This window comes from Lynx canadensis, chromosome B1, assembly GCF_007474595.2.
Source record: "Lynx canadensis isolate LIC74 chromosome B1, mLynCan4.pri.v2, whole genome shotgun sequence".
In the NCBI taxonomy this organism is placed as follows: domain Eukaryota; kingdom Metazoa; phylum Chordata; class Mammalia; order Carnivora; family Felidae; genus Lynx; species Lynx canadensis.
In genome coordinates, this window is record NC_044306.2 from 165,401,774 (window position 1) to 166,226,857 (window position 825,084).

Below are 825,084 nucleotides of genomic sequence, written 5' to 3' on the forward strand. Positions count from 1 at the left end.
TCATTGTAATTTTTATTTGCATTTACCAAGCATTGAATAATGTTGAAGATCTTTTCATGTGTTTATTTGCTATCTGTATATGCTGTTCAGTGAAATATCTCTTCATGTCTTTTGCCCATTTTTTCTTTTTTAAGGAGAGACAGAGTACGAGCAGGGGAGGGGATCGGAGAAAGGGAGACACAGAATCTGAAGCAGGCTCCAGACTCTGAGCTGTTAGCATAGAGCTTGATGCAGGGCTTAAACTCATGAGCCATGACATCATGACCTGAGTAGAAGTTGGACGCTGAACCCACTGTGCCACCCAGGCGCCCCTCCATTTTTCTAATTGGATTGTTTATTTTGTTGTGCTGTTGAGTTTTGAGAGCTCTTTATATAGCCTAGATACTAGTCTAGACTAGATACTGATATAGACTAGATACTAGTCTTTATCAGATACATAGCTTGTACATAATTTCTCTCAGTCTGCAGCCTGTCTTTTTATCCTCTTAACAGGGACTTTCACAAAGCAGAAGTTTTATTTAATTGAGACATAATTCACATAACTTAAAATTCACCATTTTAGGGGCGCCTGGGTGGCTCAGTCGGTTGAGCATCCGACTTCGGCTCAGGTCATGATCTCGCGGTCCGTGAGTTCGAGCCCCGCGTTGGATTCTGTGCTGACAGCTCGGAGCCTGGAGCCTGTTTCAGATTCTGTGTCTCCCTCTCTCTCTGACCCTTCCCCATTCACGCTGTCTCTCCCTGTCTCAAAAATAAATAAACGTTAAAAAAATAAAATTAAATTTAAAAAAATCACCATTTTAAACTGTAGACTTCAGGGTTCTTTAAAATTGTATACACTATTGTTGTATAACCATTACGACCATCTAATTCCCCAACATTTCCATCACCCCGAAAAGAAACCCCATTCCTATTAGCAGTTAGCCCTAAATTCCCTCCCTCCCTCTATCCCCTGGCAAGCACTAATCTCTTTTCTGTCTCTATGGGTTTCCCTATGCTGGACATTTCATATAAATGAAATGAGTACAGCATGTGGCCTTCTGTGCCTGGCTTCTTTCACTTAGCATCATGTTTTCAAGGTTCATCTATGTTGTAGTGTATATCAGTTCTTCATTTCTTTTAATGGTAGAATAATAATCCACTGTGTGTGTGTGTGTGTGTGTGTATATATATATGATATTTTGTTTATCTGTTTATCAGCTGATGGACATTTGGGTGGTGTTCATTTTTTGGCTATTTGAATAATACTGCAATGAGCATTTGTAGACATGTATTTGTTTGAGTACTTGTTCTCAATTCTTTGGGGTATACACCTAGGAGTGGAACTGCTGGCTCATATCTTAATTATATGTTCAACTTTTTAACTTCAAAATGTTTTGCACAGTACAAAATTTTTGCCCTTGTTTTTCAAATACTGAAGCAGTCTTACAGTTCTGGAACAAACCCCACTTGGTCATAGTGTATAATTCTTTTTAACTGAGTTCTATTTAATATTATTTTGCTAAAAATTTTAATGTCAGGGGCACCTGGTGGCTCAGTTGGTTGAGCATCCAACTCTTGGTTTTGGCTCAGGTCATGGTCTCATGGTTCGTGGGTTCAAGCCCCACGATGGGCTCTGTGCTGCAGTGTAGAGCCTGCTTGGGATTCTCTCTCCCTCTCTCTCTGCCCCTCCACCCCATGCCTCTCTCATTCTCAAAATAAATTTTAAAAAAAATTAAAAAAAATTTTATGTCTATATCCATGAAGAATATTGGTCTGCAGTTTTCCTTTCTGGTACTGTTGTTCTCTGGTTTTGGCATTAGGGTAATACTAGCTTTATAAAATGAATTGGGAAGGGTCCTTTCTTCTTCTATTTTCTGGTGGACATTGTGAAGAATTAAATGTTAATTCTTCAAACATTTGTTAGAATTTTCCAGCAAAACCATTTGGTCTGAAGATTTCATTTGGGGGAGTTTTATTTTTAATTAATTAATTAATTAACTTATTTTTGAGAGACAGAGAGAGGGCGCAGTAAGTGAGGGTGAAGAGAGAAAGGGAGAGAGAGAGAGAATTCCCTGAGGGAGAGAGAGAGAGAGAGAGGGAGAGGGAGAGAGAGAGAAAAGCGGGGCTCACCCAAAGTGGGGCTTGTGCTCACCTGAAGTGGGCTGGTGCTCAGGAACCTGAGATCATGACCTCAGCCAAAGTCAGATGTTTAAATGACTGAGGCACCCAGGTGCCCCGGGGAGTTCTAAAATTACGTCTTCAGTCCTTAACAGTTACAGGTTTTCCGACTTATTTCATACTGGGTGAGTTGTAGTCATTTGTACTTTTTAAGGATTAATCTATTTCAAATAAATTGTCAAATTTATGTGCGTTGAAAAAAAATTTGTAATTATGTAATGGTGATGGATGTTAATTAGACTTTTTGTGGTGATAATTTTACAATATATACAAATACTGAGTCATTCTGTTGTGTACCTGCAACGAATATTCAATTATTTTTCAACTAAAAATTATACGTATAGATTTGTTTGTAATGTTCATTTATCATCATTTTTTAATTTTTAATTTTTTTGAAAATTTTGTGTTGAGAGAGAGAGACAGGGGAGAGGGGCAGAAGGAGAAGGAGAGGGAGACACACACACACACACACACACACACACAGAGAGAGAGAGACAGAGAGAGAGAGAGAGAGAGAGAGAGAGAGAGAGAGAGAGAATCCTAAGCAGGCTCCACACAGCATGGTGCCTGACGTGGGGTACCATCTTTTTGATGTTGGAATGGTGTGTAATGATTCTGCCCTGTTTCATTCCTGACACTGGTAACTTCCATCTTTTCTATTTATCTTTGAGTTTTCCTAGATGTTTGTCAGTTTTATTAATCTTTCTAAAGAACCAGCTCTTTCATTGATTTTCTCCATTGGTTTTTGGTTTTCAATTGCATTGATTTCTACTTTTGTTTTTATTATTTGCTTCCATTTGCTTTGGATTTATATTGCTCTTCTTTTTCTAGGTTCTTAAAATGGGAGCTTAGATTATTGATTTGAGAATTTTCCCATTTTCTAATGGATGCATTTACTGCTATAAAGTTCTCTGCACTGTTTAGCTGTGTCCCACAAATTTTGAAATGTTGTTCCACAAATTTTGATGTGTTGTTTATTTTGATTCCACTTAGATCATTTTTTGTTTTCCCTTATGATTTCCTCTTTGATACATGAATTATTCACAAATGCATTGTTTAGTTTCCTGTTTGTTTGGAGATTTGCCTGGTATCTTTCTGATACTGATTTCTGGTTTAATTTTATAGTGATCAGAACATATTCTGTATGAATTCAATTATTTTGAATTTGTTGTAGTTTGTTTTATGGCCCAGGGTATGATCTACCTTGGTACATGTTCCATGGACACTTGAAAAGGATGTGTATTCCACTATAGGGTGGAGAATCCTGCCAAGTGTCAATTAGATCCTGTAGGTTGATGGTGTTGTTGGGAATTTTTCTATATCCTTGCTGGTTTTCTGTCTACTTGTTCTATCAATTGTTGAGAAAGAGATGTCTTTACAATTCCAATTTAAATATAGTAATTTTGAGGGGCACCTAGCTGGCTCAGGTGGAGGGGCATGTAACTCTTGATCTTGGGGTTCTGAGTTTGAGCCCCATGTTGGGTATAGAGACTACTTAAATAAATAAAACTTTAAAAAAACCACCTATCATAAAAAATTTAAAAAATATAGTAATTTTGAGTATAAATTTCTTTGTATAGCTTTTTTTTTAGTGGATGCTCTAGGTTTTACATTATATATATACATATATACATATATATATACACATATATAGATGTGTATATATATATATATATATACACACACACACACATACCAGCTTCTACTGGTATCATTATGTTATCAGTTTGAAGAAAATATAGAAACTTTATTTCCCTGGGATGCTGACTGTTCAATTGGTTAAGCACCTGACTCTTTATTTTGGCTCAGGTCATGATCTCAGTTTGTGAGTTCGAGCCCCATACCAGGCTCCATGCTGACAGTGCAGAGCCTGCTTGGGATTCTTTCTCCCTCTCTCTCTTCCCTACCCCCTCTCTCACACGCATTCTCTCTCAAAATAAATAAACATAAAAAAAATAAACTTTAGCTCCCTTTACGTACATTTACCCTCTTTTATTTAAAATTGTCCTAAATATTTCTTTCATACTTTTAGAACCATTTGGACAATGTTACAATTTTTGCTTCAACTATCCATTGTAATTCAGAAAAAGGAAGAGGAGAGGGAAAATCTATTGTCTTTACCAATATTTTTACTTACTGTGTTCTCTCTTCATCACTGATATTCCAAGATATCTTCTTTTTCTGATTCCTTTTTGTTTGGAGAACTTCCATTAGCCATTCTTTTAGGGTGAGTTGGCTGATGACAAGTTATCTTAATTTTCCACTACCTGAGAATGACTTGATTCACTTTTTTAAAAGTTTGTTTATTTATTTTTTAGTAATCTCTACACCCAACATGGGTTTCGATCTCACAACCCTGAGATCAAGAGTTGTATGCTCTTCCAACTGAGCCAGCCAGGCACCCCTCTCCTTCATTTTTGAAGGATATTTTTGGTGGGTATAGGATTGTAGGCTGGCTGGCCATTATTTTACTTTAACACTGAAAACTGTTGTGCTACTTCCTTCTGCACGGTTTCTGTTAAGAAATCAGCTGCCATTCGATTTGTTTTCCTTCCATAGGTAAGATGTTATGACTCACTGGTTTTAAGATTTTTTTTTTTTTGTCTTTAGTTTTAAGAAGTTTGACTATGATGTGTCTTAGCATGGATTTCTTTGCCTTTATCCTGTGTGAAGTTTGCTTAACTTCTCGATCTGTAGGTTTACAGATTTTGTAAAATATGGAAAGTTTTCAGCTATTATTTTTGCAGTGCTTTTTCAGCCCTGCTCTCTTTCTCCTCTACTAATACTCTGAAGACACAAGTGGAAGATCTTTTGTTATGGTCCCAGAGGATTGTTCATGGATTTGCTTTGTTTTGTTTTTGTTTGTTCAGACTGAGTAACTTCTATTGCTCTCTCCAGTTCACTGAATTCCTATATTTCATGCATCCTGCTGAAGTCTATCCATGGAATTTTAAAACTTTAGGTTTTGTATTTTCAGTTCTAAAATTTCCATTTGGTGAATTTTTAGGCCTTCTACTTCTTTGCTGAGATTTTCTATATAAAAAAATATTTGTTTCAAGTGTGTGTGTAACTGCTCATTGAATCAGTTTTATGATGGTTGCTTTAAAATCTTTTTCACAAAATTCTAACCTCTCTGTAATCTTGGTGTTGGTGTCTATTAATTACCTTTTTTAAAAATTCAGTTTGAGATCTTGTTTCTTGATATAGTAAGTTATTTCAATTGAAACCAGGACATTTGGGGAATTATATTATGAGATTCGGGATTGTATTTAAGCCTTTGTTTTATCTGGCTTCTTCTGACACTACTTTGGCAGAGGAAGGTGGAGGGGCACTGTCTCTACCAGGTACCAGTTGGAGTTAGAAGTTCGGGTTTCCCACTCTTCCTCCATTGACAGTCAAGGGAGGTGCTTCCCATTACTGCTAGGTGGGGTTGGAAGTTCCACTTCTCTCCTGGTTTTCAGTGACACCTCCCTGGCTGAGAGGGATAGGAATTTCCTGTTACTGCTCCCCACGTGACTTCCAGTGACACTACAGTGTGGGGATATGTGTGGTCTCAATAATTGGTTTTGTATTCTTGTTTGAATTTATTGTGTAAATCCATTTTGGTTTTAAATATGTATAAAATACTATATACATGAATAATGTATAACAAGTTTTATATTTACATATAGTTAAGTAAATTAGGATGAAAATGTTTTGTTTATAGTGACAAAGCGGGCAAAGACATGAACAGACATGTTTCTTTTTTTTTTTTTTTTAATGTTTTTATTTATTTTTGAGACACAGAGAGACAGAGCATGAACGGGGGAGGGGCAGATAGAGAGGGAGACACAGAATCAGAAGCAGGCTCCAGGCTCTGAGCTGTCAGCACAGAGCCTGACATGGGGCTCAAACCCACGAACTGTGAGATCATGACCTGAGCTTTAACCAACTGAGCCACCCAGGTGCCCCAACAGATGCTTTTCCATAGAAGACATCCAGATGGCTAACATTAAAGACTCTCAACATGAACAGATGCTCCACATCACTCATCATCAGGGAAATACAAATCAAAACCAAAATGAGATGTCACCTCACACCAGTCAGAATGGCTAAAATTAACAGATCAGGAAACAATAATGTTGGCCAGGATATGCAGAAAGGGGAACACTTTTGAACTGCTGGTGGGAATGCAAACTGGTGCAGTCACTCTGGAAAACAGTATGGAGATTCCTCAAAAAATTAAAAATAGAGGACCCTACAACCCAGCAATTGCACTACTAGGTATTTATCCAAGGATGCAAAAATGCTGATTCGAAGTGGCCCAGGCACCCCAATGTTTATAGCAGTACTATCAACAATAGGCAAATTACGGACAGAGCCCAAATGTCCACCAACTGATGAATAGATAAAGAAGATGTGGTATATATATATATATATATATACAATGAAATATTACTCAGAGATGAAAAAGAATGAAATCTTGCCATTTGCAACAACATGGATGGAACTAGAGTATATTATGCTAAGTGAAATAAGTCAGTCAGAGAAAGATAAATACGACATAATTTCACTCATATGTGGAATTTAAGAAACAAAACAGATGAACATAGGGGAAGGGAAGGAAAAATAAGATAAAAAAAAACAGAGAGGGAGGCAACCATAAGAGACTTTTGAATGCAGAGAACAAACTGAGGGTTTTTGGAGGGGCGGTGGGTGGGGGATGGGCAAAACGGGTGATGGGTACTAAGGAGGGCACTTGTGATGAGCACTGGATGTTATATGTAAGTGATGAGTCACTAAATTCTACTCATGAAACCATTATTACCCTATATGTTAATTAACTTAGATTCATTTATTTATTAATGTTTATTCATTTTTGAGAGACAGAGCGCGAATGGTGGAGGGGGCAGACAGAGAGGGAGACACAGAATCCAAAGCAGGCTGCAGGCTCTGAGCGGTCTGCACAGAGTCTGATGTGGGGGCTTGAACTCACGAACTGTGAGATCATGACCCGAGCCCAAGTCAGACGCTTAACTGTCTGAGCCACCCAGGTGCCCCAACTAACTTGGACTTAAATAAAGTTAAAAAAAAAAAATGTTTTGTTTATAAGGGCTTTCTACTTTACTCCAGTTTGAGAAACACTGACGTGGGTGATAACATGGCCTGATGCCCAAATCAGGAGTCTCTGGAGATATTCCTATTTCTGCCCAGGTTGTTTCACCTACATGAAAAGACGGAAGGAGCTCGGGCCCTGACACTATGCCATTGTGACACTGACTTTTTATAGACAAGGGAAAAGTAAACTCCTACTAAGGGCTCTATTAGTTTCCTACTGCTGCTGGAACATATTATCACAAACTTACCGCTTTACAACAACACAAATGTGTTCTCGTACAGCTCTAGAGGTCAGCAGTCCGAAAGCAGTTTCACTGGGCTAACATCAAGTTGTCAGTAGGGCCGGTTCCCTCTGGAGGCTCTAGGGCAGAATCTGTTTCCTTGCCTTTGTCAGCTTCTCCAAGCTGCCTGGATTCCTTGGCTTGCAGTCCCTTCGTCTTCAAAGCAAGCCGTGTAGCATCTTCCAACCTTTCCCCTGCTCTCTGTCCTCTGTTTCTCTCATCACGTCCCCTTTTCTGACTCTGAAGCTCCTGCTTCTCCTGCTTCCCTCTTGTAGGACTCTTGTGAGTCCTACACTGGGCTCATCTGGATAGTCCACAATAATCTACCTATTTTAAGATCCTTCACTTACTCACATCTACAATGTTCCTTTTATCATATAGGTTAACAGATTCCTGGGTTCTGGGGATTTAAGATGTGGACATCTCTGGGGGTCGTTATTCACCTGCCAAGAGGGGATGCTGTTAATTTGCAGTTAAAATTTTGAAGCTAAAATTTTAAAGGACTGACCTTTTCACCAGAATGTAAGCTCCACCATAACAGGGAGTTTGTCGGGACGGTTCACCAATGGTTTCTCGGCTTTCTGCTAATGCAGTGATGGTCACATTTTCCCGACTGTCATTGTTGAGGAGGCAGCTAGGTAGAGAGCATTCTAGGCAGAAGAAACAGCAAGTGCAAGACATCAGGGCATAGTATACTTTTTATTCATACTTATAATAATATAACATTTGATACGACATAGCTCATTTTATCTCAATTCTCATGAACTATCAAGTCGTGGATACACTGTACCCATTTTTTAATTAAAAAATTTTAAAAATGTTTATTTATTTTGAATTATTTTGTTTATTTTTGAGAGAGAGAGAGAGAGAAAGAGAGAGAGAGAGACAGAGTGAGCAGGGGAGGGGCAGAGAGAGAGGGAGACACAGAATCTGAAGCAGGCCCCAGGCTCTGAGGTGTCAGCACAGAGCCCGACGCAGGGCTCAAACTCACGAGCTGTGAACTGAAGTTGGAGGCTTAACCGACTGAGCCACCCAGGCGCTCCTATACTGTACCCATTTGAAACACTATTTAGATCCTAATCCCAAACACAAACTGGTCAAACCCTGAGGGTTTCACTCAGTATGTTTCTCATCTTTACCTTTGATTCTGTTTCTTCTGAATGTAAACTGGTTTTACATCTGTGCCTTCTTTTCTGACTCTGCAATTTAAAAAGTTTTTGATTACTATTAAATCAACATAAAAACATTATACAAGGAATTGTTTTTTGTTTTTAAACCCATGATCCATGATTAAACCTTTATTTTCTCTGGCACACTTGCATGGTTTAAGCGTGCAAAATCCAGAGTCCTCCTACTGCTTTATATTCACTTCCTAGCTTTGCCACTCACTAGCTGTGTGACTTTGGGCAAATTACTGAGATCTTCTCTGCTTCAGTCTCCTCATCCGTAAAGCAGAAATAATAACTGTACCTACCTCACACAGCTGTTGTGAAAATTAGATGAATTAATCTAATGTACTGAAAACGAATCCTGGCACACAGGAAGCCCTCAAAAACTATTAGTCACTTTTCTTATTTTCAACCCAACAATTTTCTATGCACATAATTTTTATTTAATTGCAATAATAAAACATAAAACAATCATAGGATACATAAAGCACTGTATTCTACTTTTTTCATTTAATGTTCATAAGTTTTCCTCTACATTCCTATATTATTAACTTAGATACTTTTAAAAAAAAATTTTATCCATTTATTTATTTTGAGAGAGAAAGAGGCAGCACAAGTGAGGGAGGGGAAAAGAGGGAGCGAGAGAGAGAATCCCAAGCAGGCTCTGCACTACCAGCACAGAGTCCGATGCGGGGCTTGATCCCACGAAGCCATGAGATCATGACCTGAGCCGAAACCAAGAGTTGGACACTTAACAGAGTGAGCCACCCAGGTGCCCCTAACCTAGATACTATTTTTAGTGACAGCCTGACATTCCATACTGTCGATAGTTTTGGCTTAAACATTTCCTTGTTATTGGGCATTTAGTTATTGTATTATTTTTAGTTATGATCTCAAAATCATGCTTTGTATACGATGCTTTTTCTTTCTTTTGAATGATTCATTTAGCAACTGTTCCTAGGAGTATAATTCTTGATTTTGTGTCCAACATTTAAAACTCCATGGGGCGCCTGAGTGGCTCAGTTGGTTAAGTGTTCAACTCTTGATTTCAGCTCAGGTCATGATCTCATGGTTCGGCAGATGGAGCCCCATGTTGGGCTCTGCATTGACAGCATGGAGCCTGCTTGGGATTCTCTCTCTCTCTCTCTCTCTCTCTCTCTCTCTCTGCCCCTACACCCCTCCCCCCCCCAATTAATAAATAAACTTAAAACTCCTTCTTACAGGAGGTGCCTCAATGCCTCAGTAGCTAGAGCGTGCAACTCTTGATCTCAGGGTTGTGAGTTCAAGCTCCATGTTGGGTGTGGAGCATACTTAAATACAAAATACAAACAAAAACCCCACAAAACTCTTTCTTTCCTTCTACATCGTTCCAAAGAAGCAACTACTTTCAGTACATGATGGAAAGAGAAGCAGACATATCATATTACCCCAGCGAAGTCATTTTCATGTAGGAACAGACTCCTGATAAAGAACTGATAAGGTCTATAGTATTATCATCATTGTTTTCATCATTCATTCATTCAACAAACATGTGTTATTCATGTAGGGTGGGTCAGGTCCCTTGTGGGTAGGAAGAAAGTTATAAAAGAAAGCCAGAGACTTAAAAAAAAGTGTGATAAGCTCCAAATACAAACATTTTATTTATAAACCTTCCAATTCAGTGTCTTTTAATGCACAATGTGGAATCTTTGTGCAAGTTAAAAAGAGGTATTTTTTTCTCTCAAGGAACTAAAATTATGTCAACCTGATACTGGTCATCCAAACATACAAATTTTACAGAAGTCACGGGGATATCTTGTAAGAAGGAAGTCCTTGTCTGTAAGAAGTCTACATAAATGCCTTTGTTTTTTTTGTACCTCAGCATTATTTTAAAATAAAGAAGACAGTAATGATGCGGTTGGAATCTTCTGTTTGGAAACAGAAGGAGGAAGTCTGAGTTATATAGGCTTCAACTTTGTTTTCTGTTTTCTATTAAAACTACTGAACTTTTCACATAAGAAATAATAGAGATTAAACTTTTTTTTTTTTTTTAGCCCACCACATCCTGAGTTCAGTTTTACACCTTTTCATCAGTATAGCTAAAGTTCTATAAAAGCCTCTCTTGCTGTCTTTATCTCTGTTTCTCTTTTTATCAACACTCCACTGAAAACAACCGCCAGTACTCTATACTACATGCTTTGGGTATGATATACCTGTGGCAGCCACCTACCTAAATTGAGAACATAATGAGTGTCTTCTTTTAGGCAACAGCAAAACATTATGGAAACTACCCCAACTATCACTGATAATGAATTCTGTTACTGGGATATTCTGTTCACAGATCAGTTCTCCCTGGTTTTGAGAATTAAGACAGGTGATATAGACATTTTACTGTCTTTTTTATTTTTAAACTTTATGAAGGGGTAAGAAGGGTCTGGGTTTGTTGCCCTTTCAGTCAGACTTCATCAACTTTGAAAATCTCATTTCCATTAAGTCAGAAATAGGAGCCACCAGAGTCACCTGGCGAGCACAGGCAAAGTGATTTGGAAATCAGTTTGTTTGGTCACCACGACATCAGTTAACCCCTTAAGACAGTGGCTCTCCTACCTTTGGGCGTCAGTCCATTTGATGGAAGTGTTAAGTGTGTGTGTGTGTGTGTGTGTGTGTGTGTGTGTGTGTGTGTGTGTGTATGAGTTTTTATTGGAGAAAACCAACTTTATTACTATAACAAATAATTATAACTCTCTTTCCACACACACACACACACACACAATTTTTTTGTTCTGTTTTGTTTTGCATACAATTTCAGAAGGTTCCTTACGTCTGCTCCCTCAAAGAACACCTGCTCTGGAGGAAATTATGTTGACTAGTCAACAGTAGTTTCTGAATGGGTAAGAGGCAGGAGAAATGGGGGCTGGGACGAAACAGTGGATCACAAAAGAGAAATTTTACTAGATTCATTCTGAGTGCAGGTCATTATGCTCAAGGCCCCCACAAGAGGGAGGGAGGGTTTGGAACCAGAAGGCCTTGTGCTCTCTTCCCATCCCTCCCCTTTCCTAACTAATGACTTAGCCGAGTTATTAAACTTCCCAACCTTTAGTTTTTTTTGTATTTTTTTTCCCCCTGTGAAATGAAATCTTGTCAGACTTCTTAGGGTTTATTGTATGCTTGAAGGAGAGTCCCACATAAGCATGAGCTTGTAACTATTAATGTACTTGCCTTCCCTTAGCTTCATCTTCAGGGTTGACTGCCTGTGCCCTTGTTCAGCGCCCAGCTCCACTGTCACCTTCCCAGAGGAGTCTCTAGGATGACCAGGTGGAAAGTAGCCTCCCTCTCCCCATCACTCTCAATGCCACCACCCTGCTGTATGACTATAGTCAACACATCTCATATGTGCAGTGGTTTCATTTTGAACTTGCTTCTTGTCTTTTTTCCCCCCAAACTAGAATACAAGCTCCTTTGAGGGCAGAGCCCTCCTCTTGTTTTCCCCGGGCCTGTAACAGTTCCCTGCACACGGTGGACACTCAGATTCTGGTGTCAGGATGGCAGTGGTTTAGAGGGCAGACTCCAGAGGAGGACGATCTGGATTTAGATCCCAGCTTTTCAGCTTACTATGCTGAGCGACATGAGGTTGGTTATGTAACTTCTCTGTGCCTCACTTTCACCACATGTAAAACGGGGGATTCTGATATAGCATATACTTTATAGAAATGTTAATACATGTAAAGTACCAAAACAGAGCCTGGCACACCGTAAGTCTTACATAGGTGCTGTTTTCTACTTTCCAGTGAGTGAGGCAAGTGTTAATACATTAACAGTCAATGCACGTGACCTTGTAAGTGTATCAGATGTGCTCCGATGCCTCAGGTTTGACAGAAAAAGACTTACTCTTTTCATAAAACTCTTGCTTCGCTCCACTGCACCGTGCCATCCACCTGGCCCGCCACCGCTTAGCGGAAGGGGAGGTGCGGTTCCTAGTTCCGACAGAGTCCCCAGTCACCCACAGGTGGCACTGCTCGGGGTTCTCCCGGGGCCGGGGATGTCCCAAACCTCGCGGGGCGTTTCTCCCGGGGTAGGAAGTCTGGGCCTAGGGAAGCCCAGCGCCGCGCTGGGGACACAAGGGACGCTCCTCCGACTTACCTGAAACTCCAGCTGGGTCTCAGGAGCCGGGACGCGCGTCCAACCCACTCCCGCCTCCAGTCTCAAAACCGCCCCAGGGCTCGTGGGAACCGGTTGCTGCGGGCAGAAGCGAGCGGGGGCGGAGCGAGCGGAGCGGGGCGGGGCGGGGGTGGGGCCTGCGGGCTGCGGGCTCCGGGCTCCGAACTCCGCGGCGCCCGCGGGACTTCACACTGTCGGCGGCTCAGCGCACCCCGCGGGCTCCAGCCAGGTAAGGAGGCCGCGCGCGCGGGTTGGCCGGGCCGGCCCCGGGACTGCGGGGATCCGGGCAGGAAAGGGTCGGGACCGGCGCGAGGCGAGAGGTGGCTTCCACGAGCCCAAAGACTGGCCTTCCTGGGATGAGGAAGATTTTATCCCTAACGCGGCGTGGTGAGCGCGGGCCCGCCACGCCAGGTGAGGGACCCGGTCCCCTTGGGTCCGGGAAGAAGGGACAGGTGCGCGCTCCCGCGGAGTCGCACCTTCCCGGCGGCCCGCGCCTCCCGGCCTCTCGAGTTCAGGCGCTGGCCTCTCCGGAGGAGCCCCCGCCCCCTTTCTTTTCGGGTCCCAGGGCTCAGGCCGCCCCGCGGCAAGTTCAGCGTTGGGTTCGCTTCCCAGCTGCGCAGCCAGGTTGGTTCGTCCTCTCTGGGTGGCAGCACAGCCTCCATTGAAAGTTGGCACCATCGACGGAGACATTCCACAGTTGTACGTGTCCGAGTGCCTCACCCCACCAAATTCACTTTTTTTTTTTTTTAAATCTGGGAAATTGTTTGAATCTTGAAAACAGGGGTTCGGTGACTACAAGTATCGGAAAAACTAGGATCTTAACCTGGGAGTGTGGGCTTTTCTTGGATCCTAAATTTCCTTTTGATCTGAAATTTTTTTTCAAGGAAGAATAATAATGTGTTTCTGTGTACCAGGTTCAGAAACAGTCTCATCTGTTGCCATTCTTTGGAAACTGGAATATTTGATTAGAAGAGTTGACCTCAGTGTCAACTGGGAACAGGATGGGCTGGTGGCTGAGTTTGAAGGTTATCCAAAATAGTTGAGCGTTTTGAGCATATACCCTGTATTTTTCCAGTGAGTGCCCATTTTCCTTTTAGGAAATTCTGAGAATTTAATCTCTTTGAGATGAGTCTCCCCTAAAGAGCTGAGGTGGAAAAAACAACCTCAACAAACCAGTGGGTTTCCCAATTAAGTTTAGGATGTAACAGGTTGGTTTGTGACCCTGGTAGTTCCTTAGTCGGCAAGAATCACATGGGGGATGGAATATCATGATTTATAGGGAGAAAAGAAAGTATGTTGCAATTTTTTCATCATGTACGGGAAAGTATTTTTTAGTTCAGTTACATTTTCAGGGTTTAGGAAAGACCTATACTTTCCCCATGCCTCAATTAATCTGATCGATATATCACTATTCTTGGCAATTCATGGTGCTTACTGCAGTGTATTTATGTTAGTGAGTTTGAGTCTTCCCATAAGGGTGTGTATGTTTGCTTTTTGGAACTGTCTAGGGCAAGTGTTGGAAACACATGCAAATCAGTGCTGTGCTCTAGTTGGCAAAACCTTTGCTCCACATAGGTCTTTGAACTAAAATTTTCACAACTCCCCAAATAGAAACGAATACAGAATACTAATGTATGCTCTAGCACGTTTAACCTGTTTACTTATTCTGTACTAAGCCAGTCATCATGTTATTTCAGCAGATGGTTACTCAAGGGCAGGGGCTATGTTTTATCGAATCATGGTCAAGCTCAGAGAATGGTAACCTTTGCTCTGTAAAGTTGACCCTTGACAGGGTGGTTGGAAGGGTTATGCTTGGGGAAGAATTGTTGGTCTCCCTGCCTTCCTCTGCATATCCAGAGTGCTAGGAGACTGAGCCTTGGGTCTCTAAGCACACCTCTGCTTACAGGTTCCTCCAGGTTGGCTGGGTTGGTGCCTCCTCTCCCTGCCTGGCTCTTCCGGTTTTATGCTTCCACCCCACTCCACCCCTCCCTGGATTCCTACCCTTAGGGAGAATTACCTTATTGTTCAGGGCAGAGAGACTAAGTCCACATAGTTTGCACAGGGGTGTTGACCCTCAGCCTAGTGCTGGGTCCCCCGAGGATGTTTAGTAAATATCTGTTGAGGACAACGTCACTTGTTTTAGAGTCCTTATTCTCTCTTGTTATTTAGTCTACAGAGGTGAAAAGGAGCGAGGTTGAACGCAGATCCATCATTTTAGGGGCCAGCTGCCTTGGTCAGATTAGTGTAGTAAAGGGGACATTGGAGTCTGTTAGTGAAATTAGCTCATGGTTGTTGGCAATTGTAAGATTATCCTGTACTATGTGATTATGCCATGAGAATAGCTTTGTTGAAAAGAATCCCAGAAGAGGGGGGCTTATTAGTTACCTCCACCTGGACTTGCCTTTTTGTCTCTGCCCTATATCAACCACTCCTTCCTTGGTTGGATTATAACTATTACCTTTCCCACCACATTTGGTTGCTTAGAGCTCAGATGACCACAGCTATTGTGGCCTAGATTTAGAAAATTACATTTTCTATTGTTTGGGAAAAACAAGGATGGCATTTTGCCAAATTCCATGTATATATATGGAATATATATGGAATATATATATATATGTGTATGTATATATACATATACATACACATACACATATATACACACACATATACATACATATATACACATATGTATATATACATATATGTATACATATGTACACATGTACACATGTGTACATATATGTATACACATATGTATATATACATATATATATGTATATACATTTAAGCTTTTTAAAAATGTTTATTAGTTTTGAGAGAGAGAGAGAGAGCGAGCAAGCATGAGTGGGGGAGGGGCAGAGAGAATCCCAAGCAGGTGCCATGCTGTGAGTGCAGAGCCTGATGCAGGCTCGAACCACTAAGTGAGATCATGAGCTGAGCTGAAATCAAGAGTCGGATGCTTAACCGGACTGAGCCACCCAGGCACCCTAGTTTTAAACTTTTAATCTAAATTAGATTTCTCTCTTTCTAGAAACAACCACATGTAATTCTTTGAGCTGGTTATTTTGGTATTTGTTGCTTATAGTTGCTACTTCTTGAGTTTTGCAGTTTGAGGCTTTATCTGTTGACTTCCCACTATGGAAGAGGATGACGTGGCTCCCTTTTTTCCTCTCACCCCTCTCCCCCACCCAACCACAGCTTCCCTAATTTTCCATCCTTGCAGTGGTTAAACAGTAATTTTGGTTAGATCAATATATATAGCTAAGCAGAGCACAGCTTTTTGTTTTCTTTGGAGTTCATCATTGCTTTGTTTGTTCATTTACTTAGTTTCTTACGTCTTCATCGTTAATTCTCTGGCCAAGAAATCTCTTGGCCAGATTTCTGAAACTTGCCTCAGATGCATCAGGTATTCTGCCAATTTCATTTTCCTGAAGTTGTCCCTGAGCCTCCTGGCTTGCCCTAATATGGACCAGTTCACCTCTACACATGGGACACAGTTGTCACCCTGAGGACTTCCTTTCGTCATCATTCTGGGGATCCCCATCATTTCTCTCCTCTTAACCTGTAGTGCATGTCCTCTCTGTCTTGGTAGAGTCCTTTGTTTTGATAGAGCACGTTCTCAAGGAGCTTCTTGGAAAAGATGGATGGATATGTATTTTTTTCTTGATGGTGAATGCCTCTAAATAGCTGTTTTCTACTGACAATTGATAGTTTAGAATTTTAGGATGGAAAATTTGAAAGCATTGTTTCATTGCCTTCTAGGTTGTGGTGTTGCTATTGAGAAATTCGGAACTGTTCTGATTCCTTAATTTTTGCTGTAATTTGCTGTACAGTTTACAAACCTACTGAGTCCCTCATGGAAGTTCATAGAATTTTCTCTTGGCCTCCATAATCCTGAAATTTCATGATGCTCCTCCTTAGTATGGGTCTGCTTTCATCCATTGTGCTGGGCTCTTTGAATCCCGAAACTTATACCCTTCAATTTGGGAAGTTTTCTTGAATTAACTCATTGATAATTTCATCCTCTCCATTTTCTGAGATGTGTCTTTCAAAAACTCTTATTGTTTATATATTAGATATTTTGGACTAGGCCTCTAATTTTCTTTCCTAATATGTGTCTTTTAATTTCTTGGTTCTGCTTTTGGGGTGATTTTTTTTTTCAATTTTATCATCTCATCCTTCCACTGAGTTTTTAATAAGTATAATCATATTTTTAATATTTTAAATTAAAAGCTCTTTGTTTTCTGAGGGTGTGTGTGTGTGTGTGTGTGTGTGTGTGTGTGTGGTACATTGAAAGGAAGGAAAAATTCTTCTCTACCCTCAAGATCTTCTAGCTGGACTAAGAATTAAATTTAAATCAGACAGATTAACAAGAGAAAAAAAAAACAGTTTTATTCCATATGCACAGAGGCCCAATTATGAAATTGAGACCTGAAGAGATGATGAGGCAGGCAGGCAAGCAGGCAGGTTTTTTATATTTTTTAGACATAGAGACAATAAATCTTTGAGGAATTGACAGGACAAAGAAAATTTGGGAACTCCAATTAGTAAAGAATTCTAAACAGAATTTGGGCTGTGGTAGTAAATGAGTAAAAAGTAACCAGAGTTGTTTATAGAACCTTCTGGGCTCTAAATTTCCCATCTCTGGAATTAAGGTAGTCTTTTTACCTCCTGATGCAGGGAGGGTACCTTTCACTTGGGAGATTTATTTCCCGCTTTCAAGGGACAGAGGAGGGTCTGGTGTTCTTGCTGCATAGGCTGTCTCCTAAGTAACTTTTATTTAAAATAGTCAACATGCCAAAATGGCATATTTGGAGGTGGCCTGCCCTTGGCCCCTTCCATATCTATTTCTTGCTTTTATTTTATGGTTTCAGTGTCTCATCTGTCTTATCTCTCTGCGGAGTTTAATTTTTTTGAAAGTGTTTTCCTTCCTTCACAGACTCAGTTTCCCCATGTTGCTTGTCTGTTGATTTAAGTCTCTGTCTTTCCTGTTAGAGACTTTCCTCATATTCCTCACACCCTTTTGTTGTCTGCTCACACTTGAGTCAGGGATTAGGAGCTGAAGTTGTGTGTGGGCTTGTTGACCGGGAATTTCACTGTCAGGTGATCTGGCTGGGGTTTTATTTGGCAAAACTGATGTCATTACCTCTTGGGCCACTGAGAGTCCTCAGAAAAGGCTCTTCCACTCTTTTCCTGGACAGTGATGGAGAGCTTGGCTGCCAGTGATCTGGGAACTAGGTGGAGAAGAAGGCTGGAAGTCTCAGCATCCACATGTTTATATAACCCCTCCTTGGTGTTTCCAGAACATCTGAGCCATGCCTGATGCACCCCATTCCAGAGACCCCCTCTTTTACTCTCTCTGGGAGAGGAGGTGGGGAAGACACTCCAGGTGTTTTTGCAAGGGTAGGCAGGCGGAGATCACCTAACTGCTCAGAAAGGCTGAAGAGATATGGGACATCCAACTGCTTTTTAAAGTTCAGTTGTCTTTATTTTAGCCCACCTCTCTCCCCGCAGAGGGTCTAACTGCCTTGCATTATGTAGCATTTTGAAGATTCTGTCGTACATTCGGGTTGTTTCTTGACTTCCCTTCACCCCACCAAAATGTTTTATTATTTTCTCTTCTGTTACCTCCATCTTTGTGGGTTTATGCATTAAAGAAAAAAAAATCTTTTTTTTTTTGGTCATTTTATTGAGTTTTCAGGAGGGAGAGAAGGTGGAAGGTCTTGTTCAATCTGCCATTGGTGCCTTCACCAATCTCCACTGAGAGACTAGTGTGGTTCAGCCATGACGTTATGCTGCTGTTTTCCTGCCTTTACCAACAGTAAACGTTCCTTGACCAGTCCAGTTATATTCTTTCACTGAACCCCGTTTAGACCTCAGATTTCTTCTTCTGCCACTCTAAGCATCCACCACCAACTAATCACAGTTGTCATGGGAGGCAAAATCTCCCTCTAGACCTAGCTTGGGTGATATATAGTGTACTGGTCATAAAGCCCTTGTTTCCATTTCTCCAATTCACTTTGTTGAGGACTCATTCTATCCCCTTGGCCTCTGATTACCTTTCAGTGAAACTCCTCTTCAGATGTTTTAATCTGAAAGGCAGGCCTGGTGTCATTGGTGGCCATGTGGCCTCGATGGAAGTTATCATCATTTCCTTCTGGAGGCCAGTTTATCACACAGTTGCTTTACTAGCAGAAGCATCCTCACTTCCTCTTTCAAAGCTCATGTCTTTCTTGGAATGTGCACCCAGTTCCTGTTTCTGGCTGGGCTGATCAGAGATGACTGATCTGTCCAGTGCCTCATGGATGGTCACAACTTCCCTAACCCCCTTTTACCAACTGAGTCATTCCTTAGGCTTGAATTCAGTGTGCAGCCTTCTGTCCCAGTAGCTTGACAGCATCAGCATGACTTTATGCTTAACACAGAGGAACGATGACAAGTCAACTTCCACTAAAGGAGGAAGAGCATCGTTCCCAGACCATCTTATCTGTGCAGAAAAAGCAAAGCTCTGTACTCCCAAGATGGCGTCTCTGCACTGGGAATACAGAAAACACCAGTGCTTGCAATTGCTAATTGGAGTGGGTACAGGAGTGATTTGCTCTCTGGGGGATGACAGTAAAGGATAAGATGGTTCGAAAACACCATTCACCTGGAGCCCACCAGGTACCATTGTGAATGAAAACTTGGCCAGTGGGAATAGCTACAGTGCTCATTCTTCCATCTGTGCTTCCACAGCCATCCTTCCCTTTTCTAAGTAGAACCTTGGAAGCCATTGCAACCTCTCTTCCCGCGCAGTAGAGTTTTTCTCTAATGTGTTAAGTGCTTCTCTGAACTTCTTTTCGTCTTCTTAGCTAGTTTGTAAACTCTCCTAGGGAAGAGTGCAATGCCTAACAAATACTTGATGACTGTACCAAATGAATTTTTTTCCAGATAATTGTGGACACTTGGCAGTTAGGGGAGAAAAAAAGATGTTTGGTCATAATCATTCAAGTTGGACCCAATAACCTAAATTCATTAACTTAAAAAACATTTTTTTTTAATATTTATTTATTCTTGAGAGACAGAGCATGAGTAGGGGAGGGGCAGAGAGGGAGACACAGAATCCAAAGCAGAATCCAAGCTCCTAGCTGTCAGCATAGAGCCCAGTGTGGGGCTGGAACCCATGAACTGTGAGATCATGACCTGGGCTGAAGTCAGACACTTAACCGACTGAGCCACTCAGACTCCCTATTAAATTCTTGATTAGACTCTCACTTCACTCTGTCTGTCTAGACTGAAACATAGAGCATTCCATTTAAGTTTCCCCAAGTGTATTGTTTTTTGTATTATTTAGAAATATTTCTCATTGGAAACATTTTTTAAAAATTTAAATGTTTATTTAATTTTGAGAGACATGTAACTACATGGCATTTGTTTTTGAAAGTTAAAGCTTTTTTTTTTTTAAGTTTATTTATTTGTTTTGAGGGAGAGAGCAAGGGAGGGACAGAGAGAGAGAGAGAGAGAGAGAGAGAGAGAGAGAGAGAGAATCCCAAGAAGGCTCCACACTTGTCAGTGCAGAACCTGACATGGAGCTCGAACTCACAGACCATGAGACCATGACCTGAGCCAAAATCAAGAGTCAGATGCTTAACTAACCGAACCACCCACGTGCCCCTTGAAGGTTAAAAGCTTTTGAAATGATTAGCTATAGATTATCAAAGTGACAGACTTTAAATTGTCTTCTACTGTATGAGATACTTCTAATGAACTGTCAAATATCCTACTCCCTTTATCTTTAATTTTTGTCAAACCCTAGCCTGATTGCATAGGAAAAGATTTTAGCTTCTTCTCTTTATCCTGAATAGAGTTCCAACAATGTCTTCCTGTTACTATTTCCTTGGAAACTCTATGTCCTCATGTATCCCCCAATATTATGTTTCAACCACAACATGTGGAATCTTCACATGACTGCCCCCAAAATGAAATTGTGGCTTTTCTTTTCCCTACAAAGGAGTGATTTAAACGTTTATTTTTCTGCAGATATAATTTAAGTGTGCAGTAAAGTTAGTTTTGACCATTGGGGTTATTTTGGGTCCAAAGAAGGCAGTTGGCTTTCTTTTTATTTTCCTGCCTTGACTGACAAAAATGCCTGATCCTTTAACTATGCAGATAAACAGAAATACAATTTAACTGAGTTATGAATGTAGTTAGGCATATAAATTTAAGTATGAATGCTTTTTAATTTTTTTAAAAGATTGTCAACTTATTTGTCACATATTTAGATCAGTTATAGGAGTCTTGCATTAAAGAATTCTTATTCATAGGGTCTGGGGTTGTAGCTGAAAGAGCTTTTTGAGCTCAGCTGGTGATGCGTCCTCCTGCCTCATGTAGACTAAGGATAAATCTCTGGATGCCACAGGGATTCCTCAACTCCCAGTATGCTCTTTGGATTCTCCCTGCCATCATTAAACATTTTTTTTTGTTTGTTTTATAGAGTTTCATATATTCATTGTTAAAAAATATAAACAATGCTGAAGCTTATAAAGAAATTAAAAATGACTCCAAACCATTCCAGACAGAATCTTGGTGAACACCCCTTCGTCATCTCTATCATCATTTGACTTTTTTTTTTTTTTAATATATGAAATTTATTGTCAAATTGGTTTCCATACAACACCCTGTGCTCATCCCAAAAGGTGCCCTCCTCAATACCCATCACCCACCCTCTCCTCCCTCCCACCCCCCATCAACCCTCAGTTTGTTCTCAGTTTTTAACAGTCTCTTATGCTTTGGCTCTCTCCCACTCTAACCTCTTTTTTTTTTTTTTTTTTTTTCCTTCCCCTCCCCCATGGGTTCCTGTTAAGTTTCTCAGGATCCACATAAGAGTGAAACCATATGGTATCTGTCTTTCTCTGTATGGCTTATTTCACTTAGCATCACACTCTCCAGTTCCATCCACGTTGCTACAAAACGCCATATTTCATTTTTTCTCATTGCCACGTAGTATTCCATTGTGTATATAAACCACAATTTCTTTATCCATTCATCCGTTGATGGACATTTAGGCTCTTTCCATAATTTGGCTATTGTTGAGAGTGCTGCTATAAACATTGGGGTACAAGTGCCCCTATGCATCAGGACTCCTGTATCCCTTGGATAAATTCCTAGCAGTGCTATTGCTGGGTCATAGGGTAGGTCTATTTTTAATTTTCTGAGGAACCTCCACACTGTTTTCCAGAGCGGCTGCACCAATTTGCATTCCCAGCAACAGTGCAAGAGGGTTCCCGTTTCTCCACATCCTCTCCAGCATCTATAGTCTCCTGATTTGTTCATTTTGGCCACTCTGACTGGCGTGAGGTGATACCTGAGTGTGGTTTTGATTTGTATTTCCCTGATAAGGAGCGACGCTGAACATCTTTTCATGTGCCTGTTGGCCATCCGGATGTCTTCTTTAGAGAAGTGTCTATTCATGTTTTCTGCCCATTTCTTCACTGGGTTATTTGTTTTTCGGGTGTGGAGTTTGGTGAGCTCTTTATAGATTTTGGATACTAGCCCTTTGTCCGATATGTCATTTGCAAATATCTTTTCCCATTCCGTTGGTTGCCTTTTAGTTTTGTTGGTTGTTTCCTTTGCTGTGCAGAAGCTTTTTATCTTCATAAGGTCCCAGTAATTCACTTTTGCTTTTAATTCCCTTGCTTTTGGGGATGTGTCGAGTAAGAGATTGCTACGGCTGAGGTCAGAGAGGTCTTTTCCTGCTTTCTCCTCTAAGGTTTTGATGGTTTCCTGTCTCACATTCAGGTCCTTTATCCATTTTGAGTTTATTTTTGTGAATGGTGTGAGAAAGTGGTCTAGTTTCAAAAAGATCTTCAGCAACTTTCTAGAAAATAATTAACGTAAGGAGCATTGTGTGCAACTGTTGATGTAACTCTAAATTCTGTAATTTTTATATATGTGTGTGTATGTATATACATATATACATACACATACGTACATGTATATACACACACATGTATATACATACAGACACATACATACAATTATTTATGAGGTTATAATTAGTTCAGGCATAAAGTTCTTTGGGTAACATTATTTCATATAGGTATTTTTGTAGGAATAATTATCATTTTTAATAAGTAGGTGATAGTCTGTCCTATGAATATACAACGGTATTTTGAAGCACTTCCCAATTGTACAATTGGGGTTGTTTTCTTTTTTTTTTTCTAAGTAGTGTTGCTATACTATCCCCTTTTGGGGATTATTTTCTTGGGGAGTATTTCTTGAAATTTAACTCTGGGATTGAGGATTTCTAGCTTCTGTTAATCATTGTCAGAAGGACACAAAATGATAATGTGAAAAAGTTCACTAGCTGTATCAAGTTATCTAAAGTTTCCGTTATCCTCTATTTTGAACTTTTAGATCAACAGTATCTACTTTGTGTGAAGACACAAGGTTTAGCTGGAGTTATTGAGGCCATGTTATGTACTAGGTTGTAGGTCAGATAACAAAGCCAGAGTAACCCAACAGGTCCATTTGCAGAGGCTGTGTTCTGGGTGGTAATGTCTATGGCCTCCTTTGATCTTGTTGGATGTGGTAGGAAAAGTGTCTAGGGATCAGTAACAAAAGGTGGAGAGGTTGTTATGGTATCTGTGAAACAACATTTGTCCTCAGTACCTGGTCTAGGGTTCATGAACCTTTGTGTAAGCAGGGGAAGGCATCACACACCTATAAGGAGCTCCAACCCTCCCACCCATTTCCCCATTCTTGGACTGCAAGAGGAAGCAGGAGGGGAAGCAAAGCATAATGACACATAATTAACAGTCTACTTCAGAAAGATTCATGGCCCAATGCTTATAAAGGACTTTGAGCTTTTCAGAGTGTTTTATACACATTCATGTATGATGACATGGCTTGCTCTGTTTAGCAAAGGGCATCTATATTATGCCTGTTTTAAAGATGAGAAAAGTGAGCCTCGTAGAGGATAATAGCTTGCTGAGAATCGGAGGGTAAATTTAATGTACCTTCTACAGAATTTTTCTTGGATTTTGTGGAACTAGTGGAGTCTAAAATAAATTCTACATGAGCATGTATGTGTTGGAAAAGTGGGTATTACAATTTTTAAGCAAATACAACCTTTGTGGGGGTAGGCATAGGCTACTCCTTTGTAAGGGGGAATTGTGTTTGACATTCAGTGGAGTTCTTGAAGGGCATGAAATAATTATGGAAGCTAGGGATAAACTGTGATTTTCAAAGTAATGTGGAAAAGTCTCCACACACAGTCTGTTAAATAAATTGAGTCAGGGGGAGTTTGGGAGAAATGCTTTGTCCCCAAAACAGGTGGGGTCGGTAAAGACAGAATAAAGGCTTGGCGTAGATGAACATTTCCTAGAACGCAAATGTGAGTAAACTAGTCTAATTATTATTTTTTAAAAAAATAAATGATGTAGAAGAGGGAGTGCACAGTGTAAACTCCAAATTTACAGTCAACATGAGCATATTGGGACATTAAAAGGCCGAACTGCTGGTCTCGGGTCTATGCAGTGGTGATGAGTGCATTTAGGTAAAATGAGTCCATGTGTATATGCAGATGGACATTCCAGTTTTTTTACTCAAGAAAGATTCAGAACTCAGGACCCCTGAGATCAGGAGTTGCATGCTGTTCCGACAGAGCCAGCCAGGTGTCCCTGTAAACTCTTAACTGAAGAGATTCACTAAGTGTACAACTTGGAACAAAAAAGCTAACTAAATCTTAGGTGTTGTTACAGATAATTCAGAAATGTCATTTTACCCATTTTCATGTTTCAGCATCTAAGATAGTTTCATCAGTGTACCTTAAAGACATAAGACCTAGAGAAAAGCAAATGTACCTATCGGTGGCACGGACTATTGAGTAAAATATCCCCATTGATTGCTTCGGTCGAGAAAGATAAAAGCTGAGGAGATGTGTGGACAAGGGTATGCCCTCTTATAGCTCGGTGATACAGGGAGGCCATTCATTTGCACCTTCTTTATTCCCAAATAATACCCCACCTGCCCCCAATAGTTAATGTTTTTGATCACAGATGATGTGCCAGGCTCCATGTGGAGCTCTTTACATGTCTTAGCTCATTTAACCCAGCCTACAACCCAATGAGTGGGCAAGGTCATTCCCAACATTCTTCAGATGAAGAGCCTGGAGCTCAGAGGTTCAGGGAGATGTGGTTTTAGCGGTGGAACCAGACATGAGAACAATGCAGTCTGACTCCAGAGGGTACTTTTATAGCTCTACTGAGTATACACGCTGAGCTACGCTCCTCTCCTCTTGTTACTGTCTGTCCTGGTAAAGAGAAATGGACAACCTACAAGAAACCGTGAAGGCCAGCTTCAAACGAAATGAAAGCAACCAGTTCTTCTGGGTATCACTCCAAGCCCCTGAATCCTGAGTATCCTAAGATGTCTTTATAGCAGCGCCATTGGATGGAAATATTCTGTGAGCCAGATAATTTGAAAGTTCCTGTTGGCTACATTAAACAAGCAAAACACACTAGGTGAAATTTATTTTAATAGTATATTTTATGCGGCCCAATATATAAGAAACATTATAATTTCACCATGTAATCACATAATGATTGTTAATTATTAATAAGGTACCAGAAATAACTCAGGAGCTTGATTAAGAGCAATAACATGCAGGACGCTGCAATGCAATACAGTATCTTTTTTTTAAAATTAAAAAAAAAATATTTGTTTATTTTTGAGAGAGACGGAGACAGAGTGCAAGTGGGTTAGGGGCAGAGAGAGAAGAAGATACAGAATCCAAAGCAGGCTCCGGGCTCCGAGCTGTCAGCACAGAGCCCGACGCGGGGCTTGAACTCAGGGGCTATGAGATCATGACCTGAGCCAAAGTCGGACCCTCAACCGACTGAGCCACGGGCGCCCCAGTGCAATACAATATCTTATGTAGTGCAGTAGATAAAGTAAAATGTCCTACCAAACAATCAAGTTTTGGCTAATGGAGAAACATTTTATACTGCTTCCGTTTTACATTTTGAATTAAAATTAAATAAAATTAAAGATTTAGTTCCTCACTTGCAGTAGCCACATTTCAAGGGCTCAATGGCTATTTGTGGCAAATGGCTACCATACTGAGTGGTGCAGCAAAAGTTATTCTCTGTCTCCAAAGGCCCAGGGACTCCCGGATCCTCCATCTCCACCCCTAGATCCTGACCCCTCCCAGCCCCCAGTTCAGCTTCCTTGCCTCTGCCCAGGGCCGTCATGTACAGTTGTGCAGTTATGCACTGTACAATCTGGGATGGCATTCACATTGTAGATATAGTGGGCTTCTTTTATTTACTGTAACAGGGTTTTGGAAGGTGGAAGTAAAGTTAAAAAAATTTTTTTTTAATGTTTATTTTTGAGAAAGAGAGAGAGAGAGAGAGAGAGAGAGACAGTGCCAGCAGGGGAGTGGCAGAGAGAGAGGGAGACACAGAATCTGAAGCAGGCTCCAGGCTCTGAGCTGTCAGCACAGAGCCTGACGTGGGGCTCGAACTCCTGAACCTGCGAGATCATGACCTGAGCCGAAGTCGGATGCTTACTGACTGAACCACCCAGGTGCCCCTGGGTGGAAGTAAAGTTTTTAAAGGCAGAGACACTTTTTCTTTTCATGCAAAGGCATTTTGGGGGCGGTGATTATAGTTCTGTTCCTTCTTAGCATTCTAACAGTTGGGCCCAGGCGTTGTTCTCTTGTATGCTCAGTGCCTTCCCAGTGCCCACACCCTGTTGCTGAAAGTAATGAAGCGGCTTCAGTCAACCTCTCCAGTCCCCAAATAATGCCACAAAGCTATCGTCACTCTTCATGGTAGTTTACCTTGGAGCTATATGTGCCTCATTCATGATTGTATCTTCTGTGCCTCGCTGCATGCAGCAGGTGCCCAAGACATTTATTGATTTAAACTGTTTTCTCAGTGTTCACTTAGGCCCCTGTGTTGTGTCCTGGGTTGCCCTTAATGAACCTTGACCCAGGGCTGCTTTATCCAAGTGCTGACATGGCTCTCTCTTTCACCGAGTCACAGCTCACCATTCATGTGGTCATGTTCTAAGTAATAATAATTGTCATCATTGTTATTATTACTAATAAGCTACCATTTATTGATCACTTTGTGTCAAGCTTTGTGTCTAGCCATTTATGTGCCTTATTTCATTTACCCTTTCCACACATCTCTAGGAGGTGGGTGCTATCATTATCTCCATTTTATAAGGAGGAACTGAGGCACTGAGAAGTTAAGTAATTTACCTGAGGTCACACAGCTAGTAAGTGTCCAAGCTGAAATTTAAAACCAGTTCTGTCTGACTTCAAAGCCCTTCTATGCTGTAAGCATAGGGCTTCTCTTTTGGTACCTGGGGCCTGACAAGTGGCTACATTATAGTGGACTTACTACTTATTTGCCCAAATTTCCTTCCTTTGGGGAAGGAAGCTCGTGTGGTTTGGGTGGGATGGACACTAACCCCAGGGACGGTCATGTGACTTAGCTTTGGCCAATCTGAGAAGTGTCTCCACCTGACCAAGTGATTGGTTCAGAGCTTAACACAGTTTGCCCTGTCAGGCTCCTTTTCTGCTCCAGTTAGGAAAGGAGGCATTCTTGTCCCCTGGGACTTGTTTTTTTTTTTTTTTTTCCTCTGCTAGTGTAATGTAACCTGGAACTCCTGATGACCATCTTTTCCTGCTAGATGGAGGAAGCTGTTTGAAGTAGGAGAGAATGAACGAGGCCAGCATGCTGAGACATAGCACTGAGTGGTGGTGGGAGCACAGACAGCACCATTTAAACCCCAGGATTCAGATGTGCCTGAAGCAGCCCAAGACTGTTTGGTTTTATGAGCCAGTCCATTCCTTTCGTTGTTGTTGTCAGCTTAAATCAATTTATTTGCAGTTGAAAGAGCCCTGCCTGATATCCAGACTTTCCAGAACGTGAATATTTTTGTTTTGGATTCCTCATTACCATTCTGTATCTACCCTTTGGATGAGTCCCCTACTTCTTGGGCCTTGGTGCCTACTGTTGCCTGCATCTTGCCTGGAAACCTTTGCTCCCTGGAGACTCTGTACATGTTCAGCTTGCTTGTTCTCTTTTCGGTCTCTGAGCCCTGCCCTTAGGAAGGGAGATGCCACACCCAACCCCTCCTCCCCACTCACCCCATCTCTTCCCCCATGGCAGAGCCCACACACAGGGATAAGTATTATGCTATGAGTACAGAATTGGAGAAATCTGTTCTTCGTAGACATTACAAAATTACTCATCAACCTACTTTTGAATGCTGATCAAAGATTGTTGAATGGTTAACTCATCTGGCCTCTGACACTATCTGGGATCTCAGCCAGCTTAGGCTTAGGCTTTGCCTGTTATCCCCAGTTTCTTGGCTCCTAGCCTTTCTGATCAGCTCTCTCCTAAATACTCTCAACTCCCCTATGATTCTGAACTTCCATTCTTCTGCTGGCTTCCTTCCCAATCTTTCCGGCGGTCCTCTGAGGGCATTGTTCCATTGTGAATCAACACTCCCACACCCCAGCCTCCTCACATGATGAGAACATTCCCATCTCTGTAGCTCTCTCGGCTGTAGCCTTCTGGCTTCCCTTTGCTGTTTCCTCCTCTGGAGGTAAAGCCCTCCATGCAAATACCCTGCTGTCTCTCCTTTTGCCACCAACCTCTTGGTCATTCCCCCTGATAGATTCAGCTGGTTCACCGTCTTCTCTCCAGACTTGCCACGTCTGCATTCGTATACACAACTAACTTGATACATCTGCGATGAGTTATCCAATTGCCTTGGGCTGGTTAAAAGGAGTAGTTAATTGTGGCAGGAGTAGAAAATAAGGGAGGCTTCATGAAAGACATGACCTGTGATCGGGACCTTAAAAAAGTTAATAGCATTTCAACAGGTGCTCTTTTAGGCAGAGAGAACAACTCAAGCCAAGGCGTGGAGATATGAAAAGGTGTATTTACTTTCTTAAGCACTTGGAAATAAACGGTAGGAAGGGAAGGGGGAACCCAGATTGGATCTTACATGATTATATTTACTTGAGATTAGGGAATGGCTTTAAGGAGAGTCCAGTGTAGAGAGCGTAAGAGAAGGAACAGCCTTGATTATAAAAGGAAGAAGAAGTATTTTGAAAAGTTGCAAGAGTGGTATGATACTGTGAATTACCAGGCTGAGATGTTGGACTGGTTGGAGAAAGGGAAGAGGAGTAATTAAAGCAGTTGAAGAAAGTTCATGAGAAGACTAGGGATGTAGAGAGAAGAGAGAGTAGAAGAAAAACTGGAAGGATTTGCAGAGCAGACTGGTTATGAGGAGACAGGGAGCAGGGCAGAGAAACCACGCAAGACGTGTGCTGCATGACAGGACGGCGGAGGCCCTGCCTGGTGGTGCAAGATTTGAAGGTGGAGGGAAACAGCTCAGACCAGATATGAATCAAATTAGTTGGCCTTTCATTACACTAATGTGTAAAGAGTAAGAGAACTTGTCTCTTTTATGATGGTGAAAATGACTGAAATTATCTAAGCTTAACATGTTTCGCAACCTGTTTTATAGACTCCTCCAACTCTGGGAGATGTTAAGGTTTAAGGGACGTAGAGTGAGGTCTATGATCAAATAAGGCTGGGAAGGCCAGCGTTCTGTATGATTCACAGAGCCTGTTCGTGTAGAAAGGGCTCTGAAGAACGCACATAAGAAACCAGTTTGATATTGTGTAATACAGTCTTCCCCAAATATATTCGTTCGTTCATTCATTCATTCATTCATTCATTCAACAAGCCTGTGGTAAGCACGTCTTAAGATAGTACGTTCTGTTTTGTTTTTGGTTTAAATACATGTATTTTTATGTTTTATTTAACTAAAGTGTAGGTGACACACAGTGTTACATTAGTTTCAGGGGTACAGTGTAGTGATTTGACAACTCTGTATGTTATGCTCTGCTCATTACAGGTATAGCTATCATCTGTCACCATATGACACTATTACCATTGACTATGTCCCCTGTGCTGTACCTTTCATCCCTGTGACTTATTCGTTCCATACCTGGAAGCCTGTACCTCCCACTCCCCTTCACCCATTTTGCCCATTTTCCCACCCCTGTCCTATCTGACAACCACTAGTTTGTTCTCTGTATTTATGGATCTGTTTCTCTCTTTTTTTTTTTTTTTAATTTTTTACATGTTTTATTTATTTTTGAGAGAGAGACCTGACAGAGGAAGAGAGAGACACAGAATCTGAAGCAGACTCAGATGTGGGGTTTGAACCCACAAACTGTGAGATCATGACCTGAGCCAAAGTCAAATGCTTAACCGACTGAGCCACCCAGTGCCCTATCTTCTCCTGTGTAAAAACATGATCTCAGAAAGGATCTGATCATTCATTTTTTTCTGTAAGTCAGATAGCATTCATCACATATTTAATGAGTACCTACTATGTGAAGGAATTGTCTTAGGTGCTGAGGGCCCAGTAGTGAATACACAGACTAGGTTCCTGCTTGTATGGAACTTATAATCAGTGGGGAGAGCACACAATTTTAAAAAATCAAGAAAAGAATGTCATGTGGTGATGTTTTATTTATTTTTTCACTCAGTCGTTCATTTGAGCACAGTCGACATGGTAAGAATCATTTAAATCATTAAAATAGAGACCCGAGAGTGACTGGTTATCTACTTTAGATTGAGTGGTCAAGGGAAGGCCTTTCTGCAAAAAGTGACATACAGGCTGAAATTGGAGTTATAAGACGTCGTTGACTAGGGAGAGAGTAACAGAGAACAGGTGGAATGATTTTCTAGGTAGAGGGAACATCATGTGCAAAGACCCCACCACACCACGATTTTGCTGTGTTTGAGGAACAGGAACAAGGCTCGTGTGGTTGAATAATAGTGGGTCAGGGAGAAGTGGTACCAGTGCAGTTGGACAAGTAGGTGGTAAGCTAGGTTAAAGAGATGGGTTTTTCGTTTAAGGGTGGGGAAGCCATTGGAGCGTTTTAAGTAGGACTGAGGACATGAACTGATTTACGTCTTTATTTTTTAATTTAATTTTTTATTATTTTTTAAAAGTTCATGTGGATTGGTAAATGGAGAAAGGATTATAAGAAGATATGGAAGGAAGTAGGAGGATATTGCAGCACCCTTGACAAGGGGTGGTGGTGGCTGTATCGGTTATTGCCACAGTAACGCCATGTAACAAACATCCCATACACTCAGTGGCATACAGGAATACGGTTTTATTTTTGCTCATGAGGTGATTTGGATAGCTGGGTAGTTCTGATGTGGGTCAGGCTCAGCCAATCTGTGATCAGCTGAGTCACCTAGGCAACTCTGCAGTGTGACCTTGGTTCTCTGATGTGTTTGGAAGGGCCAGCTGACTGTCAGCTGTCTGGGATAGCCTCAGCAGAGATGGCTGGAACAACTCTGCTCTCCCCTGTGTTCATATTATGTCCCTCTAGTAGGCTCGCCTGGGCTTATTCTCAGGCTGGCCCTGTCATAATCTCATAGTGGTTGCAAAGAAACGGAAGGGAGTAGAAACAAGCAAGCAGATTTTTATGCTTTAGCTTGTGCCAAGTTTGCTACTGTCCCACTGGTCAAGGCAACTTCCACGGGTACACCCACAGTTAGTCTGGGAGGACATTGCCAAAGGGCAGGGATACAGAGGGGTGTGAAAAGGTACAGAGAGGTGTGAAAAATAGGGGCCATTAGTACAATAGATTGCACCAATGAGAGAAGGGTAAAGACTTGAATATTCAGATTTAGGATATTTTGGAGGTACAGTCCAAAGAACATGGTTCTGGATTAATTTTGACGTATGAGACAGAGGAATGAATCAAAGATAACTCGTAGATTTTTGACTGAACATCTGGGGAGATGGTGAAGCCATTTTCTTAGATAGTAAAGACTATCTTACTATATTACTATTTTAGGTGGTAAAGACTAGGTAAAGAGTAAGTTTTAGGGGAGTATCTCGAGTTCTGTTTTAGTTATGTTATGTTTGAGATACCCGTTAGATATTCAAATAAGGACGTCAGGTTTGCAGTTGGCTAAGTAAGTCTGAGGTCCCTGGGGATAGGCTTGAAGACGTAGATTCTGGAGTTAGCAACATGTAGACCGTCTTTCAGGTATGCAGCTGGATGAGGCAGGCCACCTCTGTTGAGAACACATGGAGGGAGAAGGAAAGCAAGCTCTGGTATATACCAGTGTCTAGAAGTAAAATGGAAAAATAGAAGCCAGCAAAGGATACTGAGAAGGTACAGCCTCTAAGATTGAGGAAAAAAGTCCAGGAAACTTTGGCGTTACAGAGAACCAAGAGAAACTAAGCATTTCAAGGAGAGAATGGTCAGCTGTGTTGCACACTGCTGGGAGGTAAGATAAGAAGTGAGACGTGACCACTGGGTGTGGTAACAAGGAGGTCCTTGGTGATCTTGACAAATGCAGTCTTAGTGGAATGATGGAGACAGAAGCCCAACTACAGTGGTTTGAGGTAAGTGCACAATGTGAGAGCAATCCTAATACCATCTTTCAAGAACTTCTGCTGTAAAGGGACTTAGAAGTGATGCGGTGGTTGGAGGTGAATGTGGGTCTTGGGAATGGCTTATGTTTGGGAACATAAATGATGCCACAGGGCCGAAGGGGGTGATCCACAGAGGGGATCAGGTTCACTGCAGAGACGGGTAACTGCAGCCCAGAAATGTTGAAGATGGCAAGAGAGGATGCGATTAAGAATTATAATAAACTTTAGTCCATGTGTTAAGCTTCTTCAGAGGTATTTGGGTTCTATATTTTATTTCAGATTTGGAATGGAAAGGTATATCTACTATTGGAAAAGTTTCAGCTATCAGCCAGGGTAGGGAAGTATGAGTTTTGTTGTTACCCCGGGCGGATCAAATGCTTCTGTATTAGACTCACTCAGCTACCATTGTAGAGGAGAGACCTCTTTGGAATTATTCTGTCTCTGTAGGTGGTGCTCAGTGTTTCTTATAATGATGGTGAAGCTGATCAATTCACTTCCTTAGATTTTGAGATGGGTAGCAAGTTAAGCAGGTCCTGGGCAGAGCTAAGAACGGAATGTGACTTAATGTGTCACTTCCTCGTCCAGGTTCTTCTACCAGTATGACTTGATGTTCTGATCAATATAAAGAACCATTTACACCCAGCAATATAGGTCTTACCATTTATGCATTAACCAGCAGACTTTAGGGCAATTGGCTAATGCAGTTCAGTTGATCATAGACAAGGCATGCATCTTGGAATCTAGCTGAATGATAGAAACTTTGCTTTTTATGCTTTTTAAGCCAGTGTAGTTTCAACTTTAAAGTGTAATGTAAAGCAAATGTACTAAATAAATGGCAATTCGAAATGTATTTTGTGTAAGTGCAAGACTACGTTTGGTGGTATTTAAGCAACTATTTTCAGCAGCAACAGAGTATGTGCTCTGTGTGTAGAGGGTGAGGATGATGGTGTGAAAAAGAGCACTGCCCTGTCTTAGAGTGCTTTAACAGCTTTGGAAGACTTTTGTTCAGTTGCTTGAAATCTGCTTTGCTGTTTCACTCATTTAAAATATTAGTATCAACTTGTGAAATTCATATTGTGAACTGCAAACCACATCTGTTGCCTCTCTGCCTTTTAGAGCTTTCTGACTTGGCAGAAATACTGAAAAGGACACCTGCCAGGGTCTTAATAATTCTTATATATAGCAATCTGAGGAATGTTAGCGTTCACAGAAATATCCTGGAATCAAGAAGGAGCGCTTAAATCAGATACAGTTGGAATCTCAAAATGTAAATGAGCCCAGTGTGAAGCTATGTCTTTGGGACTGTTGGTATTTTCTGTTATTGTGAGTCATTCGGGACGGTACATCTGAAAATACTTGGCCTATCAGCAAGATATATATTAATCTTAAAAACATTTTACAACAAATATATTGTTTCTCTTCTATTCTATTCTTGACATAATACTTGAATTCCTATCAGATAATAGAGAATAGATTTTAAACTGAACTTCATTCAACTTTTGCTAAAAATGAGCTGAAGATAATATTTAACAGATACGGACCAAGGGTCATATTACTTATTTACCTGTTTCTATATTTTTATTTCTTGAGTTAACAAGGAAGTAACCTTGTTAGCTCACCCCACAAAGAAATGCTTTTACAAGGATTTATTTACTAAGCTATTGTCAAGTGTTAATATTAGAAATGGTCAGGTGAGGAATGTTTTTATAATTTCTGTCCAAATTTCTATTGAAGATATGTCATATCTTTCATTATCCTTTATGATGCCATAAACTAGTGTCTTTTCGGAATTGAATGACAGGAAAAGTTTTTCTTTTAGTAGATTGGTGTATCTCTTATAAAAAACTACTCTTCCACGAGGCATTATGTTATTCTTTGCATCCTAGATTTTGAAAAGCTCCTAATTTAATGCACAATTGCATAAATGTCTCAGGGTTCTGGTTACCAGTGGTAGAAGTGTAGCATATGTGCATTTGACTTAGGAGAATTCAACTTTCTGTGAGCCAACAAAGGAAAGAGAGAAAAGAAGCAATTTGAAGAAGGTGGATGATTCTATTCTCTTCAGTGAGCATTGCAAGATGTGTGCACTAATGGTTCTCTCCTCTGTCTTAGTTTGCAAAGGTTTTTCCATGAGTAATTTGTGGTGCTGAAAGTGATTTCAGTAATTAGAGATAAGTACTTTTTCACCCAACCTGTCCCCTTTTTCACACAAACTGTCACACACAAACCAGCTAATTTATCCAATGCTAAACTCCAAGCCCCCAAAGCTATTTTTCTTTGTGCTAGATTGTTTGCAAAAAGGCCTCTATAACTCCCCTTCTCATGTGTACTCCATCTTGTGTAGTCACCTGTAACACTGACTCTGGACTTGGCCATGTGACTTGCTTTGGCTGATGAGACAATAGCAAAGGCAAAGCATTCAGAGACGTGAAATGTGTTGTGTACCGGGGCTTGCTTTCTCTTACTGCTCATGGAATCCTGAGAACCGTACGAATAACCCACGTTGTCTCGTCGAAAAGCCGCATGAATGGGAAGTGAGGTGCCCTGGCTGATAGCCTGTAAGTGCCAGAAATGTGCCAACCTAGGTGCCATCCTAGGCACGTGGGTTAGAATTGCCCACCCAACCTACAGAATCATGAGAAATAATACATTTTTATTGTTTTGGTGCTACTAATTATGGAGTTGGGTTTTTGGGCTGTTGTTGTTTTTCTATAAAAAAGCAACTGATACAACTTCCAGGGCTGGTAGACATTTCTACTGATGCTGTAGGACATCTCCAGAGACAGTGGGTCAGTCTCCAGGGTGGCTATGTCTTCCGTGGAATAGTCAAGGCCAATTTTGACAATATTCAATTATTGCCATATGTGCTTATGTGAGAATCAACACCTACATAAGCTTTGCTTCTACTCTGGTTTTTTCCTGCCTTTTTTTTTTTTTTTTAATTTTTTAATGTTTATTTATTTTTGAGAGAGAGAGAGAGAGAGCAGGGGAGGGGCAGAGAGAGAGGGAGACACAGAATCTGAAACAGGCTCCAGGCTCTGAGCTGTTAGCACAGAGCCCGATGTAGGGCTTGAACTCTTGAACTGTGAGATCATGACCTGAGCTGAAGTGGGACGCTTAACCCACTGAGCCACCCAGGCACCCCTTTTCCTGCTTTTTTGTTTCTGATTTCTCTTTTTACTTTTAATTCTTATCTGTATATCATTTGCATGTTGTACATGTGTTTCTTCTTAAATTTCTTTTGTTAAGAATAAAATTCACCACATAAACCAGTTTTAAAGAGTACAACACAGGGGTTTTTAGTATATTTACAATGTTGTGCAACCATCACCGCAAATTCCAGAAGATTTCTGTCACTCTTAAAAGAAACTCCATATACCCAGTTGTCCCCTCATCCCATCCAAACAGTTCTCTACTTTGTGTCTGTATGGATTTGCCTATTCTGCACATTTTAGGTATGTGGAATTAACACTACATGTGGCCTTTTGTATCTGGCTTCTTTTACTTAGTATAAAGTTTTCGAAGTTCATCCACAGTGTAGCATGTACCAGTACCTCATTCCCTTTTATGGTGGAATAACATTCCATTGTATGGATATATGTATCCATTCATCAGTTTGTGGACATCGTGGTTGTTTTCACTTTTTGGCTAGAATGAGTAATACCACTGTGGGCATTCATGTGTGAGTTTTTGTGTGACTATGTGTTTTCAGGTGTCTTGGGTATATACTTAGGAGTGGCAATGCTGGGTCATATGTCAACTTTTGAGTACCTGCCAAACTATTCTTCACAGTGGCTATACCATTTTATTTCATTTTAATTTTTTTTTTAACATTTACTCATTTTTGAAAGAGAGAGAGAGAGACAGAGCGCGAATGGGGGAGGGGCAGAGAGAGAGGGAGACACAGAATCTGAAGCAGGTTTCAGGCTCCGAGCTGTCAGCACAGAGCCCGAGGCGGGGCTTGAACTCACAGACCGCAAGATCATGACCTGAGCCAAAGTCGGCCGCCCAACCTACGGAGCCACCTACGCGCCCCTGGCTATACCATTTTACATTCTCACCAGCAATATATGAGGGTTATGATTTCTCCACATTCTTGCCAATACTTATTTTCCCTTTAAAAAAAAAAAATTCTAGCCATTCTAGTATGTGTGAAGTGGTATCTCATGTGGTTTTGATTTACATTTTCCTAATGACTAATGATATTAAGCGTCTTTTCATGTGTTTATCAGCTATTTGTATATTTTCTTTGGAGAAATGTCTATTTAAGTTCTTTCCCATTTTTAAATTGGATTATTTTTTGTTGTTCAGTTGTAAATGTTCTTTATGTATTCTGGATATTAGACCCTTACAAATATATCATTTGCAAATATTTTCTCCCATTCTGTGGGTTATCTGTTCACTTCTTTGATAGTGTCCTTTAACATACAAAGGTTTTTAAGTTGATGGAGTCCAACTTATCTGTTTTCTTTTGTTGTTTATGCTCTTGATGCCATATGTAAGAAACCATTCCCTAATCTAAGGTCACGAAAATTTACAGCTATGTTTCCTTCTAAGGGTTTTGTAATTTTAGTTCTTACATTAGGTCTTTGATCCATTTTGAGATCATTTTTTGTGTATGGTGTGAAGTAGAGGTCCAAAATCATTCATATCCAATTGTCCCAGCAGCATTTGTTGAAAGGCTATTCTTTCCTCATTGAATGGTCTTGGCACCATTATCAAAAATCAGCTGAGCATAGACATATGGGTTTATTCCTGGACTCTCAATTCTGTATTCTTGGTCTGTATGTCCACCCTTATGCAGCATCATGTGGGACTTACTGTAATATTGTAGTAAGTTTTGAAATTGGGAGTGTGAGTCCTCCAATTTTGTTCTTTTTTTTTTTTTCAAGATTGATTTGGCTATTTATCATTACTGTATGAATTTTGGGATCAGCTTGTCCATTTCTACAGAAAAAAGTCCGTTGGGATTTTGATAGAGATTGTGTTGAATCTGTAGATCCATTTGGAAAAGATTGACATTTTAGCAGTGCTAAATCTTTCAATCCATGAACATGGATATCTTTCTATCTGTTTAGGTCTTTAATTTCTTTCAACAATGTTTTGCAGTTTTCAATGCACAAATCTTACACTTTCTTGGGTAAATTTTGTTCATGTATTTTTTTATTGTAATATGTTTCAGTTTCTCTTTGGATGTATACAAAGTACGATTATATATTGATAAAAATAATTAAAAAATTTTTAACGTTTATTTATTTATTTTGAGAGAGAGAGAGAGAGCAAGCAGAGGAGGGGCAAAGAGAGGGAAAGAGAGAATCCCAAGCGGGGTCTGCACTGTCAGCATGAAGCCTGAGGCAGGGCTTGAACTTATGAACTGTGAGATCATAACCTGAGCTGAAATCAGGAGTCATATGCTTAACCAACTGAAATACCTAGGCACCCCCCAAAAATGTTTTTAATGTAATTCTTCAGGTATTTAATGTAGCCTTACTTTTATTCCAGAAGTCTGGGAGTAAGGATATTAGATTTCTAGTCTCAAATGTATTATTATTGTTATTTTGGTTACATTCTCTTTGCTTTATTTACTCATTTCTAAAATGGTACCCACCAAGGGACCATATGCTCCTTCACATTTTAATTCCTTAGTGATTAATAGAGACACTCTGGAAATTAAAATAATAAGGCTGATAGCAAATACTTACATGCACTTGTGTACCAGGTACTGTTCTGTGTGTTTTATGTTTATTAACTCATTTAGTAAAATTAAATACTGAGTGGGGCATAGTTTTAAAAGTTAAAGGATTGTGCGATTGTGTGTGTATGTGAAATCTTACCTTTTGAGTGACATTTGGGAGAAAAAAACATAATTTTCTTTTCTTTTATTATTTTATTCATTTATTAAAAATTTTTTTAATGTTTATTTATTTTTGAGAGAGAGACAGAGTGTGAGCAGGGGAGGGGCAGAGAGAGGGAGACACAGAATCCAAAGCAGGTTCCAGGCTGTCAGCACAGAGCCCAATGTGGGGCTTGAACCCACAAACCGTGAGATCATGACCTGAGCTGAAGTCGGGCACATAACCAACTGAGCCATCCAGGCACCCCCCCCCAAAAAAAAACACATAATTTTAACCTATAGTTCTCAAAAAATAGCTACAGTGAACAGTTAATTTTTTAAAAGTAAGATATTGATAATAGTATTAATGAACAAAGAGAGGGAGGTAATATTTGTCAAGTCAGTTTTTTTGGGCTTTAATTTTTCCATCTCTCAACCAAGAGGTTTGGAGCCAGTGATCTCTAATTGCTAGAGTGCCCAGCCCTCATTTTCTGTAATCACATTACCCGGATTCGATACATTCCCCTGTCCTCTGTGTGGTGGTTGGGAAGAAGCATGTTGCAGGGGAAGGTTCTTCAAGGCATCAGATCGAAACCCCACTGGAATGTACGCATCATGAAGGCAGAGCCTGTGTTTTCCGTTGCACTGTTGTATCTCTGTCACAGTGCCTGGTATCGAGTAGATTATAAATAAACGACTGAAAAATGAAAGAATGAGTAAACACAAGGCTGGAACTGAAGAATTTTGGTGTCTTAATTCTTTTTAATAGTGAAAATAGCATTCTCTCTTTTCAGAGTATGTGTGTGGATTTGGGTGGGTATGGGAAAGGGGATGGATTATTGAAGTCACGTACACTTAAATTAATAGAAGCTGTTCTTACTGTTTGTCTTCAAATTCACCTTGCATTTTGTGAATGAGCCATTGGTCTGTGATGTGCCCTTGCCCCGCCATCTTCCATGGGTGACAACTACCTCAGCCTTTTAGCCCAACTCAGACATCATCTTCTGATTACTTTTCCATCTTCTGTCTCCAGGCAGAGTTGAAGCTTTATCCATATACGGTATAGGATTTGTCACATGGTAATGAAATTGTTAGCTTCTGTGATATCTGCCCCTTCTCCTAGACTGAGAGCACCTTACTGGCTGCGTCGTATGCTTTATTCTGTGTCCCAGAGCCTGATAGCGTATCTAGCACTTAGCAGATTCTCAGTTAACAGTTCTTGAATGCGTAAATGTGTATCAGCTCAGAACAAAGGTAGGGAACAACCAACTGACCAGCTGTTTCCTGAGTGTTTTCCATGTGTAGGAAATTTTATGTGCATTTACTGATTTATGCCTCATGATACTCCTTTAAGGTTGCTATTATTGTCTTTATTTTACAGATAAAGAAGTAGTCTCAGGGAGTTAAGCACTTTGCATAACGTTAAACAGCTAATAAATGGCAAAGCTACAGTTTAGAGCCAGGCCAGTCAGACTGTAGGTTCAGGTTCCTTCTATTAAATCATGCTGCTTAACCACGAGTTCCAATGTTAAGTAATTGGTGAAATAAGATCGTGGAGGTTGACATAGGGAAAGAAATCTTTAGGTTAATGTTGAAAGAACCGTTATTTATGTCTTTTGCAGCTCCGTCAGGAGACAGATTACAGTTTTCGTAGTTTAATGTATCAAAAGGTATGGGCCTGCTTTCTAAATGGTTGAATTTTCTGTTTTTCAGACAGTAATATGGGGAACAAGTGGGTTTCTAGAATGTGAAGCTACTAGAATTTTAGGGTTACAGATTACGTTACAGATATCAGCTTCAGTGTATTAGTCTTACAGACGACGTTGCAGGGCCCTCAGTGTTTGAGGTTGATCACAGTTCCGTTTTTGGTTAGGGCAGAGAAACTTCCTCTACGCTATGAGGCTCACTCGTGTATTTTAACGGGATTCAGGATAGGGATGGACAAAGACCTGTCACATGAAAAGAGACAAGAGCAGGGGAGCTTGCTGGAAACACTGTCACTTCACACATGACAGATGGATGAGACTCTGGCCCGGGCCTCCATGGTGTGTGAGCTCTAAGCTGTCAGCCCCTGCAGAAAAAAAAACCTCTTGCACTGGGACAGAATTAATCCTCACGAGCATCTCAGAGCAAAAAAGGATCCTGTTGGTTGTATGATGATTTGTGATTCTAAGACCCTGCTGATTTAAAATGCAGATGAATGTACTTTTGATATAAGAGGTTTTTCTTTCAAGTCTATCCAGTGACAGTAAGGGCGACTAAAAACAGTGAAGGTCTGAAGTAGATCCTTTCATTGCCTTTGAGGTTTGGCTTCTGAAGTCAATACCATTAAGGCTTAAATTAAGTGAAATCATTAAGTCCTCTAATACATGTTGAATACAATACAATACGTGGTTGCTAGATCTTGCCAAATATTGTATTTTCTCGTGCTTGATTTGTGTAAGAGTATTCAGAGGGGAAAAAAACTTGGAAATAGGTTTTTGAGAAATTTCTGTTAAACAGAATGATACATATGTATATATACCTTGTATGTACATACTTGTATGTACATACTTACACCTGCATGTTAGCTAATTGTGTTGTGGGGCGATCTAAATGTCTGTATTGCTTATTGAAGAAAACTGGATTTGCAGAGTTTCATATAGCACTGGAAAAAAAATCAGGCATTGATTTTTTTTTTTTTTATATAGGATTTGATCTCCCAAGTAATGGAATTTCCAGGCTCACTGAAATATACGATCATCTGTTGACAAAACATGATATTGAGATTAATTGCTAAGTATCACTCCTAAAGAAGTATCTAGCTTGAAAAACGTTGTGTGGTTAGGGGATGTTTATGAGTGAGAAACATTTCTTTGTTCTGGAGAATGTGATGGACAGTGTAGGATCATAGTGAAGTGAAATTTCTATAAAATACTAAATTTCAGTTTAAACCTCTGACAAATACTGGAGGTTCTCTGAAACCATTCCTCAATTCTCTAACACTTGGCCTGGATTCCAACATCATTCACTCTTTTCTTTCCAAAGGTTTGTACCATGTGTACTGAATAAATATTTTTTTTCCCCATGGAAATGCTCTTTAATTGAATACAAATAGAAAAATAATTCTAGGGGGCGCCTGGGTGGCTCAGCAACGTGGATGGAACTGGAGAGTGTGATGCTAAGTGAAGTAAGTCATACAGAGAGAGACAGATACCATATGTTTTCACTCTTATGTGGATCCTGAGACACTTAACAGAAGACCGTGGGGGAGGGGAAGGAAAAAAAAAAAGTTGGAGAGAGCCAAAGCATAAGAGACTCTTAAAAACTGAGAACAAACTGAGGGTTGATGGGGGTTGGGAGGGAGGGGAGGTGGTGATGGGCATTGAGGAGGGCACCTGTTGGGATGAGCACCGGGTGTTGTATGGAAACGAATTTGACAATAAATTTCATATTAAAAAAATAAAAAAATAAAAAGCAGTGATAAATGTAAAAAAAAAAAGCAAAATCCCTAAAAAATAAAAAAAAATTGAATAAACAAGCAAAAAAACAAATCAGACTTGTAAATACAGAGAACAATCTGATGGTTGCCAGAGGGGAGAGAAGTAGGGGGTTGGGCATACTGGGTGAAAGGGGGTGGGAGATACAGGCTTCTACTTATGGAGTGAATTAGTCACAAGAATAAAAGGCTCAGTGTAAGGAATATAATCAGTGATATTGTCATAGTGATGTATGGTGACAGCTGGTAGCTATACTTATGGTGAATTTAGCATAATGTAGAAACTTGTCAAATCACTATGTTGTATATGTTGTATACCTGAAACTAATGTAACATTGTGTTCCAATTATACCCAGAAAGAAAGTCATTCTTCCATAACTAAGGCTATTTTCTGGTCTAACTTCTTTTTTACACTAATGAAATACTGAAAATTAAAACTCATGGTGGAGAGCCACTATAAAACTTGAAAATGACATATTGAACACATGCCATTTTTAACTTTTATTTTCTGTTTACAATTCTGATTAAAATCAAACAACTTAAAAAAAATTTTTTTAAAGTAATCTCTACACCCAATATGGGGCTTGAACCTACAATCCCAAGATCGAGTCACCATGCTTTATTGACCGAGCAAGCCAGGTGCCCTTAATGTCAAGCAACTTTTAAGAAAGAATTTTCATATGCTTTATATGTGGAAGTCATTATAAATTTTGTTTTAATTTTTTTTTAGTGTTTATATTTTAGAGAGAGACAGAGCATGAGTGTGGGAGGGGCAGAGAGAGAGGGAGACACAGAATCCGAAGCAGGCTCCAGGCTCTGAGCTGTCAGCACAGAGCCCGACGCGTGGCTCGAACTCACGGACCGTGAGATCATGATCTGAGCCGAAGTCGGACGCTTAACCGACTGAGCCACCCAGGCGCCCCTATGTGGAAGTCATTATAAAGGCCAGAACATTAATACCAACTTTTATAAATATGTTGGTATATCTCTAAGCCATCTGTCAAATTCCATTCATATGTCATTTCTTCACTGAAGTAGTCCACAACACTTTGAAGAGAGGTAATTATTTCCTCTTTAGTGGTCACATATTAGCAGTTTCTAGAGGCTACTAGTGTTCCAAAACACTTTGCCCATACCACTTTTATAGCCTCTTAATAGATTATATTGTGGCTCTTTGTTTTTAAGTTACTTGTTCCCACGCCTCCCTAGAGCAAAGATCATATCCTGTTCATCTTTGTGATACATAGTTCCTCATACATTATGGCTATGTAATAAATGTCAGAGCGCATTGTTACATGAATGTCTGAAGCTGTTCCTGTGGACAAATTAGCTCATGAACTGAAAATGGTGAAAAGATGGATGAGTGCAGAAGAGGAAACATTGAAGGCAAGGAAAAAGGTTGGCAGAGATTAGAGATGAATGAAATGAAAAAGGGGTGGTCAAGAATGATATAGTATATTATATGTTCCAGTTACTATTGGTATGTAACAAACCACCTTAAATGTACAGACATTGGGTCCTCCTTAATCTCTCTCTGTTTTTGTTCTTGGAGCTTTTTTTGAAGAAACTTTCTCAGTCTATAAAAAAAAAAAAATGAATGCAATGATGAATTGGATTCTTTATTCCTATTTTAAAACAATAAAAAAAGAATATGTGGACCTAGATGAAGGCTTCATATTAAAAACAATTTAGAATACTGTAGCCTAGGAACACATATTGGTATTTGATTATTTTGTATATAATTTCCAAATTACTTTTTAAAAAATTCTCATGTTTTCTCCTAGCAAAAGATGAGAAATCATTTACCCACTTGAGAAGCTTGTTATTCACGTCTTGTTTTCACTAGTTATTATTTCCCTCCGAAGGAGCAAGAAGCAGAAAGAGAAATACTTGCTGGACATCAGCACATCCCTCGTGGGAGGAGAATTACTGCCAGAATATTATCACTTAAAGTGAATCTACTTACATTTCATAGTGAGTAGTGAAAGGAAAAAAAAAAAAAAAAAACCTGATTCAGACATTTTCCTGAAAAATAAAGTGAAAACATGTTTATTCTATCTCATATATAGCACCACTTAGATTATAATTGCTAACTCTTAAAGTATGAACCAAATATTAGTTGTTTCCTTGAGATAAGTTTTCTGATGAAAATGCATGGCAAAAAAATTGACTGCCTTTACTCTGTATTTGAATTTGTTAGCACAGTTCTAAAGAGGGTCTCTCCCCCCCCCCCCCAAAAGCATTAGAAAGCTTTTATCAGTTTCTACAAAGGTGTATCTGTTTGGTAGGATAAAGGCTAAACCACTACAACACAGAAACCATTATATGAAGTTTCTAAAATAAAACAGAAGTATATTCCTCTCTCATCAAGTGGGTTAGTGAGTCTAGGTTGGTGGGGCAGCTCTGTTCCATGAAGTCTTTCAGGGGCCATGGTGATACCTTGAATGCATAAGGAAAGTTGAGTCTGTTATGTGTACTTCCCAGCTGGTAGTAAGGTGGAAAATGCCCCAAATCCAAGGAAAGTAGCTTGTCTTTAAATTGAAGATGGTCCACATATCACTTCTTCACACATCCCTTTGGCTTTAACTTAGATGGCTGCGCCTAACTACAGGGAAGGCTGGGAAATATCTCTAGCTCATATGTCCAGGAAGAAGGATAGCATGATGGGGCAGGTCAGGGGGCAGGGAGGAAGCAAAAAACAGTCAGCCACAGTGTATCTTAGCATCTTAGTTGTAAATCATGTTTTGATACTTCTGTTGGGTTATTTTATTGTTTTTACAAACTGCAAGGTCCTCATTTACCAGTGGCACTGAGTATGGCTGAAGCAATTCTCCAACATTACTCTCATTCCTGACTTCCTGAAGACCCTCATCTCTTGAATGTTTCATATTATTGACTGTTGCATCGCCTCGTTCAGCAATAGGGAATGACCAGCAAAGAAGCAGAACCCAGTAATGTGGAAGGAATATTTGATTGAGGCCTATGTGATCAGTGATTAATGAATATTTTCATGTTCCAACAACTTTTGCTTCTCTCTAGAACCACTGAACTATGAATGTCCTTATGAATCTCCCAGATAGTAATTAAATTTGTCAGTGCTTAGAGGTATTGCATATGGTTGGTTGCTTTTCTCAAAACTTTTCTCCATTCATTTCTCTTTCTCTCTCTCTCTCTCTCTCTCTCTCTCTCTCTCTCTCTCTCTCTCTCCCCCCCCCCCCCCTCTAACCAGTGGGGAGACCCACCCTCAATCACAGCCAAAGACCGCAGGGGGTCCTGCAGTGTGACACCGAAACCTGTCTTAAAGAGTACATGTTAAATCAATGCATATACCTGTGTTCCATGGACAAACAGAAACAAGTGTCCTTAGTGCAGCCCTGCTCAGTCTATTTCTAGGTTCCCTTGCCCCCAGTCCAGTGCCTTAATCGTCCACCATATGGCAGTGGGCTCGGATAGGGCGTACATGACCAGGAGAGATGAGGCAAGTCAGCTGGCCTCTGCAACTTTTGCCCTTTGACCCAGGAAGTCTTCTCTTCTTCCTTTCCCTTCCCTTCCCTTCCCTTCCCTCCCCTTCCCTTCCCTTCCCTTCGCTTCCCTCCTCTCCCCTCCCCTCCCCTTCCCTTCTCTTCCGATATTATTAGTGGTAAGTGATTATGGCTTTACTAGGTATCTTGATGGTTGGATTCCTCATTGGTCCAGCTTCAATAGGTCAGCAGGAAAGTACTCAAAACTTAGAGTACCATGAGTCTGGTACTCAGATTTGCAACACTGGACAGAGAATGTAGCTTCTTAGTGGTTTGGGTTTCTCATTTGTGAAACAGTGACAGTTTCCGTTACCTACTTCTGAATATTGGTGTTCAAAGACTAATGTGTTAAGTTTTCCAAACTGTATTTATTTATTTATTTATTTATTTATTTATTTATTTATTTAAGTTTTTTTTTTATTTTGAGATAGAGAGAGAACACAAGTGGGAGAGAGGCAGAGAGAGCATCCCAAGCAGGCTCTGCACTGCCAGCGTGGAGCCCGATGTGCGGCTCGAACCCATGAACCATGAGATCATTGAGTTACATTCTATCTTCAGCTGGAAGTCTACGTGAGGAGAATTTTCCTTCGTTTGTATCTCTGTGGAACTTTAGTAGTTTTCTTTGGCCAAGCTTTCCCATTAACCAACGAAGTATTGAAACAACAGAGAACTTTTAATTGTATGGTGTGGAATGGTGGAGGGAGCCCTTCACTTGGAGTCAGGATACTTCTAGTCTTGGCTTGTGTGCCTTCGGGCAAGTCATTAAACTTTTCTGAACCTCAGCTTCTTAATTTGTAAAATGAGTGAGATAGATGATGACTAGCCTTTCTTTCTTTCTTTCTTTCTTTCTTTCTTTCTTTCTTTCTTTCTTTCTTTCCTTCCTTCCTTCCTTCCTTCCTTCCTTCCTTCCTTCCTTTCTTTCTGAAATGTCAAATTGGTTTCCATACAACACCCAGTGCTCATCCCAACAGGTGCCCTCCTCGATGCCCATCACCCACTTTCCCTTCCCTCCCACCCCCCGGCTAGCATTTATTTCAACTCAAATGGTATGTTTCTGTGTAAGGCTATTAATACCTCCCATAAATCATATAAATCTATAAAACATCTCCCTTATAAATCCTATAAAATGCATTTAACATAGTATATTTTCTACTGCCCCCCATGTCGAGACCTTTTGTGTCTAGAACTACAGGTGAGCCACACCCCATTCATCCTTCTGGGCCTTCCAAAAATGTACCTTCCAGTCGGTAACTATGTTATTACTCACTAGCCTGGGAACTATACGTTTGCATATGGCCTGTTTTCCAGGGCATCGCCTGCTTTTCCCTTACAATCCATTGTTTAAGTTGTCATTTTCTTTCCTTTTTTTCACGTTTATTTATTTATTTTGAGAGAGCGCACGCGCATGTACGCTCATGACTGGGGGAAGGGCAGAGAGAGAGAGAATCTCAAGCAGGGTCCATGCTGTCAGTGCAGAACCCAACTTGGGGCTCAGTCTCACAAACTGTGAGGGCATGACCAGAGCCGAAATCAAGAGTTGGACACTTAACTGACTGAACCACCCAGGCACCCCTAAGTTGTCATTTTTACCCTGCATTGAAAATGTGTTGCACAACGACGAAGAGATGATTTCTGAAGAAGTGCTATTTACATGTCAACAGTTTCTAAGGGAAAAAAAACAAGAGTACTAAAATTTTACTTTAGAAGAAGGAGGACCAACTGAGATGCAAAAGGAGCAAGAGCTTTTTCTTTGACTCCTTAACTTAGAATAACTAATGGGTTAATTGGATCCATCACCCAGCTGTTTATTGAGAGGCTGCCATAAATGCCAAGAGTGCTGTAGTTAGTGTAAGAGCCCAATCTCTTCCTTTAGGATAGTGACTCTCAAATCTACCTGCACGTTAAATCATGAAGCCCTGGGCCCTACATCAGACCAATTGAATAAAAATATTTGGGTGTTGGGCCCGGACATTTAAAAACATCTTCCTGTGCATTAAAAAAAAAAAATATTTATTATTTATTTTGAGGAGGGAGGAGGGGCAGAGAGAGAGGGAAAGAGAGAATCCCAGGCAGGTTCCATGCTGTCAGCGCAGAGCCTGACTCAGGGCTCGAGCCCACAAACCATGAGATCATGACCTGAGCCGAAATCAAGAGTTGGACGCTTAACCAAATGAGCCATCCAGGCACTCCCCCCACCCAGGTGATTTTAATGTGTGCTTAAGGTTGAGAACTATTTCCTTAGGAGCTTGAAATCCAGGCGAAAGTTAAAAACTATACATTAATTGCTATAGAACACGGAAGTCTATGATGAGTGATATAGAGATCATGGGTGCATGAATTGGAAGGCATTTAATTAACCGGAGTCATCAGGGAGGCATTGAAGAGCTGAGTTTTGAGCCAGTGGAGTTTTCATACCAACTACTTTGACCGGGTGTGGACTGTTTGAAGAGCAGTGGGAAGGACAGATTGGATGTTAGGTTGTAGCCAGGTTGTGATTGTCCAGTGTCCATATGGGGATTTTGACTTTATCCTGCAGGTGGTAGGAAGGCTTTTGAGGAGTCACTGAGGACTTCTGGTGGATAAAAAGGCATGAGAACTTGGTGTCTTTGAAGATGGATCCGATGGCAGTGAGGGGTATGTCATTTGAACAAAGTGAGACAAGAGCCCGTGGAAAGAAAGACCAGTTGGAAAGCTGCTATCATGGTTCAGATTATAATGCTCTGAGCTAGGAAAAAGGCAGTGGAATTTAAAAAATAATGATAGTAAACATTTGTATGGAGTTTTCATAATCAGCAAGTTTGTTCTCACGTCTCATTAAAATTCACAATAACCTTGGTGTATTTTGTAAATATTTTGTAAATGAAGGAACTGGTATACAGAGGTTAAATTGTGGTAAAGTAACCTTACTGAAATGCGGGTCCTAACTGGATGACGACAGAGAAGTAATAGGGGGTTGCAAGGGCTCTTCTGGGGCATCATGTTGGATGTGGACGTAGTAGAATTCCTAGTGGCTAACTCAGTGTCAAGGCTCTGGCTGTGCTCTCAGGTACCTCCTTATGTTCTTCACATTGACTTCCGTTGCCTCTGTGGTTTGATGTGCAATGACTTTTTATAAATGTGTGGTGAAGGGAAGGGAATAAAAGGCTGTTGTCCATTCAACTTCTATCAGATAAGAATTTTAATGTATTTTCTGAGTATTTTTGGTTTTCAGATAGTTAAATTTTATTGAATTTTAGAAGGCTTAGTCTAGGTGTGGGGGATCCACATACAGGGCTGACCTTATCCAGATGTAGGTTAGCTGTGACCAGGTAGATTTCCTTTTCTCTTGTGGTTGAGACAGGAGCCATAGGGAAGAGAATTATGGGTCCTGGTGTAAACATTGGAGAATATCCTCACGGCTGGGGTAACTAGGATGTTTAATCAGGATTACATCCTTATCAGAGCTGGAGATTGACTCCTATCCATCACTGTGGTAATTCATTTTGTTCGCAAATCCACCAGAGCTGTGTACTCATCTGTTTTGTACACCAGGATCCTGAGGCAACTTAAATACCAGCCTAAATCATCCGTGCATGTGATGAAATGCACTTTTTCATCTGAGATATTTGTTTCTCTGCAATCAGATAGCAGAAGAATGTGCCAGAAACCTATGGGATGCTGGGGAGGTACAAAAGGAATGAATCATCATCATGGCAAATCTTGATTAGATTTTCTTATGAAATGCTGGGAGGAGGCAGGGGAAGAAGAGGAGGTTGAGCTTTTGTGCCCTGGGTAGTTTCAGTCCAGGTGCATAGACTAACGTTCACCGGCTGCAGCCATGGTGAGAGTAAGTGCTATTTTGGTAATTTGGAATGAGAACATCTTTGGAAAATTAAGATGTCCCCTTTTATTTCAACTGTTTATCTTCTCATTTTAGAATCCTGGGATCTTCAATGGCAGGAGACAGAGTGATCAGAAGCCCGAGATGAATTTTAACACTATTCTAGAAGAGATTCTTATTAAAAGGTCACAGCAGAAAAAGAAGACATCGCCCTTAAACTACAAAGAGAGACTTTTTGTGCTAACGAAGTCCATGTTAACCTACTATGAGGGTCGAGCAGAGGTAGGAGACAATAAAAATTCATTCTGCTTTCTGCATTGATAATATTTTATAATATTATTTCCCCCCACCCCAAAATCGTATGGAATACATTTTAGGTTAGTGAAGTTTAAGTAATAATTTTTTATCATTTGGATCTGAATATAAAGTTTAGAATATGGTGAGAAAGTCTCTTAATTATGGTTTCGTGTATATGGATATACTTTTCATATCAGCCTACTGTATTAATCCTTTCAAGAAAACATTTCTACAATGGTTTTATATATATTTTTTTAAGTTTATTTATTTATTTTGAGACAGAGAGAGAATGCATGCAAGCACATGTGCAGGGGAAGGGCAGGGAGAGAGGAAGAGAGAGAATCCCAAGCAGGCTCTGTGCTGTCAGTGTGGAGCCTGATGCGGAGCTTGATCCCACGTACTGTGAGATTGTGACCTGGAAATCAAGAGTCGGACGCTCAACCCACTCAAGCCACTCAGGCGCCCCACCACATTATTCCTTATGAAATCCATTAAATATATTGTATTCATGGATCCGTCCCATAACCTACTGTATTGTGTATCAAAATCTGCTTTAGCTCGTATACACCGTGTCTTTGCCCCTTGCTTTATATGACTAGTTCTTCGTTATTAAGTGGAAATTATTTAAAACTCGTTAGTGATTTCGTGGATCCAGCATATTGCTGAAGTTGACCTAAAGCAGAACTGCTCAACTTTTTTTTTTTTTGTGATAAGCAGCTACTGCAAAGTGCCTTTTATGAGAGGAAGGAGAAGTGGCTTGCTAAAAACCTAGTCAGTGAGCATGTGGCACAGTGAGGTCTTATCAGTTGCTTTAGCCTCTGGGTTTACCACCAGATGAGGCATGTGAATGTATCGTTGCCTCTGGCCGACCATTTTTCTCCTGGCATCTTGGGAATGCGTTATCTAGTACTGCCAGTCCAGCCATGCTCCTCTGGTAGAAGCACTCTTGGATTCCAGGAAATGGATGGAGACCGTATTGCCCTTGTTGACCACATCTGTTATCTAGTTGGTTATAGTAGTTTGCTGGTGATCTTGTTGTTTGGTTTTATTTTATTTAATTCTTCTTTTTCACCTAGAGTGCCTCTCTTAGATTGATTGATTTACTGTTTTTGGTTGTTTGTCTTGTGTGTTTTTGTTTGTTTGTTTGTTTACTCCCACTGATGTCTCTGTGTTTTTGTTCCCCTAATTCAGAGAGAACGGCATTGTTTCTTACTGGTTGTCCTTAACTCTGTTAATTTCTGTTGTGGCTTGTCATGGCGACTTGTGGAATTCTGCAGGTTCATGTAATATAGGACTAAAGTCCTTTATCCACCTTCTTAAATCCCTGAAATGCTCAAGACCCAAACCTGAAAAACTCTTTTAGTGGTAAAACTTGGCCTGAGATGAAGTTATTTTTAGTCTTTGTTTGTCCTAGTCAGTGTGATTTTTTTCTTTTGCATGTGTGTGTGCAGAAATATTAATGTTTTTATTTTTGTATGGTATATGTGCTATATTTCATTTATTAAATCTGAAAAATTTACAATTCCAAAGGGTTTCAAGTAAGACCAGAAATAAGAATTTTTATTTTATTTATTTTATTTTATTTTATTTTTATATTTAAAGCTTATTTATTTATCTTGAGACAAAGAAAGTATGCACACATGCCCAAGCACAAGTGGGAGAGGGGCAGAGAGAGAGGAAGGAAGAATCCCAAGCAGCCTCTGTGCTGTCAGAGCAGAGCCTGATGCAGGCTCAAACTCATGAACAGTGAGATTATGACCTGAGCTGAAATCAAGAATCAGTCACTTTAACTGAGCCACCCAGGTGCCCTGAAAAAAAAAAAAAATTAAAATCTACAATAGATTTTTTAAATATACCTTTTTTATTTTGTTTATTTTATTTATTTTATTTAAAAAAACATTTTTTTAACGTTTATTTATTTTTGAGACAGAGAGAGACAGAGCATGAATGGGGGAGGGGCAGAGAGAGAGGGAGACACAGAATCGGAAGCAGGCTCCAGGCTCCGAGCCATCAGCCCAGAGCCCGACGCGGGGCTCGAACTCACGGACCGCGAGATCGTGACTTGGCTGAAGTCGGACGCTTAACCGACTGCGCCACCCAGGCGCCCCTAAATATACCTTTTTTAAAAGTTTATTTACACTGGGTGTTGTATGGGAACCAATTTGACAATAAACTTCATATATTGAAAAAAAAGTTTATTTATTTATATTGAGAGAGAGAGTGAGCAGAGGAGGGGCAGAGAGAGAGGGAGAGAGAGAAATCTAAGCAGCCTCTGCATGCTCAGTGCAGAGCCTGACACGGGGCTGGAACCCACGAACTGTGAGATCATGACCTGAGCTGAAATCGAGAGTCCCACCGCTTAACCGACTGAGCCACCCAGGTGCCCCTAAAATAGATTTTAAGGGAAAACAACAAATTTTTTGCTGTACAGTAATTATTTGTTGTAATTTGAACTTAATGTAATAAGTCTACGAAAAGAACAGAAATAGAACTGTGAAAGTGGTAAAACATGGTAGTTTCTTAAACAAAAAAAAAGCCTCAGAGCCAGTATTATCTGCTTAGAAATATGGACTGATACAGTTGAAACATGTTGCAATTATTAAGTCACTTTGAAGATGATAAATATACAAGGTTAAAAATGCCCTAATTATTTTAGATTAAGTGGAGTAAAGAGAAGTAAAGAGTGGAACTCTTTTTATTTCAGAACCTGGCCCATGTCTTGTCTGGGAGCAGCCTCAGCCACTATGAGAACCAGAAAGGACAGAATGAGGAGGTTGTCACAACACTTAAATACTCAGCTTTGGGCATTCAACATCAGAGTCCACCTCCTTTCTGGCTGCTAACTGGTCCAGGGAGCCTAGTCCTGCTTTAACCTCCACTCTGATGAGCTGGGCATGTTAATCCCGCCTGGATTCTTTTTCTCAGGGACAGACGTTCACTAGCATATGTAGGACTTTCAGCTTGAAACATGGTTGCAGATTTGTTTGCCTCTCACAGTTAAAAATAAATCATTGTCCATATTAAAAAGCTGGGAATTTTAAGAGAAGAATCTGAATTTTTGTAAAAATAAAAGTCTGACAATACTGGGCTGAGTTTCTGCATGACAACTCTCTGCCTGGTTTCTAGGTAAGCCCGAGAGTGCCCCACTTTTGTGTTTCTTCCCTGTTTCGGTTAATGTGCTCAGTTCTCTGTTTTCTATGGATAAATATTCCAGTTTCCATCTCCCCAGTCCTAGAAGCACTGATCCAAAAATGTCTGTGACTTGGGTAACTCATAAGAATCAATAGGTATCAATATTATATATTTAAATATATATATTTAATACCTATTGATTATATCGATGTAATTATATTATAATATATATAATATATATTATTATATAATAATTATATATTATATTGATTTTATATATATAGTCAAAATCTAAGACTAGAGGTGAATTAGAAAAACCATAGGGACCATTCAGGGGTTAGGATAAATAGCCCTAGAGATATTTATTTTAGTGGTTCATAATTCTGTTTTTAAAAGAAAAACAGTGGGTAGGCTTTTGATTGACCTAGTCACTATGATTCCTAGTGTCTTCATGGCAGTTAAAGGCCATTAATGTTTTATTAAAATCCTCAGTTAATCATAATGTGACTCAGATGTCCATCTTCCCCTGGGTCTGTGAACCCCAGCTCCTCCAACATGAAGGCAACAAGCTTTTCTTCCTATTAAATACAGTTTATTGTGCTTTTTGAAGTATGCTAAGAAATTCTGTTCTAGAATGATGAGAAATTCAGTCCTGCTGTTTCTTCCAAGTCTGATATTGGCAGAGTTGGATTTCAGTTTCTGCTGTGGGCTATTCCTTGGTTTGTCCTCCCTTGTTCTCATTGCCCTCAGTTAGCTCGTGTTTCTGTGCATTCTAGTGAACTGAGAAGAGATCTTCTTGGCAATTTATATTCTTTGCTCTTATTCATAATGACATAAAACATAGGTCCTTGGGGTTTTCATAAGTGATGTTGTTCTCTGGTCACGGAACCAAATGACACATGGGTTAGACCCCCTGACATGCCAGGGGAGCCTTCATGTGGAATTGAGATGGGATTCAAGGAAGAGCAGGGCTGGAGCTTAAACAGGAAAAAGGTCTCTGGTGAGAAAAGGAGAGGAGAGATCTCTAGATGTTGAGATTTGGAATAACAAGAAAAATTCAAGTAGTGTCTAAATCTACAGTTATCATTAGCTAAGACATCAGGAACTTGTTACAATTGGACCTTGGTACCAAGGTACTAATTTGGCTGGTTTGTTGTCTGTAATACTGTTCCAGTATGGAAACTGGCAAATCATTTATAAAGTGAAAGAGTAGGGTCACTGGTTGTGTCAGGGATCCCCAAGGCTGTCCCCAGGTTTGGTGATTCACTAGGAGAACACACAGTACTTGGCACATAGTTGTCCTTATGGCTATGATTTAAAAAAAAAATTTTTTTAATGTATGTATTTGAGAGATAGAGAGAGACAGGGTGTGAGTGGGGGAGGGGCAGAGAGAGACCTACACAGAACGTGGCGCAGGCTCCAGGCTCTGAGCTGTCAGCACAGAGCCCGAGGTGGGGCTCGAACTCATGAGCTGTGAGATCATGATCTGAGTCAAAGTTGACAATTTGCTGAGCCACCCAGGCACTGCTTTATGGCTATGATTTTTGACCGTGGAAGGAGACAGAGCTAAATTATCAAAGGGAAAAGACACTTGGGGCAAATCTATAGGAAACCAGGCACAAGTTTGCAAGAGTCTTTTCTCAGTGGAGTCTTCAAAGTATGTGCATAATTCTTCTAGCACTCACTTGTGGCAATAATGAAATGTTGTCTACCAGGGAAGCGCATTGGAGACTTAGCACCTTTTCATTGGAAGCTGGTTACATAGGCACCCTTTGTCTAGCATGTACCAAAATTCCAGACTCCGCAAGGAAAGTAGGTGCTCAGCATTAAACCATGTTGTTTGTTCAAACAGTTTAGGCACAATGAGCTATTTTTATCAGTGCTGGGAATGGTAGGACCCTCTCAGAGTCCAGGTTCCCAGATGCCAGCCAAGGACCAACCTGGTAAAGAGGCCTTTCTCTAAGCCACTAGGTCTCTAGGACTATTGTGTTAACTCTTTTCTGCACATTAGTAGTAATAGTGACACAAATTATTGAGTACCACATACAGACGAGGCACGGTGCTGGGTACTTTACATACATTATTTCCTTTATTCCTCAAAATAGATGTTTTATTAGTTCCCCCTACTTAAAAAATGAGTGAGGCTTAGAAAGCTTAAAAACTTGTACAAGGTCATACACTAATGAGTTGCAGGGCTGTTTTCTTTAAAGCCTATTTTTGAAAGAACCTTGATAGTCTGGGTAAAATTAGAAAAAAAATCTATTAAATCTCTCTGTAACACAGATGAAATTTTATGTTAAAGCTTTTTGACACTATTTTTGTTTACTACTTTCAGTTATGATTTTTTTTTAAAAATCATCTTTTTGGTAGAAGAAAGTCAGCACAAGTCAGGGTTTTTGTCCTGGCTCTGCCACTATCTAATTGGACTTCGTGAAACAATATTCTTCAACCCATGTATCTCTTTACGCTCTCAACTCCTCTTTTGTCATCTCTATTTCAACCCAACACGCATTCGATCTTTTACCAAATGCTATGAATTCTCCTTGCCTTCATCACAACCTTATTGCAGTTCCCAACTCCATTCTCTTGGTGGATTTACTGCCCTATTTGATTCTATTCTTGGTCCTTAATCTTTTATTTATGCGGCCATCATAGGGATATTTAAAACCTGTAGCTTTGTATCTTGTTTAGGATCAAGTAAAAACTCCTGAGCTTGGAATGCAAGGTCCTTGATGCCATTTTTCCTTGTCTTCCCTCTTTCCTCCTTCCACCTCCTGCTGAGTCTTCTACCTACTCTTTCACATTATGCCTTTCTTAATTTTTTTCAGTCTACTTGGCGTGATACGTTCCTCTGTCAGCCTGTGAGGATCCGTCTGTCCATCCCTCCTTCTATATTATCCATCAAAAATGTGTTGAGTGCCTAGCAAATGCTCATCTTTTCTGACTCACCCCAATGCCTACCTTCTCTGAAGCCTTCCCTGTATCCCTCCCACCAAAGGTAGAATCCCCCCCACCCACCCCAGCCCTCTGTGCTCTGTGCATGTCTTTGTTGGTGGCACCTTGGTTACCCAGCTTTAACTGCATAAATGTGTCCCCCAGTGGACTTTAAGCTCTTTGAGGGTAGGGCTCATAGCTTTTCCATCTTTGTATTTCCAAAAGTCTAGTGCAGAGTTGAAGATTCAGTACATGTTGGATGGCTGCATGGATCAAAGGAGAGATGGGCAGACCTCAAACTTCAGAAGCAGGCAGGACAGGTTTATCTTAAACATACATCGTAAAGAACCAGAGAGGTTGTCACACTGCTCATATGTAGAAGAGTCAGGATTCGAGTCCCTCCTATAATGCCACAGGTGCTTTCCTTATTTTATTCCAACATTCTTTGTAATGAGATGCTTGATATTATAATCTTTTACCCAGGTTAATTGTCAGGATGGTGAAGCAATCAGTTCTTAAGTATAATGGCGCATGTTTCTTGAATACTCTGGGTAGCCTCCCATATTTCTCTAGGGTCTTCTGGGTCTTATAGGGTTGTTCTCTTGACCACCCCTGGGAACCTGGAGACTCTTAGTGATATAGACATAAGAGCCTATTAAGGTTCTGAGATGATGTGATGTTTGTCTTTTAGTTGTATCTTTAGACTAGGTAGACCTCCCAGTGGGAAGCATAGGTTCACAAGGCCCTGCTAATCACTACCTGAACACGTATAATTTTCAGCACTTGTTAGGATTCTGGGGAATGGATGTGGACTGGAAAAAACAGTTGCTTTTACAAGTCAATTGGAAGCATTTACATCAGACTCTAGAGGTTACTGGGTAGTTCACCAGCTTGTAAAAAGTAAGACAGTGAGACAGCTCTAAATACTCCACAGACAGAACAGTGGTTAGTGTCCTAGGGGTTTTATTTGTTTGTTTTGCTCTGAGAGGTCTCAACTATGTTAACCCATGAAAACTCATTTTCTAGTTGGCAGTTGAGTTTCCTTGTTTTGGAAATTAGATTGTATCAGCTTCTTGTCTTGTGTCTCAGTTTCCTTTCTTGTGTCTCTTCTCCCACTTTTCATTCATATCTGTTTTCTTATTCTACTGTCCTGGATCTGACTTTCCTCATCATTAGTCACTTTAAAGGGCCAAGATCTGGGTCTGAAGTCCTACAATCTGATTTATTCCCTTATTTTGCCAAGTTAATCTATTTTCATTTAATGCTATTATTTTTTTTTCTCTAGGAAGCAGAAACCTATTTAAGACAGAAGAGGGGGAGAATACCATTCCTAAAATTTGGGGGGTAACTTTTTATTTTGCTATAGTTTCAACTTACAGAAAAGTTGGAAGAATAGTACAAGGGACTCTCAAGTAACCTTTATTCAGATTCACAAATTGTTTCTAGTTGCCCCATTTGCTCTATAATTCTCTTGGTCGCTGTCTTTCTCTTTATTTTTTAATTTTATTTTATTTTTAATGTTTATTTATTTTTAAGGTGGGGGGGGGGAAGAGAGGGAGACATAATATCCAAAACAGGCTCCAGGCTCTGAGCTGTCAGTAGCCCAACGAGAGGCTCGAACTCATGGACCATGAGATCATGGCCTGAGCCAAAGTTTGACGTTTAACTGACTGAGCCACCCTGGTGTCCCTCTGTCTTTCTCTTTAAGTGCATGTTGTTCTCTGAACCATTTGAGAGAAAGTTGTAGACATTGCCCCTTTTACCACTTAAAAGGTCTTTGTGTATTGTCTAGGAACTAGGTCCATTCTGTTTTATAACCACAGCATAATGATCAAAGTCCAGACATTTAACAGTGATACAATACTATCATCAAATCCAGAGTCCGTGGTCAAGTTCATTCATCATGCCACGGATGATTTCATTGCTACTTCTCCACTTTCTCCTCTTGCCAAGTCCTGGATAGAATCCTGGTTTACATGTTGCATTTTGTTGGTCAAGATGTAAAGTTTTTAAATGTCCATGGTGAGAGGAGGAGAAACGTATAGAAGAGATGCTGTTTTTTTTTTGTTGTTGTTACAGCCTATAACATGCCAGCTATCATATGAATACTCAGTGATTGTGTGTGAATGCCTACAAACGTGAAATCAGATTTAAAAACCTTTGCAGTCTATTCCCTTTCTCTCATTCTCATGGTCATCATTAGGAGTGGGGAGATCCCCCTCCTCCCAAAGAAATTATTGTAGCCTGGTCCACTAGGATGAGTAAAAATCACTTATTCCAGTTTCCATGTCCTCCCACCTTCAGTTTTAACTTTTATTCTTCCATGTTAAATGGTTGCTAAGGATCTGGCTATGATAGCTGTGGTTCATTCCCTTGAGTATTTGTATTACAATGAGACAAGAAGTATAAGGAAAATCAATATTTTTGTTCAGAAATGGTTACCCAGTTTATCTTATTCATAAGACTTAGCTCTCAGCAATTTTTAGTGACATCAAAAAGTCAAATTTCCCTCAAAGTTTTACTTAACAGTTTTTCCACTGAATATATTCAAAAGACTGTGCCATAGGCACTGAAAGCAATTATGAAAGGAACAATCCCCACGATGTTTGGAAATGGCATTATAGTTGAAATAAATATAGTGTTTCTCTCCACCTCTCTTTTCCCACCTGCCTATCTTGAAAGAAACTTCTCTTAATTGGAAATGTGTGTAACTTGTTGCAGTTTTTTTTTTTTTTAAAGAACTGTGTTTGACAATCATGATTTTTGTAACATGAGTTTTATTTTTCCCTGTTGCATCATGACCTACTGGGTTGGGGATTCTTAGAAATCTTTGAAGCTACTTTTGTAATTAGTAGTTTCTAGTAAGTGTTGATGAAGATAGGTATGATAGCACTTATCCTGAGGGACTGTTAAAGAAGAGATCAAATTACATGAGCAGAGGAAGGTTTGGTGGCAAAAGTATAGATTCTGTGGATTTTAGGAGGTGGTGGAGGTTGGAGGTGTTGGAGACATCCACTTGGCCAAGGGTTGGAGTAGGAGCAACGTGGGTCAGGGAATGCCCCTTCCGTACAGAGGGGACAGCACGTGCAGATACCATGGGCATGGAAGGGGGTTTGCTATATTTGTGGAACCGTTCTGTTCTAGACCTATATAGGCTTTTTAAAAAAAATTTTTTTTTTTTTTAATTTTGAGATGGGGAGGGGCAGAGAGAGAAGAAGAGAGAGAGAAACCCACTCTCAGAGTGAAGCCCAACTCAGGGCTTGATCTCATGACCCTGAGATCATGACCTGAATCAAAATCAAGAGTTGGATGCTTAACCAACTAGACCTGTATAGATTTATATAACTGATAATTACCGGTACACGTGGATAATTGATTTGTTAGTAAGAAAGAATAATTATACAATTTTAGAGCTGGGAGGCATTTTTAAAATTTTTGTTTGTTTATTTATTTATTTATTTATTTATTTATTTATGAGAGCATGGGTGGGTGAGGGTGAGGTGGGCAGAGACAGAGAGGGAGAGAGAATCCCACCATGTGCGGAGAGGGAGAGGGAGAGGGAGAGAGAGTGCAGAGCCCAGAGTGGGGCTTGAGCTCACCTGAAGCAGCGCTGGAACTCATGAACCGTGAGATCATGACCTGAGCCAAAGTTGGACGCTCAGCTGACTGGGCCACCTATGTGCCCCTAGAGGTGTTTTAAAGAATGACCCCCCAATTTTTCACTTGTGGGGACTGAGGGTAAGGAAATGATCTGCTTGAGTTCACCTAGTAAGCTAGTTGCTAAGCCTGGACCAAAACTCAGACCTGAATGTTCCTGTGTTAGCCTCTGATTGTATAATCTTAGTTCTGGGAAGGATATAGTATTTGGGGTGCTCAGGTAGGTTGCTTGAGAGTACTTACGAGCTTGTACACAGAATGGGCACTATCTAGTGACTCTTAGGATACCTTTGCTTAAAAATACTAATCACTTCTCTGCCTTTGAAGTTTTGCTCTTTTTGCACCTAATAGTTCCTTTCCTTTATCTCTAGTCCTCCCCTGCCCTCAAAGGTTATAAATGCCATGCCCTTTTAAAATTACTGTTATTATAATAATAATCAGTAGTAGTGTTATAGCCTTTTCCCTCACAAACTACATAATAATCTCCTTGAGGGCAAAGAAGAAACCTATCACACAATGCCTCGCACCCATTAGGATCTCAAAAAAGGTTTTGTTGACAATAATTACCATGGTGATAGTGTTTTGGGGGGAGCAGAAAGGTCTTTAGAGACATTGTGGTAATTATTTCTCTTGCAATTTTGTTTCATTTTATTTTTTTAGGAGATACATTATTTAAGTTTAGAAACAAAGCTGCATTTCTCCAAACTAAAATGTGGACGTTATTTTCAACTACAGGAGTCTGAACTGTCAGAAGTCCTACAGCAGTTTGAGAAAGTGAAACTCCATTTTGAGTTGTTTCTAGGTTGTTTAGGACATGCTGCATCTTAGCATGGTTGAAACTGGTCAGGCACACACAGGGAATTATCTATAAAAGGGAGCGTAGAAACACCTGTGTTGTTCAGCAATTCATTCTGTGACTCTTAGAACTCCTGCCATTAATGGCCTTTGAATTTTGTGAATATACTGTACTTCTGAGATAAAATATTAAAGTTTGACGGTTACTACTTCAGATAATCGAAAATGGTGTAGTCTTATTACTAAAGCTCATTTACCTTTTTAAGTTTTGAAAAAAAATTTTTTATATTTATTTATTTTGGAGAGAGAGAGAGAGAACCAGCGTGCGACCAAGGGAGGGACAGAGAAGGGGAGACGCAGGATCTGAAGCAGGCTCCAGGCTCTGAGCTGTCAGCACAGAGTCCAACGTGGGGCTCAAACCCACAAACCACGAGATCATGACCTGAGCCGAAGTCGGACGCTTAACCGACTGAACCACCCAGGTGCCTTTAAAATTTTTAATCATGGAGAATTGTCTATAATACTTGCACCCTTCCACATTACTGAACACCTAAAATGAAAAATTGCACCCAAAATAGTTGTTTGTTGAATAAAACTAAATGAATAAGAGACTTAAATGAAATCTCTCAGTGATTTTTAATAGATTTTGGGAAGGGAATTCCCCCTTCCCCCAATTATCCTAGTCGTATGAGAAAACTTTTTTCCATTCTATCTTTATTCCACATAATCACATAGGTATAGCTGTTCTTTAATTTTATTTGCCACAGCAAAAAGGAACATGAAAGTTATAATTCCCTGCTCGTGAGATTGTAACATGTGAATTTTTTTTCATTTTAGAGGAACACATATATATAATTGTTTATTTATAAATGGTATATATAAAATTATATATTTATAAGTTATAGAATGTATAAATCTTGAAGTATTATATATAGTTACTAAATCTATATTAATATGTTAATTAATTTTCTGGCAGAAGAGAGGTCATAAGCCCGTACACTTAAAAAAAATTTTTTTTAATGTTTATTTATTTTTGAGAGAGAGAGACAGAGCACAAGCAGGGGAGGGGCAGAGAGAGAGGGAAACACAGAATCTGAAGCAGGCTCCAGGCTCCCAGCTGTCAGCACAGAGCCCGACGCGGGGCTTAGAACCCACGGACCTCGAGGTCATGACCTGAGCCGAAGTTGGACACTCAGCCGACTGAGCCACCCAGGCGCCCCAGTCCATACACTTTTATTTGTTACACAGGCCTCACGTCATTTGTCTTGCTCATTATTTGAAGGATTTCGAGTACGTACAGTGTGCTAGGGGTGGAGGAATTAAGGGGTGCAGGACTCTGGCTCCGTTAAGCTTATAGGCTGCTTAAGTTATAGTTCTGCTTTCGCGGGCTCGTAATGACAGACTTTATTCTACTGCATCCACCGGGCTGTGAAGCTGGAGTTCCCATCCTCACACCCCACTGTTTGCCCTCGCCTGTGTATTTCTGGAGTATCTGGGACTCTTACACTTCACTTGCCTTTGGGTTTCCAGGGGTGATAGGGGGTGGTGGCACAGACAGGATTTCAAGGTTTCCTTCTGTTGTTAAATTTTAGTTGGCTTAGATTTCACAAAAGTGCAAGTGTTTTGCATACATATTGCGATACTGTGTACTCGCTAGCATTTCCGTGAAGTGTATCTGCAGATAACCAACAGATTTCTGCACTATTTACTTTGCAAGTGAAGAAACTAGGGGACAAAGCCAGGTCACCTTCTCTGAATTGACATCCCATCTGACTAGATGAACCAAGATGTCTTATCTTTCTGGCTAATGTGCTGTCTGTTAAACCACATTGTGCTAATGACCGCAAAGGGGGCCTGACTTCCTTAAACATAACTTCACTGACCACCTGTATACATAGTTTCCTTCCTCCTTCCCTGCTTTGGCTCTATGTATCAGACCTTCAAAAGGCAGTTCTTTTAACCTTGATGGTTTGTGTTTCTTTTTTTCCTCACTGCCCCCCTGTGAGGTGGGAGTCCTATGCATACAAGTAAATTAGAGTTTGTGGAAGAGAGACCTACAGAGAGAAAAGATTTCTGTGAATGGTTGTGTGAAAGAGGTTGAAAAGGGTTATGCTTAGATGGTAACCCTTAAGAATTTTAAGGTGGGTTTGGTTAAATAGTTCATTTCATAAATACTTGATTCTTCACAGAAAAAACTCACAAGTAACTCAATTAAATGTGAATTTAATCACTCATAGTCAATCCCAACAGGAGAGAACAGTGTCACAGCTGGAAAGGACCCCCTATAAATCTACCATAATATATTAAGTTTGTTTAACATTTTTTATGAGTTAAGCAAATGGAGTTTTAGGTCGATTCAGTCCCGACTAGGATTGATTACAGTACAACATCAAAATAAATGGTACAGATTTGAATTGTCATGGAAAAAGGTGAGTAGCTTTATGCTAAAGATCAAATATGTAATTCAGAATTTTTCTTTTCTTAAAGAAAATGTTTATTTCTGAGAGAGAGAGGGTCCCAAGCAGGCACCACACTGTCAGCACAGAGCCCAATGCGGGGCTTGATCTCGTGAGCCGTGTGATCATGATCTGAGCTGCAATCAAGAGTCAGACACTTAACCGACTGAGCCACCCAGGCACCCCAGAATTTTATTTTTAAGTTTTATTTATTTAAGTAATCTCTACACCCAACATGGGGCTTGAACTCATGACCCGAGATCAAGAGACGCATGCTCTTCTGACTGAGCCAGCCAGGTGCCCCGTTTTATTTTTATTTTTTATTTTTTTACTGGGTCATTTCTTTATTTTCAGATGTCCCATTTGATCACTTTTTTTTAATTTTTTTTTATTTTTAACGTTTTTTAAATTTTTTTTTAATTTTTTTTTTTTATTTTTGAGACAGAGAGAGACAGAGCATGAACGGGGGAGGGGCAGAGAGAGAGGGAGACACAGAATCGGAAGCAGGCTCCAGGCTCTGAGCCATCAGCCCAGAGCCCGACGCGGGGCTCGAACCCATGGACTGTGAGATCGCGACCTGAGCCGAAGTCGGACGCCCAACCGACTGAGCCACCCAGGCGCCCCATTATTTGATCACTTTTTAAGCACGGATGTGATGACTGAAACATCTGTAGGAAACAAAACCCAAATCCACTGGATGAGATAGTATATTCCATGAGGTTCTCGAATCAATTTATCAGCAGTTGTCTGCTCTCCCTTAATTATAGGGAACTGCAGTTGTGGTCTAAGGCTCATTTCCAAATTAATAGGGTTTCTGTGCATTAGAGAGTGAGAGATTAACACTGTGGGCTCTGGAGCCAGATTACCTGGGTTCAGATCCTAAATTTGTTACTTTTTGCTGTGTGACCTTGGACAAGCTACTTAATCTCTACACCTCATTTTTTCATCTTCAAACTGGGGAGAAAGCAGGACTACCCTTCTAGGTTCTGGTAAGGAGTAAATGGGTCGCTGTATGTGAAGGGACCAGGGCAGTTCCTGGCATAGAGCAGGTACCATATAAGCACCGGCAGTTTCTGTTCTAGCTCTACACATGAGATATGTTGCACTCTCACCCACTTTTGTCTTTGTTATATATGTATTTCAAGGTTTTTGCTCTTGAGTCTGGCTTTTCTCAGATCTAGACGTTTTTGCGCTAAGCATAACTGGGTCATTCTCCTAGGATCGCAGGGGATCCACTCTTTGAATTCATCTCTGTTGCTTGCAGTCAGCTGCATTTGGGGGTTCTGGTAACCGGTGGAAATGCATTCCTCAGAGTAAGGCTAGTTCACATCCCGGCATCTCTGAGCCTGTGTTGGTAGAGCTCTCACTGGGACTGTCTGCTCTGAATGTTTTCCTCTGGAAATTTGTGAGTGGAGAGCGTGATGGGATCCTGGCTGTGATAAATGTGCTGCTTCAGTGTGACATTTTCATACACCAGAGGTCGGTCTGCCCTGAAGTTAAAGAAAAGCAAGCATTTAGAGACTTTTCATTCCAGAGCCCTTTCTAAGGTTCCGGGAGGCACCCTAGCAGTTTTGTATTCATAATTTTGCACTTAAAAAAAAAAAGTCTTCTTCTTAAAGCGTATAAGCTTCAGGCCACTCAAAACCTTGATCTGTTTCTACAGAGCGTAAAGACTTTATTTGTCCTAATACCTGACGCCATCTATCAATTCTGCCAGTGAAATACTCCCAAGCACCTCCATTGTAAACCATCGCATCTATAATTGGTTTCTGTCCTTAGAAGTCTTCCTTTCAAGAACAAAGTGTTATATGTCTACTTTAATCTGTTAAATTTATCTTTAATACTTTCAGAGTTGTTTTTTAAAGTACCATACATTCTTTTTAAGTTTGTTTATTTTGAGAGAGAGAGAGAGAAAATGTGCTAGTGGGGGAGGGGCAGAGGGAGAGAGAGAATCCCAAGTAGGCTCCTTGCTGTCAGTACAGAGCCTGACACGGGGCTCAAACTCACGAACCGTGGGATCATCACCTGAGCCAAAATCAAGAGTCAGATGCTTAACTGACTGAGCCATCCAGGTGCCCCAAAGTACCATACTTTTCTTGTTAAATGAATTCCTGAGCGTGTTATGGTTATAGTTCCTCTTGTGAATAAGTTATTTTTCATTGTATGTTTGTTGTAATTAGGTGCTGTTAATATATAATCAAGCTCTTGATCATTATAAATCTATTTTGTAACTTACCAGTATACCATGCTATTTCTAAATATTACATGGAGGCACAATTTTCTATACCAACTTTGCTATAAAAAGGATTATTTTCTATTAAATTTAATCCAAATAATGGATAAATTTGCTAATTTTTTAAAAGTTAGCAAAAATAAAAGCATTTTCAGTTCTAAGTAGGAATACTCAAAAGGGTAGGATTGAATATTTCTTTGCTGAGCAAATTTTAAACTGTGTGCTGGAGGGAACTATTGATGGTGGAGGAATGTACATAACTAATAACAGCAAACTTTCTGAATTGACTGAAATATAAAATTTAAAAGCAGGGAAGTCTGAGTTTGTAATTCATAATCACTACCAATTGGTGGAGTAAGGAGATTCAAACGTAGGCCATTTGACTTAGAAGTTCCCCAGACATCTCTACCTTAATTTTCTAGCCAAATAAGCAAACAAACAAACAAACAAAAAAAAAACATGCCTCTTTTTACTTGAATCAATTAAAAAATTACTACAGTCAATTATTTTGTGGTGGATAATTTTCCAAGCTCTGAGGACACAAAAACATATACAAAGCAAATGTCCTGTTGTCATGGAACTTACATTCTAGAGAAGAAAGGCAGCATACAGATAAACCAATAAATATCTCCCACCTTGAAAAAAAGCAAAGCAGGATGGGAGGGGTGGGGACTTGCATGCTTGTGGGTTTTCTTTCTTTTCTTTTCTTTCTTTCTGTTCTTTCTTTCTTTCTTTGGTCAGTGGTCAGGGAATAGAGATCTTAAGAAAAGACAGGCAGGGGGGGAGGGGAAGTCCTTGGGGAGGGGAACCGGGACTGCAAGGCGTCAGGAAAGGCAGGTGGTGCTTCCGTGCTCGGGGAACAGCAGAGAGGCTAAGGGGCTGAAATGGAATGGAGTGGAGTGTAGTGGTGGGGGAGGCCAGAGATCTTTGGGGGCCATGGAGAAGACTTTGGATTTTTTGTTTTTTAATGTGATGGGAGATTTTGGAGGGTTATGAGCGGGGAGTGACAAAATTTAGCCCTTCTGTTCATGTACTTCAAGGCACTGGAGCACAGTGGAACATGAATTGGCAGAGAGAAGTGGCTGTGCCAGCCAGTTTGACCCTGGGGAGGTCATTTACCCAGTCAGTGCCCCAGTTTCTACTCTAAAATGAAGAAACTGGATTATATGAGTAATTCACTAGAATCGTTTTCATGGCCAATTATGATTCTCAGATCTTAAAATAGTTATTAAACATCCACATGTATTGACAGCAGTTGTTGACTATGGGGAAGAGGAGACCCTCCCCTTCCCACTTTCCGCTCAGACTTTGGGACTTCCTTGTCTCCGCCCTGAGCCTTTCCCCTTGAGCCTCACCCCTGCCTCTGAGTAGGTGTGTGTATAGTGGTGTTTCACTGTCTTTTCAACCTGCATTTCTCGGGTTACTACAGTAGATGAGCAAGTCTGTGTATTTACATTGTCCATTGGCATTTACTCTCTGTTGAAGTGCCTGTTTGGATATTTTTCCTTCTTTCCCCAATTAGAAAAATTTCTTACTTATTTTTAAAAGATACATATATTCTGAATCAAACTCATTGTCCCTATATGCTTTGCAGATACTTGTTTGTACTTGGTGGCTTGTCTTTTTTTTTTTTTTTTTTTTTAATTATGGTGGTAAAATACGCATAAAATTTACCATTGTAACCATTTTAAATTGTACGGATCAGTGGCAGTAAGTACATTCGTCATGTTGTGCAACAATTACCACTGTCTGGTTCCAAAGCTTTTCATCACCCCTAACAGGAACCTTGAGAAAGTTCTGTGTGCACTTAGGAAGAATGTGTATCCTGGTGCTTTTGGATGGAATGTTCTGTAAATATCTGTTAAGTTTATTTGGTCTATTTAAGGCTGATGTTCTCTTATTGATTTTCTGTCTGGATGCAAGTAGGGTATTAAAGACCCCTATTATTATTGTATTTCTGTATATTTCTACCTTTAGGTCTGTTAATGTTTGCTTTCTATATTTAGGTGCTTCTATGTTGGGTGCATGAATTTTTACAAATGTTATATCCTTTTGTTGGAATGACCCCTTTGTCATGATGTAATGCCCTTTTTTGATTCTTATTACAGTTTTTGTTTTAAACTCTGTTTTTTCTGGGGCACCTGGGTGGCTCCATCGATTAAACGACTGACTTTGGCTCAAGTCATGATCTCACAGTTCTCGATTTCAGGCCCCACATCGGGCTTTCTGCTATCAACACAGAGCCTGCTTTGGATCCTCTGTCCCCATCTCTCTGCCCTGCCCTGCTTGCACTCTCTCTCTCAAAAATAAATAAACATTTAAAAAAAGTCTATTTTTTCTGATGTGTGTATAGCTACCCCAACATACTTTTGGTTTCCATTTGCATGGAAGATCTTTCTTTGTTCCTTCACTTTTAGTCTGTTTGTGCCTTTTACATCTAAAGGAGTCTCAGGGCACCTGGGTAGTTGAGCATCTGACTCTTGATTTCTGTTCAGGTCATGATCTCATGGTTTGTGGGATCGAGCCCTGCATTGGGCTCTGCACTGACAGCAAGGAGCCTGCTTGGGATTCTCTCTCTCCCTCTCTCTCTGCCCCTCCCCTGTTCTCTCTCTCTTTCTCTCAAAATAAACAAATAAACAACAAAAAAATGAATCTTTTGGCCCTAGTCACTGACCCACCTCTGAGGACTCAGCAGCACCACCCTTGAGCCCCTTTGCTTCCCAGTGCTCTGTCCCGCGTGCCAACCTTCTCTCACCACCACCTTCCGTGGGCCGTTTCCACCAAGGAAAAGGGATTGTATCTTATGTCTGCTATCTGGAATCTCCACTCTTTTGGCCCCTTTGCTGATGCAAGTAAGGGTGATAATCTGTTTCCTGCTAAAGATTATATCCATAAGCATTCATCGGAGAATAGCAGCAGAAAAATCCAGGGGATTGCTGATGCTTATGATAAAAAGAAACTAGTGAAGGTCTTTAAGAAGAAATTTGCCTGTAATAGTACTATAATTGAGCATCCAGAACATGGAGAAGTAATTCAGCTACAGGGTGACCAGCACGAGGACGTATGCCAACTCATAGAGATTGGACTGGCTGAGGACGACCAGCTGAAGGTTCATGGCTGTAAGTGCTTTTGGCTCACTGAAGCTTTAGTGAGGATTTCCTCACAATGAGTAGAATTTGCCTTCTGTCCTTTGTCACCCGTTTAAAAACCTCACAGCTTATGTAATGTAACCATTTCGGATCCACTTTTAACTTGGACTAGTGTTACTCCTTCATGCAATGAACTGAAAAGAGCCAAAAAGAAAAAAAAAAAGACTGAATCTCTTATAGGCAGCATATAAATGGGTCTTTTTTTTTTTTTTTTTTTCCTTATCCATATAGCCACTCTGGGTCTTTTGATTGGAGAGTTTAGTTCATTTATACGTAAAGTAATCATTGATAGATACATACTTATTGCCATTTTGTTAATTGTTTTCTGGCTGTTTTTGTAGTTCCTTTCTGTTCCTTTTTTCTTCTTTTGCTCTTTGTGATTTGATGACTTTAATGGCATATTTACATTCTTTTCTCTTTATCTTTTATGTATTTACTATAGGTTTTTGCATTGTGATTATCCTGAGGCTTACATGTTACAGTTTATAACAGCCTGTTTGAAGTTGATAACAACTTGTTTGATCACATTCTAAAAGTCTACATTTTTACTCTCCCCCCATGCTTTATGTTTTTGATGTCACATTTTACTCTTAATCTTGTATATCCTTTACTAATAATTGTAATCATAGTCACTTTCACTACTCTTGTCTTTTAATCTATACACCACCTTTGTTAAGTGATAAACCCCACTACCTTTACTATATATTTTCCTTTCCAGTGAGATTTATTCTTTCATATGTTTTCTTGTTCCTAATTAGTGTCCTTTCTTTTCAGCTTAAAGAAGATCGTTTAACATTTCTAGGGCCAGTTAGTGGTGGTGAAATCCTTTGGCTTTTGCTTATCTGGAAAACTCTCTCTCTCCTTTAATTGTAAATGATAACTTTGTTGGCTAGAATATTCTTGGTTGGAAATTTTTTTTTCTTTCAGCTCTTTGATTTTATTGTGCCACTTCCTTATGGCCTGTAAAGTTTCTGCTGAAACAAAAAAATTTTTTTTGCTGCTTTTAAGATTCTTTCCCTGTCTTTAACTTTTGATATTTTAATTATAATATGTCTTGGTGTTAGTCTCTTTGGATTCATCTTATTAAACTCTGGTCTTCCTGGCTCTGGATTTCTGTTTCACTTCCCATATTAGGGAAGTTTTCAGTCGTTATTTCTTTGAATAAGATTTCTGCCCCTTTTTCCCTTTCTTTTCCTTCTGGGATTCCTATAATGTGAATGATAGTCCGTTTGATGTTGTCCCATAAGTCCCTTGAGCTATCTTCACTTTTTTAAGATTCTTTTTTCTTTTAGCTGCTCTGATAGGGTGACTTCCACTTTTTTGTCTTTGAATTCACGGATCTTTTCTTCTGCTTCATCTAGTCTGCTGTTGAACCCCTCCAGTGTATTTCTCAGTTCAGTTATTGTATTCTTCAACTCTGTGACTTCCAGCTTCTTATTTCTTTGTTGAGGTTCTCACTGGGTTCATCCATTCTGTTCCCAGTTCAGTGAGCATCTTTATGACCATTACTCTGAACTCTTTATCAGGTAAATTACTTATCTCCACTTCATTAAGGCTTTTTTCTTAGGTTTTATCTTGTTCTTCAATTGGGAACAAATTCCTCTGTTTCTTCATTTTTTTGCGGTCTCTGTTTTGGTTTCTATGCAGTAGGTGAACCCCTCCGCCCCCAATTCTGAAGGAGTGGCCTCACATAGGACATGAACCTTGTCATTCAACCCTGCCCCAAATCTTGTTTGTGCTTCTCCAAGCAGCCTATTATATTTTTCATAGCTCCCAGTAGTTGAGATTATGCCAAGACCTGTCAGTATCTCAAAGGGGGAGAAGATCTTAGCACCTAGATTCAGGATGATTGGAAGCCAGACCCATAGACAACAACTTTTAAAAGTATGCAAATATATACAGTTCTTTTGGACCACAAGCATAAACCCCACTGGCCACCAGAGCCAGGCTATCTGGAGGCTTCCTTTGGGCAGAAGTTGCAAAAATTGGGGCTCCAGATGAGTATATAAGCTATTTTCTTGGAGAAGTTTTCTTCTGGGATAGATCATATGGTAGAAACAAGTCTGAATAAATTTAAGAGAATTAAAAGTGTATCAAGCACCTTTTCTGACCACAGTGGTATGAAAGTAGTAATCAGTTATGTGAAGAAAATGGGAAAATTCACAAATATAAGGAGATTAAACAACATGCTACTGGACATCCAATGGGTCAAAAGAGAAATTAAAAAACACCTTTAGACAAGTGAAAATAAAAATACAAAAAATTCCAAAATCTGTGGAATGCAGCAAAAACAGTTCTGAGAGGGAATACATAGTGATAAATGCATACTTCAAGAAACAAGAAAGGTCTGAAATAAACAACCTAACTTTATACCTCAAAGAACTAGAAAAAGAAGAACAAATGAAGCCCAAAGTTAGAAGAAGGAAGGAAGTAGCAAAGATTAAACCAGAAGTAAAAGAAATAGAAACTAAAAAACAATAGAAAAGATCAATGAAGTTAAGAGCTGTTTCTTTGAAAACATAAATGAAATCGGCAAAGCTTTAACTAAACTCATTAAGAAAAAAGAAGACTCAAATAAAATCAGAAATAAAAGGGCTGTTAAAACTGAGATCACAGAAATACAGGGGGTCATAAGAAATTACTATGAACAATTATACACTAACAAATTGAGCAACTTAGAAGAAATTAATAAATTCTTAGAAGCATACAACTTACCAGGACTGAATCATGATGAAATAAAAAATCTGAACAGACCGATTACTAGCAAGAAGATTGAATTGGAACCAAAAACCTGCCAACAGGGGCGCCTGGGTGGCTCAGTCGGTTGAATGTCCGACTTCAGCTCAGGTCATGGTCTCGTAGTTCATGAGTTTGAGCCCCACATCGGGCTCTGTGCTAACAAACAGCTCAGAGCCTGGAGCCTGCTTCGGATTCTGTGTCTCCCCCCCCCCCCCCCCCCTTCCCCTGCTCATGCTCTGTCTCTCTCTGTCTCTCAAAAGTAAATAAATGTTAAAAAAAAAATTAAAAACAAAAACAAAAAAACAAACAAAAAAACCCTGCCAACAAACAAAAACCCAGGACCAGATGCCTTTAATGGTGAATTCTACCAGATGCTCAAAGAAGAATTAATACCAATCCTTCTCAAACTCTTACAAATATAGAAGAGGAAGGAATTCTTCCAAACTCATTTTGTGAGACCAGCATTACCCTGATACCAAAACCAGACAAGAATGTCACAAGAAAAGAAAATTACAGGGCAATATCCCTATGAAAATAGATGCAAAAATCCTAAACAAAATATCAGTACACTGAATTTAATAATACATTAAATTTTTATACACCATGATCAAGTGGAATGTATTCTAGGGATTCAGAGATGGTTCAACATTTGAGAAGCAGTTGATGTGATACACTACATTAGCAAAATGATGGATAAAAATCATATGATCATCTCAATATATACAGAAAAAACATTTGAAAGAATTCAACATCCATTTATGATAAAAACTTCTCAACAAAGCAAATATATGGGGAATGTACCTAACATAATAAAAGCTATATATGACAAGCCCACAGCTAACATCATACTCAATAGTGAAAAGCTTAAAGCTTTCCATCTAAGATCAGGAACAAGGGAAGGATGTCCACTCTCACCACTATTACATAGTATTGGAATTCCTAGCCCGATCAGTTAAGCAAGAAAAAGAAATAAAAGGCATGCAAATTGGAAAGGAAGAAATAAAACTCACTATTTGCAGATGACATGACATTATATGTTAAAAACTCTAAAGAGACCATGAAAAAACTGTTAGAACTAATAAATGAATTCAGTAAAATTGTAGGACACAAAATCACACACACACACACACACACACACACACACACACAAAATCTGTTGTATTTCTACAGACCAATAGCAAACTGTCAGAGACATTAAGAAAACAATCTCATTTAAATTACATCAAAAAGAATAAAATTCCTAGGAATCAATGTCACCAAGGAGGTAAAGGATCTGTAAAAGGTAAAGACCTTTGCTAAAAACTACAAGACATTAATGAAAGAAATTGAGGAAGACACAAATGGAAAGATATCCCATGCTCATGAATTGGAGGAATTAATATTATTAAAATGTCTATTCTACCCAAAATGATCTACAGATTCAGTGCAATTCCTATCAAAATTCCGATGACATTCTTCACAGAAATGGAACAATCATAAAATTTGTGCGGAAACCCAAAAGACTCCAAATAGCCAAAGCAATCTTGAGAAAGAACAAAGTTGGAGACATCACACTCCCTGATTCCAAACTTATTACAAAGCTATAGTAATCAAAACAGTATGGTATTAGTATAAAAACAGACATATAGATTGATAGAGCAGAATAGGAGCCCCAAAATAAACCTATGCTTCTACGGCCAATTAATTTATGAAAAAGAACCAAGAATGCACAATGGGGAAAGGACAGTCTCTTTAATGGTGTTTGGAAAACTGGACAGCCACATGCAAAAGAATGAATTGGACTATCTTACACCATACACAAAAATTAACTCAAAATGGATGAAAGACTTGAACATAAGACCTGAAACTATAAAGATCCTAGAAGAAAACGTAGGCAGCAATCTCCTTGATATAGGGTTGGTGACGATTTTTTGGATATGACACCACGAATAAATGCAACAAAACCAAAAATAAAGGAGACTACATCAAACTAAAGAACTTTTGCTCATCAAAGGGAGCCATCAACGAAATGAAAAGGCAACCTACTGAATGGGAGAAAATATTTGCAAATCATATTTAATGAGGGGTTAATATCCAAAAATATATAAATAATTCATACAAGTCAATAGCAAAAAAACAATCTGATTAAAAAAAGGGCAGGATACAAATTATGGAAAGAGTCCAAATGTCCACTGACTGGTGAATGGATAAAGAAGATGTCATATATATATATATATGTATATATATATATACACAATTGAATACTACTTGGTGATCAAAAAAGAATGGAATCTTGCCATGTACACCAATGTAGATGTAACTAGAGTGTAATATGCTAAGTGAAATAAGTCAGTTGGAGAAAGACAAATATATGATTTCACTCATATGTGGAATTTAAGAAACACAGCAGATGAACATAGAGGAAGGGAAGGAAAAAGAAGATAAAAACAGAGAGGGAGGCAAACCATAAGAGACTCTTAAATGCAGAGACCAAACTGAGGGTTGCTGGAAGGGAGTTGGTTAGGGGTTGGGCTAAATCGGTAATGGGCATTAAGATAGGCACTTGTTGGGATGAGCACTGGGTGTTATATGTAAGTGATGAATCACTGGGTTTTACTCCTGAAACCAATGTTACACTGTATGTTAACTAACTTGGATTTAAATAAATAAATTTTAAAAAAAGGACAGATGGGGCGCCTGGGTGGCGCAGTCGGTTAAGCGTCCGACTTCAGCCAGGTCACGATCTCGCGGTCCGGGAGTTCGAGCCCCGCATCGGGCTCTGGGCTGATGGCTCAGAGCCTGGAGCCTGTTTCCGATTCTGTGTCTCCCTCTCTCTCTGCCCCTCCCCCGTTCATGCTCTGTCTCTCTCTGTCCCAAAAATAAATAAACGTTGAAAAAAAAAAAAAAAAAAGGACAGAATATCTGAATAGATATTTTTCCAAAGAAGACATACAGATGGCCAACAGGTAAATGAAAAGATGCTCAACATCACTAATATTCAGGGAGATGCAAACCAAAATCACAATGAGATACTGCTTCACACCTGTTAGAATGGCTGTTATCAAAGAGACAAGAAGAACAGGCATTGCTGAGGATGTGGGGTGCTTTGTTGGTGGGAATGTCAATTGGTACAGACACTACGGAAAATAATATGGAGGTTCCTTACAACATTAAAAGTAGAACTACCATATGATCCAGCAATTCCAGGGTATTTATCTCAAGGAAACAAAAACACTAACTCAAAGAGGTATATGCGTCCCTATGTTTATTGCAGCATTATTAACAATAGTTAAGATAAGGAAACAACCTAAGTATTCATCAATGGATGAATGAATAAAGAGGATTGTATGTATGTACAGTGAAATATTATTGAGCCATAAAAAAAGAATGAAATCTTGCCATTTGTGACAGCATGGATGGACCTCAAGGGCATTATGCTAAGTGAAATAAATCAGTCACAGCAAGACAAATACTGCTTGAGCTCTCTTCTATGTGGAATGTAAAGAGCAAACAAAAACAACAGAAACAAAACAACCCCCCCCCCCCGCCAACAACAACAATACAAGAACACCAAGCTTATGGATATAGAGAACAGATTAGTGGTTGCCAGAATTGGGGTGGGAGAAAAGGTGAAGGGAGGCAGAGGCTAAAATAGTTTAAAACTAAAGTAATCAGCAAAAAAAAAAAAAAAATCACAACAAAACTTAGACTTCATAGTTTCCCGTATTTTACATATAAAACCTCTTTAAAGCATCTTTTGAAAGTAAAAATGAGCTGCTTCCTATACATTCTGAGATAATCCATTGGTTCCTAAATTGCAATCACATTTTCTCAGCATTAAGGTTCAAAACATTACATGCAAGTAAATGAGGCTTCCTTAGCATGTCAACATGTAGTTTTCACGGACACCTAAACATCGCTAGAAATATTTTTTGTTTTGTTTGTTTTTATTTAGAAAGAAGTTCAATTAGATTCTTTGTTAATAGTTTCTAGTCCATAAATTTAAATTACTAAACTCTACACATTAACATTCTACACTTCTGTCTTTAGCTTTTGATGGTCTCTATTGATGTGGGAAACAAAGGCAAAAGAAAAAATTAAATTTCCTTACAACTTAACAGCCCATAGATAAGTCCAGAGGGACCTTCCCCTAGGAGCTCGGCTGCCTCTGTGATGACACTTTGCTAAGGGCAAAAGACAATCTTAGCCCAATCCCTCCAGGCTACCAGAAATTCCTTTGGAAACTTCCTTTATCTCTACTCCCCCAAGATATATGTTGGCAATCATACTCCAAGCATATGGCCCACTGATATACATCTAAAGGGTCTCATGACTGAGTTTTTACTAAACAGTAATAAATGACCTTTTCCTGACAGCAGCTAGCCCCCTCAAGGTCTTGGAAACCTTGCTTCCAAAATTCCTTAGAGACTTACATGGCTTTAAGCTATCCCTAACCCCCTCCCAACGTAAAGGTATTTTAATCAGTCACTTGTCACAACCTCAGTGCAGATTTTTCTGCCCTTAGGCCCTGTCCCAAGGTTTTAATAAAACCACCTTTTTGCACCAGAGATGTCACAGGAATTCTTTCTTGGCTATTGGCTGTGAACCCCAACATTTTCTACACCATCTATGACTATCGAATGTAGGAATAAGGAGTCGGCAAACCTAGGGTCTAGTGCTGGTTTGGTCTTTGGGACCAGGGAGTCATGTAATTACTCTGAACCTTACTAATCTTGTGCCTAAAGGGCAGGGGCAGGGGGTGGGTGGGGGTGGGGGTGGGGAGTAGTATCTGCCTTACCTATTTCATTCAGTTGTGAAAATCTTATTAAAAAATGGTAGTGAAAACATTCTGCATCTTAAAAAAAATAGTTATTGTTATTACTTAATGCTCATTTGATTGCCTTTATCTATCGATCATCTGAAAAGTCAGAAAGTATTAGATTATATAAATCCAGATGGCACTGAAGCACCTGGGTGGCTCAGTCGGTTAAGCATCTGGCTCTTGGTTTTGGCTCAGGTCATGATCTCACGGTTCTTGAGTTCAAGCCCCGCATCAGGTTCTGTGCCGACAGCTTGGAGCCTGCTTGGCACTCTATCTCCCTCTTTCTCTGCCCCTCCCCTGCTTGTTGTCTATCTCTCTCTCCAAATAAATAAAAACAAACTTAAAAAAAATAAATCCAGATGGCACAAAACTACATAATTAACACTTGAAAAACTGTATATAGCTTTGATCATTCCTCAAAACAAAAAGAAGGGGGGAAAAAAGCAGCTGGAAGGTATCAAAAGGGTCACTAAAATACTCAAAGGGAAGGGCTGTCAGTGTAAACAACTAGACTCAACATAGAACCCTCAAGACTGATACAAGGAAGGCCATGAGAGGAAAGCAATGGATCTTAAGGAAGGAAGGAAGGAAGGAAGGAAGGAAGGAAGGAAGGAAGGAAGGAAGGAAGGAAGGAAGAAAGATCATACCCATTAAGCAGTCAATCCCGATTCCTCCCTCCCAGCCCCACCTCCCCACCCCCACCCCTAGCCCCTGGCAACCAGTAACCTGCCTTCTGTCTCTGGATTTACCTATTCTGGGTATTTCATATAAATAGAATCATATGTTACTTTTTGTGTCTGGCTTCTTTCACTTAGCATAATGTTTTCTAGGTTCATTCATATTGCAGCATGTATCAGTATCTCATTCGTTTTTATATCAAAATAATATTCTATTATATGGAATATGTTTATTCATTCATCTGTTCATGGGTATTTAGGTTGTTTTCACCTTTTGGCTACTGTGACCCGAGCTGCTCTGCATATTCACGTACAAGTTTTTGTGTAGACCTACATTTTCATTTCTCTTGCTGGGTCATTGGGTGACTATGTTTAACATTTTTAGGAACTGCTAGCCGATTTTCCAAAGGGGCTGCAATTTTTTTGTATCACCCCCCCCCCAGGCATGTATGGGGGTTCTAATTTCTCTACATCCTCACTAAGCCACTTGTTATTATCTGTGTTGTTGATTCTAGCCATCCTACTTAGTGTGAAGAGGTAACTCATTGTGGTTTTGATTTGCATTTCCTTTATGGCTAATAGTGTCGAACATCTTTTCATGTAGCCTATTTCTTTTTAAAATGCAGATGTGCTTGCTGTTTTTGGTTAGGCAGAAAAACCTGTTTGACAGGAACTCCATCTTTTTTTGTCTTTTTTTTTTTTTTTTTTTTTATGAAGTAGACACTGGGGTCCTAGTAAATGTTTAGCAATTGGGAAGCGAGGGAGAAGCCCTGCTTTTCAGCACTTGCCAGTTTCTGTCGAGTAAGTACTCCCACCAAGGCAGATTTCCAGCCACCAAGGTGACACTGAAAGTGGAGCAGGGAAACGGTGTGCACAATAGGCTCTCATGAACTGCCATGGGCTGACTCTGTCGCATCAATGGAAGGAGAGAGTGGGCAAAGGGAGCCTCATTTAGGGTTGCCTGGCGTCGTGCAACGTGGCTGCTGTACGGCTGGAGGGCTGCCGTTCTCCTGTTAGCCTGAAGAGGAAAGAATATAATGTTATTGAGGGTCTAGCACCTATCGAATGTTCACCACAGTCTTCTGAGGCAGGTGTTACTATCTTATTTTCAGAGAAATCCAAGGTTTAGAGAACATAGGAAGGAACTCAGTGATTCACAGCTATGAATGTCAAAGTGTTGACATTTGAATACAAAGCATATTATTGTACTCATTACTATCATTTGTCACAGCAAAAGGGTACAAAGCAAAATCAGCAGAAGGAAAAGGCACATGGGGTAAAGTCCAGAGGAGACCAGGCACAAGCTTGCAAGACCCCTTTTCTCAGTGGAGTCCCATAGGACCTGCTTAAAAACTCCCATCAGTGAGTTGTCTACCAGGAAGCTCATTAGAGACCCAGTGCCCAAGCTTTTTTTGTTTTTTTTGTTTTTGTTTTTTTTTATTGGGGACTGGTTGGGGATATAGGCACCCTCTGTCTAGCATGTACCACATTGCAGACTCCAGAAGGCAAAGCAGATGCTCAGCATAAACCATATTGTTTGTACCAATAGTTTAGGCACAAAGAGCTATTCTTACCAGTGCTGGGAATGGTGGGATCTTCCCAAAGTCCAAGTTCCCAGAAGCCAGCCAGTGGCCGACTGTAGAAAGGCAAGTAGACCTTTCTAAGAATAGCAGTCTCGAGGGGCGCCTGGGTGGCTCAGTCGGTTTAAGGGTCCGAGCTCAGCTCAGGTCACGATCTCGCGGTCCGTGAGTTTGAGCCCCGCGTCGGGCTCTGGGCTGATGGCTCAGAGCCTGGAGCCTGCTTCGGATTCTGTGTCTCCCTCTCTCTCTGCCCCTCCCCCGTTCACGCTCTGTCTCTCTCTGTCTCAAAAATAAACATTAAAAAAAAAGGAAAAAAAAAAGGAAAAAAAAAAAAGAATAGCAGTCTCAAGCCTGCTCTGTTAACTCTTCTCCGCACACTAACTAAATGCAAAAATAGGAGAGAAAATTGAGAAAGTCCAGAGACTATGCCTGCTTGTATCTTATTATATCTGCCTTTGCCTCCTAGCACTTGTATAGAATTGATATATGGTAGGTTTCTAATAATGGGTCACTGAGTTGTGCACATCCTCGTTTTGATACGCGGCTTCTGTGTGTATGTGTGTGCGCGTGTGTGCTGTCTGTAAAGCCTCGGTGCTTAAAAGGTTCTGCGTTGACCTAAATCATGATTAATTACGACTGCTTAGCCCAGACATCTCACTGTAGCTCATCACCCTACTCTGAATTCTCGGTGGCTTTTCTCTCCTGAAAGACCTTCATTTGAAATACCGAGGTTTGCCATTCGTGTCTCGAGTGGAAATATTGTTTCTTTTGTTCCAGTGGCCCCAGACTTCAGACTCACTTTTACATCAGTGAACTTTGACTAAAAATGGAACAGTTTCCTCCACCTGATCTCCTCTGTGTCTGGGTCCTGTGTTGGGGTCACACCTTGCTTTGTTCTCATGAGCAAGGGCTGACTGAATTTTCTGCGTGCTATCCAGTTGTCTCAAGCACATTCAAAGGGGCTTTGCAGAAGAGGAACAGTTCTGGGAAAGAGCTGGGCAGGACACCGTGAGCTGACTAAAACCCAGGTTCCTTTTTTTCTGGGTTACCAGACAGACCAGTTAAAGAAAAGAAAGCTTACCTTCTCTTTGGCCTGCTCTCTCAGTTTTCAAGTGAAGTTGAAATTATTTTCCTGCCCATGGTTTTGCATAATTATTTTTCCACTAATTATGTTAATGTCATGACTGGAAATGTTCTTTATTTAGAGTTAAGAAAAGCAAATTTTCTGAATAAAACAAGAAGCATTGGTTATGATGTTAGACGGCTAGTGTCCAAATCCCACATTCTGTTACTCACCAGTTTATATGATGCTAGATTAAAGTGAACCTAGCCACTTTGCACCTCAGTTTTGTCATCTGTAAAACGGGGACGATAGTAGTTACTACCTCATAGGCTTGTAGTGAGACTCAATTGAGATATGCATCTAAAACTTGCACTAAACGAATTTAAAGCAAAGTCTGCCATATAGTGAGCCTTGAAGAAAAGTTCGTAATATTGCCCTTACTGTTAAACCCTCAGTGTATGTAAAACTCTGTTCTCTCTTTTTGACTGTTTATGCTGCTTTGAGTAAATTAAATTCCTTACCCTCTACCCCGTACTCCTTTAAAACTTTATTTAATTAACAATGGAAATTTTAAGATAACTGTTTGAAACAAGTTCCAGTATGGAGAATAAAAACCTGTTCACCATAAAACAAGCCTGGAATATGCTGGAATCAGATAGCCCAGGAATGCGCCTGTGACTCTGGCTTTGAGAGTTGACTAACCACTGACTGGGCTCTTGGATTTTCTGGGGGGAAAGGAGACTACTTCTCTTCTTCCCTTGGAATGTAGCCCCATCCAAGTCTCGAGTCTCACAGCCTCCTTCTGCCAGGCCGGACTCTGAGAACATTCTGGTTCCCCTGTTCCTTTCTCCTCTTTCCTTTTCCTTCTTGTGGCCTGCTTGTGTCTCTTAGATCCTGCTGACTTGTTCTTACATCACCAGCTAGAAGTGACCTCCCTGCCCCTGTGATAACCTCCAAGCCCTTCTTGTTCATGCAGGGAATAATTGGCATTTATTTCCTCATGTGAACTTCCTTTCTGGCTGCTCGTTCTTGTCCCCTTCAAGAGGTGGTACTCCTCGAGGTTCTATTCTAGCGCCTTTTTTCCCATTCTGTACTTGCCCTAAAAGGCATTGTCCATTCCAGTGGCTTCGGTTAGCATCTGTGTGCTTCCTGATGACTTCTCCAATCCATATTTCCCAGCCTGATGTCTATCCTGTGATCTAAGAGTTTCCTCAGGCATCTCAACTCCAAAATGTATGAAAAGATGTTCAGGATGTCCCCATCACTCTAGCTCAGTAATTGCACCATGGTCTACCCAGTTGCTGGTGCCAGAAACCTGGGAGTTGGTCTGAAGTTACCCCTCTCCCTCACCCTCTCTCATGTCTGGACTCCCAACAGGGTTTGCTAATTCTGCTTTCTGAATATATCTCAGTCTTGCCCTTTTCCCTCTCTCTATACCACCAGGATCCAAGCTGTCACTGCCTCTTCTTGGATAAATACAGTAGCCCTTGTATCAGTTAGAATTAACATAGGCCATATATCACATAGGACACCTAAGTAATAGTAGCTTAAACAAAACAGAACTTTTTTTTTCAATGTGGGGGTGGAAAAAGACCGGAAGGAAGCAGGCTGTCCTGAATGGGTGTGGTGGATCCAACCCAGGCACCTTGGATCCTGGCTTTCCCTTCCATTGTCTTAGCTTATATCTTTCATTTTGGCCCAAGATGACTGCTGGAGTTCCAGCCATCTTGACTGCATTGCAGGGTGGAAGAAGGAAGAAAGACAGAAAAGCAAGAAAGGACTTTTCCTATCCGAGTTAAGTCCCTTTAACAGTTTTCCCTTATGCTCCACATAGGATTTCCACCTAGATCTCATTGACTAGAATGTAGCCACATGGCCATACCTGGCTGCAGAGGGTGCTGAGAAATAGTCTTTTAGACTCAGTATCAATGTACCCAACTAAAAGTCAGGGTTCTGTTACTGATGAGAAATGGATACGATGGGCAGACAACTAGGGATCTCTGCCATGTTCTACTATACTCCTCTTTTCATGTTGTGCCCTCTCCAGTCTGTTGTACCTGAAGGCCATAGTGATCTTTAAAAACACAAATATAGCCGTGTCCCTCTCCTGCTTCAAGCCCTTCAGGAGCTTCTTGTTTCCCCAATTCAAATCTTAAAAATCCTCAGTATGGCCTATGGTCAAGCAGCCTGCCTGCCTGTCTACATTAATCTGCAATTCCTTCTGTTCCTCACTCTAGCGTTCCAGCTCACCAGTCTTTCTGTTCCTTGAAGGCACCCAGCTCCTTTCCACCTTTACAGCTTGTACGTTTGCTGTGTCCTCTGTCTAGAATCCATATTTTCCCTCCCTTAACTGGCTAACATCTCCTTCAGCTTTCAGCTTAAATATCACTTACTCAGTACAAACTCTCTGATTCCCCAGGTTAGATTAATTTTCCCTGTATAATATCATCTTTCACTTTTACCTTTTTTAAAGTTTATTTATTTATTTTGAGTCAGAGAGAGAGAGAGAGAGAGAGAGAGAGAGAGAGAGAGAGAGAGGAAGAGGAGGGGCAGAGAGAGAGGGAGAGAGAATCCCAAGCAGGCCCACACTATTAGCACGAAGCCAGACTTGGGACTCGAACCTATGAACTTCAAGATCGTGACCTGAACCTAAGCCAAGAGTCAGATGCTTAATGGACTGAGCCACCCAAGTGCCCCTTTCACTTTTACTTTGTATCTCCTATCTCTATGTAATAAATTATTGGTGCAATTATTTTTTCAGTCTTTCTCTAATCTCTAAACTTCACAAGGCAGGTGAAGGCATTGCTTAGCGACCTGTGGCAAATAATAAAAGATTAGTTAAATGAGTGAATGGGATCCAGGTTCAAGGATGTATATGATGGATTTATTCCAAATCATGTTAAAGAGAGATATAAAAGAAAGACATAAAGACAGGTATCTCGCTATGTAGTCAGATACTCAGGATCAGGTGTGAGTAAGAAGTTGGGATTAGTAAGAAGTAAATCTGAAATCATCAGATCTAGTCCAGTTAGGACTGTTTATCTTCTAGGGAGGCGGCTTCCTAAGGGACCGTGTAGTGGGCTTTGAAGCCAGATAGATCTGCTCTGAATCCTGATCTGTCATTTACCAGCTGTGACATCAGGCAATTAATAAAACTCTGAGTCACATTTTCTTTCTCTGGAAATGGAGGAAATACCTACCCTGCAAGGCTATTTGTTTATGAGTATCTGGCAAATGGAATATTACAAATTATTGTATCTGATGGGTCAAAAAACACCTTAAGAAGGAAGCTAATTTCTATTTTAAAAGCAGAGACAATGGAGAACATTCTTCCTGTCACTTCCAGGTCATTCTGGGTACACATCTTTTTGCATAATGAAAATAAAGATTGCGTCTTGGTCTCGGGAACAGAAGGGCTTTGGAACCTTTTGTAAGCCTTTTTTTCCCCCCGATTATTTATTTAAAATGTTTATTTTCGAGAGAGATAGAGCATGAGTGGGTGAGGGACAGAGAGGGAGACACAGAATCTGAAGCAGGCTCCAGGCTCCAAGCTGTCAGCACAGAGCTTGACGTGGGGCTTGAACCCACAAACCGCATGATTATGACCTGAGCTGAAGTAGGACGCTTAACTGACTGAACCACTCAGGTGCCCCCCCCCCTTTTTTTTAAATTTACTAAACTTCCATAGTGCTTACCTTATATTATGCAAGGTCTTACATGCTTCATAATCATTAACTTTAATCCTCTTAACTTTGTAAGGAAGATACCATTTCCATTCCCGTTTTACAGCTTGCTCAAGGTTACAGAGCCAGCCACGGCAAAACCAGGATCCCAGCCCAGACTGTCTGATTCTCAAGCTCTGAACCATTACTCTGCACTGCTTCTGGGTAATTTTGTGAGACTTTCTGGCTGGCTAAATTGTGTGTTAACCTAAGGATCAGACCTGTATTTGATCTTTATATTAACCAGACCATGAATTAGCCTTTAAGAAAGCCTAACAAACTGGTAAAAGTGTGTCTTTGTAACATTACTCTTCTGCCCTGAAAGAAAAGAGACTTTGACCAAATTTTGACCAAGTGTGCTCTCTGCTACTGTGTGTGAAGGCTGTGAGTTGCCAGAGATTAACTGTTTCTAACGTAAAAAGGAAGTGCTAATATAGTTGCTTGCTGATTCAGTATTGGTTTCATACTATAAGACAGAACTAAAATAACAGCCTCAAAGAATAAAAATAGTACAGTCACATGAAGCGTCAACCGTCCTTTTTAAAAACAGGATTTAAAAACATGGGTTGTAAAACCCATGAAGTAAAGGTTAATCTCTTTTTTTTCTGGTTGGAGAGAGTAGATATGGGTAGACACTCGTCTGTTCTATTGTGTCCCTCTGTAATTTTAGGGTATTGGTGCTGTTAAGACCCAAGGAAGAATCTCATTCATGCCAGTTTATTTTATAAGTCAAATTTGGCATCATTCTCTGGAGTCTAGAAGGTAGGTAGGAGGGACTTTTCTTAAATAGAACTAATGGCTTTTGCTTTTATTTTCCCTAAGGGTTAATATGGTTTTGAAAAAGAACATTAATAGCTAAACTTATTGAGCACTTCCCACTTGTCAGTTTTATTCCAAGAGCTTCCTATGACTTGACTTTTTTTTTTTTTTTAACGTTTATTTATTATTGAGAGACAGAGAGAGACAGAGCATGGGCATTGGAGGGGCAGAGAGAGAGGGAGACACAGAATCCGAAGCAGGCTCCAGGCTCCGAGCTGTCAGCACAGAGCCCAACGTGGGGCTCGAACTCACGAACTGTGAGCCGAAGTTGGAGGCTTAACCGACCGAGCCACCCAGGCGCCCCAATATGACTTGACTTGTTAAGTTTACAGCAACCGTATGAAGTTGTTTGCTAGTACTCATCCCCTTGTATAGCTAGAGAAACTGAAGCCCAGAGAAGTTAAGCGACTTGTTCAAGGGGATACAGCAAGTAAGTGGCAGAGCCGGGATCCAAACTCAGGCAGTCTGGCTGCAGCGTCTTTGCTCTTGAGCAATGAGAACTTTGTTGTGGAATCCTGCTGGCTCTTAGTCTAAGGAGATAAAGCAAAGGATAGTGGTTCATCCTTTGATTTGTCAAAAAGCTACCCACTTTTTCTTTCCCCGAAGAACAGTCCCACCAAGTGACAGAACCAGGCTCAGCTTTCTGTCTTCAGCGGCGGGGACCCTTGCGTGTTAAAATATAATCCCTTGAGGCCACAGTTCCTCATTGCCTGGAAGATTAATGACGCAACTCCTCAGCACTCCATGCAGAGCCATTCATAACCTGATCCTGACTCACCTTCCCAATCTCGTCTCCTGCCTCTTCCGCCCGTCCCTCCATTCGTTGGAAAATACTACACACCGCCAGGCTTGCCCTGCCATGTTCTTTTGTAGTGACCGACCTTCGCTTGTGAGGTTTCCTATGTAAAATCATCTCTCCTTTCTTTGCTGGGAAAACTCTCATTCGCCATTCAAGGCTCTGCTCGAAGAGGCAGCTCATCTGTGCGGCCTTCTCAGACTCTTTTTCTGGAAGAATTAACCTCTTCTTCCTTTATGTCCCACTGCGTTTTGCTCAGTGAAGAACTTTCCGTATTGCCTTATGAGTAATCATTTCTTGCCACTCAGGTGGAAATTCCTGGGGAGGAGAGCAGACGCTGCAGAAATATTGACTAAAAGAGTGAAGGGCTGAGGTGGCGTGAGAGAGACGATAGAAAGGCGTGAGGATATTTCATTTAATTCCTAGCCTTGTCTGTTATCTTGTCTGTGGACTATATAAGACTTTTTGATTTGGGGACGTAAACTATTCAGTGTGACCTGCTTTCTTTCATAACCACGAATGAAAAATTTCCAAATTGTGACGTTCACAAGGAAACCTCTGTCAACAAGAAAACAGCTATCAGGTTAGCGATCAAAATAGTGTATGATTTAAAAGAGCTGCTATTATTCTAGATTAACTGTCTGATTTTTTTTTTTTTTTTTTTTTTTTTGAGAGAGAGAGTGCAAGCAGGGGAGGGGCAAAGGGAGATAGAGAGAGAATCCCACGCAGGCTCCATGCTTTGCATGGGGCTCGATCTCACGACTATGAGATCATGACCTGAGCTGAAAGGAAGAGTCAGACACTTAACCCGACTGAGCCACCCACGCGTCCCAGCTGTCAGATTTTTAAAATTTGGTTAAGTTAAATACAAATTCCAACAGTTTCCTGGGTCGTCAATACCATTCGTTGACTGGGTTCTGACCATGCTGGGTGCTGTTGGTAATCACACCAGAGAATGGGCACCGTTCCCATTCTCACGCAATGTTCAGTCTGTTTCAGGCATCGGCTATGTAACAAGAGCCTCACAAATCATAACTGTGGTTATAATTAAGCAGAAGTTAGGAAAAGTACAAATGGTTTGTATTTCAGAGTATGAAGTGTCTGAGTAGGATGAAAGTGCACTAAATATACAAAATGTATTCAGTTGATCAGAAATCACCAATATTTGATCATTTTGGACTTACAATTTCTTATGGTTGGACATGATATTACCTTAGTGATTGATGAAAAAAGCCACCTCTCTTTCGGAATCCACTTTAAAGCCTGTGCCTGGTAATATGGAGGTTTCAGATGTACTCACTGTACTTACTACAATAACTCCTACATGTTCCTCGAAAGCCTTCCAAGGCTGGTGGCTGTCTAGGTGGAGTGAAGCATCACACCCTCCAGAAGGGAGGTGAGGGAATGAGGAAGAGAAAACCAAACAGACCTTGTCCCCATTGCAAGTGCTGGTGGGCTCACAGGGCGTGGCCTTGCTCTCTGGGCCATGGGGATTTTGTATTTGGCATTGGGGGCGTCTCTTAGAATGTATTCTGCAACACGGATTAACTTTTGCCAGAGTATTAAAAAGTTAATTGCATTAGTGATCGTAAACTAAGAGGGGATGAATAGTTTCACTATGGCCCTCAGCTGTGATAGCCAATCAAGAGCATAGCAGTACAGCCTGGACTTCTGTATCTTCGTTTGCCCTTGGTCAGTTGTTTGACCTCAGTGCTCCATTTACTCAATTATAAAATGCAGATGCTAAATAACTCATTACTTCAACAGGGTCAGCGGTTCTGTAATTAATTACTGAGCACTTTGAGATTGATGGATGCAAGAAGCTGTGTGAATGTGACCACTAAGAGCAGTTGTGTTAACATCTGGGATCGTTTCTTCTTCTGAATCTGGTGGAGACATTACTACAAGTATAGCCAAAGCTTTATTAGTGGCAATTAAATAAAGTGATCAAATCTACTTTTTTTCCAATTTGTAATGGACACTTCTTATATTCTCACAAAAATTTTTTTATAAGTAGATCCTATAACTTTGATCAAGATTTTGAAAAATGTGATGGAAAGGGGCACCTGGTTGGCTCATTCAGTTAAGCATCTGACTTCAGCTCAGATCATGATCTCATGGTTTGTGAGTTCGAGCTCCACATGGGGCTCTCTGCTGTCAGTGTGGAGCCTGCTTCAGATCCCCTGTCCCTGTCTCTCTCTGCCCCTCCCCCGTAGTTCTCTCTCTCTCTCTCTCTCTCTCTCTCTCTCTCTCTCTCTCTCTCCCTCCCACCCCCTCTCAAAAATATATAGACATTAGGGGCGCCTGGGTGGCTCAGTTAGTTGAGCATCCGACTCTTGGTGTTGGCTCAGGTCATGATCTCAGGGTTTCGTGAGTTCGAGCCCATGTGGGGCTCTGCACTGGTAACGCGGAACCTGCTTAGGACTCTCTCCCTCTGCCCCTTCCCCACTTGGCTGTCTCTGTCTCTCTCAAAATAAATAAACTTAAAAAAAAAATAAACAAACATTAAAAAAATGTGATGGAGAGAAGTATTTTTTAGCCTTTTATTACAGAAAGTTTCAAACATACTCAAGAATAGACAGGGTAGTCAGGTGACCTCCATGTACCCAGCACCCAGCTACCTAACCCTGACTCACACTTCCCTCCACCTCCGTAGTCATGTAGCAAATCCCTCCCACTCCCGTTACCCAGTAGAAGTCCTGTCCTTTCCTCTACAGTTGCTTTAGTGTCCATCTGCAGAAGATAGGGAGTACTCATCTTACGTAGAGCCTTAATGCTCTCACCCCTAAACATATCAAGAGAGCTTCCATGATGTCATCAAGCATCCAGTCAGTAGAAGAAATTGTTTTGTTTTGTTGTAATATTTATTTATTTATTTTGAGAGAGAGAGAGAAAGAACAAACAGGAGAGAGGCAGAGAGAGAGAGAGAGAGAGAGAGAGAGAGAGAGAGAGAGAGAGAATTCCAAGCAGGCTCCATGCTCTGCACAGAGCCTGATGCGGGGCTGATCTCACAAACCATGAGATCATGACCTGAGCTGAAATCAAGAGTCAGAGGCTTAACCGACTGAGCCACTCAGGCACACTTGGAAGAAATTGTTTTGTTTTTTAAAAAATTAAAAAAATATATATTTATTTATTTTTGAGAGAGACAGAAAGAGAGGGAGACAGAATCTGAAGCAGGCTCCAGGCTCTGAGCTGTCAGCACAGAGCCCGACGCGGGGCTCAAACCCATGAACCGTGAGATCATGACCTGAGCCGAAGTCGGACCTTAACCAACTGAGCTACCCAGGTGCCCCAGAATAAATTGTTTTTAAAATCATTTTATCTGTAGAAGTTTCCCAGTTGACAGGTTTTATTACAAAAGTTTTCTGTTGATTATTTGCAACACAAAGTGGCTATTCCTATAGAAACCATAGTAAAGGAATGATTGGTAACCATCAGACCCACGGAAACCCATGGAACACATATGAGGCCATCTGTGTGTTTTTCTTTGAATATCTTTCTGAGGGGAGAGTTCCTCTTCTGAAGGGTGATTCCTCTTCTCTTACTAGACATCTTGCGTTAAGACTCACATTTTGTCTTTCTTGCCAGTGTTCTCGTGGTGATTCCTTCTCCCTCCCCCTTCCCCATCTTCCTTGATCTCTTCACCCTCTCTCACTCCCTTTCCCACCCCCAGGCTTGAACAGAAGCAAAAGGAAGGCATTGTTCCCAGCACTGCTGGCTGATTGTCTTCACTGGGGAAGAAGAAAAAGGACGGGATGTTGCTTCCTTAGAGGCAGCATGCTGGTCTGGAGAAGCTGCCATTATTTGCAGCTTAATATTTTGTAGGTATTGAGAAGACAGACTGCAGTGTGATCCTCTTAACACTAGAGAGAACTGGAGAAATATATAGGGGTCCTGCAGACAGTTATGTAAAGACCAAGTGAATGTTCCGCTTTTGCAGTATCCTAGCGAAGCTCCATTCGTTTTTAGAAAATACAGATTTACAGTTTATACTCGCACGCATGCATCTTTGCCCTCCACTCACGTCACATAAGCAGAGAGAGGGGTTTTTCTTAGTGGAGGAACTGGTCAGGTGTGGGCAAGGTGGAGGTACGGTTCTTGAGGACCCGTGAGCCCCGCAACTTTTCGCCTGTCCAGAAACTCAGACCTGCCTCCAGGTCACAGGCTGGCCTCCTGGGGGAGCCTGTGGGGTGGTGACCACAGGGGCTTCCCTCTCCCAGGGCTGCTGTTTTTCTGCAATACCACTTCATCAGTCCATTTGGCCATGGTGGCGTTCCTGGGGGTGGGGTGGGAATTGTACCCCCAGTGCTGAAGTTGTAGGTCCCTTGCGCAGGCCACTGTGTGCTCACCCGTGACACTGCCCCCCACCACCCATCCTGGAAATTGCACTTTCTGTCCTGGTCTGTTGTTAGCTGTCTGTAACTCTCACCCACCCCGAAACTCACAAAGTTTATGTCTCCCAAGTTCCTCTTGTTTGTGTGATTCTAGGTATTTCGGCTTTCTTGAAGATAAAGTGGCACTAAAAAAACCCTGCACACATGACGTGTCCACTGGAGAGCCTCGGACATACATGCACGCACACACACGTACACGTGGCTCTCAGAATCTCTGGTACTGTAGCAGAGCGCTACTAGTCGGTGTTAACCATAGAGATGCAAGAACTGAAACCTTGGTCAGAGGGCCTTCCTTCTCTTTGGCTGCTTAAAAAAACCAGAAGGTAAACAGATTTGCAGGGTCAGACCCAATGATTCCCATCTGTGGTTGAGGAGGGATCCCCTGGCAGTAGTTCAGAGTATCTCGGAGGCTCGTAACATGACCATTACTCTGTGAGTTGGGTGTTCACATGTGGCAGGACACTTCAGTTGAACAGGGGACCGAGGAAGCAGGGCCTCTTGGATCCTGAGAGTTCCTCTTGGATCCTGGCAGTTCTTGGCATGCCTGGACCCACCGTTGTGGCAGGTATCTGAGAGAGCAATGGCAAAAATAAAAGCAGCCAACTTCTTCTCTGAAATAGTCACATGGTGGCTCTGACTGGATAATGTGAAATTAAACCTAAGGAAGGCCTCCTGTCCGCTTACCGAAGCCCCACCTATTCACGCATGTCCTCGTCCATTCATTGACTTACTCAACCAAGTCATTGAGCACCTGCCCTGTGCCAGGCTATGACATGCCAGCACTGTTGTAGGTGCTGGAGAGGCAGTACGTCTGTCCTCACTGAGCTTCCAGTAGGTGGTCTTCATCATGCTTGCCTTGAGAAAGGGAGTAATGAGACCGGAAGAAAGAAGAGGGTAGGAGCAGGTACCAACTTTAGGGGAAGGTGTAAAATTAATTTTATTTCTCTACCAGAAATTAATTTAATGCTGGATGAATTGGATGGATGGATGAGTTGTTTCTAAATTGGGACAAATACTAAGGTATAACCTTCACTGAAATGAGAGCTGATTGATTACCTACTTGCGGCCCTTTGTAAAGTGAAGTTGTTTTGCTTAATTTAAATATCTATCTATCTATCTATCTATCTATCTATCTATCTATCAGAGAGGGCAGTGAAGTTGTTTTGCTTAATTTAAATATCTATCTATCTATCTATCTACCTATCTATCAGAGAGGGCATAAGAGCACATGTGCATGCCAGCATGGGAAAGGGGCAGAGAGAGAGGGAGACAGAATCCCAAGGAGGCTTGGGGCGCCTGGGTGGCTCAGTCGGTTAAGCGTCCGACTTCGGCTCAGGTCACGATCTCACGGTCCGTGAGTTCGAGCCCCACGTCGGGTTCTGGGCTGATGGCTCAGAGCCTGGAGCCTGCTTCCGATTCTGTGTCTCCCTCTCTCTCTGCCCCTCCCCCATTCATGCTCTGTCTCTCTCTGTCTCAAAAATAAATAAACGTTAAAAAAAAAAAAAAAAAAAAAGAATCCCAAGGAGGCTCCGTGCTGTCAGCGCAGAGCCAGATGCAGGACTCAGACTCACAAACCATGAGGTCATGACCTGAGCCAAAATCAAGAGTCAGATGCTTAACCAACTGAACCACCCAGGTGCCATTTTGCTTAATCTTTACACCTATTTTTCTCTTTTGTTGGATTTGTTGGTTTTTCTTTTTTAAGTCTATGATTTAGAACACAAAATTATTAGCAAAGAATTACATAGTTTCCAAGTCTAATCAATTTCAAGTTCCATGAGGGCAGGGGCCATATTTTCTTTAGTTTTATTGAGGTATAATCAATACACAATAAACTGCATACATTTAAATTGTATTATTTGATGAGTTTTGATATATGTACACACCAGTGAAACCATCACTACGATAAAATGAACACATCCATCACCCCCAAAATCTTCCTCATGCCCTTTTGTAATTTATACCTTGCTTTTCATTCCCACCATCCCTAGTTATCACTGATCTGATTTTTGACACTATAGATTATTTGCATGTTTACTAGTATTCTAGAATAAACTCATATAGCATGTATTTTTTTAAACTAGCTTCTTTCACTTAGCATATTATTTTTAAATACGTCTATTTGGTTGTATCAATATTGTATTTTTTTATTACTGAATAGTATTCCACTGTATGGATATATCACTATTTGTGTATCCATTCACCTGTTGATGGACATTTGGGTTGTTTCCAGTTTTCAGCTATTAGAAAGAAGCTGCTATGAATATTCTTGTACATGTCTTTGTATGGTCAGATACCTTTCATTTATCTTGGGTAAATACAATGGCGTATTTTTAAATCTCCGTATCTCTTGTGCTTCGCACATTATCTAGCATGTAGTAAGTAAATGCTCAGCAAATATTATCCTAAGTAGTTGCTGGACTTTTTCTACATTTTTATAGTAATTGATATGTAAGACTAACTTACTTTTTTTGAATAGTTACTTTTTAATTTTGAGAAAATGCAAGCGGAGGAGGGGCAGGGAGGGGGGATAGAGGATCTCAGCAGGCTCTGCACTGACAGGCTGACAGCAGTGAGCCCGATGTGGGGCTCGAACTCATGAACCGTGAGATCATGACCCGAGCTGAGAAGTCAAGACAGTCAACCTACTGAGCCACCCAGGTGCCCCCAAGACTAACTTACTTTTAAAATTACTTAAAATATTATTTTGCTTAAGGCAAAAAAGTATTTCTGCTATTATCCTCTTTTCCTAGTGTGCTTTGTGATATTTTATGCACTGTGGTCAAGCTTAATTGCATACTCCTCTATTTTTTGAGTTCTTGGAATATTTATGGATTCCTCAACAGAGAAAGTGAAGAAATACTGGTATGTTACCTAAAGAAATAATATAAAATATTCAAAAGATTTCTGTTAAGTCTTTTTTTTTTCTTGAATTCTGTAACAAAATTAGAGACTATATGTGGGGGAGAAAAGTTTAAATGTTGAAAAATTGTAGAAATCTTATTTAAAAATTTTTTTTTTCAACGTTTATTTATTTTTGGGACAGAGAGAGACAGAGCATGAACGGGGGAGGGGCAGAGAGAGAGAGGGAGACACAGAATCGGAAACAGGCTCCAGGCTCTGAGCCATCAGCCCAGAGCCTGACGCGGGGCTCGAACTCCCGGACCGCGAGATCGTGACCTAGCTGAAGTCGGATGCTTAACCAACTGTGCCACCCAGGCGCCCCTAGAAATCTTATTTTTAATGGCAAAAATAATTATGCTAAAATAACATATTGGTGATGGCGATGGGCCAGATATTGTGTTGAGTGCTTTATGAGCATATCAAAATTAATCCTCATGATAATCTAGGTTAGGTTATTTTAATATCCCCATTTTACAGATGAGGAAATGGAGACTAAAAGAGGTCAGTTAATTTGCACAGGGCCACAGATCTGGCATTTAAACACAGGCCTGCCTGACACTGAAACTGTCTGTGCTCTCCACTGTTATGATGCATCGACTGTGCTATGTTAAAACATTAAAACAGGACTCAAAATATTGTGGCATGTTCAGTAAGTTAATAAAGAGATTCTAGCAATATTGTTAATTGTTGCACGCATAATTCACATAAATTTTTCTGGAAGTTGATCAACTTGCAAGTTTCTTCCCTAAAAATTTCTGACTTTATATTTAAAGTCACTTTTAAAAAGTGTTTATTTTTGAGAGAGAGAGAGAGAGAGAAAGAGAGAGAGAGAGAGAGAGAGAGAGAGATCGCAAACGGGGGAGGGGCAGAGAGAAGGGGATTCAGAGGATCCGAAGTGGGCTCCTTGCCGACCGCAGACAGCCCAATAGAGGGCTTGAACTCACAAACCACGAGATCATTACCTGACCTGAAGTCAGATGCTTAACCAGTTGAGCCACCCACGCACCCCTATATTTAAAGTCAGTTTTTAGCCTCTTCTCATCACTGTCATTGGTCAGTCTGTTTCTGATCTCACCTTCTTTTAGGCAGAGTTCTCAGGTAGACAGAAATATCCAGCCCTTTTCTCTAGCAGTGGATCCGCCACATTATATCTGGACTTGTGACTGCCTGGCACCCTGGAGACCCAGCAGACCCAAGATAATGCTTTCTCTGTGATTACTCTTCTATTTCTTGCCCCAAATTTAAAATAAGTATTGGCTGGGAACCCTGGTTAGTCCTGTTAGACAACAAAGGGTGTGTGTGTGTGTGTGTGTGTGTGTGTGTGTGTGTGTGTGTGTCTTATTTACTCCCTAGATTATAGGTCTCAGCAGGTAGGAAGTATAGCCCATATTCCTAAATTCTTGCTAAAGAGGCATCTGACATCACTCTAGCTGGAAATCCTGGAGTTACAGAGAAATTTGTCTCCCAGTAAGATTTCACGTAAACCTGGGAAGACTGTAGTAAATGTGTGAGGATTAAGACAGCTTTGTTAAACCTGGGATGGGGGTGCCTGAGTGGCTCAGTCAGTTGGGTGTCCAACTTCAGCTCAGGTCATGATCTTGCAGTTTGTGAGTTCAAGCTCCACATGGGGCCCTTGTGCTGATAGCTCAGAGCCTGGAGCCTGCTTTGGATTCTATGTCTCCCTCTCTCTCTGTCCCCCTGCCCCCCATGCTCTGTCTTTCTCTCTCTCTCAAATAAATAAATATAAAAAAAATATAAAAACCTGGGGTGATAAAGTTACAAAGTTAATCAGAATCTAGTGTAGAAGGTGATTCTGTGGGCGTCTGTCTCTTTCAAAGGAGGCTCCATGAAAGATGAATGTTTAGGTATAGCAATTAATAGAATTAATTTATGTTTTAAGAACTCTATAATTCATGCTTATAATCTGATAAACACCTGTTGTTTTAGATGATATGAACCAAGCTCCAGGTATCAACATACATACTCAAATTGTAATAGTCAAGAGAAATGAAGTATTTCCACGATATTGTGCTTATAAACATAAATATTAAGGAAGAGTGATTGTGACCACCCAGAAACTGATGATATCTAACTCAGCATGCTGAGCGTGTGGCATTACCTATACTACATCCTGGCCATGGGCTGTCCTCCCTGACAGATCTGCCACGTAAGGGCCCTTTCTGCCACTGAGACCCCGTTGCAGATTTTCCAGTGTTTTTGCTCTTGACATTTTTGGAGAGATGGAGTCATATAATGGTTATTAGAAGGCTTAAGTGAGTCAGTTTATGTAAACTCATGGGATAGTACCCGGCACATGGTGCTGTGTAAGTGTTAACCTATTACTGTGTTTATTATTCAAATATGGACTAAATCAGATGCTCTGATTTAGTATATTTAAATTCACCCAGGGAGTCTCATCATTTTGTACCTACGCCGCCAGATTCAGAGCCCAAATCCGAACACCAAGTTTCATATAACTACTTATTTTTCAGTAAAACATGTACCTATATGGCGCCTTCAGCAGGAAATGTGTCCAAGTGAAAGTCTGGCCCAGAATTCAAATGTTGCTTTAAAAACCCATTCTCTATTTGTGCATCTTCTGTAGCTTATCAGTAAGGAATATTGAAACTTGGTGAACTAGGAACAAGTAGGCATTTGGGAATAGTGCAGGAATGCATGTCTCTGAGGAGAGAGGTAGCCGAGAATTATGATGTGTCACATTCATGGTGTTTTAGCCGAATGTACACCTGTGGATTGAATCTTGTCACACGCATGTCAGTAACCCCAGTGTACTCTTAACTCATGGAATGGAAGGTATATCGGGCAGGCCAGGTATTGGAGGAATACAGTGACAAGTACAAAATAACAAAAATCGAGGAACGTTAACATTGGACGTGAAGAGGTCATTTAACCCAGTGTTGCCCAAACTTCAGCCATTGTGCCTGCTACTTACATGATTTTGGCATATATATGTGCCATCTGTATAGTGCTGTTATTGACTTAATGTTTCCTCTAAATACTTCCGTGTTCTTTTTCCTTAAATACACTTAACTTTGAAAGGGAGCTGTATCACTCAGTAAACGGAAAACCATTAATAAATGGTAACCAAAACTAAAAACAATAAAAACAAATGTTTGTCCAAGTTCCACCTAAAACCACCTCAGTTACCAACATACCATACTTTGGGAAACACTGACTTGGTTCACTTGTTTCCTTTATAGATGCGGAATCTGAAGTATTAAGTAGCTGAGATGTGAGATCTTCTTATTCTAGAAAGTACTGTAAAAGGTAGCTAACTGCTATAACACGCAGTCCCCCAAAACCCAATGCCTAGGCACAACAGAAATTTTATTTCTTGCTTACATTATAACAACTACCCTCCACTTAGTGATTCAGGGATCCATGTGTCTTCCAGGTAGTGACTCCATTGTGTCTTTTTTGTTCATTCTGGAGAACAGCTTTATTGAGACATAATTCACATACCATATAGTTCACCCACTTAAATTGTGTAATTCAGTGATTTTTAATATGTTCACAGAGTTGTGCAACTATCACTGCAATCAATTATAGAACATATTCATCACCCCACAAGAGAAACCTTATACCCATTAGACTCCATTGTCTTGTGGTCCTTAGAATCTTCCACTGGATTTTCTCATCTTACGGGGGCACAAAGGAGGAGATGGAACATGGAGGATGGTATAAAAGGTTTTAGAGGACAGGAAGTGGTCTTACATCACTGCCGCCTACACTGTCTTGGCCAGAGCTCAGTCCTATGCCCTCATCTAAATGCATGAAGATGAGACAATGCAGTTTAGTTGGGCACCCAGGAAGAAGAAGAAAATGTGGCAATCTGAGATCATTGGCATCTTCTCTGCTCCAGGGGATTTTCAACATTTGGATTGAATTTATTAGGTCTGGAATTGCTTGAATTTGGAAGTCTGTTTACATGAAATTTATGAAGTAAAGGATCCGTATACATTTATCTCTACCTCACTCATTCTAATTTTTACCAATTTTAAGAATTAAACTAAGTAAATCACTTTTAGACTTATTTGAAAACACATGTTAGTAAGTTTTGCTTTCAACTATAATAAAAATACTTGGTCACAGTTTTTAGAAGTGCTCTTGGACCACAAAGAGGATTTGGGGAGAAAATTGCCAGAAGTATAGAAAAGTCCTAAGAGGGAATGACTACTCAAGAAAAAAACCTTTTTAAATACAGTGAAAAAGTACCTCTAGAAACCTTATAATTGCCTAAATCAGCATTATCTTATATGAAGATTACTCTGTGTATTCAGAAATGGAACTTTCTGCCTTCAAATCCCTTATAATTTATAGCAGTCTTTCACCATCCTGTTTTTATGCTGGATGTTATATGCAAAACCATAATTAAACCATGCTTATGTATGTAATGACTGGCTGCTTTAGGTAAAAGTGCTGGGGTGTTGTTGTTGTTGTTGTTGGCTCTTTTTGTGTGTAAAATCACTCTATAAAATGTAAAGCACCTACGTCAGTTATTACTATATGTTGGTTAAAAGGGAGGAAAGAATGTTAAGATGCCAAGTTTTTGTTTTTACTTCCTTTCATTTTTCACTAGAATTCAGTCTGTGGTAAAGAGGGGACATTTTATCATAGGATTATAAAATGGGAAATGACTTTAAATTCTATTTGTTCTACTTCTGATGCCAGAATGGTCTACATCAATATTGCTCTCAGTATCCACACACACACACACAAAGTGCCAAATCCATCGTGAGGTTTTTCTTGTTTCTTGTGAATAACGTGGCCTGCTGCACTTAAGCCCATTCTTTGAACTCTGTCCTGAGTGGAAAGGGGAAAGAACTATCCTCGTGAATAGAATAGGCCTTTTGACTCATTGGAGATTTTTAGTAGAATGCGTCATTTTCTTTCTTTCCTTTTCAAGAGTTGACTGCAACTCTTTAGCTGTGTAGTATTGACCCATCTGAACTTTCATTATAAACAATTACTGTTCTTCTCCTTAACCTTAGCAAATGTCTGGTTGTAAACTGCTTAAGACTAAGAAATTTCGTACTTGCTTATCTCCATCATGGTGTTTCTTTGGTATCTGTGTCTTGCCGGTGGTAGGAGGAAGCTGGAGTCCATCTTTAATGACTGTGGCTGAATGAAGGAATCATCCTGATGGAATGCAGTGAATATGAACAGTAAATTTTGATGTGACCCGTCTGCTGAGGACTGTGTGTTCTAGGAATTTTAAATGTGTTCTTAATTCCATGGCAATATTTTATACAACTCTCCCAGCAATATAACATGTGTGCACATACATATATATGATATTACACACATACATATATGTATATAAAATATACTTTTTGTCTGCATGTTTTGGGTGGTTCCCTTGTCAATTGAACGTGCCTTGCCAGCAGCCCATCTTTGAGTTTATATCTATGATGATGTTTTAATTGTTGTGGCCTATTGAGAAAGAACAGTGGCTGATCAAACACGAAGCAATTTAGTAGTGCCCAATGGAGGCCTAATGCTAGGATGGCAGCGAGCGTACATGCAGAGGTTCCCTGTAGTTGGAATTGAGAGAAAAGCTGGAACTGGTTATCATAAGGCCCAAAGGAATGCAAGCCTGTGATGCTGAAAGAACTGGCTTTGGGAGAGACATCCAACTCCAGTGAACATCCATCCATCACATTCAAGTAGTATTAGTTTAAATTGTATTGTTGGTATAGTTTTGTTTCTATTTAATTTGTGAACTAGCCTTGGTCTCAGAGGGGTTATGAGCTATAAGCATAAGAAATTTCCACTTATTTCATGTTTGGGCTTAGTCAAACGATATCAAGTTAGTCAGGTATGTGTAGCACTTAAGAAGTCAAGATTGGAATTAGACAAGGGTTCAAATCCTGGTTTATTGTGTGACGTGTGGCAATTAATTATACCCTCTAAGCCTTGATTTCTTCATCTGTTATATGGGATGACAACAGTTCTCATATAATGCTGTGAAGAGTCATTGAGTCATCCATGTGAAGAGGTTAACACGGTTCCTGATTCATAGTGAGTGCTCCACAGTTGTTCGATTTTGATAATTTTATTTCTTATAATAAGATTGTAAAAATATCCAGTTTGAGAGACCTGGAGTCAGGTAAACGCTTTAGTGTTTTTGAGAACTCTGGGTTCAATTGTGGCTCAGCCTCTTAGCCAATCTTGTAACCGCTCAGATGCTCAGTTTCATAACAACTTCCCAGCATTGTTGTGAAAACTAATTGATGGGAAATGCTGTGTTTAGGGAGTGACTTTGTATGCCAGACCCTGTGCTAGGCCCCTATGTGCATTATCTTTATTCCTGCTAAAAGCCTATTCCTATAGATAAGGGAACTGAGAGGGGGCAGAGTAACCCTAGGCCATACGACTTCTAAGTGGCAAAGCAGAGGGGTGACTCAGGGTCTCCCAGTCTCCACAGCTCATACCCTCTACCTGAGATCCTATTGCAATGCAAGGGTGATTCATCCAGCAAATTTCTTCTGCGGCATGCTGCTGGGAATAGCCACATTAGGAATAAAAGCCGTGATGGGGGAAAAGGAAGGGATCATTTGTGATATTGGAGGAAAATTCTGCCAGATCTTTCACAGTGCTTAATGGGGACTCAGGATGCCTGGGAAGTAGGGTCAGAAGGAGGAGATAGTCTCCTGAAGATAAATGGCTGACTTTCCAAATTTACCTGTGGCCGGCCTGGATGCTTGTATACGTTAAAATTTTTTTTATTTCGTTAATTTAGGATTGATATTGATATTTTTAAAATACTGAGTATTCTGGAAATTAAAGGAAAACAGGGTAGCTTGTAAGACTTGCTGGGGGACAGGATCTCTTGCGTCTACCTCCCAGTTCTGCCATTCAGTTGATGTGTGGTTTTAAGCAAGTATCATTCATCTCTAGGTCTAGTTTCCCCATTTATGCTGGTTTGAAAATGTGTAAAATGGCTTTTGCATAACTCATTTTCAAGTTCAGTAAAGTATATAGACGATGTGCAAGAGAAGAGATATATATATCCTGTGTATACATACACACACACACACACACACACACACACACACACACACACACACCATGTCACGCATACTTCTTTGCAGACTGGCTCAGCACACTGTTTAATAAACATCTGCTAAGTGCCAGGCAGATTTTTCAGCTTGGATGATTCAAAATTGTCTCAGCTTTTTCGTGATTTTCAGTCTGGTGGGCAGGGTGAAGGCCATATAAATAAAAGGGCAACTTCACATGAGAAATGGAATGACCTTGGATATTTCTTCTTGGGCCACAATAGTAACAATAATGGTTAGCATACTTCAGTAGTCATGAAGTAATTTTTTTATTGAAGAAATGATAAATAGTCTGAGTGGGGGAAAAAACTGTGTATGTGCCTTCTCTGTGTTGACTCTGTTCACCAGAGTGCAAAGACCAGGTATTAAGAGGGCACATGGCTCTTTCAGTAACTCTTAGGGATCCCTATAGCAAGTCTCTTAATCCTTCCAAACCTTTTCTTCCTCAACCTTGCCTAATCTCCTAGGGTTCCCTGAGGTGTGTTTAGAATAAGGTTCTACTATATATCCCATATACGTGTTGAGAAAAGCAGAATTCTGTTTACTATAAAGAAAGTGATAAGCATTGATGAGTACGAGCCTCATATTTTCTTTTTTTAAATGTTTATTTTTGAGAGAGAGAGAGAGAGAGAGAGAGAGAGAGGCAGAATGAGAGCAGGGGAGGGCAGAGAGAGGAAGACACAAAATCTGAAGCAGGCTCTAGGCTCCCAGCTGATGGCACAGAGCCCAACACAGGGCTTGAACTCACAAACTGCGAGATCATGACCTGAGCCGAAGTCGGATGCTTAACCAACTGAGCCACCCAGGTGCTGCTGAGCCTCATATTTTCAATTCCCTCTAAACATTTCCAGTGGGTTGTCCAATAGTCAACTCAAACAACATTTTCCAACATTGCCTTTTCAACCCTGATTCTCCTGTGTTCCTTATGGCAGTTCATGCTATTGGTGTCTACTCGTCACTCAGACTCAAAACTGCTGAGGCTTCCTAACTCCTTCCTGTCTCTTAATCCCCACATCTAATTGATGCCAGCGTTACGTGGACTTTATCTTCTAATGCTCCACTGTCCCTGCTTTCCTCACATGACGTACTGCCATTGACTGGTTCATGACCTTGCCATCCCTCACCTGAACTACCGTAACAGGCTCCTGGCTAGCCTCCCTGTGTCTATCCATTTGTCACCCTCCCATTAATAATCAGTATTTCAAAAACAAACCTCAATATAGCACTCTTCATTCCAAACTCTTAAGCCTGGCATATAGGCATCTTCCTAATTTGGTCCCAAATAACCTTTTTGATGTCATTTCCTGTACTTCCCCTGAACCACTCTGAGCCACAGTGAATTTCTTTCTGTTCCCTAAATGAGTCCTTTGCTGCTTCTGCTGCTTGGAACTTTTTTCTCTACTTTCTCTATAGGAAAACTCCTACTTATCCTTTAGAAACCAAATCAAAGCCGTACTTCCTTCCTGAAACTTCCTCACTCCTCCTGGCCCAGTCACTGCCCCATTCCATAACACACCATGCGTTCACTTGACTTCTTCATTATTTGATTATGAATCACCCCCCTCTTCTCCTTTCACCCAAGATAGTATTGTGAACTCCTCTTGGGGAGACCCTTACCCCCCTCCGTAGCTTTGCAGCTGCAGCACACGATGTGTGCTTGGTGTCTGATCCGTGTTTTCTGGTGGGATAGATAAAATCATGCGTGAGCAACTTAAATTCGAACCTTTATCTGCAAACCCAAATACTAATATGGTACGTGAGTCGATTGTAGATTGCAAATATATATAATCTATATAATCTATATATTATTATGTATCACAGAGTATGAGTTGAGGGGGCACAAGTCAACCCAGTATACAAGCCATCCTAAATTTTCCTGCATAGATTGACCTGCATTTAACAGCTGTATTTAGTAGCAGGGGCAGGTGGTGGGTGGAGATGGGTGTCTTGGAAACAGACCATATATAGCCTATCGCTCAAGGGCTGAGAGAGCTGGCAGGTGATAAATGACCCCTGTGAGCAATGTCAGTGATTTTTCTGCAGCGTTGGGAGATTAAGGGTCATTTGACTCTCTCTGTGCTATTAGCATTTACTACAGTTTCTACATTGAGCATGTGTGACTTCTTAAAAGGAGGCTGGTACCGTGGCAATTTCTTCCTCCTATCGATTGGCCCAGGCCCCAAGAGGAGGATGGGTGGCCGTGTCTGACCAGACCTCTTGACACTTGTGCACTGGGTTCTATATACAAGCTGGCCCCCGCTCACCTTTCTGTCCTGTCTCACGCACCCTGTGCTTCTGCCGCATTGATCTTTTTTTGTTACTTATTTATTTTATGTAGCAGACACTTCCAGATATCATATCATAGGCCAGACACTATTCTAAGCACTTTGAAATACCTACTCCTTTGATTCTCACAGCCGTTATTATTCCCATTTCACATGTGAAACGACTGAGCCCATTCTGGATTATGTTTTTCTTTGTGGGTGCTGTTTACTCTTTCCCTATCATGTATCAGAATTTCTCTTCCAGAACTGTCATTGAATTTAAGCCTCAGCTCCTCTGCGTCCCTGAGCATCTTTTTTATTACAAAAGATAATCTTTTGTAATAATTATTACAGCATTGTATAATAAATACCGTGTCTGTCTCTCCTACAGGCAAACTTGGGCAAGTCACGTAATTTTAGTTTCCTCCCTCCGTAAAATGCGCCTAGTAAGATTTACCGCACAGAGTAGCTGTGAGGATTAAATGGCACAGGGTTTGAGCTATCTGCTCAGGGAGTGAGCTTCGCTGATCTTGACTGTGTACTTCTTGACACAGTTGCTGACACAGGACAGGTGTTGTTTTGGAGGATGCTGAAGGGCAGGGAGAGAAGGAAAAACCAGGACGGCCCAAAGTCAAGGCTGCTCAGAGAGAAGAGAGTGTTGGCACTTGCAAATGCCTTACAAAGGGCTGAGTGGATGGCAGTCGAGCACGGACTGTTGGGTTTGGTGATGTTTTTGAGACCTGCTGAGCAGGCTGTGGTGAGGTGAGAGGTAGACTGCAAGTGGCTAAGCAGGGGGAGTGGGTGGGAAGGAAATGGGGGCCGAGGGTGTAGTCATCATCTCTTTCAGGAACGGAAAAGTGAGGTCAGTAGCAGGGGCCAGAAGAAGGATTCTTGGTGTGGATGGGAGAGGTCCGAATGTGCCTATCGGTAGAAGTAAGACCCTCAGAAAAGCACGACCGGGGAGAATGTCCTCTCTCTACCCTGACGAAAGCTCAGTCCATGCTCAGAATCCTTGTTGCCCCCCCTGGGGACTTGGCTTCATTAACGCTGTTACTTGTTTGCAACTGTGGGGTATCCCAGGGTCTAGTGGGCTTTGGGGTCTTTGGGTAATTGACATATTTAACTTGTCTGAGCTGTACTTTCCTCATTGTCTCCAAGAGACGGAAGAAAAGAGAAGAAAAAAAGGACAAATCTTAGAGTGCCTTTGATCTACAAAGGGAGGAAGTTGGAAGGTATACTCATGGGATAGCTGCTGTCTTCTCCATAAAGCAGTCTCCCAGGACCAAGGGAGTGGGAAGGGTTTGTAGTTCTGATAAGACCGGTGGTCATCATGGAGCCCACCAGGTTCTCTCCATTAGAGACACAGAGGAATGAAGGAGCAGCAGTGAAGGCCTGGGCAGGCATGGAGAGGAAAATCAGGATTATTGTTAACCTTCTGCAGCCAGGTAGAAAGGAATAGGGAGGGTGTGGATAGAACTGGGGGCTGATAAAAATGCCAAAGGATATATGGCATGTGTGCAGGGGTTGGGGGAGAGAGGAAAGAGAGAAAGAGGCTACTATGATGAAATGACCTCCACAAGAGTCTAGTCATCTATCAGATGGGAGCTGGTGGTCTGGGACAGAGGGTAGCTCTTAAAAGTCTTATGGTGACAGTAAAAATGCAGAGCAGATTCCTTGGAGGAGGATAGAGGGCCCGAAGGTTGTGACCAGAGGGCAATTCCAGAATATTTAATGAAGCAGTTTAGAATGACCAGTGCCAGGGAGTGGTGAGGTCACCCCAAATGTTACAGTGTTCTTCATTTCTCTACTTTTTCTTCTATTCCTCATCATACGAATATCTACCCTCCTCTTCCCAAAGGTAACTTTTAGTCTTTATACGGCTTTTTCTGTGGAGTATATCAATTATTAATATCATTCAGGAAGCATTTTTTTATTTCTACATTGAGTTTGTAGTGGTTTTTAATGGGCGTATTATATCAACTTATGTTCGCATACACTACTTTGTACTCTTTTTTTTTTTTTCCCCCTTTGACAAGTTCTCAGGTGTGAGGTTACTAAACATAAGGGTGGAGGGAGGTCTCGAAATGTCCTTACTTAATTGCTGCAGCCAGAATTGCAGTGAGCAGAGAGAGGGCAGTAGAGAAGCCAAATAGCCCATCCAACAGTAGAATGAGAATGGAAGCTTTATGGGAATACCTTAAGTCCACCTCCCGCCCTCCTGGTTCCGTGTGCTGCAGGGGAAAATGGAACCGGCTGGAGTTTTGCATCTGTGATCAGCTCCCTGGAGTTTTGCTTGATTTGGTCTTCGATGCTATTCTGGCAGGGTGAGGGTGTGGGGGTGGAGTGCTGACCTCAAGACGCTGAAGAAATTGAAAAGATCTAAGTCTGAGGGGAGGGTGACAAAAAAAAGAAGGCGGGGGGAGTCCATTTATGTGTTCTAGAGTGTTGGGGGCAAGGATAAGAAAACTTCATCTTTAGAAATAAATGGAAATAATTACTTTTATTACAATTCTCACAGTGTTAGTAGTTTGAAATGTTTTGACAATAAATGGAAACCTGATTTAGGTAATTATTAAGGAAGTAGTAATATTTTGAATCAGTGATTTCATTAACAGATATTACTATTAGCCTCTTGTCTTGTGTCTTATAATTGTAATGGTTCTCCCTCCCCACCCTCCTTTTTATCTTTCAACAGAAAAAATACAGAAAGGGATTTATTGATGTTTCAAAAATCAAGTGTGTGGAAATAGTGAAGAATGATGATGATGTTGTTCCCTGCCAAAACAAATATCCATTTCAGGTGAGTTGCCATGTGTTTGCCAAAGTGTAATTCTGGGTTTTTAGTCATGCTTACTACTACAGTTTCCTGGCATTGCTGTGGTCGTTGATTAAAAAAATTTTTTTCAGCTTTTTTAAGGGACAGTTGACACATAGGAGTTGTGTATATTTAAGGGGTACAACTTGATGTTTTGGTGTCTGTGTACATTGTGAAATGATCACAGTCAAACTAATTAACATCCATCATTTGACATAGTTACCATTTTCTTCCTTTCCTTTCCTTTCCTTTCCTTTCCTTTCCTTTCCTTTCCTTTCCTTTCCTTTCCTTTCCTTTCACTTCCCTCCCCTCCCCTCCCCTCCCCTCCACTTCCCTTCTCTCCCCTTTGTTTCCCTCCGTTTCCCTTCCTTTCTTTACCTTCCCTTCTCTTCCCTTCCCTCTCTTTTCTCTTTTCTTTTCTTTTGTATGTGAGCGCTTAAGACCTGCCCTCTTAGCAAACTTCAGGTAAACCATCCAGTAGTATTAACTGTAATTACCATGCTGTATATTAGATTTCCAGAACATTCATCTTGCTTAACTGAAACTTTGTACCCTTTGACCAACATCTCCCCATGTCCCCCTCCTCCCTGTCCCTGGCAACTACTCCTCTACTCTCTGCTTCTATGAATTTTACTGTTTTAGATTTTGCATAGAGTGAGATCATGTGGCATTTGTCTTTCTGTGTCGGAAGGGAGATTTCTAGCCTTGTATTTATTTGTAGCCCATCAAGATGTTTTTGCCTTGTGACTGTGATCAAGGGTAAAGTGACAACAGACCAAAGACAAAATTCTTGGGTTAATTTCCCAGGCTGAATTTTATTACTATATTAAAAATATTAAGAATAAGACTTTTAATTGCTCACCAGGAGTGACCTGTAAAAGAGGCACTGTGGTTCAAGGTTTGGACTCTGAGGTCAGATCCTGATTTTCTGGATGATTAGCCAAATGGCAATGGGTAGGTTAAGGAGCACAACACTGGGGGGACACCATGTACAGCATGTTCTATATGAATGGTGCTTCCTGGAGTTACATAGGAGTGGAGGATCTGGAGATCAGCCCTTTAATCTCCTCCTCTATAAAATGCAAATACTGATGCCTTGATGGTCGGATTAATTGAGTTAATGTCTGTAAAGCACATAGTATAGAGTTGGGGTAGTATTTAATAAAGTTAGCTACTGTTGTTATTCATAGTGGCAAAAGGAAGGTATAGGAGTGAAACTGAGAGAGTAGTCCATTCATGTAAAATATTATTCAGAAAAATACTAGATTAGAATAATCCCCGAGACACCAAATTTACTTCGGGATCTTCAGCTAATTAGATTGTGAGAAATAAGATTAGTGAAGCATCTTGGCCTCCGTATATTTTTTCTTCTATGAAAACACAGTCCTTTGCAAAATATGTGTCCCACTTGATGTCGACATGAAGAAATAGGTATGCTTTTGTAAGAAAGGAATGTGGGTTCTTTGGATCCGAAGTGATTGACTTTTATTTGATCATTTCAGAATCATTCATTGGCGCCTGTGGTACCAAAGGCTCTGTGCTAGGCAGAAGTGCTGTGCCTAAGTATTTCTCACCTCATCCACATTTTGTTTTATTTTAGGTTGTTCATGATGCTAACACACTTTACATTTTTGCACCTAGTGCACAAAGCAGGGACCGGTGGGTGAAGAAGTTAAAAGAAGGTAAAACTCATGTCGTATTAGCTCTAAATAATTTTAGGATGTTATCACTAAAAAAGAAATACAGCTAATGTATCTTGCATTTATAATCTTTTAAGCTACAGTAAGTGTTTCTCCAAGGACATTCTGTTACTGTGATTCATGCTGAAGAGAGCTTCCTTTTTTATAATCTGATTCCTTCTAGTGGTATATACATAGTGTGTGTATGTATATATACACACACTTTCATTTAATGCCTAATGCATTTAAAGATGATAAAGCATCTGGGCTTTTAGGATAACAGGATTTGATTTGCTAAGAAATTGCCTATTTAGTCAACATTTGGTATGGATGAATTGACTTGTGAATAAGTATTTAAATGGGTGATTTACACTGGACAGTCCTCATCCCTTCTTTTGGTTGTGGGCTGACTTTTGTGTTTATCCATCATGGTATAGCAGAGGTCACTTCTGCTAACAAGGGTGCTTCACCAAAAAAAAGGTGAAAGAGAACCATATGGATTTTCTGAATGCTGGGTTGTATGATGCTGTGAAGGTGTTTTTATAGTAAACGTAGTATCTGAGAAATAAAGAATGATCAACAGTGTTATTTACAAAACATTCTATCATCTCTGCTTTATTTCACTGATCATTTAATGTGTCTATGAATTACAGAAATAAAGAACAACAATAATATTATGATTAAATATCATCCTAAATTTTGGGCAGATGGAAGTTACCAGTGTTGTAGACAAACTGAAAAACTAGCACCCGGATGTGAAAAATACAATCTTTTTGAGAGTAGTAAGTATTTATTTTATTTTATAATTATATTGTATGTAGGATGTACATGCTATTGGGATAGTGAAACAGTGACTTGATTTTGATTTTGGAAAGGGCATCTTGAATGGCCTTTACATTTTCTAGCACAGTGTATTTTGTAAGAATAATTATATTTAGTTAGCAGGGAGGCCATATCATGGAATCAAAAGGTCTATTTTTGAGAACTTTTATCATAATAAGGAAGCCTACTTAAAATGACTCTATTAAAAGCATAAGCCTAATGTGGCACCATCAGCAGCTTTTCTTTCTTTCTTTTTTTTTTTTTTTTAATGTTTATTTATTTTTGAGAGAGGGACAGAATGTGAGTGGGTTAGGGGCAGAGAGAGAGGGAGACACAGAATCCGAAGCAGGCTCCAGGCTTCGAGCTGTCAGCACAGAGCCCGATGTGGGGCTCAAACTCATGAGCTATGAGATCACGACTTGAGCCAAAGTCGGTCGCTCAACCGACTGAGCCACCCAGGCGCCCCTCTTGTTTCTTTTTTCTTTTTTCTTTTCTTTTCTTTTCTTTTCTTTTCTTTTCTTTTCTTTTCTTTTCTTTTCTTTTCTTTTCTTTTGAGAGAGAAAGAGAACATGATCAGGGGAGGGGCAGAGGGAGAAGGAGAGAGAGAATCTTAAGCAGGCTCCACACCCAGCATGGAATTTGTCGAGGGGCTATGGTCTGAGCTGAAATCAAGGGTCAGAAGCTTAACTGACTGAACCACCCAGGTGCCCCAGGTTTTTTTCCTTCAACTTTATTGAGGTATAATTGGCAAATAAAATTTAAGATATTTAAAGCATACAGTGTGATGATTTGATGTACTTTTGCATTATGAATAGATCCTTCCCATCGAGTTAATTAAGACATTTATTACCTTACATGTATACCTTTTTATGTGTATGTGTGAGAGTATTTAAGTTGCACATACTCTCTTAGTACATTTCAGTTCTACATTACGGTGTTATCAAGTGTAGTCCCTATGTTATATATTAGACACTCAGACCTTATTTATCTTCTAAGTGAAAATATGTGCCCTCTACCAATATCTCTATCTCCTTCCCCCCAACCCTCATCCCCTGGCAACCACTTTTTCTACTCTCTGTTACCATGAGTTTGACTTTTTTAAAAAAATTCTGCATATAAGTGATACCACATGATATTTGTCTTTTTTTCCTGTCTGGACTTACTTCACTTAGTATAACGCCCTCCAGGTTCATCTATGTTGTCGCAAAAGGCAAGATTCCCTTCTTTGTAAAAGCTGAATAAGGTTCCATTGTGTACGTACATACATACACAGCACATTTTTTTTTTTTTAATCCATTCATCTGTTGCTGGACATTTAGGTTGTTTTCATACCTTGGCTACTGTGAATAACATTGCTATGAATATGGGAATGCAGCTGTCTCTTCAAGGTACTGATTTCCTTCCCTTTGTGTATGTACCCAGAAGTGGGATTGCTGGGTCATATGCTAGTTCTGTTTTTAATTTCTTGAGGAACCTCCGTGCTGTTTTCCAGAGTGGCTGTGCCAGTTTGCGTTCCCACCGACGGTGCACGAGGGTTTCCTTTTCTCTACACCCTCACCAGCATTTGTTCTCTCTTGTGTTTTTGATAATATCGTTCTAACAGATGTGAGATGGACCTGTTGGCCTGTATGTCTTCTATATGTCTTCCTTAGACAAATGTTTATTCAGGTCCTTTGTAACGTCTTTAATTGAATTTTTTCGCTATGGAGTTCTAGGAGCTCCTTGTATATTTTAGATATTAACCCTTTATCTGATATGTGGTTTGCAAACATTGTCTCCCCTTCTGTAGGCTGCCTTTCATTCTGTTGATGGTCTCCCTTGCTGAGCAGAAGCTTCTTAACTTGTCATATTCCTACTTGTTTACAAAGAATAAGTCATGGCCCCGATCCCTACGGCATGTCTGTAGTTTGTTCAGGAAGGCAAAAAAACAAACCAGCTTTGATAGCATTTTAAGGTCTTTTCGGAAATAGTGATACAAGCCGCATGCACCAGAGTGAGAGAGTCCAGGTAGATTTCTGGTCTCTGTTCATCTTCACTTTTTGTTAAAACTATCAATCATTGGTAAATGACATTTGGACCTATTTTTGTTGTTGTCATTTGCAGGTATAAAAAAAGCACTACCTCCAGCACCAGAAACAAAGAAGGTAGGTGGACTTTGCCTTTTGGAAACATTTGCAGTTTGTTAAGTAAGTTTATATTCATTCACGTGATTCTGCCCCTTTGCCCCCCCTCCCCCGCCACCCAGTATCATATCACAAACAGATATACTATGGATTTTTGAATTTTTTTGGTGTCAAATAACATTAATTTAATTATATCAGATATTATCATTGGGAACCCTTCCTCATGTGGCATTTTGCTTTTATTTTGGCCTCAAGATTTGTATAAGGGCTGTGGGACGTTAAAGGACTATTTCAGTCTTAAGACCACAGTACTATGCCGAGGAAGTGACTTCAGTGATTTAATGATATGCTTTTGAAGAGTGGGTGAGGTGATTTAATGATATGCTTTTGAAGAGTGGGTGAGGTGGCAAACACCATACAGGATACTTTGGACCCAGACGGTACCTGATCCAATGTGAATCTGGTACGAGTGACTTTGGGTGGATTCCTTAAACCATGTTTCCTCAGTTGTAAAATGGGAGTTTTATACTCTTATTTCATGGGATCAGTATTAAGAATAAAGGAGAAAAAGTGTATTAGGTACTAAGTGCGTGCCTTGCACATAGTAGGGACGAAGAAGTGCAAATTCCTCTGACTGAGAGGATACCTGGTAAAAGACTCGCTCCCTAGTGTGCCTTTTCCCCATTGCAGGCCATTTGAATGGTGGGTCCACCGTTAGTCCTTTGGTTTCTACTCCCATATTATCCTTAGCTCTCCCTGGAAGGCCAGCCTTGACACCGAGCAGAGGCTGTTTGATGTTTAAAGAGGGGTTTTGCTCGTGTCCTATATTCTGAAACTCATGAGAGGTCCAGTAGCATCAATATCATTAAACTCACGGGAAGTTTCCCCAGGTTGCATTACGTAGACTTGAGGTTTCTGCTTTATCCTCCGGTGCTGTGTGGATCACTTAGTGTTTGATTCTGTACCCAGTTTCAAGCAGAATGACTAAATTTTCAGATGTTGTCTCCTCTTCTTAGCGAAGGCCTCCCCCACCAATTCCACCTGAGGAAGAAGATAATAGTGAAGAAATCGTTGTAGCCATGTATGATTTCCAAGCGACAGAAGCACATGATCTCAGATTAGAGAGGGGCCAAGAGTATATTATATTAGAAAAGAATGATGTTCATTGGTGGAGAGCAAGAGATAAATACGGGTAAGTGCTTCCTCTCTGTGCATGACACACAGAGCGGGGGTCGGGGTGGGGGTGAAGTGCTGAGCAAGAAGAGAATCGTCTGTAACAATCATGTAATGAGACTGGTTCAGCCAGCAAGTAATGGAAGTACACATCGTTACTTTGCAGTAACAAAATGTAGTCTCAGTAATGACTCAATAAATGTAAATGGATCAACCACTTCTTTTCAGAAATTAGAATGCATCACATTGGTCTCTTTCTCATTCATTAGATGTTTAATTAGATAACTTTTATCTTGGGGGAATGATATTTTAGGCTTTTCTCCCCTGAGGTAAGTAATCTTACATTTTTCTAAGAGGGAGAATGTGTGTGTGTGTGCTTGTGCGTGCGTGCATGTGTGTATGTATAAAATACATGTATACACATATATGCAAGAAATTTAAAAACAAGCATTATTTATACAAGATAATTTTGGATTTAAAGGAACCGTCCTTTCAACTTTATTATTGGTAAGTAATGAATAGATCTGGATAAATGTAGAGGATGAGCATCCTTTAGGCTTCATTAAGGAAACTCTATCCTTTGCTTGCCTCTGAAATATAATCCTGTTTATATTCTGAGTTCTTGTGGATAAAAAGAGGAGGACTTTTTGCCCTGGACAGAGCATACCCTCCCTCCAAATCTACTTTCTCACCTCCTTGCCCCATTCTCAATTCCAGTTCTCTATTCCTCGCTTCACTTGTGGACTGATTTACCAATCTTCCCAGTTGTTTTTTTTTCTAGAGTATTTAAAAGTAAATTCAAATCATTTTGTCAATTTCACCCCTAAGTCTAACTGCTAAAGATGTTTTTGAACAACTACCATGTCGTTATCATACTTAATGATAATTTAAAAAAATACTATCTGTAAACTTTCCCCTAGCATTTTCAGGACTGAAAGAAGAGTATAAATGAAAGCCCACATATCATGTATCTAAGTATTTTGAAGTTATAAGTCAAGCCGACAAACTGGTCAATAAAATACCATTTATCCTCTAACCTGACAAACGTACCTTCAAAATGACAAGGAGGCAAGGTTTGAATTAAGAGTCCCATGCCAGAAGGTGACAGTGCATGGAGGGCTGACTCCCTGGGGTACCTTCCTTTCCTCTTCCCTTCTACCTCAGTTCTGTCTCACGTGTACCATATGGATCTCCCAGCCATACGTCTAAGCTGTGTCCACATAGTTTACAAGAGCCACTCCCCAACTTGGCCACCCTTGGACCTGGGCTGAAGGAGTTGCACATAACTAGCATAATTTACTTTTCAGAGTCTGCAAGGTGAAAGGTCTGTGTTGGCCTTAGCAATGGACAGAGAGTTTGGGGGTCCTAGTTACCCAGATGATGGTCTAGAGGAGGACTGAGGGAGCATGGACTTTAGCATGCTCTTAGAAGTGTGAGACCACGACAGGGACCTCTCTGATCAAGGTCTAAGGATAGTACCAATTATGTAATTCCATTTTTCCCTGAGTAGCTCTAATATGTATTTATACAGTTTAAGTAAGACTAAAACAAGGTCCACATACTGCATTTGGGCTGATAGGTCTCTCTCTTGGTCTACAACAGCCCCCATCCTTTTTTTTTTTTTTTTTTTTTTTTTTGATTTATTGATGAAACCAGGTCATTTACTCTATGAAATGAGCCACAATCTAGATTAAACTAAATGCTTTCACATGGCGTCATCTAATATGTCTCTGTGTCCTGTATTTCCTGCAAATTGTAATCTAGAGGCTTGATCATATTAGAAGTTGATATCTGGTTGTCCCACTTCTAATGATGTGAAGATTACTCAGTGGTTCAGGTGATGAAAAAACTCATCAGGATTGCACCTAATGATTTGGCATTCATTAGTGATTACTGCTTAGATCCATTATTTCATTAGGGATTGTAAAATGATAATTTTCTGACTCTTCATTCTGTCTACATTTATTAATTCTCTAAAGAAGAACTGCCTCATCAGCCAGTTCATTTAGTTTGTGCAGCAAAGGCAAGAGAAATGTTTGATTCTTTCCTTGTACCAATTTTAGTGCGTTGATAACTGAGCTTCCTCTAGTGATAACAATGGTACCCAGTTATTTTTTTTAAGTATTATTATGGATGCATATTGCAACCATTGCAGTCATTATTCTTTTTGCTTGAATTGTCCCATCATAGGTGAGTGGTAGCTGTTTTTGGTTGGGATCACTTAAAAAATTTTTTTTTATGTTTTTTTTTATATTTGAGAGAGAGAGAGAGAGCAGGGGAGGGGCAGAGAGAGAGGGAGACACAGAATCCTAAGCAGGCTCCAGGTTGTCAACACAGAGCCCGACATGGGGCTCAAACTACTGAACTGTGAGATCGTGACCTGAGCCGAAGTCGGATTCTCAACTGACTGAGCCACCCAGGTGCTCCTGGTTGGGATCACTTTAATCTTTCTTAGATTCCTTGCTTTCTGGGTAAAATAAAACAGCTCAAGTTCATCTTGTATTTTTCCTGGCCAAACCTGCAATTTGTCATTTTCCAGAGGAATGCTGCCTCTTAGGGAATTAATCTTTGGACAATGATCAGAGTGCTAGGATTCTAATTACTACTTGATTGTCATTGTTTCTAGGCCTTTTCAGTGCAACAGAGCTACGCGTATGTGTGTGTGTGTGTGTGTGTGTGTGTGTGTGTATTATGAGTTCTTACTAATAGTTCAAATTCAAAAAAAAAATTTTTTTTTTAATGTTTATTTATTTTGAGACAGAGAGAACAGAGCATGAACAGGGGAGGGGCATAGAGAGAGGGAGACATAGAATCTGAAACAGGCTCCGGGCTCTGAGCTGTCAGCACAGAGTCCGACTCAGGGCTCGAACTCATGGACCGTGAGATCATGACCTGAGCCGAAGTCGGATGCTTAACCGACCGAGCCACCCAGGCGCCCCCAAATTCAAATTTAAGATTACTAGGGTTTTACTCAATTTTTAAAATTGTATACATGTATGCCTTTTATCTTACACTGATAATCTGGGCTCCTACCAAGAGTGTACCTATTATGAGTGGGTTTTTTTGACTAAAAATTTTTTTAATTAAATTTTTTAAATTAAAAAAAATTTTCCCAGTTTTATTGAAGTATGATTGATAAGTGAAAATTACATATATTTAAGGTGTACAACACAATGTTGTAATATATGTATGCATTGTGAAGTGATTTCCACAATCAAATTAGAAGACCCATCATCTCACATAGTTACCTCTTCGTGAGCATTTGAGATTTTCTCTAACAGATTTCAGGTATGAGGTCTTCTTCAGCTGTAATGTGTAAGAGTTATGAGGGGTAAAACTGAAATTTCCTTGGCCTCACATAGGCCTTCTCATTCAGTTCCCTTGGGGTATGACCCAAGAATTTGCCTTTGTAACAAGTGGCCCAGGTGATGTTGATATAGAGGTCAGGGACTACTGTGAAACAATGCTCTCCACAGATGTTTGGGACTATTGACAAGATGGGTGTTTTTATCCAACATTTTCACTTTTCTCAAATAGAGATTTCTTTAAAACATCCCAAGAATTCAAGGGAAGCATCGTGAAATGTTAGGAAGGGCTCTGAACCTAGTCACAAGTTCAGATTTTAAGTTCTGACCCTGTTACTGACTAGCTTTGGGACCTGAAGAAAATCCCTTAATCTTTCTAAGCTTCATTTTCCCCACCAGGAAGTGGGTACCTGCCTACCCAGGAAGGTAGTGCCTGCCTACCTCACAATTTTAGGGAAGGCCAAATGAGGAAGTACTTTGTAAAGCATCAAATGCTATAGGTATATTGAATTTTTGGGGGTTAGCTAGTTTTTCTTGAAGCTCTAGGCAATATAATGCTTTAATGATTTCATAAAGGCAATAATCTTTCTTTTAATAACTTCTCAGTAAAATAATTTCAGTTTACTTAAAAGTATTTTCCTTCCTTCCAGGAGTGAAGGATACATCCCAAGTAATTATGTAACGGGAAAGAAATCGAACAACTTAGACCAATATGAGTAAGTAAATGGTTTTTTTGTGAATGTGGAGAACCAGAAAATGTTTTCATTTTCCTAGTTATGTAAGGCATTTTGGAGATGAATAGATATCTTTCCTGAAGTCAGTTGTACAGAGTGGATGTTGTGAGAATTAGTTTCTCTAAATAGGCTTTACCTGAAGGTACTATGTATGGATGCAGTTACACGGGCAAATATAATTGAATTTATTTTAAACAAATCACAGCTTAGCTGACTTTGAAATACAGATCATTGTTCATTCATTCAGGAAATCAGAATACAGTTTCCAAGAGTGGGCTTAAAAAAAAAAACATGTTTGTTTCTTTTCTCTTGCTATGATAGCAATATGATCATAGCAATATGATAGCAATATGTTTAAAATACGAAAAATGTTAATAAAAATTACTCATAAATCAACTAGAGTTGGCCCGTGTTAACATTAGCATATTTCCGTTCAGTTTTTTTTTTTTTTAACTGTTATTTAAGGAGCAGAATCATGCTGTGTATGTTTTGTATCCTTTTTATTCTACTTCACAGTATATTATGAATTGAATTTTCCTCATGCCATTAGGTATTCTTCAAAAACATTTTCATAACTGCATTATGTTTCATTCAGTCACAAATTCATCAGATATTTACTGAGATCCTAGCATGTATGAGGCACTGTGCTAGGCCTTAGCGCATACAACGAGGCACATGCCACATAGATGTTTGATATTTTATATAACCATTGCCTTATTTGTAAGGCACTGTGCTGTGTAGCATCTTTGCTCCGTAACATGAACTGGGATAACCTCTTTTTGCTTATTGTCTTCAACGAGGTCTCTAAAAATTTACGTACTGGTCTAAAGGATAGTGATGAACTTGTTAGGACTCCTAATGCATGCTGTCAAACTGCTTTCCAGAGAAGGCAATGGGCATACTATTTATAAGCCCACTAGCAGTGCGTGGCCAGGTTTTGATGAGAAGCTCATATATACCAGATACTCTTCTGTGGTCATTCTGAGGGGGGTCATTCTGATGCTTCATTCATTTATTTAAAAACACCACCATCACCACCACCAACAAAAAGCTGTCTCCTCTGTCCGTATCACTGCCCGTAAGGTGGATGTACCTTAAAATCTAGAAAAGGATTAATAGCCCTCGGTGGTGTGATCCCCCAAAGTTGTTTTAGAAGTAGATAAGGTAGGGGCGCCTGGGTGGCGCAGTCGGTTAAGCGTCCGACTTCAGCCAGGTCACGATCTCGCGGTCCGTGAGTTCGAGCCCCGTGTCGGCTCTGGGCTGATGGCTCGGAGCCTGGAGCCTGTTACCGATTCTGTGTCTCCCTCTCTCTCTGCCCCTCCCCCGTTCATGCTCTGTCTCTCTCTGTCCCAAAAATAAATAAACGTTGAAAAAAAAAATTTTTTTTAAAAAAGAAGTAGATAAGGTATAAAAAATATGTAAAATAAATAGTGTTTCTGTTCTTAAATAAATTCTAGGAAAAAATACCAAAATCTTTAGAATTAGGAAAGGTACTAAACAGTGAAAACTTGGACCTTATTTTCTTTTTCTTTTTTTTAAATTTATTTATTTATTTTGATAGAGAGAGAGAGCATGAGCACAAGTGGGGGAGGGGCAGAGAGAGAGGGAGAACGAGAATCCCAAGCGGGCTCTGCGCTAACAGTGCAGAGCCCAATGCAGGACCTCATCCCACCATTCGTGAGATCATGACTTGAGCCAAAATCAATAGTTGGCTGCTTAACCGACTGAGCCACCCAGGCGCCCTTGGACCCTACTGTAAAGTGATCTGACTGACAGTCAGCGAAAGACAGATATCGTATGTTTTCCCTCATATGTGGAACTCGAGAAACTTAACAGAAGACCATGGGGAAAGGGAAAGGGAAAAAATAGTTACAAGCAGAGAGGGAGGGAGGCAAACCAAAAGAGACTCTTAAATAGACTTAAATACAGAGAACAAACTGAGGGTTGATGGAGGGTGGGGGAGAGGGGAAAGTGGGTGATGGGCATTGAGGAGGGCACTGGCTGTGATATGTAAGCGATGCACCACAGGAATCTACCCCCGAAACCAAGAGCACACTGTATATAGTTGGCAATAAATTATATTTAGAAAAATGAATAAATAAAGTGATCTGACTGAGACATAACTGATGATTTGAAGAGGGTTATGCTTGGAAGCCAGATAGCCCTTGTCTAATTGTGAGAACTCCCCTGATTCTTGGGATTACAAATAAGGATTTTATGAAGGTTGTGATTCATTGCCATGAATTTTTTGGATTTATCTTAGTTTGGAAATGCCCTCTCTTCTAAGGGACTCTCCTCCTACTCTGTGTGACTAAATGAATTTGCCATGTACGGTCTCTGGTATGGGAATCCCCTCAGCCCTCTGCCCAGGGTCAAGGATTCCACATGGCATGTGCCATGCCTCGCTCAACAAGAACAAAACCTGTTTTCAGTGTAGACAATCAGAGATCCCCCCTCTTCTCCCTCTGTTTTCCCATGCCAAGATTTGTGTTGTTCTCTGCTACAGCCCATGCTGTAACACATCTCAAATGTTCCCAGGGTTTAAAAAAGCCTTTTGCCAACTATTGAATCAAGAGTTCTCCTGCTGTTTTTGGGGGCCCAGGAGTCCCAGGCAACAGACAGCCCATGGGGCTGGACTCAGGATTGCCAGGCCCGAGGCTCCCAGGGCCAGCAGAACCTAGTTCTGACCTCCACATCCAGGTAACAGTTTGAAGAGGAGAGAGTCAAAGGAGCTGCTGCAGGAAAGAAAGTGGGTTCATGGTGATGGTCATGACAAGTTCTTGGTGGAAAGATGTTAAAGGAAGAAAGTGATAGAAATGAAAGGGCCCTTCGAATAGGGCAAAGTCTAGGATAAAAGGCTTTGAGTGGGTGGCTCAGGGGAAAGGGGTCAAATTACAGAACCAGCAAAGAATCATAGCTGGTTGTTTGGTTTGTTTCTGGTTTTCCATCATTTATACTGGTTGTCTTTTTTCTTTTTGTTAAGTTTGTTTATTTACTTTTTGAGAGAGAGAGGGAGAGAGAGAAACCACAAGTGGGAGAGCAGCAGAGAGAGACGGAGAGAGAGAAGCCCGAGCAGGCTCCATGCTGACACGGGGCTCCATCTCACAAACCGTGAGATCTTGACCTGAGCTGAAATCGAGAGCTGGATGCTTAACCAGCTGAGCCAACCAGGCGCCTCCCTTTCACAGAGACATTTGTGTGACCGGCTAGGACAGATGTACGTGGGCCAGCATCTGCACCAGCACTTTTGCTCACCATGTGGGCTCCTTCACGTTTACCCGTGTGCAGAGTTCCTCTTGCCAGGATGAGTTCAGCAGAGCCATCAGTGGCCTTCCTGTCTCGCCTGGTGATAAGCATCATAGAAGAGAGAGAGAAGCTACAATGGGCCATTGGGAAATACCACTAATTGATTCATCAGTTTGTTCCTCACTCCTTCCTCCTTTCCTTCCTTCAACATATTCTTAAAGGTCTGAGTTTACATCCTAGGGAGGAGAAATGTCCTTTCTGGGGAATCCGCAAATGCCAGAAAAAGCACTGCTTAGGGCAGGATTCCAAAAAGCCTGCCTGCCCTTTGTACCATGGATTCCTTTTCTTTCTTATTTCCTTTTTCCCTTCCCAGGAGTTGAATGTACTAGATGAAGAAAGGACTCTTTCTTTCTCTGTTTCCTCCTGAGAGCCACAAGTTAGCCTTAACTGTTTTCTTGCATCTGAATGTGAGACTAACTCTCCATTGCTTACTCTTGCTGTGAAGATGTGGGTTTGAATCTTTGTTATTTACAAAGAAAATTTTTTATTCCAATCTTTCAGGTTCTGCTCGTTTATAATATATGCCATGAGAACTCCAGTTGCCTTTCCTTAATTAATTTTTGACTTTTTTGGCATTCTGATGAATGTTTCTTGTATCAGTGGAAAAGCTCAGGGACAGAATCCATTATGTCCTCCTCATTTATTGTATCTCTCTATCGCTTTACGGAAGTTGATTGATTACAACTGCAATTTCGTTAAACTTGGTCTCAGTTCATAAAATGGGGTCCACGGCAATGAGATCTTAATGCCCATAATTCTGGTTAATCACCCCAGGCTCCAAATAAAATAAGAGCCATCAGCTTGTACTGAGATTGTAGTTAGGCTGCTACGAGTGCATAAAAGCATCCAGACCAAAAAAAGGATCTTGTATTATATTTTGGTCTCTGTATTTTTCCCTTTATGTTCACTTATCTCAGGGTACTTCCTGCGTCAAAAGCAGGTGCTGGTTCTTTTATAATCAAGCTGAACCAGTGGTAGAAAATCCAGATGTCCAGAGGGGCCTGTCTGGTTTCATAACATTAGAAGCCTCAGGAAATAAGACTGTGGTGGAGGGTTCTCTGCTCACTGAAGGGCATCTAAAACAAACAGATCAAAACAAACAACAGAAGTTTAAAAACGAACGCCAAAGGAAATGGTCTGAGTTCATGTTCTTTGGCCTCTCTCATGGAGAGATTGGGCTGGGGGAAGCAGGGAGAGGAGAGAGTATCTCAGAGGATGAGGTGGGAGATGGCAGTTTACATCTTTCCTTGGGAAAGATTTCCCAGGGGTTAAGTAGGGGCACTGATCTGCAGGGGTTTGGGGTCGTTGCACACAGAGTGGTGACAACCTGGTGGGAGGGTTGGCATCGCTGCTTGGCAATAGCAGTATTCCTACGGCAGAGACTCAGGTGACTGCCAGGGTGTGGGGCTGTGCTACAACTAGTAAGTCTAGAAAACTCAGGAGGCCTATTCTTCTGTTTTGCTGTCTTTCTTTTGACACTTGGGGCCTTTGTGAAATTCAGTGGGAGAGCCTCCATTATGACTTGCAATGAAATCTACTGCCTATTGGTGGGATAGGGGCTTGGGGTAAGTTTTAATTTGAATTAAATACAGTAGTGAAAGTAGGATGATGTTTCCTGCATGTTTGAATCTGTGGAATAAAATTCATTCTTGTTATTATTACAGAAAAATTGGAAATGATTTTTATGTTAAATAACGAAGAATAGTTTAAATAAATTACGGCATAGCCATACCACGGTGCCTAGAACTATATTGCTTTGCAAAGATGTCTGTCCATACACTATTATATAAAAAGTTCTGGTTATGATATAGCAAGTATAGCTTGATCCCACTTTAATAACAAAATATGAATGTTGGCATATGTACATATCGTATGCCATATATGGCATATACATGGCATATACGTATGGCATATACATATACATGGCATATATATATGCCATGTATATATGGCATATACATATATATGTATATATATGGCATATACATATATACATATATATGTGGCATATATATGTATATATATATGGCATATACATATATATATATATGGCATATACATATACATATACATGGCACATGTACATATCGATGCCATATATGGCATCGTACATATAATAACATGGGTAGGGAAAGTCTGAAAGTATATATACCCAAATGTTATTAGTGATTGTCTATATCATTGAGATTATGAGTAATGTCTTGTTGTCACTTATTGTATTTATTATTGATGAGCAGTGTTACCTGGTTAAGCCTAGAGAGAATAATCCTAGAGAATTGTAAAAACCTGAAATGTACTTTTCTTTTCTGTTCAGATGGTATTGCAGAAATACAAATAGAAGCAAAGCAGAGCAACTCCTTAGAAGTGAAGTAAGTTTTTGTACTTGTTTTGTGAGTTCGGTTTCAGCGCAAATTAATTGTAACAAATCTCTGAGAAGTGATTTCACATATCTGTAAAGGCTAAAAAATACTGTGATGTAAGTGGTCCTTTTTAATCATTTAAAATTGAGTATTTGTGTACTGTTAGTTTCTTGGGGCCACCAAAACAAGGTACCACAGACTGAGCGGTTTAAACAACAGAAATGCATTGTTGCATGATTCTAGAGGTTAGATGGAAGTCTGGAATCCAGAGGCCAGCAGGGTTGGCTCCTTCTGAGGGCTGTGAGGGAGGGATCTGTTTCAGGCCTTCCACCTTTTTTTCCCTCTGTTCCATCCTTCATGCATATCCGTCTCTGTGTCCAAATTTCCCTTTCTTTTTTTTTTTTTTTTTAACATTTATTTATTTTTGACAGAGAGAGAGATTGAGTGGGAGAGAGGCAGAGAGAGAGGGAGACACAGAATTCGAAGCAGGCTCCAGGCTCTGAGCTGTCAGCACAGAGCCTGATGTGGGGCTCGAACTCATAAGCCATGAGATCATGACCTGAGCCAAAGTCAGACACGTAACCAACTAAGCCACCCAGGTGCCCCCCCAGATTTCCCTTTCATATAAGGACTCCATCATATTGTATTAGGGCCCAGTCTATTGATCTCATTTCAATTCAGTTCCCTCTGTAAATCTCTAAATATGGTTAGGACTCCAATGTATCTTTTTTGAGTAGGAGACTATTAAATCCATACCAATAGGTAACAACTAGTACATGGGTAACATTTTCTTTACTTCCTTTCTCACTAATTTATTATTTGCTACCTTGATTTTAGTACTTAAATGTGTTTTTCCTTTTTGCTTGAAGTTACTTGTTTTAAAATAATTTATATCAGTATTACATGATATCTATTATAAATGAAGTTTTTATTTATTTATTTTTATTTTTTCTAATGTTTATTTTTGAGAGAGAGAGAGGTGGGGGGAGGGCAGAGAGAGAGAGGGAGACACAGAATCTGAAGCAGCCTCCAGGCTCTGAGCTGTCAGCACAGAGCCCGATGCGGGGCTGGAACCCATGAACCACGAGATCATGACCTGAGCTGAAGTCGGATGCTTAACTGACTGAGCCACCCAGGCACCCCATAAATGAAGTTTGATTAAGTATTTAGTTGCCTTTAGAAATAAATAAGCCAAATAATAGTAAGTAATAAGTGTGCTAAAATTCTTACACTTTAAAAAGCAATAAAACAAAAGGGTAAAATGTAGTATAGAGGGAACTGCAGTAGACCAAGTAAGGAGACCTGAGTCTAGCTGTAACTTCTCTAGTCTGTTTTGCACATCTGTAAGATAAGAAGGTTGGATTAGAAGACGATCTGTACAACTCTCCACATTTATGATCTAGTTATTCTATTTTGTAATGGTTCTCCATTTTTTTAAAGTTTTATTCATTTTTGAAAGAAAGAGACAGCGTGTGTGCATGCGGGGGTAGGGGCAGAGAGAAAAGGAGAGAGAGAATCCCAAGCAGGCTCTGTGCTAATATCACAGAGCCTGCTGCGGGGTTCAGACTCACTAACCGTGAGATCATGACCTGAGTGGAGATGAAGAGTCAGAGACTTAACCAACTGAGCCACCCAGGAGCCGCAATAGTTCTCAATTCTTTTAAACCCATGCTTTCTCGCTTTATCTCCTGTTTATTCCCACCAGTAGGGCTTTTTTTTTGGACACTTGTTTCTGTAGTTTATATTAAAGAGCAATAGCCAGTGATTCTGCTTAATTCAAACGATATGTTACTGCACCTACCCCCCCAAGAGGATTCTTACACGCCTCCCTGGTGACCCTGCAATGAGAGGCAGCTGTAGGGGAGGGGGTAGCTAGAAAGCCTATGGCCCAAATTTTGGCTCTGCTATTCACGAGCTGCGTGATCTGGGGCAATTTATCCATCCTGTCTGTGCCCCATTTCCTCGCCTGTGAAGTATAGCAGGGTTAACAGGAGTACCTACCTCAAAGGACTGTTTTGAGAATTAAGCACAGCCACATATTAGAACATATTAAAACAGAGTCCGTTTTCTCAATAACTATATGGTAGTTATTATACTTTTTACTGGTCAGTGAACTATTATGATCATTGAGTGTCTTTCTTATGAGTGAGAATAAAATGTATTTTGTTTTTTGACTATTAAAGACACTCTCATCTTAAAGCTAGAGACTGGGGGATTATCGGCGGAGAGGTATTTGACATTCCTAGCTTCTGTTTCTTGCTGTTTCGCTGAAAACTTGAGAACTTATTTTTTAGTCATTCTGTATTGTTTTGCTTTTTGGTTTTCTCTGCCTGATTTACTTGTGCTTGCAGCTCTCCTTTTGTGAACAGTGATATTTAACATCAATTTCCCGGGGAATTAGGGATCTTAAAGAATGTTCTTATAAAGAGCACTGAGATACTTACAGGAAAAATGCTGTGTGGATAGAAGATGATATTGAGTCAGGATTCAAAGCTTCTAGCAAATATGAGAAGTGTATGCTATGAAACCCAATTATTAAGAAACACGTTTTTCAGTAACTGTTTCCCCACATGTCCAGCACTTCTAGGAATTGCAAAACCTTGTGTATCAGTTCTGAAAGGACACTTCGAGATATCTTGTGGAAATATCTCATGCTGTTGTGTGTGGTGATTTGTGATTGGGGGAATTGTGAGTGTACTTTCTTCAACTAATCTCATAGCCCAGTAATGTGAAGGGGAAAGTCATGTAGTTACACCCTGTTTTTTTAAGTTGTGCTTCTCCAAAGCAGATTTTCTAAGCAAAGGATAATAAACGTGAAATTACAAGATGGGTTTCTTGAATCTTCTCTATGGCATTGATACTTGCTATTAGATTGGAAACATTTTCTTAACTTGGATTTTAGGATAAAGAAGGTGGTTTTATGGTGAGAGATTCCAGTCAGCCAGGCATGTACACGGTCTCCCTTTATACAAAGTTCGGAGGGTAAGTAATCAATCGATCAAGCTCTCTCTCTCTCTTTAAGAATTTTTATATGAAGTTCCTGTGTAGTTTTTATGGTTCCTAATGTTCAAACATTATGCTGCATTTCAGCATGAAACAAGAAAATCTGCACTTGATTTCTAAAATCTATCCTATTTTTTGTGTTCATATTTCTTTATATCCATATTTCCTGTACTTGGTAATCTTCCTTATGGTTTTCCATATATATCCATTGAGAATGTCTATGGAAATGTTAGCAACATTCAAGAAATGAGTACCGTGCACTGCACTAAGCACTAAGGTGGCACAGCGAACAAAGTAGACACAGACCCTGCCTTCCTATAGCTTAGTGGGGGATTCAGACAAGCAACCAGGCAGTTGTGGTAGCATGTGAGTAAGTATTATGCTCGGAGAGCAATGTGTGTATGGGGGGGGGGGGGTTGTACATGGCCCAGACACATCCAAATTAGTCACCAGTGTTTTCTAGGGACATCTAGACAGACCTGGTGGGTAATGCAGGCAGAAGGTGGGGGGAAGGGAAAGAGTGTTTCTGACTTAGGAAACTGGACCCAGAATTGAGGGAGGATATGATGAGTTCCAGGAACTGACAAAAGAGTATTTTAGCCAGAATGGAAGGGGGCGGTGAAGGGAGGAAAGAGAACCCTAAGAGATAAAAGTAGAGGTCAGGTCACGCCAGTGTCAAGGAGCTTTATTTTAAGAGCAGAGGGAATTCTCTTGAAAGAATTTTTAGCAAGACATGACTCGAGAAGATCTGTGTTCTAGAAAGGTATCAAAAATAGAATTTATACATTTTTTAGAAGTGGGTTGGTTCACTTTTAGAAGTATAAGTCTTGTAGACATTTGCACATTTACATTAATAGCAGGGACAAAAAACAGTAGCCAGCTAAGAGGTATTTTAAGACTTTTACGTGTTGGTAAATGGAGTTGGTAAATTTTCTCTTTCACAATCTCATGCAAGGGCCAAGTACATTACCAGTGACCACTTTAAAAACTTCCACCTGTTAATGTGACAGGTGAAGCTAAGAAGAACGTGGGGAAAAAATAAAAGTTGTGCAGAGACTAGAAGGGGCCATATGTAGGGACCTGTGGTTTCTTGGTGGAAAACATCTTAAGAGTGATGTTACGTTATTTCAATTTGGTGCTAACACAATTTGATTTTTGTTTCAGAGAAGGCTCGTCGGGTTTCAGGCATTATCATATAAAGGAAACAACAACATCCCCAAAGAAGTATTATCTCGCAGAAAAACATGCATTTGGTTCAATTCCTGAGATTATTGAATATCATAAGCACAATGCAGCAGGTAAATGATCTGTTAAAACATTTTTCAAATATAGGGTAGGGATTACGGTGGTCAGACATTGTCAGGCGAACGTGATAACCACTCCACTACGGAGACCCCACGGCTACATGGTCAGACATTGTGATGAATTCTTCCTTGAACAGTTTCAGTTTGTAGTTAATTGTAGAGTGTGATTGATTTAAAATTATTGCAAGGGCGCCTGGGTGGCGCAGTCGGTTAAGCGTCCGACTTCAGCCAGGTCACGATCTCGCGGTCCGTGAGTTCGAGCCCCGCGTCAGGCTCTGGGCTGATGGCTCAGAGCCTGGAGCCTGTTTCCGATTCTGTGTCTCCCTCTCTCTCTGCCCCTCCCCCGTTCATGCTCTGTCTCTCTCTGTCCCAAAAATAAATAAACGTTGAAAAAAAAATAAAATAAAATTATTGCATATTAAGGATGTGATATATACAAAGAAAAATGGGAAATAATATTGTCTCGTAAAAGGCTGTCTTGGGGCGTCTGGGTGGCTCAGTCAGTTAAGTATCTGACTGTTGGTTCCGCTTAGTCATGATCTCACAGTTCATGGGATCGAGCCCCATGTTGGGCTCTGCACTGAAAGCCTGGAGCCTGCTTGGGATTCTCTCTCTCCTCTCTCTGCCCCTCCCCTGCTCTCCCACTCTCTCTCTCTCTTAGAATAAATAAACCTTAAGTTTTTTTTAAAAAAAGCTGATTTGACCTCAGCTCATGAGTTACTCTCATTGTATATGATGAATGTTCACATTTCTGTCGCTTATACCCTTGGTATTAACAAAGACTCCTTGCTTGACTAAGCATTAGTCAGGCTTCTAAACCATCTTTTAGACCCATTTATTTATGCACTTTCTTGTAAGATCCAGTTTTAGCAAGAACCCTGCTAAGTCAGTTTCACCGGAACTCCCACCCTTGATATCCACTCGCACTCAGTATCTGATCAGGTTCCTTATTTCCCACTGGGTGATGTTCGGTCACCCTGGCTTATATTCAGCAAGATCCTGTTGATTGGCGTATCCCAACCCCCTCCCTGCCTAGAGTTCCTCTTAGTAATTTTCCATCCACTGACTGCACCCCTGCTCCTTGGCTGTAAATTCCCGCTTGTCCATGCTATATTTGGAGTTGAACCCAGTCTCTGTCGAACTCTAAAATCATATTGCAGTGGTTCCTATGCCAATCACAATGGTCCTGAATAAAGTCTACCTTACCACCTTTAGAAGTGTCATTGGATAGTTTCTTTTTTTAACAGTATTAAACTAAAACCTAAGATATGTCTATGTCAGGGCTGTCACAGAAGCCGTCAGACAAGCCCAGGGTTTAGGGCTATGCTAGGGGCTTCTAAAGACTAGAGTAGTTGTGTCCTGAATGAGTTTTCCATCTTGCTGAATCTCTGCTATACTTACCACCGGAGTGGGAACAAACCAAACACCAGAACCAGAAACTACATTGATGCCCGTTTTCTCAGATAATGATAGGAACAGTTATTGAGAGATAATTTAAATAGCATAAAATTCGCCCATTTAAGTATACAGGTGAGTGGTCATTAGTGTGTTTAGAGCGGTGCCGACTATCACCGTAATCTAACAACATTTCATCATCCTCAGAAGAAATATTGTGCCCATCACCTGTCTCTCCCCCCAATTCTCCTGCCCCCCCTTTTACCAGTCCAGCCCTTGGCAACCACTAATCTACTTTCTGTCTCCACAGATTTGCCTATTCTGGACATTTCATATAAATGGAATCATACAATAGGTGGTCTGTTATGACTGGCTTCTTTGACTTAGCATAATGTGTTTGACATGTGTCCGTGTTGTAGCCTGTATAAGTGTCCCGTTCCTTTTTATTGACAAATCATAATCCACTGTGTTAATTTGGTTTATCCATTTTGTTGTCATTCATCAGGGGTGGACATCTGGCTTGTTTTCACATTTTGGCTTTTACGAATAATGCTGTGAACATTTGTATACAAGTTTTTGCACGGAAATAGGTTTCATTTCTCTTGGTTACTTACCTAGGAGTGAATTTGCTGGGTTATATGTTAAGTCTGTGTCTAACACGTGAGGAGCTATTTTCATTATGGATTTATCCCCCAAGAACTTTTTCTTATCTCTTATTCTGTTACTTTCTTTTTCAGGGATCACATTCCCTATTTCTTTCATCTCCTTGTATAACAACTGTTACCTCAATTCAGTCATTTAGCAAACATGTATTAAGTGTCTGTTACATGTCAGGCATTGTGCCTGGTTCTAGGGAGTCTGTGGTGGACTAGAGATAGTCATTGACCCTGTGTCTCTCCGAACTTACTGTCTGGTGGGGGAGACAGAGAAGTATGTAACACTTTAAAGTTACTATGAGATACGCTGTAACTGAAGAAATACAGAGGAAAATGGGTGCTTATAGGAGAGATACCTGTGCCATTTCTTCTTATTTAGTGCTGGTAGCAACTTACGTTAAAGGGTTTACCCCACCTCACTGACTTCCAGTAGTTTCTCTTCCAGTTGTTGATATTTTAGAGCCTCTATTTATGCTAAGGTTACTTGTATTGAGTTAGCAAGGTGAATCACTTTAATTTTTAATAGACTACCTTAAATCCCTTTCATAGTTCAGATCTCATTGGAAAACAACATGAAATAATAATCGATAGTAACTGTTAGAAACCTTTTAACATTTTCAAAAATGTTTGAGAAGCAAATATGCTAGCAGAGAGCTTGATAAACCCTGTAATATTTATTTATTTATTTATTTATTTATTTATTTAAATTTATTTATTTATTTCTGAGAGAAAGTAAGGCAGGGAGGGGCAGAGAGAGAGGAAGAGAGGTAGAATCCCAAGCAGGCTCCATACTGTCAGCACAGAGCCCGACCCGGTACTCGAACTCATGAACCGCAAGATCATGACCTGAGCCAAAATCAAGAGTTGGACACTTAACCAACTGAGCCACCCAGGTGCCCCAGAACACGGTAATATTTAAAAGGCAGTGTTTGTTGAGTGAATAAAAGGATTTCTATCTTTAAAAGTTTTTTTATGTTCTGTAAAAATATGAAATGGTCAACTCAAAGTATAGGATTATCTTCTTCCTGCCTGCCTTCCTCTGGTTTTATTTTTCGCTAGCATATAGCAGGGTACTGTATGTACCCACAGAGGATGAGCACTTAGTGGAAAATGAATGGACTTTGTACAGGAGTTTCTAAGGTTGGTGCTTTACCATGCGGAGTGATTAAGAATGAATTCAACTGCACTGCTCTCTCTGACCTCCAGGACTCGTCACAAGGCTGCGGTACCCAGTTAACGTGAGGGAGAAGAACGCACCGACCACTGCAGGATTCAGCTATGGTAACTCATTTCATAGTTGCACTGGCTAACTTTCCTTGAAAAAAATCCATCACCCCAAGACCAGTTTAGATGTTTAGGATTCCACATAGAACTGTTTTTATAGTTTTATAGTATGGGTTTTTAGATGATTGTACTCATAGCTATGGTAACCCTCGATTTTCTGTTTTCATCATTATTCATAATTCAGAAAACTTCCTGTTGGTGAAAAATGAGCACTGCCATGTTATTTCTAAAATAAACCAAATCCTTTCCTGGTTCTCACTAGCCTTGTTGGTTACTCACAGGAAGTTAAGGATGGGGGTAATAAAGAAGGCATCCACTTGAGGTCTTTGTTGCTTCCAGCAAAAGCCTTTTAAACAGAAGATTAAATTCTTTCCAACCAGATGTAATTGGGGGAAAAAAAACAAAAAACGAAACTGAGGGGGAAGAATGCTAAAGGAGGAAGCTTTTTTTTTTTTCCTAAGCACTTTTAAGCTCTATTATTATTAGCATATTGTTCATCATCTTCTTGCTTTCTGCAGTTCACGTTGCTTGTATTGTGACGGCTCGGAAGGCAGTCCATCATCCCCGAGGGGGGAAAGCCACCTTTTGTAGTTTAGATGCACATTGCAAGTCTGCTGTATGTTTTACTGGCAGTTGTACGAGCCTGTAACTTTGACATTGACCTTGGTTGTAGTTTCTTTGTTTCCTGCGGATTCATGCTGTATTCTCCTTATTAAATGTTATCACTTTTCTCCCTCTGTCTCACAGAAAAATGGGAGATCAACCCTTCAGAGCTGACCTTTATGAGGGAACTGGGGAGCGGACTGTTTGGAGTCGTGAGGCTTGGCAAGTGGAGAGCTCAATACAAAGTTGCAATCAAAGCTATTAGGGAAGGTGCCATGTGTGAGGAAGACTTTATAGAAGAAGCTAAAGTGATGATGTAAGTTACTCTGTTCTTTCCCATTGCTCTTTTAGCCTGGCTCCAGCTAATAGCCCTGCTGGTTTCTTTTCCTATAGTAACCATATGTATGCATGACTTCCCTCCCAGGAAGCTCACACACCCGAAGCTGGTACAGCTTTATGGCGTATGCACCCAGCAGAAACCAATTTACATTGTTACGGAGTTCATGGAAAGGGGCTGTCTTCTGAATTTCCTCCGGCAGAGACAAGGTCATTTTAGTAGAGATATGCTGCTGAGCATGTGTCAAGATGTGTGTGAAGGGATGGAGTACCTGGAGAGAAACAGCTTCATCCACAGAGATCTGGTAATCAGAAACCACCTGTGTTCCCATTCGGTGGCCCAGTTCCTTTGTGACACTGGGGCAGCACATGAGCAATGATGTATTAATACCCACTTTCTGTTCTCAACAGTGTCCCATCATTATCTTTAAACTTGGTCAGTTTGACTTGCCTCATAATTTTAACAGAAAGATCTTTACTAAATCTAATACATCTAATACATAATTACATAGACAATTGTATAAATAATATGTAATTACATAGGTAATTATTTCTAAGCAACTTACCATGTATTAAGTACTTGAGCCCCGTTAAGAATCTCAGGTGACAGCTAGTCTTTCTGATCGTCATTGATACGTAAGAAAATTAGCTTGAGAGACAGGAAATGACTTGCATAAGGTGATAACGTGGGGAAGTTAAGGGCTGACTGTCACTAAATCCCCAGCTCTTTCCCACCGCATACGCTGTAAGCTAGAACAGAAGCTACAACAGAAACCCTTGGCTTATCTTCCCTATTTCTCAAATCACTGGGAAAAGATGGAAGCCCATGTTAACTCCTCAAAATACTAGAAAAAGGAATCTATTACTGGTTCTAAATTATTGTGATGGAGTTACTTCTTAATTTCTCCTCTCTCTCTCCCTACCTCCTCCATTTTTTCTTTCGTTTTTTCTTGTCTGCCTATTCTTCTCAAATGTATCTATTTTCAGCTTGTTGATGGACCTATCAGTTCCTGTTAAACCTTAAAGGTGATCTTTCATCAAAAAGAATGTGATTTTCCACCTGGGATTTTTTTCCATATTTTAGTTGTTGTTGTTGTTTTTAAGTAGTGCTGGCTTCATGCCCAGCACAGAGCCCAATGTGGGGTTTGAACTCAATACCCTGAGATCAGGACTTGAACTGAGATCAGGAGTTGGAAACTTAACCAACTGAGCCAGTCAAGGGCCCCTTCACATTTTAGTTTTAACTTTTTTGTCATAAAGCATGGATGCATTTCTTCCAGAGTAACAGTAAAGCGTTTACAAAAATTTAACAATCACCTTAAACAGGCATTGCTTTAATAGGTATTTAACACATGTTGACTCATTTAATCATTATAACAACTCTAAGAAGTAGGTACTATTACTATTCTCACTTTACAGATGAGGAAACTGAGGCGCAAATAGGATAAAATAACTTACCAATGATCAAGGAAACTGTGGAGTTGGGATTTGAACCCGGGGAGTTTGGCTCTGGAGTCCATACTGTGGCCACTGTGCAATGCCATCTGTAGTCTTAGGTTATAATAAAGAGCTGAAGATTTGTATATGGAAGACTTAGATTCTGTTTCTACATCTGTAAATTGTGGGTGGGTTAGAATACTGGTTTGCTCACAAGACTGCTTCCACCCCCACCCCCAGCTTTACTGAAGTATAATTGACAAAATTGTATAAATTTAAAGTATAGAGCATAATGACTTGATATGTGTACACATTGTGAAATGATTATCACAGTCAAGTTAATTATATCCATATCTCACATGTGGTTAAGAATGCTTAATATTTATTCTTTTAGTAAATTGCGATTAAATAATACAGTGTTATTAATTATCGTTATCGTGCTATACATGAGATCCTCAGAACATAATGAGTTTCACATTTTTTCTTAAGATTCCTTATATAAATAATGTCATACAGTATTTGTCTTTCTGTCTGGCTCATTTCACTTCGGATAATGCCCTCTATGTTCATCTCTGTTGCCACAATAACAAGATCTTTTTTTATGGCATATTCCTCTGTGTGTGTGTGTGTGTGTGTGTATGTGTGTGCATACACCCCACATCAACTTTATTCACTCGCCATTGATGAACAGTTAGATTGTTTCATATCTTAGCTATTGTAATGCTCCTGTGCACATGGGGGTACAGACATCTCTTTGAAGTACTGATTTCATTTCCTTTTGTATATATTTAGAAATGGAATTCCTGGATCATATGGTAGTTCTACTTATAATTTTTTGAGTAGACTCCAATACTGTTTTCCATAATGGCTGTACCAATTTACATTCCCACGAATCATATACAGGGGTTCCACTTTCTCCTCTGTTTCCTCCTTGCCAACTTTTGTTATCTCTCGTGTTTTTGATACTAACCATTCTGATAGATGTGGAATGATATCTTACTGTGCTTTTGATTTGCATTTCCCTGATGATTGATGATGTTGAGCCCCCTTTCATATACCTGTTGGCCATTTGTATGGGTTTTTTTTTTTTTTTTTGAAAAAAATGTGTATTCAGGTTCTTTGCCCCTTTAAAAAATTGGATTATTTCCTTTTATTTGGTACTGAGTTGTATGATTTCTTTATATATTTTATATAAACCTCTATTGGTTATATGGTTTTGCAAATACTTTCTCCCAGTCTGTAGTTTTCCTTTTTATTTTGTTGACTATTTCCCTTGCTATGCAAAGGTTTTTATTTTTTTTTTAATTTTTTTTCTTCAACGTTTTCATGTATTTTTTTTTGGGACAGAGAGAGACAGAGCGTGAACGGGGGAGGGGCAGAGAGAGAGGGAGACACAGAATCGGAAGCAGGCTCCAGGCTCTGAGCCATCAGCCCAGAGCCTGACGCGGGGCTCGAACTCACGGACCGCGAGATCGTGACCTGGCTGAAGTTGGACGCTTAACCGACTGTGCCACCCAGGTGCCCCGCTGTGCAAAGGTTTTTAGTTTGATGTAGCCTAGTTATTTATTTCTGCTTTTGTTGCTTGTGCTTTTGGTGCCATATCCAAACATTCATTGCCAAGATCATGTCGAGGGGCTTTCTCCTGTTTTCTTCTAGACCTGGATTCAGGACTTACATTTAAGTCTTTAATCTATTTCAGGTCAGTTTTTGTGTATGGTGTAAGATAGAGGTCCAATTTCATTATTTTGCATATAGATACCCAATTTTGCCAGCACCATTTATTAAAGAGACTGTGTTTTCCCCACTGTGTGTTCTTGGCCCCTTTGCCAAAGATTAGTTGACCATATATGTATGGATTTATTTCTGGACTCTATATCCTTTTCCGTTGGTCTATATATTTGTTTTTGTGCTAGTATCATACTGTTTTGATTACTATAGCTTTGTAATATAGCTTTAAATCAGAACATGTGGTGCCTCTAGTTTTGTTCTTCTTTCTCAAGGGTGTTTTGGCTACTTTATGTCTTTTGTAGTTACATATGAATTTTAGGATTGTTTTTCTATTTCTGTGAATTGTACCAACGGAATTTTGAAAGGGATTACATCAAATGTAGATTGCTTTGGGTGGTATGGACTTTTAAACAATATTAATTCTTGCAACCCATGGACGGGGGTAGCATTCCATTTGTTTGTTTTTTTTTTTTTTTTCATCAAAAGTTTATGAGTTTTTGGATTTTTGCCTTTTTGGTTAAATTTATTTATTTATTCCTAACTATGTTATTGTATTTGGTGTTATTATAAATGCATTTGTTTTCTTAATTTCTTTCAGATGTTTCATTGTTAGTGTATAGAAATGCAACTGATTTTTGTGTATTGATTTTGTATGATACAACTTTATTGAAATTATTAGTGCTAATATGTTTTTGTTTTTTTTAGAATTTTCTACATATAAGATCATGTCAACTGCAAACAAAGACAATTTTAATTTTGCTTTCCAATTTGAATGCCTTTTCTTTTTCTTGCTTAATTACCCTGGCTAGGTCTTTTAGTACTATGTTGAATAGATGTGGTGAGTGGACATCATTGTCTGTTCCTGATCTTAGAGGAAAAGCTTTTAGCTTTTCGTTGTTGAGTATGATATTAGCTGTGGGTTGGTCATATATGACCTTTATTATGTTGAGGTATATTCCTTTTATACTAACTTGTTGAGAGTTTTTATCATAAAACTCTTTATGATAAATGGATATTAACTTTTGACAAATGCTTTTTCTGCATCTGTTGAGATAGTCATATGATTTTTATCCTTCATTCTGATAATGTGATATATACATATACATATCCCACATTTATTTATTTATTTTTTTTCAACGTTTATTTTATTTTTGGGACAGAGAGAGACAGAGCATGAACAGGCGAGGGGCAGAGAGAGAGGGAGACACAGAATCGGAAACAGGCTCCAGGCTCTGAGCCATCAGCCCAGAGCCTGACGCGGGGCTCGAACTCACGGACCGCGAGATCGTGACCTGGCTGAAGTCGGACGCTTAACCGACTGCGCCACCCAGGCGCCCCTATCCCACATTTATTGATTTGCATATGTTGAACCATCCCTGCATCCTGGGGATGAATCCCTTTTGATCATGGCGTATGATCCTTTTAATGTATTGTTGAGTTCTGTTTGCTAATATTTTGTTGATGATCTTTTAAATATCTGTGTTCATCAGGGATATTGACCTATAATTTTCTCTTCTTATAGTGTCCTTGTCTGGCTCTGGTGTCAGGGAAATGCTTACGTCATAAAATGAGTTTGGAAGTATTCTCTCCTCTTCAATATTTTGGAAGAGTTTGAGAAGGATATGTGTTAGTTTTTCTTCACACGTTTCGTAAAATTCAGGGCGCCTGGGTGGCTCACTCGGCTGAGCGTCTGACTTCAGCTCAGGTCATGATCTCGCGGTCTGTGAGTTCGAGCCCTGCGTCGGGCTCTGTGCTGACAGCTCAGAGACTGGAGCCTGCTTTGGATTCTGTGTCTCCCTCTCTCTCTCTGCCCCTCTCCCGCTCATGCTCTGTCTCTCTCTGTCTCTCAAAAAGAAATAAACATTAAAAAAAAATGTTTTGTAAAATTCACCAGTGAAGCCTTCTGGTCCTGGGCTTTTCTTTTACAAGACTGTTTTCAAGATTACAACATATGATTGGGGCAAAGGACTCCGTAAAATAGAAGATGTGATATGTATATATAAATATAGATATAGATATTATATATATCTATATATATAAAACATTCCTTGTTCGGGGTGCCTGGGTGGCTCAGTCAGTTAAGCGTCCGACTTCAGCTCAGGTCACGATCTTGCAATCTCGCGGTCTGTGAGTTCGAGCTCCGCGTCGGGCTCTGGGCTGATGGCTCAGAGCCTGGAGCCTGCTTCCCATCCTGTGTCTCCCTCTCTCTCTGCTCCTCCCCCGTTCATGCTCTGTCTCTCTCTCTCTGTCTCAAAAATAAATAAACGTTAAAAAAAAATTAAAAAAAAAAACATTCCTTGTTCTTATTATGCTTAGCAATGATAAAGAACTTCTCTTTGTCATATTGAAAGTTATGAATTAAGCACCTTCCTCTTTTTTTGTACTTTCAAAACTGATGAAAATTGAATGCCTGCAGGAGTATGCCAGACTACATCTGTCCACACAGGCCATATCTTGGTGAAAGCAATTTTGATAATTTTGTGCTTATGATATTGACATCACTGTGGTAGTTTTGTGTCACCCCTGAAGGGAAGATTCTGATGCTCCTGTCTTTTGAGCAAAGAATGCTGTTGACCATGAAGTGAAGGCATTAGAAGGCATCTCCGTAGGAAAAGGGGGAAATCTGGGGAACTTTAGAAGAGACTCTTAAAATGCATTCAGCAGGAATAATTTCATATAAGTGGCTGCCACATACAGAGAATAAAATGCTAGAAGTATCAGGAATAAAAATGCACCTGGGCGCACCTGGGTGGCTCAATCAGTTAAGCATTGGACTTCGGCTCAGGTCATGATTTCATGGTTTGCTCACCATCAGGTGAGCTCAAGCCCCACATAGGTGAGCTTGAGCCCCGCGTCTCTCTCTCTCCCTCTCTCTGTCTCTGCTCTCATGGGATTCTGTCTCTCTCCCTCTCTCTCTGCCCCTCGCTCACTTGTCCCCTTTCTCTCAAAAAAGAAAATGCATCTTAGCCCACAGGTTATGGCATTAAAAATATTGTTACCATGTTTTCCTTCGGAGAAGTACTATCTTTTTACAAAACTGTTTTCTTGAAATTTAAAGAATGGGCAAGAGAATACAAATTAAATAATCCAGAATTGTTTTTGACCCATTTCATGTATCATACTACAATATACTGGAAACATTATGAATGACAAGGCAAACTATGTTGCACATGGCTGGGTTTTTTTTTTTTTTTGACTGAGAACGGACAACCAGTCATTGAGCAAAACTATTGGGTAAAAGGTTAATTACCTATCAGTTACCTTTGTTGTTTGTCATTAAACTCACCTAGTGAGAACCTAGATTAAGGACTTGGAGAGATGTCATTATCAGGGCACCTGGGTGGCTCAGTCGGTTAGGTGTCTGACTCTTAGTTTCGGCTCAGGTCATGATCTCACAGTTCATGAGATGGAGCCCCGCCTAGGGTGCTGACAGTGCAGAGCCTGCTTGGGTTTCTCGCTCTCTGTCCCTCCCCCATTCATGTGCATGTGCACGCTTGAGCTCTCTCAATGTCTCTCTCTCTCTCTCAAAATAAATAAACTTAAAAAAAGAGAGATGTTATCAGTAAGAAAATCTCACAGTTTAATAAAAATAGGAATGGGAGGGGGGGAAGTAGGTTGATCTGATTAGTCCTCATTTGGGTCTGACAATTGGTGATGTCATGTAATAATACCCTATTGCACATACGACCTGCTGACCTGTCTTTCTCCCCATTTTTTCAAATATATGTTGCAGACAATTCCACGGGGATAAAAACAATTTATAAAGAGACATTTCCACCTTCTGTAAATGTTGACTGGGCTATATTAAGTTTAATATAAACAGAATTTATATTTTTTTACTTTGTAGAACTTTGTAACTATTATACCATTGAAATGTTATTTTCCAGGCTGCCAGAAATTGTCTAGTAAATGAGGCGGGAGTTGTGAAAGTATCTGATTTTGGAATGGCCAGGTAAGGCTGAGTCTATGTGAACGTTTTCTATCAGTTTTGGATTAGATTAATATGAGACTGTGACCTTTGAAGGTACAGAGAGCCTGGCTTTTTCTTTGCAGTTTGACTGTGTCAGCTTCTTTCTCTGAGGCCTATTTAAGAGCTGTTTTTAAACCACATCTTTTGTTCTATTAGCAAAATATCTGTAGTACTCATCATTTTCATAGGCAGACTAATTGTTTTTTCTGCTTTTTAGTGTGTTTTGATATAAGGAAATAAAATAAATTAGATTATCTGTATTTTGAAAAATTTCTTTGCTGAATGTATCCATTTTACTGCTACGGGCTTTTCCTCAGGTCAACAAATTGTCGAGAAATTATGACTTCATGCTTTATTATGTGGCTTCAGGTGATAGTAACATTAGCTTGTAGAATTAATAAGCATGGGAATAATCTGCACTGATGAAGGAGAAAGGAAATCTTGTTCACTGTTTTGTGATAAATGAATTCATTAAAAAAGTGTACATTGCAATGTTAATAATTCTCTCCACTAGGTGGTGGTATAGCATGTTAAATATGTTACTTTCATTTTTTCCTTGGTTTGGGTTAGATTTCTAGAATCTTTTGTTTTCACAGAAAATGTATTTAGGGGTAAAGTTCTTAGAATACCCAAATCTGTTGTGTTTTTATTCTCATAATTTTTGTAATTTTATTTTTTTCAACGTTTTTTTATTTATTTTTGGGACAGAGAGAGACAGAGCATGAACGGGGGAGGGGCAGAGAGAGAGGGAGACACAGAATCGGAAACAGGCTCCAGGCTCCGAGCCATCAGCCCAGAGCCCGACGCGGGGCTCGAACTCCCGGACCGCGAGATCGTGACCTGGCTGAAGTCGGACGCTTAACCGACTGCGCCACCCAGGCGCCCCCATAATTTTTGTAATTTTAATGGTGTGTTAGAAAAGACCTTGAAAACATACTGTTTGTCCTTTTCCTCCTCTCTGTCCATTCACTCATCCGTACATCCATCCGTAAAGAAATTAGGTGCCTACTGTGTACCAGGGTGTTAGGCTGAACCAGAGCAGAGAATAAGGCATATGGGTCCTTGCCCGCATGCGGCTTATATTCAGGAGGAGAGAGACACATAGACCTGAGACAATCATGAAGAAGGGAAAACACAGTGGTGTGACAGAGCAGGAATCAGCACACCATGGCCTCTGGCCCAGATGTGACCCAACACCTCTTTATTCAGCTTGTGAGCCAACAGTGGTTTTCCAAATTTTAAATGATTGGCAAAACTTAAAAGAAGTTTGTGACACGTGAAAATTATCTGAAATTCAAATGTCAGTGTGTGTAAATACTTATGTGTTGTCTGTGGCTGCTTTCACACTACAAAGGCAGAGTTGGATAGTGGTGGCAGAGGCTGTATCACCTGAAAAATCTGAAATATTTATCAGGTGACCCATTACAGAAGAAGTTTGCTCATCCCTAAGATAGAGGTCACTTGGGGCTAGTGGGGGGAGTGATGGTGTGGGGTGGGGTCATAGTAGCTGTGGTGCTTTGGAAGACAGACCTCTTTGTGTTTTTTTCTTTTTGTTTTTTGTTTGTGTTCTTCTCACATTTGTATTTCCATTCTGGTTAACATACAGCACAATATTGGTTTCAGGAACAGAATTCAGTGATTCATCATTTACATACAATACCCAGCGCTCATCACAAGTACCCTCCTTAATCCCCATCACGTATCTAGCCCATCTCCCACCCACCTCCCTCTATCAACCCTGTTTGTTCTCTGTCATTAAGAGTGTCTTATGGTTTGTTTCCCTGTCTCCACCTCCCCGATATGTTCATCTGTTTTGTTTCTTAAGCCATATGAGTGAGATCATATGGTATTTGTCTTTTTCTGACCGACTTACTTTGCTTAGCATAATATACTCCAGCTCCATCCACATCATTGCAAATGGCAAGATTTCATTCTTTTTGATGCCCGAGTAATGTTCCATTGTATATATGTACCACGTCTTCTTTATCCATTTATCAGTCAATGGACGCTTGGGCTGTCTCCATAGTTGGGCTATTGTTGATAGTTTTGCTATGCTGGGGTGCACGGCCCCTTTGAATCTGTATTTTTGTATCCTTTAGGTAAATACCTAGTAGTGCGACTGCTGGATCATAGGGTAGTTCTATTTTCAGTTTTTTGAGGAACCTCCACCCTGTTTCCCAGAGCAGCTACACCAGTTTGCATTGCCACCAACAGTGCAAGAGGGTTGCCCTTTCTCTGCATCCTCGCCAACACCTATTGTTTCTTGTGTTGTTGTTTCTTGTGTTGTTAATTTCAGCCATTCTGATGTGAGGTGTGAGGTGGTATCTCAGTGTGGTTTTGATTTGCATTTCCCTGATGATGAGTGACGTTGAGCATCTTTTCATGTGTCTGTTAGCCATCTGGATGTCTTCTTTGGAAAATGCCTACTCATGTTGCAAGACCTCTTTGAGACCAGGATATTTGAACTGAGACCAAAAAGGCAGAAATAGCCAATTAGGTGGAAATCTGAGGATGAAATATTCCAGGTGGAAGAAACAGCAAATGTAAAAGCTTGAAATCTGGGACAAGCTTGGCCTGCTGAAGGAATCAAAAGAGGGCCAGGGTGGTTAGCCCAGGGTCAGCACAAGGAGCAGGTATGAAGCCGCAGAAGGAACAGGTCATACAGGCCATGTTTAGTTCCTAATGAGAACAGGACTGCTGCCTGCCAGGGCAGTACTTACCCCTGCTCTTTATATGCTTTTTATGAAGATTTTCTCTGAGGGGCAGTCCTTCAGTTTCACATGTTTGATTTTCACAGGTTTGGCTTTCAGAAAATGTGTGCTTTCGCATCAGCCCCTCTAAAATCTTCATTAAACACTGAATTCAGACTCCCCTGATTGACAATTTGATCCAGCCCATGGTGGCATTGTTACCATCTTTGTCCATGCAGCAAAGGAATTTTGTGCAATTATGTGAATGTTTTCTCATGGAGCTTTTAGAAATTAACTTGATATGTTCATGTGATACATAAATGCATTCCTTGTGTAAATACATACAGAACACATAACAGAAAGGGCTGAAGTCCCCATATTCACCGCCCCGATCAAAGGTCCTCCCCCCAGGTAGCCAGAGTTACCAGTTTGTGTGTGTCTATCCAGAAGAACATAAGTAAGCTTGCATAGCAAAAATTACATAGTATTGTTTTGAGTGTGTAATTGTGTGTGTGGGGGGGGGACAGATGTCATGGCATATAAATATATACTCCACCATTTACATATGTCATTTTGCAATTTGCTGTTTTCATTTGCTGGAGGTTTAAATTGCACTCTGTGGAATTGTGGGGGCTAAAAGCACACGCGTCTCCAAATGCTCTGCACCACTTCCTTTAGAGCAGCTCTGCTTTAGATGTTTTACATGTGGGCCCTTCGGGTTAAATTTTGTTTAAAGAACAAAGTTGCTAACCCCCCAAAAAAGTTTGCTAACTCTTTTATTGTGTTCTGCCTCTATTATAAAAAACAAACACAACACAGAAACACAAAAGGGCAGGTACTAATGTTACAACGTGCCCATCTCAAGCACATAAATGAAGCTCAGAGGAAGATGGAAATCACCAGGCGTGGCCACTGAGGCAAACATTTAGCTTCAACCGGATGCTTGTTGGACTTCAGTCAACTGTGTTTTTGATTCTAAGAGGAAAGAAAAAAAAAATTGAAGAGCATGTACAAAATGTAGATCATAGCTCAGAGGCGTAAACCTATGGCGTGTCTTACTTTAGGTATGTTTTGGATGATCAGTACACAAGTTCTTCTGGTGCAAAATTTCCAGTGAAGTGGTGTCCACCGGAGGTGTTTAATTACAGCCGCTTTAGCAGCAAATCAGACGTCTGGTCATTTGGTAAGAACATGGTCTGTTTTTCCTCGGCTCTGCTCTGAAGAGGAAGTGGGCGCATCCGTGGGTGATCCTTCTCTTTCTTTTTCCAGGTGTTTTAATGTGGGAAATATTCACCGAAGGCAGAATGCCGTTTGAGAAAAACACCAACTATGAAGTGGTAACCATGGTTACTCGTGGCCACCGACTCTATAGGCCGAAGTTGGCATCCAAATACGTGTACGAGATGATGCTGAGGTGTTGGCAGGAGGTAACGATTTTTTGTGTGCTTTCTTCCTGAATCCTGAAAACATGTAGGGATCTGGGCTTGGTAGATTAGTAACGTATAGTCTTCACAGCCTAGTGAGTCAGTGCACGTTTTGTATGATTCCAAACTCTAGGTGGAAAGCCAGCCCTCTCAAATCGGGTCTGAGTAACGGGAAGAAGAATGTGAAGACATGGAAGATGAAAATAAGATAATAAATGCAGGCTGCCACCCCACTCCCAAGTAGAAATCCTGTCCCCGTTGCCTGAGTTAGGGACTCAGGGAATAATCCTGGAGAAGTAGCTCTTCTTTCCGCGGACTTCTTGTACTGTTGAACTATTACTCTTTCACGAGAGAGGGTTTCTTTCTCCAAACCTCGACTTCCCCAGATCTCTTTACTCATAGTCTTTGGAAGTGTTCCTTCCCCATGTGTTAAAATGTCACCTCATAAAAGAGATTAGGCACTAAAATGACTTTTGAAAGATAATATTAACTCACATATATTGTATGCTAGGCACGGTACCAAGTGTTTTAGGTTTAGTTCTCAAAATAACCTTTTGAGGTACAGAGACTTTTACTGTGACCACTTTCTGGATGAGAAGACCAGGGCCCACGAAGTTGACACTTGTCCAAGGCCACTTTGCTACAGAGAGGCAGAGCCTATGCTCGTGGCCACTTACTATGATGCCTCCAAAGAGCACTGATTGGCATGGGAGTGGCCTGGGCAGGAAGGGCTCCTGGGGGTGGGAGAGGACAGCATGAGCAAAGGTTAGGTGGTGGTAATGAGTGTGGTGTGTGTACCTGAGGATAGAGATTGGTCTGATAGAGTAGAAAGCCCATGTGAGAGTTTTTGTGGGAAATGAAACTGGGTAGCAAGAGGGTGGGGGAGGGGAAGGGTATAGAGGGCACTGCGAATTAGCAGGACTTGATTTTGCAGGCAATAAAGCGCTCTCTTAGCTTCTTGTTGGAAACACAAAAGCAGTGTAGGAGAAAGGTTTGTCTAGCAATAGTATGTGTAGAATAGAGAAGTCCCATTTGGAGATGCCTGCATGTTCTAGTACCAGACGATCAGTATCTTGCAGTTATGTGAGTTTGAGCAGTGAGAAATTAGTTTTGGAATGGATTCTGGAACCCACAGCTTCTCTTTGATTTTTAATTGTAGAAACCGGAGGGAAGGCCTTCCTTTGAAGATTTGCTGCGCACGATAGATGAACTAGTCGAATGTGAAGAAACTTTTGGAAGATAAGTGATGGTGTGATCTGTGACTTCCAGATTCCAAAGCATGAGGAAGAAATGGCACTTTGTGGCTAACTTTTAATTTATTTAGCACTCGGATGTGTAGATTGTTTTACTTATAAAGTGGAAACACCTAAAGCATTTGCTTCTAGACCAGCCTGAGCTCTGGCACTGAACCTTTCAGATTATGGAAATGCTGCCTTAGAGATGGCGATGGAAGGCACTCACTTTTATCCATTCCACAGGTATTTGAGTGCCTACCACGTGCTAGGTACCATGCCCAGACCCCAAGGTTTGCCCTTTTTAGGGGTGTACATGGGGCCATGTTAGCTGGTGCCAGTGAAGGTCAGGATATCTGGGAAGAGATAGGGAAATAGAGCCTTGTTCCAGCAACCCTTCTCTTTCCTTTGACGTCTATGGAAATCTGGGCCTGAGGCATTGTCTGGAATGTGGGTTCTGGAAGAATCAGGAACCCATCTTGGATAAGTACCCTTCTTTTGTTTTGAAAACCTGTTTTCAAGACTGCGATTAGTATTACATTAAAAATATTTGTATGCTGTATATATTGTAAATATATAATATATAAAGATATATATTTATAAGAAACATGAGTTGTCTTTTAATTAGCACGTTCAATTCTGTAACACATGAGCTTTCCTTTTTTTTTTTTAATTTTTTTTTTTTTTTACGTTTTTATTTATTTTTGAGACAGAGAGAGACAGAGCATGAACGGGGAAGGGGCAGAGAGAGAGGGAGACACAGAATCGGAAGCAGGCTCCAGGTTCTGAGCCATCAGCCCAGAGCCCGACACGGGGCTCGAACTCACGGACCGTGAGATCGTGACCTGAGCCGAAGTCGACTGCTTAACCGACTGAGCCACCCAGGCGCCCCATGAGCTTTCCTTTTTAGGACTAGGGACTGTGCCTTGCAGCTGTCAATTTCTTTTCCCCCAGGGATCAAATATTCCTTATCGAAGAGAAAAAAGTCTGGACCCTTCTGCCATTAATATTCCCTCTCCATTTAGGCAGACATGTTTGGGGGTACCTGTCTAATTTAAGCCCCTAACCAGGCCCATGTTTGGGCTGATTGACCCTGCCCATGGTATCTATCACTAAAAGGGGTTAGGTAAAAGTTGAACTAGGGGTAATCAATCACTTTTTATGGCTTAAGAATCTGCCCCAGGACATAGATGCTGTAAGTGGAGGTGCTGGGCTCTGGGGGAGAATGATGAGAATGTGATGTTCACAACAAAGCCTGCCCCCACCGCAAGCAAGACCCAGGAGCAAGTTCAGCTTCTGGCGGAGAAACCAGGAAAAATGGAGAGAATGGTGTATTGAGCCATCTCCCAGATGGTTTTCAGGAGACCTGGTTGGACTTGGATTCCTGGATCAGTGAGATTGTCCCAGTGAGACAGTTATCTCAGTGAGATAGCCTCATGGTAGACCCTGTGATCAAGTTTGAGTGGGTTTTTGACTGTTAACAATCTCTGACTAAGACACCAGCTGAGGTGGAAACTTCATTTTCGCTCATGAGCCCAGGGAAGAGAAACAGTTTCTTATCAGTAGCAGAGGCCATGTATTGCCCCATACATTTTTCTTGGTTTTACGGGGGTAGAAAGCTGAGAAACACCCAACACACAGGGCCTTTCTTTAAGGAGTTCTGATCACTCTGGGGACTGCCATGGCATCCCCTGTGCCACAGGTGTTGTGTGAACACAGAACTGTTGCTGACTGTCTTGAGTAGTGCCTCCCTAAGACCCTGGGGGGCCATCTCTTTCCCTTTAGGTCTGTCCGTCCACTGAGAGCTGTCCTTCCGTACCCTCCTTATAATGGAAAAAAAATGATCTTACGTCTTGTCACTGTCTGTTTGCCACCTTCCTCCTCATCTTCCTGTTTACCTGTACCCCCATCACAAATACATACGTACCTTTTAACTGAATTGTAGCTCATTCAAGGAGTTGACCATATTCGTTATACTCGGGTTTGAGTATGGTTTTTCTGTCTTTCTCCTTCCTTTCTCCTTCACCTTGACCCCTCCCACCCCTCCCTGTCCCTTCCCACACTTCCCTGTTCACCTGGAGGAGCTATATTCAAAGTGCTGGATGGTGTTGAAGAAAGTGAGGACAGAGTATAGTCCTTGTGCTAATCGTTACGTATACTGTTGATGTGGAAAACAAGATGGGAAACACCTGACAACATTTGGGAACCTTTTCTTCAACAATCTTCAAAATTTTCACCGGAACTTAAAAGAAGTTTTTGTATAAAAGCATAAGTAAAGCAAAAAGTGAAGTAAAAATAGAAGAATCCACCCAGAATGCTTAACGAGATCTTAATCTATAAAGCAGGAAATAGGAAAGGCAATGTGAATATGCTGTGTCTTCATTAGAATCGTTCCTTTTAGTTTTAATTCTTGGTTATATTTTCCAAGGGGATGAAGTATAATTCCTAAGTGCATTTCTTATTGACATCATTTTTATATTTCTCAGCCATGTCTCGGTCACCTTTTAGGTACCTTATTGAATTGGCTTTCCATCCCCACAAAAAAATGAAGTTTCGTAATATGGGCCTTGAGGTGTCAGTACTGAGTGGGAGGACAGAACATTCTAGACTTTATACTTCGATACCTAGAATCTAATTCTCTTCCTACCACTGTGTCCCTTGTCCTGTCTGTGCATCCATCTCCTTCTGTGTCCAGAGAAGGCAGCTTGATTTGATGCTTTTTAAGGTCTCTTTTACAAAAATGTTGTTGACTTCTTGAAAATGTTGTTTTCTGGAATCGCCCACACAGTTGGGAATGAGGAACCCATTGCAGCTACCCTCAGAGATCTGGATGCAGATTATTGAACTTTCGTATATAGGCCATTCGGTTGTCATTCACACACTTTTCTCTGAGGTTTTTAGAACAGGAAAATAGGTGGGGTTAACTTTGCTCGTGAGAAACATCTTGGGTGAGCTATGATTTCAGTTAAAAGATGTGTTTTTGTGACCGAACCGCCGCTGAAGAACTGAATGCTGCTTTGTATACTCCCTGCAGAAGTACAACCATGATTCTTTCCACCTGTAAGTACGATGGCTTTGCAGTCATCAGCAGGGCTTGTACTGGGCGTGTTACTTATTCTCGAACTCTGGCAGACGGCATAAAGCTTGTGAAATTTGGAGGATCGTGTCCCCAGATGTTGTGATGGGGTTTTGTGCGTTATTTAAATAACCATCGTAGTGATGTAACTTCAGTAAAGGTCGCTCATTGAGACTGCAAAGGGAAACCGACTACTGGCCTTAAATCTACATGCACGTATGGAAATGCAGTTTGAAAAGTGTTTTTTTTTTTTCTTTAAGTTTTTTCAATGTTTATTTATTTTTGAGACAGAGCGAGAGACAGAGAGCATGAGCAGGGGAAGGGCAAAGAGTAGAGAGGGAGACGCAGAATCTGAAGCAGGCTCCAGACTCTGAGCTGACAGCACAGCGCCCAAAGCAGGGCTCAAACCCACAAACCATGAGGTCGTGACCTGTGCCGAAGCCGGACGCTTAACTGATTGAGCCACCCAGGCGCCCCTGAAAAGTGTTTGCTTTTAGAGTGATGTGTCGTGTCAAGAACTCAGAGCTGAAGACCAGGAGACCAAGTTGTAGCGTCCGGATTTGCTGCAGCTTTGCTGGGTCACCTTTGGCAACTTCTTAGGTTGGGTCCCTGTCTGTAAAATGGTACCCTCCTTCTGCCCACCTCACCACAAGAGTTCATAAACAGCAGCTAAAAATAACAGGGCCTTCGTGATCTTAATTTTGGGGTTGCTTTGGAAGACCGTGGTGCATTTTGAAAACGCTTATGAATTTAGCTCCACAAGGGCCTTGTCATGCAAATAATTAAAAAGTAAGGAAGGCAAATACTATCTTTGATTTTCATTCGGAATGACTATAGAACCTAGTCTTAACAAAGCTCAGTCCTACCAGAGGAAAGCAATCAAAGAGCAGCTAATGAAGTTTTTACATCTCTGATTCTTAAGTGGCACTGGGAAAAATTGATTGATTGCAGTTTTTACATGTCATCTGCTGCAACCAGATCACCTCACAGGACCCAACACCCGTGGGGAGAATTTGTAAAAAGCAAACGAGGCTATTCCAGTTGGGCTGACCCCAATATAACTTACCATCTTGATCCACTCCTAGACAAAACGGGGCTTGCTTGTTATCAGAAATGCACATGAACCGGAGCGAAGCAGAAAGAGCTGAGAGGCAACAATTTATGTCCCCGCCTCCCCCACGGTAGGACAAAGACGAGCAGTGACTTACCCTTTTTATTAAAAGCTATGTGAGCACCTGTTGTTCATTTCTCCTGAGGTCAGAACTAGCGAAAAGGCTATAAATGATAACAGGAAAGATTTAGTGACATATAAAATAAATAATGCTGAGGGTTGAGACAGGATTAGGTGTTGGTGGTGCTATTTTGTGGATCATCCTGGCTGGCCTGGAAGGGCATGGATTTGACGAACGTTCACCGTCTCTTCCAGCTTCTGGTGATTTGTTTGATGGTAAAAATCGCCTATTTATTTCTGCCACAAACCACGTGTAGACATGGCTCTATGTGCTTCTGGGTAAAACAAGAAGCGTTTTCTGTTGATAAGAGGAAGCCAAGAGATGCCTCCAGGTGTGTTACTCCTAATCAAAAAATATGTGTATGTGTTTGCGAGGCCAGAGGCATTTGCCAAATACGTTTGTTGTCTTAAGAGCTGTCTTAGAAGTCTGGCCTGATAGGCTGCTGTAGGGCAGGAGGAAATAATTGTAGAAGGTGAGATATTGGTCATACTGAATGGTGGGGAGAGACTGAGTGGGGTATCAGGGCACCGCTGGAGTGCAACTCATTTGGTGAAACGTAACTGGGTATTGCTAAGGTTTCTACCCGCAAGCAGTGGCTCCGAGGACAGACCCAGCCTAGTAAAGTCACTTAGAGGACAAAGCCCAGGGAGAAGAGCCAAGGAGGGGTTTGAAAAAGTCAACTCTTCCCTTCCCCTCCACCTCACTTTAACCTAATTTCTCTGCCTTTCTTTTCTTCCCAACTTAGACAGTAGAAGGGAAAAATATAATGACGTATAGGAGTGATTCTTAAGTCTTAGTGGGCCTAAAGTATGCACGGGATACTGTTAAAATGTAGATTTCCAGACTTACCTCCATAGTTGGATCTGGGGATGAGTTAAGGACACTTGATTACATTGCCTTTCTGGGGCTTCTATTTTTTTTTTTTTTAATTTAAAAACCAGTTTATTTATTTTGAGAGAGAGAGAGAGAGAAAGTGTGAGTGGGGGAAGGGCAGAGAGAGGGAGAGAGAGAATCCCAAGCAGGTTCTATGCCGTCAACACAGAGCCCGACGCGGGGCTCCATCCCATGACCATGAGAGCATGACGTGAGCCAAAACCAAGAGTAGGATGCTTAACTGACTGAGCCACCCAGGCGTAGGGCCTCTATTTTTAAAGCCCTCTCTCAAACCTTGTTGTATTCGATTTCCACACCAAACCCTATCAAGTTAATATCTTCTATCATTACTGTTATTGTTAATATAAAGATAAAGTGGGTAGCTGCATAGCCACCTCTCAGATGGCCCCCAATGGCCTCCACCTCCTGGCATTCACACCCTTGTGCAATCTCTCTCCTTGAGTCTGAATTGGATCCAGTAACTCACTTCTCATGAGCAGAATATGATAAAAGCAGTAGTGTTATCTCTGAGATTAGGTTGTAAAAAGACTGGGGCTTCTGATTTAGGGCACTTGGGTTCTTTGTCTCTTGGATTACCGGCTGCGATGCCGTGAGCATTCTCAGGTGGCCCATGGAGAATCCCTATCATGAGGCACTAACGCACCAAGGCCTGCCGACAGCCGTGGAAGTGAACGTGGAAGTGGATCAACGCAACCTGACGACATTTTCATGAGCTTCACGAACTTGTTGACCTCTGGCTGCAGGCACCCAGCTGAGCTGTGCCTGGACTCCCGCCCCACAGAAGCCGTGAGATGCTAAAGTTTTTAAGCTTCCAGGCATGGAGATGATTTGTTTCCAACAACACATAATCAATTCAGTGGCAGAAGGCACTGGGAGAACCGTGGACCAAAATCAAACTTGGCCACTTCCGCCACTAGTTTGCCTCAGGCTGGAGTTGGTCCTCTTTATCAAAAATAGAGTATTTCTTAATATGGACACTAGGAGATGCGTCTTTGGCTTTTACGTCAGTTCACTTTGCTCCCCCTATGACTTCCCAGACTCTGTCACAATAATGATGACTGCAACCGCCATTTGTAGCGCTGCCCGGGAGGCTTGTTGTTCCTCAGTGAAGCCCACCTGGCCGGCACCACCTGTGCACTTCCTGCCCACTGAGGGTCAGTGGACGCGGCTTCCAGCACACCGTCAGCCCTGCCAGCAGGTCTTGTGGCCACACACTTCGCGTCACAAGCTGGCTCAATGTCTTGGGTGTGATCTTTGTGAGCTTGTCATGAATTTTGAGGTCACAGACCTCAGTCTTCTCGGAAACACTGCTCTGAGACCTGGCGGCAGAGAGGAATGGTGTGCAAGGTGACTGCCCTGTCCAACTCACCAAAGCTCATTACTGGGAAGAAATCAGCATTCCTGCGTAGAGCAAACAATGGCTTCAGGAATGTCTGGTGCCTGGGGATGCGCCCTGGCCAGGGCTGTGATGGGCAGTCTTCAGGGAGCCTGTGTTCCCTCACAGCATCCTTTACTCCCCGGATACTATCTCCCCTGGTGCCCAGTACCCCATCCAGCTCCTCAGGCTTCTAGAACCTCTTTACCCCTTCCCCACAGCTGGCATCCCTTCAGGCTCCAGCCAGGCCAAGCGCCATTTTTGTCCTCCACCAAATTTATCAGTTTCCTGTCACATGAGCTAGATACCTGTTAGTATCTATTAGTTAGATATCTGTTAGTGGCCAACGCAGCCCCTAAAGTTGTTATTTCACTTAGTTTAAGGTAAGACCAAGATGATGTCAAGAAACCAGTTTGGGATTTATCACGGTTGTTTACGTCTTTTGTCAATCCATTCAAAAAGACTGACCTCTCTGGTGGCTACCATTTCTTAGATGCATGGACATTTTACCATCAAGAGGAAACACACACTGGAGTGTTCTCGTAGCATTCCTCTCAGAAGGAGTGTCTTTTTAATATCAAAAGAAGGCATATACACAAAACGATAAGTTAACACCTCAAATATATAAAGAGCATAAACTCAGAATAAAGGATAGCTTTCTAAATTGAATACACATCTCTGTGAAAAATCAGTGCGTTACTTCTTCCCTCCCTCTCTGCCTCCCTTCCTCATTCAGTCTGTCCCTCCCTCCCTCTTTCCCTCTGTACCCCCTTCCTTCTCCTTCTCTTACCCTCATTGGTGAGAGCCTTTTCTGATGCCTGATCAGAGGTCGAATTTCATGCTAAAGAAAAGCTAGCTGTGTGTCGCACCTCCCAGATAACATCCGTTAAGTCAATTACAACGTGCCTGTCTTCAAAAGGCCCTTAAGAAATAGATCTAGTGGGGGCGCCTGGGTGGCGCAGTCGGTTAAGCGTCCGACTTCAGCTCAGGTCACGATCTCGCGGTCCGTGAGTTCGAGCCCCGCGTCGGGCTCTGAGCTGATGGCTCAGACCTGGAGCCTGTTTCCGATTCTGTGTCTCCCTCTCTCTCTGCCCCTCCCCCGTTCATGCTCTGTCTCTCTCTGTCCCAAAAATAAATAAACGTTGAAAAAAAATAAAAAAAAGAAAAGAAATAGATCTAGTGGCAGGAATTTATGATACTCATTTGGCCTTTCTGGGAGTTTCTGCAAAAAATTAGGCATATCTTGTAGTGAGTGCAGAGACTCACTAATCAATCCATCACCCAAGTTTTCAGGGTTTGCCTCCACACCCTTCAGCTGCACATGCAGCTGGGACCAGAATTCCTTGCCTTAAAACCACAACCTGCAATGGGTGAGTTGGGAGATCAGCCTGGTCTTTGGTTCAAGGCAGCTCTTGAAACGAAGCCAGTTACTCATGTTTTCAAGTACACATCAGCAGCCCTCTGCCAGTTATTATGACCAAATTCAGGAGGAATGAATTTCACCTGAGGCTCTGATTCAAAATGAAACACTGATATCAGAAATGCCAGGGGATGATTGCGAGGTTATGCTGATGTAAACCTCAAAACAGGAGAAAAGGAGGGAAGGGCACCAGCTTTGCTTCCCAGACAGCTGGGGCCACCGCTTTTCACCTGACAAGTGTTTGTGTGCAGGAAGGTGGCCTCGGAGGTGCTCCGAGAAGTGGTGCTTCTTACATTCACTCCCTTCCAGTGCCTCCTGGGGAAACCTGTTCCCCCGCAGCCCTGCTGTGGCCACCCACACGCGTCTGGGGGCTCCAGGCGCCTTGCGCGGGTGACAGAAAGGGGAGAAGGCGTTCCCAGGGAAGAACATGAACACCAAATAAAAATGAGAGGTTCAACCTTCCCCCTGAGAGACGTGCCATGGCTAAAGGTCACGGAGATTACGCTGGGATACGGTGCCTTTTTCCTGATTTGCTGGTGCCTGATATATAATTAAAGATACTTGCTGGGGACTAAGAAGCAGGTGAAAAGATCAGCCTGGGAGAGGAAGCTCCTTCCTGAGATAATCCTCAAGCCTGCCAGCAGGCAAATAGTCATGGCCCATCTCTGGGGCATTTTAAGTCTCTCTGGCAAAGGCCTTTGATATGCACGAGCTTCTGCCGAAGCTGGGAATTTTCCAAAGGCACAAGGAGAACTTTCTCTCTGCAGGTTAATCAGCGAATATATAGTTTCTATAATCACAGAATGCAGGTGGGAGCGACTCTCCATCTGTTCACTCACTGGAAGTCCTGTAATGCTGTAAATTGAAAATGACCACAAATCTCATCATCATTGATATCTGCTTTGGAGGGAATCAGTATTTCAGCCTATAAATAAAGATGCCTGGTGTCTGGGGAAGTCATGCCAAACAAGGGAACACCAACGGACTGCTGCTCGGCGATCACAAGTTGTTTTTCATTTGCTCAACAATTATTTCTCGGGCAGCAGCGCCAGGCAGAAGGTTATGGAACCATAAACAAGCCGGAAACGGGCCTGCCTGCCCGTGGCTTCTCTTCAGGGGAGAAGAAAAACTTCATTACACTTGAGGCAGTGGTGGCATAGGTCGTACCTTTTTTTGAAGGTAATTGTCTTTGCTATTGACTCAGGGAAAACAAGTATCTTTGAAAATACTTCCTCCTAAATCCCAGTCTGCGGGAGACATCAAAGGTAACCCAGGGGGTATTGCCGGGTTTATAATCCACTCTGCTGGCATGTAGTCCTTCAAGTGAGTAGCAGAAGGCCTTTCCCTAGTGTCCAGATATCTTTCCCACCTGCTAACTGATACCAGAATTCCTCTGGAAAAGGTATTTGAATTTAAGGTATTATGATAGGTACTTTTATGGGTCAACTTGGCTGGGTCATGTTGCCCAGATGTTTGGTTAAATATTATTCTGGATATTTCTGTGAAGGTGTTTGGGGGATGAGGATTTAAATCAAGATTTAAATCGGTGGTCTTTGGGGTACCTGGATGGCTCAGTCAGTTAAGCCACCAACTGTGTCCTACTAAGTCTGACTTTGGCTCAGGTCATGATCTTGCAGTTCGTGAGTTCAAGCCCCATGTCGGGCTCTGTGCTGACAGCCCAGAGCACGGAACCTGCTTTGGAGATTCTGTGTCTCCCTCTCCCTCTGCCCCTCCCCTGCTCATGCTCTCTCTCTCTCTCTCTCTCTTAAAAGGAAATAAATGTTTAAAAAAAAATTTAAACACAATAAATCAGTGATCTTTGAGTAAAACAGATGACTGTCCACAATGCAGGTGGGCTTTATCTAATCAGTTGAAGTCCATTCTGCCAGCAGACTGCCTTTGGACTTGAACACAGCTCTTCTCTGAGTTTCCAGCCTGCCAGCCCACCCCATTAGATTTTGGACATGCCAGTCCCCACAGTCATGTGAACCAATTCCTTAAAAATTAATCTGTCTGTTCACCTTAATATAGGCGGAATGCTTACAAATAAGGAAATGCCTTTGAAAGAAGCATTGCAAAAAAAAGGGGGGGGGGAGTGCCTGGGTGGCTCAGTTGGTTAAGTGACTTCAGCTCAGGTCACGATCCCATGAACCCCACGTGGGGCTCTGTGCTGACAGCTCGGAGCCTGGAGCCTGCTTTGGATTCTGTATCTCCCTCTCCCTCTGCCCCTCCCCCGCTCACACTCTGTCTCTCTCAAAAATAAATAAACATTAAAAAAAAAAGCACTGCAGTACTACATGTTTACTATTATATCTGTTTATTACACCATTTATACCAAAAATAAGTTTCAGAGCCTCTCCCGAGAGCTGTTTTGATAATAGGGAGAGAACCCCTTAGAGTCCGGAATGGAGGGAACATTTGCCTTTGAGTCAGGAGTAGAGAATGGGCTCAGGACAAGGGACTTGGGGGACTGAAGATCAGGTTTGCTTGCTTGGCTTTATTCCCCTGTTTTGTCTTCAGAGGGAGAATCACATCTGCTTACGTCTGTTTACCTTAGACATAGTCTGTGAGTACCTAGAAAATACTTGCTGAGTTAGTTCTAGGGAACTGGGTGAGGGAGAAAGTTGGGAATATAAATGAGTAATTGTTTTATGTTCTCGGTGCTTCACCTCTGCTATCGTATTTAATCTCATCCGTAACGATAGTCTTGTTTTGCTCCTGGACTCAGAGCCAAACTCTCTAGGCTCAAATGCTGACTCAGTGGCTTTTTAATTCTGTGGCTTTGGACAAATGACTGAACCTCTCTGTTAGTGTTTTTACTCTGTAAAATGGGGTACTAACAGGACCTATTTCAATGTTTAGGGAGTAAGTTAGTATAGTAATATGTTAGTAGAGTGTCTGTTACCAGTAAGTGCTGTGTTAGTAGGAGGGGGGGACTGCCTTTCCTAGAAGATAGGTTTCATTTCTGTATTTCCCAGATAAGGCTGCTGAATGTCCAGAATCTCATTGTTGCCACAAGAAAATGGAGCCGTGGTTTGACTGCAGGCTGGTCTGACACTAAAACCTTCCCAACCCCCACATGCCGTCCTAATATGGATAAAACATTTGAACACCAGAGAGATTTTAACTATTTCATTTAGCATCTCATGCATTTATGCTTGATTTTGGACACGTGACTTCTTTTTTTTTAATGCATCTGGAACAGAAGGTTAGACTTACGACCTACAAATACTAGCCGAAGGTCCGGAAGCTATTTGCTTCAACTTTGCTGTTCTACGTATTCAAAAGGTTGTGGTCAACCTAGCTTTCTGTGCAGCCAACATTGAGGTGTGAGATATCACGCAGTAGAACAAATTACAGAAAAGTAGAGCCCAGGTGTATTGTGAGGGTGTAGGTATGGGTGAGGCCCATTTATTGAGTTCTCGCTGTGTGCCAGGCACCGACACTGGGTGCTCTGAAGAAGACAACAAGGTGCAAAACACAGTCCCTGAAATTGAAGTTTACAACGTAGCTCAGTGATTCTCAAAATCAAGTGATTTTGTGTCTCCCGGTGGCGGGTGGGTGGGCGGGGAGGGATATTTGACAACGCCTGGAAGGTTTTTTGGTTTTCCTGACCCAGAAGGGGAGATGTATGTGAAGGGGTGAGGGGTTTCTGCTGACACCTAGTGCACAGACGTGCTGCTAAAAATGTCCTACAATGCACAGGACAGTGCCCCCATCCCCCCAAGAATCACCCGATCTAAAATGTCAATTGCGGTATGACAGAAACCCTTTGAGAGATGGAGCCTACACAAAGATTGTCGTGCACACGGCCATCTAACATGGTGCCCAGTTACGAGCCATGGTGCAGGACAGATCCCTTGTGCTCTGGGAGCCCGGAGGACCACCGGATGGGAGTGGATTGCAGTGGAAGTCCTTCTCAGTCTGGAGGCAGAAATGTTCAGGATGTTTGTGACATCAGAGCAAGTGGAGGAAGCTGGTGTAATACGAGTGGTGAACCTGGAGAGTTGGCATGGAGTTGGCCAGGTTACGGAAGGTAATGAACAGAGGGAGGGTATAATCTTGATGCCATCTGTGCTGAGAGTCTTTTTAGGAGCTGAGGATGGAGAGCAGTTGGCTGAGATGGACTTTTAGGGAAATGAACTTTGAGGATGGATTGAAGGAGAGAACAGAGGCAGGGACGGGGGCCAGTTCATTCGATCACTGAGCAAACACGGTCCCGAGAGGTTGAGAGCAGAGACTCTGGAGTCACTCTGCCCGCGTTCCAATCCTGGCTCTCAACTTAAAGGCCCTCTGACTCTCAGCAGGGAGGACCCCCTCTATGGTTCAGATTCTTCACCTGTGAAGTGGCACCTACTTCATAGGGTGGTTGTGAGGAATACAGGAGTTATTGTAGGCATATAGGTGTGGGCTGATGAGGGCTTGGACTATATTGGTAGCAAGGGAAATAAGAAGTAAAAAGCTAAACAATTTGAACAGATTAATGGCAGATTGGATACAAAGGATAGGGCTCAGGAAGAATCCAAGATGTCTGTGGTGGAATCATCCACAGACAAGGAAAAATTAGAGAGGGGAACCGATAGGATAGTTTTCTTTCTTTCTTTCTTTCTTTCTTTCTTTCTTTCTTTCTTTCTTTCTTTCTATCTTATTAATACAGTATTTATTTGTCTTCCTTCTGTCAAACCCTGAGCCAACCACTTTCCTCAGGCTGCCTGGGGAGGTATGGGAAAAAGAACATACGGGACAGGCAAGACATGGGAGAAAGACCCGTGGGACGTTGAGACGGTTCTGTCACCTGGTGAAGAGGATGAGAAAGGCCGCCATCAGGCAAAAGAGCCCCATGGCCTCCAAGAGGGCAAAGGCCAGAATGGCACAGGCGAAGAGCTGTTGCTTCGTTGGCCTAGCCAATGTTGAGGCTCCCAGACACAGTCCCAATTCCAGCCCCAGGGCCAGCCACCCCTACCATGGCAGTCCCAGCCCCACAGTGACCTTGGCTGCTGCATCAGTGTCCCTTGAAATGGCACCGGTTTGGAAGCTGCAGCTAAAAATAAGCGAGGTCAGGGGACATGGGGCTGCCCAGCTGCTGAGGCTCTCATCTGTCAGTGTCTCTGGTGGTTTTAGTGACACTGCAGACCGTGATCTGCTCAACAGCTGAGCGGTGCTCCTGACCAGGAAAGGGGTGGAGATGAGCTTTGCACAGGCATAAATTTTCAGGGGGTGAGGGCCTGTGGCAGAAGATCTGCACCCAGTGCAGAGAAGACAGGTTAGGGCTCGTGAGGAAGATGAAAATTCTGGTTAGGCAAAAGGGAAGTCAGTGGCTGAATCAGAGAAATAAAAAGCCTTTTGCAACTCTCACTAAAAATCAGGTACATGTAAAAAGTTGTCAGTCCGAGAATAGGCACTTAACTAGCTAACCACAGGCCTACCTGATTTTCTGGGGGTTTCCTTTTTCTTAATCTATAACTTCTAGTTTTGATGTGTTTCCAGCATTTGGAAAAACATAGAGAATAATATCACATGCTAGTGATCATTCAAGGAATAAAGAGACCATTATAGACACTTCTTGGCCTCGACAATATTAAATGGTTTTAGTTTATATTAAAACATGAGGCCGGGGGCGCCTGGGTGGCTCAGTAGGTTAAGCGTCCGACTTCGGCTCAGGTCATGATCTCGCGGTCCGTGAGTTTGAGCCCCGCGTCAGGCTCTGTGCTGACAGCTCAGAGCCTGGAGCCTGTTTCAGATTCTGTGTCTCCCTCTCTCTCTGACCCTCCCCTGTTCATGCTCTGTCTCTCTCTGTCTCAAAAATAGATAAACGTTAAAATAAAAATTAAAAACAAACAAACATGTGGCCCTAGATGGTCATTGCTCACCTTGCTGGACCATCTTACGAAGGTTTGTAGACTAAGTACAGAGTTTGCTCTGGCCTGTGACCAAATTGTTCTCATCTTCGGTATCTAATAAGACCTCCTACTACATAGACACTCAAGGTCTTATCTTCCTTTATTTCAAGGACTTTCATAATCTATTCCTATGTCACCACTCTCATTGTTCACTGCTTCCTATTGTACCTGCTTATTCTGTCCTCAAATATAGCTTTTGTTTTCCCATTAGGACTGAATAAAGACAGGTGGGTGTTCTGGAAAGGTTATAATTTGATGCTCCTTCAAACTAATTTATTCATGTACCATTCACTCAACAAATATTTACTGAGTGGATATTATATGTCAACAACTGTTCTAGCCTCTTGAGATATAACTGAACAGAAAAGACAAAGATCCCTGTTTACATTCGAGTAGAGGAGACAGACATTAAAAAATAATAATAAAATCAGTCAATCACATAGTATGTTAGAGGGTGAGACATGCCATAAAAAAAAAAAAGAAAGAAAGAAAAGAAAAGAAAAAAATAAAGTGAAAAATACCCAAGTCAGGGAGTGCAGGTGGCAGCAATAATTAGTCAAGCTACTCTTCATTGGGAGGGTTAAGATTTTGAATAAAGACTTTAAGGATTGGGGACAGTTAAGAAGGTTGGATGTTAAGTTCATTTTAAAAATTTTTTGAGAAGCCTCCATACTGTTTTCCACAACAGCTGCACGAATTCACATTCCCACCAACAGGGCACAAGCAGTCCTTTTTCTCAACATCCTCGCCAACACTTGTTATTTCTTGTCTTTTTTGATATTAACCATTCTGACAGGTGTGATATGATATGTCATTGTAGTTTTGATTTGCATTTCCATGGTGATTAGTGATGCTGAGCAACTTTCCATGTGTCTTTGGAAAAATGCCTATCCATGTCCTCTGCCAATTTTTAAATTGGCTTGTGTGGGGTTTTTTTTTCTGATATTGAGTATATGAATTCTTAATATATTTTGGATATTAACCCCTTACCAATATATTATTAACAAATAATCTTCTCTCAAAAGGTAGATCGCCTTTTCATTTTGTTAATGGTTTCCTTTGCTGTGAAAAAACTTTTTAGTTTGATACAGTTCCAGTGATCTACTTTTTTTTCTTTTTTTGGTCATTTCCTTAGACCATATGACCCAGTAATTCCACTTCTGGGTACTTACCTGATAGAAAACAAAACCACTGATTTGAAAAGATATATGCACCCCTATGTTTACTGCAGCATTATTTACAATAGCCAAGATATGGACGCAACCTAAGTGTCCATTGATAGGTGACTGGATAAAGAAGATGTGGTGTGTGTGTGTGTGTGGGTGTGTGTGTATTATATATATAATATGTATATATTTATTTATATATATATTTATATATAAATATATATTATATATAAATATATATATTTATATATAAATATATAAATAAATTATATATATATAATATATATATATATATATATACACACACACACAAAATGGAATATTGCTCAGCCATGAGAAAGAATGAAATCTTTGTGTTCACAATAACATGGGTGACCTAGAAGGTGGACCTAAGTGATATAAGTCAGACAGAAAAGACAAATACCATATGATTTCACTTACAGGTAGAATCTAAAAAACAAATGAACAAACAAAAACAGAAACAGACTCATAAATACAGAGAACAAACTACTAGTTGCCAGAAGGGAGGGAGATTGGGGGGGGGGATGGGCAAAGCAGGTGAACGGGATTAAGAGGTATAAACTTCCAGTTATAAAAGAAATAAGTCACAGGGATGAAAAGTACACCATAGGGAATATAGTCAATAATATTGTAATAATTTTGTATGGTGACGGATGGTAACTACACTTATTGTGGTGAACATTACATAATGTGTGTCATTGTTGAATCACTATGTTGTATACCCGAAACTAATATAATATTTTTGTCAACTATACTTCAATTTTAAAATTATTTGAAAAAAGAATGTTGACACCTGGAGGGGAGAGTGGAACAAAAGCATAGAAGCTACAGAGAGAGCAGGCCTGGTGCGCTTCAGAAACAGTGAGGAGGGCAATGTGGCTGGGTGACATGAGTAAAAGCATATTGGACAGAAGTGAGAGGCAATAAGGAAGCCAGATCTTGGAGGGTTTTATAGGCTAGTGTGAGAAATTTGGCTATCACTGTTGGTGAAATGGGGAGCCATTGTGGGGTTTGGAGACAAGGAGCAAAATGATCCAACTCAGGTTTTATTTTATTTATTAAAAATGTTTTTGGGGCTCCTGGGTGGCTCAGTCGGACAAGCGTCCAGCTTCAGCTCAGGTCATGATCTCACGGTTTGTGAGTTCGAGCCCCGTGTCAGGCTCTGTGCTGACAGCTCAGAGCCTGGAGCCTGCTTCGGATTCTGTGTCTCCCTCTCTCTCCACCCCTCCCCTGCTCGCGCTCTGTCTATCTCTGTCTCTCAAAAATGAATAAACATTAAAAAAAATTTTTTTAATTTTTTAATGTTACTTATTTTTGAGAGAGAGGGAGAGACAGCATGCAAGTGGGGAATGGGGCAAAGAAAGAGGGAGACACAGAATCTGAAGCAGGCTCCAGGCTCTGGGCTGTCAACACAGAGCCTGATGTGGGGCTCAAACTCACAAACCGTGAGATCATGACTTGAGTTGAAGTTGGATGCTTAACTGACTGAGCCACCCAAGTGCCCCCAACTCAGGTTTTAAATTAACTACTCTGGCTGCTATGCTGAGAAGAAACTATAGGGAGTTTAGGGTAGAGGCAGGAAGAAGTCAGAAGGCTGTTGATATAATCCAGATGAATGCTGGTGGCTTAGTCCATGGTAGGAACAGAAGGGTGGGGGAAAGCAATAAGATTCTGTGTGTGTGTGTGTGTGTGTGTGTGTGTGTGTGTGTCTGAGTGAGTTTTTAACCATCGTGAAATATACATAAGATAAAATTTACGAGTTTAACTGTAAGTGTACAGTCCTGTGGCATTAAGTGCATTTGAATTATCATACAACCATCCCTCCCCACTGTCCATCTCCAGCACATTTTCATCATCCCAAACTGAAACTCTTGGATACATGTTTAAGGCAGAGTCAGAATGCTTTCTGACAAATTGGACTGGGATGTGAGAGAAAGAGAAGAATCAAAGACAACTCCAAGATCATTGACCTGAGCAGCTGGAAAAATGGAATTGCTATTGACAAGATGGAGAGGATGAGTGTAGCATGTCTGGGGAGGAAGGAAGAGAAGGAGGTCAGATTTCCTCATGTGAATTGGAAGTGTCCACTAGGCATCCAAATGGAGAATTTGAGAATGCATTTGGGTATGCAAGTCTGGAATTCTCACTGGAACTGGGTGGAGGTATACATTTGGATGTCATCAGCAGATAGATGGTTTTTAAGACACAGAAAAGAATGAGACAATCAATCAAATGATTGGATGAGACCGAGAAAAGAAGAGATCAAACGCTTTGGGGTAGGCTATCCTTGGCCCCAGTCTAAGAGGTTGGAGAGGGAGAGAAGAAAACTGTGAAATAGAGAAGAAAGAAAAGCCAGAGAAGAGTATTGAATGCTGTGGAGAGGCCAAGTAAGAGGATACAGAATTAACCATGGGATATAGGGGTGTGCACCTGTATCCCATGACCCTAACAAGAGAAGGTTTGGGGAGGTGGTGGGGACAAAAGCTTGGTTGGAATGGTTAAGAGAAAATGAGAGGAGAAGAATTGAAAGCAATAAGTAAAGACTACTCATGTCTAGACTATACTGTAAATGGGGAGCAAAGCTGGTCAAGGAAAGAAGATCAAGGGTAATTTCTTTTGTTTTTAATGAGGAAAATAATGGTATATTTGTATGCTAATGGCAGTGATCCAGTGGAGAGGGGAAACAGGTGATGCAGGTGAGGGAAGGAGCATTTTAAAAATTTTGAAAACGAATACCTCTACGTGGGACCACAGTTTTTGCCACTTTCTAAACCATACTCCGACCTATTCACTCATTTGTATAACCTACATTTGACTTTTCATCTCTTGGCCTGGATAGATATAGACCTACGTGGGGCTCTAAAACAACACTGGAATCAATTGGCAAGGATGTAAATTAGACCTAGTCCTGCCAGCAGACAGACAGATAGCCCCCACGTGCTAAAGTACCTTCTTTCTCAGGAGTGTTTTTGGCCATTTGTTCATGCAGACACTGCCAGAAAATTGACAGTCAGAAGCAGTTGAAATGCGAAATCCTATTAATACACAATATAATGCAGATTTGGGGGACTCACTAATTTATTTTATTGTAGTGTCTAGAAGTGAACGTTGGAATGGTCCTTGGAAAATGGATGGTTTCTGGGTGCAGGCAAAGGAAGAGAGAAAGTTATTAAGTTGGGAGTGAGTGATAAAATAGCAGTGGGAGCAAAGATGAGTTTTTGCCTGGGCTTGGACTGGAACTATGTCACCATGGTGAAATGAAATGGTTACCACTGGACCACAAAGTGTCAGGAGCCCAAAGACTGAGTAATGGTAATGTCCAAATCAGAGAAAGGCAAACAACTAATGCATGAATCTAGGTTTGGAAGGTCAAATTCTGTGAAAGGAAAGGGACTAATATACACCTATTACTGTACTGAATATCTTTATTCTTATCCACCTTATTACCCTGGAAGGATGATCTCTAGGGATTAAATATGGTGGCCAGCCTTTATGATGGCTCAGGGAGCCCAACTTCTTGGTATTCATTCTTCACCTTGCACTTTATCCTGGAAACGTATTCTGTAGAGGTTGGATCAATATGCTTTCAAGCCCCAGTTTCTGGTTGGATTACACTAATGAGGAGCCCTGGAAGGAAGTTGTGGTTAGGTTGCTCTGAGCTGGATATGTCCCTCAACAGCAGAACATTGCCCCAATCAAAGAGGTCTCTGTTGTACTTAAATCTCTCTCACTTTTCCTGGTCCTTTTGCACCTAGGGTTGGTGACAGTTCCAGTACTGTTGGACCCAGTTTCCTGTACATCCTTTATAGTTCCCTTACTCCCATCCACACCTTTGTAATTAGTGACTTTGTGAATGAACACTTCTAAAATTATTCTAATTTAAATATGTCATGTTTCATATTGGAACCCTGACTAATACAGTAATAGATATGAGAAGTGGCTCCAGGAAAGAGTCAAAATTGGATCTGAGATTTATTTGGTCATATATTTAGAGGTCCAAGGATAGCCTTATAGCTGGGGGAAATAACTCAATTATCAGTTACTTGAATTATCATTGGCAGTAGCCTGGAATGCAGTGCAAAATGCTAGCTATATGGAGCTTCTGTAAAGTCTCAGGATGAAAATCAGCAATCCCCCAGGGGTTTGGAGCAATGCCTTGACACTGTGCTGATTTTTAATTTGAAAATAGCTGCTGACTAGGGGCGCCTGGGTGGCTCAGTCGGTTAAGCTTCCGACTTCAGCTCTGGTCATGATCTCGCGGTCTGTGGGTTCAAGCCCCATGTCGGGCTCTGTGCTGACAGCTCAAAGCCTGGAGCCTGCTTCAGATTCTGTGTCTCCCTCTTTCTCTGCACCTCCCCCTTGCACTCTGTCTCTCTTTCTCTCAAAAATAAATAAACATAAAAAATTTTTTTAAAAAAGAAAGAAAATAGCTGCTGGCTTGCTCCTGGTGAAGGCTGAACAGTCAACCATGGATCATGAGATATTTAGGTGATTCAAACTGCCTATCATGAGCTTAGTGTTACCTGATTCATTGAACCATAAGTTAGGCATGAATAGCCTAACATTCCATCATAATATGGAAGTGATATATTGCAAGTGGGCCCCAGTAGATCCAGAAGGCTCAAGATAGCTTCAGGAGCAGATTACTTATATTTCCATAGTACCTGTTCTTTCTGCTTCTCCTTCAATCCCATGGGAGGCCCCTAGAGGAGGTAGTCATCAAGACTTACTTCTAAATAGATCTGCATCCTAAGCATATATGAAAGGGGAAATAAACAGCCATTGTGCTATAGCCACGTTCAGAGGACTCCTGAAAGATAGTGCTGAAATAAAATCCTCCCAGCACTTCAAAAAGTACATCCATTTGTTTACTTCATTAGGAAGAGATCGTATGAGACACTGATCTGCAATAACTAATGGGCAATGGCAGAAAACTAGTCAGGAATATGGAAAGAACAAGGTCAGGAGATTTGTGACAAGATCTGGGGGAGAGGATTATGGCTGAAACTCTTGGAATGAGGACAGAATGGAAAGATAAAATCAGAGGTCCAGAAAATGATCCATGTCTAACATACTCTGCTGCCTTTTGTCAGTTTTGTTTGCATTTGTTCAGTGGTGCTCTGCATACTCTTAAGCGTCATGTCCCATGATTCAGAAGCAGCTGGCTTATGGGACAGAGGAATGGCCTACTAAAGGGCCAGTTACTCTGACATCTGGAAGATAACATCCTACAATGTTGGAGTGGTATCCTATAGGGTGCAATAAATGTCTTAAATCACAACAAATGTGTAGCCAGGATGCATGAGTCAGAGAAGTAAGAAGGGGGGTATGAGTGGCCCTTTTCACCATTTTACCTAATAACCCACTGGAATATTGTTCTCTTTATCTGTGATCTTGAGTTGGTGGGTTTGGAGATTTCAGTGCCCAAGAGAAGCATCTCTTTCTTAGGGAACCCTGAAAGTTGAGACTGCCCTCTGGCACTTTTGGATTCCTCGTGTCACGGAATTGATAGGCACAGAAAGGGGTCAATGTAGCTGAGATGAATATCCTGACTACCAGGAAGAAATTGGGTTGGTGCTTCACAGAGAAGACAAAGAGGACTTCAAAACTCAAGGAATTTACTAGTGTCATTTCCCAATATTCATAGTCATTGGACTATATTCCTGGTCATTGGAGAATTATAACAGCCCATAAAGACAAGACCAACTAAGGACCCAAGTCCCACAGGAATGAGCATTTGGGTTATTCCATCAGATAAAGTACTTATTTCAGCCAAAGTGTTGACTGAGGCAAAGGGAAACATGGAATGGATGGTGATAGGGGGTATCTACGATCAACTTAGGACAGCACAACTATGGATGTGGGAATTGTAGCAGCTGTGTTTTATGTTACTCTTCTTCTCTCCTTATTTTGTTCCCTACCTCACTTAAAGAGTCCTAATGGTTGAGGCACCTGGGTAGCTCAGTTGGTTAAGCGTCCAACTTTAGCTCAGGTCATGATCTCATGGTTTATGGGTTTGAGCCCCCTGTCGGGCTGTGTGCTGACAGCTCGGAGCTTGGAGCCTTCTTCAGATACTGTGTCTCCCTCTCTCTGCCCCTCCCCCACCCATGTTCTCTGTCTCTCTCTAAAAAATAAACATTAAAAAAAATTAAAAAAAAAAAAGAATCCTAATGGTTAGCGTGCTAAGTTTCGGGTGGAAATATGACCACGCTGACATCACCTGGTGATAACATGATGACTTATGGGACCCCATTGCATCCCCTGTTCTGGGGGCACAGAGCAGATGCTGGGGGGTAGACTATACTGGGTGTCTTCTGTTTGTACCCCTTGTCTATTTTCCCAGGATGATGGCTACTTTAATCTTCTCAACAACCCTATAGTAATAATAGATCTTCTCGATTACCCTCTTCCTATATACCTGGCATTGTTCCAAGTGCTTTCCATGAATTGATTCAATTCAATCAATTCAATTAATGGATTCAATTAATCCTCACAGGTTTTTCATGCTGAGTATCCTATTACTCCCATCTTGCAGATGAGGAAACTTAAGCAAAGAATGGTTCAGTAACTTCCCCAAACCCACAGTTAGAGATTAACCTCTGCCTTGTAAGCTTTCTCAAAGGGGTTAGGTATGATTATCTTGCTTTTGCAGACAGGAAAGCAAAGACTTAGAAGAGTAAACAAAGGGACTCATCCAGATATAATCAGCCCCACAGTGAGGGTTCAAACCCAGGTCTGTCTAACCTCAAAACTCATGTCTAACATATTCTGCTCTTTAATACTTCATTTTAAGGTGTCAATATGAGAAGGAGATGACTGGGAAATTTAGGTTCCATGGACATAAGATATTAAATAATAAACTATTAAAAACTATTTTTAAAAGAAACGTGATGGATCTGATTGAAAAATCCCTGCTAATATTTTCTAGGAGAACACTGCTTTTTGAATCATTCTTTTTTACACTTATTAGCTGTCATTAGCCTGATCAAGTAGAATACAGTGGTCACTTATTCACAGACTGAGGAAATGCATAAACCAGAATGGGGAGAAGAGCCTGAGAAGGGAAACCACACTGGCCAGGGTGCCAGTAACTTCTTTTTTGCTTTAGTGACAGTTTCTCACCCTTCCACTAGTAAAGGAGGGCATAGTCAAGACTTAGCACATGCTTTATAAGAATTCATATCCCTCCTGCCCTTGGGAATTTCCTCCACCTGACTCATCTTTTCAATATCATGGACTAAGGGCTCTCTCACAATGATCTGCTTTTCAGATAATACCATCCAGTCGATTTTCTGTTGCTGTTGCTGCTGTTCCGTGCAGAAGCGGTAAGTCTACTTCTGGGAGCAACTTCTTGGAAATTAACTCATTCTGTTTCTTTATTGTCTATTAAGCCTCCTTGTCTCTTTGTATCTGCTGTTCCCTTTGCCTGGGAAACCCCTCTCCCATTTCCTCCCCGTTGAGTGCCCACCGATTTAAAGGCACAACTCCAATTTTGGGTCTTCCATGATCCGTCCTGGATCCCTTTGACTTTAGTGGCTCCTTCCCTTGCGTTCCCACAGCATGCCTTGGTTCCACACTGAATATTTATTTCGTGTATGCTGTTTACATACCTGTGTTCCACTCTGTAATTTTTACACATTAAGGACAAGAATCTTGTCTTATTTATTTGACTATCTCCCCAAAATGATCAGGGTGTCTTACGCTTTGATGCCCAGCAAATGATTGTATAGAATAAACCTAAGGTAGCTTAATAATAGTAATAGCTAGCATTTAACGGGAGGTCCTCTATGTGAGACTGTGCTAAGAGGTTTGCATTTATTAGCTCAAGTAACTCTCCAAAACACCTATAGTTTTTACAATCTCCGTTTTACAGATGAAGGAATTGAGGCTTAGAGAGATTCTGTTGCTTCCCCAAGGCCACACTATGAAATGGTAAAGCTGGGATCCAAACTCCTGTTCTTAATCATAGCACCGTGTCCATTTAGAACAATGCATACCATCAAATGAGGTAATGCGTGTAAAATGATAAACACTGTGCCTGATGCGGAGTAAGTTTTTCATTATCACGATTATCTTTTTATGTCCTTAATATGCACCAGACTGTGCTTTCTTCAGTTTTATTCTATAGCAACTCTTTTTGCTTTTAGCGTCCTCTAGCTCAATAAGGAAAATGCGGTTCTGAGAGGTAGTCACTCGCCCATGGAAATGGAGCTGGGAAGTCTTCTAAGTAAGAAAAAAGTTGCAAAAAGACCTGGAGTTTCCTACTAATTTTGAGAAAAATCTAGTGAATATCACCTGAATGCAAACAATCATTTGTAACTTGGTTGTTTTTCAATCTCAGACAAGTAAGAACACAAATAAGCCTAAGCAAAGATGAAGAGTTTTCAGAAAGATACACTCCGCGTCGCAGGCTGTGGTTCAGCGAATTGCCAAGTAAGAAGCGAGTGAGTATCATCTTGCTGAGGGAGAAAGAAGAGAGGAAGCTTGCGTTTCGGGGTCCATGGTCCTCAAGACACTGTTTGCTGCCATGCCCAGAATCTAGTATAGTGCTCAGCACGTAACAAGTGCTTCATGAGTGAATGTCTTAGAAGAAAGCCAAAGGAAAAAAGACCAGTTAAAATAGCCTACGCAGCTATGTTTCGGCAGAGCTTGAAACTGGATGGTGAATGGGGAAAAACGTGTTCTGGCTATTGCCGTTTGTGAACCCAGGATTAATTTTTCGTTCGGTGTTGGGGGAAATGGCGTTCTTAAGCAGTGTGATAAATCCAAACACAAGGTTATAGCATGTGAAAGGGAAGGGCTGTTTTTCTTTTTTTCAAGAGAGAAAAACCCATAAACAAAGTGGAACTATTGGGGTGGAATTCAAATTTTAAGAACCGTGGCTTAAAAAATGTCCAGGGGTGCCTGGCTGGTTCGGTCCACAGGGCACACGACTCTTGATTTCAGGGTCGTGAATTCGAGCCCCATGTTGAGCATAGAGCTAATTTTTTAAAAAAGAAAAATATCCAATGCAATTCTGGCAAGAGAACTTATGATCTTGAAAATTTACAAAAGGGTGAGTGTGTTGCCGGATTTAAAGGTTGTCTTATAATCATTTCCTATGTTTACCCCACCCTGGTTTTTGCTTTGATGCAACCGGATGGGAGAATTGGGGCAGCACACAAAAGTATTATAGCCCTATTCTTTTTTAGTACACACGACTAAAACAAGAGTACAACAAATCACTCCTTGGTTTTTGCAGGCCAACAGAGGCCACATGCAACCATCAAAACGCAAGCCACTGCCTCCCCTCCCACCCTCTGAGGTTCCTGAAGAGAAGATCCAAGTAAAAGCCCTGTATGATTTTGTGCCCAGAGAGCCGTGTGATTTAGCCTTAAAGAGAGCAGAGGAGTACGTGATATTGGAGAAGTATAATCCTCACTGGTGGAAGGCAAGAGACCGTTTGGGGTAAGACTCATGCCATGGTCCTTACCAAATTCTTCTTTTATCCTCTGAAGACTCCTGAAACATAAAAACTGTTTTGTGGCTCATTTTCTTTAGGTTTATTTCCTTCTGCATGAAGTAGAACATGTCCCCACACCTCTTATCTGTATGAGAGAGCATTACAGCACTGGGATTTCAGGCAGAGTCACAGCGCTTCATACGCCTGGCTTCACATCCCAACGCTGTCACTTACTATTGTGTGTCCTTTGGCAATCACTTACCCTCTCTGAGTTTCCCTCTCTGAATTTTCCTTCCTTCCTTCCTTTTTTTTTTAAATTAAGGTATCACTGACATATAACATTATATTGGTCTCAGGTGTACAGCATAATAATTCAACATTTATTTGTGGAATGATCACAATATGTGTAGTTAACATCTGTCACCATGCATGGGCGCCTGGGTGGCGCAGTCGGTTAAGCGTCCAACTTCAGCCAGGTCACGATCTTGCGGTCCGTGAGTTCGAGCCCTGTGTCAGGCTCTGGGCTGATGGCTCAGAGCCTGGAGCCTGTTTCCGATTCTGTGTCTCCCTCTCTCTCTGCCCCTCCCCCGTTCATGCTCTGTCTCTCTCTGTCCCAAAAATAAATAAATGTTGAAAAAAAAATTAAAAAAAAAAACAAAAACATCTGTCACCATGCGTAGTTACAAATATTTTTTTCTGGTGATGAGAGCTTTTAAGATTTACTCTCTTAGCGACTTTCAAATATGCAATATAGTATTATTAACTATAGTCACTATGTGGTTTAATACATCCCTATGGCTTATTTATCTTATAACTGAAACTTTGTATCTTTTGACCCCCTTCACCTACTTCACCCACCTGCCTCTGGCAACCACCAATCTGTTCTCTGTATCTATGAGGTTTTTTTTTTAACTAACTTTTTTTTTTTAGATTCCACATATAAGTGAGACTATACAGTATTTGCCTTTTTCCATCTGATTTATTCTACTTAGCATAATGCTCTTGAGGTCCATCGTGTTGTTGCAAATAGCAAGATTTTCTCCTATTTTATGACTGAATAATATTTTCTTTTATCCATTCATCCGTCATTGGACACTTAGGTTGTTTCCATATCTTGACTATGATACATAATGCTGCAATGAACATGGGGGGTTCATAGATTGTTCATGCCTGACTGGAGCCTGAGGCACACAATTCTGAGGGGTATCTGGGCTGCCTGGGAGAGAGTGCTGGCTTTGAATTCTATTCTTTGTCATGATTTGGAGACCATAAGTATATAAGTATTAGAAATATCTATATTATATACCTCTGCTCTAATTGTATTTTCCTGATGATTTGGCTCTTACCAGTTTTTAGTTTAGACTCAACATGTGATGGAGACTTTTCAGTGGGAAAAAAGGTGTGAGTAGGTTCAGGACAGTGTAATTAGCCCTCCAGCAGGTGGACATTGGCATGACTCACTCATATGTGGATCTTGAGAAACTTAACAGAAGACCATAGGGGAGGGGAGGGGGGAAAAAGTTACAGAGAGGGAGGGAGGCAAACCATAAGAGACTCTTAAGGACTGAAAACAAACTAAGGGTAGATGGGGGTGGAGGAGAGGGGAAAGTGGGTGATGGGCAGGGAGGAGGGCACTTGCTGGGATGAGCACTGGGTGTTGTATGGAAACCAATGTGACAATGAATTATATTAAAAAAATAAATAAAAATAAAAATGAGCTAATTAATTTTTAATTTCAAACTTAATAAGTGAATATTGTTTTTTATAATATGCATCCATGATAAATAATGGTAAATTCCTGCTTTGCCACACCTCCAAACCCAAGCACCATTATTAACTCAGTGAGTGCCCTTCCAGATGATTTCAGTGCACTTTCATGCACATATTGAAACATATGTTATTGTTTGCAGACTTAGTTTACCTAATTCCTTACCCTGCTTTATTCGTTGTTCTATGCATTGCTTGTGTTTCCCAATAATGTCACGGAGATCTTTTTGTAATTTTACAATTTCAAATTTTTTTGGTGAAGGTATAGAAAAAGAGAAACCCGTGCCCTCCTGATGGGTGTGTAAATTGGTATATTTTCTTTCAACAGCAGTTTGCTGTATCTACTGGGAGATGCATGTACTTGGTGACTCAGCAGTTTCCCTGCTTGGTATCTGTCTTAGACAAATACTTTTATGGGTGCACAAGAAGTCATGTGTATGTGTTTCTGTGCAGCATTGTTGTGATACAGACATGGCTAAACTGGAATATCCATTCTATCTATTCTGCAGCAATTAAAAAGAATTAAGTTGATATCTTTGTAATTGCTGTGTTTTATTTATTTATTTTTTTAATTTTTTTTTTAACATTTATTTATTTCTGAGACAGAGAGAGACAGAGAATGAACAGGGAAGGGGCAGAGAGAAAGGGAGACACAGAATCTGATACAGGCTCCAGGCTCTGAGCTGTCAGCACAGAGCCCGACACGGGGCTCGAACTCACAGACCGTGAGATCATGACCTGAGCTGAAGTCGGATGCTTAACCAACCAAGCCACCCAGGCACCCCTGTAATTGGTGTGTTTTAAATCGGGTCATATGACATCCCAGTGGTCGCATAAGTGCCGCTTTTCCTCTTTGAAGAATTTTTGTGTCATAAAACACCTGACTACTTACATTGTAAGTCAGAATCCTAGTATTTATCATACAGAGATTTTGGTTGAATGTGGAAATGAAAACCCCTTTTTTTTCTGTTAGCAATTTAATCAGTAAAACAAGTTTGATTTCCCCCTATGTCTTTGAGGTTTTAAAAGGATTGTCGTCACATAATGCCACACACGTGCCAAGCATTTTGATGGTTGCCTTGTCTTTTGTTGTAGGAATGAAGGCTTAATCCCAAGCAACTATGTGACTGAAAACAAACCAACCAATTTAGAAATATATGAGTAAGTCTCCTCCAAAATGTGCGCTATGGTTAATCTACGAAAATCAGGTACATTTGGGCAGTTTACGAGTATCGATGCTGATTTTGGTCTACAAAAGTTAAAGAACACATCTGGCTGCTTTTAGCTTGAGAGATCTTTGATGCCTTTTTTTTTTTTTTAGGTTTTTTTCATGTTTATTCATTTTTTGAGAGAGACAGAGTGTGAGTGGGGGGAGGGGCAGAGAGACTGAGACACAGAATCCAAAGCAGGCTCCAAGCTCTGAGCTGTCAGCACAGAGCCGGATGCAACTGCGAGATCATGACCTGAGCTGAAGTCGGTCACTTAACGGATTGAGCCACCCAGTTGCCCGATGTTCGATCCTTTTAATGGTTGATTCAGAAACTTATTTTGCCTAAATTTCTTTTTCAGTTTTGTTTTGTATGACCACTTTTTTTGGTTTGTTTTAACAGTGACAGCATGGAAAACAAGCACTCATCTCATTCTTATTATATGTCCTAAATGGAAAAATAATGATCTCAAAAATGACATTCATTGTTTAATGAGTGGTAAATTGAACCTAACTTAGAGACACATAACTACATTTTGGCTCATGTTGGGAAACATTTTAGAAATAGCTGAAGACGAGAAGTAGGCTAATGCTGTAGTTTGGGGGGAAGCTTTTGGCGTGTTCGCTAGGGTTCTGCTTAGAAATCTATTTTTGTTGCAATGATAGATTTGGAAGATGGAGATCTTAGGAATCACTTTTCTAGCCCCTCATTCTGCAGATCAGAAACTGAGGTTGCAAAAGTAATTTACAGGTAGAGAGTGGTGGGCTTAGGAGTAGTGTTGGTCTTTTATAAATTCAGGTTTGCATTTTACCCTTGACTGCCCTCCCCACAACCAAGATACTCGCTTTATAATTAGCACATGCTTCCAGCAGGTGGCGGTAGGGGATGTGAGTTGAGACATTGAGGCTGGTGCTTCTCCAAGAATGGGGCAGCAAATATAAATTGAACGACAGCCCTGGCCCCAGCTCCTAGGGTGTCTGCCTTGCTACTAATTTAAACCCACCTGGAGGCCAGACCCAGCATCTCTCTCTCCCCTAAAGCAAATCCAACTCTAAAAACATTGGTGAATAACGTAGACTTCATTAGAGGGAGAAAGGGATGACTACAGGACACATGACTCATCCATGTGACTTGACCAGGCCTCTCTATTAGCTACTTCTATTCTCTCTCGCAAGTCAGCCTCCTTACTGCCATCACAGATCTCTCTTCTCCGTCCTTCACTCAGCTTGTCACGCCCCCTCTCTTGACCTGAGTCATGTAGCTCTGCGCAGAAATTCTAGTCTCCACTCAGTAGGACAGAGCCCTCAGGTGGCTGAACACCTGTCCTAGGAAAACAGTTCCACAGCTGTCTACTGTCAGTCCAGCCTACCCCTCAGGGGGCAGCGTCCCAACACATTAGGTCTCTTGAAAGGCCAGGTCAGGGGAAGTTCTGTTTGTAAATCTGTCAAGAAAAATTAGAAAAAATAAGATTTTCTTTCCATATTGTAAACTCAGTTCAGGCCTTCCAGGAGATTAAAGGAGTTATGTGTGGAGGTACTTAACACAGTAACGGATAGTTGGTGAATGAACACTCAGTAACCAACAATGTGACTTTCCTTCCTTTTATGATTAACAAATGTGCTTGCTGCTTCCTTAGTTTACACAAGGCTTGGAGTCTGCAGCTTGTTTATACTATAGATATTGGGTAATTTGAATTAAACCACTCTGAACTTAGAATAGTCATCTCATTTTCTTGGCTTTGATTCATGTGTCTTTAAAAGTCTTGTTCTCTACTCCAATTGTGAGAAAATTAATTTTATTTGTTTTTTTTTTAATTTTTTTTTAATGTTTATTTATTTTTGAGACAGAGAGAGACAGAGCATGAACAGGGGAGGGGCAGAGAGAGAGGGAGACACAGAATCTGAAACAGGCTCCAGGCTCTGAGCTGTCAGCACAGAGCCCGATGCGGGGCTCAAACTCATGGACCGCGAGATCATGACCTGAGCCAAAGTTGGACGCTTAACCGAGCCACCCAGGCGCCCCTATTTGTTTCTTTTTAAAGGAGTTTATTAAAATGTAGATATAATAATTATCAATATAAGTCATTAAAGTATATCAACTACTTACTAAGGGCCAAGCACTGTTCTAATAAGTATGTAGAAATTACTGCTTTAGTTTGAAATAATGTAGTGTGGGTTTAGAAATTGGAGAAATCTATGGGGCACCTGGGTGGCTCAGTCTGTTGAGTGTCCAACTTCAGCTCAGGTCATGATCTCACGGTTCGTGGGTTTGAGCCTGGTGTCGGGCTGGGCTCTGTGCAGACAGCTCAGAGCCTGGAGCCTGCTTCAGAGTCTGTGTCTCCCTCTCTCTCTGCCCCTGCCCTGCTTGCTCGCAAAAATGAATAAATGTTAAAAGAAATTAAATTGGGGAAATTCCGGCTCAAATACTGACATCACAACTGACTAGTGCTTGGCCTCTGGGCAAAGTTACTGAACATCTATAAACCTCTACATGATATGAAAACTGGGGACCATAATGCCTATCTCATACAGGAATAGTAAATATTTGAAACATTCTAGAACTGTGAAGCCGACAGGAAGTGAATTTTCAGGTTGCTGGCTATCACAGATGTACTACATTTCGTAGTTACTTTAGGCCCTGAATCACTTCACCGTATTCAATCTTTCCTGATTGTACACTTCTGATGTACCAGATGTTAGCTGTTCTAGGCCCAGGGAAGACGGAGAAGCAGTCCATGTGTTCACAGAACTTACAGCTTTATGGGGGAAATAGACATTAACCAATCTCAGATTCACAAATAAGTATAAAATTTTAAATTGTGGTCTTAGTAAGGAACAGTATGGACACTGGGAGAAATCAGTGGTAAAGGGGATATAATTTAGATGAGAGTGTGGGATTGGGAAAACCTTATAAGGAAGTGACTTGAGGTCCAAAGGTAGTAGGAGGTACTTAGGGGTGGAGGGGAGAAGGAATGCTCATGTTAGTGTGGGTTTTTGACATCTCAGGAATCTTTATACTTTAAAATATTTATGGCTGCTTTGGTTTTAACTTAATATCCAAATTATCAACATTACAATGTGAAAACCTGGTTTTCAGTAAGCCCTCAAATTTAACTTGCAGGTTTTGATATACTGTTTACAGATCTAAAACAATAAGAACAATCACTTTAATTCAAACTCAACACACAGTGTCCTTAAACAATCAGCCCTTTTATAAGTTCAGTTAATGAAATTTCCCAAAACATTTTACTTGCATTAATAGACTAAATAAATTCAATTTTCTGATTAAATATTTTACATGCCAGACAGGGCAAATTTGCAATTTTTAATAGCCCTTTGTAAGTCCATATACGACCCTGGAAATCTAATAAATTAAACTTAAATGTGGTAAGCCAAGTTCTCTTAACCATACAAACATCATTTAAAAAGTCAAATTCCCATAAATTTCAAATTGTAAGTTTAAAATTAATTATGCTTTTAAAACTAGAGGCAAAAACCTAATAATGTCAGATTCTCTTAAAATTATAGATACTTTAAATTTTTTTAATGTTTATTTATTTACTTTGAGAGAGAGGCAGAGTTGTGTGTGTGTGTATGTGCGAGTGGGGGAGGTGCAGACAGACAGAGGGAGAGAGAGAATTCCAAGCAGGCTTCGGGCTATCCGTGTGGAGCCTGACAAAGTGGGGCTCGAACTCATGAACTGTGAGATCATGACCTGGGCTGAAATCAAGTGTTGGATGCTTAACCAACTGAGCTACCCCAGGTGCCCCTTAAAATTATAGGTACTTTAAATATCAAACATATTGCTTATCCTGAATTTTAACAGAAGTATGAGTCTGATTTATCTCATCATCTCTAACCTGAATGCTTACTCTCCTCAGGGTTAAAAAATCGCTAAAGAGAAGCAGGTTTCCCTTCTTAGGTCTAATAGGGTTTCTAGGTTGAAAACTCAAGACTACAACACTGTTACTTGTTGATTCAGAGATTGGAATGGGGTACATGAGGCTTACATGTATACAAGCTGTTTGTAATCAGCAACAGTTGGACATGCTGGATGGCTTTTATTTTTTTATTTTTGGATGGGTTTTGTATGTTGGTAGAAGCCCCACCCCAAGCTCTCTGTCCACATCACTCAGTATGAGTTTTACAATCAGTGTCGTCTTGGTATATGAGTTGCAAACTTACCTATTAAAAACACTCCACAAAACTCTTGTTTCACTGTCTGATTTAACCAGATGAAATTCTGAAATACCATGCCCCTGCTTCTCCTATGTCACATCCATCTAATCTCTTTTCTGACAGGTAAAATTCTGCATTATTTTAAAGGATCTTAAATTCATCGTATACTTCTATCTGGCTCTTCTATTACTACTTCGAAGTCATTCTTTTTTTTTAAATTAAAATTTAATGTTTATTTTATTATTGAGAGAGAGAGAGAGAGAGAGAGAGAGCGTGAGTAGGGGAGGGACAAAGAGAGAGAGGGAGACACAGAATCTGAAGCAGGCTCCAGGCTCTGAGCTGTCAGCGCAGAGCCTGATGCAGGGCTTTAACTCCTGAACCACAAGATCATGACCTGAGCTGAAGTCAGATGCTTAACCAACTGAGCCACCCATGTGCCCCTCTTTGAAGTCATTCTTTTTTTTTTTTTTTTAATTTTTATTGGGTTTATTTATTTTTGATAGACAGAGACAGAGCACAAGTGGGGGAGGGGTAGAGATAGAAGGAACATAGAATCTGAAGCAGGCTCCAGGCTCCTAGCTGTCAGCACAGAGCCCAACGCAGGGCTGGAACTCACAAACCACAAGATCATGACCTGAGCTGAAGTTGTACGCTCAATCGACTGAGCCACCCAGGCGCCCTGAAGTCATTCTAATGACATCCACACATGGATGGATTTTTAATTTATATTTAAGCAAAATTAATATATTTGCTTATATTTCTCACTATAATAAATAAGTATGAAACAACAAAATTAACACCAATGTGATAGCAGGTGAGAAACATGTAGAAAAAAATAATTTCTATAAAATTTTCCCTTTTGGAGTGTCATTACACAGTCTTGGCTTTTCTTTTTTTTTTTTTTTTAATTTTTTTTTTTTTAACATTTATTTATTTTTGAGACAGAGAGAGACAGAGCATGAACGGGGGAGGGGCAGAGAGAGAGGGAGACACAGAATCGGAAACAGGCTCCAGGCTCTGAGCCATCAGCCCAGAGCCTGACGCGGGGCTCGAACTCACGGACCGCGAGATCGTGACCTGAGCTGAAGTCGGACGCTCAACCGACTGAGCCACCCAGGCGCCCAGTCTTGGCTTTTCATAGCCTCAATGTATTTTAGTGAGCGATAATCATTATTTTCCGTTTAGCACCCAAATTTCATGAATTAGCAAATGGGAGCACCTTTAAACTAGTCCCCTGTGTCTTTAACTCTGTCTCATTTATTTTGAGAGAATTTCTTCTTTCTACAAAAAGAGGGCTGAGACTCATCCTGAAATTCCCTCCCCTAATATGAATATTCATTGAAAAGTACTGAATGATATTCACAGTTTAACATCACAATTACCTTTTGTTCCCACTGGTGATAAGTAGCCCAATTACTTTGTCTAGAATCACCTGTAATCATCCTCTATTCTCTATGCTTCATCTTTTTTAAAGTTCATTTTCAACTTAAGGCTGTTAGTATTTTTAATGCCTGACCATTCTAATTTAGTGGCAGCTTTTTATTACTGCAGGTTAGGGGAAGTCCCACGATATGGTAGGTTCCATCCTCAAAGTCAGATATAGGAGTTTCATGTGGCCACCATTTGGCCTACCCACTGTGACTCAATGTATACTCTTACTTAATTATGTTCCTGTGAGTGGTTCTTATAGATTTAGTGGTAGTGTTTCATACAGAGGAAACAGCAAGACAGGAGGCAGAAAGGGGCTTGGTGAGGAAGGCAAGAATCCCAGGGTGGCCGAATCTTTGTATGAGAGGGGAACAAGAGGGTGTGTGAAATAGGGCAACATACTAGTTGTTCTGTTTACGTTATTAAACCACTAACTTCACTACGAGTTAACATACAGTTAACATAACAACTGGGTCAGAGTTAGTTTTAATTTGGGAAAGGGAACACAGCACATATAAAAGCGTGCAAATAGGAAGTTCCTGAGAACAAAGAAAGAAATGGGTATTTTTTAGTTTGTCTATCAAAGCTCAGTAAATGTTTATTGAAGATGATGCCTTCTTAATCACATACCTTTCATGGAAATTTTCAGGAGATTAAATCACTCGAAACCATATACGCCTCAGAAAGTCGAATTAAGATGTGATAGAAGAGGGGCGCCTGGGTGGCTCAGTCAGTTGAGCGGCCAACTTCGGCTCAGGTCACGATCTCACGGTCCGTGAGTTCGAGCCCCGCGTCGGGCTCTGTGCTGACAGCTCGGAGCCTGGAACCTGCTTCGGATTCTGTGTCTCCCTCTCTCTCTGCCCCTCCCCTGTTCATGCTCTGTCTCTCTCTGTCTCAAAAATAAATAAACTTTAAAAAAAAAAAAAAAGATGTGATAGAAGAAATTAGATTTTGGCTTACAATTAGTAGAACTATATTACCTTAAATCAATGACACATAACAGTACACTGTTGTTTATTGGAATTAACTCTCTAAAATCAGTTCTGGAGTAAAGTTCTTAGTAATGAAGGAAATGAAGGGATTTTTTTTCGGTAAAAAAAATGGAATATAAAAATTTTAAAGTATTTTTATCGCTTTTACAGGTGGTACCATAGAAACATCACCAGAAATCAGGCAGAACGTATTTTGAGACAAGAGGTAACTCAATTTATTAACAAATAACTTGTGAATATTTTCAGAATTTCTGAGAGATGGGCATTATGAAGACGTGACCCAACTAGAAAGTTTTTTCTTCCTGTTCTTTATAGCTCTAAAATATTATTACAACTTTATGTCTACTGCACATTTTCTGATAAGTTGGAAAGCAGATGTATTTGTATCAGATCATGTTTTTCATGGACTTTCACTGTCATTTGAGAAATGTTTTTTTCCTGAAATGATTTCAATTCCACCGTACTGAAACTGCTCATTCACTTCAAAGTGCATTCTGCGAGAAGAGTCTATATTTGAATTGCCTATATGCCTCTGCATATCAGGCAGTAAAATATACACTGTCTTTATGAGCTTAGCTAAGGCTTCTTAAAAACACAAATATAGAAAAATACACAGTGCTGCACTTTCTTTGTTCTTTGGGAACAAAAGGAAGAGTGGGGGAACCAAAATATCAAACTCAGATCAAAACTGCACTTTTAGGTCAAAACAAAACAGAACTGCATGCAGTTTCCAACGGACGGTAAGTGTGAACTGTGGGTAAAAGCAGTCAAACCTAGAAACTAGGGAAGATGTGTGTGTCATTTTATACTGCTGTCGGATGTTGAGGAAATCTAGAAATGTGAGTGAGAAAGAATCAGTTCTGTAACTAAAAAGTCAATGCCAGGAATGGCTCAGGACACAGAGAAGGTCCAATTACTAGCAGGGGGATAGACAGAGTTTGAGGGACACAGACCCAGTCTCAGCTGGTGATGGGGACAGAGGTTGGAGGTCAGGCCCGGCTTCTCTAGCTAGGAGGAAGTGGGGTGTGGCAGCAAATGTAGTATTCATCCGGCATGGTGACAACAGGTGGACTTCTGTAAAGAGATGTTAGTAGGTCTAGAATAGACACGTAGGCAGAACTGGAGCAGGCAAGGTCTCAAACAGGCCCATAGCAAGCAAGTTAGTCACAGGCGATATGGCCACAAGATCACATGGGCTGTGCAGGGTCAGCCTGAGAGGTTCTGCAGCTGAGAGGAAGTCACAACAGAGCCAGGGGCTCACCGCCCTACGAAGACTAGAAGAGCAAATTGCACAAACCCCCATGTACCTAAAACCCAGATATCACAAATAGCAACATTTGGCAGGAACATTCTTTAACAAAATAAAACACAGCAGATACAATTGAAACCTATCCCTTCTCTCATCTGTTTCATGCCGCCCAGTCTCCAGAGGCAATCACAATAGAAGGGTGTGATCCCCTTGTGTCCATGTGCTTATATTTTTATCATATATATGTGCATATATATGCGCACATTATATTTTATCATATACATCTGCATTTTATGTGTTTTAACATTTCACATAAGGAGATCATATGTATGTTGATTAAAAAATTTTTTTAACGTTTATTTATTTGTTTTTTTGAGAGACAGAGACAGAGCATGAGCGGGGGAGGGGCAGAGAGAGAGGAGACAGAATCTGAAGCAGGCTCCAGGCTCTGAGCTGTCAGCACAGTGCCTGATGTGGGGCTTGAACTCACAAACTGAGGTCATGACCTGAGCTGAAGTCAGATGCTTAACCCACTGAGCCACCCAGGAGCCCCAATTTTTAATGAAACATTGTATTTCAGTTTTATTCACATGGGTACATAAAGATCAAGCACATTCCTTTAACTGCTGTATACTATTTCATTATGAGTATACCAAAAGGTATTGATAAACATTCAAATTGTTTCTAACTTCTTAGTATTACCAACAGCCTGCCAAGAACTTTCTTGTACAGGTCATCTTGTACCCAAGGGCAAGGATTTTTCTTGTTATGCCCAGAAATGACCTGATCAGGATCTACGTGTGGATTTAACATTAAAGATATTTTGGAATCATGATTCAAAGTGCTTCTCCTAAGTTACGCTCTCACAACGAATGAGAAAACTGGCCCCTTACATTCTTGCCAACAGTTGGTAACTTCACACTTTTTTCAATTCACTGAGAAATTGTATATATGTTTTATTTTCCTAATACAATTTTTTAAAATGTCTGTTTATTTTTGAGAGAGAGAGAGACAGACAGAGACAGAGAGACAGAGTGCAAATGGGAGAGGGGCAGAGAGAGAGGGGGAGACACAGAATCTGAAGCAGGCTCCAGCTGTGCTGACAGCTCAGAGCCAGACGTGGGGCTCGAACTCACAAGCTGTGCGCGATCATGACCTGAGCTGAAGTTGGACGCTTAACCGACTGAGCCGCCCAGGGGCCCCCTGTGCATGTATTTTAAAATGTGCATTTCCTTGATCAACAGTTCAATTGAATGACTTTTTATGTGTGTGTTGGCGAGTTGGGCTTCCTCTGCTGTTACATGACTGCTAATATCCTTTGCTCATTTTTCTATATTGCAGTGCTGTTTGCCTTTTTAACTGATTAATATGTATTTTAAAAGTATATTCTGAAAACCTGTCTTTTAGGTTACCACCATATTCTTCTCATTTCTGGCTTAAAATTTTTTCATGCTCTTATTTTTACACTTTAAAATATGTTAATGTCAATTTTTTCAGTTTTTATGATCTCTCTCCTTTTTTTCCTTTTTTAGTATAATAAATCCTTCTCTCTTCTGAAGTAATAAAGGAAGTTTATATTTTCTTTTAAATGCTTTAAAGATTTGCTGTTCGTTCTTAGGTCTTAATCTAAAATGTGTGTGTATGTGTGCTATGTGTGTGGATATTTTAAAATATATACACGTTTTTCCATGTATCTTAAAATATTTTTGTAATTTACATATTTTCTATGAAAAAAAATTTTTTTAACGTTTATTTATTTTTGAGAGACAGAGAGAGACAGAGAACGAGCAGGGGAGGGACAGAGAGAGAGGGGGATACAGAATCTGAAGCAGGCTCCAGGCTCTAAGCTGTCAGCACAGAGCCCCGTGAGATCATGACCTCAGCAAAAGTCAGTTGCCTAACCAACTGAGCCACCCAGGCACCCCTTTATTTTCTGTTTTTTTAAAGTACCTGGATTAAAACCTAATGGTCATGAGGCATTTAAATTTTTTTATGTTTATTTATTTATTTCGAGAGAGACAGAGCCAGGGTGAGCAGGGGAGGGGCAGAGATAGAGGCAGACAGAGAGAGAGAGAGAGAGAGAGAGAGAGAGAGAGAGAGAATCCGAAGCAGGCTTTGCACCATCAGCACGCGGCCCAACATGGAGCTCAAAGTCACGAAGCCGAGAGACGGATGCTTGATTGAGCCACTGAGGTGCTCCGGTCACGAGGCATTTAAAAAATATATATGTGGCAGGACTCTCACACAGAGAGTCGTGACACTGAGGCTTTTCTTTCCTGGAAACAACTTTATTCCTGCCGGCACCGCTCCGTTGGGTTCGTACCCGAAGAACTGAGCCCCGAGCACCACGTGGCGTAGTTTTTTAATGCATTTTTAAAAATTCTTTGTCTCCTATATATGGCAACATACAAACATGCAGTCTGATCAAGTGGCCTCATGTTACAAGGTCGTGAGGGATGTTGACATGTATGCATATAGCCAGGTTGAGGTTTTTTTTCCTTTCCTTAGGAAGGGGACCTTAGAAAGGAAAGGGGATCCTTTCCTTTCCTTCCTTAGGAAGGTTTTTTTTTCCTTTCCTTAGGAAGGTAAATATACCACATTTATATTTCTGGTTTGGGTTTCCTAATACTTTATTTAGCATTTGTCCTGTTATGTTCACAAGGGAGCCTGGCTTCCAATTTCCCACTCTCTTTGCCTAGTTTCAGTATAAAGGCTATGCTAGCATCATAAAATGAAGTAGGACATGAGGTTTTGTCTCTTTTTCCAGTCTTGAAAATAGTGTATATTGAATGCAGGTTATTTGTTCTTGAAGTTGCATATATCTCTCATGAAATAGTTTGGACATGCTGCTTTTTCAGATATTCGACTACTGATTTAATTTCCTTTTCTTTTTTGAGATGTTTGATAATTTACAGTTATGTGGAGAATTGCCTATTTTATATTTATTTTCAAATTTATTGCATACATTTTTATAGAGGTATCTTATAATTTTATTTATGTCATATTTCAATAGTCGGTATGTTCATATGGTTTAAAAATCAAAAGACTCTAAAGTTTTCTTCCATCCTTGTCCCCAGGCCACCAATTCCCTTCTCCATAGACAAACTTCTATTATTAGTTTATTCTGTGCTTTTTCAGAAATATTTAATACGTGCACAAATTTTCTTATAGTGTTATTTTTACACAAATAGTAATATATATACTCTTGTGTACATTACTTGTTTCATTTAACAATATATATTGGGAAGGAATCTTTTCACATCAGCACACAAAAAGTGTCCTCATTCATTCTACACATGCATAGTATTTCTTACTTTGGATGTATCACAAGTTATTTAAAATTTTTAACGGAAATCTAAGTACTATACTACTTTTATGAGTATATATGTAGGATAAATCACCCGAGATAGAAATTCTGGGTCAAAGGGAATGTACATTTCTAATTTTGGTAGACATTAAATTACCCTCTATAGTTGTACAATTAATATTTCTACTAGAAATGTAAGTAAGAGAGTGCTTATTTGCCCCACAACCTTCCCAGCAAGTGTTTAATGAAACACATGGATCTTTGCTCTCTGACATCTCAAATCAGTGTAGGTTTCAGCTACATTTCTCTTTTTAAAAACTTATTTTTATTAAAAAAACTTTTTTTAACATCTATTTATTTTTGAGAGAGAGACAGAGCATGAGCAGGGGAAGGGCAGAGAGAGAGAGGGAGACACAGAATTGGAAGCAGGCTCTAGGCCCTGAGCTGTCAGCACAGAGCCGGACGATATGGGGCTCAAACCCGTCAACCATGGGATCATGACCTGAGTGAAAGTCAGACGCTTGACTGACTGAGCCACTCAGGCGCCCCTCAGCTACATTTCTCTTATCCTGGGAATGTTAAGCATCTCCGTATATATGAAATTTTATATATTTGTCTCTCCTTTTCTGGAAGCTGTCTGTTCGTATCCTTTGCAAAATTTTCAGTTGGTTTTTTAAAAAATGCTTTCCTCACAATTTGTAGGACCTCTGCAGCTATATTAAGGAAATTAGCTCTTGTGATATGTGGCAATACTCTTCCCAATTTTTCAGTTCTAATACTACCTTTTTCCATGAATGGTACTTGAATTTTTTGTGTTTGAATTTATCAGATGATTTTTTGCGAAGCTTTAGTGTCAAGTTAGAATTGTCTTATAAAAAATATTATAAAAATATTGTAAAAATTTTCCCCATGTTTCTTGATTGCCTTAGTGGTCTTATTTTTAATGTATGCATGTTTGAATAATTTGTAGTTATTCCTGACACAGAGTGAGGTATGGATCCGATTTTATTGTTTTTCTAGGTGGTTACCAAGTGTCTATCTTTTCTGCATTGATTTGAGATGCCACTTTCCTTAGAAACACAACTCCTATGTTGCACTACATCTGGACTTACTATTTGCTTTCGTTGATCCTCTTGTCTATTTATGTGATGCCTTTATCTGTTTTAAATACTGAGGCTTTCTTTAGTGTGGCTCACCTCCCTCATTATTCTTTTTTCAGAAATATTCTGAAGATATATTTTATACGTATGAACTTCACAATTACTTTGGCCAGTTTATAAAAGCTTCCTACTGGTGCACTAAATTTACAGAGTAATTTAGGGAAAATTATTTGGGCATTACAAATCAGTGCAGTTTGGGGACCAATTTGTTCTGGGACCCACATATTAATTATTCATATAGAAAAAATTAAAACTAGGTCCCTACTTCAAGCAAAAATAAATCTTGGTGGATTGAAAACCAATGAGAGGAGGAAACATCTTTGTATTCTTTAGGAGCGTTTAAAATTTTTCTTCATTGGGGTGCCTGGGTGGCTCAGTCGGTTGGGCGTCCGACTTCAGCGCAGGTCATGATCTCACAGTCTGTGGGTTCGAGCCCCGCGTCAGACTCCGTTCTGATTACCTCAGAGCCTGGAGCCTGCCTCGGATTCTGCATCTCCCTCTCTCTCTGCCCCTCCCCTGCTCATGCTCTGTCTCTCTCTGTCTCAAAAATAAATAAAAATATTTAAAAAATTAAATAAAATAAAATTTTTCTTCATTTAGCTCTCACAAATAATTTTAAGTTTATTTTAAGGTATTTTTTGTTGTTGTTGCTACTGTAAATGGGTGTATCTTTTTTTTTTTTAACCTGTGAAAAAACTTGAGTTTTGTGTTAATTTTGTAACTGATGACTTTGGTGAATTAAAAAAAAATGTTTGTATTAGTTTTTTAGTTGATTCTCCCGGGTTTCAGGTAGAGAATCTTATCAACAGCAAACAGTGATAATTTCAAACCCTCTTGTACAATTTACTTTAATTAAAACAATTTTTTTGAGAGAGAGAGAGAAAGCATGTGTGAGCGAGCAGGGGAGGGGAAGAAGGAGAGAGAGAGGATCTTAAGCAGGCTACACGCTCGGGTCCGAGCCTGACACGAGGCTTGATCCCATGATTCTGGGATTACGACCTGAGCTGAAATCAAGAGGAGGACGCTCAACCAAATGAGCCACCTATGTGCCCTTCCTCTTTTACAATTTAATCCAGTATATCTTGTCTGGTTTGGTTTTTGTTTTGTTTTTTTTTTGTTTTGTTTTTTGTTTTTTTCTTTTTGTGTCTCTCATTTAATCGCATTAGCTGGTATCTCAGAGCAACATTAAACACCAGTGCTGACAGTGGGGTGTTTCTTTTTCCTGATTTTAGTTGGAATGATTTGCACAGAAAGCTTAATGCTGGACTTGGGACTAATGTAAATAAGGGCTATGGTAAGGAAGTACATATATATTACTATTTTACTGAGAATTTAAAGACAGCTGAGGGGTGCCTGGGTGGCTCAGTCGGTTGGGTGGCCGACTTCGGCTCAGGTCACGATCTCACAGTCCGTGAGTTCGAGCCCCGCATCAGGCTCTGGGCTGACAGCTCAGAGCCTGGAGCCTGTTTCGGATTCTGTGTCTCCCTCTCTCTGACCCTCCCCTGTTCATGCTCTGTCTCTCTCTGTCTCAAAAATAAATAAACGTTAAAAAAAAATTAAAAATAAAATAAAATAAAGACAGCTGATACTAGAAATGGAAATTTTTCAAATGCCCTTTCAACATCTACGGTGATGTTTATGGGATTTTTATCCTCAGATCTATTAATAGGCTGAATTATATGAATAAAATCCTTGATATTCAAGTACTCTTGTATTCCTGTATGCAATCCCTCTTGGTCATGGTATGTTATTCTTTCCCCGTGTGATTGGACTCAGTTTCTTAGTATTCGGCTAGGATTTTTGTGTGGACACGAGTGAGACTTGTTAGTAATTTTCCCTTTTTGTGCACAGTCTTTGCTGTGTTGTTGGTGTTGATAGTAAACCCACTTTATATAAAAATTTAGAAGTCTTTCTTTCCACGTGCTCTGGGATCATGTAATATTACAATGTGTCACTGTGATGTTTTTAATATTGCAGCTCTTTTAAAACCTCATCTGTTTTCCCGTTCAGTAGGTCTATTAACATTTCTAGATAGTCTGAAATCAATTTTGATAAATTTTATGTTTTGCTACTTAATTACTCATTTCATTCAAGTTCAAATGTGTGGAGTCAAGATGATTCTTTTATTTTATTTTATTTTTTCTGGATCCTTGTGGCTTAGTTTTTGATAGATTTTCCCCATTATTTATTGGTTGGGCTGGTTAACAATTTATGTATTTCATTGTTTTTCCCTATATAACCAGATTTTGTATTTAATTACTATCTTAATTACACTGTTGCCTTTATGATTTGTTCCTTTCTGCTCTTGTCTTTATTCACTTTCTTCTTTTACTTTACTTGGTTCTTATCCTAAATTCTTAAGGTGGATACATTTCTTTTTGTATTTCCTTAATTTATTGATATAAATAATTACACTGAGTACTATTTGAATAGCAGAGGTTCCGATATGTGGCATTCCCTTACTATTTTCTAGATGTTTTCATTTTTATTTGGATTTCGTTGAGTTATATCAAAGAGAACTTTACCTAGTAGTAGCTTTCTCCTTTGGAACTTGTTATGAATTCCTACTTTTATTGCTTTGTTGCCATGGTTGCTGTTTGTTCTCTTTCCACTTTGAAGAAGAGGTCACTACATATACAACTTTATTATATGTGTGTTATATATGCATATATATACTGTACATACAACTTTGCTTTTTACCTCTTAGTCTTTTCCATTTGTGTCCCCTATGGTATGGAACACAATCCTTGGACATGGTAGGAATTCAATAAAAGCTAGATTTTTATTATTTAAAAAGTTTTTAAATGTTTATTTATTTTTGAGAGAGAGACAGAGACAGAGACAGAGACAGAGCATGAGTGCCCAGAGAGAGAAGGAGACACAGAATCTGAAGCAGGCTCCAGGCTTTGAGCTGTCAGCCCAGAGCCCGACGCGGGCCTCAAACTCACAAACCATAAGATCATGACTTGAGCTGAAGTCAGACACTTAACTGACTGAGCCACCCAGGCGCCCCTAGATTTTGATTATTTTAAATGGTTATGAGAGTTTTTGGTTTGAAACTTTTGGCCAGAAAACGAGCCTTGTTCCTTGGTAAGCATCTGGAAGGAAGAGGAGACTCTGTTTGATGTATTGTGTTCACCTTGGGGGTCACACCATTGTGTTTGGTTTGGGCAGGTCTCAAGCAACGTATTGACACTTCATAAGTGTAAACTTTCACAGGTTTGGCAAGCTTCTGAGATATTTCCCCCTCCGCCAGGGTAACACTCGGTAAAGGTGAAAACTCTTTACGATATCAAACAAACAGCCCAAACCAAACAGTGCAACATTCAAAGTCATTGAAAACCAATTTACAGCTGTATTGGAGTTTCCCAGAGGATGTCTGTCAGAAGGAATCCAATTCATAACCTAACATCAACCTTACGATATTCTTCTCTCCTGCTGATTCTCTTCTCGTCTCTCCCATGAGAGTTGCTTCTCTCTGGCAGCAGCTAAAATGGCTCCCCTGCCCTTCTTTCCAGACTCCCTCAAAGTTTATTCTCTTTCCATCCCTATCATGAATTCTGCTCACTTTGCCCATTCCTCGCCTTTCCAGATATATTTCTCCATGCTTCCCTCACCCCATCAGCCATGTTGTTCTTTTTCTTCCAAAATACCACCTGTCAATCTGTCTTTGAGTGCTTCCTATTCATCAGCTATTTTTATCTATTATCTTGACCAATATAACAAAAAATAACTAAGTGGTGGGGTACAAGGTTGTCAAATGCAGAATTTTTCTCAGAGCAATCAGGAGCAAACTTGTAAAAATACTCATACTTTACAAATTCTTGTCCCAATTATATAGGGGTGATGTATTTGTATACAATATAAATTATTTTATAGGTGTGACTTCTTCACATATAAGGGAGATAAGATTGCATATATTTGTGAAAACAATCTCATCCACTTATAGTAAGTTGGTACAGTTTGGATTTTGTTCCTGAGATGTACGTTTGTCTTTCTTCTTAACGAGGAATAAATTTGTACACACAATGTCTTGTTTTGCAGTCTAAAGAAGGTGCATTTATTGTCAGAGATTCGAGACATTTGGGATCCTACACGATTTCTGTGTTTATAAGAGACAGAAGGTAAGCAATTTTTGTTTGATGTTGAATTATTTATTTTGAGAGAGAGGGGGGAGAGTGCATACACATGCATGTGTGCGGGGGATGGGGCAGAGAGAGAGGGAGAGAGAGAATGCCAAGAAGGTTCCGTGCTATCAATACAGAGCCTGATGTGGGGCTCAAACTTACGAACTCTGATATCATGATCTGAGCCAAAATCAAGAGTCAGACGCTTAACCAACTGAGCCACCCAGGCGCCCTAGAGCTGGAAGGGAAGCAAGTGTGCTTTTGTTCACTTTAGAGTAACAGTCCTTGGGACACTGTCTTACGGAGACACTGTCACATGGAGAAAGTGAAATCGTGGTATAGAAGCTTGCTGGCTTGGAAGTTAGTACAACCAATCTATTCAAGTTGTGTCCCTAACCAGCTCTGTGTATGACATTGGATAAGTTATGTGACTTCTCCCATCTCTTTTTCTCAACCGTGAGGGAGTTGGCTTAGTTGTAGCAGACACTGGTGATGCTTTTCTCATATCCACTGGTTTACCTTGCGTTTAGCTGTAGAGAGTTCTGCACTCAGCACGCCTCCCATGCCTTTCTGCCTGAAGATGTTCTCTGGCTGTGGGAACTTGTGGTCCCCATGGGTAGACGGGAAGTGCCTGAGAGTTAGCATCCTAGGAGTGCCCCTCTATCAATGAGGAATGGAAGATTAGCTCCTCAGCTGCTTTGCACTTTAGTGGGGCAACTCTCAGATGTGTTCCACAGTCTCTCATAGCTTTCCAGAGCCCTAGGAGCTCATCGTAAACTTGCTCATCAATACACCCTCTATCGGCTTTCCCCCTTTCTTTGTTTCCTATATCCTTGCATCCCTCACAGTGCGTTCATTCATTTATTGAACTGATGCTTGATATTCAGCAAATGCGTATAAGTGTCCCTAGTGGGCTCTACTTTTTCGGACACTGGAGTTGTCAATCAGACAACTTTGGCTGAAGTTATGTTCGAATCTAAGGCCCTAATAAGATAGCTAAGGCATTTACCCAGGGGTAGTGAGGCATCTGTTGAGTCCAACCCACTCTGCAGCGTATAGTGTTTGTAAGATAAAAGTTTTACAGGCGGAGTCCCTGTTGCTTAATGAACTGACTTCGTTCCAAACGGATCTTTTGCTTATTTACTAATTCACATTTTATTGATTGTAGAAATATGGAGGCTACCATCAAACATTATCAGATTAAAAAGAACGACTCAGGACAGTGGTACGTGGCTGAAAGACACCTCTTTCAGTCAATCCCCGAGTTGATCTGGTATCATCAACACAATGCAGCAGGTAAGTCAGGGGCAACAGGCTGGGAGAGTCAGCGAGCCAGGCCCCAGACAGGCAATGCATCTGTGGTCTCAGACACTTAACAGGAGCAAATGCCCCTGCAGAAATATGTGAGAGCCTGAAATACAACCGGTATTCTGAACAATTCTCCTTATTGATGCTTCTTTGTTTTTATAGTCAGGCGACAAGAGGTAAGTTGATTCTTTACATTTCTGCCAGGTTAGAAAAATGATAGATGGCAGAGAAGCAAAAGGCAATTTAATTATCAGTGCATTTGTTTCTGAAATTTACACACGGCTAAATGCAATAGAATTTCAAATATCCTAAATAATCATGCTTCCTTCTCTTTGCCCCCATAAGTTTGCTCTCTACTTCAGTTGTATAGACAATTACCCTTAAATAGCTCATTCTCTGTTCTTTCTTATTTGGAGGACAGAAAAAATTATATAGGATGCAGCCCTTAAATTACAACGTGGCTTAAATAGGCAGAAGCATCACGGAACCCCCGTCCCCAGGTGTTCTTTGCAGTAGTTGCTATTTTTGCAAACATATCATCAATGGAAAGATACAGGATTCCAGTAAGTTCCACCACAATTTCAATCACAGCTCTGGCCTTCAGCCCTCACCCAACCTGTATTGGACCACTTTGAACTCATAGGGGAATCTTCTTACCTCAACGTTATGGAATTTGGAACCCACTGTAACTTTTCATGTTGTTTTGACTTCTGGTCATACAATACTTTTTAAGATTTCTCTCATGAAAAGTTGTGTTGACAAAAAAAAAAAAAAAGTAGCAGTGAGTCTGAGTGGGGCGAGGGAGGACATATTTGTGTCTAGAGATGGAAACCCTTAGAATAAGGAGATCAGTTCTGAGTTTTTTTCTTCATACTCCTCTTTCCCTTCCCTTCAAAGACAAAATTTGAGAAACAGAGTGGTTATGGTGGTGAGGTTAAAAGAAAGATACTAAGGTAGCTCAGGATGTGCTGACATGAGAAGATGTTAGTGATAAGTTGTTTAGTAAAGAGAAAAAAAGTGCAAAGCAGTATATGAGAATATTAGTGCCGCTTTTGTAACAGAAGATTTAAAAATATGTATGCATAGAAAAATTCTGTTAAATTTTATGTAATAATTTTCAAACTAACAAGATTATAACAGACTACAAACTTAATGCTTACCTCTGGGGAATGACACTGGGGGTAAGGGAAGCTTTGATTTTTCTGCCGTATAGATTGCTTTAAGGTTTGGTATTTTCGTTTGAATGGACATAAATTATTCTTATAATGTATCAAATACCACACAGATCATCTTTAAAAGATCAAGCGAAACATAAAGGAAAGCAAAACTTACAACTATGGCTGCTGCTTATTAGAGAGAAAAGAAAGTAAAAAAGATATAAGAAAACAAGAAAAGAAGGATGATAAGAGGAAAGCCCTGGGAACGCAGACATAGCTGGCATTTACTGAAGACTTAATTTGGACCTGACCCTGTTCTGAGTGCTTTCATGTGTATTTATTTATTTAATCTTCAGAACAACCCTATGAAGTAGGTTCTGTTAGTATCTAGATCTTACAGATGAGGAAACGGAGGGATGAGTTGTACTCAAGATTGCATAGTTAATAATTGTGCTGAGATTTGAACTCAAAAAAAATCTTTGAAACAGTTGGAACCATCGAACCCCCTGGCTCCACAGTCTGCACTAAATGACTGCTGTATCCTCCAGAAAGAGACGAACCATACCATTGGAGGGTACTTTGGAGGGCCAGTTTCAGAAAAGGCTGTGAATCAGAACCCATGACTATCCTGTCTACTTGTTGACTTCTGGTCAATTTGGTTCGTGACAATCCGTCTCTTTGCCAGAAGCAGGGACAATGCCACGGGAGTGACAGACTTCTTGCTGTCAAAGAGAGAGACTATCATTAAACCACTGGTAGTAAATCACAGAATAAAAATGTTTAGCAAATAAGAATCTTGAAATTAGAGGGAAGTGTTCGGATTGTAAAGAAATTCCTCATTATGTTCCTTATTTGGACAATGTGTTATAGAGTCCCAGCTTGATGAGGGCTCTAACCTCAATTAGGTCTTCAAAGTCACTGGTTAATATCCTTTCCAGCTTTCTCTTCAAACTTCTACCGTTCTCGTCTAGACTCCTTCTCCAATATTATCCACTGCCCTGTCAGCAAATCCCTAGCTGTCCACTTCATTAAGAAAACTGAAGCCAGCAGACAGGAGCTCCCTCAGGCTTACCCTTCTCCCCTCACTCCCTGCAGGAGTGGTCGGGACAAGCCTGTGCCCCTGTTCCCTCCATTCCTCTCCTGCTGGGACCAATCACCGTCTCCCCTTCCTTTCTCTCCTGTATCTCTTACATTTCCTCTGAACTTCTCCCTTTAGACTGGAAACGTGCTTAAGGCTTTATTATTCAAAAAGCAAAAAACCCAAAGCCCTCCCTTGCTCCTTTCTTCTTCTTTTCGACATTACTCTTCTAAGTCATGCTTTTGGGAAAAATATGTCCACATCTACCGTCTCCACTTGCTCATTTTCATTTGCTTTTTTTTTTTTTTTTTTGAGAGAGAGAGAGATTGAGAAAGAGAGAGAGTGCAAGAGTGTGAGCAGGGGAGGGGCCGAAGGCAGAGGGAGAGAGAGAATGTGAAGCGGGCTCCACACCCAGGGTGGAGTCCCACGTGGGGCTCAATCTCATGACCAGAGATCATGACCTGAACAGAAATCAAGAGTTGGACGCTCAACAGACTGAGCCACCCAGGTGCCCCTCCATTTGCTTTTTAAACACGTATAATGTGCTTCCATTGCCCTATGTTTTACCAGTGATCCCCATATTGACCTATAGGGTGATGCTTTTTAGTTCTTGTATTTTAAAGCCCTCTCTGCTATATTTGGCAGTGTCACCCCTTGAAACTCCCTACTTCCCAGATACTTTGACCCTGCACTTTCTTGTTCTTGAACTCAGATATTCCTTATAGGTCTTCCCAATGAGTCTTAATTCTACTCTTCTTTAAACATTAGTGTCTGCAGGGATCTGTCCCCAATCACTTCTCTTCTCACCCTAGACATTTCCCTTAGCAGAATTCTTCTGCCTGGTAGTCCCAGGTACTTGCAATCCCACAGGCCCTGAACTTCAGTGATGAGATGGAACTCGTCATCTTAATCACTGCTTTCCCTCCAAACCTGCTCCCCTTCCTGTTGTCTGTCTCAGATGATGCTGTCATCATTCTGTCTGTTACAGGGGCTGGAAACATAGGAGTCTCAAGAGATGCTTGCATTCTCCTTGATAGATAGCTCTTTCTCCTCCTCCTCCTCCTCCTCCCCTTCCTCCTCCTTCTCCTCCTTCTCTTTCTTCTCAGTCATTAGAAAGCTTGTTTTATTGAAGTGTGGTTGCCATACAATAGTATATTCGATTATGTAATGTAGTGATTGAACATTTGTATAAATAACAAAGTGATCACCACAATAAATCTAGCTACCGTCTGTCTTTGAGATCGACCTAGAAGAGTGTCTTGCACACAGTAGGCACTGAGTGATGCTTCTTTCTGTTCTTATACTGGCCAAGTTTGTTTCTTTTAGCCTTTGCACGTGCTGTTCCATCTGCCTGGAATGTTTTTCCTCCTAATCTTTGTAAGATGGTTCCTTGTCAATGAATGTCAGCATAGCTGCCATCTTGTCGGAAGGGCCTTCCCTGAGCACCCATTCGATAGAAGCTCTGTTGCAGGTACTCTGCGTGTACTCATCTTCTGCTTTCTCTTGTGTGTGCATGCATTTGTTCATTTTCTCTTCCCCCACTACAGTGTAGGCTCTGTGGGAGCAAAGAACATCACTGTCTTAGTCACTGCTGTCTCCTACCAGTTAGTTAATGGTTGGTGCAAAGCAGGCCCCAAAGAAATATTAGTTAAAGAAATAAACAATTAATGCTTGTTGAACTAAATGAAATTGATGATACAGAATACTACATACGGACCCAATCAAAAGAAGTCTCATTTACTCTACCATTTTTTTTTTTTTTTTAGAAAAAAACAATTCTTGAAAAGTAGGGTTGGGAAATGGGTCCACTTCAATACTACTGGTGGTTGAATGAATTAGTGCGTTTTTTTTATACATGCTTTGATCAAGAAGTCACATTTTCAGGAATTTATTCTAAGACGATAATTTGAGAGGTACATAAAAATTTATGTTCAAAACATACAGCGTCTTTTACAATAGTGAAATTTTAGAAATAACTTTAAGCTCTGTTTATAGTTATTAATATATATCAATGACATATTGAGTGTAAAAAGCTTATAGGAAAACATTCACTTTTCTGTGAAACATTGGGTGCATATATGCTTTAAAATACACATTTGGAGGTTTTTGCAAAGGTGTTCACCAGAATGATAATGATGTAGCTCTGGTATATCATGTATAATGTGTGTCCAAATATTATTTTATGAAAATGGGGAAAATAAACAAATAGATTGATGTAAAATACTGTTTTTTTTTTATTTTGGCCTAATTTATTTGAAGAATGGCACTGTCTTCTACTATATTTGCTTTCTTTTTTTCTTTTATATTAGTAACTAGACTTGAAATACTGATTCCTCTTCCTCCCCAGGTCTCATGACCCGTCTCCGCTACCCGGTTGGACTGATGGGCAGCTGTTTGCCAGCCACAGCGGGTTTCAGCTATGGTAATGTATGCACGTGGACTCAAGTGCAGCCTCAAATCTGGGAAAGAATCTCCCCCAAGTTCCCTTGGCGTTCTTTAAATTCTTAGCTTTTCTGAGATACCTAGATAGGTTTCTTCTCAAAGTTGGAATCCTCCTTCTGAGATAGTGAAGTATATGCATCTCCTAAGAGCAACTTGAACTTTGGCAAGAACCATTTCGATTTTACTTCAAATTTCACTGTACATTAGCAGGCGCTCTTTTGGTACATTAGAATTCTTTTTATTTGGGTGTTCGAGTTATTGCTCTCTGGGTACAAGCGTGGCTGGGAAATGACTGCTCCCCAAGAGAACCTGCTAAAAAGACCTGCTAAATGTCTCCTCTTCCCCTTTTAAAAATAGAACTTGTAGAAAGTTTGATTCGAACCATTTTCTAGCAAATGAGTATTTGCAAATCTGTTGAGAATAAATAAGAGCCAAAGAATTCTGTTTTGTAATTTGGTGACCCTTTGTTCCCTTACATTCCTCTCATTAGTGTGAATCAGAATGTACTGAGAAGCCGGTAAGATAATTATATCACGTAACGGGTAACCAGGACCCAGGGTCTCTATTTTAATTGGGATGGGAGAGTGATTTCAGGGTATTAGGGATGCCTAGGTTATTCTCTGTCCCTAAATGCAATGTACATAATAAAAGTTCTGTGCCATTAGCAATTTATTTAAGTTAAGCATTAAGTTTTAATTTTTAAAAAATAAACTTCTCAAAATTTTTTTAACGTATAGAACAGTGCACAACTCATAACTCTATAGCTCACTTAGCTTTGCCTGGTTTTGATTACTTTATCTAAATGGAATAAGACACCATACACAGTAATACACAATACCGTGTATTGTGTCTGATTTCTTCCTCTTCACCCATGGCGTTGGGTGTGGTTGGCTCATCTCTGTGGTGGTGTGGTATGACATTGCGTGACTATACCACAGTGGATTTACCCATCCTTCTTTAGATGACCAATTGGCTTGTAACCAATTTTTACCACATAAATAATATCATTATGAACATTCTTGCATGTTTTTTGATGAGGTTCAGTACTCATGTAAGCTCCACCAATGTTGGATATATACTTAAGAGTGGAATTACCGGGTCATAGAGCGTGTACCCATTCAGATTTAGTTAGTTTTCCAAACAGCTTATACCAAACTACAAATTACACTTCAATCAACAGCGTATGGGAGTTCCAGGTGCTCCACACCTTTGCCCTTGCTAATGTTTAGTCATTCCTGTGGAGTGTTTTCTTTGGTTTTCACGTTACCCAATCTGGCATGTGTAGTAATCGTATCTCATTGTGGCTTAAATTTGCATTTTCCCTGATGACTAATTATTTTGATCAATTTAGTGGCCATTTGGGTATACCCTTTTGTGAGAGAATACTCTATTCAAGTTTTTTAACTGTTAGAAATATAATTATCTGCCTTTTTCTGATTTTTTTTCATATTCTGAATACGAATTCCTTACTGGTTACACATTTTAGAAATATCTTCTCCCAATATGTGGCTTTCCTTTTCACTGTCTTTTTAAAAAAATTTTAAAATACTTATTTATTTTTAAGAGAGAGAGGGGCAGGGGCAGGGGCAGAGAGAGAGAGGGAGACACAGAATCCGAAGTCGGCTCCAGGCTCTGAGCTGTCAGCACAGAGCCCGATGAGGGGCTTGAGCTCAGGAACTGAGAGATCATGACCTGAGCTGAAGTTGGATGCTCAACCGACTGAGCCACCCAGGTGCCCCCCCATTCCTTTTCACTCTCTTAATGGGGTGTATTTGATAGAATTTTTATGAAGTGTAATTTGTCAATATTTTCCTTTATGGTTATATTATGTTGAATAAATTCTTGCCAATATCAAGGTCATAAATATATTCTCCCATGTTGCTTTTATTTATTTATTAAAAAAATTTTTTTTCTCATGTTACTTTTAAAACACCTGCTATCCGGAGGGAGAGCACTTTGCAAAGTTGGCCTTTACAACTCTTTAAACTGCATTATTCTAAAGTTCCAGCAGATGGCGGTGTTGCAATATAAAAGGAGATACTAAAACGGATTGTCAAGAGGGTTATTTTATTTTTATTTTTTGTTAATTGATAACGAAATTTGTGTGTGTGTGTGTGTGTTTTCTTCACTTTATTTTTTTATTTTTTTGAGATTATTTTTATTTTTATTTTTTTTTTTTAAATATAATTTATTGTCAAATTGGCTTACATACAACACCCAGTGCTCATCCCAAGTGCCCTCCTCAATGCCCATCACCCATAAGAGGGTTAATTTAAAAACAGTTCTTTTTTTCTTCATTTACTTCTATGGAAGTCAAATATACCATACCACAAATTTCACTTCAAACATGGATACATGTGAGTTAGAATCCTAAACATTGGACTTGTTTATTAGATGAATGTTAGACTTTTTCCTAAGGAGAAAACACTAAGGCAGAAAAGCCCTTTGGGGGTGGGAGTGGGCAGAGGAACAACAGAAGGAGGTGAAATGGGGGGGCTGGGGGGGGACCAAATGTTATGTGCCTCACAAGTTTACTCAGCAGGACAAAACCAGATGGGGAGATACATATTTTAGGGCCCAGGTGTAGTTTTGGTAGGTTTGTTTTAGAAAGGCAAAGTGTTGCATTTCATCCTGCATCCCTCTGGAAAGAGAACATATGTTTTGATATCCATAATTCCTCTCTAAGTAAGTCAAGTTTATATCTTTAAGCTTGAATTCTGGAATTACACATGAAAACCACAGTGAGGGTATTAAAAATGGTTACTGTTCTGTTCCACTCATTTATAACATTTTTAACCTCTTTGTAAAAGAATAGAATAGGTCTAGATAATTCCTAAATCTTTTCCAGCTCTAAAAATTTCCCCTACTTGTAACATGGATGTTTTACTTTTCTAGAAAAGTGGGAGATAGATCCCGCTGAGTTGGCGTTTGTGAAGGAGATTGGAAGCGGTCAGTTTGGAGTAGTCCATTTAGGGCAATGGCGAGCACACATCCAGGTAGCTATCAAGGCCATTAGCGAAGGCTCCATGTCTGAAGAAGACTTCATTGAAGAGGCTAAAGTGATGACGTAAGTACAAGCAACACCCAGATCAATTTCATGCAACATTCTGGTGTTATGGAAAGAACACGGAGTTTGGAGCAGTTACACCTGGATTTGTGTCACAACTCTGCCCAAGCTAGTTGTGTGACCTGAGCAAATTATTTGATCTCTGTGTGACCTGAGTGAGTTATTTCACCTTTCCGAGCCTCAGTTTCTTCACCTGTAAAATGGGGATAACAATACCTTCGTTACTGCATCAACATGTGAATTAAGTGAGATAACCCATGAAAGTTACAAGTCTTTACAGGACTTCCTTTTTTGCTTTTCCTGGAAGCAAAAATGTTGATTTTGTCTAAATGGTAATATAAGGGTAAAGTATTTGCTTTCAGAGAATTTAAGAATCCTGAGCTCTAACAGAAGTGACTCTTTGTGGCCCCCTGGACACTGTTCCTGACTTCTATGATTTCTCAGATCAGCATTTTGACTTAGTTGAATATGTGTCTTACGTCTGTAATCTGGGTTGGATCAGGACAGGCCAATAATTTGGTATAAAGAAAGTATTTGTTCAACAATGGGGAGTAGCATTGTGGTGAAAAATGAAAACCCCAGATGGTGTCACCTCGATTCTATTCTCCAAAGCAATTACGTTCTGTTCTAAACTTGCAGACCTCAATGGAAAACAAACAAACAAACAAAGAAACCAGAATCGATAACTGGACCCATTCTCCTTTAAAGACAGAGCAATGCTGCCTCTTGGAGCTCTCAACCCATACCCCAAGTGTCCTATGGAAATATTCTTCCCATCCACTTATAGTAAAATTAATTTCAGGAGAAGTTATATTAAACACATTTTCCAGTCATAGCAGCTTCCCAAAGATGATTTCGTGCCCCTAGATTACCCCAGGCAGCTATCTGTCTGGAATGTGTTCCCCGATACCATTGGCATCAGACCCTAGTTTTCCTGTATCTAAAGGAGAGACAAAACATTATATTCCTCTGTGTTGATTAGATAGGTGTGATAAGAAAAGAAAGACTGGGAGACATGTGGTTCAGGGGAAGTCAAAGCCTATACTGGAATTCCTAGGAAATGTAAGAATTAGAGATGTCCAATGTCACGTTGAGAGGATTCTTGAAAGGTTCAAGCCCTACTGGGCATTTGGGGTTAAGGTTGTTGGGGAAGATGTTTTGAAGACAGTGGAAGATCCATGGAGTGGGGGAAATAACGATAGCTCCAGGAAGTTTACAGAGGCAGGAATGAAGCTAAGGGCTTATTTTTAAGTCAGTTCAGGTGAACATAATGTACTGTTGGGTTTGAACAGTCTGTTTTTTCCTGATGTTTTTAAAGTGAGGCAGAGGGGCGCCTGGGTGGCGCAGTCGGTTAAGCGTCCGACTTCAGCCAGGTCACGATCTCGCGGTCTGTGAGTTCGAGCCCCGCGTCAGGCTCTGGGCTGATGGCTCAGAGCCTGGAGCCTGTTTCCGATTCTGTGTCTCCCTCTCTCTCTGCCCCTCCCCCGTTCATGCTCTGTCTCTCTCTGTCCCAAAAATAAATAAACGTTGAAAAAAAAAATTTAAAGTGAGGCAGAAAAATTTCCTTCTAACATCCTGTTGCAAATACAGCCATCTTTAAAAAAGTACATACTGGCACGCATTGAGCTCTATCTGTGAAGCATACACATCTTGGTAATATAGTAGTACCTCCTTTTTGTAAGTGTGTAGTTTAAATGTCACCTCCTCCAGGATGTCTCCCCTGCCATGTTTGATTGGCTTTCTACTGTATCACCTGTGTTAGTTCATCAATGTATTTGTCACTGCTCCAGTGATCTTGCTAAACAAACATAGCGTAATGTTTCAATTCTCAGATGTTTGTATGTGGGTATCAGTGTGGTGGTTTTCTCATGGCAAGTCAATATTCCATTTTAAGAATGACTTTCCCGCCATTATTCTGCATACATGTAAATTGCATCCCTTAACTGAAAGTATGCTTTATGAATTAGAAAGATAAATCAGACAAAATATACGTATTTAAGATACATATCTACAGATGAAAATCATGTATAGATTCTCTGAATGCCTTTTTTCTACTGACTGGAAGTGTTTTTGCATGCTACTTATATGGTAAGATGTCAATCACTCACATACATTATTTTAAGGTAAATAATCCTCCCGAGTCATTGATTTTATTTTACCTCTATAAATGAAAAGAGGTAACATTTCAAGTTATTTCTGAGTGACAGAAAAATTGGCTTGTTACACATCTTCTAAAATTATAAACATTAACTTGAATATTATTTTCCATGATTGAATGCTACATATTCCAGAAGAAACAGTAAACTTTTGAAGTTTAGATAACTAAAGAATTCTGTATTTTATTTTATTTTTTCTGTATGTATTTTAATAGGTAACTTTCAAGGGTGTGTGTGTGTGTGTGTGTGTGGTGATTGGATTGCTGAATACAGAGAAGGGTTTCATGTTGGTAGGTATTTTTCAGTCTCCAACTTTGTCTGAAATTTTCCTTTTTTTTAAATGCCTTTATTCTTTATCATTTAATTTTCTCTTTCTTTCTTTCTTTCTTTCCCTTCTTCCTTTTCTTTCCTTCCTTCTTTCCTTCTTTCCTCCTTCCTCCCTCCCTCCCTCCCTCTCTCTTCTTTCTTTCTTTCTTTCTTTCTTTCTCTCTCTCTCTCTCCCTCTCTCTCCCTCTCTCTTTCTTTCTTTTGCATCAATCACTGTTTCCTCCCTTCTGTCTGCATGGAAATTTTGCCTGAGCAGCCGCAGTTAGAAAAGTTGAAACCTCAGTAACAGGAACTCTTGCGAAGACCTGAGCAAGGAAAAGTAGCAACGAGGAGGCAAGGGACTTACAGGATGGAAAGCAGAAAAAAAACGATATGGGAGCACGTAATATTCTGTAGGGACTTGGGAAGTACCGCTTGAACTCTTGACCCCACTCTTGACCGCGCACGGTGGAAAGGAAACTTCCACATTCTCTGGGGCTGGGTTTTTTGCGTATCTCGTTGTTGACAGTAATGCAGAGTTGGTACATTTCACCAACGGAGTCTAAGCGCTTCGAATCGCCGACACGAATCCGCTCGCGGGCGCGTGTGTGCTCTTCCCCATCAGGAAATTATCGCACTCAAGGCTGGTCCAGCTGTACGGAGTGTGCGTTCAGCAGAAGCCCCTCTACATCGTGACGGAGTTCATGGAGAACGGCTGCCTGCTGAGCTATCTCCGAGAGAGGAGGGGAGCGCTGCGGAAGGAAATGCTGCTGAGCATGTGCCAGGATGTCTGTGAGGGAATGGAGTATCTGGAGAGGAGCCGCTTTATTCATCGGGATTTAGTAAGCACCCCGCAAACTCGCTGATGTTTTACGTGTTGCCTTTCGGAAGATCAGGACACTTGAGGACTTTCAATATTTAATTTTACTTATTTATCTTTAAATATGTATTTATTTATTTTGAGAGAGAGAGAGAGAACATTGGTGGGTGGGGGGGCAGAGAGAGAGAGAGGGAGAGAGAGAATCCCAAGTAGCCCCCGCACTGTCAGCACAGAGAGCCCTGCAGGGCTTAAACCCATGAACCCTGAGGTCATGACCTGAGCCCGAAATCAAAAGTTGGATGCTTAACCAACTGAGCCACCCAGGCACCCCAAGGACTTTGAATATTTTCAATAAAATACCTTTGGCTTCATTTCTAAACGCTTTCCTATTCATGTAATTCTCTGGGACATGTGGCTTTCTTTTTAATTACTCATTAATGCTGCAGCCAAGTAAGGTGTTACTCTAAATATGCCTGGAACTGATGAACTACCACACTGATCAACCAACCAAAGCGAATTTACTTTTTTTTCCTGTCGCCTTCCCTGTCTTCTTCCATTGCTTCCACTTTTCTTCCTTTCAACCAATGATCAAATACGGATTGAATGGCAGTATATGCCAGGCCCGCGGCCGGGCACTGGAGAACAGCCAGGGATGAAACTGCCCCCATGTGGAGGTGCTTTGGTTGTCACAGTATCGCAGTGGCATTGCCGGCACAACTGAGGAGGACGAGAAATGCCAAATCATTCTGTTCTGTGATACTCGGAACATTATGTCCTAAAAAAACAAGCAAACAAAAAATTAAAGCTTGTCTTGCCCCAAATGCTAATGGCTCTGCTTTCCTGCCTTGCTACCTTGCCTGGAAAAACATTTTGTATCCACTCCATATTTATTCATGATGTTCACACTATTCCTTCTCTGCCTTTCCATGTCTCATTTCTAAGTCCAAAAATTAACCCCAACGAGAACTTGAGAATCTGTGAGATGTCACTGGTATCATCACCGAGGGGGTCATCCTGTACTTCCTCCCGTGACCAAGGGGACTTTATTATCTATCATTCAGGCTAGAGCATTCTGGGGAGAGAAAGGAGGCATAATTTCATTGGCCTTAGCACACTTATTGCTGGACGTACAGGTGACGAAGAATTCTCATGGCATTTATTATTTACCACTTCCTATAATAGTTAATTGTTCACATTGTTTATACAACTATTAGACTCTAACTTCCCTGATATCAATGCCTAGACTTCCGAGCTGTGTGATGAGAACACAGATTACAGAGCAGTTTTCTCAGATTTAGCTGTGCCTTAGAATCACCTGGGAACTTCTAAAACATCACGATACCCAGGCCATGCCCCAGACCAATTAAATCAGACCCTCTGGGGGTAGAATCTAGCCATAAATATTTTTTGAAAATTTCCCTGGTGAGCTCAGTGCGTAGCCAAGATTCACAACCAGTGCTCTAGAGCTAGACTGCCTGGGTTAATATCTCACCTTTGTTTCTTACTAGCTGTGTGAGGTTGGGCAAACTCGTTAACTAGTACAGTGGTATTAATTATAGCAGCTTCCTCCTATGGGCTTGTTGGGGTAATTACATGCATTAATATGTGTAGGCCCTTACACCTGCTCCTGGCATACAGCGAGCTCAGCGATGCTAACTATTGCTATTCCAGAGCTACATTATCATTCTGTATCCCTCGTGGCGCATTTCCCCATCTTCAGTACGTAGTAGCTATCGAGCAAATTTTGGAATGGATGGATATGGCATGAATTCCACCTAGCTTACTTTCCTAGTCTCTGCAGGTTGGTCTTTTCTGACAGGGATTAGAATTCAAAACTCAGTCACTCTGTTTGTTCCAAAGTGGCTTCTCTCAGGTCCTCCTATCCTTGGTTTCTTCCTCGATTGCTTTCTTTTGTGTTCTATTCCACTTACCTTCATGCCAGTTAAAATGTTATCAGTTAACCAGGAGTCTTTTCCCTGTCAAGGGCTTGCCTTGTGGTTTGGCTTTGAGATCCTTGCTAGTATTTGTGAAACTCCTCCAAATTGACTCCTCCTAGCTTGCCATTTTTAGTTCCTTGCCTTTGTTTTTGGACTAGCTGACCCACATATGAGCTTAGAAGAGAAAAAAAAAAAGATCAAACAGTGATTGATTTACATGAGGCTAAATACCAAATCAGTGATTTTCTTTGACTAAGCTCTCTGAAAATGGATTATTTTGGCATCAAGTACATTGTCTCTGCATTATTTAAAAATACACATTAATTTTAATGCCAGGATTCATAGTTTAACATCTCTTTGATTTAGTCTTCCCATTTATCAAAGACACTTCTTGAGAATAATTAAAAACTTTTAGAAGAAAAAGTATTAAAATTTCTTTTTCTTTTTCTTTTTGTTATTTCTTTGAAGCATCATTAAAATCCATCATGTAAGGGCAGATATATTGATTCATATGTGGCATTGACAGGTGTCACCATAAAAATAAAATGGCTGCTCATACAGGAAAGTAGTGTGGGGGTCCAAATAAACTAAGAAAAAGGAGAGTAGAAACTCTTGAAAGAAAAAACTATCTTCAGACTTGGATTCCTTTCTTCTTTTTATAGGCAGCAAGGAATTGTTTGGTCAGTGCTGCAAGTATAGTAAAAATATCGGACTTTGGAATGACGAGGTACGTGATATATATATATATATTTTGTTTGTTTGTTTGTTTGTTTACTCATAAGAGGGAATCTTATATCTGTCTACTGACAAACTGAAAATGTTAATAGCATTCTTTTTTTTCCTGTGAGGAAAGTATTGATATGGTTGTTAGGCCTGTTGCCCTGCTTTGGATTTTAGGACATAAACCAATTTTAGCTGTGAGTTAAATGGATATTTTGGACTATTTTGATATTTTTTCAGGTCATTTTCAGGCATATCTTAAAATTTATAATATTTCTCAATCTACTCATCATCATAAAAAGGTTTAAAAAAAAGCTTTTCTGATATATGTATATTTCTGAAAGAAAAAAAGAATAAATTTGTTTAGCTCTGATTTTTCTGTGTCATCATCATGCATTTCTTTTTGTTGTTGTTAGTTTATTTATTTTTCCAGAGAGACAGCAGGGGAGGGACAGAGAGAGAGAGGAAGAGAGAGAGAGACAGAGGGAGAGAGAGAATCCCAAGCAGGCTCTGAACTGTCAGCACAGAGCCTGATGTGGGGCTTGAACCATGAACTCTGAGATCATGACCTGCTCCGAAATCAAGAGCCAGGCACTTAACCCATTGAGCCACCCAGGCACCCCCATCATGTATTTCTATTATCCAATGTAGTAGCTGACTTTAAGACTGCGACTCAAGTGTAGAAAATCTAACCTTATTTTCTACAACTCAATGCAATTTATATTTTGAGCCCCCTTCCCTTCAGGTTGCTAAAAACTTAATTCCTGTGAATTCAGGATTTCTCTCTGATTCCAAGGTCAAATTCAAATTCTGTATGTTTCATGGGGCCACATATTGGAGAGGACATGTCTGCTCCTTGTTATCCATTGGCAATGGCGTCCTTGCAGCCACTGTCCTCCTGCTTTGTCCTTGGCTGAACATCTGCACAGGTGGCTGTCGATTCATCCCAAATTTCTGTCTGCAAGATGCTGTCATACTGGAATTCGCCATGATTAGAAAACCCCCTGGAGCTATCTATCCAAGGCCCTATTTACCTAAGAACATCCACAGCTCTTTATTTTCTGGAATCTTTTTGCTTTTCCTGGGGCTTGACCTGGGGAAGAGGCCCAGGCTCTGTTTTGCTCTTGAATCCCACCAACCTACTGTGGGAAGTGGGGCCTTTTTCTCATACAGTGTGATCCTGGAAGCCCTTGTAGGGTGCAGGGTACAGGACCCTGTCTCTGCCGCCCCCTAATGTCTAATACGCCTTCCCTTTCCCTTTATTCTCTCCCACCTCCCAGCTGCAGGTGTCTTTTTCTGGAGGGATGAGTGGTGGTGGTGAGATATCGCTCTTATTTATGGGCATTCTGCCAAATATTTTGTTAACAACTCAGTCCTTCTCCTTCTCCAGAATGCTTAGAACTTTGAAACTCCAAAGCTATGAAAAATGGCTCTTTCCCTTTTGTTTTCTATTACCCACTCTTTCCCTCAGTGGAATGACCTCTGGCTCAAGAAAGCACTTAAAGGTGGGCAGAAGTAGGGTATGTGGGGGAAAAAAAAGAGAGTGCGAGGACGCAGTAATAAATAATTCAAAAATACTATGCTGTCCACTCCAGGGGCTACACAGCACGACTTAGTTATCATCTCTTCTCTCCACGTTCCCATACTTGGATGCTCCTGCCTACAATTCTCAAAAAAGAGAGAAGTTTAATATTTTTGTAGTTTTTTTTTTTTTAATTTTTTTTTCAACGTTTATTTATTTTTGGGACAGAGAGAGACAGAGCGTGAACGGGGGAGGGGCAGAGAGAGAGGGAGACACAGAATCGGAAACAGGCTCCAGGCTCTGAGCCATCAGCCCAGAGCCCGACGCGGGGCTCGAACTCACGGACCGTGAGACCGTGACCTGGCTGAAGTCGGACGCTTAACCGACTGCGCCACCCAGGCGCCCCATTATTTTTGTAGTTTTTAAAAGGAGGTGGTAGTTATTATTGATTTCATATAGGGCCATTTTAACGCACTGGCAATTTTTTACAACAAATGTATTATATTCAATATTTTTATTTTCCCCTTCCTCTGCCTCACAAAACATCTATGCATGAGGAAAGAAAATAAGGCACCTAACCTTGAATTTGTTCTTTGCCATGTATATATATTTATTTATTATTTTTTTAATGTTTATTTGCTTTTTGAGAGAGAGAGAGAGAGCATGAGCAGAGGAGGGGCAGAGAGAAAGAGGGAGACACAGAATCTGAAGCAGGCTTCAGGCTCTGAGCTGTCAGCACAGAGCCGGATGCGGGGCTCAAACCCAGAAACCATGAGATCATGACCTGAGCTGAAGTCGGACACTTAGCCAACTGAGTCACCCAGGTGGCCCTATTTGTTACTTTTCGTTTTATAACTTTGGTTATTAGAGCATCAGCATGCTCCTTTGCAGAATTAAGAGTTTGTCGTAACTAAGGTAGTCAGTGGGTTACCAACTCCAATCGATTTTGAAGAATTGCTCTGGTTTTCTGAAACCCAAATAAAATAAACAGAATTGAGGCTTGGTTCGGGGAGGAATCACTGTATAGGATACTTTCCCACTTTGGTAAACAAGAGAAGGTATGGGGAACATTTCTGGGGTAAAATGCTTTCTCTTTTAGAACTTGAAGTAGACTAAGGGGGGTTGAACTAAACTGAACTTGGAGGTATTTAGCACAAGGTGTTTTGGACCTAATAACCTTTGGATCTAATAACCTTAGGTACGTTTTGGATGATGAGTATATCAGTTCTTCTGGGGCCAAGTTCCCCATCAAGTGGTCCCCTCCTGAAGTTTTCCACTTCAACAAGTACAGCAGCAAATCTGACGTCTGGTCGTTTGGTGAGTAAATTTGATATTCATTTGATGGTGGCTGATTTACTACAAGGCCAGTCTTTTTTAAGGTTTGAGTTTTTAATATGATGTGGCATTTGAAAAAGGTCTTTTTGCAACTGTGCTTCTATCTTAGGTGTTCTAAACACATCCAGGCTGTCTTTGGCAACTTGTGTCATGCACCTTCTTACAGAAGTCTACTTTTGGATCTTTTCCTTTCCCATTGAGCACTTGCTGTAAAACTATAACAAAGAGTCTACTGATCTAGAAAACAAACTCAGCCAACTTTTCTACACCACAGAGACTTGCAAGGAAAAGGAATCTTAAGGTGTCACTGAATTTTGAGTGTAATTGATACACTTCATTGTCTGACTACGAAGCAACTCCACCTCATTTATTCCATTACCTTCAAACTTGGTGGAATTTAGATGTTGGCCTCCTTGGGAACTGTCAACTGGAGTTTATATCGTGTAACGTTCTTCACTGAGGAGGAGACACCGTAGACCGTGTCCAGTAGAGTTTGTGCTTCAAGTTGGTTTTCAAGAAGTGGCAATAAATGTGCAATAAGCTATTCTCTTTAGCCCAGACCTCTCCCGATAGCTTCTTGGGTTTGGAAAGACATCTGAACCCTCAGAAGGGTGTGAATGTTATTGTCCACATAAGGTTAAGCTTGTATCATTGATCTCTTTAGCTGTCGACTGACTTGTGGTCGTCTTGGCAGGTGACATTTTAAGCTCTACGGGAGAGCAGTTAAGTTGTAAGATTCATGGATAGAGACACAAGGACCTCATCAAGTGGCTGCAGAACAGTTAGAATTTCTGAGCTTTACCTGACCACTTGTCTCTACTTCCCACTGGACAGTGAGCTTCTTGAGCACACGGACTGGTCTCGTTCTTAGAATCTTCTGGCTCTAGCAGACTCCTGGCCCCTAATCAATGCATAATACATATTCTTAGAATAAGTGAATAATTAAATGAAGTCCAGATGAGAGCACTGAAGGAGTTTCACTGATCAATCAATCAATCAGTCGGTGATTATAGAATATCTGCTTAGGTACCAAGCCCCTGCTAGATATTCCGCCCTACCCAGCAGCCTCATCTTTTAGTGGGAAGAGGGGAACATGCGCCATCTACTGGTCGGGAAACTCTTGGCCTTAGCAGGCAGCAGAGGCTCCCACAATTCTGTCATTTTCCATGGAATGGCAGAGGGAATGGCAGAATGTTGATTTCAGGGTGTGAAGACATGAGCATACTTAGAAACAAAAGTGCTGGCAGCACTTGCTTTCACTAGGGAGGCAAGTCAAGACCAACGGGAAAGAAAGGCATTGTTTTTACTTGGAGTGTTTTCAGATGAGAGGCCTGTTCGAAAACTCTAGTACACATAGTCTGATTCCTAGACAGAACCGTTCTCATTCTGGATGATTATAATTCAGAGGCTGGAAGAGGGAAAGGAGGCCTTGTGGTTGGAAACAGTTCTTGCCGTTTCAAGTAACCTCTTGTTTACATGCATTTTATGTGTAGGAGTTTTGATGTGGGAAGTTTTTACAGAAGGAAAAATGCCTTTTGAAAATAAGTCAAATTTGCAAGTTGTGGAAGCCATTTCTAAAGGCTTCAGGCTTTACCGTCCTCAACTGGCACCAATGTCCATATATGAAGTCATGTACAGCTGCTGGCATGAGGTGAGTGTCCCCTGCTTTCCTACGAAGTTGGCATTCCCAGCATCTGAGAACAGACCTGAGTGTCACAAGCGTTACCTGAGGACTCCAGCATGGCAGGAAGAGGGGTTGTTTCCTGATAATGATCCCTAAGAGCCAGAAGTACTATTTCTTTTTTTTTTTAATTAAAAAAATTTTTAACCTTTCTGTACTTTTTGAGAGAGAGCAATAGAGAGCACACGAGCAGGAGAGGGGCAGAGAGACAGAGGGAGACACAGAATCCGAACTGTCAGCACAGAGCCCGATGCGGGGCCACGAGACCATGACCTGAGCTGAAGTCGGACGCTTAACCGACTGAGCCACCCAGGCGCCCCCAGGAGTACTATTTCTATGTGAAACTGCCACCATAAGGTCGTTAGTCCATTTTGTTTTTATTTATCATTATTATTATTTTTAATGTTTATTTATTTTTGAAAGAGACAGAGCATGAGTGAGGGAAGGGCAGAGAGAAGGAGACACAGAACTTGAAGCAGGCTCCAGGCTCTGAGCTGTCAGTACAGAGCCCGACACAGGGCTCGAACCCACGAACTGCAAGATCATGACCTGAGCTGAAGTCAGACGCTTAACCAACTAAGCCACCCAGGGGCCCCAAGTCCATTTTGTTTTTAGCAACAGCCTTTCCTCTGGAGAATTCAGTGCATTTTTCAAGTCTTATTTTTCTCAGATTGGCTCCTGCAGAAACTCTCGGTGCTACTAGAACTTAAGCGATGAGGTGTTTTACTCCTTTAAGAACTTGTGGGTGGAAACAGAGTAGAATCAGGTTTGGTAAATTTCCACATTGAAAGAGAAGCAGGGTGTTTTTATTTACTTCAGCCTCCTGCAATTTGTCTTGTTTTCCCCAGGCTAATGGGTTTCAGCTCTTTTTTGGGCACTCAAGACTCCTGATAGATTAAGCCAGAATAGGAATCAAGACAGAAAGTGTGTCAGAAACTTCGAGTCAGGAAATTCTCTCTGGGGGCGTGGGGGTCCAGGTTTTCTTTTTCTTGAAATGCTGAGCTTAAAAATAAAGCCAGGCATATTCTATCTTTTCTGGGCACAAACTCAACACACCTCTCTCCTTCATATCAGACTCCTCTGTGATTTTTGACAGCTTTCTGTCTCCAGCTGACAGTGTTAGTCAAGAAAAACCGCAGCTAAATGAGGAGTTTTCTCCTGGCTGAGAAACCATGATGACTGAAAAACTCAGTATTTCAAGAGTGATGTTGTTCACATTCCAGAGATGTATTAATTTTATAAAGATCCTTGATGTATGAAAATATTATGCATATGATGAGCTGCTCTGCAAGGAATCTTGAAAAACATCGGAAAATGTTAAATGAGCTATTAGCCAATGGCTGTCTTAAGAGCTTCTCTGCAATAACAATGTAAATAGCTCAGAAAACTATATCGTATGTGGAACAATATACAGGTACATGGCATAAAATATAACTCTTATTGAGATTTTTATTTCTCGGTGGAGAGGAAAAAGGAGAGTAAATCCGAGGCTGGCAGGAGGACCCCGTAAGTGATGTCAGTTTCAAATTGTAGTCAGAATATTGATTAAAACAACGTTTTTAGTTATGCTGATTTACTTGTTTGCAAAAGGTGATATACCCACAACTCTTTAAGGTGGTCTAAATTCCACCTTAGTGCCCTTTAAATTCAAGTTTAAGTGCTTAGGTCCTAAGTGCTTAGGTCCCTTTAAATTCAAATATGATTATGTTAGTACTGATACGCACACACTGATACACACATAACTGTTTCATAGGCTCTACTACCTGCAGAACGTCAGCCTCCTCAAAAAACTCCACAAATTATTCCTGGAATCTCCAGGAGGACTCGAACGTGTGCTTACGTATCCTTCTGCTTGATCCTTTTTATCGATGCCATGTGTTTATAAACCACTAAGAGTGGGGGCTCCCCATGAACCCAGTTGCCAGCGATCTTTGTGAGAATGTGGCTACCGTGAGTAGTTCTGTTTCCCATGGATTTCAAAGATGCCAACAGTGTCATCTTTTCTACCCTCGTGGAGCCAAAGCCAAACCACATCCCCTGGTGAAATAGGAAAAATGTTCCAGACCTTGTCTCCATGACCGTGGATTTTGTTGACTGAGCCTTAAGACTGCACAGTCTATGCCCCAGGACCTGCAAAGTCCTTTATGAAAACATGGCTTGTGCTTTCTGACTGAAATCTTTCCTTCTACAGGGGACCAAATGTAGTAAATAACTGGGGCAGAGTGCGATAGCCTGGTACTCTGAATGCCCATTCTCTCCCAGCCCTTTTTTTTTTTACCCCGTGCACATCATGTCACCCGAAAAGATCTCTAGGGCAGTGCTGTCCAGTGGGACTTTCTGTGATGGTGGAAATGTGTTATGTCTGCCCTCTCCAATATGGTACCCACGCCTGGCTCTTGAAAAATTGGAAAGTGGCTAGTGTGACTGAGAATTGAATTCCAAAATATATTTAATTTTAATTAATTTAAATGTAAATAGCCACCTGTGGCTGGTGTCGGCAGCTCAGGCTATTTTATTTTTGCAGCCCTCTACTCTTATATTTTCACACTCATGCTTCATTCAACTACCAGTCTTGTCCTTTGCGTCAGCCAAGGTGTCGTTCTCTTCCATTCGTGGAGAACCAGCCAAATCCAGGTCCCTGCCAGCCCGTTCCAGAGCCGGTATCTGAGTGAATTCTAGGCTGAGCTGACCATCTTTATTTCCCTTTTCCAGAAACCCAAAGGCCGCCCGACGTTCACTGAGTTGCTGCAGGTGCTCACAGAGATTGCGGAGACCTGGTGACACGAATGGGAGGCCAACCCAGAGGATCATCTTGCAAAATTATCACAAAAGGAAATCCTGTTCGGGGTCACTGATGATGAACACCTTCCTTTAGAGTTGCTGACTCTTGGAAACAGTGCAAAGATCACAGGCTTTTCAAACTTTAAAATTTAAAAATACTCTGACAGTCATATTTTCTACAGGGATGTCTTTGAAAGGGACTTTCCGACTCTCATTTTTCTGTGTTGTTCTCCGTGTCCCATAGGTGAAGAGGGGGAAAATGCTCCATAGCGGTCTTCATAGTGGCTGCTCTTCCTGAGAAGAGCCCTGGGAGCCCCTGAGAGTGAAAAACTCTGCCAACTCATGGAATAAAGGAGCCTCCCCTGCAGAATTCAACCCTTTTGAGCTGGACGGGCCTTTGTGGAAGATGCACCTTTACAAGACACATGAATGTGAACATTCTTAAACTGTCTTTTATAATCTCCCCTGTGTTATTTAAGGACGTGGTTTTGCACATACCTGATTATTTTGGAGACAGTTTCTTGTATTCCAGTTTTAAACACTGTGAAGGCAAAGTTCTTTGAACAAGTCCCGGTGACATTTCTGTTTCCAGTAATATCCATTGTCAGGGTCAGTTGAGAACTTGAATTTGAATTCTAAAGTTTCACGCTTTGTCCATGTGAAATTGGATGACTTAAGGAGCCTCCTTTTAAAACGGGTAATGGATCTATTTTCTTTTCTTTTCCCTACAGTGTCAAAGAATGCTTATTGCACAGTTGGGTAAAGAAAAGTGACACATTTTGAAGATTTCGTATCTTTTCTGAGTTAAATTCTCAAACAATTTTTTTTTGTGTATAGTTAACATTATATTCGTTTCAGGTAGACAGCATAGTGATTCAATGTCTCTGTTATGTTATGCTGTGCTCACCACAAGTGCGGCTGCCATCTGTCACCATACATTGTTATTACTACATCACTGACAATATTTCATATGCTCCGCCTTTTATTCCTGTGACTTATTTATTCTACAACTGGAAGCCTGTATCTCCCGCCCCCACCCCCTCTCTCCAGCAACCATCCGTTTGTTCTCTGTATTTATAGGGCTTCTGTAAGAAGCCTTATTTTGTCATAGGAAATTCCTCCAGTACCTGTCTAGAAGACGGCTTGCTTTTCTCATAAGAACAAGAGGAGGCAAACACAAGAGAGCCAAACGTCACCTCCAACTCCATTATTTCTGAACCCCGGGGTTTTGGATTCAAGATAAAAATAACCACGGTCATAATTAAATCTTAATTCCTCGGGCGCTGTTTGTAGGAATGATTGGAAATGTGTCTTGATCATTGTGAGCGTTTCAGAATTAGCGTAGGAAGAAGGGTGTGGCAGAAGGCACACGTGTTGTCATCGTGAGGTTTCGCGCTGGGAGTCTGTCGTCTGATACCGCCCTACCCTGCGTCGTGGTTCTGCGTTAGGATTCCCGGTAGATTCTAAGTTGCCGTGTGGCAGCAGCTGTGACTTTTAAGTCCTATTTCCCTGTTCCAAGAATGATGTATTTGAGTATCAGTGGTACTTGGTCAGTGCACTGAAATGATGAGCATCCGACGCGAGAATGGCCAACTTTGATAATTCAAGTGGTGGTCTCGGAAATACTTGTATGAGATCCCGTGGTGTTTCTGAGACTATCAGACCCTTTTTCCTCATGATATGGGAGGCGAGACAGGGCTCCCACTACTGAGATCTTAGGTCAAATAAGATACGCAGAAGTTACGTGCAAGAGGGCATGAGACTATCAAACCAGCAAAAGCCAAGGCCGGGGGGAAGGTTAATGTTATGGCAACAGAACAGGACATCCCAATGCTGAAGAGTTAGGATTGACCACAGGGCATCCCGCCGTCACGATCACTGCGATGCAGGGAGACGGAGTTCAGAGCGGGAGTGAGTCCAGAGAGGAGTCCTTCCTGGAGGTGTGATGGCAGCCGCCAGCTCTCCTATGAGCAATCATTGGGTGGTGGTAGGCAAGCTCTATTCCTTTTGTTTTAACACTTCATCAGAGCGTGAGCTACTAAGAAACAGAAGTAACTGGAGATAATATGTATGTAACTGAGGTGCCAGATAATGGGTGAATTTGGAATGTCTTTTTGTTTTTAATGTTTATTCACTTTTGAGAAAGAGAGAGACAGTGGGTGAGCAGGGGAGGGGCAGGCAGAGAGGGAGACACAGAATCCGAAGCAGGCTCCAGGCTCCGAGCTGGCAGCACAGAGCCCGATGTGGGCCTGGAACTCACCAACCATGAGATCATGACTTGAGCCAAAGTTGGAGGCTTAACCAACTGAGCCACCCAGCTGCCCTGAATTTGGAATGTTTTTAGACAGAGATTCATCGTTCTTTGTCTAGCAAAAGAAAAAATTTCTTAAAAAAAAAAAAGAAACAAAAAAATTTCTTTAAAGAAGTCACAGAACTTCTCTTAGAAGGGAACCCCGTTTTGTAAACAATGCTAGTATTTGTTCTTGTGAGGAGTTCTCTGTGGATAGCTTAAATAGTTTGGGGTGAGACAGCGCAATAAACAACTCTGCATAACAAATGAACAGGCAGGTTAGGGCTTGGTCGCCGAGGAGAGCCCTAAACAAGAAAAGACAGGAGCTCAAAGGAGCGAGGGAAGCTCTGAAACAGACGGAATCTGCAGGCCAAGCGCAAAATATGTTCAGTGTAAATACTCATTGGGCAAGAGTAGCCAAAGGGCTTTTTTTTTTCTTTAGTAAACTTTTTACTGAAGTACAATACATGGTTGTACTATTGTGTGGGTAACATGCTCCACCCACAATCAAACTCACACAACCCGACAGCATTTCATTCAGCACTATGCTCAGTTTTTAAGATGGATTAAGGGCAGGGAAGAGCATGCACAGCCCTTCTGTTTCTTTTGTTCTTTTTTTAAGCTTATTTATTTTTGAGAGAGAGAGAGAGAGAGACATGCGGAGCATGAGCAGGGGAGGGGCAGAGAGAGAGGGAGACACAGAATCCGAAGCAGGCTCCAGGCTCTGTGCTGACAGCTCAGACGTGGGGCTTGAACTCCTGAACAGTGAGATCATGACGCTTAACCGACTGAGCCACCCAGGTGCCCCACAGCCCTTCTGTTTCAAGGGGGGGGCTATCAACTGCCTGTGTGCATAGATGCTTGGGTCCCTCCTCACCCACCTAGAGAGTGTGTATGATTGCTGGTGATAAGGCCATGGTGTGTGGAGTTTGTCCTTAGGCAAAGAAGGTTCTATCTCGGTTTCCCATCTGTCACGTAGGCCTACAATTCTCAGGTTTCCCAGCCCACGTGCTTTCTCACAGAGCAGAGATTTTCGCAGCATACAAAACATATGTCTGGCCCTGGGACCCAACATTCCAAATGTATCTTGGGACATATTGAAGGCACTGTGCCATTCATTTACCATCCAAGTGCTGGGAGAACGCAAACCTAAAATCCAGACAGATCTAGGTCTGGGATAAAAAGAGTACAGGTCTGCTGTTAACACCTTGTTCACGTACATAAGGTACACAAGTCATGTGTACATAGCTTAGTTTTCATAAAGTGAATATATCCGTGTAACTAGCCCTCAGATGAAGAAATGGTACATTCCAGAATTTCAGAATCCATTCTCATTCCCTATTTGAGTCATTCATCCAACAGTAATCAATATCCTGATTTCCAACACTGTGGATTGGTACGGGCTTTTCGGAATTTTATGTAAATGGAATCCTATGATATGTACTCTCTTGTGCCTGGCTTCTTCCACTCGATATGTTCATTTGGCCCATCCATGTTGTGTGTAGTTGTGTTTCATCAATTCGTATTTCTGTATAGTCTCCCACTGTATAATTATACTGCTGATTATTTGTTCTACTCTTGATGGACTTTTGGGTTGTTTCCAGTTTGGCTCTTAGGGTCGGTGCTGCTATGAACATTATCCTACATGTCTTACGGTGAAAATATGTATGTGTATCTGTTCTGTGGATGCCTAAGGGTGGAGTTGCAGGACCAACAAGTATGTGTACGTTCAGCTTTTGGAAATAGCGCCAAGCAGCGTTCTAAATGCACATTACCAAGGACACAACCAGCCGCTGTGTATGAACGTTCTAGTCGCTTCACACCCTCAACGGTATTTGGAGTTGTCTTTCTCATTACAACGGCCAAAGGATTTGTATGGGCAAGGACGTCTCGTCTTAACTTTTGTTTGTTGAGCTGCGGTAATCTGAGCCCCCTACTCTTTGTGGTCAGCATAGCAGGATGCCCCGTGCACAGCCGAAAGTAAATAGTATTTGAGAGGCTGGAAGTGATTTGGGGTGATACAAAAGGATAATATTAGAGATGAAATGCAGAGAAGGGGAATTTGATAGAAGCAAGAACTTGTATCTGGAGATATTTTGAAAGATCTGGGTGTCTCACCATGTGTGGGATGAATACGTACACACACACGCACACACACACACACACATATTTCTTTCCAGGGAGTGGGGGTCTTATAAATGGAAGTCCATGATTTGGTGAGAACTTTGATAGGTTTGTCTAAATAAGTTTGGGTGTAGGCATCAGAGCCAGATGCATTGCTTGACCTGGAGAGAAACTGGAGAAAGGAAGGGGAGGAGAGAAGCAGATCAAAGAGCTAGAGGGAGGAGGACATTGCCTGATGGCAGTAAGAGACTTGGGGGAGCAGGAACATTTGTTTTCTTATGTTTGTCCCACCCCTATCCCTATAACCCCAGCTATTCCTTAAAGTCAATTGGCCTCATGAAGGCTGTTTGGATTTTAGTGTGTGTGTGTGTGTGTGTGTGTGTGTGTGAATTTCACATGGTGCAGGGCAGGGACCATATGGAACATGCCTGGGAAGAAGAAACTGGGAGGCAGAAGAAACTCTAAGCATATAAGCCTGCAGAGAATTTGTCTAAATCTTGGGAAAGACTTTGGTTGTGTACAGTTGTACAACAGCTACACTGAGGATTTAACTTAGTTTTGAAGATAAAAAGAACCTCCCCTAACATCTGGGCTACAGACATGTGACTTCATCGCAATCTGGATAACTGGCAGAATCAAGGAGTTCTTCTCTGGTTGATAGCTGCGTTAGCGGAAAAATCCAATATAAATGGTATGGGAAACAGAAGGGAATGTGTAACAGAAGAGTATCAGCCAGTGACACAATGGAAGAAGGAAAGTATGGACCAGGGTGGAGCCATGTCCCTGAGCCACGCCCAGAGAAGAACTGGATGTTAAACAGAGGACCTCATAACACACACACATGTTCACACATAGCCACTGTAAATACACTGCCCAACACTCAGTGTAAGAAGCATAACATTATTTTTCTGAATCAAATTAAGCCTGATTTGGGGTCTCTCCCTTGCTGTGGTTGGTGAGAAATGTCTTATGTGAGAAGACACTGTGCCTGACTCCCCAGGGCAGTATGGGAACCGTGGAAGCTTATGTACTACATGGAAAATAGAGATGAGGGGTGGGCATGGAGGGAGGGCTGTCCTGAGCCCTACGTGTTCAGTGGTTCCTCTTTCAAGTTGTAGCTGTCCCTGGTCCTCTGCTTCTGTCAGGCATACAGATTCCCCTTGTAGGAGTCCTCCCTGCTCACATGGGCTCGGCCACAGAGAACCTCAGCCCCGCTCTCTACGGGGGCCATTTTCATTAGTGCTCAGCTCCCTCCATATCGTGTGGCCACTCCCCCATTCTCAGCACTGCAGAGCTTGGGCCTTGACTATTAGAGAAAAGATATTTTAACATGTGTCAAAACAATAAGGAAGACTTTATTCAAGACTATTGCGATAGGGAAGTTGGAATTCAACTCCAAATACAGCAAAGACAGTTGGGACGTACAGCCAGAGTGAGGGGCTCAGTAGATGGACAGTTACCAAATGGAGATATCAGGGGTAGGGGGATGCTTGCTAAACTGACTTGACAGGATTCTTACTATGGGTAGACCATGGATGGGCCTGATGATGAGGCCTAGACAAGAAGAGGGCTCAGAGGAGCTGGACTGAAGTTTGGTCAAGGAGGAACTCTGTTGCCACCTATCACATTAGCCCCAGTGTTGGGAATTCAGCCCCTCAGTCCCAGAACAGCCCATTTCCATACCTCATCTCTAGGCGCCAGCTTCTCCTTCCTCTCCTTTTGTTCCATCTGGCGTAATGGCCCTCATTGGATCTAAGCCTCAAATGCTATTTACTTTGATCCCAGGAAGTCTGGGTGTCCTATGGAGCACATGCCTTTAGAATCACAATCCTGTCTCTTTCTCCTGGGATGAGAGTCGGGGAGCAAGGACTTTCCTATAGGAAACCAACCAAAACAAAATCAGAGCATGAATGCCTTACACCAGTCGGTTGCCTTTCCCACCTTGCTCCTTTGCGCATATTGTCCTGCTCTTTCTTTGTGTCTGCCCTGAATTGTGTTTCCTGGGAAGCTTCTTTTTTTTTTTTTTAAACTTTTTTTTTTTTTAACGTTTATTTATTTTTGAGACAGAGAGAGATAGAGCATGAACAGGGGAGGGTCAGAGAGAGAGGGAGACACAGAATCCGAAACAGGCTCCAGGCTCTGAGCAGTCAGCACAGATCCCGACGCGGGGCTCGAACTCACATACCGCGAGATCGTGACCTGAGCTGAAGTCGGAGGCTCAACCGACTGAGCCACCCAGGCGCCCCATGGGAAGCTTCTTCTAAACAGACAGAACTTAGGATAAAGTTGGGGGATGATATACTTTCCAGGCTTCCTAAGGACTATGTGGTTTGGGCAAGGGGCAGACTTCCCAGCTGTCTCTACAAAGCCTTCTTCATCCTGACCATAGTTTTTCTAGGCCTAGTATTCTTCCGCTAGTTTAGCGTTTCTCAGTCTCAGTGCTACTGACATGTTGGGCTGGATAATTCTTTTTCTTTTTTAAGTTTATTTATTGAGGGGCAGGAAGGGCAGAGAGAGAAGGGGACAGAGAACCCCAAGCAGGGCTCAAACCCACAAATTATGAGATCATGACCTGAGCCGAAATCAAGAGTCAGACACTTAACTGCCTGAGCCACTCAGGTGCCCCAGGGCTGGATAATTCTTTATTGTAGAAAGACGTGTTGGGGCGCCTGGGTGGCTCAGTCGGTTAAGCGTCCGACTTCACCCGGGTCACGATCTCGCGGTCCTTGAGTTCGAGCCCCGCGTCAGGCTCTGGGCTGATGGCTCAGAGCCTGGAGCCTGCTTCCGATTCTGTGTCTCCCTCTCTCCCTGCCCTTCCCCCGTTCATGCTCTGTCTCTCTCTGTCTCAAAAATAAATAAACGTTAAAAAAAAATTAAAAAAAAAAAAAGAAAGATGTGTTGTGTCTTGGTAGGGTATTCAGTGGCATCCTTGCTCTCTACTCACTAAGCCAGCAGCACACCCCAGCCCCAATAGTATGACAACAAAAAAAAGGTCTCAGAAACTTTGCCAAATGACCCCTGGGGGGCAGAATAGCTCTTGGTTGAGAACCACGGATCTAGTTACAAAAGCTTCTTGACCTGGGATCAAAGAGATCCATAAACTTGAGCAACAACAACAACAAATCACATATCTATTTTTATGGATCTTTAACTGAAATTCAGTATATTCTGTAATTCCAAATACAGGTAAAACAAAACAACAATAGAATCCAGTATTTTATATTAGCAGTTTCTGTGACTTTGTTGCATTGTGAAAAACTGGTATTTTCATATCATGTGACAGTTTCAGCTTTTTGGGGGAGAAAAATCTACATTTATCACTACTTCAAAGACATGAAACTTTTAGAACTGCCACTAGATCTTTTCATTTTACTAAATAAAAAAAAAAGACGTATTACTTAAGGCGCACGTGTCTTTAAAATATTTTGATAACCTTTTTCAAGATGATTGCTTACCTTATTCTGTATATTTTGTTTTATGCATTTAAGGGCCTTATTCTGAGAAGGGGTATATAAAGGCTTCACCAGATTTCCAAAGTGATCTGTAGCATGAAAAAAATTAAGAACCTCCATGTTGAACAGAACTTCTGAATCTGGAAAGGTCTTTGTTGGACTACACCAATGAACAGCTGCTTAGTGTGGTATTAACAGAAACCCCTTGAGGATTTAGTGTGGCCAGTGCTGCAGGCAGATTCTCCAATGGAAGATCCATCCAGGCCCTTTCCATCCTCAGAGCCATCTCTGTGGCTGGTCCCCATTGCCGGGGATGGTCCTCAGTTCTGGTTTGCACGGCCTCTCTCTCACCCACCTTCTGCCCCCATGGTGAGTGTGATGCGGGTGCAATGAGTCTGACCCCACGTGTGGCAGCAGAGAGGGAGGCTGGATGGTAATCAGACCCTCCAACCTGCATGGGGTCCAACCCCAGATGGGTATTCCTGGCTCTCTTCTCCTCCGGAGCTCTCACACCTAGCTAGCTGGAGGGAGAGAAGGGGATGAGTCAAGTCTCGCGGGATGCCAGGGTGGCTCCATTCCACTTCCAAAACAAGAAGGCAGAAAAAAAAAAGCCAAATTCAGATAAACATTTTTGACCATCACCCCTGGTAGGGAGGTGCTACTGGCATCTAGTGACTAGGGACCAATGATGTTGGTAAACATCCTATAATACACAGCACATTCCTTCACAAGGGAAGAATTATCCAGCCCCAGGTCAATAGTGCTGAGGTTGAATCAGGTATTACAATAGCGCTGAGGTTGAATCAGGTATTATTGGACCATATGACTGTTAAGTCGAGGGGTGCAGAAATTCACCCTGTGATTATAGTTCCAGCTCCTTTTCTTGGTCCTTAGGCTGCCTCCTCTTCCTCCCCACTTCATCCTCAGAGGAAAAGTGGCTGCTGTAGCCACATACCTCACCTTGACACTTCATATCATCCAAAGGGAGAAGACATCTTTGTCCCAGCATTCGTACCAGAGTCCTGATATTCTCTCTTACTGGATCAGAGCCACATACTTCCTTGAACAAATCTCAGCAGGCTCGGGTATGGAATGCTTTGATTGGCTTAGCCTTGGTCACATGTTCTCACAGGAGCCAGGGATGGAACCCATTTACCCACAACCACTTGGAAATAGAAATGGTGAGCTCTAGAGAGGCAGGGAAGGGAGGGTAGTAACAGATCTGGAATGATAATCAACAAATATGCACTGCTCTACTCTTCCTAATTCCTCTTGCTTTCTGGCCCTTTAGCATGTGATCTGCTATCTTTTCTAGTAACCACTTGGAGGTGCTCAGCTATGATCCATGCTTCTTTAATGCAGATTAGCTCAAACATAATTAGTAAATTGGGGAATTTTTCTGTTAAGTGACAGTTGGCTAGGTCCAGTTTTCTCCAGCACCTGAACGTTTTGGAAGTGATCTGGAGTAAGCTTTCTCACAATTAAAGAGAGAGAGCTTTAGCAATATATGAGGCTCTTAAGTAGAAGCTGAGGGGAACCTGGGTGGCTCAGTCAGTTAAGCATCAGACTCTTAATTTTGGCTCAGGTCATGATCTCACGGTTCACGAGATTGAGCCCCATATGGGGCTCTGCGCTGGGCTGGAGCCTGCTTAAGATTCTCATTTTCTTGGGGCGCCTGGGTGGCGCAGTCGGTTAAGCGTCCGACTTCAGCCAGGTCACGATCTCGCGGTTCGTGAGTTCGAGCCCCGCGTCGGGCTCTGGGCTGATGGCTCAGAGCCTGGAGCCTGTTTCCGGTTCTGTGTCTCCCTCTCTCTCTGCCCCTCCCCCATTCATGCTCTGTCTCTCTCTGTCCCAAAAAATAAATAAACGTTGAAAAAAAAAATTAAAAAAAAAAAAAAAGATTCTCATTTTCTCTCTCTCAAAAGAAGGAGAAGGAGAAGGAGAAGGAGAAGGAGGAAGAGGGGGAAGGGAGGCAAGGGGGAAGAGGGGGAAAGGGGGAGAGGGGAAGTAGAAAGGGAAAGGGGGGGAGGGAGAGTGTGCATATAATCAAGAAATGTCACAGACCACTGTACTCCCTTAACTGATTAAACCCCTTTAAACATTTCTGGGCCAGGCAGAAACCTTGGAGTTGGCTTTTGGACAAGACTCCACCTCCTCCCCAGGTGGCCAGCCTCCTGAGTAAAGCTCATATTCCTTTCTAATCAAAAACCTGTCTCTTGAGTATTGCCCTTTCCAGCTGTGGGCCTCTGAACCCGGGTTTCAGTAACATTTCCACACAATGGTGGATTGTTTTTCTTCTGGTTGTATTGTCTAACCTCAGGTAGTTACCAGTTCTTTTTGGTAGAGATCTCACCTTTTCCAGAAAAATTTGACGTACACATGATTTTCTATATCTCCCTTTCCCTACTTACATAGAGAAAAATACATCACGTTAAAGACTGACACCATATTAATAGAAAAAAAGATGCCTGAATAAGTCCGTAGAAAAATATAAATTCACATAGATAGATAAATGTTTAATAGAGGAAGTAGAGTATCCTTGCGTCTATAGCAAGGATGGAAATTTCGCCACTCTGCTGCCAGATGCAGGCAACCTGTAGCTAACTTATTCATCTGTAACTATCCTATTTTCCTCATGTTTTCTCACTTGCCAATGCTGGGAAAATCCAATTTAGCTTAATCTCGTAACTTCTGCCCAGGACAAAAAAATGAAAACATTCTTCATAAGTAAATAGGGTAGTCATTCAGATTTTGCCTTTCCATCCCTCTGTTTCTGCCAAGGTAGTATCTGGGTATAGAAGGGAGAGGGGTGACTTTATCCAGGGGTGATATTCAAAATATTTAACAACTGATTTGGCACAGGCACAGACCAATCAGAAGCTGACTGGCAGTAATCAGTCCAGCCCTTCCAATGCAGACTGTGACCATCAGCCCCCGCAAGGTGACCTTGAAGTGGTGATGTGACTGGGAGGGCTGCTTGGATTGGAACAGGGTCCCCTGGCACCTCTGGTCTCAACAATATTTCTTATCAACCTACTTGGCTGGCTCACCCTGCTGGCATTTGCAGACCAAGTTGGTGGCTGTGTGGGTTGGCCTCTCCTGACTTGATCAGGGCACAGAAGCCCTTCCTGGCTGACTCGACCTCACCCCAGCGCTTGCTGGCACTGTAGGCTCCACCATAGCTTCCACTTGCCCTTGGGCTGGGATGCTGGTGCAGCTGGTCATCCAGCTTCTCATATGGCGGGCGCCATGACAGCATTTCCGGTGCTTGATTCAGCTTCTTCCTGCTCCCATCTTGAGCACATATGGAAACTTCTGAGTCCCAGCCGTATCACAAGGGGACTGAGCATAGCTCAGAAAATGTTCTTCACTTCTTCAGTGTTCTTCTATCTCCGTTCTTCTCAAACTTTAATGTACATACAATCGCATGCAGACTTTGTTAAAATGCAGATTCTGATTCAGTAGGTCCTAAGTGGGACCTTACATTCTGCATTTTTAAAGCTCCCAGCTGATGTCAAAGGTGCAGGTCCTTGGAGATGTCTTTCCTCCCAGGTGACTTTTGCATCCCCATACCCAGCAGGCTAACAGGATTCAGAGAGAAGGAAATGGACTTGTGGGTAAGTACAGGTATTTTGAAAATATCCCCATTACATGTGGCAACAGACAACTTCATAGTTAATGCTGTGGGTTAATCTTCCAAAAGGCAGATACAATCCTTTGTTCTTCTTTTTAGGCAAAGTTGAAATACTCAGCTTTTTTTTTTTTTTTTAATTTTTTTTTCAACGTTTTTTTATTTATTTTTGGGACAGAGAGAGACAGAGCATGAACAGGGGAGGGGCAGAGAGAGAGGGAGACACAGAATCGGAAACAGGCTCCAGGCTCCGAGCCATCAGCCCAGAGCCCGACGCGGGGCTCGAACTCACGGACCGCGAGATCGTGACCTGGCTGAAGTCGGACGCTTAACCGACTGCGCCACCCAGGCGCCCCGAAATACTCAGCTTTCAAGGCTCGCTTGCAGCAAGCGTGCCGGTACCCACATAATTCCACATAATGAAATGCAGCCAGAAGCACCTGAGGGGAGCTTCCCTTCCCAAATAAAAAGCTGAGACTCACCAGAAAGAGAACTCTTTTGCCTCTTCCCTGTTGGAGCATGGCTTTGAGACCTGAGGGAAACAGACACGAAGAGGAGGGCCCATAGATAGGGTTGCTGGATAAAATATAGGCTGTCCGGGTAAGTTTAAATTCCCGATAAACAACAAATAAGTTTTTAGAGTTAAGTGCTGTGGTCACCGCTCCTGTGGTGGTCAGCCCCAGAAGTAGATGGAGACCCATCCCAAATTTGGTTCAGAGGTTGAGACTGTTGACACCAAATACATAGCAAGAAGGTACGAAACTCACAAAATGAGGGTTTCTGCAGACATCTGCTGGGCATATCCCCAGGGGATCCAGATGGGGCGACTGCCTTGGAGTTTCGTGGTGATGAGGGGGTAGGGCTGAGATGAGGGGGCTGTGGGTGCGGAGTTTGAACTCCCAGCTGGTACCAGGGAGGGAGCAGACAGCCTTTCTTATCAGCTTGCTCAGGTGTGGGGCAGAAAGGACCTTGAAAGCTGTTGGCAAACATCAAACTTGGAGTTAGATTGTTGCAGTATTTCCAAGTATTGCATGCGACGCACTTCTACTAAATGTATTTGTCAGAAATTCAAATTTAACTGCTTGTCTTGTATTTTTGTTGTTGCTGTTAAATCTGGCGGGCCTCTCCGAGGAGCAGAAAGAATGGCCTGGTCCCTCCTAGGATTGTGGGGCTACTGCTCCAACTCGGAATGGCCCACTTCCAGACTGCTTGTTATATGACACGAATGAGCCCCCATTTATTTAAGCCACTATTAGCTGTTCAATGACTTGAAGCCGTGCCCAGTCCTAAATGATGCTGACTTTTCTGTTGGCAGCTATTGAACTATGTACTTCTCCTTAGGTACGGATTATGTAACTTATTGCAAAGATTGTTGAAACCTGTCTAAGGAATTGAAAACAACCATAGAATATGCAGATGTTATATTTCAGCACTCAAAAAAAAAAAAACCAAAAAACAAAACAACTCTGAAATTGGGATGTGACTTCTAATAGGTGGGGCCTTAGATTTAGATCTAGGTGGTGCTCAGCCCTGGCTGCATATTAAAGTCATCTGGGGAGCTTTTAACAAACGCTGCTGCCTCTATCCACCCTCAGAAGTTTTATTTAATTGGTCTGGGGCTGCGCCCAGGCATGATAATTTTAAAAAGCTCCCTCAGTGAATGTAATGTGCAACCAGGGCCAAAAATCATTGCACCGGATAAAATACTTCATGTATGTGTAGACATGTTCAGTCTGCATCAAGCCTTCTTATGAAGTTTTTTAAAAGTTGGAACAAAGAAAGATGTCCCCTCAATGCCTGATGACTAAGCTGTCCCCTTGCTAACTTGACAAATGCTTTAGCTAACCTGCCCGCCAGCCATCAGAATAGCTATGCTATTCATAGCTAAGGAGAGTGGAGGAAATACAGTGCCTTTTTACAAGGAGCCAGAAACCCAAGGCAGGGAGCTTGGTAGCATCTCCTCACTTGATTTCAACCCTAGCGGGTCGCTGGAGAAGAATTTCCTCTGTACATCTCACTGAAGGGGGCCACCCTACATGCTGAATTCCATGAAACCTCAGGAAAGAGCCAGAGGTTCGAATGTTTTAAAAAGGAGTTTGTTGTTTGTTGTGGAGCCTGCTCCTTAAATGGCGGAGATGAAAGTCAGCTGAGTTTACCTCTGACTTTGAAGCAAGCCTCGCTTTCTTGTCTGCTTGGTAACAAAATTGAACGTGTTTCTGCGTGGCTACAGATATTAGATCTCATCCTTGATGTCTCATTCACCATTCTGGAGTTATGGCCTTTCAGAGACATTGGACTCTAGTTAATCTCATTCTGCTGGACTGTAAATTGTCCCGATGTTATGAAAATAGATCCTGTGCTCATATTGTGGGTACCTGCTTCAGCCAGCCCCAGCTACTCCGCGCACTGTGCGGGCAAAACAAGCATAACACTTGATCCTGTTTGACCAGTTCCTCCAAGCTTTTTATTTTTCCTTTTGCTTCGGGCTAATCTTCAATCAGCAGGCACCTCCCCGTAAGGGGACCTGCGCTGTGTGACTTAAATTGCATTGAATTCCTTAAGTCTGTCTGATTCTAAACCAGTTTGGTTCTCACAGTAAGACAACTTCATGGTGCCTTTGATGTTGACTGTCCTTTCTGCCTGTGTAAACTTAATCCGGCAGCTTCCCTTTGCTGAGTCTGTCTCAGCTTTCTGGAAAGATTGAATCGCCGCATTACAAAGTCTACACACTATGATCCTGAAAGCAGTCTCTCCAAACTGGTGGACAGACTTGCCCTTTTTTTCTGTGCATGCAAGACTACTCAGAAGGAATTAAGTTCAAGTAAGGTGACAGGGGTAAATAAAACCCAATTCTACCAATAGGAATTTTTCTGTCTCCTCTAAGGCTTGCCCATTATAACACAGCTTTATAGTTTCATGAGTTAAGGAGAAGAGTAATCTCTTTTATTCCAATGTCTTTTATTTAAAACTCTTGCAGTGATACAATGAGATGTTAGTGGTAAAAACAAAGGCAAAAGTTAATTGATAGAGGGAGAGACTTTCTGAGTCAGAGGGCTATTTTGCCCATTCCTGGTCTAGGAAACAATCTGTTTTATTGAGCTTAGACTGTGGATGTCTTTGAGTGTACTATCCGGACGTTTGTTAAGTACACTTAACTCTAGGAGGAGCCGCATTTCATTGCCCCGAATCTATTCTAGGGGAGATCCAGAGGCTTTCTCCATTGGGACGAATTTGCTTTCTATGGTCCTGGTCCGTGAGTCCCTGGAGAAGGCATTTGCAAAGCAGCCCACGAGCTTTTGGGCCGGGATGAGTTGATGGCTGTTTAGTGGCAGCCAGGAATTACGGACTGGATCACAGAAGGCAGAAAATGGAAGGGGATTCTGGGAACAGGGTATTCAGAGCATGGCTCCTTTACACTACCAACTCTATCTGCTTCCTCGCCCCCTCCCCCAAGTAGTTCCTGGGGCTTATTCAGGACTGAGTGGGAGGGAGGTCCACATGGTCTTATGAGTGTCCCAGTACAGGAAACTGGTGTCAGGACTCGTCTTCTGAGGGCCAGAAAAGCTCTTGAGGCTGGTAGAGCTTGGCCTGCAAAAATTCTACTCTCTTCTCAGCCACAGGGGAGGTTCTACATAAAAAGAAACTAAAATGCCTTCCAACTCAAAGATTTTCTCCTGTACCGATGGCATTTATAGAGATTCAGTTTTCCCTCCAGAAGAAGGGTTTGTCATGATTTGTAACTGAAGGGGTGAAAGGGTGGCTTGGGCAGTCAGCTCCCTCAAAAGGCTTTTTTGGTCTTTTTTTGTTTTTTGGTTTTTTTTGCAATCAATCAAAGCTTTCAGTTGGGCAAAATATGTTGCTCATTGTTATAAATGAGATTTAATCCTCTTTGTAACCTATGCTTACCTCTTAGAGGCTTCCTACATACAGCAGCCAGGAGGCTGAAATGTTTAAGCACAGACACAGCTTGCTGTGAAAAATGTGTTCTAACTGCTTCTATACATGATGTACTTCACCAAGCCCTCCTTAGGATCTCTTACAGTCAGTGGATTGAGTACTTTGAGGTGTTGGTAACCATGTGATTTAAGGAATTGCATATTGTTTCTTTGTTTATACAATGGTGGGGAAGGGGGGGGGCAGGGGATACTGTAAAAAGAGGCCTTTTGTATCCTAGACAATTCATTTCCATAGAAACAAGTGAGAGAGTTGTCCTCAAACATGAGTTCAAATCCAAACAGGGCAAATTGATAAAGTCATAGTGATGTGGTCAATGCATGTAAAAATATTTTTGTAAGTAAACTCTATCCCAAACCTGGGGCTCAAACTCATGGTACAGGGATCAAGAGTTACTTGCTCTTTGGACTGAGCCAGCCAGACACCCCCGTGAAGCGAAGATTTAGTCCTACAGGGGCCAGGAGGAAATTTGCTCAGGGTTTGTAAATGCAACTTGTAGTGTAACGCAATGGTACCAAATATTTTTATAATGCTTTCTCCCTCTTCCTCTGTTTCTTTAATTTGCTGAGTTTGCAAATGTGAACTTAATATAATGCAATGCTACTAAGTATTTTTAAAATGCTTTCTCCTTCTAAATTGCTGACCTGAGCAATTTCATTATACTGACTGCTTTGTACTCCTATCTTGTTCAATACAGTTATTGAAAGATAAGACAGTTTCTCCTACCTTTGGTTCAGGTGTCAAATCAATTATACAGGAAATGGTTTTATGGAGAGCCTTCTTCTAAAAAACAGACTTCAATTTCACGGAAAATGACAAAGCAAAGTTAACCTAAGTGCAGATTTTTCTTTTAACCTCAAAACTTGGAAAAAAAAAAAGTCTCAAATCTAAATGGAGGTATTTTTGCCATTAACATACACTTAACTTCAATTAACTACAAACTGAAGTCTAACAAACATAATTAAAATGCATTTTATTTCAAATGAAAAATATACAGAAACATTAACATTTGTAAACTTTCTGAAATGAACAGTACGTATAAACATTTGAAAAATAGAAAATTTCAGGGCTATAGAGTTTATTCAAAATATTTCAGAACATTTCATATATATTCAGACAAATTACTTTTCCACAAAATTTTGTTAGAATGTGAGCAGTGCACTTAGTTCAGTTTTAGTGGCTCTAAAAAAAATATTTTTGTTGGAATAATTTTGTATTGGTGTTGAGATAGTATAATGATGGAATTCATTTTCATTTGGATTATGTAAAACAAGATAATGTGACACAAATTAAGAAAAGTTGAAGAATGTATGAGAATTGGCAATGAATGGTACTTACCTATCTGGTAATACGACTCCAACAATCAAAATGTTGATTCAGAGAGAACTAAATTCTATTAAATGCCTCATACATCAGGCACAATGCAGAGTGTGTTCCAAGTATTTCATTTAATACTCTTAAAAAACAAAGGCATTAATTTAATTTTATGCTGCTAAATCTAAAGGGTCTTATGAACATTCTGCAATCTGAACTAAAAATAAAGTCACTAACCATTGCCTAAGAATAAAATGAGGAGTCAAAAAATAAAATGAAACTATTACATTTTCAGAATTATGGAAAGCTTTCAATTTGGCTGCATGAAGACAGCTCTAATCCTTAATGACCCATGTGCCGATAGTTATATAATTAATCTTAAGATGTCTATGTGAGATAAAGTATAAATATGAAGATATATACATACATGAAACTACCAGTCAAGACTAACATAGTCTGAATATAGGCTTCCAGCATTTTATTCCTTCTTAGACAATATCTTCCTATTTGGGAAAAATTATTCTTAGTTTTAGATTGGCAATAACATTTTAGTTTTTTGATGCAAGTGCCCACCAGGGATTATTTAAGAGTTTTTAAAATATTTCAATGGTTCTCAACACACTTCAACTTATTAAATCTTTCTCAGCCTTTCTCCTGGGTGTATGTGCAAAACCAGTTCATTTTCCAATCCAAGATCCACGTGGGTTCTTGCGTTCCAAAAATCTTTAGCCTGGGCACAATACACGAAGGGCAAAGCTTTGCAACAGGTGGCATTTAGAAATACCTGACACTGAATTTCACTAGAGCAGAGAACCACCATAGCCTCAGGGTGGATGTCTTTCATTTCCTCACTAAGAAAGTGTCCTAGAGAAACCAATACAGTTTTTCAACAGGGGGGGGAAAACACTTTAAAAGAATTTTTACAATTTTTAAACACGACCTTTTCAGAAAATACTTTTCCTGCGAACTTCTGTTCATAGCTTATACATCTGATCTACAGTTAAAGTGAAACAGCAATCAACAGAGTAAACACGTACTTGACCTGAGGTATCAACCCATGTGTCTTCCATGGATTATCGGTTTTCAAAAATCAGAACGCACTGAGTTGCACTCAACACTGAAAAGTGCTGAAGAGAAGGTGACGGCCCTTTACAACTTCGCAGTCCTCTCTGGACATCCCTGGGAACATTAGTCATAGCTAATAGAACTGGGAAATGCTTGAAGTCCGTCTAATAGAATTCTAAATAATAGAACTTATCATTATGACCCAGAGTGGACTTGAGCTAGATTACGAACAAATGAAACATTCTGTTGGAACAGAAAAATCCAATCAACCTGAAGGGTTTTTGTTCTTTTTTTTCCCTCTAATATCGTAACTTTTTAGTTAGGATTTTTGTTTTGTTTTGGATGGAAATAAGTTTAGTCTAGAAATAGGTAATTTCTTTCCCATGAAATCAATGAGTGATAAGATACCTGTCCATACACATTAAAGGCTACCAAAAATGTTATTCCTGCTGTGTGCTTAGAGACAGGAAAATTGTGTGTAAGTTTTAATAAGCAAAAGGTATTTTCCTGTAGTAGTCCCTGAGGTCTTAATATTTTGTTTTCTAGGAAGTTAACTTCCTTTCCTAGCCTCCCAAAACACTTGTCAACAAAATGTATGGAAAACATGGTCAGGATGAAATTCAACAGAAAAAGACAGTCTGCCACTTATTGTGACAGGATATGCATATTTTTGTAAAGATTAGTAACGAATTATAATTTTCTTGATAAGCATGAAAGTGCCAAATTTCAAGGGAATAATTATGATAACTCATTCAGGTTTTTACAAAGATTTTTCTAGTTGTTTCCAAAAGCTTACCCTTTGGGAATCAGACAGTTGAGAAAAACCTAAGTGTACAATATACTATTAAAATAATGTGCCAATTTACATTTACAGACTTTACAAAAGTCTCTATGTCAACAGGGAAAATGACCTTTGGGATAATAGTAAGAGAAAGGGACAACATGAATATAAGGAACTCCAAAGCTTAAATCATTTGGTCTTCTCCAGAAACTCAATTTTGTCTCACGTTGTTCAGGTTTGAGTTAAAAGAACCCTTGAAACTAATCATTTGCATTTGTTTTTGTGAAAAGAGAAAACACTGTTTCACTTAAGTATTTCTCTCCTTCCTCTATTCTCCCCTTTTGAATTGGTCATAAGTTTTTATGATCTGCTAATAAATTACAATTCATAAGCTCTTCATGGACTGTGTCTTGTGCATTCTAACCCACCAAGGAGATTTCCAAAGCAGGCCTATTTTTTCTTCCGCATTCCCCTCTTCAGCCATCTAGTTTAGAAAGAAAGAAGTTATGGAAGGGGCGGGGGGAGCATCAGTGATTTCGCGTCTCAATTTTAATAATTTGAAACGATGACTCATCAGAGAATGATGGCTGATGTTCTGCTTATCAGCACATAGCTAAGTTTATCTATGAATTACTATGAACAGCAGCCAAAGAAATGAAGAGCCACCTGGCACAGCCAAATATATTGTGACCAGAAGAGTAACTCAGAGACCCATGTAACTCTTGAACTTCTTTTGTGCTCAGGGAATGTTTCAAGTTTGTAGAAATGAAAAACACTGGAAGTCCTCTGGAGGAGGATCCAAACCTTGGTTTTCAAATTTGATGGCTAAAATCGAGGCTTTTGGGGGGAGGGGGGTGGGGGGAGGCTCACCTCTAAACTATTAGTTAGAACTTTAAAAATGTCAGCTTTCCTAATAGTTCTTCTAAGAATTAGGTATTTCTTGTCCTCTCCAAGTGTCTTACATTGGCTAAAGTTTGGGGTTTCTAGAGACTTTGATCGTCAATCCTGCTAAACAAAGTAATGTCATCATTGTATCCTGGGGTTGAATATTCTGTGTGCTCCAGTAAGACATATTTGTCTTCACTGCCATTCAGCGAGAGGACTTCTTTCTGTGTGGTGGATGTCAGGTCATTCCAGGTAATGTCAGTGTTTTTAAAAGCATGTAGAAGAAAGATGCCATTGATGATGGTGAAGAACCCACTCAGGGTCCCAATGATATCTCCAGCTTTCATGCCATACCATTCTTGGAATAAGATGGCGGAGCAAGTTACTACCATGGACGTGAAGAACACATAATAAATGGGAGTCACAAGAGATGTGTTAAAGGTGTCCAGTGCCTTGTTGAGATAGTTAATCTGTGTCATCACCGAAAGCACGAGTACACCTAACAAAACAAAGACCAGTGGGTGCTTATAAACTGGCTTCCATTCCAATAGTTCCTTAATGGCAATTCCCAGGCCCTTGACAGAAGAAACTGAAAATGCTCCAATCAATGAACAGATTGAAATGTAGACCAGTATATTGGTCTGTCCCTTCCTGGGAGCCACGATCAAAATCAGCACCAATGAGATCACAGTTATGATCACAGCAAAGGAAATAAATCCTGTTTGGAAGAAAAAAAGAATTAGAATTCAGAAAATGCTGATAGGATCATATCTTTATGAAAGCTTGTTAGGAGTGTAGGAGCATAGGTGTTTCAGAAAGGGAAGTGAGATTAAAATAACAAAACCAAAACAACATTTTACTGCTTGGCTCTCAATATTTTACAATGGACTATGACAAACATATCTTTTGAATTTCATAGCTAACACTATGGGGTATGGCAGCTATTGTCTGACTGACTTTTTATTTTCAGAGAGGGAAAGTAGCCAAAATTGGGGTTGGAATATATGCCTTTTGCCTCTCCTATCCCCATCTCCTCCTTTCAGGTATAGAGAGGAAGCATGGACAGAACAATAAGTTGTGTCACCTTTACAGAAGACTTGTAATACAGTCAAACCTTACTGTATCTCACAACCCACCATGAGGCTTGCAGCCTTTTACAGTATTATCCCAAATTCACTTGATGAGGAGAGAAAATGGAACCAAATATTGAGTAAGAGTTTCTTTTGGTTGAATCACAGACCTGGATCTCTCAATTTCATTTCCATTTCATGCAAAGAAGTGACTTCCTCTTCTTGTGGGGCATGGATAACCATCACAGTAGACCCCAATATACTTAATATGCAGCCTATTTTGCCATGAATGTTCAGTTGTTCATTTAAAAAATAGGAAGACAATATTGCACTGTTAGGAGAAGAAAAACAAAATCACTCGTTCAATTAGCTTTTGATCCCATAGCAGCTCAGAAGTCACACTGTGGTATGTTGCACCCTGTATCCCAGTCACCAATCAACTGATCTGAATATGCTACATGACGCTGAAAAACCTGATTAATTTTAAAACTCAGAAATGATGGTCAATCAAATCTGCTTAATTGCTTTTGTACCTAAAGAGTTTTCAGGGGCATTCTATATCCGTGTAATCTTCCTATGAGAAGGCATTTTCAATTTCCCCATCTTCTCCTATAATGCCAAACAACATACAAGATCTTTTACATCATACTGGCTTGATACATTTAGGAGATCTGTGCTCACGAAAGCTTCAAAGACAGATACATGCCTAAAGAAGAATCACTCTGCTCAGGGCTGATGTTTGGCTGCTATGCACAAGTACAACCATATGGGTTGTCAAAATATTGAAATATTTCCTTACCGGCTGCTACTGCCCTGATACTTCCACTTATCCAATAGTCCCACTGCTTTGGTTGTCATGGCCTCCGGAAGTCCTGTCGGCCTCACCACAGACACCAGACAGTGGATCCTGATGCTCCTCCAGCAGGTCTGTTGTGATTCCTGCACACCAGCCTTCCCTTGACGCCCTGGCACTCCCATCAGGGTTGTATCTGTACCAATTTGCACGCAAGACCGTGGCACCGTTACTCGGTGCCTTCTTAGAGTCGTGGTCATGTGGCCACTTGTGAGGACTGCAGCCTCAGCCAAGACACTGCTGCTACTACTGATTACCGCTCCTTGCACAGACAGTGTTCTAGTGCTCTCTGTGTACTGACTCATTTACTTCTCACAACAGTCCTACAAAGAAGGTGAAAAGAAATGGGTAGGCCTAGCCGTAAGCTTTCTACTAGAGGTGGTTAGATAAAAGGAACAGACAAGTGCAACAAAACTGTGGCTTAACTGTAAGAGTTCACGTGCCCGTTGAGCACATTCATCTGGGATCATGATAAAGACCAACTCAGAAAAATTAGATGGACATTCTAGGAACATGAAAATTACCCGTTTCCATTACTAAAAGAAACTCAGAGGTCTCCAAATATAACTATCCTACAAATGATGTAAGACTTTAAGTGAGAGTTGAAGTTTAACCCAAACACTCTGCTTTTAAACCCTCTGATAATTGTGGTCATTAACCACTATGACAACAGAAAGGACTAAAAGGGCTGTCCGTGGCAATGTGTTCAGGTAAGAGAGAGAAAAAAATCCCCTAGGCTTCACTGAATAAACGCAAACATAACACGTGATTATTTCATGTTAGCAGGAAATTAGGCCCCCTCTCATATTTTTCTAAATAACAACAATAACATAATTTATTTCTCATTTCTGTTGCGCTTGATTGTGTCTTCTCAAATTAGTTGTGTGATATTTTGTTTTGAGATATGCCTAGCAATATATTTCTTGTGGTTTAAGCTCATCATGCTATTGACATCTCTACAGAAGCCAAGCTCATTTCTCACATACCTTACGAGCACACTCAGAGCACCCAGTGGGGTGACCAAGGTGGCCGGTGCAAAAGCATAAGCTGCAAAATTCGCCGCTTCTCCGGCTCCCACTGGAAAGCAAGCCGTAGTATTCATATGAGAGATAGACTTGTCAGAAGAGACAAACCAAGGACACAAACAAAATGGTAGACTTCTATGCCAAGGGTACTGACAGATCTAGCTAAAAGGAACAATTTAACTTTTTTAATGGAGGTTGGGGGGAGGATTGGTATTAAGGGATGCAGATAAACTGTAAATACCTGGTGATATGAACTCAATGCAAAAAGTGGTAACAGATGATTACACATTTTAAGTGACTTCCAATAGGGATTTTAGTTACGTCACTACCAAGAACATATTCGGTCACTCTGATAAAATCTAATTAGAGGTAGCTTTAACCTAAGCAAAGAATTTTTCTATTTGTTTAACAATACCTACTGTTACGCAAATGAACAAAAAGCAATGTGGCAAATTAGAGTGCTTTGCAGAGATTTACTGACTGGGCAGGGGATAGCCAGAAATGCCTACCACAGGCCCAGGTAGCCAGGGGTGTCTGAGTTGCACAAGATCCAAAAACACTTTAACAGGATCTTAGAAGCTCGAGGAGATCCAGAGGGCTGTTTTAAAGTCATAAGGATGTGCTCCTGCAATCTTTCTCTCATCTGAGGAACTCTAGATCTCTGTGAAATGATGTCTATAGTGAGGGGAAATCCCTCTAAGAACTACACTCTTGTCTGGGAGCCAAATTATTCTTATGGGTCACATGTGAACATTTGCCAACAGAAACCAGTATTTCACAAGGGCAAACTAAGCCAAGAAAACACTTATATTGTAGACAGAGCTTCTGGAACAGATAAAAGACACCAGAATACTTTTTATTTTTCCATCTGGCTGCTATGTCCCCGGCCTTCCCCCTCTACACCCCAGCCAAAACTTCAGGAGTACTCAGCTTTAGGGACACTATCATAAAACACATAGAAAATTCCAGAACAGATAAATTAGGAGACTGCTCTTCTAGGAAAAGGCATGGCAGTTTTCTTCAAAAATTAAGCTTTCGTGAATACTTGATATTATTTATATTTGTATCTCTTATAGACAGCTTTCCAGGAAAATATTAATTTCATAATTGAAGTGCTGTATGTTTATTAATAGATAAAATCTCTAATGTTGTAGACATCTGCTTTTCTCTCTTCAAAACTAGCATGAACTTTGTACATGATGAGAATAAAATTGTAAATGTAGCCACATAACATTCTCCTTATATTTTCATCCTACTGTGTGGGTAGAGGGGTGGGGAGACACAAGTTGGAGAGAGAGAGAAGGAGAAAAAAAGAATCCAAATCTCTGAAATCTCCCCAGTACGTCCTGGTCAACTTTTGTTCAAATGAAGTAAGAAAACAGAACTGAAAGGGCTATAGACACATTTAAATGATTTTTATTTATCATCTTTTTAGATTCTAACACTAAAGGAAAGTTATCCAATTCCTTTGCATAGGAGGCCCACACAAGTACTGAAATGTGTTGGTTGGTATTGGAAAATAAATGGAAGTTTTTTTTTTTTGTTTTTAATATGAAATTTATTGTCAAATTGGATTCCATACAACACCCAGTGCTCATCCCAACAGGTACTCTCCTCAATACCCATCAGTTTATTCTCAGTTTTTAAGAGTCTCTTATTTTTTGGCTCCCTCCCTCTCTAACCTCTTTTTTTTTTTTCTTCCCCTCCCCCACGGTCTTCTGTTAAGTTTCTCAGGATCCACATAAGAGTGAAAACATATGGTATCTGTCTCTCTCTGTATGACTTACTTCACTTAGCATCACACTCTCCAGTTCCATCCACGTTGCTACAAAAGGCCACATTTCATTCTTTCTCATTGCCACATAGTACTCCATTGTGTATATAAACCACAATTTCTTTATCCATTCATCAGTTGATGGACATTTAGGCTCTTTCCATAATTTGGCTATTGTTGAGAGTGCTGCTATAAACATTGGGGTACAAGTGCCCCTATGCATCAGTACTCCTGTATCCCTTGGGTAAATTCCTAGCAGTGCTACTGCTGGGTCATAGGGTAGGTCTATTTTCAATTTTTTGAGGAACCTCCACACTGTTTTCCAGAGTGGCTGCACCAGTTTGCATTCCCACCAACAGTGCAAGAGGGTTCCCGTTTCTCCACATCCTTGCCAGCATCTATAGTCTCCTGATTTGTTCATTTTAGCCACTCTGACTACCGTGAGGTGGTATCTGAGTGTGGTTTTGATTTGTATTTCCCTGATGAGGAGCAACGTTGAGCATCTTTTCATGTGCCTGTTGGCCATCTGGATGTTTTCTTTAGAGAAGTATCTATTCATGATTTCTGCCCATTTCTTCACTGCATTATTTGTTTTTCGGGTGTGGAGTTTGGTGAGCTCTTTATAGATCTTGGATACTAGCCCTTTGTCCAATATGTCATTTGCAAATATCTTTTCCCATTCTGTTGGTTGCCTTCTGGTTTTGTTGATTGTTTCCTTTGTAGTGCAGAAGATTTTTATGTTGATGAGGTCCCAGTAGTTCATTTTTGCTTTTAATTCCCTTGCCTTTGTGTATGTGTCAAGTAAGAAATTGCTGCGGCTGAGGTCAGAGAGGGTTTTGATGGTTTTCCTACTTTCTCCTCTAGGGTTTTGATGGTTTCCTGTCTCACGTTCAGGTCCTTTATCCATTTTGAGTTTATTTTTGTAAATGGTGAAGAAAGTGGTCCAGTTTCATTCTTCTGCATGTTGCTATCCAGCTCTCCCAGCACCATTTGTTAGAGACTGTCTTTTTTCCATTGGATGTTCTTTCCTGCTTTGTCAAAGATTAGTTGGCCATACTTTTGTGGGTCTAGTTCTGGGGTTTCTATTCTATTCCATTGGTCTATGTGTCTGTTTTTGTGCCAATACCATGCTGTCTTGATGATTATAGCTATGTAGTAGAGGCTAAAGACTGGGATTGTGATGCCTCCCACTTTGGTCGTCTTCAAAATTACTTTCGCTATATGGGGCCTTTTGTGGTTCCATACAAATTTTAGGATTGCTTGTTCTAGCTTTGAGAAGAATGCTGCAATTTTGATTGGGATTTCATTGAATGTGTATATTTCTTTGGGTAGTATTGACATTTTAACAATATTTATTCTTGAATCCATGAGCATGGAATGCTTTTCCATTTCGTTGTGTTGTCTTCAATTTCCTTCATAAGCTTTCTATAGTTTTCAGCATACAGATCTTTTACATCTTTGGTTAGGTTTATTCCTAGGTATTTTATGCTTCTTGGTGCAATTGTGAATGGGATCAGTTTCTTTATTTGTCTTTCTGTTGCTTCATTGTTAGTGTATAAGAATGCAACTGATTTCTGTACATTGATTTTGTATCCTGCGGCTTTGCTGAATTCATGTATCAGTTCTAGCAGACTTTTGGTGGAGTCTATCGGATTTTCCATGTATAATATGTCACCTGCATAAAGTGAAAGCGTGATTTCATCGCTGCCAATTTTGATGCCTTGATTTCCTTTTGTTGTCTGACTGCTGATGCTAGAACTTCCAACACTATGTTAAACAACAGCGGTGAGAGTGAACATCCCTGTCGTGTTCCTGATCTCAGGGAGAAACCTCTCAGTTTTTCCCCATTGAGGATGATATTAGCTGTGGGCTTTTCATAAACGGCTTTTATGATGTTTAAGTATGTTCCTTCTATTCTGACTTTCTCGAGGGTTTTTTATTAAGAAAGGATGCTGAATTTTGTCAAATGCTTTTTCTGCATCGATTGACAGGATCATATCGTTCTTTTCTTTTATTAATGTGATGTATCACATTGATTGATTTGCAAATGTTGAACCAGCCCTGCAGACCAGGAATGAATCCCATTTGATCATGGTGAATAATTATTTTTATATGCTGTTGAATTCGATTTGCTAGTATCTTATTGAGAAGTTTTGCATCTATATTCATCAGGGATATGGGCCTGTAGTTCTCTTTTTTTGTGCTGGGTCTCTGTCTGGTTTAGGAATCAAAGTGATGCTGGCTTCACAGAATGAGTCTAGAAGTTTTCCTTCCCATTCTATTTTTTTGGAACAGCTTGAGAAGGATAGGTATTATCTCTGCTTTAAATGTCTGGTAGAATTCCCCTGGGAAGCTATCTGATCCTGGACTCTTATTTGTTGGGAGATTTTTGATGACTGATTCAATTTCTTCGCTGGTTATGGGTCTGTTCAAGCTTTCTATTTCTTCCTGTTTGAGTTTTGGAAGCATGTGGGTGTTTAGGAATTTGTCCATTTCTTCCAGGTTGTCCAGTTTGTTGGCATATAATTTTTCATAGTATTCCCTGATAATTGCTTGTATTTCTGAGGGATTGGTTTTAATAATTCCATTTTCATTCATGATTTTATCTATTTGGGTCATCTCCCTTTTCTTTTTGAGAAGCCTGGCTAGAGGTTTACCAATTTTGTTTATTTTTTCAAAACACCAACTCTTGGTTTCGTTGATCTGCTCTACAGTTTTTTTAGATTCTATATTGTTTATTTCTGCTCTGATCTTTATTATTTCTCTTCTTCTGCTGGGTTTAGGCTGCCTTTGCTGTTCTGCTTCTATTTCCTTTAGGTGTGCTGTTAGATTTTGTATTTGGGATTTTCTTGTTTCTTGAGATAGGCCTGGATTGCAATGTATTTTCCTCTCAGGACTGCCTTCGCTGCATCCCAAAGCGTTTGGATTGTTGTATTTTCATTTCATTTGTTTCCATATATTTTTTAATTTCTTCTCCAATTGCCTGGTTGACCCACTCATTCTTTAGTAGAGTGTTCTTTAACCTCCATGCTTTTGGAGGTTTTCCAGACTTTTTCCTGTGGTTGATTTCAAGCTTCATAGCATTGTGGTCTGAAAGTGTGCACGGTATGATCTCAATTCTTTTATACTTATTAAGGGCTGTTTTGTGACCCAGTATGTGATCTATCTTGGAGAATGTTTCATGTGCATTCAAGAAGAAAGTATATTCTGTTGCTTTGGGATGCAGAGTTCTAAATATATCTGTCAAGTCCATCTGATCCAATGTATCATTCAGGGCCCTTGTTTCTTTATTGATCCTGTGTCTAGATGATCTATCCATTGTTGTAAGTGGAGTATTAAAGTCCCTGCAATTACCACATTCTTATCAATAAGGTTGCTTATGTTTGTGATTAATTGTTTTATATATTTGGGGGCTCCCGTATTCAGTGCATAGACATTTATAATTGTTAGCTCTTCCTGATGGATAGACCCTGTGATTATTATATAATGTCCTTCTTCATCTCTTGTTACAGCCTTTAATTTAAAGTCTAGCTTGTCTGATATAAGTATGGCTACTCCAGCTTTCTTTTGACTTCCAGTAGCATGATAGATAGTTCTCCTTCTCCTCACTTTCAATCTGAAGGTGTCCTCAGGTCTAAAATGAGTCTCTTGTAGACAGCAAATAGATGGGTCTTGTTTTTTTATCCATTCTGATACTCTATGTCTTTTGGTTGGAGCATTTAGTCCATTTACATTCAGTGTTATTACAGAAAGATATGGATTTGGAGTCATTGTGATGTCTGTGAGTTTCATGCTTGTAGTGGTGTCTCTGGTACTTTGTGGTCCTTGGAACATTTCACTCACAGAGTCCCCCTTAGGATCTCTTGTAGGGCTGGTTTAGTGGTGATGAATTCCTTCAGTTTTTGTTTGTTTGGGAAGACCTTTATCTCTCCTATGCTGAATGACAGACTTGCTGGGTAAAGGATTCTCGGCTGCATGTTTTTTTTCTGTTCATCACATTGAAGATTTCCTGCCATTCCTTTCTGGCCTGCCAAGTTTCAGTAGATAGATCCGTCACTAGTCTTATCGGTCTCCCTTTATATGTTAGAGCATGTTTATCCCTAGCTGCTTTCAAAATTCTCTCTTTATCCTTGTATTTTTCCAGTTTCACTATGATATGTCGTGCAGAAGATCGATTCAAGGTATGTCTGAATTGAGTTCTCTGTGCCTCTTGGATTTCAATGCCTTTCTCCTTCCCCAGATCAGGGAAGTTCTCAGCTATGATTTGTTCAAGTACACCTTCAGCCCCTTTTTCTCTCTCTTCAGCTCTTCTGGAATTTCTATTATATGGATGTTGTTCCGTTTGATTACATCACTTAGTTCTTTAATTCTCCCCTCATACTCCTGGATTTTTTTATCTCTCTTTTTCTCAGCTTCCTTTTTTTCCATAATTTTTATCTTCTAATTCACTTATTCTCTCCTCTGCCTCTTCAATCTGAGCTGTGGTCACCTCCATTTTATTTTTCACCTCATTTATAGCATTTTTTAGCTCCTCCTGACTATTTCTTAGTCACTTGACCTCTGTAGCAATAGATTCTCTGCTGTCCTCTATACTTTTTTCAAGCCCAGCGATTAATTTTATGACTATTATTCTAAATTCTTGTTCCGTTATATTGCTTAAATCATTTTTGATTGATTCATTAGCTGTTGCTACTTCCCGGAGTTTCTTTTGAGAATTCTTTCGTTTCGTCATTTTGGATAGTCCCTTGGGTGGCGCAGAACTGCAGGGCACTTTCCCTGTGCTGTCTGGAGTAACTTGTGTTGGTGGGCGGGGCTGCAGTCAGACCTGATGTCTGCCCCCCGCCCACTGCTGGAGCGACAGTCAGACTGGTGTGTACCTTATTTTCCCCTCTCCCAGGGGCAGGACTCACTGTGGATGGTGTGGCCCCCATCTGGGCTACTTGCACACTGCCAGGCTTGTGGTGATGCTTTGATGGGATCTGGCGTATTAGCTGGGATGGATCCGCAAGGTGCACAGGGGCAGGAGGGGCAGGCTTAGCTCGCTTTGCTGTTGGTGGTCCCCTGCAGGAGGGGCCCTGCAGCACCAGGAGGGAGGCAGACCTGTCGGAGGGATGGATCCACAGAAGCACAGCGTTGGGTGTTTGCGCAGTGCAAGCAAGTTCAGTGACAGAAACTGGTTCCCTTTGGGATTTCGGCTGGGGGATGGGAGAGAGAGAGATGGCGCTTGCCAGTGCCTTTGTTCTCCACTGAGCTGAGCTCTGTCTTCTGGGGCTCAATAACTCTCTTTCCCGATGTCCTCTCGCCGTCGCTGTTCTCCGAGGGCAGAGCTGTTCACTTTTAACATTGCACATGTTAAGTCCTGCTGGCTGTCAGAACTCATGGAGTCCAGCCCTTCTGCCTTTGCAAGCCAGACTTTGGGGGCTCTGCCTTGCCTGGCGGGCCGCCCCTCCGTGCCCCCCCCCACCCCCCGCCTCCCTCCCGCCAGTCCGTGTAGCATGCACTGCCTCTCCACCATTCCTACCCTCTCCCATGGGCCTCTTGTCTACGCTTGGCTCTGGAGAGTCCATTCTGCTAGTCTGGTGGTTTTCTGGGTTATTTAGGCAGATGTGGGTGGAATCTAAATGATCAGCAGCATGCAGTGAGCCCAACGTCCTCGTACACCGCCATCTTCTCGGTCCAGGTCTAATAAATGGAAGTTTAAGGCTTCTTGCTGCAGAGGGAGATGACGAGCAGGAGGTATGAAACTACAGTTTATGAGCTCCTATCTTTGGAAGTTTTAGGGTTGGGATTTCAGAGGAGTTAGGGGAGGAGATAGAAATCTGCAAACGTGCCTGTGAACATCAACACTGCCTTCTATTTGCACAGCATATGAGCATCTACAAGGTGCTCTCCCATCCAACAGTCTCATGTAGTCCTCAGAGCAAGTCTGGGGGGAGGGGAGTGCTGACAGCCTTCATCTTCTTTCCATTCCTTCCATGCTTAGCACCCAGAGGGGACTTTAATTTGCCCATGTTTTGGGCCTGACCAGGAAAATGCAGCCATTCATTAGTCAACATGCAGCTAGAACAGTCACAGATTTGAATTAGGAGCAGGGAAATGTGGGAAGAAGGCATTTTCCTCAATTGTTCTGGGGAATAAAATATAACAGAAGGGGAAGCTTGTGATAAAATATAGTGGTTCAGATGTTAACTTTTTTCTGACAGTACTGAGAACATGGGGGCACAGGGAGAGAAGAGGAAAAATTAATTCTAAATATATATGACTTACTTTGTATGTAAGACAACATATACCCACATGAAAATTTCTAGACTTTTATGCCATCCTTACCAAGAAGATAAACTAATCATTTTTGAGCAATCCCATGTAATTTATTTATCATTTTACAAGCATGCACTATTCTCAGCAGTAAGGACTTACTTGAGAGTAATCCTGCCCACCAGAGCCATTCCTTGAGGTAAGAATGTCCACCTTGTCCTAAGAAAATAAGAACAATTAAAATTTAGTTCGGAACTGGAGGAAGAAGTTCGAAAGAACTGACTGCTGGGAAAAGTAATGGAAAATGGTTGGAAGAGGCAAGATGTAAGGCCAACTCAGCATAGCTAGTCTTTAGCTTATTTACTTGGTCACTTCTAAAGATCTTCTATTGGTTTTGATTATGTCACTTTTGATTTTTATAGAAAGTAAGTTTTTACGTTTGCAAGAAAATCTTATTTAATCATTATGTTTAGTGTATTTATGCCTGCCAGAGATGTGGACATAGACTCTAAATACTTTGCTTCACCCACAGTTAAAATTAAAGACAGAAACTGTATATTGTAAATTACATCAGTACCTAATGAGGACCTAGAAGGGAAGAAGATGGTTAACATACAAGCTTTTGAGATTTTGGATAGTCAATCAGAGAACAACAAGTATTAGCCAGTAGGACTCTCCTTATTCTTTACCTTGGCATCATGAAACTGAGTTTCTCTCTAGTTTACTGAAAAGGATAAAAAGCTTTCCTGAGATATTCAAAGTGTTATCTTTTCTTTACTGTAATCTGTGACCTAAAGTCATTGCTATGTTTGCTATAGAAAATGGAATTTTCTCACCAATTCAACATACTTAATCCTGTGTCTTTGACCTGATTTTGTTACAATTAAATGAAACAGAGTATATTAGCTGTGAAGATTATCTTGCAAGGTAGTTTATTTATTTAGGATTTTCTTCTTATAAAATGTGCAAGTGATTAAACTGGAATATTACAATATGATTTCATAATCTATCTTTAAAAAACTTAATATATTGCAAATATTTTTCTCATGTCCTTATTTAATGGCTTAATATTACTTCAAAATCTGGCATGTCATTATTAATCTGTGTGCAACTACACACACACACACACATACACACACACACACACACACCGAGTTTCTAGTTTTGTTCTCATTACATAAAACCTTTAAATAAATATCCTGTTATGTAACCATAGGTGTCATTCTTGTTCACTTCTTACGATACATTTCCAGAAGTGAAATTATTAGGTTTTAAGACATTAACATTTTTAAGCTTTACCAAATTTCTCTTAGGAAAGTTTGTACCCATATATGCTGCCTCCAGCAATGTTTGGGAGGGCTATTTATTTTCCAAATTCCCTTACCAGCATAAGGCCTTTTAACGAAAAAACGAAATCTTGTTAAAATGGTAGACAACAACCCAGGAGCTCATTGTTATATAGTTGGTGTCTCTTTGGGTACTAGTGAAATAATATTTACTTCTATCTGTTTATTGACCACTTGCATTTCTTGCTTTGTGAGTTTCTTATTTATGTACTTTGCCTATTTTACCTTAGGGTACTAATCTTTTTCTTATCACCTATAGTCACTCTTTATATATTATGGATCTTAATATCATTTGTCTGTCATATATTTTGGAAACATGCCCCCCCTCCCATGTCATTTGGTTTTTAGTTTCAGTTAAGGTGTTTCCATGTAGGATTTTTTAAAAAATCAATTTAGGTAATCTCTTCTTTCATATAGAATAGCTTCTTCATTTATCTGTATGGTTAGAAAGACCTTCTTTTAGGTTTTTTGAAAAAAAATCATTTCATTTTAAATTGCTGAATAGTATGAAGTAAAACTCTTACATTTTTCTCCTCTAATTTTTGCCGATTGTCTCAACACTTTTAAAAAAATGTTTATTTATTTTGAGAGAGAGGGAGAGAGTGCACGCACCCACTCTCATGCAAGCCGGGGTAAGGCAAAAAAGAGGGAGAGAGAGAATCCCAAGCAGGCTCTGCATGCTGTCAGTGCAGAGCCTGATGCGGGGCTCAGTCTCACTAACCGTGAGATCATGACGTCGTCATGAGTCGTGAGTCGTATGCTTAATCTACTGAGCCACCCTGGTGCCCCATTAACACTTTGATTGAATAAGCCATCCTTTCTCCAGTGATTGAATGCCACTTTAAAAATCATATATTAAATTGTTATACGTACTTGGGTCCCTTTATAAGTTTTCAATTATCTTCATTTTTGTCTATCTTTTTTTAGTGCCAGTACCAAACTGTTTTAATTATTATAGCATTATAGTATGTTTTATTTTGATAGTGCAAATCTCCAATAGTACTTTTTATGAACTTATTTGTACAATTTGTAGTAATTTTTCCATATGAACCTTAGAATATTATTTAGCTCTTCTATGATATTCTTGATAAGAAAGAATAGAAATTCATGGTTAATGGAGGGTAGTCAAGCTAAGTTACTTAGCATGTGAAATATCACTATAGTAACAGCAACCTAATTCTGCTATCCACTTACTGATTTAACAAATACTTATTGGCTGTCAAACACTATGCTAGGGAAGGTTCCTGCTCTTGTGAATCTACTATCAATTAACAAGTAAATAAACATTAAATGTACAGTGACAGATTTTTTAGGTACAATTAAAGAAACCCTTAGGGCAATGATAGAGAGTAACAGGGCGGGATGAAGGTGGTAAGGGACATCTCCCAGAGAGGAAGACCAGGGAAGGTGATGATATTTAAGCTGAAGTCCGAAGGATGAGTCAGCCAAATGAAAAGCAGGGAGAAGAGCGTTCCATGCAAAAGGAAAAGACCTTGAGGTGGCAAAGAATTTGGTCTATTCCAGGAACCAGAGAAAAGTAAGGGATAGGGACAGTAGCAGAAGATAAAGCTGCAGAGTCTGCAAGGGCCAGTTTACGCAGGAGGTCAAAGACTGTGGAAAGGTGTCTGGATTTTATTCTGAGTGCAAAGAAAAGCCACTGACATGTGTTAAGCAGGAAAGCAGCATCTGACCTTGAACACTGAAATCACACACAACAGCTATGAAAGAAGAATTCATTCCACACTCTAAACCTCTGGAAACAAGAATTTTAGTTTTACCCTGAAGGAGACACAGCAGGCTCAATCCTGGACACCACAGAGGAGATTTGCTAAGCATAGAGACAGGGAATAAGATAGAGACAGTAAAATATTACTGCTGTAGCACTAAGGTCTTACAATAGGATTATTTCTGCAGAAACTTGAATTCTCTAGTTGCATCCGTTTCTTACCAGCTCTGGTAATGCCCTTCTTTGCCAGTTGCAAGAGGCCCTTCTTTTTCAGTATGAAGCTGGAGCCAATAAAAATACTGGAACTTACTGCCAGCATTAGGCCTACATACAGACTGTATCTGTTTTCTACATTTGCAGAAATGATCAAGTTGCTTATGCTGGAATTCAGGTCCCTGTAGCTGGAATTCAGGTCCCTGTAGAGGACAGGAGAAGCCAGCAGTCGTGACACATTCGTGATCTCACACCAGGCCTGGGAGGAGTTTGCACAGACTAGAGATAGCATGTAGCCTGGAAAAAAGGAAAGAAGGAAATGTCAACAAACACAAAAAGGAGATACATTAATGTTTACCCCTTTTCTGTAAAAAGAAAGAGAAACCCAAGTGGATGGTACTGAAACTCTGTTTCTTACTGCATGAAGGGAAGTCTCCGGGAGGTGGTTCCCAGTCCTGTGGACACGTTCCGTTTGACTCACACAGGTTCTTAAAAATGTTTTGAAATTGTTTAGTTGTCATCATTTAAAAATGAGAGATTTCACCTGAAAGTCTGGTGAATCTTATAAATTGGAGAATCTGGACAACACTTGCTTGGTTCTTTGTTCTAGCAAAACAACAACATGACTTGTGCTCATTAATCCATCACTGTCCCCCACACACACCTCACTCCTCATGATCAGCATGGCTCCTGGAGAACAGTGTTTATGATGCCTGGGCATAGGGACGGGCAGGGGAATCCATCGGTCAGAATGTTATAGGAAATGCAGCTAACCCATTCTGTGGGGTGTGAACTGTGCCTTTCAGAAAACGTATTTAAAAGTGGGTTTAGGGTTCTGTACTACTTTCCCTGAAGAGAATGATTTTTCAGGTCTACTCCTCTCCCTTCTCCTAAATTAAATAGAATCTAATAAAAAAAATGAATTAAACCTCAGTAAGCTTTTCTTAGAATGGGATTCAAATAAACATGTAAATCTACTGAACCAGACCCAGTATTAGAAGTGCCTTGGAATTTGAAAGCTAAATGCAAAAACACAAATGAACCCACGATAGACAATGTAAGAAACTTTTATTTATTTTTTATTTATTTTTATATGATTGTTTTTGAGAGAGAGAGACAGAAAGCACCTGCACATGAGTGAGGGTGGGGTGGAGAGACAGGGGACAGAGGATCCCAAGCAGGCTCCAGGCTGACAGCAGAGGGCCCAATGTAGGGATCCAACTCATGAGCCAAAGTAGGACAGCCAACCGTCTGAGCCACCCAGCTGCCCCTGTAAAAAACTTTTAATCTGTTCTCCACTTGAAAAGCTAGCTGCGAACAAAGTGACATTGTGACTAGATTTTCTGACTCTCTTCTAACTTTTTTCCTTTTATTTTTATTTTAAGTATCGTTAACATACAGTATTATGTTAGTTTCATTTTTGTCTTTAAAAAGCATATTTTTTCCATTCTAACAAAGAAGGCAAAGCTAAATGAACCAACTACAATATTAGAGTTCAATGAAAAAAATTAGTTTTACATCTCAATTTTTTTTTTTTTTTTTTTTTTACATCTCAGAAATCTTAAGAAGGCAAAACAGTTTGACCAAATGATGTCTTAGGGATAAAACTTTGGTAACTGTATTAATGCCTCTCTGACATTATGCAGTTATCTGAATTTACCACTTACAAAGTTAGGAAACAACTATAAAATTCAGGCCTTAAAAAGGTAAAATAATTGAATTCAAGCCTTTCATGATTATTATTTCACTTATTTCTTATCATTTGAAAACGAATAAACCGTTTCAAAGATACAGCATAAATTCTAAGTCAAAATTGCTGAATATTCCAAGAAGAATTCTATGGCTATAGGTATAGTCTATAACATTGAGGAATTTTCAGGCAGGTTGTTTTAATAAGAATTGCTACAAATTTTCAAACAAGCTAGCCATAGCAATCTTGTTCCAGTCACTGTTCATCTCATCTAAACCTCAAGAATGGAAAATGATTTTCATAGTAAGAGTTTCCATTCCATTAATTCCTGAGAGAGGAAACATCTGACTTGACTTTCCAGTGAATTCCATGGCTGCAGTGGTGTTACTTACTATGTAATTAACATAACCATTCCAAAACTTCATCTGGGAAAACAGTGTGGGCAGGTCTCATTCCAGTGAAACAATATTCTTTCTAAGCTGTTGACACAGCAAAATGTTTCCGACATTTTAGGGGGGTGTGGGGGCAGAGGGCAATAAGGGAAAGCAAATAATCTTTGTTGTATTTTGTAAGTTCTTATTGTGAACAGTAGATATTAATGTGCAAGTTTTATGGCAGGAACAATAATAAAAATCTTGTCTAGTTTCTGACCTTCGAGAAATGGCTTTATGTTTTGGGTGCATGTTGATGAGAGGAGCCTACAGCAGATGTGACTGAAGCAGGAAGTGGGGGGGTGAAGGGTGGGTTGGTGGGTGTGGAGTGGTGTAGGGCAGAAGGAGACAGATGGGTGAAGTACAGTGTGTGGGCAGAGAGTCTGTGGAGTATTTCAGAGGGATCAGATATCTGAGTTGGCTTCTGAAGATTCTAGTAAACAAAGTAAGTTTAATCTAAACTTTATTCAACACAGAGAAAATCTATTACATTCATTATATTTTATTTTTTAAATGTTTATTTTTGAGAGTGAGAGAGAGAGAGAGAGAGAGAGCGCACACGTGTGCAAGCAGGGGAGGGACAGAAAGAGAGGGAGACACAGAATCTGAAGCAGACTCCAGGCTCTGAGCTGTCAGCACAGAGCAGCAACATCGGGCTGGAACCCACAAACCGAACTGAGGAATCATGACCTGAGCCAAAGTCAGATGCTTAATCAACTGAGCCACCCAGGCACCCATCGTTATATTTTATTTTAATAGACACTATAATACCCTCTAAAATGATGGAACCAACTCATACTCCTACAAGTAGGGAGCATGCATTAATTCTTTGGTACTATTATTATTAATTTGTGTAAATATTGAGTAATTAATATTTAGAAAATATGTGTCAGTTATAAAGAAAAATAATTCAATATGCATCAATGTGTCAACCACCCAATTTAAGAAATAAAACATTACCTCTATCATTATCCCTGACTTCCTGCAAAAGATCCCTATTCTTTACCAAAAAAAAAAAAAATTTCCCTTATATGACTATATCTTTAAAAAATAAATTATTTAGTTTTACCTCTTGCACCTTATAAAATATAGTCATACAGTAGGTTCTTTGGAGACTTGCTTGTTTTTGAGATTTATCAGTGTTGATGCACCTGGCTTTAGGGTTTGTTTTTGCCTAGTTTTACCGAATTTCACCGTATGATTACCTCACAATTTTTCTGTTTTACAGTTGGTGGACATTTGGGTAATGTACAACATTTTTGCTCTCCAAACAGTACTGCTAACGTTCTTAGTTATGTTGAAACATATAATTAATGATATCTGACAATTTTTGACCCCATGAAAATAGCAGTTTCATATTGTTGAACTTGATATGTATGTTCTATGTACAAGTGTGAGAGTTCACTTATACACATACAACTTAAAAATTTAAAAACAAAGTTAAATTGTCTGTAGGATTGTATACCTTTCCTCACCTTGAGCTCTGTTGCTATCTATAAACATGGACAAGTTAAGTATTCACTCTTGACTTCAATTTCCTCATCTCTAAAATGAGGGAGTTTGACTCAATGATTCTGAAGATGCCTTCTATAATTTGTGATTTGATCATAAGCTATCTTTGTTCCCAGAGTAATTTACTTACAATCCCAGTGGCTCATAAATGTTGCTGATACACCAGCTTTAAATTCACAGGCACTTGGAGTTGAAAGACATTTTAAAGAAACCGATGCCAAGATTATTAAGTGACTTGCCAAAGCCATGTAATTGCCTAAATCACATCCAAGTATTTGGCTGGCCAATTTCCAGGCCAGTATTCTTATTTCAGAAAAGTAAAAACATAAAGTAAAAATAAAGCCCGTTGAAACTTATTAATGTTTATACAAAGATGAAATACTTGGAATAATTTTTTTCAGGTACAATTTACCTATGGAGAGTAATAATTAAAATTGTCCAGTTTATTACATACAGTAGGAAGTTGGTTCCTAAGAAGTCAATGATTGCGTAAAACTGCATTTTTAATCACTACAAGATATTTCCAGTTTGAGGAAATCATTGTCTCACCATCTATATTATGTGTTAGTTTGGCTTATTATTCAGCAAATATTTACTCCCTCATACCTCCCGATGTGGGCAGAGCATTCTTCCCCTGAGGTCAGGCTGAAAGTGAGTTGGTGGTCAGTGGGACAACAGCAGAGGTGATATAAAGACAGGCTTCAAATGCCCTTATGTGCTTAGGTTGACTCTCTTTTACCTCTGTATTGGTCAGGAATAGAGCTTCCCTAAGGAGCTGCTGCCCCTTCAGCCTGAGCCCCAGAATGAAAATACATGGAGCAGATCTAAGTTCATCCCACATGAAGGAGCCAAGCCTGCACGGACATGTAGCCTGATGCAGAGACACCCAAGTGAACACAGGTTAGTTCAATCAACCATCAGCTGATCTACAGACACATTGGCAAGAGTATATGATTGTTGTTTTCAGCCATTGAGTTTGGGGCTATATATTACATAGCAATAGCTGACTGATACACTTGTCTATTCCTATTAGCATACAAAAATAAATAAATAAATGAATCTCTTTATATTCCCTACAATTTATTCTCCAAATATCAGCCAGTGTGAATCAGATTATGTCATTCCTCTGCTTAATTTCCCTCTCCCACCCCATGACTTTTCATTGTTATTATAACAAAATCTAAACTTCTCATCCTGGACTCTTTAAAAGCTTTACATGCTCTGACATTATATTGCATCTCTCTCTCTCATTCATTCTCTGAAATAACACTAGCTGTCTTTTCAATCAGTAATTCAATAGTTATTGAGTATCTACTGTCTGTGAGGCATTTTCTAGAAGCTGGGGATACAATGATGAATAACATAGAATTCCTGCTCTCATGTTTATTCTAATGAGGGGAAACAAACAAGTAAACTAATAACTACATATCTTGAGTTCCATGGAAAGCAGTAAAATTAGCATAAAGGAATTTTTTTTAATGAAGTGGACAAACCTCTCTGCTATGTATAAATGCAACAATCTTGACACAGTGATGTGCTTGAGGCTGACTGGGATGATGGAAGGGAGATGGCAAGAGATGAGGTGAAAGTGTGGTAGGGGGCAACATCAGGTGAAATGAGTCTTTAGATTGGTAGGTCCAAACTTGTCATTCTCCCTGTAAAATTCTACAATGGCTTCCTTTCTCCAAAATCCCCACCATAGTCTATCAGGGTGTACAGGATGCTGCCTCCTGTCATCTCTCTAACCACATTCCCTAAAATTTTTTTTGGTCCTGTTTCTTTCATAAACTAAATTCCTTCTCACCTTAAAGCTTTGTGACGTGTGTCTTAGCCTGGGTAGTGGCTGGCAAGCTAACCACTCCTCATTGAGCTCTTACTTGAAAATGGTACTTCCTTAGAAAGGCCTTCCTGCCTACCCACTCTAAAGAAACTTCTCACTTTCCATCATATCACCTTACTGCCCATGAAACAAACTTCTTCTCACAGCTTCATTATGGCTTTATAACAGCCTTGTAAATTCATATATCTATTTCTTTTTTAAAAATTCTTTTTTTGTTTAATGTTATTTATTTTTGAGAGAGCGAGTGAGCAAGCAGGGGAGGGGCAGAGAGAGAGGGAGACAGAGAATCACAAGCAGACTCCACACTGTTGGTGTAGAGATTGATGCAGGGCTCAAACTCATGAACCATGAAATCATGACCTGAATAAAAAATCAAGAGTTGGATGCTCAACCGACTGAGCCATCCAGGCACCGCTTTTTATTTACTCAACAAAATAATTGTTGAACACCTACCATGCAAGGCATTATGTTAGGTATTCATTTATTCAACACTTTGCAAATTCTTATTAAGCAATTCCTGTGTTCCAGGCCCTGCTCTAAGAACAGGTGAGATAGTGATCAACAAAACAGGTGAACAGGTCTCTGTTCCCCTGAAGCTGACTGACAACTTTAGTGAGAGAGAACTATCAGACAGGAACAAGGGGAGCAGAATAGGAATGAGAAATAATTTGGCACAGAATAAGAATGAGAAATTATTTTGAGCAGATATGGAAAGCAAGTCATAGTAATATATCTACATATAAACTCCATTAAGGCTGGGTAAGAAGACCATGATTTCAATTAACCAAAGTAAAATTGAGAAGACACTCTTGATGAAAGAAAAAAAATTAACCGAGATCTTACCACCATCGGTGTGTTTGGAAGCCAAGTACTGTAGGAGGACTGTTGTCCATCAAATCTCCTACATAACCCGCTGCTCTTTTCACACCTTACAATCTGTATATTACTAAAGTTACTAAAGCACTAAAGATAAAATCCTCCAGAAATTAAAAAAAGGCTTAAAGAATGAAGATGTAGGAAAGGAACTTAAAGGACAATATTGCAATAAGGTACATTTATATCAGACAACAAAAGGAAACAAAAGGCATCCAAATTGGTAAGGAAGAAGTAAAACTTTCACTATTTGCAGATGACATGATACTGTATATAGAAAGCTCCAAAGACTCTACCAAAGAAACTACTAGAACTGATAATCAAATTCATTCAGTGAGGTCGTAGGATACAAAATCAACGTACAGAAATCTGTTGTATTTCTACACACCAATAATGAAGCAGCAAAAAGAAAAATCAAGAAAAGAATCCCATTTACAATTGTACCAAAATAGTAAGATGACAGGAATAAACCTAAGCAAAGAGGGGAAAGATCTGTACTCTGAAAACTATAAAACACTGATGAAAGAAATTTAAAAGAACACGAAGAAATGGAAAGACATTGCATGCTCGTGGATTAGAAGAACAAAGATTGTTAAAATGTCAATCCTACCCAAAGCACTCTACACATTTAATGCAATCTCTATCAAAATACCAACACCATTTTTTAAGAACTAGAACAATCCTAAAATTTGTATGGAACCACAAAAGACCCCAAATAGCCAAAGTAACCTTGAAAAAGCAAAGCAAAGCAAAGCAAAGCTAGAGGTATCACAGTTCTGGACTTCAAGTTATACTGCAAAGTTATAGTGATCAAAACAGTATGGTGCTGGCACAAAAATAGACACATAGTCAATAGAACAGAATAGAAACCCAGAAATAAATGCACAATTATATAGTTAATCAGTTTTTGACAAACCCGGAAAAATATGCAATGGGAAAGACTGTCCCTTCAACAAATGGTGTTGGGAAAACTGGATCACTTTCTTACCCATACACAAAAATAAATTCAAAATGGATTAAACCCCCAAATGTGAGCTGTGAAACCATAAAAATCTTAGAAAAGAACACAAGTAGTAACTTCTTTGACATTGGTCATAGAAAGTTCTTTCTAGATATGTCTTCTGAGGCAAGGGAAAGAAAAGCAAAAATAAACTATTGGGACTTCATTAAAATAAAAATCTGCACAGCAAAATAAACAGTCAAAAAAACTAAAAGATAACCTACAGAAGGGCACGTGGGTGGCTCAGTCATTGAAGCAACTGACTCTTGATTTAGGCTCAGGTCATGATCTCATGCTCCTGAGATGGAGCCCCACATTGAGTTCCACACTGAGCATGGAGCCTGCTTGGGATTCTCTCTCTCTCTTTCCCTCTCTCCCTCCCTCTCACTATCCCTCCCTCACTCAGCATGAGCATGCACACTCTCTCTTTCAAAATAAATAAATAAACATTAAAAAAGAACAACCTACAGAATGAGGGATGATATTTGCAATGACATATCTGATAAAGGGCTAGTATCCAAAATATATAAAGAACTTATAAAACTCAACACTCCCCAAACAAATAATCCAATTAAAAAACAGGCAGAAGACATGAACAGATACTTCTCCAAAGAAGATACACAGATCATCAACAGATACATGAAAAGATGTTCATTATCACTTACCATCAGGGAAATGCAAATCAAAACTACAATGAGATATCAGAACTATCAGAATGGCTAAAATCAACAACATAAGAAACAACAGGTGTTGGTGAGGATGGGGAGAAAAAGAAACCCTTATGTACTGTTGGTGGGAATGCAAACAGGTGCAGCCACTGTGAAACACAGTATGGAAGTTCTTCAAAAAGTTAAAAATAGAATTACCCTACCATCCAGAATACAAAAACACTAGTTCAAAGGGATACATGCACCCCTATGTTTATAGAAGCATTATTTACAATAGCCAAATTGTGGAAGCAGCCCAATTGTCAATCGATTGATGCATGGATAAAGAAGATGTGGTGTGTGTGTGTGTATAATATTACTCAGCCATAAAAACAAATGAAATCTTGCCAATTGCAATGACATGGATGGAGCTAGGGAGTATAATGCTAAGTGAAATAAGTCAGAGAAAGACAAATACCATATGACTTCACTCATGTGGAACTTAAGAAACAAACAAGCAAAGGGGGCAAAAAAGAGGGACAAATCAAGAAACAGACTCTTAAGTATAGAGAACAAACTGATGGTTATCAGAGGGGAAAGGAGTGGGCAGATCGATGAAATAGGTGATGGGGATTAAGGAGTGCACTTGTGATGAGTACTAAGTGATACATGGAAGTGTTGAATCACTATATTATAAACCTGAAACTAATATTACACTGTATGTTAACTAACTGGAATTAAAATAAAAACTTACAAAAATAAAAACAATTATGTATAGCCCATATTAAATATTAGACTAAACAATTTTGAGCATACTGTTTCCTGGAAAAAGTTTAGTTGAGAATTTTAACTACCTTTAAGCACTCTTGAATTTCAGCACTTGGGAAATCTATGGAAGGCTGGAAAAACAACCTGTAAAAATCTGGAGGCAATCTTTTTTAGTGCAGTAGAAAAGCAGCTATCTATTACACAAAAAATAATTTTCCTGATAATAAACGTTGTGTTCACTTGGTGAAATTTTTAAAAAATTTTTAAATGTTTATTTATTTTTGAGAGAGAGACAGAGAGAGACACAGACAGCATGTGAGTAGGGGAGGGTCAGAGAGAGGGAGACATAGAATCTGAAGCAGGCTCCAGGCTCCCAGCTGTCAGCACAAAGCCCGATGTGGGGCTCGAATTCATGGACCATGAGATCATGACCTAAGCCAGTTGGATGCTTAACCAACTGACACACCCAGGCGCCCTCACTTGGTGAAATTTTGAGAAATGTTTATAACAAAGAATTTTTTTAGAGTAAGATTTCAGAATCATTAAAATGAATACCACTGCATCCAACAGAGCCAGAAAATGGGGTCGGGCACCTACAGAAAAACAAAGGCCCAAATAATTTTGTGCCTGGTTTGATCACTAATTACGAAACATTATTCAATTGGCTGGGCCTTGGTTTCTGTATCTGTAAAAAGGAGAAAATGACTACGTGATAAAATTCATAGAATTTAATTATGCGTGAAGATAAACTAATACATCTTTATGCAAACCTGTTTTGAAAATTTAAGATTATATACATGAATACAGGACATATCCTAATCAGTACAAGAGAGATACAGCCAGTCCTCAAAGAATACAGTTCCTTAATTTCTTCTTCTCAGAACCATGACAAACTGAATTAGCCCTAAAAACCATCTATGTCATTTTTTATTCTGCTAGCTGGCTGCACCCTGGAAAAGTGGTCCACTTGGTTAAAACTTTGAAAACCACTGGGTCCTCTCTATCTCCAGCTTATTGTCCCTACTGCCAAACCAGCTCAGAATTCTCAAGCAGAGGCCCTGGAATATATGGTTTGTCCTCCTTACAGCCCAGTCTTTCTGTCCTTTGTTTCCTTTATCACCTTCTACAGTCCCATGGTACACAATCTTCATGCAGTTGGTGCTTCATAGGTGACAGGTATATTTCTTACATTCTATTTTCATGGTGTCATATTTTCATAGTAATAAGCCCCTATTGGCTGTTGGACTGAAATTGAGATCTGTGGAATATGTGACATAATATCAAAAACCTAAATAAAAAAAAACCTTCATATGTATTATTTATTTACTTATGTACTTATTATTTATAGAAAATTATGGCTTAGAAGGTTTTTTGAAGCGTCTATGGTTTTAAGAGTCAAAACCAAGACATGGGGTCAACTTTTTCTTCATGGAAGTCCAAAAGGAATATTCTAACCTCAGATCTCATGATGGACTCTTTGTCATTCAGGCCTCAGCTCAAATACAACTTTTTCTAAGGGGTCTTCCCTGAGTACCCAATCTAAACACCCCCTACTCTCTCAAGACATTATCCATAACACTTACCACTCTTGTAATGTCCTTTTTTATTCATTTGTTTCTTGCATAGTATCAGCCTTGTACACAGTAAGCTGCATGCAAGGCTTTAACTAGAGTCTAGGCTTAAAAACTGAGAACAAACTGAAGGTTGATGGGGGGTGGGAGGGAGGGTAGGGTAGGTGATGGGTATTGAAGAGGGCATCTTTTGGGATGAGCACTGGGCGTTGTATGGAAACTAATTTGACAATAAATTTCATATAATAAAAATAAATAAATACATAAAAATAAAAAAAAATAACTAGAGTCTAGGACTAGACTGTCTTGTGAATCCCTTCATACCAGCACCTAGGTCAGTGCCTGGCACATGGGACTCTTGTTATTTGGATGACTGACTGACTGACTGAATGAATGAATGAAAAATTGAGACTCTACTCCATTTCAGGCCCTGAACTGTGTGTTTCCTATGTAATCTCACAACTGTAAACTGTATGAATTATTCCCAATTTATTGATGAAGACTCAAGGAGGTTAAGTCATAGCGCAGAAGACTCATGCCAGAGCCCAATCTTTTCCCACCATTGACAAGGATTCTGATTTCTCTGGTCTTTCCCACACAAATAGAATTCATCACAGGTATTAAGCATTGAGCTTGAGTATTTCTTGTTGGAACTAAAGGCATGAGCAAAGCAGGAAAAACACCTGTTCCTAGAGGAAGTGTAATTCACATACCCTTCTTACTTACAGATCCTTGGGTAAACAAGGGTGGATGTGTTATTAACAGTCTGACTTACTGGTTTAGGAATTATTCAGACAAAGGTCACACCACCTGACTATCTAGGAAATAATTCCAGATCCAGCTGCTTTAGTAACCACTTCCAAAATCTCACCTTTTGAGTAATTCCTGAATTGTTCAGGCGTTTTCTTTTTGTGTCCCTTCTCTCTCTTGCCGGGCATAGTTTTGATTAGCTCAGTGTCTCCCCCTCCAATTCCCCCCACCCAACGTCTTTTTAGTTCAAACTTCCCACATCAAAGATACTCACTCCGGAGGAGCCCAGAGGAGAGAAAAACCGGGAAATGCTCAGCAACTTTGGGAAGGTATTCTTACCACGCCCTTCAATCCTCCCCCTTCCTGTCCATACCAGGTAATTTAGAAATCAGCGTTCCCCTAGACACCTTGAAAGCTGTCACGTCGGTTGAGGCACACCCTTCCTGTCCTGTGGCATGCCCTCAGGTATTCCGGTCCCTACTTCTGTCCCAGCTCACACGCGCCTTCTGTACTGAGACTTCAGAAAGCCTGCCAGTGTTGTAAACAGCTGGCAAAGGGCAAGTGGCGTCCTCGCCCAGCGATTTTTCAGGATTCGAGTGGGGGCCGAAACCCCAGCAGTAACAAGCCTACAAATCACTGCGCCCGGTTCCCCGTCTCCTCTTCTGTTGGGCTCTCGCCTTAGGCAGCCAAGAGGTGGCTGCACAGCGAGCCAGACGCGAGGCTAGCAGGGTTGCAGAAGTGTTCATCTCGAAGACAGAGGAGAGAGGTGGACAGCCCAGGCGGGTCCGGCGCCCTCCCCCGAGGTCCAGGGCGCCTGACCTTCCACCGTGTGTGACCCTCTCGGAGCCAGCGCAGGGCGCCACACCAGACTCCCGTCCCGTCCCCGGGCACGCCCTCTGCCCACCGGGTGACTTCGACCGCGGACTCTGGAAGAGTCTTTCTCAGACGAGACTCGAGAATCTTCCCACACCACCCTGAATTTCCCCGTCCCGACACTCAGCACGCTGTAATTTACGTGGGTCTGCCTCCTGGACCAGAGGGAGAGCCAAGTTTATGTCTTTTTCGACTTAGGCTTTCCCAGAGCCTGGCTTATTATAGGCACCAATAAATATTTATTGACTGGCTGACTGGCTGAAAGACCGAATGCGTAAACTCAAGAATGAATGCGTTACGAGCGGGTGTATTCGTGTCTCTTCCCCACAAGTACCCGGGACCGCCCACCCGGTCTCATCACTACCCAGATGCCAGATCCCTCGGCTCGGGGACAGACACTCACCTTCCCGGCAGGGCTCTCCAGGCGGCAGCCTCACCTGTGCCCCCATGGCCCCCAGACGGGGCTTCCCGGAGCAGGCGTCGCTCCTCCTCCACCTGGGCCTCTCCTCCTCCTCCTGGACCCGCGATGGGGCGGAGCTGCAGGGTCTAGAACTGGCGCTCACTGACTCCGCCCCCGGGCAGCCTTAGCCAATGTGACTGGAGCCTCCTCGCGAGCCACGCCCCCGAGGTATGAGGCTGGGAGCCGGCTCCTAGCTTGCAGATCCTGGTCCCTGTGGCTGGCGGGAACGCCACCTGCTGCTGTGGTCGGAGGCTGGAGCCGCGCAGCCGGGAAGCACAGACACACCTCACAGGGTAAAGACGTCTCTGGGAGCGTGGAGGCCGCCGAGCCAACTCTCCCGGAATTTAGTGGAGAAAAGGCTGTGCGGAGGGCCCCTTCTGGCCGCCTAGGCGGTACAAATGTCTTTTTGAGGGCCCTGCTTCAGACGTTAGAGGCTTTGTAAGGAAGTTGCTGGCCACTGGGATTCTGCTCTAATCACCATGCTAAAGTTGATTCTAGTAGATTTTGCCCTTGTGGTGCTATCAAATTCTCCCTGCGGTCCCTCGGCTACAAACTCCTGGTCCCCCCAACACCGTTTTCTAAGTTGTGTAGTTATTTGCAATAAACGCTAAAGAAGAAGCAATGTTCAAACTGAAAAGACTTATTCCCACAAAATAGTAATAGCTAACATTTATGATATTCTTGTTTTACCATGCATGTGTATACATTAACTCATTATATCTCACAACCTAGTCTATTAATGCCTAGTTTTTACTGATGAGGGATCAGATGCAAAGAGAGAAGTAATTTAACCAACTAGTTACTGGAAGGCTTGGTAGCAGGTCATTATGCAACACCAAATGGATATAATTCCTGCTAGAGCCCTCACCACAGAAATGGGGTGCCTCTGTGCTCAGGGACTTCAGCAATGAAGAAAAGTCCTTTTTGTGTGCTCACCTTGCCTTTGCCCTAGCTAGTGTAAACAGCACTATTATTTTTATTGACTCAGAGTTTTATAGTAGCGGCCTCAATCTTGCTTTTCTTGTTCTTAGGCTGATGAACAAAGAGTTAAGAACAATCAGTTTATCAATACAAGGCCCACACTTTCACATGTGGATGGCTTAGTGGAGAAGGAATAGCATAGGGAGGGGAATAGGGGAAAGTTGGAAGGGAAGGATGTTTATGCCAAATTTGGAGAACAAGCCTTAAAGCTTAGATTTCTATTTAAACGTATTGTTTTATATGTATTGGGGGTGCCTGGGTGGCTCAGTCAGTTAAGCTTTTGACTTCAGCTCAAGTCATGATCTCCAGGTCTGTGAGTTTGAGCCCCACCTTGGGCTCTGTACTACCTAACAGCTCAGAGCCTGACGCCTGCTTGGCATTCTGTCTCCATCGCTCTCTGCCCCCCCCCCCCACTCATGCTCTGGCCCTCAAAAATGAATAAAGGTTAAAAAATTTTTTTTTAGTTTAAAGATTTTGTTTGAACATAAGATTGAAAAATTTGCCTTTATTGATGATAATAGTAACTGTTATCTAGAGTATTACTTATTTATTTAACTAGCACCAATATAGCATTTATGTGAACAAGCACTATTCTAAGCATTTATAAATATTTGCTTTTTAAATGATCACAATGCATAGATACTATTATGAATCCCTACATTATAGATAAGGAAAGGGAGGCACATAGAAATTAAATAACTTGCTTATGGATATGTAACTGATAAGTGGTAGAGATGAGATGCTAACTAATGAAGTCTGGCTTTAGAACCTATGCTCTTAACCCATTTGCTCATTGGATATTTTTTGAAAAAAAAAAACACTGAAAAATGTACCATTGAGATTTCTTTTTTTTTTTCTTTGAGCGAGCGAGAGAGAGAGAGAGAGAGAGAGAGAGAGAAAGCATGTGAGGGAGGGAGAGGGGCAGAGGGGGAGACAGAGAGAGACAGAGAGAGAGAGAGAGAGAGAGAGAGAGAGAGAGAGAGAGAGAATCCTAAGTAGGCTCCATGCTCAGCATGAAGCTGGACATGGGTATCGATCCCATGACCCTGGGATCATGACCTGAGGTGAAATCAAGTCGGTCCCTCAACTGACTGAGCCACCCAAGTGTGCCCAAGATGATTTCTTATGAAAATCAAATCCAGTTTCTTATTTAAAAAAAAAAAAAATGTTTATTTATTTATTTATTTTAAGAAAGAGAGTGAACAGGAAAGGGGCAGAGAGAGAGGGAAAGAGAATCCCAAGCAGGCTCTGTGCAGTCAGTGCAGAGCCCCGCCCCGGGTTCAATCTCCAGAACTGTGAGCTTATGACCTGAGCTGAAATCAAGAGTTGGATGCCTAGCCAACTCAACCACCCAGGCGCCCCTCTCGTTTCTTATTAAGGTCTATTTTAGATAGGAGGCACTTTGCTGTACTTCTCGCTTTTCAGTTCTGAAAATAAGGAGAAAAACACTCAGAAAAAAAAAAAATTAACCTTATTAAAGATCCTTGTTTTCTCAGCTTAATTGTTGCCTAGCAGAACTTTATATTTTCCTTCACTGCCTGTTTCCAGATGATTTTGGATTTATGCAGTTACAGCACCATGGACTGTCCTGAGTGACATTAACTTTGGGGATTTTTATTCTCAACAAAAAACATGGTGTTTATGTAACCAAAAGAAGAACATCAAAAAAATCTCCAACTGGCCCACTGTACAACTCTGGGAAAATTCCTTTTCTGACTCAAAACTTAAGATAAGAAAATGAGATCCTCTAAAATGTCAGCTCCTGTGTTATTGGTTTTTGTTTTAAATTGAAAAAAACCCCACTATTTTTAAATGTTTATTTATTTTTGAAAGAGACAGAGAAAGACAGAGACAGAGGGTGAGCAGGGGAGGGGCAGCGAGGGAGACACAGAATCTGAAGCAGGCTCCAGGCCCCCAGCTGTCAGCGTGGGCTGATGCGGGGATCGATATGAGGTTCAAACCCACAAACCAGGAGATCATGACCTGAGTAGAATTTGGACTCTCAACTGACTGAGCCACCCAGGCGCCCCTGTGTTACTGACCTTTGTGCTAAGTTGCTTAGATTCAGTAGTGGTGGTCAAAATAATGAGTCATCAGTAGAGCCTCAAGGCTTCCAAGGACAAGGACACAGGTTCTGTGAGCAGCAGAGGCTGAGAGGGTTCCTATCCTGTGAAGCTTTAACCTCTCAGCTGCTACATTGTGGAGAGATCTGAGGTTTCTGGAGCAGGGAAGGCATGACAGGCTGGAAGAATGGTGTCCCTGCAGGGGGCTTGCAACTATCTGCAGTAATGTTATGTCTTGCCTAGCACTGTGCCAAGCCTACAGTTGAGAATTCGTGGTCCCTTATTTTTTTTCTCAATTAGTCTATCTAGGAGGTTTTCAATTTATTAATCATTCTAAGAACCTAGCAGAATGCTGCTTTTATTGGTTTTCTTTACTGATTTTTAAAATTTCATTGGCGGGGCGCCTGGGTGGCTCAGTTGGTTAAGCGGCTGACTTCTGCTCAGGTCATGATCTCACGGTCGGTGAGTTCGAGCCCCGCGTCGGGCTCTGTGCTGACAGCTCAGAGCCTGGAGCCTGTTTCAGATTCTGCATCTCCCTCTCTCTGACCCTCCCCTGTTCATGCTCTGTCTCTCCCTGTCTCAAAAATAAATAAGACGTTAAAAAAAATTTAAAAAAAATAAAATTTCATTGGCTTCTGCTTTTATTATTATGTATTCATATTGTATTTATTATATATATTTATTATTTTTACTTCTTTCCTTCGACACTGACTTTAATCTGCTGTTCCTCCCCTAGTTTCTAGGGTGGAAACATAGATCGTTTATTTTAAACCTTTATTCCTTCTAATTTAAGCATTTAAAACTAATTTGCCTCCAAATACTGGTTTAGCTGCATGCAGCAAATTTTGGTATGTTGTGTTTTTATCATTTAGTTCAAAGTATTATGTATGTATGTATGTATGTATTTAATGTTTATTTTATTTTTGAGAGAGAGAGAGAGAGCAGGGAAGAGGCAGAGAGAGACGGAAACAGAGAATCTCAAGCAGGCTCTGAGCCATCAGCTCAAAGCCTAATGTGCAGCTCAAACCCACAAACCTTGAGATCATGACCTGAGCTGAAATCAGGAGTCAGAGACTCAACCAACTGAACCACCCAGGTGCCCCTTTAGTTCAAAGTATTTTAAAACTTTCCTAGTGATTTCTTCTTTGACCATGGGGTATTTAAGAGTGTGTTGCTTGATTTCCAAATATTTGGAGATTTTCCAGACATCCTTCTATTATTGATCTCTGATTTAATTCTGTTTTGGACACAGAATATATTCAGTATACTTACAGTCCTCTGAAATTTATTAAGATTTGGTTTCTGGCTCAGCATACAGCCTATGTTGGTAGATGTTCCAAGTAAGATTAAAAAAGATTTTGTATTCTGCAGTTGTTGGGTATAGTGTTACATAAATGTCAATTAGGTTAAATTGGTTGCTCAAAATCTAGTTTATTATGGCTTTTTACATTTGTTCTATCAATTACTGAGAAAGAAGTGTTAAAACCACCTGTAATTGTGAACTTGGCTATAAATTTAGTGATGTCACTTTTTGTTTTATGAATTTTTGAAGTATTGTCATTAGGTGCACATATAGGATTATTATGCTTTCTTAATAAATTGACACTTTTATCATTATTAAATGTTCTTGTTTATTTCTAGTAATACTTTTTAAAAATTTTATTTTTAATTTTTTAAAATTTACATCCAAATTAGCATATAGTGAAACAATGATTTCAGGAGTAGATTACTTAATGCCCCTTACCCATTTAGCCCATCCCCCCTCCCACAACCCCTCCAGCAACCCTCAGTTTGTTTTCCATATTTATGAGTCTCTTCTGTTTTGTTGCCCTCCCTGTTTTTATATTATTTTTGTTTCCCTTCCCTTATGTTCATCTGTTTTGTCTCTTAAAGTCCTCATATGAGTGAAGTCATATGATTTTTGTCTTTCTCTGACTGACTAATTTCACTTAGCATACCCTCCAGTCCCATCCACGTAGTTGCAAATGGCAAGATTTCATTCTTTTTGATTGCCAAGTAATACTCCATTGTATATATAAACCACATCTTCTTTATCCATTCATCCATTGATGGACATTTGGGCTCTTTCCATGCTTTGGCTATTGTTGATAGTGCTGCTATAAACATGGGGGTGCATGTGTCCCTTTGAAACAGCACACCTGTATCCCGTGGATAAATGCCTAGTAGTGCAATTGTGGGGTCATAGGGTAGTTCTATTTTTAGTTTTTTGAGGAACCTCCATAATCTTTCCAGAGTGGCTGCACCAGCTTGCATTCCCACCAACAATGCAAAAGAGATCCTCTTTCTCTGCATCCTTGCCAACATCTGTTGTTGCCTGAGTTGTTAATGTGAGCCATTCTGACAGGTGTAAGGTGGTATCTCATGGTGGTTTTGATTTGTATTTCCCTGATAATGAGTGACGTTGAGCACTTTTTCATGTGTCAGTTGGCCATCTGGATGTCTTCTTTGGAGAAGTGTCTATTCGTCTTTTGCCTATTTCTTCACTGGATTATTTGTTTTTTGGGTGTTGAGTTTGATAAGTTCTTTATAGATTTTGGATACTAACCCTTTATCTGATATGTCATTTGCAAGTATCTTCTCCCATTCTGTCAGTTGCCTTTTAGTTTTACTGATTGTTTCCTTCCCTGTGCAGAAGCTTTTTATTTTGATGAGGTCCCAGTAGTTCATTATTGCTTTTGTTTCCCTTGCCTCCAGAGACGTGTTGAGTAAGAAGTTGCTGTGGCCAAGATCAAAGAGGTTTTTGCCTGCTTTCTAATCAAGGATTTTGATGGCTTCCTGTCTTGCATTGAGGTCTTTCACCCATTTTGAGTTTATTTTTGTGTATGGTGTAAGAAAGCGGTCCAGGTTAATTTTTCTGCATGTCGCTGTCCAGTTTTCCCAGCACCACTTGTTGAAGAGACTGTCTTTATTCTATTGGATATTCTTAACTGCTTTGTGTCAAAGATTAGTTGGCCATATGTTTGTGGGTCCATTTCTGGGTTCTCTATTCCGTTCCATTGATCTGAGTGTGTGTTCTTGTGCCAGTACCATACTGTCTTGATGATTAAAGCTTTGTAGTATAGCTTGAAGTCCAGGATTGTGATGCCTCCTGCTTTGGTTTTCTTTTTCAAGATTGCTTTGGCTATTCGGGGTCTTTTCTGGTTCCATACAAGTTTTAGGATTGCTTGTTCTTGCTCTGTGAAGAATGCTGGTGTTATTTTGATAGGGATTGCATTGACTATGTAGATTGCTTTGGGTAGTATCGACATTTTAACAATATTTGTTCTTCCTATCCAGGAGCATGGAATCTTTTTCCATTTTTTTGTGTCTTCTTCAATTTCTTTCATAAGCTTTGATAGTTTTCAGTATATAGATTTTTCACCTCTTTGGTTAGATTTATTCCTAGTTATTTTATGGTTTTTTGTGCAACTGTAAATGGGATTGATCCCTTGATTTCTCTTTCTGTCACTTCACTGTTCGTATATAGGAATGCAACCGATTTCTGTGCATTAATTTTATGTCCTGCAACTTTGCTGAACTCATGAATCAATTCTAGCAGTTTTTTCTAGTAATATTTTTGATTTGAATTTACTTTGATATTAATATAGCTAAACTAGCTGTTTTATTACTAGAATTTACATGTTATATATTTTTCTGCCTCTTTATCTCTAACTTACTGTTAAATTTTTTTTAACTTTTAAGAGAGAGAGAGAGCGCACATGTACGAGTGGGAGAGAGGCACAGGGCGGGGGGGGGGGAGAGAGAGAGAGAGAGAGAGAGAGAGAGAGAAGCTCAAGCAGGTTCCACACTAAGCTCAGAGGTGGTATGTATGTATGTATGTATGTATGTATGTATGTATTTAGAGAAAGAGAGAGAGCATGCGGGTGGGGTGAGGGGGCAGAGGGAGAAAGAGAATCTCAAGCAGGCTCCACGTTGTCAGCATGGAACCCCTCTCGGGGCTCAATCTCATGACCCTGGGATCATGGCCCCAGCCAAAATCAAGACTTTGGCACTTAACCCACTGAGCCACCCAGGCGCCCGAAGAAATGTTTTAAATATAAAGATAAGTTAGAGGGTGCCTGGGTTAAGTGATATTGAGCCCCACTGACAACGTGCCTGCTTGAGATTCTGCTTGAGAGCCTGCTTGAGATTCTCTCTCTCCCCCTGTCCCTTCACCAGCTTGCATGTGCTCTTTCTCAAAGTAAATAAATAAACTTAAAAAAAAAAAAACATTGTTTATAAATGACATAAAGATGCATCTTATTTTATTCTACCAAAGACTTGAGAAGACCCCTTTGCAAATTTCTGGAGCTTTTTCTCTGCACAACTTCCTTCTCACTGGTACTCTGTTTTGCATATTCTAGACACTTTGGTCTCCAAGATGGTAATTCAGACTCCTCAATTAAGCAAGAGCATTGGGCTGTGCCTGATTTCCTTTTTCTCGTGTCACAATTCTGAAATTGCCTCTGGGCAGGGTTCAACTCATTCCCCCCCCCCCAGCCCCCGCTTCTCTCAAGTATCACACTCCTGTGCTGCCTGTTGTCCAGTATTTTGAAGATAGTTGTTTCATATCTTTTGTCCAGTTTGGAGTCAAGCTACTTTTTCATGAGCAAAAACTAAGATCTATAGTATAGGTGATTTATAGGAGCCAAATGCAATGTTTGAACATGATATTTAAATTTATTATTTCTTTCTGAATCTAAGTAACATATTATGAGTTGTGTTGACAAACAGTACAAAGATTTCTCACATAAGAAATTAACAAAATGATCTAAACTCTACCATGACTCAAAAAGTATTATCTAACTTGAGTGCATTACTTACCTCGACTCTTAGCTTGTTGGGGGCTGTAACTGGGACCTGGTATCTGCTCTTGTTGCCTGAACCTGCTAACCCATAGCCACTATGCATGACTATATTTCCATCGACATTGGTCAGGCTGGTGTCCAGATTGGTAATGCTTGCTGGTAACTCTATTGCCTGGAACACAGCATCCAACTCAATGGCCAGATGCTAAGTGACAAGAAAGACCATTGTGGGGGGGAGGAGATGACTCGTTTAACATTTGTTCAGTGAGACAGGTGCTGGAAAGCGTGTGCCCAGGGCAGTGTTTGTAGACCTGGAACCCACAGTCATTGATGAAGTTTGCACTGGCACCTCCCACCAGGTTTTCCACCCTAAGTAGCTCATCACAGGTAAGGATAATGCTGCCTATAGCTAAGCCCAAGGGAACTACACCACTGACAAGGAGAACATTGACCTTGTCTTGGACCGAATTGGGAAATTAGCTGGCCAGTGCCCAGGTCTTCAAGGCTTCTTGGTTTTCCACAGCTTTGGAGGGGGAACTGGCTCTGGGTTCATCTCCCTGATAATGGAACATCTGTTTGTCAATTATGGAAAGAAATTCAAGCTGGATTTCTCCATTTACCCAGCCCCTGAATTTTCCATAGCTGTAGTTGAGCCCTATAACTCCATTCTCACTACTCATACCACCCTGGAGCACTCTGATTGTGCCTTCATGGTAGACAATGAGGCCATGTATGACATCTGCCATAGAAAGTGCAATATTGAACACCCAACCTACACTAACTTCATTGCCTTATTAGCCAGAGTGTGTTTCCATCACTGCTTCCCTCAGATTAGATGGAGCCCTGAATGTTGATCTGACAACATTCCAGACCAACCTGGTGCCCTATCCTCACATCCACTTCCCCTACCCACAAATACTCCTGTCATCTCTGCTGAGAAAGCCTACAATGAACAGTTTTCTGTAGCAGAGATCAACAATGCATGCTTCAAACCAGCCAACCAGGTGAAATGTGCCCTTTGGCATGGTAACTACATGGCTTTCTGCCTGTTGTACCGTGGCAATGTGTTCCCAAAGGTGTCAATGTTGCCATTGCCACCATCAAGACCAAGCATTCCATCCAGTTTGTGGGCTCGTGCAGCACTGGCTTCCAAGTTGGCATTAATTACCAGCCTGTGGTACCTGGTGGAGACCTGGCCAAAGTACAGAGAGCTGTGTGCACGCTGAGCAACACCAGAGCCATTGCTGAGGTCTGATCTTGTCTGGACCACAAGTTTGACCTGATGTATGCCAAGCGTGCTTTTGTTCAGTGGTATACGGGTGAGAGTATGAAGGAAGGAGAGTTTTCTGAGACCTGTGAGGACACGGCTGCCCCTGAGAAGGATTATGAAGTGGGTGTGGATTTTGTTGAAGGAGAGAGTGAAGAAGAAGGGGAGGAACATTAATTACCATTCCTTTCAGCCCTGAAGCATGTCCCACTCAGAACTTCAGCTTCCACATTAGCTGAAAGGTTTCTGGTTAGATTGTCTTCACTTTTCACTGCGATCATGTCTTACTTTTCCTTGTGTACCTGTAAGATTTGTCCATCATACCTCAAAGTAAGAAAGAAAGAAAAAAAAAGTGTTATTTCATTTGGCCATACTGTCAATAGAACACAAATAATGTAAAATCTTGATTGTTATAAGGCACTTAGTAATTTTTCTGAAAAGGCAGGAAAATAAATTATGTGTAATATATAATAACTTATCATTTAGGTGTATCTTTATTTTATTACTGATATGAATATCCCTGGCCCATCAATAGACCAACCCAGACACGTGCAATAATTAAATCTAGTTGTCTTTGAAATTTTGCCAAGTTTCAATAACATTATAACAATCATTTTATAGATTTGATTTTTTTTTAATTAAAAAAATTTTTTTTACATCTATTTATTTTTTTGAGGGAGTGGGACAGAGTGCGAGCTGGGGAGGGGCAGAGAGAGAAGGACACACAGAATCTGAATTAGGCTCCAGGCTCTGAGCAAGCATTCAGCACAGAACCCGATGCAGGGCTCCAACCCATGAACCATGAGACCATGCATGACCTGAGCTGAAGTCAGATACTCAACCGACTGAGCTACCCAGGCGCCCCTATGGATTTGATTTTTGTTACAAAGGTATATTTTTCAAGGTGAAGACAAAACACATTTTATTTAATGCTTCATTAACTTGATATTTAGGCATGTGGTATGTAGGCCTCTATTTGTTCTCTTTCCTCAGTCCTGCTGATGGTAGTGGTGGGCCTGTGGGAGAAGCAACCAAATTAAAAAAGTTAGGTATCAGGGGTGCCTGGGTGGCTTAAGCCAGATGGTTAAGCATCTGACCTGGGCTCGGGTCGGCTCAGGTCGGCTCTGGTCACCTCAGGTCGGCTCTGGTCACCTCAGGTCAGCTCAGGTCACCTCAGGTCATGGTCTCATGGTTTGTGGGCTCGAGCCCCACATCGGGCTCTTTGCTGTCAGTGCAGAGCCAGCTTCGGATCCTCTGTTTCCTTTTCTCTCTGCCCCTCCCCTGCTCACACTCTCCCTCTCTCTCTCAAAAATAAAATAAGGAAAAAAAGTCTTTAAAAAGAAAGTTAGGTGTCATATAGATGATTTGGTTTATCTGAGAAAGCTGAATCCAGGGCCAGTTGTGGGAAGGGCAATAAGCAACCATATTTCCACTGTAGCGTCTGCAAAAATCCCGATGTATTTAAAGCACAAAGTTACAAAATATGAAGTGTTTTCATATTTACCTAAAAGACTTAAAATCCTCTGGTACAACCATACACTTTTCCAGGATAGATTCATTCCTACTCTGAATTCTTTGAGCCTTTCTATATCTAATTAGGTCGTTTACATAGAAATTTGACACTCTGACAGTACTAATTAACAGTGAGCATCAGGAGCTATTTGTCAGTAAAATAATAACAATCTTAATAATTATATAATTGAGGACCTTATTTATGCCAGACATTGTGGGAAGTCTTAATGCGATTACCTCAAATTAGCATAACCTGATAAAAAGAATCCCTCCCATTCCGCTGATAAAACATAAAGAAAATAAACATTTTGTTTATTTTAAATCGCATAATTATTTATGAGGGGATTTTGTAATTTCAGTTACTATAGAAGGAGGGTAGACAGTAGACACACAGTAATGAAAAGCACAGACAGTGCCTGCCACCATGGAATTTGCAGTTCTTGGAAGACACACATTAAACAATGAATTACATGACATTTAATGTATAGGGTTATAAACGTTGAAGAGACATCACTGACCACTCTGGCTAAAAGTCTTGGTGTGCTGGAAGACAGACTATGAAATATTTAATAATTTGGGGTCAAGAGCCAGAATCCCTCAAATCACATGATTTTTGAGATGAAAATACCAGAGTCAATGTCATGCAAATGAGCAGCTGTGGTTAGAGGCAGTTTAAATAGGATTATAAAGATTAGAGGGAGCTGACAAAGCAAGACTGGGAACCAAACTAAAAGTAGCCTACTAAAACAGATAATCCAATGTGGCTATGTTCTTTCCACCAGTCAAGGTTACTGCAGGTCCCAGGAAGAGAAATCCATTGATAGACTAGGTCAGGCTAATCACATTGGAGGGGGAAACAAAACAAAATAAAATCAAACACACTCTTACCCTTTTTAGCCTGAGTAAATTGGAAAAATATCCTAGCATGTATGTTTTATATATGAAAACAACATTCCTACTTACCTTCCATTTCAGCAGAGATAATTTTCCCCTGGCAGCCTTCCAGTCTAGCTCCTTTTCTCCCCAAATCTTAGGGTTCCTTGTAAGTGCTTCCTCAGCTCCTGAGCACCTTGTATTATAAGCATCTCTTCTTTTGCCTGTCTCTCTCCTGTGTACTGTCTCCAGGAAAAAGACTTGTTTATTATGCTCCCAAACCTTAGAACAGTGCCCAGCACAGTGTGGTGCTTAGAAATTACATGTTCAATGAACGAATAAACACTTGGACTAATTCTATGCCTTTATGAAGGATTATTATTTCACATTGTTAAGTGCTCTATACATAAAATACAGTTTTTTTATTAAAAAAAAAAATGAATGGGGCGCCTGGGTGGCTCAGTCAGTTAAGCGTTCAACTGTTGGTTTTGGCTCAGATCATGATCTCACAGTTTGTGAGTTCAAGTCCTGCATCAGTGTTGAGCCTGCTTGGGATTCTCTGTCTCCCTCTCTCTCTCTGCCCCTCCCCTGCTCACCCTGTATCTCTCTTTCAAAACAAGTAAATAAATAAACTAAAAAAAAGTGAATTACTTATTTGGTCACACTTACTAGAATTATATAATAAATTATTTAGAGAGAAGGTATAAATAATAGCTCTACAGCTTTCCATAAGGCAGTTATTTAATGGCTGCGTGTACCTTGCTGTCGAAGTCCCATTACAACATATGGAGGACAGGTGAGGCTTAAGCAAAATGCTTCAAATCTCCCGCTTTGGTGCAGTCCGAGGGCTTAGAGGAAAGGGAAAGAGCGGGAGTGCACATTTATTGCGTATACCAAATGGGTGTATGCTCTATAACCATGCTCCATTTATCTTCACAAAAACCTAATGGAGTAGGCATTACACTTTCATTTTACAGATAAGGGAATTGAAGCTCAGAAAGACGAAGTCATTTTCTCTACGCAGCTACTACGCATTATCCCAAGAATCAGTAACATTCATTTCATCCTTAATTATAGTTTTGGAGTGGAAAGGTACAAGAAAGAAGTGTAAAAGCTGGTGAAAAGAAAGGTGCATTGAAGATGAAACAAATGAATCATTCCAAAGAGTAAAGAATTTTGTGTGGGGGGAGGGGGAGGGAGAGAGGAGAAAGAAGGAGAGGGAGAGGGACAGGGAGAGAGAGAGACATTTGAGGAGGACAGAAGCAGGAAAATGTTTACCCTTTGCCCAGAAGGCTGACCTAAAGCCTGCATAGTTCCGATGAGGATCAAATATGTTCTGTTTGCTACATTCTTTAAGGGTCTCACCACTGCCTCACCAATAGTTAATATTGAACTGAGTGATAAGCGCCAGAGGAATCTTACAAAAGTAGTTTTAGGAGTAGAAATGCAAAGAAATTTGAAGACATTTTTGTAATCTGATACTCTCTGCATGCCTCCTCCCCTTTGGTTACTAAGTATGTATATAACCACCAACCTCACACAGCAAAAAGTCCTGTCCCTGTACTACTTTAAATAAACTTACTAAGTTGAGCCATTAATGTCTCAAGAATTGTTTGTGATTGTTGCCCTCAATGACCTCACGTTAAGATTCACTGGGGCAAGAGCTATTTTATAATTATAACAAATTCTATGAAGTTTCATGATGTCAACCAGGAGTTAAGCTGGCAGGAGGAAGAAAGGTTTGTTAGAATGATTGTTCCAACTATTTAGTTCATTAAGTCATTTGATAAAGTTTCAAGTAAGAAACAATCCATAAGAAAATGAATGTTCTGGGGCGCCTGGGTGGCGCAGTCGGTTAAGCGTCCGACTTCAGCCAGGTCACGATCTCGCGGTCTGTGAGTTTGAGCCCCGCGTCAGGCTCTGGGCTGATGGCTCAGAGCCTGGAGCCTGTTTCCCATTCTGTGTCTCCCTCTCTCTCTGGCCCTCCCCCGTTCATGCTCTGTCTCTCTCTCTGTCCCAAAAATAAATAAACGTTGAAAAAAAAAAAAAATTAAAAAAAAAAAAAAAAAAAAAAAAAAGAAAATGAATGTTCTGTGGAGATATATGGGAACAAATTCCCAATCTGGTCATCTTGTTTTGTTTTTAGGTATATTTATTTTAGTTATGTCTTTCACATGTGAGATAGGATTATAAAAAGATTGCTCTAATTAAACCTAGTATATTTCTTAACCAAAACATGCATTTTTAACTTTTAAAAGAAAGCAGGCAGGGGCGCCTGGGTGGCTCAGTCGGTTGAGTGTCTGACTTTTGATTTTGGCTCGAGTCATGATCCCAGGGCCTTGGGATCAAGCCCCCCGTCAGGCTCAGTGCTGAGTGTGGATCTTGCTTAAGTTTCTCTCTCTCTCTCCTCCTGCTCCTCTCCCCCACTTGCTCTCTCTCTCAAAAAAAAAATTTTTAATTAAACAATAACGAAACCAGGCAAATTTATTTCATTATAAATGAAGCTTAATTCTGCTATTTGTCTTTTAAAAATTAGAATACTAGCCACTGTCAAGTGTTTACTATGCTTTTGGGACTGTAAAACAAATTCTTCATATTAATATAGTTCCTTTTAATCCTTATAACAAATCTATCAGATATTATCATGTCCATTCCATGAATACTGAAACTGGGGCCCAGAAGGTTCACTTACCATGCTCCAAGTCCCAGAACTAGTGAACCATGGAGATGAGATGCAAACTCAGGCCTGGGACTCTAATCCTCTGCACTTAAATCTAGCACAGTGCCATAGAAACCACCTTCCCCCCCAAACGGGGGAACAATAATTGGCATAAGACAGGCAGAGGCAAAATCAACACTAGCGTTAAGACCGAAAGAGTCTTGGGGCGCCTAGGTGGCTCAGTCAGTTAAGCGTCCGACTTCCGCTCAGTTCATGATCTCGCCATCCATGAGTTCAGGCCTCTGGGCAGGCTCTGTGCTGACAGCTCAGAGCCTGGAGCCTGTTTCAGATTCTGTGTCTCCCTCTCTCTCTGCCCCTCCCCCACTCACACTGTCTCTCTGTCTCTGAAAAATGAATAAACCTTAAAAAAATTTTTTAAAAAGGCTGAAAGAGTCTTCTGTATTAGACAACGAGTAGCAATTTTCTGAAAACCCTTAGTCCCAAGAAGTAAGATCTAGCTGAGAATATGAAGAAAGTCCACAAAGGGTCTGACTCCTTTCCTGAATGATAGATCCAAACTGGCTGATTAAGACATTTAAAATACTTCAAGGAGAAAATTTCTTAGATGTGAAGAACAGACTGATAATACAAAAACTGATAGTTAAAAACTATAATTTTTGAGCACTTACCTGCAGATAAAATGCTAAGGGGTTTACAGGTGCATGCAAATAATAGTGTTTTCTCATATGCAATGATTTTCGCTGTTGCTGTTAGAGACACATTGCTGATATGGGTAACCTGATTTGATTTTAGTGCTCATACCTTCCAGATATTAGGGCAGTGTGGTGCTCTGGAGTCAGACAGGACTTGCTGCAGGCTTGACAGATAAAAAACAGAACACCCAGTTAAATTCTAATTTCCGACAAACATCAAATAATTTTTTAGTATGTCTGTCTCAAGTAATATGTGGGATATACTTATATTGTATTTTTATTTGCTGAATCTGGGAACCCTATCAGGGTGTAAATTCCAGCTAACTCTGACACAATACTAGCTATTTTGTCCCTGAGGAAATTACTTCACCTCCCAGCTTTCCTTTCTTCCTCTGTAAAATGAAGTTGATACAGTACCTACCCCACAGGATTGTTAAGTTTTAAAACATTTATTTACCACTGAGAAAAGTTAAATTCCTTTCTGTCTTGAGAATTTCCCTTTGTGGGTCTCTTCATTACTTACTATCCTTTATATGGGTGATTTTAACATTTATTACCATTTCATGCTTTTTGAAATGTTTACAATTAATTTCACTGAGATGGGTTTGAGATACTGCCATATTATTCAAAGAAGGGGCTTATTTTCCTAAGGAGATTATGTAACTCTACTTAAAGAGACTGACACAATAACATTTTAGCATAGAACTAAATTGTGACCAAAGTGGCTACATTGATTAGTTTGGAGGAAGTTTATAACAGAGTGGACTTATCAAACACACCCATTCTAGCAGTTTAAAGGGTATGTTTTTAACTACAAGATGGCAAACACGTAAATTAAAATAGTATATTTGGTAACACATTGAAAAATTGAAGGAAGTCAACAAATTACAAATGATAATCTTTTACTTAATGTTGTGAGGTCAAACAGGTAAACAGATTATCTGGAAATTATACTGGCAATACAAATTGGAAGTAATAAGAATGGTAATACACTTTAGTAATCTCATTTCTAAGAAAATAGTAATCACAGGTATATATAATGATTTAAAAATAAAAACATTCACTCAAAATGGATGAAAGACCTAACTGTGAGACAGGAAACCATAAAAATACTAGAGGAGATGGGGTGCATGGGTAGCTCAGTAGGTTGAACATCCGACTTCGGCTCAGGTCATGGTCTCGTGGTTTGTGAGTTCGAGCCCCATGTCGGGCTCGGCGCTGACAGCTCAGAGCCTGGAGCCTGCTTCGGATTCTGTGTCTCCTCCGCTCTCTGCCCCTCTCCTGCTCATGCTCTCTCTGTCTCTCAATTATAAAGAAATGTTAAAAAATTTTTTTAAAAAATGCTAGAGGAGAAAGCAGGCAAAAACCTCTTCGACCTGGCCCGCAGCAACTTCTTACTCAACACCTCTCCAGAGGTAAGGGAAACAAAAGCAAAAATAAACTATTGGGATCTAATCAAGATAAAAAGCTTCTGCACAGCAAAGGAAACAATCAGCAAAACTAAAAGCAACCAACGGAATGGGAGAAGATATTTGCAAATGACATATCAGATAAAAGGCTAGTATCCAAAATCTGTAAAGAACTTATCAAATTCAACACCAAGAAATATAAACAATCCAGTGAAGAAATGGGCAAAAGACACAAATGGACACTTTTCCAAAGAAGACATCCAGATGGCTAACAGACACATGAAGAAATGCTCAACATCACTCATCATCAGATAAATACAAATCAAAACCACAATGAGATACCACCTCACACCAGTAAGAATGGCTAACATTAACAACTCAGGCAACGACAGATGCTGGTGAGGATGCGGAGAAAGAGGGATTCTTTTTCATTGCTGGTAGGAATGCAGACTGGTGCAGGCACTCTGGAAAGCAGTATGGAGGTTCCTCAAAAATTAAAAATAGAACTACCCTACTACCTACCAATTGCACTACTAGGTATTTATCCAAAGGATACAAGTGTGCTGTTTCAAAGGGACACATGCACCCCAATGTTTATAGCAGCGCTATCGACAATAGCCAAAGTATGGAAAGAGCCCAAATATCCATCAACAGATGAATGGATAAAGAATATGTGGTATATATATGTATACACACACACACACACACACACACACACACACACACACACACACACTGGAGTACTACTTGGCAATGAAAAAGAATGGAATCTTGCCATTTGCAACTATGTGGATGGGATTAGAGGGTGTTATGCTAAGCGAAATTAGTCAGAGAAAGACAAATGTCATATGACTTCACTCATATATGGAATTTAAGATACAAGACAAATGAACATAAGGGAAGGGAAGCAAAAATAATATAAAAACAGGGTGGGGGACAAAACATAAAAGACTTCTAAATATAGAGAACAAACTGAGGGTTTTTGGGGGGGTTGTGGTTGGAGGGCTGGGCTAAATGGGCAAGGGACATTAAGGAAGACACTTGTTGGGGTGGGTATTATATGTAGGGGATGAATTACTGGATTCTACTCCTGAAATCATTATTGCACTATATGCTAACTAACTTGGATGTAAGTTAAAAATAAATAAATAAAATAAAATAAAATAAAATAAAATATAGATATTTTAAAATAAAATAAAAAAATAAATAAAATAAAATAAAATAAAATAAAAATAAAATAAAAATAAAATAAAATAAAAATTAAAATAAAATAAAATAAAATAAAATAAATATAAAAATAAAATAAAATAAAAATAAAATAAAATAAAATAAAATAAAAATAAAGACATTCACTTTGAAAAATTTAGACTAGAGGAAATATGTCCAATGAAAGGGAAATCAGTCAATAAATTATGGAATAATGGAAGATAAAATATTATGCAGTCTTCTAAAGGATGCTGTAGGACATACTTAGGAATACAAAAATGACAACAATATAATATTAAAGAAAACCAGAATGATTTTATATAAAAACTATCTATATGAATGTCTAAACGAAAATGTTAATATTGATTATGATAACAATAGGAGTAGGGTAAGAATATATTTCAGTATTTTTTCTTCCTTTCTATAATATCCAAATCTTATGAAACATGTTATTTTATGATTAGAAATTAAATATTATTTAAAAAATCCTGAAACCCAAAAGTCAACTTTCCAAAAGAAAAGAGTGCTCAGTACTGGACTCATTTTCTCTGCTCAGCATCGTGGGGTATTTCCCCTTTTGGGAGCCTTGCAGTCCGTTGGGTGCTGAGGCCATTTAACTGAAACAATAAACATTACCGGGTTGTTCGATGGCTAATTAGTCAGCAGGACAAATAGTTCAAGTACTGGAAAAAGAATGATGTATTTTTGGAGCTGATCGTTTGAAATGAAAGCAGTTTTGCTAAATAGAGACAGTATTTATTTCATGCTGTTCTATTTTCAGTCAAAAGCCAAAGTTTTGTAACTGTAAACTATCAAATGTCGCACTAAAAATTCTTAAGGAAATTTATTTTGGGGTCATTAGAATAACATTTAGATGCTAACTGGCATACCTTAATGTTTTTTCATAGCTGAAGTATGAATTACTCTTTCAGGCAAGTTCAGACTTACCCTATTTTTATCTCTTGCCCAGGTATATTTCACACATGCAATTATTTCACAAAATACACAATAAACAGATCAATGAATAAATAAATGCACCCTATTTATAGTTTAATAGTTTTTAATATGATGGCACTGTATTTAGAAATGTAATCATACTTTGTAAAAACCTAAACAATTCTTTCAAGAATTCACCCTGGGTGAATTGATAGTGTCATTTTAATAAAATCCATTAGGCAGTATTACCTTTGGCTAACTTTACTTTCAGATTTGTTAAGAGGTGTATGTAGTTCTGAGAAACCTCCTTTTATCCTTCACTCTTATACATATTAATGAGCTCCAGCTCCAGCTAAGGATAATGGTGATTTGGTTGCTGTTATTTTCATCCGTATATAAATCCGCAAATCCAATACCGACTCATGAAATCCTCCTTTGGCAATGCCACAGAATTGTTTCTTTCTTTGGGAATGATTAAGAAAACTAGCCGTTTTCACATGTTTAAAGAAAGGAAAAAGATCTGTATATTTATTATTTAAAAAAATTAGGACCTGGCTTTTGACAATGTCAAGATTTGCACTATCTCCCTGTTTGTTTTGGATATACTACTGACTTCTGTTTCTAGAAGACACAGATACATTGCTTAAGCAACCAAAGGTAAGAACCCAGTAGTAATTACTGTTGTATTTTCACATATGTTTACACCTCTGTTTTGATTTATTAAAGTATCAGCATTTGCTTTGTTTTCTGTTACGTGCTTTCTATTTATAGCAATGATTGCTTGTATCTTTATTGACTTCTCTGTAGTTTTGTCAGATAAATGAATATTACACTAAAATACATTTTTAGTTAAAAGTAATAATAAATAAATACCTGGTAATATGATTCTGTTAATCGGAATATCACAACAATTTGCTTTTTGCAAATTTCAAGTTCATTTTTAGAGGTCAGGAACAATAACTTTGGCAGATGTGTCTTTTTTCAAAGGAAGTGTCTTATGCTGGGTTTTCTTTCTCTTTAAAATGTTTGAAGATTGAGCACCATTAAATTCGTATATATCTTAATAAAAAATTAATTCCTGAAAACATGAGCTTTAACTCATTGAGAGCTTCTTAAGTGTTAGATACTTCTAAGCATTATTATAGCAACCTGCACACTTCCTTTTAGAGATAAATAAGTGTTCTAAGGAGATTAAGAGGGTTCCTCAAGGTAAAATATTATTGTCGTGTGATGGAGACAGAACTGAAATCACCTTGCCTTCTTTTAATTCTCCATGATAGTCAGTATATTTTAATTAGACTTTTAAAAACTATTATTATTTACTGTCATGTTTTATTTTTATAAATTTAAAAACTACGCTTTATCACTTTTATTGTGCCAAGAATACGAAATTATAAATACCTGTCATTTCATTATGTATTACAAAGCGAGGTGTTGTTAAACTAAGCTTTTAAAATGTTCTTATTAATAAACACACGGCTTCTGACATTTTGGTTTTTTTCATTTATATAACCCTTAATTGATTCGTTTAATTACATTCATTTTTTTGCTTAACATTCTTTCCATAAACATCTTTCACTCATGTCTTTGTTAGATCAAGCAGGCAAACGAAACAGGATGGTGTGTGTGTGGGGGGGGGGAAGCATCAGAGAGAAACTGTAAATAAAAAACTGTAAATAAAAGCCCTAATAGTTATTGATTACACTTTATATATCATAGAGGGTACACCCTCTTTTCTCTACACTTGGAATGTTTATAAATTGGTCACAAAATGATCTCGGTAAGGCAAAAAAGCATACAGGCTATAATCTCTGCCAACAGTCAAAGTTAGAAATTAATAAGTAAAGTTTATATTAAAGACCCTACCCTTAGGAATAAAAAAAAAAATACTGAGGGTAAACTTGGGGGTGGGGGAAGAATCATCAAAAACTTCTTTAATTGAAGATAGAAAAACAGCAATTATAGATTTTCCTTTTCATGGAGGTAATTTTTTAGGCTGTGATGTTAATATGTGTAAAAGATCTGGATAAAATAGATTATTTTCTATAAAAACAAATGTAAAAAAAACAAATTCAATGTACATTGAATTTAGGAAGTAAAAATTCAATTGATGAAAAATTATGGGCAAAAGTGAGAAGAGTCCAAGAACTTCTTCCAAAAAAAAGCCACTTGTAACTTAAAATTTTTTACTCAATAATTTATTCAACAAATGTTTAATTAGTACCTATTATGTGAAAGGCATTGTCTTAGCCAGAAACTTTGGTTTGTTTCTTACTGTGTCCTCATCAATAGGTCTAAGGAATAAATCCACATAATGCCAGAACCTTTCACCTTGGGTAAAAGTACACGAGAATTTGGATAGCATATTTTAAGTTTTGGCTATGGCACTAACCAAACTTCCCACAGCTACATCCCCTTAAAGGAGAAATATAACGTACCTTCCCTTCAGCAGACAACTGTTGTGCAAAGATTTTGAACTATGCTATGAACTATGGTAATATAGGCAAAAAAAAGTATACAGGCTACATTCTCTGTCCACTCTACATGGGGGACAAATAGTTATATTTATGCCTAATTGTTCTCACATGAACAAACGTTCCATGGTACACAAATTTAGCTTTAATTCATATAGATTTAGTTGATAAAAAGGTAACTGATAAAATTCAACATCTATTTTTGATATGATAGCAAATTAATAATAAAATAAAACTCTTTAACATAATAAATAATTTATCCGAAATCAACGGGCAAAAATAGGAGAAGCTCCAAAGTCTGAAATAAAACAAGGAGTGCCGGGGTATCTATTATTTAACATTGTTCAGTGACTTGTATTCAACACAATAAGGCAAGAAAAATAAATAAATACAGTTTTCAGAGATAAAATTATCATTACCTATGGATGATATAATTGTCTACTCAGAGTACTCCAAAGGATCAATTTAAGACTATTAAAACTAATAAAAATGTCAATAAGATAATAGGCTACAAAATAAATATGTAAATTAATAGTTCCTAGTCAATACAATAAAAATAGATCTTATTTACAAATAAAAATTTAACTATGTATAATGCATTTAATAGGAAATGTACATGCTTATTTAAAGGAAATAATAAAGACTTGGGGCGCTTGGCTAGCTCAGTTGGAAAAGCATGCTACTCTTGATCTCGGGGTTGTGAGTTCGAGCCCCATGTTGGATGTAGAGATTACTTAAGAATAAAATTTAAAAAAAGAAAGAAAATTATAAAGACTTACAAAGTAGATTTTTAAAGCCATCGATAAATGAGATGTCCCTTGTCATGTGATTTTATTTTCTTATTATTTTTTTAATGTTTATGAGTGAGAGAGAGAGAGAGAGACAGAGAGCAAGCAGGGAGGGGCAGAGAGAGAGAGGGAGACACAGAATCCGAAATAGGCTCCAGGCTCTGAGCTGTCAGCACAGAGCCCGATGCAGGGCTTGAACTCACAAACCTCAAGATCGTGACCTGAGCCGAAGTTGGCCCTTTAACTGACTGAGCCACCCAAGTGCCCCCTTGTCATGTAATTTTAAAAGTTTTAATATATTAAGCATGTTGATTCTCCCAAAATTTGTTCATACATTTAATGAAATATCTTTTTAAAACATATTGTGTTCCAGGGAACATTATTCTAAAGGCAACTGGGAATAATAAATGTACACGTTGTAGTGACGTAGAAATAGTTATTTAAGTGTAGTCTTTAACACGATGATGGGGTGTAGATGTTTATTACCTCTACATGTAGTGTAGATGTGGTGTTTGTGCAATACAATAAGTAACGAAAGTAAAACAATTTTTTTGGTTGTTTATTATGAGCCAGATATTATGTAAAGTGCTGCAGACATTAAAAATCAGAGCTCACTGCTACCTGCTCTCAAGGCTGGTGGGAAAGACACCGCTATAAAGGGATCATCATAAAAGATCCACGCTCTGATAATAAGTGCTCCCCATTATCTGAGTGTTCAAGGGAACCACACACACCCAGGCATCTTCTTCCAGCCATTAGAAATATTTGCTCTTTTCTTCTTTACCTTTTTCACATGCTGTTTGCTCTGCTAAGAATGTTCATTTCCTCTCCTGTCTGGCAAACTACTCATCCTTCAAAATCCAGGTGCATATCCCCTGCTTTGGAAAGCTTTTTGTGAATCTCCCTGCTGTACGGTGTTGCACACACACAAAATTGTCCCACTGGATTTTTATTACGTACCTGGTTCTCTTACTAACTTTTCTTGGCCCGGAAGCCTGTCTTCATCAACAACCATCCTCTTTTGTTTCTCGCCTTCGCACCTCAGCGAGTTACGTGGTGCTACTGTTTACACGGCCTGTGCTCATCAAATGTTGAGAAGCAAAAATATTGAGTGCAGATTGGATTACGTTCTCTGCAAATGGTTTGCAAGTAAAAATATCAGTACTCTTAAGGTGTTTTCTTTTGGGTACAGGTATAAATTTGTAAGAAAAGCAGGAAAAAAACTATCCTAAATCTCAAATACTCATTGTGACTGACAAAATCTCCATATAATTAGAGTCCAGGGGACCTCAAGTGCTGAGTTCTAAGTATTTTTTGAGTTTTATATGTTTCCTCAATTTTGTTATTTCCATAAAGTTTGTATTTGTGTTGTCCCAGGGCATATACAGAGAAAAAGGAAGTTCTCTGTCCTTAAGTAGCTTAGAGAATATTGGAAAAGTGGGACATTCACATGCAACCATAGATGTACGTACCAAGAAGTAAATGCTTAGGGCTAAAGAAATGATTTAATATATAGTCTCTTTCTGTCTCTCTCTCCCTCTCTCTTTATGTATAATATATATAATTCATAATTTATTAATATATTTATTAATTTTGGGGGGTCAGTTTTTAGAATTCTGACTGCTTTCTGATTTAAAGGAGAAAGTAGAAAGATAACACATTAAAGCCTCTGACCATTGCAAAAAATTCCTTGTTCTTACCCTTGATCAGTAGAATGTATTGATTTTAAAGAAAACTTTCTTCAATGATACAGGGTTTTGCAATACCCCAATGTCATAATATATATGACTTTGTAGTTAAAATCAATTCTTTAAATTTATTTGAAAAAGATCTCTAGTCAGTGGGAATGTAGGAGTGAACAAAACACAATTTTTTGCTCTAATGCGCTTACATTTTCTGACATTTAAACCACTCTCTATCACTGTGTTTTCTTGTAAAATGTTTTGGCCAAAAAAAAGGGAATATTGGAAGATGTATTTATTTGGTTACTTGCTGGTTTTGTTCATTGGCTTTTGATCAATCAAGATTTTATTCTATGATGGTCACTCTATAAATTTTCTGTGGATTTTGAAGGGGATGGTAATGATTATAATAATTATGGCCTCCTTGGTGAAATTGTTTCTTCCTGAGAAAGAATCGTGTTTTCTTCATAAGTTGGTAACAAGTGACTTAGCAAGCCTGTCGGGTCCCAATGTTTGTTAAAGGCAGATAGAGCAACAGTGTTGTGCCAGCTCTGTTTTCGTTTTCACGGGAATTACAGGTTGTTTATAATCCTATAAAGATAATTATTAAATAGTTGCTCTGACCAATTTGACCTCTTAAAGTGATAGTTCAAGGGGGAAGGGTTTAAAGAAAGATTATTTTAATCATTTAACTCTCTTTGTCTCCATGAGAAAGTTGATGGTCGCTTCTCTGAGCTTGGGGATTACATAACAATATCATCAATTTGCATTTATATAGCCCTTCAATATTGCTTTCGAGGTATTTATGTGAGTTTTTTCATTAGCCCCCCATAGAGAATCAATCATCACCTTGGACAGGGCAGGTATTATCATCTCCACTTTACAGCAGAGGCGACTGAAGCTCAGAGAGATCTCTCTGCCAAGATCTCACCAGCAATTTGGGGAAGAGCTGGGGCCAGAACCAACATCATTGCCAAGCAGGTGGTGGCTGTTTCCAGGCACTGGCTGCCTGTCTCTGGTACAGCCAGCAAAGCCTGTTCTGGATGGTTACACAACTCTGGGAGGATTATTAAATATTAAGCAACAACCTTAACTCTGCAACTGAATACTGAGATTGGGCAAGGGCTGGGAAACATTATTTTAAAGAAAAAGTGCTGACACTAATTATTCTTGTTATGAAACAAAATTCCATTTAAGAATACTACCTTTTTTCCCATTAAAAAAATAAATTAGGAGAAAATGCAGAAGCGCGCAAAGAAGAAAGTGAGAACACTAATGATCTCACCACTGAAAACTTAACATGTTTACCACTTAAGTGCTTACCCTTTGTATGCACATATATACAATTTTTAATAAAATGGGATGATATTATAAATATTGCTGAACAATCGGTTTTTTCCTGCTTGACACAGTAGCGTGAACATTTCTACAAGTTGTTAAGTTATGCTCTTTAGAGAAAAAAATATCAAAATTTATCCTTTTATTATTAAGTTAATACATGCCCATTGTATAAAACTTGAATAATACAGAGAACAATAGAGAGTGCTCCAAAACTGTTGTTTACAGTGTAGTGCATATAGTTCTGCACTCTTCTATGAGGCTGAATTTTACTGGTTGCCCCGGCAGATGAGAGTGCCTTCTTTAGAAAAGCTTTGCCCTGTTGGAGAAGGGCACATCATTTATTTTAGAAGGTACATATTTTACTTATTAGAGCCAATATAACAATGGCCGAAAAACAAACACATCATTTATAATAATCATTTGGAACATTCACAAAGAAATCTACTCCAGAAAGCACCAGCACACAGCAATCCTTATACAAGCTGAATCATCCTTGGCCCTCTTCAAATAATTAGGTGGTGTGGGTGCTCTGACCTGCTTAATATGTAACTATCCTCTTTTAAAGATAATGTTTTTGGGTGCCGGGGGGGGGGCGCTTAGTTGAGCATCTGACTCTTGATTTTGACTCAGGGCATGATTCCAGGGTCATGGGATCAAGCCCCTCATTGGGCTCCACACTGGTCATGGAGCCTGCTTAAGATTCTCTCTCCCTCTCCCTCTGCTCTGCCCCTGTGTGCCCACATGCTCTCTCTTCCTTTCTCTCAAAAAAAGAAAAGTAAAGATGGTGCTTCAAAGTCTGCGTACTATGCCGGCCTTGCAAAATGAATTTCTCAGGTCAGTTTTCAATTTTATCCAGAAGTGGTATAAAAGTGCTTGGGTAACATAATACAGCCCATTATGGATCACGACATAGTAGAGATAATAGTTAACTGAGATTAGAGGAGTCAGATTGCTTTGTAAGCCATATACTGGTAAACACGTATTGCTATGTAATTGAAGGGACTTACAGATTAGTAAAGTACACAAATGACATTAGTTGATGGCAGAATTTTATGTTTATTTTAGCAAAGTAAAGTACAATTAATAATCGGGGTGCATATTCACGTAAGGGATAGTAATAATGTCTGATGCCTAGCAGGCATTTATTAAACACATGTTACATGTTGAATGGGTGAAAGAATCCAACTGAAGAAAAATTAGCCAAGAATATGAACATCTAATTCACAAAGAAGAAATCCAAATGACCAATGGACACATGGGACTTTTGCCACTTTACTAGTAGATGCAAATCAAAAAAGTTTTACTCATCAAATTGGGGAAAACCTTAAAATTTGGCGGCAGGAAGGGTTGGTGAGGATGTTGGGGATATAGCACATTTGTATAGGGTTGGCAGGATACATAAAATGATATTCCACTTCGGACAGTGATTTGGCTGGCTCTAGTAACCTAAAACTAGAACTAGCCATTCCATATTTGGATATGTACATAAGAACCACTCTCGCACATGTGTCTAAGGAGACATGCAGAGGAATTTTGATTTTGCTACAGCGCTGCTCACAATTGCAAAACACTAGAAAGAACCAATCTTTCGTTATTAGAGAGAAGAAATACACATAGAGAAAAGGAACACAATACGATACACGTAGACTGCAATATTTACAAACAATATTATAAAAGGAAAAAGCTCTGTATATTAGCATACTTTTCAAAACATAATTTTGAGTGAAAAAAGCAAGTTGCAAAATTATACACAGGTGAAGCTTTACATGCTTAAACAACATGTCCAAAACTATACACTGATGGATGCATATGTAGGCATGCGGTAGGAGGGAGAATGGTCTGGAAGAACACACCCCAAATTTACAGTAGTGGTTGCTTCTGGGAGGTAGGGAACGGGACAGTAAGAACAGCACTGGGAGGTGGCAATTTCTTAAAGGGCTGTAACTTTAGGCATGAAGTTTTATTGTTTTTCACTTACCATAAAAGGTGTGGATGCAAATTTGACAAAAGGCAAAAGGTAACGATAATTCTCGGTGGTAGAACTATGGATGATATCATTTTTGTACTGTTTTGCATTTTGAAATAAGGGTCACTATGTGTATCCACTAAGTACTTAATTTATATGATACCAAATTTAAAAAGTACAAAATATTCCCTCTTCCTCTCCTATCATCTAGTCCCATCCATTGTTCCCCTTCTTAGAGGAAGGTAATCACTGGTACCAATTTCTTGTGGCATCTCTCCCTCTGTCTACACATGTGCACACGCGTGTGCACACACACACACACACACATACACACACACACAGGAAATTATATATCCTTTTTCCCTGCACATGGTACTATATTATATCTTTGAGGACTTTCAATACCTGTTCATATAGAAGTGTCTTCTTATTAAAAAATTATTTTTAATGTTTATTTATTTTTGAGAGAGAGAGAGAGAGCATGAGCAGGGGAGAGGCAGAGACAGAGGGATTCACAGAATCTCAAACAGGCTCCAGGCTCTGAACTGTCAGCACACAGCTTGATATGGGGCTCGAACACACGAAGCAGCAAGATCATGACCTGAGCTGAAGTTGGGCGCTTAACCGACTGAGCCACCCAGGTGCCCCTCTTTGGGCTTCTTTTTTACAGCATCTGGCAGAACTTTGTATACAGTACTTATTTATTGAATTGGACGTAGACATTACTTGGTTGTTATGTATATATTCAATTTCATTTCATTTTCTACTTATTCATTGCTAACATAAAGAAAATGAAACTTTTACATTGATTTTTATCCTTGCCAAGTTTACCGATTTGTTCAATTTCCTTTTTTGTAGATTCTTTAGAGTTGTCTAATACACTATTATGTCATCTGCAAATAAAGATAGTTTAATTTCTTCACTACAGGGATATCTTTTATTTTTTTATATTTAAATATTTTGGGGGGCTTGTTGCAAGAGACAGCACAATGTTGAATACCTCTAAAATATCCTTGCCTTGTTCTTGACTTTAGGGAGAACATGTTCAGTCTTTTATCATTTAGTATGGTGTTAATTATAGGTTTTTTGTACATGTTCTTTATTGGGTTGAGGAAGTTCCTTTCTATTCTGAATTTGTTGAGATTTTGTATTATGAATAGGTGTTGAATTTTGTCAATGCCTTTTCTTCATCTGTTGAAATTATCATATGACTTTTCTCATCTTTCTTCTATTAACATAGTGAATTTTACAGACCATTTTTCTTTTTTTTTTTTAATTTTTTTTTCAACGTTTTTTATTTATTTTTGGGACAGAGAGAGACAGAGCATGAACGGGGGAGGGGCAGAGAGAGAGGGAGACACAGAATCGGAAACAAGCTCCAGGCTCCGAGCCATCAGTCCAGAGCCTGACGCGGGGCTCGAACTCACGGACCGCGAGATCGTGACCTGGCTGAAGTCGGACGCTCAACCGACTGCGCCACCCAGGCGCCCCAACAGACCATTTTTCAAATCAAAGTCTATATTTTTTACATTCTGTTATGAAATTGACTTCTTGTTACAATAGTTGTTTGTGAAATTTGTCTTCAGGAATTGATTCTAAAGTTTTCAGATTTGTAGATCTGAAATGTCAGAGAAGTAACAGCGATGTTGAAGCCTTTCCTGATAGTTAATTCATGTCTCTCGCTACTATAATCAGAAATACAGATATGACTGGGGTAGTGCGCCAAGATCAATAGCATAGAGTAATGTTCCTTTAAGTGTGACTCAGGAACCCCTTGAAACAGAATTACTTATGGTGCTTGATGAAATTGTAGATTCGTGTCTACTCGAATTCATACTTCATTTGTACCCTGAGAGCAGGGCCATGATATCTGCATTTTAAACAAGTTTCACAGGTATCCTTCCTACTAAATTTAGAGAATCACTGCTGCATACCAAATTATGTTTGGATGTGTGGATTTGAGATTGGGGGTTCACAACATCTTTATTGGATATAAAAGAGATTTTATTATTCTGATTTTATAGATGATAAAATTGAGGTTCAGTAAGGTTAAAAAAAAAAAACTCACTTGAGTTCATTCAGCTAGTGAGGGAGTCAGGATTTGAACCCAAGTTAGAGCCTGATGTCAATCAATAGAATAGATGACTTCCTGGGAATTCAGAGTTTATATTCCAAATTAATTTTTCCTGAACTCTCCATAAGATTTTCCCTGTCATTTGCTTTGCTTTATCTTTGTTCGGGTTTTTACATCCTCATTTAAGTGAGAAATTTTTGTGATTCAGCTAAACATGAAAACTGAAACTTTATTTTTTGAAAAGTTAAAAAAAAGAGTTTATTTATTTTTGAAAGGGAGAAAGAGCACGGCTCGGGGAGGGGAAGAGAGACAAGAAAACACAGAATCCAAAGCACAGAGCCCGGCACAGGGCTCGGGTTCAGGAATTGTGAGATCAGGACCTGAGCTGAAGTCGGATGCTCAACCAACTGAGCCACCCAGACACCCCTGAAACTTATTTTTAAAAGCAGCTGTTTCTCTTTGATTCACAAATTTTGATTTAAAATTCATATTCGGGAAAACCAGCAAAGCAATGAATTCTCTAAAAGAAGAATCTTTTCGTTCTTTTCAGATGCCTTAACAATCCTATGATACCAAAAAGAGTTGAAAAGTATATGAAAAACGTCAACATTTACTGTCAAAAACCCTTTCCCAAGCAACAGACTAATTTTGTGTTTTAATACAATGCAAAACATTTTAATGTAAAAATGCAAAATAAAATACAGTATTAGCAGCGAGGTTCCAATAGCATATGAAAAGAGGAATTTACCATAATCAAGAAGAGTTTATTTCATAACTATTAAAATAATTCATTGATACAGTTCATCATGTTAATAGAAAAAAATTAAAAGGAAAAATACTATTTCTATAAAAGTAAGAGATTCTTTAATAAAAATCAATATTCATTCCTATTTCTAATTTTAAAAAATTGATAAAATAAGAATAAATAGAGACTTCCTTAACACGAATCAAACATTTCTCTCAAACCAAGGGTTGTCACCGTGCTTGAGGGTAAAATGTTGAAAATATTTGTTTTGTCTTTTTAATTTTTTTTAATGTTTATTTATTTCTCAGACAGAGAGAGACAGAGCATGAGTGGGGGAGGGGCAGAGAGAGAGGGAGACACAGAATCTGAAGCAGGCTCCAGGCTCTGAGCTGTTAGCACAGAGCCCAATGCAGAGCTCGAACCCACAAATCGTGAGATCATGACCTGAGCCGAAGTTGGTTGCTCAACCCACTGAGCCACCCAGGCGCCCCAATGCTAAAAATATTTGTATAAAGCCCAAACCACACTTAGGTATCTGTTAAGACAATGTTGATAATCAAGATACGTATTATGTTCTGGAACTTTTTAGTCAAGATAATTAGCCACCTGGGTGGCTCAGTCAGTTAAGCAGCTCTCTCTTGGTTTGGGCTCAGGTTATGATCTCATAGTTTGGTGACTTTGAGTCCAATGTCCAGCTCTGCACCTCTCTCTCTCTCTCTCTCCCCCTGTCTCTCTGCCCCTCGCCCCTCATGCTGTTTCCGTGTCTCTCAAAATAAATAAGCCCCTAATGTGGGGCTTGAATTCATGAACCCTACGATCATCACCTGGGTTGAAATCAAGTCCGATGCTTCACTAGCTGAGCCACCCAGGTGCCCCAAAAAGCAAATCATTCCTTAACATATTTTACTATAAAGAATGAAGTGTTTTATACATTTTTTTCCATATCAAATGATTCCTTCTCTCTCTCTCTCTTTTATTTTTTATTTTTGCTTTTCTATGTTATTAATAACAAAGGCACATTTGCTGCCCAAACCTAGAACTCAGTGGTAGAAAAATAACAAAGGAAATCTCCCCAAGTCATACAATAAAAACTTGAGAGTGCAGACTAGGTGTGTGTTGTGGTGTAGGGGATGGATAGATGACCCGCCATCTTGGGAAGGTAGAGGTATGGGAGGTATTGAAGTTGTCTAGCACCCCACAGTCCTCCTCTCATCGCCTTGACCTTTTTTGGGTCTTCATCCCCAGACCGTGGCACACACCTTCAATACAAGAGCCGGTCAACAGTGGCACTTTTCTTGGAGTGACCAGATATTGATTTTTTTTTTTTCCTGCCGACACTGGGAGCTTTTAGAGTGAGGAAACTTGGTCTGGGAGAGGGGAGGCTGGGATGGATACCCAGCACCCATCTCGAGGGATTTTCCTCCAGGCAGATTTGGAGGAAACACCATTGTGGATGAAAAGCCCAGAGGGCAGCGCGGTAACTGCCAAGCAAGCGGGGTGGAGGAGAGGTGCCCCAGGCACAGCGGGGCCCTGTGGCCCGGCTGGGCTTCCAAGTCAATGGTCGCAAAGCAGCGGCTGTATCTCCCCACAGGCACACCGTTCGTGCCCACCAGGAACTTCTCCGAGGTTCCAGGCGACGTGGTTGCAGCACACCGGAGGCCAGCGGACGACCGTGAGAGGTCGCTAAGGGCAGTGGCGTGGTCTCTGGGTGACTGCAAAGCCTCGCCTGGAAGGTGATGCGCAGCGCGCCTGTCCAAGAGCCAGAGGTTGGTCTCGAACTGCCAACTGCCGCGGGGTAGGACGTACCTGGGGGAATTCAGAATCCCTTCGTTCTGGGCATTCTCCTGATGCCTGAGATGGTTGCACGAGCAGCCGAGCACTATATGTAATCATTTAGGGGCCTTGCTAAGTGTGTCACATCCAGTTTTTCCTCCAAAGTTTAAATACCGCTCAAGACCACCTCCCCCCCCCCCCCCGCCCGCCCCCGCTCTGTTTTTTTGGAATGCTTGTAGAAATTCATAGCTGATTACAGTCATTTTGGTATTTTATTTTACTGCTTTTTATTACTTGTTTGATCTGTATGTGAGGTCCCTATAGTTTTGTTCTCTGACGACATTGCCTGAATATTTTAAAGCTGGGGTAAATTCAGGGGCACGTGGGTGGCTCAGTGGGTTAAGCCAGGTCATGATCTCACGGGTGGTGAGTTCGAGCCACGTGTGGGGGGGCTCTGTGCTGACAGCTCAGAGCCTGGGGCCTGCTTCGGATTCTGTCTCTCTCTCTTTCTCTCTCTCTCTCTCTCTGCCCCTCCCCTGCTTGTGCTCTGTCTCTCTCTCAAAAATAAAAATAAACATTAAATGAAAAAGCTGTGGTAAATCCAAAATTAAGAAAAAAAAGTTTACACGTCTGGTATATTCTTGAATTAAAAAGATACACAAAAAAACTGGCTAGTGGTAATGAAGGGCTTAGGTCACATCTATATTCTATTAGAGAATAAGTCCTATATATAACTGGAAATAAAATTATGATGAGAGCCTTAGATGAATGGTAGAGTGAAACTTTTGATTGTATATGTAAATATATAGTCTTACTACTAAGAAGACTTTTTTCTCCCCAGATATTAAACTAACCATGAAGAAAAATATTATCAATACACGGTTCTCTTTTATAAACGTTCCCAATGTGATTGTTCCAGATATTGAAAAGGAAATAAGGAGGATGGAAAATGGAGCATGCAGGTAAATCCATGCATTGTTACTACCAGCCACCGCTAATAAATTTAACTAGGCTTGATTTCAGTTTAACTTTTTCTTTGTGACTTTACCCTTTGTAATTTATTTAATTTTGTGAATGTGTTTATACTTTGGAACAGCATAACTTGTCTCACAAGTGAACAGAGATATTATTGTGGTGATTATTTAGAAGCACTTGGGCCAGGCCTTTTCTCATGGGACATTTCAAATCTAAAGGGGTGGCATTGCCATAGATGAATGTGAAAATAATAGTGTGATATGCTGAATGTTTTAGAAGTATAATTTAAAGTGGCTACCCCATGAATGCATAGACATTTATACACATATATTGCATTTATTTTTCGTGGAAAGAAATGTTATTACAGGTTAGTCCATACAAATGGATAATGTGACCTAAAAACATAGATATCATACTTTCTATTTGATAAATATTAACGTTAATCAATGCGTCAAGTAATAGAAATATGGAAGACCTAGAAAATGGTTTCTGAACTACAATTCAGTAGTATGCACTGAATTATGCATATATTCTATCTAATTCCATGTATTCTAGAAGTTCTCATTTCCCTCTAATTAAAATGGGGGTAGGGGCACTCGAGTGACTCATTTGGTTGAGCATCTGACTCTTGATTTTGGCTCAGGTCTTGATTTCAGGGTCATGGGATACAGCCCCACATTGGACTCCGTGCTGGGTGTGAGGCCCACTTAAAAAAAAAGAAAAAGCGTCATATGTTAGTTTGAGAGGGAAGGAGAAAAGATGAGGCAGTCGTCCTCCTAATGAGAAACATTATTCCTTCATAATAATTTAAAACATTGATCTAATTCACCTCTGCCTCCTATTGGACCATAGCTCCTTTTCTGATGATGATGATGATGACGACGACAGTGCCTCCATGTTTGAAGAGTCAGAGAATGAAACCCCCCATGCAGGGGATTCCGTTAGAAATAACTCACGCAGAAGGGGACCAACACAGAGGTGAGCAGTATAATCTATCCCTCCGTATCTCTTTCTAAACTATTATTTAGAGGAAAGAAAGGTATTCTACTCCTCCATTTAGTGGGATTGGCAATGCTCCTGCTACCCAGCCACTGTGCAGGATCTCAGGAGTAACTTGCTACTTATTCTTTTCCTCTCTTGGAAAGCACAGGCTGATGATTATCGATGCCCACGGGGCTTTGAGTCACAAACACTCTTGCTGATCATTTCCCCTGAGACTGGTCTCTGCCCCTTTAGAACCTGATGCCTCAGTCCTCTCTGACTTCTTCTGCCTTTCTGATCCTTCTTTCAGGGCCCTGAGGCAATGGTATGTGGGAAGGGTTGGCTGTCTTCCTCTGAAATGCTGTATCCCATTTGCCCCTACTTTCAGGGAAGTTGAGCACAGGAGCGAGTAGCTAGAACAGAAAAGCTAAAAGTCCTTAGTAGGAAATGAAGCACTCATGAGAACTTCACACACATGCCTCTAAGGGTGTGGGCACGAATGTGACTTTGGTGTAGATCAGGAGTTCCCATATTGTGGGACACATTTACTTTTTCTTTGCTTTTTCTCCCTCCTTTTTTCCTCTCTCTTATTTCTGCTTCCACCAACAACCTTCAGTTTCCCCAGTGTTTTTTATTTGTCTTTTCTTCTCTTCCAATCTTCTCTGACAATCTAAGTCTTAGATGTCTTGCTGGCATCCAAGTTGCCTCACTTGAGGCCATGGAGGATGCTAATTTTTGGTGCTAGCATTGATTGATAGGTGTTTACTAATCACTCTGGTTCATCGCATTGATATTTAGCAATTCAAGCTTCATGGAGGCTCTATATTTTCAAAATTTGTCTAGACAATAGTAACTGAAGATAATTTGGTCTTGAAAAAAATTTTTGTAATGTTTATTTATTTTTGAGAGAGAGAGAGAGACAGAGCACGAATGGGGGAGGGGCATAGAGAGAGGGAGATGCAGAATCCCAAGCAGGCTCCAGGCTCTGGGCTGTGTGCACAGAGCCCAACACAGGGCTCGAATTCACCAACCGTAAGGGCATGAACTGCAAGATCGTGAACAGAGAGATCATGACCTGAGCCAAAGTCGGCTGCTACACTGACTGAGCCACCCAGATGCCCTGATAATTTGTTCTTTAAGACTTCTTGGGGCACCTGGGTGGCTCAGTCAGTTAAGCATCTGACTCTTGATTTTGGCTCAGGTCAAGATCTCATGGTTTGTGAGTTCAAGCCCTATGTCAGGCTCTGCACTGAAGGCATGGAGCCTGCATGGGATTCTCTCTCTCTCCCTCTATCTCTGTCCCTCCCCTGCTCATGCTCTCTCTCTCTCTCTCTTAAAATAAATGAACATTAAAAAAAACAATTTTTTAAAAAAGACTGTTCTTTAATGGCATTATGCAGATGGTAACTGTTATGATTTTACTGTACTTTTTCATTTTCCAGGGAGCACTACCTGCCTGGTACCATTGCACTTTTCAACGTTAACAACAGCAGCAATAAGGAGCAGTAAGTACATTTACAATAGAAAACCAAAGCTTTGCTCTTAAAGAACACCAGTAAAATGTAGGAATATATCTGAATCTGCTATAGAGGAGAACTTTATTAGGAAAACTCTATTTAATGCAATGGCAATGGTATTCTATTATTTTGTCATGTGGTTATTTACTTCTGGAAAATGTGGCTACCCATATTAAAAGCAGAATGTATTTAGGTATGTATGTGTGTTTAAATACAAATAGAAAACCATGTCTCCTGTGTAAATGCAGTTGCCCCACCTGTTGGACAAAAATGAATGAAATATCAGTAATCCTTTCCATTCTGAGCCAGTGTGCCTTAGGTCAATTCCTCAGGAGACGATCTCTGAGAAGGGAGTTAGGGGAGCAGAACGGGGCAGAGGGAGAAGTTGAACTTCAGAGAATAGAGTTGATATGCCATACGATCCCATGGGAAACTCTAGAGCAGGGATGGCCCTTCAGAGTTGTGTCATAGTTAGGCAGTAGGACCGGGCCTTTACCCTCATGCACACTGTAGTCATAGTCACCCTTATTCCTGATGGATTTCAGCCCCTTGTCACTGTGCCTTTCTTGAGTTATAGCTGCCATATTTGTCCATTTACCACTAAAACTGGGCTGGAGAACACCAAAGGCACCAGAGTGGATGATCTATGTGCCAAATACATCCCCCTCACCCACTCTAACACAGCAACACTATCTAGTTCTGATTAAAGAACTTGCTTCATGCCTTGCATGAGGGGCCTAAAGTGACTGGGGAGCAGTCATAGCTTAATGTTTGATGGGACACCTACCGTGTTCCCTGGAAGACACGTGACCTATCTGGAAGCCTTTAGATCCACAGAGCAGAAAGTTGTGGGGATGAGAAGCACACATTTCCTATGTGAATCACTCCTACTTCAACTCCTTGGTTCCCAGACCCATGCATGGCCATTTCCTTTTCCACACAAAAGGGATGACTGGGCACTGCTTGGAGCTGTGACATTAGAAAGATTAACTTTACCATTGTTTTTCAAGGTCACTTCTAAGGAGGGCTATGGTATAGACATAGCCCATTTTGGCTTGTATCCTGATGTCAAGCTGACCCATTCATCGACCAGATCATTGATGATGACCTGTCCTGTAAGACCCACACATATGGCCCTGGTGGAGAGTTGAAGAGTAGGAGCTGATGCAACGGTGGTAGATGACATGATGGAAGGGTAGTGAGCACCTGCTCAATCCCAGATATACCACTTCATCATGTGATAGATTGCTGTACAACCTCATGACTTGTTAGTTCTGACAGAATCCAACTCATGGTCAACAGTCATCTTCTGTTCCATGGTTAGTCAGTCCTCTTTCAAGGCCCTATTAACATGATGCCATTGATATAGTGGGCCAATGTGACGCTCCAAGGAATGTCCAGATAGTCCAGGTCCCTCTAGGCTGTGTCATGACATTAAGCAGGACAGATAACATAGCCCTGGAAGAGACTATAAATGTGCCATTTTCCATCCCATAACTATTTCAGATCCTCTTCCCTGATAGTGATAAAAAAAAAAATAACACAGTCACTGTGACTGGCCCAGAACTTTAGGTATATGGTTTAGATAGCACAAATGCATTGTTTTTCACATTTGCCACAGGAGCCACAATTGGGGCTGCTATGTGCTTGATTTTCAGTAGTCTACTGCTGTTCATGAGTATCCATGTGAATTTTGTAGGGACAAGACATTGAATTAAATGTGGGGGGACTACCACCCCTGCATACATTAAGTCTTTAAGGGTCTCATTTTCTTTCCCTCCTGTTTAGGATGTAATATTGTTTTCGGCCAGCAGGTGGGAGGCAGCTTGAAAGCTTCCACTTGGCCCTCCCCCTTATAATAGCTCTTACTCTACAAGTTAAGGAACTAGTAGGGATAAGGTTCTGCCAATGACCAAATATATGTATCCACTTACATTCCAGTTAACATTGAGGAACTGGAGAAATGACCACAATAGAGGTCCTTAGATCCAGTGGAAACCCCCACGTTGTAAATCATACAGGATTCTGTTATTAGTAGGTCACCATATGCTGCCCCCCACTTTAATGGGAGGCATGATGACGCTTCAATCCCTGGGTCTCAATAACAGCTTGGGTCTTTTGCCAAACAGTCTTTAATGTATCTAGGTACTCCCTCTTCTCCCAGCGTATAGTCACCTATGTAAGTGACCATGGGTTTTCTCTGGGGAAAGACTGGGGAAATCATTACTGAGTATACTGGTCATAGTGTTTGCAGAGTCTTTCTTTATGGGGGCTTGGCTCCCTCTTCAGTCAGTGGTTTCATTTCTGAGAACTGGCTCAGGTTTAGAAACTACTCATAAGGTTGTGACTTTTTATCCGGTTAAGTTGCCTTCAACCTCTTAATCATCCATACCTGATATGTTTTCATTGTATACATTAAACAGTACCCCAACAAACCAAAAGGATGCCCATCTATCTAGGAATCCAGTATACAATTAACTTCTTCTATAGCTGTCTATGAGTTAAGCCCTCTGGCTACCATGCTCACCTTCATGGTAATTATAGTTATTGGACCCATCTCTCCTCTGATGTGTAAGCACTGCCACCGATCTCTTATTCCCAGGTTCTGTCATCTCAGTTGCTCTCAGAGAACCCAGTTTTGCACCCAGTTCAGTATCTCCCACTACCAGCTCTGGCTTATAGAGGACAATACCACTGAGTTTCTTAATGATGCTGGTGCACCTCTCACCAGCATATTCCTTATCATTTTTGTGTCTTCTGAGCCCTCTTAGGGACCATAGTCAGTTGGTGGGTTATCTTCCTTACTTGGTATGTCCACTTCAGCACATCACTTCTCTCAGTCTCCCTGATACCTTCCTCCACCGTCTGTCATGGCACTTTGTAATTTCTATTACACTTAGCACAAATCATCATTTTTTCTGAGCTTCTGAGAGCCATCCCAGCAGTGTGTTGGCACCATTTCCATGGATCTGGGCTAGGGTGTTGAAGCCTATAACACAAGAATATGCTGTCATGGCAGTAAATTCTCCCTTGTCCAGTTTTATGTTCTGTTCCCCTTTGTACGTGACAGTCTTAGGTGCCAAGCCCCATGTCTTTATCTAATTTATTTCATATTTCTCCTCAATAGCAGCATTCTACTTTTCCTGGGCTATTGATATGCAGACTAAATTCACTTGTACATTTGCTCCTGAAAATTTTCTTCCTTTTAGTGTCCTCACTCTTCTCAACCACTCCAACTCTTACCCATGCTTTGAGGCCTAGCCCTATCTCCCTTTAACATCCTCTCTGACTACCCTAGTGGTAGTGCAATGCCTGTTCATTCATGTCTGAATAATAAACTTTCCCAAGACATCTGAGCCAACAATGGCAGCCTGTTTTGACCGTAGGTCTGCCTGGCTCCAGAATCCATTCTTCAGCTAATAGAACCAACTGTAGGAAGGAGCCTCAAATCGCATAATCTCCACTGCAGAAGAAATTGTATATAGAGAAAAGGTGATCTCAAATTCAGTGAATGATTCTAAGAATTGGGATTCCACTGTGTGGAGTTTTTTGACTACTCATAAAAAATTGCTTCAGTCAGGATTACCCTTCTAAAGAAAATTGATGGCATTTTCTTGAAATTCTCCAAGTTCTTACTCAATAATAAATATAAGTGATATCAAGAAGCTTACATTTTAAATAATAATTTTTTTTTGTACACATGGAGACTTTTTGAAAGTGCACTCTTGGGAGTTGTTGTTTTCTAAATTTCCCTTGTTGGGTTTATGCCTTTATCCACCTCCCTTGTCTTCAATTTTCCATGTGTACTAACCCAGGAATGTTTGTTTGTTTGTTTTATTATCTAGGTGTAGGTCTATTTTTGTATAACTCTCCATTAGAAGACCAGATTTCTAGTTCTTAGCACGCGGGCAGGTCTCTGAAGACAAGGTTCAGATTTCTTGCTCAATAGAGAGGGAAGTAAATAAGAATGGAAGTCAGGATGTAATTTGATTGTGTGACTTAGATATTATTTCTTCTTTAGAGAACCAAAAGAAAAAAAGAAAAAGAAGAAAGAAAAGAAGAGGTAAGTTAGGCTTTGGCATGAATGATCCCAGATTTTTTGGCCCATAAAATTTTCATATTTTATTACTGACTACATCTCTCACTTTTCAGCAAGTCAGATGATAAAAATGTAAATAAAAAGGACTCAGAGAAGAAAAAGAAGAAAGAAAAGGAAAAAGAGAAGAAAAAGAAAGAGGAGAAAGGCAAAGATAAGAAAGAAGAGTAAGTGTTTTTACTGGCGTTGAAATTAGGAATGAATTTGTAATGGATTTTGGATGCAAGGCTAATTTCCTAAAAGTTTATAATTATGAAACCTTGTGTAAAAGACTAAATAGATTGTTATCTAATGGGAATTAATTTTTTTTTCTTATTTCCTTAAAGTGACCAATGGTAGTTTTATTCTTACTTTTCTCATCAAGACTTTTCAATGTTATGGTTAACTGACTTCCTCAAGTCCTGGTGAAGATAAATTTACCATTCGGAGATATTTGGATTTCAAGAGAATTAGGTTTCTAGGGTCTTACCATTAATTTTTTTTAATTGAAATAAAAATTTAATAATTTTACTAACATTTTTGAGTAATAAATACTGTATGGCAAATACTCCAAAGTAAGCTAGTCTCCTTGCAAAAGCCATGCTTAATTCTGAGAGCAGGACAGGGCGCCTGGGTGGCTCAGTCAGTTAAGGGTCTGACTTGCACTTGGGTCATGATCTCGCAGACTTTGAGTTCCAGCCCTGCATTGGGTTCTGGGCTGACAGCTCAGAGCCTGGACCCTGCTTCTGATTCCGTGTTTCTTTCTCTCTCTGTCTCTCTCTCTCTCTCTCAAAAATAAGGAAACATTAAAAAAAAATTCTGAGCTCAGTACAAATGCTTATTAAAACTCCAACCATTTGCAAGATCTTTTGTAAGCAAACATTTGAGGGTTAGAATTTCATAAGGGTGAGGCCGAATGATATTTTCAAAACTATCTTTTTATTTTTTATTAAAGGGGAAATTGTTTTCTAAGCTTAAAGAAAACTCTTTTTCTTTACCAGATAATATTCACTTATTTGTGCCTGCTAGAAAGCCATTGAAGTTCTTACAAAGGAAAAAGTCCTTTGCAATATAGGCTTGGGGTGCCTGGCTGGCTCAGTCAGTAGAGGGGGCGACTGTTCCTCTCGGGTTGTTAAATTCAAGCTCCACACTGGGTGTAGAGATTATTTAAAAATAATATCTTTAAAAACAAAAAAAACCCAACCCCTCTCCCCAAACCCAATAGAGGCTTGATACTAGGCAATTAAAAAAATTTTTCCATTTGACGATATATTTCCTTCCTTCCTTCCTTCCTTCCTTCCTTCCTTCCTTCCTTCCTTCTTCCTTCTACCTCCTATTGCCTCTTCATCCTTCATAGATGCTTATGAACAAGTACCTTTTATTAGATTGTGTTACAGTCTTCTTTCCACACAGATGAGAGCTCCCTCTCACAGTGTAGTTCCTGATTATTTTGTTACCTGGTAGGAAAAGTGGTAACACCACCATTCTCTCACCACCTACAACCTACCAAAGAAGTCTACGGAATATTCAGAATCTGGCATGATCTGTGCCATTATTTCTTTTCAGTGGCTGAATTGATGGGAGTATCTGCAGCATGGCAGTAAAACAGGGCTTTAATAAAAGTCTAATGTAAGGTTTAATGTAAGACTAATAATTTAACCATCTATCCAGCCCTCACTAGGCAATTGCTGATGTCCAATACACTCATGCCAAGCTAATCTTCTCCCTGGAGGGTGAGCTTCTCCAGCTTAGCTCTGTTTCATTAATTGTGGATAATGGACATAACCATATTTAATATGTGAAATAAAAATTTTCTTGTTTCTTGGTAACCTTCTACTTCATTTCAAATTGCTGCTAGGGAGAAGAAAGAAGTCACAGTTATTGATCCCTCAGGAAACACATACTACAACTGGCTGTTTTGCATCACCTTACCTGTCATGTACAACTGGACTATGATTATTGCAAGGTATCTATATATTTTTGTGGATCTCAATTTGCTTCTAGTTTCTGAGTTAACTGACTTAATGGTTTGGTCCAGAGCTCTTCAGGACATACATCCTTTCTCCACCTCAGGTTGTAAAGAGAGGTTATGTTATTCTCAATGTGTTTCCTGACATCAGGAGAAGATGTATTGGTTCCCAGTATACTTGGAAATCCAGTACTGGAATGAAGTGTGGGGGGATAGTTTTAAACTTTTGATTGCTGAGTCGTTTTATTAGAATTTTGGGAGAAAATAAAGTTTGGGAGAAACTTTATTTTCGTGGCCTAAGAAAAAAACATTGCCAGGAGTGGAAGAAGATAAAAAATTTAGGTTGTTTTAGAGCAAGATATGTTTCTCAGGTATGTCTATGGTTCTCTGTCTTTTAGATAGTAAACATCTCAGCAACCCAGGACCAAGCACAATTCCTGGAAGCATTTTGGGTACAGATAGTCAATAAGAACCTGGTTATCAATGTGTATAAGCCAATATATTTTGACATTAGCTTGAGGCCATTTATTCTTATTTGATGTTTCCACAAAGCGAACTAGTGTAATCGAAAGAATGTTGGAATTCAGACGCATGAGAAAAATAAATCAAACCATTCAGATTCGGAAAAGCTGTGGTTGATTAAATGGACTCTAAGGACCCTCTCAGCCTTAGTGCATTATACCTCTTACCATGATAAAAAGTATACAGAGAAGACTTTTACTTAAACTGGCTCCCAGTTCATTTTATTTACATGTTTTTCTTTTACAGAGCATGTTTTGATGAACTTCAGTCTGATTACTTAGAATATTGGCTCATTTTTGATTACCTATCAGACATAGTCTATCTTCTTGATATGTTTGTACGAACAAGGACAGGTAAATACGTTCAGCTTTGGATATTTTGCAATGTTGTGCTTTTATCTCTATAGTATAATTTGAAATTTTTTAATTCAAGCCTTCTTCAAAATAAGCTCACAGATCTATTTTAGAAGAAAAAGCACTGTTGGAAACAAGAATACCATATATTCACCCACAAGCTTAGGCCACTCCAACGGATTCAGGTTACTTGGCAACATTTTGAATGTGGATTGGTGGGTTTCCTCCATTATCTTGTTCATTGGTTTTATGCCAGTGGGAGGAATAGAGAGAACAGAAATATTGTGCCAGCTCTGTGGTAAAAAGGTAATTACTACCTCACAGAGAGATTCCATGAAGAGGCATGGGGAGAAATCAGTGTATCCGGCACAGCTGTACTAGACATTATAACAGTACACACATCCTTTTTTTATTTTATTTTATTTTATTTTATTTTATTTTATTTTATTTTATTTTTACTTTTTTTTCAATATATGAAATTTATTGTCATATTGGTTTCCATACAACACCCAGTGCTCATCGCAAAAGGTGCCCTCCTCAATACCCATCACCCACCCTCCCCTCCCTCCCACCCCCCATCAACCCTCAGTTTGTTCTCAGTTTTTAAGAGTCTCTTATGCTTTGGCTCTCTCCCACTCTAACCTCCTTTTTTTTCTTCCCCTCCCCCATGGGTTTCTGTTAAGTTTCTCAGGATCTACCTAAGAGTGAAAACATATGGTATCTGTCTTTCTCTGTATGACTTATTTCACTTAGCATCACACTCTCCAGTTCCATCCATGTTGCTACAAAGGGCTATATTTCATTCTTTCTCATTGCCACGTAGTACTCCATTGTGTATATAAACCACAATTTCTTTATCCATTCATCAGTTGATGGACATTTAGGCTTTTTCCATAATTTGGCTATTGTTGAGAGTGCTGCTATAAACATTGGGGTACAAGTGCCCCTATGCATCAGGACTCCTGTATCCCTTGGGTAAATTCCTAGCAGTGCTACTGCTGGGTCATAGGGTAGGTCTATTTTCAATTTTTTGAGGAACCTCCACACTGTTTTCCAGAGTGGCCGCACCAGTTTGCATTCCCACCAACAGTGCAAGAGGGTTCCCGTTTCTCCACATCCTTGCCAGCATCTATAGTCTCCTGATTTGTTCATTTTGGCCACTCTGACTGGCGTGAGGTGATATCTGAGTGTGGTTTTGATTTGTATTTCCCTGATGAGGAGTGACGTTGAGCATCTTTTCATGTGCCTGTTGGCCATCCAGATGTCTTCTTTAGAGAAGTGTCTATTCATGTTTTCTGCCCATTTCTTCACTGGGTTATTTGTTTTTCGGGTGTGGAGTTTGGTGAGCTCTTTATAGATTTTGGATACTAGCCCTTTGTCCAATATGTCATTTGCAAATATCTTTTCCCATTCCGTTGGTTGCCTTTTAGTTTTGTTGGTTGTTTCCTTTGCTGTGCAGAGGCTTTTTATCTTGATGAGGTCCCAGCAGTTCATTTTTGCTTTTAATCCCCTTGCCTTTGGGGATGTGTCAAGTAAGAAATTGCTACGGCTGAGGTCAGAGAGGTCTTTTCCTGCTTTCTCCTCTAGGGTTTTGATGGTTTCCTATCTCACATTCAGATCCTTTATCCATTTTGAGTTTATTTTTTGTGAATGGTGTGAGAAAGTGGTCTAGTTTCATCCTTCTGCATGTAGCTGTCCAGTTCTCCCAGCACCATTTGTTCAAGAGACTGTCTTTTTTCCATTGGATGTTCTTTCCTGCTTTGTCAAATATTGGTTGGCCATACATTTGTGGGTCTAGTTCTGGGGTTTCTATTCTATTCCATTGGTCTGTGTATCTGTTTTTGTGCCAATACCATGCTGTCTTGATGATTACAGCTTTGTAGTAGAGGCTAAAGTCTGGGATTGTGATGCCTCCTGCTTTGGTCTTCTTCTTCAAAATTACTTTGGCTATTCAGGGCCTTTTGTGGTTCCATATGAATTTTAGGATTGCTTGTTCTAGTTTCGAGAAGAATGCTGGTGCAATTTTGATTGGGATTGCATTGAATGTGTAGATAGCTTTGGGTAGTATTGACATTTTAACAATATTTATTCTTCCAATCCATGAGCATGGAATGTTTTTCCATTTCTTTATATCTTCTTCAATTTCCTTCATAAGCTTTCTATAGTTTTCAGCATACAGATCTTTTACATCTTTGGTTAGATTTATTCCTAGGTATTTTATGGTTCTTGGTGCAATTGTGAATGGGATCAGCTTATTTATCTTTCTGTTGCTTCATTATTAGAGTATAAGAATGCAACTGATTTCTGTACATTGATTTTGTATCCTGCAACTTTGCTAAATTCATGTACCAGTTCTAGCAGACTTTTGGTGGAGTCTATCAGGTTTTCCACGTATAATATCATGTCATCTGCAAAAAGTGAAAGCTTGACTTCATCTTTGCCAATTTTGATGCCTTTGATTTCCTTTTGTTGTCTGATTGCTGATGCTAGAACTTCCAACACTATGTTAAACAACAGCGGTGAGAGTGGACATCCCTGTTGTGTTCCTGATCTCAAGGAAAAAACTCTCAGTTTTTCCCCATTGAGTATGATGTTAGCTGTGGGCTTTTCATAAATGGCTTTTATGATCTTTAAGTATGTTCCTTCTATCCCAACTTTCTCGAGGGTTTTTACTAAGAAAGGTTGCTGAATTTTGTCAAATGCCTTTTCTGCATTGATTGACAGGATCATATGGTTTTTATCTTTTCTTTTATTAATGTGATGTATCACGTTGATTGATTTGTGAATGTTAAACCAGCCCTACATCCCAGGAATGAATCCCACTTGATCATGGTGAATAGTTCTTTTTATATGCTGTTGAATTCGATTTGCTAGTATCTTATTGAGAATTTTTGCATCCATATTCATCAGGGACATTGGCCTGTAGTTCCCTTTTTCTACTGGGTCTCTGTCTGGTTTAAGAATCAAAGTAATACTGGCATCATAGAATGAGTCTGGAAGTTTTCCTTCCCTTTCTATTTCTTGGAAAGCTTGAGAAGGATAGGTATTATCTCTGCTTTAAACATCTGGTAGAACTCCCCTGGGAAGCCATCTGGTCCTGGACTCTTATTTGTTGGGAGATTTTTGATGACTGATTCAATTTCTTCACTGGTTATGGGTCTGTTCAAGCTTTCTATTTCCTCCTGATTGAGCTTTGGAAGCGTGTGGGTATTTAGGAATTTGTCCATTTCTTCCAGGTTGTCCAGTTTGTTGGCATATAATTTTTCATAGTATTCCCTGATAATTGTTTGTATCTCTGAGGGATTGGTTTTAATAATTCCATTTTCATTCATGATTTTATCTATTTGGGTCATCTCCCTTTTCTTTTTGAGAAGCCTGGCTAGAGGTATACCAATTTTGTTTATTTTTTCAAAAAACCAACTCTTGGTTTCGTTGATCTGCTCTACAGTTTTTTTAGATTGTATATTGTTTATTTCTGCTCTGATCTTTATTATTTCTCTTCTTCTGCTGGGTTTAGGCTGTCTTTGCTGTTCTTCTTCTATTTCCTTTAGGTGTGCTGTTAGATTTTGTATTTGGGATTTTTCTTGTTTCTTGAGATAGGCCTGGATTGCAATGTATTTTCCTCTCAGGACTGTCTTCGCTGCATCCCAAAGCGTTTGGATTGTTGTATTTTCATTTTCATTTGTTTCCATATATTTTTTAATTTCTTCTCTAATTGCCTGGTTGACCCACTCATTCTTTAGTAGGGTGTTCTTTAACCTTCATGCTTTTGGATGTTTTCCAGACTTTTCCTGTGGCTGATTTCAAGCTTCATAGCATTGTGGTCTGAAAGTATGCATGGTATGATTCCAATTCTTGTATACTTATGAAGGGCTGTTTTGTGACCCAGTGTGTGATCTATCTTGGAGAATGTTCCATGTGCACTCAAGAAGAAAGTATATTCTGTTGCTTTGGGATGCAGAGTTCTAAATATATCTGTCAAGTCCATCTGATCCAATGTCTCATTCAGGGCCCTTGTTTCTTTATTGACCGTGTGTCTAGATGATCTATCCATTTCTGTAAGTGGAGTGTTAAAGTCCCATGCAATTACCACATTCTTATCAATAAGGTTGCTTATGTTTGTGATTAATTGTTTTATATATTTGGGGGCTCCTGTATTCAGCACATAGACATTTATAATTGTTTGCTCTTCCTGATGGATAGACCCTGTGATTATTATATAATGCCCTTCATCTCTTGTTACAGCCTTTAATTTAAAGTCTAGTTTGTCTGATATAATATGGCTACTCCAGCTTTCTTCTGACTTCCAGTGGCATGATAAATAGTTCTCCATCCCCTCACTCTCAATCTGAAGGTGTCCTCAGGTCTAAAATGAGTCTCTTGTAGACAGCAAATAGATGGGTCTTGTTTTTTTATCCATTCTGATACCCTATGTCTTTTGGTTGGCGCATTTAGTCCATTTACATTCAGTGTTATTATAGAAAGATATGGGTTTAGAGTCATTGTGATGTCCGTAGGTTTCATGCTTGTAGTGATGTCTCTGATATTTTGTCTCACAGGATCCCCCTTAGGATCTCTTGTAGGACTGTTTTAGTGGTGACGAATTCTTTCAGTTTTGGTTTGTTTGGGAAGACCTTTATCTCTCCTTCTATTCTAAATGACAGACTTGCTGGATAAAGGATTCTCGGCTGCATATTTTTTCTGTTCCTCACATTGAAGATTTCCTGCCATTCCTTTCTGGCCTGCCAGGTTTCAGTAGAGAGAATAGTCACAAATCTTATAGGTCTCCCTTTATATGTTAGAGCACGTTTATCTCTAGCTGCTTTCAGAATTTTCTCTTTATCCTTGAATTTTGCCAGTTTCACTACGATATGTCGTGCAGAAGATCGATTCAAGTTACGTCTGAAGGGAGTTCTCTGTGCCTCTTGGATTTCAATGCCTTTTTCCTTCCCCAGTTCAGGGAAGTTCTCAGCTATGCTTTCTTCAAGTACCCCTTCAGCACCTCCCCCTCTCTCTTCCTCCTCTGGAATACCAATTATGCGTAGATTATTTCTCTTTAGTGCATCACTTAGTTCTCTAATTTTCCCCTTATACTCCTGGATTTTTTTATCTCTCTTTTTCTCAGCTTCTTCTTTTTCTATAATTTTATCTTCTAGTTCACCTATTCTCTCCTGTCTCTTCAATCCAAGCCGTGGTTGTCTCCATTTTAATTTGCAGTTCATTAATAGCATTTTTTTTAGCTCCTCCTGGCTGTTCCTTAGACCCTTGATCTCTGTAGCAAGAGATTCTCTGCTGTCCTTTATACTGTTTTCAAGCCCAGCGATTAATTTTATGACTATTATTCTAAATTCAGTTTCTGTTATATAGTTTAAATCGTTTTTGATCAGTTCGTTAGCTGTCGTTATTTCCTGGAGGTTTTTTTGAGGGGAATTCTTCCATTTCATCATTTTGCATCATCCCTGGAGTGGTGCGGGACTGCGGGGCACTTCCCCTGTGTCGTCTTGGATAACTTGTGTTGGTGGGCGGGGCCGCAGTCAGACCTGATGTCTGCCCCCAGCCCACTGCTGGGGCCACAGTCAGACTGGTGTGTGCCTTCTCTTCCCCTCTCCTAGGGGCAGGATTCACTGTGGGGTGGCGTGGCCCGTCTGGGCTACTTGTACACTGCCAGGCTTATGGTGCTGGGGATCTGGCGTATTAGCTGGGGTGGGTAGGCAAGGTGCACGGGGGCAGGAGGGGCAGCCTCAGCTCGCTTTTCCTTTGGAGATCCGCTTTGGGAGGGGCCCTGTGGCACCGAGAGGGAGTCAGACCCGTTGGAGGGATGGATCCGCAGAAGCACCGCGTTGGGTGTTTGCGCGGTGCAAGCAAGTTCCCTGGCAGGAACCAGTTCCTTTTGGGATTTTGGCTGGGGGATGGGCGAGGGAGATGGCACTGGTGAGCGCCTTTGTTCCCCGCCAAGCTGCGTTCTGTTGTCCGGGGCTCAACAACTCTCCCTCCCGTTGTCCTCCAGCCCTCCCGCTCTCCGAGCAAAGCTGTTAACTTATAACCTTCCAGCTGTTAAGTCCCGCTTGCTGTCCGAACACACTCTGTCCGGCCCCTCTGCTTTTGCAAGCTAGACTCGGGGCCTCTGCTTGGCCAGCGGGCCGCCCCTCCGCCCCTCTGCCCAGGCTCCCTCCCACCAGTCCTTGTAGCGCGCACCACCTCTCCGCCCTTCCTACCCTCTTCTGTGGGCCTCTCGTCTGCGCTTGGCTCCGGAGACTCCGTTCTGCTAGTCTTCTGGCAGTTTTCTGGGTTATTTAGGCAGGTGTAGGTGGAATCTGAGTGATCAGCAGGACGTGGTGAGCCCAGCGTCCTCCTATGCTGCCATCTTTCCCCCCATCCTTTTTTAAAAAAATATAATTTATTGTCAAATTGGCTAACATGCAGTGTGTAAAGTGTGCTCTTGGTTTTTGGGGTAGAGTCCCGTGGTTCATTGCTTATATACAATACCCACTGGTCATCCCAACAAGTGACCTCCTCATTACCCATTTTCCCCTCTCCCCCCCATCAACCCTCAGTTTGTTCTCTGTATTTAATAGTCTCTTATGCTTTGCTTTCCTCCCTCTCTGTTTGTAACTAATTTTTCCCCCTCCCCTTCCCCCATGGTCTTCTGTTAAGTTTCTCAAGATCCACATATGAGTGAAAACATATGATATCTGTCTTTGTCTGAGTGACTTATTTCACTCAGCATAACACCTTCCAATTCCATCCATGTTGCTACAAATGGCATGATTTCATTCTTTCTCATTGCCAAGTAGTATTCCATTGTATATATAAACCACATCTTCTTTATCCATTCATCAGTTGATGGACATTTAGGTTTTATCCATAATTTGGCTATTGTTGAAAGTGCTGCTATAAACATTGGGGTACAAGTGCCCCTATGCATCAGCACTCCTGTATGGGTAAATTCCCATTGGGTAAATTCCTAGTAGTGCTATTGCTGGGTCATTGGGTAGTTCTATTTTTAATTTTTTTGAGGAAACTCCACACTGTTTTCCAGAGTGGCTGCACCAGTTTGCATTCCCACCAGCAATGCAAGAGGGTTCCCATTTCTGCACATCCTCACCAGCATCTATAGTTTCCTGATTTGTTCATGTTAGCCACTCTGTGGTGAGGTGGTATCAGTGTGGTTTTGATTTGTATTTCCCTGATGATGAGTGATGTTGAGCATCTTTTCATGTGTCTCTTGGCCATCTGGATGTCTTCTTTGGAAAAGTGTCTATTCATGTCTTTTGCCCGTTTCTTCACTGGATTATTTGTTTTTCAGGTGTTGAGTTTTGTAAGTTCTTTATTGATTTTGGATACTAACCCTTTATCCGATATGTCATTTGCAAATATCTTTTCCCATTCCATTGGTTGCCTTTTAGTTTTGTTGATTGTTTCCTGTGCAGTGAAGATGCTTTTATCTTGATGAGGTCCCAATAGTTCATTTTTGCTTTTAATTCCCTTGCCTTTGGAGATGTGTCGAGCAAGAAATTGCTGCAGCTGAGGTCAAAGAGGTTTTTTCCTGCTTTCTCATCTAGGGTTTTGATGGTTTCCTGTCTCACATTTAGGTCTTTCATCCATTTTGAGTTTATTTGTGTGTGTGGTGTAAGAAAGTGGTCTAGTTTCATTCTTCTGCATGTTGCTGTCCAGTTCTCACAGCACCATTTGCTAAAGAGACTGTCTTTTTTTCCATTGGATACTCTTTCCTCTTTGTCAAAGCTTATTTGGCCATATGTTTGTGGGTCCAACTCTGGGTTCTCTATTCTATTCCATTGGTCTGTTTTTGTGCCAATACCATACTATCTTGATGATTACAGCTTTGTAGTAGAGGCTAAAGTCTGGGATTGTGATGCCTCCCACTTTGGTTTTCTTTTTCAACATTACTTTGGCTATTTGGGGTCTTTTGTGGTTCCATACAAATTTTAGGATTGCTTGTTCTAGCTTCGAGAAGAATGCTTGTGCAATTTTGATTGGGATTGCATTGAATGTGTAGATAGCTTTGGGTAGTATTGACATTTTAACAACACAGCACAGAGTTGGGTGCCTTCTTTCACTTTTTTTTCCTTAGAGGATCTTTGTAGAAGAATTCTTTGTACTGGTTTATTTTCTAATTTTCATCATTGCAGGAGATGAGTTTTGTCTTGATGAACTCTTTACTGAAAGTTTGTGTAGGGGAGTTATTCTTGATTTGGGGTTTTAAGTGAATTTGTTGAGTTTTGCTTCTCCCGAAGCAATGAAGGTAAGCAGCAGTGAAATTCTAGCAACCCAAAGACTCTTTTGTGCTCCTACAGAGACAGAATTCTTACAAACATGGCTAGCATCTGGTTCCTTGGAAGGCTCATCTTTGTCTTTTAATACCATGAGCATGGAATGCTTTTCCATTTCTTTGTGTCTTCTTCAATTCCCTTCATAAGCTTTGTATAGTTTTCAGCATACAAATCTTTTACATCTTTGGTTAGGTTTATTCCTAGGTATTTTATGGTTCTTGGTTCTTGGTTCTGAATGGGATCAGTTTCTTGATTTCTCTTTCTAACAGTACACACATCCTTAACTCAACTTTGTGGTCATGGTGAGGCATTACTGACCAGGGAGCAGGATCTGATAGCTTCCCACTTAAATATGCTTTTTAAGTAGGTATAAGCTTACTGTTTCTACACTGCTGTCTACATTCAAAGGTAACCACTGGGGCGCCTGGGTGGCGCAGTCGGTTAAGCGTCCGACTTCAGCCAGGTCACGATATCGCGGTCCGTGAGTTCGAGCCCCGCGTCAGGCTCTGGGCTGATGGCTCAGAGCCTGGAGCCTGTTTCCGATTCTGTGTCTCCCTCTCTCTCTGCCCCTCGCCCGTTCATGCTCTGTCTCTCTCTCTGTCCCAAAAATAAATAAACGTTGAAAAAAAAAATTTAAAAAAAAAAAAAAAAGGTAACCACTGTACAGAGAATAGCATTTAAGAATCATTATGTAAAATAGGGACGTGTTGTAAATCCCAGTGTGCTGGAGCAATGTTCCTGTTATTCTGTCCTAGTCACAGCTCTGGTGGCCAGTATAGAAAGGGGAACAAATTCTTTCCTTGATAAAATGTATCAGAATGCTAAAAGTCACGGCCTACTGTGTTAATATCGGAGAAGGGAAGATCCCAGATGTCTAAGGAAGCCTGAGGGATAAGAGGGCTAGAGAAAATGAATCTTTGAAAGACATTTATTCTTCACATTGGTGGGACAAGCAAGAATACACATAATACACAGTAAGGCAGGTACCCAAATTTCAAGGGTGTGGCTAGGATTCTGGGAAGAGAGTGGTGTATGGCTTTAGGCACAAGAGCTGGGGTGTTTTAGAAAACTTCCCAAGAACACTGTTCTTGGCTTTACGTGCATAGACAGGCTGGATCTAGAGAGAATTGCAGATATACATTGTATGGAATCTCTCACTTTGCACTTACAAAGTTTTATTTTTTATTTCTGCAAAATAATATTTTCCGTAGCCATATGTTGATTGGTACTCATATCTGATTGCATTGCTAAAAGCATTTTTACTGGAAATGAAGTCTTGTTTTGCACTCAGTGAAGTTCACTGAGGGTTATTTTAGAAAAAATTCCTAATGGCATAAAGGTGAAAAACATTACAAAATTTTTTTTTCTATTTTAGGTTACTTGGAACAAGGACTGCTGGTAAAGGAAGAGGTTAAACTCATAGAGAAATATAAATCAAACTTGCAATTTAAACTTGATTTTATATCACTGATACCAACTGATCTGCTGTATTTTAAGCTAGGGTGGAACTATCCAGAAATTAGATTGAACAGACTGTTAAGGATCTCTCGGATGTTTGAATTCTTCCAGAGAACAGAAACGAGAACAAACTACCCAAACATTTTCAGGATTTCTAATCTTGTTATGTATATTGTCATCATTATCCACTGGAATGCATGTGTGTACTTCTCTATTTCCAAAGCTATTGGATTTGGAAATGACACATGGGTGTATCCTGATGTTAATGATCCTGAATTTGGCCGTTTGGCTAGAAAATATGTGTACAGCCTTTACTGGTCTACACTGACTTTGACCACAATTGGTGAAACACCACCTCCTGTGAGGGACTCTGAGTTTGTCTTTGTGGTGGTTGATTTCTTAATCGGAGTGTTAATTTTTGCTACCATCGTTGGTAACATAGGTTCTATGATTTCCAACATGAATGCTGCCAGAGCAGAATTTCAAGCAAGAATTGATGCAATCAAGCAATATATGCATTTTCGAAATGTAAGCAAAGATATGGAAAAGAGAGTTATTAAATGGTTCGACTATCTGTGGACCAACCAAAAAACGGTTGATGAGAGAGAAGTCTTGAAGTATCTACCTGATAAGCTGAGAGCAGAAATCGCCATCAACGTTCACTTAGACACATTAAAAAAAGTGCGTATTTTTGCGGACTGTGAAGCTGGTCTATTGGTGGAGTTGGTCTTGAAATTACAGCCCCAAGTCTACAGTCCTGGAGATTACATTTGCAAGAAAGGGGATATCGGGCGAGAGATGTACATCATCAAGGAGGGGAAACTGGCTGTGGTGGCAGATGATGGAATCACTCAGTTTGTGGTATTGAGTGATGGTAGCTACTTTGGTGAGATCAGCATCCTTAACATTAAAGGTAGCAAAGCCGGCAATCGAAGAACAGCCAATATTAAAAGCATTGGCTACTCAGATCTCTTCTGTCTCTCAAAAGATGACCTCATGGAAGCTCTGACTGAGTACCCAGATGCCAAAACTATGTTAGAAGAGAAAGGAAGGCAAATCCTGATGAAAGATGGCCTGCTGGATATAAATGTCGCAAATGCTGGAAGTGATCCTAAAGATCTTGAGGAGAAGGTCACCCGAATGGAGGGGTCCGTAGACCTCTTGCAAACGAGGTTTGCTCGGATCCTGGCGGAGTATGAGTCAATGCAGCAGAAACTGAAGCAAAGACTCACTAAGGTCGAGCGATTTCTGAAACCACTTATTGACACAGAATTTTCAGCTCTTGAAGGATCTGGAGTTGAAAGTGGGCCCATGGACTCCACCCAGGACTGAAAAGCTGGTTGTTAACAAGGACATGCCTCATGATCCTTTTGGTGATGTTATTAGGCCACTCTAATTTGGAAGAAGAGGAAGATTCAGCTGGGGGATTTTTCCATAAGGAAAATGTGCTTTGGTGCAGGGCACAAGGCCCACATACTCACTTGCGAGGTACTGTGATTAAAGAATCATCGTACTTAGGATTTTTCAGAATGGATAGTGTGCAAAGATATAGAATGATTGTCAGTCTCTATATCTTCTGATCTTTTTCATGTATGTTCCTTTTGTGTAATATGCTTTATAAAAGTGAATAAGTATCCCTCACTTTCAGGCATTTTTGGATCACTGAGGAGCAGCTGGGAATTACCATGTACATCATGTTCAGGGTACCATTTTGAAAAGACTTACAAGGCAGTAAAGTAAAATAAATCCTAAAATGAATACTCTTTATCTGATCATTTAGTAGGGAGTTTAGGATCTTACAGAGCTTCAGAGTCATTTTAAGGGCAGTAATCATTGTACTTTTGGACTTGGGAAGCGTGGTTAAGAGAAACTTCTTATGATAAAAACATGACAAATTAGACTTCACATATATATGCTAATATATAAATATGTAACATTAAAAATCATAAAATGTAGGAATCTTTTATAATAAATTTTTTAAAATTTCTCTGATTCTTTTTTTAATTAAAAAAATTTTTTTGAATGTTTATTTTTGAGAGAGAGAGAGAGACAGATCATGAATGGGGGAGGGGCAGAGAGAGAGGGAGACACAGAATCCGAAGCAGGCCAGGCTCCGAGCCCGACACAGGGCTCGAACTCAGAGCCATGAGATCATGACCTGAGCTGAAATCGGACGCTCAACCGACTGAGCCACCCAGGTGCCCCAAAATTTCTCTGATTCTTAAGGCCTGACAGCAATGACTACTATCTTCCTTATCTGACTGGCCAGCAATAAAAAAAGGGATAAAAATAATTCTATTGCTGGGTGATTAACAAAGGAAATTGTTGTAATGTTAGAAAAGGAGATCTGAAAGTTCAATGGCAGCTTCTTAGAAATTCAGAATCTCAGGCCCTACCCTAGACCTACTGGATTAGAATCTACTTTTTAGCAAGACCCTTGGGTGATTCATACCTACATTAAAGCTTGAGAAGCACCTAATTAGACAACCAGGAAGGAGTTAATGGGATTGTTTTAGAAATTTCAGAAAAGGGAACTGTATGAGAAGTGTGTGGTTGTGGAAGACATTGCTAATCAGTCATACAGCTCTCTACTGCTTAACCCATGTGGTTCAAAAGTTCTTCTTAACACAGATCGCTGGAATTGATATAAAATTTCTATCTCTGCCTATAATAGTATGGCTTGACATGACATCTTGTTAATTTGACATTTCAAATACTTATATGGACTTTGATCGGTGTATGTCTATGGTAGAGTTTATTCTGTTCTACCAAAAAGGATATTCATTGAACTATGCATGGTATTTGCAGTCTTATGTTGCCATTTTACATGTTATTTGTTCAATATCACCCACCAAGTGTTTCTTCACTACAGAGGAAGTGGCTGGTTCTGGAGTGGGTGGGTTGTAATTAAAATGTAATATGGTTTCTGACTGAGACAAGTACTCTTTTTACTCTCTCTTTTTCCTTATTTTTAATACTCCTTCTCCTTCACACACATTTTATCCTTTGTGCTCCTTGGTGCCTGTTATAAAAACCTCTAAGGCACTGCAAAGAGACTTGATTTAGTAAGATAAGATGGCTCAGGGCTGGGGTGCTTGGGAGGCTCAGTCGGTTAAGCATCCGACTTCAGCTCAGGTCATGATCTCGCGGTTTGTGAGTTTGAGCCCTGCATCGGGCTCTGTGCTGACAGCTCAGAGCCTGGAGCCTGCTTCGGATTCTGTGTCTCCCTCTCTCTGTTCCCCCACCACTCACACTCTGTCTCTCTCTCGCTCTCTCAAAAATAAAGATTAAAAAAATATGGCTCAGGGTCTGGTTCCCAAGGAGAAGCAGCTCCAGTCACAGCATCCAGGAGGGTGGGTACATCGAGTCTGATCTGGGCTAGAGACACCCATTCTGATTTGATGACCTCGGACCCAAAGCTCTGTAAGTCTTTCTGATGCTTCTATTGGACAGGTGGCGGATTCTTGGTACAAAGACTTGAGTCAGGAGGGCTAAGCCAATTCCTTTTCCATGACTCTTCCAGGTGGAGGCTCTGACAGGTAGTGGCAAAGTTCCACTTTAGACACCTGGAGTGCAATGCAGAGGTTCACAACTGGATTCTGGCTTCATACAGAAATCTTTTAAAAAGACAGGAAATATGTGGCTTTGGGAGACTCATGGTAAGGATGCTGACCTGGGTACAGATAGATGCCAAAGCAGGAACTCACCTTTTGCTAATGCAAGAAACCACCCTTATTCTAGATTGATTCCAGACTCCACTTGCCTGTCTTAACATATTAAGACTAGGACAGGGTCTAGATAAGGACAAGGGAGAAATGGTTGAAATTTGAAGTTGTTTAGTAACTTATCTGAGAGCAGATGAGAGAGAATTCTAGAACTCATAGATGGCAGATCAAGGAGGGAGCAGAAGCCCAATCAGCTAGTCTTGCCAGTGTGTCTGATGAGTGTTTACTCTGCATTTCCTGCCCCACTCTAGTCTAATGTAATGTTTCCATAGGAATGGATTACTTCAGAGTTTTGCATATATCTTTAAAAAACCCCAACTTTTCCAACTTGAAATATGATATAGTTAAACTTCTTACCATTAGGTGGCAATGTTGGTCTACAATCACAACCTCCAAAGCCTGAATGAAACTACATTTTTCTTCACAGAAATTATAGGTAGTAAAATCAGAGCTCTTTGGCAATAATGGGCATTTTTTTCCTAACATGAATATTTCCAGAAGATTTTAGCATAGCAAACTATATGCCAGTCTAAAATTAAAGCATGATCAAATAAAATTTAACATGCAAATTTAATGGATACAGCAACAAGATAAATTGAAGCATTTTAGTATTTCTTAATTTCAGAAAGCTCACCAATGCAATAATGACAATTACATTACAAGAAGCTTTTTACCAATCTGTGAGCTATGTATCAGGGGTAAGCACACACAAAAAAAGGAGCAAGCAGCATTTATATTGAAATTCACTTTATATTTTTATTAAAAAATATCCATTGCTTTAAAAAGTTTGGAAACTATTGATATGTTTTAACAGTGTTGGAAGTATGCCTGGCTAAAACACTGTCAATGTGGTTAATATTCTACCTTATGACTACAGAAATTGTATTATTGGATGCCTTTGTTTATAGACCGTTCAGAATATAAAATACCAAACAACAGGCCTATAGACTCAAAAGAAAAGGTTGCTATTCCCTGGACTAGTTTATCTCTAGGTGAAGGAAGAAAGCAGGAAATTCACGGAAAGGAAATTGGAGCACATAGAAAATGCAAAAAGATTCCAGAGATCGTCTAATTCACCCCTGCTCGTTTTACAGGTACAGAAATGATGATGAGGCAACACTACAGTTGGTGAGGGTGTAGAGTGTCAGGAACTTGGAGTAGCAGTGGGAATTTTTACCTTATGTTGGAGAGCCATGTGCTAATATCTGCTAAAGCCAGGGTCAGGCTGATCTAAAAGCCATCAATTTCATTGTTAGGTATAGTCACTACAGAAAATTGGCCACATATGCACCATAAGACATGTCAAAGAATGCTTATAATAGGTAAAGGTTGGAAACAACCTAAATGTCCATCAAAAGGAAGCCAGATACATGAATTGGAATATAGCCCCATAATGGAATACCATACAACATGCTTGAATAGTAACAGATACCAACACTTAACCTAGTGTTTAGTTTGTGCTGGCACTGTTCAAGTACTTTCTAGATTTCAGTGCATTTAATCTTCGTGATAGCTTGTAAGTTAGGTTCCACTATGTGTTCTGTTTAAAAGAGGAGGAAAGGGAGGCACAGAGAGTGTAAGTAATTTGCCCAAGGCCCACAGGAAGGAAGTGGTATAACTGCTCTTTGAACCCGGACAGTGAGGCTTCAGGGCTCCTGCTCTTCACCCTTGCATTCATGAGCCGACTTTCATGTGCACAAAATATCACCTATACAAAATTTACAAACACACAACACAATACTCAGTAGTGTGCATGGATCTGCACCTCTGATGTCACAGTTTAATAACAGGCATGGGAATATTCGATAGCAGAAATCGGAACATCATTTACACTTGTGGGGCTGGAGAGAATGAGACGGGGGTGGGGGGAGAGTGAAAAATTCAGAGGACTTCAACAGTCCGTGATGTTTTATATTTTTAAAAACAATCTGAAAGACATAAGTTCAAATGTTAAGATCTGATGAACCTAGGTACAAATACATGTATTCTGTCTATAATTTTTGGTATATGTGAACTATTTCAAATGGAAGAGAAAAGAGGAGTAGAAGAGGTGAGTATGAATTCACACAGTTAGTTTAGTGACAAAGCCTGGACTTTTGACCCTTGGTTCAGTGTTTGCTTCACTGTGAGGTTGCCCTTGATTGCTCTCTACACAGACCAAGTTGAGTGCTTTATGGGGTTCTACTTGGTGATAACATGTCTGTTACCTGTATGTTTCCACTTTAAGCTAGTCAGACTGCATATTGAGTAAATTCGAGACAATATCTTCTAGAATTACATTTCATGTCTGGCTCTTGGTTTCCTGATGAGTTAGAGGTGAAAGAATGCATTTTTCACCAATGGATTCCTTTGGGGTTCTGAAAATAGCAATTTACCACAAAATTACTCATCGGCCTGACAATGTTGGCCCTTAAAAAGAGTTGATATTGGATTTCTTGTCAGATTGCCAATTTCTCTTTTTAGTTAGATTCATTTTTGTTTTATCTGGGTTGAGCTTTAGCTAGTTGGATGTGGTCCAAAAAGCTACTTGAGTTAGTTCTTTAGAGATCATGGAGCCTGTTTCCTGGGTTTGTCACAAAGATTGATGATGCCCAGGAGCACAGTACTGTTATGGCACCAAAATCCATGATGTTCCATGCTTTCCTTCAGTGGTCTCATTGCTTTCTCTCTGCAGAAAGGGGGACCAATGAGCCAGCCACTCAGGGCACAAGGGATGAACATTTGCCTACCATTATCAGGAGTCTCTAGAACACAGATGTATTTTTTTTCCATTCATTTTTGAATGTAATAAGTCACCATCCCTAGTTCCTTCATTTGCCAAAAATACTGATAATCAATAGATTTACATTACAGATATTTCCATTGTTCCATTCAGATATAATTTCAAAATGCCCAAAGAGCACAAAATATATAAAATTACTACGGAAGCATACCACAATAATGTAATATGAAATTTACTTCAATTATATTTCTTTTATTTTTACATCTAAAATAATTGGGCATTCGAAACTTTTTGATTAAAGAGAGGCAAGACTCTTTGGTGACAGAAAACTGAGAGTTGTTTTTTACTGAACTGCAATAATGGCTATTTCCTCCCTTTTTAGAAATTCTTTTTTCACATTTTGGTACTAAATCTCTTAACATAGACCTCTTGGTTTAACACCAGTGACCTAGTTTCATTTCTATCTCTTAGCTGGCGAGGGAGACTGCTCTTCTGGCCTCCATGCCAAACCAGAAAGACTTTGCTTCTTTGCAGCTCAGAAAGGATGGTCAAAAATAAATCACAAAGGATCTAAAAATACATAATATAGGGCGCCTGGTGGCTCAGTCGGTTAAACGTCCGACTTCGGCTCAGGTCACGATCTCACGGTCCGTGAGTTCGAGCCCCGCATCGGGCTCTGTGCTGACTGCTCAGAGCCTGGAGCCTGCTTCAGATTCTGTGTCTCCCTCTCTCTCTGACCCTCCCCCGTTCATGCTCTGTCTCTCTCTGTCTCAAAAATAAATAAACGTTAAAAAATTTTTTTTTAAAAATACATAATATAGCTTAACCATATTTCAAACACTTATCTGCAATCAAATATAGTATGCCAAAGGTATTGACCATGTGGATTGAGAGTTTGCTCTCTGAGTCCGGTTAAGATCACGCTCTTCAAATTAAATGGTCCTTGAGAACAGGAAGCCATAACTAAATCACCTAGTTGAGCTATAAATAGGTTTGTGGACAAAGGAAATAAGTAAATATCACTTATTTGAACTTCCAAAAATTTATCATAAGGATGCTTACTATTGTTTCAATTATATATGACATTTAGAGTAAGATCATACAACAAGTGGTAAGGTTGAATAGATTCTTGGCTTACTGATCCTGATGGGACCAGTTACACCTAACATGTTTAAATATGATCTTAAAATCAATGGATGAGCTTCAGTATAGATAAGTTCCACTGGAGTACCCCAAGTAAAATAATTCAAATTATAACTTTTAAGTAATTGTCTTTAAGCAATCAAATACAGTAAAGAATACAGTAAAGGCCTAGATAAGGAGTTTTATAGCCTGTAATGTTCCAGGGAGTACTTACAAAAAAAATCACGAAAAGTTTGGGTTTCGTTAGGAAGTTTTAAGAAGAAATTTTCCTGCCTTTGTAGAAAATCATGAGCATCCAAACTTAGGAAATTGTGTGCTCTTCTGTTTAATGAACCCTGAATATATTTTATTAGAGCTGGGTGGGGTCTGGAGAATGAGTGAAAAGGTGACACATGGATTAATGGTGGTGCGGGAGAGAACACAGGACTCCAGTACAGAAAGACAAAGGCTGGGAGAAATGGCTTAAAAAAACAGCAACAGCAACAGTAAAGATACCTAGATGATTATTAAGAGAATGGAAAGACTTAACATTGACTAATTCATCTATAAAGTTCCTTCAGAGGCTGATTATTCCCATACTTGTCTCTGAGGACTAAGAGAAAAGGAATATCTAGTCTTACTGTGCAAAGAGGCCTCAAAGCTCATCATCTACTCCTAAAGCCAAACGTAAGAAAAACAGAGAGATCCAGCAGCTTCGGATTTTGCTTCACTGATTGGACTTCCCTGAGTGCTGCACTTGTAAGACACATGACAACATGGTACCAAAGGAAGGCTATTCCCATTGGGGAACAAATGATTCTTAGAAGTGTAATTTAAGCAGAATGTTGAGGCAAAGAAAAAATATTTCTGAGCTGAGAAAGGTCAGGTGCGATAATGAGGGCAACTGTTTCCAGGGCAGTCTGTTCAAACTTCCTTGATTATGACCCATAATAAATGACCCATATAACATGCATTTTGATTGCGATCTAGAAAACACATAGCTGTAACAAACCTTTCAGAAAAGAATACTTCCCCTTATAACGTGCAATGTACTCAAGGACTTTCTCTTTTATCTATTCTATTTTAGTTCTTTTGAAAAAATGCTTGTTGCAAATTACTAAATTGATATCGTGATTAATTAATGGACCACCACTGGCAATTTGGAAAAAAAATAAGCTCTCTTTCAGAGAATAAGTAGGATTGCTTGGAAGAGGAACGAACTCACTTTAAACTAGGCAGAGATGAGGAAAATCACGTAATGGGAAAGGGGAGGGAAAAATGTGTAATGGTGGAGGTTCTGGAAGTCTCTTCATACAAAACATTAAGAGTATAACTCCTCACAGTGCTGTCACTAGGAATGAAAAATAGCTTATTTGGAGTGGTTGCCTGTTATTTCTTGAGAGCAAACTGTGATAATGAATCACCTTGTTGCCAGATGGTTCCATCATTTTTAAAAAGTGATATATGAATGTCAACCTCATTTGCAGGAGTTGCTTCTAGTTTTTAGAAGATTTTCTTTCAGCACATTCAGAGAAATAGTGAGTCTTTTTCTAGATCACCTGTAAGTGGCAAGGATGTTTGTAATGTTTTGTAAGGTGCCTTGAATCTCCTCAGAACTAGGGTTTCTCAGATTTTATTTTTCTCTTCAAGAGAAGGCAGTAATTGTGGAAATGAAGGCTCCTACTAACTTTAGAAGCATTAGGCACTGTTTGGCACACTGTCACGCCATATTAGGAACTAACATGTTTCTAGTATCATGGTTTTGGTTTTTTTTAATGTTTTATTTATTTTAGAGAGAGAGAGACAGACAGACAGACAGATGAGAGCAGGGGAGGGACAGAGACTGAATCTGAAACGGGCTCCAGGCTCCGAGCTGTCAGCACAGAGCCCGACGCGGGGCTTGAACTCATGAGTGGTGAGATCGTGACCTGAGTCGAAGTCGGACGCTTCACCGACTGCGCCGCTGAGGTGCCCCTCTAGTATCATAGTCTTGATGCCAACCCTGGAAAAACAAACACAACAGAATATTCCAATAACAAGCCTGGAAAGGATCTTCAGATGTCAAGTTAACTATTGCTCAGCTCATCTGAGTAATATCTAACGGAATAATATCTAAGCACTTTCAAAAGCCTCAAGGAATTAAAAATTTATCACCTCTTTTAAGCTGATGATTGTATTCTCTGACAGCCATCTCACTTCTGTTGGAATGTTTTTCAAATTCTTGTAATGACTTTTGATTAAAGGTCTGTAGAAAATTTATTGAAATCGAATTATCAGCTTTCCCTCACAAAACTGGATTATTTGTGTATTGTGGGTTCAGATGCAAGCAGAGGATAGTAACGGCTTAGAAGAATTCAGGAACTGTCGTTTAAACATGATTGATCTATATTTACTTCTCATGCTGAAGTCCAGATAGAAGCAGGACAGGCCTGCCATGACATTTCTCAGAGAAGTTCTCCGGGATACTAGCTCCTATCTGGATGTCTCAACAGATCTGCCTTTCATCCTGTAGGTCTCCTCTCCCAAGATCGCCTCATGGTCTGAGATGGCTAATTCAGCTTCTGCCATCCTGTTTACACATTAGGCATCTGGAATGAGAAAGGGGGAGGACATTTCTTTCCTTTAGGACACTTTCATTTCCACTCACATCTCACTGGCAAAAACGTAGTTGTGCGGTTACACCTAAAAGCAAGAGAGGCCGACACGGCATAGTCTTTATATTAATATATAATATTACATACATGATATGTTCCGTATAAAATATATGTAAAATAATAATATAACATATCATATACAATACATAATAATATAAATATAAGTAACATATAATAGTGTATAATATACATTATATATAATATTAAAGTCTAGCAGAAATACCTGTCTTCTTCTTTTAGCAATGGAACCCCTGAATTTATATATATCTCATATTTGGAATATCTGCCCAAATAAATCTGTTGTTTCTTGAAACCATTATGCACTCATGAGTTATCCTGCTCCCAGCCTATCTTTTTTTTTTTTTTTTTTTTTTAAGGTGCTATCTGAATGTCAACCCTACTTCCAGGGCTTTCTCTTCTAGTTTTAGAGAATTTCCTTTCAACATATGCAGAGAAATAGTGAATCTTTTACTAGATCACAGATGAACGGCATGAACATTTTACAAAGTGTGTTGCATTTACTCAGAAGTAGGATTTCTGCTAGACTTTAACTCTGAGCTGGGGGAAGGAAAAAAAAAACACCTGTTGGTTCCTTGGGTGCTCCCCAAGGCTATAGTAGGCCCTCAAAGGAAACAACCAAGTTGAACATGGGGAAGGCTGGATCCTAGACCTGGAGTCCCTAGCCTCTAAAAGAGTCTCATGCCCCAAGTAGTGCACTGAGACCGCACACGTTAGGGTCTTGCCACCACAGCATCGGGCATGGGAGCAAGCCTGAAGAATGTCTGAGACAAGTCTCTTACAATGGACAAGCACCCTAAGTTCCTGTCTGGGAAACTGTATCTTCTACTTGTGCACAGGTTTCTAGACCCTCTCTTGTACTCAAGGACTTTGTTGTTACAATCATCTCCCCCTTGCCTTGCCGCCCCCCCCATCATGCTTTACCATCTTCTCACCCCCTTTGGATTGTCCCCTTCAATGTGCAATGGCTCAAATCTTAAAAGAACATCTGCCTGATGCTTGGCCCTGTATCTGCTTCCAGCCAACACCGCATTCTGCTCTCCTTGACCGTAAAACTTCTGTAGAATTTGTCTTTGCCAACGGAGAGAGTTCCTCTCTCTCTGTTCTTCCTTGAACCTGACACGATGAAGTTTTGCTGCTATCGCTCCACTGAAATCTCTTGTCAAGGTGACCAATATCAATGACCCCTGCTTTGCCAAATCTTGTGGTCAGTCCTGAGTCCAAAACTCACCGGATCTCTCAGTGGTATTAGGTAGAAATGATCACTTCCTTTCTGGAAATGCTTTTCTTCACTTGCCTTTCGAGATACTTGGCTTCCAGTCACTTCTCTGACTGGATTTCCATCTCCCTTGGTTCCCCTCCTCATTGAATCTTTAAAGGCCAAAGTGTCCCGTGGCCACCATAATCACTCCCTAAGTGAACTCACATATCCCATAGCATTTTACAACATCTATGTGCTGAAAACTCCCAAATTTGTATCTGCAGCCTCTCCTCTGAACTCCAGACTTGTATATCGAACTGGGCACATGGTATTTTCTTTGCTAAATGTACTTTAATAAGAAATATAAATTTTGGTCTTTGTTTCTGATTCCTGGCCCAAGCTCCTAAAACCGTTGTAGTTCCCTAAGTGATAAGAGCTATAGGAATATCTTTTTTAAGATTTGGTTTTTGTCACTGACTCCTGAAGCCAGCTCCAGAGTGAAAAAAATTTAAAAAGCATTTTTTTTGTTTTTCATAACATGCCTCTTTCAACCACATCTGAGTTTCTGTTGATGAGGTAACTTTTGGAAAGCCCCTAAGGATGGGGGCTGGTTGCCAGGGGAATAAACCATGGGATTAGATAATTGGAACTTTCAGCCCTAACCCCTGACCTTGGGAAGGGGAGAGGGACTGCAGGTAGAGTCAATCACTAACACCCAATGATCTAATCCATTAGGCTTATATAATGAGGCTCCAATAAAAAATCCTTAACCCAAGGGGTTTGGAGGGCTTCTGACTTGCTAAACACATTGAGGTACTGGGAGGGTAGTGCCCTCAGAGTTATGGAAGCTCCTTACCCCTTCCCACATTCCTTGTCCTATGAATATCTTCCATGTGCTTGGTCCTGAGTTGTATCATTTATGATAAATCAGTAAGAAAAAGTAAACTCTGTCTCTGGCTCCTGTGAGCCATTCTAGAAAATTATAGAACACGAGGAGGGGACATGATTTATAACTAGTTGGCTAGTAGCACATGTGACAACATGAGACTTGTGACTGGGCATATGAAATGTGTGTGAGGGCAGTTTTGGGGGACTGAGCCCTTAACCTATGGGGTCTGTACTCTCCAGGAAGTTAGTGTCAGAACTGAGTTAAGTGTCAGAACTGAGTTAAATGTCAATTCTGCAAATTGAATTGTTTTGTTTGGAAGAAGCTATACATCTAGTGCCAGAAGCATTGTTGTGCAAGCTGGTGATCTTGTTTGTTTGTTTGTTTGTTTATAGTGAGAATTTGATGTGTCCTAGGCAGAACTCATGACTTTTTTCTCAAGCCTGTTTCTTTCCCTGTCCTCTCTATGTCAGAAAATGACACTACCATTGACCCAGTTCCTCTGGTGAAAAACTTTGAGTCTTATTTTCTTGACTCTTAATCTCATACCTCTTATCTAAGCTGTCAGTGAATGTTGTGAGCTCAACCTTCAAGATATACCCCGAGTGTGAGGGTAATCTGTCACATCCATTGCTCATCTAAACTACCGTCTTTCACCTAGATTCCTACAGTAGCCTGTTACCCAGCATCTAATTCCACTTTTACTCTTCTTACCTCAACAGTCCATTTCCACGGAGTTGCCACTGTGATCTTTCAGAAGCAAAATCAGATAAAAAAAAAAAAAAAACCTAAGGCTTCCTTTTAGGATATTGTTTCCCCTTTCTTGAACCTCATAGTGATTACTTAGTGCCATCATTGAGAACGAATTTTTCTACTTCTGTTTTCAAGATGCTCTCCAACTTTCTTTATGACCTTTGCCTTGGGATTCAACGGAATTTTCTCTTTTCTGGTTCAAACACGTGCCATGTTTATTTTTTCTTCTAAACCTTGGCTTACCACTCAGATTGCATCTTTCCATTCTATCCAAATCTAACTCTGCCCCTGGCGTCTTCATGAGTCTCTTCATTCTAATCCTGGTACTTTACCTATCGTGAATCTCTCTCATCTCTGAGTACATTATGTCCAGTGCCTGATAGTATTAGATATCTGCTAGACTCAATTATTGATTGATGGATGGATTATTAAGCTGAATATTTGAAAAGTTTACATTAAATATGAATAAATGTTTGTTTGATTTTTGTTTCTCTTGTGGTTTTCCTCGACAAAGTAAAATGATAAAGTCAAAAAAATTTTTAGTTTCATTTTCATAAAATTTACATTATACAGTGCTATTTTTATCATTCAATTCTGAATATTACTAACTAAAGGAAAAAAAGAATAAGTCCCCTAAAGTTATATTTTGAAAGTTATTTTAATGTGACTATGGAAACAACCTGATTATTAATATTCTAGTTTTCCTCTGCCCTATGTATGGCAGAAAATCTTTTTTACTTATTTTGGCTGGTATATTTTGCACTTTATGTCGTATCCTTAATTTCCTTAAAAAAATTTTGTTTTTAATTTAAGAGAGAGCGAGCAGGGGGCCCTGGGCCAGTTTCCATGTTGAGTCTGTTTTGAAGGTTAACTGCAGGCCAGGCAGAGACTGCAAGGTTGCTGACCCAACGTGCGGTAGCAGGAAACACCGGAAAAGTTCTTTCCCACGATGTCTCTCCAGCGCCCTCTGCTGAGAAAACTTAAGGTGGTGCTCTCAGACGAGGTGCTTAAAAGAGTGCTGTCCATTATTATAGAGCATATATTGAAGGGTGAATTGGAGTTGAGAGGCAATAAATTGATAACTGGCATAGTGTTTACGTAAAGATATATGTATCTGTCAAGGATAAATGTATTTGGGGGGTTCTGTATGGGTACTCTGGCAAAAAGAATCCACATCAGGATAATGTACCAGTAATGGACAAATAAATATAATTAAATCACATTTTTCAAGGGGCTGGACAATAGACGTATTCAGATATCTTATTTTTTCTATATTTTATAATTCTTTTCAGAATTGAGGAGTATCACACATATCATAAATTGCACAAATCATAAATGTATATATTTTTTGTTTTTATATGTATACACACACATGAAACTACCACCCAGATCAAGATAGAAGTTTTCCACCACTTAGGTGGCTACCTCACTCCTCTTCTCAGTTAAAATCCTTCTACCCCCATCAGAGATAATCACTAATTTGGCTTCTATTTCTAGTTCAGAAACTTTATGAAATTGGAACCACACGTAAGTACTCTCCTGTGTCTGGCTTCTTTTGCTTAATATGATATCTTTGAGATCACCCATCATGTTATATTCATATATGTGTGTGTGTGTGTATTCATATATATTCATGTTATATTCATATATATATGTGTGTGTGTATATATTCATATATATTCATGTTATATTCATATATGTGTGTGTGTGTATATGTATACACACACACACACATATATATATACACACATACACACACACATTTGTGTGTGTGTCCATTATATGACTACACCACATTTATTTTTCTATTCTGGACATTAGGGTTGTTTCTAGCTTTTGGTTGCTATGAATAAAGCTGCTCTAAATGTGAGTTTTCTGGACATATGCACTCATATCTTTTAGGGGTATATACAGAAGTGGAATTGTTTGGTTATGGTATTATAGTACTAAGTCATATTTTAGTAGATATTGCCAAACATTTTTTGAAAGGGTTTCAACCAATTTCCACTTCCACCAGTAAGTATGAGAGTTCCAGTTACTCCACATTGTTGCCAACACTTTGTATTGTCAGCCTCTTTTTAGCTATTCTTCTGGGTACTATTTCCAATAATTAAAATTAATTGGACCTGCACAATTATAGTTATTGATCTTTATAATTTTAATTGTATTTAATTATATTTATTATATAATAATTTAATATATACTATATAATAACATAATATGATAATAAATTAATAATTTAATACATAGGATATATACTAAATAATATAATTTTAATTATATTTATTATAATTTTTAATTATGTTTCCCATAAACACACACAAAAATCTTGTTTCTCCCAAATATTATCTGAAATTCCAAAGTAAAAATAACAGCAATGGTCACTTTGTAAACAGGTTCTCAACTGACATATGCTTCCACATGGTATACAATTCTTCACTGCAAAACTTTACTATCATTCTGTAATAGTTTCCTAACACAGATAACACATATGATTCTGATTCCAAAATAATTATGATTATAAATTTTTATTTTGTCATATGGCAGGGGAAAAATTCTCATTATGTGAGGATTTTTTCACTTGATTAGGCCCTCTAAAAGTAACTGGAATTTCTATGTAAACATTAAATACATTTATACAGTAATCATATGGCATGGTGTTTAAGAATATAGGTCAGGAATCACACTACTCTGTTGCGATTTTGATTCTGCTAGGATTTTGAATAAGAAAATTTTGTGTTTGTTTCCTAATTTAAAAAATGGTAATCATGATAACAATATCTAGTTCTATCAGCAAAGGCAGATTACTTAACCTCTCTGTGCCTCAGTGTTTTCAGGTGTAAACTGGGAATAAATAGGGTTATTGTGAAGAATTCATTAATACATATATATTAAGACACTTTGAATAGTGTCTGCAACTTAACAAATGCCATTTAAACATTAGGTATTTATTATTAATGTAGAGAATTGAGGTTGAAGAGTTGTATAAAGACAGTAGTTCCAAACAGCAATCAACATATTCCTCAATCCCAGTCAGACCCCCAATTTTTTGAAGTTTATCTTTTTTTAATGTTTATTTATTTTGAGAGTGGAGAGAGGGGCAGAGAAAGAGGGAAAGAGAGAATCCCAAGCAGGCTCCCTGTTCAGCGCTCAGCGCAGTATATCTTACTGGAAAAGTCAGCAAAGTCAGGTCATGGCTTTCAATTACTTTCCTTAATAAAATCTACTTTAGGGAGTTGTCATGAAGGTAAAAATCAGCCTCCCTCAGGACCTTACTGTAAACTATAAACTATAAAAAACTGTGAGACTTATCCTTTATATCGCTATAGCAACTCAGAAGGGCGCTTGTCTGTATTCCATCCACTTTCTCTCAATACTCCCAGCTTTCCTTCCTTCTTCCTCTACGCCCAAGTGTTTTCATTGTTTATTTCCGTCAGTGAGAATTCTCCTGCCACCTGAAAGCGCGGAGTCAAGGCTAAGGCTGGAGAATAGTCAATTACAGCCATTCTGACAGAACCCTGATACCCAACTGGGTTTAAGGTACCGTTGGGGAAGCCTTAGTATCCTCTGGAGTTGAGAGCACTTAGGGCCCGCCCACCTCCCAATCTTCCGCCCTCTCTGGGCGACGATCCCACCCAAGCCCCAGAGCACGCCGGGAATTGTAGTTTCCGAAGGCTCGGTGCAAGTCAGCGCACGCGCTTTGAGCAACTCTCCCTCCCAGAAACGCTCCCGGATAAGGAAGTGGCCAGTGATGCCACGCGTTCTGCGGGCAGTCGATCTGGGCTTCTGGGAGTTGTAGTCGCCCGGGGCGGGCGCCGTCGGTAAGGAGACGTAGCTTTCCTAGGGGTCCGCTACTACAGTTGGTCTCCCGCGGGAGCCGAGGGGTCAGTCTGTACTTTTATCCGCACTACGCTCCCTCTGAGGCTGAGGAGGCGCTTCCCTTCTCCCGGGCTCTCCCTCTGCGGTACTGGATGCTCCTTGCCCTGAGGTCCATTTCTCTGTCTAGTCCTCTCTCTCCCTGGTCCATCTCCTAAACCTGGGCTTAGCGGGGACTGGCCCTCCTAGTGACAGGGCCGCGACCTTCTCACACCAGGTCCTCGCCCCGCGGGGACCCTCCTCATTCTGCTCCTCGCACTGGCTTCCCCCACTGCCCCTTTCCCCGCCTCGGCACCCGCTGCGCTCACTCTCCTTCCACTTATTTTTTTTCCCCCTTCCTCTGCAGGGATGGAAGCTTCCTGGCGCCAGGTGGCCGGTGGCCGAGGCCGAGCCCGAGGACGGGCCACTGCGGCCCCCTCTTCGGGAAATGGACTCCATCTTCGCGGCGCCGGAGGGGGGCGAGAGAAGGGGTCAGTGGGCGCTGTGGGTCCTGGCCCCAGCCCCAGAGGAGCCGCGACCCCTGCGGCTGCAGGTAGTTCGGCCGGGCGCAGCCCCGCGGGATCAGAGGCACTGCAGACCTCCGTAGCCTGTGGTGAGAAACACTCCGTCCTCGGTTTCACCTGGATACCTATTAAGGCACTTACTGCCCAGAACTGCCTCCCTGCCCTTGCTCTCGTTCACTGATTTTCTTCTCCTTCGAGTTTATTATTGCCCCTACATCTCAAACTCTGCAAGGAAGCTACTCATTTCGGCATTCTAGGCAGATTCCCAGCATAACTTTAATTTTAATTGACGTTAATCAGCGTCTCCTCTTTGTCCGGTGTTCTTTTCTTTATTCGTTTTTGCCTACTGAATCCCTAGACCAAAAGTTGCAAACTGTGGTCCGGGGTTCTGATTTAGCCTATTTGGTTTGGTTAACACAGTCCTTTAAATCTGAATTGGTTGCCAGCAGATTTTTTTGTTTTTCTTTTTAAAAATTTCATAAAAATCTGGTTAATAAGTTTTCTTGTAAAATAGGGTCGTGTGGCTTCATTACCTTTGTTCATGGTAGCAGTCAACTTGCAGAAATTCCGTTTAGGCACTCCATTTCACGTGGTCTCTCCTACCTTGGGGGCAGTTGTCATTTTCCACCTTTGCAAGATTGCCTTAGTTTAGTAACTTAAATGGTCTATGCCCCGTAAGCACTTGAGCTTGAGGTGTTTTCCTCAACTTTGGTTGCTATTCACAAATTTCATGTCCTTTTCCGGATGTCTGATGTGGCCGCACCTGGAATGTCAGTATCCTTCATCCAAGGCTGTTTGAGTGGAGCCTGAGAACACACAGGCAACTGAATTGTCCATGCTAATGGAGGATTGCATGAAGCTAAAGAAATAATCCCCCAAATCATTTCACTTTTATGTTTGGAATTTATTTTTCAGAATATATTTTTTGAGGGAGGAGCAAGTTAAGCTTGAGTGCTTTTTTTCCTAAGCTACTTTTTAAAAAAATTTTAAAAAAATATTTATTTTTAAGAGAGAGAGAGAGAGAGAGCATGCACGCCCGCGCGTGAGCAGGGGAGGGGCAGAGAGAGAGGGAGACACAGAATCCCATGCAGGCTCCAGGCTCTGAGCTGTCTGCACAGACCCTGACGCCTGGCTCAAACTTGTGAACCGTGAGATCATGACCTGAGCTGAAGTCAGTTGTTTGAGCCACCCAGGTGCCCCTTTCCTGAGCTACTTTTAAAGTTATTCTCATAGCTTGCAGTTACTGAGTTTATTTTAATTCCAGTATAGTTAATAGTTAACATACAATGTTATGTTAGTTTCAGGTGTACAATATAGTGATTCAGTTCCATACAACACCCGGTGCTCATCACAAGTGCCCTCCTTAATCCCTGTTATCTCTTTCACCCATTCCCCTATCCCCTCCCCTCTGGTAGTCCTTAGGAGTTTATGATAGTGGTGGTGGTGAAATGTGTAAGTTGGAGACCAAGAACAGTTTTGGTAATGTTTCTTGGACTTTGTGGATAGTAGAAAAGCAAGCATTCTTCACCTGTATATATGAGATTTGACTGTAAGAAATAATATATATAGGAAGTTTTTTTTGTCACCTTTCCTTGAGAGGATCTTATGTGGATACCTTGATCGGGTTATGGACGTTTTTATTATATCTTCTAATTCAGCCTTAAAAAATGTATCCTTGGGGTGCCTGGGTGGCTCAGTCGGTTAAGCGACTGACTCTTGGTTTCAGCTCAGGTCATGATCTTGTGGTTTCATGAGTTCGAGCCCCGCACTGGGCTCCGAACAGGCAGCCTGCTTGGGATTCTCTCTCTCCCCCTTCCCTATGTGTGCTATCTCTGTCTCTCTCAAAATAAATAAATAAACTTATTAAAAAAATAAATTAAAAAAGGATCCTTAAGTGGTCTTTTCCCAAAATTAATGACATTTATCATCTCTCTTATTGCACATCAAGTTTTGGGTCATATAGCTCATAGCCATTACTTTTTTCCTAATACACAAAGATTCTTATAAAGGCACTGTATACATTTCTTTCAGTTTTATTTGAAATACTGAAATAATCCCCACCTAAACTGGCTTTAAAATGTAAATTTTGATTTAATGAGGGAACAAAAGATAAAACACCATTAAGTACACATACACAACCCAGATTAAGAAAGTTTATCCTGGTAGGGGCTCATCAGTTTCAAGCATAAAGTTTAATTTTAAATTAGTGATTCATAATTTTAAATAAGTAAAATTAAAATCCTCTCAATATGGACATTAATAAGTTCATATCAATTCAGTATGTTTGGGACTTATTTCCTAAAACTGTGGTTGTTGTCCATAAGACTTTATTAATAGTTACTTAGTGCTTAAAGAAATTTCCCCTGGTCCTTGCCCTTAAGTAGTTGGGAATACACTATGAAGTAATCTAATTCTTTTTGTGTTATTATTTAACCAAGTAACAAAATGAGAAGTATAGTCAGCGATAGAATAGTGGAAGAACTGATAAATTTATTTAACATTTCTTTTTGGAATGAAGCTGTTGTAAGAACCACATTTTCTGTATTGGCAACATTCGGGTGGATTAATGTTAAATATATATATTTTGTGACCACATTTTAATAAAGGCAAAATGTCCTTGAGCTTTCTAAGAACAGATGATAAAATAACAGGTATGCAGTGAATATTGTTTGTGCAAAATCTTCGGTGGGCTAGGTAAGGCTGGGCTGTAGTGTGGAAGAGGATTGTTTGAGAAAGCATCCATTTTAACTGATTCTGATGTGTTCCCAGTTGGCATGATTCCCACCTCTTAAAAATCACTGTGTATGATTTGTTTTTAAACATCCCATTTTTAATTTTTTAATGTCCTTATTTTGGGATTTATTACAGTTTTTTGATGCTTTTATCATATCTTTATAATTTTTTAATCGATTTGTTAGTCACTCTGTTTCTAGAACAATTTGCTGCATTTAGGATATTTAACAAAAGTGAAAGTTTTCATTGTAGTATTCTCTTTTTTTTTAATATTTTATTTTTTATTTGAGAGAGAGAGTACATGAGTGTGAATTGGAGGGAGAGGGGCAGAGGGAGAGAGAATCTTAAGCAGGGTCCATGCTCAGCGAGGAGCCTGATGCAGGGCTAGATCCCATGACTCTGGGATCATGACCTAGGCCGAGATCAAGAGTGGCTTGCTCAACTGACTCAGCCACCCAAATGCCCCAATGGTGGTATTCTCTTTAGTTATATGACAAGAAACTTGAAAATACTTTTTTTGTGCATAAAGCAAAACAGAATGCTCCAAGAGTGACTTTTAAATCTGTGCTTTTAGAGATTGTTTTGAAGAAATGAAACTAATTTTTTTTCTTTTAAACAGAGCTAATGTCTCAAAGGAAGTTTGAGGAAATCAAGAAGGCCAATCAAGCTGCAGCCAAAAAACTTGTTGAAGAACACTTTAGCTCTTCCTCTGAAGAAGAAGGAGATGAAGATTTTGAAGGAAAACAGGGAAAAATAGTTGCTAATACATTTACAACTTACACTACTCAGACAGGTGCTGTATGGTCTTTTAAATTTTGATTTTTTATAGTTTTTATTTAAATTCCAGTTAACATACAGTGTAATACTAGTTTTATGTGTACAATTCAGTGATTCAGCACTTATATATAAAACCCGGGACTCATCACAGCACGTGCACTCCCGTCACCTATTTAGCCCGTCCCCCCCATCCATCTCCTAGTAACCATCAACTTGTTCTCTGTAGTTAAGAGTCTGTTTCTTGGTTTGCCTCTCGCTTTTATTCCCCTATGATCATTTGTTTTGTTTAGAAAATTCCACATATGAGTGAAATCATACGGTATTTGTCTTCCTCTGACTGACTGACTTCGCTTAGCATAATACTCTCTAGCTCTATTCATGTCATTGCAAATGGCAAGGTTTCATTCATTTTTATGGCCCAGGAATATCCCATTGTATATATAAACCACAACTTCTTTATCCATTCATCAGTCATGGACATTTGGGCTTTTTCAGTAATTTGGCTATTGTAGATAGTGCTGCTGCAAATACTGGGGTGAATGTATGTCTTCGAGTTAGTATTTTTGTGTTTTTTCGGAAAATGCCTAGTAGTGCAGTTGTTGGATCATAGGGTAGTTCTATTTTTAACCTTTTGTGGAACTTCCATACTATTTTCAAGAGTGGCTGCACCAGTTTGTATCCCCACCAACAGTGTAAGAGGGGTTCCCTTTCTCCACATCCTCGCCAACACCTGTTGTTTCTTGTGTTATTGATTTTAGCCATTCTGACAGGCGTGAGGTAATATCTCATTGTAGTTTTGATTTGTGTTTCTCTGATGGTAAGTGATGCCGAACATCTTTTTATGTGTCTGTTGGCCATCTGAATGTCTTTGGAGAAATGTCTGTTCATGTCTTCTGCCTGTTTTTTATTTATTTATTTTTATTTATTTATTTTTAATGTTTATTTTTGAGAATGAGAGAGCGCGCAAGCGGGGGAGGGGCAGAGAGAAGGAAACACAGAATCTGAAGCAGGCTCCAGGCTCTGCGCTGTCAGTACAGAGTTCAACGTGGGACTCGAACTCACGGACTGCGAGATCATGACCTGAGCTGAAGTCGGACACTCAACCGACTGAGCTACCCAGGCGCCCCGTCTTCTGCCTGTTTTTTAATTGGATTTTTTTTTTTTCTGGGTATTGAGTTTTATAAGATCTTTTTATTTTAGATACTAGGCCTTTATCAGATATGTCATTTGCAGATATCGTCTCCCATTCTCTACATTGCCTTTTAGTTTTTTCGATTGTTTCCTTTGCTGTGCTGAAGCTTTTTATTTTGATGAAGTCCCAATAGTTCATTTTTTGCTTTTGTTTCCGTGGCCTCAGGAGACATACCTAGTAGGAAGTTACTATGGCTGATGTCAAAGAAGTTACTGCCTGCTTTATCCTCTAGGATTTTTATGGTTTCCTGTCTCACATTTAGGTCTTTAATCCATTTTGAATTCATTTTTGTGTATAGTGTGAGAAAGTGGTCCAGTTTCATTCTTTTGGGTGTTGCTGTCCAGTTTTCCCAACACTATTTGGTGAAGAGACTGTCTTTTTCCCATTGGATATTCTTTCCTGCTTTGTTGAAGATTAATTGACCATACAGTTGTGGGTTCATTTCTGGATTTTCTATTCTGTTGATCTATGTGTCTATTTTTGTGCCAGGACCATACTGTCTTGATCACTACAGCTTTGTAATATAACTTGAAGTCCAGAATTGTGATGCCTCCATCTCTGCTTTGCTTTTTCAAGGTTGCTTCAGCTATTGGGGTTCCGTACAAATTTTAGGATTGTTTGTGAAAACAGAAATGTCTGCAAAAAATGCTGGTGGTATTTTGATAGGGATTGCTTTAAATGCACAGATTGCTTTGGGTAATATAGGCATTTTAACAATTTTTTGTTCTTCCAATCCATGAGCATGGAATGTCTTTCCATTCTTTGTGTCATCTTCATCTTCTTTCCTCAGCATTTTATAGTTGTCAGAGTACAGATCTTTCACCTCTTTGGTTAGGTTTATTCCTAGTTATATTATGGTTTTTGGTGCAATTGTAAATGAGATTGATTCCTTGATTTCTTTTTTGATGCTTCATTATTGGTTATAAAAATGCAGCAGATTTCTGTATGTTGGTTTTGTATCCTGTTACTTTAATGAATTCATGTATCAGTTCTAGCAGTTTTTTGGTGGAGTCTTTCAGGTTTTTATATATAGTATCATTTTATCTGTGAAGAGTGAAAGTTTTACTTCTTCCTTGCCAGTTTGGATGCCTTTTATTCCTTTTTGTTGTCTGATTGCTGTGGCTAGGACTTTCATTACTATGTTAAATAACATGGTGGTGGTGAGATTGTTTCGTTCCTGACCATAGAGGAAAAGCTCTGTTTTTCCCCATGGAGGATGATCTTAGCTGTGAGTTTTTCATATATGGCCTTTATGCTGAGGTATATTCCCTCTAAACCTACTTTGTTGAGGATTTTTATTGTATTTTGTGTTGTGTGTTGTATTTTGTCAAATGCTTTTTCTGCATCTGTTGAAAGGATCATATGGTTCATATCCTTTCTTTTATTAATGTGGTGTATCATATAGATTGATTTGCAATATGGAACCACCTTTGCAGCCTGGGAATACATTCTTCTTGGTCATGGTGAATGATTCTAATGTAATGTTGGGTTTGGTTTGCTAGTATTTTATTGAGAATTTTTGCATCCATATTTATCAGGGATAACTGGCCTGTAGTTCTTTTTTTTAGTGGAGTCTTTATCTGGTTTTGGTATCAGAGTAATGCTGACCTCAGAGTATGAATTTGGAAGTTTTCCTTCCTTTTCTATTTTTGAAATAGTTTGAGAAGAATAGGTATTAACTCTTCATTAGATACTGGTAAAATTTGCCTGTGAAGCCATCTGGCCCTGGACTTTTGTTTGTTGGGAGATTTTTTATTACCATTGAATTTCTTTGCTGGTTATCTGTCTGTTCAAGTTTTCTATTCCTGTTTCAGTTTTGGTAGTTTATATGTTTCTAGGAATTTATCCGTTTCTTCCAGATTGTCCAATTTGTTGGCATATGGTTTTTCATAATATTCTGCTGTAATTTTTGCATTTCTGTGGTTTTGGCTGAGATCTCTCCTCCTCATTTGTGATTTTATTTATTTGGGTCCTTTCTCTTTTTGATATGTCTGGCTTGAGGTTTATCAATTTTATTATTTTTTTTTCAAGGAACCAGCTCCTTCTTTCATTGATCTGTTATATTACTTTTTTAGTTTTTATCACTTATTTCTGCTCCAACCTCTCTTATTTCCTGTCTTTTGCTGGCTTTTGGCTTTGTTTGTTCTTTTTCTAGCTCCTTTAGATGTAAAGTTAGGTTGTTTATTTGAGATTTTCCTTATGGTGGGCTTGTATTGCTATATACTTCCCTCTTAGCACTACTTTTGCTGCATCCCAAAGGTTTTGGACCAATGTGTTTTCATTTTCCTTTGTTTCCACATATATTCTTTATTTCTTCTTTAATTTCCTGGTTGACTCATTCATTCTTTAGTAGGATGTTCTTTAACCTCCATGTATCTGTGGTCTTTCCAGATTTTTTTCTTGTGGTTGATTTCAAGTTTCTTATCGTTGTGGTCAGAAAATATGCATGGCATGATCTCAGCCTTTTTGTGCTTGTTGAGGCTTGATTTGTGACCTAGTATATGATCTGTTCTGGAGAATGTCCGAAGTGCACTTGAAAAGAATGTGTATTCTGCTGCTTTAGGGTAGAATGTTCTGAATATATCTGTTAAGTCCATTTGGTCCGTGTGTCATTCAAAGCCATTGTTTTCTTGTTGATTTTCTGTTAGATGATCTGTTCATTGATGTATGTGGGATGTTAAAGTCCCCTAATATTACTGTATTATTATCAATGGGTTCCTTTATATTTGCTACCATTTTATATATTTGGGTGCTTCCACATGTTGGGTGCATAAATATTTACAATTGGTAGATCTTGTTGAATTGTCCTTTTTATTATGAAACAGTGCCATTTTCATGTCTTGTTATAGTCTTTGGTTTAAAGTGTAGTTTTTCCAATGTAAGTATTGCTACTGTGACTTTCTTTTGATTTCTATTTGCATGATAGATGTTTCTCCACCCCTCGCTTTCAATCTGCAGATGTCTTTAGGTCTAAAATGAGTCTCTTGTAGGCAGCATATAGATGGGTCTTGTTTTTTTAATCCATTTTGATACCCTGTATCTTTTGATTGGCACATTTAGTCCATTTATATTCAGAGTAATTATTGATATGTATTTAGTCCCATTTTATTATTTGTTTTGTCATTGTTTCTGGAGATTTTCTCTGATCCTTTCTTGTCTTTGTCACTTTTGGTCTTTCCTTTTCACTCAAAGAGTCCTCTTTAATATTTCTTGCAGGGCTGGTTTTATGGTCAAGAACTCCTTTAGTTTTTGTTTGTCTGGGAAACTCTTTATCTTTTCCTTCTATTCTGATAGCCTTGCTGGATAGAGTATTCATGGCTGCAGATTTTTGCCATTCAGCACTTTGAGTATATCATGTGACTCCCTTCTGGCTTGCCAACTTTCAGTTGAGAAATCTGCAGCTAGCCGTATAGGTCTTCCCTTGTAAGTTAAGGACTTCTTTTCCTGCTTTTAAGATTTTTTTCTTTATCACTGTATTTTGCAAATTTGGCCTGCTTTTGATGATTTTGATGGGAGTTCTTTCTGCCTCCGGGATCTGGATGGGTGTTTTTTTCTCCAGATTAGGAAAGGTTTCAGCTATGATTTCCTCAAATAAATTTTCTGCACCCTGTTCTCTCTCTTCTTCTTCTGGGACTCCTTTAATATGAATGTTATTACATCTGATGGAGTCACTGAGTTCCCTCAGTCTTATCTCATGATCCATAATTCTTCTTTTTCTCTTTGTTCAGCTTCATTATTTCCATTATATTGTCTTCTATGTCATTTATTCATTGCTCTGCTTCTTCCAGCCTTGTGTTCATCGTATTAAGCCTGTTACCAATCTCAGTTATTATATTTTTAATTTCTGACTGATTCTTTTTTTAACTCTTTCATCCCTGCAGTAAGGGTCTCCCTGATGTCTCCCATTCTTTTCTCAAGCCCAGTGATTATCCTTACGATTGTTGCTTTAAATTCTCCATCAGGCATGTTACACATACCTGTTTCGCTTAGATCTCTGGCTGTGACTTTATCTTGTTCTTTCATTTGGGATGAATTCCAACATCTTGACATTCTAAGTCTCTGCCTTCTTCTTTGTGTTAGAAAAGGCTGTGTGTTTCCTGCTTCTGAGAGTAATGGCTTTATGAAGAAGAGGTCATGTAAGTGTCCAGGGCCTGGTACCTCAGGGAGTGTCTCTGGTGTGTGCTGCCTGCACCCTGCTATTGTGTTTTGGTTGCTCTATTCTTCAGGCCAGTCATCTACAGAGGCTGTCCTTGCCTGCAGTGGACAGTGTTTGGACCTTAGCCAGAATGTGGCAAATTTTAACTAGGTGTGCTCTGGTCTGCTTGTTAAGTGAGATCTGATACTACTTCCACTAGACTGAAGCTCTGAGAACTCTGGTTAGGAGATGTGGTATGGGCGGGGTTTCTTCTGGTCTTCTGGGGAAGGAGCCTGCTGTGCTAGGACTGAAGCAAGCTTGCCTGAGAGCGGCAGTCCCGCCAGAGCACAAGGGTGTGGGACTTTGTATATAAGCAGGTTAGGCAGTCAGTGTTGGTGCTGTGCTGCTTTACCACAGGTGGCTCTGTGTTTATACTGGGGGGTGGGGGAGGGAAATGGCACGAGCTGGCTCCTTTGTCCCTAGGGAGACATCTCTGAACACTGCCTCTTAGGAATACACTCCAGGAGGAGTGAATAATCTCCTCCTTGTGTGCCCCAGGTGTTTTTCAGATCACTGTTTCCATGCTGCCTGACCCCAAGCCATTTGCCTGCCTTCTCTCCGAGAACAGTGCATGCAGTGCTGTCAGGGCTCTGTGCCAGCCAAGCCCTATGACCTTTAAAACTCTAGTATTTAATCTCTACTGGTTACAAGAACTCATGAAGATCAGCCCTTCTCGTTTTCCCAGCCAGTGGTTTTGGGGACAGTTCTAGTGCATTCTGCTATGTGCTCCTCTCCCTTGACTTTCTCTGGGACCAGGGCTCCCTCCCCTCCTCAGTACTTGTGATCCGTTTCTCCCCTAAACCATGTCTCCGCACTGCCTATTCTTCAGTGTGGCTTCTTCTTTCCCTTTAATTATGGAATTTGTTTTGTCAGTCTTCAGGTTGATTTCTGGGGTATTTAGAAGATTTGATAGTATCTAGTCACGTTTGAGGGAAGAGATGAGCCTAGGGTACTCTGTCGCTGTCTTAGTTCACCCTAAATTGACTTTTTTGACATCAATGAATATATATTTCTGATGTTTATACGTTAAAAAAATGTTTTTAATTTTTATTTTAGAGAGAGACACACAGAGTAGGAGTTCAGGAGGGGCAGGCAGAGGGGGAGACGCAGAATCCAAAGCAGGCTCTAGGCTATGAGCTGTCAGCACAGAGCCCTATGCGGGGCTCGAATTCAGGCGCTGTGAGATCATGACCTGAGCTGAAGTCAGAGGCTCAACACTGAGCCATCCAAGCACTCTATATTTCTGACTTTCAAAAAACTAGTCTATATGGAATAGTTGTTGCATTTTAATTTTTTTTTTTTTTTAACGTTTTCTTTATTTTTGAGACAGGGAGAGACAGAGCATGAACAGGGGAGGGTCAGAGAGAGGGAGACACAGAATCTGAAACAGGCTTCAGGCTCTGAGCTGTCAGCACAGAGCCCGACGCGGGGCTCGAACCCACAGATGGAGCAATCATGACCTGAGCCGAAGTTGGCCGCTCAACCGACTGAGCCACCCAGGCACCCCAGTTGTTGCATTTTAAGAATGAGCATTTTGTATCGTTTTGTGCATTTTATTATTTGAGTTACATGTTCTAGAACACTAATTTTTCCATAGAGCAAATAGAATGGCGGTGTCCCTTATAGGCTTAGAAGTTCTCCTGTATGTGTAATTGGCAGTTCATTAGATTCTGGAGGGGGATGTCAAAGTTCTCTGAAATGCATGGGATCAAGTTGTCCCCAGTTATGATTTGGTTGGGCTGGAGTACTTTATTCCCTTAAATCTATTCTTCATTTTTCTGTTTTTCATTGTGTTAAATGTGTTTTGAAGTCAATTTCATTTCTTCACTTTATTCCTTTATATCTTAAAAAATTGATTTTATACTTTTTTGAGAGCTAAGTCTTCTCATATTTGATGTGTACAGTCACATTAAATGTTGTATGTATCTGGTTTACCCTCTTTAAAAAAAAAAATGTTTGTTTAGTTTGAGAGGGACCACAAATGGAGGAGGGACAGAGAGAGAGAGAGAGAGAGATTGAGATTGAGAATCCCCAGCAGACTCTGTGCTGTCAGTGCCGAGCCCGTCTCAGGGCTCAGTCCCATGAATTGTGAGATGACCTGAGCCAAAATCAAGACTCGGAAGCTTAAGTTCAAGTCCTGCATCGGGCTCTCTGCTGTCAGCACAGAGCCCGTTTCGATCCTCTGTTTCCCTCTCTCTCTGCCCCTCCCCTGCTCACGTGCTCGCGCTCTCTCTCTCTCTCTCTCTGTCTCTCAAAAATAAATAAAAACATTTTTAAAAAAAGAAAAAAAGAGTCAGAAGTTTAACCAACTGAGCTGCCCAGGCACCTCCTGGGTTACTCTTAATACCACATTTGTTTATGAGAGAAGAGGGCCTGTGTGTGCTGTGTGTGCTGCTGTGAAGGATTTGGTACTAAGCATAAAAACAGATAATTTTAAATTTAAGTGTTTTAACATTTTATACTTAAAGACATTATTGGAAAGATGCTTGTATGTGTTGTCAACATTAGTTAGTTGCCTGAGTGTTCTGATGGCATCATGAGGGCACATATTGTCAGGTAGATTTTACCCTATCTGCTAAAGAATTGAGATCAGGAACCTTCTTTAAAGTCTGGCTCAGCCACTGTAGGTTGATAAAGTGTGACCTTTATCAACTGGCTCAGCCAGGTTAGTTGATGAAGAGGTAATTTGAGTTTAGTAAGTTTCTTTCTTCTGGAGGACATTATAGGAAGCAACCTTAAGAAGTTTCCTGCCTTAAGAAGACCTTACTTAAAATAGTCTAGATAGAGAGAAGTTTTATTTTAAATAGAAAATTGAGTACTTTAACTCAGTATTTCTTTGTAGTGTTGAAAAAACATTTTTTATGTATAAGTTACTAATTTTTGGTCTGGCTTTCGTCTTAAAGTGTTAAGGCAATTTTTCTTACATTGTTTTTTGTCAAATCCATAAATATTTTGATTCTTGTTCCTTTGTGTTCTCTACCTATATCAAAGGAGGGAAATCTTACTACTTGATTTAAGAACAATAAATGTTAGAGTAATGAGGTGTTTCCCATCTCACTTTAGTGAATTAAATGGCAGAACTTTGCCAAAGAAGTTCATTCTTTTTGTCTGAGTCCCGCCTTTGTATTTTCATGACGTTTCTCTCAAATTTCAGAGTTGCATGGTCACCTTCCCAATGGATGTCTCTATCTTGTTGACCCATGGACATACTGAACATCTGTTGAAAGATAACTTATTTCTTCTCTTGTTTTGTTTACTTCAGCACCAGAATTTTTTCACCCAAGCCAGAAATCTGGGCACAGTGATGGCATAGACATAACATGAGTGTGTCTCATCCAGTACCATTCCTCCCCTCTGCCCATGTCAGACATCTCATCAAACACAGCACCCTTTCCTTTGAATGTTGGCATGAATGTTGGCGTTTAAAAGCAGCACAATCTAATTGTCACCAAGCCCTGCTGAGTTTTACTTCCTATATTTCTCAACTCCACCCTTTTTCTCCCCACATGCCATAATTGCCTAATTCAGTCCTCTACAGCTGTTTAATATGTGGATTAAATCTGTATAACTTTATGAGATAGATACTACTATTGCTATCATTACTGTTTTAAAGATGAGAAAACAGACAGGAACAGGTAAGTTGTTGAAAGTCATTTTTTGCTTTATCTGCTGCAACTGCCTCTTAACTGGTACTTGAGGCTTCTGGTCTTGGCCTCCTTTGACTCCTCTTTCTTCTGTTGCCAGAGTGATCTTTTTAAAATGCATGACTTCAAATGCCAGGCTATCCACTATGACATCTTGGACAGTATACCTAATCCCACAGCCAAACTTCAATACACTTTTCAAAGAAATCTTAAATAAATTTTATAAATATAAGGTTGGACTTTATTTTGTTAAAACCTGTTCCATCATGTTCTCAAATTCTGTTTTACATGTGAGCTGTTAAATTAGGTGAAATTTAAAATGTTTTACAGTTGGGGCGCCTGGGTGGCTCAGTCGGTTGAGCGTCTGACTTCAGCTCGGGTCATGATCTCGTGGTTTGTGGGTTCAAGCCCCGCATCGGGCTCTGCGCTGACAGCTCAGAGCCTGAAGTCTGCTTTGGATTCTGTGTCTCCCTCTCTCTCTGCCCCTCTCCACTTGTGCACGCATGCTCGCTCGCTCTCTCAAAAATAAATAAACATTAAAAAAAATAATAAAATGTTTTACAGTTGACCCTTGAACAACATGGGCTTGAGCTGTGGGTCCACTTATTTGTGTTTTTTTTAAAAATAAATTTATGTACAGTATTGTAAATGCATTTTCTCTTCCTTATGATTTTGTTAATAACATTTCCTATTTTCTAACTTGAGAATATAGCATGTAATACATACACAACATATGAAATATGTGTTAATTGATTATGTTATCAGTAAGGCTTCTGGTCGGCAGTTGGCTACTAGTAGTTAAGTTCTAGGGAGTCACAAGCTATATACCCAGATTTTTGACTGCATGGTTGTTCAGGGGTCAGCTGTCCATTTGTTAAAGCCATCTATGTTGAAAAGCAAAGGAAGCTCACAGAATATGATCATTGAGTCTGCCTTTAAGGATACTCTTTAAACTTCAATGTTTATTTAAAATAAAGCAATCGTGGGGCGCCTGGGTGGCGCAGTCGGTTAAGCGTCCGACTTCAGCCAGGTCACGATCTCGCGGTCCGTGAGCTCGAGCCCCGCGTCAGGCTCTGGGCTGATGGCTCAGAGCCTGGAGCCTGTTTCCGATTCTGTGTCTCCCTCTCTCTCTGCCCCTCCCCCGTTCATGCTCTGTCTCTCTCTGTCCCAAAAATAAATAAACGTTGAAAAAAAAAATTAAAAAAAAAAAAAGCAATTGTCTTTAATAATTTTATAATTTATAGTTATGGGAGTGAATTTATGTATATTTTGTTTAATATTCTAAATTATATTTGTTTATAGAGCAAGTTAGCAAGGTAGAGCAAGTTTTTGTAAAGTGCTGTGTTTACTTGGGTGATTTCAGAAAGTAAAGAATTAGCCACGTGTCCTTTTTATTTGACTTTTCTCTTTGGTGACTTAAGTTTTGGTTTGAACCATTGTATTGCCGTGATAGTTTATGCCATTTGTCTACTTTTCTTCGAGATTCAGTTAACCTCTATTGAGGAATCTTTATTGTACCAAGGGCATGTAGTTTTATTTCTCTTACACTAAAGTGACTCAGATTATTAGAGATCGTATGCTTTGAGGTAGTTTTTCAGCCTGTTACTTCTTGGATCTCTTGTAGTAACATTTAGAGGCAGCATAGCATAGTGGTCAAGTAAGGCTCACGTTTAGTCAGACTGAAGTTACTTAATTGTTCTCACATCAGTTTTCTCATCTGTAAAATGAAGATAAAAATAGCTTATTTAATCCCACTAAAATACAAATAGTATAGTGCCTATCAAATAAATGCTCAATAATTGCTTACAGAAAATACAGTTTGGTAGTATTTTCTAAGAAGTTCATGTTCCCCTTTTAAGTAAAGTTGTGAACATAATTTAATGAAACAAGGTTATCATAGTGCAACGACCTTGGGATCACTTCATTTAACACGTTTTATTAAGAGTATACTGTGTCAGCACACACACTTATATTTAGGCTAAATGGCTCTGCTGAGCTTTGACTTTCCAGCTTCTTTCACTTTGCTTTTAGGTGTGCTTTTCCTTAGTTACTGGACATCTTGGAGCTCTTGCCTATGGCTCTGCCCCCACCAAATTTGCTAAGGACGGTAATAGCAGTAAAAGCAAGTATGTTCTGAGAGGGCGGATGTACTGTTTTTAAATCAAGTACATAAGATTTAATGCATGTACTTTGTGACCTTTTGGCAGCTCATTGGTTGCTTTTTTTTTTTTTAACTTCTCATTTTTCAACTGTATTTCAAGCAATTGATATGGCTTCAGTCCTCAATGTGATGCTATTAGTGAGTTTGTGTTATTTTCAGATGTTGCTTAACATGAAATTTTCAATTTTTAAATTTCAAGATGGAGATATGCGTGAATTAGAGAGAACCAAACAGTACGTACATGAAGCTTTCCAAGCAGGGGCCATGACTTGCTTAATTTGTATTGCTTCAGTGAAGAGAAACCAAGCAGTAAGTTTTTCTCTTTACCTATATTAATGTATCTTCCCAAAATATCTTATTTTGCATTTATAGTTATTTATTATTTTATTTTATTTATTATTATTCTTTTGCTTATTTTTGTTAAAAAATGCTTCATTTGTGATTTTTGTTTATGAATTGATTTTCATTTTGTGAATCTGAATTTGAAAAAATTACCTCTAAAGGAGCATCCAGTATTTTTAGCACTCTTAATAAGTGAAGCAAGTATCTTCAGTTTTAATGTACACCTCAGTTTGATAAAGCATAGCATCTGTACTTTAGAGATTCCCACAAATACTAAAATGTTAAAATGCACTGTGTTTCACTACTTTCAGCAGGGTTAAAAAAAAAAGGTAGATATGGTCCCTGCCTTCAAGGAAGTAGAGCCTGGAGTGAGCTTCTCTTGTGTTGAAGACACTGTAGAAAATGGCTAGGTCACTGGGGAGAGATGGATTCAGATAAAACTCATGGACTTAGAGGTCCTGCTATGGTCTAATGGTGAAGTTATCCTTAAATAAATAAGGGCATAAATTAAAAGGGCATTAAAGAAGCAGTTAAGGGGAAGTAATGACTGAATATGGTAGACTCAGTGTTTAGATTCAGATTAATCTGCTGTTACAGCAGCATTGCCTAGACACAGAAAATCAGGCCAGATCAATTGAGTTGGTTGTGTAGAGTGAATCAGAAATTTAACATGCATTGGATAGGATAGATATAGATGGCATGTGCCTTTGGTGTCACATCTGGTGACTTACTCTGATCTCAAGTGCGGTGGGTGAATAGTTTTTCCGCATATGGTTATAGTCCCACCTTAAACACTTGCTGTGTATGTAGATTTATTTTTTTTTTAACCTTAGTCCTTTCTTCTTGGGAACTGACTCAGGTAGTACACAGGCATTGTACACAAGCACAGGGGAATTAGTGCCCCTTGGGGCAACATTCTTCCACATGGAATTAATTGGTGGATGAATGTCCCAACATCCTCTCTGCTAGGGGTTGGGGCCTGGGTAATTGAGATGCGTTTTACATGGTTCTCCACAGGGTCCCTAACAGGACTGAACTTTGGCCCTTAGTGCTAATCAGCTCAACAATTTACTATTTATTAACATTTCCTCTTCCCCACCTTGTCCCCTCATTGCTGCATACCAGTTCTTTATTCAGTCACTGCTTTAGGGCTAACTGAAACTAAGAAATTGCCTTATTTTTTTAATTCTATTGCAGTTTATGCATTATGCTACTTGTCTGATTGTATTGAATAGTTGCCAAATGTTAAAATGAAAGCAGAATTGATTTTTGTCATTGAAATGTTGGCAGGTTTTAAAAATTAAACTACTTTACTATTATTCTTCAAGTTTTAGTATGTGTATATATATATATATATATATATATATATACATATGTATGTATATATATACACACTTTTTTAATTTTTGGAATTTAACATTAAATGCTAGGTTACGAGATTTTACATAACAAAGGGGCTATGTAGAGAATATATGTACATATTATATTTCAGGATTCCTTGGTGGCATTATTTATGATTGGAAATACCTAAATGTCTAAAAAGAAATCGGTTAAATAAATGGCAATATATAAATCTACATGATACACTGTATAACTGTAAATATCATGTATGAACATAGTTAATAACAGTAAATGCTTATACATATCAGTACAGCATAACCTTATTTTTTATTTATTTATTTATTTATTTATTTATTTATTTAAATTTCTTTTTTTCAACGTTTATTTATTTTTGGGACAGAGAGAGACAGAGCATGAACGGGGGAGGGGCAGAGAGAGAGGGAGACACAGAACCTGAAACAGGCTCCAGGCTCTGAGCCATCAGCCCAGAGCCCGACGCGGGGCTCAAACTCACGGACCGCGAGATCGTGACCTGGCTGAAGTCGGACGCTTAACCGACTGCGCCACCCAGGCGCCGCAGCATAACCTTATTTTTAGAAAAGTTTGTAATATATACCAAAAACATTGGAGATCATTCAGAATGTTAGTAGTAGTTATTTCTAGCTAAATGAATCGGGGTAATGAATCGGGGTAAAAACACTTTTTATTCAAAATGTTTTACGCTTAAATAAATAGTTATGAAGAACATTTCTTCTATTAGAATGGAAGGAAAATTTTTTTTTCCTTTATACTTCGGTAGCCCTTCAAAATAATTTAATGGGATGCTCATTTTAAAGTATTGTGGAATTATCAAAGAAAATCATGGCATGCGTGTTAATTTCTGATACCTTTTTCTTAGGTTTGGAGCTGTTCAGGATGTTTCTGTATATTTCACATGCCCTGTATCCAGAAGTGGGCTAAAGATAGCCAGTTTCTAGTATCTTCTCCTTTGACAGATGACGATTTTGGAAAAAGAGATTATCCTTGGCCATGGTAACTTTTTGCTAATTTAGTTGGAACAGTAAGTTGTAAAATAAATGAAAATTGTAGCTCAAAAATTGCTTTATTGGCAGTTTCAGGATCCATGTTGGGTTTTCAATTAGTCATTTGGTTTGTGAAGTTAAGGAACTTTGGTAATGGCTTTTTCTTTCTTTTTTTTTTTTTTTTTTAAATTTGTGTAACTACTTGATCCTTTCGAGAACTAATAAAGCGTTCAGACTTTTTCTTCTGCAAAACGACTCCTTAATTATCCTTTTTAAAGAACTTTCATTTCTTTAAAATTCTATAGGACTAGAATCCTCCATAATTCTGGTACTTCTTTTCTGGAGTTACTGTTAGTATACATTAATTAGTATCACCTTGTAGAAGACTGTCATCTAATGTATTTTGATCGTAGCCTTCCCGGGTTTATCTCTGAAATCTCTCAAACTGCAGGTGTATGTTATCCAGCCTTACCAGTTTCTCCACATTTATTTATTAGTATGCTTATTGTTGATGAGTATTTGTGAACTTCTGTTACATTTCCAGAAAGAATTGGGGTGTGGAGAATTTATATCTCTGCTAAATAAAGATAATAAGAAATTAATCCATACTGGCAGCTCAGAGGGTAGATTTACTGTCAGGGTAATGAAGCATAAACTTTAGGGATTCTGTGTTCATATAAATATTCACTTTTGTAACTTATATTTGTAATTTTGTGTTCTTTTTCTTAACAGAGGTGCCCAAATTGTGTAAGATTCAGACCTCAGAAAATCTGGATCCATATTGGACCTCCCCTTTTTACTACAAATACTGATACATTTGTAAAATTGTGGTAGTGTAGTTTTTAAAAAACATTTAGACGCGCTACTTTAAAAATAATTCTCCGCATTCTGTGAGGGTTTATATTCCCATGTTAATAATGGGGATATTGAAGTTGATAAAGCAAATTGATATGTTCAGCCTTCTCTCTTAAGTGGTGAAGCCAGCATTTGAAACCTAGGATTTCTGACTTCTAAATTCAGTGCTTTCTCTATTCTACTGAGTTCTCGCTTGTAGTACTACTTTTAGAGATATTATTTGTTTTCTCTTCAATGAATATTAGCTTCTCTGAAACATTTTAAAATTTCGGTCTATATTTGTTTTGCTACTCCATCTTATTTATTTGTGGGAGAATTTCAGTGTTCAATAGGTACAGAATTGAACTAGATACTCTGGCTTAGTTTTAGAGATCTAAACTTTGTGTATACTTTTTATCACCCTTGCTCTTCTCACTTCTTTTTTAAGAGGTCATTTTGCCACAGTGCTAGGAAGTAACCAGTTAAGAGATGAATGAACTGCTACTCTTCACTTAAATCTAAAAGGAACAAAAAATTGAATCAACCGTGTAGTAGTAATCTTGCATTCTGTACTTCACCTTTCTTAAGAAGGAAAATCAATGACTAGTCTGGATTTTGTTTAATCCTTATCAAGATGGAGCTAGAACTTGATAAAAATATTAATGGTTTTAAATTGGTTGTTTTTGTGGAATTCAAACATTTAAAATATATGTTTCTATTAAGATATTGCTTGTTTATAAATAAGATATGGCCTAATTACATTTCATTATTGCATGCCATTATTTTAAATAACACATGCATTTGCACATAATGTCCTTATCTCTCCCAGTCTCTTGGAGCAATTCAGCCTCACTGTTGGGCAGGCAGTATTAGGGTTTTGTGAGTTGCGTTTTAGTCATCCATATCTAGCCTTATTTAAAGTACACATCCCCCTCCGCACTAGCTTAGAGGAATGTAGCCATTTGTCCTTTAGTAAAGGAAAATTATAACTCTTCCAGCAAAATTCTAGAGGAGCGTCTAAATGAATGTTTAAATGAGACATGGTATTTTGTTTTTGATTTTTGATTACAAGAACAAATATCTGTCATTATTCTGAATATTTTTGTGAAAAAAATATTATTTTGGAAACAGAACATGTTCTCAGGACAACGAGAATATATATGATACAAGAGAAAGTGATGACATGACTTTTTCCAGTATAGTGTACTAACTGTACTCATTTGTCTGCAGGATAGTAAGGGTTAGAGCATCTTTTTAGAATGAAGTGATGTATGATCTACAAGTGAATTTGATAGAGCTTAAGGTTAACGTGCTCTTTAAAAATCTTACTAGGTAAGAATCTGCTTTAACAGAGGATATGAGACAATATTTGAACTTTCTTTGGGGCACATTTGGAATATATCTATTTTGTATTAGATGTAGAAACATTCATTCTTTAAAGGATATTCCCCTTTAATTGTGGATTTTAGGCAAGTTTCTTGATGCTGCATTGCCTGCCTATAATCTGGTTTCTCTCTTCTGTTCACAGTTGCCAGTATATTTTACTTATTTGCACATCACCCAACCAAACTTTTAAAACATTGAGCTTTATAAAAATTAGAGTGAATACCTCAGGAATAAAGTTCATCTGCTTAGTAGAAAGCTAATGTGCCTATCTTTTTGTAGCTTCATTCTAACTATGTTTCATATAGCACCAACTAGTCACATGTGGTTATTTAAATTTTGAAAAATTATGAAAATTTCTGTTTCTTCCTTAATTGTATGTATCAGCTACATTTTAAGTGCTCATTGGTCGTATGTGGCTAATGTCTACTGTCCTGGACATGGCAGGTAGTAGAACAGTTCCATCATCTCAAGAAATCATATTGGACAGAGCTGTTCTAGATTGTTGAAAACGGCTTTTGTAAAATCTTATTTCATACTAACATAAAGATGGAGTGGGTGGTACATTAACATAAAATTGAGTATATTGTACTCAGTGTATTTATATTTCTTTCCCTCGTGTCACTTTTAAAAAATGAAATTCATTTCATAATTTTATTATTATTATTTTTTTGTAGTCCAAAATGTAGATTTGAATACAAGCGATCTGACACACCTAGTAGGTACTACTGCTACTGTGGAAAAGTAGAAGATCCACCTTTGGATCCATGGCTTGTGCCTCATTCATGTGGCCAAGTATGTGAGAGAGAATTTAAACCTCCTTGTGGCCATAAGTGTTTGCTCCTCTGTCATCCAGGTGAGCTATATATCACATTTCTGATTATTCGTGGGTGGTTATTTCTTATGTTGAGGCAAAAAAAAAAATTGTGAAGGTTTAATTCCGAGCTTACGTGTACGTAAGAAGGTATCAGAAGGGAATGGTTTTTAAGGCATCACTAAAGACAGCTTTACAAATTACTGGTAGGTGTAGGAATTGAAAGTTTTAAATTTTGACTTACGATTTTGTTTTTCCTTTCATTGGATTCTAGGTCCCTGCCCTCCTTGTCCAAAGATGGTCACAACTACTTGTTACTGTAAGAAAGCAAAACCGATCCCTCGTAGGTGCAGTGCCAAAGAATGGTCCTGTCAGCTTCCGTGTGGGCGCAAGTTGCTTTGTGGACAACATAAATGTGAAAGTCCTTGTCATGCAGGTAAAAGGTCATACCTCTAAGGTGTTTTGACTTTTTACATAAAAATCAAAGCAGCGTTGGGGCACCTGGGTGGCTCAGTTGATTAACGTGTCCGACTTCGGCTCAGGTCATGAGCTCGCGGTCTGTGAGTCGAGCCCTGCATCAGGCGCCGTGCTGACAGCTCAGAGCCTGGAGTCTGCTTCAGATTCTGTGTCTCCCTCTCTCTCCGCCCCTCCCCTGCTTGTGCTCTCTGTCTCTCTCTCTTTCAAAAATAAATAAACATTAAAAAATTTTTTTAAATCAAAGCAGTGTTTATTGTTTTTATAACGTTTCTATGCTAATTTATCATTGTGACTTTAGGAAATTGTCCTCCCTGTCCACGAGTCAGTAGACAAAAGTGTGTCTGTGGGAAACAAGCCGCTGAAAGAAGCTGTGCCAGTCCACTGTGGCACTGTGATCAAGTAAGTGCATGTGCATTTGGAGGGCTGGGAAGTAAAGACTGCAGAGAGCATAAGCAGTTAGAGGTGCTAATTAGGTTTAGTTGGATAAAAGGAGAAGAATGGTGACTCAAATGAATTACTTTCATGTTTCAGGAAACTGTTTTCCAATTTAATACAATTTTAATTACTGGGAGAAATTTTCTTTTTCAAATTAATAGCTATTTGTTGAATTTTGGATTTAGTACATACGTGCTCTGCTTCTTGCTGTCTCTCCCACCTTCCTTGTCTTTCCCTTCTCTTGAACTGACACCACTCTCTTCTTAACTTCATCCAGTTGAGGAAGTAGGATTGATTTTGTAGATTGTCCAAGAATTGACATGGTTTTCGTACCATTTGGAATTCTTTGGTAGATGGCCATGTGAAGCTATATGTACTTTTTTCCTTTTATTTTTAGAATATACCCTTTGGTACATAGGAAACGTGTGTGTATGTATGTGTGTGTGTTTGGTACATAGGAAACGTGTGTGTATGTATGTGTGTGTGTGTGTGTGTGTATGTATGTGTATATGTTTACATGTATATGACACGTGTAAGATACAAAGCATAATAGGAAGAACATAAGTTGCTAATGATCAAAAAATGAGTTATGTGCACAAAGGCTTTGTAACTTTTAAGTCCTTCACTATTGCTTGTTGCATTTTATTTTAGGTATGTGGAAAAACACTGCCATGTGGTCATCATACATGTGAGCAAGTTTGCCATGTTGGTGCTTGTGGACAATGTCCTCGATCTGGGAAAAGGTTCTGTCCATGTCAGAAGTCAAGTAAGGCTTTTTTTTAAACCTTTAATGGAATATGATTATCATGTTCATTAGAGTACTTTCCTAATTAAATTAGACTTCTCTGGGAGTTCATAATGTAGTTTTGGTAATAATACAAATATGATACTAGATTTCTTTACGTTTGGTGAAAGGACAATATAATTTGGTGGGTTAAGAACTCAGACTTTGGAGTCAGGCATGTCCTGGTTCAAAACCCACGTTCATGAAATGATAGTTTTCTAAAGTTAAATGGGGACAGTAATAGTACCTTCCTTATAAAATAAAGAGAATGAAATGATAAAATGCACATAAAGTATTTGATGTAGTGCCTGGCAATAAAGGAAACCTCATGATCAGAGACTTGTCATTATTATGTATTAGGTTACAGATGAATTTAACTTTTGGCTGCTTTGAGATAAGGCACAGAAGGTTGTAGTTTGAGTCTTTGACTCTGTACCAGCTGTACCAGCACACGTGTTTATAAGATTATTGGCAATATTTGTCTTACTATGTTTATGTTAAAGATTAGTTTCATAATGTTTTCAAGTCTACATCTTTCCTTTTTTTTCTAATCCTGTGAGGTTAAGAGCAAATTTTCCTTTTATAATTCTATAGATTGTCTAATTCTTCATAGAGGTGTACATGGTCTTACTCTTTTATTGAGATAAGTATTTCTGAAATAGTTAGCTCATATAAACACATGCTTTTTGAGGATGGTAACTTGTCATGTGTCACATTCTTTTGAAAAAACAAACTTTTTTACTAGGGATTATTTTCATTAAATGTAACTGTTGCTGGGCACCTGTGTGGCTCAGTTGGTTAAGCCTCCAGCTTTGGCTCAGGTCATGATCTCACGGTCTGTGGGTTCGAGCCCCATTGTCGGGCTCTGTGCTGACAGCTTGGAGCCTGGGGCCTGCTTCAGAGTCTGTGTCTCCCTTTCTCTCTTCCCCTCCTCTGCTCACTCTCTCTGTCTCTCTTTCTCTCTCAAAAAAGAAATAAAAAATTTTTAACTGTTTCTAAAAATTATGTACGTACACAAATTCATAGTCTAAAAGGGTTGCCATTCTTTAGGAAGTCAAAAGAATATGGCATGTTATTAGTGCTTTATAGTAATGTATCTTATTAACTTTGACTTTTTGTCTGCTCTTAGAGTTTTCTTTGCCTTGTACAGAAGATGTGCCAACTTGTGGAGACAGTTGTGACAAAGTACTTGAATGTGGAATCCATAGATGTTCACAGCGTTGTCACCGAGGTCCTTGTGAAACATGTAGACAAGTTAGTCATCTCCTGTAGTAATTAATTTTAAGAACCACCTAGCATAATATGTCAAGTGAGATTATTCTGTAATTGTTTTCCATTATTTATATAAATATCTATGTCATGATCTGTATGAGTTTAGTGACCTAATACTTATGATGGAGAAGCAAGAGAGTATGCCAACAATCAAATCTAAAAATTACCTTTTGTTTGATTGTGTTTGGTAAAAGTTTGTATGTTGTTATTTTCATAATCCAGCTCGGGGTTGGTTGTTTTCAGAAGACACTCAAGGCACTGATAAAGTTGATCTAATGATAATGAAAGAAACAAATGCCTAGAAGTGAGATGTTAAAGTTATATATGTCATTTTGGTTTTGACCATATTACTAGATAATCTAATTTCTTTTATTAAACTGAGACAAGATGTGCAGATGGTATGGTGTAACTAGATGTGATTTTAATGTGTGGTATTGTTTTACTATTTAATATCCAATTTTTACTATAATGAAATTCTATGAAGTCTTTGTTGGAGCAAAGTAAGATACAAACAATATTTTAAGGAAATTTAGCTTTATTTTTGGTAAAGCCTTTGTATGAAATTTTTATAAAACTTTTCTTCATTTTTTACTGATTATAGAGATTGCAATGTGGAAAAAAAGTCAACAGAAGTTGGTTTTAATAGCGTTTATTCGATATTTCCAGGAAGTGGAAAAGCAGTGTCGCTGTGGAAAGCATACAAAACGAATGCCATGTCATAAACCTTATCTGTGTGAAACTAAGTGTGTTAAGATGCGGGACTGTCAGAAGCATCAGTGTAGGAGAAAGGTATGTGTAGGAAGCTTGGGAAACTGAAAAACTGTCTTGAATTTGTCCTTTTTGTGCCTGTGATAAGTGTTACCATGATTTGTTCTTCAGATGTTCAAGCATATTCTTTGCTTTCCATATGAAATACTAATAAATGTTCTAGATTAATTTTTTTTATTTGAGAGAGAGAGAGAGAGAGAGCAGGGGGAGAGAGGCAGAGGGGGAGAGAGAAAGAATCTTAAGCCCACTCCACGCTCAGTGCGGAGCCTGACTGCAGGGCTTGATCCCACAACCCTGGGATTATGACCTGAGCCAAAATCAGGAGTTGGATGCTCAGCCAACTGAGCCACTCAGGCGGCTCTGTCTTAGATTAATCTTAATTGTTTATATCAGTGGGAAATCTTATCAAGTTGTTAAATGATGGGTCTTTTTGGTCCTGGACATAAGCCTTTCAACTTGGTTCCTGGGCTGTTTCTGTTCCCTGGATTTTAAGTCTTTTTTTTTTTTTTTTTTAACGTTTATTTATTTTTGAGACAGAGACAGAGCATGAATGGGGGAGGGTCTGTGAGAGAGAGGGAGACACAGAATCTGAAACAGGCTCCAGGCTCTGAGCTGTCAGCACAGAGCCCGACGCGGGGCTTGAACTCACGAACCGCGAGAACATGACCTGAGCCAAAGTCGGACGCTTAACCGACTGAGCCACCCAGGCGCCCCTGTTCCCTGGATTTTAAATCATCATAGCAGTGTTAGCATGATAGTTCATTTGGTGGTAGAGGCTTAACTTTTAGTGTTCAAATCTTATTTATAAACACTTGGTTCTATGTAAGGTTGACCGGAGTATTTTATTGAGTCTGTAGATTTGTGTTTTTTTTTGAGTCCTGTTTATCATTGTGAATTATCCCTTACCCTTCTGGTAAGGTTTTCCTGTGCCTAAATCCATTTAGATATAGTGATACCAACTTTGTTTTGTTTAACGTTAACATGAGTATCTTTTCCCATTCTTTTACTTTTAACTTATTCATATCTTATCTTTAAAGTAGATTTCCTGGGGTGCCTGGGTGGCTCAGTCATTTAAGCAACCAACTCTTGATTTCACCTCAGGTCAGGATCTCAGAGTCATGAGATCCAGCCCCGAATAGGGGAATAGGGCTCTGCACTGTGTGTGGAGCCTGCTTAAGATTCTCTCACTCCCCCTCCTTCTCTCCCCCCTCCCCTGCTCACATGCACATGTACTCTCTCTCTCTCAAAATAAAGTGGATTTCTTACAGATCACATATAGATTTTATTTTATAATACCTTCGACTTTAAACATTGACAGTCTTTGTCATTTAATTTGGCTGTAAATCATTGACATTTAATATGATCTTTGGGGCACTTGTGGGTAGGTCAGTTGGTTAAGTGCCTGACTCTTGATTTCAGCTCACGTCATGATCTCACGGTTCATGAGATTGAGCCCCACCCCCGAGCTGACAGCGCAGAGCCTGCTTGGGATTCTCTCCCTCTCTTTCTGTCCCTCTGTCACTCATGCTCACACTCTGTCTCTTCCTCGCTCTCAAAAACAAACTTGAAAAAAAGTTTTTTTAAGTTTATTTATTTTTGCTGACAGCAGCAAGCCCAATGTGGGTCTCGAACTCATGAACTGCAAGATCATGACCTGAGGTGAAGTCGGATACTCATCCGACTGAGCCACCCAGATGCCCCTCCCCCTGCTCAAAATACACTTTTAATGTGATCTTTAGTATGGTAGTATTTAAATCTGTCATTTGCTATTTATTTTCTATTTGTCCATCTGTTGTTTTTTCTTTTACCATCTTTTTGTTTTCTGTTTAAGTGAGTATTGTTTTTCCATGATTACATTTTAACTCTTTTATTGGATTCTCACACATTTTATATACGTGTATTTTATAAACTCCAAATACATTAATTTTACCTTTGCTTTAAATAGATATCTTTTAAAGAGTTTGAAAAAATAAGAAAAGTAGTCTTTTATATTTATCATCAAACTCTACTTCTGGTGCTTTTCATCCTTTTACATAGATTGGGGTTTCTGTTTTCATTTTTTTCTGTCAGCGGACTTCTTCTAACGTTTTTTGTAATGTTGGTCATGACGTCTTTCAACTTTTATAAACTACCTTTAGCCTTTGTGAAACATAGTTCTATGGTAAAATTCTAGTTTGATAACTTTTCTCCCATACTTTAAAGATGTTGCTCCATTATCATTTAGCTTGCCTTTTTTTTCCCCCCGACAAAGAGTGTGCTGTGATTGTGATCTTTCTTCCTCTGCATGTAATGCCTCTTCTTTCCTTTGGGTATTTTTAGATATTTTTCTTTATACTGTTGGTTTTCAGCAGTTTATTTGCGGTGTTCCTTCATATGGCTTTCTTTGTGTTTCTTTAGCTTAGTTTTTGTTGAGCTTCTTTGGATCTGTTTATAGTTTTTATCAAATTGTGAAATTTTCAGTCTTTGTTTCTTCAAATATTTTTCCCACGTGCACTGCCTTCTGAGACTCCAAAGACATGTATGTTATGCAGCTTGAAGTCCTACAGCTCACTGATGCTCCATTTATTATTTAGTCCTTGTAATTTATGTGTTTTATTTTAGTTTATGTAACTTTGTCTTCAAGTTCACTTATTTTCTTCTACATTATCTAATTTGATGTTTATATCTGCCTGTGTTTTTTTCATCTCAGATATAGTATTTTTTCATCTCTGAGAGTTGGAGTTGGGTCTTTTTTATATCTCCCATGTCTTTCCTTACCATGCTCATGCTTTCCTCTATCTTCTTGAATATATGGATGGGCTATACTTACAATGCCCATTTTAATGTCTTTGCCTTCTAATTCTGTCATCTATCATGTTTGGGCCTATTTCTATTGATTGACTTTTCTTCTTTTGCATTATATTTTTCTGATTGGTAATTTTTGATTAGTTTTCAGACACTGTGAACTTTACATTTTTGGATGCTGGGGGTTTGTTTTGTATGTCTTTTAATATTTTTAAGCTTTTTTCTGTTTTGAAGTTAAGTTATTTAGAAATCATTTGGTTCTTTTGAGGTTTAATTTTATTAGGTGTTTTGAGGCCACCCTTTTAGTTAGGACTAATTTGGTGTTGCTACTGAGGCAATAATTCTTGTAAGTACTCTAGGTGATGCCTGTGTGTTAGGAAGTTCTTCCATTCTGGCCATAGGGAGCACAACCTATTTCTAGTCTTGAATAATCTCTGGAAACAGTTGTACCTTCTTCCACTGGTTCTTTCTCAGATTTTGAATAGTTTCTGCTTCACACATGTAAAGACCAGTACTTAGCCAAAGACTTGAGAGGTCCTTTTGTAAGTTCGACAGAGCTTTCTCTGTACTGCTACCACTTCTCCACAAATTCAAGCCACACTGACCTCTCTGAACTATGAATTTTGTCTTCTCAGCTTGGTGAGACCACCAGTCTCTGCTTGTGATCTTCTTCCTTGTCCTGTAGCCTCCAGGTCTGAGCAAGTGCTATCATAAGACTCACATTGTTTGTTTCTCTTCTTTTAGGGTTGCTGTCTTATGCTGTCTAATTGTCTAATGTCCATAGTCTGTTGTTTCATATATTTTGTATGATACTCTAGTTGTTTAAGAGAGTAAATCTGATTGTTATTCCTCCATGGTCAAAAACACAAATGTCAAAAGTCTTATTAAGTCACGGACCACAAAACTTTCTTTTCTCCCACTGTTAACTGGCAGAATGATAGGCACATAGTTTTACTTGGTAAATATTTGTCTAATTGAATGAACTATTTTGACTTTTAATTGTTTTTCCATACTGCGTGTTCTGAGTTATTTTTATATACTGAAACTTGCTCTTAAGTAGGTTACAACCCTAAGTTTCTTTAAGACAGTTGTAGTATTTTTTTCTCCAAAGTTTGGATATATGAGAGGCCAAGGAAGGAGTTAGCATGGCAAGATGGGCTTTAAGTAGTTAGTTGCTTTGTGTTCATGAATGAAAATTGGGAGAAGTTTGCACGAATGGATTGGAAAACAGAGAGGTGACAAAACAAAGTTAGAAACAATTAGCCTTTCTCTTTTTCTCTCCTTTAGTCTTTGATTCCATGATTTGAAAATAACTGCTGGGGTGCCTGGGTGGCTCAGTTGGTTAAGCATCCAACTCAGGTCACGGTCTTGTGGTTCATTAGTTTGAGCCCCACATCAGGCTCTGTGCTGCCGGTGAGCAGCCTGCTTGGGATTCTCTCTCTCCCTCTCTGCCCTTCCCCTACTCTCTCTCTCTCTCTCTCTAAAGATAAATAAATAAACTTTAAGAAAATAACTGCCAAACTAATCTATACATTGAACTATACATTGATTTATTTTCATTAAATTTAAAAAATAGACTAATTGCCTAAATTGACTATAGGAGTTGACCAGATCCGTTCCTTTGGTTAATGCTGGCAATCTCTGCATAGATAAGTAGAAATGAAATTATCTAATGGGACTGTTGTTAGTCACGGAATAATTAACTGAAGGGCAAGAAACCTTAGCTTAATTTCATTAAATTAGGTCATTGTCTATTTACATTTATAAGTTCTTAATACAGTCTGTCTACTTAGAAGAATGTGGATACTCTTGAATACTTTTATTCTTATGGTGAAAAGTTCTTTTGCTTTTCATAAGTTCTGAGAATAATGACATTCATATTATGTGTGGTTTTCAAGTGACCTGTTCTCTGTATATTGCTTTCCCTTCAGTGTTGTCCTGGAAACTGTCCACCTTGTGATCAAAACTGTGGACGGACTTTAGGATGTAGGAACCATAAATGTCCATCTGTCTGCCATAGAGGTAAAATTTAATAATAGCTGTAATTTTTTGTTTGTATTTATACAGTGCTTTATAGTTGATAGAGTTTTATATTCATTATCTTACTCTTAACAACCTTGAGAACGTAGGGCAGCACCAGTATCCCTATTTTATGGACAAGGAGATTGAAGCCAAAGATACTTCAGTGACTTACTCAGGGAAATACCTAGTAAAGAAGTATGGCTAAGATTTGAACACAGGCTTTCTACATATAAAAGTTCTTTCCATAATGCCATGTTGTTTCCTTACTTCTTCCCAGCATCTCCCCCACAGTTTTTAAATTAGTTACTATGTTCCTAGGTTTTTCAGCATTATTTTGAATATTAGACATTTATATGGAATAGACATCTAGTAAGGGATTGGATGTATCCTAAGCCAGTGTTCTCAGCCTTTTTGGTCCCAAGATCCTTTTACATTCTTTTTGTACCCAAAGACCTTTTGTTAATGTTAGTTTCATCTATTGATATTTATTGTATTTGAAGTTAAAATACAATGTAATAATATTTATTATTTTATTTAAAAATAGCAGTAATAAACCCATCACATCTTAATACAGTAACATTTTTTTGGTGAAAAATGACTGTTTTCTGAAACAAATGTAGTGAAAAGAATGGTATTTTACATTTCTGTATATGTCTTTACTGTTCAGCTTGATAGAAGATAGGCTACATTCACATGTGTGCTTCTGCATTCAGTCTGTTATACCGCTTGACCCATAGCACCTGGAAAACTACTCTAAGCACGTGGGACCTTGCAGACCTCCTGAACAGGTCTTAGGGTTGCTGAAGTTATTAGACAATGAAAACTGCCTGGGTGGCTCAGTCAGTTAAGCATCTGACTGTTGGTTTCAGTTCTGGTCAGGATCTCATGGTTTTGTGAGTTCGAGCCCCACGTCGGGCTCTGTGCTGGCAGGGCAGAGCTTGCTTGGGATTCTCTCTCCCTTTCTCTGCCCCTCCCCCACTCATGCTGTCTTTGTCTCTCTCAAATAAATAAACTTAAAAAAGAAAAACTGAGTTAACTTTACCCATTTGGAGTAGGATGATATAAAAAAGGAACACTGATTGTATAGGGTAGTAGGAAGGGATGGACTTTAGGGTAAGAGGTCCTGGTTCAAGTCTGGACTTTGCCACTTAGTAATGTTATGACCTGGGACAAACTATACTGTGGGATTAGGTGGATGCTTGATACCTTCCTTAATCTTTTAGTCCTCAAAAACCTCAAAAAAATATGTTGTGCTGCTGTTATTTTGTACAGTAAGGAAATAGGCAAAAAGACTATTGGCCCAAGGTCATAGAACTAGTTGCAGGCAGGTCAGATGGGAACTCAAAACTTTAATGATCTTTACATTATATCACATTGCCTCCCTGTTAGGAAAAGTGGCAGATTCTATTAATCCCATAGACATTTTCCTATGAGTGTTCTCTCATGGGACTACTCATAGTGTTAGTGTCTTCAAATTGTGAAGTTTAGGACTAGTTTTTCAGTTTTCACCATTACTGAAAGAATTTTATTTTTATATAGTCATATGACATCATTGATTCATTAGATTTCATTAAGTTTAAGAAAATTTTTCTTAATGTTTATTATTTTGAGAGACAGACAGAGCATGAGCAGGGGAGGGGCAGAGAGAGAAGGAGACACAGAATACAAAGCAGGTTCCAGGTTCTGAGCTGTTAGGTTAGAGCTTGACATGGACTGCAAGATCATGACTTGAGCTGAATGAAGTTGGATGCTTAACCAACTGAGCCACTCAGGTGCCCCAGATTTCATTAACTTTTCTAATGTTACTCATTAATTCAATTAAAAAAGTGTTTTTGAGTGTCTACTAAGTACCAGGCACTGGGAATATATAATTGAACGATATTGACAAAGTGCCTTCTGCTCTTATGGAACATATTTTTTTTTTTACTTCCCTCAGTTAGAATATAAATAAATAAATAAATAAATAAATAAATAAATAAATAAATAAAGAATATCAGGTAGTGACAAGTATAGAAAGAAAATATAGTGTGATCGGGGAGGACTCTAGAAAGGTGACATTTGAGAGGAATCCTAAAAGAAGTAAGGGATACAAGCCATGTGAAAAAGAGGGTGGAATAGTGTTTTGGGCAAGAAAGCAGTAGTTGCAAAGGCCTTGAGACAGGAGCATTTGAAGGAATTGCAAAGAGGACTGTAGTAAGTGCTCAAGGGACAAAGGGTAGGAGATGAGGTCAAAGAGATGGTGGGATGAAGGGTGCTGGAGAAAGAATATGTATAGGACCTTGTTGACCGTTACTAAAATGCTGGCCTTTACTACAATTAGAAAACCTATCTAGTTATATTACCATTAAAGAAATTGGATCACTAGTTTAGAATTGCGAAGAAAACACCAGGCTTAGTTGATTTTTACACATTAACAAAATTTAAGCTACATATATTCAATCTCTTTATAAACTGTTCGAGAGTATATGTAAAAAATGAAGATGTCCCATTATATCATCTGACAAGGAAACTAAGAGAAAATTATCAGCCAATCTAACTCATAAACTCTGTAACTCATAAATATTTGTAAAATATTAAAGTTTCAGCTAGTCAAATCCAGCTATCCAGTATTACAGTATTAGCTGTCTAAAACCTTAATCTTTCATAACCAAGTTGGGTTTATTCCAATAATGTATATGATTGGTTAAACTTTAGTAAATCTGATCATGTGATTTACCACATTAGTAGTTTAAAGGAAAAATGAAACTAAGTAAATGTCTAAAAAACAGTTGATGAAATTCAATATCCATATTTGATGGAAACTTAACTGGAAATAGAAGGGAACATCCTTAGCCTGATACAGAGTATCTGTAAAAAAAAAAAAAAAAAAAAGGTAGAGCAAGCATCATATTTAGTAGAGGAGTGTTGAAAACATATCCCACTCTTGTTTATTTTGACGCAAATCCCATAAATCCTTCAGTATTCATTTCTAAAATGTGGATTCTTTTTTATTTTTTATTTTTTTTTAAATTTTTTTTTTTCAACGTTTATTTATTTTTGGGACAGAGAGAGACAGAGCATGAATGGGGGAGGGGCAGAGAGAGAGGGAGACACAGAATCGGAAACAGGCTCCAGGCTCTGAGCCATCAGCCCAGAGCCCGACGCGGGGCTCAAACTCACGGACCGCGAGATCGTGACCTGGCTGAAGTCGGACGCTTAACCGACTGCGCCACCCAGGTGCCCCTAAAATGTGGATTCTTAACCTGAAAATAGTTAATATATGTAACATCAGCAAATATCAGCTGTTTAGATATCTTGTCTCATAAATGTCTTCATTTTTTACTTTAGTTTGTAAGAATCAACAACCTGATAAGATTGACATATTGCAATTGGTTGATGTCTCTAAAGTCTATGAATCTATACTTTCCCTCCTCCATCTCCTTTTTTTTTTTTCCCCCTTGTCACTTATTTAAGAAACTAGGTTGCTTTATTTAGTCACAAAGTCTACATATTACAGATTGCATCTCTGTGGTATTATTTGACATTTTCTTCTGTATTTCCTATAAATTATTACATTATTAGTGGGATGTAGAGGTTTGATCAGATCCAGGTTCTTCTTCTTCTTTTTTTTTTTTTTTTTTTTGGCAGAGCATTTATTTTTATTTAAAAAAGAAGCTTATTAGACCCTAACAAAAATTACTTTAATGGAAAGTATGTGGAAGATACTATTGTGTAACTTTCACCATCTACAGTTATAGAAGACATATAGAACCATTATTCCATACCCATTTTCATCATTCTAGATACCTTCATAATCAAGGTTATACTGTGACTCTTAGGAAGAGGATGCTAACTGGATGTTTGCACTGTGAACATAGGAAAATTTGACTTACACTTCTTTAAGTTCAAGGTTATCTGTGTTTATGGTTCCAGAACATTCTTCATGAGTACGCATTTTGGCCGTTGACCCACTGGTCACTGTAGTTACCTTCTGTATGCTGCTTTTTCATTTTAAAAATCTCTCTGAAGCTATTTTAATTTGTCATGTTGTACAGGTATCTGTAACAAATTCTGTTGATCAGTAGGAAGACTGTTCACAGAAATTATTGCTTATTTTTCTTAAGATTTAATTTTCATAAAAGGAAAAGTGATGCTGTAGGTTAGCGTGGCAAAAAAGGTGTTATGTTTGATAAGTTTTCTCTTTGAATTGCTGAAAGTGATTGAAAATTATCATTGTTAGGGAGAAAATGATATAATATGCTGAATGAGAAGAGTTAAAGGTCATTATTAACTTTTAGAACATTTGACATCTAGTCATTCTTTTGGAAAGATTAAAATTGATCATGTGGATCAGGATAACTTGGCTTGTGTTACCATCAGGGAAATACTTCATGGATTACACTTATCAAAACACTGAAATATAAATTTGGTAATTTGTATAATCCATATATATTTATATTTTTCCCTATTGTACTTTTTACTCTCATTTCCTTATTCTGTGTTCATTATTTCAACCAGAATTCTTAACTTCTGTTCCTTTTAAGAGCTGTTTTAAGAGGCTTTATCCAGGATGCTTTTCATCATTTATCTGTTATCAGGTTAACTGCTATTCAGTATTTTGCTTGGTCTTGACACAAAGGCGGCAGTCTCTTATGATCCTCACTCCTTAGTTGAAGACTCTTATTCCCTTCTTGCCATTTCAGTTCTAGTGAGGAGCCTTAGTTACTGAGAACACTCGAGTGGGAAGAAGATGATGTTGGAACCGTGGGGAGAATGTTATAGCCTGTTTAAAAGAGTTTCTTTGATTTTGTTTTTATGTATCCTTACCGACATACAACAAAAGAAGGTAGAAAGCTGAAACCCAAATAACCGTTCTTTTTGAAATGTTTAGAAAAGAAATATTTGGAATTAGAAGGGTTATAAGGGTATAACCTAAAATACGGGTTGAGAATGAGTCCTTCACAAAGCACAAGTAATAGAAAATTGAGTATTCTTGTTAATAACGTGAAGAGAGATGTTATTCTTATTGGGGAATTTATCTAAAAATAATATACTTGAATAAATTTAAGTAAGTTTATCTAAATTTATCTCTTGCTGGGGAATTTATCTAAAAATAATACACTTGAATAAGCAGTATGTGTGAAAATAAGCCAGAAAGACTATTGGCAACTTCAGATTTTCCAAGACTTAGATCCATTTTGCTTGTGCAGCGGCAATTAAATTAGTAGAGTGTTAAATTTGTTATTTAGAGTAGAACTTTTAGGAATTTTTAAAGAAAATCCTAAAACTTTTTAATGGAATTACCAGTGTAGATATAAAAAGTATACAAATCTTAAGTGTATAGCTTGATGAACCTTTACAAACTGATCATAACCAGGTAACCAGAGCTCAAGATGATTAAACAGAACATTACCAATATTTCCAAAACCCTCCTTGTATCCTTTGTAACCATCATCCTGATTGCAAACAGTATAGATTAGTTTTTTGTGTTTGTTTTGTGTAAATGGAATCATATACTACATACTCTTTGTGTCTGACTCTTTTGCTCAATGTTATGTGTGTGAAGTTCATTCATGTAGTTCCTTTATTCTCATTGTAGAACATCCAGTTGTGTGAATGCTAACCTCATTGATTCTACTGTTGAGGGGCATTTGAGTAGTCATAGTCCTTTTTAAGTTTCAGACTTTTTTTTCAGGTAGTTGTTATCCCTGCCCGGAAACTGTAGATGTGAAGTGCAATTGTGGTAGTACAAAGGTGACAGTGCCCTGTGGCCGGGAACGTACCACAAGACCACCCAAGTGCAAAGAGCAGTGCAGGTTAGTATGAAGTTCTGCACAAACTTACATCTGGTATCTTACGAATTTAAATTCATACTGACTTTTAATATTGTTAGTATCTTTAATTTTTCTTTAATGTTCTAAAATACTGATATTCACAATATTCTTGTTCTGTATGGAGTCAGAAGATAAATAGATAATTGCACTTTAGATGTAATTGTTTAATGATCAAAAGTAATTTAAAAAATTGTACTTTATGATTTAGTCGACCACCAACTTGCCATCATACAAGTCAAGAAAAACATCGCTGTCACTTTGGCTCTTGTCCTCCATGTCATCAACCTTGCCAAAAAGTTTTGGAGAAATGTGGTCACTTGTGTCCTGCTCCATGTCATGATCAAGCATTAATAAAGCAAACTGGCAGGGTAAGGGAATATATTATTAAGAGGTAGTGCATTGCTGTGGGTCATATTTTCTTAATTTTACTTAGTCATTCAACAAGCAATGATTAAGTACCTACTGGGTGTTAAGCACTGTGATAGGAGTTGGGGTACAAGATAAATAAGACTTGATCTTTTGTCTTAAGCTCACAGTATAGAAAAAGCGAGAAAACAGTAAACAAATGTTTGCTAATACTGTGTGATAGTCATGTTGTAATCATGATACACAAGAGTTTGGCAGTCTTCCTTCATATATTGTGGTTCAGGGTTAAAGATATCTTTTTGGTTTCCTCAAAGATTCATTCACTTATTCAGTGAATATTTTTTAAGTCCGTACTGTGTGATAAGCATTCTTCGCGGTGCTGGGGAGACAACAGTGAACAAAATAATGGAGATTACATTCTACTGGTGGAAGTTGGATTTTACAGTTCTGTTTGTCATTCTTCTTTTGGCTAACGAGAAGTGAAGGAGGCTATGTTGCCTTTGTTCTGCCATTTAAAAACTGGGGTCTGCCTCAATTTTTATTGTCAAATGTGTGTAGAGGGGAACAATCTGATAATGACAATCTGATGGAATAAAATATTTCACTAAGCACAATTTGTTGATGACTTGAAAAAATTTCAATCTGCTTGAGCAGAGGATATGTGGAACTATTCGAGTCTTACAATGGCCCTATGATTTAATTCCTCTGCCTTAAAATTGTTAATGTATTTTACTTGTAGCACCAGCCTACAGGCCCTTGGGAACAGCCTTCTGAACCAGCATTTATTCAGACTGCGTTACCTTGTCCTCCATGTCAAGTTCCTATTCCTACGTAAGTATTTTACAATTTTAAAATGTTTATTTATTTATTTTTGAGAGAGAGAGAGAGAGAGAGAACATGGAGGGGAGAGGCAGAGAGAGAGGGAGACACAGAATCCAAAGCAGGCTTCAGGCTCTGAGCTGTTAGCATAGCATCTGACGCAGGGCTCGAACCCATGGACCATGAGATCATGACATGAGATCAAGACATGAGTCAGACACTTAACTGACTGAGCCACCCAGGCACTCCAATATTTTAGAATTTTAACTTAAAAAAAAAAATCTTTCTGGGGCACCTGGGTGGCTCAATTGGTCAAGCGTCCGACTTCGGCTCAGGTTATGATTTCATGGTCCGTGAGTTCGAACCCTGTGTCAGGCTCTGCACTGACAGCTCAGAACTTGGAGCCTGCTTCGGATTCTGTGTCTCTGTCCCTCTCTCTCTGCTCTTCTTCTGCTCATAGTCTCTCAAAAATAAACATAAAGAAAAAATTTTTTTAAATAAAAAAAATCTTTTGACACTTTAATTTGAAGTGTGTCTTAGGCCATCTACTCCCCTTTTTCTTTGTTGAGTTTATCATTCTTTCAGGCCTAGTCCATAAACCAGTCTCTCTTTTTCAGCCTTATTCCTTTATAAATATATTTTACATACTGCTTGAAAACCTCTCCTATGTATATAATTTTTCAGCCTTTCCCCCAGCTGGAGTTTAATATCCTTATTAGTTTCCATAGCAACTCTTCTTATCATTACAATAATTCATCCAAGAGATCATCCTCTGTTAGTTTTTCTGACTGATTCCCATGCTAGTCTTTGAGTTCCTTTAGGATGGAGGAAAGCCAGGTTTTAGGTAAGACGTAATTGAAGGAAACATTGAAAATGAAAGTAGGTAGTTTTCTGGAGGGACCGGAAAATGACCTGGATTGAGTTGTAAGGAGCCAAACCTAAGGTAATAATAGAATCTTGGAATGGTTCATACTTTCAGTAGAGGTTATGGAATATAGAAGAAGAGGAAGCATAGAATTCTGGGAAGCAACATAAAATCACCATTAAGGTTCCAAATTGAATATTGGTACGTCTTATGTATCAACCTTTTCCACAGGGGCTTCTTGTTTATTTTTAAAAGCTCTCACTCTCATTTTGTCTCTCCACACCTTTCTTTTCTGTTTAAGTAGCATGTATATTTTTGTATATTGGTTATGGAGTCAGGTTCGGAGGCAAAGTGTTGCTGGGAGCTATATCTACAGAGTGATTTTAGTCTGGATATTAATGAAAGATTCATAAACACTACAATTGTATAATTGTAGTCAGTTATCTTTGAATTCCTTAGTTTATCTTACAGGAGGATTATTTAACAGATATGCCTATCTTCATTCATTCAATTAATTTGCTTGAAATCTTAGGTTGGATTAAATATTTTATGACAATAGAAAAACTGCCTGGAATTACTAAGTCATGTTTACTAGAGGGTTAAAAAATTAATTTAAAGTCTTTCCTTTGCACTTGAATGTGCTGCTGGAAGTTTTTTTTGGATATGTATATTAAAATTGTGGTTTAGAGGGGCGCCTGGGTGGCGCAGTCGGTTAAGCGTCCGACTTCAGCCAGGTCACGATCTCGCGGTCCGTGGGTTCGAGCCCCGCATCAGGCTCTGGGCTGATGGCTCAGAGCCTGGAGCCTGTTTCCGATTCTGTGTCTCCCTCTCTCTCTGCCCCTCCCCTGTTCATGCTCTGTCTCTCTCTGTCCCAAAAATAAATAAACGTTGAAAAAAAAAATTTAAAATTGTGGTTTAGAGTAAGAACTTTTGAGCCCAGTGTTGTGCTTCCCGCTAACTACTACTATGAATAAGTCATATCCCTTCTCTGTTTGTAAAATAAGGAAATTCAAGATATCTACAAAAATGTCAGTGTGGAAGAGAAAATTTTTGGAGGTCCTTATCAAAATCTATTCATTGTGTCTAATAACAATTTTTTTCTAAAGTCTATTTTTTCTGATATTAGTATAGCTACTTATACCCTCCTTTGGTTACAGTTTACATGGAGGGATAGACAGATTCTTAGAAACACAAAAACAACTGAAGCTGACTCAGAAGTAGAAAATCTGAATAAAACTATACCTAGTAAAGAGATTAAAGTAGTAACCAAAAGCTTACCATAAGGAGAAGCTGAGGATGGGTGACTTTACTGCTAAATTCTACCAAACATTTAAAGAATTAACACCCATATTTCACTGTGGGGAGACATTTCCTGATTCATTCAATGAAGCTGGTATTTCCCTGATACTAAAAGCAGAGAAGGACCTCATAAGAAAACTATAGACCAATATCCCTTTTGTATATAGATAACAAAAATTCTCAACAAAATACTAACAAACTGAACCCAGCAACAGGATTATGCATATGACCAAGTGGATGTATCCCAGAAATACGAGGTTGATTCAACATATGAAAATCAAAATATCAAAGTAATATTTTATCACTAGAATAAAGGACAACTGATAGATTCAGAAAAACATTTTACAAAATTCTACACACTTTCTTGATAAAAAAAACTCAACAAACTTGGAATAAACAACCTCCCTCAACCTGATAAAGGGCATGTATGAAAAGCCCTTAATCATACTTAGTAGTGAAAGACTGAAAGCTTTCCTGTTAAGAACAGGAACAAGACTAGGATGTCTGCTCTTGCTCCTATTTATGTTTACATTGTATTAGAGGTGCTAGCCAGACCTATTAGACTAGAAAAAGAAATAAAAGATGTATTCATACTATTTGTATTGTTAGATGATGTGATCTTGTATATGAAAAATCCTAAGGAATCTTTACATAAGTTATTAGAGATATTGAATGAGTTTAGTAACGCCATATAAGCAACATTGATATACAAAAGTCGATTCTATACACTAGCAATGAACCATCTGAAATGAAATTAAGAAAACATTTCTACCTCCAGTAGCCCTAAAAAAGCAACTTGGGCGGTTCAGTCGGTTGAATGTCCGACTCTTGATTTCAGTTCAGGTCATGATCCCAGGGTCGTGGGATTGAGCCTCACATCAGACTTCATGCTGAGTGTGGAGCCTGTTTAAGATTATCTGCCTCTCTCCCTCTGCCCCTCTCCCCCACTCTCTAAAAAATTAAAAAATTAGAAAACCAACTTGTTTATTCAACAAATTTAATGAAAGAAATCTAAGGTTTTATGTACTGAAAACTGCAAAACATTGTTGAAAGAAATTAAAGAAGACCAAAGGCTCTGGTACTGGCATACATACATATAGATCAAGGGAATAGAATTGAGAGTCTAGAAATAAATTCATACACTTAATGGCCAGTTTTTGACAAGGGTACTAAGATAATTATTTAGTAAGTGGCAAGATATCCCACTTTTATGGGTGGGAAGACAATATTGTTAAAGACACTACTACCCAAAGTAATCTACAAATTTAACATACTCCTTGTCAAAATCACAGCTGGCTTTTTTCCAAAATTCATATGGAAATATAAGGACACAGAATAGCCAGAACAGTCTTGAAAGTGAAGAACAGATTTAGAGAACTCATACTTCCTTATTTTAAATTACAAAACTTTAGGGGCGCCTGGGTGGCTCAGTCTGTTGGGCGTCCGACTTCGGCTCAGGTCATGATCTCACGGTCCGTGAGTTCGAGCCCCGCGTTGGGCTATGTGCTGACAGCTCAGAGCCTGGAGCCTGTTTCAGATTCTGTGTCTCCCTCTCTCTATGACCTTCCCCCATTCATTCTCTGTCTCTCTCTGTCTCAAAAATGAATAAACGTTTAAAAAAAATTAAAAAAAAATAAATTACGAAACTTTAACAATCAAGAATCTGTGGTATTGTAACGACGGACATATTGATCAATGGAATAGAATTGAGAGTCCAGAAAGAAACCCATATGTTTATGGTCAGTTGATTTTTCACAAGAGTGTCAAAAAAATATAGTGGGTGCTGAGACAACTAGATATTCACACGGAAAAAAAATGAAATTGGAACTCTACTGCACAACATATATAAATCTTAAAATGGGTCAAAGATCTAAAAGTGAGGTTTTAAACTCTTAGAAGAAAACAGGTGTAACTCCTTGTGTCCTTGGGTTAGGCAGTGGCTTGTTACATATTGCTGCCACCTAAAGCGTAAGCAACAAAAGAAAAAATAAAGTCAGGACATTATTAAGACATTGTGCTTCAAGGACACAATAAAAACATTGAAAACGTCACCCACAGAATGGGGGAAGATGTTCGTAGATCATATATTCTATAAGAGTATTATCCAGAATATATAAAGATTTCTTTTTTTTGTTTTCAAGTTTATTTACTTATTCTGAGAAAGAGAGCACAAGCAGGGGAGGGGGCAGAAAGAAAGAATGCCAAGCAGGCTCTGTGCAGAGCCTTCAAGCAGGGCTTGAACTCACGAACCATGAGATCATGACCTGAGCTGAAACCAAGAGTCAGATGCTTAAGCAACTGAGCCACCCAGGTGTCCCAGAATATGTAAAGAATTCTTAAACTGAGAAGCAAAAAGGCAATCTGTTTTAAAAAATGGGCAAAATCTTTGAATAGACATTTCTCTAGAGAAGATCTACACATGGCCAGTAAACGTGAAAAGATGCTCAAGTAATTATTAGGGAAATTCAAGTCAAAACCACATTAAGATGTCAATTTATACCCACTAGAATGACTAAAATAAAGAAGACATAAGTGTTGGTGAAACTATGGAATAGTTGGAATCCTCTTACATTGCTGATGGGAATGTAAAGTGGTGCCACTACTTTGCAAAGCAGTTTGGTAGTTTCTCAGGAAACTAAACTTGGAGTTACCAATTTTAGGTATATACCTAAGAGAATTGAAAATATGTGTTCATAAAAAACTTGTACATGGGTGTTACAATAATAGCATTATTATTAATAGCCAAAAAGTGGAAACAACTCAAACGTCTGTCAGCTGATGAGTGCATAAAATGTGGTATAACTATGCAATGGAATATCATTCAGCTATAAAAATGCATGAATTAACTGATACGTGCTGTAACATGGATGAACCTTGAAAACAGTATGCTAAGTGGAAGAGGCCAGACATAAAAGGCCACATAATGTTTGATTCCATTTACGTGAAATGTCCAGAATAGGCATATGCATAGCACCAGAAAGGAGATTAGTGGTTGCCAGGGGCTGTGGAGTGATTTCTAAGAGTTACAGGTTTCTCTGTTGGTAGTGAAAATATGCTTGATACTGGTGATGGTTACACAACCTCGTGAATATACTAAAAACCACTGAATTGTGCTTTAAAAAAATTTTTTTTTAATGTTTATTTTTGAGAGAGAGAGAGAGAGCGAGCATGAGAGGGGGAAGGGCAGAGAGAGAGACGGAGACGCAGAATATGAAGCAGGCCCCAGGCTCTGAGCTGTCAACACAGAGCCAGATGCGGGACTCGATTCCACGAGCTGTGAGATCATGACCTGAGCCCAAGTCAGAGGCTTAACCGACTGAGCCACCCAGGAGCCCCTTAATTGTACTTTTTTAAAAGAGTAAATCTTATCTCAGTTTTAAAGAGGAGACAAACATGTATAGGTCTTTCTAATTCTGATATAATGATTTTTCAGTGGCAGGTGTAATAAAATTAGTATAAAGTATATGTTAAAAATATTGTCACATGAACGCCGAGGTAGTATAATTTTTTCTTAGAGTAAAATGTTCATGTCTTCTTGTCCCTTGCCTACCATTTTTAAACATAACCTGACTTTTAATAATTTGGCTGTGTGGTAAAAGAATTCTGGGGCGCCTGGGTGGTGCAGTCGGTTAAGCGTCAGACTTCAGCCAGGTCACGATCTCACGGTCCATGAGTTCGAGCCCCGCGTCGGGCTCTGGGCTGATGGCTCAGAGCCTGGAGCCTGTTTCCGATTCTGTGTCTCCCTCTCTCTCTGCCCCTCCCCCGTTCATGCTCTGTCTCTCTCTGTCCCAAAAATAAATAAACGTTGAAAAAAAAAATTAAAAAAAAAAAAAAGAATTCTGAACATAAAATACGTGCTGTATCATTATGGTGCCTTTGGCATGACATAATAACAACGGTTTTGCCTTGTGCAGTTAGACTGGAGGTAGAGCAGCTCTGTGGTTGGTTAAGCTGATTAATGTAGTTCTGCATCATCAGGGGTCCGGATTCTTTCTGTTTTATCCTCAGTGTAGCATCTTTGCTCTCACGCTATTTGGCTTTCTGTTAAACTTCCCATCCAGACAGGAAGCTTTCCAAAGAGAGAAACAAACTGTTTATGTCTTCTACCATCATCTTCTATTTTTAAAGAGTGAGAAGCCTTTTCCAGAAGCCCCATAGCAAAACTCCTTTCACATTTCATTGGCCAGAGCAGGATCACAAGACAGTTTAGAAACTGTCCCTGGAAAGGGAAATGAAATGTTTATTTTTTAGTTTTTTTTAAATAGACTTTATCTTTTTTTAGATGATTTTCAGGTTTACAGAAAAATTACCCAGAAAGTGAAGAATTCCCATATGGTCCTGCGACACAGTTTCTCTTGTTAACATTTAGTGTGGCATATATATATATTTTTTTACATTTGAGGAACTGATATTGAATAATGATAATATTATAAACTAAAGTTCATAGTTTATACTAGGGTTTATATTTTGTGTTGGATGGTTTTATGAGTTTTGATAAATGCCTGATCTCGTGTATCCGCTAATTACAATATCATACACTATAGCCACTGCCCCAAAAACATTGTGTACTATTCTTGTTTATCCCTCACCTTCTTCCTGAAGTCCCTGGTGACCACTAATCTTTTTAACGTCTCTATCATTTTGCCTATCAGAATGTTATATAGTTGGAATCAGATGGTTTACAGTCTTCTCTATGCATTTAAATTTTCTCTATGTCTTTTTATGTCTTGGTAGTTCATTTCTTTTTATTGCTGAATAATATTCCATTGTATGAATGTACCACAGTTTGTTTATCCATTCGCCTGTTGAAGGACATTTTGGTTCCTTCCAAATTTTGGCAGTTACGAAGAAAGCTGCTTAAACATTCACGTGTAGGTTTTGCTGGATCATATGGTAAGTCTAGCTTAGCTTTGTAAGACACTGCCGAACTCTCTGACAAAGTGACTGTACCAATTTTGCATTCTTATCAGCAACAAGAGTTCCTGGTGCCCTGTATTCTTGCCACGTCTGCTTGTCAGTGTTTTGGGTTTTAGTCATTCTAATAGGTATGCAGTGGCATCTCATTTTAATTGGCAGTTTTGTAATGACATGATGTTCAGCATCTTTTCATAGGTTTGTTTGCCACCTGTATGTTTTCTTTGGAGGGTGAGGTGTCTGTTCTCTGTTCACATCTTGACCATTTTTCTTAATTGGATTGTTTGCTTTATTATTATTAAGTTTTAAGAATTTGTCTTACACTTTGGATACAAACCCTTTACCAGATAACGTTTTTTCCCAAAGTCTGTGGCTTTTCTTTTAAGTGTTTTTCACAGGGCAGATGTTTTAGTTTAATAAAGTATAGCTTAACTATTTTTCTTCGGAGATCACGCCTTTGGTGTCGTACCTAAAAAGTCATCCCCACACACAAGGTCACCTAGATTTTCTCCTATGTTGATAATTTCACATTTCACATTTAGGTCTGTGATCCTTTTTGAGTTATCTGTTGTGAAAGGTATAATGCCTGTTTGGATTTTTTTTTTTTTCCCCATGTAGATGTCTTTATTCCAGTACCAACCATTTGTTGAAAAGACTATCCCTTCTCTATTCAGTTGCGTTTTTCCTTTATCAGAAATCAATTGAGTAAATATTTGTGTAGGTCTGTTTCTGGGCTCAGTATTCTGTTCCATTGATCTATTTGTCTGTTTACTGTTACCAGTACCATACTGTCTTGATCACGGTAGCTTTATAGGGTGTCTTTAAGTTGGGTAGTGTTAGTACTGTGTTGTTCTTCAATACTGTGTTGACTATCCTGGGTTTTTTTGTTTTTCTATATAGACCTTAAAATCAGTTTGTTGGTGTCCACTATTAATAACTTGCTGGGATTTTGATGGGAATTATATTGAATCTAGATCAAGTTGGGAAAGAATCAACATTTTAACAATATTGTGCCCTTCTATCAATGAACATGAAATATCTTTATATAGTCTTTGATTTCTTTCATTAGTGTTTTGTAGTTTTGCTCATATAGATCACGTATATATTTTGTTAGATTTGTATCTATTTCATTTTTTTGTGCTAATATAAATGGTGGTGTGTTTTTAATTTCAAATTCGAATTGTTTATTTCTGGTATATGGGGGAGCAGTTGGCTTTTGTATGTTAATTTTGTATCCTGCAATCTTTTTATAATCACTTATTCCATATGTGCTTTTTTATGTAGTAAAACTAGTGGCGTTAGCACCTTTGCTTTAGGTAATCTTTTTGAAGAATTTATAATGTTTTCATTTTATTTTTTTTCTTGCAGAGAATGTCTTGGGAAGCATGAGGTGAGTTATAGGTACAAGTTTTAAGTAAAGCTTATAATCTATGCTACTGTATAGGGATTGTTAGAAATGACAAAGTCAAAGTATTGTTTTTTGTGTTTTTTTTTTAGTGCTCTAAAAAGTACAAGAGTTTATTTGCTGATTTTTAAAATATACAGTGCTTTTGAGAATTAGCCTATGTCTATGTGGTCATCATTATATTGAATTTCCCTTTTTAGGAATAGAATGTTTTGCTTCTTGGCATTTGTTTTTTTGGATTTTTTGACAGGTTACTTTGATTTTGATAATAACTATTATTAATGAAAACGTGTTAGACCTTTATGAAACTTGTTCTTAAATGATAACAGAGTCATTTCAGACATATGGGTCAGAAGGTTTTGTGTGTGTGTTGCTAATATTTTCTTTTCTTTTCTTTTCCTTTTTTTTAAGGTGAGTCCACTACCATGCCATACTGTAGGACCCTACTCTTGTAAGAGGGTCTGTGGACGAACCTTAGATTGTCAGAATCATACATGTATGAAAGAATGCCACAAAGTAACTGAAATAGTTGCCTTCATTGGCAAAAACAAGGTAATATCCTTAGGTTGAATATATATGTGCTTATAGTATGCTTGAAACATTCTTTTGGATAATTATGCCATAAATATTTTTCCATTTTGTTATAACTATTTTCCTTTTGCTTGCCCTCATCTCTTCTCCTTCCTTGCCTTTCTTAATACAAGCAGCTTTAACAGCTTGGTGTACATTTCTCTGTATCTTTGTGCTAGCTCATGATATGCCTTTTAATGTACTCTTTACATACTGTACCTGTGTTAATACATAGGCTTTCGTTTTATGATAAAAGTACAGAAATTATGTATCTATTTAGATAGTAGATAGCAATATCACTTCCACTTCTGTCCATTTATATCTCTGAGTTTAATTCTGGAACACTTTTTCTTAGCTGTTTTTTAAACCTAACATGTATGATAGACAATGTCCACAATTTTAATAAATTTCAAATCTTTTGTTGGCAATAAAGTAAATAGCATCACAGATGTAGGGTATGTGTGTGTGAAATTCACTAAAAGCATTTTACAAATCATGTAAGTCAACCATCAAAAGATCTCTAAAAATTGCCATTTTACAAGGAAAAATAAATATAGCCAATAAAATTTTAAATGATACTAAATTTTTTGTATATAATATATAAACAACATAAAACATAAATATATATATAAGTATATATATTTAGAGTGGGAGAGTATGAGCCAGGGAGAAGGACAGAGGGAGAGAGAGAGAATCTTAAGCAGGCTCCATGCTCAGCATGAAGCCTGATGCAGGCCTTCATGCCACGACCCTGGGATCATGATCTAAGCTAAAATCAAGAGTAGGACACTCAACTGATTGAGCCACTCATACGCCCCTATTAAATTTTATTTTTAAATGTTTAAATTCATCAACAAATAAAACTAACAAAACCCAGCAAAATCATTTAAAATAGCAATAAAATATACCAGATTCCTGTTGAAACAGAATACAGATAGTCAGTCTCCTGCTCTGAATTTCCTAGGCCATATGCAAGGTTCTGGCCAATAAAACATAGGCAGAAATGTTATTCAACTTCAGGAATAGTTAGAGAAATCTTAATTTATCATTAACCATTCTTTCTCTGTTTCCATGATGGAGGAGGTTGTATGTCTCTTGTGATACAGTTAAAAGCTAGCAAACTCCTCATCATCCTGTATCCCAGAATCATTGATTTGCCGGAGTCCCCTGCCAGCCTACATTTGACATGATGTGTGAATAAAAAATAAACTTTGTTATATAAAAAATTATATATTTTTAAAATATTTAATGTTTTTTCAAAGACTTCCATTCTATAGGGAATCATAATATTATTAGCAAGTGTGTGTCATGAGAAGTAAGCCAAAGATTTTAAGAATCATTTTATTAAATAACATTAAATTTTCAAATGTTTAAATTATTAATATGAATTGTGTGCTATTGAAAAATTCACTTGCATTGTTACTTTTTTTTTTGTCTTTGATTCAGTGGTTGTAAAGCCTGATAATATAAATGTCCATAGTATCATTCTTGCTCATGTGCAGACATATATGTAGATATATTGCCTATAATTTCTTCATTGATCCGTGCTTTGATCCTTAATAAAAATGTTCTTTCTCATGATAAAATGAAAAAGAGAGTGGAATTATAAAATCATACTCACATAAATATTTCAAAATCACTTTAGTCACAGTACAGCTGCTATATCTTTTCTAGATTTCCAGAACATCAAATGAGTTGGAAAAACTCATTTTAAGAGCTGATAAGACACCAATTGGGGAATTATCTTGGATTATCCCAGCATTGCTTCATGGGCAATGGCTGTGGTAAAGTATGGGTTATAACTTACATGCAATTCATCTCAATTTAGCTACAAGTCCACCTTTGTCTCCCACTCAAGGAAGGCTACTACAGTGCAAGTGAATGAAAATTACATTATTTAGGGGATAACTTTGCAATCATTCTAATTTATATATTAAACATGAAATATATCATGACTCTTTAAAATTCCTTACTGTAACATCTCAGTTGAGACCCACTGGAGATGATCTCCTTGTATGTCTGTCTTGACCCAAATGGCTCAGGAATTGTTAATTCAGCTTCTACCTTGAGTTGTAGCACAGAGCTTACAACATACTAAAAATATTAAATTAATAAATATTAAATATTGCGTATTTAAAAAGCGTTTATTGACTGGAATCAAAAGTCTTTTGTTTCTTATCTCTGTAGATCTCTCAGTCTAGTCAAAGCTGTTCTTATACGCTATGGCTCTGATTGCTACAATTAGCAACAGATATATCTCTATTGTCTAATTCACTGGCTGCAGTGAGTGGAACTGTGGTTAATTGGGGAAAGGTGTGAGATTGATGGCAATTGAAGTGAGTGTATTTCCCAAGCAAACCTGGGCACAAATAATTTTTAGAGTGACTGAAAGAAGAAATAATAAGTATTTCCGTTTCTTCTACTTGAAGGGAACATACTCTCTAAGAGTACTTTCCATAGTGATTTTGATGTATTAACATAAAAAATAAAACCTCAAAAATACAAAAAAAAAAAAAAAGAAAAGAAGAAGAGGAAGAAATAATGAGGATAATCTTTGGGGAAAAGCTGTACCAAAATTAAATGAAAAAGAAAAAATACATCGGTACATAATCACACATAGACACACACATTTCGTATACGCTTATGTATATGGTAGACCCTTGCCACGCAGCATTGGCATCACCTGTAATCTTGTTGGAAACACAGAATCTCAGGTCGTACCTCAGCATTTAACTATTGCCAAGTGATTGATCATGCACAGAAGTGTTTGAAAATCACTGCTACAAGCAAGTGTGTATGATGTGTCATGTTTCATTGATTTAAAAAAAAAGAATTTTGGGGGCGCCTGGGTGGCTCAGTTGGTTAAGCGGCCAACTTCGGCTCAGGTCATGATCTCGCGGTCCGTGAGTTTGAGCCCCACGTCGGGCTCTGTGCTAATAGCTCAGAGCCTGGAGCCTGTTTCAGATTCTGTGTCTCTCTCTCTCTCTGACCCTCCCCCATTCATGCTCTGTCTCTCCCAGTCTCAAAAATAAATAAACGTTAAAAAAAAAAAAATTTAAAAAAAAAAAAAGAATTTTGTTATAATCATCAGACTTTGTAAGAGATTGGAACTTAATTATTTCAGCCATTAAAAACAAAGGATAATTCTGTAATGTGATAGAGGTTCTAATTTTTGCTACGATGATAATCATAGTATATAAATGTTGAACACCTTAAATTTATGAAATGTCAAATATATTATAATAAAACGGGAAAGAAAAATTTTACTTATCAAGATTCATTTTCCAATTTGTAATAATAACGCACTTGTTTATTCTGCCTTCTCATCTTCTCCTTGCTTATAATTAGGATTGCTATCCTTCTGGGATTTCTAGACATCAGATGAATCAGGAAAAACTCATTTAAAAAAGATGGTATGACTAATTGGGGAATTATTGTAGATTATCCCAATATTGCTCCCTTGGTTAAAATTCCTGTCTCCCTTTAAAAAAAAAAATTTTTTTTAATGTTTATTTTTGAGACAGAGACAGAGCGTGAGCAGGAGAGGGGCAGAGAGAGAGGGAGACACAGAATCTGAAGCAGGCTCCAGGCTCTGAGCTGTCAGTACAGAGCCTGACGCGGTGCATGAACCTGTGAACCATGAGATCATGACCTGAGCCAAACTCGGATGCTTAACCGACTGAACCACCCAGGCGCCTCAGTGTCTCCCCTTTTTAAAATAAGAACTGTGTAAGATATTTGACAGCCAGTCTTGCTGTATTTCTGAATTAAGGTAGATTCTTCTGGAAGATAGAACTTGATATTGGAAGTGATCCAGGAAGATAGCTTAGCAAGTATAGATTCAGTGATTTTTTTTTTTTTTTTTTCGTAACTGGAACAAAGGAGCCCCATACCATCTGTATAATTCTTCTTTTGCAGATAGGGAAACTTAAGGTTTTCAAGTGACTTGTTCATGATCATATAACCAAGAGAGTAGTAATAAGAAGGTAGTATCCCTGATAGTACCTGATATTAACTTCCAGCCCAGTATGGTCTTCTATTTATTTAAATGAAAGATTATTACACATGTACCACATAGCCAGGAAGAAACAAATGAGATAGACTATTTGTGTCATCTTTGGTTATGTTTGCATATTTTGAGATTCACTGCTTCTCTTTTTCCAGTCTTTCCCATTTCAGAAAGTTGTTTTATCAGTTTTACACCATTCTGCAGATCAAAGACAGGAACATTGCTTGATTTCTTTCTTATCTTCCTTTCCTTGTCTCACAACAAATCTTGTTAGGTTTATTATCTTCAAAGTAGATCCCTGAATCTATTTCTTATAACCTCTGACACTAACCTTCTCATTCAAGCCACCATCACCTCTTCCCTAGATTTCTGTAGTATTTTCCTAGCCAGGCTGTCCACTCCCACGTTTGTCTTACTGCATTAGCCAAATTCATCTTTTAAAAATGTAAGAAAACAAAATAAGTCATGTGTCATCTCCCTGCTTAAAACCCATCAGTAGCTTTCAGTTACTCCCAGGATAAAATGCAGATGGCCTTATGATAGCCCAATAAGGCTTTATACTGATCTAACTTCTGATGACATTTCCTACCTTTTCATTCGTCGCTCACTTGTTCCCTTCTACTTTTGTTCTTGCTATTTGAATATTCCACGTTTGTTCTTCTGTCAGAGCTTTTGCACTTAGTTTTTTTTCCCCTCTGGAACTCTATATTCTTGTGGCTTTCTCCCTTATTTAACTTAATTCCTGTTCAAATATGAACAGGAATTTCTTCATGTTGCTCCTATTACCCTCTCTTATCTTGCTTTATCTTTTTTCAGAATATTTATGAAGACATTCTGTTATGTTCTTTATCTCCCCCATTTAAATTTAAGTTTCTTAGGTCAGGGATCTCTCCCATTTTGCATATTCCCAGTGTGTGAATGATTCCTGGCACATAACGCTGAATTAAGTGTGAATAAATTAATATAATTTTTAAATTAAAAAATAGAAATTATTTATAGAAGAATGTTTCATAATTGAGACACTTTTTCTTTTTTTTTTCTTTTCTTTTTTTTTAATTTACACCCAAGTTAGTTAGCATATAGTGCAACAATGATTTAAGGGGTAGATTCCTTAATGCCCCTTACCCACTTAGCCCCTCCCCCCTCCCACGAGATACTTTTTCTTTTTAATCATGTATGTTAAAAGTAGCTTGGGTTTTTATTGACATAATAACTCATTTGTAATCATAGCTTTACTTAGGAATGATAAAACGTTTTTAAACTTTAAGACACTACCCATGTCTATAGCTCTCTTATTTTATTTCGTGTATGACGTATGAAAATAAATACTATCTTGTAATAACAATTTTTAACCTTCTTTTGTTGATATAGTTAAATTATTAAATTACTAGAGGAGAGAGGTGCCTTCTTGAGTTACATTCAAGTACATTTATTTTTTTCATATTTTTTTTCAAGTTTGTTTATTTTGAGAGGGAGATCACACGTGTGTGTATGTGTGAGTTGGGGAAGTGCAGAGAGAGAGGGAGAGAGAGAACACCAAGCATGCTTCATACCGTCAGCACAGAGCCTGATGGGTGGCTTGATCTCAGAACTGTAAGATCATTACCTGAGGAGAAACCAAGAATTCTACCCTTAAGCTTAACCAACTGAGCCACCCAGATGCTCTGAAGTACATTTACTTGAAAATGTAATGTAATCTTGGTTCACTGAAGTGCATTAAAACATAAACTTCTGGTCATTCTTTTTCCCCTCTATACATGTTTCATTTTGGCTAGATGAGATCAGTAACTTCAGAACACTGAATGCTTTGGGAATTGTTATTTATGTATTAACAGGGTGTTGATTTCTTTAGTTTGATGGTGATTGTGCTTGTTGGGTGGAAATGAATTGATAATGTTTTACTCTTTATTTTTTTTCTGCTACAAACTATTCTTTAGGAAGTAATTTAAATTTTTAGTAGGAATACTTCATGTAATCAAGTACAATTTCAGATGACACAGTTTGATTTAATGAAGTTTGTAGACATAACAGTTTGTGAATAGTGGTGATATTGATAATTTTCCTATTCTTCATTTTTAATATATATTTTTTCATTTTGAATAATTTTAAAGAGTGAAAGCATGCAGCGTTTTATTAACTATATTCTCAAGAGCTGCAAAAGTGCTTTTTTTTTTAATGGGATATGTGAATTTTGTAGTTTTAATATATAGAAATGTTCAACTTCTGTACTTAGATGATTTATTTCCTTACTACCCATCAGGCTGGCCCAGAATGCCTTCAGTGTGAAGAAGGGTGCTCTAAATCACGGCCTCTGGGTTGTCCCCATCCATGTGTTTTGCCATGTCACCCTGGAGAATGTCCTCCTTGTGTTCAGATGCTTAGAATAAAATGTCACTGCAAGATCACAAGCCTTTATGTGGAATGTAGGTAAGTGGACTGAAGAAGTATTTACTATAATTATTTTAACCAGTATCTCTTTGTAATTCAGAACCCTATAAAGTATTCTTTAGGAAACATTATTCACTGTTGCCCATAGACACTAGAAGCCTAGACTTTCCAGTAGAGACCTGAAGAAAGACATGTAGAATCCCTCACCTTCTAGATACTTAGTCCTGGTTTCAAGGGCAATTCTGCTTTTTCCATTTGGGAATTCTGTGTAAGAGTTTTTAAGGGAAAAAGTTCCATCAATCACTGCTTAAAAAAAAATAGAAATATTCCTGTAGTGGATTGTCAAGCAACTGTGTCAAACTAGAATTTTGTTGGATCAAAACTTGATGTGCACATAGTTACTAAGGCATAATTTTTAAATTCTGTGGGGCGCCTGGGTGGCTCAGTCGGTTCAGCCCAGGTCAGCTGTCCGACTTCAGCCCAGGTCACGATCTCGCGGTCCGTGGGTTCGAGCCCCACATCAGGCTCTGTGCTGACAGCTCAGAGCCCGGAGCCTGTTTCAGATTCTGTGTCTCCCTCTCTCTCCGACCCTCCCCTGTTCATGCTCTGTCTCTCTCTGTCTCAAAAATAAATAAACATTAAAAAAAAAAAATTTAAATTCTAGACTTTTGTTTATTACAAGTGTAGCTGTTATGGCATATGCCATACTAGGCTATGACTTCTATATTTCCTTTACTTAAAAAAATGCACACTTAATAATATGTATATTTTTGCTTATCAATTATGTGGAGGGGAAAAATTACCATTTTTTTTCCTATTTAATCACAATCTAACATAGTTTATCTAACTTGTTCAGCTCTGTTTCACCCAAGTTTGTAAAGTGGGCTGTGTGTAAGTGTATTTGACTCAAGTTAAAGTTGGGGATATGACTTTGTTTCTCATTTTTTTAACATAAATACTTTTTGAAAAATGCCTGTTAGTAGTATCTTAAATTTGCTTTTGTCATTTATACTATAGACTACCGTTTTTTTAAATTGGAAAAGTTAAATTTTATTCTTTTTAAATTTTTTTTTTTTTCAACGTTTTTATTTATTTTTGGGACAGAGAGAGACAGAGCATGAACGGGGGTGGGGCAGAGAGAGAGGGAGACACAGAATCGGAAACAGGCTCCAGGCTCCGAGCCATCAGCCCAGAGCCCGACGCAGGGCTCGAGCTCACGGACCGCGAGATCGTGACCTGGCTGAAGTCGGACGCTTAACCGACTGTGCCACCCAGCGCCCCAAATTTTATTCTTTTTATATATTAAAATTATTTTGTTGAACTTTTAAGAATGAACTATTATAATTTTTAGCTTTAGAGTTTTGTTTGTAGAGTGAAGAGGGCAATTTTGCTTTAGTAATTAGTGATACTAAAGAAAGGAGATTTTCTTTGGTCTTATAGGGTGTAAATTTCCTTTTCTTACTTCTTTTTCCCTTTGTTATGTAGTCTCCAAAGTGTGACTTTGCCTTTTTACCTTCTTGTCCAGAGTGGTTGCCTTTCCAAGATTGACTCCTTGATTCTTGTGTACTTTTTAAAGTTTCTTCCTTTTAGTTAGTGTTCATATCTACCAGTACTTTTTCACATTTAGGGTGGACTTTCTCTTTCTGGTGTGATGTTAGCTCAGTTGCCCTCTTTTCTTTTCTGCTCAGTTTTTCCAGAACCCTACTAGTTCTCTGAAATGATATGCTGTGGGAGCTTGAGAAATAGCTTCGCTATGAATTGGTATTTATTTTTCTACTTGCCTGTAATTTGAAATTTGTAGAAATTTGTATCTTCTGGTTATATGCAGGTCATGGGATTTGAGTGATTTTATCATTAATGAGCTGAATGATTTTGTGGGGAGGATATGTAGATAGATATATTTGGATTGAGTTGGCTTCCATTACTACAGTTATCTGGAGTTCCTTTTCCCTTTCCTTGAATGTATATTTAAAGTGTATGATTTTCAGCAGAATATACATTCTTTTCAAGTGTACATGGAACATTCTCCAGAATAGATCACACAGTAGTTCACAGAAGAGGCCTCAACAAATGCCAAAAGATTAAAGCCTCACCATGTACCTTTTCTGACTACAACACTATGAAACTAGAAGTCCAACTACAAGAAAAAAATTGGAAAGACCACAAATATATGGAGTTTAAACAACATGCTACTAAACATTGAACAGCTCAACCAGGAAATCAGAGAAGAAATAAAAAATTACATGGAAATAAATGAAAATGAAAACACAGTGGTCCAAAACCTTTGGGATGCAGCAAAAGTGGTCATAAGAAGTATATAGCAACATAGGCCTACCTCAGGAAGCAAGAAAAATATCAAACAACCTAATCTTATACTAAAGGAGCTAGAAAATGAATATCAAACAAAACCCAAAGCCAGCAGAAGGAAGGAAGTAATAAAAATTAGAGCAGAAATAAATGTTATAGAAACTAGAAAAATAGAACAGATCAGTGAAACCAGGAACTGATCCTTTGAAAAAAAAATTAATAAAATGTGATAAACCTCAAGCCAGACTTATCAAAAAGAAAAGACAAAGGACTCCAATAAATAAAATCACAAATGAGAAGATAAATAGCAACCAACACCACAGGAATACAAAAAATTATAAGAGAAAGTTATGAAAAATTGTATGCCAACAAATTTTTTAAAGTTTATTTATTTTGAAGTGGGGGGAGGGGAAGGGGCAGAGAGAGATGGAGAGAAAACTCCAAGCAGGCTCCACACTGTCAGTGTGAAGCCCAGTGCAGGGCTCAGACTCATGAACTGTGAGATCATGACCTGAGCTAAAACCAAGAGCCAGATGCTTAACCAACTGAGCCATCCAGGTGCCCCTGTATGCCAACAAATTTGACAACCTAGAAGAAATGGGTAAATTCCTAGAAACATGTAAATGACCAAAACTGAAACAGGAAGAAATAAAAAACTTGAACACACTGGTAACCAGCAAAGAAATTGAATCAGTAGTCCAACTCCCAACAAACAAAAGTCCATGACCAGATTCTACCAAACATTTAGAGAAGAGTTAATAACTGTTCTCAAATAATTCAAAAAAATAGAAAAGGAAGGTAAACTTCCAATTTCATTCTATGGGGCTAGCATTACCTTGGTACCAAAACAAGCTACCACTAAGAAAGAACTACAGGCCAATATCCCTGATGAACATAGATGCAGAAATTCTCAATAAAATACTAGCAAATGAAATCCAACAATGTATTAAAAAAGTTATTCACCACCATCAAGTGGGATTTATTCCTGAGTTGCAGGTGTGGTTCAGTATTCACAAATCAATCAACGTGATACACCACATTAATAAAAGAAAGGATATGAACCATATGATCCTTTCAATAGATACAGAAAAAGCATTTTACAAAGTATAATATCTGTTTATGATAAAAACCCCAACAAAGCAGATTTAGAGGGAACACACCTCAAAATGGCAAAGGCTATATATAACAACCCCATAGCTAATATCATCCTCAAGGGGGAAAAACAGAGCTTTTTCCTTTATGGTCAGGAACAAGGCAGGGATGTCCACTCTCACCACTGTTATTTAACATAGTAATGGAAGTCCTAGCCACACAATCAGACAAGAAAAAGAAATAAAAGTCATTCAAACCAGCAAGGAAGAAGTAAAACTTTCACTATGGCATGATAACTATATATAGAAAACCTGAAAGAGTCCACCAAAAAAAACTGCTAGAACTGATACACAAATTCAGTAAAGTTATAGGATACAAAAATCAATGTACAGAAATCTGTTGCATTTCCTTACACCAATTGGAATTTAAATAAAAACTTAAAATCACAATGAGATACAACTACATACCTGTTAGAATTCAAAAGATAAAAGATTGACAGGTGTTGAAAAATCAGTTTATTACTAATTATAAATTTTTTTAATGTTTGTTTATTTTTGAGAGAAAGAGAGAGAGACAGTGCGAGTGGGGGAGGGATGGAGAGAGGGAGACACAGAATCCGAAGCAGGCTCCAGGCTCTGAGCTGTCAACACGGAGCCCTATGCACGGTTTGAACCCAAGAGATGTGAGATCATGACCTGAGCCGAAGTCGGCCGCTTAACCAACTGAGCCACCCAGCACCTCCCTCTGTTTGTTTTTAATGTTTATTTATTTTTGAGAGAGCGAGATAGTGCAAGTGGGGGAGGGACAGAGAGAGGGAGACACAGAATCCGAAGCAGCTTTAAAAAAAATTTTTTTTTAATGTGTATTCATTTTTGAGAGAGAGATGAAAAATTAGTTTATTACTGACTGTAAAATGATAGGAACAAAATGATATTAATTCTTAAGTTCAGAGGTGAGCACCATACTTGTAAGGATGAAAACGTACAACTTCTGGGAGAGCCAGAAATTATTAAGTGATATTATTAAGTGAATTTTTGCTAAGAAAATTGCATATGTTACCTTAGAGTACATTTATACTAATTTGATAACACATATTTAAGATAATAGTTTTGACATTAGGCTAAATTTATGGTATATTTTGGCAATTATGTATACTAAAAGGAAATAGGAAAAGAAGGAAAAGAAAGAAACAATAAAAAGGAGAAGAAAGGTAATGGGAAGAGAAAATAAGATTCATATGGTAGGGATTTTAAGAGTATCACTAGTTAACTGACTCATGCGATGTCTGTTGTGGTTGTATTCAACTAGATTAGAAAGTAGTTAAAGCACCAGTTATTCCCTGGTGCTCATGACTTTTCCTGAATTACCCACCAAGTCAAATATAAAAGCACACAGACTGCTCTAAAATGATTGAATCTAAAATGAATGAATTTCTAATATTAATAAATAAGTTACCAAAACAACTTAAAAAGATTTCCTAAAACAAGCTTACTAAATTCTTCAATTTGAAGTAGGTTTTTTTTTTTTTTCTCTTTAAGAAAAAACAAGCAAAGGGGGGGAAAAAGAGAGAGACAGGGAGGCAAATCAAGAAACAGACTCAACTACAGAGAACAAACTGATGGTTGCTAGAGGGGACGTGGATGGGGGAATGGGTTAAATAGGTGATGGGGGTTAAGGGGTGCACTTGTGATGAGAGCTCTGGGTATTGTATGGAGGTATTGAATTACTGTATTGTACACTTGAAACTAAATTACAATTTGTGTTAACTAATTGGAATTTAAATAAAAACTTAAAAAAAAGAAATCTGAGTGAGCATTTTCTCAGGATCAATTTTAAATTTTTTTTTTCAACGTTTATTTATTTTTGGGACAGAGAGAGACAGAGCATGAACGGGGGAGGGGCAGAGAGAGAGGGAGACACAGAATCGGAAACAGGCTCCAGGCTCTGAGCCATCAGCCCAGAGCCTGACGCGGGGCTCGAACTCCCGGACCGCGAGATCGTGACCTGGCTGAAGTCGGACGCTTAACCGACTGCGCCACCCAGGCGCCCCTCAGGATCAATTTTAAAGTAATATATTGAGCCATCAGTTTTTAACTGTTCATGGAAGTATTAGGAAAATGATAATTATATGATAATATAATGGTTGATCTATCAACAGGGAAAGATAATAGCAGGAACTATTAAAGAGATCATATTTTGTATGTGTTTTATACTCCCTTTTTGCAGCGATTGACTTTTTGGCATTTGATTTATTGGTAATAGATAAAGCGCTGGAAGTTTTCAGTTATCAGACCAGGTAAGTAATTTGAGATAATTATTACAGATGGTACACAAAATAGTTTTCAAGAAAAAAATGAAGTAGGGTAATTTTATGGATATGTTTGAAATTGTGAATTACTTTTAGAGAAATTGTGTTATAAAATGGACTTCGGTTTGAATGGCATCAAAATTTCCTCTTTTATTTTTAGAAAAATAACCACTGCTGATATAGATGAAAAGAATCTCCTTAGTTGTTGCAAAAATCAGTGTCCTAAAGAGGTAAGCTTTAATAGAAACTTTTAAGTTGTATTTCTATGGCCTTGTTTCTCTTGGATTTTCTCTTTTCTCGTTTGGTCTTATTTCAGGTCCTTTCTGAACCTGCTAGACATGTGGGTCCAGAAAGGAAGATGTGATTGAGGTCTGTAAAAATGTAATACCTACTAACTGTGGATGCACATCGCTTTATGAAATTTTGGGGCTATTAGGACTAAGACTGACCCTTCGAAGATTTTTTTCTAAGAGCAGTTTTAAAGACAGCTTATATACTTTATATGATAGAGTATTGACCTAATGCTTTGCCCCTCCTTAAAATATTAAATAGGTGAAGAACTGTGTGAGTCATAGGCTGTGAGACAGTAAATCCATAGTAGGTTATTTAAGAAGCAGATTTGTGTGTGTGTGTGTGTGTGTGCGCGCGTGTGCATGCACGTATGTATGAATTTTAAAGTTCATTATTATTTTGAATTAATTCATACAAAGTACTTATGTTAAAGTTTTATTTTTAAATATTCTGATTCTTGTATGTGCATTGTATCCAAACTGAAAGTATTAAAAATAGTTCAGAAAAATTATTCAGAGTGTAAAGGTTAAAAGTCACCAGTGATTTTTCTTGGTGATAATTTGAGAAACCAAAGTGGTCCGTCTATAGTTGGTTAACTTAAAATAGTATTCCCTTTTTTGTTGTTGGAGGTAGGGCAGTAATAGTTACTTGATTTGGTTGGACATTTATAAAGGAATCCCTTTGACTTACAGATATACTCATTGTACCACTTTTATTTTAATTCTGTCTTTATGTATTTACCTGTTTCTCGTCCTCTTTATAGTCAGGGAGAGATGACAACAAAGCCTTAATGACAAGTATAGAAGTCATTCTCTTTAATTAAATAAAAAGAAATTAACGCATGATATGCCTTTTTGTTAGCAATATTTCCTTTTAACTAAAACTGGATTCTTTTTATGGATTTCTGTTTAAGAACTATTGGAAGTTGAACCTGTGTATTTTAAAAGTTATGTGAGATTATAAACAGACATTTCAAGCAATAAATGATTATTTTAATAACCTGTCTTTGTCATACAGGCAAAACTAAGGGGGGCATTGGGATATTTCAAATTTAATTTTCTGAATTCTTCAAATCCTGAGTTTTTCCTTTGTAAAATAAATTTTCTTCTGTCCAAATTCAGATTCCAGGTAATAAGTGGTTGAGAATGTTTTTTTTTTAATCTGACTCAGTAACTTGGTATGAGATTGTAGTTAGAAATAACAAAATTAAATTTAGGGATTGCTAATTTGCAGTTTAACATTTCCTTGGCTGTGATTCGTTTGTGATACTGTTATGACATTTGGTGGGACTAGATGAATGGTCACTGTTTAAAAATTTGTTTTCCATGCTCATGATTATTTGGATTCTAGATCATTCTGGAGCCCTGAGTATTTCCAGAATCTCCTTGGGCTCTCTTGAAAAATATACCCTTAGTTTGGGAACAATCCAGGTGGCTGTTATAGTTTGAAACAGTCTAGGAGCGGACAGGTGTCTAATAGAACTTACTCTAGTTTTTGGCCTCTCAACATTGGTAAGGCTACAGCAATACTTCTCAAACAGTCAGTTTAAGAGCTTCTTGAAATGGATTAATGGGCCCTGCCCCAGAGTTTCTGGTTTTGGGGGTCCAAGAATTTGCATTTCTAATAAGCTTATATATAATAGTGATATTGTTGGTCTGGCACCACAGTTTTGAGACTCACTAAGCCATAGAATCAAGTCATACTTGGGATCAACCAAGAACTGTGTCACTTTGCATCTGCAGTAGATGTCCTGTACTCAGAGTTAAGGTATAGGATGATGGTAAATTCTGATGTACGGATAGATTCCTGTTCACTTTCTCTTCCCCTCCCCATACTATGGATTTCTTGGGGGCAGGGACTATGTCATATTTGTCCTTGCATCCAGTCCTTTGTTCCCTGTTTGTATGTATTAGGCAGTTGGTAAATGTTTGTTGAATGTGAATTAAACTGAACCATGGGAGTGATATAGGCATATCCTTCTAGATATACACACTCTATGTCTTCTGGACTGGTTTGAATTTAACTAAAAGAAAATATAAAGATACCATGAAGAACTAACTACACCTTTAAACTGCCCCACATACACAATTCTGCTTTTAAAACATATTTCTGAATTTGGTTTTATCATCCCCATGCAAGCTTTTTTACTTTTTGCTTGGGAAAATTATTTAATGTCTCTGTAACTCAAATTGTTCATGTATACAATGGGAGAAGTAATACTCACTGCTGAGCGCTGAGTATTAATGAGTTAATAACATGTAAATGTCATAGTATATGGTAAGTGCCTCATATGTGCTTGCTGTAGTGATGATGATATATGTGGGTATTTATCCACAAACATTGTTCTTCAAGCTTTCCTTAATTATTTTTAAAGAGCTTTTTAAATTGTGATTTAAATGGAACATTTTGAAGTAGACAGTGTTGGTTATTGATGAGGTGTTGGATATGACATATGCAAATGTTAGCAGAATGATGTTAGGGACTGAGTAGAAGAAAACCATTCCGCATTGAGTAGAGTAGGCTATCTCTGCTTTAAATGAATGTGAAGGTTAGATGTTTTAGAAAAACCTCAGTATTTTGGTGTGAAGTCTGTAATGAAGATACAGTCTTTATATATAATGCATTTTAATCAGCTTCCTTTGAAACCGCTTTTCAGCTCTTTTAGAATATAAGCTGGCTTTTAAGATAACACATACTTGCACATCTGATTTTTTTAAACAATGAAATTATTACCTAGTCAGAAATACGTAATACATATGGACAGTTTAACAAATGGTTAAAAAGTCAAGACTGTATAACTCCACCCAAGTTAAAAATTACAGTGTGACTGCATCTCAGAAGTCTACCAAAGTCCCTGTCTGACTGTGGTTTCCTCTTTCTATCCTATATGTTATCTCCATCTCCCTTTTATAGTAATTTACTTGCTTTTGTTTATAGTTTTCATCTGGAAACAATATTGCTTGCCTAATTTTATATTAAAAGTTCAAAAGTATAAACTTATGTGATCTACTTACTGTGCTTTATGTTATGTTTGTCACGTTTATTACATTTGCCACAGTCTTTATTCCATTATATGAGTAGACTATAGTTCACTGTGTTTTCTTTACTGTGGGTAGATATTTGAGTTGCTAAAAATACTGCTATGAACATTCTTGTTTGTACATTCTAATATATGTGGATATAGGTTTCTCTATGTGCCATTGCTTATTCATAGGGGATGTATAATTTAACTTAAAGTCATATTGATTTCCAAAATAGTTGTACAATTTACTGTCAGTAAATTTTCCTGTTTACTACCAGTATTTTAAAGTTCCAGTATTTTAATTTCCAGTTACCACCACACTTGGTATTGTCATAATTTTTAAGTTTTGCTAATTCTATGGCATCTGGTGATTTTAAATTACATTTTCCTGATTACTAGTGGTTTTTAATACTTTTTCAGGATTAATGACATTACTTTTGTCTGTGGGGCATATGTTGGATACCAGCACAGCAGACTTCTGGATGAGTTTCAGTTCTCCTTGCAAGCTACAGAAATCAGTTTGGTTAACTTATCACACACAAAAAAAGACATATTTGGAGGATTTGGAGGCCAGTTCATAGATTTTGAAGGAAATGCTGTTACAGCAAACTTTGGGAAGGGCAGGACCTGGGCAGCCCCCAGGGGCTTGCCAGCAGGGGCTTGAGGGCTCTGTAGTGAGATGACTATTCAAACCACCATCTCTTTCTTTTTAGTTTTCAGTTATCAGGAGAGAAAATCTGATTGGTCCCCTTAGGTACGGGGGCTCCCTTGGCACAGGCAGCAACAGACAGGGAACTGGAATGGGTGGTACAGTCATGGCCATAGCTCCTGGGAGAACTGTGGTAAACCAGGCAGCCATTCCAATTTATGTCTTCTGTTTCTTCTACCAGCAGAGAAGGTGAAAGGCAGGGAGATTCATGGAAGAATTGTGAGATGGGGGTAACAGGATCAATACAGTATTTAGAGAAAAGAGGTACATTTTAAAGGTAGAAGACCCAGCCAGAGAAAAGAGACTTTTAAGATGGTAGTGAAGTTGTGGAGAGTGACCATGGGGTCTTTTAGGACTAAGGCAGAAAGATAGGACATCCAGAAAGATATGACATCCGGTTTTTAGCTTTTCATCAAACCCCAACATGTTGAAAATATAGAATACTATAGTCACAATTCTGAGTAACTTCAGAAAGTCTATATTGATTCTGAAAAGCTTCCCTATTCACTTTCCCCATTAGAGTTATTGATTTAAAGTTGAAGTAGAGTGGTTAGTTACTTTTAGAGAGGATGACCGATGTCATTACCTCGATGAAGGAAAGAGCAAGAGGCTACAGAGACCTGTTTGGAGAAGAAGAGAGGATGGGTGGTAAGTTGATGCCAAATGTTTGTCTTCTTCATGAAGTCAGGCTAGAGGCACTGGCAGGAATGGAAATGAGGAAGAAGTTGAGGAGGACAAAGACTTTAAACCACCTTGTGAGGCAGATATTTGATACTTCAAAAGTATGAACTTTTGAGCTTATTAAGCAGTGTTCAAGGCCTGTAGTTAGGTAGAGAGAAAAACAAAACTGAAGTGGTCCAGGAATGCTAGTGTGGAACTCATTCCAGCAGCGCAGCCCTATGGTGGGACCGATGAAAATGTAGTCTGAGTGATCCATATTTAATTTTGGTGCGAACGTCTCAGCTAAAAATGAAAAGACAAGAAATTTAGTTGCACACCAGAGAGAGACTAAAGGCAATGGAAAAGACTTCTGAATGTTTTAAAGTCAGTAGAGATAATAGTTTGAAGAATCAATCTGGTGAAATATAAAGATCAGAAGTTGGAGAATTCAATGTTTATTAAGGTGTATTTGTTAATGAATATAAGAGACACAAAGAAATAGAAGACCATTGCCCTCATTATAATACCTTTTATTATAATAGCTAAATATATTGAGAACATTTAATCCTCACGACAGCCTTACAAAGTTCTGTTTCCCTTCCCAGTTTTATATGTGAGGCACAGAAAAGTCAGGAGGTTTGCCCAAGATTTCACAGTTGGTAAATAGGGAAGCTGAAATTCAGTTCCAGGCAGCTTGACTTTGGAATTTAACCACTAACCAATGGTGTCTTTTATTCACAGTCTGGTTCTAGAGAGAGGAATCTATGAAGTGTCTAAATTTTTAAAAATTTTTAATGTTTTTATTCATTTTTGAGACAGAGCACAAGCGGGGGAGGGGCAGATAGAGAGGGAGACACAGACTCTGAAGCAGGCTCTAGGCTCTGAGCTGTCAGCACAGAGCCCATCGTGGGACTTGAACCCACGAACCATGAGATCATGACCTGAGCTGAAGTCAGACGCTCAACAGACTGAGCTACCCAGGCGCCCGTAATTTTTTTGAAGACCACACAAACAGTGTCACAATAGTTTAAAAGTAGATTTCTTACATAATTACTATTATTTGTTCAAATATAGGCAAATTTCTATCATGTTACTATGGTGATCTAAGCCATTTATTGAAGTCTGGATAAGATTTGAATACAAAGAAGATCACAATGTTTCATCTGAAAGCTTGACTGTGATAAGAAGATAGTAAATAACTAAAGACAAGGAGCCACGTAGACATCATGGCAATTGCTTAGTTGGTTTGGCTACCTATATAATATGTTTTAATACATAGCGGCAAAGAGAAATGATTTAGAGTAAAAGGCTAAGCAGTTGTATTACAACACAGTGCCTTAAGGACAAGAAAGTTTTCTTTCTTTCTTATATAACCATATAGGGAAGGTAGATGTGTTATCACTGTGCTCCATGTATTCATCCAGGAACCCAAATAAGTCAGGCAGCTCTGCTTCATCTTGACACATGGTTTCCATTCGTGCTCTAAATGTCATCATTTACAGCACATTGGGAAGGGAAGAATATGGGTGTATGCTCTTGAAAAGCTTGAAGGCACAAAAGCACTTTTGCTTACATTTCATTGGCCAGAACACAGTCACATGGCTATAACTAGCCGCAACCCTGATGTAAGATACACTCTTGGAGTGGAACTGGGGAGAATATTTAACATTTATGTGTAAAGTAATTTATATCTAAAAGAAAAAGTTGGAAAATTAGATCATTATCCAGGGTTGATTGACCGACCCTGCTGTGATAGACTCTCTTAAAATAGCTGTTGGAGGAAGGGGAGTTTGTACAGTATGACTAGAATATAAATATGCAATTGCTTTATTTTCGTTTTATTTTAGCTTCCTTGTGGTCACAGATGCAAAGAAATGTGTCATCCTGGTGAATGTCCCTTTAATTGCAACCAGAAGGTAAAACTTAGATGCCCTTGTAAAAGAATAAAAAAGGTAAGTATTTTAAGTTATTGAATATACTTTTCTGTGTAAAAAAAATTTTTTTTGTCTCTGTTTTGGTAGTTTTTGACTTTACTTTTTGCCTTTTAATTTTAAGGTCTTACAGAATCTTTATTGTTAGCCTATTTCTGTAGGTACTTATTTTTAAAATCAGCTTTGTTTGGCAATTTAGTTTTCTGGAATTTACTCATAAAAGAACTTTGTTTTATGTTGGAACTAAGTTCAGTGCCCTTTTTTTGGGTAGAATCAATATGCTCTAGATTTGAGGGGTGCTTGGGTGGCTCAGTTGGTTAAGCGTCCAACTTCAGCTCAGGTCATGATCTCGCAGTTTGTGAGTTCAAGCCCTGCGTTGGGCTCTGTGCTGACAGCTCAGAGCCTGGAGCCTGCTTCGGATTCTGTGTCTCCCTCTCTCTCTGCCCCTCCCCCACTCATGTTCTGTCTCTGTCTTTGTCTCTCTCTCTCTCTCTCAAAAATAAAGATTAAAAAAATTTAATATGCTCTAGATTTGAGGTCTTTATACAAGGAACATGGAATGAGTAATAGAGTGAGTTTCATGGTTTAAGAAATGGTCTGGAATTTAACCTTTGTTGCTCTTAATTATGAAATAGTTTTTGCCATCAGTATCATGTTGTGAAAACACAGCCTTAAAAAGACTTCACATGCACAGCCTTATAACAAACTGGGAGAGAATTCATTTTAAGATAAAATAGTGGTAATGCAGGAGTAAAAGGGCAAAACTTTTTTTTTTTTTTTTGTAATGTTTGTTTATTTTTGAAAGAGAGCGAGAGAGACAGAGTCTGAGCGGGGAGGGGCAGAGAGAGAGGGAGACACAGAATCCGAAGCAGGCTCCAGGCCCTGAGCTGTCAGCACAGAGCCTGAGGCGGGGCTCGAACTCACGAGGTGTGAGATCATGACCTGAGCCGAAGTCGGACGCTTAACCCACTGAGCCACCCAGGAGCCCCTGAAAGGGCAAAACTAAGAACCGGAAAGCTCAGTGGAAGCAAACTATACACCATTCAGCTAAACTAAGCTTACACAGAAGAGTCTCACTGTTCTCCAGTGTCAGCAGCTGGGTGGTCTTGTTTTCAGCCTCCTTTTCCTTGACTTGCCTGTTTACGCTGTTGACCTCTGATTTTTGCTATCTCGGTTACAGTTGTAACTCCTTTTTTCCTTCATATTCTTATGGTCATCCCCTAAAGTTAGTATTTTTCTTTTCTTTAAATTCATTCAACAAATATTTATTGAGAATCTTCTGCTTTTATTCAGGATATTTGCTTTTTACTTTTTTTTCACAGTTCCTACCATCACTTCCTGGGATAGGTAGTTTCTGAATTTAAATTTAGAAGCCTGACCTCTTCTGAAGTTGAATCCCTAAGTTTTAGATATTTAAATTGGACCGCTTTATGTGAAAATCAATGCTTAGTCAAGTCACTTTTCATCTGCGATGTCTCTCTCATGTCCTGTTACTGTCCAAATACAGTTCGCCACCCACTAGAAGAACTTTGGCAACAGCTCATTCTTGGACTCTGATAACAGCTTCATAGCAGATTTCCCTGCCTCCAAGTCTAGTACTTCCTTAATCTAAGTTCTTCAGTGGTTCTTCATCACTATGGGAAAAGAATATACATTTAGAAGAAACATCTATGTACATACTGACTTGGCATTCAAGTGAATCTGTGATGGTGAATGTTTGCCTGCTTATCTCCAGTCTCATCCTCTAGCAGCCATCTCTGTGAATCTGTTACTTAGGTGTCCTAACATATATGCTACCTTACGCTTTAATCTGTGGTGATGTATACATTCTTCCTTTTGTGTAAAATGCAAAGTTTTTTCCCTTTACCATTCCGTCCACTAGAATCCTGCCTCTAGTATTCAGTGCAAGCATTTCCTTGTTTGGGAAGCTCTTCCTTGTCCTGACTCCCTTAGGAAGACTTAGATGCTGTTTTCCCTTGGTTTCCTTTATCCTAGGTTCATGACTAAGAGCTTGATGATCCTAGGGACGTCTGCAACCTTGTTTTCTCATCCATAAAAGAGAATTTATACTTAGATTTATTGAAAAGAATAAAAGAGGTAATGCTTATGTAGCATTTAGTACAGTGATTGCTATGTTTAATAAATAGCTGCTGTTATGATTAGTTAACCACTTGTCATATTATTCCATTCTTTTCCTTATTGTGTCCCTGTCCCTCATACAGTGCTTGGCATGTAATAGGTACTCTGTAAGTACCTTTTTTTTTCTTTTAAATTTTATTTATTTTGAGAGAGAGAGAGAGAGAACATGAGAGAGCACACACAGGGGAGGGGCAGAGAGAGGGAAAGAGAGAATCCCAAACAGGCTCTGTGCTGCCAGTGCAGAGCCAGACATGGGGCTTGAACTCACAAAACTGTGAGCTCATGACCTGAGCCGAAACCAAGAGTCGGACACTTAACCAAGTGAGCCACCCAAGCGCCTCACCAAAATTTTAAAACTTTTTTAAAAAAGATTAAGTGGTTGAGAGGGAAATTTGTAGCTCTCCAGAAAATTCTCTAGAACTGAATGAGTTGGTAGCCATTGGCCACATATGGCTGTTTATTTTTTTAAATTTTTTTTCAACGTTTATTTATTTTTGGGACAGAGAGAGACAGAGCATGAACGGGCGAGGGGCAGAGAGAGAGGGAGACACAGAATCAGAAACAGGCTCCAGGCTCTGAGCCATCAGCCCAGAGCCCGACGCGGGGCTCGAACTCACGGACCGTGAGATCGTGACCTGGCTGAAGTCGGACGCTTAACCGACTGCGCCACCCAGGCGCCCCTGGCTGTTTATTTATTTGAATATTTTTTAGCTTTACTGATGCACAGTTGACAAAAATTATACGTATTTAAAGTGCACACATGATGATTGTCCACACATATACACTGTGAAATGATTACAGCAATAAAGCTAATTAACATTTACCTCACAGTTACTGTTTCTTTGTGGCGAGAATACTTACAGAGCATATTTAAAATATATAATACAGTATTAGTAACTATAGCCAGCATGTGGTGTATTAGGTTCCTTAGAACTTATTCATCTTATCACTGAAAATTTGTAGCCAGTGACCAATTTCTTCATATTCTACCTAGTCCATAGCTCCTAGAAATTTCCATTCTCTTCTCAGCTTTTCTAAGTTCTTCTCAGCTTTAATTTTTTAGATTCCACATGTAAGTAAGATCATACAATATTTGTATCTGACTTATTTTACTTAGCATGATTGTCTCCATGTTCATCCATGTTCTCTAAATAACAGGATTTCCTTCTTTTTTATGGCTGAATAATACTGCATTATAGGTAGGTAGGCAGATCACATTTTTTTTCATTCACTTATCCATTGATGGACACATGTCTTGTTACCATATTTTGGCTATTGTGAATAATGATGGCAGTGAATATTGGAGCACAGATATCTCTTAGATACTATTTTCATTCCCTGTATAGCCAGAAGTAAGACTGCTAAAACCTATACTACATCTCTTTTAAGTTTTTAAAGAAGCTTCCACACTGTTTTTCATACTGGCTATACCAATTTACATTCCTGCCAACACAGCGCAAGGTTTCTTTCTTTTTCTTTTCTGTATTCTTGCCATGACTTGTTATTTATTGGCGTATTAATTATAGTTATTCTAACAGTTGTGAGTTGATTATATCATTGTGGTTTAGATTTGCATTTTCCTGGTGATTAATGATATTGAGCCCATTTGCGTATACCTGTTGGCACATATGGGTATTTAAAATTTGAATTTTAACGAATTAACATTAAATAATAGTAAACCTTCAGTTCTTCAGTTTCACTAGACACATTTTGAGTTTCAGTAGCCATATGTAGTTAGTGTTACTCTGTTGGGTAGTGCAGATTTAGAACGTTTTCATGATCTCAGAAAGCTGTGTTGGATGCCACTACTCTAGAGCATTTAATCCCCTGGAAGCCTTAGAAATATAACAAACAATAAAAATAAAGAATAAAAATGAAATTAAAGATAAGTTCATAGTGGCTCTAGTAAATAATTATTAAATAGATGCTTTGAATTTTATGTTACTTACTTTTTTTCAATTATGAGGCAATAAAAGAATGATCCCTCTTTGAATTAAGACATTTAATGCTTGTAACCATATCATCATTAAATATTCATGAAGTGACTCTTAATATGCATAACCTTAAGCTGTTAGAGAAATTTTGCTTTTTTGTGGCATACAGTTAGGACTTTGAGGAAAAAAGCTTTTAAAATCAAATTTTTAAAAATATTATTTGTAGGAACTACAGTGTAACAAAGTACGTGAAAATCAGATTTCAATAGAATGCGACACAACATGCAAGGAAATGAAACGGAAAGCATCTGAGGTAATGTTGCATTAAATGTCAATTCTAATTTGCTAATTAATAGCCTTTTCATATTTTGTGGATTACTTTATGTGCTTATTACAAGCAAATCTCATCTCTTTTTGCTTTTGTAATAAAAGCCTAGTTTTGTAGGCCTATTTTCGATCCCCAGGTGTATTCTTCAGTATGTACTAGATTTTTCCATACCAGTTAGTGTATAATGCTCTGGAATGGGACATAGTTTTTCATTTTAATGTTAGTCTAAGCCTCCTGAAAGCTAGGTTAAAATAATACAAAATAAGGTTTTGGAATTCTTTGCTGTTTGGGTTACCTCTAGTGTCATCATTTGCCTCCATTAATGCATTCAATGAATAAACTCTTGATTTTGTTTGATACTAAGGATTCCCTTCCAGATAGAACATTTGCAGAAAATGGTCAATTTCAACTCTAGAAAAAGAGTGGTATTGAATAATTTATTATAGACTTAGTATGATAACTCAAGAGAAAAAAATCAGCTTTAAAAATATTTCATTTTGCAGTTTTGTGACTCTTTGAATTGTGATCTAATATCTATTATAATTGTTAAACTGAAATGTTTATATACTGTGTAACACTATCCCTCCCCTCCCCTTCCAGTTGGTTAGACAGAACCTTGGTAACACTTCTCAGTATAACCTTTACATGTCATTAAGTAACTTCCAATATAAAGTTCCTAGAAGTCATTCTGGGTTAGTGGATCCTGGGTGGGAAGATGTTAAAATTCTGAATAAAATTTGATGGTTATGATGGTAATATACTTTTAAATGTCTATAAAACAGATAAAAGAAGCAGAAGCCAAAGCTGCTCTTGAAGAGGAAAAACGAAGACAACAGGTAACTAAACAAAATACCTAGATTTATGTCTTTTTGTATCATTGTTAGTTTTTAGAGAAACACAAGGTATATTCCACATACAAACTAGGGGCTGGTCTACTGTTTTCTGGACTGAAAATAATACATTTCCTACAAAACAGAAATTAGCCATTCCCTCACTTCAGTCCAGCTATCCTGAACCTCTCAAGAAGCATGAAATCTTGTATATTCCCAGATATTTTGTATATTCCCAAATTTACTTCCTTGCCAGGCTCATCCATTCTCTAGTGATAAGAATTTTAACTCCTCTTTAGGTTGGTGGGTGTTGGTGGGGTGTGGCAGCATCCATTTTTTTTATTAAAAATTTTTATGGGGGGGGCCTGGATGGCTCAGTGAGTTAAGTGTCCGAATTTGGCTCAGGTCATAATCTCACAGTTCATGAGCCCCATGTTGGGCTCTGTGCTGACAGCTCGGAGCTGGAGCCTGCTCCGGATTTTGTGTCTTTCTCTCTCTGCCCCTCCCCTGCTCACACTCTGTCTCCCTTCTCTCTCTCAAAAATAATAATTTTTAAAATTTTTTTTTTTTTCTTGAGAGAGCGAGAACGAGAGAGAACATGCTTGAGCTGGGGAGAAGCAATGAGAGAAGGGGACAAAGAATCCTAAGCAGGCTCTGCGCTGACAGCAGCAAGCCCGACGCAGGGCTTGAACTCATGAACTGCGGGCTCTAACCCACAAATGAGATCATAACCTGAGCCAAAGTCAGACACTTAAATGACTGAGCCACCCAGGCCCCTGGCAGCATCCATTTTAAAGTACCTCTTGGAGCACTTGTCTTCACTTACCTAAAATTATTTGAGTTCTATTTTACTGGGTTGTAAATTGTCTGTAAAAGTCAGTGTTGTTTACTAACCAATGCACTTATTTTAATAATACATTCCCTTATTTCTCCTTTATTTTCATAAATGCAGGATTATTATCTGCTCTTTGTTCTATAGCAGATAACAACTACATTTCTGTACATTTGCTCAAATACTATCTTGATTGTATACTCCAAAGAGTGGCTTAAGTTTCTAATAGTGACATGATTGTTTATCAGTTTGCATTTTGAGATGCTCCATACTTAGCAAAAAGGGTATATTATATGCAAACTGCTGCCTTTTGAATGAGGAAATTGAAATTTATATGACTTGAGGGGAGGGCATTGGAAACAATTCAGGTAGCAAATAAAAGTGGGCTAAAATGACCTCTGATGTTAAATGGTTCTATAAAGTTGGTTTGCCTAATATTCCGAAATTAGTTATCAAAGCTCTTACAGTAAAATGTGGATTGACTAGAATCCTGGGAGGTTAATTTATTAGGAATAGTTGAGGGTGAATCTTCTTTCCCTTTTTATAAACCATTGTGGACGGAAATTTTTAATATATTCACTATTTACTGACCTTTTCAACAGAGTGTATAGAACATTGTTTAAATTCTGCATGATGAATGTGGGTCATCATTAAAGCATCAATTATTTTACTGTGTCAGTTCCCAAGTTTGGCTCCTTTTCATGTATATTGATCTTGTTCTCTATTTCAACCACCATGAAAAATATTCTGACATTTTGATTCCTTGAAGAATGCTCCTTTGTGTTAAATTAAGTCCAGGAGTAGCTCATCTTCACATGTGGTTTACGGGTGAAGTAATGGATGTGTTAACTGAAGTTTGTACAGTTGACTCTCGAACAACAGGGTCCACTTAAATGAGGCTTCTTTTTGATAGCTACAGCACAGTACTGTAAATGTATTTTCTCTTACTTATGATTTTCTTAGGAACATTTTCTTTTCTCTAGCTTATTTTATTGTAAGAATACAGTATATAATACAACATACAAAATATGTGTTCATCAACTGTTTGGTAAGGGTTCCAGTCAACAGAAGGCTGTTTATTAGCAGTTAAGTTTTGGGGGAGTCAAAAGTTGTATGTGGATTTTTGACTGTGGGGTCAGCACCCCTGACTTCTGCATTGTTTAAGGGTTAACTTGTATTTCCTTTAGATAAATAAACAAGTACAGAATCTTGCATGGCGATTACATACATATTTTAGTTAATGACTATCGTGGTTTAGTTACAATGCACTGTAGTGTATCATGTTACGTTATCATGTATAAAGTTAAGTTCTTAACAGTAGAATAAAAATCCGCATTTCATGAGTATCATCCAGTTATCCTTTTTTTAGAACCAGTTTTTATATTCTACTTTCTAAAATAGTCATTTTGACTTAAAGCATGAAGCATTTTTCCCCTGAAGAATTTCTACTCTGTTTTTAAATGTATTTGATAAAGAGAAGACTCAATTTCTGGCAGTTTTTTTTCTCTACTCACTTGAATTTCCTTCATAAAGCCATTAATGTTTATTACTAGCATTGTAAAAAGCTAGAATTACAGGTATTTTTATTCTCACTGGGCATCTCTTATCGCTTGCCAGAAATTGTTGTGAAAACTCAGTAGATTAATGGTGTTGAAGTATAAAACTAATGTCTATATTTAGGGCACCCTTTTTTAATCAGATATTTCTGTATTTTGTGTCAAAGTCAGGCCCATGGTCTGAAATAATCTGTGACTCCCCATTTCCCTTTCTGCTTACTAAACTCTGAATGTGTTGAATGCAATCTGTAGTGGAGAGAGTTTTTTTAAAAAAAATTAAATCAATATATTTATTTTATACCATTACTATTAAAACATTTCACGAATTGATTTTCATCCAAGTGGAGAATTTCAAATCAGCGTACGTATTGAATCTAATAAAAATGATACTGTTTTGTTTTTGACTTAGGCTGAACTGGAGGCTTTTGAAAACAGACTGAAAGGTCGTCGGAAGAAGAGCAGGAAAAGAGATGAAGTGACAGTGGAGCTGACGCTATGGCAGAAATACAAATATTCTCTCCTTCCCGCATGTGCGCTGGTGGTTTTAGTGTTTGCCTGGTACATAGCCCGTGATGTGGCATAGAAGTTGTGATCTGTTCACATACCTCAGACTGGATTTAGAGAAGTCAAGTCTGGAACGTTAGGAAGTGTATACTGTAGAACATATATATTCACATTCGTCTCTGTGTTCTCTTCCGGCTGTTGTTAGAAGGACGGAATGCTAAGCTTTCTCCTGATGAGCATACCGGAAGTGGTAGGGTAACATTGTTCACTAGTAAAAGCATGACCGAAATTGTGAAATCTTTCATAAGTCATAGCCAGTGGCAGGGTAGCACATCAGTTGTTCAGTGCGCTTCCTTGTGTTAACACGGTTGTTTCATTGACTATTTCAAACCAACTTTCTTTTCTTTTCTCTTTTCTTTTTCCTTTCTTTCTTTCTTTCTTTTGCAAAATTAAGATGAAACTGAGCCATATGTGCAGTAAAAGGAATATTTCACAATGTTTTGGTTACTTATTAAAAGGTACTTTTCTTGATCATGTAACTTTGTACTTTAAAAAAAAAAACCTATTCTCTAAAAGACCTCTTAAATTGTAACATGAAGCTATAATTAGATGTAATTAGATTCCAGAAATTGGCTTATTAGTGAGGAATTTTTATCAGTTATTGAAATAAGTTTTTATGTGGTGGGTTTCTCAGAGGAAAATACAATTGTTTTTAAAAAATGCCAGGCTAGATTTCTCACATGTGGCTATTTCTTGTGTAAGAAGCACTTAACTGAAGTTTGGCATGTTTTGTAAAACTTGTACGTGTCTTCTCAAAGTAACAATAAAAGAAAAACTGATATTTATGAGCAATAAATGCTTGAGCACAGGGCTTATGAGCTTTCTATACTTACTCTCATTTCTTTTTACCATGATCCTGTAAGTAGATTTCAGCTGGAAATCATCAGTTCTTATGAAAAAAACACTCTGATAGAGAACTATCAGTAAGCCAAATCTGTTTGAATTGTCATTTTAAATGGTTTTGCTATTTAATTTTTGTATGATTAATGTTTTCATTAAACTTTTTCATACCAAATTTGTAACCTAGAATATTTACTATTATCTAGAAGATTCAGGAGCCAGTAATTTTAGGTTAGGTATTAGTATCAATGTATAAAAGCTCTAATACTTGATGCAAAACATAGTTAATTGGTAGATACTGAAAAATGCAGAAGTATGTTTTAAACAGAAATACAAAGAAGGATTTTTACACTTTGCTGACCTGAATTCAAAATTTTTTAATGTTATATGCATTCGTCTAGTATTAGCTAGTGTCTAAAATGAAAGGGCAGTCATTCTTTTCATTATGGTATTTGTGTTTTGATTTTAGACTTTTTTTTCTTTTTTACCTTTCTCCATGTTAGAGTAACTGGGTTAGTGTTTCAGGAGCTCTAAGTTAGAGCTGCTACACTTATGTCATTTCCTGACTCTAAAAGGTGAATATTAAAGACTGTGAGCAACTAGGTGTCTACCTGAGGAGCTATTTTTCATGTATCTCAGAATCTTGGCCTAATAAATGAGCCTAAAGCCTATTTCCTATCTGTTTGTTGGGCTTCTGTTCTTGCTAGTTTTCTTTCGCATTTGTGGGGAAGAATTTAGTGAGCTGAGGAATGAGACTGATTAGAATAATAATAATTAAGCTGTTTATTATTTTGTAATTGCTTGGCTAGTAGTTCAGAGCTTTGTTAATTTACCCAAAGTCACACAATTACTTATTTATTCAGTCAACAGATGTGTTTCCTGTGTTACAGGTACTTTGTAGGTACTGGAGATGAGAGTGATCCTTCCTCTTAGGGAGTGACTAAGGAGAGGAAGGGGACAGGAAGGAAATAGATACACAATAAAATGAACATCCTTTCATGTGTGATAGGTGGTATTAAAAAATGAAAAGTCATGAAAATGGGGGTAAGTGGGGACTAGCTGTTCTATTCTGGGAAAGTCCCTCTGAGATGGGGACATCTGAGCTGTGCCCTGAATGACCTTCACTTGAAGACATGAGGGAAAAATCCATGAGGGAGGAAAAGTAGCAAGTACTAAGTCTCTGAGCCCCATAGACCATGGTGAGGAATTGGGGTTTAGTCCATTCGCAAAGGGCAGTGTTGGAAGGCTGTAAGTGGGGAATAGTTAACTGTTGTTAAGGTGACTGGCTGGCTACTGGCTGCTGGCTGCTGGTGGAGAAAAGACTAGAAGGGAGCAAGGGAGGGGGATGGGCTGGGAGGCAGCCTAGGCTGGAGGTGCTGGTGATGCCTCGCCCCAGTTCCCCATTGCCCTTGAAAGAGTGGCGAGCACGAGGAAGTTGCCAAAACCGCTGCATGATGAGTGGAAGGGGAATGAATGAGATAGGATAGTTCTTTAAGGTCAACGTGAAGTTCAGTTTGGCCTAACTACTGGTTTGGAGGGAAATAAAGCGGTACATATGGACCTTTTTTTGCTTCAGTCTGAACCAGAGAAGGAATGGAAGAGTTATCAAATAGCCACTAGAAAGGACACAGATAAAATTGTGAATGTCATGGCCTTACTTTCCTATTCACTCTGTGTCATTGTAAAAGTTTAGTAGCTTACTATTTGAAATTTGTGGAAATTTTAGTTTTTCGGCTTAAACTTTTAGGGAGTGTTCAGAACCTAGTGTTTGTATTTCAATTACTTTAGTCAAGTCCAAATTAAATTCAAATTTCAAATGAATAGGTATAATCTGCTGAAATAGAGGAACTTGGTTGAAGCAAAACATTGAAAACATTTGCTTTTTGCAAAGAAGTCTGATGCTTGAACTTCATGGCTATTAATGTTAAAAATTTTATTTATTTACTTATTAATTAAATGTTTATTTTTGAGAGAGAGAGTGAGCGGGAGAGGGACAGAGAGAGAGAAAGAAGCAGACTCCATACTGCCAGTGCAGAGCCCGATGCCGGGCTCAAACTCACGTCAAGATCATGACCTGACCTGAGACAAAACCAAGATAGGGGACGCTTAACCAACACCCAGGTGCCCCTACTTACTTATTTTTTAAATGTTTATTTATTTATTTTGAGAAAGAATGAAAGCCCATGAGCAGGGAAGGGGCAGAGAGAGACAGACAGACAGAATCCCAAGCGCTGTCAGCACAGAGCCCAATATAGGGCCCGACCCAGAGTCGATCTCACGAACTGAGCTGACATCAAGAGACGGAGGCCTAACTGACTGAACCCCCCAGGTGCCACGATTTTTGTTAAAAATTTTAAACGCAGGTAAGTATCTGTGGTAGTGTTTCAAGATGACCTAAAGCTTTTTTGGCTCTTCATGTTATTTCACATGACCCAGGTGACTCCTCCAGGTGTTACCTTTGCCTATCCTTGGGTGTTAGTGAGGCAGATGTTTAAGCTCTGGAGTCAGAATTGATGTAGGGCAGCTATGTCTCCTCTCTGGTCTTTGGAAGTTGTCCTCTGTATTGAGTGGCAGTGATTAGACCACTTAATCCTTGGGGCTTAGAGTCTACTTATAAGTCGGTGAGCTTCGTAGAGGGAAGAAGCACCCCCTAGAAGAGATGCAAATTTGGGAGGGGGAGCTTCGAACGCCTCCGCGGACAAGAGAGACCAGGCATCCACCTGGAAAACCATTTCCAGGTATTGCAGAATCTTGGTCTATTGGGGTAAGCTTAGGGCTCTTATTTGCTGCGCTTCTCTTATTTCTAAGCTTCGATTTCAGTTAATGTGCAACATGTACTTATGTAGAACTGTGAAGAGTTACCCACATACAGCCTGAAATTCCACAGTCCAGATTCATTTGAGTTAAAACACTTTCAGAGAGACATTCCCTTTTCATCATCATCTGGCCATCCTCTACCTTACAGTATTTTTTCCTCCTAGCACCAAACAGTACCTGTCATTGTATCATGGATTTGTTTGTTGTCTCACCTGCTTCACTAGAACATAAGTTCCATGAGGGCAGGAGTGCAGTTTTGTTTGCCGCTGTAACCTCAGAGGGGGCACGCCTCGCCACAGAGTAGATGCTGGCATTAGTTTTCTGGGGCTGCCATAGCAAATGGCCACAAACGGAGTAGCTTGAAATGACAGAAATGTATTCTCTCACAGTTCAGGAGTCCAGAAGTCCAAAATCAAAGTGACAGTGGGATTGATTGGCTGCTTCTGGAGACCAAAAACTATTCCAGGCCCCTCTCTCAGCTTCTGGTTGTGGGCATCAGTCCTTGGCTTGTGGACATAATCACTCCAGTCTCATCTCTGTCTTTGCATGACCTTCTTCTCTGGGTCTGTGTCCTTTTCTGTCTCCTCTGTATGTTTAAGGTCCACTCAGCCGGTATAATCTCATTTTAATTAATTACATCTCAAAGGACCCTATTTCCAAATGTGGAAGGTGACATTCTCAGGCTCCAAATGGACATTGGTTTTGGGAGGGATGCTATTCACACTGCAACACTTATTGTTTAACTTCTGTAAGCCTCAATTTCCTTTTGTAAAATAGTGACAAGCATTAGCTATTATTATATGTCTGCAACTATTTTAAAGCAGTTTACGTTTTAAAAATTGCCATGACAGCCTATGCATTCTCCTTTTACAGCAAAGGAAAGTAGGTTTGTTTCAAGGATCAAAAACAAAATAGATATGTCACTTTGTGAAGTACTTGGTCACATAGTGGTTAGAAAATCTTAGCCACTCACCTGGGTGGCTCAGTCGGTTAAGCGTCCAACTTCAGCTCAGGTCATGATCTCACAGCTCATGGGTTCGAGCCCTGCATTGGGCGCTGTGCTTACAGCTCAGAGCCTGGAGCCTGCTTTGGATTCTGTGTCTCCCTCTCTCTCTGTTCCTCTCCGGCTCACGCTCTCTCTCAAAAATAAGTAAACGTTAAAAAAAAAAAAAAACTTTAAAAAAAATGTTAGCTATAATAATATAGGTAAGTGTGACTTAATCTCATAACTTCAAGACCTCTGTTACAAATGGATTCACAAATCAGAGGGGGGAAAGTCTGTCGTGAACTGAGGCACCTCAGCTTTTGCTCATGTGGTCACTGGCAATGAGGTGGGCACTATCCCTCTGAAGACCAGGCAGAATGCTGGCCAAAGGTAGGGGCGTTTGGACAAATTGCAGGAAGGGGCCCTGTTGGTGAGGAAACAGCACTAGGTGGGCAAGGGCGCTAAAAATAAAAATTCCTTTGGAAATTTTTCTGGACCAATTCTTACTCCCTTTCCCCAAATGACTGCTCTGGTATAGTAGAGGAGGGGACTGATACACTAGTAATAATATGTACAGCAAAGCAGAAGGTCTACCCATGCTACTCTTAACATATGCACAATATTTCAGTGTGCTGATAAGGGTATGTTGATTTTGTCTTTTTAATTAAACTCTCCCCTGCAACAGGTGAATTTCCAGTCCACCTATTTCTTGCTCTTTAACATTGTAAAAAAATCTTTGCATCTTTAGATCTCAGCTAAAACTGCCACGTTCTAAATCCCCTAAAGCCAGCCTCACATTATTTTCAAGTATTTTTACATAGCTTATTCTTTGTGTATGTTTAATGCATCTCTTCTACTAGACTGACAGTTCTCTAAGGGCAGGAGCCCTTATTTTGTTCACCTGGTGGCTAGCAAATCCTAAATGAGTATTAGTTGAATGAATAGCTAAATAGATAGGTCGTGGGGGTAGCGTATCTATCTTAGCCACTGCTTGCCTATTACCGTCCTTGGAGGCTGGCTGCAGCTTTAAAATATCTTTTTCTTGTTCTCAAACTGCCTTCATTTGTAGTACGAAGCACTAAGGAGGTCTGTCATATATGTGACCAAGGTTTCATCTGTAAAATTATCCTTTGCAGAGATACATTCAGTATGTTTAAGAAGTTGATTTTTCCCATCAACCTCTTTAAGCTTTGTCTTATTTCTTTTAAATGATCTAACTAGTTGAACATACACTGGAAGTGCTAGACAATAAAAATTTCAAAAGGCTACAAATGTTTCTCTTGTAAAATTAAAGCATTTTAAGAGACTAGTGGGCGGTTGTTATTTTAAGTTGAAAAGCAAATGTGGCAAATTTTTAAAAAGGAATAACTCAGGGCATTGAAGATTACTGTGGGCCCTCTGCATATCCGAAGCACTTCAGATGTTATGAGACTTCTCACATTTTTGTGATTTCTTACATTATAAACCCTTCGTACAAAGTATATAAAAATAGATGTTTCCTGTCATGCCACCAATACCTCAAGTATTCACTCTGGTACCATTGGTAACCAGAACTGGTTGGGTTTTGGGTTTTTTTTTTCTGGAAAGAAGTTTAAGGAATTCTTATCTGACACCAGCAATGCAAGCAGTGTTAGTTCTCAGAACACAGCTGGTGTGGAAGAGAGAGGGACACCCGTCCACACCAGCTCTCTCCAATCCACTGATTTATGTACTTTGCTTTCACAGTTCCTGCAGCACCTCCACCAGAGGGCAGAAAGTAGAAGAGAAAGGAGGGGACACAAATCCATACCAGCCTTCGGAATGCCTGTAGAACCCTTGAGGACTGAATCCCAACCCTCCTTTTGGAAACGGAGTTAACTGTGGCTCAGGAAGGCCACGTGATTTGCTCAGGGTAGAGCCGGCTGAAGAATCCCCTAGGCTCTTCGTTTTCAGACTGGTGTCCCTGCAGTAATAACTTCTGATGAGGCAGTATTTCAATAAGAACACAGTCCTCAAGTTACAAGGCTTCCGAGGCATCCCAGCTCAGCACTTGTCTAGCCGTGTAACCTCGGACTGGCCACTTCAGCTCCCGAAATCTTCCTCATCTCTAAAATAAACAGTAAGAGTACCTACTTCATAAAGGGGTTGATAGACCCAAAAGAGAGAATCCATGTACAGTGCTTAGCACAAAGCTTGCCTCAGATACTAAGAGCTTAATTTTTTGAATGATGGTAAACTTGTCAGATACTGGATTTCAAATCTGATGTTTGGAACACTGATGAAATCAGCGTTTCAACTATTTTACTATATATATTTTTTACTGTTTCATTTCATTTCAGAAACAAAATACAGATTTCCCCCCAGTTGTACAAAGGTAGACAGTTTCCCTCAGCAATATTATTCAAGGAACAGGTGCCTGGTGCATACTTTGTTGACTATGCATGGCCTCCACCAGAAAAATGGAGATGGGTGTATTCCCTGACCTCATGAATCATTTTTGAAATTTCCATTAAGATCTTGACCGAAGTCGGATAAAAACTCATTTTTCAGAAAAAAATGCAATGTAGTCTCCCTGCCCCCCACACCCCCGGACAGATGACAATGTCTTGGCCTTCACATGAGAAAGGAATCTTTACCCTTGTAAATACCGGCAGTGCCCCCCTTGCTGTCTGCAGAAGAGCGGATGATAGCGAATGACAGAAAAGCAGGGTTGCCGGACCCCTCCGGGGCAGCCTGTGGATCCCTCCCTAGGAAATTGCCACCTGGGCTTATTAGGGAAGCAGCCTGAGGTTCCCCCACATGCCTGCAAAGCTCAGCAAAGTCTCAGGCAGTTTTGCAAAAGCAGTTTCTTCACCAAATATGTAACAGGAGGCAAGTTTCTATTTGTCTATGCAAATAATGCTCGCCTTCAAAACGTTACATCTTTTTTTGAGAAAACAAAGTTGGCCTTTTATTGCCAGTGCCCGCAGTTATTTCGATTTTTACTTGGCTAAGCTCTGGCTAAAAGAAAATGGTGTAGGATGTGATAAGGAGATTTTGGGGCGCCGAGAAGTAACTCTTGCTCCCAACTATTCCGTCTCCCAGGGCCCAAAATTTCAGGTCTTCTTTTCTTGCCGTCCTCGCGGGGTGTAAGTCTGGGGGGTGGGGAGCCAGCAGTCTGCTTGGCCTCCCCTTCTGCCCCTGAGGAGTAACTTCTTTGAATGCAAAAGAGGTGGGGGTGCGGAGGATCTGTCCTCAAGGGCTCGTATGGGTGGGACCCAGAGACGGCAGTGAAGGGAGGGAGTGGTCCGCGGGTGGGATCTGTGGAGCAGACAAAATGTGGGGCCCCTGTCCCTTGAAGTTCAACTTGTCTCTTCCTGAGTGAGGAGCAAGTCGTCCGTAGTACGCTCCCCCCCACCCCCAAAGGGCACAACGGGGAAAGAAAAGCGACCAGGTTAAGAGTGGGCAGAGGAAAAAGCGAGTCATGTGCTCCAGGAAACAGTCCCCAGCCCTGGCTCGGGAAGAGCGCTACCGCCCAGCCGGAGCCCCGGAGCAGGTAAGATCCACGAACTGCGCTTGCCCGCAAACAGGTCGGATGACCTCTCAGTGCAGATGAATTCGGGGTCGACCCCTCCTTCCCCTGCGTCCTCCTCCCCTCGGTGCCACCTTCCTCCCCCGCCGTCGGTGAGCTCCGGCTTGCCCGGCGGCGTTGAGCTCCCAGCAACCAGTCCTCGGGGCGCACGATCCTCCACGGGTCGCCCAGCGTCCGCGACCCTCGCTAGGTCATGAGCAGACTTTCCTTCAACGTCCGAGTCGGGTCGGTCCGGAGACCCCGCTCTCCTCGGCAGGGGCGTCGGCACGTCTCCCGCAGAGTCCCTCCTCGGCCGGGCGCCCTGCACGCGGCAAGTGGACTGGGCGGCGCGCGGCCGCCGGGGGAGGCGGCAGCAGGAGCCGTCGGCACGAGCCCCTCGGGGATCCCCGGCTTCCCCTCTGCGCCAGCGCCGCGGACGCTCTGGACGCCCCGGCCCCGGAAGCACTGCGCAGCAGCCCGGCCGGCCCCAGACGTAAGCCTGCTTTCTGACTGTGCGCCTCTCGGTCTCCGTCCCTCGCAGAGCCGGGGCTCGCGCTCGCTCCCCCCGCGGACAGCCGGCCCATTCTGAGCGTTGGCTTATCCCAGAACCGGCCCCTCTTGCAGCGTGCCGCGAACTCCCGCGTCCCCTGCGCGCCGACTGTCTCTGGCGCAAGTCCGCCTGGACACAACGGGCGCCGGCCTCCGGGGGGCGCAGGCTCGGAGCTACTCTGGGTTTGGCGGGCTCCGATCCTGTCTTGGGAAGGGACCGCGCTGCCCCTACTTCGGGAGACGGAAGGGAGGGAAGGGCGTCACAGACGGTTCGCACTGGCCTGAGCCCCCAGGAACGGGGTCTGATTTGCGACCGCCCTTCTTTTTTGGGGTCAGGAGGGTCGCAGAATCCGCTCACTGCCAGGCGGTGCCGGCTGCACGGAGTCGGGGACCAGTGACCGCTCTGTGCGAGCGGGGACCGAGGGGTAGGCGGGCGGGAGGAGGGTGGTGTCGTGTCGGATCCTGTGGGGACTCTGCCCCAGCTCCCGTGGCGGGCGCCCCACCCCCGGTGCCACCAGCTTGGGGCCGGTGGATGGCGGTGTAGGCGCTTTTAGCACTGCTGGTCAATCCCAGACCGAGCCCCTGGCGCTCGGAGCTGCGAGCCCGACAGGAAAGCGGCCGGGTTGGGCATTCCCAGGGAAGCTGTCCTCGCAGTTCAGAAAGTGGAGCTTTCCTCCCGCGGGGAACCTCTGAGAACAATGCGCGGCAAAGACCAAGCCTCCGACGGCTTCTGGGTACACATTTGTAGTTTTTAGGTTTTTGTCTTTGTAGAGTGGTTTGCTGGTGGAAACAGAACTCTGCGAAGAAATGCCCGACTGCTACCAGAAAGGGAGCCAAGTTCAGGATGTACTGACGAAGGCGGGATCATTATCCAAGAACACACACTTTAGCTGGCGGTGTTGAAATTAAAGATGCTGCAAAACGTTAATTTTTTTGGCATGACCCGGAGAGCATGAGGAGAATTGCATTATCACCCCAGGCTCCACCTCCATAGTCCTTCTTCCCTGTGTCTCCATGTTCTTTCCTCTTTTTTTTTTTTAATTTACATACAAGTTAGCATATAGTGCAACAGTGATTTCAGGAGTAGATTCCTTAATGCCCCTTACCCATTTAGCCCATCCCCCCTCCCACAACCCCTCTAGTAACCCTCTGTTCTCCATATTTAAGATTCTCTTTTGTTTTGGCCCCCTCCCTGTTTTTATATTATTTTTGTTTCCCTTCCCTTATGTTCATCTGTTTTGTCTCTTAAAGTCCTCATATGAGAGAAGTCATATGCTTTTTGTCTTTCTCTGACTAATTTCGCTTAGCATAATACCCTCCAGTTCCATGCACGTAGTTGCAAATGGCAAGATTTCATTCTTTTTGATTGCCGAGTAATACTCCATTGTGTGTGTATATATATATATATGTGTGTGTGTGTGTGTGTATATATATATATATATATATATATATATATACACCACATCTTCTTTATCCATTCATCCATCAATGGACATTTGGGCTCTTTCCATACTTTGGCTATTGTTAATAGTGCTGCTATAAACATGGGGTGCATGTGTCCCTTCGAAACAGCACACCTGTATCCCTTGGATAAATGCCTAGTAGTGCAATTGCTGGGTCGTAGGGTAGTTCTGTTTTTAGTTTTTTGAGGAACCTCCATAAGATTTTCCAGAGTGGCTGCACCAGCTTGCATTCCCACCAACAATGCAAAAGAGATCCTCTTTCTCCGCATCCTCGCCAACATCTGTTGTTGCCTGAGTTGTTAATGAGCCATCCTGACAGGTGTAAGGTGGTATCTCATGGTGGTTTTGATTTGTATTTCCCTGATGATGAGTGATGTTGAGCACTTTTTCATGCATCGGTTGGCCACCTGGATGTCTTCTCTGGAGAAGTGTCTATTCATGTCTTTTGTCCATTTCTTCACTGGATTATTTGTTTTTTGGGTGTTGAGTTTGAGAAGTTCTTTATAGATTTTGGATACTAACCCTTCATCTGATATGTCATTTGCAAATATCTTCTCCAATTCTTTCAGTTGCCTTTTAGTTTTGCTGATTGTTTCCTTTGCTGTGCAGAAGCTTTTTATTATGATGAAGTCCTAATAGTTCATTTTTGCTTTTGTTTTCCTTGCCTCCGGAGACGTGTTGAGTAAGAAGTTGCTGCGGCCAAGATCAAAGAGGTTTGTGCCTGCTGTATCCTCGAGGATTTTGATGGCTTCCTGTCTTACATTGAGGTCTTTCATCCATTTTGAGTTTGTTATTGTGTATGGTGTAAGAAAGTGGTCCAGGTTCATTCTTCTGCATGTCGCTGTCCAGTTTTCCCAGCACCACTTGCTGAAGAGACTGTCTTTATTCCATTGGATGTTCTTTCCTGCTTTGTCAAAGATTAGTTGGCCATATGTTTGTGGGTCCATTTCTGGGTTCTCTATTCTGTTCCATTGATCTGAGAGTCTGTTCTTGTGCCATCTTTTCTCTTATTATAAAAACACTGGTTATATTTGATTAAGGGCTAACCCTAATCCAGTATGACCTCACCCTAACTAATTACAAAGATGGACCTTTCTTTCTCTTTCTTTCTTTCTTTCTTTCTTTCTTTCTTTCTTTCTTTCTTTCTTTCTTTCTTTCTTTCTTTCTTTCTTTTCTCGTATTCTTTTTAATTCTTTAAATCCGAGTTAGCTAACCTATGGTGTAAAGACCCTGTTTCTAAGTAAGCTCACATTCTGAGTTTCCAGTGGACGTGAGTTTTGGGGGACACTATTCTAGCCAGCACAGAAGCATAGATAGACAGTCTTTTCCCTGCCTGGATTCCCAACTCCCTAGAGGTTGATTTTGTTTCTGGACTTTGCTGGATCTGCTTTGTTCCAAATACAGTCCACAGCGTTTGTTATTCTTACAAAGAATCACCACACGGGTTGGGAGGTTATGTGTGCTGTCCACAGCCCCTTCCTGAGCCTGTCACTGTTCCCAGCCCTGTCCCTGGCCTCTAATATCTCTTGGCTCAGGTGGAGCCACTGTGGTCCGAGAGCACTAGCTTGTCTGCCCGCCTCATCCGTGAGCCTTTCTGCAGGGGTGTTTGCTCAGCTCTGAGCTCTGCTGAAGGGTGCCCATAAATTATGTTTTCCTCTCAGCCTGCTGGCAGTTGCCTCCATTAGCTCACCTTACAGCAGCTGTTTGAATATTCTCCTGCAGTACGTTTCTACACATCCAAGCCATCAGAGCTGGTGGTGACAAGCGACGTTTCAGTGCTCAATGCGGATCCAGGGTGGTCCTGTAGGTGATCCATCTTGCCATTCAATATCGGTGTTGAAACTCTGTCAGCAGCTCAGGAGGACATCTGTGGAGAAAGGCCAGGCAGCCAAAGGTCTGGCTTAGGAGTGGGCAGAAAATATTGGGGTGGGTGGTGAAGAACGTTTTGGTGCCACTAGCTGTGCTTAGCCTGGCACCGCTGGGAGCCTTTTGGCTGAAGGGCACCTTTTATTTCCAGCAGTTGGGAGGCTTTTAAAGAAAGGTCTTTGTGCAGCTATGAAAGTGCACCTCCAAAGCCACGAAGGTCGTTCTGCTAAAGTGTCACAGTAGCACCAGGAAATCTTGATTGGGGGGTCCCTGAACCCCACGGGTGGTGAAAAATCTCTATGAACAGTTCCATGTGAATTTTTCTGGCTATAATACCCTGAGAGGTTAAGAGTCTTGTGCTAGACCCAAATTGCTTCAGCTTATGAGAATCCAGCCACACAGCCTGGACAGAAGGAGGAGTAGATCCATCCACTTGCTCACCAAACACTTGTATGCCAGGCACGGTACTAGGCATTGGGATACACCAGTGAACAGAACACAAAGATTCATGCGCCTCGGGAGCCTTAGTTTTCAACTAAGCAATGGCCACTTTATCAAGAGTGCAGGGGAGAGAGCTAGCTGTTTAAGTAGTATGAATCAGATTGCTGGTCATTCTACCTAGTGCCCCGGAATGAGAACCCGAGATACGAGAAGGCGATCTACTGTTAGTGTCAGAACACTGGTGCCTGTCTGTGTGTTCGTGTTGCAGGTCTACATGTGATTCTGTGCCTTCTTGTCCTCTGACCTCAAGCCAGTTCATTAATCTGGTGCTAAACTGACGAGCTTGCTCAATCTCTGAAAAAACTGACCACATGGAATTTGTTTACAGAAGTTATATTGGTCTCCAGTGTGGCACTTCTCCTAAGGACTTTCAAGGATTACTTTGCCCACGATTTTCACTTTTGTGTGCCCATTTCAGAGCCTCATCCTGAAAGCAAGATGCTCCCTGAGTTTACTTCATGTATTTCTCTGTGATCATTCAGAACAATTTTGGTCCAAGTTGAACAAAAACAGGAAATCGCAAATGGGCATTCTAGTCTTCATCTGATACTAAGTTGCTCTGAGACTTTACAGAAGTCACTTAATCTGATCCTGGTGTCCTCATGTGTAAAATGAGGTAGTTGGACTAGATGCTCTCCAAGCTTTCTCGGTCTAAAAGCTGAAGTGTTAATGTGGCAGAGAAAATGAGCAGCACATTGTACCATTTTTTTTTTCTTTCCTTCCTCTCTTTCCAACCTTTGAGAAGTGCTGTCTGGGGAAGAAGCATCCTAGCAGATCTTAACGTCTGCTTCCCTCTTTGTGGCTCTTTTTGCTGATTCTTCTTATGGTGACCATCTGCCAAAGTGCAGAATTGCCTGTTCAACCCCAAGGAAGACTGATCAGGGAAATCCGATCACCAGAGTTCCAATCTGTCTGGGATATCTTTTCTGGCCAGAAGTCAGAGCTGAGCATTTCACCAATGCATGTGGCTTGCGGGTGGTGGAAAGTGGGGCGAGACAGTCTTGGGTGTTGGGGTCTTCCAACAGATGACCCGGGACCAAGTTGGGAGCCAGGTGTGCCTCTGGGTGTAGCTGAGGAGCAGTTTGACACAGGAGAAAAATCATCTTCCTTAAATGGCTAGGTAGGACATGCACCCCTCTGTATTCAGTTAAGAAATAATAATAATAATAATAATAATAATAATAATAATAATAAAGTGTTCAGAGTAGCAAAAAGGAGTAATTTTTTTTTTTTTTGAAAAAAGGAAGAATTGTTGGATCTCTGAAAGTTAGGAAGCTTGGTTGTAAAATAACTCAGGAAGTAGAGTGAACCTGATTAAACTGTTCAACCCAAGCCCGGAAATAGGCTCAGGGCAGCCCTGGGTGCTCATGCTTGCAGACCTGGGTCAGACTCTTGCTCGTCACTTAGGAGCTGGTTGTGCCTCCAGCAAGTATGTTTTCCTTAGGCTCAGTTTCTTTCTCTGAAAAATGGGAACAAGGTCCCTCTCACAGGATTATGATGGAGGATTCAGTGAAATAATGCTTTGTGGAGGTGCTTTGTAAGAACACAAGTTGCTAGAGATATATATGTCTCTATATATACCTAGATATATATAGAGATATATATATTTTTTTTCAGTTACTGTTTTTTAGTTACTGTTGTGCATGTCCCTAGATGATATCCGTCTTGATTTGAAATCTCAATTCTGTGTTCAGTTGCTCTTCCTAAAGAAGGTTGAAAGAAGAAATGTTGCTCTCTACATCTGGGCTCCCTTCTAAGTATGAGTATGACAAAAATAAAGCAATTGCAATTTACCACTACCTTGCTTCCTTTGCGGTCTATAGCAACACTGTCCCTTAGAAATACAATGTCGGCCACATGTGTAATTTAAAACCGTCTAGTAGCTACTTTTGAAAAAGCAAAAAGAAACAGATTAATTTTAATAATGTATTTTATTTAACTCACTGTATCTGGAATTTTATAATTTTAACATGGAATCAATATAAAAATTATTAATGAAATCTATTCCTTTTTTTTTTTTTTTTTTTTTTTTTGAGCGGGGCAGGGGAAGAGAGAGAGAGAGAATCTTAAGCATGCTCCAAGTTCTGTGCAGCGCCTGATGCCAGGCTTGATCCCACACCTCTGGGATCATGACCTGAGCCCATACCAAGAGTCAGATGCTCAACCGACTGGGCCAACCAGGTGCCCCTATATTACTTTTTGTTTATAACAAGCCTTCAAATTTCAATAGTCTTACAGCACATCCCAATTCAGATGGGTCACATTTCAAATGCTCAATAACCCCATGTGGCTAGGGGCTAGTGTTTGGATAGTAGAGAATCATATGGAGTATGATAGGTTGAATAGTGCCCCCCCCCCCATCCACGTCTTAATCCCTGGGATCTGTGAATACCACCTTATATGGCACCAGGGACTTTGCAGATGTGATTCGTTAAGATTCTGAGATGGGGAGATTATCCTGGATTATCTGGGAGGACCTGCTGTAATCAACAAGTTCTTGGACAGGAGGGTCCATCAGAAGAGGAAGCAATGAGATGGTGGATGTGGAGATTGGAGAGAGGTGCTTTAAAGATGCAGGAAGGCCTACCAGCCATGCCCTACAAGACAGGGAGCCACTAAAAGCTGAAAAAGGCAAGGAAACAGATTCTCCCCCAAGAGCCTTCCATAGGAAGTGGCTCTGATAACACCTTGACTTTGGCCCAGTGAAACTGCAGACTTCCGACCTCCAGATTTATAGGGAAATAAGTTTGTGTTGTTGTAAGCCACTGTGGTAGTTTGTTACAGCAGCCATAGGAAACGAATTCCTTACTAGTAGCCTAACAGTAACATCATTTCTAAGACCGCTTTGAGAACGGCTACATCACCTTACACAATTAGAATTATTGGCTTCATCGCGGCCCAGTCTAGGGTACCTATGCACAGTCATTCATTCTTAGGGTTTGCATGCGTCATGGCCATTCTCCCTGAGCAGTGGGGTCTGTTTTTGACTCTGACTCGGTTGCAGCCCTTGATGGCAAAACTCAGTTGATGTCTTGTCATTGTCCTTGAGAATGAACAGCGGAGAGAGGTTTTTCACATTAGGGTATACAGTACACAGGAGGAAAAAAGGTGTTCAAAAAAAGTTATTAGCTCTCTCTACCATTCGCTCAATGTTTTCCTACATCTAAAAATGTACAAAGAATTACTGTCTCTTAGTTTGCAAAAATGTACTGCCATGTGGATTTGGTATGAGTAAAGGTTTACTCTTTATTTTTTTTTTATTTTTATTTTTTTAACGTTTATTTATTTTTGAGACAGAGAGAGACAGAGCATGAATGGGGGACGGTCAGAGAGAGGGAGACACAGAATCTGAAACAGGCTCCAGGCTCTGAGCAGTCAGCACAGAGCCCGTCGCGGGGCTCGAACTCACGGACCGCGAGATCATGACCTGAGCGGAAGGTGGCGCTTAACCGATTGAGCCACCCAGGCGCCCCTAAAGGTTTACTCTTATGACCTTTTATCTCTGAATGTTAATGAATGTGATTGGACCACTGCTTCTCAGCAGCATGGGAATTATCCAGAGGGCCTGATATAACCTGGGTCGCTGGGTCCCACTGCCACAATTTCCAATGTAGTAGATCTGGGGTGGGGCCCCAGGATTTGCATTGCCAACAAGTTCCAGGTGATGCAGATACGGCAGGTGGGCTGCAGAGGTGAGTAGGTGGGCGCTGGGAGAGCCCCTGGGAATACTCTGCCTGCAGGAGGACGTCCCAGGCCTGGCTTCCGTGGGGAGGGTGCAGCACTATTGCTGGGAAGGCCCCCAGGCCGGCCTGCCCAACCCCCACCAGAGTAGACACGGAATCTTCTTCCAACAATAAGCTCCGTGGCGGCTGTTGCTAAGGAACCTCAAAGTCGGAATCCCTCGTCTTGCGTCTTGCGTGGCTCTTTTGTGTCTCCCTCCCTGAGGTCAAAAGTAGATGACAATCCTGACATCCCCAAGTCTCAGCTAAAAATACCTCCTTTGCCACACAGGCCTGAGCTGACTTCTCAGATTTCCCAGCTGGAGTGAATCGCCCAGCCCTGGGGCTGCCCCAGTGGAAAGGCTATAAGCAGAAAATACCAGGTTAAAAATAGCCCTGGGGAGGCCCCACAAAGCTCTCACACCCAGCTGCTCCCTCCAGGTGACCAGTTCCGGGCAAGGGGGCAGGTAGAAGAATTAAGCCAAGAATGACTGAAGCCCAGTGTCATTGTGTAGAAGAGTTAGGGCAAATTTTAGAGACTAGCTCCCTCTCTTCTGATGTGTGTGTGTGTGTGTTTAATGTAAATTCTAGACTTGGTAACTATGGTCCTCAACCTGGCCTGTGGTGATTTTTATGCTGCCTTCTTCTGCATAAGAATAAAGCTGAGGGGCACCTGGGTGGCTCAGTTGGTTAAGCGCCACCTTCCGCTCAGGTCATGATCTCACGGTTCATGAGTTTGAGCCCCACATCAGGCTCTGTGCTGACAGCTCGGAGCCTGGAGCCTGCTTCAAATTCTGTGTCTCCCTCTCTCTCTGCCCCTCCCCCCGCTGACACTTTGTCTCTCTCAAAATAAATAAACATTAAAAAAAAAAAAAGAATAAAGCTGAGCTTCCCACTCTAAAATAGAGGTGAGCCTTTCCGAAGGTGTCCTTGGTGAGAAAGTCAAGTGGACCCTTGGAAGGACCTGTGAGAGCTGATTTATGTGCCAAGGTCAGCAGACTGCATCATCTTGTGACCACCTCAGCTTGCCTGCTCGGCTCCCTCCTGATCGCACTGACCCTTTCGTCTGGATTGTTTTGACTTTACCTCTATCAGCTCAATGTCAGTAAGAGAAACAAAAATTCTCCCTAGATAAGGGATAAATATTCCTAACTAACAATATTCTCCAATCATTTTGTGTCAGAAACTCCTAAAAGCAGGCAACTCCCTCCCTTTCTTCCTTGAAGAGAGTTTTCCCAACAGGTGAAAAAATATCTTCGTTCCAGAAAAATTATTTATTCCCCCTAATGGAAGTAAGCAAAACTCATGGGATAGCTACTGTAATTTTTATTAGAACAAATTTGTAATTAAAACAAAATTTCTTTAAATTGTTTATTGCTTTTTTAATTTTTAAAAGCAGGCTTTTCTTTTTAAAAAGTTTGTTGTTTCTCCACTCACATTTCTCGAAGACAAAGGAAAAATGTAATAAATTATCCAATCTGGCCTTTCCCTCCTTTATGGAGTGCTGGATGTTCTGCCCTGTGGCTGGGAAATTGGTCAGGTCGGGTAGGAAGCAGTGAACACAGAGCTTCGGTGGTGGTCTGGCTGCTGGAGCATAAAACGGGACACACACAATGCATACACTCACGACCTCCTGACTGACAGGTAGGGGAGAAGGTTGGAGGATCTAGATCTTGTCCTTTTATTCCTCTTTTGTGTATGTTTCAGTGAGAAGCCAGTGAACAGAGGAAGAACCTGATTGCCCCCTGTAGATTTCAGACCTTTGTTTGGATCTCCCTTTTCTTGCCCCTTAGTGATCAAGTCCTGACTCTGTTTTATGGGTAGAGAAAAGCAAGCTCTCTGGTCCCAGGAGGGGCAGTGCAGTGCCCAAGACCTGGCTGTGGAGGGGTGCCCTGTGGGGTGTAGGGGAAAGGAGGGCATGTGTGGGGTTGGCGTGGGTTGAGGGTCAGAGCTCGAGTGGGATGAAGGTCCAAGCGTGGGGCAGCCGAGGCAGGGCATCAGAGCTTGGACAATGTGAGCATGGCATCCATACGACATGGGGCCGGGACACTCCTTGTAGACTGCAGGACTGATCAAATAATTACACATATTATGAATAAGACACATTCTTGCTATTGGAAAAAGGAGTTAAAGACAGAGAGAGGCAGAAAGCTAAATCTAGAACCCTGTGATATGGGATTGGAATTGGAGATACTTGTGTAAATGTATGTTTCAACATATGAAATTAGATAAATATAGAAGTAATGTGTGTGGATATGTGGATACACGAGTGCACATGCCGTATAAATACATTTTCCCCTCTAGCTCTGTCTGCTGAAAGAGACTGGGCACAGCAACAACCTAAGAGTGATGAGCACACCCTGTGAGTTCCAAGGGACAGCCAGAGCTAGGTTTAAAATACCATTTGTTACCAAAAGGAACCAAGGTTCTTGGAGAAATGATTGATTCCAAGGGTGAAGCAAGAAAAGAGGCTAAAATATCTTGTTCCAGAAAGCAAGGAAGGGCTCAAAGAATGATGGGTGCATGTTAAAAGGACACTGAAAGCAGACTGACGTGGCTCCCACTGACCAAATGGGGGGCAATTTAGCATGAAATAAATAATGGTGGTAACAGATTATAAACCATTCAATAAAATAGGAAACCAAGAGTTCATGCACATGTCAATAAAAGAATAAACTGAAAATTTGAAGGGATGAGATAGTTTCATAATTTCAATACCTCACCACAAAAAGCTTCTTGATTACACAAATGAGATGGGGAGGAGGGGGGTGATATTCTAGCAGGGAGGCGTGGCACATACCATGTGATTGATGTAATTGTACCAGTAGAGAAATACATTGATAGGATTCCCATGAGAAGAATATAGTATCACTTTTGTGATATTTCTTCTTTTTTTTAAGTTTATTTTTATTTATTTTGAGAGAGAGAGAAAGAGAGGGAGGGAGCAGGAGAAGAGCAGAGCAAGAGGGAGAGAGAGAATCCCAAGCAGGTTCCATGCTGTCAGCACAGAGCCTGACACAGGCTCCATCCTGCAAACTGTGAGATCTTGACCTGAGTGGAAATCAAGAGTCTGATGCTTAACTGACTGAGCCACCCAGGCACCCCACTTGTGATATTTCTGCCACAGATATCTAAATTTAATCCTAAACCACAGCTAAACATCCCACAGAATAACTGGTCTGTAATTCCCCAAAGCGTCAAAGTCATGGAAGTCAAAGGAAGACTGAAGGAGACCAAAGAAACATGAAAACTGGGGCACCTGGGTGGTTCAGTCAGTTAGATTTTCTCTCTGTTTGTCCCTCTCCTGATTGTTCTCTCTCAAAACAAAACAAAACAAAACAAAACAAAACAAAACAAAAGCTAAGTGTAATATCTGATTCTAAATTAGACTTTTTGGGTGTAAGGGGTATTATTGAGACTTTTGGCAAAACTTGAGCGAATTCTGGGAATTAGATGGTAGCAATGTTCTAGTTTTGATGGTTGTACTGTGGTTATGTAGGAGAATGTCCTTGTTTGTAGGAAATACCCACTAACATGTTCCAGAGTGATAGGGCATCTGGTTAGCAACCTATGAAATGGTTCAGAAAAATCGTTGTTTTGTACTTCTACCTTTTCTATAAATAGGTGGTTGTTTTGAATTTTTAAAAAAGGAGAAAAAGGTAAATGAGTTTCATTTGATAATTTTAAGAGATTTTAAAACTTTTTATGTTTGTCTCTACACTAAGTTTATTTATAATCATGGCAACTTATTTATTTTTTTGGAAAGCAGTAAACAAAAAGTATACTGTTAATACGCAATTTAATCTTATATTTCCAAAAGGAGAATTTCTTCTAACTTCTTCATATGAAAACAGGATTATTTATAATCACTTAGTTCACAATCATATTTTTAATTTTTTTTGTAGAAGATAAGAGTCAATGCACCAAGTTTATGCAATTATTAAACATTGAAAGATATCTTTTTCGTATTAGTTTAGTCTCTTAATTTGGATTCAGGGGTTTGCCTTCTCATAAGCAAATTAGATACATCCAGTAGATACATACTATGCATTTTAAAACATTTATCATTTATACATTTGGTTTTGTCTCAAGGTGTAGAAAACTTTGGCACTGGCAAAAAAAAAAAAAAAAAACTCAGGAGAGTTAACAGATGTTATTCTTTGCAAAATACTATATTATCATTTTTAAAAATTTCCCTTTCACCTATTTGCCCATCCACCCCCATCCACCTCCCTTCTGGTAACCACCAGTTTGTCCACTGTATTTAAGTCTGTTTGTTCATTTGTTTTGTTTTTTAGATTCCACATATAAGTGAAATCATATGGCATTGGTCTTCTCTGTCTGACTTATTTCACTTAGCATAATAGCCTCTAGATCCATCCATGTTGTCACAAATAGCAAGATCTTTATTCTTTTTTATGGCTGAGTTTTCCACTGTACATATGCACCACATCTTTTTTATCCACTCATCTATTGACAGACACTTGAGTTGCTTCCATATTTTGGCTATTATAAATAATGCTGCAATAAACATAGAGGTTCATTTTTCTTTTCAAATTAGTGTTTTCATTTTCTTTAGGAAATTGCCCCAAAGTGGAATTACTGGATAATATGGTATTTCTATTTTTAATTTTTGAGGAATCTCCATACTGCTTTCTACTGGGGTTGCATGAATTTATATTCCCACCAAGAGTGCACAGATTCCTTTTTCTCCACATCCTCACCAACACTTGTTATTTCTTGTCATTTTATACTAGCCATTCTCACAGGTATAAGATGATATCTTATTGCAGTGTTGATTTGCATTTCCCTAATGATTAGTGATGTCAATCATCTTTTCATGTGTCTGTTGGATATCTGTATGTCTTCTTTGGAAAAATGTGTATTCAGGTCCTCTGCCCATGCTTTAATTGGATTATTGGGGGGGGGGTTGGCATTCAGTTGTATAACTTCTTTATATATTTTGGATATTAGTCCCTTATTGGATATATCATTTGCAAATATCTTCTCTCTTCTGTAGGCTGCCTCTTTGGTTTGTTGATAGTTTCCTTTGCTATGCAAAACATTTTTATTTTGGTATAGTCCCAACAGTTTAATTTTGCTTTTGCTTTTGAGACATATTTTTAAAAATGTTGTTAAAGCTGATGTCAAAGAGATTATTGCCTATGTTTTCTTTTAGGAGTTTTATGGTTTAAGGTCTCACATTTAGGTCTTTCATTCATTTTTAGTTCACTTTTGTGTATGGTATAAGAAGGTGGTTTAAGAATGTGGTTTTCATTCTTTTGCATGTAGCTATCTGATTTTCCCAACACCATTTATTGAGAAGACTTTTTCTTAATGTATATTCTTGCCTGTTTTGTCATAGATTAATTGACGATCTCAATGTGGGCTTATTTCTGGGCTCTCCAATTTGTTCCATTGATCTATGTGTCTGTCTTTGTGCCAGAACCATACTGTTTTGATTACTATGGGTTTCTAGTATATCTTGAAATCTGGGATTGGGATACCTCCAGCCTTGTTCTTCTTTCTCAAGATTGCTGTGGCTATTCCAGGTCTTTTGTGGTCCCCTACAAATTTTAGGATTATTTTAGCTCCGTGAAAATGCACTTGGTTTTTTGGTAGGGATTGCACTGAATCTGTAAATTGCTTTGGGTAGTACGGACATGTTAGCAATACTAATTCTTCCAATCCATGAGAATGGTATATCTTTACATTTGTTTGTGTCATCTTTAATTTATTTCATCAATGTGTTACTGTTTTCAGAATATACGTCTTTTACTTACTTGGCTAAATTTATTCCTAGGTATTTTATTTATTTATTTTTGGTATAATCATAAACTGATTTTTATTTATTTATTTATTTATTTATTTATTAAAAAATTTTTTTAACGTTTATTTATTTTTGAGAAGAGAGAGACAGAGCATGAGCGGGGCTGGAGAGAGAAAGAGGGAGACACAGAATCTGAACAGGCTCCAGGCTCTGAGCTGTCAACATAGAGCCCGACATGGGGCTTGAACTCACGGAATGTGAGATCATGACCTGAGCTGAAGTCAGACGCTTAACCGACTAAGCCACCCAGGTGCCCCTAAACTGATTTTTAAAATGTTCTATTCCTTGGGAATACTAACTGTAAAGACATTAAAACGGTATTTAAAAATATGATGGATGGGGGGATGCCTGGGTGGCTCAGTCGGTTAAGCATCCCACTTCAGCTCAGGTTATGATCTCATGGCTTGTGGGTTCAAGCCCCGCATTGGGCTCTGTGCGGACAGCTCAGAAGCTGGAGCCTGCTTCAGATTCTGTGTCCCCCTCTCTCTCTGCCCCTCCCCTGCTCATGCCCTGTCTCTCTTTGTCTCAAAAATGAATAAAAACATTTTAAAAAAATTAAAAAAAATATGACAGATGGGCTGATGAGGCTTATAGTCTGAAAAGTCTTCTTTTAATCATCAGCCTCTTATAATTTTAGGAAATGTTATACAATTCTTAATACTTTGGACTCTGATCATAAATATTAAACAGCACAGTTTATGTTGTAAATATGATTAACATAGGGGCTATTCGGTGGCTCAGTCAGTTAGGTGTTGAACTTCGGCTCAGGTCATGATCTCATAGTTCATGGGTTCAAGCCCTGTGTTGGGCTCTGGACTGACAGCTTAGAGCCTTGAGCCTCTTCAGATTCTGTGTCTCCCTCTCTCTCTGCCCCTCCCTGCTTGTGCTCTGTCTCTCTCTCTCAGAGATAAATAAACATTAAAAAAAATTTAAAAAATAAATGTGATTAACATATTAAAAACATTTGAAACCCTCATTGGAAAGAAATTGGGAAGCTAAATTATTTAATTATGGATGAAATAATTCTAGTAATTCAGTTTTGAGTGCTAATAAGCAAGTATTCATTAGAAGTCCTTGTCACTGAAGTATTTTCAATATTAGACTATTCCCTGTTGTAGTTAAAACAACATGTTAAGTTTTAATGAAAAAGTGGTAATTAGTTTTGTATGTTCCTTTTTCACGTTACCACATATTATTTACCCAGTAGTTACTCTGTATAGCACTTAATGCAATTATAATTAAATGAATATTTGAATAACTATATACTCTCTTTCTCCTCTGACAGATTGTGTGTTTCATGAATATCGTTTTCAGTAGCCACTTGACATAGATGTACAATCTTGAAAGCATGGTTTCCAAATTGTTCTTGCAGTGAACTGTCTACTGGCAGCTTTAAGAAGCCAGTTTTCAGTAATTTCTCCAATTCTTTCCTCCTTGGGGGCAATCAATTTATTTGTTCTTTGAGATTTTTGCCTTGCCCCTCCTTCTCTGTTTGACTTCTTTGGGTTCCAGCCATGTATTATTGTCTAATAACTGCCAAAACTATCTTCCCTCTTCTAATAGCCTCCCTAAGAGTAGTAGACCTGGGTGAAACTTTGCCATTCTCTATCTAGACCTTCAGAGTCATGTTTTCTTCTTCCTAACTGCTCAGCCTGTTGGCTCAAGGCTCAGCCTTTCTCTTAAGGAAATCTCTTTCTTCCTCTAGCTTCATTAGTTTGTTGTTAGGGAAGTAAGACTGAAGTGTGTTTTTTTTATTTATTTTTGGGACAGAGAGAGACAGAGAATGAACGGGGGAGGGGCAGAGAGAGAGGGAGACACAGAATCGGAAACAGGCTCCAGGCTCCGAGCCATCAGCCCAGAGCCTGACGCGGGGCTCGAACTCACGGACCGCGAGATCGTGACCTGGCTGAAGTCGGACGCTTAACCGACTGCGCCACCCAGGCGCCCCTGAAGTGTGTTTTTTAAACCATTCCACATCTCCTTTGACTCTCTGAGTTAAGTTGATTTTGTCAAGACAGATTGTTCAATGCACAGGCCTGTTAAAATGTCTTTTTAGGATTGCATTTACAAAAATTTTATTGAGTTGTGTTCCTAGTTCACCTCAGGAAGATGAAATACAAAATGATAAAGCTGTCTATTCCTCTTTGTTTTGAAACAAAATCTGCCACCTTTCCCTGACAGAATCCATGAATTAGTCTCTAAAATCTAAAGCCAGGGCTAGAGGTTATTTAATTAACAAATCCAGAGTGAATTAGGACCATGTGGTGGAGGATGGCTAAAACTTGTGAACAAGCCCCATGCATTTGGGTACCTCCACTTGTTGGTTTATTTCCATGGATCTGACTATAATTTAAAACAACATCATGAGAAATGGCATCTGGGGAAGCCTTCCTTCCATATCTGTTCTAAGACTGACACAAATAGTCAAAACTAGAAGTACACATCTACTCCTGGAAAGCCAAAGGATCTCAGTTGCTTTGTAGTTTCTCAGAAGCACATTTGGATCTGCTCACCTCTAGGACTACAAAGGCTTGGTCCTACCTCTTCCTCATTGGAAACATTGGACCAAGCTACACCTGGGTAGCCTGGGGGCAGAGCCTGCAAAGATGGTCCAAAGTCTAAAATCCTTCATGGCTCATACTTGGTATGGATCCACCAGAGCTTAAAACCTCATGCCCTGTCTACCCAAGAAATAATCACTCCATGTATATTTTCCCCCCAGTACAACTCACTCTTACTCAGTATTCCTAGTTTAATGTAGTAGATGTTAGGTTTCGAAGGACCTAATAAATTATGCCTCTCTTCTTTAATTAATTAATGTTGACATTAAGAGTCTGTGTGTGTGTGTGTGTGTGTGTGTGTGTGTGTGTGTGTGTGTTTTATATGCCAAGTACGGTGATGGTCACAATGAAATGATAAAATGTTTGATCTCGAAAAGTGTACCATCTCTCTGTGGACAAAAAGGTATAAACGCTCATCATTTACCTGAAGGCATTAACTCTCAGTGCTAGTTAATGCCTGTAGAATGTGGGAGAAATTTGCTAACCTAGGACTTTGCCTTGCATCCAGAGCATAGAGCTTACCGTGTAATATGTGTTCAATAGATGCCGGCTGAACAGCCCCAAATGTTTCTTAACCAGAAAACATAGTACCCTGGGAACACTTAGAAATAATGGAGGATGTGCTGTTGGTCACAATGCCTGGGCAGGGTGAGGAGAATTACTGCTGGCATTTATTAGGTGGTGGCCAGGGATGCCAAATGTCCTGAAATATGTGTGAGAGTCCCATCAGCGAAAAATTGCCCTGCAAAAATATCAATTATGTTGATTTCCCTTGGCTTCCCTCCTCCCTCAACCAACACACATGCTCCTAGCTGCATCAGAATGAAGGCTGGAGAAATACTGTTGTTTAATCTTGGGGCAAAAGTGAAAACTTACATATTTTTAAAAACATAGCAGTGTGGACGGACTGTGCCCTAGTCCACTTCGCCTTTATGGTTGACTTACTGTCCTTTCTGCATAGTTTTACTGCCGGATCATGGGCTATTGAAGTTACTCATTAAGGTGTGCATCTCCTGGGAGGTAGACTGTCAACTCCCAGAGGGCAGGGGCTATGTCTTTCTCACCTTTGTATCCTTAGAGCTCAGCTGCACAGAGAATAGGTGCTAAATAAGCATGAGTGGAACAAGCCAAATTAATGTTTTAGCATGTAGCATAGACATGTTTTGTAATGGAACACAAGACAGGACTTCTGAATTTTCCAACTAAAATATTCATGAAATATAGCAAAACAAATGATGACTGTGAAGTTTGGAATACACCCCTTTGCTACAGGTATTCAGAAAGAAATTGCTGCTTCATCTAACACATAAAATCCTAACTTGTACTTTTTTTTTTTTTTTTTGCTGCAAGATCCCTTTCAGGTAGGTTCAGTAGGTTAACTGTTTTCGACATCTGTTTATGTTTTACTTTGCATTGAAATGCCTGAAATGGATTGTTGTAGAGCATAAAATCCATTTTGTCTTGTATGCATTCCCTGATTATTTTCAGCTGTAGGGAGTCAATATTTTAGTTCTGTACTCACTTTCCCAATCTGTTTGAATTTTTTAAAGTCACAACATTTCCATTGTTATAGGATCAGCAAGTCAATTAGGTCTCAAATTTGCACGAAGTCAACAGCTTCCTTAGTGCTCCATGAAAAATAGGTTTGGCTTCATTTGACAATATGTTAGCCTCCTCTGGATTTTGCTGTAGCATCCTTAGAAATATAGTAACTTATAGTCAGGATGTGAAATTTAAAACATTTTAATGAATGGATGTCCAATATTTAATTTCCTGAGGGACAGATAACCCAACCCTCTTCCCCCTTTCCCGCTCCCCCCCTCCCCAGCCTCCATTGTTTCCAAAGAAACATACTGAAAAGGCTTTAAGACTCTGTAATACATGCAGAAAGACTTCTGATATTGTATCTACTTTAAAAGGAATATTTTATTACTTTACGATTTGTGGCTGTCATAAAATGGTAACATCAACATGTTTGAGATTGGGGGCAAAGTCATCTCACAACAAGGACGCAGGGCCCCATTTATCTATCTTGTCTAGATGGGGAGTTGCCTGCTGTTTCGTTCTGAGATCATCTTCTGTAACTGTAACCGAAATATGACCCTCCCACCTTGCTCTGAAGAAAATGAGGTTTACCTTAAAAGATTTTCCTGTTGCCCCTGAAGACATCGCCTCACTTGAATAAAGATTATTATAACTTTCCCCCAGAGACTGAATTGAACAAACTCAACACAATGTGTTGGAGAGAAATCAAGGCTCTTAGAGCTTTTTGAACTTGAAAGAGACATTGTTATTCTTCTTTTCTTTTGCTTTACCAATTTCATTTTATTTTTGGAATATTTGTGGTTGGCACCAGACATTTATTTTTCAACCCTTACTTTACACATATGGAAATATGGTTAGGACACGGTGATGGCTTATTAAGGTCACCTAGATTGTCAGTGGTGGAGACAATATTGTACAAGTTGTCTCTGAAACATTCCAATCTTCCCTCTCATATTTCAGACTTCGGCTAAACAATGCTACCCTCAAAACAGAAACAATGAAGTGATATGCTGCCTGGGTACTGGATTATTATTATTAGTCTCCTCAGCAGGAAAAATATTTGTCGGTATTTAGTGTCTGTATTGAGAATCCCTTCTGGGATGTGGGGATATGGAACTTGCGTTGGGGGTACTATCTGGTGCTGCTGTTAAGTTAATTTTCAAAGGAGAAAATGTGAGCCTGGTTGCCTTGCAGAACCATGTGTTCTGGTGTGAACTGAGTAATTTCATTTCGAGAGAGCTCATGAGTTCTTTGAACTTTTTATGCTTCAATTAAATACCAGAAAATGGGATGAAAAGACTTACTGAAAACCAGATGCTTGTTTTTCATGCCTCTTGGAATATTAAAAACAAACATCACAACAAAAGACATTTGGGTTTGGCATAATTCACTGATGGATGATTTTGGAGGCATTTTGCTTAGTGGTAGAGTGGGAGCTAATATTTGAAGAATTAACAGATGTCTGGTCTGAGTGTATCTAAATCACTAATCTCTTATTCAATAAATCTACTTTTAATTCATATAGGGAACGCTTCCACAGCTCATTGAGACCAGAGCGGAGAAAGCATCTAGCGCTGGCAGGTTTTCTTCTCAAATATGGGGTAACAGTTGGCTTGTTTTTTGTCAGTGGATAGACAGTGGAAGGGGATTGGAGAAGCTCTTTCTTGGGTACTGAAAGCACGTTTCAAATCACATTTTGGAGTGATGGTCGTACAGGACCATGTTCCATGCTGAATATCGAGCAGCAAGTGGAGTCTTGGGTGTCTGCATGTTTTCAGGACTGTAATTACATTAACACGTGATAGCATAATATTCCCACAGCGTTTAAGGGAGCCTCTACGTCCTGTTCAGGCCACAGCAGGCAGAGTGACCTTGTCCTTCTTGCAGGCTGCTCCCTGCATCACGGAAGCGGCAGAGTACAGAATATATTGACAGTTTATCAGCTTTCTGCCCAGCAGGCTAAGGTGCTAGGTTGGTCTCGAGCCAACACATAGTTTGGCGGTGGGATGAAATTGTTCTTGTGAATTGTTTCTAACACTGTAAGCAAATCTTGTTTGGTAGGACAGATGGGTATTGGATTCTGCCATAGTTTTGCATAAAATCCCATCCACCAAAATGTGTGCTGTCATTTTGGCTTAGGAATGTTTTTGATATTTGACTTGCTCGTATCATAAACCGCGAAGCGATACATAGAATTTTACTAGATCTATGAGTTAGGATAACTTGTGGGTAGTAGGTAGGAATATTTGTACATGGCTAAAATTAACAGGCTATTGACTAACCAGCCCATCTTAACTAAGTCTACATAATTTCATAATTGTATTTAAGAATATAATCATTTTGGGGCACCTGGGTGGCTCCAGTTGGTTAAGCACTCGACTTCGGCTCAGGTTGTGATCTCATGGTTTGTGGGTTCGAGCCCCATGTCCAGCTCTGTGCTGACAGTTCAGAGCCTGGAGCCTGCTTCCGATTCTGTGTCTCTGTCTCTGCCCTTCCCCTGCTCATGCTCTGTCTTTCTGTCTCTCTCTCAAAAATAAAAAATACACATTAAAAAATATATAGTCATTTTGATTTTTAAGAAAATCCATAGTATAGTGTCATGTTATAAAGGTAGAATTAACCTCCACATTTCAAAATACTCTGTTAATCTGGAACAGTTTGTATACTACCTCAAGTTTGTCTAATCTTTGGTTGTAATTTAAGCAAATCCTATTTGAAATAAAAATAATCAACATATCTCTAGAAGTAGCAAGCTGATACTAGTCTTTTATAAACAGTGTCTTTGGGTGTGCATACCACTTTTGGAGCTTTTGTAGGCCAAGGATAGCATATGTTTGGCAAAACCTTGGAATGGTCAGGAAATAGGGTTTTTGTTGTTGTTAATTAGTTTTTTCACGTATTACATATGAACCTGAACCTCCTTTCTATTCTGACTTTTTACTGTTGAAATGATGTTACTTAACACTGTGCTAGGCAGAACAATATCCCTATCTTTGAAAACTGATCATTAGGGCCAATGCCCTGCATTCTCAGGGCAAAATATTCTACACTATAGAAACTGTAGAAGATTCCATATTTTCCAGAATTTCAAGTCATTCTCTGGTAATATTTTATAAATTTAATTCTTGACAGTTTACTTATTTTCTTATGATTTTTCCATCTCTCATATCTAAAAGATAGAGAATAGAAAACTTATGCACTTAAAGATTCCGGGGGCGCCTGGGTGGCGCAGTCGGTTAAGCGTCCGACTTCAGCCAGGTCACGATCTCGCGGTCCGTGAGTTCGAGCCCCGCGTCAGGCTCTGGGCTGATGGCTCGGAGCCTGGAGCCTGTTTCCGATTCTGTGTCTCCCTCTCTCTCTGCCCCTCCCCCGTTCATGCTCTGTCTCTCTCTGTCCCAACAATAAATAAAAACGTTGAAAAAAAAAATTAAAAAAAAAAAGAAAAGATTCCAGGTAATTAAGGTTTTACTAGATAATTAGATCAAGGTTATAAAGGTAATTTTGAAATGTGAGCTCTAGAAAGAAATTGAAAAATACCACAGACAGGCCACTTCTAAAATGTATCTATTAATGGCTGGCTGTGGTAACCTCCATTATGCCATATCTGACCTGGGAGGAGGGGCAGAAACATGGAGACTCAGGAAAAGGTCTATTTCCTACCTCCAAAGGACGAGCTGTACTCAGGAATGGGTGGTTTTGAGTCTTTTAGGATGAGGGCCATGAGATCTGGTCCTTCATAGGACATCTGGATCCAGCTCTGCATGACTCAGGGTAAAAGCTTAGTCTGTCTTCGCAGGGACAGAGCTGGAGTGTGGACAGTGTGTTCTAAAAAGTTCCGAAGGGGCGCCTGGGTGGCGCAGTCGGTTAAGCGTCCGACTTCAGCCAGGTCACGATCTCGCGGTCCGTGAGTTCGAGCCCCGCGTCGGGCTCTGGGCTGATGGCTGGGAGCCTGGAGCCTGTTTCGGATTCTGTGTCTCCCTCTCTCTCTGCCCCTCCCCTGTTCATGCTCTGTCTCTCTCTGTCCCAAAAATAAATAAATGTTGAAAAAAAAAATTAAAAAAAAAAAAATAAAAAGTTCCGAAAACCATAGAATTCGATCAAATTAAAAAATCATGAGGTCTCTGGTCTTTCTACTGAGCTTTAGAAAAAGGAACTGAATGACTGAATATTGCTTTGGATTCTGCCTTTTTGTCAGTTGCTTTGAATTATTTTTATAAGTTATTCACAAAGAGCCTCACACTCATCTATAAATGGGTATGGTAATAGCAACCACCTAGTAGAGTTTTTTGAGGATTAAGAGCATTTTTATATGCAAAACACTGAGAGCAGTGCCTGGCTCACAGGAAATGCCCAATTGATTTTTTGCTGTATTGTTATTATTTCTGTTATTATTATGACGGTAGTACTTATTCCAACATGGAACAGCATTTTACTCCTTGTGTTTCCAGGACTCTTCTGACAGTGGACGGGCAGATTTAGATGAATTTATTGATTCATCATTTTAATACTTTTATGAAGTGCCTACTACAGTCAAGGCCCTTTTCGCGTATAGGGCTACACTGGCGAGCAAAAGCCAACATGGTCCCTGACTTTATGGCGCCTACAGTGTGGCAGGAATAACCAACAGAATCTAATGAGCACACACATATATGTAAATTGCAACTGGGATAAAGAGCAGAAAGATGAGAACTAATCATGGTCGTGAGTGGATGTAGGAAGGGTGAGTCTTGAGGGACACAGGCTGGTTGGGAGATGGAGGGAGGCCGTTCTAGGCAGAGAGTTCTTCTGAGGATCTGGAAGAGCCAGGTGGCAGAAGGTAGAGAGGGAGGCCATGAGAGGTGTCCAAAGAGGCTAGCATTGGCGGTGCAGACCCAGAAGGGTCCCTAGATCCTGCTACTGCAAAGTGTGGTTCTCAGACCACTAGCATCAGCGTTACCTGGGAGCTGGGGAGGAATGCACAGTCTCAGGCTCCACCCCAGACCTGCTGGCTCAGACTCCTCCCGCATGTTTCACATGTACATCGAAGTCTGACAAACACTGTCTTCTACGCCACGTGAAAGAAGTTTTGCCTTTGTTTCTGGAGGGTTTTAAGCAGGGCTACAATGTGAGGTTGGAAGGGGACAGGTGAGGATAGGGGGAAACCAGGTAGGAGACTGCTGAAGTTGGGAGAGAATGTAGGGTTTCCAATGGGATTGCGAGATGACCTAGTCCACTAATTGCCTGCATTTTAACCAACCTCACGTTTTATTGCTTGCTCCCTATTAACTCCTGATGAAACATTTTGGCTACTACACTGTATTTAGAAATTAAAAAAAAATGTATATTTATTTTTGGGAGAGTGTAAGTAGGGGAGAGGTGGAGAGAGGGGGACAGGGGATCTGAAGTGGGCTCTGTACTGATAGGATGACAGCAGCGAGCCTGATGTGGGGCTCAGACTCATGAACCTTGAGATCATGACCCGAGCTGAAGTTGGACGCTCAACTGTCTGAGCCACCCAGGTGCCCCTTTAGAAATTTTTTAGAAGTTTATGTATTTATTTTGAGAGAGAGTGCAAACAGGGGAGTGCAGAGAGAGAGGAAGAGGGAATCCCAAGCAGGCTTCGCACCGTCAGCACAAAGCCTTACTTGGGGCTTGATCTCAGGAATTATGAGATCATGACCTGAGCCAAAATCAAGAGTTGGACGCATAACTGACTGAACTACACAGGTGCCCCAGAAATTTTTAATTGAAAATTGATAAGCTATATTTTACTATGTTGTAAATTTTTTCTTCTGAATTTATCCTTGTTGAAGACATATAAAAGGCGCCTAGCTCCTGAGTAGCAGGAGATAATCTACTGTGGTCACACTGAGTTTCTGTGATTCTGGTCAAAGGCAAACACACTTGACAGTTATATTATTTATCAAAAAGTCTCCTATGGTTTTTATCTCCCTCCCATACACAGTAAGTAAATTAAAAACCCCAAACATTTCTTGGGACATGTTTTGAGCTTTAATTGTGAGTCATTTATTCAATTGAGAAAATATATATTTAATTGATCCTACTATGTACTATGTACTAGTACTCCTACCTAGTACTGAGATTGTAGATTGATAATTTTAGTTTGTACATACATGACCATGATCCAAAGTAGAAAGTGATAAGTGCATAGGTCAGTTAAAATTGCTTCAACTGCAAGTGATAGAATATTCAGACTGACAGTGATTTATCAAGAATTTATTCTTTTCTCATGGGAATGTAGTCTGGAAAATAAGCAGTTCAGGACTGATAGATCAGCTTCACAAATCTATCAGGGATTCAATTTCCTTCTTTCTTGCTACTCGGCTGCCTTCTGCATATAGTTTTTACTTCAGAGTCTAAAATGGTTGCTTGAGCTCCAGCTATTACATTCATATTCCCACCAGCAGGAAAGAGGAAAGACAATACCCCTCTCTTTGAGGACCCTTCCTGTAAGTCACATTTACTACTTCTAGTTTCATTTCACGAGCAAGAACTCAGCCACATGGCCTTACAGAGCTGCAAGCGAGGCTGGGAAATGTTGTCTCTATTCTTGGTGGCCATTAAATATTGACCCAAACAAAATTTAGGATTCTGTTTCTAAGATTAAAGGAAAGAATAGATGCTAGCAGTCAATTAGTCTCTGCCACCTACCAGAAATTCAGATAAGGCAGAGGGAGATTATTTATAGCTAGGGTATCAAGGGAAACTTTCTGAATGAGGTTAAATATGAATTACTTCTCCGAGGATTTGGACTTAGGCAGGTAGATGTTGGAGAAATAGTATGGAACCATGATTTCCAAACTGTGGGCTGAGGTCCCCTAAACACTGCAGTGACTCACGGAGGCTCTGCTAGTTATTTTCAGTTTTTGAAGGGAATCCAGTGATACTCAACATTTGTTGGTTATCAGAAGAAATACTAGCTTGAGATAGTTTACAGTTTCCACATTGTACTATATTCCTCTTGATACCATCCTGTCTTCATAAGGCTGGGTTCTTGATGGTTACTGTGTAAAAAGTTGTACCACGGAAAAAATCACACGCGATGAATGGTGGTGATTTCCAATCTGATTCCAAGGTTTGAGGTGTTGTGTGTAAGTATTTGTCATTACTTAAGAATCACATGAAAATTTTGCTTATTTCAATTTATGTGTTGTATTTTTTCAAATGGCTACTAAGTGCTTAGGATGCAAAAACGTATAAAATAGTGGTACCAAGAGACTTAAAAAAATGGAATTGTTAGGCATTTCTTTTGGTTTAGGCCACTGAAAAAAAATTACCTGGAAGCCGATAATTCCCTGAGCCAAGAATGTCTGGGAATCTCTGGTTTAGGGGGTTAATGGTGTTACAAAACCACTTCTTTTCATGTTCTTAACAAAGATAGTATTTAAAAAATTTTGCCTATAAAAAAACCCACTAAAATTTACTCCTTGAATCACAAAAGTTTCTAACTGACTTCAAAGCTCCTAATAGGAAATGTGAGTATGGAATTGTACCAATACTCCTAGTAAAAGCCAATTTTATTAATTTTAGTATATTTTCCCGGAACGGGAAATATTTTTACTTTTTTTACCAAACACATTTTCTACTCCATGATTTTGGAATAGACTTTGTAAGGCGTATATAATTTAAAAAAAGAAGTAGTAATTTCCATTAATGATGCAATTTCTGTTTAGGTGATTTAATTCATTTATTTATTCAATTGGTATTGGTCCACTCCTGATTGTGTTCAGGTGCTACTGTAGACGCTGGTACACTGATGAGAAAAGGGAACGATTTGCATATAAAGAGAGAGTCACAACTGAGTTAGTACTATTTATGCTATGATTACAGAAGCAGGTATCTCCTTGTTCTAAAGCAGCTTCTGCCATTTGCAGCTGTGGAAGTATTCCCAAGACTGCACTATGGGCTAATAAAGTCAGATGTTCTAGGAAGGCAGAACAAGATAAAGGCTAATGTACCTGAAATGTCAACTATGGTCTCTTTGACCTTTGAAATCTTTTTTAAGTTTATGTATTTATTTTGAGAGAGAGAGAGAGAACACGAGTGAGAGAGCATGTGTGAGCAGGAGAGGGGCACAGAGAGAAGGAGAGAGAGAATCCCAAGCAGGTTCCATGATGTCAGCATAGAGCCTGACACGGGCTTGAACTCAAGAACCATGAGATCATGACCTGAGCCAAAATCAAGAGTCGGATGCTTAACTGGGCCACCCAGATGTCCCTGACCTTTGAAATCTTAACAAAATGGACTTGAAATCCCACACACCCCTGTGGAAGTCCAAAGCCCTCTCCAAATCTCTACCAATACACTGGGTACATGCTTCTCATGATCGTATCTTGGTTCTAGGCTCTGAATTTTCTGAATTAGTTAAGTTTGGGAATCATTTTTCATGTTGCCTTTTCTCGTATCCAGTGATATACATCCTCTTCATCATTCTGGCTAGAATGTAGAGAACAAATTAGGGAGAGAAATAATGGATATAGGTAAACATGATGGTAAATTTTTATTAGAATATAAGATCTATGAAGCTGGAGATTTTTGCCTGCACAATGATATATCCCAAGTGCCCAAACATCACCTGACACACAACAGGTGCTCAATTACTTTTTCCTGAGATAGGAAACTCTAGAAAAATACCAGATAGGAGGATAAAGATTATTTATTTTGTTTCAGACATGTCAAGTTTGAGGTATTTTTGTAACATCCATTGAGAAGATGTCAAATGGCCTGTTGGATACAAAAGTCTGGAGCTCAGGGGAAAGAATTATGCTCAGTATTTAAAGATGTAAGTCACATGTACAGGGTTGGCAATTGATGCTATTTGTGTAGGTGACATTGCCTGGAGAGTGTGAATGTGAGAAAAGAGCCTACAGAAAGAGAAGGAATGACCATAGAGGCAGGAGAAAGAGAAGTCAAGGGAAGAAAGTGCTTGAAGCAGATGGGAGTGGCTGAGAATTTGATCATTCAAATGATATTGAGATGTCATTACAATGATGACTGAAAAATGTCATTTGGATATGGCAATATGGACATTGTTGGTGACCATACCAAAAAGTCTTTTGGTGTGGTGACAGAAGTGGGTCCCAAATTGTAGTGGCCACAAGAGTAAATAGTAAGTGAAGAAATTTGGACAATAAATATGAACAACTCTTAGGGTGTTTGGGATGCAAAAGAAGGAGAGAAACAGGACAGTGGCTGTTGCAATTAGGCTTGAGGACGGTTAAAAAATAACTGGAGAAATCTAAACATGATAAAAAGCTGATGGCAGTGAGAGTGGGGTGGGGAATGAGGGAGAGAGGGAGAGAGAGAGAATAAGAGAGAGAGAGAGAGAGAGAGAGAGAGAAAGAGTTTGGGTTTGGATGTATGATTTAATGGAGAATTAAGATGTAAGATTCCTGAGCAGGGAAAAGGAGATGGAGTGTGGGAGGATTAGCCTTTAAAAAAAATTTTTTTTAAGTTTATTTATTTTGAGAGAGAGAGAGAGAGAGAACACGTGGGGTAGGGACAGAGAGAGAGAGCAAGAGAGACTTCCAAGCAGGCTCTGTGCTGACACAGTGCAGAGCCTGAAAGGGGGTTTGAACTCATGAATTGTGAGATCATGACCTGAGCCAAAATCAAGAGTCAGATGTTTAACTGATTGAACCACCCAGGCACCCCAGGATTAGTCTTAAATACAAGGAGCCTTAAATAGCTTCTCTGTTTGAACAGGAAGGAAGGGTCTATAAATGATCAGGCGTGTAGGTTTAGATTTAAGTAAGTGAGGCAATTCTCATTTGACAGTTTTTGTTCTCTTTGTAAGATGGGAATTGAGATGGGTCATTTTTTAGGGTGAGGGTGAATGGGAGAAGGCAGTTTGAGGAGAATGGAGAAAGCTTTAAGTCAGCAATTGAGTAGTCCTGTTGAGTGACTTTTTACAGCTACATTCAACTGTCCAGGTGTAGATACAGAGAGATAAGATTGTTGGATTCATCTGGTATTGACTTTTACATGATGGGTGAGAAGAAAATTTAGAGGGGTGAGCATGTTCAGGGCATTAGCAAGAGTATTGTTGCATTAATGGCACAAAGATTTTAAAGAAGATATGTAGGGAAATGAAAAAAGGAGAGAGCTGATAGACTGGAACAAGATAGAGGCATCCATGGACAGCCGGTCTCCAAAGAGTCAGAGGATGGCTGTCATGAAAATGGTTGAGTCAGCAAGTTCAGGGGTGAGCATGAGAGAGTTAAAAATATGAAAGGAGAGGGATGAGAAGGTCTCCCACATGGAATCAAGTTGACTCAAGAAAATATCCTAGTTAGATAGATTGTATCCGTACATGTGGTATAAACCAACATGGCAGCTTTTAAAAGAAATGTAGCTCTTAAGATATAAGAAATGAGTTTTTACCAGCAGGATTAACAAAATACAAGAAGGACATATTTGAAGTATGTGCAGGTCAATCAGATGCAGTCTTGCCTGCCTGTCCCATAGAATGCTGTGCTTGTGCTTGTCTTACAGTTTCAAGCCCGTGGAGGTAGTTTCTGGAAGAGGGTGCCCTCTGGAGAGAGGGTTGTAGTCCACTGAAATAAAGCTTAGGAATTTCCCTAGCAGGTTATCTCATCTGGTGTTATTAACTCAACAAGAGAGTCTAAGAGTTATGTTATGCCCAGGGGAAACTCCTCTGTCCTCTGAGTAATGCAGCACTTATAGCTATAGTCCTAAGTGGTCATGAGTACAGGAGGACAGTTATGAAATTGACAATAGTGCTGGCTTTCTTCTAAGTATTTCTTTCTCTTCTCCCCTTGATAAGAGCAAACAATTTCCTAGACACTGGAGAACATATTTGCACAAATCATGAATATGGTTTCTGGAGGTCAAGTACTTGTTGACTTGTTGACTTGACTCCTATATCCATAGGAGATATCAGAATGAGCTTCTAGCACTTTCTCCGCTGACTCTTCATGGATCAATACTAAATAGGATGTGCTTGGCTACAAGATTCCAGACAGTGCTGAGGCCATTGTGAATTTGCTACCTAAGAAGATGATCTCTGTAACCTCCTGTGACCATCTTAACAAAGAAACCTTTTCTACTGTTATAGAAGCCAAAGAAAGTTCATAACTTCCTTACCTCTCTGATTGTATCTTACCACTCTTTAAAACTATAGTAGGACTTTTCAGGGGTACTTTTCTCAGAATTATGTTTGCCTCAAGTGCTGGTTCTCTGTAATGCTTTACCTGATCCTGAAGCAAGAAATTGTATTCCTATCTTTTGAATTCTTATGGCACTTCAGCTGTAAGTGTCATGGTGCTTAACATTTGCTACCTTGACATGTAGATATATCGCTTATGGACTTATCTCTCCTATAAGACTGTGAGCTTTTGAGGGACAGTTAGTCTGAAACCATAGTTACATCCATCACCATGCTGATGATAATCTTAGGTTTTCAATAACTAATTGCTGAGTAAATGAAGTAAGTCAGTAGATTCTCCTACTGTCTCTGTTGGGCTGTAGTCCCACACTTGCTTATTTCCATGCCTGAAAGGACACCACCCGTCCAATGCTGGTGTTGTAATTATTGTGCTATTGCAGATCTTATATTAAATTGTGTCAGTGTGTTGGTTTGCAAACTTAGGAGCTTCCTGGGTAAAATTCGAAACTGGCTTTTAAACACAGAGTGCAAGGAGATACTGAAGAAAAAGACAGACCACTTCAGATTGGTAGATGGTAGGTTTAAGAAGCAAGGTAACTTACTATGAGGCTTGTCTTAGGCAGACAAGATGAGTGAATTTCCACACCTGCCTGCCTGAATCATAAAAGTTTATATAGAGTCCTTAACTAGGTTTAGTCATGTGTATTGTCCAGATGGTCTCAACAACACATTGCTCTCTCAAGGCTGCATTCTTGAAAATGGCTCTGGCTGTGGGAACAGTGGTACATTTCAAGGACAGGGGAGGGGGTGAGGAGCCTCTGATTGCCTGGGTCCCACTCACGGGTCGATGGGTGGTCACATTCTTTCTATGGTCTCCTCTAACACAGTGCCATGTCTTCGTGCAGATCAAATTGTAAATTCACTCTGATCTCACTTTGGCTGATGGATTAAACCAGGTGCAGAGGGAATGGGTCAGTAAAGACATTAACCTAGCAGATCAAGCCATTCTCAAGCTAACATCATAGGTTCTTTCAAATAATATGTCTCATGGGGTATGCTTAAAATTACAGAGGGTGTCATTACATCACAGTACATGTAGTGAACACTGCCTGCAATATGTGTTAGCGAATAAGAATTGATTCTGATTTAGGGGGAATAAAGCAGAAATGGAATATCACATATGCCTTGCAATCCAGAAGAACGTATCCAAGTTGCCTTTTTATCCATGAGAAATTTTCAAGTACTTGTTATATGCTGTAAACGATCAAGTACAGGACCATTCTATTAGGAACTTCTTGATTAGGATAAAGGTCTATCTCAAAGGCCATTCATTTTTCAAAATTAGACATTCGTTTTAAGGGAAGAACCAACAAAACCTGATAACGCATGGCATGGGGGATGATGGAGAAGTGAGGAGTCTTGGGGTACTGGAGTAGTGGAATGTCTGTTAGCAAAAATATGGAAATCAAGAGAAGAACTAGCTTTAAGGTAGAGACAGAGAAAGAGATTAATTTGGTTTTGGACTTGTTGAGAAGAGATGCTGCTGAGCACTGGGCATTGGAAATATATGATACAACTTGGAAGGAAGTTGGAGACTCGAGAAAGGTTCAGGAGTCACTCATGCAGAGGTTATCGTTCAAGCTCTGAAACTGTCACAGAAGAAAATGCTAGGAGAGTCAAAAGTCTAAGAGGAAGCCATGAGAAACACCTTCACATGGGATTGGAAGAATCGCTCATAGTGAGGGACTCAAATCACTTTTAATTTCATCTCAGACTCCTGTTGAAAATGTCAGTGCCCTAAACTAGCCATTTGCAAGAAATGAACTTCCAGACATCATTTCTGGCAAGGGACCAAACTAAAAATTAAGGTATTTAATTTTAGTTTAAATTAGCAAAACTTCAAGTACTTTAAGATAAGAATGTTGTCGGAACCATCTCATAATGCTTTCACAAATAGATAGACTGCAGGGGCAGCCTGGACAGTGGAAGGTATCCTCAGGGGTTGTCAGTGTTTAACTGGTCAACAGGACAGGCTCTCTTTTTCATTGTTCAGCTTGTCACTAAATACATGGTCAGTAATATTTAATCTTGCTGAATTATAAATGGCTGAAAATTAATTTTATCCACATTCATGCAGATTGGGCTTAGGACTGAGGGGACGAACAACAGTGAAATCTAATGTCCTGTCTACACCTACTCACCAATATTTTATCACTGTACTAGGTAGTCTTTGCTTGTAGCTCTGGGCCAAGATAAGTCCTTACCATGGAAACTCAGAGCCCTTTGAAATAATACCAAATTGGCAAATATGTTAAAAAATCAAGATGGGATATCGTTAAAAGTTCATGTACTCCTGAAAAACACTTTAGAAACAGATGATTTTATCTGCCTTGAATGTGGTTGTATAGTTATTTGTTCACTTAACAGTGTGATTTAATGCCTAAGTTCATTTTCATGCCCTAAAGTACACGCACTAGAATCTCTCAGGAATGCTGCTTCTCTGAATGGACAGCTGTACTCTATAATTTCATACCGTGTATTGCGTTGCCTTGTAATATTAAAACCATGTTTCATATTCCTCTTTTACGTTAGGTCTTGGGAGCTGTTGACAATAACATGGGTGATGGCTGCTCTCAGAAGCTGGCAACTGCGAATATTCTCCGCTTCCTGTTGCTGGTCTTGATTCCGTGTATCTGTGCCCTCATTGTCCTGCTCGTGATCCTGCTCTCCTTTGTTGGTGAGTGATGCCACTATTAAAGAAAAATGAAGTCAAAATGAAAATAAGCATAACCATCATTTCTACTTAGTACTTATTTAACCTGAAGGGTCAACTTGGTGAAAGGGTTACCTGTTGACTGTCTAATGCAAATCTGAAGTTTCTACCAGTGTAATCACTCTGCTAGTGATTATTATCAATATAAATTAATGAAGTAATTAATTAAAAGCACTTAAGGTGTGATTACCAGGTACAAGGCACTTTGAAAGTCCCTGAGAACCTAGGGATGGTTAACTTAAAGTCCTTTCTTAGGAACTCATGGGGGAGAGGAAGAGATGATTACTACACAAGGCAACACAAGTTGATGGAGGTTTACCCTAGGTACTTTGGGGGAAATCGAAGAAGGGTTCATGAGGCATTAACATTTTAACTTTGGGAGAGTTCATAGCAATTCAGGTAAGAAGGCCATAGTACAAGTACAGGGTTTGGCAGAGATAGTAGCAAGTGCAAAAGTATAACCTTGTGCTAGATGGAGGTAGACTTAGGAGATTGGGTAGAATTTTGGCAGTGGGAGTAAATGCAGTTAGATTGATAGATGAAAGTCCAAATGACACAAGGCCCTTGCATGTTGTCCTAAGGGAATTGGGCTTAAGCTCCTAGGTAATTGGTTTTCAAACTCTATTCCATGAAACCAAGGTTCTGAGGAAGAATTCCAAGGATTACACAAATGTTTTCTTTTTTCTTTCTTTTTAAAAAAAATGTTTTAAGTTTATTATTTATTTTTGTGTGTGAGAGAGAGAGAGAGCACACACAAGCAGGGGAGGGGCAGAGAGGAGAGACAGAATCCCATGCAGGCTCCATGCGGTTAGCGCAGAACCCAGTGTGGGCCCAGACTCACAAACCTTGAGATCATAACCTGAGCCAAGCTCAAGAGGAATATGCTTAACCAACTATGTTACCCAGGTGCCCCCTTTTTTTTTAATTTTAGAGAGAGAGGGGGGAGAGCTGGAAAGAGGGGCAAAGGGAGAAAGAGAGAATTTTTTTTTTTTTAATTTTTTTTTTTTTTCAACGCTTTTTATTTATTTTTGGGACAGAGAGAGACAGAGCATGAACGGGGGAGGGGCAGAGAGAGAGGGAGACACAGAATCGGAAACAGGCTCCAGGCTCCGAGCCATCAGCCCAGAGCCTGACGCGGGGCTCGAACTCCCGGACCGCGAGATCGTGACCTGGCTGAAGTCGGACGCTTAACCGACTGCGCCACCCAGGCGCCCCAGAAAGAGAGAATTTTTAAAAAATGTTTATTTATTTTTGAGGCAGGGGGAAGGAAGGGCCAGAGAGAGGGAGAGAGGCAGAGAGAAGGGGACAGAGGATCTGAAGCAGGCTCAAAGCCCAATTTGGGGCTCGAACTCATGAACCATGAGATCATGACCTGAGCTGAAGTCAGATGCTTAACCCCTGAGCCACCCAGATGCCCCAGGAGACAGAGAGAGAGAGAGAGAGAGAGAGAGAGAGAGAGAGAGAAAGAGAATCTTAAGTTGTCTCCACACTCAGTGTGGAGCTTGACATGGGGCTCAATCCCACTAGCCTGGGATCATGCCCTGAGCTGAAATCAAGAGTCAGAGCCTCAACCAACTGAGCCACCCAGCCTCCCTGCAAATGTTTGTTTTGGCTTTCAATTTATAAAAGAAATCTTAAACACATACTCAAACTAAATATTACACATCAATTTTTAACTGAGTGGAGACCAACAACCAAGTAATTTGTGCTGACAGATTAATTCATTTGTATTTGGATCTTGCTATCTCTGTAAATGAATCAAATGTTAAACTTAAAAGGTGAACTGTTAGTGGGGAGAAACCCCAAAATACTACTTTTGGTAGTTACCTATTGCTATGAATCAGGATTTTTTTTGATCATGTGCATTCAAATGAAATAGAGAAATAAATAGTAAGATGATTTTGATCAAATTGCTTACCAACAATTTTGAATTTTTATATTTCATCAAAACTACCTATTATTTTCTAATTGGTTTTTAATAAGTTATACACTTATAACTTATACAGTAAATTAATCCTAATAAAATACAGCTTCTATTTGTAGATATTAGGAACTTATATAGTATTAATTTGAAAATAGTATTTATTTTCTAGAAAAATGCTTGAGAACCGCTGCTATGAGTGGTAGTTTACCATTAGAGGATCTTTCCAAACAGGGATAAATCTGATCATATTTGCATCTGCAAAAGACAGTAGGTCTAGATAAACCACAGAGGATTAGAGGCAGAAAGTCAGGAGGCCTTTTTGAGGCTCTGGCCATGGTCTAAGTAAAAAAATGATAAGGGCTTGAATTAAGGCATTTGGTGCATTAAAATCAGAAATCAGGACTGATTGGATTTTGCTGTGAAGGAAAAGAGGTATCAATGTTGACCTCTGAATTTTTGGCTTAGGCAACCAGGGTGATTTTGGTACCATTTGTTCAAGGAGGAAATAAAAGTGGAAGAGTGTGATGTAGGTAGATGGAAGGCAGGTTGGAAGTTTAGTTTGGACATGTTAACTTAGAGATACTTGTGGGAAAACAAAATATATTGGCATCATAGTTTAAGTGCATTTATCTTGATCAAATTCAACAGTGTAGGCAAGACTAAGAAATGAATGTAGGTATAGGGGCGCCTGGGTGGCTCAGTCGGCTAGGCGACTGACTTCCGCTCAGGTCATGATCTCACAGTTTGTGAGTTCAAGCCCCGCGTCGGGCTCTGTGCTGACAGCTCAGAGTCTGGAGCCTGCTTCAGATTCTGTGTCTCCCTCTCTCTCTAACGCCTCCCCTGCTCATGCTGTGTCTCTCTCTCTCTTTGTTTCTCTCTGTCTCTCTCAAAAATAAATAAACATTTAAAAAAATTAAAAAAAAAAAGAAACGAATGTAGGTATAGAAGAACATGTTGCTTTCCTAAGGAAATTTCAAGGGAAATTGTGACTACACATGATTTTTGGCTTTCGTGTTCACTTTAGAACTTAGGGTGCCTGAGTGTCTCGGTTGAGTGCTGACTCTTAATTTCAGTTCAACTCCTGATCCCATGGTCATGAGATCAATCCCCAGGTTGGGCTCTGTGCTAGGCTTGGAGGCTGCTTGGGATTCTCTCTCTCCCTCTCTCTCAGCACCGTGCCCCACCCCCCAATAAATAAATAAACAAACAAACAAACAAAGAACTTAACTCTCACCCCACTGTTACTGGTTTGAAGCTAGAAGGATCCAGAAGGGAAGCCAAGTCTGACCAGTTATGAAGGTGTGAGTCTCACTGGCAGTTGAAGCAATAGAAATAGATGAACCATAAACAGGAAGTGTACTGATCAAAAGCTGAGGGCAAAAGCCCTGGGGTATTTAAGGGGAAGATAAAGAAAAAGAAGGAATCAAGAGATACAGGAAGAATGATCAGAGAAGAAGGAAAAGAACCCGAAGTGCTGGGTTTCATACCCAAGAGACACTGCAGAGGTTACAAAGTGACAAGTTAGAAGAGGAAACAGGAAGTGGCTCAGCCCAGGAAGACTTCAGGTAATCTACTGGAGTTTTAGTCGCCCTGCCCCCACATGGTACCAACTGTGGTCTGCTCTCAGGCCAGAGACAGGACAAAACTCTGAAACTCTTCTCTGCCACTCTTTTCTTCCAAGACTCAACTCCCCTCCAGAATTGGCCAGCTTCTGTTTCCTTTCCTGGGCCTTCGGGTACTTTTTTGGTGTGTTTTGTCCAGATTTATAGTTGTTATCTTTGCGAGGGTCTGTCTGATAGGAGCTCCCTCAGTCAGACCACTGTCATTTTTAAAGGTCTAATTCTTGTAAGAGGTTCAGAGGCTCACACACACTGAAGAGTATTTCCTTTCATTCTCAGGGTAGAATGCTAAATGTAAGTTTTAAACACATTTTTAAGTACCTCAGGGGTTGATGGGGGGGTGGGAGGGCGGGGAGGGTGGGTGATGGGTATTGAGGAGGGCACCTTTTGGGATGAGCACGGGTGTTGTATGGAAACCAATTTGACAATAAACTTCATATATTGAAAAAAAAAATAAGTACCTCTGGGCTTAGAGGCCTCTGCACGGAGGTGAGATGCTATTAAAGCAGTGCTTTAATTGGGTTAAATTTGTTTGTTTGCTTCTTTATTTATTAGATTCTAATTTTTGTACAGCTTTATTGAAATATAATTCACATACCTATTTAAAGTGGATATTGAACAATTTTTAGTATATTCACAGATAAGTGTCACCATCCCTACAATCAATTGTGGAACATTTTTATCACTTTAAGAAGACACTCTATACTTTTTACTGTTAGTCCCCTATATTTCCATCCTCCTCTTGCAGCCACTAATCTATGTTCTATCTCTATAGATGTCCCTAGTCTGGACATTTCATATGAGCATATGTGGTTTTTGTAACTGGAATTTTTTACTTGGGATAATATTTTCAAGATTCATCCATGTTGTTTATGTATCAGTACCCCACTCTTTCTTATGGCCAAATAATGTTCTATTGTATTGATTTACCACATTTTTAAAATCCATTTGCCAGTTGATGGACATTTTAGTTGTTTCCGTCTTTTGGTTATTATGAATAATGTTTCTCTGAATATTCATGTACAACTTTTTGTGTGAACCTGTTTCCATTACTCTTGGGTTATACCTACGAGTACAATTGTTTTTATCACTATATGTGGGATTAGGAAATGTACCATTTATAACCACTTTTGAGTACGATTTTGGCTTATATTTAAGTAACTTTTAGAAAGTGAGAGTTTCCTGGACAGTTTCTTCAAAAACATTCTTTTCATAGATTCTGCCCCAGATGATTTGATATGGATATGTTAAGTAGTATCTGCTCAAATAAATATTTTCTATTTTATAACTGACATGTTTGTTTTTGTGATAAGCAATAAAACAGTTCTATATTTTTGTTTTTAAAAATAACCTCATTAAATTATTCTGCTTACTTTAAAAAATGTTCTGTTTGGTTTGAGTTTTTATTTTTTTTTTTATTTATTTTTTTTTTTTAATTTTTTTTTTTCAACGTTTATTTATTTTTGGGACAGAGAGAGACAGAGCATGAACGGTGGAGGGGCAGAGAGAGAGGGAGACAGAATCGGAAACAGGCTCCAGGCTCTGAGCCATCAGCCCAGAGCCTGACGCGGGGCTCGAACTCACGGACCGTGAGATCGTGACCTGGCTGAAGTCGGACGCTTAACCGACCGCGCCACCCAGGCGCCCCTGGTTTGAGTTTTTAACTACATGCTCTTTCAAAGTTATTTATTTATTTATGGGTCCATAAGTGTTGCTGTGGGATGCTGGGATGCCAATTTTGTATAAATAACAGGAGTTGTAGCTTCAAAAGACAACAATAATAGCGAGAGGATTATGAATTAGGAAAAGATAATAAAAGCCTTATGCTAATACAGATGCACTCTGTGTAGTAGTGTTTTGTCCCTTTGGGCTTCTCTCATGCAAAAAGTCAAGTTAGTAAAGAGATTCTGGAAGATAAGGGAGTTGGACTTTCTAAATAATTATTTCAGGAGCAGGATATAGAGGAGAGCAGTAGCAAATTATTTCTCTCCTCAACCCACAGACCTGAAGCTGGAGCTACAAAGGTTTAGTTTAGTATTTTTTTTTTCTTTCTTTCTTCTTCTTCTTTTTTTTTTTTTTTTTGAAAGTTTGTTTATTTTGAGAGAGACAGAGAGAGAGTATGAGTTGAGAAGGGGAAGAAAGATGGAGAGAGGGAGAATCCCAGTTGGGCTGTGTGTGATCAGTACACAGAGCCTAAAGCAGGGCTTGAACTCATGAAACTGTGAGATCATGAGCTGAAATCAAGAGTCGGATTCTTAACTGACTAAGCCACCCAGGTGCCCCAGTTTAGTATTTCTAAAATTATTGGATAGTCTGAGCTGTCCATATGGTTCCAAAAATTTGGACTCTAAAATAAAGATTTAGGTTTTTAAAAAGTGAAAGTCCAGGATCAGATGGATTTCAAGGTGGATTTTACCAAACATTTAAAGAAGAACTGGGGCGCCCGGGTGGCTCAGTCAGTTAAGCTTCTGACTTTGGCTCAGGTCATGATCTCACAGTCCGTGAGTTTGAGCCCCGCGTTGGCCTCTGTGCTGACAGCTCAGAGCCTGGAGCCTGTTTCAGATTCTGTGTCTCCCTCTCTCTCTGCCCCTTCCCTGCTCTCTCTCTCTCTCTAATAATAAATAAACATTAAAAAATAATAATAAAAAAATAAAGAAGAGTTAATATGTATTCTCTTCAAACTATTCCAAACAACAGAAGAGGAAGAAGAGCTTACAAAGACATTCTATGAGGCCAGCATTACTCTGATACCAAAACCAGACAAAGACACCACACAAAAAAAGAAAATGATAAGCCAGTATCCCTGATGAACACAGATGCAAAAACTCTTAACAGAATAGCAAACTATTCAATAATACATTAAAAGGATCATTCACCAGAATCAAGTGGAATTTATTCTGAGGTTGCAAGGATGGTTCAATATTTGCAAATCAATCAATATGATCAACCACATCAACAAAATGAAGAATAAAAATCATGTGATCATCTTAATAGATGCAAAAAACCATTTGACAAAATTCAACATCTGTTCATGATAAACACTCTCAACAAAGTGGGTTTAGAGGGAACATACCTCGGCATAATAAATGCCACATGTAAAAAAGTCACAGCTAACATCATACTCAATGGTGAAAAACTGAGAGCCTTTCCTATAAGATTAGGAACTCTCACTACCTTTATTCAGCATTGTACTGGAAGTCCTATTCATGGTAATCAGAAAAGAAAAGAAATAAAAGGAACCCATATTGGTAAGGAAAGAAGTTAAGCTGTCACTATTTGCTGATGGCATGATACTATACATAGAAAATCTTAAATCCTCCACCAGAAAGCTATTAGAGGAAATAAATAACTGGTAAATCTGCAGGATACAAAATTAACCCCCAGAAATCAATAGTATTTCTATACACTAATGAAGTAGCATCAATAGGAGAAATTAACAAAACAATCCATTTAGAATTGCACCGAAAAGAATAAAATACCTAGGAATAAACTTAACCAAGGCAGTGGAAGACCTTTACTCTGAAAACTGGAAAACATTGATGAAAGAATTGAAGATGACACAAACAAATGGAAAGATATTCCATACTCATGAATGGGAAGAATTAATATTGTTAAAATGTCCATATTATCCAAAGCAATCTACAGATTCAATGCAATTACTATGAGAATACTAAGAGCATTTCACCTAGAACTAGCAGAAATAATACTAAAATTTGTATAGAACCCATAAGACCCCAAGTAGCCATAGCCAACTTGAGAAATCAGAACAAAGCTGGAGGTACCACAATCCCAGATTTCAAGATATACAACAAAGCTATAGTAATAAAAACAGTATAGTGCTAGCACAAAAATTGACACATAGATCAATGAAACAGAATGGAGTTCACAAATAAACCCATACTTATATAGTCAATTTATCTATGACAAAGAAGTCCGGAATATATAATGGGAAAAAGTCTCTTCGACAGCTGGTGCTGGGAAAATGACAGCTGCATGCAAAAGCGTGAAAGTGGACCACTTACTTACAGGATATGCAAAAATAAACTCGAAATGGATTAAAGATCTAAATGTGGCACTGATACCATAAAATTCCTAGAAGAAAACATAGGTAGTGATTTCTTTGAGATCAGCCATAGAAATATTTTCCTTGTGTGTCTCCTGAAGCAAGGGAAACACAAACAAAATTAAACTGTTGGGCTACACCAAAATAAAAAGCTTCTGCACAGTGAAGGAAACCATTAACAAAACAAAAAGATAACTTACTGAATGGGAGGGGATATACACAAATGATATACCTGATAAGGGGTTAATATCCAAAATACATAAAGAATTTATACAACTTAACACCAAAACCCCACAGAAATCCAATTAAAAAATGGGCAGAATGGGAAAGCAAGCTGGTACAGCCACTCTGGAAAACAGTATGGAGTTTTCTCAAAAAACTAAAAATAGAACTACTCTACGACCCAGCAATTGCACTACTAGGCATTTATCCAAGGGATACAGGTGTGCTGTTTCGAAGGGACACATGCACCCCCATGTTTATAGCAGCACTATCAACAATAGCCAAAGTATGAAAAGGACCCCAATGTCCATCGATGGAATGGATAAAGAAGATGTGGCATATATATTCAATGGAGTATTGCTCGGCAATCAAAAAGAATGAAATCTTGCCATTTGCAACTACGTGAATGGAACTGGAGGGTATTATGCTAAGTGAAATTAGTCAGTCAGAGAAAGACAAATATCATATGGCTTCACTCATATGAGGACTTTAAAAGACAAACAGATGAACATTGGGGAAGGGAAGCAAAAATAATATAAAAACAGGGAGGGGGACAAAACATAAAAGACTCTTAAATATGGAGAACAAACAGAGGGTTACTGGAGGGGTTGTGGGAGGGGGGATGGGCTAAATGGGTAAGGGGCATTAAGGAATCTACTCCTGAAATCATTGTTGCACTGTATACTAACTAATTTGGATGTAAATTAAAAATAAATAAATAAAACAATTAAAAAAAAACTGTAAGCAAAAAAAAAAAACAAAAACAAAAAACCAAAAAAAAAAAAGGGCAGAGGACCTGAATTATATTTTTCCAAAGAAGACATACAGACACATGAAAAGATGCTCAACATCACCAATCATCAAGGAAATGCAAATTATAACACAATGATACATCACTTTACAGCTGTCAGAATGGCTAAAATCAAGAACACAAGAAACACTAAGTGTTGGTGAAGTAGTGGAGAAAAAGGAACCTTCATACACTGTTGGTGGGAATGCAAACTGGTGCAGCCCCTGTGGAAAGCAATGTGGATATTCCTCAAAAAATGAAAAAAAAAATAGAATTACCATATCATCCAGCAGTTTCACTATGGGTATTTACTCAAAGAAAATGAAAACACTAATTTAAAAAGGTGTACGTACCCCTATGTTTATTGCAGCATTATTTGCAATAGTCCAGATATGGAAGCAACCCAGTTGTCCATCAATAGACAATTGGATAAGATGGTGTGATATATATACACAACGGGATATTATGCAGCCATAAAAAAGGATGAGATCTTGCCATTTGTGATGGCATGGATAGACCTAGAGTCTGTTATGCTAAGTGAGATAAGTCAGACTAGGAAAGATAAATACCATATGATTTTACTTGTAAGTGGGATCTAAAAACACACAAAAAAGTGAATAAACAAACAAGCAAACTAAAAGTGGAATGAGACTCTAAATACAGAGGACAGACTGATGGTTGCCAGAGGGAAGTGGGTGGGAGGATGGGCAAAATGGGTGAATGGGATTGGGAGGCTTCCTGTTACTAAGTCGCAGGAATAAAAGGCACAGCATAGGGAATATAGTCAATGATATTGTAGTAGCATTGTATGGTGACAGATGGTAGCTACATTTGTGGTGAGCACAGCATAACAGAGAGAAGTTGCAATATGTTGCAGAGCTGAAACTAATGTGACACTGTATGTCAATTACACTAAACATTTTTTTTTAAAGATTTAGGTTTTTGAAAGACATTGAAAGGAAAATTGAAGAGTTGGAAAGTTACAATATTCTCCCTAGATTTTTATTTCTTTAGTTATAACCTAATAATGAAGGGCCATGTGACATAGAAATGTAATTTATAATGTCACTGGGAAGCTGGGGTTTAATGTCTTCCTCTTCCATTTACTAGATGTGTGAGTTTTGGTCAGATGCTTTAACTTCTCTGTCAGCGGAGGAATATAATTTTTATTCATTTCGCAGCATTGTTACAAAAGTCAAATGAAAAAATTTGTGAAAGTGTTTTTATAAATGACAAAATTCATTATTAAAGGAAAGAATTAGTTTTTACTATACTCAAAAATTGACTAAAAATGGGGTTATCTTTTTTAAACTCTATCCATAAGACCTAGAATCTTTGTGCAATGATCCAGTGTCATAGTAATCCCATAATCCATAACCCCATAACCCTATTACCCAGCCATTGCCACAGTGTATTTCAGTTACGAGTATAGTTGCTAGGAAGGAATAAAATTGACTCGTTGTTGGATTTGCAATGTGATGGCAGGTTTCACATGAAACCTTTATGCTTAGACCCGAGTGTTAATTTCAGAGGTTATTCATTTCTTATCAGAACTAAACTGGGGGCAGGTTATATTGCCATCACATCCTTAGAAGAGTGAGTTTATGCCCTGGAGTACTTTATTAGAGATTGAGCTGATATCTGCTTGAAATTATATGTAAATGTATAAACAATATCTAAACATATATATGCAATATTTATTTTGCTATGTTGGGAAACATTTGAAAGAGATAGAATTGTGGCTATATTTGATACTGAATTATTCAGTCCTTTAACAAACATTTATTGAGTGTAAGGCAATCTTCCTTGAATAAACTTGGCATTGAATAAACTTGGCATTGAATAAACGTACCCTCCTGGGTACTGGACCCCACAGTTCAATGAGAGAGGAAGGCATTAAAAAATGATCACTCAATTAATTAATGCCAACAGAGGTAACTGATGTGGGAAGAAACAGTTGCTAGGAGAGCTTATGACAGGGGCCCAAAGCTAGTTTGAGTTGAGAGCAGACTTTTCTGATGGAGTGGCACTTTAATCTTGAACTCCACAATGGGGACAATAAGGGTGTTGGAGTAAGGGAGTGACATGTTTGATCTGGTAGAGGCTTTTCAAAGGTGCCTTTGGCAGGTATAGGGAGAGAAGGTTGAAGTGGGTAGAGTATGTGTCAGGGAGAAAAAATGAGGGGGGGTATTGCAACATTCCTACAAGCGTGGTGCTTTGGGTTTTGGTTTGCGCTGAGTTTTGCAAACCATTGTTCATCTTAATTTAATGTCATCAAAGTTATGGTCCAAAAAAATCTCATTAGGATGCTCCCTATCTTCTTTCCTAGGCTGTTGAAGCCTTGGTTTCAAAGGCTGTTCCATACATCCACATCAAAAATACATTTTGTTTGTTTTAGGCATAAGCTTATTATGAGTGGTATAAGGTAACATTCCTAATTTTCTTAATACTATGAACGGACTATGTGGTTTGTTTGTTTGTTTGTTTGTTTTTTGTCATGCAATGAAGAAGAAAGGAAAATGATAGTGGTGAAGATTGTCGCAAGTATGGTAAATAGGCCATTTTTCTTGAACTCAAGAGAAATATTCCTTACAAAAATGCTAGATCAGCTAAAGATCATTGAACTTAGAGTTTTTCTCTTAGCAAATATCTTGGCAGCTTGTGGCTTTTACAAGAATTTGGAATTATAAGAATTTTAACTTCCTAATTTATAATGTTGCATTTTGACTATCACTTTAACCTGGAAAAACCTCCCAGATCCTTATTTCCTTACACCAAAAAATTTAAGATCCTCTACGATCCTTTATGATCTGACTCGGCATTTTACTTAGTTGAGCCCCCAAATTCCTTTAATAACCCTGGCCTTCTGGTACAGATTCAGGGACATAAAGCTTCCAAACTTGAGAATAGTTTTCTTTAACCGCTCAGGTCTGAGGTTATATGTAACGTCTAAAGCTTTTTGAAATGGGAGTCTAAAGCCTTACACTCGAACATCACTTGAGAGTTTGTGTGAAATGCAGATTCCACTCCCACCTCCTGCCTTTGCCTTCCAGCAAGATCCCCAGGTGATTTCTGTGCTTGATCCAGTCCTCAACCCACTGCAATCTGGTCTTCCCCTCTTTCTCTTCTTGTCCTACTACTAAATATTCTTACTGAGGCACTGAGTGCATTGTATGGTGGTCTCACTGAGGCGGTGATTTTTTATCCAATGCACAGCATTTGAAACTGATGTGTGTTTGAACAAGACTCTGAAATGAAGAATGCATGCTTTCTCTCTGTGTTTGTTTACACCAGCTCACAAAGAGCATGTTCATTGTTAGTTGGTGCCAGCAACACTGTCTTTCATTCAAGTAGGGTCACGTGACCAGATATAATCTTGCCCAGTTTTGACTCTCTTCCCAAAATGCTCTTCTGTTTGGCCTGCATATTATCATTTCTGATTTTTCTTCTATTTCTGACTATTCTTTCTCCGTCTCCTGGAGCTTATCTTTCTTTACCTAGCCATTAAATGGTTGGGGTTTCTGTCCTAGGCTCTCTCTCTTCTCACCTTACACCCATGACTCTCTTGGAAGTGTCATCCATGCCCATCCATGAGTTGCTTCATCATTCACACATGCAACAAATATTCTTTAAGGCCTACACTGGTGCCAAGCATTTTGCTGGGCACTTGAGATGCAAACATGCATAGAACACCTTCCTACCTTCAAGAAGGCAGACAAGAAAACAGACAATTCCTCTTGAGTATATGTGTGATACAAACAGTGTGTGCGCTGGGACCACAAAGATCAGATTTGTGGGGGTCTGACAAGGCATTCTGGAGGAAATGCTTAGATTGCTCTAGATTTTATACTCAGTGAATTATAACAATAACGAAAGCCAGCTCCTACAAATTCTATTTTTCATTCTCTGTATTAGTCAGGATAGGCTATGCAATACTGTGTAACAAAAATAACCCTAAAATAATAGTGGCTTAAAAACAGCAAAGGTCAATTTCTCACTCATGCTGCATGTCCTGTGCGAGTGAAATGGGGACTATGCTCATTCAGGGACTAAACTGATCACCCAGCCATCATCTTGCACCTGTGTAGTTATTGTGCCAATGAGAAAGAAAAAGAGCACTGGAGATTCTTTTCTTTTCCTCAAAGGGGTATGATACAGTATTATTAACTATAATCGCCATGCTGTACATTAGATCCCCAGAGCTTATTCAACTTATAACTGGAAGCTTGTGCCCTTTGAGCACAACATCAGAAATGTCCAGAGACAGAGAATGTGACCCAAGCATATGTCTTAGTGAATGCGAGAGACTTGAAAATATTTGATGAACAGCCTTAATGACTATCACCCTTATCTCAGTGGAAGGTCCCTTCATACACACAGTAATTCAAACCAGAAACCTTGAAGTGACCTCTGACTCTTTCCCTGATGAGCCCATAATTTTTGCCTCTTCCAAATGTTACCTGAGTCCTCACTGCTTTTGTCTTGGATCAGACCTTCCTCTTTTCTCACTTGGATTTGACCCCTTTCCATCACCATGCTGCTGGCACAGTGATCATTCTAATGTGCCACCCTATTTAAGATCCTTCAAAAGTTCTTCATCACAAGAACAACTCCAAGCCTTTAACAGGAACTCCTCTTCATAGTCTGGCTTCTTCTCTCTCTTTAGCCTTTCCTCTTGCCAGGCCCCCATGTGCTAGCCATGTTTAGTTACTTGCCGCTAGGTTTTCAGTATCTTTCTCCCTTTGCTCCAACTAGAAAGTTCTCCATTCCCTATTACTGTACCTCCTTCTTCTTCCCCACAGATGCTTTGCTCAAACCTCGACAATCCTTAATTATCCTTTAAGATTTATATTGAGTATGATCTCCTCCTAGGAAACCTTTCCTGGCTTTCTCAAATGGAATGACAGCTACCTCTCTGCTTTCTGTCATCAGATTGTCTTATGCTTACCATTCTCAAAGCACTTGTATCATGGTTTGTATTTTTAGACTACATGCCTATTTCCCTCAACTAATCTGTAAACGTCTTGATGATAAGGAGCTTTTACAAAATGTCGTGTTTTCAGCAGAGAGTAAATACAGCATTCCTGGCACATAGAAAATGCCCAGTGAATGTATTACCACATGGCTTGAGATGTAAAGATGAGGAATTACTTTTAAGCTCCCATCATAGGAAGATAATTTTTTTACATGCGTATGATGGTTGATTTTTTAAAACCTGCAGACTTTGTCCAAAGTGAGAAGTGTATATGGGTGTATATGTGTGTGTGTGTGTGTGTGTGTGTGTGTGTGTGTGTGTGTCATGTCCTGACTCCATTCTTGGGTGCATTAAATAACTCTTGAAAGCTTCAGTTTCCTCCTCCCTGAAACTCTGTAAATGAGAGTTAATTATAGCATCTGTTTCAAAAGATTGTTGGAAGACTAACTCAGTAGATGCTTATAGTGAAGATCCTTAGCAAGGTGCTTGTGTTTGTTTCCTATTGCTGCTGTAACAAATTGATTACTCGGTACAATGCAAATACCTTACCGTGGAGTTGTAGAGGGCAGAAGTCGAAATAGGTCTCAATGAGCTAAATTAAGGTGTTGGCAGTGCTGTATTCCTTCTGGAGACTCTAGGGGATGGTCTGTTTCCTGTCTTTCCCAGCTTTTGGAGGCTTCATGTGTTCCTTGGCTTGTGGCCTCTTTCCATCTTTAAAATGAGCAATGGTCCATTAAGACCTTCTCACACTGCGTGGCTCTGATACACAAAACCTCTCACCTCCCTCTTCTGTTTGTAAAAACCCTGTGACCCATCTTGGGCTCACATGAATAATCCAGGGTAATTTCCCCATCTCAAATTCCTTAACTAATTCACATTGGCAACATCTCTTTTGCCATTTAAGGTATGTAGGGTAGCATATTCACAGGTTCTGGGACTTAGGAGGTGGATGTCTCTGGAGGAACGTTAATTTTGCCTACCACAGTGCTCGATATGTTCATTATAAGTGACCAGTGAAGTTCAGATATTATCATTGGAATTATAGACTTTTCCTTAAACATTTTTTTTTTTATTTTTAATGTTTTATTTATTTTTGAGAGACAGAGGGGGGGGTGGGCGGGAAGGGGCAGAGAGAGAGAGGGTGACACAGAATCCGAAGCAGGCTCCAGGCTCCCAGCTGTCAGCACAGAGCCTGACGTGGGGCTCGAACCCACGAACCATGAGATCATGACCTGAACCGAAGTCGGACGCTTAACCAACTAAGCCACCCAGGTGCCCCTCCTTAAACATTGTTAATTAAACAGAGCTGTGTTCCAGAGCTGATACACTTTTGAGCCAAACAACCTTGATTGGTGGGGCCTTGTATTATTAACTGGGCGTGAAAGAGCCACACTTCTTTTACTCCAAAAGTAGGTTAGGCGATTCGCTTTTGAAATTTTCCTTAGCCATTTTGTTATGTGGGATGCACTTAGAGTAAATGGAAATTGATAGTTATTTAAAAGTACCTAAATAGCCCTAAGGAAGACAGTTTTACTTTCATTACTATCATTATGTACTAATGACTAACAGTTATTGAGAACTTACTATGTGCCAGGAACTGTTCCAAATGTTTATATATACATTGACTAATTTGATCTTAACAGCCAGTCCCATGAGGGGAGGGACTTTTATTTTCCTTATTTAATGGCAGTTGAGACTTTGCCCAGTTTCGGGGCTAGTGAGCACCAGAGATGGGATTTAAACCCACGTGGTCAGGCTATAGAACCTGTACTTTTAACCACAGCACTGTAAAAATAAGAGTGTAGAAAATTCTGGGGCGAAATTGGAAGAGTGAACCCTCGATTGTGGGCTAATCACTCTCAGCATTTTTATAGCTCACCGTGGTGTAGCTTGAGGGTATTTAGTCTTATCGAGTTCTAATGTTTGTACGTTTTAAAAAATGACCAACTGTGAGGTGAGAATTGGTCGGTTTCCAGAGCTGCTTGAAAAGAAATTGTCTAGTGAGTTCAGGCTTTTAAAGACAGGTCCTTAGGTTTATTCTCTCTCCTTCTTTGTCGGTTGGTCCATCTGTCTGTCTCTTAAAAATATACTTTAGGGACATTAACTACAGCAACTACCATGTATCATATATTACCTGTCCCTTTCTATCTATTTTGCCAGCTTGTTTTCATATGTAGAATTTAAGAGCAAGGAAGCTGAATTTTTTAGAAAGTTATTATCTCAGTGTTTCCAGTCAGTATTTCAGAAGATGACCCCCTTCTTCCTCTTCTTCTTCTTTTTCTGGTAATTCATTTAGCTAATTTTTTAAATATAATTTATTGTCAAACTGGCTAACATGCAGTATGTGAAGTATGCTTTTGGTTTGGGGGGTAGATTCCCGTGGTTCATCGCTTACATACAACACCCAGCGCTCATCCCAACAAGTGTCCTCCTCAGTGCCCCTCACCCATTTTCCCCTCTCCCTGTCCCACCATCAACCCTCAGTTTGTTCTCTGTATTTAAGCATCTCTTCCGGTTTGCCTCCCTAAGCAGATGTTATTAACACTTTCACCACTGTGGTTTGATGAAAAAGATAAAGGAAAGATTATGAATATGGTTAATTATTACAAGCAAAAGGTTGAGAACAACTGCCATATGAAATATTTCCATATGGAAAGCAACTCCTTTTGAATGGATTACTCAGGGATGTAACTGTGAGGAGTTTGCATTTGCTAAATGTGTGTTGACAGAGCTGGATGCTGACTCAGAGGGTTAGCCTGCTAAGTAAGTCAACTTTGTGGACTTTAAAAGTTCATCATGGCCGCGTTAATGGAATTAACATGTTATTGTGAAAAGTCTATTTATGCCAAAGTAAGGAACGGTGAGAGCAACTAATAAATGGGTGAAAATAAAATTATATCTAATTGATTGGTAAATTTTCCTGTATGAATGAAATCTGTATTACATAGTCATCAAGCCTATCAAATACATTTATTTTGATCTCAATCATTTTGAAAATAAAAAACAATTACATAAAGTCTTTCATTTTACTTACTGCATTTAATACTTACTCATAATCATACAGACAGTTTGGAGAGTATGTTACCTGCACCACATGGTCACGATTGAGTTTTTATGCTCTGACGTTTTATTTAGAATCCTTTGGCAGATGAAACTGTTGACCTTAGTTAGCTAGAAAACAGCTGCTTTTCTATTTTGATTTGTAGTTAATGTTTTCCAAGTGTCAAGCACATGTAGGGAAATTTTTTCCATAGACTGATATTAAACATTTTATTTATATTTCTTTTATTTTTAATGGTCCGTGGACTGTTTGGAAAAGTGAGAGCCAATTAGAGCATTCGCCGTAAATTCTTCTAGAAAAAAAAATCTCCCTTGGGTATTTCTATAATGAATCAATATCACATATGTTTATTTTAGTGACATACTCAATTGCAGTGCTATATTCTGGAAACAATCTGTTGTCTATTTTTACTAAGTTAAAAATACATGATCTCTTTCAAGGTTTTCAGGAGTTTCGGCCTAAAGCCAAAGTGAGGTGATTTCCAGTAATCTTAGGTTTGACTATTTTGTCGATGAATGAATACCTTGAGAAAGTGACCAGTTGATAATCCTAGTTTTAATGCCTGTATCTTATAGTCATATTTATAGTTCTGGTCAAAGATGAAGGTAATTTAGTTCCTTCTCTTAGTTTTTCTAGAATTAGAGTTTGCTTTTTAGCGGGTTTTCCGATCTAGGCTTGGTAAATATATGAGCCCTATCATTTTTATTTATTTGTTATGCGCAGGTCACTGAAACTTAGTGGAAAATGTGGAGAAATAAAGGCTGAACCTAAGCAGGCACTGTTGTCCTTTGGCGGCAGATATAGAGATATGAAGAGCTTGTGTCCTGGGTACTAAGTAGCATAAAATGGTGGATGAAATTGAGAAACTGAGAAAGCCAGAAGGAAAGACCAAGATTCACCACATTTCATTTATTTGTTGTGAGTCTCAGGCGAAATGGAATTGCCCTGCATTCTTTGGGCACCAGGAACCCTAGATGGGAGGCTCAGTTTCTATGCCTGAAGCTTTTGAGAAAGCAGTGGTTTCTTCACAGGATTAGGTTATTTGTGGTAGAAAAGAAACTCTCTTGGTTGTTCCAATGAAGTGGGTAGTTTTGTGAGCCATCATCTTCCTCTTTGGGTTAGCCAGGATAGAATGAGACCTGGGAAAGTAGTTCGAGAATTTTCTCAATATGTTTTTAAAAATAAACACTTCTAGGGGCGCCTGGGTGGCGCAGTCGGTTAAGCGTCCGACTTCAGCCAGGTCACGATCTTGCGGTGCGTGAGTTCGAGCCCCGCGTCAGGCTCTGGGCTGATGGCTCAGAGCCTGGAGCCTGTTTCCGATTCTGTGTCTCCCTCTCTCTCTGCCCCTCCCCCGTTCATGCTCTGTCTCTCTCTGTCCCAAAAATAAATAAACGTTAAAAAAAAAAAATTTAAAAATAAACACTTCTAGTTATGTATCAGAATTTTTTTTTTTTTTTTTTTTTTTTTTTTTTTTGTCTTTCAGGAACAGTAAAAAAAGCCTATTTTAAATCAAATGGGACTGAACCTTTGGTCACCGATGGTGAAGTCCCAGTGTCTGATATTGTTCTTACAAATACGATTTGTAACAAGAGCACTGTGACGTCTGCCACGCATCCCAACCAGCACGTTCCAGCCTGGACCACGGATGCTTCTCTCCCAGGGAACCAGAATCACAGGCACACAAGTAAGTCTGAAGGTACTGAATACCCATGCCCTTTAATGTTTGTAGAACCTACAGGTGGATTTTAAGTGTGGCAACCAAGTGTGACCACGAACTGGCCACAGAGGCCACATTGCACTCACTTACCCAGCAACCCTAACTGAGGGTTCTGTTCCTAAGCATGAAATGCCATCAGCTCGGCCATCCAGATAGGGAGGGATAAGGGTGGGAAAGGAAAATGTATGAATGTCATTCAACATTTCTGAGGCACACTGCTTGCCCCGATAGAATGGTAGTGATTTTTATGGTGGTTCATCTCTGAAAGTTTGTGCTTCTGTTTCGAAGTTTTGAAGTTACTTGTTTTGAGATAGATAAATGAATATGTAAGTGAAGTTACTTATTTTGTTATTGGTGCCTTGTGGGAAGGATCTCGGTTCTATAATAGAATGTCAATGATTTAATGGGAACTATCCCCCCCCCATTTACTTTTGAAGTGCTCACGCGTTCTTCTTTCCTTACTTCCCTCTTCTCCCCCCTTTATTGGCTGTGCAATTTATTTTATGTGTTGATGACTGACAATCACACCTTAAGGAAAATGGTGTGTATGAAACCCTGCTTGAGGACCAATGCCAGCTATTCCAGAACAAGAGCTGGGAGAGAGAGAGGACAGAAAGTGTGGAGATGCATCCAGGTAGATAGTGGCAGACGGTATGCTGTGGAACATGATTTTATTCCTCAATATCCCTCAAGTTTTTAGTAAGGTCACTAAGCTTCCAGATTGCTGGTGGGATTAGAGTTGGGGGCAAGCGCCTGAGAGCCTCAGCTCTGATCCAGTCAGCTCTGGCAAACATAATCAGAGCGCAGTCACTGTAAGAACTTTCTCTATAGTTGTCTTCATTCTTATTTTCTGCTTCCCCAAACAAGGTCATGTGATTGAAAATTATACAAAACTCATCCATCTGGGGTCATTTCCTTGTTTGTTCCTCCCTCTTTCATGAAAACCCTAGGGAATCACATCCTAGGTGTAGGACAGAGTATTGATTTTCATTCTGAGCCAGGAAGGGAAGGAGGAAGCTAAATTTTAGCGATCATGGTATATATTTGACAGTGTCTGAAGAAAAGTAGGGTTATTCTATTGCTCTAGACCCAAAGAGACAGACTGTTTGGATTCCATTGTTTCACACAGCACCTACATATTAACTGTTTCTGATGCTTGGTGTTTACCAGTGATTAATACGGATTTGTGTTTATTACCTGACGGTAATAACTGCAAACCCAAAGTATGACAAGTAAAATTTGCTTTCCTCATGAGTTTTACTTTGAAGTTTTTAATGTTTTCGTCATGTTTTAAGCCCTTCATTTTTCTTAAGGACAGTGTTTCTCATCAGAAGTGCAGAGGTAATTTAAGCAAAAGCTCAGTCCCATTAATGTGTTTGCAATTATAGCGGTTGTTATTTTCTTTTGCTAAGTGGATTTTTCTCTCTTTTGAAAGTTTTGTCATTTGTTAAGATTCAAGTAGAAGTGGCAAACACATACTGTGAAGAGTAAAGAAACATATGGTATTTGTTACTCAGTTTGGAAGCTTGATGGAGGTCTGTTCGACTCGTTTTCTCTTCCTATGACTGGAACATTGCGTGAGACTAGGAATGTAATTTGACATGTAAAGGAAATCCAGGTGAAATTAGCACGGTTAAATGGAGAAAGGTCAACACCTTTGAATATATGTCATTCCGTGTTGTTCATGTACTTGACAGCATTGAGCTTTACTGCTAACCACATAGACCTTCGATACACTATCTTAACTAAAATTGTTCTTTGCAAGGGATTCGATAGTTTTTCATACATTTCAGTAATACTGCTAGCCTGTGATTGTAGAGCTTTTGGTCATTTTTAGGACATAGTTAAATTCTTTTCTCCTTATATATAATTAACTGATGACGTATGCAGGACAGGCGACACATACCATTTCAAGTTATGGAACTGAGGCTTAGCTGACATATCCCAAATTGCTTGTCTAGTACGTGATAGGCATGAAATTGGAATTCAGATCCTGGGACTTGTAGACCAGTGCTCTTTCAAGTTTTGCATGCTTCTTCATTTAGTCTTATTGCTTTCATTGCAGGAGCAGAGCAAATTTTAAGCTCCAGGAGAGTCGTCTGTTTTGTTTGCCGCTGTATAGCCAGTGCACAAGAAAATATTTATTGAATGAATAAGTAAACAAACTGCAGACATTTCCAATTTTTAATATCTGCTTTATCACTTCTCATTAATAATGTCTGATCACACTTCTGCACTTAGTAGTTACTTAACCAGTTTTATTTAAAGCATCATGTAGTGCCTTGTATCACTACTAACACCTAGGAGAAAATTTGCTTTTGTCCCTCTGAAAAAATTGTTCTCTAATTAAAATGTCATTTTAAATTCCTGGCATATGTAAAAGCTATTTAAGTCCACTTCAGTCCAAAAATACAGTAGCCAGACATTCTGTTCCATCCAAATATCCTGGGTAGGAAACTAACAGAGGACTAACCTTCTGGCAAAAGGTACCAGGAAGTAGCCTCTCCTTAACACATTTGCCCCTGGGCATCCTTAATATCAAGCCAAAGCATAGAATACCTTAGTTTGTAAAGTCTTAATCAGAATCCTCCCTGTATGACACTGTGTGACAGAGCTTTGTAAATGTATAAAGTAGGTTTTATGTGACATCTGTTACTGCTGGACTTCCATGAGCTGCATTTTGAAACCCAGCTGTGATACGGAAAGGGAAAAGGTTGATAGCTCGCATGTTATATTTTAGCAAGGCATTTTTCTAGGTTGCCTTTTGTATTTTCACCTTTTCTCCTTGTATACGTATTGAAGCATAAACTGACTTTTAAGGAAAGAAAAAAAAAAAAAACTCTTTGACCAACCAACAGCATTTGGGTTAAAAATAATATGGTGGCCAATGGAATAACCTGGAAACTGATCAGGAATTGAAGTGACAAAAGAGTGGGGTACTGTGCTAAAAGCTTAAGATGTTCCTTTTTCTCATCATGTTATTTGATAACCAGATCCGAAATCTCTGCATCAGATGAGAATGCATCATATCTATCATTCACTTTAATCAAAAGAACACTTTTTGAGTTATTATCCACCTACTATAAAATTCACCCTCTAATACGTAAAATACAAGATTTTAAGAATGCATTCACAGAGTTGTGCAACCACCACAACTATCTAATTTTAGAACATTTTCCTCCATGCAAAAAGTGTTGGGGGCACCTGGGTGGCTCTCTTGGCCATCTGACTTCGGCTCAGATCTCACAGTCTGTGAGTTCGAGCCCTGCCTCAGGCTCTGTGCTGACAGTTCAGAGCCTGGAGCCTGCTTCAGATTGTGTGTCTCTCTTTCTGCCCCTCCCCCACTCATGTGCATGTGCGCGCGCTCTCTCTCTCAAAAATGGATGAACATTTAAAAAAAAAAAAAGAAAAGAAAAAAGAAATGTTGTATCCACTGTTCCTCATTTCCCCATTCTCCCATCCTGTGTTCAAAACTCCTACACTTTCCGTCTTTATGGATTTGCCTATTCTGAACACTTCATATAAACAGCATTATATAATAATTATGTGGCTTTGGGACTGGCTCCTCATAGCTTTCTTGAATATGTGCACAGTCTGGCCTTCTAGGTCCCAGAGAATATATCAGAGCCATTCTAAGGCCCCTTTGGCTATCTTATTCTCCAGTTTTTCCTTTTTAAGTGTTTTGGGTCAGCCTCTTATTTCCAAGGGCATCTTTGCCTTAGGTAGCTGTGAAGTTTAGCAATCGCCACACATTGTTTTTGACAAGTGCCCTGGGGATAGGGCTGTTTGCATATAGACAGTTCTGAGTCAGAAACAACAACAACAAAAAGTTCTGAGTCAGGTCAAGTAAGGAGAAGCTCTGAGAATGGATTCTTCCAGGGATCTTCCAGACAGGTTGAATAATGACAGTTTTCTGGGGACGGCTTTTTGGATAGCTTCAAACCCATTCTTTCTTCTCCATTGCCTCCCCCCTCAGTTGCAGGTTTTTGCAATAAATGCAAAGCCATTGGTTTTCAAGGTTACCGCAAAACTGAGGAGATGGTGATGGAAATAGGGCAAGATGAAATGCTACAAAGCTCAGAGTTCTCACTATGGTTCAGTCATTTTTCTTGAATAAATGTTCCTCTAATTGATGCAAGCCTTTGGTTAAATTCCAAAGTTTTGAGAAATTTGATTCTGATAATTTTTTTTTCCAGTGTTTTCACTGCTTTTACATAGGAGCATATTTCTGGAGGATCTTACTGTGCTGTTCGGGAATTCCTTCCTACCCCTCAATCATTTTTATCTTCCTTATCTACTCTAGTGCTTGTTTTTCATCTCCTCCTACATTGGGAGCTTGTTTTCTTCTTTTTTATAATGCACAACTATGTTCATATTATACATATTATGCTTAAATGGAAGTATTTTTCTTTTTCTTTTTCTTTTTTTTTTTGCATAAATCTCTTCATTCCCTCTCCTTCCTTTTGCATTATATTACCCCCAATCTGCCCATGGTTAACCCATGTTGACTACTTAGTGTATATGATTTTATAGTTTTCCCCATGCTCATATAATCATACACAAACATATATGCACATACCTGTATATAGAATAACATACGTACCTGTATATAGAATAACATACGTACAGGTTTTCTTGTCATTGTTTTTCAAAAAATGGTATCACATTTATTACATAAAATGTTTTCTTCATTCAAGAATATTTTGAGTAAATGTCTCCAAGACAACAATTTAGCTTTAATTCATTATTACAATGACTGAATAGCAGTCCATATTGTCATTAGGCCATACTTTATTTCAACGATTCTCCTAACAGTGGACATTCACCTTATGTTTACTTTTTTTTTTTTCTTCAAGGAACTATATAGAGTCTTCTGAATATAAAATGACTTGGATCAGAACAGTGAAGCTGTCTAAAAAGCAGAGATTTATTAGCACTGATAACTTTGTACCAAAAGTGCCCTAACCACATGCTCAAAATTTGCTGAGTGTAGAAAGCTTATATACCAATCAAAAACCCTAAGGTTATTCTTTCTTCCTGGTTTTCTGTTTGTTACATAGTATTTCTATTAGCTTGAAAATGAGTTCTGCAAGAATATGAGGCTAAGAGGATTAGAGAGCATCTTTTGAAGTTTTGCCACGAGTACTATTCATCAGGCAACTATCCAAGGGAGTACTTGGGAGAGGGAGTGTAATTAGACATTAGAAATCTTTCTTTTATCCCGACGGTTTCTAATACTATTAACAATAGAACCCTAGATGTCTTTATTATATTTTTCAAAACTCAGTTCTGCTGTCCTCAGAGTAAGATACACACCTCTGTAGATTGCTGACTGTGGATTATTGTGCTGTTTGGAGTAGGAATCTGTGCTTATCTGTTCTTACATGTGTAAATGTAGATGAGTGAATGGATTAAATGCATCTGAGAATTGTATCCTTAGCATTCCTCTGTTGTTGTTGGATAGTACTTCTCTATCTGGGGTCTGAGAGACCTCAGATGTATTCTGGGGATCCAAGAATTCTCTGTAACAATTTAAGTCTATGCTTTCATTTCAACGACAATATAAAATAGCTAATGTAAGCCTGATCTCGATAACCTGGATAACCATCTTATAACAAGTATTTACATGGACTTTTGATGCCTGTATTTGAGCTTCTATTTATGATTTATGTTGCTGCTAAGCTGCATTGCTTAGACATTTGCCACGCATCAAGAAAGGAACAGAGGCAGACTTGATATTCTTCTCAATTGCAGAACTAAAGTTCATACCAGCTTCTTGTGCAAAGGGCACCTTCAGGACAACTCAGATGGAGAAAAATGGTGACCCACTTACTCAGCTGGAATACATTGTAGTATAAGTGTCCTAAAGACAGAAGAAACTTGTGCCTCAGCACCATGCTTTTCAGAGAATAATGTTAATATTATTCATTAATGTAATTAACTTAAATTTCATTAGTTTTGTAGTTTTGTTTCAATTTAATTTATACATACTAATTTTGTAGTGGTGTTAGATCTATAGGCATAAAGTGGTTTATATCTAATTGTATATATACTTGCATAACTTTCTTCCCGTAAAAATGCCTATACAATTTTCAGCTTGCAAAATACTGCTTTAGGGTGACAGAATGCTAGCTGTTTGTGTCACATCCCCAGAAAAAGCAGCGATGCTCTAGGGCAAAGCTGCTTCTTCTTCTTTTTCTTCTTCTTCTTCTTTTTTGACCCCACCCCCACCCTAACCCTATGGCAGAGCTTCTTAAATTTTTTGTGCCCAGGGCTCCTTCTGAAATCTGATGAGGCCTCTGGGTACCTTCTCAGAGTATTGTTTTGGTGCTTAAAAAAAATTACACAGAATCACAAAGGAAGGCAATTTTATTACAATTCAGTTACCAAAATATTAGAAATACAAATTCATGGTACAGTAATTCACGTGTCTATTAATGCATTAAACGATGGTATCTAGCTATAGGCCAATAACTATAATTTTATAACAGGGGTGAGCATAAATAATAATTTGAAGTGTCTAGAATAACTCCAGGTTGATATGAAAATACCAGATATAACTTTTAATTTGTTCTCCTACATTTGTTACCTGCATTGATAATTTAAGTATGCTCAATTTCAGTAGGAGATTAATGGAAATAGAAATGCTATTTTTCTCCAAATCAGATTCTTCATAGACAGTAAAAATTCTATGTGTAGGCACTTTTGGGGTCTTTGAATTATGAGTAAGGACACATATTCCAGATGAAAAAAGTAGTTTTTGGTAGCTAAGAGAGTTGAAGGCCTGTTTAAGCTGCTTCATTAGGAATTTGCTACTACAAAATTTACTGTAGTTGATAGGGAAAAATCTGTTATAAAATGGCCGACAGGACTGATAGGGGAATTTCAGTCCCTGCCTAAAGACTTCCGTTTCCGGGTTCTTCTTCCCACCCTGCTTGCCGTGAGCACCAAATTACTACTAATGAGGAATGCGGAAGTAACAGACTATAAATTGTCCCCTCTGTTGATGCCCTGCACTCAGACCTCTGGAGAACGATCTCTGCCCTGGGCTCAGTCCTCTGGAGAACGATCTCCTCTGAGCCCCCCGGTGTAAAATAAACCTCCTGCCTTCCAAGATCTCTGAGTGCCACTTGGTTCTTCTGCTGGGTGATCCAGACCAGTTTCCGTAACACAGTCATGATCCTGGACACCATCGCTTATGTACTCAGCTAACCCCCAGTGTTCCACACCAATGTTCACGTCCAGTTGGTTTCCCTCCACTGTATATTAATCATATTCTTCAGGCTTAAAGAATACTTATGAGATTCAGACATGGGCTTCTGGCTAGCATCAACATCTAAGCAAGAGCCAGCAAAGCATTTGAATAATTGCTTCATGTTCTTCCAGTTCGCATGGTAGCATTCTAGTGAAGACCGGCACACTTCTTGGGAGAGAGAGAAAGGAAATTTGAATGTAACACTGGACTCTCTTTTTTTCCCCCCACTCTTCCTTTTTTCTCCTCATTTCATCTTTGGATGACTGGGAAGTATTGGGTCTCTCCCAGAGAGAGCAAACTTGCAGAGGTAGGCTTTTGAAAGGGGTAATGGATTGGTGACTGGCTCACTCTCCTTTGACTACAGTCCCAGTCTTCCCTTCTCAAAGATCTCTGGATAAGACTTTCTGACCTTCTTTCCAAAAGGAATCCTTCCACAGGTGACATATTCCCCCACATTCCACAGGTGACATATTCCCCCAAAAGCATGTTCCTGTAACACATTACTAAAGTAAGCGAGTCAGAGTTTAGGTAGTTCTGTCAAAGGCCCGTGGCTCAAAATTTTCCTCTCCAGATTTATTATCAATTTCCTTTTCTGAAAGAACAGCCCAATATCTTTGATCTGTATAAAGAAAAAAATAATAATAACAAGGTAATACTGCATTACAATCACAGTCCCAATAACAATTCAAGGTTACAAATCATCTTTTAAAAGACAAATTCTCAGATAAAACTAAACAAACAAACAAACAAACAAAAACAACTGTGTAAATTATTCTACTCTCTGGTTCTGAAAGAAAATTGGCATTGTGTATATTCTTCTGCCTGAATCATTCAATTTGCTGACTGTCTTAGGTTTTTGGTCTTTGTACAATTCTGTGTTGAAAGCAAAAAAAGAAAAACCATCAGTGGGAATCTGTTTGCTGTTATTTATGCCTTTGGAGAATATGTCTTTTCACTTGTAGTTGAAATGAATATGATAATGAGTTTTGTAAGCCAAAAGCTTTGTACCAATTTACATTTGATATAAACCACTCCTTGTCTTTTATTGTTAACATATTTTATGCTTATATTTTTCTCCACTGCATCATTAATCTAATATTTGTATGTGGTGTTTGAATTGATAAAACTTGTACTTGTTTATAATTATGTTAATTGGTGTGAATTCACTCTGATGTGTACGTACTCTTCCAGGCTTTATGAGGTGTCTCAATTTCTGAGAGTTTAGGATATTCTGGGAAGCACCATTTATTCATCAGCAACTGTTTATTGGGTGCCATGCTCTGGGGTTTGGCTGTGCAGACTATAAGGGTGAGTCAGATAGAAATCCTGTCCCCAAGTCGTAGCTGCTGCCTGGTCACTGCCTTAAGATAATGAACATATTTACAACCTGAGAAATTCTATAGGAGTTTCAATGACAGAGGAAAACATGGTCTATTTCAATTCTTCTTATTTCTTTAAAAGATAAGGTTTCTAATTCATACCACTTACATGCTGTAAGAAATACATTTTCCCAAACAATAAAGTTTTATTTATAATTATAAAGGTAAATTTTAGTTTAAAGGTTTGACCTGGAATTTTAATTTTTGGTGAGATTATACTGTTTCATTATTAAATTTAAAAACTTATTTATCATGTAATTATCTTAGATAAATTGAACAATAGTTTTCAATTTTATGGGAAGGCCAACCTTGCTTTTATAGGTACTACTGAGAATTTGATCACCTCAGGAAGTGGGAGGTCTAGAATTATACAATTCCCTTCTTGAAATTTCTTTTCAAATTTCATTGTTTATTAAGTAATCAGCTCAGAGAGTTTGTTTCTGCTTTGGTTGTATGTTTAGAAATGTGTTCTGACAATGGATATACATTAAGAAACTGATTTATGTTAACTCGATGGCTATTAAGCCACAGTATGTTACCATATTATGTATCCTTTAAAGTCAACAGAAAAGTTTAAACATAAATAATACGAGAGTGCTGCCATGAAAAAGAAATGGACACTTTTTTTTTTAACGTTTATTTATTTTTGAGACAGAGAGAGACAGAGCATGAATGGGGGAGGGTCAGAGAGAGGGAGACACAGAATCTGAAACAGGCTCCAGGCTCTGAGCTGTCAGCACAGAACCCAACGCGGGGCTCAAACTCATGAACTGTGAGATCGTGACTTGAGCCGAAGTCGGATGCTTAACCGACTGAGCCACCCAGGCGCCCCAGAAATGGACACTTTAAATCAAAAGTCTCTGCTAGTTTTAGAGTTCGGGGATTGGCCAAATGGCCATGTTATAGCCAATCATGAGATGCAGTGAAGCAAGTAATGTGTGGGGACACATCAAGTTCTGTCAGTGTTCAGGTGAGGACCGGCCACCCCTTCCTTGTTTCCTGTTTCTCCCTTTGGAAATGGAGATGTCTATCTTATGCCTGTCCCACCATTGCATTTTGGAAGCACATAACAAGTCCGTTTTCAGTTTCACAGCTGGAGAGGAATTTTGCCTCAGGATGAACTGTACCTTGAGTCCCACCCATATCTGATGTGGATAGTATTTAGATAAGACTTTGGACTTTAGACTTTGGAGTTGATGCTGGATTGACTTAAGACTTTTAGGGCTTTGGGGATAGAATAAATATATTTTGCGTTAAGAAGGACATGATTTCGGGAGGGGCAAGGGTGGAATGTTATGGACTGAATGTTTGTATCCCTCTAAAATCCGTATGTTGAAGCTCTGACACCCAGTGTGATGGCACTTGGAGATGGGGACTTTGGGAGGTAATTAGGGCTAAAGCAGGTCATGAGGGGGGACCATCATGATGGGATTAGTGCCCTTATAAGAAGAGGCAGAGGAAAACTTGCTCTCCCTCTCTCTGTTTTCACCCCAAAAAGAGGTCATGTGAACACACAGCCAGAAGACATCCTCTGTAACCCAAGGGGAGAGGTTTCATTAGAAACACACCATGCTGTCACCTTGATCTTAGACTTCCAGTTCCAGAACTGTGAGAAAAATAAATTTCTGTTCTTTAAGCCACCCAGTCTATGGCATTCTGTTATAACAGCCTGGGTAGACTAATGCAAATCTCACTTGTAAAATGTGAAGCTATTAAATAGAATATCAGCAACCAAATCTATTAATACCAAAAAATATATTGCATCTTAACAAAACAGGCTTTATAAAAATGCAAGGATGGCTTAGTATTAGACACTTTATTCGTATGTCTCCAGATTTAATTAATACAGTAGATTTCTTTTATTGATCATCTCAATTGCTGAAGCAAACACATTTGTTAAAATTTGACAGTAAAAAAGAAAGAAAATTTCTTTAATTCTAAAAAGAATATCCCTCAAAAACCTGGATGCTTTGACATTATTTGCAATTACAAAAGAATGGAAATACTCTAAATGTCCATTAGGAGGGAACTGTTAAAAACAAAACAAAACATAGTTTAGCCAAGTAATAGTGTAAGATACATCTGGGAAGATAATGAGGTAGAATGCTACACACATATATATATATTATGTATATATAATGTATAATATATTATATACATAATGATTTCTGGACTAAATAGTGAATCAGTAAGTCAAGGTGCAAAACAGTGTATAAAATGTCACCTTTTGTGTGATAAATGGAAAGGGGAAATTATTTATTTACATTAAAAAATAAACAGAGGAGGGGCGCCTGGGTGGCGCAGTCGGTTAAACGTCCGACTTCAGCCAGGTCACGATCTCGCGGTCCGTGAGTTCGAGCCCCGCGTCGGGCTCTGGACTGATGGCTCAGAGCCTGGAGCCTGTTTCCGATTCTGTGTCTCCCTCTCTCTCTGCCCCTCCCCCGTTCATGCTCTGTCTGTCTCCGTCCCAAAAATAAATAAACGTTGAAAAAAAAAATTAAAAAAAAAAATAAACAGAGGATACACCAGAAACTAATAAAAATGTTTCTTATTGGTGAAGAGAGGCAGGAAGGAAGTGACAGAGATGCAAATAAGACATGTTCATATGTACCATTCATGTAGCTTTGATTTAGAATCAGGTAAACGACTTACTTAATGAACAATTATACCAAAGGAAGAAATTCATTAAAAATTGAAAACAAGGCAACAAGTTATCTAACTGTATATCAAGTTAGTGACTTGACTGTCTAAAATAAACGAATTATCTCCACTGAACTTAGAATATTTTGATTGTTCATCCCTAGTGGATGTACTCTAAGCACCTAAAGAATTGCAAAGAAAGCTTAAACTTCGACAAGTAGTATTGTTTTCCTCCCAACTTTACTGAGGAAAAATTGACCAATATAATTGCATATATTTTCAGTGGAAAATGTGATGATTTGATATACATATACATTTTGACATGTTTGCCGAGATCAAGGTAATTGATGCATCCATGATTTCATGTAGTTAACTCTTTGTATGTGAGTGCTGAGAACACTTCTACTCTCAGCAAATTCAAGTCTATCACACAGTGTCATTAACTATAGTCACCCTGTTGTACATTAGATCCTCAGAGCTTATTGATCTTGTGACTGAAAATTTGTACCATTTGATCTACACCTGTCTATTTCCCCTCAGCCCCTAGCAATCACAAGTCTGTTCTCTGTTTCAGTGAAATCCCTTTTTTTTTTTTAAGATTCCGCATATAAATGATACCATGCATTATTTGTCTTTCTCTGGGTTTATCCATGTTGTTGCAATTGACTGGATTTCTTCTTATGACCAAATGATATTCCATTACATTTTCTTTATCCATTCATCCATCAATGGGCGTTGATGTTGTTCATGTCTTGGCTGTTGTAAATCATGCTGCAGTGAACACGGGGTGCATGTATCTTTGTGAATTGGTGTTCTTATTTTTTTTTGCAGATAAAAAAGAAATTGTGCTTTCCCAGAAGTGGCATGTCTGGGTCATATGGTAGTTCTATTTTTATTTTTGTGTGGAATCTCCACGCTGTTTTTCACAGTGGCTGCACCAATTTACATTCCCATCAACACTGTTCAAGGGTTCTCCCTTCTCTACATCCTCATCAACACTTGTTATCTCTTGTCTTTTTGATAATAGCTATCCTAACAGGTGTGAAGTGATATTTCATTGTGGTTTTGATTGGCATTTCTTGATGATTAGAGATGTTGAGCATCTTTTCATATTATTTTTGGCAGTTTGTATGTCTTTTTTGGGAAACTATCTATTCAGGTCCTTTGCCCATTTTCAAATTAGGATTATTTGTTTTTTTGCTACCAAGTTGTGTGAGTTCCTTATATATTTTGACTATTAACCACTGATTGGATAATGATTTACAAATGATTTTTCAGTTCAGAGGTTGCATTTTCAAGTTTTTTAGTTTTATGTGGTTCCACCTATTTACTTAGCTTTTGTTGCCTGTACTTTTGGTATCTTATCAAAAAAACCATTGCCAAGATCAATGTTTGGAAGCTCCCCCCTCTCCTGTTTTCTTTTAGGAATTTTATGGTTTTAGGTGTTATATTTAAATCTTTAATTCATTTCAAGTTTCCATTAGGCAGTCTTATTGTTATATTGGGGTTGTTATTTTGAAAGTGTTGTTTGCACATTACAGGAGAAAGCGAGTAAGTATTTACATTCATGTTGTCAGGAACCAACATTTTCAACATAAGAGAAAAGAGATACAGATACAAAAATAAGTAAAACACTGTAATCTTAATTTTGAATTGAAAAGGAAAATATTTTTTCCTTCTTTGAAAATACATAATAGTTGGGGCACCTGGGTGGCTCAGTCAGTTGAGCCTATGACTTCGGCTCAGGTCATGATCTCACAATTTGTGAGTTCAAGCCCCGCGTCGGGGTCTGTGCTGACAGCTCAGAGACTGGAGCCTGCTTCAGATTCTGTGTCTCCCTCTCTCTCTATCCCTCCCCGACTAGTGCTCTGTCTCTCTCTGTCTTTCAAAAATAAGTAAATGTAAAAAAAATTTTTTTTTTAATACGTAATAGTTGTCTCTGTTCAACATAAAGCGAAAGAAGTGACAACTCAAGGACAATGAACAAATTTGGTCCTTACTTCCTGACAAAGTTCTTGAAGAATTCTTCTATTAAGTTTATTAACTTAAACTGTTTGTATCTTGATGTCCATCATTCTGATGTCATAACGAAATATGGTTGCCTTTTTCATATGCAGATTCATTTATTCCTTCATTTCAGGAAAAAATTTTCTTTTATTTGTTATATTTTTTAAAGATGTTTATTTTTGAGAGAAAGAGATACAGAGCACAAGAAGGGGCAGGGCAGAGAGAGAAGGAGACAGAGAATCCAAAGCAGGCTCCAGACTCTGATCTGTCAGCATGGAGCCTGACACGGGCCGAACTCACAAACTGTGAGATCATGACCTGAGCCAAGGTCAGATGCTTGACTGGGCCATCCAGGGGCCTCAGGAAAAATTTTTCTCACTAACATTTTCAGGACTTTTCTCTTCCACTTCTGGGTTCTTGGATTTAGAAGGATATTTTTTGTTGACTTGCTGTTTTCCTTACATGTGCATCTTCTTAAATGTGCTTATAGTGATTATCCTAAGACTCGTCAATTTTGATTTGTTACTTGTAAACATTTTCAGTGTTAAATTACTATTATTAGTCTTATAGCCACAATTTTCTTAGTTTTCTTTTATTACAATTTTTTCTTTTGTCTTTGAGCTGTATTTTTTTTTTTTGGTAAACATATATTTTATGCATGTATATATATATATATATATTAAAATAAATATATATATATATTTGTTTTAATTCCAGTTAGTTTACATATTGTGTTATGTTAGTTTCCAGCATACAATATAGTAATGCAACAATTCCATACATCACTCTGTGATCATCATGACAAGTGCCCTCCTTAATCCCCATCACCTAATTAACCTAGCACACCCCTCTGGTAACCATCAGTTTGTACTCATAATTAAGAGCCTTTTTTTGTTTGTTTTGTTTTGGTTTTGGTTTGTCTCTCTATCTCTTTCTTTTTTCCCTTTGCTCATTTGTTTTGTTTCTTAAATTTCACACATAAGTGAAATCATATGGTATTTGTCTTTCTCTCACTGATGTTTTTTGTTTAGCCTTATACTCAGTAGCTCCATCCATGTCCTTGCAAATGGCGAGATTTTATTCTTTTTAATGCATGAGTAGTATTCAAGTGTGTGTGTGTGTGTGTGTGTGTGTGTGTGTATCCCATCTTCTTTATCCATTCATCAGTTGATAGACACTTGGGCTAGTTCCATATGTTGGCTACTATAAATAATGCTGCTATAAAACACAACGGTGTATGTGTGCTTTTGAATTAGTGTTTTTGTATTCTTTGGGTAAATACCCAGTAACATTATTGCTGGATCATAGGGTGGTTCTATTTTTAACTTTTTGAGGAGGCTCCATACTGTTTTCCACAGTGGCCACACCAGTTTGTCTTCCCCAACAACAGTGAACAAGGGTTCCTTTTTCTCCACATCTTCACCAGCACCTGTTGTGTCTTGTGTTGTTGATTTTAGCCATTCTGCATGTGTGAGGTGATATCTCACTGTAGTTTTGATTAGCATTTCCCTGATGGTAAGTGATGATGAGCATCTTTTCATGTATCTGTTGGTCATCTGCATGTCTTTTTTTGGGGGGGGGGGGAATAAATGTCTGTTCACATCTCCTGCCTATTTTTTAATTGGATCATTTGAGCTGTTGTTTTATTAAACTCTTTCCTTAGTGTTTTCTTATAATACATAGCATTTATAAAGATTTTGGGTTTGTTTGTTTGTTTCTGGGTTATATTTTTTTTTTAATTTTTTTTTTCAACGTTTATTTATTTTTGGGACAGAGAGAGACAGAGCATGAACGGGGGAGGGGCAGAGAGAGAGGGAGACACAGAATCGGAAACAGGCTCCAGGCTCTGAGCCATCAGCCCAGAGCCCGACGCGGGGCTCGAACTCACGGACTGCGAGATCGTGACCTGGCTGAAGTCGGACGCTTAACCGACTGCGCCACCCAGGCGCCCCACTGGGTTATATTTTTTAATGGGTTTTTAATCAGTCTTTTGTTCTTCTCCCCATCCCTTCCTTTTGATTCATTGTATGAATAAATGTGCAACCATTAAAAACAATGTTGTGGAAGAATACATACTGATATGTGGAAATGTTCAAGATAGGTTAGTGAGCGAATAAGTAGACTAAATAATATACTTTGCATATATACAGAGCATTGTGATGCATTGCAACATTATATATATTCATATTATGTTAAGTAATATACAATATATCTTTTGAAAGAAAAAAAGACTAGCAAAATAATGTCAAATTTATTGTGTGCTCAGTATTATGCTATATACTTGATTACATGAAAGCTCTATTACGTAGGCACTATTAATATTTATTGACTATATCAGCAAATACAATAATAATTTAAAATAGATTTCTACTTATGCTTGCCTCATTTCATTGCTAGTTACATAGGTTGTTTTCCACATCTTCTAATAGTAGGGATTGAATTAAAGTTTACATAGGATATGGAAATACAGGCAACAGATATATAGTGTAACGTTCCAAAATCAAAATAATTCAATAATCTGATTTAACTTAAAATACATCATTTTCTTTCTTAGTTCCTTTCTGCATCCAAGGTACAGACTTTCATTTTTTTTTCAAACTTTAAAATACAAGGAATACTCTTATTTTCCTCTATGTTTGTGAGCAAGCAAAGCAATAAGCCCCAGGTTTCTGATTTTTATGGTAATAAATAAGTACCATAGCCAGTGCTACTCAACCTCGCAAATTTTTAGGCAATTTAAAGAAGTCTTTACAAAGAAGCCTCTTGCACTCTTTTTCAATGTGATGAAGGATTTCAAGTACACATGATTTAATAATCACCATTGCTTCTTGCTTCCTGCTTCTTCCTTCTGTGTTAAGTTCTCTTCTTAATTGAAAATACTCCTTGGAGGTTTGACCAGTAGGAACTATTTCAGTTTTGGTTTATCTTCAAATGTCTTTATTTCCCTCTCAAAATGGCATGACTGTTTAGCCAGGTTGGCAATTTTTTTCCTCTCATCAATCTAAGAATTGTCTTTCACATTTATCTGGATTCTTCAATCTGTCAGAAACTTTAGTGCCAACTTAAATTTTGTTTCCTTGTAGGCAATTGGAATTTTGTCTTTGGATGTTTGAAGTTTTGTGTGTGTGTTTTAAAAAAGTTTTGTGTGGTTATATTACAATGGATAGAATGTGGGTATCTTTCTTTCTATTTATCATCTATCTATCTATCTATCTATCATCTATCTATCTATCTATTTTAGAGAGAGAGAATGTGCACAGGGGAGAGGGGCAGAAGGAAAGAGAGAGAGAGAGAGAGAGAGAGAGAGAGAGAGAGAGAATCTTAAGCAGGCTCCACACTTAGCACGGAGCCTGATGCGGGGCTTGATCCCATGACCCTAGGATCATGACTTGAGCTGAAATCAAGAGCGATATGCTCAATCATCTGAGCCACCCAGGTGCCCCTGTATTTCTTTTTATATATCTTGTCTGGAAGATGCACTTCTTGAATTTGGGAAAAAATATTCAGATATTTTTTCAGTTTGGGAGAGTTCTCAGCTTTTAATGCTATGAATATAACCTCCCTCCTGATGTTTCTATTCTGTCTTTCTGGAACTCTAATTACACTTAGGTTGGACATTCTCATCCATCCTTTATTAATCTTTGTGCTAAATTCTGGTATATTTCTCAGGTTTGTCTTCTAGTTCTTTAGTTCTCTCTTCAGCAGTATCTAATCTTCTATTTTACTCTATTCACTGACTTTTAAATTTTATTGTTTATATGTATTTTTCATTTCTAGAGGTTCTGTTTGGTTTCTTTTCAGATTGTCCAGTTTTTTTAAATTTATAGTGTGTCATTCAAATGACTACATTTTTGTCTTTAGTTGTTTCATTCATACTTGTTTTTTTTTAATTTTTTAATGTTTATTTATTTTTGAGAGAGAGAGAGACACAGCCTGAGTGGGGGAGGGGCATAGAAAGAGGGAGACACAGAATCTGAAGTAGGCTCCAGGCTCCATGCTGTCAGCACTGAGCCTGACTTGGGGCTCGAACTCATGAACTGTGAGATCATGACCTGAGCTGCAGTCAGATGCTTAACCGACTGAGCCACCCAGGTGCCCCCATTCACACTTGTTTAATAGCCTCCATTGATTGTTCAATTGTCTGAAGTTCTCAGACTTTTAATACTGCTGCTGGTTATGGCTAATGATTTATTATTCTTTCTCTTAATGGATTGGGTTTATGGGTTTATGGGTTTATGACTTTAGGTTATAAACTTCATTGGATTCAGGTCATGGCACTCTAGGACAATTTTGCGTTCAGTTTGACCAGGCACCCCAAGGTAATACTGTCCTGGGGCCAATTTTTATGTTAATATTTCATTTTTGTGGTTCTTGGATCACATGCATAGTTGTAATTTCAAACCCTTGGGAAGGCTAGAACTGTGGTAAACAGTGCCCAAATAAATGTTTTGTTTCCAACCAGAATCTAGGCAGAGTCAGAATGGCATCCTCATAATATGCCTGAGCTAACCGAGTCCTTGTTTTTTGTTGGGGGGATCTTTGTTCCTCTTTGTGCTTCTTATGGATACAAGACCTCATTTCTTTTTTTTTTTAATTTTTTAAATTAAGTTTATTTATTTATTTTGAGAGGGACAGAGACAGTGTGAACAGAGCAGGGACAGAGAAAGAGGAAGAGAGAGACTCCCAAGCAGGCTCTGTACCATCAGTGCAGAGCCCGATGCAGGGCTCAAACTCACGAAACTGTGAGATCATGACCTGAGCTGAAACGAGGAGTCGGACGTTCAACCGACTGAGCCACCCAGGCGCCCCTGCAAGGTTTCATTTCTTTATTGAAAATGATAGCTTCCTTCAAGACAAGGCCATTGTAATATTGGCTCATGTGATATTCATTCATGTGATGTCATCTCATGTACTCACTGCTTTTGTTGTCAGTTTCCTACTGTCTTTCTGGAATCCTGAGATTTCCTTTTCTTGATGGAGAGTTCAACTGTTCACATGAAAGAAATTTGTTTTAGTTTACAAAATATTTCTCAATGTTTATCATGGGTGGGCTTTTAGATTATTTTCTAATATTTCAGAATTCATTCTTTAAAAAAATCAATTTACACAAAAATTTTTAGTCACACACAACAGTAGAGAGAATAGTACAATGAATCTCAATATGCTGTCTCCCAGCTTACCAATATTGTATCAATTTTGTCAGGATCTTTCTTTTTTTTAAATTTTTTTTTTTAACGTTTATTTATTTTTGAGACAGAGACAGAGCATGAACAGGGGAGGGTCGGAGAGAGAGGGAGACACAGAATCTGAAACAGGCTCCAGGCTCTGAGCTGTCAGCACACAGCCTGACACGGGACTTGAACTCACAGACCGTGAAATCATGACCTGAAGTCGGACGCTCAACCGACTGAGCCACCCAGGTGCCCCTGTCAGGATCTTTCTTTTTTTTTTTTTATTTAAAAAAAAAATTTTTTTTTTCAACGTTTATTTATTTTTGGGACAGAGAGAGACAGAGCATGAACGGGGGAGGGCAGAGAGAGAGGGAGACACAGAATCGGAAACAGGCTCCAGGCTCAGAGCCCGACGCGGGGCTCGAACTCACGGACCGCGAGATTGTGACCTGGCTGAAGTCGGACGCTTAACCGACTGCGCCACCCAGGCGCCCCTGTCAGGATCTTTCTTAAAGCATTTTTTCCTAGTGACTTCTGTAGCAGAGTTAAACTTTCTCCTGTAATTACACAGAGGAATTTTGACATTAACTAGTTTTTAATTACAATACTATGTTTCATAGTTTTAAGAAATCACCTAGAGAAAGCAAAGGCTTTATATAGCAGTATGTTAAACCTAATATTAAATGCTTAATTCATCGTTATTAAAATTCACATTCCAACATTTTCCAATTATAGGAAAATTACAATGTCCCTACACAGACACAAAATTGAATTGATGTTCCCCCTTGGAGTTTTTGTGTTGGGTACTCCAGGGCTTTCACTGCACCATTCAGATCTCTGCCTCTCTTTGTTTGTATTCTACCCCATTTGAATTTAGGCCAATCTCACTAATTTAAAAAAAATTTTTTTTTTCATTTATTTATTTTTGAGAGACAGAGAGAGCACAAGTGGGGAGGGTCAGAGAGAGAAGGAGACAGAATCCAAAACAGGCTCCAGGCTCTGAGCTGTCAGCATGGAGCCCGACATGGGGCTCAAACTTGCAAACTGTGAGATCATGACCTGAGCTGAAAAGTCAGACGTTTAACCGACTGAGCCACCCAGGTGCCCCCAATCTCACTGATTTTTGACTCCATTTCTTTGCTATGTCAACTTCATTCATTCGTGTACATGTTTAAGCTTCCTGTGTTTCTCTTTTTTGGCTTTATTATCCCAGGGCCCTCTACTCCAGTTACTTCCATCTTCACCCTAACGTGAAAAGGCAGAGAGTAGAGAAGTTTCAGAATTTACATTTTTTCTAAGGTCACATTTTACAGAATCCTGTTTTTTGTCATCTGACAAGTGAATTGACATTAACTACTATTGTTGGTGACAAGTAGGAGAAAAGTACTCCCAGTTTCCTGTTAATATCTTCTTGATAAAGAAGAAACACTTTTCTTAATGTTCTACAAATCTCTTCAGTTACAGTTTGGCCAAATTCATCTAATGTGTCCATAGTAGGGATACAGTATAGCCATTAATATTTTATTGAGAAATTCCCTGTGAGTCAAGGGCTCAAAATGTCTGACTCATGATGGGTGGGCTTTACTATGTGCACTGTAATTTAGAAGCAGGTATAAAGCCGCAAATATTTCAGCACAACGTTTGGAACATTGGATCAGCAGAATTAGACCACGTTTTCTCTCCTGGCTAAACGTGAGAGAAAAGAGGCCACTTAACAATGGCAGGGAATGGGCTCCTCACCGGTCCTGTGTAGGCAGCTTCCCTGGAGAGATGTATGACTCTCTCAAGCTGGAGTTGAAATGTAGTTTGCACATACATCCAGTTTCCCAAGAGGAGACACTACTTTCATGCGATGTTTGAATGGGTGGACAAAGCCAGGGATGCTGTGTGTTTGGATATCTCTGCCTCTGACACCTTAAAATCTTAGAAAAAGATAGAAGTCCTCTGACTAAGTTGGAGGCCCCTACAGCTCTTAAACTGTCACCTTTAGTTCTTACCTAATGTCATAGAGAAATCCTGGGACTGCTGCTCAAATATCCCTACGTGGAGAGTGATGGAGTTTTGTGGAGGGAGGACTCCTTTTCTAATCATTGACCAGCTTCATAAACATGCTGACCTGTATCGTTGCACAGAACTCTGAGCACAGGGCTCCACCCATTGTTTAATGCTCTGCTGTCGCTTTGTTGAAATTATTAACAATAATATAAATATTACAAATAATATAATATAAATAATATAAAATAATTTTTGAACAAGGGGCCCTATATTTGCGATTTACCCTGAGTGCCCGAAATTAGGTAGCCCATTCTGTCCCTGGGTTTTACTGTGATTGGACCAACTTCAGTCTCTTATTTGCCCTTGAATTAAGGACAGTGCCAAGGAATGTCATGAGTTAACAGTCATTGGCCAGTCAGGATCCCTGCCTGGAGCTAGGGAGAGGGAGAGGTCTCCTAAACTTCATGGCTGATATTCCAATTAGAGATGAGGAAGTTGATACTGAGGATACAACCAATAAGAACTAGTCCATTCTTCCTCCTTGTTGTTGAGTGGTTGCTTATGTTTTACTTTTACTTTCTAATCTTACATTGCCTTGTAATAAGATAAAAGGTATATTTGTTAAAAAGAAAAAGTGTATCATATGCATCCCCAAAACTAAAATATTCAATATTCCCTTTTGAGATTCCCTTTACAATCTTACTCCCTTTACAATTGTATTCTCTGTAAAGTCTTCCTTTGTAAATTCAGAGAGTAAAAAGGTAAATATCAGCTCAGCTTGAGGCTGACTTGTTACTGATTTTAAAGATAGAGAATTCTGGGGGCGCCTGGGTGGCTCAGTCAGTTAAGCCTCCGACTTCAGCTCAGGTCGTGATCTCACGGCCCTTGAGTTTGAGCCCCGCGTCGGGCTCTGTGCTGACAGCTCAGAGCCTGGAGCCTGTTTCAGATTCTGTGTCTCCCTCTCTCTGCCCCTCCCCCGTTCATGCTCTGTCTCTCTCTGTCTCAAAAATAAAGGTTAAAAAAAAATTTAAAGTTAGAGAATTCTGAGTGAGAGATGGTTATCTGAATGGGTGTTGTACAAATACATTAAGAACCACAGTACTTAGCTGGTATAATGCAGACCTTGGTATTACAGATCTGCCCTCTCACATATTCTTCCAGTATTTCAATGTTGACTGTGAAGTGGGGTTCCCAATAAAACTACACATGTTGGAAAGTCCTCTTAGATCTCATTGCCTTCGTGAACAGTGAAGTTTAAAACTAACCTCAAGTGAGGCACTGATTTTATAATAAACCCTACCCTCCATGAACATGATGTGTCACTAAGTAGTTTCTTATACTCTCGTCATTTTAGAACTTATTTTTGCCATTAGTGGCATTAAAAACCAAACAATTTTCATGTGTGTTAGAGTACATTTTGGGTAAATAAATAAAATGTGGTCTAATTTCAAATTCTTATTTTTAAATTCTTTAGCACCAAGACTAATGCCTATATTTAATAGAGAATACATATTTTCTCAATGAATAACTAAGGTTTTTAAAAATAGAACACCCAACATTTGTTTCTTTTTCAAGTAAGCAAACTAATTAATGAAACTTTGAATTTTGACCGTGTGTGTGTGTGTGTGTGTGTGTGTGTGTGTGTGTAATGGAATATAATCACGGAATTTAGAAGAAAACGGCCGATGAAAGCTTAATGTTTCAGCCTCGGTTTTTCTACCCATACACCATGGATACAAGTATTTCTCCTTTCTAGTCTACAGAGTTTTTGTGAGTCACAAATGAGTTAATCATAATAGTGAAAAGTTTTATAACTCACCATATGTGCTAATGACAGGCATTATGTAACATCACTTAATCCTTATAATAACCCCAAATATAGTAATTTGCAGATGAAGAAACATAAATAGAAAAGTTCAGTAACTTGTGAAAAGCCACATAAATATGGAATAATAAAAGCAGGATTTGAATCAGACCAATAGATATAATTATATAGAAAATGTTAAATCCCAATCCTCATGCTTCTCCTGGCAAAATTTGGTAGCTCATACGTAACTCTGATAATTAGTGTTGTACCAGCCAGGCACTTACATTTTTTGCATGTGCAAAAATTGGCAAGACATTGAGTTACCAATGCCCTTGACTATGTCTGTAAAGACTTTTTACAAATGCCACAGTTGACTCATGTGTTTTACTTTGTCTCATTGATTTTCTTTTATGAGAAATAAAATAGTTACCATATTTGGATTCAAAGATGTTTACAGAGTTGGTTAGGAGGCCAGGATCTTCACAGAAGGACCTGTCTTTAACTCTCTGTTCCTTCTTATCTTACTGTAACTCTTTTACGGATCTTCCTAAGTACACGAAGTCCTTTCATATTGGTTTGTGCCAGAAATTATTCTGACAAGATGTAACTGTCCCCATCAGTTATCTAGAATAGAGAATGACTTTCATTATTCCATTCTGCTGATGTAGTCCTGAACTGTGTTGACTTTGTAGTACAGCCAGGAATAGATACTAAGCGTTCCCAATCCAAATGGACTCTTAGTAAGGACAGGTGAACTACTTTTAATAGCAAATTCACTGTTTCCTTTGAGAACGTTTAATTTTTGCCAATCTTAGAGAAGCAGCTCTGTTGCTAAATCCAAGGAGAGTCATCAAAATATTCTACAATGAATGAAGTGCATTTACCATGTTTAAAATGGAATAGTATCTTTGGCAGAATTGTACGGAGGAAAAGAATAGGTTATGGGATCAGAAAAACCTGGTTTCGATTCTACAAGTTAACATCTGTGTAATTTTGAGCACTTTCTTACCCTCACTGAATCTATCTCATCATATATAAAATAGGAATAAAAAATCTTTCTCATAGGATTGTAACGTACGTAGAATATATATAACGTATATATTGTATATAACATACCTAGAATCATAAATCCAGCCTAGAAGGTACTCAAGGATCTTTTGTCTATTTTCTTACCTTTAAGTTGTTTTACTTAATACAAAACAATAAGTGGAAGGGAAATTTTAAGTATATTTAATAACAAGAGACAACTTGAATAGATACTAATAATTTATTTAGGCTTTTACTGTAAACCTATCCCAGCCTATCCTCTCTGAATTGTATGTTTTTCTTGCTGAAGGTACCAACACTGTTGAAATGATAGTTGAACATCAGCAGTATGATGATTTCTGTTTTCTCTGCTATGGTGAGGTCTCATGCTACAAGCAATTGAGCATGCTTAAGGGTAACAGAAGGTATACCTTTTACAGGAAAGGGACGGCAGCCCTTTCTCTCTTACTTCCAACTGCTGCACTATATAGTCCAGAGGGGAGTCCAAGATAAAAATTAATCTACTGAAAGAAACAGGATGGGATGACTCCCTAGGTCATGGTAAGTTCTAGGGAACAGATAATTAAAAACAATAGTTGCAGTATTAGCCATCAACATTGGTGCCTTTGGGTCTGAGATATACTGGCTCATTCACATCTACTATCTTTTTCAGGAAGAAATCTTTAGTGGGGACAATCTGTTCCATTGAATCTTTGCATTCATGCAGTGAATAATTATTGTCTACTCTTTGGTATCCCAGTGGTTTCTATCATTGTGGAAGAACGCTGGGAGTAAATAGATAGATAGACAAACAAGATTGTATGAGGTAGTCCTAATACTATAATGAAAATAAAATAGGATGATGTTATTGAGGGATATAGGAGCACTTTGGATGATATGCTTATGGGAACTCTTGCTGTCCTCTGAGAAGGAAATACCTTGTGTGTGTGTGTGTGTGTGTGTGTGTGTGTGTGCAGCTCACAATGCCATAACACAGTAACACACCAAATGTGAGTTACCTTACTATTTTGTACTTTTCAAATGATTTCTTAAAATTCATTTCTCAGTATTCTCAATATTGATTCTCAATATTCTTTGGCTAGGTGAGGATGAATTAGCCTTTTGATCATCTCCTCACTTCAAATTTAGTTTATCATCAAGTGTATAAACCCCAAAGCTGTGAGCCCTACAGAAAATAATGTAATATAAAATGAATGATACTGGTCAGTATACATGGGTGCATTATCTATGAATATAAATTCAGAACAATGACATGCCATTACATGCTTTTTAGTCCTTTCCTTTCATGGGCCATTAGGAATTATATTCTTTAAGATATGTTTTTAACATAATAACCCCTTTGGTGTTAGCCTGGGGTGGTTCCAAACTGAAGTTATTCACAAGACCTAAGTTTGAAGATCTGGAATTTTCACAGAATGGCTCTGCATAGCCAGGCAGATGTCTTAGCCTTTCTGCAATTGTGTTTTCTCATGTATACTATAGATGTGATACCACTTTAGCAGGTTGTGAAAATGAGATCATTGTGAACGAGGGCCTCTGAGTACCTGGTTTGGTGCTTGGCACCTGCTGGTTTTCAATACATGTCTTCCTGAGACTGAATTTTCCACCGATTTTTTTTCACCTTTTTTGGTGGAGTCAAACTCTTACTCTCAGGTCTTTTAAGTAAGCATCTCTGCTTGTAGCACAATACATACAGTTGTGTCATTTTGAAGTTTACTGTCTTTATGATCACTCTGCCTGTGCTTATCTCCCACACTGAAATGTGTTTTAACCTCCCGCACCAAATGACATGACGGTCATATTCATGCAACGTGCCCGGAACCCCTGACCTTAGCACTCACGTGAGGCTGAATTTATGTGTTTATGTGTCTGTTTGTGTTCTGAGTATTATTTTGACTTGGATTTTCTTCTTCTCTGACTCCTGTCTTTCCCATTTTGTATTTTGAGTTTGAGGAGGTCGAAAAAAGTGTTGTGCCCTTAAGTTTTTGGCCGTGTCTCTCCTATGTTCTAGGATGAGAGAAATTCCACATGTCATTGATTGGCTTTGAAAAGGAAAATCATGTTTTGATCCTGCCCCACCGAGCTCAGCGCATTTTGGGTTAGATAATAAAAACAGTGGTGAAGTGTGTGTTTTCATGAAGAATGAGACTCTGAGCTAATGGCTACAATCTGGTCATCTGGGGGAAAGAGTTCTTACACGGTTTGGGCAGTTTTCAGAGAGGTTTGAAAGAGACGTGACATTAGGCAGTGTACTTAGGAGACTAGGAAGGGCAGTGAGACGATAAGAAGTGAAGTCTCTGAGGTGACCTATGTGAAGGAAAGAAGCAGAAGAGGAGGTCTGGAATCCTTCTGTGATAGGCTGTATTTGCTCTGTATTACAGATCAAAGGGCGGCCATTTTGTCAGAGATGCAGAATTATTTTTAAACATTGTTTTTATTAAAATGAAATTGGCCTTAGGTTTGGAGAGGTTTTTCCCTTTATTTCTTTGACTGGGAGTTATATATCAGAAGAGATGTTTCCTTTCTTGTTGAGCTCTGTTCCCTTGCCTTTATCCTCCTCAACATAATTAGAATTAATTCTTGCACTGTGTTTCCGAAACCTGAAGACTCTGGGTTCAAGTAGCAGCTTGCTTCAATAATAACCAAAAATTTAATTATCCCCTTCTTAAATGAAAAGTAATAAATCTTTATATAAACCAATAAGAGAATACAGAATTCAAAGAGCAAAATAGAATAGTCTCCTAATATCCCGTCACCTGGATTCATATTAATATTTTTATTTATATGACACCAACCATGCAAATTTAGGGAATGAAGGAGAAAGAGAGGCTATGGAGGTGGTAGTGAGCCAATTATGGAGGAAAATGAAATCGGAGGCTCTGAGCTGACCCTGAACTGGTAGCATGGACAAGATTGGAAACCTTTGAGTAACCATGTATTTTTAAAAATAGGATCATGGTATGCAAATTGTTTTGTGACTTGCTATTTTTATTTACTACAAGCACCATTCTATGTGATTAAATAGTCTTTTAAAGCATCTTTCATATAGTTAAGTATTCTGTTGTTTGTTTCATAGTATTTTAAAGCAATTCCCATTGGCGAACGTTTAGGTGATTGCTATCTTTTTATTATAGGGGGCACCTGTGGGGCTCAGTCAATTAAGCGTCTGCCTCTGGCTCAGGTCATGATCTCGTAGTTCATGGGTTTGAGCCCGATGTGCTGACAGTGGAGAGCCTGCTTGGGATCCTCTCTTTCCTCTCTCTCTCTGCCTCTATCCAGCTTTTCCTCTCTCTCAAAAAGTAAATAAACTTTAAAAATGTTAAAAAAAAATTATAAACTATGCAGAGATGAAGATCCATGTAGATAAATCCATGTTCACAACCATGATTATTTCCTTAGGATAAAAGTATTAGAAATATCACAGTGTCAAAGGGTATGCATTTAAAACTTTTTTTTTTTGGATACATATTGTCCTGCCTAGCTGTAATCCAGAACAGTATTTGCCAATTTATATGCCCATCAGCTGGCTGTGAGAGTGTATTTTTCTATACATTTGCCCAGGACACAGATGCTACCCCTTTGTGAATATTAGTAGCTTGATTTCATTATCATATGCATGCAGGCGCATGCACATGCACGCACGCACACACATACACACACACACATTTATTTGTATGTATGTGGGTGTCTAGAATCTAGAATCTAGAGTCATTCTTACTTGCAGAATGTATTTTATATTATGAACATTGTCAGTCTATCGTGTCAAATGAGTTTGCAAACATATGATTCTGTCATGCCTGCTCCTAAATATAAATATCTTGACTTCCCAGGTGCCTGTATGAACATCACCCACAGCCAGTGTCAGATGCTGCCCTACCACACCACGCTAACACCTGTCTTCTCATTTGTCAAAAACATGGAAATGGAGAAGTTCCTCAAGTTCTTCATGTACCTCCATCGCCTCAGTTGCTATCAACATATCATGCTTTTTGGCTGTAGCCTCGCCTTCCCTGAGTGCGTCGGTGATGGCGATGACAGGTATTTTGGAACCAAAATCATTCAGTGATAAGAGTCAGTTGTAGCAGAAGTGACTGAGGGGGAATGAGATCATCCCAAGCTACCACCGTATATTTTTGTTAAAGGAGAAAATATCTCATGCCAGTCATAGCCAGTTGTAATTCTTTTAAACTAGATTTTTTTTTTGAAAACCTAGAGTAGTTTTATTTCTGGGAAGAAATTAGTCAGGATGTTAGGTTGAGGCGATCAGCTGGGATACTGAGTAGCTGTTTCAGTGAGGGTCTGGCAGAAGACAGCACACTCAAAGGGGTGACTGAAAAGAGTTTATTGAAGAGAAGATTTATGGAGGTGTGGACAGGTTAAGAGAACAAATAAATGATGAGAGGCACCAGGGTCTCATGATAGGGGGATGCAGTTCCACCACCCAGGACTTGGAAGGGGAGAAGGGCAGACAGCACCTGGAGAGAATTATAGCTGCGGGTAAGAGGTCTTCCAACAAGCCAAGTGCTGTGACCCGAGACAGAGGAGCACAGCCACTGCCAGCCCTTCAGCCCTGCAGGACAGAGAAGAAGAAATAAATACCCCAACCTCACTCTCCTGCCCTCTCCCCTGCCAGGACCTCCCACCAGATCAATTCACCCACAGCTATTGGGCAAGGGTGTGTTACTGATGTGAGCACAATGGATGAGATCCCAAATCTTGTCTAAATATCATCAGGTCCTAAGTGCCAAATCTCATCCTCTAAATCAGGTAAAGGTGAGACACTAGGTGGTTCTTATGGTCAACACTGGAACCCACAGCAGGTGAGGAGGGTGTGGGGTAGATGCAGAAGGACAAACAGAGACTGTCTAGTGCTCTATCAAATAAGATTGGAAAGAATTTTCTTATTTTAGGTGTGGGGAAGCATTTGTGAGTGAGCATGCTTGTGTATGTGTCTTGTAAGCTCATTTCTTTTTTTTTTTTTTAGATGTAAAATTGATACAAACATGATATTGGTTTCAGGCATACCACATAATGGTTCAACATTTGCATATATTGCCAAATGACCACCTCAGTAAGTCTAGTTAGCACTCACCACCACACGGTGGCAAATTTTCTTTTTCTTAGAACAAGAAGTTTATTTTGCTTATTTTTTTAAGGTTTATTCATTTTTCGGAAACAGAGAGACAGAGAGACAAAGCGTGAATAGGGGAGGGGCAGAGAGAGAGGGAGACATAGAATCTGAAGCAGGTTCCAGGATCTGAGCTGTCAGCACAGAGCCCGATGTGGGGCTCGAACTCACAGACCACAAGATCATGACCTGAGCTGAAGTTGGGCGTTTAACTGACGGAGCCACCCAGGTGCCCCTAGAATGAGAAATTTTAAAATCAACTCTCTTAGCAACTTTTAAATGTACAATAGAGTATTATTAACTATAGTCACTATGCTGTATATTACATCTCCATAAATTATTTAGTTTATAACTAGAAATTTGTACATCAATTTGACCACCTTCACCTTACTGAAATAGCATAACTTCAATATTACATTATTATATTGAAATAATTTTCAATAAGAGTAAATCAATTAAAAGTATGTTATGGAATATTTTAAATTTACTAGGTATACATCTTAAAAAATTTTTCAAAGCATGTACTAAATACAAAATTACGTGGAACATCAGTTGTTTTCTGAATTAAAATGTTAAGGTATCTTTGGAATAGTAATGTTAGAATGAGATGCATTTTCAAGTGTAAATAGATTCCATATTATTTGCAGTATTTTTTTTTAATGTTTATTTTTGAGAGAGAGAGAGGGAGAGAGAGAGAGGGAGGGAGACAGAGTGTGAGTGGGGGAGGGGCAGAGAGAGAGGGAGACACAGAATCTGAGGCAGGCTGCAGGCTCTGGGCTGTCAGCACAGAGCCCCATGCAGGGCTTGAGCTCACAGACCGCGAGATCATGACCTGAACGGACGTCAGATGCTTAACACTGAGCCACCCAGGCGCCCCTATTTGTACTAATTTAATTAGTGTATAAAATGCGTTTGGAACAGGACACAGGCGTTTATTGTTTTAACTGGAAAATGCCTGAATGGCCACAGAATAAAATCTGGGTAAAACAGAAACAGTAGATTATTGTAGAAATAAGTAAAGAGCTATGATCAGATACTGTGTTCAGGAAAACATTTCACTCGAAAGAACCCTATGCAGAGCAGGCTTTCATGGTGGTAAGAGTGAAGCAGTGGGAGCGTGACATGATGGTTGGATTAGTTTTCTAGAGCTGCCATAATAAATTACTACAAGCTGAGTGGCTTACACATTTATCCTCTCACAGTTCTAGAAATGAGAAGTCTAAAACCTGACAGGGCCATGCTCCCTCTGGAGATTCTGAGGGGGGCAGGGGACATTGTCTCCCTTTGTCAGCTTCTGGTAGTTTCAGGCTTTCCTTGACCTGTGGCTACATCACTCTACTCTCTGCCTCCATTTTCACATAGGCTTCTCTATGTGTCTCTCTTCTCTTATGAGGACACTTGTCATTGGTTTAGGTAGCCCAAGAGGGTCTCATCATCTCAAGGTTCTAATTACACCCACAAAGACCTTTTATCCAAATAAGGCCATGTTCACAGTTTCCAGAAGTTAGGACGTGGACAGGTCATTTTGGGACCATCCATTCAACACACTGCAGCCGGTGAGGAATCAGGGCACAAAGCCACACGTCTCAGCCTTATCTTGTACGTAGATAAAACAATGAAAGAGAGTGCATTCAGCTTCCTGGAGACTCTGAATTCCCTTTGGTCATCCTTATTGTAACTCAACCTCCACTCTCACTTCAATCAACTGTAAAATTTTAGTGATACTACTCATAGCCTTCCGGGCACTTTTAGGTAAAACTTGTTTCTCTTCTGACCTGGTTCATCCTGAGAAATGCTCTAATATAAGTGTTTTCCATTTTCTGTTATAATGGATAATAATTTATAGTCACTTTTCAGGTATACTTTGGAGACTTATCCTATTTTTTATTATTACATTTATTATTATACTTAACTTTATAATTACACTTTCAGACCAGTGCTTCCTGCTGTCATTTAGTGTGTGCATAGACCCAGCTAGGTAGATTTAATAAGCAAAACAAGTTAATAAAGGTAAAATGTATTTTAGAAAATAGTTCAAACATTTTTCTTCTTTTTCACATAACATTATCCATTATACTAATTTTTTCTACTGTTCAAATAATGGAGCATTGCTTATATTCTATTATAGACAAAATAGCTGTTTGGTAATGTTTAAAATTTAGTTTAAAAAGATCTAGTGGTATATATAAATAGTATAGTTTTTAACGTGCCCCCTCAGATGCTCATTAACTACATATATAACAATGAACTTTAATAATTTCTATTTACACTAGGATTGCTATGAATAAATATGTGTATCATATACTATAACACAGGCTAATTGAAGTTGTGTATAATTTCTATGGATTCAGTGACATATATCTCAAACTATAGAGATTTCGCTGATAAGCCATTTGGGTAGTCATAAAAATATGAGTTAGAAGGACTAGCTTAAAAATATCAGCAAGTAACTAGAGAGAAATTCACAATTTCTGGGCCAAGAGAATAACAGTTGCTTCTGGATGGCTTTTTGATACACAAGATACAATTAAGGTGTCTGGAAGAGAAACCATCCACATGCTTTCTATGTGTAACTATCTCTCATTCCAACCTTGTTTAAATAATCGGCCTATAACATTATCAAAGCTGTAGGGAAGTCAGTTTGCCTTGGAAGGTCCAGCTGTGCTTGTAGAAGACACCCAGGAGACCTGCTGATGTGGGATGATGGTCACTCCCATATACTTTGTAGAGAAACTCTGTGCTCATGGAATGAGTCCTTAACATTAAAAACTGGACATGCTTGCTGTTGATTCTTTTCCCCCTCTGGAGTATTAATTTGTCACTAGGTCCTTTGCAGAAATTCTTAATATCTGTGGAGATGAAATAATCTTTATCTACCTGGATTAGTTGAGATTAAAGATTATATCTCAAACCTAGGACTACAGGACAGTTTTCTGTAGTGTACTCAGTCCCTGTAGGATTGTGGTAAGGATCAAATGAATTTCCTTGAATGAGCTTCCTCAAAAGAACTATTATGCTTTTTCCCAAATAACTATGTTTGCTGGAAGTTAGAAAATTTAATCTGGTAACTACAGAGAAAGCACTTAAAGTTTGGGGGCAGATGAACACTCAATCTGTAGCTCTGTCAATTGCCAGTTAAAGGGCCTTGGACATATTAGTCTTGTGAACCCATGGTTTACTCATTTCTATGATGAGGGTGATTATACCCCCTTTATAGGCTGTGTTGTGTGTATTCGACAGAATGATTTATGCAAAGTGCCCATACATGGTTTCCCCTACCTGGTGCACAGTAACTTCTCCATAAATAATAACTTAGTATTATTGATATGGTAGTCCAAGATGATATGTGTTTTCTGGGAGTATATAAACTTCATCACCTCCTTTGGAGATGCAAGATTTGCATTTTTTTTTTTCTCATGCTTCTCACCTTCTAAACCTGATTAGTGATACTGAGCATCATTTCAAGTGTCTGTTGGACATCTATATGTCTTCTTTGGGAAAATATCCATCAGGTCCTCCGCCCATTTTTTAATTGCATTTTTTTTTTTTTTTTTGGTGTTCAGTTGTGTAAGTTCTTTATGTATTTTGGATATTAACCCCTTATCTGATGTATTATTCGCAAATATCTTCTCCCATTCAGTAAGTTTCCTTTTTGTTTTGTTGATGGTTTCTGTCACTGTGCAAAAGCTTTTTATTTTGGTGTGGTCCCAATAGTTTAATTTTGCATTCATTTCCCTTGCCTCAGGAGACATATCAAGGAAAATGTTTATATGGCTGATATTGGAGAAATTACTATGTTTCCTTCTAGGAATTTTATGGTTTCAGGTCTCACATTTAGGTCTTTAATCCATTTTGGGTTTATTTTTGTGTATAGTGTAAGAAAGTGGTCTAGTTTCATTCTTTTGCATTTATCTGTCCTGTATTCCCAACAGTATTTGTTGAAGAGACTTTTCTCCATTATATATTCTTGCCTCCTTTGTCGTAAATTAATTGACCATAAAATTGTGGGTTTATTTCTAGACTCTCTGTGTCTATTCTTTGTGCTGGTGCCATACTGTTTTGGTTACTGAAGCTTTGTAATATATCGTGAGGTCTGGGATTGTGGTACCTCCGCTTTGTTCTCATTTCTCAAGATTTCTTTGGCTATTTGAGGTCTTCTGTGGGTCCATGTAAATTTTAGTATCATTTGTTCTGGCTCTGTGAAAAATGTCTTTGTATTTTGATAGAGACTGTATTGAATCTATAGATCGCTTTGAGGGGTATGGACATTTTAACAATATTAATTCTTCCACCTATCGGTGTGAAACATTGTTCCATTTTTTGGTGTTGTCTTCAGTTCTTTGATCAATGTTTTATAGTTTTCAGAGTACAAGTCTTTCACCTCCTTGGTTAAATTTATTCCTAGGTATTTTATTGTTTTCGGTGCAATTATAAATGGAATTGTTTTCTTAATTTCTCTTTCTGCTATTTTGTTATTAATGTATAGCAATACAGCTGATTTCTGAGGACTAATTTTGTATCCTTCAACTTTTCTGACTTGACTTATTACTTGTAATAGTTTTTTGGTGGACTCTTCAGGATTTTCTGTGTATAGTACCAGGGCATCTGCAGAGAGCAACAGTTTAACTTCTACCTTGCCAATATGGATGCTTCTTATTTCTTTTTCTTTTCTGATTGCTGTGGCTAGGATTTCCAGTATTACATTCAATAATAGTAGTGAGGGTGGATATCTGTGTCTTGTTCCTGATCTTGTAGGAAAAACTCTCAGTTCTTTTTTAATCATTGAATATGTTGTTGGCTGTGGGTTTTTTATATATGCCCTTTATTATGTTGAAGTATGTTGATTACTGGAATGATTAAAAAAGTATTTGCTATACTAGAATTATAAAGCCTCTCCCTCATCACCAAATTTATGCTCACAATTCCTACTACTGCACATCATTATATTGCTACACCATTTCTGAGTTAAATTTTACTGATAATGTTTTAATAAGAAATTAAAATTTGTCTGCTTCTAATGTAATTTTGGAGAGCTTACTGTATTCTTAAATGTGTTATTTTATAAGACAGCATGGGCCAATCTCCTATGTAAATGCAACCCTGAAGTCATCTTGAAAGCTATTAGAAAATATAATTTGTTTTAAAACCATTTTTGGGGGGCTCCTGGGTGGCTCAGTCAGTTGAGCATCTGACTCTTGGTTTTGGCTCAGGTCATAGACCTAGGGTTGTGAGATCAAGCTCCAGATCAGGTTCTGTACTGACAGCGCGGAGCCTGCTTGGGATTATCTCTCCCCCCTCCTCTCTCTGCCACTTCCCCACTCTCTCTGTCTCTCAAAACAAATAAATAGACTTAACATTTTTTTTGAAGTATTCATAAATTATATAAAGTCAGCATAAGCTTATTGTATTAATTTTTTCTAAGTGGAAAGTAATTACATACTGCTAATTTATTTTATTAAAGATTTTTTCTATGTCCCAAGAACTCTATTATGTCACATTTGGGAATAAATGGAAATATTACAGATTGACATTTTTTAATAATTATAATTTTAAAATTTTATATAGGTCAGTAGTCAAATAAATAAACTTTGTTGCTATTACCAAGTAAATATCCTGAAAGCCATTTGCCACTTGCTTCCCTGATTGTACCAACTAACTTGGAAGCAGCAGTCTTTTCAGCCATACCAGTGTTGACTACATGGCTGTTCAGATGGTCAATTGTGTCTGTTTGCTTTTCAACTTCAGGCAACACAGTTGATGTTGTCTGCTTTTCAGCATTAGACATAAAAGATTAAATGGTAAGTAAGCTTCCATTTTATGAGCCAAAATAGCCCCAAATGTGGGTGAGATATAGTCGAATAACTCATATTATTTTTATTTTACAAAGACATAAAGCTAGACAATCCGGCCATGATAGCTCGGCTCTTTGTGATTGTGTCCTGTCACATCACTGATGGTGTCTCAAGCACACATATTTTATGAAGCTCAGTGGAATCATTTGTTTACTTTTCTCCTCAAAAGCTCATTGGTATTACGTGGCTGTGACTAGAATTTAGATTTAATCTTTTTGATTCAATTCATTTGAAGATCCATATGTAAGGCGTCATTTCATGATGTACAAAAATCAAAACAGCTGCAAAAATAATTTAACAATTGCAAGTTTCTTGTGTGATTCGTTAATCCTCTCTTCCATGGGCCCTGGTAAATATGCCAAGTATTAATGAGAATCAGGATCGTGTCAGTTAGAAGTTGAGTGGAATTTTATATTCCTTTTCAGGGGTGGTTGTGTGGTTTTACATTATTCACACTCATCTTAATTCAAGCTGTGTTTATCTGTTAGTATTTCCTTGTTCTTCTATTTTAAGGGCGACCCCCTACTGCTGGCATATTAACAAGACACTTAATCTGTGGAGTTTTCATCCTTAGCAATTTTATTAACATTTTAAAAGCATTTTCCTCTTACACGAGAATTATTTCGAGATTGAACAGCACGTGTAAAATTTGCTGACCTAATGGGGAGGAAATCATATGAGCAAGACCGGCATGAGTTCTTGTATAATCTGTAGTTGGGAGTTAGGTAGTTATGGTTTGCTCCCAACTTTGGTACTGACAGCTTTATTCCAAGCAGGACACTGAATTATCCCCTGCATGTGACTCATTTGTTTTTTCAAAAAATATTTGCTGACTGTACATACTGGGTATATAGCCACAAACAAAATAGATCCTTGACCTCGCGGGACTTTTATTACAGTGAAGGGAAATAAGCAATAAGCAAATAAATAGATAATAAAAAAAATTAAAATAAATAAATAAATAGATAGTAGTATATCACATGTGAAAAGTGCGATGGAAAAAAATTCCAGCAAGGAATTGGAGAACTTTGGGAGAATGGGCTTTGGTGGCAAGATGTGTAATTTTAAGCAGAGCCTTGTTTAGGAGAACTTCACTGAGATCTGTGAGGATATGAGAATCTAGGAGATGAAGGAGACCTGGACATCTGTTGGTGTTTCCAATTTATTTATGCCTTTAGCAAGCATTTGTTGGCACCTACAATGTGCCAGGTGCATAGTTTGATGTTGGGGATGTGGAAATGAATAAAATACAGTTCTGCCTTCAAGGAACTCAGCATAATGGGGGACCAGACATGAAAACAATCAAATTGTACAATGCGATCAGTTCACAAAGTGTGGGGGTTACAGACAGACAAAGGAAGCCCTCTTTCCATCCTGCATTGTTAGAGAAGGCTTCTCCCAGGGAGGAAGCAATGGCTGAATTGGTTTTGCAGGATAAATAGAAGTTCGCCATGTGGACAAGGTAGAAAAAGAAGACGTTTCAGGTAGAGCAACTGTCTAGATCTAGGATATATTAGGGGAACTACAACTAGTTCAATTTTGCTAGGATATAAAGTGGGGAGAGAACGAACATATTTTAGGGAATTTTAAGAAGTAGAATTAATAGCACGTAGTGATTAGTTGCATATGAATGGTGAGGTTGAGGGTGAGGCAAAGGCTTTTGGGCTTACAGACTTAGGTGGACGGTATTACCACCAAGAAAACCATGTATATCAAGGGAGAAGTTGTGGCTGTGGTGGGGGGGGGGGTGGTTAGTGGATAGTGAGTTAATATTGGCGTAATGTCTTTACCTGGTTCGAGAAGTGCATGATAGTACGTTTCCTTTCAGAGGAGATAAGAGCATTTTCTCTTCTGTAAGAGATGACATGATTGGTATTTTCATCTAGTGGTTTGCTAGTACATTGGCTCCCTGAACCAAAAAACGAAACAAAACAATCATTCGTGGCACTGGCTGATTTCTGTGGTATAAATACTCCCAGATTTCAAGCTAATAATAGTTTAACAATCTAATCACACCCCACATTGTGTTTTATCCCTTGACAAGTGTTTGCTGAGCTCCCGCTAGATACAGGGCACACAGCAGCATGCTGGCTATTTCTCATTTACCATTTCTTTTTTTGTTTTTTTAAGTTTACTTATTTATTTGCAGAGAGAGCACATGTAGGAGAGAAAGTCCCAAGCAGGCTCCATGCTGTCAGCACAGAGCCTGAAGCAGGACTCAATCTCATGGACCTTGAGATTATGACCTGAGCCAAAATCAAGAGTTGGACACTTAACAGACTGAGCCACCCTGGCGCTCCCCTCTCATTTGCTTCTTGATGTCCACTTGCCACCATCCTCCACTTCACTCTTGTCCCCAGGGGGCTTTCAATCATGCTACTTTCTCCCTTGCTGTGGGGCTCAGCCAGCGGGAGCCACCAACAGGACATCAGCATATGGGAAGAGTCAGGGTGTGTAGTAATCCCGTACTTCTTTCTTTGCCAGATTGCGTGGTTGGCTTGCATTCTACCACGAGAATCTGTGGCTGGTACAGGAAGCCTTCTCCATATGGCTTTCTCTAAGTTCCAATGACTGCTCCTTTCCTTGTTCCTTAAGACTGGGATGCTAACAGTAACCTGTCCCAGCGTACTGTACTACCCCTTGTTGATTTTTCTAAACCCTGCCAGCACCTTGTTAAGTGGCTCTTTCACTAAACGCTCTGCAGTGATCCTACTTGCTTTCCCTCTGGAACCATGGCTATTTCAAAGGAAAAATAAGACAGACATGGTCTTTGTTTTTAAAGCACTTCAGACCAATGTGACCAAAAAACATCCTGACATTTCCCATTATTTCTCCTCTGATGTGGGACAATGACATAAAACATTCTCTTGTGCACTTTTCCATCTCCATAGCTAGTGGAGCTGGGAACCAAGGAAACCTCTTTCCTACCTCTGTCATACCCCATCTAAGCCATACCTCTTATGAGGTCTCTTGAGGCCAACAGAATGTGCTGGCATAGGAAGCTGATGTGGTTGGTTCATCAAAGAGAGAACAAGCCATCTGTTGTTTTTGTGTTTTCCAGCAGTGGTGATGAAATCATGTCCTGTGTCATTTGTAGGTTTACTCCTATGTTACTTACCTGTGGCTCACGTCTGTGAGAAGAGACCAGCTAGGTGATGCATTTTGGAGCCCTGGCTGGAGTCATACTATCTGACTATGAGAACTCTTTTTTTTTTTTAGTTTTCATGTTCCTCACAATGTAAAAAGAGGAACTAGGAGCCAATTATCTTGTTAAGACATTTCCAGCATTAGCATTCTTTTCATGCTAAGGTCTGCAGCTCTGGGAGCTGCCTGTGACGAGGACTATGTGAGCATTGTTGACGGAATAGCTCACCCTAACAGAAAATTTAGGAATATGGTTTTCAAAAATGACTGTATGAGTCTCATCAATGAGTGGCACCTCTAACTCAGTAGCAGCTTCTGACCAAGCGATATATCAAAGAAAAGTATATTATTTACATACTACTGCATAACAAATTACCACAAATCTAGCAGCTTAAAACAACGCACACCGAACTCTTTTCATGCCTAGCACAGCCATGGCTCATGGTCCCAAGAAGCATTGAAAGCGTGTAGCAGCTCCAAAGCTTTGGATGCTGGATAAACTGACTGGTATGTTTGCCCCTCACCCATCTACTGGTCCCCATAAACTGAGAGAATGTCTCCCTCTTATTATTTTCCTAAGGAACAGACTTAAGTATGCCCTAACAGGAGATGAAGTAAAGAAGATCTGTATGTAGTGTTTTATGAAGATTAATGGCAAGGTCTGAACTGATATAACCTCCCCTGCTGTTTTTATGGATGTCATCAGCATTGACAAGGCTGGGGAGAATTTCTGTCTAAATTCTCCTTGGTTTTAAAGAGCTTCAGACCAATGTGACCAAAAAATACCCTGACATTTCCCATTATTTCTCTTCTGATGTGAGACAAGGGTGCCACCAAGAGTCGCTTTGCTGTTCATTGGATTATACCTGAGGAAGCCACATGTAGGTTATGCAAAGTGAGAAGCATGTTTTGTGGGGACAAAAGGAATCCCTCATCCGATGACCCATGATGCTTGCATCATCTGTTATCCTAATCCCCTCCTCAAGGTGAATGACCATTCAGAAACTGGAGACTGGAAAGGTGACTGCTTTCATCAAGTTTGACACTGGTAATCTATGTATGGTGACCAGAGGGTGCTAACCTGGGAAGAGTTGGTGTGATCACCAACAGAGAGAAACATCCTGATTTGCCAATGGCAACAGCTTTGCCACACGGCTGTGTCCAACATTTTTGTTATTAGCAAAGGCAATAAACCATGGATTTCTCTTCCCTGTGGAAAGTACATCCACCTCACCATTGTTGAAGAGAGAGACAAGAGACTGGCAGCCAAACAGAGCACTGGATAAAATTGTCTCTAGGTGGTGTAATTAGAAATCTTTATACTTTATGGCACAAAAATAGACACTCCGATCAATGGAACAGAATAGAGAACCCAGAAATGGACCCACAAACATATGGCCAACTAATGTTTGACAAGCAGGAAAGAATATCCAATGGAATAAAGACAGTCTCTTCAGCAAGTGGTGCTGGGAAAACTGGACAGCGACATGCAGAAGAATGAACCTGGACCACTTTCTTACACCATACACAATAACAAACTCAAAATGGATGAAAGACCTCAATGTAAGACAGGAAGCCATCAAAATCCTCGAGGATACAGCAGGCACAAACCTCTTTGATCTTGGCCGCAGCAACTTCTTACTCAACAGGTCTCCGGAGGCAAGGGAAACAAAAGCAAAAAATGAACTATTAGGACCTCATCATAATAAAAAGCTTCTGCACGGCAAAGGAAACAATCAATAAAACTAAAAGGCAACCGACAGAATGGGAGAAGATATTTGCAAATGACATATCAGATGAAGGGTTAGTATCCAAAATCTATAAAGAACTTCTCAAACTCAACACCCAAAAAACAAATAATCCAGTGAAGAAATGGACAAAAGACATGAATAGACACTTCTCCAGAGAAGACATTCAGATGGCCAACCAACACATGAAAAAGTGCTCAACATCACTCATCATCAGGGAAATACAAATCAAAACCACAATGAGATACCACCTCACACCTGTCAGAATGGCTCACATTAACAACTCAAGCAACAATAGATGTTGGCAAGGATGCAGAGAAAGAGGATCTCTTTTGCATTGTTGGTGGGAATGCAAGCTGGTGCAGCCACTCTGGAAAACAGTATGGAGGTTCCTCAAAAAATTAAAAATAGAACTACCCTATGACCCAGCAATTGCACTACTATGTATTTATCCAAGGGATACAGGTGTGCTGTTTTGAAGGACACATGCACCCCCATGTTTATAGCAGCACTATCAACAATAATCAAAGAATGGAAAGAGCCCAAATGTCCATTGATGGATGAATGGATAAAGAAGATGTGGTACATATATACACACACACACACACACACACACACATATACGTGTATATATATACACGTGTATATATATATATGCGTGTATATATATACGTATATATACGCGGATATATATACACGTGTATATATATCCGCGTATATATGTATGTGTATATATATATATGTGTATATATATATATATATATATATATATATATACAATGGAGTATTACTCAGCAATCAAAAAGAATGAAATCTTGCCATTTGCGACTATGTGGATGGAACTGGAGGGTATTATGCTAAGTGAAATTAGTCAGAGAAAGACAAATATCATAGGACTTCAACCATATGAAGACTCTAAGACAGAACTGATGAACATAAGGGAAGGGAAGCAAAAATAATATAAAAACAAGGAAGGGGACAAACATAAGAGACTCTTAAATATGGAGAACAAACAGAGGGTTACTGAAGGGGTTGTGGGAGGGGGGATGGGCTAAATGGGTGAGGGGCATTAAGGAATCTACTCCTGAAATCATTGTTGCACTATATGCTAACTAATTGGGATATAAATTTAAAAAATAAAATAAAATCTACTGGAAAAAAGAAATCTTTATACTTTATTAATAATACAGCAGAAAGAAAGAAAGAAAGAAAGAAAGAAAGAAAGAAAGAAAGAAAGAAAGAAAACATTACACATCTATTATCTCACAGTTTCTGGTGTCTGTAACCTGGGAATGACTTACCTGGATCCTCTGCTTTAGGGTCTGTCATATGGGTACAATCAAGGTATTGGCCAGGGCTGGGGTCTTATTTGAATCATACAATTGGAAGAATTTCAGTTCCTCAAGAGTTATTGGACTGATGACCTATTTCTAGCTGGCTGTTGACCAGAGGTCACTCTTAAATTTTTTTTTTAATGTTTATTTATTTTTGAGAGAGAGACAGAGCATGAGTGGGGGAGGAGCAGAGAGAGAGGGAGACAGAATCAGAAGCAGGCTCCAGGTCCTGAACTGTCAGCACAGGGTCCAACGTGGGGCTCGAACCCACGAACCATGAGATCACATCCTGAGCTGAAGTCGGATGCTCAACCGGCTGAGCCACCCAGGCACCCCCAGAAGTCACTGTTAAGTTCTTGTCATATGAGCCCCCCAATATGGCAACTTGCTTCACCAAATCCAATAAGGAAGAGTGTGTTAGCAATAGAGAGGTCATAATCTTATGTACCATAATGATGGAATGACATCCCATTACCTTGTATTGGTTGCAAGAAGAGTCTCAAGGAGAGGGAGGGGCTTACACAGGCATGAATAACAGGAGGTGAGGATCATTAGGGACCATCTCAGAGTCTGCCTGTCACAGAGACTCTTTTTTTTTTTTTTTTCAACGTTTATTTATTTTTGGGACAGAGAGAGACAGAGCATGAACGGGGGAGGGGCAGAGAGAGAGGGAGACACAGAATCGGAAACAGGCTCCAGGCTCTGAGCAGTCAGCACAGAGCCCGACGCGGGGCTCGAACTCACGGACCGCGAGATCGTGACCTGGCTGAAGTCGGACGCCCAACCGACTGCGCCACCCAGGCGCCCCTCTTTTTTTTTTTTTTTTTAATGGTAGAAGAGTTTTAAATCCTAAGCTCTTCTAATATTGAAAGGTTGGTTTCTTTGCCAAAAGTAAAAAGTGGCAACAAAATGCAATGTGAGATCCCGAATGGAGGTCTTGGGAAGATTGGAATAGAGTTCTTCGTTAAAGGTATTGTACCAATATTAATTTTCTGGTTCTGATGATTATACTGTAGTTATATAAGATGTTTGCCTTGGGGGAGCCTGGATGAAGGATATATGGAAACTTTTTGTAATATTCCTATAACTTGTCTGTAAGTCAAAAAGTAGGTCAAAGTAAAAAAATTGAAAAAATAAATCATTTGTTAAATTTAAAACCCATAGCTATATAAGCTTACTTTGTGACCTTGTTCAGGAACTTTAAAATTTATCTCTTTATCAGAACTTTTTTTTTTTTTTTTTTTTTGCAAATAACATGTATAGATTTGGGGAGACATGAGATGTTGGTTAAAGGGCACAGTAAAAAAAAATTAAAAAAACTGTAAATAAAGCTAACAATTTTGGTAGATAAATTCACTAAAAATTATATTGGTAAAATCTCCCATTTTTTAGGTAAATTATTTTAGAATGTCCCTGCTCGTGAAAATAAAAGCTTCACTATCATTATATAGTGGAATTATTTATGTATTTCTTTATATGTCTTTGTTTCAACAAATAGTTACAGAGGTGATGCAACAGGTTTTCTGCTTGAACTTTAGTTGAAATGTGTTAGGGACTTGGGCACAACACCAAATGTGCTTCCCCCATCAATTTAAAATAATCGCCCGTGCTAAAATAGTATTCTCATAGCCAAATCTGACTCTTCGCCTGTGCGGTGCACTGTTTTCAGATGTCAGTCTGCTTACTGCTTGGGTATAGACACTCCTAATCCAAAATAGTGTGGCCTGTCTCACCACACTGTTCCATGTGATGAAAAGCCAAATACTTCAAGCCCTCGTAGGCAGTTGGATTTCGTGCAAAGCAAGAACAAATGGCTCCTCGTTTTGCTCCCTGTTTAAAAGGGCTGCTTGTTATAAATACTCATCACCATTTCACATGTCCTGCTCTAACAGGTCTCTGTCGGTTACCCCTCTTAAGAGAGCTATTTGGAAACACTCTAGACATTTTTTTTAAGTCCTATTTTTAGAATGGAAGGCCTAATGGTATTTTAATGTCTCAATATATTCCCAGAACAAATCTTAAGGAAAAAAAAAATGTCTGTTACCTTTCGAAATTTAGCAAAGCTGGTGGGTTTAGCACTGCTCCTCTGAGAAGTATTGTGTTAAAGAATGAATTTTGATTTATAGAATGTTAGTAGGAAAAGGACCATGAGAAACCAGCCCTTCCAAACCCCTCACTTTTCGAATGAGGAAAGTGTGAGTCTTCGTGTGAGTGAATTGTTGGCCCAGGATTAGACAGTGAGGAGTGGCTGTGTGGAAGTTTTAGAGTGGTGGACGTATGCTTTCCTACAGAAAATGATCTTGATCAGAGTCCGTAACAGTCTTATCTGAGGTAAGACTCAGCTTTAGAACATGAAAACAATCTGCTAGGTGCTTGCGTGAAATTTTAATGCTCTTCTACAAGATTCTGAAAATAGATGTTGAGTCATCCAAAAATACGTGGGCTCAGAAGTGAGGAAAAGTCCGTGAACCTCTCGAGAGAATTGGGCCCTGCGTGTTCGACAGCTTTGCATGGATCTTCCCCACCCCACTCTATTGGATGAATGTTTCCCTGGTAAATGGCACCTGGCATTCCATCAACTAGCGATTCCTTTGCTCCAACCATATTCTAATGATGCAAAAACCTTGGGAAGGTTAAGTGTCCCTCGGTTATTATGAATTACTCTGTGCTATTTTAATCTCTTTTCTTCTTTGGCAGCCTAATTGGGATCTGATCATTTGAGGAATGTAGTTTTGATTGTAGGAAGGGAAGGAAATGTTTAAGAGTGAGTAATGGTCTGGTGGGGGGGGGGGGCGGTTATCTAAGTGGGACGCTGGAGGGAGGGTGGCCAGGATCATGTCAGAAACTGGGAAGGTCAGGAACTAGAAGGCAAAGAAAGAATGCTGAAGACAAGCCTGGCTTGCTTGTACCATGACTGTGGGCTGTCTCACACCTGGAAAAGAAAGAGAAATCACTTTACCCTTCCTTTGTGTTCCTTAGCCCCTTGGGCAAATACCGATTCATTGCAGGTTAACTAGGAGTTTGTGGAGTGAAGGGAGAGCCCAACCCCGTGTATACGGCTGGTCCACTCAGAAAGTGTATACAAGCATACCTTGTTTAATTGCACTTTCCATTATTGTGCTTCACAGATGTTTCATGTTTTGCAAATTGGAGATTTGTGGCAACTCTGTGTCGAGCAAGTCTATCATCAGCGCCATTTTTCCAACAGCATTTGCTCACTTCATGTCTCTATGTCACATTTGGTAATTCTTGAAGTATTTCACATCTTTTTATTGTTACTATATTTGTTATGATGATCTGTGATCAGTGATCTTTGATGTACTATTGTATTTGTTTTCGAGGGTCATGAGCCACACCCATATAAGAGAACGAACTTAGTAAGTGTGTGTGGGTTCTGACTGCTCCACAAGCTGGCCATTCCCCTGTCTCTCTCCCTCTCCTCAGTTCTCCCTTTTCCATGAGATGCAACAATATTAAAATCAGGCCCATGAATAACCCTACAATGACCTGTAAGTGTTCAAGTGAAAGGAAGAGCCACGTGTCTCACGTGAAATCAAAAGCTAGAAATGATTAAGCTCAGTGAGGAAGGTGTAGCAAAAGCTAAGAGAGGCCGAAAGCTAGGCCTCTTGTGCAAAACACCCAAATTGTGAATGCAAAGGAAAATTGCTAAGGAAATTAAAAGTGCCACTCCAGTGAACACATGAATGATAAGAAAGCTAAACAGCCTTGTTGCTGATAGGGAGAAAGTTTGAGAGGTCTGGATAGAAGATCAAACCAGCCACAACATTCCCTTGAGCTAAAGCCTCATCCAGAGCAAGGCCCTAACTCTCTTCAATTCTGTGAAGGCTGAGAGAAGTGGAAAAGCTGCAAAAGAAAAGGGCGAGGCTAGCAAAAGTTGGTTCATGAGGTTTAAGAAAAGAAGCCATCTCTAGAACATAAAGGTGCAAGGGGAGGCAGCAAGTGCTGACATAGAAGCTGCAGCAAGTTACCCAGAGATCTAGGTTAGGTACTTAATGAAGGTGGCTGCACTAAACAACAGATTTTCAGCATAAATGAAACAGCCTTCTATTGGAAGAAAATGCCACCTAGGACTTTCATAGTTAGAGAGGAGAAGTCAAGGCCTGGCTTCAAAACTTCAAAGGACAGGCTGACTCTATTAGGGGCTAAGGCAGTGGTTGACTTGAAATGGAAGCCAGTGTTTATACACTCTTCCAAAATCTCTAGAGCCCTTATGAATTATGCCAAATCTACTCTACTTGTGCTCTATAGATGGAATGCAAAGCCTGGATAATAGCACATCTGTTTACAACCATGATTTACTGAATATTTTAAACTAGATCTACTGCTCAGAAAAAAAACAATCTTTCAAAATATTGCTGCTCATTGACAATGCACCTGGTCACCCAAGAGCTCTGATGGAGGTGAACAATGAGGTTAATGTTGTTTTCATGCCTGTTAACACAGCATCCATTCTGTAGCCCATGGGTCAAGGAGTAATTTTAATTTTCAAGTCTTTACTATTTAAGAAATGTGTTTTGTAAGGCTATAGCTGCCATAGATAGTGATTCCTTTGATGGATCCGGGAAGAGTAAATCAAAACCTTCTGGATCGGATTAACCATTCAAATGCCTCAAAGACATTTGTGATTCGTGGGAAGTGGCCAAAATATTAACATTAAGAGGAGCTTGGAAGAAGTTGATTCCGAGCCTCATGGATAACTGGGAGGGGTTCAGGACTTCAGTGGAGGAAGTCACTGCAAATGTGGTGGAAATAGTAAGAGAACTAGAACGACAGGTGGGGCCTGACGATGTGACCGAATTGCTGCAATCTCAGGACAAAACATGAACAGATGACGGGCTGCTTCTTATGGATGAGCAAAGAAAGTGGTATCTGGAGTTGGAATCTACTCCTGGGAAGATGCTGCGAAAATTATTGAAATGACAACAAGAATTTAGAATACTACATAAGCTTAGTTTATAAAGCAGCAGCAAGGTTTGAGAAGATTGATTCCAATTTTGAAAGTTCTACTGTGGGTAAGATGCTATCACACAGCATCATGTGCTACAGAGGAATTGTTCATGAAAGGAAGAATCCGTGGATGAGGCAAACTTCATTGTTGTCTTATATTAAGAAATTGCTACAGCCACCCCGACCTTCAGCAACCACTACCTGCATCCCAGCAGCAGGACCCTGTACCCCAGGGTCCTGATGAGTCAGCAGCAAGACCCTGCACCCCAGCAGAAAGATTATAACTCGCTGAAAGCTCAGATGATGAGTAGCATTTTTTAGCAATAAAGTATTTTTTTAATTAAGGTATGGACACCACTTTTTTAGACATGATGCTATTGCACACTGAATAGACTATAGTGTAGTGTTAACATAACTTTTATAAATGCAATGGGAAACCAAAAAATGCATTTGATTTGCTTTGTTGTGACTTCACTTTATTGTGGTGGTCTGGAGCCTGTATCAAGTTTTGAACTAACCTTGAGTGGTGCTTTTGGAACATGCGTTCTTGAAGTATAGACTCACATAAATAGAGTTTGACTGAGCGTGTCCTGGGATCAATCTGCCTGGGTCTGAATCTTGGCTCTGACACTCACTACCTCAGTGATCTTGGGCAAGTCTCTTCTTATTTTTCCTGTGCTTCAACTTTTTTATTTGTATATTTGGGGCCATAATGAGAAATGAATGAGTTAATGCACATGAAGCACTTAGAACAGAACCTAGCAAAGTGTCACAAAGGAATCGCGTAAGAATTCTGTGTTTTCCAGATTTCCTCAACCATGTCCTTCGGTTTTATTTGAGAAAATACAGTCTCTAACTTCTCTGGAATATGATTTTAAAATGCTATTTAAGTGATGTTTTCTCAAGTCCTATAAACATCTAATGTATTTCACGATGGCAGTCAAGTGTCTTCTTTATACCAAGAAACTTGCCTGAACCGATTCATAATTTTATGTCCCAAACCTAATCTTTCAAATGCAAAACCTCTCTTTCTGCATCTTCATTAATAAATTTAGTTACATTTTAATGTAGGTAGATAATTATATGGAGATCAGGATTCTAAAAGATACTCAGTTTTTTTTAAATTTTTTTTTAACGTTTATTTATTTTTGAGACAGAGAGAGACAGAGCATGAACGGGGGAGGGGCAGAGAGAGAGGGAGACACAGAATCCGAAGCAGGCTCCAGGCTCTGAGCCATCAGCCCAGAGCCCGATGCGGGGCTCAAACTCATGGACCGTGAGATCGCGACCTGAGCTGAAGTCGGAGGCTTAACCGACTGAGCCACCCAGGCGCCCCGAAAAGATACTCAGTTTTAAGACAAATTCCTGAGAGGAAGGCCAAAAGCATTTGCATCTGAGTGTAATTGTTGAGGACCCCGTTTCCATACTTTTATTGTTCTTTTTAAAGTTTATTTATTTGGGGGGAGAGTTTGCAGCAAGGGAGGGTCAGAGAGAGGGAGAATCCCAAGTAGGCTCCGTGCTGTTAGCACAGAATCCAAAATGGGTCTTGAACTCACGAACCAACTGTGATGTCATGACCTGAGCCAAAAATCAAGAGTCGGACACTCAACTGACTGAGCCACCCAGGCGCCCCCATATTTTTTATATATAATAAGATCTCTCTCCCGAGATTCTTTTATAGATTCTATCAGACTCTATCACTCTATCAGTGGCTGGTACATCCCATTATGTTTCTGCAATCCATAGAAGTATCAATGGGGAATTTTAATGTTCTCGTTTCATCAAAGGGTTTTTAAAGCTGAATTATTCCATCCTTATGTGAGAATAGACAATATGGAAGAGTAGATAGAGCATGAACTGAAATTTCAAACACCTGGATTCTCTTCCCGCTTCTGCCATTAAGAAGATTGTGCTCTTGAGCGTGTCCCAGAATCTTCTTAGGCCCATCTCCAATAAGGGTTTGAACCAGATATTGTTTAAGGTTGTCACAGTGTGTGCTTTGCCTTGACTGACATGTATATTTTTTTCCCCAGTTTCCTTAAAACCACTTGAAATGGCTTAGCCTGATCACCAGCCAGGGTGAGAGATAGATACATTTTATTGCTGCAAAGTAGGAAACGCCACCTGTGTCTGGAAGGGAACAAGTCCCTGGCCTTCGTGTTGTAGCATTCTGATCCAGAAGTGTTCGATTGCCTGGCGGTTGAGTAGAGACAGGCTCCCAGAGCATCATTACCCTTACCAACAGTAGACAGTTGTTTGCATTTTTCTGTTTTGCCAAAGATAAAAGAGAAATCTGAGAAGATAAAAAACTTTAAAAACCGAAGATAAATAATTTCTTACTGTAGATAAATAACTGAGTTTCCACTTGTCTCTGCTTTTTTTCTGGGGAGGCTGTGAAGGTTAAGGCACAGCTTTCTGTCTGCCTCTCAAAGATACTTTTAATTTCTCAAAGGGAAGATGAAGAAATGAGATTAACCTATTTTGTGACCTACTTCTGCTTTTCCAATTTGGGGACCTTCATTTCTATGTTAATTTACCCCATTTGAGATTAACTAGAGCTCCTTTTTTTTTTTTTTTTTTTTTGACAGTTTTACTTCAGCACACGAAATTGAGGGAAAAAAATCATTTGGGATAAATACTTCTACAAGAGATAGTGAGCTGATATGTTATGGAACTAGCTTCTTGTCCCTAGAATCATGATAAGAGGGTGGCTGAAATCCTTGTTTTAGGACTTAATGTGGAAATTTAAATTGTTGACTACACTAAATATAGATTAAGATGATGTCTCAGCGCTGGCAGCCAGCTTTTCTTTAATTTCATTGTTATTTCAGGAAGTAGTCTATAAAAACATTAATTTTCATCTTTTCTTTCTTTCTAGTCATGGACTCCTGCCCTGTAGGTCCTTCTGTGAGGCTGCAAAAGAGGGCTGTGAATCAGTCCTAGGGATGGTGAATGCCTCCTGGCCGGATTTCCTCACATGCTCCCAGTTTAGAGTCCAAAACGAAAGCAGCAACGTCAGCAGGATTTGCTTCTCACCACAACAGGAAAAAGGAAAGCAATGTAGGTGTCTGTGTTTCATTTCATTAAACAAAATTTTATTGAAAAATACTATTCATACAAGCACGTATACAAATAATATATACTTCAATATATTTTATGAAAGTGATCAGATCCTTATAAGCAGCACCCAGATTAAGAAATAGATCACACCAAACTTATACATAAATGTTCATAAGTGGCATTGTTTATGGTAACCAAAAAGTGGAAACAACCCAAATGTTCTTCAACTAATGTATGGATTTAAAAAAAATAGTATATTCATACAGTGGAATAGTAATTGACAGTAAAAATGCACGAAGTACTGATACATGCTACAACACGGATTAACCTTGAAAATATTAGGTAAATGGAAGAAGCAAATCACAAAAGGTCCAGCATCCCAGAAAAATCTCTCAAGCCCCCTTTCAGTCATCTGAAAGAAACCCAAAAGAAACCTCTCTTCTAAGAGAAGCAATCTAAGGTGACTTCTGCCATCTTAGATAGGCTTGCCTACTTTTGAGATTCATGTCATTGGAATTGAGCAGGATGGACTCCTTTTGTATCTAGCTTCATTTGCTCAACATTATGTTTGAGAGATTCGTTATGTTTTCACCTTATGGTTCCTTCATTCTCATTGTTGTATAGTCTTCTAATATATGGTTATATCCCAATATATTTTTTCTATTCAGTTGTTGATAGATGTTTGAGTTGTTTCTAGCTATTAGGAATAGTGACGCCATGACTATTCTTGTACATGTCTTTGAACATGCTCATATGTTTATTCAGCAGAGTTTTTTAAAGTGGTTGTACCAATTCATCCTCCTACCAGCTATGTTTGAAAGTTGCAGTTGCCCCAAATCCTCCCCAGCCCTTGTTGCTGTCTTTTTCATTTTAGCAATTCTCATGGTGCTGTGATCTTTTGTGGTTTTAAGTTACATTTTCCTGATGAGTTAGATTGATTTTTCTGAAACTTTTAGTTATGTGAATATTCCTTTTTGTGAAGTGTCTGTCCAAGTATTTTGTCCAATCTTTGATTGGGAAGTCTCCCTTTTTGTTCTTGATTTGCATTTCGTTATGCATTCTGGGTATGTCAACTCTTGGGAATATGTATTGTGACTATCTCCCACTTGGTTGGCTTGCTTTTCTTATTAGTGTCTATTGTGGAATAGAAGGTTGTAATTTTAATGGGTCCATATTATCAGCCCTTTATTTTGTGATTCATTTTTGATATCTTATATAAGACATCTTTGCCTACGTCAAAACATAGAAGCTTTTCCCCACCCCACCCCCCATGTTTTCTTCTTGGAGCTTTATTGTTTCAGTGTTAACGTTTATACCTAAAATATTCTGGAACTAATTTTTGTGTATGGTGTGAGCTATGGATTAACTTTTTTTTTTCTTGCACATATATTTGATTGACCCCACTGCCCTTTATTTATTTGGAGTACTGTCTTTCCCCTCTGCACTGTAATGTCACCTTTGTTATCAGTCAAGTGATTGATTATATGTACATATATATCTAGACCCTCTATTTGATGTAGAATTAAGCCAATACCACTCTGTCTGGACCACTGTAATTTTATAATAAGTCTTTAAATTTAATAGTGTAAGTCTTTCAGCCTTTTTCTTCTTAAAGATGGTTTGCCTATTCTTGGCCCTTCCATTTTATGTAAATTTTCAAATCACCTTGCAGTTGCCACAAATGCCTTTTGTTTTCTTTTGTTTTGTTTTGAATTGGGATTGTATTAAATCCATAAGTCAAACTGGGGAGAATTGCTTTACAACACTGTGGCCTCCAAACCATCAAAATGATATACTATGATAATCTTTAATTAAGTATTTTAATGACTTACTCCTTAAATTTTGTCAAAAATGTTTGGTAATTTCAACCAGAAAGATATTACACATCTTCCCTTAGATTTATTCATGGGTATTTGATATTTTTGATGTCATTGTAAATAGAAACTCAAAAATTTTTTTTTTCTGTTTGTGTAGAAATAAATCACATATTGATTTTTATAACTCTCATTTGGATTTTCTAAGTACACATTATGTCATCTACAAATGGCAGTTTATTTTCTCCTTTCTAATCATTGTGCTTTCTGTTTTTCCTCTGTCAGAGAAAGGTTTCAATATTTCACCTTTAATTATAATGTTTGCAGAAAGACTTTATGGATATCTATGTCAGATTAAGGAAGTCCTTTCTATTTCTGGTTTGCTAAGGTTTTTTTTTTTTTTTAATCATGAATAGTTGGGGCGCCTGGGTAGCTCAGTCGGTTAAACATCCAACTTCGGCCCAGGTCATGATCTCACAGTTCGTGGGTTTGAGCCCCGTGTCAGGCTCTGTGCTGACAGCTTAGAGCCTGGAGCCTGCTTCGGATTCTGTGTCTCCCTCTCTCTCTCTGCCCCTCCCCAGCTCATGCTCGCACTCTGTCTCTGTCAAAAATAAATAAACTTAAAAAAAAAAATCATGAGTAGTTTTTGAATTTTATCAAATGCATTTTCTACACTTGTGAGATGATACGATTTTCTCTATATTATGTTAAAAACATAATATTTAGTGATATATAATGCATATTGCCATAACATTCATTCTCTAACATGTATAATTAACTGTTTTTTTGTATACTTGGAGAGTTGTGCAACCATCACAGCCATCTAATTCCAAAATATTTTTATCACCCAAAAAAGAAACCCCATACCCATTATATCAGTAGTGCCATTTTCTCCTCTCCTACTCCCTGGAAACCACTAATCTACTTTCTGATTCTATGGATTTGCCTATTTTGGCCATTTCGCATAAATGGAATCAGACGATATGGGACCTCTGGTGATTTGCTGCCTTCATTTAGCAGTTTTCAAGGTTTATCCATGTTGCAGTATGTATCAGTACTTCATGTATTTTTATTGTCAATTACTATTACTTAGTATGAACATACTATTTAAACATTTTTTTTTAGCTTTTATTTATTTTTGAGAGACAGAGAGAGACAGAGGGCAAGTGGGGGAAAGGCAGAGAGGGGGAGACGCAGAACCCAAAGCAGGTTCCAGGCTCTGAGCTGTCAGCACAGAGCCTGACGCGGGGCTTGAACCCACAATCTGTGAGATCATGACCTGAACCGAAGTCCGGCGCTTAACCGTCTGAGCCACCCAGGCACCCGATTATACTATTTTTTTTTTTTAACCCATACATTAATTGAGGAACGTTTAGGTTGTTTCTACTTTTTGTTTATTATGAATGATGATGCTACAGTGGACTTTCATGTGCAAGTTTTATGTGAGTATATGTTTTCAATTCCCTTGGGTATGTATCTTGGAGTAGAATTGCTGTGACTAGTAATAACTGTTTAACATTTTGAGGAAATGCCAGTCTCACCAGCAGTGTAGAAGGGTTCCAGTTTCTCTGCATCCTCACCAACACTTTTTATCCTTTTTGATTGTAACCATCCTGGTGGGTAGGAAGTAATATCTCATTGTGGTTTTGTTTTACATGTTGCTAATGACTAATTATGGAGTTAATTCAACATTTCATGATCTTGTTAGCCATTTGTATGTCTTTTTAGAAATATATTTTCAAATATGAGGTCCATTTTAAAACTAGGTAATTTGTCTTTAAATTGTTGAATTAGGGGTGCCTGGGTGGCTCAGTCGGTTGAGCACCTGACTTCGGCTCAGGTCATGATCTCCCGGTTTGTGAGTTCGAGCCCTGTGTCAGGCTCTGTGCTGACAGCTCGGAGCCTGGAGCCTGCTTCGGATTCTGTGTCTCCTTCTCTCTCTGCCCCTTCCCCACTCATGCTCTGTCTCTCTCTCTGTCTCTGAAAAATGAATAAACATTAAAAAAATAATACAAAAATAAAATAAATTGTTGAATTGTAAGAATTCTTCATCCACTCTGGATACAAGCCCATTATCAGATATATTATTTGCAAATATTTTCGTATGTTCTGTGGAGTGTCTTTTCAAATGATTTTCCTGTTTCTTTTTTTTTCTCCAAGTGATTTTCAAGTGACTTTTCTTTTTTTTTTTTTTTAATGTTTATTTATTTATTTTGAGAAAGAGCTAGAGAGAGCACAAGCATGAGAGGGGCAGAGAGAGAGGGAGAGAGAGAATCCTAAGCAGGCTCCACGCTGTCAACATGGAGCCTGATGCAGGGCTGGATTTCACAACCATGAGATCATGACCTGAGTCAAAGTCAGGAGTTGGATGCTTAACTGAGCCACCCAGGCACCCCTCAAGTGACTTTTCTTGGTTGTGTCCTTTGAAGCACATAAGTTTTTTTTTTTTTTAACTTTGAAGGAAGTTCAACTTATCTATCTTTTGTCACTTCTGCTTTTAATGTCATGTCTAGAAAGTTTTAGTCTAACCCAAGGTTGCTAATATTTACTCCTGTTTCCTTCTAAGAGTTTTAAGATTTTAGCTCTCTTATGTAGGTCATCAATTCATTTTGAATTAATTTTCATATATGGTATGAGGTAGGGGTCTAACCTCATCCAGTTATCTCAGGACCGACTATTGAAGAGACAATTCTTTCCCCATTGAATGGACTTGGTATCCTTGTCAAAAATCAATTGGCCACAGATGTATGGGTTTATGTATGAAATCTCAATTCTATTCCATTTATTGATATGTCTATTCTTATGTGAGGATCCACTGTATTGATTATTATAGCTTTGCAAGAAGATTATTACTGGGAGCAAAGAAGGACATTTAAAAATGATACAAGAATCAATGCATCAAGAAGCCATAACCTAATGTCAGAGCTCAGAAATATATGAAGCAAAAACTTATAGAATTAAAGGGAAAAATAGATAACAGTTAATACTCCCCTTTCAATAGTGGATAGAAAAACTAGGTGGAAGATCTATAAGGAAGAAGAATTGAAAAACATTATAAGCCAACTTGATTTACTAGCCATCTGTAGAACATTACATCTAACAACAGCAAAATACATGTAAGCATGTATGCATCTCAAATTTTTCTTTTTTTTAATGTTTTTATTTATTAATTTTTGAGAGAAAGACTGAGCCTGAGTGGGAGAGGGTCAGAGAGAGAGAGAGAGAGAGAGAGAGAGAGAGAGAGAGAATCCCAGGCAGGCTGGCAGGCTCTGCACTATCAGTGCAGAGCCCAATGCAGGACTCAAACTTATGAACCGTGAGATCATGACCTGAGCCAAATCAAGAGTCAGAGGCTTAACTGACTGAGCCATCTAGTCTCCCCTCAAATTTTTAATTTTTTAACTTTCAACCTATTTGTGTCTCTGAATATGAGTTGAATAGTGTTTTTTATGCACTAGGCAAATCCTTGCCTTTTGACTATAGTGTTCAATTCATTTACATTTAATGTAATTACTAATAAGAGAGGATCTACATCTTCTGTTGTGCTATTTGTTTTCTTTTTTTCTTTTTTCTTTTTTTTTTTTTTTTTTTTTAGAGAGAGAGAGAGAGAGAGAGCTGGAGAGAAGGGTAGAGAGAAAGAATCTTAAGCAGGTTTCATGTCCAGTACAAAGCCCAACATGGGGTTCGATCCCACAACCCTGCTTGTTAAGCATCTCTGGTGAAATTTTCATTTTATTGTTGTACTTTTCAACTACTGAATTTCTATTTGGTTCATTTTTTTTAAGAAAAAACTAATTTATATCTCTTTGTTAATGCTCTATTTGTTGAAACATTGTTATTATACTTTAGTTCTTTTGAAATGGGTTGCTCTAATTCTTTGAATATATTTAACATAGCTGATATAAATTATTTGTCTGTAAGTCCAATATCTGAGCCTCCTCGGTGACAGTTTCTATTGACTGTTTTTTTTCCTTACATATCAGTCATACTTTCTTGTCTCTTTGTCATATTTTGTTGCTGTTGTTGAAAATTGGATATTTTAAATAATATAATGTACAACTCTTCAAATCAAAATTTCCCTCTCCCCAGGATTTGTTGTTGTTACTAGTTGGTGTTGTTACTAGTTACTTGTTTAGTGATTTCCCTAAACTAACTTTGTATTGTAACATTTGTATTCTTTGTCATGTCTGGCCATTGAAAGTTTTACCCAGATAGCAGCTCAGTGGTGAGCTGTTGATTGGAGAGATATTTTTTAAAATGCCTTGAACCAATAAGTCTCCCACCCTTTTCCAATGGGTTCTGTGTGTATACTGTGGTAGGACTTAAACACTCTGGCAATTTACAACTCTGCCTTAGCCTTCAATTCCTACTTATGTAGAGCCTCAATGTCAGCTAGAGGTAAGACATCAGAGGGATATTCCCAGCTGTTCTTATTCCAAGTGTCAGCATTCGTTTTCTTTCTTTCTTTCTTTCTTTCTTTCTTTCTTTCTTTCTTTCTTTCTTTCTTTCTAAACTCCCTAATTCAGGCTTTACATTGCCAAAAAGATCTGCTTTCATTAGCTGCTTATCCTTCAGTAGAGCTTGAACACTCTGACTATTAATTCTTGGGCTTGGTCCTCAGTTTTCTAGACTCTCCAGCTACGGTGTTGTAAGAGCCTCTTTCTAAGCTACTGCAGAGGCTTTTTGGCTTTCACACATGAGTTACAATTATCTGTAGCTTTGAGTTATTGTTTTCTAGGTCATTGATGCTTAGCAGTAAGGCATCCAGTTCACTGTCCTTATAGTTACTTTTTTTTTTTCACTTCTCAAACCCCATTCAGTGCATTCCTTTGCATAGGTACATTATTCCAATTCACCTCTGATGAGGGTTTTAACAATTGGACTTCCTGATTGTGTCGGGGAATGTCTTCCCTAACTACCAGGAATGACAACACTTTCACAGCAGTGAGTAATCCAGATCAATAACCCTATGTTACAACATGCTCTCTTGGATCACTCCTGAGACTGTCACAAACAAGTCGGGTTTTTCAGAAGCAGTCATTGAGATGGAGTTTGTTGTACAGGATATTCATTAGGCATCAGCACTTGTGTAAAGGAGGGAGAGTAAATAGGATTGAGCAGAAGAAGAAATTGAAATTTGATCCAGGCCCTTCAAAGTCTCTTGCTAAATCCATGCGAAGCTCTGGAGTATATGTGATCTGAGAAAGGAGTTCCATATTAGGCCCAAATAGCTGGTTCTTTACATCCCCATCTCAGTCATTGATGTGGTCCTTTCTGGGTAGGGTGTACCTTTGGGTGAGGCAGGTCTCTGCAGTTGGAGCAAAATCTGAAGGAGATAAAGACTGTTGGCTGACAGTTGGGGCAACAAGACCTTTCTTGAGGGCTAGACACATAGTGGAACAGATCACCTGCATCCAACAGAGACTGACTTTGCTGTTTTAATAAGGCTCCATCTACCTACCTCTGGTTTGTCCTAAGTCTGAGGGTGCACTTCGCCTGTGGTCCCAAATGAGAAACTGGGTTTTTACTGTGTTCTGTTCTTCCTTGGGCAATCCCAAATTCTATTTTTCCCTTCTCAGAACAATAAGATTGCTGGAATTTCCATTTTATGTTGCAGAGGTCTTTGGCCTCTTGCTCTTTGTGGAAAATGAAAGGGGAAAATCCTTCCAAGTGATAGGCCTACTTGTCTCTGTCTCCTTTCTCACCACATACATGGCCCCTTAATACCTCATCCCTTTGGCAGTATCCAAGCTCTAACTTTTGTCTCTCTATACCTGTGGGAATACCAAGATCTCTACTGGTTTCTCTGCCTCTTTGCAGAGGTGCTATGTCCAGATTCTCAGTTTATAGCACCATGCCAATAACTGGAAAGTTCCATAAGGGGAAAATATATCCACAGAATGCACACTCTTTGTTCTACAGTTATTTTCTCTCCAGGATCTTGGCCACTCACATCCTAACAGTCTCGAGAGCTATAAGATGCCTTGATACAGATGTTTCTTCTGTTTTATCTGGCTTTTCTAGCTTTACTTGATGAGGGCATAGACCTGCTGGAAGTTACTACACTGAAGCCAGGAGTAGAAGTTTGTTTTATTTTATTTTTTTTAACACAATGTTTAGTAGAGGTCTGATTTTAAGCTGGGTTTCCATCCAAAAGACGGTATACAGCAATAAACCATAAGAACGATAAGTGAGTGTATATGAAAGAGAAGTCCCTCACATCTTATCTTGTTTAGCTACATTTGCCCTTGTTTTGAGAAGAACACTTTATTAGTTGTCTTTATTAGAAGTCATTTGGAGAATGTAGCCCATTGGTACAGGATTTAAGAATCCATAGAGAAAATTTAAGAATCAAAACATCATCAGTGTTCCTTAACGCTGACGGTTAAAGCGTTTCTTGAAAATCAAAGTAAGATTATCAGTATTATTTAATAGCTCAGACTGAAATGCCAACTGAATATAGATAGGTTCTCCAGATATCAGAAAATATATATTTTCTAATCTCAAAATGTACCTTAGAAGTTTGATGAAGCATTTACATCCAAAAACATATGCTTAAAGAGACAGAAATTTCCTACGAGGATCTGAGATCCTCTGCTTGTCATAGTCTTTTTAGAATTCTTGTTGTAATATTTTCTCTGCGTAGAATTGATTCTCTGAAAATAAACCTGATAAAAAAGAGTTTGATGCAATATTTTCCTAGAATTTAAAATAATTGTTCTGTCTTGTGCTTAATGGATAAATAGGATTTAGCAATTCTAGATATGTTCATGATACATGTCCTAGGGAGAGAGCTACTGCTAGCTATGATCTTTGTGTGTGCTTAAGAACATAATTTCTAGCATACACACACATGGTTACTAAATATGTGTTCATGTACTAAGAATATGAATGCCAACTAGAAAAGTCTTTGTTATATAATATAGTCTTAATCATATAAGGGTTTATGCTATAGGGCCACTTGTAAATACAACTAATGAAGTCCTTTTCTCATTTTTTCATTTATTTGACAAATACCAGTTGAGTACCTGCTCTGTTTTGAACATCATCCAGGGAATCTGAAAAAATAAAAGTAATCACAATAATCATAATATTAGTTTATATCCATTTAGTGCAGGAGTTCTCAACCAAGAGTCACTTTGTAGCCCCACTGAGGAACATTTGGCAATTTCTGTAGACATTTTGGTTGTTACAACTCTACATACAGAAAGAAGTTGGTACCAGCATCTAGTGAGTAGCGACCAGGTATGCTGCGTAACCTCCTACGATGCACAAACAGCTCATCACAACAAAAGAACTATGTGGCCCAAAGTATCAAAAGGGCTGCTTTTGAGAAGCCTTGGTTTAATGTTTATATTTTGCAAAGTATTTAATAATATCAATGATAATAATTTCCATGCTTCCTACTTTTAAGGAGTGTTAAGCCTAATCTGGTCCACCCTTATGTGAGAACCAATGTAAGAAGAGTATGAGTGACTACATTTATACATGCTGTCACACAGAAACTACAAAGGGGCACAGGTTAAATGTCAGTGGAGTAGAGGGGAACCAACTGCATAAAGGAATTCTGAGTATCCGAAAAAGAGAAGGATCCCACCTGCAAAGATGAAGAGAAAAGCTATTCTGTAGGCATTCAGCCCTGTGGACTTGTGTTGGGCATCAGGCTCCTATTCAACCCATGAAATGAAGGGTCATTAAAAGTTAATTACCATTTTAGTCTTCTCTTTCCCACTTGTGAATAATTTGCCCCAAGAAAATAGTACTTTCCCCCCCTTATGTTATGGACCCCGTTCTCCTTTCCAGAATGCCTTCATAGCTGTTAGCTCACTTGCTTCCAGAGTAGATCTCTGAGGTATTATCATCTTCATTTAATTAGGAAACAAAAGGTCAGGGATATCGTTTCAAGGTTATTTTAAATCTAGCCCCCCCCCCCCCCCGGCCCTATCATCTTCCCAGTAGTCCACCATCATGGGACTATCCCGAGATTCAATTATTAATCCTTGAGCACTACCCTCTGTTACAGCCCCCTACTCAGAGGAGCTTTCTGAATGTCTTTTCAGACTGAATCGAACCTAAACCCATGACTTGTAACAGCTGCTTTTCCCAAGGCACAGCTCTGTGAATTTCATTCTTATTTTAGCATCCTTCAGTCAACACTCTGAAGATATTTTGTTGTCATATAGAAGGATACACGGTTGTCTCGTCCTTTCTGTCTTTTAGCCATGCTACATCCTGTAAAGTAAGTCATGTGCTAAATGACAATGCTGTGGGAAGTGTTCTTCAGAGGTTTCAAAATAAACACTTGTGTGCGTTTCCGTAGTTGAGTTGTGAGAACTCAGGGGCTAAAGGTCAAGGCTCATCAATCATTCTGAGCTTTCTGACTAATCCTTTACCTTCTCTGTGATCACATATGAAAAGGCTTTTTTAAATGGTATTTCTGTAGGTCTAGAGAAATCTCCCTGGCCATGAAAGAACTTCAGCTATTTATTTTTTTCCTTGTCCTTTTCCTTTTCCTCTTCTCTTATTTGCCTTTTTTTAGCTCTGGTCCCTGAGAGCAACCATTTCAGCCCAGTAGCAGCAAAAGGGTAGTTTTGGGATCTTGGTAAAACTCACACTCTGGATTTCTCCTGTTGACATGTGGATTCATCTGGGATAAATAATGCAATACTGTTTCTCTGAGGTACCCAGTGTCAGTGTTTTGCCAGAGACACTGGCAAAAGTTTGATTATAGGTAGCATCATGAAGTTACTAAGAGCTAGCCAGGAACTTTTCGTTACAATGAATAGTCAAATAAAATGGGGTTTTCTTAGAACTTCAAATTTTCCTACATTTACAGTTTTAAATTATTCAAATTTAAACTAAGGAAACATTTTCTTTCTTTCATATGTAGATGTTTCTTTTAAAGGCACCAAACTTAGGTCTGAAGAATGGTGTTCAAGCCCTGACTATTCTACTTACGAATTGTGTGGGCTTGAGAAAGTTTCTTAAACTCATCTATCCCCTCTTTTCTCACCATTGATTTTTAAGTTTATTTACTTATTTTGAGAGAAAGAGCATAGGAAGAGCAGAGAGAGAGAGAGAGAGAGAATCCCAAGCAGGCTCTGCACTGTCAGCACAGAGCCCGACATGGGGCTTGAACTCACAAATGGTGAGATCATGACCTGAGCTGAAACCAGGAGTTGGATGCTCAACTGACTGAGCCACCCAGGTGCCCCTCCTCCCTTTTTAATAGGAATACTTATTGTTATACATCTGGGTGGTATAACTGTTTTATGGGCAAAAGGAGAGAATGTATCTGAAAGAATTCTGCCAACCATAACACCCTATGCAAATATGAATGCTTCAATTAAACAGATATTTAGAAGTATATTCTGTATGCCAGGCAGTTTGCCAGGAACTGGAAAAGGAAAGATTACCTGCACACTTTTAAAAAAGCTTATAGACCAGTGGAGAAATAGAATCTAAGCACAGAAGCAGAGCCTGAGACAAGAGTTGGAGCATAAATGGTGTATTTGAGAGAGGCATGGGACAGTGAGGGAGGGTAGATGTGATTTAGGGAAGGGAAGATGGCCAACAAAAGTAAATTATTAAACCAGCTACCATAGTGGGCAACTGGAGAGCTTAATCTCTTGGGAAAATCTGGGCAATAGTGTACAACATATGGCTCAGAATTATCCCACTAGAGGAGTGAGGTGGCTGGAGTGTGCACTTACTTGCTTTAGCTTTGGAAACTGATAGTATCTACTATAAGTATTATGTCTTGTAATGGCAGAGACAAGGGATAGTGGGGGAGGATGTATACAATTTGCCTGTGCCCTGCAAAAAGCCTGGGAAGGCTTTTGTCCCATTGACTTCTCCATTTGTAGCACTCTCTTTGCCTTTGATTTCTAGACCAATGCTCTGTTTGATCTGCTTCCCACCACACAGGCCACTCTCTGAACTCTTTCCTTTTCCTCTACAGACTCCTTACGTTTTGGCATTTAACGGATTCTACTCTCAACCTTCTTTCCTTAACATTCTGTATGTTTCCTCTAGGAAATCTCTTGCTTGTGGCCATGTAAGAACTGATGACTCTTAAATCTATATTTCACCCCAAATTTTATGCTACTTCCCCAAGCTTCATACTCATATTCCAATGTCCTTGCTTCCATTTCTCAAACAAAGCTACTTTTCTCCAGGTCTCCGGGGATTTTCATCCATGTTGCTAAATCCCATGGAAAGTTCTCAGTTCTCCTCTGACTTGACCTCCTGCAGCATTTGCCACATTTAATTACTCCCTCCTCCCTGATAATCTCTCTTCCCTTGGATTCCAGGGAGAAGCCACTTATTTTCAGCCTCCTCTGATGTATCTCCTCATTTCTATCACCTCTAAACATTGGAGTGCCCTACAGCTTAGTCTTTGGATCTTTCCTGTTTTAGTGATCTGATTCAGGCTGTGGCTTCATGCACAAACTACCAATGTGAGTCTCAAGCCTGAATCTTCTCTGAACTTTGGGACTGCATGCATATTTAGGACTCTCTCTCATTCTCTCTCTCTCTCATACACACACACACACACACACACACACACACACACACTGCCTTCTATTTATTTCCACTTGAGTGTCTGAAAGGCATGTTAAACATAACACATACAAAACTGATCTGATGTTGCCCCCACACCAGCTCCTCTCCCAGCTTCCCCCATCTTAATAAATAACAATTTTTCTATTCCAGTTGCTCCAGCCAAAAATTTTAGGTCATCCTTGACCCTATTCTCTCTCGCTCATACCATAGCTGATCTATCAGCAAATTCCATTGGCTCTGTTGTCAAAATATATACATAATCCAACCAGTGCTCACCACCTCCATAACCACCACTTGACCCAAGCCACTTCAACTTGTTCCTGGACTCTCCTTCCAACTCCTTATTAGTTCTTTGCTTCCTTCCTTTGCTCCTGTTTGCTATTTTCCACACAGAAAAAAAATGTTCTTTTTTGCTACTTAAATGTTCACCTCTCTACTCTCCAAGGTTTCTAAAGGTTTCCCATCTCATTCACTTTGAGAGCCACCATCCTTACAACCTTCAGGGCCACCCGTCAGTATTGCATTGCACAACTCCAGGGGAGCACCAGTCACACAGAGTTCAATATAACTAGTGCTTCTCAGAGCAACATACATCCGGCCCTACATTATCTGGGTGTCTTACCCCCCTGCCGCCTCTCTTAATACTTTCCTTTTTTGCTTCTTAGGTTCTAGCTATTCTGTTCTATCTGCCTGCCATGCTGTTCCCCCAGATATCTCCTCCCCGTTCTTTTAAACACTTGTCTGTAAGACCGTTAGGGTGAGTAGCCAAAGGCAAGGTACGAAAGAGAAGCTATACCAGTAACAGCTATTATTATCCTTGTTATTGGGGTAGTGAGAGACTCAAGGACATGGAAGAATTATTTTTTTTTTTTTCAACGTTTATTTATTTTTGGGACAGAGAGAGACAGAGCATGAACGGGGGAGGGGCAGAGAGAGAGGGAGACACAGAATCGGAAACAGGCTCCAGGCTCTGAGCCATCAGCCCAGAGCCTGACGCGGGGCTCGAACTCCTGGACCGAGAGATCGTGACCTGGCTGAAGTCGGACACTTAACCGACTGCGCCACCCAGGCGCCCCAAGGACATAGAAGAATTCTTAATAAAATTCATGATCAACTTGAATTTCATTCTGCTATGAATTGAACCTTGAAGGTTTTTGTTTTAAATTATTTAAAGTCCCTAACAACTTCTTTCTATCTATTGAACTGTAAGAAATGCCCATCTGGTGGGTTCCCACTGTTTTTCTGTGAGAACCACAGTCTTGTTTCGATTTCTCTGTGCCACATACCCAGCCAGAAGAAGCAGTGCCAAACAGAATAGATTTCTCATTGAGCCTAAATACTACCTGTTCTCTTTGGGCTCAGTAATTTTTGTTTATAGATCATTTGAGATTAGGTTTCTATTCTCTGCCAAACACTGCTTTGCTCGAGGCAGCACAGTGGTTCCTCAAACAGAAATAAGGAGGTGCCTGCCCTCACTTGCATTTCGTTCTTCTTACTCTCTCTACAAGTTGGTCCCACGGCTTAGAGGTTGATGACTCAGAAGCCCAAGAGCACAGACTGAGCCCTGTATTATTTTGTTCAGTGGCTCAAGACCAAGGGCATCCACATTTTGTTCAGTATCGTGCCTCACAATCAGAAATCCCCATCTGTGGACTTACAGATTATGATCAAATACAGAAATGTTTAGCTACAAAGGAAAGGTCTGATGTTTTCAACATATATAAGTACATACCTCTAAGCGTTTCTGGTCAGTAATCACTTTGATCACTGCAACAAGAATGCCCCTCTGTCACACCCTGAACCATTCAAAACATCATTTATTTTAATTCTAAATTCAGCTTTATATCCCCCAAGGGTGGTCAATTTCATCATAACACAACCAGGTAGCTGAAAGAAATTGCTGGGATTTTTTTTTTCCCCTTCACATGATTGAAATATTAGCTTAGTTCTAAGTTTTGTATTTGTCTTCAAAAATTCCCAAGAAGGGATACCTGTTAATGTCTTTTTGGTGGATATAGTTTCTTAAGCTCACTCAGTTCTCCTTGAAATTGAACTAGAATGATGTCGTAATTGCCTAGTAACTCAGCCATCCAAGTGTCTGAACTCTAGGCCGCCCGCTGAAACTAATGTGTGATTCGGGATCGGCACATCAAAATCTGTGAATCTCTTTTGAAATTGCAATTTCATTATGCCAAATAGCACTGCCATCTTCATAACCTCAATTCCATTGAGCTCAGCAGTTGGGAAGTAATTGCAGTCTCCCTTTTCATCTGTTCAATCTGTATGTTTATTTTGTGTCTGAAGCCCCGCACCCATTGAAACAAAATGAGCTGAATTCTTTTTTGCTTAATGTTTATTTATTTTTGAGGGAGAGACAGAGACAGAGTGTGAATGGGGGAGGGGCAGAGAGAGAGGGAGACACAGAATCCCAAGCAGGCTCCAGGCTCTGAGCTGTCAGCACAGAGCCCGACATGGGGCTCGAACCCACAAACCCTGATATCTGACCTGAGCCGAAGTTGGGCGTTTAAACCGACTGAGCCAACCAGGCACCCCATGAGCTAAATTTTAATTGAGGAGGCAGTGTAAGACAGTGTTTTAAAGCTGTGGTCTTCTAAATATTTTTGCCTGTGGAACCCTGAAAGGATTTTGAAAAACGATACACCCCTTGCACAATTTGAAGTTACTGTCTAAAAATTTTAAATCATGAATGTAGTTGGCAAAGAGTATAATTTAAAAGATATCACAATAATTGACATTTTACAATGAAACCATTATATTACTTTTTTAAATGTGTCCAAAGGAATTTAAATACCATAATGAGGGGGGTTTCACCAACCATTCAAAAATTACAAGCTCTTCTTTTCACAGTCAATGGACATTACATTGATTCTCTTTCTCCCTGAACTCTTATTTCTATTTTCCTTCTACAGAATTTCATTCTAGTGTAATCTCTTTGAATGCTGTGAATTATTTTCTATCACACTACCATACGTCTCTAGAACTAAACCCTGTATTACTTTGAAACATTTTCCCTCAGTCATGAGATTCCGAGTGTCAACAACTTCTTTTTTGATTAATTTATCATAAAAATTATGATTTAAATCTATTACAAGCTTTTGTAATTACTAAATGTGACATTTGCTGGAGGTTCATCTCTTTTTAAAAAAATGTTTATTTATTTATGTATTTTGAGAGAGAGAAAGCACGAGTGGGGTAGAGGCAGAGAGAGAGAGGGAGAGAGAGAGAGAATCTTCAGCAGTCTCCACACTTAGTGTGGAGTCTGACATGGGACTTGATCCCATGACTGTGAGATCCCATGACCGGATCCCATGACCATGACCAAAATCAAGAGTCTGATGCTCAACTGACTGAGCCACACAGGTGCCCCTGGAGATTCCTCTCTTGATGTGTTAGAGGAATGGTTGGCTTTCTTTTAAAACTGGTTTGTGTACAGTGTAACAGAGTTTGTGAAATATTCCGTTCCTGTATTTTTTCTTCTAGATGATTGTGCTTTAGAACTTATTCACATAATTAAGTACAGGGAATAGAAAGAATTTTATTAGAGTAATGGCATTCAGTTATTTGAACAACTTCCCAGTTTAATGTCAAAATCCACATTATAATAACCTATCATTAAAAATTATTTCTAATGATTAGATGACAACTTTATTAGATTCTCCTTCCATTTTTGAAAGCACAGAGTTGGAAAGAACTGTACTTGCATCGGAATTTGTTATTCCATCAGTAGAGTCTTCATGGTCTTAATTTCTTAGACCTTTAACCAGGTTTTATCAAAGGTCAACGTATGGCTTTTTCACTTAGAGGCACTTTATTTAATCCTGTATACTCAGAAATAATTTGGAAAACAGATGTATTGTTAATTTCAATTAATTATTATTTTTTTAAGTTTATTTATTTGGGGGGAGGGGAGGGGCAGAGAGAGGGGGTGGGAAAGAGAGAATCCCAGGCAGGCTTCACACTGTCAGTGCAAAGCCCCATGTGGGGCTTCAACTCAGAAACCACGAGATCATGACCTGAGCTGAAGTCAGACGCTTAACCCACTAAGCCACCTAGGCATCCCAATGACACAATATTTTTGATATGATGGGAAGTGGGTGGGGGATGGGCTAAATGGTGATGGGCATTAAGGGGGGCACTTGTTGGGATGAGCACTGGGTGTTATGTGTAAGTAATGAATCAATGGATTGTATCCCTGAAACCAATACTACACTGTATGTTAACTAAATTGAATTTAACTCAATCAATCAATCAATCAATCAATCAATAACTTATCATATTATTGTGTGCTTTAAATATATGTTTTAAAACCTTGGAGCCATTGATTTGATTCCTTCAGTTTATAAAGAATTTACCTTACTGGTAAAGTCACTTTCCAATGTTAAGTTAATTGGCCAAATTAGAGTTACTTTTTGACAGAAAGAGGCTGACTTTATTTTTCAGTTTATTTTAGTGTGTCGATATGTGTTCCCATAATAAGAATCTTTCTGTTATTTATTTCTTTTACTTATTAAGTTATACAATATTCACTTTTTCCCCCTTGTGTATAGTTCTATGAGTTTTAACACAGGCATAGATTTGTATAACCACCAACGCAATCAGGATAAAACAGTTCCATCCCCCCAAATATATCCTCATATTATTCTTTGTAGTCAAATCTACATTCCCACCTCAAACCTCTGGAAACCGATGATCTGCTCTCCAAACCTACAGTCATGCTTTTCCCACAATAGAATACTATGCTTCATTATCTTTTGAGACTGACTTCTTTCACTTAGCATAATACCTTTAAGATTCATCCATGTTGTTACATGGATCAATTTTTTTCATTTTACTTTTTAATAGTATTTCATTTTATGGATGTACCCCAATCTGCTTATTCATTCATTTGTTGAAAGTCATTTTTTGTTTCCAGTTTTTAGTAGTTATGAAAATTATTGCTAAACATTTGATTATAGGATTTGTAAGCAAATTTCTCTAGAATAAATACCTAGATTGGTAAATGTATGTGTTGCTTTTTCAGAAACTGCCAAACTGTTTTCCAGAATGGCTATGTTATTTGGCTTCTCCTTCAACAATATATATGAATTCAAGTTGCTTCACAAGCTCATCAGTATTTGGTATTGCCAGGGTGAATTGTGTTGTTGTTTTGTGTTAGTCATTCCAATAAGGGTGTAGCGGTATCTCATTGCAGTTTTAATTTGCATTTGCCTAATGACTAATGATAAGCATCTTTTAACATGTTTGCTGTCAGTATATCTACTTTGGTGAAGTGTCTGTTCATATCTTTTGCCCATTTTTTCCCTTACATTGTGTGATTTCTTATTTGAGACTCCTTTATGTATTCTGGTGCAAGTCCTTTGTGAAACATGTGATTTGGAAATAGTTTCTCCCAGTCTGTAACTTGTCTTATTATTTTCTTCACATTGGCTTTCACAGAGCAAATGTTTTTAATTTTGATGACATCTAATTTATTAATTTTGCCTTGCATGGAACATACTTTGGTGTCCTATAAGAACTCTTTGCCTTATTCACACACACAGATTTTCTCTATAATGTCTCCCAAGACTTTTTTAGTTTTCATTTTATTATGATTTATAGTGAGTTAATTTTTGCATAATGTGTGAAGTATAGGTCAAGTAGTATTTTTTTCTTTTTGCACATGGATGTCCAATTTTCTAGGACCATTTGCTGAAAAGATTGAATTGCTTTTGCAACTTTGTTAAAAAGTAATTGACCATATTCATGTAAGTCTATTTCTGGACTCTATTTTGTTCCATTGATCTTTGTGTCTATCCCCAAACCAAAAACACTCTGTCTTGATTATGATATCTTTATGTTGTCTTAACATATGGTAGTATGAGATTTTCAACTGTGTTCTTGCTCCAAATTTATTTTTCTGTTCTAGTACTTTGCCTTTCTATGTGAGTTTTAAAATCAGCTTGTCAAAACTCCTTCAAAGATTTTGACTGGAATTATGTTAAAGCTCTAGATCAATTTAGGGAGATACCAGTATGATATCTTAAACATAATGAATCTTTCAAACAATGAACTCTGTTTCTCTCTCCATTTATTAGGTCTGCCATGGTTCTTTTATCAGCATTTTATAATTTTCATTTATATATCTTGCACATATTTTGTTAGATGTTTTTAGAGCTATTGTGCAAGGTACTGTTTTCAGAATATTGGCTTCATACTGTTCATTGCTTATTATGGTAAACAGAATTCTGAGATGGTCTCCAAGATTCTAGTCTTCTGGTATATAATCTCCCTATTTTTGAATGTGGATATGAAATCTGAGTATAATGAGATGGTCATTCCTGTGATTAGTTATGTTATATGCCACAGTTGACTTCAAGAAAGGTAGGATGTTTTTGGCAGGGCTGACATAATCAGATAATTCCTTAAACTGAATCTCTCCTGGTTTCCTGAAGAGTTGTCGTGAAAGATGTAGAATTCTATCAAATGTTTTCCCACATATGTTGGCATGATTATGTGGGGTTTTTTTTAGTTTGTTAATGTGGAGTTTACATTTATTACTTTTTCAATGTAGAACTAGTCTTGCATTCCCAGAATAAACTCTATTTGTTTGAGTATTTTGTGTACATATATGATTTTCCTTGAGTTAGTCCTGTTTGGGTTGTGCTGAGCTCAAGTCTAAATTCATAGTGTTCTCTGGATTTCAGAAGTTGAGTCATTAATTTTTAAATAATTTTTTGTACAAATCTCATTCTTCTTTCTTTCTTGGATTTTAATGACATCAGCATTAGACCTTTTTATAGTATCTAATAGGTCCCTGAAGTTATGTTCATTCTTTTCAATCTTTTTCTCTCTATTGTTCAAGTTGGGCAATGCCTATTAATCTATATTCAAGCTCATTGATTCTTTTCATTGTCATCGTCATTCTTCCATTCAGTAGCCTTTTAAAAAAATTATATTTTTTAATTCTAAAATTTCCATTTGATTCTTATAACTGCTGTTTCTCTACTGAGAACTTCTACCCTTCCATTCGTTTCAAATTTGTTGACCCTTACTTCATGGAGCATGGGTGTAATAGCTGCTGCAAAGGCCTGTCAAATAATTCCAGTATCTAGGTCTTCTCACGAATTGTGTCTACTGATTATCTTTTCACCTGGGGGTTGCTGAAAGTGTCCTGCTTCTTGGTATGTCAACTAATTTTGGATTACATCCTGGGTGTTTTGAATATATTATGAAATTCTGGGTCCTGTTAAAAATCTCTGGATAATGTTAATTTTTGTGTATTTGTTTTTCTTTATAGTCAACTGAGCCAGTTGGGTTTAGGTCACAAGTCCCAATATACTTTCTGTGGTCTTTAGTTCCAATGTGTCAGCTTACTTTTCAAAGATTCTGTGGTGTTACTTGGATCCTCCACACATATTCGCCTCCCAGTGACTGTTGGGCCATGGAATACATTGCAGTTCAGTTCTCAAAGACTTGGTATTCTGTTTCAAGTGATTTTCATGCATGTATCTCCGGGGGCTAAGTCCAGGACTCAATACACAATTCTATGGGATTTTCTCCTCAAGCTCTCTTCTCTCTGTGATCTCTCCAAACTCTCTGACTCCCAGGGACTCTTCTTCCTGGTCCTTTGTGTCCACAAAGCTGTAGTTTCAGCATCTTCCACTGTCATATCCTCCTCCAGGGCAAACAGGCAGCCCACCCCATAGCTGCTCCCATTGTTGTGTGAGTACAGCTCCAGAACTAAGACCTCCCTCTAGAGGAGAGTCAAGAGAGAAAACAGCTTGGAGGATTGCCTCCCCACTCTTTGTTTTGCAGGATTCCTCCCTCCCATCCCTCTGACCAGGGAGAGAGGTTCTACTGGCCATGCCTGTAGCTCAGTTCTATGATTTTGCTGCCCAGACTCTATGTTGGGAAATATGGGTGAAAAAGGAAAATGCCAGAAAACTCACTTCCTAATTAGTCTTTTTCTTTTTTTAAATGAATGAGGTACAATTGACATAACATTGTGTTAGTTTCAGGTGTACAATATAATGATTTGATATTTGTATTACTCTTTTTTAAGTCTTGATATCCCTTCCCAAGCTGCCTGCTATTCTTAACTTTTCAGATCCCATAGATAGTTGCTTTATGTGTTTTGTTTGTGAGTTTTAGTTGTAACCAAAGGAGGAGATAAGATGAAATATTCTTATGCCATCTTAACTGGAACTGGTAGCGTCTAACCTCATTTGCACTTTTAATTTTAGTGTATATATTTAGGAGGACAGTCCGTCAGACAAAACCCAATGGCTGGACTCAAGTTTGTTGTAATGAAATGAGTTCCCTGTCCTTCTGTGTTTTTTGTCGGTGCTCTTTTGACTTTGCCCTTCAAGGGGTTTCCCTGGGAACAATATATTATCTGACATTTGGGGAATGAGGATGCAAGATAGCTAAACTGAAGGTATTTTGAAATGTCTACATGTTTGGAATTTCAGATATTTTGCACCTCACGATGAGGCACTGGAGCAGGTTTGGAATGGATAAGAGACATGTCTTTATTTTGTCAATTAAAAAAAAAAGAGACATCATGAGATGGGGAAGGGAAAACTGACAACTCCAGCCTTGGACAGGTAGGGCAATTAAGTAGGGCAGTTATAAAAAAGAGGGCATTGAAGAATGTGGACACTGATTCCTTTAAAACTATTTCTACCTGTGTGTAGCCTTGGAAAATCTTTGCTTATGCCCAGGGCTACTGTGGAATCCTTCAGACTTGGCTTTGATCCCGGTTCTATTTCTTTAGTGATAAAGTTGAAAACGGGCACATACGGTGTCAAAATGAATCACACATGACAGAAACTCATAGGCACGTACACAAGTGATTACATTAATACATGGGATAAATATTAAGAACAGAAAAATGCTGACTAACTGTGAGGACGGATAGCTACACGTTAGAGGCTGGTGGCGCTAGTCCGTGCGAGCGTTACTTTGGCTAGAGATTTGCAGAAGGGAAGATCAATGACTTTTAGTTTAAGTTCTTCTCTGGTGAATGTGGGTAAGGCAATTACAGAACTGGAAAAAAAATGCAGAAGAAATAGTAGAGGAGCTTTTTAATCCAAATAATAGTTTCAACAATAGTATAATAATAATAATATATAACACTTGCTGAACATTTGTTATATACTAAATGCCATGCCAGGCGTTTAGAGATATTATCTTATTTACTGCTCACAGATGCACTGTGAGTATCATAGCAATTCTTCCCATTTGGGGCTATATATTGTGTCTCCCCAAAAATTCATATGTTGGAACCTGAACTCCCAAAGGAATGGTATTAGGATATAGAGCCTTTGGGAGGTAATTAGGTTTCCATGAGGGTAGAGTCCCATGATGGGATAAGAAAAGAGACTGGAGCTTGCTGTCTGTGGTATATATCAAGGAAGGCCATGTGAGGACATAACCAGGAAGAGAGCCCTCACCAAGAACTAGACCATGCTAGCACCCCGACTTTAGACTTCCAGCCTCCAGAACTGTGAGAAATGAATGTTTTGTGTTACCACCCAGTCTATGGTATTGTTGCTACAGCCCAAACTGACTGAGACACTTCTCCTTTTGTAGATGAGAGGACAGATACTTAGATTCTATCATTTGCTCAAGGTTATCGAGGTAGGACGACGCAAGCTGTGATTTGAACCCATTTGAACCCGGGCCGGGTAGAGCTCACAGATTTAGTATATCACTGTTGTAAATGAAACACACACATTTTAAAAGGAGGAAAGAAGATTTCTGTGTATATTTAACTTAATGACCTTCAAAATTAGCTCCAAATGGTGATTTCTGTGTACAAAGACTACTTATTTAAAAATCATTCATTGGAAGCACTTAATTAGAATGGATTAAAGATTAGAACTATAGCATTAGGCCCACAAAGGAAGGGAGGGGTTTATTCCATACAAAAAGTTCGTGTTGCATAAGGAAATTTCTATGTATATGTATATAGCACATGATTTTATACATATCACCAAGTACTGTTCATTCGCCTTATATTTTGTGATTAGATAAGCAAGCAGTGGTCACCTGCACATACTCCAGTTGGCTTCTTCTCTTCTTCATGAGAATGTTCCTATTTTTTTTTTCACGGTTTGTAGTTCAAATAAATCTCAACATGGGACAAAAAAAGTGGCCATTTAGCTTAGAACTGTTGATGTTGACTGGGTAAGAAGTTTGGAGTTTTGCTTTCAATCTCTTCGGACAAGATGTCAGAAATGCGTGGCTTAATTTAGGCTAAGGCTTTGCACTGAAAATAAGTCTGCCTGCTGGCAGTCTTATAATTGAAGAAAACATGTAATGTTCAGATCTGCCCGGTATAGAATAGTAGTGATAAAAATAAGAGTCTTGACATATTTTTATCTCATGAAGTCTCCTTATTTTGCAAGTCGAATGCAGATGCAGACATGAATGTACTGACCTTTTATTTATTTCTGTGATTTGTAGCACATTTTTGCTATTTTTATGAAGCAGGCAATGCAAATTGATCTGACTGGACACTTGACAGAAAGTAAAATGCAAGGCCACACACTTCTAGCAATAAAGCAACATGTATCGTTCAGAACCTTGTCCTACTAAAATCAGTTCAAATGGATATGACGTTTTAGATGAAATATGGAAAGATCTTCACTCAAAAATCTTGGGGAACACTTGACAAGTCACTTCTGTCCACTAAGTAGCATCTAGAGGGTTCGAAAGAGTTAATGCTTTCTGAGATTGCCCAATACACACAGCCAGTGGCCCCACAGGATCTGGCTTTTTACTCCATAGGATTTTATGAAATATTATTCTTTGGGGTTGTTAAGCTGTTTCCAATTTTCTCAGTTTGGATTTCAGAAGACTCCCTGCTAAGTATAACTTTTGAATAGAGGATTTTTACAGATTTTTATAAGACAAAATCTGAAGACTAGAAAATGTCTTGCTTATCTGGGAAACTCAACAGCCAGAGGATTAACATTTGAACATTATAACAAAACAAATAGTATCTTGTTCTGATAGAAAACAAAATTGTTTCGTATGATTTAACAGCCGTGTTTAAATGAACAAATTATTAGAAAGATTTAAGTAAAAGGGAATTATTTTTATGTCCTTGTTTTTTGAGAACCCAGCTTAAAGAAACGCATTCACCCCTTCCTTCAGCAGGTATGGAAAAGCAGCTACAGGCCATTCATGCATACAGCAAATGTGTATGGAGTGCCTATTGTCACTGGGGTTGTTTCGGCCACTGGGGATTCAGGAGCATACAAAACAAAGTCCCTGTTCCGAAGGACTCACACATTGGAGAATTTGATGATTCTCGTGGGAGAGGAAAAGACGGAAGGTGTTTGGTTGGGAGAAGATGGAGGGTGGTGGTTGTACCACTGGCCACAGTAGAAACCACAGGGAAGAGAACAGTTTAGGAGGAAGAACCATTTGGGCTGTGACTTTCCAGATCGTATCAGTTGGGTGTAGGTACCTGAAGCTCAGGAGACAGGTTTGAACAGGGCAACAAGAGCTTGGGAGTTGTCTGTATAGATACCGGGCTGAAAGCAAAGTGGATGAGCTCATAGAGGGTGAAGGTGAAGTGCAAAGGAGACAAAGAGGAATGAGCTCGAAAGTTCAGGACATGTAAAGGGCAGTTTGCAAAAGCAGTTTTGATATCTGTCCCCCTCTGAGACCCACCGGAGTTGTGGGAAATGGCTCACCGACTCATCTCTTGACTGTATCACAGACTAAGGAATACTAAATCTTCTATTACGGTATTTCTCCTTCCTCTCTCGTGTGTTTCCCCCAGTTGATTATGAAACAGGCTGGTGCCCTGCTGGACCCAGGAGGATTGGGATGGATGCACTGGGACTCAGGAAAATTGGAAAAAGATGTGACTCATTGTATTCTGTGAGAAGATAAAAAATGTATATAAATAAACATTGTTTTGCTTAAAAATGAGTTTCTATTGGTTTTTAGCTCAAGTTAGGCGACAGCTAAAAACAAGGTCCTTAGAGCAATAATAACAATAACAGCAACAACGGTAATGATAAGTTACTTTGATTGCATGCGTGCTGGGTGCCACTTGTGTTAAGTGCTTTTTTACATTCTGTTTCATTTAATTTTCTATACAGTGTACTGGGTACATAATATCATCCTTATTTTACAAGTGAGGAAACGGAAGCTTATCACTTTAGGATATTTCCTGACAGAATAACCTTGATACTCAGTGCATTTTTGAATGAGAGAGCGAATGAAGGGGCTTTCAGCAATGAAAAAAAGAATACTAATTTAAGGGGTACTAAATTAATCCAACCGTTTGCATTGCAACTAGAGAATCTCATTGGGGTGAGTATTAGGAGCAACAAAAGAAGCAAGCTCGTAGTCGTGTTTATTGCAGAAAAGGGAATGAACTTTCAGAAACTAAGGCTAAGGAGATAGTGATTCAGGTCACTAATGTGTGTCCCTGTTGGCATTTGGCCCGATCAGATGCCCAAAGGCAGTTCTGCCTGGCAGGCTGGATTGCGGTCTATTTTTATTCCTACTTGGGATGCTGTGCTCTTGTGCTGCCTAGTCCCCCCTTCAGTAACCTGTCTCTGTTCCTCCTTCTCAGCTTGTCACTTTCATGGTGCGATATGAGGTTTTCCATGCCTTTGTTCCTCTCTCAGCTAGTGGCTAACCTTCCCAGTTTCTTCCAGGCCTGGCAGGGTCCCCGAAGCTGTATCAGCTGAAGTTCCTATATCCAGCAGTCATGTAATAGAGTGTCTCTTTTTTCCCTATATTTAAATGTAATGCAGCTGCTTTATTTTTCATTCTGTGTCATGCCTCTAACAGATTGAACGTGAATAACTAAAACACCAGAAATTTGTTACTGGTGTCCCGGTTCCATTTAAGAATCTCTTGTGTACAGGGCCAATGTCGTTAGATTTTAAAAAGAAAAACAAGCAAACAAAAGCTTAGGTCATTTAACCTATCAAGTTTAGGCTTAATCACATTTTGGGGGAGAGGCAGGCTGTTGAAAGTGGTGCGAGTTGAGGGTGCAGAGCGTGGACGTGTGAGAGGACGGGGGAAGGATTGGGGTCAGTGAATGAAAGAGCTGAATGAAGGATTTCTTGGCTGGAAGAATACAGGCTGGTTAGAGAGGAAATGAAGGCTGGGAAAACTGGAGGGGGCCTTTGAAGCTAAGAATGAGGAGTCTGCATTTGATAAGGAGAACAATAGCGAGGCCACTGGCTGGGAGGGGTGACCTGGTCAAAGCTGTGGGTGAGAAAAAACATTTTTTACCAACTGGTAAAATTGAGTATATACTGGTTTTGCATGCCTGAGTCGTCTGTTAGATCCATTGTTGTTGTGAAAAACTCTGAAGGACATTACGATGGAAAATAAATGCGGAGAATCCACAGTTCTGAGATGTCCGAGTTGCTACACAAAACATTACTTTTCCGTTAAGCAAATCAAACGCAACTTTTCTTGTTCCAGGGGGCAGGCATCTTTTTGGTCTTGACAGTTTAATTCTTAAAAATACCGTTTAGTTCCGATTTTCAGAGTATTATTTCTGTAGGAATTTTGTTTATAATGTCAGCTACAACTAATGAGCATCTCCATACGTTACACCATAATGAATATATTCCTTCTGCATTTTTTCCAACACAGTATTCTTTCAGTTCGCATGTATTTTTTTAACAAGTGTGAAAGGGGCTTAATTTTCATTCACTTTTTAGTAATATTTGTAAAGCGTCAACATTTGTGTTAGTTGAAGCCGTCTTACTTTTTTTAGTTGATGCACAAAAATAAAATGCCTATCATCTATATTGAAAAACTGAGGTTTTTGGCTATAAATTATAATTGCATTGCAAGTGAACACATATGAGTAGAGAGTACTTTATGTATTTTATGTATATATATATGAAAACTATTTGTTCTGTGTGATTTCACATTGTGATGGAGTGTGATCCTTCATCTATTAAGTTAACATTTTTCTTTGCTATCTAAAGAAGAAGGTATAGGAAATGACAGTGAACCACAGTACTCAAGTAACAGCTCTGATCGTGTTTCGGACAGAGAGCAAAGGTGTCTAAATGCTTTTTGGCTATAACATCATCATGTTGACTCATAGCCCTTTGAGTTGCAGAAGTTGTATCCATAAAACTTTCATAGTTATAATCATTTATAACCCGATCTCTCGTTCATTGATAGAGCTTCATTTTGTGCCTTTCTGCTTCCAAAGCCATGCAGTGAAACCAAAGTTGAGGTGTGTGAAAGCCCAAGGGTAAATCAAATATTGGAAGATGATGGTTGTTTGCACTAAGCCCTGAATACGCTGAATGAGTCATTGTATAAACTGAACAGATGTTGGGAGCAAGTTGGCACAAAGTAATGAACCTCATTCTCATCATATATCATTGGGTTACTTTTTAGTGCCTCCAAGGGTAGATGTGCTTTTTAAACAACCAATTTACTACTAGGGAGCAACATAAACATTAGGGAAAATAGAGTACTACATTTAGTTCAATTGAGTATGTCAAATGACAATTTGTATAGTTCTCTTAAAATTCAGATGTTGAAAAGTCTTGTACTTCTTTCCTTTCTCTTCAGGGAGGGTACCTCATGCCAAACAGATGCAAAGTTTCGAATTCTCTCAAAAGCTCCCTAGAGGAAATTTGAAGTGTTCCTTGGCAAACTCATCCCAATCTGTCATATTTGTTAGGAAGAGGAAATTTGTCCCTGCCTCAGATTGCAGGAAAAAGAGGCTTTTTCCTCTTTTCCTCCTCCTTCCCCTCCCCCTTCCCCTCCTTTTCCTCCTCTTCCTCCCCCTCCTCCTCTTCCTCCCCCTCCTCCTCTTCTTCTTCTTCCTCCTCCTCCTCCTCCTCCTCCTCCTCCTCTTCCTCCTTTTCTCTGTATTAATCCTTCATGGAGAAGAAAAGGCATTTGGGCACTTTCTTCCATGAAATCTCTCTTTGTGTGTCTGGAGAATATCATGAAGATTATGATCATTGCACCAGTATCATCAAGGGCTCCTGACACAGGCCAAATGCACTTTGGGCATGTTTTTGTTGCGGGGAGATTATTCATGGTTCCGTGATCGGACTCATTGATTCTGATATGAAGCATGCTCCCTTGGTGAGAGGGTGATGTGTTTTCAGTTTGTGGTAACTAGTAGATTTTGATGGCACTCTTTACTTATTTCTTTAGGTTAGAATACTTTGCTTACACAAAACCCCTGATGCCTTGCATTTTAGTTATTTTAATTAAGTTGTATCACTTAATGCATACTAATATTTTAGTTCTCTTCACCATTCTTATTTAGCCAAGATAATTTAGAATTCCAAGTCTCTTAAGAATCCTCTGCTTTCTCAGAGTTGTTTTCTTGCATTTTCTCAATATTACCAAAGAATATAATGGTCTTGAGGCTAGGATTAATCCTTACCAGACATCATTTAAAAATGTCACACTGGCAGCATTTAAAATATATATAATCACTCTCCTGAGTTCTGTTACTGTTATTCAGTTTTTTACTGTATTGCAATAGGTTTGTTGATTTGAAATTATATTGATCATTTTCATTTAGCTAGAGTCTGCCATCTTGTTCAAGATCAGGGTCAGCAAACGACAGCCCATGAAGCCAACTAGAGCCTGTAGCCTGTTTTGTAAATAAACTTTTACTGAAACACAGCCATGCCCATTCATTTATGCATTCCCTATGACTGCTTTTGCTGCACAATGGCATAGTTGAATATAGTTTACGACAGAGACTATATCACTGCAAAGTGTAAAAAATTTACTATCTGGGGGCGCCTGGGTAGCTCGGTTGGTTAAGCGTCTGACTTCAGCTCGGGTCATGATCTCACAGTCTGTAAGTTCGAGCCCCTCATGGGGCTCTGTGCTGATAGCTCAGAACCTGGATCCTGTTTCAGATTCTGTGTCTCCCTCTCTCTGACCCTCCCCAACTCGCACCTCCCTCCCTCCCTCTCTCTCTCAAAAGTAAATAAACATTAAAAAATTTTTTTTTAAATTTGCTATCTGCCCCTTTGTAGAAAAAGTTTGCCAACCTCTATTCTAGATTAATTCATATGTGCTTAAGAGCGTTGGAAAGGACATGAGAAAACCTGGATTCCAGTCCTGTCTCTACATTCTCATTAGCCCACTGATGTTGATTCTCCGGCCTATGCTTCCTCATTCATAGAATGGGCAGGCAGAACTGTATGATCGCCAGTGTCTTTCAGCTTGAAATTTTCAGAAATCTGATTAACACTATTTTACTTAAAGTAACTTGAAGTTGATTTTTTTCTTACAGATTTTTGGGTTTGTTACAATCCCTCTTGAGCATATTAGACACACATCCAAATTTCCACACATATTCAATGATTTAAAAATAATAATAGGGGCGCCTGGGTGGCGCAGTCGGTTAAGCGTCCGACTTCAGCCAGGTCACGATCTCGCGGTCCGTGAGTTCGAGACTCGCGTCAGTCTCTGGGCTGATGGCTCAGAGCCTGGAGCCTGCTTCCGATTCTGTGCCTCCCTCTCTCTCTGCCCCTCCCCCGTTCATGCTGTGTCTCTCTCTGTCCCAAAAATAAATAAACGTTGAAAAATAAAAATAATAATATAGCTTGCCTATATGAGCTCCATATGTGCCAAGTATGGAGGCGGGCATTTTACTTTATCTCTTTTAATCTTTAAAACGCCTGTCTAGGGGCGCCTGGGTAGCTCAGTTGGTTGAGCATCCGACTTCGGCTCAGGTCATGATCTCACAGTTTGTGAGTTCGAGCCCCGCATCGGGCTCTGTGCTGACAGCTCGGAGCCTGGAGCCTGCTTCGGATTCTGTGTGTCTTCCTCCCTCTCTGCACCTCCCCCACTCACACTTTGTCTCTCTCTCTCTCTCAAAAATAAATAAACATTAAAAAAATTAAAAAAAATAAAAATAAAACGCCTGTCTAGAGTGGATGTGAATGTTCCCACAGCTGTAAGAGGCAGAGCCAGGACTTGAACTCAGTTCTCATGGTGAAGCTCCCTGCCCTTTCCACGGTCTCTTTTCATATGCCTCCTCTATTGTTATTGTCACTTGCATAAATGGTAGTATCTCATTTATCCAGGGTTGCCACTTAAATTATTCAGAACACAATCAATAATTAAAAAGTAAAAAAACAAAAAGATTAGATTAACCGAAAAGATGGTCTCTTTTAACCACTAAAAGTATTTCCCAAGGTCCTCTTTTATAGCCTGTTCACTTTTACTTTAAAAAAAAAATAATGTTTATTTTGAGGGAGAGAGAGAGAGAGAGAGAGAGAGAGAGACAGCATGAGTGGGGGAGGGGCAAGAGTGAGAGGGAGACAGAGAAACCAAAGCAGGCTCCAGGCTCTGAGCTGTCAGCAAAGAGCCCAATGTAGGGCTTGAAGTCATGAACCATGCGATCATGACCTGAGCCGAAGTCGGATGCTTAACTGAGCCACCCAGGCGCCCTTATTCACTTTTACTTTTGAACAAATATAAAAACTTGCTTTTTGTTTGTTTGTTTCCCAAACGTCTATAATTAATGGCAAACCAATTGGAATCAGATGGGTAAAACCACAGGTGCAGGTTATCTTTAGTAGAGATGGTGATGGTGGGGACTATGGATAATGTAAGAAGGATTAATCCTAAATGGCAAGAGCCTAAAGCAGGTGGCGATCCTTGGCAGCTTAGTCTAGGGACAAATTTACCGCAGGAAACTCCCAGGGGCACTGAAAAATTTTTGCTTCTCGTCGCAAAGACCCTGGAGCAGCAGGGAAATGTTTAAAATTAGCACACTCGATTTAAGAAGGTGGAGAAAGAGTGCTCTATTTCATGAAACTTTAATACAATGTTGAAGGATATTAGGAATCTCAAATAGATCACGCTTCAGTTATTTGAATTTCTCACTATGTGGAATATTTCCTTCCTTCAAAGTGCTCAGCAAACAAAATACTGCCGAGTCCCGAGTATTTGAGAAATCTTTCTCCAGATTTTCACCGATTTCATCTCACTTTTCTGCTCTTTGTTATTGCCTTAGTCGGTGTTCACACTCTGAAAACAGGGCTCTAGAGAGAAGTAATTAAAAGTCTGACTTTTCAGTTTCGTGTATTACCAGATTTTCTCCACACCTCATTCAGTCTTACATGTTCCCACTACCTCTTTTTATTCCCTATGGCTCTAAAGAAGGTCTTATTGTTTTCCTTTTATTGTTTTCATTTTTTCCAAAGTAGAGACTTTGGTTTCTAAAAACCATCTTGCTTTGATCCATTGAGTATTATTGATTGTAAAGTGAATTTGCAGAAGGTAAACATTTCTTCTACTGGCAGACTCTTGCGGAGGTGGGGGGAGTGGATGGTGGCCCTTCCTTTTATGTTTCTCTCTTGTATTCAGTTCTTGGTTTCTTCTTCCTGACGTGTAGGCATTTCCGGCCATGTTGATTTTCTAACCCATCATTTCTAATTGTCTACTTTGGGAAATGTTTTAAAACCTCAAACATTTTTCGAGGTAATATTTTATGCTATTTAGTTTGGGGAAAATGCGCTAGAATTACTTGTGGAAGTTAAGAGATCTGGAAATATTTAAATCGTTCATCCCTCATAACCTCTGACTGTGAGGGTCATACCAAAAGCCTGAGGCACTATACTTCCTTAGAGTAAATTCCTCCTTTCCTTGCTGCCTAAATTATGATATTGATTTAATAATGTCAGTAATAGTCCGCTAAATATGTTAAAAGCTCATTTGAAGGCAGATATTATGCATAATGGTTTGCATGTAATATGTCCATTAATCTTCACTATAAGGCAGATACAGAATTCCTGGCAGTCTTCAGCTAATAAATGGGCTATATTTCAAAGATATACTTGCAGATTAGTTGTTTCAAACATGAAAGATATTTTCTCATAGAAGCTCTGTTGTGGGTACGTCTCTAGCTTGAACTGGATTACGAAGTCTATTGGACTCATAGCCAACATGTGTAAATGAATGTCTGTGTGGGAAGGTACGTCCTGAGTCCTCATTGGGATGCATGGGCCCACCTTCTTCCTTGGATCCTCTATTTATTACAAGTGACTTGGCTTTATTCTCAGATCTTCCTTATGGACAGTGGGAATGAAACCCCCCCAGATTCAAACCGTTCATATCAGTTATAGAAAAACTAACCTGCTGTAACAAAAGAGATCTTGAAATACAGTGGCTTAAAGGAAACAACACTTTGTTTCTCTGTTAAGCAGTAGAACCAAGATGAATTTTCCAGTTTGTAAGCTCAAACTGCCTCTGTGAACTCATCCAAAGACTTGAGTTCCATCCAATTTTTTTTTCTTTTCTTTTTTGTTTTTTTCGCTTCTCCAGCTCCTAGATTATGGTCCTTATCTGAGTGATGGAAGCTGGCTGAGCCATGTAGCTGTGCTCCATCTTATGGGAAGGCAAAGAGAGGAAGCACATGGCAGCCAGTCACGTTTAAGCCTGCAAAATAGAAGAATCATCTGCTTATAACATATTGCTGAGAACTTAGTAACATGACCACACTGAGCCACAAATGAGCTAAGATATGTAGTCTTTAGCTGGTCAGCCATAGGGGCACCTCAAACTCCATTCCTACAACAAAGGTGGAGGTGTTTTAGGATGAACAACCAGCAGTCTTTGCCATATCCCGGTGGTGGTACCCACGTCTAGACAGGAACTCTGGCGGGATTGAATTTGGTGCCTGTGGCAGAAGAGATGTGGGTAGAGGTTGGATACAGCGAATAACACAGGGTAGGTTTTGGGGTGAGTGGGACGCTGGGTCCCTTGCCATTGTAACTTCTTGGAAGAACTCGTTGCAGATTTTCATTTCCATTTCACCTCCTGCCTTTCTTTTTCCTTTGGAAGGCTGAAGGCAGGGCTGGTTTCATGGCTGGTGATCTGTGCAGTGAGTGGCACAGGACCCTAAGGTCAGAAGGGTTCCAGGCTTGGTTTTAGGCTATGCTGTCACCGTCTTGAAATTGCTAATAACTTTATATTTATACTTGTGCTTTGTGATGAGGTTGGATGGGACAATGGAGCAGGTGTGTGAGTGGCAGAGATATGCTAGGTAGTAGTGTGTGCACATGTGGGCATATGCCAACAGGCATGGCAAGTGAACGGTGTGGGTACTGAGCAATTGGCCTGGTGCCTCAAAGCACATGCATATGCCTGAGGATCATCTGGAGGTGGCCGGGTCAGGACCTGGGTCTCCATTGGTGGCCATGATGCAGCCACAACAACAGAAACACAACAAAGCAGGTTTTGAGGGTGTAGTGGTAGCCTTGGCCCTGGGCTAGAAGAGGGGCTCCACCCAAGAACCTGTGGGAGGTCAGCCTGGCTGACTGTCCCTGGAGCCTGTCCCTGGGGCATCTGCACAAGTATTAACTCTACAGCCTGAACCTTGAGACGGAAACTTCTGGTGCTTGGGCAGCCGGCTTTGTAAGTAAATTATCACACAATAAAAGCGTACACATGAACATTGCAATAAAGCATTAATCAGAGTTATTAGGATTCTTCAAGGATTTAAAAATCCTTGGTTTTGAATGCTGAAACATTGCAAAATGCATATCCACAGGCTTAGAAATAGAAATCACATTTAACTATTGTCATTGGAAAAGAACACTATTTTCATATGAACTTTGGATGAACCATTTGTTAACAAGGAAGATAACTGAAAATGAGAATTTTACATAAAATTGGCAATACGGCTATAGAATGTATAAACAGGCATTTTGAATTGTATATACATTTTAAAGCCCTTTTTGATTTCTTTTATGATCTCCACAATTTACAGGGAATATCAGAAGAATCATCAAAATATCATTGTATAAATTTACATTTAAAATAAAATTCAGACTTCCATGAAACTGATTCATATGAAGAGTTAAATCTTTTTATTAAAATTGCTCCTAGAGAATCATCAGCTCTAGATATGCTAAAATTTGTATTTCCGAATGGTTTATCAGACATCTATCCTAATGTTGTCACAGCCTATAAATACTGCAAACAGAAAGAGTAAAATTTGCACCAAAGATTCTTGTCAAAATTAAGAACGAACAAAAATCATTTGCAATCTTGCTTTTTTGTTGAGCTACTTACTGAATCTATTTTCATTTATGTAGACTAAAAATAATGTTGCTAAACATTAAATTAATACATGAATTTGCAGAAAAGTGAGCCAGAAAAATCACATTAATAGGGTATTGCTATTTAAAAAAAATTTTTTTTAATGTTTGTTTATTTTTTTTGAGAGAGAGAGAGATAGAGTGCGAGAGGGGGAGGGGCAGAGAGCAAGGGAGACCCAGAATCCAAAGCAGGCTCCAGGCTCTGAGCTGTCAGTACAGAGTCCGATGCAGGGCTCGAACCCACAAACCATGAGATCATGACCTGAGCTGAAGTCGGATGCTTAACCGACTGAGCCACCCAGGCGCCCCAATAGTGTTTTGTTATTTATTGTATCATATTAAATTATGACACAAAAATATGTTTTGTGCTGTTTGTAAGTTTATGTTGTTCTTCATATATCACTATTATTGATATTATGTTTTATAAGTAATAAAGTATTTTTAAAGGAAAATATGTATTTTAGTGTCCTTGAAGCACTTTTTTTTCCCCTGCAAGGGCCTCTGTGTCTTCAGTTTCCACTGGGCCCTGCACATTATGTAGTTTGTACAGGTTGGGGGACTAGTTTATCTGCTCAGCTTTCTTTTCTGCCTTTTCTATGCCTGCTATGTATAGTTCTTTTGCAGGTTTTAAAGGATTTTGGTTACTAATGATGAATGAGACAGTGAGTCAAGGCCAAGCTTCTCCTCAGGCTTTTTCTGTCTCTTTGTTTGGCGCTTGGCTACTCAGAAAGTAAGAAACACATGTAACTGATGGCTACAAAAGCACAGATATAGCTCTTGGTTGCACCAAAGCCCGATAGAAGATTCATTTACATTTTAGAGTATCATCCCTGAGTCTTTTGAACACTCTTATTACAGGAATAGAATCAAACAGCAATTATCTACCTAGTGATTTTGTGCAGCCAAGATGCCTGCTACCCTGGGCTCCTCTTACACTACAATTGACTGAATCAGGCTGGAGTCAAGGACTGAGACTAGAGATTCCAGACCATGGCATCTCTGACACAGGGAATGGGAAGGAGGAAGAGGAGTGCAGTCAGCAGGTGGGACAGAAGGCACATCTGTTTGAGCCAGTCATCTGCAGGTGGCTGTTCATACGTACGGGGCACACAAATAAAGTAAGATGTTAAGGCATCTGTGGTAGGCCGAATAATGGCTCCCCAAAGAGGTCCATATCCTAATCCCTGGAACCTGTGAAGATGTTAGGTTACGTGGTGACGGGGAATTAAAGTTGAAGAATGGAAGTAAGGGTTCTACCCATCTGACCTTAAGACAGGGAGATTCTTCTGGATTATGTGGGCGGCCCCATTGTAATCACAGGAGTCCTTAACAGTTGAAGAGAGAGGCAGAAGAGAAGAGTCAGACAAAGAGATGTGAAGCACACACAAGAGCAAAGAGATGCTATGTGGCTGGCTTTCCTTATGGAAGAAGGGGCCACAAGCCAAGGAATGGGGGCAGCCACCAGAAGATGGAAAAGGAAGGCATCATTCTCCCCTAAGAACCTCCCAAAAGAAAGACAGCCTGCTGGCACTTTGATCCTAGCCCAATGAGACCTATGTCAGACTTCGACCTGCAGACCAGTGGGAGAATACATTTCCATTGTTTTAAGCCACCTAGTTTGTGATCATTGTTGATGACTGTAATAGGAAACTAACACAGCACCCTTGAGTGTTTATATTAAGGGTACAGGCTCCTGAGTCAGACTGCATGGGTTTTAGTGAGGAGCTGTGCTACTTATTAGCTGTGTTATGGGGGAAATTTCCTAACTTTTCCAAGCCTTGGTTTCATCCTCTGATAAATGAGGTTATCACCAACATGGCTGTGTTCTAAGGAAAAATGAAGGTAAATCCTTTAAGACCTTGCCTGGTAAATAGAAAGTTCTTGGTAAGTGTTAGTTTAAACAAAGTCATGGGGGTCTGATCCTGGACGGAGTTTTCAGCAAGGCAAAAGACTTTCTTCCTCATCTATTCCCGTGTCATTCACTGCTACTCCCCTCCCTGACATCTTTGGCTCCTGAAGATCCCATTTGACTCTTGGTCCTCTAGGGCTCTTACCCAGGTATGTCCTTGATGGAGTCACAATCTTTAGATTCCACCGTTTCCTATATTTCATGCTAAGTTTCCAATATCTCTTAAAGAAAAATAAATACACAAGATAAATATATAAAGTACTATCTCCAGAGGTACTAGTCACTGATATTGCCTTCATCTTTTATGGTCTCTGCAAGGCCTTATGATTTCTGCCATGTCCTGCACTATGCCTTCTGCAGACAGCCTCGTGGAATTCTTGGTGGTTGAATAAATGAGGAGTCCCAAGGAACTGCCTTTTAATTGAGGACTTTTGGCTTACGTTAAATGAGTGAAATCCAAACTGAAGAATTTCAGTTGGGAAATATTTTAGGGAGAGACACCTCCCAGGAGCCCTTCGAATCAAGCCAACTTTCATAAACATTTGGCCTCGTTTTCTGTCTACTTGTAAACAGCTCTGGAATGGCTGTCACAAAAGTTTCTTAGGAGGGTATTTGCTGAGTAAAATTGGCAGTTTTTCTTCAGAGTTCTTAGAGCAGAGGGGTTGGAGCTGATGATGCTAACATTTCAGAAGAACTTTGCTACAGCTGCGAAGTTTCATTTCGATCTGGATGCCGCGGTGAGACGTTCTAACAGGCATTTGTAATGAGATTGATTATCTTGTAATGAGATCGCCTGCTAAAAAATCCGTTTCAGTTCCATAAAAATCGTATTATGGATAGATTACAATCCTAAAAATGTATACAAAGCCATTTGAAAGAAAACCGTCGGAGTCAAAACTGGATCTCTAAAGTTCTTGGTTGTTATGAGAATGGAAAATGTCAATTCCAAAACAAATGCACAAAGTACGTGTTAGTGTTCCACATGCACAGGTCTACGAGGCTTCCGTATTTTTGGCGTCTGTAGTTAAAATGCAAAATTACACTGTGATTTGATGTTTAATAGAAATGCTGAGAACCCATAAAAGACTGCTGTTTTCAAATACTTTCACACACCTGGCCACTTCCCGCAAGTATAGGGCAGGCTCTGTAGTTTGCTTGGTGGTGGGGTCTCCCTCTGGTGGTTGGTGTTAAGGAAGGTACCGGCTTGAAAGCAGTCACCGGATTTATTCCCCTTGGTGTTTGGCTGACACTTAAATCTGGAAAGCGACTCAAGAGTTCCTTTCTCCTATTCTGTTAAATACAGACCAGGCTACATATTTTGTATTTTGACCATTTCAACAATATGGGAAGCTTTCTTATTTGAACAGAAGTTAGTCAGCCTGTAGCCCACCCCCTATGACCGTGTCGAAATCAGTTTTGACTATTAGGAAAGCTAACCTGGATTTTCTATCTCTATGGCCTATTTTTGGCATATTTTGACCCCAAAACGTCTCTTGATTTGGCCGGGATGTTTTCCATTTGCTTTAGAAAAGGCTCTGAGTTGAATACCACATTTATTCAGCCCACCTGTGTGTCCATCACTTTTCCATGACCCATGGCATAGTAGGAATCAGACAAAAATTACTGCCCTCCTAGAGTTTCCGTTCTGTGATGCATATAGATATGGTTTACAAATACATACATTTTATAAAGATTTTTGGCTTCACCTGTGAAACATTTGTATAGCTCAAGGGACTATGAATTTAAAAGGTAAATAGGGGCTCCTGGGTGGTTCAGTCAGTTAAGTGTCCACTTCTTGATTTCGGCTCAGGTCATGATCTTACAGTTGGGAGTTCGAGCCCCACGTCAGGCTCTGGAGCCTACTTAGGATTCTTTTTCTCTCCCTCTCTTTTTCTGCCCCTCCCCTGCTCACGCTCTCTCTCTCTCAAAATAAATGAACATTTAAAAGCTTTTTAAAAACAAAGAAAAAATGGAACAAAAAGGGCTCCAATAAATCAACAAGGAAGAAAACCAATAGAAAAAATAATTGGCAGAAGTGGGATTTCATAATATCACATTTACCTGGTTAAAGACACAAGCAAGGGTGCCCATTGGAAAAGAGCCATCTCCCAGCTAGAATTCCCTGTGCATCTTTACAACCTCTCGCATAGTGGGGGTCTCGGGCAGACTTCCCTGTAGCACTGCCCAGAGCCTGTGTGCTGAGTATGCCTGCTTGGAAACTGCACGTTCCCTACCCTTTTGGCAAGTGGCAGCAAATGGACCTTTTCCCAACGGTATTCACCCCCTTGCTCAGCTCGGTCCCCCAACCCATCTACCGTTAGCTGATCCCTGTGGCATAAAGTTTCCCAGGATTAATTTAAGCACATTAGATTGATCAGTTGAATATTTCCAGATGAGACTACATTACTGCTCAGACTGCGGTGCTGAGAGTTTATAGTGATAGACACGTAGTTTGTGACTTTCCACTATCTGCTCCGAGGTCTTTCCTCCTCTCAGGGATAACATAGAGCTTTTCCTATTTGACTCAGGGCCGATCTTAATGACAAATTATTTGCCATCCATTTCTAGTCCCTGTATGGCTTTCCTGAAACTGCAGCCTCATTCCAACCTCTCACCTCTTCCTTTCCTTGGCTCATTCCGATTGGATCACTATATCTTGTTCACAGAGACATTCTTCCTGTTTACCTGTACAAAGAAACATGTGAATCCTATGAAAATGTTGAAAAAAAAAAGTTAGCGGGTTTTATTTTTCCCCCATCCCTCTGAGCCCTTGGGTGCTGTGTACCCAATCTTCTAGTCTCAGCGCACTAGCAGCTACGACTCTGGAATGCAAGTTAATTAAATGGTGCTTATATTTAGTTTTAGGCAAGGTTGATTTTTTTTTTTCTGTGTTAGGTTTAGTCTGTGTGGCTTTGCGATATACAATCCTGGTAACTAGGGATACTAGGAGAAATTTTATGTGGCTGTGCTGTGAAAGGCATGCAGTGGGAGAGAGAACTCAGGGACCTCTGTGTTCCACCAGTATGTAAATCATCTAGCAGAACACAAATGCTTTAACAGTCAAAGTCAACTTTCCTGGAGCAATTGACTTCCTTTTCTGTCTCTGAGCCAAAGAAAAGTTAGGAATTCTATCCCTAGATGCAGTTATATTGGTTCCTGTGTGTGTCGATCTCTTCAGAAGCAGGCTCTTTTCCAGTTATCTTGGTTGTTACAAAGAATCCAGTGCCCCCACCTCCCAGCTCCAAGGAGGCAGTGCTATATCCCTTTAAAGTTGGGAAAGGGGACCCTCTACTCACTCACAGGTTAACCCTTGAAGGGCAAGGCATTTTTCGACACCCGGTGATGACCATCTTTCGGAAGTGAGTTACGCATTTCGCAACCTTAGTAAACAAAGCATGCTGGTCATTCCAGGTGATTCCAGGTGCTTTCTATCCATTACTGATCCATATTCTTTTTTTTTTTTTTTTAATTTTTTTTTTCAACGTTTATTTTTGGGACAGAGAGAGACAGAGCATGAACGGGGGAGGGGCAGAGAGAGAGGGAGACACAGAATCGGAAACAGGCTCCAGGCTCCGAGCCATCAGCCCAGAGCCCGACGCGGGGCTCGAACTCACGGACTGCGAGATCGTGACCCGGCCGAAGTCGGACGCTTAACCGACTGCGCCACCCAGGCGCCCCTACTGATCCATATTCTTAAAGGCCATACCAAAGCAGGTAGGATTCAGATAAGGAAACTGAAACTCAGAAAGGTTACATAAGTCACCCAAACTAGCATGAATCGCTTAATTTAAATCCAAGTTCATATTTTTTCTCCACGATTGCTTTTATTTTCATATCTCAGGTTCATTATCATGAATAGTTACTTTTCTGGCCTCTAGATCCAGTCACTATCAGTATGGTTATTAGAGTGAGTGTTTTAAACTAATCTCACCATTAATTTATTTTCTTCTAATCACAATACCATTTAGGATTGAAGTTTCCTGATCATTGTGGGGTGGTTTAAGCTTGAAGGGTCGGGTAACTGGAAGTGTCTAGGCTTTCCCACCCCTTGCCCTGACCCAAGCAATGGAATGTGTGCTGTCTCCACGGGCTACTGTGCGAGGGCAAGTGAGTGGGGTTTGTTGCCATCTGTTAAGAGGAAGGAGATTGGAGAAGGTCTGGGGCAGAGCTCTAATTGAGGGCTTGAGAATCTCAGCACCCAGTACTGGCTGTCTGACGTGGAAGATAAGTGAGATCCTACAGTATCCTGAAGATTAGTGACTTTTTAAAGATGAGAGTACTTTGGGATACTGTAAATTATAATAATTAACAATAGGGAGTAGGTGGGAAAATGATACAAAGCCATCTTCATGGGATTTGAGGTGAATTTTTAGACAATAAGATAGAACTGTTATCTCTTGTTGAAAGACGTTTCCTCTAAGTTCTTAGAGTAAATTCTAAATATATATGTCTATTCTATTTCTGGGTCTCAGGCCACAATAGTATTGCATCATAAGCAATTTATTCCAGCTTTTAGATTGTCATTATATAAACACATAAAACGAGCTGAAGTAAAAGAAACCAGGATTAAAAATAAGTTTGGGTGAGTTGAAAATTAAATCCATGAACTATTAACTTATAAAATGAAATCAGTCCACTTTGTATAGCTTAACAAGTAAGAAAAATAACACGGAATAGCTCTTCAAGCTTATTATTATTTTTTGTCTGTTTATCTTTCTCTTAAGTCTTTCCATAGGTGTTGTGACCGACTTTCACATGTAATAAAGGTCAGGAAAAATGCTAGTATGTATAATTTTTCAGATACTACCCTGTGAATGCAAGAGACTGTTACTTTCTTTCCAAATAATATGTATCTCTTTTAGTTCTCCTAGATTTATATGCAGACATCTAATTCTTTTCTAAAAAACACCCTACATTTGTTTGAAATTTGTCAATGTAATGTATATATTGTTCCATCATTTTCATTTCATGATTCATAATCAATAATTGCAAAATGTCATATGAGACAGACTTACGTTTGGAGAAAATCTCAAAAATGTTCTAAAGCACCATGAAATGATCATTCTTGTTTGGAAAATAAACTGTTTATTTCTTAAAGCAAACTCAGAAAGTAGCACCCTTCCCCCCTCCGTAAAACCTAAATGTTTGAGTAGGAATCTCTACCTGCCTTGTCAAAAGGGTAGACTGGCTTAGGCATATAGTTTCTAAATTGTCCGTGTTCTCTAGAAAGCTGAAGTTACGTTATTGCACTTACGTGCAGGGAATGATAAATAACACAATCATTGTAGGCATCTTATTTTCCAGTGGTTTTTGAAAAAATTGTTTTAGGGTTCTATTTGGGACTTTTAGACACTAAAGCTTGGGGTAGTAGATTAGTACATCCTTTTAACTGGACAATTCCTGTTTGGAAGTTTTCCCTTCTTTCCTCCCTCCCTTCCTTCCTTCTGCAATGTTGAATGAATACATTTTTTTTAAGTTTTGTTTAGACTTCTGCTTGGCAGTCTATTTCTGTCAGTCTCTGATCGTAAAGCTACCGTCCTCCGTTTTCTTCTGGTCTGTCTCCACTTTCTCCTCTGTCTAATTAGATTTAAAATCTGAGCAGGATTTTGTCTAGCTCTATTTTATACTGCGATTTTACTTGAGACATTGAATGCTGACATGGAACTGCTCTCCAAACTCTATATTCTCTCTTCTATCAGAGTGCCACCAGTCACAGAACTATTTTTGTTTCCTGCTAATGATTTTTAGATAATTTCACAATGACTGATTTTTCTATAGAATGATAGATCCTCCCTCTATCATGCTGTCAGGCGATACATATACTTAGTTCTTATTTTCAGGATTTTAAGCTGAAGGCCAGATGGCAAAGTTTCCATCGAATCAAAGCATAGCTTTATTTCAGAGAGAGAGAGAGAGAGAAACGAGTCAAGAAGTAACTTAATCTTGAGGACATTTAATTGGGAGTTGTTTTGGATTTTCTTTGGCCATTTATTTGACAATGATAGTTTCTCACTAATTGAAATATGTTATATACCAGTCACTGAGGGACTTGCAACTAACAAGTTGCACTGTGTAAGGGAACTCGTTGGACCTGGTCTCGGCAGCAGGTGTAGGAGCACCACAGAAAATAAAAGAGAAAGTCACCATGGTATTTCTGCTGTTAGACTATCTAAGTTAAGAAGTCCCCAAGTGCATTTATTCAATGGCATTTACTGACCACTTACCATATTCTGCTTTGGAACAAAGATCTGTATGTTAAAAGGTGGTAACAGAGTGCTTTGCTCCCTTGGTCGTGAACAAAATATCTGTGTAATAGAGCAATCTACTAAGAAAACAAACAGGGGGCACCTGGGTGGCCCAGTCAGTTGAGCGTCTGTCTTCGGCTCAGGTCATGATCCCACGGTCCGTGGGTTCGAGCCCCGTGTCGGGCTCTGTACTCAACAGCCTGGAGCCTGTTTCAGATTCTGTGTCCTCCTCGCTCTCTGCCCCTCCCCAACTCATGCTCTGTCTCTCTCTCTCTCTCTCTCTCTCAAAAATAAACATTAAAAAAATTTAAAAAAAAAAAAAAAGAAAACAAACAGGATCTGTGTTACCATCTCTGCATTTTCAGAAGAGAGAGACCAGCTCTGGGGAGGGAAGGACTGAGCAGAGATCATGTGGCATCACCCAGAGTGGGGTGGCACAGGGCGGGGGGAATGTTTGGAGGTGTAAAAGTGGAGCAGGGGATGTAGGAGACATTACCCAAGGCTCAGAAGGGGGCTGAGTTTTGCCATGTCCCTCACGTAGCAGGGAAAGAGGCAGGATCTCAGACATCCTCAGGATCCCACAGAGTGGCTGTGTGGGGCAGCCTAGAAAGCTTGACTCTGGGGACCATGACACTGCACCCTGGGATGGATCAGACATAGTGGAGTGGTCTATTCAGTACAAACCCTAAGGGCGTAGAACCCCAAGTCCCTCAGCAACTCTCTGAGGAATTGAAAATCAGAGTCCCTTCCTCGGTTCTTCCAGGTACCACGTAAGCCCCTTGGATCCTCACAGCGCCCTAGGAAGGCTGAAATCCCTGAAACACATGTCTGAATAAGATTTCTTATCACCTTTTTGAGTGGGGAAGGATGCGTTCATTTCATTTAGAAAAATAAAGTGATGTGGCGTTTCTCATACTGTAGTGTGACAGAGTTAGGTCCACACCCACTTCTGAGCTCATTGCGCTTCCTGCCGTGTCTACTTCTCATCGTCACTTCTCAAGTCATGAAACTTCCCTGAACTCTCCTCCTCCCACCTCGAAAGCTACTCGTCCCATAGCTCATTCTTCCAAGTCTAGATATAAGGAGAAGCACAACAGCCTGTAATTAAATTCAGAAGTAAGTATTCATAGCCAAAAAAAAAGAGTAATTAAAGTGTAATCTCTCTGAGACTTTAAGTAAACACTTAAAATCTTCAGGGTGAAGGGTCGTCAAACTTGTTTGGGCAGCAAAACCCCATTTTCAAAGGAAATTTTCCACGGACCGAAATTTGTAAAGCGGACAATTTATAAAGCGAAATTTGCGGCACTCCCTGGCTAAAGCGGAGAGGGGACTGGAGACACCCCTCCAACCCACGATGTGGCCCCAGAGCCCCTTCCCTTGGTCTCCTAGAGTTCATCGGAAAACCACCATTCATTTTAACCTAAGGAATGAGTAGTGTGGGTGTTGGTTTGGGGGGAGTGGTAGACACATCTCCACAGGCCAGCGGGGAAGATTATTTTACGTACAAGTAGAAGTGTCCTTTATACCTATTGTCCTACCACACAAGCAAATGCTCCTCAGAAGGCCGGCTTGCCAGCAGGTTTGAGTGAGTATCCCACACTAACACAGAGGGATTTTTAACATTTCATCAGCACCTCATTTCCCTGCCAATTAAAAGAAGAAAGTTATAACATATGTATTGCCTTTGAACATCTCCCCCCAAAGGAATGATCATTTAGTTCTGCTAGACACCTTACTCTCTGTCTTTACTTAATTATTTAACAACTATTTAATTCTATCCTAGACTCAGGAGTGAGAGAAACTGATACAGTGCTTTCTCTCACGGAGCTTACATTCTAGAAGGGAGAGAGAGGGAGACAATAAACAAACAAATACATTCTGCTAATATAAATTATGGGAATCATAAAACAGTCTTTTTTAAAGCAGGCTGTAGTTCTGATGGTTTTGAGCATCAGCACTATTAGAAATGATTAGCATGGTGCACCATGTTTAATAGAGGCCTAGTAGATGTGCAAGAAGGTAAAGAAGAGAATGAGAGCATTTCTCACCTTGGAAGACAGATACTTTTCCTGAGGAAGCCGCATTTTAGTGATAGGATTAGAGAGAGAGACAGAATAAGACTGGCTTCATGTTTGGATGGTAAATATATCCCTGATGTTGGTGACTCTTCATCCCCAGCCCCCTCTATCTTCAAGAGTGATCATTGTTTATTTGATTCATGCCAACTGGTAGGCAAAACTGAGTACCACTCTGCTCCCCACAAAGAACATACTCATACAAAATCACTTAAAAATGCCTTAAAAAAAACACCCCACTTCCTTTGATATCTACCACCCATTTATTCGCTTCTGCAGCAGCAAAGTTGTCCTGCCTTTCTGAGCTACTTCCTCTCCTTTTATTCTCTCTTAAACACAGACTTTTGTCCTTCGAACTCCATTGAAACTGCTCTTATTAGAGCCCCCACTGACCTCACATTGCCAAAATGTCATCTGGGCACAGTGGTGTCAAATCGATATGCTGACAACTCACACATTAATATTAATATTGTTCCTATTTGTATTTTACTCCTATCTTCTTTCCCAGGCGTTGACCTTACATATCCAGTTGTCTACTTAATATCTCTACTTGGGTGCCCACTGTATATGTCAGATGCAACTAGTCCAAAATGCAACTCTTGATCTTTTTTCCCACTGTCTTGCTCCTCCAGTAGGCTTCTCCACCTCAGGAGATGGCAATTCCAGTCTTCTGGCTGGCGGGAAACTTGAAGTCCTCGTTGGCTCTTGTCTTTCCCTCACAATTCTCATTGTGTGGGCCAGAAAACCCTCCTGGCTCTACTTTGAAAACACACCCAGCATCCAGCCAGGTCTCGGCACCCTCACTGCTGCCCCCACGAGGCCGCCATCACTCTTTCTGGACAGCTCCGATAGGCTCCTAACACTAGTTCCCACTGGTTTCTTTGCCCCTCTAGAGTATTTCCAACACCACAGGCAGAGATCCTTGTAAACATAGGTCAGATCATACCACATTTTACTGAAACCTTGTAATGACTTTACTTTTATTTTAAGTCTTCGCAAAGCCCTAGGTGGTTGACGCCTCCCCTCTACTCTCCTTCCTGTCTTGCTACATTCTCCACCACTTGCTCTACTGTGGCCACACGGGTTTCTTTGCTTTTCCCATACCCCACACCCCCACCAGACATGCTCCTGCCTGAGAGTCTTTGCAGTGAGACCTCCTTCTGCTGAAATCTTCCCCCTGAAAGTTGGTTAATTCCTTCACCTCTTTGAAATTGTTACTTAAATGTCAACTTTTAGTGAGGCATAGCACTGGCTCCTCTCTTTCCCCATGGGGATGCTTTACTCGTTCATACACAGAGCTCTCTGATACCCATGCATACCTACCCATGTTAATGTTCAACAAAAAGAAGGGTGTGCTAGTGAGTATGGCGTGGAAAGCTGGGTAAGAACGAGTTGACTCACTTGAGCATATCGTTAGATTTTCTTTCTCCTTTCTCATCTTTTATCTTTCACCTCAATCCTTTTATCTACCCAAAGATACAGTGCTCTCCACAAGAGGAATTCTTGTATCAGCTGCTAAAAGATTAGACATGTTCTTTTTTGTCTAGTCAAATACTCTCGTAAAAGGTAAGAGCGATAGAGGTTGACAGTAACTTAATTTCAAGAAGCATGTAGTATGAAGGGCTAACAGGCTCTCAGTACAGGCTCAGGTGATAAGAGTCTCTGCCAGGTCAGCTTTCTTTTCAGATGTTGAGTTGAACCTGAGCTTCAGACTTTATACAAAGGCTCAAAGACTGAGTGAATGAGGACATTATACAGTCAGTGATCGGTAGGTAGTTTCCGAAAAGGACTCCAAAAATTAACAATCAAAGTATTGAGAGCATTTGCCAATATAAATGCCTCCCATAATACACTAGCAGAGCAAACTGAGAGACCTGGAAGCGGCTCTAGAAAATCTAAAGGTCATTTCAGGATATGGATGTTATTTCAGCAGGCTGTTATCAGAGACCAAAATACTGAAGAGTTGATCATCTTCATGGGTATATACTCTTCAGAATCCAGAGAATTCTGAAATCAGGTGGTTCATAATTATCCCCATCATCTGGACATGTAAACTAGTGTCTTAGGCAATATTCCTTTGTATGCTGCTATTATTGCATTAATATTAATCAGTTGCCACGTGTCTAAATGGAAATCAACTTTGGTGGTGAAGTACCTTTACTTGGTAAAATTATCTTTATCAGGTGACCATCAGTAGAATATATGCTACCAAAGGTAGGGGATTATTTTTGTTTTCTTCACTGCTGTGTCCCTAGATGCTAGAATAATGCCTAGCACAGAGTAAACATGATTAACTAATCAGTAAACTGATTAACAAATGAATCTTCTGTTGATCAATTTGCCATTGATTTACAGTCCAACATGCACCTCTCAGAATCATAGATGATTGTATAGCATGTCAAGATTGTATAGCATGACTTCTCCTCATGGGATCTTTCTTTTTCACCTTAAGGGCTAAGTCAAAAGGTTATTTGAATGAAGATAATTGGTATAAGAAGGTGAAATTTATGGTTGAAAAATTTCAACAGAGATTTGTTATGAGCTCTCTCAGGGTGTTCTCTAAAAAACCCAGAGCTGAGATGGAATGTCATCTCACCTGGTCCCAATCACCTGAAGGGCAGACATTTATCTTTTGTTTAGATAGAAAAATAAAGACAAACTTGAACTTTTACTTGGAACTGATGTCTTTGAACTGACCACAAATAAGGTGACCACACAACTGCTCTGGACAAGAAACCGGGCATGCGTGTGTGGTATGGAGGACTGAGCCTGAAGCTCAGACCTCATGATTCTGTGTCCACCTGGCTATATGACTTTGGGCAATTGTTGTCTTAACCACATGACACTCCAATTTCTGTATTTGTAAATCACCGTTTCCCCTAAGGAAGGTGAATAGAATGCCTGCCTGTCTACTTATGCGGCTGCTTGGAAATTCCAAAGATGTGTTTGAAGTACTTTGCTAGTTGAAGAGTTTTACACACCAGAAGTGGAAGTGCTGAATACAAGTTAAGGAGAAATCAAACAGAAAATAAACAAAAGTTATTCTGAGTTTACAAAAATAGTATTGATTAATGAAACTACGAACTTCTAAAGAAAGAATAAGAATAAACAAACAACCTACAATGTAAAACCAAGGGCAATCACACCTCCCACTGTGGAACCACACAAAAGAAGTCAGTGTCTGCTGAATCAGCCAAGACAGGGGGATATCAATAATCAAAACAATGCAAGCAATGCTATGTTTTAAATTTGATCCAGATTTGATATAACCATACACAAGAGATGGCTTTACTGGAGTAAAATATTTAGGGTCTTAACGATGAAATCTAGATGTTAGGAGCTATTTACGGGTGAACTTTCAGCTACATTTCTGGAGGAATCATCGGAGCCCTAAGGTGGGGAATGCAATAATTCTTCTGAAACATTGCAGCTGCTGAAATGCAGACAGATGGAATTTCTGCAGTCTCTAATATAACACAGAAACAATCCCAACAATAGGATAAACACTTATGCCTTGAAAATGTTCTCTTGACCCTAGAGAGAGGATATTGTATAGACCGGCCAGTAAAATCTTAGTGTTTTGGGTTCTCCTTTTATATCTGGTTTCCTGTGTACCTTTTAGAAGTCTGTGTTTGTAGGTATAGGAACGCAGTCCCGTGCTGAGTCTTCTAAGACTATTCAAAATATAAACATGTTTCATATTTTAGTAGTTGAGGTCCATAGATATAATTTGTATTGATACTGAAATGGTAGCATGTAAAGGAAAACCAGACATTTGTTGCTGATCTTTTGACAATTACACGTGAAGTAATATCATAAGAAACTTAAATCAATCAACTGGTAATTAATGTTCAGCAAATCAAAATTCTGATTTCCTTGATACCATTGGAAAATAATTAAGTAATTGCATTTTTTTCTTTGCTTTTTTGGTAATATACTGTGCTTCATTGAGATTGAGGTGACTTTTTCTCATCATATATTAACTAAGAACCTTCTGAGTGCCAGCCACTCTCTTAAGAGATACTTTTCTGTATTTCTAATTCTGAGTTAAAATATTCTGTTATTTCCTAGTTCTCTTTAGTTAGTCAACAAAGTTCATCTCATCAAGGAATATACCGTTCTGGGAGCAGTGACAGCAAGCAGGCAACTGACCACACGAATGATCACACTATCTTTTGTGGAGGGACAGAGACAAAGAGAGACAGAAGTTTTCAAGGGTTGCGTTTATTTACTGTTACTCTGAATTGAAAACTCGTGAAAAACTTAGCTTTTTTCTTTTCTGATTAAAAAAGTCAGACATCATGAAAGCCAGTGGTATGCCCCAGCCCAAAGCTCTTAGTCCCGTGAAAGGAAGTGGGCACGATCCCGTCCTGCACTTTCCCACTTCGTTGCTAAAGCCAGCAGGTGCACATAGTCCACATAGGGGATGCTCCTTAATCACCTGGCTCTGGTAGCGAGGGGGTGGCGGTATTTCTGGGCACCACAGGATTGTAACTATTGGAGAGACAGTTCTTGGCAGGCTAGATATATGCACCCTTATGTTTACTGCAGCATTAGTTGTAAAAACCAAGATATGGAAGCAACCGAAGTGTCCATCAGCAGATGAATGGATACAAAAGATGAAGTATATACATACACAATTGAATATTACTCAGCCATAATAAAGAATGAAATCTTGCCGTTTGCAACAACATGGATGGATCTACAGAGTATAATGCTAAGTGAAATAAGTCAGACAAAGACAGATACCATATGCGTTCATTTATATGTGGAAATTAAGAAACAAAACAAATGAACAAAGAAAAAAAGAGACAAACAAAAAACCAGACTCTGAAATATGGGGACTAAATTGGTGGTTGCCAGAGAGGAGGCGGGTGGGAGGATGGGTGAAATAGGCAATGGGGATTAAGAGTACACTTATCATGATGAGCACTGAGTAATGTACAGAATTGTTGAATCATTATATTATATCTGAAAGTAATATAATTAATTAATATAAATAATTAATACATATAAAATAATTAACCGCATGTAAACTATACTGGAATTAAAATAATAATTAATTAAATAATTAAAATGGATAGGAGATCTGAATAGACATTTTTCCAAAGACATGCAGATGGCCAAAAGGTAACTGAAACGATGCTCAGCATCACTGACAATCAGGGAAATGCAAATCAAAAGCACAATGAGATACCACCCCACCTCTGTTAGAATGGCTATTATCAAAAAGACAAGAAATAAAAAAGAAAGACAACAACTGTTGGTGAGGGTGTGGCAAAAAGAGAACCTTGTACACTGTGGGTAGAAGTGGAATTGGTGCCTCAACCACTATGGAAAACAGAATGGACTTTCCTCAAAAAATTAAAAGTAGAACTACCATGTGGTCTAGTAATTCCAGTTCTGGGAATTTATCTGAAGAAAAGGGAAACACTAATTCAAAATTATATATGCATTCCCACATTCATTGCAGCATTGTTTATAATAGTCAAGATATGGAAACAACCAAAGTGTCCATCAATGGATGAATGGTATATACATATGTGTGTGTGTGTGTGTGTGTGTGTGTGTGTATACACATAATGGAATATTACTGAACCATTAAAAAAGAACCATAAAAAAAAGGAAATTTTACTATTTGTGACAACATATATGGACCTCAAAGGCATTATGCCAAGGGAAAAGTCAAAGAAAGACAAATACCACATGATCCCTCTTATAGGTGGAATCTTAAAAACAAACAAAAGCAAAACAAAACACCAAACTCATGGACACAGAGAACAGATTGGTGTTTGCAAGAGGCAGAGTCTAGGGGGAGGTGGAAGAAATGGGTAAATATTGGTTTTTGTCTGTATTCGTTTAAATACATTGAATAAAAGATTTTTAAAAAACAAATAAAAGACCTTATTTCAAAAAAAAAATCCATATCTAAAAAAAAAACAAAAAAACAAACTCATCAAACCATAAGGGAAGAGAGCAAGAGAAGAAGGAACAAAGAACTAGAAAGCAGCCAGGAGGCAATGAACCGAATGGCAGTAAGTACCTACCTAATAATTACTTTAAATGTAAATGGACTAGGACTCACGTTGTGGTGGCTGTGGGAGGTGCTGCTGTGAAGACGAGGAGATGGGGCAGAAAACTGGTTGGTCCCACAAGAGCATAGGGCATGAGTAGGGCAGGGGTCCTGACTCAGGAGCTTCTGGCCATGCCTGGTCTCTTCATTGTCCTGGAAAAGGTCTGACGTGGGACTGAAATGAGAGGGACTCCGTGTTCCCTGATCTCTGTATGTTATCATCTCGTGTACACCTCATTCCCACAATAGTCCGGCTTGTCCGTTCCCTGATCTGCAAATCCCCATTCCTTCATGGATTTGAAGGCTCTGCTTTCCTCCTTGAATAACTTTGCATCCCTCTCACTTGCTGAAAGTTGGGACAATGTTGGATTATGGTGGAACCAATCCCACAACACAGTGAACACACTCTTCCTTACCAATAACTTGACTGCGGAAGTGATGCAGGAGGCGCTGCAAAAGAAGGCAAGTCTCACTCTCTCCTACCATCTGCCTATTTTCTGACCCTTGAAGCACATAACCTGGAAAACCTGGAAGGAATGCCTGGTGCTCCTGGCTCTGGGAAACCGTCCATATTTATTCTCCTCACACAGCCCAGGATGCTGCGCCTCAAGAAGTCAGCAGCCAGTTGGCTTAAGGGCTTGGAGTTTGCAAGTCCAGGCCCATACATCCTTCCAAAGCTCCCAACTACTCCACGAGGGGAATGTACAGGGTAGAATTCGGTGTTAACTGCACCCACGGACAGGCCAAAGTCATTTCTGCAGTGAAAGGAATTGTGCGTGTCACTTCTTCTACTAGGACTGGTGATGAAGAACAAACGTGGATTAGTCTGAATTGTAGTCAGGGGGATTTGATGCAGGTGGTGGCTGTTCTTTCTAAGAGCAGACATTTTATCAGAAGACTGAAATTCTGTCACTGGGGAAGCCTCGGCTCCCACATGCTGGAATGGGACAGTTGTGCACGGTGGATGTGTCTGTTTCCTTGGCAGCCATGATTGTGTGAATCAAAAGTCACTTTAAACTATCTCATGGTCGCCTTGCTCTTGAGGTAAGAAGGACCTTGGTGTCTCCAGTCAAAGCTGTGACCCTGTGCACTGGTTCTAGGAGCACTGTGTTGCAGGTTGGCAGTGGCCGACCTTTCCCTCACAAGTGAGATGTCCCGTCGTGATGCTCTGTATGCTGCACCCCAAGGAATAAATGTCATCCTGTGTCAACACAGCAACATCGAGTGAAGCTTTCTTTCTGATCTTCGAGATATGCTGGGTGCTCCCTTAGGAAAATAAGATTAATATTATCCTGTCAGAAACAGACAGGGACCCGCTTCATGTGGTGCACAGCATACAGGAACAACAGGATGACAAAGTCGACAAACTGATTGGTTCCCAATGTGAATGCATAACGAGAATCAATGGAGTTGGTATCCTTCTGGAAGACTGTCTTAGAATGTACTTATTTCTGGTTTCTAAATCTGCTTCACCAAATGTCCTGTAGCTCATATGGTGAAAACCATGACGTAACCACCATTAAAGAACAAATATTCATCATAAAAGATGAACTAAGAATATACAATGTAAAGTATATATTCATTATAAACTCCAGGAAAGATCAACTAAAATCTGTTTACTTAACATTCTTGGTAAGTAGCTCAAGTAATTGTCTCCTTAGCTTAATTAAAGGTGGAATGTGTCATTCTAGATCTTTCTGCCCTTAACCAGTTTAAAAACATACTTTTAGGGGCCCCTGGGTGGCTTAGTTGGTTGAGCATCTGACTCAACCAACTCATGTCATGATCTCCTGGTTTCTGGGATTGAGCCCTTTATGGGGCTCTGGGCTGACAGCACAGAGCCTGCTTGGGGTTCTCTCTCCCCCTCTCTCTGTGTCTCCCCCACTAGTGCTCTCTCTTTCTCAAAAATAAATATTAAAAAAATAAAAGTGAAAACATACTTTTAAAAAACTTCAGATTGGAACACTGATCTCTAGGTAGTAGCCTCTAGAGGGCGATAAGGTCTGTCTGTATGTTCCTGTTCCTAGATTACTAATCTCACCTAAATTTCAAAATCAGAGGGAGGTTTTTTTTCTTAATATACATGAGCATTATTCATAACTATTATTTTATTGCTTTTAGGTAACTCACCTGTAATTTTATTAGTAATATATAAAAATGGTTAGCTTTCAAAATAATACCAGTAATTATATAATATTAATTTTGTGCCAGGCACTCTCTTAAGTGTGTTATAAATATTTTCAATTCTTTATAAACAAGAATATAGTTATTATTATCCCCATTTTACAGATGAAGAAACTGAAACAGAGGTTAAAGAGTTTGCCCAAGGCCACATAGTTAGGAAGTGATGGAGTTAGGACACAAACTCAGGCAGTCTGGCTCCAGAGTCTGTGTTCTTAACTACTTCTTAATCAGCATGGATGATAAGACTGACATAGGAAGTATGTAAGAAATCCTGAAGGAAAAGTAATCCATTTTAACTGGGATTTTCTCTGGATGGTATGATGGAAGGTTTTTCTTTTGAATGCTCGTATACATGTATATTTCTAATTTATGCTAAGCATGTTACTTTGATAGTGAGAAAAGAAAATCTTTTAAAAATACTGTCTAACATGGGGCTCCTGGGTGGCTCGGTCAGTTAAGCGTCCAACTTCGGCTCAGGTCATGATCTCTCAGCTCGTGGGTTCGAGCCCCACGTCAGGCTCTGTGCTGACAGCTCAGAGCCTGGAGCCTGCTTTGGATTCTGTGTCTCCTTCTCTCTCTGTTCCTCCCCTGTTCTCTCTCTCTCTCTCTCTCTCTCTCAAAAATAAATAAAGATTAGACGAATTTTACATTTCTTTTGTAGGACCCCTTTCCTACCAATCTTATCTCCTGGAGGATTTGGGATCCTAGCTGACAAATTATTCTTGGTGATTCACCTGTAATATTAATTCACTACAGAAATAACCAATTGGACTGAGCCTTAAGAAATGCACCCAGTTAGAGAATTGGAGGAGGAGCCAAGAGAGGAGGTGGGAGAAGATCAGCAGTGTCAGAAGCCAAGTAGAGAGCTTTGATGAGGGACCGTCAACAATGTCCAAGTGAGAGAATGAGACAGCAGACAGCTTTGAGATACTATCTCAGTGGTATTTGCTTCAGTTATTGTTTGTGTTTTATGTGGGGAGAATAGGACAGAAATTGGAGAATACTTAAGAGTTTAATACTTCAACTTAATTGGATAATACTTAAGAGTTATTGTGATTGTGCCAAAAATATGCAGAGGGCCTACAAGGAAGGTTTTCTGGGGGAAGTGGGTAGAATTCAGTCAAAAGGTACAGCTTGAACAAACACAGTAAGTGTAAAGAAACAGCACAACGCATTGAAAAAGCCCAAGTAACCAATTCATTATTGTCAGGGCAGAAAGCAGGAGGCAGGGAATGTATGGTCAGAGATGATGCTTAAGAAATAGCCTGGGGCCAGTCATTATCAAACCATTTTAAATTTATTGCACACTTAAGGTATAGCATGATTTTACCTTTAACAGTTAATCAAGTTGAAGGTTGTGGATTCCTTTGGATAGAGTTCCGGAAGGGGTTAATTGATCATATAATTTCTTTATGATTTGTCAAACTTATTGCCAAATAGTTTTTTTCTTTAAAGAATGACATTACTACTGTAACTTTTTGTTTTTTTTTATTTTTTAAATTTACATCCAAATTAGTCAGCATATAGTGCAACAATGATTTCAGGAGTAGATTCCTTAATGTCCCTTACCCATTTAGCCCATCCCCCCTCTCACAACCCTTCCAGTACCCCTCAGTTTGTTCTCCGGTTTATGAGTCTCTTCTGTTTTGTCCCCCTCCCTGTTTTTATATTATTTTTGTTTCCCTTCCTTTATGTTCATCTGCTTTGTCTCTTAAAGTCCTCATATGAGTGAAGTCATATGATATTTGTCTTTCTCTGACTAATTTCACTTAGCATAGTACCCTCCAGTTCCATTCACATAGTTGCAAATGGCAAGATTTCATTCTTTTTGATTGCCGAATAATACTCCATTGTGTGTGTGTGTGTGTGTGTGTGTGTGTGTATTATACATATACATATATACATATATATATATATATATATATATATATATATACCACATCTTCTTTATCCATTCATCCATCGATGGACATTGAGGTCCTTTCCATACTTTGGCTATTGTTGATAGTGCTGCTATAAACATGGGGGTGCATGTGTCCCTTCGAAACAGCACATCTGTATCCCATGGATAGCTGCCTAGTAGTGCAATTGCTGGGTTGTAGGGTAGTTCTATTTTTAGTTTTTTGAGGAACCTCCATACTGTTTTCCAGAGTGGCTGCACCAGCTTGCATTCCCACCAACAATGCAAAAGAGATCCTGTTTCTCCGCGTCCTCGCCAACATCTGTTGTTGCCTGAGTTGTTAATGTTAGCCATTCTGACAGGTGTAAGGTGGTATCTCATGGTGGTTTTGATTTGTATTTCCCTGATGATGAGTGATGTTGAGCATTTTTTCATGTGTCGGTTGGCCATCTGGAGGTCTTCTCTGGAGAAGTGTCTATTCATGTCTTTTGCCCATTTCTTCATGGGATTATTTGTTTTTTGGGTGTTGAGTTTGATAAGTTCTTTTATCAAACAAAGTTCTTAGATTTTGGATACTAACCCTTTATCTGATATGTCATTTGCAAATATCTTCTCCCATTCTGTCGGTTGCCTTTTAGTTTTGCTACTACTCTAACTTTTCTTTACTGGCATGCTAACATTTATAAATAACTAAAAATACCCCCAAATATATCATTTATAGTTTAAAAAAATAAAGTATCACTGAAGATTTAAAAAAAATAAATAAATGTAAATTGACTAAATTCTCCCACCAAAAAACATGGAGTGGCTGGATAAAAAAAAAAATTATAATAAAATCCATTTTTTTGTACCTACAAGAGACCCACTTCAGATGTAATGGCACTCAAAGACAAAATAGACTTTAAAACAAACACTGTAATAAAAGGCAAAGAAGGGCATTATATAATGATAAAGGGGTCGATCCAATGAGAGGATAATAATTTTTGTAAATATTATGCATGTAACATAGGAGTACCTAAATATATAAAGCAAATATTAACAGACCTAAAGGGAAAAATTGACAGGAATACAAAATAGTAGAGGCCTTTAATACCCCATTTACATCAATGGATAGATTATCTAGACAAAAAAATCAATAAAAAAACATTGGTCTTAAATGATATATTAGACCAGATGGACTTAATAGATATTTACAGAACATTTTATCCAAAAGCAAAAAAATACACATTCTTCTCAAATGCACATGGAACATTCTCCAAGATAGATTATATGTTAGGCCCCAAAACAGGTCTTCATAAATTAAAGAAGACTGAAATCATATCAAGCATCTTTTCTGACCACAACAGTATGAAACTAGGAATCAAAGAAGAAAACTGGAAAGGTCACAAATATGTGGAGGTTAAATAACTCCACATAAATATATACATAAATATATAATGAGTCAATGACAAGATCAAAGGAGAAATCAAAAAATACCTTGAGACAATAAAAATGGAAATACAAATCTTTGAGATGCAATAAAAGTTGTTTCTAAGAGGGAGGTTCATAGCAATGTGGGCCTACCACAAGCAACAAGAAAAATCCCAAATAGCAATCTAACCTTATACCTAAAGAACTAGAAAAAGACAAAGAAGCAAAGCTCAAAGTTAGTAGAAGTAAGGAAATAACAAAGATCAAAGCAGAAGTAAATGAAATGGAGACTGAAAAGATAATAGTAACTAAGTAACTTGAGCTTGTAACCAAGAGCTTGATCTTTGAAAAGATAAGCAACATTTAAAAATCTTTACGCTCACCAAGAAAAAAAGAGAGAGGGCTCAAATAAATAAAATAAGAAATGGAAGAAGAGAAGTAACAACTGATACCACAGAAATATAAAACATCTTGAGAAACTATGAACAATTCTGTGCCAGAAAATTGGATAACCTAGAAGAAATGGATAAATTCCTAGAAACATATAATCTTTCGAGATTGAATAATGAAGAAATAAAAAGGCTGAATAGACCAATTACTGGTAAGGAGATTAATCAGTACTCAAAAACCTACCAACAACAAACAGAAGTCCAGGATCAGATGGCTTCACTGGTGAATTCTACCACACATTTGAGGATTTTATATATATCCTTTTCAGACTCTTCCAAAAAATTGAAGAAGAAAGGACACTTCAAAGCTCATTTTACAAGGCCAGCATTACCCTGAAACCAAAACCAGACTAGGACATCATAAGAAAGGAAGAAAAGAAAAAGAAAAGAAAAGAAAAGAGAAGAAAAAGAGAAGAAACCAAAGGAAAGCAATAGGCCAATATCTCTAATGAACATAGATGCAAAAATCCATGACATTTTTCACAGAAATAAAACAATCCTAAAATTTGTATAAACCACAAAAGATCCTGAATAGCAAAAGCAATCTTGAAGAAAGAGAATGAAACTGGAGGTATAATGCTCCCTGGTTTCAAACTATATTATAAAGCTATAGTAATCAAAACAGTACGGTATAGGCATAAAAAACAGACACATGGATCCATGGAAAGGAATAGAGAGTCCAGAAATAAACCCGTGCATATATGGTCAATTAATTTACAGCAAAGGAGACAAGAATATACAACGGGGAAAGGACACACTCTTTAAAAAATGGTGTTGGGAAAACTGGACAGCCATATGCTCAAGAATGAAACTGGACTACTCTCTTACACCACACACAAAAATAAACTCAAAATGGATTAAAGACTTGAATGTGAGACCTGAAACCATAAAATTTATAGGAGAAAACATAGGTGGCAAGCTTCTTGACATCAGTCCTAGTGATGAATATTTGAATCAAATTCCAAAAACAAAAGCAAAAATAAACAATTGGGACTACTTGGAACTAAAAACCTTCTGCACAGCAAAGGAAACCATCAACAAAATGAAAGGCAAGCTACTAATGGGAGAAGATATTTGCAAATGATGTAACTGATAAGGGATCAATATCCAAAATATATGAAGAACTCATACAACTCTATAGCAAAACAACAACAAAACACAACCTGATTTAAAAATTGGGCAGAGGATCTGAACAGACATTTTTTTCCAAAGAAGACGTACAGTTGGCCAACAAGCACATGAAAAGATGCTCAACACCACTGATCATCAAGGAAATGCAAATCAAAAGCACTATGAGATATTGCTTCCCAGCTGTTTGAATGGTTATTATCAAAAAGACAAGGAATAGCAAATGCTGACAAGGATATGGAGAAAAGAGAACCTTCATGCACTGTTGGTGCAAATGTAAATCGGTGCAGCCACTATGGAAAATAATATGGAGGTTCCTCAAAAAATTAAAATAGAGCTACCACACTGATGTAGTAATTCCACTTCTGGATATTTATCTGAAGAAAACGAAAACATTAAATTGAAAAGATATATGCATCCCTACATTCATTGAGCATTATTTACACAAGCCAAGATATGTAAACAGCCTAAGTTTCTATTGATAGATGAAAGGATAAAGAAAATGTGATATACACATACACAAAGGAATACTACTCAGCCAAAAGAAAAAAAGAATGACATTTTGCCATTTGTAACAAGATGGGTGGACCTTGGAGGTATTATGCCAACTGAAATAAGTCGGACAGAGAAAGACAACTACCATATGATCTCAATTATGTGTGGAATCTAAAAAACAAAACAAAGGAACAAAGAAGACAAAACAAAACATGGAGATACAGAAACAGAATGATGGTTTCTAGAGGGGAGGGAGGTTGGGTGTGAATGAAATGGGAGCAAATGGGGGTCAAGAGGTACAAACTTAGTTACAAAATAAATAAGTCATGGGGATGAAATATACAGTAGTCAATAACATTATGGTGCATATTTGTAAGTTGCCAAGAGAGTAAATCTTAAAAGTTCCCATCACAAGAAAAAAAATCTGTAACTTTCACTGGTGATGGATGGTAACTAGAACACTGAAGTGATCATTTGGCTGTGCATACAAACATTGAATTATTATGCCGTGCACCTGAAACTAATATAACGTTATGTGTCAATTATACTTGAATAAAAACAGACACCATCATTATAAGAACATTTGTAAAATACAGAGGAAAATAAAATGAAGAAAATAAAAATTGCTTTTAATCCCAATACTGGGGATAATCACAGTAACCATTGATTTACTTCTAGGCCAAATTATATTATGCTTTTTTTCCGTACCAGTGTTTTTCCACTTAAATTATCTTGAACTTTGTCCTAACACATCAAGTATTTTCTGCAGTATACTTTTCAATGGCTCTAACAGTATTTCTTATTATGAAGGTAACAAAATTTATTTAACCAGCCTACTATTGCATAGTTCTTTTCTATCATTTCCTCATTATAAATCATGATTGTACAAATAGCCTTAAAAATAAAAACTTGCACTTATTTATAATGATTTCCTTTGTATGAAGTCCAAGGAATAAGGCGCTTGGTGAAAGGTCATGCACATTTGAAAGGCATTTGATGCACATTACCAAATATTTAAGTCTATTTTAACACCCATTTTATTTTGAAAAGGAACTGATTTTGCCTTTTGTTAATGATTTTCCTTAAAAAAAAAAATCTCTCTAGCTTTTTGTCTTACACTTGTCTACTGTAATTTTGAAGCAATTGAATATTGATTAAAAAAAGAGTACCATAATACTAAGCAAAAAATATTAAAATGTAACTATGCTGAAGAAAAGAATGAAAAAATCATTAGGTCATGTTTCACATTCCTTATGCCAAAATAGACTCTGATATAGTCAACTGACATCCTTTTAAGGCAAGTAAATATATTTCACTACAGATTAGGGTGTCTCTAGGCCTGGTTCAAGCACACAACGATGGACTCTTTTTACTGTAACTTTACTGTGTGGCATTGTGTAGCATTTTAATTTTTTTTAATGTTTATTTATTTTTGAGAGAGGGAGAGAGAAAGGAAGGTGGAGCGTGAGTGGAAGAGGGGCAGAGAGAGAGGGAGACACAGAATCCCAAGCAGCCTCCAGGCTCTGAGCTGTCAGCACAGAGCCGCATGGGGGCCTTCAACTCACCAACGTTGAAGTCATGACCTGAGCCTAAGTCAGACAATCGGCTGAGCCACCCAGACGCCTGGTGCAGCAATTTAGAAGGAGAGGGTTGGGGTTTTTTGTTTGTTTGCGTGCTTGTTTCTTTTCTTTTCTTTTTTTTTTTTTAATGTTTGTTCAACTAACAGCACTTCATTTTTAACTAATTTGCAGTTATTAAGAAAAATATTCACATCTGGTATTTTCCCCACATAAATCGTGCAATTGATAAGAATACCTACCCTCTTGTGCTCTGAACACGGAGACCTCTCACCCCGCAAGCCTAGTGCTGAGTTTTCTTTTGCGTTTCTCAGGCAAACACTGTTTGTATTATTCCCAGGCAATTTCACCATTCATGTTCTAGAGGGCCAAAGGAAACTCGGTGAGGGAATGTGGACACAAATCCGTTGGAGAGCAAGGGAAGGTTTTCCGTCTGTGCTTTATTTCTCCCACTCTTAATGCGAAAACCCTTCTGACGCTGTGTTCCCACCCTTGTATTTCAGCGCTGTGCGGAGGGGGCGAGAGCTTTCTGTGCGCCAGCGGGCTCTGCGTGCCCCGGAAGCTGCAGTGCAACGGCCACAACGACTGTAACGACTGGAGCGATGAGGCGCATTGCAGTAGGCGCGGGGCCCTGGGGGTTGTGCGGGCGGCCGGGTCCTAGTCAGGCGCCTACAGACCACAGCCATTGCATTGTCAGAGCCTGCCGACCACGGGCCCTTGCGTAGACCACTGCTAGTTTGCCTTTCTAAAGTGAGCCAACGGGTACGGGGTTTGCGCGCCTTTCAAAGGCCTGATGCCCTTAGCAGGGCAGGAGCTGGAGGCCGCAATGGAGCTGCTCAAGGACTGGGGCGTTGTGTTGCCTCAAGTGCTCAAAATTGCAAGAAGGCTTTTTTGTTTATTTTGTTTGGGGGAGGATTTTGTTTTTGTTTTTAAAGTTTAATGAGCTATAAAGGTCAGCTTTTTGGAAAAGGACGTTTTTAATAGGGAAAATTTTCACCCTTGTGATGCTTAACATTCCAGGTCCAGCAGATGCAAAACCTCTTGTTTAGGTTTTCTCGAAACCTGGAGAGAGACCATGGTGTTAACTGTTTTGAATCCATGCATTGATAGATTCAGCCATAAACATCGTCAGTTTGTTGGCTATTGATTTGATTGCTTGTTTTGACTCGATTGCTGGGTGGCTTGTCTAATATTGTAGTAGTCTGCTTGGGCTGCCTTTCAAAATACTGCAGACTTCATGGTTTCAATAGGAGAAATTTATTCTCTCCCAGTTCTGGAGGCTGGAGAGTCTAAGATCAAGGCCAACCAAGTTCAGTGTCTGGTGACAGTTCTCTTGGCTTACAGGCAGCTTCCAGCTTCCTATGTGCTCACGTGACCTCTTTGGAGGCAGAGAGGGAGGGGGAGAAGGTGGGAGAGGGTGAGAGAGAGAGAGAGAGGGCTCTGGTGTCTCATCCTCTTATAAGGGTACTTAGATTAGGGCCCCACTTTTATAGCCACATCTAAGCTTTATCACCTTCTTACAGGTTCTGTCTCCAAATACAGTTATTTGGGGGTTAAGGCTTTAACATACACATTTTGAGAGGACATAAACATTCTGGTCCTACATATATACACACACACACACATTCCAACTTTCAAGTTGTTTTGCACTTATGCAACAGATGAAAAAGAAAAATTCATCTCAATAATACATTGCAGGATTTGCATCCAAAGCAGAACCATATGTAGTGTTCTAATTGCTTTTTAATGGTTATACGACCAGCAAAAGTTACCAGGGGAAAAGCTGTGTTTTACTCCCTGTAGGAGTTGCCAAGGCTGTATGAGAGCTCATCACTGTTGACCTTAATTGAGAGGTTCTTGTGGTCTCTTTGCCAGGTGGACCACCTTTTGTTTCTCTGAAGGATTAGGATGCTTATTTATCCTAAGTGTTGAAGGCAGTATATTATGATAATATTTCAGGTCAGCATTTCCCTAACTCATGTTCCATAGTTCCTCAGTCTTGAAAACTGCTTGAGAAAAAAAATAAATTTGAGACATTCTGCCAAATCTACTTTTTAGAGAGTTGCAACACATACACATTGCAAGCTCTGAGAAATGCAGTTAGAAAAAAGACGTACTGGGGTGCCTGGGTGGCTCAGTTAGTTGAGCGCCCGACTTCGGCTCAAGTCATGATCTCACGGTTCGTGGTTTCAAGCCCTGCGTCGGGCTCTGTGCTGACAGCTCAGATCGTGCTCCTGTCTCTCTTTCTCTCAAAAATAATAAACATTAAATAAATAAACAAATAAATACTTATTTTTTGCTTAGCTTTGCTTAATTTTGCCTAGCTTTGTATTTTCTCAAAATTATTTGTTCATTTATACCCCCACTTTTATTTATTTATTTTTCATGCATTCTTTTATTTATTTTGTGTAATATCCAGCATCCTATGGAACTTCAGATATGCCACCCATATTTTGGAACTATTTTCACTATGACATTTGTTTTTATATTTTGGAATTACCTGTTCAGAAAAACCTGTGGCACGTGATTTTACATGAAAAACATTTTCACAGGACGTATACTTACATTAGGGAGTACTGCTGTAGAATTAGGAGGAAATATTTTATAGAGCACCCACAGTAGGGAATTTAAAATGATTCAATAGAATTATGGAAATTATGGAAATCGTGGTGGAATCTTTTCCTTATCTCCCAATACGGCCCATGTGGGCGTTATTAAAATTCTGCATGTGCCTCTACTCCTGGTGTGGGCTCACACTGGCCCATCATTCTGTTCCTCCACTGCAGTGAGCATTGCACTTAAAACAGTAAGAGCTTTCTGCTGCATTGGTTGCAATTGATTTTGAAGGAGCGAATTTTCCAGTCAGTGACTGAACAAGGAAGGTATTACTATTCTATAAGGTATATAGCAATGTCCTAGGAACTGAAAGTTTATGAAGGAAGATACAGGCTTTCCTCATGAGCATACTTCAAAACCCATGTGGCTTGGTCAGTTGAGGAAATAAAATACATCCCTTCAGAATATTTGTCTATGAAAATGCTTAGTTAGACATTGAAAGCTTTTGCGTGTAATTGTTTCCGGACTCACGAGGACATTTGATTCTGAGTTTTAACCTTCAGTGCTTGTGGCATTTCAGTGCGTTCACTGAGGGTGCCACCCTCCCGCTGTCCACCACCCTGTGGTGAAGGAGGAGTGCTAAGTCTGAAATAGGGCATGGATGCAAATCAGAGCGTGAATGCAGCCTGCATACTCCTGAAGGGAGAAGACGGTTTTGCTGGGCATTCCTAATGAATGAGCAGAAAGATATGCCGGTTCCCAGGGCGCTGGCAGGTATAGGAGGAGGAGGACTCCTCCTCTATGCTAATCAACTATGCTGGTAGCATTTATTTACATGATGTGATTGCATTTTTAGCAGAGGAGGTATTATCCCTTTTTGTCCAGATGCAGTGCTGAGGTTGACAGTGATGAACAAATTTGCCACTTGTTCAAAGTGCTAGATTTGAACCTGGTTCTCTACTATTTGTTTGTTTTTATTGAAGTGTAGTTGATACACAAATGTCATGTTAGTTTTAGGTGTACAACATAGTAATTCAACAATTCTGTACGGTACTCAGTGCTTATCACAAGTGTGGTCACCATGTGTTACCTTACAATATTATTGACCACATTTCCTATGTTGTACTTTTCATCCCCATGACTGATTTATTTTATAACTGGAAGTTTGTATCTCTTAATCCCCTCCCCTTATTTCACCCATCCCCCCAGTCCCCTCCCCTCTGGCAATCATCAGGTTTTACTTCGTATTTATGAGTCTGTTTTCTAGATTCCATGTATACATGAAACCATAATGACATTTGTCCTTCTCTGACTTATTTTACTTAGTATAATACCCTCAAGGTCTACCCATGTTGTCACAAATGGCCAGATCTCATTCTTTTTTATGGCCCCAAATATTCCATTATACACACACACACACACACACACACACCCCACATCTTTTTTATTCATTCATCTATCAATGGACGCTTAGGTTGCCTCCACATCTTGGCTATTGTAAATAATACTGCAGTAAGCATAGGGGTGCACATATCTTTTTGAATTAGTGTTTTCATTTTGGGGGGAGTAAATACCCAGTAGTAGAATTACTGGATCATATGATATTCCTATTTTTAATTTTTTTGAGGAACCTCCGTACTGTTTTCCACAGTAGTTGAACCAATTTACATTCCCATCAACAGGGCACAAGCTTTCCTTTTTCTCCACGTCTTCGCTAACACTTGTTGTTTCTTGTCTTTTAGGCACTAGCTATTCTGACAGGTGTGAGGTGATATCTCAATGTGGTTTTGATTTGCATTTCTCTGATGATGAGTGATGTGGGGCATCTTATGTGTCTCTTGGCCATCTGTATGTCTTCTTTGGAAAAATGTCTCTTCAGGTCCTTTACCCAATTTTTATTCAGATTATTTGGGGTTTTTGGCATGGAGTTGTATGAGTTCTTTATATATTTTATATACTAGCTCTTTATTGGCTATGTCATTTGCAAATATCTTCTCCCATTCCATAGGTTGCCTTTATGTTTTGTTGATGGTTTCCTTCACTGTGCAAAAGCTTTTTATTTGGTGAAGTCCCAGCAGTTTATTTTTGCTTTTGTTTCTTTTGCCTGGGGAGACCTATCCATAAATGTGTTGCTAAGGCTGATGTCCAAGGTATAACTGCGGGTATTTTCTTTTAGGAGTTTTGCGGTTTCAGGTCTCACATTTAGGTCTTTCATTTTGAGTTCATTTTTGTGTATGGTGTAAGAAAGTGGTCCTGTTTCATCCTTTTGCATGTGGCTGTCCAGTGTTCTCAATACCATTTATTGAAGGGACTGTCTCTCCATTATAAATGCTTGCCTCCTTTGTTGTAGAGTAATTGACCATATAAGCGTGGGTTTATTTCTGGGCTGTCTATCCTGTTCCATTGATCTATGTGTCTGAATCCAGCCTTGAATGGGTCCAAATCTAATTGTTGTTTTTCCCAAACTGTGCTGCCTTTCACTTGCTCTTGTCCGTGTAAGTTCAGACTTGGTGAACAATTATATTCTGATCACTTATATGACAGGAAAATGTTTATTTTGGATGCTCTATTATACTTTGGGCGATGATTGTCTATTACATCGGCGTGCCAGGTATCTGGGACTGCTTACGGACTTTCTCCACTAACTAATTTTGTCATGTCCTTCAGTGTCTTCCTAAATATTTGTAGAATGAATGGATTTCCAACCACCTGGAATAATTTTAGTGGGGTAGTGAAAATATTTTCAAAAATTAAGGAAAGTTTTCTTTTAGAAATTTCTAACTCTGTGACTTTAGGCAGGCTACCTACCTCTCTGTTCCTGGGTTTCTTTGTCACTGAGGCTGGCTGCACTTTAGCCCTGCAAGAAGCCCCACCTGCAGGGATCCTAATCCAGTGGGTCTGGAGGCAGAGCCCAGCAGACCTTTGCAAAACTTCCAGGGTAACTCTAATATACAGCCAGATACGAAACCACTGGACTAGAGGGTGTCTGGTGTCTCTTTTGTTGCTCACATTCTATAATCTTTTGATTGTATAACCAGCTCTAGAACAGTGTCTGGTAGATAACTAGTGCTTAGCAAATGAATAAGAAAGCTTCAAGAAAAACGGTTGTCACAAGGAAAATAGCGGCCACAAAGTCCACACACTTTATGCCACATACAATCACTGTCAAATACCTTTGGAAATCATTTGCTCGGAATTTAGAGTAAAATTGGTTGACTTATATTTTAGTATAATTACACTCTAAGCTATACTAATTATACTATATGCTAATTATGCTGTGTTAACTACTTATTCTAAGTATAATTAATTACACTAATGATCACAACGTGTAGTGATTACTCGTGGTGGACGTTCTGGAGTCAGGCTGCCTGCGTTCCTCTCTCTGCTTTGCCATTTCCTGCTTCTGTGAACTTGGGGAAGTCACTCAATCTCTCTGGACCTCAGTGCCCTCATCAGTGAGATGGAAACATTAACAGTAACTATCTCTAGAACTATTGTGCAGAATGCCGAATCCTTGGCTAGAAAGCACATAGCCCATTGTCTGTCTGGCATGCTATAACCCTTTCAAGAGTGATAGGACTTCTGGTTGCTATTGTGGTTATTGCGTTTTTATTCACCACATCTTTGCTCCCCACGCCAGCTCACCTTCGCCTCTGCCCACCACCTCTCACCTCCAAGGTGTAAAGGATGGTCACTGGAAGCCATGAAGGCAGCTCATAAAGGTCAGGGGGGTCACTGAAGAGGAAACAGAAACATGAAAACATCCACCCCAACTTTAAAACCAGCACCACGTGAAACTATTTTAGAAAAGAAGCACAAAAGACAAACTGGTGTTCCATATGATGTTTCTGAATCACCAAAAATGACCACATTGACCATATTCTGTTTCCTAAAAGGCAGGGATGCAAGTACATACTAGAACTGTTTCCATCAAAATAATAAAAAGGAAAATATTACTCTGTACACTGAAGGAGGAAGCTTCAGATGTCTGGAAAATTCACTTCGGTTTAGTAGCAATCTGATTATACAAATCAGTAAGAGTATTGAATAGTCTTGAATTCCTGCCATGTGCGAAGCATGTTGTAGACACCCAGGAGGTGTAAAGACTGTTAAGACGTGGTTTCTTTCTTCAGGAGTCTTTGAGTCTAATCAGAGGAATAACATGAATACGGAGATCATTGAATATGGTACTTTAGAGCAATACAGTAGAAGAGATGTCACAAAGGGAAAGAAGACTGGTGCAAACAAAAAGGCAGGGGCCGTAGGTTCTATGACTATATGACAAGGGCAAGATCATTAGGAGTAAGATTAGTGTGGAGAAAGCTGATGAAAAGATGGGATTGAAACCAGGCCTTGGACACAGGTGATGTTTGGAAAATCTAGTTCAGTGATTCTCAAGAGAGGGCAGTTTTGCCCCCCCTCTCCCCCCTCCGAGGGGACATTTTGCAATATTTGGAGACAAATTTGACTGTCACGAGTATGGAGTTTGGAGGAGGTGCTACTGGCATTTAGTGGGTAGAGGCCAGAGATGCTGGTCAGCATCCTACAATGCACAGGATCGTCCCCACAATCAAAGAATTACCCACTCCCAATTTGTCAATAGTACTGCTATTGAGAAGTCCTCCTTTAGAGCTAAAAACCAATCGTCAGAAACCCCAGGAGTCAAGAAACCTGGGTAACCGTAATGAGCTGGGCAACTGCGGGCAAACTATTTAACCTCTCTGGTCGTCTCAAAATGAGGGCGCCTCTGGGTGGAAATTGAGCATCCATACTTGAATCTTGAATGGAGGCAACACAATGATGTTCATAGACTTGTAGAGACTGAGAAAAGTGAATGAAGCTCTTGATAAAAACTTTTCTGTTCCTTAGTTTTCTCCTTTAATTTAATGATAATTTTGAGGGATGAAAGTTAATAGAGTAAGATGCCAAACTGAAATAAATATCAACATGCAAGAATTGCAGAAGTAACATTTTGTATCAGGTACTCATTAAAGAAAAAAAAATCTGCATCTAGAAAAACATCTACCTTAGGTTATGTAAAGTTATGCTTGTATTGAGCAAGAAAATCATAGCAAGAAGCTTTTGAAAATTTTGATTTGTTGGCCCTAAATGGTGCTGGCATCTCTTTTCAGTCCAAATAAACATTTATTCCAATAAAAGGAGGCACTGTGATCTTTGCTGTTTGCTATGCATTTCTGGCTGCGCTGCGCCTCTGGTTAAGGTTCTGTGTGTTTACTAATCACGCAGACCTCAGGGAGGTAACAAGTTGTTTTCCAAATGCAGCTCATTTTGTATCTATCCTCGGAAAATGGCTTCTAACCAAGGAAGTGGTAACAGTGGAAAGTTCAATCTGCACCTGTGTGAATAATGAGGAATTAAAAAAAAATGCTTGAGTCATCTCCATTTATGAAATAAATGTTTATTTTTATGAAACAATTTAATAGATGACAGCATTAATTTAAAAAAATATCTACAGCAAGGTGTTTTAATATGCAACGTTTTTAGAATGGGCCTCACAGAAGGGATGCATGAATCATTGGAGATTTTTGGCGTGTTCCAAGGTTAATCAGATTCTAAAAGAAGTATTTGATTCCCCAGTCTTACCATCAAAAAAAAAAAAAAAAGTGAAATGTACTGCTTAAAAAAAAAGATAATTAACTCATATCGTTTAAAATATGTCACCCCGCCCACCCCACTCCCTCCTCTGGGGAATGCAAATACTTTTGCGCGATGGTCAAATTGAGGCCCCTGGTTATTGCTGATTCTAGCATACTGATTCAAAACCTGCTACAAGAGTAATTTAGATTAAAAACAAAAACAAAACCAAAACAATAATAAGAAATATTTTTTTTCAAATTTCCCAAGGAAATGTATATATTTTGATGCACAAATTCTCTAACTTTGCAGAGTGGGCAGGAGAATCAAAGTTTGTAACCTTTCTTGACTCAGCATGTAGGCAGTGGTTACATGCAGCAGCGTGGGGTGCAGGGTGGGGATTTAGCGCCCTCTGCTGAATGGGAGGAAATAGTCCTGTCAGGTGAAAACTGGGACCTCTTTTTAATTATTTTCCTTTATGATGGTCATCCTTGTTATTAAACTTATTCAGCCTGGGCGAAATAAATAAAAAGCACTTCCAGAGTTCTGTGTGTGTAGAAGTGGGAGCATGTATGTAGACACGTGTGTGTGTTGTCCACATACGCACCCTCTTAATGTAGGCACTGAACAGATAGATGGTCCCTAAGGAACATTACATTTTTTAAACGATATGACCCTACAAGTATGTAAGTAGCTTCTTCGAAGAACGCTTCGTGAAATAGAAACTTATAATTCATGTAACAAGTATAATATTTTGATGTATGTGGCCAACAGTTTAACTGATCCATGCCCAAGAATTTTGGTAAGGAATTATTATAGAGTCTGGGATGTTTACAGTGAAGAGGTACTCATCGCCAGTCATGTGAGATGCAGACTTCTGCTTGAGGAGAAGCAATCAGGTAGAATTTAGGAGACAATTAGATTCTTGGTCTTCATCAGCCAAGTAGACTTGTCCTCAAACGTGTCCCCTTTGTTCTTGCTATTCCTTCTGCTTGAATCATGTTGAAACTTTCATCCCATCCACTCTCCTGAGATCCTGTCTTCCATGATCCCTCTCCAGCCTTAAGAATTTGTATCTTGGGGGCACCTGGGTGGCTCAGTGGGTTAAGCGTCCGACTTCAGCTCAGGTCATGGTGTCATGGTCTGTGAGTTTGAGCCCGGCGCAGGGCTCTGTGCTGACAGCTCAGAGCCTGGAGCCTGCTTCAAAATCTGTGTCTCCCTCTCTCTCTGCCCCTCTCCCACTCACACTCTGTCTCTCTCTCTCTCTCTCTCTCTCAAAAATAAATAAACGTTGAAACAAATTAAAAAAAAAGAATCTGTATTTTGAACGTAATTCACTTTAAATAAGAGAAAATACTTTTAAGAAATCTCATTTCTATTAAATGCAGGCTTCTTAACACATATTGATTTAAAACATTTTTATAACTTTATTGAGGTACAATTTCCATACCATATGGTATCCCATTGCTTTTTAGTAAATTTATGGAATTGTGTGACCACCACCACAATCCACTTCTAGAACTTCTTCATCTCCCCTCAGATTTCCCTCCCACCTATTTGTAGTCAGTCCCCATTCCCACCCCTTCAGCCACAGGTAACCACTGCTCTGATCTCTGTCTCTGTAAGTTTTCTTTTTCTGGGAATTTCATAAATGGGTCATACAATATGTAGTCTTTGTATCTGAATTCTTTTACTTAGCATAATGGTTTTGAGATTCATCTGTACTGTCACATATATCAATAGTATGATATTTTTAAAATTTTTTTTTTCAACGTTTATTTATTTTTGGGACAGAGAGAGACAGAGCATAAACGGGGGAGGGGCAGAGAGAGAGGGAAACACAGAATTGGAAACAGGCTCCAGGCTCTGAGCCATCAGCCCAGAGCCCGACGCGGGGCTCGAACTCACGGACCGCGAGATCGTGACCTGGCTGAAGTCGGACGCTTAACCGACTGCGCCACCCAGGCGCCCCAATAGTATGATATTTTTAATTGCTGGATAGTATTTCATCATTTGAGTATTCTATATTTTGATTATTCATTCACCAGCTGGTGAGCGTTTGGTTTCTAGTCTTTGGCTATTATAAATAATGCTGCCACAGACATTTGCATACAAGTCTTTGTGTGGATGTATCTTTCATTTTTCTTGGGTAGATTTCTAAGGATGGAAATCATGAATCATATGATAAGGTTTATAGTTAACTTTATGAAAAGCTGCCATACTGCTTTCTAATGTAGCATTATTATTTTACATCCCCAGCAAGTATATATGAGAGCTTCAGTTTCTCAAAATCCTTGCCAATACTTGGTATTTTCTGTTTATTGTTATTGTTATTATTATTAATTACCATCGTAGGGGGGATATGTAATGGTAGCTTATTGTGGTTTTAATTTGCCTTTCCCTAATGACTAATTATATTGAGCACTTTTTTTATGTCTCCTTCGTATGTCTTTTGTGAAGATTTTCTATTCAATTCTTTCACGTATTTGAAATTGGGTTGTCTTGTTATCGAATCTAGAAGTTCTATATATATTCTGGATGTAAGTCCTTTATCTGATACATGACTTGCAACTACTTATTCCAGTATGTGGTTTGTCTTTTCATTTTCTTAGTAGCATCTTTTGAAGCCACAAGCCTTTAATGAAGTCCATTTGTTATTATTAGTTTTGTAATGGCTTGTGCTTTTGTTGTTATACCTAAGAATTCTTCCAAGGTCAAAAAGATTGTTTCCTGTTTTTTTTCTTCTAGAAACTTCATAATTTTAGCTCTTACGTTGAAGTCTGTGATCCACTTTGAGACAGTTTTTGTATACAGTTTGAGGGAAAAGCTAGACTTAATTTTGCAATTGGCCCAACACCATTTGTTGAAGAGTATTATTTTTACATTGAATTGTACTGGCATCTTACACATACTGATTTACATTACACATATTTATTAATCTCTTCCCCAAACCCTATTAAGTAATTGATATTATCCTAGTTTCATAAATCAGTTTACAGATTCATAGACTTTAACCACTCCAGTTATTCAAGTTCTCACAGCTAGTAGTAGATGGCAGAACCAGGGTGCCCAAGTATCTGGTTCACCCAAGTACAAGATCTAGTACAAGGACCAAGTCCAAGTCCTTCCATATTACTTATTTCAACATTAAACTTTAAGCTTCCGGAGGTTACATAGCACTTAATCTTATCTTGTCACCATAATCTAGCCCAGTACTGATTATTTGAGGATCATGTTATGAAACACTGAGTTGACTTAAATGATATTGTGTGTGTGAAAATAACAACCTTATCATCTAAATAACTTTTTCTCTCCATTCTGTTCATGCTTATCACGGACAAAACTAGACTTTCATTTTATTTTATTTTTTAAAGTTTAGTTATTTTGAGAGAGAGAGAGTGCAAGTGGGGAGAGGCAGAGAGAGAGAGAGAGAGAGAGAGAGAGAATCCCAAGCAGGCTCTGTGCTGTCAGTGCAGAGCCCGACATGGAATTTGATCCGACAAACCATGAGATCATGACCTGAGCTGAATCTAGAGTTGGATACTCCACCAACTGTGCCACCCAGGTGCCCCTAGACTTTCATTTTAAAGGAAATGTTTTAAGGAAATAACTACTCAGCCTGTATTAAAAGTCATTAAAAGTAATGAATTTCATTAGGAACTTTGTTGAGTTGAGAGTGTCTGTGCTCGTATTTGACTATAAAAGAGCTTTCAGGTAACATAAAGTGAATCTCAGATAAAGACTTTCAGAAAGTGTTAGAAGCATTGATTTGGGAGCCAGAAGGTTCTAGTCCTCGCTCTGCAGGAATTTGGTAAGTGATCTTGAACAAGACCTTGGATGTCTCTGCATCACAGTCTCCTCACTGGTAAAACAGTAGATGTGGACCTGGTTACCATTATGATTTCCCTCCCGTGATATGCTTTTGTTAAATGAATATCCTATAACATCCTGTTCTGCTCTGATGACATATCAGCGGCTTCTCTTATATACAGATTGCAGTGAGGATTTGTTTCACTGTCACACGGGCAAGTGCCTTAATTATAGCCTTGTGTGTGATGGATATGATGACTGTGGGGACCTGAGTGAGGAGCAGAACTGTGGTAAGTAGTATTGTTTCCCTGAAGGTTTTCATTTAAAATGACAGACATGCATAGTCCAGAATTCGTAGCTCATTGTTTGTTCACGTGATTAGCAGGTTAACTTGCAAAATGGCTGGTTTCCTTATTTTAGAAAGAGGAGGTTTTTCTCAATTACTCGTCTCAGTCATGTCTTATGTGTCAATGTAATATTTCTTAAAGTCACAATAATGAAGTGCTTAAGTAGAGTGGAAAGATGGGTAACGGTTGTTAATATGTTAAAATTTTCTCCTTGAAAGTGTTGTATTTCTTCTCTAGTTAGGTCCAGTGGCCCGTATTTAGATTTTGAGCTCTTGAGCAAAACTTCACAGACAGATGTATTGTTGTGTGTACATCATAGAATTTACAGTTGGGAAAGGTCTTATAGATGACCTAATCCAAACCCTCCTTTTACAGTGAGATAACTGGAGAAAAGGGGGGGGGGGGAAGGTGGGGGATGGGGTGGAGGGCTTGAGTAGTTGGACAGGTCAATGGAGAGGAGCAGGGAATATAGTTACTGTGTGAAAAAGAATGGTCTTAACCACTCAACATAATTCCTCTAAAGATAGTAGGATATCATGAAGTTTGTGTTCTTAGGGTGACTTTGCCCCTCTGTAACGGTAATAATTACAACTTTCCCTTAGACCAGTCTTTGTCCCACTTGCCCATCATTATTAGCAAGCTGAGCACGTGGTGCTTCTTCTGGTTTCTGCACATGTATCCCATCTATTGTGTCTTTCTTCTTTTCCCAGCACTTCATCTTCCATATACTATACCTTACTTTATTACTGCAATATGACCTTTCAGATCCATGGTTGCTCCATGAGTCTGTCAACGACAGTGGTACTCTCTCAGTGGATACTCATAATTGTTCCTCATTATTGAATCTGTTATCCACGAATCCACACACATCTGTTAAGTGGTTACTTATATTAAGGCTTTTCCACATCTCATGGTAAGGAATCCCACAGAGTCTGCTCTCTGTGAGAAGAAACTTGACTTAATTCCCTCTCTTTTTTTCTCCAGGAATGTATAGTTTAGGGAAGAGGTTAAATCTAGGCTAAAAAGGATCACGAAAAAAATATAAATATTCTGCATTTCTTACCCAGGAGTTTTTTTTCCAATATGAATTATATATTAAGATAGTTTAATAAAAAGCCTAAGCTTAGCATCAGGAACGATGACAGGAGATATTTGCCTTCCCAATTTATCAGCGAGAGGTAGGTTACAATTCTTAGACACATGGTAGAGTCGTCACAAATCAAATCAGCTATCTACATTGTGAAACCCACATCACAGGTCTGTTTATGTTAGCCAATGTAAAAATAAAAATTTTTCATAAGGAAAGAAAACAACAACAAAACAAAAACAGGAACAACCCGTGGGTCCTGAGAAAGCTGCCCGGTTGTTACTCATTTGAAAAACAGACAGGGGGCGCCTGGGTGGCGCAGTCGGTTAAGCGTCCGACTTCAGCCAGGTCACGATCTCGCGGTCCGTGAGTTCGAGCCCCGCGTCAGTCTCTGGGCTGATGGCTCAGAGCCTGGAGCCTGTTTCTGATTCTGTGTCTCCCTCTCTCTCTGCCCCTCCCCCGTTCATGCTGTGTCTCTCTCTGTCCCAAAAATAAACAAACGTTGAAAAAAAAAATTTTATAAAAAAAAAAAAAAAAAAGAAAAACAGACAGATCTTACCCCACAGTGATGGTGGCCAGTGGGTCACATGCTTGGGTAGGAGGTGGCATTTTAATTGTGCCGGAGCCACCACAGAGAAAGCATTGAAGGTATCTGAACAATTGGAACAGACTCTCTTCAGCTGGAATCATGAGTCATTCAGCTCTAAGTCTTTGTCGTGCTGGTTCTCTACATCCCCCTGAGTTTTTGTTTCCTCCAGATTGTAATCCCACAAAGGAGCATCGCTGTGGAGATGGGCGCTGCATTGCAATAGAGTGGGTTTGTGACGGTGACCATGACTGTGTGGATAAGTCCGACGAGGTCAATTGCTGTAAGTGCCCTGCGGATTTCCATTTGCTTATTTTTTCCTTTCTGCCTGTTTAGACAAATATAGCGTCCAGCACTCAAATGGGAAGATCGCTGTACTTTGCTTCTAATCTATGAAGATAATAATTGAGCGGTGTGATGGCAAGAACAGTGTCACGTATCTGGCTTCCACGTGTGTCTCCCCAGAACTCCAAGCTTAATTTGGCTGCTCTGGCCAGGCCGGTGTCTGTTTTCTGTCTCACTGGCCACGCATCTCCTTTCTGCATCTGTAACTTTGTCAAAGAGGATGTTCTTCCCAAAGATTGGGGGACTCTTTTTCTGCAAGCTATGTTTGAGTAACTAAGCTTCCCTGAAGGAACCTCCAAACATGCTCTCAGTCACTATTTGTGGGAGAACATGGAGAGGATTGCCAGAGAGAAGAAAGCCTTCAGTGTTCCTAGGGTTACATAGAGCACATGATAATAATTACAACTTTACGGGCTGTTGTGTTTCTGGGTGAGTAGACAGTCTGGAATAGTAGAAGCTAGATGTTAAACGAGAATAGTATTGACCTGAAGGAGTTAATATGATGCATTTGGTGCACGTTCAAACCAATTAAAGTTTTTATTCCATCTTTTGCTGTCTAATAAAAATAGGCAAATTGATACATATGAGATTGAATATTTAATTTGCCTATAATTTGAGGCAAAAATAGAAATATGGGTCGTATGGGTTTTATTTTAACAGAAGAAAAGCCATCTAAATTAATTAACAAATGCAATACCCAGCTTTCCCTTTCCCTGAATTGAATTGGAACTGAGTCCTTGCTGGTGGACATAGTCAAACAGAGTGGACAATATCTCGATGGATCTTGGGAAAGCAAGGACATGGTACTCAGGTCTACCGATTCTGGTGTTCAGCCTCAGTTCAAGCATATGGAGCTTTAACATTAGACAGTAACTCAGTGAAGGCTGAGGTTACATGAATGGGTTTCTGATGCTCGAAAAGACAATAGGGATAGAATTTAGACAACCTCCAGGAACTGGAAGGTTAGTAGCCACTAGACCATCCCTATCAAACGTCAGATGTTATAAGCAGTTTTAAAATAAGGCGTTTATTATGTGCGGGGTACTATGCAAATTCTTTCACATACGTCATTTCATTGGCCCATTAGGTGAGATTGGAATAAAATGAAATGTTTGGGCTTTGAGTCAGAGAAGCTTCACATTCCGGCACCAGCTTTTAACAGCTTTGTGGCTCTGAGACGGACGCTAACCTCTCTAGACTTTAGTTTCCTTATTCTATACAAGGTTGATAATATCTACTTTGTAAGTCTGTTATGAGGATCTGAGATTAGATACATAATCCTGCTAGCACAGTTATTGCTGTATGCTAAGCCTTTAATAAATTATTGCTTTTATATTTGTAATAAAGCTACTATCATCCTTAAGACAATTTCTCACCCTGCCCTTATCAAGAAAACGTTAGTTTTTAGTAAGTGCTATTTCACATGGCAAGAGAGAGCCTCAAAAGAAAACTTTCCATTCCCAAAACACGTGGAATGAAACAAATTAATGACACATTCGTTCATTTATGTGGAACATGCAGATAGAACGTTTCATTTCTTGGTAATGCCAGATAAGCGGGAATCCTATCTATGATCTGCAGATGGAAGTACAAATCAGTGCAGCGAATATTATTCTGGCCTCCGCAGCTTGTCACAGCCAGGGTCTGATGGAGTGCAGGAGCGGACAGTGTATCCCTAGCTCTTTCCAGTGTGACGGAGACGAGGACTGCAGGGACGGCTCTGACGAGGAGAACTGCGGCGACAGTAAGTGTGAGAGCATTCCTCACCCGCGGACTTTTCCCTGGGAACGGAGCAAAGAGTTGGGAGTTACCTAATGCTTACGTAGGATTTCCACATAAACATATTCCAGATTGCCCAGCTCAGCATGGCTCACAGCACTGGCTGGCCGTAAAACCCTTCCTTGTGGTCAGTATAATTCCCCAGCATCTTGCACTGAACAGTCCTCCCTCAGGATAGACGGTGGAGGTTGAACACTTAAACAGCATGGGAGATTCAGTGATCTGTCTTATGGGGAAAGTCAACACGATGATCAAAGAAAAGTTGAGTCTGTAGTATTCTGTTAAATTACATTAGGTTACAATTAGGAGGAGCTGGCTTCTGAAATCAAACGTGACAGCCTCCCCGGGTGCCTCGGTGGCTCAATTGGTTAAGCGCCCAACTCTTGATTTCTGCTGAGATTATGATCTCATGGTTCACAAGATTGAGCCCCAGGTTGGGTTCTGTGATGACAGTTTGGAGCCTGCTTGAGATTATCTCTCTTTCCCTCTCTATCTCAAAACTAAATAAGTAAAAACAAATAAACAAATAAAAAATGTGATTGCCTTCTAAAATAACTATGTGCAGAGAAACAGTTTCTCTCTCTTTTTTTGTGTGCCCTGCCGTGTCATTTTATTTTCATTTACTTTTTTTATTTCGAGTCGTTATTTAAATTCTAGTTAATTAACACATAGTGTAATATTGTTTTCAGGAGTAGAATTCAGTGATCGATCAGAGAAGCAGTTTCATGCCTCACATTAACAAGTAACATACTCAACTACACTTAGAAAGGGTCACTGATGTCTTCTGTGAAACTCGAAAAGAAAATCAAATAAGTTGGTTTTTAAACTGTGTCTATTTCTGTCAGAAAAGAAGAGCCCTTGACTTAAAAATCACTACATTTGTTTGTAAGTGACCTTGCCACTCACCGGCATAGCCTAGTCATTAACAATGTGGCTGCTGGATGGGATGCTTGGGTGGCTCAGTCAGTTGAGCATCCGACTCTTGATCTCAGCTCTGGGGGACTCAGGTCTTGTTCTGAGGGTCGTGAGTTCAAGCCCTGCATTGGGCTCCATTCTGGGTGTGAAGCCTACTTAAAAAAAAAAAAAAAAAAAGAATGTGGCTGTAGGTGACTTCGGGCTGGTAACTGAACTCTGTTGTGTCTCAGGCTCTGTGCCTGTAAACTCAGAGTAATACCTACTCAGAGGGCTGGCACATCGTGAACACTCAATAAACATGAGCTATTATTATCACACGACTGTTGTGTTAAAACATGTCTTGGGCTGAGTATATCACAAATTGGCCAATGAGGTTGGTCACATGTAGCTAAATTAATTTTGTCATGATGAATATTTATCCTTAGAATAACTTCAATGAAAAAGCATTCCAGGCCTGAAAAGAGGTACTTTTAATCACAGATGTAGTACCTAAGAAATCAGGTAATGAGTACTTCATTTTACCAATTTTAGCATTCAGAAGCAGATTCTTTTCTAGCCATGAGTTATGATGTGCATATCAGCCAAGCACCTCCCTTTGGATCAAATTGTTCTTTCTTTCGACATAATTCATCTGTGTTTGAGACAATTTTGGATTCTTTACTATGCAATGGCAAGATTTATAAACTATTTCCTAGCATATGTGAGATGTAAGAAAGTCATGCAATAAAGTGGATCAAAAGTAAAATTTTTACCATCTTCATATTACTTAATCTAATGAATCTGACTTAATAAATGTATATTGTGGTGCTAATATGTGGTCAACCACTGGGAATCTGGTGGCAGGCGAAATAGGTCATGGAGTTTGCAGGCCCCTGGGGAAGACTGGCATGACACAAATAATTGAGTAAGTCAGTGTCTACCATGGAGTGACATGGGCCAGGAGGGAAAGTTCAGGGAGCTTTGTGCCGTATATGGGATGCATGCGCTGGGACAGGGCCTCAGGAAGTTTCCCTGAAAAAGAGACGTTGGAGGTAAGATGTGAGGAATGAGTGGAGCTGACTTAATGAAGTAAGGTGGGACTGGAGAAAGCACTTTGGACACAGGGATCCGCTTGTCCGAAGGTCCCAGGGAGGAGAGGAACAAGACATATATGTAGATACCGGGAGAAGGCCACTATGATTAGAGCCAGGAGTGAAGGGGGAAGGTGCTACTCCAGAATGTTGTCACCAGTATCCCAGGCCGGCTCTGCTAGGAAGACTGGGGAGGGAAGTAGAAACCACCCGGGCCTTTGGGCCCCATTCAAGATTCAGGCCTCTACAGCCCTCAGGCTCCCCTCTCAGCCCTGTTGTCTAGTCTCCCCGAAGCTCCAGTGATGCCAACCTGTGCCCTCCCCACTCCAGCCTTTGTGTATTCTGCTTTCTGCTTGGGAAACCATTCTACCTTCTTTCTTTTATTTATTTTTTATTTTTAAATTTTTATTTATTTTTGACAGAGAGAGAGAGAGAGGGTGCGCGCAAGTGGGGGAGGGGCAGAGAGAGACGGAGACACAGAATCCGAAGCAGGCTCCAGGCTCCGAGCTGTCAGCACAGAGCCCGATATAGAGCTCAAACTCACGAATTGAACTGTGAGATCATGACCTGAGCCGATGTCGGACGCTTAACCGACTGAGCCACCCAGGCGCCCCACCCCATTCTACCTTCTTATGCCAACTTAACCCACCTGCCTTAAAAACCCCTTTGAGAAGCTCTCCCCTTATTGTCCTAGTTTGCTTCTACTGCCTTACATATACCTTACATACACAGTGATCACACGGCTTAGCTGTGTGTGTAAGGTTCTGTTCATGGCCACATGCCTAGGTGGAGTATAAGCCATTTCACTTCTTTTATTTTTAATGCCTCATGCCTAGCCTGTCACCTAAGCTTGTCACATAGCAGACGCTCAATATCAGCTGAAATAATGAATGCAGGTTGTCTTATTAAAATTCTTTAAGAGACTGGATGCATTGATATTAGCCTGGCTTACCTTGCAAAAGTGGTTTGACCCTGATGATATTAAAAAAAAAAAAAAAAAAGGAGTGGTATCTGTTTTCTTTGAAGGCTGTGATATATACTCTTGCACATTAATGGGAAGGAAAGAGTCCAATATAATAAACATTATCTGACAATTATAGATAAGAATGAGTTTATGTACACATATACTGTTATTTATACTTAAAAATGCCTTGCAAGATTTTCTAGATTCTAGATGACATATATGAAAGTAACTGACTATAATGAGCAAGAGGTAGAGAGAGAATGGGTAGTAATTTATTACCCTATCCATTTAACCTACAAATGACCAGGAAATCAATGGGAAAAGCAGTTTCCTTTCTACAAACCTTAAGGAAAAGCCATTAGGCTGATGTTACTGCTTTCATTCATTTGGAAACAAGAAACCCAATTCTCAGGTCATCATAGCTAGGCCAGTGATACTTTCCAAGGACATACAGAAAATATGGATAGCAGCTGCATAAGATTTGCACCATGATAAAGTATCCTTACTGTATTGGTGTTGATGCCCTATTTATTTTTAGGGAAAGCATTTTCCTTACAGGGAAGAATAGAGTTGGGTGCAAATGAGTCCTTAAAATAATATCATTTGATACTCAAAATTCCAAGATCATTATCTTGGACTTTCCCTCCAACCATCTAAATTTTATTCTGTAATCAAGTTTATTCACCCATGTAAACATAAAACACCTTCCCCCCCCCCGTTAAAAGTAACAACCACCTGTTTTGTAGGCTAGGTTGCCTCTTATTTCTTCATTCCTACAGAATCCTTTTTGGAGTAACAGTGTTGTATTTAGTTGCCAGGACAATTAATCCAGAAAGTTACATATTTAACATGTGTTCAATATTTTTGGAGAAATTGGAAGGGAATTAAAGTTGTGTCATTCCTCCGCTCCACCAGACGTTCTTGATACTTTCTATCCCCGTGTCAGGACTTTACAGATGATGAAAGCAAATGTGCCTTTCCCCCCCCTCTGTAGGTCAGACTCCATGTCAAGAAGGCGACCAAAGATGCCTCTACAATTCCTGCCTTGATTCATGTGGCGGTAGCTCCCTTTGTGACCCGAACAACAGTCTAAATAACTGTAGTAAGTACAGCAGCTGACAAATGCGATCATCATGTCAGGATGTGCCTTTGGCTGTTTTCTTTTGAATTGACATTAAAATGTTGAAATCTGGAATCCCTCCAAGTGTGTGTGTGTGTGTGTGTGTGTGTGTGTGTACATTTATATACATATTTCTTTTTTAAAGGTTGCATGTGGTAGCGGAAAAGAAACAAAATGGTCTTAGTTAACTTAAATCAGAAACAAATGTGTCATTGTGAATGGCCTATAAATCCACCTTGCTTAATATCATTACCATTATTTTCGATTCAACATCAGCTCCTATATATTACGTTCTTGGCTCCATCTATGGGCAGATGCTATCTTTCTTCCGTTTGAAAGCACAGCTTCAAAAATAAAACTTTATCCAAGAAGGGAATATGAAGTTCATCTAAACAGCCACCTAAAACCGTGGCGGGTCTGTTCTAATAAGATGTATTCTCACCTTTCCGGGAACTTTGCTGGCCTGTAATGATCTTGAGGCTGTTATGTAAATTTGTTTTGGTGACAAATGGTGGAAACAGGTGGCTTTCTCAAAAGAAGCTTTCAGGAGAGGGAACTCCTGGGGAAGAGAGAAGGGGCAGGGATTGCAGACGGCTGTATAGACTCTCGTGGGAAATTGAAAATGAATCAGAAAACCCCAAAAGACTCTGATTTCTAGTAATGAACTCTTATTTGTGGGCTCCACTTTCATATTCTGCTCACTTTTTTCACTTTTTATAATCAACTTGTGCCCTCATCTTCAGCTTGGGGCTTGAGGTTTAGAAGCAGGTCTGTCAGCTGTTCGTTTACAAGAAAGTATAAAGGTTATCTCCCAGATGAAAGGCCGAAAAGTTCAGGTTCTAGTTTTACGCAGTGACCTTTCTGCGTCACTGTAGAGCTTATAGGGACTGCTCCTGTACCCACAGGGATGTGAGGGAGGCAGCCAGTGAAAAACCCAGACTGAGGAGTTTTTGTTTATTTTCATGAGCACTTAATAACTGTTTGGGGAAAAGCACAATCCCCAAGCCTTTTCCATTTCCATTCCCATATGAGAGAATGGTTGAGATAGATATTAATGTAACCATTAAGACATACTGCCATTTTCCTCACTCTAAACTGATGTAAATAAGTGTGTGTTCATATGCATGTATGTATATGTATATGTATATGTATATGTATATGTATATGTATATGTATATGTATGTGCTGGGTCCATTTCACGTTGCTTTATCTCCCAATCTGCTCTGGAACTTTTTCAGGATTGTTTCTTTACTACACCTTTAGCTTGGCGTAAGTAATTTTAAACAATGACAGTGTCATCTCAAAGATATGTGTTTATTATTGGTTTTGGGGGTTGTCCGACATGGAATGGCACTTTGTGTTAGATTCAAAAAAAGTTGAAAGGGCACTGTGAGCCTGTGTCAAATTTGGGTGGGGAGGAATTGAGGGTATGTTGTCTTATTTTCTCCATTTTTGAAATATGTCAAAATATAAAATTTAAAAATATGTTACACCTGTCAAAAAGAGAAGTGGAAAGAAGGGCACTAGATAACTCTGGCTCATAGCCTACTGGTATTTATAGCGTGCAGACAATGTTCCAGGCTCTGGGATGGGCACCAGGCACTTTAATGGTGAAGAAGGGCGACATGATTTCTGCCTTCCTGGAGACAACTTTTCAGTATGGGAGAACATAGTGCCATCTTTCCACTCAGGTATACTGTGTGAGTTTTATCTTTATGTTCTTTTTTGAATGCTTATTTATTATTTTTTTGAGAGAGAGAGAGAGAGAGAGCAAGTGCGGGGGAGGAGCAGAGAGAAAAAGGGAGAGAGAGAATCCCAAGCAGGCTCTGTGCTGTTAGTGTGAAGCCTGAGGTGGGGCTTGATCCTATGAACTGTGAGATCGTGACCAGAATTAATATCAAGGGACGCTTAACTCACTGAGTCACCCAGGCACCCTTCTCTTCATGTTCCTTAAATACAATCAAACAATGTCCTTAGCACTTCACTGTCTCATCAGCTTCTTCACTCACCACAAATATTCTCGCTAGCTTCTTCCATATACATTCAGCAGACATTTGATCATCCCCTCTTCTGAGTTCCAGGCACTGGGCTGGTCATTGGTCCCTCACTCCTTCTCTGTTATTAAAAATAGTTTATATCCCTAACTTCCAGTTGAAAGTAAAGATGTTTTTTCTCATTTTTCAAACTTCCAATTGAAAGTAAAGATGTTTTGGGGGGCCTGGGTGGCTCAGTCGGTTAAGCGTCCTACTTCAGCTCAGGTCACGATCTTGCGGTCCGTGAGTTCGAGCCCCGCATCGGGCTCTGGGCTGACGGCTCAGAGCCTGGAGCCTGCTTCCGATTCTGTGTCTCCCTCTCTCTCTGCCCCTCCCCCACTCATGCTCTGTCTCTCTCTGTCTCAAAAATAAATAAACGTTAAAAAAAATTTTTAAAAAGAAAGTAAAGATTTTTTTTTTCTCATTTTTCAAAGAGCTTCATAGTGGTATGTCTGTAAAGTTGGTCAAGGAGCATCTTCTCTCAGAAAACGTCATGCATTTGAATATGTGATTAATTATTTGAAGATCCTTACCGCTAGAGAGACTATCGTTACCCAGATTCTGAGGCACAACTACACAGCACTGTCTTTCTCTAGCTCCATACTAATGGAAGTATGAGTTTGAAGAATGTGGATATTCTGTCTGATGGAGTCAGCCTGTTACTGGAGTTGCTGGGATTCTGGTTCTTGAAGACACTTGTTCTTGCTATCCCATAATATATAATTTACTAATGGTCTCTGAAGATATACTCACTGGGACCCGGGCATCAGTATTTTTTAAATTTCCTGGTGACTCCAATAGGCAGCCAAGGTGGAGAATTATTAGCTTAGTGGTTTGTCCATGGCTAGGCTGCAAGGGTATGGGACATCCCTGAAACTGAATATAAAAAAGGCTTCATAGTTTTCAAAGTTTTCAGTGGAGAAGTCCATGGCTTATCTCAGACTCCCAGAAATACCTACAGTTAAAAAAAACCCCTAAAACCCACATCTCTGATGATATTGTTTACTGAGAGGCTTGAAGTATCACAGTATTCCCACATCCACTCACAATCCCAAATCTTTAATACCTCCTTGAGGCAAAATACAGACACATCCTTGCCTTAGGGGGTAGGAGCAGGGTGTGGGATACTAATCCTCACTTCCACGTGGCGGTGTGCAATCCAGACAGCCGGGGAACCCTGTGGAAAGAGCAGCTCCTGGGCATGTGTCCTTCCTCCCACTCTCTGTGCCCATGAGCACCATGGCTGTATGAAGCCAGGTATGACTGTCATAACCCAGGGACTCTCAGGTTCCCCATAGTGTTCCATCAACTGTTACTTCTACATGTTTACTCATGCATTTTTTCCCCTCCAATGCTGAAGAAGCAATGGACCGCTTTGTTCTTTACATAGCTTCCTTCTGACCTCCCAATTTACTGTCCTGTCCTTGCAACCTCCAGTTGGAAGGAACAGATAGTATAGGGATGTGGTAAAGGAACCAAACACCGTAAGGGTTAAGGACTTTAGTCCTTGGGAGCAAATGGTAGATGAGAGGAATGGTCTCTTTCTAAAAGTATTCTCAACTAATGAGTGAAAACTAAATGATTAAATTAGAATATTACCATATAGTGACACTGATTGGTTACTATTTGGTAACATTAATCAGTGAATTAATGGGTCAAGGCATTGAGCATCTACAGCTGCTGACATCACAAAAGGAGAGAAATCAGTTATACTTTGCCTTCTGATGAAAGAACACCATAGCACCTATAGCCTTACCTAAGGGATGAAGCCTCATCAGCCCTCTGCATTCAGCTGCCCATGTTCTGGAAATAAGAGTAGCAGAGGAATATATTTAACTTCACCAGGACTGAGTAGTCAGCAAAGTCAAACTCTGGGACACTCTACAGTTCAAATCTCTGGGTTCTTCCATAGTTAAACTTTAATTAAAAATAAAGGAGGGGCGCCTGGGTGGCGCAGTCGGTTAAGCGTCCGACTTCAGCCAGGTCACGATCTCGCGGTCCGTGAGTTCGAGCCCCGCGTCGGGCTCTGGGCTGATGGCTCAGAGCCTGGAGCCTGTTTCCAATTCTGTGTCTCCCTCTCTCTCTGCCCCTCCCCCGTTCATGCTCTGTCTCTCTCTGTCCCAAAAAAAAAAAAAAAAAAAAAAATAAATAAAGGATGGGCGTCCAGATGGGTCAGTCGATTAAGCATCTGACTCTTGATTTCAGCTCAGGTTGTGATCTCACAGTTGTGATCTCATCCTGTGCTGAGCATGGAGCCTGCTTGGGATTCTCTCTCTCTCTCTCTCTCTCTCTCTCTCTCTCTCTCCTTCCTCTGTCCCTTCCCTGCTCACCAGTGCACACTCTCTCTTCTTTCAAAATAAAAAAAAATATTTAAAAAATTTGAACAAAATTAAAGGATGGAGGGGAAGACAAAACAAGTTTTAAAAAATGGGCAAGGCTTAACTCTAGTATTTAGGGTGAAGTGCACACTTAGGTAATAAAACTGTAAGAAGACTCAGGTAACAACTATGAACTCAGTTGCTACTCTGCGGAGAAAGGAGAAGCTTGATAGAAGATAGGGTATATGGAGGGTCATCTGGAATGTCTGGCAAAGTTCAATTTCTTGATTTGGGTGGTAGGTACACGGATGTTCACCTTATAAAACTCATCAAACCACTAAAAATAATGATAAAAATAAATATAGAGTTTGAGGCAAAGATGAATCTTAGAATATTGTATATGCCAGTAGACGTTGAAAGTGCCGTTTTTCTCATGTAAATGACCATTTAATACATGATTTCCATGGGCGCCTCGGTGGCTCAGTCAGTTACGCGGTTCACTTCACTCAAGTCACGATCTCAGTTCGTGAGTTTGAGCCCTGCATCAGGCTCTGTGCTGACAGCTCAGAGCCTGGAGGCTGCTTCAGATTGTGTGTCTGCCCCTCCCCGCCCCCACTCTGTCTCTCTCTCTCTCTCAAAAATAAACATTAAAAAAAATACACGATTTCCAATGGCTTCATCGTGGCAAGGATGTAACATCATTTAGTTAACAATCCCCTCTTTAGGTTGAATTTAACAAATATGTTTTCAGACTTTGAAAAGTGGGATATCATTAAGACTCAATTAGGATCAATTTTTTTTCAACAGATATTTATTAAATCTCATCTATGTTCAGGAAAATGTGCCAATGAGCACGGCATCAAACTCGCATTGAAAACAGTCCTGCAGGATTAAACGTCTTCACGTTTGTGACACGACTGCCCTCTAGTGGCTGTCATAAATCAAACTAGTGAGTAAGTGAATAATCCTTAAGATAAAAAAGCTTATTGATGCTGTAAATCATAGAACGTGAGGTTGATAGATATTTTGAGAGTTTATATTGCTTAGCACTCTATGGAGAATTCCTTAACAAGATTCGGTTGCCCTTACCACGTTCAGTAGAGATCTCCAGAATAATGTATGATCACAACTTCACCCTTTCATCTTCCTTGGCTCGGAAACACCGAAAGCTTCTATCTCATCTCAAATCATTAGCGATATAGTTTCCACATATAGAAAAGAAAAAAATATCCATGTGATAGGTCTGCTAGTCATATAATAAAATATACCAATAAAAAGTTAAAACTTGATAGGGCGGTAGAGGAAAAGCTAGAAAGGTTTACACAAGAAAAGAAAAAGACTGCATCAAAAATTCATGTGAGTCATCCCATTTTTGTAAAATTACACTAAATAAATTAGGAAAAATATGGTTCGAGTTGCATCTACCGACTTATATGATGGTCATGATTAATAATTAAGCAACAAAAGTGAATTGAGGAATCATAGGAATGGTATAATTCCACTCTGGCAGAAGCAAGCAAGCAACCTCTTTCTATGTGTGTAAATGCTTGTATGTAAATGCTTGTATGTAAATGCATGTATGTAAACGCTTGTATGTAACTGCTTGTACGAGCCAGTGAAAGGCATGGAAGGCTCAAACTCAGTCTGTTGGCTTTGAGGGTCAGTGAGAGGAAGGAGGGCAGGGAGACCATGAACTTTTTGTTTGCACATCTTGCGTTGTTTTTATTGTTATGAGGAATATTCATTTTTTGTAATATGAAATCCAAATATTTAATGTTACCCCTCTTTATAAATCAATGGACATGATAAACTGAACCAGCCCCACACCTCCTCTGTGTCTTTTTCTTCTCTCCACCCTGTATTCATTCTCATGCCAACTTTACAGCATTACACTTTGGTCCTGGGTGGCTCAGTTGGTTAAGTGTCCAACACTTGATCTCAGCTCAAGTCTTGATCTTACAGATCCCAGTTCAGGTTTGGAATCTCAGGGTCATGAGTTCAAGCCCCACGTAGGGCTCTGCACTGGTCATGAAATCTACTTAAAGACAAAACAAAAAAGGAAGTAATAAATCAGAAGACAAAATGGGTAAAAGGAAACCTAAAAGAACATCACCTTGGGGCGCCAGGGTGGCTCAGTTGGTTAAGCGGCCGATTTCAGCTCAGGTCATGATCTCGTGGTCCATGAGTTCGAGCCCCGCGTCGGGCTTTGTGCTGACAGCTCAGAGCCTGGAGCCTGTTTCGGATTCTGTGTCTCCCTCTCTCTGACCCTCCCCCATTCATGCTCTGTCTCTCTCTGTCTCAAAAATAAATAAACGTTAAAAAAAATTTAAAAAAAAAGAGCGTCACCTTCAGATAGATTGAGCCAAGGGAAAAATGAAAAAAGACTTTCTATGACATGCATACTGGGCACTGTGCTAGCAGCTGCCTATACAGAAATGATTCCTGGTTTGGAAGTTCTTCAACCAAATGATTTACCTTTTGATGCAAGTTATATACTGTTTGCGTTCCAGTCTTAGTTGTTTTTTTTTTTAAAGAAGGTAAGATATATTTCAATTTTGTAAGTTTTTAAGAAATTGTTTTACATATGAAATTTACTATAGGTATAGATGTAGACATAGATATATAGATACATACCTATATGTGTGTTTTGTTTTCTTGTTAGGTCAATGTGAACCAATTACGTTGGAACTCTGCATGAATTTGCCCTACAACCATACAAATTATCCAAATTACCTTGGCCACAGGACTCAAAAAGAAGCCTCCATCAGCTGGGAGTCCTCCCTTTTCCCTGCACTTGTTCAAACCAACTGCTACAAATACCTCATGTTCTTTGCTTGTACCATCTTGGTACCAAAGTGTGATGTGAACACAAGCCAGCGTATTCCACCTTGCAGGTAACACAGTGGGGTCTCCCCCAAGCACCCTCCCTTCCCCTCAGGGAGAACCAAGGGAGCAGAGACTAAGTTTGAGTTTAGACAAAGTCCATGTTGCTAAGGAGCTCTGTATTTAACAAATTATACATTTAAATGGTAAAGAAGTAGGAATTCTAAAATGAATATTTGAGTAAGAAGTAACTGCTGAAGTACCACACAGCGGAGGCATGAACTACCTTTGATAGTAGTTCACAGACTTTAATCCAATAAGATCATCCACGTTTCATTTTGGTGGATCAAGAAGTGTTCTAAAATGTGAGTTAACGGAAGATGGAGTGTATCTGCCTTTTTCTCTGGCAACATGGATGTATTTAAAATGCTGCCTCCTAGGGCGCCTGGGTGGCTTGGTCGGTCAAGCGTCCGACTTTGGCTCAGGTCATGATCTCGTGGTCAGTGGGTTTGAGGCCCGCGTCGGGCTCTGTGCTGGCCTGGAGCCTGCTTCGGATTCTGTGTCTCCCTCTCTCTCTCTGCCCCTCCCCTGCTTGTGCTCTGTGTCTCTCTCAAAAATAAATAAACATTTAAGAAAATAAAATAAAATAAAATAAAATGCTGCCTCCTCACATGTACCCCAATGTTTACAGCAGCGTTTGCAGCAATAGCCAAATCATGGAAAGAGCCCAAGTGTTCATCAACTGATGAATGGATAAAGTAGATGTGGTTTATGTATAAAATGGAATACTATTTGGCAATGAGAAAGAATGAAATCCGGCCATTTGCAACAATGTGGGTGGAACTGGAGGGTATTATGCTAAGTGAAATAAGTCAGTTGGAGAAAGACAGATATCAAAAGTTTTCACTCATATGTGGAACTTGAGAAACTGAAAAGAAGACCATGGGGGAGGGAAAGGGGGAAAAATAGTTACAAACAGAGTGTGAGGGAGGCAGACCATTAGAGACTCTTAAATACAGAGAACAAACTTGAGGGTTGATTGGGGGGAGGTGCTAAGGGAGTGGGGAGAATGGGTGATGGGCATTGAGGAGGGTACTTGTTGGGATGAGCATTGGGTGTTGTATATAAGTGATGAATCACGGGAATCTACCCCCGAAACCAAGAGCACAGTGTGTGCACTGTATGTTAGCTAACTTGACAATAAGTTATATTAAAAGTAAATAAGCAAAATGCGGCCTCCTGATAGCACTCAAAAGTTAGAGACATAGGGGCACCCGGATGGCACAGTCAGTGGAACATGATGATCTCGCGATTTGTGAGTTCAAGCCTCACGTCGGGCTCACTGCTATCATCGCAGAGCCTGCTTCGGATCCTCCGTTCCTCTCTCTGCCCCTCCCCTGCTTGCACTCTCTCTCTCTCAAAAATAAATAAAAATTAAAAAAAAAAGTTAGGGACATTACATAAGGAGTGGCCTGAAGGTTGGACAAGGGACGCACGTTGCTGACGTTTTCCTGCTTGCTGGGATGAAATAAGGGGCAGAATTTCAAGCTTGCGGCTTGGATTGAGAATGAGCGATACCCCACTTCGGGGTAACAGCACTACTCCGGAGTCCACTGTCTGGGCCACGTCCTGGCTCTCCTTCGCTGCCCCGTGGCCGGGGACAGATTTCCCCGTCTCTCTCAGTGTTGGCTCTTCTACTCCTGTCTGTGAAATCAAGAGAGTAGGTTGTTGGGTAGGGTCGTTGGGAGAGTAAATGAACGTGCATCAGGGTGACGCCTTCTGACTGGCAGATCTGATGAACACCAGCTCTGATGGCAGGAGAGGAACACTACTGGCTGGTGGCAGGTGGTTCCTGTCCTGTGCCATAGGTTGTGACGTAGTCAGAGATGGCGCCCTTCCAAGAGGTGGTCACACAGGCGGGCCACTGCACTCCTCGCACTGTTTTCCATCAGGGGTGAATATACAGATGTGCTTGTCCAAATGTGAGCGGTAACTACAGAAGCTCTATGCTGGGATCAGAAGTCGCTTAGAGCTTTAAGAAAAAGCAGTGATATCTGGGGCACCTGGGTGGCGCAGTCGGTTAAGCGTCCGACTTCAGCCAGGTCACGATCTCGCGGTCCGTGAGTTCGAGCCCCGCGTTGGGCTCTGGGCTGATGGCTCGGAGCCTGGAGCCTGTTTCCGATTCTGTGTCTCCCTCTCTCTCTGCCCCTCCCCCGTTCATGCTCTGTCTCTCTCTGTCCCAAAAATAAATAAATGTTGAAAAAAAAAATTTAAAAAAAAAAAAAAAAAAAAAAAAAAGAAAAAGCAGTGATATCAATATAGTGGACACATGGGAAAACAATAAGTTAAATACCCAATATCAAGCGATGACAAGGAGGGGGCATCTATAGAGGACAGGAAGCAATAAAATTTCAAAATGAGTTGGGGAACTAGATAACCAGAGTAAAAGTTAATGTTGCCTTGTGCAGACATAATTCTGGAAACTTCTGGAAAATGCCTTTTAAAGTATCGCTAATAAAACGTCTACCCATTTTATGTGAAAAATTTATTTCTCAATTTTATTCCACTTTTGCTAAGCAAGGTCAAGGATAGTGAATAATCACTTCTGATGATACGTTAAAAATGTTTGCCTTGATTTTCTTTTCATATGTATAAAAAATGTCCCTAATGCAGTATTCTCTGGAACAAATTAACATGCACATATGATTTATAATTTCAGGGCTTATGTTTCATATTAAAACGCCCAAGATGAGACTGAAATGTTATTCAATCAACATTTTAGTGAACTTCCTTCAGACACTTTCTTTCTGTTTCTCGTATCTACAAGTACATCTGTCATTTTCAGTGGCTTTCAAAATGACTTTTGCATTTTGGTTATTTGTTCGTAAGAGTTTTTTATATTCGTTCAAGAATAATATACTGATATGTTCATGAAGCAACGTTGCTTTTGCCAATCTTGTTTATTGATCTTAAAATTTCATGAAAAATTTTTTTAACATTTATTTATTTCTGAGAGAGAGCGAGTAGGGGAGGGGCAGAGAGAGGGAGACATAGAGTCGGAAGCAGGGTCCAGGCTCTGCACTGACTGACTGACAGCAGTCAGCCTGATGCGGGGCTCGAACCCATGAACTATGAGATCATGACCTGAGCCAAGGTCAGACGCTTAACTGACTGAGCCACCCAGGCGCCCCCTGACTCATAACTTAAAAATAAAATTTTAAGGGGCGCCTGGGTGGCTCAGTCAGTTAAGCGTCTGACCTTGGCTCAGATCATGATCTCACAATTCGTGGGTTCCAGTCCCTCATCAGGCTCTTTGCTGTCAGTGCAGAGCCTGTTTGGGATCCTCTGTCCCCCTCTCTCTCTACCCCTCCCCTTCTACGCATGCATGCACTCCTTCTCTCTCTCTCTTTCCAAAGTAAACATTAAAAAGTCTTTAAAGGGGACCTGGGTGGCTCATCGGTGAAGTGTCAGGACTTCCGCTCAGGTCATGATCTTAGGATTTGTAGATTTGAGCCCCACCCCCACCCCATCAGGCTCTGTGCTGACAGCTGGGAGCCTGGAGCCTGCTTCAGATTCTGTGTCTCCCTCTCTGTCTGCCCCACTTCCACGCACCCTCTGTCTCCCTCTCTCTCTCAAAAATGAATAAATATTAAAAATGCTAAATATTAAAAATTAACATTTTAATTCTTAAAAAGATCTTTTGAGCCTGAAAAACTTAACATTTTCGAGCCCTTACAATGTGTTAAATATGTTAGGGTACTGCTGCTGTCTCCTTCTCAAAATGTCCTTCTGAGAGAGGGCCCTACCATCAAGGCTGCTGCCAGTGGCTGCATTGTCTTATTTTGATTGTATTGTCTTATTGCACTACTATTGTTTTATTTTAAATTTTTTTTTCAACGTTTATTTATTTTTGGGGGGACAGAGAGAGACAGAGCATGAACGGGGGAGGGGCAGAGAGAGAGGGAGACACAGAATCGGAAACAGTCTCCAGGCTCTGAGCCATCAGCCCAGAGCCTGACGCGGGGCTCGAACTCACGGACCGCGAGATCGTGACCTGGCTGAAGTCGGACGCTTAACCGACTGCACCACCCAGGCGCCCCGCTATTGTTTTATTTTAATGTATTCTTGTGTTATTTCCATTTTATGGAAAAAATAGGAAGTGGTAGAGTCAGGCACTAGACAATGTTCCATGTAATTAGGTATCCTATGGCTAATTTAAAATCGCAGCAATTAAGTCATATACATTTTTTATAAATCTACAGTAACACTCTTCAGTCTAACAGAGGGTTATTGAACACTATTGAATTTCCCATTTTTGCAAAACTAATGTGAAAATGCCATGGCTCTGTTGTTGCCCCAAATTCTGAGGCTAAACCAGCATTAAATTATGCTCTGCCTTGTGCAAGAGTAAATGTAGACAGAGTTTTCTCTGAAATTTCCCCCCCCATTCTATTGTCAACCTTTCCCTACCAGTTTCTGGCCAGACTGGAGCTGACCCTTCTAGAAGGCCTGCCCCATTTTATTGAGGGAGAGACCAAGACCTTTGTTGAAATTAATAGTTTAAAGTTGAAAACTTCTGAAAATAAATAATACATTTGAAAGGAAATAAAAAATTTGCCTGAAACTTATTTGGTTATGTTTCTTTTTCTTTTTTAATTATGTAACTCATTTCTTGGTAATGTGGTGAGGCAAGACCATTCTTCCCCCACTGGAAGTAAAGAAATCTGTGAGACAGGTTGATACCTCACTTTGTACAGGGGCGCCTGGGTGGCTCAGTAGGTTGGGCATCGGACTCTTGATTTTGGCTCAGGTCACGATCATGGTTGTGAGACTGAGTCCTGAGAAGGGTTCGGCACTGGGCGTGGAGGCTGCTTGGGATTCTCTTCCTCTCCCTCTGCCCCTCCCCCACTGGCACGCACGTGCTCTCTCTCTCTCTCTCTCTCCCCCCCCTCAAAAGAAGCAAAAAATATATATATATATATACATATACATATATATATGCTTTGTACAAATGTGATAACACAAAAGGAAGCACCTAGCACAATGCTTAGTATATGTTTTCTTTTATTTTTTTTTTTTTAATTTTTTTTTTCAACGTTTATTTATTTTTGGGACAGAGAGAGACAGAGCATGAACGGGGGAGGGGCAGAGAGAGAGGGAGACACAGAATCGGAAACAGTCTCCAGGCTCTGAGCCATCAGCCCAGAGCCCGACGCGGGGCTCGAACTCACGGACCGCGAGATCGTGACCTGGCTGAAGTCGGACGCTTAACCGACTGCGCCACCCAGGCGCCCCTATGTTTTCTTTTAAAAAGAAACGAACACATTTTATTTTAGCCAACTTGAGCTCAGTGTAGATGGGTTTGGGGGGAGATGCCAAACTTGTCAACACCACTGATCCAAGTTGAAGTGATGATGACAGTGCCTTGGGTAAGCCAAGCTGGCACATGGAATGGCTCCCATGGCTGTTCGCCAGAGGGAGAGAACTCTGCGGCTGAGGGTATGGTATAGATGCCATGACCCTTGGTGGCCGACTCTCCAAACCGATGCTGGGAACTTCCTGACTTGGAATAAAAGCATTGGAGAATGCGTCTGCTTGGAAGACAGAAGAGAGAACAGAAGGGTATCTGTGTTCTGGATGCTGTTCAAGGGCGTAAACTTGCGACTAGTTGATATATAGATCCTGGAGATCTTATGCACAATATAGCGAATATAGACAACAGTATTGTATTATAATCATCAAGCTTCCTAAGAATCTGGATCTTAATTTTTCAACCACTAAAGAGAAATGGTAATTATGTGATGTGATAGAGGTTCTATCATCACATTGTAGTATATAAATGTTATCAAATCAACATGTTTTACACCTTAAATATACATCATGTTATATGTGAAATACATTTCAATAAAAACACACACAGCAAACTTTTATTTCTATTTCTGCAACGAAGTTTCTTTTGGTGGAATTGTGTTGCTGGCATGCATTTCCCTTGTGGAGGTATTACTCTTTTTGTTTTCCCAAATATCTGTTACGTATCTGTGCATCTATACTGGTATATACACACACCAGATACACACACAGACCCACACTCGTATTAGAACCCTACGTATATTCCTGACATACCATTTCAGACGTAGCTATTTCTGTTACTCATGTTTACTCTTTCTTTCTCTTTCAGAGCACTGTGTGAGCACTCCAAAGAACACTGTGAGTCTGTTCTTGGGATCGTGGGCCTGCAGTGGCCTGAAGACACAGATTGCAGTCAATTTCCAGAGGAAAATTCAGACAACCAAACTTGCCTAATGCCTGATGAAGATGTGGAAGGTTAATTTTTAAATCAATTACCGCCGGTTATCTAACATGGACGAATAGAGCAGCTCCCTTCTTGAGTTTCCCGGTTGTTATTGTTCTTGCTGTGTTCTATTTAGTTGTCGATCAGGCGGCATGGGTGAGTGAGTCTATGAACTTGATTCGTTGAAGAATGTGGTGCTGATCTGTTAAACATTGTCTTCATTTTAAAAATAAATTGCAGAGATGTATGTAATATTCCAGGTATTTATCTTAACCATACTCAACTCACAGAGCCCATTATAGGCGGCTTTTATACTAGGGTTCCTGTAGGTAATGGTGAACATCGAGCCTTGGTTACTTTAAAGTTTTTAGAGACCTTGGCAACATAGGATCATCAGGTAGAGAAAGGGAATCCGGGACCTGCCCACCTGGTGGAAGGATTAGAACTGGAAACAATTGGACACATCAAGGTGTCATTAGAAGCATTGGCTCCATGGGCTAGTTCAGGCTCTGACAATCCGTGGAATGGACATGGTTGTCCATTCGGGAAGGTAGTTAATTGCTGGAAAGCATAACGACGCTAAACAACTGATGGGAGAGACGATGCCAAGGGTGAAGGAAAAAGATCCCCATCAGCAAGCAGAGAAAGCCAAGCTAACTTTGGTTGGCTCAGCTTTGTGGAAGACCATCTTCTCTTCAGGAATAGCTCCTTGGCAATAGCCCACCCGTAAATGGATAGATCAGTTGATGCTTCCAGGTTTTCTGTCCAGCGACAATAAAGTGGCTTATTGTTTTTAACAGAATGCTCACCTAGTCACTTCAAGTGTGGCTCTGGACGGTGTGTTCTGGCTTCTAGAAGGTGTGATGGCCAGGCTGACTGTGACGATGACAGTGATGAAGAAAACTGCGGTATGCGTGTGAGATGACACTTTTCTGGAATATACGTTAATGCCTGTCTAGGATAAAGGCCTGTATTTAAAAATGTGAGCTGTTCTGATAGTCATGGGCAGGGATGAGGATCGAATGCTAATGCATTTACTTTTAATATTACCAAATGGCAAGGTATGACTCAGTAGGTTTTTTTCCTGTTAACTCTATTGATTTTCCCTAAATTATACTTCCGTTTATGACCTTGCTGATATATGTCCCTAGTAAAAGGAGAAGCACTTCACAAATGCAAGGGATTATTTTTATGATTAGAAACGTTAAAGCAGTTGTCCTCTGTTTAAAAGTCAGAATAACAGTGTCTTTGCATATGATTTCCATGTTGCTAAATAGACATCTAAGGTACACAGACAGAGTTCAGGCTCCAACGTTCAAATTTAATTGGAATTCGTTTCCATGCCCTCTCTGATTTTGTCTCCGTCGGCAAAGGATAAAACTCTTTCTGACGTTTCTTCGTGGAGTTCCAAAATCACCAGTGGAAAGGCCAGAAATGCCAATGGTAATTTGAGTGAAGCTAATTCCCATTTTATTTCCCTGCAAACCTCTGTACTTGTAACCTCAGAATGTGTCAGGCAATAGAAAGCGGGCAATACTCTTTACTAAGCAATATTCTAGAATAAAGCAAAATGATTGAAAGGCTATCCAAAGAATAGTTTGGCTATGATTATTTACCTTGTTCTGCTTAAGAATGAATTGACACTTTCTGTCACTAAACCACACGAGGCAATACATCTTTTGAATTCATTTTATTCTTTTGGCCTTTGAAATACGAACTATTGCCTGGCTTCCCAAAATGAATTTTCTGTAGTAGACGTTGTCCTTCTGGTCTAGACAAATGTCACAAGCAATAAACTGAAATCCTATCAGTTGTTATAAATATGGACAAGTGCATCTTCTAGATAATTAGGGCTGTCAGGATGATGATCCAATGACCAGGGGTAATTCTCTTAGAGAAGAACATACAGTGTTTGGAGAAGCTACTGTTGTTTGCTTGTTTGTGGTCTTTATGTGGAGAAATAAATCCAAACTCATTGAATATCCCTTATATAAGTCATTTGTTGAGAATCTATTGGATTTGTTTGCTAAACTGTGACTTCAGTGTGTTATGGTATTATGAGATGCAATTTAAACTAGATTAGCTTTGATGACTTAAAGAGGTTACATGGCACTCTACTGGGGTGGCTCGACCTAAATCTAAGTAAGGTACTAAATCTATCAGTAGGGGGCTAAATATTTGAGAAATGTAAAAACTTAGTTTTAAATGGTCTGAGTCCTAGAATATGTTTTGCAAAAAGAAATTCAAAACTCTGTAGGGTTTAAATGACCCTAAAATGTCAGGTTTCTAGTTTAGCAAGGAGTTTTTATCAAAACTTTATTCACTCAATTAAAGGCAGTCAATTCACACCAGAATGATAGAATCTGTTGTCGAATCTCTATCAGCACTCAATATATTGAGTGCACTACTGAGAGCTCTAGGTAAGGAAAGTTAAAAATGGGAGAGAAATTAATACATTCGGATTTACATTAATTGCTCCAACAGTAGTCAGTTATGAGAAAGCTCTTATTAAGTTTTTCAAAGTGACCAATGATAGAAATTTTCCATATATTTATTTCCCTTTGGGATGTATGTACACACTTGAATGGGCATGTCTGTTACTCTGAGAGAATAAGACACTTAAAATGAAATAAAGAAGTCCTGTGGAGGAGGGCCTGATGAAGGACTACCACCCAGCTTCCATTTCTCATCTTCTCAGTCTGGCCCTCTGGTTCCATGGCCATGCATGTCACCATCCAGCAATGCAAACACCAGCCCCAGTGAAGCCGGGTTTCACCTCAAGCTTCAGAAGGTTTTGATTTATTCTGCCCATTGTGAAGCTTAACGCACTTAATGGCTTGGGCTTTACTGAATAATGTGACAATTAACCATTCACTGGCACACACTGCGGATCCTCCAGAACTTCTAAAAACCCTGTAGGGTTTTCCTCTCAAAACAGGATTTATTTATTTACAAAATAATTGACGCGTTGGAAATTTATTTTGTGTTTCTTTGGCAAATCTGCACGAGGAAAACATGGTAGCCGAAGCACACCATTTATAACTATGCTTTTAAAATACAGACTTCCCCTGCGATCCGGAAGTACAGCATTCCTATAAAAACTTTCCTAAGCCAACATTGTGTGAAGTGAAGAAGCAATTGCCATTAATTTATGTAGAAAAAATTTTGAGTATTCCCAGAGCCTAAAAATATCCTCCCTTAGGCTTTCAAATACCCACCACACATCTTGCTAGTGGGTATACAAAATAAATCAGGACAAAGCAGAGAGAGAAACATCAAAGCTTCCGTGGCTTGACGCTGAGAGGCTGAGTGTAGTTCCCGGGGAAGGAGCTGGGGGGCGCTACTCGCTGCTCGGCCTGCACGCTGCCTGCGTAAAGCCTGGCGGCAAAACCAATGCTGAAGCTCTTTTCCTTTTTCACTCGCTGAAGCTATTTTCCTGTTTTCCTTTCCGCTGTTTCTCGTGAAAGGCACAATCCTCTTCAGATTGCTCGGGGTCAGTAAAAACAGTTGCTAATGTAGATCTTTTCCTAAAAGCGAAGTGGTGTGATGTGAACTTTCGAAAAAGGGGGGGTACCTGTACATGCGTTAGAATTTAGCAACGACCAGTGTTGCTCTGAAGTGTCATCTGCTCTGGTGGTAAATTTTTGTTATAGTTTTTTTTTTCAAAAAAAAAATTTTTAATGTTTGTTTATTTTTTGACAGAGAGAGACAGAGCATGAGTGGGGGAGGGGCAGAGAGACAGGGAGACACAGAGTCCGAAGCAGGCTCCAGGCTCTGAGCTGTCAGACCAGAGCCCGATGCGGGGCTCGAGCTCACAGACCAGGAGATCATGGCCTGAGCCCAAGTCTCACGCTCAATCGACTGAGCCACCCAGACGCCCCGTTAAAGTTTGTTTTGGTTGTGTAATTGCTAATGTAAACAACCGTTGAAAACACTGTGAAACACTGTGAAAACCTGTGAAAACACTGTCCGCCATGTGGACGGAACTGTGTTAAACTAGCAACTTGAAATAAGTTGATTTTCAGCATAACCTTTTCCAAGCACTGATATCTAAGCCATGAAGAAAAAGGTGACGATCTGGGCAAAGAATTGAACAGGAATGGCATAAAAGAGAGCTGAGGGAAGTAACAATGGATTGCATTTCTGGGTTTTGCCTTCATGCATAGATTGAGTTTGTGAGACTGAGGTTAGAGTTTGCTAAGCCTATGTCCATGCTTTGGGTGGGCTACCAACCAGCAGGAGCCAGGTGGTACCTGGTCTGTGACGTGAGCAGCATGTCTTCTCAATGGGGCAGTTAAATGGGAATACGGCTAAGACAGTTTCATTATATATACTGTAGACATAAAACCCTTTATGACATAAATACAGCATCACGATTACTAATTGATCGCTGTTCTGTGTATAAGGATATACACCATATGCAGAAAGACTGACGACAATACAAATACTCAGGTGTCATTAAGTGCCTTCCTGTTTATCTTCAAGTGATTGAAAATCACTGGGCTCAATGGGGCGCCTGGGTGGCTCAGTCGGTTAGGCATGTGACTTTAGCTCAGTTCATGATCTCACGGTCTGTGGGTTCAAGCCCTGTGTCGGGCCGTGTTGACAGCTCAGAGCCTGGAGCCTGCTTCAGATTCTGTGTCTCCCTCTCTCTCTGCCCCTCCCCACCTCATGTTCTGGCTCTGAAAAATGAATAAACCTTTAAAGAAATCTTAAAAAAAAAATCACTGGGCTCAAATAAAATAGAATCTTCAAATATAATCTTTTCTTGGGATCAAAACCCCTTTGTGCTGCAATCAAAGCCTCTGACTCTGATATTTGTGGGGTGTACAGCTAGATTTTTATAGTTTTCCAAAAGACCTATTTTCCTATCCATTTGGATTCTTTAATGGTATTTCTATGACTTCTCAAAGAGAATGGCTTACGTGGCATTTTTAGCAAATAGTAGTCTCCAGGCCTCTCTTTCTCTTTGCTTGTGGATGACCCCGACTGTGCTCTGTAACTGGCCGAAACAGAGTTCGAGTCACTATGTCCGTATCATGTTGGATACTCACAAATGGCTTTCTCTTTTGATATTTTGCTACTTCATTCACTGTTTAGCTATTTCATTTGGCATCTTGGACAGGCAGCCTGAAATGTCAGGGGGTGCTCTGTGTAGACCTAGACTTGGATTTTTTTTATTAATATGAAATTTATGTTGTTCCCATACAACACCCAGTGCTCATCCCAACAGGTGCCCTCCTCAATATGCATCACCCACCCTCCCCTCCCTCCCACCCCCCATCAACACTCAGTTTATTCTCAGTTTTTAAGAGTCTCTTATGCTTTGGTTCCCTCCCTCTCTAACCTCTTTTTTCTTTTCTTCCCCTCCCCCATGGTCTTCTGTTAAATTTCTCAGGCTCCACATAAGAGTGAAATTTAAATCCCAGCTCAGCACCTAGAGACTGTGTGACTTTTGGCCAGTCACTTAATTTCTCTGGGCCTCGGCTTGCTCACCTGCAAAACGTAGAGAACGCCCACTTTATCCTCCAGTGCTTGGAATGTTTATTCTGTGCCTTTATTCATTCCTCAGAAGGCGATAACCAAGCACCCATCTGCCATGGTGCTAGCATATCCAGGGGGCAACTCAAAGGTCACCCTGGCGATCTCCCTGGAGGGGAGAAGTCCTGTCTTGCTTGGTCTTGTTTCAGACGGACCAAGGTCTTGTTTATGGCAGAGGAGATGAGGCTGGCATGTCATGTCCGAAGCGCGAGCTGGGCAGAGCCGCTGGTTCGCATCGTAAACACCAGCAGCAGGGAGCTGTCTCATCCTGGAGGTAGACTTACCTGGAGGCAGATGTCCCCATCTCCCTCCAGGATGAGTCATGGAAGGGGGCCCCCAACCTGCAGTTTAAAGCCTTTCCATTCCCCCATCCTGCCTCCTCAGAGGGTCCTAAGCCAGCATATGTTGAAGAAGGTGACATGGGGATGTCACCCCTAAATGGGGGAGGAGTTGGGAGGAGCTGCTGAGGAACCATGAGCCCTATGGTTTGTGCTGGTGTTGCAGTTCTACAGGTGCTGCCGCTGGTCCTTGAGATTGGAGTTCCATCTCCCAGGGTTCCATCTCCCAGGATTCCATCTCCCAGGGTTCCATCTCCCAGGGTTGCATCTCCCAGGGTTCCATCTCCCAGGATTCCATCTCCCAGGGTTCCATCTCCCAGGGTTGCATCTCCCAGGGTTCCTTCTCTCAGGGTTGCATCTCCCAGGGTTCCATCTCCCAGGGTTCCATCTCCCAGGGTTCCATCTCCCAGGGTTGCATGTCTCAGGGTTCCATCTCCCAGGGTTCCATCTCCCAGGATTCCATCTCCCAGGGTTCCATCTCCCAGGGTTGCATCTCCCAGGGTTCCATCTCCCAGGGTTGCATCTCCCAGGGTTGCATCTCCCAGGGTTCCATCTCCCAGGGTTCCTTCTCTCAGGGTTGCATCTCCCAGGGTTCCGTCTCCCAGGGTTGCATTTCCCAGGGTTCCATCTCACAGGGTTGCATCTCCCAGGGTTGCATCTCCCAGGGTTCCGTCTCCCAGGGTTCCATCTCCCAGGGTTCCATCTCCCAGGGTTGCATGTCTCAGGGTTCCATCTCCCAGGGTTCCATCTCCCAGGGTTGCATGCTTTGCAGGGACCTTGAGCCTAGCTGCTGCAGTTTTCCGGTGCCAGCCCAACATGGATGCATCCAGACTGTTCCAGCCCCAACAGCTCCAGGACCCAGATTCACCTTTCGTCTTCTTTAAAAAAAAAAATTAATGTTTACTTATTTGTGAGAGAGAGATCGAGTGCGAACGTTGAGGGAGATTCACACAGAATCCGAAGCAAGCTCCCGGCTGTGAGCTGTCAGCCCAGAGCCCTATGTGGGGCCCGAACCCACGAACTTTGAGATTATGACCTGAGCCCAAGTGGGATGCTTAAGCAGCTGAGCCACCCAGGCGCCCCTCCCTGATGTTACGTTTTAGTTCTTACAGCTCAACTTGGCAGACCTAATGAGCCCACCTACTCACCTTATATTTGCCTGGGAGATCCTTCCAATACAAGAAGCATCCACTTTAAGGTGGTTTGCTGCCTTTACTTATGATGACAACGTTTTTGGTAGAGAGAAAAAATACCAACGGTGCCCCAGTTCAGGTGGGACCTGCCTCTGGTAGGGAAGCCTGCTGCTTCACAGAGTCTTTGTGAAGACGAAAGCTAGAGTAAGCGAACGACACAGAGCAAACTTAGCCCACTTAGGGCAAAGAAGCATCTGGTTTGCCTGGGACCGGGAGAGGTTTTGGACTGAGGGACAGTTAGTGCTCAGAACAGGAGGTCTTGGGTAAGCTGGGATGGCTTGGTTACTTTAGCCACACACCATGGCCTCCAGGAGTGGGTGTTGTCATGATCTCTGTGGTGGTGGTGAGCATTCTGACATAAATAATTATTTGGTTTCATGACCTGAAACTCCATTAAACATCCCACTCCATCCATATCTGTATATATATTTTTTAAATTTTTTAAATGCTCATTTGTTTTTGAGAGAGAAAGAGACAGAGCATGAGCAGGGGAGGGGCAGAGAGAGACGGGACACAGAATCCGAAGCAGGCTCCAGGCTCTGAGCTATCAGCACAGAGCCCAGCACTGGACTCGAACCCACGAACCATGAGATCGTGACCTGGGCTGAAGTCCGATGCTTAACTGACTGAGCCACCCAGGCACCCCCATAATGTCTTTAATTTTTAGTGGAGGCACACTCTTCATTTTAAAGCATATATTTAAAACATAATTACACCAAAAACATCACTTTAAAAAGAGTGGTTTCTTTGCAAAATAATAATACTATCTTCCATGTGACTAATGTCTTGACCTGTTCATCCTACTTCATTTATGCTCATCATAACTCCACAAAAGAGGTATTAGGCCACACAAACTTCTATGAGAAAAGAGACGATACAGAGGATAATGCTCATACTCATTTAATCTGTATAGCAACCCTATGTAGCAGGCATTATTATTACTATTTTATAGATATTGAAACTGAGGTTCAGAGAGGTTAAGTAACCTATCCAAAGTCACACAGCTAGTGAAATTAGAGGTAGGACTCAAATTGCTTTCTACCCCTTATGTGTATGGTACATTCTCATTTTACAGAGGACTGCAGCTAAAGACTTGCCCTAGATCCCAACTGGATCTTTCTCTGTAAGGCTGTGATTTGGAACAGTTGATTTATTTTCTCTAAATGTCATTTTTCTCACTTATAAAACAATGATCATCACATGACATACTGATATTGTGGTGTTATTATAAGAAATAAAACTGGGGAGCCTGGGTTGCTCGATTGGTTCAGCATCCGACTCTTGATTTCAGCTCAGGTCATGATCCCAGAGTCATGGGATTGAGCCCCGTGTCGGGCTCCTTGCTGAGCATGGAGCCTGCTTGAGATTTGCTCTCTCTTTCTCTCTCTTTCTCTGCCCTTCTTGAGCTCTCTCTCTCTCTCTAAAAAAAATAGGAAAGAAAGAAAGAAAGAAATTTGAGCGCTGAATATTTTTTAAAAAACGAATATTTATAATGTGTGTATGTAGTGGATAATGAATTCTATCATTATTGTTATTATTACTGTTAAGAATTCAGGCCTTATGGATGTCCCAGAAAATCTACTTCTGTGGTCGTTCATGGCCCATTCCAAAAGTCTACATTCTCCGGACTTTTAGGAAGGGTACCTTGTGAATAATCAGAAAGGCTCATACTGTTTTCTCTCATCCTCTGCTGGCAAGTGGTGACGTTTGTAATGAGACTGATGAGACTGTTATTGTCAGAACACTCCAGATGATGTCTGTATCCTCTGCTAGCTGAAACTCCATAATATACCCATGAGTTCCTAGAATAGACATCTCTGGGCCTAAGACTGTTCCAGATGTACCGCTAGTGAAACACCCTCACTGTTCATTTCCTAGAGTTTTGAATGGTGAAACACTTTAAATCTAATTGTAGCTCATAATAAAAATTTCTCTTCTAGTGACTTATTTTGGTAACTGTTTTCAATGAAAATTTTGATAAGAGCAGATTTTTTTTTTCTTATAACGGATTCCAAGAAAGCTGAGTCAATCACCCACAAAATTTCTCTGAATTATTTGTAGTAGGTCAAACAGGAAATAGCCTCTTTTAAGAAAGTCCTTGGGGCGCCTGGGTGGCGCAGTCGGTTAAGCGTCCGACTTCAACCAGGTCACGATCTCACGGTCCGTGAGTTCGAGCCCCGCGTCAGGCTCTGGGCTGATGGCTCAGAGCCTGGAGCCTGTTTCAGATTCTGTGTCTCCCTCTCTCTCTGCCCCTACCCCGTTCATGCTCTGTCTCTCTCTGTCCCAAAAAAAAAAAAAAAAAAAAAAAAAAAAAAAAAAAAAAAAAGAAGGTCCTTATTTGATCACTGCTTTGCATTTCACTCACCTTAAACTAAATGATCTTTTCCTGGGAAGTGAAGAGACTTTCTGTTCCCTACATTTGTTTGTTTGTTTCTTTATTTATTTTAATATGAAATTTATTGTCAAATTGGTTTCCATACAACACCCAGCGCTCATCCTAAAAGGTGCCCTCCTCAGTGCCCATCACCCACCCTCTCCTCCCTCCCACCCCCCATCATTTAAAATGCACATGTGTTGAAGGCCTGCCAAGGGCTATTGTGACATGTTGGGGGGCGGGAAGCCAAAGATGAACAGCATGTGGACTCCTCCTTCGTGCACCTAGCAGCCTAGTAAGGACCATGGATCCCACTGGAGTGACAAGAATGCATTAGACTCTTGGCATGTTTCAGCAGATGTATGAAACGCACTGCCTTTGATGCAAATGGCATTTTTTAAGTTCATTGCAAGTTCTTGCTATTAAATAGGCAAATTACAGTTCAAGCTTATGGTCCCGATCTTGTGCAAATTACGTTCATTTCTCCTATTAATTGATGAAGTTGACATCCTTAGATCTCTTAGACTATGTTACTGAAGTAACAGCTTTTGTACCTGGCTTTTAAATGAATTTTGTTGGACTGATGAATGGATAAAGAAATTCTGGTTTATATACACAATGGAGTACTATCTGGCAATGAGAAAGAATGAAATATGGCCCTTTGTAGCAACGTGGACGGAAATGGAGAGTGTGATGCTAAGTGAAATAAGCCATACAGAGAAAGACAGATACTATATAGTTTCACTCTTATGTGGATCCTGAGAAACTTAACAGGAACCCATGGGGGAGGGGAAGGAAAAAAAAAAAAAAAAAGAGAGGTTAGAGTGGGAGAGAGCCAAAGCATAAGAGACTGTTAAAAACTGAGAACAAACTGAGGGTTGATGGGGGGTGGGAGGGAGGGGAGGGTGGGTGATGGGTATTGAAGAGGGCATCTTTTGAGATGAGCACTGGGTGTTGTATTGGAAAGCAATTTGACAATAAATTTCATATATTTAAAATAAATGAATAAATAAACATTAAAAATTAAAAAAAATAAAAATAAATTAATTTTGTTGCTATTTGGCATAGGAGGCGCCTCTTACTAAACACACAGATGGCCTTTCTATTTGTTGACTGAAATTACATTTTTAAGATAATATGCATCTAAATCACTAGGTCTTAGCATATTTACTTAAAGCATAAGTTATCATTTCATAGTTGAGTCTAATGCATTGGCAAATGGACTCCGAAGGCAAAAAGAACAGCTAAAGATGAGCGTCAGTGTATAGCTGTTTTTCCATTTTTTCCCCCTTTTCCCATATGTCACTTTTTTTTTTTTTTTAATTTTTTTTTTTTTCAACGTTTATTTATTTTTGGGACAGAGAGAGACAGAGCATGAACAGGGGAGGGGCAGAGAGAGAGGGAGACACAGAATCGGAAATAGGCTCCAGGCTCTGAGCCATCAGCCCAGAGCCCGACGCGGGGCTCGAACTCCCGGACCGCGAGATCGTGACCTGGCTGAAGTCGGACGCTTAACCGACTGCGCCACCCAGGCGCCCCCATATGTCACTTTTGATCTTCTCTTAGGAAAGCTGTCCTATTTATATTGCAGCATGGAGATTATCGAATATTTCTGCTCTAAAAATTACAGTTTTCATGGTATACAGAAGTCAAGCCAAGCCTTTTAAAAAAAATGCTTATTTATTTATTTTGAGAGAGAGAGGAGAGAGAGAGTGAGCATGTGAGTGGGGGAGGGGCAGAGAGAGAGGGAGAGAGAGAATCTCAAGCAGGCTCTGTGCTGCCAGGGCAGAGCCTGACGTGGGGCTCCATCTCACGAACCGTGAGATCATGACCTGAGCCAAAATCAAGAGTCAGACACTTAACTGACTGAGCCACCCAGGCACCCCCAGAAGTCAAGACTTTTTAAGAAGACAGAAATCATGACTTTGCGCTATAATTTTTCTACATTGCTTCATCAAATCCATCATTATTTTCATCTCCACATCTATTGCAAATAACCTTTTCTTCTGTCTTCAGGTTGTAAAGAGAGAGATCTTTGGGAATGTCCATCCAATAAACAATGTTTGAAGCACACAGTTATCTGTGATGGGTTCCCAGACTGCCCTGATGCCATGGATGAGAAAAACTGTTGTAAGTGTTTACCTTGAATTGACCAACACAACTTTTTATATGTTAAACACTGATTACCTCTAATTTTGAATATAATCTAGAAATTTGGAAATATGTATCAAAAGCTTTTAGTATGTTCAGATCTTACAAACAAATCTCCACTTATAAAAATATATGCAAGAACATAAACATGTGTAAATTATATGCACAGTGATATTATTCTAGTATTATTTATCACATGGAAAAATTATAATTTTATCCAACTATATAAAAAAAGAGGACAGAAAATACAACCCTAAAATGCAATAATATGCAAACATTAAAAATCAAATGGAAAGAATAATTTCTCCTGGGTTCATTACATGTCATTAGGCAAATAAAACAAAATATAAAGTATTATGTGCACTATTGTTGTGAATTTTTAAAGTGCTGATACCCACATATAGGAAAAGATCAGAAAGTCACAAGAAACAGTTTACAGTTCTTATCTCTAGGTGGTGGGATTATTAAGTGTTTTTGCTTTTCTGTCTTTTCTACATTTTCTAAATGAATGGCCGCTACTTTTAGAACCAGAAAAAAATTATCTCTCAAGATATTTTATCTACTAGTAACAGAAAGCCCAGCTCAGGCTGACTTAAACAGTGAAGACTTTATTTTATTTTATTTTATTTTGTTTTATTTTTATATCATATGTATCACTGTCTTGTATTATCATTTTAAAAGTCAAGTACAGGAAGGATTCTTGAGGCTAGATGTTGGAGTTCAGCACCTCTTCTTAGATTCTTTAAGTTCAGCTTGACTTCAGACTAGATCTGCGAGAGTCAAAAGATGGCTGCCAAGAGCAACTGAGATGCCATGCTTTCTTGATCATATCCAGTGAGAAGGAGTGATGATGACCTTGCCCTTATCTCTGGAATATCACTTAAGGGTTCACTCAGATTGGCCAACTTTGAACAAGGTTCCAGCTAGCATTCAGGGGTCTTTGTGTGAATTAGAAAAGATACCACCTAAATAGCTGGATTGCAAAAAGAAGCACCCCTTAGTGAAAACCAATTAGAAAAAGTGCTGTTTCCTTCAGGCTGCCCCTGTCCCAGGTTGGGATGCATGATCTGGCCAGTAGGGTTTGGGTAGGAACTATCTTGGAAAGCACAACCCAAGAAATGGTAGGCCAGAACTCTGATCTTGGGTCCCATCTTTTCCGTTGGGCTAGTAACTATACTCAGAAGAAAAATAGTTGTAGCTAGAAAATGCAATGTCCCACTTACACTAGTCAGGATCTTCTGGAGCTGTGGGAAGCTGAACAGAATCAGGTTCCCTTAAAAAAGGAGGAAGAAAGGAAATGGATGTTAGGCAGGCGGGCAATCAAGGAGTGTCACTATGATTTTAAAAACCCAGCAGAATTAGTATGTGATTCAGGGAGTCATTTAATAGTAGAGATTTTTAAAGAATAAACATTATCCATGTATGGGGACAGAGCTGGTTTCCATCTTGTGGTCACTTCATTCTGCTCATCCCCAGTGCTGGCCTCATGCCACATCAGATTTTAACGCTGTTCTCTCAATCTTTGGAAGTTCTGCTGCTCTGGGTACCACTTTTTCAATCCTGGTGTCAGAACTAGACAATTTAGTGACGTGGAGATGGTAGTATCATTTAAATGCTCGCTATTTGCATGGATTGGCATCTGTGATAGGAGTTTTTACCAATTCAGTTATTCTGTCCTGAAACCTGTTTGGAGGCCTCAGGGACCCGCAGCTTTTCTTCCTTCCCTGCTCCTGCTGACAGATGATAATGTGCATGTGAATGATGATCACACTTGTTTAATGTTTCCATCGTCTCGCTTCTTGTTCCCCATGCCAGCATTTTGCCAAGACGATGAACTAGAATGCGCGAACCATGAGTGTGTGTCCCGTGAGCGCTGGTGCGATGGTGAAGCCGACTGCTTGGACAGTTCTGATGAGTGGGACTGTGGTGAGCTGTGTGTTTCTGCCATTGGCCACCCACTGGAACACCTATCAGCTATTTGAGCTTAATAAGTCCTAAGTGACTTCACAGGATTTACTGACCAATTTCATCTGTTTTGTTTTACTATGATAACAGCTGGCAGTAGTGATTCAGAGATGTTATTTCCAACACACAGAACATTTCCCCCTAAGTTATTTTGTTATTTGAAATGTCCATATTATATGTAAAAACATCTGGGTTTAAATTGTTATGACCATATAGCTGCTAGAATACAATTTTTAGACTCTTTATTATCACCCAGCTTCAACAATTATTAATATTCTGTCATTCTGATATCATGGACACCTCCTGGAATAGGGTATTAGAGTGGGTCTTTCACATGAATAGACATTTCTCCAAAGAATACATACAAATGGCTAAGGCACATGAAAAAATGCTCAACATCACTCATCACCCGGGAAATACAAATCAAAACTACGAGATACTACCTCAGAATGGCTAAAATTAACAACTCAGGAAACAACAGATGTTGACGAGGATGCGGAGAAAGGGGAACCCTCTTAACACTGGTTGGTAGGAATGCAGACTGGTACAGCCACTCTGGAAAACAATATGGAGGTTCTTCAAAAAGTTAAAAATAGAACTACCCTACAATGCAGCGATTGCACTACTAGGTATTTATCCAAAGGATACAAAAGTACTGATTCAAAGGGGCACAGGCACGCCAATGTTTATAGCAGCTTTATCAATAATAGCCAAATTATAGAAAAAGCCCAAATGTCCATTGACCGATGAATGGATAAAGAAGAGGTGGTATGTACATACAATGGAGTATTACTTGGCAATCAGAAAGAATGAAATCTTGCCGTTTGCAACAAAGTGGATGGAGCTAGAATGTGTTACGCTAAGTGAAATAAGTCAGTTAGGAAAAGACAAATATCGTATGATTTCACTCATGTGGAGTTGAAGGAACAAAACAGATGAACACAGGGGAAGGGAAGGAAAATTAAAATACTATAAAAACAGAGAGGGGGACAAACCATAAGAGACTTAATGATAGAGAACACACTGAGGGTTGATGGAGGGGAGGTGGTGGAGTGATGGGCTAAGTGGGTGATGGGCATTAAGGAGGGTGCTTCTTGTGATGAGCACTGAGTGTTGCATGTAAGTGATGAATCACTAGATTCTACTCCTAAAACTAATACCACACTGTATGTTAACTAAGTTGAATTTAAATAAGATCTTGGAGGGAAAAAAAAAAAGAGAAAAAAATGTAAAATGCTCATGGAAAATCCAACAAACTATATTCAAAGTTTTGAAATAAATTATTATTGATTATTTTTAAAAAAGCGGGTCTTCCGTCTTCCCTGTGCTCTTGCTCTAGATCCAAAGGAAATAGATATCTACCTAGCTCCTTACATGGACAGGACCTAAAGGCATCTCCCACCAGTATCCAGTGTTGCAGTTTGTAATCTTGGGTTTGATTAATTCTGTTGTTCCATACTCATCATCCTTCCATTCACTGAGCTCTTATTTCAGTCCTTTGCATCATCTGGCCACACCATGATCATCATTTGTGCTGTGATTAATTGCACAGTGTTTCACAAGTAATCTATGGCGTAGGAAGTAGAGAGGATGCTCTATTGTAAAATAGGAATTAGAGCATATACCAAATTAGTCCTAATTTAACATCGCTTGCCTACCCTTGCCTTCTCACATACTCTCTTGAAAGGAAATGAAATGAACAAAGTGACAACTAACCCCTGATAGCTGTGCAAATCACTGGATAAACTCAAGGGATTTGAGTGCTGCCTCTGGTCGTCTTGTAAGTCGTAAAGAAAAGTTAAGAACTGCCCATGTCTTTCACTAGAGCCTGTGGTTCCTGGAGGGCAGAGAACATTTCTAATTCACTTTTTGCAGTCTTCCACAACACTGAGAGCAGTGCTAAGCACAGGGCAAGCACTCATCAAGTGGTTCTTAATTAAAACAATGAAACACAAACGCAAGCAAAGCGAAAGCATAAGTTAGCCTTTGGTTTCCTGAGCAGAAATGTTTCTAATTAGGGTTTTCCCTTTCTTTTTTTTCTCTGCAGTGACCCTCTCTAAAAATGTGAGCTCCTCCTCATTCCTGACGGCTCACAGATCTGCCAAAGAACACCACGTGTGTGCGGATGGCTGGCAGGAGACGTTGAGTCAGCTAGCCTGCAAGCAGATGGGTTTAGGGTAAGGTCAGTAGTTTGTAGCACTGATGAGTTTCTCAGAAGGCTTCGTGGAATTGGCAATAACATCTTCCTTATGAATGCAGTGAGTTAGTGCTCTCACATAGAGCCCTCCAGGGCATGGGAAATTAATCAGGTGAGAGAACCATATTTAATGACAGGCACCTGCTCTGAAGAGGCTGCGGTGAAAAGCCACTCTGACGAAGCCTCTCGCTACATGTAAATGCAGTAATTGTATTTTAACAACTTCTGAAAGGAAACACTTTGAGTGTTTGCAAAAGCATTAAGACGGTTTCCTCCAAGCAACCTGGATGGGGAAATATTGAGGTTTTTCTCCCAAGAGGTTACTGAAACTTTCTTTTTAAGCAACACACATTTTTTAATAAGTTGAGAAATAGAACTTAAAGTTGACGGCATTTCAGTTTACCCTCACTAGTAATTAGGAAACGTAAATCAGGAAATAGTTCGCCATTTTGGCTCCTTAGTAGAATGAAAAGACACTAACTCTGGCTTTGATACAAATAGACTGAAACCTATACTTTGAAAGTTGGATACTTGCTATGTTGTGGGGTTTTCTTTTTCAGTTCTGTTGGGGATGGAAAGCAATAACTGAGGGTCTTAGATGTATATGTGAGGATATGTATTCACATATATATTTTTTTAACCCTGCTGTATGTGAGATTTGGGGGGAAATGTGGAAATGATGGAAATAAAAGACAAACAAATTTTAAAATTCTAGAATAAAAAATTGAGTAAATGTCATTTCCCAGGATTCCACTGAACAAACTTGAAACAATTTTTCAATAACGAGGTATGAATTATGGGATAGAAACTAGCAGCGCATTTTTGTTATCTCAGTTTGAAGAGTGACATAAATCCCAGTATCTTCAGCCTATTTTCCCCATGTAAAGTCTTACATCTTTGGAAAGTTGAGTAACTGATGCTACTATGTAAGAAAGAACTTTCAACTTTGCCAGAGCGGAAAAATTATATCCATCAAGATCCATTAAATTATACTTCATTTTCACAACATCCTTACGGATATCTAAATGAAATGGTATGTGACTGTGATCAGAGATAAATGAAAAGCCTTTTGAATGAGCTTTATTTTCCTCTCACCAAAACATAGGTTATTTCTTAATATGAAAACTGGATTAACATAATGATCGATAACTGTTGAGAGTTCCGAGGAAAAGTCGCAACCACAAAGATTTTGCCAGCCAAAAAATTCTTCCGACAGGCCACCCTGCTCTATTATAAACAGAAGGGATCTTGTTTTAAATATTCTCTTTGATATCTCTTCTAATTTTTTTGTATATTGGATTTTCATTTTTTATTTTGATGAGATACATATAACATAACTCACAATCTTAACCATTTTAAAGGGTAAATTCAGTGGCATTTAGTGTATTCACAATGCTATGCAGCCATCTCCATTATCTGGCTTTTTTCACTTAGCATAGTGTTTTTATACAACTATGGACCAGCATTTCATTGCTGTTTATGGCTGAAAAAATATTACATTGCATGGATACACCACATTTTTAAATCTGTTCATCCAACGAGGCACATTTTGGTGGTTGCCATCTTTGGCTATTGTATGCATATTGTATTTTTTTTTTTAATTTCTTATGCTACTTTCTTCATTTCCTTAAAATAGTGGGAAAATGTTATTTCAATATATTAGATATTTAAAATGTAAAAAGACATTTAGATTTTTTTTAAACATACCTTTATTTCACAGAAAAGCTAGGAAAGTCAGAGAGCAGTGTGGCTGGAAAACCATAAGCATTATTTGAGTGAGTTAATGGGTAAGTAGTGATAAGTCTTTGAAGGAAATGAGTAGGAAGGGTAACCTTAGTATTTTTGTACTTTCTGATTGCCGTCAAGAGAACTCTTCAGTTTTCTTGGGTAGATCGTGAATTGACAGAAATCTGGAGAGCCAGGCTGGGGCAGGAATGAAGATAATGGGCAAGAAGAGGCCATTGATTCCTACAGTAGGAATGGGCTACTTAGGAATCTGCTCTGTTCCTACTGTCTCTGGAGCCGCAGCTGTACTGTGAATTCACAGTTCTGCCACTGATGCCTCAAACTCTAAGTGAGCCTGCATCTGAGTCATTTCCTCTAGATTCAAAGTCCCTACAGAAAGGTCTGTCTGGCCATGATTAGTCATTGACCTACACTCCAGCTGCCAAAGGAAGGGAAAACATTATAGCTGTCCTCTTTAAGCTTCTGGAGTGGAGTAGGTCTGTCTTTATACCTTCAAACATGCTTTACACCCAGAAACTTGAAGCTTAAAGCACAACCCCAATTAGTTCTATTCAGTATGTCTTTCCTATTGGGGTTTTGTTTTGTTTTGTTTTGTTTTGTGTTGTTGTTGTTGTTGTTTTGAGAATCTGCTTATGGGCCTTGAACTAGAGTAGGCATTATGTGGAGGATGCAGGGGTGAAAATATCATCAAAGAGCTTACCATGTAGTGGGGAAGACACATAAGGAAACAACCTAGAACATAAAGTTGTTGGAAAAAACTTCCAGACTCTTTGTCATCTGAGAATGGTTCATGTACAGCATAGCACCTGGCATACCTATTAGAAGTATATAAGAAAAATATTCAACTCTATCATTGTCTTGATATTATAATATACATTTATTAAGTCATTCATTTAGTCATTCAGTAAACATTTATAGAGAATAACATTGTAGTGTAGTGTCCCAAACTAATATACTTTAACTCCAAATGCAGGGAGGGTACAGGTTGGAGTTAGTTTATCAAAATGTAAGTCTAGACCAAATTACATGTTTTGCGGGGCTTCTATTGAAATACTTTCATGATAGAGGCAGTTGATTAAAAAACCTACACTTGGAGTTTTTCAGATGCAAATTACACCTTCCATGTCTAACAGCACAAATGCTCAGCTCTCAACTAAGTGCTTGCCCAAATGAGAAGAATGAGAGTTCTTTGCTGAATCTGTACAACTTTTTACGCCCATCTGCAGATATCTTGAGTTCACCCCAGCCTGGAAGTATGATGACTATTTGATTAGACAAGGATATAAATCAGCCCCTAATTCTCATGACAGTATATTGACTTTGCTACCTACATGCCCAGTATTAGAAACATATGGACATTTATTTAATCAACAATACAAATCAGAATTTAGACTGCCCTCTAATACTTGCCAAATGTTCAGTTCAGACATCTGGTATTTGAGAAAGTTGGTCTAAGAGAATGTGATTCTCAGTGTCCCTTGGCTTCATAAACTTTATATAAAACCAGATCATCTGGAAATAGGCTATTCTACTTTGACAAAAATTCCTATATGGGATTGGTTGAAGTTTGATTTTGTGTCCTAATGTTTTAGAGTTGGTCAATAGAAGCACCAGGCTTCCAAAGAATATTTCTTTATTTTGGGCTAAACCACAAAGATAGCCTCAATTGTATTACCTGAGAGTCGCTGATATAAGGATTTATATCGAAATTTTTCCCGGAAGTGTACTTCCAGGGAAAATCTTCTAACTTCAGATTCCATTTGTCACATAAGGATGGTTTCCTTATTGATTGACTTCCATGAAACTCGTGAAGCTCAAAGACAAGACTGAATCCTGTGTGGTAGTAGATTCAGCCCAGGCTGCTGGTCCTGTACAAGGAAACCATGGAAAAGAAGCTTGAATCCTTATGGTCTTTTTTAAAAATATACAATATAATTCATATACCATAAAATTCACTCTTTAAAAGTGTACAATTCAGTCGTTTTTAATATATTCACAATATTGTGCAGTCATCACCACTGATTCCTAAACATTTCATCACTTGGAAAAGAAACCCCATGCCTCTAACAATCACTCCCCGTTTCTCCTCCCTAAACCCCGGACAAACACGACTTTCTGCTTCTAGAGACTTGCCCATCGTGCACGTTTCATAAAAACAGAATCATCTAATATATGCCTTTTTTTGTCTGGTCTCTTTCACTTGGCATAATGTTTTCAAGGTTTATCTATGTTTTATAATATGTATCAGTGCTTCATTCCTATCTATGGCTGAATAATATTCCATTGTGTAGATATATCCACACTTTGATTATCCATTCCTCAATTGATGGATATTTGGGTTGTTTCCATTTTTTTGGCTCTTATGAAAATGTTGCTAAGAACATTGATGTACAACTTTTGTGTGAATGCATGTTTTCAGTTTTTCCTGGGTGTAGACTCAGGACTAAAATTGCTAGGTCAGATTTTTAATTTTTTGAAGAACTGCCGAACTGTCTTCCAAAAGGGCTGCACCACATTATACTTTTCCCAGCACTGCATGAGGGTTCCAATTTCTCCATATCCGTGTCAATACTTGTTATTATTTACTTTTTATTGTAGCCATTTTCTGACTAAAAGGTATCACTCTGGTTGTTATTGAGAATATGCCGTAGGAAGGCAAGAGTAGAAGCAGGAAGACTAGTTAGGAGGCCACTGAAGTCATCCAAGTAAGACATTTGGGTGGCTCAGATCAGAATGGTAGCAGAGAACATGGCGATAAATGATTTAATCCTGAATATATTTTATTTTCTTTTTTTTTCAACGTTTTTTTATTTATTTTTGGGACAGAGAGAGACAGAGCATGAACGGGGTAGGGGCAGAGAGAGAGGGAGACACAGAATCGGAAACAGGCTCCAGGCTCCGAGCCATCAGCCCAGAGCCTGACGCGGGGCTCGAACTCACGGACCGTGAGATCGTGACCTGGCTGAAGTCGGACGCTTAACCGACTGCGCCACCCAGGCGCCCCAATATATTTTAAAAAGTGGAGCCAACAGGACTCCCTGACAGATTGGATATTGATTGGAGATTGAGAAGAGTCACTAATGACTGAAAGGTTTTTTTTTTTGACTCAAGCAACTGTAAAGATAGTATTGTAGTAAACTGAGATGGGGAAGACTGTAGATGGAGCAGGTCTGGGGAGAAAGATCAGTTCTGTGATCTTGTGAAATTTGGGATGTCTATTAGACAGCCAAATGGACTCTAGTCTGGAGTTTAAAGTTGCTTTTTAAAAATTTTTTAAAAATTTGCATCCAAATTAGTTAGCATATAGTGCAACAATGATTTCAAGAGTAGATTCCTTAGTGCCCTTTACCCATTTAGCCCATCCCCCCTCCCACAACTCCTCCAGTGACCCTCAGTTTGTTCTCCATATTTAAGAGTCTCTTATGTTTTGTCCCCCTCCTTGTTTTTATACTATTTTTGTTTCCCTTCCCTCATGTTCATCTGTTTTGTCTCTTAAAGTCCTCATATGAGTGAAGTCATATGATATTTGTCTTTCTCTGACTAATTTCGCTTAACATAATACCCTCCAGTTCCATCCACGTGGTTGCAAATGGCAAGATTTCATTCTTTTTGATTGCTGAGTAATACTCCATTGTGTGTGTGTGTGTGTATATATATATATATATATATATATATATATACCACATCTTCTTTACCCATTTATCCATCGATGGACATTGGGGTTCTTTCCATACTTTGGCTATTGTTGATAGTGCTGCTATAAACATTGGGGTGCATATGTCCCTTTGAAACCCCACACCTGTATCCCTTGGATGAATACCTAGTAGTGCAATTGCTGGGTTGTAGGGTAGTTCTATTTTATGTTTTTGAGGAACCATCATACTATTTTCCAGAGTGGCTGCACCAGCTTGCATTCCCACCAACAATGCAAAAGAGATCCTCTTTCTCCACATCCTTGCCAACATCTGTTGTTGCCTGAATTGTTAATGTGAGCCGTTCTGACAGGTGTAAGGTGGTATCTCATTGTGGTTTTGATTTGTATTTCCCTGATGATGAGTGATGTTGAGCATTTTTTCATGTGTCGGTTGGCCATCTGGATGTCTTCTCTGGAGAAGTGTCTATTCATGTCTTTTGCCCATTTCTTCACTGGGTTATTTGTATTTTGGGGGTTGAATCTGATAAGTTCTTTATAGATTTTGGATACTAACCCGTTATCTGATATGTCGTTTGCAAATATCCTCTCCCGTTCTGTCAGTTGCCTTTTAGTTTTGCTGATTGTTTTCTTCGCTGTGCAGAAGCTTTTTATTTTGATGAGGTCCCAGTAGTTCATTTTTGCTTTTGTTTCCCTTGCCCCCAGAGACATGTTGAGTAAGAAGTTGCTGTGGCCAAGATCAAAGAAGTTTTGCCTGCTTTCTCCTCTAGGATTTTCATGGCTTCCTGTCTTACACTCAGGTCTTTCATCCGTTTTGAGTTTATTTTTGTGTATGGTGTAAGAAAGTGGTCCAGGTTAATTTTTCTGCATGTTGCTGTCCAGTTTTCCCAGTACCACTTGCTGAAGAGACTGTCTTTATTCCATTGGATATTCTTCCCTGCTTTGTCAAAGATTAGATTAATCTTTGTCAAAGATTAGGTTTGTGGGTCCATTTCTGGGTTCTCTATTCTGTTCCATTGATCTGAGTGTCTGTTCTTGTGCCAGTACCATACTGTCTTGATGGTTACAGCTTTCTAGTATAGCTTGAAGTCCGGGATTGTGATGCCTCCTGCTTTGGTTTTCTTTTTCAAGATTGCTTTGGCTATTCAGGGTCTTTTCTGGGTCCATACAAATTTTAGGATTATTTGTTCTAACTCTGTGCAGAATGCTCGTGTTACTTTGATAGGGATTGCATTGAATATGTAGATTGTTTTGGGTAGTATTGACATTTTAACAATATTTAAGTTTTACTTACAATATTCTTCCTATTCAGGAGCATGGAATCTTTTTTTCCTTTTTTTGTGTGTGTCTTCTTCAATTTCTTTCATATGCTTTCTATAGTTCTCAGTGTATAGAGTTTTTACCTCTTTGGTTAGATTTATTCCTGGGTATTTTATGGTTTTTGGTGCAATTGTAAATGGGATCGATTCCTTGATTTCTCTTTCTGTTGCTTCATTGTTGGTGAATAGGAATGCAATGGATTTCTGTGCATTGATTTTATATCCTATAACTGTGATGAATTCATGAACCAGTTCTAGCAGTTTTTTGGTGGAATCTTTTGGGTTTTCCATGTAGAATATCACGTCATCTGCGAAGAGTGACAATTTGACCTCCTCCCGGCCGATTTGAATGCCTTTTATTTCTTTGTGTTGTCTGATTGCAGAGGCTAAGACTTCCAATAGTATGTTGAATAACAGTGGCGAGAATGGACATCCCTGTCTTGTTCCTGACCTTACGGGGAAAGCTCTCAGTTTTTCCCCATTGAGGATGATATTAGTGTTGGGTCGTTCATATATGGCTTTTATGATCTTGAGGTATGCTCCTTCTATCCCCACTTTCTTGAGGGTTTTTATCAAGAAACGATGCCGTATTTTGTCAAATGCTTTCTCTGCATCTGTTGGAGGATCATATGGTTCTTGTACTTTCTTTTATTGATGTGATAAACCATGTTAATTGTTTTGTGGATATTGAACCAGCCCTGCATCCCAGGTATAAATCCCACTTGGGGTCTCTGTCTGGTTTTGGAATCAAGGTAATGCTGGCTTCATGGAACGAGTTTAGAAGTTTTCCTTCCATTTCTATCTTTTGGAACAGAATAGGTGTTAACTCTTCCTTAAATGTTTGGTAGAATTCCCCTGGAAAGCCATCTGAAGTTTTTGTTTGTTTGTTTGTTTCTTTGTTTTTAAGTTTTACTTACTTTTGAGAGTGAGAGAGAGAATGCAGACTGGGGAGGGGCAGAGAGAGAGAGAGAGGGAGACAGAGGATCCAAAGTAGGTTCTGTGCTGACAGCACAGAGTCCAATATGGAGCTCTAACTCATGAACCATGAGATCATGATCTCAGCTGAAGTTTAATGCTTACCTGACTGAGCCATCCAGGTGCCCCTCAAGTCTGGAGTTTATTAGAGATGTTTGAACTAGAGCTATATATTTGAAAGTCACCTGGATACAGACAGTATAAATTTATGGGACTGGTGACATAATCAAGGGAGTGAATTTATGTATTTATTTTTTAATTTTTCTTAATGCATATTTATTTTTGATATAGAGAGAGATAGAGCGTGAGTGGGGGAGGGGCAGAGAGAGAGAAGGAGACACAGAATCCGAAGCAGGTTCCAGGCTCTGAGCTGTCAGCACAGAGCCTGATGCAGGCCTCAAAGTCACAAATAGCGAGATCATGACCTGACCTGAAGTCTGATGCTTACCTGACTGAGCCACCCTGATGCCCTAAGAGCGAGTTTAGATAGAGAAGATAAGACCAAGAGCTGAGCCCTAACATTAAGAGGGTGGGAGAAGAGAAGTAGTAAAGCCAAAGGAGATGAGAGAGGACAACCCAGGGGTAGGAGGATGTGATATCCTGGAAACCAAGGGAAGAAAGTGTATCAAGGCAGAAGCAACGGTCAGTTGTGTTAAAAGTTGCTGAGAAGTCAAGTAAAATGAGGGCTGACTTTTGGTTTCAGCAATGTGCATGTCATTGGCATGAGTAGTTTTAGTGGAGTGAGTGGGGCAAAAACATAAGATAGTGAAAGGAGAGAGATAAAAGATAGTATAGAACTTTTAGGAGGGGGGCACCTGGGTGGCTCAGCCGGTTGAGCGTCCGGCTTGTGAGTTCGAGCCCCGAGTCGGGCTCTGTGCTGATAGCTCAGAGCCTGGAGCCTGCTTCAGATTCTGTGTCCCCTCTCTCTCTGTCCCTCCCCCACTCATGCTCTGTCTCTCTCTGTCTCAGAAATAAATAAACATTAAAAATTTTTTTTTTAAAAAAAGAACTTTTTGGAGGGATTTTGTTGTAAAGAGAAGCATAGAAATGTGAGTAGTGGTTGGTGGGGGAAGTAGGATTAGGAAATGTTTGGTGCCTCCATTTCCTGGGAAGCACTCAGTATCCCATGGATAAATTATTAATAGGGACCTACCTGCCATAGTAGGAACATCATGTACAATTGCTATTGAATGTTTGTGTTCCTCCAAATTCATATGTTAATTCCTAATGTCAAGTGTAATGGTATTAGGAGGTGGGGCCTTTGGGAAGTGTTTGGGTCATGAGAGTGGAGCCCACATGAATGGAATTAGTGTCCTTGTAAAAAGAAACCCCAGAGAGCTCTTTCACCCCTTCCACCATGTGATGACCCAGCAAGAAGATGGCCATCTTATTATAAACAAGGAAGCGGGTATTTACCAGACACCAAATCTGCCAAGACCTTGGTCTTGGATTTCTCAACTTCCAGAACTGTGGGAAATAAATTTCTGTTGTTTACAAGCCACCCAGGCTATGGTAATTTGTTATAGAAGACTGAATAGATTAAGGTAGAAATAAATAATTTCTCTGGAAAAATCTTTCATTTCACATATATTTTTTTTTAACCAAAAAAGTTTGGACTATTTTCCCCAATTAGTGGACTCACCATAAACTATTTCATCTTTCTTTAACTTTGTACCCCTTTATACGCTCCTTCTCTTTCAAGACTGGCTTGTCCTTTATCCGTGTTCCACGGGCACATTCTTTCCTGCTTCTGTGTCTTTGTCCATAAATGTCCATACATTTCCTCTCCAAATTCTCAGGGCCTCACTCAAGCCCCATGACATCTGTGAAGACTTTCTCATCTGCATGTCTTTTTTTCTCTCTATACTTTCTGTGGTACATAAGAATTAGTATTACACAATTTCCCTCTTAATTCTACAATGCCATACCATTTTACTTTTATTTTTTTATTCTTTATCTTATTTCCCAGAAAGGTTATACAAAATAGTAATGGCTAATTTTCATTGTGTGCCAGGCTGCTCTGAGTCCTTGATACACATTAACCCAATTTATCCACACTATAATCTTGCAGTAGACATAGCATTATTATTTCTACTTTACGTATGAGGAAACTGAGGCTTAGATCAAGGAACTTTGCTAGGTCACAGAAAAATATGGTGCCGGGATGCAAGTCCAAGCAAAGGCAAAGGGCCTCGTGGGGAGTAGATCCCCTGTACATCCAGCTAATCAATAAACGTGACCCGATTGATGTGGCCAACCAGCTTCTTAAACATAAATCCCTTTTAGTATTGCTCCCTTCAAGATTTTTGGTGCAAGTCTTAGTACCATACCACCTAATGATCTTATCACTGTGGCATTTTTTTAAAAGTCGATTTATTTATTTTGAGAGAGAGAGTGAGCAAATGTGAGCAGGGGAGGAGCAGAGAGAGAGAATCCCAAGCAGACTCTATGCTGTCAGCGTGGAGCCTGACACAGGGCTGGATCTCACAAACCTGAGCCAAAATCAAGAATCGGCCACTTAACTGATTGAGCCACCTAGACACCCCCAATGTGGGATTTTTAAGTAGATAGTAGTGAGGAGGTGCAGCAGTGGAGAAAATTCATCATGCATGCAGGACAACAATGCAAGTGTTTTTCGGTTTTCAAAAAGCCACTTATAGTAATAAGTAGACGGTAGGCATATTCTGAGTAGAAGTTAGCTGAAGCACATCCATAAAAAGTTGTTTTCTTTCACACAGCAGCTTCACGGTTTTTCTGGCAGGCACGTAGCTTGGGCACAGGGAATTCAATCCTACACATTTCCAAGAAGCTGGTTAAGTGACTGCCTGGGTGAGAAGAAAATCAGATAGTCCAGAGTGCGAGTGTATCGTTCCCTGGAATGTGTTATTCTGGAGTGAGGATGAGGAATAATTTCGCAAAGAAGTGCTGTATCCTAAAGGAAGTTAAAGTGTTTTTTTAAGTTCTTCCATGAGACTACTGGGTATGAGGCTTTTTTTTTTTTTTTTTCAACGTTTATTTATTTTTGGGACAGAGAGAGACAGAGCATGAACGGGGGAGGGTCAGAGAGAGAGGGAGACACAGAATCGGAAACAGGCTCCAGGCTCTGAGCAGTCAGCACAGAGCCCGACGCGGGGCTCGAACTCACGGACCGCGAGATCGTGACCTGGCTGAAGTTGGACGCTTAACCGACTGCGCCACCCAGGCGCCCCTGGGTATGAGGCTTTAATAAAGCAAGGGAAGTCTATCAGTTGTCCTGAAAGCATTGCTGTATGATCGCCAACAGCAGGCTCTACCAAGAATTTAGATATTTGTTAGAAAACTGAATCTCGGGGTGCCTGGGTGGCTCAGTCGGTTGAGCGGCTGACTTCGGCTCAGGTCATGATCTCCCGGTCCGTGAGTTCGAGCCCCGCGTCGGGCTCTGTGCTGACAGCTCAGAGCCGGGAGCCTGTTTCAGATTCTGTGTCTCCCTCTCTCTCTCTCTCTGACCCTCCCCCATTCATGCTCTGTCTCTCTCTGTCTCAAAAATAAATAAACGTTAAAAAAAAAAATCTAGCAAACTGAATCTCAAACTGTGTTGGTAGAGTTAATGAATATTTTATGAACTTAAAAGGAAACTTCTCAGTGGTATAGAGAAATTCGCCGTTATTAATTAGAATGGAACTACGTGGGATTCTGAATTAATCAGATTGTTTTTTACTCTCTTACATTCCATTTTGTGGTGAAAAGTTTATCCGTGGAAAATGGACTCATATCCTGATTTTTTAAAACCAACAGATGGTTCTCCAGAATTAAGTACTGTCAAGACTCAGCTTTTAGCCAAAAATACCAGGGCTGATGTGAGCCAGAAGATTCTAGAATGGAAAAAATGCATCTCCATAATGTCTCTGGGGGACTTGGATTCCCCAGTCATCATAATGAATATAGCATTGCCATTGGACATAAATATGAGTGAGTTCTGGGAAGTTAAGAACGTGATTTAAGATAATCCATCAATAATTGACCAAAGAGGCCTGTATTCTTTCTGTTAGAAGTCCTTATCTGGCAGCTTACTCATTTTGGAACTTTTACCAGAAGACTCCTGGTGATGACTAACTTTAGATCTGTTACCTTTTTCATAGTGTCTTTCAAACTTACTGCAGTTTGACCGGCTTTTACCTCCAAGACAAGACTGACAGTCAGCAATGACATTATCTGCATGGCAAACCCACTAGTCTTTTCTTATTATTTATATAGTTTGGGCTCAAAATCCAATTCTTACTCTGGCTGTAAGACACTGGCCCCTCCCTCCCTCTTTTCTAGCATTCTCCGCGTGTCCATGAACTTTAGACACAATGACCTTATTACTGATGTTCAAACTGCAAACCCATTTCCACCTCAGGGGCTTTTGCCCTCATTGTTCTTCCTGCTTGGAATGCTGATCTGTAGACCTTTACGTGATCACCTCCCTCTCATCATTCATGTCGTCTTAGCTCGTACATCAAACACTTAGAAAGGCCTTCCTTAGCAACCCTAGTTGAAGCAGCTTTCACCCACACCAAGTCATTCTCTGCTTATTTTTCTTTCTTCAAAGCACAGTATTAGAAATTATTGTTAACATGTTTGTTATTTGTTTCTCTAAAATAATAGCCCCTTGAGGAAGGGACTGCGTCTAAATACAACACCCTTGTGTTGTCTCCATTCGCATTACACCTTATTAACCCCATAGTCATCAGGTTTAGCCTTTGTCCATCTGACTGCGTCATTTGTTCAATTCTGCCAGGATAATGTTCCTCCTGAGATCCAATTCACCTTACAACATTATCAGCTTGAACACTTACGGAGTAACCCAGTATTTCATTTATGAACATAAGTCAAATCTAATTTCTACCCAAGTTTTTATCCTTCCTACCTCTTCTCAACAGTAACAAAGGAACATATAGAATCTTGACTCTGAGGCATAATCATCTTTTAAGTAAAAAATTTCAATTAAAATCACTTGTAGCAGACATTTATTAAGTTGCTTCCCTGTATCCCTTCCTTTTGGGGACTTGCTTCACTCCTCATTCTATCCTTGGGATCCAAATGGGAGCTGCCATTTTGTACATGAACCACTCTTCTTGGCCTCACCTGGTTGAGGGGGAGGGACCTAACCCAAGCTGAACCAATCAAAGGACTTCACTTCTAGGTCACAGTGATTGGATTTGGGATACTTAAAGTTCTTCAACGAGATTTGTTTTTGGCTGAGCTAGAAGAAGAGACTTCTTTCCTTTTTGTTCACAAAGATGAATGAATTTGAGTTTAGAAGAGCAGGCAGCCTGTCCTCTGGTCTGTGGAAAGTCACATGGAGACAATAAAGCCACCCTCACATCACCTCCTGCTTCTTCTCACAGAAGAGGGTAGATGAGAGGTAGAGGGTCCTGAGGGCTCTTGGTTCTCTGGCACCCGCTTTTCTGAAGACCGTCCACATCTCCTTAGAAATTGATTACATTTCTAGGTTTTCATACTCAGATATTCCAGTGGTATTTTAGGGTTTTTTTTTGTTTGTTTGTTTATGTAAAACTAGTAACTGAATATATACATGAAAAAAAATATGTACATATATATACTTAATATATATGTATATATATACATATACATATATATAAGTGTACACTTATACACACATGTATATATGTATATATAATAAATATGTATATATAAAATAAATATGTATATATAATAAACATATAAAAACCTCAGTGTATGTGTATGTGTATATATATATACACACATATATATACATATATGTATATACACATATACACATATATGTATACATATATACATATACATATATACATATACACATATATGTATACATATACATATATATACATATACATATGTATACATATACATATACATATATACATATACATATATGTATATACACATATACACATATATGCATACATATACATATATGTATATACACATATATATATATACTGAAATCCCTAAAGTTTGAATTATTTTATCTTATATCCAGAGACATAGTCTGTCTTAATTGAATAAAGGGGTATTTTCTATACTTCTATAGTTTTCAAGAGGAGGAAGAAACAGGCACTTGACAAAGCAAGACTTCTGTTAGAAAAATTAATTCTACTCTGGCTCACAGTCTTTCTGAATTAGTGGAACAAAAAAATGGCGTATTGTAGTTGAAATTGGTAATCTCTGCTTTTATATTGATCAACTGAAAAGTGAAGACAAAGAGGAAACACTTTCTTTGAAACTAAACTCAAGCCACTCTCAATAAAATGTTGAATCTGTTTCTTAAAAAGAGTTTAAAAAATTTTCCAAAGGTTTTCTGCAAGTTATCAAAAAAGCCATGGAATTTTCTGCACACAAAATAGACCAAAGGACCGAAGGAAAGAGTTGGACAGTGTAGATTCTTTCTTTTTAAATAATTTATTTTTTTAATGTTTATTTATATTTGAGAGAGAAAAAGAGAGAGTGCATGAGCCAGAGAGGGGCAGAGAGAAATGGGCACAAAATCTGAAGGAGGCTCCCAGCTGTCAGCACAGAGCCTGACACAGGACTCAAACTCACAAGCTGTGAGATCATGACCTGAGCCAAAGTTGGACGCTTAACCAACTGAGCCATGCAAGTGCCCTGGGCTAGTGTGCATTCTGAAAGAGGCAGACACTTTTGCTCAAAAGTATACTTACCACTTGACCCCATGTACTCCGTTTGCTTCATAAGATTGAATTTTAAAAACGATCAAATGACATTTTAATTAAAAATTTTTATGATTGGTTGATTGTTTCACTTTTAATGACATGTTTATTTTCAACAATACTTTTTAAAATTAATTTAATTAGGGGCGCCTGGGTGGCGCAGTCGGTTAAGCGTCCGACTTCAGCCAGGTCACGATCTCGCGGTCTGTGAGTTCGAGCCCCGCGTCAGGCTCTGGGCTGATGGCTCAGAGCCTGGAGCCTGTTTCTGATACTGTGTCTCCCTCTCTCTCTGCCCCTCCCCTGTTCATGCTCTGTCTCTCTCTGTCCCAAAAATAAATACACGTTGAAAAAAAAAATTAAAAAAAAATAAATAATATAAAATAAAATTAATTTAATTTAACTTAATTTTTTTTAACTTAGAGAGTGCACACACATGCAAGAGCAAGGAAGGGGCAGAGAAAGAGAATCTGAGCCACCCAGGCATTCGATATTAATTTTATTTTCTAACTTATGTTAGAATAATGTATAGTTAATAGTTATATTTTATAAACTTATATTTTACTTCATGTTATAATTTTAGATAAATATGGATTAAAAACCTAGTTTTATTGATGTTTAAATTTTATGAAATATCAATACTGTGATTTAATTTAAATTCATAACATCCTCCTCTCTGCTTGGGGATAGTTTTTGTCACTTGGACCTATAGCTCATTGCCTCATACAGTTCTTATACTCTACCTCTGAGACAGACCAATGAATAAAATTATATGCCTTCAGTTAGGATTTCAACAAAAATATTTTTAGAAATACTAAGTTTACTGGAAAAATTAACTCAGACTTTATGCTGTCCTTTAAACATTACTACCAGGGGGAAGTTTTCCTGTATAAAGCATAAGCTGAGCTAACTTACCAGACAAATGACTCTATAGTGATACTCATTCCTGCTTTGTTTTAAACCTATTATGCCTTCTTGTCAGAATTTCCAGGTCATCTTTCCATTTGACAAAATAATTTAACTAATTTTTTAATAACATGTCTAGTCTATAGAAACCAAACAGAGATAATAATGTGACAGTGTTCACGAAAATATTTCTGAATTCAGAGAGCTAAATGTTTAGTGGAGACGTTCCAAGTTCTGAACAGGATATTTAGAAGAGCAAATAACGTATTTTGTCTACTACACTAGACATTTATATTTCAAGACCAACTGTTAGTATTGAAGGTGAAAGCTCAGATTATTTTTCCCCAGCAGTAGCCACAAGAGAACAGACTTTGCCCTGCTACTGAAATGTGTAACCTTTCTAGGTAATTCCTCCCCTGTTCTCTTGCTGCCGAAAGTGAAGAAGCCCTTGGTTTCTGGGAATTTGTGCTGACCTTCATTGTTTAAGTAAGCAACCCCAACATAAGGATAACACAAGCATTGAATGCCTTATTACTGAACACTGGGTGTCTTCAGTGTGGGAGGACAGGTCCGACTATCTAGAGATCTGGTTGTTCACCTAAGCCTTGAAATGCATCCATGTGTCATTCCTTTCAGAATGTCAAGATGTTTTAGAATTCTGGAGAAGTTCTATCTTCTCATTTTGGGGGCAGAGGAAGAATTATACATTTTTAAATATATATGTATGTCTTATGGCCACACAATTCAAGAAGCAAATTTGGAAATCCTTTTGCTTTTCTGTGCAGTACTGCCCCTCGACCCAGAGCAGAGGGCCCTGGCCCTGGGCTCCATGATTTAGAGCAGTGGTTCTCCACCAGGCTTAACTTTGCCCCTCAAGCGGCATTTGGAAACGTCTGTAAGACCCTTTTAATTGTCAGTCCAGGGGTGGCTACTAGCATCTCGTGGGTAGAAGCCAGGGATGACACTAAACATCCTAAAGAGCACCAGACGACTCCGCACAGTGAGTAATTATCTGGTCTAAAATGTCAACAGTGCCGAGGATAAGAAACCCTGATTTAGAGTGAACACTCTGGCCTTCCTCCCCAGCCATGCCTCACCCCATGGGGCAAGGAATCTGTCTTGCCCACCTGGAGCCTGGTCTGCCATCTGAAGCAATGTCTTCAAAGTGTGGTCCCAGACCAGCGGCGGCCGCATCACCTGCGATCTTGTTAGAAGGGTAGCCTTTGCGGCCCCATCTCAGACTCACTGAATCAGGGAATCTAGGAGTGGGGCCAGCAAGCTTTGTTGTAACGGGTCCTCCAGGTGATGATGAATGCCAAGGTTTGAAACCACTGTTCCAAAGAGGCCAAAATCCTATATTCCGAGCCTAAAAGATACGTTGGTCAAGATGGCAAGATAGAAACAGGTGAACATAGGGGAAGGGAAGGAAAAGTAAAATAAGGTAAAAAACAGAGAGGGAGGCAAACCATAAGAAACTCTTGAATATAGAGAACAAACCGAGGGTTGCTGGAGGGGAGGAGAGTGAGGCTAAATGGGGGATGGGCATTATGGAGGGCACTTGTGATGAGCACTGGGTGTTACATGTAAACGACGACTCATTAAATTCTATTCCTGAAACTAATACTACACTATATGTTCACTAACTTGAATTTAAATAAAATCTTGGGGGGAAAAAAGGGAAGATAGAAGACGTGTTCTTTAACAACTTGTGAATTTGATTTATAACATTAAATATGTAGACATATCTTATGTGGGCCTCCATTTGTACCCTTACTCACAACTGTTTGGCCCCCACGAATGTTTGGGATGGGTCTGTATCTGTGTCTCAGTTTTCTCAGACTGTCAGGCTGTCAAATGAGGGCACTGGATTAGATTGTCCCTTATTTTCTTTCTCTGTATATGATTTCATGGCTGCTATAGAAACATTCAGGGTTGATTATATTCCCTGAACACACTTTCTTAGGATACAGTGACTTTGATGCCTAATTACTAGTAAAATGGGTTTTGCTCTTTCGCTGTCTACCCAACAGACTTTCTTTAATTTGGTAAAATATGGAAAAAGGTAAGTCAAAATCACTACCGACTGTCAAACCAAATTTGAGCAGCTAAGTTCCAGATACCTTTTAATAGCATGATTTACACTATGTGCATAGTTATAAAAGTTAAAAAGTCCTTACACATATATTCTTGATGAGTATGTAAATTGCCATTAGTGTTTGAAGGGAAAATCCATACTGTGAGTCAAAGATTTCCATTTTGATTTGATACTTTTATATCTAGGAAATTATTTTTATTTTGGGAAACTGTGCATGTAGGCAAAGGTGAACAGTTAAAAGGGTTAACTGCTGTTTTTTGTTGTAAAAAAAATTGGAAACAGCCTACCTGTGGGTTAATAGTGGTCTGGGTAAGTAAATGTATGTACATCCATATAATAGTAAAACTCTGCAGCTGTAAAAAGAACACAGCATGTGTTGTTAATGAAGAGGGACCATGTGGTGTTCAAAGTGTTAGGAGTGGTCCTCTGGCATCAGACCACCGGGATTCAAATCCCAGTTCTGCCATCTAATCACTGTGTGACCTTGGGCAAGGTACCTACTCTCTTTTTACCTGAATTTTTTCATCTCCGAAAAAGGGAATAATGATGTCTACTTTCCAATATTGTTCAGAGGATTAAAGAAGATAAAATAGTGCAGTTGACAAATGTTAACTATTTTTACGGAAAGCCTTCCAAGATAAATCACTAAATAAAAATATCATCAGTACAATACAGAACAAGGTGTGTAGATTAAAAAAAAATACAACAGAAAACAAGGTGTATGGACTAAAAAAATCTGTGTATATATACATGAATTACAGCTAAAGCTTGGCAAGGTTACTCTCAGATGCTATTTATGGAGGTTGTTTCTATACATCTGGAATGGGAAGAATATTTTTTCACTGTATAATTTGTATTATTTTTTCCAGGTATAAGTATTTTTTAATTTTAAAAATTATCTAAAGAAAAAATTTTAAAAACTGAAATCACACAGATGCTCAGATTCTGTATGATGGCAGAAATACAACCATATGGATTTCCTGATATTTTTTTAATGAGCCATGGAATGGCATTTCTGGGGCTGAAAGATTTGTTTTTTGTGTATGAAAAGCATTCTAGTATTTAAGAATTTCATGGGAAACTAATTTTTGTAATGACATTCCCCTCTTCTTGATGATGAATTTCTTATATTTTCCACTTGATGTAAGTGAGAGATTCAGACTAAATTGCCTTTCTTGTTGGAGATTAATGAATGAAATGCAGAAACATCCCATGTGCCTTGCTCTGTGGAGACCTTTTTTCAGGGTAACTGAAGTTGCCTTGCAGATTGAAAGACTGAAGCTTCCTTTGCAATGATTTTTCTATCCACCATCAGTGCAAATCCTATGCTGAATAGACTTCCCTGTGCAAATCCCTTTTGCCTTATAAATACCTGCCTAAAGAATGACTTAAACAACAAATTTAATCTGATGCTTACCTTCCTTTGTCTTTTGGCCAGTAAAATGCCTGGAGTTAGGAGGCTCCCAAGTTGTTCTACCACAGAACATAATTCTCAGGATGCAGGTATCAGGAGAAATACTGTCAGTGGTATTTGTGACCTCTGTCTGACATTGAAAGTTTCCCTCTCACTATGCCTCCACATACGCAACTTCTGAGACTGACAGAAAGCCATACTCTCATTTTGGTCAAGGACAAGGAAAACCCTCATTTTGCAGTAGGTTTTGTGAACTCTTCAATGACCTCACTGTTCATTCAAGTTTCTAACTAAATTTAAATCTGGTGGAACTCTTCTTAAAGTGTGGTCAGGGTGCATGCTCTTTGCTTTAACATCCAGTGATTAGAATCCATTCATTATTAAGGGCTCTGTTTTGTTTTTTTCTTTGGCTCTTTTTCTGTCATCAGTTCTCTTTAGAGGGTTTCCCTCTTTTTAAAAGTAACAGGATTTGGGGAAGGTTTTGTTCCTTTTGTTTTCTATGATGAGATTAGTTAAATCTCATAAAGTGAAAATTTTAGAAATAATTTTTAAATAATAATCAGCTGCAATGTTCATTTCCCTTTCAATGCCACTGAACCGAACTTTGCTTCCCTTTTGTGCCCTCTACACCACCCCCTCTTTTTTTTCAAAAAGCGTCATCCATCCGTTATTGGAAAAGAAAGTCACTAAGCATGAAGACTTGATGCTGGCACAATTTCAGGATTTCCAGGTTCATTTGAACCCTCAGTGCTGTTGCCATTGCCCTCAGTTATCTTTGATGTGTTTCTTCAAACACTTCCACCAGGGAACGAATCCGTATATCTGTCACTTTCCTTGTCATCATGAGCCCCTGACATCCCCAACTTTCATCTGAGGAGCTCACCTTTTACTTGGAAAGAAAGATAGAGGCTATCCGATTTGAAGTCTCTACTCCCCTCCAACTTCAGCAAAGTATCATCTTCCTTCCAGGTTTAGAAGCAGCCCTCCTTCCTCCTGTCTAAATTCATTCCTCCACCTCATCCACCCTGGGGCTTCAGGTGATGGAACTGCAAAAGGTTTTCGGCAAATACAGATCGCCTAAAAGAGCCAATTATTTCATGAAGAATAGAATATTTTACATAAAACCTGCATACTTTTGAACCCCAATTTTCAATCTTTGGATTGAAAACCTTGGGTTTTCAATCTTGGATGTGGTGTAACCATATGTACTTGAATGATTGAATAAGACATTCACAGAAAAGGATTCATAGAAGTTGATTAAGAAGACAGGTAAAGAGGGAAATAATAGTGTTTAACTCCCATTTCTATTTTCCAGAGTTTTTCCTGACTTTTGGTGCATAAAGATTTTATAGTATGTTGAGAAAAATCATTACAGTTTTGTGCTGTCCAAATAGATATTACATAGCAATCAATTTACTTATTTACTTCTTTAGTTTTTACTGTATTTACTTCATTTTAAGGTATCGCTGCATTTCAGGATTACATTGGGCAAGAAGAGAGGAGAAAAAAATCCCAGGCAGATAAATTTTATCTTGCTTTTTTTGATCCCTGCCCGAAGTTGCTCTTGTTTTTGAGATATTGGAACTTTTATGTCATATACGTTAGAATTTGAACACCTCACAAGTTCAAGTACATGTCAGTGGAGAGCATGATTAAAACAGCTGTGACAGTTGAGATTTTTATTGCTTTAGTATATACTTTTAGTAGCTTCCTCTTCTATTGATCACATTCCATGCCAAATTTCTAATACAACCCCCCCCCCCATTCTTGAAATACTGGCTTATAATGTAATGTTTCTTTTTAGTTTTTTTTTTGTTTGTTTTTTAAAATTTTTTTAATGTTTATTTATTTCTGAGACAGAGAGAGACAGAGCATGAGTGAGGGAGGGGCAGAGAGAGAAGGAGACACAGAATCAGAAGCAGGCTCCAGGCTCTAAGCTGTCAGCACAGAGCCCGACGCGGGGCTCGAACTCACAAACCATGAGATCATGACCTGAGCCGAAGTCGGTCTCTCAACCAACTGAGCCACCCAGGCGCCCCTGTAATGTTTCTTTTTGAAAGAGAATGAGTGTTAAATAATGATATGGCCTGTCAAAGATCACTGTGCTTTGAATATTTCATTGTTATTTGTCCTTCTATTAGAGAACCATCTGTGACTAAATTGGTACAGGGACAGGAGCAAGACCAGGAGTGGCTGACATTACACTCCAACTGGGAGAGCCTCAATGGGACCACTTTGCATGAACTGCTGGTGAAAGGGTAAGACACTCTTCACAAGAGCTGTGTAGAGTGGATTATGGAGCAGGAATCTATCATCAGGGGCTTTCTCCTGTTTCTAATTTAGCATAATCCAAATGTATCACATCAATAAAGAACTTCCATAGAGTGGTGATTGGCCTTTATATTTCAACATTGTTTGGCTTTATCTCTTCTTTCTAGACACAGATTCTTTTCTCTTGCTAATTGCATTTTTATTTAATGAAGATTACAGAAACTATTATGGTGAAGGAAGAGGAACTTAGATTCTAATTTTGGAGCTTTTTCAAATCCTATCCAAAGTAAATTGTCATGTCTAATATCCTACAGATGCTACATGGAACTAGTTAGGAGGGAATTGAAATGATGAGAACTGATCAAACTTGGAGAGTCTGAGGGAAAAATTGACACAAAATAAAATTATAATCGAGTAGCCTTGAAAGTCCACTTGCTCTGGTCTTAAAAAACCTACACTGTATAGGTAGACAGAGAAACTATAAGCTAGTAAACAAAATAAATTTCAGGTATTTGGAAATACTACAAAGAAATTAAGGATAACAAGATAGAGAGTAAGTAGGAGACAGGACTTCAGGTTGTGGGAAGGCAAAAAGCAAACATGTGTTTTCTGAATTATATAACTTATTGATACAAAAAATTACACATATCCCCATGCAAATTTACCAAGAAATGAAAATATAGCAGATCCTCAAAAGGGAATGTGGACGTGGCATATTTAGGGATACTTCTTTTTTTCTGAGAGGTCTAGGATTCTAAGCATGTCACGGTATTTTTTTTTTTTTAATTTTTTAAAGTTTATTTAGTTTTGAGAGAGACAGAGACATAGTGAGTGGGGGAGGGGCAGAGAGAGAGAGAGAGAGAGAGAGAGAGAGAGAGAATGCCAAACAGGCTCCATGCCCCCAGTACAGAGCTCGATGCGGGACTTAAACTTACGAAACTGTGAGATCATATATACTAAAGCAAAAACCGTCGAAACTGAGTCAGTAGCCTAACCGCTTAACTGACTGAGCCACCCAGGCGCCCCATTGACAGTCTCAAAGTATCTTTTGTTTTTTTAAATGTATACTGTGAATAAATGCTTCATGGTTGAAAGAAAACTTTGTGATTGAAACTTAATATGCCCTACATTGAATTCTCTTGTGCAGTCGCATTGATAGATGCTTAAACATGGCCCATGTTCTTACCTTTAAAGGTTAACCCTGGGTTTTAGAAAAGTCTTTCTTTACTGAACCCATTATTCCTGTAATTCTACTGACTGGTTCTGATCCTGCCATCTAGAGTTACATGGAATAAATTTAACCGCCTTCTTCTTGTCAGCCAATCATAGATCCACATTAAAATTTTATTTTAAGTTTACTTATTTTGAGAGAAAGAGAGAGAGAGAGTCAGACAGAGAGAGGGAAAGAGAGAATCCCTAGCAGGCTTCTCACTGCCAGCACAGAGCCTGATGTGGGGTTCGAACCCACGAAACTGTGAGATCATGACCTGAGCCAAAACCGAGTTGGATGTTCAACCAACTGAGTCACCCAGGCAGGTGGCCTAGATCCACATTTTATTATCACAAGTATCTTCATGATTCTTTTCCAGTCTAAATATTCAATTCCTTTATCTGTTCTCTAACTTTCTGAAGTAATATTTTATCTCTCCAAACTATTTGCAACTTGTTTTGAACATCCACACCCTCTCCCTAAGCATAAAAATCTGACATGCTCCTTTCTCACTAGAGATTCTAAGAAATCACCCAATTCCCTTGCCTTCCTCTCCTTACTTTGAAAATTATGGTTTGACATAAGACTTTTAAAAACGGAGAATAAACTGAGGGCTGAAGGGGGGTGGGAGGGAGGGGAAACTGGGTGATGGGCATGGAGGAGGGCACCTGTTGGGATGAGCACTGAGTGTTTTATGGAAACCAATTTGACAATAAATTTCATATTAAAAAAAGAAAAAAAGAAAATTATGGTCTGAGTCAATATTCTGGGCGGTACCACCAGCCAAGATGATGTGGGAGACTTTGCTAAAAGTAGTTTCTTTTCCCACACATGTGAAAATATATTATGATGATATTAAATAAACTAAAAAAAAAAAAAAGTAAACATCCTCCATATGCCGTCATTTCCAAGGTGGTATTTGACAATAGCCCTGCCTCAAGAATTCCTGCACCAGTACAGATAATCATTACTCAAAGAATACAACCTCTGGGAACAGTGGAACCTATGTCTTGCTTTTCGGCGGTAAAGGGTTTGAAGTGAGTGATAAATATGTGACTTAACACTATGCCATTTTATGTTTCCAAATCTAGGCAGCCTTGTCATAGCGGAAGTAAGATTTCTCTTCTGTGTACTAAACAAGGTGAGAGAATTAGTGGTGTAGCAATGGAATACGAACTTAACTGGGTTGGCTCAGGGCAAAAACAATAACTTGCACTTAACAGCAAAGATCCAAGCATGGAGCTGGGTTTGTTGGTGAATCACCCGCTGTCTTTCCTGCTCCCTGGTAGACTGTGGGCGCCGCCCTGCTGCCCGAATGAACAAGAGGATCCTTGGGGGTCGAACGAGTCGTCCTGGAAGATGGCCATGGCAGTGTTCCCTGCAGAGTGACCCCAGTGGACACATTTGTGGCTGTGTCCTCATTGCCAAGAAGTGGGTCCTGACGGTTGCCCACTGCTTTGAGGGGTAAGCTCCATCCTTCGGCTTTGCCTCAACCTGATCATTCTGTCACTCGGGCATTCTTAGTGTCTTATATAATTCTGCGAAGCCACTTCAGTGCAGAAGCCACAGTTGATTTACTTCCTTTATCTGCTTAGATTTTCCTACCCTTGATGTTGTCATCCTATGTATGTGCTGATCACTTATTGGCAATCATATTGTTTATGATTTTTCCCTAAAGAGGGGGGAAGTGGAAGAAAGAGGTTTAGAAGGTTGGCTCTCTAGCTAGCATTAGTCTCTTTTCCAGCCCCCTTAAATACGTCAACTACATCTGAAGTTCAACAGAGGGGATTTATGTTTCCTATAGTGAGGTTAGCTGGGAGGGTTTGTGAGGAGTTTGAGAAGCAGAGTTAAAGGCACCCCAATATGTGTATTAGGGTTCTCGGAGAATGAGAGAGGAGGGGTGAAATTATTTTAAGAAATTGTCTCACATGATTGTGTGGGTGCTGGTGGGTCCAAAACCTAATGGTGTAGATTGGCAGCCTAGAGTCTCAGGGAGAGGTTCAGTTTGAATGCGAAGGCAGACTGCTGGCTGAATTTCTTCTTGCTCAGGGGAGACCTGTCTTTGTTCTCTTAAAGTCTCCAGTTTATGGGATGAGGATAATCATATTATGGAGGGTAGTCTGCTTTATTCAAAGTCCACCAATTTAAATGTTAATCTTGCCCAAGATACCTTCACGAAAGCATCCAGAACAATGTTTCACCAAATATTTGGGCACCATGGCCTAACTTCATTGGCATATAAAATTCATCGTCACAAGATGCCTGAAGGGACTAGAAAAATAAGATAAAGGGGAACCCTACCCTAAATTGACAAATATCACTGCACCTGTTCTGACTATCGACTGTGTATTTTAAGAGCCAAAAAAAACCAAAAAACAAAAACAAAAAAAACAAAAAAAAGTAAAAAAGAACAAAAAAAAAAAACCCAAATCAAACAATAACAACAACAAACAAACAAAAAATCCAATTCTGGGGGTCAGACGTTTGGACCTGACATAGCCAGTGCAGTTTGTCTCTGATCATCAATGTCTGGGGCCTTGGTTGAAGGATTCTAAGGCTGAGGGCTAGAACCATCAGAAGGCAGGCAGTCGATGCTGCCTGTTGGCTGGGGCCTTAGTACATCTATCTCCATGTGGGACTCAACACCATGGTGGCTGGTCCCCCAGAACCAGCTGCTCAGAAAGGGAGCTGGGAGGAAGGTGTGTTGCCTTTTTTGACCTAGCCTCCAAAGACACACAAAGAGGTAGGTACCTCACCTCTGTGGCTGGTCGGAGCCCCCACAAGCCCTGCTCAGCTCCAAAGGGAAGAAGCAAGGAACTCTCCTCTCAGTAGGAGGAAGATTTGACGGCATGTGTTAAAATCACCGCACCTTTTTTTCTATTTATTTTTAATAATTTTACTTTATTTCAAAGTAAAATTAAATATTAAATAATAGCAAATATTCAAGACAAAATAACTCATAGTTCTATCACCTAACCAAACTGATTCTTTTCATTTGATCAGCTTAATTTCTAGAAAAAAAAAATGCAATTTCTTCTTTCTCTCTTTTTTTTTTTTTTTGCCTATTCATATTTTTTCTTAGTGTTGCCACTTGCTGTGTCATCACGGGTCAATTCATTAACCTTTCTGGGCCACAGTTTCTTCACTTATGAGGGAAATAATAGTCCCTACCTCACAGGGCTGGTGCGGGCAGTAAGTGAAATAGTCTTATGCAAAGCCTTGAGAACCATGCCTGACATTGATCAGTAAGCTCTCGATAAAGGTCAACTGTTCTTTTAAAAAATTACTGCTGAAAACGTGCATTCTACCTTTTCCCTTTGCAGTATCGCATGAGTATCTTTACATTTTGTGTATTTTTGTGTATTTTACAGATTTGCTGTATTTTTGTCTTCTCCCTTCTCATCGTCTTCCACAGTAACCCCTGTGATAGCCGAGGAAGTGTTCCTTCACAGCTGTGAACACATAGACTTTTCGCAGGGTGCCACTGTTTACTTTTACGATTTGGAATCATACTCTGTGCTTTTGTTTGTTAAGTTGTTTTTCCCATTTGATAATATATCATGGACCTCCCTCTAGGTTATCGTGGCTCTCCCTCACTCTTTTTCAAACCTAAATGATACTCCATTATATAGATTTACCATAACTTTTTCCATTATCCCCTAGTCGATGGACGTTCAGGTTAGTCCCACTTTGCTACCATTTTAGCAATACTGCAATACATCTTCTCAAGCACAGCTACTCACCTACTGGTCCTTGTTGCTATGGGCTACAGTCCCAGCATATATATTCAGCTCTACATGGGGGTTACAGAGATGAATACATGTTTCCTTCCTTGAAGTGCTAACCTAGTAAGGAGACAGACATTTAAACGAGTAGAGTACAATTGTAAAATGGAAACGTGTATTTCCAGTTGATTGCTTGTTTGGGGAAAAGAAAATATAAAAAAATCAAACCAGTACCTCCTTTTGAGAACTTTTAGTGTGTAAGACCCAAAGCAATTGGAAAAGTCTGTGTAGTATGTCAGGAAAATACACTACAATGTTATTGCTTTGGAAGGGGCCAGATGTTTCCAGATGCCTTTCCCAGTTTTGGTGTATAGCTCTGTGATAAGCAGAAGATGATACTAGCAAGATTACATTCATCAAAAGATGATCACCTAAATAAATCCAACAGTACTCTTTACGTGCTAGCTAAACCAGGTTCATAAACCACTTTTGTCATTTCCATATGTGGTATCCAAGCTTCCTCTGTCATTGACAGCTCTGTAAAGTTAAGAAGAAACCTTGCATTAGAAAAGAAATATGTGTTTACAATTAAGGAAATGGATATAATATCAAAGGTCTTCGTGAAATTTCATGGAACACTAGACTTAACAGAACTGTCAAGAGGGATCTGGTCTGTCCATAAAAAGCTAGAAATTGCCCAACTTCAAATAAGCCTTCTCCTGAATATGTGCTAATAACTGATTCAATTTTACAATCTCTCCAGTGGCCGACAAGCTTTGAGAATGTCTCATTGTAAGCCCCATTCCCTGCTGGAGTCATCAACTGCTGCAATTAATGGGCTTTACTTCACACTGTGATCCCATACTTTGGCAAGGCTCAGCATGACCCATCTGCAGGTCTTATCAAGACTGTCTTTTTAAATTATATTGGTAGAAAGAAAAAAAAACCAGAGAGACAGGTTTGTTTTTCTCTTTTATGAAAAAGTATTTAAAAATCCCAAATGAAAATTAAAAACATGAGTTACTAAGCTGATCAGACCAAGGCCCGTATGCCCTAATAACAACTCAACTTCAACAGCTCTGAACAAGAAAGACTTTGACTTTCAGGAGTAATTTCACATGCATTGTTCTTGCCTTCTCTTGCCTCTGAAAGACTTAAGGCTGGACTTCCTAGGCTGGCACACAAGTGGTAATTGTCAGAAGCATCTAATTGCTCACCAGAAAATGCGCATAAAAAATGATCACCTCACTAGATGACCACAACGCTTAACCCCACCACGTTAACCCATGCTGTGATTTCACCCAACCAACTCTTCTGTCCAACAGGACTGTGGCTGCTAGTCTGCACATGTCCCCCAGTGATTTCAGTCCCCTAGTCTTCTCATGCCCTCCTCTTCACAGTTAACCTTGTGTGCCAGGCTAATCACTTCAGTCCTCTCACCCAGACTTTCAATGTCTTTGTCCCTGGATTTGCCTGCCATTCAGACCAGGCAGATGTCCAAAACTGAGTCAATGCAAATACCTCATCTTCTGATCCTAACATTCTTGCTTTTCGGAATTGAGGGAGGACATTACCCAAGAGTGGCGATCAGCACCATCCCTGACATTCAACGTCAGCTAGACTTTTAATATTACTCTGTCATCTTTCTACATCCTTCTGGAGAGCTCCCTCTCTCATTCTCCATAGAACAAAGCCACTGTGCTCACCCAGCTCTCCTAATCTAACAGTCTGTTACTGCACTCAGAAAAGGAAGTGAGAGGTTTGGTCTGACTTTTTCTTAAAAGTTAAATCATGTTGTGTCCTCATGATTCCCTCTTTATCTCTAGGTGCCTATGAACTGTGCCAGTAATTCACAATTTGTTTTTCTGTTCTATTCCCTTGAGGAATTTCATCCACTCCCATCAGTAATAGTGCCCAGTAAAGCAGAAATTCTCCATTTTGGATCCATATGTCCCCTGGGGTGCTGTTTTCCAGTGTCACTGAAGAATAAGCAAGTATAGTTTTGAAAAGTCCTTGGTGACAAGGACCTGACTCCATTCTTGCCACTGTGCTGCCTCCTATGGAGATATTCTCTCCCCTCCTCTCTCCAGTGGAAAATATCTGGGTCTAGGATGTAGTCAGAAGTTGGCTTAAAATATGGGCCAAACCTCATAGTTTCTGGGGCTCACTGAAAATGGGAGCTCCTCCTCTCTTAAGCTTTGTAGTTACTTACTTGTTTCTTCTAGTCGTGCCACCTACTATGTACTCTGCATCTGCACCTGAACAGCTAACCACATTGCTGAAGAATATCACACGCCCAACTGCTGAGTTCACATAAAATGTGTGATCATGAGTCTCAAATGAGCATCTAACAATGTGGGACACTTCTAATCTACTTCCATAGTAAGATCACTTTTCTACCCTCAGAGACAACTATCTGACATGTTCTCCTCTCTCCCCAAATCCTCTTCACCTTCCATTGGTCTCACCTCATGCTTCATGGAGCGAACAGACACTGCCATATATTCCACCTTGCCTCATCCTTGATCCCAACAAATTGCCTGTAAATATGGCCATATCCCCTACTCTCCCCTGAGTTATGGTGGAAGATGTGTCTATTTCTGTTTAAGACAATCATGTCCTCCATCTTTTTCAAGACTTTATTTTTAAAATCACCATTTCTGTTTTGTATCATCAGTTTCTCCCTTTTTTGCTGGGTCATTCTCTTCGACAAACATGCCTTGATATCACTAACTTGAGCCCCCTTCTCTTGACTTTCCATCTCTCTTCAACTACTGGCCATTTTGGCTACTATTCACAGTAAAACTCCTAAAAGACTTCGGCACAGTCACTGTCTCCCCTTTTCCACTTTTCATTTTCTCCTCAACCCACACTGGTCGAGCTCTCATCAGGGTCACCACAAAAATGGCACTTATCAAAGTCTTTGATGACTTCCATCTTGCCATATTCAATGGTGACTTTTCAGTTTCCAACTTATTGGAACCCTCCCTAGTATTTCATCACTACATCTTTCTTGAAATACTTTCTTCACTTTTATTTTAGAATAACAAAAATGTTCTTGTTTTCCTCTTATTTCACTGACCTACCTATTTCTCTTTTTCCGTCTCTTCCTTTTTTAGGCCACTGAGTGCTTTAGTGCTCCTGAGCTATTATGGACCTTAGGCTTTGTTTCCCCTCCAAATTCATATGTTGAAACTAATTAGATGAAGTTAGGAGGTGGGGCTGTTGGGAGATAATTAAATCATGAAAGTAGAAGCCCCATAATGGGAATAATGTCCTTACAGGAAAAGAAAGTGAGCTTGCCACCTTTTTCTGCCATATGAGGTTACAACAAGAAGACTGCTGTCTATAAAGTAGGAAGAGGATCTTCACCAGGAGCTAACCATGCTATCCCCTTGATCTCAGACTTCTGGCCTTTAGAATTATGAGAAGTAAATGTGTATTATTTAAGTCAGTCTACGGTAATTTATTATACCGTCCCAAGCTAAGACAGGGGCCCAATTTTTGGCTTTCTTATCCATCTACGCTCATCTAATAATATGGTTTAAATATGTGTTCATATGTGAGCAAATATGAAGATCAAGTATTGACATGAATATCATTTTGAATATCACATTTTAATATAAAATATGAATATCACATATTTGTTCATGACTTCCAAACATATATCTCCATCCCAGCCCAGATTCTTCCCACCCCTCACTACTACCCATTGACTTTAAACATGTATAACTAACTGCTTAGATGAGATGTCCATTTGAATATGTAATAAACATCCTGCTTTACGAGGCCAAAACAAAACTTGATTTCTTGCCTCTCCCACTGATCAAATAATTGTGTGCTTCACAAACTTTCCCCATCTCAGTAAAAATCATCATGACCCATTGGTTCACCAAACCTAGGAATTATCCTTAATTCCTCTCACATTTACTCTAATAATAATTTCTGTAGGATCTTCTTCCAAAATATCTCTAACCCAACCGTTTCTCAACATCTTCACCCTATATTCCTAGTCCAAGTCATTATCATAGCAGGTCTTCACTATTGTATTAGTTCTCTAGGGCTCATAACCAAATACTATAAACTGGGTGGCTTGAGCAACAGATGTTTATTGTCTTACAGTGCTGAAGGCTAGAAGTCCAAGATCAAGATATGGGAAGGGTTGGTCCTTTCTGAAGGCTGGGAGAGAATGCCTCTCACCTAGATTCTGGTGGTTGCTGTCAATCTCTGGTATCCCTTGGTTTGTGGAAGCATCACACAAATCTCTGCCTTTGTCTTCACATAGTGTTCCCTTGGTGTGCATCCCTATCTACAGTTTCCCCTTTTTATAAGGGCAGCAGTCATTGGATTAGGGCCCATCCTAATGACCTCATTTTAACTTGATTATCTCTGTAAAGACCTTATCTCCAAAAAGGTCATATTCTGATGTACCCATGGTTAGGACTTCAACATATGGATTTGAGAGAGAAACACAATCAATCCATAACAACAATTAAAACAGTTTCCTGTCTGGTCTTTTGGACTGCTCTCTTGTTCCCTTATTGTCTATTATCCACACGGTGAGATAGTGATCTTTCTAAAATGTAAATCAGACCATGTCGCTCCCCCTACTTAAAATTTCACAATGGCTTCCCATTGTAGCAAGAATAAAATCTTCTCATCATAGCCTTTCAAGATCTAGTCCTACTTCTTGGACTACATCTTCCCCTATACTCCCATGGTTCACTGGGCTGCAGACATCTAGCCTTCTTCGTGTCCCTTAAATCCTCCAAGCTCATATCCACCTTAGGACACTTGAACTTGCTGTTTTCACAGTTAGAGCCACAAAGCTACCTCCTTCTGGTTATTAAAGTCTCTATTTAAGTATGGTTTTGTCAAAGGCCTTCCCTAACCATCTTGGATACAGTGAACCCCCACCCCCTTCAGTCATCTATCAAGTTCTCCTATTTTGTCACTTTTAAGTGCCTGAGATAATCTTACTTCTTTATATATTCTTTAAGTAGAATAAAAGCTCCATGAGGGCATGAACTGTCTTCCTCATCCTTGTGTTTTCATTTCTTTCAGCCACTCATCTTCTAGATGTTTCAAAGATGCAATTGTTTGAGTAGTTAGGACTATAACTTGTGTGGAACTAGAAATGTTAATATATCTCACAGAAGGTCAATGACGTCTCACTGAGTCCTCCCAAATCTTAGACCACACATCTGTTCAACATTGTAATGTATTAAGCCCCTATATGTTTTATCAAATGGAAAGATGAATCTTCTGCATATTGTCTGAAGAACATTCTCTTTGAATGGAGAAACTGGAAGCAAAGGAAACTTCCAATAGTATTGTTTTGTCTTAGTTCTTTAGTAATATTATTTGCCACAGACAGAAATTTTCCCCTTTCCTTGTTCTTGCACATTATTTTGCAGAGAAGCCATTTTTATTTTTCCTACTTTTTTCCTACTTAAACAAACCACTGCTCAGCCTATGACAAAGACTTTCCAGTAGTTACTATGCTTTCATGCCAGTCTTTTGTGATAGTTTCCAGTTGCAAAGCTCTGGGATCCTTGTGCAGTCACATTTGCTTTTTAGATGACTCTTCATTTTCTTACTGCAGTCACTTGTGACAGTAGCATCAGAATTTGGCACTTTAATTCTCTCATGTCTCCTGAGTTATACTTGCTTTAAGAGTCCCAGGGCACACTATCATGTCTGCCTTCTTTTTTTTTCAAAACATTCTGAAATCTGTTTCTTGAATGTCTATGATATGTATCTGACTACCCCCTTCTCTTGCTTTTTCGGACCCTGGGATAACAGGATTTTTCACCTTCTGTAATTTTACCGCTGGTGGCTAGCTCCCCATCATGGCGGGATATGTTCAGGAAAAAGAAGATATCTTCCTGCTATCTCACCAGTGAGTCTCCACCATGTTACATGCTTTCCTGTGGCCAGTACCTGATTCCTATGTAGATGCCTGTAGATCTTTCTCTTTGTTTCAAAGAAGTTTGGTAGAAAGGGTGTGCTCTAGGGGTTTAAAGGACCAGCATTCCGGTCTATCACAATCATTTACTATCTCTGTGACTTTATTTTTTAAATTTTTTTTTCAAAGTTTATTTATTTTTGGGACAGAGAGAGACAGAGCATGAACGGGGGAGGAGCAGAGAGAGAGGGAGACACAGAATCGGAAACAGGCTCCAGGCTCTGAGCCATCAGCCCAGAGCCTGACGCGGGGCTCGAACTCACGGACCGCGAGATCGTGACCTGGCTTAAGTCGGACGCTTAACCGACTGCGCCACCCAGGCGCCCCAATCTCTGTGACTTTAGATATGTCACTCATCTGCTGTGAGTCACTGCTTTCTATTCTCTAAAATGGAATTAGAATTCCTATTTACATCTTGCAGTTGGTAAGAAGATAACTTGAAATATTGTGTATAGAAATACTTGGAAAGCTATAAAGTAGAACTCTTACACTAATAAAATCCAGGCTGTTGGGTTTTTTTTTTTTTTGCCTATTATATTGCCGTTGTTTGGCCAGCATTTAAAACTGTGGATTCCATAAAAGGAATCCAGAACTCTGGCTTCCCTTGAACATACAAAAAAATAAAAGGTCAGGTTACACCAAGCATTCCAACATGACAGCAATAAGCAGGAGCTGAGATGTGGACGGTAGACAGAGCCTATGATTGACACACTGTACTTATGACCTGTATCCAGTCCCTTCACACATTCACTCTGCAATCACCCTAGTCTAAAGTCTGTTTACCAGGAGTGTTGCAGAGAATTCTTTAGAAATACCAAGGACAGAGTACATTAAAAGAGGTTTGTAAGATATGTAGAACAACAATGACGCCATCGTGTGATATTTCTTTACTTAGTGCAAATTTGGTCCCCTTCAGACTACCTCCAAAATCACCACTTAGCTGTGCTATTTCTGTAGTAAGACTTGTAAAACTAGGGTGACTTCTATCACAGGTGTTAATTATAAATATTAGTTTTCTTTTCTTAAAATGATAAATATTAAATATAAGATATTAAAGCAAAATCAGAAAGGGTGAAAGAAAGGGAAATTTTGTGCTCTTAAGAGAAGAAGTTAGAAAATCTCTAAAGCTGGCTAGCTGAATTAAGTAAAAATGTGGCATTTTTGTGTCTAAACTAGAATTCAGGGTGGCAAATTATAAACCAAAGTGACCAGTTTTGACGACCAGAGACATTGTGCCTGCAATTTCGTGTAAATTTTCCTGAATGTCATCTGAGATGTGTACAAAGCTGGGCTTTCTCTCTAGAGCTGATGTTTGAAGAATTCTAGGTGAAAATCATATCATCTCAGTGTTCTCTGTAGAGTGTATCCATTATTAAAGCAGTCATATAGGCATGAAGCAAATTAGACCTTAAATATGAATTTCAGACAAGGAAATAACATCTGGGGCAAGAATGAAAGGAGAAAAGGGGTCTCTTAATGTCTTCCTCAGCCATTTTTTTTAAATTTTTTTTTCAACGTTTTTATTTATTTTTGGGACAGAAAGAGACAGAGCATGAACGGGGGAGGGGCAGAGAGAGAGGGAGACACAGAATCGGAAACAGGCTCCAGGCTCCGAGCCATCTGCCCAGAGCCTGACGCAGGGCTCGAACTCACGGACCGCGAGATCGTGACCTGGCTGAAGTTGGACGCTTAACCGACTGCGCCACCCAGGCGCCCCATCAGCCATTTTTTTAAGAGAAAGTGAGAGTGCACACATGCATGGGTTGGGGGAGGGTCAATGAGAGGGGAGAGAGAGAGAGAGAGACAGAGAGAGAGAGAGAGAGTCTTAAGCAGGCTCCATACCCAGCAGAGAGCCCAGTGTGGGGCTCATCATGGGGCTAGGTCTCAAGACCCTGAGATCCTGACCTGAGCCTAAATCAAGAGTTGGAGCTTAACCAACTGAGCCACCCAGGTGCCCCATCTGCCATTTTCATTTGATTGGTGGATTTTCACTGGGCTTCCTCTCTGCCTGCTTCATCCCTCCCAGAACATGACGGGTCTCTGCAGAAACTTCTTTAAGGATGCACCAGCTCTCTGTACTGATGCTTTGATGTCTGACAGCTCAGTTTGAAAAAAATCCTCCTTTTGCTGAAGATTTTCAGCTTCTATAATTGGCTTTTTTTCTTTTGTCATTCAAACGCTTCACTAAACCGCCCAGGTGAACCTCCTTGTTCTTATGTGTTTCTCCACAGGGTAATTTTGAACTGAAACTAGACTCCCGTGGCATTCATGAAACTCTAAATTTTCTTTCCTCTTTTTGCTTCCACCAACACGGGGTTGTCTCTGCTATTATTCCTGACTCATTCTTTCCAGCATGTGTTTAATATGCCCATTTACCATTTATACACAATTCCCTCACTTCACATGTCCATTTCAAACAACAGCTTGTGGTTTTCCTGGTTTTTGCCAGCCTTGGGAAAAAAAAAAAAAAACATTAAAAGAGACTTTATTTTTTTCCATCACACTCATAACAAAAAGTAAAAAGAACAATATCTCACAGATTACAAAAATTATGTGAATTTCCTGTGTTACTCTGTTTGTTTTTGGTGGATGCTAATGCCAAAAAGACCGTAACTTATGTAGCAAGAAACTACTAGATACGGGTTAATAAAATTTAGCAGTTTTACTTTTCACTGTTAGAATTATATTAAGCACAATACAGTAATTAAGTCTGAAATTGATGCTACTTCATCTTGTTACAAATAATTTGCAGTGTTCAATTATTTGAAATACTGCTTATGATTTAAGCAAATGGATGAGTATTTGTTATAAACAAAATTTAGTAGCTCTGAATCAAGGGCAAGGAGCTATTAAATAAGCATAAATTTGAAATAAATTGTTGCTTGATTTCAGATGCCTTAAATGATAGAATCTCAAAGGAATATTGAATTTCTCAAATGGTCATGCACTTACTTCTGTAGGATGGAAAAATGGAAGGAACAAGGGAAGGAGGGAAGGAAGGGAGGAAGTGAAAGAGGGACAGAAGGGAGGAAAGGAAGGGGAGGGGGAAGGAGGAGAGAGAAAGAGAAAGAAGGAAAGGAGGGAGAGAGAAAAGTGGGGAGAGGGAAGGAAGGAAGGAAGGAAGGAAGGAAGGAAGGAAGGAAAGAAAGAAAGAAGGGAGGGAGAGGGGGAAAGGAAAGGAGAGAGGGAAGAAGAAAAGGAGGGAGGAAAGAAAGAAGAAAAGAAGGTAAGGAGGGAAGGGAGGAAAGGAGGGAGGGTGGAGAGGAGGAAGGAAGGGAGGGAGGGAGGAAGAGAAAGAAAGACATATTCTTTGAGTGATAGCCTTCTTTAATGAAAAATAATTCTTCTGTAATATCATCTTGAAATGCTCATGAGGTATCACTTCCTACATTTTACTATGATTGTTTCTTTAATTGTTCATCTTCACTCAATTCTGAAGTTTGTTGAGCAGGAATCATATCTTGCTTATTGTAATCCCTAGCACCATGTTTGGCATGGAGGAGTGCTATATGTCTATAACTATATATCTATACCTATCTACATGTTGATAGCTAATATCTATATCTATATCTGCATTCAAAGAATGACATCAATTCCTGTTCATATAGCCTAAAATTATTTTTCTTTACAATGGTAAAAGGATAGAACTCATGGACTACGTTTTTTAGAAGAGTCATTTAGTAGAGTGTACTCCAAGAATCCAGCAAAGCTGTAAACAGTTTGAATGCTGACCTTGGCCACTTCTTTCCTAACCCTCCTGAAATACCAACTCTTTGAATCTTTGTCATGCATGAAAACACAGTAAAGAAAAGCATGCAAAGGAAAGAAGGAATGTGGGTGAGTTTTTGTCAGAGAGTCCATTGAGAGCTCTTATATTGATTCCCAGTCCCCACCTAGCCTAAAGCTTTCAACTGATGTGGGGTGTTGCCCAGAAAAATCAGTATTTAAGAGTTCCCCACATGATTCAGCATTCAGCCTGGATTGAAAAACAACTGTCTAGTGGGTCAAATCAACCTGCTTTAGTTGAGCAAGCTCCTAAGTGGGGACAGTTGACATGGCTCACTTATGCTAACACCATGTAAGGGGGTGTCCACTAGGAAAGCTCTGCTAGCACTGTGGTCCTCTCCACTCCTCTGCTCCTGGCCTATTCTGGAGGAGGAGGGACTGGGAAAGGTAGAGAGGGTGGGGAAGGGTTGACGAAGAATAGACTTTGCCTAGGTGGCCATTAGTAAATGTTTTTACTAGTGTTTACGTGCATTGAGCCACCATTAAGCAAATACTTGTTGAGAACCTGCTACATACTAGTTCATGGGGCCTGTGAATACAGCACTGAATAAGACCAACCAAGTCCCTGGCCTCATGGAACATCTATGCTGGGTGCAAGGCAGAGGATAGACAAACAGCTGTGTTGATGTCATTGATACCAATGAGATAAAAATTAAAGCAGGGTCAAGAGTAGAGAGTGATGGAGACGGAATAGAGCGTAGACTGGGTGGCCAAGGAGGACAGCTATGAGAAGGTGGTGTTTGAGCTGAGACCTCAAAGAAGAGGAGTTAAGGTGGGAACCATATGGGAGCTGAGAGAACAGAAAGGGAAGAGCCTCTGGGTTGAGGATATCCTCAGCATGTCTGAAACTAGAAAGTTCTTGGGGTTGGAATGGAGCAAGTCAGCTCAGGGGCCATGGGGAGAAGTCTACAATGTCTCCAGTGTGATTCAATTTCCCTGGAGAATTATGAGCATGAGATGGACTCAATATAATTTTTTAAAATATTTATTTATTTATTTTTAGAGAGAGAGTGTGAGAGAGAGCAGGGGAGGAGCAGAGAGAGAGAACCCCAAGTGATCCCTGCACTGGCTTGAACTCATGAACTGTGAGATCATGATCAGAACCCAAATCAAGAGTGAGACACTTAACCGAGTAAGCCACCCAGGTGCCCCTCTAATGTTGTTATTAAAAAGATCACTCTGCTGCCATGAGGAAAATGAGCTCAGGGGGCTAAGGGTAGAAGGGCCTCCTTTTGGGAGGTCATTGCAGTGGTCCAAGCACTTGGCAGTGGTTCCATTAAGATAGATTGTGGAAGAGGGAGAAACATCAAGATTCAGGGTATATTTGAAAGTGGAGTGGTGAAGATTTGCTGATGCAGAGGATGTTGAGATAAGAGAAAGACGTTTCAACTGTGTCACATGGTTATAAGTACTAAATACCTGTAAAATGCATTCTGAATGCTTAGAACACTGTCAAAAATGTGGTAAGCACTAAAAAATCTTAGCTACTGTTGAATATACAAGCAAATGTGTTGAGTAGATGATTCTCTATTCAGATTTGTAGCTCATGGGGGAGGGGGGAGCTAGAGATATATGTTTGGGAGTTACCAGGACTTGGTGGCATTTAAAACCATTGGACTAGATGAAATCTTCAAGGGGATGAGTATGGAATAAGAAGACTGACAGTAGAGCCCTGGGGCACTTTGACATAGACTTGAGAGCAGAGAAGAAGAGGAGACAAGAGGAAAGATGAAAAGGGAGGAGAATAAAAAGCCAAGACTAAGAAATTCCCCCAAGAAGCAGCAAGTGCCTCCAAGAAATGGCAAGTTTTTGGAAGAACCTTTTGAAAATTTCAAGCCAAAGGCTTAAAAAGGTTACCATAACTTCCGGTGGTCAGGTTCACAAGGCTGCATTGTTTTTGAGCACTTGCTGGGATTATTCTAGTCAACTCCCACCTTAAAACACTTTACTCACTTACCTTTCAGGACTCTCCATGCCCCAGAATTTCCTCTTTCTTCTTCATGTCTTTTTATTATTTCTCCCACTCATTGAAGCAAGAAACCACCCTGGCTGTCTCCCAAATTGAACAAATTTTGCTTTCCAAAATAGCCCCATTCTAGAAACATGAGCTTTTCTTTCTACAAGAATACCTATTTACAAATTAACTCAGGCCATTATAGAGGTGCAGGGAAAGAGCCATTATTTACATAAACAAAATATTTTTAAAAATCACATGTACATTTTAGGGGTATCTGGGTGGCTCAGTCCGTTAAGCGTCCGGCTCTTGGTTTCGGCTCAGGTCATGATCTCAAGGTTCATGAGTTCGAGCCCCATGTCGGGCTCTGTGCTGACAGCACGGAGCCTGCTTGGGATTCTATCTTTCTCCTTCTCTCCCTGTCCCTCCTCACTCTCTCTCTCTCTCTTTCTCTCTCAAAATAAATAATTTTTTTTAAAAAAATTTGCATGTACATTTTAAAATGTAAATTTGAGTTTAAGCCAATAGCTCTTGAATTCATCATTTTAGGAGAGAGAGCGCTGCCGTCTGGAAAGTGGTCTTTGGCATCAACAACCTAGACCACCCGTCGACATTTATGCAGACGCGCCTGGTGAGGACCATCATCCTGCACCCTCGCTACAGTCGAGCTGTGGTCGACTACGACATCAGCATAGTGGAGCTAAGCGAAGACATCAATGAAACCATCTACGTGCGGCCCGTCTGCTTACCCGGCACGGAGCAGTCCTTGGAACCGGATACGTACTGCTACATCACAGGCTGGGGGCATATGGGCAACAAAAGTAAGCTACCGTCCTCAGGAGCACTTGCCTTTCAGTTTGTCCCTGGAAAACACTGTGTTACCGCCCAGCCGTTGGCGCCAGTTTCCCATTTTCACTTCTAAAAGTGTAGCCACAAATAGCAAAGACGAGGTGCACGTGTCACACCCACCTGCCATGCACATGGAGGTGTCAGCACCTCACGGTACTTGAACCTGCCAGGCTCACATGCAGCCTCAAAAATCCTTCTCTGCACCCCAGATTCTTTCTCCAGGGAGCCGCTGCCGATGCCCTGGGGCTGCCCTGTGAGATAAGGCTTATCTTCCTGGCTTCAGACCGGTCTCTACCGGTGATTTGCACTCTGCAGGCCAAGTCACTCTCACTGGGAGCCCCCTCTCTGGAGATCAGGCAGTTTCAGTCCTGCGGTCAGGCTGCATGGTCACGTTTCCAATTCTCTGTTATGATTTGGTCTTGTCAACATCCATAACAAGCTGTAAGTCCTTCCAGAAGGAAACCTGATTTGCCATTTGCCTGTTTAAATTGATTAAAATAGTTGGGCTCTCTAGATGCTTGAAACCTACAAAACACAAAAATTAAGCAATTGGTACTGCCTACTCCCAGCCCCCATAATGGATTCTCTCATTTTGTTGGACCTGTTAAAAGTTTAGAATAAGAATGTAATCAGTGAGGCATTTGCTTTACAGTAAGTGCTGGCCACCCCAACTGTATCAAGAACACCAGCACGGCTCTCGGGAATGCCGATGTATATTGCTATCCTGTTATCTATGTTAGCACTGCCGATTTGAATGACAGTTTTTTTCTTCTTCTCAAAATTTAGTCAGAAAAGTTATGGGCTAAGTTGAGTTTCTTTTCTATGTTATCACTTGAGGACAGAAAGAAAAAGTCAAACGATAGAAATGAAGTCAATGCCATCTGAAGAGCTCCCATGGAAGACCTTTGAAGGCGGTGTCGGACATATGATGTCACGATCCCTGTGGCTCTTGGTTTTTCAAAGCTATAATTAGTACCGTGATGTGATATAGCAGCAGAATATGCTTTATATTGTGTCTACTTGTGTTTCCACAATATCCACATCAAACTCACAGCAATCATGTAGCATCACACAGACCACATATATGGCATGGCATGAAGACCAGAGGTCCGAATTCAGTTAGAAAGGTTTGATTGACCCTGACTTTCTAGCTTACTCTAAAATGGAAAAAAATAATAGCAACTGTCTATTTCACAGGATTATTGCAAAGATTAAAGACAAGAGGCCCAGAAAATGCCGAGATCAGGTCCTGGCCTGTACCCAGTAAATGTTGGTGATGGTTCTTATCACTATTCTTTGCACAATTCATTGAAACTGTTCCCATCACACTGATTTTCCCATACATGACTCTTTCTTCCTATAAGCTGTCCTGTACATAGGCACTGCTTTACCATCACTATCTAAAAGGAGAACAATGTGTATAATTTGGTAGAAGGTCTAAACAACAAAAGATTATGCTCCAAGAAATCCGTTATTATTCTGTGACAATGTAGAAACAAGATGGAATTCACATGTTCCCTCTGCTGACAGTAGGGATGGCTTTGTCCCTTTCGACATCTCCCTGTCATCTCCTCTAGGGATTAAAGGTTCTTACCTCCAGTAATGGCTATGGCAGTACATGATGAGACATATTCTGTAAACCTAAGATAGAGCAATCATTCCCCTGTTAGACCAGATGGTGTTCTGTACCTTAGCAGAAGGGGGCTGGCATGTTCCGCTGACATTGATCCAGCAGCCTCGCATCTGGGGGCAGTGCTTTGGCTTGATTATTTCCCTTTTCATTTTAGTAGTTGTTGTTCTTGTTGCAGGATATATTAAGGGGGGGCGGAAGCACGAGCCAAGTTACCTAAGCAAGTTACTTGACCAGTCTGTACCTCAGTTTTCCCATTGGTAAAATAAAGGGGTTTGATGAGATGATTGCTGTCAACACTTCTAATTGGAAGATTCTGACGCCAAACAAGACTTGTCTTTGAGACGACACTTTAAGTAAAGGTTATGGTTCTCTTGGTATACAGATGTAATCATTTCATATATAGCTAGCCTCATCTTTGAGTCATTTTACCCTCTTATATATTGTGTTTCTTCTCTTTTAAAAAATCTAGTGCCTTTTAAGCTGCAAGAGGGAGAAGTCCGCATCATCTCTCTGGAGCAATGCCAGTCCTACTTTGACATGAAGACCATCACCACCCGGATGATATGTGCCGGCTATGAGTCCGGCACAGTCGACTCGTGCATGGTAAATTGCTTTCTGGTTACCGAGGAGATTCAGTTCAGCAGTAACGTCGATGGGTCCATATAAACTTGTTATGATTCATTTGTAGCCCTTTGGGAATGCTTTTTGAAGATTGCTTATTACCAAATGTTTAATTATTCACAGTATATACTTTATCCAGTACCCGAGTGATCCCCCTAACTACCTCCATGCCCTTCACTCAGGTTGCCCTCAGCTTTCTCATCTACTGCATGGGGAACAGCACCCTGGGTCGGCAAAACGAAGAAAAACAGTTGTCTGGCCCATCTCAGCAGCTAGCACAAACAAGGTTCTGTGAGGAGCTAGTGGTAATCATGGCTCCAACCAGGCTGCCCCTCCCCACCTCCCCTCCCTGCCCACAGCAGAGGAGCACCAAAGGATGTTTTCAGCCATCAGGGTGACGGCGTTAAAGCACACACCACATCCCACCTTCCAGGCTGTGTGAGAGAACTACCTTTGTCTCAAGAGTTGATTGCTCCTGAGTTGATTGCTTTCGACACCCAGGATTCCTGGTCGCAGTAGTTTCCTGAGCATGCTAACTTAGCAATACAGGGAGGCGTTTTTATTTCTATATAATAAACATTCATTGAATATTATGTTGAACTAGAAACCAGGGAAGGACAAAAGAGTTACTTTTTTTCTTTCCATTTTAAAATTTTAATTCCAGCATAGTTAACATACAATGTTATACTAGTTTCAAGTGTACAAGTGATTCAACAATTCCATTCATCACCCGGGGCTCATCACATGTGCACTCCTTAATCTCCACCACTGATTTCACCCCCTCCCCACTTCCCCTCATCAGTTTATTCTTTATAATTAAGAGTCTCTTTCTTGACTTGTCTTTTTTTCCCCTTTGTGTTGTTTCTTATATTTCACATATGAGTGAAATCATATGGTATCTTTCTCTGACTGAGTTACCTTGCTTAGCATTATACTCTCTTGCTCTATCCGGGTCATTGCAAATGGCAAGATTTCATGCTTTTTATGGCTGAATGATATTCCATATTCCAAGATATCCATATTCCAAGATAAATACCATATCTTCTTTATCCATTCATCAATCAGTGAACACTTGGACTGCTTCCACAACTTGGCTATTGCAAATAATGCTGTTATAAACATCAGGGTGAATGCATCCCTTTGAATTAGTGTTTTTTATTCTTTGGATAAATACTCAGTAGTGCTATTACTGGAACTTAGGATAGTTCTATTTTTACCATTTTGAGGAACCCCCATATTGCTTTCCACAATGGTTGCATCAGTTTGCATTCCCACCAACAGTGCAAGAGTGTCCCTTTTTCTCCATATCCTCACTAACTCGTTTCTTGTGTTTTTGATTTTAGCCATTCTGACAGGTGTAAAGTGATACCTCATTGTAGTTTTTAAAAAAAATTTTTAATGTTTATTCATTTTTTGAGAGGCAGAGTGTGAGTGGGGGAGGGCTAGAGAGACAGAGGGAGACACAGAATCCAAAGCAGGCTCCAGGCTCCGAACTGACAGCACAGAGCCCAACGCAGGGCTCAAACTCACAAACCGTGAGATCATGACCTGAGCCAAAGTCAGACGTTTAACCGACTGAGCCACGCTGGCGCCCCTGTAGTTTTTAAAAAATTAATTAATTAATTAATTTTTAAATTTACATCCAAGTTAGTTAGCATATAGTGCAACAGTGATTTCAAGAATAGATTCCTTAATGCTTCTTACGCATTTAGCCCATCCCCCCCCCACAACCCCTCCAGCCACCCTCTATTTGTTCTCCATATTTAATGTTTTGTCTTATGTTTTGTCCTTCTCCCTATTTTTATATTATTTTTGCTTCCTTTCCCTTATGTTCATCTGTTTTGTATCTTAAATTCCTCATATGATTGAAGTCATATATTTGTCTTTCTCTGACTAATTTCGCTCACATTGAAACCCTCTCGTTCCATCCACGTAGTTGCAAATGGCAAGATTTCATTCTTTTTTATTGCCGAGTAATACTCCATTGTGTGTGTGTGTGTGTGTGTGTGTGTGTGTGTATACTACATCTTCTTTATCCATTCATCTATCAATGGATATTTGGGCTCTTTCCATACTTTGGCTATGGTCGATAGTGCTGCTATAAACATGGGGGTGCATGTGCCTCTTCAAAACAGCACATTTGTATCCGTTGGATATGTATCTAGTAATGCAATTGCTGGGTTGTAGGGCAGTTCTGTTTTAAGTTTTTGAAGAACCACCATACCGTTTTCCAGAGTGGCTGCACCAGTTTGCATTCCCACCAACAACGCAAAAGAGATCCTCATTCTCCACATCCTCGCCAACACCTATTGTTGCCTGAGTTGTTAATGTTTTCCATTCTGACTGGTGTGAGGTGGTATCACTTTGTGGTTTTGATTTGTATTCTCCTGATGATGAGTGATGTTGAGCATTTTTTTATGTGTTGGATGGCCATCTGGATGTCTTTGGAGAAGTGTCTATTCATGTCTTTTGCCCATTTCTTCACTGGATTCTTTGTTTTTTGGGGGTTGAGTTTAATAAGTTCTTTATAGATTTTGGATACTAACCCTTTATCTGATATGTCATCTCCTATTCTGTCAGTTGCCTTTTAGTTTTGCTGATTGTTTCCTTTGCTGTGCAGAAGCTTTTTATTTTGATGAGGTCCCAATAATTCATTTTTGCTTTTGTTTCCCTTGCCCCCGGAGACATGTTGAGTAAGAAGTTCTGTGGGCAAGTCAAAGAAGTTTTTGCCTGCTTTCTCCTCTAGAATTTTGATGGCTTCCTGTCTTACGTTTAGGTCTTTTATCCATTTTGAGTTTATTTTTGTGTATGGTGTAAGAAAGTGGTTCAGGTTAATTTTTCTGCATGTCACTGTCCAGTTTTCCCAGCACCATTTGCTGAAGAGACTGTCTTTATTCCATTGGATATTCTTCCCTGCTTTGTCAAAGATTAGTTGACCGTAGGTTTTTGGGTAAATTTCTGGGTTCTCTATTCTGTTCCAGTGATCTGAGTGTCTGTTCTTGTGCCAGTATCATACTGTCTTGATGATTACAGCTTTCTAGTATAGCTTAAAGTCTGGGATTGTGATGCCTCCTGCTTTGGTTTTCTTTTTCAAGATTGCTTTGGCTATTCAGGGTCTTTTCTGAGTCCATACAAATTTTAGGATTGTTTGTTCTAGCTCAGTGCAGAATGCTGGTGTCATTTTGATAGGGATTGCATTGAATATGTAGATTGCTTTGGGTAGTATCGACATTTTAACAATATTTGTTCTTCTAATCAGGAGCATGGAATCTTTTTCCATTTTTGTGTGCCTTCTTCAACTTCTTTCATAAGCTTTCTATAATTTTCAGTGTACAGGTTTTTCGCCTCTTTGCTTATGTTTATTCCTAGGTATTTTATGGTTTTTGGTGCAATTGTAAATGGAATCGATTCATTGATTTCTCTTTCTGTTGCTTCATTATTGTTGTATAGGAATGGTACTGATTTCTGTGCACTGATTTCATATCCTGTGACTTTGCTGAACTCATGGATCAGTTCTAGCAGTTTTTTGGTGGAATCTTTTGGGTTTTCTATATAGAGTATCATGTCATCCGCGAAGAGTGAAAGTTTGACTTCCTCCTGGCTGACTTGGATGCCTTTTATTCCTTTGTGTTGTCTTACTGCTGAGACTAAGACTCCAATACTATGTTGAATAACAGTGGTGATAGTGGACATTCTTGTCGTATTCCTGACCATAAGGGGAAAGCTCTCAGTGTTTCCCCATTGATGATGATATTAGCAGTGGGTCTTTCATATATGGCTTTTATGATCTTGAAGTTTGATCCTACCATCTCTACTTTCTTGAGGGTTTTTATCAAGAAAGGATGCTGTATTTTGTCAAATTCTTTCTCTGCATCTATTGAGAGGATCATGTGGTTCTTGTCCTTTCTTTTATTGACATAAGAAAAGTTAACACCTATTCTTTTGAGGCTATTCCAAAAAAATAGAAATGGAAGGACAACTTCCAAACTATTCTGTGAAGCGAGCATTACCTTGATTCCAAAACCAGACAAAAACCCCACTAAAAAGGAAAACTACAGACCAATTTCCCTGGTGAACGTGGATGCAAAAATCCTCAACAAGATACTAGCCAACCAGATCCAACAATACATTAAAAGAATTATTCACCACAACCAAGTGGGATTTATACCTGGGATGCAGGGCCGGTTCAATATCCTCATTGTAGTTTTGATTTGCGTTTTCCTGATGATAAGTGATGTTGAACATATTTTCATGTGTCTGTTGGCCATCTGGATGTGTTCTTTGGAAAAATGTCTATTCATGTCTTCTGCCTATTTTTTAATTGGGTTATTTGTGTTGTGGGTGTTGAGTTGTATCAGTTCTTTATATATTTTGGATACTAACCCTTTATTGGATTTGTCATTTGCAAATATCTTCTCCCATTCCATAGGTGGTTTTTTAGTTTTGTTGATTGTTTCCTTCGCTGTGCAGAAGCTTTTTATTTTGATGTGGCTCTAATAGTTCATTTTTATTTTTGCTTTTATTTCCTTTCCCTCAAGAGACATATCTAGAAAAATGTTGCTGTGGCCAATGTCAGAAACATTACTGCCTGGGCATGTACATGCTGACTAGTTTTCCCAGCACCATTTGTTGAAGAGACTTTTTCCCATTGGATATTCTTTCCTGTTTTGTTGAAGATTTATTGACCATATAATTGTGGGTTTATTTCTGGGTTTTCTATTCTGTTCTATTGATAAATGTGTCTGTTTTTGTGCCAGGACCATACTGTTTTGATCACTACAGCTTTGAAATATAACTTGAAGTCTGAAATTGTGAAACTTCCAGGTTTGTTTTTCTTTTTCAAGATTGCATTGGTTATTCAAGGTCTTTTGTGGTTCCATATAAATTTTAGGATTGTTTGCTCTGGTTTTGTGAAAAATGCTGTTGGTATTTTGATAGAGATTGCATTAAATCTGTAGACTGCTGTAGGTGGTATGGACATTTTAATAATATTTGTTCTTTCAATCCAAGATAGTGGAACATCTTTCCATTTCTTTGTGTCATCTTCAATTTCTTTCATCAATGTTTTATAGTTTTCAGAGTATAGGTCTTTCACCTCTCTGGTTAAGTTTATTCCTGGTATCTTACAATTTTCGGTGCAGTTGTAAATTGGATTGTGAATTTCTCTTTCTGCTTCAAAGAAGTTTACAACAGAGTGCAACTGCTATGGAAGACCTTTGTTATTTCACTGCTGTTCAGTAAATCAGATTGCCCCTCACATTTTAGAATTGATGAAGAGATCAACAATGTCATTACCACTCACACGACATAACAAAAGAACATTCTCAGTGGCCTATTTCAAAACGGGCAAATCAGGAGACTGGAAATGGCCCAGTGGTGATTCTTTAGTTGTCATGGGAAAGAGGGAGGCAGGCGCCTCCCCTGCAGTTTCACCAAGGCCACAGTCTCTTCTGCTTCCTGACCACGAATTGTCCAATTGAGGTGGGCAGCGGTGGAAGAATTCCTACCTTCATATGAGAGGCCCAGGTTTGATTTCCCAAGCCAAAAAAAAAAAAAAAAGTGTTTGGGAAGGCAGCTTGGTGTGGGTCTTGGGACACAGAATGTGCAGCCTGAAAGTTTTGGGTTGGGTCCTATCTCTGCCTGTAAGAACAAAGTGACCTGGAGAAGTTTCTCTAGAAAGTTTTCTCATAAGATGGGGCTGATTCTAATATTCAGGGTGTTTGATGATTACCCACGTCCATGTATGTGAAAGCCCTTTCACCTATCTGTGTGTGATGTCCGACTCACTCAATGAATTGTGCCTTTAGCATCAGTATCTATCGGTTGGTGCTTGTTGTGTTCCAGTATCTCTTCCAAGTGCTTTTTAATAACTCATTTAATCCTCACAATCAACGCTTGTGGCAGTATCATTGTTTATGCTATTTTACAAATCAAGACAGCAAGGGAGCAGAGAGGTTAAGTAATTAACCCCGTATCACCCAGCATGAAGGTGGCAGAGTGAGGATATGAACTCAGGAAGTCCAGCTTCAGGGTCCAAGTGCTCAACCGCTACACTCTCCTGGTAACAGTGATGAGTGTGTATACATTTCTCCCTGTTCCCAACACCATTCGGAGACCCACCCCAAATTAGTGCCTCTTCATCCCTTGGTAATTGCTAAAGGAGAAGAAGGGAGGTGTTCTTTGAAAGAGAATTGAAGCCCAAGCACAGGCACAGGCATGTTCATATCATGTCGCCTGGTAGGAACTAGGTCCTAGGAGTTCAACACTGTGGGTGTCTTAAATGCATACCAGATACTCTATAATACATCCCCAGGGAGCATACAGAACAAAACAAATAATCAAAAGCTACTTTTTCCCCAGGTCTGGAGCAAGATTATTTACCAGAACCTCTCGTTATATTCCTCAATTACATCCATAGCATACATTGGAAGCTGTTAAACCCTTCTGTTAAGGTCTAGAAATAAATCATGGGGATCAATACTGAAGCCAAACATAAACTTTGGCCTAACGCCCAATATTATGAAAAGGAAGAGGACCAAAAAAGAGCAAATTATGCCTTTTTGCTGTATAATCCCTTGTATTTGAATTGCTTCTTTCTCCTCTCTTGCTTTCCACCTGACACTTGTTTATTTGCCTCACGACGCTTAACTCAAAATCCACATCTTGGGAAGGCACTTTTGTTCTTCTCCAGCTGGCAGTAATCGCTCACTCCTTTGAAGACTCCTTCGTCATGGTCCTTAGTCCTGGCTTTCAAGTGGAGTTATGCTTGGTACCCAAGCAGACTTGTGACCTCTCTGGGACAAAAAAAAAAAAATGGTGCCTTCTTCGTCTTCATAGACCCTAGCACAGAATCTTGCAGAGTAGATGCTGAATAGTTATTTGGCTAAATTCCTGATCTGAAAGTACAGAGATGCTGACCTGTACACGTCTCATTTTTTTTTAGAAATGCTAGTTACATTTGATTTTATTGGCAGCATCTTTCAGTATACCGAATTCCCAAGTTACCGTGTACCCCTTTCCATTCTCTTCTCTGAAGAGGCTTCTTTTTTAGAGGCAACGTAGGCACGTCCAACTTTAATAGCACTCTGGCATAATAAACAGCTTATCCTAAATAAGTCAGCATTTTACTCTTGCCTTTACCTAAGGGGAGATGAAACAATTGTGGAATTTGATAAAATTTTTCTAGTAAATTTTGCTTTAAAAAACTCCATGAGGCTTCCAGGCAGAACGGTTTATTCAGCCTCTTGCAAGGTCTATCCTTACTATTCAGGCTTACGGCATTGCTAAGTTAGGAACGTAAGGATCGCCATTGCCACAAAAGCCCACAGCACAGTCAAAACTCTATTTCTAATAGCAGTAGTAGTTGCTGACACTTCTGAGAAGTAGTTATGGAGCTGGAGTCATGGTGTCAGGACGCCTGCATCTAACGCTAACTCTGCCAATGAACACGTTACACACCTGTGCCTCAGGCTCATTGCCTCCAACACGCATATTATAATTATTGTCAACTCATAGGGGTTTCATGAGGATTAAATGAGCTAATCCGAGGGCAAGGGTTTAGAGGAGGCATCAATAAACATAATTACTGTTTTTCTCCAACATGACCCGAGCGGGAAGACCATCTAGCTAATTCTAAGTCTGAAATTCTTACAGGGCAAGGATTATTGGTAAACTCCCACTATGAATTTCCACACTTACTTCCTTATTTTACAAGGTATCCATCCCTCTCTTTTGAGGCAGTGTGGAATGCACTTAATCTCTGATCTTTTCAGATGTAACAAATAGTAACATTTATAAAGTCATAGTGTCTTAATTACATGTGGGCAGAAGAACTGCAACACCTGAAGTTAGATGTCAAGAACGAAAATCCCCAGCATGTGAAAGAGAATACAAGCTATCCACAAAATACCTTGCCGGAAATAATTCTTATGTGGTGTTTTCCATTCAAGCATACTAATTGGAACGGTCCTAAAAACTATTAAGAAATCAAGCAAGTTGTCAGTGTCTTTTACTGAATGCACACATTAATGGAGCATGAATCTTGAAAATAGGGTTATTCTGGAGTATTTTTCTAGTAATGCTTTGTGGAGAAAATCAAATCTCTGTCCCATTTGGGTACTTTCCACATTTATAAAATGACTCAAAGTTAAAGAACGAGATCAAACTAGCAGAGTATTAGTTCTGATACACCCATTTAAAAAGAAATTATGACCTATTTGAATTTAGCACAGGAAATGACTGAGAAATCTTCTGATTTCTTGGGGAAAAAAAAGAATGTAGTCCTTTCCCAAGGCACCTCCGTTTTTTTCAAGATCAGAGTGTAAGTGCAAGTTCCACTTGCGTAGGTCGAAAGCACGCTCCCTCCACCAGTTGGCAATGAAAGCTTTGTTAGAACTTTCCAAGAAGTTGGTTAAGCTGGGTTTGGCTTTATTGCACCCTCAGGATAACACAGACGCCATGAGGGTTCCGAAATACCAGTGACTAATGTGCACTGCTATTCATTACAGGGTGACAGCGGCGGGCCACTTGTTTGTGAGCGGCCTGGAGGACAGTGGACATTATTTGGTTTAACCTCATGGGGCTCCGTGTGCTTTTCCAAAGTCCTGGGGCCTGGGGTTTATAGCAATGTGTCCTACTTCGTCGAGTGGATTGAAAGACAAATATACATCCATACCTTCCTCCTAAACTAATCCCAAAGATGATCAGAGACTTTTGCCAGCTACGTTCAAAGAAAATGGCCTTTTTGACTGTGGAGTGCTTCCCGCAGAGAGCTGAACAGAAGCACTTTCCGTGGACCGGGATGCTCGGCAGTGCACTGCAAATTTTCATGTTTGTTTTGGTCTAATTTTATTCCGTTTTTTTTTTCAACTTTAGTTTTCTCTTGTTTCAAGTTTAATGAAGTCTTTAAAAAAAAAAAAAACCCAAAAACAAAGAAAAGCAGATTTTGTTCTCTTGCCAGGCCTAACCTTGACCTTAGCACAAAATTTATCAGCCCTGGAATATGACAGGTGCTAGGGGAGCAGGTTATGGAAAATTCTCTTTCAGTCACAAAGAGGACCTTGAGATCCAGGATGACTAATCTTTGCCGGTTTTTGTTTCTTGAGCACAGTGGCAAATTGCAATATTAATGCTGGAGACTTGCTTTTGATTTATTAAAAAGCCAGGATAATTTACAAGCTTAAATGATTTACTGGTACTCTCTCAAGTTTGGTACTCTTCTCAAATTCTGAGAACCTATGACGGACAGATATAAAAGACAAGTAGCATCCACTGAGGTAGCTGAAATGGAAGGACATTTTGAACACAAAGTTCTTCAGACATCAACATTAGCACTCCCATAGAGGACTGCACGCTCTGAACTCAAATCAAGGATGTTGCTTTATAGAAAAGTCTCCACAAAAGCTTCTCCAGAGCTGGGGTTTGTTCATTGTGTATCGGCTGACTGAGATTTTAACAACTAGAAGCATATTCGTGGAAAACATTTTGTTTTGCCTGTGTGACAATGAATGGAGATTAAAGCTTGCCAAAGGAGAACTCGCTTTAGACTGGAGAGATTCAATTTTGGAAGAGGAAAATTAAATTGCACCCGAGCTCCAATTCCATATTTTCCAATTGTCCTGTGTTCACCCATAACAATAGAGTCGCAGAACCGCATCTCAAAGCACGGTGAAAGTTTGCCTGGAGTACCACATTTTGTCCTTGAAACATGTTTCATATCTGGTGTTGTTGCCATTTCCTCCTGTTGATGATTAAAACAAAATTTTTTTACTGCTTTTAAGCACTAGGCCACTTTATGTACATCAATCTCTCCCCATTAAAAAGCTCCAAAATATAGATTTTTCACACGGAAGTAATTTAGTTAGGCATTCATTTTGCAACATCCAAATGCCTTTTGAGCAAGTAGGGTTCCCTACTAACCTTCACCAGCAAGCAACCCGGACTGCCTCAGCAGAGACACTACCTGCTATTTTATACATGTATTTTTGTACTCTTTTCTATGTGCCCACATATTTCAGTTTCAAAAAGTTGTCTTGACACGTTCCATGTTATTCCTCTCCTATTCTCTAGTTTGTGTGAACCTACTCAGAATGTGAAATCCAGCAACGGAATTGCAGTCACAATTGTATGAAAGTTTAAGAACATTATGTCAGTTTTGTTATAGTTGTAGGTACATACTTAATGTAATAACTTTTAGCCTTGCTCAACTTCTGTTCAGTCAAGTGTACCTGTTGTACTTATTTTAAATAACCTGCAATACAAATAAAGTGGTACAATCCTTTTTTTTTTTTTTTTTTATTGGACATAGAACATGGATGGAAAGTCCCAGGAAACTGTGTCTCCCACCATAATTGTTGGCCCCAGCCGCCTACCAACCCGAATTTACCTGTCTTGGACTCCCTCTCACAGGAACGTGCTCTTTTATTTTAGGTAACGGATGGCTTTTTGAAGTGAAAGGTTGCTAATAGTCTCAGGTTACTTAAGTGTCCAAAGAAAACTTTAATCCTGGAAGAGTGCAAGGATCTTTCATGTCTACAGAGTACATTTTGGGAGCCTGGAATAATTCTTTTATAAATCTTTTGGGATAAAATTATACCTCAAAATATACATTATTAACCATTTTTTTTCTGGCTATAAAGAACAATGATCCCTCAAATTTGGGAAAATATATTGAACACCAAAATGCAATAACTTTGTGTAAAGGTTACTCATTTGTAAATGAGGCCTGTTAAGGGCTTGATATGGATCCCAAATCTTTTTTTGCCTGAGGGCTAGCTGTGTGACAGAATCCTGAATTTTTCAGAAACTAAAAGATACAATACAGTTTAGCACCCAGTAATACATTTTTATAGTAAAACATCTGAATAATTATATTACATAGTTTTACATATGTCTGGTACATTTAATTTGTGCCTAACTTATGAAAAAACCCTCAAGTTCCAGACCTCTTGGGATTTTAGAATTGTGGATAAGAGATTGCGGACACATAACATGAACACTCGAGTTTCTTCTACTCTTATGTATGGATACTTGACATCTGGAAACTTAACTTTTTTTCTTAGTCTTCTTGGCTTATTCTTTTCTCTTTACATTCTAACCCTTTATTTATATTCAGAGAATGAATGCCAGCTGCTATGACATTACTGATTTTTCCATATAAGAAAAGGTCACTACAATACTCTGGTAAAAGGTGTGCTTTAAGAGCTTCCTTCTAAGCTCAGGTAACAATTACTGTTAGGTTCAGTGGTATCTACAGGAATGATGACAGTTTTTTGTACAAATTATTTATTAAACAATTTTAAAAAATCATTAAGAAAGCAGAAAGCAACCTCTAATATCATGTGGGATTTTGAAAGTTCTAGAAATCAGTCTGTATAAAAGACTATTTGTAGTAGCATCAGACAGTTATAAAAAAAAAAAAATGTCAGACCAGGAAAGTAGGTATCAGGAAAAGATCAAGCCCTGAGAATAACAGATTAATAGTCATAAGACCTTGATACAGACAGAGAACATCAGCATGGAGATTTCAGGAAGGAGATTCTGGGTGACTAGTGGCTGACAATGTTCAGATGAATAGATACTGAATTTTAAAAAGAACTCAACAAGAATAGATGGTCTTATAATACCTGGGCTTACTTGGTAAACTAGACTTTGTTCCAACTAAAGCCAGCATACATGATTTGCAACAGCAAGTAACTTGCTATGGACATTCCTGTCCTAAAATGTATTTAAAAAATGAAGTTTTCTAAGAACCTCATGAAATCCTTCTGATAACCACCTGTATCAGTCCCAATTCACAGTAAATCACTTTTAAAAGTTGTAACACCAGAGAATTTGTAGGATTCTGTAAGGACCATGAACCCTCAAATGGTCTCTGAAAGACTGTTTTGAAATTGATTGTCTCATTTTGATCAGGCTTTTGATTGTAAGTTTTAGAATACAAGAAGTTGCCAAATAGGCTAGAGACTCAGCTGATTCTGTCTGCCCCTACCTATGGTCTGTGTCCCAACTGACAACAGCTGCATAGAGGCAGACCTCATAAAAGGTTGTCTTTTGACTGAAAGCTGAGAGAGAAACACATTCCTACGGAACCCTGGCATCCCTCTGCCCTTTCCCAATGAAGACTCCCCCTCAAGAGAACACTGACATGAGCAGAAAGATATGCCTAACATCTGCAGGCGACCAAAGGCATCTTCCTGCATGAAATAAGCTACTAATAATCACTAACTCCATTTCATATAGTATAGCTATTACCCTATTTTAGGTACACTGTCATTAGAAGGTTCTTTGAATTTTTTTTCTGGAAGTGAACCATTTATATGTAACATTTTTTTCTCTTTGGAGTTCTAACTGATCTGAAAACTACTTTTTCTTCATTTAAAACAATTCAGATTGGAGTCTGCTCATTGAAAACACTTCCCTGGAATTGGAGATCTTCCAATTAAATAAATACATCTCAAAGGAATCCCTTAAGAATGTCTGCACTTGTAAGACAATAAAAGAGCTTTTACAAAGTCCAAAAAGTTTCATAAAAGCATTTGATTCTGAATTAAGTATTTCACTTCCCTAAACTCTGTTCAGGTCACACTCCAAGTCCTTTTACAAATGTATCTACAAACATACGATAAAGGTCATCACATTGGCTTTTCCAAGCACAGTAGAATGAATGTTCATGTCCCTTAGGGAAAAATCCATTTCATTCTTGATAGAGGTGCCTCTTCAAGGTCCCTCTTCCAAATCTGAGGGAATACTTGCAACTCCAAGGAGGCTACAATGCTTTTTTTTTTTTTAACCCTTTGGGGGCCCAGCCATCCCTGAGGCCTTGGTTTCACAGTAGTCTGAGTCCAAAGCAGTTTCATGGACAGAGAAGTCTCCCTGGTCAACAGGATGAGAAGGTGCTGACATCATTGCAAAGCTGTCAGCAGGGCCAGACTTAGCTCTTTTCTCTGACTTGGAGTCTGAGTGGTCAGCATTCTTGGGTGTCACTTGGCCCATCTTTCCAGCCTCTGCCCACTTCTTGAGAGCTTTAGTTCTCTCCTCTGGAGTCAGTCTGTCAAAGTGCTTCGCCCTTAGAACTGGAGATGGAAATAGGGATCCCTGAAGAACTCGGTATACAAACCTAGGTTACAAAAAGCACCACAGAGTTACATTCACCTCAAATGTAGCACAGGGACACAAAAAATACTCACCAATTAGAAAAAGTAAAAGGGTCTGGTGCCCATTTGTCTTCCTGAGGTAAAAGGAAAAGATAAGCAAACTACAAAATGGAGGCAGTAACAATATTAAATAAGTTGATATTTGTAAAGCACTTGGAAAACAGTGAGTGCCCTAAAAGTGCTTGTCAAATCAATAAAAAAAATAAAATCTTAGCAGGAGAGGTGCCGACACTGCTAGATCATAGGCTGTTAGATAAGTTAATACATGGAAAGCAGACAGAGTGTTGGCACATAGTAAGCATTCAAAAAATGCTAGCTCTTAGTTTCCCGTGAGTACTATGACACATTGCTACAAACTTGTCCCTTTCAGTCCAAGCTGGCAGTGTTTATGCTGGTACAGGATTCTCATAAACCTTGTGGGTCTCCAATATATATGTCATGCAGAGTTACGCCGTTAATTGAGGGTCCTCCACAGATCTTTCCTACATAACCCCATCTCCTTTCCTGGTGGCTGTCAAGATGGATGAAGGGATCCAGAAGTCACAGACCTGATCTCTTCAGCACCAGCAAAAGGTTGTCCGGCCACACTGTTCCCCTTTTCTCTAGAGCATATTCCCCAAAGCCAATCTCTTAATTGTAACAACTTTTAGAATCCAGATAGGCTGAGAATTTTCTAAATCTAGCTTCTCTGGGTTTACCAGGCCTTCCCTCAGTCTATTTTCTCTCACATTTTACTCAAAGCAGCATGCAGAAACCAGGCCAAATCTTCAACACCAAATATCCAAGTTCATAGTTCATCAATTCTGTTTTCCATATAACAGAACACACTTTGGGTACGTTTTCTGCCACTACATTGCAAAGATCCCCTTCCCTCAAACTTCCAATACCATGTTCCTCATTTCTTTCTAACTCCTCACCAGTGCCTTTAACACCCACATTTCTAGGAACATTCTGTTTAAGACCGTCTATGTATTTTCTAAGATGATATGGTTTTTTCAACCCATGCTTCTCACTTGCTTCTGAATCCCCACCAGAAGGAACTTTAATGTCCCTGATCATCTACAGTCTGTTTAAAGAAGTCTAGCATTTTTCTATCAGGTACCTCTAAATTCTTCCAGTCTCTGCCCATTCTTCAGTTTCCAAGCCACCTTCACATGTTTAGGTATTTGTGATAGCAACACCCATCTTCCCCATATCAAAGTCTGTTAGTTTCCTAGGGCCATTGTAACAAATTACCATCAACTTGATGGCTTAGAATGACCAAACTTTATTCCCACAGTTCTGAAGGCCAAGAGTTTTTGTTTTTGTTTTTGTTTTTTTTAAGTTTATTTATTTTGAAAGAGAGAGCACAACTGGGGAGGGCAGAGACAGAGGGAGAGAGAATCCCAAGTAGGCTTCGTGCTGTCAGCACTGAGCCTGACTCAGGGCTCAAACTCATGAACCATGAGATCCTGACCTGAGCCAAAATCAAAAGTTGGACGTTTAACCTACTGAGCCACCCATGTACCCGCTGGAGGCCAAAAATTCTGGCATTAGTTCACTGAACCAAAATCTAGGTGGAGGAAAGGCCATGCAACTTATAAAGGTTCTAGAGGGGAATCCAGTCCTTGTCTCTTCCAGCTTCTGATAAGTGCTGGCATTCCTTAGCCTGTAGCCAAGGAATCTCTGCCACTCTGGCTGGAGTGCTTTCTCATAACTGCTTGTGTCAAATTGTCCTCTGCCTCTCTCTTATAAGGATACTTACGATTGCATTTAGGGCCCACCCAGATAATACAGGATAATCTCCCCATCTCAGTATCCTTAATCACATCTGCATAAGCAAAACACTCAACATTCACAGGTTCCAGGGATTAGGGCATGGGTATATTTTAGGGGTCACTTTTTTCAGCCTACCAAAACAATGTCAGATAGAATTGTACTCTTAGTGGTACAATTGGGAGGATTTTTCTTTTCGGGCTATAGCTTTTTAGGAATTGTGTCTTCATAAATTCTACAAGCTCATCTTGTTAGTTTTTATTCTATTTATTTTTTCATTTTAGTTTTGTTTTGTTTCTTCTTTTATTTATTTATATGAAATTTATTGTGAAATTGGTTTCCATACAACACCCAGTGCTCATCCCAACAGGTGCCTTCCTCAATGGCCATCACCCACTTTCCCCTCTCCCGCACCCCCCCCATCGACCCTCAGTTTATTCTCAGCATTTAAGAGTCTCTTATGGTTTGCCTCCTTCCCTCTTTGTAACTTTTCCCTCCCTTCCCCTCCCCATAGTTCTCTGTTAAGTCTCTCAGGATCCACATATGAGTGAAAACATATGGTATCTTTCTCTGCCTGACTTATTTCACTTAGCGTAACACTCTCCAGTTCCATCCACGTTGCTACAAATGGCCAGATTTCATTCTTTATCATTGCCAAGTAGTATTCCACTGTACATATAAGCCACATCTTCTTTATGGACAGTTGATGGACATTTAGGCTCTTTCCATAATTTGGCTATTGTTGAAAGTGCTGCTATATACATTGGGGTACAAGCGCCCCTCTGCATCAGCACTCCTGTATCCCTTGGGTAAATTCCTAGCAGTGCTATTGCTGGGTTATAGGGTAGATCTATTTATAATTTTTTTGAGGAAACTCCATACTGTTTTCCAGAGTGGCTGTACCAGTTTGCGTTCCCACCAACAATGCACCTGGCGCCGGTCAGAGTGGCTAAAATGAACAGATCAGGAGACTATAGATGCTGGAGAGGATGTGAAGAAACAGGAACCCTCTTGCACTGTTGGTGGGAATCACCTTGTTAGTTTTTGATCTGAAAGCTGGTAATCACAGTGAGTAGCATGGAAGCATCTCAGTTGAGCAGTAATACTGTCAAGTACACAATCGTAAACACCATAGAAGGACTCAAGAGGGTTTTTCTTACACATTTCTAGAAGGAACGCCCATCAGTAACAGAGTTTGTGCTCATGCTGTCTTACATTGGTGTTACAAACTGGGGGTGGCCAACTTTCTTCCGCCGAGCCAGATAGTAATATTTCAGGCTTTGCAAGCCAGACGGTCTCTGTTGGAACTACTGAAATCTGCTATTGTAGTGCGAAATCAGCCATAGATAACTCATAAATAAGTATGTCTATGTTCCAACGAAACTTTATTTACTTTTAAAAACAGGCAGCGGGTCAGATTTGGCCTGGGAGTCAGTTTGTCAGCTCTCTTAAAGAATCATCTGAAATCACCATTTGACTCTCACACCATGTTTACAAAGGTAGAACAACTATTTGGCAAAGTGTTTCCAGCTAAACAGATAAATTTTATAAAAATATAAAGAGAAAGAGCTATAGATTAAAAACCCACGTATACTTCTTAGCCAGTTCCATCACGTACAATATTAGAAATTCCACTTAAACTAAAATGGGAAAGGTAACTGAACTCAGATTAAGTTTTCAGCAGTTATAGGCTGTAGAAAGACCAATGCTGTCCCTCAGTATGCATTCTCCCCTTTTTCCTTTTAGAAACACTCAGATTTTAGCCACTAGTTAAGGGGATATGAGCAACTTCTGGGTCACTTCTGCATCAAAAAAAAAAAAAAAAAAAAAAGGAAGAAGAAGAAAGCTGCTGGCACTCCATTTTCTCTCTTTCTCCCTCCTGCAGGCAGGGAGGTGGATGGGCTGAGGGTGAGTCACCTTCAATCATGGAGATAAGGGCAACACCCGTGGGGGTTGGCAGAACAAAAGGACAGACAAAAGGATCCTCATATAACATTGTGGGTGAAGCTGCCCCATCTTTGGGGACTGTCAACCAGTCAGAATTTTCCACGAGAGAGACCTATCCCTTCCAGTTCGCTTAAACCATATTTGTTCTCTGGTAAAGGAGCTAACACACCAATGTTTTAACTAGTACACAGGCTGACCTCTTCACTAGTAAACAGGATGATGGTCTGCCATCCATTCTCAGCAGTTGCCTGAAGAATTCTCAGCCTGTGATCTCACTTACTCTCTTGATGATAAGACACCATACCTGGGCAGAAGGGCGACGCAAGCTGCGAGGACACAAACCAAGTAGAACACTGGATCCAGCATGTGCTCCTGCATGATCCAGTGGGGGTTGGATGGTGGGTTGCAAGTCACACACATGGCTCCAAACGCCAAGGCAAAGAGAAAATAAGACAAGACACTACCAACGATGACCAGCATGTGGATCCAGGTCTGCAAGACATGAAAAGCGGGGGAAATTGGAACACTCTCTCACTGACAGGGTTTTGCACCCCGATGCACTCTGTTCTGTTGAAGAGACAACATGTCTGAGCAACGAATAGACGTCACAAAACTTAGAGAACAAAACACAAAATACCAAAGAGATGAGAGCATCTTTCGTGAACAGTTCATATCACTGTTGAAATTCTGTAAAGCTAAGTCAAATGCCAACAGGTAGATTCTGATGACTATTTTATATTGTCCACACACCATAAAGCGTCGCATTCTCGCTTTCTCTCTCTCTCTTTAATACAGTCACTAATTGGTCTGTTTCTTCATTAAGTTATACTTCAGTCCTCAATCTTTACCCATTCACAGGGCTGGCAGACATTACTGTTCCTCACCAATATTCGAATTTCTTCCCATCATAAGCACTTGGAAGGATTGCATTTCCTCATCCCCGTGAAATTAAGTATGGCCATATATCCTGCTTTAACCAATGAAATGTGAATGGAAGAGAGATGCAAAATGTCCAGGTTAGAGGCATGGAAGAGCTGGTGTGCAATTTCCCATGCGGTCTCCTTTCCTTCCATGTTGATCAAGAAGATCCCCCTCTTGGGGACAATTCCAGATGGTAAAGCTACAAGACACAGCCAGGGCACTCAGCCCCCCACTCAGAGAACAAGTACTCTAGAGCTATCTGGAACCTCAGCTGACTTTATATGATCAGGAAACAAATCTTTTTCTTCACACTGTAACCTAGCCACCTTTGTATCTGTGGATAGCTTGGAATTTTTCTTAATATATATATTTTTAAGTTTATTTATTTATTTTGAGAGAGAGAGTGAGAGTGGGGTAGAGGCAGAGACAGAGGGAGACAGAGAATCCCAAGCAGGCTCCGCCTCATCAGCACAGAGCCGACGCAGGGCTCAAACTCATGAACTGAGCCGAGGTCGGAGGCTTAACCCACTGAACCATCCAGGTGCCCCTCTTAGTATTTCCCTTAAACTGGCTTACTATTTAAATAACTTCATTTCGAAAAACAAGTAGATGACTTCCTTAAATGCAAGGTCGCCATTACGTATTATCGTAACTGCCGAGTCTACAGTCTGACCTTTGTTACAAAGGGAAACTGCCACAGTGGGGTATTCAGTGTTATTTAGTGCAGTGGATACTACCACCTAAGATCATAGTGTATACCATGGTGGAAAAGGTTATGCTTTTGCAGGGAAGCACTGCCTTCAGTAATATTTTCTAAGGCTATAATTTTCTCCTTTTCTCTCTTAATTCTGCAAAGTATTTCCCCAAGGTAGACATCTTCACACGCATCACAAAGACTGCTCATTTTGTGTAAAATGTACAAACTGCTCAGAAAATGTTGGCTACATCCTGATGGTCATCATGCCTCTAAGGCAATGATTTGTTATCTTTTGTCTTTCTTTCTCAGATGTCTTTCCTTCCCACTGAACGCTACTGCCTGAATTTTTTTCCCTAAGGATGTGCGTTTGGCAAGTGAGACAGCAACTTGATGGTTGGCACATTTACAGAAGTTGATACAGTTAGAGTCAAGAGACACTGGGTGAAAACAGGGAGGTGGGGGGTGACAATGGGATGAGGGTGCTTCACACCCTCCCAATGGCTGACTCTTACTGACAAGGGATCTCCGAGGCTGTGAGCTCTAGCGTCCCCTGGCATGAGAAAAAAGTTTAATGATGTGTCCTATAAAGGACACTATTTGCTATATAAATAGCAAACACTGTTTTTCTTGGCGCCTGGCTTTCACTTTCTTCCTTCTCAGCCCGACATTGTGCACAGTCTTGGCACGATATCCCTCCTCTAGCCAAAGTCTAGGACTGAAGCTAAGGAAACAGAATTCTGTCACCAGGGACTAAACTTGGAGCACAGTGAGGCAAGAGCAGAAAGAAAATGACTATAGCCAATTCAGAGCAGAGCAATCTTGTCCGTTAGTTTGTTTCCTGGATGTCTGGAGCCACTCTCGTTTCTCAGGATGGTTTGGTTTGATTTTATCATCGTTCTTCAGTATATTTTTAATAACTTTTCTATTTGCTCAGGTTGCTGTTCATAACCAGTGAACCCAAACGGACACACTTGATCCATTAGATCCTTTGAAACACTAATAAATGCTAGAACCTATGACAATCCCTTGGGTAGTAACTAAGAGTGCCTACAAAATTGTTTAAAAATGAAATCAAATAGATACTAAAACAATGCCAAATATTTTAGTTCTAGAATTCCCTTTAGTCTCCCTACCTGGTATTTTCAGATATTAACCTTTTACTACACTTTCGGCTTGTACAGTTTGATTATAGAAGGTTGTAAGCAAAGGAAGTGATGCCAGAAATATTCAGCTCTACTTTAGAATTTATTATAAATAATTTTACAATATAACTGCACATAACATTTCAACTATAACCTCATTCAGCTATTCCTGTGTGAAATGCATTCACTACCAGGGTGGTAAAAACACTCTAAATACTGGTTAGTCATTTAATTATTTGTTTATCCATTCAAATATTTTTAAGCACCTACGATGTGCCAGTCTTGTCCTAGATTCTGGTATACAGTGGTCAACAAAATAAATATGAACTCTGTCCTCACAGAGATTATAGTTTAAGGCAGAAGGTAAACATGAATCAGACAATCACGTAACTGCTGAATAATAAGAAATTATTATTAGGGTGATGGATAAAAGCAAACGGATGGCATGAGACAATGGATGGTTAGGGAAGGGCCCCTGGGGAAAGCAGCATTTTTGCTGAGACCCAAAATAATATTTGAGCTGGGAAAAGTGTGGGGAACCAAGGGAATAAGAATACTCCCCTCAGGAGGTATGGTGAATGCTAAGGACCCGATAAGGTAAGGAGCTCACTGTATCGGAGCCACTGAAAAGGGACAGTGTGTTTCCAGTGGAAATGTGATTGGAGAGAAAAGGAGAGGTATCACTGCATGAAGTCTTGTAGGCCATCTTAGGGCTTTTCAATTTTATTCCAAGTACAGTAGGAAATCACTGAAGGGTTTTACCCAAAGGACAGCAACAAGACATGGTTTGTGTTTCAAAAGGATGATTCTGGTTGTTTTGCAGAGGACGGCTAGAGGAGTCAAGAGTAGAGGTTGGTGGGAAGACTAAGGAGGCTGTACAATAGTCCAGGAAGAGATGATAGTGGCTTAGACTATAGCAAAGATGATGCCAACGGAAATGAGGGACTGGCATCAATAATCACAGAGGCAGTTTATTCTTCAGAGTTGGGTAGAATGTTCACCTGCAAAGGAAGGTTTATAACCAAGCTCTCATGATCTGAATCCTACACGTTAGCTTTGCTGCAGAGAGCTACAGTGCAATCATTTTGATGAAGAGACCTAACTTTATCATTAAGTCAGCAAATAAGATAAAAAAGACCTAGATTTAAATGAACAGTAAAAATTCTGGAGGGAAGATAATATGTTCCTGTATCATGAGAAATTCTGTTGTGACAAAATCATCACTTACTAAAGTCAGTATACCAGGATTATGGCACAACCCCTCTTTTTAGTTGAGTTGCAAGACCTCAGCAATATCTAATAATGTTGGCCATCTTGAAGAGTATTGGCCATCAATTATTTCTCCAGCCGGATTCACGCCTCCATGAACCATCCATCATGGCTACCACCAAGGGGACCAGGTAGGTATCTTCCACTTTCCCTGGCTATACATCGAGCTCAACATAATGGCACTCAACAGTCAACAAGAGTAGCCATGAATCACCCCTCTTATTGGGAATCATTACTCTTGTTAACATGTGTCTTCTAGGCATGAAGGGTTTAAGTAGGGTCACTGCTAATAGAAGACACTTCCCCAAGCACAGTTTCAGCCCAATTCAGAGGCAGGAAAACCACTCACCAAACTGTTGCTTTCAATCACCAGGTGGAGGATAATGATGAACAGAGCAGCTGTGTTCAGGGGGTTTCCAAATGCAAAGATGTCAATATCTGAGCCCTGGTAGGTCTACAAAAAGGACAACAGGCGGTGATGCAGGAGAGTTGTCACATTCAGTGGTGTGAATACCATTCCTTTATTGTACAGCTCAACTGTGGATGGGTCCCTTCTTCAACAACGGGTCATTTAGGATAAACTCGAACATTTCCAGAAGAGAGAGACTGACTCTTAGCTAGGCCGTCTAATCTCTGAACTTTTCAGTTGGAATGCCTCTTTATCCTGAGTCATAATTCATCCTCCCAGAACCTTGTACTTACTCTCCCAGCTCTTTGAAGTATAGAAATATAGGAAATATGTCCCATTGAACAGAGCTGCAAGCCTCTGAGGCAGCTATTAAGGCTATCTTGAGTATATATCTTTGCTAAGTAAATATCCCCTCCTCTCCTACGTATATGTCCTCAAGTCCTTAAAGTATTCTTTGAATGACACTATTTTCTGACATTTCACAATTTCTGGCATTTCATAATTGTTCTCCTCTGCTTTACACTTCAGATTGCCTTATCTGTATTCCCTTGAAATGCTGTAAACCTGGAATATTCTAGCTGGGAAAATTCAAGTCATTTTATTTAAATAAACAACTAAAGAATAGAAGTTGTTAACTTAGAGACTATAACCTTTCTCATTCTTAACACTGTGTTTTTTGTTAACACCAATCTATGATCAAACTAGTGTTTTCTTCTGGGTAGGGCTGTGTATGGGTGGGCAGTTACATCATGTTTTGTGCTTGGTGCTGGCATAATTTTAAAGTTCATTTTTACACATTCTTTCCTTAGTCACATTTCTTCTATTCCTCACCTGTGAAACAGGTTTTTTAGTTTTGAAGAGACTATGAATAAGAACTTAAATTTAATACTATGAATATCATCCTGGTAGAATCAGCCCAGCACTAATAATAAATCTCATATTCTGACTTTGCCTTTCTGATTTTGACTCATCTCATCATATGCCTGGACTCTCAATTTTATTCAGGTCATTTGCAAAACTGATCAAGCAGTACAGGGCTAAAAAGGAGACACAAGAGGAGTCAACTAGGTACTTATCTCCAAACTTAACCCATTATCTAACATTTTCGGGGGGACATTATAATTTAGTCAGCTAATAATCAACTTGATTATATGAGCAATCTACCCTAATATATCCATCCTGTGTGTTTATACTGGCAACAAAGAAGCCTCGTTGATTCATTAATAGCATATTCTTTGAGTGAACGGGGACTCACATAATAAGGCACAAAGAAGCAGACCAGGCTTTGATAAAAGGCATCCAACAAGGTGATCCAGAAGGTAAGGGGTAAGTATGCCTGAAAAGGAAACAGATATTGCGGAGGGATCAAGATTAAAATGGGTCAAAGCAAAGTCAAGGAACAGCACAAGCCAATACTTACTTTTGCTTCTCTAAGAAGACTATATTCCCTTCATGGGAATTTGTAAACAGTGGTGGCATTTGTAAACAGTGGTGAACACATAAGGTGTGACAGTTGAATAAATTCCTAGGTGAAAAAAATCCATAAAGGAACTCTGTTCCGCTCATGTCACTCATATCTTTTGATCAACCTTGGGCAAGCCCCACAGTGGGCTCCGTGCTTAGCACAGAGTCTGCTTAAGATTCTCTCTCTCCCTCTCCCGCTTGGGTGTGTGCACGCACTCTTTTTCTCCAACAAGAAACATCTCTCATCACCATTGGCAATAACTGTATTTGTGTACCTAATGGGTCATTCAACAAAATGCAAACTACATACAGTGGGGCTTTGATTTTTTTTTTAATTCAAGTGATTAAAACAGTACCTGGTACCTATCAAGTACTCAGTAAATATTTGCTGGATTAATAAACTATTCCTATATAGTTTTGCATGTGTTAAACTGCTTCTTACCAAAAGCTTATAACAAAAAAGTTCAAGCAGAGACACTACTCTCTACTTGAAAACACATTTTCAAACAAGAGCCACCTCTGACTGAATGTTGATGTGTGTGCAGAACGATTCTGAGGCTGCATTCAGACCCAGGAGGAACAATAGAGTGCTATGGTCTATCAGTGATGTCTGCCATGGACAAAAATGGCAACACATGTATTATATCCCTGCCCTAGTCTTCTCTTTTCTTAACATGTTCTCATTCTCATTTCCTTCCAAATACGAAAAGGCTGAAATTTCCTTGAAAATAACCAATGTCTTCTAAATAACAAAGCTTTAGAAATACACAAATTCTCCATATACACTCTTTTATTCTTCAATAGACTACACTTAGAGTTTTAAAATCTATCCTTTTTTAAAAGGATCTCTTTGTCTTCCGGAAAATCAAAACAATGAGGATTTATTGTTTCTGATCTTATTACTATTATTGTTCCTTTTATTACACTGTCCTGTTCCTTTTCCTTGTGTGTCTTTTACTATTTCCTCCTTAAAAATGATAGGATATTTTACCAGCCTTTCATCATCCAAATGTCCATAAAATCTAAGCAGAAGCACAATCAAATGATAGAAGAGAATGCAGCAGAACCAAAGGGGCGACCAAAATGCCACGAGACAAGAGAGAACAATTTGGGGATAAGCTAAAATGTAACTTCATGCTTCTGGATGAATGGAAGTTGCTCAAAAATCCTAGCGCAAATAAGGTAAAAGCACAATTACTCCACAGCAGTTACGTGAGTAAGGGGACTTGGGAAGTAGAGAAGGGTAAAAGATGAATGAGAGGCGGCTAAAGAGATGAACTCATCGGATCTCTTGGAAACCGAAAGGGAAAATGTGGACATGAAGTCCAAGCCAGAAAAGATGACTGTGTGGGTGATGAGAGATGGTTAACAGATGATTGTTTCTTGGAAGGGAAGCCTCTGCTACAGCCCTCCACATCATCTCCTTCAGGGGAAGATCCTGAAACCTCGGAGAGTATATTTCATGATGCTGAAGGCAGGAACTGGCTCAAGCATAAAACAGAATTCATTTGAAGACCAAGTTCAAAGAAAGGACAACTCCTCTGGAAGGTAAACTCAACGAAATCAATGACCTTCTATCAATAGCCACATGCTGGGAATCCTCTTGCTATTACCATGTATTATAAAACTGGCCAACTCAATAGAACAATGTGTGCAAAGGATTGATAACAGGGTTCAACAATAGGAAACAATGACCTCAACTCTTCCAAGGGTAAGAACCAACCAAAGTCTGTACAAATGGGCTTTTAAAATGCCAGCTACAAAAATTTTGAACGTTCCCCCCTCACCTCTCTTTCCCCAATGGACTTGGAATTTAATTTAGGTAAGGGGTACAGGACAAGCTTCATTAATATCAACCATACATTCCTGCATCCTGGCCTTCAACTTTAAGTCAGACTGGATTCCTTTAGGAAAGCCCTATTTAGCTCCTTGATCCAAATGGATTGGATGGTATTAAAGGATTATGAGGATTTCTTCTCCCCTGAAAGATGAATGTGTGACTTCTCTGTGTTGCCTACTGCAGGTAGCCTGTGGACATTAACTTACTCCCCAGCCTAGAAAGGAAGTTCAAGTCAGGATAAAGTTAGACTGAGGAGGGGCGCCTGGGTGGCGCAGTCGGTTAAGCGGCCGACTTCAGCCAGGTCACGATCTCGCGGTCCGGGAGTTCGAGCCCCGCGTCGGGCTCTGGGCTGATGGCTCAGAGCCTGGAGCCTGTTTACGATTCTGTGTCTCCCTCTCTCTCTGCCCCTCCCCCGTTCATGCTCTGTCTCTCTCTGTCCCAAAAATAAATAAACGTTGAAAAAAAAAAAATTTAAAGTTAGACTGAGGAAAATAAACATATTTTACATTTGAGATTTCCTCAAATTTCTGGTTAATTCTGGAGAGTAAAAATAACAATACTGAGAGCTTCATGTGGATGGAACTTTTTATCTTCCTCAATCCTCATACCATCTCTATAAAGAAACAGAAATGCAAGCAAGTTAAACAATTTACCACGGTCACACAGCACAGAACCAGAATTTAAACACTCAGAATTTAAACATAAACTCAGCATTATTTTTAACTGATCTGGGTCAGTGTCTTTAGAACAGTGGGTGAAGCACAACACAGAGATTTCTTATGGTGGGTTTGATTTTTTGTCTGTCCAGTACTTCTATAGGACGCCCTTCTTTCCAATCCTGTCCATGTGATTCAGCTCTGTCCTCACAAATGATAACTGTCCCAGCCTTGGTCAAGGAGAAAACGAAAAGGCATGAGACTCAAGCTAGGCCAGTGAGTCCTAACCTGGACATTTAGAGTTGCTTTAAGAGTAACAGTGTTCTGGGGCGCCTGGGTGGCGCAGTCGGTTAAGCGTCCGACTTCAGCCAGGTCACGATCTCGCGGTCCGGGAGTTCGAGCCCCGTGTCGGGCTCTGGGCTGATGGCTCAGAGCCTGGAGCCTGTTTCCGATTCTGTGTCTCCCTCTCTCTCTGCCCCTCCCTGTTCATGCTCTGTCTCTCTCTGTCCCGAAAATAAATAAACGTTGAAAAAAAAAAAATTTTAAAGAGTAACAGTGTTCTGTCATCATTACCTGTGGATTTTGCAGCTATGCAAAAGTTTATTAAGCCAATAAACTTCCCTTTTTTATTAAGCCAGTTCGAGTTGGTTTCTGTCACTTGCAACTGAAAGAGTCTTGAGTAACAGAGTCTTCTTTCAAGACAGACTATCTGACTACACGGACCCCTCAGCTTTGCCCACTTACAGGTGTCTACAGGCTCCTGGCCCGCCTCAGTCCCTGTGATCCTGACAATGCACCTGTGAAAGCACTTTGGATTCTTGGCATTAAATAGCATGTGGAGGCAGGGGGTGACCCAAGGACTGAAGACAGCATCAGTGTTCTTTCTGCCACATAGCATAATGGTGGACAGGAAGGGCTAGAGATCCAGAGTTCACCTGTACCACTCATGAACACTGTGACATGGCAGATTACTGAAGGGACCTTCTTGTGCCTGACCTTCCTCACCTACAGTGTGGATAAAGATAGCACTTACTTATAGGGTCATTTTGAGGTTAGATTTATGTATATTAAGGACTTAGTGCCTGGCATATAGGAGGCATTTACAAAAATGTTCATAAGTGCTACATTAATTACTATTAATTTTGTAGAAGAGAAATTAGAAAGAAAAGAGTTTTGGGGGGCCTGGGAGGCTTGGTTGGTTGAGCACCCGACTCTTGATCTAAGCTTAGGTCATGATCCCAGGGTAGTGGGATCGAGCCCCGCCACTGAGCTCCACACTGACAGTGTGGAGCCTGCTTGGGATTCTCTCTCTCCCTCTCTCTCTGCCCCTCCCCAGTTTGTGCTCTCTCAAAATAAATAAATACACTTAAAAAAAAAAAAAAGATTCTCTCTCTCCCTCCGCCCCTCTTCCCTGCTCATGCACTCTCTCTCTCTAAAAAAGAAAAAAGAAAGAAAAGAGTTCTGAGACAGCTAGCCCAGTTAATCAGCAACCACAATATTCTGGGTGGGAGGCAATGAGGGCAGCGAGAGAAGACTGGAAAGTGGGGACATACATAAATGATCCATCGGTAGACTGACAGCACAAAGATCAATTAAGTAGAGACGGGGCATGGTTTTAGGTAGAGGGGGCCATTCAGAACAAGCCACTATTTTGCATGACAGTAGAACATGAAGAATTTGATTTTGGCTTTGGAACCAGACTAAGAAGGAGTCACATCCTGGCTCTGCCATTTGTCTAGCTGCAAGATTTTTGAGGTTCTCCCTCAACATGTTTTGTGGAGATAAATGAGATGGAATGTTCAGTAGTTTGCACAAGAGACGGCACAGTGAGGTTTAGCAAATACTAGACATTATTTAAAAAAAAATTTTTTTTTAACATTTATTTATTTTTGAGAGACAGAGAGAGATAGAGCACAAGCAGGGGAGGAGCAGAGAGAGACGGAGACACAGAATCCAAAGCAGGCTGCAGGCTGACAGCACAGAGCCCGACGTGGGGCTCGAACTCACGGACCGACCACAAGATCATGACCTGAGCCGACGTCGGCCACTCAACCAACCAAGCCACCCAGTCGCCCCACAAATACTAGACATTATTAGCTGTGAGGTCTAAACACCAGATTTCTTCATATAAGTACCTAAGGTTTTTCATAGTTTTACCTCTGTTCATCTCAGAAGCTAGTAACTTAATATCTTCCTGTTATCTCTCTGTTAGCAGAGATCTTCTGAAACAACCATATAATCCAAATAGGTTTTTTTTAATGTTTATTTAAACATTAAATAACGTTTGAGAGAGAGAGAGAGAGAAAGAGAGAGAGAGAGAGAGAGAGAGAGCACACGGGCATGTGCACAATCGGGGGAGGGGCAGAGAGAGAGGGAGAGAGAATCCTAAGCAGGCTCCATGCTGTCAGCACAGAACCTTACATGGGCCTGGATCCCACAAACTGTGAGATCATGACATGAGCCAAAATCAAGAGTTGGATGCCCAACCGGCTGAGCCACCCAGGCGCCCCCTAATTCAATTTGTTTTAAGTAGTCCTGAATGTACCACAATATTTGAGCTGCGCTGACTGGAAAATGCCCTGGCTTTGACAATGGATGTGCACTGGTCCAAGCATTTTTGCTTTAGCACCTACCTCTGATTTCTGACCACTCTTGTAAAGTTCGGGCAGTTGCATGAGGGTCTCTGCAGACACATCTTTCTCCAAAACACCATAAATGACAGGAGGAGCGGAAGTGAAAAGGAGGTTGAACAAGATCAAAACCCAGTAGTCAGTCATGGATGTTCCTGAAAATCCACAAAAGAACTGGTACCAGAAAAGGAGGTTCACATAGGCCTACGGACACAAAGAGCGACATTTGCATCTTAGAAACAGCAATGTGTGCCGTCACCGCACCAGCCACACGCTGCCATTTTCAGCTGTGTAATCTCCGCCTCTCCCTCGGTGTAGTTCCCTCACTTACAGAATGGAAGACCACAACTTACCTTGGCGTCCCTTTTAGGTAAATGTTTTATTTAAGTGAAACACATACACACGCACACGTACTTACATACACACATGAACACACACATGCCACTTACTGTGTGGTCCTAGCACTGTTCTAAGAGCTTTACAAATGATTTGCTCAAGCTTCCTAACAACTTGGATATTATTGGTGTCCTATTTTACAGACGAGGAAACTGAGGCAGAGAGAGGCTGAGGAATTTGCACAGAGTTACCTGGCTGGCAAGCAGCAGAGCCAGTTTTCAAACTGAGGAATCTCTTCTACATGAAGAGACCCTAGCCCAGTGCCTGGTATGAAGCATGCACACAACAAATATTCATTCTCTTGCTTTCATGGTTTAAAATTATGTGTTTAGTGGTGCCAGCAGGGTAGCCAACCATCCCACTTAGTTTTGGACTGAGGAGTTTCCCAGGACAGGGACTCTCACTGCTAAAACTGAGATAGCCCCCGGCAAATCAGGACAGGTCGTCACCCTAGAGGCGAGACACATACATCCTACGGTGTTTCCTCCAATATTTTTCTCAGACGAACTAAAGTCCACTATGGCAAAAGTTCCGTGCCCTCAAGCAAGGCAGGCCACAGGAAAGGGCACTGGACCGAGATTTAGGGGTCCTCTTCAAGGCCTGAGGACACTTCATATTGCTCTTTTCACTTTAAGCCATTTTCCCAACCCCTCTGAATTTTTGGTTTCCTCATCTGAAAAATGAGAATTACACCACCTCAGAGCTTGATATCAAGATCAACTCAGAAAGTGCCCATGACCTGTAGAGTGCCTTAAACATATCGAGATGTTATTGTTGGCATTCTAGACACACTAGAATACTTTAGGGTAGGGGCCACAATCCTTAGAATAATCCTTAAGTCTAGGGTCTATGGACATACACCACACCCTGCTCCTGAAAATGTATTAATTTGGTGCATGTGTTTTGGGGAGTGAATTCATAGTCTTCATCAGTATCTCAAAAGCTTTCTCAGATCCAAGAACCACAGTCTCAGAAACATACGTTACTTGAATGGCTTCTGGTACTGGGCCTTTTTCTCTGTAGTTTACAAAACATTCACTGTTTTGCTAGGTACAAAAGAGGTAGAGACAAATTGTGAGGTTATCAGTGGGAGTAGCCATCAAGGGTTCCACAGCAGAAAGCCGCCTTTCCGTCTCTGTTCCATCTTTGTTCCCTGGTGACAGTCTCTAATAATAAACAGTGCCCCACTCTCTGAAGATATACGTCACCTCTCTTTCTGACAGTAGTGTTTCTTAACCCTTGGGTTTAATCTGGGCTTTATGGGGAAAGAGGAGCTGCACCACAAGAGGAGAAGGTAGGAAAAAGCAAAAGTATTTACAATTTTTTTTTTTACATTTATTTATTTTTGAGACACAGAGTGAGAGCACAAGCAGGGGAGGGGCAGAGAGCGAAGGAGACACAGAACCCGAAGCAGGCTCCAAGCTCCGAGCAAAAAAAATGCAAAAGTATTTAAAAAAAAACTTGGGAAGGCAGTTCCTCCCTAGAAGTCAGTGAGCATTAAGCCCCAGAATTTTAAAAAAGCTAATTGTGCTACAGGACAAAAGAAAAAAAAAATGTTCTGCTGACCAACAGACAGACAGACACACACACACAGATACGTGGATCTAAATTACACATCTGGAGTATCTGAAAAATGACCTACTGAAGTTATTTTTTTCCTAAAGGTGGTATTTCAATAGAGTGATGTAAATTTATGTTTACTATTAATGCACTGCCTATGGACTTTTTGAAGGCTAGGAATAAATTTAGTCTAAAAATCATGACATATTTACATAATCACTCTGCCTGGAAGGAACTTAAGTGAAGCGAAGCAATCTGAGGTCACCACGATCTTAGAAAGGAGGAGACTGAAATTTAAATGGTATGTCAAAGATCAGAAGCTCGGATTCTCATCAAATTCTGCCCCTTTAGGAACTATATAATCAAAATTAAGTTCCTTGGCCATCAAATAACTCTCAACCACAAATACATTTTACAAGTTTGACAGAGAATTCTTCATTTCTGAGTGTTAGCCAGCTACAGGCTAAGGCATGATAACTGGGTTGTCCCTGGCATCTGTGTCTTCCACATACAACATGGGACATCGGTTTGAGGACCCCAGGTATTTTTTGGTATCTTCTGTAAAATGGAAGCAAACATTTTCATTCTCTACTGACAGACGGCATTAAACATTTCATAATTCTGCTTGTCACTCACTACCTTTTCATGGAAGGTCAAAAATTAGGTCTTAAATGAACCAGACAGGACTTAATTGAATTTAGAAGCATAGGGAATAGAAAACGCCAGCAGACGGACAAAGCTAGCAATTTGCTGTCAGCAGCTGAAACGGAGCACATTCACAGATTATTTCTGGTAAGGCAGCAGGAGTGCTCCTGGCTGCTCCCCAAACATCAGCAAGCAGAGCCGCTTAACGTGGGGGCATTTCCTCCTCATCCCTTATGCTAGCAGAATAAGAAAGTGTAAAGGGGGAAGGGACAGATTGTCTGGAGCTACGTACCACGTTCTTGTAGAAAAAGTACAGAATCATGTTGGAAAGCCGTGTATAGCACCAGTGCCCGTGGACAAGGAGGAGCTTGCTGAGATGCTTGAACTGAGAAATGGCAAAATCACTGGCCATCACAGCCTGCAGAGACAAGGGGGAGAGAATGCCACCCTGAGCAATCAAATGTGTTAAAACAGACACAGCATGACAGCCTGACCATCATCAGGCTCCAACTGGTCCGATCTGTTGTTTAAACGTTACATGCAGACCAGACGAAGCCAAACCAAACCGAAACAAACAAAACTCATGAACACAGAGACTTGATGGTCTGCCTGGAGTTACTATTCAGCTTTCCAGTCTGGTCACATGAAACAAGACTTCTCTTTGGTTACCACTCGACCCAATTTCAGCAAATGTACTTTTCTGGAAAGCAGCTCCCGTAGCAAGAATGCCATGCATCACAATATGCATCTGCTTCTCCCTCACTGGGAAGAATATTAAAAGTATTGTAGTCTTGACACTATGTAACAATGTAGAATGTGCCAGGCAAAGAGATCACTGAATTTCTCAACTGTTGGAGAGAATGTCATAATTTACAATTCTCTGGAAATCCTAAGCCTCTATCCTATCTTTCTCTAACAGCATTTGCTCTATACATGAAAAGCAGTCTTTGGACAAGCTTTTATCTGAATTTTGTGCCTAAAACACGATCTAATATTCACACGTGTACACACACACACACACACACACACACACAAAGAGCACCCCCCTCCCTCTCAAATATTATCTCCCTCCTTTCCTCTTTAGGTCTGTAGGTCTTTCATTCAAATCCTTAGTAGCTCTCACCAGTGTCGAAAGTCACACAGCTAGAATAAACTGAGGGCTGCTGGAGGGGAGGTGAGTGGGGGGATAAGCTAACGGGGTGGTGGGCATTAAGGAGGGCAATTTTTGGGATACACACTGGGTGTCATATATAAGAGACGAATCACTGGGTTCTACTCTAGAGGCCAAGACTACAGTGCATGCTGATTAACTTGAATTTAAATTAAAAAAATAAAATAAAACCATAAAAAATATCTTTAAAATTTAAAAAAAAGTCACACAGCTATTGCAGGACTAAATATATATATTTTTATGTTCTAGATGAACGATATTTAAAAAAAAAATTTTAACATTTATTTATTATTGAAAGACAGAGCATGAGCATGGGAGGGGCAGAGAGAGGGGGAGACACAGAATCCGAAGCAGGCTCCAGGCTCCAAGATGTCAGCACAGAGCCCGACGACGGGCTCAAACTCACAGGCCATGAGATCATGACCTGAGCCGAAGTCGGACGTTTAACCCACTGAGCCGCCCAGGCGCCCCGATGAGCTATATGTTTTAAACCGAACAAGGGAACCACATGGTTAAAATTACCCAGGAAAATACCCTAACACCCACACAGTAGATAATGAATGAATGCAGAGACCAACTCGCTGTCTTCCTGCCTCCCACTCCTGATCTAGCCACAGCCAGCCTCACTCTACCACAGAGATTTTACTGTGAAAAGACGTTGCCCTGGAGTGGGCAGGTGAAGTCTGTGGCACATGGGTGGACGGCGTCCACTCACCTGCATGCCTTCTTGACCGGAGATCCCCATCCCAATGTCTGCCACCTGTATCATGCTGACATCATTGGCACCATCACCTTCAGGAGACAGAAGAAAAGCTGAGAAACGCATGAAGGGTAAAGAAAAGATACAGACTTTTTGCAAAGCAACAGCGACCACCAGCAAACAAATCCTTCAACGTTGATCCTAGGTCTGCAAATGACCTGGAAGCCAGTTAAAGAGAAATGAAGCGCGGCATCCCACTGCCATGAGGAAGGATTCCAAATTCGACACTTAAAATCCTTAAAAATCCTTCCCGCTAAGGCAACCTTTCTGGACTTATCTCCCCTTTTTCCATGCCACTCACTTTACTTTCAATTTTCCAGATATCCCTGCTCCTTCCAGCCACAGCTCACGCAGTTTCCGTATCCTGTAACACTGCCCTCACCACCCCCACCTCACGTGGCTGGATTTCAATTGCTCTTGCCCTCAGCTTAGAGGTCAGTTCCTCTGGGAAATCCTTCTCATCCTCCCTTTAGGTCAGATGCTTCTTCCTTAGACTCCGGCACCACCCTGCGTTTCTCTATCATATGATATTACGACTGCTACATATTTCTTGGTCTCCCCAACACACTGGCAGCTTCTTTTTTTTTTTTAATTTTTTTTTTAACGTTTATTTATTTTTGAGACAGGGAGAGACAGCATGAACGGGGGGAGGGTCAAAGAGAGAGGGAGACACAGAATCTGAAACAGGCTCCAGGCTCTGAGCCGTCAGCACAGAGCCCGACGCAGAGCTCGAACTCACGGACCGCAAGATCATGACCTGAGCCGAAGTCGGACGCTCAACCGACTGAGCCACCCAGGCGCCCCACACACTGGCAGCTTCTTAGGGGAAGTATTACATACCTGTTGGTAATGACCATTTGTTGTCCCCAAATGCCTACTGATCATTCACTGTTTTCTGGTAACAGTATCCTGATTTTGCTTGGGAACTCTGAGTCCATGTGGTTTATTAGGGATGAACCGAAAACCCCAGATGTAGGACGGCAACTCACCCAGATCTAGACAATTAGCATCATCTGTTTCCTGGCCTTGGTGATTGGCTCAGAGATGGGCACCTGACTCCAATGATGTAATTGACATATCCAGAAGTTCTAGCCTCAGGAACATCTGGATCCAGGGGCTTGAACAATTCATTCATTTCTATGTTCATTCAATAAGACAGCTGAACAAAATTCCACTCTCATCCTGATTCTTTACTCCAGCAACTTGAAAAGAGTTGCTATCTTTTCACTCAGGTTGCTAACAGGATAGGATGTAAACCTAGGAATTTTTGGCAGCTGTATCAGCAAGCACGCTGAGGGGAGAAGCTACCTGAGACTGAAAGCAATCCAGGTAAAAACAGAGGCTACAAGAGATGGCTGAGTCCTCATCTTGCCATTTCTGAACACTGCGGTATCTCAGAGCTTAATCTCACACAGCTTCTCTCTTCCATTTATACTCATATTTTGGTGGTCGCATCTACTAGCCAGACCTTAAGTATCATCTAGACTTGTAATTCCCCAACTTGTATCTCCAGCCAATCCCTCACTGCTGAATTCCAGACTTCCTATTGAGCTGCCCACCTGACACATCCCTGCTCAGATCTCTATGGACCTGTTCAAATTTCAGATGCATGTGTCCCAGTTCCTGATTCCCCTGCCCTCCTGGTTCCATCCCCTCCGCTCTCAGAGACAAAAATCTTCTTGTTTCCTTTAACGCCTTCTATCATACAACACATGAAATTCATCAGCATGTGTCACCAGCTCTTTTTCCAAACCATGTCTATTAGCTGACCGTGTTTCATGTCTCATCTGGGCTCAAGCCACCACCACCTTTTGCCTGAATTATTCCAGTAGCCTTCCAACTCTCCATTCCAGTAGCCTCTTTACCTATGTCCTTGCATCCAACAGTTACTCTCAACACAGTAGCCATGTGATCCTCTTAAATTTAAAGCAGATCATTTTCCTTCTCTGTTCAAAGTTCTCCCAAGACTCCCTACCTCCTCAGATAAAAGCCAAAAACGTATAATGGCCTCCAGGACCCTACGTGATTTGGCCACCTGCCACCTCTCTGCCCATCACTCACCTAGAAAACTCTTCCCTTTGCTCAACCTGCTTGGGTCTTGAGGCACCCCAAATTTAGCCCACAGTCTTCACTTTCACTGCCCTCACCAGGAATGTTCTCCCCTCAGATCTCCGTGGCTCCCTGATCATTCTCTTCAAGTCTCTGCCCACCTGCAAACTTCAGAGATTGTCTCTGAAAAACATTTAAGCTAGCAGCCCCCCTCCCTCCCCTAGTGCTCTACGTCTCCCGGCTCTGCTTTATTTTTTTTAATAGTTTGTCACTATCTGATATATATGTATGGCTTTTTTGTTTTGTTTCATTTTTTACTATATGCATTCTAGTGGATATAAGCTCCTTAGGAAAAAGTACTTTGTCAATTTATATACTCCTTTATCTCCAGTGCCTAGAAAAATGTCTAGTACACAGAAGGCACTCGATAAATATTTGTTGAATGAATAAATAAATGATTTGTTCATGTCCCTAAATTTAACTTTTCTGAAGGTAGAACCCCTAGATTTTCCAGTTTTATAATTCAGTACATTTACCCTCCTTAACTTAGTTGATTTGGGGATCTCACATGTAACCCAAAGTCCTACTATGTTGTTTTCCGCATCACATCCCTACCATGTGGTTCGAAGCAAGTGGTCAAAAAGGTGATGAAGGCAAGAAGGGAAGGAGTGGAGGATAGGGAGGAAGCAGAGAGGAAAGGGAGAAGGAAAGTGGGGGAGGGAAAGGACAGACAGACAGAAGGGTAGACAGAAGTACAGAAGGAAGGACGGAACAGAAGGATCAGCCCCTAGCGTGGCATGAAAGTGAGGAGCACGCGGCCACTTCCATCCCCACTCACCGATGGCCAGCGTCATCACCTGGAGATGGTTGCGCACCAACTTCACTACCTCGCTTTTCTGCAGGGGGGTGGCTCGGCAGCAGACCACAGCTTGACAGCAGGCAGTCAGCTCCAGGAACTGCTTCTGCAGACTCTCCTGCAGGGCGAACTCCAGGGTCTTCCCATTGATGATGAGTCCAGCCCGCAGCCCTGAGTCCTGTGTGGCTGGGGACTGGTGTAAGCCCTCACTTAACAATGCTTGCTCTGGACAGGCTGGATTTTTCTTCTGAAGTTCCTTCAAAATTGTGCTCATCAGCATCTCACAGGCATCCTTGAAACAAGAGGCAAAGACACTTGGCCTTAGGGCTCCCTTGGTGGCCATACCCAGCTAAATTTATCATTGTCATTCTTTAGCAACTGTGTATAAAGGCAACCCCAGGTACTTCCTCAACCCGTTACTTTTGAAGACCTCCCAGCTTTTTCAAAGAGATCGGCGGCGGGGGGGGGGGGGGGGAAGAGGGAGGAGATCAGTTAATAGGATGGAAGGATGGAAGAGACCTCTCATCCCCAATCCTGCAACTAAAAATAGCTGAGAATTTATTTATTTGTACAATTTACCTTCTCAAACAGTGACTCCCGAGAGTTCTTTGGTCTTTTTCTACCATTTACTATCTGTTTGACATTAGGAAAATTATGTAACCTCTCTGAACCTCAGCTTTCTCATCAGAAAATGCAAATGTCTACACATTATAACATCATTGTCAAGAAGAAGTGAAATAATGTGTGCAAAGTTCCTAGTGTAAGGCATGACACAGAATTTAAAAAATAATAGTTACTATTTTTATCTTCTTTTGGACTCAACATTCATTCATTCACAGTGGTTTATTGAGAAACCACTTTATACTAGAAAACATCCTAGGCACTGGGGATTGGCCACTGAGCACAAGAAGACCCCTGCCCTCATCGAGCTTATGTTCTGGTTGGGATGTTTTCAGTGGTGCTTGTCACGTTTGGTCTGTGTACATCCCTCCACTCTCTTCACCCCACATAGTTAAGAAGTACCATGAAGACAGATATCATTTTTAATTTACTTTTGAAGCCTTCACAATGCCTGAAAGAGGGTCACATCAGACACTCAATAAATACTCATTGGATGGATTCTACTCAAGAAGACTGACAATAAAATTACCCAGAAATTATTGTGTCAAGTGACCACTAAGGACAGAGCCTAACAAAATCCACGAGCACTGCATTTAAGTTTAGACATTAAGACTGAAAGAAAAAGAAAAAAAAGACTGAAAGAGTTCATTCGTAAGAGATCCCCTCACTCACAGGTCCCATACATGTCACTCTGATCCCATACATGTCAAAAACTTCTGAGGAAAAGTATACAAAGGTGAATCAAATATGCCCTTTATAGGCTCAACATATAATAGTAAAAATTTATTTTAAAAAACCTTCTAGAGTTTGGTTATATTAAAACGATATATTCAGAAGGTAACATACCCTTGAGTCATTGAAAATCAGCGTGTCTATTAACAGGAGATGATACTTAAGGCATTTGTTAAGTGAAAAAACACAATTACAATACTATACAATACATAATGACAGCCTTTGTATGCTCAGGGTGCACAGAATACAGGCTTGAGTAGAAGCCCTCTAAAATATGAACATAAATTATCTGTAGTTTTATGTTTATAGAATGATTATAGACATTTCTATCCTCTTATTTGAGCATGCATTTAGTTCTATAAATTACGTTTTCGTTATAGAAATATATATATATACTCAATTTTCATTATTTGCAGATTCCATATCTGTGAATTCACCTACTTGCTAAAATTTATCTGTAATCCCACAATCAATACTTGTAGTGCTTTCATGGTCATTGGGAAACATGCACAGAGAGAAATTTTTTGAGTCACGTGATATGACTCCAGCCGAAACTGAACAAGGTGATGCTCTATCTTATGTCAGCTCCTGTACTGTAAATAAGTGTCCTTTTCACTGTTTGGTGACACATTTTCTGTATGTTTGTGTTTCTTGTTAATTTCACTGTTTAAAATGGCCTCCAAGCATAGCGCTGCTGAAGTGCACAGTGCTGTCTAGGGGTCCTATGTACTAGAAGGTTGTGATTGGCCAAAAATTCAGTGTTATAATACATATAATAAATTGTTTTTAAAGAGAAACACGCACGGAACAAGATTCTATATTGATTGGTTGACACAATGTCGTGACCAGAGGCTTATGGCAACCTAATCCTACGTTTGGTTCAGTATTCACTAATACAGCATTTGCAGCAACTGTATAGAACTTAACTCCACGAATAATGAGAATAACTACAGATGGATATAGATTATATAATATGTAATTCAATACAAAATGTATGCTTGACAAGTAATCAGCTGTGGGTAGACAAACCATAACCTTTTGGAGTTTCAGGCTATAAAAATGAGGATAATTTTACCTGATCTGTGGCCTTGTTGTAACTGTCAAGTAAGATCACGAATAAGAAAGCCTTCTATGGATTCTAACCAACATGAAAATAAAGTTACTATCTCAGGAAAAAATTGTAAGTGAAATAATAAAAACAAAACTTAAAAATTAAATGATGAATCCTGAAAGGCCTTTATATATCAAAAGGCAATAAAGAATCCAATATATAATTATATTAACCTTTCCCCCCCAAAAAAACAGACCCAGGACTTTTATGAGAATGGAAACTATGTAAAGTTTCTAAGTGGCGACATTTACTGTAATCTAACTTGCAGATTTAGGAACAAGAGTTGATAGAAATTTGTAAAGCTGAAGTACTACACTACAGAAATGACCAGATATTCTACTGGTTTCCAGGTGGCTCACTTAGAATGTCACAGAAGCAATTTCTTCACTAACTGGCCAACCAGGTTCCGTGATCTTTCTTTTTTAATTCTTAGCATCTCCTGATGGATAGAGGAGAATGGGGGGAAAAAATGAAAATAATATAGTGACTTAGCCCCTACTATGTGCCTGGCATTTTATATGGATGGACTTGAGTCACCATAAAACTAAATTGTGTTCACTGTGCTCTGTTACCTGGAAAATTCACATAGGTGGAACAGCTTTTGATAATTTTTTAAAAAATGTATTTTTTGCATTTAGAACAGTCCACAGTGGATACTCTATAAAGACTTCTTGAATTGGTAACTTTAAATATCTTCAACTATAATTGTGTATTTACAAATAAGCTCTATGATCCTATGGATTTTACTGCTCATAAAAATGTCAAAGTTGAAATCAAATAAAAAGAACTGACTTCCTTTTCAATGGTAATTGAGCCCTTTCTGACAGGTACTACATGTTTAATTTATAGTTTATATTTTCTCATTTAATGCCTACAATGACCCTATGAAATAGATGTTACTCTCACATCACAGGTTAGGGAAAAGGTCCAGAAGAAAACTCTCCAAGGTCACATACCTGATCACTGGCAGACCAAGTAAATGAACCACGGTCTTACCAGCCTTAGGGCACATCCATTTTAGTGACCAAAATGACTAATGACAATTTTCTTGTGCTCAGACCTGGCTGGTACTAGGAGCTGGCTGGAGGTTGTGGTTATGGGTCTCTGGATCACAGCCAACTGCCAAGGAGAACCCACCCTGTGTTGAAAAGGAAAGTTCTCTTTCCTTAAAATATATGATCTGGTTAGGTATTGACTGAGGCCCGACCATAATAACATGGCTAACCAAACATGGCAGCCTGTGACAGCCCCAAGATGTGATCCAGATGAGAAGCTCCAGAGGATTTCTGAGAGGTGGGTTGCTGGCAGAGTATGGATGCCACTGATGAAGTCTGACTTTGAGGAAGGAGGGAGAAAGGTTTTCCAAGCTAATTAAGCAGCATGCACAAATCTCAGAGGTTATTACTATACTGGAAAATTAAAAAAAAAAAACAAACCTATTCAACTCATTAGAAATTTGTGTTAGAATTTAATGGGAGGTGGGGCAGGGACAATTATAAAAAAAAAAATAAGCTGTATCCAAACCTCTTAAATTCCTTAAGGAAAAAAAAAATTTTCCCTTTCCTTAAAACAGTTCTACAAACTTGACATTATCAACGGTACTATCTAAGAATTACCACTAGAGGGCATAATTATCCCGAGAGTCTATTTTTGGAATTAACCATAAAAATACCAATTTACTCACCTAATTCTGATAGAAATCATCACTTCCCCTCAACTTGAAACAGAGGTATATTCCTGTCCAAGAATTTGACATAGTTTTTCATTATGGGCTAAATCTTATCAGATCCCTGGAAATCCAATAGGGGGTAAGGGAAAGCAGATAGAAAATAAAAAGCCAACTTTCTATAGCAACAATTTCTTTGAATCATGTTAAACCATGAAGCCTTTAGAAGAACTATGGTACCTTCCCAAGCACAAGCTAGGTTGCTGGATAGAAGAAGTAATTATCAAGGAGCTAACGGTTATTGGTTTTTTTCCTCCTTCCATTCATCAAATCACAAATGCTCCCTTGGCTATGAAAAAAAAAAAAAAGACTCAATCTCATTACACATACTTTACTCTGGGTATTGAGGATAAAGAGCTTGTCATCTGGCTCCAGTAGTTTGCATGCATAAGCTATGTTGACAGCTGTCTCCTGCTTGTCCCCTGTCAGCATCCAGATCTTGATGCCGGCTTTTTGAAGGGCTTCTATAGACTCGGGGACTCCCTCCTGCAGACGGTCTTCAATGCCAGTAGCACCTAAAAGATAGCCAAAGTGCAACAGAGCCTGTGAGAAACTGAAGCCAGTAGGAGCTCACCTAGGCTATAAGTGAACTGTATCTGTTTGTCAACCCAATCCTGAACTACCCGAACTGTGCCAGCAGCTTCCAGAGATTCAAAGAAGTGTGGACCCAGACCAAAATCATATACAAAGTAATATTCTGGGAGGGAAGCCTTAGGAATCAATGAGCTTATTAAACTTACTTGTTTTCCTTGTGGCTAGCTTTCCTCTCCGTAAATTGAGGGGGACTCGTTTCAGTTACTTATGCAACCTTTCTCTATGATTTTGTAATTCTGTGACACTCGCAAGGGTAAGGACAGGCTTTCAAAGAATGTTCTTGCCAACAAGTGGCTTATATTATGAAACAGCATTAAAAATAGATATTAGAAGTCCATAATTCCTTTTGCTAAAACAACCGGGGCCAGGTAAGTTTTGGAATTCAAATTTTTTCATATTTTATAAAGGTAATATAGTGCATCTATCATATTTTGAAGTATCTGATAACCAAACATATTAATATTTCTGTGGAAAACTTTCAAATGTTCACACTAGTTAGGAAAATAAAGACTTACAAAAGTTTATCGGACCAGGCCTGATTTTTATAGCCAAATGAGTTCTGGCACTAAACCCATAGAGCGTTTTTGAGTTTGGAATTTCAGACAAGGAGAGGTAGACCCATACAACTGATGCTGTCACAAAGAAATGACGTAGGACAGCACTATTACTCTAGTGACTCGATACAAAGTGGGATCATTGTTTTTCTCTGAACCAGAGGAATGGAGCTCCGATACTGGTCTCTTGCTATGTTAGCACTTAGATTAGAATCTAGATGTCCAGACTCGGAGACAGTGGTTCTCAACCTTGGCTGGCTCAGCATTCCTTGGGGATATTTTGAAAATTCCAACGTCCTGGGGTGCCTGGGTGGCGCAGTCGGTTAAGCATCCGACTTCAGCCAGGTCACGATCTCACGGTTCGTGAGTTCGAGCCCCGCGTCAGGCCCTGGGCTGATGGCTTGGAGCCTGGAGCCTGTTTCCGATTCTGTGTCTCCCTCTCTCTCTGCCCCTCCCCTGTTCATGCTCTGTCTCTCTCTGTCCCAAAAATAAATAAAAAACGTTGAAAAAAAAATTAAAAAAAAAAAAAAAAGAAAAAAAGAAAATTCCAATGTCCTAGTCACACATCAGACCAACTGAATCAGAATCCCTGAGAATAGGATGCAGGTTTTTTTATTAAAAATTTTTTCTTAATGTTTATATATTTTTGAGAGAGAGAGAGACAGAGTGCTAGTGGGGAGGGGCAGAGAGAGGGAGACACAGAATCTGAGGCAGGTTCCAGGTTCTGAGCTGTCAGCATAGAGCCCAATGCGGGGCTCATACCTATGAACTGTGAGATCATGACCTGAGCCAAAGTCGGACACTTAACCGACTGAGCCACCCAAGTGCCCTTTTTTAACTTTTTTTTAATGTTTATTTATTTTTGATAGAGAGAGAGAGTGCATGAGTGCGGGTGAGGGGCAGAGAGAGAGGAGAGGGAGGCTCTGAAGCAGGTACTGTGCTGTCAGCAGAGAGCCTGACACGGGGCTCAAACTCACAAACTGAGATCATGACCTGAGCCAAGGTGGGATGCTTAACTGATTGTACCACCCAGGTGCCCTGCACTAGTATCTTAAAGTGCCCCAGATGATTTCAAGGCACAGCTCAGTCTGAGACAAGAGGTGTCGTTTGTGCAACTTTTAACAGCAATCAGGAAGTAAGAGAAGAGAGAAAATTTCATTGGTCCAGTTGCAGGTACATACAAAGCACACAGGCCCTGTTGCTAGGTAGACCCGAGTTTCTCTGCAGCTCTATCAGCTGTTAGTGTGACTTTGAACAAGTCAATGAGCTGCTCTGTGCCCCAAGTTTCCTCCAAATAATTTAGAGATTTGTTGTGAAGGTTCAAAAAGACAACACATATTAAGTACCTTATCCAAGGCCTGGCAAGAAACTTAAGCTGGAAGTCCTCTTGAACCAGGGGGAACCAGGATATTTATTTGACTTGGTATTCTAAGTTAAAGTGATAAGGTTTTAAACGATCTTCTTAAGGACGACCACCCTGATCCCACCATAAATGGAGTCTAGTTCACTGCAGCGGAAAACAGAATGAAAAGAATTGGAAACCGGGTAGAGATCAGACTGGACACGGTAGACAGAACTATGTGCTCTATTAGATCAAAGTAGGGGGGGAAAAACCACTGGTGAATAACTTACTTAGAGAGAGCCAGTGTTTTTCAAAATTGTCCATTCAGACAACACAAGAGTCTACCTACCAAGTAAAGTTAGCTTGTTCTCCAACCTCATGGCAGATTCAAGGAGTAACTCTTCCCTGTGGTCAATGCTGGTTTCTGCTAAAAAGTGGTTCCTCAGCCACTCTGCGTATTCAGTGTCACTCATGACCTAGGGGGGTAAAAAGAGCTATGAGACAGTCCAGATCATCTTGTGGGATCCCACCAGGACTGACCACTAGCTGAATACCAAGCCATCAAGCTGTTTTCGGTATTCCTCTCTCTAGACATACTTATGCCAGGTTCTCACACCACCTGGTCACAACCTTCCCAAGCTCTATGGTCAGACTTCTTTAACACTGATAATGGATGGACACGATAGCTCAGTAGTTCTTGGAAATTCTAGGCATCATACATGATGAAAGTGGGTTAATTTCTTTAATTAACCCAGGGGGTACGCAGTTGGAAGAGGTCTCCACGTGGCAGTTAAATCTAGAAAGATTCTAATGGTGAGTTGAGAAAGTGGTGTCAGGACTGCTCAGTTTGAGGTATTACATAGCCAACAGCACCGCTAATATCTTTTGACGGTTAGTTTGTGTAGTTATTTGTAAAGGTGAAAAGAGAGAGGGAGCTGTATGAGCGGAGCAAGGAAGTACTCTTCCAAAAATATTAAATGAAATTCCTGGAGAAGGAACCAATGATACATTTTCCTCTTTCTTCAGGTTGCCATAGAGGGAGAAATCCACATTTTGGTTCTCAAAAAGCAACGTGAGGTGGAGGGGGTGAGGCAACTTCTGTATCTACTTATTCTCACTCACAAGGTAATCTGACTTAGGAAAAATCTGACATCTATTGGGCTGCATTTTTATCAGGGACAGGATCATTCCACTTGAAAAGGCAGCATTCTCTCCTTTTGCTTTCATCTTGAAACTCTCCATTTTTCTTACAACTTTGTGTGGGGCAGGCTTTTGATTCTATATGCAGCTGGGTGACTAAATATTGACTAAGAGTCTGCAATGGATCCCAGCTTCCCTAACGCAGCTCGTCAGAACTAGAATTTGGGTGAGAAATGAGCGATCCCTACATTTGTCTTAGGTGCTCGCTACAGTCTCCAATTCAGGCTTCCTGGAGAGCCTCGTATTTAAAAATTATAATGGATGGCAATTAATGCACTGATACTTTGATCTACCTGTACATCCCTGTCTTTCATACTCGCTAAAGCCCAGAATGACACATAGAAATTGATACTCTGGTTTCTAACACAGCACATGAGAACTCAGAGAACAGAACTTTTAGGTACCCTTGTGGCTTGTTCTCCAAGCAAAACACTGCTTTGGAGAACAAACTCCAAGCAGCCAATACATATGGAAGGGAGAAGCTGTGAACAGAAAGCCCGTGATCCAGGGGCTTTGCCAATTATCCGAACCAGGGTTTGACACACGCTCGTCATTAAACGATGGCTACACGGTGGAAGAATAAAGAAGATGCGCCTGAGAGCCTCACCTTCTTCGCTATACATAACGTGCGTAGGCCTCGTTTGGCATAGTCGTCCAAGTGTTTCTGGGTTTTCTCTCTTATTATCATCTGTTGTTTTTCCAGACTTGCTCCATCTGAAACAATTAACAAAACACAAGTATTCCCTCCAGTCTGCCCAATTAAAGACAAAGTTTTACAAACAATGGTGGCTTACCCCACAACAAACAAAAGACCTTGTAGTTTTGAGTCCCAACTGTGCATTTATTAAAGGGGCCCTCAGAATAAAGCTTTCCCTTGTTCCTTCCTCCCTGGGGAAAAGCACCATGAACTTAATACAAACACCATTCCCACACCATCAATAACAGTAGTAACAGTAACTATAATAATGCTATCTGCCATTCACTGAACACCTGCCATTTGGTAGGCACTGGACAAAGGCTCTCCATATACTGGATATGGCGTGTCATTAAACCTCTGAGGAACCTACAAAAAAGGTACTACAATCTCCATTTATTGAACACTTAGGCACAGAGTAGTAGGTAACTTTACCAAGACATAGGTCAGATCTGCACCCAGGTCTGTATAGCCCCCAGACTTACATGCTTTCTCACCAAATCCTAGGCAGCTTCCCCTGCTTTGCCAAGTGCAGCTGATCCCCCAAATATCCACTTGCTTGTCTTTATAAAACCATCTGGAGTGGCCTTTGAATTTCTGAGCCCTTCATATCCCCACTTTCAGTTCTGTATGAACTCACCCGGGGAAGCCACAGAGAGCAACTCCATGATTACAGAATCCGCACCCTTTGTGTATACCACGACTTGGTTGGAAAGGGGGTGTCGAACAACAACAGACATTCTTTTTCTTACTGAGTCGAAGGGCAGGATGTGCAGGAGTTGAAACGTTAATGGCCCCAAAGCAGCGAAGTCCACCATGACCTGCTCTGGTGTCCGGGACCGTAAAGTGCATTGGTAAGCCCGGGCGGCATACACCAAGGCCGCTTCGTCTGGGCTCTCAGCCTCATAACACAGGCTGGAGGCCAACGGCTGTCCAGGGGAGCATTCCACCTTGCCATCGGTGAGGCCTGCATCACAGTTCTGTTTCTCAGTCTCCGTCGGGCGAGCAGAGTTACTAGAGTCCCGAGGGCTCTCGCTAGTTTGGGAGACCTCTTCCTCCACAGGTGAAGCCAGTTTCATTCGACTAAAGAGAGAGAGTCTGCTCACAAAGGCACTTGGGATCCCAGAAGATGGCTCTTTCCCACTGGCAAGTGACGGCGAACTTGATCTTCGCACAGACAATCTCTGGAAGAGGTTTTTAATCTCTTCCAAGGACTTGATAGGCATTCCACTCAGTGATGAGAGTCCAATCTAGGGAAGACGATTTGGGAGGGTCTCCATCATATAGTCAAAAGCAGTTCATAACCATGTTGAAGTCAAACCAGGAAAAAAGTAGGTAAGAATTACCCCTCCTTAAATAACTAGCAGCCTGCTTCTTCATACTTAAAACTGCCCCAGAAAAGGGGTGCCTGGGTGGCGCAGTTGGTTAAGTGTCCGACTCTTGATTTCAGCCCAGGTCATGATCTCAAGGTTTGTGAGGTTGAGCCCCGCATCAGGCTTCGTGCTGGCAGCACAGAGCCTGCTTGGGATTCTCTCTCTCCCTTTGTCTGCCCCTTCCCTCCTCATGTTCTCTCTCTCTCTCTCTCTCTCTCTCTCTCAAAATAAATAAACATTAAAAAAAAAAAACTGTCCCAGAAAACATTAACAAAAATTAAAATGGCCATAATGAAAAAGATGTGCTAACGTTGATGGCACTATAAATTTCTACAACCATTTAGAAAGAAATTTGGCAAATAATAGCAAAAGATATAAAATGCCAATATTGCCAGCAGTGGGCATATTAAAGCAATTTTTCCTAACGAATAACTTAAAATATAGGTGATCCATAATCTTTATTATGTACATCCTAGCAATAGCAATTTAAAAATCATAAGCGAATTAAGTATTCAAAAATAGCAAAGCAGAAAAATCTTCCTGAAATGTTATACAGTCCTTACAAAATAAAGTTTATAAAGCCTATGGGGTAAAATTGGTAAAGCTTTAAAATATAAAATTCACGTGAACAACATAAAAATAAAAATTGTATGAACATAAGAACAAATGAGTGATAATATGCATTTAAAACATTGAAAGAAAGCTAAAAGATTAACAAAATGGGTTGTTTTCCTCTTTTACTTTTCAGATTCTATAAGATTGTTACCATGACTTTTCCTGTTGTTTTAAAAAGGCCAGTGAACAAAGTCACTTAAAGTGTTATCAGCAGAAATTATTAGCTTATTAGCAGAAATGCACAGTGAATGTGAATTTCTATTACATATTTTTTTTCTAATTTGTAGCCTTATTTTCTTTTCTAGCTCTCAACTTTTATCAGTGATTAAACTTAGAGTTTAATATTAATTATGAAGGCCAATTAAATCCTAAAATTTTCTCATTCTGAAAAGCCCAAAATATGGAAGTGTTTTCCTAAACATTATTAATCTTTGGATAGTTGGAGACACCTATGCTGGTCAATTTTCAGACTTATCAGCAACTCAGAAATGAAGAGAAACAACCACAGATGAGGTTTTCATATTCCTGACAGATTCTGATTAACTTATTAGTCATGGTCTATCATTACCTCAAAATATCATAAAGCTTAGGCTTTTATAGCTCTAGAGATTTTCTTTCAGACAACAGCGTATCCTATTCTTTGGGGATAAGGCAACAACCTTTTCAAACAAAAAAACACCAGAAGATGCCTACTTTGGATACAGATGTACGAGAAAAACTGTTACACGAGGAGGAAAAAATATCCAGTAATTTATTCTCTAAGTACATAATCACTTTCCAAAGAGCAACTCTCTAATTGAAAACGTTATAAAAACAGTTTTCTGATAAAAGCTTAATTGGAAATAAGTTATTTTTATGGTAAAGTTGACCACCTCTGAATTTGCCAAAAAAAGACGATCTGATGGGAAATTAAAATGTAACTGGGTTGTGCTGCAAACTGAATTTAAGTGGGTGTGTGCAAAAGGGAAGAGAGTTCTTCGCACGAGGAACACAGCACAGCATGTGGTGAATCACCAGTCTTTAAAACAAGTTTTTCTTTTTAATTGAAAATGAATTTTTCCATAAATTCTAAGCTACAAATAGGCTTTTTAAATCTAGCTTTTGTGGGAACTGCAGAATCTTGGTACACTATAAATGTGCTGGATTTTAAATTGAGTTAGAACTAACCCAACTGGTACATGAAAAAGGTACCCTATCGTGAAACATGATAATGAATCTAATACTTTAAATTTTGCCTGATGTAGTGCATATGACGTTGGAGGTCTCAGAAGCCTCAAAGAAGCTTTGATTGGGTAAGGAAACTGCAAAATGGGCACAGCCACATTCCACAAGAACTGTTCTCATCAGCTATCCTTCTAGAGGCAAAATAGTAGAGCAGCACTGAGTCCTACTTCATGGGTTCAAATCCTGCTTCCCCCACATACTGGCTCTGTGACCCCAGGATAGTTACTTAACCTCAATGGCAAAATGGGGAATAGTGGAGTAATATCACCCAATTTAGGAAGTTGTTCGGAGGATTGCACATGTTAATACCAGTAAATCACTTAGAACATATGTCCGGAACACAGATTAAGTGGTGTGTGTTAACTGCTATTATTATTATCATTAGTAATAGTGTTAATTATTATCTACATAACAAGGCCAGTACAAGTACATTTAAACCCAAAGTTCTCTTCTAGAAGGTGATCCTTGTTTGCATTAGAGACTTTACCTTTTGTCGTGGTTGGTTAGGAGCAGAAACCACTACAGTGTTGCAAATTGCCAATGCAATAAAGAAGTCAATGATATACAAAGTCTCCAGTGGTGGATTTGGGGCAGTCTCATCTAGTGGTGTAAAAAGCTGAGGTGTAATCTGAGTAAATTTGTCCAAAAGCCTGGTGTCTGGTACCACATCTGTTTCCTGAAAACCCAATTAGAAAAAGTTGTTGTTAAGTATCTAAAAATGAGAGCTTTAAATTTACATGAGAAGTAGCTTTTATAACCACACTCTATGCACAATGAGATAGTAAACTTTACTCTTCTAAAAAACATTTAACATGGCATCATGGGAAGTGAGAATAGGAAAATAACAGACCAAAAAAAAAAGGAAAATCCAGAATGCACAATACTGATGGAGAACACCTTGACTATTAACTTAAATTCAAAAGGAGATAGGAACAATGCCTTCCACCAAAATCTAGTTGACTGTTTTTCTATTTTGAAATACATAGTTGACAAAAGTGAACTATTGGGAGTTCATCAAGATAAAAAGCTTCTGCACAGAGAAGGAAAAAAAAAAATCAACAAAACTAAAAGACAACCGACGGAATGGGAGAAGATATTTGCAAACGACATATCAGATAAAGGATTAGTATCCACAATCTATAAAGAACTTATCAAACTCAACATCCAAAAAAAAAAAATAATCCAGTGAAGAAAGGAGCAAAAGACATGAATAGACACTTTTCCAAAGAAGACATCCAGATGGCTAACAGACACATGAAAAGATGCTCAACATCACTCATCATCAAGGAAATACAAATCAAAACTACAATGAGACACCCTCTCACGCCTGTCAGAATGACTAAAATTAACACAAGAAACAACAGGTGTTGGTAAGGATGTGGAGGAAGGGGAATTCTATTGCACTGTTGGTGGGAATGCAAACTGGTGCAGCCGCTCTGCAAAACAGTATCGAGGTTCCTCAAAAAGTTAAAAACAGAACTACCCTATGACATAGCAATTGCACTACCAGGTATTTATCCAAAGGATACAAAAATACAGATTTGGAGGAGTATATGCACCCCAATACTTACAGCAGTACTATCAACAATAGCCAAACGATGGAGAGAGTCCAAATGTCCACTGACTGATGAATGGATAAAGAAGAGGTGGTATATATAAACAATGGGATATTATTCAGCCATCAAAAAGAATGAAATCTTGCCACTTGCAACAACATGGATGAAACTGGAGTATATAATGCTAAGCAAAATAAGTCAGTCAGGAAAAGACAAATACTGTATGACTTCAGTCATATGTGGAATTTAACAAACAAAACAGATAAACATATGGGAAGGGGGAAAGGAAGAGAGGGAAATAAACCATAAGAGATTTTTGTTGATAGAGAACAAACTGAGGGTTGATGGAGGGGGATTGGTGGGGGGTGAGCTAGATGGGTGGTGGGCATTAAGAAGGGCACTTAGTTATGATGAACACTGGATGTTGTATGTAAGTAATGAATCACTGAATTCTACTCCTGAAACCAATATTGCATTGTATATCAACTAATTAGAATTTAAATAAAAATTTGAAAAGAAAAAAAAAACACAGTTTCCAGAGCATCCAACAGCAACTGATGATTCATCTAACAACTGATGAGTACCACCTCTTTTAAAAGTGAGGACATTATTCATACCATGTTATTTTATGGTTAATACAAAAAATTTTATGGTTCAAATCATTACTATAATAAAAACAAAAACAGAAACAAACAAAAGAACCTCTCCAAAATAAACATTAGTATGAGCAGGCAAACATATATAAAGAATATTACCTAGTAATATACATGACATTAATGAGGGTTCCTCCAAGAGATTTTTCTTTTTTTTTTTTAACATTTTCATTTTATTTTTTGAGAAAGAAAGAGAGCATGAGCATGGGAGGGGCAGAGAGAGAGGAAGACACAGAATCCCAAAGCAGGCACCAGGTTCTGAGCTGTTAGCACAGAGCCCGATGCAGGGGCTTGAACCCACGAATGTGAGATTGTGACCTGAGCCAAAGTTGGATGCTCAACTGACTGAGCCACCCAGGCGCCCCTCCAAGAGATTTCTGATCATCAAATACATTGGCAATATATGCCCTGTGCCCTCCTCTTAAAGATTCTTAGCATAGGGTGGTTCAGTTGGTTAAGTGTCCAACTCTTGACTTCAGCTCAGGTCGTGATCTCACGGTTCTTGAGTCTGAGCTGCACATCTGGCTCTCTGCTGACAGCATGGAGCCTGCTTCAGATCCTCTGTCCCCCTCTCTCTGCCCTTCCCCTACTTGTGCTCGCTCGCTCCCTTTCTCCCCAAAATAAATATTAAAAAAGTAAAAAAAAGGGGCGCCTGGGTGGCTCAGTTGGTTAAGCGTCCAACTTTGGCTCAGGTCATGATCTCACAGTCCATGAGTTCGAGCCCCACATAGGGCTCTGTGCTGACAGCTCAGAGCCTGGAGCCTGTTTCAGATGCTGTGTCTCCCCCTCTTTCTGACCCTCCCCCATTCATGCTTTGTCTCTCTCTGTCTCAAAAATAAAAACGTTAAAAAAAATTTTTTTTAATTAAAAAAAATTTTAAAAAAAGATTCTTAGTACAAATTAGCTCTAAGAAGTTCGGCTATTGAAAAAACTACATATCCATTTTAACACAGTGCTTCTCACATTTACTGAGGAGTACTAGTTTTAACAAAAGAAAGTTGTGCTAGAAAATGGTTTATAAAACAGTCACATGTAGACAATTGCTTTAGAAATTTTTCAGATGAATCAAAAGAGGGATCATCAACTACAAATCAAATTTCACTAAAATGCCATTGTATTCTAGAGAAGTCGTGCATGTAGTCGGTTGGCATACTGACTTCAGGAAGCCAGGAGAGGTGATTTAGAGATAGGAGAAAACGGTGGAGATGTGAGACGTGTGATATTAGGCTCAAAAGACCATGGCTTGTATTTTATGCTTAGTTTGGGGAGAACTACCGTAGGCTTAATAAGAAAACAGCACAGGCTGAAAAATCGCATGAGTTTGAGTTTAGATCCTGGACTCACTGCATAGTCGCTGCTATCCTCAGGCAGCGTGCTTCACTCCCCGAGCTTCATTTTCTTCTTCTGAGTAATGGTAAAAATAACACCTACCTCACAGGGTGGCTGTATAAAGTCAATGAGATAATGAGTGAGGTGATACCCATACAACAGGAACCTATAGGCAGATCACCAGGCTCACAATGGGTCCAAACTATATGCTGTCACAAAGCATTCTCAAATTTCTATTTAAATACATCAACATCTACTATCCTGTGATATGAGACATAGTTTGGTGGAGTTCATAGGCACTAATATCCTGATGGCTGTTCACTAGTGAGTCAGCCATATTTCCTCACGCATCTCACGTACACAGTAACACTGAGCCAGTGTCTGGGCCCTCAGTTACTCAGAGAATAATCCTTTCCTCAGGACCTCCTTGCCAAAGTCAATAGAAGACAGTGGTAATGTTTGAGAGACTTCTTTCTTACTCAATGCTTAGTCAGCAAGGGATGCTTGGGAAACTCGTCACATGATATTTGGCAAATATACTGTCATCTATTGCTTGTGAGATCCCATGAGTTAGAAAATATTTCCAGAGGCATCTCAGAATGCTAATGTGCACTAAGTCAAAAACAAAAACAAAACAAAACAAAAAACAAAAAAACATTTCAGAGTGGAACTCTTAAGAAATGTTTAAAAATTTCTTTCTAATATTTATTTATTTTTGAGAAAGAGAGAGAGAGAGAGAGAGGGAGGGAGACAGACAGAAAGACACAGAATCTGAAGCAGGCTCTAGGCTCTGAGCTGTCAGCACAAAGCTGATGCGGGGCTCGAACTCAAGAACCACGAGATCATGACCTGAGCCAAAGTCAGACACTTAACCAACTGAGCCACCCAGGCGCCCCTCTCTAAGACATGTTTAAATATCAATTTAAACTTAGTGGCTTTCCTTCGAATCATGCTTCCTTTTTAGTAATTCTCGGCCACCTCCCCCACCTTTTCTGGCTTTATTTCCCACCTATGTTTATCAATTACTGACCCTCTCTCTTCAGGTCCATTTCTCTTACCCCAATTTTCATTTTTATTGCTGCAAAGTCTAGGTCTTTTGGGCTTGAGGTTGCTTTCTTTTCTGCTCTGTAAATCCCTCCTTATTAGTTTAATCCTAACTCAAGTTTTACCTCTTTTCTGCAGCCCTTCTTGATCCCTCCTCCTCCCTTGAGAGTTGAACACTCCATTCTTTGTGCCCTCACTATACTTTGGGTTCACCCACTATTACTGCATCTTTAATATAGGATTGTTTTTATTTATTTTTATGTCTGCCTCCTCTGCCTAGAAACAAAACTGAAGGATAAGGACATGTCTTACTCATTTTACATCCCTGTGTCTAGTATTTTGCCATTGTTTTTCATTAATTAATTAATTAATTCATTCATTCATCCCATAAATATTCATTGTTGCATCTATGGCATCAGGCACTCCTCAAGGACAGAGGGATGCATAGGACAGATACGATCCTGGCTTGCGTGCAGCTCACATTCTAGTTAGGGGAGATAGCAGATACAAAAACTAACCTATAAACAATAAGATGCTTCTGGATTGAGACAGAGAGAGACAGGAGGGGTGGAAAGAACTCTGGATTAGGTGGTAGGGAAGGTTTACTGAAGAGGTGACACTAAAGCTGAGATCTGTGACAGAAAGGAAACCCACATAGAAATCTAAGAGAATAGTCACCTGGGTAGAACAAACAGCACTCCTGTTGAACAAAAACATAAAGAGGATGAAAGAAGCATAAACAACCTTGGCTTACAAAGAAAAGGTTTCTATTTCTAAGTAGGTAGTATGAACCCAGGAGCCTGGGGCTTCAATGACATGCTAATTCCCAAAGCTTGGAATATTTTTGCCAGCAGCCCGCCTAGGATCCTTACTCCCTGGCTCTTAACTTGCATCTCCATGCAAGGTGCTAGCTTACAATTTTCCATTTCTAGACATCACAGCTCTCAGTGTGCTCTCAAACTGGTGCTCTTAACCTGGGCTCCACTGACAGGCTTCTGGAACTGGATGCAAAAATTTAACAGATGCTAATATTTCAGGTCAAAGAATCTATAGCTTTCTCAAAATAATCTTTAGTCTCAAAAGGATAAAATCAACTTGTCTAGAGCAAGAGTGAGATGATCTCATATTTCAGGGAAGACCTCTTTATCCTATATATAATGGTGTGGTTTTGAAAACATAAAACACCGGGGCGCCTGGGTGGCTCAGTCGGTTAAGCGGCCGACTTCGGCTCAGGTCATGATCTCGCGGTCCATGAGTTCGAGCCCCGAGTCGGGCTCTGTGCTGACAGCTCAGAGCCTGGAGCCTGTTTTGGATTCTGTGTCTCCCTCTCTCTGACCCTCCCCCGTTCATGCTCTGTCTCTCTCTGTCTCAAAAATAAATAAAACGTTAAAAAAAAAAAAAAAGAAAACACAAAACACCCCCAGTGCATCTTTACAATCAAAACGGCACATGGCATTGAAATAAAGGGCAAGTGAAAACAAAATGCACTGAGTGGGGAGGCTGAGCCTGTTAAGCAGCTTCACTTAACAACCTTCAAAACTACTTTATTGAGAATGGACACATGAGTCCCTGAGACAGATCTTGAGAATTCAAGATGTTAAGACCTTGCTCTTAAGGAGCTATTGGCATATTTCAGGGGCGTAAATAAGGCCTGCGTAATGAGAACTAAGGAAGGGAGGGAATGGGTACACAGAACGCAGAAGCTGAGAAAAGAGAGTCTGGGAAGTCTTCAGAAGAGAGTATTTAACGTAGTCTTATAAGAAATAAGTGTTTCATCAGATTTGGTAGACAGAGGTAGGTTGCCAATGGGAAGAAAAAATGTTAGATGGAGAAAATGGTACAGATAAAAGAACAGACTTTAAGAAACATCACTTTTTTTCCAAGGAGATGAGGCTAAATCAGGAAACTGAGAGGGTGGGTAGGGCACAACCCCAGTGGGTCACCAATGTCCTATTTCCAAGTAAACATGGGTCAACATGTGGTTAACTCTGCATGGGTGGAAAATGTAAAAAGATCAGTACAGGAATAGGTAAAAAGAGAAAAAAATATATATCTATTTCTGATACAGCCTTATAGTGAATGCACAGAAGAGGCTATATGCATTCTTTTCCTATATTCCTTTCAGAAGTTGGAGAAAAAAAATTAAGCCTAGATGTTTGGAATAGTCTGACATGTGGCCAAGATACAATAGGACAGGTGCTATATCTTCAGTGCCACAGGAATGAACTAAATGAGTTGCATGGAAATGATTACCCTCACTCTTGAAATTTTTACTGGCAACTTTGAAAAGAGCCAGGAGATTCCCTTCAAGGCCTTTCCAGAACAAAAGAGACCACTGGCATCTACTCAGATCACATCTCTGCTACGAAAACCATACAATAAATTCAATGCAGACACACAAAGTTTCCCCAAAGTGGATTTGTTCTTGTTACGCCACCTACTTTAGACCAGTTGCCAGTCTCAAGCCTGGGGAATCCTCGTCTTGGTAAACCACAATAGTTAATGAGATGTGGAAGGCAGAAAGGGCAGCTGAAGGTTTACAGAAACAATTCTAAGTACAGCAAAACTTTTGAACTCTGATTCTTTCATGTTAAGTATCATTCCTCTTTCCCATCTTCCACATGGCCCTCTAGATTTTTCTTCAGCAAAATGGGTTTGTCAATGGGTATAACTAAACAGCTTCCAAAACTTCCCTCAGGAACTCAAGTGATACCCAGATGAGCTCTAAAATAGAAATATCAGAAAATGTCATTCTGAGGACTCAGAATGGGGAAGAGGACACAGGTCTGGTGGGACTGGGGGGAAAAATGCAGAAAAAAAGGCCTTGGAGGGTACTGACAGTACGTATGTCATTCAGACATACTTAGCTTCTCTATGAGATAACTCTGGAAAGCTTTGCTGGTTCTGAGAGTGAGTCATAAACTGTAACCCAAGGCAGCTGTTTTTGTTTTTGTTTTTCCAGAGAGACAGAGAGAGAGAGAGAGAGAGAATGAGAACATGAGCATGGGGGAAGAGAGTCGGGGGGGAGAGAACGGTAACCAGCTTCCAGGCTCAGTGCAGAGCCCAATGCGGGGCTTGATTTCACAATCCTGAGATCATGACCTGAGCCAAAATCAAGAGTTGGACACTTAGCCAACTGAGCCGCCCCAAGGCAGCCTTCTTTAGGCTTAGACACCATTGGCCCTGATCAGAAATACTATGCTATTTCAGAAATGATACACTATCTCTCAACACTGAAGTATCCCACAAATTAGGAAGCTATGATACTGTTTGCTTATATTTCTAATTTTGTGCAGGCAATTACACTGAACCACAATTACGTAGTCTCTTCTCAGGTAGAAAAGACAACAGTGTTTGGCTCTGTCATAATTAGGGGGATGTTCTTTCATTATTCATTATAGATATACAAGATTCAAGTCACATATTCACACTTACAATGGGGCTACTGAAAGCAGCCTGTCTGGAGCGAGGCACTTCACTGGCTCCTTCTCCACTTCCCACAGCTAAACAGCTCCCAGCAAGATGATTCAAGGATTTACTTCCCAAGGGCCCATTATGAACTGTCCTGCAGCTGGGGGTCCTCGGTTTTGTCATATTGGTGAGGGAGCCGCTGGGAGTGTCCATGGAATCTTCATCTTCAGAGGCAGCTTCCTGGTAGGACTCTAACCTCTTGGCTGAGCGATAAAAAATCATACTGGGTCATTACCTGAGAAGAACCATTTGCAAACTGGATATGTCAGACATTTACTTAAACAGCTATTCCACACCATCTCCTCCCTTTTCAAAAACTGCCCTCCAAACTCCCCTCTCCAGATTCCCTTCATGAACTTACCTCGTTGGGAAAAGTAAAAGCAATCAGACAGCAACTCCCTTCTTATCCTATCGTCAAATCTACCAACCTATCCACATCTGTATCTAAACCCTCCTACTACTATGGATAAAGTTTCAAATGCCAAGCTCTCCACTCATGATCTGCCTCCCACTCCTGTGGCCTTCTCAAGGACTTCACGTTTACAACTTTCCCCTCCTTTGCTTACACCAAGCTCCCCTCAACCAATCTCATGGCTTTCTGTCCCTGTCTGTCTACTGACACTACTTTTGGCAAGGTCGCCCATGAGTTCCACATTATCAAATCCCATTACTGCATCTGTCCATATCTTATGTGCATCCTTAGCAACATCCAACAGAGGTGACCGTTCTCTGCTTGAAATGGCTCTTTTGGTTTCTCTGACACCATGTGTACCTGTTTTTCCTCCTACTTCAGTGGCTATTCCTTCTTATTTTCTCCTGCTATCTTCTCTTCAATCAAATACTGGGTTGCTGAGGAGCTCCTTCCCTTCTCCACCTATACACTCTTCCTTGGTGATATCACCCGGTCCCACATTTGAAATGCCAACTCTGTGCACATGATTTTTAAACCTGTATCTTCAACTCCAACTTCTAACTGGAATCCAGACTCCTATATATATCCAACTCTCCACTTGATACTTCTAGTTAGATGTCTATTCGGTTCTTCAAGCAGATTATCTGCATGGCTAACTCCTTTACCTTTCTCAAGTCTCTTAGCATGTCCCTTGTCAGCAGACTTTCCAGATATAACCACTTCAGAGCTTACCACCATCTACACACTATAGATCTTATTTATTTTTTGAATCATCGAGTAGAATATAAACTCCAAAAATGCAGAGAGTTTGTCTGTTTTGTTTTGCTGTAAAGCATCACCAATAGCTGTCCATTATTTATCCAAAATATCTCTAATATCTCGAATTCTCTCCATCTTCATTACCTTAACCCAAGCCACCATCATCTCTCAACTGGACCAGTGCTAACAGCCTCATAACTGGTCTCCTTACCCCTCGGCATTCCATTCCTTAACCAGTAGCTACAGTGATCTTCCTAAAATATAAAGCTGATCACATTACTCCTGCACAAAATTTTCCTTATGTTGGCTTACACAGCTCAAGATGATCCGACCTTTGCTGACCTTCTTGAAGTTTCTTGCCCCTTCCTCTTCCACATGTCCACTAAAATCCAGCCTCACTGGCCTTCTTTTCTTACTTTGAAAATTGCCAAGCTCATTTCAGCCTGAGAGCCTCTATACTAGCTGCTGCCTGTAACTGGTAGGTTTTCACATCTGAACTTCAAGATTATGTTATTCAGATCTAAGCTGTAACCCTTAGAAAGGCCTTGCTCCCCTACCCAACCCAAAATGCCTTCCAATCATTCTATATCATATCATCTCATTTTAATTCTCTGAAAAGCACTTTTCATTATTTATTTTTCTTGATTTAAGAATTAATTTATTTGTGACTATTCAACAGAAGCTCTGTGAGAGGGCCCCTGTCTGCCTTGTTAATCATTATGTCCAGGAGTACAGAGTAAACAATCAGTCAATGTGTACTTGCTGAATTGCTAGCTGCATTCAAGCCAAGTCTAGCTACTTAGAGTATGGCTTTTGCCAAGTTAATTTCAAAATAAAAAATATTTTCATATTCTGTTCAATAGTTTTTATCTGTATTTTTCAAGGACAAAGAGAAGCTAAGAGGCAATGTTGTGATCCTGAGTTCTAGAACCAACTCTTCCAAAGACTCAGTGTTTTCTAGGAAATCACTTAACTCTTCCCAGGCCTTTGTTTTCTCACTGGCCGAATGAACAGTTTGGATTTAATGACTTTAAGATCCTTTCCAGTTCTGCAAGTTTCATTATATTCTCTGACTAAATAATACAGAATGCTTCCCTGTATGGCCTTTCAGCTTCAAAAACCCATCCACTTACTGAATCCCAAACATACTGAAGTTCTCCATTTTCACCTGTGCCCTTGTCCAGAATATCCATTCTCTTTTCCTATGCTTACATAAATCCTCAACATCTTTGAAGGCTTAGTTCAAAGGCCAGTTCCTCAATGGTGACCTCTGTAACTATACTGGCCCTCACTCCCTGGGCCTTTAAAGCTTCTATCTACTGAATGTACTGAATGTTACTATGCACCAGGCATCTGTCTCATTTAATAACTAGGACAACCCTCTGTGGCAGATACTATTAATACCTCAATTTTAGTAATAAAGAAATCAAACGAATTTTCCCCATTTCACAAAAGTAATAATCATCAGTCTTACATCCAGTTCTATAAAGTTCACAGCCAGTGCTCAGAATGTTATGTTCTGAATGTATGTTAATATGATATTCCTTATAATTTTACAGCAATATTCCCTGCTTGATTTCAATGAGTCCATGTATTGTAGTTTAAACATTTATCAAATGAATAATGAATGCATGTTTGAATAGACACATAAATGGAATATCCGTAGAATCAAGGGAATGTTGTGGGGTAGGGACTTGACATTTATTGAGTACTTCCTGGGGCGCCTGGGTGGCTCAGTCAGTTGAGCTACCGACTTCGGCTCAGGTCATGATCTCATGGTTTGTGAGTTCGAGCCCCACGTCAGGCTCTGTGCTGACAGCTCAGAGCCTGGAGCCTGCTTCTGATTCATTCATTCATTCTCTCTCTCTCTCTCTCTCTCTCTCTCTCTCTCTCTCTCTCTCTCTCTCTCTCTCTTCCCCTCCCCCACTCATGCTCTGTCTCTGTCTCAGAAGTAAATAAACATTAAAAAAAATTTATTGAGTACTTCCTGTTCATCAATCATCTGTTTAGGTCTTTATGTAAATATCTGTATCTAGATCTTCCCTTTTCATCTTAAAAATAATGCTAGCAGTTAGGAACTATCACTGTTTCACTTTGCAGGTAAGAGAGGCTAAGAGCCAGAGAGATTAAGTACTTTGACCATGGTTAAACAGCTAGTTGGGGGGTAGAGTTGGGATTTAAATGTAGGTCTTCCTGACCCTGAAGCCAGTACATGTATCCACTATGTTATATCTCCTTGGCAGTTACCTGTATAGGTTAGTTCAGTCATTCTCAACAAGGGGTGAATTTGTCCCCCAGCGAACATTTGGCAATGCCTGTACACAGTCTGGTTGTTATAACTGGGGGAGGAGTGCAATTGGCATTCAGTGGTCAGAGCCCAAGGAGATATCTAAACATCTTAGAATGCACAGAACCGCACCCATCTCAAAGACTAATGCAGCCCCAAATGGCAATAGTGCTGAGGCTGATAAATCCTTGAGTAGCTAAAGAAACTTATTGGTGATGTGATACCATTTTAAAAATAAATAATTACACTATTACAAAACCTATAGAAACATAAAGGCTTATACTTCAGGAATTTCTCCCGTACATCATTAGGGAAATCAGTCCTCATGCAACTGTGTAATTACTATAATGCCAGACAGCTCAGCCCTTAGGACAGGACAAACTTGCTCAATAAATAACACTGGAAGAGTGGACTCAAGAACACATGGAGCAACCTTTAATCATTTTGTAAAAAGCTATGGGAAGGAAACAGAACAGTAAAGCTATAATTTGATTCAGAAAACAAAACTATAGGTGTAATACTTGTAGACTCAGTGAAGGTTTTTCAAAAATTGGGTATGAGATGGCTCAGTCGGTTAAGCGTCCAACTCTTGGTTTTGGCTCAGGTCATGACCACACAGTTTTGTAAGTTTGAGCCCTGTATCGGACTCTGTGTTGACAGTATGGAGCCTGCTTGGGATTCTCTCTCTTTCCCTCTCTCTCACTGGCCCTCCCCTGCTTGCATGCTGTCTCTCTCTCGAAATAAATACACTTTTAAAAAAAAATCAAAAATTGGGTATGAGAAAGGAAAGCTTATTACCATACTGATAAACAAAAATCTATCTGGGGCGCCTGGGTGGCTCAGTCGGTTGAGCCTTTGACTTCAGCTTAGGTCATGATCTCGGAGTTGGTGAGTTCAAGCCCTGTGTCGGGCTCTGTGCTGACAGCTTGGAGCCTGGAGGCTGTTTCAGATTCTTTGTCTCCTTCGCTCCCTGCCCCTCCCCCACTCAGGTGCGCGTGCGTGTGCGCGCACGCGCACTCTCTCTATCTCTTTCAAAAATAAGTAAACATTAAAAAAAATTTTTTTAATCTATCCAGCTGATCATGCAGACTTTTCATATGTCTCTTAAAACAGGTTTCAATTAGTTCCATAAATGCCTCAGAGTGGGGCAGGAATTCTTGCTTTCCAATTCACAGGAGAAAACGCAAAGTATGTAGTCTTTCTATCAAGGTAGGTACTGATTAGATGCTAGGTTAACTACTTTAATTCTCTTTCTTATTTAACCCCTAATCTTCTCTTTTGAATCCTCCTTCAAATATCTAGTAACCTGTTCAGACCCTATTACTTACATTTATTTGATATTTGGAAGAAGTGAGCAAAAATCTGTGGAACAAAAAGTTGATCATACTTTTCAATGTGCTCCTCAAAGGGCCCACAACAAGGGTGAACAGCACAACGTGCACATGGATTTCTCCCAACTGTATCATCCCCATATCCTCCAAGCATTTTGCTATGAACTAATCCCCCAAACATTTCCAGCATCCCGACTTTCACCTGCTCATAAACAGCACGCTCAGCTAAGCTTCGGCCAACTGTATCATCCATGTATCCTTGATACACACAAATCTTTTATTCTAAACTGATTCCTTACGCATTTCCAGCATTCCAAAAATTTCTTGCCCAATATCCTTCTAGGTCCCAAACCTTGATCAATGCTAAAATCACCTCCAAAACACCAGATTTTCATCCTATGAGACGAAGTAAGATATTTTTACGTTTCCATGCCTGTTTTCCATATCGGACCATGAACTCCTCAAAAGATAAATCTATTTCTTACTTTGACAACTGTAATGACAAAAACAATGGCAGCTCATACTTACAAAGAATTTATTCTGTGCCATGCTTTGAGTGGCTTTTCATAAATTATCTTCATGAATACTATTATGGATCCTTTTTAGCGAGGCCCAGAGAAATTATGTAACTGGCCCAGAGTCATACAGCCCATAGGCAGTAAAGATGGGAATCAGATTCAGGAGGCCTGATTCCAAAATCTTTGTTCTTGGAAACTACTAAATGCTCTCACCATGTAGATCAGATTCACAAACTGCATCATAAAGGCACTCTCTAGACAAACCCAAATTGAGAAACATTCTACAAAATCCCTGAATAGTGCCCTTCAGAACTAGGGTCATCGAGAAACAGAAAGCCTTAGAAGCTTTCAAATCTAGAGCAGTCTAAATGAGGACTGTCACATGGTCTTCTGGATGGGATCCTCAGACAGAAAAAGGTATAAACTAAAGAAATCTGAATAAAGTATGGATTTCAGTTAATAATGATATCAATATTAGTTCATTACTTATGATAAATGTATTATACAACTAATGTAAGATGTTAATGACAGAGGAAACTAGATAGGGGTGCATAAAGGAACCCTCAAAAGCATCTTTGTAACTTTTCTATAAATCTAATGCTATTCTAAACTAAAAAGATTACTATTAAAAAAGACATTCTCTTTCAGTAATTTTTTAAAGGATTGCTTTAAAATTTTAATATGCACATAAATCACCTGGGAATGTTGTTAAATGAAGATTTTAATAGAAGTTTTAAAGAGGAGCCTGAGATTCTGTGTTTTTAATACACACTGAGGCGTTGCTGATGCTACTTAGTTCATTAACCAAATTTCTAAGTTGCAGGGTTTTATTTTTTTTTAAGTTTATTTATTTAAGTAACCCCTACACTCAATGTGGGGCTTGAACTCACAACCTCAAGATCAAGAGTCATAAACTCTTCCAACTGAGCCAACCAGGTGCTCCTAAGTTGCAAGGTTTTAAAGCATAAAATGGTGTCGTCAGATGTGTTTAGTTCAAATGCATATGTGCACGGGGCTATTTCCTAGCAGTGATGTTTTTTATGGACAGATCTCCTAGGCAGTGATTTTTGCCCCCAAATCCTGAAGGATTAACCAGCTTTAATTTCATTAAAAATAATATATCTTAGGGTTAAATCCTGGAGAGAAGTAGCCCCCACTACTCCTTCCTTCATCAATCAGAGTGTGTATACATGTCCTTATTTTTAAACTATTACAGAAAAGAGACCAGGATCTCCGTATGTATGTGTAGTAGAGAAGTGTTTACAGGCGAAGTTGGTACCTACAGAAGCAGTGCAACACTCCATGGTCCACAGACAGTTCAGTCATGATAGCATGTGATTCTCAGTCTCTTGGTACCTTCTCTGCATAAAGGGCTATAGAAGAGAAGCACTCACTGGGCCCAAGTGTGTGCTCAGGAACTGTGGCGGAAAAGGGCTGATATCAACCCTTTTAAATGCTACAAACACAAAATTTGAAATGCTACGGATACAAAAAAAAAAAAAAAAGCGATGCTCCTCATCACATATTTTGTGAAACACTACTATAAGTTACTTGAAAATAGGGATCTACATAGTCAACTATTTTGGAAGACACTCCTCTCACAAACAGGTGTGAAAGTTTAGCTAGTGAGGTTCACTGCAGCATTGCTTACCACAGTAAATGTTGACAACCGAAATTAATGGTGGATTATTTACATAAATTTTGGCAATTATTACAGTGCAATATAGCATAGCCTCTAGAAGAGTAAGGAGAGAACAGAAAGGCAGTCACGATGAAGTCTTCAGAAAAATGGTTGTAAAAGCAAAAGCACACTGTAATTTCATTTTTGTTTAAAAAACATAAAGTGTACAAGAAAAAGAATCAAAAGAAGTGTATGAAAATGTTAACAGTGGTCTACTCTGGTGGGGGTTACTTATGGCTTTTATATTTTTCCTCATTTAGCTTATCTGAGATTTTCTAAAATATTGTTTTTGTAACAAAAATGCAATAAAGAAGATAAAACAAGGCAGAGTATCATCATATCCAGTATGGCTAGCTATTTTTTTACATTTGTGTAGTGATTATGTGATAAACATTCAACATTTTATCCCTTGCATTCACAGGTAACAATAAAACCTGGCTTAAAAATGTATGTGCCTAAGAGAAAATACAATGTATTTAAAAAAAAAATTTTTTTAAGTTGATTTATTTTGAGAGACACAGAGAGCAGAGGAGGGGCAGAGAGAGGGAATCTCAGGCAGACCTTGCACTGTCTGCACAGAGCCCGATACGGGGCTTGAACTCGCAAGCAGTGGGATCACGACCTGAGCTGAAGTCGGATGCTTAACCGACTGAGCCACCCAGGTGTCCCTAGAATTATCAAACTTTTAAGTGGGTGCCAAAAAGCCCAATCTTCAGGTTGGTTTTCACAGAAACCCACACTTACCATTTTCTTCATGGCAGTAATCGAAACCTGCCACACTACATCTTCGAAAAACCATCTTATTCTCAGTGAGAGTTCCTGTCTTATCAGAAAAGAGGTACTGAATCTGCCCAAGGTCCTCGGTGATGTTCAGCGACCGGCACTGAATAGTAGAATCCATTTTCTCATTGTAGAAATCCACATCACTTTGAATAAAATATATCTGTCCAAGCTTCACAATTTCAATGGAAACATAGAGAGAAATGGGAATCAAGACCTAAGAGGAACCAAGCAATTTAAAAAATATTAGAGAGGGAAAATAACGGGTGAGAAACCAAATGTAGTTGGATTAAGTAACAAAGTCCTCAAAATTCTATGATGAACTCAACATAAATTACCTGTAACAAAATGATCATGGTCCAAAACATATAGAATCCTGCCAACACTGGTGATATGACATGTCCATCAGGCTCCGGGATATTAAAAAATATTATGTTTTCATATCTACTCAACCAGATTCCATGACCTTTCAAAAAGCACACAGACATCAAAAGAATGCTACATATACACTATGTAAATATAGAACTTCATTCCTAAAAAGGAATAAAAGTATTTATTTTGGTTGAAGACCCATTGTTTATTTTTTAAAACAAATTAAAATTCAAAAGGTTCCAAATTCTCCTGTCTCGGTCTCTCTTTAAATCTCTTGCCAGGTCCCTTTACTACTGTGGCCCCATGTAACTGGATATAATCAACATTAATGTTTTTCAGATCAGAGATTGAGAAAGATAAAGATGTGAGGAAAAAAATGAATGGCGAATGAAACCTCCTTTACAGAAGTCAAATATTCATCAATATTTTGAAAATAAAATACTTTTAAATAAATACCTTACTGAAAAGACGTCAGCAAAAAAATCAAATTTACCTACCCAATGCACCAGTTAAACACATCACAAGCAAAAGTAGGACACACCAGAGGACATCTGTATTTGCTCTTCTTTCTAATTTGCTGCGCTTATACCTTGGACCACTGTTGTTCAGCATTGCTTTGGTTTCATGGCCTACGTAGGTAACATGTCAGAAAATTTGCAAATTAAAGCCAGATAGCAAATAGCATATTTTTAAATCTCTGCGGCAGATAATTTAATAAAGAGTAATTGCACAATAGATTTTGTTAATTTAGTTTGCTTTTGTGATCCATTTAGAAAAAGAGACCGAGGATTAAGTTTACGAAGACAAAATTTCCTTTCTGCTTTTGTAGACTGCATTTTGAATAAATGAAAAATGTTAACTTGAAGAAAAGCACAGAGGAGACAACAGTGAAAATCAGAAGTGTAACTAACCTGCATAAACCACGATGCCCACAACAGCCTCTGTGTTCCTAATGGTGCATCCTCTAAGTAATAAATTTTCTTTACTGAGACCCACGCGTTCTCTGTTGGAATGTTCTCTATAAGAAAGATAGCATAGAGATTCATCTTTAAATAGCAAAAGTGGGGATGCAAAAATAAAAATCATGCATTCTGAGTTTTCTTGACTGGAGTATTAAGTCAAGCAGGTCACAAGAAAGGTTTCAAATCTCTGGGCCCTTTGTTTTTCTTATCTTGCTTTGGCTTGGTAAAAGATGCAACAAGTCTTAACTACCATCATTTTCTATCATTCCTGTTTGTCAACTTCTCATACTACAAAACCTAAAAAAAAAAAAAAATATTCCAAATAAGGAACCTGCTGCTAGTACAAACTGTGTTTCAGGTAACTTAGTAACTGACAAGGGAAAAGTTCTTGATAGAATTAGAAAAATTCCATTTTCAAACTGGATGGAATCAAGGACTGTTCTAGGGAATGCTAAACCCACTAGGTGACAGCCTGATGAGGATTTTATAATGAAAGAGTAAGGCTGACAACACCAATCTTAATGGAACCACCAATGGGACAGGGGACATCACAGGCCTCCAGATGATACACAATAGCAAGTACCTATTTCCACAGGTACCTAATCAAGCGTCTCTAACAGCAAATCCACCTGGGGTGGAGATCAAGAGATCCATGAAGCCTTTGAAATTGTATGCAATATTTCCTGCATGTACGTGTGTGTGTGTGTGTGTGTGTATCATTTTGTAGAAAAAGAAACTATGTCCTTCATCAGATTTGAAAGTGTCCCTGGACGGTTTACAGGAAATCAGATGGCCAGAAAACAATGTTCACTAACATCACAAGGATGCAGCCTGGTAAATGTGGTAAACTGTGATGCGGCCGGGGTGGGGGGGGGGGGGGGGGACAAAACTGGCAAAATTATGAAATAGTTAAATCTGGGTGAAAGCCCATGAGTGTTCATTATATTTTTCTTTTTGCTTTTGCCTGTTGGAAAGTTTCTGTAATAAATGGTTTAAAAATTATCAAAGCAATTACTTGACCAAGTTACAACAGTGGCAAAAATAAAGAGCAAAATAATTGGACTTTTTTTTTTAAATAAGCAAAAGTAATGTATTTCACCTATTTTGAAAATGCGCCCTTAACTTCAGCATTAAAATTAGGTTGCTTTCTAAGCAATATACTTCAGTTGATAAGTTGTTTCTTCTTTCTTAAATATAGGAGAACTGTAATTGTTATCTGGTATCCTTGCTACCTGCAATTACTAAGGAAAACTCTTCAAAGAAGGATACCACAAAGGAGGAAGAAACAGATGTGTCATTTCACTCCTATAATTTGCAAACACCTTATTCTAGGAGATCTATGTTTATATGCTTTCACATATGTGGTTTTAGGTACAAAGAGACAACTATAGTGTAGTGTCCTTGGGTTTAATTTAATTCTGCTTCCTGGTTTTGCAGATGAAAAATTTTTTATATAAAAAAATTTTTTTAACGTTTATTTTATTATTGAGAGACAGAGAGAGACAGAGCATGAGCATGGGAGGGACAGAGACAGAAGGAGACACAGAATCCAAAGCAGTTTCCAGGCTCTGAGCAGTTAGCACAGAGCCCAATGCGGGGCTCGAACTCACAAATGGCGAGATCGTGACCTGAACCGAAGTCGGATGCTTAACCAACTGAGCCACCCAAGCACCCCTGCAGATGAAGAATTTAAGTTCAACAGTAACATTTCTATGTAGTGTTCCCAGGCAAGCCCCGCACAATCCTCATCAATATAACATTCATTATCCCTAGAGCCTTTATAGGAACAGATTCAACATAGAAACCATTTCCAAAGTTCCTCAGTAAGATTTAAAATTCCTCCCCCCCCCCCACCAGATCCTTATTTTTCACCATTACATCACTCTAGGTTACTAGTTATTAGATCAAAGCCTAACTTCTATCATAATAGCATCTGCCCAAACATTAAACAGGTCCTGCACTTGACAGGTATATGATATTTGGCACTTATGATGTGAGACCTCTGGACTCTATATGAAGCACTGACTGTCCACATAGAGCTCTCATCCCCTGAAATCACTAGGCAACATCTATTACAGGCCCAGCATTCCCACTCAGATGCTGGGAATAGAAAAACACACATAGTCTTGCCTCCTGTGGTCTAAGGGGAAGTGACTGATACAGAAATATGTAAGTGTAATAATTATAGATATTATAATAGAAACTTGATATTCAACATGCACTGTGGACACAAATAGGGAGAAAGCTCTACCTGAGAGTAAGATCAGAGAAGGCACCATATAGAAAGTGAGCCTGAGCATCTCAATTTTTGTTGATTTTAGAAAACAGACCACAAAGCAGGTAAAGGATAAGGAGTTAGCTTAGTGGATAAAAATAATTCCACACAAAAATCACTCTATCTACCTGGGCTGACTCTATCATTCAATGCTTCCTTGCAAGTTGCTGAAGCCAGCTTAATAGAAGCTTCGACAGAGCAGACCCAGGAAAATCTAATTACTGAGGAAGACAGAATCTGAGGGAGGGAAAAGAAGCAGAGAGCAGCTTTAGTTGCAGATTCCAAGAGAAAGGCAATTCCAGTGGTCAGATCAGACTAATCAGAAAGTAAGGCAGCACAGTTGAAGCAGACAGACATCAGAGGAGCCCATCACGAATGGAAAAACCAAAGAGCAGGTGAACGTGGCATCAGAGAATCCAGAGGCAAGTGATAATTAGGACAGCCAAGAGGCTAGTGGGGCCTTAGAAGTAGGTAAGGGTTCTAGGGCAAGACTGAGTACTCACAACAGCAAACGATGTTCCAATGTGTCTATTAAGAAAAAAAAATATGTCCAAGGGGGATGAAGAGAGAGGCTGACAAGGTAGACTAGGAGTCCAGTTCCAGAAATTTAGTTAAGGCACTCACTTATCTGCTTTCTATTGCTTTAAATTAGGTTTATTTTCAAGAAATCATATAAATCAAACCATAGAGCATATATTCTTTCCTGCCTGGCTTGTTTCACTGAACGTGACATTCAGAGATGCATCCATATTTTAGCATGTAGCACCAGTGAATTCCTTTTGCTGAATTCCCCCTGCAATGAATTCCATACACTGTATGGATATACGATTTGTTCATCCATGCTCTTGTTGATGGTATTTGGCTTGTTTCCAGTTTTGGACTATTACAAACAAAGCTGCTATGAATATTTGTGTACAGACTACTCTACCGAGAAATGTTTTATTTTCTCATGGGTAACTACCTAGGAGTGGAACACCCAGATCATACAGTGGGCATATGTTTAACTTTTTAAGAAACTTCCAAGTTGTTTTTTAAAGTGGCTGTATTGCTTTATATTCCCACAAGCAGTAAGTGGGCACTCCAGTTCTCCTACTTACTCACCAGCACTGGGTATAGTTGGGTCTTTTGAACTGTTAGTAGTTGTAGCTCTGTGGTTTTAACTTGTATCTTTCTACACAGCTATTTGTCACCTATATACGTTTTTTGGTGAAGTGTCTGTTCAAATTACTTGGACTATTTTAAAACTTATTGTTTGTTTTCTTATTACTGAGGTTTTTTTTTTTTAATGTTTATTTATTTTTGAGGGAGAGAGAGAGCATGCACACATGCTAGCGAGAGGGTAGGGGCAGAGAGAAAGGGAAATAGAGGATCCAAAGCGGGCTCTGCACTGACAGCAGACAGAGGACGTAAGGCTTGAACTTAGCAACCATGAGATCATGACCTGAGCTGAAGGTGGACACTTAACCAACTGAGCCACCCAGGCGCCCCTTATTACCAGGTTTTAAGATGTCTTTGTATAATCTGAACACATCAGTTACACGCATTGAGAATATTTTCTTCCAATCTGTTACTTATCTTTTCATTCACTTAATAGTGTCATTGAAGAGAAAAAGGTTTTAATTTTGATTCTGAAGTTCTTTTATGTATTTTTTTGTCCTTTTATTGTGTTTTAGGTGTTCTGAGAAGTCTTTGCCTAACTGAAGATAGCAAAGATTTCTGTTATGTTTCCTCCATGTTTAAGGAGTTTCAAATCTTAGGTTTACATTAAACTATAGAAGCCATTTTTAGTTCAGTTTTTTAAACAGTGAGAGGTATGGCTTGAAGTTTATTTTTTACAATATGGATATCCAATCGTTTTAGCATCATTTGTTGAAAAGAAAAACCTTGCTTCACTAAATTGCTTGTGTGTACCTTTGTCAAAGGCACATTTATGGACAACAAAAACCAATCGTCCATAAATGTGTGGGTCAATTTCTGGATTCTATAATCTTTTAATCTTTTCTGATCTGCTGGTCTATCTTTATGCCAAAATGATGCTAATTTGATTACTGTACTTTACTAGAAGTCTTGAAATCAGGTGGTGTTGGCTCTCCCACTCTGTTCTGTTTCAGTGCTGTTTTGAGGTAATATAGGTTCTTCGCAACCCCATATAAATTTTAGAATAAACTTGTCAATTTCTTTAAAAAAAATAACAAAACCATGCTGGGATTTTGATTAGGATTACACTGAATCTACAGATCGATTTGGAAAAAAAATTAAAATAAACGTGCCAATTTCTTTAAAAAAAAACATGCTGGGATTTTGATTAGGATTACATTGAATCTACAGATCGATTTGGAAAAAAACTGAATCATAACAATACTGAGTCTTTCAACCCATGAACAGCATACATTGCTCCATTTATTTAGGTCTTTCATTTCTTTCCGCAGCGTTCAATGGTTTTGAGTGTGCAGGTGTTTCACAACTTTTGTCAGGATTAGCCTCAGGTATTTCATTTTTTCTGATGCTATCATAAGTTGTATTTTGAAAATTTTCAATATCTGATTGCTCATTGCTAGTATATAGAAATACAATGGATTTCTGTATATTGATCTGTTTCCTAAAACATTGTTAAGCCCAATTGTTAAATTCTTATAGATTTTATCAGGTTTTCCACAAAGAGCATCAAGCCATCTATGAATAATAAACAGTTTTACTTCTTTTTTAGTTGAAATCTTTTATTTCCTTTTCTTGCCTGACTACACTAATCTAGAATCTCTAGTGAAATCTTGAATAAAAGTGGTGAGAGTAAATATCCTTGTCTTTTTCCTGATCTCAGGGAAAAAACATTCAAAAGCATTTAGTCTTGCACCATTAAGTATGATTCTAACTGTAGGTTCTTCATATATGCCAGTACCAGGTTGAGAGAGTTCCTTTCTAGTTCCAGTTTGCAAGAACAGAAGTTAGATTTTGTCAAATGCTTTGTCTACATTCATGAGATGATCACTTGGGTTTTTCTTTTTTAATTTGTTAATTGGGGCTTGTTAATATGGTGGATTACATCATTTGACTTTCTAATATTAAGGTTTTTTTTTTTTTTTTTTGAGAGAGAGAGAGCGAGCATGCGAATAAGGGACAGGGGAAGAGGGGAAGAGAGGGAAAATCTTACGCAGGCTCCACACTCAGGGTGGAGCCTGACGCAGGGCTCAATCCCACAACCCTGGGATCATGACCTGAGCTGAAATCAAGAGTTGGACACTCAACCGACTGAGCCACTCAAGCACTCTGCTTTTCTAATATTAAACCAACCTGCATTTTTGGGATAGGTCCCACTGGGTCATGATATATTATCCTTTTTATATATCGTTGGATTTGATTTGCCATAATTTTGCATCTGTGTTCATGCAGGACACTGATCTTTCCATAAGTGTCTTTGTATGTTTATGGTATCAGGATAATCCTGGTCTCCAAAATGAGTTGGAAATTTTCTTTACCATTCTCTCATAAGATCACTACTATGAAGTAGATCTGATTGTCTCCTCTCTTAAAAATCAGGGAACTGATGGGGCGCCTGGGTGGCGCAGTCGGTTAAGCGTCCGACTTCAGCCAGGTCACGATCTCGCGGTCCGTGAGTTCGAGCCCCGCGTCAGGCTCTGGGCTGATGGCTCAGAGCCTGGAGCCTGTTTCCGATTCTGTATCTCCCTCTCTCTCTGCCCCTCCCCCGTTCATGCTCTGTCTCTCTCTGTCCCAAAAATAAATAAAAAACGTTGAAAAAAAAATTTAAAAAAAAAAAAAAATCAGGGAACTGAGGATCAAAAAGAGTAAATAACTTGGTTCAAGGCATAAAGCACTTAAGTGGCTGAAATTAGGTAAGACACCAAATTCTAGCTGCCCTTGCAAAAGGGATATAGATGCCTCGAGGGCTCCAGAATGAACACTGTTGTGACTTCCCATACTTTTTCTTACACATTTCAATTCCTTGGCTAATTTTGCCAACCAGAAATATCCACTTGATACTCTAATTCTGCAGGAGGACACTATCCTCTCATGTCACGTAGGTTGCCAGTTCTGTGAAGGCCCCTCCTTCCAAACAACATGTCTTAAGCTTAATACAGAGCTCATGTAAAACATTCTTACACCACTGACCGAGATTTTGTGATTATTTTAAGAACAAGCTTTTGTTGTGGTTTTTATTTTTTTATTATTTTTTAAATATAGTTTATTGTCAAATTGGCTTTCATACAACACCCAGGTAATGATATTTACCAGATTATTAAAATAAAGACAAATTAATAGGTGGCTAAACACATGGCCTTTGGTGATTTAACTTGGATATACATACACAAAAAATATTGCATTAAATATAATTGCAACACATAATTCTACTCATACCAATGAAGGTTAAGTCATGTATCACTCACAGGTAGCCTCGGAATCTGTTGAGGTCATTGTTTGGACTTTCACATTCTATCTTACTGGAGAATTTCTCTGGATCAACTTCAGAGTCCTAAAAACAAACAAAATATATATATATATATATATATATATATATATATATATACACATATATATACACACACACACATATCTACATATTTTAAAATCATGACACAAGAAAAATTCAAAGTTAAACCCTTGATATTTAAGTGTTTATCCTTTCACCAACTCTTAAGATAAAACTAATGCATTCTTGCTACAAAATTTAGGTCACAAATTGCCCAAATAAAGAAAATGAAGAACAGTAGAGGCATAATCATAAATGAATATGTGGGATGGGGATGTTCCTGGAGCATTAACAAACATCTATAAGGTCTTATTCATACACTAGAATCCATGCAGGACTCTCTGCAGAGAAGACCTTCTATTCATACAGCAGACACTCCTTTATGCAGAAATCACTGAAAAGCTGAAAATACTTTGTTGTTATTCTTTTATCATGTAGGGATTTTCGGAGATTAAATGTGTATGCGAACACTCGGAGCACATTATGCATTTATCCCAGCAAATTTTCTTTAAAAATTTATTTTTTTTTTTTTAAATTTTTTTTTTTCAACGTTTATTTTATTTTTGGGACAGAGAGAGACAGAGCATGAACGGGGGAGGGGCAGAGAGAGAGGGAGACACAGAACCGGAAACAGGCTCCAGGCTCTGAGCCATCAGCCCAGAGCCCGACGCGGGGCTCGAACTCACGGACCGCGAGATCGTGACCTGGCTGAAGTCGGACGCTTAACCGACTGCGCCACCCAGGCGCCCCTTCTTTAAAAATTTAAAAATAAGCTGGACGTCAGCATCTGGACGTCAGACAAAATTCTCTAATGGATTAAATAGTAATTTTAGTATGCTTTATGAAACCCGTGAGCAAATAAACAAAATGTTTTTATAGAACACAGGCATGGATTCACTAAGAATAAGCCATGGGAACCTTATCTCATTTCCTTGTTTTCATATGAATGTTTGCCTAGTAAAAAAACTATCATTGATATATCTCATCAGGTATTAACGTATCACAGCAAAACATATGGAAAATGAGTTATATAATTAGATGATTTGATTTGCTAATCATTAATTTTTTAGTTCTTTTGATGTAGTAGAATCTCTATTATGTACTTTAAACATATTAATTTCTTAATATGAGGTAGGTGCTATAATTAGGTCTAATTAACAGATAAAGAAAGAGACACAGAGAGAAGATCAGTAATTTGCTCTAGGTCTCCACACAAGGAGGTGTTTAGAAACAGGATTATAATCTAGGTCATGGGATTCCAGAGCACTCACCCTTAATTGATCCCAAAGTGTACTGATTAATCAACTGGTGTTACCTTCAGAATAGGTACTTAGTAGTATATAATGGAATCTCAAGTTGTACAAGATTTTTACAAACGTCTTAGTAATATAAATGTTCACAAAAGTGACAATGCAAAGCTGAGAGGCTTATCAATCACAGGATCTAAATTAAATCCATAGATAGAAAGGCGGCCCAATGTTACATCATATCATGAAACTTACTAAAGATCAGGGCATTTATTTGGCTAAAACACTTTTTAGTTTGCGAACTTAATGGTTCAGTTTAAGTCAGTTACCTGACTTAATGGTTCAGTTTTAAAAAGACTATTAAATTTTTAAAACCTTCATCTCAAGTGCTTCCAGAGACAGGGAAGGCAAACGAATATTTAAGCAATGTACATGATATTTTTACATACATTACTTCATTTACATCTCACAGCAATGCTATGAGACAGGCATCATCATTTCTATTTTAAGATAAACTGAGGCACAAAATAAGTGACTTGCCCAAGGCCACACAATAATGTAATAGGAGAGCTAGAATTCATTCAAACTCATGTTCACAGAACTTCACAGTTCTTGTTTCCCTCGCCACAGTGTGGTGAAGGGTCTAGAAGCCCTGTGGCATGAGAAACTACACAAGTCTCAAAAGGTCTGGGTATGTATGCAATTATACATTGTAGGAACAGAAGGTGATCGTTTCCATTGCAAAATAATTTTCCAAAGTGCAAAATAATTGTTAGTTTCCTTTAATTCAGTTCCAAAAAATATAGGATCGCCAGACTAAAATGTGTGAACTTCAAAGTCATTACAGCCTATTATCTATAAAACACTTCCAGGGATATCTGGAAATGGATTAAGCCCTCTGGGCTTCTACTTTGTAATGGTAAAAATAAATTTAAAAATCTCATTTTCTGTCTTTGTGAAAAATGAGCTCGGTCATCTTCTGAAAGGAAAAATGTTAATAAGTCACCAAGTGAGAACACAGTATTTACCTGCTCTGCATATCCCCGAACCACCTGCCTCTGTTTTAAATTGCTCTCTCCATCGAGACCCGAAGTCTCAATGTGACAGATTCCATCTGGATCGGTGGAAAAGAGTAAGACCATGTCTGCAGGAATAACCTCATTACAGGAAAGGCGAATGAAGTCCCCAACAGCAACGTCTTTCCAGCATTGGTCAACATATTTTTTCTCTTTCCTAACATTGGGGGAGGAAGGGAAGTTTAAAGAGAATATTAAGACAGAAACACAGATAATCTTATTTTTTAGGTTTTGTGTATAATTTGAGGCATGTTTTAAGCATTTGGGGTGAATTTTAATCCATTAAATGCTAAAATGGAAGCCAGAGAAAACCTAAATTCCAGAATTTGCTTCACCTGAAAATTTAGTTATTTAGTTACTAAAACACATTTTTCAGCTCTTTAGTCCTTGAGATTTTTGAACTATTAAGCTGCTTGAGAGTAATTCTGGAATAAAACTAACGTTTGATAAGTTTATTCACGCATAAGGCAATTACTGTGTGCTGCCCTGTGGTCAGGTATCAAGAACTCACAAGTGCACAAGACATACCATCTACTTTCAAGGAGCTTCCCATCCTTTGGATAGGATGAATAATGAAAGAAAACATCAAGGAAATGAAATAAAAAAATAAAATGAAATAAAATACTCAGCGTTTTAAAAATCATTATACTGCTATTAACGCCTCTAACTATCACTTAATGGAAATACTGATAAACAGTCATGAGTCTGCTGTAGCTGATCATTAGAAAGAAGAATGGCAAATTTTAAGTCTTTTCAAAAGTGTAGTTTTCCCATTTATATATTCATTTTAAAGGAAAGATAGATCATTTGAGATTGTCTGCCTTAAATACCCTGCTTTATGTTAAAGTTTTTCTCATGCCTTTTCATACTAACCAGCATGAATGACGCTTCACAAAGCATTTTCCTTAGAGTAGAATGAGGAAATCTGTATCAAAGAACATCATATCGACTAGTTCAGCAGCATTTCATATACAATGCTATCAATAAATATTAGGAAGGTCTGTCTCATTCCTCCATTGCCTACCAATGCAACTGGTAATTGTCACAAAAATACACTTATTTCCAAAGTAAAGATTTCTCTTCAATTACATTTATAGAGCTAAATATTCAAATTCATTGTCAAAGAAGCCTGAGTGACAGCTATATTCTAAATTATGCATCAGATCAAATAGAAATGCCACCTTAGGCCAATGCTTGTACACTTTCTGCTATAGGGAATTATATCCGTTATCTCAAGAAATATTTAGCTTAAAAGGATACCTAAGAAGTACGTTTTCAGGACGCTTTTCCCCCAAATACCTAATGCACCAGGTTGAATCCAGCTAAAGGAAATCCTCAATTACCTAAAGAGTTGGTTAGTGTAAGGAGAAAGGCAAATCAATGGTTTGCACCATCCTTTTTTCCTACTGTTTGCATACACCAGTTCACTCTTCATGGAAGGAAGTAAGAGAGAAGATCAAAAACACAGGCATGGGTCATATTTCAAAGGTTCAGTCCTACAACTCTAAGAGTAGTGATTTCATTCCATAGAAAATGGGGAGTCACAAGGTTCACCAGAAGAAGGATTTGATACTGTCTCTACTTGCTAACTCCTGTGACAGAGTAATGGATGGATTTTGGGTGTCAGGCTAATTTGGAGTAGGAATGGCCAAAAAAAAACAAAACAAAACAAAACAAAACAACAATGTAAAGTTATCAAAATAATTCAGGAGAAGAATGAAGATGATCAAAATTAAGGCAATAGCAACAGAGATAAATACAAGATTAAATCAAGACATGTTTGGGTTTTTCTACTTAGTACATGTTTTACGACTTAGTACACCATATTTCATGACTTACTACATGTAAAGAAGTTACAGAAGATGACATTATGGTTTCTAACTTGCCTGATGGGATGAGGAATGGTGCCTTTCGCCATGTGTCAAATTTTAGAAGCAACTGGTCACATGAGAGGGCAGATAATAAAAACTCAGACTGGAAAGGTTTTATCTGAAGTGGGATATAAATTGAAGATGTGCAGCAATTTGAGGGTTCTGATCTGAATTTCCAGATGTGAGTTTGGAAGTCCTAGGTACACAGAAACCTATGTCAGACACCAGGTAAGGACATGAGATTCCTCAGGAAAAGAGACGTCAAGGTGATAGAGAAGTGGAAGGAGACCCAAGAGAAAACGATATCACAGAAATCTAGGGAGAAGGAAAGTTCAAAAAGGGAGTCATCATAGTAAAAGAAGCTGCAAAGGGGCCATTCCTACAGCATTTATTTATTACGATGTCTGCTGACTATGGAAAAGGCTGATGGTGTAAAATTGTTGCTGGGGAGTGTGAATGAGAAAGTAAGACATCCATGAACCTAAGAATGCCTGAAGGTTGAAGAAGTAGAGCATGTCACGTTTAGCCTCTGAAAGGAATAAGGGGTAAAAGTAGCCACTGCAATTAAAGGTAAGTCAAAGGACAAAGGATGAGAGAACTGGACATGAACAAGGGCTGTTGGGAAGGAGTCTATGGAAAAGGCAAGGTAGAAGATAGAACACAGAGTAGGAAAGGTGGTTGAGGTTTTGAAGAAACAACAAGAAACAGAAGTGCCTGGGTGGCTCAGTCAGTCAAATGCTTGACTCTTGCTTTTGACTCAGGTCAGGATCTCATGGTTGTGAGATCAAGGCCCCGTTGGGCTCCACGCTGGAGCCTGCTTAAGATTCTCTCTCTCTCCCCCCCCTACGGCACACGCATGCATGCTTTTTCTCTCAAAAAATGAAAGAAAGAAAGAAAGAAAGAAAGAAAGAAAGAAAGAACGAACGAATGAACAAGGAATAGGATTAAGAACACAGATGAAAGGGGGCACCTGGGTAGCTCAGTCAGTTAAACAACTTCGGCTCAGGTCAGGTTATAGTCCGTGGGTTCAAGCCCCAGATTGGCTCTGACAGCTCAGAGCCCAGAGCCCTCTTTTGATTCTGTGTTTCCCTCTCTCTGCCCCTCCCACTCTTGCATGCACGCATGCTCTCTCTCGCTCGCTCGCTCTCTCTCTCCCCCTCTCTCTACCTCTCTCTCTCTCTCTCAAAAATAAAAACATTTTAAAAAACTGAAAAAAAAAGGAAAAAAAGAACACAGATGAAGGGTTACTATTATAATAAAATGAGTTAATTCTTCATCTCAGGTCAGAAGAAAGTAGGTATAAATGTGAATGATGCACAAAGGAATCTGGGATACATACATTCATGCTTAACGACCTCTACTTTTTCTATGAAGAAAGCTATGAGGAAAATTTGCTAAGAATTTGTGAAGTGTGAAGATAGGAAGAGAAGACAGACTTGAATCTTAGGGTTAAGATTTTTATTTTTCTTTCAAACATAAAAAGTAGGATTCCTCTGAAGGACAAGTTTATTTATTCTACATTGGAACGAAATTCAAATGAAGCCAATTTCATAACTGAATTAACTTCATTGTCCCCTATTTGGAGTAAACACCAGGATTTCAAAAAAAAAATAGCTAATTTGCCCAACAGCTAGCTCATTCAGATCAATAAACATATACTGATGTTAATTTATGTCAGTCACCATGTTAGGTGCTAAGAATACACAAATGGTTAATATATGTTCACCACCCTATTGAAGTTATGGTTGAAATTTGAAAAAGAGACACAAACAGTACTTTCTTAAGAGAGAGGTCTGTAGGTACAGGTTACTACTACTACTATGGAAGCCAACCGTTGGGGCGTTTAGTCCTGGAGGAGGTGATTCTTGTAGGATGATCAAGACTGACTGAGGTGAAGACAGTGGAACAGTGTATCAGTCAGGGTACTTAGGCAGAGTACAAAGACATAGGGCAAGAGAACACAGTGTGAGAAACCAACTGCAAGCTGGTGACAATGCTCACCACATTTAACTAGCTCTGAAGATTTATCATCATGGGAGACTCAAAACGAGGCTGTATTTCCTTACCCAATCAAGAATTAAAACTAGTAAAAGGACCTTCTTCTTCTCCCACAGCCTGAATACACAAGTAGAATTTGTTGCATCTAGTTGTTTGCTTGTGCTCCTGAACCACTGTCACTGGACAGGACATAGCCTTCACAATCCCTCCTTCAGGCAAACTCCTAGACCCAATTCTGCTTCTCTAAGAGTTCAAGATCAAACAGCTCTGCTACATAAGCATGGGAAACGTGGGGAAGAACACTGGTGATTACACTGGAGTGGGGGTTGGGAGGAAGGGGAGACGTAAGAAGAAAGAGCGGAGGATGTAAACTTCTATTTCTTACTTAAATTTAAACAGAGGATTCTGAGTATTTCTCTTTGATGTAGCATTTTTCCCATAAAATACTAAAAAATTTACAATAATCAAATAATAATCACTGTATAAACAGCAGCTAAAATTTATCAGATGCTTTATACACACCAACTGATTTAATTTTTGTATCAATGTTATGTGGTTAGTACTATGAAGGAATTACGATCCCTGCCCCCTACCCTACCTTTTACAAATTAGAAAAAACTGGTTTTGGTAAGTTAAGTAACCTTCTCAAGGTCCTCCAGCTCCTAAACTTGTCCTGGGACTTAAAACAAGGTCCATAGGTCCAGGGCCCACCTCTCAAGAAGGAGACGTCACTCCAAATATATAGTCACTTACTGAGGACTGCCAAATAAAAAATGGTTTAGAAAGTGAATTTCAAGAACCATCACTTTAGAAAATATCACACAAAAGATTATTACTTTAGAAGGTCACTGATATTTAGTCTCATTTTAAGACTGCTGGAATCCTATAAATTTATGAGATAATCCTAAAATGTTAACATTACTATTTTGAAACTCCTAAAATCAACACAGTGATTCTTATTATATATTTTTTAATGCTTATTTATTTTTGAGGGAGAGAGAGAGCATGCAGGGGAGGGGCAGAGAGAGAGGGAGACAGAGGATCCAAAGCAGGCTCTGTGCTGACAGCAGACAGCCTGATGTGGGGCTTGAACTCGCAAACCATGGGACCATGATCTGAGCCAAAGTCGGATGCTTAACTGACTGAGCCACCCATTTGCCCCACCCAACACAGTGATTTGTCAAAATCAGAAAATAATGTAGGTTCCTGGAAGAAAGGTATTGTATTTACCTTTTTTTCCATTTTTTGTTTAAATCTCTAAATCTCTCAGTGCTTACAATGAGTAGGCACTCAAATTTGTTGAGTGATTAGGTTTTTTTCATAATATTTTAATTTTTTAATTTTTTTATTTTTTTACTATGAAATTTATTGTCAAATTGGTTTCCATACAACACCCAGTGCTCATCCCAACAGGTGCCCTCCTCAATCAGTGCCCATCACCCACCCTCCCCTCCCTCCCACCTCCCACCAACCCTCAGATTATTCTCAGCTTTTAAGAGTCTCTTATGGTTTGGCTCCCTCCCTTTTTTTTTTCCTTCCCCTCCCCCATGGTCTTAAGTTTCTCAGGATCCACATAGGAGTGAAAACATATGGTCTCTGTCTTTCTCTGTATGACTTATTTCACTTAGCATCACACTCTCCAGTTCCATCCACGTTGCTACAAGAGCCATATTTCATTCTTTCCCATTGCCACGTAGTATTCCATTGTGTACATAAACCACAATTTCTTTATCCATTCGTCAGTTGATAGACATTTAGGCTCTTTCCATAATTTGGCCATTGTTGAAAGTGCTGCTATAAACATTGGGGTACAAATGCCCCTATGCCTCAGCACTCCTGTATCCCTAGGGTAAATTCCTAGCAGTCCTATTGCTGGGTCATAGGGTAGATCTATTTTTTGAGGAACCTCCACACTGTTTTCCAGAGTGGCTGCACCAGTTTTCATTCCCACCACCAGTGCAAGAGGGTTCCCGTTTCTCCACATCCTCTCCAGCATCTATCATCTCTTGATTTGTTCATTTTGGCCACTCTGACTGGCATGAGGTGGTATCTGAGTGTGGTTTTGATTTCTATTTCCCTGATGAGGAACAACGTTGAGCATCTTTTCATGTGCCTCTTGGCCATCTGGGTGTCTTCGTTAGAGAAGTGTCTATTCATGTTTTCTGCCCATTTCTTCACTGGATTATTTGCTTTTCGGGTGTGGAGTTTGGTGAGTTCTTTATAGATTTTGGACACTAGCCCTTTGTCCGATGTGTCATTTGCAAGTATCTTTTCCCATTCCATTGGTTGCCTTTTAGTTTTGTTGATTGTTTCCTTTGCAGTGCAGAAGCTTCTATCTTTATGAGGTCCCAATAGTTCATTTTTGCTTTTAATTCCCTTGCCTTTGGAGATGTGTCAAGTAAGAAATTGCTGTGGCTGAGGTCAGAGTGGTTTTTTCCTGCTTTCTCCTCTAGGGTTTTGATGGTTTCCTGTCTCACATTCAGGTCCTTTATCCATTTTGAGTTTATTTTTGTGAATGGTGTGAGAAAGTGATCTAGTTTCATTCTTCTGCATGTTGCTGTCCAGTTCTCACAGCACCATTTGTTAAAGAGACTTTTTTCCATTGGATATTCTTTCCTGCTTTGTCAAAGATTAGGTGGCCATACTTTTGTGGGTCCAATTCTGGAGTCTCTATTCTATTCCACTGGTCTATGTGTCTGTATTTGTGCCAATACCATGCTGTCTTGATGATTACAGCTTTGTAGTAGAGGCTAAAGTCTGGGATTGTGATGCCTCCCTTTTTGGTCTTCTTCTTCAATATTACTTTGGCTATTCAGGATCTTTTGTGGTTCCATACAAATTTTAGGATTGCTTGTTCTAGCTTCAAGAAGAATGCTGGTGCATTTTTTATTGGGATTGCATCAAATGTGTAGATAGCTTTGGATAGTATTGACATTTTAACAATATTTATTCTTCCAATCCATGAGCATGGAATGTTTTCCCATTTCTTTATATCTTCTTCAATTTCCTTCATAAGCTTTCTATAGTTTTCAGCATACAGATCTTTTACATCTTTGGTTAGGTTTATTCCTAGGTATTTTAGGATTCTTGGTGCAATTGTGAATGGGATCAGTTTCTTTATTTGTCTTTCTGTTGCTTCATTATTAGTGTATAAGAATGCAACTGATTTCTGTACATTGACTTTGTATCCTGCGACTTTGCTGAATTCATGTATCAGTTCTAGCAGACTTTTGGTGGAGTCTACCAGGTTTTCCACGTATAATATCATGTCATCTGCAGAAAGTGAAAGCTTAACTTCATCTTTGACAATTTTGATGCCTTTGATTTCCTTTTGTTGTCTGATTGCTGATGCTAGCACTTCCAACACTATGTTAAACAACAGCGGTGAGAGTGGGCATCCCTGTCGTGTTCCTGATCTCAGGGGGAAAGCTCTCAGTTTTTCCCCATTGAGGATGATATTAGCTATGGGCCTTTCATAAATGGCTTTTATGATGTTTAAGTAGGTTCCTTCTATCCCGACTTTCTTGAGGGTTTGTATTAAGAAAGGATGCTGAATTTTGTCAAATGCTTTTTCTGCATCGATTGACAGGATCATATGGTTCTTATCTTCTCTTTTGTTAATGTGATGTATCACATTGATTGATTTGCCAATGTTGAACCAGCCCTGCAGCCCAGGAATGAATCCCACTTGATCATGGTGAATAATTCTTTTTACATGCTGTTGAATGCAATTTGCTAGTATCTTATTGAGAATTTTTGCATCCATATTCATCAGGGATATTGGCCTGTAGTTCTCTTTTTTTGCTGGGCCTCTGTCTGGTTTAGGAATCAAAGTAATGCTGGCTTCATAGAATGAGTCTGGAAGTTTTCCTTCCCTTTCTATTTCTTGGAACAGCTTGAGAAGGATAGGTATTATCTCTGCTTTAAACGTCTGGTAGAACTCCCCTGGGAAGCCATCTGGTCCTGGACTCTTATTTGTTGGGAGATTTTTGATGACTGATTCAATTTCTTCGCTGGTTATGGGTATGTTCAAGCTTTCTATTTCCTCCTGATTGAGTTTTGGAAGTGTGTGGGTGTTTAGGAATTTGTCCATTTCTTCCAGGTTGTCCAGTTTGTTGGCATATAATTTTTCATAGTATTCCCTGATCATTGCTTATATTTCTGAGGGATTGGTTGTAATAATTCCATTTTCATTCATGATTTTATCTATTTGGGCCATCTCCCTTTTCTTTTTGAGAAGCCTGGCTAGAGGTTTATCAATTTTGTTTATTTTTTCAAAAAACCAACTCTTGATTTCGTTGATCTGTTCTATAGTTTTTTTAGATTCTATATTGTTTATTTCTGCTCTGATCTTTATTATTTCTCTTCTTCTGCTGGGTTTGGGGTGTCTTTGCTGCTCTGCTTCTATTTCCTTTAGGTGTGCTGTTAGATTTTGTATTTGGGATTTTTCTTGTTTCTTGAGATAGGCCTGGATTGCAATGTATTTTCCTCTCAGGACTGCCTTCGCTGCATCCCAAAGCATTTGGATTGTTGTATTTTCATTTTCATTTGTTTCTATATATTTTTTAATTTCTTCTCTAATTGCCTGGTTGACCCATTCATTCTTTAGTAGGGTGTTCTTTAACCTCCATGCTTTTGGAGATTTTCCAGACTTTTTCCTATGGTTGATTTCAAGTTTCATAGCATTGTGATCTGAAAGTGTGCATGGTATGATCTCAATTCTTTTATACTTATAAAGAGCTCTTCTGTAGCCCAGAATGTGACCTATCTTTGAGAATGTTCCATGTGCACTCGAGAAGAAAGTATATTCTGTTGCTTTGGGATGCAGAGTTCTAAATATATCTGTCAAGTCCATCTGATCCAATGTATCATTCAGGGCCCTTGTTTTGTTTTGTTTTTTCTTCAATATATGAAATTTATTGTCAAATTGGTTTCCATACAACACCCAGTGCTCATCCCAACAGGGCCCTTGTTTTTTTATTGATCCTGTGTCTAGATGATCTATCCATTGTTGTAAGTGGGGTATTAAAGTACCCTGCAATTACCACATTCTTATCAATAAGGTTGCTTATGTTTGTGATTGTTTTATATATTTGGGGGCTCCCATATTCGGCACATAGACATTTACAATTGTTAGCTCTTCCTGATGGGTAGTCCCTGTAATTATTATATAATGTCCTTCTCTATCTCTTGTTACAGCCTTTAATTTAAAGTCTAGTTTGTCCAATATAAGTATGGCTACTCCAGCTTTCTTTTGACTTCCAGTAGCATGATAGATAGTTCTCCATCCCCTCACTTTCAATCTGAAGGTGTCCTCAGGTCTAAAATGAGTCTCTTGTAGACGGCAAACAGATGGGTCTTGTTTTTATCCATTCTGATACCCTGTGTCTTTTGGTTGGCGCATTTAGTACATTTACATTCAGTGTTATTATTGAAAGATATGAGTTTAGAGTCATTGTGATGTCTGGAGGTTTCATGCTTGTAGTGATGTCTCTGGTACTTTGTCTCACAGGATCCCCCTTAGGATCTCTTGTAGGGCTGGTTTAGTGGTGATAAATTCCTTCAGTTTTTGTTTGTTTGAGAAGACCTTTATCTCTCCTTCTATTCTGAGTGACAAAGTTGCTGGATAAAGGATTCTTGGCTGCATATTTTTTCTGTGCATCACACTGAAGAATTCCTGCCATTGCTTTCTGGCCTGCCAAGTTTCAGTAGATAGGTCTGCACTAGTCTTATGGGTCTCCCTTTGTAGGTTAGAGTCTGTTTAACCCTAGCTGCTTTCAGAATTTTCTCTTTATCCTTGTATTTTGCCAGTTTCACTATGATATATTGTGCAGAAGATCGATTCAAGTTACGTCTGAAAGGAGTTCTCTGTGCCTCTTGGATTTCAATGCCTTTTTCCTTCCCCAGATCAGGGAAGTTCTCAACTATGACTTGTTCAAGTACACCTTCAGCCCCTTTCTCTCTCTCTTCCTCTTCTGGAATTCCTATTATATGGGTATTGTTCCATTTGATTGCATCACTTAGTTCTCTAATTCTCCCCTCATACTCCTGGATTTTTTTTTTTTTATGAAATTTATTGACAAATTGGTTTCCATACAACACCCAGTGCTCATCCCAAAAGGTGCCCTCCTCAATACCCATCACCCACCCTCCCCTCCCTCCCACCCCCCATCAACCCTCAGTTTGTTCTCAGTTTTTAACAGTCTCTTATGCTTTGGCTCTCTCCCACTCTAACCTCTTTTTTTTTTTTTTCCTTCCCCTCCCCCATGGGTTCCTGTTAAGTTTCTCAGGATCCACATAAGAGTGAAACCATATGGTATCTGTCTTTCTCTGTATGGCTTATTTCACTTAGCATTACACTCTCCAGTTCCATCCACGTTGCTACAAAGGGCCATATTTCATTTTTTCTCATTGCCACATAGTATTCCATTGTGTATATAAACCACAATTTCTTTATCCATTCATCAGTTGATGGACATTTAGGCTCTTTCCATAATTTGGCTATTGTTGAGAGTGCTGCTATGAACATTGGGGTACAAGTGCCCCTATGCATCAGTACTCCTGTATCCCTTGGATAAATTCCTAGCAGTGCTATTGCTGGGTCATAGGGTAGGTCTATTTTTAATTTTCTGAGGAACCTCCACACTGCTTTCCAGAGCGGCTGCACCAATTTGCATTCCCACCAACAGTGCAAGAGGGTTCCCGTTTCTCCACATCCTCTCCAGCATCTATAGTCTCCTGATTTGTTCATTTTGGCCACTCTGACTGGCGTGAGGTGATACCTGAGTGTGGTTTTGATTTGTATTTCCCTGATAAGGAGCGACGCTGAACATCTTTTCATGTGCCTGTTGGCCATCTGGATGTCTTCTTTAGAGAAGTGTCTATTCATGTTTTCTGCCCATTTCTTCACTGGGTTATTTGTTTTTCGGGTGTGGAGTTTGGTGAGCTCTTTATAGATTTTAGATACTAGCCCTTTGTCCGATATGTCATTTGCAAATATCTTTTCCCATTCCGTTGGTTGCCTTTTAGTTTTGTTGGTTGTTTCCTTTGCTGTGCAGAAGCTTTTGATCTTCATAAGGTCCCAGTAATTCACTTTTGCTTTTAATTCCCTTGCTTTTGGGGATGTGTCAAGTAAGAGATTGCTACGGCTGAGGTCAGAGAGGTCTTTTCCTGCTTTCTCCTCTAAGGTTTTGATGGTTTCCTGTCTCACATTCAGGTCCTTTATCCATTTTGAGTTTATTTTTGTAAATGGTGTGAGAAAGTGGTCTAGTTTCATCCTTCTGCATGTTGCTGTCCAGTTCTCCCAGCACCATTTGTTAAAGAGGCTGTCTTTTTTCCATTGGATGTTCTTTCCTGCTTTGTCAAAGATGAGTTGGCCATACGTTTGTGGGTCTAGTTCTGGGGTTTCTATTCTATTCCATTGGTCTGTGTGTCTGTTTTTGTGCCAATACCATGCTGTCTTGATGATTACAGCTTTGTAGTAGAGGCTAAAGTCTGGGATTGTGATGCCTCCTGCTTTGGTCTTCTTCTTCAAAATTCCTTTGGCTATTCGGGGCCTTTTGTGGTTCCATATGAATCTTAGGATCGCTTGTTCTAATTTCGAGAAGAATGCTGGTGCAATTTTGATTGGGATTGCATTGAATGTGTAGATAGCTTTGGGTAGTATTGACATTTTGACAATATTTATTTTTCCAATCCATGAGCAGGGAATGTCTTTCCATTTCTTTAAGTCTTCTTCAATTACCTTCATAAGCTTTCTATAGTTTTCAGCATTCAGATCCTTTACATCTTTGGTTAGATTTATTCCTAGGTATTTTATGCTTCTTGGTGCAATTGTGAATGGGATCATTTTCTTTATTTGTCTTTCTGTTGCTTCATTGTTAGTGTATAAGAATGCAACTGATTTCTGGACATTGATTTTGTATCCTGCAACTTTGCTGAATTCATGTATCAGTTCTAGCAGACTTTTGGTGGAGTCTATCGGATTTTCCATGTATAATATCATGTCATCTGCAAAAAGCGAAAGCTTGACTTCATCTTTGCCAATTTTGATGCCTTTGATTTCCTTTTGTTGTCTGATTGCTGATGCTAGAACTTCCAGCACTATGTTAAACAACAGCGGTGAGAGTGGGCATCCCTGTCGTGTTCCTGATCTCAGGGAAAAAGCTCTCAGTTTTTCCCCGTTGAGGATGATGTTAGCTGTGGGCTTTTCATAAATGGCTTTTATGATCTTTAAGTATGTTCCTTCTATCCCGACTTTCTCAAGGGTTTTTATTAAGAAAGGGTGCTGGATTTTGTCAAAGGCCTTTTCTGCATCGATTGACAGGATCATATGGTTCTTCTCTTTTTTTTTGTTAATGTGATGTATCACGTTGATTGATTTGCGAATGTTGAACCAGCCCTGCATCCCAGGAATGAATCCCACTTGATCATGGTGAATAATTCTTTTTATATGCTGTTGAATTCGATTTGCTAGTATCTCATTGAGAATTTTGGCATCCATATTCATCAGGGATATTGGCCTGTAGTTCTCTTTTTTTACTGGGTCTCTGTCTGGTTTAGGAATCAAAGTAATGCTGGCTTCATAGAATGAGTCTGGAAGTTTTCCTTCCCTTTCTATTTCTTGGAATAGCTTGAGAAGGATAGGTATTATCTCTGCTTTAAATGTCTGGTAGAACTCTCCTGGGAAGCCATCTGGTCCTGGACTCTTATTTGTTGGGAGATTTTTGATAACCGATTCAATTTCTTCGCTGGTTATGGGTCTGTTCAAGCTTTCTATTTCCTCCTGATTGAGTTTTGGAAGAGTGTGGGTGTTCAGGAATGTGTCCATTTCTTCCAGGTTGTCCAATTTGTTGGCATATAATTTTTCATAGTATTCCCTGATAATTGTTTGTATCTCTGAGGGATTGGTTGTAATAATTCCATTTTCATTCATGATTTTATCTATTTGGGTCATCTCCCTTTTCTTTTTGAGAAGCCTAGCTAGAGGTTTGTCAATTTTGTTTATTTTTTCAAAAAACCAACTCTTGGTTTCGTTGATCTGCTCTACAGTTTTTTTAGATTCTATATTGTTTATTTCTGCTCTGATCTTTATTATTTCTCTTCTTCTGCTGGGTTTAGGCTGCCTTTGCTGTTCTGCTTCTATTTCCTTTAGGTGTGCTGTTAGATTTTGTATTTGGGATTTTTCTTGTTTCTTGAGATAGGCCTGGATTGCAATGTATTTTCCTCTCAGGACTGCCTTCGCTGCGTCCCAAAGCGTTTGGATTGTTGTATTTTCATTTTCGTTTGTTTCCATATATTTTTTGATTTCTTCTCTAATTGCCTGGTTGACCCACTCATTCGTTAGTAGGGTGTTCTTTAACCTCCACGCTTTTGGAGGTTTTCCAGACTTTTTCCTGTGGTTGATTTCAAGCTTCATAGCATTGTGGTCTGAAAGTATGCATGGTATAATTTCAATTCTTGTAAACTTATGAAGGGCTGTTTTGTGACCCAGTATATGATCTATCTTGGAGAATGTTCCATGTGCACTCGAGAAGAAAGTATATTCTGTTGCTTTGGGATGCAGAGTTCTAAATATATCTGTCAAGTCCATCTGATCCAATGTCTCATTCAGGGCCCTTGTTTCTTTATTGACCGTGTGTCTAGATGATCTATCCATTTCTGTAAGTGGGGTGTTAAAGTCCCCTGCAATTACCACATTCTTATCAATAAGGTTGCTTCTGTTTATGAGTAATTGTTTTATATATTTGGGGGCTCCGGTATTCGGCGCATAGACATTTATAATTGTTAGCTCTTCCTGATGGATAGACCCTGTAACTATTATATAATGTCCTTCTTCATCTCTTGTTACAGCCTTTAATTTAAAGTCTAGTTTGTCTGATATAAGTATGGCTACTCCAGCTTTCTTTTGGCTTCCAGTAGCATGATAAATAGTTTTCCATCCCCTCACTCTGAATCTAAAGGTGTCCTCAGGTCTAAAATGAGTCTCTTGTAGACAGCAAATAGATGGGTCTTGTTTTTTTATCCATTCTGATACCCTATGTCTTTTGGTTGGCGCATTTAATCCGTTTACATTCAGTGTTATTATAGAAAGATACGGGTTTAGAGTCATTGTGATGTCTATGTTTTATGCTTGTAGTGATGTCTCTGGTACTTTGTCTCACAGGGTCCCCCTTAGGATCTCTTGTAGGGCTGGTTTAGTGGTGACAAATTCCTTCAGTTTTTGTTTGTTTGGGAAGACCTTTATCTCTCCTTCTATTCTAAATGACAGACTTGCTGGATAAAGGATTCTCGGCTGCATATTTTTGCTGTCTAGCACCCTGAAAATCTCGTGCCAATTCTTTCTGGCCTGCCAAGTTTCAAAAGAGAGATCAGTCACGAGTCTTATAGGTCTCCCTTTATATGTGAGGGCACGTTTACCCCTTGCTGCTTTCAGAATTTTCTCTTTATCCTTGTATTTTGCCAGTTTCACTATGATATGTCGTGCAGAAGATCGATTCAAGTTACGTCTGAAGGGAGTTCTCTGTGCCTCTTGGATTTCAATGCCTTTTTCCTTCCCCAGTTCAGGGAAGTTCTCAGCTATTATTTCTTCAAGTACCCCTTCAGCACCTTTCCCTCTCTCTTCCTCCTCTGGGATACCAATTATGCGTATATTATTTCTTTTTAGTGTATCACTTAGTTCTCTAATTTTCCCCTCATACTCCTGGATTTTTTTATCTCTCTTTTTCTCAGCTTCCTCTTTTTCCATAACTTTATCTTCTAGTTCACCTATTCTCTCCTCTGCCTCTTCCATCCGAGCTGTGGTGGTTTGCATTTTGTTTTGCATTTCATTTAAAGCGTTTTTCAGCTCCTCGTGACTGTTCCTTAGTCCCTTGATCTCTGTAGCAAGAGATTCTCTGCTGTCCTGTATACTGTTTTCCAGCCCAGCGATTAATTTTATGACTATTATTCTAAATTCACTTTCTGTTATATTATTTAAATCCTTTTTGATCAGCTCATTAGCTGTTGTTATTTCCTGGAGATTCTTCTGAGGGGAATTCTTCCGCTTGGTCATTTTGGATAGTCCCTGGTGTGGTGAGGACCTGCAGGGCACTTCCTCTGTGCTGTGGTGTATAACTGGAGTTGGTGGGCGGGGCCGCAGTCAGTCCTGATGTCTGCCCCCAGCCCACCGCTGGGGCCACAGTCAGACTGGTGTGTGCCTTCTCTTCCCCTCTCCTAGGGGCGGGATTCCCTGTGGGGTGGCGTGGCCCGTCTGGGCTACTTGCACACTGCCAGGCTTGTGATGCTGGGGATCTGGCGTATTAGCTGGGGTGGGAAGGCAAGGTGCACGGCGGCAGGGGGGCAGGCTTAGCTCGCTTCTCCTTAGGTGATCCACTTCAGGAGGGGCCCTGTGGCAGCCGGAGGGAGTCAGATCCGCTGCCGGAGGTTTGGCTCCGCAGAAGCACAGAGTTGGGTGTTTGCGCGGAGCGAGCAATTTCCCTGGCCGGAACCGGTTCCCTTTGGGATTTTGGCTGGGGGATGGGCGGGGGAGATGGCGCTGGCGAGCGCCTTTGTTCCCCGCCAAACTGAGCTCTGTCGTCCGGGGGCTCCGCAGCTCACCCTCCCTTTGTCCTCCAGCCTTCCCGCTTTCCGAGCAGAGCTGTTAACTTATGACCTCCCAGACGCTAAGTCGCGCTTGCTGTCGGAACACAGTCCGTCAGGCCCCTCTGCTTTTGCAAGCCGGACTCGGGGGCTCTGCTTGGCTGGCGAGCCGCCCCTCCGCCCCGGCTCCCTCCCGCCAGTCCGTGGAGCGCGCACCGCCTCGCCGCCCTTCCTACCCTCTTCCGTGGGCCTCTCGTCGGCACTTGGGTCCGGTGACTCCGTTCTGCTAATCCTCTGGCGGTTTTCTGGGTTATTTAGGCAGGTGTAGGTGGAATCTAAGTGATCAGCAGGACGCGCGGTGAGCCCAGCGTCCTCCTACGCCGCCATCTTCCTGCGCCTCCTCAAATTCTTTCTTTTTTTAAAAAAAATTTGTTTTAATGTTTCTTCAGTTTTGAAGACAGAGTGGGGGAGGGGCAGAGAGAGAGGGAAAGACAGAATCCGAAGCAGACTCCAGGCTCCGAGCTGTCAGCACAGAACTCCTCCTGGATTTTTTTTTAATCTCTTTTTCTCAGCTTCCTCTTTTTCCATAATTTTATCTTCTAATTCACCTATTCTCTCCTCTGCCTCTTCAATAAGAGCTGTGGTCGCCTCCATTTTATTTTGCACCTCATTTATAGCATTTTTAGCTCCTCCTGACTATTCCTTAGTCCCTTGATCTCTGTAGCAATAGATTCTCTGCTGTCCTCTATACTTTTTTCAAGCCCAGTGATTAATTTTATGACTATTAGTCTAAATTCTGGTTCCGTTATATTGCTTGAATTGTTTTTGATCAATTTGTTAGCTGTCGTACTTTCTGGAGTTTCTTTTGAGGAGAGTTCTTTCATTTCGTCATTTTGGGTAGTCTCTGAGGTGGCTCCAAACTACAGGGCACTTCCCCTGTACTGTCCAGAGTAACTTGTGTTGGTGGGCAGGGCCGCAGTCAGACTCGATGTCTGCCCCCAGCCCACCGCTGGGGCCATCGTCAGACTGGTGTGTACCTTACCTTCTCCTCTCCCAGGGGCAGGACTCACTGTGGAGTGGTGTGGCCCCTGTCTGGGCTACTTGCACAATGCCAGGCTTATGGTGCTGGGGATCTGGCATATTAGCTGGGGTGGATCTGCAAGGTGCACAAGGGCGGGAGGGGCAGGCTTAGCTTGCTTTGCTGTCGGTGATCCCTTGCGGGAGGGGCCCTGTAGCACCAGGAGGGAGGCAGACCCTCCTCCGTGGGCCTCTTGTCTACGCTTGGCTCTGGAGAGTCCATTCTGCTAGTCTTCTGGTGGTTTTCTGGGTAATTTGGGAAGATGTGGGTGGAATCTAAGCGATCAGCAGGACGCGGTGAGCCCAGCATCCTCCTATGCTGCCATCTTCATGATAGCATTTTTAATTGTGATGTAAGAAAATAAGCAGTCAGGCAGCTCCTCGGATTGCACAGTCTTCCACAGGATCATGACAGATTTTACCACCAACAGATCCGTGGCCCTGCAATTTGTGATGGTCACTATTGGGTGGTTCCCGGAGACCAAGCCGAGATAATCTGGTGGCAGATTTCTCAAAGCACACCGTAGGCTCAAGTCAGAAGAAATCACTAGAGAGCAGGTCCTCAGGACTGCTGCTGACTAGCTGAAATGGGGGAGACACCGGGGCAATTTCCAGGGGTCTAGCTTGGGCACCTGAACACTTGGGTTTCAGTAGTTTTGTTTTTGACACACTTCTATTCTCTTGAAACAAATCTTAATACCTTATACATGGCTGCTATTTTAAAGGCAATCTTATGAAAGTTAGGTTTTCCATAATAGCTAATTCCAACTTAATTGAGGTATAATAAAGTTTAAATGTTTAATTTCTATATTAGTGTTTGTTATTTCCCAAGATACTTGCCCAAAGACAAGCACCATGTGAAAGACCACATATTACAAACAAGAATCAAATTATCTGCACAAAAATGTTAATATGCTTCTTCCAGAAGCTTGTACAATTTAATGGCTCCCACCTTCACCTTAATTTTGCTGAGGAATAATTTGTTCTCTAAAGTAATGCCTTTGTATTTCATGGGAATTTAAGTTGTTAGCATGTTTAAATCAACAAGGCATGATCTTAGAGCCTACTTTTATTTCTTTATATCCTTATAATTTGTTCCAAGAACAATGTGAGGGGAGGGGGGAAAAGGTAAGCAGTATTTCTTCTGCAACACCAAACAAAATAAAATTACATAAAATAATAGACAAAAAGAAAATTACCTAATTCTACTTTGAAATGCAATCACAAAATGGCATCTTGGGATAGACTATAAACAATTAAATAGAATAGTGCATCTTATCTTTAAATTTGTATGCAAATTATCTAAAATAGATGTGGACTATGTCCAAAAGGACACCTTAGAAAAAAATCATACCAGGTCTCCCACTAGGCAATTTTAATATTTACAAAACAGTGTCCTAAGGAGTTCTCAGATGTTGATTAAATGACTTAATAATGTGACAACTGTAGCTAGTAGTTATTACTAGCCTACAAAAATGATCATAATGGCGAACCTTTACTTAGGACTTAGAAAGGGCTGAGTTTATTGCTTACTGTTTTATTACTATTAGATTCCTAATGAAGGGAACTGGGGTTCCGCTAGCTTATGGAGTGTGCCTAAAGTAATCCAGCTACTAACAGAGAAAATCAGAATTACAGTTTATTTAGAACAAGTTAGAAAAGCAAACAGGGGTGCCTGGTGGCTCAGTCAGTTGAGCATCCAACTTCAGCCCAGGTCATGGTCTCATAGTTCATGAGTTCAAGCCCCACATCAGGCTCTGTGTTGACAGCTCAGAGCCTGGAGCCTGCTTTGAATTCTGTGTCTCCCTCTCTCTCTGCCCCTTCCTTGCTTGCTCTCTGTCTCCCTCTCTCAAAAATAAACAAACATTAAAAAAAATTTTTTTTTTAAAGAAAAGCAAACAAACACATGTTATCAACTTTAAACTACCACTAAAAGTCAGTAATTATTTATATACAATAACTTGTATTTAAAAAATACTTATAAGAAGCATTCTTCCTGTTTGCTAAATTTGGTACTCTGGGTAATCTTAAAATTGGTCAAAATCTCGATTCATTGCTCATCATATAATCATTCTAAAATACTGTTTCTTGCAGTTAGTTTTTAAGGGTAAGGTTGTATCAACACCACCTGTCTATCCTTGGCATATGATAAAGACTCAAATACCATCAAATGATTCATACCAATGTTTTAGTAAAACACTCATGACTTTAAAATAAAAACCATGAGCTTTTACTGTTATTCTCAGTTTTCTACACAATACAACAGTTTTTCCTGGTTCGCTTTAAATAGACAAGAGTATAAGAAAAAAAAAAACACAGACCAAATTTTCCCTTATCTAAGTACAAGTCACATCATCTTACAAAGGAGAAAAAAAAAGTTATTTGTTTTGTTTTGTTTCTAGATCTTTAAAACAAATATTGAGAAAGTCACTGGAGAATTCTAATAACGAACGCAATTCAGAATCCCACAGGTTTTAGCTTAAGTATCACTTTATCAGAGCAGCCTAACTATTTCCTCTGTGGCTCACATAAAATTAAAGACAATTCCATGAGGACAAGTCTTTGAGTTCTTTTTCTCCCGAAACTAAACAACAACAACAAAAATTATGTCATCTGGTTGAACTTTTGGTCAGCCAAAAGAGCCTAAAATTTGTTCAAAATGTACTGCTTTTTATTATAAAACTAGACTTTTGAACCTACATGTCTCTTATTCAGACTTGGTAACTAGAACAGAATCTCTAGTCTGACAAATTTAGAATTACAATCTAAAAACTTAGAGTCTACGTAAGAACACTAACGTCAATCCAAGAAATGTACCAAATGCTCTGAGATGTCAGAAGGAGTGGCAACATCTGCCCAAAGGAACCTGGAAAGTCTGCTCAAGGAGCTGAGAAGTGCTTGCCTACCTCTGGGCTCAAAGCTCAGCCTTTCAGCTCTTCATCTGTTTTCTCTTAGGGCTTTAAGTCCAACTCCTCACTTCAAAATCATCTCTACACAGACTGATGACTTTGTCATTTCTTATCATAGCTTTTCCTTCCTTCCAGAACTTCTGCACTATGTTCCTGTTTGCCTGGGGGGCATTTCCACTTGGATGCCTGTCTTGCTCTCATTTCCAACTCATCCTACCCCTAAGGTGAATGTAATGCTCCCTACTTCTATCAGTGGTACTTCTACTCAAAAATCACAGAAGTTCACCAAATTCAACTGGGTTCTTCTTCACAGTACCTCTGTATGCACCCCTTCCTGTACTTTGCATCTACTCCCAGCAGTGCTCTGGAATGATTTGCAGAGGCAGATCTACTCTATTAGGAGAGGCTATTCCCAGGACTTGAGTAGACCAATAATCCTAAAGCATAGCTTTCACCCATTCCTTCTCTGCTCAAAAGGGGGTGGGGGAAAGAGAGAAGCAGGCAAGCCAAGAAACAGACTCTTAACTATAGAGAAATGATGGTTACCCCTGAAGGAAGGTAGGTAGGTAGGGGGATGGGTTAAATAGCTGATGGGGGTTAAGGAGGGTACGTGTTGTGCTGAGCACCAGGTGATCTATGGAATTATTGAATCATTATATTGTATACCTAAAACTAGTATTACACTGTATGTTAACTGGAATTTAAATAAAAACTTAAAAAAGAGAGAGAGAGATGAATTCTCTGCCACTAAAGGAAAACATCTCTGATGGTTAATTTTACATGTCAACTTCACTAGGGATGCCCAGAAACTGGTTGAACACTACTTCTGGGTGTGTCTGTGAGAGTGTTTCTGGGAGAAAATAGCATTTGAATTGGTGAACTGAGTAAAGCAGATGGCCCTCACTCAATCCCTTGAGAACAAAAAGGCAGAGAAAGGTTGAATTTACTATCTGCCTTTCTGATGCTTGAGCTGGGACACTGATAGTCTGACCTCAGCATTCCTGGTTCTCAGGCCTTCAGATTTGCGCTATAATCTACACCATCAATTCTCTGGCTCTCAGGCCTCCATAGTGCGCTGCTGGCTTTCCAGAAACTCCAGCTTGTGGATGCTGGGGTTTCTTGGCCTCTTTTATCACAGGAGCCAATTCCTTATAATAAATCTCATTCCTATTTGTTCTATTTCTCCAGACAACCCTGGCTAGTGCAATGTCCAAGCAGTGGCCTGGTGGTAAAGTCCCTTCACAGTAGGCCTAACACTCCCTCTCTTCATTTCTCATCATGGCTCCTTTAGTGGGTTACCTCAGGCCAAGTTAATATACTCCGTTTCCTCAGAACACTCCTACCCGAGAATGAATGAATGAATGAATGAATGAATAACATTATAAACTTGTTTGTAAAGCTATTAACATATTAGATTCAGAATTTCACAAATCTGTTCTAGTGATGACTTTTTAAAGTTTATTTATTTTATTTTCAAGAGAGAGAGTGAGCATGTACACATGAGAGGGAGAGAGGAAAACAAAGAGGGAGAGAGAGAATCCCAAGCAGGTTCTGCACTGTCAGTGCAGAGCCTGACATGGGGCTCGATCTTATGAACCAGGAGATCATGGCCAGAGCCAAAATCAAGAGTCAGACACTTAACCGACTCAGCCACCCAGGCACCCCTAAAGATGACTTTTTAAAAAGTAGATACAAGGGTACCTGGGTGGCTCAATTAAGTGTCTGGCTTTGGCTCAGGTCATGATCTCACAGTTCATGAGTTCAAGCCCCACATCGGGCTCTGTGCTGACAGTACAGAGCCTGCTTTGGATCCTCCGTCCCCTTCTCTCTGGCCCTCCCCCTGCTCATGCTGTCTCTCTCTCTCAAATAAACAAACATTAAAAAATTAAAAAAAGAGCATTTTAAAATAAAAAGTAGATACATTTCTCATGAAACATAATGCCAGAGAGTATTATAAACTTTGTAATTCATTTTCATAAAAGTATGAAATAGGAAAATTTCATCTTCACAAAGACATGGGAAATGTTTGTGGTACAGTATTAGGCTAAAACAACTAGGGTAAAAATATATGCAACACAATCTTAATTTTGTAAAACACATGTACACAATGAGCACAGGACTTAAAGGAATATACAGCCGTGTTATAGTTATCTCTGGATACCAGTATCGTAGGTATAATTTGTAGATGTAGATTTACAACATACAGCACAGTTCAAAACTCATCTTTACAGACTTTATTCTTAGCTACACAGTCTTTCAGTTTAATAAATACTGGAGATACACGTCTCCAACAGAGTATATATGCTTCTGAAAAGACCTATTATGAATACCTTTTGCTGCTGCAGTGGGAAGAGTTTTATAAGCCTCCAGTTTTGTGTACAAAAAAGAACACTCTTGGGGTGCCTGGCTAACTCATTCAGTAGAGCATGCAACTCTTGATTTCAGAGTTGTGATTTTGAGCCCCACGTTGGCTATACAGATTACTTAAAAATAAAATCTTTAAAAAAAAAAAAAAAAAAAAAACCACTCTTCCCCATTTTTCAGTATTCCTTTCCTCAACAGGTACTTCTGGTCTTTTCTTCCATATCACATCTTGTTTTCATATCCGTTCATATTTTTCTTATTCCATCCTCTTCTTAATCCCAAATTATAACATCCAGTATTAAAAACTATCTGCTTGCTTTCTTATGGTTTGAAGTTTAATGCTTTCAATTCCACTTATAATAAGTTATAGAAGCTTTTGCTTTATCAACTCCTGGGTTGACAATAACTTTTAGAGCTCTTCCTTGACTTATGAAAGGGTTACATCCCAAAAAACCTATTGCAAGTTGAAAATACTGTAGGTTGAAAATGCATGTAATACCCCTAGCCTACAGAACATCATAGTTTAACCTAGCCTACCTTAAACGTGCTCAGAATGCTTACCTATGAGCCTATAGTTGGGCAAAATCATCTAACACAAAGCCTATTTTATAATGAAGTGTTAGTGCTCGCTTCGGCAGCACATATACTAAAATATAATGAAGTGTTGAATATCTCACATAATTTATTGACTACTGTACTGAAAGTGAAAAACAGAATGTTGTATGGGTACAAAATAATTATGTACCCCCCTGATCACAGGGCTGACTGGGAACTGAGGCTCCCTGCTACTATCCAGCATCATGAAAGTATCTTACCGCATCACTCACCCAGGGAAACTGTCTAAATTTGAAATCTGAATGCATACTGCCTTGTATCACAGTAAAGTCAAAGAATCCTAAATCAGACCATCCTAAATCAGGACCATCTTACACATTTTGGTTCTGCTATGACACCTGAACTAAACTCACTGCAGGTCTTCAACAAATATTAGCTGAAAACATCACCACCACCACCATCACCAAAAAGGGTCCTGATCACATCTAAGGGGGAAAAAAGTAACATTCTAAGGGGGAACACATCTAAGGGGGAAAAATGTAACATTTCTAAGACATGGGTATTCCCTAGCACAGCTCCTGTTCCACTTACCTACTGTAAACTTTAGTTACTAAATTATTGATCTGTTTGTCAATCTTGTATTTTCGGTAATCTTCCAAACCATCTTTAATTGCGATAATCGTAAGGACTACCACCAAAGGCAGCATCGTAATTTCCTTTTGGAAGGCTTCGACCAAAGGCACCCAGTTCAAGACAGCTAGAAACAGGAAATATAAATTGGCAGCTCTGCAAATCCAAACACACACAAGCAGGTGTTAACAAATCACATACAAGTTTAAAGCAAGAGGGGCAACAATACCACAGGGTGCCTTCCGACGAATTTCTACTGTTTCATTTTCGATGCTACGGAATAGATAACTAGCACAACCTGACGGATCTGAGCAATGTGTCACTCCTGCAGACATCCAGCTCAGGGCATTATTTCAATAAATAGGAGGTATTTTTTATTAAATACATAATAGTGAATATCGGAGCAGGATAGTCTTGGGTTGTGTAAAACATGATATAAAGCATAACAGAAGACACTCTTTTCATTTTAAAGCCTCCAGAAATTTAGAGGAAATTCAGTGTTTAACGCATAGTAGAAATAAATTTTTAAAAACTCCAATTCTCTAGCCTTCAGAAGTTACTTTGCAAGTCCGAACATTAGATTCAAACAAGGCTCAAAATAAACAGAGAAGCCCGAGAGGGTTTTTTTCCCCTGGAGACCTACCCTTCTATCTCAGCTCTTCGGCTATTCACTTTTTCAGGAACTTCCTCCACTCCTTTATTTTACATATTCAAATACTTCTCCACTGGTCCCTAAGGTAAATTCAAGTGGCTCATTTCCTTAAAATCTCAATCCTGCATAGCCCCTTGAGTTTTTACCATGAATTTTCTCCATTAACCATTAAACTTCTCAAAATAATTTCCCCACATTTCTCCCTTCCTCGCCTCTAACTCCTTCTGCTCTGAAAATTTCTTTCTTAACTCTTTTTGCTACTTTTTTGGCTTCTATTGTTTCCATGTGGACTGCATCCAAACTTACAACACTGGCCCTGGACTCTGTTCAAGTTCCAGATTCTAGCTCCATCAAGTGTACTAGATTATGAACTTCATAAAAGACAGACTCACCCATAGCATTTAAAGCCATTAATTCAACAAATTCACATCTATACTGTAAACATACCCACCGTTCAATAAATGCATGTGGAACCGAAGTAGAGTGAATAATGAAAATGAATATGTGTAGAATGAATAATGAATGCTGAGAATCTCTCTATTCACACATTAGCATCTCAAACTCAACATTTATAAAAACAAAATAATCAAACCAACTTTCTTTTCATTCCTGTCTTCTGCTAATCCTTCTGGTTAACTCAGATCAAAATGTTCACACCATCTTTTTACTTAATTCTCCGTATCTAACCCATAATATCTGTAATAGATCATTCTTTTCATTCCCGCATTTTTCTAAGCTCAGGTCTTACCACTCACCAGAGTACATACGGAATCTTCCTAAATGTTCTCTCTGCCTTTATTTGCTTCTAAGGGGTCAGGCCTCAGTTAGATCTATGCTACTGCCTTTCTGCTTTTACTCCTATTCCTTCCTGCATCTGAAATGTGCTTTGCCGACACCTTTGCCTTGAAAATCTCACCCACTCTCCACAATTAAATTTCAACGCCATTTCGTCTTCTATTGTTCTACTATTGCTCATTTTGAGGCTTCCATCCTACTTGGTAGGACTTTATAACACTCATCACATCCACTGTGTCTTTTCATTGTATACACCTCCTGTTTCCTCGGCTGAATGGCAAACTCCATTAGGAAAGGAGCACCATTTAGACATTTCCTTCAATGCCTAAACTCACAGGAGAGCTTCAATAAATACATATTAAACTGAACTATGTCGTTGCTTCACCTAGTAACATCTTATATCTGCATTTGCTTCAGAGCTCTATTTCCCCCTACAATCAAGTAAGAAAAAGCGAAAATAAAATGCAGCTTGGTCTAATGGAAAGAACATGGAAGCAAATGTGAAAAGACTCAGAGCTATGGCTCCTGGTCTGCTCCTAATCACTGGCATGACGTTGGGTAAACCCCAGCATCAAACTTTGTTTCCTAATCTAGAATATGAATACAACAGTATCTTCCCTGGTCAAGAGAAAGCATTTTACCAATTGTAAAGCGCTGTGTAAACGTGAGGGGTCATCTTTTCACAACAGACTCTACCAGAGTCATCAAAGGAAATGTCCCAAGTTGTAGGCTTAGGTAACCTACGTTATAGAAATGAAAAATCTTGTATCAACCAGAATGACAAAGAACGTAAGATCTTCTTTTTCAAAAAGAGAATAAAAGTACCTGTGAAATTGTTCAAATAAGTTTCTTGGCACAAAATTTAGAAGTGTGTACTTTGTTGTTCGTATTCGGTTATTGACGTAGGTACCAGAGAACTTTTCATACTCATCCTTGAAGGGCCGAAGGTGGGGGACAACAACGCGGTGCTTTGCTGCCAGTTTGGGAGCGTGAGAGGACACACTCCCACAGGCGAGCAGAGAGGAATAGTTGTACGCCCTCTCATCATCGTCCCTGTGTGTGCTGCCCATCAGCCGCTGCCAGAGATACCTGGCCCACTGAAGACACTCAGTCATGTCCAAAACGCGCTGAGATCCAGGAGGTGTAGGTGATCTGGCAAAACAAACAGACACCCACTGAAACACTCCTCATAAACTTCTGGAAAGTCTTAAAGAACAGGAAGGATAGTAAAATTTACAATTTTTTCCATATCAAACAAACATATGACCCAACCGCTGAAGGTATAAATGGTATGAGAACACTTTCATTAGGTGCTCTATTTACTCATGTGTTGTCTTTCCCCTTCCCCCGTTCTCAATCCCAGGGAATTTTAGTGAGGACTGAATTGGGGCTGCCTATTGCCCTCCCCAGCATCCTCCTCAGCCATTGAATCTCTGTCCTTCTCTCCAAGGCCAGGTGACTCATCTTGTAATGCCTTCCCCTCAGCACTGCCATTCTCTCCTGAAGAGTGAATACTGGATCAAAGGACTGATCTACACAAGACAGAGACACTAATAGCGTCTTCGTGGGATTGCAAAAAGACCAGATGCAGAGGTAATTAAGATGTGGTTAATATCCTTTCAAATTTCCAGTTTAGAATTTAAACCACTTTATATCGAGCAGGAATGACCAAGGATCTACTTAGACATTCTAGCTCGAGCATTTTCAAAATTTGTCAACTGTCAGACTGGTGAGAAATACGTTCTGTGATGTAACCTAGAACCTCCACACACACAAATACAAACACAGCTGAAACAGAAGTTATAAAACAATTCTTATCCTTATTACTTGCAACGCATGTTCTATTCTACTCTATTTTCACTCTCGTTTGGTCTCTCTCCCATTTTAATACTGGTCAAGATGCACTGAATTGGTCTTGAGATTAACTAGTATGTTGCTATACACACTTTGGAAAGACAATGATTGAATGTGGCTCCACAATGGGTCGAAGGTCTACACGGAAGTGAACAGACCTACTTTCTGTTATGGCAGAAAGGCAGGGGAAAACAGCAGCCGAACTAGAATGTTCAGGGATGGCAACACTTCCTATCATGGCCAGGAGAAGGTAGCCTTTTAATCTTTCTTTATCTATCCCAGCAAAGCTAAAAATACGTTACTGCTTAAAGAAGGTTGTTATTAATAATAGTTCACATAAATCTACAGCAAAACTTAAGATATCAAAAGGAAAGCAAATCAGAGTAAGTCATACCTCATTAAGAATCAGCATGAATCATAGTATCTTAAAGCTTAGACTTTAGAGATTATTTAATCTAGAGGCCACAAACCAGTGGCCTTTAAGCAAAATTCTACCCAGTGATGTATCTTGTATCATGGTGTCGGTAAACACGTTATTAGAATTTGTTTTCTGATACAGGACCAACCTTTGCAAATAGATATAAATTCACATAAAATACTGATATTTAGTTTCTCTTAAATAAAAAAAAAAACAACAAAATATTGGGCACATATTTTCACATGATAACAACTGTCAGAAGCCTTTTTACTATAACCCCTGACCCTAACCCTGCATTTTCTGGTTCACCTATTTTAATTGAGTGAATGAGCACAATGTTTACCACTTTTTGACAAATCAAATTCTTCCTGCTCTATAGACTCCAGCTCATATATCAGTTGTATAACTTATTAGGTATGAGACCTATGTAATTAACCTCTGCACCTCAGCTTGCCAATGAAAAAAATGAGACACCCTGAAGAATCATGGGGCACACTGTTGACAAACATTGTTCATTCTATTCCCCACTCTCACTCTCCACTTTGGCTATTTCTCAGGTTATACAGAATCAAGGCTGTAAACCCTGTAAATTGGGCTGAGATCCAATCTTTCAATATATTGCTTTTCAATGAAATAAAGTTGTCCAACTCTAAGTAAATGCTCAGTCCAATACACCTGTAGATACGTGACAAGTAACCAGCACTAAGTAGGATACATTTAGAAGAACAAACATTAACAAAATACAGGCATGACATAAAATGACCCCCACACCACCCGATCTCATCCTCAACCATTCTATCCGAAATTCAAACTATGTTCACGAACAAACTGTATTCCACTTGTCTGGTGTTTCCCAAGCTTCTGTCGTAACAGTTCCCTAGGCCCCTTCCCTGGACATCCTGATTAAAAGAATCTAGAATGGAGCCCTGAATGTGGAATCTAGTACCCAAATGACTTATCAGGGAGGTTGCAAAGCACAGGTTATACCTCGTATCTCTGCAAATGCTGCTCTTTCTGGAGGGCTGGTCAATCATTTCACCCACTCACTGCACCAGCCCCTATTCATCCTTTTGACTGCTTTAGTTTGACTGTGGAGTGGGGGAAACTGAGGAGGGTCCACACAGGAGATACAGTAAGGCATTCCCTGCTCTGCTCCCATTACAATGCTGAACCTGGCTCATTCACCCCACTTGTTTCAGGGTGCAGCAGGTAGCTTCTTTCTTCAAAGTCAGGCAACGCATCTAATTGTTTCCAGACTCCACAACAGAGTCTAATGCTTGGCCAAAGTTAGATGATCAACAAATGACTGTTGATCATTGAATTTTATAGAAATGAGGAAGTATGGGGAAAGGAGACGAAACACCCCATTTCCTCTTTCATGGTTCAGCCTGGCTTTCCTTCCATTAGAAGCAGGAGTAATAAGATTTAAGTTTGAGAAAACAGAAGCAGTCAGTTTGTGACTGCATTCCTTCTACCTTTATTAATAGAAGGAATCTGCTTCTCCAAGCCTGAAAGACTCTTGCAGAAAATCATCGTTTTCTTTCCTACTGGCTTTATAAGACCAGTAAGCAGTATAGTAGTGATTAAGAGCATAGACTCCAAAGCCAGACGCTGACATCAATTCCTGGCACCTTCACTTGCCAGCTAACCTTGATCAAAGGGTTGTTGTGAGGATTAAGTGAGTTAATATACGTAAAGCCCTTACAATGGTGTGTGAACCATAATTAAGAGCTAAGTAAAGCAAAAAAATGTAGTGATTATCTGGAAAATGTTCTCTCAATTATAGCATTTATTCATAAATATTGAGAATTTATATGCACAGTGTTGACATTAACAACTATACCCAATTATTGATCTATATTTAATTTCTTAAACTGTATATAACTCACACTCAGCTTTAGCAACTTTGCATTTCATTTAATTGGAGAGTTTGCCAGGCAACCAACCATGTGAGGATAGCAATACCTTCTTCTCAGCTGTTCCCAGGGGTAAACAGTCCTAGTAGACAAAACTCTAAAGAACAACGTGCTATGAAGCATGTTTACGATTTTTCAAAACATCATTCATCATTCCAAGATTTAGCCCACTCCAAAGAGAGTTGATTTGTCATGGTGTTCTGCTAATACATAAAATGGTCCCATGCTTTATTTGACCTACTACTCTGCCACTGATTGAAACACTGCCTTCAGAATTAACAGCAAAATTACACACACACACACACACACACACACATACACACACACACACACACACACACACAGAACCAAAGGCTAAAAGTTCAATTATCATCACTTAGAAACAGAAAGAATTTTCAGATCTAGATACTTGACTTGTGAGTGAGCTACTGTCCCTAAAGGTAGGGAGATTTAGTATTTCGTTTAAAAGGAAAAAAAAAAACCCAACATTTACCTAGGTTTTATTAAAGTCTCCATGCCTAACATCATTTTTACTTCAGGAGTAAACTACTACTTGTGAAAATTTGGGTTACAACAAACTTGCTGCTGGTCAGTGATGGAAAAATACCATTAAAGATTAACTATATGAAAAGGCCTGCATGTTCCCAGGCTAAGCATGGAAACTTGAAGCCCAACATTACCCAAATATGCAATGTCAAAAAACACCTGACTCTGGACACTTTGCTTTCACTAACGGACATTAGCATTTTATCTAGAATTTAAAAATTAATTAATATGATCATAGATCCTAAAGGTCAAGATGCTTTTTTTTTAATGTTTATTTATTTTTTAGAGACAGAGAGGTAGAGTGTGAGTGGGGGAGGGAGAGGAGAGAGAGAGGGAGACACAGAATCTGAATCAGGCTCCAGGCTCTGAGCTGTCAGCACAGAGCCCCACAGGGGGCTCAAATCCACCAACCCAGAGATCATGACCTGAGCCTCAGCAGAAGTCATCAGCCACTTAACCAACTGAGCCACCCAGGCACCCCCTAAAGGTCAAGATTCTTAACACACGTGAATACTGGGAGAGAAGGACTGGGTATGAGATTAACATGAACCAAATGCTACATACACCCAACTTGCAACACTCCTTCACAGCAAGGCAATTATATGGTAAAAAAAATAAAAATAAAAAAGTTTCACTGCGAATAACCATTTATCACCATAATATAAATATCTATACATATTAAAAACATGTGCAAACTTTTTCATAATTGCCACAAAAAATTATAAACCACTTTTACTTAGGAATATTGATGGAAAAACTCATAAAAATCTAGCAAATTAAATACAATGCAAAAGGATGGCTGCTGGTTGTCTCTAGGGGTTGAGAGCAGCCTTCCAGTGACGGCCAGCAAGAAAATGGAGACATAGGTCCTACTACTGCAAAGAACCAAGGTCTGCCAACAACCTGAGTAAAGTTGAAAGTAGATTCTTCCTGGGTTTTCAGTTAAGAACTCAGCCTCGATGACATCCTAATTTCAGCCTTTGAGAACCTGAGCAAAGAACCAAGTCTCACCATACCTGGACTTTTCATCAACAGAAGTATACTCATAAACTAGCGTTTATGAGTGGCATGGACTAAGCCACTAAATTGTGGTTGTTATAATGGCAAGACAAAATTAGCGCAGAGGGCCCAAAATTAGATCCTTGTACAAACAGAAAGATAGTATATGGCAAGTATCCCAATTGTGGGATTTCAAATCAGTGGGAAAATGGTGACTTAACATACCTGAATAAATGGTTATCCATCTTGAAAGCCAGAAAGCTAAAATCCTTTATACCTCATTTAAAAATAAATTTTTATTTCAAAATATTTTAATAAATTTTTGATTTAAAAAATCTCTAGGTAGATTAAAACTTAAATGTAAAAATTATAGTAAATTTACTGGAAGAAAATTCAGAACACTTATTGTTAGCTGGGCAAAATTGTTAACTTCTCTCTTGCTTAGGAAAGTTCTCTTGTAGTCAGTGCTGGTGAGGATATGGGGAAACAAATCCTCTGGCAATGGGAAATGAATTGCTTAAAATCTCCCCTCCACCAAAAAACAAAAAAATTTAACAATATCTAGTAAAATTGAAAATACATGTAACTATTGACACAGCAATTCCATTTTGGGGAGTCTTACCTATAGGTATAGGTATATGTACAAGAATGTATACTGTAGTTTTGGGGTTTTTTTTGTAGTAACAGTTTTGGAAATATCATGAGAGTCCTTCAATTATGGAAGAGCCAATACATACACTAGGACACATCCACATTACAGAATATTACACATTTATTTAAAATTATATATATCCATCCATTGACCTGAACGAATGACTATTATGTATAGTTAGGGGAAAAAAAGGAAATAACGGAGACCTGCAAATAGAAATGATCAAAACCAAAAATTAATAAACATGAATGAAGTACAGACCAAAATGACTGATCTGGATTCAAAGAATGGTAAGAATAAAAACGTGGGCACAGTTGAAGTTTCACTTTAGTTACCACCTACCAAAATAGGCAAAGGTATACATAGATCTAGGATGCACATAAGCCGGTGCAGCTCTTGTCACCTCCTTAGTTCCTCATGAAGACAAGACCGTTTAGTAGTGCTGTCGGCTGTGAGGAATGTGGAGCCTGCCAGTTCACAAGATGCTGGAACAGAAGTCCACTGCCTTTTCAAATTCTTAGGCTGGAAGAAGGGCCACATCAGCACATGAGGGTCTACAGATTAGATTATCAAGCCTTGATTAGAGAATCAAGGGCTATCTTAGTGTACTGCAGCTCCACAGACCTAGCTTGTATTTCTTAATGCACTGTTGAATCCACAACTGGCCTGGCCTTGGTTTGCTTCACTTAATAACACAAACTGTGTGTATGTTCACATACATTTGCAAGAACATGGATAAAAGTATAGAATTATTTACACAGGGCTATGACTATCAGTTATCGATAGTGAGAATACAAAGGGAATAGAAGATGAACTCTTCTTTCTTATCTTTGGCACAATGAAGATGTATTGATTTATAATTTTTTAAATAAGGTTTTTGAAGGGAGAATTTATAATTAATAGCTACAAACGTCTAATGTTGCCCTAAGCATTAGGTCTGCGTGATGCTACATGATCCAATATTCCATTCAGTCACAGAAGCTGAAAAAACCAATAAAGTTCTAAAATCTACAAGAGATCATTATGCACAAAACCAATTAAGATTAGCAATAAAGAAGTATAGGGATGCCTGGGTGGCTCAGTCGGTTGAGCATCCGACTCTTGATTTCGGCTCAGGTCGTGATCCCAGGGTCCTGGGATCGAGCCCCACATCGGGCTCTGTGCTAAGCATGGAGTCTGTTTAAGATTCTCTCTCGGGGCGCCTGGGTGGCGCAGTCGGTTAAGCGTCCGACTTCAGCCAGGTCACGATCTCGCGGTCCGTGAGTTCGAGCCCCGCGTCAGGCTCTGGGCTGATGGCTCAGAGCCTGGAGCCTGCTTCCAGTTCTGTGTCTCCCTCCCCCATTCATGCTCTGTCTCTCTCTGTCTCAAAAATAAATAAACGTTAAAAAAAAAAAAAAGATTCTCTCTCTCTCTCCCTCTCCCCCTCTCCCCTGCTCACAGTCACTCATGCTGTCCCAGAAAGAAAGAAAGAAAGAAAGAAAGAAAGAAAGAAAGAAAGAAAGAAAGAAAGAAAGAAAGAAATGTAAACCAAGCATTGCTTATAAAATAAGTACTAACATTTCTATCATGGCTACTCTTTATGAAATACATTTCCCAGTGTCATTTATGACTTCTATTTTTCAAAGTAAGAAACAAAAAGTCAAAGAAGGGTTTATAATAACTCAAGGCATGCAATTTTAACTCCAAAGTCATGCCTTTCCAACTATACAATACTACTTCTATAGAAAATTTAAAGTCAAATATTATCATTTAAAACTATATTATTTCTAATTATAAAATTTTTTCTAGAAGATATTAAAAACAAAAATCCTTCATAACAGAGCGTACCTAAAATAACATATCACACTATGCTCCTTCTTGAATACAAATGTACTTGAAAGCAAACAGTTCTCAAAAACCCTGTTTCCCTTAATGAATGCTTAATGAAAAGTTTGTAGCAAGGCAGATTACCAAAGGTAAATATGCAGTAATGAATTCCCTTGGGCCCAGTTAGCATTTAAAACTTTCTGAGGTCATCACCACCCAACAAACAACTTGAATTACACACATAAGCTCACTTGCCTGAAAGAGAAAAACATTCCTATGTATAGTCATGTCAAGATGCTCCGTTTGTGGCTGTCAAACTCCAGCATGCATCAGAGTGTCCTGAACCACATCCCTGACTTTCTGATTCCACAGGTCTGGGGTGAGGGTTCAAGTATTTGCATGTCTAACACATTTCTAGGTAGTGTTGATGCTGCTGGTCCTGAACCATACTTTGGGAACCACTACTCTATGCTAAATCAGTTTATTTCAAAATGTGAAGTTGAAATTAAGAGTGAACAGTTTAGGGGCGCCTGGGTGGCGCAGTCGGTTAAGCGTCCGACTTCAGCCAGGTCACGATCTCGCGGTCCGTGGGTTCGAGCCCCGCGTCGGGCTCTGGGCTGATGGCTCGGAGCCTGGAGCCCGTTTCCGATTCTGTGTCTCCCTCTCTCTCTGCCCCTCCCCCGTTCATGCTCTGTCTCTCTCTGTCCCAAAAATAAATAAACGTTAAAAAAAAAAAAAAAAAAAAAAAAAAAGAGTGAACAGTTTATTAGGTACCACTCCTGTTACCAGCAAGCTCATTACCTTTGACTGTATAGACCAAGGCTATGACCAGTGACTTGACAACCTGCACAAACAGAAGTTGGTGGTGAGGCCTGCAGGATCAATTCTTTCTACAGATTTAATATAGTTACAGTCAGTTTCAACCAACATTTCCAAAAGCTCAGCAAGGGAGAACAGTAAGTCCCGGCCTTGACAGACTTCTAATCTTCTTCTCAACTAAGAGAAGAAAACCCTAACAAAATATCAAAGTTGTTACATGTTCAAGATCTTGGAAGAAAGTCAAGTTATCTAGTAGGGTCAATAAAAAATACAGAGTAATTTTATAGCTATCAGTTTCCGAGAATAAGATAGGAACTGTTCACAGTAGAAACTTACAAGCTATGAAAGTCTCCTTGACCTCGATGTGTCAGGTAGCCCTCTCTGAAGCACAATGAGCCCTGATAAAACTTGGGCTTGTTCCAATCTGGGTCATCCCTGACTAACTTATTCAATTCTCTCCGTAAGAGCCCTATTGCCCTCAAGGAGATCAATTCTCTCTGACAGATAATAACAATGGCAGTAAGATCATTTGATATCTTTGCTGGTTTCTTTGTCGTATCAGGGGCCAAAGTGACAGGTTGGCAGGGCTCCTTTAGTAACTACTATCCTGTGATCTACAAAAGGAGAAAGTATTTTCATTACCCCACATAATCACTGGAAAAAATATGAACAGTCATAGATGGATCTAATACAAGTTTGGTGATGACAAGGGTCAATTTATTTAGTGGGAAAACTGGATCTTGAATAATGAAGTCCCATAATCCTCTGTGCTCTCCAGGTGAGAGGAATCAGATTTGCCAAATAAAGTCATTTTGGAGTTCCGTGTGCTCTTTAATATTCTCTATTAATTTAATTTCTTGAACTAAATCCCCAGTCGAAGTATATATTCTTTCAGATGTATGCAAGAGGCCAGGCAAGGAGAATATGTCACCAAAAACAATGAACTGAAGTAATTACTTTCGATAACTGCTGATTATTATCATGGGAGGAAGTGCTACATAGGAGTATAAAAAACTAACTTATAGTATCTTTCACTTCTACCACTAAGGAAGAAATCTTTGTGAGAGCTTTGTCATTTTTTAGGACCCTAAATAGGAAAAGGTCACCTCTACTCAAGCACATAGCCCTTAGGCATCTTTAGAAAAGAGTGCTTAAAGGGGCACCTGGGTAGCTCAGTCAATTAAGCATGCAACTTCGGGTCAGGTCATGATCTTGTGGTCTGTGGTTTCGAGCCCCATGTCGGGCTCTGTGCTGACAGCTCAGACTCTGGAGCCTGCTTAAGATTCTGTCTTTCCCTCTCTCTCTCTGCCCCTCTCCAGCTTGCTTGCTCTCTCTCTCTCTCTCTCTCTCTCTCTCCCTCCCTCTCTCTCTCTCTCACACACACACACAAATAAACATTTTTTAAAAATTTTTTAAGAAAAACAAGGAGTGCTTAAGCCACGTTTCCTCAGTCCATGACCTGAAAACCAGACACTGGCTGATGCAGGGGGAGAGAAACAAAAAATACTGTTCTACATCACAGAAGCAGCCTCTAAATCAGACTGAGGGAAGGAACCCTCCACAGCAATGGAGGGTCCTCATGTTTAATATCATTGCAGTTGAATTTTCAAAGACAACATGTTTATTTTAAAAGAAGACAGATACAAAATATGACTGTGGTATCCAGATGCATAGTTTTATACTGGGAAGAGTTATTCATTCTTAATGTTTCCAAATACATTAAGTATAAGACATTCTTTAATTCTCTTATGTGAGTGTGCATGTGTGTGTATATATATATATATATATATATATATATATATATATATCTTCATCCATTCAGACGCTGAAAGCTTTACCATCTCTCATCTTCAATGTATCTCAACTTTCTCTTGAAAGGACCACACATCCAAATGAGTTACATTTGCTGATGCTTGGGCTTCAAAACTGGTTTAAGCTAGCAAAAGGGCAGGGAAAATGCTGCAGTTGTATGAATGTCTCTCTGGTACTAGGAACCAAAAAAAAGCTCACCTATACTCATGGTTAGTTCCCAATATGTCTTTGTCTATTCTTAAAGCTGAAAAAACATATATTAAAAGTTAATAACAATTTTTAATACTATGTTTTGACATTGGTAATTCTAGATAGTACTCCTAAATATGGAGATGACAGAAAAGCATGTTTTTGAGATTTGGTTATTCAACTCTAATAAAATATTAATCCAATAAACCTAAGATCAGAACAATATCTGCCACTTAGAAAGACATGCCAAGTTCTGTGCTGGGGATAAATATACAGTAACTTTCATCCTTACAACAAAGGACATACAATTATCCCCATGTTAGGATGAGAAAACTGAGGCTCAGAGCGATTGAGAAATTTACCCAAGGGACATAGCTTGGTGAGTGGTTGGTTACCCAAGCGTAATCCAAAGAACATGAGGGTTGGAAGAAAGAAGACGATGAGTATAAAAAATCTGAACTTATGTCGTTTAGGGAAAAAAAAGAACTAAAGACACACTTCATTTGAAAAACTAAAGTTAACAAGTTCAAATATTTGTATTTAATTTTAAAACATTCTATTGATGCATTCAATAGAACAATCTTTACATATGTTTGAAACGTGATTCAGTACACACAAATAAAATTTGCTTTTAAATGATTCATTTTTAACCTGACTTCAGTATCATCTGCCCCCACAGGGACCTGTAAGCAGCTAAACTGTGGTCTTTCACTGTTGCTCCTTCGTGCATGGCCTCACTTCCCTGCTCATCCAAATTCAATTTCGTGGTCAACCCTGTTATCATTTCCTTCTGTAGTCTCTCTACCCCTTAGCTCTTCTTTCCTCTCTTGGCAAAACTCTTATCCTAGTTCTATTCAAATCAGTTATATCCAGATCCCTGTTATACTCTGTTCTAGTTAGTACCTCCAAGTTGAAAGTGTCAGAGAGAAACGTGTAACATCCCTCACTGGTGTCACTTTAAATTACTGACCATGGACCACCAGCCAGCCACACCTGCTGATGGTAATCACACAGCATTTGCAAACTCTTCACTTTCCCACTTTCATAGACAACTGTTTCATACCTTCTCCTCTAACTTTCCATATTTCCCTCCTAACATTCTTCCTGCTGATGACCTTGTTTCTACTGTACTGAGAAACCAGGGCCATCAAACCAGAACTTCTACAGGTTCCCCCCATGTAACTGCCCTCCAGCTCAGACCTCTTCCCCCAAACTCCAGACTCCTATAACTGCCTGCCAACGAGGCAGCCCCTCTCTAGATGGTAACATGTACAGAACTGTGCTCTTCTGCCTCCTCTGCAGATTAGCCCTATCAGTTGATGGCAGCTCCATCCTTCCGGATCCTCAGCCTGGGGTCCTGTCCTTTCCTCAAAACCCACATATAGTCAGTCAGCAAATTCAGCTGAATCCAGAATCTCACCGCATGGCATCACCTCTACCACTACCATCTAGTCCCGTTAAACCCTAAGTTACATCCTGAATTTTCCACAATTTAAAACTCTCTAGAGGCTCTCATCTTAATTATGACAATAGCTGGCAGCATCACGTGTATCTGCCTCCCAAACTCCTCTCCACTCTATTTTTTTAGTGTTTGAGAGACAGAGCACAGATGAGCAGGGGAGGGGCAGAGAGAGAGAGAGAGAGAGAGAGAAGGAGGGAGGGAGGGAGAGAGAGACAGAATCCCAAGCGGACTCCATGCTGCCAGCACAGAGCCCGACGTGGGGCTAAAACTCCCCAATGGAAGATCCTAACCGGAGCCAATATCAAAAACCAGATGTTTAACTGACTGAGCCACCCAGGTGCCACAGTCCTCTCCAATCTATTGCTCCTCCCCTCCTTCATGCCACCTGCCACAGGCTCACCTCAGCCATCCCTGTTCTCCTTCCCAGTTTTATTTTTCATAGAACTTTTGCATCAATTTCCAACATCATAAAATTATTTTTGTATTTTAGCACTTGTCTCTCCTCTCCATTAGAGGAGGGATTTCTGTCTTTTTTGTTCACTCATACAGACTAGTCCTGCAAAGTACCAGGCACAGAGTAGATTTCAATGCATATCTGTGGAACGAACATAAGAATCAGGTACCACCTCTCATACTTAGCAAAAAGAGGAATATCTGTGACAATCTTGTATACACCAGCTCCATAAGGTATATAAGCTTAGTTATTCCATGATCTCATTGTATCTTTTATTGTGCATGCTAAAGTTATTAGAGTTTCAGATTTAGATTTATAGCATGTAACCCTAAAATGACCACTAACAAGACTCTGCAACAGGTAGACATAAAAAGGGAAATAAAACAAGGAGACCGTATTTTTAAAAATTACTCAGGTATTTGAATTTCTTTGTTGTGAAACTCTCAGGGAGGAAGTTTTCTGAATATCTACTTTTTTTCACATAGCTTAAGGTTTATCCCTTTAAGTACCAAAACAATTTTATCTGGGATGAAACAGCAACATGTAAAAGAATGAAACTGGACTACTCTCTTACACCATACACAAATAAACTCAAAATGGATGAAAGACCTAAATGTAAGACAGGAAACCATCAAAGCCCTAGAGGACAAAACAGGCAGCAACCTCTTTGACCTCAGCTACAGCAACTTTGTACTCAACATGTCTCCAGACAGGGAAACAAAAACATAAATCAACTATTGGGACTTTATCAAGATAAAAAGCTTCTGCACAGCAAAAGCAACAATCAGCATAACTAAAAAGCAACCAAAGGAATGGGAGAAGACATGTGCAAATGACCTATTGGGTAAAGGGTTAGTATCCAAAATCTATAATCAACACCCAAAAAAATAAATAATCCAGTGAAGAAATGGGCAAAAGACGTGAATAGACACTTTTCCAAAGAAGACATCCAGATGGCCAACAGACACTTGAAAAGATGCTCACCACTGCTCATCATCAAGGAAATACAAATCAAAATGACACTCAGATACCACCTCACACTAGTCAGAGTGGCTGAAATCAACAACTCCGAAACAACAGACGTTGGCGAGGATGTGGAGAAACAGGAACCCAGTTGCACAGTTGGTGGGAATGCAAACTGGTTACAGCCTCTCTGGAAAACAGTGTGGAGGTTCCTCAAAAAATTAAAAATAGAACTACCCTATGACCTAGCAATAGCACTACTAGGAATTTATCCCAAGGATATAGGAGTGCTGATGTACCCACAATGTTTACAGCAGCACTATCAACAATAGCCAAATTATGGAAAGAGCTCAAGTGTCCATCAACTGGTGAATGGATAAAGAAGATGTGGTTTATTGTTGAGTGCATTCCACATAGTCTAGTTTAAGGCAAGGCAGACATTTTCTGTGAAGGGTCAGACAGTAAATATTTGAGGTCTTACAGGACAAAAGGCAACAATTAAAGACATTTTATAGGTACTGTCACACAATTTTTATGTCACAAACTATTATCTTTTGAATTTTTCATCTATTTTAAAATGTAAAAATAAATCCTTAGTTTATGGGTTATAAATTAATACAGATTCAGCATGTGAGCTATATTTTGCTGACCCCTCATTTACCCTACTGGAATTAGGAGGAATAGAAAGGCTTAATAGATAATATTTAACTACTAGAGAGCCAATGACTTTTTTATCCAGTCTCTTCAAGTTATTATAGAGGAATAAGATATTTGCAAAATACAAGAGCTTAACCTCTAGAATTAGAAAGGCATGAGTTTGAATTCTGTCTCTTCCATTTATTGCCATGTAATCTTTTTTTTTTTTAAATTTTTTTTTTTCAACGTTTATTTATTTTTGGGACAGAGAGAGACAGAGCATGAACGGGGGAGGAGCAGAGAGAGAGGGAGACACAGAATCGGAAACAGGCTCCAGGCTCTGAGCCATCAGCCCAGAGCCTGACGCGGGGCTCGAACTCCCGGACCGCGAGATCGTGACCTGTATTGCCATGTAATCTTGAACACGCTTTTTTAAGTCCCATTTTTCTTACCTGTATAATACAAATAAAATACTTCAAAATTAAAAAAAAAAAAAAAAAAAAGAAGATGTGGTTTATATATACAATGGAATACTACTTGGCAATGAGAAAGAATGAAATCATGCCATTTGCAGCAACGTGGAGTGTGAAGAGTGTTAAAACCAGGGGAGTATAAGTGTGTGTGTGTGTGTGTGTGTGTGTGTGTGTGTGTGTGTGTAGTCCCTGTGTGTGACTGCCTTTTAAAATTAAATATAAATTGTTTCTTGGTTACTATTTTGGAATTTATGTGCATTCTTATATACCACTACTTTGGATAATCAAGGTTTGATCCTACACTGACTTATGGTTTTTCCCTCTGTTCTGTAACATTTGGTATTCAGAAACCGTATCCCCTTCCAGATCGTCTTTATTTTTTCCTTGTTCATGTTAGTGCTTCCCAGGATTTATACTGAACAATTCAACTTTGTCAAAGAAGAATCATGCTTTCACAACATTGTACTTAAAAAAAAATAAAATAGGGGTGCCTAGGTGGCTCAGTCAGTTAAGCATCCGACTTTGGCTCAGGTCATGATCTCACGGTTCGTGGGTTTCAAGCCCCGCATCGGGCTCTGTGCTGACAACTCACAGCCGGGAGCCTGCTTTGGATTCTGTCTCCCTCTCTCTGTCCCTCCCCTGTCTGTGCTCTCTCTCTCTTTCTCTCTCTCTCTCTCTCAAAAATAAACATTAAAAAAAGTTTTAATAAAACAAAAATAAATAAATGAATTTTCCTATATTTCACACAGTTTAAATAAATTTTCTTCTGAGAATTCAGTTCCAATGTTCTAAGCACCATTACAGCAAAGTGTTCTATACAGTGATGCCTTCAGGATGTTTGGAAACACATCCACAGGTTCTCTTTCAGTAGTTGAAGGCCTCCTTGTTTTGAATGCTCATGTCTGACTTTATAGGTTTCTCCCTTGGATGCCCAAATATCTGACTTCATCAAAATTTAACTCATACTCCCAACTCTCTTGAATTCAATATGCTTAAATATTGAATTAATAATGACCTCAATGGTCTTCAGGAAGCAGAACACAGAAACTTATGGCTTATTTAGTGAAATCTATTTTCACTGTTCAGAGATCACTTTTCCTTCTATCTGTTTAATAAACAGGCACCAAGGGTTCCCTGTGCCAGTCTGGCACTTTTCCTGGACTGCAACCACAATAATGAAAAGTCCTATGTAAATTCCGTGATTCCTGCCCTCAAGGAACAAAGAGCCCAGAAGAGGGATCAGGCATGAACTTATGAGATTCCCTCATTCCCTGAAATACTTCAGAGATTAACCTCCATGAGACAAACCTTGACATGTTTATGGCCAGGTTTCAGAGTGGTAAATACAAAGAACATTAAAACACTAACCTAATTAATAAACAAGTAAGTTATGATATGAAGCTAGCACCCAGATAAGTGCCTATTTTGAAAACAAGAGCAAAATACCTTCCTAAACAGCAGAACACAAATTTCATGGCGTGGTATCTTTATTCATCACACAAAGGACAACAAATTCTAGCTCTATGTGACAAGCTGTGTGTGTAAAACATAATAAACACACTGGATTGTGATTCTAAATACATGCTGTAAAAGACTGTTAGTAAGAAAGAGGGGAATGAACTGTAATTATTTAATAGCTGCTTCCCCATTAAGACCATCCTATTTACAGTTTGAACCAATAACCAGACAATGCCTACCACATGACAAGTACTCAATGAATATTAAAAAAAAAATTGTTAATGTTTGTTTATTTTTGTGACAGAGAGAGACAGAGCATGAGCAGGGGAGGGGCAGAGAGAGAGGGAGACACAGAATCCGAAGCAGGCTCCAGGCTCCAAGCTGTCAGCACAGAGCCCGATGCGGGGCTCGAACCTATGGACCCTGAGATCATGACTTGAGACAAAGTCAGACGCCCAGGCGCCCCAATGAATATTTTTAAATAAATTAAATAAGTATTTTAAATAAATATTTTAAATAAATTAACTAATATCTAATAAGGTTCATGGTCATATACTATGTATCCCAGAAATAAGTGTTCTCCAAAGAAGAAAAATCTCAAGAAGATAAAGGTCAAGCAATCAATAAGTGTGCAATAAGTATTACTGAATGATGGGATCCTACTTGGTCTATTCTACCTTGTCTTCTGTAATCCAAGACGACCTAAAGCCACTTACCTCTGCTTGAGATAATTATATTTGTCCTATTGATGACTTAGGTTGCATTAAACTAGGGGTTCTCAGCTAGGAACAATTTTGCCTCCCCAGGGGACATTTGCAGTATCGGGAAGCATTTTCGGTTGTCACAACTGAGGGGGAGCTAATGGATAGGTGCCGTGGATGCCATTATAATCACAGGACAGCCCCTACCACAACAAAGAATTATTGGCCTAAAATGCCAATAATGCTACTGCTGAATACACGTCTAGAGCAAGCCATCACATTTGTTCAAGAGAGAGGAAAGTAGCAGAGTGGAAAAAAGAGCTTTTCAGGCAATCATGGGGTCAAATCCGGATCAGTAAGTGGCAGCTATTCTTACTATTATGGAGCACTTATTAATCATTTGATGGCAACATTTCACTAAGTAGGAAAAGCATTTAAAGGTGATAAGACTTAGCAACTTAAAAAATTCATAATTTAAAGCTAGAAAAGATCTTAAATATCCAACTAAATACTTCATACACAAGAAAACTGAGGTTCAGAGACACTGACTCACCCATTATTATACATCAAGTTAGTGGCAGTCACATAAAATAATCCAGCCATCCTCTCCACTACCGTTTAATTACTCATTCATATATAGGTAGGTTTTTATTAATTCCTAAATTGCACACTTATAAATATGTCGTAAGTTATTTAAGTCATAGTTTGACTACAAGATTTTATGCCTGCTAAAATTTTGTATGATAGTGTGCTTACCCTATGTTTAAAATTACTAAGATTTATTCACATTTGTATCTACCTTAAAATTTTCACAGCTAATTTGTGAGCTCTGCCTTATTTCATTTTCATCCTAATGAAAATGAAATTTTCCTATTAGCATTCACAATGGCCTACTTTTTACTTTGATATTTTATAAAAGCAATATAAAAAATTATTCACTTCTGGTTTAAATATTTGCTAGAAGGGCATGAAAAAACACGTAGACACTGACAAACTGCAAATACATAGGAAAAAAGTATTTCCAACTTCACCAGTAACCTTAAAAAAGCAACTAAAACAGTATTTTTTGCACTGAATGTAGCAAAGAATTTCTTTATTCATAATGCTCAATGAAAGCAAGCTTTCATACAGTTCTGGGGTAATCTAGCCCGCTTTTTCACTTCTCTGGAGCCAAGAGGTAATACGCCTTAAAATGCTCATCGTCCTCAGCCCTGAGTAGAAAGATGATCAACTCAGCACTGGAAAGGGCACTAATTCAAAAGCCGAGAAAAAGAGAAATTGTTAAATTGTGGTGTATCTAAATGGAAATATAATTAAAAAATATTCAAATGAATTTTTGAAGTTTATAAGGTTTTATAAGTTTATAAGGTTTTAATCCATTATTTATACCTGTATATCACTATGAACTCAAGTGGAATGAATATATATATATATATATATATATATATATATATATATATACATACACACATACACTCTTTATATACATAAATTTGGGATAAAATATTTTTAAAACATAAACACTGGTTATTTTGAGGTAGTATATTAATAGATAACTTTTAAATATGTTTTGTAACTGTCCATATCCATGAAAATATATACTCACTTTATCATTAGAAAATATATCTTCATTTCAGTGAAAAACTATTCTAAAACTAATCCCACAAAACATGTCCCAACTTTAATCACAAAGCCAAATGCTTATGGTAGAGAAAAGCATACAAGTAAGTTAATGTTTTGCTTCTACATTTAAGATCAGGGATGGGGTGCCTGGTGGCTCAGTCGGTTGAGCGTCCAAGTCTTGGTTTTGGCTCAGGTCATAATCTCATGATTTGTGGGTTCAAGCCCCACATCGGTGTCTGTGCTGATGGCACGGAGCCTACTTGGGATTCTCTGCCTCTCTCTCTACCCCACCCCTCCCCAGGCTTGCTCCCGCTCTCAAAATATATAAACGTAAAAAAAAATAAAAAATAAAAGAATACAGCCTGTAAAGATGCACTATGAAAATACTTTTATGTGGAGACTCTATATATAATTAATTAATTACAACTTTAATGATCAAAGTAGGTACCTATATCATTCCTCACCTCCACAAAGACACTCAGGACCTCTGGTAAGAAATCTTGATTCCCTAGGCACAAACTCCCTACTGAGAGTCATAAGGATTCATATTTGCTTTCTTTAATCATCCTCCAAAAATATACCCAAGATCAAAGGATGAGAAAAATGTCCCCCTCTTTTTGTCTTATGAAACACAAAAATGTTTAATTATATCTTTTGAAGCTAGCTCACAAGTAGCACACAAGTATTTGAAATGGCACACAGGAGTCCATGGAATTGTCTTTTTCAGAGACCTTTTAAACTAGACCAGGCACCTGTCCACCAAAACCCAGTGACTATGGCCTGCTCATTAAGGATCTTACCCTAAGCCTGTATTCTCAAACTATCACAGATCAGAATCACCTGAAATTTGTGAAAACATGGCTTCTTCCCCTGTGCACGCACGTGCACACGCACGCATGCACGCACGCACACACACACACACACTCTCCAGTTTCAGATTCAAAAGGTTTGCAGTGGGGCCTGAGAATTTGTATTTCTAACAAGTTTAAGTGATGCCAATTCTGGGTACCAGAATCTGAAAATCATTGACCAGCTCAAATCTGCTCTGGAAAAACTTATTTATAATTTATAAATATATTTTCTCCATAGATTCATTATGACTAAATATTTTTATGCAACTAATCATTTCTAGCCCAATAGTGTATATGTTACTGTCGTTCAAATAATTAGTGAAACTACTCTTTTATACACAAGAAATGGAATATTTTCTGGATGTGTAACCACAGAAAATTTTATCAAGGCAAAGAAAATAAAAGAATGAGGAATAAGAGAAAAAATTAATGGATAGGGAAGGGAGTTATTTGTAGCTAAAATGGAAAGAATTTAACTCTGAAAGATGGTATATACTTATAAAACTAAAGGTTAAGTTAATTGACTACATTAAATTGTTTTCCAAAGGTTTTTTTGCAGATTATTAACTTGAGTTATAAATACAAACCAAATAAACACATCAAAGACTAAAATTTGGGGGTGTCTGGGTGGCTCAGTTCATTGGGCATCTGACTCTTGATTTTGACTCAGGTCATGATCTCACAGCTTGTAGGATCGAGCCCCACATGGGCCCCTATGCTGGCAGCATGAATCCTGCTTGGGATTCTCTCCTCTCCCTCTCACCCCCTCTCCCACTCCTCTCTCAAAATAAATAAACTTTTTTTTTAAAAAAAGACTAAAATTTTAAGTCATAGTTTCCTTTAAAAGTATATGGTATCACTGGATATATGAAGACAGGCATTTCTTTAGCTGAACTGTAGAAAGGAGATTCAGTATAATGGATGAGATTTAATTAATTTCTAAAAACTACTTAAAGATTCACTTCTGGAAGTGCTGGGTGACTTAAAATATGTTACAAGTATTTCAGAGAAGTATTAGTTTACAATGGCTAAAAATGACTTCAGCACATGACTTAATGTAATGAACGCACAGCTCACATACATCAACTACAGGTATACCTTGGAGATATTCCAGTTTGGTTCCACACACTACAGTACAGTAAGCCAATGAATTTTTTGATTTCTCAGTGTATTCAAAAGTTACGTTTTTATTACACTGTAGTCCATTAAGTACAAAATAGCATTATGTCTCAAAGAGAATGTAAATACCTTAAATAAACAATGTACATACCTTAATGCCTCTCTTAATTAAAAACTGATTTACTGCTAAAATTATGCTAACCATTATCTGAGTTTCCAGCCAAGCTGTCATCTTTTTGCTGGTCGAGGGTCTTGCCTCAATGTTGATGGCTGCTGACTGATCAGGGCAGTAGTGGCTGAAGGTTAAAGTGACTGTGGCAATTTCTTAATATAACAATGACATTTGCTGTATCGACTGACTCTTCCTTTCACAAATGTTTCTCTGTAGCACGCAATGCTATTTGTCAACATTTTGCCCAAAGAAGGACTTCTTTCAAAATTAGAATCAATCCTCTCAAACTCTGCCACTGCTTTATCAACTAAGTGTATGTAATATTCTAAATCCTTTGTTGTCATTTCAATTATCTTCACAGCATCTTCGCCAGTAGATTCCATCTCCAGAAACTACTGATCACTGATCGCCATAACAAATACAATAGTAATGAAATATTATAATAATGAAAAAGTTTTAAATATGGCAAGAATTACTAAAATGTGACACAGAGACATGAAATGAGCAAATGCTATTAGAAAAATGGCACTGACAGACTTGTTCGACACAGGACTGCCATAAACCTTCCATTTGTAAAAAATTCAGCATCTGAGAAGCATGATAAGTTCAAGTACAATAAAGTGAGGTATACCTGAATTTTAATTGTCTTGACATGTATATTTAAATTGTCTTTGGGGTACCTGGGTGGCTCAGTTGGCTGGGCATCCTGCTCTTGGTGTTGGCTGATCTCACGGTTCATGGGATGGAGCCCCACATAAGACTGTGCTGGCAGCGGGGAGCCTGCTTGGGATTCTGTCTCTCTCCTTCTCTCTCTCTCTCTCTCTCTCTCTCTCTCTCTCTCTGCCCCTCCCCTGCTCAGTTCTGTCTCTCTCAAAATAAACATTTCAGAAAAATAAAATTAATACAATAAATTGTCATTTATGCCTATATTACAAGGTAGAGCATATAAACACCAATAAAGGACAGATGAAAGCTGTAAACGGTATTGAAAAGAAATTAATGATATTCAATGGGATTATAAAATGAATTCATGGGGCGCCTGGGTGGCGCAGTCGGTTAAGCGTCCGACTTGAGCCAGGTCACAATCTCGCGGTCCGTGAGTTCGAGCCCCGCGTCAGGCTCTGGGCTGATGGCTCGGAGCCTGGAGCCTGTTTCCGATTCTGTGTCTCCCTCTCTCTCTGCCCCTCTCCCGTTCATGCTCTGTCTCTCTCTGTCCCAAAAATAAATAAACGTTGAAAAAAAAAATTAAAAAAAAAAATGAATTCATTATAAATGGTCAACTCCAACAATCAACACAATGCTACTGACCCTTTAAAGCACATTCATCTTGAACAAGAAGTGATGATATAATTAGCTGTTTTCAAACCAGCAATAAGTGCAGCAACAATCTGCAGCTAGTAGAAAAACACAAGCTCTAACGAGTTCAAGTGTCACTGATGCTCAGATTGACAGTCTGCCACTTAGCACAAGCTCTTAGCTCCTGAGTCTCAGTTTCCATATCTGTAAAGTAGAAATAATCATCACCTACCTCACAGAGTTTTGTAAAGAGATTTATTAAATAGTGCACTATGTCTAACATACTGAATAACTTCATTCTTTCAACTAATGTTTGCTGAGCTTCGAGTATATGCCAAACAATGTTACAGATAGCAGAAATAAATCAGGGAACAAAAGACAAAAATCTCTGCTTCCTAGGAGCTTACCTTCTAGTGTTCCTTTATTTTACCTTGTCTTAGGCACAGTGCTGGGTACTTTGAGAATGAATAAAAGTGCCCAGAGCAGGTCAACATACTCAATTCAACAACAACAACAAAAAGATAACACTAGTGTAATCATACAGCGTATAAATTTAGAAAACAGAAAGTCCTAGGAGAGGACATGACATGAGGTTGGAAGACAGAAAGGGAGTGGAGGGTAGACTTCTGGGAAGAGAGGGCATGTTAAATGAACTCTGGGAAATGACAGGAGAGATTTGTAGATTTTAGAAATATTATGAATGAAGGCTAGGAGACTGAAAAGCCCTGTGTTCATTTAAGTAACAGTGAGTAGTTCAATATGGCTGGAGTTTCAAGTACACATTAAGGAGTGAGGGCAAATAAAGATGGAAATCTAGGTTAGGACCATGTAAGTCCTTACTTACTAAGATGAAAAATTTATACTTATTTTGAAGGAAATGGGAAATCATCGAAGATATGAAGAGGATATACGATGGGAATGCAAGCTGGTGCAGCCACTCTGGAAAACAGTATGGAGGTTCCTCAAAAAACTAAAAATAGAACTACCCTATGATCCAGCAATTGCACTACTAGGCATTTATCCATGGGATACAGGTGTGCTGTTTTGAAGGGACACATGCAGCCCCATGTTTATAGCAGCACTATCAACAATAGCCAAAGTATGGAAAGAGCCCAAATGTCCATCGATGGATGAATGGAAAAAGAAGATGTGGTATATATATACAATGGAGTATTACTCGGCAATCAAAAAGAAGAAATCTTGCCATTTGCAACTACATGATGGAACTGGAGGGTATTATGCTAAGTGAAATTAGTCAGAGAAAGACAAAAACCATATGACTTCACTCATATGAGGACTTTAAGAGACAAAACAGATGAACATAAGGGAAGGGAAACAAATAATATAAAAACAGGGAGGAGGGCAAAACAGAAGCGACTCAAATATGGAGAACAAACTGAGGGTTACTGGAGGGGTTGTGGGAGGAGAGATGGGCTAAATGGGTAAGGGGCACTAAGGAATCTACTCCTGAAATCAGTGTTGCACTATATGCTAACTAATTTAGATGTAAATTTAAAAAAATTAAAAATAAAATTAAAAAAAAGAGGATGTGATACGATATGGACATTTAAAGGATTTCTTTGCAAGAAGTTGAAAGCACATTGGAATGGGGGAGAAAAGGCAGGGAGGCTAGACTGAAAAAAGGAAAAAAATGTGCTTCCGAACACAGTTGACTAGTAACCTAACAAGGAGTGGGATTACTAGAGATTTCCAGAGGCATCTCGGAGTGCACATTTGTGACATCAGCAGCACCAACGGCTGGCGAGGACACCCCAACAACCTGGCAGGAACCACGCTCATATTCCCCACTGTACCTCCTGTCCTCTGCCTGTTACCAACACTGCTTCCTCAACAGGACATACTCTGTCCACACATTCCTACCATCACCCCATCCATCTGGACCATGACCCAAATCAAGCAGGCAAAAAATGTGACTAATTGGGCACTGAGGACCACAATACACCCTCTTTTGCATTACTTAGCTCAAATGAAATGTTACAATTTGAGAGAGAAAAGACAGCTTAGGACTCTGAGTAAGAATTGTTTTTTAAAATACCACTGCCCTACTGAAAACATTTCACTTTTCTCTAGGTCCTTGGTTTAGGAATCTTAAAAGTATAATAATAGTTCAGGGGCACCTGGGTGGCTCAGTTGGTTGAGCATCATCGGACTTCAGCTTAGGTCATGATTTCATGGTTCATGGGTTTGAGCCCCACATCAGGCTCTGTGCTGACAGCTCAGAGGCTGGAGCCTGTTTTGGATTCTGTGTGTGCCTCCCTCCCGCACTCTGTCTCTCTCTCTGTCTCTCAAAAATAAACATTTAAAAAAAAATTTTTAAGTATAATAATAGTTCAGAATCAGGCATTTTTCTAACCTGACAAGGTAGAAATGGTGATTTGTTAGCTGAAGGGCATCTCAGGTAAGTAGAGAGAATATATGAGAACACCTGTCTTGGAAAGACTTTAGTGAAGAAAAGATATTATAAATTAAGATTTTTAACAATAACCTTCAGTGTATCATTATAGTATGTAAGGGAAACGACAATGTTTTTAAATAGTGCTAGTTATGAAAACTATACCTTGAAGAAAAAGACTTCACCAAATTTTTGGATAATTTAAAACTGATTTTGACCTTCTTTCTCATAACTAAGCTATTATGATTTTTTTATTACCTTTCCTACATACAGAGTTGAAATTTTATAAATTTGTGTTGCTGACAGAAATATAGACATGTACTCCTCTTCCTCATTCAGAAAGGCCTTGAATGAAATGAATAGATTTTAGAAAAAGAAATTAAGAAGTGTTTAATTAAGGCCTAGTAGCTTGGGCCCCAAGAAGATGTGATCAACTGGACATGAATAGGAATAAAGCTTTCATCAGTCCGACACCGCTTATTATTTCAGAAAACAGCTGGGGGCACTAGAGTGAATGTGACTAGAATAAGTTTTATCTTGAGATTTCCCTTTAATTTCACATGTTCTCACCATCAAATATAATCCGGAAACAATGACACTTGACACGGAATTACACCCTGAGACTATATAGGCTTTGTGAAAGAAAACAAAGAGAATATCGTCCATGTACTCTTCGCTCTAGAACAAACTGATTTATTAGGATAGCAATTTTTTCCCCTGATAACCAAAATATATTTACTGTAGAAATTTTAGAAACTACAGATGAATACCATGAGAAAAACAGAAATCACCCATAATCCCATCACCCAAACATAAGTAACATCACCATTTGGTTTACTCTCCACCAATAAAGTAGTTTCTGTGCATTAAACTGGATTTTTTCAAAAGTAAGATTCTGTAACTTTTCATTCCTCCTATCCTAAACATATTTCCATATCATTAAAAAGTCTTCCTTCCCAACAACTTCACACATTTTAATTTGCTTTCCAAGTTTACTGATGTGATGTGTGAAAGTGTGCTTAGTAAACATCCCTCTCCTCCTGACCTTAAAAAAGTCCATTTTTTTCCCTCTGTGAATTGCCCATTTATGTCTATTTTTCATTGGGCATAATTTTTCACATGGGTATTCATTCATGTCTCACTGCAGTTTATAATAGCCTTTGAAAAGGGTTTACTAGTATATAAAATATAGACCTCAGAGTTTTAATTTCGGTTTTGGTATCTCTTGGCAACATTTTTCAAAACAGTATTTTTGTGATTATTAAAATAATAGTAGCTATAGAAGATTTGGGAATGTGAAGAAGAATATTTTCAAAGAGCCACAACTCTACCACCTAGAAATCCAATTTTTTTTCATATATGTCAGTGAATACATCCATTGATACAAACAGGAACTTGTATACAAACAGGAAGTACAACAGTCTTGTCCAATGTTTAATTTAGAACAATGCCTAATATATAGTAAGAGCTGAATATGTGAGTAAATGATATTTTATCTTTTTAGAATACTTTCTAAGTAATGAAATTTTTTTTTTAATTTTTTTTTTCAACATTTATTTATTTTTGGGACAGAGAGAGACAGAGCATGAACGGGGGAGGGGCAGAGAGAGAGGGAGACACAGAATCGGAAACAGGCTCCAGGCTCTGAGCCATCAGCCCAGAGCCCGACGCGGGGCTCGAACTCCCGGACCGCGAGATCGTGACCTGGCTGAAGTCGGACGCTTAACCGACTGCGCCACCCAGGCGCCCCATGAAATTTTTTTCAAAACTATTTTGGAAACTGAATTGCATCAATATAGATATACAGTACAATAATTTAGGTATTTTGCTATTGCAGGCTTTATTCTTCTTTTTCGTATTACATTCATGTTCACTGTAATGAACATATTTATAAATCTTCATATAAAATTCATAGGATTACCTTGGTATATATTTCTAGACCCAGTATGACTGAGTCAAAGCCTGAAAGGATTTACAGGTTTTAATACATACTCTCATTTTATCAGCTTATATCATTGCATGAACATACCCTTCATTTAGAAGCACAAAAGAAGATTCCATGAAGGTCACAACTCTTTAACAAAACTAGTGTCACTGTTACTTCTTACTCTAATGGTGGCACTAGCTCCATGAAAAGTGTCGTTTCTATGGCTAAGATGATTTCTGAAGTGAAAGAAATCCATCTAAGGTAATAGGAAGGGAATAACGTCTTTAAGAGAGTACATTCACATCAAACCTCTTCTTAAGTGATAAGGAAAGCTGTTCAGCTGCTATAACTATGACCAGGAATAGAGACAGCACACACACTATTGTTCCAAGAGTTGATCCACAGATTCTCCTTCTCGCAAGCACAAACTATTCAATGTATCTTCACCATTGCATTGGGTTTGGGCTATTCCCAAGCGATTTTGCTTGTAGCATTTTCTTTGATTTTCCTTCATCAAAAAGGCTATGTCTAATTAGATCAGACAACAACTGAGACATGTACTGAAGCCTTCAGTATGTCAACATTCTTGACCTCTTAATTTAAAAATAGATTCTAACAAGTTTATTTGTCTAGCCAATAAGTCATTTCCTTCGTTTTACAGACATCAAAATAAACAATATCCTATTCAATTTCTATTTAATCATTAAGTAATTGTATTAAAAAAGTATTTGATTCTTGCCATCCAAAGGTCAAGCATTCCCGAAATCCGGTTTTAGACTGCGTAGATTATCCATTTATGTATACAATTTAACAAATGTTAAATTAGCAGCTAGTGCTGGGGCACCTTGGTGGCTCACTCCGCTAAGCCTCCAACTTTGGCTCAGGTCATGATCTCATCGTGGTGAGTTCAAGCCCCGCTTTGGGCTCTGAGCTGACAGTGGGGAGCTTGCTTCCAATTTCTCTGTCTCCCCCTCTCTTTGCCCCTCCCCCACTCGTGTTTTTTTTCTCTCTCTCAAATAAATAACTATTTAAAAAATTAGCAGCTAGTGTTATTTTTTTAACTCCCTAAAACTTTTTGAATGTTGCCAATTTGCTTTTCAATATATGTAGTATGACCACATTTTCATAAAAACAAATCATCCCAATATAATAAGTATGTAATATGTATTTGTAATGAGAACAGAAGAGAGTCCAGAAGGAGTAGACATTACCCCTTGGGGTAGAGTGGAGTGAGGACTCACACTGGGGCACTGAAGGAGTTTACAGTGTTACAACGATCATAGGTCACGCACCTGTTCTTAAGCCAAAGATTTTTTTTTTATGATGGCACTCTTCAGATATTTGACCTAGCCCAATATAAAAATTACTCTCTCCTCTATAGTTACTTTTCTAGTACAGCAATCAGTTGGTAGACAAAGAGCCCCCATTCTTGTGGATCAATCTTCTAGAGCTGATGAGACTGAGAAGCTTGCTCTCAGACTACAGAACTGTTTCTCCTTGCAAAGAACTAGCATGAAAAGAAGAAACAAGAAACGTTGTGGTCTTATTGAGATAACATTCTAAACACCTGAGTTAGCATGCCCTTATGATTAAGAATAGTTTAAATATATCCTTTAAAAGCAGAAAGGCTTGACTCTCCAAACTGGAGGGTTTCACTAAGTTGATGTCTCTCTGCTGTACATAGGAAAGTATGACTATGTTTTATAACGTAAGAGGAAGGATGCCTCAAACCATTAAGTTCTGCAAAGTTAATGTGTGCGGGGACGAACGCGGGCTTTTCTGCAGCGCTCCTTTAAAACCATTTCTGAGCAAACTCCAACACAAACACCTTCCTAAGGAATAAACCCGGCTTTTCTACTGGGTTACAACTTCAACCCCCATTGTCTTCCTTACCCTTGAGACAAAGCCAAAATTGCCTTTAGACTGCTGGATTTCACAATGAGATGACAAGTGTGTGCGCGCATAATTTACCTTTTCACAAAACCCAGCATTCAGGATAGATAAAATAATTCCTCTTTTGCAATCAAAATCAAGTAACTGAAAACGGGGTCTCTCCGTTTTGGTTTTGTTTTGTTTTTTAAGTTCAACAACAGACCTAAAGTCTAGTTTTGAGGCACTGCATCAAACCTGAAAGCAATTATTGGGGAAGCGGGAGAGGAAGAGGGGGAAGGGAAGGGGGAGCAGGGTGAGAAGTGAAACAGAAATCAAGGAAACAGACCTAGGAGTTCGCACGTTCACCCTTACCAATTCCTCCATCCGCACACATCACAGCATGACGATCACGACTCTCAAGGTGCAAGAGAAAACCCAACACAAATCCGAAAAGTGGAGGCGGGTTATGCGTCTCTGCCAGCCATTTGCTTTTTGGGGAAACAAAAAACAAGAAAACAAACAAAAAAAACCACTTCTCAGAAGACAGCCCGCAAACCGCTCGGCTGAAGCCTGGGCCAAAGCCGCGACCTCCTCCTCCTCCTCCCCTTGCTCCTCCAGCCCTCCTGGCCTGGCTCCGGAGCAGCAGAGCTTCCGCGAACAGCCAATCGCCGGCAGCCCCGCCTCCCGTGACGCAGGGGGGCGTGGCGTGGCGGAGGCTGGCTTCCCGGCCTCAGCTGTAGCACCGAGCTGCCAGCCTGCCGAGGGCCCGGGCCCCGGTGGTCCAGAGCTTTTACAGTCCCACCCCGGCCGTTTATCCAAACTTGAAGCGCTTGGCAGTTATTTTTTTTGGAGGGGTAAAAGGAACAAATCTAAACTTTTAATGTTATTGTTTTATAACTGGGAAAGGAATTGAGAAAAAGACTACAATTCTGATTTGGCCTCGCTCAGTGTAATGTACTTTGTTCGTATACCTGCCATGGTCTGGGGCTTTAAGCAAAAATATTTTTCTCCTAAATAAATTCCAGCAACCCATTTGGTCCCTCAAAACTTCTGACCAACTAACTGCTTTGAGAAAGGAAAAAAGGGATTTGGGAAAAGACAGCCAATAATGGCAATAATTCAGACTAAAAACTAATAATCACTGACCGCCAATTGTTTTATCCCACTGAAACAAAAGGAGCCAAAACCTCCACAGCTCATTTGTACATCTATCTTACATTTTCTTAACTGTTGCTCAAATGCGCAGACAAAGTGAAGAAAACTAACGATCCTTCAAATGTTTCACTAACAGGGAAGAGCTCTCCAGGGCAGACCCATGGAGCCACTTGGGAGGTTTGCAGACTCTCCCAGACCAGGCTGGAGAGGCCAAACAAGTTCCTACATTCACTGGGAACGTGCCTCTCCCGGAGGGGAGAAACAAGTTCTGGGTGTGGCTTCCTGTGATGGCAGAACTTGGAAAGCAACTTCTGCAGGCAAGGGCAAATCTCTATAGAGTGTAGTCAACCCTGGGAATAAATTCAGTTGATTCAAGAAGACTGGCATTTACGCGGCCTCTGAAAATTCCTAGCCTTGGTAGCACTTTTTGCAGTCGTGTGAGTGTCCCTAACAGGATTTAGGATTAAACTTAAAATTACATTTTCTATCTGATAGCCAACCTTCTTGAGGAGACTTGAAATTTAAGATGGGCCTCCCAGAGTTTCCCCAGTCAGCACCCATGCTATAATCTCTGTGAAGGGCCTTCCTGGGAGGATGCATACCAGGACAATTCAGGCAGGCCACTGGTATTTGCCGCCTGTTTGGATTGCTTAAATCAGTGGTTCTAACCAGCTACACCTCAGAGTCAACAGGGGAGCTTGATGCCAAGGCTCAACCCAGCCCAATTAAACTGGAATCTATAGGGGTGGGGCTCCGGCATATTTCTTTCTTTCAAGTTCCCTGAGGACTCTAATCTGCAACAAGGGTGAAAATCACTGGCTCAGATTTAAATGATTAGAGACAATTTGACGTAATATTTAAGTTAAAAATGTGATATTTTGTAAGTAAAAGTAAAGTAAAAAATTAGGTAAATTTTTGCAGAATAATGTGAAACATTTGGTAATATAACTTGTCTTTATGTATTCTTTACATATTTGTATATTTTTATGTAAATACAGAAAATATGTGGTGAGATACACATCAAAATTGTTTTACTCAGAAGGGAAGGATTGAAGAGTGAGGGGAAATTATTAGCTTTCCATTCATGTCTGTGTCATTTGACAAGGAAAGGTACATGTACCCTGTTTATGATTTAAATAGATCCAGTCAAGTTTAAAAAATTAATATTTATGAATGTCACTGCAAATGGCCACTATTAAAGTAGACTTCAGTTTGTTTTTGCAAATGTTCCTCTAATATATAACTTTTCTAAGGGTTCTTTCCATTTTGTAAAAGGAAAGAAAGAAAAAATCCATAGTTTCTTTAACACATTAGCTAATTGCCAAACAATATATTTACTTCCTTATAATTCATATAATGTACCTATCATCTGATGATTTTTTTAAACTAATATTCAAAGTATACAATATAAATGTAAGGAAATTTCACCTTTTCCAAATTATTTGTAATTAGTATCTCAAAACTAATGGTTTTGGGGCACCTGTATGGCTCAGTCGATTAAGCATCCAACTCTTGATTTCAGCTTAGGTCATGATCTCATGGTTCATGAGTTTGAGTCTTGCTTTGGGCTCTGTGCTGGCAGCATGGAGCCTGTTAGGGATTCTCTGTCTTTCTCTGTCTGCTCCACTCCTGCTCACACTCTCTCCCTAAAAAATAAATAAATAAACATTACAAAAAAAACTAACAGCTTCATAATTAATTCCCAATAGGAAACATGGCATAGTAATCAAGTGCCTAGGTTTGACCTGGCTTTAAATCTTAGCTTTGCATATTTTTAGATAAACGATCTAAGGTACCATCTCTAAACCCCACAGGTAAAATGAATCCAATAATATCTACAACAGTTTTATTAAGACTACACCACATCATGTAATAGGTGCTTAATAAGTGATAGCTATTAATCCACTGACTTCTATTGTCCTATCGTTTCTTAAACATTCAAAGATTAGCATGGCAGCAGTAGACTAAGAATTTATCAGGAAACATTTTTATAAAATAGTATGATTTTTTCTATGACCATTGATACTTCTTATCCAATTATATAGGCGAAAGAGAAACATTCATTCTTTCAGGTCACTGCTTTAGCATAGAACATATATAAGGGTGTTTTTTGTTTGTTTGCCTCAAAACATTCTACATATAACAATGTTTCCTGAAGTGATACACAAGCGGATTTTAGGATTCATAAACCACCATTTCTTTTTCTCTATACTTATTAACAGAGAGTGACTTAAGCACAGATCATGATGTTTCCCAGGATTGGTTTCCTGACTAACTGCTGGACAAAAAAAAGGAGAGGTCAATGCCTCAAGCAATAAGGGCTTATCTCCTGTAGGTAATATCATCCTGCGTTTTAGTAATATCATCTTGCATTTTCTGTCTCTTTTTTTTCTTTCCTGGACGTTTACTGAGCATCAGTAAAACATTTCTATGTTAGGCACTATTCTAAGTAGTTTACATCTATCACCTCACTTGATCCTCTTGTCAGCCAAAGTTAGAGCAAGCCAAAGTGTGAAGGATGAAGAGAAGTCAGGCAAATGAAAGGATGAATAAGGGTAAGACCATTGCAGATAGAGGAAACATGCTAGAGGTGGAACAGCTTTCACATTGGGGATTTATAGGTCATATTCGTATTACTAGCATGGAGATTTTCACAGGATATTGGTGGCTTTGGCCTGTGTAGGTTGCCCAGCTCTACGATGTTTTTATATTTCTGGTTCCATATTTCAAGGGTGTTCTATCTGATCATGGTCAACCCTCACTTCCATCCCTTTTTCTACTACTAGTCTACCCCGTCAATTCCCAACCATGCAGAGACTCTACTGGCTGTTTCTCCCCTCTTACGTTTCCAGGTTGTGTTAGCAGAATGTTATGAAAGTAAGCTAATTGAAAAGTTAATGGAGTCCACACTCTTGATAAACTTTCTGTTTATTCCTAAGTGATTCCTTATCATTATCAGCCAAGCTCCCCTCTTCTGACAAACACTTAACTGAGCACCCACCAAATGACAGCCTGAACTCACCACCTCCACTCACTAGAAGGGAGTCCACAGCATGCTGACGTGGATCCAAGCGCCACAATGTATAAATCTCATTATTTCCCTTCCCTCTCACTCTTTCTCCATTCCTGCATTTCTGTGTAAGTGGTTCTCCCTTCTCTAAAAAAGCTCATTTCTCTCTGAAGTTGGTATCTCTGGCCACCGGCTCTTGCCCCTTCCACAACTTTATGGTACCCATTATTGCCTCTTTATATCATTAACTTGTTTCTTTTCACTGGACCTTCAACCTACGTATATTTAATTTAGAGATGGATATATATGTTCTTCACACCAAAGAAGAGGAGGAGGAGAAAGAAGGTAGGAAGGGAGAGAAAGGGAGAAGGAAGGAGAAGAAAGAAGAGAAAATGATAGAGAAGGCTCTCTTTTGATCTTGCTATTCTTTTGGATCAAACTGGTTTTTTTTCCTCTCTCCACATTACCAAGATTCACTGGAACATATCTTAATCGCTTCCTGACTCCTTGAGCCCCTGCAATCTGATTTCACTCTTTTCTCCCCTGAACTTATCAATGGTCACAATTCCAATTGTCAAACTCAGTTGTATCTCTCCCATTCTCCATTGTCACAACTGGCTTTGATAGCCACTCCCTGCTACTAGGAACTCTTCTTTGGGGGAGTTCTGTGGTTCTTCCTGGTTCTCTTCTTCTTTTATTTTAAATCATTTTTTAAATAAAACATTAAAAAATTTTAATGTTCATTTATTTTTGAGAGAGGGAGAGTGACAGAGTGTGAGTAGGGGAGGGGAAGAGAGAGAGGGAGACACAGGATCTGAAGCAGGCTCCAGGCTCCGAGCTGTCAGCACAGAGCCCGACATGGGGCTCAAACTCAACAAACCCTGAGATCATGACCTGTGGTGAAGTTGGATGTTCAACCAACTGAGCCACCCAGGCGCCCCTAGATAAAAAAGATTTTTATAAAGACTCTTGTCTGGTTCATCTGCTTTCTTCTCTACCTCAGGTGTATGAATTCTCCCAAGATCTGCCCTGGTAGCTCATTCATTGTGATAATGTAGTTATGGTTTCCAGCCTGAGGACTTCCAAGCTTTCTGCCCTTTGCTGAGCTGCAGGTGTGCATTTCCAGTTGTCTGCCCACCACCTCTTCCTGATAACAATGTCACCTTGATACTTCCAATGCAGTGCGCCCTTCTCTCTACGCTTGCTCCTCCCTTTTCTCCTTTCTATTTCCCTACCAGGCTCTGCTGTGGCCACAGCTGGGGTTCGGTCATGCCTAGGCAGGTCTGGCAAACTAGTGGGGCAGCACAGCAGACATTTATTGTCATGGGAGGCCTAGGAAGAACTTGGGATTTAGTTATTCTAAGATGAAATTCCAGGCCGATTTGACTGGCCTAGCAAAAATCTTAATCCTTGTAGGGGTTGGATGACTCTCAAGGAAAGTGCTTTTCATTAGAATTATCTTCCCCATCTCCCTTTAAATATCAACACAGAACCTTAATACAAGTTTGTGAAATACTAATACATTTACTGTATGTAATGTATACAAATATCTTCACTATAGAGATATGGAACAGGTTTATAGGAGTGTAAAAGACAGGGAATTCTCATGGGACAGCGGAACTAGCAAAAGTTTCATATGGGGTTGTGACTTGAGTGGGGCTTCTGATATGTGTAGGAATGCACTGATGGAAAAATAAGGGTCAAGCCTCTGGCTAAATACAAAACAACAGACAAATAAGAAGAAAAATGCAAATGCATTGGAGTATATGGCATGTTTGAGAATTGTTTACCTTTTTTTCAGGCCAGTGCAGAGAAGGAGACAAAGAGTATTAGGACTCCAGTGTGAAGGTTTCTGAGCAAAAGAGTTGTGGTCAGTTCTGTGCCATAACAAATTAAACACACTGGACAGGATAGACATTGCAATGTGAGAGAGATGAAATAAAGGCCTGAAACAAGGGTCTGGCAGTGGTGTGGAAAGGAAGGGATGCATTCGAGAGTCTTTGCAAGGTCAAATCTTCCTTGAGAAGAAAAATGAGCTCCATCCAACAATGTAGGTTGCATGGCCAGTAGGAATGTTATTGCTCTGCAGTAGTGGGGTTGGTCAGAGGATCCTGTGCTCTGCAGAAGAGCCCTGACCTGGACAGGCTGACAAGCAGAATCCTAGTTGGTTGTTTTTTTTTTGTTTTTTTGTTTTTTTGGTCTGATACATGGTACATGACTTAAATGGTGATAGGAAGTACCATTAAGTTAGGCATTTCATTAAGCCCAGTGCAAGTTTTCATGCTGAATGTAGTGACATTCCTGCCATCTATTGGGTGAAGTACCAAATCTCTTCTTTTTTTAAATTTAACTTAATACTTAATTTAATTGATTTATTTTTTAATTTACATCCAAGTTAGTTAGCATATAGTGCAATAATGATTTCAGGAGTAGAATCCAGTGATTCATCCCCTATGTATAACACCCAGTGCTCATCCCAACAAGTGTCTTCCTTAATGTCTCTTACCCCACCCACAACCCTTCCAGTGACCCTCAGTTTGTTTTCTGTACCAAATCTCTTCTTTGAATAAGAACCTCCCCTTATCTGTGGGGGGATATGTTCTGGGCTCCCCAGGAAATGCCTGGAAGGGCAGATAGTAGTGAACCCTACGTATACTATGTTTTTTCCAATATATACAGACCTACAATAAAGCTTAATTTATAACATAGGAACAGTAAGAGGTTAACAGCCATAACTAATAATAAAATAGAATTATACTGTAAAACAAGTTATGTGAACGTGGTCTCTCTCTCTCATAATATCATTGCACTGTACTCACCCTTCTTCTTCCTGTGTTGATGTAAGATGACAAAATGTCTATGTGATGAGATGAAGTGAGGTGAATGACAGAGGCACTATGACATAGTGTTAGGCTACTAGTGACCTTCTGACCATACATCAGAAGGAGGAGCTTCTGCTACCGGACCATGGTTGACTGCAGGTAACTGACACCATGGAAAGCAAATCTCAGTTAAGGGGTAATTACTGTGCCAGGAAACAAATCACAATAGAAAGTCAGCATGACCAGAGAGGAGCACACAGTGGACTTCAAAGGTGCTGGGGATGTTTATTATCAAGCTCTATGGTGGTATAATATAGTCAGGATTCTACAGAGAACAGAACCAATATGATGGTATAAATATGTATTGGGAGAGAGAAATTTTAAGGAAATAGCTCACACAATTAGGTGGTGGGGGGGGGGGGAGGTGGTGGTGGAGATCCAAAACCTGCAGCAGCAGGCTGGAGACCAATGGAAGAATTGATTTTGCAGTGTGAGTGCAAAGGTTATCTGCTGCCAGAATTCTCCCTCAGTCTTTTTCTGTTAAGGCTTTCAGCTGATTGAATGAGATCCACCCTTATTATGGAGGTTAATTTCTTTGAATCAAGATCTGCTGATTTAAAGTTAACCTTATTTTAAAAATACTTTTGCAGGGGCGCCTGGGTGGCGCAGTCGGTTAAGCGTCCGACTTCAGCCAGGTCACGATCTCGCGGTCTGTGAGCTCGAGCCCCGCGTCAGGTTCTGGGCTGATGGCTCAGAGCCTAGAGCCTGTTTCCGATTCTGTGTCTCCCTCTCTCTCTGCCCCTCCCCATTCATGCTCTGTCTCTCTCTGTCCCAAAAATAAATAAACGTTGAAAAAAAAAAATACCTTTGCAGAAACATGTAGAATAATGCTTGACCAAATATCTGGGTGCTGTGGCCTAGTCAAATTGGCACATAAAATTAGCCATCACAACTTCCTTTTATCATTGTTTTTAAACTGTTAAGATACATTAAAAATTAAAAAAAAAAAGATCAATGTCTTCATCTTGGAAGCTGAGAGTACAATTTGGAATATAAGATCCCAAGGTCAGCTAAAACAGTTGTGAAAGCTCTGGTAAGCAAATAATAATAAAATAGACTTAAAAAAAAAAAACAAAAACAAAAACCCCAGCCAAACCAGGGCCCTTTGGAATCCAAGGGAATCATCTTTGTTAACAAGGACTACCAAAACAGAAGGGCAAGGTATAGGCAGGCCTTTCCTGTTCTCACTTACTTGGTCCCAGGCCACATTAAAAATCTCCCACTGATTTGGAAGCTTCCAATTGGAAATTCAGGGCATTTGCTGAATCATTAGTTGAGACCTGAAGGGAAGAATCTAGAAAATATCTTGCCCTTGTCAATCAGATAGAATTGAGAGGTGGGAAAGAGGGCTGGTTAGACCTCCAACGAGCTGAGTCCCTTGCTGTGCCCCAAACTGTTTCTGCTACCACATGCTGGCATTGACTATTCCTCTGAAAACTGTTATTGCTTAAATCTACCCAGGGTATAATGTTTAATGTTCAGATTAATTGGGACCATCTGTCATCTAGGAGACACATTTACTCAACCCACAGTGAGTATGGAGCAAGATAAATATTTATTTCTCTGTTTACCAAAGTGATGTTTCTTTTTTTTAATTATTTTTTAATAAATGTTTATTTATTTTTGAGAGAGAGAGACACACTCACAGCATGAGCAGGGGAGGGGTAGAGAGAGAGGGAGACACAGAATCTGAAGCAGGCTCCAGACCCTGGCTGTCAGCACAGAACCCAACGCAGGGCTCCAACTCATAAACTGCAAGATCATGACTGAGCTGAAGTCAGAGGCTTTACCGACTGAACCACCCAGGTGCCCTCAAAGTGATGTTTCTTAAACATTATGTTTTTGTCAAAGTTCCATAAATCAAATTTTATTTCAAATGCCCTAGTGAAATTCTTTATTAAAGGAGTCTGGTAGAGCATCCTTTTATAATTTCAAATTCTGTTATGTTTGTTTTTCTTGAAAGAGGGCACTAATGATGTTTAATGTTCTATGCAGTCCTGCTAGTTTCTGAGTGGTCCTTCACGAGGCCCCTCAATATTAACGGGTGCATAAAATTGACTTGCTATCATTGCCATAGAGATTTTATAAGAATTCTTAACAATATTTTTTGTGTGTGTACATTCCATTAAGCCAGCTTTTACAGATGCTAAGACAGAGGTCTTATGCTATTCTTTTATATGCTCTCAATTTACATAGTTTAATCCATGCTAAAATTTCTTTGGTTTTTTAAAATAATCTTTATTTGCATAAAAGTAGATTAAAATAAAACAGATTTAACAAAAGTGAATTAGGAAAGTATCAGCTTTACCTGGAAATTTTAAAAACACTGTCTAGAGCAGACATTATAATTTCTATGTATCATTCTTCTTACATTTCAGCATGTGAAGTAGATAAATGTTTTACTACAGTAGAAAAACAAGACATGACTAGTATTATTGAATTGTGTTCTGATGACATTGGCATTATAGTCAGAGTCTGGATTGGATTTGACCAATGGTGACTTTAATTTCTGGGCCTCCATTTCCTCTTTTGTAAGAGGAAGTTAGATTAGGTGCTTCCTAAGTTAGTTTGGCTTCTACCATGGTAACTATCTGACCGAGTTCTTGTTTCCTCTTGCTCTGTTCCGTAACTTAACAATACCAACAGAAGAGCTATCTTAGAGAAATATACTCACTTCACTATGATCTGAATATTGCTCACAATGCTATATATAGAAATTTCTTCATTCTTGGCCTCAAATTTTGATTTAAAAATGTACTTATTTTGGATATATTCTGACATTGAATTTTATTATCTGCCTGTTTGGTTTGTGTGATTCCTTCCAATTAAATTGCTATGCTCATTCATTTCTGCCTATGAATATTCAACCCAACTCCCAAATCCTTCTTATTCCCTTAATAGAATGACTCTGATCACCCTGATAGTTCTCTTTCTTCTTAACTCCTGGCTTGTACCTGTCATGGACCTTATTATTGCTTTGTTTTTGTAATTTTAAATGATCTAGACAAGTAAAAAGAACATAAAATAAACTTACAATATTCTATTTTTCAGAATTATAGTTACCATTTTGGATTATGGGCCTCTAATTTCTTATTTCTTTAATGAAATATTAAAGATATCACTAAACTCCCCTTCAATACTACTCCAAGTCCTGCTTCTAGAGGCTATATGTTTATGTTGTATAACCTTCCAAGATCCTTTCATAAAAAATACACATTTATATGATGCTCTGCTACTTTCTGTATTTCAACTAATGTACATGACTATTATATGGTGTGCCAATATTTAGTTCCACATCTTGTTTTTTAACTGAACATTATGTGTATATTTTTATTTTAATTTCAGTATAATTAACATACAGTATTATATTAATTTCAGGGGTACCATATAGTGATTCAACAGTTCCATATATTACTCAATGCTCATCAAGATAAGTATGCTCTTTTTTTTAATGTTTATTTATTTATTTGGATAAAGAGAGAGGGAGAGCCTGAGATGGGGAGGGGCAGAGAAAGAGGAAGATAAAGAATTCCAAGCAGGCTCTGCACTGTCAGCATAAAGCCCAACACAGGGCTTGATCTCTGTTCCTGAGATCATGACCTGAGCCTAAATCAAGAGTTGGACGCCTAACTGACTGGGCCACCCAGATGCCCCAAGATAAGTGTACTCTTAATCCCCTTCCCCTATTTCACCCACCTCCCCTCTGGTAAGCATCTATTCCTTCTCTATAGTTAAGAGTATGTTTCTTGGTTTGTCTCTTTGTTTCCATTTGTTCATTTGTTTTGTTTCTTAAAGTTCACTTATAAGTGAAATAATCTGGTACTTGTCTTTCTCTGGCTTATTTCACTTACCATCATACTCTCTAGATCCATCCATGTTGTTGCAAATGGAAATATTTTGTTCTTCCAAATATTTTGGAAATATTTGTTCTTTTATTTCTTTGTGCATATATGCCATATCTTCTTTATCCATTCATCAGTTGATGGTTACTTGGGCTGCTTCCACAGTTTAGCTATTGCAAATAATGTTGGAATAAACATCAGGGTGCATAAATCCCTTTGAATTAGTGTTTTTGTATTCTTTGGGTAAACACCCAGTAGTGCAGCTACGGATCACAGGATAGTTCTACTTTAACGTTTTGAGGAAGCTCCATACTGTCTGCCTCACCAGTTTGCATTCCCACCAACAGTGCACGAGGGGTCCCCTTTCTCTGGCCAACACTGTTGTTTCTTTGAACATTATATTTTTAAGATCTAGTTCTATTCTCACTGATATAGTAAGTTTATTTAAAAGCAGCGTTTTACAGTGTTCCATTACATGACTGGACCTTATTTCATTTATAATTCTTTTATTGATGGAATGCTATCATAAGGATGCCCTTCATATTGTGGTAACTGGTTCACAAAATATATCTCCCCTATGACATTATAATTCCTTGAGTTTCAAAGATATTTTTAAAATAACCTTTTGCCCAGGAAGAACCACAAAAATAGAATAAATACAATGAGAAAATATCTTTAAATGCCAATGAAAAGAATGGTAAATTGGCAGAAACCGGAAAATATATACCTGAAGACACAGATCTGAGGTTAAGTAAGACTTGCTGAGTCAAGCTGATTAAAGGTAAAAACTCAAGTGCTGAAGCAGAAGGAGTGGAAACCATGAGGGAGGGGAAGCTGCCAGATAGAAGGTGGAAAAGAACCACAATATGCAGAAAAGAAAAAAAGTACTCCTGTGATTCCAGGGCAAAACCAAAAGAAACCTCCCCCAATTCCAGCAAGTTGTAACTCACACTCCTTGTTGGAACCAGTGCAGGGTAAATGTCTCTGTGCCTTCCTCTACTGTTGTAACAGGCTTGGGATGATAATACATTTATTTACAGGGTAGAGAGCCAGAAGTTGCATTCAAATGGACCTCCCCCAATAGACGGATTAGGGGGTTAGAAGGACCTTTTCAGGCCAGTTGGGGATTGCAGCTGCGGGCATTTCCCTCAGTCGCTGAAGGGTAGGGGTGGTACACGGACCTGAGCGTTCCTTTAGGAAGAAGAGTGTGCTGAAGGATGCACTTCCACCTCATTTGCTGGATACCAACCAGGCTATGCAGGGAAAGCTGCAAAATATTCTAATCATCTCCAGAAATTCCTCAAGCCCTTTGCTAGCTTTCCTCTTTGGTTCTTCTGCATATCCAATCCCCTTATGCTAAACTTCGCTGCTGAAAACTCTTTGCTGAGGCATTTCTTTGGCAGCTCTTCTGGACTTGACCTTATTTACCAGTCTCAGGGGTTCAAAGTTATCTATTTATTTTGACTTTGACCAAGACTATTTTAACATTTTCCAGCTTGACTAAACGTTATAGAGAGGCTTTTTCCTGACTGAACTCCTGACTTCCACTTTCCTAGAACATTCTCTTTGGGAAAACTTGTAATTATAATTACTTTTCCCCCTTGAGATGGAAATCTTTTGAAAAGTCTCTTGCCAGTTTTACACTTTAGGAATATCTTTCTCAAGAATTTGTGATTTATGTTTCTGAAATGTAATCACCAAAGGATAGCCCTATCTCTGTTTCCATGAAAGGGTAGATGCAGGGCCCGGACTCACAAACTGTGAGATCGTGACCTGAACTGAAGTCGGACCCTTAGCAGATTGAGCCACCCAGGTGCCCCCTCATTCTTGAGACTCTTCAGGGCTTTGTAATATTTTAAACAGGTATTTGTTAAGCCACATGTATTTCTGAGCTCTTTTCAGTCAATGTAACAGCAAATAATTTATATATTTTAGACAATGGGGCAGAGATATTTTTGGTCAAAGAGGTAATTTTGGACCATCCTCTAAGGCTTTAAGCTCATGGTTCTCAAGTTCAGCTACACATTGGAAAAAAAAATATTGCTGGGTTCTATCCCTAGAAATTCTGACTTCATTGTTCTAGGTGTGATTTGATCGGTTGTAGGGATTCTGCAAAACTCCTCAGTTGACTCTAATTTGTAGTCAAGGTTGTGAATCATTACCTATGCTCCCTACAGTGTTTTTTTTTTTTTTTAATTACTTACTTCTTTTCTGAATTCAATAAACAGTTATGGGGAACCTCCTTCCTGCCAGATGCTGTCCAGAATACTAAAATGAATGTGTCATGGCCTCTGCTTTTCAAGGAGGTCTCAGAAAAATGGGAGAGGCAGAATGTAAACCAATAGCTGCCATGCAATGCAATAAGGACTGTGATAGTTTGTTCAGAGTTATGGAAACACAAGTGAGGCAGTAATGAAAATTCTCTGGGGGATGTGTTTGAATTCATTAGGCCAACTAGGTGTACATGGAGCGAGCTGCAGGAGAAAGGAGAGCAGATTCTACTCAAAGTTAGAAAAATCTATTCTAAGCAATAGGAATAGCAGAGTGATCAAAAACCCACCATTCTCTAAATGTGCTAAAGGTCTTTCTTATCGTGCTGTTGTTGTGACAACATTGGTCTAGACTGACCAGATCTCTTGGTTACTAAGGGTTTACATCTTCGCTTTCCAAATCTTCACCTTTTCTACAAAATTTTTTCCAAATCAGTGATCTCAATACTGGTTTACATTAAATCACATGGGGTGTTTTGTCAAACAAAATAATACTGGTGCTTTACCTGCAGTAACATTCTTTTATTATTGGCAGAAGGGGTGAGGTCTGGATATTATTTTTTTTAAAGCTCCCACATGATTGCCTACAAACAGACACAATGGACATTTTGCAGGACCATGGTAGTTTCTCAAGCTAAATTGTGGGAATGGTTGTACAGCTGTATAAATTCAGTAAACCTCCCTGAACTGTTCTTCAAATGGTGGGGCTTTTTGGTATGTAAATTACCAAGCTATTTCAAAAACAAAACAAAATAAAATTGGACACATTTTAAGTGAAAAATCAATCACTCAAAAATTCCCTGGAGTGACCCTAATGTGCTATCTTGATTAAGAAGCACTGGCTAAAATTCTAAGAGCTCACAGACGTGGAGAATTTTCGTACAGTGATTAAAGGAGGTGCCAACTGAGAAATGAGAGGTCTTATAGGCATAGAATCTTCATCAGAAAGACTAATTGAGCACTTGACATGCCATTCTAAAAGACTGCCACTCCTAAGGATGTAGTGTGGATTACAATGCATTCCATCTAAGGTCCAAAATTGCAGTTCACCCAGGTATTTCACTTTCACAGAGAAATTTCAGAGCTTTTAATATATTGTATCTTTTAGTGCTACACTGAAATAACTTATGTATGATCTCTATTGCCCTTTTTAAATCAAAATGTCTATTTGTTTCAAAGATCATTTTAATGGAGAACTCAGATACCTTAAGCTACAAGAATATTTTTTTGATAAAGAATAATGGAATAAGGAGATATTAAAAGCATTTCTTAACTATGTACAAAGCTCAAAAAACAAAAGACCTTCAGTTCATTATGTTTATTCACCAGGATGAGGCATTTATCCAAGTGACCTCTAAGACACTGTTTCTCTAGGCAGCCAAATCTGAGTTGATACAGACAAGACTGAACCCAGAACCCCCCAAATCTTTACAAATTAGCTATTCATAACTTTTTCTAATGCAATAGAATCAATGCCAATATAACATTTAAATATTTCCTGTACAGTTATAATAATTAAAGTCATTTAAACTTGGAAGGCCCTTTCCTCTCAACAATTTATGGACAGGAATAATTTTAAATAGATTGCAATGCAAATCACTAAGCACATCTGCATTGCAACACATCTAATTATGATGAACAAATTAGTCAACTTCAAGTCAGAGGATAACTGGAAAAGCAGGTTTGAACTGGGAAAATAGATGTGGAAAGCTACAGACAATTTTTTTATTATTAAAGGGTGCCATAAATTCTGAATAATGAGTTAATAGCTTTTGATTCCTAGAACATTTGTCAGAAACTTTAATTACTGAAGCTAATGTTGTCAGTTCATGGGTAGTAAAAGTAGGGAGCCCCAGAATTTAGGGACAAGGAAAAAGTAATCATTTGAAATTAACTAGGAAGACAACCCACAATGATGGGGAATAGGAATTCCCAGGGTAACCCTCTGGAACAGAAGTATTTCTTAAATCTTGGTCAAGAGTCTGTATAAAGCAACTACAAGGGTAAGGTATCTAGTCAAAGAAACAAATTTTTTCTTTAGTCAAGAGGAAAGGATGCTTTGTTTTCACCCTACCCATTCCTGGAATGAAAAAAGACTAGAGTTCATTACAATTTTAAGGAAGTATTTTAGATGTATTCCATTTTCATTCATTTAGTCTTACATTCACTAAGCATCTTTCTAATCCACGATTTGGTTAAAGAACTTGTGGGTCAAGAGAGAGTGCCCTAAGGAGAAACAATTCTTATCCCGGGACATTCTGGTTTATCAATCAGTCTCTTGAGATGGGGGGCTTAAACAAGAGATTTATTCTCACAGATCTAAAGACTAGAAATTAAGGGGTGCCTGGGTGGCTCAGTCAGTTAAGCATCTGACTTCAGCTCAGGTCATGATCTCGCGGTCCGTGAGTTCGAGCCCCGCGTCGGGCTCTGTGCTGACAGCTCAGAGCCTGGGGCCTGTTTCGGATTCTGTGTCTCCCTCTCTCTGATCCTCCCCCCATTCATGCTCTGTCTCTCTGTCTCAAAAATAAATAAACATTAAAAAATTTAAAGACTAGAAATTAAAAATTCAAGTGTTCGCAGGGTTGGTTCATTCTAACAGCTGTTAGAGAAGGATCTGTCCAGCCCTCTCTCCTCAGCTTGGAGAGCCAAGCTATCTCCCTGTGTCTCTTCACATAGCCTTCCCTCGATTTTTATCTGTGTCCAAATTTCCCCTTTTCATAAGGGCATTAGTCATATTGGATTGTGATGCACCATAACAACCTCAGTTTAACTTGATTATCTCTATAGAGACCTATCTCCAAATAGTCACATTCTGAGATGGGTCTTACGACTTCAACAGACGAATTTTAAGGGGGACAATTTAACTCATAAAAGAGAAGATACATCTTGGGGGGAAAGCAGCAGTCTCTGCCATAATGACTACCTTGTGTCTGAATGATCGGCACAATCTATGTCCACCCTTGCCAGAGTCAGTTACTTATGGGAATTCACAGGATGAATCAACTCCAGTTTTCTCTGGAACTTTCCTTATCTGGGCCCCTCACCAGACCCATTAGCACAGGGCATGTGTGTACACGTGTGAATGTATCTCACTTTGTTCCCAGGACTGCATACTACTTGCGCTCCAAGTAACATTAGTATTGGCAAAAGATAATAGGTAACCTTTACTATGGGTGAACTACATTCTACATGCTATGCTAAACACTTTGTATGCATTATTTCATTAAAAATTTTTTTAACGTGTATTTATTTTTGAAAGGGTGGTGGGGGGGAGAGAAGAGACAGAGTGCAAGCAGGGGAGGGGCAGAGAGATGGAGACACAGAATCTGAAGCAGGCTCCAGGCTCTGAGCTGTCAGCACAGAAGCGATGCGGGGCTCGAATTCACGGACCGCGAGATCGGGGCCTGAGCCGAAGTCGGACGCTTAAGCGACTGAGCCACCCAGGCACCCCTGCATTATTTCATTTTAAATTCATGGACACTTTATTATGTGGGTAGTAGTTTTATTCCTATCTTCAGTCAAGGAAACTGAGGTACAGAGAACTTAAGCACTTTACGCAAAGTCATGCAGCTGTTAAGTGACAGGGATATAAATGGACTCTGACTCTAGAGCCACTGTTCCACACCGTTCCTCAAAAAGTTTCACTAACACAGTAGCTCTAGCTTATGACTCTATCTCTTGGTCAGAGCCCCCAGCCTCCAGCTGGCTGAGAGGACAGATGCTTTACCCTGTCATATAGTTTGCATTTTACTTCTACATCCTCTTTCTCTTTCCAAAGCATCCAGCCCACCATAAATTCCATAGATCTTAGTCCCAAAAATACCTTTTTTTTTTTTTGAGATTTTAAGTATGTTTCTTTTTTTTCTTGTTTTAGTGAAGTGTAATTAACATTCAGTGTTATATTAGTCTGAGGTGTACAAGGATTCAACAATTCTACGCATTACGCAAAATATCTTTTGAGTCTTTCCATTTGTATGTGGTTCCCACCACTCATCATCGAAGCCCCTAGATTTCTATAGTCTGTGCGTGCAAATTAGGTCATATCAACTTAAATGCCTACATTAGTTAGGATTAGTCTGGAGGCACCCAGGTGGCTCAGTTGGTTGAGTGTCTGACTCTTGATTTTGGCTCAGGTCATTCATGATCTCATTGTTTGTTCGTGGGATAGAGCCCCACGTTAGGCTCTGCACTGACGGTGTGGGATTCCCTCTCTCTGCCCCTACCCATCTCATGCTCTGTCTCAAAGTACATAAATAAACATCAAAAAAAAAAAAAAAAAGGAATATCCTCCAAACTGATTCTCCTGCTTTCACTCTTGCACCCGAGAGCTGGTTTTCCAAAGTCTAAATGCTTTCCAGAGTATAACCATTTAAAAACGCAGACTAGTTCACGTCAATTTGCTGATTAAAAATATCTCTGACATCATCTCCATTACGCTTCCCTTGCTTACTGCGTATGGTCTGGCTATACAGGCTTTGGTTATTATCTTTTTATTTTAATTAATTTATTTATTTTGGGAGAGAGAGAGAGACAGAGAGAGAGAGAGAGAGAAAGTGTGAGCAAGGGAGGGGCAGAGAAAGAGGGAGAGAGAATCCCAAGCAGACCCCTCACTATCAGCGCAAGGCCTGATGTGGGGCTTGAACTCCTGAACCATGAGATCACGACCTGAGCCAAAGTCAGACACTTAACCAACTGAACCACCCAGGCACCCCTGTTTATTATCTTAAATAAGGCAGGTTTTCTCCTGCTTCAGGGCCTTTAAGTTGTAATAGCAACTCTCATTTCCCAGATGTTTGCCTTCATGTCTCCTCCTCTTTTATGCCTGCATGTACATGCCACTTCTTGGCAACGTACTCCTTGACCAATGTAAAGTGTATTTCCACCATCCCTCTCTATTACATCAATCTGTTTCATTTTCTTTAAGATGCTTCTCCAGGGCACCTGGGTGGCTCAGTTGGTTGACTGACGCTTGGTTTCGGCTCAGGTCATGATCCCAGGGTGGTGGGATCGGGCCCCACATGGGGCTCTACACCAACAGCACAGAGCCTGCTTGGGATTCTCTTTCTTGAAAGAAATAAATACACATTTTAAAAAAGAGAGAGAGAGATGCTTCTCCATAGCTCACATGATCTTATTTGCTTACTTGTTCAGTATCTGAGGTCCCGCCATACACAACTAGAAGGTAAGCTATTGTTCACACTGCCTGCAATACCAGAGCCATTAGAGTATCTAATGCATGGTATGTGTTTAACCAATAATTGTTAAAGAGTGAGTGAATGAATAAACATCCCAGGGCATGGTGCACAAAATTCTTTCTTGCTCCTTCCACTTCAAAATGAAAAGATCCCAATTACAAATAACCTCGAGCAACAAATTAACTCTTCGATAAACAGCTTGAATTCCAATTTCAGGTCAGTAAGCACACCCAGTGAGGTTTATCTGAGATCTTTAGATCTGTTTTTTATATGTGTCCGAGCTGTGACCACTGACCTGCACTGCCTATACTGCACTATATAACAGCCTAGGTGGGTTTTAGACGCAGATCACATTCCCAAGGCAGAGACTCTCCAACACTATATCTAGGAGGGTAAAGAAGAGGGAGATACATCCTGCTTTCTGGAACCCACTAAACTTTGGCTAGATAACAGGGGAGAAAAGAAGGCCACTTATAAGGGAATCTAATAATGTTTTTTATGTTCCAGGCTAGACCTCATTTCAAGAACTTTACATATATGAACGTATGACTCTATAAGTTCTGTGCTAACATAACCAATTACAGATGAAGAACCATAAACACAGGTAAGTGAATGCTACTTGCCTAATATTCCACAGACTGTAATTTGCCGAATTGGGGTTTAAATTTAAGAAGTTTAACTCCAGAGTCCCATGTGTCTAACTATCACTACAAGTAAGATTTGTAAATTTAGAACTAGAGCACAGTTAGTAAAAATGGGACTGTAAGAAACAGAAATGTTTTGAAAACCTCCTGGATTATACATATAAGAACATCCTCTTATCAAAAGGCAAATATTAAGTACTCTAACTGAATTTTGGGCCCTGTTCTATGTGCCTCTTTCCCTTATTTATTAATCTGTTATATGGCCTTGGGAAGTCATATCACCTCAGAATGCCTTTCTTTCCTCTTTAGGGCCAGTGAAACACACAGACAGCCCAGTGACTTTGCAACTAACACCTGCATGACCTTGGACAAAGTTGATACTTCACCAAATTTGTTTTTCCTCACCTTGGAAAGTTGGGGTAACTCCCACAACACAATGTTATAGGGAAGATTAATAAGATAAAATATAGAAACTGGCATATAGTAGATGCTTAATAAATATTTTTACCCCAACTTTACCATATACAAAATCTAGCCCTTTCTTAGAAAACAGTCTCTACCCTCAGTAGACTTACCAAACACCCACAGATTAGGTAGGAGATTTCCAGACTCCTTGTTCATTAACTATTAGTTGAGGGGCTCTTCTGCACAAAGTTGAAGTGTCTTAAGATAATTATGTTTCGGTTGGGGCAATGATTGTTGTACATAACTATGTATATTAAGAACTGGAAAGCGCTAAATATTTTAAGTGAGGGAGAGTCATGAAAATTTAGAGGAGGAGGAAATTGCTTTCACCTCCAAGAGATGGGGCACAGAGTAGAGAAAGGGCATCCCAGCTAAACATTGAAGGGTGTCACTAATATGTAGTTTTTCTTTGCATAGCCCACAGAATAAAATAATTACTTTCTCCTCTGTGGTATGCTTCATCACTTTTCACTACTTTTATTATTAAATTTATATTAGACTGTCATTTCTGTTTCTGTCTCCCACTTACTGTGTACTTCTAGTTACCAGGAACTGTCTTATCCCTCGAAATTCTCCAGCATCTGATTAAAGTAACAGCTATAGTGAGAGAAATCACAGAAAATGTTTTTTGGTTAGTTCGACGTTAACCGTGTGGCTGTAGGGTCTGACTTTGCTTAACTTTAGGCTGTGCCTCCTAGCTCTTGTGACTTTTACGGTTGCTGTAAAACACAGAATGCCCAGTTGACTTTGGCTTACAGATAAACAGGGCATAATTTTTTGGTATAAGTACGCCCCATGCAATATTTAGAGCAGACTTATAAGAACACATTGTTCATTGCTTATCTGAAATTTCAGATTTAACCAGGCACTCTATTTTTATTTGCTAAATCTGACTATCCTAGTGACTGATCTTATTTGTTATTTGGAAATGGGGATGAAAATAGTACCAGATAATCTATATAAAGTATCTTGCACACAGGTAAACCGTCACTTAACCTTCCAATTAGAATAGTAAAAAGAGACACATGCCAAGCCTCCGGGACAATGGCCCTGAGCTCAAAACAGGGTTACTCTTATTAGACGGCTTTCTAAGGAGTGCAGAGAAAGTTCGACAGAAGTCTGAACAAAGTTGCAACGTGCTTGCGAGCTTTGCAAATTTGCTTTCAATATAATAAGTGTGTTTAGCAAACTTACTCCAGGAGGAAAAGGGAATTTCCTTAGTTACAGGGAAAGCGCCGGCTGTGTCTGCGCACGCGCACAAGAGCCCCTGCGTCTCCACGCTCGGCCCCCGCCCACCCGAGAGAGTCACGTGGCTGAGCCGTCGCTCGTGAGGCGCGACCGGGCCTTGTCATGTGACCTAGGTTCCTACTTGGTACTGGGATGGAGCCGGAAGAGGGGACGCCCTTGTGGCAGCTGCAGAAGCTTCCAGCCGAGCTGGGCCCGCAGGTGAGGAGAGCGCGGGCGGCGTGGCAGGCGGGGCCCCGGGACGCCCCGGCGTGCAGGTCTGGCCCGGTCTGATCGAGACGCGCTGGCTGGGCTCGCCGGGGCTGCCCAGGGCTGGGACGGGGAAGGGGGCGTCAAGTCGGGTGCACGGCCCCCTGCTGCCCCTGGAGAGCTGAGAAGGCCGACGCTTTGGGCGCCACCTCCACGCCCCCGCTTGAAGCTGCCCCTCTAGGGGCTTTGCGAGCTGACTCCTCGTCTTTGCTCGCACCTGGGTGGGGGTGGCCCGTCAGCTCCCCGGCGCGGCCCAGGACCCGCTGACTCTGGGCTGGGGAGCGGAGTCCCCACCGTAGTATTTGAAAAACTTACAACGTGGAGCCGGTGGTGTGCAGCATCTCATTTCATTCATTCGTACACCACGCACGCCGGAATGCTGCCCGTGCACCAGGCACGGTGCTAGGTGCCGGGGATAGGCTGGGGACATGGGGACGTAGAGAAGCACACCCTGCCCCCTGGAGGGCTGCACAAAACAAATTGGTAAGTACTCCCAATAACTGGGCAACTTACTTTCGGTAGGGTGGTCCAAGGTGGCCTGTCTCTCAGGAGGTGACATATACATTGAAACCTTGGGCCTGAGAAGTAACCTGGCTGTAAGGGATCTGGAAAGAGCCTCGTTCGTCTCTTCGGCCAGCTTTTCACTTAAGTGGGCCTTGTGATGAGTGCCCAAATGGGATAAGGTAAAACAGTGAGTGAGATACAGCCCGTACTCTGCTGGAGCTTGTATCTAATAAGGAAACCAAACTGAATTATCCAGTAACCAGCTTGTGGGACAGGTAGCAACCCAGATTTGAAGGGACAAGGAGAGGCGTTCCGGAAAAGGAACGTCTCAATTTCTAGGTTGAGTTCCAGAGGACGAGTCGGACTAGACAGGCTAGAAGGGAGAGAATGCTTTAGGCAGAGGAATAGCAGCTACAAGGCTAGAAAAAGGAAACCAGCCTCTGCGGGCTTTGAGGACCTGCTCGAATTCTTGGAGGCTGAAATTCAGAGTGAGAAGCAGGGCAGGGAGACTAAGGCTAGGCAGGCGAGTAGAAAGTCAGGTGGCTCGAGTCTATATGCCACGCTTGTTATTTAGCCTTAATACCAAAGGCATTGGCAGTTTTGAGTGTGGAAAATGAAATGTGGAGGCAGTAATTGCATTTATGTAATTACTGTGGGCTGTGAAAGGAGGAGAAAACCCAGTGGTTGCTGTAAGAGGAAAATCTGACTGAGAAGTGAGACTTTCCCCCTTGAACTTTCAAGCAGAAAAACGTAGACCTGAAGGAAATTTGCCCATCCCTGAAAGAAAGCAATATATGCAGAATTGAGCTGCAGCATTAGGTCTGGGAGCGGAGGTTGTTTGTCCTCAGAAGTCAACCAATTAATACATTGTATCGTAATCAATATATAAGTATGTTTACTTCCATCCTCTGTCGCCCAACAATTTGGGCACTTACACAACTTCTTGACCCGTTGGCTTGACTCTGGTCTCTCTCTTATTCTGAACTCCTTCAGGGTAGATAACTTTGTTTTACATTCCCAGTTCTTCAGATTTGTGTTCTGGCTCAAGGTGGGTTCTTGAACAGTGTCCGCTGAGGGAAGGAATTAATGCATACTGAACTCTGCTTAATCATGGGGGACAGTTGTCTGGATTCCAAGCTTCGATGGACTGGCCTTAAGTGTAAATGATTGGCAATTCGGAGTAAGTCCCTATTGCGTTCCATTTACAATGGGTGACAGGTGGGAGTGGGGGCTTACCCTATGTAGTGTGATAGAGGCGTGTGGGGTAGACAGCCTTAAAAGCCCCTCATTTAAGACTTCTTTTTTCCTCTGTTCCATTTGTAATGGGGAAAGTGGGGGGGAGGGAGAGGTGGAAGGGAACAAACTTAATTTTTATCAGGATCAGGAACAACCATCTTAACTCTCCTGTGATTTTACAAGTGAGGAAACCAAAATGTCAGCAGAGAGAGTTGGAGTACCGTGCCCAAGGTTGTCAAACTAGTAAGTGGCAAAGGTGAAACATATGTTCAGATCTGTTGGTTGTGAGTCTTTGTGTTAGCTTCCTGCTCCTGTCATCTTTCTCCCTGCTTCTTAGTAAGGCCCATAACCTTTCTCATCATGTAGGTTGATGACGCTTAGATCCCTGCATCCAGCAAAGAATCTCTTCCTTGGGTGTCAGGCTCCTGCTTAGACACACCCCAGGTACCTCAAATTCAGTGTGTCCTTGGCTGAACTCCTTGTCTTTCCCCCTGGAACTATTCTTCCTGTGATTATAGCCTCATTTTTGGTTTGGAGCACCACTGTTTACCCAGTCACTCAGCCTAAAATTCTGAGTATCATCCTTGGTCTTTCCTCCTTTTCAGTCTCTTTTACCTCAGTACGGCCCCCATTTTGAGTGTCCTCAACTATTTAGCCGCCCGCCCTTCCTTCCCCCCATCTAATTTCTTCCTGGTAAAGAGAAGGCAAGGGGCCTTTGGTCTCACCAGCTCTCTTTTCCTTTTCTCTCCTTGTATCTCCCAACTTGTTGGGAAATTTATGGAAACATAATGCAAATATGTGAACAGGTTGCTTCCCTGTTGAGACAATTAAAGCCTGGACCCTGTATACAAGGCCCTTTATGATTTGGCCTCCACTCACCTCTCCAGCCTTGTATCCTTTTTTTCAAATTGAACATGTGATTGTTCACTTTATTCTTTTATGCATATGCAGTTGCTGGTGACTAGAAATGCTCTTCTCTCTTCTTTAAATGGCCAAGTACTACAACAACATAATGTGGGTAGGCGATATCCTCATTTTATTCTTTTAAAAGCAGCCCTTTCTCTTCTTCTCTGTGCTTCTTTGTACTTTCTATAAATTTATAATATAGTTCCTCCCATTCTAAATTGCATTTATGTATTTATGTTTGTCTTTCTGTAATGGACTAAAGCTCTGATATGGTAGCACCTTAATCTTGTTTATCCTCAGTTTTTTCATTTGTAAAACGGGGATAATAACAAGACTTACCCCCTGTATAGGGTTGTAGTGAGGACGAACGCAATGCTTGGTACTCAGTCAGGGCTCCATATGTGGTATCCATTACAGTTATATTTGCTTTGTATTTCCATTAACTTGTTTAACAAATGGAGTGAAGTGCTCATTACCTATTTTGTACATGTGAATACAAAACATTAATGAATGAATGACTAAAAACATTTATATTCCAAAAGATAGTACTTTATCAGTTTGAGCTCTGTGTTTTGCTTTAGCGTGGGGGCAGTTTGGGATAACATGGGATATGTGTAGAGAATTTGGAATGAATTTCAAATTGAGACTGTTGGTGGATGTATGGTAAATAAAAGGTCTGTTCATAGAGGGCATTAGCCATCATTTGGAAGTGGAGTTACCAGTTGCTCATTTCTGTTCTGATATGTGTGGTGTTACAAGGGGAAGAGTTACTGCTTAAAATGAAGTGGACTATGGTCCAGGGGAAAAGATTTGGAAGACTTGTTGTTTAAAATAATTTTCCAGATTATTTGGGTTCAGATACTCTTTTAACAAGACACAAATATCCCCTGGGAAAGAAAGCCATGTTAATCATTTATCTCGAATAGTGCTGACATAGTAGGCAATCAGTTAATGTATGTTAAAGACGTGGAACGTAATACCGGTAGTGGTGGGGGTGGTGGTAGTAATAGTGATAATAACAATAATAAGAAGAATGGTAACAATGGCTAGCAGTGTGTAAGTGTTTTATACATGCTAGGAATGTGCCAAGTAATTTGCATGTACTCCTTACAACAGCATAATGTAGCTAGATGATCGCCTCATTTTACACACGGAACAGGCACAGAACATCGAAATAACTTGATAAAACTAGTTAAGTAGTGGAACTAGGATTGAAACTAGACAGTTTTATTCAAAAATTCAGTCTTAGTCACTATGTTCAGTTATATATATGTTAGGATTTCTATTGCCGATACTAAGGTACGGTACAGGGACAGGAATGTAAAAAAAGAAGATAAAGGCACTGACGACTTTCTTGGAGTGGACCAAAACAAGTGAGTGTGAATGCTGTGAAAATGGAGGCAAGGGGAAATGAAATTTATAGATCTACAGTAAAAAACTTTGATCTAAAAGTCATACTTTATTTTTATTATTATTATTATTATTGGTATAAATACAATGTCTAAGGAATCCCAAGGTGAAACTTTTACATTCACCATCATCCTTTCAGGATTATTGGAGAAACAACAATGTGTCTATGAAATTATTTCAGCTTCTGAAGGTGGACAGAATTTTAGAAAGTCTGGGATTTTTATTGGAGCTTTAATTTTTAATTAATAAGAGTAATGTTAAAAATAGTTACATTTCAATCTTCAGCTGCTCTTGTGGATAACATGAGCTGCTCCCAACAGCATTTGTTTCCTACAAGGAAGATAAGTCTGTTTTGTAAGTTTACTTATAATTCACTTACTTTCTTTTCTCTCTAGCTGCTTCATAAAATAATTGATGGCATTTGTGGCCGAGCTTATCCTCTCTACCAGGATTATCACAGTGTTTGGGATTCGACAGAATGGAAGAATGTTCTAGAAGATATTACCAAATTTTTCAAAGCTGTAGTTGGTAAAAATTTACCTGATGAAGAGGTAACTTCACTCCAAATTTCTGTATCTCATAATAAATAATAAGTAGTGTTAACTTTTTTCTCAAGTTGGTTTTAGGGCACTATATCATACAGGAGCCATCATCAGTAAGCATATGTTATATTAACAAAAACATCATAATTTTGAGTAGGCAAATCTTATTGGGGAAGTTCTGGTTCTCTTGGTTGTTTATGTTTTTAGAATTGTGATACATTTAAATCATGTAGAAGAAAACCAGAAGTTAGGTAACTGATACCTACATTCTCATTATCACAATTAAACAGTTGTTAACATTTTACTTTATGTATTACAGGTTTGTGTGTTTGTTTTAGAAACAAGGTATTATAAATATACCCAAATACCACCTGGCATGCTACCCTTCCCCAAGAGATCACAACTTGTTGGTATACATGTTTTGTATTCCATGTTGTAGGAATGTTTATGTCTTTAAGCAATGTATACGATTATTTGAGCTGTTTGAATGTGTAACTTGTAAATGATAACATATGTATCCATTTGTAATTTTTTTATGGGATATTGTTTTAGACTTGTCAGTATTGGTAAATGTAGATCTGGTTCTTATATTTTAATTTCTTATAGTATTTGATGATAGGATTAGCAGGACTTCTTTTTCTGGCCTCCTGATGAACCATTAGATCCTTGCCTCTTTCATTATTATGTATAGTGCTTCTACTGATATCTTGTGTGTGTCTCCTTATACACATACTGTTTACCCAAGGGATACAGGAGTGCTGATGCATAAGGGCACTTGTACCCCAATGTTTATAGCAGCACTTTCAACAATAGCCAAATTATGGAAAGAGCCTAAATGTCCATGAACTGACGAATGGATAAAGAAGATGTGGTTTATATATACAATGGAATACTACTTGGCAAAGAGAAAGAATGAAATCTGGCCACTTGTAGCAATGTGGATGGAACTGGAGAGAGTTATGCTAAGTGAAATAAGTCAGGCAGAGAAAGACAGATACCATGTTTCACTCACATGTGGATTCTGAGAAACTCAATGGAAGATCAGGAGGGAGGGGAAGGGGGAAAAAAAAGTTACAGAGAGGGAAGGAGTCAAACCATAAGAGACTCTTAAATACTGAGAAACTGAGGGTTGATGGGGGGTGGGGGAGAGGGGAAAGTGGGTGATGGGCATTGAGGAGGGCACCTGTTGGGATGAGCACTGGGTGTTGTATGGAAACCAATTTGACAATAAATTTCATATTAAAAAAAAAACGTAAAACAAATAGCATATTGGCCACCTTTTCTAGGATAGATATCTTGAAGTGAAATTAATGGGGTGTCCTTCCATTGAATGGCTTTTGTACCTTGGTAAAAAGTTATTTTGGCATGTTTGTGTAGGTTGCTCGCTTATAAAAAATGTAGTTTATGTATATTCATTTTGATTTGGATGATATTCTGGGTGGGAGTTCTTTGTTAGAGCTATGTATTTTAAACATCTTCTTCCATTATGTGGCTTGCCTTTTCACACTTAATGGTGTCTTTTTGTCAACAGAAGTTCTGAATTTTAATCAAGTCCAGTTTTGTCAATATTTCTTTTGATTGTTAGTGCTATTAAAGTCCTGTTTAACAAATACTTGTGCCAAGTCATGAAGATTTTTTTGTTAGTTTTCTTGTAGAAGCTCTCACATTTATGTTACTGGTGCATTTTGAATTAATATTTGTGTGTGGGTTAAGGGTCGAGTTCGCATTTTTTCATATCAATAGCCAATTGACCCAGTACCATTTATTGAAATGACCATCCTTGCCCCATAGAATTTCTGTGCAGCCTTTGTTGTAAATCAGGTAGCTGTATATGTGTTGGTCTGTATCTGGACTCTTTATTCTACTCCATTAGTCTAGTCTATATTTCCCAATACTACACTGTCTTAATTACTGTAGAATTAAAGCTATGTTACATAGTCTTGATAATAGAAGACTTTCAATTTCATGCTTCTTCAAGATTGCTTTGGCTCTTCTAGGTCCTCTGTATTTTCATGTACATTTTAAAGTCAGTTTGTCAATTTCAACAACAACAAAAAAAAACCCTGGGATTTTGATGGATATTAGTCAGCTTGGGCTGCCATAACAAAATACCATAGACTGAGTAACTTAAACAACAAGAATTTATTTCTCACAATTCTAGAGTCTGGTAAGTTAGTCCAAAGTAAAGGTGCTGGCTGATTTGATTCCCTGTCAAGAACCCTTTTCCTGGCTGCAGACTGCCTTCTTGGTGTGTTTCTCATATAGCAAAGGGAGAGGGAAGCATTCTTTCTTATGTTTCTTTTTATAAGGGCACTAATCCCATCATGAAGGCCCTACCCTTATGACCTATTAAACCTAATTACCTCTCAGAAGGCCCCATCTTTGAATATCATCACAGTGAAGGTTTGAATTTCAACATAAGAATTTTGAAGTGACATCATTCGGTTTGCAGCATGGAGATTGCACCGAATCTCTAAAATCATTTGGCAAAGAATTTATGTCTTAATATCAATCTTCCCAATCCACGAACATGGAATAACATTCCATTTATTTGGAGTACTTCAATTTCTCTATTATTTTGCAGTTTTCAGTATAGAGATCTTGCAAATATTTTTTTAGATTTATTTTTTAGTAATTGATACTTTTGGTGTTAATTTTGTTCTCCACTTGTTTATTGCTGGTATATAGAAGCAATTTTTATATCTTTACCCCATTTCCAACAATTTAAAAAAATTTATTTAATGGCTTATAAAACATTTTTCTGGATTTATTTCTTTTGTGTGTACAATCCTTTTCTTTTTAGATTTTAATACCCATTTTTTTCCTTACCTTATTGCAGTGCCTGACACCTTTAAGACAGTGTTGAAACAAAAAGCAGTGTCTTATTCCTGATCTTAGGGAGTCACAATTTTATCATTTATTGTGTTAGCTGTGTGGTTTTATAGATGTATACTATAAGATTAAAGAAGTTTCCTACAGTTTCTACTTTGCTGAGAATTGTTATCATTAATGGGTATTGAATTTTATTTAATTTTTTTTCCTAAATTTGTTATTTTTTTCTTCTTTATTTTGCTGATGTGGTGTCTTTCATTGGATATATAAATGCTAAATTAGCCTTGCATTGCCAAAGTAAACACCACTTGGTCATCATGTATTATGTTTTTATGTATTTCTTGATTTGATTTGCCAATATCTTATTTAGGACTTTTGAATCTGTTTTTGAGTGATATTGGCCCATAGTTTTTCTCTTTGTAATGTCCTTGTCAGGGTGTTAAGTTTTATTCTGGTCTAATAAAATGAATTAGGAAGTATTTTTTCTCTTTTCTTATTCTTTGAAAGAGTTTATGCAAGATTGACTTTCTATCTTCCTTAGTACTGTGTTACTATGTTGTATAATTTTCAAGTATTTGGAGATTTTTTGTAATCAGTTATGATTTAATTATACCATGGTAAAAATATATATATAATTTGATTGCAGTCCTTTGAAATCTGTTGTGATTTGCTGCATGTCTTGTCTTATGGTTCATTTTGGTGAATGTTCCACATATATTTGAAAATAGTATGTTCTGTAGTTGTTGAGTATAATGTTCTGCATGTCAATTAGGTTAAAGAAGATAGTATTTTTTTGATTCTAATCTTTATGATTGTTTTGTGTGTTTTGCTGTCAGTTACTGGGAGATGTGTTAACATTGTAATTATAAATCTAATAAATCTAATTAGACCTACTGATTTCTTTTTTTAGTTCTGCCAAGTTTTGCTACTTTATATATTTTGAAGCTCTTTTATTGGGTGCACACAAATTTATGATTGTTCTTTCTGTTGAATGGTCCTTTTGCCATTCCTTATTTCTTGTAATACTTCTTAAAGGCTACATTGTCTGATATTAATCTAGCTATGCCAGCATTCCTGGTCTTTGCTTTCATGCTACTTCATCAGTCAGCCCTTTACCTTTTTGTTTTGCAAAAATCTCTTGTTTGTCAGTTACACATTCTCATCTTATTCTAGGTACAGAAGTCTTTTTTTTTTTTTTCTTTTACTATCATTTTAACGGGGTTGTGAAAGGGGAGTGGAGCTATATGTTTACATTTTAAACAGAAAGGCCCTTTCACTTACTTTCTGTTTATTTTCATAGATATTTCAGCAGTTGAATCAGTTGAATTCATTTCATCAAGAAGCTATCATGAAATGCTTGAAAAGTAGGAAAGATGAAATCAAGAAGGCTCTGTTAGAAGAAATAGTTGATATTTCTTCTGCACAGCTACAGGATTTTGACTGGCAGTTAAAGGTGAGAATCTGTTTATAGGCATGTATTTTTTTATCTCATTTTTTGAATGGAAAGAAATATTTATTCTTTTTCATAATATAGATCTAAAATTTCTGTTATTTTAAGAATACAGTGTCAAAAATTACATTTTTTTACATTATTTATGCATAAGTACAGTACAGACATCCAAAAATATGTAATAAAATTACATTGATAATAAATTTAATTAACTAGAGCTGTGAATCATTAAATATCTTAAATAGTGGAGTAGTATGTATTCAACGTATATTTTTGGCTAGAACTTTCTAGCCTTTATTATAGTCTTCCTGAGATTGGTAAATGTGATTCTGTCTTCAGGGGAAAATCTATGTATTATTAAAAGTTAACTTTAATGAACATTTTGAAAAAGAGACTCATGATCAATAGGATTCATAAAAAACAATTTCAGACCAACTTGCCATGCTGTATAGGATACATAGACCTCAATGAGGAGGTTGTGTTGAAACACGTTGTGTTGAAACATATTGCGTTTCCTCATTTCAGCATGATCCTGGATAAAGTGTCTCATACTGTCTTTGTGGATAAAGTGGAGAAAAATGTGGAACAGTTACATAGTTACTTGGGCCATAGCTGGATAAACAACCAAAGCCAGATGTATTTGTGTTATCCAGGGAGGAGGTCTCTGTGATTCTGGTTTTGGCCCAGTCTTTTATGAATATTATGCTTATCAAATCTAAAATACATTATATTAATATAATACAAAGTTTAAAATTATTTTGTAGCAAATTACAGCGATGGGCCAAATGAAGCACAATAAAGCAGAGATAACCTAGATAGAGGATTTTTATATAAATAAAACCAACTTAATATAAAAGATATGAGAGGTAGGCCAAAAGTAATATGTATGAGAATATTTAGTTGTTTTGATTTACCAAATGTGGCTTGAGTCAGCAGTATGATGATTCAGTCTTATGTTTTGTTGATAGAAATGCAGTGTTTCAAGCAGTGGGTAGTTCTAATTCTATTTTTATTCATTTCACTTTTTAGTTAATTTAGTTATTAATGCTTTTAGTTCTGGTTGCCAAATTTAAGAGATACTTAAACAAATTAGTGCCAAACCAGAAAAGTATGAACAGGAACTTAAAATCATGAAGGTTTTTTCAAACATTTGGGGAAAGGAGAAAACTTAGTAGAAAAATGATAGTTCTCTTTAGAGGACTAGAAATCATCTCTATGGATGAGGGACTTGATATACGCTCTGTGGCTACAGCGGCTAGGACAAAGGTTAAGGTTTAAGGTACATAGTTTGAAATAAGACGAGTTCACATTCAACCTAAGGAAAATGTTTTAACACCTATCAGTATCTGAAGATTATTTTAACCTCTTCTTGAGGTAGCACGTTCATCATTGGTGGTATTCAAGCATAGACTGAGAAACCACTTATTGGACACACTGAAGAAGACAATTATCTATAATGTAGACCATCTTTGATACTTCTAAATTAAAAAAAAATTTTTTTAACGTTTATTTATTACTGAGAGACAGAGAGACACAGAGTGTGAGCAGGGGAGGGGTAGAGAGAGGGGGAGACACAGAATCTGAAGTAGGATCCAGGCTCTGAGCTGTCAGCACAGAGCCCGACGTGGGGTCGAACTCACGAACTGTGAGATCATGACCTGAGCCGAAGTCGGTCGCCTAACCGACTGAGCCACCCAGGCGCCCCGTCTTTGATACTTCTAAATCTCAGATATGATGAGCCCTGGTTTTTGAAGAGAAAACGGAGGAGGTATGTGAGGATTCAATTCTACAGTGTGTGCACGCCGAGGGTGGACTTAGAGGTTGTTCGTTAGGGAAGTAGTTCCTTACCATTCATTGTGTAAGTAAATTTTTGCAAGTAGTAGCACTTCAAAGATTCACTTATTGTGGTGTTTTCTAGCACAGATTCCAGGAAAATTTGATTTTTTCCTTTGCCATCTGCCAATGAAGCCATGGCGCTTGTTTCAAAAAGTATTAGTATCATAAATATTTGGTTCTTCTGTTTCTTCTAGGATTCTCTGTAGACAGAAAATAAGAAGTAGGGAAAATGAGTGTTTTTACTGAGTGACTCTAATTGAAAGTGGTATCTTGATAATGTGTTTAACAATAATTTGGTAGAGAATTGGCTGATTGTGAATTAAGCGTCTTAATTTCCCAGGCTTTACCAGTGTTTTTGGTTGTATCCTTGTACATGGACTTTCATCCTCTCGGTTTCTTCACACGTCTTTAAGAATTCTCAGTTTCTTGGGGCGCCTGGGTGGCTTGGTCGGTTAAGCGTCCGACTTTGGCTCAGGTCATGATCTCATGGTCTGTGAGTTCGAGCCCTGCGTCGGGCTCTGTGCTGACCGCTCAGAGCCTGCAGCCTGTTTCAGATTCTGTGCCTCCTTCTCTCTCTGCCCCTCCCCTGTTCATGCTCTGTCTCTCTCTGTCTCAATAAATAAACATTAAAAAAAAAAATTAAAAAAAAAAAAAAAGAATTCTCAGTTTCTTGATGCATTGGACCCATTCAGTCCTTCCCGGCCATATCTCTGCGCCGGATTGCTGCTTATGCTACGAAATTCGGACTGGTTGTCCTTTTTTCCCAGTCCGCATCCTCTCTATTCATCCTCCTTTCTCTTTCTGTTCTTCATGTATGTGTTGGTTTGGCGGGGGTTTCTTTGTTTCTTCCTCCTTTTCCTGTATTTGATAGCAAACAGGAGTGTTCTTGTATTGTTAATAAGCTCTGATGTATATTTAATATATTCTTTTTTTTACTACTTATTAATTACTATTTTTCTCATTTTAAACAGCTTGCACTGTCTAGTGACAAGATTGCTACGTTACAAATGCCACTTTTAAACCTTACTCTAGACGTAAAAGAAAATGGTGAAGTCAAACCATATTCTGTCGAAATGAGTAAAGAAGAGCTGCAGAATCTAATAAATTCCTTGGAAGCAGCTAATAAGGTATTTGTTTTAATTGTGCTGTGTGGTTTAAAATGTTTAAGTGTTGACTGATAGATACCCTTAGAGCAATAGAAGAAAAACTCATAATTGACTTTTAATATTTCTTTTGTTTCTGATCTTTTATGTCAAGCACAGAAAATACCTTGTTGATCTGTTCTGCATCTCTAGTTTTAGATATTAAAAAAATTACAACTTGTAATTTTGACTGCTTAGTTTTGAGCCTAACTTATCAAGTAGTCATTTTTGATAGAATAGTAGTGCTGTTCTCACAGCTAGATTTTGTTTGCCCCAGTGCTCAGTAATGCTAAAAATAAATTTTTACCTTGGGGCTGTGATTCTAAAGAGTTTTTATGATTATAAATAGCTGTGATCCTGAAGAAAAGAGTGTCTTATTTAACTGGACAAATAAAATTGCTTTTATAATCCTCTAAGAATGAGAGACAAAATATGGCTTGTAGTTATTATGACAAAATCAGGTAGGGATAAGATATGACTAATGAATGAGTAAAAATTTTGCATTTACAAAGGGTTGGCTAAATAACAGGAACAATTCCCAGTGTTTATTTAACGAGAAAAATACTTAAACAGTACAAACTGCTGCTGTCAGAAAATAACTGTCTTTGTATATGTATGTTCCTTTCATTATTGCTCAGCTTTTTCTGTGTGATCTGAAATCCATGATTAATGCCAGATACTCTAACCACCTTTTCTTGCCACTGACTAGCCTTCTTAGCCTTACCTCTTTTAAACTCTGCTATCCTCAGTTTTCCTCTGTACTCTGCAGATGCCGATTTTAGTGCCATGATGACTGGTCCACATGCCCAGTAACCACATTGGCAGCCTGGCTTGCTTTCGTATGGGGCTGTCTGAAAGGGTGTGTGGTGCGGCCCAATGTAAATGTTAATTGATTCAGAGCCATGGATCCTGGCAGGCGTGCTCCTGGGCATTGTGCTTGCTTGTTATCAGTTCTCCAGGCCCTTCTTCAGAGATTTCAAAGCATTTCATTAAGCAGAGATTGGCATCATTTTGGAATAACCTGATTTTTTTCCCCCCGACTTTGTGTTTTAAGGTGGTCCTGCAGTTGAAATAACTGGAAATGATGAATACCAACACTATCAGATTTCACTGCTACACCTGATAACGGCCGAGTGAATACTGTGTGTTCAGAAAACCTGCAATATACGGACTCTTATGCTGTGCTGAGAAAGCAACAGTGTTGAGATTGCAAAGATAAAAATTTATCAGCTTCCCTAAAGAACAGGAAATGACATGGTTGACTGGAAATGCATAAAAATGATAGATGAGAAAGCTATAATAGCAGTTTATATTTTCGTAATGGCTGTTTTGCCCCATTTATTAAATATTTGAGAAATCTTTATAGATATACAGTTTTATTGAAAGTTGAAAATAGGTTCTAAAGTAATGTAAACATACAAAGCACAAATATACTTGAATGTTGCTTAAAGGAATATATGAATAGCAAGGATGTGTATTATGGATATATATGATTAATTTGTAATATTTTAAAAAATAACTTTTAAAGAATGTATAAGCTGCATATATAACTCAGGAGATTCCATATCTTTCTTATATTTCAAAGGAAAGATTATAAAATGTAAATTTCTTAGAGAAAGAAGCTCTTCTTCAGACATGAACAAGAAAAAGTAATTAAAATTGTGTGAACAGTTTTGAGTTTATGAATTATTAAAATATTACTAGAATAGGAAAAAATGAAAATAACACTGTTACTTCTGCATTTCTGTGTCTGATTGGGAGGGTGTGCTGTGATAAAGAGAATAGATGTCATTGTATAGTGTGTATATAACTATTCAAATATTAGCTAATACTAAATATAAGTGCATTTTTGTTATAAACCCTTAATATTGAAGTTAATAGTTTTCACTGGAAAACAAGCCATTTTTAATTTCAGTTAACTTTAAAAACAAGCATTGTGGGGTGCCTGGATAGCTCAGTCAGTTAATCATCCAGCTGTTTATTTCGGCTCAGGTCATGATCTCAGTCGGTGGGATGGAGCCCTCTGCGTTGGGCTTCATGCTGGCAGTGCGGAGCCTGCTTGGGATTCTCTCTTTTCCTTTCTTTCTGCCCCTACCTCACTCTTGCGCGCATGTGCTCTCTCTCTCAAAATAAATATTGAAAAACAACCCAAGCGTTCGGAACAAATAAAAAATGACATTTCATTTTTACATATGGCTTTATTTTAAAACACTGTCTACATAAAGCAGTGGCCCATAATTGATCAGAACCTGCTATCTGCAAGCTTTGTAGCTCATCAGAGCAGTTATCTCATCATACAGATGAAGATAGGCTTAGAGAGGTTAAAAGAACATCTGTGTGTGACCTAGGCAGCGCTACTCAAAATGTGTCCCTAAACTAATGCCAGTCTGTGGACTATTTGTTACAGGTCAATGATTACATGAGGAGCTTAAGCTAGAGCGTTCATCAGCATATTGCTTTTTTCATTGAGAAACGTTAATTTTGGAAAAAAATCAGCTGAACTAAACAGTGTGCTTGGGAGGTAGGTGACTTACTTCCTGTGCAAGTTCCTTGTGTCGTTAAGGACCAGAGGCAGTTTATAGGCTAGCACTTTAAATGGTACAGATGGTCCCTGATGTACGATCATTTGACTTAAGATTTTTTGACTTGACTGGTGCGAAAGCAATATGCATTTGGTAGAAATCATACTTTGATTTTTTTTTTTTTCATTTTGAATTTTGATTTTTCCTGGCCTAGTAATATCCAGGACACCATTCTTTCCTGATGTTGGGCAGTGGCTGTGCTGCAGCTACCAGGGAACCATGCAGTCATGAGAATAAACAGCCGATACACTGACAGCCATCCTGTACCCATATAATCATTGTTTTTCACTTTGAGTACAGTATTCAGTAAATTGCATGAGGTGTTCAACACTTTATTAAAGAATAGGCTTTGTGTTAAGATGATTTTGCCTAGCTGTAGGCTAGCATAAGTGTTCTGAGCACACTGAAGGTAGGCTAGGCTAAGTTACGATGTTTGGTAGGTGAGGTGTATTAAATGCATTTTTGACTTATGGTATTTCCAGTTTATGGTGGGTTTTTTGGGATGTAACCCCATCATAAGTTGAGGAAGATGTGTACTTATCTAAGGGCCTTCTGAATTTCAGCCCTCCATGCAGTATTTCCATTGAGAAGCAGAAAATCTTGCTCTACTTATTCCTCTCACTACCTTATTTATCACTCCATTAGTATGTTTAACTACCTTATTGAGATCTGACTGATATACTATAAACTCATTTATTTAAAGTGTACAGTCAGGTAAATTTTGACATACATACACCATGAAAGAATCACCTCTATCAAGATTGTGAACATGGCAATCCTGAAAGTTTCCTCCTATTCCTTTGTAATCCCTACTTTTCCACTCCCCCACCCCCGCCACAACCACTGATCTGCTTCCTGCCACTTGTAGAGTACTCCACACTTTCAAGAGTTTAATATCAGTGGAATCATATAGTATGTACCTTTTCTTTTAATCTGGCTTCCTTCAGTATTGGGTTCATCCATGTTGTTGCATATATCAATAGTTCACTTCTTTGTATTGTTGAGAAGTATTCAGTTGTAGAGTTTTACCATATGTTTTTATTCACGTTAAAGGATATTTTGGTTGTTTAAAACTTTATGTATATTACATAACACAGAATCCTGTGAACATTCTTATGTATACCTTGGTATGGATATATGCTTCCTTTAGAGTGAATACTTAGAGGAATGAGATATTTCCAAAGTCTGGAAGAGTTCATTCACCTCCATTTACTTCCTAACACATTCTTTGGTCAATCTTCATTCCAGCTACTGTAATACATGTGCAGTGGTATCTCATTGTGGTTTTAATAATTTTTATTTCTGTAATGACATGATGTTCATTGTCGCATGTGCTGTTGGCCATCTGTATATCTTCTTTGATGAAGTGTCTGTTCAGATCTGTTGCCCATTTCTAAATTGGGTTATTTCCTTAGTGTTGAGTTTTGGGAGTTCTTGGTAGCTTAGATACAAGTCTTTATCACATATATGCCCTGCAGGTATTTTCTCCCAAACTGTGACTCTTTTTTCTTCTCTAAATGGACTTTTTTTTTTTTTGTTTGTTTAGTTTTAGTTCTAGATTCACATAAAAATTGGATAGAAAGATCCCTTATACCCCACATCCAGTTTCTCCTGTTATTAACATATTAGTATGTACATTTGTTATAACTAATGAACTGATGCCAATACATTGTTATCAACTAAATTCCATAGTTTATTCAGATTTCCTAAGTTTTCACCTGATGTGCTTTTTCTGTTCTAGGATTTCATATTTAGTTGTCATGTCTCCTTAGCTTCTCTTGCTGTGATAGTTTCCCATCCTTTCTTTGTTTTTGATGACCTTTACAGTTTGAGAAGTGTGGGTGAAGTATTTTGTAGGGTGGCCCTCTGTTGGAATTTAATGTTTTTCTCATGCTTAAGCTGGGGTTATGGGTTTGGGGGAGGAAAATCACAGAGGTAAAGTGCCATTTGCAACACACCATATTGAGGGTACATACTATTAACAGGATTTGTGACTTGACATTGACTTTGCTTACCTAGCTGAGGTAGTTTGTCAGGTTTCTTACTGTAAAGTTACTCTTTATTTCTATTTTTCCATATTGTACTCTTTGGAAGGAAGTCACTATGTGTGGCTCATATTTAAGAAATGGGAAGTTGTGCTCTCCCTTCTTAAGGTCAGAGCACTTACATAAACCTTTTGGAGATCTGCACAGATTTGTCTCTTCTATTAATTTAATCCTTTATATAATATGGACTCATGGGTATTTATACTTATGGTTATAATCCAATACTATTTACTATTCAAATTGTTCCAGGTTTGGCCATTGGGAGCTCTTTCAGTTGGCTCTTTTATATTATTTCCTTAACTTTCTGGCAGTATGTTCCAGGCTCCTTTTGCCTATTTCCTGCCCAGTCCTAGAATCAACCATTTCTCCAAGAATCCCTGGTTCATTTTATTGAGGAATGGTAATAGAAATCAAGCTAGATGTGCTCATTGTTATTGGGGTATTGTTTAAGTACCCTCAGTTGACAACAAAGAAATATATGTATGTAAACTAAGCTGTGTATGTATACCTATCTGTAAATATTTCTTTACATAATCAACTATACCTATATTAAGCTACACAAGTTCATCCTGATGTCTTCAACTCTAATCCATTACCACAAGGATCACATTCTCACCTGCTACCCTTCCTTATCTGTAAATTCACAGTACAGCTGTAAGAAACCTGACTCCCAGGTGCCTGGGTGGCTCAATCAGTTAAGCGTCCGACTCTTGATTTCAGCTCAGGTCATTATCTCACAGTTTGTGAGTTCGAGCCCTGCATTGATGCTTGGAATTCTCTCCCTCTTTCTCTCCACCCCTCTTTATGCCCCCCCCCAAATAAATAAACACTAAAAAAAAAAAAAAGAAAAGAAACCTTACTCTTACCATCCACTATACATTTGCTTAATTGTTCAATTCTAGTGTGTGTGTTTGTGTGTGTGTGTGTGTACATATATATACATATATTTACATATATATCTATATATATATATATATAATTGTTAATATATGGGAAACAACATTATCTTCCTGGAAGGAATCATATGCAGTTATTTTGCCTTTAGTCTTACTTCACACATTTCCAGAGTTACTTAGGTCAGTGCCAGCTGCTCCCCACCCCCCCTTCAGTGAGGTGGTTTCATACATTTGTAATACAGTTCAATCTTTTTGCCATAGTCTGCATTTCTTGCTGGGATTGCTTGACTACCTAAATGATTTTTAAATTTGCATACATTAATTTTTACTTCGTTGAATAGCTCTGTTTTGGCAAATACCTACTGTCATGAATCCACTTTACAGAATAGTTCACCCTAAAAATCCTTTGTGCTTTACTAATTCTTTCCTCCACCTTCCTCTGGACCCCACAATCAGTGATTATTTCATAATGTGTTTATAGTTTTGCCTTTTCCAGAATGTTATATAATTAGAATCATACAATACACGTCTCTTCAGACTGGGTTCTTGCACTTGGTAATATGCATTTAAGGTTCTTCCATGTCTTTGTGGCTTGATAAGTTATTTTTTTTATCCCTGAATTATATTTCATTGAGTAGATATATCAGTTTGTCCTTTCACCTACTGAAGGAAATTGGTGATGCCTAGGAGTGTGATTGCTGGATCATTTTATATGACAAGTTTAACTTTGTAAGAAACTGCCACATTTCAAAACTACCACTTTTCAAAGTGGCTATACCACTTGATATCTTTTTTCTTCTTCTTTCAATTATGGCAAAAAACACATGACTTGAAATCTCTTGACCATTTTTGAAGTGTGTAGCACAGTATTGTTAATTCACTGCACATTGTTGGGCAGCAGATCTCTGGAACTTTTTCATCTTCTACCACTGAAACTCTACCCATTGAACAGCAATTCCTCATTTCCTTATCCTCCAGTTCCTGGCAGTTACCATTGTGCTTTCTTCTTCAAGTTTGACTACGTTAGATACTTCATAGAAGTGGAATCATGCAGTATTTGTCCTTCTGTGACTAGCTTATTTCGCTTTGCCATAATGTCCTCAAGTTTCATTCATGTTTTGACATACGACAGTTTCCTTTTGGGGGGCTGAATAATATTCCATTGCATGTATATGCCACATTTTCTTTGTCCATTAATCCATCAATGGACATTCAGGTTGTTTCCGCCTCTTGGCCATTGTGATTAATGCTGCAATGAACATCGGAGTGCAAATATCTCTTCAAGATCCTGCTTTCAGTTCTTTTGGTTAAATACCTGGAAGTGGGGTTGCTGGATCATATGGCAATTCTATTTTTAATTTTTTTGAGGAGCTCTATACTGTTTTCCATAGCGACTATACCATTTGAGAGTCCCACCAACAGTGCACGGGGTTCCAATCTCTCCATGTCCTTGGCTGATACCAGTTACATCACAGATACACAAATACCTATCTTGTGTTGGCTTCATCTATAATTCTTATAGCAAATCCTAAACATGTTATATATATGTTTGTTATTTTTCTAAGAAAGCTGATTGTCCATTTATTTTTTCCATTCCATAACATAGTCTTCTGGAAATAGTAACCAGGGTAGGATGTCTCTACAATTCTTGGCAGCTCTGCAGGCCAAAGGTCTGCTGATGAAGAGCTGATCCCAGGTATTTTGCCGGATGGGTGTTAACGTCGTCTCTAGGCTGGAATTTAGACTCTCACTGAAAAGCTATTCTGCTAACCAATTAATGGATATATGAACTTCACACCTTCAGTCTGTTCATTATTTTCTTATCAACATATTATTTCTGAAGGGACACAATGAGTTTGGAGGTTGGAGGTCTTCAAATTAGGAAAGACGGACAAATCGGCCAACTCTAATATTCATATTTACAGTGGAGGTTTTAAAAGAAATTTGACATAATGCACCTCACAAATGGATGCTATTAAAGTCCATTTTAGGCATCAGTTTTGAATACAAGAAGATTTAATTTCTTCTTTTTTTCATAATATATAAACACTCCGTGTGTCCAAATGTTTGTAAGGTGTGTCATCTTAAAGAATTTTTTTTTCCCCCAAAATCAAAGTGGTACAGAAATAAGCTTCTGGAAAAATGCTGGTGTTTTTTCCCCAATTGTTGGATAATTCTGCAAAGAATTTCTTCCAAATAAAGGGATTTTGCTTTGTATTAAATTTTACAATAAAGACTCTTAAATGGTAGATTCAGAATTCTAAACATTTTTAAGGATTATAAAAAGATATGCCTGAAATCTTGCATGTTTTTGAACATAGTACAAACTAAGCTTTTTATATGTAGGCATTTTTAATAAAAAAAGGTTTTATTTGTGTTTTAGGAATAAACAAGCTAACATAAATTGTACATATTTACAGCATTCAACTACATTTCAGAAGCTGCACAACGGCGTTTGTGAGTATAGCTGGTGGTTTTTGACACCAACCTTCAAATGTGTTTTCTTTCATTTGCTGAAACATTTAAAATCCTGTAGTACCAGAACAAAGAAAACAGCAACTTATTTTCTAGCAAAGCCACACTACTAACAAAAAATACTGAGTGAACTACAGTCCTGTGACTGCTAGAGTATCTGTGAGTCCTGATATCGAGAGCACAAGCGTTTCTTGTGTCCATACCTGATTGTATGTAAGTTGATTTTCTATTTTACAGGAATACATGATTACTCAATGAATGATTAGGAATAGAAAAAAGGCCATGAAAGGTAAAAGGGTCAGGAATCAGAGGACACTGAACAGTTTCTTATTCACTGACTCACTGCTTAGAGGGAACTCTGCTTTCATGTGTATAAATCACAGTCTACAGGCTTCATGGATTTTTGTCCACAGATAGTTTTTGAGATCGCAAAGTCATAACAACACATACTTTAAGCACTTAAAAAAGGAATTAATGAAACGGTTAGGATATTTTAATCAAAGCCCTAACAGAAAGGTTACAGTCAAACACTGTATGAAAGTTTGATTTCAAATGTAAAAAGCAACCACAGAAAATCTCAAGTTTCATTAAACACAACAGTAGTTTCAATCAGAAAATGCAGCATATATTGATACAAAATAGAAACTGGAATTATAAAAGCAAGGAGTCCACCTTTCTTTTCTTGGCATTTTTAAAACCTATCCCATTTCATTAAAATGTATTTGGTTTCCAGAAATACTTATTCTTGCCGTATAGCTTTTCTAGTGGTCTGGTAGGTATACAAAAGTATTATCTGCTTATGTAAGAAAGCAAATGCTTATGTCGAAAGAACAAAAGAACATTAATATGTTGTAATTTATGTCTCTTTCCAATTAAAGAAGTTCTGCCTGCTGAAAAATAGGGAGAAAGGGATTATTTTATTTACAAGAACTGTGTACTACCAATCAGGACATAAATTAGCTAACTCATGTTCGGTAGGAGGGCAAATAGACAATTCAGCAAACTGATTAGTGGGGACTTAAAAACACAAGGAGTAAAACATTTAACATATTCTAACATATTTGGTGGGTTAAGCATAACAGGTTTTGAGAGGCAACATAAGGTATGAATTTTTGTGTGTATGTAGCACCTGCTTTTGAAAGCCCCGGCTATTTAGGACAGGGTGCTATGAATTAAAATAGCAGGAGACTGGTTTCGAAAGTGTAGCTAATTTTTGGATTCAGTCAGGTTTTAGGTGAGGTGGTGCCGAAGAGGTGTTCCATTGCTGGCAGGAATAGAAATTTTCCCATTCTTTAACCTAATGAGCCCTGCTTTCCCAAACCTCCCGAATCACTGTGAAAAGATCTTTGCCTCAGGTTGAGTGTCCTTGGGTAAAGTCACAGGAGATGATGGACAGCCAAGAGAATTTTTCAAGCAAGCCACCCTAACCCAGATGTCTTTCTCTCAAAAACAGTTTTATTTGTATTTACACAATGTTAAAGTTTCCCGTTTACATTTTCATTACCCTTTTAAATGACACAACAACATTATTTCACATTAGCCATTAGGTTCCCATCACAATGGCACAAAATGCTGCCTGGTGGTCAAAAATAAAAAGCTTCTTTAAAGATGTCAAAAAATTTTTAGTCCTTGTAAACATTTAGAATTTCTGAAAACCTCATGCAATCTTCACTTTGGAATAATGCCGCATGGTAGTTTGTATTGAGAGGGTTCATGGCCCTCTCTAAAATAAGGAGTTGAAACAACACAGTCAATAAATATATGCGTATCTAATCACGAGCATTCCCTACCTAGTAGTGGATGTTCTGAATATGAAATATCACTGTATTTAATAATTCTGCTTTCCATGACACTGCGGTGAGTTAGAATAATCAAGGGGCTTCCCTAAAAATGTCTCAGGAGCATTGTCGCAAAATATAAAATGTTTCAAGCTTTATCCAGTGAGTATTTTAAAAAGATGTAGGAAACAGATTAACATGAATTGATTTAGCTTAAAAAAAGAAAAAGCAGGTACACTGCAATTCAATGTATTTGGGGGAATATCAAGTAGAAAAATACGTTATCTCGTAAAACTGGGGTGGCTGGTTGCCACTCTGAGGTAAGGCTTGCAAACGATATATTTCTTTTATGCAAATTTATAAATAATATATAGAACAGGAGAACAGGAAAGTTAACAATTGAAAGAAGTGCTGCTGCAAAGGTATTTCTCTGCACATCTATCTTACGCAGTCTTGAGGGACCGTGAAGAACTGCCCATCTCTCTTAGTTCTAAACCTTCTGTTCATTTCTTGGCAAAAGTGAAATCTGGTGTGCACCCTCTGGAAATGTCCTCTTATAATTCATGCTGCCGTGTTCCAATTAGGCAATACAGTCCCAACTTTGAGAGTAAACACCCCATACAACCTAGATGCAAAAAGCTTTGAATAAGGCAAAGGGGAGTATATGGGGGCGGGGGGGAAATGAAACTTCCAGTGAAGAATTTCCTGTTTCCATAAAGTTAAAGCAGTCGGAATCAGCATGGAAAGTTCAGTTATGCCAGCACTGGTAGAATTTAGAATGGTGTTGTTAAGATTCAGCCTGTTTAAGTCCTAAGCAATGAGGAAAATCTCAATGGCCACTTTGCACAGACCCAAGCCTGGTTTCAACTGTAAGTTTGACTGTATTTTTTATCTGTTTAGAGATTGTAGACCTAGGCTCTATGGAAGTAAAATAAGTTGGGGGAGGGTGTGGGTGGCACCTGTTTCACAAGTTATTATCTGTAATCCTGAAGTACTGTCCCTAGGAAATCTTTCTTTTCCCACATTTACCAGTGTAGGCCATTCAATCAGTACTTATAGACTCTCTACCACGGACAGAACAGCAAATGCTTTGGGCAATAGAAAAGAATTAGAAAATGGGGCATTTACCCTTAAGGACCTTATTTCAGGAAGCAGAGAGTGTATTTTTCAAAACTACCAGAAGATACACAAATTCAACATCTATTATTATTGACTAAGTGGCCACAAGAACCGAGGGGGTGCTAGCAGGAGAGTAAACAGAATGAGGAAAGGTTGGCTGCTCATGGATGGCTTTTTGGATGATGTTGCCTTGATTTATAATCCAGCGTTGGGGAGGGGCAAGGGAAGAGGAGAATCTGGGCAGTGGAAAAGAAATGTAAAACTTCAAACAGCAGCGAGCACACTTTGGGATGATATGTGGCTGTTGCTGCAGTAGATATGTGAGGATTAGTTTGCTTGAAGCTGGGTAAGGGGAACAATGAGAAATAAAGTGAGTGTGAGTAATGGAGAGACTGAGGTTGGGCTTAAGTGATTCACAGGGAGCCAAGGCATATATTTTCTCCAAGGTGTTAATATTAGCTTATTAATATTTCCCATACCTGCCAGGGATGGGAATTATGAGACTCATAACTAGTGTGACTATATAATCGTTATCTAAATGGACAGATTTGAGAGTGAATTGTGGTTGTCTTGGGGAAACTGGGGCATGTGGTCCCCTAACAGTAATGTTATCCAAAAAAGAACTGGGCACACCTCAGGCTATTCAATTGTTGCTGGAGCTATTCCTTCTACACTTTCCCTCAAGAGAATAATGAAAGGCTTTTGTACGTCTTGGCTGGGGGTGGGGGGGGGTGCAGTTGCCGGGGAGGGAGTGTGCAAGATGGAGGAGAAGGATAAAAAAAGAACAAGAGTATTTGGAAATTGTTCTCTTTCTTCCTACTCTCCTCTTTGAACCACCCAAAACCTGGATCATCAAAGTACAAAGCATTAGATCTAGGCAGTGTGGTTAGAATAGACATAGCTTTGCCTTTACAGTCAGGAAAAAGAAAAAAAAAAATCTCAGATTGAATAGTAACTCTGTCACTAACTAATTATCATTATCAGATTTGGGGTAAATCATTTAACCTATTTAGCCTCCATTACCAGACATTGGTAGTGTCATCATAATTTTCATAGGGTTGTAGGGTAGTGATTTCAAGATCACATCATGAAATTACATGTGACAAAGTCTTTTCTGATACCTTAGACCAATGTGTGACAGTCGTGTTTGGATATCTACCCCAAAGCCATTCTTCCTTCTTTTTGTTAACATATTCCATCTTTTATTCCCCCTGGGCAACTCACTGGATCAATGTTGTAAACCCATCATGATAATTTCATTCCTTTTATCAGTGACTGGTTCAGGAATGGTTGTGTAATCCAACCTTGGCCAATGGAACAAGAAAGATGGCTGGGAGAGTTTTGTGGGGAAAGATTTCCTTGCTTTTAAAAAGAGACCTAAGGCAGGACTTTCCCTTGTTTCTGCCACTTGATACGAGTACATGAGTGTAGCCATTTTGCAACCACAATGCGTGCCGATAACATACAGAGTTAGGAAGAACTGGTCCTGGGAGGGATCTCAGGTCCTGGATGACATCATTGTGCTATTGAAATAACCCAGGAACCACCCTGCTTCTGCACTTACTGTTACATAAGCTATCATTTTGGTTAAAGTTACTTTTAGTTGCATCTTTTGTTACTTATACCTGAATGAATCCTAATGGATATATATATTAATAAGTATTAATCTCAATTTGGTGATAATTTGAAGACTTATAAATGCTTCCTCTGTTTTTAAAAAGATGACATTAGCTATGAATGCATCTCAGAAGTGTAAAATATGAGAAACCTGAAAAAGAGAACTATTAGTTCTCTACTTTAAGAGCACACCTGCATATAGGAACGTTGGAACTGTGAGAGGTCAAGCAGCAGAATATTAGGCTAACTTTACAAAAAAGAGGCCATCTCATTCGTAGACTGACCCAAAATGGAAGGGAGGAATTTTTAGGCTCTCTCCTAACAATTCTGAATGGTCAGGGGGCTCTCAGGAGAATCATGGGAGCTTAGAGTTGGAAGGTATCTTCTGAAAAGGGGGAAAAGTTAAGAATATCCGTGTGCAGGAATCACACTGGGGGTCATGTTCAGAGATTGGAGTGGAGAGGGTGCATGCTTTAAAAATATGAATAGCTAGAAATGTTCATCAAAATTTAATAAGTAAACTTTCAGTTTTGTCACGGTTGTGCCTAAAACAATTGGCAGATTGAACTAGTTAAGAGGGGAATAGGAGGGTGGTTGGGAAAGTGGGGCAGGGAGAGCAGATAAGAGATTCTGAAGACCTGGGATCTTTTCCAACTAGATGGGAGGTCTCCCCTTGTCTGAGAGCTCAACCCTATCTGGCTGCTCTGCCTACAGAACCCAGACAGTGATGGGGTCTCACACTGGGGAGAACACTGAAGGGGACTGTAGCAGCATTTCTGCTCAGATGCTGCCTCGAGATAGGCTCTTCCACTATGGAGGGGGCATTTCAGGGCTTTTCCTGACCGAGTCGCAGAGAATGGCCTAAGGGATCTACATCTTCCAGAGATCTAAAAACAGGGACCACACTGATTTATGTTATCTGAGACTCTCCAGTGCTCTTGAAGGAAAATATTTGTAGGATAGACCATTATTAAAATTGTTAAAATTTTTTTTTTTTTTTTTTTTTTGCCATCTGCCTGTAAATTTAAACTTCTAAACATTTTAGCTTCAATGTAGTTTTAAAGGAATATGGACAGGTATTGGATTTGATTCACTTGACACCAGATGGCCTACCCTGATGACTTACTCCCAAAGATATACAACAAAGAATATTTATGGGACTGTTTTAGCAGAAACTACCATGCTCCTATATCTTTCTGGTAACTTCCTGCACAAACCTGTCTAAAATGCCCTTTGAAATTTAGTTGGCAATTTGGTTTCCAACTAGTTGAAGTTTGGAAGGGAACGTGGAAGTCATCTGATGGCTGGTCTTCAGTCATACGACCAGGCAGTGGTAGAGGCAACATAAAGGCCAGGTCATGCAATTCTAAGTCCGGGTGTTTTCCGCCCACTGTCATCTCCCTCTCTCCAGCACGCAGCTCATTTACTGTTAACTTTTTAAAGTTATTCTGTACATTGCTTGGTATATGTTTGGAGAACTCTATGTTCTCCAAGTATAGGAATGCTGTTTGGAGGCAAAAGATGTTCTACATACTTGGGAAGGGCAATTTGGACAAGTTTGCATTATGACTTGTCTTACTACATTTCGTGTCTGCTAGAAGGCTCAGGGGGAGTTGGTGGGAGATGCATGGACATGGAATCTGTAACAAGAATAAGCAACTGAAAAGATAGTGGGTCAGATTCCCAGAGGATGGTCTGTAACCAGTGGTGTACTCCATGAATGAGAAACCATTCTGGAAGGAATAATGATAGGTTTATAAAAGGTGTGCAATTAAGGCTAAAGGAGGGCATGAGAAAACAAGTTTGATGGAAAAGAGCTGATACAGTATGAACTCACCATATTGCACCTAGAATGTACAGGGCCGTTCTTATCATCAAACTTTGGTGTAGATAATGTGAATTTTCCTAGGTTTGAGCTAAAGACTTTTATTTCCACTTGATTTTAAATTAGGCTGGGAGAGACAAGGTTTATGTAAACAGGTACTCTTTCCAGAAAGGACAGAAAAGCAGAAAAGAAAAATAACCCAAGGCAGTTTCAGAGGAGGCTACCATGACGACACAAGCTACCTCCGAAGACCTGCTAAAGGCAATAGGAATAAGAATTTGGGGAAATTATTAAAGTTCGTTGTTTTCATGAATTCAATTGAAGATACGCAAGGTAAGTTCAAAGCTGGAGGTTTCAGCTACTCATGGGCAAGATAACTTAGGAGGTCTGAATGAGAAAGAGGAAAAATGAATTGGTTTCATTGGGTTAAGGCATAAGGTTGGATGGCATACAGCACTGGGAAGGAACGAACACAAGAGAGGTAATCTGTTTTACACGGCCACACGCACACAATGCACACACATAACACATTTTAATGATTTTCACCTATAAAAAAGTTGTATTGGAAAATGTCCCCCCTTTTCTGTTTCTCTTCAAAAGGAAACCCAGGGAGAGATGAAAGCCAGACAGCAATACTGATTGCTTTTATTCATCCTTTGGCTTCTAACGTGAGCTGTTTTAAGCAAGTGAATCTGTGACCCTGTGTACCTAAGGCAAATGCATCATGTTATTTGGCCTCTCTTTTTATTGATTTAGGTTTCTATTGTCTTCAGAACAGGATATGCAGGTAGAATCATTCATGAGAATGGTTTTATTTCCAGCTGGTTAAAAAATATACTTATTTCCCCCACACTGAATTCCTACTGAAGTCTGTGATGAGTGCTGGTTGCTCCAGGACCTGCATGGTCTCTAGGGGCCAGTCAGGAATGACCGTGAGACCCTTAATATACCAAAGACTTTTTGATTAGGAAAAATGAAACAAAACAAACAACTGTTAGGCCTCTACAGTTGAAATAAGGAAGTTCTTGCTATCAGAGAGGTAAAAATAAACTCAAAACTCTTTATCCTTACCCTTCTAGGAACTTAGCATTTTCTGGTTTGCAATTCTTCTATTAAAAAGGATTTCCTTGCAAACGTTGCTTGTGAAATTACAACCTTTAACAATTAGGTTTCGGTCAGTTTAGTTGATTTCAGTTATATAGAAAAAGCATGATTCACGTAAAAGCACAATGGGTTCTAGACCTAGAAATTGACTAACCTTGTTAGTTCCATCGCTGGTGGACACTGATTGGGACATTTTGGAGCCAGAATAAGTCTCCAAGCACATAGAATCTTTACACAAAAAACTCCGCCTTGCTAAATTCCTAACTCCAAGAAAGATGCTGTGTACCCTAAAATGTTACTAAGAAACCAATCTATGTCCCAGCTTGCTAGGCTATTCCAAATTTCTGCAGACACTATCACCATCTCTGGGACTGCCAGCTTGCATGGAAACACATGTTATGGCTGAATATCCCACCATTCTGAAGTCTTTTTCAAGAATACTAGGACTTGGGAGACATGTATACGAAAATATTTAATCACCAGATTCTAAGTTTAACTAGCACATATCAAACACATCCCGGACTCCCAGTTGAAAAATACTTGCTTTAATTCCCAGTATTTCTCTTTACCTTTTAGAAATGTGACATGGTTACTTCTGAATCTTTGCAGGATGAATCGGCCAGTTGGTGTTATCAGTGTCATTTGCTGTCTCTTCCTTTTTTCCTTCCCATCATTTGGACATTTCACTGTTTGTTTACCCTGATCAAACCCATCCATTCACTTCTCGTCTTATTCAAAGTTCTGGGAAACATCGTGGAAGGAAAAAAGGTAGAAACTAAAGCTATTGGTGCAAATGATGCTTTGGATTGCCTGTGGATTTTGAACATCCCTTCCATTCCTGACCCCTCAACAAGCATGGATGATTTGGTATTTCACTATATGAGTAGCCACGAATGACTGATAGAAACACCCCTGATTTTTCATGATACAGTTCCAGGAGCAGCTCGCTACAGTTCCTGTCTCTGCTGGTGTGCCGTCCCTAAGCCCCAAGGGAGTACAGCCTTCTCCTCAGCTACCGTCCCTTTCTGTGGGGTTGGGGCATGAGGCAGAGTGACGCAACTGCGCACGCACAATGGCAGAGAGAGAGCAAGAGCTAAAAAGATTCTGGTTTGGGCCCACATCACTAGTTGCTTCACTTCATGAATAAAAGCAAGTGCCTCATAAGCTTACGTTATTTACAATGCTCGGATTGTTCAAACATCCACCCAAAGCCGAGGACCACCACACAACAAGGAACAATTCAATGAACTATGTACAGAATTTACAAGGAAGTTTACATAATATTCTACATTCCGTTAACAAGTTTACCTTTGTTTGCTTTCCTGAAACTGAGATATTTGTTCGTTTTTCTGTCTTTTTCATCCCAGTAATTGCTGATTGAACCAACACGAA

The 825,084-nt window shown here is 39.6% G+C and overlaps 9 protein-coding genes, 2 long non-coding RNA genes and 4 pseudogenes across 24 annotated transcripts; 11 read left to right on the forward strand and 4 right to left on the reverse strand.

Moving 5' to 3' along the window:
* Positions 1-699: 699 nt before the first annotated feature.
* LOC116738042 lies at positions 700-12,928 on the reverse strand. 2 transcript variants are annotated; one of them, XR_004343583.1, is made up of 4 exons: positions 12,824-12,928; positions 8,675-8,734; positions 8,044-8,185; positions 700-738 (listed from the first exon to the last, which is right to left on the reverse strand). It is a non-coding gene; the product is annotated as an uncharacterized LOC116738042 (long non-coding RNA). The 2 variants fall into 2 exon arrangements; XR_004343584.1 differs by lacking the exon at positions 8,675-8,734.
* Positions 12,929-13,006: 78 nt separating this feature from the next.
* On the forward strand, positions 13,007-140,233 carry TEC (tec protein tyrosine kinase). The gene is made up of 18 exons (XM_030313905.1): positions 13,007-13,070; positions 49,072-49,257; positions 103,168-103,272; positions 104,888-104,969; positions 105,620-105,748; positions 107,892-107,932; positions 108,928-109,103; positions 113,040-113,105; positions 118,744-118,798; positions 121,692-121,771; positions 122,957-123,090; positions 126,354-126,428; positions 127,179-127,350; positions 127,459-127,675; positions 134,423-134,487; positions 138,260-138,378; positions 138,465-138,622; positions 139,779-140,233. Exons 2-18 carry the CDS (start codon positions 49,120-49,122, stop codon positions 139,860-139,862), a joined length of 1,896 nt encoding a protein of 631 aa, XP_030169765.1. The 5' UTR covers positions 13,007-13,070; positions 49,072-49,119; the 3' UTR covers positions 139,863-140,233.
* LOC115512664 (eukaryotic translation initiation factor 1-like) lies at positions 67,120-67,807 on the forward strand. Its single transcript, XM_032592996.1, has one exon. It carries the CDS (start codon positions 67,283-67,285, stop codon positions 67,646-67,648), a length of 366 nt encoding a protein of 121 aa, XP_032448887.1. The 5' UTR covers positions 67,120-67,282; the 3' UTR covers positions 67,649-67,807.
* A 12,400-nt stretch (positions 140,234-152,633) lies between the features above and the next one.
* LOC115513081 lies at positions 152,634-153,731 on the reverse strand (annotated as a pseudogene).
* A 7,304-nt stretch (positions 153,732-161,035) lies between these two features.
* On the forward strand, positions 161,036-208,281 carry TXK (TXK tyrosine kinase). The gene is made up of 14 exons (XM_030313910.1): positions 161,036-162,260; positions 163,277-163,379; positions 164,177-164,382; positions 167,240-167,305; positions 174,101-174,155; positions 183,711-183,790; positions 184,962-185,089; positions 189,684-189,758; positions 192,674-192,845; positions 195,933-196,149; positions 198,727-198,791; positions 201,505-201,623; positions 203,135-203,292; positions 206,035-208,281. The coding sequence occupies exons 1-14, from the start codon at positions 162,190-162,192 to the stop codon at positions 206,101-206,103; spliced, it is 1,584 nt and encodes a 527-aa protein (XP_030169770.1). The 5' UTR covers positions 161,036-162,189; the 3' UTR covers positions 206,104-208,281.
* A 14,227-nt stretch (positions 208,282-222,508) lies between these two features.
* NIPAL1 (NIPA like domain containing 1) lies at positions 222,509-252,335 on the reverse strand. 2 transcript variants are annotated; one of them, XM_030313912.2, is made up of 6 exons: positions 252,220-252,335; positions 239,871-240,158; positions 236,739-236,795; positions 228,509-228,599; positions 226,840-227,000; positions 222,509-226,317 (listed from the first exon to the last, which is right to left on the reverse strand). In XM_030313912.2, the coding sequence occupies exons 1-6, from the start codon at positions 252,263-252,265 to the stop codon at positions 225,698-225,700; spliced, it is 1,263 nt and encodes a 420-aa protein (XP_030169772.1). In that variant the 5' UTR covers positions 252,266-252,335; the 3' UTR covers positions 222,509-225,697. The 2 variants fall into 2 exon arrangements, with proteins under 2 accessions (XP_030169772.1, XP_030169773.1); XM_030313913.1 differs by lacking the exons at positions 226,840-227,000; positions 228,509-228,599 and having other exon boundaries at positions 252,220-252,316.
* A 2,792-nt stretch (positions 252,336-255,127) lies between these two features.
* Positions 255,128-274,186, forward strand: LOC115512667. Its single transcript, XR_003968454.1, has 3 exons — positions 255,128-255,183; positions 264,906-264,909; positions 274,144-274,186. It is a non-coding gene; the product is annotated as an uncharacterized LOC115512667 (long non-coding RNA).
* On the forward strand, positions 260,187-261,572 carry LOC115512665 (annotated as a pseudogene).
* A 10,206-nt stretch (positions 274,187-284,392) lies between the features above and the next one.
* On the forward strand, positions 284,393-305,568 carry CNGA1 (cyclic nucleotide gated channel subunit alpha 1). Its single transcript, XM_030311952.1, has 8 exons — positions 284,393-284,508; positions 285,374-285,499; positions 286,945-287,007; positions 291,041-291,082; positions 291,172-291,282; positions 292,953-293,060; positions 293,832-293,938; positions 303,605-305,568. Exons 1-8 carry the CDS (start codon positions 284,402-284,404, stop codon positions 305,017-305,019), a joined length of 2,079 nt encoding a protein of 692 aa, XP_030167812.1. The 5' UTR covers positions 284,393-284,401; the 3' UTR covers positions 305,020-305,568.
* A 15,025-nt stretch (positions 305,569-320,593) lies between these two features.
* Positions 320,594-394,588, forward strand: NFXL1 (nuclear transcription factor, X-box binding like 1). Its single transcript, XM_030313914.1, has 23 exons — positions 320,594-320,652; positions 320,991-321,236; positions 324,500-324,673; positions 336,049-336,158; positions 338,431-338,564; positions 341,449-341,627; positions 341,860-342,021; positions 342,361-342,461; positions 343,149-343,263; positions 344,411-344,535; positions 345,220-345,342; positions 350,037-350,127; positions 355,802-355,922; positions 356,149-356,308; positions 357,046-357,137; positions 365,572-365,593; positions 366,020-366,160; positions 372,448-372,614; positions 378,443-378,512; positions 384,812-384,916; positions 389,195-389,281; positions 390,079-390,132; positions 392,924-394,588. The coding sequence occupies exons 2-23, from the start codon at positions 320,993-320,995 to the stop codon at positions 393,095-393,097; spliced, it is 2,751 nt and encodes a 916-aa protein (XP_030169774.1). The 5' UTR covers positions 320,594-320,652; positions 320,991-320,992; the 3' UTR covers positions 393,098-394,588.
* A 3,291-nt stretch (positions 394,589-397,879) lies between these two features.
* CORIN (corin, serine peptidase) lies at positions 397,880-657,933 on the forward strand. 5 transcript variants are annotated; one of them, XM_030313921.1, is made up of 22 exons: positions 397,880-401,742; positions 433,004-433,148; positions 451,322-451,522; positions 478,687-478,894; positions 499,909-500,090; positions 559,520-559,633; positions 571,160-571,267; positions 573,170-573,280; positions 574,970-575,086; positions 579,065-579,172; positions 586,204-586,435; positions 592,543-592,688; positions 593,457-593,564; positions 604,119-604,232; positions 606,069-606,179; positions 608,266-608,395; positions 629,356-629,472; positions 631,787-631,836; positions 631,985-632,159; positions 646,678-646,949; positions 649,080-649,213; positions 657,739-657,933. In XM_030313921.1, exons 1-22 carry the CDS (start codon positions 401,464-401,466, stop codon positions 657,919-657,921), a joined length of 3,345 nt encoding a protein of 1,114 aa, XP_030169781.1. In that variant the 5' UTR covers positions 397,880-401,463; the 3' UTR covers positions 657,922-657,933. The 5 variants fall into 5 exon arrangements, with proteins under 5 accessions (XP_030169781.1, XP_030169782.1, XP_030169784.1 ...); XM_030313922.1 differs by having other exon boundaries at positions 397,881-401,234; XM_030313924.1 differs by lacking the exon at positions 593,457-593,564 and having other exon boundaries at positions 397,881-401,234.
* LOC115512672 lies at positions 489,415-490,266 on the forward strand (annotated as a pseudogene).
* On the forward strand, positions 549,887-551,066 carry LOC115512671 (annotated as a pseudogene).
* An 83-nt stretch (positions 657,934-658,016) lies between the features above and the next one.
* Positions 658,017-776,055, reverse strand: ATP10D (ATPase phospholipid transporting 10D (putative)). Of its 4 annotated transcripts, XR_004343551.1 has the most exons (24): positions 775,809-776,055; positions 747,831-748,157; positions 745,520-745,714; positions 722,527-722,731; positions 720,169-720,254; positions 713,443-713,549; positions 713,029-713,160; positions 712,498-712,625; positions 712,124-712,376; positions 704,356-704,594; positions 696,826-697,014; positions 693,767-694,376; positions 693,040-693,146; positions 691,582-691,708; positions 689,073-689,257; positions 684,535-684,844; positions 681,603-681,679; positions 680,009-680,134; positions 677,119-677,319; positions 671,781-671,861; positions 670,466-670,570; positions 666,392-666,579; positions 659,616-662,348; positions 658,017-658,970 (listed from the first exon to the last, which is right to left on the reverse strand). XR_004343551.1 is itself a non-coding variant. In XM_030313919.2 (23 exons), the coding sequence occupies exons 3-23, from the start codon at positions 745,633-745,635 to the stop codon at positions 662,018-662,020; spliced, it is 3,903 nt and encodes a 1,300-aa protein (XP_030169779.1). In that variant the 5' UTR covers positions 745,636-745,685; positions 747,831-748,157; positions 775,809-776,055; the 3' UTR covers positions 658,017-662,017. The 4 variants fall into 4 exon arrangements, 3 of the variants coding, with proteins under 3 accessions (XP_030169779.1, XP_030169778.1, XP_032448888.1); XM_030313919.2 differs by having other exon boundaries at positions 658,017-662,348; positions 745,520-745,685; XM_030313918.1 differs by having other exon boundaries at positions 658,017-662,348.
* Positions 776,056-796,244: 20,189 nt separating this feature from the next.
* Positions 796,245-810,117, forward strand: COMMD8 (COMM domain containing 8). Of its 5 annotated transcripts, none has more exons than XM_030313929.1 (9): positions 796,275-796,345; positions 797,919-798,077; positions 798,276-798,376; positions 798,500-798,577; positions 799,085-799,151; positions 800,845-801,000; positions 805,124-805,276; positions 808,081-808,236; positions 809,306-810,117. In XM_030313929.1, the coding sequence occupies exons 5-9, from the start codon at positions 799,122-799,124 to the stop codon at positions 809,324-809,326; spliced, it is 516 nt and encodes a 171-aa protein (XP_030169789.1). In that variant the 5' UTR covers positions 796,275-796,345; positions 797,919-798,077; positions 798,276-798,376; positions 798,500-798,577; positions 799,085-799,121; the 3' UTR covers positions 809,327-810,117. The 5 variants fall into 5 exon arrangements, with proteins under 5 accessions (XP_030169786.1, XP_030169789.1, XP_030169788.1 ...); XM_030313928.1 differs by having other exon boundaries at positions 798,317-798,376; XM_030313930.1 differs by lacking the exon at positions 798,276-798,376.
* Positions 810,118-825,084: the final 14,967 nt, after the last annotated feature.

What these genes read in the sequence shown, in the direction of transcription:
- TEC (XM_030313905.1), top strand. Translation starts at nt 49,120, where the DNA reads ATGAATTTTAACACTATTCTAGAAGAGATTCTTATTAAAAGGTCACAG. An exon ending in ACTATGAGGGTCGAGCAGAG is followed by an intron (nt 49,258 to 103,167) that starts GTAGGAGACAAT and finishes ATCTTTCAACAG; the next exon opens with AAAAAATACAGAAAGGGATT. An exon ending in GAAGAAGCTAAAGTGATGAT is followed by an intron (nt 127,351 to 127,458) that starts GTAAGTTACTCT and finishes CTTCCCTCCCAG; the next exon opens with GAAGCTCACACACCCGAAGC.
- LOC115512664 (XM_032592996.1), top strand. Translation starts at nt 67,283, where the DNA reads ATGTCTGCTATCTGGAATCTCCACTCTTTTGGCCCCTTTGCTGATGCA.
- TXK (XM_030313910.1), top strand. Translation starts at nt 162,190, where the DNA reads ATGATCTGCTTTTCAGATAATACCATCCAGTCGATTTTCTGTTGCTGT. An exon ending in GAAGAGGCTAAAGTGATGAC is followed by an intron (nt 192,846 to 195,932) that starts GTAAGTACAAGC and finishes CTTCCCCATCAG; the next exon opens with GAAATTATCGCACTCAAGGC. An exon ending in GCTTTATTCATCGGGATTTA is followed by an intron (nt 196,150 to 198,726) that starts GTAAGCACCCCG and finishes TTCTTTTTATAG; the next exon opens with GCAGCAAGGAATTGTTTGGT.
- NIPAL1 (XM_030313912.2), bottom strand. Translation starts at nt 252,265, where the DNA reads ATGGGGGCACAGGTGAGGCTGCCGCCTGGAGAGCCCTGCCGGGAAG. An exon ending in GTGGGCAGGATTACTCTCAA is followed by an intron (nt 228,600 to 236,738) that starts GTAAGTCCTTAC and finishes CTTGCTTTCCAG; the next exon opens with TGGGAGCCGGAGAAGCGGCG. An exon ending in GCTCTGAGTGTGCTCGTAAG is followed by an intron (nt 227,001 to 228,508) that starts GTATGTGAGAAA and finishes TTCTCCTAACAG; the next exon opens with TGCAATATTGTCTTCCTATT.
- CNGA1 (XM_030311952.1), top strand. Translation starts at nt 284,402, where the DNA reads ATGAAGAAAAATATTATCAATACACGGTTCTCTTTTATAAACGTTCCC. An exon ending in ATGGAAAATGGAGCATGCAG is followed by an intron (nt 284,509 to 285,373) that starts GTAAATCCATGC and finishes ATTGGACCATAG; the next exon opens with CTCCTTTTCTGATGATGATG. An exon ending in AGAAGGGGACCAACACAGAG is followed by an intron (nt 285,500 to 286,944) that starts GTGAGCAGTATA and finishes TTCATTTTCCAG; the next exon opens with GGAGCACTACCTGCCTGGTA.
- NFXL1 (XM_030313914.1), top strand. Translation starts at nt 320,993, where the DNA reads ATGGAAGCTTCCTGGCGCCAGGTGGCCGGTGGCCGAGGCCGAGCCCGA. An exon ending in CCTTCATTGGCAAAAACAAG is followed by an intron (nt 366,161 to 372,447) that starts GTAATATCCTTA and finishes ACTACCCATCAG; the next exon opens with GCTGGCCCAGAATGCCTTCA. An exon ending in CTTGTAAAAGAATAAAAAAG is followed by an intron (nt 384,917 to 389,194) that starts GTAAGTATTTTA and finishes TATTATTTGTAG; the next exon opens with GAACTACAGTGTAACAAAGT.
- CORIN (XM_030313921.1), top strand. Translation starts at nt 401,464, where the DNA reads ATGAGCAGACTTTCCTTCAACGTCCGAGTCGGGTCGGTCCGGAGACCC. An exon ending in CCAGAATCACAGGCACACAA is followed by an intron (nt 451,523 to 478,686) that starts GTAAGTCTGAAG and finishes TTGACTTCCCAG; the next exon opens with GTGCCTGTATGAACATCACC. An exon ending in CATGAACTGCTGGTGAAAGG is followed by an intron (nt 629,473 to 631,786) that starts GTAAGACACTCT and finishes TTCCAAATCTAG; the next exon opens with GCAGCCTTGTCATAGCGGAA.
- ATP10D (XM_030313918.1), bottom strand. Translation starts at nt 748,120, where the DNA reads ATGACTGAGTGTCTTCAGTGGGCCAGGTATCTCTGGCAGCGGCTGATG. An exon ending in GCTCTCTGTGGCTTCCCCGG is followed by an intron (nt 693,147 to 693,766) that starts GTGAGTTCATAC and finishes TAATTGTTTCAG; the next exon opens with ATGGAGCAAGTCTGGAAAAA. An exon ending in ACTTTTTCTACAAGAACGTG is followed by an intron (nt 677,320 to 680,008) that starts GTACGTAGCTCC and finishes TTGTGTCCGTAG; the next exon opens with GCCTATGTGAACCTCCTTTT.
- COMMD8 (XM_030313926.1), top strand. Translation starts at nt 796,280, where the DNA reads ATGGAGCCGGAAGAGGGGACGCCCTTGTGGCAGCTGCAGAAGCTTCCA. An exon ending in CAGCCGAGCTGGGCCCGCAG is followed by an intron (nt 796,346 to 800,844) that starts GTGAGGAGAGCG and finishes TTTTCTCTCTAG; the next exon opens with CTGCTTCATAAAATAATTGA. An exon ending in AAAATTTACCTGATGAAGAG is followed by an intron (nt 801,001 to 805,123) that starts GTAACTTCACTC and finishes TTATTTTCATAG; the next exon opens with ATATTTCAGCAGTTGAATCA.